Here is a 1,153,433-nt window from a genome sequence, read left to right as displayed (position 1 = left end):
CAATTGTCTTCTTTGAGATAGTAAACATCAATTCCTGAAACTCTAACAAGTGGGCTGACTGTGGTGGACTAGAGACTTTGCTCTGCAAAGGCAAGTATCCCAAGAGTACCTGCAAATAGGTTGGAGTGAAGCCAGGTTGATTCACAAACCAAAGGGGATGGTCACTCATAATTTAGAGTACTGAAAACACAGTCAGTAGATATGCTACCCATTAATCGAGTGTTCACATAAAAAAATTCTGTATATTTCCCCAGCACAAAGAAAACATAATAACATAATGATGGCTTCTCTCTTATGCCATCTCCCACCAGGAAAATAGAATTCAGTATAAAAGTATAAAGGAGGGAATCACAAGTCTTAAGTTCTTTACCACATTCCCTGGTTTCTGCTTTTGAGGTTTAGATAAGGATAACTGTCGGGCATATTATCAAGCCCATTTTCGCCGCTTTTATGGCCATTTTAGGCCAAAAAGAGGCAATAATTCCATCGCAGTATTAACCAAGACACCCTAGCGCGTGTTTCCTAGTCTTAGCACCCATTCCAGTTACGCTGTGCCACCCATCGCTAATGATACACAAGAGGGTGTTCCCGGCCAACACAACAGGGAAAAACTTGCAAACCGCACATCGCGGTATTAACGAGCCCATGCCCTGATACCCATAGCGATATTGAAACCTGTGCTAACCCCGGTTATCGCTGTAAGCTAACGTCTGATAAATTTTAGACTTAGCTATATGCGTAAAGGGGGGTGGATTGTCAGGCTACGACCACCATGGGGTATCAACTAGGAGTTCCCTATCGCTGCAGGAATATCGCTGGTTTTCCAGCGATATTCCTGCATTTCGCGGACTAAACGCTGGATTTTTATCGCCTGGGTGATGAACGTTCTTAATAACGCACTAACCAGGCGATAAAAAAACGGCGATAATTAAAATCGCGCTGAGTGTGCATTGCGATATTTATCTCAATTTCTTGTTAATATGCCCCTGGGTTCTTCAGCTCCAGACCTCCGCTTGGAAAGTTATTAATAGATGTTTTCTAAAAGTTTGCCGAAAACTCGATTTGTAAAAATGGTGTAAATTATGTTTTATGTCAAGCTGACGAGCCAGTATGCGCTGAGAGGTTATTTATTCCCTTAATAACTTATTTTACCAAACTACAAATACATGCTGACGTTCTATATTGCAAAGCAGACGATTGGCAGCAGGGATATAATTCATATGCACCAGCTTCACATAATATTATTCCGACTGCTGAGGGCATTGTGGCTGGCACAGGTAACAGCGATAGGGTGGAGGGGCGAGGCCGGCGGGGGGATGGGCAGTAGATAGATGACGGGATAGGGAAATTAAAATAAATAAATAAATACATCCACTTACCTTGTGCTCGCTGCATCACTGGTCGGCGATGCGGTGAGCACAAGGTAAGTGGTTTTATATTTTTTATATTTTACTTTCCCTATTGAGTCGTCTGTCTACTGCCCATCTGTTTTGACAGGGTGTATGACGTGACAACGCATACTGTTACCACGCATACCTTTACAACGCGGTATTTACAACGAATACCGTTACAACGCTTTGCGCTTAGAGGTGCTGGATAGTGGTAAGTATAATTTTATATTCCAATTCCAGTCCCCGTGGACACTAGGGAAGGTGTTGGATATAAAATTATACTTATTCCCTATCCTAGAGCGCCCGCCAGCGCAATGCGTTGTAATGGTATGCGTGGTAATGCCTGCGTTCTAATGGTAGTGCGTTGTAAAAATTCCGTTGTAACCGTTGTATACCGTTTTGACAGGATAGCTTTTGGTTCCTCATTCTGGCCCTCACACCAAGTAAATATCTGGTGAAGAAGAACAGAAAAACTTTATTTCACGTTTAGGTTGAGACTGCAAACAGTTGATTGCAAGAAAATCAAAAGCCTGGGACATACAGAGCACACAGACAAGAGGACCCACTACCCTTATTATGGAGACAAGCTCTGCAAAAGAAGGCAAAGTGCAAACATATGCCCTAAAACAGAAGTTTCTTGTATCAATCACATGAATACATTCTCACCAAGACTACAAGCAGGTGCATAGATGAGCTCATGAAAGAGCTAGTTATTATCCTTAATAAGTGATAACAATGTACATGGTTCAGCAGCGAGCCAGAACGTGTGAAAATGCTTGGACATCAGGAAGATTCCCGAATACCACCATGGGAGGTGTTGCCATAAATTTGTAGATGAACCTCATCTGGCTAGTTCTTAACAGTGAATGTGTGGGGGAGGAAAAAATATCAGTGAGGACTAGTTTTAAGTGATCCTTAACATAGTTTTTCAATGAACCCTTACTTTATACGCAGTATTTCCTTTCTCCTTGTGCATATTCACAAACCACCTGTGTTTTCCAAGGATTGCACATTTAGGGGTTGCAGCCCTTCGGCAACATTACGTGACATGCAACCCATTTTATGTACACAAGATCAAACTGGGAACTTCCCTCCTTGCATTGACTGCAATGTATACATGTGCATCTGTGGCCCCCATCTAAACGTTCACTCTCGATAGAAAACTGTGATGTTTCCATACCTAAGAGGAGTATATGAAATTTAGAGTCAAGGGGGCATATCAGCAAGACAATTATCGCCGCTTTAGAGGCCGTTTTCGGCCGGAAAGCAGCACTAATTGTATCACCCTATTAGCAAGGTCACACTATCGCGTGAATCCTTGCCTAAGCGCCCTTTCCTTTAACGCCCAGCTTTGCATCTCTAATGAGCAAAGTGGGTGTTCCTCCCCAGAATAACCGTAGAAATGTCGCTAAGGCTCACGCTAACCTGCAGAATAAAATTAGCGCTAACATCGCTACTTTCCTTAGGCCTGCTTTTCATCTGACTTAGCCATGATATCCAATGGAAGGTGGATATCATGGCTAAGTATGCCCTGTCCTATCACCAACGTAGCGCCAAACGTTGTGCGATTATCGCTGGAATCCCAGCGATAATTGCACATTTGGCAGCTAACTCAGTTGTTTTTATCGCCCTGGAGATAAGCATCGCTGATAGCGCGCTATCTCAGCGATAAAAACAAGCGAGAGCAGGCGATAATTATCCTAGCGCTAAGTGCGCTTAGCGATAATTATCGCCAGTTGTTGGTGATATGCCCCAAAGAATTTCTATGTGCCATATATAAAAAAAAATCATCCTTTAGGGAACCTTGGATAATATTCTCATACAATTCATGTTTCATTTTAACGCCATTTATAATATTTGCTACAAAGTCCCTTATGACGGCCTTGAGCATGTATTGACAAATGTACAGTGGCAATATTTGGCACATTAGGAAGTACGGGCCCGATTCACATAATGAACTTAAGACTCAATCCTAAACTTACTACTGTTTTGGTATTCACAGATTGCACTTACTACTTTTGGTATTCACAGAATGAACTTACTACTTTTGGCATTCACAGAATGCACTTACTACTTTTGGTATTCACAGAATGAACTTACTCATTTCGGTATTCACAGAAGTTAGGACTCCTAACTTTAGGACTCCTAAATGCGTTCTGTGAATACCGAAAGTCTTAAAATTAGGATTTTTCTCAATTTAGTAGTAGTAAAGTTAGGACTCCTAACTTTAGGACTCCTAAATGCCTTCTGTGAATACCGAAAGGCCTAAAATTACGATTTTTCTCAATTTAGTAGTAGTAAAGTTAGGACTACTAACTTTAGGACTCCTAAAGGCCTTCTGTGAATATCGAAAGTATTAAAATTAGGATTTTTCTCAATTTAGTAGTAGTAAAGTTAGGACTCCTAAAGTGAAGTGAACAGTCTCGTTTTGGAATCTAAACAAAAGTCTGGCTTTGGCCGAACGGGGTCAGTATGTATCCTGTTGCTTTGGTGAATCCTTTGAAAGACAAGACACAGTAGTAAACTTTGTTTTTTTAAATGCAGTCAATTTTCCCAAAATTAAATAATGCACTTTTCAGGCTTTCTGCTGATTTCTCCAGACAAGGGGGAAGAGGATGATATAAAATATTCAAGTGAAAGTGGAGTGCGCACACCTCCTTCAATCAGGGCAGTGATGTTTTTGTAGGTCAGCGGTTGAAAGAGTTTATCTACAGCTGCTTGGTGATGTTGGGATTGACAAGGAACTGATTCAGCCCCAACACGTTTAGCAGACACTATGCTGGATAAAACCCTGTGAAGTCCCTAGGCAGTCGAAATGGCGCCACAGCCCCCTCGCAAATTAGCTACTAATACATTTTTTATTTTACCAACCAACAATCTTAATAAACCAATTTTATTACCCAAAACTAAACATGAACAATAATTAATGTTATTCAATAAAATTGGATACAATTTAAGGAAGCTTAATTGTAATTTTCTTTCAAGATCAAATCAATATTATTTTGATCTGTTGTCATAGGGCACCTAAAAGGAGTGGGGCCCAAGGGCCAGTGCCTACTTTGCCTTTTTGGTAATCTGGAACTGAGCAGGCAACATCATGCATGTTGCCAGCTCCAAAAAACAGAAAAAAACAACATGCAAAGGAAACCCACATTCCGGGCATGGAGGGACTTTTAGGCCTCAGAGGTGTTTAACAATTGTTTACCGACCCATTTCCCTCTTCCCCGGTATCAGCAAGCTTGCTGAAAAGTGGGTCAACAAACAACTGGCATCCCATTTGGAGTCTCAAAACCTGCTTCATCCCACACAAACAGGTTTCCGAAAAGGACAGGGAACTGAAACAGCTTTGTTGAGGGTGGTTGAGGTATTCAGGAGGATTCTGGACGCAGGTGGCAGCGCGGCCATTATCCTCCTGGACCTCAGCGCCGCCTTTGACACGGTTAATCACCGTGTCCTACTTGCCCGCCTAGAAAGAATTGGAGTCACAGGCAAAGCTCTTGAATGGCTTGAATCTTTTCTTAGTAATAGATTCTTCAAGGTCTTCTCAGATACCAACTGCTCCCTCCCAATACCATTACAGTGTGGGGTACCACAGGGCTCTTCCCTTAGCCCCACACTGTTTAATGTGTACATGGCCCCCTTGGCAGAGGTAGTAGCCCCCTTCGGAATCCAATTGGTGAGCTACGCTGATGACACCCAGCTAGTAGTCTCCCTCACCCAGACAGACTCCCCTCAGAACAATCTTTGTAGCTGCCTGGGTGAAGTCGCAGGATGGATGGATGCCTCCCATCTAAAACTGAATGGAGGAAAAACCGAGCTGATGTTGCTCGGAAGAAAGGCCACCTTTAACACCCCCTCTATGTGGCCTTCCTGCATGGGACCCGGACCCACCCCCAAAACGGAGATAAAAAGCCTAGGGTTTTGGCTCGACACGGAGCTCTCTTTTAAAACTCAGGCAAAAAAGACAGTGGCTACGTGCTTCGGTCTAATAAAAACCATCTGGAAAATTCTTCCCCAGCTACCGGAAACTGTGAAGAAAACCATAGTCCAGTCCCTCATTCTATCCAGGCTGGACTATGGGAATGCTCTCTACTTAGGTGCCCCCACCTCAGTCATCCGTCAACTGCAGATAGCTCAAAATTCCGCAGCAAGGCTACTCACCGGAACCAGCCGTCGTACCACCGCAGCCCCTGCATTAAGGGCCTTACATTGGCTCCCAATAAAGGAGCGAATCCATTTTAAGACTCTTTGTCTGGTCCATAAAACTCTCTATGGGAACGGCCCCCCCATTCTGAAGGATATGATTAGACCATACATTCCATCTAGGCACCTTCGCTCTAACCATCAAAATCTCCTTATAACACCCAGGACCAACAAAGCCCGGTCTGGGGACCGCCTTTTCTCCCGAAATGCAGCAAAACTGTGGAATGCCCTACCGCTATCACTTCGCTTAGAACCCAGCTTGCTGGTGTTCCGAAAACAACTAAAAACAGCATTGTTTCCTAGGCCATAAACCAGTCTTCCCTATCTTTTAATTTCTGCATCACCCTTCAATTTATCATCAAGCGCTGGGATGCTTCCGAGTAGCCATGCGCTATATAAGAGCCTTTCAATTTCAATTTCAATTTCAGGTAGAACCTCATGCTTCTAAGGGTTAAGATGAAAAGAGCCTGTGCTCCTTACCTGGACACAGCTGCCAACAACGCTGCAGTCTCTAGAAAGTCTTTTGGGCAATAACTACACTTATCTTGGGGAGGTGGTAGCATTCTTTGGGCATTGAAATCCTCTTGCTGAGGAGATGTGAGTTTTGAAAGGAATATATATATATACTCCCCATCTCACCCGATGCTTATGTGGACTCTGGTGCAGAGCCCCAAGGACATCGGAACTCAGGTTGTTAGATGCATAAAGAAGGGGAAATACAATATGCATGGACCACAATTGTGTGTAGCAATCATTGAGCCACCCAGCGAACTCAGCTAACAAGCTGCACACGACACACCAAGGAGGAATTGTTAAGACAGATGTTATGGGGTCAGGGGAATCTTACAAGGGAATTTAGTTTCTCCATTTCTCTTTGCTTTCCTCTTAGGATGCTTTTGAAAACTGTTTGCAAAGTTATGAGCAAAGCAACTCTGTGCAATAGATTCAGAGTCTCATATCAAGCTCTATAACCATTGTGAAATCCTAACGCACAAGTTACTACTTGTGTAACGATATATCTGTAAGAGACATTAGTTAGTGATAGATTCCTTACCTTAGTTCTTCTTTTTTCCGCGCCAGCCAGCGCAGATCTGGAAAAAGCAGTTCCCTGGTCATTTTTTGACTAACTTTTTGGATCTTTCTGATCTCTTTCGAAGTCTTCACGACTCCGACGGTGCCGTTAGGGATGCCCGGCTTCAAGCACTGCGGCGGTTGCGAGCGACTCATGTCGGTTACGGATCCGCACCGACTGTGCCTGACGTGTTTGGGCGTCGACCATGACGACGAGGCCTGCTCCGACTGTCGGGCCCTCTCGAGGAAGGCCAGGCGGGAGCGGTCCCGCAGGCGACTCGAGATCCGCCAGTCGGCTCCGCGCCGAGTGAGGTCCCGGTCCCGGTCCCACGGGAGGTCGAGGGACAGGTCGCGGGGGCGGAGCCGTCACAGCTCCGGGAGTCGGCGCCACTCCTCCGGGTCCAAGTCGTCAGGTAAGAAGCATAAGAAGTCGAAGAGACGTCATCGCTCTTCCGACTCCCCCCGACGCTCGCGCGATGCGGCCGGGGGTTCGGGTGACACCGCCCACGCGGCTCCTCAGGAGTCGCGGGCGCCGCGTTCGGCTCCATACCCCCCGGTCCCTGGGCTGAACGCGACGCCGGGGGAGATAGAGCGCTTCCTCATGGCCATGAGGTCCCTTTCTTCCCCGACAGGTTCCGCTGCGCCTTCGGGCCCAGTGAACCCGTCTGGGGGCCCTAGTGGGTCGGGTTCAACCCCGACGCCGTCGGGTGCTTCGGCCTCGACGCCGCCGACGTCTTCGACGCCGGCGCCGCAGGGCTCTGCGATCCCGCCGCCGCCGCTGCCCTCGGGCTCGGCGCCGCAGGGTTCGGCGGTCCCGGCGTCGTCAGTGCCTTCGGGTCCGATGCCGCAGGGCGCCGTTCGGCCCTCGTCGGGCGATGGAGCGTCCCCAGTGGACCTTACGACCCCCCCGGGGTCGGTCCGTGTGGTGTCCCCGCCGGCGTCGGTCCCGGCCGACGCCGTCCCCAATTCCTCCTCTGTATGGGTTCCGGCGTCGGGACGGGGCCTGTCGGCGCCGATCTCGACGCCGGTCGGGGATTTCCATCCCTATGACCCATCCTCATTAACTTACGACCCTGAGTCTCAGGAGATGGGGGAAGTGGAGGATTGGGAGGGGTCTGAGGACCCTCTGACAAGGGAATGTCAGTCTAACATGGACTGGACAGGAGACCTTGGGGAGGCCAGTGGCCTGGACACCTCTCCAGACACTGGATTCGTCTCTCCTCCTTCCGTGGCTTCGGAGGAGGGCGCTACATATAGTGTGGTGTTGATGAGGGCTGCTAAGGCCTTGGGCCTTGAGCTCCCCGTCGCGGCCGTGAGGACTAATCTCCTCACTGAGGTCCTTAAGCCGCAGTCCTGCTCCATGGAGCCAATGCTGCCGTTTAATGAGGCCTTGTCGGACGTTCTGTTGGGCACTTGGTCCAGGCCCGCTACAGGTTCGCCTGTAGATAGGAACGTGGCCAGACGCCACCGCCCGGCTCCGGGCGACCCATGTTTCCTGTCCACCCACCCCACCCCCGAGAGTCTGGTCATCCAGGCCTCTAACTCCCAGACCGCCTTCCCGTCAGCACCCCCTGATCGGGAATCCAAGAGGGACGAGGCCTTTGGCAAAAAGGTCTTCTCGTCCCTTAGCTGTGGACTGCGGTCTTCCAACACCGCATGCCTCTTGGGCCGTTACACCCATTCTATATGGGAAACGGTGGCGGAATTGCTGCCAGAGTGCCCGTTGGAGGTACGGGCCAAACTCGGCCAAGCCCTTGTGGAGGGTCGGGACGCAGCGAAATATTCGATCAGGTGCGGACTGGACACCACTGACTCGCTGGGCAGAGCGATGGCTACGACGGTGGCGATTCGACGCCACGCCTGGCTTAGGTCCGCCAACTTCTCGGCTGATGTCCAGAATACCCTCATGGACATGCCGTTCGATGGCCGTCGCCTCTTTGGCGACAAGGCAGACCACGCGCTCGAGCGCTTTAAGGACTCCAGGGCTACGGCCAAGTCCTTGGGCCTCTCGGCCCCGCGCCAGCAAGTGGCTGCTTTTCGCTCCTTTCGTGGCCACGGAAGGGGCGTCCCCACACGTGCCGCCAGCCACTCGCCGCAAACTGTCGTCCAGCGCGGCGGCGGCCGTGGAAACCGCCGTGAAGGCGGTAGGGGAGGCAAGCGGAGCCAGTCCACACCTGCCCCCGCAGCATCCGCCTCTAAACCCTCCTAGTCCGTGCTTTTCGGCCCATGTGACGCCAGTGGGAGGCAGGGTTCGCCATCACCACTCTCACTGGCGCACAGTCACTTCGGACAGGTGGGTGCTGCAGATCGTCCGAAGGGGCTACTCCCTCCCCTTCGAGACGACCCCTCCAGCCATGCCACCGCAACACCACCGCGTGTCGGGGGATCACTTGCGGCTCCTGCGGGAGGAAGTTTCGGCCCTCTTGGCCAAGGGGGCCATCGAGCGCGTTCCTGGGCCAGAAGTAGGACGTGGTTGCTACTCCCACTACTTTCTGGTACCCAAGAAGGGCAAAGGGGGCCTACGCCCTATCTTGGACCTGAGGAACATCAACGGCTTCCTCCGGAAGGAGCAGTTCAAAATGCTGACACTGGCTCAGGTCTTGGCTGCCCTAGACCCAGGAGACTGGATGGTAGCGTTGGACTTGCAGGATGCGTATTTCCACATCCCCGTCCTGCCGGCCCACCGGCGTTACCTGCGGTTCGCGGTAGGCCTCGAGCACTTTCAGTTTACCGTGCTCCCCTTCGGCCTTACCAGCGCCCCACGGGTGTTCACGAAGGTGATGGCGGTGGTCGCAGCTCACCTGCGCAGGTTAGGGGTTTCAGTCTTCCCCTACCTAGACGACTGGTTGTTGAAGGCGGGCTCGCCCCAGGCAGTCGTCAACCACCTCCAGACTACGGCGGATCTCCTGCACAGGCTGGGATTTTCCATCAATGTGCCGAAGTCGCACCTGTGCCCCTCTCAGAAGCTCCTTTTCATCGGAGCGGTCCTCGACTCGGCGCAGTTTCGGGTTTACCCGCCCGAACAGCGAGTCCGGGATATACAGGCCCTGATCCCGGTCTTCGGGCCGTTATCCCGGGTTTCGGTCAGGTTGACGCTGAGGCTTCTGGGACTGATGGCCTCCTGCATCCTTCTGGTGCATCACGCACGGTGGCGGATGCGGGCTCTGCAGTGGGACCTGAAGTTTCAGTGGGCCCAGCACCGGGGCAACCTTTCCGACCACGTCCTGATCTCGGAGGGCACTGCGAGACAGCTGCAGTGGTGGCTCACGGACCGCGATTGGGTCAACGGCAGATCCCTCTCCCTTCCCCAACCGGAGCACGTAGTTGTGACGGACGCGTCCCTCCAGGGCTGGGGTGGCCACTTGGGAGAGGCGGAGATCAGAGGACTCTGGTCTCCAGCGGAGTCCCGGCTCCATATCAATCTGTTGGAGCTGCGGGCGATTCGTCTGGCACTGAAAGCATTCCTCCCGTCTGTCCGAGGGAGTGCAGTGCAGGTGTTCACGGACAACACCACCGCCATGTGGTACTGCAACAAACAGGGCGGTGTGGGGTCGTGGACCCTCTGCCAGGAGGCTCTGCGCCTCTGGCAATGGCTGGAACATCAGGGCGTGACTCTGGTGGTTCAACACCTGGCAGGTTCTCTGAACGCCAGGGCGGACGAACTCAGCCGTCGGTGCTCGATGGATCATGAATGGCGTCTGCACTCGGACGTGGCGCAAGGCCTCTTTCTGCGTTGGGGAGGGCCTTGGTTAGATCTATTCGCCACCGAAGAGAACGCGCAATGTCATCAGTTCTGCGCGTTGGAATTTCCAAGGCGGCACTCGCTCGGAGACGCTTTTCGTCGCGAGTGGAGCTGCGGTCTGTTGTACGCCTTTCCGCCTATACCTCTTCTGCCCAGAGTGCTGAAGAAGATCAAGCGCGACCGGGCACAAGTCATCCTTGTGGCTCCGGACTGGGCACGAAGGTACTGGTATCCCGAGCTACTCAGTATGTCAGTCGATCCCCCGGTTCGTCTGCCTCTTCAGGAGGACCTTCTGTCGCAGCAGCAGGGGACGGTCCTCCACCCGAACCTGTCCAGTCTCCACCTCCATGCATGGAGATTGAGCGGCGGCAGTTGAGGCCATTTGACTTGCCTCCTGAAGTTTGCAACATCATTCTGGCAGCCAGGCGTCCCTCCACAAAAACGGTATACGCCTGCAGGTGGAACAGATTTGTGGCATGGTGCACAGCAAAGGCTGTGGATCCTCTCAATGCCCCTCTCTCTGAGATTCTTCTCTTCCTTCTTTCTCTCGCCCAGCAGGGCTCTGCTCTGGGCACTGTCAAGGGCTATCTTTCGGCTCTTTCAGCCTTTCTGAGGCTGCCTGACCAAGCCTCTTTGTTCAAGTCCCCTATCGTAAATCGATTCCTGAAGGGCATCACTCATACTTTTCCTCCTGTTCCCTTCGTGATGCCTCAGTGGGACTTGAACCTGGTTCTGACATTTCTGATGTGCGCTCCCTTTGAGCCTCTTCACAACTGTCCACTTCGCCTTCTTTCTTTAAAGACTGCCTTCCTGGTAGCCATCACCTCTGCCAGGAGAGTGAGTGAGCTCCAGGCTCTCTCTTGTAAGCCTCCTTTCCTTTCAGTCCATCCGGACAAGGTTGTTTTGAGGACTAGGCCCTCCTTCTTGCCTAAGGTGGTCACGGCCTTCCACATGGGGCAGTCCATCACATTGCCCACCTTCTTTCCGCCTCCGCACCCCTCGAGAGAGGAGGAGAGGCTCCACCGTCTGGACCCAAAACGTGCGCTCTCATTCTATCTGGATCGCACACGCCAGTTCCGGGTGGATGATCAACTCTTTGTTGGGTACGCGGGCGCTAAGAAAGGGAAAGCGGTGCACAAGAGGACCATTTCTAGATGGATTATCATGTGCATCCAGGCGTGTTACTCCTTGGCAAAGAAGGAACCACCTGTTGGGCTGCGGGCTCACTCCACTCGAGCCACGGCCACTACAACTGCCTTGGGCCGAGGTGTGCCCCTGCAGGACATTTGCCAGGCTGCTACGTGGGCTTCGTTGCACACGTTTGCGAGGCACTACTGCCTGGACAGTCAAGTCCGGAGAGATGGCTACTTCAGCCGTTCCGTTCTCCAGGACTTTCTGGTGTGAATATTGGTTCGCAGACCCACCACCACGGGGATGGTATTGCTGGGGTATCTATTCTAAGGTAAGGAATCTATCACTAACGTGTCTCTTTCAGATGCACAAGTTACTACTTGTGTAACGATATATCTGTAAGAGACATTAGTTAGTGATAGATTCCTTACCGACCCACCCATCCTCCCCGTTCTGCGAACCGATATCTAGGGTTAAAGTCATCCCCTTTCAGGGCCCTAGTTTCTTGGCACCAGTGTCGGTTTTTGTCATGGCTCTGCGCTTCTGGCGCGGAAAAGCTGTGGCTAAGAACTGACGTCAGCACGCGGAGGCGGCGTCTATATACTCCGACGACGTCATCACGGCGCCCACGACGCCGACGACGGACGCGGAGCCGCAGACGACGCCTACCGACGCGCAAGGGTACTGCTACGCAAAATTTTCCGGATCCAGTCTGACGCCTGGGGATATTCTAAGGTAAGGAATCTATCACTAACGTGTCTCTTTCAGATTCTCATGTATAGACAGTTAGAGAATGATACCTTGACAATCGTTGCCATGATGGCACTTTTTACACTAATTGAGATAGGGAGATAACTAACCGAAATGAAAACAATAATTGTCAGAATATTATTAATGGAAATCATAATTTTAGGCCTGTGGAGCACGGAAAAATATACATTTGAATTGGGTGTAAACGTAAGCCTCTGAGGACTCTGTCCTGCTGCAAGGGAAGTGGTGCTGAGTAGCCTACTTGGTTTAATTGATAAAAGGTACAACCATTGTACAGACATCCTATAGATTTCCCACAGATGGGAGGTCAGGAGGTGGAGCTGTTATGGTATATCCCAATTCTGCTGACTTACAAGACTGTCCAGCAAGCTGTGTGCATTAAAAAGAGGATTGAATGGAAAGGCAGTCTTTTCGCCACAGAGGTATTGCCCAGAAAGGAAGCATTAAAACAATCTATGCCTGCATTGGCTGTTAGAGGATTTCAGGCTTCATTGGGCCTTTCCATTCAACTGAAACTTAACAGTGAAAAACCGTTTCTTCAAAGTTTAGGTGACATAGGCGGGCAATTTTGGGTTCCCACTTGATTATTGTTGAGTTTGTGACATGTTCATCTCTCCTTCCCATGGATGGACGTTCTGCCTTTAGGTGTGATAGGGATGCTTATTAATAAGACTCATCAATGTGGGAAGGGCAGGTGGATGGATACATGATGCTTTGTTGTTTGAATATGCTTTGTAGTCGATTATTTTCCTGCAATGGCCCTGCACCTTGCCTTTTGGGCATCAGAGGGCTGAACACTTGGTTTTCCATCAGTGTTGCTCCTCTGTGGTTTGACTTTCATACTATTGCTGTAATAGACTGAAATAGTGCCTATCTTTTTCATGCAGCCAGAAATACAATGTTATTGCATTGGATATATTCATGATGGTCACCATTGATGGAAATGATGACTCCAAAACTAGATTGACGAACTGTCTGACTGAATTGGCAACTTGGATGCAGGACCATTGTCTTAGACTAAACGCCGACAAATCCGAAATCCTATTGTTCGGCAGAGGTACACAGGCCTGGGACAACAGCTGGTGGCCAAGTGACTTGGGTTTGCCTCCCAATCCTACTGCAAAAGCAAAAAACTTAGGAATAACACTGGATAGGGACTTATCCATGAAATCCCATGTTTCCATAACTTGCGGAAGGAGCTTTGGACTTTTGAAGATGCTTAGACGAGTCTTCCCCTGGGTGCCAACGGATTGCAGGAAAACCTTAGTCCAGTCACTACTGATGAGTAGGTTGGACTATGGTAATTCTCTGTTTGTAGGAATGGCAGATTATCTCTTCTCTAAATTACAGATGGTTCAGAATGCCGCTGCCAAAGTCATCTGCAATAAAAGAAAATATGACTCAGCTAAAAATTGCATGCGTGAGCTTCATTGGCTCCCAATGCGGCAACGAGCCATTTTTAAGCTGTTGTGTATTTCTCACAAGGTACTCCACGGCTCAGGCCCCACCATCCTACATGACATGGTTAGATTTCATAAACCCTCTAGAAACCTACGATCTATGACGTTAGGAAGAGCAGCTATCACCCGAGCTCGTACTGTCAGGATGGGAGAGCGGGCCTTCTCTCACATTGCGGCAACAAAGTGGAACGAGCTCCCCCCTAAACTTAGAACAAATGACTGCTTTGTCTCATTTAAGAAACAACTGAAAACATTCCTTTTTCCCAGGCTAGATCAATAATTTTCAATCAGAGCTGATGTCAAATCACTTGCAACTTTTTTCAGCGCCGTGATGTCCTTTCAGGATGAATGTTAGCGCTTTACAAATAAATAAATACAAATACAAATTCAGGGCCACTCAATTTAGGATGATCACCCGCTTCCAGGCCATTTGTGGGCAACATTTCCACTCCTCAAGTACAGAGTGATCAACTTATACATTCTTTGCGTTTTAGACTAACACGTGTGAAAACAGTGAATTTGTGGGTGAATGGTTCAGGACTGGAGAAAGTGGCTATCATGGCCTGGAGTTAAGTGCACACCCCAGCTAAATTCAGATGGAGATCCGACAGAAATATACACTGTGTTTCCCAAACTGTGGTCCGCGGACGCCTAGGGGTCCGTGACACATTCCCAGGGGGTCCTCAGGCAGCAATTTTAAAAGCACTGCAAAGTTCCAAATATAATTAGAGGTTTTCGAGCAACAAAAAAAGTGTCAAGATAACACCAGTGATTAATGTTCCTGCTGGAGAGAGATGAGCGTGACTTATTTAATGTAGCACAGAGGGTTAATATGCCTCTTGCAAAGAAAGTGTACCTGCATTTTTAAAAACCAACTGTGTTTTATCTGCATAGGTCAGTGGGTTACTGCTTTTGTCACAGAGATTCTTTAATTACTGTGCGGTTTATAAGTGACAATCGTGATCTAGCACAGTGACGTATAAACTGGTATCAAAAAGATGTTTGCAAACTGTATGGTACAAGATAGTAACTTATGTTTTTTCCAAGTCTTTCATTATCCTGATGCTGCTAAAAAGGTTTATTTGAATGGAAATAAAGTTTCATTGTTAAAGTCAATGCTAAACACTGTATTATGCCTACCAGTATGAATGACATGTGTTATCCTACAACTTGTGGTCGCCTTTGCCTTATGTAAAATTTTCTATACACTGGTTTACATGTATGATTCATTGTCTCTATGGGGCAGATTTACAAGGAAAGTGACTCAGTGAGTGCTGTAAGCCATTTGGCTGCGCCGCACTTAGTCACTTTCAAAGCACAGGGATGCAACATATTTACCACAGTATGTTGCATCTCAGTGCTCTCCCTGCGCTGGTGCACAAACTGCTGCCATGCGCCGGCAAAGGCACCCTTGCACCATGGTGCAAGGATGCCTGCGTTGTGGGGAGATTGTTTATGTGCAGGTAGGATTCTGTTTCTGCACATAAACAATCACTAGAGGGGATTTCATCTTCCTAAACAACGAGGAGAAATGAATACATTTCTTCTTGTTGCGCCTCCCTATGCCTCCCTTGAGGAGGTGTAGCATTCAGACGCATTTCCAGATTTACGATTTCTCGTAAATCTGGAAATGTGTCTGGTTTCATGGGTGTTGCGTGGGAACACTCACAGCAAAACCCACAGAACGCACCTTTCACGCAAAGTGCAGCGTGCAAAGGGGCCATATTTACAAGAACAGGAAGAATCACGCAGGGTAGCTTTTCCTGACCTTGTAAATATGGGGACTAAAATGCGCGAGGGGCTTGTAAATCTGCCCTATATGAGTGCTCTGATATCCTACAATGGTATGAGAGATGCTATAAAACAAATGAAATACATATGACAGAGGGACTATGGAGAGATGAGCGGCACTGTTGGAGGGTGAAAATAAGGGAATCATTGAAGAACCCCAACAAAGATTGTTGTATCCCGGTGCATAGTAAGGTCATCATTTACTATTCTTTAAAAGCTAATACAAATCAATATATAATGAAAAATGTGTTGTAGAATGCACTATTGTTTCCTAAATTGTCTTGGGGGCAGAACCTCCCAAAGCCCCCTTTGTAGTGCTTAGACTCACTCACTGCACTTGGTGTCCAGCGTATGGGGACTGGTCTGAAAACATTTGCCAGGGCTGTTTTGGGTTTCCAGTCTGGCCCTAGCAGGAGAAGGAGCCTCGTACTTTGAAATAAAACCAACCATTTAATAAAACCAACCATTTAAAAGTTAGTCACGGAGATGCAGAATCAACCTTCCCAATAAAGTTTTTTGTTTATTGCAGATTCTTGCAATATAAAATACTAAAATCCTTAGTATTTCGACTACTTGTTTTGTGTGCACACCTGTTTTTTTTCTTCAAATTACTGTTTTAATGTTTTTTTATTTAAATCATACAGATTGCTTGAGGGTCCCCGGCTTCCAGTGCTGACTCAATGGGGGTCCTCAGGAACCAAAAGTTTGGGAACCACTGTAACTAAAGTATAAAGTAAATTATATTGATAGTCATAAAACTTAGCACAAAGTGAACAACCATTTGTCATCTATTCCCATTTTACAGTATTCCACACCAGAGCTTACCAACTACCGCCTAGACATGATTGAAGCGGAACCTATTAGGACGGGCAGAAGCGCTTTAGTTGACATGCCAGAATGGCAGGCAAGAAGGAAGGTACGATCTTTACATGTTATGAGGTTTGGGGTCATATATATTTGAAAGATTTCCATTCACATATGTTTTTAAAAGAAAATTATACTGAAATATGGTATTTTGAATTTTCATTGCTTCAATCTCATTTCAGTTAGAAAGTCAACCTTTTTTCTCACTTAGGGGCCGATTAGGATTGCGGTGAATCCGCATCATCCGGGGCGACTGAAGCCACCGCCGGCCAGGAGGATGCGGATTCACCGCTGCAGTGATTGAAAAGACCCCCCGCATGATTAGGATGGCAGGGGGGTTATCTGCGGATGGGAAGACGGTCCCGCGGCGGAAAAGCTCTAATATGGTGGCGGTGTCTATCAGACACCGCCAGCCATATTAGGATGCATGCGGAAACATGCTTTTCCACCGCGGGTTTTCCGCCATGGAAAAGCATGTGGTCTTTGGTGTTTGGGGGCCCGTTGCGGGGTGGGGGTGCACATGGGGGGTACCTATGGTACATCCCAGCATTTACATGCACAAAGCGGCAGGCACCGCGCGGTGCCTGCGGTGCCTGCCGCTTTGTGCATGTAAATGTTAAACATGCATTTTTAACCTTGCGGCGGGTGCTGCTTCAAGCAGCACCCGCCGCAAGGTTAAAGATTCAGGATGTGACCGCCAGGGTGGCGGTCACATCCCAATTGCACCGGAGAGACCGCCGCTGCCCCTGCCGACGGTCCCTCCACCTCGGGGGTGGCGGTCTGTCCGCCATCCTGATAGGCCCCTTAGTCCCTGATTTACAAAGGAAAATGTACACGTGTACATTTACTTATACGTTAATCTACTTCTGCACATAAGTTATACTTTTGATTCTCAGAGGTAGGAATTCCTCAGATTTCTTCTTGATAATAACTTTGTGCCTGTTTGATGAATCTCCACAAAACTTTCCAGACCAATAGCTTTTTCAACATTGGTGGCTAATGGAACGTTTTGCAGTGATTTATCAAGGGGAGCAGAGAGAAAAGAGTGTCCCAAAATGTATTTAGGTATAATAGTGTGGCAAGTGAAGTGTCAAGACTGTGTATGGAGGTGCAGGACTTATACTACGTTGAAGGTGGTGCATAAATTAGAAATTTAAGTTATAACTATAACTCTGGAATTTCTAATGTTCGTATTGTTTAAGTAGAGTTTGTAAAAAAAGAATAAAGTTTTACTAACTATGACTTATCCTTACCCTTTGTTTTGATTAAATGAAAATATATTTATATTTACTGAAATAACAAAGTTTAAGTGGCATAATCGTTAGGTAGGGTAATAATCTCAAACTTAGTATTAAAAAAACTCATAAATTCAGTAAAAAAGACACAGGTTAAAGTAATGTTATATTTAGGTGAAATGTTGGTTTAAACATAACATTTTAAACTAAAAAACACCTGAACGTCACAAGTTATATGTATTTCAAGTAACTGTAACGCTTGACCCATAATGCACAGTTTTGCCGACAATTATGTAATTGCCAATGTCATATTGATGCTAGCAACAATGTGATGTCATGAGTGATGTAATATGAAAGAGCATAGGCAGTCCATGGCAAGGGTGCAAGCTTTCACATTTCTCTATTTTGTAGACAAAACAGTGAATTAAAATGAAGCAAAGGGTACCAGAAACAACTTTATTTGGTTGGTCCCTTGCTTCAATTAAAAGTGGAAGCTAGTCTGGGTCTGCTGGAAAATAATGTTTCCTGGCTCTAGACTAGGCTAGGAAGTGTAAAAATCGGTCAACATGTTTCTCGCTATGGTACATTGACACGCGATTCATCAGGACCTATATGGTGGAGTCTACAAACAATTAAACCTATGTCAGCATCATATGCTCATTACCGGTTATGGAAATATTGTACCTCTGTTGCACTGTTCCTTGCCTAGAGTGGGGAACAAAAGAGGCTGGTTAAAGGGCATATGTGGCGTAGTGCCCACATTTCTAGTGACCAAGTGCACACAGCGTAACATGCTAAAAATGTGAGTTGCACTAGCATGTGTGAGGGAACAGGTGAGTGCTCAGCACAATGAGTAAAACGAGTGACATGCTCTTGTGGGATCGCACGTGTACACTCAAAGCGAGCATTGAAAAAATGAGTACACATATATAACAATAATTAAAAACAATGTAGCAGCATTCCGGTTATTTCCAAAAAAGAGAGCCCCTAACTCACCTAAAGGTCAAGATTTATATGCAACATCAATGCCCGGCGGGTCGTACATCAGGGATGAGGCCTCTGTGTATAAGGCTAAACATATGGGAGGTAAATTGGGGTTGAAATAAAGAGTACATGAAAAAACGTAATACCCTCCCCTGTGTGGTATGACAAAGCTCTTGTTCTGGTAGGGTGTGGTGTGGGTTAAGTCAGTGTCATTATGGCCCGTTGTATGCATTGGAGACCTGCTCCCCTTCTCCAAGTATTTCATCTATGAGGGGGTGGCCCCACAACTGGTACCCAAGTTTATTGCACAATTTCGGTAGCTTAAATTATGCTTAATGATTGGTCGGTATCGACCGGGTGGGCTTAATGCGTAACAGCCATTGTTGGCAGGTCCCCGGTAGTTGTTAACCCGGATACGATCAAAAGTGCCAACCAAATCTGCCATAACCTTATAGCCCTAAGACAGGGCATCAACCTGCTGTTCCTTATAGTCCGTATCTCCCCGTGTCAACGCTTTAGCCTTTTTAAAGGGTGGGAATCTTATGGGATCTTGCGATCCCACAAGAGCATGTCACTCGTTTTACTCATTGTGCTGAGCACTCACCTGTTTCCTCACACATGCTAGTGCAACTCACATTTTTAGCATGTTACGTTGTGTGCACTTGGTCACTAGAAATGTGGGCACTACGCCACATATGCCCTTTAACCAGCCTCTTTTGTTCCCCACTCTAGGCAAGGAACAGTGCAACAGAGGTATAACATTCCCATAACGGGTAATGAGCATATGATGCTGACATAGGTTTAATTGTTTGTAGACTCCACCATATAGGTCCTGATGAATCGCGTGTCAATGTACCATAGCGAGAAACATGTTGATCGATTTTTACACTCCCTAGCCTAGTCTAGAGCCAGGAAACATTATTTTCCAGCAGACCCAGACTAGCTTTCACTTTTAATTGAAGCAAGGGACCACCCGAATAAAGGTGTTTCAGTTACCCTTTGCTTGGTGTTAATTCACCGTTTTGTCTACAACCTCCAGGCCCCACATCCGCACTTCACCCATAGGCAGTTGGATTAAAAGATCTCCGCCAAAGAGCCCCACATTGAGGTGTGCCCGTCGGGGATTGCACCGCCTACCCGACGAGGAGCACTGCCTATGATGAAGCATGACACCTGCAAAGGTGTGTGAGGCAACTACATCCAACATAATGGATACCCAGTGGCAGGCTTACACACGTCAACCTCCCCGTTCCCACTTCCTTGTGACCAGCATACTAACACTAACACTCACCCTTACTAGGAACAGCCTTGTCCATCTTCCTTGATACATACTCTCTTAGGGCACAGACTGTGGCTGGACCTTCCACTCCCTTTGAGTGGTACTTCTGCCCTTCTGATCCAATTGGATCACCCTCCCTCGTTTTGTATACACAGTGAATATATAAAGACATTTACACAGAATACTTCAATGTTAGAACGCACTTCATAAGCCTTCTATATTTTATGAATCAAATTCCTTAAGGGCAAATGTAATGTAATGTTATGTATGTGGTCTTGTAAAGCGCACTGCTGCCCTGAGGCGTCGTGGCGCTGTAGACCGCTGGGGAACCCGTCCTGGCTATCCCTGTGAGATGGTCCCTACTGGGTATCTCCAAGGTGAAACCAGGCATCCCCGGCGAATGTGGGGGGCCGTTGTAGAGATGAGGCAAGCTAATGCCCAGAGTTGCCGAGTGCGATCCCTGGTTAGAGTAGGCACTGAGGCGAGAGTTATCGAGTCCGCTGACCCTGGTCCACAACCCTGCCGCGTCGGGAATCGAACCCTGGTCCCGGGCCGTTCTCTGCTTTCGGGTCTGCCGCCTCTAACCAGTGAGCCACACCACTCCACTCCACTCAAATAACAAGCCAGGCTACATTATACCACCCCGCAAACATGGGTCAATACTACACCCCACAAAATTAGATTGCAAAATTGAAAAAATAACCTTTGGCAAAATAGTTTTCCATTTAGGACTAAATAGTGTAAATTAGTCTATTATGTGTCTCTTCTGTCTATATCAGTGCCAACTAGTTGGGGTGTAGCCAATTATCTGGATTTCACCTTTGTTCCATTCACGTCAACAAAGATATACATCATACATTAGTGAATGTATTTCTAGCAACTATTTTATTTGTTTTGTGGTCTTAAGGTTTGCCACTGCAGAGATACATTTGAATGTCATCTTTAATCATTTCGAGTTGCACCCAGCATTGTGGGATGATGCTAGCAAGAAGTCTCATGTAAATATTAGGAATAAGGACTAGGCCTGGAAGGCTTCAGGAACAATGAGCTTCTGATGCAATAATGATTCACCTCATTTTGAATGTGATATGAGACTAACAAATTACAGCACTGGTGTACTGTTCAGTTTAGTCCCCCCAATTTTACAATACTTCAATATGTGTCCTCCGATGTGCTGTCTCATATACAAACCGGTCAAGTAAGATTGGATTTCCATTTTAATTGTATTAAGGCGGAAATAAAAGTCTTCTGTGAGAAATTGCTGTAAAGTGAAATCTTATTGGAGTAAATAAATTCTTGTGACTGACAAGTAACCTTACCCTTTACATTTGTGATTTGGAATAGGATGTTCCATATGGATTTGTAGTCCTCTACTTTTTTTTCAGTAGAAGGGTTATATTTGATGTCTTTATTAATAACAAAGTCTTGCAGAAATAAGCATTTATGATTCTTTTGATATTGGTTCCTAGATATTTGGGGCCAGTTATAATAACATTTGGCACTGGGTTTGTGCTACAAAAGTGAAGTAAAGCAACAGTTTTTTAGGTCTCGCGACCTATCGATGTGCGCAAGCGCATCGAGCGGAGCGAGAATTCATGTGGCGAAAACAGCTTCAAACCAAAGGGCTTTCAGCCCCGCGGTTTTCATGCTGTTCACGTGAACCACGTGATAACATGCACGCGCATTCAGGGCCAGCCAGCCCAGCACATCAAAGGGCTTCTCCTCCCCTAATTATTCATGGCCAGCCGCAGGCCGGCCCTACTTTCAGTTTCCCGGAACGGCTTCTCCTCACCTAATTAGGGGAGGAGAAGCCCTTTGATGTGCTTCACACCAATGCGCCTCAGTCATTCCTCTTCTTTGTATTTGCTTCCAGACTCCGATCTGCTCATGTGCACAAGACGCTTTACACATTACACTCATCTGCCTGAAGTGGGAGTTTTAAGCAAGCAAAGCTGGTCCTTCTGTACTTGCAGTTTCACTTCTAATGTGTGTTGTTATTTATCATGATTTTTAGCTGAGGTCTATCACGCTCGTTCATGAGTTTGATCTCTTCATACTGTGAAATGTTTTCAAAGTTGTTTTTGATTGTCTTACCGCTGGAGGTCTCCCTGTGCTACTTTTAGCCTCTGACACATGCAACGCCACGCAACCACGCAACGCCACTCAACCACGCAACGCCACTCAACCACGCAACGCCACTCAACCACGCAACGCCACTCAACCACGCAACGCCACGCAACCACGCAACGCCACTCAACCACGCAACGCCACTCAACTACGCAACGCCACTCAACTACGCAACGCCACTCAACTACGCAACGCCACTCAACTACGCAATGCCACTCCACTACGCAACGCCACTCAACTACGCAACGCCACTCAACTACGCAACGCCACGCAACTACGCAACGCCACGCAACTACGCAACGCCACGCAACTACGCAACGCCACGCAACTACGCAACGCCAGGCAACTACGCAACGCCACGCCACGCAACTACGCAACGCCACTCAACTACGCAACGCCACTCAACTACGCAACGCCACGCAACTACACGCAACTACGCAACGCCACTCAACGATGCAATGCCACTCAACTATGCAACGCCACGCAACTATGCAACGCCACTCAACTATGCAACGCCACTCAACTATGCAACGCCACTCAACTATGCAACGCCACGCAACTATGCAACGCCACGCAACTATGCAACGCCACGCAACTATGCAACGCCACGCAACGCCACTCAACTACGCAACGCCACTCAACTACGCACACATGCAACGCCACTCACACATGCAACGCCACTCACACATGCAACGCCACTCACACATGCAACGCCACTCACACATGCAACGCCACTCACACATGCAACATGCAACGCCACTCACACATGCAACGCCACTCACACATACAACGCCACTCACACATGCAACGCCACTCATCTACGCAACGCCACTCATCTACGCAACGCCACTCAACTACGCAACGCCACTGAACTACGCACACATGCAACGCCACTCACACATGCAACGCCATGCAACTACGCAACGCCACTCAACTACGCAACGCCACTCAACTACGCAACGCCATTCAACTACGCAACGCCACGCAACGCCACTCAACTACGCAACGCCACTCAACTACGCAACGCCACTCAACTACGCAACGCCACGCAACTACGCAACGCCACACAACTACACGCAACTACGCAACGCCACGCAACTACGCAACGCCACTCAACTACGCAACGCCACTGAACTACGCACACATGCAGCGCCACTCACACATGCAACGCCACTCAACCACGCAACGCCACGCAACTACGCAACGCCACTCAACTACGCAAGCCACTCAACTACGCAACGCCACTCAACTACGCAACGCCACTCAACTACGCAACGCCACTCAACTACCCAACGCCACTCAACTACCCAACGCCACTCAACTACGCAACGCCACTCAACTACGCAACGCCACTCAACTATGCAACGCCACCCAACTATGCAACGCCACTCATCTACGCAACGCCACTCATCTACGCAACGCCACTCATCTACGCAACGCCACTCATCTACGCAACGCCACTCATCTACGCCACGCCACTCATCTACGCAACGCCACTCATCTACGCAACGCCACTCATCTACGCAACGCCACTCATCTACGCAACGCCACTCATCTAAGCAACGCCACTCATCTAAGCAACGCCACTCACACATGCAACGCCACTTAACCACGCAACGCCACTCAACTACGCAACGCCACTCACACATGCAACGCCACTCACACATGCAACGCCACTCACACATGCAACGCCACTCATCTACGCAACGCCACTCATCTACGCAACGCCACTCAACCACGCAACGCCACTCAACCACGCAACGCCACTCATCCACGCAACGCCACTCAACCACGCAACGCCACTCAACCACGCAACGCCACTCAACCACGCAACGCCACTCAACCACGCAACGCCACTCAACCACGCAACGCCACTCATCTACGCAACGCCACTCATCTACGCAACGCCACTCATCTACGCAACGCCACTCATCTACGCAACGCCACTCATCTACGCAACGCCACTCAACTACGCAACGCCACTCAACTACGCAACGCCACTCAACTACGCAACGCCACTCACACATGCAACGCCACTTAACCACGCAACGCCACTCAACTACGCAACGCCACTCAACTACGCAACGCCACTCACACATGCAACGCCACTTAACCACGCAACGCCACTCAACTACGCAACGCCACTCACACATGCAACGCCACTCACACATGCAACGCCACTCAACTACGCAACGCCACTCAACTACGCAATGCCACTCAACTACGCAACGCCACGCAACTACGCAACGCTACGCAACTACGCAACGCCACTCACACATGCAACGCCACTCACACATGCAACACCACTTAACCACGCAACGCCACTCAACTACGCAACGCCACTCAACTACGCAACGCCACTCACACATGCAATGCCACTTAACCACGCAACGCCACTCAACTACGCAACGCCACTCATCTACGCAACGCCACTCATCTACGCAACGCCACTCATCTACGCAACACCACTCATCTACGCAACACCACTCATCTACGCAACGCCACTCATCTACGCAACGCCACTCATCTACGCAACGCCACTCAACTACGCAACGCCACTCAACTACGCAACGCCACTCAACTACGCAACGCCACTCAACTACGCAACGCCACTCAACTATGCAACGCCACTCACACATGCAACGCCACTCACACATGCAACGCCACTCACACATGCAACGCCACTCACACATGCAACGCCACTTAACCACGCAACGCCACTCAACTACGCAACGCCACTCACACATGCAACGCCACTTAACCACGCAACCCCACTCAACTACGCAACGCCACTCACACATGCAACGCCACTCAACTACGCAACGCCACTCAACTACGCAACGCCACTCAACTACGCAACGCCACGCAACTATGCCAAGCTACGCAACTACGCAATGCCACTCACACATGCAAGGCCACTTAACCACGCAACGCCACTCACACATGCAACGCCACTCACACATGCAACGCCACTCACACATGCAACGCCACTTAACCACGCAACGCCACTCAACTACGCAACGCCACTCACACATGCAACGCCACTCACACATGCAACGCCACTCAACTACGCAACGCCACTCAACTACGCAACGCCACTCAACTACGCAACGCCACGCAACTACGCAACGCTACGCAACTACGCAACGCCACTCACACATGCAACGCCACTCACACATGCAACACCACTTAACCACGCAACGCCACTCAACTACGCAACGCCACTCAACTACGCAACGCCACTCACACATGCAATGCCACTTAACCACGCAACGCCACTCAACTACGCAACGCCACTCATCTACGCAACGCCACTCATCTACGCAACGCCACTCATCTACGCAACACCACTCATCTACGCAACGCCACTCATCTACGCAACGCCACTCATCTACGCAACGCCACTCAACTACGCAACGCCACTCAACTACGCAACGCCACTCAACTACGCAACGCCACTCAACTACGCAACGCCACTCACACATGCAACGCCACTCACACATGCAACGCCACTCACACATGCAACGCCACTCACACATGCAACGCCACTTAACCACGCAACGCCACTCAACTACGCAACGCCACTCACACATGCAACGCCACTTAACCACGCAACCCCACTCAACTACGCAACGCCACTCACACATGCAACGCCACTCACACATGCAACGCCACTCAACTACGCAACGCCACTCAACTACGCAACGCCACTCAACTACGCAACGCCACGCAACTATGCCAAGCTACGCAACTACGCAATGCCACTCACACATGCAACGCCACTCACACATGCAACGCCACTTAACCACGCAACGCCACTCAACTACGCAACGCCACTCAACTACGCAACGCTACTCACACATGCAACGCCACTCACACATGCAACGCCACTCACACATGCAACGCCACTTAACCACGCAACGCCACTCAACTACGCAACGCCACTCACACATGCAAGGCCACTTAACCACGCAACGCCACTCACACATGCAACGCCACTCACACATGCAACGCCACTCACACATGCAACGCCACTCACACATGCAACGCCACTCACACATGCAACGCCACTCAACTACGCAACGCCACGCAACTACGCAACGCCACTCAACCAAGCAACGCCACTCAACCACGCAACGCCACTCAACCACGCAATGCCACTCAACCACGCAACGCCACTCATCTACGCAATGCCACTCATCTACGCAACGCCACTCATCTACGCAACGCCACTCATCTACGCAACGCCACTCATCTACGCAACGCCACTCATCTACGCAACGCCACTCATCTACGCAACGCCACTCAACTACGCAACGCCACTCAACTACGCAACGCCACTCAACTATGCAACGCCACTCAACTACGCAACGCCACTCAACTACGCAACGCCACTCACCCACGCAACGCCACTCACCCACGCAATGCCACTCAACTACGCAACGCCACTCACACATGCAACGCCACTCACACATGCAACGCCACTCACACATGCAACGCCACTCACACATGCAACGCCACTCACACATGCAACGCCACTCAACTACGCAACGCCACTCACACATGCAACGCCACTCACACATGCAACGCCACTTAACCACGCAACGCCACTCAACTACGCAACGCCACTCAACTACGCAACGCCACTCAACTACGCAACGCCACGCAACTACGCAACGCTACGCAACTACGCAACACCACTCACACATGCAACGCCACTCAACTACGCAACGCCACTCACACATGCAACGCCACTTAACCACGCAACGCCACTCAACCACGCAACGCCACTCAACTACGCAACGCCACTCATCTACGCAACGCCACTCATCTACGCAACGCCACTCATCTACGCAACGCCACTCATCTACGCAACGCCACTCTTCTACGCAACGCCACTCATCTACGCAACGCCACTCAACTACGCAACGCCACTAAACTACGCAACGCCACTCAACTACGCAACGCCACTCAACTACGCAATGCCACTCAACTACGCAACGCCACTCAACTACGCAACGCCACTCAACTACGCAACGCCACTCAACTACGCAACGCCACTCACACATGCAACGCCACTTAACCATGCAACGCCACTCAACTACGCAACGCCACTCACACATGCAACGCCACTTAACCACGCAAAGCCACTCAACTACGCAACGCCACTCACACATGCAACGCCACTCACACATGCAACGCCACTTAACCACGCAACGCCACTCACACATGCAACGCCACTTAACCACGCAACGCCACTCAACTACGCAACGCCACTCAACTACGCAACGCCACGCAACTACGCAACGCTACGCAACTACGCAACGCCACTCACACATGCAACGCCACTCAACTACGCAACGCCACGCAACTACGCAACGCTACGCAACTACTCAATGCCACTCACACATGCAACGCCACTCATCTACGCAACGCCACTCAACTACGCAACGCCACTCAACTACGCAAGGCCACTCAACTACGCAACGCCACTCAACTACGCAACGCCACTCAACTACGCAACGGCACTCAACGCCACTCAACTACGCAACGCCACTCAACTACGCAACGCCACTCAACTACGCAACGCCACTCAACTACGCAACGCCACCCAACTACGCAACACCACTCAACTACGCAACGCCACTCAACTACGCAACGCCACTCAACTACGCAACGCCACTCAACTACGCAACGCCACTCAACTACGCAACGCTACGCAACCACGCAACGCCACTCAACCACGCAACGCCACTCAACTACGCAACGCCACTCAACTACGCAACGCCACTCAACTACGCAACGCCACGCAACTATGCAACGCTATGCAACTACGCAACGCCACTCACACATGCAACGCCACTCAACCACTCAACGCCACTCAACTACGCAACGCCACTCAACTACGCAACGCCACTCAACTACGCAATGCCACTCAACTACGCAACGCCACTCAACTACGCAACGCCACTCAACTACGCAACGCCACTGAACTACGCAACACCACTCAACTACGCAACGCCACGCAACTACGCAACGCCGTGCAACTACGCAACGCCACTCAACTACGCAACGCCACTCAACTACGCAACGCCACTCAACTATGCAACGCCACTCAACTACGCAACGCCACTCAACTACGCAACGCCACACAACTACGCAACGCTACGCAACTACGCAACGCCACTCACATATGCAACGCCACTCAACCACGCAACGCCACTCAACTACGCAACGCCACTCACACATGCAACGCCACTCACACATGCAACGCCACTCACACATGCAACGCCACTCACACATGCAACGCCACTCACACATGCAACGCCACTTAACCACGCAACGCCACTCAACTACGCAACGCCACTCAACTACGCAACGCCACTCAACTACGCAATGCCACTCAACTACGCAACGCCACGCAACTACGCAACGCTACGCAACTATGCAACGCCACTCACACATGCAACGCCACTCAACTACGCAACGCCACTCACACATGCAACGCCACTTAACCACGCAACGCCACTCAACCACGCAACGCCACTCAACTACGCAACGCCACTCATCTACGCAACGCCACTCATCTACGCAACACCACTCATCTACGCAATGCCACTCATCTACGCAACGCCACTCAACTACGCAACGCCACTCATCTACGCAACGCCACTCAACTACGCAACGCCACTCAACTACGCAACGCCACTCAACTACGCAACGCCACTCAACTACGCAATGCCACTCAACTACGCAACGCCACTCAACTACGCAACGCCACTCAACTACACAACGCCACTCAATTACGCAACGCCACTCACACATGCAACGCCACTCACACATGCAACGCCACTTAACCACGCAACGCCACTCAACTACGCAACGCCACTCACACATGCAACGCCATGCAACTACGCAACGCCACTCAACTACGCAACGCCACTCAACTACGCAACGCCATTCAACTACGCAACGCCACGCAACGCCACTCAACTACGCAACGCCACTCAACTACGCAACGCCACTCAACTACGCAACGCCACGCAACTACGCAACGCCACACAACTACACGCAACTACGCAACGCCACGCAACTACGCAACGCCACTCAACTACGCAACGCCACTGAACTACGCACACATGCAGCGCCACTCACACATGCAACGCCACTCAACCACGCAACGCCACGCAACTACGCAACGCCACTCAACTACGCAAGCCACTCAACTACGCAACGCCACTCAACTACGCAACGCCACTCAACTACGCAACGCCACTCAACTACCCAACGCCACTCAACTACCCAACGCCACTCAACTACGCAACGCCACTCAACTACGCAACGCCACTCAACTACGCAACGCCACCCAACTATGCAACGCCACTCATCTACGCAACGCCACTCATCTACGCAACGCCACTCATCTACGCAACGCCACTCATCTACGCAACGCCACTCATCTACGCCACGCCACTCATCTACGCAACGCCACTCATCTACGCAACGCCACTCATCTACGCAACGCCACTCATCTAAGCAACGCCACTCATCTAAGCAACGCCACTCACACATGCAACGCCACTTAACCACGCAACGCCACTCAACTACGCAACGCCACTCACACATGCAACGCCACTCACACATGCAACGCCACTCACACATGCAACGCCACTCATCTACGCAACGCCACTCATCTACGCAACGCCACTCAACCACGCAACGCCACTCAACCACGCAACGCCACTCATCCACGCAACGCCACTCAACCACGCAACGCCACTCAACCACGCAACGCCACTCAACCACGCAACGCCACTCATCTACGCAACGCCACTCATCTACGCAACGCCACTCATCTACGCAACGCCACTCATCTACACAACGCCACTCATCTACGCAACGCCACTCAACTACGCAACGCCACTCAACTACGCAACGCCACTCAACTACGCAACGCCACTCAACTACGCAACGCCACTCAACTACGCAACGCCACTCACACATGCAACGCCACTTAACCACGCAACGCCACTCAACTACGCAACGCCACTCAACTACGCAACGCCACTCACACATGCAACGCCACTTAACCACGCAACGCCACTCAACTACGCAACGCCACTCACACATGCAACGCCACTCACACATGCAACGCCACTCAACTACGCAACGCCACTCAACTACGCAACGCCACTCAACTACGCAACGCCACGCAACTACGCAACGGTACGCAACTACGCAACGCCACTCACACATGCAACGCCACTCACACATGCAACACCACTTAACCACGCAACGCCACTCAACTACGCAACGCCACTCAACTACGCAACGCCACTCACACATGCAATGCCACTTAACCACGCAACGCCACTCAACTACGCAACGCCACTCATCTACGCAACGCCACTCATCTACGCAACACCACTCATCTACGCAACACCACTCATCTACGCAACGCCACTCATCTACGCAACGCCACTCATCTACGCAACGCCACTCAACTACGCAACGCCACTCAACTACGCAACGCCACTCAACTACGCAACGCCACTCAACTACGCAACGCCACTCACACATGCAACGCCACTCACACATGCAACGCCACTCACACATGCAACGCCACTTAACCACGCAACGCCACTCAACTACGCAACGCCACTCACACATGCAACGCCACTTAACCACGCAACCCCACTCAACTACGCAACGCCACTCACACATGCAACGCCACTCACACATGCAACGCCACTCAACTACGCAACGCCACTCAACTACGCAACGCCACTCAACTACGCAACGCCACGCAACTATGCCAAGCTACGCAACTACGCAATGCCACTCACACATGCAACGCCACTCACACATGCAACGCCACTTAACCACGCAACGCCACTCAACTACGCAACGCCACTCAACTACGCAACGCTACTCACACATGCAACACCACTCACACATGCAACGCCACTCACACATGCAACGCCACTTAACCACGCAACGCCACTCAACTACGCAACGCCACTCACACATGCAAGGCCACTTAACCACGCAACGCCACTCACACATGCAACGCCACTCACACATGCAACGCCACTCACACATGCAACGCCACTCAACTACGCAACGCCACGCAACTACGCAACGCCACTCAACCAAGCAACGCCACTCAACCACGCAACGCCACTCAACCACGCAATGCCACTCAACCACGCAACGCCACTCATCTACGCAACGCCACTCATCTACGCAACGCCACTCATCTACGCAACGCCACTCATCTACGCAACGCCACTCATCTACGCAACGCCACTCAACTACGCAACGCCACTCAACTACGCAACGCCACTCAACTACGCAACGCCACTCAACTACGCAACTCCACTCACCCACGCAACGCCACTCACCCACGCAACGCCACTCAACTACGCAACGCCACTCACACATGCAACGCCACTCACACATGCAACGCCACTCACACATGCAACGCCACTCACACATGCAACGCCACTCAACTACGCAACGCCACTCACACATGCAACGCCACTCACACATGCAACGCCACTTAACCACGCAACGCCACTCAACTACGCAACGCCACTCAACTACGCAACGCCACTCAACTACGCAACGCCACGCAACTACGCAACGCTACGCAACTACGCAACGCCACTCACACATGCAACGCCACTCAACTACGCAACGCCACTCACACATGCAACGCCACTTAACCACGCAACGCCACTCAACCACGCAACGCCACTCAACTACGCAACGCCACTCATCTACGCAACGCCACTCATCTACGCAACACCACTCATCTACGCAACGCCACTCATCTACGCAACGCCACTCATCTACGCAACGCCACTCATCTACGCAACGCCACTCAACTACGCAACGCCACTAAACTACGCAACGCCACTCAACTACGCAACGCCACTCAACTACGCAACGCCACTCAACTACGCAACGCCACTCAACTACGCAACGCCACTCAACTACGCAACACCACTCAACTACGCAACGCCACTCAACTACGCAACGCCACTCAACTACGCAACGCCACTCAACTACGCAACGCCACTCAACTACGCAACACCACTCAACTACGCAACGCCACTCAACTACGCAACGCCACTCAACTACGCAACGCCACTCACACATGCAATGCCACTTAACCACGCAACGCCACTCAACTACGCAACGCCACTCATCTACGCAACGCCACTCATCTACGCAACACCACTCATCTACGCAACACCACTCATCTACGCAACGCCACTCATCTACGCAACGCCACTCATCTACGCAACGCCACTCAACTACGCAACGCCACTCAACTACGCAACGCCACTCAACTACGCAACGCCACTCAACTACGCAACGCCACTCAACTACGCAACGCCACTCACACATGCAACGCCACTCACACATGCAACGCCACTCACACATGCAACGCCACTTAACCACGCAACGCCACTCAACTACGCAACGCCACTCACACATGCAACGCCACTTAACCACGCAACCCCACTCAACTACGCAACGCCACTCACACATGCAACGCCACTCACACATGCAACGCCACTCAACTACGCAACGCCACTCAACTACGCAACGCCACTCAACTACGCAACGCCACGCAACTATGCCAAGCTACGCAACTACGCAATGCCACTCACACATGCAACGCCACTCACACATGCAACGCCACTTAACCACGCAACGCCACTCAACTACGCAACGCCACTCAACTACGCAACGCTACTCACACATGCAACGCCACTCACACATGCAACGCCACTCACACATGCAACGCCACTTAACCACGCAACGCCACTCAACTACGCAACGCCACTCACACATGCAAGGCCACTTAACCACGCAACGCCACTCACACATGCAACGCCACTCACACATGCAACGCCACTCACACATGCAACGCCACGCAACTACGCAACGCCACGCAACTACGCAACGCCACTCAACCAAGCAACGCCACTCAACCACGCAACGCCACTCAACCACGCAATGCCACTCAACCACGCAACGCCACTCATCTACGCAACGCCACTCATCTACGCAACGCCACTCATCTACGCAACGCCACTCATCTACGCAACGCCACTCATCTACGCAACGCCACTCATCTACGCAACGCCACTCAACTACGCAACGCCACTCAACTACGCAACGCCACTCAACTACGCAACGCCACTCAACTACGCAACGCCACTCACCCACGCAACGCCACTCACCCACGCAACGCCACTCAACTACGCAACGCCACTCACACATGCAACGCCACTCACACATGCAACGCCACTCACACATGCAACGCCACTCACACATGCAACGCCACTCAACTACGCAACGCCACTCACACATGCAACGCCACTCACACATGCAACGCCACTTAACCACGCAACGCCACTCAACTACGCAACGCCACTCAACTACGCAACGCCACTCAACTACGCAACGCCACGCAACTACGCAACGCTACGCAACTACGCAACGCCACTCACACATGCAACGCCACTCAACTACGCAACGCCACTCACACATGCAACGCCACTTAACCACGCAACGCCACTCAACCACGCAACGCCACTCAACTACGCAACGCCACTCATCTACGCAACGCCACTCATCTACGCAACGCCACTCATCTACGCAACGCCACTCATCTACGCAACGCCACTCATCTACGCAACGCCACTCATCTACGCAACGCCACTCATCTACGCAACGCCACTCAACTACGCAACGCCACTAAACTACGCAACGCCACTCAACTACGCAACGCCACTCAACTACGCAACGCCACTCAACTACGCAACGCCACTCAACTACGCAACGCCACTCAACTACGCAACGCCACTCAACTACGCAACGCCACTCAACTACGCAACGCCACTCACACATGCAACGCCACTTAACCATGCAACGCCACTCAACTACGCAACGCCACTCACACATGCAACGCCACTTAACCACGCAACGCCACTCAACTACGCAACGCCACTCACACATGCAACGCCACTCACACATGCAACGCCACTTAACCACGCAACACCACTCACACATGCAACGCCACTTAACCACGCAACGCCACTCAACTACGCAACGCCACTCAACTACGCAACGCCACGCAACTACGCAACGCTACGCAACTACGCAACGCCACTCACACATGCAACGCCACTCAACTACGCAACGCCACGCAACTACGCAACGCTACGCAACTACGCAACGCCACTCACACATGCAACGCCACTCATCTACGCAACGCCACTCAACTACGCAACGCCACGCCACTCAACTACGCAAGGCCACTCAACTACGCAACGCCACTCAACTACGCAACGCCACTCAACTACGCAACGGCACTCAACGCCACTCAACTACGCAACGCCACTCAACTACGCAACGCCACTCAACTACGCAACGCCACTCAACTACGCAACGCCACCCAACTACGCAACACCACTCAACTACGCAACGCCACTCAACTACGCAACGCCACTCAACTACGCAACGCCACTCAACTACGCAACGCCACTCAACTACGCAACGCCACTCAACTACGCAACGCTACGCAACCACGCAACGCCACTCAACCACGCAACGCCACTCAACTACGCAACGCCACTCAACTACGCAACGCCACTCAACTACGCAACGCCACACAACTATGCAACGCTACGCAACTACGCAACGCCACTCACACATGCAACGCCACTCAACCACTCAACGCCACTCAACTACGCAACGCCACTCAACTACGCAACGCCACTCAACTACGCAACGCCACTCAACTACGCAACGCCACTCAACTACGCAACGCCACTCAACTACGCAACGCCACTCAACTACGCAACGCCACTCAACTACGCAACGCCACGCAACTACGCAACGCCGCGCAACTACGCAACGCCACTCAACTACGCAACGCCACTCAACTACGCAACGCCACTCAACTATGCAACGCCACTCAACTACGCAACGCCACTCAACTACGCAACGCCACACAACTACGCAACGCTACGCAACTACGCAACGCCACTCACATATGCAACGCCACTCAACCACGCAACGCCACTCAACTACGCAACGCCACTCACACATGCAACGCCACTCACACATGCAACGCCACTCACACATGCAACGCCACTCACACATGCAACGCCACTCACACATGCAACGCCACTTAACCACGCAACGCCACTCAACTACGCAACGCCACTCAACTACGCAACGCCACTCAACTACGCAACGCCACTCAACTACGCAACGCCACGCAACTACGCAACGCTACGCAACTACGCAACGCCACTCACACATGCAACGCCACTCAACTACGCAACGCCACTCACACATGCAACGCCACTTAACCACGCAACGCCACTCAACCACGCAATGCCACTCAACTACGCAACGCCACTCATCTACGCAACGCCACTCATCTACGCAACACCACTCATCTACGCAGTGCCACTCATCTATGCAACGCCACTCAACTACGCAACGCCACTCATCTACGCAACGCCACTCAACTACGCAACGCCACTCAACTACGCAACGCCACTCAACTACGCAATGCCACTCAACTACGCAACGCCACTCAACTACGCAACGCCACTCAACTACACAACGCCACTCAATTACGCAACGCCACTCACACATGCAACGCCACTCACACATGCAACGCCACTTAACCACGCAACGCCACTCAACTACGCAACGCCACTCACACATGCAACGCCATGCAACTACGCAACGCCACTCAACTACGCAACGCCACTCAACTACGCAACGCCATTCAACTACGCAACGCCACGCAACGCCACTCAACTACGCAACGCCACTCAACTACGCAACGCCACTCAACTACGCAACGCCACGCAACTACGCAACACCACACAACTACACGCAACTACACAACGCCACGCAACTACGCAACGCCACTCAACTACGCAACGCCACTGAACTACGCACACATGCAGCACCACTCACACATGCAACGCCACTCAACCACGCAACGCCACGCAACTACGCAACGCCACTCAACTACGCAAGCCACTCAACGACGCAACGCCACTCAACTACGCAACGCCACTCAACTACGCAACGCCACTCAACTACCCAACGCCACTCAACTACCCAACGCCACTCAACTACGCAACGCCACTCAACTACGCAACGCCACTCAACTACGCAACGCCACCCAACTATGCAACGCCACTCATCTACGCAACGCCACTCATCTACGCAACGCCACTCATCTACGCAACGCCACTCATCTACGCAACGCCACTCATCTACGCCACGCCACTCATCTACGCAACGCCACTCATCTACGCAACGCCACTCATCTACGCAACGCCACTCATCTACGCAACGCCACTCATCTAAGCAACGCCACTCACGCAACGCCACTCATCTACGCAACACCACTCATCTACGCAACGCCACTCATCTAAGCAACGCCACTCATCTAAGCAACGCCACTCACACATGCAACGCCACTTAACCACGCAACGCCACTCAACTACGCAACGCCACTCACACATGCAACGCCACTCACACATGCAACGCCACTCACACATGCAACGCCACTCATCTACGCAACGCCACTCATCTACGCAACGTCACTCAACCACGCAACGCCACTCAACCACGCAACGCCACTCATCCACGCAACGCCACTCAACCACGCAACGCCACTCAACCACGCAACGCCACTCAACCACGCAACGCCACTCATCTACGCAACGCCACTCATCTACGCAACGCCACTCATCTACGCAACGCCACTCATCTACGCAACGCCACTCATCTACGCAACGCCACTCAACTACGCAACGCCACTCAACTACGCAACGCCACTCAACTATGCAACGCCACTCAACTACGCAACGCCACTCAACTACGCAACGCCACTCACACATGCAACGCCACTTAACCACGCAACGCCACTCAACTACGCAAAGCCACTCAACTACAGAACGCCACTCACACATGCAACGCCACTTAACCACGCAACGCCACTCAACTACGCAACGCCACTCACACATGCAACGCCACTCACACATGCAACGCCACTCAACTACGCAACGCCACTCAACTACGCAACGCCACTCAACTACGCAACGCCACGCAACTACGCAACGCTACGCAACTACGCAACGCCACTCACACATGCAACGCCACTCACACATGCAACACCACTTAACCACGCAACGCCACTCAACTACGCAACGCCACTCAACTACGCAACGCCACTCACACATGCAATGCCACTTAACCACGCAACGCCACTCAACTACGCAACGCCACTCATCTACGCAACGCCACTCATCTACGCAACGCCACTCATCTACGCAACACCACTCATCTACGCAACACCACTCATCTACGCAACGCCACTCATCTACGCAACGCCACTCATCTACGCAACGCCACTCAACTACGCAACGCCACTCAACTACGCAACGCCACTCAACTACGCAACGCCACTCAACTACGCAACGCCACTCAACTACGCAACGCCACTCACACATGCAACGCCACTCACACATGCAACGCCACTCACACATGCAACGCCACTCACACATGCAACGCCACTTAACCACGCAACGCCACTCAACTATGCAACGCCACTCACACATGCAACGCCACTTAACCACGCAACCCCACTCAACTACGCAACGCCACTCACACATGCAACGCCACTCACACATGCAACGCCACTCAACTACGCAACGCCACTCAACTACGCAACGCCACTCAACTACGCAACGCCACGCAACTATGCCAAGCTACGCAACTACGCAATGCCACTCACACATGCAACGCCACTCACACATGCAACGCCACTTAACCACGCAACGCCACTCAACTACGCAACGCCACTCAACTACGCAACGCTACTCACACATGCAACGCCACTCACACATGCAACGCCACTCACACATGCAACGCCACTTAACCACGCAACGCCACTCAACTACGCAACGCCACTCACACATGCAAGGCCACTTAACCATGCAACGCCACTCACACATGCAACGCCACTCACACATGCAACGCCACTCACACATGCAACGCCACTCAACTACGCAACGCCACGCAACTACGCAACGCCACTCAACCAAGCAACGCCACTCAACCACGCAACGCCACTCAACCACGCAATGCCACTCAACCACGCAACGCCACTCATCTACGCAACGCCACTCATCTACGCAACGCCACTCATCTACGCAACGCCACTCATCTACGCAACGCCACTCATCTACGCAACGCCACTCATCTACGCAACGCCACTCATCTACGCAACGCCACTCAACTACGCAACGCCACTCAACTACGCAACGCCACTCAACTACGCAACGCCACTCACCCACGCAACGCCACTCAACTACGCAACGCCACTCACACATGCAACGCCACTCACACATGCAACGCCACTCACACATGCAACGCCACTCACACATGCAACGCCACTCACACATGCAACGCCACTCACACATGCAACGCCACTCAACTACGCAACGCCACTCACACATGCAACGCCACTCACACATGCAACGCCACTTAACCACGCAACGCCACTCAACTACGCAACGCCACTCAACTACGCAACGCCACTCAACTACGCAACGCCACGCAACTACGCAACGCTACGCAACTACGCAACGCCACTCACACATGCAACGCCACTCAACTACGCAACGCCACTCACACATGCAACGCCACTTAACCACGCAACGCCACTCAACCACGCAACGCCACTCAACTACGCAACGCCACTCATCTACGCAACGCCACTCATCTACGCAACGCCACTCATCTACGCAACGCCACTCATCTACACAACGCCACTCATCTACGCAACGCCACTCATCTACGCAACGCCACTCAACTACGCAACGCCACTAAACTACGCAACGCCACTCAACTACGCAACGCCACTCAACTACGCAACGCCACTCACACATGCAACGCCACTTAACCATGCAACGCCACACAACTACGCAACGCCACTCACACATGCAACGCCACTTAACCACGCAACGCCACTCAACTACGCAACGCCACTCACACATGCAACGCCACTCACACATGCAACGCCACTTAACCACGCAACGCCACTCACACATGCAATGCCACTTAACCACGCAACGCCACTCAACTACGCAACGCCACTCAACTACGCAACGCCTCGCAACTACGCAACGCTACGCAACTACGCAACGCCGCTCACACATGCAACGCCACTCAACTACGCAACGCCACGCAACTACGCAACGCTACGCAACTACGCAACGCCACTCACACATGCAACGCCACTCATCTACGCAACGCCACTCAACTACGCAACGCCACTCAACTACGCAAGGCCACTCAACTACGCAACGCCACTCAACTACGCAACGCCACTCAACTACGCAACGGCACTCAACGCCACTCAACTACGCAACGCCACTCAACTACGCAACGCCACTCAACTACGCAACGCCACTCAACTACGCAACGCCACCCAACTACGCAACACCACTCAACTACGCAACGCCACTCAACTACGCAACGCCACTCAACTACGCAACGCCACTCAACTACGCAACGCCACTCAACTACGCAACGCTACGCAACCACGCAACGCCACTCAACCACGCAACGCCACTCAACTACGCAACGCCACTCAACTACGCAACGCCACTCAACTACGCAACGCCACGCAACTATGCAACGCTACGCAACTACGCAACGCCACTCACACATGCAACGCCACTCAACCACTCAACGCCACTCAACTACGCAACGCCACTCAACTACGCAACGCCACTCAACTACGCAACGCCACTCAACTACGCAACGCCACTCAACTACGCAACGCCACTCAACTACGCAACGCCACGCAACTACGCAACGCCGCGCAACTACGCAACGCCACTCAACCACGCAACGCCACTCAACTACGCAACGCCACTCAACTACGCAACGCCACTCAACTACGCAACGCCACGCAACTACGCAACGCTACGCAACTACGCAACGCCACTCACATATGCAACGCCACTCAACTACGCAACGCCACTCACACATGCAACGCCACTTAACCACGCAACGCCACTCAACCACGCAACGCCACTCAACTACGCAACGCCACTCATCTACGCAACGCCACTCATCTACGCAACACCACTCATCTACGCAACGCCACTCATCTATGCAACGCCACTCAACTACGCAACGCCACTCATCTACGCAACGCCACTCAACTACGCAACGCCACTCAACTACGCAACGCCACTCAACTACGCAATGCCACTCAACTACGCAACGCCACTCAACTACGCAACGCCACTCAACTACACAACGCCACTCAATTACGCAACGCCACTCACACATGCAACGCCACTCACACATGCAACGCCACTTAACCACGCAACGCCACTCAACTACGCAACGCCACTCACACATGCAACGCCACTTAACCACGCAACGCCACTCAACTACGCAATGCCACTCACACATGCAACGCCACTCACACATGCAACGCCACTCAACTACGCAACGCCACTCAACTACGCAACGCCACTCAACTACGCAACGCCATGCAACTACGCAACGCTACGCAACTACGCAACGCCACTCACACATGCAACCCCACTCACACATGCAACGCCACTTAACCACGCAACGCCACTCAACTACGCAACGCCACTCAACTACGCAACGCCACTCACACATGCAACGCCACTTAACCACGCAACGCCACTCAACTACGCAACGCCACTCATCTACGCAACGCCACTCATCTACGCAACGCCACTCATCTACGCAACACCACTCATCTACGCAATGCCACTCATCTACGCAACGCCACTCATCTACGCAACGCCACTCAACTACGCAACGCCACTCAACTACGCAACGCCACTCAACTACGCAACGCCACTCACACATGCAACGCCACTCACACATGCAACGCCACTCACACATGCAACGCCACTTAACCACGCAACGCCACTCAACTACGCAACGCCACTCACACATGCAACGCCACTCAACTACGCAATGCCACTCAACTACGCAATGCCACTCAACTACGCAACGCCACTCAACTACACAACGCCACTCAATTACGCAACGCCACTCACACATGCAACGCCACTCACACATGCAACGCCACTTAACCACGCAACGCCACTCAACTACGCAACGCCACTCACACATGCAACGCCATGCAACTACGCAATGCCACTCAACTACGCAACGCCACTCAACTACGCAACGCCATTCAACTACGCAACGCCACGCAACGCCACTCAACTACGCAACGCCACTCAACTACGCAACGCCACTCAACTACGCAACGCCACGCAACTACGCAACGCCACACAACTACACGCAACGCCACGCAACTACGCAACGCCACTCAACTACGCAACGCCACTGAACTACGCACACATGCAGCGCCACTCACACATGCAACGCCACGCAACTACGCAACGCCACTCAACTACGCAAGCCACTCAACGACGCAACGCCACTCAACTACGCAACGCCACTCAACTACGCAACGCCACTCAACTACCCAACGCCACTCAACTACCCAACGCCACTCAACTACGCAACGCCACTCAACTACGCAACGCCACTCAACTACGCAACGCCACCCAACTATGCAACACCACTCATCTACGCAACGCCACTCATCTACGCAACGCCACTCATCTACGCAACGCCACTCATCTACGCAACGCCACTCATCTACGCCACGCCACTCATCTACGCAACGCCACTCATCTACGCAACGCCACTCATCTACGCAACGCCACTCATCTACGCAACGCCACTCATCTAAGCAACGCCACTCATCTAAGCAACGCCACTCACACATGCAACGCCACTTAACCACGCAACGCCACTCAACTACGCAACGCCACTCACACATGCAACGCCACTCACACATGCAACGCCACTCACACATGCAACGCCACTCATCTACGCAACGCCACTCATCTACGCAACGCCACTCAACCACGCAACGCCACTCAACCACGCAACGCCACTCATCCACGCAACGCCACTCAACCACGCAACGCCACTCAACCACGCAACGCCACTCAACCACGCAACGCCACTCATCTACGCAACGCCACTCATCTACGCAACGCCACTCATCTACGCAACGCCACTCATCTACGCAACGCCACTCATCTACGCAACGCCACTCAACTACGCAACGCCACTCAACTACGCAACGCCACTCAACTATGCAACGCCACTCAACTACGCAACGCCACTCAACTACGCAACGCCACTCACACATGCAACGCCACTTAACCACGCAACGCCACTCAACTACGCAACGCCACTCAACTACGCAACGCCACTCACACATGCAACGCCACTTAACCACGCAACGCCACTCAACTACGCAACGCCACTCACACATGCAACGCCACTCACACATGCAACGCCACTCAACTACGCAACGCCACTCAACTACGCAACGCCACTCAACTACGCAACGCCACGCAACTACGCAACGCTACGCAACTACGCAACGCCACTCACACATGCAACGCCACTCACACATGCAACACCACTTAACCACGCAACGCCACTCAACTACGCAACGCCACTCAACTACGCAACGCCACTCACACATGCAATGCCACTTAACCACGCAACGCCACTCAACTACGCAACGCCACTCATCTACGCAACGCCACTCATCTACGCAACGCCACTCATCTACGCAACACCACTCATCTACGCAACACCACTCATCTACGCAACGCCACTCATCTACGCAACGCCACTCATCTACGCAACGCCACTCAACTACGCAACGCCACTCAACTACGCAACGCCACTCAACTACGCAACGCCACTCAACTACGCAACGCCACTCACACATGCAACGCCACTCACACATGCAACGCCACTCACACATGCAACGCCACTCACACATGCAACGCCACTTAACCACGCAACGCCACTCAACTATGCAACGCCACTCACACATGCAACGCCACTTAACCACGCAACCCCACTCAACTACGCAACGCCACTCACACATGCAACGCCACTCACACATGCAACGCCACTCAACTACGCAACGCCACTCAACTACGCAACACCACTCAACTACGCAACGCCACGCAACTATGCCAAGCTACGCAACTACGCAATGCCACTCACACATGCAACGCCACTCACACATGCAACGCCACTTAACCACGCAACGCCACTCAACTACGCAACGCCACTCAACTACGCAACGCTACTCACACATGCAACGCCACTCACACATGCAACGCCACTCACACATGCAACGCCACTTAACCACGCAACGCCACTCAACTACGCAACGCCACTCACACATGCAAGGCCACTTAACCACGCAACGCCACTCACACATGCACCGCCACTCACACATGCAACGCCACTCACACATGCAACGCCACTCAACTACGCAACGCCACGCAACTACGCAACGCCACTCAACCAAGCAACGCCACTCAACCACGCAACGCCACTCAACCACGCAATGCCACTCAACCACGCAACGCCACTCATCTACGCAACGCCACTCATCTACGCAACGCCACTCATCTACGCAACGCCACTCATCTACGCAACGCCACTCATCTACGCAACGCCACTCATCTACGCAACGCCACTCAACTACGCAACGCCACTCAACTACGCAACGCCACTCAACTACGCAACGCCACTCAACTACGCAACGCCACTCACCCACGGAACGCCACGCAACGCCACTCAACTACGCAACGCCACTCACACATGCAACGCCACTCACACATGCAACGCCACTCACACATGCAACGCCACTCACACATGCAACGCCACTCACACATGCAACGCCACTCAACTACGCAACGCCACTCACACATGCAACGCCACTCACACATGCAACGCCACTTAACCACGCAACGCCACTCAACTACGCAACGCCACTCAACTACGCAACGCCACTCAACTACGCAACGCCGCGCAACTACGCAACGCTACGCAACTACGCAACGCCACTCACACATGCAACGCCACTCAACTACGCAACGCCACTCACACATGCAACGCCACTTAACCACGCAACGCCACTCAACCTCGCAACGCCACTCAACTACGCAACGCCACTCATCTACGCAACGCCACTCATCTACGCAACGCCACTCATCTACGCAACGCCACTCATCTACGCAACGCCACTCATCTACGCAACGCCACTCATCTACGCAACGCCACTCAACTACGCAACGCCACTCAACTACGCAAGGCCACTCAACTACGCAACGCCACTCAACTACGCAACGCCACTCAACTACGCAACAGCACTCAACGCCACTCAACTACGCAACGCCACTCAACTACGCAACGCCACTCAACTACGCAACGCCACTCAACTACGCAACGCCACCCAACTACGCAACACCACTCAACTACGCAACGCCACTCAACTACGCAACGCCACTCAACTACGCAACGCCACTCAACTACGCAACGCCACTCAACTACGCAACGCCACTCAACTACGCAACGCTACGCAACCACGCAACGCCACTCAACCACGCAACGCCACTCAACTATGCAACGCCACTCAACTACGCAACGCCACTCAACTACGCAACGCCACGCAACTATGCAACGCTACGCAACTACGCAACGCCACTCACACATGCAACGCCACTCAACCACTCACCGCCACTCAACTACGCAACGCCACAACTACGCAACGCCACTGAACTACGCAACGCCACTCAACTACGCAACGCCACTCAACTACGCAACGCCACTCAACTACGCAACGCCACTCAACTACGCAACGCCACGCAACTACGCAACGCCGCGCAACTACGCAACGCCACTCAACCACGCAACGCCACTCAACTACGCAACGCCACTCAACTACGCAACGCCACTCAACTACGCAACGCCACACAACTACGCAACGCTACGCAACTACGCAACGCCACTCACATATGCAACGCCACTCAACCACGCAACGCCACTCAACTACGCAACGCCACTCACACATGCAACGCCACTCACACATGCAACGCCACTCACACATGCAACGCCACTCACACATGCAACGCCACTCACACATGCAACGCCACTTAACCACGCAACGCCACTCAACTACGCAACGCCACTCAACTACGCAACGCCACTCAACTACGCAACGCCACTCAACTACGCAACGCCACGCAACTACGCAACGCTATGCAACTACGCAACGCCACTCACACATGCAACGCCACTCAACTACGCAACGCCACTCACACATGCAACGCCACTTAACCACGCAACGCCACTCAACCACGCAACGCCACTCAACTACGCAACGCCACTCATCTACGCAACGCCACTCATCTACGCAACACCACTCATCTACGCAACGCCACTCATCTATGCAACGCCACTCAACTACGCAACGCCACTCATCTACGCAACGCCACTCAACTACGCAACGCCACTCAACTACGCAACGCCACTCAACTACGCAATGCCACTCAACTACGCAACGCCACTCAACTACGCAACGCCACTCAACTACACAACGCCACTCAATTACGCAACGCCACTCACACATGCAACGCCACTCACACATGCAACGCCACTTAACCACGCAACGCCACTCAACTACGCAACGCCACTCACACATGCAACGCCACTTAACCACGCAACGCCACTCAACTACGCAACGCCACTCACACATGCAACGCCACTCACACATGCAACGCCACTCAACTACGCAACGCCACTCAACTACGCAACGCCACTCAACTACGCAACGCCACGCAACTACGCAACGCTACGCAACTACGCAACGCCACTCACACATGCAACCCCACTCACACATGCAACGCCACTTAACCACGCAACGCCACTCAACTACGCAACGCCACTCAACTACGCAACGCCACTCACACATGCAACGCCACTTAACCACGCAACGCCACTCAACTACGCAACGCCACTCATCTACGCAACGCTACTCATCTACGCAACGCCACTCATCTACGCAACACCACTCATCTACGCAATGCCACTCATCTACGCAACGCCACTCATCTACGCAACGCCACTCAACTACGCAACGCCACTCAACTACGCAACGCCACTCAACTACGCAACGCCACTCACACATGCAACGCCACTCACACATGCAACGCCACTCACACATGCAACGCCACTTAACCACGCAACGCCACTCAACTACGCAACGCCACTCACACATGCAACGCCACTTAACCACGCAACCCCACTCAACTACGCAACGCCACTCACACATGCAACGCCACTCACACATGCAACGCCACTCAACTACGCAACGCCACTTAACTACGCAACGCCACTCAACTACGCAACGCCACTCAACTACGCAACGCCACTCAACTACGCAACGCTACGCAACTACGCAACGCCACTCACACATGCAACGCCACTCACACATGCAACGCCACTTAACCACGCAACACCACTCAACTACGCAACGCCACTCAACTACGCAACGCCACTCACAAATGCAACGCCACTCACACATGCAACGCCACTCACACATGCAACACCACTTAACCACGCAACGCCACTCAACTACGCAACGCCACTCACACATGCAACGCCACTCACACATGCAACGCCACTTAACCACGCAACGCCACTCACACATGCAACGCCACTCACACATGCAACGCCACTCAACTACGCAACGCCACGCAACTACGCAACGCCACTCAACCACGCAACGCCACTCAACCACGCAACGCCACTCAACCACGCAACGCCACTCAACCACGCAACGCCACTCATCTACGCAACGCCACTCATCTACGCAACGCCACTCATCTACGCAACGCCACTCATCTACGCAACGCCACTCATCTACGCAACGCCACTCATCTACGCAACGCCACTCAACTACGCAACGCCACTCAACTACGCAACGCCACTCACCCACGCAACGCCACTCACCCACGCAACGCCACTCAACTACGCAACGCCACTCACACATGCAACGCCACTCACACATGCAACGCCACTCACACATGCAACGCCACTCACACATGCAACGCCACTCACATATGCAACGCCACTCACACATGCAACGCCACTCAACTACGCAACGCCACTCACACATGCAACGCCACTCACACATGCAACGCCACTTAACCACGCAACGCCACTCAACTACGCAACGCCACTCAACTACGCAACGCCACTCAACTACGCAACGCCACGCAACTACGCAACGCTACGCAACTACGCAACGCCACTCACACATGCAACGCCACTCAACTACGCAACGCCACTCATACATGCAACACCACTTAACCACGCAACGCCACTCAACCACGCAACGCCACTCAACTACGCAACGCCACTCATTTACGCAACGCCACTCATCTACGCAACGCCACTCATCTACACAACGCCACTCATCTACGCAACGCCACTCATCTACGCAACGCCACTCATCTACGCAACGCCACTCATCTACGCAACGCCACTCAACTACGCAACGCCACTAAACTACGCAACGCCACTCAACTACGCAACGCCACTCAACTACGCAACGCCACTCAACTACGCAACGCCACTCAACTACGCAACGCCACTCAACTACGCAACGCCACTCACACATGCAACGCCACTTAACCATGCAACGCCACTCAACTACGCAACGCCACTCACACATGCAACGCCACTTAACCACGCAACGCCACTCAACTACGCAACGCCACTCACACATGCAACGCCACTCACACATGCAATGCCACTTAACCACGCAACGCCACTCACACATGCAACGCCACTTAACCACGCAACGCCACTCAACTACGCAACGCCACTCAACTACGCAACGCCACGCAACTACGCAACGCTACGCAACTACACAACGCCACTCACACATGCAACGCCACTCAACTACGCAACGCCACGCAACTATGCAACGCTACGCAACTACGCAACGCCACTCACACATGCAACGCCACTCATCTACGCAACGCCACTCATCTAAGCAACGCCACTCAACTACGCAACGCCACTCAACTACGCAATGCCACTCAACTACGCAACGCCACTCAACTACGCAACGCCACTCAACTACGCAACGCCACTCAACTACGCACCACTCAACTACGCAACGCCACTCAACTACGCAACGCCACTCAACTACGCAACGCTACTCAACTACGCAACGCCACTCAACTACGCAACGCCACTCAACTACGCAACGCCACTCAACTACGCAACGCCACTCAACGCCACTCAACTACGCAACGCCACTCAACTACGCAACGCCACTCAACTACGCAACGCCACTCAACTACGCAACGCCACTCAACTACGCAACGCCACTCAACTACGCAACGCCACTCAACTACGCAACGCCACTCAACTACGCAACGCCACTCAACTACGCAACGCTACGCAACCACGCAACGCCACTCAACCACGCAACACCACTCAACTACGCAACGCCACTCAACTACGCAACGCCACTCAACTACGCAACGCCACTCAACTACGCAACGCCACGCAACTACGCAACGCTACGCAACTACGCAACGCCACTCACACATGCAACGCCACTCAACCACTCAACGCCACTCAACTACGCAACGCCACTCAACTACGCAACGCCACTCAACTACGCAACGCCACTCAACTACGCAACGCCACTCAACTACGCAACGCCACTCAACTACGCAACACCACTCAACTACGCAACGCCACTCAACCACGCAACGCCACTCAACTACGCAACGCCACTCAACTACGCAACGCCACTCAACTACGCAACGCCACACAACTACGCAACGCTACGCAACTACGCAACGCCACTCACATATGCAACGCCACTCAACCACGCAACGCCACTCAACTATGCAACGCCACTCACACATGCAACGCCACTCACACATGCAACGCCACTCACACATGCAACGCCACTCACACATGCAACGCCACTTAACCACGCAACGCCACTCAACTACGCAACGCCACTCAACTACGCAACGCCACGCAACTACGCAACGCTACGCAACTACGCAACGCAACTCACACATGCAACGCCACTCAACCACGCAACGCCACTCAACTACGCAACGCCACTCACACATGCAACGCCACTCACACATGCAACGCCACTCACACATGCAACGCCACTCACACATGCAATGCCACTCACACATACAACGCCACTTAACCACGCAACGCCACTCAACTACGCAACGCCACTCAACTACGCAACGCCACTCAACTACGCAACGCCACTCAACTACGCAACGCCACGCAACTACGCAACGCTACGCAACTACGCAACGCCACTCACACATGCAACGCCACTCAACTACGCAACGCCACTCACACATGCAACGCCACTTAACCACGCAACGCCACTCAACCACGCAACGCCACTCAACTACGCAACGCCACTCATCTACGCAACGCCACTCATCTACGCAACGCCACTCATCTACGCAACGCCACTCATCTACGCAACGCCACTCATCTACGCAACGCCACTCAACTACGCAACGCCACTCAACTACGCAACGCCACTCAACTACGCAATGCCACTCAACTACGCAACGCCACTCAACTACGCAACGCCACTCAACTACGCAATGCCACTCAACTACGCAACGCCACTCAACTACGCAACGCCACTCAACTACGCAATGCCACTCAACTACGCAACGCCACTCACACATGCAACGCCACTCACACATGCAACGCCACTTAACCACGCAACGCCACTCAACTACGCAACGCCACTCACACATGCAACGCCACTCACACATGCAACGCCACTTAACCACGCAACGCCACTCACACACGCAACGCCACTCACACGTGCAACGCCACTCACACATGCAACGCCACTTAACCACGCAACGCCACTCACACATGCAACGCCACTCACACATGCAACGCCACTTAACCACGCAACGCCACTCAACTACGCAACGCCACGCAACTACGCAACGCCACGCAACTACGCAACGCCACTCACACATGCAACGCCACTCATCTACGCAACGACACTCATCTACGCAACGCCACTCATCTAAGCAACGCCACTCAACTACGCAACGCCACTCAACTACGCAACGCCACTCAACTACGCAACGCCACTCAACTACGCAACGCCACTCAACTACGCAACGCCACTCAACTACGCAACGCCACTCAACTACGCAACGCCACTCACACATGCAACGCCACTCACACATGCAACGCCACTTAACCACGCAACGCCACTCAACTACGCAACGCCACTTAACCACGCAACGCCACTTAACCACGCAACGCCACTCAACTACGCAACGCCACTCACACATGCAACGCCACTTAACCACGCAACGCCACTCACACACGCAACGCCACTCACACATGCAACGCCACTCACACATGCAACGCCACTTAACCACGCAACGCCACTCACACATGCAACGCCACTCACACATGCAACGCCACTTAACCACGCAACGCCACTCAACTACGCAACGCCACGCAACTACGCAACGCCACGCAACTACGCAACGCTACGCAACTACGCAACGCCACTCACACATGCAACGCCACTCATCTACGCAACGACACTCATCTACGCAACGCCACTCATCTAAGCAATGCCACTCAACTACGTAACGCCACTCAACTACGCAACGCCACTCAACTACGCAACGCCACTCAACTACGCAACGCCACTCAACTACGCAACGCCACTCAACTACGCAACGCCACTCAACTACGCAACGCCACGCAACTACGCAACGCTACGCAACTACGCAACGCCACTCACACATGCAACGCCACTCACACATGCAACGCCACTTAACCACGCAACGCCACTCAACTACGCAATGCCACTCAACTACGCAACGCCACTCACACATGCAACGCCACTCACACATGCAACGCCACTCACACATGCAACGCCACTTAACCACGCAACGCCACTCAACTACGCAACGCCACTCACACATGCAACGCCACTCACACATGCAACGCCACTTAACCACGCAACGCCACTCACACATGCAACGCCACTCACACATGCAACGCCACTCACACATGCAACGCCACTCACACATGCAACGCCACTCAACTACGCAACGCCACGCAACTACGCAACGCCACTCAACCACGCAACGCCACTCAACCACGCAACGCCACTCAACCACGCAACGCCACTCAACCACGCAACGCCACTCAACCACGCAACGCCACTCATCTACGCAACGCCACTCATCTACGCAACGCCACTCATCTACGCAACGCCACTTAACTACGCAACGCCACTCAACTACGCAACGCCACTCAACTACGCAACGCCACTCACCCACGCAACGCCACTCACCCACGCAACGCCACTCAACTACGCAACGCCACTCACACATGCAACGCCACTCAACTACGCAACGCCACTCACACATGCAACGCCACTTAACCACGCAACGCCACTCAACTACGCAACGCCACTCAACTACGCAATGCCACTCAACTACGCAACGCCACTCAACTACGCAACGCCACTCAACTACGCAACGCCACTCAACTACGCACCACTCAACTACGCAACGCCACTCAACTACGCAACGCCACTCAACTACGCAACGCTACTCAACTACGCAACGCCACTCAACTACGCAACGCCACTCAACTACGCAACGCCACTCAACTACGCAACGCCACTCAACTACGCAACGCCACTCAACGCCACTCAACTACGCAACGCCACTCAACTACGCAACGCCACTCAACTACGCAACGCCACTCAACTACGCAACGCCACTCAACTACGCAACGCCACTCAACTACGCAACGCCACTCAACTACGCAATGCTACGCAACCACGCAACGCCACTCAACCACGCAACGCCACTCAACTACGCAACGCCACTCAACTACGCAACGCCACTCAACTACGCAACGCCACTCAACTACGCAACGCCACGCAACTACGCAACGCTACGCAACTACGCAACGCCACTCACACATGCAACGCCACTCAACCACTTAACGCCACTCAACTACGCAACGCCACTCAACTACGCAACGCCACTCAACTATGCAACGCCACTCAACTACGCAACGCCACTCAACTACGCAAGACCACTCAACTACGCAACGCCACTCAACCACGCAACGCCACTCAACTACGCAACGCCACTCAACTACGCAACGCCACTCAACTACGCAACGCCACACAACTACGCAACGCTACGCAACTACGCAACGCCACTCACATATGCAACGCCACTCAACCACGCAACGCCACTCAACTACGCAACGCCACTCACACATGCAACGCCACTCACACATGCAACGCCACTCACACATGCAACGCCACTCACACATGCAACGCCACTCACACATGCAACGCCACTTAACCACGCAACGCCACTCAACTACGCAACGCCACTCAACTACGCAACGCCACTCAACTACGCAACGCCACGCAACTATGCAACGCTACGCAACTACGCAACGCCACTCACACATGCAACGCCACTCAACCACGCAACGCCACTCAACTACGCAACGCCACTCACACATGCAACGCCACTCACACATGCAACGCCACTCACACATGCAACGCCACTCACACATGCAATGCCACTCACACATACAACGCCACTTAACCACGCAACGCCACTCAACTACGCAACGCCACTCAACTACGCAACGCCACTCAACTACGCAACGCCACGCAACTACGCAACGCTACGCAACTACGCAACGCCACTCACACATGCAACGCCACTCAACTACGCAACGCCACTCACACATGCAACGCCACTTAACCACGCAACGCCACTCAACCACGCAACGCCACTCAACTACGCAACGCCACTCATCTACGCAACGCCACTCATCTACGCAACGCCACTCATCTACGCAACGCCACTCATCTACGCAACGCCACTCATCTACGCAACGCCACTCATCTACGCAACGCCACTCATCTACGCAATGCCACTCAAGTACGCAACGCCACTCAACTACGCAATGCCACTCAACTACGCAACGCCACTCAACTACGCAACGCCACTCAACTACGCAATGCCACTCAACTACGCAACGCCACTCACACATGCAACGCCACTCACACATGCAACGCCACTTAACCACGCAACGCCACTCAACTACGCAACGCCACTCACACATGCAATGCCACTCACACATGCAACGCCACTTAACCACGCAACGCCACTCACACACGCAACGCCACTCACACATGCAACGCCACTCACACATGCAACGCCACTTAACCACGCAACGCCACTCACACATGCAACGCCACTCACACATGCAACGCCACTTAACCACGCAACGCCACTCAACTACGCAACGCCACGCAACTACGCAACGCCACGCAACTACGCAACGCTACGCAACTACGCAACGCCACTCACACATGCAACGCCACTCATCTACGCAACGACACTCATCTACGCAACGCCACTCATCTAAGCAACGCCACTCAACTACGCAACGCCACTCAACTACGCAACGCCACTCAACTACGCAACGCCACTCAACTACGCAACGCCACTCAACTACGCAACGCCACTCAACTACGCAACGCCACTCAACTACGCAACGCCACTCACACATGCAACGCCACTCACACATGCAACGCCACTTAACCACGCAACGCCACTCAACTACGCAACGCCACTTAACCACGCAACGCCACTTAACCACGCAACGCCACTCAACTACGCAACGCCACTCACACATGCAACGCCACTCACACATGCAACGCCACTTAACCACGCAACGCCACTCACACACGCAACGCCACTCACACATGCAACGCCACTCACACATGCAACGCCACTTAACCACGCAACGCCACTCACACATGCAACGCCACTCACACATGCAACGCCACTTAACCACGCAACGCCACTCAACTACGCAACGCCACGCAACTACGCAACGCCACGCAACTACGCAACGCTACGCAACTACGCAACGCCACTCACACATGCAACGCCACTCATCTACGCAACGACACTCATCTACGCAACGCCACTCATCTAAGCAATGCCACTCAACTACGCAACGCCACTCAACTACGCAACGCCACTCAACTACGCAACGCCACTCAACTACGCAACGCCACTCAACTACGCAACGCCACTCAACTACGCAACGCCACTCAACTACGCAACGCCACTCAACTACGCAATGCCACGCAACTACGCAACGCTACGCAACTACGCAACGCCACTCACACATGCAACGCCACTCACACATGCAACGCCACTTAACCACGCAACGCCACTCAACTACGCAATGCCACTCAACTACGCAACGCCACTCACACATGCAACGCCACTCACACATGCAACGCCACTCACACATGCAACGCCACTTAACCACGCAACGCCACTCAACTACGCAACGCCACTCACACATGCAACGCCACTCACACATGCAACGCCACTTAACCACGCAACGCCACTCACACATAAAACGCCACTCACACATGCAACGCCACTCACACATGCAACGCCACTCACACATGCAACGCCACTCAACTACGCAACGCCACGCAACTACGCAACGCCACTCAACCACCCAACGCCACTCAACCACGCAACGCCACTCAACCACGCAATGCCACTCAACCACGCAACGCCACTCAACCATGCAACGCCACTCATCTACGCAACGCCACTCATCTACGCAACGCCACTCATCTACGCAACGCCACTCATCTACGCAACGCCACTCATCTACGCAACGCCACTCAACTACGCAACGCCACTCAACTACGCAACGCCACTCAACTACGCAACGCCACTCACCCACGCAACGCCACTCACCCACGCAACGCCACTCAACTACGCAACGCCACTCACACATGCAACGCCACTCACACATGCAACGCCACTCACACATGCAACGCCACTCACACATGCAACGCCACTCAACTACGCAACGCCACTCACACATGCAACGCCACTTAACCACGCAACGCCACTCAACTACGCAACGCCACTCAACTACGCAACGCCACTCAACTACGCAACGCCACGCAACTACGCAACGCTACACAACTACGCAACGCCACTCACACATGCAACGCCACTCAACTACGCAACGCCACTCACACATGCAACGCCACTTAACCACGCAACGCCACTCAACCACGCAACGCCACTCAACTACGCAACGCCACTCATCTACGCAACGCCACTCATCTACGCAACGCCACTCATCTACGCAACGCCACTCATCTACGCAACGCCACTCAACTACGCAACGCCACTAAACTACGCAACGCTACTCAACTACGCAACGCCACTCAACTACGCAACGCCACTCACACATGCAACGCCACTTAACCATGCAACGCCACTCAACTACGCAACGCCACTCACACATGCAACGCCACTTAACCACACAACGCCACTCACACACGCAACGCCACTCACACATGCAACGCCACTCACACATGCAACGCCACTCAACTACGCAACGCCACTCACACATGCAACGCCACTCACACATGCAACACCACTTAACCACGCAACGCCACTCAACTACGCAACGCCACTCACACATGCAACGCCACTCACACATGCAACGCCACTCACACATGCAACGCCACTCACACATGCAACGCCACTCACACATGCAACGCCACTCAACTACGCAACGCCACTCACACATGCAACGCCACTCACACATGCAACGCCACTTAACCACGCAACGCCACTCAACTACGCAACGCCACTCAACTACGCAACGCCACTCAACTACGCAACGCCACGCAACGCCACGCAACTACGCAACGCTACGCAACTACGCAACGCCACTCACACATGCAACGCCACTCAACTACGCAACGCCACTCACACATGCAACGCCACTTAACCACGCAACGCCACTCAACCACGCAACGCCACTCAACTACGCAACGCCACTCATCTACGCAACGCCACTCATCTACGCAACGCCACTCAACTACGCAACACCACTCAACTACGCAACGCCACTCAACCACGCAACGCCACTTAACTACGCAACGCCACTCAACTACGCAACGCCACTCAACTACGCAACGCCACACAACTACGCAACGCTACGCAACTACGCAACGCCACTCACATATGCAACGCCACTCAACCACGCAACGCCACTCAACTACGCAACGCCACTCACACATGCAACGCCACTCACACATGCAATGCCACTCACACATGCAACGCCACTCACACATGCAACGCCACTCACACAGCAACGCCACTTAACCACGCAACGCCACTCAACTACGCAACGCCACTCAACTACGCAACGCCACTCAACTACGCAACGCCACGCAACTATGCAACGCTACGCAACTACGCAACGCCACTCACACATGCAACGCCACTCAACCACGCAACGCCACTCAACTACGCAACGCCACTCACACATGCAACGCCACTCACACATGCAACGCCACTCACACATGCAACGCCACTCACACATGCAATGCCACTCACACATACAACGCCACTTAACCACGCAACGCCACTCAACTACGCAACGCCACTCAACTACGCAACGCCACTCAACTACGCAACGCCACTCAACTACGCAACGCCACGCAACTACGCAACGCTACGCAACTACGCAACGCCACTCACACATGCAACGCCACTCAACTACGCAACGCCACTCACACATGCAACGCCACTTAACCACGCAACGCCACTCAACCACGCAACGCCACTCAACTACGCAACGCCACTCATCTACGCAACGCCACTCATCTACGCAACGCCACTCATCTACGCAACGCCACTCATCTACGCAACGCCACTCATCTACGCAACGCCACTCATCTACGCAACGCCACTCATCTACGCAACGCCACTCAACTACGCAACGCCACTCAACTACGCAACGCCACTCAACTACGCAATGCCACTCAACTACGCAACGCCACTCAACTACGCAACGCCACTCAACTACGCAATGCCACTCAACTACGCAACGCCACTCACACATGCAACGCCACTCACACATGCAACGCCACTTAACCACGCAACGCCACTCAACTACGCAACGCCACTCACACATGCAATGCCACTCACACATGCAACGCCACTTAACCACGCAACGCCACTCACACACGCAACGCCACTCACACATGCAACGCCACTCACACATGCAACGCCACTTAACCACGCAACGCCACTCACACATGCAACGCCACTCACACATGCAACGCCACTTAACCACGCAACGCCACTCAACTACGCAACGCCACGCAACTACGCAACGCCACGCAACTACGCAACGCTACGCAACTACGCAACGCCACTCACACATGCAACGCCACTCATCTAGGCAACGACACTCATCTACGCAACGCCACTCATCTAAGCAACGCCACTCAACTACGCAACGCCACTCAACTACGCAACGCCACTCAACTACGCAACGCCACTCAACTACGCAACGCCACTCAACCACGCAACGCCACTTAACTACGCAACGCCACTCAACTACGCAACGCCACTCAACTACGCAACGCCACACAACTACGCAACGCTACGCAACTACGCAACGCCACTCACATATGCAACGCCACTCAACCACGCAACGCCACTCAACTACGCAACGCCACTCACACATGCAACGCCACTCACACATGCAATGCCACTCACACATGCAACGCCACTCACACATGCAACGCCACTCACACAGCAACGCCACTTAACCACGCAACGCCACTCAACTACGCAACGCCACTCAACTACGCAACGCCACTCAACTACGCAACGCCACGCAACTATGCAACGCTACGCAACTACGCAACGCCACTCACACATGCAACGCCACTCAACCACGCAACGCCACTCAACTACGCAACGCCACTCACACATGCAACGCCACTCACACATGCAACGCCACTCACACATGCAACGCCACTCACACATGCAATGCCACTCACACATACAACGCCACTTAACCACGCAACGCCACTCAACTACGCAACGCCACTCAACTACGCAACGCCACTCAACTACGCAACGCCACTCAACTACGCAACGCCACGCAACTACGCAACGCTACGCAACTACGCAACGCCACTCACACATGCAACGCCACTCAACTACGCAACGCCACTCACACATGCAACGCCACTTAACCACGCAACGCCACTCAACCACGCAACGCCACTCAACTACGCAACGCCACTCATCTACGCAACGCCACTCATCTACGCAACGCCACTCATCTACGCAACGCCACTCATCTACGCAACGCCACTCATCTACGCAACGCCACTCAACTACGCAACGCCACTCAACTACGCAACGCCACTCAACTACGCAATGCCACTCAACTACGCAACGCCACTCAACTACGCAACGCCACTCAACTACGCAATGCCACTCAACTACGCAACGCCACTCACACATGCAACGCCACTCACACATGCAACGCCACTTAACCACGCAACGCCACTCAACTACGCAACGCCACTCACACATGCAATGCCACTCACACATGCAACGCCACTTAACCACGCAACGCCACTCACACACGCAACGCCACTCACACATGCAACGCCACTCACACATGCAACGCCACTTAACCACGCAACGCCACTCACACATGCAACGCCACTCACACATGCAACGCCACTTAACCACGCAACGCCACTCAACTACGCAACGCCACGCAACTACGCAACGCCACGCAACTACGCAACGCTACGCAACTACGCAACGCCACTCACACATGCAACGCCACTCATCTAGGCAACGACACTCATCTACGCAACGCCACTCATCTAAGCAACGCCACTCAACTACGCAACGCCACTCAACTACGCAACGCCACTCAACTACGCAACGCCACTCAACTACGCAACGCCACTCAACTACGCAACGCCACTCAACTACGCAACGCCACTCAACTACGCAACGCCACTCAACTACGCAACGCCACTCACACATGCAACGCCACTCACACATGCAACGCCACTTAACCACGCAACGCCACTCAACTACGCAACGCCACTTAACCACGCAACGCCACTTAACCACGCAATGCCACTCAACTACGCAACGCCACTCAACTACGCAACGCCACTCAACTACGCAATGCCACTCAACTACGCAACGCCACTCACACATGCAACGCCACTCACACATGCAACGCCACTTAACCACGCAACACCACTCAACTACGCAACGCCACTCACACATGCAACGCCACTCACACATGCAACGCCACTTAACCACGCAACGCCACTCACACACGCAACGCCACTCACACGTGCAACGCCACTCACACATGCAACGCCACTTAACCACGCAACGCCACTCACACATGCAACGCCACTCACACATGCAACGCCACTTAACCACGCAACGCCACTCAACTACGCAACGCCACGCAACTACGCAACGCCACGCAACTACGCAACGCCACTCACACATGCAACGCCACTCATCTACGCAACGACACTCATCTACGCAACGCCACTCATCTAAGCAACGCCACTCAACTACGCAACGCCACTCAACTACGCAACGCCACTCAACTACGCAACGCCACTCAACTACGCAACGCCACTCAACTACGCAACGCCACTCAACTACGCAACGCCACTCAACTACGCAACGCCACTCAACTACGCAACGCCACTCACACATGCAACGCCACTCACACATGCAACGCCACTTAACCACGCAACGCCACTCAACTACGCAACGCCACTTAACCACGCAACGCCACTTAACCACGCAACGCCACTCAACTACGCAACGCCACTCACACATGCAACGCCACTTAACCACGCAACGCCACTCACACACGCAACGCCACTCACACATGCAACGCCACTCACACATGCAACGCCACTTAACCACGCAACGCCACTCACACATGCAACGCCACTCACACATGCAACGCCACTTAACCACGCAACGCCACTCAACTACGCAACGCCACGCAACTACGCAACGCCACGCAACTACGCAACGCTACGCAACTACGCAACGCCACTCACACATGCAACGCCACTCATCTACGCAACGACACTCATCTACGCAACGCCACTCATCTAAGCAATGCCACTCAACTACGTAACGCCACTCAACTACGCAACGCCACTCAACTACGCAACGGCACTCAACTACGCAACGCCACTCAACTACGCAACGCCACTCAACTATGCAACGCCACTCAACTACGCAACGCCACGCAACTACGCAACGCTACGCAACTACGCAACGCCACTCACACATGCAACGCCACTCACACATGCAACGCCACTTACCCACGCAACGCCACTCAACTACGCAATGCCACTCAACTACGCAACGCCACTCACACATGCAACGCCACTCACACATGCAACGCCACTCACACATGCAACGCCACTTAACCACGCAACGCCACTCAACTACGCAACGCCACTCACACATGCAACGCCACTCACACATGCAACGCCACTTAACCACGCAACGCCACTCACACATGCAACGCCACTCACACATGCAACGCCACTCACACATGCAACGCCACTCACACATGCAACGCCACTCAACTACGCAACGCCACGCAACTACGCAACGCCACTCAACCACGCAACGCCACTCAACCACGCAACGCCACTCAACCACGCAACGCCACTCAACCACGCAACGCCACTCAACCACGCAACGCCACTCATCTACGCAACGCCACTCATCTACGCAACGCCACTCATCTACGCAACGCCACTTAACTACGCAACGCCACTCAACTACGCAACGCCACTCAACTACGCAACGCCACTCACCCACGCAACGCCACTCACCCACGCAACGCCACTCAACTACGCAACGCCACTCACACATGCAACGCCACTCACACATGCAACGCCACTCACACATGCAACGCCACTCACACATGCAACGCCATTCAACTACGCAACGCCACTCACACATGCAACGCCACTCACACATGCAACGCCACTTAACCACGCAACGCCACTCAACTACGCAACGCCACTCAACTACGCAACGCCACTCAACTACGCAACGCCACTCATCTACGCAACGCCACTCATCTACGCAACGCCACTCATCTACGCAACGCCACTCAACTACGCAACGCCACTCACACATGCAACGCCACTCACACATGCAACGCCACTTAACCACGCAACGCCACTCAACTACGCAACGCCACTCAACTACGCAACGCCACTCAACTACGCAACGCCACGCAACTACGCAACGCTACGCAACTACGCAACGCCACTCACACATGCAACGCCACTCAACTACGCAACGCCACTCACACATGCAACGCCACTTAACCACGCAACGCCACTCAACCACGCAACGCCACTCAACTACGCAACGCCACTCATCTACGCAACGCCACTCATCTACGCAACGCCACTCATCTACGCAACGCCACTCATCTACGCAACGCCACTCATCTACGCAACGCCACTCAACTACGCAATGCCACTAAACTACGCAACGCCACTCAACTACGCAACGCCACTCAACTACGCAACGCCACTCACACATGCAACGCCACTTAACCATGCAACGCCACTCAACTACGCAACGCCACTCACACATGCAACGCCACTTAACCACGCAACGCCACTCAACTACGCAACGCCACTCAACTACGCAACGCCACTCAACTACGCAACGCCACTCAACTACGCAACGCCACTCAACGCCACTCAACTACGCAACGCCACTCAACTACGCAACGCCACTCAACTACGCAACGCCACTCAACTACGCAACGCCACCCAACTACGCAACGCCACTCAACTACGCAACGCCACTCAACTACGCAATTCCACTCAACTACGCAACGCCACTCAACTACGCAACGCCACTCAACTACACAACGCCACTCAACTACGCAACGCTACGCAACCACGCAACGCCACTCAACCACGCAACGCCACTCAACTACGCAACGCCACTCAACTACGCAACACCACTCAACTACGCAACGCCACGCAACTGCGCAACGCTACGCAACTACGCAACGCCACTCACACATGCAACGCCACTCAACCACTCAACGCCACTCAACTACGCAACGCCACTCAACTACGCAACGCCACTCAACTACGCAACGCCACTCAACTACGCAACGCCACTCAACTACGCAACGCCACTCAACTACGCAACGCCACTCAACTACGCAATGCCACTCAACTACGCAACGCCACTCAACTACGCAACGCCACTCAACTACGCAACGCCACTCAACTACGCACCACTCAACTACGCAACGCCACTCAACTACGCAACGCCACTCAACTACGCAATGCTACTCAACTACGCAACGCCACTCAACTACGCAACGCCACTCAACTACGCAACGCCACTCAACTACGCAACGCCACTCAACTACGCAACGCCACTCAACGCCACTCAACTACGCAACGCCACTCAACTACGCAACGCCACTCAACTACGCAACGCCACGCAACTATGCAACGCTACGCAACTACGCAACGCCACTCACACATGCAACGCCACTCATCTACGCAACGCCACTCATCTAAGCAACGCCACTCAACTACGCAACGCCACTCAACTACGCAATGCCACTCAACTACGCAACGCCACTCAACTACGCAACGCCACTCAACTACGCAACGCCACTCATCTAAGCAACGCCACTCAACTACGCAACGCCACTCAACTACGCAATGCCACTCAACTACGCAACGCCACTCAACTACGCAACGCCACTCAACTACGCAACGCCACTCAACTACGCAATGCCACTCAACTACGCAACGCCACTCAACTACGCAACGCCACTCAACTACGCAACGCCACTCAACTACGCAACGCCACTCAACTACGCAACGCTACTCAACTACGCAACGCCACTCAACTACGCAACGCCACTCAACTACGCAACGCCACTCAACTACGCAACGCCACTCAACGCCACTCAACTACGCAACGCCACTCAACTACGCAACGCCACTCAACTACGCAACGCCACTCAACTACGCAACGCCACTCAACTACGCAACGCCACTCAACTACGCAACGCCACTCAACTACGCAACGCCACTCAACTACGCAACGCTACGCAACCACGCAACGCCACTCAACCACGCAACACCACTCAACTACGCAACGCCACTCAACTACGCAACGCCACTCAACTACGCAACGCCACTCAACTACGCAACGCCACGCAACTACGCAACGCTACGCAACTACGCAACGCCACTCACACATGCAACGCCACTCAACCACTCAACGCCACTCAACTACCCAACGCCACTCAACTACGCAACGCCACTCAACTACGCAACGCCACTCAACTACGCAACGCCACTCAACTACGCAACGCCACTCAACTACGCAACACCACTCAACTACGCAACGCCACTCAACCACGCAACGCCACTCAACTACGCAACGCCACTCAACTACGCAACGCCACTCAACTACGCAACGCCACACAACTACGCAACGCTACGCAACTACGCAACGCCACTCACATATGCAACGCCACTCAACCACGCAACGCCACTCAACTACGCAACGCCACTCACACATGCAACGCCACTCACACATGCAACGCCACTCACACATGCAACGCCACTCACACATGCAACGCCACTCACACATGCAACGCCACTTAACCACGCAACGCCACTCAACTACGCAACGCCACTCAACTACGCAACGCCACGCAACTACGCAACGCTACGCAACTACGCAACGCCACTCACACATGCAACGCCACTCAACCACGCAACGCCACTCAACTACGCAACGCCACTCACACATGCAACGCCACTCACACATGCAACGCCACTCACACATGCAATGCCACTCACACATACAACGCCACTTAACCACGCAACGCCACTCAACTACGCAACGCCACTCAACTACGCAACGCCACTCAACTACGCAACGCCACTCAACTACGCAACGCCACGCAACTACGCAACGCTACGCAACTACGCAACGCCACTCACACATGCAACGCCACTCAACTACGCAACGCCACTCACACATGCAACGCCACTTAACCACGCAACGCCACTCAACCACGCAACGCCACTCAACTACGCAACGCCACTCATCTACGCAACGCCACTCATCTACGCAACGCCACTCATCTACGCAACGCCACTCATCTACGCAACGCCACTCAACTACGCAACGCCACTCACACATGCAACGCCACTCAACCACTCAACGCCACTCAACTACGCAACGCCACTCAACTACGCAACGCCACTCAACTACGCAACGCCACTCAACTACGCAACGCCACTCAACTACGCAACGCCACTCAACTACGCAACACCACTCAACTACGCAACGCCACTCAACCACGCAACGCCACTCAACTACGCAACGCCACTCAACTACGCAACGCCACTCAACTACGCAACGCCACACAACTACGCAACGCTACGCAACTACGCAACGCCACTCACATATGCAACGCCACTCAACCACGCAACGCCACTCAACTACGCAACGCCACTCACACATGCAACGCCACTCACACATGCAACGCCACTCACACATGCAACGCCACTCACACATGCAACGCCACTCACACATGCAACGCCACTTAACCACGCAACGCCACTCAACTACGCAACGCCACTCAACTACGCAACGCCACGCAACTACGCAACGCTACGCAACTACGCAACGCCACTCACACATGCAACGCCACTCAACCACGCAACGCCACTCAACTACGCAACGCCACTCACACATGCAACGCCACTCACACATGCAACGCCACTCACACATGCAATGCCACTCACACATACAACGCCACTTAACCACGCAACGCCACTCAACTACGCAACGCCACTCAACTACGCAACGCCACTCAACTACGCAACGCCACTCAACTACGCAACGCCACGCAACTACGCAACGCTACGCAACTACGCAACGCCACTCACACATGCAACGCCACTCAACTACGCAACGCCACTCACACATGCAACGCCACTTAACCACGCAACGCCACTCAACCACGCAACGCCACTCAACTACGCAACGCCACTCATCTACGCAACGCCACTCATCTACGCAACGCCACTCATCTACGCAACGCCACTCATCTACGCAACGCCACTCATCTACGCAACGCCACTCAACTACGCAACGCCACTCAACTACGCAACGCCACTCAACTACGCAATGCCACTCAACTACGCAACGCCACTCAACTACGCAACGCCACTCAACTACGCAATGCCACTCAACTACGCAACGCCACTCACACATGCAACGCCACTCACACATGCAACGCCACTTAACCACGCAACGCCACTCAACTACGCAACGCCACTCACACATGCAACGCCACTCACACATGCAACGCCACTTAACCACGCAACGCCACTCACACACGCAACGCCACTCACACGTGCAACGCCACTCACACATGCAACGCCACTCACACACGCAACGCCACTCACACGTGCAACGCCACTCACACATGCAACGCCACTTAACCACGCAACGCCACTCACACATGCAACGCCACTCACACATGCAACGCCACTTAACCATGCAACGCCACTCAACTACGCAACGCCACGCAACTACGCAACGCCACGCAACTACGCAACGCCACTCACACATGCAACGCCACTCATCTACGCAACGACACTCATCTACGCAACGCCACTCATCTAAGCAACGCCACTCAACTACGCAACGCCACTCAACTACGCAACGCCACTCAACTACGCAACGCCACTCAACTACGCAACGCCACTCAACTACGCAACGCCACTCAACTACGCAACGCCACTCAACTACGCAACGCCACTCAACTACGCAACGCCACTCACACATGCAACGCCACTCACACATGCAACGCCACTTAACCACGCAACGCCACTCAACTACGCAACGCCACTTAACCACGCAACGCCACTTAACCACGCAACGCCACTCAACTACGCAACGCCACTCACACATGCAACGCCACTTAACCACGCAACGCCACTCACACACGCAACGCCACTCACACATGCAACGCCACTCACACATGCAACGCCACTTAACCACGCAACGCCACTCACACATGCAACGCCACTCACACATGCAACGCCACTTAACCACGCAACGCCACTCAACTACGCAACGCCACGCAACTACGCAACGCCACGCAACTACGCAACGCTACGCAACTACGCAACGCCACTCACACATGCAACGCCACTCATCTACGCAACGACACTCATCTACGCAACGCCACTCATCTAAGCAATGCCACTCAACTACGTAACGCCACTCAACTACGCAACGCCACTCAACTACGCAACGCCACTCAACTACGCAATGCCACTCAACTACGCAACGCCACTCAACTACGCAACGCCACTCAACTACGCAACGCCACGCAACTACGCAACGCTACGCAACTACGCAACGCCACTCACACATGCAACGCCACTCACACATGCAACGCCACTTAACCACGCAACGCCACTCAACTACGCAATGCCACTCAACTACGCAACGCCACTCACACATGCAACGCCACTCACACATGCAACGCCACTCACACATGCAACGCCACTTAACCACGCAACGCCACTCAACTACGCAACGCCACTCACACATGCAACGCCACTCACACATGCAACGCCACTTAACCACGCAACGCCACTCACACATGCAACGCCACTCACACATGCAACGCCACTCACACATGCAACGCCACTCACACATGCAACGCCACTCAACTACGCAACGCCACGCAACTACGCAACGCCACTCAACCACGCAACGCCACTCAACCACGCAACGCCACTCAACCACGCAACGCCACTCAACCACGCAACGCCACTCAACCACGCAACGCCACTCATCTACGCAACGCCACTCATCTACGCAACGCCACTCATCTACGCAACGCCACTTAACTACGCAACGCCACTCAACTACGCAACGCCACTCAACTACGCAACGCCACTCACCCACGCAACGCCACTCACCCACGCAACGCCACTCAACTACGCAACGCCACTCACACATGCAACGCCACTCACACATGCAACGCCACTCACACATGCAACGCCACTTACACATGCAACGCCATTCAACTACGCAACGCCACTCACACATGCAACGCCACTCACACATGCAACGCCACTTAACCACGCAACGCCACTCAACTACGCAACGCCACGCAACTACGCAACGCCACGCAACTACGCAACGCTACGCAACTACGCAACGCCACTCACACATGCAACGCCACTCATCTACGCAACGACACTCATCTACGCAACGCCACTCATCTAAGCAACGCCACTCAACTACGCAACGCCACTCAACTACGCAACGCCACTCAACTACGCAACGCCACTCAACTACGCAACGCCACTCAACTACGCAACGCCACTCAACTACGCAACGCCACTCAACTACGCAACGCCACTCACACATGCAACGCCACTCACACATGCAACGCCACTTAACCACGCAACGCCACTCAACTACGCAACGCCACTTAACCACGCAACGCCACTTAACCACGCAACGCCACTCAACTACGCAACGCCACTCACACATGCAACGCCACTCACACATGCAACGCCACTTAACCACGCAACGCCACTCACACACGCAACGCCACTCACACATGCAACGCCACTCACACATGCAACGCCACTTAACCACGCAACGCCACTCACACATGCAACGCCACTCACACATGCAACGCCACTTAACCACGCAACGCCACTCAACTACGCAACGCCACGCAACTACGCAACGCCACGCAACTACGCAACGCTACGCAACTACGCAACGCCACTCACACATGCAACGCCACTCATCTACGCAACGACACTCATCTACGCAACGCCACTCATCTAAGCAATGCCACTCAACTACGCAACGCCACTCAACTACGCAACGCCACTCAACTACGCAACGCCACTCAACTACGCAACGCCACTCAACTACGCAACGCCACTCAACTACGCAACGCCACTCAACTACGCAACGCCACTCAACTACGCAATGCCACGCAACTACGCAACGCTACGCAACTACGCAACGCCACTCACACATGCAACGCCACTCACACATGCAACGCCACTTAACCACGCAACGCCACTCAACTACGCAATGCCACTCAACTACGCAACGCCACTCACACATGCAACGCCACTCACACATGCAACGCCACTCACACATGCAACGCCACTTAACCACGCAACGCCACTCAACTACGCAACGCCACTCACACATGCAACGCCACTCACACATGCAACGCCACTTAACCACGCAACGCCACTCACACATAAAACGCCACTCACACATGCAACGCCACTCACACATGCAACGCCACTCACACATGCAACGCCACTCAACTACGCAACGCCACGCAACTACGCAACGCCACTCAACCACCCAACGCCACTCAACCACGCAACGCCACTCAACCACGCAATGCCACTCAACCACGCAACGCCACTCAACCATGCAACGCCACTCATCTACGCAACGCCACTCATCTACGCAACGCCACTCATCTACGCAACGCCACTCATCTACGCAACGCCACTCATCTACGCAACGCCACTCAACTACGCAACGCCACTCAACTACGCAACGCCACTCAACTACGCAACGCCACTCACCCACGCAACGCCACTCACCCACGCAACGCCACTCAACTACGCAACGCCACTCACACATGCAACGCCACTCACACATGCAACGCCACTCACACATGCAACGCCACTCACACATGCAACGCCACTCAACTACGCAACGCCACTCACACATGCAACGCCACTTAACCACGCAACGCCACTCAACTACGCAACGCCACTCAACTACGCAACGCCACTCAACTACGCAACGCCACGCAACTACGCAACGCTACACAACTACGCAACGCCACTCACACATGCAACGCCACTCAACTACGCAACGCCACTCACACATGCAACGCCACTTAACCACGCAACGCCACTCAACCACGCAACGCCACTCAACTACGCAACGCCACTCATCTACGCAACGCCACTCATCTACGCAACGCCACTCATCTACGCAACGCCACTCATCTACGCAACGCCACTCAACTACGCAACGCCACTAAACTACGCAACGCTACTCAACTACGCAACGCCACTCAACTACGCAACGCCACTCACACATGCAACGCCACTTAACCATGCAACGCCACTCAACTACGCAACGCCACTCACACATGCAACGCCACTTAACCACACAACGCCACTCACACACGCAACGCCACTCACACATGCAACGCCACTCACACATGCAACGCCACTCAACTACGCAACGCCACTCACACATGCAACGCCACTCACACATGCAACACCACTTAACCACGCAACGCCACTCAACTACGCAACGCCACTCACACATGCAACGCCACTCACACATGCAACGCCACTCACACATGCAACGCCACTCACACATGCAACGCCACTCACACATGCAACGCCACTCAACTACGCAACGCCACTCACACATGCAACGCCACTCACACATGCAACGCCACTTAACCACGCAACGCCACTCAACTACGCAACGCCACTCAACTACGCAACGCCACTCAACTACGCAACGCCACGCAACGCCACGCAACTACGCAACGCTACGCAACTACGCAACGCCACTCACACATGCAACGCCACTCAACTACGCAACGCCACTCACACATGCAACGCCACTTAACCACGCAACGCCACTCAACCACGCAACGCCACTCAACTACGCAACGCCACTCATCTACGCAACGCCACTCATCTACGCAACGCCACTCAACTACGCAACACCACTCAACTACGCAACGCCACTCAACCACGCAACGCCACTTAACTACGCAACGCCACTCAACTACGCAACGCCACTCAACTACGCAACGCCACACAACTACGCAACGCTACGCAACTACGCAACGCCACTCACATATGCAACGCCACTCAACCACGCAACGCCACTCAACTACGCAACGCCACTCACACATGCAACGCCACTCACACATGCAATGCCACTCACACATGCAACGCCACTCACACATGCAACGCCACTCACACAGCAACGCCACTTAACCACGCAACGCCACTCAACTACGCAACGCCACTCAACTACGCAACGCCACTCAACTACGCAACGCCACGCAACTATGCAACGCTACGCAACTACGCAACGCCACTCACACATGCAACGCCACTCAACCACGCAACGCCACTCAACTACGCAACGCCACTCACACATGCAACGCCACTCACACATGCAACGCCACTCACACATGCAACGCCACTCACACATGCAATGCCACTCACACATACAACGCCACTTAACCACGCAACGCCACTCAACTACGCAACGCCACTCAACTACGCAACGCCACTCAACTACGCAACGCCACTCAACTACGCAACGCCACGCAACTACGCAACGCTACGCAACTACGCAACGCCACTCACACATGCAACGCCACTCAACTACGCAACGCCACTCACACATGCAACGCCACTTAACCACGCAACGCCACTCAACCACGCAACGCCACTCAACTACGCAACGCCACTCATCTACGCAACGCCACTCATCTACGCAACGCCACTCATCTACGCAACGCCACTCATCTACGCAACGCCACTCATCTACGCAACGCCACTCATCTACGCAACGCCACTCATCTACGCAACGCCACTCAACTACGCAACGCCACTCAACTACGCAACGCCACTCAACTACGCAATGCCACTCAACTACGCAACGCCACTCAACTACGCAACGCCACTCAACTACGCAATGCCACTCAACTACGCAACGCCACTCACACATGCAACGCCACTCACACATGCAACGCCACTTAACCACGCAACGCCACTCAACTACGCAACGCCACTCACACATGCAATGCCACTCACACATGCAACGCCACTTAACCACGCAACGCCACTCACACACGCAACGCCACTCACACATGCAACGCCACTCACACATGCAACGCCACTTAACCACGCAACGCCACTCACACATGCAACGCCACTCACACATGCAACGCCACTTAACCACGCAACGCCACTCAACTACGCAACGCCACGCAACTACGCAACGCCACGCAACTACGCAACGCTACGCAACTACGCAACGCCACTCACACATGCAACGCCACTCATCTAGGCAACGACACTCATCTACGCAACGCCACTCATCTAAGCAACGCCACTCAACTACGCAACGCCACTCAACTACGCAACGCCACTCAACTACGCAACGCCACTCAACTACGCAACGCCACTCAACTACGCAACGCCACTCAACTACGCAACGCCACTCAACTACGCAACGCCACTCAACTACGCAACGCCACTCACACATGCAACGCCACTCACACATGCAACGCCACTTAACCACGCAACGCCACTCAACTACGCAACGCCACTTAACCACGCAACGCCACTTAACCACGCAATGCCACTCAACTACGCAACGCCACTCAACTACGCAACGCCACTCAACTACGCAATGCCACTCAACTACGCAACGCCACTCACACATGCAACGCCACTCACACATGCAACGCCACTTAACCACGCAACACCACTCAACTACGCAACGCCACTCACACATGCAACGCCACTCACACATGCAACGCCACTTAACCACGCAACGCCACTCACACACGCAACGCCACTCACACGTGCAACGCCACTCACACATGCAACGCCACTTAACCACGCAACGCCACTCACACATGCAACGCCACTCACACATGCAACGCCACTTAACCACGCAACGCCACTCAACTACGCAACGCCACGCAACTACGCAACGCCACGCAACTACGCAACGCCACTCACACATGCAACGCCACTCATCTACGCAACGACACTCATCTACGCAACGCCACTCATCTAAGCAACGCCACTCAACTACGCAACGCCACTCAACTACGCAACGCCACTCAACTACGCAACGCCACTCAACTACGCAACGCCACTCAACTACGCAACGCCACTCAACTACGCAACGCCACTCAACTACGCAACGCCACTCAACTACGCAACGCCACTCACACATGCAACGCCACTCACACATGCAACGCCACTTAACCACGCAACGCCACTCAACTACGCAACGCCACTTAACCACGCAACGCCACTTAACCACGCAACGCCACTCAACTACGCAACGCCACTCACACATGCAACGCCACTTAACCACGCAACGCCACTCACACACGCAACGCCACTCACACATGCAACGCCACTCACACATGCAACGCCACTTAACCACGCAACGCCACTCACACATGCAACGCCACTCACACATGCAACGCCACTTAACCACGCAACGCCACTCAACTACGCAACGCCACGCAACTACGCAACGCCACGCAACTACGCAACGCTACGCAACTACGCAACGCCACTCACACATGCAACGCCACTCATCTACGCAACGACACTCATCTACGCAACGCCACTCATCTAAGCAATGCCACTCAACTACGTAACGCCACTCAACTACGCAACGCCACTCAACTACGCAACGGCACTCAACTACGCAACGCCACTCAACTACGCAACGCCACTCAACTACGCAACGCCACTCAACTACGCAACGCCACGCAACTACGCAACGCTACGCAACTACGCAACGCCACTCACACATGCAACGCCACTCACACATGCAACGCCACTTACCCACGCAACGCCACTCAACTACGCAATGCCACTCAACTACGCAACGCCACTCACACATGCAACGCCACTCACACATGCAACGCCACTCACACATGCAACGCCACTTAACCACGCAACGCCACTCAACTACGCAACGCCACTCACACATGCAACGCCACTCACACATGCAACGCCACTTAACCACGCAACGCCACTCACACATGCAACGCCACTCACACATGCAACGCCACTCACACATGCAACGCCACTCACACATGCAACGCCACTCAACTACGCAACGCCACGCAACTACGCAACGCCACTCAACCACGCAACGCCACTCAACCACGCAACGCCACTCAACCACGCAACGCCACTCAACCACGCAACGCCACTCAACCACGCAACGCCACTCATCTACGCAACGCCACTCATCTACGCAACGCCACTCATCTACGCAACGCCACTTAACTACGCAACGCCACTCAACTACGCAACGCCACTCAACTACGCAACGCCACTCACCCACGCAACGCCACTCACCCACGCAACGCCACTCAACTACGCAACGCCACTCACACATGCAACGCCACTCACACATGCAACGCCACTCACACATGCAACGCCACTCACACATGCAACGCCATTCAACTACGCAACGCCACTCACACATGCAACGCCACTCACACATGCAACGCCACTTAACCACGCAACGCCACTCAACTACGCAACGCCACTCAACTACGCAACGCCACTCAACTACGCAACGCCACTCATCTACGCAACGCCACTCATCTACGCAACGCCACTCATCTACGCAACGCCACTCAACTACGCAACGCCACTCACACATGCAACGCCACTCACACATGCAACGCCACTTAACCACGCAACGCCACTCAACTACGCAACGCCACTCAACTACGCAACGCCACTCAACTACGCAACGCCACGCAACTACGCAACGCTACGCAACTACGCAACGCCACTCACACATGCAACGCCACTCAACTACGCAACGCCACTCACACATGCAACGCCACTTAACCACGCAACGCCACTCAACCACGCAACGCCACTCAACTACGCAACGCCACTCATCTACGCAACGCCACTCATCTACGCAACGCCACTCATCTACGCAACGCCACTCATCTACGCAACGCCACTCATCTACGCAACGCCACTCAACTACGCAATGCCACTAAACTACGCAACGCCACTCAACTACGCAACGCCACTCAACTACGCAACGCCACTCACACATGCAACGCCACTTAACCATGCAACGCCACTCAACTACGCAACGCCACTCACACATGCAACGCCACTTAACCACGCAACGCCACTCAACTACGCAACGCCACTCAACTACGCAACGCCACTCAACTACGCAACGCCACTCAACTACGCAACGCCACTCAACGCCACTCAACTACGCAACGCCACTCAACTACGCAACGCCACTCAACTACGCAACGCCACTCAACTACGCAACGCCACCCAACTACGCAACGCCACTCAACTACGCAACGCCACTCAACTACGCAATTCCACTCAACTACGCAACGCCACTCAACTACGCAACGCCACTCAACTACACAACGCCACTCAACTACGCAACGCTACGCAACCACGCAACGCCACTCAACCACGCAACGCCACTCAACTACGCAACGCCACTCAACTACGCAACACCACTCAACTACGCAACGCCACGCAACTGCGCAACGCTACGCAACTACGCAACGCCACTCACACATGCAACGCCACTCAACCACTCAACGCCACTCAACTACGCAACGCCACTCAACTACGCAACGCCACTCAACTACGCAACGCCACTCAACTACGCAACGCCACTCAACTACGCAACGCCACTCAACTACGCAACGCCACTCAACTACGCAATGCCACTCAACTACGCAACGCCACTCAACTACGCAACGCCACTCAACTACGCAACGCCACTCAACTACGCACCACTCAACTACGCAACGCCACTCAACTACGCAACGCCACTCAACTACGCAATGCTACTCAACTACGCAACGCCACTCAACTACGCAACGCCACTCAACTACGCAACGCCACTCAACTACGCAACGCCACTCAACTACGCAACGCCACTCAACGCCACTCAACTACGCAACGCCACTCAACTACGCAACGCCACTCAACTACGCAACGCCACGCAACTATGCAACGCTACGCAACTACGCAACGCCACTCACACATGCAACGCCACTCATCTACGCAACGCCACTCATCTAAGCAACGCCACTCAACTACGCAACGCCACTCAACTACGCAATGCCACTCAACTACGCAACGCCACTCAACTACGCAACGCCACTCAACTACGCAACGCCACTCATCTAAGCAACGCCACTCAACTACGCAACGCCACTCAACTACGCAATGCCACTCAACTACGCAACGCCACTCAACTACGCAACGCCACTCAACTACGCAACGCCACTCAACTACGCAATGCCACTCAACTACGCAACGCCACTCAACTACGCAACGCCACTCAACTACGCAACGCCACTCAACTACGCAACGCCACTCAACTACGCAACGCTACTCAACTACGCAACGCCACTCAACTACGCAACGCCACTCAACTACGCAACGCCACTCAACTACGCAACGCCACTCAACGCCACTCAACTACGCAACGCCACTCAACTACGCAACGCCACTCAACTACGCAACGCCACTCAACTACGCAACGCCACTCAACTACGCAACGCCACTCAACTACGCAACGCCACTCAACTACGCAACGCCACTCAACTACGCAACGCTACGCAACCACGCAACGCCACTCAACCACGCAACACCACTCAACTACGCAACGCCACTCAACTACGCAACGCCACTCAACTACGCAACGCCACTCAACTACGCAACGCCACGCAACTACGCAACGCTACGCAACTACGCAACGCCACTCACACATGCAACGCCACTCAACCACTCAACGCCACTCAACTACCCAACGCCACTCAACTACGCAACGCCACTCAACTACGCAACGCCACTCAACTACGCAACGCCACTCAACTACGCAACGCCACTCAACTACGCAACACCACTCAACTACGCAACGCCACTCAACCACGCAACGCCACTCAACTACGCAACGCCACTCAACTACGCAACGCCACTCAACTACGCAACGCCACACAACTACGCAACGCTACGCAACTACGCAACGCCACTCACATATGCAACGCCACTCAACCACGCAACGCCACTCAACTACGCAACGCCACTCACACATGCAACGCCACTCACACATGCAACGCCACTCACACATGCAACGCCACTCACACATGCAACGCCACTCACACATGCAACGCCACTTAACCACGCAACGCCACTCAACTACGCAACGCCACTCAACTACGCAACGCCACGCAACTACGCAACGCTACGCAACTACGCAACGCCACTCACACATGCAACGCCACTCAACCACGCAACGCCACTCAACTACGCAACGCCACTCACACATGCAACGCCACTCACACATGCAACGCCACTCACACATGCAATGCCACTCACACATACAACGCCACTTAACCACGCAACGCCACTCAACTACGCAACGCCACTCAACTACGCAACGCCACTCAACTACGCAACGCCACTCAACTACGCAACGCCACGCAACTACGCAACGCTACGCAACTACGCAACGCCACTCACACATGCAACGCCACTCAACTACGCAACGCCACTCACACATGCAACGCCACTTAACCACGCAACGCCACTCAACCACGCAACGCCACTCAACTACGCAACGCCACTCATCTACGCAACGCCACTCATCTACGCAACGCCACTCATCTACGCAACGCCACTCATCTACGCAACGCCACTCAACTACGCAACGCCACTCACACATGCAACGCCACTCAACCACTCAACGCCACTCAACTACGCAACGCCACTCAACTACGCAACGCCACTCAACTACGCAACGCCACTCAACTACGCAACGCCACTCAACTACGCAACGCCACTCAACTACGCAACACCACTCAACTACGCAACGCCACTCAACCACGCAACGCCACTCAACTACGCAACGCCACTCAACTACGCAACGCCACTCAACTACGCAACGCCACACAACTACGCAACGCTACGCAACTACGCAACGCCACTCACATATGCAACGCCACTCAACCACGCAACGCCACTCAACTACGCAACGCCACTCACACATGCAACGCCACTCACACATGCAACGCCACTCACACATGCAACGCCACTCACACATGCAACGCCACTCACACATGCAACGCCACTTAACCACGCAACGCCACTCAACTACGCAACGCCACTCAACTACGCAACGCCACGCAACTACGCAACGCTACGCAACTACGCAACGCCACTCACACATGCAACGCCACTCAACCACGCAACGCCACTCAACTACGCAACGCCACTCACACATGCAACGCCACTCACACATGCAACGCCACTCACACATGCAATGCCACTCACACATACAACGCCACTTAACCACGCAACGCCACTCAACTACGCAACGCCACTCAACTACGCAACGCCACTCAACTACGCAACGCCACTCAACTACGCAACGCCACGCAACTACGCAACGCTACGCAACTACGCAACGCCACTCACACATGCAACGCCACTCAACTACGCAACGCCACTCACACATGCAACGCCACTTAACCACGCAACGCCACTCAACCACGCAACGCCACTCAACTACGCAACGCCACTCATCTACGCAACGCCACTCATCTACGCAACGCCACTCATCTACGCAACGCCACTCATCTACGCAACGCCACTCATCTACGCAACGCCACTCAACTACGCAACGCCACTCAACTACGCAACGCCACTCAACTACGCAATGCCACTCAACTACGCAACGCCACTCAACTACGCAACGCCACTCAACTACGCAATGCCACTCAACTACGCAACGCCACTCACACATGCAACGCCACTCACACATGCAACGCCACTTAACCACGCAACGCCACTCAACTACGCAACGCCACTCACACATGCAACGCCACTCACACATGCAACGCCACTTAACCACGCAACGCCACTCACACACGCAACGCCACTCACACGTGCAACGCCACTCACACATGCAACGCCACTCACACACGCAACGCCACTCACACGTGCAACGCCACTCACACATGCAACGCCACTTAACCACGCAACGCCACTCACACATGCAACGCCACTCACACATGCAACGCCACTTAACCATGCAACGCCACTCAACTACGCAACGCCACGCAACTACGCAACGCCACGCAACTACGCAACGCCACTCACACATGCAACGCCACTCATCTACGCAACGACACTCATCTACGCAACGCCACTCATCTAAGCAACGCCACTCAACTACGCAACGCCACTCAACTACGCAACGCCACTCAACTACGCAACGCCACTCAACTACGCAACGCCACTCAACTACGCAACGCCACTCAACTACGCAACGCCACTCAACTACGCAACGCCACTCAACTACGCAACGCCACTCACACATGCAACGCCACTCACACATGCAACGCCACTTAACCACGCAACGCCACTCAACTACGCAACGCCACTTAACCACGCAACGCCACTTAACCACGCAACGCCACTCAACTACGCAACGCCACTCACACATGCAACGCCACTTAACCACGCAACGCCACTCACACACGCAACGCCACTCACACATGCAACGCCACTCACACATGCAACGCCACTTAACCACGCAACGCCACTCACACATGCAACGCCACTCACACATGCAACGCCACTTAACCACGCAACGCCACTCAACTACGCAACGCCACGCAACTACGCAACGCCACGCAACTACGCAACGCTACGCAACTACGCAACGCCACTCACACATGCAACGCCACTCATCTACGCAACGACACTCATCTACGCAACGCCACTCATCTAAGCAATGCCACTCAACTACGTAACGCCACTCAACTACGCAACGCCACTCAACTACGCAACGCCACTCAACTACGCAATGCCACTCAACTACGCAACGCCACTCAACTACGCAACGCCACTCAACTACGCAACGCCACGCAACTACGCAACGCTACGCAACTACGCAACGCCACTCACACATGCAACGCCACTCACACATGCAACGCCACTTAACCACGCAACGCCACTCAACTACGCAATGCCACTCAACTACGCAACGCCACTCACACATGCAACGCCACTCACACATGCAACGCCACTCACACATGCAACGCCACTTAACCACGCAACGCCACTCAACTACGCAACGCCACTCACACATGCAACGCCACTCACACATGCAACGCCACTTAACCACGCAACGCCACTCACACATGCAACGCCACTCACACATGCAACGCCACTCACACATGCAACGCCACTCACACATGCAACGCCACTCAACTACGCAACGCCACGCAACTACGCAACGCCACTCAACCACGCAACGCCACTCAACCACGCAACGCCACTCAACCACGCAACGCCACTCAACCACGCAACGCCACTCAACCACGCAACGCCACTCATCTACGCAACGCCACTCATCTACGCAACGCCACTCATCTACGCAACGCCACTTAACTACGCAACGCCACTCAACTACGCAACGCCACTCAACTACGCAACGCCACTCACCCACGCAACGCCACTCACCCACGCAACGCCACTCAACTACGCAACGCCACTCACACATGCAACGCCACTCACACATGCAACGCCACTCACACATGCAACGCCACTTACACATGCAACGCCATTCAACTACGCAACGCCACTCACACATGCAACGCCACTCACACATGCAACGCCACTTAACCACGCAACGCCACTCAACTACGCAACGCCACTCAACTACGCAACGCCACTCAACTACGCAACGCCACTCATCTACGCAACGCCACTCATCTACGCAACGCCACTCATCTACGCAACGCCACTCAACTACGCAACGCCACTCACACATGCAACGCCACTCACACATGCAACGCCACTTAACCACGCAACGCCACTCAACTACGCAACGCCACTCAACTACGCAACGCCACTCAACTACGCAACGCCACGCAACTACGCAACGCTACGCAACTACGCAACGCCACTCACACATGCAACGCCACTCAACTACGCAACGCCACTCACACATGCAACGCCACTTAACCACGCAACGCCACTCAACCACGCAACGCCACTCAACTACGCAACGCCACTCATCTACGCAACGCCACTCATCTACGCAACGCCACTCATCTACGCAACGCCACTCATCTACGCAACGCCACTCATCTACGCAACGCTACTCAACTACGCAACGCCACTAAACTACGCAACTCCACTCAACTACGCAACGCCACTCAACTACGCAACGCCACTCACACATGCAACGCCACTTAACCATGCAACGCCACTCAACTACGCAACGCCACTCACACATGCAACGCCACTTAACCACGCAACGCCACTCAACTACGCAACGCCACTCAACTACGCAACGCCACTCAACTACGCAACGCCACTCAACTACGCAACGCCACTCAACGCCACTCAACTACGCAACGCCACTCAACTACGCAACGCCACTCAACTACGCAACGCCACCCAACTACGCAACGCCACTCAACTACGCAACGCCACTCAACTACGCAATTCCACTCAACTACGCAACGCCACTCAACTACGCAACACCACTCAACTACGCAACGCCACGCAACTGCGCAACGCTACGCAACTACGCAACGCCACTCACACATGCAACGCCACTCAACCACTCAACGCCACTCAACTACGCAACGCCACTCAACTACGCAACGCCACTCAACTACGCAATGCCACTCAACTACGCAACGCCACTCAACTACGCAATGCCACTCAACTACGCAACGCCACTCAACTACGCAACGCCACTCAACTACGCAACGCCACTCAACTACGCACCACTCAACTACGCAACGCCACTCAACTACGCAACGCCACTCAACTACGCAACGCCACTCAACTACGCAACGCCACTCAACTACGCAACGCCACTCAACTACGCAACGCCACTCAACTACGCAACGCCACTCAACGCCACTCAACTACGCAACGCCACTCAACTACGCAACACCACTCAACTACGCAACGCCACTCAACTACGCAACGCCACTCAACTACGCAACGCCACTCAACTACGCAACGCCACTCAACTACGCAACGCTACGCAACCACGCAACGCCACTCAACCACGCAACGCCACTCAACTACGCAACGCCACTCAACTACGCAACGCCACTCAACTACGCAACGCCACTCAACTACGCAACGCCACGCAACTACGCAACGCTACGCAACTACGCAACGCCACTCACACATGCAACGCCACTCAACCACTTAACGCCACTCAACTACGCAACGCCACTCAACTACGCAACGCCACTCAACTATGCAACGCCACTCAACTACGCAACGCCACTCAACTACGCAACACCACTCAACTACGCAACGCCACTCAACCACGCAACGCCACTCAACTACGCAACGCCACTCAACTACGCAACGCCACTCAACTACGCAACGCCACACAACTACGCAACGCTACGCAACTACGCAACGCCACTCACATATGCAACGCCACTCAACCACGCAACGCCACTCAACTACGCAACGCCACTCACACATGCAACGCCACTCACACATGCAACGCCACTCACACATGCAACGCCACTCACACATGCAACGCCACTCACACATGCAACGCCACTTAACCACGCAACGCCACTCAACTACGCAACGCCACTCAACTACGCAACGCCACTCAACTACGCAACGCCACGCAACTATGCAACGCTACACAACTACGCAACGCCACTCACACATGCAACGCCACTCAACCACGCAACGCCACTCAACTACGCAACGCCACTCACACATGCAACGCCACTCACACATGCAACGCCACTCACACATGCAACGCCACTCACACATGCAATGCCACTCACACATACAACGCCACTTAACCATGCAACGCCACTCAACTACGCAACGCCACTCAACTACGCAACGCCACTCAACTACGCAACGCCACTCAACTACGCAACGCCACGCAACTACGCAACGCTACGCAACTACGCAACGCCACTCACACATGCAACGCCACTCAACTACGCAACGCCACTCACACATGCAACGCCACTTAACCACGCAACGCCACTCAACCACGCAACGCCACTCAACTACGCAACGCCACTCATCTACGCAACGCCACTCATCTACGCAACGCCACTCATCTACGCAACGCCACTCATCTACGCAACGCCACTCATCTACGCAACGCCACTCATCTACGCAACGCCACTCATCTACGCAATGCCACTCAACTACGCAACGCCACTCAACTACGCAACGCCACTCAACTACGCAATGCCACTCAACTACGCAACGCCACTCAACTACGCAACGCCACTCAACTACGCAATGCCACTCAACTACACAACGCCACTCACACATGCAACGCCACTCACACATGCAACGCCACTTAACCACGCAACGCCACTCAACTACGCAACGCCACTCACACATGCAATGCCACTCACACATGCAACGCCACTTAACCACGCAACGCCACTCACACACGCAACGCCACTCACACATGCAACGCCACTCACACATGCAACGCCACTTAACCACGCAACGCCACTCACACATGCAACGCCACTCACACATGCAACGCCACTTAACCACGCAACGCCACTCAACTACGCAACGCCACGCAACTACGCAACGCCACGCAACTACGCAACGCTACGCAACTACGCAACGCCACTCACACATGCAACGCCACTCATCTACGCAACGACACTCATCTACGCAACGCCACTCATCTAAGCAACGCCACTCAACTACGCAACGCCACTCAACTACGCAACGCCACTCAACTACGCAACGCCACTCAACTACGCAACGCCACTCAACTACGCAATGCCACTCAACTACGCAACGCCACTCAACTACGCAACGCCACTCACACATGCAACGCCACTCACACATGCAACGCCACTTAACCACGCAACGCCACTCAACTACGCAACGCCACTTAACCACGCAACGCCACTTAACCACGCAACGCCACTCAACTACGCAACGCCACTCACACATGCAACGCCACTCACACATGCAACGCCACTTAACCACGCAACGCCACTCACACTCGCAACGCCACTCACACATGCAACGCCACTCACACATGCAACGCCACTTAACCACGCAACGCCACTCACACATGCAACGCCACTCACACATGCAACGCCACTTAACCACGCAACGCCACTCAACTACGCAACGCCACGCAACTACGCAACGCCACGCAACTACGCAACGCTACGCAACTACGCAACGCCACTCACACATGCAACGCCACTCATCTACGCAACGACACTCATCTACGCAACGCCACTCATCTAAGCAATGCCACTCAACTACGCAACGCCACTCAACTACGCAACGCCACTCAACTACGCAACGCCACTCAACTACGCAACGCCACTCAACTACGCAACGCCACTCAACTACGCAACGCCACTCAACTACGCAACGCCACTCAACTACGCAACGCCACGCAACTACGCAACGCTACGCAACTACGCAACGCCACTCACACATGCAACGCCACTCACACATGCAACGCCACTTAACCACGCAACGCCACTCAACTACGCAATGCCACTCAACTACGCAACGCCACTCACACATGCAACGCCACTCACACATGCAACGCCACTCACACATGCAACGCCACTTAACCACGCAACGCCACTCAACTACGCAACGCCACTCACACATGCAACGCCACTCACACATGCAACGCCACTTAACCACGCAACGCCACTCACACATGCAACGCCACTCACACATGCAACGCCACTCACACATGCAACGCCACTCACACATGCAACGCCACTCAACTACGCAACGCCACGCAACTACGCAACGCCACTCAACCACGCAACGCCACTCAACCACGCAACGCCACTCAACCACGCAATGCCACTCAACCACGCAACGCCACTCAACCACGCAACGCCACTCATCTACGCAACGCCACTCATCTACGCAACGCCACTCATCTACGCAACGCCACTCATCTACGCAACGCCACTCATCTACGCAACGCCACTCAACTACGCAACGCCACTCAACTACGCAACGCCACTCAACTACGCAACGCCACTCACCCACGCAACGCCACTCACCCACGCAACGCCACTCAACTACGCAACGCCACTCACACATGCAACGCCACTCACACATGCAACGCCACTCACACATGCAACGCCACTCACACATGCAACGCCACTCAACTACGCAACGCCACTCACACATGCAACGCCACTCACACATGCAACGCCACTTAACCACGCAACGCCACTCAACTACGCAACGCCACTCAACTACGCAACGCCACTCAACTACGCAACGCCACGCAACTACGCAACGCTACACAACTACGCAACGCCACTCACACATGCAACGCCACTCAACTACGCAACGCCACTCACACATGCAACGCCACTTAACCACGCAACGCCACTCAACCACGCAACGCCACTCAACTACGCAACGCCACTCATCTACGCAACGCCACTCATCTACGCAACGCCACTCATCTACGCAACGCCACTCATCTACGCAACGCCACTCAACTACGCAACGCCACTAAACTACGCAACGCTACTCAACTACGCAACGCCACTCAACTACGCAACGCCACTCACACATGCAACGCCACTTAACCATGCAACGCCACTCAACTACGCAACGCCACTCACACATGCAACGCCACTTAACCACACAACGCCACTCACACACGCAACGCCACTCACACATGCAACGCCACTCACACATGCAACGCCACTCAACTACGCAACGCCACTCACACATGCAACGCCACTCACACATGCAACGCCACTTAACCACGCAACGCCACTCAGCTACGCAACGCCACTCAACTACGCAACGCCACTCACACATGCAACGCCACTCACACATGCAACGCCACTCACACATGCAACGCCACTCACACATGCAACGCCACTCACACATGCAACGCCACTCAACTACGCAACGCCACTCACACATGCAACGCCACTCACACATGCAACGCCACTTAACCACGCAACGCCACTCAACTACGCAACGCCACTCAACTACGCAACGCCACTCAACTACGCAACGCCACGCAACGCCACGCAACTACGCAACGCTACGCAACTACGCAACGCCACTCACACATGCAACGCCACTCAACTACGCAACGCCACTCACACATGCAACGCCACTTAACCACGCAACGCCACTCAACCACGCAACGCCACTCAACTACGCAACGCCACTCATCTACGCAACGCCACTCATCTACGCAACGCCACTCAACTACGCAACACCACTCAACTACGCAACGCCACTCAACCACGCAACGCCACTCAACTACGCAACGCCACTCAACTACGCAACGCCACTCAACTACGCAACGCCACACAACTACGCAACGCTACGCAACTACGCAACGCCACTCACATATGCAACGCCACTCAACCACGCAACGCCACTCAACTACGCAACGCCACTCATCTACGCAACGCCACTCATCTACGCAACGCCACTCAACTACGCAACACCACTCAACTACGCAACGCCACTCAACCACGCAACGCCACTCAACTACGCAACGCCACTCAACTACGCAACGCCACTCAACTACGCAACGCCACTCAACTACGCAACGCCACTCAACTACGCAACGCTACGCAACCACGCAACGCCACTCAACCACGCAACACCACTCAACTACGCAACGCCACTCAACTACGCAACGCCACTCAACTACGCAACGCCACTCAACTACGCAACGCCACGCAACTACGCAACGCTACGCAACTACGCAACGCCACTCACACATGCAACGCCACTCAACCACTCAACGCCACTCAACTACGCAACGCCACTCAACTACGCAACGCCACTCAACTACGCAACGCCACTCAACTACGCAACGCCACTCAACTACGCAACACCACTCAACTACGCAACGCCACTCAACCACGCAACGCCACTCAACTACGCAACGCCACTCAACTACGCAACGCCACTCAACTACGCAACGCCACACAACTACGCAACGCTACGCAACTACGCAACGCCACTCACATATGCAACGCCACTCAACCACGCAACGCCACTCAACTACGCAACGCCACTCACACATGCAACGCCACTCACACATGCAACGCCACTCACACATGCAACGCCACTCACACATGCAACGCCACTCACACATGCAACGCCACTTAACCACGCAACGCCACTCAACTACGCAACGCCACTCAACTACGCAACGCCACGCAACTACGCAACGCTACGCAACTACGCAACGCCACTCACACATGCAACGCCACTCAACCACGCAACGCCACTCAACTACGCAACGCCACTCACACATGCAACGCCACTCACACATGCAACGCCACTCACACATGCAACGCCACTCACACATGCAATGCCACTCACACATACAACGCCACTTAACCACGCAACGCCACTCAACTACGCAACGCCACTCAACTACGCAACGCCACTCAACTACGCAACGCCACTCAACTACGCAACGCCACGCAACTACGCAACGCTACGCAACTACGCAACGCCACTCACACATGCAACGCCACTCAACTACGCAACGCCACTCACACATGCAACGCCACTTAACCACGCAACGCCACTCAACCACGCAACGCCACTCAACTACGCAACGCCACTCATCTACGCAACGCCACTCATCTACGCAACGCCACTCATCTACGCAACGCCACTCATCTACGCAACGCCACTCATCTACGCAACGCCACTCAACTACGCAACGCCACTCAACTACGCAACGCCACTCAACTACGCAATGCCACTCAACTACGCAACGCCACTCAACTACGCAACGCCACTCAACTACGCAATGCCACTCAACTACGCAACGCCACTCACACATGCAACGCCACTCACACATGCAACGCCACTTAACCACGCAACGCCACTCAACTACGCAACGCCACTCACACATGCAACGCCACTCACACATGCAACGCCACTTAACCACGCAACGCCACTCACACACGCAACGCCACTCACACGTGCAACGCCACTCACACATGCAACGCCACTCACACACGCAACGCCACTCACACGTGCAACGCCACTCACACATGCAACGCCACTTAACCACGCAACGCCACTCACACATGCAACGCCACTCACACATGCAACGCCACTTAACCATGCAACGCCACTCAACTACGCAACGCCACGCAACTACGCAACGCCACGCAACTACGCAACGCCACTCACACATGCAACGCCACTCATCTACGCAACGACACTCATCTACGCAACGCCACTCATCTAAGCAACGCCACTCAACTACGCAACGCCACTCAACTACGCAACGCCACTCAACTACGCAACGCCACTCAACTACGCAACGCCACTCAACTACGCAACGCCACTCAACTACGCAACGCCACTCAACTACGCAACGCCACTCAACTACGCAACGCCACTCACACATGCAACGCCACTCACACATGCAACGCCACTTAACCACGCAACGCCACTCAACTACGCAACGCCACTTAACCACGCAACGCCACTTAACCACGCAACGCCACTCAACTACGCAACGCCACTCACACATGCAACGCCACTTAACCACGCAACGCCACTCACACACGCAACGCCACTCACACATGCAACGCCACTCACACATGCAACGCCACTCACACATGCAACGCCACTCACACATGCAACGCCACTCACACATGCAACGCCACTTAACCACGCAACGCCACTCAACTACGCAACGCCACGCAACTACGCAACGCCACGCAACTACGCAACGCTACGCAACTACGCAACGCCACTCACACATGCAACGCCACTCATCTACGCAACGACACTCATCTACGCAACGCCACTCATCTAAGCAATGCCACTCAACTACGTAACGCCACTCAACTACGCAACGCCACTCAACTACGCAACGCCACTCAACTACGCAATGCCACTCAACTACGCAACGCCACTCAACTACGCAACGCCACTCAACTACGCAACGCCACGCAACTACGCAACGCTACGCAACTACGCAACGCCACTCACACATGCAACGCCACTCACACATGCAACGCCACTTAACCACGCAACGCCACTCAACTACGCAATGCCACTCAACTACGCAACGCCACTCACACATGCAACGCCACTCACACATGCAACGCCACTCACACATGCAACGCCACTTAACCACGCAACGCCACTCAACTACGCAACGCCACTCACACATGCAACGCCACTCACACATGCAACGCCACTTAACCACGCAACGCCACTCACACATGCAACGCCACTCACACATGCAACGCCACTCACACATGCAACGCCACTCACACATGCAACGCCACTCAACTACGCAACGCCACGCAACTACGCAACGCCACTCAACCACGCAACGCCACTCAACCACGCAACGCCACTCAACCACGCAACGCCACTCAACTACGCAACGCCACTCAACTACGCAACGCCACTCAACTACGCAACGCCACTCACACATGCAACGCCACTCACACATGCAACGCCACTCACACATGCAACGCCACTTAACCACGCAACGCCACTCAACTACGCAACGCCACTCACACATGCAACGCCACTCAACTACGCAATGCCACTCAACTACGCAATGCCACTCAACTACGCAACGCCACTCAACTACACAACGCCACTCAATTACGCAACGCCACTCACACATGCAACGCCACTCACACATGCAACGCCACTTAACCACGCAACGCCACTCAACTACGCAACGCCACTCACACATGCAACGCCATGCAACTACGCAATGCCACTCAACTACGCAACGCCACTCAACTACGCAACGCCATTCAACTACGCAACGCCACGCAACGCCACTCAACTACGCAACGCCACTCAACTACGCAACGCCACTCAACTACGCAACGCCACGCAACTACGCAACGCCACACAACTACACGCAACTACGCAACGCCACGCAACTACGCAACGCCACTCAACTACGCAACGCCACTGAACTACGCACACATGCAGCGCCACTCACACATGCAACGCCACTCAACCACGCAACGCCACGCAACTACGCAACGCCACTCAACTACGCAAGCCACTCAACGACGCAACGCCACTCAACTACGCAACGCCACTCAACTACGCAACGCCACTCAACTACCCAACGCCACTCAACTACCCAACGCCACTCAACTACGCAACGCCACTCAACTACGCAACGCCACTCAACTACGCAACGCCACCCAACTATGCAACACCACTCATCTACGCAACGCCACTCATCTACGCAACGCCACTCATCTACGCAACGCCACTCATCTACGCAACGCCACTCATCTACGCCACGCCACTCATCTACGCAACGCCACTCATCTACGCAACGCCACTCATCTACGCAACGCCACTCATCTACGCAACGCCACTCATCTAAGCAACGCCACTCATCTAAGCAACGCCACTCACACATGCAACGCCACTTAACCACGCAACGCCACTCAACTACGCAACGCCACTCACACATGCAACGCCACTCACACATGCAACGCCACTCACACATGCAACGCCACTCATCTACGCAACGCCACTCATCTACGCAACGCCACTCAACCACGCAACGCCACTCAACCACGCAACGCCACTCATCCACGCAACGCCACTCAACCACGCAACGCCACTCAACCACGCAACGCCACTCAACCACGCAACGCCACTGTAGGAGAGTAGGGTCTGCTATCCTATGGTCACCCCAATTTTTGCTTTTTGCTTCACTGGTTTTCGACTTACTGAGGCTGTGGGCCTGCTAATCAGACCCCCAGCCTGCTGTTCTCTCTCTAAATTTATAATACATGTGCTATAGGTACATACCACAATTGGAAATGGACTCCTTGTCAGCCCCTGTACCATGCACTATAGGTGCCCAGGGCATAGGTGCCACCAAGGCCTACCAGGGGCTGAAGCATAGCTTTTGCCACCCCTGGCTGGTTCTTAAATTGACACAACTGGCTGATCACTCAGCTGGGGCAAGTGGGTGTAATCACCCCTTGCTTAGATATAGTATACCTATATCTAAACCTATATCTGGACACATATATAGCCTGTAAGCCACTCCTATGGAAGGCCTCATCAATCCTGGAGGCAGAGTGCGTGGTTTTATGTGAGATGGTGCTCTGGCGTGAGCTGAGCCTGTCTGCAGCTGTCGGGAACAACTCCCTAAGCTGATCCGGGATAATGCCATACCATATACTCTTAAGCGCATTATAATCCTCGCGGTTATATAGCAACTTTGGTTTGGCTTTATCAAAACATGTCGTGTAAGGTGTCATACGAATTGGAATACTATCCCCTCGCCAGTTCTGGCGACGGGGATAGCATTCCACCCTTCTAGAGGGAGAAGACATGTTACTTTACTGAAACGCGGTTGATTTAAAATGAGCCTCAGATCCACAAAATGGATGCCCCTGCCACAGACACGGGTCTGACCTCCTGCTGCTGACCGAAACCCGGCAGAGGAGGCCTGGACAAAGAGTTTCCTGTCACAGGGCGGTGTCAAACCACCCCAGACAGGAGATAGTGGATTGGAGTAGGGAGGTTTCAATGAAACCAGACACTGCCTGGGGAGCACAAGGCTGCCCCTTGCAGGATCCGGCCAAACCGGTTCTGGGGCCTCCCAGCCCCTGTCCCAGCGCGGCCAGGATCAAAGGAGAGGGGTGTAACCACCCCCTTCCTGGGTCCCACCCATAGGAGGGGACCTAGCAGGATGTCCAACCCCCTAGATTCGAATAAGAGGGGGAGCAGTCCCAACGGACCTCAGATCATCCTGAAGAAACATAAGAAACGAAATCTGGACCCTTCGACTTTCTACACGACGTGAGAAGACTGAAGAATCTCCCTTGTGGTCAAGGAGTGACCACCCTGTGCAAACAGGCACCATCCAGCCCTCGACCCTCGCTTTGTTGCAGTTCCCGCCGGAACTCGAGCGACAGAGATCGACGAGATCAAGCTTGCCTGCCTTCTACCTGCCCGATCCACAGTCCCTGCAGAGCTGAGACCCGTGGAGGCGACCGGAAGCGTGGGGCACGCCATCTTGAAAAGGCCACGAGACGCTGACCGTGCGGCCCACGAGTGACCCTCGAAGCTGTACACCGGGGTTTGAGAAGCCCCAGCCCCGAGCTCCACTTGCACCAAAGCTCACCCCTCCACACTCGACGAGTGCTGCGTGGGGCCCTTCTGCTTGTGTGCGCTCGACGCGTTGGCCCAGTCACTTGCCAGCTGGCTTGTGGCCCCTGTGCCGACGAACTTCGAAATACGACTTGCTTTTCTGGTTGCTCCAGATCTGCACCAGCTCCTGTGAAAAGGAGCACCCACTCTGACCCTCCTGGTTCGAGTGATAAGCAATCTCCCGGTTCCGCGTGGATTGCTTTTGCCAAGTGCTGTTTGCTACAATCTTCAAGCCGACGGTGCTGACGGCGAGAGCCTACGTGGGACAGATCGTGACCTGCTCCTGGACGTCGCAGATGCCCCAGAGCCCACGTGACAGCGGAGAGAAGCCTATCGACAACCGCCTGATTGCGCCCGACATTGCCTGGTTCCGTCCTGGTTCCACCCTGGTCACTGCTGAGTGACCCAGACTCTGTCCCCTCTGCTTTCAGGTACTTTTCTACATCGATCCACCCTTGGATCGCACCGGACACTTCTGCTTCACAGCGCCTGCAGCTGCAACAGCTCCAAGCACCAAGAACCTGCGTGACAGAACCCGACGCCACTTCGACCCTGTGCACCCACGGCCTGTGGGTGAGGTAACTTTGCAACGCCGGTGTCCTTACACTGGTACACACCTCTAGGGTCTGTGTCTGAAGTTTTGTGTTTCTAGGTTCAGCGGAAGTATCATTTAATTCACTTTAACTAACTTTTACGCACCATTGACTTTACATTGGTGCGCGCCGCACTTTCCGTGCTGCACCCGTCTCCTGTGGGCTACTCCCGACTTCTTCATTGCTTGTCCTGACTGCTCCCAGCGAATCTCTAGGCCCTAGGCCTAACCATTGCTCGATAAGTGTTACTTATACCATTTTTTTAGTATATGGTCTGAGTGGCCCCCCGCCCTCAGCCATAATTGTGCCAACTTTATATGTTTAACAGTGCTTTTGATTTAACGCTTGTGCCCCTTTCCTCATAAAGAGTACTGGGGAGTAATTTAGAAATAAATACATATATTTTTACAATATATACTTGTGTGGTGTCCTTTCATTTGATTACAGGATTGTATGTGGTAAAACAAGCTCGCTTAACACGACCTCTTAAGTTAAGCCTTTAAGGCTGCTTAGTCCATGCTACCACTAGGATAGCTTGTCTACAAGGTTGACTTACAACCTGACATCTTTGGGGTTTGTTTGGACTGATAACCAGTGGTTCCAGAATTGGAAACACTACCTATCAGGCCAACTTCTCACATTGGTGTGCAGCGGTGCGGATTTGAGCTTGCTGTTTGTTTTACCATTGCAATCTTTATCAAATTGAAAGATCACATCAAGTACCTCTAGGTACATATAAATCAAAAGCTTAGCATATTAAGTTCTACTGAACTTAGTAGTTGTAGATTAAAGGGATTAGCACACCCTGACTACAACTCACTAGCAAGGTACAGTAGGAAACCACTTAGTGTAGGTAAGTGCACCACTTACACCTCACTAGCAGTCATGTCTGATACAGGTAGAGCCTCAGGCTCTGCTCCTGTAGAAGTTGATCCTATAGGGACAACATCCAGATATGACAACCTTAGCCACAAAGACCTGAGTGCCTTGTGCACAGCCAGGGGGCTAAAAAAGGGCAGAGGCCCTACCATTCCTTCCCTAATAGCTCTCCTAGAAAAGGATGATCTAGACAAGGTGAGTCAGGCTCCCTTAGATTCAGGTGAAGGGATAAACTCCCCTGAGAATGAGAATCTTCCAGAAGAAGAGGAGGAGGAAGAGGAAGAGGAAGGCTCTGATGTAGAAGAGCCTGAAGATCAGGATCAGCAGGGAAATCAGGTACAGGTTGCCAGGCTTAACCAGGCCAACTTGGACCTACATGGGAATGGAGAGGGCCAGCACCACTCCAGATCTCATAACCAAATTCTCCCAGGTAATAGAAGGGAGAGATCTCTGTCAAGGGACTCTCACCTTTCTAGTGCCTCAAGAGAATCTCAAAGAGGAATGACTTCCTCCCAGAGAAAAGAGCATAGGGCTAGAATGAGGGCTGTCCAACTCCAGATAGAGAGGGAGGAGGTAGCTCTGGCTCAAGCTAAACTGACCTTAGCTCAAGCTAAACTTACCTTGGCTAGGGAACAGAAAATAAGTGGCTTAGATGCCACTGGTGGCAGCAAAGTTCCTAAAGAAAAAGACAGGGCCTATGACAATAGAAACCTGACAAAAATTGTGCCCCCCTACAAGGAAGGGGATGATATCCACAAATGGATGACTGCTCTTGAGAGGGCCTGCATGGTACAGCAGGTCCCTGAGGATCAGTGGGCAGCAATTTTATGGTACTCCTTTTCTGAGAAAGGGAGGGACAGGCTCCTCACTGTTAGACCTGAGGATGCCAAAAACTACTCTGTTCTGAAGAGTGCTCTTATTGAAGGGTTTGGCCTAACCACTGAGCAATACAGGTTGTTGTTCAGAGACACCCAAAAAGCACAGACTCAGGACTGGACTGATTTTGTAGATTGTGCCACTAAGGCTCTGGAGGGTTGGCTGCAGGGAAGTAAAGTTTCAGACTATACAGGATTGTACAATCTTATGATGAGAGAACAGATCCTTAATAACTGTCAGAACCAGCTGTTGCATCAATACCTTGTTGACTCTGATTTGACCTCTCCCCAAGAATTGGGAAAGAAGGCAGACAAATGGGTCAGAACAAGGATTAAGCAGAAAAACCAGAACCAAGGTGACCAGAAGAAAACAGACCAGAAGGGTGGGAATCAGAAAGATAAAGAAAAGGACCAGAAGTCTTCAGGCCCCCAAACTAGCAATAAGGAGGGGGGTTCCCAAAATGGAAACAAGAAAAAGAAGAACGATGGCCCAAAGAAACCTTGGTGTAATACCTGCAAATCAGTTTCACACTGGGGCAGTGAATGCACTAAGAAAAATCCAGTCCCCACCACTGCAGCTCCTAAAGCAACTGCACCCCCTAGTACAGTCAGCAGTGGTGGTACACAGCCAAAGGGTTTAGTAGGGTTGACCCTGGGTACTGAGGTGGAATCTGGCCTAGTCAGAATCCCCACACAGGCAGTTCTCCTATATGATGTGGACATATCTTTGCCCACTGCAGTAAGCCCCAGTAACCTGGGCAAATATAGGCAGACTCCCTTAATTAATGAGAAACTGGCTCAGGCCTACAGGGACACTTGTGCCAGTGTCACAATGGTGGCACCTGGCTTTGTGGACCCTGGACAAATTGTACTAGGTGAAAGTTACCTAGTGACCAATGCAAGCAACTCCACTACTTCCCATAGTGTGGCTGTTGTGAACTTCTCCTGGGGAGGGGTAGATGGCCTAAAGAAAGTTGTTGTGAGTGCAGACCTCCCAGTAGACTGTCTGTTAGGCAATGATCTTGAAAGCTCAGTTTGGTCAGAAGTGGAGTACAGGACTCATGCAGAAATGCTAGGGATTTCAGCTCATGTCCTTGCAGTGACAAGGTCTCAGGCTAAGAAGTGCCTTCCTGAACCAGTGGTGGATCTTGAAACAATAGACCAACCACAACCCAAGAGGAGGAGCAAGAGGGTTAAGGCTGTGCCTTCCCACTTGCCCCAGGTGGAGGATCAAGTTTCACAGGAAACTGATTCTGCAGTCCAAGAGGAGACTGTCTCAGATGAGCTTGAACCTGAACAGGTTGAGTTTCTGGGGACAGGGGGACCCTCAAGGGCAGACCTGGGGCAGGCCCAATTAGATTGCCCTTCACTTGAACCCCTCAGACAGCAAGCTGCTGCTGAGGCTGCAGGGAATGCTCAAGGTACCCATAAGGTGTATTGGGATGAAGGGCTCCTTTATTCAGAGGCTAGAGACCCCAAGCCTGGCACCACCAGGAGGTTGGTTATACCTTTGAAGTTTAGGGGCTTCCTTCTTACCTTGGCCCATGATATTCCCCTTGCAGGACACTTAGGCCAGAATAAGACTTGGGACAGGCTTGTTCCACACTTTCACTGGCCTCACATGTCAGAAAATGTCAAGGAGTTTTGTCGCTCCTGTGTCACTTGCCAAGCCAGTGGTAAGTCAGGTGGCACAACAAAGGCCCCCCTGATACCACTACCTGTGGTGGGGGTACCCTTTGAAAGAGTTGGAATAGACATTGTGGGTCCCATGGATCCTCAAACAGCATCTGGGCACAGATTTATACTGGTGGTAGTGGATCATGCCACCAGGTACCCAGAAGCAATTCCCCTGAGGACCACCACAGCTCCTGTGGTGGCAAAAGCCCTCATTGCAGTTTTCTCAAGAGTGGGCTTTCCAAAGGAGGTTCTTTCAGACAGAGGTACCAACTTCATGTCTGGATACTTAAAAGCAATGTGGAAAGAGTGTGGAGTAAACTATAAGTTTACCACACCCTACCATCCACAGTGCAATGGGCTTGTGGAAAGGTTCAACAAGACCCTAAAGGGAATGATAAAAGGTTTACCAGAGAAGCTTAGGCGGAAATGGGACATCCTTTTACCCTGCTTGCTCTTTGCTTACAGAGAGGTCCCACAGAAGGGGGTTGGCTACAGCCCTTTTGAACTTTTGTTTGGCCACCCTGTAAGAGGTCCATTGAGTTTGGTGAAGGAAGGATGGGAGTTACCTCTCAAAAAGCCTAAACTAGACATTGTGGATTATGTACTTGGTCTCCGCTCCAGGATGGCTGAATACATGGAGAGAGCATCCAAAAACCTTGAGGCCAGTCAGGAATTACAGAAAGCCTGGCATGACCAAAAGGCTGTTATGGTTGAGTTCCAGCCAGGACAGAAGGTGTGGGTGTTGGACCCAGTGGGGCCAGCAGCTCTCCAGGACAAATGGACTGGACCCTACCCTATCATTGAAAAGAAGGGAGAAGTCACCTACTTGGTTGACTTTGGTACCCCTAGGAGCCCCCACAGGGTGCTCCATGTGAACAGATTGAAAGCATTTGTTGACAGGGAGGACATGAGTCTCCTCATGGCCACAGATGGGGAACAGGAGGAAGAGAGTGACCCTCTCCCAGACCTGCTTTCCCAGAACCCTGATGATGGTTCAGTTGATGGAGTAGCCTTGGCAGGCAGCCTCACTGAGCAGCAACAGGTGGACTGCAGACAGGTGTTGCAGGCCCACAGACACTTGTTTTCACTCACACCCAGTCAGACTAGCTGGTGCACCCATGAGGTGGATACTGGTGACAATCTGCCTGTGAAGAATAAAATCTACAGGCAACCTGACCATGTCAGGGATTGTATAAAGGCTGAGGTGCAAAAGATGTTGGAGCTTGGAGTGATTGAGCCATCAGAGAGCCCATGGGCTAGCCCAGTGGTCCTTGTGCCAAAACCTCATACCAAAGATGGGAAGAGAGAAATGAGGTTTTGTGTGGACTACAGAGGTCTCAATGCTGTCACTAGGACAGATGCTCATCCCATTCCAAGAGCAGATGAGCTCATTGATAAATTGGCTTCTGCCAAGTTTCTGAGCACATTTGATTTGACAGCTGGCTACTGGCAAATCAGACTAGCTGAAGAGTCAAAAGCCAAAACAGCATTCTCTACCCCTAGTGGGCATTATCAGTTTGTGGTAATGCCCTTTGGTTTGAAGAATGCACCTGCCACTTTCCAAAGGTTGGTGAACCAAGTCCTTGCTGGGTTGGATGACTTTTGCGCAGCATATCTAGATGATATTGCTGTCTTTAGCTCCACCTGGGAGGATCACCTGATCCACCTGAAGAAGGTTCTGGAGGCCCTGCAAAAGGCAGGCCTGACTATCAAGGCTACTAAGTGCCAGATAGGGCAGAGCAAGGTTGTGTACTTGGGCCACCTAGTAGGTGGGGGTCAAGTTCAACCACTGGAGAGCAAGATCCAGACCATACAGGACTGGACTCCTCCAACTACCCAGACACAAGTCAGAGCCTTCTTGGGCCTGACTGGGTATTACAGAAAATTTGTAAAGAACTATGGGTCCATTGTGACACCATTGAATGACTTGACATCCAAGAAGATGCCCAAAAAGGTTCAGTGGACAGTTAGCTGTCAAAAGGCATTTGATGACCTGAAGAAGGCCATGTGCTCTGCACCTATCCTGAAGAGTCCTGACTACTCCAAACAGTTCATTGTACAGACAGATGCTTCTGAGTTGGGGGTGGGAGCTGTGCTTTCACAACTTAATCAAGATGGTCAAGACCAGCCCATTGCTTTTATTAGCAGGAGGCTGACCCCCAGGGAGAAACGTTGGTCAGCTATTGAGAGGGAGGCCTTTGCTGTGGTTTGGGCCCTGAAGAAGCTGAGGCCATACTTGTTTGGCACTCACTTCCTAATTCAGACAGACCATAAGCCCCTCTTGTGGCTAAATCAGATGAAGGGTGAAAATCCCAAACTGCTCAGGTGGTCCATTTCCCTACAGGGGATGGACTTTACAGTGGAGCACCGCCCAGGGACTGACCATGGTAATGCAGATGGTCTCTCCAGGTACTTCCACTTAGAACATGAAGACTTATCTGGTCAAGGTTAAGTTTAATGTCCCTGCGTTTGGGGGGGGGTTATGTAGGAGAGTAGGGTCTGCTATCCTATGGTCACCCCAATTTTTGCTTTTTGCTTCACTGGTTTTCGACTTACTGAGGCTGTGGGCCTGCTAATCAGACCCCCAGCCTGCTGTTCTCTCTCTAAATTTATAATACATGTGCTATAGGTACATACCACAATTGGAAATGGACTCCTTGTCAGCCCCTGTACCATGCACTATAGGTGCCCAGGGCATAGGTGCCACCAAGGCCTACCAGGGGCTGAAGCATAGCTTTTGCCACCCCTGGCTGGTTCTTAAATTGACACAACTGGCTGATCACTCAGCTGGGGCAAGTGGGTGTAATCACCCCTTGCTTAGATATAGTATACCTATATCTAAACCTATATCTGGACACATATATAGCCTGTAAGCCACTCCTATGGAAGGCCTCATCAATCCTGGAGGCAGAGTGCGTGGTTTTATGTGAGATGGTGCTCTGGCGTGAGCTGAGCCTGTCTGCAGCTGTCGGGAACAACTCCCTAAGCTGATCCGGGATAATGCCATACCATATACTCTTAAGCGCATTATAATCCTCGCGGTTATATAGCAACTTTGGTTTGGCTTTATCAAAACATGTCGTGTAAGGTGTCATACGAATTGGAATACTATCCCCTCGCCAGTTCTGGCGACGGGGATAGCATTCCACCCTTCTAGAGGGAGAAGACATGTTACTTTACTGAAACGCGGTTGATTTAAAATGAGCCTCAGATCCACAAAATGGATGCCCCTGCCACAGACACGGGTCTGACCTCCTGCTGCTGACCGAAACCCGGCAGAGGAGGCCTGGACAAAGAGTTTCCTGTCACAGGGCGGTGTCAAACCACCCCAGACAGGAGATAGTGGATTGGAGTAGGGAGGTTTCAATGAAACCAGACACTGCCTGGGGAGCACAAGGCTGCCCCTTGCAGGATCCGGCCAAACCGGTTCTGGGGCCTCCCAGCCCCTGTCCCAGCGCGGCCAGGATCAAAGGAGAGGGGTGTAACCACCCCCTTCCTGGGTCCCACCCATAGGAGGGGACCTAGCAGGATGTCCAACCCCCTAGATTCGAATAAGAGGGGGAGCAGTCCCAACGGACCTCAGATCATCCTGAAGAAACATAAGAAACGAAATCTGGACCCTTCGACTTTCTACACGACGTGAGAAGACTGAAGAATCTCCCTTGTGGTCAAGGAGTGACCACCCTGTGCAAACAGGCACCATCCAGCCCTCGACCCTCGCTTTGTTGCAGTTCCCGCCGGAACTCGAGCGACAGAGATCGACGAGATCAAGCTTGCCTGCCTTCTACCTGCCCGATCCACAGTCCCTGCAGAGCTGAGACCCGTGGAGGCGACCGGAAGCGTGGGGCACGCCATCTTGAAAAGGCCACGAGACGCTGACCGTGCGGCCCACGAGTGACCCTCGAAGCTGTACACCGGGGTTTGAGAAGCCCCAGCCCCGAGCTCCACTTGCACCAAAGCTCACCCCTCCACACTCGACGAGTGCTGCGTGGGGCCCTTCTGCTTGTGTGCGCTCGACGCGTTGGCCCAGTCACTTGCCAGCTGGCTTGTGGCCCCTGTGCCGACGAACTTCGAAATACGACTTGCTTTTCTGGTTGCTCCAGATCTGCACCAGCTCCTGTGAAAAGGAGCACCCACTCTGACCCTCCTGGTTCGAGTGATAAGCAATCTCCCGGTTCCGCGTGGATTGCTTTTGCCAAGTGCTGTTTGCTACAATCTTCAAGCCGACGGTGCTGACGGCGAGAGCCTACGTGGGACAGATCGTGACCTGCTCCTGGACGTCGCAGATGCCCCAGAGCCCACGTGACAGCGGAGAGAAGCCTATCGACAACCGCCTGATTGCGCCCGACATTGCCTGGTTCCGTCCTGGTTCCACCCTGGTCACTGCTGAGTGACCCAGACTCTGTCCCCTCTGCTTTCAGGTACTTTTCTACATCGATCCACCCTTGGATCGCACCGGACACTTCTGCTTCACAGCGCCTGCAGCTGCAACAGCTCCAAGCACCAAGAACCTGCGTGACAGAACCCGACGCCACTTCGACCCTGTGCACCCACGGCCTGTGGGTGAGGTAACTTTGCAACGCCGGTGTCCTTACACTGGTACACACCTCTAGGGTCTGTGTCTGAAGTTTTGTGTTTCTAGGTTCAGCGGAAGTATCATTTAATTCACTTTAACTAACTTTTACGCACCATTGACTTTACATTGGTGCGCGCCGCACTTTCCGTGCTGCACCCGTCTCCTGTGGGCTACTCCCGACTTCTTCATTGCTTGTCCTGACTGCTCCCAGCGAATCTCTAGGCCCTAGGCCTAACCATTGCTCGATAAGTGTTACTTATACCATTTTTTTAGTATATGGTCTGAGTGGCCCCCCGCCCTCAGCCATAATTGTGCCAACTTTATATGTTTAACAGTGCTTTTGATTTAACGCTTGTGCCCCTTTCCTCATAAAGAGTACTGGGGAGTAATTTAGAAATAAATACATATATTTTTACAATATATACTTGTGTGGTGTCCTTTCATTTGATTACAGGATTGTATGTGGTAAAACAAGCTCGCTTAACACGACCTCTTAAGTTAAGCCTTTAAGGCTGCTTAGTCCATGCTACCACTAGGATAGCTTGTCTACAAGGTTGACTTACAACCTGACATCTTTGGGGTTTGTTTGGACTGATAACCAGTGGTTCCAGAATTGGAAACACTACCTATCAGGCCAACTTCTCACAGCCACTCATCTACGCAACGCCACTCATCTACGCAACGCCACTCATCTACGCAACGCCACTCATCTACGCAACGCCACTCATCTACGCAACGCCACTCAACTACGCAACGCCACTCAACTACGCAACGCCACTCAACTATGCAACGCCACTCAACTACGCAACGCCACTCAACTACGCAACGCCACTCACACATGCAACGCCACTTAACCACGCAACGCCACTCAACTACGCAACGCCACTCAACTACGCAACGCCACTCACACATGCAACGCCACTTAACCACGCAACGCCACTCAACTACGCAACGCCACTCACACATGCAACGCCACTCACACATGCAACGCCACTCAACTACGCAACGCCACTCAACTACGCAACGCCACTCAACTACGCAACGCCACGCAACTACGCAACGCTACGCAACTACGCAACGCCACTCACACATGCAACGCCACTCACACATGCAACACCACTTAACCACGCAACGCCACTCAACTACGCAACGCCACTCAACTACGCAATGCCACTCACACATGCAATGCCACTTAACCACGCAACGCCACTCAACTACGCAACGCCACTCATCTACGCAACGCCACTCATCTACGCAACGCCACTCATCTACGCAACACCACTCATCTACGCAACACCACTCATCTACGCAACGCCACTCATCTACGCAACGCCACTCATCTACGCAACGCCACTCAACTACGCAACGCCACTCAACTACGCAACGCCACTCAACTACGCAACGCCACTCAACTACGCAACGCCACTCAACTACGCAACGCCACTCACACATGCAACGCCACTCACACATGCAACGCCACTCACACATGCAACGCCACTCACACATGCAACGCCACTTAACCACGCAACGCCACTCAACTATGCAACGCCACTCACACATGCAACGCCACTTAACCACGCAACCCCACTCAACTACGCAACGCCACTCACACATGCAACGCCACTCACACATGCAACGCCACTCAACTACGCAACGCCACTCAACTACGCAACACCACTCAACTACGCAACGCCACGCAACTATGCCAAGCTACGCAACTACGCAATGCCACTCACACATGCAACGCCACTCACACATGCAACGCCACTTAACCACGCAACGCCACTCAACTACGCAACGCCACTCAACTACGCAACGCTACTCACACATGCAACGCCACTCACACATGCAACGCCACTCACACATGCAACGCCACTTAACCACGCAACGCCACTCAACTACGCAACGCCACTCACACATGCAAGGCCACTTAACCACGCAACGCCACTCACACATGCACCGCCACTCACACATGCAACGCCACTCACACATGCAACGCCACTCAACTACGCAACGCCACGCAACTACGCAACGCCACTCAACCAAGCAACGCCACTCAACCACGCAACGCCACTCAACCACGCAATGCCACTCAACCACGCAACGCCACTCATCTACGCAACGCCACTCATCTACGCAACGCCACTCATCTACGCAACGCCACTCATCTACGCAACGCCACTCATCTACGCAACGCCACTCATCTACGCAACGCCACTCAACTACGCAACGCCACTCAACTACGCAACGCCACTCAACTACGCAACGCCACTCAACTACGCAACGCCACTCACCCACGGAACGCCACGCAACGCCACTCAACTACGCAACGCCACTCACACATGCAACGCCACTCACACATGCAACGCCACTCACACATGCAACGCCACTCACACATGCAACGCCACTCACACATGCAACGCCACTCAACTACGCAACGCCACTCACACATGCAACGCCACTCACACATGCAACGCCACTTAACCACGCAACGCCACTCAACTACGCAACGCCACTCAACTACGCAACGCCACTCAACTACGCAACGCCGCGCAACTACGCAACGCTACGCAACTACGCAACGCCACTCACACATGCAACGCCACTCAACTACGCAACGCCACTCACACATGCAACGCCACTTAACCACGCAACGCCACTCAACCTCGCAACGCCACTCAACTACGCAACGCCACTCATCTACGCAACGCCACTCATCTACGCAACGCCACTCATCTACGCAACGCCACTCATCTACGCAACGCCACTCATCTACGCAACGCCACTCATCTACGCAACGCCACTCAACTACGCAACGCCACTCAACTACGCAAGGCCACTCAACTACGCAACGCCACTCAACTACGCAACGCCACTCAACTACGCAACAGCACTCAACGCCACTCAACTACGCAACGCCACTCAACTACGCAACGCCACTCAACTACGCAACGCCACTCAACTACGCAACGCCACCCAACTACGCAACACCACTCAACTACGCAACGCCACTCAACTACGCAACGCCACTCAACTACGCAACGCCACTCAACTACGCAACGCCACTCAACTACGCAACGCCACTCAACTACGCAACGCTACGCAACCACGCAACGCCACTCAACCACGCAACGCCACTCAACTATGCAACGCCACTCAACTACGCAACGCCACTCAACTACGCAACGCCACGCAACTATGCAACGCTACGCAACTACGCAACGCCACTCACACATGCAACGCCACTCAACCACTCACCGCCACTCAACTACGCAACGCCACAACTACGCAACGCCACTGAACTACGCAACGCCACTCAACTACGCAACGCCACTCAACTACGCAACGCCACTCAACTACGCAACGCCACTCAACTATGCAACGCCACGCAACTACGCAACGCCGCGCAACTACGCAACGCCACTCAACCACGCAACGCCACTCAACTACGCAACGCCACTCAACTACGCAACGCCACTCAACTACGCAACGCCACACAACTACGCAACGCTACGCAACTACGCAACGCCACTCACATATGCAACGCCACTCAACCACGCAACGCCACTCAACTACGCAACGCCACTCACACATGCAACGCCACTCACACATGCAACGCCACTCACACATGCAACGCCACTCACACATGCAACGCCACTCACACATGCAACGCCACTTAACCACGCAACGCCACTCAACTACGCAACGCCACTCAACTACGCAACGCCACTCAACTACGCAACGCCACTCAACTACGCAACGCCACGCAACTACGCAACGCTATGCAACTACGCAACGCCACTCACACATGCAACGCCACTCAACTACGCAACGCCACTCACACATGCAACGCCACTTAACCACGCAACGCCACTCAACCACGCAACGCCACTCAACTACGCAACGCCACTCATCTACGCAACGCCACTCATCTACGCAACACCACTCATCTACGCAACGCCACTCATCTATGCAACGCCACTCAACTACGCAACGCCACTCATCTACGCAACGCCACTCAACTACGCAACGCCACTCAACTACGCAACGCCACTCAACTACGCAATGCCACTCAACTACGCAACGCCACTCAACTACGCAACGCCACTCAACTACACAACGCCACTCAATTACGCAACGCCACTCACACATGCAACGCCACTCACACATGCAACGCCACTTAACCACGCAACGCCACTCAACTACGCAACGCCACTCACACATGCAACGCCACTTAACCACGCAACGCCACTCAACTACGCAACGCCACTCACACATGCAACGCCACTCACACATGCAACGCCACTCAACTACGCAACGCCACTCAACTACGCAACGCCACTCAACTACGCAACGCCACGCAACTACGCAACGCTACGCAACTACGCAACGCCACTCACACATGCAACCCCACTCACACATGCAACGCCACTTAACCACGCAACGCCACTCAACTACGCAACGCCACTCAACTACGCAACGCCACTCACACATGCAACGCCACTTAACCACGCAACGCCACTCAACTACGCAACGCCACTCATCTACGCAACGCTACTCATCTACGCAACGCCACTCATCTACGCAACACCACTCATCTACGCAATGCCACTCATCTACGCAACGCCACTCATCTACGCAACGCCACTCAACTACGCAACGCCACTCAACTACGCAACGCCACTCAACTACGCAACGCCACTCACACATGCAACGCCACTCACACATGCAACGCCACTCACACATGCAACGCCACTTAACCACGCAACGCCACTCAACTACGCAACGCCACTCACACATGCAACGCCACTTAACCACGCAACCCCACTCAACTACGCAACGCCACTCACACATGCAACGCCACTCACACATGCAACGCCACTCAACTACGCAACGCCACTTAACTACGCAACGCCACTCAACTACGCAACGCCACTCAACTACGCAACGCCACTCAACTACGCAACGCTACGCAACTACGCAACGCCACTCACACATGCAACGCCACTCACACATGCAACGCCACTTAACCACGCAACACCACTCAACTACGCAACGCCACTCAACTACGCAACGCCACTCACAAATGCAACGCCACTCACACATGCAACGCCACTCACACATGCAACACCACTTAACCACGCAACGCCACTCAACTACGCAACGCCACTCACACATGCAACGCCACTCACACATGCAACGCCACTTAACCACGCAACGCCACTCACACATGCAACGCCACTCACACATGCAACGCCACTCAACTACGCAACGCCACGCAACTACGCAACGCCACTCAACCACGCAACGCCACTCAACCACGCAACGCCACTCAACCACGCAACGCCACTCAACCACGCAACGCCACTCATCTACGCAACGCCACTCATCTACGCAACGCCACTCATCTACGCAACGCCACTCATCTACGCAACGCCACTCATCTACGCAACGCCACTCATCTACGCAACGCCACTCAACTACGCAACGCCACTCAACTACGCAACGCCACTCACCCACGCAACGCCACTCACCCACGCAACGCCACTCAACTACGCAACGCCACTCACACATGCAACGCCACTCACACATGCAACGCCACTCACACATGCAACGCCACTCACACATGCAACGCCACTCACATATGCAACGCCACTCACACATGCAACGCCACTCAACTACGCAACGCCACTCACACATGCAACGCCACTCACACATGCAACGCCACTTAACCACGCAACGCCACTCAACTACGCAACGCCACTCAACTACGCAACGCCACTCAACTACGCAACGCCACGCAACTACGCAACGCTACGCAACTACGCAACGCCACTCACACATGCAACGCCACTCAACTACGCAACGCCACTCATACATGCAACACCACTTAACCACGCAACGCCACTCAACCACGCAACGCCACTCAACTACGCAACGCCACTCATTTACGCAACGCCACTCATCTACGCAACGCCACTCATCTACACAACGCCACTCATCTACGCAACGCCACTCATCTACGCAACGCCACTCATCTACGCAACGCCACTCATCTACGCAACGCCACTCAACTACGCAACGCCACTAAACTACGCAACGCCACTCAACTACGCAACGCCACTCAACTACGCAACGCCACTCAACTACGCAACGCCACTCAACTACGCAACGCCACTCAACTACGCAACGCCACTCACACATGCAACGCCACTTAACCATGCAACGCCACTCAACTACGCAACGCCACTCACACATGCAACGCCACTTAACCACGCAACGCCACTCAACTACGCAACGCCACTCACACATGCAACGCCACTCACACATGCAATGCCACTTAACCACGCAACGCCACTCACACATGCAACGCCACTTAACCACGCAACGCCACTCAACTACGCAACGCCACTCAACTACGCAACGCCACGCAACTACGCAACGCTACGCAACTACACAACGCCACTCACACATGCAACGCCACTCAACTACGCAACGCCACGCAACTATGCAACGCTACGCAACTACGCAACGCCACTCACACATGCAACGCCACTCATCTACGCAACGCCACTCATCTAAGCAACGCCACTCAACTACGCAACGCCACTCAACTACGCAATGCCACTCAACTACGCAACGCCACTCAACTACGCAATGCCACTCAACTACGCAACGCCACTCAACTACGCACCACTCAACTACGCAACGCCACTCAACTACGCAACGCCACTCAACTACGCAACGCTACTCAACTACGCAACGCCACTCAACTACGCAACGCCACTCAACTACGCAACGCCACTCAACTACGCAACGCCACTCAACGCCACTCAACTACGCAACGCCACTCAACTACGCAACGCCACTCAACTACGCAACGCCACTCAACTACGCAACGCCACTCAACTACGCAACGCCACTCAACTACGCAACGCCACTCAACTACGCAACGCCACTCAACTACGCAACGCCACTCAACTACGCAACGCTACGCAACCACGCAACGCCACTCAACCACGCAACACCACTCAACTACGCAACGCCACTCAACTACGCAACGCCACTCAACTACGCAACGCCACTCAACTACGCAACGCCACGCAACTACGCAACGCTACGCAACTACGCAACGCCACTCACACATGCAACGCCACTCAACCACTCAACGCCACTCAACTACGCAACGCCACTCAACTACGCAACGCCACTCAACTACGCAACGCCACTCAACTACGCAACGCCACTCAACTACGCAACGCCACTCAACTACGCAACACCACTCAACTACGCAACGCCACTCAACCACGCAACGCCACTCAACTACGCAACGCCACTCAACTACGCAACGCCACTCAACTACGCAACGCCACACAACTACGCAACGCTACGCAACTACGCAACGCCACTCACATATGCAACGCCACTCAACCACGCAACGCCACTCAACTACGCAACGCCACTCACACATGCAACGCCACTCACACATGCAACGCCACTCACACATGCAACGCCACTCACACATGCAACGCCACTTAACCACGCAACGCCACTCAACTACGCAACGCCACTCAACTACGCAACGCCACGCAACTACGCAACGCTACGCAACTACGCAACGCAACTCACACATGCAACGCCACTCAACCACGCAACGCCACTCAACTACGCAACGCCACTCACACATGCAACGCCACTCACACATGCAACGCCACTCACACATGCAACGCCACTCACACATGCAATGCCACTCACACATACAACGCCACTTAACCACGCAACGCCACTCAACTACGCAACGCCACTCAACTACGCAACGCCACTCAACTACGCAACGCCACTCAACTACGCAACGCCACGCAACTACGCAACGCTACGCAACTACGCAACGCCACTCACACATGCAACGCCACTCAACTACGCAACGCCACTCACACATGCAACGCCACTTAACCACGCAACGCCACTCAACCACGCAACGCCACTCAACTACGCAACGCCACTCATCTACGCAACGCCACTCATCTACGCAACGCCACTCATCTACGCAACGCCACTCATCTACGCAACGCCACTCAACTACGCAACGCCACTCAACTACGCAACGCCACTCAACTACGCAATGCCACTCAACTACGCAACGCCACTCAACTACGCAACGCCACTCAACTACGCAATGCCACTCAACTACGCAACGCCACTCAACTACGCAACGCCACTCAACTACGCAATGCCACTCAACTACGCAACGCCACTCACACATGCAACGCCACTCACACATGCAACGCCACTTAACCACGCAACGCCACTCAACTACGCAACGCCACTCACACATGCAACGCCACTCACACATGCAACGCCACTTAACCACGCAACGCCACTCACACACGCAACGCCACTCACACGTGCAACGCCACTCACACATGCAACGCCACTTAACCACGCAACGCCACTCACACATGCAACGCCACTCACACATGCAACGCCACTTAACCACGCAACGCCACTCAACTACGCAACGCCACGCAACTACGCAACGCCACGCAACTACGCAACGCCACTCACACATGCAACGCCACTCATCTACGCAACGACACTCATCTACGCAACGCCACTCATCTAAGCAACGCCACTCAACTACGCAACGCCACTCAACTACGCAACGCCACTCAACTACGCAACGCCACTCAACTACGCAACGCCACTCAACTACGCAACGCCACTCAACTACGCAACGCCACTCAACTACGCAACGCCACTCAACTACGCAACGCCACTCACACATGCAACGCCACTCACACATGCAACGCCACTTAACCACGCAACGCCACTCAACTACGCAACGCCACTTAACCACGCAACGCCACTTAACCACGCAACGCCACTCAACTACGCAACGCCACTCACACATGCAACGCCACTTAACCACGCAACGCCACTCACACACGCAACGCCACTCACACATGCAACGCCACTCACACATGCAACGCCACTTAACCACGCAACGCCACTCACACATGCAACGCCACTCACACATGCAACGCCACTTAACCACGCAACGCCACTCAACTACGCAACGCCACGCAACTACGCAACGCCACGCAACTACGCAACGCTACGCAACTACGCAACGCCACTCACACATGCAACGCCACTCATCTACGCAACGACACTCATCTACGCAACGCCACTCATCTAAGCAATGCCACTCAACTACGTAACGCCACTCAACTACGCAACGCCACTCAACTACGCAACGCCACTCAACTACGCAACGCCACTCAACTACGCAACGCCACTCAACTACGCAACGCCACTCAACTACGCAACGCCACGCAACTACGCAACGCTACGCAACTACGCAACGCCACTCACACATGCAACGCCACTCACACATGCAACGCCACTTAACCACGCAACGCCACTCAACTACGCAATGCCACTCAACTACGCAACGCCACTCACACATGCAACGCCACTCACACATGCAACGCCACTCACACATGCAACGCCACTTAACCACGCAACGCCACTCAACTACGCAACGCCACTCACACATGCAACGCCACTCACACATGCAACGCCACTTAACCACGCAACGCCACTCACACATGCAACGCCACTCACACATGCAACGCCACTCACACATGCAACGCCACTCACACATGCAACGCCACTCAACTACGCAACGCCACGCAACTACGCAACGCCACTCAACCACGCAACGCCACTCAACCACGCAACGCCACTCAACCACGCAACGCCACTCAACCACGCAACGCCACTCAACCACGCAACGCCACTCATCTACGCAACGCCACTCATCTACGCAACGCCACTCATCTACGCAACGCCACTTAACTACGCAACGCCACTCAACTACGCAACGCCACTCAACTACGCAACGCCACTCACCCACGCAACGCCACTCACCCACGCAACGCCACTCAACTACGCAACGCCACTCACACATGCAACGCCACTCAACTACGCAACGCCACTCACACATGCAACGCCACTTAACCACGCAACGCCACTCAACTACGCAACGCCACTCAACTACGCAATGCCACTCAACTACGCAACGCCACTCAACTACGCAACGCCACTCAACTACGCAACGCCACTCAACTACGCACCACTCAACTACGCAACGCCACTCAACTACGCAACGCCACTCAACTACGCAACGCTACTCAACTACGCAACGCCACTCAACTACGCAACGCCACTCAACTACGCAACGCCACTCAACTACGCAACGCCACTCAACTACGCAACGCCACTCAACGCCACTCAACTACGCAACGCCACTCAACTACGCAACGCCACTCAACTACGCAACGCCACTCAACTACGCAACGCCACTCAACTACGCAACGCCACTCAACTACGCAACGCCACTCAACTACGCAATGCTACGCAACCACGCAACGCCACTCAACCACGCAACGCCACTCAACTACGCAACGCCACTCAACTACGCAACGCCACTCAACTACGCAACGCCACTCAACTACGCAACGCCACGCAACTACGCAACGCTACGCAACTACGCAACGCCACTCACACATGCAACGCCACTCAACCACTTAACGCCACTCAACTACGCAACGCCACTCAACTACGCAACGCCACTCAACTATGCAACGCCACTCAACTACGCAACGCCACTCAACTACGCAACACCACTCAACTACGCAACGCCACTCAACCACGCAACGCCACTCAACTACGCAACGCCACTCAACTACGCAACGCCACTCAACTACGCAACGCCACACAACTACGCAACGCTACGCAACTACGCAACGCCACTCACATATGCAACGCCACTCAACCACGCAACGCCACTCAACTACGCAACGCCACTCACACATGCAACGCCACTCACACATGCAACGCCACTCACACATGCAACGCCACTCACACATGCAACGCCACTCACACATGCAACGCCACTTAACCACGCAACGCCACTCAACTACGCAACGCCACTCAACTACGCAACGCCACTCAACTACGCAACGCCACGCAACTATGCAACGCTACGCAACTACGCAACGCCACTCACACATGCAACGCCACTCAACCACGCAACGCCACTCAACTACGCAACGCCACTCACACATGCAACGCCACTCACACATGCAACGCCACTCACACATGCAACGCCACTCACACATGCAATGCCACTCACACATACAACGCCACTTAACCACGCAACGCCACTCAACTACGCAACGCCACTCAACTACGCAACGCCACTCAACTACGCAACGCCACGCAACTACGCAACGCTACGCAACTACGCAACGCCACTCACACATGCAACGCCACTCAACTACGCAACGCCACTCACACATGCAACGCCACTTAACCACGCAACGCCACTCAACCACGCAACGCCACTCAACTACGCAACGCCACTCATCTACGCAACGCCACTCATCTACGCAACGCCACTCATCTACGCAACGCCACTCATCTACGCAACGCCACTCATCTACGCAACGCCACTCATCTACGCAACGCCACTCATCTACGCAATGCCACTCAAGTACGCAACGCCACTCAACTACGCAATGCCACTCAACTACGCAACGCCACTCAACTACGCAACGCCACTCAACTACGCAATGCCACTCAACTACGCAACGCCACTCACACATGCAACGCCACTCACACATGCAACGCCACTTAACCACGCAACGCCACTCAACTACGCAACGCCACTCACACATGCAATGCCACTCACACATGCAACGCCACTTAACCACGCAACGCCACTCACACACGCAACGCCACTCACACATGCAACGCCACTCACACATGCAACGCCACTTAACCACGCAACGCCACTCACACATGCAACGCCACTCACACATGCAACGCCACTTAACCACGCAACGCCACTCAACTACGCAACGCCACGCAACTATGCAACGCCACGCAACTACGCAACGCTACGCAACTACGCAACGCCACTCACACATGCAACGCCACTCATCTACGCAACGACACTCATCTACGCAACGCCACTCATCTAAGCAACGCCACTCAACTACGCAACGCCACTCAACTACGCAACGCCACTCAACTACGCAACGCCACTCAACTACGCAACGCCACTCAACTACGCAACGCCACTCAACTACGCAACGCCACTCAACTACGCAACGCCACTCACACATGCAACGCCACTCACACATGCAACGCCACTTAACCACGCAACGCCACTCAACTACGCAACGCCACTTAACCACGCAACGCCACTTAACCACGCAACGCCACTCAACTACGCAACGCCACTCACACATGCAACGCCACTCACACATGCAACGCCACTTAACCACGCAACGCCACTCACACACGCAACGCCACTCACACATGCAACGCCACTCACACATGCAACGCCACTTAACCACGCAACGCCACTCACACATGCAACGCCACTCACACATGCAACGCCACTTAACCACGCAACGCCACTCAACTACGCAACGCCACGCAACTACGCAACGCCACGCAACTACGCAACGCTACGCAACTACGCAACGCCACTCACACATGCAACGCCACTCATCTACGCAACGACACTCATCTACGCAACGCCACTCATCTAAGCAATGCCACTCAACTACGCAACGCCACTCAACTACGCAACGCCACTCAACTACGCAACGCCACTCAACTACGCAACGCCACTCAACTACGCAACGCCACTCAACTACGCAACGCCACTCAACTACGCAACGCCACTCAACTACGCAATGCCACGCAACTACGCAACGCTACGCAACTACGCAACGCCACTCACACATGCAACGCCACTCACACATGCAACGCCACTTAACCACGCAACGCCACTCAACTACGCAATGCCACTCAACTACGCAACGCCACTCACACATGCAACGCCACTCACACATGCAACGCCACTCACACATGCAACGCCACTTAACCACGCAACGCCACTCAACTACGCAACGCCACTCACACATGCAACGCCACTCACACATGCAACGCCACTTAACCACGCAACGCCACTCACACATAAAACGCCACTCACACATGCAACGCCACTCACACATGCAACGCCACTCACACATGCAACGCCACTCAACTACGCAACGCCACGCAACTACGCAACGCCACTCAACCACCCAACGCCACTCAACCACGCAACGCCACTCAACCACGCAATGCCACTCAACCACGCAACGCCACTCAACCATGCAACGCCACTCATCTACGCAACGCCACTCATCTACGCAACGCCACTCATCTACGCAACGCCACTCATCTACGCAACGCCACTCATCTACGCAACGCCACTCAACTACGCAACGCCACTCAACTACGCAACGCCACTCAACTACGCAACGCCACTCACCCACGCAACGCCACTCACCCACGCAACGCCACTCAACTACGCAACGCCACTCACACATGCAACGCCACTCACACATGCAACGCCACTCACACATGCAACGCCACTCACACATGCAACGCCACTCAACTACGCAACGCCACTCACACATGCAACGCCACTTAACCACGCAACGCCACTCAACTACGCAACGCCACTCAACTACGCAACGCCACTCAACTACGCAACGCCACGCAACTACGCAACGCTACACAACTACGCAACGCCACTCACACATGCAACGCCACTCAACTACGCAACGCCACTCACACATGCAACGCCACTTAACCACGCAACGCCACTCAACCACGCAACGCCACTCAACTACGCAACGCCACTCATCTACGCAACGCCACTCATCTACGCAACGCCACTCATCTACGCAACGCCACTCATCTACGCAACGCCACTCAACTACGCAACGCCACTAAACTACGCAACGCTACTCAACTACGCAACGCCACTCAACTACGCAACGCCACTCACACATGCAACGCCACTTAACCATGCAACGCCACTCAACTACGCAACGCCACTCACACATGCAACGCCACTTAACCACACAACGCCACTCACACACGCAACGCCACTCACACATGCAACGCCACTCACACATGCAACGCCACTCAACTACGCAACGCCACTCACACATGCAACGCCACTCACACATGCAACACCACTTAACCACGCAACGCCACTCAACTACGCAACGCCACTCACACATGCAACGCCACTCACACATGCAACGCCACTCACACATGCAACGCCACTCACACATGCAACGCCACTCACACATGCAACGCCACTCAACTACGCAACGCCACTCACACATGCAACGCCACTCACACATGCAACGCCACTTAACCACGCAACGCCACTCAACTACGCAACGCCACTCAACTACGCAACGCCACTCAACTACGCAACGCCACGCAACGCCACGCAACTACGCAACGCTACGCAACTACGCAACGCCACTCACACATGCAACGCCACTCAACTACGCAACGCCACTCACACATGCAACGCCACTTAACCACGCAACGCCACTCAACCACGCAACGCCACTCAACTACGCAACGCCACTCATCTACGCAACGCCACTCATCTACGCAACGCCACTCAACTACGCAACACCACTCAACTACGCAACGCCACTCAACCACGCAACGCCACTTAACTACGCAACGCCACTCAACTACGCAACGCCACTCAACTACGCAACGCCACACAACTACGCAACGCTACGCAACTACGCAACGCCACTCACATATGCAACGCCACTCAACCACGCAACGCCACTCAACTACGCAACGCCACTCACACATGCAACGCCACTCACACATGCAACGCCACTCACACATGCAACGCCACTCACACATGCAACGCCACTCACACAGCAACGCCACTTAACCACGCAACGCCACTCAACTACGCAACGCCACTCAACTACGCAACGCCACTCAACTACGCAACGCCACGCAACTATGCAACGCTACGCAACTACGCAACGCCACTCACACATGCAACGCCACTCAACCACGCAACGCCACTCAACTACGCAACGCCACTCACACATGCAACGCCACTCACACATGCAACGCCACTCACACATGCAACGCCACTCACACATGCAATGCCACTCACACATACAACGCCACTTAACCACGCAACGCCACTCAACTACGCAACGCCACTCAACTACGCAACGCCACTCAACTACGCAACGCCACTCAACTACGCAACGCCACGCAACTACGCAACGCTACGCAACTACGCAACGCCACTCACACATGCAACGCCACTCAACTACGCAACGCCACTCACACATGCAACGCCACTTAACCACGCAACGCCACTCAACCACGCAACGCCACTCAACTACGCAACGCCACTCATCTACGCAACGCCACTCATCTACGCAACGCCACTCATCTACGCAACGCCACTCATCTACGCAACGCCACTCATCTACGCAACGCCACTCATCTACGCAACGCCACTCATCTACGCAACGCCACTCAACTACGCAACGCCACTCAACTACGCAACGCCACTCAACTACGCAATGCCACTCAACTACGCAACGCCACTCAACTACGCAACGCCACTCAACTACGCAATGCCACTCAACTACGCAACGCCACTCACACATGCAACGCCACTCACACATGCAATGCCACTCACACATACAACGCCACTTAACCACGCAACGCCACTCAACTACGCAACGCCACTCAACTACGCAACGCCACTCAACTACGCAACGCCACTCAACTACGCAACGCCACGCAACTACGCAACGCTACGCAACTACGCAACGCCACTCACACATGCAACGCCACTCAACTACGCAACGCCACTCACACATGCAACGCCACTTAACCACGCAACGCCACTCAACCACGCAACGCCACTCAACTACGCAACGCCACTCATCTACGCAACGCCACTCATCTACGCAACGCCACTCATCTACGCAACGCCACTCATCTACGCAACGCCACTCATCTACGCAACGCCACTCATCTACGCAACGCCACTCATCTACGCAACGCCACTCAACTACGCAACGCCACTCAACTACGCAACGCCACTCAACTACGCAATGCCACTCAACTACGCAACGCCACTCAACTACGCAACGCCACTCAACTACGCAATGCCACTCAACTACGCAACGCCACTCACACATGCAACGCCACTCACACATGCAACGCCACTTAACCACGCAACGCCACTCAACTACGCAACGCCACTCACACATGCAATGCCACTCACACATGCAACGCCACTTAACCACGCAACGCCACTCACACACGCAACGCCACTCACACATGCAACGCCACTCACACATGCAACGCCACTTAACCACGCAACGCCACTCACACATGCAACGCCACTCACACATGCAACGCCACTTAACCACGCAACGCCACTCAACTACGCAACGCCACGCAACTACGCAACGCCACGCAACTACGCAACGCTACGCAACTACGCAACGCCACTCACACATGCAACGCCACTCATCTAGGCAACGACACTCATCTACGCAACGCCACTCATCTAAGCAACGCCACTCAACTACGCAACGCCACTCAACTACGCAACGCCACTCAACTACGCAACGCCACTCAACTACGCAACGCCACTCAACTACGCAACGCCACTCAACTACGCAACGCCACTCAACTACGCAACGCCACTCAACTACGCAACGCCACTCACACATGCAACGCCACTCACACATGCAACGCCACTTAACCACGCAACGCCACTCAACTACGCAACGCCACTTAACCACGCAACGCCACTTAACCACGCAATGCCACTCAACTACGCAACGCCACTCAACTACGCAACGCCACTCAACTACGCAATGCCACTCAACTACGCAACGCCACTCACACATGCAACGCCACTCACACATGCAACGCCACTTAACCACGCAACACCACTCAACTACGCAACGCCACTCACACATGCAACGCCACTCACACATGCAACGCCACTTAACCACGCAACGCCACTCACACACGCAACGCCACTCACACGTGCAACGCCACTCACACATGCAACGCCACTTAACCACGCAACGCCACTCACACATGCAACGCCACTCACACATGCAACGCCACTTAACCACGCAACGCCACTCAACTACGCAACGCCACGCAACTACGCAACGCCACGCAACTACGCAACGCCACTCACACATGCAACGCCACTCATCTACGCAACGACACTCATCTACGCAACGCCACTCATCTAAGCAACGCCACTCAACTACGCAACGCCACTCAACTACGCAACGCCACTCAACTACGCAACGCCACTCAACTACGCAACGCCACTCAACTACGCAACGCCACTCAACTACGCAACGCCACTCAACTACGCAACGCCACTCACACATGCAACGCCACTCACACATGCAACGCCACTTAACCACGCAACGCCACTCAACTACGCAACGCCACTTAACCACGCAACGCCACTTAACCACGCAACGCCACTCAACTACGCAACGCCACTCACACATGCAACGCCACTTAACCACGCAACGCCACTCACACACGCAACGCCACTCACACATGCAACGCCACTCACACATGCAACGCCACTTAACCACGCAACGCCACTCACACATGCAACGCCACTCACACATGCAACGCCACTTAACCACGCAACGCCACTCAACTACGCAACGCCACGCAACTACGCAACGCCACGCAACTACGCAACGCTACGCAACTACGCAACGCCACTCACACATGCAACGCCACTCATCTACGCAACGACACTCATCTACGCAACGCCACTCATCTAAGCAATGCCACTCAACTACGTAACGCCACTCAACTACGCAACGCCACTCAACTACGCAACGGCACTCAACTACGCAACGCCACTCAACTACGCAACGCCACTCAACTACGCAACGCCACTCAACTACGCAACGCCACGCAACTACGCAACGCTACGCAACTACGCAACGCCACTCACACATGCAACGCCACTCACACATGCAACGCCACTTACCCACGCAACGCCACTCAACTACGCAATGCCACTCAACTACGCAACGCCACTCACACATGCAACGCCACTCACACATGCAACGCCACTCACACATGCAACGCCACTTAACCACGCAACGCCACTCAACTACGCAACGCCACTCACACATGCAACGCCACTCACACATGCAACGCCACTTAACCACGCAACGCCACTCACACATGCAACGCCACTCACACATGCAACGCCACTCACACATGCAACGCCACTCACACATGCAACGCCACTCAACTACGCAACGCCACGCAACTACGCAACGCCACTCAACCACGCAACGCCACTCAACCACGCAACGCCACTCAACCACGCAACGCCACTCAACCACGCAACGCCACTCAACCACGCAACGCCACTCATCTACGCAACGCCACTCATCTACGCAACGCCACTCATCTACGCAACGCCACTTAACTACGCAACGCCACTCAACTACGCAACGCCACTCAACTACGCAACGCCACTCACCCACGCAACGCCACTCACCCACGCAACGCCACTCAACTACGCAACGCCACTCACACATGCAACGCCACTCACACATGCAACGCCACTCACACATGCAACGCCACTCACACATGCAACGCCATTCAACTACGCAACGCCACTCACACATGCAACGCCACTCACACATGCAACGCCACTTAACCACGCAACGCCACTCAACTACGCAACGCCACTCAACTACGCAACGCCACTCAACTACGCAACGCCACTCATCTACGCAACGCCACTCATCTACGCAACGCCACTCATCTACGCAACGCCACTCAACTACGCAACGCCACTCACACATGCAACGCCACTCACACATGCAACGCCACTTAACCACGCAACGCCACTCAACTACGCAACGCCACTCAACTACGCAACGCCACTCAACTACGCAACGCCACGCAACTACGCAACGCTACGCAACTACGCAACGCCACTCACACATGCAACGCCACTCAACTACGCAACGCCACTCACACATGCAACGCCACTTAACCACGCAACGCCACTCAACCACGCAACGCCACTCAACTACGCAACGCCACTCATCTACGCAACGCCACTCATCTACGCAACGCCACTCATCTACGCAACGCCACTCATCTACGCAACGCCACTCATCTACGCAACGCCACTCAACTACGCAATGCCACTAAACTACGCAACGCCACTCAACTACGCAACGCCACTCAACTACGCAACGCCACTCACACATGCAACGCCACTTAACCATGCAACGCCACTCAACTACGCAACGCCACTCACACATGCAACGCCACTTAACCACGCAACGCCACTCAACTACGCAACGCCACTCAACTACGCAACGCCACTCAACTACGCAACGCCACTCAACTACGCAACGCCACTCAACGCCACTCAACTACGCAACGCCACTCAACTACGCAACGCCACTCAACTACGCAACGCCACTCAACTACGCAACGCCACCCAACTACGCAACGCCACTCAACTACGCAACGCCACTCAACTACGCAATTCCACTCAACTACGCAACGCCACTCAACTACGCAACGCCACTCAACTACGCAACGCCACTCAACTACGCAACGCTACGCAACCACGCAACGCCACTCAACCACGCAACGCCACTCAACTACGCAACGCCACTCAACTACGCAACACCACTCAACTACGCAACGCCACGCAACTGCGCAACGCTACGCAACTACGCAACGCCACTCACACATGCAACGCCACTCAACCACTCAACGCCACTCAACTACGCAACGCCACTCAACTACGCAACGCCACTCAACTACGCAACGCCACTCAACTACGCAACGCCACTCAACTACGCAACGCCACTCAACTACGCAACGCCACTCAACTACGCAATGCCACTCAACTACGCAACGCCACTCAACTACGCAACGCCACTCAACTACGCAACGCCACTCAACTACGCACCACTCAACTACGCAACGCCACTCAACTACGCAACGCCACTCAACTACGCAATGCTACTCAACTACGCAACGCCACTCAACTACGCAACGCCACTCAACTACGCAACGCCACTCAACTACGCAACGCCACTCAACTACGCAACGCCACTCAACGCCACTCAACTACGCAACGCCACTCAACTACGCAACGCCACTCAACTACGCAACGCCACGCAACTATGCAACGCTACGCAACTACGCAACGCCACTCACACATGCAACGCCACTCATCTACGCAACGCCACTCATCTAAGCAACGCCACTCAACTACGCAACGCCACTCAACTACGCAATGCCACTCAACTACGCAACGCCACTCAACTACGCAACGCCACTCAACTACGCAACGCCACTCATCTAAGCAACGCCACTCAACTACGCAACGCCACTCAACTACGCAATGCCACTCAACTACGCAACGCCACTCAACTACGCAACGCCACTCAACTACGCAACGCCACTCAACTACGCACCACTCAACTACGCAACGCCACTCAACTACGCAACGCCACTCAACTACGCAACGCTACTCAACTACGCAACGCCACTCAACTACGCAACGCCACTCAACTACGCAACGCCACTCAACTACGCAACGCCACTCAACGCCACTCAACTACGCAACGCCACTCAACTACGCAACGCCACTCAACTACGCAACGCCACTCAACTACGCAACGCCACTCAACTACGCAACGCCACTCAACTACGCAACGCCACTCAACTACGCAACGCCACTCAACTACGCAACGCTACGCAACCACGCAACGCCACTCAACCACGCAACACCACTCAACTACGCAACGCCACTCAACTACGCAACGCCACTCAACTACGCAACGCCACTCAACTACGCAACGCCACGCAACTACGCAACGCTACGCAACTACGCAACGCCACTCACACATGCAACGCCACTCAACCACTCAACGCCACTCAACTACGCAACGCCACTCAACTACGCAACGCCACTCAACTACGCAACGCCACTCAACTACGCAACGCCACTCAACTACGCAACGCCACTCAACTACGCAACACCACTCAACTACGCAACGCCACTCAACCACGCAACGCCACTCAACTACGCAACGCCACTCAACTACGCAACGCCACTCAACTACGCAACGCCACACAACTACGCAACGCTACGCAACTACGCAACGCCACTCACATATGCAACGCCACTCAACCACGCAACGCCACTCAACTACGCAACGCCACTCACACATGCAACGCCACTCACACATGCAACGCCACTCACACATGCAACGCCACTCACACATGCAACGCCACTCACACATGCAACGCCACTTAACCACGCAACGCCACTCAACTACGCAACGCCACTCAACTACGCAACGCCACGCAACTACGCAACGCTACGCAACTACGCAACGCCACTCACACATGCAACGCCACTCAACCACGCAACGCCACTCAACTACGCAACGCCACTCACACATGCAACGCCACTCACACATGCAACGCCACTCACACATGCAATGCCACTCACACATACAACGCCACTTAACCACGCAACGCCACTCAACTACGCAACGCCACTCAACTACGCAACGCCACTCAACTACGCAACGCCACTCAACTACGCAACGCCACGCAACTACGCAACGCTACGCAACTACGCAACGCCACTCACACATGCAACGCCACTCAACTACGCAACGCCACTCACACATGCAACGCCACTTAACCACGCAACGCCACTCAACCACGCAACGCCACTCAACTACGCAACGCCACTCATCTACGCAACGCCACTCATCTACGCAACGCCACTCATCTACGCAACGCCACTCATCTACGCAACGCCACTCAACTACGCAACGCCACTCACACATGCAACGCCACTCAACCACTCAACGCCACTCAACTACGCAACGCCACTCAACTACGCAACGCCACTCAACTACGCAACGCCACTCAACTACGCAACGCCACTCAACTACGCAACGCCACTCAACTACGCAACACCACTCAACTACGCAACGCCACTCAACCACGCAACGCCACTCAACTACGCAACGCCACTCAACTACGCAACGCCACTCAACTACGCAACGCCACACAACTACGCAACGCTACGCAACTACGCAACGCCACTCACATATGCAACGCCACTCAACCACGCAACGCCACTCAACTACGCAACGCCACTCACACATGCAACGCCACTCACACATGCAACGCCACTCACACATGCAACGCCACTCACACATGCAACGCCACTCACACATGCAACGCCACTTAACCACGCAACGCCACTCAACTACGCAACGCCACTCAACTACGCAACGCCACGCAACTACGCAACGCTACGCAACTACGCAACGCCACTCACACATGCAACGCCACTCAACCACGCAACGCCACTCAACTACGCAACGCCACTCACACATGCAACGCCACTCACACATGCAACGCCACTCACACATGCAATGCCACTCACACATACAACGCCACTTAACCACGCAACGCCACTCAACTACGCAACGCCACTCAACTACGCAACGCCACTCAACTACGCAACGCCACTCAACTACGCAACGCCACGCAACTACGCAACGCTACGCAACTACGCAACGCCACTCACACATGCAACGCCACTCAACTACGCAACGCCACTCACACATGCAACGCCACTTAACCACGCAACGCCACTCAACCACGCAACGCCACTCAACTACGCAACGCCACTCATCTACGCAACGCCACTCATCTACGCAACGCCACTCATCTACGCAACGCCACTCATCTACGCAACGCCACTCATCTACGCAACGCCACTCAACTACGCAACGCCACTCAACTACGCAACGCCACTCAACTACGCAATGCCACTCAACTACGCAACGCCACTCAACTACGCAACGCCACTCAACTACGCAATGCCACTCAACTACGCAACGCCACTCACACATGCAACGCCACTCACACATGCAACGCCACTTAACCACGCAACGCCACTCAACTACGCAACGCCACTCACACATGCAACGCCACTCACACATGCAACGCCACTTAACCACGCAACGCCACTCACACACGCAACGCCACTCACACGTGCAACGCCACTCACACATGCAACGCCACTCACACACGCAACGCCACTCACACGTGCAACGCCACTCACACATGCAACGCCACTTAACCACGCAACGCCACTCACACATGCAACGCCACTCACACATGCAACGCCACTTAACCATGCAACGCCACTCAACTACGCAACGCCACGCAACTACGCAACGCCACGCAACTACGCAACGCCACTCACACATGCAACGCCACTCATCTACGCAACGACACTCATCTACGCAACGCCACTCATCTAAGCAACGCCACTCAACTACGCAACGCCACTCAACTACGCAACGCCACTCAACTACGCAACGCCACTCAACTACGCAACGCCACTCAACTACGCAACGCCACTCAACTACGCAACGCCACTCAACTACGCAACGCCACTCAACTACGCAACGCCACTCACACATGCAACGCCACTCACACATGCAACGCCACTTAACCACGCAACGCCACTCAACTACGCAACGCCACTTAACCACGCAACGCCACTTAACCACGCAACGCCACTCAACTACGCAACGCCACTCACACATGCAACGCCACTTAACCACGCAACGCCACTCACACACGCAACGCCACTCACACATGCAACGCCACTCACACATGCAACGCCACTTAACCACGCAACGCCACTCACACATGCAACGCCACTCACACATGCAACGCCACTTAACCACGCAACGCCACTCAACTACGCAACGCCACGCAACTACGCAACGCCACGCAACTACGCAACGCTACGCAACTACGCAACGCCACTCACACATGCAACGCCACTCATCTACGCAACGACACTCATCTACGCAACGCCACTCATCTAAGCAATGCCACTCAACTACGTAACGCCACTCAACTACGCAACGCCACTCAACTACGCAACGCCACTCAACTACGCAATGCCACTCAACTACGCAACGCCACTCAACTACGCAACGCCACTCAACTACGCAACGCCACGCAACTACGCAACGCTACGCAACTACGCAACGCCACTCACACATGCAACGCCACTCACACATGCAACGCCACTTAACCACGCAACGCCACTCAACTACGCAATGCCACTCAACTACGCAACGCCACTCACACATGCAACGCCACTCACACATGCAACGCCACTCACACATGCAACGCCACTTAACCACGCAACGCCACTCAACTACGCAACGCCACTCACACATGCAACGCCACTCACACATGCAACGCCACTTAACCACGCAACGCCACTCACACATGCAACGCCACTCACACATGCAACGCCACTCACACATGCAACGCCACTCACACATGCAACGCCACTCAACTACGCAACGCCACGCAACTACGCAACGCCACTCAACCACGCAACGCCACTCAACCACGCAACGCCACTCAACCACGCAACGCCACTCAACCACGCAACGCCACTCAACCACGCAACGCCACTCATCTACGCAACGCCACTCATCTACGCAACGCCACTCATCTACGCAACGCCACTTAACTACGCAACGCCACTCAACTACGCAACGCCACTCAACTACGCAACGCCACTCACCCACGCAACGCCACTCACCCACGCAACGCCACTCAACTACGCAACGCCACTCACACATGCAACGCCACTCACACATGCAACGCCACTCACACATGCAACGCCACTTACACATGCAACGCCATTCAACTACGCAACGCCACTCACACATGCAACGCCACTCACACATGCAACGCCACTTAACCACGCAACGCCACTCAACTACGCAACGCCACTCAACTACGCAACGCCACTCAACTACGCAACGCCACTCATCTACGCAACGCCACTCATCTACGCAACGCCACTCATCTACGCAACGCCACTCAACTACGCAACGCCACTCACACATGCAACGCCACTCACACATGCAACGCCACTTAACCACGCAACGCCACTCAACTACGCAACGCCACTCAACTACGCAACGCCACTCAACTACGCAACGCCACGCAACTACGCAACGCTACGCAACTACGCAACGCCACTCACACATGCAACGCCACTCAACTACGCAACGCCACTCACACATGCAACGCCACTTAACCACGCAACGCCACTCAACCACGCAACGCCACTCAACTACGCAACGCCACTCATCTACGCAACGCCACTCATCTACGCAACGCCACTCATCTACGCAACGCCACTCATCTACGCAACGCCACTCATCTACGCAACGCCACTCAACTACGCAACGCCACTAAACTACGCAACTCCACTCAACTACGCAACGCCACTCAACTACGCAACGCCACTCACACATGCAACGCCACTTAACCATGCAACGCCACTCAACTACGCAACGCCACTCACACATGCAACGCCACTTAACCACGCAACGCCACTCAACTACGCAACGCCACTCAACTACGCAACGCCACTCAACTACGCAACGCCACTCAACTACGCAACGCCACTCAACGCCACTCAACTACGCAACGCCACTCAACTACGCAACGCCACTCAACTACGCAACGCCACCCAACTACGCAACGCCACTCAACTACGCAACGCCACTCAACTACGCAATTCCACTCAACTACGCAACGCCACTCAACTACGCAACACCACTCAACTACGCAACGCCACGCAACTGCGCAACGCTACGCAACTACGCAACGCCACTCACACATGCAACGCCACTCAACCACTCAACGCCACTCAACTACGCAACGCCACTCAACTACGCAACGCCACTCAACTACGCAATGCCACTCAACTACGCAACGCCACTCAACTACGCAATGCCACTCAACTACGCAACGCCACTCAACTACGCAACGCCACTCAACTACGCAACGCCACTCAACTACGCACCACTCAACTACGCAACGCCACTCAACTACGCAACGCCACTCAACTACGCAACGCCACTCAACTACGCAACGCCACTCAACTACGCAACGCCACTCAACTACGCAACGCCACTCAACGCCACTCAACTACGCAACGCCACTCAACTACGCAACACCACTCAACTACGCAACGCCACTCAACTACGCAACGCCACTCAACTACGCAACGCCACTCAACTACGCAACGCCACTCAACTACGCAACGCTACGCAACCACGCAACGCCACTCAACCACGCAACGCCACTCAACTACGCAACGCCACTCAACTACGCAACGCCACTCAACTACGCAACGCCACTCAACTACGCAACGCCACGCAACTACGCAACGCTACGCAACTACGCAACGCCACTCACACATGCAACGCCACTCAACCACTTAACGCCACTCAACTACGCAACGCCACTCAACTACGCAACGCCACTCAACTATGCAACGCCACTCAACTACGCAACGCCACTCAACTACGCAACACCACTCAACTACGCAACGCCACTCAACCACGCAACGCCACTCAACTACGCAACGCCACTCAACTACGCAACGCCACTCAACTACGCAACGCCACACAACTACGCAACGCTACGCAACTACGCAACGCCACTCACATATGCAACGCCACTCAACCACGCAACGCCACTCAACTACGCAACGCCACTCACACATGCAACGCCACTCACACATGCAACGCCACTCACACATGCAACGCCACTCACACATGCAACGCCACTCACACATGCAACGCCACTTAACCACGCAACGCCACTCAACTACGCAACGCCACTCAACTACGCAACGCCACTCAACTACGCAACGCCACGCAACTATGCAACGCTACACAACTACGCAACGCCACTCACACATGCAACGCCACTCAACCACGCAACGCCACTCAACTACGCAACGCCACTCACACATGCAACGCCACTCACACATGCAACGCCACTCACACATGCAACGCCACTCACACATGCAATGCCACTCACACATACAACGCCACTTAACCATGCAACGCCACTCAACTACGCAACGCCACTCAACTACGCAACGCCACTCAACTACGCAACGCCACTCAACTACGCAACGCCACGCAACTACGCAACGCTACGCAACTACGCAACGCCACTCACACATGCAACGCCACTCAACTACGCAACGCCACTCACACATGCAACGCCACTTAACCACGCAACGCCACTCAACCACGCAACGCCACTCAACTACGCAACGCCACTCATCTACGCAACGCCACTCATCTACGCAACGCCACTCATCTACGCAACGCCACTCATCTACGCAACGCCACTCATCTACGCAACGCCACTCATCTACGCAACGCCACTCATCTACGCAATGCCACTCAACTACGCAACGCCACTCAACTACGCAACGCCACTCAACTACGCAATGCCACTCAACTACGCAACGCCACTCAACTACGCAACGCCACTCAACTACGCAATGCCACTCAACTACACAACGCCACTCACACATGCAACGCCACTCACACATGCAACGCCACTTAACCACGCAACGCCACTCAACTACGCAACGCCACTCACACATGCAATGCCACTCACACATGCAACGCCACTTAACCACGCAACGCCACTCACACACGCAACGCCACTCACACATGCAACGCCACTCACACATGCAACGCCACTTAACCACGCAACGCCACTCACACATGCAACGCCACTCACACATGCAACGCCACTTAACCACGCAACGCCACTCAACTACGCAACGCCACGCAACTACGCAACGCCACGCAACTACGCAACGCTACGCAACTACGCAACGCCACTCACACATGCAACGCCACTCATCTACGCAACGACACTCATCTACGCAACGCCACTCATCTAAGCAACGCCACTCAACTACGCAACGCCACTCAACTACGCAACGCCACTCAACTACGCAACGCCACTCAACTACGCAACGCCACTCAACTACGCAATGCCACTCAACTACGCAACGCCACTCAACTACGCAACGCCACTCACACATGCAACGCCACTCACACATGCAACGCCACTTAACCACGCAACGCCACTCAACTACGCAACGCCACTTAACCACGCAACGCCACTTAACCACGCAACGCCACTCAACTACGCAACGCCACTCACACATGCAACGCCACTCACACATGCAACGCCACTTAACCACGCAACGCCACTCACACTCGCAACGCCACTCACACATGCAACGCCACTCACACATGCAACGCCACTTAACCACGCAACGCCACTCACACATGCAACGCCACTCACACATGCAACGCCACTTAACCACGCAACGCCACTCAACTACGCAACGCCACGCAACTACGCAACGCCACGCAACTACGCAACGCTACGCAACTACGCAACGCCACTCACACATGCAACGCCACTCATCTACGCAACGACACTCATCTACGCAACGCCACTCATCTAAGCAATGCCACTCAACTACGCAACGCCACTCAACTACGCAACGCCACTCAACTACGCAACGCCACTCAACTACGCAACGCCACTCAACTACGCAACGCCACTCAACTACGCAACGCCACTCAACTACGCAACGCCACTCAACTACGCAACGCCACGCAACTACGCAACGCTACGCAACTACGCAACGCCACTCACACATGCAACGCCACTCACACATGCAACGCCACTTAACCACGCAACGCCACTCAACTACGCAATGCCACTCAACTACGCAACGCCACTCACACATGCAACGCCACTCACACATGCAACGCCACTCACACATGCAACGCCACTTAACCACGCAACGCCACTCAACTACGCAACGCCACTCACACATGCAACGCCACTCACACATGCAACGCCACTTAACCACGCAACGCCACTCACACATGCAACGCCACTCACACATGCAACGCCACTCACACATGCAACGCCACTCACACATGCAACGCCACTCAACTACGCAACGCCACGCAACTACGCAACGCCACTCAACCACGCAACGCCACTCAACCACGCAACGCCACTCAACCACGCAATGCCACTCAACCACGCAACGCCACTCAACCACGCAACGCCACTCATCTACGCAACGCCACTCATCTACGCAACGCCACTCATCTACGCAACGCCACTCATCTACGCAACGCCACTCATCTACGCAACGCCACTCAACTACGCAACGCCACTCAACTACGCAACGCCACTCAACTACGCAACGCCACTCACCCACGCAACGCCACTCACCCACGCAACGCCACTCAACTACGCAACGCCACTCACACATGCAACGCCACTCACACATGCAACGCCACTCACACATGCAACGCCACTCACACATGCAACGCCACTCAACTACGCAACGCCACTCACACATGCAACGCCACTCACACATGCAACGCCACTTAACCACGCAACGCCACTCAACTACGCAACGCCACTCAACTACGCAACGCCACTCAACTACGCAACGCCACGCAACTACGCAACGCTACACAACTACGCAACGCCACTCACACATGCAACGCCACTCAACTACGCAACGCCACTCACACATGCAACGCCACTTAACCACGCAACGCCACTCAACCACGCAACGCCACTCAACTACGCAACGCCACTCATCTACGCAACGCCACTCATCTACGCAACGCCACTCATCTACGCAACGCCACTCATCTACGCAACGCCACTCAACTACGCAACGCCACTAAACTACGCAACGCTACTCAACTACGCAACGCCACTCAACTACGCAACGCCACTCACACATGCAACGCCACTTAACCATGCAACGCCACTCAACTACGCAACGCCACTCACACATGCAACGCCACTTAACCACACAACGCCACTCACACACGCAACGCCACTCACACATGCAACGCCACTCACACATGCAACGCCACTCAACTACGCAACGCCACTCACACATGCAACGCCACTCACACATGCAACACCACTTAACCACGCAACGCCACTCAGCTACGCAACGCCACTCAACTACGCAACGCCACTCACACATGCAACGCCACTCACACATGCAACGCCACTCACACATGCAACGCCACTCACACATGCAACGCCACTCACACATGCAACGCCACTCAACTACGCAACGCCACTCACACATGCAACGCCACTCACACATGCAACGCCACTTAACCACGCAACGCCACTCAACTACGCAACGCCACTCAACTACGCAACGCCACTCAACTACGCAACGCCACGCAACGCCACGCAACTACGCAACGCTACGCAACTACGCAACGCCACTCACACATGCAACGCCACTCAACTACGCAACGCCACTCACACATGCAACGCCACTTAACCACGCAACGCCACTCAACCACGCAACGCCACTCAACTACGCAACGCCACTCATCTACGCAACGCCACTCATCTACGCAACGCCACTCAACTACGCAACACCACTCAACTACGCAACGCCACTCAACCACGCAACGCCACTCAACTACGCAACGCCACTCAACTACGCAACGCCACTCAACTACGCAACGCCACACAACTACGCAACGCTACGCAACTACGCAACGCCACTCACATATGCAACGCCACTCAACCACGCAACGCCACTCAACTACGCAACGCCACTCATCTACGCAACGCCACTCATCTACGCAACGCCACTCAACTACGCAACACCACTCAACTACGCAACGCCACTCAACCACGCAACGCCACTCAACTACGCAACGCCACTCAACTACGCAACGCCACTCAACTACGCAACGCCACTCAACTACGCAACGCTACGCAACCACGCAACGCCACTCAACCACGCAACACCACTCAACTACGCAACGCCACTCAACTACGCAACGCCACTCAACTACGCAACGCCACTCAACTACGCAACGCCACGCAACTACGCAACGCTACGCAACTACGCAACGCCACTCACACATGCAACGCCACTCAACCACTCAACGCCACTCAACTACGCAACGCCACTCAACTACGCAACGCCACTCAACTACGCAACGCCACTCAACTACGCAACGCCACTCAACTACGCAACGCCACTCAACTACGCAACACCACTCAACTACGCAACGCCACTCAACCACGCAACGCCACTCAACTACGCAACGCCACTCAACTACGCAACGCCACTCAACTACGCAACGCCACACAACTACGCAACGCTACGCAACTACGCAACGCCACTCACATATGCAACGCCACTCAACCACGCAACGCCACTCAACTACGCAACGCCACTCACACATGCAACGCCACTCACACATGCAACGCCACTCACACATGCAACGCCACTCACACATGCAACGCCACTCACACATGCAACGCCACTTAACCACGCAACGCCACTCAACTACGCAACGCCACTCAACTACGCAACGCCACGCAACTACGCAACGCTACGCAACTACGCAACGCCACTCACACATGCAACGCCACTCAACCACGCAACGCCACTCAACTACGCAACGCCACTCACACATGCAACGCCACTCACACATGCAACGCCACTCACACATGCAACGCCACTCACACATGCAATGCCACTCACACATACAACGCCACTTAACCACGCAACGCCACTCAACTACGCAACGCCACTCAACTACGCAACGCCACTCAACTACGCAACGCCACTCAACTACGCAACGCCACGCAACTACGCAACGCTACGCAACTACGCAACGCCACTCACACATGCAACGCCACTCAACTACGCAACGCCACTCACACATGCAACGCCACTTAACCACGCAACGCCACTCAACCACGCAACGCCACTCAACTACGCAACGCCACTCATCTACGCAACGCCACTCATCTACGCAACGCCACTCATCTACGCAACGCCACTCATCTACGCAACGCCACTCATCTACGCAACGCCACTCAACTACGCAACGCCACTCAACTACGCAACGCCACTCAACTACGCAATGCCACTCAACTACGCAACGCCACTCAACTACGCAACGCCACTTAACTACGCAATGCCACTCAACTACGCAACGCCACTCACACATGCAACGCCACTCACACATGCAACGCCACTTAACCACGCAACGCCACTCAACTACGCAACGCCACTCACACATGCAACGCCACTCACACATGCAACGCCACTTAACCACGCAACGCCACTCACACACGCAACGCCACTCACACGTGCAACGCCACTCACACATGCAACGCCACTCACACACGCAACGCCACTCACACGTGCAACGCCACTCACACATGCAACGCCACTTAACCACGCAACGCCACTCACACATGCAACGCCACTCACACATGCAACGCCACTTAACCATGCAACGCCACTCAACTACGCAACGCCACGCAACTACGCAACGCCACGCAACTACGCAACGCCACTCACACATGCAACGCCACTCATCTACGCAACGACACTCATCTACGCAACGCCACTCATCTAAGCAACGCCACTCAACTACGCAACGCCACTCAACTACGCAACGCCACTCAACTACGCAACGCCACTCAACTACGCAACGCCACTCAACTACGCAACGCCACTCAACTACGCAACGCCACTCAACTACGCAACGCCACTCAACTACGCAACGCCACTCACACATGCAACGCCACTCACACATGCAACGCCACTTAACCACGCAACGCCACTCAACTACGCAACGCCACTTAACCACGCAACGCCACTTAACCACGCAACGCCACTCAACTACGCAACGCCACTCACACATGCAACGCCACTTAACCACGCAACGCCACTCACACACGCAACGCCACTCACACATGCAACGCCACTCACACATGCAACGCCACTCACACATGCAACGCCACTCACACATGCAACGCCACTCACACATGCAACGCCACTTAACCACGCAACGCCACTCAACTACGCAACGCCACGCAACTACGCAACGCCACGCAACTACGCAACGCTACGCAACTACGCAACGCCACTCACACATGCAACGCCACTCATCTACGCAACGACACTCATCTACGCAACGCCACTCATCTAAGCAATGCCACTCAACTACGTAACGCCACTCAACTACGCAACGCCACTCAACTACGCAACGCCACTCAACTACGCAATGCCACTCAACTACGCAACGCCACTCAACTACGCAACGCCACTCAACTACGCAATGCCACGCAACTACGCAACGCTACGCAACTACGCAACGCCACTCACACATGCAACGCCACTCACACATGCAACGCCACTTAACCACGCAACGCCACTCAACTACGCAATGCCACTCAACTACGCAACGCCACTCACACATGCAACGCCACTCACACATGCAACGCCACTCACACATGCAACGCCACTTAACCACGCAACGCCACTCAACTACGCAACGCCACTCACACATGCAACGCCACTCACACATGCAACGCCACTTAACCACGCAACGCCACTCACACATGCAACGCCACTCACACATGCAACGCCACTCACACATGCAACGCCACTCACACATGCAACGCCACTCAACTACGCAACGCCACGCAACTACGCAACGCCACTCAACCACGCAACGCCACTCAACCACGCAACGCCACTCAACCACGCAACGCCACTCAACCACGCAACGCCACTCAACCACGCAACGCCACTCATCTACGCAACGCCACTCATCTACGCAACGCCACTCATCTACGCAACGCCACTTAACTACGCAACGCCACTCAACTACGCAACGCCACTCAACTACGCAACGCCACTCACCCACGCAACGCCACTCACCCACGCAACGCCACTCAACTACGCAACGCCACTCACACATGCAACGCCACTCACACATGCAACGCCACTCACACATGCAACGCCACTTACACATGCAACGCCATTCAACTACGCAACGCCACTCACACATGCAACGCCACTCACACATGCAACGCCACTTAACCACGCAACGCCACTCAACTACGCAACGCCACTCACACATGCAATGCCACTCACACATGCAACGCCACTTAACCACGCAACGCCACTCACACACGCAACGCCACTCACACATGCAACGCCACTCACACATGCAACGCCACTTAACCACGCAACGCCACTCACACATGCAACGCCACTCACACATGCAACGCCACTTAACCACGCAACGCCACTCAACTACGCAACGCCACGCAACTACGCAACGCCACGCAACTACGCAACGCTACGCAACTACGCAACGCCACTCACACATGCAACGCCACTCATCTACGCAACGACACTCATCTACGCAACGCCACTCATCTAAGCAACGCCACTCAACTACGCAACGCCACTCAACTACGCAACGCCACTCAACTACGCAACGCCACTCAACTACGCAACGCCACTCAACTACGCAATGCCACTCAACTACGCAACGCCACTCAACTACGCAACGCCACTCACACATGCAACGCCACTCACACATGCAACGCCACTTAACCACGCAACGCCACTCAACTACGCAACGCCACTTAACCACGCAACGCCACTTAACCACGCAACGCCACTCAACTACGCAACGCCACTCACACATGCAACGCCACTCACACATGCAACGCCACTTAACCACGCAACGCCACTCACACTCGCAACGCCACTCACACATGCAACGCCACTCACACATGCAACGCCACTTAACCACGCAACGCCACTCACACATGCAACGCCACTCACACATGCAACGCCACTTAACCACGCAACGCCACTCAACTACGCAACGCCACGCAACTACGCAACGCCACGCAACTACGCAACGCTACGCAACTACGCAACGCCACTCACACATGCAACGCCACTCATCTACGCAACGACACTCATCTACGCAACGCCACTCATCTAAGCAATGCCACTCAACTACGCAACGCCACTCAACTACGCAACGCCACTCAACTACGCAACGCCACTCAACTACGCAACGCCACTCAACTACGCAACGCCACTCAACTACGCAACGCCACTCAACTACGCAACGCCACTCAACTACGCAACGCCACGCAACTACGCAACGCTACGCAACTACGCAACGCCACTCACACATGCAACGCCACTCACACATGCAACGCCACTTAACCACGCAACGCCACTCAACTACGCAATGCCACTCAACTACGCAACGCCACTCACACATGCAACGCCACTCACACATGCAACGCCACTCACACATGCAACGCCACTTAACCACGCAACGCCACTCAACTACGCAACGCCACTCACACATGCAACGCCACTCACACATGCAACGCCACTTAACCACGCAATGCCACTCACACATGCAACGCCACTCACACATGCAACGCCACTCACACATGCAACGCCACTCACACATGCAACGCCACTCAACTACGCAACGCCACGCAACTACGCAACGCCACTCAACCACGCAACGCCACTCAACCACGCAACGCCACTCAACCACGCAATGCCACTCAACCACGCAACGCCACTCAACCACGCAACGCCACTCATCTACGCAACGCCACTCATCTACGCAACGCCACTCATCTACGCAACGCCACTCATCTACGCAACGCCACTCATCTACGCAACGCCACTCAACTACGCAACGCCACTCAACTACGCAACGCCACTCAACTACGCAACGCCACTCACCCACGCAACGCCACTCACCCACGCAACGCCACTCAACTACGCAACGCCACTCACACATGCAACGCCACTCACACATGCAACGCCACTCACACATGCAACGCCACTCACACATGCAACGCCACTCAACTACGCAACGCCACTCACACATGCAACGCCACTCACACATGCAACGCCACTTAACCACGCAACGCCACTCAACTACGCAACGCCACTCAACTACGCAACGCCACTCAACTACGCAACGCCACGCAACTACGCAACGCTACACAACTACGCAACGCCACTCACACATGCAACGCCACTCAACTACGCAACGCCACTCACACATGCAACGCCACTTAACCACGCAACGCCACTCAACCACGCAACGCCACTCAACTACGCAACGCCACTCATCTACGCAACGCCACTCATCTACGCAACGCCACTCATCTACGCAACGCCACTCATCTACGCAACGCCACTCAACTACGCAACGCCACTAAACTACGCAACGCTACTCAACTACGCAACGCCACTCAACTACGCAACGCCACTCACACATGCAACGCCACTTAACCATGCAACGCCACTCAACTACGCAACGCCACTCACACATGCAACGCCACTTAACCACACAACGCCACTCACACACGCAACGCCACTCACACATGCAACGCCACTCACACATGCAACGCCACTCAACTACGCAACGCCACTCACACATGCAACGCCACTCACACATGCAACGCCACTTAACCACGCAACGCCACTCAGCTACGCAACGCCACTCAACTACGCAACGCCACTCACACATGCAACGCCACTCACACATGCAACGCCACTCACACATGCAACGCCACTCACACATGCAACGCCACTCACACATGCAACGCCACTCAACTACGCAACGCCACTCACACATGCAACGCCACTCACACATGCAACGCCACTTAACCACGCAACGCCACTCAACTACGCAACGCCACTCAACTACGCAACGCCACTCAACTACGCAACGCCACGCAACGCCACGCAACTACGCAACGCTACGCAACTACGCAACGCCACTCACACATGCAACGCCACTCAACTACGCAACGCCACTCACACATGCAACGCCACTTAACCACGCAACGCCACTCAACCACGCAACGCCACTCAACTACGCAACGCCACTCATCTACGCAACGCCACTCATCTACGCAACGCCACTCAACTACGCAACACCACTCAACTACGCAACGCCACTCAACCACGCAACGCCACTCAACTACGCAACGCCACTCAACTACGCAACGCCACTCAACTACGCAACGCCACACAACTACGCAACGCTACGCAACTACGCAACGCCACTCACATATGCAACGCCACTCAACCACGCAACGCCACTCAACTACGCAACGCCACTCATCTACGCAACGCCACTCATCTACGCAACGCCACTCAACTACGCAACACCACTCAACTACGCAACGCCACTCAACCACGCAACGCCACTCAACTACGCAACGCCACTCAACTACGCAACGCCACTCAACTACGCAACGCCACTCAACTACGCAACGCCACTCAACTACGCAACGCTACGCAACCACGCAACGCCACTCAACCACGCAACACCACTCAACTACGCAACGCCACTCAACTACGCAACGCCACTCAACTACGCAACGCCACTCAACTACGCAACGCCACGCAACTACGCAACGCTACGCAACTACGCAACGCCACTCACACATGCAACGCCACTCAACCACTCAACGCCACTCAACTACGCAACGCCACTCAACTACGCAACGCCACTCAACTACGCAACGCCACTCAACTACGCAACGCCACTCAACTACGCAACGCCACTCAACTACGCAACACCACTCAACTACGCAACGCCACTCAACCACGCAACGCCACTCAACTACGCAACGCCACTCAACTACGCAACGCCACTCAACTACGCAACGCCACACAACTACGCAACGCTACGCAACTACGCAACGCCACTCACATATGCAACGCCACTCAACCACGCAACGCCACTCAACTACGCAACGCCACTCACACATGCAACGCCACTCACACATGCAACGCCACTCACACATGCAACGCCACTCACACATGCAACGCCACTCACACATGCAACGCCACTTAACCACGCAACGCCACTCAACTACGCAACGCCACTCAACTACGCAACGCCACGCAACTACGCAACGCTACGCAACTACGCAACGCCACTCACACATGCAACGCCACTCAACCACGCAACGCCACTCAACTACGCAACGCCACTCACACATGCAACGCCACTCACACATGCAACGCCACTCACACATGCAACGCCACTCACACATGCAATGCCACTCACACATACAACGCCACTTAACCACGCAACGCCACTCAACTACGCAACGCCACTCAACTACGCAACGCCACTCAACTACGCAACGCCACTCAACTACGCAACGCCACGCAACTACGCAACGCTACGCAACTACGCAACGCCACTCACACATGCAACGCCACTCAACTACGCAACGCCACTCACACATGCAACGCCACTTAACCACGCAACGCCACTCAACCACGCAACGCCACTCAACTACGCAACGCCACTCATCTACGCAACGCCACTCATCTACGCAACGCCACTCATCTACGCAACGCCACTCATCTACGCAACGCCACTCATCTACGCAACGCCACTCAACTACGCAACGCCACTCAACTACGCAACGCCACTCAACTACGCAATGCCACTCAACTACGCAACGCCACTCAACTACGCAACGCCACTCAACTACGCAATGCCACTCAACTACGCAACGCCACTCACACATGCAACGCCACTCACACATGCAACGCCACTTAACCACGCAACGCCACTCAACTACGCAACGCCACTCACACATGCAACGCCACTCACACATGCAACGCCACTTAACCACGCAACGCCACTCACACACGCAACGCCACTCACACGTGCAACGCCACTCACACATGCAACGCCACTCACACACGCAACGCCACTCACACGTGCAACGCCACTCACACATGCAACGCCACTTAACCACGCAACGCCACTCACACATGCAACGCCACTCACACATGCAACGCCACTTAACCATGCAACGCCACTCAACTACGCAACGCCACGCAACTACGCAACGCCACGCAACTACGCAACGCCACTCACACATGCAACGCCACTCATCTACGCAACGACACTCATCTACGCAACGCCACTCATCTAAGCAACGCCACTCAACTACGCAACGCCACTCAACTACGCAACGCCACTCAACTACGCAACGCCACTCAACTACGCAACGCCACTCAACTACGCAACGCCACTCAACTACGCAACGCCACTCAACTACGCAACGCCACTCAACTACGCAACGCCACTCACACATGCAACGCCACTCACACATGCAACGCCACTTAACCACGCAACGCCACTCAACTACGCAACGCCACTTAACCACGCAACGCCACTTAACCACGCAACGCCACTCAACTACGCAACGCCACTCACACATGCAACGCCACTTAACCACGCAACGCCACTCACACACGCAACGCCACTCACACATGCAACGCCACTCACACATGCAACGCCACTCACACATGCAACGCCACTCACACATGCAACGCCACTCACACATGCAACGCCACTTAACCACGCAACGCCACTCAACTACGCAACGCCACGCAACTACGCAACGCCACGCAACTACGCAACGCTACGCAACTACGCAACGCCACTCACACATGCAACGCCACTCATCTACGCAACGACACTCATCTACGCAACGCCACTCATCTAAGCAATGCCACTCAACTACGTAACGCCACTCAACTACGCAACGCCACTCAACTACGCAACGCCACTCAACTACGCAATGCCACTCAACTACGCAACGCCACTCAACTACGCAACGCCACTCAACTACGCAACGCCACGCAACTACGCAACGCTACGCAACTACGCAACGCCACTCACACATGCAACGCCACTCACACATGCAACGCCACTTAACCACGCAACGCCACTCAACTACGCAATGCCACTCAACTACGCAACGCCACTCACACATGCAACGCCACTCACACATGCAACGCCACTCACACATGCAACGCCACTTAACCACGCAACGCCACTCAACTACGCAACGCCACTCACACATGCAACGCCACTCACACATGCAACGCCACTTAACCACGCAACGCCACTCACACATGCAACGCCACTCACACATGCAACGCCACTCACACATGCAACGCCACTCACACATGCAACGCCACTCAACTACGCAACGCCACGCAACTACGCAACGCCACTCAACCACGCAACGCCACTCAACCACGCAACGCCACTCAACCACGCAACGCCACTCAACTACGCAACGCCACTCAACTACGCAACGCCACTCAACTACGCAACGCCACTCACACATGCAACGCCACTCACACATGCAACGCCACTCACACATGCAACGCCACTTAACCACGCAACGCCACTCAACTACGCAACGCCACTCACACATGCAACGCCACTCAACTACGCAATGCCACTCAACTACGCAATGCCACTCAACTACGCAACGCCACTCAACTACACAACGCCACTCAATTACGCAACGCCACTCACACATGCAACGCCACTCACACATGCAACGCCACTTAACCACGCAACGCCACTCAACTACGCAACGCCACTCACACATGCAACGCCATGCAACTACGCAATGCCACTCAACTACGCAACGCCACTCAACTACGCAACGCCATTCAACTACGCAACGCCACGCAACGCCACTCAACTACGCAACGCCACTCAACTACGCAACGCCACTCAACTACGCAACGCCACGCAACTACGCAACGCCACACAACTACACGCAACTACGCAACGCCACGCAACTACGCAACGCCACTCAACTACGCAACGCCACTGAACTACGCACACATGCAGCGCCACTCACACATGCAACGCCACTCAACCACGCAACGCCACGCAACTACGCAACGCCACTCAACTACGCAAGCCACTCAACGACGCAACGCCACTCAACTACGCAACGCCACTCAACTACGCAACGCCACTCAACTACCCAACGCCACTCAACTACCCAACGCCACTCAACTACGCAACGCCACTCAACTACGCAACGCCACTCAACTACGCAACGCCACCCAACTATGCAACACCACTCATCTACGCAACGCCACTCATCTACGCAACGCCACTCATCTACGCAACGCCACTCATCTACGCAACGCCACTCATCTACGCCACGCCACTCATCTACGCAACGCCACTCATCTACGCAACGCCACTCATCTACGCAACGCCACTCATCTACGCAACGCCACTCATCTAAGCAACGCCACTCATCTAAGCAACGCCACTCACACATGCAACGCCACTTAACCACGCAACGCCACTCAACTACGCAACGCCACTCACACATGCAACGCCACTCACACATGCAACGCCACTCACACATGCAACGCCACTCATCTACGCAACGCCACTCATCTACGCAACGCCACTCAACCACGCAACGCCACTCAACCACGCAACGCCACTCATCCACGCAACGCCACTCAACCACGCAACGCCACTCAACCACGCAACGCCACTCAACCACGCAACGCCACTCATCTACGCAACGCCACTCATCTACGCAACGCCACTCATCTACGCAACGCCACTCATCTACGCAACGCCACTCATCTACGCAACGCCACTCAACTACGCAACGCCACTCAACTACGCAACGCCACTCAACTATGCAACGCCACTCAACTACGCAACGCCACTCAACTACGCAACGCCACTCACACATGCAACGCCACTTAACCACGCAACGCCACTCAACTACGCAACGCCACTCAACTACGCAACGCCACTCACACATGCAACGCCACTTAACCACGCAACGCCACTCAACTACGCAACGCCACTCACACATGCAACGCCACTCACACATGCAACGCCACTCAACTACGCAACTCCACTCAACTACGCAACGCCACTCAACTACGCAACGCCACGCAACTACGCAACGCTACGCAACTACGCAACGCCACTCACACATGCAACGCCACTCACACATGCAACACCACTTAACCACGCAACGCCACTCAACTACGCAACGCCACTCAACTACGCAACGCCACTCACACATGCAATGCCACTTAACCACGCAACGCCACTCAACTACGCAACGCCACTCATCTACGCAACGCCACTCATCTACGCAACGCCACTCATCTACGCAACACCACTCATCTACGCAACACCACTCATCTACGCAACGCCACTCATCTACGCAACGCCACTCATCTACGCAACGCCACTCAACTACGCAACGCCACTCAACTACGCAACGCCACTCAACTACGCAACGCCACTCAACTACGCAACGCCACTCAACTACGCAACGCCACTCACACATGCAACGCCACTCACACATGCAACGCCACTCACACATGCAACGCCACTCACACATGCAACGCCACTTAACCACGCAACGCCACTCAACTATGCAACGCCACTCACACATGCAACGCCACTTAACCACGCAACCCCACTCAACTACGCAACGCCACTCACACATGCAACGCCACTCACACATGCAACGCCACTCAACTACGCAACGCCACTCAACTACGCAACACCACTCAACTACGCAACGCCACGCAACTATGCCAAGCTACGCAACTACGCAATGCCACTCACACATGCAACGCCACTCACACATGCAACGCCACTTAACCACGCAACGCCACTCAACTACGCAACGCCACTCAACTACGCAACGCTACTCACACATGCAACGCCACTCACACATGCAACGCCACTCACACATGCAACGCCACTTAACCACGCAACGCCACTCAACTACGCAACGCCACTCACACATGCAAGGCCACTTAACCACGCAACGCCACTCACACATGCACCGCCACTCACACATGCAACGCCACTCACACATGCAACGCCACTCAACTACGCAACGCCACGCAACTACGCAACGCCACTCAACCAAGCAACGCCACTCAACCACGCAACGCCACTCAACCACGCAATGCCACTCAACCACGCAACGCCACTCATCTACGCAACGCCACTCATCTACGCAACGCCACTCATCTACGCAACGCCACTCATCTACGCAACGCCACTCATCTACGCAACGCCACTCATCTACGCAACGCCACTCAACTACGCAACGCCACTCAACTACGCAACGCCACTCAACTACGCAACGCCACTCAACTACGCAACGCCACTCACCCACGGAACGCCACGCAACGCCACTCAACTACGCAACGCCACTCACACATGCAACGCCACTCACACATGCAACGCCACTCACACATGCAACGCCACTCACACATGCAACGCCACTCACACATGCAACGCCACTCAACTACGCAACGCCACTCACACATGCAACGCCACTCACACATGCAACGCCACTTAACCACGCAACGCCACTCAACTACGCAACGCCACTCAACTACGCAACGCCACTCAACTACGCAACGCCGCGCAACTACGCAACGCTACGCAACTACGCAACGCCACTCACACATGCAACGCCACTCAACTACGCAACGCCACTCACACATGCAACGCCACTTAACCACGCAACGCCACTCAACCTCGCAACGCCACTCAACTACGCAACGCCACTCATCTACGCAACGCCACTCATCTACGCAACGCCACTCATCTACGCAACGCCACTCATCTACGCAACGCCACTCATCTACGCAACGCCACTCATCTACGCAACGCCACTCAACTACGCAACGCCACTCAACTACGCAAGGCCACTCAACTACGCAACGCCACTCAACTACGCAACGCCACTCAACTACGCAACAGCACTCAACGCCACTCAACTACGCAACGCCACTCAACTACGCAACGCCACTCAACTACGCAACGCCACTCAACTACGCAACGCCACCCAACTACGCAACACCACTCAACTACGCAACGCCACTCAACTACGCAACGCCACTCAACTACGCAACGCCACTCAACTACGCAACGCCACTCAACTACGCAACGCCACTCAACTACGCAACGCTACGCAACCACGCAACGCCACTCAACCACGCAACGCCACTCAACTATGCAACGCCACTCAACTACGCAACGCCACTCAACTACGCAACGCCACGCAACTATGCAACGCTACGCAACTACGCAACGCCACTCACACATGCAACGCCACTCAACCACTCACCGCCACTCAACTACGCAACGCCACAACTACGCAACGCCACTGAACTACGCAACGCCACTCAACTACGCAACGCCACTCAACTACGCAACGCCACTCAACTACGCAACGCCACTCAACTACGCAACGCCACGCAACTACGCAACGCCGCGCAACTACGCAACGCCACTCAACCACGCAACGCCACTCAACTACGCAACGCCACTCAACTACGCAACGCCACTCAACTACGCAACGCCACACAACTACGCAACGCTACGCAACTACGCAACGCCACTCACATATGCAACGCCACTCAACCACGCAACGCCACTCAACTACGCAACGCCACTCACACATGCAACGCCACTCACACATGCAACGCCACTCACACATGCAACGCCACTCACACATGCAACGCCACTCACACATGCAACGCCACTTAACCACGCAACGCCACTCAACTACGCAACGCCACTCAACTACGCAACGCCACTCAACTACGCAACGCCACTCAACTACGCAACGCCACGCAACTACGCAACGCTATGCAACTACGCAACGCCACTCACACATGCAACGCCACTCAACTACGCAACGCCACTCACACATGCAACGCCACTTAACCACGCAACGCCACTCAACCACGCAACGCCACTCAACTACGCAACGCCACTCATCTACGCAACGCCACTCATCTACGCAACACCACTCATCTACGCAACGCCACTCATCTATGCAACGCCACTCAACTACGCAACGCCACTCATCTACGCAACGCCACTCAACTACGCAACGCCACTCAACTACGCAACGCCACTCAACTACGCAATGCCACTCAACTACGCAACGCCACTCAACTACGCAACGCCACTCAACTACACAACGCCACTCAATTACGCAACGCCACTCACACATGCAACGCCACTCACACATGCAACGCCACTTAACCACGCAACGCCACTCAACTACGCAACGCCACTCACACATGCAACGCCACTTAACCACGCAACGCCACTCAACTACGCAACGCCACTCACACATGCAACGCCACTCACACATGCAACGCCACTCAACTACGCAACGCCACTCAACTACGCAACGCCACTCAACTACGCAACGCCACGCAACTACGCAACGCTACGCAACTACGCAACGCCACTCACACATGCAACCCCACTCACACATGCAACGCCACTTAACCACGCAACGCCACTCAACTACGCAACGCCACTCAACTACGCAACGCCACTCACACATGCAACGCCACTTAACCACGCAACGCCACTCAACTACGCAACGCCACTCATCTACGCAACGCTACTCATCTACGCAACGCCACTCATCTACGCAACACCACTCATCTACGCAATGCCACTCATCTACGCAACGCCACTCATCTACGCAACGCCACTCAACTACGCAACGCCACTCAACTACGCAACGCCACTCAACTACGCAACGCCACTCACACATGCAACGCCACTCACACATGCAACGCCACTCACACATGCAACGCCACTTAACCACGCAACGCCACTCAACTACGCAACGCCACTCACACATGCAACGCCACTTAACCACGCAACCCCACTCAACTACGCAACGCCACTCACACATGCAACGCCACTCACACATGCAACGCCACTCAACTACGCAACGCCACTTAACTACGCAACGCCACTCAACTACGCAACGCCACTCAACTACGCAACGCCACTCAACTACGCAACGCTACGCAACTACGCAACGCCACTCACACATGCAACGCCACTCACACATGCAACGCCACTTAACCACGCAACACCACTCAACTACGCAACGCCACTCAACTACGCAACGCCACTCACAAATGCAACGCCACTCACACATGCAACGCCACTCACACATGCAACACCACTTAACCACGCAACGCCACTCAACTACGCAACGCCACTCACACATGCAACGCCACTCACACATGCAACGCCACTTAACCACGCAACGCCACTCACACATGCAACGCCACTCACACATGCAACGCCACTCAACTACGCAACGCCACGCAACTACGCAACGCCACTCAACCACGCAACGCCACTCAACCACGCAACGCCACTCAACCACGCAACGCCACTCAACCACGCAACGCCACTCATCTACGCAACGCCACTCATCTACGCAACGCCACTCATCTACGCAACGCCACTCATCTACGCAACGCCACTCATCTACGCAACGCCACTCATCTACGCAACGCCACTCAACTACGCAACGCCACTCAACTACGCAACGCCACTCACCCACGCAACGCCACTCACCCACGCAACGCCACTCAACTACGCAACGCCACTCACACATGCAACGCCACTCACACATGCAACGCCACTCACACATGCAACGCCACTCACACATGCAACGCCACTCACATATGCAACGCCACTCACACATGCAACGCCACTCAACTACGCAACGCCACTCACACATGCAACGCCACTCACACATGCAACGCCACTTAACCACGCAACGCCACTCAACTACGCAACGCCACTCAACTACGCAACGCCACTCAACTACGCAACGCCACGCAACTACGCAACGCTACGCAACTACGCAACGCCACTCACACATGCAACGCCACTCAACTACGCAACGCCACTCATACATGCAACACCACTTAACCACGCAACGCCACTCAACCACGCAACGCCACTCAACTACGCAACGCCACTCATTTACGCAACGCCACTCATCTACGCAACGCCACTCATCTACACAACGCCACTCATCTACGCAACGCCACTCATCTACGCAACGCCACTCATCTACGCAACGCCACTCATCTACGCAACGCCACTCAACTACGCAACGCCACTAAACTACGCAACGCCACTCAACTACGCAACGCCACTCAACTACGCAACGCCACTCAACTACGCAACGCCACTCAACTACGCAACGCCACTCAACTACGCAACGCCACTCACACATGCAACGCCACTTAACCATGCAACGCCACTCAACTACGCAACGCCACTCACACATGCAACGCCACTTAACCACGCAACGCCACTCAACTACGCAACGCCACTCACACATGCAACGCCACTCACACATGCAATGCCACTTAACCACGCAACGCCACTCACACATGCAACGCCACTTAACCACGCAACGCCACTCAACTACGCAACGCCACTCAACTACGCAACGCCACGCAACTACGCAACGCTACGCAACTACACAACGCCACTCACACATGCAACGCCACTCAACTACGCAACGCCACGCAACTATGCAACGCTACGCAACTACGCAACGCCACTCACACATGCAACGCCACTCATCTACGCAACGCCACTCATCTAAGCAACGCCACTCAACTACGCAACGCCACTCAACTACGCAATGCCACTCAACTACGCAACGCCACTCAACTACGCAACGCCACTCAACTACGCAACGCCACTCAACTACGCACCACTCAACTACGCAACGCCACTCAACTACGCAACGCCACTCAACTACGCAACGCTACTCAACTACGCAACGCCACTCAACTACGCAACGCCACTCAACTACGCAACGCCACTCAACTACGCAACGCCACTCAACGCCACTCAACTACGCAACGCCACTCAACTACGCAACGCCACTCAACTACGCAACGCCACTCAACTACGCAACGCCACTCAACTACGCAACGCCACTCAACTACGCAACGCCACTCAACTACGCAACGCCACTCAACTACGCAACGCCACTCAACTACGCAACGCTACGCAACCACGCAACGCCACTCAACCACGCAACACCACTCAACTACGCAACGCCACTCAACTACGCAACGCCACTCAACTACGCAACGCCACTCAACTACGCAACGCCACGCAACTACGCAACGCTACGCAACTACGCAACGCCACTCACACATGCAACGCCACTCAACCACTCAACGCCACTCAACTACGCAACGCCACTCAACTACGCAACGCCACTCAACTACGCAACGCCACTCAACTACGCAACGCCACTCAACTACGCAACGCCACTCAACTACGCAACACCACTCAACTACGCAACGCCACTCAACCACGCAACGCCACTCAACTACGCAACGCCACTCAACTACGCAACGCCACTCAACTACGCAACGCCACACAACTACGCAACGCTACGCAACTACGCAACGCCACTCACATATGCAACGCCACTCAACCACGCAACGCCACTCAACTACGCAACGCCACTCACACATGCAACGCCACTCACACATGCAACGCCACTCACACATGCAACGCCACTCACACATGCAACGCCACTTAACCACGCAACGCCACTCAACTACGCAACGCCACTCAACTACGCAACGCCACGCAACTACGCAACGCTACGCAACTACGCAACGCAACTCACACATGCAACGCCACTCAACCACGCAACGCCACTCAACTACGCAACGCCACTCACACATGCAACGCCACTCACACATGCAACGCCACTCACACATGCAACGCCACTCACACATGCAATGCCACTCACACATACAACGCCACTTAACCACGCAACGCCACTCAACTACGCAACGCCACTCAACTACGCAACGCCACTCAACTACGCAACGCCACTCAACTACGCAACGCCACGCAACTACGCAACGCTACGCAACTACGCAACGCCACTCACACATGCAACGCCACTCAACTACGCAACGCCACTCACACATGCAACGCCACTTAACCACGCAACGCCACTCAACCACGCAACGCCACTCAACTACGCAACGCCACTCATCTACGCAACGCCACTCATCTACGCAACGCCACTCATCTACGCAACGCCACTCATCTACGCAACGCCACTCAACTACGCAACGCCACTCAACTACGCAACGCCACTCAACTACGCAATGCCACTCAACTACGCAACGCCACTCAACTACGCAACGCCACTCAACTACGCAATGCCACTCAACTACGCAACGCCACTCAACTACGCAACGCCACTCAACTACGCAATGCCACTCAACTACGCAACGCCACTCACACATGCAACGCCACTCACACATGCAACGCCACTTAACCACGCAACGCCACTCAACTACGCAACGCCACTCACACATGCAACGCCACTCACACATGCAACGCCACTTAACCACGCAACGCCACTCACACACGCAACGCCACTCACACGTGCAACGCCACTCACACATGCAACGCCACTTAACCACGCAACGCCACTCACACATGCAACGCCACTCACACATGCAACGCCACTTAACCACGCAACGCCACTCAACTACGCAACGCCACGCAACTACGCAACGCCACGCAACTACGCAACGCCACTCACACATGCAACGCCACTCATCTACGCAACGACACTCATCTACGCAACGCCACTCATCTAAGCAACGCCACTCAACTACGCAACGCCACTCAACTACGCAACGCCACTCAACTACGCAACGCCACTCAACTACGCAACGCCACTCAACTACGCAACGCCACTCAACTACGCAACGCCACTCAACTACGCAACGCCACTCAACTACGCAACGCCACTCACACATGCAACGCCACTCACACATGCAACGCCACTTAACCACGCAACGCCACTCAACTACGCAACGCCACTTAACCACGCAACGCCACTTAACCACGCAACGCCACTCAACTACGCAACGCCACTCACACATGCAACGCCACTTAACCACGCAACGCCACTCACACACGCAACGCCACTCACACATGCAACGCCACTCACACATGCAACGCCACTTAACCACGCAACGCCACTCACACATGCAACGCCACTCACACATGCAACGCCACTTAACCACGCAACGCCACTCAACTACGCAACGCCACGCAACTACGCAACGCCACGCAACTACGCAACGCTACGCAACTACGCAACGCCACTCACACATGCAACGCCACTCATCTACGCAACGACACTCATCTACGCAACGCCACTCATCTAAGCAATGCCACTCAACTACGTAACGCCACTCAACTACGCAACGCCACTCAACTACGCAACGCCACTCAACTACGCAACGCCACTCAACTACGCAACGCCACTCAACTACGCAACGCCACTCAACTACGCAACGCCACGCAACTACGCAACGCTACGCAACTACGCAACGCCACTCACACATGCAACGCCACTCACACATGCAACGCCACTTAACCACGCAACGCCACTCAACTACGCAATGCCACTCAACTACGCAACGCCACTCACACATGCAACGCCACTCACACATGCAACGCCACTCACACATGCAACGCCACTTAACCACGCAACGCCACTCAACTACGCAACGCCACTCACACATGCAACGCCACTCACACATGCAACGCCACTTAACCACGCAACGCCACTCACACATGCAACGCCACTCACACATGCAACGCCACTCACACATGCAACGCCACTCACACATGCAACGCCACTCAACTACGCAACGCCACGCAACTACGCAACGCCACTCAACCACGCAACGCCACTCAACCACGCAACGCCACTCAACCACGCAACGCCACTCAACCACGCAACGCCACTCAACCACGCAACGCCACTCATCTACGCAACGCCACTCATCTACGCAACGCCACTCATCTACGCAACGCCACTTAACTACGCAACGCCACTCAACTACGCAACGCCACTCAACTACGCAACGCCACTCACCCACGCAACGCCACTCACCCACGCAACGCCACTCAACTACGCAACGCCACTCACACATGCAACGCCACTCAACTACGCAACGCCACTCACACATGCAACGCCACTTAACCACGCAACGCCACTCAACTACGCAACGCCACTCAACTACGCAATGCCACTCAACTACGCAACGCCACTCAACTACGCAACGCCACTCAACTACGCAACGCCACTCAACTACGCACCACTCAACTACGCAACGCCACTCAACTACGCAACGCCACTCAACTACGCAACGCTACTCAACTACGCAACGCCACTCAACTACGCAACGCCACTCAACTACGCAACGCCACTCAACTACGCAACGCCACTCAACTACGCAACGCCACTCAACGCCACTCAACTACGCAACGCCACTCAACTACGCAACGCCACTCAACTACGCAACGCCACTCAACTACGCAACGCCACTCAACTACGCAACGCCACTCAACTACGCAACGCCACTCAACTACGCAATGCTACGCAACCACGCAACGCCACTCAACCACGCAACGCCACTCAACTACGCAACGCCACTCAACTACGCAACGCCACTCAACTACGCAACGCCACTCAACTACGCAACGCCACGCAACTACGCAACGCTACGCAACTACGCAACGCCACTCACACATGCAACGCCACTCAACCACTTAACGCCACTCAACTACGCAACGCCACTCAACTACGCAACGCCACTCAACTATGCAACGCCACTCAACTACGCAACGCCACTCAACTACGCAACACCACTCAACTACGCAACGCCACTCAACCACGCAACGCCACTCAACTACGCAACGCCACTCAACTACGCAACGCCACTCAACTACGCAACGCCACACAACTACGCAACGCTACGCAACTACGCAACGCCACTCACATATGCAACGCCACTCAACCACGCAACGCCACTCAACTACGCAACGCCACTCACACATGCAACGCCACTCACACATGCAACGCCACTCACACATGCAACGCCACTCACACATGCAACGCCACTCACACATGCAACGCCACTTAACCACGCAACGCCACTCAACTACGCAACGCCACTCAACTACGCAACGCCACTCAACTACGCAACGCCACGCAACTATGCAACGCTACGCAACTACGCAACGCCACTCACACATGCAACGCCACTCAACCACGCAACGCCACTCAACTACGCAACGCCACTCACACATGCAACGCCACTCACACATGCAACGCCACTCACACATGCAACGCCACTCACACATGCAATGCCACTCACACATACAACGCCACTTAACCACGCAACGCCACTCAACTACGCAACGCCACTCAACTACGCAACGCCACTCAACTACGCAACGCCACGCAACTACGCAACGCTACGCAACTACGCAACGCCACTCACACATGCAACGCCACTCAACTACGCAACGCCACTCACACATGCAACGCCACTTAACCACGCAACGCCACTCAACCACGCAACGCCACTCAACTACGCAACGCCACTCATCTACGCAACGCCACTCATCTACGCAACGCCACTCATCTACGCAACGCCACTCATCTACGCAACGCCACTCATCTACGCAACGCCACTCATCTACGCAATGCCACTCAAGTACGCAACGCCACTCAACTACGCAATGCCACTCAACTACGCAACGCCACTCAACTACGCAACGCCACTCAACTACGCAATGCCACTCAACTACGCAACGCCACTCACACATGCAACGCCACTCACACATGCAACGCCACTTAACCACGCAACGCCACTCAACTACGCAACGCCACTCACACATGCAATGCCACTCACACATGCAACGCCACTTAACCACGCAACGCCACTCACACACGCAACGCCACTCACACATGCAACGCCACTCACACATGCAACGCCACTTAACCACGCAACGCCACTCACACATGCAACGCCACTCACACATGCAACGCCACTTAACCACGCAACGCCACTCAACTACGCAACGCCACGCAACTACGCAACGCCACGCAACTACGCAACGCTACGCAACTACGCAACGCCACTCACACATGCAACGCCACTCATCTACGCAACGACACTCATCTACGCAACGCCACTCATCTAAGCAACGCCACTCAACTACGCAACGCCACTCAACTACGCAACGCCACTCAACTACGCAACGCCACTCAACTACGCAACGCCACTCAACTACGCAACGCCACTCAACTACGCAACGCCACTCAACTACGCAACGCCACTCACACATGCAACGCCACTCACACATGCAACGCCACTTAACCACGCAACGCCACTCAACTACGCAACGCCACTTAACCACGCAACGCCACTTAACCACGCAACGCCACTCAACTACGCAACGCCACTCACACATGCAACGCCACTCACACATGCAACGCCACTTAACCACGCAACGCCACTCACACACGCAACGCCACTCACACATGCAACGCCACTCACACATGCAACGCCACTTAACCACGCAACGCCACTCACACATGCAACGCCACTCACACATGCAACGCCACTTAACCACGCAACGCCACTCAACTACGCAACGCCACGCAACTACGCAACGCCACGCAACTACGCAACGCTACGCAACTACGCAACGCCACTCACACATGCAACGCCACTCATCTACGCAACGACACTCATCTACGCAACGCCACTCATCTAAGCAATGCCACTCAACTACGCAACGCCACTCAACTACGCAACGCCACTCAACTACGCAACGCCACTCAACTACGCAACGCCACTCAACTACGCAACGCCACTCAACTACGCAACGCCACTCAACTACGCAACGCCACTCAACTACGCAATGCCACGCAACTACGCAACGCTACGCAACTACGCAACGCCACTCACACATGCAACGCCACTCACACATGCAACGCCACTTAACCACGCAACGCCACTCAACTACGCAATGCCACTCAACTACGCAACGCCACTCACACATGCAACGCCACTCACACATGCAACGCCACTCACACATGCAACGCCACTTAACCACGCAACGCCACTCAACTACGCAACGCCACTCACACATGCAACGCCACTCACACATGCAACGCCACTTAACCACGCAACGCCACTCACACATAAAACGCCACTCACACATGCAACGCCACTCACACATGCAACGCCACTCACACATGCAACGCCACTCAACTACGCAACGCCACGCAACTACGCAACGCCACTCAACCACCCAACGCCACTCAACCACGCAACGCCACTCAACCACGCAATGCCACTCAACCACGCAACGCCACTCAACCATGCAACGCCACTCATCTACGCAACGCCACTCATCTACGCAACGCCACTCATCTACGCAACGCCACTCATCTACGCAACGCCACTCATCTACGCAACGCCACTCAACTACGCAACGCCACTCAACTACGCAACGCCACTCAACTACGCAACGCCACTCACCCACGCAACGCCACTCACCCACGCAACGCCACTCAACTACGCAACGCCACTCACACATGCAACGCCACTCACACATGCAACGCCACTCACACATGCAACGCCACTCACACATGCAACGCCACTCACACATGCAACGCCACTCACACATGCAACGCCACTCAACTACGCAACGCCACTCACACATGCAACGCCACTTAACCACGCAACGCCACTCAACTACGCAACGCCACTCAACTACGCAACGCCACTCAACTACGCAACGCCACGCAACTACGCAACGCTACACAACTACGCAACGCCACTCACACATGCAACGCCACTCAACTACGCAACGCCACTCACACATGCAACGCCACTTAACCACGCAACGCCACTCAACCACGCAACGCCACTCAACTACGCAACGCCACTCATCTACGCAACGCCACTCATCTACGCAACGCCACTCATCTACGCAACGCCACTCATCTACGCAACGCCACTCAACTACGCAACGCCACTAAACTACGCAACGCTACTCAACTACGCAACGCCACTCAACTACGCAACGCCACTCACACATGCAACGCCACTTAACCATGCAACGCCACTCAACTACGCAACGCCACTCACACATGCAACGCCACTTAACCACACAACGCCACTCACACACGCAACGCCACTCACACATGCAACGCCACTCACACATGCAACGCCACTCAACTACGCAACGCCACTCACACATGCAACGCCACTCACACATGCAACACCACTTAACCACGCAACGCCACTCAACTACGCAACGCCACTCACACATGCAACGCCACTCACACATGCAACGCCACTCACACATGCAACGCCACTCACACATGCAACGCCACTCACACATGCAACGCCACTCAACTACGCAACGCCACTCACACATGCAACGCCACTCACACATGCAACGCCACTTAACCACGCAACGCCACTCAACTACGCAACGCCACTCAACTACGCAACGCCACTCAACTACGCAACGCCACGCAACGCCACGCAACTACGCAACGCTACGCAACTACGCAACGCCACTCACACATGCAACGCCACTCAACTACGCAACGCCACTCACACATGCAACGCCACTTAACCACGCAACGCCACTCAACCACGCAACGCCACTCAACTACGCAACGCCACTCATCTACGCAACGCCACTCATCTACGCAACGCCACTCAACTACGCAACACCACTCAACTACGCAACGCCACTCAACCACGCAACGCCACTTAACTACGCAACGCCACTCAACTACGCAACGCCACTCAACTACGCAACGCCACACAACTACGCAACGCTACGCAACTACGCAACGCCACTCACATATGCAACGCCACTCAACCACGCAACGCCACTCAACTACGCAACGCCACTCACACATGCAACGCCACTCACACATGCAACGCCACTCACACATGCAACGCCACTCACACATGCAACGCCACTCACACAGCAACGCCACTTAACCACGCAACGCCACTCAACTACGCAACGCCACTCAACTACGCAACGCCACTCAACTACGCAACGCCACGCAACTATGCAACGCTACGCAACTACGCAACGCCACTCACACATGCAACGCCACTCAACCACGCAACGCCACTCAACTACGCAACGCCACTCACACATGCAACGCCACTCACACATGCAACGCCACTCACACATGCAACGCCACTCACACATGCAATGCCACTCACACATACAACGCCACTTAACCACGCAACGCCACTCAACTACGCAACGCCACTCAACTACGCAATGCCACTCAACTACGCAACGCCACTCAACTACGCAACGCCACGCAACTACGCAACGCTACGCAACTACGCAACGCCACTCACACATGCAACGCCACTCAACTACGCAACGCCACTCACACATGCAACGCCACTTAACCACGCAACGCCACTCAACCACGCAACGCCACTCAACTACGCAACGCCACTCATCTACGCAACGCCACTCATCTACGCAACGCCACTCATCTACGCAACGCCACTCATCTACGCAACGCCACTCATCTACGCAACGCCACTCATCTACGCAACGCCACTCATCTACGCAACGCCACTCAACTACGCAACGCCACTCAACTACGCAACGCCACTCAACTACGCAATGCCACTCAACTACGCAACGCCACTCAACTACGCAACGCCACTCAACTACGCAATGCCACTCAACTACGCAACGCCACTCACACATGCAACGCCACTCACACATGCAACGCCACTTAACCACGCAACGCCACTCAACTACGCAACGCCACTCACACATGCAATGCCACTCACACATGCAACGCCACTTAACCACGCAACGCCACTCACACACGCAACGCCACTCACACATGCAACGCCACTCACACATGCAACGCCACTTAACCACGCAACGCCACTCACACATGCAACGCCACTCACACATGCAACGCCACTTAACCACGCAACGCCACTCAACTACGCAACGCCACGCAACTACGCAACGCCACGCAACTACGCAACGCTACGCAACTACGCAACGCCACTCACACATGCAACGCCACTCATCTAGGCAACGACACTCATCTACGCAACGCCACTCATCTAAGCAACGCCACTCAACTACGCAACGCCACTCAACTACGCAACGCCACTCAACTACGCAACGCCACTCAACTACGCAACGCCACTCAACTACGCAACGCCACTCAACTACGCAACGCCACTCAACTACGCAACGCCACTCAACTACGCAACGCCACTCACACATGCAACGCCACTCACACATGCAACGCCACTTAACCACGCAACGCCACTCAACTACGCAACGCCACTTAACCACGCAACGCCACTTAACCACGCAATGCCACTCAACTACGCAACGCCACTCAACTACGCAACGCCACTCAACTACGCAATGCCACTCAACTACGCAACGCCACTCACACATGCAACGCCACTCACACATGCAACGCCACTTAACCACGCAACACCACTCAACTACGCAACGCCACTCACACATGCAACGCCACTCACACATGCAACGCCACTTAACCACGCAACGCCACTCACACACGCAACGCCACTCACACGTGCAACGCCACTCACACATGCAACGCCACTTAACCACGCAACGCCACTCACACATGCAACGCCACTCACACATGCAACGCCACTTAACCACGCAACGCCACTCAACTACGCAACGCCACGCAACTACGCAACGCCACGCAACTACGCAACGCCACTCACACATGCAACGCCACTCATCTACGCAATGACACTCATCTACGCAACGCCACTCATCTAAGCAACGCCACTCAACTACGCAACGCCACTCAACTACGCAACGCCACTCAACTACGCAACGCCACTCAACTACGCAACGCCACTCAACTACGCAACGCCACTCAACTACGCAACGCCACTCAACTACGCAACGCCACTCAACTACGCAACGCCACTCACACATGCAACGCCACTCACACATGCAACGCCACTTAACCACGCAACGCCACTCAACTACGCAACGCCACTTAACCACGCAACGCCACTTAACCACGCAACGCCACTCAACTACGCAACGCCACTCACACATGCAACGCCACTTAACCACGCAACGCCACTCACACACGCAACGCCACTCACACATGCAACGCCACTCACACATGCAACGCCACTTAACCACGCAACGCCACTCACACATGCAACGCCACTCACACATGCAACGCCACTTAACCACGCAACGCCACTCAACTACGCAACGCCACGCAACTACGCAACGCCACGCAACTACGCAACGCTACGCAACTACGCAACGCCACTCACACATGCAACGCCACTCATCTACGCAACGACACTCATCTACGCAACGCCACTCATCTAAGCAATGCCACTCAACTACGTAACGCCACTCAACTACGCAACGCCACTCAACTACGCAACGGCACTCAACTACGCAACGCCACTCAACTACGCAACGCCACTCAACTACGCAACGCCACTCAACTACGCAACGCCACGCAACTACGCAACGCTACGCAACTACGCAACGCCACTCACACATGCAACGCCACTCACACATGCAACGCCACTTACCCACGCAACGCCACTCAACTACGCAATGCCACTCAACTACGCAACGCCACTCACACATGCAACGCCACTCACACATGCAACGCCACTCACACATGCAACGCCACTTAACCACGCAACGCCACTCAACTACGCAACGCCACTCACACATGCAACGCCACTCACACATGCAACGCCACTTAACCACGCAACGCCACTCACACATGCAACGCCACTCACACATGCAACGCCACTCACACATGCAACGCCACTCACACATGCAACGCCACTCAACTACGCAACGCCACGCAACTACGCAACGCCACTCAACCACGCAACGCCACTCAACCACGCAACGCCACTCAACCACGCAACGCCACTCAACCACGCAACGCCACTCAACCACGCAACGCCACTCATCTACGCAACGCCACTCATCTACGCAACGCCACTCATCTACGCAACGCCACTTAACTACGCAACGCCACTCAACTACGCAACGCCACTCAACTACGCAACGCCACTCACCCACGCAACGCCACTCACCCACGCAACGCCACTCAACTACGCAACGCCACTCACACATGCAACGCCACTCACACATGCAACGCCACTCACACATGCAACGCCACTCACACATGCAACGCCATTCAACTACGCAACGCCACTCACACATGCAACGCCACTCACACATGCAACGCCACTTAACCACGCAACGCCACTCAACTACGCAACGCCACTCAACTACGCAACGCCACTCAACTACGCAACGCCACTCATCTACGCAACGCCACTCATCTACGCAACGCCACTCATCTACGCAACGCCACTCAACTACGCAACGCCACTCACACATGCAACGCCACTCACACATGCAACGCCACTTAACCACGCAACGCCACTCAACTACGCAACGCCACTCAACTACGCAACGCCACTCAACTACGCAACGCCACGCAACTACGCAACGCTACGCAACTACGCAACGCCACTCACACATGCAACGCCACTCAACTACGCAACGCCACTCACACATGCAACGCCACTTAACCACGCAACGCCACTCAACCACGCAACGCCACTCAACTACGCAACGCCACTCATCTACGCAACGCCACTCATCTACGCAACGCCACTCATCTACGCAACGCCACTCATCTACGCAACGCCACTCATCTACGCAACGCCACTCAACTACGCAATGCCACTAAACTACGCAACGCCACTCAACTACGCAACGCCACTCAACTACGCAACGCCACTCACACATGCAACGCCACTTAACCATGCAACGCCACTCAACTACGCAACGCCACTCACACATGCAACGCCACTTAACCACGCAACGCCACTCAACTACGCAACGCCACTCAACTACGCAACGCCACTCAACTACGCAACGCCACTCAACTACGCAACGCCACTCAACGCCACTCAACTACGCAACGCCACTCAACTACGCAACGCCACTCAACTACGCAACGCCACTCAACTACGCAACGCCACCCAACTACGCAACGCCACTCAACTACGCAACGCCACTCAACTACGCAATTCCACTCAACTACGCAACGCCACTCAACTACGCAACGCCACTCAACTACGCAACGCCACTCAACTACGCAACGCTACGCAACCACGCAACGCCACTCAACCACGCAATGCCACTCAACTACGCAACGCCACTCAACTACGCAACACCACTCAACTACGCAACGCCACGCAACTGCGCAACGCTACGCAACTACGCAACGCCACTCACACATGCAACGCCACTCAACCACTCAACGCCACTCAACTACGCAACGCCACTCAACTACGCAACGCCACTCAACTACGCAACGCCACTCAACTACGCAACGCCACTCAACTACGCAACGCCACTCAACTACGCAACGCCACTCAACTACGCAATGCCACTCAACTACGCAACGCCACTCAACTACGCAACGCCACTCAACTACGCAACGCCACTCAACTACGCACCACTCAACTACGCAACGCCACTCAACTACGCAACGCCACTCAACTACGCAATGCTACTCAACTACGCAACGCCACTCAACTACGCAACGCCACTCAACTACGCAACGCCACTCAACTACGCAACGCCACTCAACTACGCAACGCCACTCAACGCCACTCAACTACGCAACGCCACTCAACTACGCAACGCCACTCAACTACGCAACGCCACGCAACTATGCAACGCTACGCAACTACGCAACGCCACTCACACATGCAACGCCACTCATCTACGCAACGCCACTCATCTAAGCAACGCCACTCAACTACGCAACGCCACTCAACTACGCAATGCCACTCAACTACGCAACGCCACTCAACTACGCAACGCCACTCAACTACGCAACGCCACTCATCTAAGCAACGCCACTCAACTACGCAACGCCACTCAACTACGCAATGCCACTCAACTACGCAACGCCACTCAACTACGCAACGCCACTCAACTACGCAACGCCACTCAACTACGCACCACTCAACTACGCAACGCCACTCAACTACGCAACGCCACTCAACTACGCAACGCTACTCAACTACGCAACGCCACTCAACTACGCAACGCCACTCAACTACGCAACGCCACTCAACTACGCAACGCCACTCAACGCCACTCAACTACGCAACGCCACTCAACTACGCAACGCCACTCAACTACGCAACGCCACTCAACTACGCAACGCCACTCAACTACGCAACGCCACTCAACTACGCAACGCCACTCAACTACGCAACGCCACTCAACTACGCAACGCTACGCAACCACGCAACGCCACTCAACCACGCAACACCACTCAACTACGCAACGCCACTCAACTACGCAACGCCACTCAACTACGCAACGCCACTCAACTACGCAACGCCACGCAACTACGCAACGCTACGCAACTACGCAACGCCACTCACACATGCAACGCCACTCAACCACTCAACGCCACTCAACTACGCAACGCCACTCAACTACGCAACGCCACTCAACTACGCAACGCCACTCAACTACGCAACGCCACTCAACTACGCAACGCCACTCAACTACGCAACACCACTCAACTACGCAACGCCACTCAACCACGCAACGCCACTCAACTACGCAACGCCACTCAACTACGCAACGCCACTCAACTACGCAACGCCACACAACTACGCAACGCTACGCAACTACGCAACGCCACTCACATATGCAACGCCACTCAACCACGCAACGCCACTCAACTACGCAACGCCACTCACACATGCAACGCCACTCACACATGCAACGCCACTCACACATGCAACGCCACTCACACATGCAACGCCACTCACACATGCAACGCCACTTAACCACGCAACGCCACTCAACTACGCAACGCCACTCAACTACGCAACGCCACGCAACTACGCAACGCTACGCAACTACGCAACGCCACTCACACATGCAACGCCACTCAACCACGCAACGCCACTCAACTACGCAACGCCACTCACACATGCAACGCCACTCACACATGCAACGCCACTCACACATGCAATGCCACTCACACATACAACGCCACTTAACCACGCAACGCCACTCAACTACGCAACGCCACTCAACTACGCAACGCCACTCAACTACGCAACGCCACTCAACTACGCAACGCCACGCAACTACGCAACGCTACGCAACTACGCAACGCCACTCACACATGCAACGCCACTCAACTACGCAACGCCACTCACACATGCAACGCCACTTAACCACGCAACGCCACTCAACCACGCAACGCCACTCAACTACGCAACGCCACTCATCTACGCAACGCCACTCATCTACGCAACGCCACTCATCTACGCAACGCCACTCATCTACGCAACGCCACTCAACTACGCAACGCCACTCACACATGCAACGCCACTCAACCACTCAACGCCACTCAACTACGCAACGCCACTCAACTACGCAACGCCACTCAACTACGCAACGCCACTCAACTACGCAACGCCACTCAACTACGCAACGCCACTCAACTACGCAACACCACTCAACTACGCAACGCCACTCAACCACGCAACGCCACTCAACTACGCAACGCCACTCAACTACGCAACGCCACTCAACTACGCAACGCCACACAACTACGCAACGCTACGCAACTACGCAACGCCACTCACATATGCAACGCCACTCAACCACGCAACGCCACTCAACTACGCAACGCCACTCACACATGCAACGCCACTCACACATGCAACGCCACTCACACATGCAACGCCACTCACACATGCAACGCCACTCACACATGCAACGCCACTTAACCACGCAACGCCACTCAACTACGCAACGCCACTCAACTACGCAACGCCACGCAACTACGCAACGCTACGCAACTACGCAACGCCACTCACACATGCAACGCCACTCAACCACGCAACGCCACTCAACTACGCAACGCCACTCACACATGCAACGCCACTCACACATGCAACGCCACTCACACATGCAATGCCACTCACACATACAACGCCACTTAACCACGCAACGCCACTCAACTACGCAACGCCACTCAACTACGCAACGCCACTCAACTACGCAACGCCACTCAACTACGCAACGCCACGCAACTACGCAACGCTACGCAACTACGCAACGCCACTCACACATGCAACGCCACTCAACTACGCAACGCCACTCACACATGCAACGCCACTTAACCACGCAACGCCACTCAACCACGCAACGCCACTCAACTACGCAACGCCACTCATCTACGCAACGCCACTCATCTACGCAACGCCACTCATCTACGCAACGCCACTCATCTACGCAACGCCACTCATCTACGCAACGCCACTCAACTACGCAACGCCACTCAACTACGCAACGCCACTCAACTACGCAATGCCACTCAACTACGCAACGCCACTCAACTACGCAACGCCACTCAACTACGCAATGCCACTCAACTACGCAACGCCACTCACACATGCAACGCCACTCACACATGCAACGCCACTTAACCACGCAACGCCACTCAACTACGCAACGCCACTCACACATGCAACGCCACTCACACATGCAACGCCACTTAACCACGCAACGCCACTCACACACGCAACGCCACTCACACGTGCAACGCCACTCACACATGCAACGCCACTCACACACGCAACGCCACTCACACGTGCAACGCCACTCACACATGCAACGCCACTTAACCACGCAACGCCACTCACACATGCAACGCCACTCACACATGCAACGCCACTTAACCATGCAACGCCACTCAACTACGCAACGCCACGCAACTACGCAACGCCACGCAACTACGCAACGCCACTCACACATGCAACGCCACTCATCTACGCAACGACACTCATCTACGCAACGCCACTCATCTAAGCAACGCCACTCAACTACGCAACGCCACTCAACTACGCAACGCCACTCAACTACGCAACGCCACTCAACTACGCAACGCCACTCAACTACGCAACGCCACTCAACTACGCAACGCCACTCAACTACGCAACGCCACTCAACTACGCAACGCCACTCACACATGCAACGCCACTCACACATGCAACGCCACTTAACCACGCAACGCCACTCAACTACGCAACGCCACTTAACCACGCAACGCCACTTAACCACGCAACGCCACTCAACTACGCAACGCCACTCACACATGCAACGCCACTTAACCACGCAACGCCACTCACACACGCAACGCCACTCACACATGCAACGCCACTCACACATGCAACGCCACTTAACCACGCAACGCCACTCACACATGCAACGCCACTCACACATGCAACGCCACTTAACCACGCAACGCCACTCAACTACGCAACGCCACGCAACTACGCAACGCCACGCAACTACGCAACGCTACGCAACTACGCAACGCCACTCACACATGCAACGCCACTCATCTACGCAACGACACTCATCTACGCAACGCCACTCATCTAAGCAATGCCACTCAACTACGTAACGCCACTCAACTACGCAACGCCACTCAACTACGCAACGCCACTCAACTACGCAATGCCACTCAACTACGCAACGCCACTCAACTACGCAACGCCACTCAACTACGCAACGCCACGCAACTACGCAACGCTACGCAACTACGCAACGCCACTCACACATGCAACGCCACTCACACATGCAACGCCACTTAACCACGCAACGCCACTCAACTACGCAATGCCACTCAACTACGCAACGCCACTCACACATGCAACGCCACTCACACATGCAACGCCACTCACACATGCAACGCCACTTAACCACGCAACGCCACTCAACTACGCAACGCCACTCACACATGCAACGCCACTCACACATGCAACGCCACTTAACCACGCAACGCCACTCACACATGCAACGCCACTCACACATGCAACGCCACTCACACATGCAACGCCACTCACACATGCAACGCCACTCAACTACGCAACGCCACGCAACTACGCAACGCCACTCAACCACGCAACGCCACTCAACCACGCAACGCCACTCAACCACGCAACGCCACTCAACCACGCAACGCCACTCAACCACGCAACGCCACTCATCTACGCAACGCCACTCATCTACGCAACGCCACTCATCTACGCAACGCCACTTAACTACGCAACGCCACTCAACTACGCAACGCCACTCAACTACGCAACGCCACTCACCCACGCAACGCCACTCACCCACGCAACGCCACTCAACTACGCAACGCCACTCACACATGCAACGCCACTCACACATGCAACGCCACTCACACATGCAACGCCACTTACACATGCAACGCCATTCAACTACGCAACGCCACTCACACATGCAACGCCACTCACACATGCAACGCCACTTAACCACGCAACGCCACTCAACTACGCAACGCCACTCAACTACGCAACGCCACTCAACTACGCAACGCCACTCATCTACGCAACGCCACTCATCTACGCAACGCCACTCATCTACGCAACGCCACTCAACTACGCAACGCCACTCACACATGCAACGCCACTCACACATGCAACGCCACTTAACCACGCAACGCCACTCAACTACGCAACGCCACTCAACTACGCAACGCCACTCAACTACGCAACGCCACGCAACTACGCAACGCTACGCAACTACGCAACGCCACTCACACATGCAACGCCACTCAACTACGCAACGCCACTCACACATGCAACGCCACTTAACCACGCAACGCCACTCAACCACGCAACGCCACTCAACTACGCAACGCCACTCATCTACGCAACGCCACTCATCTACGCAACGCCACTCATCTACGCAACGCCACTCATCTACGCAACGCCACTCATCTACGCAACGCCACTCAACTACGCAACGCCACTAAACTACGCAACTCCACTCAACTACGCAACGCCACTCAACTACGCAACGCCACTCACACATGCAACGCCACTTAACCATGCAACGCCACTCAACTACGCAACGCCACTCACACATGCAACGCCACTTAACCACGCAACGCCACTCAACTACGCAACGCCACTCAACTACGCAACGCCACTCAACTACGCAACGCCACTCAACTACGCAACGCCACTCAACGCCACTCAACTACGCAACGCCACTCAACTACGCAACGCCACTCAACTACGCAACGCCACCCAACTACGCAACGCCACTCAACTACGCAACGCCACTCAACTACGCAATTCCACTCAACTACGCAACGCCACTCAACTACGCAACACCACTCAACTACGCAACGCCACGCAACTGCGCAACGCTACGCAACTACGCAACGCCACTCACACATGCAACGCCACTCAACCACTCAACGCCACTCAACTACGCAACGCCACTCAACTACGCAACGCCACTCAACTACGCAATGCCACTCAACTACGCAACGCCACTCAACTACGCAATGCCACTCAACTACGCAACGCCACTCAACTACGCAACGCCACTCAACTACGCAACGCCACTCAACTACGCACCACTCAACTACGCAACGCCACTCAACTACGCAACGCCACTCAACTACGCAACGCCACTCAACTACGCAACGCCACTCAACTACGCAACGCCACTCAACTACGCAACGCCACTCAACTACGCAACGCCACTCAACGCCACTCAACTACGCAACGCCACTCAACTACGCAACACCACTCAACTACGCAACGCCACTCAACTACGCAACGCCACTCAACTACGCAACGCCACTCAACTACGCAACGCCACTCAACTACGCAACGCTACGCAACCACGCAACGCCACTCAACCACGCAACGCCACTCAACTACGCAACGCCACTCAACTACGCAACGCCACTCAACTACGCAACGCCACTCAACTACGCAACGCCACGCAACTACGCAACGCTACGCAACTACGCAACGCCACTCACACATGCAACGCCACTCAACCACTTAACGCCACTCAACTACGCAACGCCACTCAACTACGCAACGCCACTCAACTATGCAACGCCACTCAACTACGCAACGCCACTCAACTACGCAACACCACTCAACTACGCAACGCCACTCAACCACGCAACGCCACTCAACTACGCAACGCCACTCAACTACGCAACGCCACTCAACTACGCAACGCCACACAACTACGCAACGCTACGCAACTACGCAACGCCACTCACATATGCAACGCCACTCAACCACGCAACGCCACTCAACTACGCAACGCCACTCACACATGCAACGCCACTCACACATGCAACGCCACTCACACATGCAACGCCACTCACACATGCAACGCCACTCACACATGCAACGCCACTTAACCACGCAACGCCACTCAACTACGCAACGCCACTCAACTACGCAACGCCACTCAACTACGCAACGCCACGCAACTATGCAACGCTACACAACTACGCAACGCCACTCACACATGCAACGCCACTCAACCACGCAACGCCACTCAACTACGCAACGCCACTCACACATGCAACGCCACTCACACATGCAACGCCACTCACACATGCAACGCCACTCACACATGCAATGCCACTCACACATACAACGCCACTTAACCATGCAACGCCACTCAACTACGCAACGCCACTCAACTACGCAACGCCACTCAACTACGCAACGCCACTCAACTACGCAACGCCACGCAACTACGCAACGCTACGCAACTACGCAACGCCACTCACACATGCAACGCCACTCAACTACGCAACGCCACTCACACATGCAACGCCACTTAACCACGCAACGCCACTCAACCACGCAACGCCACTCAACTACGCAACGCCACTCATCTACGCAACGCCACTCATCTACGCAACGCCACTCATCTACGCAACGCCACTCATCTACGCAACGCCACTCATCTACGCAACGCCACTCATCTACGCAACGCCACTCATCTACGCAATGCCACTCAACTACGCAACGCCACTCAACTACGCAACGCCACTCAACTACGCAATGCCACTCAACTACGCAACGCCACTCAACTACGCAACGCCACTCAACTACGCAATGCCACTCAACTACACAACGCCACTCACACATGCAACGCCACTCACACATGCAACGCCACTTAACCACGCAACGCCACTCAACTACGCAACGCCACTCACACATGCAATGCCACTCACACATGCAACGCCACTTAACCACGCAACGCCACTCACACACGCAACGCCACTCACACATGCAACGCCACTCACACATGCAACGCCACTTAACCACGCAACGCCACTCACACATGCAACGCCACTCACACATGCAACGCCACTTAACCACGCAACGCCACTCAACTACGCAACGCCACGCAACTACGCAACGCCACGCAACTACGCAACGCTACGCAACTACGCAACGCCACTCACACATGCAACGCCACTCATCTACGCAACGACACTCATCTACGCAACGCCACTCATCTAAGCAACGCCACTCAACTACGCAACGCCACTCAACTACGCAACGCCACTCAACTACGCAACGCCACTCAACTACGCAACGCCACTCAACTACGCAATGCCACTCAACTACGCAACGCCACTCAACTACGCAACGCCACTCACACATGCAACGCCACTCACACATGCAACGCCACTTAACCACGCAACGCCACTCAACTACGCAACGCCACTTAACCACGCAACGCCACTTAACCACGCAACGCCACTCAACTACGCAACGCCACTCACACATGCAACGCCACTCACACATGCAACGCCACTTAACCACGCAACGCCACTCACACTCGCAACGCCACTCACACATGCAACGCCACTCACACATGCAACGCCACTTAACCACGCAATGCCACTCACACATGCAACGCCACTCACACATGCAACGCCACTTAACCACGCAACGCCACTCAACTACGCAACGCCACGCAACTACGCAACGCCACGCAACTACGCAACGCTACGCAACTACGCAACGCCACTCACACATGCAACGCCACTCATCTACGCAACGACACTCATCTACGCAACGCCACTCATCTAAGCAATGCCACTCAACTACGCAACGCCACTCAACTACGCAACGCCACTCAACTACGCAACGCCACTCAACTACGCAACGCCACTCAACTACGCAACGCCACTCAACTACGCAACGCCACTCAACTACGCAACGCCACTCAACTACGCAACGCCACGCAACTACGCAACGCTACGCAACTACGCAACGCCACTCACACATGCAACGCCACTCACACATGCAACGCCACTTAACCACGCAACGCCACTCAACTACGCAATGCCACTCAACTACGCAACGCCACTCACACATGCAACGCCACTCACACATGCAACGCCACTCACACATGCAACGCCACTTAACCACGCAACGCCACTCAACTACGCAACGCCACTCACACATGCAACGCCACTCACACATGCAACGCCACTTAACCACGCAACGCCACTCACACATGCAACGCCACTCACACATGCAACGCCACTCACACATGCAACGCCACTCACACATGCAACGCCACTCAACTACGCAACGCCACGCAACTACGCAACGCCACTCAACCACGCAACGCCACTCAACCACGCAACGCCACTCAACCACGCAATGCCACTCAACCACGCAACGCCACTCAACCACGCAACGCCACTCATCTACGCAACGCCACTCATCTACGCAACGCCACTCATCTACGCAACGCCACTCATCTACGCAACGCCACTCATCTACGCAACGCCACTCAACTACGCAACGCCACTCAACTACGCAACGCCACTCAACTACGCAACGCCACTCACCCACGCAACGCCACTCACCCACGCAACGCCACTCAACTACGCAACGCCACTCACACATGCAACGCCACTCACACATGCAACGCCACTCACACATGCAACGCCACTCACACATGCAACGCCACTCAACTACGCAACGCCACTCACACATGCAACGCCACTCACACATGCAACGCCACTTAACCACGCAACGCCACTCAACTACGCAACGCCACTCAACTACGCAACGCCACTCAACTACGCAACGCCACGCAACTACGCAACGCTACACAACTACGCAACGCCACTCACACATGCAACGCCACTCAACTACGCAACGCCACTCACACATGCAACGCCACTTAACCACGCAACGCCACTCAACCACGCAACGCCACTCAACTACGCAACGCCACTCATCTACGCAACGCCACTCATCTACGCAACGCCACTCATCTACGCAACGCCACTCATCTACGCAACGCCACTCAACTACGCAACGCCACTAAACTACGCAACGCTACTCAACTACGCAACGCCACTCAACTACGCAACGCCACTCACACATGCAACGCCACTTAACCATGCAACGCCACTCAACTACGCAACGCCACTCACACATGCAACGCCACTTAACCACACAACGCCACTCACACACGCAACGCCACTCACACATGCAACGCCACTCACACATGCAACGCCACTCAACTACGCAACGCCACTCACACATGCAACGCCACTCACACATGCAACACCACTTAACCACGCAACGCCACTCAGCTACGCAACGCCACTCAACTACGCAACGCCACTCACACATGCAACGCCACTCACACATGCAACGCCACTCACACATGCAACGCCACTCACACATGCAACGCCACTCACACATGCAACGCCACTCAACTACGCAACGCCACTCACACATGCAACGCCACTCACACATGCAACGCCACTTAACCACGCAACGCCACTCAACTACGCAACGCCACTCAACTACGCAACGCCACTCAACTACGCAACGCCACGCAACGCCACGCAACTACGCAACGCTACGCAACTACGCAACGCCACTCACACATGCAACGCCACTCAACTACGCAACGCCACTCACACATGCAACGCCACTTAACCACGCAACGCCACTCAACCACGCAACGCCACTCAACTACGCAACGCCACTCATCTACGCAACGCCACTCATCTACGCAACGCCACTCAACTACGCAACACCACTCAACTACGCAACGCCACTCAACCACGCAACGCCACTCAACTACGCAACGCCACTCAACTACGCAACGCCACTCAACTACGCAACGCCACACAACTACGCAACGCTACGCAACTACGCAACGCCACTCACATATGCAACGCCACTCAACCACGCAACGCCACTCAACTACGCAACGCCACTCATCTACGCAACGCCACTCATCTACGCAACGCCACTCAACTACGCAACACCACTCAACTACGCAACGCCACTCAACCACGCAACGCCACTCAACTACGCAACGCCACTCAACTACGCAACGCCACTCAACTACGCAACGCCACTCAACTACGCAACGCCACTCAACTACGCAACGCTACGCAACCACGCAACGCCACTCAACCACGCAACACCACTCAACTACGCAACGCCACTCAACTACGCAACGCCACTCAACTACGCAACGCCACTCAACTACGCAACGCCACGCAACTACGCAACGCTACGCAACTACGCAACGCCACTCACACATGCAACGCCACTCAACCACTCAACGCCACTCAACTACGCAACGCCACTCAACTACGCAACGCCACTCAACTACGCAACGCCACTCAACTACGCAACGCCACTCAACTACGCAACGCCACTCAACTACGCAACACCACTCAACTACGCAACGCCACTCAACCACGCAACGCCACTCAACTACGCAACGCCACTCAACTACGCAACGCCACTCAACTACGCAACGCCACACAACTACGCAACGCTACGCAACTACGCAACGCCACTCACATATGCAACGCCACTCAACCACGCAACGCCACTCAACTACGCAACGCCACTCACACATGCAACGCCACTCACACATGCAACGCCACTCACACATGCAACGCCACTCACACATGCAACGCCACTCACACATGCAACGCCACTTAACCACGCAACGCCACTCAACTACGCAACGCCACTCAACTACGCAACGCCACGCAACTACGCAACGCTACGCAACTACGCAACGCCACTCACACATGCAACGCCACTCAACCACGCAACGCCACTCAACTACGCAACGCCACTCACACATGCAACGCCACTCACACATGCAACGCCACTCACACATGCAACGCCACTCACACATGCAATGCCACTCACACATACAACGCCACTTAACCACGCAACGCCACTCAACTACGCAACGCCACTCAACTACGCAACGCCACTCAACTACGCAACGCCACTCAACTACGCAACGCCACGCAACTACGCAACGCTACGCAACTACGCAACGCCACTCACACATGCAACGCCACTCAACTACGCAACGCCACTCACACATGCAACGCCACTTAACCACGCAACGCCACTCAACCACGCAACGCCACTCAACTACGCAACGCCACTCATCTACGCAACGCCACTCATCTACGCAACGCCACTCATCTACGCAACGCCACTCATCTACGCAACGCCACTCATCTACGCAACGCCACTCAACTACGCAACGCCACTCAACTACGCAACGCCACTCAACTACGCAATGCCACTCAACTACGCAACGCCACTCAACTACGCAACGCCACTTAACTACGCAATGCCACTCAACTACGCAACGCCACTCACACATGCAACGCCACTCACACATGCAACGCCACTTAACCACGCAACGCCACTCAACTACGCAACGCCACTCACACATGCAACGCCACTCACACATGCAACGCCACTTAACCACGCAACGCCACTCACACACGCAACGCCACTCACACGTGCAACGCCACTCACACATGCAACGCCACTCACACACGCAACGCCACTCACACGTGCAACGCCACTCACACATGCAACGCCACTTAACCACGCAACGCCACTCACACATGCAACGCCACTCACACATGCAACGCCACTTAACCATGCAACGCCACTCAACTACGCAACGCCACGCAACTACGCAACGCCACGCAACTACGCAACGCCACTCACACATGCAACGCCACTCATCTACGCAACGCCACTCAACCACGCAACGCCACTCAACTACGCAACGCCACTCATCTACGCAACGCCACTCATCTACGCAACGCCACTCATCTACGCAACGCCACTCATCTACGCAACGCCACTCATCTACGCAACGCCACTCAACTACGCAACGCCACTCAACTACGCAACGCCACTCAACTACGCAATGCCACTCAACTACGCAACGCCACTCAACTACGCAACGCCACTTAACTACGCAATGCCACTCAACTACGCAACGCCACTCACACATGCAACGCCACTCACACATGCAACGCCACTTAACCACGCAACGCCACTCAACTACGCAACGCCACTCACACATGCAACGCCACTCACACATGCAACGCCACTTAACCACGCAACGCCACTCACACACGCAACGCCACTCACACGTGCAACGCCACTCACACATGCAACGCCACTCACACACGCAACGCCACTCACACGTGCAACGCCACTCACACATGCAACGCCACTTAACCACGCAACGCCACTCACACATGCAACGCCACTCACACATGCAACGCCACTTAACCATGCAACGCCACTCAACTACGCAACGCCACGCAACTACGCAACGCCACGCAACTACGCAACGCCACTCACACATGCAACGCCACTCATCTACGCAACGACACTCATCTACGCAACGCCACTCATCTAAGCAACGCCACTCAACTACGCAACGCCACTCAACTACGCAACGCCACTCAACTACGCAACGCCACTCAACTACGCAACGCCACTCAACTACGCAACGCCACTCAACTACGCAATGCCACTCAACTACGCAACGCCACTCAACTACGCAACGCCACTCACACATGCAACGCCACTCACACATGCAACGCCACTTAACCACGCAACGCCACTCAACTACGCAACGCCACTTAACCACGCAACGCCACTTAACCACGCAACGCCACTCAACTACGCAACGCCACTCACACATGCAACGCCACTTAACCACGCAACGCCACTCACACACGCAACGCCACTCACACATGCAACGCCACTCACACATGCAACGCCACTCACACATGCAACGCCACTCACACATGCAACGCCACTCACACATGCAACGCCACTTAACCACGCAACGCCACTCAACTACGCAACGCCACGCAACTACGCAACGCCACGCAACTACGCAACGCTACGCAACTACGCAACGCCACTCACACATGCAACGCCACTCATCTACGCAACGACACTCATCTACGCAACGCCACTCATCTAAGCAATGCCACTGAACTACGTAACGCCACTCAACTACGCAACGCCACTCAACTACGCAACGCCACTCAACTACGCAATGCCACTCAACTACGCAACGCCACTCAACTACGCAACGCCACTCAACTACGCAACGCCACGCAACTACGCAACGCTACGCAACTACGCAACGCCACTCACACATGCAACGCCACTCACACATGCAACGCCACTTAACCACGCAACGCCACTCAACTACGCAATGCCACTCAACTACGCAACGCCACTCACACATGCAACGCCACTCACACATGCAACGCCACTCACACATGCAACGCCACTTAACCACGCAACGCCACTCAACTACGCAACGCCACTCACACATGCAACGCCACTCACACATGCAACGCCACTTAACCACGCAACGCCACTCACACATGCAACGCCACTCACACATGCAACGCCACTCACACATGCAACGCCACTCACACATGCAACGCCACTCAACTACGCAACGCCACGCAACTACGCAACGCCACTCAACCACGCAACGCCACTCAACCACGCAACGCCACTCAACCACGCAACGCCACTCAACCACGCAACGCCACTCAACCACGCAACGCCACTCATCTACGCAACGCCACTCATCTACGCAACGCCACTCATCTACGCAACGCCACTTAACTACGCAACGCCACTCAACTACGCAACGCCACTCAACTACGCAACGCCACTCACCCACGCAACGCCACTCACCCACGCAACGCCACTCAACTACGCAACGCCACTCACACATGCAACGCCACTCACACATGCAACGCCACTCACACATGCAACGCCACTTACACATGCAACGCCATTCAACTACGCAACGCCACTCACACATGCAACGCCACTCACACATGCAACGCCACTTAACCACGCAACGCCACTCAACTACGCAACGCCACTCAACTACGCAACGCCACTCAACTACGCAACGCCACTCATCTACGCAACGCCACTCATCTACGCAACGCCACTCATCTACGCAACGCCACTCAACTACGCAACGCCACTCACACATGCAACGCCACTCACACATGCAACGCCACTTAACCACGCAACGCCACTCAACTACGCAACGCCACTCAACTACGCAACGCCACTCAACTACGCAACGCCACGCAACTACGCAACGCTACGCAACTACGCAACGCCACTCACACATGCAACGCCACTCAACTACGCAACGCCACTCACACATGCAACGCCACTTAACCACGCAACGCCACTCAACCACGCAACGCCACTCAACTACGCAACGCCACTCATCTACGCAACGCCACTCATCTACGCAACGCCACTCATCTACGCAACGCCACTCATCTACGCAACGCCACTCATCTACGCAACGCCACTCAACTACGCAACGCCACTAAACTACGCAACTCCACTCAACTACGCAACGCCACTCAACTACGCAACGCCACTCACACATGCAACGCCACTTAACCATGCAACGCCACTCAACTACGCAACGCCACTCACACATGCAACGCCACTTAACCACGCAACGCCACTCAACTACGCAACGCCACTCAACTACGCAACGCCACTCAACTACGCAACGCCACTCAACTACGCAACGCCACTCAACGCCACTCAACTACGCAACGCCACTCAACTACGCAACGCCACTCAACTACGCAACGCCACCCAACTACGCAACGCCACTCAACTACGCAACGCCACTCAACTACGCAATTCCACTCAACTACGCAACGCCACTCAACTACGCAACGCCACTCAACTACGCAACGCCACTCAACTACGCAACGCTACGCAACCACGCAACGCCACTCAACCACGCAACGCCACTCAACTACGCAACGCCACTCAACTACGCAACACCACTCAACTACGCAACGCCACGCAACTGCGCAACGCTACGCAACTACGCAACGCCACTCACACATGCAACGCCACTCAACCACTCAACGCCACTCAACTACGCAACGCCACTCAACTACGCAACGCCACTCAACTACGCAATGCCACTCAACTACGCAACGCCACTCAACTACGCAATGCCACTCAACTACGCAACGCCACTCAACTACGCAACGCCACTCAACTACGCAACGCCACTCAACTACGCACCACTCAACTACGCAACGCCACTCAACTACGCAACGCCACTCAACTACGCAACGCTACTCAACTACGCAACGCCACTCAACTACGCAACGCCACTCAACTACGCAACGCCACTCAACTACGCAACGCCACTCAACTACGCAACGCCACTCAACGCCACTCAACTACGCAACGCCACTCAACTACGCAACGCCACTCAACTACGCAACGCCACTCAACTACGCAACGCCACTCAACTACGCAACGCCACTCAACTACGCAACGCCACTCAACTACGCAACGCTACGCAACCACGCAACGCCACTCAACCACGCAACGCCACTCAACTACGCAACGCCACTCAACTACGCAACGCCACTCAACTACGCAACGCCACTCAACTACGCAACGCCACGCAACTACGCAACGCTACGCAACTACGCAACGCCACTCACACATGCAACGCCACTCAACCACTTAACGCCACTCAACTACGCAACGCCACTCAACTACGCAACGCCACTCAACTATGCAACGCCACTCAACTACGCAACGCCACTCAACTACGCAACACCACTCAACTACGCAACGCCACTCAACCACGCAACGCCACTCAACTACGCAACGCCACTCAACTACGCAACGCCACTCAACTACGCAACGCCACACAACTACGCAACGCTACGCAACTACGCAACGCCACTCACATATGCAACGCCACTCAACCACGCAACGCCACTCAACTACGCAACGCCACTCACACATGCAACGCCACTCACACATGCAACGCCACTCACACATGCAACGCCACTCACACATGCAACGCCACTCACACATGCAACGCCACTTAACCACGCAACGCCACTCAACTACGCAACGCCACTCAACTACGCAACGCCACTCAACTACGCAACGCCACGCAACTATGCAACACTACGCAACTACGCAACGCCACTCACACATGCAACGCCACTCAACCACGCAACGCCACTCAACTACGCAACGCCACTCACACATGCAACGCCACTCACACATGCAACGCCACTCACACATGCAACGCCACTCACACATGCAATGCCACTCACACATACAACGCCACTTAACCATGCAACGCCACTCAACTACGCAACGCCACTCAACTACGCAACGCCACTCAACTACGCAACGCCACTCAACTACGCAACGCCACGCAACTACGCAACGCTACGCAACTACGCAACGCCACTCACACATGCAACGCCACTCAACTACGCAACGCCACTCACACATGCAACGCCACTTAACCACGCAACGCCACTCAACCACGCAACGCCACTCAACTACGCAACGCCACTCATCTACGCAACGCCACTCATCTACGCAACGCCACTCATCTACGCAACGCCACTCATCTACGCAACGCCACTCATCTACGCAACGCCACTCATCTACGCAACGCCACTCATCTACGCAATGCCACTCAACTACGCAACGCCACTCAACTACGCAACGCCACTCAACTACGCAATGCCACTCAACTACGCAACGCCACTCAACTACGCAACGCCACTCAACTACGCAATGCCACTCAACTACGCAACGCCACTCACACATGCAACGCCACTCACACATGCAACGCCACTTAACCACGCAACGCCACTGAACTACGCAACGCCACTCACACATGCAATGCCACTCACACATGCAACGCCACTTAACCACGCAACGCCACTCACACACGCAACGCCACTCACACATGCAACGCCACTCACACATGCAACGCCACTTAACCACGCAACGCCACTCACACATGCAACGCCACTCACACATGCAACGCCACTTAACCACGCAACGCCACTCAACTACGCAACGCCACGCAACTACGCAACGCCACGCAACTACGCAACGCTACGCAACTACGCAACGCCACTCACACATGCAACGCCACTCATCTACGCAACGACACTCATCTACGCAACGCCACTCATCTAAGCAACGCCACTCAACTACGCAACGCCACTCAACTACGCAACGCCACTCAACTACGCAACGCCACTCAACTACGCAACGCCACTCAACTACGCAACGCCACTCAACTACGCAACGCCACTCAACTACGCAACGCCACTCACACATGCAACGCCACTCACACATGCAACGCCACTTAACCACGCAACGCCACTCAACTACGCAACGCCACTTAACCACGCAACGCCACTTAACCACGCAACGCCACTCAACTACGCAACGCCACTCACACATGCAACGCCACTCACACATGCAACGCCACTTAACCACGCAACGCCACTCACACACGCAACGCCACTCACACATGCAACGCCACTCACACATGCAACGCCACTTAACCACGCAACGCCACTCACACATGCAACGCCACTCACACATGCAACGCCACTTAACCACGCAACGCCACTCAACTACGCAACGCCACGCAACTACGCAACGCCACGCAACTACGCAACGCTACGCAACTACGCAACGCCACTCACACATGCAACGCCACTCATCTACGCAACGACACTCATCTACGCAACGCCACTCATCTAAGCAATGCCACTCAACTACGCAACGCCACTCAACTACGCAACGCCACTCAACTACGCAACGCCACTCAACTACGCAACGCCACTCAACTACGCAACGCCACTCAACTACGCAACGCCACTCAACTACGCAACGCCACTCAACTACGCAACGCCACTCAACTACGCAACGCCACTCAACTACGCAACGCCACTCAACTACGCAACGCCACTCAACTACGCAACGCCACTCACACATGCAACGCCACTCACACATGCAACGCCACTTAACCACGCAACGCCACTCAACTACGCAACGCCACTTAACCACGCAACGCCACTTAACCACGCAACGCCACTCAACTACGCAACGCCACTCACACATGCAACGCCACTTAACCACGCAACGCCACTCACACACGCAACGCCACTCACACATGCAACGCCACTCACACATGCAACGCCACTTAACCACGCAACGCCACTCACACATGCAACGCCACTCACACATGCAACGCCACTTAACCACGCAACGCCACTCAACTACGCAACGCCACGCAACTACGCAACGCCACGCAACTACGCAACGCTACGCAACTACGCAACGCCACTCACACATGCAACGCCACTCATCTACGCAACGACACTCATCTACGCAACGCCACTCATCTAAGCAATGCCACTCAACTACGTAACGCCACTCAACTACGCAACGCCACTCAACTACGCAACGGCACTCAACTACGCAACGCCACTCAACTACGCAACGCCACTCAACTACGCAACGCCACTCAACTACGCAACGCCACGCAACTACGCAACGCTACGCAACTACGCAACGCCACTCACACATGCAACGCCACTCACACATGCAACGCCACTTACCCACGCAACGCCACTCAACTACGCAATGCCACTCAACTACGCAACGCCACTCACACATGCAACGCCACTCACACATGCAACGCCACTCACACATGCAACGCCACTTAACCACGCAACGCCACTCAACTACGCAACGCCACTCACACATGCAACGCCACTCACACATGCAACGCCACTTAACCACGCAACGCCACTCACACATGCAACGCCACTCACACATGCAACGCCACTCACACATGCAACGCCACTCACACATGCAACGCCACTCAACTACGCAACGCCACGCAACTACGCAACGCCACTCAACCACGCAACGCCACTCAACCACGCAACGCCACTCAACCACGCAACGCCACTCAACCACGCAACGCCACTCAACCACGCAACGCCACTCATCTACGCAACGCCACTCATCTACGCAACGCCACTCATCTACGCAACGCCACTTAACTACGCAACGCCACTCAACTACGCAACGCCACTCAACTACGCAACGCCACTCACCCACGCAACGCCACTCACCCACGCAACGCCACTCAACTACGCAACGCCACTCACACATGCAACGCCACTCACACATGCAACGCCACTCACACATGCAACGCCACTCACACATGCAACGCCATTCAACTACGCAACGCCACTCACACATGCAACGCCACTCACACATGCAACGCCACTTAACCACGCAACGCCACTCAACTACGCAACGCCACTCAACTACGCAACGCCACTCAACTACGCAACGCCACTCATCTACGCAACGCCACTCATCTACGCAACGCCACTCATCTACGCAACGCCACTCAACTACGCAACGCCACTCACACATGCAACGCCACTCACACATGCAACGCCACTTAACCACGCAACGCCACTCAACTACGCAACGCCACTCAACTACGCAACGCCACTCAACTACGCAACGCCACGCAACTACGCAACGCTACGCAACTACGCAACGCCACTCACACATGCAACGCCACTCAACTACGCAACGCCACTCACACATGCAACGCCACTTAACCACGCAACGCCACTCAACCACGCAACGCCACTCAACTACGCAACGCCACTCATCTACGCAACGCCACTCATCTACGCAACGCCACTCATCTACGCAACGCCACTCATCTACGCAACGCCACTCATCTACGCAACGCCACTCAACTACGCAATGCCACTAAACTACGCAACGCCACTCAACTACGCAACGCCACTCAACTACGCAACGCCACTCACACATGCAACGCCACTTAACCATGCAACGCCACTCAACTACGCAACGCCACTCACACATGCAACGCCACTTAACCACGCAACGCCACTCAACTACGCAACGCCACTCAACTACGCAACGCCACTCAACTACGCAACGCCACTCAACTACGCAACGCCACTCAACGCCACTCAACTACGCAACGCCACTCAACTACGCAACGCCACTCAACTACGCAACGCCACTCAACTACGCAACGCCACCCAACTACGCAACGCCACTCAACTACGCAACGCCACTCAACTACGCAATTCCACTCAACTACGCAACGCCACTCAACTACGCAACGCCACTCAACTACGCAACGCCACTCAACTACGCAACGCTACGCAACCACGCAACGCCACTCAACCACGCAATGCCACTCAACTACGCAACGCCACTCAACTACGCAACACCACTCAACTACGCAACGCCACGCAACTGCGCAACGCTACGCAACTACGCAACGCCACTCACACATGCAACGCCACTCAACCACTCAACGCCACTCAACTACGCAACGCCACTCAACTACGCAACGCCACTCAACTACGCAACGCCACTCAACTACGCAACGCCACTCAACTACGCAACGCCACTCAACTACGCAACGCCACTCAACTACGCAATGCCACTCAACTACGCAACGCCACTCAACTACGCAACGCCACTCAACTACGCAACGCCACTCAACTACGCACCACTCAACTACGCAACGCCACTCAACTACGCAACGCCACTCAACTACGCAATGCTACTCAACTACGCAACGCCACTCAACTACGCAACGCCACTCAACTACGCAACGCCACTCAACTACGCAACGCCACTCAACTACGCAACGCCACTCAACGCCACTCAACTACGCAACGCCACTCAACTACGCAACGCCACTCAACTACGCAACGCCACGCAACTATGCAACGCTACGCAACTACGCAACGCCACTCACACATGCAACGCCACTCATCTACGCAACGCCACTCATCTAAGCAACGCCACTCAACTACGCAACGCCACTCAACTACGCAATGCCACTCAACTACGCAACGCCACTCAACTACGCAACGCCACTCAACTACGCAACGCCACTCATCTAAGCAACGCCACTCAACTACGCAACGCCACTCAACTACGCAATGCCACTCAACTACGCAACGCCACTCAACTACGCAACGCCACTCAACTACGCAACGCCACTCAACTACGCACCACTCAACTACGCAACGCCACTCAACTACGCAACGCCACTCAACTACGCAACGCTACTCAACTACGCAACGCCACTCAACTACGCAACGCCACTCAACTACGCAACGCCACTCAACTACGCAACGCCACTCAACGCCACTCAACTACGCAACGCCACTCAACTACGCAACGCCACTCAACTACGCAACGCCACTCAACTACGCAACGCCACTCAACTACGCAACGCCACTCAACTACGCAACGCCACTCAACTACGCAACGCTACGCAACCACGCAACGCCACTCAACCACGCAACACCACTCAACTACGCAACGCCACTCAACTACGCAACGCCACTCAACTACGCAACGCCACTCAACTACGCAACGCCACGCAACTACGCAACGCTACGCAACTACGCAACGCCACTCACACATGCAACGCCACTCAACCACTCAACGCCACTCAACTACGCAACGCCACTCAACTACGCAACGCCACTCAACTACGCAACGCCACTCAACTACGCAACGCCACTCAACTACGCAACGCCACTCAACTACGCAACACCACTCAACTACGCAACGCCACTCAACCACGCAACGCCACTCAACTACGCAACGCCACTCAACTACGCAACGCCACTCAACTACGCAACGCCACACAACTACGCAACGCTACGCAACTACGCAACGCCACTCACATATGCAACGCCACTCAACCACGCAACGCCACTCAACTACGCAACGCCACTCACACATGCAACGCCACTCACACATGCAACGCCACTCACACATGCAACGCCACTCACACATGCAACGCCACTCACACATGCAACGCCACTTAACCACGCAACGCCACTCAACTACGCAACGCCACTCAACTACGCAACGCCACGCAACTACGCAACGCTACGCAACTACGCAACGCCACTCACACATGCAACGCCACTCAACCACGCAACGCCACTCAACTACGCAACGCCACTCACACATGCAACGCCACTCACACATGCAACGCCACTCACACATGCAATGCCACTCACACATACAACGCCACTTAACCACGCAACGCCACTCAACTACGCAACGCCACTCAACTACGCAACGCCACTCAACTACGCAACGCCACTCAACTACGCAACGCCACGCAACTACGCAACGCTACGCAACTACGCAACGCCACTCACACATGCAACGCCACTCAACTACGCAACGCCACTCACACATGCAACGCCACTTAACCACGCAACGCCACTCAACCACGCAACGCCACTCAACTACGCAACGCCACTCATCTACGCAACGCCACTCATCTACGCAACGCCACTCATCTACGCAACGCCACTCATCTACGCAACGCCACTCAACTACGCAACGCCACTCACACATGCAACGCCACTCAACCACTCAACGCCACTCAACTACGCAACGCCACTCAACTACGCAACGCCACTCAACTACGCAACGCCACTCAACTACGCAACGCCACTCAACTACGCAACGCCACTCAACTACGCAACACCACTCAACTACGCAACGCCACTCAACCACGCAACGCCACTCAACTACGCAACGCCACTCAACTACGCAACGCCACTCAACTACGCAACGCCACACAACTACGCAACGCTACGCAACTACGCAACGCCACTCACATATGCAACGCCACTCAACCACGCAACGCCACTCAACTACGCAACGCCACTCACACATGCAACGCCACTCACACATGCAACGCCACTCACACATGCAACGCCACTCACACATGCAACGCCACTCACACATGCAACGCCACTTAACCACGCAACGCCACTCAACTACGCAACGCCACTCAACTACGCAACGCCACGCAACTACGCAACGCTACGCAACTACGCAACGCCACTCACACATGCAACGCCACTCAACCACGCAACGCCACTCAACTACGCAACGCCACTCACACATGCAACGCCACTCACACATGCAACGCCACTCACACATGCAATGCCACTCACACATACAACGCCACTTAACCACGCAACGCCACTCAACTACGCAACGCCACTCAACTACGCAACGCCACTCAACTACGCAACGCCACTCAACTACGCAACGCCACGCAACTACGCAACGCTACGCAACTACGCAACGCCACTCACACATGCAACGCCACTCAACTACGCAACGCCACTCACACATGCAACGCCACTTAACCACGCAACGCCACTCAACCACGCAACGCCACTCAACTACGCAACGCCACTCATCTACGCAACGCCACTCATCTACGCAACGCCACTCATCTACGCAACGCCACTCATCTACGCAACGCCACTCATCTACGCAACGCCACTCAACTACGCAACGCCACTCAACTACGCAACGCCACTCAACTACGCAATGCCACTCAACTACGCAACGCCACTCAACTACGCAACGCCACTCAACTACGCAATGCCACTCAACTACGCAACGCCACTCACACATGCAACGCCACTCACACATGCAACGCCACTTAACCACGCAACGCCACTCAACTACGCAACGCCACTCACACATGCAACGCCACTCACACATGCAACGCCACTTAACCACGCAACGCCACTCACACACGCAACGCCACTCACACGTGCAACGCCACTCACACATGCAACGCCACTCACACACGCAACGCCACTCACACGTGCAACGCCACTCACACATGCAACGCCACTTAACCACGCAACGCCACTCACACATGCAACGCCACTCACACATGCAACGCCACTTAACCATGCAACGCCACTCAACTACGCAACGCCACGCAACTACGCAACGCCACGCAACTACGCAACGCCACTCACACATGCAACGCCACTCATCTACGCAACGACACTCATCTACGCAACGCCACTCATCTAAGCAACGCCACTCAACTACGCAACGCCACTCAACTACGCAACGCCACTCAACTACGCAACGCCACTCAACTACGCAACGCCACTCAACTACGCAACGCCACTCAACTACGCAACGCCACTCAACTACGCAACGCCACTCAACTACGCAACGCCACTCACACATGCAACGCCACTCACACATGCAACGCCACTTAACCACGCAACGCCACTCAACTACGCAACGCCACTTAACCACGCAACGCCACTTAACCACGCAACGCCACTCAACTACGCAACGCCACTCACACATGCAACGCCACTTAACCACGCAACGCCACTCACACACGCAACGCCACTCACACATGCAACGCCACTCACACATGCAACGCCACTTAACCACGCAACGCCACTCACACATGCAACGCCACTCACACATGCAACGCCACTTAACCACGCAACGCCACTCAACTACGCAACGCCACGCAACTACGCAACGCCACGCAACTACGCAACGCTACGCAACTACGCAACGCCACTCACACATGCAACGCCACTCATCTACGCAACGACACTCATCTACGCAACGCCACTCATCTAAGCAATGCCACTCAACTACGTAACGCCACTCAACTACGCAACGCCACTCAACTACGCAACGCCACTCAACTACGCAATGCCACTCAACTACGCAACGCCACTCAACTACGCAACGCCACTCAACTACGCAACGCCACGCAACTACGCAACGCTACGCAACTACGCAACGCCACTCACACATGCAACGCCACTCACACATGCAACGCCACTTAACCACGCAACGCCACTCAACTACGCAATGCCACTCAACTACGCAACGCCACTCACACATGCAACGCCACTCACACATGCAACGCCACTCACACATGCAACGCCACTTAACCACGCAACGCCACTCAACTACGCAACGCCACTCACACATGCAACGCCACTCACACATGCAACGCCACTTAACCACGCAACGCCACTCACACATGCAACGCCACTCACACATGCAACGCCACTCACACATGCAACGCCACTCACACATGCAACGCCACTCAACTACGCAACGCCACGCAACTACGCAACGCCACTCAACCACGCAACGCCACTCAACCACGCAACGCCACTCAACCACGCAACGCCACTCAACCACGCAACGCCACTCAACCACGCAACGCCACTCATCTACGCAACGCCACTCATCTACGCAACGCCACTCATCTACGCAACGCCACTTAACTACGCAACGCCACTCAACTACGCAACGCCACTCAACTACGCAACGCCACTCACCCACGCAACGCCACTCACCCACGCAACGCCACTCAACTACGCAACGCCACTCACACATGCAACGCCACTCACACATGCAACGCCACTCACACATGCAACGCCACTTACACATGCAACGCCATTCAACTACGCAACGCCACTCACACATGCAACGCCACTCACACATGCAACGCCACTTAACCACGCAACGCCACTCAACTACGCAACGCCACTCAACTACGCAACGCCACTCAACTACGCAACGCCACTCATCTACGCAACGCCACTCATCTACGCAACGCCACTCAACTACGCAACGCCACTCACACATGCAACGCCACTCACACATGCAACGCCACTTAACCACGCAACGCCACTCAACTACGCAACGCCACTCAACTACGCAACGCCACTCAACTACGCAACGCCACGCAACTACGCAACGCTACGCAACTACGCAACGCCACTCACACATGCAACGCCACTCAACTACGCAACGCCACTCACACATGCAACGCCACTTAACCACGCAACGCCACTCAACCACGCAACGCCACTCAACTACGCAACGCCACTCATCTACGCAACGCCACTCATCTACGCAACGCCACTCATCTACGCAACGCCACTCATCTACGCAACGCCACTCATCTACGCAACGCCACTCAACTACGCAACGCCACTAAACTACGCAACTCCACTCAACTACGCAACGCCACTCAACTACGCAACGCCACTCACACATGCAACGCCACTTAACCATGCAACGCCACTCAACTACGCAACGCCACTCACACATGCAACGCCACTTAACCACGCAACGCCACTCAACTACGCAACGCCACTCAACTACGCAACGCCACTCAACTACGCAACGCCACTCAACTACGCAACGCCACTCAACGCCACTCAACTACGCAACGCCACTCAACTACGCAACGCCACTCAACTACGCAACGCCACCCAACTACGCAACGCCACTCAACTACGCAACGCCACTCAACTACGCAATTCCACTCAACTACGCAACGCCACTCAACTACGCAACACCACTCAACTACGCAACGCCACGCAACTGCGCAACGCTACGCAACTACGCAACGCCACTCACACATGCAACGCCACTCAACCACTCAACGCCACTCAACTACGCAACGCCACTCAACTACGCAACGCCACTCAACTACGCAATGCCACTCAACTACGCAACGCCACTCAACTACGCAATGCCACTCAACTACGCAACGCCACTCAACTACGCAACGCCACTCAACTACGCAACGCCACTCAACTACGCACCACTCAACTACGCAACGCCACTCAACTACGCAACGCCACTCAACTACGCAACGCCACTCAACTACGCAACGCCACTCAACTACGCAACGCCACTCAACTACGCAACGCCACTCAACTACGCAACGCCACTCAACGCCACTCAACTACGCAACGCCACTCAACTACGCAACACCACTCAACTACGCAACGCCACTCAACTACGCAACGCCACTCAACTACGCAACGCCACTCAACTACGCAACGCCACTCAACTACGCAACGCTACGCAACCACGCAACGCCACTCAACCACGCAACGCCACTCAACTACGCAACGCCACTCAACTACGCAACGCCACTCAACTACGCAACGCCACTCAACTACGCAACGCCACGCAACTACGCAACGCTACGCAACTACGCAACGCCACTCACACATGCAACGCCACTCAACCACTTAACGCCACTCAACTACGCAACGCCACTCAACTACGCAACGCCACTCAACTATGCAACGCCACTCAACTACGCAACGCCACTCAACTACGCAACACCACTCAACTACGCAACGCCACTCAACCACGCAACGCCACTCAACTACGCAACGCCACTCAACTACGCAACGCCACTCAACTACGCAACGCCACACAACTACGCAACGCTACGCAACTACGCAACGCCACTCACATATGCAACGCCACTCAACCACGCAACGCCACTCAACTACGCAACGCCACTCACACATGCAACGCCACTCACACATGCAACGCCACTCACACATGCAACGCCACTCACACATGCAACGCCACTCACACATGCAACGCCACTTAACCACGCAACGCCACTCAACTACGCAACGCCACTCAACTACGCAACGCCACTCAACTACGCAACGCCACGCAACTATGCAACGCTACACAACTACGCAACGCCACTCACACATGCAACGCCACTCAACCACGCAACGCCACTCAACTACGCAACGCCACTCACACATGCAACGCCACTCACACATGCAACGCCACTCACACATGCAACGCCACTCACACATGCAATGCCACTCACACATACAACGCCACTTAACCATGCAACGCCACTCAACTACGCAACGCCACTCAACTACGCAACGCCACTCAACTACGCAACGCCACTCAACTACGCAACGCCACGCAACTACGCAACGCTACGCAACTACGCAACGCCACTCACACATGCAACGCCACTCAACTACGCAACGCCACTCACACATGCAACGCCACTTAACCACGCAACGCCACTCAACCACGCAACGCCACTCAACTACGCAACGCCACTCATCTACGCAACGCCACTCATCTACGCAACGCCACTCATCTACGCAACGCCACTCATCTACGCAACGCCACTCATCTACGCAACGCCACTCATCTACGCAACGCCACTCATCTACGCAATGCCACTCAACTACGCAACGCCACTCAACTACGCAACGCCACTCAACTACGCAATGCCACTCAACTACGCAACGCCACTCAACTACGCAACGCCACTCAACTACGCAATGCCACTCAACTACACAACGCCACTCACACATGCAACGCCACTCACACATGCAACGCCACTTAACCACGCAACGCCACTCAACTACGCAACGCCACTCACACATGCAATGCCACTCACACATGCAACGCCACTTAACCACGCAACGCCACTCACACACGCAACGCCACTCACACATGCAACGCCACTCACACATGCAACGCCACTTAACCACGCAACGCCACTCACACATGCAACGCCACTCACACATGCAACGCCACTTAACCACGCAACGCCACTCAACTACGCAACGCCACGCAACTACGCAACGCCACGCAACTACGCAACGCTACGCAACTACGCAACGCCACTCACACATGCAACGCCACTCATCTACGCAACGACACTCATCTACGCAACGCCACTCATCTAAGCAACGCCACTCAACTACGCAACGCCACTCAACTACGCAACGCCACTCAACTACGCAACGCCACTCAACTACGCAACGCCACTCAACTACGCAATGCCACTCAACTACGCAACGCCACTCAACTACGCAACGCCACTCACACATGCAACGCCACTCACACATGCAACGCCACTTAACCACGCAACGCCACTCAACTACGCAACGCCACTTAACCACGCAACGCCACTTAACCACGCAACGCCACTCAACTACGCAACGCCACTCACACATGCAACGCCACTCACACATGCAACGCCACTTAACCACGCAACGCCACTCACACTCGCAACGCCACTCACACATGCAACGCCACTCACACATGCAACGCCACTTAACCACGCAATGCCACTCACACATGCAACGCCACTCACACATGCAACGCCACTTAACCACGCAACGCCACTCAACTACGCAACGCCACGCAACTACGCAACGCCACGCAACTACGCAACGCTACGCAACTACGCAACGCCACTCACACATGCAACGCCACTCATCTACGCAACGACACTCATCTACGCAACGCCACTCATCTAAGCAATGCCACTCAACTACGCAACGCCACTCAACTACGCAACGCCACTCAACTACGCAACGCCACTCAACTACGCAACGCCACTCAACTACGCAACGCCACTCAACTACGCAACGCCACTCAACTACGCAACGCCACTCAACTACGCAACGCCACGCAACTACGCAACGCTACGCAACTACGCAACGCCACTCACACATGCAACGCCACTCACACATGCAACGCCACTTAACCACGCAACGCCACTCAACTACGCAATGCCACTCAACTACGCAACGCCACTCACACATGCAACGCCACTCACACATGCAACGCCACTCACACATGCAACGCCACTTAACCACGCAACGCCACTCAACTACGCAACGCCACTCACACATGCAACGCCACTCACACATGCAACGCCACTTAACCACGCAACGCCACTCACACATGCAACGCCACTCACACATGCAACGCCACTCACACATGCAACGCCACTCACACATGCAACGCCACTCAACTACGCAACGCCACGCAACTACGCAACGCCACTCAACCACGCAACGCCACTCAACCACGCAACGCCACTCAACCACGCAATGCCACTCAACCACGCAACGCCACTCAACCACGCAACGCCACTCATCTACGCAACGCCACTCATCTACGCAACGCCACTCATCTACGCAACGCCACTCATCTACGCAACGCCACTCATCTACGCAACGCCACTCAACTACGCAACGCCACTCAACTACGCAACGCCACTCAACTACGCAACGCCACTCACCCACGCAACGCCACTCACCCACGCAACGCCACTCAACTACGCAACGCCACTCACACATGCAACGCCACTCACACATGCAACGCCACTCACACATGCAACGCCACTCACACATGCAACGCCACTCAACTACGCAACGCCACTCACACATGCAACGCCACTCACACATGCAACGCCACTTAACCACGCAACGCCACTCAACTACGCAACGCCACTCAACTACGCAACGCCACTCAACTACGCAACGCCACGCAACTACGCAACGCTACACAACTACGCAACGCCACTCACACATGCAACGCCACTCAACTACGCAACGCCACTCACACATGCAACGCCACTTAACCACGCAACGCCACTCAACCACGCAACGCCACTCAACTACGCAACGCCACTCATCTACGCAACGCCACTCATCTACGCAACGCCACTCATCTACGCAACGCCACTCATCTACGCAACGCCACTCAACTACGCAACGCCACTAAACTACGCAACGCTACTCAACTACGCAACGCCACTCAACTACGCAACGCCACTCACACATGCAACGCCACTTAACCATGCAACGCCACTCAACTACGCAACGCCACTCACACATGCAACGCCACTTAACCACACAACGCCACTCACACACGCAACGCCACTCACACATGCAACGCCACTCACACATGCAACGCCACTCAACTACGCAACGCCACTCACACATGCAACGCCACTCACACATGCAACACCACTTAACCACGCAACGCCACTCAGCTACGCAACGCCACTCAACTACGCAACGCCACTCACACATGCAACGCCACTCACACATGCAACGCCACTCACACATGCAACGCCACTCACACATGCAACGCCACTCACACATGCAACGCCACTCAACTACGCAACGCCACTCACACATGCAACGCCACTCACACATGCAACGCCACTTAACCACGCAACGCCACTCAACTACGCAACGCCACTCAACTACGCAACGCCACTCAACTACGCAACGCCACGCAACGCCACGCAACTACGCAACGCTACGCAACTACGCAACGCCACTCACACATGCAACGCCACTCAACTACGCAACGCCACTCACACATGCAACGCCACTTAACCACGCAACGCCACTCAACCACGCAACGCCACTCAACTACGCAACGCCACTCATCTACGCAACGCCACTCATCTACGCAACGCCACTCAACTACGCAACACCACTCAACTACGCAACGCCACTCAACCACGCAACGCCACTCAACTACGCAACGCCACTCAACTACGCAACGCCACTCAACTACGCAACGCCACACAACTACGCAACGCTACGCAACTACGCAACGCCACTCACATATGCAACGCCACTCAACCACGCAACGCCACTCAACTACGCAACGCCACTCATCTACGCAACGCCACTCATCTACGCAACGCCACTCAACTACGCAACACCACTCAACTACGCAACGCCACTCAACCACGCAACGCCACTCAACTACGCAACGCCACTCAACTACGCAACGCCACTCAACTACGCAACGCCACTCAACTACGCAACGCCACTCAACTACGCAACGCTACGCAACCACGCAACGCCACTCAACCACGCAACACCACTCAACTACGCAACGCCACTCAACTACGCAACGCCACTCAACTACGCAACGCCACTCAACTACGCAACGCCACGCAACTACGCAACGCTACGCAACTACGCAACGCCACTCACACATGCAACGCCACTCAACCACTCAACGCCACTCAACTACGCAACGCCACTCAACTACGCAACGCCACTCAACTACGCAACGCCACTCAACTACGCAACGCCACTCAACTACGCAACGCCACTCAACTACGCAACACCACTCAACTACGCAACGCCACTCAACCACGCAACGCCACTCAACTACGCAACGCCACTCAACTACGCAACGCCACTCAACTACGCAACGCCACACAACTACGCAACGCTACGCAACTACGCAACGCCACTCACATATGCAACGCCACTCAACCACGCAACGCCACTCAACTACGCAACGCCACTCACACATGCAACGCCACTCACACATGCAACGCCACTCACACATGCAACGCCACTCACACATGCAACGCCACTCACACATGCAACGCCACTTAACCACGCAACGCCACTCAACTACGCAACGCCACTCAACTACGCAACGCCACGCAACTACGCAACGCTACGCAACTACGCAACGCCACTCACACATGCAACGCCACTCAACCACGCAACGCCACTCAACTACGCAACGCCACTCACACATGCAACGCCACTCACACATGCAACGCCACTCACACATGCAACGCCACTCACACATGCAATGCCACTCACACATACAACGCCACTTAACCACGCAACGCCACTCAACTACGCAACGCCACTCAACTACGCAACGCCACTCAACTACGCAACGCCACTCAACTACGCAACGCCACGCAACTACGCAACGCTACGCAACTACGCAACGCCACTCACACATGCAACGCCACTCAACTACGCAACGCCACTCACACATGCAACGCCACTTAACCACGCAACGCCACTCAACCACGCAACGCCACTCAACTACGCAACGCCACTCATCTACGCAACGCCACTCATCTACGCAACGCCACTCATCTACGCAACGCCACTCATCTACGCAACGCCACTCATCTACGCAACGCCACTCAACTACGCAACGCCACTCAACTACGCAACGCCACTCAACTACGCAATGCCACTCAACTACGCAACGCCACTCAACTACGCAACGCCACTTAACTACGCAATGCCACTCAACTACGCAACGCCACTCACACATGCAACGCCACTCACACATGCAACGCCACTTAACCACGCAACGCCACTCAACTACGCAACGCCACTCACACATGCAACGCCACTCACACATGCAACGCCACTTAACCACGCAACGCCACTCACACACGCAACGCCACTCACACGTGCAACGCCACTCACACATGCAACGCCACTCACACACGCAACGCCACTCACACGTGCAACGCCACTCACACATGCAACGCCACTTAACCACGCAACGCCACTCACACATGCAACGCCACTCACACATGCAACGCCACTTAACCATGCAACGCCACTCAACTACGCAACGCCACGCAACTACGCAACGCCACGCAACTACGCAACGCCACTCACACATGCAACGCCACTCATCTACGCAACGCCACTCAACCACGCAACGCCACTCAACTACGCAACGCCACTCATCTACGCAACGCCACTCATCTACGCAACGCCACTCATCTACGCAACGCCACTCATCTACGCAACGCCACTCATCTACGCAACGCCACTCAACTACGCAACGCCACTCAACTACGCAACGCCACTCAACTACGCAATGCCACTCAACTACGCAACGCCACTCAACTACGCAACGCCACTTAACTACGCAATGCCACTCAACTACGCAACGCCACTCACACATGCAACGCCACTCACACATGCAACGCCACTTAACCACGCAACGCCACTCAACTACGCAACGCCACTCACACATGCAACGCCACTCACACATGCAACGCCACTTAACCACGCAACGCCACTCACACACGCAACGCCACTCACACGTGCAACGCCACTCACACATGCAACGCCACTCACACACGCAACGCCACTCACACGTGCAACGCCACTCACACATGCAACGCCACTTAACCACGCAACGCCACTCACACATGCAACGCCACTCACACATGCAACGCCACTTAACCATGCAACGCCACTCAACTACGCAACGCCACGCAACTACGCAACGCCACGCAACTACGCAACGCCACTCACACATGCAACGCCACTCATCTACGCAACGACACTCATCTACGCAACGCCACTCATCTAAGCAACGCCACTCAACTACGCAACGCCACTCAACTACGCAACGCCACTCAACTACGCAACGCCACTCAACTACGCAACGCCACTCAACTACGCAACGCCACTCAACTACGCAATGCCACTCAACTACGCAACGCCACTCAACTACGCAACGCCACTCACACATGCAACGCCACTCACACATGCAACGCCACTTAACCACGCAACGCCACTCAACTACGCAACGCCACTTAACCACGCAACGCCACTTAACCACGCAACGCCACTCAACTACGCAACGCCACTCACACATGCAACGCCACTTAACCACGCAACGCCACTCACACACGCAACGCCACTCACACATGCAACGCCACTCACACATGCAACGCCACTCACACATGCAACGCCACTCACACATGCAACGCCACTCACACATGCAACGCCACTTAACCACGCAACGCCACTCAACTACGCAACGCCACGCAACTACGCAACGCCACGCAACTACGCAACGCTACGCAACTACGCAACGCCACTCACACATGCAACGCCACTCATCTACGCAACGACACTCATCTACGCAACGCCACTCATCTAAGCAATGCCACTGAACTACGTAACGCCACTCAACTACGCAACGCCACTCAACTACGCAACGCCACTCAACTACGCAATGCCACTCAACTACGCAACGCCACTCAACTACGCAACGCCACTCAACTACGCAACGCCACGCAACTACGCAACGCTACGCAACTACGCAACGCCACTCACACATGCAACGCCACTCACACATGCAACGCCACTTAACCACGCAACGCCACTCAACTACGCAATGCCACTCAACTACGCAACGCCACTCACACATGCAACGCCACTCACACATGCAACGCCACTCACACATGCAACGCCACTTAACCACGCAACGCCACTCAACTACGCAACGCCACTCACACATGCAACGCCACTCACACATGCAACGCCACTTAACCACGCAACGCCACTCACACATGCAACGCCACTCACACATGCAACGCCACTCACACATGCAACGCCACTCACACATGCAACGCCACTCAACTACGCAACGCCACGCAACTACGCAACGCCACTCAACCACGCAACGCCACTCAACCACGCAACGCCACTCAACCACGCAACGCCACTCAACCACGCAACGCCACTCAACCACGCAACGCCACTCATCTACGCAACGCCACTCATCTACGCAACGCCACTCATCTACGCAACGCCACTTAACTACGCAACGCCACTCAACTACGCAACGCCACTCAACTACGCAACGCCACTCACCCACGCAACGCCACTCACCCACGCAACGCCACTCAACTACGCAACGCCACTCACACATGCAACGCCACTCACACATGCAACGCCACTCACACATGCAACGCCACTTACACATGCAACGCCATTCAACTACGCAACGCCACTCACACATGCAACGCCACTCACACATGCAACGCCACTTAACCACGCAACGCCACTCAACTACGCAACGCCACTCAACTACGCAACGCCACTCAACTACGCAACGCCACTCATCTACGCAACGCCACTCATCTACGCAACGCCACTCATCTACGCAACGCCACTCAACTACGCAACGCCACTCACACATGCAACGCCACTCACACATGCAACGCCACTTAACCACGCAACGCCACTCAACTACGCAACGCCACTCAACTACGCAACGCCACTCAACTACGCAACGCCACGCAACTACGCAACGCTACGCAACTACGCAACGCCACTCACACATGCAACGCCACTCAACTACGCAACGCCACTCACACATGCAACGCCACTTAACCACGCAACGCCACTCAACCACGCAACGCCACTCAACTACGCAACGCCACTCATCTACGCAACGCCACTCATCTACGCAACGCCACTCATCTACGCAACGCCACTCATCTACGCAACGCCACTCATCTACGCAACGCCACTCAACTACGCAACGCCACTAAACTACGCAACTCCACTCAACTACGCAACGCCACTCAACTACGCAACGCCACTCACACATGCAACGCCACTTAACCATGCAACGCCACTCAACTACGCAACGCCACTCACACATGCAACGCCACTTAACCACGCAACGCCACTCAACTACGCAACGCCACTCAACTACGCAACGCCACTCAACTACGCAACGCCACTCAACTACGCAACGCCACTCAACGCCACTCAACTACGCAACGCCACTCAACTACGCAACGCCACTCAACTACGCAACGCCACCCAACTACGCAACGCCACTCAACTACGCAACGCCACTCAACTACGCAATTCCACTCAACTACGCAACGCCACTCAACTACGCAACGCCACTCAACTACGCAACGCCACTCAACTACGCAACGCTACGCAACCACGCAACGCCACTCAACCACGCAACGCCACTCAACTACGCAACGCCACTCAACTACGCAACACCACTCAACTACGCAACGCCACGCAACTGCGCAACGCTACGCAACTACGCAACGCCACTCACACATGCAACGCCACTCAACCACTCAACGCCACTCAACTACGCAACGCCACTCAACTACGCAACGCCACTCAACTACGCAATGCCACTCAACTACGCAACGCCACTCAACTACGCAATGCCACTCAACTACGCAACGCCACTCAACTACGCAACGCCACTCAACTACGCAACGCCACTCAACTACGCACCACTCAACTACGCAACGCCACTCAACTACGCAACGCCACTCAACTACGCAACGCTACTCAACTACGCAACGCCACTCAACTACGCAACGCCACTCAACTACGCAACGCCACTCAACTACGCAACGCCACTCAACTACGCAACGCCACTCAACGCCACTCAACTACGCAACGCCACTCAACTACGCAACGCCACTCAACTACGCAACGCCACTCAACTACGCAACGCCACTCAACTACGCAACGCCACTCAACTACGCAACGCCACTCAACTACGCAACGCTACGCAACCACGCAACGCCACTCAACCACGCAACGCCACTCAACTACGCAACGCCACTCAACTACGCAACGCCACTCAACTACGCAACGCCACTCAACTACGCAACGCCACGCAACTACGCAACGCTACGCAACTACGCAACGCCACTCACACATGCAACGCCACTCAACCACTTAACGCCACTCAACTACGCAACGCCACTCAACTACGCAACGCCACTCAACTATGCAACGCCACTCAACTACGCAACGCCACTCAACTACGCAACACCACTCAACTACGCAACGCCACTCAACCACGCAACGCCACTCAACTACGCAACGCCACTCAACTACGCAACGCCACTCAACTACGCAACGCCACACAACTACGCAACGCTACGCAACTACGCAACGCCACTCACATATGCAACGCCACTCAACCACGCAACGCCACTCAACTACGCAACGCCACTCACACATGCAACGCCACTCACACATGCAACGCCACTCACACATGCAACGCCACTCACACATGCAACGCCACTCACACATGCAACGCCACTTAACCACGCAACGCCACTCAACTACGCAACGCCACTCAACTACGCAACGCCACTCAACTACGCAACGCCACGCAACTATGCAACACTACGCAACTACGCAACGCCACTCACACATGCAACGCCACTCAACCACGCAACGCCACTCAACTACGCAACGCCACTCACACATGCAACGCCACTCACACATGCAACGCCACTCACACATGCAACGCCACTCACACATGCAATGCCACTCACACATACAACGCCACTTAACCATGCAACGCCACTCAACTACGCAACGCCACTCAACTACGCAACGCCACTCAACTACGCAACGCCACTCAACTACGCAACGCCACGCAACTACGCAACGCTACGCAACTACGCAACGCCACTCACACATGCAACGCCACTCAACTACGCAACGCCACTCACACATGCAACGCCACTTAACCACGCAACGCCACTCAACCACGCAACGCCACTCAACTACGCAACGCCACTCATCTACGCAACGCCACTCATCTACGCAACGCCACTCATCTACGCAACGCCACTCATCTACGCAACGCCACTCATCTACGCAACGCCACTCATCTACGCAACGCCACTCATCTACGCAATGCCACTCAACTACGCAACGCCACTCAACTACGCAACGCCACTCAACTACGCAATGCCACTCAACTACGCAACGCCACTCAACTACGCAACGCCACTCAACTACGCAATGCCACTCAACTACGCAACGCCACTCACACATGCAACGCCACTCACACATGCAACGCCACTTAACCACGCAACGCCACTGAACTACGCAACGCCACTCACACATGCAATGCCACTCACACATGCAACGCCACTTAACCACGCAACGCCACTCACACACGCAACGCCACTCACACATGCAACGCCACTCACACATGCAACGCCACTTAACCACGCAACGCCACTCACACATGCAACGCCACTCACACATGCAACGCCACTTAACCACGCAACGCCACTCAACTACGCAACGCCACGCAACTACGCAACGCCACGCAACTACGCAACGCTACGCAACTACGCAACGCCACTCACACATGCAACGCCACTCATCTACGCAACGACACTCATCTACGCAACGCCACTCATCTAAGCAACGCCACTCAACTACGCAACGCCACTCAACTACGCAACGCCACTCAACTACGCAACGCCACTCAACTACGCAACGCCACTCAACTACGCAACGCCACTCAACTACGCAACGCCACTCAACTACGCAACGCCACTCACACATGCAACGCCACTCACACATGCAACGCCACTTAACCACGCAACGCCACTCAACTACGCAACGCCACTTAACCACGCAACGCCACTTAACCACGCAACGCCACTCAACTACGCAACGCCACTCACACATGCAACGCCACTCACACATGCAACGCCACTTAACCACGCAACGCCACTCACACACGCAACGCCACTCACACATGCAACGCCACTCACACATGCAACGCCACTTAACCACGCAACGCCACTCACACATGCAACGCCACTCACACATGCAACGCCACTTAACCACGCAACGCCACTCAACTACGCAACGCCACGCAACTACGCAACGCCACGCAACTACGCAACGCTACGCAACTACGCAACGCCACTCACACATGCAACGCCACTCATCTACGCAACGACACTCATCTACGCAACGCCACTCATCTAAGCAATGCCACTCAACTACGCAACGCCACTCAACTACGCAACGCCACTCAACTACGCAACGCCACTCAACTACGCAACGCCACTCAACTACGCAACGCCACTCAACTACGCAACGCCACTCAACTACGCAACGCCACTCAACTACGCAACGCCACGCAACTACGCAACGCTACGCAACTACGCAACGCCACTCACACATGCAACGCCACTCACACATGCAACGCCACTTAACCACGCAACGCCACTCAACTACGCAATGCCACTCAACTACGCAACGCCACTCACACATGCAACGCCACTCACACATGCAACGCCACTCACACATGCAACGCCACTTAACCACGCAACGCCACTCAACTACGCAACGCCACTCACACATGCAACGCCACTCACACATGCAACGCCACTTAACCACGCAACGCCACTCACACATGCAACGCCACTCACACATGCAACGCCACTCACACATGCAACGCCACTCACACATGCAACGCCACTCAACTACGCAACGCCACGCAACTACGCAACGCCACTCAACCACGCAACGCCACTCAACCACGCAACGCCACTCAACCACGCAATGCCACTCAACCACGCAACGCCACTCAACCACGCAACGCCACTCATCTACGCAACGCCACTCATCTACGCAACGCCACTCATCTACGCAACGCCACTCATCTACGCAACGCCACTCATCTACGCAACGCCACTCAACTACGCAACGCCACTCAACTACGCAACGCCACTCAACTACGCAACGCCACTCACCCACGCAACGCCACTCACCCACGCAACGCCACTCAACTACGCAACGCCACTCACACATGCAACGCCACTCACACATGCAACGCCACTCACACATGCAACGCCACTCACACATGCAACGCCACTCAACTACGCAACGCCACTCACACATGCAACGCCACTCACACATGCAACGCCACTTAACCACGCAACGCCACTCAACTACGCAACGCCACTCAACTACGCAACGCCACTCAACTACGCAACGCCACGCAACTACGCAACGCTACACAACTACGCAACGCCACTCACACATGCAACGCCACTCAACTACGCAACGCCACTCACACATGCAACGCCACTTAACCACGCAACGCCACTCAACCACGCAACGCCACTCAACTACGCAACGCCACTCATCTACGCAACGCCACTCATCTACGCAACGCCACTCATCTACGCAACGCCACTCATCTACGCAACGCCACTCAACTACGCAACGCCACTAAACTACGCAACGCTACTCAACTACGCAACGCCACTCAACTACGCAACGCCACTCACACATGCAACGCCACTTAACCATGCAACGCCACTCAACTACGCAACGCCACTCACACATGCAACGCCACTTAACCACACAACGCCACTCACACACGCAACGCCACTCACACATGCAACGCCACTCACACATGCAACGCCACTCAACTACGCAACGCCACTCACACATGCAACGCCACTCACACATGCAACACCACTTAACCACGCAACGCCACTCAGCTATGCAACGCCACTCAACTACGCAACGCCACTCACACATGCAACGCCACTCACACATGCAACGCCACTCACACATGCAACGCCACTCACACATGCAACGCCACTCACACATGCAACGCCACTCAACTACGCAACGCCACTCACACATGCAACGCCACTCACACATGCAACGCCACTTAACCACGCAACGCCACTCAACTACGCAACGCCACTCAACTACGCAACGCCACTCAACTACGCAACGCCACGCAACGCCACGCAACTACGCAACGCTACGCAACTACGCAACGCCACTCACACATGCAACGCCACTCAACTACGCAACGCCACTCACACATGCAACGCCACTTAACCACGCAACGCCACTCAACCACGCAACGCCACTCAACTACGCAACGCCACTCATCTACGCAACGCCACTCATCTACGCAACGCCACTCAACTACGCAACACCACTCAACTACGCAACGCCACTCAACCACGCAACGCCACTCAACTACGCAACGCCACTCAACTACGCAACGCCACTCAACTACGCAACGCCACACAACTACGCAACGCTACGCAACTACGCAACGCCACTCACATATGCAACGCCACTCAACCACGCAACGCCACTCAACTACGCAACGCCACTCACACATGCAACGCCACTCACACATGCAACGCCACTCACACATGCAACGCCACTCACACATGCAACGCCACTCACACATGCAACGCCACTTAACCACGCAACGCCACTCAACTACGCAACGCCACTCAACTACGCAACGCCACTCAACTACGCAACGCCACGCAACTATGCAACGCTACGCAACTACGCAACGCCACTCACACATGCAACGCCACTCAACCACGCAACGCCACTCAACTACGCAACGCCACTCACACATGCAACGCCACTCACACATGCAACGCCACTCACACATGCAACGCCACTCACACATGCAATGCCACTCACACATACAACGCCACTTAACCACGCAACGCCACTCAACTACGCAACGCCACTCAACTACGCAACGCCACTCAACTACGCAACGCCACTCAACTATGCAACGCCACGCAACTACGCAACGCTACGCAACTACGCAACGCCACTCACACATGCAACGCCACTCAACTACGCAACGCCACTCACACATGCAACGCCACTTAACCACGCAACGCCACTCAACCACGCAACGCCACTCAACTACGCAACGCCACTCATCTACGCAACGCCACTCATCTACGCAACGCCACTCATCTACGCAACGCCACTCATCTACGCAACGCCACTCATCTACGCAACGCCACTCATCTACGCAACGCCACTCAACTACGCAACGCCACTCAACTACGCAACGCCACTCAACTACGCAATGCCACTCAACTACGCAACGCCACTCAACTACGCAACGCCACTCAACTACGCAATGCCACTCAACTACGCAACGCCACTCACACATGCAACGCCACTCACACATGCAACGCCACTTAACCACGCAACGCCACTCAACTACGCAACGCCACTCACACATGCAATGCCACTCACACATGCAACGCCACTTAACCACGCAACGCCACTCACACACGCAACGCCACTCACACATGCAACGCCACTCACACATGCAACGCCACTTAACCACGCAACGCCACTCACACATGCAACGCCACTCACACATGCAACGCCACTTAACCACGCAACGCCACTCAACTACGCAACGCCACGCAACTACGCAACGCCACGCAACTACGCAACGCTACGCAACTACGCAACGCCACTCACACATGCAACGCCACTCATCTAGGCAACGACACTCATCTACGCAACGCCACTCATCTAAGCAACGCCACTCAACTACGCAACGCCACTCAACTACGCAACGCCACTCAACTACGCAACGCCACTCAACTACGCAACGCCACTCAACTACGCAACGCCACTCAACTACGCAACGCCACTCAACTACGCAACGCCACTCACACATGCAACGCCACTCACACATGCAACGCCACTTAACCACGCAACGCCACTCACACATGCAACGCCACTCACACATGCAACGCCACTTAACCACGCAACGCCACTCAACTACGCAACGCCACGCAACTACGCAACGCCACGCAACTACGCAACGCTACGCAACTACGCAACGCCACTCACACATGCAACACCACTCATCTACGCAACAACACTCATCTACGCAACGCCACTCATCTAAGCAATGCCACTCAACTACGGAACGCCACTCAACTACGCAACGCCACTCAACTACGCAACGCCACTCAACTACGCAACGCCACTCAACTACGCAACGCCACTCAACTACGCAACGCCACGCAACTACGCAACGCTACGCAACTACGCAACGCCACTCACACATGCAACGCCACTCACACATGCAACGCCACTTAACCACGCAACGCCACTCAACTACGCAATGCCACTCAACTACGCAACGCCACTCACACATGCAACGCCACTCACACATGCAACGCCACTCACACATGCAACGCCACTTAACCACGCAACGCCACTCAACTACGCAACGCCACTCACACATGCAACGCCACTCACACATGCAACGCCACTTAACCACGCAACGCCACTCACACATGCAACGCCACTCACACATGCAACGCCACTCACACATGCAACGCCACTCACACATGCAACGCCACTCAACTACGCAACGCCACGCAACTACGCAACGCCACTCAACCACGCAACGCCACTCAACCACGCAACGCCACTCAACCACGCAACGCCACTCAACCACGCAACGCCACTCAACCACGCAACGCCACTCATCTACGCAACGCCACTCATCTACGCAACGCCACTCATCTACGCAACGCCACTCATCTACGCAACGCCACTCAACTTTGCAACGCCACTCAACTACGCAACGCCACTCAACTACGCAACGCCACTCACCCACGCAACGCCACTCACCCACGCAACGCCACTCAACTACGCAACGCCACTCACACATGCAACGCCACTCACACATGCAACGCCACTCACACATGCAACGCCACTCACACATGCAACGCCACTCAACTACGCAACGCCACTCACACATGCAACGCCACTCACACATGCAACGCCACTTAACCACGCAACGCCACTCAACTACGCAACGCCACTCAACTACGCAACGCCACTCAACTACGCAACGCCACGCAACTACGCAACGCTACGCAACTACGCAACGCCACTCACACATGCAACGCCACTCAACTACGCAACGCCACTCACACATGCAACGCCACTTAACCACGCAACGCCACTCAACCACGCAACGCCACTCAACTACGCAACGCCACTCATCTACGCAACGCCACTCATCTACGCAACGCCACTCATCTACGCAACGCCACTCATCTACGCAACGCCACTCATCTACGCAACGCCACTCATCTACGCAACGCCACTCAACTACGCAACGCCACTAAACTACGCAACGCTACTCAACTACGCAACGCCACTCAACTACGCAACGCCACTCACACATGCAACGCCACTTAACCATGCAACGCCACTCAACTACGCAACGCCACTCACACATGCAACGCCACTTAACCACACAACGCCACTCACACACGCAACGCCACTCACACATGCAACGCCACTCACACATGCAACGCCACTCAACTACGCAACGCCACTCACACATGCAACGCCACTCACACATGCAACACCACTTAACCACGCAACGCCACTCAGCTACGCAACGCCACTCAACTACGCAACGCCACTCACACATGCAACGCCACTCACACATGCAACGCCACTCACACATGCAACGCCACTCACACATGCAACGCCACTCACACATGCAACGCCACTCAACTACGCAACGCCACTCACACATGCAACGCCACTCACACATGCAACGCCACTTAACCACGCAACGCCACTCAACTACGCAACGCCACTCAACTACGCAACGCCACTCAACTACGCAACGCCACGCAACTACGCAACGCCACTCACACATGCAACGCCACTCAACTACGCAACGCCACTCACACATGCAACGCCACTTAACCACGCAACGCCACTCAACCACGCAACGCCACTCAACTACGCAACGCCACTCATCTACGCAACGCCACTCATCTACGCAACGCCACTCATCTACGCAACGCCACTCATCTACGCAACGCCACTCATCTACGCAACGCCACTCAACTACGCAACGCCACTAAACTACGCAACGCCACTCAACTACGCAACGCCACTCAACTATGCAACGCCACTCAACTACGCAACGCCACTCAACTACGCAACGCCACTCAACTACGCAACGCCACTCACACATGCAACGCCACTTAACCATGCAACGCCACTCAACTACGCAACGCCACTCACACATGCAACGCCACTTAACCACGCAACGCCACTCAACTACGCAACGCCACTCACACATGCAACGCCACTCACACATGCAATGCCACTTAACTACGCAACGCCACTCACACATGCAACGCCACTTAACCACGCAACGCCACTCAACTACGCAACGCCACTCAACTACGCAACGCCACGCAACTACGCAACGCTATGCAACTACGCAACGCCACTCACACATGCAACGCCACTCAACTACGCAACGCCACGCAACTACGCAACGCTACGCAACTACGCAACGCCACTCACACATGCAACGCCACTCATCTACGCAACGCCACTCATCTAAGCAACGCCACTCACACATGCAACGACACTCATCTACGCAACGCCACTCATCTAAGCAACGCCACTCAACTACGCAACGCCACTCAACTACGCAACGCCACTCAACTACGCAACGCTACTCAACTACGCAACGCCACTCAACTACGCAACGCCACTCAACTACGCAACGCCACTCAACTACGCAACGCCACTCAACTACGCAACGCCACTCAACTACGCAACGCCACTCAACCACGCAACGCCACTCAACTACGCACACATGCAACGCCACTCAACCACGCAACGCCACTCAACCACGCAACTCCACTCAGCCATGCAACGCCACTCAGCCACGCAACGCCACTCAGCCACGCAACGCCACTCAGCCACACAACGCCACTCAGCCACGCAACGCCACTCAGCCACGCAACGCCACTCAGCCACGCAACGCCACTCAGCCACGCAGTGCCACTTTCACACACACTGTGCAGTGCACAATAGGTCTCGCAGTAGGAAAGTTGGAGATATTGGTTTTTTAAATGACAAAGCCCTTTATGTTTTTAACATGCAAAATAAAAGGCATTGTTATTTGCAATTGTAATAGCTCCAACTTTCCTACTGCGAGACCTATTGGCAACGCCAGTGCTTGTTTATTAGGTCACTTTCCAGTGCAAACCTTGTTTCGCGCTGGAAAGTAGTCTTAAAGTAATGCAAACCAGCCAGAAGCACTGCTTTGCGTTATGTAGCTTCAGGGGGGCATTTCATGGGTTTTTACATGGCCGTTCTCATGCAATCACCTATGGTTTTTGACACAAAACCCTATCTAGCAATGGTAGACAGGGGTTTTCATCAAACATTAATGCCACTTGAAACCAGTTGTTTCTGGCTTTGCATGTGTGCTGCACTGTACAGCACACATACAGAGTAAGAAACATTTTAAAAGCTGTCTAGGAATAATATTTAGTACAGGAAGGGAACCCTTCCCGGACAAAGACTATATGGCTGAGATACCCGCCACCCCCTCTCAACACAATCCCCAAAAGGAGGGAAACCGGAAACAGTTCTTAAAGTTTTTGGATGTGGGAGGGAGTGACCCTCCCGGCCGTATTTATTAAAACAAAAAATTAAACATTAAACGTTTTATGTTATGTACAATTTCATTATCACATTGCGATGTTTGGCTAACCTTAACATATTCTCTAATACAGAGGTTCTCCTAGCCGAACTAGCATCCTACAAAAACATTCTCTAGAAACACTGAAATTGTACATCCTAACGTTTAAGGGCCAACGGCAAGGTCATAACCGGTGTCAAGATCCCTAACCAGACTTACCCCTCCCACTTGGGAGGGGCGACAGCACAGAGGCTTACCTCAAGTGCAACTACTAACAATTTCCCTTGACTTGACGGGGGCACTTAAGACTCGACGCCATTTAAAGGTCGTTCGAAGACTTGTGTGTGGTATCTAGAAGGTATCGTGGACCTCCCCCCACCCCACACAACTTACCGCATCTGCCGTCGCAGATGACACTGGCCCCGGGAAATTCCCCAGGAGGGGGCTGTAACCCCTCCTACAAAGGAAGGGGCCTTGACCGCCTTTCCTTTACTTCCGGCGACCCGCCCTTAGACGGGACCGCCTCCCCATTGAGGGGCCAATGGCCACCTCTCCCGAGCGCTCCCATCCGTGTTGGGTGACGCCCACTCATAGGGATCTACCAATTAGTGCTCACCGATCATGACCTTACCGCCTACCAAAAATAAATACGACAATTCTTACTCAAGCCTATGAAAACATTGGTCGCTACGACCGAAAGAACATGCTTAAAATGCAACACTACATCAAATCATTTTAATCGTAACAACTTACACGATATTCACCATACTTTATTATGATCAACAACAAACTGATACTTTCACAGCCTGTAAACGAAACGGAAAACATATTTGTAAAATTCACTTTATTGCACAACAACTTGCTGTCCTCAGGGGCTGGTGGGTGGGTCAAAATTGGCTCTTCGTTCTTGTTGGACCTGGGCCTCTTGGCAGGGTCATCCCTAAACTTTTTGCCTTCCTCCAATACTCTCTCTGACCTGTTTTTGTTGGTTTAATGACTCTGGGCACTTTACCACTGCTGACCAGTGCTAAAGTGCGTATGCTCTCCCTATATAAAGTGTAACTGTGATTGATGTTCATGATTGGTTCATTGGATTTACTGTCAGTCCCCAGTAAAGTGCACCCGGAGTGCCAGGGCTTGTAAATGCCAATACTGCTAGTGGGCCTGCAGCGCTGGTTGCGCCACCCACAGAAGCAGCCTTAAAATGTGTCTAGGGTCTGCCATTGCAGAACCTGCGTGCAGTCTGGTACTGTCATGCTGGCTGGGCAAGTGCACACACTTGCCAGCCCCTAAACCTTCCCTTAACTTCATATTAGTCACCCCTATGGTAGGCCCTAGGGCAGGGTGCATTGTAAGTGTAAGGTAGGACATGCCCTGATGTGTGTGGCATGTCCTAATAGTGAATTACAGCCAAATTCGTTTTTCACTATTGTAAGGCTACCTGCTCCCCTTAGGCCAGGATGGGCTGCTGGAATTATTACACTCTATAATCCCAGCAGACTCAGGGAACATGGTAGAAATTAATGTTTAGTATGCCTGAACTCAGAATAATAAAATATTTCTTTTAGTAAAGTTTATTTTAATATCCTGGGTTTGCAAATGCTACTTTTAGAAAGTTAGCATTTGCTTGTCTAACCATTTCAGCCCGCCTCTGCTCTTGTGTGTATCTGACTGTCTGGGTGTGTGAGTGACAGGGCTGGGAGTTGACAGGTTGTGAATAGCAGGATGACACCTTAGTGGGTGGTGGGAGTTTCCCCTGAGTGATGCATCAGGCAGTGCTCTGCCTCCACAATGCTGGCTCCGCCCCCCTGGGGAGCAACTGATGACTCAGCCTGCACCTGGCCCAGGAAGGACCGAAGCTTGTCAACAAAGTGCTCAAGCTGCCCCTGTCCACACAATGCCGGCTCCGCCCCCCTGGGGAGCGGCTGATGTGCCTGCCCTCACACTGAATGCAGAAGCCAGAAGTACCCCCAACAAGTGCTCAGAGGCTGAGAGCAGTTATGCAAAGGCCCCCCTGGCCTGTGAGAACAAAAGAAACTGTGTATAAAAGTAGGAGCCCTGCTCCTTGTAAATCAGAATCCTGTTTTACCACAAAGAACCTCTGCCCGAATAGAAGGAGAAGAAGACGCTGGAAGGACTGGCCTGCTGCTTGCCTTGCTGAAGAAGGAGAGGAGAAGACTTTTTGAAAGACTTTGCAGACTTGTGCTCTAAACATTCTCCAAGGGCTTGATTGAGCTTGCCCCCTGAACTGAACCCCAGGACCAGTGGGTTCTCCTGTGCTTTGGCTCGTCCCCTGCCTGAGGCCGAGTATTTCCTCCCGCCGGAGGTGAAATCTGCCCCCTCTCGCCCCCTCCTAGGGCTGTGGTACTCGGGAGCCAGCCTGCCCTCTTGCCCTTGAGAGCCTCGCTCCGACCGGAGTCGCTCTCTGCCCCAGGGCTAAGGCCGGCCGCTCCTCTACCCCTGCCTGTCTTAACGGAGCGCCTGAGCCTGATTTTGACCCCTCCCGCCGGAATCCCGAGGACGTGAGCCATCTGTAGCCTGGACGGCCGCCCGTGCATTGCCTTTGCACCCGGCCGCCCCGCTGTGCTCTGCCCCCAGGAGAGGCCGCGCTGCACTGAGAAGGGAGCCCCCTCGCTGTACCGTCGGTACTGAGGGCCCCCTGTGCTGCGTGTCACCCCCGGAGATCCTCCGCTGTCAGAAGGGATCCCAAAGTGCAAACCGGACCGAGTCGCGCTGCCTGTGCCGACTCGGCCCAACCCCATCAACGAAGAAGTGATCGTGTGCTTTTTGAAGTCCCCCCGGGCTAGGGGCCCGCAACGTTTGTTGTCCCCTTTGGCCGTTCCTGCCTGCAAGTGTCAAAGGTACTGTAATTGTCCCCCCGCGGTGCGAGCCGTTCCTTTCACCAGACTCGCACCGCTCTGCTCTGTGTGCCTCTGCCTGCAGCTCCGCGCTGCGAGAGCGCTCCAGCCCCTCCCGCTGGAATCCTTGAACTGTCGGGAAGCTGCAGGCTGCCTGCCGAGCCCCGGCCAGAGCGACTGGAGCCGCTCTGTGTTCTTTCACCCCCCTTGGCAGCTCTGAGGTCGGCGCTCTCCCCCGTGTGGGTCCCGCAGACCAGGGGGGGCCATCCGCTCCACTTACCCGGCCGGGCCGATCGCGCCCCACGCCAGATGCGTGAGACTTGGTAGGGTGCCGTGATTCCTCCAGTGTAGAGTGCACAGAAGCGCTGCGAAGCGCACAGAGGGCCTAAGACTGGCCTAGGATCCCTGGAACCGGCCAAGGAAGCGAGAACAAAGTAATTGGGGACAGAGAAACTTGCCAAGAAGGAATTTTAAAAGACACATCCATTTTAAAGGCTGAAAGTGCAATTTAAGCTACAACAAAGAACTGTTGGTGAAACATTTGAAAGAGAAGCTTGCCTATTTACAATCTGTGGTGCTACAAAAACGTTATTTGGTCTTGTACTAAGTCTGAACTGCATAGAGATATATATTTTTACATAAAGAAGCGTATTTTTATATACTCACAGCCTGGTGTCCATTTGTGGGGGGATTGGTGTATTTTGCTGTGTGTGTGATTACAAATGCTTAACTAACTAACGCCTGGAGAATAGCCTTGTCTGCTCACGCCACGCACCTAGAGGGTGAGTAAGGGTCATTCTAAAGGGGTCATCCTTCGCCCTGACTTAGAGGAGAGGGTCCCTGCTTGTCACAAGTGCATACTTGCGCCAACCAGAGACCCCCAATTCTAACATTGGACGCAGCGGTGAGGATTTGCGAATTTGCATTTGTGATTGACATACAGTGAATTGCTGATCACCACATAGTGAGAGCAGACCTATAACGCAGCCACAGATTTCCATTTTGTTTAATTTTGCTGGGAGATCTCCATGTGTTTTTGAAGACGTCATGCCTGGTTCAGTGAGGATGGAAAAGGCAACAAGCAGATGCCTGTCGCCAGAGGAGTTGGCAGACAGGGCAGCAACCAGGGCACATGAAATGGAGATGGCGAGATTAAAAGGACAATTTGAAATGGAGAAGCAGAAATTGGCAATGGAAGCGCAAGAACGCCAAAGAGCTCACTACTTGAGGATGAGAGAACTTGATTTGGAGCTTGAAGCCAGGAGGGCTTCAGCCCAACATCCAGAGATTTGTGAGGCTCACAGATGGAGCTTTGCTGAGTTGGAGGTGGAGTCCAGCTCAGCTGGTGGCAGCAACATTCAGGTATCTAGTGCTGACAGCATAGCGCGCGCACCTAGAGATATGGCACCTGACTTGGAGGGGGTTAACTTACACCAGGAGGTTCAAGGGCATGAGGTTGCTCCAGTAGTGCGCAGCGTCCCTGAAGGGAATAGGGTGGCTGGCGTAGGAGTTCATGGTCCTAGTGGTGGGAGGGATTCCCCCATGGTTGAGGTCCTGGTGGGTGAGTGTAAGGACCGCCCAGAAGAGTGTGGGTTGTGTGACAGAGACAGTCCGCTACTGTCTGGCCAGTCTCAGAGGAATGGTGTGGAGCATGTGTGTGAGGCGCTGGATGGTGAGGTGAAGGATAGTTGGGTTAACCCTGCTAGGGGGCTGTGTAATCCAATTATGGGAGAGCATACCTTAAGTCCCAGTTTTCCAGAGCTATGCCAACACCTGTTTGAGAGTGAGTTCTCTGACCCCAGGGAGCTCACATTGGAGGCAGACCTTGTGGTGGATTCCAGAGGGTCTGGAGAGGCATTGGGGTGTGATCCTGTGGGGAGTGGCTCAGGTATCTTCCAGCCCAGAGCGGTGGAAGTGGCGCAGAGTAGCCCAGCTAGGTCCTGTAGTAGTGAGAGGGGTGTAGGGCCTCACGTCCTGTCCTTGAGGGGAAGGAGTGAGAATGGGTTTTGTCCCGGTAGTGCCCAACCTCAGTCTCAGAGCCTGGATGGTTCTTTAAGGGAACATCAGGTGGGGAGCCTAGGCTGTCCGGAGGAGTCACCCTCTGTGGGGGATCCCCCAGTGGCTAGAGAACGTGGAGCCTCTGTAAACAGAGGTCCAGTAGTTCTGGTATCTGGCAGTACCGCTCCAGTTGGGAGGGTGCAGAGGTCCAGATGGAGGGGCGAGAGGGGGAAAGAGTCCCCAGTGGAAGAACCAGTGGGTCAGGGGCCAGCTGGCAGGGCTGCGTCCCCAGTGAATGACCATGGGGACACCACTTCTGTCCTGGGGGATCTTCCCGCACTGTCAGAGGGACAGAGGCTGGGAGATCTGCGCCAGGCAGACTGTCGCACGGCACATGAGCTATGTGCCACCCTCAGGGGGGGCATGCGTGCTCCCCGGAAAGTCCTGGTGCGCCAGGCAAGTGGTCAACTGCAGGGTTGGGTCCCTGAGTTGGAGAGCCAGGTTCAGGTGTTGTCTGACCTGGAGGGTGGGACCACTGTAATCAGTGTCCGGACCCATGTCACTTCTAGGGGTACCACTCCAGTGGGGAGTGGGCAGTACTCTGGAAGGGGGTGCAGAGGGAGGGAGTCCTTGCCTCTGACCCCAGTGCAGTTTGAGGGTTTAGACCCTAGGATAGAGGGCCAGGTGCAGGGTGTCCCCCCTGACCCGGTGCCCCAGTTGCAGGATAGCACCCCTGAACTGGTGGGCGAATTGTGCAGGTCACCTGCCACAGGTGCCCTGACAATTCTGGAAGGGGGTACCACTCCAGGTGGGAGGGTACAGAGCCCCAAGGAGGAGGACCGAGTGTGGGAGAGGCCACCCCCGTGTTTGGTCCAGCCGCTAGGAACAGGCCTGGGGCTGGTGGGTCGGTGCCAGGATGACATACCTGACCTGACCGGAGGAAGAGTGGACAAAGGATGCCAAGCACCTGGGGCTACTGCCCCCCGCTCTCTGAGGCCACAGAGGTTTGAGAGCCCTGAGAGGCATGAGGCCTGGGTCTCAGCCCTGACTACTGTCAGTGGCCACTGTGATTTGATGACTGTCTGTTGGGACACACCTGTGAGCAAGTTAAGGTTAGAGGCTGCACAGGTGGTGTCCACAGAGAAAGAGAAGGGTGCCCCATGGATTAGCTGGGTGAACCCTGAGAGTAAGGACAGAGGATTTGAAATAGGTTCAGATTGGCGTAGAACTGGAATGTGCCCCTGCTGTTGCGGGCCAGGTCCAGGTTCTATCGCCCAAAGCAGGGAAGCCCATCACAGTGGTGATTGGTCTACCCTGCGTTTTGGCTGGAAGGGGGTTGTGTTGGACCTGGGCCTCTTGGCAGGGTCATCCCTAAACTTTTTGCCTTCCTCCAATACTCTCTCTGACCTGTTTTTGTTGGTTTAATGACTCTGGGCACTTTACCACTGCTGACCAGTGCTAAAGTGCGTATGCTCTCCCTATATAAAGTGTAACTGTGATTGATGTTCATGATTGGTTCATTGGATTTACTGTCAGTCCCCAGTAAAGTGCACCCGGAGTGCCAGGGCTTGTAAATGCCAATACTGCTAGTGGGCCTGCAGCGCTGGTTGCGCCACCCACAGAAGCAGCCTTAAAATGTGTCTAGGGTCTGCCATTGCAGAACCTGCGTGCAGTCTGGTACTGTCATGCTGGCTGGGCAAGTGCACACACTTGCCAGCCCCTAAACCTTCCCTTAACTTCATATTAGTCACCCCTATGGTAGGCCCTAGGGCAGGGTGCATTGTAAGTGTAAGGTAGGACATGCCCTGATGTGTGTGGCATGTCCTAATAGTGAATTACAGCCAAATTCGTTTTTCACTATTGTAAGGCTACCTGCTCCCCTTAGGCCAGGATGGGCTGCTGGAATTATTACACTCTATAATCCCAGCAGACTCAGGGAACATGGTAGAAATTAATGTTTAGTATGCCTGAACTCAGAATAATAAAATATTTCTTTTAGTAAAGTTTATTTTAATATCCTGGGTTTGCAAATGCTACTTTTAGAAAGTTAGCATTTGCTTGTCTAACCATTTCAGCCCGCCTCTGCTCTTGTGTGTATCTGACTGTCTGGGTGTGTGAGTGACAGGGCTGGGAGTTGACAGGTTGTGAATAGCAGGATGACACCTTAGTGGGTGGTGGGAGTTTCCCCTGAGTGATGCATCAGGCAGTGCTCTGCCTCCACAATGCTGGCTCCGCCCCCCTGGGGAGCAACTGATGACTCAGCCTGCACCTGGCCCAGGAAGGACCGAAGCTTGTCAACAAAGTGCTCAAGCTGCCCCTGTCCACACAATGCCGGCTCCGCCCCCCTGGGGAGCGGCTGATGTGCCTGCCCTCACACTGAATGCAGAAGCCAGAAGTACCCCCAACAAGTGCTCAGAGGCTGAGAGCAGTTATGCAAAGGCCCCCCTGGCCTGTGAGAACAAAAGAAACTGTGTATAAAAGTAGGAGCCCTGCTCCTTGTAAATCAGAATCCTGTTTTACCACAAAGAACCTCTGCCCGAATAGAAGGAGAAGAAGACGCTGGAAGGACTGGCCTGCTGCTTGCCTTGCTGAAGAAGGAGAGGAGAAGACTTTTTGAAAGACTTTGCAGACTTGTGCTCTAAACATTCTCCAAGGGCTTGATTGAGCTTGCCCCCTGAACTGAACCCCAGGACCAGTGGGTTCTCCTGTGCTTTGGCTCGTCCCCTGCCTGAGGCCGAGTATTTCCTCCCGCCGGAGGTGAAATCTGCCCCCTCTCGCCCCCTCCTAGGGCTGTGGTACTCGGGAGCCAGCCTGCCCTCTTGCCCTTGAGAGCCTCGCTCCGACCGGAGTCGCTCTCTGCCCCAGGGCTAAGGCCGGCCGCTCCTCTACCCCTGCCTGTCTTAACGGAGCGCCTGAGCCTGATTTTGACCCCTCCCGCCGGAATCCCGAGGACGTGAGCCATCTGTAGCCTGGACGGCCGCCCGTGCATTGCCTTTGCACCCGGCCGCCCCGCTGTGCTCTGCCCCCAGGAGAGGCCGCGCTGCACTGAGAAGGGAGCCCCCTCGCTGTACCGTCGGTACTGAGGGCCCCCTGTGCTGCGTGTCACCCCCGGAGATCCTCCGCTGTCAGAAGGGATCCCAAAGTGCAAACCGGACCGAGTCGCGCTGCCTGTGCCGACTCGGCCCAACCCCATCAACGAAGAAGTGATCGTGTGCTTTTTGAAGTCCCCCCGGGCTAGGGGCCCGCAACGTTTGTTGTCCCCTTTGGCCGTTCCTGCCTGCAAGTGTCAAAGGTACTGTAATTGTCCCCCCGCGGTGCGAGCCGTTCCTTTCACCAGACTCGCACCGCTCTGCTCTGTGTGCCTCTGCCTGCAGCTCCGCGCTGCGAGAGCGCTCCAGCCCCTCCCGCTGGAATCCTTGAACTGTCGGGAAGCTGCAGGCTGCCTGCCGAGCCCCGGCCAGAGCGACTGGAGCCGCTCTGTGTTCTTTCACCCCCCTTGGCAGCTCTGAGGTCGGCGCTCTCCCCCGTGTGGGTCCCGCAGACCAGGGGGGGCCATCCGCTCCACTTACCCGGCCGGGCCGATCGCGCCCCACGCCAGATGCGTGAGACTTGGTAGGGTGCCGTGATTCCTCCAGTGTAGAGTGCACAGAAGCGCTGCGAAGCGCACAGAGGGCCTAAGACTGGCCTAGGATCCCTGGAACCGGCCAAGGAAGCGAGAACAAAGTAATTGGGGACAGAGAAACTTGCCAAGAAGGAATTTTAAAAGACACATCCATTTTAAAGGCTGAAAGTGCAATTTAAGCTACAACAAAGAACTGTTGGTGAAACATTTGAAAGAGAAGCTTGCCTATTTACAATCTGTGGTGCTACAAAAACGTTATTTGGTCTTGTACTAAGTCTGAACTGCATAGAGATATATATTTTTACATAAAGAAGCGTATTTTTATATACTCACAGCCTGGTGTCCATTTGTGGGGGGATTGGTGTATTTTGCTGTGTGTGTGATTACAAATGCTTAACTAACTAACGCCTGGAGAATAGCCTTGTCTGCTCACGCCACGCACCTAGAGGGTGAGTAAGGGTCATTCTAAAGGGGTCATCCTTCGCCCTGACTTAGAGGAGAGGGTCCCTGCTTGTCACAAGTGCATACTTGCGCCAACCAGAGACCCCCAATTCTAACAGTTCTGTCCCGAGCTCACGGGTAGCGAGGAGGTGCAGCTTCGGAGCACAAGAACAAGAGGACGTCTTCTGGTCTTGCATCTCTTTTTATCCGTCTTCAGGGCGGGCGAGAACCCGCCCCTGCCTGCCCCTAGGGCGGGGCTGGCTACGTCGGTGTCTAGGCCAGCCCACTCTAGGGCGGGAAAAAGCGCGCCCCGGCTACGCCGCTTCGGGCATACCAGCCGAGACGCGCCTCCCGCCCAAAAATGGCTTCCCGGGGGGATCGAGGCACTCCGCCATACGTTCGGGGGGACCGAGTGGTCGCCCCTTTCCATATGGCTGAGATACCCGCCACCCCCTCTCAACACAATCCCCAAAAGGAGGGAAACCGGAAACAGTTCTTAAAGTTTTTGGATGTGGGAGGGAGTGACCCTCCCGGCCGTATTTATTAAAACAAAAAATTAAACATTAAACGTTTTATGTTATGTACAATTTCATTATCACATTGCGATGTTTGGCTAACCTTAACATATTCTCTAATACAGAGGTTCTCCTAGCCGAACTAGCATCCTACAAAAACATTCTCTAGAAACACTGAAATTGTACATCCTAACGTTTAAGGGCCAACGGCAAGGTCATAACCGGTGTCAAGATCCCTAACCAGACTTACCCCTCCCACTTGGGAGGGGCGACAGCACAGAGGCTTACCTCAAGTGCAACTACTAACAATTTCCCTTGACTTGACGGGGGCACTTAAGACTCGACGCCATTTAAAGGTCGTTCGAAGACTTGTGTGTGGTATCTAGAAGGTATCGTGGACCTCCCCCCACCCCACACAACTTACCGCATCTGCCGTCGCAGATGACACTGGCCCCGGGAAATTCCCCAGGAGGGGGCTGTAACCCCTCCTACAAAGGAAGGGGCCTTGACCGCCTTTCCTTTACTTCCGGCGACCCGCCCTTAGACGGGACCGCCTCCCCATTGAGGGGCCAATGGCCACCTCTCCCGAGCGCTCCCATCCGTGTTGGGTGACGCCCACTCATAGGGATCTACCAATTAGTGCTCACCGATCATGACCTTACCGCCTACCAAAAATAAATACGACAATTCTTACTCAAGCCTATGAAAACATTGGTCGCTACGACCGAAAGAACATGCTTAAAATGCAACACTACATCAAATCATTTTAATCGTAACAACTTACACGATATTCACCATACTTTATTATGATCAACAACAAACTGATACTTTCACAGCCTGTAAACGAAACGGAAAACATATTTGTAAAATTCACTTTATTGCACAACAACTTGCTGTCCTCAGGGGCTGGTGGGTGGGTCAAAATTGGCTCTTCGTTCTTGTTGGACCTGGGCCTCTTGGCAGGGTCATCCCTAAACTTTTTGCCTTCCTCCAATACTCTCTCTGACCTGTTTTTGTTGGTTTAATGACTCTGGGCACTTTACCACTGCTGACCAGTGCTAAAGTGCGTATGCTCTCCCTATATAAAGTGTAACTGTGATTGATGTTCATGATTGGTTCATTGGATTTACTGTCAGTCCCCAGTAAAGTGCACCCGGAGTGCCAGGGCTTGTAAATGCCAATACTGCTAGTGGGCCTGCAGCGCTGGTTGCGCCACCCACAGAAGCAGCCTTAAAATGTGTCTAGGGTCTGCCATTGCAGAACCTGCGTGCAGTCTGGTACTGTCATGCTGGCTGGGCAAGTGCACACACTTGCCAGCCCCTAAACCTTCCCTTAACTTCATATTAGTCACCCCTATGGTAGGCCCTAGGGCAGGGTGCATTGTAAGTGTAAGGTAGGACATGCCCTGATGTGTGTGGCATGTCCTAATAGTGAATTACAGCCAAATTCGTTTTTCACTATTGTAAGGCTACCTGCTCCCCTTAGGCCAGGATGGGCTGCTGGAATTATTACACTCTATAATCCCAGCAGACTCAGGGAACATGGTAGAAATTAATGTTTAGTATGCCTGAACTCAGAATAATAAAATATTTCTTTTAGTAAAGTTTATTTTAATATCCTGGGTTTGCAAATGCTACTTTTAGAAAGTTAGCATTTGCTTGTCTAACCATTTCAGCCCGCCTCTGCTCTTGTGTGTATCTGACTGTCTGGGTGTGTGAGTGACAGGGCTGGGAGTTGACAGGTTGTGAATAGCAGGATGACACCTTAGTGGGTGGTGGGAGTTTCCCCTGAGTGATGCATCAGGCAGTGCTCTGCCTCCACAATGCTGGCTCCGCCCCCCTGGGGAGCAACTGATGACTCAGCCTGCACCTGGCCCAGGAAGGACCGAAGCTTGTCAACAAAGTGCTCAAGCTGCCCCTGTCCACACAATGCCGGCTCCGCCCCCCTGGGGAGCGGCTGATGTGCCTGCCCTCACACTGAATGCAGAAGCCAGAAGTACCCCCAACAAGTGCTCAGAGGCTGAGAGCAGTTATGCAAAGGCCCCCCTGGCCTGTGAGAACAAAAGAAACTGTGTATAAAAGTAGGAGCCCTGCTCCTTGTAAATCAGAATCCTGTTTTACCACAAAGAACCTCTGCCCGAATAGAAGGAGAAGAAGACGCTGGAAGGACTGGCCTGCTGCTTGCCTTGCTGAAGAAGGAGAGGAGAAGACTTTTTGAAAGACTTTGCAGACTTGTGCTCTAAACATTCTCCAAGGGCTTGATTGAGCTTGCCCCCTGAACTGAACCCCAGGACCAGTGGGTTCTCCTGTGCTTTGGCTCGTCCCCTGCCTGAGGCCGAGTATTTCCTCCCGCCGGAGGTGAAATCTGCCCCCTCTCGCCCCCTCCTAGGGCTGTGGTACTCGGGAGCCAGCCTGCCCTCTTGCCCTTGAGAGCCTCGCTCCGACCGGAGTCGCTCTCTGCCCCAGGGCTAAGGCCGGCCGCTCCTCTACCCCTGCCTGTCTTAACGGAGCGCCTGAGCCTGATTTTGACCCCTCCCGCCGGAATCCCGAGGACGTGAGCCATCTGTAGCCTGGACGGCCGCCCGTGCATTGCCTTTGCACCCGGCCGCCCCGCTGTGCTCTGCCCCCAGGAGAGGCCGCGCTGCACTGAGAAGGGAGCCCCCTCGCTGTACCGTCGGTACTGAGGGCCCCCTGTGCTGCGTGTCACCCCCGGAGATCCTCCGCTGTCAGAAGGGATCCCAAAGTGCAAACCGGACCGAGTCGCGCTGCCTGTGCCGACTCGGCCCAACCCCATCAACGAAGAAGTGATCGTGTGCTTTTTGAAGTCCCCCCGGGCTAGGGGCCCGCAACGTTTGTTGTCCCCTTTGGCCGTTCCTGCCTGCAAGTGTCAAAGGTACTGTAATTGTCCCCCCGCGGTGCGAGCCGTTCCTTTCACCAGACTCGCACCGCTCTGCTCTGTGTGCCTCTGCCTGCAGCTCCGCGCTGCGAGAGCGCTCCAGCCCCTCCCGCTGGAATCCTTGAACTGTCGGGAAGCTGCAGGCTGCCTGCCGAGCCCCGGCCAGAGCGACTGGAGCCGCTCTGTGTTCTTTCACCCCCCTTGGCAGCTCTGAGGTCGGCGCTCTCCCCCGTGTGGGTCCCGCAGACCAGGGGGGGCCATCCGCTCCACTTACCCGGCCGGGCCGATCGCGCCCCACGCCAGATGCGTGAGACTTGGTAGGGTGCCGTGATTCCTCCAGTGTAGAGTGCACAGAAGCGCTGCGAAGCGCACAGAGGGCCTAAGACTGGCCTAGGATCCCTGGAACCGGCCAAGGAAGCGAGAACAAAGTAATTGGGGACAGAGAAACTTGCCAAGAAGGAATTTTAAAAGACACATCCATTTTAAAGGCTGAAAGTGCAATTTAAGCTACAACAAAGAACTGTTGGTGAAACATTTGAAAGAGAAGCTTGCCTATTTACAATCTGTGGTGCTACAAAAACGTTATTTGGTCTTGTACTAAGTCTGAACTGCATAGAGATATATATTTTTACATAAAGAAGCGTATTTTTATATACTCACAGCCTGGTGTCCATTTGTGGGGGGATTGGTGTATTTTGCTGTGTGTGTGATTACAAATGCTTAACTAACTAACGCCTGGAGAATAGCCTTGTCTGCTCACGCCACGCACCTAGAGGGTGAGTAAGGGTCATTCTAAAGGGGTCATCCTTCGCCCTGACTTAGAGGAGAGGGTCCCTGCTTGTCACAAGTGCATACTTGCGCCAACCAGAGACCCCCAATTCTAACATTGGACGCAGCGGTGAGGATTTGCGAATTTGCATTTGTGATTGACATACAGTGAATTGCTGATCACCACATAGTGAGAGCAGACCTATAACGCAGCCACAGATTTCCATTTTGTTTAATTTTGCTGGGAGATCTCCATGTGTTTTTGAAGACGTCATGCCTGGTTCAGTGAGGATGGAAAAGGCAACAAGCAGATGCCTGTCGCCAGAGGAGTTGGCAGACAGGGCAGCAACCAGGGCACATGAAATGGAGATGGCGAGATTAAAAGGACAATTTGAAATGGAGAAGCAGAAATTGGCAATGGAAGCGCAAGAACGCCAAAGAGCTCACTACTTGAGGATGAGAGAACTTGATTTGGAGCTTGAAGCCAGGAGGGCTTCAGCCCAACATCCAGAGATTTGTGAGGCTCACAGATGGAGCTTTGCTGAGTTGGAGGTGGAGTCCAGCTCAGCTGGTGGCAGCAACATTCAGGTATCTAGTGCTGACAGCATAGCGCGCGCACCTAGAGATATGGCACCTGACTTGGAGGGGGTTAACTTACACCAGGAGGTTCAAGGGCATGAGGTTGCTCCAGTAGTGCGCAGCGTCCCTGAAGGGAATAGGGTGGCTGGCGTAGGAGTTCATGGTCCTAGTGGTGGGAGGGATTCCCCCATGGTTGAGGTCCTGGTGGGTGAGTGTAAGGACCGCCCAGAAGAGTGTGGGTTGTGTGACAGAGACAGTCCGCTACTGTCTGGCCAGTCTCAGAGGAATGGTGTGGAGCATGTGTGTGAGGCGCTGGATGGTGAGGTGAAGGATAGTTGGGTTAACCCTGCTAGGGGGCTGTGTAATCCAATTATGGGAGAGCATACCTTAAGTCCCAGTTTTCCAGAGCTATGCCAACACCTGTTTGAGAGTGAGTTCTCTGACCCCAGGGAGCTCACATTGGAGGCAGACCTTGTGGTGGATTCCAGAGGGTCTGGAGAGGCATTGGGGTGTGATCCTGTGGGGAGTGGCTCAGGTATCTTCCAGCCCAGAGCGGTGGAAGTGGCGCAGAGTAGCCCAGCTAGGTCCTGTAGTAGTGAGAGGGGTGTAGGGCCTCACGTCCTGTCCTTGAGGGGAAGGAGTGAGAATGGGTTTTGTCCCGGTAGTGCCCAACCTCAGTCTCAGAGCCTGGATGGTTCTTTAAGGGAACATCAGGTGGGGAGCCTAGGCTGTCCGGAGGAGTCACCCTCTGTGGGGGATCCCCCAGTGGCTAGAGAACGTGGAGCCTCTGTAAACAGAGGTCCAGTAGTTCTGGTATCTGGCAGTACCGCTCCAGTTGGGAGGGTGCAGAGGTCCAGATGGAGGGGCGAGAGGGGGAAAGAGTCCCCAGTGGAAGAACCAGTGGGTCAGGGGCCAGCTGGCAGGGCTGCGTCCCCAGTGAATGACCATGGGGACACCACTTCTGTCCTGGGGGATCTTCCCGCACTGTCAGAGGGACAGAGGCTGGGAGATCTGCGCCAGGCAGACTGTCGCACGGCACATGAGCTATGTGCCACCCTCAGGGGGGGCATGCGTGCTCCCCGGAAAGTCCTGGTGCGCCAGGCAAGTGGTCAACTGCAGGGTTGGGTCCCTGAGTTGGAGAGCCAGGTTCAGGTGTTGTCTGACCTGGAGGGTGGGACCACTGTAATCAGTGTCCGGACCCATGTCACTTCTAGGGGTACCACTCCAGTGGGGAGTGGGCAGTACTCTGGAAGGGGGTGCAGAGGGAGGGAGTCCTTGCCTCTGACCCCAGTGCAGTTTGAGGGTTTAGACCCTAGGATAGAGGGCCAGGTGCAGGGTGTCCCCCCTGACCCGGTGCCCCAGTTGCAGGATAGCACCCCTGAACTGGTGGGCGAATTGTGCAGGTCACCTGCCACAGGTGCCCTGACAATTCTGGAAGGGGGTACCACTCCAGGTGGGAGGGTACAGAGCCCCAAGGAGGAGGACCGAGTGTGGGAGAGGCCACCCCCGTGTTTGGTCCAGCCGCTAGGAACAGGCCTGGGGCTGGTGGGTCGGTGCCAGGATGACATACCTGACCTGACCGGAGGAAGAGTGGACAAAGGATGCCAAGCACCTGGGGCTACTGCCCCCCGCTCTCTGAGGCCACAGAGGTTTGAGAGCCCTGAGAGGCATGAGGCCTGGGTCTCAGCCCTGACTACTGTCAGTGGCCACTGTGATTTGATGACTGTCTGTTGGGACACACCTGTGAGCAAGTTAAGGTTAGAGGCTGCACAGGTGGTGTCCACAGAGAAAGAGAAGGGTGCCCCATGGATTAGCTGGGTGAACCCTGAGAGTAAGGACAGAGGATTTGAAATAGGTTCAGATTGGCGTAGAACTGGAATGTGCCCCTGCTGTTGCGGGCCAGGTCCAGGTTCTATCGCCCAAAGCAGGGAAGCCCATCACAGTGGTGATTGGTCTACCCTGCGTTTTGGCTGGAAGGGGGTTGTGTTGGACCTGGGCCTCTTGGCAGGGTCATCCCTAAACTTTTTGCCTTCCTCCAATACTCTCTCTGACCTGTTTTTGTTGGTTTAATGACTCTGGGCACTTTACCACTGCTGACCAGTGCTAAAGTGCGTATGCTCTCCCTATATAAAGTGTAACTGTGATTGATGTTCATGATTGGTTCATTGGATTTACTGTCAGTCCCCAGTAAAGTGCACCCGGAGTGCCAGGGCTTGTAAATGCCAATACTGCTAGTGGGCCTGCAGCGCTGGTTGCGCCACCCACAGAAGCAGCCTTAAAATGTGTCTAGGGTCTGCCATTGCAGAACCTGCGTGCAGTCTGGTACTGTCATGCTGGCTGGGCAAGTGCACACACTTGCCAGCCCCTAAACCTTCCCTTAACTTCATATTAGTCACCCCTATGGTAGGCCCTAGGGCAGGGTGCATTGTAAGTGTAAGGTAGGACATGCCCTGATGTGTGTGGCATGTCCTAATAGTGAATTACAGCCAAATTCGTTTTTCACTATTGTAAGGCTACCTGCTCCCCTTAGGCCAGGATGGGCTGCTGGAATTATTACACTCTATAATCCCAGCAGACTCAGGGAACATGGTAGAAATTAATGTTTAGTATGCCTGAACTCAGAATAATAAAATATTTCTTTTAGTAAAGTTTATTTTAATATCCTGGGTTTGCAAATGCTACTTTTAGAAAGTTAGCATTTGCTTGTCTAACCATTTCAGCCCGCCTCTGCTCTTGTGTGTATCTGACTGTCTGGGTGTGTGAGTGACAGGGCTGGGAGTTGACAGGTTGTGAATAGCAGGATGACACCTTAGTGGGTGGTGGGAGTTTCCCCTGAGTGATGCATCAGGCAGTGCTCTGCCTCCACAATGCTGGCTCCGCCCCCCTGGGGAGCAACTGATGACTCAGCCTGCACCTGGCCCAGGAAGGACCGAAGCTTGTCAACAAAGTGCTCAAGCTGCCCCTGTCCACACAATGCCGGCTCCGCCCCCCTGGGGAGCGGCTGATGTGCCTGCCCTCACACTGAATGCAGAAGCCAGAAGTACCCCCAACAAGTGCTCAGAGGCTGAGAGCAGTTATGCAAAGGCCCCCCTGGCCTGTGAGAACAAAAGAAACTGTGTATAAAAGTAGGAGCCCTGCTCCTTGTAAATCAGAATCCTGTTTTACCACAAAGAACCTCTGCCCGAATAGAAGGAGAAGAAGACGCTGGAAGGACTGGCCTGCTGCTTGCCTTGCTGAAGAAGGAGAGGAGAAGACTTTTTGAAAGACTTTGCAGACTTGTGCTCTAAACATTCTCCAAGGGCTTGATTGAGCTTGCCCCCTGAACTGAACCCCAGGACCAGTGGGTTCTCCTGTGCTTTGGCTCGTCCCCTGCCTGAGGCCGAGTATTTCCTCCCGCCGGAGGTGAAATCTGCCCCCTCTCGCCCCCTCCTAGGGCCGTGGTACTCGGGAGCCAGCCTGCCCTCTTGCCCTTGAGAGCCTCGCTCCGACCGGAGTCGCTCTCTGCCCCAGGGCTAAGGCCGGCCGCTCCTCTACCCCTGCCTGTCTTAACGGAGCGCCTGAGCCTGATTTTGACCCCTCCCGCCGGAATCCCGAGGACGTGAGCCATCTGTAGCCTGGACGGCCGCCCGTGCATTGCCTTTGCACCCGGCCGCCCCGCTGTGCTCTGCCCCCAGGAGAGGCCGCGCTGCACTGAGAAGGGAGCCCCCTCGCTGTACCGTCGGTACTGAGGGCCCCCTGTGCTGCGTGTCACCCCCGGAGATCCTCCGCTGTCAGAAGGGATCCCAAAGTGCAAACCGGACCGAGTCGCGCTGCCTGTGCCGACTCGGCCCAACCCCATCAACGAAGAAGTGATCGTGTGCTTTTTGAAGTCCCCCCGGGCTAGGGGCCCGCAACGTTTGTTGTCCCCTTTGGCCGTTCCTGCCTGCAAGTGTCAAAGGTACTGTAATTGTCCCCCCGCGGTGCGAGCCGTTCCTTTCACCAGACTCGCACCGCTCTGCTCTGTGTGCCTCTGCCTGCAGCTCCGCGCTGCGAGAGCGCTCCAGCCCCTCCCGCTGGAATCCTTGAACTGTCGGGAAGCTGCAGGCTGCCTGCCGAGCCCCGGCCAGAGCGACTGGAGCCGCTCTGTGTTCTTTCACCCCCCTTGGCAGCTCTGAGGTCGGCGCTCTCCCCCGTGTGGGTCCCGCAGACCAGGGGGGGCCATCCGCTCCACTTACCCGGCCGGGCCGATCGCGCCCCACGCCAGATGCGTGAGACTTGGTAGGGTGCCGTGATTCCTCCAGTGTAGAGTGCACAGAAGCGCTGCGAAGCGCACAGAGGGCCTAAGACTGGCCTAGGATCCCTGGAACCGGCCAAGGAAGCGAGAACAAAGTAATTGGGGACAGAGAAACTTGCCAAGAAGGAATTTTAAAAGACACATCCATTTTAAAGGCTGAAAGTGCAATTTAAGCTACAACAAAGAACTGTTGGTGAAACATTTGAAAGAGAAGCTTGCCTATTTACAATCTGTGGTGCTACAAAAACGTTATTTGGTCTTGTACTAAGTCTGAACTGCATAGAGATATATATTTTTACATAAAGAAGCGTATTTTTATATACTCACAGCCTGGTGTCCATTTGTGGGGGGATTGGTGTATTTTGCTGTGTGTGTGATTACAAATGCTTAACTAACTAACGCCTGGAGAATAGCCTTGTCTGCTCACGCCACGCACCTAGAGGGTGAGTAAGGGTCATTCTAAAGGGGTCATCCTTCGCCCTGACTTAGAGGAGAGGGTCCCTGCTTGTCACAAGTGCATACTTGCGCCAACCAGAGACCCCCAATTCTAACAGTTCTGTCCCGAGCTCACGGGTAGCGAGGAGGTGCAGCTTCGGAGCACAAGAACAAGAGGACGTCTTCTGGTCTTGCATCTCTTTTTATCCGTCTTCAGGGCGGGCGAGAACCCGCCCCTGCCTGCCCCTAGGGCGGGGCTGGCTACGTCGGTGTCTAGGCCAGCCCACTCTAGGGCGGGAAAAAGCGCGCCCCGGCTACGCCGCTTCGGGCATACCAGCCGAGACGCGCCTCCCGCCCAAAAATGGCTTCCCGGGGGGATCGAGGCACTCCGCCATACGTTCGGGGGGACCGAGTGGTCGCCCCTTTCCATATGGCTGAGATACCCGCCACCCCCTCTCAACACAATCCCCAAAAGGAGGGAAACCGGAAACAGTTCTTAAAGTTTTTGGATGTGGGAGGGAGTGACCCTCCCGGCCGTATTTATTAAAACAAAAAATTAAACATTAAACGTTTTATGTTATGTACAATTTCATTATCACATTGCGATGTTTGGCTAACCTTAACATATTCTCTAATACAGAGGTTCTCCTAGCCGAACTAGCATCCTACAAAAACATTCTCTAGAAACACTGAAATTGTACATCCTAACGTTTAAGGGCCAACGGCAAGGTCATAACCGGTGTCAAGATCCCTAACCAGACTTACCCCTCCCACTTGGGAGGGGCGACAGCACAGAGGCTTACCTCAAGTGCAACTACTAACAATTTCCCTTGACTTGACGGGGGCACTTAAGACTCGACGCCATTTAAAGGTCGTTCGAAGACTTGTGTGTGGTATCTAGAAGGTATCGTGGACCTCCCCCCACCCCACACAACTTACCGCATCTGCCGTCGCAGATGACACTGGCCCCGGGAAATTCCCCAGGAGGGGGCTGTAACCCCTCCTACAAAGGAAGGGGCCTTGACCGCCTTTCCTTTACTTCCGGCGACCCGCCCTTAGACGGGACCGCCTCCCCATTGAGGGGCCAATGGCCACCTCTCCCGAGCGCTCCCATCCGTGTTGGGTGACGCCCACTCATAGGGATCTACCAATTAGTGCTCACCGATCATGACCTTACCGCCACAGGTCCGGATAGTTGACCGGCTATCCGGACCCCCCACAAAACTCCTACCTAAAGGTCATGTTTTAACGATTTTAACCAGGCTAAGAAGTCTCCTATGAGTAACTCATTCCCCACCCTTGACAAATGCACACCATCCCCCAGATACATACTGTCATCATTAATACAACTATGCGAGATCGAATGCAATGTCTTGGCACGGAACAACCTACTCACTTTGTTATTCAATTTTCTAACAGAATGATTCAAAGCAGGGATCGAGATAGCCCCCCGCCACACTTTTCGTGGGATTATATGAGTCCACGCAATTATGCACCCCGGAACTCTCCTCGCTAACCAACTTACCGTGGAAAGCATAGCCTCCAAGAGAAGTCGTCTACCGGTGGTGACCAAATCATTGCCCCCCAAATGCACTATGACTATGGACGGCGGTGACCTTATCCGCTCTAACAGACCCTCAAAGAATGCCTGAAACTGGTCAATACAGAGACCGCCCCTTCCGTAGAAGGACACTCTGTACCCGTATTCCCCAGGTACGTGAATCATGTCACCTGCTTTGAATACGTCTGCGGCCCGTCTCACGTATGAGTGGCCCACGACCCACACCTCCTTCCTCACAGCCGGTGACGTGCGACCGCTGGCCTGGTGTTGGGTCGACTGCACAGTCCGCCCTGCCGCGTAGGCTTGCGCAACTGAAAACAAACAAAAGACAAGAAGCGTGAGTACATGATTACAGCTTCACAACATGTGCAATCGCACGTACCTCTTATAACAATTGGAGGACCAGCGCCCCACACGTTTCACTTGTTCTACATTAAGACCCCTGGCTGTAGCTTCAGTGGCAGCCCCTATTCGAAAGGAATGGGTCCCAAATTCGCCCGGGTCCAAGCCCGCTGCGGCAATGGCCATTGCAAGCACCCGCTGAAACTGAAACCTCGTCAGCGGGGTGGCGTCTGCATGCCTCAACAATGTCCCCCCCCATGATGCCACCCTTCGAGCTAGGTAATCTTCTAAGCACTGTACCGGACACATGGATGACCCGGGGATCCTGCGAATGATCGTGCAGTCCCCCCTCCCATCTTGGTCGGTCTTGGACCTGAGAAAGGAGACAATCATCGCATCGCCCCTGATCTGAACATGTTCCCTGCACAAGCCCCCCGCCACATCCTGTTTGTTCCTTGCAACCAGCTCACTAACTCTCATAGCCCCGTGAAATGCTAGCGTAAATGCAGTCCGGAACAAACAGGTCTCGAAAGGAGACGAGCATGTGTTAGGGAGTGAGGCCAGTAACTGGGACAACCTATCTAGACCTATCGGTCGTCTTACGTCAACTCTGCGACCCTCTAGGCGTTGCCACCCACGCAGCGCCTTTTGTACTGTAAAAGACGCTGTCGGGTCCTGGATGCCAGGGCCCATGGCATCCAGGACCCGACAGCGTCTTTAACAAAGGAAATGGCGGCACGATGCCTTTGGGCCGTAGCCACCGATTTCCCAGCCCTACGTAAGGACATCAGAAAAAGTACTACCCACTCTTCCTGACCCCAAAGTCCCCCTCTCTCTGCCCCCAAAAAGGCTAAATAGGCCTGAAAACGCCCCTTCATATGCCTTCCTTGTCCTGGGTGCTAGACTCTCTCCCACGAGGTGACGAAGTTCGGGGCACCGAGAGACCAGAGAGCTTCGGGGAAGGGTGCCGGCTCTGGGTCCGCTGAAGGAAGGAAACCCGAGAAAGCCTGCATGTGAAAACGAGACAGTGCATCAGCAGCCTGATTCATCACCCCTGGGACATGTTTTGCTCTGAATATCACGTTCAGTTGCATACACAGTAAGACAATTTCTTTGAGCAGCCTCAAAATCAATTTACAACGGGCTGCCTGACTATTGATGCATTCTACCACGGTCATATTGTCGGACCAGAACACGACAGAATGATCTCTGAACCCTTCTGGCCAGGTTCTCAGGGCCACCAGAATGGGAAATAGTTCAAGGAAAGCAATATTACTCGTCAGCCCCTTCTCGTGCCACCATAGGGGCCACCTTTGTGCAGACCATTTTGTGCCGAAGATGGCGTCAAAGCCAATGCTTCCTGCTGAATCTGTCCATAGCCCAAGCTCTTCGGAGGACACGGCTGGCTTGTTCCAGACGACTCGGCCATTGAAGTCCGCCAAGAATGCTAACCAAATCCGCATGTCCTGGCGGACCTCAGCCGATAACCTCGTGCGATGATGACCCTCCTTCAGGCCAACCATCGATTGGGCAATTGAGCGGGAAAAGGGGCGAGCCATTGGGATCACCCTCAAGGCAAAGTTCAACTTTCCCACTAATTGTTGCAACTGATGCAGTGTAACCTTAGATGCATTTATACATACTTGGAGGGCTGTCCTGAATTTCAACACTTTGCTAGCTGGTAAACGGAAACACCCCTCCCTTGAGTCCAACTCGATCCCCAAAAACTCGAGGCAAGTCGTGGGACCCATAGTTTTACCCGGTGCCAATGGCACGCCAAAATGACCCATCAACACACAGAATTCAGCTAAGGCCTGGGCACATTCGGGATTTCCGGCGGGGCCAAGGAACAAAAAGTCGTCAAGGTAGTGCATTACATTTCGGAAACCCGTTTTCTTAGTAAACACCCATTGCAGGAAAGTACTGAATTGCTCAAAATAAGCACATGATATAGAGCATCCCATTGGCATACACCTATCCATGTAAAATGACCCCTGGAACCCGAATCCCAGAAGACGCTGATCGTCTGGGTGTACCGGGAGCAACCGGAACGCTGACTCGATATCTGATTTCGCCATCAACGTCCCGGGCCCCAGGCGATTCAAGATGGCTACTGCCTCATCAAACGATGCGTATCGCACCGAACAAACCTCTGGATCAATTGCGTCGTTCACCGAAAGGCCATGTGGAGCAGACAGATTATGGATCAAACGAAACTCACCTGGGTCCTTCTTGGGGACCACCCCTAACGGAGAACAAACAAAATCCGGTACCGGGGGTACACTAAACGGGCCGGCGACCCGTCCCCGGCTAACCTCTTTCTGAATTTTCTCTTGCACTACAGATGTATGTTGTAAAACGGAAAGTTGATTTTTGCAAATCCCTACACCCTGAAAGTCCCCCACCGGGATGCGGAAACCATGTGTAAAACCGTTCCGCAGCACCCCAGCAGAAGTACGATCCGGGTATTCACTGAGCCAGGGAATCATCGCCAAGGTATCAATCGGGGTTGGTAAAGGCGCCCCTCGGACTAGTTTAGACCTGTTTGGCGCCTCCCTTACCCCCATTCTCACCCGTTCTGGCTCTGCACGATGACTCAGGATGGGACGACCCACACGTACTACACTCGTGTTTGAATTTACTCGATCCCGGAGGTCTGGTACATTTCCCTTTGTTGAAATTAAAGCAGAAACCCTTTCTTCCTGAATTGCCTGCGGGCCTCGACTGATCGTCGGTGCTCGTACTTGGTCGAAAGGGCGTCCCCACATTTTGGCGGGAGTAATCAACAACATTGCTCCCAACCAATGGCATTTTTAACATTCCTGATTCTTTCATTTTATCCCATGTTACAGAATCGTAACAATCCCAAGTCAAACTCTTGTTATGTTCCTTTTCTTTCCTGAACAGATTGTCATAACAAAACCAATGGTTACCTTGATACGCTGTCGAGTAACCCATAATTCGTGATTGATAAATGGGAAACTCAGGAAGCAACTCGGGCCTACGTTCCCCCAAAATCGATGTAAAAATACCCCACGCATTGCCCCAGTTGCCAATATTCTCATTTACCTTAAAGGCGGCCATTTTTGCGCGCCAAACACTCGGATGCATTAGGTCCTTCTGACTTTTAACATGCTCCACCTCATAATGATCAACAAGCAAGGAGAAAATATTCACGTACTCCCCAGCCCAGATCTTTTCCTTTATAGCTAAAGGCACATGTTGTCCCAATCTCTCTCTACGAGAGGGTGCTGACTCGTCCCTTGCAATCGGCAATGGCCGCTTACCTGCACCGGACGCAGCTTCTGCCGCTTGCGGCTTGTCTATTCCCGCCAACGGCGCAGTCACTTTAGCTGCATCTCTCTTCTCACGAAGCCCTTTTATCAGCGCCTGTGCCTCGGCAGCCGTGGCGCCATCACTACTATCCCCCAACCAAGCTGCTAGCTGTGCTGCCAGCTCGGGGGGCATGTCTTCCTTGGATGTCGGGGTGACGACAACGGGGATTGGATTCCCCTCCATCGGTACTGGGGTCGGCGCCTCGAGCGGGGCAGAGGGAACCGGGACGTCTCCACCGGCTGGAACCCTTCTCGGCCTCTTAGGTCTCCCTCCAGCCGGCGCAGAGCCCGAACCCTCCTCCCCGTCTCGCTCCGCCAACCGTTTCTTTATGTCGGACACCTCTTTGCAAAGGGCCCGCACCATCTGGTCGGTCGTCATTCTCTTTGCGCCTTTCTTGGGCATCTCTCCGACGAAGTATCTAGAAGACAAAGAAAAAAGATCAAAACGCTCAAAATTGGCTCTTCTTTCTGTCCCGAGCTCACGGGTAGCGAGGAGGTGCAGCTTCGGAGCACAAGAACAAGAGGACGTCTTCTGGTCTTGCATCTCTTTTTATCCGTCTTCAGGGCGGGCGAGAACCCGCCCCTGCCTGCCCCTAGGGCGGGGCTGGCTACGTCGGTGTCTAGGCCAGCCCACTCTAGGGCGGGAAAAAGCGCGCCCCGGCTACGCCGCTTCGGGCATACCAGCCGAGACGCGCCTCCCGCCCAAAAATGGCTTCCCGGGGGGATCGAGGCACTCCGCCATACGTTCGGGGGGACCGAGTGGTCGCCCCTTTCCATTCTAGACTCATCCACACACCCTTGAGCTATGGCACAAAAGTGTGTGTGTGGGGGGCTCGGCAGCAAAATCCTGCTCTGGCGCTAAGAAGAGGGGAGGAGAGTGCCCTATCTCTGTAGATAGGATGCTCTCCTGCTCTTTCCTTGTCATGCACTGCAGCACAGCATTTTGGATGTTGGATCTGGCTCTTGATCCTTGATGGTGTATGCCATGTAAGGCTGAAGACTCATGGCAGAGAGGCTGAGGTGAATGAAGGTTCTTGTTTAGATATCCGACTGAATTTCCCCTCCACTTACATCTGTGGAACTGATCTTTAGTGTAGAACACTTAGTTGTATCAAGCAGGTAATCCGCACTAGTAAAACGTCCACAAAAGTCTCGATTTGTATAACACATAATTGCCTCTCTTCACATTTCTTCTCTGCACATTGGGTTTTTCTAAAGTTGGTTCATTGAATACAATGTTTCTTCTAATATGCACATCGTATGTTGTTAATTAACTGATTTCTGATACGTTGCCCATGCCAATCAATAGTATGAATGCAGCAGCCAAATCACTTTACCTGACAATTGCACTCTAGAAAGAAAAGGAGGTTGTCCATGAGCATGTTTTTCCTAAATCTAAAATCATCATCAAATGCTGTCAAAGATGATGTGTACTCATAAGCATCATCATTCCTGCTCACCTTGTAAAACCCAATGCCTATTTATGTTAAAATTGACAAATGTTCCTAAACTCTGGCCACCCTCCTCACTTATTTTACTTGCACATAATCAGATCTCGTTAAACTATGAACTCCCCCCCTCCCAAGGTCTCAAGACACACTTAAAATGATTGCTTGCAGCTCCAGCACTTCATAAATGGTTCAGCTAGACTCTGAGAAAAGGCTGGAAAAGATTGAGTGATGGTATACTTGGCATAATAAAAGTGTCATGAAATTGGGTGTAGTATTTGAATGAATATGAATAGTCACCACTCCTTGTCAGATGTAGGGGTAATGCTAAATTCTTTAATTACCTAATTAGATTACTTCTCAACAGGACAGCCTTTGCTCCCCCCTTTAACCACTGGAATGCCAGTCTGTTCTGGCCTCACATTCCCATCGCCTTAGAACACATATTTGCTGAAGTATAAACAACAATAAGGTTTTACAATAAACGACACTTCATGATAGTGGCATATAAAGTGCCCAACCTCTATTAATATAAAGTTGCCATCTTGTTATCTAAATATTTATATAATTATTCAGGTTTATTCAGTTACTGAGCTATATATCCTAAATATATTGAACTGATTTCTGTACTAACGTCGCCTTTTACAGATGGAATTTATGCTGAGTCTGTACACGGATCCCACAGTGTTGGAAACTATTAACATAAAGAGATCTCTATGCCAGGAAATAAAGAATTATACAAGAAACAAAGAACTCTACAAGAAGGGGAGACGACTTCTTTTTTGGAGCTCTGCTGTATGAGACAAAGCACAAAAATGTATTATATGTAGAGGTTTTTTTTGCAATATAGAATTAAAGTTTATGAATATTTGTATAAATAAACTATAGCTACTACATACTCTTTTATTACTGCTTGTACATGTTATAATTTGACTTTATTGTTTTCTAAATGTTTCTGTGCTTTGGCTCCCATGGAGTGTCATTTGCTCTCTTTGGTTTAATTTGAACTTGTCAAATCACTAAGTTTGGGGTAAGTTTACACTTTGAGAAAACATTTTGTCAGCTTATGCATATGGTAACATTGGTTCCTAATGAACTTGTAAACTATTCAGCGGCATGACAAGCAAGCATTCATTCTCAACTTGAATATATAAATAGGTTCCAAGAAGATGTTTTTACATGACAAAACTAGCAGGAAGAGACCATCGAACAACAAAATATTGTTGTTTACCGAGTATTACTTTATCCCTCTTCGGTCCTGAGGCTTTTCCACCCCCAGTGCATACAATTTTTGAGATGTTTTTGATACTTCACGGTTGAGCTTTTGAATCTTTTTTTTCCACAAATGATATCAATGGTAAAATAAGGCATGATCTAAACCTTTTGTGGTCGCACAGCCTTAGATTCTCAAAATCACAAAGTCACATTTCTGTAACAGAAATGTCTTGAATCTGCTGGAATCCCAAAATTTACTTCCACCCCCAGTATTATCATACTTCTCTAAATAAAATGGTACACCAGGTGTGTGACTTGCTTAGTACCTGCACCAGTAATGGATCAAACCAGGGGCCATGAGAAGATCATGAGGGCTTCAAATCACCATGATTTTATTCTTTGCTCTCAAAGATTGTAGGCTCAGCCACACATGTGGGTACCGTTTTCATTAGGAGAAGTGTAATAATGCTGGCGTGTATTAATTTTTTCGATGTCTCTAGAATTTAGAACTTTACCCCCAGGAGGCAAAAGTCTGTATTGACCAGGACTGGAGGGAGCCTTAGTCCTTGTCCAAGAGGCACCTCTCCCTGCAAACAAAGTATCTCCCTGGTGACTAGCAGGGCGTATCCTTGCTTGGTGCTTTACTAGGGAGAAAGAGCATCTCCTTTCCCACATTGTCTCTGCTACAGAGATTGGTGCTCGGTTCCCTTAGCCCCATTCCTCAGTGGAAATAAAAAGTGCCATTCGTTCGGTATACTTTCTCTTTGTTATGCTGTGATGTAAGCACACTATGTGTGATGGCGTTACAACTAAACAATATAAAATCAAACTCAAGATACTTGGGAAGCTCTACATTGGAACTTTGATTTTTGAAAAGAAAATATTTCTGGTGTTTTCAATAGAAGCATTTTTTTCTGTATGCGGCCATTGAGCTGTCCCCAGTGGTCACATTGTAAAGGAAATGCAGCTGTCGAGAATGGGTCAATGGCCAAACTAAAGAAGTCAACCATGCCATTGCACCATGGTCTTTAAAAAAAACATTTACATTTTTGTTTTTGTAAACAGCCAGAAGCAACAGAGCAACACACCGCTCCAGTGGGTGCTACATGTACAATAATGTTCCATAAAAAAATTTCCTCAGTGCACTGAACATTGTATTTGTGGGTTGTTAACTTTCAGCGTCCCATCCCCTCCCCATCACCACCCCTACGTCTCTCTTTCTCCCCCTTAACATCTCACAGAGGTATATTATCTGGGGACTCTGACATCCTATTACTCATTACTCCCCATGTTACTTGTACTTACACCGCTTCCTCATCTCGCAGTGTAAGTCTAATGAGCACTTTGTCAACTATTGCCTTTCATTCAAATCTTTCTTCCACTGCCCCACTGCCAGGGGCCATGTAGCCCCCAATTTAAAGCTATCCATCGCCTTTGGCACCACTCCCAATGCAAACATTCTGTCTGATTTGAGACGATGCTCAATAGACACAGTTTAACAGAGCCCCCAGTGCCAGCCCCATAACACATACCAGGTACAGCATCAGAATTTTACTATAGAGGAACACCCCCAAGTAATGGTAGGAAGTCCACCGCTGTGCGGTCATGAAGGCCCTGTGTAAACAAATGAAGTGTATGAGTTTGAATCATCCATTAGGTGACACTTGTTTGTGCACAGGCCTTTTTCCAATCTGTCAATGTCAGTTCATCCACACAAACCACTTCCCACAGCTCCCGGGCCCGTTCTGAGTCCCTCCCCTGTTTACCACAACGGCGACATGCAGGTGGATTATCAATTGCTACACCCCACCAGTTCCAACATTAGTACACCATGACATACAAAATGTGGCTTGGTGGTAAAAAAGAAGGCCAAATCACTCTGCACATGTATGTGTGCAATCCTAGCAAACAGCAGGAGTAGTCCTGATCCAACACAATATTGCTCTTTGGCTTGGGCAAAAGACATGAAAAGGTCATGAATGTACAGGTTTATGATTTTCGTACAGGCTACCTCACACCATACTGCGCACAATGTGTCTTTATTTGTATTAAAGAATTGCGGTAGTACCTACAGGGGGAGATTCTCTGCAAAAGAGGCCCTACAGAAGACCTTGTAAACTAACCTGCACCACACCGCCACCACTTGCCAGATCAGATATGGAAATTCTCACAGTACACCCTCTCCCAGTAACAGGGCCTCATAGACCCAGTTGGGAACCTCATCTAGCCAATGCACTCCAAGTTGCGACTTTGACACCATGCAGTAAAGAAAAATATATGGCAACCTAACTCACCATCTGACATTGGGAGTTTCAGCGTGGATAAGCATACCTCAATCAATCAATCAATCAATCATATCATTTGTAAAGCGCACTACTCACCCGTGAGGGTCTCAAGGCACTGGGGTGGGGAATTCTGCTACTGCTCGAAAAGCCAGGTCTTGAGGAGTTTTCTGAAGGTCAGCATGTCTTGGCTCTGCCATAGGTGAATGGGGAGGGTGTTCCAGGTCTTGGCGGCGAGGTGGGAGAACGATCTGCCTCCGGAGGTCACTCTTCGGAAGCGGGGGACTGTGGCGAGGGCGAGGTCGGCGGAGCGGAGCTGGCGGGTGGGTATGTAGAAGCTGAGTCGTCTGTTGAGGTACTTTGGTCCGGTGTTGTGGATTGCCTTGTGTGCGTGGGTGAGAAATTTGAAGGTTATCCTCTTGATGACCGGGAGCCAGTGCAGGTCTCTCAGGTGGGGTGTGATGTGGCTGCAATGTGAGATGTCGAGGATCAGGTGTGCAGAGGCGTTCTGGATGCGTTGGAGCCATCTCAGTAGTTTGGCTGAGGCTCCTGCGTTGAGGGCGTTTCCGTAGTCCAACCTGCTGCTGACGAGGGCCTGGGTGACCGTTCTTCTCGTTTCAGTGGGGATCCACTTGTAGATCCTGCGGAGCATGCGGAGGGTGTTGAAGCAGGAGGAGGAGACAGCTTTGACCTGTTTAGTCATGGAGAGGGTGGAGTCGAGGATGACCCCTAGGTTGCATGCGTGGTTGGTGTGTTTTGGGGTGGTTCCAAGTGCGGTCGGCCACCAGGAGTCTTCCCAGGCCAAAGGGGTGGATCCGAGGATGAGGACCTCCGTCTTGTCCGAGTTCAGCTTCAGTCGGCTGTTCCTCATCCTTTCAGCAGTGGCCTTCATTCCTTCATGAAGGTTGGTTTTGGTGGTGTGGGGGTCCTTGGTGAGGGAGAGGATCAGCTGGGTGTCATTGGCGTAGGAAATTATGTTGAGGTCTTTCCGTCGGGCGATGTGGGTGAGCGGTGCCATGTAGATGTTAAACAGAGTTGGGCTGAGGGATGAGCCCTGGGGTACGCCGCAGATGATCTCGGTGGCTTCGGAGCGGAAGGGGGGAAGGCGGACGCTCTGTGTTCTGCCGGAAAGGAAGAAGGTGGTCCAGTCCAGGGCCTTCTCTTGGATACCGGCGTTGTGGAGGGGTGTTCGTAGTGTGTGGTGGAAGACCGCGTCGAAGGCGGCTGACAGGTCCAGGAGGATGAGGGCTGCTGTTTCTCTGTTGTCCAGCAGGGACTTGATGTCATCGGTGGCGGCAATGAGGGCAGTCTCGGTGCTGTGGTTGCTGCGGAACACGGACTGGGAAGGGTCCAGGATGTTGTTCTCCTTGAGGAAGCAGGTCAGTTGTTCATTGATGGTCTTCTCGATGACCTTTGCCAGGAACGGGAGCAGGGAGATGGGCCGGAAGTTCTTGAGGTCCTTGGGGTCTGCCTAGGGTTTCTTGAGTAAGGCGTTGATCTTGGCGTGCTTCCAGCTCTCCGGGAAGGTTGCTGTCTTGAAGGAGGTGTTGATGAATTTCCGGAGATGGAGTGAGATGGCTGTGCTGGCTTTGTTGAAGATGTGGTGTGGGCATTGGTCTGACGGAGATCCGCAGTGGATGGTGTTCATGATAATGATGGTGCCGTTGTCGTTGATGTTGGTCCAGGAGAGCAGGGGGTTGATGCAGATGGTAGTGGTGGTTGGCTGGTCTTCAGTGACTTTGATCCAGCAGCGGCGAGGCATCTTTTGGGTGCGGTGGTGCGTGGTGTGTTTCTTGAAGGTGAAGTGGATTCAGCGATGGTCTGTCCAGTGGAGTTCGGTGGTGTGGTTGAAGGACACGTGGGGGCTTGTGGAGAAGATGGAGTTAAGTGTGTGACCAGCGGAGTGTGTGGGTGTTGTGATGAGTTGTCTGAGTCCGAAGTTGGCTAGGTTGTCGATCAGGGTGGTGGAGCTGGTGTCGTTGATGTTCTCGAGGTGGAAGTTCAGGTCCCCGAGGAGGATGTAGTCTGTGGAGGCGAGGGCATGTGTGCTGACGAAGTCGGTGATGGAGTCACTGAACTGTGGTCGGGTCCGGGGGGTCTGTAGATGAAGGTTCCTCTGAGGGTGGTGTTGGAGTCGGTGTGGATCTGGAAGTGCAGGTATTCGGCAGTGCTGAGGGTGTTGTCCGTGTTGGTGGAGACTCTGAGAGTGTTCCTGTGGACGATGGCAATTCCTCCTCCTGCTCCGTTGGTGCGCTCCCTGAGGGTGATGTTGTAGCCTTCCGGGTTGGCTATGGCTATGTCAGGTGCCAAGGCGGGGTTCAGCCAGGTCTCCGTCAGGAAGGCGACGTCTGGGGTGGTTGAGTCAAGTAGGTCCCAGAGTTCAACGTTGTGTATGCGGGCGGAGCGGGTGTTGAGAAGGATGCATCTGAGGTGGTTGGGTTCTTTCCTGGTCGGCAGCATAGTGGGGTGGATGCTTGTGAAGCTGCAGTTCCGGCAGTTGAAAGCTCCGTGGGTGCGCTTCGGGCCAACCAGGAAGCAGGTGTGTGATCGTTTGGTGTTGAGTGCATAGAATGTTCTGGCATCGCAGCGGTGTCGGGCGTCGTGGTGTTCGTGGGGTCCTGGCGCTGGGTGCTTTCTAGGCGCAGACGGGCTTACCTTCGGCACGCATTTGGCGCACCGGCGGCGCGCCGGTTGTGCGCGGCTGCTGCGCGGCCTCCATATGAGGGGATGTGGAAGGGAGGAGCAGCTGGGAGGCGGGAGCGGGGCGGCGAATGGGATTGCAGGGGGGCGGGGTGCAGGTACGCAGTGGCGGGAAAAATGGGCGGGGGCCACGGGTAAACTGGGCACAGGAAGGAAAAACAAGTTTAGGCAAGAAAACAAGTACAGGCACAGAGGAATAAAAACAAGTCTGGGCAAGAAAGCAAGAACAGGCACAGAGGAATAAAAACAAGTCTGGACAAGAAATCAAGTATAGGCGCAGAGGAATAAAAACAAGTCTGGGCAAGAAAGCAAGTAGGCACAGAGGAATAAAAACAAGTCTGGTCAAGAAAACAAGTACAGGCACAGAGGAATAAAAACAAGTCTGGGCAAGAAAGCAAGTACAGGCACAGAGTACCTGACTTCTCTTACCAACCCACACCAGATCTATCAGCAGATTATCCATTTGGACAAATGTTGACACTAGGAGTGGGCACATCACATTTTGCAGGACATAGGGGTGCTGTGGCAAAAACACTACTCTTGTCAGGGCAACGCTCCATATCATAGAGAGTGTGAGTTCTGTCCAGAATTCAATAGACCATGCCAGCTGATCTATTACCCTTCTTTCTCTCAAATCATATTGTTTTCATTGGTCTCGAGTTACCCATATCCACAACTACCTAAAGGTGCCTCACTTCCAGACTGATCCCAGCCCTTCCAGAAGGAGTGCCCCCTATCATCCCAGTCCACCTAGTGGCAATATTTTAGATTTTTCTCTGTTGATCCAACTTAGGCACCCCTTGGAGTCCTCACAGGGTTCTCCATGTTAGTCACCTAAAACCACACCAGGACAGGGCTGACATTACCATGATGATGGTTACAGATGGTGGTCGAGAGAAGGAACACATAGAAAGAGCAAAAATTAAGAGAAATACAAGTATTTCTCATCATTGCGCTAATCAAATGCCTGCTTTTGAATGGCGTTAGTTTTGGGTGCTGCCTCAGAATTACACATCCTTGTAATTCTGGGGCAGCGTCAAAAAGCAATGGGTGTCGCAGTGAACCGCCCACAGCAACACCTGTTGCAACCCCTTTCACACAGCTATCTGCTTGAAGGCATACCATAGTTACAAAGTTGCGTTAAGCCACTCAAAGTGGCTTAAAGCCACTCTGTAAATATGGAAAACAGTGTCCACTCGGGACTCTTTTCAGATTACTATTGGCAACCCTCTTACATCCGTTTGGGGCAGCCTCCATTCAATGTAATATTTCTAAACACCAAGTGGTGCCTACACACTTTGGTAATTTTTCATACAAACATAAGTGCAAACAACGATCAAGAAATATAGATATACTGACAATGGTTTCTGTGATAATTTTTGTATTATTTTCAAAACCGTTCTATATGCAGATAATATAATGAATAAAGTAAGGGCAGGCGATGCATTGCTCAAGTGTGACAAACATAAATCAAAATATACACATAAGAAGCAAGATATAAAAGTAAACTGGTTATGTATTTACAGGGAAAATCACATGTGTATATCCCATTACAACATGTGAAGCAAGTACAGCTCAAAGCAACCAATTGAAAACTTTTGCAGGGCATTGCACCACCAGAACGTCTGTAAAAGTGGTGTTCCTGTTGCGCAATCCCCTTGTAAATATGCCCCCTGGTTTCGCTAAACTCTGCAAACCTGAAAATTCAAAATATACTCAATTATTATTGCCCAAGGGGGCATTTTCTCCTGTAGTTATTTTGAGACTGCAACCTTTCGGCTGGACTAACGAAACTGAAACAATATAATGGGCTGGCTGCTACTCTGTGTAAAATGTTGCAGCTGCCATGGCGTGATATAGACACTTGTTTGCCATGTCCCGGGAAACAATTGTGAAAGGGCACAAAAAGGAAAGAGCCAGTACACCCTGCTGACAAGGATCATGTGGGAGGCCGAAAGAACCCCCCTCTTTGTGAGAATTTAATTAAAGGTTGAATTTGCTGCATGCTTCCTGGAACCAAGCTCTGATATCATGGTTCCCAGAGAGGCATTCCTAGTTCCAGAATCCTAGTTGTGAACAGCAAGTCCAGTACGAACAAGTTCAGATACATTGAACCCAGGGCAAGCTTCATGGACCCAAAAAACCCTTGCGTTTGACTCACTGACCTAGTTACAGAATGGTGGATCTCGCGTGGGTCTGTCAAGCTTGCCCAGTGAAGCTTTCTGTGAATTGGCAGCATCAACTAGGAATTCTGGTACTCGAGGGTCACAAACCTGGTTCTGGGGTATGCAAACCCCCAAAAATATATATATGTGTTTAAATTAGAAAAGCCTGGCTGTAGACCAGGTCCTGGGGCCAGTCCCCAGTGCGCATGACCAAAGACCAATGCAATGGGGTTGGCTGCCCTGGGTGGGTTGGGTGCAAGGTCTGCCTGTATGCAGAGGGGGTTGGCAACCAACTGTGGATTCAGTGTAGCCAGGTAATTAATTCAATCCCCTTCGCTTAACCTTTGATCATGCGCTGGAGTGTTGGTCATTTGTAGTGGGTTGGAAACAAAGTATTGCAAAAAGCTAGGCCCTTCCTTTAAGGGTTTTGTTGGTAGCAGGGGTTTGGGCGACAATGGTCGACTTGAGGCCAGTTCGTCCGCCAACCTCTGCTGAACAAGACTGAGAGCCCTGCAAAGTGGGAGTTGGCTGCATGCAGAGTGTTATCAGCAGGGCCTGCACTATGTGCAGTAGAGGTTTGCCACCCACAGGTAATTGGGTGCATATCATTGATATTAAAGCCATGTGTCTTACTCCTGCTGTATATGGCCAACGATTGTGCACAGCGAGGGTTGTCTGCCCATGGAGGGTTCAGCTTAGGGCATGACCAAAGGTCATTTGCAGTGGAGATTTGCTCCTAACAGGTGATTGGGCCCAGGGCTTGGCCGAAAGCCAAGCTCTATGGCCAGCCTTTCACTGCACACGGCCGCATTTTCAGACACATATGCACTTTTTTTAGTCCTCCACTGTCCATTACTTTCACTCACTCGCAAAACAAACATGTATTTTTTTCTTTTATTAGCCATTAAAATTGTTACTGAAACTATTTCAGTTTTTTTGTGCTTTTACATTTATGTATAAAATAAAAAACAAAATACAACAAAAAAATTGGGAAAGAGCTGGGTTAAAAAATAGTTTTGGCTCATCTTTTGATGGATATTTTTGCATTCACTTCCACTTCGCATACCGCAGAGATGACCTTGCCACACCTGCAAAAGAATGCAATCTCATACTTGCAAGAGGCCTCAATTTCTTCTTTTTCCTCATGCATGATGCCACCAGCCAACCTCTCTCCACAGGGATGACAAATAACAACACTGAAAAAGATGTACTTGTCTCTTCGCCATCCCCCATGCTCTTGTCATAAATGAAGTGCTGTTCCTGCAAACTATTAAGATGCTTGTGTATTGTTTAGATTCGAAGCTGTATTTCCTCAGCTGCCCTTGCTCAGCTTTCTTTGTCCCAAGTGAAACACACGCACTTCAAGGACAATTTCTTCTTAAAGAGGTGAAATAATAAAACTTTCGTAATGATTGATCCTGGTGGTCTGTTGGAACCCTCAGCGTGAACGTCTAGTTCTTCATTTTTTTCTTGTCCTTCTTGCTTTGACTTTCTCCTCTACATTTTTTTTAAACTTTATTTTTCAAATTTTAAGCGACAGTACATCGAACAAGAGGTGCATTTCCGAGTACACATTGCAGTTCATATACAAGAACAATCATTGCATGTACAGAGGCAGGGCATGAATTTTTTTCCTGTACAGAAGGCAGGGGCGGTAGGTGACATTTGAAAGTGGTGGGGCGCAAAGTGATTTGCATGCAGCACAGTAGCGAGCGCGCGCAGCGTGCGAGCCCGAACCCCAAAACGGGGGTTTTGGGTGGGTACCCCCCAAGAAAATTTTGAAAAAAGGAAGAAAAATCATGCATTTTCAAGCAAATTTGAGAAAGCAGGAAGGTTAACAAAGCAATTGTGAAAGTGCAGTTATTACATTAATAGATGGCATAACATAGGTAGCTGCTTATTCAGTATAACCACAGAGCTTCATACATTCCGTCCTATTACGCTCAGGTGCTGAATTCAGACTATAAGACTTTCATGAAAATCTCAGATCAACAATATTCACACCTAAGGTGGGAGCCAACGAGGCACTCCACACTTTTCTGGCAAAGAAACACATTTTAAATTACTGTAGGACTGGTATAAACATCTGGCGAAATTCCACAAATAATACCCTAGTGCTAGTGCGCCTCGCTGGCGAGATTGTGATAACATAGGTGATCTACTTCATATGTCGTGGCCTTGTCCCAAAAATACGGCCCCCTTGTTGTGCTTGCTTTCCTGCCCCCTGTTCCCTGTGTGTGGCTCTCTGTGTGTGTGGGGCTCTGCGTGTGTGTGTGTGGGGGCTCTGTGTGTGTGTGGGGCTCTGTGTGTGTGTGGGTCTGTGTGTGTGGGTCTGTGGACACCCTCACAACCGCCGAACACCTTCACTTCCAAATCCACATCAACCCCAAGACCACACTTAGAGGCACCCTCATCTACAGGCCACCAGGACCTCGCACCCAATTCAGCGAAGACATCACTGACTTCATCAGCCCCACGCCCTCCCCTCTGAGGACCACATTCTACTGGGAGACCTCAACTTCCACCTTGAAAAGAACAACGATAGCCACACCACCACCCTTCTGGACAACCTCGCCAACCTCGGACTTAAACAACTTGTCGACACCCCCACCCACTTGGCCGGACACACGCTCGACCCAATCTTCACCTCCAGCAAGCACATCTCCTTCAATCACACCACAACTCTCCACTGGACGGACCACAGCTGCGTTCACTTCAACTACAAAAATACCACAACCACCCACAACCATTACCCCGCAGAAACTGGAACAAAATCACCACCGACCAGCTCTTCACATCGCTCCACCAAAATCCCCCCGACAAATCACTGGACCCAAACCAAGCAGCCACCGACCTCACACAATGGATCACCCACTGCGCTGACGAATTAGCACCCTTGAAAAACATTCATATCTAGCAAGGTAGCAAAAAAGCCCCATGGTTCAACGATGACCTTAAGAAATCCAAGAAGACCTGTCGCACTCTAGAGAAAGCCTGGCGAAAAAACCCAACCATTGACAACCTAGCCACCTTCAAGAACGCCACCCGCAAACACCACCAACTGATCCGATCCACAAAGAAATCAGCATTCAAGGATCGACTCGACAACAACATCCACAACAGCAAGGAACTATTCAACATCGTCAAAGAGTTTACCAACCCCACCGCCGGCACCAACGACATCACCCCCTCACAAGACCTCTGTGACTCTCTAGCCTCATTCTTCCACAACAAAATCGCTGACATACATAACAGCTTTCGAAACCAATCCACACCCCCCTCCTCCGAAATAAAACCTCCTTCCAACAACCTTTACGCCTGGAACCCAATCACCACTGAAGACACCATCCGCTTGATGAACTCCATCCACTCAGGATCGCCAAGCAACCCATGCCCCCACCACATTTTCAACAAAGCAGACTCCACCATCGCACCCCACCTCAAAGACATCATCAACTGCTCCCTCGATTCCGCTACATTCCCGGAAAGCTGGAAACATGCCGAACTCAGCCCTCTTCTGAAGAAACCCACAGCAGACCCCACTGAACTTAAGAACTACTGCCCCATCTCGCTCCTCCCATTCCCTGCCAAAGTCATTGAGAAAGCAGTTAACAATCAACTCGCCGCATTCCTCGAATCCAACAATTCCCTCGACCCTTCACAGTCCGGGTTCCGAGCCAAACACAGCACTGAGACCGCCCTCATCGCAGCAACAGACGACATTCGAACTCTTCTGGACAACGGAGAAACAGCTGCCCTCATACTACTAGACCTATCTGCAGCCTTCGACACAGTATGCCATAGCACCCTTATACAACGCCTCAGCAACATCGGAATACAAGGAAAAACACTGGACTGGATCACCTCGTTCCTTACCGGAAGAACCCAGAGAGTCCGCCTCCCCCCTTTTAGATCAGAAGCCACCCCAGTTATCTGCGGCGTACCACAAGGATCATCTCTCAGCCCCACCCTCTTCAACGTATACATGAGTCCCCTGGCAACCATAGCTCGCCACCACAACCTCAACATCATCTCTTACACAGATGACACCCAACTGATCCTCTCCCTCACCAAAGACCCAAACACCGCCAAAACAAACTTACACGAAGGAATGAAAGAAGTAGCTGAATGGATGAAGAACAGCCGTCTAAAACTAAATTCGGACAAAACTGAAGTCCTCATCTTAGGCTCATCCCCCTCTGCCTTGCACAACTCATGGTGGCCTCCGGCCTTGGGAACAGCTCCCATCCCCACGGACTACGCACGGAACCTGGGTTTCATCCTAGACTCCTCCCTCTCGATGACAAGACAAGTCAACGCTGTCACATCATCCTGCTTCAACATCCTACGCATGCTCAAAAAAATCTTCCGCTGGATCCCCTCCGAAACTAGAAAGACGGTCACGCACGCACTGGTCACTAGCCGACTGGACTATGGAAACACCCTTTATGCCGGAACCACAGCCAAACTACAGAAAAAACTCCAACGCATCCAAAACGCCTCAGCCAGACTCATACTTGACATCCCCCGCCAAGCTCACATTTCTGACCACCTTAAAGACCTACACTGGCTCCCCATCAACAAGAGAATAACGTTCCGCCTCCTCACCCACGCCCACAAAGCCCTCTACAACTTAGGACCCGATTGCCTCAACACACGCCTGTCCTTTTACACCCCCTCCCGCCAACTACGATCGTCCAATCAAGCCCTCACTGCAATCCCACGCATCCATAGATCCACCATGGGAGGGAGATCCTTCTCATACTTAGCGGCCAAAACCTGGAACTCTCTCCCCACCCACCTCCGCCTCACTCAGAACCACCCCGCCTTCAGAAAACAACTAAAGACTTGGTTATTCGACAAGTAATATACACACCTCCCTCAAGCGCCTTGAGACCCTCTGGGTGAGTAGTGCGCTATACAAATTTCGAACTTGAACTTGTGTGTGTGTGGCTCTGTGTGTGTTGGGCTCTGTCTGTCTGTGTGTGTGGCTCTGTCTGTCTGTGTGTGTGGCTCTGTCTGTCTGTGTGTGGGGCTCTGTCTGTCTGTGTGTGTGGATGTCTGTCTGTGTGGCTGTCTGTCTGTGTGGCTCTGTCTGTCTGTCTGTGTGTGTGGTTCTGTCTGTCTGTGTGTGTGTCTCTGTCAGTCTGTGTGTGTGGGTGGCTCTGTGTGGGTGTGGGTGGCTCTGTGTGTGTGTAGGTGGCTCTGTGTCTGTGTAGGAGGCTCTGTGTGTGTGTGGGTGGCTGTATGTGGGTGGCCGCTATGTGCAGAAAAACACTTGCCTCATCCCTGAAGCCCCTTGTACTATCCTTACCCAACACTCTGCATACTGCCCCAAGCTCCTTCAATTTCCTCAACCCGCCCGATCTAGTCCTGTTGCATCCTTGTTCCACCACCAGTTGGCTTTCCTTCCATATCTTGTTGCAGTAACATTTCCTCCTCTTGGTTGATTGCCATCAAAAAGCTGCCATTAGTTGGGTACGTCTTTTATTGCTCAATTTGATACTATCACTGAAAAAACAACCCTAGACTCCTCCTCTCCTTCTAACCACTATGTACGCACAATGTATGCAGTATGTTTAGTATGTACAACTTCCTAAGCAACACTTAGGGAGCAATAAAGAAAATTCAACAGTAAAAATGAAAGTGTTTTTTGTATTCTAAACTAGCATTTGTCATGTGCTTGTTTGGCGGATGCACACTTCAATCACATAAAAAAATTCAAATCGGCAGTGATAAAAAAAAACAGTACACGTATAAGACATAAATATGTCATAAGTGGCTTGCCAACATCGAGACATTACCATCGAAACATTCTATGACAAAATATCGACCTGCAGCAATTCTGGTATAGACTATTGACTACTGCAATATCCTCTAAATAAGAACATATATTTAAGAAAGGATGTACTATTCTTAACTCCACATCTATGTACCGTGAAGATAAATAATAAGGTTACACTGATGTGGAATTAAGAATGCCTAATTTATACTTACCTTTACATTCTTGCCTTCACGATATAGAGACAGTGGGTATTTTGCGATTAATGTTACTGCAGGTGGATATTCTGAACTACATATTGCGATTACACACTGAATCACTTTATAAAACCCCTCAAATTATTCATTGTGGAATTAAAGTGTACACACACGGACTTTTTGTTGTTGTTGTTTTTTTCCCAACACCAGCCAAAGACCTATTAGATGCCAATCTTTGGTGCATCTCGAACGTAAATGGGCATTATGGAGCTATCGATGGACAACCTTTAAAATATAGGTGTAAACCCGGCTGGAACCACAGGCCTCATTCTAGTCTCATGGGTTAAATAAGGTAACAGTATTACCTCATCGTCCCTCCCTCGCTTCCCTTACTTACAGAATGAGGCATCCCTGCCTCACCAGACACCCGTACCCACGTGATTTGTCACGTGGGGACTATATATAGCCCCCAGCCCCCTCATACCTCCTGTTTTTTTTTTTTCTGTCTCACCACTGTGAGACGCGCGTCCCACGCGCTGGCCGTTCTGCGGAGCTGCGGTCTTTTCACTTTCTTGAGGGCTTCTCCCTCTCTTGCAATTGCCGTCCTGGGTCTGGCGGCGCCGACCTGGTGTATGCAAGCCTTCCCCACCGCGTTGGTGTTGTTGCGGTGCACTTCTCGGCGGCTGGGCGATCGGGTTCCGGGTGACGGGGTCACCGGCCCTGAGTGGCTGGGGCTGTAGTTCCGGTTCAGATGGCCGGAATGGAGGTGGCGGCTGGCGGATGTGCTGTGGCTTCTCGGCTGGCTGTTCCCGATGCTCCTATGCGGTAGGGGCCTCGTTTTGAGGTCGTTTTTATACATTTTTGTGTTTTTGGTGATTGGATTCAGTGTCTGCGAGGCTTCTTTATTGGTGGCCTCGTGTGTCTTTGTTTCTATTGGTTTACCCGGCTGGGGCTGGGTTGCACATTATTTAAGGGCTTACCTCGGCTTTCTGCCCTGTCAGTTTCACTATGGCTAAACGGACATCGAAGCGCTTGAGGGTTTTGTCCTCCTCTGATGAGGATGGTGAGGTGCCTGTCCCGGCTCGTAGGACCAGGTCCCAGGGTCCGGTGGATTCTTCTGCCCTTCTGTCTGCTTCTGAGGTGCAGTCCATGATTGAGGCTGCTGTGTCTCGTGCTTTGGAGGCGAGAGGTGCTAAGCCACGGCGCAGGTCTTCTCGTGTTGCGGGGGGTCCGGTGGACTCTCCCTCTGAGGACTCTTCTTCTTCTTCTTCGGACTCTGCCATGCCTTCTACATCTTCGGGGAAGTTTGTGCGTAGGGAGGAGGTGCCTGCTATTCTCCAGCACATCAGGGAGAACTTGGGGTTTTCTCCTTTTGCTGCTCCCATGGGGTCCGAGGACATTTTTCCCCAATATGTTAAGCCTCCTGTACTCTCTATGCCCTTTCATGGTCGCATCAAAGACTTGATTTCGGGGGAATGGCGAGACCTTGAGCGCTCCTCTGTTCCTCGCTTTTTGCAGAAGCTTTATTCCCTGGAGGAAGGGGAGGTCTCTCTTCCTCACTCTGTGAAGGTGGATGCCATGTTGGCCACTCTTATTGGGCGCACTTCTATTAATCCTGAGGATTGTTCGCCTTCGGATGCCACGGATAAAAAGGTGGATGGTGCGCTGAAGAAGGCCTTTTCCGCTGGGAATTTGTCTTTACGTGCTAGTATCTACTCAGCGTATGCGGCGCAATCTTTGGTGTCTGACTTTGGCAAGCTGGCCACGGCTGTTCAGGAGGAGTCGGACTGCTCTGGCTTGCTTGTCCACATGGAGCAGCAGGCTAAGCTCTTGGCTGACGTCTCTTCAGATGTTCTTCGCTCTGCGGCCATGACCTCTGGCTCCTTGGTTTTGGCTCGTCGGAACTTGTGGATGCGTGACTGGAAGGCTGATTCTTCGGAGAAGTCCTCGCTCCTTAAGATTCCCTTTGATGGCAAGTTGCTCTTTGGTGACCAGCTGGATAGTATGGTCACTAAGGCGTTCAAGGACCGTAAGCATGCTCTGCCTTACAAGGGCAAGGCGTCTTCCTCTGGTTCTCGCCGTTTTTGGAATCCTGCTCCTTCCTCCTCTGCGTCTTTTCAGTCTTCCCGCCAGTCCTCCAGGAACTTTTCTGCTCGTCAACGCCAATTCAGGCCCAGGAAATCTTCGGCCTTGCCTGGTCCCAAGCTTCCGGCGGATACCTTCAAGAGGAAGTCCTGACGTCGACTGTGTTTCGCCCTCGGGTCCTGTGGGCGGAAGGCTGTTGTCTTTCCTGGACGCTTGGCAGCTGGATGTAAGGGATCGCTGGGCATTGACTATTGTCAGGAGAGGCTATATTATCGACTTTGTCGCCGTTCCGCCCGGCTGGGGCACCATCCTTACTCCTATCCCCAGGTCTCCATCCAAGAGGGAGGCTCTACTGGAGGGGGTTCGGGATCTTCTGTCAAAGAAGGCGATTGTTCCGGTCCCGCTGGCGCAGCGAGGTCTGGGATGTTATTCCATTTTGTTTCTGGTCCAGAAGGTGTCAGGGGGATTCCGGCCGGTTCTGGACCTGAAGAGGGTGAATGGTTGGGTTCGGACCGTTCACTTCAAGATGGTGACTTTGCAGTCCATCATTCCGTTGGTGGGGGTCCGGGACTTCATGACGTCTATCGATTTACAGGACGCCTACCTTCACGCTCCTGTGGCTCGGACTCATCAGCGGTTTCTTCGCTTTGCAGTTGGCGGCTTCCACTTCCAGTTTGCGGTTTTGCCATTCGGGCTGAAGTCCGCCCCTCGGGTCTTCACCAAGCTCTTGGCCCCCTTGGTGGCCCTGGTCCACTGTCATGGGATATTTTTACATCCTTATCTGGACGACTGGCTGGTTCATGCTCCCTCTTTCCAGTTGACTGTCGCTCACACAGACTTGGTGCTGGCCGTTTTGAGGGGGCACGGCTTTCTTGTCAATCTGGGCAAGTCGTTTCTTGTTCCTTGCCAGGATCGTCTCTTCATTGGGGCCAGGTTTCGGACAGATTTGGGAGTGGTCACTCTGCCCGAGGCTCGGGTGGTCAAGATTCAGTCTCACATCCTGTCTCTGCTGTCCGGTCCGGTGCAGGTGGCGGCACGTTGGCTGCAGGTCCAGGGGGATATGGCTGCCACGGTGTTTCTGGTTCCTTGGGCCAGATTTCATTTACACACTCTGTTGGCTCATGTTCTGGTGCATTGGTCTCCCCATTGCCTTCCCCTCTCTTCTCCGATCCCGGTTTCCCCTCAGATCAGGTCTTCTCTGGGTTGGTGGCTGGTTCGGGATCATTTGCTGAAGGGTGTCTCTCTCTCTCCTCCGGCTCCGGTTGTGGTGACGACCGATGCCAGCCTCTCGGGTTGGGGGGCCAGGCTGGGGGTTCATCAGTCCAGGGGCTTCTGGTCTCCCGCTCAGAGCAGGATGTCATCGAACTGGAGGGAGTTGGAGGCTGTCCGTCTGGCTCTGTTGGCCTTCTCCCAGTTTCTGCTGGGTTCCGTGGTCCTGGTCAGAACGGACAACGTCACAGCCATGGCTTACGTCAACAGGCAGGGGGGGACGAGGTCCTCTTCTCTGTCCCTTGTGGCGAGGCGGTTGTTTGTTTGGGCGGAGTCTCATCTGTTGGCTCTCTCGGCGATCCATATTCGGGGGGTGTCCAATTCCCGGGCGGATGCCCTCAGCAGGGCCATTCCGTCGTCTGTGGATTTCTGCCTTCGTCGGGAGTTGTTTGTGGCTCTGACGTTGCGTTGGGGGGTTCCGGTGGTGGACCTCTTTGCGGATGTGGGAAATGCCTTGGTGTCCCGGTTTGTCTCCCGCTGTCGGGAGGGGTCGGCCTGGGCGGTGGATGCTCTCTCTTGCCCTTGGCCCCGCGGGCTTCTGTATGCGTTTCCTCCTTTCCCCCTTCTTCTCCGCTTCCTGCTGAGGGTCCGGTCCTCGGGGGCTTCTGTGATTCTGGTGGCTCCGGCGTGGCCTCGTGCCTCCTGGTTTCCTCTCCTGGTGGAGTTGAGGTCGGAGGTGGAGTGGTTGCTGCCTCTGTCTCCTCCCCCTTTGGTCTTCCCGGCGTTTCAACAGGATGTTCTGGGCCGGATGCGCTTGGCGGCTTGGAGGTTGAACGCCTAGGTCTTCTGCGACGTGGGGTTCCGGCTGGTTTGACCTCTACTCTGCAGGCGGCTAGACGCGCTTCGACCAACAAGTCTTACCTACGGCACTGGCGTTCTTTCAGTCGGTGGTGTCTTGTCAAAGGTTTGGACCCCTCTTCCTCTTCTTTGTTTGAGGTGATGCTGTTTCTTCAGGAGGGTGCTTCCTTGGGCTTGAAGGTGTCTTCCCTTCGTTTACAGTGGGCTGCGATTAGGGCGTTTAGGAGCTCTTGGGGCAATCTCTCGGATTCTGAGGGGTTGGTCAGTCGCCTTTTTAAGGGTTTGAGTAACGTTCTTCCTACCCCTCGGCGGCATTTTCCGACCTGGGATCTTTCTCTGGTCTTGGACGCCTTGATGTCATCTCCCTTTGAGCCGTTGGTTTCTGTGGATCTGCGCCTGTTGTCCTTCAAGACTTTCTTTTTGGTGGCCATTTCATCTGCTCGCCGCCTGAGTGAACTGGGTGCTCTTTCTTCCAAACACCCTTTTTTTTCGGGTTTTTGATGACAGGATCGTGTTGCGACCTATTCTTTCCTTTCGTCCTAAGGTGGACTCTCAATTCCACAGGGATCAGGAGTTGGTTCTTCCTTCCTTTTTTGGTTCCCCGTCCTCGGAGTCTGAGGTGCGGCTTCACTCTTTAGATGTTAGGAGGGCTCTCCTGGTCTATTTGGAGCGGGTCGCTCCTTTCCGTCTCTCGGATTCCCTTTTTGTTAATTTTGGTCCTGTGAATAGGGGTTTGCGTCCTTCTACTCCTTCCTTGAGTCGTTGGGTTCGTTCTCTGATTTCTTTGGCATACAAAGAGGGGGGACACCTTTCTCCTTTGGGGGTTCAGGGTTGTTCCACTCGCTCCATGGCTGCTTCCTGTGCGGAGGTCCAAGGAGCTTCCATTTCGGAAATCTGCCGGGCTGCCACCTGGGCTTCCCCGCTGACCTTTGCCTCTCATTACAGGATTGGCCAGGAGGTTGACTGTGCTGATGTGTTTGGACACAGGGTTCTTTCCACTATGATTCCTGAATAGTGGTTTTTCCCCTGGTCTTCTGTGTTTTTTAATAAACCTGTTTTTTGCATACCTTCTTTGGTTGTCCTGTTTGGCTTTGTACATCTCATTCTGTAAGGAAGGGAAGCGAGGGAGGGACGATGAGGTAATGCTTCAATTACTTACCGGTAATTGCATTACTCTGAGTCCTACTCCCTCGCTTCCCTTACTTACATCCCTCCCTCCCTCCCTGATGGTCCAGGCCAACCTTTTGGTATGGTTTCGTTCTGTGTGGTATTACAGGAGGTATGAGGGGGCTGGGGGCTATATATAGTCCCCACGTGACAAATCACGTGGGTACGGGTGTCTGGTGAGGCAGGGATGCCTCATTCTGTAAGTAAGGGAAGCGAGGGAGTAGGACTCAGAGTAATGCAATTACCGGTAAGTAATTGAAGCATTATGGAGCTATCGATGGACAACCTTTAAAATATAGATGTAAACCCGGCTGGAACCACAGGCCTCATTCTAGTCTCATGGGTTAAATAAGGTAACAGTAAAGCCTATTGAATAAGTAACGTCTAGACGCATTAAACTGAGTTTCTGACAGCCTTGTACTCCTGATGAAATTCCTGTTAACCTACTACTTTCAATTCACTAAAAGTAATGTACATTGTTTATGATGTTGTGATATGTGTAGTTAAAATGTTTACTAGATGATTTAGAATGAACGTATATGATGTCGGCGAACCACTGCGGAGAATGAATTTACCATAATTTTCTTTTAGAATTTTTGTATCGGTGAACAGGGGCTAGCCATATCATGAAAAAGGCTTATGCGCAGATGCGCAGTTTTATGGTCACTACTCTCCGGGCCTGTCCTTAGCCCAGATAATTTAAAATAGACTTCATCGTGAATGGCAGCCGACAGGCCAGCAGAGAGCCATGATGCGGTGGGACCGGAGGGCGCTCTGTAGGGGCCAGCTGGAGCATGTCACCGTGCCGTTGTGCTCTGGCTGTGGGACTGAAAGGCGCACAAAACCCGCCCAATCCCAGCTCATACAGATGCGTGCAAAAGTCTTGCTGTGAACTTGCGAGCAGCCCTTCAGTTGCCTAAAAGTTGCCTTTGCATCAATGGTTGATGTTGTTTTGCTTGACCCGCAAACCGACTCACAACAAACAGACCCCTTGCACTGTCTTGACTTCCTGGTGGTTCAGATGGTGCCGCCGTGAGACCAAGTACCCATCACAAAGACACCACTCAAAATCTAGGATTGGGGACGCAGCTTAGGTTTAGAAATTGGAGTAATAGAGAGGTGCCCAGGGTCGCAGTCATGCAGAGGGTGTGAATGGCAAGTGCCGGGCCATGACCATATCTATGCCCAAATCTAAAAGTGAAAAGCCTAAAACTCCTGCATTTTAAAACTGAAACGAAAGGGACAAGTACCCATGGTATAAAACTGAGGGGCCCAATTGAGCAATGCAAAAAAAATTAACAAAAAAAAAACTGAAGGGGGTAAATGTATCCGAAGTTTAAAACTAAAACTGAAGGGGGAAAAGGTACCGACGATACAATACTAAAACTGAAAGGACAATGGTACTTCAGTATAAATCTGAAATGCTTAACTAAAGGGCATAAACAGCTCTGTATGAAGCTAAAACTTTTCAGCGTTGCATACCCAGAGCATAGAACTAAAACAAAAGTACCTAGAGCTCCACCAGTGTAAAATAGACTGATCTAATATACCCAGTAAAGTGCTCGCCGCTTCCTTACCTTCCTTGCGGTCGATCAGGTGGCTCTTCGCCCGGCTCTCCGTGATGTCCTTGAACGAGAAGAGGAGAGGCCACAGAGCAGGTAAGAAGAAGGGGCTCCCAGCCGAGCACAGCAAGAGGCAAAGCGATGCCCCAGAGAGAAGGGGCTTCCCAGACGCACGCATCCCGGCGGTGAAATGGCCAATCACTGCATGGCTTCACTGTGTGAAGCCATGCAGTGATTCAGTGATTGGCCATTAACTTGTGGCTGAGGCAGTGTCCTTGAAAGCGGGGGGGAGGGGGAAAAAGAGGGGGCCAGCAGGAAATTCAAGGCCGCTTCCCTCAGGGATCATGAACCAACGTCAGGGCTCGGTCAAAGGCTAAGGGGGGGACGTCCTCAGGAAGAGGCTGTCGACTTTAGAGATGAACTAACCACCGCTTGCGTGCCCACCTCCCCAGGCCACTGCCTCACTCCTAAAGCTCTCTGGTCATTACAAAATGGCTACCCTGTCCTTGCCTTAGATCACTAGAACCGGCTGGAAGGTTCTGGAGTTCCACTATGATACCCTATTGGCCCCTTCCCCAGGAGTGTCAGTTATGGCAGTTACTGGCCACCATTTTGTAAGTTCTGTCAATCCAGTCAGAAAAGCACCTAGGCCCCAGGAAAGAGACTATGAGGGCAAAGAGCACCTAACCCCTAGGTCAACACCGGAAAAGTCCAGTAGACATAAAAAATAAAGAGATTGAGGGGCGAAAAGGGGACACAAATAAATAGGAGGGACCACCCAAAGGGCCGACAGGTCTCACACGCATCCCCCCCAGCTGAAAGCCCCAACCCCTTGGGAGTCCTCATCACTAAGGCGGAAATACCTAGAGAGACTGTCTGCATTGGCGTGGTCCACTCCAGGCCGATGTTTCACCCGGAAGTCCATTCCCTGTAGGGAGATGGACCATCTCAACAACTTGGGATTTTCCCCCTTCATTTGCATCAGCCAACGAAGGGGTCGGTGATCGGTCTGAACCAGGAAGTACGAACCAAACAGGTATGGCCGCAACTTCTTCAGAGCCCATACCACCGCAAAGGCTTCTCGCTCAATTGCACTCCACTTCTGTTCCCGGGGAAGCAGTCTCCTGGACAGGAAGACTACAGGCTGATCCAGACCCTCTTCATTAAGTTGTGATAACACTGCCCCAATGCCATGCTCTGAAGCATCTGTCTGGACAATGAACTCCTTGGAAAAATCTGGAGCCCTCAGGGCCGGTGCTGCACACATTGCTTGTTTCAGCTTCTCAAAGGCTTGATGACAATCCTCCGTCTAGACTACCCGCTGAGGTTGTTTCTTGGATGTGAGCTCTGTGAGGGGCGCTACAATAGTGCCATACCCCTTCACAAAGCGACGATAGTAACCTGTGAGGCCCAGGAAAGCTCGAACCTCAGTTTGTGTCTTGGGAGGCTCCCAGGCCATGATTGCCTCAATCTTTGCCTGGAGGGGCTGCACTGTTCCCCCTACCCACCAAGTGGCCCAGGTACACAACCGACCCCTGCCCAATCTGACATTTACTGGCCTTGATTGTCAAGCCAGCCTGTTTCAGGGCCTGGAGAACAGCTTGCAATTGACGCAAATGGTCCTCCCAACTGCTGCTGAAGACGGCAATGTCATCCAGGTAAGCAGCGGAGAAAGCCTCCATTCCAGAGAGGATCTGGTTCACCAGCCGCTGAAAAGTGGCAGGGGCGTTCTTGAGCCCAAAGGGCATCACACAGAACTGGTAGTGGCCCTCAGGCGTGGAGAAGGCTGACCTTTCCTTTGCTCCATCTGTGAGGGAGATCTGCCAGTACCCGGAAGTAAGGTCAAAGGTACTCAGATATTGGGCAGCTCCCAGCCGGTCAATCAATTCATCCGCTCTAGGGATCGGATGCGCATCAGTCTTAGTCACTGATTTCAGTCCCCGGTAATCCACACAGAACCTCAGTTCTGGAGTGGTGCCCGGTGGGGCAGCTTTTGGTACTAGAACCACCGGACTGGACCAGGGGCTACTGGAAGGTTCAATGACTCTTAGCTCCAGCATCTTGGTAACCTCACGGTGGATGCTGGCCTTCACCTTGTCTGACAGCCGGTAGGTCTTAGACTTCACTGGTGGGCTGTCTCCTGTGTCCACATCATGGGTACACAGGTGGGTTCTTCCCGGGACAAGGGAGAACAACGAGGAGTACTGCTCCAAGACTCTTTGTTCAGGAGTTAGGGATGGGGAGAGAATCACTCCCTCCACCGGCCCATCCTTTTCTTGAGACGAAAAAAGATCCGGGAGAGGCTCGCTTTCCGCTTCCTCTGCACCATCAGTCACCATCATTAAGATGACCTTGGGCCTCTCATGGTGGGGTTTAAGGCGGTTGGCATGCAGCACCCGTAGGGGCTGTCGAGGGGTCTTAAGATCCACCAGATAGGTGGCCTTACCCTTCTTTTCCAACACCTCAAAGGGGCCTGTCCAGTGATCCTGGAGGGCACTTAGCTCCCCAGGTTCCATCACCCATACTTTCTGGCCAGGCTCCAACTCCACCGGGTGAGCGTTGTGGTCATACCACTCTTTCATTACTGCTTGACTGGCTTCCTAGTTGTCAGAAGCTTGCTTCCACAACTTTGCCATTTGGCTCCGGAAGGCCAGCATGTAGCTCACCACATCCTGGGGAGGCTTTCTGGGAGACTTTTCCCATCCATCCTTCACCAGGCTGAGAGGTCCTCGCACAGGGTGCCCGTACAGTAGCTCAAAGGGGCTGAAGCCCACTCCCTTCTGCGGCACTTCCCTGTAGGAGAATAGCAAACAGGGCAGGAGGACGTCCCATTTCCTCCGCAGGCTCTCAGGCAGACTTCTTATCATGCCTTTCAAGGTCTTGTTGAACCTCTCTACCAGTCCATTGGACTGGGGGTGCTATGGAGTGGTGAACCAGTAGGTCACTCCACACTCCTTCCACATTGCTTGCATATATGCTGACATAAAGTTGGTCCCCCTGTCGGACACAACTTCCTTGGGGAAACCCACTCGGGTAAAGATCCCCATCAGGGCCCTAGCCCAATAGGTGCACGGACAGTCCTCAGAGGAATTGCCTCTGGGTACCGCGTGGCGTGATCCACCAGAACCAGGATAAACCTGTGACCAGCTGTAGTTGGTGGATCCAATGGCCCCACAATGTCGATGCCCACCCTTTCAAAGGGGGTGCTAACGACAGGAAGTGGTTCCAGGGGAGCTTTCAGCGTCACCCCTGTCTTCCCACTGGCTTGACAGGATACACACGTCCGACAGTATGTGTTGGATGCCACTTTCATCTGAGGCCAGTAAAAGTGGGGAACAAGCCGGGCAAAGGTCTTGTCCTGTCCTAAGTGTCCTGCCAAGGGAATCTCATGAGCCGATTCTTGAAGAAAGGCTTGGTATTGTTGAGGGACTACCAAGGCCCGTGATGAACCGGGCAAAGGTACCTTGGGTTCACTGTAGAGGAGTCCGTCCTCCCAGTAAATATGGTAGTGCCCTGCAACGTTCCCTGCTGCCTGGGCTTCGGCTTGTCGCCTTAGTCCCTCAAGGGTAGGGCACTCCTTCTGACCCTTACAAAACTCCTCCCTGGTAGGCCCTCCTTCCACATGCCACTCAGCAGGGATAGGCAAGTCCTCCAGGGAGACTACATCCCCTTCCACGGACTCCTGGCCCACCACCGCAGGTGGCTGATCTGTCTCATGGGGTGTGGAAGCCGAAGCAGGCTTCTCCTGTCTTCGGGTCTTTCCCTTTTTGGCAGCGGGCTGGGCCATTGTTCCAGGCTCCAGCCCAGGTGAACTCCCTCTCCGGGTAGTTGCAGACCTTGTGCTTGCACAGGCCCAGTCAGGTGTACCCAGCATCTCCGAATGAGTCCGGTATTCCACCTCCTTCCAAGTCAAGTCAAGCCAAGTCAAAACATTTATATAGCGCACTACATACCCAGAGGGTTTCAAGGCGCTTAGGAAGGGGAGTAGGATTATTTGTCAAATATCCACGTTTTAAGCTGCTTTCTGAACGCTAGGTGATTGTGGGTGAGGCGAAGGTAAGCGGGGAGTGAGTTCCATGTTTTGGCAGCCAGGTAGGAGAAGGATCTGCCTCCCATGGTGGTCTTGTTGATGCGAGGTACAGTCGACTGGCACGGCAGGGCTTACGGCAACTCGAAGTGAACCTGCAACCCCTTCCCACTCAAAGGGAACCTCGGCGACAGGGTAGTGGCCCAATCTGCCGTCAGCCATCGCGGCGGGGTGGAGTACATGTGGCCCACTCACCCCCCTTATCTAAGGGCAACTCCTCCCCGAGCACTACACTACCTACTCCTGGGGCTTTTTCCTCCAGTGGGAGGGGGTGGTCTCTTTGGGCACTTGACATCTCCCTTATAATGTCCTACACCGCCACACTCAAAGCAGTGGACAACCCTTGGCTGCTGGCTTTGGCCAGGATAAGGGTTTCTGGGCGGGTTAGCCTTAGGGGTGAATCCTGTTCCCTTTCCCTGGAAACTGTTTTGGGGGCCTTTTGAGAACTCCCGCTTTTTATCTCCCCCCTCCTTCTTCTGGGGGGGCGCCCTGTCCGGCCCTTTGGGAATCCCCTCCAGTCCTCTTTGAGGACACCCTGGTACTTACCCAGATGTCCGCCTCCTCTGCAAGCTTCCTGGGGTTGGTCAGCTTGCTGTCCACCAGGTGTTGACGCAGCTCGGGAAAACATTTCTCGAGTAGGTGCTCTTTGAGAATAAGGTCCTACAACCCCTCATAGTCCCTCACCTCGCTGCCTTGTATCCAACCCCCCAGTGCCTTCCTTACGTAGTCCAGGAAATCCACCCAATTATGTGTGCCTAATTTGTGACTTCCCCTGAACTTTTGCCGGTACTTCTCTGGGGTCAGTCCAAACTTCTTAATTAGCGCCACTTTCATGGTGGGGTAGTGGGTCTGCTCTTCCTGTTCCAGTGCCAATAGTGTGTCCCGTCCAGTAGGAGGCATGTATTTGTACAAACCATCCCCCCAGTGTTTTTCCTGGATCCCATGGGCTCTTAAGGAGACCTCATAGGCAGCCAGCCACTTGGCGATGTCATCCCCTGGGCTGTAGCTGGCAACTATATCCTCAGGTAGGTAGGGTCTGGGTCCCCTGGTCAGTTCCTTTATTTCGCTGCCACCATTTGGAGAATTGGAGGGTCCTGTCTGCAGGGCCTTGAGATCTAGCTCCCTAAGTTTCAACTCGTGAGCCATCCTCTGTTCCTCCCTCTCCATTTCCAACCTGGCTAACTCCCACTTTAGCTGTCTTTTTTCCCTCCTGTCCACTAGTTCAGCTTCGGTTAAGCTTCTTCCGGAGACACTGCTGCCCTCCCTTGAGAAGGTCCTAGGTCCTGGTAGTAGGTTTTCCATCTCAGGTTGGAACAATCCATCCACCCCTATGACTGTGTACCGGTCTGCCTCCTCCTCCTCCTTCCCATTTGGGTGAGCTGCCACCCACGCCCTCAAGCTGGTTTGAAGTTCCCCCTTCTTAGCACCACGCTTGAAGAACACTCCCATATTCTGACAAAATTCACGGAGTTGAGCCACATTATAGGTTTCTAACTCCGCCAGTGCGAATTCCATTTTGCCACCAATAGTGCGGGACAGCCACTTGGAAGGAATTAACTCAGAGGGTACTAGAAACTTCCTCCACCCACCACCAGGAGTAAATTTGGAAAAACCAAAAGAACTAATTAGGAAGTCCGCCAGGAGAAAACTCCAGGTGTAGGCCTATGGAGTACACTAGGTTACTATAGAGTGGACGCAAACACAGTTCTCATCCCACCGCTAGACACCAATTATGTTGGACCTGGGGTCTCCAAGTCACATAGGGTAGCTTGGCACTAAGTAGGGAGGCCTAACTCGAAGGTACATGTGTTAAGTTTGCGTCTCACCCACTCAGTAACTCAATGTTCATCCATCCAAAAGTGACACTACACCTTAATTTTTATAAAAGTAGAAAAGCTTTATATTCTCTCTTCTTGCTAGTTTCTTGTTTTGTGCTCGGATGCTAAATCGGTACCACATTTACAGTGAATTCAGCACATTTACGTTTCTTGTTTCTGTAAACTTTCCTACTCCTTCTGTTCTAAGTTACTTCTGCATTTCCGGCTTTACATTAATTAATTCTCCAACAATTAATTCATAGTACACTATTACTTAACTCCCTGGGAACACCCAGGCAACATAAATCTGGATTGGTACCTTAGTACCCAGAGGGTGACACTTTCCCCACGATCAGGTGAGTAACTACAGGGTTTCAGATGACAGTTTAAATGCTAGAATCAGCTTATTTATGACTGACTCAGATGTTTGATAAAAGCAAGGCCAGAGTTTTCTTCCCCTTCCACCACTGAAAGAAAACAAAAGGTTAAGCCACAATCCCCATCTTTATCAGCCTTCAGAGGGTTCAATTAACTCCTTCTTCTGTGCAGTTGCTCTCCTTTGCTTCACTTGTTCCTCTTATCCATAATTCTGAAAAATTATATTGATAGTCATAAAACTTAGCACAAAGTGAACAACCATTTGTCATCTATTCCCATTTTACAGTATTCCACCCCAGAGCTTACCAACTACCGCCTAGACATGATTGAAGAGGAGCCTATTAGGATGGGCAGACGCGCTTTAGTTGACATGCCAGAATGGCAGGCAAGAAGGAAGGTACAATCTTTACATGTTATGAGGTTTGGGGTCATATACATTTGAAAGATTTCCATTCACATATGTTTTTAAAAGAAAATTATACTGAAATATGATATTTTGAATTTTCACTGCTTCAATCTCATTTCAGTTAGAAAGTCAACTTTTTTTCTCACTTAGGGGCCGATTAGGATTGCGGTGAATCTGCATCCTCCGGGGCTGCTGAAGCCACCGCCGGCCCGGAGGATGCGGATTCACCGCTGCAGTGATTGAAAAGACCCCCTGCAAGATTAGGATGGCAGGGGGGTTATCTGCGGACGGGAAGACGGTCCCGCGGCAGAAAAGCTCTAATATGGTGGCGGTGTCTATCAGACACATGCTTTTCCACCGCGGGTTTTCCGCCATGGAAAAGCATGTGGTCTTTGGTGTTTGGGGGCCCGTTGCGGGGTGGGGGTGCACATGGGGGGTACCTATGGTACATCCCAGCATTTACATGCACAAAGCGGCAGGCACCGCGCGGTGCCTGCGGTGCCTGCCGCTTTGTGCATGTAAATGTTAAACATGCATTTTTAACCTTGCGGCGGGTGCTGCTTCAAGCAGCACCCGCCGCAAGGTTAAAGATTCAGGATGTGACCGCCAGGGTGGCGGTCACATCCTAATTGCACCGGAGAGACCGCCGCTGCCCCTGCCGACGGTCCCTCCACCTCCGGGGTGGCGGTCTGTCCGCCATCCTGATAGGCCCCTTAGTCCCTGATTTACAAAGGAAAATGTACACGTGTACATTTACTCATACGTTAATCTACTTCTGCACATAAGTTATACTTTTGATTCTCAGAGGTAGGAATTCCTCAGATTTCTTCTTGATAATAACTTTGTGCCTGTTTGATGAATCTCCACAAAACTTTCCAGACCAATAGCTTTTTCAACATTGGTGGCTAATGGAACGTTTTGCAGTGATTTATCAAGGGGAGCAGAGAGAAAAGAGTGTCCCAAAATGTATTTAGGTATATTAGTGTGGCAAGTGAAGTGTCAAGACTGTGTATGGAGGTGCAGGACTTGACTTATCCTTAACCTTTGTTTTGATTAAATGAAAATATATTTATATTTACTGAGATAACAAAGATTTAAGTGGCATAATAGTTAGGTAGGGTAATAATCTCAAACTTAGTACTAAAAAAGACACAGGTTAAAGTAATGTTATATTTAGGTGAAATGTTGGTTTAAACATAACATTTTAAACTAAAAAACACCTGAACGTCACAAGTTATATGTATTTCAAGTAACTGTAACGCTTGACCCATAATGCACAGTTTTGCCGACAATTATGTAATTGCCAATGTCATATTGATGCTAGCAACAATGTGATGTCATGAGTGATGTAATATGAAAGAGCATAGGCAGTCCATGGCTAGGGTGCAAGCTTTCACATTTCTCTATTTTGTAGACAAAACAGTGAATTAAAATGAAGCAAAGGGTACCAGAAACAACATTATTCGGGTGGTCCCTTGCTTCAATTAAAAGTGGAAGCTAGTCTGGGTCTGCTGGAAAATAATGTTTCCTGGCTCTAGACTAGGCTAGGAAGTGTAAAAATCGGTCAACATGTTTCTCGCTATGGTACATTGACACGCGATTCATCAGGACCTATATGGTGGAGTCTACAAACAATTAAACCTATGTCAGCATCGTATGCTCATTACCGGTTATGGAAATATTGTACCTCTGTTGCACTGTTCCTTGCCTAGAGTGGGGAACAAAAGAGGCTGGTTAAAGGGCATATGTGGCGTAGTGCCCACATTTCTAGTGACCAAGTGCACACAACGTAACATGCTAAAAATGTGAGTTGCACTAGCATGTGTGAGGGAACAGGTGAGTGCTCAGCACAATGAGTAAAACGAGTGACAAATGTTCCTAAACTCTGCAACACCCTCCTCACTTATTTTACTTGCACATAATCAGGTCTCGTTGAACTATGAACTCCCCCCCTCCCAAGGTCTCAAGACACACTTAAAATGATTGCTTGCAGCTCCAGCACTTCATAAATGGTTCAGCTAGACTCGGAGAAAAGGCTGGAAAAGACTGAGTGATGGTATACTTGGCATAATAAAAGTGTCATGAAATTGGGTGTAGTATTTGAATGAATATGAGTAGTCACCCTCCTTGTCAGATGTAGGGGTAATGCTAAATTCTTTAATTACCTAATTAGATTACTTCTCAACAGGACAGCCTTTGCTCCCCCCTTTAACCACTGGAACACCAGTCTGTTCTGGCCCCACATTTCCATCACCTTAGAACACATATTTGCTGAAGTATAAACAACAATAAGGTTGTACAATAAACGACACTTCATGAGAGTGACATATAAAGTGCCCAACCTCTATTAATATAAAGTTGCCATCTTGTTATCTAAATATTTATATAATTATTCAGGTTTCTTCAGCTACTGAGCTATATATCCTAAATATATTGAACTGATTTCTGTACTAACGTCGCCTTTTACAGATGGAATTCATGCTGAGTCTGTACACGGATCCCACAGTGTTGGAAACTATTAACATAAAGAGATCTCTATGTCAGGAAATAAAGAATTATACAAGAAACTAGCCCCCACATGCATCAATCTAGGATTTTGCATTTCTTAAATAGCGAAAATTAAGGAATCGCTATTTAGGAAATGCAAAATGCTATGCATCATTTTTTTCGGTATTTCTTTGTGATTCGGTAAAAATCGCATTTTTTACCGAATCCCAAAGAAATACCGAATTCTTAAGTTAATTTTCGCAATTTCCATTGATTCCTATGGGCCAAAAGGCCCATAGGAGTCAATGCAAATTGCGAGTGGCACTTAGAAAATTTCATGGGTGCAGGGGGGGGTCCAAAGGACCCCCCCCTGCACCCCTGAAATGTATTTTTCGCATCATGTTGCACACACACATGTCCCAAGGACATGTGTGTCCGTAACATGAATGTTGAAAAAAAAACATTTAAAGCATTTAAAACACTTTTTCCAAATTTACCGAGTGGTTCAACCACTCGGTAAATTTGGAACCCTAAGTGCGAATTTTCACTTGTCAAAGTGATGATGCATTGCTTTTAAGAAGTCGCACATCTGCGACTTCTTAAAAGCACCCGCAATTTTAGAACTCGCAACAATGTTGCGAATTCTAAAATTGCTTCATGCATCCCAAAAAGCACTTTTGCATTCGCAAACGGCCGATTTTAAGGAATCGCACCGTTTGCGAATGAAAAAGTGCTTGATGCATGTGGGGGAAAGAACTCTACAAGAAGGGGAGACGACTTCTTTTTTGGAGCTCTGCTGTATGAGACAAAGCACAAAAATGTATTATATGTAGAGGTTTTTTTTTGCAATATAGAATTAAAGTTTATGAATATTTGTATAAATAAACTATAGCTACTACATTCTCTTTTATTACTGCTTGTACATGTTATAATTTGACCTTATTGTTTTCTAAATGTTTCTGTGCTTTGGCTCCCATGGAGTGTCATTTGCTCTCTTTGGTTTAATTTGAACTTGTAAAATCACTAATTTCGGGGTAAGTTTACACTTAGGACATGACCATTTTATTTTTGCAGTGGTTTTGGCTGTGTCCAACCTAGAAATAATGTAGAGCCCCATGACGCAATAGGATCAAGGATTATTTATTCTCCGTGGCCTGGAACTGTCCGTCCTAGCTTCACAGATGCAGTACCTAGCCCAGTGGTGGGAAAAGGAGCACAATGTAGTTAGTAAAGTAATGTTTATTGTTTGATTAACTAAAATCATAAAATGTACAATCATGAAAAGTCGACACATAATTAAAACAGATTTGCGTTATAAGTAATACATTAGACATGTAAAAAAATGTTTATATTACAAGTATAAAAGTCCTCAATAAAATACCTTTAGGTAGTCACCTCAATATATTTTTACTAAAATCGATTTACAGGAGACTAATTTCCTTCTTACCAATACCAGATTTCATAAAAGTGCATATCTTTTCTAGCCAAAGTCATACTGTGCAAATTAGCTTTTATGCATACATAATTTGAACGCTCTTTAACACTAGTTCTGCAAATGCAGTCCACCAGGTTTTCTGGGGTCTGTTCACAAGAGTCTAGTTTCCTTTTTACCAGTATCAAACATTTTGTAAAAGTAGAGTTCAGAAGTATATCTGTTGGTTTGAGATTTATTATCAGAGCTTGTCTGCAGGATCGAACTCCCCGAATATTAAAATGTTACGTTAATAGTCGCCTTCATCCATCAATTCTGGGCATATGCAGATTAGGGGCCTCATTAAGATGTCGGTCGGAGTTGCCACCTACCGACACACAGTTGCGGTCTCGGGACGGACCTAACGCCGGTCGGTAGTCCGACACAGCAATTACAATGCGGCAGCATATGATTTGGTCACTAAGGCCCACATGCATCATTGTGACATTTTGCACTTCCTAATTTGCGCAAAATAAGGAATCGCAAATTAAGAAGTGCAAAATGCTATGCATCATTTTTTTCGGTATTTCCTTGTGATTCAGTAAAAATCGCAATTTTTACCGAATCCCAAAGAAATACCGAATTCTTAAGTTAATTTTCGCAATTCCCATTGATTCCTATGGGCCAAAAGGCCCATAGGAGTCAATGCAAATTGCGAGTGGCACTTAGAAAATTTCATGGGTGCAGGGGGGGGTCCAAAGGACCCCCCCCTGCACCCCTGAAATGTATTTCTCGCATCATGTTGCACACACACATGTCCTAAGGACATGTGTGTCCGTAACATGAATGCTTTTAAAATGCGTTAAAAGTGTTAATTACACTTTTTGCAAATTTACCGAGTAGTTCAACTACTCGGTAAATTTGTCCCTCTAATTGCGAATTCGCAATTTCAAAATTATTCATGCATTGCTTTTAGGAAATCGCAAATTTGCGATTTCCTAAAAGCAATCGCATTTTTGGAAATCGCAAAAATGTTGCGATCTCAAAAAATGCTTCATGCATTCCAAAAAGCATTTTTGGAATCGCAAACGGCCGATTTTAAGGAATCGCACCGTTTGCGACTCCAAAAATGAATGATGCATGTGGGCCATACTCCCATTTCTCTATGGAAGCTTATGCTACGGCCGTAAACCGGCAATGGCACAAGCTCCCATAGAGAAATGAGAGATTCTGTTAATCCCTGCACCGTGTGGCAAGTACCTCAAGGTGCCTGCTACACGATGCAGGGATTAACAGGGGGACACCATAGGTGCCACCTCGGCCCCCTACCGGAGGCTGTAGTAAGATGGGGTCCCTGCTAGCGGCCCCCAAAGTTGCTTTCCCACAGGCATTCCATGTTGGAAATCCCAGAATGGAAAGCCTGTCGGAAACCAACATTGTAATCCTGATGTCGGAAATGCCGTCGTATTGGGATTACGTGCTGGTTACGACTGGCCGACGGGCTGCTTGAGCCTGTCGGAATCCCGTCGGAATGACTGGTCGGTTTCACTTTTGACCACCTAGATTGTAATTAGGTGGACAAAAGTGAAACCCTAGATGATTGTTCTGAAAGCTGCCAACCGCAGGTCAGCGGCTTTTTGACTGACATCGCAATAGGCCCCTAAGTGTGTGATGTCTTCTTCTCTTTTTTTGCATAATCGACAGGACATAGGTTTTGTTGTGCGCAACCACAGCATTGCATGAGATGATCCTGGGAGAAGGTCAAATCGTGCTTTAATAAATGCGTTTTTTTAGTTTTGTAGATCAGGCTGTTTCTAGGTAAGACTGTGATTGGGAAGTTTTGCACATGTTGAAAATCATCCATGCATACGCGCTTTTTGAAAACGAGTCTTTGTCTTTCAACGACGAGGATTGTTTTGTTATTCTATTGATAACTTTTTTGAAAGACTCCAGCTCCATAGAAATGTCCCAAATTAATTGTGCTGAGAGCTTGTCTAAAGCTGTTTGTAGGTCCTTCCAGAACTGCAAGTTTGATTTACTTGTATTTCTCGCCGGAGTTGTTGACACATGTAGTTAGAAGAGTTGCTTTTTATTCTTTACCATACCTTTATATATTGCCCCTTCCTTACAATGAGCTGATTGGATAACCCAAATTCTAGTCTAATTTGGGTTGGTGATGCGGTAAAGGGAAGCAGGGAAAAAAAGTACAAATATTTTTGTGATAAAGTTGTTTAAGGTTATAGAGTCCCTACCACAACGTGTCTCACCACTGTAGGTAATCCTAGGCAATAATTTGTCATTTATTACCTTTAGCAGCAGGAGATAGTAGGGTCCTTCCAGGAACCTCTAAAGAGTACATAATACCTTTCTTTTACATTGGTGAAATGAGCCCTTATCATCAAATAGTGCTCCCAGGTACCTGTAGGTCTTAACTTGATCCAGTTGATGGTTTTGCCGACACCATTTGTGTTTATATTTTTTTGTATCTTATTATTGACTTCCATTACTTTAGTTTTAACCTCCTTTATTATCATGCCATTTCCAAAGAGTAGTTTGATATTCAATTTATACGGCCTTGTAATCCTATCTTTTTTTAGCTCAGTAAAAGGAGAAGCACAATACAGAAAACAGCTGCTAGAAGGAACAGACATCAGAAAGGACCTAAAAACTGTTAATTTTGTGAGAAGGAACTTGCCAGATGAGGTGCCATATCGGATAGCATTGAGGGCCCATTTGGGGAATAGTTAAGAGAGTAGCATGGTGACCACAAGAAGTAGCACCCAGAGGAACCTCTCTGTTGCTGACCTTATTTCCACAGCCTGAGAGCAGAAGCAGTGACACCAGACAGAAGAAGTGCTGGTCAGGCACATATATGGGCCATCTGTTTTGGAGAGGTTCTTCCCTGGGTTAAGTGAGACATGTCACAGCAAGGCAAGAAAAGAGGTTAGTTTTCGTTATACCCTCACTTAAACAGAGTGGCTCTCATTTGGTTTCCCAGAGGCCGATTGAAACTAAAATGCTTGAGAGACCCTGAGTCTGCTCACTCAGAGGGTGACACTTATTCTATGTAGGGCACTATAAAAGCATTCGTTTGCAACTAGTTCCAAAGGGGAATCCAACTGTAATACAGACCTCCCGGATTCTGAATGTTATACAGATTTGTAGAGCGCATTATCACATAGGAGGGTATCCTGGCACTGAGCAGGTGTAGATCTAGCCAAACCTTGGGCCTAGTGGGATCACTCGAAAAGCCAGGTCTTCAGCTTCATCAATAAACATGCTGCAAAGTACAGTGGTGTTGGGAAACGCTAGTTCGGCTTAATAGATACAAATGTCCACAAGGATGCTACAAAGAATTTCTCAAGATTACTGGAAGGAGGTGTGGCAAAGACTGCAGGCAGTGATGGACAATGTTGCAGAGCAATGCTAAGAACATTTTTCAGTGGGGTTGTATAAAGATTAAGAAACATAGAATGAAATATACATTTTTGTCCCTATTTTTAATTTGTGCTAAGTGTAGAATTCCAATTCACTGTTTGAAGGTGTAAGATCCACCAATACCCAAATGATTCATGGATCTACTGGAATGGATAGAGACAGAAGACATCCATATACTCCGCTTATGGACAGACTGGAGGGCTGCAGGAGACTTATATATATGGAGAGACTTCATTTGAGTACTGCTGCCATCCCCAGATAATCTGCCCACGTAGATACGTTGCTCTAGATAGCACATGAGAGACTTTGTGATGTGTATTATTTATTTTTTGCTGAAGCAGTAAGAACCGTAGTGGTCTGTATTAAATGTCAAAATCTACAATGCCTGTTGTCGGCCCTCTGGTACATGGCCTGTGCTCTTCTGCTCCCGTGTGTCCTTCTGCACCTTGTAATGTTTTTTTTAAAAGTTTATTTTGTTGTGAAATCAAAAATTAAAATGTGAAGAAAAAAAACTTTATAAATAAGTTTAATTGTTTTAATATTCAAAGATGCAAGAAACAGAAATGAGTTTCCTTTAGCAGAGCCTAGTACATGTCCTGGTGTTGGGGACACTCACCAGGTTGGTGGGGCACTAGGTTACCAAACTAATGTTTGTACAATTGGGTGTTCAATACTTAACTTGGCCAGCCAATTAGGATCACCATTGCATTCCAGCCTCGAGGACGACGTAAGTGCTCCAGTAGCATCAGCAGGTCAGGAGCCATAGCTTACTAGTAATGAGTAGAATTTGGTTGACTCGTGAGTCAGGACTACACACCTTTGTTTATTGAAGGATTTTCATGCAAAAGTCTAAAAAGGTGACAAACTGCCGCCATGCAGTACATAGCCTGTTCAGGAAAAATAAAGCATGAGAAGTAGGACAGATTTTTTTTTTGAATCTATAGACATCTACCAGCATTGGGGCAGAGGATTTAGACTTCATAATAGCTGATGATATTTCACCGGTTGTAATGAAGTTTGAATGCAAGGGTAACAAAATATTGCTTTAATTCAGTCATGGATCAGAGTTTCGCATTTTGCTCCAAGATTTAGAGGATTTCCAGGGAATTTCTCACTGTACAAATAAAATAAATCTGAACTACAGTAGAAAACTCTTTATGGTGATCAAAAGCATTTCAGGAGACCTCATTGCAGTTTTCGGTTGTGTGTTCCATCTCAAATTTCGTACAAGATTTTCCAAATCTGTCAAAAAATCATTAGATCAATCCTTTTTAGAAGATCTCTTAGTAGAATTATGTTCTGCTGGATGCACTACTTTCTGAATGGTTTATTGAGATATGCTACGCAGTGGACAAATGTGGCACACCTTCATCTATGTTCACCAATTCCCACCTAAAGACTCTTTTGACTGAGTTCATTATATAGTACATCTGTCAGACCCTGTCCGTCGTCCAAAGGGCAGACAGGGGGCTTCAGGCCCCAATCGTGGTGGTTGAGGTTCTTTGCCACTGCTGTCCTGGGGCTCACTGTAGTATTTATGGACAGCATCTACACAAGAATTACGAAAAAGTCCCAGCATCAGCTAGGGTTAATAGTGAAAGGTGGATAAGAGTTCAAATTAAGGAGGTGGTGAAGAAGGTCACACACTCTGCACCCTTGTGCTTATTTAGTTTTGGTTGAGGCCAAGGTACAAAAAGATCATGATGCCATTTAATCTATTTATTATACCAAATGCTAGGGAAATATGGCCAAAACAATTCCAGGTAACCCACAGTGGGCACTGAAAACTGATTGGGCAAATAAGCAAGTCACTTTTACAAAATGATTAATCATTCATTGGGCTTAACCTTGTATTAGAGCTTGGTTCCATTGTAGTAAGAACCAGGCCTATTTTTTCCATGCCTTTTCCAATCAGCCTGCATGTAGGGCACCTCTATACTTAGTAATACGCCACAACGTAGGAAGGCACTTTCCCACAGGCCTTGGTCATCTCATATTTTGCTTCCATTCAGGGACTGGTTACAGATATTTCCCTTGTCAGTCAGTCGGTCAGTCAGAAAGGCTTTATTTCGATAAAAACATATCATAAAAGCTTCACATTATAAAAATCACATTTGGGATTAAAAACAAGAAATAATCTATTTACACCAAATTTTTACAGCCAATATTTACAAGTTAAAAACAACGTTTAAGCAATTAATTAAAAATCAGATTAAACATTTCATTTAAGCTTTTTGTTTCTAACATGCCATGCCCATGATAAAAATTTAGAGAGACCGCAAGCATACAATGGCTGTGAATCTGCCATTAAAATGCGCAGTGCCTCATTGTGAGACCTAGTGCCTAACAACCGACACAGAGGTTTGAGCCACCTGTTTCTTGGGTGCGTGTACGCCGAGCATTCAAACATAAAGTGCGCTATAGTTTCTGGTCTGGTTAAGCAGATAGGGCAAAATGCTGTTGTTTGAGCCGGGGGGTTCCAGCGAGCTGTTAGGGCACGCACTGGGAGAGCACCGACCCCAAACCTGAAGTAGAGGGCCCTATCGAATGGCTTCCAGATAATATCCAAATAGAGTTCCTGGATCGGCAAATCCTTGAACTTTAGGAAGTCGTCCGTAAGCCTGCCCAGAGCGTGATCAGTACTAGTTCTAGACGCAACCCAATTCCAATAGAGGCTCTTTAAAGTTGCCTTCGGAGGAGAGGACCTACCAACCCATGCCTCACTAAGGCCCAAATCGCCAAGCAAAGCTTTTGCATTTTTTAACCACTTTACTTTAAGCCATCCAGGAAATGACATTACTTCAGATAGCCCTTTAGCGTATTTGGCCAATTCGGGTACTCGCCACAACCGGGCCCATAAGAGTAACGGCTGAAGCTTTGCCAAATCGCTAATAGGGCGACAGCCTAAGTCAAGCAATAAAGGTATCATTGGGGTACTCTGGGGAAGTGACATAAGATCCCTATAGAATTTATTTTCGGACCTTGTCAGTTCATCTGTACCAATGGTACCCCATAGCTCCGCCCCATGGAGAGCAGAGCTAACTCCCTTTGCTTTATAAATGTCAATGACAGGGGCTATTGGCCTTATCGAACACGAGTGCTGTTCCTTGAGCAGTGCCTCGGCTACCCTCTTGTGGGTTAACAGCATTTTACAAAGGTGCGGGGTCCACTGCATGGTATGCAATATACGTATGCCTAAATAATCAAACACAGTGACCCTTTCCAAAGGCACAAGGTTCAATGTAGGGGGACGGCCAAGTTTTTTCGGGGGATTCATCACCAAATACTTTGTTTTATCAGTGTTGATTACTAAACCCCGCTGCTAGCAAAAAATCTGGAAGTTGTCTAGGAGGTTTTTGAGGCCCATTGGGTCTTAGATATTAAGAGCGTATCATCCGCAAATAGGAGGGTAGGAATCCGCTCGCCCGCCAGAAATGGTTCATCTGAAGGATCTTTTAGCAGATGCTCAACCACACCATTTACATATAATGAGAAAAGAGTGGGAGCAAGGACACATCCCTAGCGATCCCCTCTCCCTACCGGGATTCTGATGGTTTTCTCGCCTTCTGTGTCCCATCTTACTTGGGCAAAGTTTCCTTCGTGGAGCCTCACCAATATGGACAAGATGTAACGTGGAAGCCCCATATTGGAGAGTACTCCCCAAAGAATCTCCCTAGGCACAAGGTCAAAGGCAGTCTTTAGGTCGATGAACGCGAGATAAAGACTGCCTTTGCCTATAACCACCACCTTCCAGTAGATTAGCATTAATCTAAACGCCTGCTCTATTGTGCCCGTACCAGCCCTAAACCTCGCTTGGTAATCGGAGAGAATCTCATTTTCGTCAATCCATTGTAATATTCTCTCCAACAGCACCTTACCAACAACCTTCTGGGTTGAATCTAACAAACTTAAAGGGCGATAACTGGAAGGGTCGTCCCTCAGGCCCTTTTTAAAAATGGGCACAACCTCGGCCCCTTTCCACGACTCAGGGATGGCAGCACCTCTATCAATGGCGATAAGCAAAGAGTGGATGAGCTTCCCCCATTTCGGCTTGTCCGATCGAAGCGAATCCCCAGGGATACCATCTGGGCCGGCTGCTTTTTGGGGCACGATGGTGCTAATAGCATACTCCACTTCCTTGGTTGTAAAGGGGAACTCATTAGAATCACCCTGCAGAACATGAAAATTAGATGTAATCAAAGCGCTAGTCCCATACTGGCAGGTATACAGTTTTGTGAAGTGGTCATACCATGCTTGGCTAGTAATATTACATGTAATGAGGTCGCTATCTGGTCTATTTCTAGCTCTTATTGTGTCCCAAAAGCATCTAGCATCATTGCTAGAGCTAGCCTCTTTTAATGTTTGCCAGTACTGGTCTTCCCATTCGTTTTTTGCGTTTATTATTGCCTGCTTATACTCTTTTCTAGCACACTGTATCAAAGGTTGTGACTTCCCTTTGACAGCCTTGATCACGGCTGACTTTTTATGCCTGCATGTAGGTGTGAACCAATCATGCGCACCCTTTGGCTTCTGGGACCCTGTCATCTTACCCCCACGTACTTGCTTCAGAAATAATTTCCCTACAGTCTTGATGGTATCCTGGAAGACGAGCGTTGCCCTACCTGGGACAGGGTGGGCTAAAGAGATGGTGTCCTGCTCCCTTTGCAAGGCTGTTAATGCTATATCTATAGCCTCTAGCTTTGCTTCATCCAGGGCTACTTTACACCACTTAAGGCGTCTCCCACAATTAGATGGGAAGACTTTGGGGGCAAGCTCCAATTTGCTTGATATTATTTCATTTGTTTTTCTGGGCCACAAACTCTTAAGGGTTAGAAAAAGCAAGTTGTGGTCGCTATCTACAGTGGGTAAGACAACCATATCCTGGACAAACTTCCAAAGCATAAAATCAAGGAGGATGTAATCAATCCTTGTCATGTGGTTCACCCTATTGAATGTATCAGCACCCATGGAGTCCGAATTAGTTCGACCGTTAGCAGCTCTTAACCCGAACTCCATGGTCAATGCATTCAGCTGAATCGCCCTTGGTGACCATCTTTTTATTGGTTGAATAGTTAGCATGGGTATACCCCTCCTTACGTCATCCTCATCTAGGTCCAAAATATCCTCTGTCGTGAGAGGCTCATATGTACAATTAAAATCTCCTGCGACCAGGACTTGCATGCCATCATTACAATCTCTAAGCTCACTTTCAAGGATGGCTACTATTGGAGACAGAGAGCCATTTTTTGTACCCCTAGCATAGATGTTGAATAGCTCAAGGGTTCGCCCCCTATTGGGACCCCTCAAGGAAATTCTAAGAATATCTGGGGAGTTGCACTGCTTTTGCATAATATAGCAACCCAGGGAAATGCTTACCCAAATAAGAAGCCCCCCTGAAGGACGGCCCTTCCTAGTGATTGGGGGTACTGCAGGTAGAAAATAGGTAACATAGCCAGCTCTGTGGATGGGTTTCAGGATCCAGGTCTCCTGAAAAGCACAAATCTTGTGCGCCTACACCAAGGTGTTCCAATCTGGTGAGCCTAATTTCCTATGAATACCTGCTATATTCCAGCTGATAACCTTCAGTAATTCAGTAGCATCTAATACTTGATTTTTTAGGGAGTCCAGTCGTACTCTGGGGGGTTAGGTTCTGTTCTAACTTGCTCAATAGCCGAGGTAGGCCGGGGGGATATGCCCAAATCCGGGGCATCTCCCTGGTCAATTGGATGTACTGCTAGGGTCAAAGAGTCAATTATAGGGCTATCTGCTAGATTGAAAAAAGAGGAATCGTTATGTCAGTACCCTAAATCAGGGCCATAATGTTCTCGCCTATCACCACTGTTTAAAGTGGGATGAATACGGTAATCACCAGGAAACCCTCCCCAGGATTGGTATCCATGATTCTGCCAATGGGTCTGAGGCACTTGTTGAGGGTAGAAATGCCCCAAACCAAATGCTCTTATTCCACTATTACCAAACTCGTTATGATGGTTGCAAATGAACTTTACGGCGCGCATATCCCGAAAGTTAACTAGGATACAATCGCCTGGGACATCCTTTACTCTACTACCCACCCAGCCAACTCTTCTAGCGAACAGAACCTTTCCATCTATTTGCCTCGGCAAAAGCCTGGTATTGTTTAACCAATATGTAGTTTTGTTTTTGAGTTCTGAGTATGATTCTGTTTTACCCGGCAGTAGCCGAGGAACTCCTACTAAAACAACTACATAGGGCATACTTGCCGGAGGCAAGTCAATATGGGGAAAGCTAGGCCGTTCACTATCTGTTTCACCCGATTTATGAGCCAGATTTGTCCTCTCATTTGCTACATTACTGGGAATATTTGTATCTTTCTGAGTCTACGTGGATACAGCAGTACTACCTTCCTTGCCATCTATAGTTGCTACATTACTGGGGACATTTTTGTCTGATTGAGGTTGGGAGGGTTCACTGTCTCTACACCTCTTATCCCTTTTTGCTGTCGGATGTTTACTTAATTTACTCCCCTTTTTTATAGTTGGTACTGAGGGATTATTACTACCCGTTATCCCAGGGACACCTTTTTGGTTTGGAGAATCAATAATACATGTCTGCGACGGATCTTGCAACTTCTGTTCATCAAAAGCAGAGCTATTTTTTGAGTGTAGCTTAAGTAATGCCTTTACCGAAAAGAAGTTATCAAGAGTCCCTTGTTCAAAGCTATCGAGCCTTTTTGATAGAGCCTTTACCCACTCAAGTACCGGCAGTATAAGGGACTTCATGATCTGTTCAATATGAGCAATGAGAGGAATATCTTTAGGAGGACTTGGTGAGCTTTCTAGGTTTAAACTTTCACCAGACAGCGGAACAGTATTAGTATTAGAAGTTCCACTGTTGGTTTGGGCAGAGGGTTTCTCCAACAGGGCCTCCAGTCTTTGCAAGAAGAGTTCACCAGTTATTGGACCTCCAGTTTCAGCTAATGTGATGACAGAGTCATATATATAGCTAGTATTATTCTTTTCCTGTGGTGCTTTATGCTTTCCAACCCCTTTCTGGTTCTTTTTCCTGTTGTCTCCTGCACTCCACTTAGTCTTTTGGGCAAAGAGGTTTTCTTTGGAAGCGAGTTCAGACCAAAGCCTAGCCAGCTGTCCTCTAGTAGTTACACGCGGACTATTTGCACTTTGGTCTCCCTCAGAAATAGAGGTCGAACTTAGTGATCTTTCACAGTTCTCGCTGTTTTTAGAGTCATCTGGCTGGGATAAGGGGGTGGTCGGGGTCTGGGACAACCTGTCATGTGGGGATAAAGGTAATATCTCAAAGGGCACATTACTATTCACAGGAGATAGAACTTGAGCCGGCGTGACCTGACGAATACCTGGAAGAGAAACAAAGGAAGGTGCCAAGATCGAATCTTGGGAGTTGGTGGTAAACATTGATATATTAGAGTGGGGCAAGGAAGGGAGAAAACCCACAGGCAGTGACAGACGACGTTCTGTACTTTCTATTGCGTTTGCCACCACCCAATTGTTTTTTGCAGCATACGATCTATTGCCGTCAAGCTAGGAAGCTGAGGGTTAGCGGCTGCATTTTGTTTGGGTGCAGGGACAGATCTCGAGCTGTTACGCCTTCCCATTCTTAAGCACTTCTGATAAAAAGTACAAATCTAGGTACTGGATGTAGGATTAGCACTTGCTAAGACCACCCTAGATATAGCAAAATGTAGTACCCTAGAGGAGTAAAGTTCTTCTAGCAGGTGTTTCTCTATGCCTTCAGGCACAGGGTCAAGACTGATTTGCATATGACCATGTCTAAACTGGGGTGGTGTGGTGAGCAGAATAACGATGGATTAAACCCAGATCTGTGACTGGGGGTGAATGTTTTGCCATTGTGCAACATTCCGTCCATCAATTGTTGTTTTTGCATTTTTGCAGTCGTTTTAAAGACAGCCCTGATTTGCAGGCTGCTTTTAAAATAAAATTAGATGCAAATTCGACTTTGGAATTAAAAGTACTTCCAAAGTCTTCAACTACCATATTTTTAGAATCTAAGTCACCACTAACGTTTACCCTAGGTGCCCCCAGGGTAGGGTGCCATATCAAAATAAGCAGGGACATTTTAAAAGATGTTTTATATCCCCTGGTGAGAGAAACATTGGCAATTTAGTTTTTCCCTATTGTAGCACATTGGTCCATAGGCTAACACAATATTTATACTTTAGTAAAGTATTCCTGACAGGAGTGAGCTAAAAATGTACTGCAAAGTTTTAAAATAATAGTTAGAATAAATTTGACAACTTGCCATGGTTGGATTTATTATAACTATCACAGAAAAGGGGGGCTTTACTTGGGAACATGGCCGACAGGACTTGAGCCCTTGAGCTCCCATCCGGCCTGATCGAGTAATCCTGCTTAATCCTGGCAGAGACATCCTGTCACCAGCATAAACTACTGCACACTGGTGGCGGACACTGGACTGCACTGGCAGGAGTGCTGTGGGCATATCAAAACCACCATTATGAGGGGCCTGGGCCACTGCTGGGACTGCTGTGCGTCCTTAGTCCTGTTCTATGGTGGAAAGGAGCTGTGACCGGCCCCCCGCCGATGTCACCGCTGCAGTGGACTGCCTCATCAAGAAGCCCCCAACAGCACCAGGAAGGACTCTGTGGCCCCTCTGCTGCTTAGAGGTGATCCTGGCAGGGCAAATGCCGGAAGCTGAGGTCATGCCGTGGCCCAGCGTCTGTGGGTGAGTGCCAGTCCTGAAACTGAAGACATGTGAGAATGTCACCAATGTGGATCCTTGCTATTTCTAAAGTATGGTATCTGTGTATGATTGGGGCACTGTGCCTGTGTCCAATTAGAGTAATACTATCACAAGATTTCATGCTGAGTAAAAGGGGACATTGCTGCACCTGCTGTAGAGTTCGGGGCTAGTTTGAGAAGTGCTCGCTGCATGTGGTGTAAGACAAGATTGAGATTGATGCAGCATTGCCCCATGGTGGGCTTCGGTGGGTTAGTGTGATGGATCAGAACCGTCTTGGAGGCTTGTTGATGTTGGGAAGTTAATTGGTCCCTGTTGAACTGAAATGGAAGCTGTGCACGTCCTGGCACGAGCATGGGGTGGGTATTTATGGATGCACAGTTGCATGGTATTTGTCTGTGGGTGGGGACGGGGGGGAGTTCTTACATTGCTGTTTGTTTGTCACCCATAATAGTTCACAGCAGCCACAGGCTCCAGTAGGGAGGCGATGGAATGGGCAACATTTGAGGCACACAACATACTGGGATAGGGACTGACGTTAAGCTCCTAGCCTGGAATGTCCGGGGATTTTGTACATGCACAAAGAGATATAGAGTACTCACCTACGTGAAGAGGCATTGCATTTCCAAAGCATGCCTACTGAAGACACACCTGGATGATACGGGAGCTGCACGATTAGCCAAGAAATAGAGGGGTCAGATGTTTCACTCCTCCTTTTGGACCTATGCTAGGGCCGTGTTGATATGGGTGGCTCTTGGAATGCCTTTTTCCCTAACATGCCTGGAGGCTCATGTGTGTGGCTGCTTTTTGCTGCTGGATGGACGTGAAATAACCATATTGAATTACTATTGCCCAAACATTGATGACCCCCACATTCTACCAGAACATGCAAGATTTGATAATGCAAGACATAGACGTGCCAATCCTGTGGATGGGAGACTGTAATTGTATACTAGACACTAACTTAGTCACCCACCCAGACCAGTTACCAAACCCTTGATGACTAAAAAGCTCTGTAAGGTGAGGTGAAACATGGGCATACACGATGTGTGACGATTGGGCCATCTGGCGCAAAAGATATATACCTGCTATTCACCTACACATAACACCCACAGTAGGCTAGATAGGATTTTAGTGGCAGGCCAACCCAGGGTAGAAGGCATTGTAGTGACACAGTTAGCCCGTTTCTCATCCGACCAGTCCCGGTCAGCAGTGTGATGAAATGGGGTTGTCCCATTCAAGAGGCTAGGAAATGGAGAATGTCCGCCGATATCCTAGAGGACTAGGTCTGTAGAGAAACATTATCCCAAACGTTGACAGACTATATGACCTTTAACCTGGAAGTAACAAACAGTAGAGCTATGGAATGGGTGGTGCTGAAAGTGGTACTAAGGAGTATATGCATGGGATTGAGATGTGGAGTTTGTTGGCAGCTTCAGCTGGAACTTAGTGGGAAGGAGGAAACCTAGGCGGTGATTCAGACGTACGGACAGACACACCCGACCACTGTTGACCGAGAACAGACCGTGCACAGATGCATTAGCAGGGGAAACAACCTTTACAACGCAACTTTTACATCGCATTACCATTACAACGCAGTCATTACATCGCAACATCCCTTACATCGCATGCCATTACAACGCAACCATTACAACGCAGGACACTACAACACATACCATTACAACGCATGCCATTACAACGCAGTCATAACAACACATACCATTACAATGCATACCATTACAACGCATAGTACCCTTACACTATCCAACACTTACCCTTGCACCCCCTGGAGTTAGAATAGTAATTTTTACCCCTACACTATCCAACACTTACCCTACTGTTGCACCCCCTGGAGTTAGAATAGTACATTTTACCCCTATACTATCCAATACTTACCATGAATGCAATGTAATGGTATGGGTTGTAATGGTATGCGTAGTAAAGGTAGTATGCAATGTAATGGAATGCGTTGTAAAGGTAGTTTCTTAAAATGCATTGTAGTGTCATGCGATGTAATGGAATGGTATGTAAAGGATGTTGCGTTGTGAAAAATGCATTGTAAAGGCATGCGTTGTAAAAGTATGCGTTGTAATGTCATACAACCCATTAGCGGCATATGGGACAGGCTAGATAAATATATGCTCCATCGATATATACAGCACATACATAGGGAGGGAGATAAATCTGGTAGCCACCTAGCCCAGATATTGCGAAGGAAACAAAAAGCAAAGGAAGCAAACCCAGCCGCAGACAACCCACTTGATTATGCCAGAAGGTACAACAGTGAACGTTAGTGCTGGTATAATAGAGGTGTTTCAACAACACCTCCAGTGAGCTGCAGACCCTGCTGTCAAGGCAGACCGATATATGCCATTTCTGGAAGGGTTGACCCAAATGCGACTTGGCCCACCGGCTGTTGAGGCACTGGATGCTCAGTTGACACTGGAAGAAATACATGAGGTGCAGCAGGCACTCCCTAGGGTGTAGGCACTAGGGAGAGATGGATTCCCACCCGAGTTTTACCAGGGTTCTCGGCTACGGTGGCACAAAGTCCACGAGAGAGGGAGAAATATGTATGTTTTTAAAGCCCAGGGTAATGAATCGGATCCAGTGGCATATCGCCTGCTTACTATGAGAAACGCTGATATAAAAGTGCTATGCAAACTGTTGGCTACTCGCCTGGCACCCAAACTGCCTCAACTAGTACACGAGGACGCATGCGGGTTCATACCCGGCAGAAATACTGGTATGAATCTGTGGCGATTGTCTCATGTACTGCACAAAGTGAAAAGTAGGGGTGAGGAGTTGACCATGGTGTCAATCGACCTGGAAAAGGCCTTTGATACAGTAGATTGGGGCTACTTATTGGAGGTGCGGAGGGTGGTGGGCATAGGACCACAGTTTCTGCGCTGGGTCAAGCTACTCTATATGAGCCCCTGTGCTAGGGTGCACGTGGGTCGGAGTCACTCGGTCAGAACCACTGGCAGCTTGGGTGAGGGAAGAACTGGTAAACTGGGGCATTCACCTGAATGGTGTTACACACGTGAGTTCATTGTACATGGATGATGCCCTTTTCTATATAGTCTCACCCCGCGTGGCATTGCCTGAGCTGTTACGTCTCCTAGATGACTTTGGAGATTTCTCCACCCAACGCCTTAATTGATCTAAGTCTTTAATTTCCCCCCTGGCAAGCATGGTAACCCCACCTGTAGATCGCCAACTGTATCTTGGATTGTGCTAGGAATTGGCACCCTTCCACTACTTAGGTATTCAGGTGGCACATTTGAATGACCAGCTACTGCACCTTAATGTGGACTGGGTCATTGCTGCATTGTGAAAATCAGTAGCCCTCTGGAGAACATTACCTCTTTCACTGATGGGCAGTCTGGCAGTGTCCAAGATGGTGGTACTGCCTCGCTGTCAATACGTTCCACAAAAGTTAGTATACCCTATCCTCAAGACTACTTTTAAACAACCGAACTCAGTACTCATCTCATTACTCTGGGCTGGTCGCTGCAGCAGAGTAGCCCTGAGCACTTTGCCCGATGGTACGAGGAGGGAGGCTGGAGACACCAAGACTGAACTTATGTTACTACGTGGCACTCCTGCAACATGCAGCCCGGTGGTTTGATGAGGGGGACACTTAGGAGAAACGATTATTGACAGGACTCATCTCTGCAGACTTACTGCCTGTGGTCTTGATGGAAGGTGTGGGGGTCGCTAATGATAGACCTTACATAGTGCGACACACTGCACACATTTGCACAGCTATGTGTGCAACAAGTTCTGAAACACGCTTCATTTCACAGGAATTTTCAGTAGGGATATTGGCGCCAGTACGGCAGCTGATGGCCCATCTGTCGTTTCAGGTATGGAGAAGAGGTGGCTGTGACGTTATGGCCGACTTATACCCTGGTGAGACTTTTATCACATATGAGCAGGCATGTGGGGATTTTGCGCTGGGAAATGGATGCTACTTGCATTATGCAGGACTGGGATTGACTGAAATATTCAAAGTAACATGGCCTGACTATCCTGTTATCCCGCAGACAATGCACACCCTAGATATTTTATTGACCTGTGGTTCGGGATGAAGTTTGATAACTCTATTGTATAATGCAATGAGTCTGAACATGACTGGTCCCCTGCCCAAAGCGAGAGCGGCATGGGGCGTAGAACTAGGCACACCCATGGTGGACAAGACATGGACTGTTGTTAGTGGACTTATGCATACAGAATCCCGCAATGCCTGTATCTTTTTACATCGCACATATATGACTCCTGTGAGACTTCGTCGTATTAACCCCTTCCCGTACAGATGACTGCCCAAGATGCGGTGAGAGAGGAGCTGATTGTTTGCACTTAGCTTGAAGATGCCCAATGGTGCACACTTTCTGGACCAGGTGTTCGCCGATGTACAGAGGGGTACAAGTTTCCCTGTTGATAGTTCACCACTTCACTGTTTACTGAGCTATGGTAAAAAGTCTAAAGGGCGCAAGATGGCACACAAGCTATTGCAACTGCTTTTGGCATTAGCGAGACATAGACTAGCTATAACGTGGAGTCAATGTGCCCCCACAGTTGAAGTCTGGCATCGGGATGTGCGAGCGTGGGCATTAGCTAAAGAAACACATGTGAGACTAAGCAGGAGGCCTGAGAAATTGGAGGACGACCACAGGGGCTGAAGGGAGCAGTGTGATATATTTCTGAATCCCAACTTGGATGTGAGTGCCCTGCATGACTCTGATACTAGTATAAGCATGTCTGCAGGGGAGGATGAACAGTAAATGATAGGGTGGATGATGGGGTGAGGAAGAGTGAATTGAAATGCCTTGAGATTAATTTACCAGCTATCCCACACCAATGTATGTTCTTATGACCTCTGCCAAACATGTCGATTGTAACTCTACTGCTGCTGCAAGTTTGTTGAAACTAAAAAATAAGGGTTGTAAAAAAAACTGTCACAGAAGAGAAGTTATAGTGCTTGCTTTTCTGATGTGCCAAAATCCAGCCTTCCCGCTGTCTCTCCTTATTGGCCAGCTTTTGACAGGCTGAGCCATACTGCTCTGATGAGGTGTGAAGTGGCTTGCATAGAGACAAAGAACATCTGGTGGGAGGAGATCTGGAGCTGCAGAGCACAAGGAAGGATGGGGTGGAATAGCAAAACTGGTTTTCAAAGAGGAAATGATAGGACATGACACAAGCTCACCCCCACTTTCTGCATCCCCAGCCAGACAGGAGCCCCTGTAATTGAATTAGCAGAAGGCCTGGAAGGGGAGTGCTAGGGAAAGTTAGGGTTGTATTTGCCAGATCTTAACCTCCGGGAGAGAGTTTCTCCATTTTGGATTTTAAAGAATAGTGCTTTCTGGGTAAAGAACATGCCACACTTTGGAGGAAGTTGTCACACCTGAGGGTGGCACCCTGCACCCCATTAGTCAGGGCTTGTGAACCCAGAAGCACGTATAAATATGGGAGAACTGTCCAGAAACTCTGACCCCTGCCTTGAAACTACAAGAAGACGAAAGACTGCCATGCTGGACCCTTTGATCTTCAGCCCAAAAATGACTTTGCTTGCTCTGAAAGTTGAAGGAGTGGACTCCCTGAAAGCAGAAAGCAGTAGGTTAATTAGATCCACCTGTATCATCTCCACCAAGAAGAACCCAGCTGAACAGCAATCAGTGGACTTTTAAGGACTTGTCCAAATGCATTGTGGGTCTTGTAGTCCAATCTTCCTAAGGAGCAACCTAAAGATTCTCGAACTTAGGATTGTTGCTGTGGACCCTCAAGGGAAAAAATAAATATCTGGAGAAGAATTACTGCTCTGCTGAACCACTGAACTGCACAAGAGGGGACTGTACTTATAAGGACTGCACCTGCTGATTCACAAAGATTCACAACAAAAGGACTTTGCCTGTCTTAACCTCTTCACTGCTGCGTGAATTCCGCTGCAGTGCTGGACATTCCAATCAAGGCGTGGTCATGGCGGTCCCCGGCCGTCATGAGCACATGCCCACCGTGACTCATGGTGGCCGGGAGCCGTCATGAGCATGGAAGAGGTTAAACGATAAGGAGTGGACTCCTGATAAGCAGTAGGTAGAAAATTGCTGGAAGGACTACCGCAACATCAACAACGAGGACAACTCTGAGTGACAAACTTCACTTGGATTTTACTTGGATTGACAAGGTGCATTGTAGGGGTTGTAGTCCCAGACCCACGGAGGCAAACCAGAGTTTCTAAACCCTTGGCTGGTGCTGGGGACCACTTTCCTGCATCAAGAAACCCTACTTGAAGTAAGTGTAAAAGTGTTACATCACAGGCAGCGGTAACTCTTGACTTTGTCCCAGTCCAGTGTAACCTTTTTTTTTAACCCTTTGAGCGCTATTTGCTTCTAAGCGCAAGTTTTGCTTTTAATCTTTCAAAATTCATATCTCTAGTTCGCTACATTGGCTTTTGTTCATTTTGGTGTCATGTTACTCATAAAAATATATGTAACCTATTTTCTATTTAATGGTGTGGAGTTTTTAATGTGTATTGTGACTTACTTATTTATTGTATTGGTATTTTTAAATGCTCTACACACCTGTGTCCTAAGTTAAGCCTGTCATCTCGCAGTCGAGCTGCCAAGGGTTGAGCAAGGATTAATTTATGGAGAACTTGACTGGACCATATTTGTGATTGTGGTGTTATTACTAGTTGTAGATACCTACCTGCACATACAAATAAACCACCTTTCAACATTTGGTGCACAGTGGTGGGATCCAGTATTTGTGTTTGACCACACAATGCAGTATTTAACTAAAGATCTTTGAAAATCCAGCAAATTGACTTAGAACAAAACACATTTTTTTAATGTGTACTAAAGTGCTTTAAATTTGTTTTGAATTTTTCTAAATTATTGTAGCTCTGATTTGCAAAGTTTTTTGTGTGACCCAAAACTAGGCTTGATATGGTTAACCTGACTAACCTCACCGTAGCTGAGCTTAAGATACACTGTAGGTCCAAGGGGCTACCAGTTGCTAGTAGAATTAGAAAAGCAGAGATGATTAGATCCCTTAAGTCCTGGGCAGAGTCATCTCCTGTTAATTAGGGGGAAGGGGAGTATGACCCCTCCAACAACCTCTAAGAGGTATATTACATCTTGTCCATTACTTCTAGCACCGGTCCAGACATTCAGCTTATTGGGGAGGGCAGGCTCATCCACAGAGAACCCAGATATGTCCTGCAGATAAAGAGAGCTGGGGGCTCAACTAGCTTACATAACTGTAGAGAAGGAGAAAGTGGACCTAGCTAAGTAGAAGTGGGCAGGGCTGAAGAAAAGGGATGATGAGAGTGAAAATGAGGAAGCTGGTGAGAAGTCCAGGAATGGTGGATTTGATCATAGACTACCTAATGGGATAGTTCCCGAGTACCAAGAGGGGAATCACCTTGATAAATTTCTGACAGCATTTGGAGGGATGAGGAGGGTTAGCTCCAAATACTAGAGTTCACTCCTGAGGGACTTGATCCCAGTACCTGGGAGGGACAGGCTCCTGACTCTAAAGCGGGATGAAGCAGAATCTTACCCCCAGATGAAAAATGTCTGATCAAGTAGTTTGGCCTACCTGTAGAGCAATTCAGGATAAAGTTAAGGGGCACCCAGAAAGTAAACCCACATTTCCGGGTGGACTTTCTAGACATCTCAGTAAAGGCACTAGAGGTCTGGATACAGGGTAACCACATAAGTACTTATGAGGGGTAGACAGTCAAAATATTGAGTTGTTAATGTCGAAGTACCATATTATTGAGTCCTAAAAGTCGATGGTAAGAAATATCGACAACCAAAATATCGTTGTAGAAAATATCGATTCATGTGTGTGTCAATATTATCGAAGACATGAATTTCGAAATCAGTAATATCGAAGCTTAAAATATCGATAGGCAAAAATATCGATATGTAAAAGTGATGTTTTAAAGTATGTTAAGTAATGATATAGTCAAATGTTGTCTATATATAAGGTAATTTATACATATAATTTCAATAATTTTAGTTATAAGTGTAGGAGCGGGATGTAGAGTTTATAGGGGATAAGGGTGGGTAGTGTTTTAAAAAAGTATAGTGTAATTATGGAATAATAAATTTCGAATTTTAAGTAAAATTTTACATTTTCGAAATTTGAATTAAATATTTGTAAAAGGCAACATTTTATATAAATTTATGGAGTATTGTTAAATTTATTGTAGTTTGCTTTTGTGTATGTAGTAAAAAATTTTGGTTTTGCCCAAAGTTGCCGGTAATCCTGGGCTCGAACTGCACAGCGGTCCCTTCCTCAAAACCGGCGTTTTTGAGAAAATAATTCGAGTTTCCTGTCTGCCCTCCAGGGCACAGAAAAAGGTCGGGACACTCCGAGATATTCAAAGGTGTTTATTTACCACAAAGGTTCAACAAAGCCGACGCGTTTTTTGTAAATATATATTTTTATTTAAATATTTACGAAATAATTGTATATTAATTTTAGGAGCGGGATGTAGAGTTTATAGGGGATAAGGGTGGGTAGTGTTTTTAAAAAATATAGTGTAATTATACAATGAAAAATTTCGAATTTTCATTTAAATTTCTAAATTTCGATAATTGAAATAAATATTAGAACTAGTCGAAATTTTTTCGAAATTTAGGGAGTATATTAAAAAAAATTATTTTTCTTTTGTGTATGTACTAAAAAGTATTGTAAATATGAAATAATTATTATATTTTTTATAAATATTTGTAAAATAATTTTAGGAGCGGGATGTAGAGTTTATAGGGAATAAGGGTGGGTAGTATTTTAAAAAATATAGTGAAATTATAGAAATAAAAATTTCGCTTTTTCATTTAAATTTCGAAATTTCGAAAATTGAAATAAATATTTGATCAAGTCCAAATTATATCGTATTTTAAGGAGTATAGTACAACATTTTTAAGTTTGCTTTTGTGTATGTACTAAAAAGAATTGTAAATATAAAATTTTTATATATATTTATTAAATATTTGTCTAATTATTTTAGGAGTGGGATGTAGAGTTTCAAGGGGATAAGGGTGGGTAGTGTATAAAAAAAGTATACTGTAATCATAGAAGAATAAATTTCGTATTTTATTAATTTATTTCTACATTTCGAAATTTTAAATACATATTTGTTAAATGCGAAATTTCATACACAATTATGTAACTTTTTTTTAATGTTGGGATTTTGTGTATGTAGTAAAAAGTATTATAAATATATATTTTTGTCAATATTTAATAAAGAAATGTATCATAATTTTAGGAGCGGGATGTCGAGTTTATAGTGGATAAGGGTGGGTAGTGTTTTAAAAGGGACATTTTTAGGGTTCAGGGTCAGTTTTTGGTTTGTGTGCAAAGGGTTATTTTTAGTGTTCAGGGTCAGTTTTTAGTTTTTGGGTAAAGGGGTATTTTTTGGTTTCAGGGTCAGTTTTTAGTTTGTGGGTAAAGGGGTTTTTTTTGGGTTCAGGGTCAGTTTTTAGTTTGTGGGTAAAGGGGTATTTTTACGTTTCAGGGTCAGTTTTTAGTTTGTGGGTAAAGGGGTATTTTTTGGTTTCAGGTTCAGTTTTTAGTTTGTGGGTAAAGGGGTATTTTTAGGTTTCAGGGTCAGTTTTTAGTTTGTGGGTAAAGGGGTATTTTTTGGTTTCAGGGTCAGTTTTTAGTTTGTGGGTAAAGGGGTTTTGTAAGGTTTCAGGGTCAGTTTTTAGTTTGTGGGTAAAGGGGTATTTTTAGGTTTCAGGGTCAGTTTTTAGTTTGTGGGTAAAGGGGTATTTTTAGGTTTCAGGGTCAGTTTTTAGTTTGTGGGTAAAGGGTTTTTTTTAGGGTTCAGGGTCAGTTTTTAGTTTGTGGGTAAAGGGGTATTTTTAGGTTTCAGGGTCAGTTTTTAGTTTGTGGGTAAAGGGTTTTTTTTAGGGTTCAGGGTCAGTTTTTAGTTTGTGGGTAAAGGGGTATTTTCAGGTTTCCGGGTCAGTTTTTAGTTTTTGGGTAAAGGGGTATTTTGGGGTTCTGGGTCAGTTTTTAGTTATAGGGGTACAGGGAAAAAAAAATTAAGATTAAATTTACATTAAATTAATTAAATGAAATTACATTAAATTATATTATATTAATGTTTTTTTTACATTTAATTTATGATAGTAATTTATTATGAATTAATGTCCTGCACTTACTCAAATTAATTGGTGATTGGAGTTGGAATAGTAAATTAAATAGGTTCTGTGTCCTGCACTTACCCTAATTAAATGGTGATTGCAGTTGTAATAGTAAATTATTAAAGATTTTTGACAAGCAATTACCTAAAGTAAATGGTGATTGGAGTCGGAATATTAAAATTATTAATTCTGTGTCCTTCAAATATTGATATTATATGTATATGGGTGTATGAATAATAACTGTTATAGGTTCCGTGTATAGTATGTACTCTAATTACATGTGGTATATAGAAATAGATAGAACATTACAGTTATAATACATTTGCAAAAAGACATAAAAATGATTTTGTAATAGGTAATAGAAAATAATGACACATTTTTTGTTTACAATAATTTTTGTTTATTCAACAATTGAAAAATACGATCACATATACATTTTATCAAGCTATGTTTGGTATAAATATTAAAAAAAAGAAGGACAATGTTCTTTTAATAATCACATTTTTGAGTAGTTTTCTTGAAAAGTACTTTTAATTTGTAGAGAAAAAATGGTTAGTTCACATAATGCAATGTATGATATTATACATACATAAAAAATATTGTTTCTTAATAAAACATTAAACATGTGTAATGAAAAACATAAATCACAAAATTGCAATAAATATAGTGATATACAGATGATGATATTAACATATGAACACTTTTAAATGTATAATATAATATAAAGATCTTGATTAGAACATTTACATCATCATCAATGATTGTTTTAACAATACAATATTGTTATGTATAATTATTATTAATACATACGTTTTAATAATAATAACTTTCACATATTAGTCATATTGTAAACAAGTAAATCTGAAAAACAAATACAATATTACACATTTAGTTATATAATAATTTTAATAAATATTACATTAAATATTGCAAGATTTTCATACTTAATGTAATAAATATTAAAAGTATGTAAAATATAATTAATATACAGTAAAAAAGATTATCATTTCACAATGTACTATACAATTTTTTGTACATTACACATAATTTTGAACCATATATATAACAATAATGGACATTTATAGTAGTACTTTTCACAGTTACATATAATTCGGTTCTTTTATTTTGTAACCACTCTTTGTCTTTTTGCGTTATTTTGGGAAAGGGAAAGTCGCGGTTGGAAGCAGGTTCACGTTTGAGTAGGTACGATTCTACTTTTATCTTTTTAAAGTATTGTAACTAAAAATTAAAGGTAGTCCTTTGTTATTTTGGGGTTGGTAATTAAAGTATGACTGTTTACATATAATGGAGTGGACTCAATACGTATTTCCGTTCACGAGTTTTTGGGCCATTTGAAATAGTTGGAGTTAATGAGTATGTGGTATGATTTAATTAAAATTTAAAAAAATAGGAATGTTATGTTTATATATTATGGTATACTCGTTAGTGTTATGTCGGTGGGATTGTTTTGAAATTTTTTGTCTCGTATTTTGAAACAGCTATTTCCGTTTCCGATTACTCTTTTTTTTTGGGAAAGGAAGTGTGTTTCAGTTGTTAGAACGGAGATGTATAACATTCTTCCTTTATATTTTGAGTTCTCTGAAATATTTATCACAGTTTAAGATAACAGTCGTCATTTTCAATGGCATTTAAAGAGTCGTTTTATTTGGATGATGGATAGTTTTAGCACAGTTAATAAAAAAATAATTAATGATTTGTTGGATTAAGTCTTTGAGATTTACACATTGTATTGTCGGTAAAGGATTAATCTTTATGATGTTCTATTTAAAGGTAAGTTATTCATTTTTATTATTTTGTTTGGATGGAAACAGTATTTAAAAAAAAAAAATTGAGATAATGATATATTTATTTAGTCTTTTTATAATAGTGTAAAAAATACATTAGACTAAATAAATATAGATTTATTATATTAGAATATGTGTGTTATTATATTAAGGATATTGTTTGATGTTTATCCATTGATTTACTTATTGCAATTAGTTCAATGTTTTGGCTATCATTTTTAGATATTCCAGTCCTCTTGTTGTAGGATATAGTTGGACTTGCTGTTGAAGATATAGATACATTTGAGCAGTTTGTCTAGAGATTTTTGGTTTTAGTTGTATGACAGATTGCTCCATACGTAGTTCCTGAAAGCTTTGCTCTTTTTGTATAGCTGTGACTAGCTTGTGTAATGTGGGTGTTGTACGTCCAGTAGAAGAGAGGAAGGCATTGTGCCAACCTTCAACAGCATTGTTCGTTTTTGCCTCTTGGTTCAGCGTTGGTAGATATACATTCCACCAGGGAATTAAAAATTTAGGCTGGCGTCTTTGGCCTGACCTATGTAGTCTTCCTACCCAGTTGTCCTCAAAGTAATCTAAAAGTGGGGCGAGTCTTTGCTCATTTTGGGTGTAGAAAGGACTTTCAATTAATAGATTGTAATGTTCTGCCACATCAGCTATTGGTACATATGCCAGAGCAATGAGATGTTTGATTTGGTATGCAAAAGGTATATTTGTTGCATACTCAACACTAAGGGCAGATTTTTGTAAATGTCTCCAGGGACATTGATTGAAATGAAAATAACATCCTTGAATGGATGTGTGTGGGTAACTTTTCAAAATAGAATTAATCATAGCTTGTTCGAAGTCTATGATGATTTTCATTGGGAAGTAGTCAGAAGTTTGTTCTTTTATTTTTTGCAAAATTTCTGAGTAAGTTGTGGCTTGTTTGTTCGGTAATAAACAGTATATGAAGGGGATACAGGTATTATGATATTGCCCATGAATTGTGTATAATTGGTAGAAAGGTTTTGGGCATATAGAAAAAGTTCCATCCATCATCCAAGTAGCACTTTCTGTTAATTTTTTCATATTGTTATTAGTTGCAAACATGATTATTCTTTTGTCCTTGCTATGATTATCATAAAAAATAAATGGCTCGTCATTATGAGTGATTACAAGCTCAGGCGGAATTAAGACTTCCTCAAAAGTTCTAGGAGTTGGTATATTGGGTCCACTTGCTTTCTTTGTCCTTGCTATTGTTCTTTTAATGGAAGCAATAGATGGTAGCTGACCTCTTGCTTCTCTGGGAACTTGAGGTAGTAATTCTTTCAGAATTACGTTGGTAGGTAGTTCTGATCTGCTACTTAATTCTTTGATATTCTCGAGAGTGGATCTCACTTCGATTTCCGAGATGTTTGGTGGGTGATTATGTTCAGTGGTATTAATAACACTAGTTTCCCTTGTTGTAGCACGGCCATAGCATTTATTGGAGTAATATTTCGTACACTTCCAATTCACTTTAAGGTCTTTTTGTTTCTCCTGAGTATAAATGTAGCCCATATAGCATAACAAAATTTGCCTTTCTGAGATGTAATAAATGTTGCATCATCAGTCATTCTTGAGTTCTGGTATCTAGAAAAGTTAATATACAAATATTAAAAAAATGTGAAATGTATAAAAGATTTTAAATAAAGCAAGTACTCTTCTAGTAATTTACTTACCAGCAGTAATGTTCTATGTATCGAAAGCAGATGCTTGTTCAGTCCGATGTTGTGGTCCTATTGCCACGGTCTGTTGAAAAAAAATTTAAGTATGTTATAGGAAAAGTTACAATTTTTATTTTGGTTACATTTTTGGTAGTTTATAACGTCTCTAAAAATACTTTACTTTATTTGGATGTTAAAGAGACATTTCCAAGATAATACTAACAGAAGCATAAAAAGAGTCATTTTTTGTTCGAGTATATTCTATAGAGTTTATAAAGACTTGTTATGTTTTATTTCTGAACTTACCAAGAGAATTATAGTAGTAGCAGAATGTTTGTTCTTTGATGTGAATTATCTGTTTTCTGTAGGCTTGAGGTCTGTTTAGAGAGAAAGTTTATGAAAATTACCAATGTGTTTATATGTTCCATAAACAATACACACTTGTTATAAAGCATTGTTACTTATTTGCTGAAAAGAACCTGGGATGACACATGTATTATGAGTTACAGCAAAAGAAACATATTTAAGAACAGGAATGAATAATTTTTTACACAGCATTGTAACGTTTTTTCCCCAAAACATTCTGGCTTCACAATATGTATTAAGAGTTACAGGCTAAGAAACAAAGTAGAGAGTTTGAAATTAGGACACTAATTGTCAAATGACGTTAAGTAAATACAAAAAATATGTACATACCTTTTTTAAATTTAAAGTGTCCAGTATCTTGAAGTTGAAGTATAACTTGATTTGTTTGTAGAGTCTGTTTAAAGGCAAAGTACATAAAGAAACAACAATTTAGGTTACAAATCTTGGTCTATAAGTGATAGTAAAAAAACATTAGAATTTATTAACAGAGCTATATGATTACTTACTAGTAGTTTCAGGACGAATTTTCTTGCACAGAAGAATATAGATGGTGCTCCCAAAATTGGCAGTATGTGGTCACGAAGAATATTCCCTGCAAGTTGTATGGCTGTTTGTGACTGGTTTATATAGTCTATGTGTAATTAAGTTTGCTATCTGATTGGTCAGATATGTAAAGACGAGTTACTATTGGTTAGTTTGAATTTTTTTTAACTTAAACATTTAAGATATATCTTCTTATATTGTTTATCTTGAGGAACTGAAATGATATATTTATGTAATAAAAAACTCTTGTAATAAATATAGAATATGTTAAATGAGTACTAAGTATAAAAAAAGTATGTTTACAAAGAGTTTATATCCAAATATCGTTAGTGCGCGAAAACACAATTTTTTACAGTAAATGTTACTTAATAATTAGAAAATAAATTAGTGAAGTCTTTTAAAATGTGTGTATTACTAAGAGAATAGATTTATTGGTGTTATATATTAAAAATTGAGTATTATTTAGCAATCGATATTTTAATGTAGACGAAAATAGTGCTATCGAAATTTTAGTATTCGATATTATTGTAGTGTGCTATATGTAGTATTGAGTATCGATATTATGGTAGTCGAAAATAATGTTAACGATATTTGTGTAGACGATATTTTTGTGCAACGATATAGTTTGATCGATATTGTAGTCGTTTTCATGTTAAGTATAGGGTGTCGATATTAGTGATATCGATGTTTGAGACTCGATGTTATAGTAGGTCGATTTTTGTGAAATCGAAATTCTGTCAGTGATTCCTTATGAGGTGCTGAACAATTTATTCATGAAACAGCACATCTTGACTAATTGTGCCTCAGAAAAGTTACTCCAGTGAGACATAGACTAGCAATAACGTGGATGGGTCAATGTGCCCCCACAGTTGAAGTCTGGCATAGGGATGTGTGAGAGTGGTCACTAGCTGACCATATGAAACTAATCAGGAGGGATGAGAAATTGGAGGACGACCGCAGAGGCTGGAGGGAGCAGTGTGATACATTTCTGAATCCCAACTTGGATGTGAGTGCCCTGCATGACTCTGATACTAGTGTAAGCATGTCTGCAGGGGAGGATGAACAGTAAATGATAGGGTGGATGATGGGGTGAGGAAGAGTGAATTGAAGTGCCTCGAGATTAACTTACCAGCTGTCCCACACCAATGTATGTTCCCATGACATCCTCCAAACATGTCGATTGTAATTGTATTGCTGCTGCAAGTTTGTTGAAACTAAAAAATAAAGGTTATATAAAAAACTGTCACAGAAAATAAATTATAGACCTTGCTTTTCTGATGTGCCAAAATCCAGCCTTCCAGCTGTCTCTCCTTATTGGCCAGCTTTTGACAGGGTGAGCCAAACTGTTCTGATGAGGTATGAAGTGTCCTGCATAGAAGCAAAGAACATCTGGTGGGAGGAGATCTGTAGCTGCAGAGCACAAGGCAGGATGGGGTGGAATAGCGAAACTGGCCTTCAAAGACTAAATTACAGGACATGGCACAAGCTCACCCTCACTTCCTTCACCCCCAGCTAGACAGGAGCCCCACTAATTGAATTAGCAGAAGGGCTGGAAGGGGAGTGCTAGTCGGCTGTAAGCTGTCAGGTCCCAGAGAACTGGGGGAGACAGTGTATGAGTGGGTAAGAACCAGGGTTTCCACAAAACACCAGGGGTGATCAAAAGAAAGGACAACCGGTCCCCTCCCAGGGCAAAGCCTTGGGTAACCAAGATAAAAAAGAAATTGAGTCCTTAAAAGACCCACAAACACCTAGACAAGGGGTGGGGGAGGATCTATGAGCAAATCCGCTTTCAAGAGGAGGGGGGTATCAGGGGAAGTCCTATGACCCTGCCAAGGCTGGCAGTTTCTTTGACCCTTCAAAGGTGGGAAAGTGTTATGATAGTGAGTAGTCGGGACACAAAAAGGAAATGCTGTCTGCACTAAGAAGACCCTCACTGGTGGGCAGTCCCGGGGGATTGTCAGTGTAGGTGTGGGGGTGGAAGTTGCCCCAGAGATGGGGAAGGGATTCTCAGAGGCAACCTTTGTTTCTCTGGGTGGGATGGAAATTACAGCTTTACCAGTCTTTCCTCCCAGCATGGAGAGATATAGGCAGCGGCCTAAAATCAGTCGGACTGAGGTGGAGGCTCTGAGAGTTACAGGAGCCAGTGTGACTATGGTCATAAAAAAACTGGTTTCTCCAGAGCAGATTGTACCTTCTGTGTATCACCAGGTAACCTTTGCAGACAGCAGAGCCAAACTCCATCCTATGCCAATGTTGAGTTTGGAATGGGAAGGTGTGACAGGCCTTAAGAGGGTATTTGGTTCCCCTGCCCTCCCAGTAGAGTGTCTTCTGGGAAATGATCTTGAAGCTTCTTACTGGTATGGGGTGGAGAGGATAGCTTGCAAGGATGCTGGACCTTCCTGGGTGGGTATGTGCTGTGACTAGGTCACAGACAGCACAGAAGGGAAATGCTGGACACTTGGACCCTGGAGCAATGGACTAAGCCTTAATGACAAGAGAAAGGACACAGGGTCTGGCGAGCTCGCCCAAAGAACTCAAGAGATGCAGGGGGAATCTGACCCTGATGGGAAGTGTTAGATTTGGGGGTCTCTGGTTGGCACAGGTAGGTACTTGTGACAAGCAGGGACCCTCTCCTCTAGTCAGGGCAAGGGAGTTACCCTCTCAAAATAACCCCTGCTCACCCTTTAGTTAGCTTGGCACGAGCAGACAAGACTTATTTTAGAGGCGTTACAGGTTAAGCATTTGTGAACCCATACAGTAATCAAGTGACACACCACAAATGGACACCACACTAGGATTATATCAAAAATAGTTATCTTTTATATCAGACTTAGCACAAGACTAAATAACGACAAAGATTATCCACAATATTGTCAGCAATCAAGAGTTCTTGTTAAAAATGCGTAATGTATAGTTCTGTGCGCTTCGCACCCACTGCCCGGCTCTCCCGGTAATGAAAAATGCCTGAAAGATTCAAACAGGTGCAGAGGTCGCTCCGGTCTGATGCACACATAAATGCAGTGCGAGTCGTTCACAGTACCTTAGTTCGTGGTGTCCGGCACTGACGGGGCGATGAAAAACAAAAGTGTTGCATGCAGCGATGCCCTCCTTTCACGGTGCGAGCTACGGCTCGCTGGGGGCACAGAGTCGCGTTGTTCGACAGGACGGTGCCTTGTGCGGTGCGATTGATGTTCGTTACAGCGTACGAGCCATACCTTGAGAGCAGGCGCCTTTCAGTCTTCTAGCGCGGTACGAGGCGGGCGGTACAACGCGGATGTGCGAAGCATACCCCAGCCTCTCAACGCGGTTGCAGCTAGCAGCGGCAGGGTACGCGTTGGATCAGTGCGGCTCGAAGGGGGGGTGGAGCGGTGTGCGGTGCGGGGTTCTCCTTTCATGGTGCGAGCTACGGCTGGTTGGGGCACAGAGTCACGTTGTTCGAGGCGGACGGCCTGGCTTGGGGCTTCCCAGGGTGCGGGTCGATCCTCCGAGGCACACACAGCTCCCTGCTTCCGCGCTACGGGGAAATCAGCGTGTCCAGCGGCTCTCTTCAAGGCAGGTGAAGTCCACTGGTCCTGGGACTTCGTTCAAGGGGCAAGCTCACTCACAAACCCTTGGAGATATTTAAGCACAAGTTGAAAATAAAGTATTTTGAGTCTTTCTCCTCTCCTTCAGCACCAAGGCAGCCACTGCAGGCCAATCCCCCAGGTCAGGGACAGTATTCCTCCTTACAGCTTTCCCAGTTCCTTCTCTTCGGGCAGAGGTTTCTTCTTGTCAAAACACAATCTAATTTCTTGGGAGCAAGGTCCCAATACTTATACCCCTAAATCCGTTATTCCTCTGGGGTAGAGGGGCCTGTGCCCAGCCGAAACCAGTTCATGAGCACTTTGTGGACATGACTCTGACTTTTCATTCAGGGAGCAGGCTAGAGACATCAGACACTCCACAGGGGGTTGAGCTGGCATTGTGGTAGAGAGGCACAGTCCTATTCAGAGTCCAGGTGCACTCCTCCCACCCATCTTGATGTAAATCTCTCTATTCACCACCAGGTGCGGGTCGATCCTCCGAGGCACACACAGCTCCCTGCTTCAGCGCTATGGGGAAATCAGCGTTTCCAGCGGCTCTCTTCAAGGCAGGTGAAGTCTACTAGTCCTGGGACTTCGTTCAGGGGGCAAGCTCACTCACAAGCCCTTGGAGATCTTTAAGCACAAGTTGAAAATAAAGTCTTTTGAGTCTTTCTCCTCTCCTTCAGCACCAAGGCAACCACTGCAAGCCAATCCCCCTGGTCAGGGACAGTATTCCTCCTTACAGATTTCCCAGTTCCTTCTCCTCAGGCAGAGGTTTCTTCTTGTCAAAGCAGGATCTAATTCCTTGGGAGCAGGGTCCCAATACTTATACCCCTAAATCCTTTGTTCCTCTGGGGTAGAGGGGCCTGTGCCCAGCCAAAACCAGTTCTTGAGCACTTTGTGGACATGACTCTGACTTTTCATTCAGGGAGCAGGCTAGAGACATCAGACACTCCACAGGGGGTGGAGCCGTCATTGTGGTGGAGAGGCACAGTCCTATTCAGAGTCCAAGTACACTCCTCCCACCCATCTTGATGTAAATCTCTCTATTCACCACCAGGCTACCTAGCCCTGTCCTCTGGAATTCCCCATCCCTGTCACTCACAGAACCCAGACAGCAGATACGCATCCTAGCAGAGGCGGGCTGAAATGGTTAGGCAAGCAAATACCTACTTTCTAAAAGTGGAATTTGCAAACACAGAATATTAAAATAAACTTTACTAAAAGATGTATTTTATTATTCTGAGTTTAGGCATACTAAACTCGAATTTCTACCATGTTCCCTGAGTGTGTTAGTATCATAGAATGTAACAATTCTAACAGCCCATTCTGGCCTATGAGAACAGGTAGCCTTGCAATAGTGAAAAACTAAAATGGCTGTTATTCACTATTAGGACATGCCGCACACATCAGGGCCTGCCCTACCTTATACTTACAATGCACCCTGCCCTTGGGCCTACAGTAGGGGTGACTAATATGAAGAAAAGGGAAGGTTTAGGGACTGGCAAGTGGGTGCACTTGCCCATTCAGCATGGCAGCACCAGACTGCATGCAGGCTCTGCAATGGCAGACCTTAGCCACAGTTTACAAGGCTGCTTCTGTGGGTGGCACCACCAGTGCTGCAAGCCCACTAGCAGCATTTGGATTTACAAGCCCTGTGCACTCCTGCTGCACTGTACTGGGGTCTGACAGTAAACCAAATAAGCCAATCATGGAATCCAATCAATATATACATTTTATACACGGAGCACTTGCACTGTGGCACTGATTGGCAGTGGCACAGTGCTCTGAGTAGCTAACACCAGCAAAACACATGAGGTACAGTAAAAAAGTGGAAGGGAGACCCACGCCAAGGTGCCAGGTCTAACAAGTGTCCCCTCCAGCTGAACTGTGAGGAGAACTACCCTACCCTAGGGAGTGCTCATTACTAAGGTGGAAAAATCTGGACAGACCGTCAGCATTGGCGTGATCTGTACCAGGGCGATGTTCCACTGTGAAATCCATACCCTGTAGGGAAATGGGCCAGCTCAACAGCTTTGGATTCTCACCCCTCATCTGCATCAACCATCTGAGGGGCCTGTGGTCTGTCTGAACTCGGAGGTGAGTCCCAAACAGGTAGGGTTTTAGCTTCTTCAGTGCCAAGACCATAGCAAATACCTCACGCTCAATTGCACTCCACCTCTGTTCCCGTGGAAGTAACCTCCTACTGATGAAGGCTACAGGTTGGTCAAAGCCCTGCTCAGTCATCTGTGAGAGAACAGCCCCTACACCATGCTCTGAAGCGTCTGTCTGCACAAGGAACTCTTTGGAGAAGTTGGGGGCCAGGAGCACGGGCGCCGTGCACATGGCAGTTTTCAGGGTCTCAAGAACTTTCTGACAGGTGTCAGTCCAAATAACTTTCTTGGGCTGCTTCTTGGAAGTCAGCTCTGTCAAGGGTGCAACACTGTTGCCATACCCCTTGACAAACCTACTGTAGTACCCTGTGAGTCCTAAAAAGGCTCTCACCTCTGTCTGGGTTTTGGGGGGTTCCCAAGCCAGGATGGTTTCAATCTTGGGTTGTAGGGGTGCCACCTGGCCGCTCCCAACTTGGTGTCCCAAGTACACCACAGAACCCTGCCCGATCTGGCACTTACTCACCTTGATCGTGAGGCCTGCCTTGTGCAGGGCCATCAACACTTCCCAGAGGTGGCGCAGATGTTCTTCCCTTGTGACACTGAACACTGCGATTTCATCCAGGTAGGCGGCACTGAACTCATCCAGTTCAACCAACACCTGGTTGACCAACCTCTGAAAGGTGGCAGGGGCATTCTTCATCCCAAAGGGCATAACCCGGAACTGGAATTGCCCATCTGGTGTGGAGAATGCTGACCTCTCTTTTGCCCCATCAGTCAAGGCGATCTGCCAGTACTCAGACGTCAAGTCAAACGTGCTGAGGTACCGTGCAGCTGCTAACCGATCAATGAGCTCATCAGCTCTGGGGATGCGGTGCGCGTCGGTCTTCGTGACCGAATTGAGTCCTCGGTAGTCCACACAAACCAGAGTTCGGGTGTGGCACCCGGCTCCACAAACTTCGGGACCAAGACCACTGGGCTGGCCCAAGGACTGCTGGAGGACTCAATCAACCCTAGCGCAAGCATCTTTGAGACCTCCTCTTTGATGCAAGCCCTCACCCTGTCAGTTATCCTGTAAGCCTTGTGCTTCATAGGTAAGCTGTCTCCTGTATCTACATCATGGACACACCAATCTGTGATACTAGGAACCAGGGAGAACAGATCAGAAAACTGTCCCAGCAACTGGCGGCAGTCGTTCTGTTGCTCAGGGGTCAGGGTGGGAGAGAAGTTCACACCATCCACTGACCCATCTTGCTCTGAGGCTGACAGGAGGTCAGGAAGAGGCTCAGTTTCCTCCTCTTTCCCAGCATCTGTTGCCAAGAGAATGCCCACTTCAGACCTCGCCAAGTGGGGCTTAAGGCAGTTGACATTAAGCATGGGCGGAAAATCCGTTCCGCTCGCGAATTTTGCGGATTTTCGGTAAATTTGCAATCTGCAAACGCTCGCGAATTTACCAAAAATCCGCAAATTCGCACGCAGCGGATTTTTTTTTCTTGGTGATACAATTTTGCGGCGTGCGGTATAAGTTCGCAATTGCGAACATGTAGGCAGCAACAATCTCGCACTCGCGAAATTACAAAAATTGCAATTCTGCACAAGAAATCCACTAGCAAGCAGCATAGACCTTCTGAAAATGATGATTTTTATCAGAATAACTCCTCAGGTTGACATTTGCCTGCACTTTTTGGGATTTGAGGCCTTTTGACTTTCTTTGGATCACTTTTGGATTAGAAATCAACTTTCACAAGTAAGCTTGTTTGGGGCATTACAGTTGCTGTAATGCTGTTCTGCAGAAAAACGAGTTTTGCAAAAGTGGAAGCATTCAGCAGGTTCAAAAGTTCAAACTCATCATTAGTAACCATTCCCTGTCGTGCTTCCTGACTGGGGCCCCTCCAGAGTTCAGTTGCTAGTTGCAACAATTGTATGACCCTGCTCTGACCCTCACAGCAGCCTCATAGAATAGCTACAAGTAGGCCATAAAAGGTCCTGGAAAAAAAAATTGCACTGCAACAGAAAGCAAATTACAGATAAGGAAGCAGGTGCCAGACTGGAATTTTAAAACAGTGACACATTAATAAATCAACCCCAAATTAATTCATGTCAGTTGAAGCAGGGCTGGTGTGCTTGCTTTTTCCCCCCATAATCTACAGTGATGATGAACCAGAGGGTGGCATTGATGTACCAGAGAGTGGCATGGGTGAAACAGAGGGTGGCAGGGGTGAAACAGAGGGTGCTGGGAACCTCTGATGATGAACCAGACGTAGAAACAACATAATCGCGACCGTTGCGAGCCGACATGTAAGTTCGCAATTGCGAACTGGTACAAAACCCTCGCGAACTGGCAGAAATCCTTGCGAACACACAAAAAACAAAATCCGCAAATTTGCGAGAATTCGTGGATTTTGCGGATTGCGAGTTTGCAAATTTGCAGAATTCACGAACGCCAGATTCGCAAAATTCGCTCATGCTTAGTTGACTATCTAGACTAGTGGATGCCGCTCTCTGTACTGCCAAGTTGTTGTTTGTATCATCGATTTCCAAGCGCCTAGAGGCCTGTAGGTGATTGGGCGCGCTATAAATCAAAAATAACAATAACAATAACAATAACATGCAGGACCCTCAAGGGGTTCCTGGGAGACCCCAAGTCCACCAGATAGGTAACAGGACTCTTGCGCTCCACAACCTCAAAGGGGCCGGTTCACTTATCCTGGAGCGCACAAGCCTCCACGGGGGCCAAGACCCACACCTTCTGACCAGGCTGAAGCTCTACCAGAGTGTCATTCTGGTCGTACCACCGCTTCATCTCCTCCTGGCTGGCTTCCAGATTTGCCCCAGCAAGTGCTCTGAAACACCTAGTCTGGTTCCTGAAGGCCAGCATGTAGCTATATACACTCTGGAGAGGTTCCCTAGGAGATTGCTCCCAGCCTTCTTTGACCGGACTTAGAGGTCCTCTCACTGGGTGGCCATACTGGAGCTCAAAGGGGCTGAACCCTAGAGACTTCTGTGGCACCTCACGGTAAGCAAAGAGAAGTCATGGTAAGAGGATGTCCAACTTACGCCTCATGGGTTCTTCCAGACCCATTGTCATGCCTTTGAGGTTCAGTTGAATCTCTCAACTAACCCGTTTCCATGGGGGTGGTAAGGTGTGGTAAACTTGTGGTTACACCACACTCTTGCCAAAGGGATTTCATATACTTGAATATGAAATTGGTAGTGGTACCCCGGTCAGACACCACCTCTAGAGGGAATCCCACTCTGGAGAAAATTCCCATCAGTGCATGTCCCACCACGGGGGCCGTCACTGTCCTCAGAGGGATGGCTTCCGGGTAACGTGTGGCATGGTCCAACAGGACCAGGGTAAACCTGTTGCCCATGGCTGTCCTGGGGTCCAGTAGCCCCACAATTTTAATTCCCACTCGCTGGAATGGGTTACTGACCACAGGGAATAGCTGGAGAGGAGCCTTCTGCTTCCTCCCACTCTTTCCACTTGCCTGGCAAGTCTGACAGGTTCTGCAGTGAGCCTCTGAGCTCCTGTGCATTTGAGGCCAATAAAAATGGGTGACAAGCCTTTCAAAGGTCTTGTCCTGCCCCAAATGCCCTGCCAATGGCACATCGTGAGCCAGCCCCAGTACGAAGGCTCTGAAGCTCTGGGGTACCACCAGCACACAGACTGACCCAGGCTCAGCAACCTTAGGCTCTGAATACAGGAGGTCGTTCCCCCAGTAAATGAGATGTGATCCAGACTGATCACTGTTGGCCTGGTCTGCAGCCTGCTGCCGCAGACCCACGAGAGAAGGACATTCTTTCTGTCCTCTGCAGAATTCCTCCCTGGAGGGGCCTCCTTCCTGCTGCCAATGGGTCAGCTCAGGCAGGTCCCCCAGTTCCTCTGTAGGTTCCAGGGCATTCCCCTCAAGGTCTGCTTCCTCCTGGACCGTGGGAATAACAGGGGCTGGTTTCCCACGCCCCCTGCCTCTTCTCTCTAAGGCTGGTTCCTGGGCCTCCCTCTCAGGCTCCAGGACCTCTTGAGCACCCCTAATGGCTGCCATTGACCGGGTGGTCAGGCACGCCCAGTCAGGCAGACCCACCATCCTCAGGTGAGTACTCTTCTCCACCTTTTCCCAAGGGGAGCTCTCCAAATCGTTCCCCAACAAACAGTCTACAGGCATGGCAGATCTAACAGCTTCTTGAAGAGTACCAGAGACCCCCCACTCAAAGGGAACCTGAGCCATTGGACACTGACTCTCAGTGTTGTCAGCGTTCACGACTGGGCAGTATGCATGTGGGACAACCTGTTCTCGAGACACCAGGTGACACTTGACAGCTGTCACACTGGCTCCTGTATCTCAAAGAGCCCCTACCTTCTGGCCATTAATGGTCACCCACTGCCCATATTTCTTAGTGTTTGAGGGCAGTTGGTTTTCTTGGACCATATCACAGTCTCCTAAGGAGACAAGGGACATCTCTGATGGACCTCCCCCTCCTTGGACAACCCATTCATCCCCCAGGGCTACACTAGCCATCTGCCGGGGGGCTGCACCAGTGGGTGCAGGTTTAACAAACTGGTGGCACTTGGGATCAGAGGCAAAATGACCCAGTTCACCACACTTGTAACACCTTGGGGGCCTTCTTTGAACAGGGGGACCTGTCGGGCCCGGTCGGTTTCTGAGGTGGAGGAGGCTGAGAACCTTTCCCTTGGTTCCCTTAGGGATTACTTTGGGGCCTTCTTTGGAACTCCCTCTGTTTTCCCTTGTCCCCCCCACTCTTCTGCTGGGGACCCTGCCCACCCTTGGCGGAGTCTCCCACGTGACCCTTGTGGACCCTGGTACTGATCCATCAGTCCGCCTCCTCAGCAAGCTTCCTAGGGTTAGTCAGCTTGCTATCAATCAGGTGCTGGCGTAGCTCAGGAAAACAATTAGTGGACAAGTGCTCCCATGCCATTAAATCAAGAAGCCCTTGAAAATCATTAACTTTGCTACCCTTCACCCAACCATCCAGTGCTCTGCAGAAAAAAGTTACACACTCAACATACGTATTATCAGAAATCTTTGTGCAACCCCTGAAACTCTGTCTATACAACTCAGGAGTTAACCCATATCTGGTCATCAAAGCATCCTTCATGTGTGGATAAGAAGTATGAACCTCTGAGGGCAAATCTAGCAGTGTGTCCCGCCCCTCACTCAGGAACCGCCCCCACAACCCCGCTTCCCAATCTCTCTCAGGGACCCGGTGGGAAGACATCGCTACCTCGTAGGCCTTGAACCACTGCCCTATGTCATCATTTAAAAAAAATCTTTAACCACTTCCTTTGGTATGTACACTCTTGATTCTACCTGCACTGGCGGTGTGTGCGGCCACCAGAGCGAGTAAGCTCTAAACTTTTAGCCTTTAGCTCCATTTCCCTCAACTTCATTTCATGCTCCATTTAGATTCTTCTCTCTTCCAGCACCAGCTTTTTGCTTTCCAGCTCGAGTTGCCCATTCAATTTAAGTTTTGCCATCTCCATTTCGTGCATTCGAGTTTCCTTCCTGTCTGCCAACTCCTCTGGCAACAGGGCTCTGTCAAACCATTGATGCTTTCTGCCTGCTCAATTTCTATCACATCCTCAGGGTCTTTCCTTGACTAAATCCAGGCCCTCAGCGGCTTGTGTAGATCTGACTTGACCTTGCATCCAGCATGGGGAACTTTGAACTTTTTTCAGAAGCCCTTCAGCTGGGTCTTGGTGTAGCTGTATAGTCTCTCTTCTTCCCATTCTACTTATTCGCTGTCAGAGACTATAGATGCTGCCTTCTCCACATTGACTGAACCAGGCATGACTTTCAAAAATGGGGATTTCTTAGCAAAACAAGAATCAAAAAGTATGTGGTTGCATTATGGTCTGTACTCACTAAATAGTGTTCACCAATCACTGTACATGAATCACAAATGCAAATTCAGAATCCTCACCGCTGACCACCAATGTTAGGTTTGGGGGTCTCTGCTTGCCAAAGTACCTACCTGTGCCAACCAGAGACCCCCAAATCTAACAGGAAGGATCTGGCCTCTGGGGTAGGGATTTCACCCCTGGAAGATCTGTCTGACTTGGCAGAATTATAAGGACTTGGTGGACCCTTCAGAGAGGATATGTGTCAGGTACAGAGAGATAGTCCCACTGTTGAGAGGCTGAGGCAGACTGCCTTCACGCAGGAGAAAGGGGACATCAGTGGATGCCACAAGGTCTACTGGGAGAATGGAGTTCTTGACATTAAGGCCAGATACCTCAAAGAAGGGGCCACTAGGAGGTTGGTAGTGCCCCAAAAGTCCAAAGAATTCCTCCTCCCGTTGTCATGACATCACCTTGGCAGGATATTTGGGTCAGAGTAAGACATAATAGATAGGTTAACCATTTCTATTTGTCCAACATGACTGCCAAAGTGAATGAGTTCTGTAGCTCCTGTGCAATCTGTCAGCCCAGTGACAAGACAGGGGGCAAGCCAAAGGATCCCTTGATACCACTACCAGTGGTTGGGACTTCTTTTGAGAAGGTGGAGGTGGACAGTGTTTGTCCCCCATACCCACCAACTGTAAGGTAGAGTTTGCCCTGCAATGGTAGAGTCTGATTTCTTTACTTTATTCCTCACCTGACTGTAACGTCTCAATAATCAAGTCCCTCAGGATCAGCATGTTGCTCAAATGGTCCACGACGTGATAGCCTTAATTCCGATTCCTATAATAGCACATCATCTTAAGGTGAACAAATGAGGGAAGAAAGGAAGGGAACAGCAAGGAGGGAGACCTGCAAAAATAACATAAAATCCTTTAACCAATTCAGATCTGTAACCATTACATAAAATATGTCCATATATATGTGTAAATGTATATATATATATATATATATATATATATATATATATATATATATATATATATATATATATATATATATATATATATATATATATATATATATATATATATATTATTTATTTATATATATATATATATATATATATATATATATATATTTTCTGTAAAATCAAATAACCATGGATTGACCTTTGACTCCAGGGAGACAGGCCAAGTATTTCCCTATTCTCTATCAGTCTAATAATATTGCAATACAAAAAAAGATTATCTACCTGAGCTTGTACTGTTAATTTTCACCACCATTCCCATGAAAATAAATACCTACCAAATAAACCAAGAAGGATAACCTCACAGGGATTGAACCAACCCAGGACTCAACGGACCACTGTTAAGAATATCGAAAAGAACAGAATGAATTAAGCACTCTATAGCCAAGAGTTCTTCTTATTGTGCAAAAAGATTAAATCACAGATAAGCGATTATTTATCCTCATAACCGTAACATTCTCTCTCCTGAGAGTTTACTGATTCTTTCTCTCTCAAGCAAAAGTTAAACATTGAAATTCAGAAGCTTAGGGCGTTTTGTTACTCTACGTTAACACAATAATTAGATATTACTTTAACATTTGAATATATGTGCATGCACCTTCAAATTAATCCATGCATGAAATATCAAGCAGAATAAATCATAGTTACATAAAAATGTGTGTTACATTTAAATAAATTGTGTAATTGTGAGTAGGAGCTACATTTCTAATAAAATCTTCAACATTAATATGCACTCATGGAATACAATAATTTGACAGTGAGTCCCTATAGCTGCTAGCACCTAACCTACTAACCCGAAAATCAGTAAATAGAGGGAAGTATCCCAAAGTTTGTGTGCACACGATCATAAGCACCCACTGTCAAGGTGTGGTCCTCAAATGGACTGTACAATGTTTAACACGAAAAGCAATCAGTGCACCACTATGTAACAATTCAATAAAATACAAGGTCTGTATCCAGAGTCATATTCTTCAAATTCTCCTTTTATTTTCAATCACAATTGGTTCTGGTGTGATATGCGACATGTAGAGTGGATCAGCCAACTTGTTTCGTCCATTACAAATGGACTTCTTCAGGGCATTTGCGAGTCCAATTATAAGAGGAGCCACAACGTAAATTGTCAGCAGTGTAATGCGACTATTAGCCAGGCAATTGGGTCACTTTGAAGCACTTTGAAGAAGTTGTAGCCCTGTTGCATGTCACGCTAGAACCAATTGTGATTGAAAATAAAAGGAGAATTTGAAGAATATGACTGGATACAGACCTTGTATTTTATTGAATTGTTACATAGCAGTGCACTGATTGCTTTTCATGTTAAACATTATTATGCACTCATTTAAATGATTCTATTAAAAGTTATCATGAAGCATTTCTGTAATATATTCAAAATCCCCCCTAGTTTATTAAAAGGTTAGAACACACACACTAAAGAAGTAGTAACCTATACAAAATAATGTATATAAGTAAAGTGTAGGAGAGGAGCTAAATTAAGCTGCTCCACGTGGATACACGATCACATGCAAGCATGTATGCACTCATGGACACATTCAGACATTTATGAATGTACACAAGGACACACACATGTAGGCACAAAGTAACACTTATTCTCATTTAGCACATTTAAAGTACTCTTTGTTACTGTTTCCTTTCGCAATAAAAAAGGGGTCTAGCTGTTTGCTTTATCTTCTTTCTCACGTGTCCTAAAATGTCAAACAATTATATTAGAATTGCAGTGTCACTCTTAGAGTGATATAAAGAGTACAACGGTAACATACATTTTTTTGGAAGCTGATCTTGACATGTTCTTAGCAAAACAGGAACTTATAACCAGTGACATAACGCAGAAGAGTGGAACCCCCTGTAGAATGTGATAGGCCAGAGGTTTCCATCTCTCACAGATTTTCAATGGCCTCGGACTGAATAGGACCCTCTTGAAGCTTTGGGGGCTTAAAGGACTAGAGGCCCCCTGTGCAGCAGGGGCAGGAGGTTCCTGTCTTATACTTCTGCGGTGTGTTACCGCTACAACGCATCTTTTACAACGTAATGCTGTTACAACGCAGCTATTACATCGCAAATACCATTACAATGCATGCCATTACAACGCATGGCATTACATAGCAGATGCTATTACAACGCATACCATTACATCGTAAGTATTGGTAAGTATTTCATTTTTTTTTTATTTTATTTAATATTTTATAATTGATTTAATTATTATTAATTATTTAAAAATATTTATTTCGTTTTTAAATATTATAAATTAAATATATTAATTTAAGTATTTTTTAAAATAAGTATGAGTATAGGAGTATATGTTTTGGGGTACTGATGTATATGTTTTGGGGTGTTTGGGTATTTTTAGGTTTTAGGGCAGTGTTTGGGTTTTGGGGTACAGGGGTGTTTTTAGGTTTTAGGGCAGTGTTTGGGTTTTGGGGTACAGGGGTGTTTTTAGGTTTTAGGGCAGTGTTTGGGTTTTGGGGTACAGGGGTGTTTTAGGTTTTAGGGCAGGGTTTGGGTTTTGGGGTACAGGGGTGTTTTTAGGTTTTAGGGCAGGGTTTGGGTTTTGGGGTACAGGGGTGTTTTTAGGTTTTAGGGCAGGGTTTGGGTTTTGGGGTACAGGGGTGTTTTTAGGTTTTAGGGCAGGGTTTGGGTTTTGGGGTACAGGGGTGTTTTTAGGTTTTAGGGCAGGGTTTGGGTTTTGGGGTACAGGGGTGTTTTTAGGTTTTAGGGCAGGGTTTGGGTTTTGGGGTACAGGGGTGTTTTTAGGTTTTAGGGCAGGGTTTGGGTTTTGGGGTACAGGGGTGTTTTTAGGTTTTAGGGCAGGGTTTGGGTTTTGGGGTACAGGGGTGTTTTTAGGTTTTAGGGCAGGGTTTGGGTTTTGGGGTACAGGGGTGTTTTTAGGTTTTAGGGCAGGGTTTGGGTTTTGGGGTACAGGGGTGTTTTTAGGTTTTAGGGCAGGGTTTGGGTTTTGGGGTACAGGGGTGTTTTTAGGTTTTAGGGCAGGGTTTGGGTTTTGGGGTACAGGGGTGTTTTTAGGTTTTAGGGCTGGGTTTGTTTTTTGGGGTACAGGGGTATTACGACTTTATATAAATTAAATTAATTAAATTAATTTTATTTAATTTAATTAAAATAATAACTATATTTACAATTATTAATTTAATTGTATTAATAAACGATTATAATTAAATTATATTATTTAAAAATGTTTAATTAATTAAATTCTTTTAATTTTATTAAATATAATTATATTATGTATTATTTATAACTTAATTAAATTATAATTATATTTATTGTAATTAATTACATTATATTATTTTCTATTTATAAATTTTTTATATATCATTAATTATATTATTTTAAATATATTAAATTAATATCAATTTTAATATTAATTAAATTACTATAATTAAATTAATTACTGTTTTAAAAATGTTATATTATTTTTATTATTTTAAATTAATTTAATTAACTTTATTACATTTTTTTTAAAAAAGATATACTTACCTATACTTACGATGTAATGCCATGCGTTGTAAAAGTATCTGCTATGTAATGCCATGCGTTGTAATGGCATGCATTGTAATGGTATTTGCGATGTAAAAATCGCGTTGTAACGGAACGCGTTGTAATACATCGCGTTGTACTGACACCAATCCACTTCTGCGTATAATGACACAGATACATACTTAGGACCCTATTCACAAAGGTAAACTTACACTTTTGTGTAAGTTTACTATTTTTTGGGTATTCGCAAACTACAAGTTTGAATTTACTAATAGTAATTTTACGACTTTACGAAATCCGCAGTAGGGGAGGAGAACTCCACACATAAAGGCAGGGCGGGCCTATCTTTTTATGTGTGGCGTTCTTCATTAGTAAAATTAAATTCGTAGTTTGTGAATAACAATACAATAGTGAGCGTACACAAAAGTGTAAGTTTGCCTTTATGAATTATGCCTTGTGTTTGAAATGTGATACTTGCTGTGATAATGTTTACAAAGCTTTCATTTGTTTTACCAATTATTCTTTAAAATAACCCTTCAGTCAACGCCCCAAGCAAATGGTTCTACCTCGAAAAAAACGCAGTGTTACAAATTTCGAAGATGTGAAGCATGTTTCCACTGTAATTCAGCAAAGACAGTAATCATTGAGTAAAACTATAATTAAAATGAACCTAATCAATGTGATGAAACAGATAAGCAATGAGACAGAAAGGTATCAACACGGATGTCCGAGGGAGAACATGGAAGCAATGCTCATCAATACTGAATGATGTTTAAGTATTAATTAACGAACTATCAGATAAACCGGAAATTCTAAATACTGTAAAAAAAAAAAGAACACAGAATCGCATTTGTACTGTTTTCTTTTTTGGTGGTGTGCGTTCCAAACAATTTTTAAGAAATGCTCCCAAGGAAATACTGGTGATGCGGGGTATTCATGGAAATCCGCTTTTGTCCTTGCTGATCTTTTTCCGTTCAGAAAATAAAAGTTTTATGTACAAAGCTATCTGTTTCTCTTGGGTTCTATAAAACAATAATTAAACTAAGTAAAGCAAGAGCGTAACTCTGGTATTTTTAAAAGAAGCGACCATGCCTGGGCACTGCAGGGCGGTTATTACCCGTGTCTGACGTCAGCTGTGCCTCCCCTCGCGCTTCTGGTGTCTCAGTGGCCAGACTGGTTCCCCTGCATTGCTGAAGGCAGATTTAAGAGCACACCGACCCTTCAGTTCTCATTCTCTGTCGACTCTGTTGGGGAGCACAGGAGCCTGGACAGAAGCAGTGTTCGTCTGTCTATCTTATGGCCACCGACGACCAGACATGAAGGTTTGGTGATGGCTGAACGTGGAGCACTTGTGACTTAGTTAAGGTATTTGTTTTTTTTTTAAATGGATAGTAAATCATACTTAATCTAAATTTGCGAGGAATATTTTACTGTTCATTGCTACTCTGGTGTTGGTGTCAGACTTTGACAGGTCTGCAGGATCCAATGAATGCAACGTTTTTTCCTGTCCCTCACCATCCCCACCAGTGACCACATACATCAGAACATGGGAGTCAGTGATGGAAGTGAAGGAAAGAGCAAGGCATAAGTGTGAGACATAAGACTCTATTCTCTGCCCTGTGACTTCTCGGGCCAAGAAAGGCTGGAGTGGATCCCTCCAAGAAATAGAACTATCTTAAGTAACATGTCAATGAACAATAATCATCATAACTGTAGTGGTGAAATTAGTAATAACATTGTATAACCAGCTCCCTTTGAATTCCTATAAGCTGCACACAAAGAGACATGGTTATCTTGCTAAATATATACACTTGTACATCTTACTGTGTTAGAATCGCTACCTCAAGCTGTGTCACTGTACCATTTCTTGTAAAAAGATGAATATAGTTTCTGCTTGATTTCTGTAAAATGAAAACACGAGACACATCATTAACATGATGTGATTCCCTATGTCTTGCAATCTATTCAAGTACTAAAATTCGAATACCCTATACCAGTGCTTCCCAAAAGTTTTAGAACCACGACCTCATTGTTAGAACAACAAACTTTTGTGACCCATCAAGCTCTAATGGACGTGAGGTGGGCACATTTTTAATGTCACTAAAGCATTGTGTGGCACAGCGCTGCCATTTACAGACAGTAGATTTTCAATTGAAAGGGCCACTAAATTTTCACAGAAATCCCTTTTTACTGATTAAACTACTTTGCACACAAACGATTACGCGTGGAAATCGGGTTTCAGTGAAAATTTACATTTGTGCATCACCAAGTAAAGTGTCTTGATTTGTTTTGATCCCATTAAAAACTTCGTTACCATCACATTTAAGAATTATAAACAAAGTGCTAATTTTTTGTTTTCTTAACTGCTGAATGTGTACAGTTCATTTACAGGTATTTACATTTTGTTGTGTTTTACAAAAAAATGACTTTCTACATACAGTTATCTTTCACACTCCTTGTACCCCAGCAAGATTGTCAAATAAGGCACATTACTTTTCTGAGAGGAGTTGGTAAGCACCAATCCCCATGTTAAAAAATAAGCAGCAATATGTCATCCGACATAGCATGACATTTGGCCTTTATGTTTGAGGCACAGCAAATGTGACAAGATAAATACAATATTTAATGCTTCTTTATTCATCTTTTGGACTTTCTTGACCCCCCCAAAAATGTGTTTCTCAACCCAATAGTGGATTAGATGCACAGTTTAGAATGCGCCACCTTATGCAATACCTGAATTAAAACTTGTGCACTTAAAATATCCTTTTAGTTTTAGTTCTGTTCCATCACAGGAACATTTAGCAGAATATACAAACCCAGACCTTTTTAGTTTAAACAAAATAGCTCAACGTTCAGTTGCAAATTACACACAACTTAAAAAGAACTTTTATGGAACCATTCTATTTATTGAGCCTAGCAAATGTAGTACATAGCTGTTGGCCTACAACCAATGGCTGGCAGCGGAATAACATGTGATCCAATGAACACAGCTGATTGCCTACAACCGTGGGCCCTGCAGCCTAAGTCAGGCAATAATATCTTTCAAATTGTAAGAAAACAAAACAACCCATAACCGCCTCCCACCCACCCTGCTCCTCTATTCTAAGTATTTCAAGGCTAAATCATGGGATGTACAGCCAATTAAAAAAAGAAGGGGATATCAATGCAGTAACGAACAACCATTAGTTAGTATCCGGAGACTCATGGTGAACCAAGCAAAGCAATCGCAGATAGGAGGGACATGTCAATTCTCTAAATTCAGAGGATAACATTTGGATGAAGGGGCCCATCTGTCAGCATAGGAGGGCGATTTAGGGTCCAATCCTAAGGACAGTTTCTCCATCCCCAGGATAAACCATAGTTTGTGTAACCAGGAAGTGTAGACAGGAATTTGATCCATTTCTCAAAGGGGCAGGATCGCTTGGTGAGGGGCACCCAAGGCTAGCGTCATTTGACTACCCCTGTTGGAACGGAGGGGATAAGTCAGAAGGGTTCGGGAGTTCTAAGAGAGTACATGCTGGAAACATAGGGATAGAGGTTTGAAAGGTGGTGTCGATGTCAGAAAGGATTTGGTCCCAGTATCTGGTAAGTTTTGGACATTGCCATAAGAGATGCAAGAGAGTTTGCGTATTTCCACCCCCGCCAGCATTCTAGGAGCCTCCCGAATGCCATCTGTGGATATACGCTGGTCTTAGATGCCAATAAGAGACAATCTTGTAAGACATTTCAGTACTGGCCATATTGTGCGCTGTGTGGTGAGCCCTATAAGAAAATGTCTTCCCATTCTTTAGTGGTAAGAGTCCACCCAAATTCTGCCTCCCATAGAGTCTGACCCATGGATTTTACAGTGGCAGCTACCTTGGCAAGCAATGTATAAAAGTCAGATATAAGATGTTTATCGTCTGTTTTAAGCAGTAGCCATTTCTCAAATGGGCCAAAAAAAGCAGCGGTCTTTTCCTGTATCCCGGGCGGTCACCCAGTGCTGGAGCTGTAGATATTGAATGTGCTCTGCCACCCTAAGGGACTAGTCAGCTTGTAATTGATCAAAAGGAATGAGCCCGTTCTGGTCAATAAGAGATCCAAATTATTTTGCATCCCCCTTCCTGCCACCATCTACACACCCTTGGAGGGAAATCAAGGTTGGCTAAAATTGGCGTATTTGGAGATGGTAATGTAGTAAGACCCGATCGTACCACCACCTCTTAACAAAAGCTAGAGCCTGCAACAGCTTGGTCCATAAAGAATCAATGCTTTCCAGAGAGTGGGCAGTTCAATTCCACCAAAAAACAGAGCTGTACCCTTGGAAATAAAGGAGCACCATAGGGGCCGCAAGACCTCCATTCCTTTTCTGCCAAAAAAGTATCTTTTAATGGAGGTGTAGTCTTTTGCCATCCCATAAAAATGTATTTATATCTAGTTGCAAGGAGCGCAAAGCCCTAGGAGGAGGGGTCAATGAGAGTGTCTGAAACACATATTAACTATGCAGGAGTATAGTCATTTTTGGATCACTGACAGAATATAGAATGCCAAAATATCGACCTGCCAAAATATCGTGGACAAAACATAGAATGCCAAAATATCAAATTCCTATCTACAAAAAGGTAAGTAAAAAACGTCGAATCAAAATTATTGTTGTAAAAAATATAGTAAGTCAAAATATCAAATTTTTTAAATGTTATAAAACCTGGCTGTTTACAGCCTTTTAGGCCTGATTCATGATCGCCCTTTCCACCTACACTTCTCAGCGCCAAGAGGCCTCGGCATTCGAGCGCTTTACAAGCATCTAAACATAAACATAAACATAAACATAAACATAAAATAATAAATATAATTAACTAAAACATACTTAAAAATACTTAAATACCTTTAAAAATTATAAATACTTAATGTAAGTTGAAAGAAAATAAACATACATTTTTATTTTTTAATACATATATATTAATATATTATTGAAAAAGTATTCAATATTTTTAGCGTAGGATAGCGGGAGGGTAAAAATTACTATTCCCACTCCAGAGAGTGTAACAGAAGGGAAAACGTTGGATAGCGGAAGGGTAAAAATTACTATTCCCACTCCAGAGAGTGCAACAGTAGAGAAAGCTTTGGATAGCATAGGGGTAAAAATTACTATTCCCACTCCAGTGAGTGCAACAGTAGGGAAAGGGCTAGATAGCGGGAGGGTAAAAATTACTATTCTCACTCCAAAGAGTGCAACAGTAGGGAATGCGTTGGATAACGTAGGGTTAAAAATTACTATTCCCACTCCAGAGAGTGCAACAGTAGGGAAAGCGTTGGATAGCGTAGGGGTAAAAATTACTATTCACACACAACAGAGTGCAACAGTAGGGAAAGCGTTGGATAGTGCAGGGGTAAACATTACTATTCCCACTCTAGTGAGTGCAACAGTAGGGTAAGCGTTGGATAGTGTAGGGGTACAAATGACTATTCACACTCCGTTGAGTGCAATAGTAGGGAAATCATTGGATAACGTAGTGGTAAAAATTACTTTTCCCACTCCATTGAGTGTAACTGTAGGGAAAGCGTTGGATAGCGTAGGGGTAACATTAACTATTCCCACTCCAGAGAGTGTAACAGTAGTGAAAACGTTGGATAGCGGGAGGGTAAAAATTACTATTCCCACTCCAGAGAGTATAACAGTAGGGAAAGCGTTGGATAGCGGGAGGGTAAAAATTACTATTCCCGCTCCAGAGAGTGTAACAGTAGGAAAAGTGTTGGATAGCGGGAGGGTAAAAATTACTATTGCCACTCTAGAGAGTGCAACAGTAGGAAAAGCGTTGGATAGCGGGAGGATAAAAATTACTATTCCCACTCCAGAGAGTGTAACAGTAGGGAAAGTGTTGGATAGCGGGAGGGTAAAAATTACTATCCCCACTCCAGAGAGTGCAAAGGTAGGGAAGCTTTGGATCACGGGAGGGTAAAAATTACTATTCCCACTCCAGTGAGTGCAACAGTAGGGAAAGTAAAGATGTAATATTTTAATAAAAATAAATAAATTATCAATACCAATAAAAAAAATCATTAAAATTAATTACCAATCACAAAATATTAAATCATTAATTAATTATAAATACCTATAAATGTATATTTTTTAAATTAATTATCTATTAACAATTTATTAACAGCCAATTAATTTTCAATACCAAAAATTAATAAATAATAAAAAATACCAATTAATAATTAACAGTAAATTAATTATCAATACACAAAAATAATTTCAACAATTAATTAATTACAACTACATTTTTTCCCACCATATTCCCCTTTAAACCTACAACCCGCTACAAATAATACATTAATACAATTAACATAATTATCAATTAATCAATTAATAAAAATTGATTACCAATTAATGAAAATGTATTATCAATTAATAATTAATTAACAACAAATTAATTTTCAATACCAATAAATAAAAATAAATATTTACATAATTACAATTAAATTACTTCCCACCCTATTCCCCTATAAACCCACAACCCGCTACAAAATTTAATTACGCAAAAATATAATAACATAAAATTCATTACTTTTAAAAATGAAACCTACATTACAAAAACTATTATACACTTTTAACACATATTCTAACATACAATGCACTTTAAAAAATTCGATATTATTAAAAGTTCGATATATGTTAATGCCTATATTATGTACTTCGATATTACTTACCTGCATTTCGATATTATTGACCACTATATTATATCCATTCAATATTTTGTCCATTCTATATTTTGTACTCGATATTATGTGCATTCTATACATTTTTTTCGATATTTTGTCTATTTACCGTCATTTTTATCACAGCTATTCGGCAAGTCCAAGACAGACAGAGCCATCTTCACGCATCAAGCACCCAACGCATCTGGGAGATGAGAGACAAATAATTATAAGCCAGAGTCTTGGAGAGAGACTTAGCAATTTTTACACCAAGATAATCGATGGAGTCCATCGCCCATTCAAACGGGAATTGAGCAAGTAGGGCAGATATTAGAACAGGAATGATGGAGAGATTCAAAGTCTGCAATTTCTGTAGGTTTACTTTAGAACCAGAGACCTCGCTGAATAGTTGAAGTTCAAAGACCAGTGCAGGGAGTGAGTATATGGGGTTGGTTATGGACAAAATGATGTAATCCGCATTAAGGCTGATGAGATGTTGCTCTCCCCCAAACGCAACACCGGCAATGTCAGAGTTATCCCGAAGCTGCTGTGCCAAGGGCTCAATATATAAGACAACTAGAAGAGGGGATAGAGGGCGGCCCTGTCGTGTGCCCTGAGAGATAGAAAAAGTGGAGGAAGAAAGTCCATTGATCCTCCCTGTTGCCCTGGGTTCCCTGTGGATACAACTGATCCATCTGCAACATTTGTCTCCAAAGCCAAACCGGCGTAAGGTCGCGAAGAGATAGGGCCAGTGGACACGATCAAATGCCTATCTGACATCTATGGAAAGGAGCAACTCTTCTCTCCAAGACCTATGGATCTTATCCAGAATCTGGGAAAGGCGTTTGGTATTGCGCCAGAATAAACCCAACCTGGTCCCTGTCTATCAACCTCAGCATAAGGGGGTTTAGGTAGTGCACTAAGATACCTGTGAACAATTTAACATCTATATTTATTAAAGAAATGGGTCTGCAGCTGGGTCCTTACCAAGTTTTGATATAATCGAAATGGGAACTTTCAGCATTGGTGCAGTGAGAGAGCCCTAGTCTGCAAAGGAGTTATACAGACGCATGAGGATGGGGTAAGCTCCTGACAGAAGACCTTGTAAAATAGGCCACTAAACCCATCAGGTCCTTGGGATTTTAGAGGCTTCAGACGAGAAATCGCCGAAATTACTTTGTCAATTCATATTTGTTGGTCCAAAGCTTCTAGCTACGCCTCTGGGAGGGCAGTGATATTGGCCCCAATAAGGCAAGAAGGAGGATCTCCCCGGGGGCTGTCCACAGTAAAGTAAAAGGGGTCATAAAAGACCTAGAAAGCCAAGGCAATCTCTGCCTTCAGAGAGGGCTGTTGAGTGAGGGCCAAAGCTAATCTCCCTGACCACTCCAGGCTGCATTTGACTGCGGATGCAGTGGGCAAGCATCCTACCACAGCGATTGCTGCTGAGGTAAAATATGTGCTTGAGGTGCACTAAGGCATACTCTGTCTGGTTGAGATCAAGATGCTTGAGAAGGAGCCTATGCTTCTTGAGCTCCCTCCAAACCCTAGGGCACCCGTCTGTTTGTCAATAGCCTTGAGCTCATAGACTGATTTTTCTAAGACCTGCCACTTATCTCAGCATCTAAAGTTCTCTGCTGACGAGAGAGCAATCAGCTTTCCTGTATTACCAGTTTCAGGGCCTCCCAGACGGATGACAAAGGAACTTCACCGGTGTCATTAGCACAGAGATAATCTGCTATGCGATGGCAAAGGGAGTCTACTGCGGCTGGAGACTGCAACAGAGTCTCTGAGAAGCCAGCGAGAAGACAGAAGTTGAGTCACATTAATCTGGAGAGAGACAGGGGCATGATCTGACAGTGAGCTTGGGGCAATGGTGGCCTCTGTGATGAGAGCAAATAGAGTCAGAGTTGCAAGGAAGTGATAAATGGGTGTATAGGTTTTATGGGCTGCTGAGTAGAACGTATAATCTTTAGACAGTGGATGGAAATGGTGCCAGACGTCTTGCAGTCCACAATCTGCCATCCACTGCAATCATAAGGTACAGAAAGCTCTCATTTGTGCAGAGCACTGCCCTGAGTGATCTAGGTTGGTGTTTATTATGAGATTCATGTCTCTCCTAATCAGGAATGCTGAGTCTGGGCATCGAAGTGCAGGAGTCAGGGAATTAATGATAAAGAGTTCCTGCGATTTATTAGGTGCATTTATGTTCACTAACATAAAGTGAAAGGTGTTTAATTTAAGTCTAATTGTAAGAAGCGTCCCCTTGACTTCGGCAACCTAAAACGTCACACCTAAATCCACGGGGGAAGAGAATGGCCACCCCGCCTTCTTAGAGAGGCTAAAGACCAGATCTGGCATAGGAACCAGCGACATTGCATTCTGGATGTATATTTTGAGAGGGGGTGAGTCTCCTGAAAAAGGCAGATATTACTACCTGAATGTTCTAGTAATGATAGACGGCGGACCAATTGATGGGATTATTGAGCCCCGTACATTGAGACCAGTGATCTTAAGGTCCTGGAATATGGATGGGAGGCAGAAGCTGTGGAATCTGTTGTCTCCCAAGGAGAAAGCTCTCAACTGGGGGCCTTTCAAGCAAGAAACTGTCCAATGGTCACCCAGCCAAGGGCCCAAGCGCAGACCTGTATGAGAAAGAAAAAGAAAAAGGAAACCCCTAAGAAAGCAAGCCATCAAAGAAAAACATGCAAAATATTCTTTAAATAATAGAAGAAGTCCATTGTGGCATGGCACGCAGCTGGGACCGTGAGCCGGATAAGGCCGGGGATAATCAGCCCTGGCTGCAGAAGTGGAGGCTCCCAAAGGAATAGAACGGCAGGGCTAACGATGTCGGATGTAAGTGTCCTCTCTCCTCCCGCCAGCAAGGTGCCCCCTACCAGGCATAGCGGTGTTATTAAGTAAAAGTTGTGCTCAGCTCTCGCTTCGTCAGATTTTTGTTGCCCTCTGTTAATGTCTCCAGGACCGATTGCTGTTCTTGGGCTATAGTGTTAGGGTCTTATTTCATTGTCGTGTTGGAGTTTGCAGCTCTCTGCCACCTGTAGCGATTACGCGATGGACGATCTTGGAACCTGGTGCGGCAGGTATCCTCAGGAAGGACAGTAATACCCAGAACACTGCATGCCTAAGTCAAAGATCTAAGCTGATACAGTTTGCCTTTGGGGCGAAAAATAATCTGAAAAGGGTGTCCCCTTGAGTATGTTATGCCGGCCTCTCCAAGATGGGCAGCGACTGGGAAAAATTCCCAGTGTTTCTGGAGAGTTATACCAGTCAAGTATTGGTATAGCACTGGTTCATATCCCCGGAATTGAATCGGAGGGGCCTTTCTCGCCTTGCGAAGGATGGCCTCCTTAAGTTGAAAATGATGCACACAGACCAGGATGTCTGCAGGTGGGCTTTGTCTGGTTTTGGTAAACCAATGCAGTGAACTCCATCCAGTTTAATTTCAACTTGGTCTGGGGTGCCTAAGACAAGCCGGAACAGGGCCTTAACATACTCTCTCAAGTCAGTACCTTCGGCCCGGGATAGGAACCATCTTAATGTAGATATTTTTTCACCTGGAGTGATTTTCTAGATCCTCGGCATGAACCTGCAGGTCTAAGAGTTGGTCTTTCAATCTAAGAACTTTTTGTTGGAGCCTTCTGCCACTTCATCAGATGTTGAGTCTCGCTCCTCCAGGACTGATACCCTGTCACCAACCTCCTCCAGATCCCTGCAAGCTTCACGTAGGTCCTCTGAGAGATCTTTTTTGACTGCTTGTAAATCTTTCCTGAGCGACGGATGCACAAAGAGCTTTTAGAATTGATTTTGTCACTGGACCATCTGGATCATTAGCGTGATGACTCTTAGCAGGTGTAGATGTCTTGTCCTCTAGTTCACTCCCAGAAGGCCTCGTGAGCATGTCCTTAAAGGAGAATTCCTTCTTCGTCCTAGTTCAGGACATGGCGGAGGTCCACCAAACAGTCAGGGGGCAGCCAGTTGATGCCCCATCACGTGTCAGCATCATCTACAATGACAGTAGTGGAGTGGTGAACTGCAAGGGCCCTCACTCAAACAGCAGGCTCACAGGAGACGAGCAGGAGGAGAGTCGCTAGGTTAGGGGGCTGTTCAATGCAGGATCTCCACTGAAGAACTGTTACTTGCCCTCCTTATTGTAGCAGCAACTACAGAGGGGTGCTCAGAGTGAGACCGCACTTGCAGGCAGGTGGTAGATGAGGAGGCCTCCGTTCAAGACCACTGTTCCCTGCCAAAAGTGCTGCCGGCACTGTAGGGGCTGCCAAAGTGCCAAGACTACACAGTACACACCGGCCCCGCAAGTCAGGTGCTCCAGGGATTATGAGCAGAAATCAGGTGTAGGGCAGGCTGAGAACCGTGGGACCAGTCGCAAGAACCACAGAGGGGGCCAGGTAGACTTCTCCTAGGCCAACAGGCGGGATCAACAAGTGAGGCTTTCAGCTGAAGGAGCACAGGAGGTTCAAAATGAACTGGGGGGTCCCCCTCAGACACTGGGGTGGCCAGCCCCCTCAATGTCTATAGATGCTCAGGTAAACAGGGGGGCCCACAGAGTGATAGATCCTTCAATTGTCACAGTTCATGGGGGGCCCGCCTAGGGTAAGCAGTCGTCTGCCTAGGGCCTCCTTCTAAGTGTGGGGGAGCCCCTTGGTGTTCACAGGTCTACAGAGGCTGTGAAGTAGCAGTGTATAATACTCATGTGAGCGGGAAATGGGGAAAGGCAGAGATAAGATGCCCAACTTCAGTACTGTCCAGCCCCGCCACGTGACCGCCCAGAGGTGCGACAGCGAGGCAGGGAAAGAATGGCTGAATCTCCTTAAGTCCACACTTCCCCCTCATCTCTTCCCCGGGGTTCACCGCTACGTCACACTGGGGTAGAAGAGGGGGGGAAACTCTGTCGAATGATGTCCCCAGCTCAGACAGGGAATGGTGCGCAGGTCTTAAGGGTCATCCCGGTCCACAGCAGCCCCTGGGCCCGGGCCGACCACGTCCACTCCGGTAGCACTGGGCATAACAGCAAACAGTGCCAGCTCACCTCTTCAGCTGCAACTATGGGCAGCTGTGCAGTCCAATCAGGGGCAGTGCCATGGGGTCAACCTCCAACACATGCCGTACAAGGTCCTGTGGTGCCTCTGCCGAGCTGCTACTCATCAGCCCACACAGGCGGTCGCCATTTCGCTATCGAGCGCCACGTATAGCTTTCCGGCCACTTGTCCAGCTGTGCTTCATGTGGTCAGGAAGAACCGTCTCTGGATTTGAGACGGACTTGAGCGATCGAATGGAACTAAGCAAAGACAGCAGGAAGGGCGCTGTGCAAAGCTACTGTAGCGGCAAGGAAGGAGAGACCGAAAAACATGTCTTACCCGTCCGCCATCTTAGCCACGCTGCTCCTCAAAATATCTTTTAGAGATTCAAAATGGTCATAATCCAATTTTTTCAGAACTCTCCTCTTCTTTTTAGTTCCCTCGGAAGGGTGGCATATCTCTTCCTCCTTACCATTTCATTGAGTTTTCCTAGTGCACCGTCCTTGCCTGGTCCCTCCACACCTAGTTCACCCACCTTCCTCTGCAAGGTGTGTTGTTGTTCCTCTTCCCCATTGATGTACAGTTTCCAGAGTCTATTCAGTAGCTGTTCTGTCTAACATACCTAAAGACAGGTCTGTGCAATCATGACTAAATCAGTGCAGTGAGATTCTCTCTGACTGTTCAGATGTTATCTGTTGTTGGTCGGTAATGACCCATATGAAGCCCACAGTAGGGGAGAGGGCGAATATGTATGGCATATCTGTGTAGAGTCGGCTTAGCAAATGTTTTTGAGTGACAATAAGCTAAGCCACTGGTTAACATGCATTTTACACACTCTCCCACCAGTTAAAAGAGAAAAACCAATGATGGCTCATTCGGATCTGTGATATATATATATATATATTCACTGAAAAAACCATTGGTTATAGACCATATATAGTTAAGGATTAGCCTTTTCAAAACCTTATTTTACTCACACAAAACCATTGAAATTTCATATATAGTTAGTTCCACTAACTATATATCGCGCACCCGCAATCCACTGCTGATGATGTCACATATTACATCATTCATGACATGGTTAGTGACATCACTGATGACATCACTGATGACATCTCAAATGACTACTCAGCTGGATGGCCGCCACCTGGGGAGGCCCGTTCACGCCGCCTCCCCCACGCCCCCCCCCCCCCCCGGGCCGCCCCATGCCAATTTTCGGAGCAGCATTGTAGGATACCAAAACCAGTGCGGCAGTTTACTGGACATCACCTGGGTGCCATCCACATCTCAGCGCCTTCTGCTGCCTTGGGACTATTCGCACAACAGACCGCTACTGACGAGGCCTCCCCCCGCACCACCCGGGACGCCCCACGCTGTTTTTCTGAGCTGCATTGTAGGATCCCAAAAACCAGTGCGGCACCCAGGTGACATCACCTGGGTGCCGTCCAGAACTCAGCACGTTGTGCTGCCTTGGGACTATTCGCACAAAAGACAGCTTCTGACCATTGTTGCTTTTTTTTGTCAAAAATGTTTAAATGTTTGTTACAGTTTTTGTTCCGTTCGTTATATTTAAAAGTTAATAAAGTTTTATAATCCTACTTTGTTGGAGTGCTATATATTTTTAAAAAATCGGGTGAATGGGGCCTTGAATCGGGTTATTGTCATGTGTGGGCTTTGCAAGTGTACTGCTACAGGATCGGACATTTCAAACTCAAATGCACGTTCTTTTTCTTACCTTTCCGAAGCATGGAGCGCAATAGCAGGCAGAGAAAGGGTGATGCAAGTGTTGAACACTGCCTGGCCTGGCAAGTTGCTGGCAGTGCCCCCCCCCGCCCGCCCGCTCCTGAAAGAGGACACACACACACCGCCGCCCCGAGTACTTCACAGATTTTTAAAGGACCATGCGCTTGTTCATGAGGCTTAAATGGTTTATCACCCCTTCTAGAACCCCTGCATCGACCCTCTGACGTTTCCTGGAAGAATTACCACGTAACACAATACCAAGCCTTGTCAGCTGAAACCCCAGAGGAATCGTGGGGCATATTATCAAGGGGGTTTATCTCCGCTTTTTTGGCTTTAAAAGCCAAGAAAGCGGAGATAAAATTATCTCCCTATTACCAAGCTGTCGCTAACACCAGTTAGTGACAGCTAAAAGGAGATAGCGACCATCTTGGGCCCCGCTTTGCATGTCAGTGATATTTATCACTAATGACATGCAAAGTGGGCGTGCCAAGATGTTAGCGACTGGAAACAGTCCCTAACATCGCTATCTCCTATTACCAACTTTTCGAGATATTCGCGCTAAGCGCGAATATCTCAAAAAGCTAACACCTGCCCTGAGCAGTTCTTAGCCATGTTATCCAATGGGAGGTGGATAACATGGCTAAGAGCATTTGCTCGATAATGCATGAATATCACTGACTTTTCAGCGATATTCATGCATTGCGGCCGTTTTTTATCGCATTTGCGATAAACCTTGCTAATAGCAAGGTTTATCTGCGATAAAAATCGCCAATGTGCGGCGATAATTTTTGTCTCTAAACAAGTTAGAGACAAAAATTATCGCTAGTTGTTGGTAATATGCCCCCGGGTTTTTGCTTGCAGAAATCGGGAGGGGGGAGACTAGCACTGACATCAGTAGTCTCACGCCTGAATCGGGAGGGTTGGCATGTCTGGATTCTCTATCAACAAAAAAGAAATACAGAGTTCCCCTGGTTACAGTCAGCTAAAGGACTGTCATAAGTCTCTCTCTTGTCGGGTCAAACAGTAAAAAAGTGAGTGTAGTGAACCCTCTCTTGGAATTTTGGGGTATCTCACACGAGTCGCCGGTTGGACTACACTTGTAATCCCACCCGGTGACCGTTCAGTGTCATCATCGATACCCTGCCCCTGCGCCAGGCTGGCAGTGCAATGCCTGTCGGGCAACAATAGTTGTTGCTCTTTGGCGGGGATCTTCTATTCCTTCGCCAAAGGGTGTGTGGATGTAAGGGGGCCATGCAAGGAGGTAATAAGTGAATGTGCAAAAGTGAGCGTGGGTGAAAATAAAAAGGAGTCAGTAGAGTCCAAAAATGGTATTTTAATGATATGGCTCACTGCTCTCTTAAAAAAACAAGGGGTATAGAGGCAGAACTATCAAGGTATTAAGCCTCGTTCGACCCTTGGTGAGTGGATGGTCAACATGTTTCTTGCTTGTAGAGCAATTCGTCAGGACCAGGGGGTGCTCATATGATTTGCAAGGGCTCCCCCGTGATCAGGGGGCCCAGTATACGACCTGGTGGGTGTCGTATGGCTTTCCTCAGGACCCTTCCCAGGGCTAAAATGGGAGAGAGAAGGGAAGAGAGAAGTGTACTGTCATGGAGAGACCAGAGAGACATCATAGACAAACGTGGAAACATTCGCGTTTTGTGGCTGTCATCATGTACAGTGGATGAGTATGCCTTTGGTTTATTCAAGGCAGAACGCATGCTTAGTGGTATCCAACAAGGTTGGTTGGAAGGTTTGTCATGCAGTAAAAACCTGTAAAAATCAAGGGCTATTACTGTGCTATCAGCATGCGTGATCGCTAGTGGTAATTGAGACAACATTTTTGGGGGGAGAATTCTTAGTGAAGTTTCATAAAAGAACACTAGATGGAGTTAGTGTGTCGGTAACTAACCCTTGGAGTGAACCATAACACCCGCCGAAATAATACAGTGATGATAAACATTTAGAATGACCTTACCCGTCTAATATGCTACGGAGGCTTCCTCGAGCTGACCGGGTGGGGCCAGGACTTGGTGGAGACCACCTGTTAAGAGGAAGTGTCCCCGCCATGTTATCGATTGGCGGTCAAAGCGCCTCCCCATTCAAATGCTTAAGGCTTGATCCCGCCGTGGCGCTCAGAGCGAGGCGCACGCGGGGGCGCAGAACGGAGCATATGTGCCTTACCTCGGAGTTCCTGGCGTAGGGCGTCTAGTCACCTACCCTTACCACTGCGGACGGTGCCGCGGATCAGCCGGTACAGCTTGGCGTTCCGGGCGCACTTTTTATGACCCGTGTGAGTGGCCGGATTAGTGGGCGTGGCCCCGGCGTGTTACCGGGCAACGAGTGGTAAACAATGGACATAGAAGATTCACTCGCTCCGTGTGTAGCCGGTGGTGTTACAAGGAAGGTGGCTTCGCGTGCTAGCGAGGCGGGAGGGAATCGCGAGTGCCATCTTGGGATGGAGGTGGACATAGGTAGCACGATGATAGTCGTGTTGGGGTGCTAGTAATGTGTCCCCGCGGAACTATGCAGGGGGGACATTGGATATTTGGGATCATTCAGCTTACTGGTTATTGGTAGTGTTGGGCATAGTACGGACAACACAGTCCATTGGTCGGCTATCTAGTGAGCATTGTCCAGGGCACCGCATCGTTGAGCCCGTTTTCATCTGTGTGTAGACGGTGTACCCATCTTTGCTCCAGTCTGAAGAGGGATTGCTGATTCATACCAGGTTGGCATTCTAGAACTGTCCACTGTAGGTCCTCAGTGGTATGTTTATGTTCCTTGAAATGTTCATACAGCCCGGTGTGTGTTTTGGAGCATCGAATATTGCTGTTGTGCTCCATTATCCGTTGTTTCACCGGGCGCATTGTCATTCCGATATAGAGCAATCGGCAGGGGCACATCAGGATGTATATACATCTCGAACTGTTACAATTCGTATGTTTGTGAAAGGTCCAGGTGAATTCTCCTGGGAGCTCGATTGTTTTGCCTTGGATGGTCTGGGGGCATACCACACAGGAACCACATTTGTAGTGTCCAGTTACGGGAGGAAGGTCCCACAAGGTCCTAACTGGGCGAGTTTGTAGTTTCTTGGGGCGAGTGTGGATCAATGTGTCCTTGAGGTTGGCAGTCCTTTTGAAGGCGAACCGTGGTTGTGCCAATTCCATCCCAGTAGAGTTCAAGATACCCCAATGTGTCATCACGGCTTTCTTGATAAATGCTGAATGCCTGGTGTAGGAGGTGACACAGGTGATGGTGTCATCTGGTTCTTTGGGGTGGACCTCTAGAAGGGCATCTCTATTGTTGTTCAATGCTCGTTTGTACGAATTCTTTAGCAACCGGGTGGGATACCCTCTGTCCTGTAGTTTATGCTGTAAGGTCCGGGCCTCTTGTCTGAAGTTTTGGACGGAGCTACAGTTCCTACGGATCCTCAGGAATTGCCCAAAGGGTAGATTATCTCGCAGGGCCTTAGTATGGTGGCTTTGGTAGAGAAGCAAGCTATTTCTGTCAGTGTCCTTTTTGTATAGCGTGGTGGTTATTGCTTCGGGTCCCAGATTGATGGTAAGATCAAGGAATGGTATGGACGTCTCCGAGATGGTTCCAGTGAATTTAAGGAAGGGGTCTTGTAAGTTAATCCAGTCACAGAAGGCTTCACAGCTGGAACGGTCCCCTTTCCAAAGAATCAAGATGTCGTCGATAAAGCGACGCCAGAGAGTTAAGTTCTCTCGGTATGGGTTTTGCTCCGGAGGGTAGATGTACCTCTTCTCGAACGAGGCCATATAAATACAGGCCAGGCTCGGCGCGAAGGTAGAACCCATGGAAGTCCCCCGCACTTGATGGTATAACTGGGATTCGTACCTGAAGAAGTTCTCGGTCAGTGCGAGATGGGCCAGTTCCATAATGAATGGTATTGGTGTCGGGGATAACCATTCCTCTTCTCGCATCAGCGAATCCACTGCTTCCAGGGTTGCTTGTTGCGGGATATTAGTATAAAGTGCCTCCACATCGAGGGTAAGAAGCAAGTCAGTGTCCTCTCTGCCGTCTATGTCTGCAATTAGACGTAGTACATCCCTGGTGTCTTGCAGGTAGGATGGTATCTGTTTGACGTAAGGTTGAAAGAACGCATCACAAAATTGTGACAGTGGTTCTAGTAAAGATCCAATTCCAGAGACAATAGGTCTCCCAGGGACAGGAGACGTGCCCTTGTGTATCTTAGGGAGAGTATAGAAGTAGGGGATAACAGGATCCGGAGTGATCAAGAAATCTGCTTCCTTTCTGCTAATCCACTCGTTGGTCTCCCCCTCAATCACAAGGCCCATGATGGTAGTCGTCAATCTTTTGGTTGGGTCTTCAAGGAGGGGTCTGTAATGATTGGTATTTGTCAATTGTCTTCTGCACTCACGGTCGTAGTCTTCGTAGTTCTGAATGACCGTGGCGCCCCCCTTGTCTGCTTGTTTGATGACGATCGACTCGTCTTGGCCTAGTGTTTTGACTGCTAGTCGTTCTGTATTGGACAGATTGTGGAAGGTTTTCTTCGAGGGTATCTCACGCATGCTCCTCAGGACCGCCCGCTCAAAAGTCAGTACTTCGGGTGGTACCATCCCATCAGTGGGGGTGAAGGTGGAGGGTTTTCTTAAACCTGTATCCAGATCCGGGAGCTCAGGTTGGTTTTCAAAAAATGCCCGAAGACGGATTTTCCTAAAAAATTGTTTCAGTTCAATCATCTCTTGGAATGGGTCTGGGGTCGGTGTAGGAACAAAACCAAGACCTTTCTCTAGTACTCGTGTTTCGGTAGGTGTCAGGGTTCTCTTAGATAGATTGACAACTAAGCTCGTCTCCCCCTGGATGACGTGCTCCTGGTCTCCATTGCTGCTGGTGCTGGTATCTGGTCCTGCCACTGTACACCCTTTTGCCCTCCTCGCTTTCGCCCTCTTCCTCTGCCCCAGCCTCTGCCGTGAAAAGGTGGCGGATTAGGGGGGTAGAATTGCGGGGGGCCCTGTGGGTAGAAGGGGTACTGCCAGGGGGGTGCCATCTGTGGTGGCCCATGGAAGGCTGGGCCTTGGTAATAGCCTTGTTGCCATGTCCGAGGTGGTCGGGGATTTCTTGGTGGGACTCCCCCACTGGAATCGCTACTATCCGATCCACGTCTGGTCTCGCTCCCCGAGTTTTCATCAGAGGAGTAGGTTTTCTTTTTCCCGTTGTAGTCATCCTTCAAGTAGGGGTAGACTTTTTCTTTGACAAATTTGGCAATATCTTTCTCGAGTTTAGTTGTTTTTTGTTTTAGTAGAAACTCGTGGTGATCCGCCATTTCTTGATTTATTTCCGAGAGTTTGGTCGTGAACGCTGTTTTGTTGTTCTTGGATATGGCGGTTTTCATGGTAGCTTCCATGGCGGAGATCTTCTCTAGTAAAGCATCTGATAGACGCTTTGCCGTTTGACTGATGAGAAAGAGGAGATCCTTGGTACATTTCCACGAAACTTGACACCACTCTAATTTGAACCTTTTGTCGTCCAAAAATAGTCTTGGAATTATGTTTACTATCAAACCTTGTGGGGCTATATTACTCCTCAAGTATTCAGTCATCATGATTCCGTGAATGGTGATCCTGATGAGTTCCTTTTTCATTTCCGATAGTATGGTCCAATCATCGGAGGATGCACCGGATGATGTGGTAGGGGGATTTGTGAGGAGGGATGGTGTCGATCTAAGGGCATCGGCTATGGTGTCCTCATTGAAACTGAGCCCGGGGACGTCCTCCATGATCGTAAAGGTTCCGGATGCGGTGCCAAGGATGTCTGCCGGCCAGAGTAAGGTGATCGTTTAAGATTAATGTGATTCTCCCACTTTTAAATGTTGTCTCAAAAATGGTCCAACGTGGCGAGTAGAATCTTCGCCAATTGGTAACCCGTCAACAAAGGGGGGGGTTCCCGTGCCAAAGGCACGCAAGGGGTTGTATCAACAGGGGGGAACACAGGGTTAGGACAGTTATTTAGAGGGGTCCAATGTATGTGTCCTAGAAAGACTATCAACAAAAAAGAAATACAGAGTTCCCCTGGTTACAGTCAGCTAAAGGACTGTCATAAGTCTCTCTCTTGTCGGGTCAAACAGTAAAAAAGTGAGTGTAGTGAACCCTCTCTTGGAATTTTGGGGTATCTCACACGAGTCGCCGGTTGGACTACACTTGTAATCCCACCCGGTGACCGTTCAGTGTCATCATCGATACCCTGCCCCTGCGCCAGGCTGGCAGTGCAATGCCTGTCGGGCAACAATAGTTGTTGCTCTTTGGCGGGGATCTTCTATTCCTTCGCCAAAGGGTGTGTGGATGTAAGGGGGCCATGCAAGGAGGTAATAAGTGAATGTGCAAAAGTGAGCGTGGGTGAAAATAAAAAGGAGTCAGTAGAGTCCAAAAATGGTATTTTAATGATATGGCTCACTGCTCTCTTAAAAAAACAAGGGGTATAGAGGCAGAACTATCAAGGTATTAAGCCTCGTTCGACCCTTGGTGAGTGGATGGTCAACATGTTTCTTGCTTGTAGAGCAATTCGTCAGGACCAGGGGGTGCTCATATGATTTGCAAGGGCTCCCCCGTGATCAGGGGGCCCAGTATACGACCTGGTGGGTGTCGTATGGCTTTCCTCAGGACCCTTCCCAGGGCTAAAATGGGAGAGAGAAGGGAAGAGAGAAGTGTACTGTCATGGAGAGACCAGAGAGACATCATAGACAAACGTGGAAACATTCGCGTTTTGTGGCTGTCATCATGTACAGTGGATGAGTATGCCTTTGGTTTATTCAAGGCAGAACGCATGCTTAGTGGTATCCAACAAGGTTGGTTGGAAGGTTTGTCATGCAGTAAAAACCTGTAAAAATCAAGGGCTATTACTGTGCTATCAGCATGCGTGATCGCTAGTGGTAATTGAGACAACATTTTTGGGGGGAGAATTCTTAGTGAAGTTTCATAAAAGAACACTAGATGGAGTTAGTGTGTCGGTAACTAACCCTTGGAGTGAACCATAACACCCGCCGAAATAATACAGTGATGATAAACATTTAGAATGACCTTACCCGTCTAATATGCTACGGAGGCTTCCTCGAGCTGACCGGGTGGGGCCAGGACTTGGTGGAGACCACCTGTTAAGAGGAAGTGTCCCCGCCATGTTATCGATTGGCGGTCAAAGCGCCTCCCCATTCAAATGCTTAAGGCTTGATCCCGCCGTGGCGCTCAGAGCGAGGCGCACGCGGGGGCGCAGAACGGAGCATATGTGCCTTACCTCGGAGTTCCTGGCGTAGGGCGTCTAGTCACCTACCCTTACCACTGCGGACGGTGCCGCGGATCAGCCGGTACAGCTTGGCGTTCCGGGCGCACTTTTTATGACCCGTGTGAGTGGCCGGATTAGTGGGCGTGGCCCCGGCGTGTTACCGGGCAACGAGTGGTAAACAATGGACATAGAAGATTCACTCGCTCCGTGTGTAGCCGGTGGTGTTACAAGGAAGGTGGCTTCGCGTGCTAGCGAGGCGGGAGGGAATCGCGAGTGCCATCTTGGGATGGAGGTGGACATAGGTAGCACGATGATAGTCGTGTTGGGGTGCTAGTAATGTGTCCCCGCGGAACTATGCAGGGGGGACATTGGATATTTGGGATCATTCAGCTTACTGGTTATTGGTAGTGTTGGGCATAGTACGGACAACACAGTCCATTGGTCGGCTATCTAGTGAGCATTGTCCAGGGCACCGCATCGTTGAGCCCGTTTTCATCTGTGTGTAGACGGTGTACCCATCTTTGCTCCAGTCTGAAGAGGGATTGCTGATTCATACCAGGTTGGCATTCTAGAACTGTCCACTGTAGGTCCTCAGTGGTATGTTTATGTTCCTTGAAATGTTCATACAGCCCGGTGTGTGTTTTGGAGCATCGAATATTGCTGTTGTGCTCCATTATCCGTTGTTTCACCGGGCGCATTGTCATTCCGATATAGAGCAATCGGCAGGGGCACATCAGGATGTATATACATCTCGAACTGTTACAATTCGTATGTTTGTGAAAGGTCCAGGTGAATTCTCCTGGGAGCTCGATTGTTTTGCCTTGGATGGTCTGGGGGCATACCACACAGGAACCACATTTGTAGTGTCCAGTTACGGGAGGAAGGTCCCACAAGGTCCTAACTGGGCGAGTTTGTAGTTTCTTGGGGCGAGTGTGGATCAATGTGTCCTTGAGGTTGGCAGTCCTTTTGAAGGCGAACCGTGGTTGTGCCAATTCCATCCCAGTAGAGTTCAAGATACCCCAATGTGTCATCACGGCTTTCTTGATAAATGCTGAATGCCTGGTGTAGGAGGTGACACAGGTGATGGTGTCATCTGGTTCTTTGGGGTGGACCTCTAGAAGGGCATCTCTATTGTTGTTCAATGCTCGTTTGTACGAATTCTTTAGCAACCGGGTGGGATACCCTCTGTCCTGTAGTTTATGCTGTAAGGTCCGGGCCTCTTGTCTGAAGTTTTGGACGGAGCTACAGTTCCTACGGATCCTCAGGAATTGCCCAAAGGGTAGATTATCTCGCAGGGCCTTAGTATGGTGGCTTTGGTAGAGAAGCAAGCTATTTCTGTCAGTGTCCTTTTTGTATAGCGTGGTGGTTATTGCTTCGGGTCCCAGATTGATGGTAAGATCAAGGAATGGTATGGACGTCTCCGAGATGGTTCCAGTGAATTTAAGGAAGGGGTCTTGTAAGTTAATCCAGTCACAGAAGGCTTCACAGCTGGAACGGTCCCCTTTCCAAAGAATCAAGATGTCGTCGATAAAGCGACGCCAGAGAGTTAAGTTCTCTCGGTATGGGTTTTGCTCCGGAGGGTAGATGTACCTCTTCTCGAACGAGGCCATATAAATACAGGCCAGGCTCGGCGCGAAGGTAGAACCCATGGAAGTCCCCCGCACTTGATGGTATAACTGGGATTCGTACCTGAAGAAGTTCTCGGTCAGTGCGAGATGGGCCAGTTCCATAATGAATGGTATTGGTGTCGGGGATAACCATTCCTCTTCTCGCATCAGCGAATCCACTGCTTCCAGGGTTGCTTGTTGCGGGATATTAGTATAAAGTGCCTCCACATCGAGGGTAAGAAGCAAGTCAGTGTCCTCTCTGCCGTCTATGTCTGCAATTAGACGTAGTACATCCCTGGTGTCTTGCAGGTAGGATGGTATCTGTTTGACGTAAGGTTGAAAGAACGCATCACAAAATTGTGACAGTGGTTCTAGTAAAGATCCAATTCCAGAGACAATAGGTCTCCCAGGGACAGGAGACGTGCCCTTGTGTATCTTAGGGAGAGTATAGAAGTAGGGGATAACAGGATCCGGAGTGATCAAGAAATCTGCTTCCTTTCTGCTAATCCACTCGTTGGTCTCTGGATTCTCTACAGCTGGGGCCATAAACTACATCCGCAGGGCTAGGTGATAGCCTGGGACCGGCCTGGCATCTAAAATGGCTGCCGTGCACGACAAAATTGTGGCATTGGAAAAAAGGCAAGATGGCGCAGACAATGTTTATCAATAAGGATTCATTTATAACAAAATATTTTAACGCACTGAGAAATTGGCGGTCAACACTTCCTGATTTCCATCGAATCGAACGTTAACAGACGTCACGCAGCAACAAAAAAAAAAAAGCTCACGCACAGCCGCTGGAAGACATGTATCAACATATATGAGCCTCCTCAGCCACCCTCAGAAAACATAAGGGATTAGGATACGTCTCCCGCACCCCCTATACCTAGTAATTTAATTAAAACGAAGCACAAAATGGCGAATTCCCGTTTCGCTACCAGTTTGCGGCCCAGTTCGCGGCCAATGAAGCGCTTCTACCGTGAAAAATAATGTTTTTTTTTATTTTCCCCACGGGACCCTTAATAACCCCAACAACATTCCTAGGGGGTCAAGAGGGGTATACCTTGCCCCCTTTCATTAAATTCCCCCTTCGTTTTTCACCTCTTCTTCTCTCTCGATCCTACCGAGAGATAAGATGGCGGCCGCTCCGGACTGTTTAGAATGTTGACAGACACCGGGGAGCCAATCAGCTTCGCATCGCAAAGTTCCGTTTCGCGAAAAGTAAGCAGACCGGAGCGCAGCCCGGAGCGCTGTTACAGATATATATCTTGTTTTGAACGTTAATTTCTCAAAATCCACTGGAGCACATATATTGAGACCTAGCAAAGGCACATCGGGCTAACAGTCCCTACAATTTTGCCAAGTTTCGTGCAAATCCATTCAGCCGTTCGAGCTAAAAGTGAGGCCAAAGGCCCTATGGAAATTAACATGGGAAAAACGTGTTTTGGGACCCCCCTTTTTTCTCGGCCCCCCCTTGACGAACCCCCCCCAAATTTTCAGGGGCTGCTCAGAAACAAAATGTGCCATTTTCCTGAAAATGTCAGCCGATTCCGTCCACAAACGCCAAAGTTATTAGACATAGAATTTTCAAAAGTCCCATAGACAAAAAATCCTAACTATATATACCTACTGGCGAGACGCCAGTAGGTAATATATGCATATATATATATATATATATATATATATATATATATCTCCTTTATGTAAAGCATGCAATCTTTAGGTGTGGTCCATACTATACAAAGCATTAATTCAGAACTACTATAGCTATTTTCTTCATGCTGCAGAATGCTGCTGAATAGCCACTGATATCTACATCCAATGCATAGTTCTCTACACAAGTTAGATTCCATCACTGTCACTGGTGCAATTTTGCACAGACATTTCTGGTTACACAGATTACCTATTGTGGGGAGACCTAACGGGCCAGGAGTAGTTCAGGCTTCTTTGGGGTCGCTGTAATCCCACCCTTGTCGCCAGTGTGGAGACCCCACAGGTAGGCCTCCTCATGCAGCGCTGCGACACAAGGAACCGACACTCACACAGGGGTACTCGGTGTCGGCCGGAAGTCCCGAGCGACCCCGGCCCCTTTATTTAAGCTCTTTGGCCACGCCTGGCCAGAGAGTGCGACAAAGCGTGTGGGTGCTTCCGGGGTATGGATCAGACCGCTACACCTGGGTTCCAGTAGTCAATTTTTACTACCCATCTTTCCACTGTCTCACAAGTGCAAAAACGATATTAGCAACTCCTTGTGAAAAATATATTTTGCACTGATCCCCCAGTGTGAAATTAGTGCTAAATTATGCTGGTAGCAGCCCATGTTACGCAACTCTGGAAAATGTGTTGCAAAATTGCACTAATGTACCATTCAAACTGTGTCCTTCAAGGAAGAACAATTTCGCACAGCATGTTGATTATGTCCTCCGTTAATTGCAGTCGATATTAATACGAACTCTAATGCATTGCTTTACTTGCATGGCCTTCCTGAATAATTATTCATTTCCGATAAATCATTCCTTCTCTTTCGGTAAGTCATTCCTTTGTTTTTGGTAACCGTTGATGTGCCTGTTTTACAAAGACCGTGCACAGACATACTATTTGAGTACTCCTGGCTTACTTTTTTTTGTAACCATTTTTTTATTAATTTTAACCACAAACTCCAATGGTTGGTACTGAACAAGCAATAAGGCAGGGTAAAGTCACAGCATTACATAGTAGAGAAATAATCAAATGTACATGACATTGCATGTGTAAACAAAACCCACAAATCAATCAATCAATCAGGGGGTTTATAAAGCGCGCTACTCACCCGTGAGGGTCTCAAGGCGCTCAGCAAGGCACCTACCAGATTTATCTCTCCCTACACCTTTCCGAATCCATCCCACAGAGGTGCACGTCTCCACCCATGGACCATGATCTGGATGGCTAAGGTTTTAACAGTATCCCCCTGTGACTGGCCGAATCCTTCCATATCTTGTGATGATTCTGGGGCACCCCCTCAATCAGTATACTGGAAGCTCCAAACCCATGCAATGATCCATTCTCTTGACCCATTTGCCAACAGATGGGGCGTCCATATTCTTCTCCTGCTTGTGCTATGTTTCGCTTAGCGCCAACAGTCCCAGCCAGAGCAATGCCGTCTGGTAGCTATTCCCTTCTTTGCCCTCTGTAATATGTAAGAGGATTAATTTTGGGTCTTTAGGTATTCGGTAGCCCAGAATGGTCTTCCCAGCACCCCGCTGCAGCAAGGCAAAAGGATAGGGTAGTGCCAAAATGTGTGTGTTAGGACTCCAGTGGGGTCGTCCCATTGTAGGCATCTTCCAGAGGTAATACAACCCACTCTGAACAATCATGCCCTAGTGAAATATGTGTGGTGTATCAGCTTAAGTTGGATGAAACGTAACTAGGAGGCTATCACCGCCTCCCTTGGAGTAGGTACCACCTCGATCCTCATCCTAGGTCTCGCTCCCACATTTCCCTGACCACCGGTTCAGTAGTGTCTGATCTATGGCAGAGAGTTTATGTTATTTGATATTGGTGAGTAGGATCTTTGCTTTCAAGGGCAAGCGATCGGGGACATCTACAGCGGACTCTAAGAAGGGCATCAGCACATATCGGAGCTGAAAATACTGGAAAAACTGAGTGCTGTGCATTTGATATTCCGCTTGCAAGTCCTGAAAGGACTTCACAGACCCATGGTGGAGCACGTCGCCCAACAATGAAATGCCTAGAGTATCCCAATGGAAAAGCCTCGGAGGGCCGCAACCTGTGGGAGCCTTGTCCTTTTCCACACCGGATTCTACAAAATAAGCCTGTCCGCCAAACACATATATTTTGCCACTTCCACCCATATCGTCAGCCCAACTCTCATGGTGCTTGGTAGGGAAGTTGGGATATCACCCCGATGGAGCAAATAGGGAAGATTGCTGCAGCCCTTAATCCATCCCTCTGTCACATAAGCTTTGGCCTTGTTCATGAGTAGGCTGGAGTGGACCTGAAAATCTGGAGGATCTGGAGGGCCTGAGGTCCCTTGTACAAAAACAGTAGAACGTTGTCAGCATAAAGGGAGACCCTATTGCTCACCTCTGGGGACCACTGGAAACTGTGTAACAGAGCATCCACATGCACCCATGCCGTTAGAGGCTCAATGGCTAAGGTAAATAGCAGAGGGGAAAAGGGAGACCCCTGACGAGTTCCCCTTTCTATGGTGAACCAGCCCAACACAGTTCTCAAGACTCGTACCCTCGCTGCAAGATTAGTATAAAATAGGCACACAGAGCTAAAGCGGTCCAAAGCTAAATCGAACCAGGAGGGCAAACAGATAATCCCAATCCACAGAGTCAAATGCCTTCATAAAATCTACCATGAACAGGGCCTGATGGCCCGGTAATCTACCACCCAGCTCTATGGCATTATGAACTCTATGTATATTGTGCCATGTGGCCTGACAAGGCATAAACCCTGAACTGGGCGCGGGTGAACAAGATGGGCAATCACTCCTGTGAGACGATTAGGTAACATTTTGTTCCTTATTTTCACCTCCAAGTTTAGTAAGGTGATGGATCTGTATTCTTTACAATGTGTGCCTCAAGGCCCAGTTTCGAAATTACCACTATTTCTGCTATCCAGGGGTCCCTGCTGTAGTTCACCTTTTGATAGGGTCTCATTGAAAGTTTTTAATAATAGTTGGCCCACCTGGTGCCAAAGAAGATGGCAAAATTCTACTGGGAAGCCGTTGGGCCCTGGTGCCTTTACCACCTGTATTTGAGCAAGGCTGTGTTGAGCTCCTACCAGGTAATCTCTGCCTCCAACGATTCGCAGTCCGTTGGGAACAAGCGTGGCACCAGTATGTCTGAAACAATTTGCAGAAGGCCCGAGGGCCAGTGGGTTCGAAACCACAGAGGTCCCTAAAGTACGCCGTGAGTGTGTTTGCCATGGCCTCACCACTCGTTATTTGAGACCCTGCATTGGTCTCAAGGTAAGTGACAGGAGCAGCAGTGTAATGTTTTTCTGGCCTTGTCGCCCCATTGGTAAATACAGCTAGGGGTGGCAAGCCACACCTTGTGAACTTCCTGCGTGAGCTCTTGCCTAGGCAGAATGTGTGTATGAAGTGAGTCACGTCGGAGGACCTCCTCCATCGTGGCGATGTACCATTGCTCGAGGTCAAGCACTCATGCCTCGGGGTAACCCACCTGCCGCTCAGTGTGTTCCCTCTGTCCCTTGCAATAGCTAATGATGTCATCTCTCAGGGAGGCCTTGAGGGCTTCCCACAGGGACCGGGAACCACAACCGGCCCTGGCAAAGGGCTCGGCTGGCCCCCCCTCCCCACTCAGGGGGGGTGGTGTGGGGGGGGGGTTGGAGGTACCGCCGAGCTCTTTGCCTGGGCCGGTTTTTGGTACAGGGCCGATTTTGCAGCTATGCTGCAAGAACGACCCTGTAACAAAACGGCCCCCAGGGGCCCTAAACTGGCCCCCACCCATGCGGCCCACCGGGGGATTGCCCGGTGCCCGCTATGGCCAGTTCGGGCCTGGCTTCCCAGAGGACTCCCGTGATGGACACTGACTCCTGTTCTCCTGGTTCTAAAAATCGCTGGCTCATGTTTTGGCATGTCTCACGAAACTCCTCATCCTGGAGGATCCAATGGCTCAGCCGCTCAGCCTTCATCCCGTTCTAGAGTGTTTTGGGTCCCAAGCCAGGTCCAGTGCCACTGGCAAATGATTTGAGAGGCCCCTTGCCATTATGTGGATATTAAGTACACAGTGGCCATCTCGCCGGGGCATAAGAAAATTATCCAGTCGGGAAAAGGATCTGTATGCCCCAGAGTAGAAGGTGTATCCACTTTCGGTTGGGTGATGTGCTCTCCACATGTCGACTAGGAACATATTGTGTATAAAAGTTGAGAGAAGTGTTGGGCTGCGACTGGCAGCTGTGGAAGTGAAGGAGCAATCCAAGCCAGGATTGTACACCCTGTTGAGGTCCCCCCAGAATCCATGGTGCATTGGGCATCTCCCACAGGAGGTTGACAACTTTCTCAAAAACTCAGCAAGGGGTGGAGAGGCATAGATGTAAAGCAAGGAAATTGGGGAGCTCTGTAAGGTGCCTGTCACCGCTACATATCAGCCGAGATTGTCATGCCACACCCTAGACACCCCCATGGAATATGTCTTCAGATCAAAATGGCTGTGCCCCGTGAGCTGCTGTGAAATCCCACTTGATTGACCTGCGAGTAACCCCAAAGGGCCAGAAAGGGGTAATGGTTACCCATGGGATGCACCTCTTGGAGCATAAGGATTTTAGGATTGGATTTATGGACCACTCTGAGTACTGCCCCTCATTAGATTTTGTCAAGCATGCCATTGATATTCCATTAAAGGACTGCTAATCTGCCTGGTAAGATGTGTCGCCGTGCCACAGTCATGTTCAGGCTTGCCATGCATGAGTAAGTGGTTTGAGTAATCTCAGTGTGGATTTCTCATGTGTCTGTCATGTAGTAAGCACTCGGTGTACCATCTGTTGGACGAGCCAAAACAAACCCCTCCCAGCAACCACCACCCACTGCTTCCTCCCCATACTCAGTGAACTGGAAGCACCTGTTGTTGTGCATCTAGGGACAGGAGCCAACTGGCCTAGCCTGATGTGTGTATATCCCCAACTGTGCAAACCACCTCCCCAACAACCCATAAAAAATATTTTTAAAAGGAAGAACCTCATATTGTAATTAATTTAAACCCACTAAAGAAAAAGTGATGGGAGGCTTAGTGCGCCTTATGTTGCAGAAGCACCTCACGCCCTCTCCATAGTTGGGAAGACACCTGCCAGTTTGTAATTCTGATTCGCTATTCAAGGTCTGATGAGGCCAGTGATAGTTCAGAAGTTACAGGCTTTGGAGGTGGCCCCTCTGCCTCTGTCAAAGTCTGTCTCGACCATCGCAATTGTACAAATGTATTTGAAGCTACTTCTGGATTTATTTTATTGGGAATACTCCAAAACGACAACATTAATCAGTACGGTGTATGACAGTGGAGGACGCGCTCATCTTTTGTCCACAGGCCCCAGCGATGCAGTACAGCGGGGGAAAGGGCAGCCCCCATTGTTCAGACCAGCCGGCAGGGCCCCCAAATCAGTGAGTGGCCATCATTCGGTCTCCTCGCGAAGTGAGATCGCGGTCCTCCAGCAACACGTCCCGAGAGGCCCCTCAGTGGGTGCGGCAGCCGATACCTCTTAATTATTGCCAGATGGTGGATCCAGGGGCGTAACACAGGCCCCCGCAGCCCACGCGGTGCGGGAGGCCCGAAGCTCCAGGGGGCCCCCTCGGCACTGCATTCTGTCCGGAGAGCTCCTAATTGAGCCCGGAGGGGGCCCCTCTACATACCTTGCAGGGTGGCCCCCTTAATTTTTGTTACGCCAGTGGGTGGATCACAGTGCAGACCAGGTGTCACAGGATTGCCGCCACATTGCGCTCAACCCAGGCTGTATTGCCCGTGGAGCAGACGGATGGAGTCGGATGCCTGTCCTGATGTGGCGGCACTCTGCTAAAGAGTTTTCGCCATGTTCGCCTCTAAAAGCCATGCCTCCTCCTGGCTTACTTCTGAGTTACTTTATAAACTAGCACTAAGCCAGTAGTACTAAATTCATTATTAAGCTCCTGTAATACATTTGTGGAGCAGTAACCCATACCTTCTGATGATCCCTCAACGATGATCCTAATTTCTTTCCAAATTAGATAGAGCATTTTTAAGTTTCACCTGAACAGCATGCATGCTCTGTCTGCAAAATCTTTTCGTAAACAGCACGAACAGGGGCGGGCCGTGACGAACCCCAGCCGTCATCAGCACACGAGCACCGTAGTGCATGACGGCTGGGGTTCGTCATCAGCATGGAAGGGGTTGAAATGGGCTTAGAGCCTTCTCATTACTTACCATTACTTATCATTGGGTGGCTTCCACATCACTCTTGGTTTTTTTAATCTAATTGGTCAGCGCTTTCTGCTTCATCCTTCTTCCTCCCTGGATTCAGTGTTTTCTCTGATGTGAAGTATGGACCTAGTACAGCTTCCTATCTGCTGCCAATGTCCTTCGACTAGCTGCAGGCCCAGCAGGTACTTTTTTTCTTTTTTGCACTCTATAAGAGTGCATGTGTTTCCATTCGCTCCCTCCACCCTCCTTCTGCTCGAGTTTGTGTTGCTGATCCTTCCCGCACACCTACCTCTGGTTTGCCCCGCACTTCCCGTACTCTCCTTTATGTTGCTGCTCCCTCCCTCTTCCCCCCCACACCCCTCATGTTGCTTGTCCCACACACTTACCCACCTTCCCTAATGTTGATGCTCCCTCACTTCTACCCCACATGTCCCTCGTGTTGCTTGCCCCCACCTTCCTCCCGTTGCCCCTTATGTTGATGCCTCCCCCATGACTCCCCATATCCGCTCTTCCCCTCCATCTCTCCCATCTGCTACAAATAACATTAAACAAGTCGAATAGCTCTCGCAGATGCAAGGACTTTTGGCTGTGTTTCATTTTTATTTCAGACAAAAGAAAGAAAATTAAGTGATATGACGAGGTCAACGCTGGCTGTTTCATAGTGCTTTTTTCCTTTACTTTAAGCTGTGTTGCTGTGGTGCAACATGTCTAAAAACACAGACAAAGCCAATAGATCTTGCGTAAGTGAAACCTGTTGGCTTTGCCAATGGTTGCTCTATAAAGGCCTCCGTTTCTGTAACTCACTCCCTATCAAACTATGCCAAGCTCTTTTATTTCAGGTTTCCGAGCTTTGAAAACATATTGGTCAATCAATTCAATTCAAAATCTTTATTCAAATTTTTGCAAATTCATAAAAGCAATACAAATACAATCCCAAGATAAATGACCATAATTACAAATATATAAAAAAAACAGTACACTATTAATTACAGATAAAATAGCAATAGGGTACAAACATTTGTTAAGGGTGTTCCATTGTTTTCCGAACATGAGTAATAACTCTTAGGAAGGAACTAGCACGAAATATCAGTTCTTCATTATTCAAAGTTAGCAACATCAAATTTGATTCCACCAGGGAGAGTGGTCTGTGTTTTTTAAAATAAAGTGCTAAAAACCATTTTAAATTTTTTTTGATAAAATGTACAAAAGAAAAAGAAGCGTAAATCAGTTTGGAGGCTCGCATTATCACATGGGCACAAATTATTTCCAGATTTTAAGAGAGAATAGCCTAATGGGAAACATAATAAAAATCTGACAGTGCCAGCCCTCAGGCGAAAAAGTAAAGCTCTCTCCCAGTTTGTCATTGGCAACGTAAGGTACAATGGGATTGGTTGTGTATACAGATCTTTTTCCACATAAACCTGGATAGTTGGTTTAGTTACTTCCCTTGCCACTCACCTTTCGCTGTCAAACCCTGCTGCCTGTTGCGTTCAGGACGGAGCCAAGGTCCGCGCAACTCTACAAGTTTCCTTTCTGACTGTCGCCTCCCCGAGGACTCGCTGGTGTGAGCGAGACCTGCAATCGGCAGGGCTAGCCCAGCGCTCCCAGCTGGAGTCCTCAGGGTAAGAGGCTTGGGCTTGGGCAAACATCATCTGCAACCCGGGGGACTGCAAGGACCAGCAACCCCCACGTTGTCCAGCTAGTTCCTCTTCCCCCAGGCGCCACGCCCACGCACACGCCCACTGCCGAACAGCCGATAACCTTTCGTGACACCCGCTTTGCGGGTGCCACTTACCTTTCGCTGTCAAACCCTGCTGCCTGTTGCGTTCAGGACGGAGCCAAGGTCCGCGCAACTCTACAAGTTTCCTTTCTGACTGTCGCCTCCCCGAGGACTCGCTGGTGTGAGCGAGACCTGCAATCGGCAGGGCTAGCCCAGCGCTCCCAGCTGGAGTCCTCAGGGTAAGAGGCTTGGGCTTGGGCAAACATCATCTGCAACCCGGGGGACTGCGAGGACCAGCAACCCCCACGTTGTCCAGCTGGTTCCTCTTCCCCCAGGCGCCACGCCCACAGACACGCCCACCGCCGATAAGTTCATAACCACCATCACCTCACCAGCGACGCGGGACGCGCGCGGGGCGGAGCACGGGGCGGAGCACGGGGCGAAGCCCGGGCCAAGGGCGGGCCCGTTGTTGCCCGTTAGTGACCGGTAGAGACCGGACCGGGCCACCCCCTTTTTGCCTCTGGTTACTACAGCCATTAGACTTCTACCATGCCTACCAAGACCAGAAGCAACGCAAAGACCAAATCTAAGAACGCCCAAGAGCTAGCTCAAATAACCGGCCCGATCGACCTATTTATCTCACGGACACATGAGGTAATCAACCAGAGTATCTCCCTTCTTGAAAAAAGAGTGTCACTGGACCTCATGAATGCAAAACGATCGTCGCTGGGCACTCTAGCAACCGCAACTTCTCCCATTCATCAAACCTCCCCAAACTTTTCCCTTCCCGTGACTGCTCTTGACATCAATACAGTCCCGTCCACAGTAGACCTATCTGTAACTCAATTCGAGTCCGATCTATCATTAACATCAGATAACTTAGAGGCATCTCCCGATTTAGTAGCCTGTCAAACACTCGAAGGATCTCAGACCAACATAGATACTTACCTTCGAGGAGAAAGAGAAGGAGCCATCCCAAAACTAGGTAGTACAAACCCCACCGACATTGTAGTAGCTACGGCTTCTTTCCCAGGTCACGACACGGAGTCGGGGAGGGATCCACTAAGTCACACAACACAATCTTTGCAACTAATTACAACATTCCCTCTAGAAACCAACCTCTTGCTTCCTATCACCCCTAATGAGGTTGCTGATAACCCCTGTAGAACATGTAAAACTACCTCACAAATATTAATTGCAACTAAAGACCTCTTGGTTCAGCATTTGAAACCTATACAATTAAGTATCAGGAATCTTGAAGCACAACTGGCAATTCTTTCTGCCACACTCCTTGATACCAACGCACATCCAGTGAAAAAAGGGCCGCGAAATGTCCCTCAGCCCTCGAAAACTTCTATCCAACCACAACCATCCAAAGTAACAAAACAACCAACTCCGACTATCACACCCCTACAAAATCCAAAACAAAATGTTTTAAAGCAAAACCTGCAAAATGCAACGTCTCAAGCACAACAGGGTAAAACCACTGCGGTGTCGAATCAACACACATCTAACATAGGCTCGGTAACCCCAGGTATTACAGGGGCCGCAACAGGTAATCCAAATAAAATTCACTCCATTAAAAAGCCAATACCTCCTCCATCTAAACCAACGGTCCCACCTCAGTTATCACCCAAAAAGACCCCAAGAAAAATACCAGGACCCAGGCGTCCAGTCCACTTGCCCCCAGAAGCCACGCCATACACAATCGTACTCACTGGTGTACCCGAATTAACTGAAGATACACCAGAAACTGCCTGGTCACTTAAAAACAAGGTCATGCAATGGCTAAGCATCAACAGGCCATTAGAACCCCATCATTCAGGAGGGATCTCCACAGTCCGCAGGGTAGTATGGGTAGGTAAATCATCAAAATCGACCCGCGGGGACTGTATCATCGTAACGTGTAGAGACCCTTCCACTGTGGATTATATCTGCGCTAGGCCCTCGCTGGAGAAAAAAGGTGGAATTGATGCTCGACACCTCTCTTTCTTTTACCCTCCAACGAGACAAAACCACTATACTCCAACCTAGAACTGGCACCAGCCCCAAAATGATCAGTGGAAGCAGGTGGGGTATACCTACGACCACGGAAGCAGAAATGTTTCGAGAGATTGGCCAAGGCAGCACTGGCAGGACAGACCCTACCAATCATACGAAGGCTGGCAGGGCTTCCCAACAAAAAATCGCTTCGACTGCCTAGAGATGGTCGATTGACCATTTAGGTTTGAACCTAAGAGTAAAAACATTAATATTACATACCAACCAGTAAATTTAAGCCAGCAGCGAGTGTCACCTAAGCCTGCTCCCTATACCCATACAAATCAAAAGTCGGGGACTACTACTGTTGTCTCTTGCAATCCTACTAATGTTATCCATATCATATCCCCTGACTCCCCTGGGACAGGCCCCGACTCATACTTCCACCCACCAAAAACTCCTAAAGATCCTATCAACCCCTCGCAGACCCAGATAAAGCACCCAATAGACACTCCGACCGTGAGTACCCCGATGGAAATACCTCTCCTTCACGCATCCCCTGAACCTACTAACCTGAGTCTTTCCATTGCATATTGGAACGTCGCAGGTCTGTCTTCAAAAATAACATTAGAGCTATGGCTTGACACAGCCAGAGAACATCAGATACTCTGCCTTCAAGAAACATGGTGTACAACCCCAATACACCTTACGGGATATAAAACTTTCTTCACCCCAGCAGTGCAGGGAAATATGGGCAGACCAAAGGGGGGGCTCATGATCTATGTTGCCAATACTCTTCCCTTTAGATCGAAACTGTTAGAGTCTCCAACATACCAAATTATGCAGATAATAACCACCAATGGTAATAATTATGTTTTCACCAACTATTATAACAACTCTGGCACCTCGGATTGTTGGTCAAATTTAGTAGAGATTGCTACGTTCCTATCTTCATTGCAAAATGATAACAACAAAACTACAACTCATTTAATCTGGGGTGGCGATTTCAATCTCCCTTAGTGCCCAAATCACAAAAGAGAAACTTGTGGACTGCAAAACGAACTTGGCAACCCCATACCCCACTTTGTGCACTCGACATGTGGAAGTAAATTGAATGACATTATATTTTCTTTAGATTTAGATTATGTGAACGAATTGGTAGACCCGCAGCAGGATTTTCTACCAACTTTCCATGGAAGAGGCTACTCAACAACCATAGACTACATAATAGCCTCTCATTCACTTAAAGGACAATTAGCAAACTTTGAAACTGGGTCTAACGCAACAAGTGACCACTATCCACTCAGTATAAGAATCACCATCAAACTGGTAAACGGCCACTCTGCAAAGCCGAGCCCTCTTAACCAGCAATCACTCACCATGAATAAACTGAATGGCTACACGGTTAAATGGGCTAAGATCGACCCAGAAGAGACGATGCAGAGGGTCCTTGAAAAAACCAAACATTGGATATCTGAATGCATGTCCTTGGAGACGTCACCTCAAATAATCGTTAGTAGATTCCAAAGCATCCAAGAAACAATAAAGAATGAACTATTTGTCATGCTAAAAAAGAACAATAAGTCCCCTACCACGAGGTGGTTTGACACCGCTTGTCGGAAGGCACTTTCATGCCTTAAAGAAGCCTTACATAGACCCACGAGAGACTCCCAGGAAATTTCCAACTTAAGAAAAGCATATAATTCTGCCAGACGGGACCGTAAAAAACAAATCAAACAAGAACTATGGTCACAACTACACGACAGAACCCAAAGAAAGGACAGCACCTCATTTTGGCAAGTCATAAGATCTCCTTTCTTGGCCAATAGCACAGAAACCCAACACCTAGATGTGGCAGTAACCGAAGAAGATTGGGTCACCCACTTCTCAAAAATCTTTGGCCCACCCCCGGACTTTGCAGTAGATTACGGTTCAGTAACAAACGAGGACCATTCAGTGGGAAACAACATCTACCCGATAAATATTCATTTCCACCTCAGAGAAGTTATCAAAGCAATCAGGGCATCCAAATCTGGCAAGGCTCCTGGCCCCGACGGAGTTCCAATGGACTTCTTTCTCCACAATGTAGACTTTTGGTCACAGCTAATCACCCGGGTTATGTCAGCTGTAACCTCGGTCAGGCTTTTCCAGTCATGGTCGACATCAACCCTTTTACCCATCTTTAAAAAAGGCGACCGCAACGACCCTGCTTGCTACAGACCAATCTCCCTTCTGGACTCCATGGGCAAGATCGCGGGTCGAGTACTCCTGGACCGTTTACAAACTTGGGCCCGGGAGAACAACATCATAACCGACCTGCAATATGGATTCCAGAAGGGGCTTGGGACCGTGGAACAGGCCCTTAATCTCGTCCTTCTGGCAGGGAAATATGTTGGCGCCAAAGGAGGTAACATCTGCCTTGTCTATGTCGACCTAAGTGCGGCATTTGACTGCGTCCAACATGCAAAACTCTGGCAAATACTTAGTGACCTTGGAGTGGACCCCCGATTAATAGCCTTCCTACGTGAACTCTACTCTAATGCTGTAGGGCGAGTAAGATTTGGAACCAGTGGTGAGCTGTCCCGTCCTTTTCAAATAACGAAGGGAGTAAGACAGGGATGTGTACTGGCTCCCTTCCTGTTCAACCTTTATACAAACGGGCTTGAGCAGGCTATGCTGGAAGGGAGCCAGGACTTACCCCAGATAAATCACCGTCCGACACCCACATTGCTGTATGCTGACGATTCAGTCATTTTAGCACGGACCCTGAACCAACTCCAGATACAAATAAACAAATATGCTACATTTATGGACTCACTCGGCCTCAAAATAAACATAAAGAAAACTTTTACAATGCACATTGGTCCTAGGGTCAAAAACCCTAAATCGATAATGGTCGATAAAATGAAACTGGAAAAAACCTCAGTCAACCCCTACCTGGGAATCTTAGTGGATGACGCGGTGAACTGGCGCAAGGCAATCGACGCCAGAAACCTTCACTTCCGTCGGGCAACATCGGCATTGATTTCTTTCTCGAGGAAACTGGGGAAACCAGCACCACCCGAACTCCTGACCATATATTATGCAAAGTGCCATAGCGTGGCTACCTATGGAGCTGGAGTCTGGGGTCATGGACGCATAGATCAGCTACAAGTAACGGAGAATGGCTTCATAAAATACATTTTAGCTCTCCCTCAAAGTTCCCCGATACTAGCTTCGCATCGTGAGCTTGGTATGGAATATATTGTTGACACTATTCGCTGCCAGCCAATTTTACTGTGGCATCGAATATGGACCAACCCCGAATGTCATTTAACTCGATCCCTTATTACAGACTGTTTAGCCTTGACAAACTGGCGAAAAATTCCTTGGCTAACCTACATATGGAACTTCTTCAAAGACCTGGGCCATGAGTCCTACTTCGAAGATCCTGCTTCAGTAGAAGATATTTCCAGGAAACAGCTAAAATCCATGTGTCTGGGTCACTTGAGGGAGTTACGGAACCAAGCTGAGATCTCAAAACCATTAAACGGAAAAATCTGTGCTCAACAATCTGGCAAAGGCATACAAGCATATTTGACATATTTCTTATCAAACCACGAAAATTTTTTATTAACAAGACTTCGTTTTAACATCTTTTTCCGTTTAGTTTCATTTCCGGAAATTCAAAATTGGTCCCGCAACCTGATGAAGTGTCCAAGCGATGGAATTTCCGAACAGTCAACGATCCACGTTGTTTTATTTTGCAAATTTTACAAACTTCCACGAAAAACGTGGATTATTCCACTCCTCCGATCCAGTGGCCATAGACAATGCCATTCTGCGTTTCTCTTTTTGCAGTCCCTGAACACGCCACATGAAGCTAAACTTATAGTGACTTTTCTTAAAGCAGTCTTAACAATACGTCAAAATGTTCTAATCTAACTAGAAGCACACAGAACTGCAAATTTTATTCTTAGTATGTTCCTTTATATCTCGACTTATTTTTAAACTCATTCATGCGCTGAAAAGCTTTTTCTATCTGTATGTACTTTTTATGATTATACAACTGATAATCGAATAAAAGTTTATGAAACTGAAACTTCCCTTGCCAATCTTTCTTCGCTATAAAGTGCGTATAGTGCAGATTTTAAAATATTTTTATCTTTGGTCTCAATTTTGCTAGGGTCAAGGAAAAGATGTCCTTTGCCTACGCTGCTCAGTTTTTTAAAAACTCCAGAGAGCCAGGGGATCAGCATCCCTTTTTCACAATTGAGGCAGTCTCTTATAATGTCATGGCTTAGGCTGGCCGAATTATTCTTCCAGACAGCAAGCCAAAACATTGCTGGTCTAGAGGCAATAAAATCAGATATGTAATGCAAGTTCAGCTCGCAGTGGCAAATATATTCTGAGGAGGAAATTGGTGCTCCAAGGATTTTTCTACAGAAGCGGTTTTCCTCAGTCTGGATACTCGATGTTTTGCCCAGACCCCAAATCTCTGCCCCATAAGTGGCTACTGGCACACATTGTGATTTAAAAAAAATGTAAATTGCTTTTGTGGCATCTACTTTCTTAGGCCGTGGAAGGCTAAGAATAGAATTAATGGATTTTGAGAACTTGCTCGTGGCGTGGACCAAATGTCCACTCCACGAGCCGCTCGCAGCAAAAACAATTCCTAGGTAGGGGAAAGTGTTAGTGGAGTAAAGTTTGTCAGATCCTACCGAAATAACACTTAGTTGTCTCTTCCCTGGGCCACAGGACATAATAAAAGATTTTTTTTAATTTACTTTAAGCTCAAGTTTTCCCATATATTGAGCAAAATCTTTTACCAGGCTACGTAATGCATTCGGAGTAAGACCCATGAGCACCGCATCATCTGCGTAAAGCAAAGTCGGTAGCAGTCCCCCCCTTATTTTTGGGACATCACTATTTGCCAGTTTTAAAGATTTATTTAATCCGTTTATATAGATGATGAATAATAGGGGTGCTAAAACGCATCCCTGCCTGACTCCTCTTTCTACTTTGATGGGCTCTGACACTCCCCCCCCCCATCCCAATCCTTACTTGTGCCCTTGTGTCAGTGTGCAAATATGCAAGAAAGTGTACAAGCAATTCCTCTAACCCATATTCTAGGAGGATTAGCCACAGTTTAGACCTGTTTACTAGGTTGAATGCGGATGATAAATCCATAAACGCTAGGTAGATTGGTGCCGACCGAGCAATGGTATATTTACCAATTACTAAATTTAGATTTAGACACTGCTCGGTTGTTCCAACCCCACTTCTGAACCCCATTTGGCAGGATTCTAAGATCCCCATATTATCGGCCCACTCATTTATTCTGTTATATAATACTCGCCCCAAGATTTTAAGAGTATTGTCCAGGAGCGAGATGGGTCTGTAGTTTATTGGATCTGTTCTATCTCCTTTTTTATATATGGGCACGATTATGCTTGTAGACCATGTATCTGGTATTTGCACTAAAGGTAAGCTGTTAAAAACATTTTTCAGAATGGGTGCCCAAAGTTCAGGGTTCCATTTAATGATATCTATTGGGAGGCCGTCAGGCCCGGGTGCTTTGTTACCGAGACTTTGTTTAATGCCGGTGATAACCTCTCCCAGGCTGATCTCCAAGGGGCACAGATCTCCTGGTGCGAAGTTATTGCTGACATTTGGAGGTGATGCATACACTTTAGAAAAGTGATCCTCCAATTGGTGACTTGAAATGGAACAACTTATTACTGACGTTTGTGAGCCCATGTTGCGCATATTGGTCTCTGTGTGCATTTGACTTTTGTCATACCTGCGCCATGAGACCTCATTAGAGAAGTAGTGTTGTGTGTTATGAATGCAGTACGTTTTTGTTACTGGAATAAGCCAGAGCTACTTACCTAAATGCCTTTGAAGTACAGAGTGGGGTGCCATTTATTTCCTAAAGGCATACATGGTAACGCTCTGCATGGTATTACAACACATTGTAAAGGTCAACACATCATAATGCCTGTTGGATGAAGGCATGACACTTGTGAAAGCTAGCGTTGTGAGTGGCTGGACAAAATAATTACCTTAATTGTGTTAAGTTAATTCCACCACCTGGCCCCTACAGTGTATGAGATCAAGTTTTTAGTAGAGCACTAGGAGGACCCTATAGCTTTCAAGAGCACTGTCAGGGGTCCAGCAAATGTATTTACTTTAATGCAGTTGTCATAAAGTAAATATATTGCCCAGCCCCTTACAATGAGCTTAAAGACTAAGGGGCTAATTACGATGTCGAGTGGACTCATGACCTTGAAGCAACCATGCCACCCGGCATCACACCTCACAGACTAGAAGAGTTCCCCCCAGTAGGAGCAGACGATTTGGAGCACATTATAAGGAAAGTTAAATCTGGATCCCCTAGTGATCCCGCACCGCCTTGCCACCTAAAAAAGATCACAGACACAATACAGCCAGTTATTCTCAACATCCTTAACAACTCCATCATTACCGGCATAGTCCCTGCGGCCTGGAAGGAAGCCCAAGTACGAGCTCTCCTGAAAAAACCCTCCCTGGATCCAGATAATATGGCCAACTACCGCCCTATATCCCTGCTCCCATGGGTCAGTAAACTGCTCGAGAGACACATCAACACATCTCTCACTCAATACCTAGAATCAAACAATATACTTCATGATTCTCAGGCAGGTTTCCGCCCCAGGCTGGGTACGGAAGCAGCTCTTCTGACCGTGACTGAGCTAGCTAGGAAACAGATGGACGCAGGCGGCACTACAGCAATTATTTTGCTTGATCTGAGTGCCGCTTTCGACACTGTGAACACCATCATCCTCATCCACCGTCTCAAGCAAATCGGAGTATCAGGAACAGCCATTCGTTGGCTACAATCCTTCCTGGAAAACCGCTCTTTCCGAGTAGTCGAGGGTACCACACAATCTAGGATATGGCCTCTTGATCAGGGTGTACCTCAGGGCTCGTCCCTGAGCCCCACCCTTTTTAATATATATATGCTCCCTTTGGCAGACATCGTCCATTCATTTGGCCTGGAGTTAGTCACATATGCTGACGATACTCAATTGATCGTCTCCATGAACCAAACCACCGCCTCCCCGCCTAGTCTTGAGAAATGTTTAGTGGCAGTTAATAAATGGATGGCCAGCTCCCACCTGAAACTTAATGGTGATAAAACGGAGCTTATGATTCTGGGAAACCCAAACATTTCCTGTCCACTCCCGAACTGGCCCCCATGCATGGGCACCCAACCTCAATCCAAACCCCAAATAAAGAGCCTAGGCATTTGGCTTGATGCTAATCTCAATTTTAACCATCAAGCAACGACCGTATCGGCCACCTGTTTCGGCATGATGCGCATGCTCAGGAAAGTACTACCACTTCTCCCCCCACAAGCCCGCAGGATCATGGTGCAAGCCATTATTCTGTCCCGTTTAGATTACGGGAATGCATTGTACCTAGGGGCCCCGGCGACTACAACAAAGAAGCTCCAAGTCACGCAGAACGCAGCAGCCCGCCTCCTGCTGGGCCTTAACCGGCGGGACTCAGGGACTGCTGCTCTAAAACAACTCCACTGGCTACCCATCAAGGCCAGAACACTGTTTAAATCAATGTGCTTTATGCACAGGGCTATGTGGAAGGAAGCGCCTGCAATGATCTGCTCGTTGGCCACCCCATACCTCCCCCGCAGGTCGCTGCGCTCCAGCACAGCCTTTCTGGCCACCGAGAACAAAGTCAAACGTGCCAGATGGGGAGGCCGTTCCTATTCTTGGAATGCAGCTAAGGCTTGGAATGCTTTGCCAGTCTTCCTGCGTGGTGAACCCAACCTCCTAAAATTCCGCAAGAAACTAAAAACCCTCCTTTTCACGTAAATTTCTCTACCCTCACCTGTCTCCCCAGTCACACTCAGCGCTACGAGGCCTCCGGGTAGTCTGCGCTTAATAAAACCCAATTAATAATAATAATGTCGGCCTGATACCATTGTGGTTTGGGAAAAGCCCGCAGGGGCGGCCTTAGGCATGTGCAAGCTGTGCACCTGCACAGGGCCACCAAACCCCAGGGGCCACCCCGCCAATATATATCCTTAATATAATAATCCTCAGAGGATGGATACATATTTGCGTGGTGGCCCCTGGCTGGGATTTGGTAGCCTCCAGCTCTGTTCCACTTCCAAACACCCTGACCCACCCCCTTCACTGGCCTCTACGCTCCGCCCCACCCATAACCCCTCTTCCGGGGCCCCCTACCTACGCTCCCTGCCCAGGGCCTCCATGAGCCTAGAGCCGCCCCTGCTGCCCGACCTCATGTCGGCGATTCTGACCACATTATTTGGATACGACCGCGAACAGGGCGGTCGGAAACATCCATTTTTCAATGCAAGCTTGTGCGGCGGGCAGAAAGGGCCCGCAGCACAAGCTTTCATTGGAAAAAATGATGTTTTAAACGTACTTGCACGGTGTGGCAGGGACCATGTGGTGCCTGGCACACAGTGCGGGCCACAATGCGGAGGGCCAATGCGGAGGGCCACAAGGAAAGTGGGCCCTGCAATGGCCCCCCAATGTCGCTTTCTGACACCCTTTCCATGTCAGAATCCCGACGATGGACCTGCCATCATTAAGGGATTATCAGGTGTTTTTGACGCACCCACGTGGGCTCTTTGAGCCTGTCACAACGCGTCTGACGGTCCCTCCGACCGCACACAAATGCGCCGGTCAAACTGCAGCATCAGATGGCGGTCGTCGGACCACAACTGACAAGCCGTCGGTTGCGGTCCAACAGCCATCCTAATCGAGCCCTAAATCGGGCTTTTTTTTACCCACAGAGCAGTGGAGCAATCTAACACCCTCATTTCACCCTGCAGGCTTGAAAACGGTATATTTTGTCTGATTATTCCCCCGCCCTAATCCTAAAAATAACAATACATCTGTTGTGCACCTGTCTGCGTCCACACCTTGACGTCTGCGTCCAACCGACCTCACTGCAGTTGGTGGATGCCACTTAGCTTCGGGTTCCTACTCCGATGTCTGAGGAAGATTACCAGGGAAAAGGAAAACTGAATATTTGTAGGAATCGGAAAAGATCAAGTCACAAAATAACCTGGAGCGAGTGCTGGGATAATCTCTGCGGGAGAGGCAGACATGCTAGATGAACAGGTTTTTCACCTCCTGTTCCCCTGTGTAGCTGACCTCACCCAGGGTGACCAATTTAGCCACCGCGCATCTAATGGAAAAAATTAGACAGTGGGGACTGAAATACTCTGGAAGCAAGCAAGTGCGTCAGGCAAGCATGTGTACGTGCGTTTGTATCTGTTTGTGCGTGCAAGGGGGTGTCAGGACATGTTCTCGGGCACAGTCAATTGCAGGGGCTCTCCAAAAGGGACAGGTGTGAGGGCCTCTACTAATCATCGCTCGAGACAAGAAGGTCTTCAACTAGAGTGTGATAGAAAGGGGAAATCCATCAAAAAAATAACAGATTTTCCATTTGCCACGTTCTCGGTTTGCTCAGCTGATGTAGATGTGGGGAAAACAGAAAGGGCAAGATTGAATGAGATTTAACTCCATGCAGAGCGGCACCGGGAGAGTGCAGAGCAGCGCCATGTCTGTAGGATATGGCGCTGCTTCTTTTTCCTCCTGTTCTGACGCACTTTTGACAGCCTTGCAGAGCAGTCGAAGAGCAACAACAACAAAAAAGTGTAGGAATTTTGATGCTGTCTGTGCCCAATGGGGGTGGGGTGAGTGAGCATGGGTGTGCGGTCAAAGGCGTGGCCAAAAACACAAACTATTCTGTAACTTTTTTCAGTCTTTCACCTTTAGGTAACCATGCATAAAATAGCGCACAACCTATATGAAAAATAAATGCAAGTTACTTTAATCAGTGGGAAATGTAATATTGTACATTATGAAACCTCTATTAGTTAATGCACTGCAGAGGTTTGCGTCTCTAACCAGAGAGCCACAGAATTGAAACCAGGTTGGTGCATTGGAGAATAGTGACTAGTGTATGTTTAGGCCTCAGTCTGTGACAGAGTGCACTGTGAGTATGTAAGTTATTATTTTAAACTTGCATTACACACAGCAAAAGATAAGCTGCTATAAAATGCACAAAAAGGTTCAAAATAAAAAAAGTGCTACCAAAACAAGATGTTAGCAATGCTTGGACGGTACATAGTGAAATTACTTTTTATAACTGCCCTTTAAAAGCACAGACTTCAGAGTTCAGCTGGTAACTCCCTTCCAATACCACTCAAAAAGAATAATTCTGTCTCTTCAGGAAGCTTTAAGTGGCTCCACCAATTAAAGCCAATACTGGCTTCCAGACACCCTTTACAATGGCAGATTAACCAGTTGTGTACATTTACATTTCTTTCAGGGAAGTAGGCACCCTGGCAGGAAGGCTTGCTTTGTTGTCTTCCTCTCCCTCGGCTTCAAAGCATAGGAGACTCGCTGCATTACATTTCAGGTGAAGCATTTCAAATATTGGAATTAACCGTGCTTGGCGGTTGCCTTTTCACCAAAAGTAGGGGAACTGTTTTTCTTAAATAAAAAAAGTATGGGCGCGTCATGCCCCTCATAACCTGTCTACTTTGACCACTGGCATTGCAACACGCACAAACCCATGCACCATAGTAGAAGGGTGTGCTGACCAGCACCGCTTTTGTACTGGAAGGCTATCCTTCTAGCATAAAATACTATGCTTAAATAGAGATTCATGTTTTTCCAACTTTGCATATGTACTTTATAGTACAGTACAAATGCATAGTTGAGGAAGTTTGGAGAAAATTAAACTTTTCCCTAACATTACACATGTTTCTAGGTGGCGTCAAATTTTATGCAGATCCCCTTCAACAAATGTTAATAGGTAGGGATTTACGTCAAAATCCGTGGTTGGTTGCATGGGAATGCCTGAGTACCATCCAAGGAAAGCCCCCGTGATGCAAAGTAGTGTAAAGTACCACATCATTTTAGTGCTATCTTCCAGCCCAAAACACATTTTCCACAGGAAATTAAACCCAGTTCTACACTTTCAGCAAGTTGCAGTGCAAATGGCAGAGTCGCAATTGGCAGTGCAGTCAGAAACCTCTTGTCCGTGGCCAATCTGCCCCTTAACTTAATGCTGTTTCAGTATTGAAAGGACTATCAGCGACTTTTCTTAATTGTGTTCACAATGCAAGGCATTGCTGTTGATCTCAATTTAAAAAAAGCAGAAATGCCCCAAGAAATGACTCCCTAAAACTGCTGCAGAAGTAGGTCTCTTCTGATCCTTCGTGACTCTTTGGGTAGCAATGTCTGATCATGTACGAAATATATCAACAGTATAAACAGTAATCCAAGTACTAGAACTATACACAACGCAAACTAGAATACCATACTCAAATTACTTTCACATTTCACTATACTAAATCACCACTAATCCTTTATGGGTTCTGGAGTAGCGTGCTACTCGCTGAAAAAGGGCTTTGACCCCTCGTCAGAGGTAGTAAGCACTATATAAATGCAATTACAATATAATACAATATGTAGCCCCGCAAACGCACAGAATAACTTGGAATTGTTACTGAGAATGGTAATCTCAAGACATCAAAGAGTGGTGATGCGCTGCTTGCGGGTCACCGACGAGTTGCACAGCCTCATGCACCACTTGTATTCCAATTAATACTCATATTTAAATTCATTTCAAATTTTCCATCCATTTTATTTTCATATGTTAACCACACTTGTCCATCACGTCAAAGGTACAAGATTTCAAAGTTTTGGCGTTTTAATTGCTGAAGAATTGCACATCCGGTCCTATTCGCAGGCATCTAACGAAACTCGATTTATCCAAGTCAGCAAGATACATTTTCACCCAATGCATTTCGGTCTGTTACGACCTTCGTCAGGGGTATCTGTGATATTTTAAAATATATGTAAGTCTGTATGTTGTGATTTCTCAAAATTTCAATAAATACATCCTAAACATAAAAATATACGTAAGCTACACATAGTTCACATTCAACAGCATTGAATATCAAACATATAATTTTGAATACGAGTATTAATTGGAATACAAGTGGTGCATGAGGCTGTGCAACTGTTCCGTGACCTGCACGCAGCGCGTCACCATTCTTTGATGATTTCCAAATGTGCATTGGGGAGAGAACGCAAAATTCAAGTGCTGCACGCTAAACAATAAAAAAGGAATACATGTAAACTTTACAAATAAAGACAGGGTGTGCTTCAGGTCATCTGCAAGTTCATTTGATACCCTTCTGTTCCAACCCTGTTATAGCACCCCAATGAATAAGGAAGTAATGGACATTTGATTGTAACATTTTCACGTCAAAGGCAGTCCAGGGCGTGTCACGGCTATGGAAGAACTATGGAGTAGAGGTCAAATACAGGATTGAACAAGACTTTTTAATGGACTTTGCGTCTATGAATCATATCTGTTTCGTTTGTTATTTTACATGTAATATTTAGGGATATACACGGGGGGGGTAAAATTGTATTGCACCAAATGTGGAGTTCAGAGGTGGTGTTTTCATATGTTTTGTGTAGATGAGGATTCTGGAGGTCGGGGGCACTCAGTCATATGATGGCTTGTAATTAGCTGTTCACAGGTGAGGAGGGAAGTGCACGGTTAAATTCAGTTGGGTTCGCAGATTTAGATCAGGCTTGTGTTTAAGCTGCTGTGTAAGCGGCAGGAGAATTACAGGTATGCATTGGGGACTAACATTGTTTTATGTATCAGGTAGGGTGGAGGAAGAGTTTGAAGGGGTTAAAATGTGGTAAAATAGTGAGGCTTCGAAAATTCACAGCATCGATTTAATAATTGTCAGTTTCATATTAGAGCAACATAGTTGTATTTGTTTTGGTGGGGCTTTAAGTAATGGTAGTTAACAAAAGGGACAGAACCACGTATTTGAAATAGAGGTGAAATGTTTTGGGTGCACAACAACAGGGAATATAATGAATATATGTTTTTGTATAATTGTTTGCCAATCGTTTTTAGACTCAGGGGTTGGAAAGAATTATTTGATATTCAATGCTGTTGAATGTGAACTATGTGTAGCTTACGTATATTTTTAAATATCACAGATACCCCTCATGAAGGTCGTAATAGACCGAAATGCATTGGGTGAAAATGTATCTTGCTAACTTGGATGAATCGAGTTTCGTTAGATGCCTGCGAATTGGCCCGGATGGGCAATTCTTGAACAATTAAAACGCAAAAACGTTGAAACCTCGTACATTTGATGTGATGGACAAGTGTGGTTAACATATGGAAATAAAATGGATGGAAAATTTGAAATAATTTTGATTACAAGTATTAATTGGAATACAAGGGGTACATGAGGCTCTGCAACTCGTCGGTGACCCGCAAGCAGCGTGTTACCACTCTTTGGTGATTTCCAAATGCGCATTGGGGACGGAGCGCATAAATCAAGTGCTGCACGCTAAACAATAAACAAGGAATACATATGAACTTTACAAATAAAGACAGGGTGTGCTTCAGGTCTTCAGAATAAATCTACAAGTTTAATCTCAAAACATGATCACAGCAAAGCAATGAAATCCGGGCTCCGAAACAAACACTCTGTATGCTGTTTAAAATCTAGTATTCACTGAGATCTAATGTTTAGAAGCCAGGAATATACGTGAAATAAGAGAAATACAGAACCTATAAAATACAGTACTGAACCAGTAATATGTCCACAAAAGGTTTAAGAAAGGCTAATTTTAAGAAGGACTAACGAACACAAAGTTCAATCGGATGGTGGCAACACAATCATCCTACCAATTGTGTGCATTGTTATACCTCCCGAATGTTTAATATTCACCACCCTACCAGTTCAGGAGCCTCTCAAGCAGGTACAAAACAAAGGGAATAGCAGGCACTTCTACAACAGTAGTGTTGGTATCTAAAACAAGCATTGGTAATGCATCGGTTTCGCCTATGTAATGACTAAAGAGCTGGTTTCGTTAATCATCACCCAGGAGAAGGAAAGAGCTCCCTGATGGATAACACAGGAGTGGAGAGGATGTGGTGCAGCGGGCAGAGCTGCTGACTTGAGAGCTGGGGATTCCGGTTTGAGTCTCGGCAGCAACGTGCAACATCCTGTGTTTCTATGCAAATCACGTAATCTCTCCGGGTGATAAATTGTTATATAAATATGCTGCTGGAATAATAGGCAAAACTTTATGAAAATAGAGTTTGACCAAAGGAGGGAAGGCAAGTGGCACGCACAGAAACCAATGAGAAGCCTGGGAAGAGAGGAGGTGGGATGTAAGTCTCTTGTAAGTTTCTATTAAAAACAATTGATTTCTCAAGCACAGCAGAAGCGCTGTGCACGCGAAACCTAAAAAGTAGACAGTCTTTTGAGGTTTGTGTGTTGCTGAGTGATGTGGTTATGGGTCTTGAGGAAAACGCTTACTTCTGGATACTGGAAGAATAGAGGTAGTGGAAACCTAGGTGCAAAAGGGGACCATGAGGCTAATTGGATGCAAATAGCTTGTGGACCATCATATGCAACAGCTTCCAAAGTTTGCAAATGAAGATAACAGATATTTTGCATTGAGGGATGTGAATGTTGAGCATAGTTGCTGTCCATATCACGAGTATTTTGTGGAAGTCGTTCACAGTGCACCCCGTGAACATCACTTATTGTTGAGGCTAATTCATCAGCAGTGGGCCACTGGTCTCATGCTTGGTAATATAGGGGGTATGAATGTACTGGACATGCTCCAGAGTCTGCTTGCTGCTGCCTGGAGTCTTCCACTAATTCAAGACAATCAGTGGCAGCAGAACAGGCAACCACAGCATCAGAAGGTCCTTGGCTTATTCCCAGCCATGAGGAAGCAGGCAGCATGCTGGCTGTACTCTCTGGATGCTACAAGTGGAACTGCAATAAGTAGGGTCCAGGAGGTCCAAGTCCATGAAAAATTCAGTGAATTGCAGGACAGCTCCAGTTAATACTTACAAAGGTGGACAGGGTTGGAGCGGGCCCTTTTTGCAGGTTTATCTCCAGACTTTTTGCCTTTTGCCTCCTATTTTTCTGACACTGTCTTTGTTGGCTTTAGGACTCTTGGCACCTTACCACTGCTAATCAGTGGCAAAATGCAAGTGTTACCTCTGTAAATTGTGATTCTGATTGTTTATCCATGATTGGCATACTTTATTTACTGGTACGTTGCTAGTAGAGTGCACTGTGTGTGCACAGGACCTGTAAATCAAATGCTACTAGTGGGTTTGCAGCACTGGTTGTTCCACCTCCATGAGTTGCCAGGTAAACTTGTCTCAGGCCTGCCATTGCAGTGTCCGTAACTGCAGTTTTAAACTGCCATGTCGACCTGGCATGTGCACCCACTTGTAAGGGCCTAACATTCCCCTTTTCTACATGTAAGGCATCCATAAAGTAGGCCCAAGGTACCCCCGTGGGCAGGGTGCAGTGTATGTGAAAGGTAGAACATGTACTGGTGTGTTTTACATGTCCTGATAGTGAAATATTTCCAATTTCGTTGTTCGCTATTGCAAGGCCTGTCTCTTCCCTTGGCTATCATTGGAGCTGCATTGCAGCATTTTACAAGTGTAACTTCCAATTGGGAAGAGATAGAGATTTGAAGTTTGGGCTCCCTGAGCTCAGATTTAAAACATACATCTTTTAGTGAAGTTGGTTTTTCAGTCGTGTGAAAATGGCACTTTTAGAAAGTGGGCATTTTCTTGTTTAACCATCCTGTGGCTCTTCCTGCCTGTGGAATCAATGTCTGGTTTAGACTGACAGGGGCCTGTTTGTGCATTCACTTTAGACAGTCACACAAAAGGAAATGAGGTGTGTCCTGCATATCCTGAAGGCTAATCATCAGGCTGATGGGTCTCCCTGAGCTGGAGTGGTGGGAGGAGTTGTCACTGATACCTGAATAGGGCTGTGCTTGTCCTCACACAATGCTGCCTCCACCCCCACTGTAGTATGTCTGGCGCCAAGTCAGGGCCAGACAGGATCTTGCGGACAGTCAAGACTTTCCTTTGAAGTATGGATACTTCAAAGGCCAAAACGGGTATAAGTATTGGACTTGTAACCCCATAGTTTTAGAGCACTTCTGGATCAAGAGGTGACTCTGCCAAGGAGGAAAGCTGAATAGATGTAAGGAGTACTGCCCCTTTGCTGTGTGTTGCTTTACTGGGTTGGCCTGCAGTTTCTGCTTCTGCTCTGGAGAGAAAAGGCCTGGATTTTGCTGTAGATCCTGCCTGAGACATTTCTCCAAGGGTTTGTGTGTGCTTTCCTCCTGTTAAGAAGTCTCATGGCATCAAATACTTAATCTGCGGCAACCCTGAACTCCACTGTTGGGAGTTCTGACCTGCCTTGTGGTGCCAATTCTAGTTCTGGGCCCTTGGAGGTTGTTTTGCTGCTTGGAACCATCAAAATTGATGCATCCCCCTTCCAGCTCCTTTTTTCCCGACGCAGCACCACTGTGAGGTTTCTACGCACTTGTGGCGGGTTGCCGAAAAAATCAGCCCAGCGCTGGCCCGTGGCCGAGGAAGGAATCCACTGCAGTCCAAGTTTAGCGCACTGTGTCTCCAAAGTCTGGTACCGCTGCACTGACTCCGACGCAGGCCCTACTGTGCGGCTGAAAGAATCGACGCATCATTGAATCACGGCTGAAGAAATTGATGCAGCGCTTGTTTGCTGCCGCCGTTTCAATCTCCAGTTTGTCCGGATTTCCACGCATCATACCTGTGTGCCACGTTTTTCACCACATCACTGGCAGACCAGAACCGACTTGGATTTTGACGCATAGCCTTCCCTTACAGTCAGGATTCGCCGCAACACTTTTCCTGCGTGCAGCAGAACTGATACATTGTCTCCCCAGGGACTCAGGAACTAACGCATCGCTGTGTTTTCCGATGCATCCCTTCTCCGCGACTGTTTTTCCTTGTGGATTTTGACTCATTCTAATGGTACTTTGTGTAAATTCGCCGCATCCATGAAGTTCTATGGACAGAATTGCTAAAACCTTCTAAAAGTGATACTTTGAGTTGTGTATGTTGGATGTTTGTTGTTTTGGTTTTGTTTAGTTTAGATAAAGATACTTAATTTTTCTAAACTGGTGTGATGTCCATTTGTAGTGTTTTCACTGTGTTACTGTGTGTGTTGTGTACAAATGTTATGTACAAATACTTTACACATTGCCTCTGAGATAGGCCTGACTGCTCGTTTCAAGCTGCCATGGTTGTGAGCAGGGGTTATCTTGGGTGTGTAATCCCCTTATCCTGACTTGAAAAAAGGGTCCATACTTTGACAGGGTGCATACCACTGCCAATTAGAGACCCCCATTTCTAACAGTCAGTGTGTAGAAACTAATGGGTTATTACAGCAAATGCATTATCAGAATTTCGTAGTGCCAGCCAATAAGGCTGGATCAGGTTTCCTTCCACAGTGGCTGCGAGGGGCTCAGGTGGACCATCTGGGACTTCTCCATTGGGAAACTGCGTGGATTCCCCCAAACTACCTAAACAGTAAAGAAGTTAGAGTATGAGGATAACTCCTTTTCCTTCTTGCAAACTCCAATGTTAATTAAAATGAAATGTTAGTGATCAATTACCCTAAAAGGAGGTGAACTGGTAAATATCGCAAAGGTTGCCTCGGGCACTCTATTTGCACATTATGATAAATTTTGTGATTCGTGGGTGCCCTCTTAATGATCGTGCTCCCTGTTATCATAACTCAGGAACACCAGTGCAGAGCTTCAGCAGGGTTACTCTTTTGACTTCAAATTTCTATGTTGCTGTTTTAATTGCTGTGACCTAAGGCACCATTATTTCCAACCTCGACTCCGCTGCCATCAACTTGCACTCCATTCCATCTATCTTCACGGGCAGACAGTTCACAGATGCCATTAATGCTTTCCTTCCCGAAGTCAAGCTTGCCAAGGAGCCACCATCATTCATTTCATTTGGGCATCCAGCTTTTGTGCCATCCTGCTGCCGGGATCTGACATACAAATATTCCTCCAGTGCCTTTTCCTGTAATGTCTTCACGTCGGGTGCTCAAGCAGTATCAGCCCTGCTAATTTTCTGTGATTTTCGAAAATAATTTTCTTCAAATGTGTGATGTGTGATCAGGGCCGGACTGGAAACCAAAACCGGCCCTGGCAGAGCACTCGACCGCTCCCCCCACCCCGGTTATGGGTCCCGCCGAGCTCATTGACAGTGTCGGTTTTCGGCCAGTTTTGTTACAGGGCCGATTTTGAAGCAAAAACGGCGATGTAACAAAAACGGCCCCCAGGGGCCAGCCCGGCCCTGTGTGTTATAAAGGCACCTTGTGACAGGGGTTCTGGTGTAGGCAGCTAAGTCCACCAAGCTCTTCGTGTCATGAGGCTGCTACCTCTCAGGGAGCAAGGACTCACACCATTGTGGCATGGGGGAACAGAGTTGGAACCAGCCCGCCCCTTGTTTCAGGGCCAGAGTGGCTATAGCGGGCATCGGGAATTTCCCTCGGAGGCTGGAAAAGTGGAGACGGTTTTGCAGCTGTGGGGGGCGATTTTGTTACTGGGGCCTGTTTTGCTGCAATAACAACCTCAATAAAAAAAAGCAGCAGTGCTTCACGCTTGCACACTCCCCAGCCCCCAAGGGGGGCTGGCCCGACAAAATCGCCAGGGCTGCTTTGGGTACCCAGTCCGGCCCTGCCTCTCCTCTGGGTCCTGAGTTGAGCACCGTAGAACCCACAAAGGATCCGCCATCCTTGGGACTCATGTGGCCACGCCCCATCGTGAAGTGAGTTTTAAGCCAGCGAAGGTGATGTGCCAGACAGCAGGCCTACCTGTCAGAAGCAGCTGTTCCCACAGTTAAACTATAGAACTCTCAGGCTCTTAGAACAGAGATACTAAGTGATGGCCAGATCAAAAAATTGGCAGGGTGGTGGAAAGCATTACATTCACCACCCTGATGGACCACCATATGCCAAATTTAGAGATCACTGTTGACCCAGGGTGGACCCAGTGTCTTGACAGAAGTTTCTAAGGTAGGAGTTTGTTATTGAAAAACAAAAAACGAATCACCCCAACACTTAGGGAGTTTTTCCCTGGTTGTGGGGTTCATTATTTGATTGTTCTGACATTCGGATAGGAAAACATCACGCCTTCCACCCTAAATAAGGCGGGCGGTGTAGTGCCCTTCATCTGAAGGCCCCTACTCCAGCTTGCCATGGAAGGGTGCCCTTGTTGGCTCTCAGTATTTTATAAGAACAGTGGTCCTTGGTGAGGAACTAATGTCAACAGTGCTCCATGTTGGCTTTGTCAACAGAAAGCTGATGGTCCTTCTGAAATTATATAGGACGGGTGAACTATCAGTTTGGCAGTCAGGGTATTCTGTTGGGTTTGTGATGGAACACCCTATCACCCAAACTATAAATCATTCCCTAAAATAACTTGAAGATCATCACTGTGAGGTGCTTAAATGTAAGAACAATACCTTGGAGTAATTTGGTAAGAGAACCAGCCATAGCCCGTGCAGGTAAGAGCAGTGGGGTCGGGTGTGGGGGGATGTCAACGGACAATAACGAGGGAAAATGTATTATTTATTCAATTTTCCCTCGTCATCGTCTGTTGAAATCCCCCCCACCCCCCACCCGGACCCACGGCCCCACTACTTTTACCTGCAGGAGCAGCGGCTGAAGAAAACAGGTCACAGGCAGGCCAGATAGACAAAGTGGGTTTCCTGATTGGTGACATTGCTGATGTTCCTCTGTAGGTATAATTCACAATTATCAGAGGTAATTTTAAGAGGATGTCATGATGAATTATAGCATGTGTCAGGGATGCTGATATTGCTTATCTCACTCTGAAAAGAACATATAAGTCCTAGGCAGAGATAATTAGCTTCTGGCAACCTCATTTAAATTTACCCTTGAAATCCATTTGCAGGAGGCCTAATATATATTTCTTATTAGCTGAGGGGCATGGTTGGACCCTTGATTGCAATTCCAAAACTGAGGGTCACAGATCGTGTGAAAAGGGGGTAGAAACTACTCGTCATTTCTTATTTTAATTTTAGTTTCCAGTTCTTGATGGCTTGCAAACAAAACATAACGTAGGGAAATGCTGCTAATATCTGGAAGGCACTGCTATATGTAAAGTAAAATCTTGCATCAATTATGCATCTTAGTGAAACTTTTATTCAAGATTAAAAAATCTTTATTTAAAAGAAAAGTTTCACAATTGATGCAAGATTCTGCAAAATACAGCTATACGTTCCGAGGACAAAGAAAATTCAGTGTTACAAATTGGATATTCTTGAATAGAGGGCACACCAGTCGGACTGAACAGTAGCAATTTTGAATATTAGTGAACTATATTTGGAGTGCTTTTGGTAGCCTGGCTTGTACAAAAAATGATGTCTCAAAGGGGCCTGTTAATGATGAAGAAATTGGAAAAAATGAAAAAAAATTCATTAGTGATAGGTCAAAGAGAGAATGTGTAGCACGACACATAAAAAAAAAGAAATGTCATGGTAGGTTTAGACTTCTGTGGTTATTTAGTGAATGTCAGGAAAGAGTGAGATCAGGGTAATTGCATTTAACAAAGGGGGTAACAATAGTTATCTAGGTTTGTTTATGTTTTTAATCTGTAATAATATTATTGCATGGTATTTATAAGTGTCACTACCCATAGCAAGTAAAATTGGGAATACATGATGCAATGTTATTATACTAAAAAAAAACTGTAAACAATGATGGTCTTTGGCGTGATTTCCCTAAAAAAAGTCCCTCTCTGTTTTGATGGACTTATAACTCTGCACACATTACCCATGCTAAACAGGAGTAAATAATTCCCCAACACACTAGATAAGCTGCATCTAAAGCCAGTGGGAGGGAAGCTTCCCCAAAACCAGTTTGAAGGGACACAGGTGAGGGGACTGCTCCTTTACCTGACCACACCCCTGGGTGGACATAAGGATTCTGCACAAAGGAGGAAGGTTCCACCAATTTGGGTTTTTAGGAGTATGTTGCACTCTAGGATTGTGTGCAGTAGGGAAAACAGGAACTGCTGGTGAAGTGGGTAGGGGTATCCCTGGAAACCTTTACCTATGTGGTTATGGAGACGCCAGGAGTAACCTCCGCCTGCTGACAACTGCCAGCCATACATGTGGTAGCACAAGGAACTCTCCTCCAAACATGTTCTGGACCTGTTCAAGATCCGATGAGGTCTGGACTATGTTTTTCTGTAACCTCAGAGGAGCCCTGAAGGACTGGACTTGCTTCCTCTTCTACTCAGAATAAGAAGTGGACTGCTAGGGTCAGTGGGCTGACCTTATGTGTGACTACAAGGACACAAAAAGCTGAAGAACCACTTTTTCTTGGGTTTCCTGTTGCCCAGTCTTAACTGGACTGAACCTGCACATGGCCTTTCCTGGATCAAGGCCTAAAGTCCTACGAGCCCCCATATAGTCGGGGAGCCTTTGGTAAAAAAGCTGAGATGAAAGAGACTTACCCCTGCAAAGTTTTGGAATTCAGCAAAATTCTGACATCCAGCCACTTGTGGACAGGGACCGACCACCACAGCCGACCCTGCATGGGCACAACTTTGCTGGTTTGTCCCTCGTGGAGCTTCTCATAGCAAGAAACATGTCTCAGTGGACCCCCGTTGAGAAGGGAATTTGACCTTGTGGAGCCATCATTGAATACTGCCAGCTGCCTTGCCCTGCTCTAAGAAAAGGATCTCCATTTATGAGACCGGCCAGATTTAGAATTTGGCGGATGAGATACTCCCTCACAAACATGACAGATATCCTCTCTGCTTCATTAATAATTCATTATATCCTCTGGCACTTGTAATACAGCAGACGGGATATCCATCACATTTGTGATGGAGTATCCTGTCCTCTGAATGCTAAATCAATCCCTAAATCCCAATGAGAAAATCTTGACTGGCCAAGGGCACGCAAAAGTATCCAAACAACAGTTGGACTTTGGCGGGTGGGAAATTCAAATTTGGCGAGTTTTTTTTTTGCCGAAACCAACGGCTTCAGCTAGTCATCATCCAACGTGTATCCAGCATTTCAATGATTTAACTGGATGCCACAAGCTGGAAGACTGTTTCTTCAATTTTGCAGACTAAGTCGGAAGGTAAAATCCTTAACCCGGCTTTCCAGCTTGTTATATTCCACATTCGGATCCACCGCGGTTAGCCTCAAAGTTAGCCTTGGTCCATGTCAAGTGAGACCATAAACTATCATTCGTGATTACTGCTATTTGGGGCTATTGACACATAACACTTTAAAAAAACTCATATCAGTGGTTCCCCTCATTGGATTTTTGTTATTTTGTTATAATTTTATTGATTAGATGTAACTTTTTTTCCAAATTGGAGAGGGATTATTATTGTTTGGTGTTTTGCTTCGTAACTGTTTTGGCACCGCATGCATTCTTTTCACATTGCCCTAAATTAAGCCTGTCTGCTCTGCACCATAACTAGCAGGGGGTTGAGCTGAGGTTAATTTAGTGACTTTTGTGGTTCAGTGTGACAAGCTTGTGTTATTTTCTTTTAGGTGAACAACCACCTACCCCACATAATAATCCACTTTTTCACAAAAGGCAATAATTAAAATAGAAATAGCAGTCCATTCACTCTTGTATGCCTATACTCAATAAACCCAATAGGATCTAGATTGGGGTGGGCAAAACACTCAGTTCCGCCAGTTGGAATTGGCTGAATTTTGGTGACTGCGTTACTCTAGTAATGCGGAGATCCAGCCAAATTCCGCCAATCGCCGCATAGTGGAAAGTTTTCTCATATGTATGCCAAAACTGTAAGTTGGCAAGCGCAAGCAAGATTTGGCGTTTTCTAGCCCGATTTTTGGTCGCTAGTAGGATATCCAGCAAGATTTTTCCAACGCAGGTAGAAGGCTGCTGCTGGAATCAAAAATCTACTTGAGCTGCAGCAAAATACTCTGGAGTAGCGCCACCCTTTGGCAGGCCGCGTAGTGTTGTTTGCACCAATTTTTCAGCACAGAGCAGGCTCCAGGTTCTAAATCACAGCCCGACGTGCCTGTTTCCGCCAGTTGACGGATATCCACGGAATTTCGCAGAGTTGTTTTGTAATTTAGCAGAGCTGCACTGAGCCAAATTCTGCAAGTTCCACCCACCCCTAATCTTAACCCACCTTCTACACAACAGGTGTCTGTATAATGAAAACAGAGCAGAAGGATGTACGCCCACTTCCAAAGGTGACGCCTTAATCAGTTGCTCAGAAAGATTTGCAAAATAATTTACTTTTACTGTTTCTGGTTTGATGGGTCTGGAAAGCTTAGAAATCCTATGTATATGGTACCCCAATGATCAGTTAATCCATGGTAAAAACGAATCTGAATACACCCTGCACATAAACTTGTGCCTTCATACAAGAGGTAGACAAGAAATATCTCGTTTTGGAACGCCTTGGTAAAACACACACACATTCTATTTTTAGTTAGGCCTCCTGGCCAACCAATCCAGAATAGGTAGTCTGCTACATAGCAAAAGCCAATTATGGCTGAGCTACTCAGAAACATTCCCTAAGGGACCAACAGGCAGTGCTTAATTTGTAAAATATGAAGTGCAGGTGCTCAAATGTTTGTGGGAGGCCACAACTACCTATCCCCGCTCCACCCACTTTCTCCACTTGCTCCACCCACTTACTCTATCAGCTCCACCCACATCCTAAACCGGCACTGCTAAAAGTCAGATGTAATACCCGATCTGAATTTCAGCAAGGGAGCCTTCCTCATAGTATGGTTTTGATAGGTGGTTCCCTGTCCTGTGATAATTTTGAAAAAGATTAAATCAAAAGTGCATTTCAATCCTGTTATGAAGTAGTCAGCAGGCAGTAATCAAGTGAAGAAGGTTTATTAACACAGCCCCACACAGTGGTCATGCGTGGGTGAACGGAACATCAATTATGACAGTTGGTGTCAACGGAGTCAGCTGGCGCAAGCAATGGAATGTGGGAGAACCAATGGGAAGGGGAGCAGCTGGAAAGGGTCACGCGCAGGGGAAAGGAAGGTACCATGCGCATGGGTGCAAGGGGGTGGCAAGGGTAGGATACAACACATCTTCCTCTCTATAAAGATTTGGCAACAGCGCCACGGGAAGCAGTGACAGGTAAACAGGAGGTGCATAACAGTTGGGTAATTAGTCACATTCATAATCATCCAGACGCTTAGGTCTGCGGATGGTCCTACCAAACCTTCCCGAGGTCGCAGGTACGTGTGGTGCACATTCGGTGTCCGAATGAGAGTCAAAGCCAGATCTGCCGAACCTACCACTGAGTCTGTGACCATCAGACACCACTTCAGAATCCGAATGAGGGTCATCCTGACAACTCCGATTACAAGTCGAAGTGCTGGGATGGGCACCTGCAGACCGATCTGTAAAATGGCCATCATCAGAGTCCGAGTCGGGTTGGAGGTCACGTGTGCTGTTGTTTCTAGACCTATTATACTCATCAGTATTAGATTTATCAACATCTACCCACAAGTCATTGTTGACAGTAATATGCTGCTGGTGACACTGGGCCTTGTCACTGGGATGATAGTTCGCCAGTCTGCTCATGTGCCAGACTTTCCCATCACTGAGTCTTGCCGCATTGTTAAACAGTTCATCAATGTGAAGTGGGGCGGTAAATCTGCTTTCTCCCTTCTTTACTTTTTTTTCCAAACGAACTTTAACAAGATCGCCAACCTTGAATGAATGATCTTTTGCACCGTGTCTAGAATCATACCAATCTTTGTAGTACTTCTGTGCTTTGATGATGTTTTTCCTTATGTTTTCGGGAGACCATTCGATTTGCTTAGATTCAGACATCCATCCTAGATCAACGCTCATGGGCTGTCTGCTTCTCATGAGAATGAATGGAGCAGTGCGAGTGCTTGCACAGGGAGCAATTCTGAATGCCCAGATGAGTTTGTATATTTCCTCTTCCCAATTCAAGTTTGCATTTCTAGATAGTTGAATGTGTCCTTTCAAGACACGGTTAAAGCGTTCAGTGAGGCCATTACCTTCAGGGTGATAAACTGAAGTGGTGTGATGGGTGATGCAGTTCCTAGCCAGGAACGACTTGAATGCCTCGGAACAGAATTGCCGGCCGTTATCGGTGAGGACGGATTTTGGTAAGCCTTCACTGAGGAAGAGCTTGTCCAAGAAATCAATGCATTTGGAACTGTCAATTTCTTCTACAATCTTAATTTCTGGCCACTTGGAGAAGTGATCTATCGCCACCAAAATGTACTTGATTTCTCCCCCATGACCTTCAACAGGCCCCACAATGTCCAGACCCAACTTCTCCCAGGCCATTTGCGGGGGTTGAATCGGAGAGAGACTGACTTTTGACGTTTTGAGTGTTTTGTCTGAGTCACTGCATTCCAAGCAGTTCCTGACCAGGACTTCTATTTGCTTGTCAATACCCGGCCACCAATAACTTGCTCTGACACGCTGCTTGGTTTTGGTGATGCCTAAGTGGCCAACATGACACAAACTTAGGATTTTGTCTCTGAGCGTGGCAGGGGCTATGGCTTTCCCCATTCTGTACAACACGCCGTTTTCCAAACTGAGTTCATTCCTGGTTTCCCAAAACACTTTAACAACGTCTTGTAGGTTGCGCTTGTCGGGCCATGCAGAGTTGATGAATTGGCATACCAATTTCTTCTACAATCTTACAAGGGGGTGGCAAGGGTAGGATACAACAAATCCAATCCAAAAATTATTTATTTCGGCCATTTAGACCATAAAAGATACATATAAAAACATACATCATAAAAACATCCACATTATATTAAAACATTACTTTGAAAGAGAAAAAAAAAGAAAAAGAGAAAAGAATCAATTCCCTGTGGTAATCAGGGGGCGGATTGCCATTACAGTCATATCAGTGTTCCGTCCTTTAATGGTCAGGCTTTTAACAGTTTTCTCCTGATCTGCCACATGGCCATTATAAATTTGGCAACCGCAAATACTATATGAGGGGATGTATTTGTTTTCAATATTCTGTTTGAAGTCGAAAGGCTCCTTACGCCCAAATTCCTACATAGAGGCACTAGCCAATATTTCCTTGGTCTATTGTAGGCTGGGCAAAAGAACAGGACATGAATTTCCTCCTCATCATAATTGCTACACCCAGGGCAAGTTTTATCATCCCCCTTTGCCCATTTACATGTAAAAGATTTGATGGGCAAAGTGCCTAGCCTCCATTGGATGAACAATTTTCTTGCCAAGATCGGGAAAATGATATCCATAAAACTTTCGAAGTGATAAGAATTCTTGGAATTCAGGAATCGATCAGTTAAAATTCCATTGTTGGGTGCAGACACTAAGGAAGCAAGACTTCTCTCCTTATATATCTCCACCAGTCTTTTTCGAGAGACTTTTTGGCAACCTAGCTCAGGGGCCTCCCATAACTCAGGGAGACTCAGCCGGTACAGTTCTTTCTTTATAAAAGCCAACCACGGAATTCTATCACACTGATTCAAATTCATTATGTGGATGAGGTCTTGCCTATAGTGTGCAAGCTCACTGGTGAACCAGAGCCTATTCCAGAATCTTAGTGGCTTTAGTTCCAAATCCTCGCATATGGAGGGGAGACCCACATCTAATCTTAGGGGAAGCAGAGGTGTGCCACAGGGAAGGGCCAGAAGACGTCTAAGAAAGTTGTTTTCTACACTGACCAGCGCTGTCCCTGCTTTATACCCCCATAGCTCACTACCATAAGATGCAGCCGCTTTAGCTTGTATTTTATACATTTCTACTGCCGGGGTGATGGGTTTGAAAGTAGAAGTGTTCGCAACCTTCAGGATTGCCCCTGACAGTTGTGACAGCTTTATCCGGGATCTTGCTATTTGTGGTTCCCAAGATAAATTCTCATGTAGGGTTACCCCCAAATACTGGAATGTTTTTACCCTCTCCAATCTTACTGAGCTCAATAATGGGTTAGGTCTAGTCTTGGGTGAGGGGTTGAATATCATGAACTTGGTCTTCCCTGTATTGATCTCTAGACCATGTTGTCTACAGAAAAGACCAAATCCATCCAGGATCCGTTGAATCCCCATCGGGGATTTGGAAAGCAGGAGGGTATCGTCCGTGAACATGATGGCCGGTACCCTCCTGCCTGCCAAAACGGGAGCTTCCTTATATCCCACATTATCAAGGTGGGATATGACACTAATAACATAAAGGCAAAACAGGGTTGGCGCCAAGACGCAACCCTGCCTTACCCCCCTAAGGACTGGGAACCTTTTTGACAATACTCCGTCCCTCCCACACCAAACCTGAGCAAAGTTGCTGTCGTGAAGCCTAATTATGGCCCGTAAAAGATGGATAGGGACACCCAGCTCTTTTAGGACCTCCCATAGTTTCTTTCGAGGGACCAGGTCAAATGCTGACCTCAGGTCCACGAACACCATGTACAGCTTCCCCCCCCTCGATCCTCACAGTTTTCCAATAGAGGAGAACGAGGCAGAAAATCTGATCCATGGTTGACGTATTTTTCCTGAAGCCAGCCTGGAGGGGGCTCAAAATCCCTTTATCCTCCATCCAGTCTAGAATCCCCCCACCCCTCTTGTCCCCCAGCAATTCTGACACCTGAAAAGCCCCGAAAAACATCCACACCATCACTGTGGAAAATAGACATGACTCAGATTCATCTGTGCACACCTGCTGCAGTACCTGTAAAATTCTACCCAACAAATGCCACAACACCGGTTTCCTAATTCGCTATGACTAACCCTGTTCCCTGGCCCATCCTTCCAGCATCCGCGTGCCTAGCTACCCCCCAAATGGTGCATAACCCCATAAAAGCATACCCACAAAAGCTATACCTGGCAGCTTCCCCGTGATGGTACCTCGAGATAGACCTCTGTTGATCATATCTAATATGAATTGGACAACATCTTCTCTTCTCTGCTCTATCGTGGAATGCCGTTGGCCTCCCAAGAGCAAACATTCCTCCCACGCTAAACTGTACGCGACCATCGTAGATGTGGCTAGTGATCCTACCACCATTTGTAGCATCCTGTGTTGCCTACGTACCACAACTGCTGGGGCATGGATGTCGGGGTCCTGTCTGCGTCCTTGGCTAGCCTACGGAATCTCCCCCACTGTGAACGAGACAAAGCATCTGCTATGTCATTGCTACTCCTGGCACGTGTAAAGCTCTGAATCCTATGTCATGGCGCAAACAGCCCAATACAAACACTCTCAACAACTTCAAAAGCTGCTCGTCCTTGGCTAATTGGCGGTTCACGATCTCCTCCACTGCCATGTTATCAATTCTAAAAGTCCCTTTTATGTGTGCCAGCTGTTCCCCCCACAATGTCACTGCTACAACAAGCGGAAAGAATTCCCAAAACATGATACTCCTACCCCCTCACACCCATTCTGCTGGCCAGTGTCCAGCACACCATTTCCCTTGCCAGAAAAGGCCAAAATCCTTACTGCCTGCCGCATCTGAAAAAAATGGAACTTCCCAGACTAGATCCTCTTCCCTTGCCAATGGAATGCCATTAAAATCCTGCAAGAATACTCTCCAAATTCTCAGGTCCTCCCTCACACCCGCTGAAAGTCTCACATGGTGGTGTGGTGGTCTCTGTCCCATAAGCGCCCTACCTAGCCTTCTACAAAAACTCCTCCCTACTCTCACCACTCTGCAGGCAAAATTAAGATGCCCTAACAGCACTTGTATCTCCTTCACTGTGACCTTGTCTCGAGCTAGCATTTCTCTAAGCAGCGCCAACATCCCTAATCATTTCTCTTCTGGTAAACGCACCTGCATTGTCCTGGAATCGATTTCTATATCCAAAAAAGAAAGAGCTGTGCTAGGCCCCATTATCTTCTCAGGTGGCAAAGGCACCCCTAACTCCCTCATCAGCTCTTTGAAGTTTTACAGAGCCGCCTGGCACTCCGTGGAGCCTGAGGTGCCCACAAAAAAGAAATCGTCCAAATAGTGCGTCACCAATTGGTGACCCGAGCACTTGGCAAACCGCCACTGTAGAAATATGCTAAAGCACTCAAACAATGCTCACAACATAGAACAGCCCATCGGTAATGCTTTGTCCATGTTCCATCTTCCATTGAAATGGATACCCAGAAGATCCCAATCATCTGGATGGACTGGAAGCAAACGGAAAGCCGATTATATGTCGCATTTTGCCATTTCCACTGTTGCGCCCGCCGTCACAACTAGTGACATGGCCACGTCATCTGACGAATATGAAACAGTAGCCTCTTTCTCATCGATAAAATAATTCACTGAGCTCCCTTCTGGCCATGACAAATGTTTAATAAGAGAAAACTGTCCCTGTTACTTCTTCGGAACCACTACAATCGGGAAGACAATCACATTTTCCAAAGGCCAATCCATGAAGGGGCCCGCCATCCTTCCTTTGCGCACTTCCTTGTCTAATTTCTATGTTAAGATGTTATTTTGCTGATTGCAAATTCTCCGCCCACCTTCTGCATTGTAGACCCCTATACCCTAATCTAAACTCCCATTTGAAACCATCCCTCACCACATCTTTAGCCTTCTGGTTGACATAACCCAATAAGGCTACCTCCACCTCGTCCACTGTAACGGGTGTAAGAGCCCTTTGGCCCAACACCCTTCGCCACTCGCGCTCCTGTGAAATGCTGTGACTCCGGTCGCCCAGTGTCCCCCCTCCTTGCTGCCACTGATGGCCACCCTGTTGGTGTCCCGGGCCCCTCCATCGTGTCTACCCCCGCATTTTGAACACTCATGTGTGAATTTACAGAATTTTTGAGTGCAGAATCCCTTGTTAAAGTCCCAGCAGGACCCTCCCAAGCTTGTCTGTCCTCTACCTGTTCCTCCTACCCCTCCCCGGGTGGGCTTTCCCTGAAAGGGCCGGTAAACTAACGGGAGACCAATGGCAGGGAAAATGGTTTTACCTGTCCTTGGCCAACTCATATTCCTCCCCTTTTGAACCCCCTTTCGTCCGCACTTCCTTGTGTAACAGCTTGAGCATTTCAACGTATTCGCCCTTCCAAATGTGCTCTTTCGTTTTCACCATCAGGTGCGCGCCCAGCGACTTGGTCAACCCCATGTACGCCAATTTTTTAATTTTTAATTCCTTACTCTTGACTTTATCTTTGCTCTCTGGAATGGTTGCCTCCCTTTTATCCAACGTACCCGGATTTGTACTATCGTCCTTTTTTTGTGTAGCTGACTTAACATCACCCTCGGTACCCACACCTATAGCCAATATGTATTTGCCCTTCTTCAGTGTGCCCGCTGCCCCTTCTCTATCTCTCTCCCACCCCTACCGAGATCATTTTAGACCTTCCCTCAATACCCTGTGCTTTACCTGGCTCTAAGGAGAGTGCCCGTGAGTCCGCCTTACCTTGTGGGTCATGTTCCAAGCCGCCTTGGTGATCCTTTCCTCAGGCTCCGTCGCCCGTCGATTAACCTGCAACATACTACGGGCCACATTAATCTGCCCCCAGTGTCCCCATCTTCTCCATCTCTTAATTTGCCATTTTCTAAGCTATCTTCATCATATTCTAATTCCTCCTGCCACTTGCTACCCCTGCTTTTAATGGCCCCCAACTGGCCCCAAATTCCCTCCTTTAGGAGGAGCCGACTGCACCTGCCGGTACTCCCCAGCACCCTTCGACTGCATGTTCCTGTGTCCTTGTTGCCCTTTAGACCGTGGAGGTCCATCGGGTGTTGGGGCCAGCGAGACCGCTCGTGCCTACCTCTGCCAGCTGCGACGGGATCCCTGCTGGTACTGGGCGCGCTGCGTGAGGCTCCTCCCTCCCTTCTCCTCAGTGCCACTGAGCTGCACCCAGCCCTGCCAAGTCCGATCCCTGGCGCTGCTCCCTAACCTGAAACAGAAAGGATTAGTCTGGTGTGCTGGGCCTAAATGACCTCCCCTCTATCTCCGCCTGCCTCTTCTTGCTGACCCCCAACCTGCTCTCTGCCAAACTCCTTCCCACCTTAAATAAGCCCTCAGACTCGTGCTTGCTCACCCCCCCTTCCTCCTCTTCCCTCCATTCAAGGCCTGCCATGACAACGGCCTGTGAGCCCTGCTGCCCCGCCCCCAAATCACTGTGCCCGCTACACTGCCCTACCCAACCCCTCTTCCTGCCCTCATGACCAACTTCTTCCTATGCCCACCCTTGGCTGTCTAACCCAGCTGACCCACCCTGCGTCAAAATGGTGGCTGGGAATGGCGTGAGCCCCTATTTATCTAATTGGGCTATATTTGGGCTATATTACAAAGCAGCCCAAAATGCACACAACATGGCTGCTAATCAGCCGCCCCCACCCCCTCCCAATCTGCCCAGGGGCAGACCTCGCGGGCTTCGGCTGCCCCCCAAACCCCCCTTGTGAAAATGTGTGCCACAGGCATGTACTGTTTTTCACACGACAGTTTATTACTCAGCTTGGGATATTAAAGGGGCGGTAAGTTATAATTTAAAATCAACAGTGTTAAAGTCAGGATGAAAATGGCATCCTGATGCCATTGGTGTCGAACATGTGGGTCTGAAAGGAATAAGGCAGAAAATGCTGGAAGGCAGATCCGTAGCACTTGAGCCAAGCAGCTTCAAATAAGAGTTGTGTTTACTATTTTCACACAGACTGCGCCTGCCACAAGTTTAAAATCAAAAGAGAAGAGCCAGCAGTAAAAAATATTTATACAAATTAAAGTGGAATCGTGCCATAAGTTACCTACCATAGCATTTCCAATACCACTCCAGTCACGATGAGGTGTCCGTTCCAATCCCACTCCAGTCATGAAGAGGGTGTCCGTTCCGAATGCAGCCTGAGTACACCCATCGAACCTAACCAATCATGGAGCTGATCTCCTGCAGAGAAGGACCAGGATTGGTTGGAGCAGGCTACCCCAGTGCTCCTTTGGAGACTGGGTACAAGCAGCTGCAATATGCCCGGCTGTTTAAAACAGCTTGGATTAGTGCAGTCAGAAGTGCGCATGTTGGGCTGGCCGTGGGAAGAGAGCCAGCTAATTCCCCATGCCCACCTCAAGTTTTAGGCAACTCAACATATCCCTGACCCTGCTGTCAACTCCATAAAGCCGAACTGAACAGCGGCAGTAAGTTTTCATTCTTAAATGGTAATGTCGTCATTCATGCCAACCATTTTATTAACGTATGTTTGCTGCTGCACTTGCAGCAGGAGGGTCGACGCTCCTCTGCCTTAGAGGCGGAAGCGCCGATGGATGCTTTGCAAAGTCAAGCCAACTAGTCAAGCCCCCTCCTCGTAGGTAACTTTCGATTAGGCAGCGATGCTCCAAAGCTTTGGCGAGATGACCTTGATTCCCAGGCTCGCTCAGATGATTACAACTGTTCCCCATTATCAGTATCAACGCCCAATGTATCCTCTTCTCCCTAGGACTGACTCTTAAAACAAAGACATTATTCTAACTAACAAGGACTAGTCTTCTACCTGCAACAGAAATATGAGCAAGAACAAATCCAACATGCACATGAAATTCAACTATAAATCTAATATGAGAGCTTCCAGGGAAGGTGCATTTCAAGCCCACAGACATTGGTCAATGTTAGAATTGGGGGTCTCCAGTTGGCACAGGTAAGTACTTGTGACAAATAGGGACCCTCTCCTCTAGTCAGAGTAAGGGGGGTACACTCCCAGAATAACCCCTGCTCACCCCCTTGGTAGCTTGGCACGGGCAGACAGGCTTATATCAGAGGCAGTGTGTAAAGCATTTGTGAACACATACAGTAATCAAGTGACAACACTACAAATGGAAACCGCACACGTTGTATAGTTTTAAAAAATAAGTATATTTTATATAGAGTTACCACAAGACCATAAACGACAAAAATAATCCACAGTGCTATTAGTATTCAAGAGTTCTGGTTAGAAAGGCTTAAATCAAGGTTCTGTGCGAGTGGGTAGCCCTGTCCGGCTACAGTGTTGTTGAAATAATACAGGGTCTAACAAATCCAGCGTACCGCGTCAGTCTAGGCCCACTCAAATGTCGACAGACTCAGTCACAGTACCTTTTACTTGATGCGGCCGGCACGGACGTGTGAGCCGGTTCCGTTGCAGGACGCGCTGTCCCTCGATGTGGTGCAGGCAGCGGCCCGTTGACGGAGTCGGTGGATCCAAGGCGTGCGTTGCAGGGCGAAACAGTGCTTCATTGAGGTGCTTCCAGCTTGCGGTGCAGCGACAGAGCCGGAGTTCGGGAGCTGACGTCGATCAGTCCGGATAGCGGTGCGAGTCGGGCGGTGTGTCTTAAATCATGCGAAGCGGTGCCCAACTCCGGTGCGTTCACAGGACTCAAAGTCAGCAGCAGTGACCCCATCGGTCAGACCAGTACGAGTCGGTGTAGCGAGGCATTGCATGTCGCGGTGTCCACCAGTCGCGGTGCAGGCAACGGCTCGGTGACGGCGTCAGGATGGAGTCTGTGAGTTCAGAGCTTGTGTTGTTCAAGGCGGACGTTGGTCGATGCGGTGCCTATAGGACACCGGGCTGGTCGTGAGAGTCGGTCACAGCTCCCTGCCTTTGTAGCCACTGAAACAGCGTTTCAGCAGCAATCCACAAAGGCTGGTGAAGTCTACTGGTCCTGAGACTTTGGTCAGGGGGCAAGCTCTCTTCCAAGCCCTTGGAGATCTTTCACAAGTTGAAAATAAAGTACACAAAGTTCTTTCTCCTTTCTTTGGCAGTCAGGCAACCACTGCAGGCCAACTCCCCAAGCAGCACTTCAGCTTTGGAATAGTCTCTCCTCCGTTTCTTCAGGTTCCTCTCCTCAGCAAAGGTTTCTTCTTGTAGACCACAAGTGATCTAATTTCTTGGGATCCAGGTCCCAATATTTATACCCCAAAATCCTTTGATCTTTGAGGCGAGAGGGGCCTGTGCCCAGTCCAAACCAGTTCTGAATCACTGTTTTTACCAGACTTCTCCTTTCCTTTCACAATGCAGGGCAGGAACATCAGAAGCCCCACAGGAGGTGGAGCCGGTATTGCGGAAGCAAGTACAGTCCTGGAGTACTTTGTTGACAGTCTTCCTTCTCTTCTTTCATTGTGCAGGGCAGAGACATCAGCCGCACCCCAGGAGGTAGAGCCAGCATTGTGGAAGGCAGGCACAGCCCTATTCAAGGTTCAGGTCCAACTCCTCTCTCCCATCTAGATGCAGATCTCTATATTCACCACTGGCTGACTCATCCTGTCTCTTGGATTCCCCCAGCCCTGTCACTCACAAAACCAGACAAAGGAATACACAAATTAGCAGAGGCAGGCTTTGGATAGTTAAACAAGCAAATACCTACTTTCTAAAAGTTGTATTTGCAAACACAGAATATTAAAATAAACTTTACTAAAATATGTATTTTATTATTCTGAGTCCAGGCATACTAAACTCGAATTTCTACCATGTTCTCTGAGACAGTTAGAATTATAAAATGTAATAATTCTAACAGCCCATTCAGGCCTATGGAGTACAGATAGCCTTGCAAGAGTGAAAAACGAAAATGTCTGTAATTCACTATTAGGATATGCCACACACATCAGGGCTTGTCCTACCTTATACTTACAATGCACCCTGCCCTTGGGCCTACCATAGGGGTGACTGGTATGAAGAAAAGGGAAGATTTAGGGACTGGCAAGTGGGTGCACTTGCCCAGTCAGCATGACAGCACCAGACTGCATGCAGGCTCTGCAATGGCAGACCTTAGACACATTTTACAAGGCTGCTTCTGTGGGTGGCACAACCAGTGCTGCAGGCCCACCAGCTGCATTTGGATTTACACGCCCTGGGCACACTCAGTGCTCTAGACTAGGGTCTGACAGGTAAACCAAATAGTCAATCATGGAATCACTAATTAATGCATACATTTACAGTAGGGAGCACTTGCACTGTGGCACTGAATAACAGTGGCACAGTGCCCAAAGCATCTAAGACCAGCAAAAATACATGAGGCAACAGCAAAAATGGAAGGGAGACCCACGCCAATGGTGCCAGGTCTAACAGCCAACATAAGTAATAGCACACAGGCATTATGAAATTAAATATAGATGGACACTTTTTACTGAGCACTTCTATGTTAACACGTTATATAAGCACATCAAATATGTGAATAATTGTCAGTAGCTTACATAATTTCTGCACGATAATGTTTTCACCTAAACACATATGAATTTCAATGTTAATCTCTTCACTTGTACATGAAAATATCCCTAATGCACCACAGTTCACGTTATTACAGATCACATTATACTGTCCCAGGTTAATACGACAAAGGAATATATGCAGGTGCAGACCTGTCGGCTGTGTGGTGGTCTTTCCCCAAACCTTTTGCCTTCACCCCTCCTATTTTTGCTGATCTCATTTTTGTTGGCCTTTGTAATCTGTGTACTTTACTGATAACCAGTGCTAACGTGTGTGTGCTCTCTCCCATAAACATGGTAGAATTGGCTTATACCCAATTGGCACATTTAATTTACTTGTAAATCTATACTACTATAATAAAGGAAGAACTTTCAGCCTTTGAGGCGGGTAAACTCGGGAACCACAGTGCCAATCCACACGCCCGATACACCGTTGGAATCGTCAGGGTGTGTAGATGGTTATAGGCTATATAAATTTATTTAAAAAAATGTTATTTCAAAAATGTACAGTAAAAAAAAAAATAGTCCCTCCGAAGTAGCGCCGGCCGCGACGTGCATGCTCACGTCAGGAGCTCGGGGAGGAGAGGCGTCCAGGAGCCAGACGAGGAGCGGCAGACATGGCGCGGGGGAGGAGCGGTGACGTGAGGAGCAGCGGACAGGCCAGCGGCGGTCAGGTGAAGCGGCGAGGAGCGGTAAACTGAGGAGCGGCGCCTGAGGTAAGGGGACCCATGTCGGAGCAGGCGGGGGTCGAGGTAGGCGGGGGACGGCCCGGGCGGGGGCCGGGCGGGGCCCGGGCGGCTTCAGGGGCAGGCGGGGGTCGGGGCAGGCGGAGGACGGGCCGGGCGGGGGCCGGGCTAATAGCTGTGGGCCAGGACTCTCCAGGACGTAGGAGACAGGTCTTAAAAAAACATCTATCTGGTTTAAATCCCCTCAACCACCGTATGTTTATGCCTCCCGGAAGTGAAAGGGAAGCTTACAAATACTGGCGCCTACACGTTTTTCTATACCCCCGACTGCTGCTCTCATGGAAGGTGTAGAGACGCACAAAATCCTGTTTCTGGGAATATGTTTAAATGCATGTTTGTACTTCTCCGAACTTTGTGGTAGTGGAATTTTGCACATGAACATTCTGTTGTAAACTATATTTTCAACGGGGTGGGCGGGCGGGGGTCGGGGAAGCCTGATTGCTCCCGGACAAGGTCGGGACGGGCTGCTAGTGCCTATTAAAGTGGTAACCCATGTATCTAGGGCCTGCAAATTAAATGCTACTAGTGGGCCTGTTGCACTGATTGTGACACCCACTAAAGTAGCCTTGTAATACCTATCTCAGGTCTGCCTTTGCAGCCTTTCTATGTGGTTTTAAACTACCATTTCAACCAGGCAAAATAAACCTTTTGCCAGGTCCACATCTTCCTTTTAAGTACATATACGTCACCCTTAGGGTCAGCTTTGAACAGCTCAGAGAGCAGGGTTTAGTGCATTTAAAACATTGGATATGTACCTTTAAGTTTGAAGTGTTCTGGTAGTGGAAAACTCTTACAAACAAATTAGCTAGATTCTTCAAATCTAAAGTAGAAACTATTTTCCTCTCATTTACAGGTGGGATTAACGATACCCTGACGGTAATCAATCAACTAGACCAAGGGAGTCTAGCCTCCCCGGCAGAAGAACTGGAACACTTCCACCTATGAACAAATTAGATTTGGTGAAATCTTTGCTTAAAAATAAAATCGGGGGCCCTCAACGATCCGTGCCCTGCTGGTATAGCCAAAAAAGTACCGGAAAATATTGGAAAGGTACTTACACCTTTCATTAATGCTGTCTTGCAGACAGGTTGCTTTCCCATAAATTGGAAGAAGGCCTCTGTGCGTCCTCTTTTAAAGAAGCAATCCCTTGATCCTAAGGACGTGAATAGCTACCACCCCATTTCCAGGCTACCCCTACCAGCTAAGATTCTGGAGAAAGAGATGAATACTCAACTTAGTAACTTCATCTCTGTTAATAACTCCCTGGACCCATCACAATATGGGTTTAAAGCCTGTCACAGCACAGAACTGGTGTTAATTAAATCAACCGAGGAAATCAGAGAAGCCGTGGATAGGGGAGGAAATGCCATCCTAATCCTCCTTGACCTATCTGCGGCCTTTGATACGGTTCACCACACGGTTCTGATGAACAGGCTCTCAGATATTGGAGTGAGAGGTGTTGCCTGGAAATTGTTACAGTCTTTTCTATTTGATAGAGTTCAGACTGTGGATCTAGATGGAAACATCTTGGAAACTTTTTCCCTCCCCTCTGGGGTGACACAAGGCTCGGCTTTAAGCCCTACGCTTTTTAACATCTATGTGGCACACCTTGCTAATGTCATCCAGTCTTTTGGTTTCCAGCTCACCTCCTACGCGGATGACACACAGATTGTGTTGTCGTTGACGGAGGGAGCAGAAAGGGAGGTAGGGGCGAGGTTCCATGATTGTATGAGTACGATCTCCACCTGAATGTCGTCCAATTGCTTAAAACTCAATTAGGCAAAATCTGAGGTGCTGCAATTTGGAAACAATCCGCGAATCTGGACTCCTGACTGGTGGCCTCAGGACCTGGGATCATGCCCAACTCTATCACGGAAAGCTAAAAATATAGGAGTTCTGGGTGATAACAAACTCTCTTTGGGGGACCAAGTCAATCTGGTATCCTCAGCATGTTTTATGGTCCTTAGAATTATAAAAAAATAAAAAATTTCTCTCAGCAGACAACCTAAGGACAGTCATCACTGCTCTCATCATGTTCCGTCTGGACTATTGCAATGGGCTTTATCTCAATGTCCAGAAATAACATATGAACAAGCTGCAATTGGTCCAGAATGCGGTAGCAAGAATGCTGATGGGAACCCCTAGGTTTGTTTCGATCAAAGGAGAACTCAAGAAACTGCATTGGCTTCCTGTCCCTCTTAGATCATGCTTTAAGGCACTATGTGTTGTCTTTAAAGCTGCTAATGGGGTTGGCCCGGAGTTCCTTCAATCCAGGCTCTCATGGTATGCTCCAGGTAGAACTTTGCGTTCCTCTGGATCTAAATTAGTCCAATCCTCCACCTTCAAGAAAATGAATTGGGGAGGCAGAAGCTTCCGTTACTGTGCTTCCAAAGCCTGGAATGAGCTCCCCTTTCATCTCAGAAATGCCCCAAACCTTACTTCCTTTCGCAAGGATCTGAAAACATGGTTGTTCTCACTTTAACTCGCCAGTGCCCTCCAGGTAGTCAGTACTTAGCACCAGGACACCCTAGGGTAGCAGTACGCTTTATAAGTACAATTAACATAACATAACATAACATAACATTAGTTTCTCACTACTGCAAGTCCTACCTCTCCTATAGGATAGCATTGGATTTCCTTATAAAATATAATTAGTGATAACTTTCAATTGGAAACTGGTGGGAAGGTCCAGTTTGGTGTCTAAAGAATTTTAATATAAAATTCTCTTTAATTGTAAAGTTGGACCCCGCAGCTCCACAGAACTGCCGATTTGTGATGCATCCTCGATGCAGTTGCGCTCCAGGACCTTGCATCGCAGCCCTGCAGACCCATGGAATCTCCACTGTGTGGCTTATCCTCGATGCAGGAACTCGCACTGCCACTGTGCAAAGCATCTTGGATGCGGGACCACGTAATGCTCAGCAACTCAGATTTAAGGTACTTTGTTCAGCGGACCAAACTTTGTTCCTGTATCAGGCCTGCGCGCCATCGCAGTCAGCCTGAACTTGTGACTTTATCCCGGTCCGGCAACACCAGATGACCACAATTGGCGCTTTTTGCTTTTAGGCACTATTTTCACTTCAATCTTTAAAATTTCATATCTCTGGTTCTACAGATTGGATATTTTTCATTTTGGTCTCAAATTATTTATAACATGTTACTTTAGTTTTGTAAATTGGTGTGGGATTTTTCTTTTGTTGTGCTCTTGCCTTATTTCTGTTTGAAGTGCTGCATCAGAACTTTACATATTGCCTCTAAGTTAAGCCTGACTGCTTTAGAGCCAAGGTACCAGTGGGTATTTGTTAATTTGGGGTTTTATTGTGTTTCACCTTGACAAGAAGTGTGGTTGCTACTTGAGTAGGGTTACCCCCACTTCAACCGGCAACCCAATTTCTTGCATTTGTGTTCAGCTGTGAGATTAGGACTTGTGTTTAGGCAGTGCCACACCGTGCATTTTGTGTTACACTAAAGCCCCAAATAAGTAGTTTGATGCCAGTTTGTGTTTCCATTCAATTATCCTTCATTGGCTCTTTTGCTTTTATCAAATTTGCTCTCGTTCTACCTGCTTGTCTGTGACCATCCCTGCAGAAATGGAATTCAAGCTCATCAATTTGGAGAGCTACACTGTGGTTGATCTCAAGGAGTTCTGTAAGGAAAGGGGACTTCCAACCAAGTGAGGCACCAAAAGTTGGAGCTTCAGAAAGGTATGAGAGCCTGGGTGGAAGCTCACGAGTTGCTGACAGCAACAGATGACCAGAATGAAGAAGATGATATGGAGGGGCAAGGAGAGGATCTTGGCGCAGGACCTGAGTTACAGCACACAGGGGAGGGGGGTGACTTGTCTCTTGAATTAGAGATCCCTGCCAGAGTGTAAAGCAGTGTGTCCTCCCAAGCTCTGTCCCCAGAGGAGCTGGTGGACAGAAAGGCTGAGAGGGAGTTTAGGCTGAAGGTGGCAAACCTTAAGATGGAGGAAAAGAAACTGGCTATGGAAGCCACAGAAAATGGGTCATGAAAGGAGACCTGGACATAAGAGCTAAGCAAGCAGTTTTTCCAGCAACAGTGGTGGCAGCATAACCATCATGGGGGGTTCCTGTACATGCACTGAAGGTTTATTGGACGTCTCGGTCAACTTGATAAAGCTTTGCAACAAACGTTCACCTTTTTTAGTTTCAAAAACAAAATCCCAAAGTAGAAGTTTCTTTTTGTAAATAAAAAACAATGAGCCCCTCGCCATGAGAGTTTTCTCTCATTGTGTGGGGGTAATTTTACAGTTTTCACTGAACAATGATGGACCCACTCTAAATAGGGTTGGCAGACAAATGGCAAACCTCTGACTGCTCTTACTCTGTCAGGCCTTTGGAGTTATATGTCGGAGATGGAGATACAGTAATATCCATTGTCAACATACTAAAGGTGTACCCAACTCTAAATTAAGTAGGTGGGCCATCAGTTTGGCAGAGAGAGTACTCCATTGTCACTACATTGAGAGTCATTTAAGAAAAGTGATAGTTTTGAAACATGAAATAGAAACATCCATAGCCCCACTTCATTCTCCAACGACAATACCATTAGTGAACTAAGAGGCATGTCAGTTTATAATGCGCACCCCATATGTGGGCTATATTCTTATTTTACATAAAGCAACAATATAGCTCAGTGGTTCCCAAACTTTTGACTCCTGTGGACCCCCATTGAGTCACCACTGGAAGCCTTGGACCCCCAATCAATTTGTAGGATTTAAATTTCAAACATTAAAACAGTAATTCGAACAAAATAAACACACATGTGCACACAAAAGAAAAACTTGAATTACTAAGGATTTGAGGGGCATATTTACAAGCCCCTATCCCCATGGGAACGTCACTTTTTGCTATGTTCCCGTGGCGATAGGGGCTTCGCCTTATTTACAAGGCAGCGTTGAGCCACTTACAGTGGCTTAACACTGCCTTTGAAATAACGCCCCCGTTCATGCAATACGTAGCGTGAAAGAGGTGGGCAGTGGGTGTTGCGGTGGGCGTTCCACTGCAACACCCATTGATTTTGACACTGCCTCCTATTTACAAGGGCAGCGTAAATAGGAGGCAGCACCAAAATTAAAACCAGGAAACACCTGGTCTTAACTTGGCGAAAGGAGGAGAAATGCTTTATTTCTCCTCGATTTTGCTTTTTCCATGTGTGCTGCCTAATGCAGTATACATGGAAAAAGCAAAATGCCTTGAATTGTTTATGTTCAGGAAGGTGACCCTTCCTGCACATAAACAATCTTTAAAAAAATTACATTTTGTAACTTCCATGTGTGCTACATTAAGCAGAACACATAGAAGTGACAAAACAGCATTTCAAGATTGTTTATGTGCAGGAAGGAGGAAGGTGCATGGTTGCCTGCATTGGCGCTACCCTGCCAAGTGTAGAGCCAGCGCATGGGGGAAATGCAGGGCTGCACCATATTCTTGTAAATATGGTGCAGCCCTGCGTTCAAGAAGTGGCGGAGCGTGTCATTAAGCCAAGGAGGCTAACAACACGCTCCTCCACTTCTGTTGTAAATATCCCTCTTAATATTTTATATCAAAAGAATTTGCAAAAAACAAAATAATGTAATGGGAAGATTGGTGCTGCATCCCAGCGACTAATTTTTAAATGGCTGGTTTTATTTTGCAGTGCGAGGCTCCTGCCAGGGCCAGAATGGAAACCAAAAGCAGCCCTAGAAAATGTTTCCAGACCAGTCCCCATACGGCGCTTACCAATTGCAATGAGTGAGCCTGGCCACTACAGAGGGGGCTTTGGAAGGCTCTCCCTCAAAAGTTTTTGGGAAACAATGGTGCAGTCTACAACACATTTATTCTTACATATTGAATTTTATTAGCTTTTAAAGAATAGTAAATGAAGACCTTCCTATGCACCAGGGTGCAACAATCTGGGAAGAAAAATAAGTTACTGACAAAAGCAGTAACCCATTGACCTAGGCACATAAAATTAAAAATAAATAAATGCATGGTACACGTTCTTTGCAGTAGGCATATTAAACCTCTGTGCTACATTAGATAAGTTAAAGCTGCAACTGGACAAAACTCTCATCTCTCTCCAGCAGGCACATTAATCACTGGTGTTATCTTGACACTTTTATTGTTGCTCAAAAACTGCTAATTATACAAGAAACCTAGAAGTGCTTTTAAAACTGCTGCCTGTGGACCCCCTAGGAATGTGTCAAGGAGCCCTGGGGGTCCGCGGACCAGAGTTTGGGAAACACTGTTATAGCTCATTGAGTCAAACACAAGAGTTTTTTGTACTGCGCATATCCTCACATATTTCAAGGTTTTCTTTTATGCAATAATGAAAAAATTGGAGGTACGATAATATACAATATTTTCCTATGATGACTAGGATCAGACACAATGGTCAAGTGGCCAAGCTGATATTGATTCTGTAGTGTAGTTCCTATATTCCCAATAGGCTCTGCGCATTGGAATAATATATACTGTAGTTTAGACGTAGGACTGAGTTCTACTAGGTCTCTACCGAATATATTAAACTTAATAGTGAGTGCCAGCTAGCTCAGAGGTCACTAGAAACTTTCTTGAATTCACAAGAAGGGATTCGTTTCTGACAACTGCATAAACATGACAACTTTGTTTCCCAAGAATAAGAAATCAACAGCTAGATTCATCCACGAAAAATGGGCTCGCAAAGGGCCAGATTCTGAGAATCTGGCCCTTTGCGAGTGCAATTTTTGCATTTGGGATTCATCATCCCAAATGCAAAATTTGCTATTAAAGAATTCGCACATTTGCGAGGAATTGCATTTAAGGAATCTCTATTTGAGATTCCTTAAATGCAATTCATGAACTATTTTAAAATTGCGAATTCGCAATTTTGGGACGCTATTTACCGCGAGGTCAAACCTGGTGGTAAATAGTGAAAACTTAGAAAAATACATTTAAATGCATTTTTCTAATTTGCTTGTTACACACACAAATGTCCTTTGGACATGTGTGTGCGCAACACCAATGTAGATTACGTTTCAGGGGTGCTACAGGGTGTCCTTTGGACAACCCTGGCACCCTTGAAATCGCATCCTTATTTGCGATTAGCAATTTGCTAATCGCAAATAAGGAAGCTGTAGGAATCGCTATTTATTTAGCGATTCCTACATGAATCCTGTTTTGCAAGTCCTTAATAGCGATTCCTTAATATTCGCTATTAAGGACTCGCAAAACGGGACGATGATGAATCTGGCTGCAAATCTCTAGAGTCGCGGAAACAATAGATAACTATTTTACTCAGTCAATCGTGCATGCTTCGTTTCACCAGAGATGCAGAGAAATAGAGAAACGGGCGTTTTCAATAAAAGTATTTATTGAACAGTCTTCTTTCTCAAGCATTGGAAATGAACTACTACAATCGTAATACTGGTTATAAAGTACAAGGCATATAATACAAACAGTATTATAAAGTAGTACTGTAAAAGCATGATATGGTTTCTAAGCCATAAAAGTGCATAAAATGTATAAAATACATACAGTAATAAATAATGACTAAAAGTACTCAACTGGTGCTTCTAAAATACGCCTACCCCGGTGTACCTAACCTAAGTCTAGTACTAGGGGAAGTAAGTGAGGAGTAGCCTAAGTTTAGTAGTTCTCTGCCAGGAATCTATTCCAAGAATTCTCTAAGAGGTCTAATCAGCTCCGTACCTTGGTTTTAGAATGAAGGAGGTCTTGTATCTCTCTCTCAGGACTCGATTTCCCAGATACCCGCAAGGGTAAGCCGGAAACACTGGAGCTGGATTTCTCGGCAAGAGAAAAGACAGCGTCTCTCAGTGCTTCATCTGGAGGGTCGGTTTCCTTCGGCACTTGCTGCTGCAGGGCGTCGGGCAAGTAGATAGTCGATCTGCTCCAAACCAATGTGTGTTTGACTGGGCAAACCTGGGCATATTTATACTTTGAAGGTGCTGAGTTTGACGCATGTTTGGACTTAATATCGTCACTCACAGGCTACATTCTTGGAAAATGCCAGGAGTTCTTGGAGAACTTAATTTTCAAGCAGGGGGAAGTTCCTAGCTGCTGAAGGCGGGTTTTTCCAAGAAATTGTTGTTAATTCTCGGAACCTAGTGGAAGTAGCCATGCCGTATTTGGGCTGTATGGCTTAGACCAAATAGGGTAGTGATTTCTATGCCTATATAAGGATATGATAAAGTATACCTATATAAGGGCATGAATCGGGAAAATTACACTAGGGGCCTAGATTCGATTACAACAATCCCAGGTTTTCTGGTTTCATATTGTGTATTTCAGCCACTAGATTAATATCCCTTTCTTGCTCCTGTTTCAGATCAAAGTGTAATGCTTTGTCTTTCATTGTTGGTGCATGAGATTAGAGTGTGGGTAGCCGGCAGAGGCCACATGAATGCTTATCTCAATTGTGGTTCAAGCTGGACCAGAGCCTGGCATCTGAACTGGAGTCTTAAGTGGCTCACTCATCTCAATAGTATACTCTGGGTAATCTGTGCCTGAAATAAGTTTAGATGCTGCTGCCAGGGTGATACCTGTTTTGTATGTGAGGATAGCTTAGCTTGCATGGTTGATGGCCATCTTGTACCTGTGCAGTGAGTGAGGAGTACTTACAATGTTGCCAAATGCTGCACATTATTTGTGTCTGCTTACACACCGCCTTGGACCGCTGCAGCCCATGTTTTGTGCATACAAGACAAGCTTGCATTTTTTCTGGCCAGATCGGTATGTGCTCTATGGGTGTGAGGGAAGTGTACACTCCTGCCTGGTACTGTGCCTGTTATCTGTGTAGAAATATTGTATGCATGTGGGTCAAGCTTACACTCATACACCCCAGTGCTTTTACTTATACTTGCACCAAATCTGAAATTCTGCATATTCTGTGTATCTAAGGGAGGCATTAAATGGTGCTCCCCAGTACCATACTTGTTCCATGTCTTTGAAGGAAGCTTGCACTGGCTTTGCAGTACTACACTTGTGCCATGTCTCTGAAGCAAGCTGGCACTTGCTTTGCAGTACCCCACTTGTTCCGTGTCGTTGAAGGAAACTTGCCCTGGTCCTGCAGTACCACACTTGTTCCATGTATTTCAGGGAAAATTGTGATACTCTTCACCAGTGCTGTATGTCTTATGTTTGTGAGCCAAGGACTCGCTGCCCTCCTGCTCCCTGTGCTCTGTCTATTTCTGTGTGTTATGATTATGGCCAAAGAACTGTCTTAAATATCTCACCAGCCTTGTGTTTCCTCAAAAATAATACTTAATCTTGCTAAGAGAAAACCGGCTTTGCGTAAGCTCACTTCAGTTATTCATCAGAATGTCATTCACATATTTATTCAGATTTTTCAGGACAGCATACATACAATTTGGCAGTGGGTCAGTCATCTTCAGGAATTATGTTGTTGCCCATGTAGGGGAACTGCCTGGTAGGCAGTCACTGGTCTTTAGGATGTTAGATAGCCTGAGTAACACTATTTTGACTGCTTACCCTGTTTTACTCTGTACAAAAAACAAAGACAGTAGTAGTGGCCCTAAATTGGGAAATTACTGCACCTCGTGCTGATATTTAAACCCAGGTTAGATTGTGTTGTACTTAGGTTTACTGCTGCTCAGCCAGTATGCATGAGTGTGTGTGTGGAATGTTGGAGTGCCTGATGACTGAGTAGAATGTTGGTGTGCCTGGTGGACTGGAGGAATGACAGTTAGAGAGAGTTGGCTGAGCAGCAAAGATGCCGCTCCTGGTGGGGCCATGAACCAGTCATGAATCAGCTTGTAACAACTTATCTACCTGTAACTACCATCCTGTAACTTACCAATAAACCTCTACTTTGGTTTACCCCGTAACTACTATCCATCCTTTTAACAGATTGTCTGTGAGAATAGTCAATAGTTTCAATAAGCTTTGTATATATACATAGGTGCACTTGCAGTTCCGGCACCCTACTACTAAAGGTGGCCCTTATACATTAGCAATGCTAATATAAATCATATGGACAATTGATGGAACTACATCCAGCATCTTAAATGGTTGTTCAGTCCACAATAATATTGGAGATCAATAAACACAGGCGCGCATATAGTACAAATCATATGTCCTAGTAGAGGGACATGCAAAAATATCCTTGCAAAAATTAGTCAAGACCAATTCAAGTTTTCAATCTTGATTTATTCTCTGGATTTCCAGCCAAACCTCAGCCAACACGTGTTTCATCTCTTAAGACTTTTTCAAGGCAGATAGGTATTGTACATCCTGTTGTAATTGTAATTCTTTGACAGACTCATAGTGTCAATATCTTCCAAAAAATGGGTCCCGAATGTCTACAAAGCCCAATGCTTGATTGACTGAACTGTTCAGTTTTCCAACGTAATCTAATAAGTAGGATATATTTTAGATCTTATAACTAGTCAAGGCCAAACGCAGGGCAATATATAGTTTGCAGCTGTTGTCATCGATTCCAGTTGATTCTCATAACCGGTGTAAGTAGTTAGCTGTTGCCTTGTTTAGTATACGATGGAAAGAAAAACAGAGCCATGGTGATACGGCTTTTTAGATCACCCAAAATTACATTAAAAACTATGGCATTTAATAAAAAAACAACTAAACCTGCACAGTAATCCATAGTCCTGCCTCTTAACTCCTACCCCGCCCATTAATCCCCCACCCACCCATTGAGTTTGGTGAGTACATTTCATAAATGCACCTGTATGAGTTTGCATTCATTTTGATTACAATGTTCTGCCTTTAAGCCTATAGACAGCCTTTGCAATATTTGTGGATGTGAGTGTCTGTCTGTAGTGGGGTGGGGGTGGAGCGAGGGATACGAGTGGAGGGGGAAAGAGACAGATCGAGGTTCACCTGTTCGATGAAGGTCTACCGCACATTTTATTTTGTTCTGTTTTTTTTTCCTCAAAGGATTCACTTGTGTGTCCGATTTACGTCGTTTTGTAAGTGAAGCTCTTTTCTACGGGAAGTTGGGAATCCTCGCAGAACAGCGCCGAAGACTGGTTGGAGACAGCATCTTGGTCCCTGCGAGGCATCACAGGATGCAGGGGACGCTGATGTGCGGATGAAAGCTGGGCGGCACGCGATGCTGGGGACATGAGCTGCTGCTGAGGGCTGTGCTGCACTGCTGCGCTACCTTGGTACGTGCTGTGTGCGTCTCCTTTTGTGCTAATTTCTCATTGCCTGGCTGCTCTGTGTTCACCTGCACCGTGCCTCCCAGGCGTATCGTTGTGCAGTGGGTCTGCTGATTGCAAGGGTTATCTCGAGGTCATTGGCTGGGTCTATAATTATTTAAGGCTGCTGTCGGTGTTTCCAATTTCAGGATGGGCATCGGCCCGCAAGCCTCTGGCGGGGCAGGTCGGCCTGGGCAGCAGCGGGCTCCTGGCGGGGCTGATAGCTGGCGTGCAGAACCTCGGCTCCATGGCAGGTCACATGTGCTGCAGCACATGTGTTAATTGTTACAAATAATAACAATACGAACACCTTATTATTATGGGGGTCTGTGTTGTGGTGGGGGCCAAAACAGAAATAACCAGTGCTGCTACAATCCCTGTGCTCTGTAACACCTGGCTTTTTTCTAAGTAATACAATAATACTTTCGATACAAACACAGTGGGATGATATTTCATCCAATTCTGTACACCCACGATGTTACCGATGTTGTGCTGTCTTGTGTCTAAATGTGAGGCACGCAGAATGCTGCTAATGAAAAGGTTTATTGTTTTTTATGTATTATAGATGTGTCTTTTGCAAGCTGGGGGAGGGCATTCACCGATGATTCTGTTCTTTATTAATAGTAATAATAATTATATTAATTATACTATATGAGAAAGAATGCATAATACAAGCAGGAGTGCTGCCCACACGTGATTCTTACCATAACTGTTCAAATTAATAATGATTCTACCACTACTATTATTATCTTTATTATTATTTTTATCATCATCGTCATTATTGAGTCATTATTAAGTCTAATAATGGCGGCCGATGTAAGCTCAGGCAACAATGCTGGGACAGCCTATCGTAGCGGTAGCGATTCTTTCTTTCATAATTAGTATCGTTATTTTTATAATTATCATTATTGAGAAGTCGTCATGGACTTTGTAAAAGAGTACTGGCCACGTTGCTGTCACTCATTCCCTATGAGATGTTCTACAGTATTCATTAATATTCATAATTACATTAATAATTAGGCTGTATCGCCCTCTGCTCTTATTAGCCCCACCATGCAATTAGGGTCCCGAGCCCAAAACGAGGGCATACAATGGAAAAACAAAGCAATAAACAGCTGTTCGTGTCCAGGGGCATGTGAGTAATAAAGTTATTAGCACATGCGCTCCTACTGTCATCTAACATAGGGAAATAAACGCACCCACTGCCTCTGCCTGCTTCACGTGCCTGCCACTGAACTGGAGTCACAGGTGCATGATCACGGGAAAGGCTTCCACCAGCTGTTAATGCCCGGCAGTTAGTGGGCAATAAGACGTGGCAGCTGTCCCCCTAATTTCTCCCCATAAAGGAGGACAAACAGATGAGGTGTCCCTGCCTGCTGTACGTTCCTGCTTCACACTTCCACGGAACGTGGAATGCGGGCAAGCAACAGCAGTTATTGGCAGCATTCTCAGATGTGATTGGCTGAACCAATCACCACATCACATCCGGGGTAATAATAATAAAGACTGCTACTACTAAAAATAATAATAATCATCGTCACCACCATCGAATTCGAGTTATTAATATTATTATTATTATTAGCGTTTATAATAATATCTGACGTTATTAACATTGTGTTTAAATTGGTATTGATTATAATAACAAGAACAACACCAATAATAATAATAAATGATATTATTCCTGTTAGGAGCATTATTTTTACTTTATGTTGATGGAAGGCATGGAGTATAAGAAATAAACTCGAGCCGCGTGCTGCCACGCCTGTTTCGTCACACCTGCGTTAACCCCCACACGTCCTCCTTTGGGTCTGAAGAGACGCATTCGCGTCACATTATTAAACAGAGTTCACGCTGTCAGCGTCGAAAACGCAATGCTCCAGGACGAGAGAAAAGAGCCCGTGCGCTGAAGTAGAGAAAAGAGCGGGCACGAGGCGCCGGGAGCCCCGGGGGATTGTCCAAGGGGGTTTCTCACTTCATTAGGACGACGGAGGAAAACAAAGCCCCGAGGACTGCAGTAGGCAGGTTGTTTGCCTTTGTTGTCATGGTGGAAAATCTAGTCTCAGTCTCACTGGCAAGAGCATTAGAGCGACGTAACGCCAAATACATACAAATGATAACCCCAGGTAGCATTCCGGGAACGTGTGACAGCAACACAAATTTAGACTTGCTAGTCAGCCGCCTCCGCCCCTCCTTGCAGCCTTGTACTTGAGAAGGGGCGATCATCAGACTGTCTGGTGATGGATTCACACAGTGCATCTGGGCATACAAGGGCGCGGCTATCAACAGTGAAGCAAGTGCAGTGGCACCGGGGTCTTAGGCCCTGATGGAGCCACCTCATCCCAATGAGTGACTGTTCTGTTCAACCAAATCAGCTGTTGAGGTGCAATTTCCTTGCTTGCATTAGACCCCCCTGGCACCCTCGCTATGCCACTGTGGGCACGGTGCAGTATCGAAATACCATCTGAAGAGAGAACCCGCCTATTTTGCTCTGCTATTTCTGTTTGCTCAATTGTTCACCTTAATACAAAATAGCAGCAGGGCACCACCCTGCTGGGACTGTTACGTGAACCAAACCTGTATGTGTTTGTGAAAGGAGGGTATTATTTGTTTATGTCAAAGCTATGATAAAATATTTGCTGAAGCTAAATCAAGACGTTTGTTGACCTTTCTAAACATAGGAAAAGGCATTTTTTAAAATGTAATATGACTTAAATCAGCACAGGAGAGTAAAATAGGAGATGATAAAAGGGACAAAGTAATGTTTGTTTTCCCCTACAATGAAATCTGTGTGCCACATCTAATGTCATCGGATGCCTTTTAATTTTGGCGTTAGTCAAGACCCTTTCATTTTATGAAAAATATTATATATATATATATATATATATATATATATATATATATATATATATATATATACACACACACTAGTCCTTCATTTGCAAAAAAATATAAGTGTCAGTATCCTCGTCAGGAGGACACTGCAGCTCGCACCGTCCATTTCCTCTGCCAGTGTTGCCAATGACAATTCCATCTCAATCACTAACCATCACATTCTAACAGCTGTGACAAATCATACTATTCCAGGCCCTCGGAGCTATAAGAATGGCATAAGTGCCGGTTCAGACATTTAAGTGCCAAGCACCAGAAACCACTGGCTCAAATTAAGCACTGGCACACACACACGCACAAGCACACATTCACACGCACGCACACACACAAATCCAATATATATCTATCTATGGAATAGTGGCTTTCAGCAAGCCCTCTTTATTCATTGATCTGTTGTGTCATTCACATATTTCTCTACCCTATTTCAGCATAGAGCACTTTAGCCATTGGTTAACTTCACTGTGAGTGACACCATTTTGGCCTTTCACAAGGAGCACATCCGCACACAAAATAATTCTCTTGATTGATTGTCAAGGACTTCTGTGCCAATGTGTGGTTTTTGAGACCCGAAAATGTTTTTGTTATTCTGCAATATTTTAAAAAACATTTTCAAGGGGTCAGCATCTCCAAAAATAATGTTGTAAAAAAACACAGCTGAACAAAACTTGCCAAAGCTGAACTCTGCAGCCAACCTCAGAGCAATTGGCTTGGCGAGTTTATGTTCGAGTTTTATCTTATGGCCATGGACAGTTTTCATTTACTTATTTATTGAATGTGAGGTAACAATTTTTTTCTGAATAAAGTGTACTTTTTTATTTTATGTTTTGCTACTACTTTGATTTACATCAGTGATATGTGTGTATGGATGTGTTATTTATATAGCTTAAACCAAGCACAAATGCAGCAGAGTGCTGTACATGATCAAAGGCCAAGTCACAATCAATATGTGATACAAGGAGTAGGTGGTTTGTGGACTATTAATGCGTCATTGTGTAGTGTTCGTTAAATAGCTCAGTCTTCAGCACTTTCCTAAATTGGAGCATGGTTGAGGTAAGCTTTATGGATATAGGAGGTTGTTTCACTAGTTGCATAGATCATGAAGGCCTATTGCCATCTTTTTTTTGTTGCACTTTTCTGTCTCCAGTCTGACTGTGCCTAGGCTGCGGGTGAGCCAAGAGCCCTCAGAGATGGTGAGCTTGTCAGCCAGGTAGGCAAGAGTGGTTGTTGTGATGGCTTTGTACAGGATGGTTTTGAAGATGGCGTGGCTGGCAAGGGTAGCTAATGGAGTGCCACCAGGGTGCGAGACGTGGTCAGCTGGCTTCAGGACCTTAATGAGGCATGTTGCTTCTAGGTAGCTCTTAAGGTGGTAGGGCCAGTGTGAACTCTTGAATGCCATGGGGAAGTACAATGCCACCACCAGATATGAGAGTATGAGGGCTTGAATGGCAGTTCTGATGCCTCTTTCTGGTCGGAATGGTTTCTCCATCTTGAGTAGAGACAGCAAGTACTAGTCCATCATGATATTGTTGGTGATGTGTTCCTTTAGTTTAGGGTGTGATTGGTGTTCAGGGTGAATTTGCAGATGGAGTTTGAATCCATTCAGGCTCGTGGTGTTCCGCCAGGTTTGTAGTAGTTGTTGTTTGTTGATTATGGAGAATAGCAGGAGTTCTGCTTGGTGGGATAAGATTCAAGTTGGTGCTGGACATACAGGTCTGGATTAGGTGTAGCTACTGTTTGTACTGCTGGGTGTCTGGAACATGAGAGTCTTTCAAATATTGTTGTGTGAGAATCAAAAAGGCTGATTTGTGTTCCTTTGATAATGTCACACATTAATCTAAAGACTAATAGAAAGTGTATGTAAAGACACGGTTAGACCACCAGCAAAGACAGACGCACAGACACACAGCTGAACGCATACAACCCCACAGACCCAAAGATACCTACACGCAAAAGCAACCACGCAGACTCACAACCACATAGGGACACACACACACACACATTCAAGCAACCACATATGCATGTGAAATTCACATATGCACATGCGTTTTTATAGTTTTACTTAATTTGAACTCACCAGAATAAATTTGCAAAGTTTTATTAAGTAAGTCAGAGACACAGGTTTCAAACCTTTATCTAATGCATTCAGTGAGTCCGTAGAAGTTGATGGCTGATTATCAGTTTTTGCTAAAACAGAACCTTTGACGGTGTGGATCCAAGCTTGAGTGGAGAAAGTAATAATGTACATAATTGAATGCATCATACAAAGCACAGAGGAGGAAAGGCCCAATCTAAAAATGTAAGGTACTCTCTTGTTGATCTTTAACTCGCTGCCTCTCCTCCACAGAAGACAATGCCAATATATGCCACTTTGACCTTCACCAAACCTAAAGGCATTATAAAAAGAGCAGTGCCCTATTATATATATTTTATTATTGTGAGTAGTGTCATTTCATATTGTCACATACTCCCCAAAGCAGCCGTTACAACAAAGTGCACATCAAATCCTTACATCAGTTTATTAAAGTTAGGTGTATATGTAGTCCTAAAACACTTATTTTACAGATCTTCCTATGCATTACATACGATATCTGCTAAAGAATCAATATTTTGTAGACCATCTGTTCTGTCTGATTGTGAGCACATAATCAATATATAGTGGGCTTTGGAATGGATTCAGACTCTGTAACTGGTTCCTTATTGTATTTCTTGTAGCGCGCTTCTCAGTAGAAATGCTTATTAGGCAAATGGCTTATGACATGTGACGGCTAAGCACCAATGGCCATATGCAGGTAATCTCCATTTACCTATTCTTAAATACTGAATTTTACTGATTTGGTATTTAAGAATAGGTAAATGGGATGTAAATAATTATTCGGTAAATATTACCGAATCTGTAAGATTCAGTAATTAAGAATCTGTATTTACCGATTCGGTAATTCGCATTCATTCCTATGGGCCTGAAGGCCCATAGAAATGAATGGGAAGCCATTCAGTATTACCGATTCGTTAAATACCGAATCGGTAATAGGGGGAACATTCATGGGTGCACATGTGGCACACATACATGCCCTAAGGGCATGTATGTCTGCCGCATCGCACTGTTGTAAAAGCAAAATAATTGCTTTTCCAAAGGTTTTCGATATTTACCACCAACTTGTAGTTGGTGGTAAATAACGAATCCTTAACTCAGGAATGCACTAACTTGAGTGCTCCCTACATTACGGATTGCGTAATTTACCGAATCGGTAATTTTAAGGAATCAGTAATTTACTGATTCCTTAAATTACCGATTCGGTAAATTACAGAACCCATAAATTTGGCCACCTACATCTCAATAGCCTAATACCGGTCGGTAACGGCTGAAATTCGGTAATTTCGGCCATTACCGACTGGTATTGGGCTACCTACATCTGGCCCCAGGTGATGTGTAATATTGTCGTGTTCCGGTCCAGGAAAGACATGGCTTGGCAGTTTGGGCTGGACTGTTCCCATGAGGCACAGGGTCAGACTGATTTGCATATGGCCATGTCTGAACTGGGGTGGTGTGGAGTGCAAAAAAAACAATGGATTTAGGCCCAGATATCTGTACTGAGGTGAGTGTATGACATTGTTCTGCATTCTGTCCATCAACTGTTGTTTTTGCATTTGTCACCCGAGTTGGATGGGTATGCTCAGATGTGAGTCCCATGCTCTCCACACCACTGGAGTCAAGCTATCCTGGCTGAAGACGGCTGATAGCCAGAAACCGGTCCTAGGATGCTTGATTCCGGTCCAGGAAAGTTATGGCTTGGCAGTTCGGGCTGGACTGTTCTCATGAGGCACAGGGTCAGACTGATTTGCATATGGCCATGTCTGAACTGGGGTGGTGTGGAGTGCACAAAAACGATGGATTTAGGCCCAGATATCTGTACTGGGGTGAGTGTATGACATTGTTCTGCATTCTGTTCATCAACTGTTGTTTTTGCATTTGTCACCCCGAGTGGGATGGGTATGCTCAGATGTGAGTCCCATGCTCTCCACACCACTGAAGTTAAGCTATCCTGGCTGAAGACGGCTGATAGCCAGAAACCGGTCCTAGGATGCTTGATTCTGGTCCAGGAAAGACATGGCTTGGCAGTTCGGGCTGGACTGTTCCCATGAGGCACAGGGTCAGACTGATTTGCATATGGCCATGTCTGAACTGGGGTGGCGTGGAGTGCAAAAAAACGATGAATTTAGGCCCAGATCTCTGTACTGGGGTGAGTGTATGACATTGTTCTGCATTCTGTCCATCAACTGTTGTTTTTGCATGTAGTATGGAGTGGAGCAGAAAACATTCTGCCTAGTAATTCTTATCCAGTGCCTAATATACAGAAAACACAAGCACTTTATGCAGTTGTGTGGTCTGTTCCCCTATTGACTGGGCCACTGGAATGTGGTGTTAAAGATATGTCTTTCTGTCATCCCATGCTAATTGCTGGTTGTGGAGAGAAAGGTCAATTTGTTGCTAGGACAATGAATGCAACAAAGGGTACTATAGCATCCTCAAATTTCGAAATACTTTAGAGGGATTTTCACCTATGTTGCAAAAGGTGCAGCACTTTCTGAGTACTGCTTGGTTATGAAAGATTTCTGGGGCTTAGATTTTCATGTGAAAGGGTGAACAAACACATTAAGATCAATGGTCATAACTGAATGTATATAGGTTAAGATCTTTCTGGTTCCCCAGTTGGAATCAGGAAATATGTGGAGTAAATTGTTCTCCTAAATGGTATAAATGTAAAAGGATTGTTTAGGGGTAGGGTGATTGAATTTGAGGTATGCTTCTCTGTCGTAGTGAAGTGGGTGAGAGCATGGTGCGATCAAGACAGTGGTTGCTACTCAGTGATGATGTGGTATATAGGTAACAAGAAGAGTAGGCAGAGGATGTGTCCTCCATCATGAGTAGTGAACCAGTTGTGCAAACCCTAACGTGTCTATCTCTAGTTCTTTTGCATTGGCTTTATAAGGATTGTCTGCAAAAATGTTGAAATCGCCCAAGAGAAAGGAGTGATATAAGGTTTGCATCATCATTGGAGCCATGTCCATGACATTGGCTGGAAAAGATTTGATGCATTTCTTTGGTGTGTGATAACAACAAATCACATAACATGGAAATGCGACAAGTAATGCATTTTATGCAAAGTTGTTGATATGCATTATGGGCTCTCTGGTTCTTTTGTTACCAACCTTGCAACCATTCGCTTGGGTATTGGAAAGCAAGTTGTCAATCAGCTAAGTCTTTGTGATTTACAAGAAGTTTTGACTTGATGAAGAGTTACAAAAAGTGGAAGACAGTGTTCATCGGGCCCTTCAAAAACTTGGAGTGCACCGTTAACAACAGTATTGTGGATGTTGTTGACAAACGTCATGTGTTATTAAAGAGGGCACCTCTGAGTTTGGACAAGGCATTGGGGAACGTTTACAACTGTTTTCTTTTATTGACAGTATTCGGATAAGTATAGCATTTGAACAATATCGATACAGTATCCAAATAAAATAAAGATACAGTTGAAACCAGTGTGTTGTCCTTGTCTTTTTTTTGTGCAACGTTTCCATCACTCCTGCAGTGCAAAACACCCAAGGTCCCCCCCCCCCCCCCCCCATCCCGGCTGAACTCACCCCCCCATGCTGCTCCTTTATTTCCCACCTGTACCTGCCAGTATCAATGGGCAGTAGCATACAAAATAAGTGCGTTTCTGGTGTCACTGACTTGTCCAAGGGAATGTACTACAAGGTTCCTTACCTGGAAGAAACATAGTAAAGATGAAAAGGACCAGTGAATTAATGCGCGTAAGGAGGAGTTTTTACGGGGGATACGTATCATCTTTGATGCTTCGCGTAAATACTTTAAACATGGAGGACTTGTACTGAACGATGAGATGTTTACATAAGCCCTCTCTTTCTTCCCTATGTAAATTAACGTTCTCAGAAAACAGCCCAGGGAGTGACACTTCAATCCAGGCTTGTGCCATCGGCAAAGCAGGGTTCTTCCGTTGCACTGTAATGTATGGTTCATTTAGTAATATGGTCAGGTTCAAAATTTAGTCAAGGCTCTGTATAAGTCAGGGCAGGGATAAATCCCTGTGTCAACTCTTCCAGGGAACAATTCAATTAGCAGCCAGTGACCCGGTGGAGCAGCTCAATAACCTGTGCCCAGTAGCTGGTCAATGACCAGCATAAGCAAGGATATGAGGTAGAACTGCATTCGGAGATCGACACAGAGAGCTAAGCGATGATGTTTCCTTATAACTATTAGAGATGTGATATATGATGAGATACACTCTATTAGGAATTTGGCCCTGGATATAGTGTAAATTATGGGATACTCCATGGGGATATGATAGAATTCGTTGCCAATTGTGAATCATGCAATGGGGACCTATGTCGCTTTCCTAATTCTCCTGTAGGGAATTCCTGGCTTGATCCCAATTCTGGAAATGCACTTTATAAAGCCATTGAACTAGGTAAGTACTATTCCCCAAGGTATACAGCACTTGAGTCACCGCATTGGTAAGGGGTTCCGAGTCGTGGACCTGAAACAGGATTCTCAGTGATCATCTAATTTGTGAGCAAGTGACCGGGTGGAATGTTAAACTGAGCCTCAAGGGCCTCAAATGTTCGCAATATGCCAGCTGGGAATAGATCTGAGATGGTAATTATTACCTGCTTGTCCCACAATTCCAGATGTGACAGAGGAATATTGTTAGTAGTGCCTGGTAGCTCAGAAAGTGGGATCATGGGAGAATAGGTACATCTGTGCCTGTGAAGTGCTTGTGAGCGCATAAGGCAGTACAGAACAGTGGATAACAGTGGTAGGGGCAACAGAGTAAGGGAATTTAGAGATAGCACCATGTAGTTCAACCGCCTCTTGTCTTGGTCTCTTACTGTTAGTCCTGTCATCCTGAAGGTGGTCGTCCCCAAAACCTTTTGCTGATTACCTCCTCTTTTTGCTGTATCTTTTTGATGGCCTTAGGACTCTGAGCACTTTACCACTGCTGATCAATGCTAAAGTGCATGTGCCTCGCCCCTAAACATGATGACATTGGTGTATACATAATAGGCATTTTTAATTTACCTATAAGTCCCTTGTAAAGTGGTATACTATGTAAGCAGGGTCTGTAATCTAAATGGTACTAGTGGGCCTGCAGCACTGGTTGTGCCACCCAAACAAGTACCCTTTCAAACCTGTCTCAGGCATGCCATTGCAAGGCCTGTGTGCGAGGTTTCTGCCACTTCGACTTGGCATTTAAAACCACTTGCCAAGCCTTAAACCCTTTTTATTACACATAGATCACCCCTAAGGTAGGCACTAGGTAGCCCTAAGGGCAGGGTGCTGTTTAACTAAAAGGTAGTACATGTATTTTTAAGTTTTACATGTCCTGGTGATGACAAACGGCTCATTTCATTTTTCACTATTGTGAGGCCTGCTCATCTCATTGGCTAGCATTGGGAATTCCGTAAAACACTTTAAAGCTGTAATTCCTGATTAGAAAAGAGTAGCTCCATCATGTTTCATATCTTTGGAACGGCAATGATACATCCTCTTTACTGGTAAAGTTGTATTTAATATTACTGTTTTAGAAATGCTACTTTTAGAAAGTGGATATTTTTCTGATCTTTTTCCTCGGTGTGCCTTGCAGCCTGTCCCAAATACACGTCTGGGATGGGTGACAGCGACACTTAGTGCATTCCCTCTAGACAGCCAAAAACGCAGGTGTGACAGATAACTCATCTGCATTCATCTACATTCTGATGGCTCTTCCTGGGGAGGAAGAGGGAGAGGGAGCTGACACACCTGAAAAGGCAGTGTCCTGTGTCTCAGTCAATGGGCTGATTAACCCTTCCTGATAGCGTGGCAGATAGGGCTGGGATGAAAGGGTACCTGTGCACTTCAAAGGCCTGCTTTGAAGTCACCCAAAGGCTCTTTTGGGTATAAGTACTGGGGCGATCATACCAAGACAGTACTCTATTGTACCTGTGAAGAATTGCCAGGAGTAAGGACTGCTGTGCTACAAGGATTACCACTCTGTCTGACTGCTGCTCTGAGAGAATTGCTTTTTGCTTTGCTGAGCTGCCCTGCTTTCCTGTTGATCTCTGCCCTGCTGAGGACAAGGAATGGACTCATCTCTCCTGGACCCAGAGTGACTCAGAGGGCTCGCTAGCTTGCCCCATTTCTGAAGTCTCAGCCCATCAAAGACTTCCTTCAACCCTGCAGCATCACCTGGACTCTGCCATCTGTGAATCCTGCCTTGCCAAAATGTGCCAATCCAGTCCTGGGCCCTTGAATGGTGATTTCTGCTGTCCAAACCCATCAAAATCGATGCAGCCTAAACTTTGCACTGTTTGGAACTGACGTTGCCCTTCGGTGCTAACGCAGAAGCCGATCAACAACATCGCTTCGGCGGAGTGCACAGCTCGACGACAAGGAGCACTTCTCAATGACGATGCAGCGTCTGCATTGTAAAGGAGTTCAACGCTGAATTCTTCATCGACTGTGTGGATCAGAGCAGACGCTTCAACTCCATTCATGGGATAGACGGCGACACAGCACCCCCTGACTCCTTGATTCGAGTCATCGATGTAGACGCTTGCTCCATTGAAGATACTTTCTCAGTGGGATCTACGTGAGTCATGTAGCCAGCCTGCCCTCCATTGTGGTCGGCCTGAACTTTGGATTTGCCCCATCCACCGCAACCTCAATTAACCCCTAAGCGCTATTGACTTCTAAGCACTACTTTTTGATTTAATCTAAAAAAAATTATAACTCCGGTTGTACATATTGGATTTTTGTTGTTTTGGTCTTGTTTTAGTCATAACACTATTTTCAATTTTCTTTAGACCTGTGTGGAGTATTGTTGTGGTGTTTTTATTGTGTTACTGTATGTTGCACAAATATTTTACACATTGCAGCCGTGGCAGGTAGAAGGGGGGGGGGGGGGCGGTGGGTCCGGTTGCGGGGATTTCGAGAGATAACCCAGAGGAAAAATGTATTATTTATTTAATTTTCCCTTGTGGTCATCTCTTGAAATCCTCCCCAGCCGGCCCCACTGCTCTTACCTGCAGCAGCCACAGCTGACACATTGCCTCTTCTGATAAGCCTGACTGCTCTGTGCCATGCTACAAGAGGGTGAGTGAAATGCTACAAGAGGGTGAGCACAGGTTATCTTTTAGTGTCTATCTAGCTTACCCTGACTTGGATTGTGGTCCCTACTTGGACAGGTTTCATACCTCTGCCAACTGGAGACCCAATTTCAAACACTTGCTGAAATTCCCATCTCAAAAAGGGAGTGACCTGTCAGCCACCAAGCAGGCCACTGGAATTGTGCTGCTAGGTAATAATGTTCAAAGTCTGGGATATTCCAGGCCAGCAGCCTCCACAGGGAGTTAAGGATAGACAATGCAACCCACCAGCGTCCCTTGTTCCAAAGAAAATCACCCAACTCCATATCTAATTCTCTGAAGATGAACCAGGGGAGTGACAAAGGGAGGTTGATGAAAAAATACAGCAGTCATGGTAGCACTATCATCTTGATGAATGCTATCTAAACCAAGACCAACAGGGATAGTGTGGACCAAGAAGAATTGGGCCCTTAGTGACCAAAGCTCTCTCCCCAGGTTACCATCCTGGAGGTCCACCGGCGAGTGATGCACATTGATTCCAAGGTACTTGAATGTGACCATTTCTCATTGGAGCTGAGGATCTAACTGAAGTGGAGGTGGAATCATATAACCAGCACCAAGGGGGAATATACAGGATTTGGACCATTTGAAATTCAGACTAGAGATCGCCACAAATTCAGCCAGGAGGAGAGCTATAGGGATCAGATCCGATTGGTCGTCCCCAACATAGGGAAATATATCATCAGCATAAAAGGACACTGCATGGAGAGTGGTATGGGTTGTTATGCCCCATCGTACTCCCTGTTTCTGCAGTTGGATTGCCTAGGGCCCATCACAATAGCAAAGAGTATTGGTGAGAGGGGGCATCCCTGTCGGGCTGCCCCTGCTATCTATGAAGGAGTATGCAACACACTGTCGCGTTCTGACCCTGGCTGTTGGAGCTGCATATACTAGACAAATCCAATTACACCAAGTAGGCCCAGGGCCCATCCGGTGAAACATTTCCAACATATAATACCAATGGTGGGAGTCGAAAGCCTTTTCTAAATTAAGGGCAACACATGCAACCCTTGGAAAAGCATTCATAGCACTTGCCTTGACAACCCAAAGTCTCCTAAGTTTGTGATCTGGGATAAAACCTGGGATTGGTCAGGGTGTATCAGCAATGGAAGATTCAAAAGCAATCCATTAGCTATTAGTTTAGAAAGTACCTTGAAATCTGTATTAAATAGAGATAAGAGGATATGTCCTTCAAGTCTTTATTGGGTTTAAGCATCGTAGATATGATTACTTCATTTAGGGTGCCCGGGTGGGAGTCCTGCTTAAGGTAGGCAATGTAGAACTGAAGCAGCCGGGGAACTAACTGAGGGGCAAAGAGAGTGTAGAATTCAGATGGGAACCTGTTGGACCAGGGAATCGTGCTCCTCAGCAGGTCATCTACAACAGCTCCGAGCTCTTGCAATGATAAAGGGAGGTCAAGTGCCTGTCAGGCTGTCACAATTAGGTGGGGTAACGAAAGTGACCCAAGGAAGGTGTAGAATGCTGAAGCTGGGATGGCAGTTGTGAGCCTATACAGGGCCTTGCAGTACGTACAGAACGTGTCATTAATGGCCTACTGAATGGCCAGTATCTGTCCTGAAGGGAGAATCAAACAGAGTTGAACCGAGCTCAACATCACTGACCTGGTCAGATGCGCTAAAAGTCAGCCTACTGTGTCTCTCTCATTATAAGTCCTGACTAGGTAAGCAAACAGTCTAAACAGTGCAGTTTCTCTAGGCTATAGAAGAAAGAGAATCTGTCTGGCTTAACCTCGGCCATCTTGTCCGGGTGAGCGGGAAGCTTCTGTTCAAGGGATCGGCATGCGATTTCCAGTTGGGCAGGGTTGCTCGCTAACACCCTCCTTACTCCCACCACTGACTTAATGCAGAAAAACGCAAGTGACAACTTTAAAGGCTTTCGACTCTAGTAGGGGGCACGAGGTGATGCCTTCGTTTTCATAAAAAAGGAATCAATGTGATTCTGTAAGGAATGATGGAATACCGTTTCCTCGCTACCATTGTCTGCAGATGCCAAGTCGCAGTTGGTGTTAACAGTAGCCCGATGCCATCCTGGCACAATACGATATGGCCCAATACCATCCTGTCACAATAGGATATGTACACAATGCATAATTGAATGTCAGGGGTGCTAACAAACTTATCTATTCTGGAGTGGTTGAGGTGTACTGGGGAATAGAGGAAGTAGTCTCACCGGAGTGGAAATTTTATGCGCCAGACATCGCCCAGGTGCTAACCATCTAACCAAGCTCAAAGTGCCCTTGAGGCTGATAAGGTTGAGGATTGGGGGAGTGGGGACATCGTAAGTTCAAGGGTTGGGTTTAGTACACAGTTAAAATCACTCCTAGTATCTAGAGGATAGCCACCCAGTCCAACAAAAAGTCAGATAAATGAGCCCAGAAGCCAGGTTCACCCATGGGGTACTTTTGATGAGATATGCTGGTAGTGAGTGGCTTTTCAGAACCAATTTTATCAAGTGAAGACTGTTAACTGAGGGCCAGCAAGCCTTCACATTGTAGTATCGTGAAAGTTAGCTATGATGGAACTCTTTTGGCTCCTGATGGACTCCGTAGAACTGTGACGTAAACGTTAGAGCATAGTGAAGTGAAGTGAATGTAGGTTTAGAATGTTGTTTGATTTTACACACAGAAGAATGAAGATGTGTTGTACTAAGCTCCATGTGTGGGCGTGGCTATTAATTAGTGGTTACCCGGACTGGAGAGGATGCTACATACATGAGGACTTAAACTGTGCGAAAGTCCTTTAAATCATCTGTCCATAGATAGTAGCAGTGAAGCCTTGGTTTAGTCCTGGCATAGTACTGTGTTCTGTTTAATTTTTATGAATTGAATATTAGTCATTCACAATAATTTGATCTGTGATATGGAGTTCTGTTGTGGGCTTCCATTTGGGGATAATTCAAGACTATTACATAAAATAAAGTTGCTCTTTGAGGACAATCTTAGTAAATGTACTATAAATGGCAAGCTGATGCAGGGAGGCAAGACTATATTCCCTAAAAATGATGTACTCGTGTTTATTGCATTTGTATTTATTTGCAGCCAGACAATTTGGACAAGAAAAGCAGTGGGAAACTGTGCCCAGTACTGAATCAATGATTAAGATGGGTGGGAAGTAGGTCAGTGCATTAATCCAAATGTTTGTCGAAGGCAGGACAATTTTTCATGTCAAGACAGAGTCAAATAGGAACCTTGAAATCAAGCTGGATAAGGACGACAGAGGTTAATACTAATTAAGTTGTTTATAATAAATTAGCAATTTCTATTAAAATAACATTGTTAACTTACATTACAAGATTCGGAATTGTAGAAGAAGCACAAAGGGAGCTAAATAAACCTCTACTGCCCATATTATGGGGCTATTTGGAAAACAAACACTTAAAAAAGAACAACAATGAGACCACTATATATAACAAGAGTGCAAACTGACAAGCTTCAATTGACCAATTTAGAGATCCGAGCGATTGGATGCCAATGTGGGTGGCTTTACTTATTGCATACTATAATACACAATAAAATGTGAAAATAGAAGACACAATGAAAAAGTAATAGTAAATAGTGAATGAAAACTGGAACAGAGCCTAATTTGTCTCTTGTGGATTCCAGATGGTGCACTATTTGGCACTGTGTAAATAACGGTGGTTGGGCTTAGACATGACTCTCTTAATGGGGAGTGAAGTATTTGCATCCGCAAGTTTTCTCATTGTTGAGAGAACTGTGAAGAAGTCAGTGGACATTTTTCTTAAAGGAATGGAGGTGGTGGTGGTGGATTTAAGTGGCCCTGGATACTTTCTGAGTTGTTGATTCTTTGCCTTTCCCTAGTCCATTAGCAGAAAGGTGGTACAGGGTGGCAGATCTGTGTTTTCTTTAGGGTTCAAGAGGTGTAGAATGTTACTTTTGATTCTCCTAGAACTTTTTCAATACAGCATCCAAGACTTTCGTAGGTGTAAGAAGATCATTGAACTGAATTTTGAGCTGCTTCCTTTCTGTCCTGCTGTGTAGTTTTCACTAATCAGTAGAAATTGCGTGTTTGCGGATGACATAAACATAGGATGGTGCCGGACTGATTCCATGCACCCCAGCAGGATTTGTTGTCTCTTGGACCAGCTAGCTCACAGTGCCACTGTTAGCCCCACTATACTTAGGGAGTGAACAGTTCCGACAACCCTGTTCCCTCAGGAACCGTGGTTACAGACCTAGAACCTTTCGCTCAATCACTCATGCTCTCTTTCGCTCAGAGAAAAATACAAAGAATACACAAAGGAACATTTTTTCAATATTTATTGAACCCTTTTGATTCTTGTATAGAAAATATGGGCTGCAATGATCAATAGACAGAACCCGACAAAAGTTATAATAAGTCTTAATACAGTGAATAAAAGGAAGAGTTCCACCATCTTGCTGAAGCAATATATATATATATATATATATATATATATAAAATATATATATATATATATATATATATATTATATATATATATTATATATATATATATATATATCTTCACTGAAGAACGGACCCAACCAGCTCCAATTCGCAACCAGGGGGTCAGAAGCACCACAGCACAAACAGGGTCCAACACTCGTTATCAGGTAAGTTTTTTTTATTGTTCTTTCAACACCATCGTGCAGACAAGGAGGACGGTCAACGCGTTTCGGCGATTGCCTTCGACTGGACCATAGAGTCCCGCAGTCTAAACAGTCCATTTAAAGTGCAAAGTGCTTAAAGTCCCTTCTTCATTTCCATTAAAAACAGACTAGACTGTTAACCCTTCTAATCACTTGTTTTTTAGTGGCCATATTAGACATTCCTTCATGTACACAGTTTTATGAGCAAAGAAACATGTAGGTGAAGTACCCTATGACAGAGAATGGCAAGTTAAACCTCTTTTGAGCAACATCACTCCCATCATTACTTCTTAGTTAAAATACAAGTTTTCAGGAGTTGCATAAGAATAAGGGAAATAGGTATAGGGTACAATGTATTCCTAATAACTATATCAAACAATTTCAATAATTCATAGCAAGCATCAAGAGATTAATCATCAATGGCAAGGCAAGGGAAAGTATAAGTAAAGGCGAGACTGATTGGGGGGAGAAGTAGCAGTTATCTATCAGGTCAATCAAACAATTATACTACAAATAAAGTGCCAAGTGCAATGTGCAAATTATCATATGTAAACATCTCACGTGCAAATAGCATTAATGTGCAAAAGCGCATTCCTTTCCTTGACCTATCACATATCCCTTCTCAACCAGGTCTATCCTATCAATCCATATATATTGATTGAGGAGCAGAGGAAGTGCGAAGTAACCCACTATCTGTTTTACGATCAAGCTAAAGTAGACTTACACAAACAGAACATAGTGAGCAACAAAATAAAACCACCTCCTTCAAAGATTCAATGTGCTTTACCCTAACATTATGTCATTAAATAAAAACGTCTATATAATGCTCATATGATTATTGTCGTTATTTGCTTAAACAGTTTTTGGACAGTTATATAGGACTTTTAATCATTTTTCCTCTTAGACCTTGGATTGGTTTCTCTCTCATCAAGTTCGATCAACCATATTTACATGTGTAATCCAAAGATGTTGTTATTCTACAAATGTACATATAGTTCTGCGTCCAAGTTATGTCCAAAAGGATTCTCTGTTCCCAGTGCCAAGATGAACCTTGATTCTGCTCTTCTTAGGTCTAAGGTTCTATCTCCTCCTCTTTCGTGCTGCTTTACCAGTTTTGCACTGAAAAATTTAAGTTCTTGGTTATTGCTAGAGTGTTTCTCCTGAAAGTGTTTGGCCATTGGGTAAGCGAGATCCTGATTCTTGATCGCCCTGAGATGTTGTAATATACGTAGCTTCAATTTGTTTATTGTACTGCCCACGTATAGTTTTTGGCATGGACATTGTAGGACGTATACTACAAATTTGGATTCACACGTTATGTGATCGGTGATTTTTTCTATCTTTCCGTTTTGTAGTTCATATGAGAGTGTGTTTTTGCCGTGCTCACAGGCTTTGCATTTAGAGCATTTCCAAAAGCCAGATGTTGTAAGCCAGGATTTGTTGCCTTTCTCATTCCGTGGATTGATGGTGGATAGGTGACTTTGTGTGAGGATATCTCCCAGAGAAGCTGTCTTTCTGTAAGTTATTTGGGGAGTTGGTGGATGAGTCTTTTTCAATGAGTCGTCTAACATCAGGATTTTCCAATAATTCTTTATGATTTTTTTAAGACTTTGGTGTTCTACATTGAAATCCATGATGATACGGGTTGTTTCTTCATTTTCCACTTTCTCCATTGTTTCCAGTAACGTGTATCGCGGTCTTTCCTGAATTTTTGTCTTAGCCTGTTCAACGACCTCCATAGGATATCCCCTTGCCAAAAATCAGAGGCCAGTGTCTTCAATAGTTTGTTCTATATCCTTAGGTTCTCAGCAGTTTCTTTTTACGCGGAGCATCTCTCCATACGGGATGCTCCACTTTAGATGGTCCGGATGCCCGCTGCTAGCATGAAGAACACTGTTAGTGGCAGTGGGTTTCCTATGTATCTTTGTGCAGAACCGTTGGTTTTTGACAAACACTTCCACATCTAAGTAGAACACTCTAGTCTTGCTACAGGATGATGTGAATGTTAAATTCAAGTCATTGTGGTCTAGATCCTTTAGAAATTCTGTAAGATGGTTTTGATCTCCTTTCCCACAAGACAAATAAGTCATCAATATACCTTATCCAGGTTCGTATATTGGACTTGTACTTGCTTCTTAGTATGTTTTCCTCCCATACTGCCATGAAGAGATTTGCGTATGTTGGGGCTACAGATGTTCCCATGGCAGTGCCCTGCCGTTGAAGGTAAATTTCCCCATTGAAGAGAAAAACATTGTGGGTTAAACAATAGTTCAACATATCCAGTAGCATATCTGAGTGTTCAAGGAAGCTGAGTGACCGTAAATCCAAACATTTCCTCACAGCTGAAAGTCCATTTTGATGTTGGATGGACGTGTACAATGAATTTACATCTATTGTAACCATGGTGAGATTCTCTTTCCAAGTAAGATTTTTTAGTTTGTTCAGGAAGCCGGTTGTGTCCTTTAGATAGGACGGAAGAGATTTCACATACTCCATCAAGAACACGTCAATGAAATGTGAGGTTTTCTCAAGGAGCGAACCCATAGAACTGACTATGGGTCTGCCAGGTGGACAAATGAGAGACTTATGTACTTTCGGCAGAAAGTTTATCGTTGCTGTGATGGGATTCTCTACCTTCAAGTACATAAATTCCTCGAAGTTTATGAGTCCTTTATCTTTCCAATTCAGAAGTAGTGAATGATATTCTTTAGTCCATCGTTCAGTTGGATTAGTCTCTAACTTAGTATGATGGTTTTTCATATTTTTTCTTTTGTTTGGTAAGTTGGTTCATTTCCTCTACAACAATTTCATGGAAAAGATCTATTTTATTGCCAGGTGGTAGTTGTGGGCAGAATTTTGATTGTGACTTATGTCCACTTTCTCCAAACTTGTTGGTCATGATGCCTTCCCGTCTGCAGATGTCGAGATCAGTTTCATTGGTTGTAGACTCAAGGGAGTTATTTCCTGTTGTTTCACTATCTAGATTTGACATCACCCTCAGGGCAGGTAATTCCTTTCGTGTCAACAGAGATGTTTCAGTTGGTAATAAACGTGAGTTGAGTTTATTGGGTGGTCTCTCTTCAAAATGTTTCTTTAGTTTCGCTTTGCGACAAAATTTATATAGGTCGATCCGAAAATTGGGGATGTCCATTTTAGTGTTAGGGCAAAAAGAAAGTCCTTTGTTAAGGAGGCTAATGTGATCTTTGTTCAAGATCATGCTTGACAAGTTTATAACCAAGTCTTTGTTTTGTGCCATCTTTTTTATTTTTGTTTTTTCTTTTCTTCTCCTCTTTTGGGCCTTGTTCCTTCTTTTGCTGCATCTGGTTGCGGGGGATTTGATCCCCTCCCTCTTCCCCATGTGGTCCCTCGTGCTCTTCCTCGTTGTCACGTCTCCATTTGGGCTAGCCTCATTTCCCCACGAAAATCCAACTTCGCCAGGTCTGATTCTTCATCTGTTGAACTCGGGTCAGAACTTTCATAGACCCCCTGATTGTCATGACTGATGCATCTATCTATAGCTGCTCTGTTTCTTAGTGAGTCATACTTCCTGGCCAAGGTGTATATCCTGCCATTTGCATAGTCTATGCAATCTCGGTTAAATTTACTTGCTTTTCTTTTTTCCACATCCGCTTCGTGTTTGAGAATTTTTTTCTCCATGGTCTCCAATAGTTCTTTTTTCTCCTCATTCTCAGGGTGTTTATCCAACTCTTTTTGAAGTTCTTGAATTTTCTCCAATATTCCCTCTAGCTTCCGCTCAGCATGTATTATTAGTGTCTTCATCAATTTAAGCGAGCATTCATTGGTATCCATCTGCCATTGTTTAATTAAATCCATGTCTAGATCATTTAGTGTAGGCATAATTAAGATTCTCAGACCCCTTGGGACTCTTTTAAATTCGATGTATTTCTCAAGGGTTGTCTTTTCCCACCACTTGTTGACCTCCACGATTTGGCTTGTTGTAACTCTTTGATAATGCTCTGTATTGATCTCTTTTGGTTATCTGAAGATATTGCTGCGCTGGTTGAGTTTTGGGGAGCCTGAGCCACCATATTATCATCCAGTAATTGATTTGCTCTCTGTGTACGATTTGTCAATCTTTCGGCCATTTTTTATGTGTTTTTTTTCCTTTTTTCTTTTTTTCTTCTCTTCCCTTCGTTATAGTCGTGATATCAGGGTTAATTAAATATTCTTGAATGTCTGCACTCCGGGTTGTTTTTTTTTTGTTCGTTTATTTGTTTATACATTTAATACTCTTTGTTACGAGTCGCCTCTGTTCCCTTGATCTGTTCGTCTTGTAGTTTTAAACAGACCGGTTCCGCGTATGCCACTGGTTGTGAGTTCCGTAATTATGTAACTGTCTCGCGGGTGCCACAATAGTACTTCGGCTGCCGCTCTCCAATTCCACAAGCGGCTACTGACACAGGCGGCTTTCAGGGGTCGACGGGTTAACGCGGGTGAAACAGTACCCTCCCCACTACGCCAGCAGTGCGGTAGGTGGTCCCACCACGCCTCCCTCCGCAACCCTGTACTCACCACCTGGATATCGCCGCTCGTGAATACAGTCACTATGATATGGATTCGGGTCCCCGAGTCTCACAGTTCTCCTTTCTTCTTGTTGAAGTTGACCGGGACCGTATGACTTTCGAAGTGGCAGAGGCAGCAGCTCCAACTATCCCTCTCTCGATCCGGGGCTGAAACGAGGGCGTGTCGCTGTATCGCCTCAATGCAGAGTGCTCGTGGAGTGCAGATCAACCGCTGCACCAAATGTCTTCACTGAAGAACGGACCCAACCAGCTCCAATTCGCAACCAGGGGGTCAGAAGCACCACAGCACAAACAGGGTCCAACACTCGTTATCAGGTAAGTTTTTTTATTGTTCTTTCAACACCATCGTGCAGACAAGGAGGACGGTCAACGCGTTTCGGCGATTGCCTTCGACTGGACCATAGAGTCCCGCAGTCTAAACAGTCCATTTAAAGTGCAAAGTGCTTAAAGTCCCTTCTTCATTTCCATTAAAAACAGACTAGACTGTTAACCCTTCTAATCACTTGTTTTTCAGTGGCCATATTAGACATTCATTTATGTACACAGTTTTATGAGCAAAGAAATATGCATACATATACAGTATTATAACAATCTAGTGTACTCATGCGATGCAAACCCTAACTTACATGTCTAGGGTGTGAATGAATGGTCTGCCAAGAAACCTACTTCTAGATGATGTAACCTCTATACCTGGTGGGTAAGAGTGTATGACCCCGTCTTGGTCACTAACTGGACACCCCTCATGGAGATGTCAACAGCTGCTAGGGGAAAGCTTCAGCATACAGGGACCCCTTGAAGTCAGCAGAAGCGTCTCTTGTGATTGTATTCGGAACCAAAACGATATATATATAGAAAAGGGCATCCTTGCCTTGGTCCAAGAATGTGATCAGGTTACCATTGTTTGTATTCCACAGATAGCTGTGTCGCCATATAGACGTAATAACAAACACATTTATATCACGCATGTGAGGGCCTTGCACATAATGCCATGCCAGTGTGATCGTGTTCTCACAAAGTCCTTTGTGGCAGCAAGGTTGGTGTTTCCTAGAAACCAAACCAAGTGTCACAAATGCAAATGTTTGTCAAAAGTCGATGTGACAAAGTGAAGGAAACTTTAGGAAAAATACAGTGTATTTGTAAAAATAGCACCATTTCCTACCAGGCCTTACCCAGGCCCACAACAGTCTTTGAAATGAAATTGTTAGAATGCAGGTTGCCTTCAGAGTCACTGGTTATACCATTTGATTCCAATGGCGGCTGGTGGCATTTTAAAGTGGTGGGCGTAAAAGTTTGGGATGAGTGACATGTAGCAAGTGAGCCTGATCGTTAAAAGCGGAAGTTTGGGGGATGATTTACAAAAGCATTTATGAGTAGGGAAAGTAGTACTAAAGAAGTAATATTTTATGTACATTTCTTTGTGAATCGGATCTGAAACTGTGAATCGGATCTGAAACATCCAATTCCTTATTAGTAGGAGTGCATAAGGGGTCACTCCTTTCCATTTGTACTGATTGAGTATGCTTATTTCCTTAATATTCCCATTCTATTCCCATTTTAGATGTTTTGGGGGCAATTCAGAAAGGCACGTAGGAGTATGTAAAAGAGTACTATAAGCGTACTTGCTACCTTACGTACAGCAAAATACTTTTGTGAATAGGCCAAAATATATTCATTAATGGACTACTGTGTATGGACATCAATACAGTGTATATTATATCATCTTTGTACTTCAGACTGGAGCATACTTATAGAATAGGTTATGTCAAAATTACAGAATGCCACAGAATATGTCATCCTTGTGCTACAGAATATATCGTTATTGAACAACTAATGTGTTCTTGACTGTGCTAGACAATCAATTCATCATTAAATGCTACTGCAGACAATCAATTGTGCTAGATATTATATACATAGCCCATCAACATTCTGAAGACTATGCTCATCACTGCATTTCAGTCTCATTCCATAATTGTATCCCATAATTTGGTCATCCCTGTGCCAGAAAACATGGTCATGTCTTTTTGAAAAAACACCCAGTGATGTCACTGGACTGGCTTGTGCCTTAAGGGCGAGAACCATCATGCTCGCTGGTCACATGCACAGTCAAGTACTCCTACCAAAGAAAAAAAAATCTAAATCCTTTATAAAAGAGCACATTGCCCTTCCATCATGGGGGAGTGGGAGAAAAGCCTACGAGCAGCTCTAGTCAAAAGCAACCATTAGCTTTTTGACTAAAGCTGTTCGTAGGCTTTTCTCCCTCCCCCCCATGATGGTACGGCAATGCCCCTTTCGCTCTTTTAACACCAGCTGCCGCTGTTTGAATAATTCCATGCTGAGATTCTGCTTTCCTGACCTCAAATTGGGCTGCTAATCTGGTAAACTTGTACCATCTCATGAAGAATGATAAACCAAGGTGGACTAAATGATTTTGGACTAATTGATTTCATGTTTGTTGCATTCCAGTATTTTACACACTCCAGGATAAGAATGCTTGAATCTTCATATAGGCTCTACCAACATCATTGTTACTTACTGAATTAGCTGTATCAGCTGTTGGAGGTGATTCTAGAGTCTGTTGTGGGAAGAGTTACGCAGTGAAACAACATTGTCTTTTTCTCTAGTATTTGATCCATCAAGAACTGCTATAATAGTTTGTTATTGTTCTTATTTCTACCCATTACTACCCAGCAGCAAATTTCTTGTGATAGCCATGGAAACCATGGTGAACACTTTACTTGTTCATTTGTGCAACTCATTATCGATCCCATTCCCAGTAACACTCGCAGACTACGGTGACCATTTTGTTTTAGTTTATTGTGCTACTGATTGAAAATTGGAAATCTTCTTGAGAAGTGTATATCATTATTGTTAACAATGTCTGGTATGCTAATACCACAATTTCTTCCTACTAACACCAGGCACACCCCCGGTAGAATGGAACATATGGTATGAAATGTTCTTAGCGTATATCGAAGTGTTAGATGGGGATGAGTGCATTCCCCATAGGGTGTTTTCTGTACCGAAGAACTGTTTAGGTGATGACGATCCCTACAAGTTCATACTTTTGCCTACCTTAGGAAATGTAACCAATTTTAACATATTTGACTATGCTGTGAAATACTTACTCATACGAAATGGGTCCAATGCAAATACTTTTATAGAACGGTTTAAATACTATGCCAGTAAACATGTTTCCTGCGGGTCAATCGAAGATTATGTTGCTGATCGTAGAACACTAGTGGCAAAATCAGATTTTGAAAAAAAATATTATGATTAGATTCTTTGAGGTCAGATCCCCATGAAAAACAATCACAATTTTGTTTTCTGAGAACACATTGGCTGTCACGAAATATCAACTTGATATAGTACACACATTAGTTAAAAAAAGAGTTTTACATTAATAGTAAGTAATCTTAAATTGTTGATCAGCTCATGATTTACTTAAAATAAAACTTTTTTATGCTCATACCCTATTTAATTTTTATTAAACATATTACTTTTTCCTTCAAATAACTGCTTGGTATTTTTATTCTTCTTCTTAATATTTAATACTTAACATGAGAAACAACACTCTTAACATTTACTTGTTAACTCTAATCTAACTATATCTCTAACCACGTAAACTGTACAAAGAAACATGCCACAATGTAATGTTCTATCTTTGGATGTGTTATCACAGTCCCAATTTACTGCCGGACAGTCCATTGGGTCAGTCAGTGAGATCCTTGTCACTTGCCAGGAATAGATTTCATTTGTGTGTCAAAATATCAGACTAGAAAAATACTGTGGCCTATATATTGAGAACCTACGTAATGTGAATGTAATTATGTATTTAGTATTCTTAACTTCACCTCCCTGAACCTTGAAGGGATATGTATATCATCAGGGTATGTGTAGTTAAGTACAGAACCCTCCATACATACTTACCTTCACAATATTTTGGTAGTCAATATTTTGGCCACAATGCTTTGTAGGTTCAGCTTCACTTACCCACACTATGTCTTAAATGCTTAGGTTTAAACATCATATACCCAAGTGAATTATCATATGTCCATTTACCACTCTCTTATGCCGGGACCAGCTTCATAGACCCATGACTATCCTCAGATGCATATGTGAACCTCATTCAATTATGTATTGATTCACATGTCTCTTTTTCTCCATCATACAACAATTTGTAACATCATTGTATTTAATGTTTGTACTTTATATTGGTTGATTGATTTCGTCAAAACATAACTAAAAGAAGCAGCCAACCACTTTTCCCACAAAATTCCTAGAGCAGATGGAACACCGTGGATATGTAGTGTTATAAATAGGACAATATTTCTATATTTCATTTATTTATTGAACATTTAAATAGTGCACCAGCACTGCAAATGGTATGTGAACATTTTACATACACTCAAAAAACAGCAGCAACATACAAAATTCACTGGAAAGAGTAGATTGACAAACCCAGTAAGAACCAATAGACAGCAAGAGAAAAGAATACAAGAGTTTTCAGTCCAGTTAAAAGTGGCTCAAAATGTGGGTTTTAATTTCCTCTTGATGGTGAGCAAAGAGGTGAAAGAGAGAGTTTCAAAAGGCCTTTGCGCTATAGTTGAATGAGTGGGTTTAGATAATGTGCAGCTGAAATGTAGACAGTCAATGACAAGTGATTGTATCACTGATTTAGGTTGGTGAGAGAAGATAATTTGTCTTCTTCACGGTGGGTAGGTAAGACAGCCGATTTGGCTATGTAGTTGGAATGGGGAGCAAATATGAACCTTGGGTAGAGGTTGAATCCCAGAGACTTGACTTGAGGTGAGAGGGAGCAAGAAAAACAGTCATGTTCATTTCATTTACCAGGCACTGTAAAATGTACTCTTGTTTTTAGGCAAGACTGTGAATTGCTAAGGCAAGAACAAAGTGATGATATCCTGACTGGATGAGCTTTTTAGGTAGGGGTAATTATAATTTGTAAATTGACAGATGGCAATTCATGTCCCCCTTTTCCAATGTCCCCACTGGCTGCAAACACAGGTTAAAAAATGTTAGGGCACATGGAATCTTAAGGACTCTCGCAGATCGCCATGAACTAACTGTTCATGGATGTGCTCTCCTAGCATCACAACTTGTGGTCTTTGCTAAGGAAAGAAAAGAACCAACGCAGAACAGATTTTGGAATGCATGCTTATGTTCCGCAGCCTTAATTAGCCTTCCAGGGTCAACTGAGCTGAAGTCGGCCGAAAGATCAAGGAGCATGAGAAGACAGGAATCCTCTATATCAAACTTGTGGTAAACACCATACAAAACTTTCAGAGTGGCATTTGCTTTGCCACAGCTACTACTAAAAAGTCCAACTTGTCTGTTAGCCAATAAATATTCTTCCCATGTAGTAGTTGAGTTTTATACAGACATAATTGTGTTGCTTTTCATAACCAAGGGAAGTTTGATGTGTGGTAGACATTGGAGAGAAGGTTGGGAACATGGGTAGTTTTTCACTATGGGGTGAGTTACCCCATTGTATCAAGTCCCAGAAAAAAGGAGCCTGTAGTATGTTGATTATGAAGCAACAGTACAGTGCAAGTATCTGAAAAATGACCTTTAACACTTTTGCTGGTAAGATGTCAAGAGAAAATATTGGTATATGTGTGGGCTTTAATGATGTTGGTAATTTTTTTAATATTGAAAGGAGAAACATTAGACAGTGTGTTTTGGTAAAACAAACATATAGTTCTTTAGTGAGAGCCTTGGAGAAGACTTTCTTAGTATGGAAGTGATTATGGAGGAGAAGAAAGCAATGCTTTTTAGCATTTGCATTTGCAATTTGATGGAAACTGTCTTTTGTGTGAGTTTTATTGTCAGAATTAACATTTAGAAAAGCCATTTGGTAGAGTATATAGACTCAGTTTGACCTTAAATTAACTCATTTTTGGCAGTGAGAATGGCTTCTGAGGCTTTCTTCTTATACTTAAGAGTGTCTTAGAGCAGAGCGATAAGTTCATGGCATTGTTGTAGTTGTTTCAATGAGAATTGATGTCAGATTTTGCACTTACCTTATGTGTAACCAAATCTGACTGCTGAATTAGGAAGCGACCACCGTGTTGGCAGTCAGAAAAGTGCTCTTAAACATGGCAGCTTGTGCTGCAGCATAGGAAAAGAGAACACAGCACATGCTGCTGTGTAAAAGAGCACTTTGTGCACATCCATGCCCTGTGTGGTATGCACCATGTGGTGCATGGCACACAGTGCTTGGATGTCCGTGGGGGCATTATATGTACCCTCAGGGACACTTTGAAATGGCCCACAAGGGACGGGGGCCCTGTTTGGGGCCCCAAAAGTCCCTTTACAACAGCCTTTTCATGGTAGTCGCACTGCCATGAAAAGGCTGTCTGAAGGAGACATCGTAATCCCGACTGCATTGCCTGCATCGGCACAGCCAGCATTCAAGGGATATTATTTCGACCACTGCCCCAGCGGGATCATAGATCCTGTGGGAGGCAGCGGGACCCCCCTACCACCCCTGAAGGCTTTGGTTCGACCACCTGCATCATAATGCGGCGGTCAGACTGAAGGGCTGTCTGTCGGTGGGACTGGCACTGTCGACCTGTCAGTGGCGGTCCCACTGACCTCAAAATCAGCCACCTATGTTCTTTTATATCGCCCACCCATCCCTGCCAGTAACCACACATACAGGAATATGAAAGCGAATGGTAGAATTGGTAAGGAAATAGGATAAGAGAGAAAACAGAGACACAGAACTTCACATTCTGTCTTGTTACATATGGGGACAAGGAAGGCTGCTTGCTGTAGTAGAGCTCTACATATTATATAGATACTGTAAATAACTAGTAAATGGAACACTGAACACAACTATAGCAGTGAAATGATACTCCTCAGCAATATCTCTGTACAGAACACTCTGTATGCTTTGACACAGTACGTGGAATTACTGCAATCTAAATGTAAGGAGACATGAATGTCTTTGCTGAACATATATACACTTCCACATCTACCTATGTAAGACTACCTACCTCAAGCTTTGTCACTATACTCTCTCTTGTGAAAGATTTATATTGTTTATACTTGATCGCTCTAAACTAAAAAGATAAACATTTGCATCCTGTGATTCCCTACACTTAGCAATCTATTCACGCACTGGAATTGTAATTCTTTATACCTATATATAGATTAATATTTGAATACATTTCCTTTTAGTTTCAGTCCATGTTCAGTCACATGAGGTTTTAGCAGAACGTATAACCCTCGGGCCTTATTTGCAAGATTTTGCCGTAGGTGCTGTGCCTCAGGCCTTCCTCCTGCACTGCCATACGGCAAAAGAAAAGGGCAGGAATGCAGTGTATCTATTAGATACGGTGCATTCATGTCCATTTCCTTGGCGCTGGCAAACAATGGACTGCCATGTGCCAGCGCAGGCACCCTTGCGTCATTTTACAAGGCTGCCTGCACTGTGGAGATGATTGTTTTTTTGTAGGATGAAAACCTTCCTGCACCAGAACAATCACAAGAGGCTTTTTCCTCTTTCTTTCTGTGCTGCAAAATGCACACATGGAAAAAGGAAAAACGAGGAGAAATAAAGGTATTTCGCCTCCCTTACGTTTAGGTTTTTGGCACTGCCTCAGAGTTACGATTCCTCACAAATCTAGGGCAGAGTCAAAAAGCCATGGGTGTGGCTGGGAATGTCCACAGCAACACCCATTGTATGCCCCTTTAACGCAGAACACAGAACAATATTGTTCCCTTTAACGCAGAACACAGAACAATATTGTTCCCTTTAACGCAGAACACAGAACAATATTGTTCCCTTTAACGCAGAACACTGCGTTAAAGGGAACAATATTTACAAGGCTGGATTAAGCCACCGAAAGTGGCTTAGTACTGCCTGGTAAATATGGAGCATACCCCTGTGCCACCAGAGCTTTGCAAAAAGGGACGAATGAGGCCCCTAGTCTTCAGAGCTCAAACAAGTGTGCAACATAGCTCAAAGTGTGTTTGCAAAGCACACCTGACATCAAGATACCTCTCTGAGTATCAGTAACTCAGTCCTCAGGGAACTAGAAGCCTTGACACTTGATATCCAGCTGCAATGTAGCTCGGTCCTGCTGCAGCAACATTGCAACTCACATTGCCTAACAAGGATGCCAGACACCACAAAGAAAGTTCTACCTGCAAATACAAGATGGCCACCATTTCTGTAGAGGCGTGGCAATACGTGTCCTACTGGGAAACACAGTTCCTTGCTGAAACTACACCTTGCGGCGTGTTGCCAGAGCATGCGCAGCTTGCATACTGTTAGACCACAATCCTTTTGTTTTCTGAAAGGCCATAACAGATGATTTGTAGGAACTGCTTCTGTGCACAAGAATCCGACAGGATGATAAGCAGCCCTTCCATCTGCAGCTCCTGGCACTTGATGTTTCTAGATGAGTCCATGTCAATCATGATTGGTGTTTCTTTTCATAGTTGTAATGGGGTGGATAGTTTTTATTTGGAGGTGAGGTGACAGGAAGATGCTAATCATAAATTTGTTTGCTGTAGACATTTTAATACCAGAGCATTTGCCATTTCTCAGCTTTATAAATAACAGCTTTCATTATCACTCAGTTTGATGGCATTACATTTATCATCTTCAGAAAGGGGAAAGGCTGAGAGTTCTGGGCCAGAATTGGAGCTTGCGACATGACAGTTACTTCAGATGTTAGTAGCTAGTGATGAACTTTCTGAAGCTCTTGCTGGCTAGCTGCAGTAACAGCGGCCTGATTAAAAATCAATTTAGGCCTATTTTAATTTGCGCCTTGTCTGTGTTTTTTTGGGAGGGAACTCAGTTTTGCAAAAAGACACATCGTCTGCCGATCTGCCATGCCATGGTAGACTGATCTGCAGTTTTTATTGTTCTCCAAAGACAAACCCCCGAAACGTGCCTGTGAAATTCCCTAATGTTATTGTAGTAAATGTATAAAATGGCATCTGAATGCCCACCCCACGTATTGTAATTGCATTTATATAGCGCTTCCTACCCCCTATGAGGCGTTGAAGCGCTTTTTTTCGGCGGGTAGCACACTACTACTCTGGAACTCATAGAGGATTAGTGTTGAATTAGTATAGTGAAACATGCAAGTACATTTTAAGTGGTGGATAGGTTAGTCAGTTATTTGGATTTGGAATGATAGCAGAAGGATAGAGTCGGAAAAAAAGGTTTGTATTTATATAGCGCTTGTTACCCCTAGTGGGGTTTTGAAGCGCAAGTAGCACGCTACACTGGAACCCATCAGGATTAGTGTTGAATTAGTATGGTGAAACATGAAAGTAATTTTAGTGGTGGATATGTCAGTCAGTTATGTGGATTGAGAAGGGTTGGGGAGGGGTAGAAAAGAGGGAAGAGTTTAGAAAGGTTTGTTTTGGGGGATCGGTATAGTAAGAGATGTGTAAGATGATGGAAGGAGGGGTAGAGTAGGAGAGAGTCTAGAAATGGTTATTTTGGGTATCATAGTAGTGGTAAGGGGTATGGGGTTAAATGAGAGAGTGGATGTAGAGGATATATTGAGAGAAGTATAGGCTGAGAAATAGGGAAGTGCATTGGAAATGCTAAATTAGAAGAAAATGATAAATATATAGATCCATAAGTAAATTGGAAGTATATAGATGCATAATGGAGGTATGTATATTGGGCAGCATTTCTGGCCCTGACCCTGATCAGTCTCGAACAGGCTCAAACAGGCAACTGCTCTTGTCATCTCCGCCCTTAACAGGCAACTTTCCTTGTCCTCTCCACCCTTAGCCTCGACGCCCGGGCTGAGATGCCCTAACCCTGGCCTTTCATAGCCCTAGTAATCAGGTGACCCCTTCAGCCAATGGGAGCCCTAACACTATCCAATCACAACACTAGCCCTAAAAATCTAGAACCAATAGGAGACCAGGACCTTACCCTTCAGGGGGGCTGGTTTCACTGGCTTGTGAACTCAAAATGGTGAATGGGGGTGCACTGTTTTAACATATAGGACTTAGCACAGAGCAAAGGAGAGATTTGGAAGGAAAACTGAAAGTCATCAGCAATGAGAGGGAAAAACTGCAGAGTTTGGACTGCAAATCCCACAATTTAACATGTTAAATGGAAGCAATCATGGGCAGGAAAAAACACAAGTTTAAAACACAAGACAGGTGATAAAATATTCAATCACAGGAATGTTAAAACTACAATTTTTAAACTGTAACAACCACAGGCAAAGACAGAAATCACAGAAAGGGAAAATCGTTTGTTTAAAAACTTTTGTTTTGGGGAAGAGACAGCACTAGTCTGCCTCCTTACCACTTCCTGGACTCTGCTCACTGCAATCTGGGGCACATGGTGTAGTCTTTGCCAGCAGGGCTCAATTTGTAAAATGAGAGGCTTACATTTTTTTAAATAATAAGTGCCAGTGCCCAAAGGTATCTTAGAAGTTCGCAGCCAGAGCTGCCGAATATCCGGGTGGCCAAATACCAAGGCTGCGTAGCGTTAATTCCAATTCTCGATTCTTTTATCCACGCCCATATGCTGCTTTACCCTTTATCTCACTCTTGCGGTTTGTTTTCTTCCCTGCTTTCTCCTTTGTCACTGTTTTTCCGTCTTTCTCTTTCCCCCTTTTTTCCTTGTGCTCTGGTTCGAAGTCTCTTGAGTTAAAAAATAGGTGCTGGTCCCCAAAAATGATTTCTGGTGGGGCCCACCTGCAACCACTGGCTCAAATTAAGTGCTACCTTCAGACGCCAGGTATTATTCCTGTACAGTTGTGTGCCTCTGTCAGTGACAGAGACAGGTGCCATATGGCATAAAAGGTACTTTGTTCCTAATGCAGGAACAAGTTTGTGCATGCACTAAAGGCATTCCAGGATTCAAAGGAACCCGGGCAGGGGCGGCTCCTCAGTTGGAGAGAAGGAGCATCGCCCCACTTAAGTTACTTCTCCAAAGATGAAAAATAAAATGGTAATACATAAATAAAATGGTAATACATTACCATTGTATTTTTTATCCACCCGTCCTGACTCTCATGTCCGGACCAGGGCGGGGCCACTGCTGAAAGACAGCAGCAGAGGGGAGGATGGGCTGTGTTTACTCTTTTCAAAGTGTGTATGTCTTTTTTGTCCGACCATCTTGCGATGGCCAGCCAAACATGCGCAGTTTGAAACCTCTAACCCAGCTGTCTTAAGGCAGCTGGGTCGGAGTAAGTGCAGGGCTCCAGAGTCCTTGGGAGTGGCGATTGAGGCCCCTCCCTCCAATCAAGGCACTGCTGTCACAGCATTGGAGCAGCGCCAGGTTTGGTGCCCACACTGCAGCATCCGGTTGAGAAGAGGTCCGGAGTTGAGGAAGTTGGAGGACGTCAGTTAAGGTAGGGTATTTTTTTATTATTGTTAAAATATTTGTACGCATGCGTGCGCGCGCCCGTCTCACCCTCCCTGTAGATGCCAGCCGCCACTGTAACCTGGCAGTTTGAAACACTTCGATGCAGAGGCATTGGCAGATATGAGAAGAGGGCATGGATCGCCCCACAGATAGGTGTAGGGCCTGACTGCACTAAGAATGGGCGAATTTTGCGAATCTGGCGTTCGCGAATTTGCGTATTTGCGAACTCGCAATCCGCGAATTCTCACGAATTTGCGGATTTTTTAATTTTTTTTGTTCGCAATGGTTTCTGCCAGTTCGCTAGGGTTTTGTACCAGTTCGCAATTGCAAACTTACTTGTCGGCTCGCAACGGTCGCGACTATGTTGTTTCTACGTCTGGTTCATCATCACAGGTTCAAAGCACCCTCTGTTTCACCCATGCCACCCTCTGGTACATCAATGCCACCCTCTGGTTCATCACTGTAGATTATGGGGGGGAAAAGCAAGCACACCTGCCTTGCTTCAACTGACATGAATTAATTTGGGGTTGATTTATTAATGTGTCACTGTTTTAAAATTCCAGTCTGGCACCTGCTTCCTTATCTGTAATTTGCTTTCTGTTGCAGTGCAATTTTTTTTTCCAGGACCTTTGTGGCCTACTTGTAGCTATTCTATGAGCCTGCTGTGAGGGTCAGAGCAGGGTCAGAGAATTGTTGCAACTAGCAACTGAACTCTGGAGGGGCCCCAGTCAGGAAGCACTACAGGGAATGGTTACTAATGATGAGTTTGAACTTTTGCACCTGCTGAGTGCTTTCAGTTTTGCAAAACTCGGTTTTCTGCAGAACAGCAACTGTAATGCCCCAAACAAACATAGGCAACTGAACTCTGGAGGGGCCCCTCAGGAAGTACTACAGGGAATGGTTACTAATGATGAGTGAACTTTTGCACCTGCTGAGTGCTTTCAGTTTTGCAAAACTCGTTTTTCTGCAGAACAGCAACTGTAATGCCCCAAACAAACTTACTTGTGAAAGTTGATTTCTAATCCAAAAGTGATCTAAAGAAAGTCAAAAGGCCTCAAATCCAAAAAAGTGCAGGCAAATGTCAACCTGAGGAGTTATGCTGATAAAAATCATCATTTTCAGAAGGTCTATGCTGCTTGCTAGTGAATTTCTTGTGCAGAATTGCAAATTTTGTAATTTCGCGAGTGCAAGATTGTTGCCGCCCGCCGCACCTACATGTTCGCAATTGCGAACTCTCGCGATGCGTCGCCAAACTCCCGCGGGATCCCGCAGCAAGATCCAAAATGGCGCAGCACTCGCAAAATATCGAGAAAAACAACTCGGCAAACGCTGAATGACGGTAAGTGAACGCCGCACGCCGCAATATTGTATCACCATGAAAAAAAATCCGCTGCGTGCGAATTTGCGGATTTTCAGTAAATTCACGAGAGTTCGCGGATTGCGAATTTACCGAAAATCCGCAAAATGCGCGAGCGGAACGGATTTTCCGCCCATGCTTAGACTGCACAGGATTGACGCCTGGAAGTCGTTCAAACCCCTAAGCCCCTGTCCAAGGAGTGCTCTCAGTGGCCTCAATGACTGCGAGCCAGTTCATAAATAGTACGCAATTAATTCACCTTCCAGCGGGCATTATTCCCTGTGCCCACGTCTGTAAAGGCATGGGTGCCGGGACAAAGATGCCGCCTAGCTTGTATATGGCCACTCAAAATGTGCGCCTAAGCAATACATATTACAGAAAGTGGTGTCTGCAGCCCCTTCTGTAGTACAAACGTTCCCCAGAGGTGGCACAAAATAATTTTTGCTATGCCTTCTTCGACCCTTGCCACTTTCTCTAACACATCCCCATGTGCTGTGACCTCTAACCTAAAGTATATGAACATCTGTAATTGATTACTTTAGACTATCCCTCCAGTTGTGTGTGACAAAATACTTATTGTTCTTAACTGGGACTGGTATTTCATTTCATAATTGTAACATTTGAGGTTATGGGGCAGCCTCAGCAAATACATTTACTGTGACATATCAGGTGGTTAAAGTAAACATACTGTGTAGATACCACCCTTCCAAAGTCCAGTTACTTTCTGTGTGGTTAGGTACACGTGAGCATGTACTGCGATTAAGCAGCTGCACAAGATATATAAACAAAAGGAAACTATCATATAGTCACAATATGAGCTCCACTACTATTAGAAAAGATCTGGGCCCTGGAAAACGGTATGTATGCAGCAAGTACATAGTTACCAATGTAAAAGTACATCTGTGTGAACCAAGATGTCCACTTTTCGCAAAGGATGTATTTCCTATTGTGACTTTTGCATATTTACACTCTTCTACCTAAAAGTCACTTTTAAGTCACTTGCCTGTGTTAAGGAAATAGGCTGATTTCCCATTACTCTGTCACGTCCAGCTCACTCACCTTGTATATATTGTTGTGTTCTATATTTATTAAGAATACATTTGTTTGAAATGGTCAATACAGACACCAACAGAGCCAGTCTTGATTGTGATAATTTGGCTTACATTACACCAATCTACGTTTCAAAGGGACTGCTGTCTCTTAAAGTAACTACCAACCTTGGTCCCTTTTTTGACCCTAAGGGTTTTTTTGTCTTTATTTCTATAGCATAACTTGTAGCACAATACTATTTGTAGTACCTTATTACAAACTTGACGGAGTATACTTTCCGCCAAAGGCTCAGTCTACCGGGTCAAGTCTGAGTTGGTTGGACTGTCAGTTGAGCAATGGCAGTGTACACTGAGGGCCCGAATGATTAGGGGCCGTCACGGTAAAGTCATCAAACTGCCCACCCTATTTACAGCAGACGGCCTAATGGCTTTTTTTCCCATTCCTTTATTACCACTAAAAATCTAGTAGTCATCAACAGAAAAAAACAATATTGACCCCCTTCACCGTGGGAACTTTGAGGGTTTGTTTTTGAAAAACACAAGTTTGGTTGATGGCTCACAAAACCAATGACTGCTATCCACCATTATTTTTCCTTTAGAGAAACCACTTTGATGGCAGTTCCTCTGAATGTACAGATATCATTGCTGGGCTTAAATGTGCCTGGTAGTAGCTCGCCAGGATGACAGAAGCAATGCCCTCCGCCAACTTCACTGACCGACTACCGCCTGCCAAACTCTAAATCGCACTGTAGGTTTTAGTTAAACTGTCAGTCCTGCCTGTGAGTAGTTGGTTAACACTGGGTAGTAATCAGTCAGCAAGGAGAGGGTTCAGGTATGTTAGGCTCTGGACATGTTAACCTGCTCCAAAGAATACTTTAAAGATGAGGGTAGTAATGAAACAGAATTGCAAAATGTGCATGATTATTAAAGGCTGATACGGATTAGGGTAAGCCCAGGAGAATGTAGGACACCTAGATTCTAATATTGGTGCCTTATTTTCTAAGAATCCATGCCAACTTGGGATTGTCTCAAAATGCTGTGAGCCAACCACAGGACCAAACATTTGCTCTACACAACACTCTGAAAACAAATAGATTCCCACAATTAACAATAACGTTACTACTAAGCATAAGTTGGTGGTGATGTTGTGACTGGTTTAATTTACACACACCCTGCGTGGAATTTTTGGTGCAACAAAATTTGTCCTGTCCACAACACAATCAAACAACATGTACTCCTTCTCTGGTATAAATATGTTTACTGGAAAAGGATTGGTTGTGAAACCGGCATTATTTGGAATTGTTGGCTCTGTTCAAAACACTAAAGAGAAGTAAATAAATTCCTACGATTAGCTATAACTTTGGTAATAATCATACTTTTATGGTGATTTCATAGCACGATTAATTTACTCACAATCAGCTTACAGTTTGAAACACACCAAAATTAGACCTGACCACAGCAAATCGAACAATATACATTCTCTCTGAGGTATAAATGTGTCTGCTGGAAGTAGATGAAGGTACTATATTTACAAGAAAGTGAAGTCATATAAGGAGGTTGTTTCCATTTTTCCTACTTTTTGACTTAATGCATGGGTACCAATCCAATCCAAAAATTCTTTATTTCAGCCATATAGACCATAAAAGATACAATACAAAACACAATAACATACATATTAAAAATACATATTAAAAAGACAGTTATAAAAAAGTTCCCTTCTTATCCAGCGAGGAGGTAAAAAGCGTATCAGATCAGTGACCACAGTTTAAGGGGCTTTTTTCTTCCTAATTAGCCATACTGCCATTAAAAATTTGGCTATTGCAAACACAATATGGCCAAGAGTGCTAGTTTTCATTACTCTATATGCCTGTGAGTAATTTCTAAACCCCAAGTTTCTGCAGAGCGGCGCTATCCAGTATTTTCTAGGTCTGTGATAGGCAGGGCACACAAACATAATGTGGAGGTCGTCTTCCTCGTAGGTGTTACAACATGGACACATTTTATCACCCCCCTTAATCCATTTGTGGGTAAATTTTCTGATGGGGAGTGAGTCTAATCTCCATTGTACAAACAATTTCCTCGCAAGGATGGGGAAAATAAAATCCATAAAAGGTTCAAATACATAAGAATTTTTGGATTCCAGAAATCGCACTGTAAGGGTGCCGCTATTTTGAGCATTCATCAGAAGTGAGAGACTCTTGTCTTTGTAGATTTGGGTCAGGCCTTTGCGTGAAACCCTTTGGCAGCCTTGCACGGGATCCTCCCATAGCTCAGATAAGTTCATAGTGAGCAGTTCATTTTTTACGAATGCAAGCCAGGGGATTTTATTGCTTTGATTCAGGCTCATGACATGAATAAGGTCCTGCCTATAATGATGTAATTCGTTTGTGGACCAGAGCCTGTGCCAAAACTTCACTGGCTTTGACACCAGCTCCTCTGCAATAGAAGGGAGACCCATATCTAATCTCAATGGCAGGAGTGGTGTGCCTCGTGGAAGAGCTAGTAGGCATCTAAGGAAGTTATTTTCCACTCTCGCCAAATCTTGGGCTGCTTTATACCCCCATAGCTCACTCCCATACATAGCAGCTGCCTTAGCTTGGGTCCGATAGGTTTCAAGTGCCGGGCTTATGGGCTTAAAAGTGGAGGTGTTGGCCACCTTCAAGATTGCGCCCGACAACTGGGACGACTTAAGTCTTGATCTAACTATCTGACGATCCCATGATAGATTTTCCTGTAGTGTTACCCCCAAGTATGTGAAGGTAGTTACCCTCTCAAGGCTGGCAGTGCCCAGGGTGGGATTGGGCCCGGCGTTAGTTGGTGGATTAAATATCATGAATTTGGTCTTTTCTGTGTTTACCTCTAGACCATGTTGTCTACAGAAAAGACCAAATCCATCCAAAATCCTCTGGATCCCCATCGGGGATTTGGAAAGCAGGAGGGTATCATCGGCAAACATGATTGCCGGAACCCTTCTGCCTACCAAATGTGGGGCATCATTGTCCTTTAAGTTTTCTAGATGGGATATAACGTTGTTGATGAAGAGACAGAACAGGGTTGGGGCCAAGACACAACCCTGTCTCACCCCTCTCCGTACAGGGAACCTGGACGAAAGAGTGCCATCCCTCCCGCACCTAACCTGCGCGTAATTATTCTCATGTAGCCTAGTTATGATACTGAGTATCTGAGGGGGTACCCCTAGCTTTTCCAGGACCTCCCAGAGTTTCTTACGTGGGACTAGGTCAAAGGCTGACCTCAGATCCACGAAGACCATGTACAGCCTTCCCCCCTCCAACCTCACCGTCTTCCAGTAAAGCAGGACAAGGCGGAAGATCTGGTCCATGGTCGACGTGTTTTTTCTGAAGCCAGCCTGTAGGGGGCTCATGATATCATTGGCCTCCACCCAATCTAGCAGGTGGTTCAGGATGAGGCGCGCGAAAAGCTTTTGAGGGACATCTATGAGGCTAATCGGCCTGTAATTGGCCGGGAGGAGAGGAGACCCCTTCTTATATATTGGCACAATCTCTGCCCCCAGCCAAGAACACGGGACCGCCATACCTCCTAAGATGGCATTAAAAAGAATAAGAAGGTACGGGCCCCAGATTTCAGGATGGTGTCTGAAGAGGTCCCCCGGTAACTTATCTAAACCCGGGGCCTTTCCCAGCGCTAAGCGCGCCATTGCAATCCCCACCTCACCTAGAGAAAATTCCAGGGCCACTTCCGGGGAGTCGGAGGGCTCAACCGCCACTCTATTGGGCAATAGGATGGTATCTTGGTAAAGTGTCCCAAAGTGGGTCTCCCAGACAGAGGAGGCGATATTAGGCTCCACTGCGGATTTGAGTCCCCCTGTCCCAGTATTCACTAGGGCCCAGAATTTCCTAGAGTCTTTAGCATTTAAGGCTTCAGACAGGTTATGCCAATGGTTCCAATCCCACTCCGCCCTTGCGTTGGCCATTGCTACTTTATACTCCCTCCTGAGATCTGCAACCTTGGCCTTGTTAGAGCCCTCTTTAATAGTGGCAATTAACTCGGACTTGATTTTCCTACAGGAAGAGTTGTACCAGGTCGGGGTACGAGTCTTTTTCCTACGCGACGGTACCACCGGATGGAAAACCTCGGCAAGGCCCCTCACTAGTTCCTCATGAATGTTAGCTAGCCTCTCGTTGTAATCAGTGGGTCTCGGTTGGTTTATAAGATCATCCACTTCCTTGAACCTGGGGAGTGCTAAACCGTATAACTTGTTCATACCATCTTCTGTATGTAGCAACTTCCCCCATTTGATGCGGCGCCTGTTTGTGGAGAGAAGCAAGTCCCCATGGTCGTCGCCGAAAGGAGTGGTGGACGACCCATCTAAAGGTGCAGGATGCTGAGCCTCCAGTTGTAGGGCATTATGGTCGCTATCTGTCCTTGGTAGCACCCTGAAGTCGTGAACTTTGGGCCACATGGTAATGTCTATTATTATGTAATCCAACCTTGACTCATGGTCCTTTCTATTGAAAGTACACACTGAGGGGGTATCGGACGGAGTACGCCCGTTGCAAGCCCTCATTGCGAAGGTCAAGGTAAGGGACATAAGCTGTACTGCCAGCGGGGACCAGAATTTAGGGTGGGGTGAAGACGAGGGTGGGACTCCCCAATAGTCATCCTCAGCGGTGAGAGCACCCTCCTTCAGTCCTTCCAGGGGTTGGAAGTGACAGTTGAAGTCCCCTCCCTTCACTATCTTGTGGTCGCCTGACAATTGACCCAAAAAGGATGACAATTCGTCTAGAGTGGGGGATACATTGGGCGCAGCGACTGGGCGCGAGTAAACGTTGACAATGGCCCATGTTGTTCTACCAGGCCATCTGAGCAACACACACTGGATATCCTGCGAAAGTGTGTCCATCTTTTCCGCCTGGCACCCTATGTGACTCGCTACCCAGATCGCCAAGCCACCCGAGGGCCTCCCCCTCCCATTCCACTTTGCTGGGATTTCGAAGATTTCGAACCCCGTTCTACTCTGGGGTTCCCTCGCCCATGTCTCCTGGAAAAGGCAGACATCACTGCCGTTTATCAGGAGATCCCAGTCTGGTGTGTCTACCTTATTTGTGATCCCCGCCACATTCCAGGAGAGAATTCTCAACCCTGGACCACGTGGAGGTGATCCAGCCCCGCCAGGTGGAATTGGTACGATGACTGAGGGAGGGTCAGGATTTCCTGGGATATTTGTGGCAACCAGTGTGGGAAGCGGTCCAACCACAACTGCCAGTGTCCTTATTTCTGGTGCCTTTTCCAAAGATACTTTTTCCACCTCATTCAATTGGGGAAAACCTCAAGTTGCTCAACTAAAGACCCTTCTGATCTAATCAAATCATCCTGGGGAGGCAATAGATCATTTGGGTGAACAACACTTTCATTTGATGTATAACTATCCCCAATTGTTAATACAGCCATGGGTAGAGATCCTGTATTCGCCATAGGTTCAGTTTCATTAGTGATACCACCAACTCTCAATAAACTAGGTTCTTTTCCCACAACCCCCCCCCCCACCCGTGTTGACAATTTCGAATACATTTCCCCCACTCCCCAAGGACATATAGCATCAATCACAGTCATCTAGTCCACTAAATATATCGAATCTATTAGTGGTTTCTAGGGGTGTGAAAGGCTTTAGGTGGTCCATTCTTCTGTTGTTAGATTTGAGGGGTCTATAAGGAACACAATTCCAGCCAAGGGGATCAAGTACGGGCACGGGGTTTGACGGGTAGTAGAAGTCCCTAGAATTTTGTCTAATTGGCGGTTGCAGTGTATGTTGAGTGTTACCATCCCTCTGCATAAATGGTGGATAACAACTGGACTGGGTTTGGGGTGCTATATGCGGGGGTGGTTGGTGTTGGGGAGGGAATACCACTGACCTAGGATAAAAATATGTCAGTGGTCTAGGGATTATGCAATTGCTGGTAGTGCCTGGCGGCCAGTTTAATATAAATTGTACAGCATTGGGGTCCCTAAAATTCACAACCACCACGCCGCCCTCAATGTTTTTGGGTCTACCTCCCAACCATTGAAGACGACGAACATGCACAATTTCGCCATTTACATGGTTTGCTATTGGCCTGTAAAGACTTAGTCATTGCATGATCTTATTTTTTAATTGTGCAAAACCCTCCCGTTTATTGGGTTGTAACACAGGGACCCCTGTTAGGACTACCACAAAGGGCACTGCCTCTGGTGGTAATTCAGGAATGGGAGCCTGTTTGGGTCTCCCCCAGCTGGACTTCGGGCCCCCCACCTCTGCCGTAGTTCTTTCCTGGGGAGTGTTAACCGTACCATTTGGCGGCTTGCTTACTAAGGTAACCGGCATGGGATCTGGTTTATTGTGTGGGTTTTTGGATGGTGGAATTAACTGAACAGTAGTTTTGTTCCCTTTGGACATAGAAGTGGAAGGATTTGCCAACGAAGTAGAATTAGCTATAGGTGCTGGGGCAACTGGGATAGATTCAGCTTGAGTAATGGTCTTATGCATTGCTATGTTGGGAATTATGATGTTGTCAGCACCCTTGTTTCCCAGTGCCCGCTCAATTGTACTTAATCTGAGTTCCACTTCAATCAGCCTCTCTATAATTGAAGCAGAGTAGGTTTTGATTAAACTTTCTAAAGTATCTAAGGTAACCGGGTCACAAATTGCTTGGGGCGCTTTGTCCATGCATGGGTACCAATCAGTACTATTTCTTATATTTTGCAGAAAATGCAATAAAAGTATGTTGCCCTGGCAGTTTACATGCTTCAATGTGAGTTGACGTTATTTATGGGTCTCCTCCTGTAATGTGGCTTAGTAGCGACTCGTCCAGAACAAGGTCTGTGTAATTTCCTCGTAATGGTCTGAAACATGTTGACATATTTTACATAAGGTCATGGAGATTTAAGCTTTGCTGGGTTGTTTTTTGTGTGAAATGTATGTTATCTTTCAGTGGGTGGGTGTTATGGTCTGGAGCCAAGACTAAGTAGCCCGCTGTCCTCAAAGCAAGATTAATTTACTCACAACCAGCTTACAGTTTGAAACACACCAAAATTAGACTTGACCACAGCAAATCGAACAATATACATTCTCTCTGAGGTATAAATATATCTTCTGGAAGTATTTTCAAGAAAGTAATGTTAAATAAGGAGGTTGATTTCATTTTCCTGCTGTATGACTTAGTGAATGGGTACCAATCAGCTCTATTTCTTATATTTTGCAGAAAATGCAATAAAAAGATGTTGCCCTGGGAGTTTCCATGCTTCAATATGAATTGGCGTTATTTATGAGTCTCCTCCTGTAATGTGGCTTAGTAGCGACTTGTCTTGAACAAGGTCTGTGTAATTTCCTCTTAATGTTCTGAAACACGTTGACATATTTTACATAACGCCATGGAGATTTAAGCTTTGCTATGTTGTTTTTTTAAATGAAATGCATGTTATCTGTCAGTGGGTGGGGGTTATGGTCAGGAGCAAGACTAAGTAGCCCGCTGTCCTGAAGTTACTGCTAGCGGAGTTGGATAATGCGGTAACGTAGATGCTCATATCTTACTGTGACTTACCAAGCAGGTGCCTCATTTTCAGTTTGCAGTAGCTGATCTGAGGAAGTTAGAAAGGACCACAAACCCCTACCCACATCATGTAGAGTGCTTCATTGTTGGATTTGCTCCTGTATGTGGACAGGTTGCCACTTCTGTGGGGAATATTTGGTTCCCACATGTGTTGTGTTTGTGGCTTTAAACTGGGATGAATCAAACATCTCGTCCTAGGTTACCCCCGCGTCTGTCTGGCCAGCCCTCAATGCCGATAATGTTTCTGATCTTATTCTGATGGCCAGTATCATCAACCCCTGTAGATTGAAGCCTTACATTATGCTGTCCCCAAACAGACCCTGAGTTAATTGTGTTAGGATGGGGAAAAAAATGAATGAGCCCCCACCGAACAAAATGAAAAGGAATGGGAGAATGAGTATGACACCAAATTTGTAAAAAAAAAAAAGTGTCTAGATGCATGCTCTGTTCTTTCTTCAAGGTTGTATTATATCAAAAGCTTTTGAAATTGTACAAAATATTTCAACTATTCAGCCAACAAATCTTGTGCAGCACGTGATTGTTTATTGCATGCCAACAAGAGTTATAGAATGTATCAGAGAAACAGCATCAAGAAAATCAACTAACAGCAGACAAAAAAATTGAAGAAACAGACATATCTAAAACCCAATATCTCTCTCTCTCTCTCTCTCTCGCTCCACACCTCCCCCAAACACATACTCTCGCTCTCTCTCCCCCCCCCTCTCTCTTTTCTTTTTTATGGCACTAATACAACATGTCCCTATGCAGGTGCTTTAAAACTGATAAAATCTGCTGTTAAGATGCTAAATTGGTGATAAAAGTGGAACCTTCCGAAATTGCTGTTTTTAAATTACTTGTTTTTGATGAATTAAGCTGTTCATCTTCCTTACAGTAAACAGATACTACATGCTGCAACTTAAATTGTTGTCTGAGCCTGTAATATCTATGTAACCTCGGGGAACGCTCGACTATCCAAGCTTAAAGCTGTAAGGTGTCAATAAAGTGAAGGGTAGCTTGTGTCCCAAGCCGAGCTTGTAATATCTGTGCAACTTGCAACACATCGCTGTTCTGGGAACATTTAGAAGTGAGATCTTTTGAGCCAGCAGGATAGCTCAACAGTCTCAATACTGAACCTGGGTGACTGGTGCAACCAACTCCTAGCCAATCTTTCTAAAACCTGAGCTTTCAGCACCACTCTATCCCTCTCTGGCATAGTCCTTACTACTCAAGTGTGATCCCAAATCTGTCAAACCATAAACCCATCTAGACCTTTAAAATTAAAACACTTTGAAATTTCTGTTTCCCCTTGTTTTAACAGAGAAATGTCCCTGAATGGCTCTGGGAAGGGTGCACCCCTATCTCAAGTTCATCATAATAAGCTGTAGATTTTTTTTACCCCTACCTCAGCACACACAACAATGAGACGTGCGCATTGAAATCATTTCTGTGATATGTATTGAGACTCAGACAGCGCTCCGTAATCCATATGGCTACACTTAATGCGAATAGCAAGAGTATTGCCAAACTTTTAAGGTGTCCTTTGTGGTAGGACAGACTGTTGAGTGTGAAGGAGTTTGAAGAGAGGGAGTTTCCTGTTCCCTGTTCTGGCCCATTTTCACCAGAAGGTCTACCCCTATTGATACACAGGCAGTTAAATGGGACAGCCTCCATTTATTTGGCACCTTTTTTACCCTAGTTTTAGGTTTGTTATGCATAAAGACTTCCAGCTGCACCTCACCTTCCTGCTAGCACTTAGTGACAAAGACCTTTCCTGGGCCTACTTGAGTGGAATAACTGTAAGGGGATGACTGCCCTGGACTTGTATGTGAGCTGAATATTGGAATACCAACGGCCATCTGCAATTCTAGTACAAAGATGGGACAGAGACTTCCAGCCAGAGTTCTAATATTTCTATATGAGGATTCAGGTGTTTCCACAACTTTGGCGACCGAGAACCTCTTTGTACTCCAGTGTTAGGGTATGCATGGCCAGCTCTCTTTGCCATGTCCTGGAGCAGAGACCTGGGGTCTTTGGCCAATACTGTTAGGAGAGGATGTCTGGACCCTGCTTTGCTGAAGAGAGCTGACCAACTGATCAGAAGGGGCAATTGAAGTGCCCTTGCACAAGGAAGGCACTGCTCAGAAGGAGAGGGCTGTGAACGAGCTGAGGCAGGGTGAGGTGAAAACTCCCACTTCAGCATCAAGGCAGGACCTGCACCGATCTGCGCTGGTGAGGCCCAGGAATTCTGGCGTATCCCTGCAGTACGAATGGAGCCCTATATCTCGTTGCAGTGAGGGTACTAATGAAGTTGTTTAGTGAATTTTGTTACAGAACTGAGCTCCAAAAAGCCATGCTGCACTAAGAAATACCAAACTTAAAACCTCAGTCTTTCCAAAGGAGAACCAAGAGTGACGTAGGAGAACCACAGCGACCTAGATGCTTCCACCAAGGCCTACGTACTCACCAATACAACTACTGGTGAATACCTAGCTTGTTTAGGTGGTGGTTTTGTGTTTGGGCTCTAGGAAGAATCCAAGCTGCAAATTCCTGCAGCCTCCTCACCCAGTGCTTCTTCCGCCTACTTTGTGCCATAGATATTGCTAGCATGCTAGATGGCAGGGCTGGGGCAAAGTCAGTGCTACACATGCTGCATGGGCCATGTGGTGCACACCCCGCAGAGCAGCGCTACCCCGACAAAGAACGCAGGTGCCTATATGCACAGCCAGTGAACCAAGTGAGACAATGAAAAAGGTACTGGGCAAATCGGTGATAAGCCATATAGGAAGAGGAAAGAGCTCTCCATCAATGGGGAGGAAATATTACAACAAACAGGCCTACAACTTGGCCAGCATTCTCAGGGTCTCTGCTGATACCCAGCTTCTGCAAGGGGACCCACCAGTGACTGATCATGGAGTATTGCATATTACTGCACAAAGAGTACCCTAAGAGGTTGTCGCAAGGATCAGCATAGGCTGCCTCCCCAGTCATTGCTGAAGGACAGTAGTACTACCCATTATAGTTTGTTGCATATGAAATATTATGTATAGTATTATGTTGTGTGTGTTTTGAAGAAAACATTATTTTTCAAAGTCCAAGCATTGGCCGGAAAGTGAGTTACTGGCTTTTCCTGGTTGCCTTACTGAGTTCTGATTCTCTAACCAAATCAAAAATGAAAAGCAACTTCTATCTTTAGAATACAAATCAATATCCCGTTACTGATTACATTCTTATAATGTGATCAATATGTAGCAACCACTGAACGTGTGAAGATGTGGGTAATGTTATCAGTCCAGTCTTCAGTGGTATTTCCTTCTAGTAAGATGAGGGGGACTTGTTTGTATTGCTTTGTATTGGTGCTACAATGAGTACAAGTCCCTGGTTTTGAACTGACCCCGTGAGAACATAAGGTGTCAGATATAAGATATGGGATGAGATAAAGAATTGGATGTAACAAAAAATGTGATCATTGAGTGTATTCTTTGTAAAATGGACTCTCTTACATTGCAGTGGATCCACTTCCTAAGGTGTGGAATGAAACACCAAACAGCCAATAGCTATACACTCCTCTGGGCTGATCCAAGACGCAATTGACCCTAAATAAAAGGAACGTCTGAAGAGGGCTAGCACAAACAAATGCAAATGGTTGAAATAAGCTGATCGAAAGGACGCTCAATGAATATTGTAAACAATAGGTTTTAAAACATGCCAACATTTTAGAAGAGGACAGTGGAAGAGTAAAAAAATAATAATAATTGAGAGAATGTATTTCCCCCATTGACTTCTATTGAAACATAGGCAATTTCATGCGGGAGGCAGCCAAAATAAAGCCATTTTGGGCTCAAAAATCGGGAGTCTCCCACCTGAATAGGGTTTTTTGGCATGTATGGGTAATGCAGACAAGCCAACGCCAGACTCAAATCTCGTTCCCCAGTTCCAAAGACAACAGCTCTGGCCATTAGGCCACATCTCCTCCAGGTTCCAGGTTTTGTTAAATGCTGTGATTTGTAGCCCTGTTTAACTGATATGAAACCAGGACTACATTCCAGAACCCAATCATAGTTGTGGGACAGTCAGAGACTGACGCTTGGAACTGAGAGTATTGAGAGCACTAATGCTTATGCCAAATTGTACCAGCACATGACTGGTACCCAGGCCCCAGTTGGTCACCAGCCCCTCTCAGTGTTTTTCTCCCATACTGTTGAGTTATAAATGCTCGGTTTAAAGGCGTGACCCGTACATCTTAATCCCATGTTGAAAGTATGCGCCTTGCTACAATATTTAACAAAGGCTCCGAGAGACCGGAACTACGTTGCAGGTGTTTGTTTTCGTTCCTAGATAGGGATGTGTGCTTTCATTTCACACTGGGCTGGTGCCAGTGGGCGGAAGCAGACTCGTATACTTTAGAAAACGCGCAATTCTTAGGGCGAGGCGCAGAAAAATCATTTTCAAGTAAGTGCAAACTGCATTTCCCCCCAGCAATCGATTGGGTTGTATATTCCGAAAAATATATAGCTCCAAAGACTTTTAGTTCAAAACGTTTTATTAGATTTTAAGGAAGTAAATAAATAGTAAAACATAATAAAAAGTGATACAGGTGATGAATATCGATAAAGAGTAATATAACAATGGGGACCAGGTTACAAAAAAAAAATCATCAGAGAAGTTGCATATAATTATTGTAAAAAACAAAGAATTGTGATCTGGATAATAACAGGCATAAACAGTATCACTATGCAATAGAAAAGAAAAAAGGAGAGATAGCAAGAGAAAGGAGAAAAAAGAGAAAGAAAAGATAAAGGAAAAGAGGAAGAAAGTGGGGACGGAAGAGAGGGAAGAGAAGACAGAGAAACGAACTCCTCCTGTGGGGCTCTACAAACAGACAACAAGACACACTTGATTATTTTATAGCGGGTGCTGAAACTGGAAGTTGTGTGCCCCTGGCTGTCTGGGAGTTCTTTCAAACCTTTTTTTTCTATTTACCTGAGTGAGTTTGATTTTATTAGTGAACTGAAATCAGAGTATTCCGCCGCCTGTTGCTTAGTGTACCCTCATAGGTATATAAATAGAATTCTTGCAGCCTCAGAGTCAAGCCTACCTCTTGTAAGATTAGCACGCACAGACTTTAAATATATTCAGTGCTCTGTAAAAGGCATATCTTTAGTTGCCTTGAGCCAATTATATATTTAGTTATTTTTGTAACATGTTGCGCGTCACCCTCTTGGGTCTTCTGTCAGAATATTGCGTATTAAATATCATCTTTCAAAAATATCATAGCCACAGTATCCACTACCACAATACTGTGTTTATATTATCGTCCGTCCTGCAAAAATATAGACTAAATACTGTGTTTTTAATATCGTCCTGCAAAAATATTGACCCCGGAAAATCAGCTACCACCATACTGCCAGGTAAGTACATAAAGGTAATCTGGACTCTGACTGACACGTGACAGGAAGCGAGTGCTGTGCGAGGACAATGCCTCCCCCTTTGTCTGCCGGTTTTATTATCAGCGTGGGGATGTTTTGGAGACGTTGTATAGTTTGTCTGTCCTCCCATGACAGATTGTTGAAGTGTTTGGTAGGATTGAGATTTTCAATGTCGTGGTAAACTGCTTGTTCAAATGTTGTAATCTCAGGAGGGATGGTGGAAGGTAGTGGGACAAAGGTGGATTTGACTCTCAGGCCCGTAATATTAGGGTTGTTGTTAGGTAGTATTGTGTCGGTGGTGGGTTTTTCAAAGAAAGATTTTAATTTTAGCTTTCTGAAGAATTGTGCTAGTTCAGCATGTAACTTGAATTTGTCAAGTCTGGTGGTGGGCACAAATGACAGTCCCCTTTCCAAGACTGCCTGTTCCTTGGTGGATAGTTGGGTACTGGATAGGTTAAATACCAGTGACGGTTGGTCCGTGGGGTTTGCTATCTGCTCGTTCCTGGTATTGCCTCTTTTGTCTTCTGGTGTGTGTTGGAGCTGACAGAGTTTTCCTCTTCTGCCCAGTGAACCTGTGCGTTGTTGTGTTGGTTTGTTCTTCTGCGTCCCGTGTCCTGTGGCCCCGTCCTAAAAAAGGATAATTTGGGCCCTGGTTGCCTGCGAAGAGTGGCATTGGTCCTGGGGGGTACATGTTGGGAAAACCAAAGAAGGGATTTTGCCAAACAAGGAACAGGCAGTCTTGGAAAGGGGACTGTCATTTGTGCCCACCACCAGGCGTTGTCCTCCTCGACAAAGCAGATTATGATACAGAATGCCGAAGACTACTCAGCGACAACAGAAACTATCGCAGACTTGACCATGACCCTACAGAGCAGCTCCGTACCACCATCAACACACTGGTCAAGAGGGCTGCCGATGAAGAACATATCTCCAAGCAAGAGGCCGAATACCTTTGCCCTGAACATACCAAAACGCCATACTTTTACACGGTACCCAAAGTACATAAAGGGGTAACCCCACCACCTGGAAGACCAATAGTATCGGGCATCAACTCGGTCCTAGAACCACTCTCCAGATATTGTGACTTTTTCTGAACCCATTGGTACAGCAGACCCCCACCTACATAAAGGATACTAAGCACCTGTTACAGGTAATAAACAACATGGCCTTTGACCCCGACACCCAACTGTTGGTGGGGCTTGACGTGGAAAGCCTTTACACCAGCCTTCCACAGGACGCCACCCTACAGGTTCTACATGACATCCTGGAAGAATCTCCCTGGCCGTATCACACCCTAAGGAGCTTTGTACTGGTCTGTGCTACCCTTGCCCTCAAAGAAAATTTCTTCGAATACGAAGGCACATTTTATTTACAAACAAACGGCACATCAATGGGCAGTGTTTTTGCGCCGAGCGTGGCTGGACTGTACGTCCACCACTTCGAGAGCACCAACATCAATGCAGACTCTAACCCGTTCAGACATCATATCCTGAAATGGCACAGGTATATTGACGATATATTGGTCATATGGCAAGGCACACATCAGGAGCTGGACAACTTCCTGAACTGGCTGAACAGCAAAGACCCATATCTGAAATTCACTAGCACAGCCAGCAACCACCAACTCCCATTTCTGGACCTGGAAATCACAGCCAAAGATGGAACCCTGGTAACCACCACTTATTACAAACCCACAGCGAGGAATTCATTACTCCATTACACCAGTTTCCACCCGCGACCTCTCAGAGAAAACTTACCATATGGCCAGTTTCTCCGAATCAGAAGAAATTGCACTAATGTGAACGATTACAAATCGCAATCCGCAGACCTAGCCACCAAACTAGGAAACCGCGGGTACCCTAAAGCAATCATCAACAAAACACGGAAAAGGGCCAGAAACCAAAACCGTGAGGCACTTCTTGAGGACACCGTCAAAGAAGATGAGGAACAACCAACTACATGTGTCACCACGTATAACACCGCCTCGAACGAGGTTGCGAAAATAATCAAAAAGCATTGGAAAATCATTAATTCAGGTCAGAGGAACTGGGAACCCCCCAGGTTTGCTTATAAGAGATGCCACAACCTACGAGACCAACTAGTCAGCACCCGAACTAAACCACCACCAAAACCACCTGAGAGCACAATACTCAATGCATGGGGCTTACCTAGGATAACAGGACACTATCCCTGTAATGACTGCAGCGTGTGCCACCTGACTTCTCACACAAAAACTCTGAACCTTGAACCCAATAAAACCTGGTCGCAAAGAAGCCACACTAACTGCAATTCACGGAACGTGATTTACCTCCTTACGTGCACATGTGGCCTCCGATACGTGGGTATGACCACACGCAAGGTCAAGACCAGGATAACTGAGCATCGCAGTACCATGCGGTGCAAGAAAAACATAAGTAAACTGACCAACCATTTCATAACCCACTACCACACTCCGAATGACTTTACCTGGACAGTCATTGAGCAGATTCCCGAAAGCCCCATCAATAATGACAAGATCCTACTCAGTAAAGAGCAGAAATGGATATATCGCCTCTCTACTGCGACACATGGTCTGAATGATGCAATCCCCTGGAACTCCTTGACCAGCCTGTGATCCCAGATCTCTGAACTTACCCCCACTATATCCCCCTGATACTGATTGGTTCACCTTGCACATTAGCATTGCCCGCAAAGTGCATTTTTAATGTTCACCCATTATAACTCAGTGACAGGAGCACTATTCTCCCTTCATAGCCACTCAGCAGCGCCTGGCACGCAATTCACAGTTTAGCGGCGTTCCCCCCATTATAAACTACTCTTCGGCGCCTTGTGCGCCCTACCCGAGCCTCCATCACTATTCATGAGCGCCATAACGGATTTGCTATCATTTTAGCCTTTCCGATAGGCCGCCAGCACAATAGCCAACACTCCATTCATGCCCCGATTACAGCGTCCTTGGAGACGCGCTGCACTCAAAGCGGCGTGTAGCACTCTTGCCGCACGCATGCGCAGCGGCCCCCGTACTGCCGCGCATGCGCTCTCTGCACCCATTCCAATGCGCATGCGCTAAACGCGCCCGCTACACCGCGCACCGACGCGGCGCACCGGGCACCTCTCTGAGCGCGAGCATGACTCGAAATCGAGTCTTTTCACCATTCTTCTCATCTCCAGGTGCAAGCAATTAACCAATCGTCTCACCAATTACCTTGAGTATAAAAACCAGGAACAGAGGCCACTCTTTACCGGTCCCACGAAGGAGGCACATTAGGTCCACAGCCGGTATCGACCAGTAATCCTGTGAGTATGCTGCCACTACCACCTCGACCATGGGTAAGCGCTACCTTTTTCTCCCTACAGGTCTCCTAACCCCAGTGGTTTACCCTTTATCTCCCCATAGGGTCTAACCTTTGCCACTTCAAAGTACCTTGAAGAGGACACCACTTAAAACTAGCGTAAGACACAGTCCTTACGCCTCATTGTGTTCTTTGTGTTCACCTTTCTCACCACTATGCAGAAATTTCGTTTTTTATTACTACTCCACTAACGCAGTTCTAGTGCGATATGTCACCATAATGGTACCACCAATACCATTACACTTGAGCCGCTTATAGCCTGCACCTCATCGCTATTAAGCCGGCTGCCATGATATGAAGTTCATACCTCATAGTGACTCTTTTTCCCTGTATGTTTTGTTCCTGTCTTTTATGTTACATGTACAGGTGATCTTGAGAAGGGAATCCCCCCTCTCACAGTTAGATACACTTTAGGGCGTGTAGACACATAGTCCACACTACACACCCACTAGTTTTAACCACACCTACACCCATTTTAACTGTCCTGAAGAAAGCCAGCATATCAATAAGGCACTGGCTGAAACATGTTGACACTCTAAAGGACGTGAGAGGTCGTAACTCGCCTCTTACGTCCCACAGCCTTATTTTTAACCGCTGACGGAGGCCCTATTAATAAAGTCTTTTACCCTCTGGGTATAGGGACCCCCGCCAAGCCGTTTTAAACTCACCTTCTTAACATCCCTCACCGCACACACAGTGACATACCTGCTCCGCTGTATTCAGGCGTCGTAGCACACCCGGGACACGCTAGGTGTCACTGGGTGGGCCCGATGATGAAGCATGCCACCAACTAGGTTGGTGGGTGAGGGCTTTCTTAAGACACCCAATGGGTGCCACCCCTGACCAACAAAACTTACCTGAGTCACCATGATCTTTACAATGTAAACATCATACCACCCCAACCCATAGCTAGTCTCTTTTTGATTAATCTACATATAAACCGGGGATCTGGACTAGCTATCTGGTCCTCTCTCTCCCTCTTGATACACGCTCTTCTCAATAATTTCCTGTCTTCAGGCATTGTCCCCAACAAATTTTAATATAGTAATAAACAATACAGATATGTTGGAGGCATGGAAGAATTGAAGTAACACCTCCAGCTTAGCAGGACCTTCATATAGTTACAGGGAAGATTCAGTAGTGAATGGGCCTTTAAGTGATGTAGAATAGGCAATGGGGCAGCCACAGAGCATACAATTGGTCTCTTGGAACATAAATGGATTGGGAACACTTCTAAAACGTGAAACTGTGAAAGAACTTGCAAAAGAGAATAAAATTATTTGTATACAAGAGACCTGGCTCTGTGGTGTTCCCTAAATAGTTGAAGTGTTCCGACAAGTCCACCGTGCAGCTGTAAAATCAACCTCCGGGCGCCCCGCAGGTGGCTTGTTGACAATGATATCAACAACCCTAACAACTAAAACCATTTTGATATCTGTAAAGTGTAAGTGGCTTCTAGCCTGCAGAATCCAAACCACACTTGCGGATAAGAAATATAAATTTATACTGATCCTAAATGTATATATGCAATGGAATTCAACAAAGGAATATGGGGTCGAATTGTTACATTTTAAGAATGATATGGATGCACTTTGTGATATGTATGGAAATGACCTGATTGTGTTAACAGGAGATTTTAACCATAAACTAAATCCAAAATTGTCGGAACAATGGTACTCAGAAATTCTAGATGCATATGATATAAAAAATGCAGAGTTTATGGAAACAAAAACCTTTACAGATGCGGTGGAATTGGGCAACTATTTATCAAATAAAAGTTTATTTTGTTTAAATGGAAGGATAGCCCATGACCGCCCGGCAAAGAAAACTTTTAAATATGGGGCACATAATTGCCCAATAGACTATGTGTTTTTGCCCGGCATGGAATTTCGAGTTAGTGAAAGATTTTAGCATTAACCTCATGGAATGTAGTGATCACAATTTAATAAAGTTAGAATTGGGAATAGCACAATATATGGTTTGCGACAGAGTTATCTGGCAAGAGACAGAGTACCCGAAGCGGATGACCACTAGGTTATCTGAAAAATCTATAGAGAAGTTAGCAAGCCTGCAACATAAGATTTAGCTAGGTTGTTTGAAGGGTCAAGACCTATTCTGGTTTGTGGAAAAAATAAAACAAGTAGTAGAAAGTATAAGTATAGAACTAAGGCCCACTGCAAAAGAACTGAATAAGAAAGGAAATACTCAAAGTAAGAAAGGAACATGGTTTAATCAGGATTGTTTAATGAAAAAAAGAGAAGTTAGGAGAGAAGAGCGTAGCCTACGCAAAAAATTTACACGAGCAAAGTCGGAAAACTTAATAAAAATAAAGAGAGAATATAATATGTTAATCCGCAATGTAAAAAGGATTCATAAAGAATCTTGCTGGGGCAAATTATTGGAATCCATTGAAAATAAGAACCTACGGCAATTCTGGAAGCTAATACAGTCAGCCAGGGAACCCTTGATTGCACCAATGACCTGTGTAGTAGAGGAAGATGTATGGGCTGAGTATATTCAGAAATTGTATGCCCCGGGGAGGTTGTCGGATAATTTGGTACCAAAGCAGTGGAGCGATCTAGTAGGGGATCTCAAACATGATTGCTCAGTAATAAACATCCTTAGGATAATTAGGACTTTAAATTTAACTAGAGCGGCAGGCCCGGATGTTATGCCGGCCCTGATATTAAATTCAAACCAGCTTTGGTGGGCGGAATTCTTCTAAAAAATGTTTACTTTAAAACTAGAGCAAGGGCTAATACCTGCAAACTGGAAGGGTGCAATAATAAGGCCTCTGCATAAAAAAGGAGATGTACATGCCCCTAAAAACTACAGGCTAATTAACCTATTAGATATAGGAGAAAAGATTTTTGCTAAGATGATACTCGGTAAGTTAAAAGAGTGGGCGGATCTTCGGTCAATCGTACCAGTGGAACAGGGTGGGTTTAAAGAAGGCCACTCTACGATTGATCATTGTTTTGCCCTGTGGGCCTTAGCTAGGAAATCGATTGAACAAAATGGCAAATTATGCTGCTGTTTCGTCGAGCTGCCTTTGACTCAGTAGATAGAAGCAGCCTTTGGGAAGTGCTAGAAAATTATGCATTGCCGGAGGGCATATTAAATATTTTAAAAGAATTACATAGTGGCAACTGGGCCAAGGTCATTAGAGATTCAAAGGGCTCATTAACGCAGAAAATCCCTGTAAAGAATGGCTTGAGACAAGGGTGCGTTTTGGCACCCTTGCTCTTTTCAATCTTCCTATCAGACCTTCCCGTGGTTTTGTAAGTTGAAAAGAGAGCGAGCCCGCGCATGAATAATAATAAAGTTGCATGCCTTTTATATGCTGATGATCTAGTGATCGTGGACCAAACTGAAATGGGCCTCCAAAGGAAATTAAATGCTTTTAAAATATATTGTGACAAAAAGTTTCTATCGATGAATATGGAGAAAACAAAGATCCTATGTTTCGGGAAGAGGGTAAAAATTTTTAAATGGTTTTTAGGTTTAGACAAATTAGAGGTAGTAAATGAATACAAATATCTAGGCCTGTGGTTTGACAGTGCATTAAAGTGGAATACCCACGTGGCGGCACAAACTTCAAAGGCGTCCTCATCGGTCTGTGGATTGAAAAAATGTAATAAGGACTATGGTGATATGTCTCACAGACCGTTACTAAAGGCATTTAAAGCTATGATACCCCCACAAGTTCTCTACGGCGCTGAAGTGCTCTATCTGAGTGGTAAAAGGGGTTGGGACCGGGAGGAAGGAAAGATAATTAAAATGCTGTTGTCCCTACCTAACGGATCCATGTTGCAAGCTATTAGATTGGAGGTAGGCTTGACGGCATGGGAGGTAAAGGCACAAATGTCATTGCTAACATTTTGGAACCGCCAGGCGCCCGGTGGTGAACAGAAGGTGTCAATTTGGTGCAGAAAGGAAATACAAGCAAGCAGTTTACATTGGGCACGGGAAGTGAGGAAAACCCTTCAGCTAGTAACTGCGCAATTAAAGTTGACCCTCGAACAACCCTTATTGGACCTAGTTTTTACTAAGAAAATGCTTAGGGACCGAGGGCAAGAATATTCCAGATCACAAGATCTGGAGTACCTGAAGTTGAAAAAATCAGTGAACTGGGTAAGGAATGAATGGGAAAAGGAGGTCCAGTTCCCTTATTTGGATGTGTTACCCAGTAAATGGTTAAGGTACGAAATCATGAAGGTTCGGGTAGGCTTAAATCCATGGAAGATCGATAGTAAATTAAAAGTAGCCCTGATCCAACTTGATGGTACTTGTAAATGTGGCCTAGGTGTGAAGAATGATATTTTACATATATTACTGGACTGTACATGGATTTTAACAGTGCGTAAAATGTTTTTACGTCCAATATTTTTAAAGTATAAGGTAAACACACGATCAGAGGCTGTTGTTCTCTTTACTGAAATGTCGTTTTTAGATATCACAATTGCGTTGGGGAAATTTTTGAAAGCAATAAGAGAAGCTGTAAAGGAGACAACCAAGGAAGTTGGGAAATTTTAAGATATTAAGATTTAAAAAAAAAAAGGAAAATAATTTAGTGCTTTTATGGTTTTAAATGTGTACTGAGTGTTAAAATGAACTATGATGTAAAATTTCTATTGCTAAGTGGATCCATGGTCTTGTGTATGGTTTATAGACTATTGTCTAAATAAACTTTGATTTTTACTTACATACATTGTCCCCAACTGCTTTAAAATGGCAGAAGTGCAACCTATTCTGAAAAAACCAGGCGCAGACCCCTCCGTTCCCTGCAATTTTTGACCCATCTCACTGCTACCTTTCCTTGGAAAAATCCTGGAGGCCTATGTCACAAGCTGTCTCAGTACTTTCATAGAACATTCACTCTTCCTGGACCCCCACCAGGCTGGTTTCAGACCCGAGCACTCCACTGAGTCCATTTTACTTGCCGTCCATGACGAACTAAGACGGGGCGCAGACCTTAACATCTCGCAGGCGCTCGTCCTCCTGGATCTGTCGGCCGCCTTTGACACCGTTGACCATAAACTTCTGGTTGATCGTGTCGATTGCGCCGGCATCCATGGGATCCCACTAAGATGGATTTCCTCCTTCCTCAGCAACTGCCACCAAGCCGTCCGTCTATTCGACTTCGTATCGGAAAAAAGGGAACTCACCTGTGGGGTCCCCCAGGGCTCCTCCCTCTCCCCGGTCCTATTTAACCTTTACATCCAGCCTCTAATTTCAGACCTGCGGAAGAGGGCTGCATCTATCTTCAACTATGCTGATGACATTCAGCTCATCTTCACAATCGACCCTTCCCCCCCAGCAATTGAATCCTTCCAGTCTACCTTGACTTCTATTCGCATGTGGATGAATACAAGTCAACTCAAATTAAACCCAGACAAGACGGAGCTTGTTCTTACCGGGCCCTCATCTAATCCCTGGAATCCCAGTTTCTGGCCACCTACCCTGGGTCCCCCCCCTACCCCATCCGGAGCAGTCAAGAGCCTTGGAGTCACCATAAGCAGTGATCTCTCACTTAAGCCTCAGGTCAACTCCGTAGTCTCTTCCTGTTTCTTTCACCTGCGCAGGATCAGGAAAATCAGCAAATTTCTCTCCCCGGAGGCCCTGGTTCGGGTCACCCTGGCCCTGGTCATGTCACAAATTGACTATTCCAACTCCTTGTATGCTGGGATTCCCGCCTACCAGCTGCAGAAGCTTCAGCTGGTCCAGAAGCAGGCGGCAAGACTAGTGCATGGCTTATCCAAGTCCCACCATGCGAAACCCCTCCTCAGGGGTCTTCACTGGCTCCCCGTGGTGCAACGCTGCCTCTTCAAGATTGGGTGCCTGACCCACAGAGCTCTCTCATCCCATGGGCCAGCCTTCGTTTCAGACCGAATCCAGCGCTACATCCCTGGCCGTTCCCTCCGCTCTGCCAATGCTAATCTCCTGACACCCCTCGCTGTCAAGTGGAAAAAACACGGGGGGCTAAGATTTGCTTTTCTAGCACCTCAGTTTTGGAACTCACTGCCACTCGCACTGCGCCAAATGGAGTCCTATCCCCTGTTCAGGAAATCTCTTAAAACATGGCTATTCTCCCAGGCCTACAACCACTAACTCACGCCCCCTCCCTTCTGACCACGTATCCCCCACCCCAGCACCAAGAAACCGTTGGTCAACGAGTGCTTTAAAAATCCTTTTATCATATCATATCATATCATACCCACTTTTCTGAAGGAAGTTTAGGCCAAGGATGTGACATAGTTCTTATTGGCCTGGTTTAAGGGGTAGCACAGGTGGGGTCCAGGACAAAGGGATCAAAAAATGATCAAACCAGGGTATTGGGATGAGTACCTTTACAGGTAATTCCTCTAGGTAGGAGAATATGGGATCTAGGAGGTGACCCTTCACATGGGTGACATTAGTGACATTCTGTTTGAGCTGGTACGCAGCAATATCCTTAGTAATCTCTGCCGTGGCCATAGGTGAAGGATCATCGAAATGCAGATTGAAATCACACATTAAAGTAAAGTTAGCAGGTGTACTTGCGAGATTAGCAGCCATCTGAGGCAGTGATTTAAAGAATTGACCCAATGACCCAGGGGGCCGATAAATTAGGATACCTGACAGAGAGAGGGCGGGGGAAAATCCCATAGTGAATAGAAGATTCTCACAATCTGGTAAAGGACCACCAGAAGTACGGCAGCTGAGGTGACTTTTATAAATGATGGTGATCCACCCACCTTTACCTACAGTCCAGTCTATCCTCTGAATTTGGTAACCGGGGGGTGGGGGCGGGGGGGGGGGGGACGATATCAGGATCCGATCCTAAATTTAGCCAAGTTTCTGTAAGAAACAAGACTTCTGGACATTCTTCCTTTAGCAGGATGAATATCTTTAGTGTATGCTTGGGAAGCAATCTGCAATTCAGCAGAAATATTTCCAACACTTCACACCCATCCTGACACATACACATATCCACTTTTCATCAAACGCCACCATACATAACCCACATTTCAAGTCTTCTCAAACTCACCCTCTCCATGCAGCAAATGCACCAATCGCTCAGTCCACAAACACACAATACCCACCAACACGTCTGTCATCCTTTGCTCAATTCAGAGCCATACAACATGGCACTCATGCTCCACAACCACCTCTCGCACACACTGTGCACCTTCAATAAATGCAAAAGAAAGCAACCCCACAGCACTCAAAATTTTGCATCCCCTTATCTAGCCTAAAAACAAACCCACCATTCAGACAAAATTCCACAGCCTAACCCCTCCATTTCAAACACACTCGCCACCACCCACACAACTAGACTCAAAAAGATGTCTCTTAAGTCTTTTGGAAGAAGAGTGAAAACCATCAACAGCACTCCCTCTATCCACCCACAGTTAACACCTCCAATAATATCATACCAACAACAACTTCAATGGCCAGCACTCACCCTCCTGCAACACACACCTTCTCCATCTCCAAAACACTTTCTTTGCGCTGCCTAGAGATAAGTGGTTGTTCTGTTTAAAAAACCAAGTACTACTTGTTCCATCTATTAATAGCCCAACCTTTTTACAGAATCATGGCGGGGGAAGATATAGCACCGGTATTGCATGAAGCTGTTCCGCCAGGATATACAACTCTTACACAAAATCGCATCAGAAAGAAGTAGCAGCTTAGCCGTCATATTTAAAGAAACAACAAATCCTACCATAGCTGAGTATGTTACGCTACAAGGTTGTGCTACCCTTTTTATCAGATGGAACCCCGCTCCAACATTTTCTTGTTATTTTCTCCTTCTCTACAGACCACCCCTTAGTAATATAAGACACATTGTTAGACACAATCTCTAATCTTCTTACAGCATATTCAAACCTATGCACCCATGGGGACCTCAAGATATGGTTTGATAAAACTAATTTGCCATACCCAAAAACCGTCCTCATTTGCCTAGACACACATAACCTTCAGCAACTCATTTCTAGTCCCACGCACATCGCTGGACACACATTAGATATAATTTTTGCCAACCTAAACTTAGTCACACTCCAAAGAATTACTTCTGTCGTGGTAAGACCACTTCCTCATTGCCTTCCATCACAAAGCACTACAACTAAAACCATCCTACCTCAACTGCAAACCGACCATGGAACAAGCTGAATTTGGATGAACTAGAAAACCTACTTACCTCCAACATAGATCTGGTCACCATTAATTCTGTAGAAACACTTTATGGATCGGTACAGATAGCTTTTGATCTCCTAATTCCTCTAACAAGATCCAAGCATAACAAAAGAACACAGCTTTTGGATGAATACAGAACTAAAAACGATCAAACACCAAAATGCTAAGCTTCAATGCACATGGCTCAAAACAAACAACCCAGAAGACAAGATATGCATACGCAGACACAACAGAAGATACAAGTCAAGAATAAAAAAATCAAAAAACTATACTGTTCTTACTGAATCCAAAATGTAAAGTGAACCACTAAAGAGTTCTATAAAATTGCCACCAAATTCCTTAAGTTAAAATGCACAGGAGCTAACAATTACATTTCTCAAGAATTTTGTGACAAGTTGTTTAACCATTACAAATCTAAAGATACCTATGTAAACAATAAAAAAAACACAGCCCCAACCCATTTCCCACAACACCCACCAGCTAAAGACAAACACAGCCACAACGCTTCTTCAGAGAACTATCACCAACTGAATTCATGGACCTTATCAAAGCAAGTAAACCAGCCGGCAGCCCCTCCGACCCTTGTCTACCTCAAATCATCAAAAACATCCCACTATCAACGTCAGCAGTCATCCCAGTAAGAACACGTTCAACAACTCCGTAACCACAGGAGTTTTCCCATAAGAACTAAAAAGGCATACACTGGGCCCTCTTTAAAAAAACGAATCTGGACAATCAAGACCCTGGCAACTGCAGACCTATACAAACAGACCATTTCTGGGGAAACTCATAGAAAGAGCAGTTTTCATCCAGATATCCCAGTTTATTGAAGACCAACTGCGGCTGGTCCGTTGGTGCTGAGAGGCCACGCCTGCCTTTTCCCCTCACTAATATTGTCTGTCAGGCTGAAAAAAGGTCAGCCTGACAGACACTGTTCATTTTCAGGTCTGGCAGCCAGGAGCCAAACATGTGCTAAATGCGCAGGCATCTGGCTGCCTGAGCTTAACTTAGCTGGGCAGAAGAAGTCACAGCTCCTGTGGACATGATCTCCTCAGCTCAGCAAAGGCCCTTGAGGCCCTCCCCTCAGTGACGAGGGGTAGCGTCACTGATTGTCTCGCACTTGGGTGCTTCAGTTTTGAGCTCTGAAGCACCCAGGGTCGAGTGTCAATCAGGGACACTTAATCACAGAGTGGGGTGGGGTCAGCAGTCTCACTGACCCCATCCCACTCTGTGATGACGCTGGGACTGCTCCCTTCCCTCGGTAAGCCTATGAGGGAAGGCAGCAGTCCCAAGCCTCCTGGGACCTCCAGGGCAGAGATGTAGTTAAGTGTGTGTTTTTAAAAAGAAATTAACGATTGGTGTTTGCATGTATGTATGAATGTTTGGTAATGGGTGTTGTGAATGGATGTGTTTCTGTGTGTGTGCACGCATGTGAATGCATGACTGTATGTATGTGAGCATGTGAGTGTGTGTACCATCCGCCCCCTCCCTCCTAAACTTAAAGGCCGCCACTGTTGAAGACGGTTCAATACTTTGACTTCAAAACTGTTTTGAGCCAGGAAGAAGCACTGAATTTATTTATTTAGAAAGTTTTATAAAGCGCAAACGTGATCCAGGCGAGTATCAGAGTGCTCTACATGTAGGATAGTGGGGTAAGGAGGTGAGATGGACAAGCATAACTAGAGTATACATAAAAACAAGCAAGATAGGAGTACATCACAAATAGGGTAGGAAGGATACGATGCATGTAGAAGAACATTCAATACATAAGTGAGCAGGACAGTCGAGCGCTGTGAATCAAAGATGCCCAATAATCTGGTAGTCAATCAGTAGGCAGTCAATCAGCAATGGGGCCCGGTCCGTTTAAGGGAAGAACTTAGTCAATAGGATTTTTTTCACTTCCATTTTGAAGGAAGCAGTGGAAGAAATTTGTCGGACTTCTGGTGGAAGAGAGTTCTAAATCTTTGGTGCAGCACCTGAGAAGGCTCTGTGACTCGTTCTTGTTTTGTGGAAGATTTGTGGTTTTAGGAGCAATGAGCTTGCACTTTTTGTGTGCCTGCAACCTCCAGATAGTTCTAATTTTTGAGCCAGATAAATAGGAGTCTTTAGATGAATGCCTTTTTGTGTCATGCAAGCTATCTTTAACTGTATTCTTGCTTCATATGGCAGCCAGTTTAGGGATTTGAGGGCTGGGGAGATGTGGTTGTTTCTTTTTGTACCCATGATCAACCTGGCTGCAGCATTACTGGAGGCTCTAAGTGGGGCCAAGTTATATTTGGGAAGTCTACATAGCGTGGAGCTACCATAGTCTAGCCTGGGCAGTACCAGATCTTGTACCGCTACCTTGAAATCCTCCTGCGGAAGGAATGGTTTGAGGTTCCTTAGTATGTTCATCTGGTGTGTAGCACCCTTGCTTACATTGCTGATATGAATCTGCATGTTCAAGTGCTTATCTAGTGTAATTCTGAGGGTTTTCGCAGAATCGATAATGTGGGGAGTGTAGTTGAAGGCCATAAGGTGTTTCAGCCATTGGTCGGTCTTGGGGGTGTGATTAGGCGGAGCAATGAGAAGGAATTCGGTTTTGGATGTGTTGAGCATCAGGTAAGTATCAGTTAGCCAGTTTTGAGTAGTCATAAGGGTAGAGTTGAGTGAGATGAAGTCTTCAGGGAGGTGATTTTCAGATAAAGTTGAGTGTCATCTGCGTACATATGGAAGAGAATGTTTGCGGAATTTAGAGTATTTGCCAACGGTTCCAGGAATAAATTGAAGAGTATTGGTTATAATGCAGACCCCTGTGGAACCCCCATAGTAACTGAGGAGGGTTGGGAAAGGGCTTGATTCACCTTGATTTTTTGTGATCTATCGTTGAGGAAGGAAGTAAACCGTTGTAGTACCAATCCTGAAAAGCCATCCTGTGTTCTAGGACGGATAGGAGATTGTCGGTGTCAAAAGCTGAGGATAGGTCAAGGAGAACCAGGAGGCATGATTCGTTTTGGTCTAGCATTTTATAATGTCATCCGTAATGTGATTGAGAGCAGATGCCGTACTGTGATCTCCCCAAAATCCTGATTGACGTTGGTCCAGGAGTTGGAACTGCTCCATGTATGCACAGAGTTGCGTCTGCACGCATTTTTCAAGCAGTTTAGCCAGCGTGGGGACGGTGGAGCTTGGCCTGATGGTATTGAGGTCAGAGCTGTCTGCATTAGGTTTTTTAGGATGGGGAAACCTGCTCTACTTTTAGGCACTCAGGATTGTGCCTTGTAACAGCGAGGCATTACAATCCTTGTCCGTAGTGGGATATTGGTCTCCTTGATATCTTTGAAAATGAGCAGAGGTAGCAGGTCCATGAAATGGTTAGAAGAGTTGATCACCAGTAGAGTGTTGTAAATTTCTCTTTCGCTGAGGGGAGTGAAGCAGTTCCAGGAGGCATTTTTATTGGTGCTAACCCTGGAGGGAATGAGCCGCTCATTGTGAGCTCGATGCCCAGGTCTTCCGTGGAATGGGAGAAGCACTCTTTTTGCTTCAAGGTCGAAACTGATGCTTTTGTTTTTCCAGTGAAGAAGGTTGCCAGGTCGTTGCATGAAGGATGGCTGTCGCTGAGGTTTGAGTTGTTCGTTGCCTTGCACGATTGTTGTTTAACTATTTCAAACAGTTTCTTAGGGTGGTTTCTAGCTTCTTTGAGTTGGGATCTGAAGAAGTCAGCCTTTGCATTCTTGATTTTTCTGTTGTAGGTGTTCCTGACATATCTAAGGTGACTTAGATATTCAGTGGAGGGTACCGTTCCCAAGGAACTTTCCGCTATCCTTAAGTTGCATCATTCCAAATTTAGGCTGTCATTGAACCAGGGTTTGGATATTTTGGAGGAGGCATTTTTTTGTTGTAGAGGGGCTTTTTCGTCCATGATGCCAGAGATGGTGGAATTATAGAAATCCGTGAGGGCAAGAACATCAGACATGTCCAATTGGGGAGTCAAGGCCTTTCTACAGTGCATTGCTAAATCCTTAGAGGTAATATTCCAAATGTTTCTCTTCCATTGCTTCGTTTTCTTGGGCTGGACCCTCTGCGAGGCCACCTCTTTGTTAATTAGGAAGATGATGCAATAATAATCAGTCCAATCGCACTGGATAATTGTTATGATAATGAATCCAATACACAAGTAAATCTTGAAGTAGGTTTATTCCTCAGAGAAAGATCCTAAACAGCTTCTTGCCAGACACAGCTGGACCAACTGATAACAGTGCCACAGCGGTGACATCATATTAGAATCTCTAGAGCATCATAAGGATGCACCATTCGAATCAATTGAGATGGTTTTTCCTTTGGAAATGATGAGTTTCACCTCTGTTAGGTGTTGGGCTCTCACAGAATTGTGCTCATGTTCTATTATGAAGGATTTAAGGCAATTTACTGCTTGATCTGTTGGGTTAGACCAGTGAAGGTTGAAGTTTCTCAGAAAGATTTGGGAAACAAAGGTGTCATCATTGGAGGAGTTGATATCCATTAATTGTTCAATAAAGGAGAGAATGAAGGAGGAATTGGCCCTAATCTCATCTAGGATAATCTTAAAAACACAGCGGACCAGAACAGAGTTTCTGCCCTTCTTCTCATGGACCTTTCAGTGGCCTTTGACACAGTGTATCATGTTATAGTCATCCAAAGACGAGAGGAAGTCAAAATAGAAGGCACAGCTTTCATCGGATCACATCTAACCTACGCAACAGTACAAATATTATACACCTCAGCCCATTCTCTTCTAAACCACGCAGGATTAAAGCAGGAGTCCCTCAAATCTCAATCATGTCCCTTATGCTTTTCAACATCTAAATAAAAATTGCTACCAGATCTGAGTAATAGTTTTTGACATCATCCGCTACATCCGTACTTCCGAAATTGTAAAGCCCAAAGGACATTAAAACATCAGAACTCTTCGATTGCTTCCAGGTTGTTGACAAATGGAAGACATGGAACCACCTCAAATTGAAGGCCTCCAAAACCAAGAAACTCACCTGTGGCAAAATGGAAAACCTATTATCCTCTCTGCACCTGGCCTGATGATGGAGGACCACCTCCAAAAATATCAAAGGAGGTAAAAAAACGCAAAATTACCATTGATGTCGAACTTCCAAAGAATTCTCAAGTGGATAAGGTAACCAACTCAAACTTTGTCACAATTAAATACTATGAGGCATGTTCCCACACCTATGCTCCTCACACAAGGTTCATGCTACCATCTCTCTTGTCCTATCAAAATTGGACTACCCTAATGGTGTTTATCACGGCTCAATGTTATCAACTATGAGAAGATTTCAGGGAATTCACAACGCTGCCACTAGACTCCTACATGTCAAGCCACAAGCACACATCTCTCCTGCAATAAGGGTACTACTCTGGTTGCCATTTGCCAAAAATCCTCCTTAAAGCTGCTTTGTATCACTCACAAAGTAATACATGGCAGAGGACTACTCTTTATCAGAAAGAAAATAAACAAATACATATAACAAAGGAACATACGATCAAAAATTGCTCCTCGCCTCAGAATTCCTACATACTTGGAAAAAACATGGGTGGAACATCCTTCTCTGTCCAAGTAGCTAAACTATGGAATTTCCTACCTGCACACAGACAACCATCTCCACTTCAGAATATTGATCAAAAGCTGTCTCTTCCCCACATGCCAACAATACTGACAACTCGCGAATATACCACTACAGTATACTCAGACTTGATAAACTATACTATATGGAAAAGAGCTATCGTTATACAAATACATATCACTGTAATCTGAACTATGCCTCCTCTTGAAAGCAGATATTTATATTAGGGAAAGTTATATATTATGCCACAAGATGCATGTGTATATCAGACTACGTTAAACTTGGTGCCTCTATGTAAATAAAGGTGCATATATAGAAGATAATGCCTGCTACTAATAACTGCAATAAGTGTCATGTGTATATTTATGTATATATTAGTTAATTACAGTTATTTGAAACCATAAAAAAATTGCCACATGTGAATGTTGCCACTTCAATTTATATATGGGTATTTAATATAGATAGATTATATAATCAAGCAAACAATACATATATATATATATATATATATATATATATATATATATATATATATATATATATATATATATATATAATATATATATAAATCTAACAAGCATCCTGCGTGTATATTAGATTATAAATATAGATTATATACATGTTGCTATTATGAAAAAAAACTTCTGTCTTTCCCATCTCAAATTTTTTGGCTCATCCCAAACCTTCTCACTACTATGAACTCCCAACCACCCTTCTGAATCTTTCCCCCCTCCTTTTTAAACCATACCCACAACTAGCAAATACACACACTTACAAACCAACCCACTACTTCCCTTTTCTAATCCACTCCTATCTTTCTATCCCCTACCCCAAACATAAGAAATCAAGAGCATAATCTTAACACAATGTGAGCGGGGGATAGCCGGTTACTGGTGTAGCAATGACAGAGGACCACTCTAATAGGCAGGAATAGGTGTTTATTTCTTAAGGTAGTAACACCACTCAAAAAGAAATACGAGATGCGTGTCTCTAGAGGGGGAAAAGTCCTCTCAATCCAAATCAAAAGTTCATAAGGGGAGGATAAACAACCAAGGAATCGTCGGGGTCTTCAAGTCCTTCTAGACTCCAATATTCAGTTTTTCAGACAGTCATGCGGCTTGGATTCATCCAGCATCGCCATGTGAAAAGGGAAAAAAAAAACAATCCAGAGATTACTAGTAGGTTCTGGGGTCCGATCTAGAGGAGGGGGTAACGGGGAGTGAAGGAGTCACCAGGGCCCTACACCAGGAAACATGTTACGCCCAACACAAAATGTAGTAACTGGGGAGCGTGCTCGGGGGTGAGGATTTCACAAACACACTCGTGGTCCTGTGACCTCCCTCGATCCTCCCCTACCCCTTCCCACCCTGTGAAGAGAAGAGACCCTTTAAACGGCCCGTACCTTGTCCAGCCACACTTCTCCAGAAGTATGGCAGGGCGGCTCGTGGTGTCGGTGGCCACCTGGAGTGTCCGTTCTCCTGGCCTGCCTGTCTGCTTCCTCTCCCGGGTACTCCTCCCGAATGTTGCTCGTCTCTGGCGTCTTCGCTCCTGTTCCTCCTCCGGCTTTCGTGCTGTTCGGCTCCGTCTGGGTTTCCTTATCCGTCTCCTCTGACCCTGGTTGGTCAGACGCGTGCGACGTCAGGACTGTTGGGTCTGCCTCCGCTGGTGACGTCCATGCCGCCTTAAAGGGGCCGTAGGCATCCTGAGGACGGGGCGGAAAGGAACAGCTGTTAAAGTCCTCGCCCCGTCCACCGACATCATCAGAGGCCCCGTGACACATCCCACCCCCGGGATTTCCACGATCGGGGGAAACAGGAAAGCGGGACAGAAAGTCTACATTCCCCTGATCAGCACCCTTCCGATGGCGAACCTCAATCTGAAAGGGCTGCAGGGCTAAGAACCATCTCAGAATACGCTCATTGTGTCCCCGATTACGTTGCAGCCAGGTGAGTGGGGCGTGGTCCGTAAACAAAATGAAGGGGCGCCCCTCAAGATAGTCCCGGAGTTTATCCACCCCCCATCGAACCGTAAGGCACTCCTTTTCGATGGTCGAATAGGCTTGTTCGCGGGGAAACAGTGTCCTGCTGATGAACAAGATAGGTTTCTCGTGTCCCTCCTCATCCAGTTGAGAAAGAACAGCACCGATACCCACCCCGAGGCATCGGTCTGTAGAAGAAATGGTTTACTGAAGCCCGGAGAGACCATTGCAGGAGAGGAGGTGATAGCGCCTTTCAAGGCCTGGAAGGCTATTATTATTATTATTATTATTATTATGTTTGCACTTGTAAAGCGCACTGCTACCCGGAGGTTTCCTGGCGCTGTGCAATGCTGGGGAACCCGTCCTGGCTTTTCCCTGTGGGATGGTCCCTGCTGGGAGTCCCCAGGGTGGAGCCAGGCATCCCCGGCGTTGGGGGGGGGGGCGTTGTGGAGATTAGGCAAGCTAATGCCCAGAGTTGCCGAGTGTGACCCCAGATTAGAGTGGGCACCAAAGCGAGAATTATTGAGTCCGCTGACTCAAGTCCGCGACCCTGCCGCGTCGGGAATCGAACCCTGGTCCCGGCCGACTTCTGCTCCCGGGTCTGCCGCCTCTAACTGGTGAGCCACACCACTCCACACTGGTGAGCCACACCACTCCAGGCTAATAATTCCTTTGAGGTGGGAACAGGCAATTTAGAAGGGGAATGGGTTTTACGCAGGAGGTCAGTGAGGGGTCCTGCTAAGTCAGCAAACTGTGATATAAACCTACGATAATACCCCACCAACCCCAGAAAGGCCCTCAGCTCTCTTTTAGTGGTAGGTTAGGGAACGGCTTGTATGACCTCCACTTTCTCAGATTGGGGTCGAATCAGGCCATTCCCCAGGACATAACAAAGATATTTCACGGTCCTAAAGGCGACTCTGGATTTCTTTGAGTTAATATGGAGATTTGCTTTATGTGGACTGGAGAGAATTTTGTCTAAATGAGAGAGGTGGTCTTCCCAGGTTTTACTGAAGACGACAATGTCGTCGAGGTAGGCTGAAGCGTACTCCAGATGGGGCATTAAAAAGGTGTCCATGGCCCTCTGAAAAGTTGCCGGGGCTCCGTGCAATCCAAAAGGGAGGACGGTAAAATGGTAATGGCCGGATGGGGTGGAAAAAGCAGTCTTCTCCCTGTCTGCAGGGGCTATCTGGATTTGCCAATATCCCTTGGTGAGGTCAATAGTTGTGATATATCTGGCCTCAACAAGACATTCCAACAGCTCATCTACCCTGGGGAGGGGATATGCATCTTGTTTAGACACCCGGTTAACGGCTCGGAAGTCTATGCAAAACCGGATGCTGCCATCCGGTTTTGGCACGAGGACCACCGGTGAACACCAGTTGCTATGCGACGGGACAATTACACCAGATCGTAGCATGTTGTTCACTTCGTTGGTAAAGGCGAGATGCCTAGCCTCAGGGATTCGATAGGGCTTTTGCTTCACCACAACCCCTGGAGGGGTAGGAATGGTGTGTTCTGCTAAGTGGGTCCTACCTGGTTGGTCCGAGAATACACTATTGTGGTGGAGGAGGAGGGAGAGAACCTCGTTCTTTTGTTTCAGTGTGAGGTCCTGATTGATTGGAGTGTCATGTACAGTATGGTGAGGGGGAGAGACGAGAGCGACCGTGGGGGCCGTTTGTGGGGGTTTACCTATCCACTTCTTTAATAGATTTATGTGGTACATTTGGGTTTTATGTCCAGACAATTGTAATAGGTAGGTGGTACGCCCTATCTTTTTGAGGATTTTAAAGGGTCCCTGCCACTCTTTTTTGTTATGTTATGTTATGTTATGTTATTAATACATTTTTATAGCGCACGGCTACTCAAAAAGAGTGTCCCGGCGCTTTTAAAGGAGAAGGCAAAAAAAACTGCAACAAAATAACATAACACCAAATGAAAAACTAAAAGAGCAGAGAGCCAAGAATTAAAGAGAGAACGGCTACTGAGTAAAAAGCCACGTTTTAAGGCCTTTCCTAAAGGCCAGCAGGCTAGTGGCTACCCGCAGGGCCAGCGGCAAAGAGTTCCATAGCTGGGATGCCAGCAGTCCAAAAGAGCGCCCGCCAAGGCGCGCTTTCTTTACCCGAGGGACAACAGCAAGGTGCAGGGATTCCGACCTCAGAGACCTGGTCGGATGATAAAAGACCAGCCTCTTTTGGAGGTACTTAGCTCCCTCCTTGTGAAGAGCTTTATAGACCAAGGTCAGAGCCTTAAAGGCGATCCTCTTGCGGATGGGCAACCAATGTAACGTTACCAGCAGGCCCGAGGCACTGGCGCGCCTACTGAGGCCGAAGATTGCCCTGGCCGCGGCGTTCTGTACCACTTGAAGGCGCTGCAGCAAGTACTCTGGAAGGCCCAGGTAAAGAATGTTGGAATAATCCAACCTGGACCCAATCAGAGCCTGAACTGTCAGCGTCCTATGTTCCACGGATAACAAAGGAAGGAACCTCCGCAGCATCCTAAGGATGCCAAAGCACATGCCCGACACCCCCAGGATCTGAGATTTCAGGGTTAACCTGTTATCCAACTTCACCCCTAGATTCTTTGCAACCTGAGAGGAGCAAGATGGAGGGAACATATCCCGTGGCCACCAAGTCTGCCAGTCAGGCTCGGTGTCACACCCAAAGAAAAGTACTTCGGACTTGTCGGAATTGCACTTAAGGCTGTTTAGATGGAACCAGTGAAAAACAGCCCCAAGGCAATCCCGAATACTCTCCCCATCAAAGTCGCCTCCTCTCGTACAAGAGAAGAGGAGCTGGGTGTCATCCGCATAGGATACGATCTGGGCACCATGCGACTCCACCAGTGCCGCCAACGGGGTCATAATGATGTTAAAGAGGGTCGGGCTCAAAATAGAGCCCTGAGGGACCCCGACTCCCAGAGGCGGCATCACGGCGGAATCAGGCGGGACCCAGATCGTTTGCCGGCGGCCGGCAAGAAAGGAAGCAAACCAGTCGAACACCGTCCCCCGTATGCCTATCTCGCGAAGTCTTGCGAGAAGACCATCATGGGGAACGGTGTCGAAAGCCGCCGACAGGTCTAACATCACCAGCATGACTTTGCCCCCGGAGTCCAGAACCCCTTTAATGGATTCCGAAACCTCCAGGAGCGCAGTCTCCGTGCTAAGATGGGGACGAAAGCCCGATTGGGTGGCGTGCAAGATCTCATTAGATTCAAGGAAATTGGAAAGCACGCCTTGAACGTGCTTTTCCAGAATCTTCGTGAGGGCCGGCAGCAGAGAGATGGGCCTATAATTAACTGGGGCCTTCGGGTCTAGGCCAGATTTTTTAAGCAAGGGAATCACCATCGCCTGCTTCCAGGTTTGCGGGACCACACCTAGCCTCAACGAAAGATTCAAAAGCGGATTAGCCAACGGGTTGATCACCTCCGCGACTTTCGCTAGAAATTTAGCCGGGCATGGGTCAAGGGGAGAACCCGATTTTAAATTGCCCATTAGAGCCAGGGAGTCCGGAGCAGAGATTGGAGGAAACACGCTCAACGTCGCCCTAGGCCCGGCCTGTGGCAGTGTGATGATGTCACGTTCAGTTTGGCCCACAGACATTGGTACTAGGAATGACTCCTGGATGCGTTGGATCTTGCTCGTAAAAAAGTCAGCAAGATCCGCAGCCCAGGTACCAGATGGTTTTTGGTCCGAGGTGTTCGACCAAGGTGAGGTGAATTCTCTCACGATGGAGAATATCTCCTTGCAGGAGTTGGAAGCAGCATCAATTCTCCTAGCTAGATACGCTTTTTTTTCCAGGCGAATGTCCCGGTGATAAGCCTTGACCACCGTTTTATAGGTCAGCTTGGCAGCAGTGTCATATTGTGCCCGCCACGCTCTTTCGGCTACCTTGCACTGCTGCCGCGTAGCCGACAGTGCAGCGGTAAACCAAGGTGCGGAGACCCGTTTCGGTGTCGGGCGCGATGTTACTTCCGGGGCAAGATCGTTTAGCCTGTCCAAAAACCAATCCTGCAAGGTCTGCAAATCCCTGTCTAGATCACCTGAAAGGAGGCAGGGATGGGCCACAGCTGCTTGAGCCAGCATCTCTGGGGTTACTCGATGGAATGCCCTATGGACACGACCCTGTTGATGTGCCGGGGTAGGCCCTGACTTACCTATGCCCTTGATCACAAATTTGGCAAGGCAGTGGTCTGACCAAAGGACAGGAGTAACCTCTATACCCTCAAGAGGGACAGACGAGAAAACTTGGTCAAGGGTGTGCCCCTTCTCATGCGTAGGCTCCCGAAGGTAAGGGATAAGTCCCAGAGGGGTTAGCGCCTCAGAGAGTTTGGTGGCCGCCGGATCGGATGGATCATCCAACCGAAAGTTGAGATCGCCAGCCACGATAAAATGTTCAGCTTTCAGAGCCAACTCAACCAGCACCAAATCCAGATCTTCAAAGAAGGTGCCGGGTGCCCCAGGAGGCCTGTATATAAGCAGTCCCTTAAAGGATTGGTGGGGCGATAGAGTGATAGAGAAGGCTAGGGTCTCAGAGCCACGGATGTCAATGGCTGGCAGGATCGCACAGGGGGTTCCTTTCCGGACCACTAACGCCACTCCACCTCCCCTTCCCTTGGCTCTATCCTTTCTGAAGATGTTATAATCAGGCGGGATTGCCATAGCGACGTCAGGGTTAGAAGAGTCGGTCCACCATGTCTCAGTAAGCATGAGGCATAGTGGCTTCTCTATGTCGAGAAGCTCATAAATGTCCTGCGCATGTTTGCATGCTGACCTGGTGTTTAATAGCATGCATCCGAAGCCCATCCTGAAGGTATCATTGCTCGGCCGTGAGGTAAGCGAGCGAGTCGGGTACCAGCCACAACCCGGGCAACGGGATTTCCCATGATATCGACCGGGAAAAACAGTGCGACAGCCAGAGACATGAGGATGGAAAGTGCGAAGTTCGCTAGGGGAATAGCGCAAAATGGGAGTCCCAGGGGGACACATCCCTGATGGTGGAGTCCCACCCGCCGCTCCGCCCGCCTCCGGGACGCTGACGGGCGCAGACGGGCAGGACTCTGGCACGACTCCGGCGCGAGTCAGGCGCTACCGCTGCGCGTCACCGCTGCGCTAGTGTAGCGAGCTTTAAGTAGGGCTCACCTGTGGTGGTGATAAGCGCTAGAGCGCTCAACCAGTGGCACAGTGGACACTAGCCACCCCCAAGATGGCGGCCACGCGCCGAAAACAAAGGCTAAAGATCGTAAATCCGCTTTCAGTTTGTGTGTGGAAGTGGGCAGCAGTACTAAAGCCCACTCCCCTACGCTCAGTTCCCTCCATTTTTTTCCTCGGTCATAAAAGGTTTTCTGCTTAGTTTGAGCAATGGCAAGATGGTCATGAGCAAGGGTTCTCAGCTTGTGGAGGTGGGTTTGTAATTGGCGGGTATAATCCAAAAGCGCCTCCGCTTCTTGTGATCCTTCCCTTTCACAGCTATCTTTGGTGATCTCTAGTAGGGTCCTTGGTTTACGTCCGAACAGTAGCTCGAACGGGGAGGTACCCAAACTGGCTTGGGTCTGGCTACGTAGTACAAAAAGGGCAAGAGGCAGCAACTGATCCCAGTTTTTCCCATTCCCAGACAGTAGTTTCTTCAGAGTGAGTTTTAGGGAGCCGTTGTAACGCTCAACCAAACCATCCATCTGGGGATGGTAAACAGATATCTTTATATGTTTTATTCTCAGTTGTGTGCACACTTGTTTCATAAGGCGGGACACGAAAGGGGTACCCTGATCGGTAATGATCTCCCTGGGGAATCCCATTCGTGAAAACACCTCCACCAGTCTTTGTGCTATGGCAGAGGAGTTGGCCACCCGAAAGGGGAAGGCCTCCGGGTAGCTGGTGGCGTAATCCACCAACACTAGGGCGTATTGGTGTCCCCTTCCTGACTTGGGCAAAGGGCCAATGAGGTCCATACCTAGTCTGTCAAATGGAGTACCTATGATGGGTAAGGGATTCAATGGTACAGGGGGAGGAATGTAAGGATTACGTCTTTGGCATATCCTGCACTCTTGACAATATTTCTGAACCTGAGCATAAACCCTTGGCCAAAAAAAATGCTGGAGTATGGCTTGTCCAGTTTTTTCAGCCCCAGAATGACCAGCCAAAAGATGGGCATGTGCAAAAAAAAGAATTTGGTCTCTAAAACTTGTGGGTACTAACAACTGTGGTGTTGCATCTGTCGCTACTCTATATAGCAGACCGTTTTTTTCTATAAAGGTGGGATATACCCGGGTGAGGGGGTCCTGATCTTCACGGGCTTTTTGCCAGGCATTAGTGAGGCTGGCGTCATTCAACTGTGCGGTACGGAAGTGGGTATCCCTTGCCTAAGGCTCTGGTAGAAGTAGGGTGTTGTATGTTTTCCCCAGTGGTTTGAGGGCGTCTAACATAAGGGAGTGAAAAGATGGATTATCGGTCCCGATGATAAACGGTTCTTGGAGACTGGATAAGACACCCACAATTACTTCGGTTCCTTTCCCATCCCCCCACTATAGAGGGTGATCTTAGCTAGGGGATATTCCCTGACATCCCCGTGAACACACCTGATGTGGACGGTCCTCCCGGGGATAAGATTGGAATGGTTGATTAATTCCTGTTTTACCACTGAATGCTTGCACCCAGAATCAAGTAATGCTCTTATCTGGGTCCCGTTGATAGTCACACTTACATAGAATGCTGTCCCGGTTTCTTGCGCAAAAAGGATGGTGTGGGGTGCATAGCTTACGTCCATTGGCTCTTCCTCCTTTTCTTTCTTTTTTCGGCAATATCGGGCTATATGGCCCCACTCCCCACAATCATAACATTGGGGTCCTGAGGTGATTGGAAGTTCTGGTCTGGGAAAACATGGACGTATAGGCTCTGGTACCCCTTTTATTGGTTTCTTTTCTGTCTTTACAGGAGGAACGTTTCGGGGGTGTTTCTCGTGTTCTCTGATATATGGACGTCCTTGTGCCTGGGCATAACACGTGGCCATTTCTATGGCGTGTTCCAGTGTGAGACCTGCATGCTGCTTCAACAAACGCTGGGTGCCAAAAGGTATAGCCTCGAAGAACTGCTCCAGGTAGACTTTATTCATAATGTCCTCCATGCTTGCCTCGTGAGGTTTAAGCCAAAGATCGGCTGCTTCTTTCAGTTTGTAGAACAGTGTCTTGGGGAGATCCCCTGGGGCCCCTCGCTCCTGGCGGAACCTCAACCGGTGTGTTTCCTCATCCACTCCTAAGCGATCCAGGATATATTGTTTGACCACAGCGTATGCACAAGTCCCATCCTTGTTTATCATTTGGTAGGCCGCTTGTGCCTCTCCTGTCAAAAGGCGGGCGAGGTAAAATGGCCATCTATCCCCAGGCCATGCACTTGCACAGGCCGCCCTTTCGAAATTCAAAAAGAAAGCAAGGGGTTCATCCCCCGGGGCGTATTTTTGTAGAGGGACCACCGTACCAGGGGTGGGGGGCGGTTGGTCTTCCCTGTCCCAAAGCAGTCATAAGCTGGGTATGTCCTTCTGCCAACCTAAGTAGACTATCCGATTGGTTCTGTATCGCCTGGGTGAAAGCTGTCCGATCTGCCTCCGCTTGGGTGGAGGTTTGTTCAATAGCCGACTCCAGTTTTGCCTGCCCATCCTTCATTTGATGTATAAGGTTTTCCATCCTGTAGCGGACGGCGGTTCATACACTGGGCTCCTATCTGGCTCGCCACTTGTGAGAGGGGGACAGCCGGTTACTGGTGTAACAATGACAGAGGACCACTCTAATAGGCTGGAATAGGTGTTTATTTCTTAAGGTAGTAACACCACTCAAAAAGAAATACGAGATGCGTGTCTCTAGAGGGGGAAAAGTCCTCTCAATCCAAATCAAAAGTTCATAAGGGGAGGATAAACAACCATGGAAATCGTCGGGGTCTTCAAGTCTTTCCAGACTCCAATATTCAGTTTTTCAGACAGTCATGCGGCTTGGATTCATCCAGCAACGCCATGTGAAAAGGAAAAAAAAAATAAACAATCCCGAGATTACTAGTAGGTTCTGGGGTCTGATCTAGAGGAGGGGGTAACGGGGAGTGAAGGAGTCACCAGGGCCCTACACCAGGAAACATGTTACGCCCAACACGAACTGTAGTGACTGGGGAGCGTGCTCGGGGGTGAGGATTTCACAAACACACTCGTGGTCCCGTGACTTCCCTCGATCCTCCCCTACCCCTCCCCACCCTGTGAAGAGAAGAGACCCTTTAAACGGCCCCGTACCTTGTCCAGCCACACTTCTCCAGAAGTATGGCAGGGCGGCTCGTGGTGTCTGTGGCCTCCTGGCGTGTCCTTTCTCCTGGCCTGCCCGTCTGCTTCCTCTCCCAGGTTCTCCTCCCGAATGTTGCTCGTCTCTGGCGTCTTCGCTCCTGTTCCTCCTCCGGCTTTCGCGCTGTTCGGCTCCGGCTGGGTTTCCTTATCCGCCTCCTCTGACCCTGGTTGGTCAGACACGTGCGATGGCAGGACTGCTGGCTCCGCCTCCGCTGGTGACGTCCATGCTGCCTTAAAGGGGCCGTAGGCATCCTGAGGATGGGGCGGAAAGGAACAGCTGTTAAAGTCCTCGCCCCGTCCACCGACGTCATCAGAGGCCCAGTGACACACAACTAACTTGCAAGAAAGGGAAAAGAAACCACATTGTTTTTACTAACCTGCTAAATGCTAATTTTGGGTTCCGAAGTATAGGCCTACTCACGTAAAAAAAAGCATTTCAATGCCATGTTAGGAGTCGTAAGCACTATATAAATACAGTTAGAATTATAATACCCTTACTGGCCTATTCCTTAAAAACTTTGCTCACCTTACCCACTCAGCCACTCTATCGCCGCTGCAACTGAGGTTTCACCAGTCCGCACCAAGCCTGCAGACATGGTCACAGACAAAGGAGGCATGCACAGAAGCCAACATTGAGGCAGCCAGCACCATATGCTGTGCATATCTACCGGGTATTTTTTCCCTGTGCAGGTATTTCTCCATTACTGTAATGACGCGGAAATGTTTTGTTTGAAGCCTCTCTTGGAAATGGATTTACAAAAGGGGGTGGTGATGAACAGAGTGTCTGAATTGAGCAGACCACTCTTACCCAGTCCAAAGATCAGGGCTTGATCCATCACCGTTATTTATCTCACTGCCCCATCCCAGCTCAGAACATGGCTATATGCAAATCAGTCTGTCCCTGGCCCAGTGCATCATGGGAACAGGGCAGACTAAACTACCAAGCCAATTCTTTACCAGAAAGGAGACAAGCTACCGGGGACCGGTTTCTGGCATTTCAGCCTCTTCGGCCCGGCTTGCTTGAATCCTGATGGAGCAGTGAGAAAGGGACTCATGTCTGAGTATACCCTGCCACACCTATAGTGGCCAAAATCGATTTACAAAAGGGGGTGGTGATGAACAGAGTGTCTGAATTGAGCAGACCACTCTTACCCAGTCCAAAGATCAGGGCTTGATCCATCACCGTTATTTATCTCACTGCCCCATCCCAGCTCAGAACATGGCTATATGCAAATCAGTCTGTCCCAGTCTGTCCCTGGCCCAGTGCATCATGGGAACAGGGCAGACTAAACTACCAAGCCAATTCTTTACCAGAAAGGAGACAAGCTATCTCTTGGAAATGGCACAGAATGTCCTTGGGTTTCATTCTCATAATAGTTATAAACTGTTTGATCACACTTCTTTGAATTGAAGGAGACTGAGAGTTGTTAACTTGTTCACCCCAATAAAAACACCTCTGCTTCACCCTAACAAAAGCACAATTTTCTTTTAGCACAATCCATGCTCTAACAGCCATCTTCAGAGGCGGTTGTAAAACATTATATCCCTTAATATCAGCATCACTCCCTCTTAGCGCAAACAAGTAATGTGGCTTGGCTGCAGTTACCTCTGAAAGCCGATGGGAAATATATTTTTTAGCAGAATCTGATATGTGTCATTCAACTAACCAGGATATGAAGAAGTCCAGTACCAATGGAAGGATTTATTGAGGAGTTATTGCTCTCTGCTCATGGTGTTAACAGTGGTTATTGTCCTGAGCAAAGGCAGTAACTATAGATGGCATTAACAAGTTTTAATTGCTTGCTCCACTGTAATGGGCTAGAGCTGAACTTGAGGGCACTTAATGAGGGCAATTAACAGCTGCAAACACATGACAGAATGTGGTCAACAATACTTATATCCGTTATTGTTTGTATGTATATTTTATTTCTATAGCACAAACTTAACCAACAGTCCATGGAGCACTGTACATGGTCAAAGACAAGTATAAAGATTTAGGAGAGAAAGAGGAAGCTGCGTTGTGGACGGTTAATGTATTGTAATGTAGTGCTCTTTAAAGCACGCCATGTCTGGTCCCAAGCCTAGCTGCGAACGGAGGAGGGTTATGCGTGGGGCTAGCAATACAATCCTAGCTATAGAAACGTCAACCAAAGACCAAAAGGCATCCTGGCCTTGTGGAGAGAGGAATCTCCTACACCAAGAGCTATAATGCCTTGTGGTGAAAGGCAGAGATCCCTTAAAGCCACAAAGCCGATCTGCCTGCTTTCGACCAAGATCATCACCATCGGGACAATGAACGTGAAGACCATGTACGAGACAGGCAAAACAGCCCAAGTGGAAGCAGAGCTGAAAAAAATAAAACCTTGCCCTGCTTGGCAGCAGCGAGACCAGATGGACAAAGTTCAGACAGAAAAGACTGGCTCTATTAGGAATGCTGCTGTATTCTGGACATGAGGAAGAGAATTCCCTACATACTCAGGGAGTAGCAATATGCAACACTAGCAGCCAACAGAGCTTTGATTGGATGGGACTCTCCGCACAAATAAAAAGAGGATCAACATGAATGTTATCCAATGTTATGCACCTACAAGGCCATCAAAGAAGAGGAAAAAGAACAGTTATACAACAGACTCCAGTTCATCCTGGAGAAATGCCTTGAGAGAGGCATCACCATAATGATGGGGGACCTCAATGTCAAGATTGGAAGTGACAATCCTGTGTTCGAAGAAGTAATTTACAATCATGGCCTTGACGACATGAAAGAGAATTGTGAAAGGCTAGTAGATCTCTGTGCCCTGAACAGTCTGATGATAGTTGGTAGTATATTCCCACACAAAAGAATACACAAGACAAAGTGGGTGTCACGATACCATTAAACAGAGAATCTGATTGATCATGTCTGCATTACCAAGAAGTTCTGAAGGTCCCTGCAGGATGTGAGAGTGATTAGAGGCGCGGACGTGGTGTCAGACCTACACCATGTCATAGCCAGACTAAAGCTAAAGCTGAGGAAAGAATGGGTGGAACTGACAAACCAACGTCAGTGATATAATACCACCCTCCTCAAAGATGCTTAGGAACTGAGCGAATACTCAGTCACCCTTAGTAGCAAGTTTCAAGAGTCTCAAGAACTAGAGGACAACAGAGACCCAGTAGAAATTCAGTGGGAGAATATCAAAGACACACCAGCATAAAGAATGGATCACCACCAAGATTTTCTGCTAAATCCAAGGAAGAAAGGAAAAGGAAGCAAGGAAGCTGCAGTCAACACCAGCCGAACAAGAGCAGAAAAAGCTAAAGCTCAAGGCAAACAGACCAAAACCAACAAGGAAGCAAAGAGAAGCTTAAGAGCAGACCTACGAAGATTCATCAATGATCTTGCCACAGAAGCCCAGGCAACAAGCTATAGAAACTTGAAAGAACTCTACAACAGCACAGAAACTCTTCGGCAGATACAGCAAGCCAGAAAGACCTGTTAAAGACAAAGCCGGGATGATAATCATGCGTAATGAAGGTTAACAACGAAGATGGATGAAGCACTTTGGGGAACTGCTGAACTAGCCTGTGCCGCAGTTCCCATCATACATACAGCCAGCTGACAAGTACTTGATAATCAACTGCAGCTGACCAACCAAGTAAGAAATACAGCAATCCATCATACATCTTAGAAATGATTAGGAAGCAGGACCTGACAACATTCCTGCAGAGGCACTGAATGTAGACATTGAAACCTTCAGTAGACGGGCTTTACCCCATCTTGAGAAGATTCTGAGAAGAGGAAAAAGTGCCATCAGACTCTAAGGAGCTATATCTGATCAAGATCCCCAAGAAAGGTAACCTGATTAACTGATCAGACTACAGAGGGATAACTCTTCTATCAACCCCAAGCAAAGTGTTGAACAGAGGCATCCTGAACAGAATGAAGAAATGATGCCTGAAACTTTGCCAAAGAATTGGCCCTATTCTCCCATTCCGATCTGCCAATGCAAGAGAAGACCGATAAAGTGGCAGCCACATCAGCCCAACTTGGCCTCGACATCCACTGGGGAAAAAACAAGATCCTGAAGGCTAACATGGCCAGTGCACATGCAGTCACTCTTGCAGGTGATGTACTGGAAGATGTTGAGGCCTATACCTACCTGGCCAGTGTCAAGCAGGGTAAAAAAACAATTGATGGACGGAATGCTGAACAATGTCAAACACTCAACCTCAGTGCAGAGATCTGGACTTCAATCCATCTTTTCTTTGCTCACCATGCATCCCATTTTGGACCTAGCCATATGCAAATCCCTGCTTCCCATGGCAACAGTCCAGCCTCAACTGACAAGCCAGGTCCTCCCTGGACCGGAAACAAGCATCCTAGGACCGGTTTTGGGGTATCACGCGTCATCAGCCAGGATAGCTTGAATCTAAACTGAGGTGGCATGGTGGGCAAGAAAACAATGGATTGGCATGTGGCTTGATCGATTGCCTGTGGCTGAGATGAATTCAAGCATTCCATCCATTACCTTTTTGTTTTTGCGTAGACAAGTAGGTGGCATAGACGTCGACGTCAAGGCAAGAATCGTCAAAGCAAAGGCTGTCTACATTCAGCTAAAGAGGATTTGGAGCTCCAAGGATCTAACACTGCAAACCAGGATCAGGCTTTTTAACACTAACGTAAAATCAGACCGTCTGTATAGAGCAGCAACTTGGAGGACAACAGGGACCACCACCAACTAAGTCCAGACCTTTATCAACTTCTGTCTGAGGAAATGCTCCAAAACGGCTGGTCAAACACCATCAGCAACAACGACCTATTGCAGCCAACTTTCTAACTCCCTGCTCATGAATAAATCATGAAAGACGCTGGGGCTGGATAGGTCACACCCTCTGCAAACTTGCATCAAATACCACCAAGCAAGCCCTCACCTGGAGCTCTCGAGGGAAAAGGAAAAGCGGAAGGCCAAACATCTAGTGCTGAGGCCTTGAGGCTGACTGCAATTAGATGGGTTACACCTGGAGTCAGATGTAAAGAAAAGCCCAGATCAGAGACGGGCGGAGAGTCCTGGTTGATGGCCTATACCCCAGAAGGGGTAGTAGGCATAAGTAAGTAAGTTTCTTCAAGATGTGAGTCTTTTAAATCTTTCCTAAACTGGGTAAGCATTGGGATAGTCCAAATGGATACTGGCATGTTGTTCCCGTTCCTAGGTGCATAGATCATAAGGCCTGTTGTCTTCTTTTTTTTACCCTTCTTAGTCTAAAGCTGGGTAGTGTCCTTGCTATGGGTCTGCTGAGAATCGCCAGAGACTGTGAATATGTCTGAAAGATAAATGGGGGTGCTGGCCTGATGGTTTTGTAGATGATGCAGCTGGCTGTGAAGATAGTGTGGGCACACAATGAAGGATGGGGATGATGTGAACCAGGTTGTGGCTCAGACATGTTTCAGTGTGAAGGATACCCCTATGGGGGGGCCAGTGAAGAGTCTAGCAGTCCCTGGAATAGGGCATTATCCACATTCTAAATGAAAGAGTAGGAGGGTTTAAACAGCAGTTTTGAAGCAGTTGTATGATTTTGTCATGCATGCGTTTACAACGCATGCTTTTACAATGCAGTCAGTACTCCACTACGCTTTAGGGAAGCGCTGAAGTTTGGAATAGTATATTTTATTATTCCAACTCCAGTCTGTGCACCAGTAGGGAAGGTGTTGGATTTAAAATCCAACACCTAAAGTTCCCTAAAGCAAGTTGTTGTAATGACTTGCATTGTAATGGAACTCCTGGTAACAACACAGTCGTTGTACTGACCATGTTGTAAAGGTCACTGTGTTGTTCTGACAGCGTTGTAAATGCTGTTTCCCTTCTGAAGTTGCTTTCTGGAAGTAACAATTTGAAAGAGAGAACTAGTACCAGGCCATCTTTGTTTTTTAGCAGTGTGTTCCTTGAGGGTGAGGTTGGAGTATACAGTAAATTCAAGTGACTTGGCATTTGTTGAAACCATCAACATTCACGTCATTGAGCCAGGTTGTACTGTATCTTATCTGTTGTTTTTGGCAAACCACAGGTATTCTCTTTTAATCGGGTTGAGCTTCAGGTAGGCACTGGATGTCTGCAGCATAGAGCATGATAGTTAGATAGTGGTCTGTGTCGAATAAAGCTGAGAGGTCAAGCAATATCCTGAGGCAGCGCCCATCATCTGTGGTCAAGAGGGCATTGTCTACCATGTGTAAAGTAGAGGTCTCCATGCTGCTGTGCCATCTGAAGCAAGACTGCTAATTGTGCAGCAGGTATTTAGCATTAATGTGGTCTTGGAGTTGAACGTAGACTGTTTTTACCATTGATCTTGCCGATGAATGGTAGCTGAGTGATGAGTTGGTAGTTGGTGAGGCCAAGAAGTGTTGTACGCCTTATACTTTCTCAGTGAAAACTGTGCGTTTGATGGACAACATAAATGTTAAAGCTGTGCAAGATTAAATCTACGCACACCTTGGGGATATTGTGGCCTTAATCCTGCTAGCTCACAGTGAACCATCTGCACCCTATACCTGATGAGTTAACAAATGGAATGACAATCCTGGATCTCCAAGGAAATTTTGGTAACAGATCTAGAATCTTTTCATTTGGTTACTCGTGCATACCCAAAGAGATACACAAAAAATACACCACATGCAGTTTCAATATGTATTGAAGCATAGTGATTCTTGATAAAATATGTGTGCTGCAATAATCAATAGAAGGAAACAGAATCATGTATTAGCATAACGAAAATGGTGAAAAAACAGTTCAACTATTTTGCTGTTATGGAGAACATATGTTTGCGTATAAATACTGTCATATATTGTACTCCTACCTAGCGCTTTCTAACGTAATGTGTCTTGGGTGAGTGAATCTGTAAAAATCCCTGTAGAGTGATCTAACTCCACTGTTATTTGTGGGTAATTATCATCAGGGTGCTTGTCTTGCTGGAGAGCTGGGCAGCATCTCTCACATGAGGTAAACGGGAATCAGGTGTGGTGTCATTTATATAATAAACATCATCCATGTTGCCAAGCCGAAGCCTCAATCAGGCTGCTATAGTTTATTCTATTGTGATATCTCTGTCCCTGAATAGACAATAACAAATAACATTTTGCATAGTGAACTTAGCCCTTCTACAGAATGTTCAAGGTATTTGATAATGTGCCTACGAAGTGGAAATGTAAGCAAAGCTAGTTTAGAGAATATTATCCTGCACAGGCATGCAAACAAATATGTGTCAAATGTCATTGTGTTTTAAGAAAAATGTGAGCCTGTACAATTGTGGTGTCTCCACTCAGGCCTATAATGTGACTACATAACACCCACTCCTTGTATGTGAGATGACTAAAATGCTTCCTAAAAACAATGCTCATAATATATGTAGTGGCATAGTGGCATAGGCACCTAAAATCATAAAAAGTATTTTGCCCTTTTGCCCTTTTGAAAATAAAAGCATCCAGAAAGCCAAATTTAAAAGGTAATTTGAAAAACGAATTAAAAAGCAGTACAATGTACAAGCAATTTAGAATTATAAAAACATTGCCAAATTAAAAGTCCCCACAACTCGATACTGCCAGATTGTTTATGTGTTCTGAGCTGTAGACAAAACATTGCTGTTCCCAGCAACCACAGACGATGTTCCCAGAGGCACTGAATGCATCAGGTCCATAGAGAAAACAAGTTTAGTCCATCCCCATCAGCGTTCGCCAAGGGGTGAATGGCCGGTACTGAGTCCGTAAAAGATGAGCCAGAATCCAGATCTCCAGGACCCAAAGCATCCCAGGAAGGCTCATGAAATGTGGTTAGAAGCAACGGCAAACGTGAAGGGAAATGATACAAGTAGGCATTTAGGGGACCCACCAGCAGTTCTATGTCTGGAGATAGAACCAATTGTGTTCCTAGGCATATGTCCAGGGCACACTTGAAAGTGAACAGCAGACAAGGAAAAACGGGCTGCACGCATTGTAGTCAGACAAGCCGGAAGAAAAAGAACCAGTGGTCATTCAGTTCCTGAAGTAAGGTTGCCCCAAAGAACTATATCCTTTGTTCACGACCCATTTGGCCTTGTGATAGGACATCCATTGTGGAGCAGAAAAAATAAAAGCACAGTCCCAACAACCAGGTACAGGATAAGCGGTAAACTTTCAAAAATACTTCCGAGCATGGAGTGTATGAATAATGGAATAACTCTGAAGACCATCTGGTAGGTGCTAACCAAGCCAGAGCCAATTGACTTAAAAAAGTGTGCTGCTCGGCAGTACTAGACATGGTAAAAATTTGGTGCACAAGATCCCCACAATGGTGTGGGAAATTAGTGCAGAGTAGCAACCACATCTTAGAGGGAGGCCTTGAAACTTGAAGATCAAATGTCTCCCTTGCAGATGTTAAGGCCGCATCCTTCTGAAACAATAATGCTTTCAGTCTGCTTAAAGCATCAAAGTGCACTTTCAAAAAGTTTATCGAAGGCCAAAGCGTTGCATCCCTAACTGTGTGGGTAGGTGGAAACAGTACTTGCGTACAACAGGTTACGACAGCAGAAACGTAACTAGATAGGCAATACCCGGTTCCATCCTACAGCAGTTCTGATCATTCAACATCAAATTACTCCCGAGTAAGTACGTTTATTTGCTGAATAATTAAAATCATTGCAATTTTAAGCCATACAAACAATTAATTGAAAGTTATTACTAAAAGGAAACATTATTGATTAAAAGAGGGTTTGTAGTTAAAAGCATCTTACAGTACGAAAACAATAATCTAAAACTTTATGACTAATAAATCAGTAAAGTGCTCCATGTCCAGATTTATACAAGTGATTTTATACCAATTTCTGCTTGAGCGGCAGTTGAGAAACACCATGTGAGTTAAAAGAAGTTTATTATTGGAGCATTCTGCCATGCCCAAATTGTATTCTGGTGCAATATACATCCTGCTGCATGTACAGGTGTTCCCATGAGGATTTTCTGGTTTCTACTTGGGGGACCTCAAATAATTTTCAGGTTTGGTGAAGGTGAGTTTGACCAGAATAGGTTGGTCGCTGGTTAAGATTTCCAGTGGTGATGGATTATAAACACCCAGATCAGCCTACAAGTGTGAGAAACTTTGGCTAAAAATTCAACATCAAATGACTCCCATTAGAGAGTAATCTGAAAGTCGGACGGTTAACAGCAGCCTGAGAACTCTTCAGATGACACAAAAAGTTTGCTTCAGATGCATTACATGCACCATGGAGGGAAGCCTCCCTGCAAAACAAGGAATGTCCCAAGGTACTCTGGCAGTCAGTTCCACTAAGAAAACCCTCAGACTCACCATCCCTCCTTTGGTATTTGAAAGGTAAGATCCATGATTTATATACATACCCTGCCCTTAGCACCTTATATCTGCCCACATGATGTTGTTGTCAGCAGTAATGGAAGTGAAAGGTCAAAATTGGCAGAGAAAAAAAGCCGTGGATTATCCAATCCAATGATGATATTTCAGCAAATGTGAATGGTAGTTTTTCTAACTTCTCTATGTGTAACATAGTGTATGTCGTGCCCTTTTTAGCTAAGATGGTCTACTGTTTAGTGAGATTGTATGGTAGAAAAAAGTTAAAGGCATTAAGATGTTTCTATGTAACGTGACCAGCACAATGTGCCTGTAGAGTCAAACTCAGTAACATGATGGCCCTAAGCTGCGACTGCCCAGGTTGGAAAGAAGAAATGTCAGTCTGTATGATGTCTATAGCAGACCGATTCAGAAAAGGGGGTGGTGATGGACAGAGTATCTGAATTAAGCAGACCACTCCTACCCAGTCCAAAGATCAGGGCTTGATCCATCACCGTTTTTTAGCTCACTGCACCATCCCAGCTCAGAACCTGGCTACATGCAAATTAGTCTGTCCCTGGCCCAGTGCATCATGGGAACAGGGCAGACCAAACTACCAAGCCAATTCTTTTACTGGAAAGGAAACAAGCTTCCGGGGACTGGTTTCTGGCATTACAGCCGTCTTCGGCCCGGCTTGCTTGAATCCTGATGGTGCAGTGAGCAAGGGACTCACATCTGAGCATACCCTTCCACGCTTATGGTGGACCCCGGAAGCTTGTCTAGGCATCTAGGAAATAAAAGATGCAGACTAAATCAGCTTTGCATCAGTGAGCATTGTTTTTCTTCGCCCATGAAGGTGTGAGTTTATACTAATAAGACTCTGGGTCAGCTGGATTGTGACGGGAAAATTATGCAAACTTCTGTGCAAAGGCTTTTGAGCCACCTCGAGGTGGTGTAGGGCAGTGTTCACATTGTATGTAATTAAATACTGCACATGGAGTACTTGCTTTATGCAGAAAATGGTCACCATAATGGTGAAAACAGAACATTTCATCATAATTGGAACTACCATCATACATTTCTTGAGAACTAAAACCGTAGAATGATGTAGATTGTCTAGCATTTAATGCACTGTATCAATGTCCCAATCATCAGAGATAGTACTAGGAGTGATGATTTTATGTAAAGAAATTTAAAATACATAAGGAATTTAAGTAATTTAAGGCGGTCTAAATATATCATAGGATACCTTATCCCAAGTAATTCAATCAGGAACCGGAACAGCAGAAATGTTTACCAAGGAAAGGTCTCTTTACACTTTATATGATAGTATGGGGTATAAAACCAAGTTAACCAGTACAACAGCAGAGAGTTCTGGGATATAGTGTCCATTTAGAAGCAGAAAAAACACAGTTACAAAACCAATCTAAATGAAGACGAAAAGTTATGCAATTGTAATCCAAATGTATGTCCTTGGAGGGATAAAGTATGCCTGTTTCAATTGGATGTAAAGTTCATGCTATCTACCATGGGGAGGTAGTGGTGGGTCAGAGGCATCCAAAGAGAAGTCACCAAAGTCAATGAAGGAGCCAGATGGTGTTCAATCTATTTTAGACAGCTCTGGAAGCTGTGTACCACTGGGAGTTGACTTGAATGGCAGAATGTTGTGAATTCAAATATGTGTTTCCGCACAGGTTGATTGTATGGTTGTATTGCTTTGCCCTCCCAAATAATAGAAAATACTGCATTCCCACACAAAGGCACAAACACGGTGAAGCAATAAACACCAGGAAAGGGATTTCCCTCTCATAAAACGAGGCACATCAAAAGACAGTTTTCAGAATGAAGCATGGGGTTTTATTTGTGCAACACTCTCTAACAGAAAGGCTTTCCCAGATGTCAAATGAAACAACATATAAATGCGCATATATATATATATATATATTCACTGAAAAAACCATGGGTTTGACACCAGATATAGTTATCTGGAAATTTTACTGACATAAAACCATTGAAATTCCCACGTTCTCGTTAGTTGGACTGACTATAACTTGCGCGCCTGCAATGCACTGCTGATGACGTCACATATTACATCACTCATGACATGGTCAGTGACATCACTCATGACATCACTGATGACACCATCCAGTGAATGTGTGTCTTTCTGAAAAATAAATATGTTTTATATATGTATTTGTAAAGGTCGCTGGAAGAATACATTTTTAAATAAGTGTCTAAATGGATGTTTTTAAAAAAAAAATTGATTGGTTAACTGGCTTATTAAGGGTATCTTAGTGAATACATATATTAGCGAGTAATGTTTAAATATTTAAATATATGTATCAGTGTTTCACTTTCTGTATAAGTGGCTGTATGGGTTGGTGAGTAGCTACATGTGTGTGTGTATGGGTTATTAGATGTTTTTTTAGTATCAGTATGAGTGTCTGTATGAATGAATGAATGAAATGATCTTTATTCGGATTCTGAAAAATCCATAAAAGTACATACAGGATGAATCTTTTTAAAATACATAAAAACATATACAAAAGTTAAAAGTAAAAAATTGTTAAAATACATCCCAAACAGACATGAGCAGCATATATGGCATAAAGTGCATATTACATGAAATGGTATCATAAACAGTTTAGAAAAGCATTCGTAAATTTCTGTTTAGATAATACTAGTAACAATGTTTCCATACAGATAATAAAATCTCTATACAATTTATATTTAGAGTTTAAAGTGCGTTATACATCCGAGTGTCTATATGGTTTGGTGGGGGTATTACTTAGCACATAGATGCATCAATGACTGACTCACTGTTTGTATGTGTTTTGAAGACAGCATATGTGCAGGACTGTATGGGTGGATGAGTGTGTATATGTGTGTGTTAGTGAGTGAATGACTGTCTCACTAGTGTCTTTATGAGTAGCTACATATGTTTTAATCTAGTATATGTGAGTATTGATGTATATAAGTGAGTATATGTGAGAGTGAGAGATTGAAAGAGTTCCTGTTTAAATAAGTATGTGTTTCTATAAGTGATTGTTTAAGAGAGTAAGTATATGTAAGTTTCCTTAGAAGTAATGTGCTAGTGTGTGTATAGCTGTATATGCAAATAAATGAATGTTCAATAGTTTATTTGCATGTGTCAGTATGTGTGTGAGTAACTTTTGGATGACTGTCAGTGTGTAGCAGGATGTATATGTGTATCACTACATATGATGAGTGAGTATATGTATGAGTGACTATATAGAACTGTTGCTGAATGAGTGGATGTGTATATAGATGGTGGAATTACTGAATTGGTTGTTGTAACTGGTATGGGTATCTCCATTTTTTTTTAAATGTTAGTTTCTATTTTTCAATATGTGTTTCAAGGGTTACATTACACTGAAAGGAGGTCTGTCACTCTGTCACAAGGATATTGTATATTTATGTAATACTATTTTTTTATGTGTATACATATATATATATATTTTTTGCCCTTGAGCGCTCCCGGTGCGCGTACCGGTGAGCGCACCGGTAGGCGCAGTCTTGCGGTGCGTCCCAGTGCGCGTACCGGTGAGCGTCCCGTTAGCGCTATTGCCGCGAACTAAAACATCATTGTGACGTATCGCGTAGCCACGTCCGTGTGATACGCACGGCGTAAGCGCACCCGGAAGCACCCGAGCGCATACGTAAGCGCTACGTAAGCGCCCCGGGGCGCGTAGCGTAAGCGCGTCGGGTCATGTGACCTAAAAATAACACTTTTATTGGTTCAGGACAGTTTTGGTTTCCAAATGATGAAAGCCCTGGTCATGTGACCTGAAAATAACACTTTTCATTGGTTCAGGACAGTTTTGTTTTCCTAATGATGAAAGCCCCCACCTTTTTTCCTCATTCTCACTTTGTACTTTGAGTGAGGAAGACCTGTTTCCAGACCTATTTGTACTTATTTGTACTGAGAAATGGCTACAGTAGCAGCAGCAGCAGGAGCATCTCAGCCACCACCACCACCACCACCACCACCACAAGGACCACAACAACACCACAGTGGTGGAGATGAAGAGGAAGAGGAGGAGGAGGAGGAGAGGCGCTACCGGCCAGAAGATACTACCCCCTACAAGCCAAAGGAGCACATTGTCTGGGAGTTTCTTAAAATCCCAAGGGGCCTCAAGAAAGTAAATGTGCCAAAGGTTACTTGTCTAATCTGTGGCACTGTACTTTCCAGGGGGAACCCTGCCAAAAAATATTCTTTTGGCAACAACACCATGATTCGCCACATGCAACGCCGGCACGCTAACAACTAAAGTGCGGCAGAGGTCAGAGAACTGAGCAGAAACCCTCCCCAATCTTCTCCCAGCACCTCCCAAAGTACCCAACCCATTCCATCGGGACCAGAGACAAGGGAGATGGTCCCGAACATCCAAACCCAGTTTGGAAATTTCAAAATAGTTTGCATATTTTGTGGGCGTACAATTTGCTATGGTGAGCAAAGTGTTGAACTCATCAACCGTGCTGGTGACAACCACAAGTGCCCAAAGAAACCTTAATTTTTTCCTGATTTTTTTTGCTCCAGTTGAGCCGTTTACAGTTCCCTGTTTTTTGTTTGTCCCCATAAAAATTGCCCAAAAAATATAAAATTGTTCATAAAAGCCAAAAAAAGTACAAAATGTTCAAAAAAGAATAAAAAAATATAAAACAACAAAAAGAATTAAAAAAACTGTTATTTTTAGAACTACCTCCAATTTATAAAAAAAATGCTACATTTAAAAAAAAATCTGTCATTCTTTTTTCCCCATGGTACGCTCCCCTGTACGCTCCCCCGTGCGCGTAGCGGGCGCTTCCCCCGCGCAAATCGAAAAATTTTTTTTTTTTGCCCCGTGGGGCCCTTTTATGGCCCCCACATCAAACCTAGGGAGTCAGGGGGATCTACCCTGCCCCCTTTTGGTCATTTCCCCCTTTGTTTTTGCCACCTCTTGTGTCTCGATCCTAACGAGTCACAAGATGGCGGCCGCTCCGGACTGTTTGGAATGTTGATAGACACCCGAGAGCCAATCAGCTTTCCGCTCGCGAACTCGCGTAGCGCTCTGGAGCGCGTCCCGGTGCGCGTACCGGGGCTCGCTTATAGATATATATATATTTTTTTAACCTAAATTACTCAACATCCACTGGAGCACATATCTTGAAACATAGCAAAGGCACATCGGGCTACCAGTCCCTACAATTTTGCCAAGTTTGGTGGAAATCCATTCAGCCGTTCGGGCTAAAAGTGAGTCCAACTGCCCTATGGAAATTAACATGGGGAAAACACGTTTTGGGACCCAAATTTTATCTCGGCCCCCGCTTGGCGAATCCCCCCACTTTCAGGGAAGGAGCGGAGCGCAGGGAAGCAAATTTCAGGAAATTTTCAGGCAGATTCCTCAACCGGCGACAAAGTTATTCCCAATAGAATGTTGCGGATTCCCTATGGAAAACAATCCTAACTATAACTACCTACTGGCGACCGCCAGTAGGTAATATATATATATATATGTCCAATAACCAAAGTTCCACTCGTACATAACTACTCGTAGTTTGCACAAAAGGAAAACAATGCACGGACCAGAATTTTGCGGTGCTTCAAGCTTCTTTTAATCGCATGCCGGCATCATAACGTTTCGGCACACAGGTGCCTTGCTCACATGACAGCGACCAATAGTGAGGGTGGTTAATTTAAAGTGCAAGTGCATGATTCTGATTGGGCTTTAGGAATAGAGCTAGAAAACAGACTCAATAGGAATCATAGTCAAATACATGCTAATGACATATTTCATACGTAAAATACTTGAAAAATGATCTGTAAAATACATTATTAATATCGTCCGATATTATGTATATCTCTTATGATAAAATTGTTTTTTCAAATATCATATACAGAGATTTTAAAATAACTGTAAAATACATTATTTATACGCAATTCAGATCATGCTTGATTCCAATAGACTGTTCAAATCAATTATATTGAATCTTTAACAAACATAGAACCCAATTCATTCGGTGTTTAAATAAAAAAGAAAGTGCTCATTCGTGATTCAAGAAAAGTGCATGGTGCTCCATAATTGCATATGTTAGACCCATATATCATCATTTTGCCTCATCATTACTCCACCGACTGAGCCCAGTTGGTGAAGTATACAAGGGATGACCCAATGTTTGGTAATTATCAAAAAGATCCATAAACAATAAAATAGCAGTATCAAAAGGACATAAATACATATTAAAATATATTCAATCCATACATTTGATATCCTTAGAGTTTAGTCATGCCAGAAGAATACCATATATATCCATCCATAAAGAGCCTTGCTCCAAATGCGAACGCAAATCGCACTTATGCTACATTTATATAGTTCTTATATTATGTATCCAGTGTTGTAGCGGAGGTTCATCATACTTATAAAATGAGTTTATAAGAATCCATTATTCCTCAGATGTCCAACGGAATATCATCCGCGTTTATAATATCAGTTATGGCCCAACCAGTTGTTAATAAACATCGATTGTAATAAGTCCATATGTCAGTATGCAGAGGGGATTTACTGCTGAGATTATCATTCTAATAAGCCTTAAAAAAATATATATACATTTTTTCTATTTACAATTGTTAAAATACATTGTACATTTAGGAAATAAATAAGATAATAAAATCTACTTCATCCTTTGGCTTGGAAATATATGACGATAATCTCTATATGGAATCATCAGACCACAGTACTATTTTATGGACCAATAGATATTACACATGTAATATATCGATATTTTAATGTAAACATGTGTATAAGTCCTCCGTTACATTTAAGCCATTAGGCTGTTTGCTGTTCATTTGTAAGATATTTCTTGTCTCTAATTTGCCTCTCTGTTGCCTCCTCTTCTACTTGGCATGATAGAATCCACCACAAAATATTTTAGATCTTTGTTGTTGCTATTGTGGTGGGTTCTAAAATGTCGCGCCACAGGGTAAGTATTATCATCTGATGTAATGGCCCTCAAGTGTTGTAAGATTCTTTTGTGGACAGGCAGCTTTGTGCTGCCCACATATTGTAGTGAAAAAAACACAGTTGATGGACAGAAAGTAGAACAATGTCATACATTCACCCCAGTACAAGGATCTGGGCCTAAATCCATCGTTTTTTTGCACTCCACACCACCCTGGGTTAGACACTGGCTATATGCAAATCAGCTCTGACCCTGTGCCTCATGGGAACAGTCCAGTCCGAACTACCAAGCCATGTCTTTCCCAGACCGGAATCAAGCAACCAAGGACCGATTTCTGGCTATCAGCCTTCATCAGCCTGGATAGCTTGACTCCAGTGGTGTGGAGAGCCTGGGACTCACGTCTGAGTATACCCAGCACACTCGGGGTGAAAATTGCAAAAAACACAGTTGATGGACAGAATGTAGAACAATGTCATACATTCACTCCAGTACAAGGATCTGGGCCTAAACCCATCGTTTTTTTGCACTCCATACCACCCTGGGTTAGACACTGGCTATATGCAAATCAGCTCTGACCCTGTGCCTCATGGGAACAGTCCAGTCCAAACTACCAAGCCATGTCTTTCCCAGACCGGAATCAAGCATCCAAGCACCGGTTTCTGGCTATCAGCCTTCATCAGCCTGGATAGCTTGACTCCAGTGGTGTGGAGAGCCTGGGACTCACGTCTGAGTATACCCAGCACACTCGGGGTGAAAATTGCAAAAAACACAGTTGATGGACAGAATGTAGAACAATGTCATACATTCACCCCAGTACAAGGATCTGGGCCTAAATCCATCGTTTTTTTTGCACTCCACACCACCCAGGGTTAGACACTGGCTATATGCAAATCAGCTCTGACCATGTGCCTCATGGGAACAGTCCAGTCCGAACTACCAAGCCATGTCTTTCCCAGACCGGAATCAAGCATCCATGCACTGGTTTCTGGCTATCAGCCTGGATAGCTTGACTCCAGTGGTGTGGAGGGCCTGGGACTCACGTCTGAGTGTACCCAGCACACTCGGGGTGAAAATTGCAAAAAACACAGTTGATGGACAGAATGTAGAACACTGTCATACATTCACCCCAGTACAAGGATCTGGGCCTAAATCCATCGTTTTTCTGCACTCCACACCACCCTGGGTTAGACACTGGCTATATGCAAATCAGCTCTGACCCTGTGCCTCATGGGAACTGTACAGTCCGAACTACCCAGCCATATCTTTCCCTGACCGGAATCAAGCATCCAAGGGCCGGTTTCTGGCTATCAGCCTTCATCAGCCTGGATAGCTTTATTCCCGAGATGTGGAGAGCCTGGGACTCACGTCTGAGTATACCCAGCACACTCGGGGGGGAAAATTGCAAAAAACACAGTTGATGGATAGAATGTAGAACAATGTCATACATTCACCCCAGTACAAGGATCTGGGCCTAAATCCATCGTTTTCTTGCACCCCACACCACCATGGGTTAGACACTGGCTATATGCAAATCAGCTCTGACCCTGTGCCTCATGGGAACAGTCCAGTCCGAACTACCAAGCGATGTCTTTCCCAGACCGGAATCAAGCATCCAAGGACCGGTTTCTGGCTATCAGCCTTCATCAGCCTGGATAGCTTGCTCCAGTGGTGTGGAGAGCCTGGGACTCACGTCTGAGTATACCCAGCACACTTGGGGTGAAAATTGCAAAAAACACAGTGTTGTAGTGGGCAAGGACATTCTAAGATGTATATAGCAAAATCAGTTTTACAAGTTAAAGTCTTACTGATTTTGTGTTGCTTGTCACTGAATCCATCCTGATAACTAGTTCGGTTAACCCCATGGGTGCATGCCTTACAGGACTTGCATTTGTGGAAACCCCCTCTGGTGTGGTAACACAATGTTTTTGCAAGTACTTCAGGTCCAGTGCCCACCAGTCTGCTCCTCATATTGGGGGCCCTACTGTAAGTTACAGAGGCTCGCTTTGGTAGAGTATTTCCAATGATGTTATCTTTTAATACAATGGGCCAATTTTTATTGATAATCTTTCTTGCTTCCTGATGTTGGGAGGAGAAGCCAGTAATAATCCTGAATGCTTCAGTTTTAGGATTGCTGGTGGTGTCCACTACACTGGCGCCTGGTTCAATGATTGCCAGGGAATTCGATTTTGACAACATAGAGAGGCGGTCCAAGGCTTTACTTTTGTGGATGGCTTCGTCAATAACTTTCTGAGAATAACCCCTGTCACGAAACCGATTGGAACTAGCCATCTGTGCTTCAGCTAAATCTTTCTCCGTGCTGCATAGTCTACGGAGTGGCAGCATTTCACCATAAGGAATACTCCTGATGAGGTGGCGGGGGTGTGCACTGTCAGCATGGAGTGTTGTATTGCCAGCTGTTTTTTTTACAATACAACTTAGTTTGTAATTTGTTATCATGTACATAAACTAAGGTGTCCAAAAAGGGAACTTGATGTTGACTGAGTTCCCCTGTAAAGTGTATGTTTAAAGAATTGTTGTTCAGATGATTGATAAACAACCGTGCTTCTTCCTTGCTCCCCCCCATACCACAAAAAGATCATCAATTAATCTATGCCAACTGATGACATGCTGTCTCATTTCATGCTCAAATTGCGTATGGAGGACCAGCTCCTCCCAATCCCCCATTTGTAAACATGCAAAGCTTGGGGAGAAACTGGCCCCCATAGCAACTCCTTGTAGTTGTCTAAATAACAAATGGCTAAACATGAAAACATTGTGTTTGAGACAGAATTCAAGCATTTGTACCAACATTACATTGTGTTCATGAAAAACAGGATCCCTCCTCTCCAGAAAATAATGTATTGCCGCAATGCCATCTGCATGGCGGATGCTGGTATAAAGGGATGTTACGTCGAGGGCTGTTAGCCAATCTCCCTCATGCATTTGTATTTTGGAAAGTTTAAGCAAAAAATCACCTGTATCCTTAGCATAAGAATCCAGGCCCTTCACATAGTTCTGCAGGAAATAGTCGATATATACCGACGTTTTTTCCAGTAGGCTGCCTCTGGCAGAGATGATAGGTCTGCCAGGGGGGTTATTGATGTCTTTATGTACTTTAGGAATAAAGTACATAGATGGTATTACCGGGAAATCATTTTTCAGAAAATTATATTCCGGTTCAGCCAATAATTTTGCAGCTTTCCATTTTGACAACAATTTATGGTATTCAAATTGCATATTTTTTACTACATCACCTTTCAGTTTTTCATAGTGATCCTTGTTATTCAGCTGTTGGAATGCTTCTTTCTCATAGATGGTCTTGCTGAGTAGTACAATGTTCCCGCCCTTATCACTAGGGCGTACAATGATGTTATTGTTCGTTTTGAGTTTAAGTACCAAGGCTTCGTAATCAGATGTTCGCTGGTCATATTTGTACTTCATTTTGCTTACTTTGCTGTGTAGTTCCTTCAGGTCATTGACGATGTCCTCATGAAATACGTCTATGGAGTCCCGTGGCATGATAGGGCAAAAGGTAGATGAGGGTCTGAACGGGGTCACAGGTTTGGTATTCGTAGACAGTATCAGTGACTCACATGATCGCATTGTAGATGTTCCATTTAGTTCTGTGGTCAAACTGTCATATCCATCATTTGTCCACAATGTATTGAGTTCTTCGGTCAAAGACGGATTAGTCTCAACCATAGTTTTCTTTTTGTTATCATTGGCTTTCAATAGATGAAACTTTTTCAGCTTGAGTTTTCGGGTGGCTTTATAGAAATCAGTGTAAGTGGCTGCGTAGTTTAAATTGGTTTTGGGCGCAAAGGATAACCCCAACTTCAAGATATTTTCCTCTTTGGTTGAAAGGGTTACATTGGTGAGGTTGATAATTGTTAGTTGGGGAGGGCTGGTTATTTTTTCTGCCATTGACCCCTGCCCCTGCCCTTCTTTTTCGGTGGGCCACTGTTTGTTTGAACCTGCCCGCACCCTCGCCCTGCGTCTCCTCCTACGGACGTAGTTTTTCCACTTTCTCCGTAGTACTTTCTCGTCCCAGGTCTTAATGTTTGGAGGCGCTCCTCGCATAAAAAACTGATCTCCTCGCCCGGTGATGGTTTTTTACCGATATTTACACCTCCCATCTGCCTCTTTTAGAATCCGTGTCACTTCCTGGGCCTGAACTGAAATCGGATACCCAGGACTCCTCTGCGTTGGCTTGTGTTTGTTTGTAATTTCGTCTGCCTTGAAACTTTGTATGTGTGTTTCCAGTGGTACCTCCTTTCGCCTTACGGATACCATCGTACTTTCGTGAAAAAGTGAAGATTTGTCCCAGATCATAATCTTGCCTATCCCGGGCAAATTTATATGTTTTTCTGGTTATGATTTTCTCCTCTTCCTTTTTCAATCGGGCATTCATTTCCGCCAACAACTTTGTTCTTTCATCCTCAGTGCCCAGGGACTCTAATTCCTCATATAGACTGGCAATCTCATCCAGCAGTTTGGTCCAATCTATTTCTGCGTATTTGATTAATATCAATACCAGCCTCCTTGATGCCTCTAGATTGCTGTCTGCCCACTCCCTCATAAGATCAGGATTGGGATTTTCATATGTCGGTGATGTTAAAATTCTAAGTCCCCTTGGAATCCGATTCACCTCGATGTATTTTTGTAAGGACTTAGCCTTCCACCATTTGCTTTGTTCCTGGCGGGACTTTTTTTCTGGATCTTCATTTTGCCATGTAACGTGTTAGTATTTGTTCCCCCTTGCAGGTTTGGGGTGTTCAGGGCATTGATGTTAGCACTAGGAGGTTCATCAGAGAACATGGGCGTAGCTCTCGCCTCCCTATCCCTCACGCTGTCTGCCGACATGATTTTTGCGATATTATTGTTCAGGGCAAATAAACGGTAAATGTAATTTGATACCAAATACCGTATTGCCCCGATGCCGTTTTGCTTTCCGTCTGTCCTCCGATAGATTCTTCCACCCGGGTGCAGCGTTTACTCTCGCTCCGGCGTCTTCCGATATTTCTCCGACGCCGATTTTGCGAGGACGCGATCACTTCCGGTACAATCCAAAATGGCTGACAGGGGTCAAACATCTATTTCCCCTTCCGGAGAACACGAACGCCGATAAAAGACTCCGGTAAGGATCCTCTTGTGATGACGTTGATCTCAGATTAGTTTCGAATTCGGAAAGGGTCTTGTGTTTGATCGCGTAGATCCAAACGGTCATAAATATCCAATAACCAAAGTTCCACTCGAACAAAACGACTCGCAGTTTGCACAAAAGGAAAACAATGCACGGACCAGAATTTCGCGGTGCTTCAAGCTTCTTTTAATAGCATGCCGGCATCATAACGTTTCGGCACACAGGTGCCTTGCTCACATGGTAGCGACCAATAGTGAGGGTGGTTAATTTAAAGTGCAAGTGCATGATTCTGATTGGGCTCTAGGAATAGAGCTAGAAAACAGACTCAATAGGAATCATAGTCAAATGCATGCTAATGACATATTTCATACGTAAAATACTTGAAAAATGATCTGTAAAATACATTATTAATATCGTCCGATATTATGTATATCTCTTATGATAAAATTGTTTTTTCAAATATCATATACCGATATATATATATATATATATATATATATATATATATATATATATATATATATATATATATAATATATGTATATGTGTGTGTTGTTATGACTTGCAAATATATATGTATGTATATATATATATATATATATATATATATATCCAACCAAAACCTTCTCCAGTAAAGAAAAGAAATCTGGGCCACTTGGAAGTGCAAAGCGTGATTTTTATTCAATGGCTTTCTCGACGCGTTTCGCAGTCAGTTCTGCTTTTTCACGAGACAGAAACCAAACAGGAAGTACTGATTATATACAGTCACATGGTATTAGATTCATACTCATGGAAAACAGACTACAGGTAAGTTCACGGGCTAAGTCAGGTGTAAACAAACACTCGCTGTGCAGCAGAATGGACAATTATCTATCGCATATGTGAAATACATATTTGCACTCGCTGTGCAGAAAATTGAACAAATAGCAATGGTGTATGTGAAACAAAATTAATAGCAGAAATGCAGTCTTGCACATAAGATTCACATTAAATCCTAATCATGCAGCCCCTGTGGGCACAGTGATCGCAACCTTTGCGTGCAGCGGTTGTCCGATTCAGATGTAACTGCAACCAAGGGCTGTTTGCCTTGTACTCGTCATTTAAGAGAGTAATGATGCCCCAGTGGGCACCATGACAGCTATGAATTAATTCATTCATACTGTCCAAACAATTTCAGGCGTGCGCAGCCTAATTCACACTACTGCGTGTTTTTTAACTTACAATGTTTTCTTTATCACTTTATCACTTACATTACAGTCACTGATTGCATATCTCTCACTTTTGGTTTACAGAGTTGCCTGGTGACTAATCTTGGGAATCTGTCCGATTACTATGAGCCTCGGATGAGCGTGAAATGTATGAATGGACTTCGCTGAACTTTTGAATTATTTGGCTTTGCCCACTTGGGCGCAATCACAGTAGTGTGAATTAGGCTGCGCACAACGAGTGTTTGTTTACACCTGACTCAGCCCGTGAACTTACCTGTAGTCTGTTTTCCATGAGTATGAATCTAATACCATGTGACTGTATATAATCAGTACTTCCTGTTTGGTTTCTGTCTCGTGAAAAAGCAGAACTGACTGCGAAACGCGTCGAGAAAGCCATTGAATAAAAATCACGCTTTGCACTTCCAAGTGGCCCGGATTTCTTTTCTTTACTGGAGAAGGTTTTGGTTGGATACATTGGGACTCGCTATCCCATCCGAGGCCCGCCTTTTGCAAGTGGCAGGGTTCTATAGCGACTTGTTTGGTTGGATATATATATATATATATATATATATATATATATATATATATATATATATATATATATTTGCAAGTAATAATAACACACTTATAAGTAAGCAAATGCAACTGTTAAATGCATGGAATAAAATACATGGAATAAAACACGGGCAGATAATGATAATAATACTGAACGTCCACTGCACAAAATAAACAATATTAAATGCAAATAATCAGACGGATATATACACTTAATACATCAGATGCTTATAACGACTGGAGACTTGAATGTGCACGCAGACACACTCACACATCACAATTCCAACAATCAAACAAAAATACTTCACCGATCGCTTTCGTGAGTTAACTCTACTAGGGGAGGAGCCCAGTGTCGCCCGCAGTATTTAGCGAAGCAGGATTGATGGATCTATTGCAAGACTTTCTGTTGGTGCAGGGCACTGAAAAAGGCAGCAGACAAGCCGAAATGCATTTGCCACCATCAACTTGAGCATCTGTGCAATAAAGAGCTTCCAAAGGATTCCCCTCTGGCCTCCGCTCTTTCTTTCCGAGAGAAGTGGTTTTTTCATATTTTCCGTGCCAAGCGGTACGGATGGCCCTGCTGACAAAGTGATCCAGACAAGACGCAACGCACTGCCCGCAGTGAACATTTTGCTCGAGGGATCGAGAGATCTGGTGTCTGCCTAAGTGACAGGGAGAGCAGTGTGGTGGGTGGTATTTTTCCCCCGTCAGGACGTTGTGGGCTACACGGCTGTCCCCGCACATGATGTTTCCCGTTTGCTTGGCCCAGCAGCCCGAGGGGACCCAAGGAGGCACTTTGTGACTTGGGTGCATCAAAAGGAGTCAAACCATTTCAATCTGCAAAGGACATTGGAGCAGATCCTATCAGTTTTTTGCCCCCCACACCACCAGCCCAGCAGCTTGATCATGTTGCATGCTGGGAGTTGGAGTTCACTCATTCTCACGGGATCTCCAACAGGTGAGTTAACTCTACTAGGGGAGGAGCCCAGTGTCGCCCGCAGTATTTAGCGAAGCAGGATTGATGGATCTATTGCGAGACTTTCTGTTGGTGCGGGGCACTGAAGAAGGCAACAGACAAGCTGCAATGCATTTGCCGCCATCAACTTGCAAGTAATAATAACACACTTATAAGTAAGCAAATGCAACTGTTAAATGCATGGAATAAAATACATGGAATAAAACACAGGCAGATAATGATAATAATACTGTCCACTGCAAGAAATTAACAATATTAAATGCAAATAATCAAACGGATATATACACTTAATACATCAGATGCTTATAATGACTGGAGACTTGAATGTGCACGCAGACACACTCACACATCACAATTCCAACAATAAAACAAAAATACTTCACTGATCGCTTTCACTCTGCATTTTTGCCAACTCGGCTGGAGGAGCCCTTGACAACCAAGCAGAAGCCTTGATCGGTATCAAGTTCCCTATGGCAACAAGTCTGCTCCAAAGTGAGCTCTCATCTGGGTGCAAAGATTTCCCGCCTTTAATACCCTTTGCTCAACCTGAGGAGAAGTTTCTGGAAAACTTGCCCCTTTCATCTCTTACGAAAACCAAGCTGACCGTACTGGTATGTGTCAGGGTTAAGACAGAAACTGGCCAGGGCACTGTATTTTGACTCTGAGACTGAGCTGTACATTCCACAGATTTCTCTGGAAACAACTGTCTCTACATTGAAAGGTACCAAACACCCATCCCACACATTATCTTAGTGAAGCTCACGAAAGTCTCCAAAAGTGCAGAAAACAACCTTGAACGTGAATAGCCTAAACAACTTGGGTGATCTGGGGGGCTGCTTGTGTGCGCAAAGCTCCACCTAGACAGAGGTAGAATTCAAGATGGCATGAGGGCATGTCAAAGCCAATAGTAAAAACTTCATAAACCTTCCCAATGTACAACACAATGCACATTTGAGCACCACTGCATGTAACACTACACTTCGAGACAGAGAAGTACATTTCACATATTTCTCTCTCTAGTGCTTTAAAACGCACATCCCACACATTCCGTTCCTGGCAAGGCTGTAAAAAGCAAACACTTCTCCTCTGCAGCTACAAGCACACATGAAAGAAATCTTCAGGTAAAAAAGCACATGCAGGAAAATAATGATATTGTACATTCAAGAAAACACCTAAAGTCAATTAAAACAATGGCAGTCAAAGATCATCACAAGGTCCCAATACATGGGAGTGCCTCTGGCACTACATTGGTATTCATTGATGTAAAAGGTAGAAGTGGCACTTCCATGTTAGCTGTCCCCAGTCGGGAGAACAATCTTCATCAGAGATCAAAGCTTTCATCAGGACTTCCTGAAAGGTAGTGAGAGGAGAACAGTAACTACCCAGGAGTCCTTGAGGCCTACTGTGTAGAACAACCACATGATGTGGTTAGATGAGATCTATTGACACAAATCTTTTGTTATTGCAGCAAGAAGGGGGCAGTAGAAGTACAGTTCTGGTAACTTCAACAGCCAGGACAGATACAGGCACTCTGTTGGATGGACCAAATTCAATTTTCTACAATCTTTTCCCAGACTAGATACCCGATCTTTGGAATCCAATCAAGAGTTGCTGGTGCGTCCTTCACTTCACCAGTGGCATAATGTTTCTGCTGGTCATTGCTCTGAGCTTCTCAATGTTGTTCAGCTCCTGTAAAACATCCAAACGTTCACTGATGTCAAATGGTTTTTCTGCCGCAACTGTACTGGGACTGTTGAGATCTGGAACCCACATCTTAACCTTTTACAAGGATTTCATAAGGAGTCTTACCACCAAGGGATTTTCTAGGCAGGTTATTTAGGGCTCTCTGGACCCCATACTAAGGGTCCTGAACCTAATACCTTAGCTGTTAAAGACTTCTTTAAGTCTTGGTTCTTCCTCTCCACCACCGGGTTTCCCTTGAGATGGTGGGGGGAAGAGTACAGCAAAGCCACACCCAATTTTCCCATAGTTTTTCTGTAAACCCTGGAGGCATACACCAGCGATTGCCTAAATGGAATGTGGCTAGTGCGTATGTCCAGATAAAGACTTGCAGATCTTCTATAACAATGCGGGCGTCAGCCGATTGCTGTGGCCAAACACATAGGAAATAAGAGCAGGAATCCACTGCTACCAGGATGTATTTGTAAGTCCCATCAGAATGTAAAAGGCCTCAGTGGTCCAAATAAACACAAGCCAGGGGCTTGTCTGAGATCAATAAAGATGTCTGTGGTATGCAAGCTATGGTGGAAACCTTCATCTGCTGGCAGATGTCGCATTTACAAAGCCCTTGGTCTGTTTGTATAAACCTGGCCAACAATAGCGTTGCTGCAATAGTGAAATTGTAGCTGCTCCCCTGCATGAGCAATGCTAGGTACTCATGTGCTGCTGGGATTAAACCTAACCTGTAGTCTGAGTTTGGTATTACTCAATCGCCCACTCCGGGAATCTGAGTCAAGGGAATCTTTTGTGCACTTAACTGGTAGGAATATTTTGTTCAAAAACCTTACGGCAAGTGGGTGCCATCACATGCAATGTTGACAGCCGTCATAATGTCTCCATCTATCCTCGTACTTGAACGAGTAATTGCAGTGACTGCAGCAGTTTGCAGTGTGCTTTTGTGGCTTCATCAGCGATGGGATGCCATATAACTTGTATTCCTACATGCTGATGACTCAGTGTGTGTATGATGTGAGCCTGTGGCAAACACGCTTTGAGTTTGGCCGCTTGTCCCCAAAGCAGCATGTGCTTTATAGTGTTACCTTTGGAATCTCTAAATCCATTCTGCCTTCAGTAGTATAAATACTCATTGTTAGACTAAACACAATAATACAAATTACACAAAATAAGTGTGGGGAATCTGGGACCCGTATTTTCAAGGGCCAGTATTGGAGCTTTAAGTTCAACCAGCTAAGCTGTGCAATCACTTAGTGACTGCGTGTAGATTTTGTGAGGGCAGAATTCTCCACCCTCCATTTTACTGCGCACACTGCGGAGTATTGATGCTTTGTCCCTACAGCAGGCTGTGCCGAACCGTCAGTATAGATGATATATTCATACTGATCTAGAGGCATGATTACATTAGGCAGCGGATATTCGTTTTCATATTGCAGGTATGCTATTGTTTCTAGGGTAGAGTCAATTATGTAATCTACATGAGTTAGCCCATTGTATCCATCGTTGATGTAAAGCATTTGCGTTTGGAATGCTGCCCTTTGTGACAACCTCTAAGCCATAGATCTTTCACTCACTACAGCAGTCTGTATTGCCATCAGAATCTTCTTTGTTGGTGCAAAATGCATTTCTACATTAGTGAATAAATGTGATTTATGCAATTGGTACAGTGTTTCCATCATGAAATGTGACATAGGTGTATCCTGATGCACCCGCAATTATACAGGTCACCAGCTTCGTGGTTTTAACATGTGTTTAAGTGTTTTGAAGCTATCATGTCAACTTCTGCTAAACTTAGGTTTTGTGTGTAAATTAAATCATAGAACAGTTTTACCCGCTCTGCATAATAAGGTACGTTCTGCTAAAGTTCAGAAAGCCGAATATTGATTGGAGTTTCGTCAACACGTTTGGTAGTTGTAGAAGCGCTTACTTCTTGAGAAAATGTGTCGCAAGTCTTCTGCCTTCACTTAATAAATCGTATCCTAGAAACAGGACACTGATTTAGGCTTTATTTGTAGCCCATGTGAGCAATTCCCAAAACTATGCGATCTATTCTAGACAAGTGAGTTGAAAGGTCACCATCTATTAGGTATGTGTCATCGGCATAGAACAATGCCTGGTTGTCAAAAATTTGCAAAAGTTCTGGAACCTGGGCTATCAACAACCCTGGACTGTTCTTATACCCTTGGGGCAACCAACAGAACTGCTTTTAAGAACTTTGAGAATGCAGCCAAGTACCTGCTTTCAAGTGCTATATTTTTTTAGAAAAATCCTTCAGATTTTATGTCTTTTCGCAGTATGTAGTTCATTAGTCCCACTATGTGCGATTTTTGTACAGCAAATGCATGTGTTGTGGTGTTCAAGTGTCTTCTGTAATCTAACACTAAACAATAAATGAATGTTCTTATTTCATTTCTGGAAACAAGGGATTATTCATAGGGGAGATCCAATTTTCTATTACACCTTGATATTCAACTTGTGCGAGGATCTCTCTAACTTGTTTTTTAGCCTAATTTTTATTGGGGTAATGTCTTTGTGGTTGTGGGGTTGATCTCACAGGAATTAAGCGATATGGGGAAGTGATAGGGGGAATCATTATCCCACCCCACATGGTTGCAGTACAATGCTGGAGCTTGCTTTAAGGTTTACTCCTTGGCGTATGAATGTTTAACTGCATCTGGGATGAGGGCAGAAAAAGCAAGTAAAATTACAATTTCTCCCACGGGGCAGCCCATAACAAACTATGGTGGTCAATCCTTTTTGTCCCAGAGAATCTCATAGCGGAATGACAAGTTCTCCCAAAAGAGAACTTTTATGGTACGTTGTATATCCCCCTCCATCTGGAGTTGCATCTCATATAATTGATGCTGGACACTAACTCTCCTATTCAGTGTTTCCAGCTGAATATAGTCACTTGTTGCTACTGTCACAAGACGCTCCATTATATTCTGGTGAACTATCGTGATGTCTGCCACGCTGTCTAGCAAGGTCAGAGCCCACTCCCCGCTCAGAAGGAGCGTTTGGTTTCCAAGGCATGCTTGACTTTGATGCCAGCTACCTCATTCTTTTTGAGTTGCGACTTGGACTATTTAGGTTTGTTTTCCAGTTTTATAAAGTCAGATGAGCGTTGTGAGGCCTTTCATTTCACATACTCCAGATACTGATCTGCACTCCAATCGTTTCCCTCTCTCAGAGCTTTTTTGGATGAATCCTGAAAGAAACAAAAGGAACTTGTATCAGTATCCTGATACCTATCAGGTGCTTTAATATTTTCATGGTTACCCAGGTTTATAGCCTTTTTCAGTGGACACCTGTTGAGTAGAACAACCCTGTGCTTTAGTATTTTCTTTATTTTTCTTATTGTCCCACTTCTACTTAGTAGAATAGTCTGATACCTGCTTCGAGTCATCCTTTTCAGGATTACCCTTAAATTGTAGTTTACAAGGTGTGGCTCCCAAATTTTCTCTAGCTATAGCTGCAGATTTGCAATCCCCTTGCAACACTTTTGTGCTGCCTTTGCGTCACTTTTTGTGACACAATGCATCACGTTGCAGCCCATTTACACAACGTGCCACATCTAGGGAAATGAGTCACCTTGTAAAGCCCTGTGCCACATTATGCCTGCGTCAGGTATAATCTATGCAGGGGGAGCGTTCCCACGCAAAAATCCATGTAGAACAGTCGCAGTGAAATTTACAGTTCACTGCATCATTCTTCGCCTTCACTGCATTAAAATCCCTACACCTGCTAAGACCAGGTATAAGGAAGGACGCAGGGCTTTTTGAATGGGACTAGCCTATCTGTTTTTGGCACAGTGCTGGAGTTGCGTCACTTTCATGAGCAACTCCAGCAATGTGTCACTTTTGTGCCAACAAATGTGTCAGAATTTCTGATGCATCTGTTAATCCTTGCGCCATGGAGCACTGTTTTGTAAATACAGCACACCCATGGTGGTGCAAGGACATTTGGTGCTGGCGCAAGGAAACGGATACATCAATGCAGATGCACCAATTATTTGTAAATGAGATCCTAGATGCTTAGGTCTCTTCAATAATTTTGGGTAATTCACGCTCCTGTTGTCACAGAACCAGATTTGTGAAGCGCTGGCTTATAGCCAACTCTGCTGCTTCCCCTTAATATTACTCAACATTATGGTGGGTCCTGGCCAACGTTTGCCATCAGTTTGATCCCCAAATCCAGGACAGGGGCTGCCTGGTACTCGTTTTGGATCTGTTTAAGCACTTCTGGCAAAACAGCTAATTAGGGTATACCATGTTTTCTGGCATACACTGCAGAAAAGACTGTACCCCATGTGGTGCAGTCTTCCGACATGGGAGCCATCCCAATTGGCAGGCATATTGTGAGAATTCTGTGCTATTCTTGAGGTCCTGTATGGGGAAACACTGCTTCAAGATTACTTGTATTTTGTGCAATCCAGAACGGAATTTCTGAAGGGAATTTTACCTGCGACTGCATTGATAGCCACTGGACTAATTCAAGGCGTACCCAACTGTGGTTGTGCAGCTTAAGCAGCTAAGCAGCCCTTGCAGAATTGATTGTCATTGTTCTCTTGACAAATTGTGTCAAACATCTATATGTTCTAACCAGATCTGTACATAGTGTATGTAGGTCTGGAACTGTCAAATTTTCTATATCTAGGTGGGGTGTGTAACTGGCTAAGACTGGCCATGTTGCTCCCTCAGCGCAAAGCGAACCTAGTATAACATTGTTTCTTGTATGTGGTAGGGCAACTTCAAACTAATTTTGGTGTTCTTGGTATGTTAGTGGTATTTCTAGAGGTTCATAAACGGTGTAGTTGTTAGAAACTGCAGCCTCAGTGTATGTTTGAAACTATCTTGTTCATGTGTCTGCTTCTGGGAATGCAACTGGTGAATAAAATACCTCTGTCCTTAATGCTTAGTGGACTTCAACCCTGAGGCAACGTCTACACCTGCAAGTGGCAGTTAACGTTGTTGTAACATTTGTGTAACCATTTGTCTGCAGTTAACTGGTATGTTAATTGCTGCGTCTTTGTCAGCCATATGATTATGTGGAATTCAGAGAGGGTACCTCTATGGGGTGGAGTGTAAGAGGGGTACCTCTATGCAAAGGATTGACCTACTCAGCAGAGGAGAATTTATCCCTAATACCAAGGTTATCTCCGGTTAAGAGGTGAGTAGAGGTCTTTGGGTGAACAAAAGAAAACTACTCAGGTGATCCATTAAATAAGAACCCAAGCTAGAACGTTGACGGCACCATGTCGTATGGCTTATACTTTCCCAAACTGTACATTTGTTGGACAACATGTAAGTCAAAACTGTGCAAGACTGATTCTAGTCACACCATCAGAATTATGTTAGCCTTAGTTCTGCTAGCTCGCAGTGCACCATCCATACCGCTACCCAGACAAGGTAACAAATGGAATGTGCAACCTCAGAACATAACAACCCTGACTCCCCTAGGAAATCTTGGGTAACAGAGCTAGGACCTTTTTGTTGGATTACTCATGCATACCCAAAGAGATTCACAAAGAAATATACAACATTCAGGTTCAATATTTCTCGAAACATTGTGATTCTTTAGTAAAATATGTGTGCTGCAATAATCAATAGAAGAAAACAGAATAATGTTTATTAACATAACCAAAATGGTGGAACAGATAACCAGTTCAACCATTTTTCTGATACAGAGAATATATGTTTGCATATATATACGGCGTGGTCCGCGCTCGCCAGCCGGCTGCCTTCGTTTTGACTGCTTTTTGTCCTGTTTTTACTTTAATTTGTGCTTGTATCCTGTAATTTTGTAAAGTTGTGCTAACGTTTCCTTCCTGTTTGCCCGCCTACCTCGCCGCCCTCCGCTCTCCCTCCCCGCTTCCCGCCACCGCCGATTACCCCGCCCCTTTTTCTCTTCTGTACCCTCCCCGCTCCCGCCTCCCAGCTGCTCCGCCCACCCGCGCACTTCGCCTTAAATGGAGAACGTGCGAACGCGCAGCGGTCACGCGCAGCGGTCACGCGCAGCGGGTGCGCCGTTTGTGCGCCGAAGGCGCGCCAAAGGTAAGCCCATCTGCGCCCGTCCGCGACCGGATCGCGTCCAGCGCCAGGACCCCTGGCCCACGACGACCCCGACCGACCCGCCTGACGTACTCCGCCGCCTCCCTCATCGCACTCAACACCGGCCGACTCCCAGAATGCCACCAAGCCACCCCACGACGCACCCACGGACCTTTCAGCTGCCACGCCTGCAAATTCACCTGCATCCGGACCTGCCCCGCACCAGCACCTGCCAAGTCAAACACCAGCAGCAACCACCTCAAGTGCATCCTGCTCAACACCCGCTCCGTCCACAGACACGCCATCGAACTCTGGAACCTCCTAGACGCCACTGCCCCTGACGTTGCCTTCCTCACGGAGACCTGGATGAACGCCTCTTCAGCTCCCGACATCGCCATCGCCGTCCCAGAGGGCTACAAGATCATCCGGAGGGACCGCAACGCCAACCAGATGGGAGGAGGCATCGCCATCATCCACAGGAACACCATCCGTCTCACGACCAGCACCGACATCACCCTGACCAGCGCCGAACACCTGCATTTCCAGATCCACACCGACCCGAACACCACCCTCAGAGGCACCCTGATCTACCGACCCCCGGGACCACGCACACAATTCAGCGAGGACATCGCCGACTTCGTCAGCCCGCATGCCCTCCCCTCCGCTGACTACATCCTCCTGGGGGACCTCAACTTCCATCTGGAGAACAACAACGACCGCAACACCAGCACCCTGCTCGACAACCTCGCCAATCTTGGACTCAAGCAGCTGGTGTCCACCCCCACCCACCTCGCCGGACACACACTCGACGCAGTCTTCTCTTCCAGCACAGACATCGCCTTCAGCCACGCCACAGAGCTCCAATGGACGGACCACAGCTGCGTCCACTTCACCTTCAAGAGAACGAGGACTCACCACCACCAGCAACAGGCCGCCCGCAGAAGCTGGAACAAGATCACAGCAGACCAGCTCGCCATCTCCCTGAGCCAGCACCCTCCTGCCAGCTCAGCGAACCCCAGCCAGGCCGCCGTCAACCTCACGAAGTGGATCAGCATCTGCGCGGACGAGCTCGCCCCGCTGAGGACCCCGCCCAGCAGACCCGGCAGCAAGAAAGCCCCGTGGTTCACCGACGAACTCAAGAGCTCCAAGAAGAACTGCCGAGCCCTCGAGAAAGTCTGGAGAAGGGAACCCACACCGGACAACAGGACCACCTTCAAGCTGGCCACCCGGAAGCACCACCAGCTGATCCGCGCCGCCAAGAAAACTGCATTCAAGGACCGGCTGGACAACAACGCACACAACTGCAAGGAACTCTTCAACATCGTGAAAGAGCTATCCAACCCCAGCGCAGGAAACAACGACATCACCCCATCGCAAGACCTCTGCAACTCCCTCGCTTCATACTTCCACAACAAGATCGCGGACATACACAACAGCTTCAACAACCAACCAACGCACACCAAGACCGAACAACCACCCCCCACCACCACCCTCCACGCCTGGACCCCGATCAGCACCGAAGACACCGTCCGCACGATGAACTCCATCCCACTCCGGATCACCGACCGACCCCTGCCCTCACCACGTCTTCAACAAGGCCGACGCTGTCATCGCACCCCACCTGCGAGACATCATCAACACATCCTTCGACACCGCCACCTTCTCTGAGAGCTGGAAGCACGCCAAACTCAGCGCTCTACTCAAGAAACCCACAGCGGACCCCACCAAACTCAAGAATTACCGCCCCATCTCGCTCCTCCCGTTTCCAGCCAAAGTCATCGAGAAGACCGTCAACAAGCAGCTGGCCGCCTTCCTCGAGACGAATGGATCCCTCGACCCCTCACAGTCCGGCTTCCGAGCCAATCACAGCACCGAGACCGCCCTCATCGCCGCCACCCATGACATCCGAGCCCTGATGGACAACGGAGAAACAGCGGCCCTCATCCTCCTAGACCTCTCCACGGCATTCGACACTGTCTGCCACCGCACCCTAGTACAGCGCCTCAGCAACGTCGGAATCCAGGACAAGGCGCTGGAATGGATCATCTCCTTCCTCGACGGAAGAACACAGAGAGTCCGCCTACCACCGTACAAGTCAGAGGCCTCCGAAGTCATCTGCGGCGTCCCTCAAGGATCCTCTCTGAGCCCCACCCTCTTCAACGTCTACATGAGCCCCCTCGCGGCCATCGCACGCCAACACAACCTCAGCATAATTTCCTACGCTGACGACACCCAGCTGATCCTCTCCCTGACCAACGACCCCACCACCGCCAGAGCCAACCTGCACGAAGGGATGAAAGAGGTAGCCGAGTGGATGACGACCAGCTGCCTGAAACTGAACTCTGACAAGACAGAGGTCCTCATCCTGGGCTCTTCACCCTCCGCCTGGGACGACTCCTGGTGGCCTCCCGCCCTGGGCACCGCATCCAAACCGACAGACCATGCACGCAACCTGGGCTTCATCCTGGACTCCTCCCTCTCCATGACCAGGCAAGTTAACAACGTCTCCTCGGCGTGCTTCAACATCCTACGCATGCTACAGAAGATCTTCTGGTGGATCCCCACCGAGACCAGGAAGACCGTCACCCAGGCCCTCGTCACTAGCCGACTGGACTACGGCAACGCCCTCTACGCCGGTACCACAGCCAAGCTCCAGAAGAGACTCCAGCGGATCCAGAACGCCTCAGCCAGACTCATCCTCGACATCCCACGAACCAGCCACATCTCCGGACATCTTAGAGACCTTCACTGGCTCCCCGTCAACAAAAGAATCATCTTCCGCCTCCTCACCCACGCACACAAAGCCCTACACGACCAAGGCCCGAGCTACCTCAACAGCCGGATCAACTTCCACGCTCCCAAACGCCACCTCCGATCAGACAACCACGCCCTCGCCGCCGTCCCCCGCATCCGAAGAGCGACTACAGGAGGAAGGTCCTTCTCCTACCTGGCCGCCAAGACCTGGAACTCCCTCCCGACCGACCTGCGCCTGACCCAAGACCACCTCTCCTTCAGGAAGAAGCTGAAGACCTGGCTGTTCGAGCAGTAGAGGCACCCCCCCTCCCCCAGCGCCTTGAGACCCTACGGGTATGTAGCGCGCTCTATAAGTGTCATTGATTGATTGATTGATATATACTCTAACATATTGTACTTGTACCTAGCGCTTCCTTACCTAGTGTGCCTTGGTTGAAAGAATCTGCCAAATCTCTTTCGGGTGATTTAACTCCTCCGTTATCTGTGGGTAAGTGTCATCAGGGTGCCCGTCTTAGTTGAGAGTTGGGAAGCATCTCTCGCATGAGATAAACAGGAATCAGCTGGGATGGAGTTCCAGGATGTGGCAACCTCTCAGTGCCAAAAAAATACTCCACTGTCTAATTAACATAGTGATATCATTTATATACTAAACATCATCCATGTTGCCATGCCAAAGCCTGAGTCAGGCTGCTATTGTTTATTCTATTGTGATAGCTCTGTCGCTGAATGGACAATAACAAATAACATTTTGCGTAGCGAACTTAGCCCTTGTACAAAATATTCAAGGTATTTGATGATGTGCCTATTAAGTGGAAATGTAAGCAAAGCTAGTACAGAGAATATTATCCTGCACAGGCACGCAAATGAATGTGTTTCAAATTATGTTATAGAAAATTTATATCGCGCACAAATACTCAAGAGTGTCCTGGCGCGTAGGTAGGCCATGGCAGGGTGCGACAAAGATGTTTAGGCCACCTGATTAAAAAGGAAAGTTTTGAGTTGTTTTTTAAAGATTTGGAAGTCATGGATATGCTGAAGATCCACGGAAAGGGTATTTCATGTAATAGCTGCTTTAACAGAAAGGGACTGACCCACCAACCACGACCTGCGGTACTGGGGAATCACCATCTGACGTTGAGTAGCTGAACGCAAAGATTGTCTGGGGGCATAAAACGCAACGCGCGTTCTAATATAGGATGGTCCAAAGCCATGGAGGGCTCTATGAGACATGGTGAGAGCTTTAAATTGCACCCGCTGGGCCACTGGAAGTCAGTGCAGGTCACGCAAATGCTGCCGGACACTAGATCTCCTAGAGATGTTAAACAGGAGTCTGGCCACGGCATTTTGTATGGTTTGGAGTTTTTTTAATAAATAGCCAAGAATGCCAAAATACAAAGCATTGGCATAGTCAAGGCGAGAGAGGATAAGAGCCCGGGCGACCATTTCCTTGGCTGGCCTTGGTAACAGAGGGAAGAATCTTCTTAAAGCTTTAAGGGTACTGAAGCAAACTCGGGTACGTTTCTTAATTCAAATGTCATTGTGTTTTAAGAAAGAATGCAATTTAAAAATGTGAGCATGTAAAATGGTGTTGTTTCTATTCAGGCCCAAAATGTGACTATATAACAGAGAGTCTAGTGTCGCTTTCTTTATGAGTAAGAGAATCTGGCCTGTTTGAGAACTTCTGGGAAGATTCTTTGAGTGAGGGAGACATGGCCAATAGATACTAGAGGTAAGAGAGCATTCCCAGAGAAAGCTTTGATGGAGAAAAATGGTAAGACATCATCTTCATTAGAAGTGGCTTTGACGGAGTTAAGTATGTCAGCGAGAACTTGGAGCGAAAGGGCGTTGAAGTTTGAAAAAGGGAAGGGGTGGATATAAGAGATGAAACAGGCTTGATGTTGTTGATGTGCTGTCGGATCATTTATATTTTTTCACTGAAGAAGATGATCTTATTGCTCTTTTCTGTGGAGTGCGAAATAGGTGGGTCTAGCAGGGGATTGATGCAGTGCTTGATTGTCTTGAACAGCATCTGTTTCTGTTGGTGGCTTCATTGATGGTTTGCATATAGTGCCCTGCTTTGGCTGATGTGATGGTTTGCCTGTGTGTTGTGTGAAGGGACTCCAGTGTCAAGAAGTTCTCAGGTTTTCTGTTTTTCTTCCATTCTCTCTGCAGATAGATCATTTATTGTCAGCAAGGTCTTTAGCGTACTAGGGTGCTGAAGGCTTTTGAAAACCTTTTAAAGTATTTTTGATACTGAGATCCTGAATTTATTTTGACTCAAGCAGGAAACTGCAGCACTTTTCACTTGTTAGTCTGGCGGACCTGGTTCTCGTTTTCAGTGCAACTTTTAGAGAAGGAGAGTTGAAAGAGAGACAATACCAGGACAGTTTATTGTCGTAATGTGCTTTTGATTTGTGCTAGACATGCCACTAGATGATGAATACTTTGCATGAACATAATTTTATGCCAGAGTTTGTGCCATTTACCATTGGTGATCCGTTGGCTACTGATAAGACAACATGAGGTTCCATATGCAGGTTGGAAAGTATGGCTGTGTAGAGCTGAATTACTTGACCATATATGTGATATAAGTACGCCGACTAAACAATTTATATTGGGTTGTATCAACTGTAAACATTAACAATTGTTGCAGGATGAGACATAAAAAAATTAGAGGAGCGAAATGCACTGGCTTACACTAAAGGATGAGGGGGACCCAATAAATAATTGGGTTGGGTAACAAAACTTGGGAAAGGGAACTGGGGGTTCACAAGCAATAATAGTGTAATGCTGCAAAACAGAATTTGGGGGGGTTCATTGAGCGGTTGTGAACTCAGATGTATTGTGAGGGAGAGAGCGGGTAGCTGGTGTCCCGATGCCTATAAATTTAACAGTGAGGGAGGGGATTCTCTTCAGTCAGGCCAAATACCGGTCGGAAACGGTGAAATTTGGTAAATTTCAGCGTTAGAGACCGGTATTTAGCCATTCCTGATGTAGGGAAGGAATCGGTAATAAGGAATCGGTAAATACCAATTCATTAATACCGATTCCTGATTGGCCTTGCATTTAAGGAATCGGTAATACCGATTCCTGAAGTGCAATGTAGAAAGCACATAAAAGAGTGCTTTTGGGCCTTAAGGAATCGGTAATTACCACCAACATCAAGTTGGTGGTAATTACCGAATTCCTTTAAAAAAGCACTTTCTTGCTTTTTTAGAAGTGCCATGTGGCACACATCCAGGCCCTTAGGGCATGCATGTGTGCCACATTTCAGGGGTGAAACAGGGTGTCTTTTGGACACCCTGGCACCCTTGAAATACCTCCCGTATTACCGATTTGGAAATACAGAATTGGTAATACTGAATATCTTCACATTCATTCGTATAGGCCTCCAAGCCCGTTGGAATGAATGGGTCCTTATTACCAAATTGCAATTACCGATTCGGTAATAAGGAATATTAAGAATTCAAAATTACCTACATGGGGCCCTTAGTTCCTTATATTATATAAGCATAGTGTCACAGGCAGCACCAATAGGGCGCCGGCGTATACGACGGGACTCCTCCCAATGCAGTGCAGAGGTGTGTGCTTCTCCCCATCTAAGTAGTGCCTTATGCCATATGGATACAGCCCGGGGTGATGGGCCTTCCAGTGCATAGTTAGTAGACCGTTGGCCAACAGGAGGGCAAGATTGGCGAATTGCACCTGTACCCTGTGCTTTTTTTGTCTTTGGAAAATACCTAAGGCAGTAGCCTCTCATAAATTCAATGTGGTGAGTTCTGTGACTTTTCTCCATGAAGCTTGTACTTCATGCCAAAAACTTGCTATTCTAGGGCATGAAGGGAGCAAGTGCCGGTAGTCGGCAACGAGGGTGAAACATCTATGACAAGTGCAATGGGCTCCTGAGAACATATGATTTAGACAAGAGTGTGTGATATAAGCCCTGTGAAGGATTATATATTGGGTATTTTGAAAAAAACAAGCATTCCTCGAAACAGTATAAGAGGACTCCAGGGCATTAGACTACTTGTGATATAAGTTTGACATATGTGTAGACTGATTGCATCAAGTGCATGGTGTTGGAATGCCCTTGACGAGCTGCAGTTAGTAGTATGAGGAAGAAGTACACCATTACAACTACTGTCTGGAAGGAAGGATGAGATAATCGTGCATCAGAGTGAAAAGCAACACCTATAGTGGTGTGATTGGTGTGTAGAATGATTTACAAGAGAGTATATGTAAAGGCTGAGGTTTCCAGAGAGACAGTTGAAGTTCTTTAGGCAGACAGCTGAAAGTCACGAGCAGGCAGGAACACTTTGTGTGTGACTGCCTTGAGGATACCTGGCTGTACGCGCTCTCCATGTGGGTAGGAGCACCTTAGGATATTATTGCATTTTAAGGTCCCCTTGTGTTGCCTCTTGGGTCAGGTACTTCTTATGTTATGCTAAGTACTAGCATCTGGAACATTGTAAGTGGATTCTGTTGATGGATAGTTACTCGTGGTTGGAAGGGGACTGGGAGGTCGTTTGTGGTGCTCCTGTCAGGAGGAAGCCTGGGCTCGATTCTCACTCCTGCCTGCCCCGGCCTGACTCGGTAGCCAGTACCGTTGCACAGAGGGCGGGTCAGGGAGAGCCAGGCACTTCCTGTGGGGTGATTGCTGGAGCGGTTAGCGCTCTAGTTGCCTGCATTTCTCTGGTCTATTTAGCCCTCGCCCCCTTCCGAGCGCGCAGCGGTCGCGCGCGAGGGAGCCGAAGCTACGCCGAAGAGTAGCCGAAGAGGAGCCAAAGAGTTGCCCGTCTGCGCCTGTCTGCGCCCGTTTGCGCCCGTCTGCGCCCGTCTGCGACTGGACGGGGCTAGGGGCAAAGGGCCATACACTCTGGCTGATTCATCATGGACCCTACGAAGGTCCTCAGACTAAGGTATACATCTCAAGCGTTACACAATCTCCGTCCTCAGAGGGAGGGGGGCTGTGTCCGTGATCAATGGCCATGTTTGGAGGGTCCCTTTTCGTGCATGCATTGCAGATTTCAAGCAACCCATACTGCTATCTCTATTGGACACGTGGTTAAAGAAATACTGATGTCTAAGGGCTGGAAAAGTTTCCTTTTGAATGTAGATTTGGGACCTTATACATACCACCAGCCCCGAAATCTGTTTCTTAACAGAAACCTGGTTAAAACCACATGCCACCCCAGCTATTGCTTTGGGAATTCCAGAATACGAAATTCTCAGGCTTGACCGCCCTATTAAAACTGGAGGCGGGATAGCTATCGTATGTAAAGAAGATCTGAAAGTTACCATAATTGAGCAGAGTTGTTGTCCAACGATGGAAATGATGATTTTCAAGATAAAGTCAGGCTCCAAACAAAACTGGAAAGGAGCTCTGATCTATCGCCCACCTGGGCCTAGTAAGGAATTTACCCTATCACTAACAGAACTACTAGCACAACACCTAAAAGCCAAGGAAAACGTTCTGCTAGTAGGTGATTTTAACTTTCATGTCGACATTCCCGACCATCCTGAAACCTTGTCCCTGCTCTCAGACCTTTCCTTGCTAGGATTCCAGTTACAAAATAATGGTCCCACTCATATAGGTGGCCATACCTTAGATTTGATTTTCTCTAATGGCCCCAAGTTATGTAGTCGACCCCCTACTCGAGTTAATTGGTCAGACCATTGCCTTGTTGAATTCACTCTCCCCGGATTAGCAAAACCAATCAAAAAACCGTCTGCTCCTCACATATGGCGCAGACAATGGCACAAGGTCACATTAGAAGAAATTCAGAAAGTATGGAAATAACTGCTTATCACAGCAACAGATAATGCGGAGTCAGCTCTCTCCAAATACCACACAACCCTTAAAGAAGCTGTTGATCTTCTAGCTCCGTTGAAACTTAAAAAGCATTATCCCATGTCGAGACAGGAGACATGGTATACTGAACAACTGAGGATAGAAAAGCAGGGCTGCAGAAAGCTAGAAAAAGTATAGAGAAAGACACATACTGAAGAAATCCGGAAAAATCACTCAGAAGCTTTAAGTTCCTATTATAAAAACATCAGGCTAGCCAAAAAGAACAGCTTAACATCACAGCTAGCAGAAGCAGGGAACTCTTCTAGAGAGCTGTTCAGGATCTTACAGACCTTTGAAAAGCCCTTGGCATGTGAGAGTCCTGACGAATTTACTCAATCATTATGTAATGAAATCTCCCTCTTCTTTGAGGAAAAAATAGACGCCATTTATCAAAAGATTACAATGGCTAAAAGCTCTGGGACCAGCATTAAAAACACTCCGATACCTTTCGATAATAACCAACTTAAGTTAACTGAGTTCCCTGAAACCAGTCAAATAGAAATCTTATCTTTGATAAGTAGCATTAAAACCGGCTCCCCACTAGATCTCATTCCAGCAAAAACAACGGCCCTAATAAGCAACCTCCTGTGCCCTATGATACAGACGATCATCAATCTATCTCTCAAAGAGGGACTAATTCCCCAAGACTGGAAAAAGGCGGTAGTAAATCCCATTCGTAAAAACACGGCCTTGCCATGGTCAGAAATATCCAACCTACGCCCCATTTCCCTACTACCAGTCTTAAGCAAACTGGCCGAAAAACATGTGAACACTCATGTGTCAAGGTTTATTGAGGCCACAGGGGGTCCGGACCACTTTCAATCTGGGTTCAGACCCAACTACAGCACCAAATCTGCACTCCTCTCCGTGTCACATAACATCAAAATGACACAGGATAGAGGAGGCTCCATGATTCTGGTGCTGTTAGACCTGTCTGCAGCCTTTGACACTGTGTCACATGAGATTCTTCTTGGCCGTTTGCAGCAGTTGGGAATTGGAGGCGTAGCTCTGTCCTGGCTGGAGAGTTTTCTCACAGGTCGCTCACAAAGTGTCAGCTTGGGCTCCTATCATTCCATCTCCAGGGAGCTCACTAAGGGGGTTCTGCAGGGCTCATGCCTAAGACCCACATTATTTAATGTGTATGTGGCCCCCCTTGCTGACATTGTGAGACAATATGGGTTTACCCCTGTGTCGTATGCTGACGACACCCATCTCTTGTTCCCTTTTCAGACTTTAGCCCCAGAAATTAAGAACTCTTTTGCTGAGGGTATGAGAGCGGTATCTCATTGGATGGCTTCTAATTGCCTCCAGTGTAACGTGTGCAAGACAGAAGTTATGCTATTTGGGAAAGCAAATCTCCTGTGGTCACCAGATTGGTGGCCTCTGGAATTGGGACCTATTCCTTGTCCAAAACAATCAGTTAAGAACTTGGGAGTCAGCCTAGACCAGAACCTGGTCCTAGAAGAACATGTGAATCTGGTGACTGGATCCTGTTTCCGGACAATCGGCCTCTTGAGAAAGGTTTTTCCCTTCCTATCAGATGTTCATAGAAAGACCTTAGTCCAGGCGCTTGTAATAAGTCGGTTGGATTACTGCAATGGCCTCCTCATTTCAGCAAATGAACATGTAATCAACCGACTCCAAGTGGCCCAAAACACTGCGGCCAGACTGGTTCTCAATGTCCCCACAAGAACTCCATTTAGGCCCCTTCCGGAAGAGCTTCACTGGCTGCTTGTACGCCTGCGAATCAAATTAAAAATTGGTTGTATCATTCGTAAAAGTCTCTTTGGATCAGGTCCCCATTACTTGACTCAGAAATTTCAAATTCACAAATCGGAACGCCTTCTGCGTTCCAACAGCCAACTTCTACTAAAAATTCCTTTTATTAAGAAGGCAAGACAGGGTGGCCATGCTCTCTCTTATGTAGGACCTTCCCTTTGGAATAAACTCCCTGTGGACATGCGTCATAACACCAAACTTCTCTCCTTTAGGAAGGCACTAAAAACCTACCTCTTTAGGGAAGCGTAGACACCCACACGTTTTGCACCCAAGGCACCATTTCTCTGACATTTACAGCGAGCGAAGCGCGGAGATACCCCTTAGGGGGTCGAGTCTGGCGCTATAGAAGCAAATAAATAAAATAAATAAAATAAATAAATAAATAAAATGCGTTGTAAATAAATGTCTTACCTGCGCCTATTGGAGTCCTCAACTTAATATTGGTGATGAGGATGGGATGCAAACCTACAAGGGTAAACTACTTTTTGAGGGACATCGAGGAAGCTTCAGCTTCCAGAAATAGACAATAGCTGATATCTTTCATGAGTAGTGCATGCATATTGTGGGAGGGTTTGCCACAGTGTCAGAGCTCTTTATTGAGTTGGTCAAAAAAGGTATCGAATTTGCATGAGAGCTGGTATCAGAAGACCCCTTCATACAGACTGGAAATGATCTGGTTCATGCCTCAGTCCTGAGTCCATATTTTCCCGGTCATGAGGTGACCATCACGATCAATGCCAGTGAGTGTGGATTGGGAGCTCTGCTATCCTAGAGGATTGCAGGGAAAGAACAGCACCCGTATTGTATTTAGTAGAGCCATGGCACGTTTACTGAGATCAAGCTCCAAATGATTAGAGTACCAGTTTGTCGTTAAACATTTTCCTGTGGCGTGGATCAAAAAAGGGGATTGTGTTTCAAGGTGTCTGCAGAATGAGTTGGACAATAAGGGCATGGATAAATTGGAGGATGAGTATTGCCTGGTAGCATTTATTACGTAGTCCAAGGAAATGAGGAGTATATTAGCAAGGGTGCTTTTCCCGCGAAAGCTGCAATATTTTTTATCGCCCTATTAGCAAGCTGTCTCTAACAGCGGTTAGCGACGGCTTTTAGGCAATAGCTACAGGTTTGGGGCCCGCTTTGCATGTCAGCGATATTTATCTCCAATGACATGCAAAGTGGGCGAACCCAACCTGTTAGCGACTGAAAACAGTCGTTAACACAGCTATCGTCTATTAGCAAGCCAGGCGAAGCGATGAAAAAACTCGGGCTATGCGCGATTTTCGCCAAAACCTTACTCCTGCTCAGACCACTTCTTAACCTGTATATCCAATGGGAAGTGAATATTCAGGTTAAGACCCCATTAGCAATAATGCTTGAAAATCGCTGGATTTTCAGTGATATTCACACATTGAGCCGCTATGGCAGGATATTTTATCGCTATGGCGATAAACGTTGCTAATAGCACGTTATCTCTGCAATAATATCTGGCGATAAAAAAATGCGCTAAGCACATTTAGCGATAAATATTGCTAGTTGTTGCTAATATGCCCCTATGTGTCATGGCTCAGGAGTGGAGTCAGGCCCTTGAACCTGTTTTAAGTTGTTAAAACAATGTAAACAATCTAGAGAGGTTGGCCCAGGGGACGTGCTCTGACGGTAGATTTCCAAGTGTACAGAAAGTTGGAAACAGAACTATCTATTGAAGGTGGGTTGCTATTCAGAGGTGACAATTTGACATCCCTGTTGAAGATTAGGAGGAGGTTTCTAGACATCATCCACAAAAGTTATCTAGGCATGACACTCAATAAGAATAGGATGTGTGACTGGTGACCAGTGGCTAAAGATGAATTGAATATTTAGCAGAAAGTTGGAAATTGTTTGGTATTGAGGCAGTCTGACCAACATTTGAATATCAGTGTGCAGTTTATGCTAGAGGTGGATGTTCCTAAGCGATTCTCTGGGAAACACTAACCATGTATTTCCTGGATTCTTTTCATGTCTTGCCAGATTCTCAGAAGTATGCTATTGTGTTAGTTGATCACCAATCAAAATGGTTAGAGGTCCATTTTTTAAGGGATCCTGATACCAAGAATGTTATATAGTTTTTCACTGATGTGTTGTCTAGGAAAGGATGCCAGATGAAATTTGGTTGGGTAATATGGTGCAGTTCACCTCTACAGAGATGCAACACTTTCTGAGCGTGATGGAAGTCAAGCGTAAGAGAATTAGTCTGTATATCCCCAGGGCAATGGCATTGTGAAGAGAGGGAATAGGTTTGTGTGCAGGTGCATAAGGTGGCCATTGTGAGTGGGATTGTTCTAATAGATGCTGTTAGATCCATGCTACACCTATTGAAGTCCTTGAATTTAGAAGGCAGGACAAATCTGAGCCTGCATGGGGAAAACTCCCAAGAGCGAACTGTGTCAGAGTGCTGTCCTAAACCGTCCTGAAGTGGCATGTGAAGGAGAGGAGTGCTCGCTGACGCGCCGTTCCTGAGTAGTAAGTAAATGGATAAATGTTGTCTATAAGTAGTCTTATGCTTCCTATGTCCAGTGGCTAGATGACTTTATTCAGAGATTGAGATCCTGCTTCCCTACCCATGGGGTAGGACCTGCTCACTCACTACATTGACCACAGCCATGACAGGTGCCTCTTATTTTCCAGATGGATACTCATTGCACTGGTCGGTATTTAGGTAGAGCCTTAGGCGGCTCCTTGATTTGGGACCTCACACATGCTTGCCTGTCCCTGTGACATCTCACACTGTAGGCTACCTCCTCAAAGTAGGTAAAGGTTGTTTCTATGTTCTTCGAAGGACCACTGAAATTATGTGATTTTGCAGCATTTCCTGCATAATTATGGAATTGCTGCATTTGCCATATAATCCATAATCTGCTGCATATTCTGCTTTTTGTTCAACAAAATCATTGTTTCTAGCTCATACAGATCAGTCATATCTTGGGATATGTAAAGTTCCAAAGTTCCAAAATTTGTATAGCGCACTACTCACCCAGAGTGTCTCAAGGCGCTTGAGGGAGGGTGGTGATTTACTTATCGAATATCCAGGTTTTTAGTTGCTTTCTGAAAGAGAGGTGGTTCTGAGTGAGGCGGAGGTGGGTGGGGAGAGAATTCCAGGTTTTAGCCGCTAAGTAGGAGAAGGATCTTCTCCCCATGGTGCATCTGTGGATGCGCGGAATTGCGGCGAGGGCTTGATTGGACGATCGTAGTTGGCGGGAGGGGGTGTAGAAGGATAGACGCGTGTTGAGGCATTCGGGTCCCAGATCGTAGAGGGCTTTGTGTGCGTGGGTGAGGAGACGGAACGTTATTCTCTTGTTGACAGGGAGCCAATGGAGGTCTTTCAGGTGGTCGGAAATGTGAGCTTGCCGAGGGATGTCTAAAATTAGTCTGGCAGAGGCGTTTTGGATGCGTTGGAGTTTTTTCTGTACTTTGGCTGTGGTTCCGGCATAAAGGGTGTTGCCGTAATCCAATCGGCTTGTGACCAGTGCGTGGGTGACTGTCTTTCTTGTTTCGGTGGGGATCCAACGGAAGATTTTTTTGAGCATTCGTAGGATGTTGAAGCAGGATGATGAGACGGCGTTGACTTGTCTGGTCATCGAGAGGGAGGAGTCCAGGATAAAGCCCAGGTTACGTGCGTGGTCCGTAGGTGTGGGTGCGGTTCCGAGGGCCGGTGGCCACCATGAGTCGTCCCAGGCAGAGGGGGATGATCCTAAGATGAGGACTTCTGTTTTGTCCGAGTTTAGTTTTAAACGGCTGTTCTTCATCCACTCGGCTACTTATTTCATTCCTTCGTGTAAGTTGGTTTTGGCGGTGTTTGGGTCTTTGGTGAGGGAGAGGATCAGCTGGGTGTCGTCTGCGTAGGAGATGATGTTGAGGTTGTGTTGGCGCGCGATGGATGCGAGGGGACTCATGTATACGTTGAAGAGGGTGGGGCTGAGTGATGATTCTTGTGGTACGCCGCAGGTGACTTCGGTGGCCTCTGATTTGAAAGGGGGAGGCGGACTCTCTGGGTTCTTCCGGTGAGGAACGATATGATCCAGTCCAGTGCCTTTCCTTGTACACCGATGTTGCTGAGGCGTTGTATGAGGGTGCTATGACAGACTGTGTCGAAGGCTGCGGAGAGGTCAAGTAAGATGAGAGCAACTGTTTCTCCGTTGTCCAGTAGTGTTCGGATGTCATCTGTAGCTGCGATGAGGGCGGTTTCGGTGCTGTGTTTGGCTCGGAAGCCTGATTGAGAGGAGTCGAGGGATTTGTTGGATTCGAGGAAGATGGCGAGCTGACTGTTGACGGCTTTCTCGATGACTTTGGCGGGGAATGGGAGGAGCGAGAAGGGGCGGTAGTTCTTAAGTTCGGTTGGGTCAGCCGTGGGTTTCTTCAGAAGGGCGTTGAGTTCGGCATGTTTCCAGTTTTCCGGGAAAGTGGTGGAGTTGAGGGAGCAGTTGATGACGTCTCGGAGATGGGGTGCGATGATGGAGTCTGCTTTGTTGAAGATGTGGTGGGGACAAGGGTCGGTTGGCGATCCTGAGTGGATGGAATTCATCAGGGGGATGGTGTCTTCAGTGGTGATTGGGTTCCAGGCGCAAAGGTTGTTAGAGGGGGGTTTTGGTTCGGAGGTGGGTGGAGTGGGCTGGTCTTTGGACTGGTTTTGAAAGAAGTTGTGTATTTCGGCGATTTTGTTGTGGAAGAAGCCTCGAGCCATGCATGAACTACTGTTTGCAGATGATGCGGTACCTGTCATTCTAGCCCTTTTTGCTATAGTACGGCTGGGTAGCTTTGAGTTTCCATGGCTTGTCGATCTAATCCAGTAGGTAGGCTTCTTTCGACCTGCAAAGACCCATTTGTTGACGGATATCAATTAGGTTGCCAAGTACTATTTCCTGACGGCTGGGACTGCAAGCCCCCCTTAACACCTTGACTGCTACAGCAATTTCCCTCCTGTGCTGGAAATTGTAAAATTTAATGGATCATGACGAGCTCAGCTCGTCATGAGCACACGACCAGTGTACTGCATGACGAGCTGAGCTCGTCATGAGCAGCGAAGGGGTTAAATACTCCACGCTGGAGCTTGTGTAATATTATTCATGAACTGCCCCCATCTCAAAGGAGCTTGTGCAGTTCTCTGTTACCCTTTTGAAGGAAGTCTAGTAGTATTTTGTATGGTGTATTCTGCATGACATATAGCAAAGGCAGAAAGGCCATCATCTTAAAGAGTACAGCCCTACCCATCAGGGATACTGGGAGTTTTTGCCAATGGGCCACATCATTCTGTAATCTATCGAGCTGAGGCAGTAGATTAAAAGTCAGAAAATCTTCTGCCCGTCTACTAATTTGGATGCCTAAGAATTTGAACTTGTCCCTCACAGCCAGGGCACAGCATTAATTTATCAATGGCGGGTTATCTGCAGTCAAGGGGAGAAACTGGACTTATCCCAATTATTCTGGTATCCTGAATAGCTGCCAAACAATTGGAATATGTGTAATAATCTTTTAATCACCTGACGAGGCTGTTGAGAATGCAGCCGGATGTCGTCCGCGTAGAAGGAGATGCTTACATCCCAATTTCCCTCTCCGATTATGCCCTGAATCAGCAGATCCTGATGTATCCATGCCTTGAGTGGTTTGAGTGCTGGGGTGAATATCATTGGGGACAGAGGACACCCTTGTCTTGTGCCTCTGTGCAGAGTGAACAATTGAGATAGCTTTCCATTGACCCACACTCTCACCATGGGTTTTTGATAGAGGAGTTTGACCCATCTGCAGAATCGAGGGCCAAAGCCCAGTCTGGCAAAGGCAGAAAAGAGATAGGGCCATTCAATACTGTCAAATGCTATACGAGCATCCAGCGAGAGCAGAATGGCTGCTCCCTGCTGCTTTGGAGACACCATGTGCATTACTCCATAAAGTCATCGGAGATTCAGTCTGGTGCTTCTGTCCAGCATAAATCCTGTCTGATCAAGGTCGATCACTGAGGATAATATTGTCCGTTTGCCAAGGACTTTGCCAGGACCTTAGCCTCCAAATTTAGCAGCAAAATGAACTAAACAGCTCTGAAGGCTTGTCCTTTTTCAGAATTACCACAATAGTAGCTAAACTCTGGTCCTTCGGCAGGCAGCCCACCTTCTCTTGCAGCCTGAAACATGTTCTCCATGGGTTGTGCCACTTTGTGATACACTTATAGAGCTCTACAGGAAGAACGTTTGGGCCCACGGCTTTCCCAGACTTTAACTCTCAAATGGCCTCTCCACCTCCTCGACCATCAGTTCGCACTCTAAATCTTCCCTACCCGCTGCAGACAGTTCAGGGAGGGAGAGATCCTTAAGGAGCTCAGTTCAGTCGTCCGCAGTCCTTTCAGAAACAGACCTGTAAATTGTCTCTTAATAAGATGCAAAGGCCTCCACTGCGTCTTTGCTAGTCCTACATAGGGTCCCTCCTGAAAACCTGTATTTCAAGAACCCAGTTCCTCTCTTAAACCTGTTTTTCTAACAAGGCAAGCAGTTTGTTTGCCTTGTTTCAAACATCATAGAGCCTGCGCTGTGTCGTACAGGCAGTGTTTCAGCTAGGTCTCTGAGCTTCCACTGTTTGAGGCATAATTTATGCCCCAGAGGAGAACCATCCAGTGGAACACGACCCTCAAGTGAAACAATTCCTCGTTCAAATGTTTTGCATTGTGAATTCTGCTCTTTCCTCTTTCCCTCTACTAGGTCCTGGGCTTGATCCCACAGGACTGTCTTAAAGGCTTCCCTGAGAGTGCAGTCAGAGTACACCGTCTGCATGTTTTCCTTAAAATATTGGTCTGTCCGGCCCCTAGCTGATCCCAGAATTCAGTATCTTTGAAGTGCCAGGGTTCTATTCTGGGAGGTAGATTGTAATCTCTGGGAAGGCCCTGAAGTCGCACCTCCACGGGGAATGGTCAGCTATATCCGTCACTTTATGGTGTGCTCCATGAAATTGACCCGCCTGTGCACCGTGCGTGAAAATATGTTCTAAGCGGAAGCCACTACCATAAGTGAACTGTTGCACTGTAGGTTTGTGTTTGCGCCATATGGCAGCTAGCCCCAGTGCATCTGCAAAGGCCTGTTATGGCTCCTAGCCAACACTTAGAAGGGAGGTTGAGATCCTGTCGATCTCTGGGCCCATAGTAGCATTCATGTTGCCTCCTAGTACAAGAGTGCTGGAAGGCAGTTCCAACATTAGGGCACTAAGTGTCCTGGGTCCAGGAAGGAAGCCGAACTCTTACGCGATGCGGTGCTAAGGAGGAGGATGTGAGGATTTGCATGCTTTATCAAGAGTCTACCCTGATGGAATAATTTTCCTTCAGTCCATCCTCCTCTAAATTTCTAATCCATACCAGAATTAGCGAGGACTACTTGCAGAATTTTGAAATACTTTGAATATGATATACACTGTGATTCCATATCTGCACATATAGACGACCCATTGGCTTCTCAATATTTCCCATTTAAAGATCGTCTGGACACGCCCTTTCGCAAAGAAAATTCTTCATCGCATACGCACATACCCCAAGGATCTTGCCCTGAAGAAGTCCCATGAGGACGAAACGCGTCGGCTGCAAGCAACCGTGTTTTTAAGTTCCAAATAGATGTTTACTGCCTACAGCGGCTGAAACCATGAAGCACCTGTAGAGATGCAGTCAGCTCAACAGAAACACTAGAGAGATAAAAAACCCAAATGGCAGCCCCGTATGGCATATTTTCCTGGTTGGAAAAGCTGCTCTACCATGTGTTGAGGCTGCTATCTGATCTATTTATTTTTATTCAGTTTCGATGAAAACTATCTCCTGGTGAATACGTTTATAAAAAAGGAATATTCTCATTCTTAACCACAATAATATACTATTAATTCCTCTCAAAAGAAAAAAATCATAGGAGTTGTGGTTGGTCAAATGGGTGGTGATTTGCCATCTGCTCCCTTAATGTGTTGGTCACTAGTTCTCTCACCCATAACCTAGGGATGGCGTATTGTGTGATGATTCATGAGTGTATACAAGAATAATGTATGGTTCACAACTATGCTCATGTGCCTTGATACATTTGTAAATTGTCATAGAGTGCCTTGGTTATTCGTGCCACAGTGAGGTGTGTATATATATATATATATATATATATATATATATATATATATATATATATATATATATATATATATATATATATGATAGTAGGTGCACCGCGTGGTAAAGGTGATATGTTGAAGGATGTACATATATTGTTGATGTAGGGTGCAGCAGATTAACTAACACCTTATTCTATCAACTGGTCAGTGTGTCATGAATCATATGAACAGGGAAAAAGGTGGAATGATATCTTATTTTATCTGTCTCCAAGGGATTTCATCATTCAGACCCCCGATGTGGGTGCCCGGGCGGAAAACCCATTGCTGTTTCTTCTCGAGTGCCTTCAGAGTCCATCTGCTCAATAAATGTCCATTGCAGATCTAGTATGGTGTGATTGGTTTCCATATAATGTGTTGACATTTTAGTTGTGGCTTTTTTTCATTTCACATCCTGTGTTCGCAGATGCAGACTTTCACAGGGCGCTTGGTCATCCATATGTCATGGAGACCTCATGGACAAATGATCATATAGATCACATTTTTGCTTTTGCATGTGGTGAATCTCTGTTGCTCCCAACTTGTGTTGTTGTTAAAGACAATGTTTTTGCTCATTCGTGTTAGGTGGCACACGCTGCACTGTCCACAGGGATGATGTCCTTTCAGTGGGGGAAGGAGCATAGTTGGCACTGTGTTAGCTGTTTTTTGATGTGGTCTTGTAAGTCCCTTATACTTTTACCTTTCCTATGTGAATACATAGGTTTGGGGAAATTCAGGTGTCCACAGTTGAGTGTCCGCTAGTGCTTGTTTATTATTTTTGTGACCTGATTGGAATAGGTATTGAAGGTTGTTATGCAAATCGGTCTGTCCTCCTTGGTTTTCCGTGGTGTGGGCTCTAGTAGGGCCTCTCTATTTTTTGTTTCTAGCGCGTTTGAAGGCGCCGTCCACCACTTTCAATGGGTAATTCCTTTGGGCTAATTTTCCCCGTAGTTCTTCGGCTTGTGTTTTGAAGTCCTTGAAGTCAGAGCAGTTCCTTCTTAACCTTAGAAATTGACCATAAGGGAGATTATCTCGTAGGTGCCGGGGGGTGGAAACTGTCGCACAGTAGGAGGCAGTTTTTTGCTGTAGCTTTGAAGTGTGTGGTGATTTTCAATCCACCATTGCTGGGAAAGATGTTGAGGTCAAGGAAAACAAGTCCTTATTTGAGATAGTGTTGGAGAATATGAGAAATGGATTCTGATTATTCAGCCAAATCATATAGTCGTTTGCTGTTTCTTCATTGCCTTGCCAGATGACAAATACTTCATCTATATAGCATTTCCAGGCTTTGATATATTGTCGGAAAGGGTTGTTAGAATGGAGTAGGGTGTGTGATTCCAGATGGTGGACGTATAAACCAGCTATGCTGGGAGCAAAGGTGCTACCCATGCTGGTGCCGTGCTTTTGCAGGTAGATGGTATCTCTATACTGGAAGAAGTTGTCTGTGAGTAATTCACTCACTTCTGACCCTTCCACTCTTGCACCAAACACATAGTCACTTTACTTAGTAGTACTCCCTCTTATCAGTCGGTCAAAGCCCGGGGCGGGAAGGACCTGATGATGAAGCATGCCACCAAGGGACCTTTTAGTGGGTGAGGGTTATTTTAGAAAACCTATTGTTTCTCCCATGCTAGAAACCAAACTGTTTGCTTCGGTTTAGTCACTTTTTTTGAAGGTTAGCACTACATTTTGTAACTCAGAGTCGACTCTTTCTGTTTTTGAATACCTAAATCAGTCACATCCATGTCTTCCAGTGGGCACCCTTCACAGTTGTTCTCATCAGCCAGCAACTGGGTGTGTTCATTAGGGGGGGGGGCTCGTCGATGATTCTGCCATGGAACAACTCCCTCGAGGCAATCGTCATTGGCCGGTAAGAAGTCGTTAACTTGCCAATCATCCCGGTGCCTCTTCTCCTTATCTTTTTTTTATTTTTTTATTTTTAAAGTTGGTTTTATTGTATTTGAAAAAAGAAACAAAAGTAGAACAGACAGAAAGGAAAAACAAGCGCAATATTGCAGCAGTACAAACATGAGCCCCGCAGGAGCATCCAGTACAACCATTAGAAGCCTCAAGCATCAGCTAGCTGCACTAAGCAGAGTCTGTGATGACAGTGGCGGGTAAGAGTTCCAATCGCCAGGCATTACTCAAAGTCTCTGCTGAAACTATCCTGAGGGAGGGTAGACCAGTTACACGAAACGTCATAGGAAGTACCAGAGCGGGTAAATGTCTTCCACAGTCTTGCAGTGCCGCAACAAATCCCCCCAACTGTACTCCCACCCCCACCCCCCCATATCCCCCCCCCCCAGGTGGTCGCACCAGCACACTTTCTCATTCATCACTACTCACTCGTATCATTCGGGAAATTAGATCTGGAAAAGGTGAAGGGCTCGTAGGGCCGATGGACAGACAGCAGATGGTAAACCGCTCGACAAAAACCTGACTAAAGGCCCCCAGCGGAACATAAAGTTCTTAAAATTGCCCAAAAAGATGTCCGCCATTCTCTCCATGCTCATTAGTCTCCATAACTTAGCGTTCCATAATGATATAGCTGGGGCCGTTGGCTTTTTCCAAGCCGCAGCTAGTGTTAGTTTAGCTGCCCCTAAGCACAACCACATAATATGTTTGTCTGCCTTTGTCTGATGTTCCAATAATGGATCCCGGAGACCCAGGACAACAAAGGACAGGGAATCCGGAATCGGATATCCCAACATGTCTTTAATATGTGATAGAATTTCGGTCCAAAAGGGTCGAATGACTGGACAGTCCCACCAGATATGGCGAAAGTCGCCCAGTAAGCCGCAGCCCCTCCAGCAGCGATCTGAGGTCGTTGGGAATATGCGATGGAGTTTTGAGGGGTAGAGATACCAATCAAACATGGTTTTGTAATGGGCATCTCTCAGGTCCGCTGAGTGGTTGTGGTTCTTAATGTCCCACCAGAGAACCTTCCATTTATTCTCAGCTATGTCCCTACCCAGCTGACCTTCCCAATGGTCCATATAGCGGGGACGAGGAGAGACCACTGTGCCAAGCAAAAGCTTATATAAAAAGGAGATCGTTCCCTTCATTGTGGCAGTCCGCAATAGAAAAGCTTTGAACGGTGAAAGTGGTCTCGTAGCCGCTTCTCTCAGACCAGGTGAGGTTGCCCAGTGGATCAGCTGGGCATACCGGTATTGTTCCGTGGGTGGCAGGTCGTAATCCCGCATGCAATTAGAGAAGGTGAGGGGCTCTGTGCCATGGAAAAGATGCGTAAGGGCCCTACAGCCGCCCTCTCTCCAATGTCGAAAAGGTCCCTCCTGTAGCGCCGGCGGGAAAGCCGGATTAAAGTGCAGAGGAGTGAAGGGGGAGGGGAACGACGTCCAGCGTTCGTCCCCCGATACCGTGTCCCACACCTTTAAGACCGTGCCTGTGGGAGTGCTAATGTAAGCATTCCTAGGCCTGTCTGGTTTGGGCTTCCAGGCCAGGTCCCAAATCGACCTCCCAGCCACACTCCTGTCCATGTGCAGCCAGTGTTTTTCAGATTCTTGCTACGACCATTCCACCAAGACCCGCCTTTGCGCGGCCTTATAGTACAGGTGCAGGTCCGGGAGGCCCACTCCTCCCTCCTCCCTCGGGCGCCTCAGAGTCGCATAGGAGAGACGTGCCCGTCCACCCTGCCAGATGAACTTCAGGAGGAGGGTCTTCAGCCTTCGGAAGAAATCCATCTCCATCGGTATGGGGAGGGCTTGGAAAAGGTACAGAAATTTCGGGAGGAGGGCCATCTTGATGGCATGGATCCTGCCCAGCCAAGTAATGTATTTCGGCTTCCACCTGTCCAATTCCCCCCTTACAGCTGCTAACATAGGCGGAAAGTTCGCTGCGAATAGGGAGCCAACAGAAGATGTCAGTCGGACCCCTAAATAAAGCAGAGAGGCCGGCGCCCACGCCAACGGCGTAAGTGTCCGCAGTCGCTCTACCTCGGTCGGCGGGAGCGTCAAGTTGAAGATATAAGATTTATCAAAATTAACTTTGAAACCGGCAACGTCTTTAAAGTTGGACAGTAAGGTTTGAATGTGCGGCAGAGACTGCGCCGGGTCCCCTATTGAGAGGAGCACATCGTCCGCAAAAAGGGAGATCTTATGTTGTTCCCCCGAAAAGGGGAGCCCCTTTATCAGCTCTTGCTCGCGCGGCGCGATGGCCAGAGGCTCAATGCTTAAAGCAAAGAGCAGAGGCGAAAGAGGACATCCCTGCCTCGTACCTCTGGTGTGAGCAAAACCGGCGGAGCGATGTCCATTAACCATCACCCTGGAGCAAGGAGTGTGATAGTTCGCGCGAATCATGGTGATGAAGTGGTGCGAGAAACCAAAGGCCTCCAAGGTGCGAAACATGAAGTTCCAGTCCACCCGATCAAAGGCCTTCTCCGCATCCAACCCCACCAGCACCGCCGGGAGACGAAACCTCGTGGCCTTCTCAATTAGGTGAATCACTCTCCTCAGGTTATCGTGCGTTTGACGCCCCTGACTGATCTGGGTGAATGATGGCCGGCATCAGATCCCGAAGTCTACGCGCAATTATCGCGGAGTATAGCTTGGCATCTATGTTGAGTAGAGCTATCGGGCGGTAGGACGAGCAGTGGGACGGGTCCTTCCCCGGTTTAGGAATTACGGAGATCCTAGACTCGGCCATGGAGCTCGTGGTGCGACCCGTGGTCGCCATTTCGTTGAAGAGGGGCACCAAAAATTTGCAAAGCTCCGTAGCAAAGGATTTGTAGAATAGCAACGTGTAGCCATCCGGACCAGGAGCTTTGTGGAGCTTAAGATCCCTGATAGCCTCCATCACCTCGTCTCTAGAAATAGGGGCCGCTAGGAGCTCATTCCACTCTTTCGATACCCTTGGGATGGGGAGATCAGCCAAAAAGCGATGCTGGGCTGCATGGTCAAGGGATTCCCCCTTGTAAAGCGCCTCATAGAACTGGCCAAAGAGGCGTGCCTTATCAGCATCACCGTGGTGAAGCGTTCCTGAGGGGTCCAGGATGCCACCTATATATTCCCTTTCCCGCCTATCTCGTAGTTGGCGCGCCAGGTGTCTACCTATCTTATTTCCCTGGGAATAGGAGGTGCGTCGAAGTCGGAGCAGGGTAAACTCCGCACGGTTGGCGTAGTGGGCCTTCAACTTACCCCTCACTGCAGTCAATGTCTCAGAGTAAGCCTAGATGGGTTAGCTTTGTGGGCCTGCTCCAAGGCAGCCAGCTCCGTCTCCAGGTCCTCCCGCTCCTTCCGTCTCAACCTATTGAAGTTGGCGTTAAGGTGAAGGCACGTGCCCCTTATGGAGGCCTTACATGCATCCCAGGTGTTAAAGAGGGAGGTATCCAATGCTGGATTGAGAGTCCAAAACTCCCCTATAGCCTTGCGCAATTGCTTGCAGGAGTTGGCATCCCTGACAAGCGCCGGCGGAAAATACCAAGTCTTCACGCCATCCCCCCCGGACGGCCAGCGTAGCCCTAGTACCAGTAAGCTGTGATCCGATATTGACAGGGGAAAAACGCTAGAATCTCGTACATCCCATCAGAGTGCCTGGCTCGCAAAAATATGGTCAAGCCTGGAGTAGGAGTGATGGGCATGGGAGAAGAACGTGTAGTCGCGGGACTGGGGGTGCAGGAATCTCCAGCAATCAACCAAACCAAGTTCACCAATCATTCCCTGCGTCTCAGTGGAAAATACTCCTGCTCCCGCCCTCTGCGCCCGAGAGCTGTCCAAATCCCCATCCCAAACCATATTAAAAGCACCCATTAATAATACAAGGCCATCAGCAAAGTCCCCCGCCCTGTCCAACAGGTCCCGGAGAAAAGCATTCTGCCCCGAGTTGGGGACATACACCACCACAAACGTACACATCACTCCACCGTGCACCCCCTTGACCATAAGCCACCTTCCTTCCTTGTCACTGTTGTCACTGTTGATCCCCAAAGCTTGAAAGTGCAGAGACGCTCGAAAGAGAAGCGCTACCCCTCTATGTTTGGTGGAGGCAGAGGCCCTATAGACCAACGGGAAGTGCCTATGGCGCAGCCGGAGTTCATCTTTACGCGCCAGGTGGGTCTCCTGGAGTCCCACCATATCCAGGTGATGATCAATAAGATATTTCCAAACCTTTTGGCGCTTCTGCGGGGAGTTAAGGCCCTTGACATTCCATGTCCCAATACTAAGCGGCTAAGGGAACTCCAACACCCACCCCAGGCTAGTCAATGCAAGAGCCCTCCCGCCCCCCCACTCCCAAGGGAGCAAAGTCGCTTGGCCCGGCATTCCCCCCACCACCAGGTCCTCACAAAGCCTTGTTTCCCTTTCCAAGTCTGACAATGCAAGATCAGATATAACATCCACCCAGTTGATGACCTCCCCGAAGGCCCCGACAGTCAAGAGCCCCAAAAATTTAGCCACAGTAAGAGAATAGCACACCATACAGTCATACCAGGCGCCACCACCCCCCAACCCACCCAACCCCTTCTCGACAAGACCCCCACCCCACCCCCTGTGTCCCTCCCCACAAACCAAGCCTCAACACAAAAACAAACAGAGATACTTAGCAGTCTCAACGAAGAGTCCCAGATCAGTGCAGCGCACCGTGTAGTTACTGGGAGGGGGACGGGAGACACCATGTGGGACTCCCAAGGCCTCGGTCCGGGGTGTCTTCTCACAAAGTACCTGCATACCCACGGAACCAGAGAACATGAGCCCCTCCGGCGCCCTCGGCCCGGCAGCCTTCAAGTTAGGCCGCCCCGGAGCTCTGCTGCGAAGACGTCAGTGTCTCTGAAATCACGGAGGCCACCGCATCCCCCCTCGCCTGTAAGCTGGTTGCCCGATCGGACCGCCTGCGATCCGATGCTGATCCCACGCTGTGCCAAGAGGAAGACCGATGTCGCCGTCTCAGAGAGGGGCTGCCCACCCTTGAAGCTGGAGACTCATCCTCGATGCCCAGGAGTTCCTTCGCCACCTGCAGCGAACGGATCTGCGCCAGTTTATTCTGCCAGCGGAAAACTATGCGGAATGGATGGCCCCACGAGTAAGAAATGTTATGGTTCCGCAGAAACGCCGTCACTGGCCTAAACTCCCGCCGCTTCTGAAGAGTCGTTGCCGCCAAGTCCTGATAGAGCTGCGGGCGGTGGTCACGGAACTGCAAAGTCAGAGCGTCCCGGGCTTTCCTAAGGATTCTCTCCTTGAGCTGAAAATCATGGACACACACGAGGATATCAGGGGTCGGACCTCCGCCCCTCCGCGGCAGACCAACTCTGTGTACACGATCCACCCGAATCTCCCGCACATCCTCCTCGCCCAGGATCTGAAGGAAGAGGTCCTGCACATAGCCACGTAGATAAGCCGCTTCGCCATCCCATGGTACAGCTCGTATGCGAATGTTATTCCTCCGAGAGCGGTTCTCTAAGTCTTCCGCATGGGATTGCAAGTCCAAGTTCTGTTCAGTGAGCCGCAGCACGTCTTGTTGCAACTGGTGGACGTCGTTCGCCATGCTGAGATCGTGATCCTCTAGTGTGGCTACTCTCTCCCCCACAGCGTCCACGTCCCTCCGCACCTCCCGAAGATCAGACGTCAGTTGCGCTCGGAGGTCTGAGATGTCTTCTTTGATGGACTTGAAGAGGTCAGTCATAAAGGCTTTAGTAACTGGAGCCTCGTCATCCGACCTTTTAGGAGAGGAACTCGGGCCAGGGGAAGCTGGTTGCTGGGTGCTCTTAGATTGGCCATCCTTACCATTCTTCCCCTTGCGCAAAACGGTAGACATTGCGGCCCCCTTCGTCTTCCTGGGAGACACCACGAACGGTGCACTCCCGCCTCCAACAGAATCCCTTCAAGGCCCCAGCCACACACCCTCGGCCTTTGCCCAGGTCACCAGGCGCAACTCCAGATCGTCTCAATGGCGGGGGTAGACCAGGTCCAGTGGAGGCAGCCTTCGCAGCTCCAGCCCCCACTCCAACAGCCAGGGGTGGCGCGGCAGCCCAGTCGCTATGCAGCCCGATAGTCAAAAGGCTAGGGGACCAATCCGCCTCTACGGCCCCCTACGCTGGTGGGTGCCACGCCTAGCCAGATCACAGCCCTCGGGGGTCCACGCGGTCCCACTCAGCAGTCCGATCCTGTTGGCTCCCGCGTTGCAACAGCGGCGTAGCTCCTGCGTTGGAGAAGGGGCGGGGGGGAGGGGAACCCGGCTCGTACTAAATGCCTCCTTTATGGTGTCATTAGTGTCCCCCCTTTGGCCTGCGTCCTTCTGCACGACGCTCTGACCCCCCACAGAGCTGTGGCAGTGGCCGCGCTAACCTGCTGCCCGCACCTTCACTCCTCTGCGACGCTGATCCTCTCCGGGGGCCTAGGCCATCGCGCCGTCTCGTGCCCCAGTATCAGCCACCAGCCAATGTACCAGTCCACCATGCGTCCAAGGGCCCAGCCGAAGGCCGCCGCACTCACTGCTGCCCACCAGTTGTCACACTCTCCTGCGGGGGCCGACTACACTCCCCTGAAACCAGTCCAGATGGTCCAGAGCTCTGCTCAGTCTCGCGGGTCCCGGTAGCAGCGCCGGCCGCTTCCCGTCGCCAGGCCGCAGACCACGGCCTCAATTAGGCGGCCGGCCGCGCCGTGGTTCCGTGCGCTCGCGGATGGTAGGCTCCGCCCCGCCCGGGGATCGGAGAACACAGCGTCGGCCAGGCACCTGCTCGCTGCCGGTCGGTCCTCGTGGCACCCCACCACAGTGCCCAAGCGGATGTGCCAGCCTCTGCTCACCGCACCACCTCAGGGCTTCCTGGCCTGTCTCCGTGCGCTACAGTTCTCAGGGCCACTCCGGGCTCCAGCACCGCTGCCGACTCCGATATCGCAAAGGCAGGCTCCTGCACTGTCGGGGAGCACACCACTGCTGGCCACCGCTTCAGAAGGTTTTTAGAGCGACCAGAAGCCAAAGAAGACTCCCGGGGTCAGCGCTAAACAATGCTTTACAGGGCCTGGCGCCGGAGGGGACTAGAATCACGTCCTACTCCGCCGCCATCTTGGCCACGCCCCTCTTCTCCTTATCTTGATGATGTTTCCTCCAAGCCTCTTCCAGTGCCATGAAGTACCATGACTTTCCGTCTGCTATAACTCAAAGTCTTTCTGGGTACAGCATCATGTTTTTAAGGTCCTCAGCTCACAACACCTTTTTAACTTCATCAAAACAGTGGCCCTGGCGCTCTACCCTCAAGGTGAAGTCCAAAAAGAAACAAATCATCGCATTATTATATGCTAAGTCCCCATGAGAATGGGAAGCTTGCAAGATTGCATCATTACGATCCTAGAAGATCCGGGCTACAATTGTCCGAGGTGGAGCAGATGGTTTAGGCAGTTGTATCAGTGCCCAGTGTCCCCTCTCAACTGCGAAGAAACGGGAGAGGCACTTGGGTTTCAGTTCATTGACTATGAGATCGTCAATAAATAGATCCGTGCTGGGTCCCGCGCCACTTCAGGGACTCTGACGACTATAATTTTGTTCATGCAAGCCTGACCCTTCTGGTCTTCCAGCTGTGCCACTATAATCATATGTTTTTGTCGTAATTGTTGGACTTGCTCACTTGACGTGGACTACAAATTACGGATATGGGTCTCTGCCATTGTGATCTTTTCAGACATCTTGTTCACATCTGATCTCAATAGGTTAACATCTATGGTCACCGTGCCTATTTTGGGTTCAAATGTGCTTTTGAGGTTACATATGGATTCTAATATAACTCCTAGGGAGGGCTCCGCTGCCTCCGGGCGATCCCCATCTGGCTCTGCCACATCAGTCGAGGGTATGGACACCGCATAATTATCCATTTTGTTAGCCTGGACCAGGGGCGCTCCTTTTGGCTTCACCATAGCCGCTGAGTAGGGGTCGCCTCTCTGTGCTACTACTCGTGCCTGTCCCACAGCCTTCATCATCTCGGATCGCTCTTCCCCAGGTCACTCACAGCCGTCTGCCCCAGTATTGCCAGGTCCTCAGACCTCCTCGGTAGTTAATCATACCAGTCGTGGGCCCCACAATCCACCAGGGTCGTCACACCAGGCAGCTAGGGGGGCACAGCGAGCACACCCCTCCCGTGCCAACACCAAAAGCAGGAATAGAGAGGAGCCTTCACAGTGGCACAACACGTCCTGAGTCAACAGTGTTGTGAGGTCCACTAGGGTAAGCTCTCTCTCGCGGCATCGGACTGTTCCCTTGATCTAATAGTGTTCCTAAAAACAGTGCCCCCATTATATTTTCACGTTAGTTCAGGCCTGCTCTCCTCCCCCAGTTAAAAAGTTGGCTGTCAACAAGCCTCCGGAGTCAGTCATGAGAACGGGGGTCTGCAAAGGCCTCTTGGGCAGGGATCGTTGTCACTTGGCCCCCAGGCTGCGCCCAGTGGGGGGATCCCGCTACAGTGCGCCTCGCCTCCTCCCACCTGACGACTCCAAGGAAGGCAGATGGCAGCGCCAGATCACAAACTAGCCACCAGAGGGGGCACCGGCCCTCAATGCCGGCCTCGGGCTCCTTGATCAGGCCAGATGGCCTCCCCCCCCTCCGCCACGACTCACCGCTGCTGTAGGCCTCTCCATCTCCCAGTCAGCGCCAGGGGCAGCTTCAATGTAAGACCTGCCTTCTCCTCACGTCACCTGTTCAGGTCAAAGCGTTGACTCCATCCACTGCGTGGGAAGACGCAATCAATGGAAATGGGATCCTGCGTGGCCTGTCTCCTCACAGTCTGCCACGAGGCTTCCGCCACTGTCCTGGCACTCTGCCTACAGGCCACTCATCCGCCACCTAGGATGGCCACGATCCCTCCTGTTCGGCTGGAAAGCAACCCCTATTAAACAGGCATGCTCATTTTTGCAGTTTGTGGCAGATAATGTGCGGATGGTAGGGGATATTGCAGCGGCCGCTATGGATCTTACTTAATCTGTGGCCATCTTGGCTGGTGCCAAGCCATGTCCCTCCATTCTGTTGCCTTGATAGACTTTAGACTAATACGGTTTTGCAAATGATGTTGTCAGACGTGAAGTTTATTGCATAGGTGTAAATTCATTACCTCTTGTGAAAGCAAAGACCTTTTGAATTTACTCAAATTAAATGCATATTACACTTATTTGTAGGGGCTTTCAGACTAATTCCTTTAATCCATTGGTCTGGTATTGCGTCATTGACATTTATTTCTGCCCACTACGGCATATAGCATGGGGCAATGCTAAATTTGAACTGGTGGTTGCCGGTAGAGTCCACGGGCACTCATTTGTGGGTACCAGCAGTTATATTTCCTCATCAGACATGTAGCAAGAGAAGGAAAAAGACACAATGGGGGAAAGGAGAACGAGAAAGACAGAAAAACCATCACGATGGAGAAAGCAACCTACAAGAGTGAGTTTAGGAGTTAGGGAGTGTCTGGTGGTGGATTAAAGAGGCATGAAGTGGGTTTAAGACCATGCAGCCTTGGTATTTGATGTGCCAACATTTAATAGCACTGGCCGTGGGCTTCTGAGCAAATCTTTGGGCACCAGCACTTACTCTCTTACAAATTGAGCACTGCCAGTGGATCTGCCGACTTCAGCCATTCGTAAGTTTAGTGTGACTGACGGCGATTCTCACTTTCAAAACGAATGCATCCACACACAAAGTAGTACCCTTAAGTGACAAGAACTACTATGGCAATGTGTGCGTTTTGAAACCAAATCTATATTTTTGCTTTCAGTCAATGTGTGTTTTAGTCTGGTAGGGCACAGGAACTTTCGCAACAATAAGGTTTTACAAAAAAACAGGACTAAACAAAAAAAGCATTGACAAAGATGAAAGACTGGTGGGCATCACCAGGCCTGTTGACTTTGCTAGCAATGTTTTTTGGGGAAAGTTTCAAATGCAGCCCGCGTTATCTGGGCATATATATATATATAGGTAATGTATGAACCTTGTGTCTCGAGTAGCAACATTGAGAAAAAAAACAATTAATTCAATCTAATGACGACTGAATTAGATGTTAAACATGTTCTACAAGGCCAAAATTAATTGACGTTATTAATTTTTCTTTTGAATTATGCGTTGATGTTCCCTCTCTTTCCTTCCGCACGTGGCTTCTGTCTATCCCCTTGGCACGAGGCTGTGTTCTCCTCTGGGCACATTAGTGCCCACTGTATCTGGAGGAGCTGCATTGCAGCACCAGGGCTTCACGTAGGGAAGTCGTCCGTCTCCTCTGATACTGCAGTGCCACTCTGTGCCAGTCACCGTGGGAGCCCAGGAGGGCTGCAGTCAGAATCTTCTGCCAGAGGATGGGTCGCCATGGCAACAGTTCCAAACTCTGGTATCTCCTTTATAGAATTAAACGGAGGTCACCCATCTCGGATTGCCATGTGCTCCTTCCCTGTGGGCACTGATCAGGGCCGGCAATGAGATTATTTTATGCAACAGATTCAGAAATGAAGTGGGCCGTAAAAAAATTATTTTCTGTGCAACTTTGGAAAAAGTTCTCCAAGAAAGTGATAGCAAGAAAATTGTAGAATACAGAGCATGCTTAACATTGGATCCATCCCAGGCTTCTTTCTTCCACCACCCTACAGTTCCTGTCTATTTAATACTCTTGCAGGTTCTTTTTTACGAGTGCTATACAGTTATGTCAGTAGTTTGCTTTTTTACAGGTGCTTTCTGACTTTGTCACTATTATGCTATCTTTCTCTTACTTCTTTTTCCCCTTTCCGTCTTTCGCTGTTTTGTTTTTGGTCAAAGTCTGATGCTAAAAAATAAGTCCTGGATGGTCCCCATAATGAGTGACAATGCCCGCAGCCTGCAATCACCTTCACAAACTAGGAACTGATCTACCCGCCATACGCTCACTGTTTTAACCTTGACAAAGGCAGGCAGCATCCTTCTTCCAATTAATCACCAGTCAGTGGTGGAGATGGGTAAACCACAAATCAGATGGCAGGGTCATGCCTCTACCCTTGCAAGTGACCTTTCCAAATCTCACAATGTTAGAATTGAATGGCACTCGCCGCCTGATCATCCCTTCTTTTTCATTCCTGACTACTCCCTCATTGAGTGTCATCACTGCTCTCATTTACTTCGAGGACCAGTGAGCGACACGATTGCAGCATCTTAAAGTCTGTCATTGCATAATATGTGCCTGTGATTGGAGGTGGTGAGCAGCGGTACTTGTTTTTGGTGACCATGACTTAGTTTTCATCATCCGACTTTGACCCTGAACAAGAAATATAAAGGGTGAAAAAAAAAGCACGAAGAAGGAATAGAAAGATCGAGAAACAGTGACCAATGTAGGGGTAAAAAACAACCACCAAGTAGGAGATAAAGAGACAGGATATGTAGGCTGGTGGAAGAAAAAGACATGAGGTGGAATCAAGACTAAGTGGCGTTGGGACTTGACAGATCCAACATTCAGCAGAATTGCTGGTAGTCTCCCATAAAAATCTTTTGGCCGCATGCACTTATTTTCTAAAGAGGTATACACTGGTCATATTTGTCATCAGCAAATGGGCTGCTCTCATTCATCTCCTTCGCCGCCTTAGGCAGTCTGCGAAACACGCCATTTTCAGTGCGCTGGTGTTAGAACAGCCCCATCATAAGATGCATAAAGTGTGGAGCAAATACTGAGAGGGCACTTTTGATTTTTGAAGCTCTATCCCTGTCCTTGCTTAAACTTATAATACATACCTCAAGAAGAGCAACAATTTACCATCCATTGCTAGCTACAACTATCTCCCAATGTATTACGGAGTAAGGGTAATGTAAAACTAGATTCAAGTAACTCACAAAGGTTATGGGTCACCATATGATATACAAAAATATCATCTGACATCAATATTGTTTCCTTAATATAATTTCATAAACATGAACCTGTTTAATGTAGGTTTTGCACTATTAACTCCAATAGGGAGATTTTTAGGTATACAATATTTAGGTCACAATATTTATGTCAGCCAATGTTCCGACAACGATGTGAATAACAGGTCCTTAACATCTAGAATTACCAATATTTCCCAAGAATGTTGATGTTCTTTGTCCTGATCCTTGTTAGAAAACCTTTTTTTTTCTATGAATCATAAGCATAGCAGCTTTCTTTCCTGCTACCCTCAAACATTTTCTCTCCCAGGCTCCGTGTAACCAGCTTAGCCTTATCCTCCACACTTATTACTTCCCTAGATCGATGAGTTGCTTCTGTTTCCGCCTCATCCTTGAAGTTTTCTAGCCTTTTGTTTGAGGCGGCTCTTCCCTGCGAATAAACTTTCCACCTCCTCCAGTTGTCTCCAGTCCAGCTCTTAGTGTCTCACTACTCTGTCATGCAGCTGACCTATATCTTGACCATCACTATGATCTGGCGGCCCAGTTGAGTATGGACCACCAGGTGAAGCAAGGGTTTCTGCTGGTGGAGCCAGCTGAACTTTTGCCATTGGAAACCTTATGGTTCCTCCATGTCTAAATAGGGTGCCGGAACAGTGATTTTGGGGGGCAGGTGAACCTCCAATTTATGGTGTTTCACCCACTCTGCCCGACTCTTGTTGTACCCTTCAGTCATCTGTGCTTTTGACTTTTCACTAGGGTGATGCAGTGCCCCCGGCTGATTAGGTCACTTCCCTTTCATTTAATTCTTAGGATAGTTCAACCCCATTGTCCCTTTCTCATATCCCCTTCATACTGGGGCTTTGGGTGGCAATCAGGTGGCCTCTCAGTAGCAAGAACTCACCAACTATCACTGTGCTCATGTGTTTCACTTTCCCCATGGTCATCCATTTAAGAAGAAGAGTATACGTAGGGTGACTACGGGGTTTAGGATATCAATTCACTACCCTATTCCTATTTTCCCTGTGCCTAGCTACTACCTGTATGCTGATGTTCAATTTTTATCTAATTTGTAGTTTTTCTAAGCGTGACTCCGGCCTATTTCAACATGGAAGTCTTAGTTAAAGTCTGTAGGTGTCCTTTAAGGCTTCCATCATGGGACGTGTAAGTTCTCTTTGAAGAAACCCTTGTGGCATTAAAATTTACTTAAGAGCGATAAAGGAATTCAGTAAGACTTGCATGGCAAAATATTTGACTTTTGAGGTGGGTTTACTTCGTTGTGTCAAAAGGCGGTTGAAAAGTCAGTGTTGGTGAAGTATAGCTCTCCTACTGATGGACTTCCGTAAACTTGTTCATTGGCCACAATGTAGTGCCCTCTACAAACTGGCGCTAAGAGCAGATGGTATTTATGTCCAACCAAGTGGTACACATCAAGGCCTAGATTTACAAAGTTGTCGTGCAAAGCAGAGCAGCAACCAAAGTTGAGAGAGGGAGAGAGCAGAACAGCACCATATCTACCAACATGTTGTGCTATCCTGCTCTCCCCTAGCATCGGCGGACAATCAGGTAGCCTAGAGACTTGCACACAGTTTTGCACAATAGTGCAAAGGTTCTGCTTCTGGGTCTGAACTGGGGTGGTGAAGTAAGGTAAAGAACAATGATGGATTCAACCCAGATCTAATAGTGACTGAGGGTGAGTGAAAAGTTTCGGCGCACCGTCTATCATCTCCTTGTGTTTGCTTTGCTTCATGTCCAGCATAAGTTTTGTATGTACAAAATACTATGCCTAGACAAAGTTTAAACCTTTTCCCACTTTGGATGTGTACTGTGCAATGCAGTACAAATGCAAACTCAGAAAAGTCGGGAGAAATTACAATGTTCTCCTTTTTACATCTGTCTCAAAGAGGTGTATTAATGTGTGCAAAACCTGTATGCTATTGTTAATAGTTAGGGTTTTGCTAATAAGTACATTTGAAGTTGCACGGGGTGCCCATGTACCTCCCATGGAATGTCAGCTAGACATAGAGTAATAAAAAGCAGTGCAATGCTCTGCTTTGCGTTACGTTGAGGCAGCTTTCCGGCAAAAAACACGTTTTGCTCATTAAAGTTAACTCCAAATAAATATTATGCTCTGATTTGCGTCATGTAAAATATTTGTAAATCTACCACTAAGTATGTATTTATTTCAAAGTCTTGCCCTGCTTTTTATCTTCTTCTAAGAGATTTTATGAACTTTGACAAGATGAGAAGTATTAGCATAACTGTTCAGGTTCATACCTGTGGCCATCATGTTACACGTGCATCATGGCTGCATTAGTCCATTAACTTAAGTGATTTTACCTGCTTCCAGTATATATATGAAGAACTCCGTTCCCCACACACTGAGACTTTCCCCAGACACGGGGCAAGAACAGACACGGACCACCAAATTGTCGGATGCTGATTTATTCAGGTGCTGTCGCCATAACGTTTCTGCTCATTCGAGCCTTGATCACATGACGGTATATATATATATATATATATATATATATATATATATATATATATATATATATATATACATATATATATATATATATATATATATATATATATATATATATATATATATATATATATATATATATATATATATATATATATATATATATATATATATTATTGCTCCCTCTTTTCGCCAGGTCGCGCACTCAAGCACGGGTGCCTTGTTGCGAGGGGCGAACCTCGCTCATATCTCAGCTCCTTTTTCTCCGTATTCCCCAAAGAAAACAAGCACTCGCGGGAGGAGGATCAATCGGTTTTATTACTGACCCTCTGAGCACCAGAGCTGAGATATATATATATATATATATATATATATATCCTGCTAGCGGTTGCCAGTAGGTAGTTATAGTTAGGACCTCGTTTCTATTCAAAAAGCATTTTTTCTTTTCCCAATAACTTTGGCGCCAGTTGACGAATCTTCGCAAAAGTTTTAAAACTTATGGCCGGCTCCGGTCCGCTCCTATCTTAAAAGTTTCGGGGTGATTCGGCAAGCGGGGCCTTGAAAAAAGGGGTCCCAAAACGTGTTTAATTCCTGTAGGAAACTTCTTCTTTTTTTTTTTTACATTTCTTTTTATTAAATTAAAAGACACAGAAAAAACAGAGACATCAGGGGACACAGTTCACAATAATATCGGACATTAACAGACATTATATACCATCAAAATATTGTACGGATATAACATTGAATGGATCAAGAGGACATGTGCTCTACAATTTCCTTGATCCCTGTCGGGTGGTACAGTTATCCCCTCTATAGTGATTCCAGGACCCCCAGATCTTACACCACTTTCCTGGGCAGCCCCTGGTGGAATACACTGCCCTTTCCCTGAACATACACCAGTCCAAATCCTCCCTCCACTTTTCCACCCCAGGCGGCTGGCGAGCCCCCCATAGTTGCGCTATATTGCGCTTCGCAATCATGAATGCCAGTGTCGCCCATCGCTTCTTGTACGAATTAAGATCGGTTGGTGCCCATATATTCAGAATTCACCTGCGGGCTTCCAACTGCATATCCGTACCTAGGACTGTGCGCAACGTGCCATGGACCTTACCCCAATACTCCTGCACTCTTGTACAATGCCACAGGATATGCATAAAAGTCCCCAGTTCCCCACACCCCTTCCTGCATTTCCCGGTGTCTGAGCGGCCCATATGGATCAATTGGGGACCCGTGACGTACGATCTATGTAGGATCTTTAGTTGCACCAGTCGGAGCCGCATTGGAATTGCCACAAACTTCTGGGATGACACCGCCTCTTGCCAATCCTCATCATCAAGCTCCAGCCCATCGTCCTGCCAGCAACGTCTTAGATCTGCCAGCGGGTTTTCCATATTATTAACAAGCTTCTTATATATCAAGGAGATAGCCATCTCAGGGAGATGGCCGTCTAACACTCTGTCTTCAAGGGGAGAGGCCTCAGGCAGTGCCGTGCCCCCAGGGACGTGAGTAAGCAGTGCATGCCGTACCTGCAAATAACGGAAATATTCACTGTCACTCAGGTGATATTGTAGCTTAAGAGAAGCAAACGGGATTATTGCGCCTTCCCCTCAGATGTCCCGCACATGCGTAATTCCAATGAGGTCTGGCCTGTCAAAGCCTTTTTCGACTTCCACAAGTTACCCAACTTCTATGAGCTCCACAATGGAGTGGCGAGTGTAAACCTCCCTTCGCATTTAAGGTGCCCATTAGCCGCATGTCATACCTGAACGACATACGCCGTAGGCCCCGTGAGGGGGAATCTGTGGGGTTTAGCATAAAGTGCCCTAGTGTAGTCACCTCCTGGCATTAACCAGCGGTCCATGGCGTGGCCAGGGTCATTCAAGGCGCCATATATCCCATGGTTTACTGCCGCCAGCTGTGAGGCCCAGTTGTATTTCCTGAGGTCTGGCAAGCCTATGCCCAAGTCATACCAGGGAAGGGTACATTTACAAAGCGCAATGCGGGTATTCCATCCCAGAGTAACTGCCTTTGAAGGGATTCTACCTCCCTGAAATAAGTCGCTGGAACGGGGTCCATAGCATTCTACAGTGTATACAAGAACCGGGGCAAAGCCAAAATTTTAAAGAGCATCGCCCTCCCTAGAAGGGAGATTGGGAGCGCCTTCCATCGCGCCACATCATTTGTGAATCGAATGAGCGGGTGAGTCAGGTTCAGGACATAACAGAGTTTAGGGTCTAAGGTGATATAGATCCCAAGATACTTGAAACCCTCCGTGGCGACCTCTATCCGGCAAGCGCTGAATATAGCCAGCACATCCAAGAAACAGCTCAGGGACCGCTTCGGGTTGGTGAGGTAAAGAAGTATATCGTCCGCATAGAGTGAAATTTTATCCTCAGACTCCTAGGACCAACTCATCCCACGTATTGAAAGGTCCTGTCGGACCCATGCCGCCAATGGCTCCAAGGCCAACGCGAATAAAAGTGGAGAGAGGGGGCATCTACTACTACATCCGAAACTGCTGAACGGAATTACACCAAATTTGGCAAAAAGGTAGCCCTTGGTTCAGAAAGAGACATTTTTTTAAATGGTGTAAATCCGTTCAGTAGTTGCTGAGAAAATAAAAGAATAAAAGTTTTGATATTTAGAGGCACGGTCGCTCCACGCACCCTGCAGATCGCAAGCTTTATAGAAACACCCTGACCCCTTAGGCCTGCTCAGGGGGTCCCACAAGGACCCCCAGGGCCCAAAAAAGCATTTTAAAAAAAACGAAGCGCAGGCTCCCTCGCTTCGTTGTCTTGAAGCCCCTGGGTGGGCCAGGTCTCGGGGGCAGTAAAAAAAAGTGTGTGGGGGCCCAATCCCCCCCACACTGACCCGGGGACCGCCACCTCCCCTGGGCAAGATAATTGAGTTGCGGGGGCAGGCAGCCCCCCCTGCAGCCCCGGGGACCGCCACCCCTCAGGCTTCCTTTTTAATCTGAGGGGGGCATCCAAGGCCCCCCCAAGCCCCAGCGACCGCCACCCCAGGGGCTTTTAAAAAATATTTGCGGAGGGCCACATGGCCCCCCACACACCCAGGTACAGCCACCTCCCCGGGGGACTAATGTTTAAATTAGTGGGTCCGTTACAGACCCTCGAGCCCCGGGGATCACCACCTTCCGGAGCTTTGCCATTGGTGGGAGGGGGGCCGCGTGGCCCCTCTCCAAGAGCCCGTGATGGCCCTGCTGACTGCCACCCCCCAGGGCCGGCTCTATCAGTGTTCCACGGTGCCCAGTCACGGGACACAGCTGTTTGCAATGACAGGGCGGGAGCCATGCGGCTCCCGCCCTGTCATAGCAAACTGTGTTTTGGATTTTGGAAGAGAGAGCAGGAAACCTGCTCTCTCTTCCAAAATTCAAACGAGATTGCTCTTCCACACAGGGAGCTGCATGTTAGCAGCTCCCTGTGTGGAAAAGCAATGCCGGCTCCCGCAGAAGGCAGGGACCGCGGGGCCATTGGGGCTCCCACCACGGTCCCCAAAGAAGTGGCCAGACCCTAGAGGATGGGGTTCCTGGGGCCATAAATGGCCTGAGGAGGGGGGCAACACAGCCCCCCTCCAATTTAATCAATAAAAAGTTGGGCCATGCCCTAGGAGATGGGCTCCCCGGGGCCCGGAACTGGCCACAGGAGAGGGGCCATGCAGCCCCCTTTATATATATATATATATATAAATATATATATATATATATATATATATATATATATATATATATATATATATATATATATATATATATATATATATATATATATATATATATATATATATATATATATATATATATTAGCAGCCCGTCCCGACCTTGTCCGGGAGCAATCAGGCTTCCCCGACCCCCGCCTGCCCCGACATTGTCCAGCATTTCGGGCCCCCGCCTGCCCCGACCCCCGACATTGTCCCCCGGAGCCTTAAAAAGGCGACATTTGATAGTCACAGCAGTGCACTATAATGTAAAACCGTCTCACTGTATTGCAGCTATTACTCCAGCCTTTGCCTGGAAATTACTATTTCCATGTGTTTAGAGTGGGGATAAATCGAACCAGATTTCCTGGCTTTCCTTTGGGCTGCTTGCTTTCCCCGTCCCCACCCGCCCCGTCCCCCACCTGCCCCGACCCCCGCCTGCACCGACATTGTCTCCCGGAGACTTAAAAAGGCGACTTATGATAGTCACAGCAGTGAGCTTCAGGCTGTTTGCTTTCCCCATCCACATGAAATGTACCACGAAAAGAGGGCACATTTAAACACGGCTCCGAGGTTGACGGATCACTTTCGCCTGTGGCGTCTCTTTGAGCGGGGTTTACCCTTGACAGAGCTCGGCGTGCCGAGATTCCAGCATGGTAACATAATGCCCGCGTGTCAACCTAAACCCTTAAAGCTGAAACGGTGAAACGCTGGCGCTCTGCAGTTCAACTTCCTGAGCTGTGATTGAGGTAAAACTAATGAGCGTGATCATGGTAGTTTGGAGCCTTACATCACCCCGTCCCACCGCTGCCTTACCTCAGCCGCCGCTCCTCAGTCCACCGCTCCTCGTCGCTCGTCACCACCCCTCCCCCGTGCCATGTCAGCCTCTCCTGGACGCCGCTCCTCCCCGTGCTCCTGACGTCAGCATGCAGGTCGCGGCCGGCGCTACTTCGAGGGGACTACTTTTTTTATAATGAAATTTTTTTAAATATAACGTATTTTTTAACTTTATATAGCCTATGTCCATCTGAACACCCTGAGGATTCCAACGATGTATCGGGTGTGTAGATTGGAGCTGTGGTTCCCGAGTTTACCCGCCTCAAAGCCTCAAAGTTCTTCCTTTATAATAGTAGTATAGATATATTTTAATGGGGTCCCCAGGCCCCAAAAAATGTAAAAAGAACGGGGGCCACACATCCCGCCATTCCACAAAAATAATTTTTAAAAACTCAGGATTGTGCCGAGGCCCCGCCCCCTCCCAGCAACACTCTGCAAATGTGCCCTGTGGCATGTTTTAAATTGGGGAATTAATTCCCCTTCAATATTGGGGGTCACTGGGGGCCAACTAGCCCACCAGGTACCTCCAGTAAGTGCCACAGGGCGGCGTTGCAGACGGGTGGTCCAGGCCACGCCTCTTTTTACACCTCCCTGCATTGCAGCTCTGTGGCGCTTACTGGAGGTACCTGGTGGGCTAGTTGGACTCCAGGGACTCTCAGGATTCAAGGGGACTTAATCCCCCAACTTAAAACGTGCCACGGGGCGCGTTTGCATAGAGGTGAAGGAAGGGGGCGGTGCCTGAGGTGACATATGTGCAAACACGACCTTTGGGGCATTTTCAGTTAGGGAATTCATTCCCCTTTAATCCTGAGGGTCCCTGGGGGACAACTAGCCGACCAGGTACCTCCAGTAAGCGCCACAGGGCTGCGTTGCAGAAAGGTGGTCCAGGCCACGTCTCTTTTTACACCTTTCTGCAACGCAGCTCTGTGGCGCTTACTGGAGGTACCTGGTGGGCTAGTTGGACCCCAGGGTCCCTCAGAATTCAAGGGGACTTTATCTCCCAACTTAAAACTCACCACAGGGCGCGTTTGCACAGTGGTAAAGTGAGGGGGCGGGCCTGAGGTGACATGTATCCACCTGCCCTATTATGTACTAGGGCCTTACAGAGGAGGTCATGCTAATCACAGGTGTACCCTAACGCATAGTGTTCCCCAGTGTATGTAGGTGTTTTCACTGTATTCTAAGTGTCTTTTAGCATTGCACTGGCTCTAGACCTGGTTAGTCAGAGTCAGTTACCACCAGAACCCATCTGAAAAAGTTGTGGGCATAGGATGATTTTGCAACAAGGCCTCTTTCTGCTCCTCTGTTGATTCTTTCTGCACATGTCTGGCTTCTTCCAGCAATTTTCTTTGTCTTTGTGGACTTCTGTTGGTTCTTTCTGCATTTCTTTTTCTTCTTTTTGTGCATTTTTTCTTCTTTCTTCACATGTCCTACCTCTATAGGCATAGTTAGAAACTAGTATTTAAAAAATCTTAGAAATTCACTTAAAAATCCATAGTTATAGTTAGAAATTAGCATTAACAAAAACTCTTAAAAAAAGATAAACAAGATAAAAGAAATAAATAATGTTTTTAAAGTTTATGAATTTCAGTATATCATTATCACTATGCTCATACACATGGGTTTCAACCACCCCACGCACCTCACCAGTATAGTCTAATAGTTCTCATATCAGGAGTTGGACCTGCATTCCACTGTTGTGTAGAGGACTGTGTTAGACAAAAGTGCAGGTATTTGCCATGTCAAAAAATAGCATTAATGATGATTGATTACTAGAATATATGAAAATGTTACATACTATAGGCTGTACTATTTCAAGGCATAAACGTATAGGCTGTCTATAGGTTCCTTTATGCTGTCTCTTCATTTGTATTATTGGCTGTAACTAACCAGTTTAATTGTTTTCCCCAGGTTAAAGTGTCTACATATACCAGCAAGGCTACCTTCTGACATGAAGACACTCAGTGGATTCCAAGTTTGTTTGGCTTTCAGCAGCATCTTGCTCAGCTCTCTGGGCGTTAGATGCGTTGCCATTCAAAAAAGGGACACAAATGATTCAGTTGACATCCTGCAAAATGTTCAAAGCCTGCTCTCAACAACCTCTCAGGGGGCAAACTCTGAGGATAAACAAGGTGTATTAACTGTGCCATCTGGGACATCCCTGACCAATACATTCACACCTGATGGAACAACACAGGCCTACACCAAACCTCTTGATCCTGACACTTTGATAGGTGATCAAAGTACCAGTACTAGGAGTACAACTTTGCCTCTGACCTCTGTGGCACAAGAGGTCTTCCTTCCCAGCCTAAAACAAAACAAATCACAAGAAAATGGATTGTTAACCACAACCATCACAACCTCCTCACCTTTACAGGCTGACATAGAAGTCGACGTGCCCAGCGTTGCAGTTAGCAAGACCACTCTAGAAACCCCCACTACAATTGTATCTGACGTTTCGAAGGCTCTAGATGAGGATTTCCCCACAAAGGGAACTGATGAAAAAAATAATGGTAATGGCAATACCTTCGAACACCCACCACTGTCTCAGTTCAACACCGAAGAAATGCTGACCACCAACCCGAGAACTAGCATTGTTCAAACTGGGAGTGACTATTCAACAGCACCTCTGCTTTTTGCTGACCACAGTGAGACTGCTGAACATGGTGTCATTGTATCCAGCATTGTGGATGCAGTGCAGCTGACAACTGTTACCAACATGCGCACCGACATTTCCACTGAGGTGGAGGATGTACAAAGGAGTGAAAAAGTGCAACCTCTCTCTGTGTCACCTGCCTTGGAATTCAGTGAAGACTGGGATGATACAAAGCCATCACCTTCAAGCCAAGGCAAAGTTACAGATCAGGATGCCATAATGTCTGTGCCAGCAGTGTCTCCTGAAATTGTGAGTACTGACCCTGCCCCTGGAAACTTGGATCTCACTTTCACAAATAGGACAGAGACAAGTACAGAGAACATAGAGAAGATTTACACTGGAACAGAAGAAAGCACCTTGCCGGCCACTGGGGAGGGAGAAGCACCACCAGAGGTTGCAGAAGTTGATTTTGGGCCAACTGTCAGCAGCACGGATACACTTGAGAAAATCATCCTTTCCACTCCATATCCCAGCAGCATTGGCCATACAAGTAAGTGGGTGAATGACTTTGAGGTAACACAGCAACAATGTCACTAGTCCAGTGCATTGACTCCACTTTCAATGCCTAAAACACAAGGAATGTAGTGTTTGAAGTATGTGTTGTTGTATATGACATGATGTGCACTCTACTGCCTTCTAGTGTTAAGTTCAGAGTACTCCAAAATGTTTTTCTTCAAAGTCTGTTTGGCCACTGAGTGTGTTGCACATTTTTTTTAATGAATGAATGGAAGACTGTATTGCTCTCGTTACTTAAAACAGTTGCAATATACTCACATTAAAGCAAATTGTAAAATAATTACATAAAATAAACTGTGTTGGTCCTGGCTCTAAAAATAAACATCAGTTTTGAGGCCAATCTAAAATAGGTTAAAAAGAGAGGTGGGTGAACCACTTAATGCCCGAGCCAGGATCGAGTCAGATGCTCGAGCCAAAACAAGCAGAGCTCTCACGGGAGGCCTTGTGATTTAGAGGCTAACAATGCTGACCATGTAACATGAGCAACTAAGTGAGAATCCTGGTCTCTGCCCCGTAACCTGTGAATCCTGGAAATCTCCCTGTGTCATGAAAATGTGTAAAATAGTCTGCGTTTGTTGTGAAGTGCTTTTATGTCCGTATGTCTGTGGGCAAGCTCTGTGCTATGTGCAACTGTAAAAAAAATAGATTCTGCCTGTCACCGTGAACGTTGATTTATCAAAATGTCTGGGGTAGCTGAAGTGACATCACATGCCATGTAACCCCGCCTGATATCACAGGAAGTGACATCACACAAACGTTCATCTGGTAACATCAGAGGGAGTGACATTACCTGCTCTTTGACCCACCCCGATAATGTCACAAGAAGTGACAGCGCTAGGCATTTGACCCTATGACATCACAGGAAGTGACATCACATGTCCTTTGAACCCCATGAAATCAAAGGAAGTGACATTGCATCACTTTTGGCTTGGTGCTATCACAGGAAGTAATGCATCTAACTTTTGGTTACTTACATCACACAGAGAGGCTGGAAAATCTATAGATTCAAAAGAAGTACTCTATAAACAGACATACTTCAAATCCTATCGAAAATTAAGCTACATACATTGTTTTATTTTTTATTTTTAGTCCTCATTACACCATGGCTACTGCACTCTGGGCTGATTGTAAACACCCTCGATGCGTCTGTGGTCCAAGCAGTTTCAGACTCGTACCTTCCATGGCACAGGTGTGGCGCAGCGGCCAGAGCGACTGACCCTGGAATCTGGGGACCACTGTTCGATCCCCGGCACCGGCGGCAGGTCAGCCCAGCACCATGTGACTCTGGGCAATAGCTGGCTTGATCTTCCAGTGAATCCCCAGCGCAGGGATGCCTCCTAGTAACTATTTGTGCTTTACAAATACTGGATTTACTGGTCTATGAGAAAGGGGAGGGGCAGAGAACCCCCCACCACCTGATCCATGACTTGATGTAATCATTGAACCAAATATCGATGTTCATGACCAACCTGTAGGCTTATCCTCAAGCCCTAACATGACCACTTCAGAAAATCCTCCCAAATTTCTGCGGACCGTCGTAGGTTACACTTAGTATCTAATTTACATGTCCATTTAACCACACCTAACCAGGCTGTTGGGTTCGGGGGGTGGCGGTCCAACCAACGTTCTTCTGCAAATTAACAAGGGCAATACGTACTCATCGCCATGTATGGCGCTAAGGTTTGGGGTTTTTCGAATTGTAAGGCTATACAGTGTGAGGAAAATTGATTCTGCTGAAAAACTATGTCTGTTTCCATTTCTGCCTCACACTATATTTATCACAGAGATCTTCGTCTTCCATATCTAGCTGATCGTATTAGGGCTTGCTGAAGAGGGTTAAGGGAGCCACCCCACGCAGGTTGGGGGAGGCTACATAGGGAACTATTAGCAATTTTGTGTCGCGATACACAGTATTACCGACCAAGACCCTCGAGACGAGAAAATCACACCGAGATATGGAAAAGTACTGATGTGGTTCAAATGCTGAGAGCCAATCGACATGTTTAGCATAGAAATAGCCTTCGGTACACAAGACATAATATGAGACTTTGTAAAGTTTGTCTGCAGATCGAGGGAGGCCATGAAAATCCACAAAAGCATGCACTAGATGACCCAGTGCCCTCAGGTGTGTGCCAGGAGCACTGCGTCATTGGCATATAGCAATGCCGGTAGTGGCTTCCCTTAAATTTTTGGTACATCTTGTGTTTACTGCACTAAAAACGGATAAAGCTCATTAATATAAAGAATAAATAAAATGGGAGCCAATATGCCCCTTGTCTTTATCCCGGATGTATGCCTACATCTCCAGATGTCTCACCCTGCATACTGATATGGACTGTTGCCCTCATATCATTATGTAATATGCCAAACAATGGACTATGACAATATCCTAGCCACGATCTATAAGCAAAGACCTCAATTTTGTACGATTTACTTAGCTGAAGGCTGATGAGAGTCCATAAATGCTAAATAAAGAGATTTGATTAGCAACCGTATACTTTCCTAAAACCTGGTTAAGATTGATACACTGCTCATTACTTCCTACTCTGTGCTTGAACCCCCTACTGACAAGGGTTTATCACAGACTCATCATGAACCCATTCTCTAATCCTGTTATAGATTGTTCTCCCCAAATTATTAACGGTGGTACCAATTAAGGAAATAGGATGAAGCAGTTTGGAACTAATTTATCGCCTTTCTTAAAAATGGGTACAATAGTTGATGTGCTCCATGATACAGAAAGTGGAGAATATAAAAGATTATTGAAAAAATTCATAAGGAGTGGCGCCCAAAAAAGAATATTACTTTTCAACAAGTCAATGGGGACACCATCAGGCCCTGGCAGCTTTCCTCCAACACTTTGATAAATAGCTTCTTTCACTTCCATCAAGGTTACCTGATACTGTTTAACAAGGCAAAGGTTTATGGCAAAAGTTATAGACTCTGGAGGTGGAGCATATATTTTGCTGAAGTGGTCCTCCCATAATTTGCTAGAGATGTGACATGAGATGGTGCTAAGTGGACTATATGTGTGCTTCAGCTGTGATATAATTATCCAAAAGAATCTGCTGTTATTCAACACTGACGCCTGTACTAAATTCTCTCATTGATTCATAATTACCTCCTGACATCTTTTGGAGGTGATTTCTTTATATTGCTTACGCATTTGCAGCACTAGGGCTGGATCTCCAGACATAAAGGCCAAAGCAGCCCTCAGTGCTCTATTTGCCATTGAGCCCTCAGTGTTAAGCCATCTAGGAGAATTCTGCAGAGGTCGTTTAGGCTTTAATAGAGCCGTTCTGACTCTGTCACATAATGTGATATACGCATTCACCACTAAGCCATCATTGGCCTCTAAAGTTAGACACTGTTCCACCACCCTCTGATTTGCTTTAATGATAGTCTTTTAAAAAAATATTTTTACAGGGTCCCATATTCTCCATCCCAACCTCAAATTATCGTTTGAGTATTGTAGATTACAGGCTTCAATGCCCACTCTAAGCCTATCCTTCAAACAAACAAATAATGAAATCTTGATAGGGTTATTGTTGCTTAAGGTGGAAGGGACTACTGAACCATGAGCAAGTAAATTCTCCAAGCTGCGAGTAACAAAAATATATTCAAGTATGGAGGAACTACCTCTACCACGAAAAGTAGAGATTACTACTCAGCCCAACAGCCTCTAAAATATTGACCAAGTCAAGCAGACTAAGAAATGAAGCTAACTCCTCACCTCATCGATTACTATTCGCAATCAAATCAGTAGGAGTCAACATACCACATGTTACATTAAACCTAGTGAGACGAACATTAAAATCCCCCGCCAAGCAAAGAGATGCGGTATGCCCTGATTGTTCCAAATCATCTAGTATTTTAGAAATAAAATTAAATAGTGGGGGAAACTTCGTATTTGGGAGCCCAATAAAATCATTATTGTAAAAATTCACAATATGCATGCTCACACCAATGATTAACATTAGTGATCGAAAATTACTATCAGCAGTCTCCAATAATCTAACATGTCTCTCTAGGGCAAACCCATTTTTGCCAATCCTCCTGACGTGTGCCCACATTGTGATGGAGTGGCTGGTACACTCGAAAGCCATCCACTAGGGAGGGTAATATATCCCAAGTTTCCTGAAACAGGATAAAATCACAACTCCTAAGAAAGTTTAACCACTCAGATACATCAAGCTTTACCTGTAGGCCGGCCAATTTCCAGCTTAGTATTTGAAGGAGGGGCTTCCATTCGTCCATGGCAGGAATTACTGATTTAGTTACAGAGATATGTGCTACAGAATCAACTTTGATTGTGCCACAGGAAAGAGGTACTGGAACCCCAAACTGTTGACCTGTCTGGAGTCCCGCTGATACAAGGGTAACTAGCACACCAGGTTATTTTCCTTCCATTAACTCCTCTGACATAAAAGTAACAGGATAGGACAAATCACCAACACTGGAAAGTCAGTACGCGTCTGATAGGTCACAGAAACCACAATCTATAGTTTTAGTCAGTCACTCTAGAGTCTTAACACCCATGCAGCAGGCATGAGTCAGACTTGACCCTAAGGCCGTGCCGCATCAGCACAGCTGTTACTGCTGTGCTGAGGCTGGTCAATAATTTTTGCCTGGGCTGTCCTCATTGGTAGTGATTTTGTGCTATCAGATTGACGGCCCTGGGACCGGGTTTGCAGTCCTAAACACAGTGGTACACATAAAGCACCAGGCAACACGTCCTCAGCTAGAGTAGAGTGCAGCAGGTGTGCGCTTGCACTTACACACGTGTGCTTCTTGCACTTACACACGTGCTGCTAGCTGCAGAATGTGTAATTAGTCATTGTCCAATCATGTCCAGCCAGGCTGTACGTGCCTTTTGCTTCACACTTTGTGCTCATTCACTCAGATACCTGGCTCAGACCCGCAGCAGATACATACAATGTATCAAACCAAGGACTGTGCCGGCCGGCCCGGGGTCACAATAGCAACAAGTGAGATGAGTTCTTTCCCCCACCAAGGCCTAGCCTGCAGGCCATCATGAGGTCTCTGCAGGCAGAGCTTACGGACAGCAGCGCAATCAAGCGCTACTCACACTGCGGCTGATTTTATGCCACCAGAACTCTTGCCAAGGATGACAAACAGCCATGAGTCACAAGCCAGGAGGCAGGGATCGCAACAGGTGGCTTAGGGGGTCGCAGTTGTGACCCCTGTTGACCCCCTACTCGATGTCCATGCCTGTCACCCACGTTCTAATCTCTCCTTTAGGAATTAAGGAGAAAACATTAACTTTTGATGTCAGCTAGAGACACCCATCTGGTGGTTAAACTGAAGATTCTGGCCTCCGCCTCCCTGCTTGACTAAACTGTGCGATCCTAGGCAAATACGTTGTCACCGAGCCTCTGATTCGTTTATTATCATATATTAGAGCATCTTTAAATACATAATTTGAGGATGTTCGCTCTACGAAAAATTATTTTGTCCTTGATGTAATAAACTGTAATGTTGCTATGTGTTTATGAAACTAGGTCGCAGATAGGGTACACATGACACCTGACTTACCTCTTAGTTCACTAATAGCATTGTTGTTACGATGTGGGTGGGCATGAATGCTTATAAGTATCTATTTATAAACTATTACTTTGATTAAATACTTCTCAATGCAGAGATCCTATCCGATATACCAAGGTGAAACGCATTTGTGTGAAAAATAAATATGCTGTTTTGAATTTCAAAGATTGTTTAGCAGATTCTAACATGGTCTTGTTGCATGATTTACAAGCCAAATATTTTCAGGGCTTGGCTCCTGCTAGGGCTCTTAGATCCAGAGTCGACCCTTGGCTCAGCTCTAGTTCATCTCCTCCTGCTAATTTGTTGGCTCGTCCCTCTCTAGTAGAAATACTTCTCATCAAATCTTTAAATTTGGCATTGATTAGTCAGAGGTTTACTGCCAAGTCCACACATTTCACAAAACATCCTATTAACTGAGGATGACTACCTTCAAGGCAACTGCTAACCGTTTCCCTGCGTGTTCCCAACCGTAAAGGATTATAAATAGATGAATGAGTTATATCCATGGCAGGATACAGACCTGAGATATACTGAAGGGATTCATGGTGAGAAGCCCATTATCTGTCAGTTGAATATGTAATCTCCCCCACCCCCGGCTACCCTGCCCATCTAGCCCTAAATTATAGTAATTAAAACAAATAAAACATTAAGCTTACAGATTTGCATTTCGTGCCCAGCGATAATTGGAGGTCAAATATTTCTTGGAGGACCGAATATTTAGGCTGTATACTCACTTTGATTAGTTTAAAACCATCCAGGCATCTTTCATAGTACACATGGCTTGAAAGTCCCCGTTCTACGACTGCTTTTTTACCTGGATCTTTAATAATTGTTTCATTTGTGTGCTCATTAGTGGCAAAGTCCATGCTGAGTCTATTGGATTTATTTGTATAGTCACCTCTAAATATAGGCTCAGGTGTAAACAGCCCAGGAACTGGTTCTACTTTTTAATCAGGTCAAGTACCTTAATCACCATTTAGAGGCTGGCATTATCTTAGAACAATGGCTAGCAAATCTGGCTATAATTAAAAGTTCTTGTTTTAGCCTGTGTTGTCAATTTTGAAAGCCCAAATGATCATCTATAAGTGTGACATTGACTGTAGATTTGACCACTTTGCCGACTTTCCCAAACACGTAATTAAAACATAGTAGAGGTTGGACATTACCTTGGCTCACATGACACGTAACATCAGACTCAACAGAAGGTTGGGTATGACTTTATTCAACTTCTTAAGTGCTACATTGAGTGCCAGGGATTTTTTTCAGCAAGGGCAGTTGATGATAATATTCACCTCGTCGTCTCTTCCAGATTCCCATATATTTATAGACCCCAGCTTGCTCCAGATGAAGACTGTTCAACTAGAGAAGACCAGGAAGGATTAGCATATTTGGACTTAATATTTATGGTTATCTGATGAGTCCCACAATAGTTAGCTAACATGGTCACTGCCATCTAAAGACCAATTTGAGACTTATCGAGTAAAACGATATAATCTGAATACCGAGGACAGGTGATGCCGTCCTAACTTTAAGGGACGTATTCCTACTGTGACCAGAGAAATTGCCAAATCATTGATGCTAGCACATACTCTTGCTCAAGGCCTGTATATCCTTAGATTGATTCTCTCGATAGTGTGGCCCTTCATAATTTAATTATTACTCATGTCTTTGAAAAAAGGACAATAATTGGTTCTGTTCATCACAGTGGGGGATGCACACCAATTTTTTAAAACCAACATTTTTAATTCGTCCAAGTTATTCCATCCTTCGTTTTGATTGCGTGCAAATGAAATTAATAGGCATGCCCTGCTGCCATTAGTTAAGAAACATATGAAAGAAGGGACTACACAGCCCCATATCCAAATGCACAGCTATGTGCCGCTAAACATTGCGTGCACTACTTATTCACACTCCTTAGTTCAGATATAAATTTTAACCATTTTCTTCCATATCTTGACTCTTTTTTTTTTGACGTTTTTGATTAGTTGTTACAATCCACAAATGGGTAAGGTGCAAATTTTCAGTCTTTAACATCCCAAATGTGCCATTCCAGGCCTTCATGAAAGAATGCGATAAATGCAAGAAGTCCTTCGTCAATAGTCGTTTATTCGGTAGTTAAAAACCCCAATGCATTTCGGGCCTCCATGTGCCCTTCTTCGGGGGTCACTACAAATAACAATACAGTCAAATTAGTCACTTTTAGTATCTAAAACATTTTATATTTCAATGCACTTTTAACGCTGCATTTAACTTGCAATAGTTGTAACATTTTTCCTAATGCGCTGCGTGCCCGTGTTTATTCTTCTACCTTGGTCATCAAGTGCTAGGTTGTGAAGGTACGGGGTGTGAGACCAAATGTTCACCGTGATAATCCTTCAACCGGTTCTAACAGTTCTTATCTCTCCTGTCTGGCGTGCGCACAAGCTGAAACCCTCCTGTGGCCCTATGTTTGCATAAGCGATTCCTCCATTAACTTTACGCACTGTTAAGTACCTCGGTTTTTAACTGTTTAACAAGAGCTGTGCTTCAATCTCAACAACATGCTGAAAGTTATAAGGTTGATATTTAACACTTGCTTATTACTAAGATTGCCACGTAAAATAAGTGCTCTGTCTCGCTGACGCTTACCCGGTTCTACAGACTGCTAACGTCCCGCGTCCTCATCCTGATTAGTCAAGCCGCTGTACCTGATTGTTCCCTGCCCACGCTATTTGAAGTTCTCCACCCTCGTGTTCACCCTCCCAATTCCCCCGTGGTCCTAGCGCCTCCTATTGTATCAAGACTACTTTCTCGAAATAAAACACATTTCCCAAAGTGCACCATTTTTCTAAAAAGCAAGGCTAACAAAGTACATAAACATACAAGATTTAAAAGTCATTTAGATTCAATTGTGGATGCTCGCATGTTCAGTATATGTATTGGTACTGTTACGAGGGACTTCGATGTTAAATCCAATTGTGTATTTTAACAAGTTATATTCCACCATTCGTCACAATTCCTTAGTGAGGGTGCTATCCCTTTTTTTTGGGCTTAGTTAAGACAGTTCATCACAGTGGGGGATGCACACCAATTTTTTAAAACCAACATTTTTAATTCGGGTGGAGAACTTCAAATAGCGTGGGCAGGGAACAATCAGGTACAGCGGCTTGACTAATCAGGATGAGGACGCGGGACGTTAGCAGTCTGTAGAACCGGGTAAGCGTCAGCGAGACAGAGCACTTATTTTACGTGGCAATCTTAGTAATAAGCAAGTGTTAAATATCAACCTTATAACTTTCAGCATGTTGTTGAGATTGAAGCACAGCTCTTGTTAAACAGTTAAAAACCGAGGTACTTAACAGTGCGTAAAGTTAATGGAGGAATCGCTTATGCAAACATAGGGCCACAGGAGGGTTTCAGCTTGTGCGCACGCCAGACAGGAGAGATAAGAACTGTTAGAACCGGTTGAAGGATTATCACGGTGAACATTTGGTCTCACACCCCGTACCTTCACAACCTAGCACTTGATGACCAAGGTAGAAGAATAAACACGGGCACGCAGCGCATTAGGAAAAATGTTACAACTATTGCAAGTTAAATGCAGCGTTAAAAGTGCATTGAAATATAAAATGTTTTAGATACTAAAAGTGACTAATTTGACTGTATTGTTATTTGTAGTGACCCCCGAAGAAGGGCACATGGAGGCCCGAAATGCATTGGGTTTTTTAACTACCAAATAAACGACTATTGACGAAGGACTTCTTGCATTTATCGCATTCTTTCATGAAGGCCTGGAATGGCACAGTTGGGATGTTAAAGACTGAAAATTTGCACCTTACCCATTTGTGGATTGTAACAACTAATCAAAAACGTCATAAAAAATGGTTAAAATTTATATCTGAACTAAGGAGTGTGAATAAGTAGTGCACGCAATGTTTAGCGGCACATAGCTGTGCATTTGGATATGGGGCTGTGTAGTCCCTTCTTTCATATGTTTCTTAACTAATGGCAGCAGGGCATGCCTATTAATCGAAATTTGCCTAGCTTACGTAACGGTAAGTTTCAATTCTATTAAGGACACGGAGGCGAGGATTATGCTATATCTTCCTTCGCTTTATTAACATAAAGAAACCACAGCAGCTCAGGAAAAGATATAATAAGAACAAAAAATGCTTTAAACATAAAGCATTGACGTAATGTTCAACAAAAAAATCAACAACTCCCAAGAGTCTCTTTGCTTATAATAATAGTCCATAGTTCTTTGTCTCTGTCCATCATCACTATATTACCGGACTTCCCATCATCTTCCTCCTCTTTCTTCGCGCAGATCACGCTTAAGCCTCATTGGTCCTGTTTAGCACCGTCGTTGCCTGCCAAAAAAGGAACAGTATCAGCGAGGTGGCCCAGGAAAATGCGACAACAAGGCGAGGAGCATTCAGTGAACAACACAGTACCGACAACGTAAAGGAAAACGCCTTACTTACTGCCATACGGGTGGGTAGACACCACCGTAGTCCGGGTGGGATAATCCTCGCCTCCGCGTCCTTAATAGAATTGAAACTTACCGTTACGTAAGCTAGGCAAATTTCGATTCTATGTCAGGACCGGAGGCTTCAGATTATGCTAGTTTAAAGCTTACTTACCACCAACTGAGCCAAATCCACCACCGGCTTAAAATAAAACCTCTTGAAGGTGGAATCCGAGGACCAGTCCGCCGCTCGCATAAGGTCCTCCAGACGAGCACCCACCGAGAATGCCTTAGAGGCCACGGCCCCCCTGGCGGAGTGTGCTCCAAAGAGAGAAGTATTGATGCCCGCTTCCTGCATGACCCAACGCACCCACCGAGCAATAGTGGGAGAGGAGACAGCTTTGTGTGGCTTCCGCAGGGCAATCAACAACTGACGCTCGCCCGGAGGGCGCAGATCCAAGGTCAGGTCCTCATATGCTTTGAGGTATTGCACGACACACAACTTAGGAGTGTCAGTAAAGGCTGGATAAGAAATGGAACGCGACGACGTCTTAGTGCGTCGGCCCACCGTAAAGGTAACCCCATCCGGGGAGAAAATGCGTGCAGAAACATCCAGCGCGCGCACGTCCGAGACGCGCCTACAAGAGACCAGACATAACAACATGGCTAATTTCGCCGAGAGCTCCTTAAGAGACAGATAAGAATTCGCTGGCCAAGACAGGAACAGATTCAGAACCAGATTGACGTCCCAAAGGACAGAGTACCTGGGTTCTGGCGGCAGTGCGAGGCGAACCGCTCGCAGAAGCCGGCACACAAAAGGGTGTTCCCCTACCGGATGGCCATCGATGTTATCGTGGCCCGCAGAAATCGCCGACCGGATAGCATTGATCGTCCTATACGCTAAACCCTTGTCGGCCAAATGAGCCAGAAAATTCAGCACGGGAACGAGGCCGGCGACCATGGGATCCAAATCCCTTCGTAAACACCAACGCATCCACTTAAGCCAAGCGGATCTGTAACGCTTCGTCGTACTATCGGCCCATGCTTTGGAGAGCAAGTGCGCAGCTGACCCCGAAAGGCCCGGGAGCGTCCAGCGTCTCCTGAGAGCCTCCACGCCACGAGGCGGAGAGTGTTCTGCATGACGAGAGGGTGAGGTTCCTGATCCGGGCTCGTCAGGAGCAGAGGAAACAGGGGGAGTAGGATTGGAAAATCCCAAGAAAGTTCCAGAAGAACCGGAAACCATACTTGAGACCTCCACAGCGGTGTAACCAACACCAGTTCCGCACCCTGGCGGCGTATTTGAGCCGCCGTTCGCATGATCATGGAGAACGGGGGAAACGCAAACGGCTGTTCCCGACTCCAATCCTGCAAGAACGCGTCCGTGGCCTCCGCCAGAGGGTCCGGCCTCCAGCTGTAGAACCGCGGCAGCTGGTGGTCGAGACGGGACGTGAAGAGGTCCACCGAGAAGGGGCCCCAGAGGGAGTGTAGCCACCGGAAGACTCCCGGATCCAGTTTCCACTGGCTGGCATCCCTGAGATGGCGAGAGTGCCAATCCGCTACCTGATTGCACTGACCTGGCAGATACTCCGCCGTCACCGCAATGTGACGGGACAGGCAATAATCCCAGAAGTCCTTCGCTAAGTCCGCCAAGGCGCGGGACCGAGGACCTCCTAGGTGGTTCACATACCGGACCGCCGAAATATTGTCCATCCGTAGCAGGACACAAGCCTTGATTGAATCTTTGGTCCAACAGCGAACTGCGAAGGAGCCCGCAAGGAGCTCCAAACAATTGATATGCAATTGTTGTTCTTCTGACGACCAGGCGCCGCCGGTGGAAAAATCCCCGCACCGGGCGCCCCAGCCCGACCTGCTGGCGTCGGACTCTATGATCAGGTCCGGAGCCGAACCGAAGATCGCTCGCCCATTCCATGCCTCCATGTGAGACAGCCACCATGACATTTCCTCCTTCACTTCGTCCGTGAGAGGGACCCACTGATCGTAACACATCCCCCGGCGCAAATGCTGCGCCTTCAGGCGCTGAAGAGCCCTGTAGTGCAGCGGGCCCGGGAAAATCGCCTGGATGGAGGACGACAGAAGACCCACCACCTTGGCGACATGGCGCAGTGACGTACGATCCTTCGCGATCGTCTGCCGGAGCAGGTGTCGTATCTTTGCGACCTTCCGACCCGGCAGGCTCAAGACCGCCTGTACAGAGTCCACCACGAAACCCAAAAAGGTGATCTGCTGAGTGGGAACCAAAACCGACTTGGAGCCGTTGATGACGAACCCCAGTCTCTGAAGCAGGCCGACAGCTTGACGCAGCTGTCCCGCCAGAACCTCTGGGCACTGTCCCATGAGGAGGATGTCGTCTAAGTATACCAACATCCGGACCCCCTGACTTCTGAGAAACTCCACTACCGGGTGGAGAACCTTCGTGAAGCACCACGGGGCCGACGAGAGACCGAACGATAGGGCGGTGAATTCGAACACCTTGCCGTCCCACAGGAATTGTAGGAAACGACGATGAGGGGGGTGGATGGGAACGACCAAGTAGGCATCCTTGAGATCCAGTCGCACCATCCAATCCCGAGGGAGGAGCACGTCCCGAAGGAGGTGGATCCCCTCCATCTTGAAGTGACGGTAGACCAACCACCCATTGAACTCCTTGAGATTGATCACAGGCCTCTTGCCCCCATCTGTCTTGTCTACCAAGAAGACGTTGCTGAGGAACCCACGTGGGTGGCGCGTTGATAGACGGATGGCTCCCTTGCGCAGCAAGTCTGAGACCTCTTCGTCTATCAAGCGCGCGTCGGAATCTGCAAAAACCATAGGGCGCGGGGGCCTCACCTGAGTTGGCTGGTCGTAAAACTCTATATGGAAACCTCTCACAGTTTGCAAAACCCAAGCATCGGCAGTGAGCAATTCCCACTCCCCGTAAAAGCTTGCCAGCCGCCCCCAATCGGCACTTGATCTAAGCAAAGGACACTTACCGGGGGCATTTCCTTGTCCGGAGTTCTTCTTGAACCCTCTGCCACCATAGCGTTGTCCCCTGGTGGGGTAGAAGTTGGTGTAGTTGGCCGAGGTCTGGTACTGACCTCTTCCAGAGCCTTGTCCACGGTTGTTGGTCTGCTGACCACGGCCGATCGCGCGGCCCCTGCCGCGACCGGCCCCTCCAGAAAAACGCTGGTGGAACACCCTCTTGATGCTGGACTGGGCCTTGTCCAGCGACGTGAACGTATTCACGAACTTTCCCAGCTCGCGGATGAAAAAGGCTCACCGAAGAGGCCACCCTGGGCCACAGCACCTGCCTCCGACGAGGCCAGGTCCCCCAGCTTCGGATCCAGCTTGATAAGGAGCGAACGCCGCCTCTCCGTGGACAGGGCACAGATGGCGTTGCCCAAAAATACGATCACCCTCTGGGCCCAGTTGGAGAGCACCTCCGGTGAAATGGCGGTGCCATTCGCTCGGGCCTCCTCCGCCATATCGAGGATCTTCGTGGCGGGCCCGACCGCATCCAACAGCTTGTCCTGGCAGGCCCGCCAGGACCGGTCGATCCCCTTCCTGGGGTCCTTCATGAATTTCGCCAGGAAGGTGGCCATCTTGGGGTCCAATTCTGGTGTCACGGCCACTTTCCCTTCCAGTGTAGGCCGAGGGCATTCCCCGCGCAAGCAACCCCTCGCCTCCTTCTCCAGGGGCTTGCGCAGTCTGCCCGCGACGAACTTCGCCACCGTCTCCCCCGGGGCTCAGGCCGCGGAACGGGGGTGGACGATCTCGTCCGGGTCCAGCATGCCCGACTCGTCTCGGGGCATCTCCTTCGCTGAAGGTGTCGGAAGCCAAGAACGGGTCGACTCCCCGTCGTCATCCGTGTCCGGAGAGTCGTAGATCGGGGAGGCGGGCGCAGTAGACACGTCGCCCGAAGTGCCAGGGTCCACCAAGGGCGCCGGAGGCACCGCCGTCGCCTTAGCCAGGAAGGCGTCGCGAAGTCGCTCGAAAGCGCCCTTGTCCACGCCCTGGGCCTCCGATGAAGGTCCCTCACCGCGGGGTCTCTTCGGAGCGGGCGGTAACCCGCCGGACGTCCCCGGGAGTTCGGGGGACAGAGGCACCTGCGACGCTGCCAGCTTCGCACACTCCTCCACGATGCGGGCAGAAAGGCGGTCCTCCATGGGCCCCACCACCTCCGTCACGCAACGATAGATGGAGCTGTCCACCGCCTGATAAAACTCATCATCCTGCAGATAGGGGCAGGCCTCCTCGTCGTACTCCCCTTCCATCTCGGAACCAAGGGGCAAATGCGGGGCACCCAAGAGGGCGGCAACCGAGAAAGTTCTCGAATGTGGGCAGGCCCAGCGGCTGCGATCACGTTTTGGGCCAGCTGACGTGGCAGGTGGGCTGCACCAACCCCCAAGCGCGCAGACCCTCCACGCCGGGACCGGGTCTACGTACCCCTCAAGCGCGCTAGGCCACACACGGGTAAAGAGGTGCACAGGTCTCGCCCGAAGGCGATTCGCGCGGTCAGAACCGCTATACAGACCCCAGAGGGCGTCAAAATTGGTAAAGTACAGACCCGGATCACCAGGTGTCAGAGGGGTACGCGAGGGTCGGCCCCTGCGCAAGCAGACCCCACGGCGTGGCTCCTCACACCGCGGAGGCGCGCCGGAGGGTCGGCGAAGCGACAGGCCGCCCCCGTGCGGTCTATGTACACACCGCACACAAGTGGGAATAAAGTCGCGTAGGAACGATAGAACGTTCCCGCAACCGGGGACTCTGAAAGGGAATAAACCATGCAAGGAGTCCCCAAAGACCGCACACAAGATAATAAATCACAATAAGAGAAGACAAAATAGAAAAAGCACGTATCTGGCTGCGGGAGCAGCGAAGAAAGAGGAGGAAGATGATGGGAAGTCCGGTTATATAGTGATGATGGACAGAGACAAAGGACTATGGACTATTATTATAAGCAAAGAGACTCTTGGGAGTTGTTGATTTTTTTGTTGAACATTACGTCAATGCTTTATGTTTAAAGCATTTTTTGTTCTTATTATATCTTTTCCTGAGCTGCTGTGGTTTCTTTATGTTAATAAAGCGAAGGAAGATATAGCATAATCTGAAGCCTCCAGTCCTGACATAGAATTTCATTTGCACGCAATCAAAACGAAGGATGGAATAACATGGACGAATTAAAAATGTTGGTTTTAAAAAATTGGTGTGCATCCCCCACTGTGATGAACTGTCTTAACTAAGCCCAAAAAAAGGGATAGCACCCTCACTAAGGAATTGTGACGAATGGTGGAATATAACTTGTTAAAATACACAATTGGATTTAACATCGAAGTCCCTCGTAACAGTACCAATACATGTACTGAACATGCGAGCATCCACAATTGAATCTAAATGACTTTTAAATCTTGTATGTTTATGTACTTTGTTAGCCTTGCTTTTTAGAAAAATGGTGCACTTTGGGAAATGTGTTTTATTTCGAGAAAGTAGTCTTGATACAATAGGAGGCGCTAGGACCACGGGGGAATTGGGAGGGTGAACACGAGGGTGGAGAACTTCAAATAGCGTGGGCAGGGAACAATCAGGTACAGCGGCTTGACTAATCAGGATGAGGACGCGGGACGTTAGCAGTCTGTAGAACCGGGTAAGCGTCAGCGAGACAGAGCACTTATTTTACGTGGCAATCTTAGTAATAAGCAAGTGTTAAATATCAACCTTATAACTTTCAGCATGTTGTTGAGATTGAAGCACAGCTCTTGTTAAACAGTTAAAAACCGAGGTACTTAACAGTGCGTAAAGTTAATGGAGGAATCGCTTATGCAAACATAGGGCCACAGGAGGGTTTCAGCTTGTGCGCACGCCAGACAGGAGAGATAAGAACTGTTAGAACCGGTTGAAGGATTATCACGGTGAACATTTGGTCTCACACCCCGTACCTTCACAACCTAGCACTTGATGACCAAGGTAGAAGAATAAACACGGGCACGCAGCGCATTAGGAAAAATGTTACAACTATTGCAAGTTAAATGCAGCGTTAAAAGTGCATTGAAATATAAAATGTTTTAGATACTAAAAGTGACTAATTTGACTGTATTGTTATTTGTAGTGACCCCCGAAGAAAGGCACATGGAGGCCCGAAATGCATTGGGTTTTTTAACTACCGAATAAACGACTATTGACGAAGGACTTCTTGCATTTATCGCATTCTTTCATGAAGGCCTGGAATGGCACAGTTGGGATGTTAAAGACTGAAAATTTGCACCTTACCCATTTGTGGATTGTAACAACTAATCAAAAACGTCATAAAAAAAGAGTCAAGATATGGAAGAAAATGGTTAAAATTTATATCTGAACTAAGGAGTGTGAATAAGTAGTGCACGCAATGTTTAGCGGCACATAGCTGTGCATTTGGATATGGGGCTGTGTAGTCCCTTCTTCAATAATTGGTTCTAGCACAGAATTGGGAATCTTCCAATTTGTCCAAAGTAGGATCCGATTGTCTGAATTGAATGTGGTGACGAAGCCAGTGATGTTCTTGAACTAAAAGTGAACCCTGAGGGCCAAGGCTGTTAAAGTGTCCTCAATGCTACAATTTCCTTGAAACCCTCTCTTATATTGAGGGATTAAAATATTACCTGTGGCCCAGAAGTCTAGATCCTGTAGTATTATCTTTGTATAACACTTGTCTTCCACATCAAGTAAAGCAGTAAGTTGATAGTTCAAATGGCAAAATGTGGCCCCCTGTTATGTGTTGGGAAAAGGATGGATGATCTCCAACTGTCAGGTGTTTACCTCGATAAGAAGCAAAAGGTGTATGGTGAGCTCAGACACATGGCTCATCCATCAATATTATCTCTGAACATTGCCTTAAGTAGCCCATTTGGACCAGGGGCACCATCCTGCCCCAAAGAGTTCATTAGCTTCGTTATTTGTTACCCTCCCTGGATTTATTTTCAGAATATTTGCACTTGAGTTGAAAAACCAAATACTTGGATATTTAAGGACAGGTGCAACATAGGGTGGGTACTTAAAAGGTTAAATTACTTAAAAGTGTGTATCCCCCAACCCCTTCAATTTAGTGAAGTCATGTGAGTTACACTTTTGATTAAATGTAGGCTCAGATTTTTTTGAACAGCCAAAAAGTTGTACACTTACTCAAAAGTGAAAAGTACTAAACATTGTAAGCTACCTTTGTTTATTAGGCCCCTTAGGATTAAAGTTGTCTGTGATGACAACATGTGAGACACAGTATTTCACTTTAAATTTTTTTTTAAAAAGGGACAGTAGGTGGGCTCCAGTTTTGACTGTGGAAGAAGTGTATTGATGCAAATTTCTGCGACGATGAGTTCCTAGTGTTGATTAATGGAGACAACATCAACAATACCACCGCACAATCTGTCCCTAAGCACATTTTCAGAATGTTTAAATTGAGGTAGGATGTTAGGTATTTATCTGTGAACCCCAAAAATGCATTTTCTGTTTGATTTGTTCTTGCTGGCTTGTAGTAAGATGAAAGGCCTTCAATTGGAAAGCCGGCAACTACCTTCCTGGTGCAGGTACAATGCATAGAATCTGGTGACAATTTCCTTTAAATCAGCATCATGCCACATTTTATTAATGTCCCCAATATTCCAGGAGCACATATTAAGCCTTCTTTACCTCGAGTTGACCATAGAGCTTAAAGAGGAAGACTAGCACCAATAGCCAGAATATATCCTAGTATCTCTAGATAGTGTATGTGCTAACCAGCTTCAGTCTGATGTTTTTTCATTAGCACTAGACATGGTTCATGTGGGCATTTCACAACATTCCAATTCATACTTAATTTGGTATGTTGTCCACCTATAGCTGCTTGGGGCTTTTTGTTACTCTGAGAGAGCTACTTCCTTTCAGGTTTGTTGGATCTAAAAGTGTAACCGATGCTTGCTGAGCAACTTGCCACAATGCTTGTGAGCACCGATCATTCTTTGCCTGGCCACATTAGTATTGAAACATTCAAAAAATGATTTATAATAAAACACCAGGGCTGCAATCTTGCCTTTTATCTGCCTAACCACCATTGCTTTTCTTGCACCTTGGTGTGCTAGGGATCTAAATGAGATGCACTCAACAACTTCTTTGCTTCTATGTTCTTATGCCCAAATTTGAATAACTTGAGAATATTTTATATTTCCAATGTTAAATGTATCAAAGTTGTCCCTAGAAGTATATTCTAGGAAATGTCAACAACCTGTCCTCCTCTTGAGAGTTCACAATGATGTGGATGTTCTTTGGAGTCGGTAGATGGCTGCTGAAAGATGCCTGAGTGATAGTTTGAGGCACGCTTCATTATTAGCCTTATGCGTGGTGGCAGTAGCTTTTGAAGTTATAATGCTCTCACTCTTGACTTGAAGAAAGGACTTAACCACCGACACAGGGACAGAAGGATGCTCGGAGGCTCTACCAACTTATGTGTGGTACTGGAACTGCATGCCATCCTCTCCGTCCCAACAAGATTTGAAATATTGTTGATATGTTTGGGTGCCGGGTAAGTCTATGTGTATATACCACCTGATTTTTTGAATGTTGGCCTCAATGCTCTGACTTGTTCTCTACAAAGGAAATACATGAGCTGAGGTGTAAATTGTCATGACAAGTGTTCAACAGTCCCCTATTTGCTTTCTTTGCCAAAGCTATGGAGAATTACATGCATCACTTTATTGGATATATCTCTAACTAGGCAATAGATGGGTTTCCAATCAAGGGTTTGAGTCCCTGTAGTCAATTCAATTCAATACAAGCTTTATTCGTTTGGGACATCAACCATAAAAGCACAGTATATAACATATGACAGTTAAAATTAGTAAAAAACTAAATACATGTTAAAAAGACATGCAATTACTAATTTCCTATAGGTGTCGTACATTGCATCAGTTCTCTTAATGTAAACTGTAAACACATAGCAGCTTTCCATAGTTAGGGTTAAGAAGAAGTCCCTGTAGTCCTTTGGTTCCTTTAGTGCCTGCTTGTTTTTTCCCGTCCTAATTTTATCACACTCCCCACATGTCAAATGGCTTAGGCTTCACAGTAGGTCAGTTGAAACGTTTGGGCATTTTATTAATTGCAGACCGCCATAGCTCTTACACACAGTGCAGTGCTTTAAAAACGTCGCCGCCCCATTGGTGAGCTCAAACCACAGGAGTTGACTCGAGAGGGGAGACACAGTGCTGTGGTAAAGGGACTGCTGCAGTCTTGGAGTGCTGATAGGCAAGTCTTCCATTACAGATGGTCTTGCAAACATGTCATGATCTGATGGAATATTGCCAGTGGCAGACAGGGACAATTTAAAGTGATGAGTCGTAAAAACATGACATAATTTGCAGAGAAGAAGCAAGCTCCAATTTCCAGGCGGTTTTGAATTGAATTGAATTGAATTAAGTTCTTATATAGCGCAACTGCCACCCTACAGTTTTGAGCGGGGATATATGCTTCTATATATTATTTTAGGGAAAGAAGATCTGCTATGCCCATATTGCACTTTAGCACAGGTTATAGCTGCAATGTAGATGGCAGCAGGGCCAACGGAAGCCTTAGTTCCTGTCGGTGCCAGTGCAACCAATACAATCCTTAGTAACTCCGCCATCAGTGCCAGTAGGGTGGTGCAGGTGGTAGTGTTGTATTTGCATTTATTACTTGCATAGAGTATGGAACCCTTCTGGTAGAACAGTGGGGAATGTTCGAGTTGAGTCAATGTCAGTTGCTGTTGGTTGTGGAGGTTGGAGGACGCTTTGCTGATACTTGAATAAAGAAGTTTCCAAATACCTTCGTGTATCAGGATCTAATAGGTAGGAACCCCGTGACCATCTGGTCTGTTGCCAACAGTAGATGACTAGTAACTAAGTTCATATCAGTGGCAGTACCACCAAAGTAGTCACTATCAGTACCACCAGTCTATGACTTAGAATGTCTGTTCCTGGCAGTGGAAATACTGCCAATGCAAGCCTCATTAGCCACTTACCATCAGTGACAGTACTATGATTCAATTCTTAGCAGCTTAGTTACCATCAGCACCAGTGCTATGTGCAGACCTTATGACTCAGTCATCATTGATGCTCTGTACCACCTGTGGCAAAACTTGCCTTGTTGTAGCAACCTCAGTCCCTAACTGTGCCAATAGCACCAGTCCAAAGCATTTAACTGAGTCACTGTTAGTGCAGTGCTAGGATCATTCGGGCTGCCTCAGTAGTTCTGGCACCATTTCTTCTAGTACTACCTCTATACATACCTAAGTCATCATCAGTCCTAGCGCCATCAGGATAAGTCTTAGCAGTTCAGCCACTGTTTCAATGAGTGCTGCCTCTACTGACTCTTGAGAAGAAACACACCACGGAGAGTCCAGGAAAATACGCGCCGCACTGGCAGACGCAGCTCAGTATTCAAGACATTACACGTCTAGGATTTTTAAAAGAGAACACGAAGCTTTGAATAATAATGCAATGGGAAAGCTAAAAGACTAAGATTTATAAAGCAATACACAACCACAGGCATTGGTATGACAGTCAGTACCACCAGTGGAACTGCACTTTTTCACCTTTACTGCCAGTAACAGCAGCACCTGCCCTTCTAATAAACTCTAGCGCAAATACATGATTTAACTGAGCCTGTCACCGTTAGGGCTGGACAGACTTAGATGATTACACAAGTATACAGAGGTTCTCGACAGTCTATTAGGGATATCTAGCCTATCATCTGTATGTATGGATTCTTAGTGATGCATAGGTAATCACTTCTTGGGACGGCAATCATACCACTAGGAATAGGATTTGCCGAAAAGAAAAGTGTCACAGGGTACAAAGCCTGCCTGCCCCAGCACCAGAAAAGTAAGAAGTTCTTCTCTGACACTCAACTCAGTGACTTCCAGGCCTTGCTTCATGCGGAACCCGATTGAAGGTTATTCTGTTGTAGGTGGGCATAATTTTTGCAGTAATGTAGTGATTCTGGACCTAGATGTGGCTTCATAGAGCCTCAATTTTATGTGCTGTAAGGAAACCTCCTTTGCTCCAGAGACGAATTGCATCCTGGGTATTTCGGGGTAACACCCCTCATCAGCCAGGCTAGCTTGAATCTAGTGGCAAAGTGAGCAAAGGACCCACGTCTGGGTATACCCTGCCAACTTAGGGCGAACACAGCAAACACAAGGTGATGATGGACGGAGCACTGAAACTTTTCGAAACCAGTCCCATGATGCTTATTTCCGATCCAGGGAAGACCTGGCTTGCAAGATTGGGCTGGACTGTTCCCATGAGGAACAGGGTCAGAATGATTTGCATATGGCTGGCTCTGAATTGGGGAGGCGAAGTGAGCTAAAGAACAATGATGGATTCAACCCAGGTCTGTGACTGGGGGTGAGTGTCTGATAAGTTTCAGCGCTCCATCCTTCATCTCCTTGTGTTTGCTTTAGCATAACAGACAAGCGTGATTTCAATTTTTTCCACACAAAGGTTGCTGAATACATTTCAATCAGTCCTGTGTGTGCAAGGTGAATACTGCATTGTTTTATTGGTTCAAGTGATGCTTTAACCTGTTAATGGAACCTTAAATACAATAACATTTGGCTGAAAACTCCACGTTTTCATCATAGAATCAATTGTGATCTTGTGTGTGGGACACGTATCAGTTTATGCATCTTCATCTTCCTGTGCCTGAGACAAATATGTATATTTTGATTCTTGTTATTTGATTATATGAATTTCCTTTTCCTTGTCGTCCTATTGTCTTTTCTTGTCAGTCAGGGAAATTGTGTAGCTTTTCCCTATCCAAAGATGGCTGTCAGTTGTGTATGGGCTCTTCTGCTTATCTGCCTTAGTTGAGACTTTAGGTCACTAATGTGTGCCTCAGATCCGCCTTACTGTTCTTAGCCCCAGTCTGCAATGGGGCGTTATTTGTCCATCCATTGCCATCCCTAGCTTTCATGTGCACAGTATGTCCCTTTGTTGGGCCTCAGTCTTTTTCTGAAGGTCGGTGCCCGAGGTGATTTGGATGGTTGTGAAACAGTTGGAAGTGTGCTTTTAATACATATGATTCTTCTGTGTCCTCTTATCCTGTCCTATTGTTTTCTCCCTCATTTTACATTGGCCATTCAGGTGCTATTGCACGAGGCTTGCTTCCTGGACCTAGCATCACCAGCACATCTTTGGAGCTCTGCAGGCCTCAGAGCCAAGTGGCCCTGTTCTTTTACTTTATGTCAATCTAACGTTTTCCATCCACATTTGTATCTCAGTGGTCTCGGGAAGACACAGGCTTACCAGTCTGACCCTTTGTGGGGCTGCGCCTCTATGTTTATCTACCAAACAAGGCTTTACTTCATACTGACTTTAATTGGCATTGATTTCACACTATAGTTGGGACGAATCGGTCTCCAGCAGTCATAAACCCTTTGTTCAAAATTCACAGTAAAAATGACAACAAACATAGAAAAAAAACATTTTTTTAAAAATGACTTTGAATTCTGATTTGATCCAATAAGTCTTTCACAATTCCTTAATCTTTGAAACACCCTACAATCTATAGGTAGCATTAATTTAAAAGAAATATTTTTTTTAAAAGCAAAGAGTTTATATCACACATAAACGGGTATCTGCAGACTGCAAGTGTGATGCGCTGCAGTTACTTGCCAAACGCGTAAATCAACCTCAATGAAAACCTCATGGTGGAAATGTCAACAGCTTCTTGGTCCTGATGAAGCTGATAGACGTTAATGGAATACATTGACAGATTCTGATGAACATTCAACTCTAGCGGTGGGGGCAGAATTTTAGCACGTTTTCCCTGTGCAAAGTCACAAAAAACTTTACTCAAAAATAAACCCACCTCCTCGAGATAATCGTTAAGTTGGAGAAATCTTTTCGTTTCTCCAAACTAGTCCTAAATTGCATGTGTGCTGTACTGTACATCACACATACAATGTAAGAAAACTTTTAAAGTTAGTCTAAATATGGTGTTGTGTACTTAAGGGTTTACCGTCCAGTACAAATCCTATGTTACACATCACACACACACATTGAATGTGTGTGTTCATGTGTGGCACTAGACATCTGTCTGAGAGTTAGTGCAGGGAATGCCAGCAGCCGAGCCATTTCCTTGTATATTTGCCTCTGTGCTGTGTTCTCAGAAAACTGATGGGTGGAATAGTTGATAATATGTGTTGAAGTTCATTCAAGTCCATCAATTCAGCTTTTTCTCCTGCTCCAATAGCACCAGTCCAGCTGGAACTACCGGACCATGTCCCCTATGAACTGGCACACAAGCATACCTACTTCTGCCTTACTGATAAACACTTTTGTCCATATTGAAAAAGATCTGTGGTATGAATAGTTATCAACTGAACCTTTTACTCTTATCTGTTTTGACCTGTATAGCACACCTTTAGTTGAGCATAAAAGGAATTAAGGGCCATATGTATCAAGCAAATTCGCATTCACAAATGCTGAAAATCGCAGAATTTCAGCGTTTGCGAATGCAAATTTGCTAAATGGTATGTATTAAGGAAAATCTGGTGCAAAATAAGGAATCGCAAGAGTTGCGATTCCTTATTTTGCAATTGCATTTAAAGAATCGCAAATTTTGCGATTCCTTAAATGCAATGTATGAAGCAAAAAAATGTGCACATTTTTCTTAAGGAATCGCAAATTACCACCAACTTCAAGTTGGTGGTAAGTTGCGAATTCCTTGAAAAATGCAAATTTTTGCATTTTTCAAAGTGCCATGTGACGCACATGTATGTGCGCCACATGTGCACCCATGCTTATTACAGGGGTGCAACAGTGTGTCCTTTGGACACCCCTGCACCCTTGAAATTATTCTCAATTTGCAATTCTCAAATTGCGAATCGCAAATTGAGAATAACTTCCCATTCATTCCTATGGGCCTCCTGGCCCATAGAAATGAATGGGAAAGTATTCCTTAATTGCGATTCACAATTTGCTACTCGCAATTAAGGAATACTGAGAATTTGCAAAAAAATTGCGAATTTGTACATACATCCCAATTTGTAATTCTGAAATAGCGATTTCTAAAAAATCGCTATTTCAGAATCGCAAATCAGGTTGGTGATACATATGGCCCTAAGTAACCGATACAAGACATTCTCTGGGTCGCCACCGATACCAGAATTGTGGTTTCAAGCACTTAAGCCATAAACTATCCATCGGCAGCTTCTTTAATTCCTTTCCTCTCATCACCAGTAATCTCAGTACTTTATCTTTCACCCTTTACAACTTGGTTCATTTAACATCCCATTTGGACCGTATTCCCTTGACTTCTCTATCCTCCTGTCCTCTCTCCCCTTACAAACCTTCCAACCCTTCTATTTCCATCATCTACACACCTCTCCTTTCTGACCATTTCTCAACCCATGTCACCCCCCTTCCTGACACCCAAGCTCTCTTACTTCCACCTTCTTTGATACCATGACCTTGCCATCTTCTAATCCAACATTACACACTCGCCTTTACTTTCCTGCCTCATCACACAACAGTTTGCTCTGTTTACCACAGCTTACTTTCCAATGGCCCTTCCTCTCCCTTCTTTCCTCCCCTCTCCCACACATCCTTCAGTGATAGTCTGCTTTGCTTATATCGCACCCCACGCCATTTAAATCTCCAATGCCCCCTTTGAGGACATGTCCCTCTGGAAGGTCCTTGTGTGAGAACTGGTATTGCATCACAAACTAGATCTCTGAGAGGACGTCTGACTACTTATATTTACTGGCAGGCAAACAACGTCGCCTGTCATACATGATGCAGTGCCCCTGAGCTCCATGATCCTTCTCAAGAATCACTTAAACAAGCGGATTGCATAGTAATAGCACACATACACACATTTTGACGTTCACCCCTTCTTTCTTTATCTGCTGCTGAATGTGACTTCCTTCTTGTTAGAAGCACTCTCCCTCTCTTTTCACCTGGTACATTTTCCAACACGAACAGAGACCTCCCTTCATGCAAGACACTATTGCTAAAGCCTTGTGCAACTCTATTGCAACTATTATCCTCTACCATTGTAAGCTAGCTTTTTGTTGCAAATTCAACTCTGGTTTGACGGACCCAACCGTCCTTCAACCCAACCTTGCTTCAACTTATGGAATTCTGTCCGAATTATATAAGCACTGCAACTATATCACTAGGTCATTAAACCTATCCATTTAGCTGTCACAACTCTTGGTACCATGTTTGCAGACCACTGGATAGTTTCGTTTTTTGCCATACCCTTTTCCTTGGACTAACTACCATGATATCCCTTTCACTATCAATACCTCAGCCCAGAACAAATAAACACAAATGTAGTTTATCTGAAAATTGGTAGTATCTGGTAGAAGTTATCTTTTCCTGTCCTCTGTGAGACTCCATGTCTTGCCTTTCAACCTCTGGATAAGTTCACATCCTTAATTACTGTCATTACATCGTTGACCTATTTCTCACTGATGCCTTCAAAACCCTCACCCAGCCCGCAAATCTCCACTGTGCCAGAATATCCACATCTACCATATGGTTTGTCAAAGAGTGTGCTACTCGCAAAACTGCAAACCATGCCTGTAGAACATGTGGAGGAATGGAACAGACCTGTTAGATAGAAATGCTATAAGCATATTCCTCATTATTATTTTAAATGATTGGACTCTCTTCTGTCTAAATTTCTTTGGCAGAACAAACCTCCTCGTATCGCGCTCTCCTTTCTTAAAAAAGACAAGTCTCAAGAAGGTTTGAAATTTCCAAGTTTCAAAACTTATCATCACTCCTTTTCCCTGAGGCAAGCCCTTCGGTGGATATCTACAGATCCCCCTAACTATCCACCAATTTGGCTATCCTTGGAAAAGTCTTTCATCTCTCACTTTGACTTTTCAGAAATCCTCGCCTTTTCGGCTCACACTTCTTTCTTGCGATCTCCTATTATTGCACATTCGTGCCATATTCTTACTCCCCTCATCCCCTCTACTTATCCTTCCTCTGCTTCTCTATCACACCAATCCATTTGGCACAATAAACAGCTCCGCATTAAAAATCGTTCCTTCTGTTGGAAATCCTGGCACTCTAAAGGCATAAAATGGATCTTGCAGTTGCTTTGTGATGGAGTTCCCCTATCCTTCTCTGAATTGCAATTCCATTATCATCTTCCTAACTCCTTTCACAAGCAATATAACTTACTCCTCCCTGCACTTCTTTCTTTCCTTCATTCCCTTCCAGCTTCTACTGACTTTCCCCCACTCTACCCTCTTTTGTCTCCACTTTTAGATTCTTCCCCTTCTGCTTCTCGTATCTACTCCTGCTTACTAACACCTTCGGAGCGCTCTAAATCTCGCACTGAACTGGCCTGGGAACAAGATTTATCAGTCACGTGGTCTGTCTCTTTATGGGATAAGCTTTGGATTAAGATTCACAAAACCTATCGTGCTGCCAATACCACACAAACCCTTTATTTTATTTATCAAAGATTATTATTCTCTCCATCTAAATTGGCTTCTTTCTCCCCTGACTTTGCTCCGACATGTTGGTCATATTCGTCCTCTTCGGCTGATTTGTCCCATATGTTATTTCACTGCCCTAATGTTACCTCCTTTTGACATGGAATTTGGTCACGTATTTCCACTATTTTCCATTTTCAACTTCCCTTCACTCCATCCCTTGCTTTCCTAGGTTCCCTCTCTCCAGAGTTACCTCAATCCCCTTCTCACTATAAGTTGTTTGACCTTTTCCTTGCTGTAGCCTTCCACTTAATTACCTCCAATTGGAAGGATTCCTCAAAACTTACTTATTCGGCCTGGTGGAATGCTATTTGCTTTAATCATCGCTTAGATACCAACTATGTATCCCCTGTTTCCCTTGCCATCAAACGTGACCTTCTTTGGATTCCACTCACTGATTACCTTTCCTCCACTTCCTCCCCCTCTCCCCCTCCTGTCACCATTGCTCCCTTTACCTTACCAGATGCAGTTCGTAAACCCCCTGAACATTTCATCGTTGTCTTTTTGCCTATTCCTATACCGTTTTTTATTCTACCAACTGTTTATTTAAATGATTATCTGCTTGCTTGCTCTTTTGCATTCAATGTAATTTGTGCACTTGCTGTTATAATTGACTTTGATCTTCTTGTTTACTTTCATTTTTATTTTTATTTTTTCCCTCTCTCATTCGTTTTTTTCATGAACAAGAGTGTATCGTTTATTTATTCCGCTTTTCTATTATTTTGCATTAATTATTCCAGCATTCCTTGTATTATATTTTCTCTTAATGCATTTCATTTTGTATTTTCTATTTGGTATCAATAAACTTGAACTTAAAAAAAAAAAAAAAGAAATGCTATAAGCAGCAACTTTGGATATGTAAGGCAGCAGTACAGAATGCCATGAGTTCTCTTACTCCACTTATGCTGCTTGTCCCCCTCAATGAACTTTTCTGGATTATGTGAACTTAGAGTTGATCCCTTTTTTCAGCTGCTCTGTGACACCTTCCTGCCCCAGGACATTTTCACCTGCTTTCAGTCTTCTTTTCTACCATCTTCATCATCACCATTATCATCAAGATTCTTTATTTGATTATTAAAAACTAATCGTAAAAGCACCTTCTTTTTTTACTGAGGTTCCAGAGCCACACTGAATTCAACCTGTAGCACTTTCATCCTCTGAATTCCATGATCCTAGTACCTCATGCCAAACATCTGAATCGTTGGCATGACTAGTGCATCCATAAGGCAAGGTGTAGCAGCCTTCCTATGCTACCCAATGGAGGTGTAAAATTATAGGAAAAAGTCTTGGAAAAAATGTGTTTTGTGGCTCAGCTAAATAAAGAAAAGGTATATCTGCAGCCTAACGAGTTTGCTGAAATAAATAGCTTTTCCCTGACTCCAAAGTTGACCTTCATCTATAATCAGGGGACAGTAGCAGCTTTCATCAGCATCCAAGATGACCTCAAAACTGAAGAAGGTTACATTTTTCATAAACATTTATCCTACTTGACCTACAGTTTTTCACTCTCCTGCACCAGGTCCCCCGAGGGGTAAGACTTTGTAATCTGTTTCCTTCTCCCTTTTTAAGTAAGCGCAAGGCACCCACCTTCCCCTGTACTTTTCTTTCCCTGGCAGTGTTGATTCTGGTGTCCTTCAGGACACAATTATTGTCCCTCTGATTATAAATTCTAAACCGGATCCCTTTCGTCATCATCCTGACCTTTGCCCTTACTTGCTACAACTATGTAGGTTATACCAAAATCGTTCCAAACTTGTCTGCCTGGACACAAAGACCCTGCCTTTTCGTATTTGATGGCTGGGTGACAACAAGCAATCTAATTCAAAAGGGTAGTATGACGAATGATCTGACAGTTGCCAGCTTACCTGATTGTCGGCTGCCCCTCCATTGGCCCACAGAGCTGAGCTTACTGCATGTTCTATCTAAAGCTGGGAAAACCTTCTGTATCACCTTGGAAGTCCACCTCACCTCATCCTTACAGCTGCTATGAGTAGGCAAGCATGATGCCTGCATCCACAGAATTCTTTGGTTGAGGTTTTCCGTCTTGGGTTTCCTTGTACAAGTATAAGCATCCTTAGCTCTTCTTGACTACACCCATGGAATGTATCTCGATGCTTCTGATTATCTTTTCTGCAGACTGCATTTTCTCTTCCTGCCCCTACCACCTCTGAGGTCTCCTCAACCCTCACTCATGTTCTTGTATCCATTTGGCATTTTAGAGGGCCAGCATTTAACTTCCAGTCCTTAGCAACACTTCACACCCCCTAGTAGCAGACTTCTTTTTGTACAAAATGAGTGCTATTTGAACTTTTTCCTAATTGGTGCCATCCCCAACAAATACAATCTGGGAGATGGGACCAGTGCTTTACCTTCTACAATGCAAGGACATGTTAGCTCCATCCAGAAAGCTCACACAAGGGACATAAACTTCCAGACCCACTACATAAATCAAATGAACCCCAAATCTTTCATAAACCTGTGGCACTTCGAAACTAGCTCTGGGTTAAGAGATTAAGACAGCATGGTACTGTGGGTGTCATGTAAGCTTTTTGTCGGCATTTATAGTGTGCACATTTAAATGTATCATTTCTGGATACATGTAAATCCAGTAGGTGCATATTGTCTTTGCATGTCTTTTACCCCCCCAACCACAAACCAGTTAGCTCAATGTACGTATAGCCTTGGTACTTATAGATGAACATGCTTCATACGACTTGGAAATAAGTTGCAATGAAGCTACAGATCCTTTGGGAGCGTCTGTCAATTTTGCAAACCCTGGTTGCCGTGTCAGCATATATTAGGATATTTTGAGTGTTCCACTTGTCACAGATCCACCATTATCATACATATGTGTTGGTAAAGTCAGGTCACCTGTACCTCCCCCTTGATTTAAACTACAATGATGCCACTTCATCAACGCTCTCCTTCAGAACCCTGAGTCTGGTATATACATTTATTTACATCTGGGCAATTGCCAACTCTTGCCCAAAATCTACATACAAGTAGAACTGTTTGTGTTAGTATCACATGTCAGCGGTAACAATAGCAGATCTGTAGGTGCCTCAATGTCCTTAAATAACTCTGTGGCTATAGCAGTGCCCCAGTGATCTATGAAACTACATACTGAATTTGACTCGCTTCCACATCTGGGACTGCCATCCCACCTTGCTCCCAGAAATTATAGACACTATTTATTCATTTCCATACCACTTTCCTAACCTAGAACTATTTCCCCGTAGGTAATGCAAGTGTTTGAAAACATCTTGTCAGTTCGTCATGGGCATGAACTGGCAACCATATCAAAGTCTAGAAACATATAAAAGCCTAGGAACTTCATCATTTTAGTCAGCACAATTCTCCCCCTGGGAGACGCCAGAAAGGTCAACCATAACTTATTGGATTTCCCCACTTTTCTACAAAGTGGCACTATATACTCTTTGTAAAACTTTTTCACCTCATGACTGATTTGTATCAACAGGTAGCAAAAGATCTGTCTGCTTACTACAATTACCAATATCCGGAGTTCCAGCACATCTATATCTGTAATTTGGTACAACCCTGACTTTGACCAGTTTCACCTGAAATTCCATTTAACGAAAAAGTCTAGGTGGCAAACCGCAAAGAGAATTCAGCACAGTCTGCATGGATATGGAAGAAATAGCAAATCAAAAATCATGAATCTAGAATTAAATCTGGGAGGTCTTTAGTGAAAGTCTCAATGGTCAAAGGTACTTGGAGCTTTTTCATGAGTTTGTTTTTTAAATGTTTTCCACACACAAGGACCTTGCCGAATTCTTCTTGTGTTTTGGAAGTAGATTCTGTCATTATATCAAGAAACCCTTCAAGGGACTGGATAACCTGCTTCTGCATTTTTTCCCTAGAGCTCCTCACAACATTTTCAGTTCTGATGATGACCCAACAATTTCTTTTACAAATGAATCCATACGTTGACTAGTAGTAAGTGGAACCAACACAAAATCATTACTGATTCTTCAAAATGTGTTGTGTCCTACAGATGTCTTCATTTTCACAATGCAATTGTTACTAAACTATTTCATTTAATGTGAGATAAAGTATACAATATTGATATGTAGTTAAAAAGTCTCTCAAATGTACAGGTCTGACTCTTTGCACACAAACAATAGTAATACTATGCATTATTTTTCTCTTTCGTTTGTTTGTGGTTAAAACAGGCGTCATGACAGATTCGGTTGATGTACCCTCAGTTGTTTCAGAGTCAGCAAATCTCTTTGATGGAACAAAAATACAAACTGAGGAAACGGCCAGCATCACCACAGTAACTTCTTCTCCCACCTCCTCAGAGAGAACGCCATTGGTTTCTTCGCCCAAACGTCTCAGAGTGTATGGACTGAAAAAATTAGAATCAGAAGGTATGCATTTTTTTTATAGAATTGCATTTTTGGCCAATTTGCATAATCAGTAGAGTTCAATATGATTTTCTCTTCTAAAGTGTATATGGTACTCCCTGCACGGTAAAGCGCTACTTGCTTTGAACGTATAGGGTACACATTAACCACCAGTCACTTAGTAATTTGTGATAAAAGTCAGTGCCCCTGGCATTTTGTGGGCATTTATGAAATAGAATATGTATTTTGTTTCTTTCTTTTAGCATTATATAGCACGGATATGCCACATTTTAGCCTCTTCAGTGGACCATGCATGTAGGTTAGGGGAGTAAATCAGAGTGCAATTTACAGATTATTACATTGTGCAACAAATTTAGGTTAGTATTGTTCCTGGTGGTACACAGCTCCCTTTAGTCCCTATGTTTTGACATTGGGTATGTGGGCATTAGTTGGAGGAATGCGGCTTCTATACCCATAGTTCATTTCGCTTGCTCATGCAGACGTCTGGCCAGTGGCGGCCTTCAATATTTTGAACACCTGATGCAACAATGCTGGGACTGTGCAGAGCCTTTTTTTTAACACATTTTATTATTGAAGTTCTTGTATCAAGTTTCAACTGGTAAAGAAAATGCATATATTGACATCCAAAGAATACAAAATCAATTTACATAGTACAGTTTCCAAAATTACTCAAAAAATTATTTCCAAATTTTATCAAAATTCCTTATCCGCCCAATTCGCTTTGCATAGCGAAATTCGCTTGTTCTAACATTTCTCATTTTCTGAAGCCAGATATTAAACGAAGGAGCTTGGGATGATTTCCAATTCTGTAGAACCAAGGACCTTGCAACTGCCATCACAATAAATAATAATTTAACCGACTGTCCAAGCAAGCCGAGATCACTATCATATCCATAAAGTATTAATTTAACATTATAATCAATCTGAATCCCACAAAACGTTTGTAAATATTCGAATATCTCATTCCAAAAAGGGACAATATTAATACAGTGAGCTGTAATGTGGAAACAATTAGCGGGAGTGTATTGCTTACATCTAAAGCAGACAGCACTAGCATTTGTAAAAATTTTTGAGATGACAGCAGGAGTTCGATAAAGAAGCCATTTAGTAAAAAAAATCATTCTCCTCCAATTAGATCCATGAAGAACACTAAAATTCAATTTGTTTATACACTTCCAGTTATTCATAGTAAGAGCATGATTTTCTTGTTCTTGCCATTTTTTAATGGCTCTTGTACTAAGATCTAAATCAGTGTATTGAGCTAAATAGCGTTTCCATGCTCCTGGTTTCTTATTCTGAGAAATCAGAAATAGATCATCCCACAGCTGACAAGGAGAATCAATCATTCTTACTTCCACTTGTCCCAGAACTTTAAAAATCGAAACATATGAATTAAATAACATAAACTTCCCTGGGATTAATTGTTGCATTTCTCTTGATGACAGCCAAGTCCCTTCTCTTATAAAGTCAAATAAAGTACGAAACCCAGCCCGCTCCCATTGACAAACAATATCAGATCCGATTTTAATTTTCATAAAAATGAGAGCATTCCTTAGAGGAGTTCCAGAATTGAACTGTGGAAGAGAATATTTTTTTAGGAGAGCGTCACGACGTTTAAAGAACCAATACATTATTTTATATCGAGTAAGTTTTGGCGATTTAGGGATGTGCAAAGGAACTGGGGTTTGAGCCTCTTGACTAATTTTGTCAAAGAAAAAATCAATAAACAAATTTGGATTCTGCCTTTCTGATTTAAATCGTTCTAAATACTGAGCAAAATATGCACTATAATATTCTCTGAGATTGGGAAGAGATAGGCCTCCCAGTTCAGTATCTACGTAAAGTATCTTTATTGCTATCCTAGGGCGTTTTTTAGCCCATATGAAATTTGAAAATAAGGATTCTACTTTGGAAAAAAGACTACTGGGTAGAAAGCATGGAATAGCTGAAAATAAAAAATTAAATAGTGGTAGTACAGACATCTTTATCAGTGCCTTCGCAGAGCCTTGTGCATTCTCATTTAAAAGCCTTTTAAAGCTTGTAAAGTTTTTTCTGCACCTGCATGCCTGCTTAGAGCATAGTTACTTAAACTGTGTTGGGACTGTGGCTGGGTTGCTCCAAATAACAATGACCTAGTTCCTATTATGTGAAAAACCAAAGAATCAACACAAATGCCAGGAAGTTGTTAATGACCACAAACTTTCTGTTAGCTCCAGTTTCCTAACTGAATGTCCATGTTTCCTTATGACATCATCCGTGCACTGATTTAAGTTTACAATCCTGCATAGGAGTTTCTCTTCAGACCTCGTCACTCGTTGACTTCTAAGTTTATATTGACAAATTGTGGAACACAGCGTTGTCTTCAGCAGCATAATTTAAAGAAATAATCATTCAACATTCGAATTGGTGATTGGTAACAACAAAACACAGCAACCATGCAGTGTGTGTATTTGTCTAAGGTAGAGATCCAATAAAGTGAAAGAGCAAGTGAGAAACAGGAACTGAGATAAAGAGAGATAGGTACAAGCGAAGGCACAGTGTAAGGTCTGTTGAGTGTGTGACTAAATGGGGTTTGCTAGGGAAAAGGGGATTTGAAAGAGGGAATGTAATCTGTACATGTGATTGTGAGAGGAGCATTTCCTTGAAAGGTAAGGGTGTGAGCGTGCAAGGAAGTGAAAATGGGATAGGAAAGACGAGTGTGTGGGACAGAAAAGGTGTTCTGTGAGAGAAGGGAGTGAGAGGAAGGTGAGGTTAGGAGATATGTGCATGAGATGAAATAGTGGATGACTGTTATGAAGAGATGAGTGTGTGTGTGGTAAGCTTGAGGGAAGTGAAAAGAATAGAGAGAGTAGAGTATCTACAAGAGTGAATGGGTGAATGAAAAATTTAAAAAGTGTAAGAGAGGACTGCATGTGAGATAGAGAAAGGGGGATCGGGGGATGAGAAGGAAAAGAGTGTGGCTCATCCATGTAAAAAGAGGAACAAGGATGAATGAGAAAAAGTGTTCAAGAGTGTATCTGTGGTGTACGAGAAGAGAGGACAGTGTGAAACACATGAGAACAAGGGCAATGCTTGCAGATGAGAATGCTAGGTGATTGCGTAGGCTGCCACCAGCAGTGTATGTCATATTTATGGTACAAGCAGCAAACGTGGCACCATTGCTAGAGTGGGCGACATTTATATATAAATGTACCTTGTGCTGGCCTTGACTGAGATAGAAGTACAAGAGGGAAGGAAGTAGGAGAGGGGTGTGTGAGACATAGAGGGGATGAGGGAGTAGGACAATCTTTAAGAGTGTAACAGGTGTTTATATATTAAATTGGGATGTAAGCAGGTGAGAGAGATGCAGGTGTGCATGAAGAGTGTGAGGGCATGCATTGGGATTTAAAAAAAGGATAAAAAGACAAACAAAGGTAATATGATAAAATGAGAAGAGATAAAAATGTCAGTCGATGCACTTCCTAAGTTGTTACAGGGTTTTATTGCAATTTTGCACTCTGTCGGCTTATGAATCATCATTAAGCTGATTGAAAGTTTATGGGTTTTATACTATGACTTTAGTGCTGCACTAATTTTAAGGTGTTATATTTATGCTATGAGTTTAACTATTGCAAATTCATGGTTAAAACCTTTCTTTTAGGATATTTATTAGAGGTGTTGTATTTTATCAATCAATTGTGTACACACTATGCATTGGTATTTTGGACCTCTGAATTTTAAATATCACAATATACTATGTCCAGTTTTATCTTGTTTAGAAAGTGTGCCTGTAACATGCCAGGGGAAAATGAGCCAATTCACTGCTTTCATCTGGAAAACAGACTTCGTAGAAAAAGTTAGGCATAAGTGCAAAGAGTTTTTTTTTTCATGTCTACATAGTCAAGTGGGTGTAAATCCAACATATTTAAAAACATAGCGAACTGTGTTTCTTTGTATGTGATCAAGGACAAGTGGTGACCGGAATGTGTCATATCTGAGGATTAAATTAATTTTGCCATACCTTCCAGTGGTTTGTGTCTCTCTTGTCACCATCAGGAGGTTTTGAGAGTCACGCTCACACATACATGCGCACACACACATACACACACACACCCCACCCCCCACCCCCTATCCCGAAGGGGTAATGGAAATATCTAATGGAGTAGGGGAATATGGAGACAGAAGGGGGAATGGAGGGGGGAGAACAAAAGAGCAGCATGGAAGATTTTTGGTGAATTTGTCTTTAAATCGCTCTACTTGGCACATGCCTTTCCCTCCATCCCCTTTACAACCATGCATAAGGAAGTTCTCTGTGCTGGTATAGCAAGGACTCAGCCTTGGAGTTCTAAGGTTTACTGACAAATGTGCATGTGAATGGCAGCAGTTGGATCTTAAGGAAGGGACAGCAGTGAGGCTACAGGATATAACACCACGAGTTCCATCAGTGGCAGCAGGTCTCCATGTTACAGCAGCAGGACTTTCAGAATGCTGACATCGAATATAACATAATAGAGAATGGTATTATAACTTGTATATTCACTTATTCACCTTCCTTCATGTTCATCGGAGTGAGTTAAGCACCTTGTTCCTGTTTTTAGATGCATGAGTCACACTCTTTTCCTTCTCATCCCCAGATCCCCCTTTCTCTATCCCACATACCTGCCAATAACCTACTTGTCACTATGCCTCCTGTGTACATGTTTTGAGAGCGATGAAAGCTGTGCTAATCTGCTCTGCTGAAACTGCTCTGCAGGGAATGGAAGACTGGACTTGCTGCCTTCTGTGAGAGAGGGAAGGTTCCTTTATTTCACCCTTGCTCTGTTGTGCCTTTTCTGTCAGGTAGCAAAGATGGGACTGCTGTGGCCTGAGTTGTATTTGTCCTGTGATGGGGAAAGCAGCACTTCTGCTGCTGTAGCTGTCATTTAAAGGATGGAACCTTATAGTGCTTTTGCCCAGAGTGTATCTATTTGACGAGGAACAATTATGTCCCCTGGTGTTGTCCTATCTTATGAAAAATAAAGGATATTTTGAATGCACTTAAACCCGAGACTGTTCCACAACATTTGAAGTGAAAGACCAAGGGCCCGATTCATAGAATTAACTTACGAAAAAATCCTAAACTTACTACTTTTAGTAATTGCAGAATGCACTTACTACTTTTGGTATTCACGGAAGGCACTTATTACTTTTGGTATTCACAGAATGGATTTACAACTACTAAATTTACGTCCGCACTCGAGCCGGATCGGAGGCAGAGCTTCCGGCCCGGAGGTGGGGTTTCCGGCCGATGGCAGAGATTTAGCCATGGCCGAAATCTGCGCCTCCGGGCCGGAAGCTCCAACTATGGGCCGGAAACTCCGCCTCCGGGCCGGAATCTCTGGCCCAAGTGCGGACGTAAAGTTAGTCGTAAATCCATTCTGTGAATACCAAAAGTAGTAAGTGCATTCTGTGAATACCAAAAGTAGTAAGTCTATTCTGTGAATACCAAAAGTAGTAAGTTTAGGATTTTGTCTGAAGTTAGTTCTGTGAATCGGGCCCCAAGACCTGTAACACTGAGAAAGGAACATCCCAGAAGAGCCCATAAGGGGCAATATTTGAGTGCCGAAACAAGTTGATGAAAAACAGAAGCACAATATGTTGCTTACCCTCCTGTTTATTAATCTATACTACTGTTATAAAGAGAGAACTTGCACCTTTGAGCCAGGTAAACTCGAAAACTACACCACCAATCTGAACACCCAAGACATCTTAGAAAACCTCAGGGCAAGCAGAAGGACATAGGCTACATAAAAATAAAAATAAAACGTTGTTTAAAATATTTAGAAATAAAAATAAAGTAGTCCCTTGCAAGTAGCGCCGGCCGCGACGTATGCGTGAGGGGAGTAGAGTCGTTCACGAGCAACAGGAAGAGCGAGGACATGAGCGCCAGGAGGAGCGTCTGCGTGAGGGGAGGAGCGGAGTTCACCAGCAACAGGAAGAGGGGAGAACATGAGCGCCGGGAGGAGCTGTGGAGCGGCGAGAAGCGGAGGAGCAGTGGCAGCGCGGGGAGGAGCAGCAGATGAGGTAGCTGACAAGCGGTCAAGCAGTGGAGAGGTAAACACTCCAGCGTAGGGAGGAGCGGCAGATGAGGTAAGTCGGGACCTGGGGGGGTGGTTACAAATGCGGGGCGGGAGGCAGGAGGCGGGCGGGAGGCTCAAGGCGCGAGGCGGGAGGCAGTAGGCGCTATGCCCAATGTCGGGGCGGGGGGCGGCGGGCGGTAGGCTCAAGGCACAAGGCTCAAGGCGGGAGGCGGTATGGCCAATGTAGGGGCGGGAGGCAGGAGGGATACGGACTGGGCAATGTCGGGGGGGGGGGTGCACAGAGGTTTAGAATGCTGCCCCCAGCCAGCTTCTGTCCCGGGCAAAGCCGGGGCGGGCTGCTAGTTATGTATTAAAGAGACATCAGTAAAACATTTCTAGCTCTCACAGATACAATTTTAATATAGGTCTGACACTTTTAGAAAGGGACAACATAAATGTAGACATGAGGGACATAACCTCACTTAAATTAGGGAACACATAACTAAGAGACTGTATAACCAGTGATCAATAGCCTTCTAGGTATTTGAGGCATCATCATCCTAAGAGGTTTGGTGTTTCTTCACGAGTGCTATACATTTTTGTATGTATGTTTATGTCTGTTTAAGAAAAGAATGTACAACAGTCTTTTATCTCCTCTGACTCCCTCCTTGGTGTGTTAGCTATCTGTATGAACATGTTCTGTATGTGTGAGAGACCCAAGTGATGTCCATTCTGCTTCTGCAACATGTATTTTATTTATTCTTTGTGTTAGGGAAGGTTGTGATGCTTCTGCCTATGTTGCACTTTTATTGTGATGTGGAGCTCGCTAGTAAACATCCCACTACACAAAAGACAATTTGCATTGGCAATGCTTGTTTTAATGCATGAAGAGAACGGAAGAGTGAAACCTCATAAAATAAGTGAGCAGAGATTACATTTGGTTTTATGTGTGAAAGAAGCGGTTTTTAGAATGGTATTTGAATGTGTAGTCTCTCCGGTGTAAAGTGTGTAGGTGATGTTCAGAATGAGGAAAGAAACCCATCAGCCCACCCATTGGCGGAGCATCATCATCTGGGATTTTTTTAATGTACTGGTATCTACTAGGTTTCTCACTGGTTAATTGTGAGAGACTAGACCCTTTTTTTAGCCACTTTTTCGATAGACCAGGAGTACCCCTGTTTGTATTTTCATAGTTAGAATGGGGGATAGGGTACAGCTAGGTCTATAAACAGGTTTTCCCCTTTGACCCTCCTTCACGTTGTTGTTTGTTAAGTGAATGTGTAAGCATTTTAAATAGAACTGACAAGATGCTTTGTGTTATGTATGTCACCTTAGGCCAACTCTGGCGTTGTAGCCAGCAGCACTTTACATGTTGTGAATTTTTTAGCCCATTGTGGCAGCACTACAAGCAAAACTATAAGCCGTCTATGGAACAATCTGTTGGCTGAAAATCTATGAATGCAGATGGTATTATATGTCATAGAGCAAATTGGCAGACTTGTGAAATGCAAAATAAAAGTTAGCTCTTGCCTTTCTGCCAATCATTCTTTTAATAGCCTAGTGGGTGAGAGCCAGAAATAGTCTTTCAAATTCAGTTGTGAGCATCTCACTGCTAATTGGTCAACATTGACACTCATTGGAATGCTAAAAAAAACTATTTATCAGAGCATTGTACACAGCAGCAGCTGAAGTGTCTGAAGAGACATTGAGAAAGGAAACATTGTGTGCTGATACTCCGCTTCCTGCCCTATCCTCGACCAAGAGTTGGTGTGATTTAGGTGAAGCACCGGAAATGATCCCTGTTTTGAATAGGTACAGCACGTGCTGCAGGATTAGCCCCGCAAGGACAACCAGGCAGTTTGGCGTTGTGGCGTTGTGGTGTTGCTTGTGGCAGGGAGTCTGGCACCTCAAGCCAACATCAAGTGTGTAATTTTGAATTCGTCCGGAGTGTGTGTACGGCTAAATCGAGATTACAAATGAAGGCAAGTGTAGTGGCACAGTGCTCACGCAGTAGCAGTGTTAGCCTGTGGCGTAGCAAGGTCAGGTGGTACCCGGTGCAGAAAATTTCTTGCCACCCCCGGCTTGACAAAATGGAAAAAATATGTGCTTAAAACACATATTTTTACCATTTTGTCACCCCCCTCAGTGATGACTCCCGGGGCGACTCGCACCCACCGCACCCCCCTTCCTACGCCCCTGGTGTTAGCAATGAGGCGCACAGGACACCGCCATTGACTCACCAACTGCCCTCGTACGTGTGCTTGTGGGCTCTTTTCCCTTTTATTGAGCTCAGTCTGATCTCGCATCTGGGGTTAGAATGTATGTGCCGTGTTTTGCCAGTGTGCCATCACTGGGAATGGCCCAGTGCAGATCTATGTACCTTCCAAACTTTCAACAACATCAATTAAACCTTCAACGGTAACAACAAACAGTGAATATCTGCCATGGCATTATCTTGGTTGTTAGAGGTCATTCACAGATATACTTCTGTTATGTTATGTTATAAAGTTGTATATAGTGCTCGTGTACACAAAGGTGTCTTGGCGCCGCAATGCGTGAGGGCGGTCAGTGAAACAGGCTAGAGACAATTTGACTTCCGGGTTAAAAGACCCACGTTTTCAATGCTTTCCTGAAATGTAAAAGGCTCTTGAAGTTTTTCGATTCAAGAGGGAGGGAGGGAGTTCCATAATTTAGGGTTACAGGTTACAAATCTTTTACCGGCCCAGCGGGCAAGTCTGAACTTTGGCTCCTCAATATTTTTCAAACCCTGCGAATGTAAGGATCTAGGAGGTGTATACCAGTGAAAAAGCTAAGAGCAACTGGTCCAATGTTATGTAGTGTCTTAAAAGCAGTGCACAAGGCCTTGAATTCAGTCCTTTTCTTCGCTGGTAGCCAGTGCAGTTGGTTCAATGCCCTGGAAGCTGATTGACATTTGGGGAGAATGAAAATTAGATGGGCTGCAGTATTTTGTAGTGTCTGAAGTTTAGATATGATTTTTTGTTGTACGCCGATATATAGTCCATTACAATAGTCCAGTTTGGACAAGATTAGTGCTGACATAATCAGTTTTTTTTAAGCTTAGAGGGAATGTAGGGTAAAATTTTTCTCAAGATCTTCAAAAGAAAGAAACTGAGAAAGCTATTTGATTGATTTGGTTCTCGAAGGAGGATTTTTTGTCAAAATTACCTTTTCCACTGAGCAGAGCTCATATCTGGTGGCCACCAGTCCGGGGACCAAAAGTTGGTGTTGTTTCTAAAGAGTAGAATTTCGGTCTTGCCTGAGTTTAATCACAGGCAGTTTTCCGCCATCTATGTTTCAATTTTTCCATACGGAATCGGAATTGAGAGGCTGTATGGCTGGATTTCCTATATCACATACCACAATTTGTATGTCGTCTGCATAGGAAACAACTGAGAACCCAAAGTTTCTGAAAAGCTTAACCAGAGGACTGATGTACAAATTTAATAGCGTGGGGATTAGAGAGGCTCCTTGGGAGATGCCACAGTTACGATTCCATGTTGTAGAGACAAATTTCCCTACAGTTACAACCCTTACATAGGTATGAACCTGAAACAGAATGTTATGTTAATTATGTTATTTTATGGTAATTTATATTTGTAAAGTGCCAAATCACCAACGGTCTCTAAGCGCTACAAGCCATAAACCCAGGAGTGCCATAATGTTTGCAAGCAGAGCTTGGGGTAAGCTTATCCAAACGCCTCAGTAAACAAGATAGTCTTACGTTTTTTCCTGAATGGAAGTCACCTCACCACGCAGACTCTCTGGAAGCTTATTCCAAAGCTGAGGAATCACAACCGAGAAGGCACGTCCCCCTACGGTTGTTAAAACGTTGACAAACCGACAGATGTGCTTCACCCATGCTTGGTGACACTGAGTTCAGGACAGATGTTCCTCAGAGCAGAGAGGCCACATTTAGCCAGATTTATTTATTTATTTATTTTAGAAGCTTGTAAAGCGCGCGGCTACCTCCAGCGGGGGTGTCCCGGCGCTGAGATTACAGGTCAAATCGCAAGAGAGGTTACCAGGTTCAGAACCATCCAAAAGACCAGCAGGGAAGCTTTAATTAAGTTAACGTTTGGGAAACAGCAAGGTTTTTAGTTTGCGTCGAAAGACTTGTTCCGATTCAATGAACCTAAGGTCCAGAGGAAGGCTGTTCCAGAGCCTGGCTGCAATAACGGTGAAAGTTCTACCACCACTACGGGCCAGTCTGAATCGGGGGACATTCAATAATCGGAGGCTATTGGATCTCAAATGCCTCACTGAAGAAGATATCTTGAGTCTTTTGCTCAGATAGGCCGGGCCAGTGCCATGGATTGCCCGAAAGGCAAGGATCAGAATCTTAAAGTCAATCCGTCTAGCTATAGGCAGCCAGTGTAGCTCATCTCGGTAACCTCTGACCGAGTTGCGAGCGGGGATGTTACCAATAAGCCTTGCTGCCGCGTTCTGAACGATTTGCAATCTGTCTATAAGATATAGAGGGGCACCTGCATATAAGCTATTGGCGTAATCGAGATGTGCCATAATGAGTGATTGAACAATCGTTTTGCGGGAGGACTGAGGAAGATAGGGAAAGATCTTCCTTATCATGCGAAGTTTATTGAAACAGGCCGTTGAAACTTTATTAACCTGGGCTTTACAGGATAGGGTGTTATCGAATAAAAAGCCAAGATTGCGGGCAGACTGCACAGGTATAGGAGGGGGGTTCAGGACAGTGGGCCACCATAAGTTAGCAGGGGGAGTAGACTTCTGGCTAAAAAAGAGGACCTCAGTCTTGTCCGTATTTAGAGCCAAATGATTGGTAGCCATCCAGGTGCAAATGTTGCCCAGGCAGTTTCTGAAGTTGGAAAAGAGGGAGTCAGAATGGTCTCTGAATGAAAAAACAAGCTGAGTATCATCAGCATAGGAGACCACTCTGACCCCCCAGGACTCAGCTACCCTGGCAAGCGGGGCCAAATAAACATTAAATAATAAGAGGCTCAAGGCGGAGCCTTGAGGCACTCCACACGTGAGGGGTTTATCTTCTGATTCAAAAGGATGCATCAGTACCCTTTGGGTTCTACCGGATAGAAAGGATTTAATCCAGGCTAAGACTGTGCCACCAAACCCCAGTTGGTGTAGACGGGCAGTGAGTATGTCATGTGAAACGGTATCAAATGCAGCGGACAGGTCGAGGAGAACCAACATGGCCTCCTCGCCCCTGTCCACTGATTCCCTAATAGTCTCAGATACCTCTAGCAGCGCGGTCTCGGTGCTGTAGCCAGTTCTAAAACCGGACTGAGTATCGTGCAGCAACTGATTAGTTTCTAAATATTGAGCCAGCTGTTCCTGAACCACCTTCTCCAACATTTTAGCAGGTTTAGGCAGGAGCGAAATCGGCCGGTAGTTGCTGAATTGAGCGGGATCAGCGCCCGGCTTCTTCAAGATGGGGAGTAGCCTGGCATGTTTCCAGACCTCAGGAAAGTGGCCGCAGGCCAGGGAGAAATTCCAGATGGAGAGGAGAGGGTTGATTAAAACAGGGGCAAGGATGCTCATAACTTTGGCAGGGACTGGGTCTAATGGAGATCCCGACTTGACTTTATGAAAAAGAGGCAGTGCTGTTTCAGGAGTGAGTTCATTGAAAGAGGTAAAGGAACAGTGTGAGGGATGAGAAGCAATAGTCTGAGGACTAAGTGCAGAGGTATCAAAGGAGGAAGAGAGTTTGATTATTTTATCCTGAAAGAAATCTGAGAGACCGTTGCAAAGGGCTTGGGTGGGAACACATTGAGTTTTTAAAGCAGGGGGATTTACAAAATCCTTCAAAATGGTGAAAAGGGTTTTGGATGAATTTTGCGCCTGTTGAATAAGCTTTGAAAAGTGGGCTCTCATCGAGGAGCGTTTGAGTTTTTTAAACTTATTTAGGGCATTTTTGTACGTGGATTTGGCAGTAGGATCGTAGGTCTGGCGCCATATACGTTCCAGCTGCTTGCATCTGCTCTTTTCCTCGCGTAAAGTAGGGGAGAACCAGGGGGAAGAAGGACGGGATCTGGCAGATGCCAGAGGGGTTAGCGGGGCAATGTGATCCAAAGCAGAGATAAGGGCAGAGTTATATCTCTCTGTTTCCCTATCAAGATCTTCCGACAGCTTGAATTGAAACTGAAAGCAAGAGTCGATAGACTCACAGGTAACTTTGGTCCATTTGCGACCGCTAGCTCTGTTAAGAGAAGCAGGAGGGGGAGGGGCAGGGCAGGTAATATCAAAAGGAAGGTTGTCATATTTCCCTATATAACCAAGGAAGTCTTTCCATTAGACTGATTTGGTTGCTTTGACAGCCTTCTGGAGGCATTCGATATTCTGCGTTAACACCTTCCTCAGGTGTATCATGCCAACGGCTCGATCCTACTCAGGCCACAGCGAATTACACTCATTGGCTAAACTCTGCCATCTCCAGAGCTGTGCCCAAAAAATGTAGGGGCCTTTAAAAATCTAAACAATCTGCACCCTGGTTCACAGAAACTCTTTGTCTCGGAAAGCAAAGTTGTAGAAGACTCGAAAGGAAATGGAGATTAAATTACAATTCTTCTGATAAAGTAATTTACAAATGTTCTCTCACACAACAAAATGAAACATCCAAGCATTCTGATAAAGAACTTTTTCCAGTTATATAAGTTCACCAAACCCCCAGAGATTAGAGGAAGTAACAACAGTCTATCCACCTGTGGGAAAATAGCCTCTTATTTATGTGACAAAGTTGAACAAATTTACAATCAGTTACTTGGATCTGAGCACTATTTCTATTACAGCTCAGGCTTCCCCCGATTGAACCAAATCCTCTTGGCAAAAGTTTTGAACCCAAACTCAGCCTATTCTCATGTGTCACTGATGCAGAAGTCCTCAACCTACTCAAGTCCACAACATCAGGGTCACTGCATGATCTCTGTCCTCCCTCGATACCTACTATGCGAGCAAGCTCACCCTACTCTGCAACCCTGACAGACAAAGCCCTAGTAAGGCCACCTGGTACACTGCTGACCTCCAAGAATCCAGGCCAACTTGCAGACGTCTCAAGAAGCTATGGAGAACCTTGGAAAACTGTACCACCTACAAGAATGCCATAACGGATTACTCCCAACACATCATATCCACCAAAAGGACTTTCATCTGAAACAAAATCCACGCCAGCGCCAGCAACTCCAAGGAACTCTTCAGCATCATTCAGGTATTCACCAATGTTAATGTTAATGTTATGGGGCATTTGTACCAGCACACGGCTACTCCGAAGAGTGTCCCGGCACTAAAGAAAGAAAAAAAGAAAGGCCCTGGAAGGAGAGACTCAGTTACCTCCCACTCAAACAAAAATCTCATTATTGATGGAACAGCCAGGTCTTAAGTTGGCGAGCCCTCTCAGCAAAGCCATGGATGTCACACCCTCCAAGACCTCTGCAACAAACTCCGCTCCTACTTCCACCTGAAGATAAGATCCCTCTATGACCACTTCAACGAACAGAATCTGGACACTGAACCCCTTCCTCCCCCCGAGCAACAACAGCCAGCCTACCATCACCTCCTTGACCTCAGTCACCACCGAAGACACTGCATCAACCATAAAAGGCATTCACTCATGAGGCCCCACGGACCCCTGCCCTCTGCACATTTTCCACAGAGCTGCCGCCCCCATAGCACCTGAGCTACGACTCATCATCAATGCCACCTTCGAAGCAGGCACATTCCCCGAAGACTGGAAACGCGCAGAAGTCAAGCCCCTCCTCAAGAAGACCTCAGCAGATCCAACATACCTCAAGAACTACCGACCCATCGCTCTCCTCCCCTTCACGGCCAAAGTCACTGAGAAGATCGTCAATGCTAAACTAACAAATTTCATCGAGGAGAACTCCATCCTCGACCCTTCGCAAGCTGGATTCCGCAGCAACCAAAGCACCAAGACTACCATACTCGCCGCCACAGACGACATTCGCACCCCTCTCAACCAAGGCCACACCGCTGCCCTGATCCTGCTTGATCTCTCTGCAGCCTTGGGCAACTTCTCTGACTGCACTCTCACCACCAGACTCCATGACGCCGGCATACATCGAGCCGCCCTCGACTTACTCCGCTCCTTAATCACTGGCAGAATCAAAAGAATCAGACTCAAGCTCTTCCTCTCCGAACCCACAGAGATCAACTGCGGAGTGCCCCAGGGATCCTCGCTCAGCCCTATGCTCTTCAACATCTACATGGCCCCCCTCGCCGCTATCGCCAGACAGCATGGACTCAGCATAGTATCCAAGCCCAGCTCATCCTCTCTCTCACCAAGGACCACTAGACTTAGCTTCCAGGAAGGAATGAAGGATGTCTCATCCTGAATGAGCAGCAGCTGCCTGAAGCTCAACTAGGAGAATAAAGAAGTCCTCGTCCTCGGGCCCTCCCACTCTGCATGGGACAACACCTGGCGCCCCCACCCCCACGGACCACGCCCAGAACCTCAGCATCATACTCAACTCCCCCCTCACGATGAACCAACAAATCAATGCAGTTGCCTCCACCTGTTTCAACACCCTCCGCATCCTTTGCAAGACCTTAAAATGGACCCACCCAGCCCCCGAATCCAGACTGGTCTATGGAAATGCCTCTATGCCGGAATCAACAAATCTCTACTCCGCAAGTTCCAGACCATACAGAATACCGCAGCCAAGCTCGTCTTCGGCATCCCTCAACATAAACACATCACCTGCGACACCTCCACTGGCTCCCCGTCGAGAATAGAGTAACCTTCAAGATACTCACCCACGCCTACAAATGCCTCAACAACACCGGACCCCAATATCTCAATGAAAGAATCTTCTCCTTCCATGTACCCAAGAGAAACCTCTGATCCGCTGACCTCGCCCTCTCTGAAACCCCGCGCATCCGCAGAGCAAGAATGGGTTCAAATTATTGATTAAGGGTGAATCCCTCTGCCCCAATTCTCAATGGGCAGCTTGAAGGCAGCTGCGATGGCCCCTGATTGTGGCAGATTTGCTGAAATTGATATCACCTTCGAAACCAGTGAGTACCTTTCATATTGCATTTTAGAAAACCTCAGCTGCTAACAAGATTTCAAATTCTCAGTCATCAGTAACAACGGAGGCCAACATGGGTGGAAAATGTTGTAATATATCTACAATTTTCATGCAGCTCGAGCTGGTGGTATCCAGAGTTCAAGTCCAGTTTCAAAAACCACCTGGAGCCAGCTGAACTTTGCCGGGCAGGTCTGTGCGCCATGAGTGACAGAACAGACGTATATGTCCACTGGTAGAATGGGTGTTGAGCTGCCATAGGTGAAGATCCTAGCGATAGTAGGGTGTAGGTTGGGCTCCAGTTTTAGCATATGAAATTGCACTACACTTGTTACATTGACGAATGCACCAGTGTCAATGAGAGATGTGTCTGGCGTATGTCCGATGACCACTTTGCAAGTTCGAAGGGCATATTGAGGTAGACAAGCAGTTACATGCAGGAGAGTTGGACTATGTTGTCATCTTTGAAGATAGTGCTGCCTTTGGCTGTGAAGCTAACCGTGCCCTCAGGATGTGGAGGGATGGAGGAATGAGCACCAAAGTGTGTTCCCCTTGGCACCGTGGTGTGCCTCGTCCTTGGTGCGCAGCCTTCTGCGCCTGCAGAGTTGGACTTTGGCAAAGTGATTGATTTGTTGGCACATCATCAGATCAGCACTACTGTGCTCCTGGAAAGGTCCTGCAACACGGACACTTGTCATGCAGACCTCAGGAGGAGAAAAACAACATTTATCACCCTTATCAAGTAATGCGGGAAGTGAGGAGAAAGCGCCCGGACTACCACACTTATATCCGCCTCCCCAGTGCCAATTACCATCCGGCACACCATTCGGTTGTGATGCAGCTCTTGCAGGTTATCGGACGGCCTGCCCATCTGACCACAGCAAGGAAATGCCAATAAAGAGATGTCCCTATCAGTATGTCATGTAGCAGCTGCCAGCGACCATGCAGCGCAGCTGTCAACACTTCTTGCAGGTACAATGGTCCCCAACCCCCTGCAAAGTAGGGCTTGCCCACCTCTTATGTCAGCGCAGTGAACTCCGATGGAAGCTGCTTGCGTCCGCATGGCCCCCCTGCTCACCTCCTTTGCGTTCTCCTTCTTGTGCGGTCCTCGCGCAGCTTCGGTCTGCCACATCAGCTCCCAACAGGACAGGAGCAGACCCGGAGCGAAGTCTGTTGATCTTGTCCCTGCTGATCTCGTGAGTGGCTGGGGGAAGAGGGGCGGACGCTGCCTTCCTTGTTGGCCCACCTCCCATCAGGTCATCAGTGGAAGTCCTCCACTGTTCCTATGTGACCTGCTGGCTCACAAGCATCTGGGGCGTGCACTTCCAGTGTGTCGGGGATTGCCACAGAAACTGGGAGGGGCGCTCTGCTACCCACAACTCCTGCTGTTCTCTGTGCAGATCTCTTTTTTGTGGCTTCCTTGCCGCTATGGCAACCTGCTGGGCCATGCTGAGGTAGTGAAACCACGGAAGGTGAACGGAAGCGCTCACCCTGCGCTAGGTTGTATACAAAAATGGACTTGCCCACTGTAGCGATTATCATGCGCTTCCCATTAGCAAAGAGCTCTCCACAAGCTCTCTGCTTAGATGAGGCCAAACAAAGCGCTCCAGTACGTGCTATGGTAATGAGACAGGGCACCACAGAACCTACACGATCACTGGCGCACAAACACAGCATAATGCAGGCTCATGCCGGCACACAGGATCCTGCCGGCAAAGAGGCAGTCTCTTCAGCAGGCCAGCACAACAAGTTAAGGAGTACTATAGCAGTTCCTCTGGCAGTCCCCTGACCAGGTATTGTCTGGAGAGCCAGCAGCGGCTGGTTCCAAGTCCACACAGTGTCTTAACATTTTCATGGGATCACAGCTCTATTCTATAGTGCAAAAGTCTTTGCTCTGGCTGCACTTCAAACATATATTGTAAGTGCACAATACCCCATTGACATTGCAAGCTCTGGCCCCAGACACACCACAGATTGTAGAAGGCGCGCACAGCCCTATTCAGGTGCAGGTGCAACTCCTTCCACCACTCCAAATGCTGACCAGGCCTATTCATGTGCAAGGGAAAACTCCTCCTGCTTCTCTAAATTCAGCAATGGCCTATTCAGCCTAGCGCTGAGTCACCCAAGAAAGGTAGAACACACCTAAACACCCCTTGTGAATGGCTAGAGTGTATGCACATTCCCTCTGTGTGGTCTTTTGGCGGTCGAGTACTGCTACCAGTCCTTTTCTACCAGGAGCGTCACTATTTTCATCAAACCTCACAGGCGATGCTATGACCAGATCATCCTCCATAGTATTTTCCGCTCCTGGGACATCTTTTCTACTTTATCTTTAGGTGGATACAAAATATTCGTGCTAACAATTATACATCATTATTGCTCGCCTCCGGATATTTTATCAACTTGTGGAGATAAATACTCGTTTCCTTCACTATTGCTCTCATCATCTTACCATCTACTCACTGGAAGTTATCCTCGTGGAGATCTTAAGAAGCTGCCTTTACCGACTGACCTTTTATATTCACGCCACACCTAACTGTGAGTCCTGGACTCTTTGAAACTCTAACAATAGACGGTCACCTGAAGAAGGCTCAAGAGCCGAAACGCGCGTAGTGGTGTCTACCGCTTTGCCTTCATCACTGTATATATGTTTCATGTCTATTGATTTTGTATTTTCTCTTTTGTATTTTTTAATTCAAGACTATATAAAATTTAAACACATAATCACTTATAAAAACGATATATATTTAAAAAAAACAGTAGAAAACAAAAGAAAAATAGTCAACAACAATAAACAATAAAGCAATATCAGAAATTATTTTGCTCATTGGTTTCTGTACACAAGTGGACTTAATATACTGTTTCATTCTAGGTTTTTATTTACAAAAAACCGTAAATTGTATTTAATCAATGTCTGTCACTTTGCTATAGACCTTTCCTAACTCTGTTTCTTCCCTATGTATAGCAAGTGCTACTATATTATATAGGGGTCCCCTTTTTCCAAATATGCACATTCCCTCTCTCTTGTCAGTCAAAACCAGATGGTCAATACACATCCAGACAGGGCACAAAGACACCTAAGCATACAGAAATGCCCACTTCTAAAAATGGCATTTCTAAAAATAGTGATAATAAATCTGCTTTCACCAATAAGCAGGATTTATCACTACTATCCCATACATACCAAACATGGTCACACTACCCCTCTCAGATCAGATATTTCTACTGAAGCACATGTCAGGGATTTTCCCAAAGCAACCCTATGAGAGGGCAGCCTCACAGCAGTGAGAAACCAAATAGGCTGTTTGTCACTACCAGGAAATGCCACACAGTTAAGGTACATGTCCTACCTTTTACCTACACTGCACCCTGCCTATAGGGCTAGCTAGGGCCTACCTTAGGGGTGACTTATATGTAGTAAAAGTGGAGTTTAGACATGGCAACCACTTGCCGTGCCACGTCACTGCAGCAGTGAACTGTGCGCGCAGGCCATGCAGTGGCAGAGGCCTACGACAGGTTTGAAAGGCTACTTTGGTGGGTGGCACAAGCAGTGCTTCAAGCCCACTAGTAGCATTTAATTTACAGGCCCTGGGTATATGAGATACCACTGTACAAGGGACTTACAGGTAAATTAAATATGCCAAACAGGTATAGACCAATATTACCAAGGTTACAAGAGAGATGACATGCACTTTAGCACTGAACAGCAGTGGTAAAGTGCTCAGAGTCATAAAACCACCAACAACAGGTCAGACGAAAATACAGGAGGATGGAAAAAAATTCTGCGATGACCCTGCAAAAAGGGCCAAGTCCAACATAAGTTCTTGTCGATTGAGAATGCCAATTGTACATGTCACTTTAGGGGAAAGAACACTGGCACTGGAGCCTGATTAGCAGACTTCAGAGCACTGTCAGAGCCGAAAACCAGCATCAAGCAGTTCAAATGATGGCAAAAAGTGGGGGGACATCTGCAAACCGCCAGTACCCTGCACTCACATTGGTGAGCCTGTTGGATTTTGAATCTTTCAAAGTCCAGATTCATTTAGGGGTTGAAATAGGTGTTCACGGCGGTGAGGTCACTGTCATAATCAGCATCTCCTCTGGTGCAATGGAGGTTGCAAAACAGTTTGAACATTTCCTCCCTCGCATAGTGAGGAAGAAGAGATTGTTCTGTTTCTTAGTCAGTCTCCTCTAGGGCTTTAAATTAGTTATTCAACTGCATGATCCATGTGCTACATCGGGGTGCAGCTATAGTCGGGTCACTAAGCTCGCTAAACTGAGGCAGCGAGTTGAACACACTGTTATCTTGTCACATTAGACCCGGGCAAGAAAACCACCATTTTTCATGCTCACATTTAAATTTGACATCTTTGCTTGAAAGTTGACACATGACACACATTTGCTTGTGTGCCTGTATAGGATAATGTTTAATGTTAATGTTAATGTATAATGATTTTGCTTACATTTACACTTCTTCATAGACATATTATCAGAGCCTTGAATATTCTGTATGAGAGCTCAGTACACTGCACAAAATATTGTTTGTTATTGTTGGCTCAGAAACAGCTCTGTGAGGATAGAATCAATAATGGCAGCCTGATTGGGGCTTCGACTTGGCAACGTACAATTTATTATATGAACAACATCATTCATTTATCTAGTTAGAAGAGCATTTCGATGACACTGTTGAGGTCGCCCCATGCTGGAATTTCAGCCAACTGTATCCTTTTTACGTCCTGAGAAGGATGGTGCCCAGCTTTACACCAAGAAGGGCTCCCTGATTAAACATACCCACAGGTAACTAGAGAATTGGATCACCCTTAGGGATTCTGGCAGATTCCCCCACCCTAGGCACACTGGGATAGGAAGCGCTAGGTAGGTGCATCATTGTAACTATACTCATATGCAAGCATATAATCTGTGTAACAGAGGAATGGTTGAATTGTTCATTTTCTTTACCATTCTTTTGATTCTGATTACTCTGTTTTGTTTCCTTCTATTGATATTTGCAGCACACATATTCTACAGAAGAATCGTATTGATTCAATAAATATTTGAAATGCCAATTCAAGTATTTCTTGTGTTTCCCTTAGGGCATGCATGAGTTAACAGACAAAAGGGTTTCAGATCTGTTTCCACGATTTCCTTGGGGAGTCAGCATTGTCATGTTCTCAACATATCCTGATGGTGTTTGTGGACTCAGTCTCACACAGTTTTGACTTTTATGTTATCCAACAAGAGCCCTGTTTTACTCAGAGAATATGAACCATACAGCAACACCTCTGATGGCATGAGAGGGCATTAGGTGCTGTGGAGGAACAACGTCAGCTTGGATTGGGGGTGGGTCTCCCTGTTGGTTTGGTGCTGCTTGCATGCCATCCTGTTGTGCAGCACTCTTGATGCAATCGATGCATGTTGGAATGTCACTCAGCACATGGCTGATTCTGGGAAATATGGGCGTGCAACTGGTTGCACTGACATTATCCTAGCTGGCGGGACCTGTGGCCCAGCGTGGGTAGGGGGCTGTCAGGTGTGTAGCGTTGAATCTCTGATAGCAAACCGCGCAGGCTGAGGCCTGAAACAGGTGTGTAGCATGCCCTTCATGCCAGGGTGAATGGAGACAGGCCTGACGACCGACCGCCTCCTGCTGACTTCGAGGTGGGGCAGCGTACTCCCTGGCTGATACAGCGTGGCAGGAGGCGTGTTCAGTTCAGTGAGGAGGGGGATTAGAAGCGAGTTTAGCAGAGCTGCCTCTATCATTGCCGCCACTGTAGTGGTGCAGGGCTCACGTGGTAAAAGCGTTAGCAATGAGGCAAATGGGACACAGGTATTGGCTCACTAACTGCCCGCCTTTTATTGATTAGCATCTGACCTCACGTCTGGGGTCAGGCCCATTGTCCTGCCAGGGTGAGGTCACTGGATGTAACCCAGTAGCAGACGATATCAAGAATACCCAGAATTCCCTGTTTCATCGCCCCAACATATCATCAATTAGATTCTGATTAAATTACTGCGGTTGAGTTGACTAAAATATTGCGAATGGGGTACGCAAATTCTCCTTCCTACAGCAATGCCTCATTTCCGAGAGGTCCCTCTGAGACAAACTTGTGTGCCAGCATCTGAAATATGATGATAACAGTCATTTCAGGTGTTGGTACCCCGATGTGTTTTTTGTTGAGTGTCGTTTGATGAAGGCCTTAATTCAATGCTTTATTAAATAGCTGTGTTTAAGGTATTTTTCTTGATAATATTTGACCCTCAGAGTAAAAAAGATGTAGTGATCCTTCCAGTCTAGCAAGTAAAGTAGGAAACATTAGGAAACAGTTTACTGGATTAATTACTGCTCTTATAAATATGTAAAGTAAGATGTAATATTGGGATTCTTTAATGCGTCTGAAAGCCACGGCACTCTCCTTTGTAAAGGCCTGTGATTAAAACGTCGCAGTGTTTCCTGTAGTAGTCAGCCAGAAAGGCAACCAAACTTTACTTCTGTGCATTCCCCAAGAAAGATAATTTAACAGAAGATTTTTAAAGAAAATCACATTTCTGAAACGAAGCGGCCAGATTCCCTATAATACATTATGTTTGTTTGCTATTATTTTAACGGTCTCCCCAATGGTGGGCAACCTTGGACAGTCATTACTTTGCAGCTTTTGGGTATTTTGCAGCTTTTTCGATTTTAGACAAACATGCTGTGTCTTCTGCTGCCATCTAGTGGTTGAGTCATGAAAAACATTAAACCATTTTCGCAGCTGATCCTTTCAGCGAGAGGACTGTGAGAGATTTTGTCTGACCCAATTTCAGAGGCCCTCTGCTTGTTATGGGTCAGACCGTCAGAGTAGGAATGGACCAATGAATTTTTGCAAAACCAGCGCCTTTACAAGGGCTGGTGAACATGGTCGATCAGATCTGGAGGTAACAGATGGATTTGAGGTTTGAAGAGCCTTGGTAAGAAAGGACGATTTAGTGAACGAAACGCACAATCTTAGCCAAACCAGAAAGGCAAAAGTCAAAAAGAATGACAGGTGTGGTCAGGAAAGCAAGGCCCCCAGCACTGGGAATACAGCCAGGAATAGCATTTATGAAAAAACGGCCAACTGAATCCAGAGTATCTGTAATATTGCAAAAGAAGGGGTCGTTTTTGCAAAATTCTCAGATGTCTTAATTTCCCATAGAGTTTGTGTAGGTTTTAAAAAATGTTCACGTTTTCATCAGCAGTAGTTTGAAATTTTAGAAATGACTTTTATGTTTTTAATCTCTGCCTGGATTTACAGGCATAGAGATGGCATGAAAAAGTGTGAGAAAGGATTGAAAAATGACTCGGGTGATGCATAGCTGCAGTGACTACTGTCAGTATGGTCTAGCACAGTGATACTCAGTGTGGCCCGGGGCAGCTTGTGGCCCTCTTTGCCTTTAAATGCGGTCCCCCTGGCAAACAGCAGAACAAGCTGCTGCTTACTTGCTGAGCACTTATGTTCAGAAAAATTGTTAAATAGATGGGCATTGTTAGAACCGGGGTCTTTAGTTGGCAGGGGTATGCACCCTAGTCCAAGTAGGGACCACCGCTTCCGACCTGGTAGCTTGGCGCAGAGCAGCAAAGGCGTAACTTCAGAGGCAATGTGTAAAGTATTTGTGCAACAAACAACGGCGATGACACAGTAAAAACACTCACAAAAGGAACCCCACACCAGTTTTGTATAAGAATAAGAATCTCTTTATCTAAAAGATATGCGAGAACCAAAAGCAGGTAAATCCAGCTCCAGGCAAGATCAATAATAAAAAAGATTTCAGTTTCCAAGCAAGATCAATAATCAATAAGAATGAATCCAGTTCCCAGGACTGATCAATAATAAAAAGGATTCCAGTTTCCAAGAAGGATCAATAGCCAATAAGAATGAATCCAGTTCCCAGGCCTGATCAAATCACCAAAAGCTCAAGTGTGCCAAGGGCTCCTGCTGGTAATGTCTTTCTCACAGTGTCCTTGGATGGCAAAAGTTCACTTGAGGCAGGTTCTTATGGTCAAAATTCACTGGGGGAAGGTTCTTAGGCCAAAGTTCCCTTGTAGCGTAATAAGTGTGCCTCTCATAGAAATGATGCTCCCAGCGTAGGAAGTGCGGCTGCCCAGGAGCTGCTGGTAATGCTAAAAAATGCCCCAGTTTCAATTACCAAGTAATTATGCCCCCGTAGGCCGGTCAGTGAAGGACGGTTCCCAGCCAAGCATAAAGCTCACACTCCAGGTACCCGGCCACCCCGCACCCCGCCCCCTCGCAGCAGCCTGGTTGCACTGAGGCATTACCTGGGGTGGTGGTTGCGGGTGCGAGGCTCCTCTCCCCCTGGGGCCTCGGGCTCAGCAGGCGCTGCACGGGTGGGGGTCACGGCCACACAGCGCTCCTTTAGCACAGCGCTTAACAGTGCCTCCAGGTCCAGGGCAACGACGGAGCCTCCTGCCACGCAGCGCTTCGCTTCTCAGCGCTACACAGCATGCTCCGGTCCCAGTGGCGGTGACCTCGGGGCCAGTTTCAGTCGGCTTGCACCAGAAGCAGAGGCAATCACAGAGCCCTCGGGAGGATCACGGGGCAAGCAGTGCTGAGGGCAGGCACAGCGTTGCAGGGCAAATCTTGAGAGGGTTGTTGCTGTTCCAAAGGGCAGTCTTTAAAACGCTGTGGTCCAAGGACAGGTATTTTCTTTTAGCTTAAAAATGGTGCAGTCCCAAAAAGGCAATATTTAAAAGGTTGAAGACTCTTTAAAATTTGGTTCAAAGAAAAGTAGTTCCTTTGGGTTGTTGTGGAGACACTCTGGTGGTGATGTTGCAGTCTCCCATGCAGGGGAGGATCAGCAGACAGTAGGGCAGCTCAGCAGGTTGTGGGGCAGCAGTTCCTTGGAGCAGTCAGCCTCCTTCCCAGTGGCAATCCTCTTGCGCAGCAGTCCTCACTCCAGCAGGGATTCTTCCAGGTCCAGCAGTGTAACAAGAATGTGAGGCCAGGACCCTCCCTTATATATTCTACAGTCCAGGGGCTAGAAAGTGGTGGAAGTCTCTGGAAGGGTCTGGGGGCAGGGGCTTCTGGAAGAGTCCAGGGAGTGCTGGTATGTTTCCTGCCTTCCCTGACCTAGCTGTCACAATGACGAGAGACAGGCCATTAAGGCTACAGTGGGCAGCCCATCACAGCTCATCCCAGGGAAGAAGGTGTGAATCACCACTCCCACCTCCCAACCCAGGCAGGCTATCAGTATGCAGAGGGGAGGGTAAAGTCTGCAGAGGCTAATCTAAGTGTAGGCAGGAAAAGGTCCACTTTATAAAAGTGGGATCCCTAGCGTAGTAATGCCCAAACCCTATATATCATTGGAAAGGGTTCCCCGCCCCGAGTTCAACAAGACCGAACATGACAGACTTATTAGGTCCCTGTGAGAAGTTATCCCATAAGGGGAGGTTCCCAATATTAGCCCATGGAGGATTAGCCTTACTGCGGTAGCAGTGGCTTGTGTCAGATATGCCAGCCTCACAATGTTTTAGGGGAGAGCACCCGCACCTCAGCACTGTTTAGCAGTGGTGAGGCGCCCAGTGTCCTAAGTCCAACAAAATGTAAGGTAAAAATGGGAGGCAAAAAGGGCAAAAATGTAGGGGAGACCACCCTAAGTCTAACTTGTGTCCGCCCCAGCTGAAAGTGGGGAGAACTACCCAACCTCCAGGGAGTTCTCATCACTAAGGCGGAAAAACCGAGAGAGACCGTCAGCATTGGCGCGGTCTACTCCGGGTCTGTGTTCCACCCTGTAGGGAAATGGACCACCTCAACAATTTGGGATTCTCGCCCCTCATTTGCATGATCCATCTGAGGGGCCGGTGGTCAGTCTGAATCAGGAAGTGGGAGCCAAACAAATATGGCCTCAGCTTCTTTACAGCCCAGACCACCGCAAAGGCTTCTCTCTCTATCGCGCTCCACCGCTGTTCTCTGGGGAGTAACCTCCGGGAGATGAAAGCCACTTGTTGGTCCCGTCCCTCCTCATTGAGTTGCGAAAGTACTGCCCCTATGCCATGCTCTGAGGCGTCCGTTTGGACAATGAACTCTTTGGAGAAGGCAGGGGCCCTGAGCACAGGAGCGGTGCATATGGCCTGCTTTAGAGAGTCAAAGGCTTTTTGGCAAGCCTCTGTCCAGATCTCTTTTCTAGGTTGTTTCTTAGAGGTTAGCTCAGTCAAGGGGGCCACAATAGTGCCATAACCCTTGACAAATCTGCGGTAGTTTCCTGAGAGGCCCAGGAATGCCCTGACCTCAATCTGTGTTTTGGGAGGCTCCCATGCCAGGAATGTTTCTATCTTGGCCTGTAGGGGCTGCACCTTGCCCCTGCCTACCAAGTGTCCTAGGTAGACTACTGACCCCTGCCCTATCTGGCATTTGCTAGCTTTGATAGTCAGGCCTGCCTGCTGCAGAGCCTGAAGCACATCCTGAAGGTGACACAGATGGTCCTCCCAGCTGCTACTGAAGACAGCTATGTCTTCCAGGTAGGCAGCAGAGAAGGCCTCTAAACCGGAGAGGACCCGGTTCACCAGCCGCTGGAAGGTGGCAGGAGCGATTTTCAGTCCAAAGGGCATCACTCTAAACTGGTAGTGGCCCTCTGAGGTGGAAAACGTGGACCTCTCTTTAGCTCCATCTGTTAGGGCGATCTGCCAGTACCCTGACGTTAGGTCAAAGGTACTCGGGTATCGGGCAGCCCCCAGTCGGTCAATGAGCTCATCCGCCCTAGGGATGGGATGAGCATCAGACTTGGTCACAGAGTTCAGTCCTCTGTAATCCACACAGAACCTAAGTTCTGGTGTGATGCCCGGTGGGGCAGCTTTTGGTACCAGAACCACCGGACTGGACCAAGGGCTGTTGGAGGGCTCTATCACCCCCAACTCCAACATCTTGGTGACCTCTCTCTGGATGCTGGCCTGCACCTTATCTGACAACCTGTTATTCTTGGACTTGACAGGGAGGCTGTCTCCTGTGTCCACATCATGGGTACACAGATGGGTAATCCCAGGGATAAGGGAAAACACTGAGGCGAACTGCCCCAGGACCTGGTGACAGTCCCTCTGTTGCTCAGGAGTCAAGGATGGGGAGAGAACCACTCCCTCCACTGACCCATCCTTCTCTTTAGTAGCAAAGAGGTCCGGGAGAGGTTCACTTTCCTCTTCCTCAGTCCCATCAGTTACCATCAGTAAGGTGAGCTCAGACCTCTCATGGCGGGGTTTTAGGCAGTTGGCGTGTAGCACCCTGTGGGGCTGCCTGGGGGTCTTAAGGTCCACTAGGTAAGTGGCCTTGCCCTTTTTCTCCAATAGCTCATAAGGGCCTGTCCAGCGATCCTGGAGGGCACTAAGCTCTCCAGGCTCCATGACCCACACCTGTTGTCCAGGTTCTAGCTCCACAGGGTGAGAATTCTGGTCGTACCATTCCTTCATCACCGCCTTGCTGGCCTCTAAGTTGTCAGATGCTTGCTTCCACAACTTAGCCATTTGGCTGCGGAAGGCCAGCATGTAGCTCACTATATCTTGGGGAAGCCTCCTTGGAGTCTTCTCCCACCCATCCTTCACTAAACTGACAGGTCCCCTCTCTGCGGTACCTCCCTGTAGGAAAACAGCAAACAGGGAAAGAGGATGTCCCACTTTTTCCTCAGGCCCTCAGGCAGACTCCTGATCATGCCCTTTAGGGTCTTGTTAAATCTCTCCACGAGACCATTAGTCTGTGGGTGGTAAGGGGTGGAGAACTTATAAGTAACCCCACACTCCTTCTACATGGCTTGCATGTAGGCATACATAAAATTGGTACCACTGTCGGATACCACCTTTTTGGGGAAACCCACTCTGGTAAAAATCCCCATCAGGGCCCGTGCCACTGCAGGTGCAGTGATGATTCTCAGAGGAATAGCCCCTGGGTACCGGGTGGCTTGGTCGACCAGAACCAGGATAAACCTATGGCCAGAAGAAGTCGGTGGATCCATAGGCCCAACAATGCCGATGCCCACCCTCTCAAAGGGGGTGCTAACGACAGGTAGTGGTTCCAGGGGAGCCTTCAGCTTAGCCCCTGTTTTCCCACTGGCTTGGCAGGTCAGACAGGTCCTGCAGAATGTATCTGAGGAGATCCTCATCTGCGGCCAATAAAAATGTGGGACAAGCTAGCAAAGGTCTTGTCTTGGCCCAAGTGTCCTGCCAACGGGATCTCATGAGCCAATTCCAAAAGAAAGGCCCTGTAGGACCACTAAGGCCCTTGATGACCCATGCACAGGAGCCGCGGGCTCACTGTAAAGGAGCCCATCCTCCCAGTAAATATGATACTTCGCGGAGGCATTGCCTGCTGCTTTGGCTTCGGCCTGTCGCCTCATGCCCTCAAGGGTAGGACACTCCTTCTGTGCCTGGCAAAACTCCTCCCAGGTGGGCCCTCCTTTCACCTGCCACTCTGCAGGGGTAGGTAGGTCCCCCAAGGGAGCAACGTCCCCCTCCGTGGACTCCGGTGCAACCTCCTCAGGTGCCCCATCCATCTCACGGGGTGACTGCCCCGGGGCGGGCTTCCCACGCCCTTGGGCTCCTCCCTTCTTAGCAGCTGGCTGGGCCATTTTTCCAGGCTCCAGCCCTGGCTGACTCCCTTTCCGGGCAGCCATAGACCGCGTGGTCGCACAAATCCACTCCGGTAACCCCAGCATCTCCACATGCGCTTTGAGCTCTACCTCCTTCCAGGCAGTATGCTCTAGGTCATTCCCTAACAGACAGTCCACTGGCATGGCAGGGCTCACAGCAACTCTCAAAAGGCCTGAAACCCCTCCCCACTCAAATGGAACCTGTGCTATGGGATAGTGACCCCCCCTGTTGTCAGCCATCACAACTGGGTGGAACGCATCGGGAATTATTTGCTCTGGGGACACCAGCTGACTCCTTACCATAGTCATGCTGGCGCCTGTGTCCCTCAGGGCCTCCACCCCTCGACCATTGAGGGTGACCCACTGCCTATACTTGGTAGTATTTGAGGGCACATGGATTTTAGGAACCATCTCACTGTCTCCCAGAGACACTAGGACAAGCCCTGCCCCCTCACTCCCATCATCTAGGGACAGCTCCTCCCCAAGCGCTACACTAGTCACCCTGGGGTTTTTACCTCCAGTGGCCTGTGGTGCTCTCTTGCGATACTTGGGATCCCCCTTGTAGTGTCCAAGTTCACCACACTCATAGCACCGGACAATTCTGGGCTGCTGACCTTTGTCAGGATAAGTGGGCTTCTGGTGGCCAGATTGGGGCTGGGACCCAGACCCTTTCCCTTGTGAATTATTTTGGGGGCCTTTGGAGAAATCTTTCTTTTTATCTCCCCCCTCTTTCTTCTGGTGGAAACACTGACCACCCCTTTGGGAGTCCTTCCCAGAACCATTTTTGGACACCCTGGTACTGACCCAGGTGTCCGCCTCCTCCGCAAGCTTCCTAGGATTGGTCAACTTGCGGTCAACCAGGTGTTGGCGCAGCTCTGGAAAACATTTCTCTAGAAGGTGCTCTCTTAAAAACAATTTATATAATCCTTCATAGTCATGCACATTGCTTCCCCGCACCCAGCCCTCTAAAGCTTTACTAGCGTAGTCCAGGAAATCTACCCAGTTCTGTGTGGGAAGTTTTGGGCTATTCCTAAACCTCTGCCTATACCTCTCAGGGGTAAGACCGAACCTCTTAAGCAATGCTTCTTTCATAACAGAATAGTTCGTCTGGCCTTCCTTTTCTAGGCTAAGGAGTGTCTCCCTAACTTCCGGAGGTATGTACTTGTACAGACCACCCCCCTGGGACTCTCTGGGACCCCATGGGCTCTTAGTGACACCGCATAGGCAGCTAACCACTTATCAATATTATCCCCACCTTAAAACTGGCCATCACATCTTTAGGCATAAAGACCCTGAACTCACGTGAAGCTTCCGTCGGTATGCTGCCACCACTCTTGATGCTGTTCGTCCCTGCTTGTAGGGCTTGAATTTCCAGTTCCTTCAGGTTGAGCTCATGGGTAAGTTTCTTCTCCCCCATGGCCCACCTTTCTTTCTCACGCTCCCTTTCCAATTTGGTGAGTTCCAATTTAAACTATCTCCTCTCTACTGTCCCCCAATTCCTCTGAGAACAGGGTCCTTACTGACACACTACTGCCTGCCCTGGAAGGTACCCTTGTACCTGGTAACAAGTTGCCATTTTCCACCAAGGGCAGTAGGTCAAGTTCTCCTGTGGCGCCTTGCTCCGCTCCCTGCCCGTCCCCTTCTCCTTCTGGGTGGGCCGTTACCCATGCCATCAAGGCTTTCTGAAGCTCTGTCTTCTAAGCGTCTCACTTAAAGGGCACCCTTTTCTCCTCGCAGAATTCCTTGAGCTGCGCCGCCGTGTAAGTTTCTAGGTTGGCCAGCTCAAACGTTCGTAGAGAAAATTAAATGGGACTTAGGCCAAAGGACTTTTAAAAAGAGCAGCCAGTCAGGGAGAATTAAAACAAAAAAATAAAAACGCCAATTGGAGAGGGTAGACAAAAATTCAGTGGAGTCAGGTGTAGGGTTGTAGTGTACACTGAGTCACTGCGTGGTGTTACACAAGCACAAGCCCTATCCCACTGCTCGATCACCAATGTTAGAACCGGGGTCTCTAGTTGGCAGGGGTATGCACCCTAGTCCAAGTAGGGACCACCGCTTCCGACCTGCTAGCTTGGCGCAGAGCAGCAAAGGCGTAACTTCAGAGGCAATGTGTAAAGTATTTGTGCAACACACAACGGCGATGACACCGAAAAAAGACTCACAAAAGGACACCACACCAGTTTTGTATAAGAATAAGAATTTCTTTATCTAAAAGATATGCGAGAACCAAAAGCAGGTAAATCCAGCTCCAGGCAAGATCAATAATAAAAAGGATTCCAGTTTCCAAGCAAGATCAATAGCCAATAAGAATGAATCCAGTTCCCAGGCCTGATGAAATCACCAAAAGCTCAGGTGTGCCAAGAGCTCCTGCTGGTTATGTCTTTCTCACAGTGTCCTTGGATGGCAAAAGTTCACTTGAGGTAGGTTCTTATGGTCAAAATTCACTGGGGGAAGGTTCTTAGGCCAAAGTTCCCTTGTAGCGTAATAAGTGTGCCTCTCATAGAAATGATGCTCCCAGCGTAGAAAGTGCGGCTGCCCAGGCGCTGCTGCTAATGCTAAAAAATGCCCTAGTGTCAATTACCAAGTAATTATGCCCCCGTAGGCTGGCCAGTGAAGGACAGTACCCAGCCAAGCACAAAGCTCACACTCCAGGTACCCGGCCAACCCGCACCCCGCCCCCTCGCAGCAGCCTGGTTGCACTGAGGCATTACCTGGGGTGGTGGTTGCGGGTGCGAGGCTCCTCTCCCCCTGGGGCCTCGGGCTCAGCAGGCGCTGCACGGGTGGGGGTCACGGCCACACAGCGCTTAACAGTGCCTCCAGGTCTGGGGCAACCACGGAGCCTCCTGCCACGCAGCGCTTTGCTTCTCAGCGCTACACAGCACGCTCCGGTCCCAGTGGCGGTGACCTCAGGGCCAGTTTTAGTCGGCTTGCACCAGAAGCAGAGGCAATCACAGAGCCCTCGGGAGGATCATGGGGCAAGTAGTGCTGAGGGCAGGTACAGCGTTGCAGGGCAAATATTGAGAGTGTTGTTGCTGTTCCAAAGGGCAGTCTTTAAAACGCTGTGGTCCAAGGACAGGTATTTTCCTTTAGCTTAAAAAGGGTGCAGTCCCAAAAAGGCAATATTTAAAAGGTTGAAGACTCTTTAAAATTTGGTTCAAAGAAAAGTAGTTCCTTTGGGTTGTTGTGGAGACACTCTGGTGGTGATGTTGCAGTCTCCCATGCAGGGCAGGATCAGCAGACAGTAGGGAAGCTCAGCAGGTTGTGGGGCAGCAGTTCCTTGGAGCAGTCAGCCTCCTTCCCAGTGGCAATCCTCTTGCGCAGCAGTCCTCACTCCAGCAGGGATTCTTCCAGGTCCAGCTGTGTAACAAGAATGTGAGGCCAGGACCCTCCTGTATATATTCTACAGTCCAGGGGCTAGAAAGTGGTGAAAGTCTCTGGAAGGGTCTGGGGGCAGGGGCTTCTGGAAGAGTCCAGGGAGTGCTGTTATGTTCCTTGCCTTCCCTTACCTAGCTGTCACAGTGACGAGAGACAGGCCGTTAAAGCTACAGTGGGCAGCCCATCACAGCTCATCCCAGGGAAGAAGGTGTGACTCACCACTCCCACCTCCCAACCCAGGCAGGCTATCAGTATGCAGAGGGGAGGGTAGAGTCTGCAGAGCCTAATCTAAGTGTAGGCAGGGAAAGGTCCACTTTATAAAAGTGGGATCCCTAAAGTAGTAATGCCCAAACCCTATATATCATTGGAAAGGGTTCCCCGCCCCGAGCCCAACAAGACCAAACATGACAGACTTATTAGGTCACTGTCAGAAGTTATCCCATAAGGGGAGGTTCCCAATATTAGCCTATGGAGGATTAGCCTTACTGCGGTAGCAGTGGCTTGTGGCAGACATGACAGCCTCACAATGTTTTAGGGGAGAGCACCCGCACCTCAGCACTGTTTAGCAGTGGTGAGGCGCCCAGAGTCCTAAGTCCAACAAAATGTAAGGTAAAAAAGGGAGGCAAAAAGGGCAGAAATGTAGGGGAGACCACCCTAAGGCTGACAGGTCTAATAGGCACGCACTTATTTGCTGTTAAAATGAAGTATCTACTGTGGTGTCCTGCATCACTTAACTTCAGTTAACCTGCAAATAAATGTTTGCCAGTTTGTTTATCATTTTGTAAACCTCCTTACACAATCCCTGATCCCCCCAAGACCCCTTACTACCACAGTGCGGCCCTCTGTCACACCACAGACCATTTGTTGTGCCCCCTCGGCAAATGTTTATGAGTACCCATGATCTAGCAGGACTGCAGGTAACGTCTGAGGTTCAAGTTAAGTTTAATACCTGCCCAAATGGATTTCTTGGTGGGCAGAACAGTGGTCACCTGAATAGTTAGTTCATTTCAAGTAAGTCACCCAGCACAATTCACTCAGTCACCCAATGACTCCTCACCCCAGAAACTGAATGCACTAAGCATGCCTGTACAAGCATTCAAATAGTGAAAAGGTGTGTGAGGGTGCAGTTACTCTTACCTTAAATCACGCAAGGGGCCCTGGGGGTGCGTTGAGGGAGAGGTGTGTAAGGAAGTCAGCCCTTAACATTTGAGTTGACATAGTTGTCAATGAGAAATTACATGTGGAGGATGAAGACTGCATATTTCAATTTGCGTCCAGTCTAAACATTCCAACACTTTCAAAATGAGGCAAGAGACAGCCTACGGGTGGCAGAAGGGGGAATGTTGTGTACAACAGGAATGCTGTACACAGAAGTGCACCAAAGCCAATGAATGGAAATGTGGGGTGTCCATCAGAGAGTGATGATCATGCTCTATAACTCAGAACCTGATGACAGCATTCCTAAGGATAGATGGGTGCAAAAACAAAGGACTCCAGAATAAAAGTGTGTAGGCTGTTCTCTTACAGTGGGACCTGACAGTATTTTGTTTTTTAGAGATAAAAACACTTTCTAAAAAGCTTTAATTCGTGTTTAAAAGGTGTTTGTGATAGGTGTGAGTTGTAATGACAAAATAACACATTTGGTGCCTTGTTTTTATGTGTGGGTTAACTCTTGAACTAATCTATTTAATTTCAGTAGGTGAGTGGCATTTTGAGCTATTGTAATGTGTTTGTCGTGTCAGACTAGAGCAGGGGCACTCATTCCTCAGTCCCTTGTGTCGCCTGTTTCTGACAGGTTGTTTTTGTCTGGCCTTGCTGCACTCTTTGATCACCTGTGATGCCATTCCGCCTGACCTGCCCCTCATTGGCTTCATCGTACAAGTAGTTAGGGGTCTGGTGTGCGTTGCTGCTGCAGCAGCTGCCTTTCCACAGAGCGCATCACCAGACTGACGTCTGAGAAACTCATATCCACCTACCAACCAAGAACCTTACTCTGCAAGATTAATTTCAGGTTCGGCTCCGCCGGTAAGGTGGAGGAGTGTCACCCACTGCTCTCAGGGCTGGAAAAATAAAATGCGAAAAATGTTGCTATTATCATTTTATTTTTCTTAAGGTCAGAGCTGACTTAGGGTGAGGCGGGGCTGGTGGCACAGGTGGGAGTAGTGGTTTGCACACTCCAAGTACGCATGATGATTTGGCCTGCCGTCTTGGGCCGGCCAAGCAGTCATCAGGCTGTAATACACAGCTTGGTGAGGAACATGCACGGGATCGCATTTCCTGTGTGAGCGCCCAACCATGGCGCTCAGACCAATCACAACACTGTATTGCATTGTTGTCATTGGCTTAGGGGAGCTGGGTACTTCCTGCTTTTGGGACTTGCCAGAGATGGAGACTCAATGGTGGAGAAATGGTCACAGTGGCTGTGAGGAGGTGTTGTTTTTTGGTATTTTGTCCCATTCCCCCTGCCAATCCCCCTGCCCCTCCACCCCCATTCCCTGCAAGCCGCTGCTGACTAATTTAAGTGAGGCAGATTATTATTATTTATTTTTATAAAGCGCGATAGTCACCCGGAGGTATCCCAGCGCTGAAGAACCATGAATTCACCAAGTCAACGGAGCAAGAGAGTGAGAAGGACGAGGGAAGAAAGGGGGAACTGAAGCAGAAAAGAGGGGAGGGGGTGTACAGATTTAGGGAAAAAGATGAGTTTTTAACAGTTTCCTGAAGCGCAGGTATTGGGGTTCAAGACGTAGGTTACGGGGAAGTGAGTTCCAAAGGCGGGAGGCTTGTACCGAGAAACGTCTTCCTCCTGCTCGGGTTTTCCTGAATCTAGGGATGTTGGTGAAGTTTTCTGCATTGGAGCGGAGGGACCTAGAGTTCCTATAGGGAGTGACAATGTTACTGAGAACAGGAGGGCCTTGATTCTGCAGCGTTTTGTGAACGAGACATAGGGCTTTGAATTTGACTCTCTCCCTTATGGGGAGCCAATGGAGGAGTTTAAGAGCGGGCTTGGCAGATGATCTGGCCGGGGTGTTAGTGATGATCCGGGCGGCCGTGTTCTGAATTATCTGTAGTTTAGTAAGGGTCGCTTCGGGGGCACCCAGATAAATCACATTGCTATAGTCCAGTCTCGATATTATGAGACCTTGGACTAAAAGTTTTTGGGATTTAGGGGGGAGAAGGGGCAGGACTTTCCTCAGAGATTTTAAGAGGCCGAAGCAGGTCCCTGCAACCTTCTTGGCTTGTGAGGTGAAGGAGAGATCGGAATCGATCCACACACCCAGACTTTTCACCTCTTTTTTAGGATCAGGGGGCGGACCCAAACAGGCTGGCCAGCTGTCCAGGGGAAGTGAGGCTCCTTTCGGGCCTAGTATAAGGACCTCGGTTTTTGTCCCGTTGAGTTTTAGGGCTGATCTGTTCATCCAGTGATGGACCTGCGTAAGGCAGTTGAACAGATCAGCTTTCTGTTGCTTGGGATGGGACAGAGACACCACTAGTTGAGTGTCGTCGGCGTAGCTGACGACGCTCACTCCGAAAGGGATGATAACCTCCTCCAATGTGGATGGACAGGCGGTGGGCCGTGGTTCAGTCTCTGACTCTGAGCCTACCTGAGCTGCAGGCCATCTAAAGGCGGAACCTCAGGTAGAGCCAGATGTAGTGTAATGTTACCAGCAAGTTGCTCCAACAAGGGAAACATTTCAACACATTTTAAACCCCACGAAGTCTCTGAAGTAGATTACTTCTTACTTATAACGTTATGTTTTAAATAGCAACATTTTTGCCATAGAAGTTGTGATAAATACCAGGTCGTCCTGCATGTATAACAACATCGTTCATTGAGTGAGTCCACTAACTTATTTTGTGGGGCGCATTATTTCGCTCATATAATGTGCTCAAACAAATATTGACAATGCTGATACGTTAGTTTTTTTTATTGTGTAACGTTTTATACTAAACTTTGTTATCATACAACTCAGGTACAGCGTGGGTGACAGCAATGCAACATTCCTTAACATCAAACATAGGTAAAGGACGGGTGACAGTAGCTGGTGGAGCTGAACAGTATTTTCTCATATGCACACTGAACAGGTTCAACACAGGTAGTAATGGTGCAAGTTTCACTTCTTTATACAATAGGTTTTGTAGAATATGAACAATGTGAGTTTCTCTCCATCACAGAAAGGTACAGATGGGTCACCAGATGCAGCAGTGTAATTTTCCCTCTCTCGCAGATCAGGTACAGCTTGTGCAGCTGCAGTGCGAGCTTCCTTCTCACTGGGCGGGTACAAATCGAGCAGCAGTGGTGCAAAATCACTTTCTCACAGGAAAGGTATGGCATGATAGCAGCAAAATATGTTTTCCTAGGTCACAGAGGCAGCTGCTGTGCAAGCTTATCTCCACTGCATAGTGAAAACTTGTGTTACTCACAGAGCACTTAAGCGATTAGTGGCATGTAGATTTGACACTTTTGTGGAGCAGGTGCTTATTCCACTGAGATGAGTGTATAGATGGATGAGTGAATGGATGTGTGAAAGCTGTAACTACTCTCAGGTGGCATTCCGAGTCCGCATACTTGCTGTCACTCTCTTTCACTCTTGTTTTACTTCACAATGATGTCAGTAGTTATGTGAGGTACCCCAGTATCCATAGGAACCTGGGAGTAATCAATATAGAACAAACCACAGTGGTTCTTTTAGGGTCATTACCTTAGCATCCATCTTTCATATTAGGGAACACACAAGAGAGACTCAGAAGGGAGAGAAATCTATTCTCATCTTCCTGGTTTCACCTTGATTTGTCTTTTCACCACTTATTTTATCCTCACCTTCTTCACACGCTAGTCAGCCTCTCTTGCCGCACACTCTTGCACATACTTACACTCTTCTGATTTCCCTCCCAACCTTTACCCCTCACCTATCTCCTCTCTTACTTCCTCATATTGCAAATTTCTATCTCCCTCTCCAGCAACTAGGACCAGTTCACTTTTTCTATACCATCACTTATAGCAGTGGTGCCACATTTTCAGATTGATCTGGTAACATAGCACCCCCTGCTGGTGGCAGCCTAGGCTTCCAAATAGCATTTTTCCCAAACATTACCCCTACCCTCTCCTCTGACTCACTCACCACCCTCTCTTGAACTCTTTCTATCACTACTTCTCCTCCCTGCACATAAACACATGTGCCACACCCCTTCGCACTCATAATAATAACAGCAACAACAACAGTGATAATAATAACCACGACCAAGAGTGGTATGAGGGCACTTTACAAGGGAAAAAAACAAGTGAAAGGATACATTGAGATAGGAAAAGGGAGAACATTCATAGAGGAGAACAGCAAATAAAGATAATGACAGTTTCTTCACGAAAGTGGCTTAAACATGTTGCAGATACACATTCACTGTCGTACGATTTGCTCCTGTGTGCCCAGCTCTCTCACCCTCCAAACTCACTTTTCGTTTGCACGCCCCATCTCTCTGCATTTTCTGAAACCCTGCCATGTGTCGCCCACCCTCTCATTTTACCAGTATTTAATTAGCAAAAAACCTAAGTGCCAGGACCCTCGTCAGGAGGCCATTGTGGCTTTCACCACCCATTGTCCGCACTAGCGCTGCTGATGACAGTACCATCAGAACTAGACAATTCAGACTTTAAATATACATTAAAAATGACTAATACATGCCGACCAAGCTATTCTTTTAGGATTCGGTGGCAGGTATTACTGATTTAAATGTATAATTAATTATTAAACAACTGTTGTACTTCTCAGAAAATTAGACAAACAGCGCCACCATGTGGCAGCTGCTATAAGAGCCGGTGTTGACAATAACGTGTATACATAGGCCTAGGGTGCAAACTCTCCTACCCTGTAACTTTTGGCCTGGGAATTTTTCTTCAGCAGTACAGCCAGTGAAGGTAGTGCGTAACCTAGGTGTTATGTTTAACAATGAGCTTTCCTCGCAGGCGCAGGTATCGAAACTAGTAGCTGGCTGTCTAGCTGTCATCAGACTTCAGAGAAAAATCCTTCCTCTACTACCGCCTCCTGCCCGGGTTGAGGTGGTACGTTGCACTGTGCTCAGCAGGTTAGATTATTGCAAATCCTTGTTGCTGGATTCTCCAAGCTACCTTATGGATAGACTTCAGAGAATCCAGTCTGCGGCGGCCAAACTAGCCCTGGGGTGGCCGACGAGAGCTTCCTCCTCTAAGGCCTTGGCCCAGCTACACTGGCTCCCGGTGAGACAGAGGGTACAATTTAAGTCTCTCTGTCTGACCTTTAAGGCCCTGCATGATTTAGGTCCTGTTGGCCTACAAAGGAAATTTAGGTGGTATGCTCCAGCCTGCAGCCAATGATCCTCCTCTGCTAGGTTGGTGACAATACCTCGGTTTAAGAAAACCAAAGCAGGAGGAAGATCGTTTGGCGTAGCCGCAGCGAAACTGTGGAATGCCTTACCGGCTGAGCTTAGACACATTTCCGATCTCATCCTGTTTAGGAGGAGATTGAAAACACTACTCTTCCCGAAATTCTAGTCTGCCACCGGCCGCCTTTTGCTGTTATGAGTCTGCCAGCGCCAGGATGCCTTTTTTAGGTGATAGATGCGCTTTACAAGTGCAATAAATAAATAAATAAACATACACACACACACACACTTCTGCTTTCCACAAATCTATTACTGTCCCTTCTCAATCCTCCCATGCTCTCTGACACACCTTAACCTCGCGAACACACTGCCCTTTCTTGTTCACTTTCCCTGCTTTCTCACCTTTTGTTTCTCACACATACTTTCACTTTTTCGCTCTCACTTAGACAGGAACACTCACACAAAGGAAGGCTGTCTTTGTTACGCATCTTATCACCAGTGCACATGTCGCATTAACATTTTCATACTTTCTGTGGTAAAAACAAAGCTGTGGTCCGCAACATGGCAACAACCATCTGGCTGAAGATGTTTGAAGAAAAATTCCTGTGCAGGTTTGGAGACTTATATCAATGCAGTGATGATTTCAAGATGCAACTTGGGTATTTACTTGTGAAAAAAAGAAACAAAATAAGGTTTTGGGTAATATACAAACTCCAGTACTTTGTATTGAGTCTTTGTTTTTCCACATTTTGAGGATTAGCTGGAATCTAATAAGTCAGTGTCATGGGGACCATTACTGGCTACCCTGGTGTATTTTGCAGTTGTGTTGGCGTGTCTTTGTGGTATTGTATTTTTGTATTTGCCTCAACAGCACACAAACACTCTTGCCTTACAAAAGCCCCACCACAATTCCCACTTTTGTTGCAAAGTAGGAAAAGGTGTTTCTACTATTTACTTTACCAGTTTTTACACAGGACGTTATAAGCTTTGAACAACCCTCCGTAAGGCTATGCATTCCAGATAGCGCCATTTTCCTTTTCTTTATATATAGCGCTTACATCGTTATATAGCGCTTGCATAGTCAATCCATATCTTTTCACACGGAATGCAACACATTTTACTGTCTACAACTTTGTCTTACTTGCGGATCAGTGAGAATGATTTCTGCATAGTTCCCCGATCTCTTCATACTCGTATGTGATTTCGGGGCGACTGGCCCTTATTTTATGACTCTGCTGCCATCTTGTGGTTTTTACAAGTATTTCATATCAATTCGAAGGTGGAAGAACACCGAAGGTCTGCTAAGCACTGGGGCCGAGTCCACCCATATGTAATAAGCACTCTATAGGTTTTGAGTTCTGTAAAAAATATATATTAATGTACATTTTATGTAGTCCGTTTTTATTAAATTAATAGTGTATAATATATTGGTATTCACTACTAGTATAATAAAAAAAAATGGCAAAAAACAATTAGATTGGAGCCCCAACGGATGGACATAAGGGCGAACTGCCTCTGATAGCCTACCTCTGGGGGCCGGGGTCGCAAATGCAGTGGCGATAGCCACCATGGACAAGCCAGGGGTCGCAGCTGCAGCCACTGGCGACCCCTAAATGACGACCAAGGTTTTAGCTTCAAAGAAGCATTTGGTCATTACCCTAAACTCACAATGGCAGCGAAGGCGATATAGCGTGCTGCTGGGGTGTGGTATGAACACCTGCCATCTCATTCAGTATATCAGTAATTAAACAGGACAACAGGAAACTGGTGTCAGTCCACAAATGAAAGAAGGACTCCAAAACATAGGATTGTAGGAACAAATATCGACACATATATATAGTTTTCAAATAACGTAATACAAATGTGTGCAAGTGCTGAAGGCGCAGCATAGAATGAAATGACGAGTGGCAAACATATGTTCAGTGCTCGTAATACAAGGAGGACCAACACACTGCAAACGTTATCAGAGAAGGCATAATCTGTTAATGCTGGAATTTCGAATGTTGATACCTTAGATGAAGGTTGCCAGGTAGTCATACCAGATTAGCAAACTATGTTTACCTAAATGAATTCTAGTGATTAATGAACATCACAGGAATAATGTATGATTCTTACTGGCTCAAAGAAAAGGCACTATTGGCTAGTGTAAACACAAGGATGACTAAAAATAAACAGAAAATTATAAAGAATGGAAATAAAAAAGCACTGTACTCAGTCTTCCAGCTGTACCTGAGGCTCTGAGGTGTCAGGGCTCTTGAATTCAACTCTAAAATGTGGCATGCTGTCAAAAATCACACAGCCTGGTATTGACATATAGACATAGTGCCTGTCCCAAAGATTGAATCCAAAGCACTTCACACTAACATTCATGTTGCTTTTCTTATAAACTATCCGAAGTGGTTTACAAACAGACAGCTTTCACTCTGAGGCTTTCCCTCCCTTCACTGCACTTCGCCCACTGCTGTGGTTTCCACTCGCATTGGAAGACACTTCTGGTTTCACTTACCAATGACGCTCCCTGGCTGGGCATTGCTTTTTATTTGTTTCACTGTAGGGGGCTGTGAATTGCAGAGGGCTGCTCAGCCTCTTTATAGGGGGTATTATCAGAGGTAGAAATTGAGAGGTTGTAGGTCTTCTGAAAAAGTGTAGAACTGTTAAGTATGCATTATTCGCCGGACTTCCCATGAGAAGCGATGATATACTACACCAAGCACTAAAACAGCAGTGTAGGCCCAGAAATGAACATCATAGCAGTAATGAACTGGCAGTGGCTCAAAGATTTTAAGGTTACTCAGTAGCTTCATAATCACTTTCAACAACAGCACAGCACAGCCCTAACATACACCCCACACCAGATCCCTAGCCCCAGCCAGCACCTTATACACATTGACCTGCAGCCTTACAGATGGAAAATCCTCACACATATCAAATGGAAAATGTGTTTACTTAATCATAGGTAATGAGACTTTGTTAGAAGAAAGTGCAAAATCTTTTACTGTCTGCAGAGTTGTTTAGCATTCCCAATTTCCCCCTTTTGATGTAAAGGCTTCCAGTTTTTCTTTCTAAACAATGTTTTTTTCTTGTACCACCCATTCTAGCAGGATGAAACTCCTTCCAAGCAAATCACAGGTTAAAGATTGTCACAAAAATTGTGCATGAAAATTACATGCAGAAAAAACACAAGTGATAGCTATAATCCATCCGCCCCCATGGATTAGTCATTTAGACATGCTCCTAAAATGTTCTTGCTGGTATGATTCAAAATAGTTTTTGGCCAATTCTACACTTGGATTCTGCTGAACACACTATTTATGGAATAGGTAGTGGTCGGTGAACAATAGCGCTGAATTCAGACAGAGGCAAAATCTGCCCATTCTTAGGTCTCACCTAAGCGGGGCTACCGCTGTATCTGTAAGAGTTGCTGTATTCGGTTTATGGGCTTTAAGCTCCGCCCATCTTCTGATCATGTTTTTAATTGGCTCGTTTAACTGTCATTTGGAAATGCTTCTTTTTCATCTGTTCATTTCTTTAGTAGTCCCTCCTTTTCTACCGTTATAACCTCCCATGAGGACTGCCCCAGTTAAATGTGACCTTACTCTCTATGTTTTATTTACAGTGTCTTAGCACTCTTTTGTTAATGACTTCTTTGTCGTAGCTGGTGTTGCAGGCACAACAGCTGCGCACTTCCCTAACATATTGTTCGTATTATTTGAGTCGTTAAAGTAAGAACCCATGCAAGCCAACATTCTATGTTTTATTTTTGCAGCACAGCACACCGTGTTTCATCTTTAACAGCAGCCGGGCGCCTTTCATTTGTTTTGTGCGGCTCGCCCACATCTACATTTAAAACATTCTTTGTTTTTTTGCAAATCGCCATTCAGTGCTTTATCTTTAACAATGGCAGCTGCACGCCTTTCTTTGCTTCAGCGCGGCTCGCCCAACTCAACTTTTAAAACATTATCTAATTTTTTTGTAGCACACCATGCAGCACTTTAACTTTAACAATGGCGGCCGCGCGCCTTTTTTTGTTCTGCTAGCCTAACTCAACTTCTAAAACATTCTATGTGGCTTTTCGATCAGCACCATCTCTTTAACTTGCGTGGTGTTCTACGGGCCTGCTCCTCCACAATGCGCCATGCTACGTTTTATCTTTAACAATTGCTTCAGGGTCCTGAGTGCACCCTTGGTGCCCCTCAGTGCATCACCCTCTCTACCTTTCCCAAGGGTTGCTGAGTGAACACTTCTCGATCTATTGAGTCAATACAAACCAAAACTGCTTTTTATTTCCATGGTGCAACAATGAGTACCGCCACACACCAGGATGTGAGGCTGGATTTATGCCTGCCCGGCACTTCCGGTTTCCCTGCAGGCTAGTCCTGGTTTAGGGTGGTTACTGGTTCAGTGTGCAATCTGTCTCTAGGAGCACCTGCGGCCGAGGTCGGATCAGAAGGTTTGCTAACCCGCTTGAGCGCCAGTGTCCGCGCTGTCCTCTTGAGCAGGGCCACGGCAGCCACCATGCAGGCCAGCAAGTTTGTGGTGGTCGGGGACGGGTCAGTTACAGCTTTATGTAACTTAATATAGATAGAAATGCACAATACCACCATATTGGAACCCCAGAGTTTAATACCTAACCTTTTCTCAAAGGAGCTTTTAAACAGATTCTTATTTACAATGATCTATGGCAAACCAATTTCAATAACATATAGATGCCCACAGCTCCAACACTGACAAAACGTATGTGTTTTTTCTTGAGATTACTCCTCTCAAGAACATTCAAAACAAACCTCTCTTTCACATTCAAAACGTCAGGAAGCCCCTGAACATCCTTAACGCTCAATATTTATTTTTTCAACATTAGCAGTACTCTTCTCTTTAGAACGTCCTCTCGTTCTCTTCCTGGATACTTGTCTAAAGTGTCTGACTTTTCCTCACACACCACACTTTTGCTTCAGGGCAGGACAGTTCTTACTGTACGCTAAAAGTTGAGTACTGTCACACCTGTAACAACACACTTCCTTCTACCTGTGCATCTGTACCCCCTACCTTGTTTAACTGCCATGGACACAAGATTTGTCAGAACACTTTCTAATTTCATCAGGCCCCAAGTCTCGGTTATCTTTCTTTACAGCACAACGGCCCAAACGCTCAGCTTTCCTAAAAATGGCATCTGCTTATGGAAGAGCAGTGTTGAATGCTTTCCAACAAAAACCATAAGTAGAAAAACATTGTCATATACTACACCAATAGCGCTAACTTTCCCAAATGCGAGAGCGATTGCATTGAAAATGCTTGTTACATAAAATCATGGAGCGACATTGAGATCTGAAAAAAAGTTTAAAGCCGCTCCTAACACAAACAAGAGAAAATGGTAATTTATGGGTGCTCTGTGTGCCGGGTGCTGTTCTTATGGTTCTCTCTGGCCTAAAAATGCTGTCCACGGTGAACCACAAGTACCACACGCAGTCCTAACTGCACAAACTGACCCCAAACCAGGTTGCTCGTGGTTTGTTGCCAGTTCCCTTGATGCCTCCCATCTTGTGATTCATTGGCCTTTGCTGAAGTGGCGGCTCCTCTGCTAAGGCGGAGCAGCGTCGCCCCACTGCTTTGAGAGCAGTGAAGAGGAAAAATAAACTGATAATAACTGAATGTTCTTATCATTTTATTTTCCCATTCCTAGGTGCGGGGAAGGGTTGGGCTGGCCCGAATAGGGGCTAGGGGGAGGTGTGGTTTTCACTCCCAAAGCACGCAGGACTGTTTGGCCAGTCCTCTTGGGCAAGCCAAACAGTCCTGCGCACTTTCATCTTCCCTAGCAGGCTGTAATGCACAGCCTGGTGAGTAACATACAAAGGCTCCATATCCCCATATGAGCCCCAAACCATGGTGCTCCCACCAATCACAACGCTGCAATGAAGCATTGTGATTGGCTTAGGAGAGCCCAGGTGCTTCCTGAGACAAAGAAGAGGTGGCAGCTGTGACGCGACCTCAGGTACATTTAAAAAAAATATATATATTTTCAACCACGCCTCACCCCCTTTCCCTATCAGCCGCCACTGCTTTGCTGCCTCCCATCTTGTTATTCATCAGTGGTGGTTCGGACTAGACCAGCGAAATCTTGGGTATTCGTGCGAGGATCTGTTTCTGCTTAAACAAACTCATCCAGATCTTGGCATCAGAGCTTGCAGTACTCTTAGGCTTAGATTACGAGTGCTGTGTTATATTGCGGCACCAGCCCAAACCACTGTTTGCCGCTATTATGAGCGGGTTGGAGTTTTCCAACCCCTTCGAAGTGTAAGGGGTTAAATCTGCCGATGTTTACCCGAGGTAAAAGGTCTGGAAAATATGGTGAAATATAGCACCAAAATCCACATTTTATTCATCACTAGCTTACCCCTTCACGTGTTGCTGCGATCTCAGAAGAAAGGAAATTTAAGAAAACTCGTTATGATAACATTAAATTTACATTCTGTCATTGTTATTGAAACTTATTCATTTTATTTTTGAAAACATTTCTAAGTGTGGCTTGAGCAGTGCATCCTCGATTGGCTTCCAATCTTGATTCTGGTTGCTCTGCTGTTTCATTCGAGCAGGCTCGAGCAGTGCGTAATTGATCGTTTTCCAATCTTGATTCTCGTTGCTCTCCTGTTTCATTCGAGAGGGCTTGAGCAGTGCGTAATAGATCTGTTTCCAATCTTGATTCTCGTTGCTTGTTCGTTTGAGAAGAACGGGCTTGAGCAGTGTGTACTCGATCCTCTTCCAATCTTGATTCTCTTTGCTAGTTCGTTTGAGAATTACGGGCTTGAGCAGTTTGTATTCGAACAGCATTACGGGCTTGAGCAGTTTGTATTCAAACAGCTTCTAATCTTGATTCCCGTTGCATTTCTTTTTCTGAAGTTCGTAATGCCTTTTTCTTTCGTGCTTCTGATGTAGATTGACCAATCGATTTCTGTTTGGGGGTCATAACTGTCGACGATGCTCGCAAATTCGCTGTCTATTTCAGTATTCGAAAGATTATGAGGGCTCTGGGGGGGGGCGATTAAATATTTTTTTTTTTTTACAGAAACCTTTGCAGGAGTGTACTGAACAACTTCCCAAAGTTTCATGGCGATCGGATGAATGGTGTGGTAATGCATAAAGGACAAACAGACAGACAGACATACTTTTGTTTTTATATATATATATAGATTATCACAGGAAAGCCTGGCACGGTTGCTATTTATGTAATAAATTACTATCCCCTGGGTGTCACTACCTAATGGGTGTGTTTAATATCACACAATTATCAAATACTTAGATTCAATATATTATTTTGATCTGTTGCTTATGGAAATGAAATATTGTTTCTTTGCTGATGATGCTGATTTAAAGGTGAAACTACTGTAAACTATGAAACCCAGATCTCTGCACCTATATTCTTTCTAAAAAGTAGTTACCAGGCCATGTCATTTATAGAAATTCTTCTCAAAATTTTCTCTTTTTATGATGATGTGTTGTTCAGCGAGATTTTGAAGATTTGTTCGGCTATTTGTGTCTTCATTTCCCTGGTGTCTTTCCTTTGTCTCTGGATCTGCATCCAGCTTTTGTGTGGTCTATTTTCTTTCATTTAGAGAGTTCAGATGTCTCTGCCACCTCTAATAACTTTGCTAGTGATGCCTACTTAGGCCCTGTCTTCAGAAGTGGGGCCATGTTGATACCTGTTAGAAGAAACACCTATAATGTGTCCTCCCAAACTGTGGTGAGGATACATTTAAATAATACATACCAGAATTCTAGAACATCGTTCCATGTTTTTACAAGGTGAATGTAACTTTTGGGGTGAACTTAGCTAGTGTCTTTTCCCACGAAATTCAAAGAGGTTCAAGGGCATGCCAGATGTATGGCTCCACACCATGTGCAAGAAGTTGGCCAAGAGGCTTTTGCATTGCACACAGGCCAGGTGCCTATTGGGGTAATCATGAACAGTTTGTAAAGCTTCCAGTATGGGCTGTGCAGATAATAGAATTGAATAAGCTTCAACCTTGCATTAGGAGAAACCAATTTCCCATCTTCTAGTCAGAGCCAAACAGACCCCAGCACAGTCCAATCACCACCAGGGCATAATCAGGCACTGAAAACCAGCTAAATCCAGTGGTTGATGCACAGTGGCATGTTCTTTTGGCATGCGAGTAAGGTTGGCCATATCCCACGGGCCTTGTGCGCAATTCGGGTATAGTGCGAGAATTCCCCTTCATCTAGGCCAAACTACTCTTACACCTGCATGAAAGAAATTAATCTTTTGTTCAAGTGTAGGTCACCCACCATCTGGCCGTAGACAGTCAGCCATGCCACATAATTTGTGTCCTTCATCAAGTTGTTGAACGGCTCAAGAGACAACAATGGGAGACCATCTTCAAAGGAGGCCCTTCAGAATTTCTTGCAGACCACCCTGTGCCAGGTGTCTGACCTCATCTGGATCAGGAATAGGGAGCCCGTCGGTATCCCCTTCCCCATCATAAAGAGCTCTCGGAGGGTGGGCTCCCCATGGGTGCTCAGCAGCAATGCTTTGTCCTAATTAGGGCCCTCATCAAACCAGCTCACAGTATGGTGGAGCTGGGTGGTTGTATAGAAGAGGAGCGGGATTGACTCTGCTTGGCTTTCCAGCCAACACCAGCACCCCCAGCAGTTTATCTAGGCGAGCGAATGTAGCACTCAGGTTTGGCCACATCACATTTTGTAACATGTACAAACAGCACAGGAGAAACACCATTTTCACCAGTGCCACTTGTCCCATCATAAACAGTGGCAAGGAAGTCCACAATTTCACAGTTTATTACTCTCCCCGCATTTAGGTCATACTGGGTAGCAAAATCGTGCGAAACCCAAACTCCCAAATAGTATATTTTAAGCCTTTTCTACTGCAGCCCCAAGCCCCTGGGGAGGGCTGCAGTTGTGTGTAAAAGCTTGCACAGTTGGAACAACCAAGGCTTAGCCCTGTTGATATGGAGTCCTGACATTTGCCCAAAGGCACTCAGTTTCTCCAATAGGAGAGGGGTCGATTGTGTTGGGACCCCTAGATACAACAGGGTATCATCCGCATACACCACATGTCACTGCAGCCAGTCAAATTCCCCATGCTCCACGCCTTGCCCTTAACCGGCACGCCAGTGGTTTCACTGCAGTGCAAATAGTAGTCGATATAGTGGGCATCCCTGCCTAGTGCTCCTACACAGTATCCAGGCCTCAGAGACGATACCTCCAGCGCACACTCTGGCCACTTGGTCCTTATACAGCATTTTCACCCACTGGATAAACTGCATATTAACATAGCGCCCGAAGTATGGGAGTCACATTTTGGGTCTCTGTATGACTGTGAGGTTGATGGTCCCACCGGCCTAGACATTCTGAGTATAACTCCGGAGCTGTGTCAGGAGGGGGGCTGGGATATATCTATGACGGAAGTTGGAAATCCTATTAACAGCCTGCACCCCAACAAAGCCCCTGGTCTTGACAAACTCTTGACCTCTTTCGGGAGGAACGCAACATATGGGTCCCATATTTGTGTGCCCTTTTCAGTGCTATTCTGAAGGGCATGAATCCCCCGATACTTGGAATGGCGCTGAGATAGTACTTATATTCAAAAAAGGCTGCCCTCCGCTACCCTCTAATTACAGACCCATCAGCTTAATTGAAATCACACAAAAACTGATGGGCAGGGTCCTTTTGGCTCAAATACAGGGGTGGATTGAGGAATAAGAGATTTTGAGTCCCTAGCAGGCTGGCTTCAGATCAAAAATGTCAACCGTGGACCAGATTTTTAGACTACAGATACTTTTCTGGAAAACAGTGAAGATTGAGGGTGGCAGCCTCTATCTTATATTTGTTGATCTGAAGTCGGCTTCGATCTCGTACCAAGGAAGAAGCTCTGGGAAGTGCTTAGCGACCTTGGTATTCCTCCTTACCTTCTCAATGTGTTAGTGAGGTTACATACTAGCAATTATGCACAGGTAAGATGTGGAAAATATGGGGAACTCTCCACACACTTTCCTGTCAAAAAGGGGGTGAGAAAAGGATGTGTTCTAGCCCCCACCCTATTTTGTCTCTACATTAATGGGCTTATTGATCTTCTTAACAACATAAAAGACATTGATTCCCCTAAGTTAGCCACGGGTAAGAAACCTGCATTGATTTTTGCAGATGATACCTTGCTACTGTCCAAGTCACCTCTAGGTATTCAATGCATCCTGGATGGGCTTGCACAGTTTTGCAATTTGAGAGGTCTGGAGATTAATTTATCAAAGACCAAATTTGTGGTCTTTAATCCGCCGATGAGCACGCGCCCAAACCCCTCTCTCAACTGTATCCTCCTTGAAAAAGTGAGGATATTCGATTATCTGGGTATCACACTATCTGAGCAATTTGGGTGGGGCTCCCAGATGGCTAAAGCTAGACTTAGGCTAACCCAGACACTGGGGGCGATCAAGAAAATGCTTAGAACATCTGTATATAAGCCAGCAGCTCCTGTTGTGGAGATGTTTAAGCCCAAGCAAGAGGGGCTACACTATATGGGTTGGAGCTTTTGGGGGTATTGTTCTACCTCTGATCTCATCAAGCTAGAAAACAACTTTATGAGACATTTTATACGCCTTCCACGCAGCACCCCATTAGTTCCCCTCCGTTTGGATCTGGGCATGAGGCCTATTGATGAAGAGATTGCTCTTAGGCCTCTGATCGTTTGGCACCGGGTATGGGTAACTCCAGAGCTGTCCCCCTACGAAGTCAAGCTAAAGGAGCTCTTCCCAAGATTAAATTCCTGTAAAATACTGTGGCTGGCCCATATAAGGAATATCTCCGCTAGGCTTGGCAGGCCAGAGCTATGGTCCTCCCCAGAGTTTTCCTGTCTTGATATCTAGGTTGGACCTTGTAAAACACTATAGGCAATCAAACCTACTGTCCCTCCAAGAAAGTGCTAAAGAGGGCAGGCTGACGATGGAGTTCCTACAAATCAAAGAGGTATACAAAACAGAACTCTTTCTGGATGTAACCTACCCTCCTATGGCTAGGAAATTGTATCTGCAGTTCAGATTAGGGAACCTACCACTGGCAGTGCACATTAGCCTATGGGCTCCATAGAACTCGAGTGTGTGCCCTGCATGTAATTTAATGGCCGAGTATGAAATCCATGTACTGTTCTTCTGCTCTGCATATGTCCTAACAAAAAAAGAGGGGTGGACCAAGGAGCTTGATCAGGTCCAGTGTCCATGCTCCTAATTTAATACTGCTTACAACAAAGGGGACACTGTTCCTAGTACGAGGTGCAAAAAGTCACCTGTGTATGCGGGTGCAAAAAGTCACCCATATTAGAAAACCAAGAGAGAAAGAGAGATAGGATTACTAGGTAAAGTGACCCACAGTGAACAGGGAAAACATTTAGTGTCCTCTGTTGCCCTCACACACCTCAAGAGGTGTCATGCTTCATCATCGGGCAGTAGCTCCTCGTAGGGCCGGCGCTGCAATTCTCTACGGGCCCCCCGAAGGGACTCTTTGTCGGAGATCTTTTTAGGACTGCCGGATGGTGCATGTGGGTGTGCGGGGTAAGGGGTCATGTGAGGGTGAAAAAAAGTGCGTGCAAGTATTGTGTAAAGTACATAATGGGTAACCATGCAGCGAATGTTTGTAAATTGTACCCAAAGCAGTCTAAGTTGCTGAATAAATAAAATCTAGCCCCAAGGGCATACTATGCCAGGGTCTAGACATAGGTCAACATGTTTCGCGCCTGTGTCGCCTTAAGGGTCGTTGGCGCTTCGTCAGGACCAGAGTGTTTAAAAATATGTGGTGCACGTGAAAATAGATTAAAATACCCTCATAATCGACCAGGGCGGGCAGAAACCTGTATACCCGACATCTGGCTACAGCTGCATGTTGTAACCGCTCCTGGTCGGTACCTAGAAAAGAAAATGGACAATAGAATGCAAATTTACGCATCAGAAACATCTTGACGCCACATACTGTGCCACCAATGTGTGCACAAACAATTTTTGAAGACAACCAGAGTAGCAGACACAAGGGACACAGGCCCGCACAACATGACTACGGAAGCCCAGATCCAGCAAGGCATGGTTTAATGCATCTAATACTCCCTAGTAGGGAATAAACGCCCCTCTCCTATACCATACAAAAAAGCTTTTTTGCAGTGGTATAGGAAGGGGCCCACTCGTAACTGTTGCCCCTCTATAAACCAGGGTATCAACCACTGTGAAACATGATGCTAGCAGGGCCTCATGGAGAATAAATGCCCCGATGCTGTAGACTCCAAATGCGTGCTCACCTCGCTATGCTGAGGAAACGTTTCCGCTGGCAGCAGGCAACGAAAAACCCCCGCATTAACAGGCTGTAAAAGTAACAAATAATCGCAGGGAGTTAACAACACAGGCTCGGAATGCCATATCAAGGTTGCTAGGTCATCGCGGTACCTGACTCATTTCCAAAATCTACTCACAGATTAGCTCGTGTGCTGTCTCCTCCACACCTACCCCATCGTTGCGTCTGCCCGGAAATGACATCGCATTTCGCGGTAGCTATTTAAAGCAGATCTCAGGGGTCAGGTGTGCTAGGCGATTAACTTCACCGGAACATCTTACTGGGTAGAGAAGGATCAGTCCGAATGCTCGGCTGTTAAGGACGCGCCGCGCATGTGCAGTAAGGGAAAAACTACTCCCCTCCACATGCGCAGCGCTGACACTCGTATTGCTCGTGTACTCTAACGAAAATGCGATACTTGTGGTGGAAGCCCAATGATCATAAAAGTCCCCTCTCAAATATAACTCATACAAACAAACTATGCTTGTAGTCGTGATGGCTACTTAAATGCGTGTGTATCCCGTTTGCAGGCCCCATAGTCATGGTAGTTGTTACATTTAGTAATACTTGCCCTGCAGGATGAAACAAATAAATTGCCACCTCACTGTCTGAGGCATAGGATGTAAGGAGGAGTAGTGGGGTATATCAGGATTAGGTAAAGTGTCACAAAAGGTGCAATTAGCTTCATAACCTCTCCTCCCTACCTACTCCCTCATCCATGAGAGTAAGAGACTATAAGAATCAAGTTACAGAGTGTTAGGTGGAAAGAAATTCCAAGACGCTATTAAAGCCTTTGCAAAAGTGTGGGCTCCGTTAGAGGTTGCCAGTTGGCAAAACCATGTTGTCCCGTGTGCCTGTAGAAATAAAGGAAAGGAGAATAGACTGGTCCAACGGCGACACCGCCGTGCTTAAATTACTTAACAAAAAAAGAGGGGTGGACCAAGGAGCTTGATCAGGTCCAGTGTCCATGCTCCTAATTTAATACTGCTTACAACAAAGGGGACACTGTTCCTAGTACGAGGTGCAAAAAGTCACCTGTGTATGCGGGTGCAAAAAGTCACCCATATTAGAAAACCAAGAGAGAAAGAGAGATAGGATTACTAGGTAAAGTGACCCACAGTGAACAGGGAAAACATTTAGTGTCCTCTGTTGCCCTCACACACCTCAAGAGGTGTCATGCTTCATCATCGGGCAGTTGCTCCTCGTAGGGCCGGCGCTGCAATTCCCTACGGGCCCCCCGAAGGGACTCTTTGTCGGAGATCTTTTTAGGACTGCCGGATGGTGCATGTGGGTGTGCGGGGTAAGGGGTCATGTGAGGGTGAAAAAAAGTGCGTGCAAGTATTGTGTAAAGTACATAATGGGTAACCATGCAGCGAATGTTTGTAAATTGTACCCAAAGCAGTCTAAGTTGCTGAATAAATAAAATCTAGCCCCAAGGGCATACTATGCCAGGGTCTAGACATAGGTCAACATGTTTCGCGCCTGTGTCGCCTTAAGGGTCGTTGGCGCTTCGTCAGGACCAGAGTGTTTAAAAATATGTGGTGCACGTGAAAATAGATTAAAATACCCTCATAATCGACCAGGGCGGGCAGAAACCTGTATACCCGACATCTGGCTACAGCTGCATGTTGTAACCGCTCCTGGTCGGTACCTAGAAAAGAAAATGGACAATAGAATGCAAATTTACGCATCAGAAACATCTTGACGCCACATACTGTGCCACCAATGTGTGCACAAACAATTTTTGAAGACAACCAGAGTAGCAGACACAAGGGACACAGGCCCGCACAACATGACTACGGAAGCCCAGATCCAGCAAGGCATGGTTTAATGCATCTAATACTCCCTAGTAGGGAATAAACGCCCCTCTCCTATACCATACAAAAAAGCTTTTTTGCAGTGGTATAGGAAGGGGCCCACTCGTAACTGTTGCCCCTCTATAAACCAGGGTATCAACCACTGTGAAACATGATGCTAGCAGGGCCTCATGGAGAATAAATGCCCCGATGCTGTAGACTCCAAATGCGTGCTCACCTCGCTATGCTGAGGAAACGTTTCCGCTGGCAGCAGGCAACGAAAAACCCCCGCATTAACAGGCTGTAAAAGTAACAAATAATCGCAGGGAGTTAACAACACAGGCTCGGAATGCCATATCAAGGTTGCTAGGTCATCGCGGTACCTGACTCATTTCCAAAATCTACTCACAGATTAGCTCGTGTGCTGTCTCCTCCACACCTACCCCATCGTTGCGTCTGCCCGGAAATGACATCGCATTTCGCGGTAGCTATTTAAAGCAGATCTCAGGGGTCAGGTGTGCTAGGCGATTAACTTCACCGGAACATCTTACTGGGTAGAGAAGGATCAGTCCGAATGCTCGGCTGTTAAGGACGCGCCGCGCATGTGCAGTAAGGGAAAAACTACTCCCCTCCACATGCGCAGCGCTGACACTCGTATTGCTCGTGTACTCTAACGAAAATGCGATACTTGTGGTGGAAGCCCAATGATCATAAAAGTCCCCTCTCAAATATAACTCATACAAACAAACTATGCTTGTAGTCGTGATGGCTACTTAAATGCGTGTGTATCCCGTTTGCAGGCCCCATAGTCATGGTAGTTGTTACATTTAGTAATACTTGCCCTGCAGGATGAAACAAATAAATTGCCACCTCACTGTCTGAGGCATAGGATGTAAGGAGGAGTAGTGGGGTATATCAGGATTAGGTAAAGTGTCACAAAAGGTGCAATTAGCTTCATAACCTCTCCTCTATGTCCTGCCCCGTTAACGTTGGATAACCCAACTATGCAAAAACTTAGGGTTTGTTCGTTGTCTAGAGGCCTACAGAGTTTTAATATACGATACTGAGCCTCCAATTATATTTGCTGTATCTCGTTTCTTAAATGCTATGTGGCACATTAGGAAAGGGTTTTTAAAGTAATTGCAGGGGAGGATCATTTGGAAAAAAAACATTATAAGTTACACTCTGGGTGCCTCCAAAATAAATCCCAACAACTCTTGCAAACTCTGTCCATTGTATTTTAATGATTGTTTTTATGTATTTTAAATTTTGGTGTGGTTGTCAGTCTTTTTAATCTTGCACAAATGTATGGGATGTAAATATTGATCAGTTTGTGTAAATGTTCGAAGATTTTTATATATTAATGTGCTTTTATCGCTCGAGTGGCCAAAATAAAGTTTTTGACTGACTGACTGATTAACACCCTTAGGCCGGAGGACCGCTCACATATACTGCCACCCCACTGCGTCCAAATCCAGGATAGCAAGAGCATAGTCCTCCTCAAAGGAGTCCGGCATAGCTCATGGTTCAGGTGCCTGATGTTAAACATTATACCTCTGCCTGGAATGAACCCCATCTGGTCTGGGTTCACCATGCTACCCACCGCCTAGAGAAGCCTCGCAGCCAGGACCTTGCACAGCAATTTTAAGTCTGTATTCAGCATCAATAGTGGCCTGGTCCAGTGGATCCCGTCCCTCCTTGGGGATAAGGACCATCACCACTTCCCTTAATGGGGGCATGATCATGATCCCTTCTTCTCCTGCCTCCAGTAAAGTACTCTCAAGTACAGGGACAGGCAACGCCTGCTATGGCTCTGGCGGGATCTCAACTGCTCCCAGCATCTTGCCATGGGGCAGCTCAGCGAGGCAGATCAATCTCCAAGGGATTGCGATCCAGCTTGTCCTGTGCAGCAGCTCCCGCATGGGCGAACCCCAGTTTCAGATCGGCAGACCAAGCGTCATTTATCTTTTCCCTTTCAATAATGTCAGGTCGTCCAGCATCCTGTAGAGACAATTTATGTGTGAGGGACCTGTCCCGCTTTAACAACCATGCCAGCAGTTTTCCTTATTAATCGCCTTTGCGAAAAAGGGGTTGCCGATATTGTGTGCATGGATCCTTCTCCAGCTGTACCCAATCTTTGATCAATATTGAAATCAAAAAGGTAACCAGTGAACCCACAACTTGATTGGGTTCAAAGATACTTCTTGCTATTGAAAATGAAATGAAATACCAGCATTTGTAAAGCACACAACTATCTCCGGAGAGGTGTCCCAGCGCTGGAGGCCGTTGCAAAGATTAAGCGAGCTATTGCCCAGAGTCACATGATGCTGGGCTGACCTGCCGCCAGCACCGGGGATCGAGCCGTGAACCCCGTGATACAGAGTCAGGCACCCTGGCCGCTGCGCCACACCTCTTCTTCACGATGCAGTGAATACTCATAGCTTCCTGTATTTCCAGGTCTTTTGCTTGGAGGGCAGGTTTTCCAGTGACTGTTAACATACGTTGAGTCAACGAACTCCAGGTTACTTCTGATCTGAAATGTAGACATGGTTTTAGAATGACCGAATGGTTATCTGTTACAGCTATTGTTTATTTCAGTGCCTATTTGTAAATTAAATATTAGCCAAGACAAATCTGTGATATGATTTAAGAGTACAATAATTACTACAGGCCAATATGTTTTCTATCCCCCCTTGGGAGGTTATTTGCGTGATCCCGCCCTCAGGAAGGGTATGCACACTATCAGCTGGAATAACTGCAGCGTTTTGCACTGGTTTACAGTTTCAACAAATGTTCAACCAGTTATCTACAAACAATTTAATAGCAGGGATGCTGAAGACCTGGTGTTGTTTCCTCTGATGGCTTCAATCAGAGAGGTGCTCTGATTCTGGAATCAGAATAACAAATTATTGTTGCTAATTGCACTCAGACCTTAAACTTGTAGCACTGCAGTTACTCCCTTCCAGGTAATACACGGAGGAACCTGTGCAGTGAAAACAGTGAATTATACAGAGAACCACAAAGTGAAACTGGTTCCAAATTTTCTTATGCTTGTTATGCTCCAGTACCAGTGGGGAAATGAATATATGTATGTATTTTTTATGTCTATTGATCGGTATGTATACCAGGGAAGTGTTGCTTAGCTTTCGACAGTGGCCCCTGCACTGCGAGCATCCCCCACTCGACCCGCCATGTGTTCCATTCCAATGTCCTTGTTGCAATTTTGTGCTTACTCCACCTACTCGGATTAGTGCTCTGACCGAGCCCTCCATCACAGAACCAGTGCCCTCCAAGCAACCGGCCCACTGTGACCTAAAAATCTGGCATCTTAATGTCAGGTCATTGGTTAAACATCATGCCGAAATCCATGATCTTATTATGGCGGAAGGTCCTGATGTTTTCTTTATGACCAAAACATGGCTCCCTGATGAAGACACAGTCACACCTAATCTATCACTCCCTCCAGACTATTCCATTTACACTCTTAATCGGAATACTAGGGGTGGAGGCATTGCAGCGGTAGTAAAATCATGCTATCCCTGTGCATGGAAAAAACTAGCCATAGCTGGCTGCGAGAGCGCACAGTTTGCTATATCAATTAACAACCATTTCACTTTCTCTGGACTTTTAATCTATAGACCCCCTGGGAGTGATGTTACTTTTAGGACTGTTCTTCCCGAATTAGTGTGCTCTCTGGCGGTTGGCTCGGCCAACTTTAGTGTCCTTGGTGACCTTAATCTTCATTTTGAACTCTGCCACTCTCCTGCTATTGCTAGTATACTTGCAGACCTAGAGGCTCTGCAGCTAAGACAGGTGGTCACTCATCCTACGCATGGGGGTGGACACACTTTGGACCCCATATTCCCCTATTTGTCTGGGGTTACGATTCGGCCACCTACGCCAATGGTGTGGTCTGACCATCATCTTGTGGAATTCTATCTCGCTATTAGAGCACCCCCTTTTAAAACCATTGACAGGGTCCTTCTTAAACGCCCTTGGAAGAAGTTAAAACTCGAGGACTTCCATCGGCTGCTTGACGAACATCCGCCCGGCCCCTTCAATGATGTCGAAACTGGCTATGATATTTTCTGTAACTGGGTTTCCCGGGCTCTTGACCTTTTGGTCCCTGCATCTTGGAGCAAATGCCGCTCACTCGAACCAAGCCCCTGGTTTGATAGTGACTTATTGCTCCTAAAAAAATCTTGCAAGCAAGCAGAAAAAATCTCTATATCTAGCCAAGGTTAAAATGTACCACAGAGCTATCTGTAGGGCCCGTGCGGCCTACTACTCTCATGAGTTAAAATGTAGCTCTAATCCCACCAAGCTGATCTTTAAAATCCTTAAAGATCTGACGGCTAAAAGAGCTCCAGTAGCTGAGGGTTGCTCAGAGTCTCTTTGCGAAGAACTTGCCACCTTTTTTCTGGAAAAGTTTCGGATTATCTATCGGTCTTTCCCCAGCATTATCCCCCAGAGTGAAGTTCAGAGACCCAATTTGACCCCCAATGTGAGCCTATGTGTACTACCCGGCATTTCTGAGGTGGAGTTGGATAGGTTGGCGATGAATCTGGATCACCAGTGGATCCGCTTAGACCTTTGCAGTTGAGAGAGTCGTCAGCTATATGTCTGCCTCCCATTCGCCAGCTTATTAACCTCTCCTTTTCTTCTGGCATAGTAGCTATTACATGGAAACAAGTTCAGGTCATGCCTATTTTGAAGAAACCTGCACTGGACCCGCTTAAGCTGGAGAACTACCTCCCAATCTCCCTTCTCCCTTGGGTTGCCAAGGCGCATGCAAATGAGACCCTATCTAAACATCTTCACACCGCTAATATTCTGGACCCTAGTCAGAACGGGTTTCGGGCAGGACACAGCACCGAGACGGCCCTTCTTGCTATGACGGAACATCTGCGGTCCGTGCTTGATTCTGGTCAGACTGCGGCAATGGTGTTACTTGACCTCAGTGCCGCTTTTGACACGGTTTCGCACGCAATACTGCTGCATCGTCAGGGCGAAGCAGGTGTCTCTGGGCGGGCATTGGACTGGTTCAGTTCATTCCTAGCGGATCGTACATTCCGGGTCACTACTCCTACTTTTATATCTAAGCCCTATCCCATTGAGCAGGGAGTACCTCAGGGGTCGGCACTGAGCCCCATATTGTTCAACCTGTATGTGCAGCCGCTGGCTGCGGTCGTCAAGCAATGGGGCCTGAATATGGTTTCCTTTGCGGATCACACGCAGCTGGCGGTAGCCCTTAGTGGAGATGCAGACTCCGAGGCCCCTCGGTTTAGGGAGGGTTTGATAGGAGTGGCTGGCTGGATGACGGCGAACTGTCTGCAGCTCAATGCTAAGAAGACTGAGGTTCTCATCGTGGAAAAGCATAGCAACCTCTGGGGTGATCAGTGGTGGCCCCCAGAGTTGGGTTCCACTCCCATCCCGGTGTCTGAGGTGAAAAACCTGGGCGTATGGTTAGATCCCGCCCTTAGATTTTCTGTGCACGCAAAAAAAGTAGCTGCCACTTGTTTTGGCATACTGCGTGAGCTTAGACCAGCCCTTACATTTTTTGATGCTCCGACTCGTCAGCTGATTATTCAGGCCACTATTCTCTCGCGATTAGATTATGCGAGTTCACTCCTGGTGGGAGCCAATCAGGCGGAAATTGTTCGGATGCAACGTGTCCAGAACGCCGCAGCTAGAGCTCTGATGGGTCTACCTAAAGTTTGTTCTGTGAAGGCAGCCATCCATAAGCTTCACTGGCTTCCTATGGCCCAAAGGATTGAGTTTAAGACTCTTTGTCTTTCTTTTAAAATTCTTAAACTGTCATCCCCTCAGATTCTGGCACATCTTCTTACTCCTTAAGTTCCCTCCCGCTCTCTAAGGTCATTGGGCCAAAATCTGGCCATTGTTCCACTCTTCAAACGCTGTCGGGCCGAAGGTCGGTCTTTCCGTTACCTCGCGGCCAAGCGTTGGAATACCTTACCAGCTCACATTCGTGCCCTGGAGGATTTGTCAGCCTTTATTAAAACATTCCTTTTCCCTCCCAGCGTGTAAGAGTTCTGTTGGACTTTCTGTAATGTTTGGTTTGTTATGTCTGGGCATTTTCCTTCTGCCTGTCAAAGCGCCGGGACGCCCCTTTGCTGGGGCAGCTGCGCGCTACAAAAATCACTATAACATAACATAACATATAAGTATTTGTAAAGCACAATCATAGCTAGGAAGCAGCAGAGCTTGGATTAAGGGTCTAGGCCCATGATAATGATTCTGAGCTGTTTACAGAGCAGTTTTTAGCTCGATATTCTGTTATTGTGCATGGAGCAGTGTTTCTGAATTTCAGGAGCGAATTTTATAATCAGTCATTAAAACTGCCCGCACTTTGTGCAGTATCTGATTTCTGCCACTGGCATTTCTTGCACATGTTTTTTATCCACACTTGAAATGAGGTCCCAAGTATATGGTGAGAAGGAAATTTGTCAAATTGTTTTACTTCAACTGATTTCTTCTTCTGAAACAGACGTACTTCCCTATCAATGCCAGCTTTGAAATCAGTATTGTTACATGGGCTTGGAGCTATATATATGCAGGAGTGAGTGCTTGGTTCCATCACTAACCCAGGATTCTGCTATCCATTCGATTAGAGGGGAAAGGCTGCTGGTCCACTGATATTTTATCAGTGATTACCTGCACCAGCTTCTCACAGTGTATCATGTGCAGATTACAGCTATACCAAGGAAAGCTGTTTGGGAGCCATTTGAAGTTTGACGGAGCGGGAGTTTCTCTGTAAATTCATTGGTCTGCGGTCGGCCTACCACGTTTAGAGGCGGGGTTAGCGGGCAGGGTCCTGAAAATGGCGCTTCAGTTGACTCTGCTGTCGGAAACCTTTGACCAATGACCCATCTGCCACAGGGCCATTGTTTTGTGTGTGCTGAGAGACCCCATGAAAAGGCTTTCTGTTATGTATTTGTCCTGCCATTGATCTGCAAGTGAGGAATGGGATGACCAGGCCAGAGAAATCAAAATAATGCCTCCCCGAGATGCAGAGAGATATATCTATGCATGTGATGGACATTTTGGTTTTGTAATTCACAAACAAAACTCCTGCTCTGGGGCTTTGTTTCTAAAAAAACAAAATCAAAAACACAATCCAAGCAGGCCACCATGATATGGCGGCCATCATTTAAACAAATGTGCTCCTGCTGTGTTGGTCACAGCACTTTCAGCAAACATTTCTTTGCAGTACAGTGCATTACTCCAAATATGGTGGCCTAGCTGCTGGGAGGTGTGCTGGGGCTTGGCTCCAGACAGCCCAGAGACTTGACGGCTCTTTACCTTAGGTAACCTCTAGCTAGTCCACCATAAACAAGGTAGAGAGCCCTAAACAGTTGCACTCCATGTAACAATGTAGTCACAATTTCTTGATTTTGAGATGATTCCTTTTAGAATTGAATGAAAAAAGCTCTAAAAATAATTTTCCTGCTTTCTTTTCTGTGCATTGCCAAACAGAGGGCGAGGAGGAGGAAGAAGAGGATGAGAAAGATGAGGACGAGGATGAAGATGATGATGATGAGGAAGAGGATGATGAAGAAAAAGACCCTGAGTCCTTGGATGACAGTATTGAAAGTGATATTGATGTTCCAGCATTCACTCTTCCAGTTCTGGCTTCCATGAAAACTCCAGCAGAAAAGACAAACCAGCAGGCACTGGAGGAGGTGTCCTACCGGGTGCCCGACACTTTGGAATGGGAGAAGCAGAACCTGGGTCTTGGTAAGTGGAAACATCATATCTTCGACTATATGTGCTTTTTGGACAATTACATTGGGGAAAATCCTGCGATTCCTGGAGGAAACTCTCAATATGGGGTAGAATCCACTGGCTCAATTGCCTCAAACATAGGGCTAATATTTTTGATGAGATTCACCCTTTGAATTCCTTATAGAGTTTCCTCTACAAAAAGGAGGATTTTAAGTTTCAGTTTTGTGTAACAAAGGCGCAAAGTGTTTCATAAAGAAGCAATGAAGCCAGTTGCCTTATGCATGATTGTCTGTAGTATCAGTGTTAGGAACTCAGTCTCGTTAATTAAGGCTGGTCACAGAATGGTGATATCTAGGCTGGTACAAGTGACAGTCCTGCAAAGGCCCAGTAGCTGGTTTATATTAATAGAGTGTCCAGAGTATTAAGTAATTGTATCCATGCATCCACATTGGCCCACCTGTGCAGTTGAAAAGTTGCAGGGTAAAGTCTTGGCATCTTGGCAACTCAGTACCCTAACTCCATAGTGTATGTCTTTGTAGTGCACTGCATTTACTTTTAAGGCTACCCAATGTGAAATGACCGGTGCCCTGGGACTGGACTCGGTGGTGTTCTCCTACACTAAAGTGAGGTGATGTGGTCAAAATTTTAACATGAGCAATACAAGGCTACAAATACTGACCAAATATACCTATGGTTGCATAATAATTGAGGAAAGGCGGACAGGGAAAAACTCCTATGTTATGATAGGAGGAGTTTTATTGTGTGTGATGCCCCTAAAAACCTCAGATTGGATTGTCATCTACCAATGGGGGAAATGCTGTAAAGTAATCCCTGCCTAGGAATCTGGTGCACTTCCCTTAGGCAGTTTGGGAGACTTGATTGTTTTGGCCTACTGTTCTAAATTGAAATCAGAACAATGAGTACCTTCTAATAAATTAGATATTCAAAATGACCAGCACCTCTTAGTGGCTTTGAGATATGCCTTGTCACATCTTATTGATCAGTGGATGTCTATTAGATTTCAAAATGCTATCGTTAACTTCATTAATGAATTGTCACAATTTGCAAAAATCTGCATTTTCTAGAATTAAATTCATAAGGGCCCGCCTTTTTTCATGTACTGACTGGGTCCCAAAAGTACAATTTCTCATTCAAACCTCCAGAGCTAAGCTTCTCAGAAAAAATAGAGATTGCAGTAGAATGAAAATGCTTCATATTTGGCCAGGAACAGTGGCTGGCTCCATTTGTTGTCTGTGACATGCTGACTTGCATACCTGTCCCCATGGACACTTGACTGTATATTCCATGCGTGGGTGGATGCAGTGTACACTAGGAAAAGCGCTGATACCGGAAGGGCACTGTCAGATTGGTTGGGGATCAAGGAGACAGTCACTTGGAAGCCTTGAAAAACTTACATGTCCAGATCAAAGTCACTAAAAAGAATGGGCCATTGGAGGTAGCAGTGTGGAGAGTAGAGGACAAGGAGTCAGGCAGGGAAAGGGAAAGAGGTGTGGAGCAGAGAAAACAGCAGAGAAGCAAAGCTGAACAAGGCGAGGAAGAGCAGAGTGAGGAGGAGAGCGCAGAAGAGAGATGAGTTGAAGAGAAGAGCAGAGAGATGAGAAGAAGAAAGAAGCAGAGCAGAGAGGAAAGAAGCTGAGGTGAATTGCAGAGAGGAGAGCTAAAAATGTTTCTTTGAAGACATCATTTGTGAAAACACTGAGACCCAGTAGCTCCTGGAAGCCAGGCATTAAGTCCCCCTCTAACGCAACCAAAATGTTGGGTGGTGGCTATGGCACAAGTGATCAAGAAGTTGTAAGGAGGAATAAAAAAAAGCATATTTTTATGGAGAGCACCAAGCACTTGATGGAGAACAAGCAAGGCCAAAACTAGTCTGATATTGCTTTGTTTCCTGTTCAAGGGGAACACGGCCAAGCTGTTTGGGCAGGACTTTTTCTTTTGTGGTGGCTCCAAGACGAATTTCCACAAGGTTGGTCTCGATGTGGAGTAGAACAGCAAGCAAAAAGAATTATGAACTGGAATTGCCAGTAGTTGAGATGAATTAATTCATTTCCCCCTGCCCTTTGTTTGTTTTTATTTGTGGCTAAGGGCAGCTTCACAATTTTGGAACATCTAAAGTCATACATTTTTCAAAAAGGTACTATAAAAATAGGTGCATAGAGAAAGTAGGCTTTGAATTAGCCTACTTCACCTATTGGCTTTCATGTGTTTTTCATGGTTTACCATTGCTTGGAAGGCCTTGGCATTTTGCTTGGTTACATTTTCTTATTTGTGTTTCTATTAGGTTGATGTTTAAGGGCATAAAGTAGTTATTTTGTTTGACTGTAGATGTAACATGAGGTGTAGCGTGTTATTGAGAGCCATTGTGTGTTTTTTGATGTATTTACCTTGATGATACAACAACATTTTAGTTGCTGATTAATGGATTTTTTATTTAAAGGGTTCATATTCTTTTGATGCTTTAGCCTGCCATAAAAACACAGTGCTATTCACTAATTACCATTGCGTGTTCATTTTTACTGTTATGATAACATTATCAGATGTATGGCTTTTTTCCACAGAGTGAAGACCTGTGCCTGCATAGCCTTTCGTAAAGATGCAACAAAAATACCGATCCATTTTCAAATATATCTCCTATGCAGTATTTTTAAATTCAGCGCTTAGAACAAAAACTGTGATAAACCAATCTGTTCAGAATTGGAGTCCTACTCCCAGCTTCACAAGTCCAAAACTACGACCTATTGGCTTTGCACAATAAATGAACATAAGTGAACATTTTAGTAGGACACACATTGTTGTTGAGAGCACGGGACACCAAAAAAGCAGAGAGCACTTTAAAGCAACTGAACAAAAAATTAGTCAGAAGATTCACCCCGGTGAAGGGGAAAATCATGTTTGTTTAGGTCGAGCCTAGCGTTGCAGCGCATGCGCTGCTCACTTTGTGAGGTATGCAGTATTGAGTATGGCGTGGAAGCTCAGTGTAAGCTCCGCCCACTCTCCGCCCATCTCTTTTATTGGCTCAGGTCCTAAATTCTGTCTTCCCATTTGTTTTAGCCTTGTTAGTCCTGACAACCATGTCGTCATTTGTATCCTTCCATGGATACTGGTCCCTTTACTTTCAACACTATTTTGTTCAGGTGCCTCCCCCCGTCCCCTCCCGCAGTCCCTGACTTATCGGCCTACCACCAACCTCCCCCACACTCCCTTTCATGCTTTTTAGCCCACCCTCACACCCCTTTCAAATGCAATAGGTCTCGCGGAAATACGAGTCCTATTGCATTGCAAATGCTTGCTCAGGTTGAGCATTCAAGGTCTCTTGTATATACTTTAGTATATATACTTTAGTATATACTCATATGTGTATGTACTTTGTGGGCTCTGGAGATCAGCCCTAGGACTTGTCTGCTTCTGCTTAGGGACTTTTTTTCTGTTCAACTACGTCCATTTAACTGTCTTGATAGAAAACGACCCAGCAGAGGTCAGTAAAATACCGGAATTGCTTTCTGCTGAGGGACTTTCTTTTTTAAATTTTTCTGGCAACTGCCTCTGTTTAACTTTTTGATAGAAAACTACCAGCAGAGGTCAATAAAATACCAGGATAACCTTAGCATTCTCTAGATTCCATTCCATAGAAATTGTCTTCCACGAGCACCAGTAGACAATATTTTTTTCAAATTTTGTATTTTCAGTGATATGACCGCCGAAGGCACTGCTTTTATATTAAAAAAGGAACTTTGGACTATCCCAATATTTCTCTCTATGTGTTCCCATACCTGGCTTGTCACGCAGTTTGGTGCTTACTTTCCCTCCATGTTAAAGAACGGTAGATGTTTCAGCACCCAGGCTAATGTGCTGCATAGCTAAATACATATAAGGTCCCAAAGGCGAGACCAATTGCATTGCAAGTGCTTCTTTTTATTTGCCATCCATCTGTCTATGTGTATTGCTACCAAGTCTCTTACGTAAGGTGTGCCTTTTTAGCCAGCAGAATGTTGAAGTTTTGCTTTTATTGTTATTGGCTTCAGATTTACAGATTGACACAACGTCTGGTTATGCGGCTGTAACTTATTGATATTGATAGGTGCAGACTGGCAAATGTAACTATTGGGGTCTTTCTTGGCATCCTACGTGTTTGTTGGATAGTGAGTCCCGAGGTTATTTTGGCAATGCCAGGCGAGGCATACTGGAAGGGACGATGGCACCCGCTGCGTCGTGAGCCCTTCTTCCTGAGATTGAACTTAGATGGTCAAGGGTGCTGGATCGCCTCACAGGCGTTTCCCCCGGTGGTGAAGTTCGAATGATCACTGTGATAGGAGGCTGGGGCGCATCTAGAGGCAAATTTCGGGGGGGGGGGGGGGGCTAATAAAAATTTCGGGGGGGGGGGGGGGAGGGGGTAATTATTCCAGCATGTGTCCTTTTATAATGAAACTGGTGCTCACGCAAAGTGCCTCAGTACCTCCAGGTGGAGTTCGAGCAATTTAAAACTGCAAAAAGAACGAGGCCTAAGGTTACTTTTGAGGAAATGCATTCTCACACTGTGGCAGCAAAAGTAATTTGCAACTTTAAGAAATGCGCAGAGTGGAGATGCAGGGGCTCTAGGAAGGGGTGAAAAAACAACAAAGGCTCGTTATCAAGCAAATGGTCTTTTAAAGACCTGTGAAGTACTCGGGCGGCTGCCTTAAGATGGACGCCAGCCGACAGCAGCTCAAGGCCTGTCTGTGTGTGTGCCCGGGAAGCTGTTTCAGCCCAGGCTGACACACGACGTTGGAGGGGGGCTGAAGCCCTTTGAGCACTATGGGCGTTGCGCGCCTGATAGGAGGTGCCTTGTTCTTCTGTTGGTCACTCTGTACGCCCTGCTGGGAGGACCTGTGAAGTGACCCTGAAGACTCCTCTTTGTTTCGAGGCCAGATTCAGCCAGATGGGAGCTACAAAGAATCCTGAAAAAAATAAAAATACATACCTGATTGCCGCATCCCTCATCGTCTCTCCTCCATCGTCTCTTCAGGCCGGAACATGGAAGCAGGAAGCACCCTGCTCCCAGGCTCCCCATAGCCAACGTTGCAATGCAGCGTTGTGATTAGTCAGAGCGCTGTGGTTCAGCGTTTTGCCAGGGACTGGGGGCCTGGGCATGTTCTCCACCCAGGCTATGATGCCACCCAGGCTGTAATGTTTGGCCGGCCCGAGACGGCTGGCCAAGCATTCATGCACACTCTAAGAGCAGAGCAGCCCCGTCCTGCCCGCAGAGCGGCCAAAGCAGGGAAACATAAAATGACAATAACAACAAGTTATTATCATTTTATGTTTCCCTTTTTTCACACTGTTAAAAAGCAGTGAGGCGATGCTCTTTTGCCTTAGCAGAGGAGCCAACACAATTCACCTCCCTATTTTTTGCATTAGGACTCTACCCCTGCTAATCAAAGTTAGCTTGTGCTCGCTCCCTTAAACAGGGCAATATTGGTATACACCTCATTGGCACATTTAATTTACTTTTGAGTCGCTAATAAATTATACCACATGTACAGAGCCTGTACATTAAACAGTACAAGTGGGCTGCAGCTCTTTGTGTGCCACCTACCAAAGTAGCGCTGCAAAACATCTATCAGGCCTGGTATTTCAGTTTTAAACTGCCATTTCGAATTCGCAAAATACATTTTTTGCCTGGCCTAAACGTTCCTTTTTATTTCTTGTAAGTCACCCCTAAGTTAGACCCTAAAGGCTCATAGGGCAGGATGCATAGGTATTTTAAAAAGTAGGACATATGCACTTAAGTTTTACATGTCCTGGCAGTGAACAACTCCTAAAGTAATTTTTCCCTGTTGTAAGGCTATCATTCTCATAGATTAACACTGGGTAAACTTACTACACTTAATAAGTGATAACTTCAGTTTGGGAATGGACAGAGAAATGCTCCTTCCTCTCAATTGAATTGTAATTTAAATTCCTCTTTAATAGTAAAGTCAGATTTTAAATTACTATTCTGAAAATGCCACTTTTAGAAAGTTGTGCAGCAATAAATGATGGATTGAATGCTGAATTAATCAAACATTCACCCCCAGTCAAGAGATCAGGTTTAAATCCATTGTTCTTTTGCTCACTGCACCACCCCCATTTGGACCCAGCTATATGCAAATCAGTCTTGACCCTGTTCCACATGGGAACAGTCCAGCCGGAACTGCCAAGCTGGGTCCTCCCTGGACCAGAAACAAGCATCCTGGTACCGGTTTTGGGGTAACATCCCTCATCTGCCAGGCTAGCTTGAATCCAGTGGCACAGCGAGGAAGGGAGCCACATCTGGGCATACCCATCCCACTATTGGCAAAAAGTGCTTCAGCAACAAATGATGGATAGAATGCTGAATTAATCAAACATTCACACCCACAGTCAAGAGATCTGGGTTAAATCCATTGTTCTTTTGCTCACTACACCACCCCAGTTTGGACCCAGGCATATGCAAATCAGTCTTGACCCTGTTCCTCATTGGAACAGTCCAGCCCGAATTGCCAAGCTGGATCCTCTCTACACCGGAAACAGCATCCTGGTACCGGTTTTTGGGTAACACCCCATATCAGCCAGGTTAGCTTGAATCCAGTGGCACAGTGAGCAAAGGACCCAAGTCTGGGCATACCAGTCCCACTTAGTGTAGAAAGTGCTGCAGAAACAAATGATGGACGGCATGCCAAATTAATATACATTCACCACCAGTCAAAAGATCTAGGTTAAATCCATGATTTTTTTGCTCACTACACCACCCCAGTTTGGCTCCCGTGCTCGCTACGCCACCGGTTTCAAACTAGCCAGGCTGAAGAGGGATGAAGCCTCGAAACCGGTCCCAGGATGCTTGTTTTCCAGTCCAGGGAGGACCTGACCTGGCTGTTCGGGCTGGACTGTTCCCATGGGAAACAGGGTAAAGGTTGTTTTGCATATGACTGGGTCCATACTGCAATGGTGTGGCGAACAAAATAATGATGGATTAAACTCAGATCTGTGACTGGGGGTGAATGTTTGACAGTGTTCAACATTCCGTCCATCATCTTTTTGTGTTGTATTGTAAGTGGGAAGGGTATGCCTAGATGTGGGTCCCATGCTCGCTGCGCCACCGGTTTCAAGATAACCTGGCTGATGAGGGGTGATGCCCTGATACAGGTTCCAGGATGCTTGTTTTCCGGTCCAGGGAGGACTTTGCCTGGCAGTTCGGGTTAGACTGTTCCCATGGCGATCAGGGTCAAAGCTGATTTGCATATGACTGGGTCCAAACTGGAATGGCATGGCGAGCAAAATAACGATGGATTAAACCCAGATCTGGGGGTAAATATTTGACAATGTTCAACATTCCGTCCATAATCTTTTTGTGTTTCTCTTTTAGAAAGTTAATTTTTTTGTCTAAATGCTCTGTGCCTTTCTGCCAGTGTCCAGGGTCTCATGATTGTGAATACAGATGCAGGGACAAAAGAGGCCCAGGTGTGGAGAGAGTGGGTCTTCCTGATAAGATGGTTTTGTTACGAGTTGTGCCCTACTCTGATAACATGTCAAAGGACCCTGCCTGAAGCACACTCAAAGGAATCTGATACCAGACCTGCCCTTGCTTTTGTCACCCTAGACTGTTTGGAGCCAAACCCAGGTGAAGGGAAACAATTGACCAGAACCACTTTAGGAGAAGGCCAGGGATTTCCTCCCACACAATGGCTTGCCCTTGGTATAAATGTGGGACCTCTAGAACCTCTCATCAGAACACTCCTGGTCCTGTGCAAGATTCAGAAGAAGGACTTCCCTGCTGTTTGAAGAAGGAAGATTAAACTTACTTCCCTTGTTCTCAGGCTCTCCAGAAGTGACTGTTTGAGCTACAGGAACACAAGCTTTCAGAGTCCTCCCTGCAACTACCCAGCTGACCAACACCATCTGGACCTTTCTAAGCCCTAATGCTGGACTCCGCTGGAGTGAGGCCTGCTCTTCAAGAGGTACCCCCAAGTCCTGGACTAAGAGTGTACTCCTCCTGACTCTAGGTGAAAATCCAGACTTTTTAGGCCCTTCAGGACTGTGAACCAACTCCTCACAACGAACAACATCCACGCTACTGCCGATACGAATCTCTAGGATGGCTGCACTTTACGTTGGCAATGACAGTCTGTGTCAGCAACAAAAGTCTGCGTCGGCCTCCAACATGCAGCTCCAGCGACTATCCATGATGTTCGACCTGCTCCTCGCACTGACAGCAGTTTGCTCGCAGCCTCCACCATGCAAAACTCCACCTGCAGTTCATCACGTAGACCTGGACTTGAGAAGGTAAACGCTTCAGTGGGACAAACTTAGTCCCTATATCCAACCCGCACACCATCGCGCTTGGCCTGAACTTGTTACTTTACCCTGGTCCACCACTACGACATAACCGTGAGTGCCACTTTGTGTTTTTTGACACTATTTTAACCTAGAACTTTAAAAACTAATACCTCTGGGATATGGGAGTATGGGATTTTTCTTGTGTTGTGTTTTCACTTTATTACTGTTTAAGTGCCCCATAAATACTTTACACAACGCCTCTAATTTCAGCCTGATTGCTCTTTGTGTCAAGCTACCAGAGGGTTAAGCATAGGTTTATTTAGTGACTTTTCTGATTCACCCTGACAAGGATTGTGCTTATTAATTGAGTGGGGCTTCCATCCCTCTTAACTAAAAACAGAGGGCCTCATTTATAAAAGTGTTGCATCGCTGCGTGAGAACAGCGATGCAACACTTTTCAGTGCGGCATTCTTGCGACACCATGGATGCGCCGTATTTACTGTACGGTGCGCCATGTCACAAGGATTTACAGGTTCGTCAGTATTCCTGAAGTATCTGTAGGCTCAACAGTGGCATATTGCTGGAGTGTGTCTGAAAACAGACGCAACTCCAGCAATATATCCTTTCACACGGGCAAGCCCCATGTAAAAGGGCCTGCACCACTCCTTATACCTGCTTCAAGACTTGCCTTATTTATGAGCCCTTTACGCTGCCATTGGGTCACTTTTTATAACACTGCAGCGGTGTAAAATATGCACCACAGTGCGTCATATTTACAAAGTGACGCATCTAGGCAGATGTGTCATTTTGGAAAGCCCTGTGCCACATTATACCTGCGTCAGGTATAACGGAGGCAGGGTGGCCGTTCCCCCGGAAAAAAGGCTTGTTGTAGTGGTTCAGTGAAATCTGAGATTTCACTACGCCACTTCTAGGACTCCACACTGTTAAATCCTTACACCTGCTTCACAGCAGGAGTAAGGAGTGGTGTAGGCCTTTTCACATGGGGCTTCCATGTGATAGGAAAAATTGCTGGAGTTGCGTCTATTTTCAGACACACTACAGAAATACGCCACTTTTGCGCCTACAGATACCTCAGACATACTGAGGTAACTGTAAATCCTTGCAACATGGAGCGCCGTACAGTAAATACGGCGCATCCATGGTGTTGCAAGGATGGCGCACTGAAAGTGTTGCATTGCTGTTTTCACTCATCGCTGCAACACTTTCCATAAATGAGAACCCTAATTTCTTGCAAAAGCAGACTATAAGAAAACTCAAAGTATCAGCTTGATTACTTGAGGACAAAATCAAGTAAGGATATGCCAGAAATCAAAACAAACCAAAGACTGAGAGCCCGCTAACTGCAAATGTGGAGGCTGATTTATTTAACCATACTATCCACTGTCACCCATTTGGAGATGCAAACATAGTCTCACTTCAACAAATGTGATGATGTAGAGAATAAGTCTAAAATAGATAATATCCGAATTTGGAACCTGAGAGAGGAAAGTGATGATACCTACATCTGCTTTACATAGACCTTTCAGGCTGTTCTACAGAGGGACCTGTTTTGCAGCATCGGCAATGTATGTGCTCACACGATGGGTCATCAGCCAGAGGTCCCCCAACACTAGACCTTGGGATGTCCTATCTAAGCTTGTGGGCTCTTGCCTTAAAGATAGAATCATGAGGGATGCCAGACAGGTGGACTCTATCGAGTATGGTGACAGTTCAAACACTCCTATATAAAGACCTGTCAGTAGCCGCATTGCTGATGAGAAGAGGTGCTGTGGCAAGTGACACATGAACTTCATAAAAAGCAATTCGGGTAGTGATGGCTTTTATCTGTCAGTGCTTCATTTTAGGCGGCAAGGCCCGGAGGAATCATCTCACCTCGCCAGGTGTCACAACTAGCATCCTGTGAGATTGTGCGTGGTTTGAGAAATAAAAATGCCCTCACAGTATTTACACAGCTCCACCAGTGAAGTTGGTTCTTAAGGTTTTTTAATAGATAGCAGAAAAGGGTTTCCTGACTATGTTCTCTTAACCCAATGCTCCAGTACACTATAATCCTGATTCTACAGGTGTACCAGATATTACTCATTTGGCACAAACTCTTAGGTGGTGCTCTCATTACTGGTGGGAGAAATCTTTGAATAGGCTGGCTGTGAACAAAGGCTTCAGGGAGCCTGAAGAGATTGCAATCCGCTCGTGCTCCCTGATGGCTTTGTTTAATTTGTTAGAACATTCTGCCCTCTAGTGGCAGAATGTTCTAATAGCCTTATAGCCCTTCGTAGCAGGGCTATACCAGCTTTTAAAGTCCCTCTGCTCTGTTAAAGTCCCTTTCCTTGGGCTCGGGCCTTTAACGCTGCAGCGGGCCTTTAATAGCCGGTATAGCCGGCTACGGCGAGCCATAAGGCTATAGTGGTGTGTGTAACAATATATCGAGGTTAATAACGTCGCCCTGCAAAATGATTGACTCCAGAATCATGACTACTACTATATCATGAAACTAGGCTTAAATATGTAAGTACAGATGTATTGTTCTTAACCCTACATCTACGAACCTTGAAGATATTATATAGTCAAGGTATGTAATTGTGGAGTTACTAGTAGTAAATCAACAATTACCAGTATAAATCCCCTTCACGATTTTGTGGTTGTCGATATACTGAAGTATTTTTGCATGACAATATTAAACACTTGGGGCCAGGTTCACAAAAGTAAATTTACACTTTGTGTAAGTTTACTATTTTTGGGGTATTCATAAACTACTAGTTTAATTTTAGCAGTAGTAAATTTATGCCTGTTGCTGACTCCGCAGTCAGGGAGGAGAACTCTGTAATAAAAAGAGAGGACAGGCCTGTCTTTTTATATGCAAAGTCTCTGCAACAAATGTGGAGTCACTGCAGTCATAAAATAACTTTTAGAAAAATGAAACTTGTAGTTTGCGAATACTTACAAAATAGCAAACGTATGCAAAAGTGTAAGTTTACCTTTGTTAATCAGGCCTTAGCTGTGGTGGCAGAGCCCACATGGGCGTAATTCGGGCCCTTGCAGTCCCTGCAGAACAGGGAGGCACCCAAGTCTTGAAGAACCGGGTTTTAAACCCAGCGGCGCCAGGGGCACGCCCAAAGTCTTCAGATTCACCTGTATTGGTATACAGAGACACGGAATACTTCTGGGTGGCGTCAACGACCACATTTATTAGCTGCAGCTAGTAACAGTGATCCTAGAAATACATCACTGTGTAAATTCTCAGGAGACTGCTCAATTTTGTAAGGCGAAACATCTCTTTTTATACCCAATATTCACATTATAAATGTACACCCACTGCACAAAATTCTAGCCAATAAGGTACATTTTCAAACAAAGTATCACATGACAGAAAACTCAGTTTGCAATAACCCAACCCAAAGTTAATTATTAGGAATGTCCCAAATTCAATCTCCACAAGCCGGACAAACCCATAATTGAAAGCACAACGCATGTAATGAAGAACCATAGAAAGGAAACAATGACAGATAACGAGCAAGATAAGGCATGTGTAAAGAAACTAAAAGTTAACGATGTCCTGAACATTGATTGGCAATCTCAGACAACGATCAACCAGGGAAATCGGCTTAGCAGGGTCAGTTTCAGGTGAAGGAGTCAGATCCTTACAGTTCACCTTAAAGTCAAGAAGAACCCGGTTAATGTATACCGGTATGAAAAGGCCAGGTCGCTTTATTCGTTCAACCACATTCATCGGCCTGACATGATGGCAACACAAAATGGAGGCACGGACAAAATGGAACCCATATTCGAGACGAAGTCTCTGAATACGCAATGAACTCGCTAGTTAACATGACGAATTCACTCCATATTAGCCGAACTTACTAAATATGGTACGAAATCACCAAAATCGTGACGGAACCATAACCTCACGGGACAAGATAGGATTTACAGAACCTCACTCTTCAGGGGCCTCTCGAAACCAAAGGGTCACCCACACAGCCCAAGGCCAATACATATCTGTGAGATATGGAAGGCTCAAGGGCCCCGTAGTGAACCACACGGCCACTACAATGCATTTTATGGTGCACTCATCCTGGCAGCCAGGCACAGCCCGAGGGCTTAACTAAAGGTGTGGTAAAGGCTCGAGGTTATTGCACTACTTTCCCCAAGCAAGCGTGTCAGTGCTGGTGTGTTCAGAATGAGTAGGCCTTGCTAGGCCTATATGATTGTCTCTGACCTACAATGTAACAAGCCCCTCCTCACATTCTACAGGCGGACCCATCAACTTGCGTTATACCACTGATACCCCCTACAGCACATCATGCTGCTGCTGATGGATGAAATACTCCTACACAAAGAAATTATAAGACTCTTGGCCTATGTGCATTGATACTTGGGAGTTTGTTTGTTTGCAGGCGTGGGTGCCTATTTGTCTGTTTGAACAATGAGAACCTGTGTCTGTGTTATTTTGTGTGCATGCCTCATGTTTGCATATGTATCAGGGAATTGTGAAAGCGCACTACTCACCCGTGAGGGTCTCTAGGCCCTGGGGATGGGGGGTACAGCTCAGAGTTAGCCGAAAAGCCAGGTCTTGAGGCTCTTCCTGAAGATGTGCAGAGTAGGGGAGCGTCTGATGTTGACCGGGAGCTTGTTCCAGGACTTGGCTGCAACTTAGGAGAAGGCTCTTCCACCTGCTCTGGTTCTGCAGATGCGCGGGGTTTCCGCTAGGGCGAGGTCAGTGGAGCTGAGGTTTCTTTTGGCAACGTGGAAGGAGATTCTTTCATTAAGTTATTTGAGTCCGGTGTTGTGGAGAGATTTGTAGGTGTGGGTGAGTAGCTTGAAGGTTACTTTTCTCTTGACGGGGAGCCAGTGGAGGTCTCGCAGGTGTTGGGTGATGTTCTCATGTCGGGGAACGCCGAGGACGAGTCTGGCTGAGGTGTTCTGGATGGTCTGGAGTTTGCGTAGCAGGGATTTGTTGATTCAGCATTTTAGGGCGTTCCTGTAGTCCAGTCTGCTAGTTATGAGTGCGTGGGTGATGTTTTTTTCTGGTTTCAGGGGGATTCACTTGAAAGTTTTGTGAAGTATGAGGAGGGTGTGGAAGCAGGTGGTGGTGACGGCATTGATCTGGCAGGACATGGTGAGGGAGGAGTCGAGTATGATGCCGATGTTCCGGGCGTGGACCGTGGGGGTGAGTGGGGTTGCCGAGCGCAGTCGGCCACTAAGTGTTGTCCCAGGCTGAGGGGAATGGGTACAAGGACAAGGACTTCTGTCTTCTCCGAGTTGAGCTTCAGACAGCTGCTGCTCATCAAAGCTGCAATGTCTTTCATTCCTTCCTGGAAGCCGAGTCTGGTGTCTTCTGGGTTCTTCGTGAGGGAGAGGATGAGCTGGGTGTCGTACGCGTAGGATACTATGCTAAGTCCATGCTGTCTGACCATGGCGGCAAGGGGGGCCATGTAGATGTTGAAGATTGTGGGACTGAGCGACGATCCTTGGGGAACTCCGCAGTTGATCTCTGTGGGTCGGGAGACGAAAGGCGGTAGTCTGATCCCTTGGGTTCTTCCGGCGAGGAAGGAGCGAGCCAGTCAAGAGCGGTTCCCTGTATGCCAGCGTCGGCATACCTATGCAATACATATTGGTTGATTTATTCTCATGTATATGTACCTTTCTGGTTGTTTGCATGACAGAATAAACTGCAAAGGCACATCATATCAAAACTGCTTTAGGCGCAACCTTAAAACCTGGCTATTCCAAACTGCTTTTCAGTCATTTAGATTTGTAATAAGCTGTGTAACCGGTCCTAGGGCCCCCACACTCTTTGAGTTGCTGTGCGCTTTATAAATCCTGATTGATTGATAAATTGATTGATATCAGAGCATATACTGTATAAGAAGCTTGCCATGTGTAAAACTCTTAAGAAAATCTACCCAGTGTCGGGCCATGTATTTTACCTCTAGTTAGACAGCACTACAATTTATACTTGCTTAGCAAGGACATGTTCTACTTTGATTCTTCCGCAATATGAACTGCATTTTTTAAAATGTTATCTGTCATTTAAAAAAAATCCTTCATATTCCCGCCCCCTCTCACGTAAAAATAAAGATTCTTCTGGGAACAGAGAATGTCATTATTTGTCAAGCTGCAATACCTCCCTGGGTCTCAGAACGATTTTTATTAGATTATGGGGCAGATGTATCAAAATACCTATTTGCGATTCTCAAATAGCGATTTTTTGAGAATCGCTATTTGAGAATTGCAAAATGGTATGTATATAAAAATTCGCTATTTTTTAGCGATTTCTTAAAATTCCTTAATTGCCATTAGCAAATTGCTAATCTCAATTAAGGAATACTTTCCCATTCATTTCTATGGGCCAGGAGGCCCATAGGAAGGAATGGGAAGTTATTCTCAATTTGCGATTCGCAATTTGCTAATCGCAAATTGAGAATAATTTCAAGGATGCCAGGGTGTCTTAAGGACACCCTGCTGCACCCCTGAAATGTACATGTATGCGCCTATGGCGCACATACATGCCCTAAGGGCATGTATGAGCGCCACATGGCACCTTTACAAATGCCAAAAAGTGCATTTGTAATAGAATTCACAAATTACCACCAACTACAAGTTGGTGCTAATTTGTGATTTCTTAGTGTAAATTCGCAAAACTTAATTGCTACTTACATAGCATTTAAGGAATCGCAATTTGCGATTCCTTAAATGCTTATGCAATATTAAGGAATCGCAAAATTTGCGATTCCTTAATATTGCGATGAGTTTTAAATGATACATTCCATTGTCCGATTTTTTTGTCGCAAACGCTGCTTTTTACCGAATCGCAGCGTTTGTGACAAAAAAACTGTTTGATACATCTGCCCCTAAGTTTCTTGCGTGAACATTTCTGGTGAATTGGGACATGCTTACAGAGGTTTTCGTAGATCGTTGTCTCAGTTTGTTTATTCTTAAACGTGTTTAGGTTCTCTTTTTACCCTGGTTTTTCGTCTTGATTTATTTTTCTTTCAACGTGGCGTTTTACCGTGTAATCATATATTTAAATGTATTGCACCATTTAAATAATTATTGTGAAGCGCTGTGTGAAATGCGCTATGGAAAGTCCGATAAATACATTGTTTGAATGTTTGGATGAATGGCACAAGAACTATAGTCATTGCATTGGAATCTCTCCTTTGAGTCTAGATTTAGGGTTACCTTCGATCTCAGTTTGCTGTTTGTTTGACAGTCAAACGTCACTCAGGAGCCTCTAAAGAATCGTCACATTGATTTCTGTTAGAAACAGTGAGCGCAGAAAAAGAGCTGGAACTTAAAGCGAACATTCTTAAACCAAAAACTGGTGCATACAACCAATACGCACGTTCTATACCGAAGCTTATAACATTATTCTTTAAACCCAGGGATCTTGCAACTCTACGAATTAAAAGGGAAAGATGATACATTAAAAAAAATGACTTTCCTGGGAAACATCCTGTCTTTTATTTCCTGAGTCAGGATGTCCTGTTTGAGGGGCCATGGATCTGACCCAATTGATGTTGTATTGTAGCACTTCCTTATCTCTCGTTTTACACTTTGTGAAAAGGTTGACATTTGATATAGTGCCAGCAATAGATAAATCCAAACCATTGGCAGGCGGCATTACACCTGGCCTCAGATGCTTGTGATTGAAGCAGTGGCACGTCACCGCTCATTGCTGAATTCGTGCTGATGGTGGGCACTGTCACTCATTTTGAGGCGGGGCTTATTTTTCAACATTTGTTTTTGACCGAGAGCAAGAGAAGGAAAGGCATAAATGGAGATTGAAGGAGGACGAGAGAAAGCAGGGATGAAAGAGAACCTTCCAGAGTGGTATAACTAGACAGGAAGTGTACGGAGCTGGACGAAAGAGGCATGTGGTGGAATCTAAACCAAACATTTATGGGAGTTGGCAGCCCCGGCAGGGCCGGACTGTCGTACCGTGTATCACGCATTTCCCCGGGACCCTGGAAGAGTGGGGGCCGGTTTTGGAGTGATGGGGGCTGGTTTTGTCACTGGGGTCGGTTTTGCAGCAGTGCTCAATATTGGCACACAGTAACAAAAACAGCAGTGCTGGTGGCTGGTTTAGTTCAGCAGCAGTGGTTCACACTGCACCCTCACCCACCCTTTGCCCTGCACCCCACTCAACCCCTGGATGCTGGTCTGATCAAATTGTCAGGGCTGATTTGTGTTCTCGATCTGGCCCTGAGCCCTGGCATTCTACAGAATTAGCCGTGAACTCCTAAGGAAACCTTTTCACACCTAACTTATAGTATTTACAAAAGCACAGCTACTATTATACCTACACAGTAGTGCACTGGTGGACCGGTCTTATTGGACACAGGGTAAACTCCCAGGAGGGTCATGGGGTTGCTTTAAGGTGCTGATGGATGAATGGATCACCAGATATCCAGCCTGACAAAAAAGCCCTGATGAAAGTACTAAGTTGAGGGCATCCACACCATTGTTGGTAACATGTAGTTTATTATCATCCATTCCATATAAAGATACAGGTGACAGGTATTGCCAGCTGATAGCCTTAGGCCTAGTTCTGGTTAGACCCCACCAAGAGCAGGATGACCCTTGAGCAGGATGACCCTTGACCGCACCAAGAGCAGGATGACCCTTGACCCCACCAAGAGCAGGAGGACCCTTGACCACACCAAGAGCAGGAGGACCCTTGACCACACCAAGAACAGGAGGACCCTTGACCACACCAAGAGCAGGAGGACCCTTGACCGCACCAAGAGCAGGATGACCCTTGACTGCACCAAGAGCAGGAGGTCCCTTGCTCAGCCTATTCTGGAATGCGCTTTCCCAACTGATCATTGTGGAACAGACAAACATCCCACACGCATCACACATTCTCAACACTGACGACCCATGCAGGCATAGACAAAGGTACGAAGGAAAGATGCAACTGGAATATACACAGATAGCACATATATAATCTGCCCACTTACCATGGTCTCACTTGCTACACTCATCCCCTGCACTATGGGGCTGGAATGAACGCATTTCCCAGGACTGCCCTTAGCACCCAGTCCTCCCTAGAACTGCTCAGAAGCCTAGAAAAAAGTGACAGGTTATCTATTGTATTGTATTGTATTAAAGAATTTGAATAACGCTTTCTGCCCCTATGTGGGGCGCTGACGCCTTTGCCTACCTGGGTAGCACGCTACACCATGTGGATGTGTGGTTGGAAGAGTGTTGAGTTTGCTTTGAGCCTATGTAGAAAGTCTTTCTATGTCATGCGTGTTGACCACTGAGGTGTATTTATCATTATATGGGATGCATCACTTACCAGCGTAATGGATGAGGAAGTCTGAGAGATAGCTGTTCACTTCTGTGCAGGTCCCTTTATTGTGTTAGTAATCTTTTTTGTCTTGGCCCGATTTCCTATGCTTGCAGTGGTAAGAGCTGGTCCCCGCTGAGATCTTATGGACCGGCAAGAGGTAACTTCCCAGATAATAACCACAAACGCAGTGTAACTGGGGCCTACTGTGTTTACGTTTGGAGGGGGACATTATGACTGGCAAGAAAATGAACTGAGACTGAAAAAAAATGTTTTTAATCTCAAGTAAATCCAGATGCTCACGTCTCCGCTAGTTTTGTAGTGCAGCGAGCTCCAGTGGCAACAGTTCATATGGATTGCATTTTAAAACGTAAAAAGAGGTAAAATGGCTGCATGCATGATACTGCGTTATTTAACTCATGCAATGCACATGCGGTATATTGGATGCCAGATAATAGCGGGGCATGAAAAAAGAACAATTTGCATTCTAAATTCGAGGGTTACTAAGTTGTGTATGTGCCATTTTAAGCAGTTTGTTAGCACACCAGTGTGCTGCCACAGGTAATGTGGCACACTTTATTATGGGTGAGAGGAGGGTCAATGGGAGTGTGGGTGGATGTGGAGTATGAGGACTAAGCGCATGTGGCTACTATGCCTGCCATCACCCTGTGGCGGTACCCCTACTAATGTGGAGGAGCGTCGCCCCACTGCTCTCAGAGCAGTGCAAAAGCAAAAATAAAAATAATAATAACAGAAGTTATTTCTGTTAATATCATTTTATTTTTTTAGTATCAGCAGGTTGTGGCCAGTGGGTCTGGGCTCCGGTGATGTCCGGGAGGAGGAGTTATTGCTGCACTCCAAAGTGGGCAAGACTGCTTGGCCGGCCCTCTTGGGCCGGCCTCACAGTTATGCGCACTTTGCATGTTCCCCACCAGGTTGCATTACAGAACCTGGATGACCAGCCTCCCATTACCTGTCTGAGTGCCGAGCAACGGTGCGCAGACAAATCACAATGCTGGATTGGGATTGGCTTTGGGGAGGGAGCCTGTGTGTTTCCTGGCTCCCCATAGTGAGACGACTAAGTACGGCAGCAGTGGTAGCTGCGAGGAGGTAAGTGTGTTATGTTTTTATTTCTTACCCCCGTGGACCCCTTACTCCGCCTCTTGACTCTCGTTTCTTGCCAGCCGCTACTGCCATCATCCGAACAAAGCGTGTGCTTGTAAAGTACACATTCACCCCAAACAGCTTCTTGGCAGTGCATAACGAATGTTTATTGTTACCCATCTCAATGCTGTTCATTTTATCAGAGAGATAATTTTTTTTTCATTACTTAACACTAAACTGTAAGAAGAGTTAAGTGGGAGAAAGGTGAAATAACATAATGTTCATGATACCATAAAATTGGGAGTTTGTAGCTTAAATGAGGAGAGTTTGTATCCGGGTACAAGTCGGGGTGGGTGTGGATGTACAAGGATTGTCTTTGAAGCTCTTAACTGAGAAGAGAGCTGCCCACCAATGGCACTTTAATTTCTTGATGAGATGCAAATTACTGTTCTGTGCTTTGATGCAAGGTGAAACAACAGAAGGAAACAAGAAGAAAATGTGCTGTTTTTGTATGTAATTACCAAGTAGCATGTGTTGTTAGGTCTTGCTTGACAGCGTGACTGTCGACATAACATATTGTAACCAATTGTTTACACTGTACATAGAGTGAGTGGTATTTGACTCCATTCAGAGTTGCATTGTTGTCTCACCTCATGCTATTGGTTGCCGGTTTAGTGTATCATTCAGCCACCTACGTAATGTATCCATTGCAGTGCATGAGGAACTATTTCAGAAATAAAAATACACTCAATCATCACATTCAGTTCTTTATCTCATACATTTATTATAGAAATCAGTACTTTTTATTTTAATTTTTTTAGTGCCATATACTTTTTAATATTTTTTTAAGGACTTAAGCATGAGTCATTAATGATACCATCACTATTGCAATCATCAGGGCATTTTTGTGTAGTGAGTTCCCCTTTAGGTCCTGTTGGATTTCTATGGCTTCGTCTCATCGTATTCCTTTTGATAAAGACAACGCTATTTTAATAAAAACCAGTATGGTGTCCATTTGTGGTGTTATCACTGTGTTACTGGAAGTGTGGTTGCAAATACCTTACACAATGCCTTGGTGATAAGCCTGGCTGCTCGTGCCAAGCTACGAGCGGGTGAGCAGGGGTTGGTTATCTGAGAGTGTGTCCCTCCTTTCCCTGACTAGAAGCAAGGGTCAATATTTGGACTAAGGTACCTACCTCAGCCAACTAGAGACCCCCAGTTCTAAAAGGCCCACTCTAGTTTTCCCTTATTTTAGCCTAATTGCACATTGTAGGCCACATTTGCTTTGCACAGTCACACGTAACACATTTATTTTTGTGCCAAGATAATATTTTAGAAATAGACTGCACATAATATTATTGTTATACAGTTCTTCTGCTTGGATTCAGTCTGAACATTTCGTACAAGGTCAAACAACATTGTGCCCTGTTTTTCTGTGCTCGGTGAAGCAAACTCTCCTAACATACAAACACAACAAAAGTGCAGCTGCTATTTTTTAACATTGCACTTCTTGTCAAATAAACCAAGATGTGTCCTTTGAAAAACAAAGAGAAGGATTCATGCAGAGTGAAAGGTCCCGCGATGGGCACAGTAGCGTTGTGCAACTTGCGATGCAGACTAGCTAACTACAAATGGGAGGTATGGGGGCCAGTTCTAATCACAGAGATCACTGATATATCACTGTGCTCACATAGCGAGGGTAGGGTTTGGCAGAAGTATCATTAAACATGATAGGGCTTCTCATTGTATAGTTTCCTCGTAATGATGATTACTATGCTCAGTTGTGTATGTTTTGAAATTGCAGCACAGGTGCTTCATGATAGAGCACGATAGTTTCAATATATATTGTAAACTTGATTGTTCTTTTGTTTATTATGGATATGCATGAGTGAGAAAACGAAAGGTGATGATCTGTTTTTACAGTTTTCCTGACGACTAGAAAGTTGGGTTTTGGGGTGCCTATGTACCTGGCACTCTGGGAAGGTTAGGAAGGCAGGTAAGGCACTATGAGCTACTCAGATTTGGACCCATAGGTATTGATATGGCATGTGAGTCAGTCTCCACATTCTGAATCCTGTGTTCCCAGGTATAGTGCTGTTTCCAAACAGAATCTCTGCAACATAGGCAAGCCCCTGTAAGCATGTTACCAACATGAAGTCCAGACCTATTAGCTTTGCCAGTGTTTAGTTTTGTTAGCATTTATACAGACAGGAGGCCAACCCATAGCACTGATAAAACATAGCGTGAGCACAGACTTAATTGCACAATCTCATAATTAAAGGTATTACAAATAAATGCCTTGGAAGTCATATGTCATGCTTGATACCAACCTAACAAGTGCAACACGTTAATGTTTTGTTTAGGAGTACACAGCTTCTTAAGTATTATGTGCATTCCTTAATTTGAGTAAAACTGCATGACAGATATATATGTTCAGTATTACATAGTATGCAAATGACTACATGTTACAAATGAATGCATTACTGTTTAAATGTAGGTTTGTGTAGTAGCAAAAACGATTCACTGTTAAACATTCACCGACAAGTAGATGTGTGGTTTAGATATGAATGTATACATGTATGCCCATAAACATATATACATTCTTATATCCAATACAGCAAATACTGAAAATTGGCTTCCACTGTATAATAGGCTCCGTCCCTTTAAACTGAGTAATAGAATAGGACAGTGACATTACTTGTAATTGATGCAGTAATGTCTCATAAATAAAATGGGAGGGAGAGAGAGGGTATTTTAAACAGACCATCATCCGCCCTCTATTAACCTTACGACATTTGACACTAACATGTGGCAGTCTGAGGTGACTTTAGACTTTTAGATCATTTGTATGGGATGTCCTGTGCCCTTCCCATCACATAGGTGGTAGAACCCTTTCCCACCAACGTAAGCTGGCTGGCTTCCTCAAAGGGATCTCCCATGTTGCTCTGAGTAGCATCCTCTGTAAAGTACCAGTCCTCCATGATGACCAGTAATGTGGCCTATAGATAGAGGAGTCCCATCTTATAGGAGGTTCTGTTGAGTGCTTGGACACGACATTTATACTTTTGTTCACTCTTGGACCTATTCCACTGTTGCTTGCTCTCTGCACAGGGTTGCTGCTTCAGACTCATGTTGAGCAAGGGATCTACTTTAGATTCATGCTTAGCAGTGCAGACTCACTCTCAGCATAGGGCACTGGTCTGGATTCAAACTCAATGTGTTGTTTCACCCTAGACCTAAAGTCAGCACTTGGTACCGATCTAGGCTTACCCTTTGCACAAAGATCCGGACTCAGCAATGAGACCACTTCAGATTAGCAGTTAGGGGACCTAGAGTTTCAATGCCAAATACCCTGGACATGTAGCAAAAATAGAAGAAGGACTACCATTTTATATCAGCCAGAGGGGCACAGAATGACTTAAATGACAATGTTCATCTACATAGAAACAGAGAACGAGTCACTAAGGGAATACATTCAATACAACTTTTAAACTTAGTCTAATTTTGATTAATTAGATTGCTGTCTGATAAGAGCTGCTAATTATTCCTGCCTTGGAGCACATAAAATGCCTTTCCCTCTGTTTTCAATCGACCATCTCTGAAAACTGGGCTCAAACAGAACATGTATCACTCTACACCCACACTCAGCATCCAGTGAAAACCCAGGGTAGCCCACCTCACAGGGCTACTGCTTCAGACACATGCTCCGCATTAGAAGTGCACACTCATCACAGGATACAGCTCTGGACTCACTTCACATGAGACACCGCTTCAAAATCACACTCATCATGGGGTGCAATTCTAGCCTGAACCCCTAGCCCCAAGAGGCACCATTCCAAACTTACACTCAGCACAGTGTGCTATTCCAGACTTATACCAGGCAAAGGGTACTGCCCCAGCCTTATACTACACAACCCATTATATGTGACTTATTCAATTCAGCAACGAGTACTACGCCACACTCTCACGTAGCATAGTGTACAACTTCAGAATCTCTCTTAGCACGGTGTAAATATATTTCTGGAATCATACTCCTCGCCTGCCACTGCTTCCGAACACGGAGCATACTGAAGACTCATGCTTAGCATGGGGTGCCTCTCCAAAGTTACACACTGCATGGGTTACCACTGTGGTCCAAAGCTCAGTCTGAGTGAGTTCTCTGAACTCAACCCCATCATGATGTATTGTTTTGAACTGTTATTTGACACGGGGTAGGTTTATGATTTTTAATGCAATGCAATGCAACAACAAAAGTTGCTATGCTGCACTGCACAAGGTGGAGAAAGCAGCACAGACATATAGTTATTAAAATGGTCTGCTTCTGTTGCTGTTCCCTGCTGCTATTGCCACACTCAGCCTTTGCACCATCGTGCAAAGCTATTTGGTAGTATTCTCGTAGTTCAGTCATATGCAGGATATATTGTTGTGTACTTTGCATATCCTGTTTACTCTGAAAAGGGATCTGTGTGATATGTTCTCTGTGATCAAGGTTCCACACTAGAATGTAGTGTCCACCACGTTCTTCAGAATATTAGAAGTTGGGCCAATTGGGAACATGTCTTGCCTGGAGCGGTTTGGGATGACCTAAAGCATCTCTGCAGGGGCGGCCTTAGGCATGTGCAAGCTGTGCACATGCACAGGGCCGCCAAACCCCACGGACCAACCCACCAATATATATCCTTATTATAATAATCCTCTGAGGATTGATACAAATTTAGTGGCCCCTGGCAGGGTTTTGAGGGCCTCCGGCTCTGTTACACACTCAAACACCATGACCCCCGCCCTCTTCAATGGCCTCTGTGCTCCGCCCCACTCAGATCCCCTCTTCCGGGGCCCCCTACCTACGCTTTCTGCCCAGGGCTGCCATGAGCCTAGAGCTGCCCCTGATCTCTGCTTTACAATTAAGCAGTTTGACACTATAATGAGAGTTGCCACTTATAACTTTCCTCTTGCACCTTTTCCTATTTAGCTCTGAGCATAAAGGTTCAGGGCTTCACACTTATGATAATTGACCTGAATATTGTAAAAACATATCTTTTTACCACTAAATGGCGACCTCGTGTTACTTAAATTCTCCAAACTCTTAAAACTCTGGATGAACCAGGCCTGACCAACATCTAACCAAACTACGAGCATTCAATGGCCTCAGTAAGAATTATATAATACATGGGATTCTGCAATCCCTGTATAAAAAACAGTCTGTGATTTCTTTATAGTAAGCAATTTGAGGTTGTGACGTAACTGCTCAACTGTAATGACTTATTACAGTTGAGTTTTGATGTCACAATGTCTGCTACCAGCGCCAGCAGCCAGCAGCCAAGGGGAAAGGCAGGTCAAGTCATGAGCATAATCAAAGCTGCTGTTTAAAGAGTGAATACATGAAACAAGAAAGCTTTTCTTTCTTCTGCTCTGTTTTACTAGGTGTACAGGGACAGCAAAGATATATTTATGGCAATATGTTTAAAAGTTACATTTTCTCTGCCTGTTTCCACACACACTTCTTTTTTTGTATTAAACTGATATAGATATGTTTTAAACAATTTTTTCATGTGTTTAATTTTGCACTGGAGATTGTGGTTTTATTCGTCATGTTTCAAACATGCTCTCTGTTTCATAGGAAAGAGTTACGCTCTAAGAATCTAAGGGGATTGTTGGAAAGTTGATGGTATGACCGTGTATTATATGGAATTAGGTTCCCGCTGCTGTACATGATAAGGATAGAGAAGGAAACGACCCAAATAGGGTCATCCAGTTCACTCACGACCACCTCTCAGCCTTCCATACTAAATGATGAGTCGGTCAAACAGTATACAATACAAACTAATACTTATTTATTCAGATACACTCAGAGTGGAGCCCAGTCTGCCCTGTCGCTTAGGAGTGATGTAGAGGGACTGACATCAGTAAGCATAACGATACATTATGTACACTTCGAAACCAATGAAAGCACGCCCATCATGGAATTTTCCAAACAGATGCAGCTGGACAATAAATGAAAAAAAGGAGTACGTTTCGATTCTGGTGCCCGGCACACATTATCTACTACTCAAGGTCATTCTGCCTGTACCCACTGCTAGACAAGTGGGAGAAGGCCTACATCCCACCGGAAAGGTGTGTGCTAATAGGAGCAGTGTATTCATTAACAAAGCAGAACTCGGCTTCGGAGAAACATAACCTAGGGAAGGCCATTTCTCGGAAATGGCAAAGGATTAGTTTTGATTACGATTTAAAATGGCGGCCATACATAAAATGCTAACTTTGCATACCCAATGCTGAAGCATATTTTTTTATTCTAACAGATAGTGGAAGTTACCTTGGAGTACCAAACTTTCTAAAGGAATTTGGCATTCAGCCTCGTTCATCCATATGGTCGTGGAACTCCTCAGTGACTCGCAATATCCTCATAATTTATAGCAGGGGTAGTTTATCCCATACATATTCAGTACAAACTGCCTAGACTAGCACTGTTCTGTGATAAAATGATTTCTTTCCAGTGATTTGTCACATTATTCCCTTCTTCATTTCAGTGTCAAGTGTAGGCTTAGTTAATTTGTTTGTCTCAAACATAAACTTTGAATCAGCTACATGCTGGGCCATTGATGCATGCTGCTATCAGGGCCACTGAGATATATAATACCTGGGACGTTGATGAATATACTACTTGGATGTCGAGAACCATTTAGCCTGATCCATTCATGTTGTTATTTTTGTTATTATCAGGGGAAACATAACTCCCTGGGAAAATTGATTCTCCTTGCCTTGGCCGTCCTCGACTTCTTCCTGCTGTAGGTGAAATTGCTGAAGTGCGCCCTATTTCACCCCCCCCCCTTATGGACACATACGTAAAAACCCACGTACAACCAAATCCACACAGTGATAGCAGCAAGCGGTTTAACATATAAATTGCACTCTAACCCTGGACCATTAGTAGTCATACATTTTGATAGGAACCTGCAGACTTCTTAACTTTTCACAAGTAACATAGTTTTGCAGCTCACTCTATGCCCTTGGGTATACCTGCCAGTTTATGCCGTAACTCATATTAGTGGAGTGTAATGGTTAAGAGAATTGTTGTCATGTTAGGATAAGCTTTTTCAGAACTGAAAAACAGAAGGTGCATGAACTCTGTGGGGCTTATTTATGAGTCGCTTGCGCCGCCCTGGCATTTTTTTTTTAATATGGCAAAAAGTGACATGCCGCTCACAACATTTAATTAATGGCCCTCTTTTGTTTTGGAAACCATTTGCTGCAGAAACCTTAGTGGTTATGTTTCTTGGACTTCCAAAAAGGTGGAATTACTTACAACATTTTAGGCATGGATCTTATGACCCTGTTCCCCAAATATTAATTGAAATTCTTTCCTACTGATTTGTAATTCTTATTCAGCTCTTTTTAAGCCAGGGAGTGACTGAAGTTTACCATCAACGTGGTATTTTATTCAATGAAACATAACAGCATCTCACTCAAGCACCAGCTGTTTGACCCTCCTTATCCAGCAGGGGGCAGGGTAAGCTAAATCTTAGAATTGTATCTAGCTGCTTGCATCGAACACAGAAACCCTTTTAATGTGTTTACTTGGCCTCCTCAAATATTTATACACAACATTAGGTCCGTGTATGGAGAGTTTGACATATTTTATACGAAATACCCATAAAAATATACCAGTAAATGGTGTATGTCTTTTGACTACTAGGTTAATTGGTCTAATTAAACAAGCTGGATGGCTGTGTATCTGTAATTTGAAGACACCTAAATAGGTATGTTCTAGGTTGACGTCTGATCTGTAGACATCTGAAACTGTTCATGCTTCATCTCTTCCCAGCATCATGATACCATGTGTTCCCACACTGCTTAATTCGTAAAAATATACAATAAGCTCAGAAAGCCAGTGCCCGGCAGTATTGAAGGTCGGGGTGCCGAATACCAAGGCTGCATAGTTTTGATTCCACCTCATGCATCTTTAATCCACCACCTGACTCTTCCTGCTCCTTTCTCTCAGTGCAGTAGAATCTTTTTCATCACTTCTCCCTCCCTTTGTCACTGTTTGCCATCCTCCTACCTCTTTCCCTGATTTGTGTTTCTCTCTCTCTTCCTCTGGATTAAGGGCCTGATTTTGATTTCGGTAGATGGGTTATTTTGTCACAACGGTGATGGATATCCTGTCCGCCTAAATCTAAATGTCATTATTTCCTATGGGATTTGGATTTCCGTGGACGGAATATCGTCACTGATGCCAAAATCTAAATGAGGACCTAAATTTGTGGAGAAAAAAAATGCATGGCCCCAAAAACGAGTGGGGACAAATTAAGTAATGTGTTCCCAATCCGATGTGTTCTCTGCCTTTCCTGCCCCATCAAACTCCCTAGTGTCAATGGCATCTTTACTTTACCCCTACACACCACACCATCAGTGCCAGGGGCCTAGTTTAGTGCGATTCGAGAGATTTGATTTCACAAGTGAAAAAGCAGTGGGCTGTAGGCTGGAGTTATGAGATGACCAATGTTCACGAAGGACTGTTTCCATGAGGAAATGTGTCAGTATTGATTTGCATTAGGTGGACCTCTGTTTAGAGTGGCGTAGTGGGCGAAACACAATCGGTTGGAATGCTACCCTGAGCGATTGCTACTGGTTAGACTATTTGCAAGCATTCACCTCATCACCTTTAGGGTGTTTGATGGCTAGTCGTATGCCTGGAAACTTGAGACTGGTGCAGCTTTCTACGCCTACTACTTCTAAAGTTTGTAGATTGCAAAAAGTAGTAGTACATTTGCACCCATTCAAGAAGTACTTCTGTGGGTGCAGATTTGCTACTTTTTTGTAGACGAGTCACTGTACATATATTGAAGATCTTGATCCAAAAAGTGAACAAACTAAAACTTCTAAGTGAAATGAGAACAATGACAAAAATTGACAGTCAGAGCAGACTAGACTCAGGACGCCCAGACCCAACTAACAAACCAAGAATGCATTTGAGGGGTGTCACACCCCAAACACCCCACTGAAGCTATGTCCCTGTGGTCACACAAACAAAGTGGCCTGGAGCCCCTGCTCTGGGATCACCTATTTTAAATATATTTGCAATGCACGCACACGTCTTCGTCTGTGCTAAAAGAAGCCTTGATGGCAGGGTTGTCAAATCAGTGCATGTGGTCAGGGCTGAATGCTTCTAGTCCTAACATTTGTATAAATCATTTTATCAAGTGACTGACTGCCGCATGTACTGAGATGAAGTGCAAATAGAGAAGGGCATGCAGGTGGATTAATGGGACGAGTGAGCCAGATTCGAGCTATGGGTCTGGCTTGGCTATAAGAGTTTGTGCACAACACTAAGCCATGAGAAGGTTTATGTATATTGTGCAACAAATATAATATAAAAATATGATATGATCTTTTAGAAAATTCAGTAAAGTGTACTGTTTTAACATACAAAAGTGTTTCACCTTACTTAGTATATCGGACTATACCATTGGATAGACAGACCGTTATTAAAACATTGGAAACATTCTTTGCATGCCACCCAATGAAAGTGCTATTAGTGAACTAAGAGGAATGTCAGTAGTCATGTACCTCCTAAACATGACCTAGATTCTTATTATAAATGATGCTACATTATAGTATATTAATTCAAACGCAAGAGCGTCTTATGACCTGGTGAATTTTCTAGGTCTGCCCAGTGAAATTCACCATGGGAAAATTGCACGTGATGTGATGTTTACAGTACTGATTCTAATGCAGACCCCATCACAAACAGGGTTTTGTGCAGGCGCTGGAATTCGTATGCCCACTGGGATTGGGGGCCTTAGATACAACTCTGAATGTACATAAAAGACAACCAAAACAAGACATTTATTGGCTGTTACTCATCCTTCAGCATTTACTGCCGCAATTTGGTTTAGAAACACATATGTCTGCCAGGTAATGGCTTGCCTACTGACATAGATGATGTATAAAATGTGCAGGTAAGTGCTTCTTTGGTCACGTCCAAAATGTTCATCTACCACTCAGTGAAGTTGAAGTTAACACATAACAAAGAACATACCCATTCACACTACTGACAGCATTTCTTCAGAAGCTGAACAGATTCCAGTATGTTATGTTATGTTATGTTATAGGGGTATTTGTTAAGCTCACTGCTACTCCAAGGAGTGTCCCGGCACTGTCTTAACCCCAAAACAGAGCAAGTGAAGAAACAGCCAGGGGTAACCTACTGGACTGCGACTACTGTTGGAAGTGCCAGGTCTTTAAACTTTGTCTAAAGCTGAGAAGATCTCGTTCCTGTCTAAGGAAAAAAGGGAGACCATTCCATAATTTTGCGGCTACTACTTGAAAAGAGCGGCCTCCTTTGTAAGAACGGTAAAACTTAGGCACCATTGTCAGCTGCTGGGAGGAGGATCGCAGTGTTCTGAGAGGTTTGTAGGGCTGAATTTTGTTCCTGATATACGGGGCCCCAATGTTATTTAGAGACTTAAAAGTTAGGACCAGGGATTTAAAAAAGACTCTTTGTCTCACTGGAAGCCAGTACAAGGATCTAAGGTGGGGAGACATATGTGACCTGGGTCCAACCATAAGCATGGACCTAGCTGCCGCATTTTGAACAACCTGCAGGCGGTTCAGTGAGTAGTCCGGAAGGCCCAGATACAACACATTTACATAACCTTGATATAATCAGGGCCTGGACCACAGTCTTCCTTTGCGGAATAGGAAGTAAAGGGAGAAAATTCCTCATCGTTTTAAAAGGTCAAAGCAGGTGCCAGCAACCGATTGAACCTGGGACTTCCTCGTCATGTCAGAGTCCAACTTCACTCCTAAAGGTTTTGCAGTAGAGACTGGTCTTTCAGGAGGAGATAGATTTTTAGGCCACCATTGACGCAACTCATCGACTGGGGTATGTCCAAAAAAGATAATTTCTGAATTGTCGGAGTTGCAAAGCAGCTGATTTTGCCTCAACCACTCAAAAACCTTGATTAAGCAAACATTGACTACGTTGCCATTTAGCACCTCATCTTTCTCACAGGTGAACAGCAATTGCGTGTCATCTGCGTACAATGTAATTTTTGCCCCGTATTGTTCTGCAATAGGAGCCAGGGGGGCCATATATATATTGAACAGGGTTGGACTTAAGACAGAACCCTGTGGGACCCCTACGCTCAGTGGTGGAATGCGGGCTGAAAAAGGGGGGGGGCCAGATTGTTTGGTGATGGTTTTCCAAGAAGGTGCCCCCAATGCCGCTCTCCCTCAATCTATGAAGGAGGCGATCATGTGGCACGGTGTCAGAGGCCACTGACAGTTCTAATAAAATCAGCACAGCCTTTCCGCCTCTGTCTAAGGTGGTTTTGATCGTCTCTGAGATTTTTAATAGAGCAGTCTCTGTACTGAAATTTGCTCTAAAACCAGACTGACTCGGATGAAGTACAATGCTGACCGCAATAAAATCTGTGATGATGGTATTCACATATTTCTCCAAAACCTTGGAGAAATAAGGTAGAAGCGATATAGGTCAGTAATTGCTTACTACGAGGGGATCAGCTGATGGTTTTTTAGAAGTAAAATAATTTTTCCATGCTTCCAGTTTTCTGGCATCCTTCCTTCGGACAGAAAAAGGTTCAGTGTCTGATTAACACCTGGATTTATTACCTCTGCAATTGATGCCAACGTTTTTGCTGGGCAGGGATCGGAAGGAGATCCGGATTTTAGGGCCTTCATGATTTTAAGTTAGATGGACATGGGCATAGGCGGAAACTCCAGAAGAGTGTTCTCTGTAAAAGAGCAAATGGGGAGAGACCTGTCAGTACTATTTTCTTTTTTTTTTAAACCTTTATTTAGCAATTAGAAACAGTACATCTCTTACATATGAAACACAGACATGCATGGTACAGATCTGCAATGGCTTGTCAATACTGGGTGATTTTTCTAGCGGGTTAGGCATCAATGTCAACTCTCATTAGCACATCAATATTCACAATGCGTAACGTGTAGCAATACATCCATCTTAAAAAGCGTAGGGGCCAGCGATTATAATAGTGACGTCATACTTGGTGTAGCACATATCATAGCAGATCACTTAGTCCACGTGATATCATCAGGTCGTTAGGGAGCACAGAACAGTCCTCAGCGGATACACCTGCACATACATATCGGAAGCTCCACAAGTCTCAGCAGGTCAGGCAGAACCCCCTAATCATCATGATATGAAGGGCCCAAACGCATATCCCAATAGTGTGCATAGATCACAGTGTAGTACACCCAGCTATTTTTGGTATGTGGATCAGTCAATGTGCTTGATTATGACAACATTTTACCATCTTAAATCGCCGGTAAAGGGTAGCCCACCTGCGCCCTGACCTTCAACTTCTCAGGAACCTACATTTCGCGGCTGCGCAGTGTAATGTGTTTCCAGTGTGGCCCTTAATGATCTCATTACAGCCGTATATCAGTAATAGGACTACTCCCGAGGTCCGTCAGCAGTACGGGCAGTGCCCCGCCCGCATCCTCAGTGGTCTACAACCTAATCCCTAGACAGCTCCCTGATCAGGGCCCTCCTCTCAGACGATCATCATCAGAGCTCCCACTCTGGTTTGCTTGAGACAGCCAATATAGCTGTAGCGGACCCCAGATATCCTTAGGCCGACAGCGCACAGGCATAAGCTCAGCATAGATATTGTGTTATTCCTGACAGTACGTCATATCATCAATCCACTCCTTAAACTTCGGAACTCTGCCCCTCCCCCATCTGCAAGCCACTCTCCTTTTTGCCAATAAGAGCGCAACATCCTCAAATCTACGAGATGCTTTAGGAACATCTTTAGTATAGCCCAGTATCATCGTGACGGGGTCTAGTGGGACCGCTCCGTCAGTCATGACCTGAAGCGCCGCGTGCTCCTGAGTCCAGTACTCCTGAACCGCTCTACATTCCCAAGCAAGGTGGAGAAATCCCGATCCTTCTGCACGGCATCGAGTACACCTGTCGTTGTCCGCTAAGTGTAGCTTTAGTTTCTTAACCTGTGTAAAATAAAATCTCTGCACAAATTTGTAATGTATAATTTTGAGCCTGCAGCTAGACGAGATGTTCGCCGTGACGGAGCAGCAATAGTGCCACTGTTCGTCAGTTCTGTCAGTGCCCAATTCCGAACTCCAACTGGCACGCGCTCGGGGTGTGGCAGACACTCTTTGCGATCTGATGTTATTGTACAGCTTCGACACTAAGTGTCGGCCATCCGATATCAATAGCACATGCAGGGGCAAGACCACCCCTGGCTCATCCGGAAAGTGTGGGAGGATCTCCCGCATCCCCTGTCGAAGTCTAATGAAATAGAAAATCTCCAGCGGCGTCGGGGGTCCACTCTGAAATATCTGGTCTTTAGTGCGGAACTGCCCATTGATGAACATATCACCCCACGTGTTCAACTTGATGTGCTTACACATTGAACGGAAGCCAGGTTCCTGTAACAGGGACAATCGTGGGTGGTACGTGAGTGGCATGGCCGGTGAGTACAGCAATGGCCTGTCAGTACTATTTTCTCCATCCTTGTGAAAGCTACTAAAAGAGGCCTGAATAGTTTGAATTTTCCTATGGAAGTATTGTGCAATTTCATTTGTCCATGCACCAGTAGGGGAAAAAGAGCTTTTAGACGCACTAGGTGTGGAGAAATCCTTAACAATCTTGAACAACTCTTTAGCACAATTATCATCTTGTTCAATTTTTCCAGCCAGAAACTTTTTCTTTTCATCTCGAACTTTTACATAGTGGGTTTTCAAAGCCACTTTATATGTATGTTTATTTATAGGATCGAAATTCTTCCTTCATAGGCGTTCTAAATTTTTACATGCACTTTTACCTTTCCTCAAGGACTCATTGAACCAAGGTGCAGAAATTCTGCCTTGTTTGGCCGCTCGTATTTTAATAGGGGCTAAATGCATAGTACAATCCTGAAGCCAGTCCTCTAAAGAAGATACATCATGTTCTAAATCATTGTTGACTGGTATAGGCTGTTGGCTAAGCATAAGAGTTAAAGCCTCATGTGTTATTTGATTGAAAGATCTGAAGCTTTTCGGACGATTTTTACAATAAGATTTAGACTTGGCCTAAACCATTTCTATCCTAAAGGTTAGCAGAAAATGGTCAGACCAAATGATAGGCAAAGGGACAATAGGTTCTAGTACTGTGGTTGAAAAAATGTGGCCTAAAATGTGACCTTTTTCATGCGTAGGGAGCAATACATAGGGTGCTAGATAGAAGATACTCCGTAGTTTGCAAAGTTTTACAGTCTAAGCGTCGGTCCTTTTGTCAAAGTGAATATTAAAATCCCCCAGTGGCAGGCACTGACTGTATTTGGACACAATGGGTGTAAGAGCATGGCCCAGAGATTCCAAAAACCTTCCTGCTGGTCCCGGTGGACGGTAGAATAAAGCACCAGAGGTAGACTGATGAGCTGAGACCTTCAGAAGGAAACCATGTCATTCTGCTCCTTCTAGTTCGGTCAGAGGTACTGATTCACAGGAGAGTGGACTTCTATATATAACCCCCATACCTCCGCCTCTGCCCCCAGATCTGTCCTTCAGAAGTATCTTATAGTCTAATGGGAGTGCACCAGCAATGGTGGGGTTGGAGCCCTCATTGAGCCATGTTTCAGTAGTAAACATGACATCTGGCTGTGTCTGTAAGGAGGTCAAAAAGCTGGAGTTCGTGGCTCTTCATAGACCTAATATTAAGAAGGATTGCTTTCAGTTTACTCCCTCTTCCAGTAGCCCCAGCCAAATCAGAAGCTTGTTCAATCTGACTCAAATGACCTCCTCTATCAGGCTTTAAGTGAGAGCTCCAATTACATTATTTACAAATGAGTGGCTCTGAATCTGCTGATATAAGATGTTGGGAACAATGGTCACCGCCTCTGCCCAACATCAGCAGTTGTTCCCTGCTGTATAGTAGTGTGGGTTTATGAGAGTTGATGTTACCTGATGAAAATTCGGCAGCATAACCGGCGCCGGTCGCATCCAGGTCGCGGACGGGCGCATACGAACTTGCCGCGCTCGCACAGCGTCTCTCTTTATGTGTTCGAGAATGGAACACTAGACCGCACCCCAATCCAAAATGGCGCCCGGGAGTGTCGAGTCTCAGCCAATTCAGGGTTTGAATCCCACCAGCCCTCTTTAGTTTCCAAGTAAAGTATCGAAGGAAAACTGTTGATTTGTTTGGAAAGTCACTATCGAGTATGAAAAGTGCTGTGATGTCACACCAATGGCAAAGTGCCTTATTCAAATTCACACTTACATAACACAAGGAGTGCATGTACATGAATTTGCTTGCTTGAAAAAACTAAAATGTGATTAGAGGAATGCTTTAATTAATCTCAGCCATGGTAATTGCTCAGGCCACATCTCAGTCCATCATGTTCACTAGGCCAATCCAGACTGGGACCTACAATATGCATGACAGCTGTTCTCCAATAGGAACAGCTTAGCTCGAATAGCCAAGCCAGACCCTCTCTACTTCTATAATGGTGTTATGTGGCTGTTTGAAGTGATATTTTGTAATGAGAAAGTTAATTAGGCACTGGTGGACTTGTTTGATGAGAAGATGTTCCTAGGATATTTAGGATATTTAGGTATATGGCTAAGGAATACTTTAAGCATTACCTATATTTTCTGCGTGGTGCTTGGTTATATGGTTGGAGCATCCTAGAAAATGAGGCAGCCTGCTTAGTTTTTGGATCATTAGGATTAAATGTCTGTCTTAGCAGAGTGTTCAAAGTAGGCACCATTGCAATAGTGCGGCCTAGACATGACTACTGCAAGAATTAGGGTGCTACTGTATGCCATGCAAACATAGAAGTCCAAGTTGCTGATCTTCACTGACATTTATGTCACATGTTCATCCCGACTGGTCTACTACAACTCTTTGTGACTAGGATCTGCTATAAATGAACCACTGAAGAAGTTCACCACACACTACTTGGCTACCAACAGGAGGATGTAAGCTTCCGAATGCCCACTGAGATAGACAGAATTTAGTCAACTTAAATGTGTCAGGGGACCAGACAAAATAAATCTTAGTTGGAAGATCTTTTGCCATTTTTCCCCTCAAATCGTGGTCTAAGAACATCTGATCTTAGGTGGCTTTCAAACCTACCATCCCTACCAATCATTGATTAAGCATCATTCTACATTTTCACCAACAAGATGTGTTTTCTTTTTGCCTCAACATTTGCATGATAGTCTCAATGCCTCAGTGCGACTGGCGCTTCATTACACAATTACAAAACACTCAGAACTTGATTGACAGTTCAGTGAATGGAGTACAGGTCTTTCAGAATGGTTTAGGACATTAATTCCGCCACCTGAACTGATTACTGCTCACAACATTTAGTGATCCCCGTTAGCCCAGCGTTTATCTCTGTAACTTGACACCGTCATAAAGGGTTCTTGTCAAGAGACAAAAAGTTTGGTGGACGTCCACTGTTGATATTGATGACCCTTCACCAAAGTTTACAAAAGTTTTTGTATTCTGAAATGAACTCCCAAAGTGCATGTTTGTTATTGAAAAACAAATAACTCTTGGATTGTGGGTCCTTATTTGTTTTTGGCTGTTCCTCTCAGACAGGTTTTACCTGGCAGTGACAGACAGATTAAAAGACATCACACCATCCACCCAAAATAGGAGGGCGGTGTAACGCTCTTCCTTTGAGGGACCCCACTCCATCAGGATGGCAGATGAAACCTTTCATTGACTGAGCCAACTGTACACCATCAAGATGGACAACTGATAGTCAATCAACAAGATGCATATATAAATATATATATATCTATATATCTATATATATATCACTTTCCCTCGGTTCCTTTTTGCCGGGAAGTGCAGCGCTCTATTGTTGGCTCGTTGATCCCTGTGGCAGAACCACGCCTCTTTAACATGCATCCAAAATCACCCTTTGCTGAGAGACAAACAGGACGAACTCGCGTGCTCCTTATTTTTCACTTTTTATTGCAATCCTTTAGCTCATGGGATATTTAGGCAGGCAGGCTCAGATCTACGCGTTTCAGGATAACCTATCTTTTGTTCACGATCAAAATGGTAGCGCTGTTGCATAGCGTGCAATTTCTTTTCAACACCTGCCTCAGTGGGTGTGGCCAAATACATGGCCGTCTGGGTGGTGCAGTGCACTATTGATCATCCACAGTGAGCGCGCAACTTTCTCAACATAAAAACAAAATTCATTCCCCAGTAGGTAGGTTCGGGAACCTGCTGTCACCTGCCCCGCTTTAGTGCTGTCATTAGTGAGTGTGCTGGCACCATCCTGCAATCGCGCCAGCACGTCTTCCTTCCTTCCTATTGTTCAAACGCCGAATAAACACTTGTGGGATCCGCCTTTCACCAAGTGCCGATTCGGCGTTTGAACAATAGAAAATCAGCCATTACTGTGTTTAATTTACAGCACTCTAAACACTTATTGTAATGTATTTCCTTCTTTCTGTTCCTTTCATCTATTTCTTTCTTTCTTTCTTTCTTGCATGCTCTCTGTTTCTTTCATTTTCTGTTTTCTTTCCATCTTTTTTCCCATTTTTCCTTCTATGCTTCTTTTTGTAATCCTTCCTTCCTTCCTTCCTTCCTTCCTTCCTTCCTTCCTTCCTTCCTTCCTTCCTTCCTTCCTTCCTTCCTTCCTTCCTTCCTTCCTTCCTTCCTTCCTTCCTTCCTTCCTTCCTTCCTTCCTTCCTTCCTTCCCTCCCTCCCTCCTTTCAGTTCTTCGCTCCCTCCTTTCAGTTCTTCGTTAGTCAAGACCTTTTGATTTTATTTAAATTATGTGTGTGACACTTACTTATAGGGGGTTTCAGCCACACTTCATCCATATGTCTGTGGTTGTGTCATTCACATTTTTCTCCAACCCACACCAGCACACATTAAGGGACAATGCATCAGCCTACTTAAGCCATTGGTGACTTCACTAGGAGCTATGACATGCTGCCCTTTCACAATAAGCACTTCCACAAACAAAGTAGTTTTCTACAGTTCCAGAGAGTACTATAGCAATGTGTGCTTTTTTGAGACCCAAAAACACTTTTGCCTTTAGTCAAATTTTTTTTTTATATTGACGAATACCCAAGAAGTTCTAGGACAACATTTTGTTTGCAATAACCATGACAAAACAAAACAAGAATTGCCAAAAAGCTGATGGACAATGACCAACCTATTGGCTGTGCCAATGCTTGTTCCCCCTCCCTCAGTTCCTTAGGTATTCAGTGCTTCTGCCTTATATCCACTCAGCATGTTGTGCTAGTCATATTGTCATTTCAGATTTCATTTGGAGATAGCTGAATACTTAGGGACAATTTAACACAGCAGAACAAAAGAACAATTAAAATCAAAAAATGAAATGTGATCTGCGCCGGCATGATATAGAAAGCTACTGGTGCAAAGCAAACCCATCTCACTCTGGGTGACTGATGGGCTGCCTTCTAATTGCTGTACTGCACAATGCCAGCTGCCTGCTAATGCAGATCCGGCGTGTCAATAGATTCTCATTAGTATTTCTGCATAGTCTGAGACCTGAAGGTAAACATGATGACTGCACACTTAGTCATTAATTGATAAATACATTGTACTCAGCAAGAATCTTGTCTTGATTTCCAAGTTATTGAATGTCTGTGAACCTTATCGTTGTAAATACAAGCTCTTTATCTTTCATTCCTTTTATCTACCCCGTCTCTAAACGGATCTTGTTTTGCACATTTAGGCCCTTTTTTATGAGGTTTTGACGTAGGGCAGTGCAGTAAGTCATTTTGCTGTGCTGCTCTCGCCAAAGTGAAAGAGGAGGAATGCACCATATTTATGCAATATGGTGAATTCTTGTCATTTCTCCCTGTGCTGGCTCTGTTTCGGCAGCCTAGCATCAACACAGGGTGCCTGTGTTGCAGCTGGATTGTTTTTGTGCAGGAAGGGGCACCTTCCTGCACAAAAACAATCCTAAGAAGCGTTTTCCTCTTTTTATGTGTGCTGCAGAATGCAGAAAAAGGAGAAAACGAGGAGAAATAAAGATCTTTCTCCTCGTTATGCCTCACCTCGGGAGCATAAGGAATTGGCACTTCCCCAGGTTTACATGATCTTGTAAATCTGGGGCAGCATCAAAATCCATGGGTGTTGCATGGGAAAACCCACCACAAACCCTATAGAGCTCCTCCTGAGCACAGAGTAAGAAAATGCAGCGATTTTCTGTGCCTTGCCTTATTCCATGTTTATCAAGCCATCGAAAAACAACGCATAGTGGCTTAGTGTGGTATCATAGACATGAATTTGTAATTTGCACAGCCAGAGTGTCACAAAATGTGATGCTCCATGGCTTAGGTGCTCGTAAATATGCCCTCTTAGTTTTAACATCTTAATGTATGTTTAAAAAACCGCAGAAATTCATTTTAAAAACTATATTTGTAGTACAGTTATAAATATGGATTAAAACCAAAAAACACCAACATTTCCAGGTTGTGTTTAGGTCTGCAATCCATAGCTCGCACAAAAGCCATGCAAACTATAACTTGTAAATTAAATGCAGGGCTCATGCCCACACCCTTGAAATGACAGATGCAAATACAAATGTCTTAAATAATCTTACAGATGGAATTACATACCACATTACTCTGTAAAAGACACCTGTGAATGTAGTGCAGTTTTTTCTCACAAAAGGTCTGGGATCAGGCCAATATCACACTCCCTAGAGGTTCACTGCCTCGAGCTGTTAACAGATTTGGAAAAATACCAATATTGGTGCATTGGATATTACCAAAAATAGGTTTGTTAAAAACTATTTCATGCTTACCCAAAAGTACACCGAATGTGCACCTTTATCACAAGTGTGGAGCGGGATTTAGGGCGGGCCGGAATAACAGGCGTGGAGGCCGTATGAAGTGCGCTATGATTAGCGAATACTTTATTGTTCACAGAAATGAAACACAGGTCGCGGGATGAAAAGGTCCAGGCGGGTTGTAGAGGTGAGGTATCCGGGAGGGTTCCGTGGGGATGGCTGCGGCTGGGCTGTGGTCGTCTTTCCGTCGTGTAGGAGCGGTGAGTCCCTCGGAGGAAAAGAGAACGAAAACAGGGCGGTTAGTTCAGAGGTAACAAAACTTCTCTCAGTTCTATCACCAACACCTGGGTCGTAAGTGGAGGGTTTGGGGTAGGACGTGACGGGACGAGGGTTGCGGGAAGAGGTAAAGGTGGGTAGGGGTGAGCGCAGGCGTGAACGGGACGGGAAATAGTGCGTAGTTCTATACAGTGTCGGTGCACGTTTATACAGTGGAAGTGGTTCGGAACGCTATTTACACTATGTACACATCTACCAGTGGAAATAGGGGAAAATGGTAACGAGGTACTCACATGCCCTGCCGTAACTCTCCTGTGAGTTACGGCCGCTCTCCAGCCACCTCCTGAGGACGCCACCAGTCCTCACACCAGACGTCTTCCTCGTCTGCTTCTTCTTTCCGGTCCTTCGGTCCTTCCGCTGCTGGTTCTCCGAGGTCTGCTAACTCCTGCCACGAGCTCGCTGTTGGGAACCCCGAGTCGTTTGGGTCCTCGGCTTTTCTACTCTCCTGCCTGTATCCGGTTGAAGGACTTCCGGGGTTAGGTGAGTTCACTTCCGGTCCTTCGCTAGCGACCCAACTTCCGGGGTCATGGAGGGACGTTTCCAATCCGTCCTGATTCGGAGTTATCGGTGGAGCCTGTGGGAAGACAGAGAGAGGAGTAGTTCCGGAGGGGTAAGAGTCCACAGCGCTCCGTTGTACCCCCGATGTAGGGATCAACCCTTCACAACAAGCTAGGAGTTACTTTAAACAAACCGGTTGCATGTCTGAAATCGCTGCTATATTAGAAAAGAATATGAGAAACCCAAAAACTAACACCTTACAGAGAAGCATTGAGGGAGATGCTAAGGATAAATGGAACCTGCACTTTGGGATAAGTCAGATATGTTCATGAACAACTATGAAGCATCAGGGTGGAACAGGGCCAGACTGGGAACCAAACCCGGCCCCGGCAGGCCCCCAGGTGGAGGTTGGGGGTGCGACCGAGCTCTTTGAGGGGGCCGGTTTTCAGCCAATTTTGTTACAGGCACGATTTTCCAGCTATGCTGCATAAATGGCCCTGTACCAAAAACACCCACAGGGGCCCAAAACCGCCCCCCACCATTGCGCCGCACAGGGGGATTGCCCAGTGCCTGCAACGGTCAGTCCGGGCCTGGGGTGGAACATATATGGGCACACCCATCGTAGCTTCAACTTAAAAGGGTTTTTAAAAATTGGTCTGTATTTTATGATTTTATGTCTATAAAAGCTCAAGGGTGATGAGCTGCAGAGCTCCATCTGAAGTCAAGCAGGGCCGGACTGTGAACATAAACCAGCCCTGGCAATTCTGACAGACCAGCCACGGGTGGGGAGGTCGCTAGTGAGAAGCACTGCTTCCGCTTTAGCACTGCTGCTGCTTTTGTTACAGGGGGGCGATATTGCAACACTGCATTAAAACCGGCCCCCAGTAACAAAACCAGTCCCCCCGCTTGAAAGCTGTGCCCCACCCTTCTGGCACACTCTGGAAAATACCCGGTACCCGCTACGGCCAGTCTGGCCCTGCAGTCAAGGGACCCAAAAAGCTCTGAAACATATATGGATTCTGTAGAGATATCATTGGTAAAGTACCTAATGTTTAAATTCTGACTTAGGTCCTTGCCACTGTGATCAGTTACATACTAAAAGGGGCACTCAAGCCCACAGTCTAAGTTCTCTCCATTCTGCCCTGGAATGTTGAAAATAGGGCTAATTTGTTCTTCTTTTACCCCATGTAGCTAGCACCTCTGAAAAATATATGTTTCCTTTATTGACCAACTTAAATATTAACCTCATTAGCTCCTAGAATCTGCCTAGCTAACATTGCACAGCCTTGATTTTTGTCTTTCTTGTAATAGCTCCTATATCTATTGGTTCATGGGCATAGATGTTATCTGAGAGAGCAGTGGCTTAGCGTAATAAATGGAATATCCGAACCGTTGTTTGTTTCTATTTCGGTCTTAATGCTAACTTCTTTCTGAAATTTATTTGTAGACCTTTTTACAGCCTAATTCCTTGATTGAAATCCATGTGATGTTGGTTTTTATGAACGGTTTGTATGTTTTATGAAATTACTCCCGGAATATATGTATGTGTTTGTCTGTGCGCGGTTATGTTTAGTGGTTTAAGTATGTGTTTTTAAAAATGTCATGCTTTTAGATGTTGGTACTAATCGGGATAAATTTTGTGAGGTCATAACCATTGCATTTGGTGCATATACTGTGCATATTTAGCTTCTGTTATTGCACAAACAGACGTGGCTTTAAAACCCATAGTTAAAAGGGATGATATACTAATGAATACATTTCCTTAATTATTTGCAGTGGTATACGTCCGGTACAGTATTGATCTCAACAGAGGGGGAGCCAAGAAAACTGATACCTAAGTATGATTACATTCACTACAGCTAATTAATACGTTAGACACTGACTTTGAATATTGAAAACATTAAAACTCACAACAAACATTCATCATTCCCATTTCCATAATCATCAGCCTATCAATGAAGTGTCAGGCACGGCCAAATCATTGTGTGCAATCATCTGTCCATTTTTAATTGGACAGTGAAAACAGCAGCTATGAAAATCACTCACAATCGTACACAAAATAACTTTTTTACACAGCAACACACAATTCATTAAATCACTACCTATTCACTAACGTAAATGAGTGGTTTCTTGACTTTTTACTAGACAGAAACCAGTTTGCTTCAGTTTTCTCTTACTTCTGTAGTTAAATACTTTCCCACTAAGACTGTCAGTGCATTATGGTTGGTTACTGTGAAACAGTGGTTTCATGAGCCTCTTTTTCTGGAAACAACCTTAACATTGCTGATTTTAATCCACAATACAATCACAATGCAGTCGTTACGACTGCGTTGTAACCACGCAGTGCCATTACTACGCAAGTCATTACATCGACTTGGAAAGATGAACCATAGGTGCCTGAAGATGAAACTATGCCCAAGGTACCCGAAACCCACGTAAGGCGATGAGCGCCTGCATCTTTAAGCTGAGATGTGCTGGAGCTCGAAGATAGGACAACAAATAGGAAAGTGTTTATCTTGTTATTAGGCTGGAAAGAACTCCATATGCAAGGTTGTTCTGAAGTGAGCTCCTATAAAAACTTGGGGGCATATTACCAAGCAATAGCGATAATTATCGCTATTGCTTGGTTAGAGACAAAAATTTACCGCTGAGCTGCGGCGATTTTTACCGCAAATAAACCTTGGTATTACCAAGGTTTTTCGCAAATGCGATAAAAATCGCCGCAATGCATGAATATCGCTGAAAAGTCAGCGATATTCATGCATTACCGAGCTAATGCTCTTAGCCATGTTATCCACCTCCCATTGGATAACATGGCTAAGAACTGCTCAGGGCAGGTGTTAGCTTTTGGAGATATTCGCGCTTAGCGCGAATATCTCCAAAAGTTGGTAATAGGAGATAGCGATGTTAGCGACTGTTTTCAGTCGCTAACATCTTGGCAAGCCCACTTTGCATGTCATTAGGGATAAATATCACTGACATGCAAAGTGGGGCCAAAGATGGTCGCTATCTCCTACTAGCTGTCGCTAACTGGTGTTAGGGACAGCTAGGTAATAGGGAGATAATTTTATCTCCGCTTTCTTGGCTTTTAAAGCCAAAAAAGCGGAGATAAACCCCCTTGATAATATGTCCCTCTGTCTTATGAATGAGTCAGTTGTTATTGTGAAAGATTGAGGAACAACCAATGATGAACCAGGCATCTCTGAAGAACAACTTTCATGTCTTCTAGAGGAGATTTTTGATGTGATGGGGCATGAAGATACCAATGGTCAAGGTAAGGGAAAACATGTCATCCTTGAAGATGTAATAGAGCACCTGATGAAACCATAGTCGAGGTAAATACCCTTAGACCAGATTGTATTCAAAAGGGCAATACCTAGAAATGATCATGCTTCCATAATAAACAAACCTTGGGAACATCTGATTATATGAATAGGGATTGTGAAAATATGCACCTATAAGGTCTAACATGATTGTGTAAGGCCTTTTTGGAATAAGATGAATTATTCTTTGGAGAGTCCCCATTCAGAATCCATTTCTTGACGTGTCTCAAACTGATAATTAGTCTGAAGTCTTCTGTTTTCTTGGAATTCAGAAAGACGATGGAGTCCCCAGCTCTTGGTGTGGAACTGGCATGATGGCTCACTTCAGAAGGGACTGGATTGCTGTAACAATTGCAGATATTTTGAGAGAATTGCAAGAGCAGGGCATATGTATATAGTCGAATTGAATAAACCTCTGTTTGAAAACCATCCTGAGGTGGATTTCTTCCATGCCGACTGGAACTATCTTGCTTACAATTAGCCATCCAGCCATCATCAGTTTAGTAAATAGCGTTCAGAGTTGTTGTATAGTGAAGTCTTACCTGCTCGCATTAGAAGACTGATGAGGAGGAGGGGGTCCTCTGAAAGGTTACAAGAAAGTAGACTGAGAGCCTGATTTAGATCTCGGTGGTTGGGTTACTCCGTCACAAAGGTGATGGATATCCTGTCTACCGAAATATAAACCCCATTATATCCTAGAGGAGTTATATTTCGGCAGACAGGATATCCATCACCGTTGTGATGGAGTAACCCATCTGCTGTGATCTAAATCAGGCCCTTAGTCCATTCCTGAGATGGTGCAACTGAAGAAAGAGACTGTGGGCCATTCACTGCTCAAAATTGTGTCGGATGGAGCGTCCCCCTTGAATGCAAGCCTTCGAATATTGCTCGGTTGAGTTGTACTGCACTCAACTATGCCCTCCTATGCCATTAAATGACCATAGTCAAGGGTGTAACAAAAGCTGTTGCAGCCCCTTAGGTGCAGGGGGCAAGAGTCTTCAGGGGGCCCCCTTTCAGCCTTACGTCAATGAATATCCCTGAGATATGGAGCCTCAGGGCCCCTGGATGCCTTTGAGGCAGGCTCCCATCGTTTTCCATTACGCCATTGACCGTACCGCTTCATAGTCTTCATGAGTTGTGACCTCAAATGTCACCAAAGACAGGAGGGGACATGTCAACAGACTGTCTCACCACTAGCAGCAGCATCAGGGGCATATGACGCGCATAAATGTTTTCCTGATTGTGGTGAAATATGTTTTTGAAAGTGTCCCTGTTGAAGTATTTTCTATCCCAGTGATTTGCAGCCTTCAAGAAGCAGGCAATAAAAACATCACCAATTGACAGTTTTAGCTTATAGACAATTAGCTAAGGGTGCGCAGTCAATGACATCAAGGAAAAGAGAGACAGGAAGAACATTATGCATTCTAAACTGTACAGGCCATTCATTGTCTTTTAAATGCTGTATTTCCTAAAGCACTTTTGAACCCCAGTGATGAGAGCCAGAATTGTTGACAGGCTAGAATAATGTGACTCCAGACAAACCGTTGTAGAGATTAAGAGGCCATTGGGTGGACAGTGGTAGAAAGATGCATCTTGCTGGAGCAGTTGTGCATTGTCAGCCAATGGGCACATGTCCGATGATCATTGACTAAAAAATAGAGTGGAACAAATCCCTGGGCTTCTGAGTCCCTCCGCTACAGTACAGCCTGTGGTGGACTTGAACCTATCAAAGATGCACTAGGGTATTAGCCCTTAATAATGCCAAAATAATCGTTTTTCTGATTTGTTTTCACTTAGGTTCTGATTGCACTAGTTTACTATGATCACGCGTCCTACGCACCTGAGGCTTTGGGTGTGGCGCCAGGATATCATTGTCAGAATAGTGCCTTACACAAACTTTGTTCCCCAAATATAATTTTAAAATATTAAAAATACTGTAATAAGGGATAATAAGAATTCCATATTAATGTAAGAGGATATATTTGTAGATGGTATTCTGACATACTGCCAAGCTCTGCATTGACTGTGAGCCAGGGAACCCATTAAACCCAACACATTTTTTCAATTGCTTAAATGGATCAATGTGTTTATTGTGGATTGGTTAATCACTTTGAGATTAATCATGAGTGATTGATTATTACTGGAGTGATTACACTCAGATTTTTAGTATTTTTTGGCAAAAATACGGTATTAACAGGGAGATCCCTGTACCCACTACTTTTATTTTTCCTTTAATTGTTGCTTTTCATGCTTTTACTCTTAAGGCCTTATTACTTGTCTGTAATCTTCTTATAAATTGCTTTTTTGTTCATGTAAAATATCATCGTTACCCCCATGTTACCTTTAGCTTAGCTGTTTTTTTATCTTAACCCTCCATTTACTATACATACTATATACTTCACTCTTCCCACTTCTGTTTCTACTTTTAGTCCTTGTTACTTACCTGCCACTCTCCCAATATTTTTCAGCTTTTGAATGTCCCAATTTAAATAATCACTCGAGATTTTTGTATCCAGATGTAACTAAACAGAGAAAAGGAGATAGTACTGTCTCAAAAGCAATGTTGATGAAAACTGTAAAGAAAGGTATGCTGGTTGTTAGACATCACAGGATATGCTGTACAATCACCAGAATAAAGCCTGTAGAAAAATAATTGTGTAAGCTTGTGGACATGTCAAGTGTGTTTCAGAATGAATAGCTAATTGTTTGAACATTTAATAAAGTGAGGCCCTAACACGAAAGGTAGGGCAGCAATAAAAATATATCATAAAATGTACAAAGCTAAAAAAAAAATAACAGAGCAAAAAACAGTCATTAACCCTTTCCCTGCTGCCGTCGGCCAATGGCCGACGGCAGCACTACCTCCCCAGTGCTGCCGTCGGCCATTGGCTGACTGCATTCCACCTGCGCACGAAAACGCCCGCACTGCGGCGGAATTACCGCCGCGCTTAACGGGTTAAACATGAGATAGTTAGAGCCTCAATGCGGATCGGCTGGAACAGAATTACCTCATGGTTTTCCGCTCTACATCTACTTCGTTAGTTTTCCCATTTCCTACACCCATTTTTTCCTCGTGTTGGAGAACCAGACCTGATTTTACTGAGTAATTCTGTTTGGTAAAATTGCATAAGGTTTTGGATGCCTTACCAGTCCAGCTCCTTCCTGGATTCCGACAATGTGGTTCATCCAACACTTATATTGTATTCCAGAAAACACCTCCCCTTTCTCTTCCCCACTCCTCCCACCCAGCTCAGAGCAGATGATAAATGTATGCATTAAGCCTCACAATTTGGGAATTCTGTGCAAATTTACGACTGGAAACTTCTTAATTTCTTGGGGTTTAACTTGAAATTGATCTGTACTGGGGTGGATTTACCATATGATAAGGGTGAAATTGTACGCCCCCAATACCGCCCAATTCGGAATGAGATCTCAGATGGATAGTCATTGATGAAATTGCACCGATCATCAAGCTAAAAGCTAAAGACAGAAAAAGGCTACGTTCAGAGTTAAGGAAACACAACTGAAAAAATAAGTTTTAATCTGTTTATGAAAACTAATAAGGGATGAACAAAGACATATGTGACGTCCTTGAGCTCTAATGCCCCAGGTGCCGCGTTGAGGATGAATTTGGGTAAAGCCAGCCTCTAAACTTCCTAGCTGCAGTCAGATCTGAAAACATGCAGTTTGAGCCGGACTGTTCCCTTGAGACACAGGGTCAAGACTGATTTGCTTATGGCTGGGTCTGAACTGGGGTGGCGAAGTGAGCTAAAGAACGATGATGGATTCAACCCAGATCTGTGACTGGGGGTGAGTGTCTGAAAAGTTTAAGCAGTCCGTCCATCATCTCCTTGTATTTGCTGTGCATGTCATGAGGACATGAACAAAATTTAGAGCAACCCATATTTGCTGGAGATGTACTAGTTATCAAAAAGCATGAAAGAGAATAGCAGTTGTTAGACAACATGAAGTGTAGATAATGAAACAATACCAAAAGGCAAGGAAGCGAGCCAAAGGGCAAGAAATTGAATATTAACACACTGGCTGTTTTCCGCTCAGTAGTTTTCCACCTCCTGGGAAAAGATCTTAACATCTTGCCAAACTAAAAAATAATGTTGATTTCAGGTCTACTGTAATTTTGCACTGTTTTCTGCTTGTGCAATAGAGAGTGGGGCAAACCCATTCTGTCTCAGTCCATGTTTCAGATTTTTGCAGTAGAACAAATATGCAGAAATGAATTGCTAAACCATGACTAAATATATAACACTTTTACAGCGTACTAACAATGTTATATGTGTAATTCAGGTTCTAAAGAAACCCTTGTCAGTGAATAGAGTTTCTTTTCATGAACAGAGCATTTTTAGCTCCTTCTGTAATAAAAAACTTCAGAAATTAGTTTTCCATCATACTCGTAATCTTTTGGAAAGTGTAGAAAATGTATTAATCAATGTTCTCTATTTTGTGAATAGATGCAAACAGTATGGCATCCGTATGCTGCATAATACAGTACAAATACCATATTTTGCACGATACAAAGCAATAGGAATTACTTTAGAAATGTGTTGTAATGGGAAATCCTCCAATAGGTGATAGAAATGCTGGCTCACGAGAAGAATCTGCTGGAGAAATTTCCTCCACCTTCCATAAGTGTCCGCCTCTAAGATTACAATTTCTTCCCTAAATGAGATACATTTCCATTCCTACCCAATACTAAAGCCACAATTACGATTACCTTATAAATTGCCAGTTTTATTATAATAAATGGGTTATAACATCTTCATTTTAGTGCCTACCTTACCTAAATCCACATTTGCTGACATTTTCCAGGGCAGTTTTCCCTCTGGTAAATATTAGTAAGTTTGACCTACCAATATTTATCTGCAGATAATCCCAATGGATATAAAAACTCCAACCCATTCGTAATTGAGACACCAGTGCAAACACAGGTTTGCTTGAATAATGCAATGTAACGCGACACTCGTAATCGAGGTGTAATGCAGTCCCTTAGTTCTGAGTAAATACTGTTAGCACTGTTGCTTCCTATTAAAGCAGCAATATTGATAGTGATGAATTTGGCCTGCTTCGAACTAGTAATTCTTAACTTGGAGTCCAGGACCCCAGGGTATCCACAGCACGTACTCAGGGGGTCCATAACTGTTTAGAAAATTAAAAAATATTAGCACATTAATAAAGTACACATATATAAAACAAGCAAAATTCATTTTTTTTAAATGTTCTGCATTTGAAATTAGAAGCTAAAGTTTAACTTGGTATCCTTATCTGGATTTATGGGAGCAGCATATGTGCAGCATATCTAATCTAGCATGGATTGGTGCATCAGATGAAGCACAACTGGTATGCGCTAGCAAAAAAACATGCACTGGGAGGAAACAAGTCAAAGTGACAGTGGCGTAGCAAAGGGGGGGCGGGGCGGTCGGCTCGGGGTGCCACGTGTTTTGGGGTAACGGCCCACAACCCCCACTCTTATCTGTAGCCGTCGCCGTGCAGCAAACACAGGCATAGTCAGCAGCCTGCCTCCCTTACTTGCGGCCATCGCGGGCGGCAAAACGCAGGGACCGCCACAGGCAGCAAAAGGTCTAGCTACGCCACAGCAAAGTGAGAACCTAGAGTCTAGTGCATTGTTTCATTTTTTTTCAGAAGTAAAACAGAATTAAGAAAAGTTTCTACCTGCCCCATAATTTCGATTTGTTCATATTTTTTGTTTGTTATATGAATAAAATATTTCATGATTTGTGTATTTGTTTGTGTATACTATTTTCTGTATTTTTGTGTATTGTTTTGAGCTACAAATCATAAAATTGTTTAGGCAGTTGTCCCTGGCCTCCAGTAGTGATTCAGCGGGGTCCAGAGAAGTCAAAAGATTAAGAAATTCTTCCGCAAAAGTTTCTTAAATAAGGGTCAAGAATGTGGTATGTGCACAGGCTACAGAGACTGGTCAAGGACTTTTTCTTCAAAGTAGTGTGAGCAACTAGGGTCTCTTCTGTTACATACTTTCCCTCAGAAAGGCTTAAGTGTGGCGTGCGCAGTGAGAGATGTGACAGGCAATAATCTCTTTATCACCCAATTCCCGACACTATGGAAATTCCAATCTGTGTTTCGATGTGGAAGTTAGCTGGGCTGGTGAAATGTGCTCCCAGTGCAGCAGGTCAAGGAACCATTGTAATTTACGACTGCCTCTCAGTCACCATTTACTGAAGGTCAGCAATCAAAAAAAGTCAATATAACATTCAATGGACCAATGCAAAGTCAACAAAGATACGCATTTCGGTGGTAAGTGTTGATTTGTTATTTATTTTCACTGCAAATCCTTGCGCTGCTTTAAATGACCCTGTGCCCAGGGGGGATCCATTGGTGATATATGGGCTTTCCCTACACATGTTTTTGAAGTAAAACATACCTACTACTCACAATAGTAGACAGGGCTTGACTCTCAAAAAAATTATCAACACTTTGCACCTTTGCAAAAAGGGCTGGCTTTAGCTTTGGTGGCGCCCAGTGCGGCAATCATTTTTAGCGCCCCAAACCCCATGACTTCCTCTTTGAAGTCTCACACTACCATGGGTAAAAGTGCCCCTCATCTCTCCAAACATAAGTTATTGCTAAACGCAGCAGACCCCCTGAGGTCAGCGCCCCCTCCACAGGTCTGCGCCAGTGCGGCCGCACCAGTCACACTGCCCTAAAGCCGGCCCTGTGTGCAAAGCCACAAAAAATGACACAAACTGGCTGACATTTTTTATTTACTATTTACTCAAGTTTTGTGCTGCAAAGTTGGCTAACAGTAATGCACCACCCATAGGTTTTGAAGCAGAGCCATATCTACTAACTCTGGTAGGCATGGCTTTGGTCCCCAAAAACTATGCTCCCGAGGCAGGCATAATGTGGGAGAAATGTTTTTTTACTAGACACACTTCAAATTTGCATGAAGCCGCACCCTCAGCACATATACAAAACAGGAAAAGTTTTAAAGTTAGTCTATGCATAGTGTTTTGTAATGGAAAGGTATGTTTCCAGTACAAAACCTTTGCTCAACTAGAGCACATACTGTTGCATTATTGGTCAAAGGAGTGTGTGTGGCGCTAGGCAGCTTGATTGTGCACCAGTGATTCAGAAAAGAGCAGCTGTGCTACATCTTAATAGATATGGCGCTGCCCTAGTCTCTCTTTCACACAACGCGGGTCTGCAATTGTAGTCGCTGCACTGCATTGTGAGAAATAATAGTACATTTATCTCAATATTTATATTTCTTGAGTAAAGTCTATCATGGTCCAAAACCTACAAATTTGAAGAAATCTCATGCATTTAAAAAGGCTTCTGAGCCCTACCGCCAACCCAAGCCTTTCTTTTGCATTTAAAGATTGAACTCGTGGGCAAATTTACTATTATTTCTTTAATGTCATCAATGACATTTTGCATCCTTGTTTGTCAGTGATGCTCATGTTGCCTCCTTGCAGTTAGCTTCTGGGTAGCTCTTACATTTAGAGCACTGCTAGTAGCCTCTCAGCCATGTAATCCTATTAAATTAAAGGATGTAAAGAGGATCTAGTCAAGCAGTCTTCGTTTTATATGCTGTAAAGTTTTGCCTATTTTAGAAGGTTAATACATAATAACTGTTTACACTCACTTCAGGAGTTAGTTTTGTTTTATTAAAGTGTAAACATGAGTCTGTGTTAGCAATTATGCCTTTTTCCATTTTGCCGACACTGTAAAGAGTTTGGAGCTAGGCAAAATGGAGGCACTACATATTTGAATATAAATCCATGAAGATATGGAGATTATGATTGGGGTGTATAGGTTAGCAGATGGTTTCCATGGGTTAAGGTCGATTCAGTCTCAGGTTACTAAGAGAGTGAGGCCATCATACGTTTTCATCACTCAGTGGCGGTATATAAAATTGGACTCCTCTTCACTTCCCTTGTTCTCTAAAAATAGTGAAGAGTTGAACACTTGTGCAAACTATTAACACCTAGTAGAGAGAGGTCTCTTAGCTCCCCCTGCACCACGCTGCCCCTTTCCTCTCCCCACTATCTTTCCCCTATTTCCTTCTTTGCTCTTTCCCCAACACCCACCCCCTTTATGCCTCACAACTTGTTTTTGAACTTGAACAATACCTTCAGAGCAAATCTAAAAATTGTTGAAACTTGCAATCTGTGTCAATTTTGTGTCCTTAGATACAGAGATTGATGAGGAGGAGGTTTGGCTACAGTATCTAGAGGACCTGCTTATGCTATGTCCCTTGTTGCTCTGGCATTCTATATGGGTTAAAGATGAGATCAGCCATACCAAATCAATTGTAATAGATTGTCTGTCCTTGGACGAAACCTTGAGCATTCCTTGGTTATGCTACATCAATTCTATTGGTAGTAGCCTGTTTCAGATGCCAATTTGGTCCAATCCCTCTCAGGTGAACTCTCTAACCAAATTGTCTGTTAAAGATACCTTTATGAATTATCGAACGGAATCTTGTATGAGATCTGAAGCGGGAACGCCAACTGTTATGTTCTACATGTTGCTTTGGCTGGAAAAGGGTTGTCAAAGCTATTTATCCAGGGTTACTAATTTATCGCACCGTTTTGTATTAACTAGATTTAGCTTTGGGACTATCCATCACTTGGTGGCCTTCCCTACTATGAAATCTTGCCATCCAGATACGATTCCCTCTCCCTGTGATGGGCTGAGTAAGCAAAGTATAGTCCATTTGTGTTATTTTGTGATTTTTACCCAAAACCCCTTTTGGTAGCACGGAACATCAGATCACTAATTGCCGCCCTGAAATTTATGCTTGACTTGAATGATATCAGGGTCTGTTTTAATGTTGCACTTTTTATCTTGAAAACAATTAAGGCACGAAAAAGTATCATGTTTGAAACGTTGAAGGACTGTAGAATTATTCATTTGATTTGATGTCCATTAACTCTATATATCAAACAAGGATGAAGTTATTTATTTATTTTAGGTATTGTCTAGGATTGTGCCTACAGGTTTTAATTCCTTGTACTTGTTTTTATTCCTGTGTCCACTTTTATGGCTGTTTGTATATGCTGAGTAAAGTTTCTGAATCAAATCAAATCCTTCGATATAATAATATTCCAATGTGTTTGCCTTACATTAATGAGAGAGTGGAGTTAGCTGTATGGATGGATGACGACAGGATTACATGTGCATGTGAATGGTGCAGCACCCCCTGCAGGCAGAGGTCTGTTTTGCCTCAAAGTTGAAGGTGCAAATTAGAATGTTGTGTCAGAAGGCATGGGTGGTTTATGGAACATCCATGTAACGCCCCTTTGGTGCTAAATAACGCAAAGCAGTGCTTTGCGCTGCTCTGCGTTACTTTTAGGGTACTTTCCATCACAAAACTTGTTTTGCGCCATAAGCGTTACTTTTGTGATGCTGGCCCAGTACAAAATGTTTGTAAATCTACCCCCTAGAGGCAAGTCAGTTGTCCTGTGCGCCCTATATGTATCCTATTGTCTTGTTCTTTATGGAGCAACATTATTGGGTAATCCATACTAATATAATAAAGAGAGAGCCCAAACCTTTGAGGCAGGTAATCTCAGGAACCACAGCAGCAATCACAACACCCAATACAGCGATTGGAAAGGGCAGTTGCAGCAAAAGGACATAGGCTATGCAGACGCCCACCATATACATTTAAAAGGTAAAAGAACCGTGCCAGCAAAGTAGTCCCTTGTGGGCGGGTCTGTGTTGTGCTGTGGGCGTGTGCTGGGGGCGTGACAAACACTGGGGGCGTGTGGTACGTTCCACCCTTCATGCCATGTCTCATATCGTGTGCTAATCCCACCCTGCTCCCTTTAAATACCCCTGCACCCCATAATCATAACCCACCCTTACTCCTTAAAATACCCCAACATCCTTAAACACTAACCCATCTTAACCCTATAAATATACCCTGTACCCCAAAACCCAAACCTATCACTAAACCCTAAAAGTACCCCTGTAGCCCAAAACCCAAACCTAGCCCTGAACCCTAAAAATACCACTGTACCTCAAAACCCAAACCTACCCTGAACCCTAAAATACCCCTGTACCCCAAAACACAAACCTAGCCCTCAACCCTTAAAATACCTCTGTACCCCAAAACCCAAACCTACCCCTGAACCCTAAAAATACCCCTGTACCCCAAAACCCAAACCTAGCCCTGAACCATAAAGATAACCCTGTACCCCAAAACCCAAACCTACCCCTGAACCCTAAAATACCCCTGTACCCCTGTACCCAAACCTACCCCTGAACCCTAAAAATACCCCTGCACCCCAAAACCCAAACCTAGCCCTGAACACTTAAAATACCCCTGTACCCCAAAATCCAAACCTACCCCTGAACCCTAAAAATCCCCCTATACCCCAAAACCCTAACCTAGCCCTGAACCCTAAAAATACCCCTGTACCCCAAAACCCATACCTATCTCTAAACCCTAAAACTACCCCTGTACCCCATAACCCAAAACTATATCTGAACCCTTAAAATACCCAAACACCCCAAAACATATACCTCAGTACCCCAAAACATATACCCCTATACCCATACTTACCTTATGCAAACATAAAAAAAACATGCTTTTACCATTCATGCATTTACAACGAATTTTGTTGTAAATGTATGCGTGGTAAAAGCATATACAATGTAATGCCGTGCATTATAATGGCATTGCGGAGTCATGGTACTTTCGTAATGCAAGTATGCGGAGTGATGGTATGCGTAAAGAAAGTTGCGGAATAATGGGTGTTTACCCTCCCCTGGTAAGTACATTGGTGGCACGGCGGCCCAGATCTCCAGCATTGATGGCCAGCACCGACACACACTTTTAGACACACCTCCCGCCACGAGATCTAGAATTGCGAACATTAGAGCTGGGGAGCTACGTTCGAATCTCGGCATCAGCTCAATATCCTGCAATTCCAGGCAAATCGCTTTGTCTCCCCGTGCCTACCACAAATGAATGTGTTCTTCTGTTATGTAAATTGTGCTCATGCCATGTTGTCGAGTTCGCGCTATATAATATTGCAAGGAAATAAAAAAGTAGGGAAACTCGAGTTCACACACTACTGTACGCGCACTCTTATGTGCATCAGCAGTGCACTGTGAATCGAAGCGTTTCACAGGCCTGCCACAGATAAGAAATGCTATCAAAACGAAATCCTACAAAACAATATACTACTGGCCGGCAGCAATTCATACCCGGACAACGTCGGGACGGGCTGCTAGTAAATCTAATACAAGAGAAGTTTTTGTTCAGGGCACTCCCCAAACTCACATATTTCACGTCGCTCTCAATAATGAAGAAAAATGGACGCAAAGTGAAATTAAATATTTGCCTCAGATTTCACAGTTTTGTCAAGAGGCTAAGCCGGGATTGATCCCATGGTTTTCTAATTCCATTTTGTGCAATTCAGTCGCTAGATGGGTATCTCTTTCTCTCTCCTATTTTTATATCTCTCCTATTTTTATATCAAGGGGTAGGTTAATACATTGTCTTTAATTCCTGGCACATGAGGTTAGAGCTTGGGTGGCAAGCATAAGCAACACAAACGTGTGACTCTTTTTGAGCCTGAAGGTCCATGAGGACCTCGAGATGAGCAAGAGGCAGGCACCCCAGTGGCAGCCCCTACAAATAAAGGTTGTTAGGGTGGGGTAGGTGGGGGAGTGTGGGAGGGGGTCACACAGGGGGAGCGGAGGTGGTTAGAAATAATAGATTTTAAATAACAATAACTTACCTTCAGTCGCTGACCGCCTCCGGCGTCACGCTTCCTCTCCTTTTCTTCCTGGGTTCCAGCAACCCCTGGGACAGACTCCCATCCAATCCCTGTGCTGTAGAGCAGCACAGGGGCTGGCCTTCGCGGGTTCAAAAGACGCCCTGCTCAGACCAGGGAGTCTGTGGGGGTTTCTCCAGCCCGGCTGCTCAGTGCAGCTGGGCTAAAGAAAACCTAAGTGCGCATGTATGTTTTGGTCTGCCTGAGATGGCCGGCCTATAACAAATGAGCACTTGGGTAGTGGAGCGCACATAGCACTCCTCCTCCCCCTTCCATTCCACGGCTACCCACCTCCCTCCAGCGCTGGCTAAGAGCTGGCAAATGCAAACTAAAACGATGAAACAACATTGTTTTATTTTACATTTGATGGCTCGGAGCCAGGCAGGGGGGCGATGCTCCTCCGCCATTGCGGAGGAGCCGCCACTGAGGCACCCTTGAGCCGGATTCCTGCCTTCAATGGCTCGCCTATTCCAGCATCTTGGCATCATTTCTGGGTCGCGTTCTGACTCCATGAATGTGTGTCCTTAGTCCAAGTCTGCTGCTCCAGCCCGGAAACTACAAGAGCGACCCGAGACAAGGGCAACCGACTACCAGGGCTGGACTGTCCACAGTGGGCACCGGGCAATCCCCCGGTGCGCCGCACGGGTGGGGGCCGGTTTTGGGCCCCTAGGGGCTGTTTTTGTTACAGGGTCGTTTTTGTAGCATAGCTGCAAAATCGGCCCTCTACCAAAATCGGCTGAAAGCCGGCCCCGGCATAGAGCTTGGCGGCACCTCCAACCCCCCCGAGTGGGGAGTGGGGGCTGGCTGAGCACTTTGCCAGGGCCGGTTGTGGTTCCCAGTCCGGCCCTGCCGACTACAGAAACAAAGTATGCTTGGTAGGGGACCAATGTGTGCTCAAGTGGAGTGTGTGTGGGCACGCGCACGCACGCCATATATCTCGTGTTCATTGTAAAGCATATGTCTTTTCTGGATGAGGCCGTAGGCGCTGATGTATTGCTTTAATAGGTTAGCCTTTCTCTTTAAATTACGTGAGTGTGAAATTGTACTGTCTCCTTTGCATAAATAATGAAACCCGCAGAGAGCTGCCATTCAAATAAAGAACAACCCTCTAGAGAGCAGTAAAAATCACCCCTGCTCCTTGCTCCCATCACAAACAAAGATTAAAAAAATGAATCGAGATAGGACTTCGAGTTCACTCAATGAAATATGTATGTCCACCTGTCAGAAGACAGACTATCCTAGGGTTCTAAGTGTTCTAAAACAATCAGAAGAAAGACATCAGGCCCCGATCGTTTGCCACAAATAATGCAGGGAAGGACCCCAGAGGGGAAGGCCGGGGTCGATGAAACTAATAACTCCGGTAGTCCATTTATTCTGAATGACTATGATCAGGGATTCAAACATAACCGATTGAAGATAAGATTTTGTACAGTGTGAAGCCTGCGAAACTGAGCCCTTTTTGCCCCTTCTGATGTTTGAGAAACTCACTAAACACAATAAACAAATTAATTATTTTAACGGTGAATTTGATTGGTTATATAGATTTTATGAGCATTAGGCTCCTGAATGCTTTTTTTGCATTACCACCATGACCAAAAGGTTGACTGCAGAACCCAATGTACCCTCCATTAACTCATTGCTTGCGTCTTTACCTTTGACCTCATTATTGTGCTGCCAATTAGATCTACAAACACAACAAACATGCATACATCAATGCAGGCCACTTTCAGCCATACATTGATTGCTTCATTTGGAATTGTCAAAGAGCCCTGGTTATTTATTTCTGATTGTGATGGACGAGCACCTCTCCTGTCTCAAAGTATGTGGTAAAGAACACGTGAGTCACTTCTGTGACGTCACAGCAATGCAAAATAAACTTGCAAAATCAGCACTAGAAAGCATCCTCTTCTTTACATGGTTCTCCATACACCAGAGGGAAAGGATGGCAAAGTAGATACTGATTGGTCATCACCCCTGATTGGTTACGTGTATTTGATAGCGCAGTATATAGTTGAATTTCTTTGCAGGACCCATAGTAACATTATACTGCCCTTGTTTACAATTTCTCGCAGAGGGAGAGAAGTGGTTTGCTCTATAACACATGGTCTTGTGACTACGATTGTGGAAGCCATGATTAGAATCCAGAACCCAGGAGTCGGAGCTTTAAGCTGTAGAATATAGCCACCAGCTACCAGACCAAATCTCTTCCCATTCTATATTGTATACTACAAAAACATCTGTCACAAATAGAGATATTCCCAAAATTACTGGGCAGTTTCACTGTCTCTTATCGTTGGTGGGTGAAATTCGTGTAATATGCTTCTGCGTAGTTACACAAAATTTGGGAAAACGTACACAAAAATCTGTGTAATTACACGAAATGCAAAACCATAATTTATTGTTATATTTTAGCACAAAAAATAACAGCGTCATTTTTTTTCGCATTGACGCACTTCATGCAAAAAAATGAGTGTGAAAAACAATAAGTGCTGTGAACTACCGCTTCTTGCATTCGGTTTGTCGCATTGTTCCTTCTCTTCCACGCTATAATTCTGCATGAACGGAGATGTGATTATGTGACATAGCATAATTACTTAGTTTAACATCACAAGCATAATGTAAAATTCTAGAAATGTATCAAACTATACTAGCCTAATTTACATTTCGAAGGACATTGCTTCTACTGCAAGAATAGGCAAAAAATAAAGATGTAATTTGAAGAGGCGTTTCAGGTTTTGACCGAACAATAATCTTGACGAGAATGGTAAAAAGTCTCACTATTTCTTATAGTGAAATTTAACCTATCACCATTAAAAATTAGTTCAGGATCACTGTACTAGAAATAGAAACAGTTCAATTAAACTTAAAAAAACATGTTACATTTTTGTGTTTGAAAAAGACTGGCTTCATGATAGAAGTAGCTAACGAATGCCCTGTAACCACAGTTGCGTTCTAATATTAACCTAAATTTACAATCTTATCAGGGATACCCTCAGAAAAATGTGGTTTGCCGAGACTAAATAAGTAATGCAGAATATTATTATAACAAAATTTTGCTTTTGACAACCAAAGTGAACGTACTGTTGCTCTATTGTACAAGCATTTGGGGGAGCATTCATCAGAACCTAAGTCTTCCTGCCTACTCGCTCACCAGATTGTAGTGTAATTCCTATATTCCCAATAGGCTCTGTGCATTGGACTAATATTTCCTATAGATTAGACGTAGGACTGAGGTCGACTAGGTCTCTATCGAATATATTAAACTTAATAGTGAGTGCCAGCTAGCTCAGAGGTCACTAGAAACATTCTCGAATAAACAAGAAGGGATTAGTTTCTGACATCCGCATAAACATGACAACTTTGTTTCCCAAGAATAAGAAATGTATCTCTAGAGTTGCGAAAACAATAGATAGATATTTCACTCAGTCAATCGTGCATGCTTCGTTTCACCAGAGGTGTAGAGAAATAGAAAGACGGGCGTTTTCAATAAAAGGATTTATTGAACAGTCTTCTTTCTCCTACAGAAGAAATGAACTGCTACAATCGTAATGCAGGTTACAAAGTATAATGTATACAGCGTAAACAGTACTATGAAATAATACTGTAAGAGCATTGTATGGTTTCTAAGCCATATAAAATAACATACATAAATAACAAAGACTAAAACGTACTCAACTGGTGCTTCTAAAATACGCCTACCCCGGTGTACCTAACCTAAGTCTAGTACGAGGTAAGAAGAAAGTGTGGTGTAGCATAGGTTTAGTATTCTTTTGCCAAGAATCTATCCAAGATTTCTCTTAGGGTCTAATCAGCTCCGTACCTTGGTTTTGAATGAAGGAGGTCTGGTATCTCTCTCTCGGACTCGATTTCGCAACACCCTGCAAGGGGAGCTTGGAAACACTGGAGCTGGATTTCTCGGCAGGAGAAAAGACAGCGTCTCTCTCAGTACGTCAGCTGGAGGGTCGGCTTCCTTACGCACTTGCTGTAGCGAACTGCGTTGGGCAAGCAGATAGTCGAACTGCTTGCTAGGGCAAGTGTGGGCATATTTATACCTTGAAGGTGCCTGGTTTGACATAAAGTCGCGCATAATAACGTCATCAAAGAATCCCAAGGGACTGGTAGTTCTTTGAAAACTCCATGATTTCTAGGACAAATCAATATTCAAGCAAAGGGGCTGTCCCTGACTGCTTGAGCCGATTTTCCAAGAAATCGTTGTGGATTTTTGGAACTGGTGGAGGTAGCCATGCCTGTATTTAGACTGCATGGGCTATGTCTAAATATGGGTATGATTTCTATGCCTATATTAGGGCAATGTGAATTGTACCTATATAAGGGCATGAATCTAGAAAATTACACTAGGGTTCTAAAAGGCTACACAGCAAGATGTGCCTGAACATTATCTCAATCAGGGCACGCAACCTCATTTTTGCAGAGATTGAGAGAACTGACTTCTATCATGCCCAAAGAATCCATATGTATCACTTTCAGTTTCATTCCAGATTTTCCTCACCTGGAAGCCGCTGAAGTAGTTTGCCGCCATTTTATAACTCGCACACTGGAATTGCAAAATTATGACAGGTTTAGTTGATATGGAGCTGATTTCACCCATTTATTTCTGTGGATGTTTGTGTGCCAGTCCTTTTTAATTAGGTTTTTGGTAAGCAGTAAAGGAAATCAACTGGGATATTTCTCATGTTCTTATATAATTGGTCTCACTTTAGGAGTGTCTGTTAAAGAACAGGTATTGTAAATAAAGATGTACAACACAATTTAGTATTGCTTGTGAGCTATGGTTTGGGGAAAATTATTATGAAATATTTAACCCTTTCAAAACACCATTCTAGTTAATTTCGCCATTAACATAAATATTTAAACAATAATAATGGAGAAATGATATGCTTTATTAAGCAGTTATTGACAGATGACAGGGCGCCTTGAGGCCCATGACCCATAATCATCCTGGGTGCCTAGCCTGCCTTGCTGATATGGCCCCTGACTGTACCTAGTAGGAGTTGGCTACAGCAGTCTTTGGCTGCCCCAGCCTTCCCGGCTGGTGTGCGTACCACTTTGAGCCTGGGAAGCTGCCATCTACAGTGATGGAGGTGATGTAATGTAATGTAAAAATTACTTAGAAAGCGCGGCATTCACCGGACGGTTTCTTGGCGCTGTTCACTTTATTCGGTGAGAGGCAGAAGGCGAGGAGAGAAGAATTTATGAATAAATGCAATGGAAGAGGTGGGTTTTTAGGAGAGACCTGAAGTGGAGGTGAGAGGAAGAGAGTCTCAGTTCCAGCGGCAGGGAGTTCCAGAATGAGGGTGCCAAAAAGGAGAATCTGAGACCTCCGTGTTTTTTGCGCCTGAAACGGGGTGTCTGGAGGAGCGCAAGATGAGAGGAACGGAGGTTCCTGGAGGGGGTATAAGGGTGCAAAAGAGAGGAAATAAAGGAGGGACCGGTGCCGGCCAAAGATTTATGAGTCAGGCAGCCAAGTTTGAACTTGCAGCGTTCCGAAACGGGAAGCCAGTGGAGGGCCTTGAGGAGAGGGCGGACGTGGTGATGTTTTGGTTGGTGGAAGATGAGGCGGGCTGCCTGATTCTGAATCAGCTGCAACCTGTTTATTTGGTATTGTGGGATGCCAGCGTACAGGGCGTTGGCGTAGTCGATCCGAGAGATGACTAAAGCCAGCAGTGCCAAGGTGAGGGCTTCAGTGGTCAAAAAGTGGGCTATTTTCCGGATCTTCCGGAGCTGAAAAAAGCAGGAGGACACTGTAGCATTGACCTGGTACTTCATTGAGCGGTCTTGGGAGATGTAAACCCCGAGGCTTTTCACTTTGTCAGCAGGGTGGGGGGGAGGGCCGAGGGAAAGGGGCCAGAAGGTGGAATTCCAGGGATTGGATGGGCCTCCGACAAGAACGAGCTCCGTCTTGTCGGGATTGAGTTTAAGATAGTGAGTGCTCATCCAATTACTGATATGACAAAGGGTGGACTGGAAATCTTGGGCCGCTTCGTCCGAGGAGTCGAGATTGAAGACGAGCTGAATGTCATCTGCATAGTTGAATGCAGTGACATTCCTACTGCGGAGGGAGCGGATCAAGGGGGTGAGGTAAAGGTTAAAAAGAAGGGGTGACAGGGATGAACCCTGCGGAACCCCGCAGGTGACCCTCGTCCTGTTTGCCGTAAACTGGGAAAGACGGACCGATTGATGGCGGTCCGCCAGGAAGGAACAAACCCAGTTAAGGGCCGTCCCGCTAATGCCTGCCTCTTTGACACGATCGACTAAGATGGTGTGGTCGACCGCGTCGAAGGCCGCTGACAGATCTAAGAGCACCAGGGCTTGACTGATGTTGGAGTCAGCGCCTCTACGAAGTTCCTCCATAACAGAGAGGATAACCGCCTCTGTCGAATGGGCAGGTCTAAACCCGGCTTGCTGGGAATCCAGAAAATTGGAGTCCTCGATGAAGGAGCTGAGGATGCTGGTCACATGCGTCTCGAGTACCTTACTCAGGTAAGGCAGAAGGGAAATAGGGCGGAAGTTGCCCAAGACTGTGGGGTCGGCGTTGTTTTTTTTTAATATGGGGACCACTTCAGCGTTCTTGAACTGACTGGGGACCACGCCGAGCAGAAGAGAGTTGTTCAGGAGGGCCAATGGAGGGCCAGGACAGGTCGAAAAAGCGGTCCGGAGAATTGCCGGAGGGCAGCAGTCTGTGGGGGAACCAGATGAGACTTTGTTGAGCAGGGAGAGGAAGTCTTCTTCGGGTATAGGAGGAAGCTGGGTCAGGGAGCGAGAGTTAAGAAAGGGAGCGGCCTCTGGGAGGGACATCGCTGGGGCCCCAGAGGAGATACTGTTTTTGATTTTACTGATTTTGTCTATGAAAAAATGATTAAGGGAATCACAGAGTGCCTGAGAGGGGAGGGGTTTGATGGTCACCCTATCCGAGTGTGAGAGTTCCTCCACAATAGCAAAGATGTCCTTAGATTTTTGCGCGGAGTTGAGAATTTTTGTGGAGAAGTAAGCGGTTTTGGCAGCTGAGATTGCTTGTTTATATTCTCCGGATAATTTTAGGAAGTGGGATTTTTCTAAGGGGTCGTAGTTTCGGCGCCAGCGACGCTCGGCTTGGCGAAGTCCCAGTTTTAGGGTTTTGAGGCTATCGGAAAACCAGCGATGTGCGTCGTGAGGGCGCTTAGTTCTGATTGACTTGAGGGGGGCGACTTTGTTGCTGGCAGACTCCAGCCAGTCGACGAGTGCGGCTTCCTGGGAATCTGGAGAACCTGGGCCGGGCGGAGCCGAAGATGTTAGGGAGGAGAGAAAAAGGTCGAGATTTGCTTTATTCCAGTTGCGGGCCAGGATGCTAGGGCCATGGCTACGGGGGGGGCGGTGGGGGGACCAGAAGAAGGAAAGAGATTAAGAAATGGTCCGACCAATAGCAAGGAAGGATCGTGAGTGATTTGGTTTCAAGGTTGTAGGTCCAGACCTGATCTAGGGTGTGGCCTTTGGAATGAGTAGCTGTGTGGACGTGTTGACGGCCATTGAGGCCGCTTAGTAGATCGGTGAAGGCCAAGGAATGGGGGCTTTCATGTGGGTCCGACGGCCAGTAATTGAAGTCTCCTAAGACCAGGAGTTTGGAGTTATTGAGTGTGAGCTGAGATAGTAGATTGCCAAAGAGAGAGGGGAAATTGGGCATGGGTTGAGGGGGGCGGTATACCAGGACACAGGTAAGAGGGGACACCGAGGATTCGAGTCTAATAGCCAGGCAGTCAGCCTGGGGGATGGTGAGTAGAGAGAGGGAGGTGAATCTGATGGAGAGTTTGATAATAGCGGCTACGCCACCTCCGGATTTACCAGCTGGTCGGTTGGCTTGAAGAATGTAATACCCCGGAGGAATAGCTGCCAAGATGTCAGGGGAGGAGTACTCATTCAGCCAGGTCTCAGTTAGGAATAGTATGTCGGGACGATCTAAGTCCATGAGGTGGTATATGTCATGTTGGTGACTGACTAGAGACCGGGTGTTGAGGTATACAACTGCTAGCTCCATGTTAACAGGTGCCTGAGCAGGCCGGGTTATAGGGGGTGGGAAGGAGGCAGTGTGCTCGGGGGTGGTAGAGGATGGAAGGGCCCTGAGCTCTGGAAAAACCCTACGGGCGTTGAAGATTCCCAGTTGGAGTAGTTTAGAATGGCTGGAGGATTCCAGCGGCCAGAGAGAGTGTAATGCAATCAGCTCCCTAGGGGCATAGGAAATGATTTGGGCAGGGTGACGGGCCCCGGGCCCCCGCCGGCCGCGGACGGGCGCAGACGGGCTTGCCTTAGGTGCACGTTCGGCGCGCAATCGTCGCGTCCGCTGCGCTGCCGGTGGTGACACATTTTATATACCAGTGAGAGAGAGGGTTGGAAGGGGGCGTGGCCTGCGCGAGTGGGCGTGGCCTAGTGCTCGCGGCGAAATGGCGGCAACAACAATTCAAACACCTCGCCCGCTGCAGCGATAGCTCCGCTGTGCGGGGGGTGTCAGTGCCAAGTGATGAGGATAGCCCAGGGGTAAGTAGAGTGAGGAAGTTTAAAATACACACAATGAGCAAATTTTTAAAAAAGCGAAGAGCGCTGCTCCCGGCTGTGCCTCAGGAGAGCAAAGTGAATCTGGGGACGGCGCTTGTCATCAGCGCTTAAGAGCGGTCCTGGCGGAGGGGGCGTGGCCTGCGCGAGTGGGCGTGGCCTAGTGCTTGCGGCGAAATGGCGGCAACAACAATTCAAACACCTCGCCCGCTGCAGCGATAGCTCCGCTGTGCGGGGGGTGTCAGTGCCAAGTGATGAGGATAGCCCAGGGGTAAGTAGAGTGAGGAAGTTTAAAATACACACAATGAGCAAATTTTTAAAAAAGCGAAGAGCGCTGCTCCCGGCTGTGCCTCAGGAGAGCAAAGTGAATCTGGGGACGGCGCTTGTAATCAGCGCTTAAGAGCGGTCCTGGAGGAGGGGGCGAGGCCTGCGCGAGTGGGCGTGGCCTAGTGCTCGCGGCAAAATGGCGGCAACAACAATTCATACACCTCGCCCGCTGCAGCGATAGCTCCGCTGTGCGGGGGGTGTCAGTGCCAAGTGATGAGGATAGCCCAGGGGTAAGTAGAGTGAGGAAGTTTAAAATACACACAACGAGCAAATTTTTTTAAAAAGCGAAGAGCGCTGCTCCCGGCTGTGCCTCAGGAGAGCAAAGTGATTCCCAATGGAGTGCATACATCTCCTCCGATGCTAGGATACACTTGTTTTGCATCCAATATATTTTTATGTCATTGGGCTGAATTGTAATGCTCTTATGGGCTTTCCAGTGACCTAGGTGTGAGAACCTCCATCCCAACCTTACATCCCAATAATTTCATCCCATTAATGAGAGTGTATCTAGAACCTAACTGCTAAAGGACCCCGCTGGGTCAAGTCCTGTCTGAGTTAAGTGTATTAACAGTACGTCTGCATGGCAATACCATGACTCTGCAAGTAATTTCTTCATCCATGTTTCTTACAGCATTATACATTGACACAGCAGTGTTCTTCTTTCTTACTAAAAAACTAAGTAGATTTCTTTTTTTAAACATTTAATCAACAAAACCAGCTTTTATTTTTTTGAAAGACTTTTAACATGAAAGGCAATGACATACAAAAAGTTATCCCAAAACGCAAAAAAAGAACAAGGAAACCTCAGTATAACATATATTTCATGTCTTTTACGAATATGATACCAGATTCAGCGTTGCGAAAATTTGCAGAAATTCGAAGAAAGTTTGTTAAACCTTCTTGAGTTTTACAGTAACGGATAATAAAGTCCAAGGCAATCCTCCTGAATCAGACTCTAGCAACTCCATGACCTTATTTCCTTCTCTACTCTGACTCCCCTTCTGGCTCTTTTGGCATCTTTCTTTATATTTCCATACATTTGGAACAGTAAATAATACTCTGGATGGGGGATCTATGAAATATCTGTCTAAAGTCATGAACATTCATCTATAAATCATTGGTATTGGGTGGGTTAATCTAATTCATTCAATGGAAATGAAGCAAGACTGCTACAGCTGTCAAAAGAGAGTCCTGAAGTGCAGTGTCTGTCATGACTGGTCGTGAGGTGGTGGCTCTATTTACATCTGACACCCGCACGCCCAGCTGTTTGGTTGAGTGAATCTGTAGTGAAGCATATATGACCTGTCCAATAATTAAAAATACATTTATTTTATTTATAAAGTTTTATATAACGCAAACAAGATCCCGAAGGATATCAGAGCGCTTTACAAAAAGCATGGAAGTACATGGTTTGCTAAATGCCACGCCTCGATCTGCAATCACAAAGTACCTCCCTAGCAGAGCTGCTCTCTGGCTGAGTGAGTTGGCGAATGCCTTTTCCTTTTCATTGGCTACTAACACATGGCACAATCCATCTACACCAAAACCATCTGGGCAGCCCGAAAGCATGGATCCTTCTCACACGCTCAGGGTGATAGTCTATCTTTGATACGCATCTGGCCCTACTACCTAATTCTCACTGATCTCGAGGTATTCCGTCATAATGATGCTAGTACTTTACGTCTTGGGACTGGGACACCCCTACCATCTCGAACACGGTGCCTCATTTCTGGAGGAGCATGAAATGATAAGCAGTGACACAAAGTTTATGATCATCTGAGCTTATACTAAGGAGTAAACCTCCAGTGTCCACAGCACAGCAAATGGACTGACAAGCTCAAATTTGGAAAACAATTACATACCGGCGTTCTACTGAATGTAGTCTACAATTGCTCCTCAAAACCATGAGCACGACAGGCAACCTAATCAACACTAAAGGCCTGACAACAACTTTCTTGTTAAATGGTGTTCTCTTCACTGAGTGGCGCGATGGCAAGTTTATGAACACAGGGGCAATACTCATCTGCAACCACCACCGTGATAACACCCATAAATATAGCAGTGTACTACTCTACTACACCAAAAGTATGTCAGAATCTACCAGATGCTTCTTAACATCTGAAACACACTGTACACACGTGATGCACTTCTGAGCCAGTAGAACAACACCCAACTCTACCAACACAACATACCTAGAAGATGTACCTCAACCACCTTCGCACACAAATAATAAAAAATGCAAGGTGCTGCTATGCAACAGTGAAAAACACACCCGAATGCATTAATTACAAAGTCTTGTCATCAACACAGCATCATCACCATACACACCACCAGGCGCGGTCCCTGCATGAGGGCGTATGGGGCGGAGCACCACCAGTCTCAGGAGAAGGATAAAGAAATTGAAAGGAGACTGGTGGTCTGCGGCTGCGGGACTCTGGTAGCAGTGCAGCACGAAAGTGTACAAACACACCCTGCGCATGTGTTGTGGACGTCCGATATCGATATTGCCCAAGTCACGCATGTGCAGAGTGTGTCTGTGAGGCAGTGGTGAGGGCAAGCAGGCGCTACCTGAAGCAGCTGGTTTTCCAGGACTTCGGTCGGATTTTCGGCTCGCCCAGAGCTAAGCACAGATCATTCTTCTAGTTCTAGGATCCCGCCTCCTCCTCTGACTGAATGACTGTTGATACAGTCACCTTTGACAATAGGAGGCGGGATTTTAAGTACTGCTTCCTGCGCTGGTTTCGTATTTCCCTCCATCCTTGAACCAGCTTCAACCCGGTGCGAGAAAAACCCCGTGATCAATCGGAGTGTGTCAGCAGCCAGTGTCTGGGGGTCGGACTCGAAGGACAAGACTAATGCAGTCTAGTGCTGCAGCTGAGATGTGCCGCGGCCGCGGCAGGGGGTCCCTGTGCGGCCCACGGCCTCCGGACAGACAGGGAAAAGTCCCTGAACTCTTCTAGATCAAGTAAGTGTTTACAACTACATCCGAGTCATCTGAAAAATAAATTAATTTCACACAATACAGCATCTCATCTGCAGGACTGCTCACTCCCATCATCCTTCCCAGTGAGCCTTCTGGTTAAATCTGCAGTCACTCAGCAGGGCCGGACTGGCCGTTGCGGGCACCGGGCAATCCCCCGGTGCGCCGCAAGGGTGGGGGCCAGTTTTAGGCCCCTGGGGGCCGTGTTTTGTTACAGGGCCGTTTTTGCAGCATAGCTGCAAAATCGGCCCTCTAACAAAATCGGCCGAAGAGCTCGGTCGCACCCCCCAACGGCCCCCCTACCCCCGGGGGGCCGCCGAGCACTTTGCCAGGGCCGGTTTTCGTTCCCAGTCCGGCCCTGTCACTCAGTCAGTCTGATCATTGTGAGTGATTATTACAGTCAATGCAGGCAGGGCCGCAGCCAGAGCTTCTCTGTCTGAGTCTCAGGTCTTCTGACCAGTGAGCTTCGACTACGAGGAACAGGATAAGAATAGAGCCAGCCTTCATTTGTTTATCTCACCAAGGGCCCAGGCCGCTGATGCTCGTGGCACTGCAGTCCTTTAAGTCATCAGTGGTGGGAGGGACACTGGGGGCACGCGGCTGAGGGTATTGGTGAAGCAGCGCGAGGTCCATGACTGCAGGCTGTCGCTACTCCATGTACCATCCTTAAAGGAGCTCCGTTGACGGCCCTCTGAGCTGCAGTTAGGTTTAGCAAGCTGAACTTAAATGACAATAAGCAAATAATAAAAGTCCAGCTGTAACTCGAGCTAAAATTATTTCACTGCTCTCCTCTGTGTAGTGCTCTGCTCATCTGACACTGGGGCCGGCTGCCTGAGACTCGTCGCAGCCGTGGTTCATTGACTCAGGTCCAATTCTCAATATATTTAATGTAAAGCTGAGTATGCGTCAGCCTGAGCCTGTAGCTCACTTCTTGTCTCCTTGGACTGGACTGAAATGGCACTTTGGTGGGCTGGGCAGCGGAGATCAGCTACAGTGGGTCTAGATAATTGATTTACTTTATAACAGCTGAGATCCGCGCTGGCACCTCTCAACCGCAGCCACCACTTGACAAGAACTCTGCTCGGAGGAAGTCTTTCAATGTGGAGTCTGAAATATTAGAAATCATAAGTGTATACACGAGGGCCTAAGGGATATTGTTTATTGACCAACTAAAACTCCGTACCCTTACTTCAATACATATACAACACAAAGGAGTTAGTCAGTCTATTAGGTCAGAAAAATCTATTTGAGCTCTGAATGATTGCTCACCATACTCAGATATCTTGCCCAGCATTCTGCATGAATGTGGATTCCATCAGCCCACCCCTTTGGCGGAGCCACGCCATCTGGAAAACACAGGAGTAGAGTCCATGCAGCCCATGTTGCTCATAAGCTAACAAGATTGGATACTGGACTATTTACTCCAGATAAACTCGGGCAAAATGCTTTGCAGAATAATTGGGTACTGATGGCGTGCAGTGCTAAAGTGAACGTGAAAAATTAAAAATGACTATCAAGACGAAAAATATGTTTATTAGAGATCGTCTAGATGCCATACATAAAAACAACCTGATATTATGAAACAAATGTACTATCTTATGGCAATAGGTAAGGTCGACACGTTTCAGACGCTATGGCTCGGAGCCAGACAGGGGTACCGACGGACAGAGCGGGGCCTCAACCACCGAGCAGTTGCTGGGTAAGGTGAGGCATACTCCCACAGAAAGTTGGGAAAGAAGAGTACATACCTACACGAGTACACAATCCGGTTTCGGTAGGGTGATCTTAGACCACAGATATGCTCATTCCTTTTTCCAACACTGATTGAGAAATTGAAATGTTTTGCACATTTAAAATTGTATTTTTGCAGTAGAATTTATCATCCATTAGGTCCTGAAGAAAGCCGGGCAACATTGCCATAGCGGCTGAAACATGTCGACCTTACCTATTGCCATGAGATAGGCAATAGGCAATACTCCTGTGTTTTCCAGATGACGAGGCTCCGCCAAAGGGGTGGGCTGATGGAATCCACATTCATGCCGAATGCTGGGCAAGATATCTGAGTATGGTGAGCAATCATTTAGAGCTCAAAGAGTTTTTTCTGACCTAATAGACTGACTAACTCCTTTGTGTTGTATATGAGTCTGAAACATTGCCTCCCCCAATCCCCTGAAGAGTTAATCAGATGTGGATATCTCACACACACTAACACAGGGAGACAATCTACACAGCCCCTGTAGGGGTACAAAAAGTTGGAGTGAGGGTAGTACGGCAGCACCCCCATAAATCTTTGAGTGAAAAAAGTGCTGCAAATTCTATTAACATGAAATATTATTTCTTTCTCAGAGTGCATGTTAAAAATATATAATTTTATCTAGTGAAACTTTGGCTCAGGCTAGGGTACATGTGAAAGGAGAAAGCCACTGGTTACTTTTACTGCGTAATACAATGACTTTTCGGAGCATAGCTAAAGTCCTGCTTAAGATGGTGCCTACGATAAGTTAGCAGCTCTCCATTTTGCTGCTTTGCAGAACTTTAAAGACCTTCTTTGAGTTTCCCTTTGCTCAAATGTGTGTAACTTCTGATATTTATATGTTTCACTCATCTTCATTGCTTGAATTTGCTTGCAAGAAAGTGTCACTCATAGTTGTGAAATGTCACTCATAATGACACTGAAATCATTAAAATGTTACTCAAAGCAATTCGAAACCTTGGCAGCTATGATCAAGCTGAAAATCGTGAGTACATAATGTGCTTTTGGTAACAGTGTACTCACAGCAGAGTGTACAGTGTACTCACCCTTCAAAGTGTGGATTGCATAGGGTTGCTTTCACCCCACTGCACAATCACAAAAATTTAATCAAAACAAAAGCAGCTGACAACGACCTCACCGCACATCAGGAGGAACGGAACCTATCATTATTTCTTCCAATACATTGAGGTGACAAGTACATATAAAATGTTCCCCGATCACCTCTGCCTTTCAAATTTCAGCATGCCCTTCTTTCCAAAATTATTTCACTTTTAAGTGCTGCACCCGCCACACCGTTTTCAAAAGTCACCAGCCGCTACTGCACACCATATGATGAATGGTACAGCCCATCCCATCCGCTGCAACTGAATACATTAGATGTACTTCTCTGTCTTTGCTACACGGCATAACATTCCACAATACTCACACTCTCACCTAGACAAAGTATAAATCGCATTTGTATTCTGGATACTGGACAACGGTATGCAGTCTAGAATGTTAAATTGACAGATGTTCCCGCTTGTTCTTGCTGCTCACTCACACAAATACAACCACTCAAATGCAAACGAATACACACACAAACTTGACTCACAACAACCTAGCTATCACCAAGCATTGCCTTTCACTGGACTGCTGGCACAGGCAAACAGACTTTTATCTGGAGATACTGCACACACCAGACTACTCATGGGCTATACTGCCAGCATGCCCCCTAATTCACAGCAACACACAGAGCTTACTACCCCTCTGTACACCAGCCTGTGGTCTGCATGCACACACTCACATTCCAGACAGTGCATTGCACTGCCAGGGCATGCCGGTGGCAAGTGTGTCCTATACAAATACCAATTTACATTTTATTGTAATTGTATTGTAATTGCATTTATATAACACTTACAACCCCTGACGAGGGGTCGAGGCGCTTTTTTGTTGTGTAGCATGCTACTCCGGAACCCATAAATATTTAGTGGTGAATTAGTATAGTGAAAATATGAAAGTAATTTGAGTGGTGTTAATGATAGTCAGCTATTTAGATTGAGAAGGATAGTGGAGGGATAGAAGAGGGAAAAAAAATTGCATTTAAATAGCGCTTGCTACCCTTGATGTGGTGTTCAAGTGCTTTTTCGGCGAGTAGCACGCTACTTCGGAACCCAGAAAGGATTAGTGGTGAATTTGTATCGAGAAAAAATGAAAGTAATTTAATTAATTTAACTTAATAGTCAACACAAACATACAAATACTAAGAGCAATAGAAGTGTTGGTGACACAATATGATGCTGGGTGGCTGAATCAAAGAGGCATGCGCAAACATAAAAATATAGTAGAGAGGAGAGATAAGAGTGTCCAGAGTGATTAACAGCTGTATTGACTGCAGGAGAGAAAGATATATTTTATTTTACGTGTTGGAGCACAAGCTTCTGCATGCCTTCTGCCCTACATTATATAAATAGCATTTCAACTGTGCTTATAGTGCAAGAGCCCACATTTTAAAGCTTGCCATCCACACAGCTGTGATTATTTTGTTTATTTATTCAGCTGCCTTAGCTTGAACTTTCAAGGGCATACAAATGACATTGTAGTGCTATGAAAGTGTCTAAGATACCTTGACATTTTATGGTGTTTTTCTCTTGCAGCAGCAGAGACGGGAAGAGGGCATTCATTAACCTACATAAATCTTTAGGTCTGGCTTGACAGTGCATTCATATGCCTGATCAATTGGCATTGCCAGTTGTTATTCATGAAGTGTGTACTTTTAACTACCCATCATAGTGCGTGAATAAAAAGGTTTACATGTATGGTAGTCGTTACAAACATGTAGGTTTCTTCAAGATGGCGACTTTCGTGCAAGATAGGGCAACTGACTCCCTCTCAGAATTCAGAACATTATAAAGTGAGGGCCTCATTTATGAAAAGTGTTGCATCGCTACAGTAAAACAGCGGTGCAATACTTTTCACTGCACCCTCCTTGCGACACCATGGATGTGCTGTAATTACTGTACAGTGCTCCATGTCGCAAGGATTGACAGATGCGTCAGGAATCCTGACATATCTGTTGAAGCAAAACTCACGCATTGCTTGAGTTGTGTCATAAGCATAATGCAACTCCAGCAATACATGGGGAGGCCTATACCTATTGCACTGCGTCACACTTACTCCTGCTATGAGAACGGCATAAGGTTTTGACGCAGTGGCGTCCTAGAAGTGGCGCAGTGAAATCTGATAGATTTCACTGCACCAGTTCTACGAGGCTTTCTTTTGCGGGGGAACGTCCACCCTGCATACATTATACCTGATGCAGGGTTTACAAAGTGACACATCTGCCTAGATGCCTCACTTTGTAAATATGGCACAACGTGGTGCATTACTTACACCGCCGCTGCGTCACGCAAAAGTGTTGCAAGGGACTCATAAATAACCCCCTAGATGTTTATCAGAGTTACAAGAGTTTACCGGAGTTGCCCAGAGATATAAAATGCATGTACTGGATTTAGTACAAGGTGGTCTTATCAGCACAGATCTGGGACCTGTGAACTGCCGTGCTTCCACAAAACGCCAGCCAGCATAATACACATAAACACGATAAGATGCATGGCTTCTGTCCAAACCCTCCAACACACATCAACCCGCCCTGGCTGATTGGAAGGCGAAAGATAATGCTGTGTCAGCGTTTGTCAGCACGTCCTCTCTGCGTCCGTTCTGCTCGGGTCACGCTTCCCTGAACTCCCCTCCGCCCACGCGACCCTTCCGGTGTCCAGGAAGGGATCTTCGACACTTCATCAGATGTGCAGCGGCGCAGAGTTGGCAGCTAGCATGTAAGGTGCTGTGTCTGTGAACTCGAAGAGAATAAAAACAGCATTTTTTTTAGTTGTTATTTTGCCAGGACAAGATTGTGGCCTTGTTCATGCTTTAGGTTACTCTGCTATTTTTTTAATCAATTCACGATGTTTATTCGCTGTTTGACTTGTTGATTTGCTTTTACAAACTCCTATACCCTTTAATTATATCATCCTATTTCGCAGTCTTATTTAAAATATGGAAAAGTCCCATTCACCCACTGAAACACCTCAGAGAAAAATGACGAATAACTTTCAAGCAAAAAACAATTCCATGCAAAAGCACACTCCAAACAAAGATTAAAAAAAAGAACTCCCTCCCCCAGGTAGCTCTCTAAGGTTGCTGCCTTACATCTGCTGGATGTCATCTTCTTTACTGCTTGTTATTGGGCTACTCAGGGCCGGACTGGGAACCAAAACCGGCCCTGGCAAAGTGCTCGGAACGCCCCCCCCCCCCCCCCCCCCCCCCTCCCGCCCCCCACCCCTGGGACTTGGGGGTGCCGCGAGCTCTTTGCGAGGGCCGGTTTTCGTCCAACTTTGTTACAGGGCCGTTTTGCTGCAAAAACGCCCCTGTAACATAAACGGCCCCCACCCGTGCGGCGCACTGGGGGATTAACCGGTGCCCGCTACAGCCGGTCCGGCCCTAGGGCTACTGCCAGGGATGTTGCTGATCCATGCAGTGCCACATAAGCCTCGAATTGCCACTGATCCCGAACCCTAGTGTATGCCCTCAATATGCAGTGTGGGGATCTGTAGACCGTGAGAACAGGACAGTGGAGCGGGTCAGAGAGCTAGCAGTGAAGCAGTAGGCATGAGTTCATAGTACCACTGGTTAGTGCACCAGGCATCACCAGGGCACAGTGAGGAGGTCATAGCAGTGGGACAGGAGACCAAGAGCTAAAGGTCAAGAGGGAGTTACCTTTGGTGGGGTCTGTGCTTAAGCAGTGGCGGCTGGTATTTAACGGTGGTGGAGAGCCGGGTTGCGGGGGGAATTAAAAAATAAAATATATCACTTGCCTGTTGCCGACTCCGCCTCTCGTTGCCCTTCGCCCGCTTACAGGGCAGGAAGCACCCTGCTCCCAGGCTCCCCATAGCCAATCACAGCGCTGCAATGCAGGTTTGTGATTGTTCTGAGCGACGTGATTCAGCGCCTAGCCAAGGAATGGGATGCTAGGTATGTTCTGCACCCAGGCTGTAATGCAGCCTGGAGCAGAAAATGCAAAGTGTGCATGATGGTTTGGCTTGCCTGAGACAGCTGGCCAAAGCGTCTTGCACACTTGGAGTGGGCAAACCACTCCTGCTCTGGCTGTGAGCAGAGCAGCACAGCCCCTACCCAGCTGAGCAAGGACAGAAATTACATTGATAATAACAATGAGTTATTATCATTTTATCTTTTCTTTGTTGGCCTGCTTAGTGGGGCAATGCTCCTCCACCTTAGCGGAGGATCCGCCACTGCAGGCAATACAGTCTGCAGCCCACGATGCAGGGTCTCTGACCTGCAACAGTGTTGACTACCACAGGCGTCTGGAGAGTACAGCATGTTACAGTGTCAAGTAGAGCCATGTACTCAAAGAAAGTAACATTTCTAGCGCATCCTTATATCCAGCTACTACATTTTGAAAACAACCTTCTAGATCACATGTAGATAATCTATAAATAAGAAAAAGGCAGTGGCATAGAGTGTAATGAGACTGAATCCTCTCCTTGACACAAGAATCTACCCACTCCATCAGCTTCTAAGAATAAGAACATGATACTTCAAGCAAATTGACAGAGAATGTGTGATTTTGAAGTGAATTCAAGTGCACATCCTATCTCACGCTAAGGTAGTAGGCCTTCATAAATGTTACGGTGCTCTAAAGGAAGAGGATTCACCCTACCCTCTTAAATGGGATCAAAAAGATCACTACAATTCTAAACATAAGCACTTGAGCACACACTGAGTAGTTGAACAACTTATGCATGCAGTTGATAAACAACATAAGCAGTCTGCTGAGGTCGAATTGAGGTAGCACGGTTCCGAGACGCTGTAATATTCTGCAAGCGTACTAACTTTCAGGTATTGCAGTTTCTGCAGAGAAATTCAGGAGTGGGGATTTTCCCCCGGGGAAATGGTTTGATTGCTGCAACAGAAGGCACATGATTCCCGGGTGTTATAATCGACTGGCTGAGATTTTTGGATTGGTATTTGCATAATCACACAATATAGAAACGGGGAACAGAGACGATGCATAGTTGATATCTGGAACGGAAGTAGAACCGGTATCAAGGACTGAGCTTACAAGATTTTCATGAGAAGACAGCCCTGAAGAAGTCGTGGTGTATTCCCTACATGACGAAACATGTTTTGGCTGGCTAAAAGAAAAAAGAAAATTAAAGATAACAAAGACGAATTATTGTTTATCAACTTGTCCGCATAATTTGTTACAGCGTGTGCTCAAGGGTGTATGCTTAAAATTAACAGAGAAGGACCAGTGAGATGGTACTCACTATGCCCAGTGAGCCTTGCAAGCTGGTGGGCCAATACTTTGCCAGTTCTTTTTTTTTTCCTGTCCATGCATTTTGTTTTATTTTTAATCTTCCTTCTTTGTTTAAAGTAGGTCTTCAGGTTATAGTAAGTGAAAGACTGTGGTACCTTTTTCTTTGTGCCAATTCGGAATCCCATTTCCAGTGATATACATTAAAACAAAATAATATCTGTTCCAAGTACACCTTCCAGCTAGGAAGCTCTGTACTGTGCTATTAAAATGATAACGCAATATATTCAGTTTTACAATTTGACCGCAAGCATATGGCCACCACATTTAGGAATTGGGATGTTTTCTATTTTTGCTATCTTTTCGTATGGCTATGCTTGAATAAAAAAAATGACCAAATAACCATCATATCAGCTTCCCAGCTACAGATTTACATTGCCATTGTGTAGTGAAGAATGTCCACACGTGGATATATTTCTGGTGTGTTTATTCAGTAACAATCACCATAAGATGCTCCCAGCTTGACAGGACTCGAAAACCTCAACATTCTAATGCTGCCTTCAGGGACAGCTACAGGTCATACCAAGTGGGCAGGAGAAGGGAGGGGGGAACAGGGGAGTATGGAAGATACCAAGTGCCAAGTTACAACACATCATCCTCCCTAAGGAGACAAAGGGGGAAAAGGGGAAAACATAGGACAGATGAAAGAGCGAGTGGGTGACGAGGAGAGAAGGGTGAAGAGTGAGGCAAAGATGAAACAGAGGAAGAAGTGAGAGAGAGAGAGAGTCAGAGTGGGTGAGAAAGGATAGTGAGACCAGAGGGAGCGAGGAAACAGAAATGGAGAGGGAAAGAGCTCGATGAGAGGAACAGCAAAAGAGAAGAAGCAGGGACAAGAGAAGGAGGGAAAGGGGCAGCACCCCAAACCCCAAAGCCTACGGAGGCTGTACCAACGGGGTGGAACTGTATCAAGGTAACTGTAAAGGAAAACTTATAACCATCCTCAATGAGGAACTAACAGAAGTGGGGGGGGGGCAAGGCAGGAGCAGGAGGTACTGTTCCGCTAGGTCCCACACTATATACTGGCTTGTGTCGCAAAGGGATGAGCAGCTAAGTGTCACAGTAGGAGTTGCAGGAACTTCCCATCCCTAAAGCGCGACCTCAGCCACCCCACCTACTCTTCTGCAGTCTAATTGATGGACATCATGAACTAGAGTACTGCAATTCTCCTACTAGTCCTTCCATCCCCCTCTGGAGGGATGATCCTGGAGGTAGCGCTCATATTTACTTCTTTATGCAGAAACTTGGGCCAGGACAATGCCCGGCAGCTCCTTCTGGCACACTATGTCTCTATTTCAGTGTCATCAACGGTGACTGGTCTGAGCCATCTTTTGTCCTTCCTCCCTTGGCCATTACCAGCAACCAATACTTTCTTGACTTCCTTATCAAATAGCTCGCGCTTAACGACCTGATCCACTACTGTCCTAATTCCGTTCTCCTGTTTCATCCCGCATGTTCCCTTGGAGGACTCAGAGGTGATTTCTGGATCCTGAAACTTATGCTTGCTCCTATAATCATAGCGTGAACTCTTCAGACCTGACTGGACATTTGGTAGGAACTCTTTTAGTATTATTCTTTGCGTTTCCTTGCTCTCTATCTCCACCTTCCCACTGTAGGGCCTTTGAAGATATTTACCTTTCTTCTCACTCTTCAAATTTGAGTTCACTTCTCTTTCCTTTTGACTATTGACCTCATACTCCTCCCTCACTTTAGTCTTGAACTCCGACGGCGTGGTCATTTGCCCCGTCTCTTTGCAACTGAATAGATTACCCTTACAATTTATCTTTTTCCGCTCATTTGCTGTTGCACTTATGCGTTCTCCCTTCCTTTCGAATTCTTCTTCTTCTCCAATTAAACCTTCTCTGTTTTCACTCTCTTGTTTCTTACGTATTTCTCTCTCATCCACCAAACATAGGTAAGATTCTCGTTTTCCTTTCATGTTGCCTTTGGCTGTAATTCCCCTTTGTTCTTTAATACTGGCAGCCCCATTAAAAACTTCTGCGTCCTTGGAGGGAGGCGTGGGGATCTTCGATGCACCACCCTTTGTTACACTCATGCTATGTTTCAGTGCCTGTTCCCTCATTTGTTCTCTTCTTCTTCCATTGAGTGATATTCTCAGTTTCATTTGATCCTTCCACCCTAGCATGGTGGGTCCACTTTCTGTTACATATATGGTACTCCTACTATGATTTCCCTTGTACATTAAGTCCATGACTTGGTATCCTATTACTCTAATGTCCTCCCCTGTATACGACTTCGGGAATATGTTTGCCTCTTTCAAAACGTTTCCATATTTTTTTACTAACTTACAGTTCCATTCACTCTTGCTTATCATACTATGATGTGAGCCTGAATCTGTTATCATATCTGTCATCACTCCGCCAATACAGATAGTACATCCCGGGTTTATTTTACTTAGATTGACTTCCTCGTGGCCACCCATCCTTTCCTTTTTCACTTCATCCCTTTGTACTTTTTCCAACGAGACCTGTACATAATATTCATCCAACACCCACAAGATGTCCTCATAGATATTCCTGATCGTTCCTTTCATGAATGCCTTTTCCATTTCATGGTACTTTTTCCGTCCCCCAGTTCCCAAACTGTATAGTAGTATTTCAGCTTTTTCTTTAGGTACAAAGGGCACAGCTTCTTCCTCCACAACTGATATGTAATTCTCAAAATATACTTTCCATACCCTCCATTCTGCGACGTTTTGATCATCCCCCTCCATAAACGGCACTGGCGGCGGAAAATTATACTTCTGGCCCCACTCCATGTTGAACACGCTGTTGTCTAAAGGGGTAACCGTGAAAATGTAAAGTTCGCCTCCTACCTCAAGATAGTTATACTGAATCTGAAGCTCTGGTCTAGGAGGGTGGGTCTGATTCCAAACTACGGAGTGAAAAGATGTATGGGTGTATTCACAGCTGCAGCATATGCTCTACACTCGTTACATTTGCATATTAAGGCCTGCGAGTGTGGGGGATTCCTCCTCGTCAAATGCTCCCAATGACCCTGAAACAGGAACGAAGTCTACCCTGACCCGTGCAACTGACACTTCCAGTCCCACCAATTTCTTCAGAGGCTAATATTCTCCCTTAACGAGCCAATGTACGTATTTGTACACCATTATCATTTTTTCATATACCCCACACGTCTTCACCGTCCTTGTATATATACATATATATATGTTTTTTTTAAATCAGGGATTGTGACGAGAGTGCGATGGAAAGAATGGCCCACAGGGTGGCAGTGCATATGGCTGAGATACCCGCCACCCCCTCTCAACACAATCCCCAAAAGGAGGGAAACCGGAAACAGTTCTTAAAGTTTTTGGATGTGGGAGGGAGTGACCCTCCCGGCCGTATTTATTAAAACAAAAAATTAAAACATTAAACGTTTCATGTTATGTACAATTTCATTATCACATTGCGATGTTTGGCTAACCTTAACATATTCTCTAATACAGAGGTTCTCCTAGCCGAACTAGCATCCTACAAAAACATTCTCTAGAAACACTGAAATTGTACATCCTAACGTTTAAGGGCCAACGGCAAGGTCATAACCGGTGTCAAGATCCCTAACCAGACTTACCCCTCCCACTTGGGAGGGGCGACAGCACAGAGGCTTACCTCAAGTGCAACTACTAACAATTTCCCTTGACTTGACGGGGGCACTTAAGACTCGACGCCATTTAAAGGTCGTTCGAAGACTTGTGTGTGGTATCTAGAAGGTATCGTGGACCTCCCCCCACCCCACACAACTTACCGCATCTGCCGTCGCAGATGACACTGGCCCCGGGAAATTCCCCCAGGAGGGGGCTGTAACCCCTCCTACAAAGGAAGGGGCCTTGACCGCCTTTCCTTTACTTCCGGCGACCCGCCCTTAGACGGGACCGCCTCCCCATTGAGGGGCCAATGGCCACCTCTCCCGAGCGCTCCCATCCGTGTTGGGTGACGCCCACTCATAGGGATCTACCAATTAGTGCTCACCGATCATGACCTTACCGCCTACCAAAAATAAATACGACAATTCCTACTCAAACCTAAGAAAACATTGGTCGCTACGACCAAAAGAACATGCTTAAAATGCAACACTACATCAAATCATTTTAATCGTAACAACTTACACGACATTCACCATACTTTATTATGATCAACAACAAACTGATACTTTCACAGCCTGTAAACGAAACGTAAAACATACTTATAAAAATTCACTTTATTGCACAACGACTTGCTGTCCTCAGGGGCTGGTGGGTGGGTCAAAATTGGCTCTTCGTTCTGTCCCGAGCTCACGGGTAGCGAGGAGGTGCAGCTTCGGAGCACAAGAACAAGAGGACGTCTTCTGGTCTTGCGTCTCTTTTTATCCGTCTTCAGGGCGGGCGAGAACCCGCCCCTGCCTGCCCCTAGGGCGGGGCTGGCTACGTCGGTGTCTAGGCCAGCCCACTCTAGGGCGGGAAAAGGCGCGCCCCGGCTACGCCGCTTCGGGCATACCAGCCGAGACGCGCCTCCCGCCCAAAAATGGCTTCCCGGGGGGATCGAGGCACTCCGCCATACGTTCGGGGGGACCGAGTGGTCGCCCCTTTCCATATGGCTGAGATACCCGCCACCCCCTCTCAACACAATCCCCAAAAGGAGGGAAGCCGGAAACAGTTCTTAAAGTTTTTGGATGTGGGAGGGAGTGACCCTCCCGGCCGTATTTATTAAAACAAAAAATTAAAACATTAAACGTTTCATGTTATGTACAATTTCATTATCACATTGCGATGTTTGGCTAACCTTAACATATTCTCTAATACAGAGGTTCTCCTAGCCGAACTAGCATCCTACAAAAACATTCTCTAGAAACACTGAAATTGTACATCCTAACGTTTAAGGGCCAACGGCAAGGTCATAACCGGTGTCAAGATCCCTAACCAGACTTACCCCTCCCACTTGGGAGGGGCGACAGCACAGAGGCTTACCTCAAGTGCAACTACTAACAATTTCCCTTGACTTGACGGGGGCACTTAAGACTCGACGCCATTTAAAGGTCGTTCGAAGACTTGTGTGTGGTATCTAGAAGGTATCGTGGACCTCCCCCCACCCCACACAACTTACCGCATCTGCCGTCGCAGATGACACTGGCCCCGGGAAATTCCCCCAGGAGGGGGCTGTAACCCCTCCTACAAAGGAAGGGGCCTTGACCGCCTTTCCTTTACTTCCGGCGACCCGCCCTTAGACGGGACCGCCTCCCCATTGAGGGGCCAATGGCCACCTCTCCCGAGCGCTCCCATCCGTGTTGGGTGACGCCCACTCATAGGGATCTACCAATTAGTGCTCACCGATCATGACCTTACCGCCACAGGTCCGGATAGTTGACCGGCTATCCGGACCCCCCACAAAACTCCTACCTAAAGGTCATGTTTTAACGATTTTAACCAAGCTAGGAAGTCACCTATGAGTAACTCATTCCCCACCCTCGACAAATGCACACCATCCCCCAGATACATACTGTCATCATTAATACAACTATGCGAGATCGAATGCAATGTCTTGGAACGGAACAACCTACTCACTTTGTTATTCAATTTTCTAACAGAATGATTCAAAGCAGGGATCGAGATAGCCCCCCGCCACACTTTTCGTGGGATCACATGAGACCACGCAATTATGCACCCCGGAACTCTCCTCGCTAACCAACTTACCGTGGAAAGCATAGCCTCCAGGAGAAGTCGTCTACCGGTGGTGACCAAATCATTGCCCCCCAAATGCACTATGACTATGGACGGCGGTGACCTCATCCGCTCTAACAAACCCTCAAAAAATTCCTGAAACTGGTCAATACAGAGACCGCCCCTTCCGTAGAAGGACACTCTGTACCCGTATTCCCCAGGTACGTGAATCATGTCACCTGCTTTGAATACGTCTGCGGCCCGTCTCACGTATGAGTGGCCCACGACCCACACCTCCTTCCTCACAGCCGGTGACGTGCGACCGCTGGCCTGGTGTTGGGTCGACTGCACAGTCCGCCCTGCCGCGTAGGCTTGCGCAACTGAAAACAAACAAAAGACAAGAAGCGTGAGTACATGATTACAGCTTCACAACATGTGCAATCGCACGTACCTCTTATAACAATTGGAGGACCAGCGCCCCACACGTTTCACTTGTTCTACATTAAGACCCCTGGCTGTAGCTTCAGTGGCAGCCCCTATTCGAAAGGAATGGGTCCCAAATTCGCCCGGGTCCAAGCCCGCTGCGGCAATGGCCATTGCAAGCACCCGCTGAAACTGAAACCTCGTCAGCGGGGTGGCGTCTGCATGCCTTAACAATATCCCCCCCCATGATGCCACCCTTCGTGCTAGGTAATCTTCTAAGCACTGTACCGGACACATGGATGACTCGGGGTTCCTGCGAATGATCGTGCAGTCCCCTCTCCCATCTTGGTCAGTCTTGGACCTGAGAAAGGAGACAATCATCGCATCACCCCTGATCTGAACATGTTCCCTGCACAAGCCCCCCGTCACATCCTGTTTGTTCCTTGCAACTAGCTCACTAACTCTCATAGCCCCGTGAAATGCCAGCGTAAATGCAGTCCGGAACAAACAGGTCTCGAAAGGGGACGAGCATGTGTTAGGGAGTGTGGCCAGTAACTGGGACAACCTGTCTAAACCTATCGGTCGTCTTACGTCTACTCTGCGACCCTCTAGGCGTTGCCACCCACGCAGCGCTTTCTGTACTGTAAAAGACGCTGTTGGGTCCAGGATGCCATGGGCCCTGGCAACAAAAGAAATGGCGGCACGATGCCTTTGGGCCGTAGCCACCGATTTCCCAGCCCTACGTAAGGACATCAGAAAAAGTACAACCCACTCTTCCTGACCCCAAAGTCCCCCTCTCTCTGCCCCCAAAAAGGCTAAATAGGCCTGGAACGCCCCTTCATATGCCTTCCTTGTCCTGGGTGCTAGACTCTCTCCCACGAGGTGACGAAGTTCGGGGCACCGAGAGACCAGAGAGCTTCGGGGAAGGGTGCCGGCTCCGGGTCCGCTGAAGGAAGGAAACCCGAGAAAGCCTGCATGTGAAAACGAGACAGTGCATCAGCAGCCTGATTCATCACCCCTGGGACATGTTTTGCTCTGAATACCACGTTCAGTTGCATACACAGTAGGACAATTTCTTTGAGCAGCCTCAAAATCAATTTACAATGGGCTGCCTGACTATTGATGCATTCTACCACGGTCATATTGTCGGACCAGAACACGACAGAATGATCTCTGAACCCTTCTGGCCAGGTTCTCAGGGCCACCAGAATGGGAAATAGTTCAAGGAAAGCAATATTACTCGTTAGCCCCTTCTCGTGCCACCATAGGGGCCACCTTTGAGCAGACCACTTTGTGCCGAAGATGGCGCCAAAGCCTATGCTTCCTGCTGAATCTGTCCATAGCCCAAGCTCTTCTGAGGACACGGCTGGCTTGTTCCAGACGACTCGGCCATTGAAGTCCGCCAAAAATGCTAACCAAATCCGCATGTCCTGGCGGACCTCAGCCGATAACCTCGTGCGATGATGACCCTCCTTTAGGCCAACCATCGCTTGGGCAATTGAGCGGGAAAAAGGGCGAGCCATTGGGATCACCCTCAAGGCAAAGTTCAACTTTCCCACTAATTGTTGCAACTGATGCAGTGTAACCTTAGATGCATTCAAACATACTTGGAGGGCTGCCCTGAATTTTAACACTTTGCTAGCTGGTAAACGGAAACACCCCTCCCTTGAGTCCAACTCGATCCCCAAAAACTCGAGGCAAGTCGTGGGACCCATAGTTTTACCCGGTGCCAATGGCACGCCAAAATGACCCATCAACACACAGAATTCAGCTAAGGCCTGAGCACATTCGGGATTTCCGGCGGGACCAAGGAACAAAAAGTCGTCAAGGTAGTGCATTACATTCCGGAAACCCGTTTTCTTCGTGAACACCCATTGCAGGAAAGTACTGAATTGCTCAAAATAAGCACATGATATAGAGCATCCCATTGGCATACACCTATCCATGTAAAATGACCCCTGGAACCCGAATCCCAAAAGACGCTGATCGTCTGGGTGTACCGGGAGCAACCGGAACGCTGACTCGATATCTGATTTCGCCATCAACGTCCCGGGCCCCAGGCGATTCAAGATGGCTACTGCCTCATCAAACGATGCGTATCGCACCGAACAAACTTCTGGATCAATTGCGTCGTTCACCGAAAGGCCGTGTGGAGCAGACAAATTATGGATCAAACGAAACTCACCTGGGTCCTTCTTGGGGACCACCCCTAACGGAGAACAAACAAAATCCGGTACCGGGAGTACACTAAACGGGCCAGCGACCCGTCCCCGGCTAACCTCTTTCTGAATTTTTTCTTGCACCACAGATGTATGTTGTAAAACAGAAAGTTGATTTTTGCAAATCCCTACACCCTGAAAGTCCCCTACCGGGATGCGGAAACCATGTGAAAAACCGTTCCGCAGCACCCCAGCAGAAGTACGATCCGGGTATTCACTGAGCCAGGGAATCATTGCCAAGGTATCAATCGGGGTTGGTAAAGGCGCCCCTCGGACTAGTTTAGACCTGTTTGGCGCCTCCCTTACCCCCATTCTCACCCGTTCTGGCTCTGCACGATGACTCAGGATGGGACGACCCACACGTACTACACTCATGTTTGAATTTACACGATCCCGGAGGTCTGGTACATTTCCCTTTGTTGAAATTAAAGCAGAAACCCTTCCTCCCTGTATTGCCTGCGGGCCTCGACTGATCGTCGGTGCTCGTACTTGGTCGAAAGGGCGTCCCCACATTTTGGCGGGAGTAATCTACAACATTGCTCCCAACCAATGGCATCTTTAACATTCCTGATTCTTTCATTTTATCCCATGTTACAGAATCGTAACAATCCCAAGTCAAACCCTTGTTATGTTCCTTTTCTTTCCTGAACAGATTGTCATAACAAAACCAATGGTTACCTTGATACGCTGTCGAGTAACCCATAATTCGTGATTGATAAATGGGAAATTCAGAAAGCAACTCGGGCCTACGTTCCCCCAAAATCGATGTAAAAATACCCCACGCATTGCCCCAGTTGCCAATATTCTCATTTACCTTAAAGGCGGCCATTTTTGCGCGCCAAACACTCGGATGCATTAGGTCCTTCTGACTTTTAACATGCTCCACCTCATAATGATCAACAAGCAAGGAGAAAATATTCACGTACTCCCCAGCCCAGATCTTTTCTTTTATAGCTAAAGGCACATGTTGTCCCAATCTCTCTCTACGAGAGGGTGCTGACTCGTCCCTTGCAATCGGCAATGGCCGCTTACCTGCACCGGACGCAGCTTCGGCCGCTTGCGGCTTGTCTATTCCCGCCAACGGCGCAGTCACTTTAGCTGCATCTCTCTTCTCACGAAGCCCTTTTATCAGCGCCTGTGCCTCGGCAGCCGTGGCGCCATCACTACTATCCCCCAACCAAGCTGCTAGCTGTGCTGCCAGCTCGGGGTGCATGTCTTCTTTGGATGTCGGGGTGACGACAACGGGGATTGGATTCCCCTCCATTGGTACTGGGGTCGGCGCCTCGAGCGGTACAGAGGGGACCGGGACGTCTCCACCGGCTGGAACCCTTCTCGGCCTCTTAGGTCTCCCTCCAGCCGGCGCAGGGCCCGAACCCTCCTCCCCGTCCCGTTTCGCCAACCGTTTCTTTATGTCGGACACCTCTTTGCAAAGGGCCCGCACCATCTGGTCGGTCGTCATTCTCTTTGCGACTTTCTTTGGCATTTCTCCGACGAAGTATCTAGAAGACAAAGAAAAAGATCAAAACGCTCAAAATTGGCTCTTCGTTCTGTCCCGAGCTCACGGGTAGCGAGGAGGTGCAGCTTCGGAGCACAAGAACAAGAGGACGTCTTCTGGTCTTGCGTCTCTTTTTATCCGTCTTCAGGGCGGGCGAGAACCCGCCCCTGCCTGCCCCTAGGGCGGGGCTGGCTACGTCGGTGTCTAGGCCAGCCCACTCTAGGGCGGGAAAAGGCGCGCCCCGGCTACGCCGCTTCGGGCATACCAGCCGAGACGCGCCTCCCGCCCAAAAATGGCTTCCCGGGGGGATCGAGGCACTCCGCCATACGTTCGGGGGGACCGAGTGGTCGCCCCTTTCCAATCTGGCGCTTGTTCGACCACGAGCTGTAGGGGGCGACTCGGGTGCCTGTCACACTTCAAAACTTTGCTCTGCTGTGTAGGAGGACTGTAAATCTACAACCCACTTTCCTCTTCTCCTCACGATCAAAATCTAGGTGTGCCTTTTGGGAATTCAGGGACTAGTCACATTACTATCGATTGGGTTGTACCCTTATACAATACTTCACTTGCGCGCACCCTCCACGTTGCGCAGGAAACCCTTGAATACTTTATCTAATTCTAAATCAAGGAAGTTTGTTAATGACTCACTCAGATTTCTCCTTTAAGGATCGGAAAAGCCCATCTACTTATTTCATAATCTCCTCATGAGCCAGCCAGACCCCCTCCTCCTCCGCCCGATGTCGTACCTCGACTCCTTAAGGGGAGAGTTAGTCAGCAGACCGGATCTAAACTTGGGACGTTTACTGTCCGAGTGTACCTCTGAGTGAAACGCTGCACCCTCGGTCTCCTCAGTGCAGCTCCCGGCAGGGGCCGTGTGACAACTTGCCTTTAGCACCTCTCCGCATATCGCCTCTCTCCACCTCTTGGTGCTTTGTCCCGCGAAGGCGAACCTCCCTTTCCTTTTGTTCTGCTCACACACTCTGAATGCCCCGCTCCTACACCAGGTCCGACTGCTCCTGGGCCCCCTCAGGGATGTTTTCCGTTGTCACTTCTTCCTCATCGACTCAACTGTCATGCGCTGAACAGGGATTATATTCACTCTTTATTGCTTAAAGTGTCCACACGGTGGCAGTGTCTTCCCTGTGTTGGTTATTATCGGCGGTATTGAAAGAGAATGATAATGGACGTGACTGAACCTTGGCTGCACACAGAAAGGCTGAGGAGGATTTATTTTCACACGTTAATATTTCTGATTCCCCTCAGTATCACCTTCGGAATAAGAGTATGCAGGGCACTCCAGCCTCGATCACTTTCTCACACGTCCCCTTTTCACACGGACGTTTGCTCCTTTTCCAACTTCATTGCCAAGGCTTTTATTCTTAACTTCAAGACGCGGCGAGAACGATTAACACCAATGTCGTCCCCCGCTCAGCCCAGCTCTTCTCATGCGCTTCCGCAGCTCACCTCACGAACTATCGCCATGTACTTGGGTCTCACTCCTTCCCATTACACTCGAACTTTCACCTTATCCTGAGCTCCGCTCAGCTCTTAACATTAGTTTAAACTGCTCTCCTCACGATATTTCACCAATTTCAATGCTCTTCAACTCGGGTCTTACTCCTCTTCACCAACTCAATTTCATTAGAACGCCCGACATAGATTATCACTTCACATGCCTCAGTTGCTCATTTCAGGACTTTCTCCTACAGAGCTCTTTTTTCAACTTCATCACCAAGGCTCATAATTTCACTTCAAAACGCGGTGGGAACGATTAACAGCAATTTCGTCTCCCGCTCCGCTCAGCTTTCCTCATTAGCTTCTGCTGCTCACCTGACGAACTTTCTCTCCGTTCAAAGTTCATCCACTCGGGTCTTACTCCTCTTCAGCTTCTCAATCTACTTGGAACGCCCGACGCAGCTTATCAACTTATTTCTTCATTTTATTCTCCTTGTCCAAGCTCAACTCATTCCAGGGGAGAGCACCCCACTGACCCTGGCTCAGCTCCGTTTCCTTCGTCGCCACAAATGTAGTGAAGAATGTCCACACGTGGATATATTTCTGGTGTGTTTATTCAGTAACAATCACCATAAGATGCTCCCAGCTTGACAGGACTCGAAAACCTCAACATTCTAATGCTGCCTTCAGGGACAGCTACAGGTCATACCAAGTGGGCAGGAGAAGGGAGGGGGGCACAGGGGAGTATGGAAGATACCAAGTGCCAAGTTACAACACATTGCTTGATTTATATAGTTTTATGTTTGCTATTTTTTTGCATATTGCATATACACACTTACCAAAGCAAGGCCTATGAGTTTGCCAATTCTTATTTTTAAATTAGTATTTTTTTGTAAATAGCCTACCTTTTGGTAATGTATATGTGTTGTTTATCCTGTACATGTGATGCACTAAAGACCATATAGTCAAAGTGTGTTGTAGAAAATTGTGAAATAAATTGTGACCTTATTAGATAGTCTTTACTTGTTAGGTGGACTCGTTGTATTTGCTTCTAAGACCTTTAGTTACAGTACCACACCTCAATCTCAGTTATCAATGTTTCACGTATGAACACCTGCCTCGTGGTACAGTGGCATGTACTTCTGTTCTTCAATAAGCCTAGATGTAGGAGTAGTAATGGCTAGTATTCCAGGACAATGATATTTCCCCAAAATTGCAGGTGAAGCAAGAAGAATACCATGTTTGACATCCACCATAGCTTTGTATTCTGCCAGCTGCCTCCTGCTCCCAGTGCTCCCCAACACCAGCGAGCACCCCAAAGAGCGGCTGTGATTGCAGAGATCCCTACTCCGGCCAAGCAGAGGGAGAGGAACCCTACTAAATGCCAGGAAATAGAGTCAAAGGTGTGCTGCATTCTCCCCACAAGATGTGAGGCTAAAGTAAAACACCAGTGGTGAATTCCTGTTCAGCAATATAACAAGAAGAAATCAGCAGATAGCTTCATAAAAAGTGAGCATCATCTTTAACCAAGTAGACATTTGATTTCCCCGACCAAGAATGAAACAATGTGACCTCAAATGGAAGATACAAATCATTGTAGAAGTGATCAGAAACCAAAACACCCGACTACTCCTGTTTAGCAACAAAAAAACAGCCTAATTCTGAGTTGGGTGCTAACAGAAATGACTCTAATTTCTGGCGGAAGGTCTAAATCCAAAATATTCCACTAGTGCAATTTCCTTCAGCTTACTGCAACTGTGCAGGAGGAATTTTCAGTGGTGGATACTCTTCAAAATTTAGACCATCTAGATATCTGGAGATTTTCTGTAATGCCAACTTTAAAGCAGGACATTACTGGCTGAATTAGATCCATATGTAAGTGCAGATTGAGTATGCACCCATTTAAGTACTAACATTAGTTGCTCAAGTTATGCTCACTCCTATTTTAGCTCAAGATTTACCACCAAGTTGTTTGTGATGGCTAAAGGAGCATCCTTTCAGTTGATTTATTGGGCTACCAAAGTGTGAGTGATACTGTCATTTCAGATGTCAGAGAATGTCTCTGCATCTCACTCAACAAATACTTTTTGCAGCCCTAATCTTTCTTGGTCTGTCTGCACTCTATGATGTGGTAGATCACATGCTCCTTAACAAGCACCTTTGTGAAAAGATGTGGTTGTTTGAACCAAATCTACAATCGCTAAAGCTCTGTCACAAGCATCTTAGTCAACAGAATGATAATGTACTCATCATCCTTAAAAAGGGCAACATGATATTGGCGTATAGATCCATGTTTTTCTCGTACTGTTCCAAACAAAGGAAAGTTCAGGAAAAATCTCACAACATCCATTTCTAGACATCCTTTGGCTTCTAATTCTTCCCAGCAGCAACATTGGCTAGTAAGCCCAAACTTCTTAGACTCTGCATATATTTCAATCAGTTCCACACCGCACACCTCCAGTCTATGAAGATGGGACTCACTCTATTACCAAATACGAAGACGGAAATCCACATCACTGTATAGTACCTTTGTCTGATTTATTTTCTACTGAGCCTTTATCCAAAAATATAGGAGCAGAAGTGTGAAGGCATTGATGTACCTCTCAAATACCCAATCAGGAATGTCTTACCCTTTTTCCAAAGGACCATGTGTTCCAGTCATCATCCCACTTCCCACCTAACTTTGAAACAACCCTTCTAGAAACATGAGCATTCAGGGTTGCAAAAAGTTAAACTCTCCTGAGGTGTTTCGCCCTGGCCTTGGTCAAGAAAATGCCTTACAGGCAGAGACTGTTGGTACTCTGTCTGCTGCTTTTTGCTCTACTGAAACAAAAGGAAACTCTAGGAGCAAGATTAGGGTACAAAGTGTGAGGGCTGAAGGGGGTATCAACCCTAGATTCTTCAGGATCATTGCCCCCCTGGCTTCAAAGGAGCAGAGGGGGAATATGAAAGGTATCCTAACTAGCTGCCCCCTGGCACAACTGTCCACACAGTTGTCCTTTCAAACCTTAACTTCCAGGCAAACTCTTTAACGGGGGCTTTGGCCAGACCACTCCGTTTAGTCTCATGATGATTTTAATCATGAATGTCATCAAAGAACCAGGCAGGTTTGCAGATATTAATGAAAAAGCAACTAATCAATATCAGAAAGAGATATGGTGGGTAACCATATCTGCCATCATATTGACAGACTGCAAGCCACAAGGGAAGCAATTGCCTTGCATGTGGGTGCTGCAGACTGTAAATTACACGTTTAGATGTTTTAGTAAGTCACCCTGTCAAATCATAGGTTAGAAACTCAGTGAAAAGATTCCATTTGCCTCTGGAAGAACATAATCAAAGCTTACTTCACAAAGTGGTCTATAGTAGGGTCTGAAAGGACCACTTAGGAAATCAAGCACTGGCAAAGCCATAGGTCTTGTGCTGGCTGTCAGCTTTTCAGTTTTCTTAATGCTTGTTTTGTTTTGTTATGGTTTTTGTAAAACCTTATTTTTGAGGAGGTGCCGGGTCCTCACAAATTCAAAAATAACATTGGCTAAATGCTAAATATATTTTTGGGGACTCTCAAAGCACATTATGCCATAATAGTCTCTGGTACTGAAGGTCAGCAGTTGCCCATCCATAAGAGCGGAGGGGCCTCGCCCCCTCCTTTTTCCAGGCAAGAACAGTGTCTGTCAAGTTGAACAAATGTCAGCCTGACAGACACTCTTCTTGTTCAGGGCAAGAAGCCTGGAGCTAGACATGTGCTAAATGTGCTGGCTCCTAGCTGCCTGAGATGAACTTTGCCAGGCTCAGAATTTCACAGCTCTGTGGGCGTGACCTCCTCAGCTTGGCAAAAGTGCCTCAAGGCTCTCCTCCTCGTGACGAGGGGGTGAAAGATCAATTGCCTCGGACGCTTCAGTTTTAAGCCCTGAAGTGCCCAGGGCCAAGTGGTAATCGGTGACACCTGGTCACAGAGTGGGGGTGTTGGGGGTCAGCAGTCTTACTGACCACATCCCACTCTGTGATGAGTGAGGAACTGATGCCTTCCCTCAGTGGCTCATCTAATGTCAGCCAATGAGGGAAGGCAGCAGTTCCAACCCTCTTGGGACCTCCGAGGCTTCCTTCTTAGCTGCGGTTAAGTATTATTAGGCAGATTTACAAGCCCCTTGCAACAACTTTATGCCGCCGTTGCGTCACTTCTGTGACGCGGCGTCGTCGTACACAATGCGCCACTTTGCGACATATTTACAACGTGATGCATCTATGGAGATGCGTCACGTTGGAAAGCCCTGTGCTACATTATACCTGCGTCAGGTATAATGTAGGCAGGGTGGTTGTTCCCACGTAAGAAAGCCTCGTAAAAGTGACGCAGTGAAAACTACAAGATTTCACTATGTCACTTCTACGACGCCACTGAGTCAAAACCTTGCGCCTGCTTGAAGCAGGCGTAAGGAGTGACACAGCATGATAGGAATAGGCCTTCCTGACCATTGCTGGAGTTGTGTCGTGCTTGCGACACGACTCTTGCAATGCTCTGCCTTCCTGCCAAAAGATACGTCACGCATCTGTCTATCATTGCGCCACGGTAAGCCGTATTGTAAATGCGACACATCCATGGTGGCGCCAGGCTTTTTTCCGTCACACAATTTCACTGAAGCATCTGTGCTAATATGCAGAGATGTGCCAGTTCTTGTAAATCTGCCCCTATTTTTTTTTATGTTTCGTGCATTCGTGAATGTATGAATGCATGCGTACTTATTAGTGAGTGTTGTGAATGGATGTGTGTATGTGTGTGAATGCATGGGTGTGAGTTAGGTGTGTGTGCGTGTATGGGCCCCCCTATCCCACCCCGGAACAATTACTGGCCACCTCTGCTGAAGGGAACTACTTTGTGTGTGGATGTGTTTTTTGTGAAAGAGCAAAATACCATCACACACAACAAAGTTAGACAATACCTTACCCCTTGACCCATGCTGTATGCTGTTATGGATGGAAGAAAAATGTAAGTGACACAACAAAAAACCAAACGAGAAAGAGAGCTGGATGAAAACCCCTATAAATAAGTATATTAGTAAAATCAAAATGTCTTGGCTAACTTCAATCTTAAAATATACAGCCTGTTTGTCTTGAGAGCCATATTGCAGTCCATTCATAAAAATAAAAGTGACAACCCACATACCGCGCTGACTACTTGGTTCCACTCTATAGCATTGTAACTAATTCAGAAAAATTGCACAAGCCAAAATTGTTTAGTGCGCGGGGCTACAAGCCAGTCCCTGCCATCTGCTTCTAACAATATCATCCCTTCGCTAGTCTTTTGAGACCGACTACCTGGCAAAACAACAAAAGGGAGCCAGGTGAACTGAAGGGGAACTTCTCTTATCATTCTTGTGCCAAGAACGCCTTTGTAGACTTTTCAGGGACCCTGTTTGCTTTTGATATTAATGAAACATCTGCACGGCTGGAGCAAGAAATGCAAGCCCTTACATGTGATACTCCAGAGGAAATAAATGTACCTGTATTATTTACACAAAGTGCTGGTTCTCTTTTCAAATGTGTGCACCTTGTGTGTAATGAAAGGCGCAACCTGTTCCTGGAGTGGTGAGTGATACTGTTTTTAATTAAAGCAGAAACACGAGTGAGTACCCCGATTCTTTGTTCGTCGTGGGTTTAAAAATATCGGCTTCAGTGAGCTGGGTTCATTTGCTGTGGTAATGTTGTGTGTGTGCACACATCTGTATGTGTGTGTGCTCATGCGTTCATATGTGTGTGTGAGGGGTGGCGCTGGTATGTACACTGTAATGTGCCTTCTCCCCAATGTTTGAACTCAGTGAATAGGGCATCCCAGAGATAAACACCTCTCCTCTTGTTCTGAGGGTTCAAAGCCTCTTTCCAAACAATTTAAAGTAATGAAGTTATGTCAGTTGTTCTGCATGAACAAAACATGATCAATAGGGAAATGCAAGGCATTGATCCCTGGAAAAAATGTGCAAACACCATTACTTTACAACAAAAAATATGTATACACCTAAATTGCTTAGTAACCTTTGCTTCTTTAAACAACGCTACACCTCAGAGTCTACACTCAGGGTGCCAACCTTGCTGTATCTGGGGTAGTCTGACATTGTGATGGAGAGCACATGCAGTGGTGGATCCACTGACTGGATGGATGCCATATTGGTTGTATTTAGTTATGTTATGTATATCACATATTCTATAAATGTAGCTATCTTATTTATTTATGCTTTTTAAGTCTCGCTGGAGTAGCATCCGAAGGATGCGTCCAGCTAGAGACGTATAGCCGTCCGTCTCGGGGGAATTAGGGACAGGAGGGTGGCACGCGCTTCTGCTGCTGGATTTGCCTGCGTGAACGCGCATGTCAGCTCCGTCCACATTCTCAGCAACATGCGTGCGCATACACACAGACAGACACTCGCTCGCTCACACACACCCCCTCGCCCCCCAAGTCATCGGCCTCTTTTAAACACACACACACGCATACACACGCATACACACAGACTCCAAGACACATACACACACGCACGCTCACACACATACAGAGCCCCCCGCCACCGCAGGCGCACACACACATGCCCCCCGCCCTCGCAGCTCAGCAAAGGCCCCCACTCACCGGTACTCGTCTCCAGCTCTCCATGAGAGGGCTTGTTGCAGGCGGCGGCGGTCTCTTCCTTTGGTGCGGGGCTCTCTCACCTCACGGGAGCCCCGCTAGCGCCAGCCGCCCTTCTCCTCCTGCCCACACGTCCCAGTGCTGGGTAGGCTCCCGCCTGGGCTTCCGGTGTGTCTTGACGTCCCGCCCCCGGCCTACCTGACTTCCGCCCCGGATTGTGCACGCCACGCATGAGTCCATGACTTCCTGCTGTGTCTCTTTGGTATTATCAAGGGAAAAGGTATTTTAATAATAAAACGTTACAAATGTTAAATTATTTGGTGCGGTATGAGGAGAGCTACACAATCCCTGTTCACGTTTTTCACTTCAAAGCACGCCCCATTGCACACCCAGGCGCGCCTCCGTACCAACCCCCAATCAGTCTACTCCATCCTAACCACGAACCTCCAGGGGCCAAAGCAGCAGAAATACAGAGCTCCCCCTAACTCAGCAATAAAAACTCCTCGCTGCCTCCTCCCCAGGCTGCCTAAGCACAGTGTCCCCCCTTGCACCCTTCCACATGAGCCCCAGGACGATAAACCATGCCTAGACCCAAACCCAACCCCACCCCCTCCAAAGACGGCAGCTCCGAACCTAAGGCTCACATCCCCCCAAACCCAACCATCCCCCCACTGTCCTGTTACGCCACACTCTATGCTCCCGAGCCCCATCTCAGCAGCTGCAACACCGTCCTCCTGTCCGTCTGCGGTGTGGGTGCGGTGTGTGTGTGTGGGTACAGTGTATGGGTGTGGGTGTGTGCGGTGTGTGTGTGGGTGCAGTGTGTGTGAGGGTGCGGTGTGTGTGAGGGTGCAGTGTGTGTGAGGGTGCAGTGTGTGTGAGGGTGCAGTGTGTGTACGGTTGCGGTGTGTGAGGGTGCGGTGTGTGAGGGTGCGGTGTGTGTGAGGGTGCAGTGTGGCTGCAGACATGATCTATTAGCCATAAACAGGACCAGGCAGCTGTGTTCAGATCTTAAAGGGAGTAAACTTTGCAATGAATGAAGAAAATAACAGATAAGCTGTGTGTGAGGGTGCAGAGTGTGTGAGGGTGCAGAGTGTGTGTGTGAGGGTGCAGAGTGTGTGTGTGGGTTCAGTGTATGGGTGTGGGTGTGTGGGGTGTGTGTGGGTGCGGTGTGTGATGGTGCAGTGTGTGAGGGTTCAGTGTGTGAGGGTGCAGTATGTGAGGGTGCGAAGTGTGAGGGTGCGGTGTGTGTGCGGGGGCATGGTGTGTGTGCGAGGGTGCGGTGTGTGTGAGGGTGCGGTGTGTGTGAGTGTGCAGTGTGTGTGAGGTTGTGGTGTGTGAGGGTGCGGTGTGTGAGGGTGCGGTGTGTGTGAGGCTGCGGTGTGTGTGAGGCTGCAGTGTGTGTGAGGGTGCAGTATATGAGGGTGCGGTGTGTGAGGGTGGACAGCATCAGGGGATGTTCTCATCCCTTATGTCTCAGACGTGAACAACCACCTGGATAATTCAAGCAATTTCTGGTGCAACCCTGGCGTAGCACAGGTACATTCATTCCCAAATGGCAGAGTGGGCTCAATGAAGGTTCTTGATATCAAGGCACTATGGAACCCTCCTGCGGTTATCGTGGACAATACACTCATGTCTTTAGGATGTCCCCATTATGAAAGTAATATTCAGGCCAATATTCCCCCAGAACGGGGCTGACTGAAATGATTCTCAAACATATAAGGATGCCTGACCAGCTGAAGCCCCGTTCTGTGGTTTCCCTACATTTTGACTAAAAGTGTGACTTGTCACAGCAAGTTGGAAATGGGACTGGGAACCTAGCCTCCATTGCTAAACACTATGACAGGTAAGCCAAGGAGGCTACGGTGGTTTTATTTATAGATGTAGCTGTTTGGTAAGGCACTGGTTGTCATTTTACGACCACTTACGGGGCTTAAGCCAGGCGTTTGCAGTCTACAGTATCTACGTTTGCGGAAGTGCAGACCACGTCACCTATGGGATCGCAGGTGCGGACTTTAGGCATCACAGCTCTGGCACAAGCTGAGACACGGTCCCGAAGGATCGAATGACTGTAATTCCTGCAGGGGCGTGGATTTCTATTACCCATCCGACAAAACCCAGATTTCCTATTAGCTCTTAAGGGCAGTGAACTCTTTTCCGCATGTAACTGTGCAAGTGCAACCTGTTCTAACCAGAGTACTGCGGGGAACTCGCCCTACACAGGTGCCTGCACAGCAACCATGTGAGCTAATTGCCGGTCACCGTCGTGTTATGCAAGGCCTGCAGCACTGGCAGACCCGCTCCTCTGTCCCTCTGTGTACTGATAATTTTTGAAGGGACGGGAGCCCCCTGTCGAACTCGCACTTGCGTGATTTGGGTCAAACCACATGAGTCAGCGCCAGGCCTTTGCGGCCGACCGACTATGAATAACGGAAGAACTCCAGGCACCCGGGAGCTGCAGGCCAAGCACACGGCAAACGCTGCTGGCACTAATCCAAGCAATTTGAGGAACATTCCCTTCCTGTCCCTTCAGCGTCCAGCGGTCATGAGCACATTGACATCACAGGCCAGCCTCCCAGCGCTGATGGACAATTGTGTACTAGACTGCCCCCATCAACTAACGTCCCGACTCCCGAGGGAGGCTGCAGAAGTGCACTATAGCCAGCGTTCAGCAGAGGGGGCCGGAAGTCGCTGGAGCAGCGCTCTGAATGACAGCTGTTCAGAACGAGGCCTGACACGCAAATAGATTTTCCGGCCGGGAAAAAAAAGAGTCGTGACACGCACAAACTTCCTGAAGGGGCGGAGAAACAACGGAGCGGGCTGCGTAGTCTGGACACGGAGGGACAGGACGAGAGGAGCCGGTGAGGGGGGGCGTCGGGGCACATTGACGGTGCCCGCCCCCCAGTGATGGAAGCCTTGGATGTGCCTGGTGAGCAAGGTTGGGAGTGTGTGTGTGCGCGTTTGTGTGTGTATGTATGTAAGCCCTTGGGGGGGTGCGCTGCGTGCCTGCGTGTGCTGTACCTGTGTGTGTGCCTGCCTGCGTGTATGTGTGTGTGTGGTGCGGTGGGGGGGTGGGGGAGGGGGTGTGTGCGAGCGAGTGTCTGTCTGTGTATATGCACCCGCATGTGTGCCAACTTTAAGACATCGGCGGGATCGTTCGCGCACCCAAATCTGGCAGCAAAATCTCGTAACACCCTCTTGTCCCTCATTCCCCCGAGACGGGCAACTAAAAGTCTCCAGCTGGACGCATCCTTCGGATGCAGTACCAGCGAGGCCTAAAAATGTGCCATTTACAATACCAATAGCTTAAACTTTCCTAATGCGAGACCTATTGCATTGCAAATGCTTGTTTATATAGCGCATACTTTACCTGACGGCATCAGAGGGCATCACAATAGAACCAGTTACTTTACATGATGACTTCAGAGTACATGAATTACATATAAGATACGAAACAGATACATGGGTCTAAACTTAAAAAAGAGTGGTAGTAAGTGAAAATGCATATATCTACTACAGTTACTCTTGGTGAGAGTTACATATATGCAAGTTGCAAATTCACTCAAGATTACGTATTAAGAAAAGTTGAGTCAATTAAGGATGGGCAAATATATATTACATATTTACAGAGCATGATCTTCTCGCCCTTGGTAGGGATGCTCGTTATGCCAGCCTTCAGGGTGCTGGTGCTCTCGCAGGTGGCATTCCTGGGCCCAAAGTGGTACTGGCCATTGGGGTAGAAGGCCAGGCGCTGTGGACTTCACACTGCTCAGCGAGCTCCTACTCCAGAGCTCGGGCCTTTGCCAACCATTACGCTAATTTTTTTTCTCTAGACTCACTGGCAGAATTGGTGTGCAATTTTTGGATTGTGGCGACAGGGAGAGAGCAGAGCTTTTCTTAAGCGGAACAGGTTGTAGAGCTCTTACCTCTTGGGATATCCTGTTCCAGATTTTCCAGGGTTTGAGATCAGAGGAAAACGTATGTCTCCACAATCATTATGCTTGACTGTGTGGGTCAGAAGGTGGTAGGTTGATCATAGTGGAGGCTGATCAAGGGGGTGATAGTTATGTAGAGATGGGGGTCAGGGGTGCAGTGTACCTGGTGGGAGACAGAGGTTGAGATTACAGGTCTAGATGAAGAAAAAGGCAGAACCACTGCAATACTCCCTAATTAGCTTTTAAATGAGTGGCAATCTGTAAAGTAAAATCTTAAACCAGAAATAAACTACGGCCTAACATAAAATGGCAGAACAGCTGTAACTGGTTCAAGCCAACTAAACCGTCAGACATTCAATTTTAGTGAGCTAAGAACTCACCTTGAGGCCGACAGAGTCTACTCAGGGTCATCAGAAGTGGGGTAAGAGGGGGCATTATTCTCCAGACCCTGCATTTTTTCAGGGCCCGCGCTTTTCCTGCAAAATATATTTTTAGATTTTGAAGCCATATTTTGAAGCTGTTTAGTCATGGCTGGTAACATGGCTTAAACCTCTAGACAAAGACATATACTGGGCCTGCATGATGTTTTTCTTCCTGGGTGCACAAATACTTTGGAAGTACCTAATTTAACACCAGCATGGCTGCCCCTGTCTTTATCTGCCTTTTGTTTGGTCAAATTAGATACATTTGGTAATGATATTGCATCTTCTTTCACCAACTAGAGACAATTCACGATGTGATCAATTCTGGATAAGTAATCATTGCCATTATCACTTAATTTAAAGGAACAACAGAACAAAATCTGACTGTACCATAAAGACTCGAGCTGTACCTTACTGATGAGGTCCAACAATTCTAAAACATGTCTCTGGTTGCCTATGCTCCCTTTCAGAGTGGACTTGAAGTTCAGCTGACACGTCCCTTTTGGGGCAGAGCTAAGAATGATTTACATATGGTTAGTCACATGCCTGTAACGGTACCATGAACAAAAAACGAATTATAGAAATGTTGCTCATCGTAAGTACCTGTGGCCGAGATTACTTCAAGTATTCCATCGGTTACTTTTTGTTTGTTTAAAGGATCTCTCTACTTTAGTGAATTGTTGGAAATGTAAAGTGAGACAAGTTAAGGTGACAAAATAAAATCAGACAGTGAACATAAAATATTTGTAACATTTTCTTTAAGATAACATACCTCCCCTAAGCTCCCTTTGATGGTCTGGTACCTGAACTAGCAACATAATTTGTTCCTACATTAACTACATTGCTTTCTAGAAGCAGCATTGACTGTAGCTTTTGGACTTTAAGATGCCCCCTTTCTTTGATCTCACTTGAAATGTTTGGCTCACTTTCCGTGTTTTCAATTAAGTTTATTTGTTGTGTAAAAACGTTTTTTTCCTAGCTTTAGTACAGGGAAAATCTAAGATTTTATTAGACAATAAGGTGAGTATTTTGTGTAAATCCCTTCACTACTGATCCCTACAGCAACAATAGAGAGAGGAAAAGTAAACAATACTTTATAATTTCACTGCATAGTCATAAGAGGCATCCACATCCAGAAACATCTTCTCTTAAGACAGACGACAACCTAAATGGCAAATAAATTCCAAGAAGAAAGTGAAGGTTCCAAACAGAAGATGGGGATGCAGTCACCTTAGAAAAGAAGCTGCAGGAGGCACAGGACAAAACTAGCCCAAGTCTGTAGAACATAGTGATATTCTCTATTTTCTGAGATCGCAGGCAAGGCATCCAGATGACAATCCGGATAGAAGTCAGCAGCAACAAACCAGCATCCAGTCCAGAGTTCAGCATGTGAAGGTATCCAATCCAGGGAACACCAGGTGACAGCCATCCAGATGTGGCTGCATCATACCGAAAACTATCCAGGCAGATAACATCATATGTGGACAGCCAACACAGGATGTATTGGACACAAGGAAAATGTCCATACAGGAAATCATTGAGTATCAATAGGAGAGGGAAGAACGAGGGGCTAGTTCCCTTCCCCTGGTAATATATATGCGATCAAGAATAACTAGCTAATGTTTAGGAATTGTGTGGTTTGTCTGGAAAAGAAACCCTTTTTCTTCTGAAGGCCCTCACCCACCAACCTAGTTGGTGGCATGCTTCATCATCGGGCCCCACCCGGTGCTACGACACCTGTTTACAGCGGCGCGGGTTTTTGTGAGAGGTGAGAGTGCTGTGATTGTGTAGGAGTGTGGTTTAAAAACTGTCCTCTGGCCCCTTTACCCACGGGGATTATTTAATAAATGGGCCTTTGGCAGTAGTAAAAACAAGGAGGATGTGTCTAGAGTTAATGATGGTCTCCCACATTCATTGCAGTCGACATGTTTCAGCCAGGCCTTGATATTAATCTGGCTTTCTTCAGGACAAGACAGACAAACATAGAAACACACAAGTAACTAGGTTGGTGGGTGAGGGCCTTCAGAAGGAAAAGTTTTTCTTTCCCAGACAAACCACGCGATTCCTAAACATTAGCTAATTCTTCTCGATCTCATATGCATTCAGGAAAACACCCATCAAGCATAACACTGGATTGAAAGACCCATTGATGGGATGATCTTGAGGAATTAGCAAGAGAAGAAGGTGCGATGGGAGCCAAGACAAAAAGTTTTCCGGCTTGCACAAAGCAAGTTAGAAAAGGCAAGGAATATTTATACAGGCATTTGCCCCCAACAAATGAAACTGAGTAAGTGAGGCAACAGCAGTTCAGGATGCTCCTGTACCATGAAGACCAAGGAGGAGCAAAGTGCAACAGGCAGAGCAAGGGCACATAAAGAGAGAGCGAGAGAAAGAGAGAGAGAGATAGAGAGAAAGAGAGCGAGAGAGAGGGAGAGACTACAAACAAAACATTTACATTAACAAATGTTAGCAAGAAAACGTAATAATTGGTGTAAGGTGAACAAGACCCATGGTGAAGCACTTGGAGACAGTTATTTGAGAGAAAACATGACAGGGCAGGACTCTGGAAGAAGACCAACTATTGTGGAACAACTTGGAGAGAAACACAAGTTACAATGGTTGGATACTGCGGTAGGATGGTCATGTTCAGTGGAGTAACATGCAGACAGATTGCCCCTAGATGGATAGTAGTATAAAAGCAAGGATAGTATGGTCCACCCTTGGAGAGCAGTAGACCAGCCACTGGGCACTATATGCAGAGAAGGCCAACAAACAGATAATTGACAAATAATGCAGTGGTACAAGTGCAAAGAGAACATGAGCTGACCACTTGTGTCAGGCCCGAAGGTGCAAGAAATGCAAGAAGGGACAAACAAAAGGAGGAAGAAAAAAGCAGAGGGACAGAGAACAAGATGGTAGAGGAAACTAAAAAAGACATAATTCAAGACTCAAATAGCATTTTGGGGCTGGGGACCGATCCAGATTAGTTTTAGAGATGGGCGAGGCTAAGCATGAAGAAGTTTGAGGGCCCTACTTTAGAAATGTAACAAAGACAAACTAAGTTGAACCTCATCCCAAAGAGCAACAATGCAGCTAACCTAATAATTAAAAAATAAAAAATAAACTGCTTTTCAAATTTTCAATAGTTAAATTGCAAAGTTAGAAGTGAAAATGACCACCTATGAAAAGTTTTCGATTTGTTATCAAAGTGTTTACCTGCAAACAAAGCTGAGTACAGGAGGTAGATATTTCAGGATTGCAACTTCAAACAGTAGCAGCAAAATCGCTCAAGGACTCGGTTAGCACTTGGAGCTGGTAAAAAGAATATTAAAATTCAAACTGCCATCAGGCATCCATGGAATCTTTCACAAACCTTTTTCAGTTCAAGAAAGAGCTGGAAACTCATCTGAATTTGGTCTTTGATTGAATCTCTGCCTTTGAGCCTTTATAGTGATTTACTCTCTTTCATCTGGGGTTTCGCTATACAGATATCACATACATACAGATGGAATTTTCAACATTTCAGTCATAACATGATTGGCTTAACTAGCAGGTAAGGCACAGAGCTACAAACAGTAGGGCTGTCACCATAGTGTCTTTGAGTGGCTGCAAGACCTGCTTACGTCACTAATCAGTATGCCATTGTGTGGATAACAAGAAAGAATTGCGTGCTAATGGCTAACATGTAATCATCCTATTCTTCGCAGCAGTGCACAAACGTACAATTTGTAGTACAACCTGGCGGGGAGCTCCAATTCGGTCGCGAGCTTGCCATTATGTTCACTGCATGAACTGCCAAATATAGGAGCAGCTGTGTGCTGTGGACACCAAGTTCTGCACTGGTTCACATTTATGGATGTATGGGTGTAACCATATTTTGGATGCAAGTGATCGATGACGCATTCACAGATTGCGACTGTAGTACACACTCCAGTGTCTAAAGATGTTCAGAGAGAACTTATGAAGCGACGAAGAAGCCTTCGAGCCATCAAGTTCTTCAATTCTCAAGTGCATTTGTTGCCTTGTGGGATTTCTAAACAAACGTGTACCTGCCAAAAATAGCTTAGTTTCAGATGGAGAGAGTATGCAGCTGCCAACCATTGGGGGTAGAGAAAGGGCTACTCCCCATTGGTCGAAGGTACCCAGGGAGTCGTGTCTGCCAGTTACAATGTACTTTGTCCATTCATCCATGTCTATCATCATGTGAATTTGTACAAGACATGCACTAATGGCCGTGGATCTCCCACCAAAGAACAGCACATGCCCTTCACTCATGGGAACCTGGGTTATCCATCATAGACTGTGACAGCCAGCCCGCTGTCATCATTGTAGCTACTTTATTGTATGTTTAACTTTTCAGATGTTTTGTTATTGTTACAATTCAGCCTCATGTATAGTTTGCAGCCTCGGAGTGTGTGCTTGTATGCTTGGGTAGCAACCTATTTTGTCTCTTCCAAGTGGTTTAAATTGGTGGTTTGGGACTGTTGCACCACACAACAGCAAATGTAAAACTAAGCATGGCCATTATCTATCCTGTTTTTACTAATAGCAATTGACTTCAGTTACAATGTTTATGACACTTTCTATTGCTAACTTGGGTATGAAGTGATGTCTTGAAATAGTGAATGTTGCTATGTACGTGGACGAATTAAATATAATCAAGAGCGGCGGTGCCTGTGTGCGTCCAGGAGGTGAGGGCTCGGGATCAGCACTGGGTCTTCATGTTACCAACATAGTCCAAGAGCACATCCTAACAGCATGTTCGGGCTAAAGCGAGCCTGTCATTTCCAGGCCCCAGGGTTTTGATGTTTCCAGGACTTCGTAACAGTAACCACCAAGAGTAGACAAGCGCTCAATCTCATTAAAAAAAGGTCTAGCTCATGGTGTGAAGGAGGACTAGCTGAAGCTTGCAAAATTGAGAATTACTGTTGAGGGGAATGACAATGGGCCACATTCAGTGTTTGTTGATGAAGGAGGACCTCTAAAAGCAGCAGTCCTCCTGTCCTACCAAACCCACACCACCCTACACCATTTATAGGTGTGGGATCTGCTAAGTTACCATCGGCGGATCCTCAGCTGACTCTGGCAACCATAACACCTGACCCAGCGGGCCATCGCGGAAAGGACCATCAGTTCATGGTAGCAGCTGCCCGGCCCCACTGAGGGCAGGGTGACTACCACTTGTTTCCTCTCTCTAGCATGGGAGACAGAGGCAATAAAAATGTTGAATGGCCCTGATGCGCAGGTAGAAACCTCTTACATATTGTGCATTTGTTTTTTGTTTAGAGAAACCAAGCTCCTGCTTTGCTTCTCCAGACAGAAAGGTTTGCCTTCTGGGTGCTTTATACATGGCACTCCTCAACAAACATGAGAGTTGTGAGGGGGGCTGCAGCGGCTCCCTTTACAGCACAGAGATCCCTGCGAAGCCGGTGGGGATCTTTAAATTAGGCAGATGATCTTCTGCAAGCGTGGCAGAGGCCATGGCCTCTGCCCCCTTGGAAAACCAATGAACAATCCGCCACTGTCTAAAAAGCCAGCTATATCTTGTAGGACCTCAAAAGGACAGAGAACCTGTATAAAGTCTTGAAAAGAGTGAAGATTATAAAAGTGATACTATCTTGAAGTTCGTATAATAGAAGTCCTAAGCTTGCCTGTTTGTAGCTACAACGTTTGGGATCCTGTTTATCATTTGCTGAGTCAGAAAAAGGAAATTCTTGACTGGAGATTGTAATATATTTTACAACGAGAAGTCATCATTGTGCTTAGGAATGTAGCCAGGTGGTACATGCTTATATTTTATCTCCACAAATTTCTTCTGATGTGGCATAATTGAGACCCACTGCCAATAAGGCGACGCTAGATGTGGCATGTGTACAACTGTATTCTTGATATGGCAGAAATTGTTAGTTTCCTCCACAAAGAGCTCCGGTATGAATGCACTAGCCTTTAATGGTGGTAGTAATTGGCATTTTCTCACTTTGGTCTGAACATTTGGTTGCGCCAGCATATCTTTATCATCATCATGCTTTGTCTAGGTCCGATAAATATTAGACAAGCGTATCCTCAAGCCCCTATGACATTTCATCTCGAAGGGGAAGTCTTGACAACATTTCATGTCCTAGCAATCAAGTTTGCACCCCCCCTCCCCCCGATGTGGAAGATCTTGTGATCAGTTTGCTCTTTAAAACAATTTATTTGGAGCAAAATCAGGCACACACAGCACCTCCTTATTTTTCTGGGTGCACATATAGGTTTGACTGCATTGTGTGCTGTTTCCTACTGTCGCTTCACTATCTGTGGCACCTTCCGTTTTCTCTATGTGTTCCGTTCATGCAACGGCAAGCTGGAGCAGAGAGGACACTATGGCGCATGAGATACTCCCCATCCTTCCTTGCATATTTTTACATGCATTGAAAACATGGAAGAGCTGATGGGATTGTATCAGATTTGCGAAAATTAGGAGCTTAGATCATCTTCTGTGTCTGGGTGAGGCGTGCACATTGGACATCTCGTAATGTTTCTAGAAACAACATCACAAAATCCATTTTGGAGAGGACACAGTGCTAGCATGCACAGTGGTCAACGTGAAGGAAAAAAAATGGCAAAGCCAATAGATCAGCACCTGGTATGAAAGGCTAGACATATTGGCTTTGCCAATGCTTAGTCCAGTTATTTTCAGGAAACAAAGGTCCTAAGCCTAGAACATTATTTCAAAGCAATGTAATATAGACCACAATCGGAAACTATATGCTCTTTTCTTATACCCAGCCGGGCAAAGAATTTATTAAGAAAATATGACAAATATTCAAAGTATAAGTTACAATTTGACGACAAACATTTGACGTTTGAAGTAAGGCACAAGCCTGTGCCGTACTAAGAGATAGAGGAAAGTTGTGAAGGAGGGTGCAGAGGAGAGGACAGTTTACGTCAGGCAAAAAGAGAGTTTGAGCGAAGCTGGATACTGCTTAAAATTCAAATTGGCAGTAATCCCCAGAGTAGTACATACATATATAAATGTTCATAAATCAACTGTATGTCTACTAAACAAAGTCGACAGCGTTTCGATCCCGCGCTCAAAATTATGGGACTTTAGTTACATTATAAATCATTTGTTGATGGTACCATACTCGTTTTAGGAATTGTGGTGGGTTCTAAGGTGATTTTACCATGTGAAAAAACCTTCTGCTGTGATATCATGAATATTGTTTGAAAGAAAACTAATATCTCATGATTTTCCCACAGTGGTTTGGAAGGGGATCTATAAGCTAAACTGAAAGCATATTTTCTGTAAATTCACATTATCTTTCTCAGTCATGTGAAAATGAAGTCTGACATTCTCAGTAAAACATGTACATCCAACAAGGACAGAGACTGTCAGTTGATTCCTTTGTGTTCTACTGCAGCCTCCTAGAGTGTTCTAAAGAACAACTAGAGCGCTAACAGTCCTACTTATTACAAAGGTATGGCACACCTGAAGCCATCTTGATTGGAATAAAGTGGTAACTCTTAAAACATTTAATTTAAGAAGAAACAACATGAGGGGGTATATTTTGCCATAGAAAGTATGATTAGTGCTGCAGAAGGAAAAATTAGGGCACATTTTGAGTGACTTCTCAAATCTTTTTCTATTTCATTAAAACATTCTGACATGCAGTCTCCCAAAATGGCCACCAGAGACAAAAGAGCCCAAATGTAGCCCAAATATCACCCAGATGTAGCCCAAGTATAGCCCAATGACAGAATGTCCCAGAGTGTTCTAAAGAACAACTAGAGCGCTAACAGTCCTACTTATTACAAAGGTATGGCACACCTGAAGCCATCTTGATTGGAATAAAGTGGTAACTCTTAAAACATTTAATTTAAAAAGAAACAACATGAGGGGGTATATTTTGCCATAGAAAGTATGATTAGTGCTGCAGAATGAAAAATTAGGGCACATTTTGAGTGACTTCTCAAATCCTTTTCTATTTCATTAAAACATTCTGACATGCAGTCTCCCAAAATGGCCACCAGAGACAAAAGAGCCCAAATGTAGCCCAAATATCACCCAGATGTAGCCCAAGTATAGCCCAATGACAGAATGTCCCAGAGTGTTCTAAAGAACAACTAGAGCGCTAACAGTCCTACTTATTACAAAGGTATAGCACACCTGGAGCCATCGTGATGGGAATAAGTGGTAACTCTTAAGACATTTAATTTAAAAAGGAACAAAATGAGGGGGTATATTATGCAATAGAAGGTATTATTAGTGCTGCAGAAAGAAAAATTAGGGCACATTTTGAGTGACTTTTCAAATCCTCTTCTATTTCATTAAAAAATTCTGACATGCAGTCTCCCAAAATGGCCACCAGAGACAAAAGAGCCCAAATGTAGCCCAAATATCACCCAGATGTAGCCCAAGTATAGCCCAATGACAGAATGTCCCAGAGTGTTCTAAAGAACAACTAGAGCGCTAACAGTCCTACTTATTACAAAGGTATGGCACACCTGAAGCCATCTTGATTGGAATAAAGTGGTAACTCTTAAAACATTTAATTTAAAAAGGAACAAAATGAGGGGGTATATTTTGCCATATGAATTATGATTAGTGCTGCAGAAAGAAAAATTAGGGCACATTTTGAGTGACTTCTCAAACCCTCTTCAATTTCATTAAAAAATTCTGACATAGTCCCGCAAGATGGCCACCAGAGACAAAAGAGCCTAAATGTAGCCCAAATATCACCCAGATGTACCCCAAGTATAGCCCAAAGAACAACTAGAGCGCTAAAAGTCTTACTTATGACAAAAGTATGGCACACCAGAAGCCATCTTGATTGGAATGAAGTGGTAAGTCTGAAAACACTCAATTTAAAAAGGAACAACAGGAGGGGGTTAATTTTGCCATAGAAAGTATGATTAGTGCTTCAGAAAGAAAAATTAGGGATCATTTTGAGTGACTTCTCAAATCCTCTTCTATTTCATTAAAAAAATTCTGACATGCAGACTGAAACATGCACTTTGAATACCACCAGCAGACGTCCCTGGTGAGCAGTAGCTTTACTACAGTGATCTAATGTGCAACTAGAGTGCTAACATTCAGAATTTATGGCAAATGTGTGACACATCTGAATGCCTTCTTGATGGAACCAAAGTAAACAAGCATTGAAAATGCAATAGATCTCGCCCTCGTTTAAGTTAAAGCCATTCTGTTTGTAATGAGGTGGCTTTTTAGCTTTGCTTTTATTAGTGTTTTTTCAACTTTCATGTAAATAACGCACCGTTTTCACCAAATCGACTTTGCCCAAGCACACCCTTCCCTTCGGCCAACAAATCCCAAAAATTCGGCACACCTGCCGATCCACTCTCCCTACAGCTCACCCAAGCCCCGTCCCTCTAGCGCAACTGGAACACCCCAAATTCACCTTCTCCATGCGCACCAAAAACTCCCATTGAATAACATGACAATTCGCTACTCCACACAAAAATTGCTCTTTAAAGCACTTCCACTGCTCCGATCCGCTTCAAACTTGGCTGGACACTAGTTCCAGCGATTTCCTAACATCTCACCAAAAATCAGCCCAATCCATCCACTGGAACGGGGACGAATTTCAACCCGAATACGCGCCCCCGCAAACACAAAAAAAAGCCATAAAACGGCCAAATCTCGACCAAAAACCGCCAAAATCCCTCAAAACCTTGCCAACACCAATACGCACGAAACTGAACCGGCCCCTCAGCCCTAGGCTCCGGGAAACCTACTTAATTGACCCAAAAGCCCTAAAAAAGCAACATAATACACACGAAAACGCCCTAACAACCCTAAAAGGCATATAAGTATATGTATGCATGCATTTATGTTTGTATTTATATAGATATACAGATGATATATGTTTATATATGTATGTATATATATATATTCACTGAAAAAACCATAGGCTATAGACCATATATAGTTAGGAATTAGCATTTACAAAACCTTGAAAATTCACTGAAAAAACCATAGGTTATAGACCATATATAGTTAGGAATTCGCATTTACAAAACCTTATTTTACTCACACAAAACCATTGAAATTCCATATATAGTTAGTTGCACTAACTATATATCGCGCACCTGCAATCCACTGCTGATGATGTCACATATTACATCATTCATGACATGGTCAGTGACATCACTGATGACATCACTGATGACATCTCAAATGACATCACTGATGACATCACTGATGACAACATCCAGTTACTGTATGTTTCTGTAAAGTTAAAATATGTCTTACATATTGAAGAATGAGTGGATGTAGAAGTGTCTGGATGAAGGATTTAGTAGGTGCATGACTGACTGTATGAGTGAGTGATTAAATGTGTCTCACTGAGTGCATGGGTTAGTGACTAAACTGTCTTAATTTGTGCATCATTATGTCTGTTGTTCTGTAAACTGTTGCATGTGTTGATAAGTAGCTATATGAGTAACTATATGGGTTATTGATTGGTTGCCCAAGTATTTGTATGGGAGACTGAGTGTGTGTGTGGGTGGCTGGGAGGTGTATGACTCTGTGCATAGATGTGTGAGCAGTTGATTCACTAGATGTATGGTTTCAAAAGTGCATGTGGAAACAGCTGTATGGGCGGTTGACTGTGTGCATGAGTGTATTGGTGAGTGAATGGATATCTCAGTGCTACATGTCAAAGTAAGTACATATGTAAAACACAGTACATGTGAGAGTTGACATATATAAATAACTGTGCATAAGAGCCAGTGAATGTGTGAGTGGCTGTATGGATCATTGTGAACTTGTATCAGGGATTGTATAAGAGAGTTAATATGTGTTAGTATATGTTTGAATAAGTAAAGTTTGTATAACTGTATAGTTGAGGAAATGGAGGTGTGATTGATTCTTTGATTGACTGACTAGGTGTGTGAGTAACTCCATGGATGAGTGACAGTCTGTGAGTGTCTGTTTACACTGATTGTATCTAAGGTTATATTAGAGTCTGAAGAGGTTCATCGTATGGGACAGACTGATTTGCATATAGCCAGGTTCTGAGCTGGGATGGTGCAGTGAGCTAAATAACGGTGATGGATCAAGCCCTGATCTTTGGACTGGGTTAGAGTGGTCTGCTTAATTCAGACACTCTGTTCATCACCACCCCCTTTTCTGAATCGTTTTTGGCCACTATAGGTGTGGCAGGGTATACTCAGACATGAGTCCCTTGCTCACTGCACCATCAGGATTCAAGCAAGCCGGGCCGACGACGGCTGAAATGCCAGAAACCGGTCCCCGGAAGCTTGTCTCCTTTCTGGTGAAGAATTGGCTTGGTAGTTTAGTCTGCCCTGTTCCCATGATGCACTGGGCCAGGGACAGACTGATTTGCATATAGCCAGGTTCTGAGCTGGGATGGTGCAGTGAGCTAAATAACGGTGATGGATCAAGCCCTGATCTTTGGACTGGGTAAGAGTGGTCTGCTTAATTTAGACACTCTGTTCATCACCACCCCCTTTTCTGAATCGTAAAAGGAGAGTCGGCATAAGTTATTAAACTGACTTGGGCGGATTGGTGGGAGAGAGCCGACCCCCTCTGTGACCACAACTTACCAATCGAGAGTTAAGCAGTGGCGGGATAGTTTGAATGTCGAGGCATGCCCCATGTGGGTGCCCCGTCTGGTTGGTTTAGAGCAGCGTTCGATACAATATTCGATCCGCTGAAAGGAGAACAGTCACGGATTTAGAAACAGTGAAAAAAGTATTATTTGTGGGCCTAGGTGAGGGCTGTGGGTGGGGGCATTCTCACCTCTTTGGAAGAAGCTTGTCCGTTGGTGCGGTCGGTATATTACGCGATCCGCTAGGGAAAGGAGGGAAGTAAAGTTAAGAATTTAGCCTAAAACTATGATTAGGTTCAATGCGCCAACAGGGTAGCCGAGATGGTTTTTTGCTAAAGGGGCTTCTTACCTTTGAATGGATAGTAGGACGGTGTGCCGATACACAGGTTCCTCATAGGTAACGCTGCTTCCTAGTGGGTTAGCGCGCCACCGAGGGTTAAGGCAAATCGGTCAGGTGACAGAAGTCACATGATCACGGGTCAACTACGGCGGCCATCTTGGAGTGGGTTGATTAAACTAAATGAGGAGTGATCAAAACGGCGCAAACGCAGTGAATTAGTGCTTTACATTCACTTAGTGTGCCGGAGTGAAGCTAAGGTTATTTGAAGTGGTTAAATAATAGGGTGCAGCATATGTAATACGGACGATTAACAGTAAGCAGATTATTTTCAAAGCACAATATACTTTAAAACAACAGAAGTTTCAATAGGTTCTTGTGGGCAGTGTTTTCACTTTCTGGGGCCATTTTACCAGCATTGTTCATAAATGAATTTTTTAGACAATGAACTGGGCCAAGAATGCAAGTTAGTGCCCACTGTTCGTACTGAAAGAGGTGGCATACAGAAAAAGTTTTAAGTTCAGAGCAGGTTTGTCCAGTCCTCGCTTCGGTTTAAACCAGTCCGGATAGTGTTGAACTGGATTATGGACTTAAGTTCTTCTCTGTTCAACAGTTGGGAAAGGTTTCCGCCTCTTTGTGGAAGTTTGATAGCTTTAAGAATTGTCCATTTGATGTCATCAGCTGTGTGGTTCATCTCTGTGAAGTGTTCCACCATGGGAGCATTGGGCGTTCTGCATCTAATTCTGCTCCGATGCTGGCTGATGCGTGTCTTAGCTTTTTGGCTGGTTCGTCCTATATACATTTTCTGGAATGGACACAATATCGCATAAATGACATTACAGGTGTTGCAATTCGTGAATGATTTCATTTCGAAGTTAATGCCATTATGACAAATATTCCGTGCTTCAATTGTGAATTCACAAACAATGCAGTGCCCACATTTCACATGACCAAATAGTGGTGGTAGTCCCCAGTTAGAGTCTAGAGTGGTTCGGGGAATGGGGGTGGGTAGGGCTGCCCTGACCAGGTGATCTTTCAAGTTCTTATTTTTTCGAAATGCAAAAAGGGGTCTCTCTAGATTGATGGTGCAGCATTAATGATAGGCCAATGTTTAAGGATTGATTTGCGGATTCTGTTGGATGCTGGACAAAATGTGGTCACACAAGCTATTCTGTCTTTGTTGTCCCTTGCCTTAGGTGTAAGTAGGACATCACGTGGGCAATACCATGCCCTTTTTAAATGCTTAGTCTTGTGCCACCACACTTAAGCTGTATCTCATTGATGATGCTTACGAAGGCTGATATTGGTCTGGGGTTGTATGTGTTTCCATTTAGAAGAGCCTGGGTTTGATCATTTGGACTAGACTGTTCCTGATGAAGCCGGACCAAGGCTTATTTTGCTGGCCTCTATCTGGAATAGGATAGTGGGCAACATGTTTGGAAAACTACCCAAAGTGATTGCTGGCAGCTGACACTTTGTACATGCCTTCCACCCATCACCTCTGTGTTTTCCCCTTAGCCAGTGCTTGTTATGGTTCATCCATTTCTCTTCCACATGCAGTGGTTGTGCAGCTTCGTCATGTTGATTTCCTCACCAAAGGCAGTAACGTCTTCAGAATTGCCACTGCCACAAAATTCATTAATGTCCTTTTTAGGTCGAGCCTGGGCAGAGTATGCACTGCTCTGCGAGGAGTATGGTCCTGAAGACCCGCCCACTCTCTGCCCATATTTGTCATGTTTATGTTGGCTGATTAGTGATGGAAATGATGAGCTGGGAATCGTCAGCGTAAGAGACCAACCCGAATCCATGTCTCCTGACTAAGTTGACCAAAGGAGTGACATACAGGTTAAATAGGGTTGGAGATAGCGCAGACCCCTGTGGCACTCCACAGAGGAGGTGAAAACTTTCTGACTTCATGCCATCCCAAAACAGCCTCTGCTCCCTTGCCTCCAGAAATGAAGACAGTAGGGGCAAGACTGTCCACCTGACCCCTGTATCCCTCAGCCGCTGCACTAAAACAGTGAGGTTTACGGTGTCAAAAGCGGCTGATAGGTCAAGGAGCACCAGGACCGCCCTTCCCCATCATCCACTGCCCTGCGATCGCTTCAGCTGCAAGAATTAGTGCATACTTGGTCGAGAGACACGGGCTGAAGCCGTGCTGTGAGGTATCCAGCAGGTTATTTTCATCAAGATAGTCTGTTAGCACTCTTCGGAGTTGTTTTACTATGCACTTTTGCAGTAATAGGGAGACCGAGAATAGGTCGATAGTTCTTAGGCTCACTAGGATCTAGACTAGGTTTCTTTAAGAGAGGCGTAATGGATGCCATTTTTCCAGGCTGAGGGATAGCAGCCACTGGCTAGGACTTGGTTCTGAATGGGGGGTGAGATTTTTGCAGATCTTATATGCTGCTTGATGCATAATGAGTGGGGGGCAGGGATCAGTAGGTGTGCCAGATTTTATGAAAAGTAAAAGTTTTTGAACATCTCCATTGTTCATTGGCTTAAAACAAGTGAGTTTGCATTGTGGACTGGTTCTGGGCACTATCATGTCCTGAGGTCTAGAGGGGCTTGGGAAATTATTATAAATTTCTCGCACCTTCTCTTGAAAGTAACCCGCCAGTTTATTACATAGATTTTGTTCTGGCTTAAACACTCGGTCTTGCTGGGGTTTAGCCAGTAGATTGACGGATTTAAACAGTTCCCTGGTGGAATTGCCCGCCTCTTTTATTTTATGGTAAAAAACTGTTTTTTGTAGCAATAATTGCTTCTTTGTATAATAAAATGGTGTGATTATAGGTAACTTTCTTGTGAATATCATAGTTTTGCCGCTAGTGGCGCTCCGCTCTTTTGCAGTTAATTTTTAGGCTTTTAAGTTCTGGGGTATACCATGTCGATGATCTTTTAACTCTTTTTGCCGTCACTAACTTCTTGGGCGCAACTTTATCCACTGATGATATTAGCCAGTTCATTAAACTGCTGAGCTGCCTTGTTGTTATCAGAATCTAGGATTGTTGGAAAAGAGTTGAGTGCCGACTCAAAGTCACCGTCTTTGATTTTGTCCCACCGCCTGATTAATTCCTTAGAAACTTTGGTTTGTGCTCTGGGTTGTATCTAAATGGTTTTAAGTTTAAAATGAATGGCCTTATGGTCTGTCCATGGTAGAGCTTGTAGGTTGGAGACAATGATGTCAGGATCACTAGTAAAGATCCCATCTAACGTATGGCCTGCTAGATGGGTAGGTCCGATTACTAGTTGTCTGAGTTTAAAAGCCTCAAGATTGTCTAGCAACCTAGCAGTATCTGCATTGTTATTTGCTTCTAAATTGTAATTAAAATCTCCTAGAATAGTGAGGGGGAACAAATCAGTCTAAGATTCCAGGAGCGTCAGAAGGGCTTGGGAGAAAACCCCTCTGGGTCCCGGCGGGCGATAAATCAGTATCCCTTGAAAGATCTGAAACTTATTTAATTTAATGCGAAAGTGCAATGCTTCCGCCGAGAGGGTGGAGATCACCTCTAGCTGGACTTTGAGATGATCACGATAAATTATCGCTATCCCTCCCCCTTTACCCGTCATTCTGTCTTTAGAGAGGTACGCATAGCCCTCTGGGATAGCAATGTTCTAGTCGGGCACTGAAGTGCTATTTGTCCATGTTTCAGTTATCACCTTGGCTGCCAGTGGTTTTCCCCTCCTGTGCTGGAAAGTAAGATCTATACTTGTTCATGACAAGGTCAGCTCGTCATAAGCGCAGCTCCACTGTGCCTCATGACGAGCTGAGCTCGTCATGAGCAGGGAAGGGGTTAAAAAGACTAAGTCTGGTAGGGAGAGTTGTGTAAGGTCTTCCAACTCATATTTATGTTTAACTATTGAGCGGACATTGACTAGTAGGCATTTTGCGTATTCTGTTGCTATTACCTTAAGGCTGTTAGTTTTCTGCTCCGTATGCCCCCTTATCCTTTCTCTTTCATTAGTGTCCCTACTTCTATCAATGACGGGCTGTTTTTCCTCTCCCCTTTCCCTGAATAACCTGTGAGCATGGAGCCCACCCCAGTGTTAGTAGAAAGTCTAAAAGCGCAGTTGGTGCAGTGAGCCCTTGTTTTGCTATCAGACTGCGGAAGCATATTTTAGGGAGCACATGTATTTATTCTCAAGTCCAATAGAGATTGCCTACCATATGTTCCTGGTGCGATTTGGCCAGGGGTTCTGGCGCTGCTCGCGTTCCGGGAGTTGGCAGGTGCAGACGAGCTTGCCTTTGGCGCGCCTGCCCGCTGTGCGGTCGCTCCAGTGCCTGTAATATAGTGGTGGGGCCAGAAGACTACGGCGTCAACTGCAGTGTGGTCCCGACTGACTTCCGAGTACCGCAGGGGCCGAACCCTGAAAACGATTGTTAGCTCAGGTAAGGATTAAAGTTTTAAAAACATGCCCCCAGTGTAGCATTTAGAACATAGCACGCCTAGTGCCATTAGCTTGTGTCAATGTCCTTAGTAAATGCTGACTTCTGATTCGTTAATAGGCTTGTTAGTCCCTCCTTAGTACCGCCTTGTCTTCATTTGTAACCTCCCATGAGGTCTGGCCCTTTTTCTTCGGTTGTTACACGGTACAACTTATTTAGTCTTTAAGCACTATTTCTTTAATGCGCTTCTCTTACTGCAGGCACGACATACTTTCCTGCAACATTCAGCGCATTCAGTGGTCTATGCGCGCTTTCACAAGGCGCTTTTACAAAAAAAAAGCATTTATTTGTCAACTTGACAAACAAATTATTTTTTGGGTTAAAGCGCAATGTAACGTGTTTTACCTTCATTAGGGGCCGCTGACCTTTCTTTAGACACGGCTCGTCGAAACAAAGCGGCGTGGCCTCTATTAACATGAAAGCGCAGCATGGGGTGCTTGTAAACAACAATGGAATAGGTCTTACATATTAGAAACTTTGACCTATTGGTATTGTAAATGACAATGCCTTTTATTATTGCAAGTTTTTTAAAAACACAAATAAAAGGCATTGCCATTTGCAATGCCAATGGCTCAAAATCTCGCAATTGCGAGACCTATTGCATTGCAAATGTTTGTTGTAGGTGCTCTTAAACAGTTTAAGCACACAAAAAGGAGATAGGTCCTTGGCGGGGCCGAGGGGGGGCTGGACCCTATATGAAGCTAAACAACAAAATGTGCCCTCTCCCTCAATTGCTTCAATGTTGAGAACCCAATAAACACGAGTTAAATCAGGTCCGGTATATTTATTTATACCTCTTTTTTAGTGATTATTTGAAAACAACTACTTTTTCATGGCAGATCAATAATACAACATACACAATTATTAACAAAAGACATTAAACTACATGGACACAATGAAATTAACAAACTATCATGTGAAAAACAGTTTCAAGTGTTACATCCCACAAGTACTACAGTGTTGAAACAAAAACGTAACAGTGAGATAATTCTAATGTAGACAGCTCATGAAGAACAAAAGAAGAGCCAATTAAATGCAAGAGCACATAAGCGTGAGGCAATAAATTTCAGTACGCATTTAATGTATATAGTTGTCTCTTGCTGGATTGCCGACGCGTTTCAAGTTTGGGCATGAAGTTTCCAAACTCTCATCAGGGCTCTTGATTATAATCTAATGGAATGTAAAAAACTCGTTTTAATACAACCAAATGGCCTCCTAGAACATATAAAAATACCGCTTGGATGAAGTTAAAAGTACCTGATTGTTGGTAATGGGTTGGCCTATGTGGGTTTGCATCAACGGACCCAATCCTTGATTTGGGGCTCAACCAATAATGACTTCTTTGACAACATCACCCTGGAACAGAGGTGTTATCATCATTTAGAGTGTGGTCCCCAGTGTGCGGAATAACATCCCCTGTACACTTTGCTAAACAATAGTAAATAGTGGCGGAATCGTACCTTGAGGTGATCGATTCCGTTGTCAACAGTGGAGGCTGGGGGGGAGGATTATCTTTACTTGTAGACCTGTGCATAAAAATTGTACCTTTTTAAGATTGGAGAAACCTTCATGATTTAAATACAGAGGCGTTTTGCTTAGCCAGAATTAAATGTACCTTATGTTTGGTTCTTTTCAGGAAACCTCGTCCCCACTCTACTGCCCCGGCCGGGGCTGTAAGGAATCACAGGGATGTGAATTCAATAAGTGCTTCACAGACGCGAGCAGTCGTTTGTCTGAAAAAACGCACGGGTGGTTTGTTTACTATGAGACACGCTAGATGAAAAGCTCCGGGTAAAACGCCCTTGCTGTTGAATGGGCTTACCTCTGGAATCTTATTTCTCTTCTTTAGCGCAGTCGCCGCGGTGCTTCTCTGTCGCTTGCTGCAAGCAGGGAGAGGCGGCGGCCATTGACACCTACTTAAAGGGGCACCGTTCTAAAACAACGGAGGAGTGTTGCTAAAGCCGCAATGAATTATGGGATTTGGAGTTCGAGCCAAATCGTGATTCATTCAATGGTGAACATATTGATGTCTTATAACTGGCTGTTTATAATGAAGGTTTTCCTCATGATCGCACAGGGGAGTGGTGCAATAGTGCCAACGCGGCAGTGTGGCGCCAAGTCTCAGATTCTTGACAATTCAGACATGGTGTTAAGGCCCATTAAGGTGCAATTAAATTTCAGTATGAGATACGCTTCTTTCTCTAGGAGCATCTTGTCAATGTCAGCGGGGCGCTGTACGTGGTTCATGGTGTGTAGGACAGTCCACTTGAAATCATTTTCATTGTGAGACATTTCAATGAAATGTTCTACCACCGGGGCTGTTAGAATTTTCTTTTTGATCCGTGAACGATGTTGTCCTATTCGGAGATTAACCTGCTGATTGGTCTTCCCTATATATAATTTGGAACAAGGACAGATCAGGGCAGAATTTCGGCAGAATTTCGGCGTTTGCGAAAGCAATTTGGACGATTGGTATGCATCAAGGAAATCTTCTTTCAAAATAAAGAATCGCAAAATATGCAATTCCTTATCTTGCGATTGCATTTAAGGAATCGCAAATTTTGCGATTCCTTAAATGCAATGTAAGAAGCCAAAAAAAATAGGAAATTGGCCTTAAGGAATCGCAATTTACCACCAACTTCTGGTTGGTGGTAAGTTGCGATTTCCTTTCAAAATGCATATTTTTTCTATTTTCTAAGTGCCATGTGACGCACATACATGCCCTTAGGGCATGTATGTGCGCCACATGTCCACCCATGCCGATTTCAGGGGTGCAACAGGGTGTCCTTTGGACACCCCTGCACCCTTGAAATATTCACAATTTGCGATTAGCAAATTGCGAATCGCAAATTTCCCCTTCATTCCTATGGACCACCTGGCCCATAGAAATGAATGGGAAATTATTCCTTAATTGCGATTAGCAATTTGATAATCGCAATTAAGGAATGTTAAGAAATCGCTGAAAAGAAGCTAATTTCTACATACATACCATTTTGCGATTTCTAAATAGCGATTCCTTAAAAATCGCTATTTAGGAATCGCAAAACGGAATGTTGATACATATGGCCCTAAAACACATTTTACTAATGTCTTTTAACTCTATCTCCCTAATAAGTATTATGTGAGTGGTCGATTCATACATTCTTCTGAGACTTAATTATTGAGAATGGAAACAGTTGTGATTGCGTTGTATTTGCCTTTTATATGGAGTTTTGCTACCACTGGTGTGGCTCTGTATGCGAAATGTATGCTTGGTTCAAGAAACATAGAACACATGCTTATAAGTGAACACTAAGGCAGTTTCAGGTAGTAATTGACGTTTAAGAATTGTTTTCCTGACCTATTACTATGCAGTTAAAGGTTTTCATGTGCTAAACGGTAGAGAACATGTGGGTCCCAGAATTTCCTGGCCCAGTCCCACATGCAGCTCCCCGATTTCGAGCTCGTTTCGGAACACAAATTCAACCTGTTTTCAGCACGTGAACTTTGTAAATCGAAACACAAGTGGAGTTATTGTGTGCAGTTCCAACCCTGGTTAACTCTTAATTATTCGGAGTTGTATATTCAGCGGTGAGACCACTCGACTAGACATTTGCCACACTTAACCAACACGTGTAGCTTGCATGATTGGCCTAGGTGTAAGGGCTCTTTAAGTGCTGAACATTGACCAAACTGCCCGTTTGCGCAGAGCATGTGTAATAAACGGAAGGTTTTTTTGCTGAAATATTATTTTATAAAAATGTGTTTATGTATTGTAAGATATTAATCAATCACCTAGTTTCACATTTTCTTTAAGCCCAATTAATATTTCCGTGTGCAAACATGAGGTTATGAAAACATGCAGGCCTGTTGTGTATATGAATGCTGCACACTTAGGTTTGTAAAATAAATCATACCATGAATATTTTATCCCATGAACGTTAACCCCTTCCCCGCTCATGACGGAACCACGCCGCCATGAGCCACGGGCGGCGTGTGCTCATGACGGTGTGGTTCTGTCATTCTGCGGTCGCTCCGCCCACGCAGCACTGATTCCCTCCCTGTGCGGGCGAATTAGTGAGTCAGCGGAGGCGTGACGGAACCACGCCATCATGAGCATAGCTCACCCGTGGCTCATGACGACGTGGTTCCGTCATGAACATGGCGGCGCCGCGCTTCACCCTTCCCCGCAAGGAGAAACCCAACCGATGTCCATAAGGAAGAGCTGTCCATTATTTCGCTACTTCTGAGGCCAGGGGTCTCAAATGCAGTGCCAGGGGTTTCAAGGGGCAAGATAGGGGTCGCAGCTGTGACCCTTGGCGTCCCCTAAATGATGGCCATGCTTTACCCAGGTGTATTGTAGAGAGGTTTGCAAATTACACGCTTAAATCACAGTCATTAAGTCAAAAGGGAAGGTAAGTACAGGTAACAGACCAACATGTTGTATATGCCTATAGGCAGCATCTTGTCCCTGAGGTTTGCCAGAGCAAGTAACACAAAGGAGTTTACAACTGCATTGTGGTTTGTGGCACTTGTATTACAGCGTACGAAATATCCATCACATTTTGACAGAGTGTCCTGCCCGTAGACCCCAAAAATGACCCCAAGGGTGGCAGTGAATTGCAAATTCAGGCAGCTCTGGCCCCTGCAGGAAAGAGTGGTGGGGCTGTGCAGCTGGATGAGGGGTATTTCAACGGATGATGATGAGGGGACATTTATTTATTTAATGTTTCCTTGTCATTGGCGTCGAAATTCCCCTCCCGCGGCCCCATTAGCCGCTGCTGAATTCAGGTGATTCAAAAGCAGGTGTAGTAGCGCTGTGCAAGTAGCAGAAGGGCTAGGGTGACAAGGCATCCCGGATTTGCCAGGACGGTCCCCGTTGTTCCCCAGCTGTGCAGATTTCGAGAAATTTAGCTCATGTCCCGGTTTTTGGAGAGGGTCGACTAAAAACTGGGGAGGGGGGGTTGGTATGTTTTACAAAGCGGGGATAGTTAGAAGTTGTTCCAAGAAAGCAATTTAATTGACAGGCAAGCTACTAAGTTTCAAAAATAGTATCTTATGTATTTTTTTTTGTTTAAGAAGTTTTGATTGAGTTTTTAAGTAAATAGCATCTTATGTATGTTCTTACTGCCTGTTTTGTAAATCTCTGCTGAGGAGCGCTGTCATTCTGTGCGCTCGCTTGATGTAAAATTATAGTCCTTCTTCTATTTTTGTGAACTGTCCCGGTTCTTTGCTTTAAAATTCTGGTCACCCTAAGGAGGGCTAATAACGGAGGCAGTGCCAAACAGCGGGCTAACATATGCAAAAGATTTCACTCAGCTGTTTCAGCAATTTATTACCATCTTTTGTATTTCAATAAACCTGCATGGGAAACCCTAGGCATAAACTGTTAAATTTATGTTCAAGTTCATTTTTTAACCTGTCAAACTGATGGTATTTTATGCCCTGAAGAAGCGACTTCTTTCAAATTGTTTTTGTCACCAGTGTTGGCAGAGAGGCGGTAAATCTTGACAGGGGTTAAGTTATAGGCAATAACTCTGTTACTAACAAAATTCAATTAAATAAATTTACCAACTATTATTTGAAACACTTAATTGTGCCTCCATCTGTCGCATCCTATGAAGCCACATCATGTAAGGCATAAATTATGCATTTTGTAATTTGCCCATGTTCTTGGGAGCTGGGCCATATATTTGGAGGAGTTCATCTGTAAAGCGTTTTTGAGTTTGTGGACGCGATAGACACTGGAGCACACTGCAACAGATTTGCAGAACTCTGCGTAGGTACAGTCTACATGTGTGCATCTGATGTATGTGTTTCATGTATGTAGTGTATGCATATGTTACACAGATTTCATATCTGAACGGTTAGCTCAGGAGGATGTAAGGGAAGTGGCAAGTGAAAAACAATGCAAATTTGCTGCACACCAGAAAGTAGTAACTTCTTGAATATTCACAAGGCTTGCCGAGTGGCCTCCCCCCTTTCCTTGCTCACCTTTCACAGACAGTAAGTTACAGGGTGTAAATTGTGCGAAATTTGCAGTAGAGTGGGCAACACCTTGTGGAAAGGAGGTGGGGCATTCACGCAAAAATAATTAGTTATAGTAACAAATGTGTAGTGTAATTAATAGTTGAACTGTACATTGTCCTAACTGCAACCAGGTGCACATATGGATGCACATACTGTTAGAAAAAAAGAAGCTAAATTATGTACAACCCTCCTCACACCGGTATTTGAACACTTTTAGCTCCATTCTGCAGTTCCCTATCGTGGACAGGTATTATCCCATTATGTAACAAGCATTGGCATAGCCAATATGTTTTGCCTTTGGGGCCTTATAAGTGTTTTGCCAGACCTATTGCCTTTGCCTTTTTTTCTATGAGCTATTGGCATTTTGAAATGGTTATGCCTTTTATTTTGGTTTTAAAAATGTAAGTGAAAGGCATAGCCAATAGGTCTGGCTAAACACTTATAAGGTCCCAAAGGGGAGACCTATTGGCTTTGCCAATGCTTGTTTTTGTTAGGCACGGGGAGATAAGGGATTTTGCTCAGAATCACAGGATGTTCAGCGTCGTTGCCGAGACTCGAACCCAGTTCCCCAGATTCGAGGTCGACTACTCTAGCCGTTAAGCCAACTCCTCTCCAAACACAGAAAGAATTATAGGTAAATGTTCACAAAGCATTTGAGCAGCCTTTGCAAGCTCTTCATAGCCGTTCAGAATGTTTATTCTCCATTACACCTCTGGAGCTGTTGCCCAAACACAGTGTGCATTACCCTACGGTCGTTATTCACCAAAAGCTGTAGAAAATAAAAACTGCCACAAGCCTGAGCAAAACCCCAGGCTTGCCAACCTTGAAGACATAATGGAATCAGGTGATTCCTGTGCTGTAGGTTTCTCAAAAATTAAACCTCAGGTACTGGCATTGCACATGGCAAGACTTCCTCAGCAAATCCAATACGAACAGGTTTCCTTTCCGCGCTGAAGCACCAGCTAATCACCCTTGCTCCAAAAAGCAAGGCTAGATCCCAATAACTCCAATGGCTACAGCTTCCTCGCTGCACTGCCATAGAAAGCCCTAGTGGACATAGCAGTCCAACTACGTGCACATGTTTAAGCAAAACAAAAATCAGTTGCTAACCTATTTGGTTTCCACCCCAGATTCCATAGTAAACTTTCTAGCATTATTTGCTGAAAATTGCCGAAAAAGGTTCACTATGGTAGTTAGTCCCTGTGACCTTTAAATGGCGGACCACAGCCTAATGAAACACAATGTTTAACCCTTTGTGGTCGTCTTTTACCCTTCACTTAATGTTCTTGTCAAGCAGGTCATGGGATACTAGTATTAAACGCGAGAAGCTGGATTAGCGTTCAGAAACTGGGGCCAGTTTGCAGCTCAGGAGGGTATTGTTGGTATGATGTTGGTACCCCTGCTGCAATTACTTATGTGGCAGACAGACTTGCGTGTCCTCCATTGCACTCGGTCGGCGCTCTAGTCTAATGTCGCTATTGATTTTCTCACTAAATATGTTGAACAGAGTCTGTGCATACAGTCTACTCTTGAAAAATAATAGTTTTTTAATGCCACCTTACCGCATTAGAGATAACGCTGTTCCGGCAACTTCTGGTGCCTCTGACTGAGGTAGCGCTCTGCATAACCAACTCCAGCAAGTACCAAGAGACAGACAGGCAACTAGAGCCAAATTTCGTGAGGGGGTGGGGCGGGGTTAAAAAAAATTCGTGGGGGGTGGCTAATTCTACCAGCGATAGGCCGGGTGGCTCTAAGAAGGGGTGAAACCATTACAATAGCCTCATTAACATTTAAATGGTCTTTAAAAGACCTGTGAAGTACTCGGTGCGGCTGCAATCAGACAGTGGCCGGCCCGCGAAGCTGTCTCTTCCCGGGCTGACACACGCGACGGGGGAGGGGGGGCTGAAGCCCGGTCAGCCCAATGGGTGTTGCACTCCTGCCAAGAGCGGTTAGGAATATCGCTGCTGCGGGTGCACTTAAGTCATGCGCTTGGCGGGCCTTGATGCTGGTGCAGCTAGCTAAAATGGCTGCCTTTGAATGAGCTCTCCCTTTTAATAGCAGGCTTTAGAAGGAATGATGCAGTGGGTCACGGGGGAAAACCCATCAGGTATACTACTTGCTCACTGCCAATAATACTAATAACTGGTCATTCAGTATTGCTGGTTCCTACTGCGGTGATACCGTGCTTCTGCCTTGCAACTCAATGCACACCAAGTAGTTTACCTCACAAAAGTAGTTAACTGCCCGCACCCTGGACTGAGCCCATCCGAGGTTGCCTATGCCTCTGCTGCGAAGTAATTGTGGTGCTCGTTAGCAGAGCAGGTATGAGTAGTGAACACGTTTTGTCTTTGGTAACCTTCTTTGTGTAGTTTACTGGGCCCTTCTCGTTAGCAAAATTCACCTACGTTCAGAGGATCCGCTGGGGCTATTAAATGCAGTTTTAATAATAAATTTAGACCGAAGCGTAATATTTTCACGGAAATAGCTCTTTTGGGTATTACAAAGGTATGCTAATGTAAACAAGTACCGTTTACTGACCAGCACCGCCTCACCCCCACAACCTCCATCTCCGAGGACTCCCAACGAAATGACGGCACAAACGCAAAAAACCCCCCAAAAAACGGGGCGGAAACAGGATACTGAATCCCGCCCCTCCAAGACTCCCTGACCTGCCTCATGGTTGCCAAGGCGATATTTCAAGAAATATTGTCGTGATACCGTAAGGCAGGTCATGGAGTCCTTGAGCGGCGGTATCCAGAGCAGACAAATCTGCAAAACAGGAGCTTTTTCCAATGGCAGGCCTCCGTTTTGAGAGGCCTGCCAATGGAAAAAAGGGACGTGGGTTCATGCCGTATTGAAAACCCCTCCTGACAATATCTCTTTGCCTGCTACAGCGCATGTGCTGCTAGCAGGCTTCGACCTAAAAATGGGAACGTGTAACCTGTCAATTAACTATCAACAGATTGCTCTACTAGATGCAGTGGGAAAGGTTTTTACAAAGAGCCTATAAAATCATCTTAATTCCTGGGGTAACAAAAACATGATTATCCCATTGGAAAAGCCTGGCTTTAGGAAAAATCATGGTACACTAGATAACATCACTGCCCAGCAATGCATTATGGAAAAATATGTAACTATTAGAGGGTCCCTGGTATTAGAAACTTTCATTGATGTTTCCACAGCATTCGTTAGAGTTGATCGTCTTTCCCTGTGGAAAAAAATTAAATAGTTTCGGTACACCAGGGGTATTGTTAAACTTAATTATTGTCTTCCATTCTTCTACATGGTGTCAAATTTTCGGGGGGGGGGGGGAGGTCAGGGATTGTCTGTTGTAATTCCTGCAACAAATGGCCTAAAGCAGGGCGGCTTCTAGCCCCTTTTGTATTTTCCTTGTATATTTTTGACTTAGCTCCTTACCTGAGTAATGGGGCTGGCGATTCCCGGTCCATTGATGGCCGACCGGTGTCTTGATTGTTGCATGCAGACAATATTGTGGCCTTTTATTTGACTCCAAAGGGTCGGAATAGTCATCTTGTTTCATCACAGCCGTACTCTGGTACCCACTTTTTTATAATTCATGCATACACAAGTCATAGTAGTGTAACAATGGTCTTGTATAGGGATGTGCACACAGTATGCACATATCAATTGACCAGCTTCACCATACAAAATGCTCTTCCTCGTTTCAATCATTTCCTTCCTACTGACCTATAGGAAAACCCATGCATTGGCATCCATGGGGTGTCACTGGATGCCCCACTGCAGCCCTGAAGATACTGCCAGAGGGATTTCAAACCAGCCATTGAACATCGATGAGAGAAGCTACATGCAGGGTTTTGTCCACCACTCTCATGCTAACTCTGCTGAGGCTACTATTGTCTTGAGGAAGAAACATTGTATTGCTGCATCCAATGCTACTGGTAGACGACGGATGCAATAATGTATTCCTTATGGTGGAGTGGTAATATTTCCACGTAGTTGACGCGGCACTGAATTATTGAATAATTCCTTAACAGAACAGTGTCAAAATACTATCGCTTTGTACCAAGATATAAAAATGTACTCTTTTGAATGCAATGTTTTTGCATATACATTTAAATAATTCTTCTCTGGGTTGTGGGGCACCATGCCACATGGCTCTATCAATGCTTTTGTCACTTCAGGTCAGGGCTGAAGAAGTTGAACATCTAATATCTGAAACATCAATTGTTTTGACTGTACAGAAAATCCTGCAGAGCAGATAACATAGTAGTGAAGACATCACTATAACATCATGTATTGTGTGGAGTGTCAGTGTGTGCTGACACTAATCAATCTATCAATCTATCAATCTATCTATCTATCTATCTATCTATCTATCTATCTATCTATCTATCTATCTATCTATCTATCTATCTATCTATCTATCTATCTATCTATCTATCTATCTATCTGTCTGTCTGTCTATCTGTCTGTCTGTCTGTCTGTCTGTCTGTCTGTCTGTCTGTCTGTCTGTCTGTCTGTCTGCCTGCCTGCCTGCCTGCCTGCCTGCCTGCCTGCCTGCCTGCCTGCCTGCCTGCCTGCCTGCCTGCCTGCCTGCTCACCAGTGTATTTATCTGACACTGGTGGTGTGCCATAGTGTAATTACGATTAGATCAGAGTTTCATTAGCAAGAGCATTTTTGTTTTGCTAATAGCTTAGGTGCCAGAGCTGCACTAACCTTTCCAAAACAATGTTCAGCCACCTCGGCTCCTTTCTGTAAAGTTTTGAGGTGATCTGTCAGAAGGGGCCGAGAAAAAAGGGGAGAACCAAAACACATTTTATCCATTCAAATTCCCATCGGACTTTTAAGAAGTGATTCAGAAAAAATGGCTGAACAGAATTACACCAAATTTGGCAGAAAGCTAGATCTTTATTCAGAAAGTCTGTTGTTTGTGATTTGGTGTAAATCTGTTCAGACTTTTTTTGAGCAATTAAACAGCAAAATAAATTGTTTGGTGCTAAAGCGGTACCACAATTTTAAAAAACAGAGCATTCTGATTGGTTGAGAGAGATTTTTTACCTGTCGCCCCCCTCAGTCCCGTGGGACCGGTAACAGTTCTGCTGTACTGTGCAATCTGATTGCTGGCAGCGACATCAACAGAAATGTTGCGCCCGCCATTTTAAGACTCAGAGACTTGGTTACTTTGTCTTGAGTTAAAAATATGGCATAAGGGGCCCTTGTGGGGGAAGAGGGGCCTAGATGGAACACCAGGGTAAAAAAAAACATACAATTAAGTGCCAGGAGGACCCAGCATTGCACCTCTACGGGTCCTGCAAGAGTCCCACTGGACCCATCATGGCCTCTTTGTAAGGTTCTGCAGGAGTAGCATTGGGTACCGTGGGAACATGCAGCTTGAGCTATTGAGCTATTTCTCCACAGGCATACCATGGTACAGCGCAAATAAGGTATCATCAGGTCTTTGGCAGCTTGTAGGAGTGGAGGTTTGGAAGCTGCTGACTTTCCTTCACATGGCCAATGGCCATAGGGGTGTGGGTGCCTGCAGGGGGTTGGGGTTGTGTCCCATCCAGCAGATGGTCAAAAGCTATACTCAGTGATGGAGTTGGTGGACTTTGATGTAAAAAAAAAAGCTCAAGTTCACTGAACAAACCAAAATTTAAAGAGACATTATATTTAGGTAAGGTAATAAGCTCTTACTTTACGTAAAAAAGAAATTCACTGACATTACAGTTAGTCCTTTTAATAATATATAAAATTATGTTTTTTAAATAAAAAAAGAATTTGATAGATATACAGTTGCCATTGTAGTGACACTTTTCTGCAGTCCCTGTAGACTATGCTATGTAGTTTAGTAAGATACACTACACATGTTCCTGAGAAGGGCACAGTGGCATACAGCAATACAGCCATGGTTACAACACAGTGAAAGATGAACCACATCTAAGTGGTACGCAACTACATTCTACATTTTCCAATAGTGCCTCAAAATCTTCAAGAATTTCTGGAAATAAACACCCACGCTTTATACATTTCTTTGCCAATAGAATGTATCTATATCACTGCATTATTACTATTTAGTATGGACTCATGCCTACACATCCACTGGTAAATTATCTTTTGTGAACAGAGGGTTTGGCCTTTCTTACATATTTTCTTAAGAGAATTTAGCTTTAAGTCTCAACCTACTTGCAAACATACCACTGCATTAGATGCACTGAACCTTTATCTTCTTTAACAGGGAATAATGCTAGCACCCCAACTTTACTGATTTGTAAACAGTGCACCACATAACTTTCAACATGCATAGTCATGCTTGCTTCCAGGGCCTACACTATTTTTATGCTATTGAGCCATACCTATACACTCAGTAACTCAATGCTGCATATGACTATGGTATAATCAGTGATGAGATCAAGGATGTAATAAGAGATGTCAATTCTGATGTAATCAATTATGTAATTGAACTTGTCATTAGTAATGTATTATGTGAGGTCCTAAGCAGCGCATGAAGGGGACACAAGTTATAGTTAGCCCAGTAAACTATAGCTGATAAACGTCAGTGTTTTTTTGTTTTTTTTTAACCTATTGACTGCCTTAAGGGTAAAGTGTATAGCCAATTAAAATTATACTTTCAATTGACTTATTTTATATTTTATTTCAATGTTATTACGAGTCCCATGTATATGTTGCTTCCAAAAATCTAATCTGTTGCTCTCCCTACACATGGTAGTATGCTTTTGTGATGTGGTAGATCCTGTTTGCTTAAGCAAGTTGTTTTAGAATTCTTCTCTTAACATTCTTCCACTTCAATGTAAGTTAATTTCTCGCTTTTCACCTCTAATTCTCCCTTGAAAGCATTCCCATATTTCAGCATTCATTGGAGTAATGTGGTGGTGAGGTTGGAAGTATGATGCACAGGGTGGTAGAGCAGGGGCTTAAACATGGTTGTGTAGTTCTATAATGTGGTAGTGCAGTGCTGAATGTGATAATGAATTGGTGATAAATTAGTGTTGTTTTGGAGACTGAGGGCCCTATTCACAATAGAACATTTCCATATGAGTATTTCCAAGTGTAAAGTTACCAGAAAGTGCAGACTTATTTGTCTCAACCCCTGAGTTCAGGGAGTGAAGCCAAATTTGTGAGTGTAACGTTACTACTTGGAACTTTCCACACATAGGTGGAGATCTCCACATTCAGACTGGATTTCTTCCTATGAAAAGTATAGGGAAAAGTAAAAAAGTTGAATGGTCTTAAAATAATTAGTAAAAATAATTGTGTTTTAAATATTAATTTTAATGTATTTTGTATATTTACTTTAAATGTATAACAAAATACAAAAATGCCACAGCACAATTAACTTAATTTTAGAGGGTTCACTATACATGTGAGTGTCCATGGGTGGTGCTGGACTTTCTCCAGTCTTGACTGGAGTATATTTACAACGTTTTGGAGTTCTTTTTGGCTATAGTAACTTTACAAGTGCAGTTGTTGAATATCAAAAGGCTTACTCTTTTGTGGGTGAGTTCATGTCCTTTTCTAAATCCCACCTAGGCTCTCTTAACCCTTCCTTAATTCTCCGTGAGCCCCTCAAATTTAGAATTAAGTATTCCCCATTCACTCACATTTACTACTAAAAGGTAATTGTAGGTGTGCTCCACAGTCTGGTAGGAAATCTTTGCACATAAAAGATAGGAGAGACAGAAGCGTAGACCTCCACATTAAGGTTAGTGAACAGCATTTTGTGGTATGTAAGTAGTACTTCTGTAATAATAATGAATGTACTACAAAATGCTCTTTTTGAATAGGCCCTTGGAGATTCATAACTGGTAGACTGGTACCAGCCGCTATCTAATGCACCAGCCATGTTGAAATCAAGACCATCGTCTTAATATAAAATGGTCCCCACATGAAAATGGTCAAGACTGGATCCAGTTATCATTACTGTGACTAGCATAGCTTCCCTTCATTTTCCCCGATACATACATGATGTCTAATGTGCACATCCCCATATGTTACATTTGGTTCTGCTAGAAACCATCTGCACTATCTGAACTGGAATTTCCATCCATGTTGACATTATTTGCACGATGGAATGCCACTCAAAATTCCAATGAATTTACTTACATTTACTTGTCACATCAATCCTGGCCTCAGCCTTCCTTATACCTTAAATTTCTACTTGCTATTTTATTGCATGTATGGCTTGACCCCCAACATGGCTGGCCCACTGGGAAAGGACCTTCTCTGTATGGAGGATAGAAACATAGTGCAACAACGAATATCATTAATCAGAAAGCCACAGTGCAGAGAACTAAAAAAAAAAATACCAGCACATCTCTCTCTATCCAGACCAGTCAAACAGACATTAACAAATATTTTTTTTAATATAACCTCCTAAAGTATTTAGTTTTTTTAGTAAGGAAGGAAATTGGATATTTCTCTAGTCCCAGAAAGACTTGCTTATTTGAGGTAGTATTTCCAAACATAATTTCCCTTAATTATTTTCTCACTTCCCAGACTTGACACCCCCTCTTCGCCTTCTGTTCTCCAGGCGCACAAACCACTGCTAAGGCAGCCTCATTAATAAATGTATTCGTGCATTCTGGCTGGAAGCAGTCCTCAGCTGCAGCCGCCATTTGCATTAAAGTCACGTAGATATTAATCTCGTTGTCTCAGTCTGGCAGTGGAAGCACAATCTGCAGCTTCACTTAATAAACTGATAGTGTAGACTGTAGACATTGTCTGGATATCTCTTACAACACGTATTAACTGAGAACCACAAAAGGCCAAGTGATATACTAGACTAGTTACATATAATGTATATTATGCTAAGCTGCTTATTGAATAAGAACTGAAACTTGGTATAATGTTATTTATAGTTTAACTGTATTGAAGGTCCTAAATGTTTAATAAAAACATTTGAATTAAAAAAAAAACTCCAAGAACATTGGCCAACGTTCACTCAATGTCTTGACTATGGTAGTTGGATTTATTGTATACAAACTGTAGATGAACCTTTCCTCACAAAATGGCTACACTTTGGGAAACCATTTGCATTCTAATTTAGAGCTGTTTCTTATTGTTTCCATTTGAATATAGTATCCATTGCTACACTAATGATGCATTCTGTAGTAATGAAGACACGGGGTACGTTGTAATCCAAGTAGGTTTATTCAGGTAGATAAACAGGTAGTATAAGTCCTCATCAACAATCCCACCAGGAGCAGCCTGCTAGCTGCTCAGCCCCATCCACGAACTGTCATCACTCATCCAGTCACACAGGCATTCCACTCATGGCCCATTCACCAACATTCCATACAGAACACAGACACGCAGGATGAGCAGCTAGGATAAGGTAACATAGAGAGTGAATCATAGCGCAGGAATACTACACATTCCTATACAGAAACTACGTTTTAGAAGTAGTTAGTTATTGTGTTTAGATCTGAAATAATATTTCTAAATGTCACCTTTGTTTTCCAAAGACTTCGAAATATCAAGACTTTGAGGGGTCCATTACAATATACAAGGGGAGATACCGCTCTGGTCGATTCTGAGAAGCCCTGTGTTCCATCATCCAAAATTACTGGGTGCCCCTGTTAAAACCACTGGTGTCCATAGTTTGAGCTTGAGAGCAGCGGCTCAGTCTACCCCTCCCCTGACCCCTTCCCACAGCAAGAGCGGCCATGAAACGTACACTAACAGACCCTGACCCTGCCCTTTACCCTTCCTCCGCCCCATTACAGCAACCTGCTGCGGGCGCCTGCTCACATTCAAGCGTGCTGGCCGTAAATGTGAGCAGAATACTTTCTTGAATTAGAGAAAAGCTGTCGTTTTTGGTCTGGTAATTCTGGGTCTGTGGGTTATTCTTCATTACTGGTTCTCTACCACGTAATTGGTGGAAACGGGTGAGAAATATTGGTTGGAATTGTTATCTCTCCACACAATGGCCCAGCAACTTGTTATGAGGTCCTGGGTATGTGATGCGTGAATGCTATGATAATTACATGTATTTACAGGGGCAACATCCACCCATTTGGACTCTCCCTCCTAGTAACACCCTCTGCTTTATCTTTTTTTCACAGTCTCTCTTTGGAGATGGTAAATGGCTAATAGTGATTGTTCTCGCTACATGCTGCTGTCTGGATCCGCCAAAGACCAATCCAGGAAACATTATGATTTTGTCCTTCAGGGATTGAATTTTGTCTGTGTTTAGACAGAATTTGCTAAGTCAGTGCACTTGATTAACTTTGAGATTATGTATCAACACAGTAAATCAGTCTTTGAGCGTCTTCCATCTGGAACGTTGCAAGTCTTTTCTGATGTTCTCTGTGGAAGAGAAGCAGAGATAGCAGATCAAAAAGGTTCCGCTACCACCCCAAGATAGTTCTTCAAGTTATCTCCTGACAGTAGCTTGGATCCTCACTTGGTTAACAGTGGTGTTGCTTTTCTGTCTTCCTAACTAAAGGATAGTGTCACTTTCTACGCATTGTGGTAATTTCTTTATTGATGGATCCATTGTCTCAAGTTCTTGTTTCCTGGGTACCGTTACACAAATATGGTGGCAGATGTACTGATGCAGACCCAAGGGTGGAGAAAGGAAGAGTGGATTGGGCAATGAATATTAAAGCAAAAGTAAAAAAAGAGATCACATCTTAACCCCTTCCAGGCTGATGACGAGCTGGGCTCGTCATGGCGTAGCCTCCTCGCACGCTGATGACGAGCCCAGCTCGTCACGTAAAGTGCGATTTAAAAAATCTCAGCGCAGGAGCGGAATTCCGCTAGCGCGCATGAGGTTAAGAGTGGGAAACAAGGCCACAGCAAGGCAGATGCAACCAGCGAGCTCGTCGAGGAGCTCATCAGCTAAGTCAGGGTGAGCGTGGCAGTGTGTTCAGTGTGTCCTCCCAAAAGGTGTAAGATGTTGGGCTCGCTGAACCAGCCTGAGTGAACAGAAACTGTGTAGCCTGCTAGAAGGAGAATACCGCTTCACTCGGAGTAGCAAGGATAGTATATCTGATGTGGGAGGCATTTACTCTAGATGTAGGATAGTAAGTAGACTGAGACCAGTAAGTATGGTGGAGTAGGAGAGGGAACATTAGGATTAATTATTGTGTTGAGGACCAGGCTGCTTTTAGGGTGCTATACCATGTGACCAGAGGAGATTTATGAAGAGCGCCCTATCAGCTGGTGGATTCTGATCTTCACACAGCTCTTAGAGGCCTGCCTGTGAGCATTTCAGCATTCATCATAGAGCTTAAACAAACCCCCACTAATCCTGACATTTCTGAACTCTGTGTTATTACGAACCATACATGGAGGAAGTTCCAGTTGACCTGTTACAAATCCATTCCACTGGTGACATTTTAATTTTGCAACATATGCCAAACAGCTGTTGAAAATTCAAGTTGATTTCATCTGCATCCGTCTGAGCTAAGCAAAGAATTGCCTTGTGATCAGCCAAGATGCAACTTCCTCCACCCTTTCAAATTCTCACGGTTTCTAGATTTGTGCTCCTGTTCGGCCCCACCCAACTAATCGAGCCTTTCAGCCACTTATCTGTCACAGGGACCAGGCTCTGATGCCACTATTGCCCATTCCTATGTACTACCGTTGCACCGCAGGCAACTGTTATGGCCCTTTGGGCAAACCATTTGGTTACCATTTCACTCAAGAGGGACTTTTTTGGGTAAATCTTTGCTGATATGACATTTACTTATCCAATCCAATCCAAAAGACTTTATTCGGATAGCAATGTATCCATAAAAGTAAAACAAGTACAAGATAAAACACATTAGACAAATAAATAAATAGCAAAGTTCAATCCATGATGTAACAAAAACAGCAAACATGGGTAAAGTGCATATTGTCAATAATAAAATACGAATGACTTCATAGGTCGCACATAGATTTCTGTGCACCCATGGTTACTCTCAATGCTCACTTATCGCTTGCATGTATCTTAAAGATACAAATCTTCATTTGTAGGGTGTCTAAGGCCTTTACAGTGGCATGTAAAATTTCTAATATGCACATAAAAACACGTGCTCGCACACACTAGAAAATAGAAGAATAATACAAACCATCAAAAGTACAGCAGTGTTGTTAAAAAATGCATTTATTGCAAATATGGAACAAAAAGGTACATTTACCTATACATAATTCAGGTTGCAGAGGATTCTCCTGATTGCTGTGAGAGGTACCTATAAGATACATGCATCCAGCATTAGATGATGAAGTTTGCAATTTCCTAATGGTTTGAAAAGAGAATAAATGTAAGAAACACAAATCTTGATCCAAGACACCATATCTAGGGATAAATAGTTCTCTTGCATAATTTGGACTTTTGCATTCTTTATTTAATTATATTCACTGGTCACCAGACGGAGTTGTTTATGGAGACCTTAACAGTTGTAATTCCAAATATTAGGAAGATTTCACAGCTTTGTGAAAACAACATAGGCATCATCAAAAAGGTTAATTTCCTTCTATCCATATGGTGATTTCATGGGTTGTGGGTCACATATTCCCTTCACAAAGCCTCTCCATGCACAAAATTACTATTATGGATCACAACACCATATACATACCAAACACAAGATTTATCTAACCCAATTAGAGGTCTGGCATTGGCTGCTAGCTTTTTTGCTTTGTTAATGCCTCTTTTGTCACTTTTTCAAAAAAACCTTCAAAGTTGGAGTAGCTGCAGAGCCCTCACCTATATGAAAAAAACATTGGCCAAATGCAGTTTTTTTTGGTGTCAGAACACACAAATTTTCATAGCTGTCCATGACATTGAAGGGAATTATTTTGTGTGTAGGTGTGCTGTTACTAAGGAACAGAATCCCGTCACTCACAGTGAGAATAGCCAGGGTCTGAAGCAGTCTGAACTGTGTGCTGAAGTGAGCAGAAGCAAAATGTGAAAGACATAACAGCTGACCAATGAATGAAGAGGGCTCGCTGATCACCCAACAAGTAAATATATTATATAGGTAATTTTAATAAAATCTAAAAATTCCCAGCCCTAATGATGTACTTTGACTGAAACAGAATTACCACATTGTGTTCAGAATGATGATTCTGACCTACTTCAATAGTCAGTGCAGGATCTGGTTAAAGCTCTTTGAACTTCTCAGCTGACCTCAAGACACTCTAATTACATGAAACTCTCAGACCAAGTATGAAGCACACAGCCCACCTTGGCTCCATCTGGACACCACTGTTATGAGCAACTCAACTAACAATAGCTATCTAAATTACAAGGTACATGAACAGTCAGCTCACAAAGGTACTGCACTTGTTCATATTTAATTCAATAATCCAGACCACATCATTCATTAGGAAAAAACATTTTCTGTTTTAGCTCTGAAAATAGGATAATCTTCTAAAAAGGCCTAAAACACACTTTCTAAAGTCTTCACAGTTCCCAGATTTAATTGCCACATCAACGAATACATGGTTGAAAACCCAAAATGTTACTTTTTTCAACACTAAGAGTATGTATACAGCATAATTTTGCCATACTTGGTCTCTTGTATCTGTGTTGGATCAGGGTTCTTCTCATGACTACTAGTGTTTCAGAAATCAGGAACTGCGAATCATATTTGAGTTTTCCAAAAGTTGGTTGTTGCACGAGTGCAGGGTTTCTGCTGATTAACCATTTCCTCCATTCTGATTCTATTAAACTTGGAGACGACTGATTGACAGTTCTCTGTGGATCATATATACCGCCATGGTACACATTTAGTACAAATATTTTACAATAAACTTCAGTTAGGCCTGATAATGGGCATTATTGTACCTCAAAGATGGAATTATAATTTATGCTCTTCTACATGACACGAGCAGTCTCTTTGGGGTGCACAGGACTGAGTGGTGTGATTCTTCTAAGGGGCTTTGTTTACAAACTAGTCCCTGCATCCTGGATCCTTTGTACATTTCTTAAGCTGTATTGTTGGTCCCTTATGCAAGGCACAATTGCATACTGAGGGCCAGATGTAGGTGGCCAAATACCGGTCGGTAACGGCCGATTTCGGCCGTTATCGACCGGTATTTGGAGTTTGAGATGTAGGGGGCTCAAAAATTACTGATTCGGTAAATGTACAGATTCTGTAAATTACCGAATCGGTAAATTTACCGAATCGGTAATTCGAGATGTAGGTGGCACTGAAAACAGTGCCACAGGGCCTTAAGGATTCGTTATTTACCACCAACTATTAGTTGGTGGTAAATAATGAATACCTGTGTACATGCAAATCTGAGCATGTACACCATACATGCCCTAAGGGCATGTATGTGTGTCACATGGCACACAAGACTGAATCAGGGGTGTAACAGGGTGTCAAAGTGACACCCTGCCACCCTTGACTATTCGGTAATTTTTCCGAATCAGTATTTACCGATTCGGTAATTGACATTGATTCCTATGGGCCTCAAGGCCCATAGGAATCAATGGCAATTACCGAATCGGTGAATACCGATACGGTAATTACCGAAACTTACCGATTCGGTAAATTTTTACCTACATCCCAATTGCCTGTTCTTAAATACCGAATCAGTATTATTCGGTATTTAAGAATCGTTAATCTGGGATTACCTACATCTGGCCCTTACTCCTTTAAATTTCAAGCACGGTCATCACCAACTGATTTTGTTGGGGTAAAGCGAGAAAGGTTAAATTAACTTGACTGTTCTCAGATAATCTAAAATGCTATTGTATGTTTCGCAGTTCAATCTGTCGTCACCCTCATTCACTCAGTAGGGTCGTTTTTCAGTGCGGTCTCTAGACATCATCACTAATCATCATAAACATCACAGGCTTTAAACACTGTCTTTGGTAATTGACAGCTGCCACGATGCATGTCTTTCTTAAAGGCCATTATTCATTCCTTCTTCCTATCCTTTAAGTATCGAAACAGGGGGCTACATAGGCTTCTTTCTATTCTTCCTTCCCCGCGCCTGACATTATGTTGGTAACTACAGTATAGTCTAATAGGTACTAACAAAAAACCTGAGAAAGAGAATGAAAAGAAATTATGATTGTAAAAACCAGGGATGCAGGAAATTAAGTTAAGAAGAAATTACAAGCTCAAGACAGAAGAAAAAATAGCACTTTCAAATTAGGAGAGCATTTTCTGTACATCCAGAAGATGCTGAGTCGAAAGTAATCGGACGCCTAAGGCCCTTATTAGAGTTGAGTGGAATTCGAAGTGGAGATTCCTAGCGGCTTGAATTCCTAGTGGCCATGTCTCCAAATGGAATTCCATCCATTATGAGTTAGACCCCAAAGGGTGGGAATCACTGTTCAGACATGGAATTACGGTGGAGAATACCGCATGGTTTTCCTTATTCTGAGGGATTTATCACTGAGACTACAAGCAGGCACTCTTTTAAAAGGTATATATTAGTACTGAATCTAAACAACGAAACATGGGAACAACGACCAATAGATTGAAAATGGAGAAGTGCACTTTACGGCAGACCAATACAGAAGTAAGGGTTCAAGTCGGACAGAGGATGCGTGCGACCAGGGTCGGACTGGCCATAGTGGGCATCAGGCTGTACCCCGGGAGGCTGGAAGGGTGCTGGCTGGTTTTCCAGTGGTGGGGGCTGGTTTTGTTACTGGGATGCCGGTTTTGGTGCGGTGCTACAATATCGGTTCCATGTAACAAAAGCTGCAGTGCTTCACACTTGCCCACAGTGGGGCTGGTCCAATAAAATTGCCAGGGCTGCTTTGGGCTCCAAGGCCCGCTCTGCGTCAATTGAAGTGGACACTGGCGGCCATACCGGTGTCTTAAGTAGTTGAAGAGCTGAAGCAATGCTATTTCACAAACTCAGTCAGTGGCGAATGGCTGCTTGTCAAATGAACTTTCAAGGCCTGTGCTGCTTTTGGGTGAAAAAACAGCAGCAATCTTGCATCATTTGTTGACATATCTATAGTAACTGAACATAACACAACAACATACACAAAGCAACATAAAAACAAATCATAACATGACATAGCACAACAAAACAGAACTTCAATATGATGTGACAATACTACAATGCAGTAATGCAGAACAAATACACGGCAGCAGGAAAAAAACAACAGAAGACATTACCGCCACAACAAAATGACACACAACAAATGTGCACAAACATTCCTGTCATACTTTACTACCTCTAGGATTCTGCATTCATAATACAGTGGTGAAAGAATGGACATGATATTAGCGACAGAAAAAATATTTTGTGATCTGGCTCATGATCTTTGCAGCTGTTGTTTGTCTTGAGTTTTCTTGCTTACTTACTTCAGATGATTAAAAAAATACACAAAACTTGAACCAATTAAATGTAGAAATGTGGGATGAAGTGGAGGTCAATCTTCTAGTCTGCAGGGTTCCAGCAGTAGTCATAAGATATTGAAAGAAGCAAGCTAGATAACATTGCGAACAATTGTTCTGACTACATTCCAAGTGGATTTGGAAGTGACACCAGCAGCTTGGTTGCAGCTTGAGACATTATTGGCTCAGCACTGTACTCCTGGCACAAAGAGGCCTGCCTTTGCAGCAAAAGCCGCGCTTTGAGTTTTTATCCATTAGAAATGCTCTAATGCAGTCATTTATTGATCTAGAAAAACCTAAAAATAACGTACAATATCGCTGAGATATGAAGCAGCACGTCCAATGCTGCAAGGTCAGCAGTAGTAACTTGGTGACTGAGGAGAAATGAGAAGCCGTGCGCGTGACAGGAGCCAGTGTCTTGGGCCAAAATGGCTGCTGTACAATATCAGGCATTTATGATCCGGGAACACATCCAGTCTTTGTACTTTATTCTTAAAACTTACTTTGTTTGCATTTGCTTTTAACATTTTCAGTGCAGACTATGCGAGCTGGGGGGATACAAGTGGGGATATTAAATTATAAAATTGGGGATACTAAATGATAAAAGTGGGAATATTAAATTATAAAATTGGGGATACTAAATGATAAAAGTGGGAATATTAAATTATCACCTCTGTGGAGGAGTCCAATGAACTGGTAGTTTCTGAGACCTTTGTGTGCGTACTTACACGTTCCGGCCACGTGGGATTGTGTTTTCACACCTGCTGTACGACCACGTGCCTCTGTGCCATGTGTAACAACCTTATCAGGTATTTGTTTTTTAATGAGTAGTAATTTTGTTTTTTGGACCTATAGTTCAGTGCCTCTGAACGGGGGTGGTGGGGCGGAAAAAAAAGAAAATAAACTTATCTGTGAACGCACCCAGGCTCTCAAACTCTCCCAGCCAATCACAGACAAGGGCTGGGAGGACGTGCATGTTTACCACCCAGGCTGTGCAATACAGCCCGGTCGAGAACATGCAAAGTGCTCATCACTGGCCAGCTCAAGAGAGCCGGACAAACAGTAATGCACACTTAGAGAGTGCAAACTCCTCCTCCCTCTGCTCTGGCCAGCCCAGCCCGCCCCACACTACCCAGCCTCCGAGTCCGACACTGAAAAATAAAATGATAATAACCTCATGTTATTACCATTTTTTAATTTCTTTTTTTGCAATGCTCAAAGAGCAGTGGGACGATGCTTCTCAGCCTTAGCCACTGATGTAGTTTAACCTTTATCCATCCTAGACAAGGCCTTACAAGTGCCGACATGTAATGTGATATTGGCTAAAAAGCCTGGAGTGACTTAAGGTGTCGAACGTGATATCAAGAGACTTGGCAGCTATGGATCTTGGCTTCTGCCTAGGAACTTCAGTGAATCTGGCAGGTGTGTCATTGCTATGATAGTTTGTCATTTCACTTGATTAGTGCTATTCAGATTTATTATTGTGTGGCACTGTAGTCTTTATGTGGTGCCTCATACGCCATTGTAGGGTGCTGAAGTGCATTTTCGGATGTGTTGCACAGTGATGCGGCAGGGATGTGGTGAGGCAGGGTTGGGGGTAGGAATCAAAAAATCACTTTCCTGGGTACGGTCACCGCGACGCCATCACTACTCGCCTTTTCAGATTCTTGGAACGGAACGGAAGCAGGAAGCACACAGGCTTCCCCATAGCCAATCATGACGCTGCTATCACCATGATAGCAGTGTCGTGATTGGTCTGAGCGCCGTGGTCCGGCATTCAGATGGGGACTATGAGCCTGTGCATGTTCTCCACCCAGTCTGCACAGTACAGCAGGCAGGTGGAGAAGATGCAAAGTAAGCATGACTCTTTGGCCAGCCCAAGATGGCCAGCCAAACCAACATGCGCACTTAAGAAAGGGCTCACGATTCCGCCCCCTGCTCGACACAGACCAGCCACGTCTCGCCCGAGAACAGAGCAAGTACGGAAAAATAAAATAATAATAACAATGCTTTATTATCATATTATTTTACCTTTTTTTAACTGCTCAGAGGGCAGTGGGGCGCTGCTTCTCCGCATTAGCGGAGGAGCCGCCACTGCCGCAAAGTAGTGCACAGATGACACATTGTTGCATTTGATGTGATCCTTTCTGAGAAGTATTTTGGTATTGCTACGTAAAGTGACCAGATAGATACTCAGAAATATATAATTGTAATTAGCTGGCAGATATAATTTACTCTGCTAGTCCCGGATCATGTTTCTTGGTTTTTATTTTGATGTTTGGTGAACTGTACTTTGCTGTGGCTTACTACTTTAGACTTAATTTGTACATGATGATAAGTAGCTCAGCTTTCTGGTAAATTCTTGCACAAGAGTGAGGGATTTTGTGGGATGGACCAGTACTCTTGTGAATGGTTGGGAATTCTTCACCAGGAGGTGCAGCACTGATTCGTAGCTTATGCTTTCTAGGTATTGTGCTACAATGAATTTTCAATTATTGCTATTAGCTGTCTGATGGTTGAATTTCAGACCTAGGTTTGGTTTTCTCTTTCTGTGCAGTTGAAGTCTCCATGGTTTTGTCAGGCTTTGGTCTTCATTGCCAGAGGGAGAAATTGTCACTGAGGAGATGGCAGACTATGCTTGGCCATGAGGAGTTTCATGGCTGTAGCAAATATTTTCCTGCTGGAGTCTGTGACTCCCGGTATCGTGCTCTATCATCGAGACTCTATACCTGGCCACTTTGCCTTCCCTCCTGATATAAGGGAAATACTCTTCCTTGGGCTAAAAGATCATTGAGCCCCACGGGTCTTTGTTGACAGACATAAGGTTCATACACCACATGAAGTTCCCATAGGCACTGAAGGAAATCATTCTGATGAGGCTTTAGAGATGAGGGAGTATATAGTTGGAACTTGCTTGGAAACATATGTGGCCATTACTAGTTATCTAAGTTCAAACTGAGGCAAGGGTGCAATGGCTTACCCTCTGGGTTACTCTGAAAATTTTCTTTCAGGATATACTGGGAGGATCTGGCCACACAAAGAAATTGTTTTCATAGTTTCAGTTAGTACACTTGGCGTATAATGACCATAAGCATGTTTTCATGTAGGAGCACTGCACAGACCCTCGCAGTCCCTGCGGGTCAGGGGTCCCACCCCCCCAATGCTTTAAAGGGGCCCATTAAGCCCAAATTCAATATTCTGTGAAATATGGGAGACTCAGAGTCCCCTTATCACATTCTGCAGGAGGACCCCATCATTTTAAGTTACACCACTATTCCCACATAACATCTTAAGTATCAGACAGGGTAAGATGGAAACACATAACTGCATTGGTGTGGTAATCAGCTCACTTCATGTAATGTTAATTATTCGGTGCGTGTTTGAGGGCTTCTTCTTTTATATGTAGTCCTCAGTTGAATTGAGAAGCACCCTTGTTTTCTGCCTGGAGCTGAAAAACTCATCTTGCAGGTGCTGATCGCCAGGTGTGCCCTAACCTTCACTCCCTTTGTGACAAGGCCTTAAAGGACAGCAGATACCTTCACATATCAAAATGGATTTTCCTTGAATGCCTCTCTGACTTTCCCAGTTATTTTTATGTGGGTCATCTTTACTTCTTTCAACTTCTGGAAGCTGGTACTCTTCCGTTGATGCCAGTATAAGCAATTCATGTGGGGTCACATGTGGAAGAACGTGTTTACCAGGCCTGGTCTGCTGTTATGATGTTATGTATTTGTGTGTTTTACTGTGTGGGGGTGACTACGGCCCACTTGATTCCTTTTGTTTCAATGCTTGTTGGCCTCAATTGGTGTCTGCTAGGATTAGTAATCTCCCCAGAGAAAGATGGATATCTTTTGACTTTGGGCACTTGACAGTATGTGCAGCCTTGGGATGGTTGATTGTAAAGAAAGAATGTGGGTGTCTGGGTAATCATCCTTCCTCTTGACTTATAGTGGAGAAGCGTGGCTCAATGGTTAAAGCGGCAGACCCTGATGCAGAGGTCTGGCCCGGGACCAGGATTCAATTCCCGCCTCGGCGGCTCTTGGACTCAATCTCCCTGGACCTGATAATTCTCGCCTCAGTGCCTAGTCTAATCATAGGTCTCACTCTGTGACTCTGGGCAATAGCTTGCTTAATCTCCACAATGGCCCCAGCAGCACTTGGATGCCTGGCTACACCTTGGGGGTGCCCAGGAGTGGACATCTCACAGATAAGCCAGGAAGAGTTCCACAGCAGTATGAATACAGCGCTACGAGACCTCTGGGTAGAAGGCGCTATATAAATACAAACACATTTACAAAAATCCTTTTTAGAGTCTTGCTTAAAGGACACTGAGAAAGAGAATTGCAAACATTGAACACTGTAACATGTCTGCTTCAGGAATAATGGCTACTTCCTAGATCCTTGAGACCAAGCGATCTGGGATTGTATTAGTAGATTTCTAACAAGTAGGGACATTTTATATGTCTCCTATCTTATTCTTTGTTTAAGGTTAGGCAAGGTACTAATTTTCTCAATAGAAAGGTAAATAACACATATTTACTGCAACCTTTAATCCTTCAGTGTCAGGCAGTCGTGGCCAGTGAAAGTAAGCGAGGTGGGGTGGGGCGGGCTGGGGGAGGGAAGTGACAGACAACGGAATAGGCAAAATAAAATAAATGAATAAATAAACCCACTTACCTTGCGCTCGCAGCATCACCGAGTTGGCGATGCGGCGAGCTCAAGGTAGTGGTTTTATTTATTCATTTATTTTATTTTGCCTATTCCGTCATCTGTCACTTCCCACCCGGAACCCCATGCCCCACTGCACTTATCTGTATCGGCCACTACTGGTGTCAGGTTACTGGTCTAATCCAGCTGAATGGAACCTCTGCATAGCTCTTTTGCACTATTTGCCTGTACTGAACCACATACAGCTTGTCTAAACTTCTTGTCACTGCCTGCATATCCTTTACCTCCATCATAGTTTAGCTATAGCCTACGTGTGCCCCATGGCATTCCTCTGAAAGACATGTCTGCTCTTTGTGAGCCTCCTATCCTTGCCGTCATTTGATGATTTCACAACACTGGTACCAAGCAGCTCACACAGAGACTTTATGGAGTCCATGCATTCCTGTTTTTTAGGTCTCGTCTAGCGTTGCAGCGCGAAGCGCTGAACGAGGCATGCTGTATACACTATAGGTGGGAAGCTTCGTTTAAGCTCCGCCCACTCTCCATACGTCTTTTAGATTGGCTTACATCCTAAATACTGCCTTCTGATTAGTTTTTGGCTTGTTAGTCCTTACTCCTAGCGGCCATGTTCTGATTTGTACCCTTCACTGGCTATTGGCCCCTTTACTCAAACACTATTTTCTGCCCTGTGTTCCCCCCGCCCCTTCCCGCAGTCCGTGACTTTTCGCCCTCACCCCCTCTCACTCCCGTTCGTGCCTTCCTGGAGGCCCATCCTCCTGTTTCCAATGCAATAGGTCTTCGTAAATACTAGTCCTATTGCATTAGAAATGCTTGTTTGTTGAGTGATCTCTGCTGCAAGTTGTCTTTCCCATCTGTTCAGAAAGTAGAAGACAGAAAAGTCATATTTTGCCATTTCAATGTCTTTATTTTATCATATCAATGTATTTCCTTCTGGTTAAAGTCGATTAACTTTGCAGCATCTCAAATCAAATGTTTCCTGAGTAGGCGGGCCCGTTACTACTGGTTGCCATGGCAGCTGTCCATGCACAGTGAAAGAGCAGAAAGTTAAGAGGCGGCCAGAAGAGCTGCCTTCAACCAGGCAGGCGCAGAGCGACGAAGGCGCAAGATGGAACACGCAGACTGGTAAGTTTTCAGAGTCAGCTGCTCTCATTCAAAAGTGTTAACCCTCACAGCCAAAATATTTCAACTGTCAGGAATGATATTTGCAGTTAGTTTTGGTAGCCAAAGGAGTTGCCACGGAGTCTTCCAATACCAGGCAGCTGAGCTCAGCTGCTCTGCCTCTTTAAGGTGTCAGAACGTCCTGATTGGATGGCTGGTCATAATATGTGCAGTGGTGCAATGTGAGAGGCTATTATCAGAGACCTGATAGTAATGAGAACTTTGTCCCTTCACTGCATGGTACCGATAGGGACAAGTGGATTTTTTTTACAGGAAACGTAGATTTCTTACATTCAAAGTCCTCTGGGCATATAGATATTTTATAACATGTCATGCTCTGAAAGATACTGTATAATTAATTGAAAAACAGTGTCCCAATGGATGCAGTTTAGTTACATGTAAATGGGGATATTTTGAGAGGCATCAGTATACTGACAGTCTTAGGGACACCAACTTTTCTCTTAGAATCAATGCTACAGACGGGTGTGTGTGTGGGGGGGGGATGAATAAAGGGGAGATGAGCTCCACATGACACCATGGAGTATTTCTAGGGGGTACCCACAAGCACAGAAAATGAGGGTAAACAACGCTCACTCAGTCCTCATGGGCATCAGGCCACAGATTGCTCCCCAGAGACTCTAAGAGGAGCACTCTCCATAAAACGGGCAAGCAAGAGCAACACTCGCTCAGCCCCTGGGCAGATGTTAAAATTCATCTTCAGCCGATATGTGAACCTGGTCAACCTAAGCAGATGCATTAGCCAATAACTCTAGTCAGGTGTCTACAACCGGTCGATCGCGAGCTACCAGTAGCTCGCCGACCCTCTGGGAGTAGCTTGCCCGGGATCTAATAATTAAGCTTTCGTTCTGCGCTGCAGCATGCATTTATTAGCCCTTCACTGTCTTTTTAGGTTTGTCATTAGCGTTTGCCCGCCCTCACCAAAACCAGCTGCTCAGATTGGCTGTACTGAGCGTATCTGGGGCGGGTCGGGCAGAGGAACATGACGTGCTTCCTGAAGTCCGGTACAATCAGGAATCGCACTACCAGCCTTTTTCAGATGGGCACCGCGCTTTAAATGGATCTTTTGATCGTGGGTGGAGTGGAGTAGCAGAACGGTAAGTGAGCCCCTGGCCTGTATCTGCACTCCGCACTGGTGATGGTGAGCTAGTTCAGAAGAGTTAATGTTACTTAATGCATTATGGCAGCTCACAATATGTGTAGTCGTTTTTTAGAGCTCTCCTCTCCCCCTTCCTTGCTCGAACTCACCTTCAACCCTTGCCATTCCTGGAAAATACAGAACCAGTTACCCCTTCCCTCCCTACGCGTGGGGCCCCTCACAGGAAGCTTGGGGTTCAGACGCTGGACAAAAGTTTAAAGTACTTACTGCAGCCGCCTACGTCCCTCGCCGTCCAGAGGGGGTCATTGGCTGATCTCACCACAGCTCGAGCCCTCACTCTCCGGGCGACCCCACCACGTCTAAAGGGATGAAAATCCCCGGAGCCGTGCTTAAAATTAGACTCTGAACATGCACTGTCTGGCTATCTTAATTTGTAATTGTTTGTGTTGATAATGTCTGGGTTATACAGTTAAATGTGGTAACAAACAAAATATATAGAAAATCGGTTGAGTGGTGAGGATTCAGTTCATGCTACGTGTCAAACCCGATGAAAATACAGAGCGGCTCCTCCGCATGACTGGGTGCTCCCTTTGCAGACTCCGCGCTATACTGAGATCCAGTCCCTAAAAGGTGCTTTCAGATCGAGCGGTCGTCTCTTGACCTCCCAAAGTCTGCACCCTATAGCGAGGAGTCGGTCGATCAGCCCCAGGGAACCCCCCCAGCACTGTCCCAGGGAGATCTCCTCTACCTCCAACAGCTGAAGAATCACATCACCAGCCCTGCCACCCTCGGACTGTACCATTGCTTAAGGAGGGGGATGCGCAGCAAGCCCACGGTGGCTTCAGGGGCATCTCTCACTGCAACATTTCGTGCCAGCCACCGCTTACTCTTGTAACATAATTTAACTCCATTTGTTCATTTGATAATGAAATGGGGGGGCATTCTGTGGCAGTATTTTTAAGTGCTTGCCAACGTTTCCCAATGTGTGGCACTGAAGCATTGACTTACAATAGTCAGCAAGGTATGGCATGTGTAGGGCGGGTGATTGGAAGTGTTTTTCTTTGGTTTGTAATCCTATGTGGGAAGCATTTCCTTGTTTTGCTCGGTGAACCTACGAAATTAAGCTTAAAGTAAAGGAAGCTGGGCGTGGGGACTCTTGGAAAAATGTACAAGTTGCTTGGCCTTTAGTTAGTAGCTCATAACAATTTTCACTGATCCAAAGTAGCTCTCACTACAGAAAAGGTTGGAGACCCCTTCTCTAGCTAAACACTTCTAGGGTCCCAAAAGCGAGACCGATTGCCATTGCCAATGCTTGTGTTTTTTGGAGTCCACATAATTTACACTAGGATACCATTGTCATAGTTCTCTATGTTGTATTGGGCATGCAATCAAGTGGTGGAAAAGTGTTTGAAACCACTGACGGCCTGTGTTTGACTAAGCACGAAATGATACTGTAGCCAGTTCTGCCGCTTGCTCTGAGATTTCAAAATGTGTTCCTTCAAATGAAAAAGACTCACTAGCTGAAGTGTTGGAGATCTCACCAGAAGTGGTGCTGGTGAGGAACCGTGGTTCTGATTTTAAGTGAATGTCATATACACTGGAGGATGAGATTTGCAGCCGTCCTAAAGGCTATTAATGACTCCAGTATGAGAGAACTATCAGCTTTAGCTACCAGGATTCGTGAACAGCTGAATTCATGAATCCGCCCCTATAATTAAGACATGACAATTAAGACCACTACATTGTTCACTCTCTGAGAAATCCTGGATATTTGATGTGCCGCGGTGACTCTAGAGCACATTTCTGATAACAAAATCCAGCACTGACTAAATACTATTTTAATTTGTAAAACACAATTTTCTAGTTTCGATGTATATGTACAGCTAGAGTAGGTTAATAAAACAGTGTATATCTAGTCAAGTGAGCTAAGCAAATATTTTTGACCATTTGGACAGGTGTTTTTAATCAAATGATTTTCATGAACCATGTGATGTAAAATAACATGAAAAAACTTTATGTAAGTTTTTATTTCAATATAAAGTGATCTCCTTATTTACACAGCTGTCTCATTAGATCATTAGTACAAAGGCACAAGTGTAGGTGACTATGAGTTGCCAAAATCATTTTATTGACCTACAACATGCTCTTTACAGGTACATTCTTGTTTTATTAACTTTTTAAGGTATGGTGGCATTCTGAGGTGAGGAAACTTGTAATAGGTAACATGCTCCGGATTTCCTCTTACATGGCATTAGAGTTCATAAAATGGTTATCATACAGGTTAGTGGGTTATACAGCCCCATACATGCCAACTTGCAAATTAATGTCACTATGTGAGGAAGGGGGGGCCTTGGAAGAGGCAGGTCCTCATGCAAAAAGCTATCTAAGAGGCACTCTGTCCCTCACCAAGCCCCCACCCCTCCCCCCCAAAAAACATAGGGTCATCAGGGCTGTTGCCGATGTCCTTGAGTGTGTTCACACTTCCTAATGGACATCGACTGCTTACTGCCTCAGAAAACGAGCTAGAAATTCACTGTTAACAGTGGTTTTCAGCTCCTTTTCACTGCTATCATGTGCTATTGGTTCCTCGCCATGTGATCATGTGAAGGGAGATAAAATCATATGACACGCAGTGGCACCATGCAAGCTGGCAGGTCTGTAGCTATGTTAAGTGCTGCTCGCTCATCCTCAGATTTGTGCTGCTGTTGAATGACCTGATTGCCTTAGACCAGTGGTTCTTAACTTTTGACTTCTGTGGACCCCCACTGAACCATAACTGAAATCCATGGACTTCACTGAATCAATTCAATTCAATCCATTAAGTCTTTATTGCGATTATTCATCATCAAAGACAATGACATCCAGAGCGATAAAAATTCCACATAAAATACACCACAATTATCAAAACTATAAATCATGATGCCACACCATCATAAGTTAATACATAAAAATATATACTTGAACATATTAAAACAGTTTTAAAAAAAAGAATTAAATATATAAACCAGACGACAGACTTAATTCAACATCAATTATTTTACCAAAGTGCGAGTCGTCTTCAAAACCATACCATGGTATTACAATACCCAACTCAAGTCCCTTCTTAAATAGGTCCCACTTTAATCTGTATACAACTTTTATTCCCCCCCCCCCCGTTTTTGTTGCGTATGGCCCATGCCCAGCTCAAAAACTTTGACACACCAATTACAATGAGGTTGGAAGTATCAAAGAGATATTTGATCTCTTTTAATGTGGTTACAGGGACTTGCAAACGAAACTTGTAAGCCTTTTTGAGCTAGACCTCCCTATTTGGAAATAATTTACAGATTGTAACCCTTCACAAAATTTGTACATATCCAAAATTTCTTAATCTAAATATTTACTCTACTTGGGTGGTCTGGTTTTTGTCATTCCATACATGACCCCTCTAGCACATGACTATGGGCTAGCTGCATTACTCGTTTACAGATGGTTGTGGTATGTGAAGGTACCAACATTCTGTCTTCTGAATTTTGTATGCAAACTGATAAACAACATTGTTTAAGCATTCCTAAAAATATAGGTCGTGTGTGTTTGGTGTACTGTTTTTGATATGTTCTATGACGTGACCGCTTGGAGATTTATATTTCATTCCCTTACAATTTCTGCCCTGCTAGATTAAATTCATTATGGTCAGGGTCAATTTAATATCTTTAAAAAACCTTTTTCTTTGCTTCTTTTATTTTTTTTACAGATGTCAAGTTTTGGGATTTCTTGGTAGATTATTTAAGTTGTATTTGTTAAAAAGGTACCTCTGATACTCATGCAAATGATTTGCGCCTCGTGTTCTTTAAAACTTCCTATTTTCAATTTATCTTAGAATTGCAGTAAATCTACTTTGCTGATGGTGTGTTCTCAGTCAAGGGCGTCATGGCTCCTGTGGTTTGGTGGTTAGGTCCTGTGAGAAGTTGGCCTGATATGTGGTGTTTCCAATTCTGGAACCGCCTTGTATCAGTCCAAACAATCCCTTATGGTGTCTGGTTGTAAGTCAACCTTGTAGACAAGCTATCCTAGGGGTAGCATGGACTAAGCAGCCTTAAAGGCTTAACTTAAGAGGTCGTGTTAAGCGAGCTGTTTTACCACATACAATCCTGTAATACCAAATGAAAGGACACCACACAAGTATATATTATAAAAATATATGTGTTTATTTCTAAATTAATCCCCAGTACTCTTTATGAGCAAAGGGGCACAAGCGTTAAATCAAAAGCACAGTATAACATACAAAGTTGCACAATTATGGATGAGGGCGGGTGGCCACTCAAACCATATACTAAAAAAGTGGTATAAGAGATACCAATCGAACAGTGGTTAGGCCTACGGCCTAGAGAATTGCTGGGAGCAGTCAGGACTAGCAATGCTGAAGTCGGGAGAAGCCCACGGGATTCGGGTGCAGCACGTAAAGTGCGGCTTGCACCAATGCAATGTCAATGGTGCGTAAAAGTTACACAAAGTTAGTTTAAAGATACTTCCGCTGAACCTAGAGGAACAAAACTTAAGACACAGACCCTAGAGGTGTGTACCAGTGTAGGGACACCGGCGTTGCAATGTTACCTCACCCACAGGAAGCGGGTGCACAGGGTCGAAGTGGGGTCGGGTTTTGACACGCAGGTTCTTGGTGCTTGGAGCTGGAGAAGCTGCAGGCGATGGGAAGCAGAAGTGTCCGGTGTGATCCAAGGGTGGATCGAAGTCGAGATGAATCTGAAAGCAGAGGGGACAGAGTCTGGGTCACTCAGCAGTGACCAGGGTGGAACCAGGACGGAACCAGGCAATGTCGGGCGCAATCAGATGGTTGTCGAGAGGCTTCTCTCCACTGTCACGTGGGCTCTGGGGCATCTGCGACGTCCAGGAGCAGGTCACGATCTGTCCCACGCAGGCTCTCGCCGTCAGCACCGTCGGCTTCAAGATTGCAGCAAACAGCACTTGGCAAAAGCAATCCACGCGGAACCGGGAGATTGCTTCTCACTCGGACCAGGAGGGTCAGAGTGGGGGCTCCTTTTCACAGGAGCTGGTGCAGATCTGGAGCAACCAGAAAAGCAAGTCGTATTCAAGTTTTCGTCGGTACAGGGGCCATAAGCCAGCTGGCAAGTGACCGGGCCAACCCGTCGAGCCAACACAAGCAGAAGGACCCCACGCAGCACTCGTCGAGTGTGGAGAGGGGAGCTTTGCTGCAAGTGTAGCTCAGGGTTGGGGCTTCTCAAACCCCGGTGTACAGCTTCGAGGGTCACTCGTGGGCTGCACGGTCAGCGTCTCGTGGCCTTTTCAAGATGGCGTGCTCCACGCTTCCGGTCGCCTCCACGGGTCTCAGCTCTGCAGGGACTGTGGATCGGGCTGGGAGAAGGCAGGCAAGCTTGATCTCGTCGATCTCTGTCGCTCGAGTTCCGGCGGGAACTGCAACAAACCAAGGGTCGAGGGCTGGTTGGTACCTGTTTGCACAGGGTGGTCACTCCTTGACCACAAGGGAGATTCTTCAGTCTTCTACGTTGAGTAGGATGTCGAAGGGTCCAGAATTCGTTTCTTATGTTTCTTCAGGATGATCTGAGTTGCATTGGCACTGCTCCCACTCTTATTCGAATCTGGTGGGCTGGACATCCTGCTAGGTCCCCTCCTATGGGTGGGACCCAGGAAGGGGGCGGTTACACCCCTTTCCTTTGATCCAGGCCGCGATGGGACTGGGGCTGGTGTGCCCCAGAACAAGTGGCAGCCTTGTGCTCCCCAGGCAGTGTCTGGTTTCTTTGAAACCTCCCTGCTACAATCCACTATCTCCTGTCTGGGGTGGTTTGACACCGCCTTGCGACAGGAAACCCTTTGTCCAGGCCACCGTTTGCTGAGTTTCGGTCAGCAGCAGGAGGCCAGACCCGTGTCTGTGGCAGAGGCATCCATTTTGTGGATCTGAGGCTCATTTTAAATCAACCGCGTTTCAGTAAAGTTACATGTCTTCTCCCTCTAGAAGGGTGGAATGCTACCCCCGTCGCCAGAACTGGCGAGGGGGTAGTATTCCAATTCGTATGACACCTTACACAACATGTTTTGATAAAGCCAAACCAAAGTTGCTATATAACCGCGAGGATTATAAGGCACTTAAGAGTATATGGTATGGCATTATCCCGGATCAGCTTAGGGAGTTGTTCCCGACAGCTGCAGACAGGCTCAGCTCATGCCAGAGCTCCATCTCACATAAAACCACGCACTCTGCCTCCAGGATTGATAAGGCCTTCCATAGGAGTGACTCACAGGTTTATATGTGTCCAGATATAGGTTTAGATATAGGTCTACTATATCTAAGCAAGGGGTGATTACACCCACTTGCCCCAGCTGAGTGATCAGCCAGTTGTGTCAATTTAAGAACCAGCCAGGGGTGGCAAAAGCTATGCTTCAGCCCCTGGTAGGCCTTGGTGGCACCTATGCCCTGGGCACCTATAGTGCATGGTACAGGGGCTGACAAGGAGTCCATTTCCAATTGTGGTATGTACCTATAGCACATGTATTACAAATTTAGAGAGAGAACAGCAGGCTGGGGTCTGATTAGCAGGCCCACAGCCTCAGTAAGTCGAAAACCAGTGAAGCAAAAAGCAAAAATTGGGATGACCATAGGATAGCAGACCCTACTCTCCTACAGGTCCACACTACATAACTATTGAAAACGTAAAAATAGAGTGAAATACACCTTCTAAATCATGCTTGCATGACATGCTTGTGCTGCATTTTACATTAAATTAATGTTATGTTTTGTATTGTAAGAAACATCAATCTGATTTTGTAGTTTTGTTATAACCTCTCTTGTCCTTGTCCTATTTTCATACTGTTTTCTGATGTTGTTGCATTGTGTTTAGTGTATGAGAGGTTGGGTCATCCCTAATCTTCTGGTACTCTTTCAGTGGTGGCATAAACAAAAGAAACGAGCACATGATGATCATTGTTTCTAAAAAACAAACCAGCAATATATTGATTTAGTCCCTGAGTTGCTCACTCTTATCAGCTTTAGGCCAGGTCTTTTATCTTGCCAGTCTGTGGAGAAATAAACTGTGATCAAAACCTGGTCGACCTGTAATGAAATAACCTATTACTGGAAATAAGTAACCTATTACCGGAATCAGGTAGATTCAATAATTTGATATGGAATGATCTGAGATTCTTTTCCACATTGGACACACACTGCTAGCGTCAAACTTCATGTTGACAGAATATCAGGATGGTTGTGTTTGAGTTACTCATACTTAACAGTTCTCTGGGTCCAGGATATCCAATATGGACGTTTTAGATTTGTGATCTGATAATGGCCTAACCTGTGTGGCGATGAGCCTCCTATCTTCCAATTCTTCGATGTCTAGCATAACTGTATATTTTGAATATAACAACAATTACCTTTTCACAAACTTTATTCTTTCATAATTTTTGGTGTTGAGGACACTTCTCCTCCAATTTCCATTACCCTTGATGTCCTTGAGTTCATTACTGCAGCCTCTGCTTCCCCAGAGTCTTTCTCATTGAAGCACACCCTCTGCACAACACTCCTGCCTTCTCACAGTTTTTTTTCTTTCTTCCTACTGACTTGTCAAAGGATTTTTTAACTATCACTACATTTCAACCTGTGGTCAAATTTTAGCCACTTTGTCTGTCTTTCGCGTGAATACAGATGTTATCATGGGGCTCCCAGGAAAGTACAATTGTTCGACAGGGAAGAAAGTACATGGCTTCAGTGGAAAAGAAAGTACATGGCTTCAGTGGTACTGCAATTAACAGGGAGTGATTCTTGCCCATAAATTGTCAGTGTACTCTGTGCCTTTGTTTTCTGGTTTTGAGATATAGTAACACCACGTATTCTCACTGTGGCTCACTGTTGTGAGTCTGCACAGTCTTGCGCCCCCAACAGTGTTTGTGGATATATAGGAGCGGTTATTTGAAGGGGGTAGTGCTCTGTGTAGGTGTGTTCATTGCTTGACCGGGCTAATGCTCATCAGTAGAGTTTGGGAACACTGCAGAGTGAAAGATTCAAGTGAGAATGAGGGGACATGGGTGAAAGTAAGGGTCTTGCACTTCTGCAGTAGATGCATGTGAGTCTCTAAGTGGGACAGTAGTAGCTGAAACTGGCGGCAGCCTTGAGATTAGATGGAGGCTACCTACATTGTGTACTTACTCATGTAGGGTCATGGTTTCATCTCTTTTAGATAGCATAAACATGTCTTTACTGTCCCCTCCAGGCCTCAGTTTGCAGTTGCGGTCTTGTTGGAGAGTACTCCGTTCATTGAGGATTACCATTTATTCGCAGAACACCTCTGCATTGCCAGGCCTTTCCGCTATTATTTGCAATTCTTTAGTGGTAGTTGTTGTGAATGCTAGGCCTTCTGATTAACACTCTAGCATTGGTTCAAAAGCCTGTCCTGACTCTGATCGAGCTTTGCTTCCTAGGCTACCTTGACAAACCTACAATTTACTCATTTCATTCAATTATGGAACAGAAATGGACAACCATTTCTGCTTTTGCTGAAAAAAAGAATACATTGTCAGTCTACTTTTCTAAGTCTTATAAGAGAAAAGTCAAAAAATGTCATCACGATTTGATTGCTTGCCACAGAAAAGTGAAAACAAATTATTGATGGACAAATGATCCTGTGACATGGTTTGATGTCATATTACAGAATCTAATGCTGATTAACCGAAAATATCATGGACTTAAATCTCATGTTAACAATGATTTTTTTCATTATTTGACCTGTTAGTTGCCCTGCCAGTGCCTTTCCACTTTAAGCTTCCTCTACACTGGCTCAATTCTAAATCAAGATGACCATGCTATAAAGTTTGTGTCTTCTCCTCTTTTAACCACGCACACGTGTTCCACTTGTACGCTTTTTTTCTGTGCGTAGACTTATTAGGTTCATGCTTTGTGTTTTATGATCCGAATGCATAATATATATAGCTCTTGTGCACTTGCATATATCATAATAAATAATTTTCTGAGAGTGAGACAGAATGTAATGATAGCATTGCGTATAATATTTATGAGACAGCGGAAACTATCTCATCAAGTTATAGTTGTAAACATTCCCCATAGCATGGATGACTTCTTGATATGTGTTATTTTTCATTCAATTAAATACATGTAGATAAATTAATACAACAGTAGTATTTCTTCAGAAATATCTTAGGAACATGTGAAAAAGTAATTCTTTTCTAGTAGAGCTCAGGCTTAGTTTTCATGAAATCATCTGTGTTTTTCGCTCTGAACCAAATATACTTCTTATTGTTTTCTCTCAGACAGCAAAGGGCCTGTATTCTTCGAGATACATTTTAAAATGTATGTTTTCACTCACGCTGATGATGAGATACGAGCTTGCACACACACACAACCTTAGAACTAAGGGTGAGCAAAGTCTGTGTAAGTTGCAATTGCATAATTATATGAACTTTCGAGAAAATGACGTGAAGATATGCATTATTATGTGAAAAATTAAATCCGTCATTTAGTGCCGTATTTTAGCCCTTGTGTCAAGTTTTGATGTGAAAACACATTTCACAGTAAAAAAGTAGCACAAGAAACATAGGCGGCAACAGCCCTCATGATTGTGGTAAACTTTTGCAGTGAATGGCGCAAAATTATGCAACACTGGGTAATGGCATCATTTCGGGAATTTCACGAAACAAGCACAACGTGTTTCTTTTATTGTTAGTTAATGTCAAGACTTTTTAAAGCTTTCCTAAAAATATAGCAGTCACTAGCTGTAAAACTTTGACATCTCTGTGACTTTACTAGATGTTTGCCCAGAATGTATGACGCTACAACACATACTTTTACAACGCATTTTTTACAACGCAACATCCATTACAACGCATTCCATTACAACGCATGCCATTACAATGAATTTTTAAAAACTACCTTTAGAACGCATTTCATTACAACGCATCCTACCTTTACAACGCATACCATTCATTACATGTATGGTAAGTATTGAATAGTGTAGGGGTAAAAATTACTATTCTAACTCCAGAGTGGTGGAACAGTAGGGTAAGTGTTGGATAGTGTAGGGGTAAAAATTACTATTCTAACTCCAGGGGGTGCAACAGTAGGGTAAGTGTTGGATAGTGTAAGGGTACTATGCGTTGTGATGGTATGCGTTGTGATGGTATGCGTTGTAATGACTGCGTTGTAATGACATGCGTTGTAGTGTTATGCGTTGTAGTGTCATGCGTTGTAATGGTTGCGTTGTAATGGCATATGTTGTAATGGATGTTGCGTTGTAAAAGTTTTGTTGTAATTGTAGTGCGTTGTAAAAGTTGCGTTGTAAAGGTTGTTTCCCGTTTGCCCACTACAATCAATGGCAGGGGACCTTTTTAGGTCTCGCCTGAGCCAATTCGCTTGCACATTGCTCTGGCGAGATTATAGTAAGTGGAAAAGAAAAGTCTACCAAAACGGCTGCGGATCGCATACAGTTCATGTGATCTATGCGTGTGCACACCATCACCAGCCACATAACACACCACCATTTGTCTGTGCCTCGGCATCAGACTTCAAAGGCTGCCGCTCCCCCGCCCCCGTGCGCATTGCGCACCACCATTTGTCTGTGCCTCGGCATCAGACTTCAAAGGCTGCTGCTCCCCCGCCCCCTCATCAGACTTCAATGGAATGCGCTCCCCCCCCCCCCACCCCCCCTGCAACAGCAATGCAGAGAGCTTGTTTCTGGACGAAAATGAAAGCCTACCGTGCTTGTTTACAGTAGCCTTGCTCCTCAAATGCTGTTGCTGTGTTGCCATCTCTCTTGGGACACAGCTTGAAAACACTCGACTTGCTAGCTGCAATGCTACATCCGCTATGCTTTGCCTCTAGACACATTGATCCCTCGCAGACTGTGCTAACTCTGCCCCTCCTGATTCTGAAACTGACCAACGCAGTCACCATGCAGTCTCTTCTCTCTGTCTTATGATGTTTGCCCTGCCACCATTTACTTCGGACCCTCACCCTCACACCTCCTCACCCTCACACACCCTCACACCCTCTCACCCCCCACACACCCTCACTCACCCTCACACTCTCACACACCCTCACTAACCCTCACCCACCCTCACTCACCCTCACACCCTCAACACCCTCTCACCCTCACTCACCCTCACCCCCTCACATCCTCACACACCCACACCCACACCCTCACACACCCACACCCTCACCCACCACACCCTCACACACCCCTCACCCTCACACACCCTCACCCTCACACACCCTCCCCCTCACCCCCTCACCACCCTCACCCTTTTCCCCGTCACCCTCCCCCTCCCCCACCCTCACACCCCCTCACCCTCACACACCCTCACACACCCTCACCCACCCTCACTCACCCTCACAACCTCACACCCTCACACCCCTCACAACCCTCTCACCCTCACTCACCCTCACCCCCTCACACCCCCCACACACCCTCACACACCACATCACTCAGGAACACTACCACATCACTCAGGGACACCACCACATCACTCAGGGGCACCACTCAGGGGCACGACCACATCACTCAGGGACACCACCACATCACTCAGGGACACCACCACATCACTCAGGAACACCACCACATTACTCAGGAACACCACCACATCACTCAGAGACACCACCACATCACTCAGGGGCACCACCACATCACTCAGTGGCACCACCACATCACTCATGGACACCACCACATCACTCAGGGGCACCACTCAGGGACACCACACATCACTCAGGGACACCACCACATCACTCGGTACACCACCACATCACTCGGGGACACCACCACATCACTCAGGGACACCACCACATCACTCGGTACACCACCACATCACCCGGGGACACCACCACATCACTCAGGGACACCACCACATCACTCAGGGACACCACCACATCACTCGGGACACCACCACATCACTCGGGACATCACCACATCACTCGGGGACACCACCACATCACTCGGGGACACCACCACATCACGCGGGCACACAGCCACATCACACATCACTCTGGGACATCACCACATCACTCAGGAACGCCACCACATCACTCAGGAACACCACCACATCACTCAGTAGCACCACCACATCACTCAGGGGCACCACCACATCTGTCAGGGACACCACCACATCACTCAGGAACACTACCACATCACTCGGGGACACCACCACATCACTCAGGAGCACCACTCAGTGACCCCACACATCACTCAGGGACACCACCACATCACTCAGGAACACCACCACATCACTCAAGGACACAACTACATCACTCAGGGACACCACCACATCACTCGGGGACACCACCACATCATTCAGGGACACCACCACATCACTCAGGGACACCACCACATCACTCGGGGACACCCCCACATCACTCTGGGACACCACCACATCACTCATGGACACCACCACATCACTCAGGAAAACCACCACATCACTCAGGGGCACCACCACATCACTCAGGGACGCCACCACATCACTCGGGGACACCGCCACATCACTCAGGAACACCACCACATCACTCAGGGACACCACCACATCCCTCAGGGGCACCACCACATCACTCAGGAACAGCCACGGCTCGTGGAGGTAGTTGCGGTGGATCAGGGAGACGGGGCGGGGGAGGGGCGGAGTGGGAAGTGATAAAAAACGGCATATGGATATTTGGAGGTAAGTAAACAATTTAATTAACAAAACTAATTTCGTAGCGCGCCCTGCATATAAGCGAATCCTGTGATAAGGCTGTACATTTCCTTTCAAACATTTTGTCTTACTCTGGTAAATTTCTTTGGTGACAAAAACTATGTGATTCTCAATGTGGCGCATCTGCAAAACTGATCACAATTTCAGGTGCCTTGTTTCACAGGAAAAACAAATTGTAAAAGGGTTGATTCATCAGTAACAGAACTAAAAGAAGTCCTAGGTGCAACATTTGGACATAATTGCAACATGAAAGCAAAAGCATATCTTAAAACTAGTTAGAGTGCTGGCATAAAGAAACCTTACGCTCATCTAACTTGGCCTGTACATTAACAACTGCAACCCTTCCATAGAAGGGCTACTCATAGATTTCTGGTGTATCCTGCCCTGCCTATATTGTGTCCTCGGTGACATGTAGAGCTTTTGAAATTGTGTTATTTGCTGGTCACCACTCTAACTTGTCCAGTAGCTTTAATGCATAACAACTAGTTTTCATCTACCACCCTTTGCAAATTTTTTCAGTATTTGCTACAATAAAGAGGAACACCAACAGTGGACAAAGACGATCGAATAATCTGTTTTTCATACATGCTCTATGACATACGCTTTTTTACTGTCCGGCTCTATTTTGGTTGATGCTTACACCATTTCCCATTGTAGTACTATATTATCAGCATGATACTATCGGCAGTATTGTGACTGTTTATCTATCTCCTTTGGACAAAAGATAGCTTCAAATTATATTTTGGGCAATGCCAATTTGGCAACATATATCAATTCACATCACAAGCAGGTTTTCTATTAGCCTCAAATACCATACACTTGTCTTCAATCGTTTAAAATTCTTATCACAATATAGAAAATATACCACATCTCATTTTGAAAAGGTTGGAGAATCACTTTTTCTAATCTATGTCATTCTCAAAATGCTATAAAACCAAGTTCTAACAGTCACAGCAAACTGGATATTTTCCTGATATGTTTAATTGGTAGTTGGTAGAACCTTTGACCAATAGGTTAATAATCAAGACACCACTTCCGTTAAATTCCCACCTCTCACCGTTTTTCCTTTCTTTTCTCATGTTATACCTTGTTCTTGAATAAATCTTTAGAAAATTTGCTGAAGTGCAAATTATAGCAGTGGCTTATCTTATGGTGATGATCACCAATGCTTAACAGTACCCCCAAAATGACATATCCTGGGCTTAGTAGTAAGGCTCTACCTGACGAAATGATGATGATTTCCTGATATACACTCAAACCCCGGGCTCAGTCACGTGTTGATGATATCCAGTGCACTGATCCACTAAATTACCTATATCTCCCCAGTAGAGGCATAACCTTTCTTTTCCTTCTTTGTTCAAAAGTGAGCACTATTGGACATTGTCTACTTCTAGTAGCTAAATGTTCTGATACTTCCACAACCTCATGCTTTTCATCAGATGAACAGAACAGCGCCAGCTTCAGTCAACTGTTTTTAAAAGGTTTGCAGTCTAATAACTGGTGATAAAAGTGTAGTGCAATTTCAGCCATCTTGTCAGTAGTAGCACCTATGTTTTTATATATTTAAGTATTTCCAAGAAAAGTAAATATTTTATATAGATAATTCCCTAGTGGAAACAGTTAAGACTTTCTGCAACCTGGGTGTAACTTTTTCAGGAAATGGGAATTGGACGAATGAACTTATGAATGTACGCTCCAAGGTGGTTAAGAGTGCCCATGGGATTTTTAGATTTGCAGCTAAGTTAGGTACCCGCCACATCAAGGATATGGTTGACATATACAAGGCCAGATGTGTCACCATAACCCTCTACGGCGCAGGTGTTTGGGGCCATAGTCAAGCACAGGTACTCCAGCTTAAAGAAAATTCTTTTCTAAAATGCCTTTTGTGCTTACCCTCATCAGCATCCACCAAAATTATACACTGTGAAGTAGGCATTAATTATTTATCGGATCTTATTGGCTTGCGACCATTACTTTTATGGAGATCCATTTGGGCTAAAGAGGAGACCAAATTTTCTCAGTCTATTATGAGTGACTGTGTATCTCTGGATAAAAGTCACAAGATCTCCTGGTTGAAGAATATTCGGGACTGGTGCAATAATGTACTTAATCTTTCTATCCAGGATGATCCTGGTTGTATTACACTAGTATCTAAATAGGAGATTAAAAAGACATTTTTAGCCCATCAAAATGAAGTGCGCAGGAGAGTGATTGGGAAGCAACCCACTTTTGTATTGAAGCTGGAGGTTAGAAGAGGCTTCCAAGATTACCTGTCAGTAGTAACCAGGCCATCTCATCGTTTTGTTTTGATTCGTTTGAGATTAGGCATAGTACACCATCTGGTTTCTTTTCCCACCACAAAAATGTGCCCGCAGACTCTATGTCCAAGTGATGGGATATCTAAACAAAGCACCATCCATTTTTTACTATTTTGTAAGTTCTATTCCTTTTTAAGACGATTTTATCTGAAACCTATATTCTTAAAATTTAATGTGAGAACAGCCCACGGTGCTATGAATTTATTGGTGATGCTTAATGACCAGGGGCTATGTTTCAATGCTGCTTCTTATATTCTAAAATCAATTGCTGCTAGGAAATCCATTATACTTAACTGGATTGTTTTATGCACTGGATACTGTTCTTAACAAATTGCTACTAGAATATGTATTATGCACTATTATTGAACCATTTTATGTATTGAATGCGTTAATGTGTGTGTTTTAGAATCATGTATTTCTGCTTTTATGGTTGTTTCACAAACCAAATAAAGCATTTGAATTGAATTGAATTGAAGTACTTCTTTTAAAACACGAAAATGTTCAGTTGACCCTCCGCTTGAGAGTACACCACTAATCATGACAAATAAGCCACATGGGAAAACACGCTTCAGTTACCTTGTTTAATATATATTTTGCATTTTAGTTACTTTTTTAATTACATCTAGTTTTTAGCTTCATAACAACACAACACTAAAAACATGTTACATAATAAAATTATACACCTCTGAGGGTGTTGTCCGGGGACAGTTCTTTCTGCATGTTGACTGTTTATCTTGTTTCAGATCTTTCCCACCTCACCTACTTTAATTTTTGATAGTTCATTCAAGCTCTCAGAGTATAATACAATAGATTAGATTAATTAACAAGATTGAATGATTACTTGAGGTAAATATGTAAAATGAGTGTCATCTAATCTGAAAACCTTTAATAAATCGAATGATACTTATTAAACAAACAGGTAAATAATTTTACTGGCTAAGTACTGGTTTGCTGAAGATTTTAATAACAGGAGTAACTATTATTAGGTTCATCATGGATCACAGTACAGAAAAATACAGAGACGAAGTAGAGTAACTTATTTAACTGATTAGTGTGGATGGTCAGGATGTGGTCTAAAGGCTAGAGCGGTTGACCTCGAAGCTGTGGAACCGGGTTCAAATCTTGCCAGTGATGCTCAACACCCTGTGATTCTGGGCAAATCACTTATTCTCCCTGTGCCTAACAAAATGAATGTGTCCATCTGTAATGCAACTGGTGCTCATGTGAAGCACTCTGATACCTTCGGGTCGTGTTCGCGCTATTGAAAACTCGCCCCCAAAAAATGCACTGAGCGCTGTTATTCTCGATGTATGATGAACATGTAAAATGTCAATAAGCATATTATTAAAAAAAGATGGACCCTGCACCCTACAAAATGCAAATAGTCAGGAATTAAATAGTAACAAAGAGTAGCTGTTTCATATTGATTTCTAACATAGATTCAGCTGATCACTACATATTTCTGTCCCTGTCACAGCTATATAAACGAGTGCCCTGGTTTCATTCTCAAATAGGTAGGCTGTTCTGGCCTGTTAGGGGCATTTACCTTCCATCATCATCATATTTCACAAAGGACTCAATTCTCTGCTCTTCAAGAGGCATCTTATTCAATGTAACACTATCTGCTGCACTGTCAATCTGAAAACTATGAATCTGTGATTAAAGTAATTTTAGTATACTTATTGCAAAGAAGTCTTGGAATAGTGCAGTCTAAGAAGATCAGAAATATAGGACTCATACCAAAAGCTGACTGACCTGGTAATTTTACACGTGGAAGCCTGAAGTGACCAGCATTGGGGGTAGCGGGGTGCTCTCTGCACCATGAGGAACAAACACATGAGTGAATGGTGAAGGAAAGGAATTGTAAGAACAAGACCCAGTTCAAACAAGCGTTGAGACAGATTTCTCGGGGCTCAACCGAATAATAGATTTTTGTGGGGTATCGTTCTGCACCTTCCAACAGCAAATGGACTTTCCACCTTTAAAGGCTGATTGCTACATTGATAGCATTTTCTGTCCCAGTATGAAAGGCTTCGTCTTAATACCAGATTTGCATTACAGTTATACATGATGCCCTGTGATGAGCATAGTTTGAAAGCTACTCGCACTGAAACCTATATTTGCACAATAAAACTGGTCCAAAACGATGGCCTTCTGGTTGCTCTATATATTTTGGCTTGACTTGTTTTTTCAGAGTATCTACAAAATCTTCATGCAATCATCACTGAAAAACATTACAGACATTTTTTTTGTCATGGTCGTTGTTGTTATATTGAATACCTGACTGGATTTTACTATTCAATGATTTAAAAAACCAAAAAAACTCTCTCCATTGAAAAAACAATAAACCTTTGCACTATGACGTCTTTCTGTACTTCAAACACACAAGGTGATGGGAGGAATGTTGTAAATAGTCACTGAAAGTCACCCTTGTTAGCCCTCCAACCCATCGTTTTTGCCCACTGTGCCACTCTAGACAGAGGCTCACCTTATAAATATCAGTACTGACCATGCTCCCCATAAGAGCAGTCCATAGTGAACTGCCAAATGAGGCCTCCTCCAGAAGAGAACACAGCAGCCCTAGCCGGTTTTAGCTTTGTAATGCCTCATCAGTGAGGCATAGCTTGGATAATGTGGCAGAGCCAGCAAGGGACCAATGTACTTGCTAAAATCTGTGACAAAAAAGAGACACGTTTTTCAGGTTTCAAAACCGCTAATTAGCATAATGAAGATATCACTGGAAATGACATCACATGACTCTTGCTTCCTACAGGAAATCATATCATATAGAACCCGAAACACGGGAAATGACCCGATTGCTTTTGGCTCTGATGTAACGTTGAGAAATAAAAGGCAACATGTGCAGTGCAGGGATGTATGACACAATCACGCTTGATTTTACAACGCATGCCATTACAATGCGGGCAATACAACAAATGCATTGTTGCCACGCTTTCCATTACCCCGCAAGTTGTTACAACGACTTACCTTAGGAAAGTGCTGGACTTTGGAATAGTTTATAGTACTATTCGAACTCTAATCTGTGCAACAGCAGGGAAGGTGTTAAATTTAAAATCCAACAACAGGTTCCCTAAGGCAAGTCGTTGTAACGACTTGCATGGTAATGGAACGTGTGGTAACAATGCGTTTGTTGTATTGCCCGCGTTGTAATTGTACTGCGTAGTTCTGGCTGCATAGTAAAGTCTGTTTCCCGTAGTGCCGTGTTGTGACTAATCCCCAGATTCATCAAGAACACATTTTGCTATTCCTTAATAGCGAAAAATACCGATTCGCTATTAAGGAATAGCAAAATGCTATTCATCAAGAAATCACTTCAAAAATACCGATTTCTAATAATTCCTTAATTGCGACTCGCAAATTGCGAGTCGCAATTAAGAAATATCTCCCCATTCATTCCTATGGGCCTAGAGGCCCATAGGAATGAATGGGAAGACAATCTCAATTTTCTAATCGCAATTAGCGATTCTCAAATTGAGATTGCGATTTCAAGGGTGCAGGGGTGTCCAAAGGACACCCTGTTGCACCCCTGAAATTGATGTGTGCACATATGTTGCGCACACACATGTCTTAGGGCATGTGTGTGCGCAACATGAAACTTTGAAAAATGCACTTTAGTGCATTTTTCAACGTTTTTGCTATTTACCACATAGTTAGACTTCGCGGTAAATAGCGGCCCCAGATTGCGAACTCGCAATTTTTTAATGGTTCATGAATTGCATTTAAAAATGCAATTAATCGCAATTTAGCGACTTCTAGAATTGCTATTTTTGCATTTGGGATGATGAATCCCAAATGCAAAAATAGCGCTCGCAAAGGGCCAGATTCTCAGAATCTGGCCCTTTGCGAGCCGATTTCGGCTTCATGAATCTGGCTGTAACTCCGTTGTCTGCAGGGCCGGCTACCGGGCATTTTGGCATGCTGCCGAGCTGGGGGCTGATGTCATTGCGGTGGGGGCTAATTTTGTTGATGGAGACCTGCTTCGAAATAAACAAAGCGAAACGAATTTCGTTCAGCACACGCAGGTCCCCATCAACGAAATCAGCCCCCAGCCCGGCAGCATGCCAAAATGCCCAGTAGCCAGTCCGGCCCTGGTTGTCTGCTTTGGGGCATGCATTTCACGATACTACACAGCTTTCAGAAGGTTGCTGATAATTCTTTTCATGCTCAGAAAGCTGGCTCAACCCAGAGCATCTCCAATAGCTGTAGGATAACTCAAATAAATCTGTAAACTTGGAAATAAGCATTTTAGATGTCAGTTTTCCAGTGCTTAATTTGTAAAAGAATGAGTGCCAATTAACAGTCGGTGCATACTCCTAAATCCACCTCTCGACCAGACACACCACGTCCCTTTATCCCACTCTCGCACATTCCCGCTTTCTGCCTTTTCCACAGATTTCCGTCTTTCTCTTCCTCCATCTTTCTGCTTTGTGTGTTTTTCTTCTCTCTTACGCTCTGTAAATGCGTAAAAATGAGTGCTGGTGTCCCCCCAACGGCAGCCCCGGCTCAAATTAAGCACTGAAGTTGCATCATTTAGTTGCTCTTTCAGTATGTATACTTTATTTATAGAAACTTAATTGCAGGTCTCGAATATGTGCATATATCACTTTGATATTGGTAAAAACACAAACATAAATGCGCATTTGTTTAACTGTATCCCTTAAAGTTCCCCCTTGAAGCGCAGGTGCTTCATTTTCCCCTGCACCCCCGCGGCCTCAGGGCTTGTCCAACATAAAAAGCGCGCGCACCACACTTCTGGCTGATACATCACAAGTCTGCAGAAATCCATTCTAGGTCGGCTCGATAACCCGTGGGCAGCCTGGAGCTGTTAGCAAAAAAGCATTATTCTTTTTACAGAGAAGTGCTGCGTGACTCATTTCATTGTCCAAACTTGCCGCGGAACCAATACAGTTTCGATAGTTATAGCATTACCTTTTTAGTGAAGAGAGCACTTCACATTACTGTTCTGCTGAGTTGTCAATATCAGTATGTTATTTTCGGTGGTGGGCGGGCGGAGGCATTGGAAGCTATCTGCATGCGAATCTTATTTAAGTATCATCAATACCCGCACCGAAAATATATTCGACCGCAGCTTTATAAACAAGTGCAGAGGATGCAAAGCCAATAGCTATTGAAAATGCAGTTCTTTGTGAATAACCTGCAACAGAAACTTTGCAAGATGCGTCCTTTCTGTGATTTACAATAGATCATGTATGCGAAATCCAATGCCAGGAGTATATACCGGTAGCAGGGCTTTAAGTGGGCCGGGTCCGGCCGGTGCTCAGCGCAGGCAGTTCTAAAAATCAGGTCTGAGACGGGTCCCTATCTCCTTTTTTGCCCTCACTCTCAGGATATACAACGAAGCCTCAGTTTTTGCTTATTTATCGTAGGCAACTAACAACCATTGGCAAAGTCAATACTTCTGGTTGATGTAGGCATAATGTTACTTGTATTATACATCTGGATGCAATGACTGAAACAGCAAAATACCAGTTGGGCAGCACACTATACTAAGCACAGGTTTTCAGCTCGCATGTTTTTAAGCCACGCTCTTAATAACATAGGCCACACCCCTAGAAGAGAACCTCCCCCAGTTTTTTTTTTTTTTTTTTAGTTCAAGAAAGTTTTTATTGATAAAAATAAAGGTGTCTGTACAAAGTACATCATATTGAACTTATGTCATTACAATAGGAATCTGCTGCAATAAAGTTATATGAATCGGACTTATGCATAGAAAATAAAAGAACAGAACAATATACATGAAACACAGATAGCATTGGAATATCGACGTTTTTGGGAACATTTGGGGGTTCAAGGGGTTTTTAGAACTTCTTGTTGAGATGGCTATAGCTGGGAACATCGTCTGGCACTTGCGTCAAGATATAACGTAACAGGTGGCCACAAATCTAAACGTTTTGTTGCCAAATGTATAGGATATACAAAAAAGGTGTCTAGCCTATGATTTTGGCATACCACCATGCCTTATAAGAGATTTTTGTGAAGTCTTTCCAATTTATGATAATTTACTGAAGAGTGACTGCTAATAACAAATCAATAATTTTAACATTAAGCGAAACATCCCCCTCCCCAGTTTTTTCATCCCACTTAAATTCCTGCGGGTAACCTTCAGTACTCATATTCTCTCCTCCTCATCTGAAACCTTACAAATTGAGGTTTACCTCATGCTCCACCCCATTCTCACACTTTCCCAAGCCGTCTTTTATTCCACTTAAAATTATCCCTGACCAATCCCTATAAATCCCCACCCACACTCCTGAGCACTACTGAAGCCCTCCAATAATGACACGGGAAAGGGGGGAAGGTTGGGATGTGAGTAATGGGCCGAGGAAGAGAGGATTTTTAGTGATGGACGTTATCAGAACGTATTGCGGGCATTACCTCCGCATCCTCTTACTCGTCCCATTCCTTACAAATTGAGACTACAACCAAGCAAGGGTCTTCTTGCCGAAGACATGAAATAGATTAAATAAAATAACACTGGAAATAGTGCATGCAAAATGTTAATGAAAACATCCCAGTGGATCATAGGGAGCAGAACCACAACATGACAAAACATCAATTGTGAGTTCCGAGAAGTTACTTGACAAAAGATACTAGAACCGAAACTGAGTTCAGTTGTTTATTTCATACTAAAATACACATAGCAGTAAAAACAACATTATGTACATGCAATAGTCACAAATATAATTTCTAGGAATAAAACATATAAAACCTTATGAAAGGCGGATGGATAAAATAAAATAAAAGGGGGATGGAGCAAAGACCCTACTAGCGCGTACCCTTGAACTACAAAATGAGCATTGCTACGATTTCCCCTTAGAACATTGGCCAAACTGGATCAAGCCAAGCAGTACTGTACACCTCCCTTATGTTGGTGTCCATAGGGGTATAGCCCACCTTTTAAGCTAAATGTGCAGGGTCTTCTGGGTTGCTTTAAAACATTTGACTTTCTACATACACCCCATTTCTCGATATAAAAGTTACAACAGGTTCTGACTGAGTTAATTCCCCTGTGCTGTGCCTATACTGGGAAATCAATGTGGATGGGAATGCCCATGCTGAACAAACACAAATGTCCAATATTTAAATCCCAGCCAAAACTCTACCCTTGAAGCAGCCTGCCTCTAGTGGAATGAGCTAAAACACTATCTGGAAAATCCTTACCTGCCTGCATATAGGCTAAGGAGAGCACAGATACGATCCATCTTGCTAAAGCGGCCTTAGAGGACTTACAACCCCTCCTTGTAGAACTAAAGTTAGTGAATAAGCTGATTGTCTGAAATTTGCTGACCTTTTTCTCTGTTGCAGTGTCCTCAGGAGAGAATTCTCCAGGATGGTTTAGTGAAGAAAAAATCTGATTCCACGCTGAGGCATCAATTATCACCTAGCAGGGCTTTTAAAGTGCCTTGGGGTGGTGTTTCCACAATTGAGGATCTAGTCTCCAAACTCTTCAGAGGTTCTGATTTGATTAAACCTAAACATAAGATAATTTTATCTCTCTGAGATCTTCTGTTGCTTCTGTATAATTTGCAAGCTCCTCCCTTTGAACCTCTGGAGGACCCCTCAGAGAAATGTTTGACCCCGAAGGGTTTTTACCTCATTGCCATCACCACTGCCAGAAGAATAGGTCTATTAGGTTCCCTCCAATGCTATTATCTTTATCTAACATCTTTTGAAGAAAGGACTGCCTTGTCCTTGGGCTCAAACTTCCTCCCTAAAATAAACTCTTCCTTTCACAATTAATCAATCAGGGGATTTGAAGGCGCGCTCCTCACCCGCAAGGATCTCAAGGAGCTGGGGAGGGGGGAGCAGTGCATCTCCAGTTCAGCCAAAGAGCCAGGTCTTGAGGCTCTTCCTGAAGGTGTGCAGAGTAGGGGAGCGTCTGATGTTGACTGGGAGCTCGTTCCAGGCTTTGGCTGCGATGTAGAACAAGGCTCTTCCACCTGCTCTGGTTCTACGGATGGGGAGGGTTTCTGCTAACTATGGGCGAATTTTGCGGATCTGCCGTCCGCAAATTCACGCGAAATCGCAAAACAATCTGGGAATTCGCAGATTTTCTCGCGAACTCGCGGATTTTTTTGCGATTTGCATTGGAGCTTTCTACTGGCTAATCCAGTAAGTGCTACCTCGTTGGGTAAATGTATAGTGCTTTTCCTACACTTCAGCTGCGTAAAGGGCCAGATGATTTGTCTCCCTGACCATGTACGCCTGTAACTTTGGTCCCTTGAGTGAGCTGGCCATCAAAAAAAATCAGAATTTGCGAATTTTGCGACAATTCCGTGAGATTTGCGGATCACGAAATTACCAAAAATCCGCAAATTTCACGAGTGGAAGGGATTTTTGGCCCATGCTTAGGTTCTGCCAGGGCGAGGTGGGCGGAGCGGAGGTTCCTTTTGGGTATGTGGAAGGAGACTTTTTTGTTGAGGTAATTGGATAGGATGTTGTGGAGCGATTTGTAGGCATGGGTGAGTAGCTTGAAGGTTACTCTCTTCTCGATGGGGAGCCAGTGGAAGTTTAGCAGGTGTTGGGTGATGTGCTCATGCCGTGGGATGCCAAGGAAGAAGTCTGGCAGCGGTATTCTGGATGATCTGGAGTTTGTGTAGCAGGGATTTGTTGATTCAAGTGTGGAGGGCGTTTCTGTAGTCTAGTCTGCTAGTTACAAGTGCCTGGGTGACAGGTCTTTCTGGCTACCGGGGGGATCCACTAGAAGGTCTTGCAAAGGATGCAGGGGTGTTGAAGCAGGTGGAGGCGGTGGCGTTGATCTGTCGGGTCATGGAGAGGGAGGAGTCGAGAATGATGATGAAGTTCCGGGCATGGTCCGTGGGGGTGGGTGGGGTGCCGAGGGTGGAGGGCAACCAGGAGTTGGCCCATGCAGAGGGGGAGGGTCCGAGGACTAGGACTTCTGTCTTCTCCAAGTTGAGTTTCAGATAGCCGCTGCTCATCCAAGCTGCAACGTCATTCATTCCTTCTTGGAAGCTGAGTCTGGGGGTTTTGGGGTCCTTTGTGAGGGAAAGGATGAGCTGGGTGTTGTCAGCATAGGATACAATGCTGAGTCCATGGTGGCGAGGGGGGCCATGTAGATGTTGAAGAGCCTGGGACTGAGCGATGAACCTTGTGGTACTCCGCAGTTGATCTCTGTGGGTTTGGAGAGGAGAGGCGGGAGTCTGATCCTTTGGGATCTGCCGGCGAGGAAGGAGCGGAGTCAGTTGAGGACGGTTCCCTGTATTCCAGCGTCATGGACTGCGAGGCTACGGTTGGAGACGGTGTTGAAGGCTGCGGAGAGATCGAATAGGATAAGGGCTGCGGTTTGGCATTGGTCAAGGAGCATGTGGATGTCATCTGTAGCAGCGAGGAGGGCGGTCTCGGTGCTGTGGTTACTGCGGAATCCCGATTGGGAGGGGTCAAGGTTGGAGTTCTCTTCGATGAAGTTTGTCAGCTGGGTATTGATGATCGTTTCTGTGACTTTGGCTGCGAAGAGAAGGAGAGAGATGGGTTCTTCAGGTCCGTCAGGTCTGCGGAGGGTTTCTTGAGGGGCTTGACTTCTGCCCGTTTCCAGTCATCGGGGAAAGTGCCGGATTTAAAGGTGGAGTTGATGGTGCATAGTAGCTGGGGTGCTATGGCTACGGTGGCTATGTGGAAGATGTGCGGAGGGCAGGGGTCCGTGGGGGCTCCTGAGTGAGTGCTCTTTCACAAGAATCAGGAATTCATTTCCCCATCTTTAGATACTGCTTTTGCAGATTCCACTGTGGCATGCCTTGATGTGGTGGCAGCTCTCTATTTTTGTGAAAAGGTCAGCTAATTTCTTCTTCTCTAAACCATCCTGGAGAAATTCAAGAATTCTCTCCTGAGGACATTGCAAAAGAGAAAAACATTTGAAATGCACCACTTAAGGAAGGAGGTGCATTGGTGATTGTACTACTTTTTAATGGAATCCCTTCTAGAATGGTATGCAGACAGAATATCGTGTTGGAAATGTCAACTTACACAAATATTGAGTTGGAAATATCGTGATACAGAAATATCGATAGCAAGAATATCGTGGTCAAGAATAGCAACTTTAAGGTAAGAAATATCGTTTTTTTTTAATATTGAAGTAATTAATATTGTTTGCACAAATATAGTTGTTTAAAATATCGATTTTTATTTTAGTATGTATTTCAAATGTATGTTATCTATATTTGTTGTATAAGTATTGTTTTTTAATATATGTGTTAAATTTATAGGTACCAATTTTATTTTAATTAAATTTAGCGTTGTTTAGTTTTCTAGCAGGTTGTGGGGTTATAGGGGGATAGGATGGGAAGGAATTTAATTATAATAAATGAATGATTATTTTTTATTTACTTTAGATGTTATAGTGTTAATTGTGAGAAATAATTTATTATTACATAATTATTAATTGGTTGTTAATAATAATATTTGGAAAATAATTATGGTAATTTTGTTATTGTTTTAGTAGCGGGTTGAGGGTTTTATAGGGGTAAAGGCTGGCAAGTAATTTAATTATCATAAATTAATTGTTTTTCAAAATGTATTAATATTTATTTAATTTAGATTTTATAGTGCTAATTGTTGGAAATAATTTATTATCAAGTAATTATAAATTGGTTGTTTATTATTAATGAATTCATTGGTAATTAAATATTATAATTGTGTAATTTATTTAGGAGCGGATTGTGCAGGTTTATTGGGGTAAAGGGTGCGAAGTAATTTATTTTAAATTCATTATTAATTATTGATTAATGCTAATTAATTAATACAAACTTAAATATGGCAACTGTGTAATTACTTTAGATGTGCGTTGTGATTTTTACAGTAGTAAAGGGTGGGAAGTAATTTATTTTAATTAATTAATAAGTCGTTGTTAATTAATATTAATTTATTATTTTAAAATTAATTATGGAAATTGTGTAATGATTTTTAGGTGTGGGCTGTGGGGTTTATAGGGGTAGAGGGTAGAAAGTAATTTATGTTTAATTATTAATTAGTTGATCATTAATAGTAGTTCATCAATTGATAATTCATTAGGGTAATTGTTTATTTTTTGTGTGAGTTTTGGTTTTAAGAGAGGTAACGTTCGGGAAGTAAATTAATTTTTATCTTTTTTTTAATTAATAATATTTATTTAATTGATAGTTAATTATGTTAATTATGGAGGTACATTTTTTTTAAATTTAGCTGTGTTGCAGTGTAATAGGGTAGGAAATAAAAAAGATTACTGGAGTTGACTATGGAATGTTGGTGCACTCCTCAGTGAGGAGAGTGGATGGCCATTAAAAGAGTACTTCTCCACTTTCCTGGTTTCCTGTCTTCCTTTATACTTTCAACAATTACATTTATGTAATAATTAATGTTTTTGTTTATAAATAATTTCTAATTAAAAATAGTTTTTTTTCATTTATTTTAAAATGTATTTAATATAATATGTCTAGGTATTTGTCATACCTATTACACATTATAATATGTTTCTATTTTTCAGATTCTTTTAAATAATATTATATATTTTTCATTTAAAAAAATTATTTTGTGTTGGTGATATTTTGTTTGTTTTAAATTTTGAACTGACTGGAATGGGAATATTATTTTTTTTCCCTCTGCTACCCAACACTTTCCCTATTGTTGCTCTAACTGGAGTGGGAATGGTATTTTTTACCCCAATACTACACCAACACTTTCCCTTGTGTTGCCCAGCTGGAGGCGGGAATATTATTTTCTACTCCTCCGCTAGCCAACACTTTCCCTACCGTTGCACTCACTGGAGTGGGAATAGTAATTTTTACCCCTCTGCTATCCAACACTTTCCCTACTGTTGCACTCACTTGAGTGGGAATAGTAATTTTTACCCCTCCGCTATCCAACACTTTCTCTACTGTTGCACTCACTGGAGTGGGAATAGTCATTTTTATTCCTTCACTATCCAACACTTTCCCTACTGTTGCACTCACTGGAGTGGGAATAGTAATATGTACCCCTCTGCTATCCAACACTTTCCCTACTGTTGGACTCACTGGAGTGGAAATAGTAATTTTTACCCCTCCACTATCCAACACTTTCCCTACTGTTGCACTCACTGGAGTGGGAATAGTATTTTTTACCCCTCCGCTATCCAACACTTTCCCTACAGTTGCAATCACTGGAGTGGAAATAGTCATTTTTACACCTCGGCTCTCCAATACTTTCCCTACTGTTGCACTCACTGGAGTGGGAATAGTCATTTTTATTCCTCCTCTGTCCAACACTTTCCCTACTGTTGCACTAACTGGAGTGGAAATAGTAATTTTTACCCCTTCGCTATCCAACACTTTCCCTACCGTTGCACTCACTGGAGTGGAAAATGCAACTTTAAAGACTTTTAAATAGTTTAATGTTTTAATTTATAATATGTTTTTTTAATTAGATTTTATGTTATTGGTGTGTGTATTTATATATTTATTTGTAAATTTTCATATATACAATTATAAATTAATTTAAAATGATAGTTTATTGTTTTAAAGTTAATGTATATATATTTTATATATGTATGTTTATATTTTTTAAATTAAAATAATTTGTCATATTTGTTAAAATATATATTAAATCTAATTATTTTTTTAAGTACATTTTTTTATTTAATATTATTTTTATACATATATTAAAATAAATTGATATTTTGTACAACTATATTTTTACATCTATTTTTCCCCCCAATATTTTTGAATTAGAGAAGTAGGAGATAAGGGTAAAATCCATGCCTTATGTGTCACTAGCGATCGGAGAAGAGGGAGTAAAGTTTTCTTTGGCCAGAATAGAACTAATAGGATTAAGTGCCTCATCCCTATGAACTTTGAGTAAAAAATTTCAAATAAGTGAAAATGGAGGGAAGGCGTACAGAAAAGATTTTGGAAGGATGCAGAAGAGCATCCACTAGCAGGGCCTGATTCTTCAAGAGCCTTGAAAAGATAGTGGGACCTGAGAATTTGACTGATTTGCAAAGAGATCTGTCATCTTGCTTTCCCATCTGAAAGATAGTTCTTGAAAGAGAGCATGGTTGGAAGCAGAGAAAAATCGTGCTTAATTTGTCTGCTTGGCAGCGTATGCCCAGACATGGGTCCTTTGCTCCATTTGCCACTGGATTTTAGCTAGCATGGCTGATGAAGGTTGTTACCTAGAAACAGGTCCCAGGATGCTTGTTTCCCGTTCAAGGAAGACTTGGCTTGGTAGTTCGGGCTGGACTGTTCCCATGAGGCACAGGGTCAAGGCTGATTTGTATATAGCTGGGTCTGAACTGAGGTGGCGACATGAGCTAAAGAATGATGATGGATTCCACCCAGATCTGTGACTAGGGGTGAATGTCTGAAAAGTGTCAGCCATCCGTCCATCATCTCTTTGTGTTTGCTTTGCTTGGATGTTTAGACATCCCTGAATATGAACTGCTGTTATAGAAAGGAGATTTCTCTATACACAGGACATTATATCTAGGGCAATCCGATTTAAAGACTGGCACTTGTCACAAATTGGCTGTTGATGTAACCTTTCACTATCAGATTGTCTGCATGGAGTACCAATGCAAAGCCCTGTACCAAAGGAAGAAAGACATACAGAGCCCTCTGAACTCCCTTCAATTCTCTCCATTTGGATGAACGTCATGATTCCTTGTCTGACCAAAGCATCTGAGCAGATAAAGCCCATGGATCCACTCACTAGCCTTGACTACTGTCATCTGTAGTCAAGATTTTAATATTCGGGGCAGCAAAAGGAGTGCCCTGATATATGGCAGGGGTCTCTGTCCTCCAAACCATTTGACTTCGGACTAAAGGGGTCACTAGAATACAGACTTCATAGTCCTCCGAGCTAGGATATCAATGGTGAAGTTTGTGGAGAACCATTTGTCTGATATGAAAACATACCCAAGAGATGAGGAACACTGTTGCTGCCTGAAAGAAAAGAGGAACAAGAATGAAAGGATCTTCCCCCCATGCTTGGATATATTAGGACAAGGATTGAAAGAAAAAAATCAATAATTACCCTATCTCCCTTGATCCATAGCCATTTGTCTACTAGATCATTCTGCTTCTTCAGGATTTGTATCAAATGGCTGTGTAACTTTAGTTTCCTTGTGGCCGGAAGGAAACACTTCCTCCAGATCTGTTCTGACATTGGCAACTATGTAACCCAATACCGAGATGCAACAAGAAGGGACTTCTCCTGCTTGATCCAAATCCTCTCCTAATCATGGCAGATCTCTTTAGTGTGAGTCAGTAATTGAGGGAAAGGTTGCTGTGAGATCAAGGGATCGTTAAGCTAAGGGTAAATATGTATCCCCTTGTTGTGAAAAAGCACCATCACAAGGCCTAAAACCACTGTAAAAACTCTTGTCAAAGTTTTTAACCCACATGAAGGATGTGAAATTTCAATGGTCCTCTGAACCACAGAATCTGTGGTACAGTTGGGATATGCAGGTAGGAGTCCTGCAAGTCTATCTTTGTCAGATACCTTTTCTGGGATATCAAGGGAATAACTTGCTGAAGAAAATTAATCTTGAAATGAATTTTGGCGATATGATTGCTGAGTTACTTAGGTCTCTAATCATCCAGAATTCTCCGGCCACCTTCTGGACCTAAAACACTCTGGAGTACAAATCTGTTCCCCACTGCTCCGGAAGAACCTGATCAATTGCAGTCTTTAAAAGTAAGAGCAGTAAACTGTCCATCAATGCCTTTCTATTTATTTGAATGAATGGAAGGGGAGTGGGAACAAATCTGGAAGGATAAAAAATATATATATTTTGTATCCTATAGGCACAATGTGCCAAATCGATTTCCTAAAACTCTGGAGGGTCAGTGATCCTGAAAGGAGCTTAGGTGATCTTCTACTGAAATCATGGTTATCAAATACCCTGTATACACAGAAACATTGTTTTGCGTTTCCATTTATCCCAGAGGAGTAGTGGAAAGAGTCATTCCTTTTATATGTCTTAATTGAAAACAAGAAATTTTAAAGGAAAAAAGAAGATCTCTTGTTCCTGCATTTGTTGAAATACCTTCTACCTTTGTCAAAGCCTTCATTCCTGAATCTAAAAGGCTGTTTATGTTTTTGATTTTTGAAGTATTTACTCAGAACTACTTCTAGTTCCTTACCAAATTATGGGCATCAATACGACACCGTAACGGTGTGCGGGACCTTCCGCCAGGGGTGCGGCCGTCCGGCATCTGCAATTAGGTACCCTCCAAGTGCAGCCACCCACCCCCAACCCCTGGGGGCCCGCAACAGGCCCCCCAATAAAAGACTGCATGCCTGTCCAGGCCAGAGTCTCCACCATGGAAAGGCCAATTGCCACCTGCATCATAATATGGATGGCGGTGTCTTGCAGACACTGCCACCATGTTATGCATGTTTTGTGCCTGGTCAACAAGTCGACTGGTGGAAAAGCGGCGAGCGGTTTTTCCTCCCGTCACGGACCCCCAGCCATCCTAATGTGGCGGGGGGTCTTTTAGGTATCGATGGCGATCCGCCCGCCATCCTAATGGGGCCCTATGTGTTACCTGAAATTGGCATTCAAAGTAGACAATTATTTTGTGACTAATCAACTTTCCAGCCTCTCAAAAGAAGGCGATGCCTAGCAGCCACCACTCCTGCTGAAACCACAACAGAGCCTTTGAGGCAGTCAAAAACCACATCCGATATATACATTGGTCCAAACCTACAGGCATGACAGCAACTTGGAATAGCCTTTACCTTCTTGAATAGCTGTAGAAAGTGACTGAAAATCTATAACTAAAGACTGAGTATCAAGCTTCAGAACAAAGCATACTCGGGGAATGAATTAACGTTTTAAGAGATGTTATATTTTTATCCTTCTAACGTCTCACAAGGAGAGGAACTTAAATATAAAAGATTTATACTAGGGTGCCCTAGCAACTCCTAATGCTCGGAATACTGTCAAAAAGAGCTTTGCACAAGAAAAAAAAATGTAGGAGTATTGGGACGGGAGGAGATTTGCCAAGGGCCATTTTAACTGAAATAAAAGATGGCTTGGGAAAGTTTGGGTGGCGCATGAGGTTAACCTCAATGTGTAGGGAATGGGACAAGGTAGAGGATAAGGATGTAATATAAAATGTAAGCATCTATTACATAATGTTCTTCTCAAAGTACATGAAGCTTCCCATGTTACCATTACACTGTTCTCGGTAGGCTTAGACAATCCTTTTTTTAGTGAATCTCAAATATTTACGGCCTATGAAAGGGATGGAAGCCTCCTAAGAAATCCAGTTTCAAATTGGGGTTCCCTGACAAACTTTACTTTTTCATAAAAAGTTTTAAAACATAGTGCCACATTTTTTAAAGCTGGCCTAGAGATATCTACCTGTCTGTCAGACCTATGAAAATAATGCAAACTACATAAATATTGACTGCATTTAATTTGGAAAACTACAAGTGTCGGTTCACACACACTCTTTCCAGTGTGACATATCTTGCTTTCAGTCAGGCGCGCAACACCCATTGAACTCACCGGGCTTCAGCCCACCCCCCCCGTCATGTGTGGCAGCCCGGGATGAGATAGATCCCGGGCACACACAGAGCCGCACCCGAACGTTTCACAGGTCTTTAAAAGACCATTTGAATGTTAATTAGGCCTTGCAGTTGTTTCACCCCTTCTAAGAGCCCCTGCAGCTCCACTCTGCCTACTGATTAAAGGTTCAGCCCCCCCCGAAATTTCTTCTTAGCCCCCCCCGAAATTTGGCTCTAGTTGTGCTTCTGCTTTCAGTGCCAGATAAAACTTTCAACTACCTATGCATTCTGCCAGAAATAGTCCTACTTTCATTTTTCATTGTCGTTCATAAAAATGGATGAAGGACTACCAGTATACTAAAATGGTGAAAGAGCATTATATTGGCTGTCCTGCTTCTAATTCCATGCCTGCTGGAAATAAAAGCAGTACAAATCTGTTGTTACTTTTTCTTGGACTGGGGCAGCGCAGGAGGAGCAAATAGTTGTTACTTAAGTGTCTAATGTTCTAAACATGTAAGGCAGTTTAAATATTAGTTCTAGTCAAACTTTTTATTAACGTAGATGAACCTCTTCATTCTTCACAGCAGGATTATCACAGCCTAATAGTTGGAAGAGTATTTCATGACATGCAAGGAAAACTCTCAATGCATTAATAGGCTAATAATCCTGGACCAGCATGCCTCCTTTTTTGCTACTAGGTGACTGATTCCTGACCTACTTTCTCACCAGAGATTTGATTAGTTAGCCAAGGTAGGAGGAAGTGTCTTTTCCCATGACCCTTCCCTATGTAGCAGTTTCTTTTTATGTACTATGTTGACTGTTTTTGAGGTTTCTGAATATCATATTATCTATTCTCTTTTATGTCACTAATTTGGGTTTGGGCTTATTTGTCTAAGTTGTACCAAAAAATCTCATTAAAAGCAATTTAAAAAATCAGTGCCTCAGAAGAGTCTGCAATTACTGTAGAGAACTAGTGCTCAGGATATTTCGACAGGCGAAGAATACACGGTTTGCAAAACAGCAATTGGTGCTGCCAAACTGTTTCTGTTCAGGGAAGGCAGGTGCTTACCTTTCAAGCAAAGCTATTTTTAAGACAAATCAACTGGCTGTCAAAGCAGAAAGTAGAAAACAGTAAACAAACTAGCCTTTTTTCACAGAACATTTAACTCACCATTGCCTCATGGGTCATATTTAAATGTAAATACAGCATCACAAAATTAAACACTTTAATTGGCCTCTTTTTCAGTGATGATAAACATGTTTTATTCAAAATTGCTCCTTCGTTGGCTGGTAATGTACTATATTGCGAATACTGCTGCACTTAGGGTCTGATTCACAGTAGCGGGTGTGAGTGTGGAAATAATACTACAGGAGTATTTTTTAGGTACTCTTAATGCCTTTTGTGAGTCCGCCTCATAATATCCAGCTCCCTATTACTAAAGGTGCAAGTAGGGTGCCATCCTTTATATTGATTGAATAGACATCCACACGCCGTTTGTATTAAATTTTATAGAAATATTCCTTGAATGTGCCTGTTTTATTTCCATTGTAGATATTTTGTGGCGTATTCACAAATGCGTGTAAGACAGCCGTGCCCGCTGCAGGTAAGAGTAGGGGGGACGGTGGGGCCAGCCGAGGGTGATTTAATTTTCCCTTGTGGTCGTCTCTTGAAATCCCCCCCAGCCGGCCCCAACGCTCTTACCTGCAGTGGCCATGGCTGGTGTAAGAGTATGTAAAACAGTGCCACAGTAGAAATAATTTATGAATTTCACAATGCATTTGTCACTAGGCCCTGAAGCGTTTTGGATGGGTGTCCTAAATACCTTGGAAAGACTATGTTGTGGCCTCCGGGACCATATTGACCCTTCATCTAAGCATATTGATAAGATGGTCTGCATTGTGCACATAGGAAAGTGACCCCAAAAAGGCAATCCACTTACTGATATGTGGACCTGATTCCACATGCACCAATAGAAAGGCCAGAGTTCCATTGAACTTTTACCTTCTTAGGAAAGACTAACAATACTCTAGTGGTTTTTCGAAACAGAATAGGAATATTGGTACATCTGATCTGATGGAAAAGTCAGATGAAAAAAGTTCGTTTCCCCAATGTACTGCAGAAGATTGGCTTCACATCATAATGTGGGTTGCTGAGAAGGCCCGAAAACACAGGCACACACAACCCTCGCCCCATCTGGATTGCATGGATCTGGACTGACTCTGCATTGCTAGTGACATGAAGGTTACTGCTTCCTAAACATCATGCTATTCATTGCCTTACAGAATGGGCCCTTCTCTAATTATGCCGTGGGTATTCTAGAAAACTGTTTTACTCCATGTGGTGAATCTGCTGTGTAGTCCGCCACTGTGTAGACTTGTGCATTGTTGCAGAGGAGCACATAACTGTGTAGCTAAGTCTAAAGGCGAAAATTGGAGGATAGCCTTGTTATGCAGCAGGTTTCTTGACTAAACATTTTTTTTGTGTAACATTTTTATTTTGAGAAAAACAAGAAAACACAGGAAGGCCCCCGAGGTGCCGCACATTTCCCCACGCAGGGGGCATAATCCGGAGTCATGAAGCATCAATATCTCATAGTGACATAGGCATATCAAGACCGAAATCACGTCCTCATAGCCATACAGCCGTGTAGTAACAGTCCGGTGAGTCTATCAACGGGCTTGAGCGCTATAGAGGCCAAGCAGGAAAGCTGTCAGGCCCATGCTCCACATGTCCATGCCGATCAAGCTATGGACCCAGCTACATGCACCCCAGTGAACCATGAACCAGGAAGATAAAACTCCCCCCCCTCCCCCCCCTCCCATGATGGCGACTCCATTCATACCAACTCACATTCTATCATTCAGACTAGACTTGAAACAGGTGTAGTGACCGTAAGGATGCAGGGCATACAGCTGATGGCAACCCCTTAGAGAGGAAGGTAACCAAGGGACCCCACTGATACTGAAAGTTCTTGAAATTGCCGAGGAAGATGTCCGCCATTCTTTCCAAGCTTAGGAGCTTCCAAAGTCTCGCGTGCCACAAAGAGATTGCTGGTGCCTCTTTCTGTTTCCAGGCAGCGGCCAGCGTAAGCTTGGCAGCTCCTAGACAGAGCCACAAAATCTTCTTGTCTGCCCGGGTCTGATGTTCAAGGCCGGGTTCACGCAGGCCTAACAAAACAGAAGCCGTAGAATCCTCTACGGGGTTTTGGAGAATATCCCTGATGTGTGAGAGGATTTCCTCCCAGTACGGCCGGATCACTGGGCAGTCCCACCAGATGTGGCGGAAGTCCCCGAGGGACCCACAGCCCCTCCAACATTTATCGGAGGTGGCCGGGTAGATGCGGTGAAGCCTGGTTGGGCATAAATACCATTGCATAAGGGTCTTGAGATGGGCTTCCCGGAGATGTAGCGAATGGATAAACGGACTAAACATTTTTATTATTGATTTTTGTGTGCATTTGTTCTATTTTTCAAAATATGAATATATATATGGCCCATTTCACAAATGGTTTCTGCGTCTAGGTAAAATGTATTCTTGGTTTACTCATAACATGTGCCTGAATTGTTAGGAATAAGTGGCATCTTCTCATCTACTCATAGAAGAAAGTGTAACGACTTGGGTCCCTAACAATTACATAAGAGTTAATAGACACTATAGTCTTTTAAGACCTCATTTGTTCATATTTGGACTGTGCGAACAATTTATTATGAACGCCCCATTGGGTAGAAGAAATAAGCAGACAGTATCTATTATACCTGAAGATAAAAATATTGTAGAATTCAAACAAAAGACTTGTGAGGAATAAAATAGAATATACATTTCTGTGGTTAAAAATGTGAACATAAAGGGGTCCATTAGGATGACAGGCGGACTTAGTCAGCCCGCCATCCCATTGTGTGTAGGGTCCGCCCGCCATAAGGGCGGGGGCCCCGATGGGGGTATTAGGATGCACCCGCCACAGTGGCGGGCGCATCCTGTATCTTTAGCATTGCAGTGGACGATGCTGAAAGCACTGCCTGCCGCAAAGCTAAAGATACATGTTGTGCATTACAAAGCACAACGTGACAGCGCCGCGCCTGTCACGTTGTGCTTTGTAATGTGCTTTGTAATCCATAACATGTACCCCCCATGTGCACCCTCCACCCCCCGGAGTCCCTGGGGGCCTGCAACGGGCCCCCGCAGGGTGTCTCCACATGCCTTTCCGTGGCGGAATTACCGCCATGGAAAGGCATTGGAAAATGCCCATGCTAATATGGCTGGCGGTGTCTGATAGACACCGCCGCCATATTAAACCTTATCCGGGGCGGAAAAGCGTCGGACAGTCTTTCCGTCCACCACGGTCCCCCCGCCATACTAATATGGCGAATGGTCATTCCGGGTAGGATGGCGGGCGGATCACCCCCGCCAGGCCGGCGGTGGCTACCGCCAGCCTGGCAGGGGCGATCCGCCCGCCATCCTAATGGGCCCCAAAGTGAGCTAATATGTATTTTTTTGTCCTCATACATGCATATAATTTGACTGTTGGAGCAATATATTAGTTAATTTATAGATCGTTTTTAAATTAGGAAGTTGCACAGTAGTACATCCTTCAGCTTCTATTTTCAAAACATTTTGTGGTTAACTCTAGAAGGGCTAATATAATATCACGTTGAGGGAGATAAATAGTAAATAGTCTTCCTCAGAACGCTCTTGGTCAAACTACTTGAATCAACAAACGCAACAAAATAATATGAGATTGACAGGTGGGATATCTGTTTGTGTACTCCAGTATAGAAAAATTGGTTTGTTAGATAATTTGCTAGGAAACTATTTTACTTATATCTTGTTCAACTGTGGCAAAATATTATTTTATGTTTTGAGTGAATGGTATGATTATAGTCAGAATGATTTTACATTTCATACTCAAATTTTATTTTTTCTATTGTAAGGTGAACATTTAACAATAAAAATCTATAATGTTTTGAACAGAATTTTATATGCTTTACTTAAATTACTGCAAAAACAACAGTTGATGGACAGAATGCAGAACAATGTCATACATTCGCCCCAGTACAAAGATCTGGGCCTAAATCCATCGTTTTTTGCACTCCACACCACCCCAGTTCAGACATGGCCATATGCAAATCAACCTTGACCCTGTGCCTCATGGGAACAGTCCAGCCCGAACTGCCAAGCCATGTCTTTCCTGGACCGGAGTCAAGCATCCTAGGACCAGTTTCTGGCTATCAGCCGTCTTCAGCCAGGATAGCTTGACTCCAGTGGTGTGGAGAGCATGGGACTCACGTCTGAGCATACCCATCCCACTCGGGGTGACAAATGCTAAAACAACAGTTGATGGATAGAATGCAGAACAATGTCATACGTTCACCCCAGTACCGAGATCTGGGCCTAAATCCATCGTTTTTTGCACTCCACACCATGGATTTGTTTTTGCATTTTACTTAAATTACTATCACATTTGATCGAGATAGCATAAAGAATTTTTAAAGCTAAATGTGTTAATTTTTGACCAAGTCTTGCAATGTCCGTTGATTGACTCTGCTCTTAAAGGTACATGTGAATAACATAGGTTTCATTCTGTAAATTAGAAGCGACTTACAACCTATTTTACTTTCCCAAAAGTTGTGGAAGTTGTGACCCAAACAATAGCTTATCTATACAGACAATGCAATACTCTAAACACTATTTACTATAGGTTAGTGACAGATCCTGAGTAAATAAATATATATTCATTTGGTGGAATATTGTTGTTGCTTACCATGTCTAATTTTCAATAAATAGTTTGTGTATTTTAGGCAAGCACATTGGCATACTAAAATGTTTATTCTCTCAAACTATTAATAAACAGATAGCATTCAATGTAAGGTGTGCAGAGAAAAAGGTATTTCAGTAGGCGTGGCAATTGACGGCCAAAAATAAAATGTGTCTGAGTAGTCTATGATGCACTGTACTTAAGCATTGAAGTCAAAGGAAAATATATGTCTAAGATCAGTATTTGTGCTTATGCCATTCAGGTATGCTAATTAATAGACCTCTACTATGTTGCTAAAGTGATCATTTTATTTGGACAGTGGACGAGGAATTAATTTAAGCTGATCATTATCAAAAATTATAATGATGGAATATTTACCATAAACAACTTTGGACCTCCTTGAGTTGAATCTACGTGAATAGTTTTAAACCTCTAGTTCAAATATATATTCCGATTTAATACAATTAATTTTAAAATATCTGGGCTATATGTATTTGAAAAAACTAATTATTTTACAGTGTCAACCTTTATGTAAATTCAACCTTGGTTTTTCCTTTGCCTTGCAAGTACTTCTATCATATAGAATTATTCTTCTAATTCCAAACATGGCCAATATAGCAGTACAACTAACTATTTGTATTGTTAAGCTGTGGCCATGGTCAAAGTTCATTTTTCAAACTCTTTTCAAATTAAAGGCTTTTCTAACTAAGAGTATTACATTGAACCTAAAAACACTAAAAGCTTTAAATAATTTGGCTGATTATAATTTGCTGTAGCTCCGGTAAAATTGATGTTAAGCACATAATTAAGAGAATAACTGTAAAACACTTAAAATACCCCTCTTTGTGAATCTGGATGTTTGATACTGAGAATCATCTTTTTCACATTTAGGGGTCTATTACGTTGGCGGGCAGACTTTGTCCGCCCACCATCGCTCTGGGAAATGGGACCGCCCGCCATTTGTGCGGCGGTCCCACATGCGCAATTAGGAAACGCCCGCCACACTGATGAGCGCATCCTGCATTTTTTGCATTGTGGTGGGCGGTGCTGTCAGCAGCACCCGCCGCAATGAAAAAAGGCATGTGTGCATTTACATGCACAATGTGGCAGCACCGCGCGGTGCCTGCCTCGTCGTCGATGCAAATGTAGGGGGGACCATAGGTACCCCCATGTGCCCACCACCCCCAACATCCTGGGGGCCCGCAACGGGCCCCCAACTGAGCTATCCGTATGCCTTTGCCGCCACGGAAAGGCTGCTTCCAGCACCCATTGTAATATGGATGGCCGTGTCGAAAAAGGGTCGGAAGGACGGGGCTCCAGATCCAGGTGGAGTCCCTCAAGCTTTGTTTAAGGAGGATGTACCCTTCTGGGCTGGGAAACTATGCACTTTATTCAATTCCATTCTGCAGAAAAACATCATACCGCCCTCCTGGCGTGGATCAATCCTCGCTCCAATCTTTAAAGGTGGGGACAAAAATTCCCCTGGGAACTACCGTCTCATTGCCCTAATCGACAATGAAGCAAAGTACTTTGCAGGAGTTTTGCTCAACTCACTTAGGGCATGGGCGGAGGACAACGCTATCATTCCTCCAAATCAAACTGGCTTTACATGCAACACCGGAACCTCGGTCAACCTCATGACCCTCTCCTGCCTGATTGATCAGGCTGAATTCAGCTCCTGCCCACTTTACATGGGATTCATTGACTTTCAAGCGGCCTTCGACAACGTGAATAGAGCTAAGCTCTGGCAGAAGCTGTCTAGTCTAAACATTCCAATTGACCTCCTAAGAGCCATACAACTTCTACATCAGGATACATGGGTCAGGATTAAGATCGGGGACGGCTCACGGTTGTCACGCCCAATTCCAACGACAAAAGGTCTAAAACAGGGCTGCGTCCTAGCCCGGACACTTTTTAACTTATTTCTATCCGACCTTCCTGATGCTCTTAACAAGGTCAATTCACATGCTCCCAATGTAACTGGTCTCTTGCTGTCAAACATACTATACGCCGACGATGTTGTTCTTCCTAGTAAAACTAAGATCGGCATGCAAAGGCTCCTGGATGCTACCTCCGATTATTCTAATAAGAACAATCTACAGATTAATAATAAGAAGTCAAAAATCTTGGCGGTTCGTTCAGGGAAAGCTAAGCAACTGTCTTGGACCCTTAATAAGGAAAGCATTGTCGAATCTAAGTGCCATAAGTACCTTGGAGTCATCTTTAACAACAACAACAGATATAAATCTCAGTTAGAAGAACAAAAAAGGAAGGGTGCAGCACTTGCCTTCACAATTGGATCCGTTCACAAGAAACTACAATGCCCAACTTTTGCACCTACCTTACAGGCCGCTCAGGCAAAAATCATTCCCACACTAACCTACGGTAGCGAAGTCCTAAAAGGACTGGACAGTGGCCAATTGGACAAAATAATTACAAAGATTTATAGAACAGTGTTCAAACTACCAATCCAAACATCTCCGGCACAAATCAGGTTGGAACTGGAAATCTGCCATCAACCATATGCCAGAGCCATGACCTTTGTTGTGCGCTGTCACAAACTGAGATCATCTAAGGAAGGCAGTCTAGCACACCACCTTTGGGTTAGTCTCGATACGAACTCATGGCGAGCAGGGAACGATTATTGGAAAAAAGGCCTAACAACCTTATGCCTAAATGAACTTTGGAGCATGCATGTGAGCCAAATGGAATTTAAACGGCTAGCGAAACTAAGCACAAAAAAGTTGTCAATTGTGAAGGATAAGGCACGGCTGGCAAAAAGAAGTCATGGGTGGTTGACTCTGCAATCCTATGCTCTGTTGATTCCACAGCAGTATTTAACCGTATCTTTTACTGCACGAACTAAATCAAAATTCCTAAAATTGAGACTGGGAGTTATTAATCTGTTGGCCCGTTTCCCAAAATGGAAAAGAGATCATAGATGAGAACTTTGTCGACTCTGTGGGAATCACAAAGAAGACATTACGCACATCTTATGTCTTTGTCCAAAACTGTTGAATGAAAGACGGTTCCTTCTGAAGCACCTTTGGAACACAAACATGATCAGATCGTGCAGAGCAGTAGCTCTGGCCTGCTTTGACCCCAGGAATACCAAATTAAACTGTGCATTGGTAAGATTCATGGACCTCGCAGAAAAAAAACTCTGCGAGGGGCCAAAAGCCAGTGATCCGTCGTTGGCTTAAAGTTCTGGCAAGCTCCATCGACTGTCCCTATCCACATTGGATCTCAAATCAGTCTCAACTTTTTATATGTATTTTAAATGTATCTTTTACAAATTTTAAGATTCTGTATTTGCAATGATTTTTCTTTTAATCGCGCAATAAAGTTCTTTATTATTTAAAAAAAAAAAAAAGATGGCCGTGTCGAGCAGACACCGCCACCATATCAGTCTCCTTTTCCGCTTGGTCCCCTGTGTGACCGGCGGACTGTCTTTCCATCCGCCGGGGTCCCTCCCGCCATACTAATATGGCAGGGGGAAATGGCATGCGGGCCCACGAGAATGTTGGGCGGATCGCCACCGCCTTGCGGGCGGTGGCGATCCGCCTGAGATTCTAATAGACCTCTTAGTTTGAAAACTCACACTGTGTGAGTTCCAACATGTAATTGAAGGTACATTTTTATGGAAGGAGGTGTCCAGAGCACTGAACCACGTCCCCATTATTTGTATTTCCATCTTATTTACATTAATCTCTATCAAGTTTTGTTATAAACATGCCTCAAATAAACAGGGATAAAGCACTTGAAATTTCCAGTATGATATCTATTCTGAGAAAATAGTCAACATCACCGGCCTCAAAGCCAGATCCTGAATATTCACTTTGCTTAGTTCACTGAGTTATCTAGACTTACAAAAATAACAATGAAAACAAAAACACTGCTAAAATGGTTGTGATTTGCTTATAATACATGGGATTCTGTAATCCCTGTATAAACATCAGTCTCTAATTTCTTTATAATCAGCGACTTGTGACACACCCAGTCACCGATTATAAAGAAAAGACGTCAGGGCTCGACCATTATAAGTTGTTACAGTTGACTTCTGATTTCACAATGCCTTCTGCCACTGCTAGCAGCCGAGGTGAAAGGCAGGTCAGGTCATGGAGCATAATTGAAGCAGATATTTAAAGTAACAAACATGGAATGTTGATTTTCTTTCTTATGTTCTATTTTAATAGTTTATTATGACAAGCATAGAGATTATGTTTATTTTTTGCGCTCCTCAGATAGAGAAAAGTTAGATTCTTTGTGCATGTTTCTACATATTCTGACCTACTGTAGCTTTAAAAAAATATTGACTAGTATTGAACTGTTTCTAATATCTTTTTGTAACAAATATCTAACAGGTTTTATTTGTATTCTTCATGTTCACAAAAATGCTCACTTTTTCATATGAAAGAGTTATGTACCAAGATGTAAGTGGTTTGTGGGAATGGTGATGGTGTGACCATGTATTATATGGGATAAAGTACCCCATGGTGTACATGATAACGATAATGCAAGTTACCTCGGAGTTCCATAACCTTATAAAGGAACTCAGCCTTTAGCTTTGTTCATACATATGGTAGTGGAACTCCTCTGTGACTTGCAATATCCTTATAATGTACAGCAGGGGGTACGTTATCTTTTTTATAGTAAATTTTGAAGGCAAGAAAACATCCACATGGTAGAAATGTAAATAAGCCTTTCTCCAACAGAAACACACATGAGAAATGGTGACGGTCCGCATTATGAACCATGTCATTTTACCAAAATTAGTTGCGTATCAGAAATGACATCAGATGACCCATGGACACTCTTGACCTGACAGAAAGGAATTTGAATAGATCGTAGGTTGCAAGAGCAAACATTCATCCACTAAAACTCACTAAAGCTAATGGCATACATATATTTAATGTATCGGTGGTCGCATTGATTAAATCACAGGGATTTTTTGGAAGTTCACAGAATTACAAAATACAACGTTGACGTGCAGACCTATATCCATAGCTAACCCGAAATTACAGCTGGGATAACAGTATCAAATGCACTAAATATAAAAACAGGAACATATGCCAAAATGAGACAGGAAAAATATCCAATAGAAAAGAGGAGCAGTGGCAAACCGAGGTGTGTGTATGTATGAAGTGGGGATGAGAGCAGTGGTGCTGTGTACAGGAGGATTCATCTTGCTGTAAAAAATAGCAAGCATTGAAACCCTCTACACCCCCATTAAAATAAACTAAAAACGTCTTAAGAAAGAATACTGATATGTGGGACACTGATGTTTTTGACGTCAAACTTAATATACAATCTACCCTCCAGATAGTTACAATATTACATGAAAGTACTATGGCATTATATCGTATAATATTCTCTTTGATATTAAGAGCAAGGAGTAGCAAATTGGAAAATTCAAATTTGTCAACAAGTGTCAGCAAGTGGATGATTACATTAGGTAATATTTCAAGCTGGACACATATTTCAATCACTGTCTATTTGATTGTGGTTAAAAAAATATGTTATATTTTTATTTAGAATATAGCTAGAATTGAAAAAACACAATATTTGTCATAGAAACTGAAGTGAAGCAAAAAATGCAGATGAAATACCCAATTACTTCACCTTTTTTGCCCTTTTCGTGTTGTTTAGTGGAAAGGTTGAGTAACACTTTACCTGAGTCTGTTAAAATTCAATGCCCATTGGGTAGCTTGGTAATAAATGTCCCTGATATATGGTGCATACCTTCCAGAGCAATTAGTGGGGTTGACTGTTTATGTTCTCTGTAAAAGTAATAGGCAATACTGATTGAAAGAGATTTTCACATTATAGTGAGTTCTACGTTGTTTTACATAAAGTTCATGTTTTTTGATTATGCAAATTCTGATGTTATTTTTTATATATAAAAATATACACCTGTGATTTAATTATCAGGCACCAACGTTGGACTTGAGCATAATTTAATGCATCTTGTAAACAATTGGTGTTGCTCCATTAGGTTTAGGTTTTGGGTGAATTATTGTCTGCATTATCAAAAACTGGCATTTTTTCACTCAAATGTTTCTATTATGAAGGGAGTTTTGGACAATAAAATATATTCTTTTTTAAAGAATTTTAACATATTAACTGGTGCTGCACCAGTAGAATTGGGTTTACTTATTTGACCTCAAACCCATGTTGTGTGCATTAATAACTATCTTCATATACCATGGAAATTTAAGTTGTATATTTCTTGTTTCTTTATTTTTTCTTTGAGAGTGAGAAGTCCTACATTTCCACCAAATTATTATTATTTACCATGAAATATTTGGATATTTTAAGGATGCAATTAGGTCAGACTTGAGTCATCTGAATTTAGGAGTGACTTCAGGGTTCACAAATTCCCAGCCTTTTATGTGTTATGAATTTTGGCTTGTTTGACTTCTACACTGTCGGTTGTAAAATGTGGTTTTGTCACATTGCCCTATTGCTATAGCAGATTTGCAAATCAGACCACCTTGAAGTACCTCAAATGTAATGAGATATTCTTGTAAAACATTGGCATAGAGGTAAATGTGAGATAATTTTAGTTGGCTTGGCTGCGGGTGCCTTATTGTTTTAATCCCTTGAATGTTGTTAAGAGATTCAGTTGGCCCCCCAAAACAATAAAGGAGGCCCAACGACTTATCCTTTGGTAATAGGTTTGTAATGGCAGTACAGTCCTTGAAGTTGTGCCCTACTACATTTACTTATTACGTATTTATTTGTGGTAGTTTTTTATATTGCACATCTAGCAATCAAGGCACTGACTTACAAACAACTATGGCTCACACTTATAACAAATAGCATACACGACTGGTAAAAGATATGTCTTCAAATATTCAAGGAAAGGTAGTAGGTTTGGGTTGAACATAATGGGTTCTGAGATAACATTCCAGAATGCTGGGGCTAAGGAAGGGAAGGCCTTTTTTAAAGCCTTGCTTTTTTATTGTTTTCAGAAGTAGGATTTTTGTTCCATTGGCTAGACCATTTTTACTTTGAGAGTTGAGACCACACATCACAAAATGTGATTGTGCATTTACAAAAATAATACTTTCAACTATATCTAACCAGATAGATAAAATGTATGCTTACTAATTTGCACATTCACCAGGTCCTTTAGACCCTTGTGGGCAGCCTGTGATGTCTATGACCTGTGGCCCAGTTATGCCAGTAAGAAGAACCACCCACTGATTTTACAGCTCCCGCCGCCCCCCACCAACAGAGATATCTGTGAATTCAGTGGAGCTGCTGGTGCTGCGGAAAAAAATATTTAGTATCCTGAACAACCCCTACGGAACCTGGACTAGGACAAATGCAGCATCATACGAAGAGGGTTTATTAAAGGATTATTCAAAATTGATACTTTATTGATTGGGGACAATACACAGACTTGTCTCCTTCCCTAGCATGAATGACTGGGCAAGTGAGTTACAATCATGTCCATGTGATAACTCGTCAACACAATCCTCATTACACTTATTTTCATTTTGCAAATTTTATACAGAGCAAAGAAATATCTGGATAGTTCCGATTTTAAAGAAATGGGGACTGAGACAATGCCACCCTGCTTTTATTAAGCTCCAGCTCTTAGAAAACGGACATGTAGCTTGGAGGATATCTATGTTTTTTTAAAAAACTCTTTATCAGAGAAAGAGTATAGTTATCTAGGATTGAGGAGGTGGCCCATTTTAGATGCATTTTTCTTTCATTCTTACCAGTTTTAAGTTATGTAAATACACATGAATTATATTCTAAGACGAAATACTTTTATCTGGATATTGTATCTCAATCTTTTGATGACAATTCTTGTATTGATCATGTATTTTATCTGTGATTTGTATGGTTGTTATATCACAATCGAAATAAAGCTGTGTTTGATTGATTGATTGATTGATAGATACTTTATACTTCTGTATAATGCTTAAGTCATTGTTGGGCATCTCAAACAATAATTTTGCATTCAATTACTTTTACACTTTGTGTGAGCAAGGTGTGATAAAATTAATCCAATTTTCTAATGAGCTGATCACAACATGTACATAATTATCCATACTGCTTTTTTCTAATGTGTACATATGACATTAAAAAAAGCTGTTATGAATCGATATAATTCAATAGGTCATAATCATACCCTCCTTGTAAACATAATTGTATGGTTTTTCCATATGATTATAGTGTTGACTTTAACACCCATAAGTAGTCCAGAAAGGCAACTAGCTCCATGTTGTTTTGGCAGTTCCAATGAAAACACAGAAAGCACAGACCTGTGTTGAGAATGCTTCATGTTTGCTGTTTCTTGGAAACAAAACAAAAAAATGGCTCTGATGTACTGGGACATCAGAGAGTTACACCGATGTTGCCAGCAGAGGATCTGCTGGTGTAAACTCATCCATTTATCCGATTCCAAAAGGTAAGGTGGAACCACAAGCATGACAGAACGGGAGCACCACAGAATTACAGCTGTGGCCCTGCTCTGCCAAACTCTCAATTACCCTCTATGCTACTTTATAGTAATAGACTAAGGGCAGGGATGGATCGTAAAGAAACATTTGCCAAACATTGACAGATTTCCCGTTAGCCCATCTGCTGCATCCCCGCCTCATTTAGAGGGAGAGTAAATATGTTGTTTCGCCACTGGTGTCGCCACTGGCTCTGCCCTCGAAATACATCTCTGATATGTGCTAATAACAATAGCAATGGAATCGCTACCTACTTTAAGGCAGCCTTTCTAATACCTTTTTAAAGTTTATTTTGTGTTTGGGACTGCATTGCACAGCATGGCTGTCCTGGGTAAAAGTAAGCAAACAGGTACCTTATCTACTGGGCGAAATCTGCAAAATCAGGAACCACCTAGGTGGATTATCTTTGGGAAACAAAAAATATGCCAACCAGCCTGTATTTTGTTGGAAAGCCCCAACCATGCCAGTGATGTAGAAGGCTGGACACTGCTGGGCTGGCAGAGGTATTGTCCCAGTGGTTTGACAACCGATCAACACAACTCAAAATCAAGCAGTAAAACAGCAAGTGTTGTGCTGCACCTTAAGATATAAGAACTCTTACCTAACCAATTGTAATGAATGCAAATAAAACCTCTCTTCATAGCAGATCTTTCCTAAGAGTATAGCAGTTCAGTGGGTCAGGTAACCTTTCACGTGTAACTACTGTAGGCAAACAAGGATGGTTTCACAACATGTCCCCTCACAAAATACATAGTCAGTGACCACGTGTGAATATATATTGCATGGGAGCTGCCTGGCTGGGGAGGGATACTGGGTCCAGTTATACCCATGCACATACTTTGCATGAACTCTTATGCTGGGCAGCCATCTCATGGGCTAGTCAGCCAGAGCACCCTTCACCAAATCCACATAGCAGCTTCAAAGGGCAGTAACCCATTCTGCAAGACTCCACTGAGATCGTAAGTTGTTAACTGACAATTTAATCAAACCTTCATTCAGAAAAAAGACACCACCCTTATATTGGGTTCAAACATCACAACTGTTTAATATTGCCCTGCAATATTTATCAACATGGAAAAGTGGCACCAGCCATTGATCATTCATTCCAATGAGTTTTGCCACACACTGGCCATGGCACTATTATTGTAAGTAAAATGGTGAGGTGGGGATAAATGATAACCTCTTGTCCCACAATGGAGGAACGTGAGATGGGTTTAGACCGTCGTGAGACAGGTTAGTTTTACCCTACCGATGATGTGTTGTTGCAATAGTAAACCTGCTCAGTACGAGAGGAACCGCAGGTTCAGACATTTGGTGCAAGAATTTATTAAATATTTTTTATAACTAGTTATAGACCCCATGCCCCAATGGCTGCATTGACTCCTAGTATTTTGTGTCAGCCGACACTCTTCCTTGTACCTTCTTGAGATACCCAAAATGAAGGTGAAGCTGGTATAGCCACTCTGCAGGATCCGTTAGTGCCACAAGGTGACATGTTAGTGTGGCCACATCCAGCTAGCAGCAACAAGGCAGCTTAGCGGCCACCACCATCTATCCACGCTGATCTTCACGGAGCATCCCCAGAATCAGCACTGTAAATTAACACATTAAATATGCAGTAATTGGACTTTTAATCAAAGCATAATATAAAAATTCCAAATTAAAATTTAAAAACACGCAGCCCCAATAAATAAAGCGTCACTCTATTCACATTCACACCTATTGTACTGAACTCTCAAGTTATTATTTCCAAATCCTCTTCGGCGAAAACACCCCAACCTGTCCTGCTTGTTTTCCCTGAAAAAAGATAGTGCCGCCACCCTTCTCATCTGTCAGGGAGGCAGTGATAGGACTAGAAAAGGGTCTATGAATATTAACACCCACAGAAATGCCTCACTTTCATCCAGGCCCATACCTCTCCAGTTCAAATTCAACATCTAATCCCTTATCCTTTCACTGATTATTAGGCTCACGCTTATTAGAGTCATCTATTACCTAACTTGTCACAGGAATGCCAAGTATTCTAGATAAATATAAGAACAACTTTGAACATTTCATTAGTTCCTTCCTACTTAGGGCCCGATTACGATGCTGTAGGAAACGGCTCCTACCTTTGGTCTGAGCCATCCCTACGGCACCGTAATCTCCTGTTCGGATTAATTTCTGACCAACCCATTTGGATGGTGTCGGTCGGAAATGAATTTGAACCGGATTTCTGAATGGTTTCCGACGGACTCGGAGAGCCCGCCCGACATTCGGAAAGCCACCTGTAATCCCAAGGGCTACCCGAGGGATTACAAAGTCGGATTCCGACAGCCTTTCTATGCCGGCCCTTCTGACACAGAAAGGCTGTCGGAAGTCGACTTTGGGGGCCCCCAGCAGGGCCCCAATTGGTGCAAGGTCTTCGAATGGTGACCGAAGGGGCACCTATGGGGCCCCCCTGTTGATCCTTGCATTTCGTTTTTCTCAGCAACAACTCTATGAAGTAATGGGCATTAGATCCAGAATTCTCAAATATCATTTTTTTTATTTAATGAGGTACATTTTTATACCTTTTAAAGTATATTGTGACACTAGCCCAAGTCCAAAATGCGTCGGATTTCATTACCAATTTATGGGTTGGATTGTGTCTCTCTGTTGCTTGGTGTTGGCATAAACCAGGTTGTTCCAGTGTTGAGTCCTTCTTTCAATTTACACCCATACCAAATTCTAGAGACTAAACCAAGTCTATGAACCCTTGAGGTCCGTTGGGAGGACCCTCCATGCCCAGTCACTGGTTCCCTCTTGGTAGCTTGTGCACAATGTAACTATACAGAGTTCTTTGGTCTGTGCCTAAGTAGTCAGCTCATTGAGGCCAGGATTTTGGCTTTGGTTTTGTTGTATTAATATTTTTGGCATTGGATAATTAGGACTACAAATTCTAAAATGCTTCTAAAATACCTGGGCCGTAGGGGCCACTAAACATGGTCAGGAAGAAGAGTGAGACCTGCACTGATATGTGCGGTATATCTGTTAGAGGTCAGGGGTAGATCTTACATTAAAATCTATGGAGAGCTGTCGTGGAGCAGGAACAGGTGTATCTGGGGGTGCTGTGTTCCTGGGCCCACGGTATTTCTCTGTATGAAATGGCGACAGGATTGATGTGTGTTCTCACTGTCGAGACTCATCCACAATGTGACTGTGAATCCCTCATTGTCCCTCCTAGGGAGGGCACCGCTTCGAGCTGAGCGAACCGGACGGGAAACTCACCTTGTCGTGACATCTTCGTCATTCATAGGTTATCAGATGGCGCTTCTCTGAGACACTCTGCAACATAGTGTAAGCTTCCTCAACACCCACCGTACAGCACAAACACCACACAGACAGGTGCAATGCACAATTCCTTCATTCACTCTTTCCACTATCTTGTGCGCAATGCTGCTAACGCATGCTGGGCACGCAGAGGGAAGAGAGCAAGGGACAGAAAATGGGCAATCACTGCATGGCTTCGTAATAAAGTCAAACAGTGAACGGCCATATCTGTGAACCTAACCAGATCCTCTCACCCCTGTGCTGCCTCCTGTTCAGCACAATACTAGAGGCCTACACATGGCTCCTGAGCCAATCAAGATGCTGCTCCCTTGCATTTTATGTTTAAAATAGCATCAGAGCAGTGCCAAGATTGGCTAGGACAGAAATACACAGCTCTCCTTTGGAGACCTAGGGGCTTATTAGGATGACGGGAGGACTTTGTCCGCCCGTCATCCTGTCAGAATTCGGGACCGCCCGCCATTAGGGCAGGGGTCCTGTGAGGGGCATTAGGATGTGCCCGCCACAGTGGCGGGCACATCCTGCATTAATAGCATTGTGGCGGGCGGTGCTCTCTGCACCGCCCGCCACAATGCTGTAAATGCATAAATGCATTTGCATAAACAGAGCGGCAGGCACCGCGCGGTGTCTGCCGCTTTGTTTATGCAAATGTGTGCAACCCCCACCCCTCCTTCACTCTGGGGGCCCACAGGGGGCCCCCAGAGTGAAGACCACATGCCAATGCCGCCACGGAAAGGCATTAGTAATAAGGCATCCTAATATGGCAGGCGGTGTCTGACAGACACCGCCACCATAGACATTCTTTTCTGCTCCGGTTGCCTTGCGACCGGGGCAGAAAAGTGGCAGACAGTCTTTCCGTCCGACGTGGTCCCCCCCCGGCATTCTAATATGGCGGAAGGGAGTTCTGGTGAGGATGTCGGGCCGGCTCACTAATTGCAGGTAGGAAGAAGCAGGATCTTAAGTACGCATGTCAATCTGGATGGTGTAAGGCACCCGTCCAACCCGACATGCGCAGTTCTCTTCAGTGAGTGAAACGTGTGAGCCTTATCCCTGCCCTAACTCAGGAAGTTAAGGCACCTACTCGAGACTGTAATCAAGCACCGCCACTGCACGACCAAAATAAAAACAATTTCTTTTTCAAATTAAAGCTGGGTTTAGGGGGCAACTAATATGTTGGGGCAACGCCCTTTGCGGTCCCTCAGTTATCTCTATTGATCAATTTAATTGACAGATGGGGCAGATTTGGAGTTTGCGTGGGGCAAATACGTTAGTGGCAAAAGTGCAATTTCCAATTGCAGTAGTCAGATGGGGCAAAATCTGATAAATGTACGCCTCACCACCACTGCATTACAGCAGCACAATTTGCCCTGGCACAGTATACAGCAATGAGACAAAGAGCATGTTGGGGTGTATATGGATTGGACACATACTGAAAACACACCTCTTGTGTCTACAGGTTAAGTCTGATTTGACTCTATCCAATACTTTTGGTAGAACATCAGCCTTTCTCCCCATCTTGACTCAAACTCGAAAGCTGACCTGGTAGACAGTGTGGTCTTGAAGATTGCTTTCAGGCCTTTGAGTTACAATTCCCACTTCTGGTATTTGATCAGATAATTGTGTGCTAAGTCAAGGCTACTGGAATGATACAATTTTGGGCTGCAACGTTTTCCAGATAAATATTGATTTGCCACATAATCCAGTGTCGGCTGTATAATTTGGCTTTCCCTGTCGCCTAATTCAGTAATCCCTGAGACATAATTTGGTCCTCCCTTATTGCATAATTTTAGTGGCCATGGCGATAAGACAAATTCATCTTCACATGTTTTACATTGCAAACATGTATTTTTTAAATTGATGTGATGTACAGCATTGACTCACTAAGACCGTCCAAAATGTGGTGGGGGCATACTCACATCCCTGCAATCCGTGCTGCCACGACCATTCATTCCACCCTGACACTTCATTCCATGCTGCTCAGTGTACAATGCACCCTGGTGCATAAACGATAGAAACATTCCCTGTACGGTACACTGCTGATCTTTGGATTAAGGCAACAATTTGCAAAGTGCTTTTGCTGTTGCACAGCCTGGGATTTGCACAAACACAGGTTTTACCACTGTAAAAGATCAAGTTGAAATGTTGTAAATGCATTTTGTGATTAGGAGACTTTCTGGCTCTTGTGACTCTTTCCCAATCGCAAAGAGGAGGGGGAGTGTCAATGGAGCCCACTCTTTATTGCGATTCCATTTTATACTTATCAATACTTTGCAAAAGCAGCTTCAATTGTAAGCCATCCACAGGTTACCAGCACCTGACATGGTGGCAGCCTATTTGCAGGAACAGTGCCTGCGTAAAAAAAAATCAATATGGAATGCAGGGGCGGCTGCTAGGGAACGATGGCGAGGGGGCTGAAAAAAAGGGGGGGAAAAATAGATGACTTACCTGTAGAACGCCGTCCACCGCATCTCCTCCGTACTCCCTCTGTTCCGGGCTCCCGGCAGTACCAAGGCTCCGGGATACCCCTAGCCAATTACGCTGCTTCTGTCAACAGCATGATAGCAGCATTGTGATTGGTCTGAGCAGCCTGGTTCGGCATTCAGACAGGGAGTGGGAGCCTGTGCATGTTCTCCAACCATGCTGTGCTATACAGCCAGGCGGGGAACATGCTAAGTGCTCATTACTGTTTGGCCGGCCCAAGACGGCCAGCCAAACCGTCATGCGCACTTAAGTGCACCAACCGCTTCTCCTCCTGCTGACTGTGACGATGGCGTGCCCCGTAAAACTGCCTCAGTACGGAAAATAAAGTGATAATAACATTGTGTTAATTATCATTTCACTTTTCCTTTTTACACTGCTCAAAGAGCAGTGGGGCGTTGTTCCTCCGCCATAGCAGAGGATCTGCAGCTGATGGAATGACTGCACATACAAGGATGGAGGTCTTCTGTTTGACAGGCCTATAGTCCTGTATTCACAAGCATTCCTTCGGGAATCACAAAAATTAATTCTGCTAGTCATTTAGTTTCATAAAATCTTTATTTCGATATGTATATCATAAAAGATAGTCATAATAAAAATGGGAAACATAACATTCCATTTATCCAATTCTATTACATAGAAATGCATCAAGGGATATGATATTTAACTTAGAGCGTCCATTAAGAATTTAATTTACATTTTTTCTTAAAAAAAACATTCATGATGGCACTAATACAAAAAGATAAAAGGAGAAAAATCGAGGGTCAAAATACAGTTAGTATCACAGAATAGATTTATAGCTACAATATCTTAAAATGTTTCTAAAACACAAGATCTTATTGTAGACTTCATTTACTTGAGCGTATTATCCACATCCAGTGTAAATATTGGCAACAGCAATAGCCACGGGCTCAGAGCTATTGGTTTTTAAAATTCTTAAAGCCCCACAGCCAGTGGAGATGCCCATCTGCAAACAGATAGGTTTCAACCAGGTCTGTCTTGGAAATTTATATTCTGGGCAAATAAACAAAATGTGGGCTATACCTTCCCATTGTGTAGGGCAAAATGGACAACTGGGATTATCATTGGCATTCCATTTGGCAGTAAAGGAGTTTATAGGAAGCGTTCCGACCCTAAATTGATGATACCGCTACCTGTCCCCGGGAACCATAATAAAATCCCAGTATCCCTCATAGGCCACTTCATGTTTTAGTCCCAGAAAGTTGATTGTGAGTGACGGACCGGTGCAATTCCAAAACCTTCTCAATGAGACCATGCGCCAGTATAACTCTCTGAAAACCTTCCTAGGCGGGAAAGAATTAGCAACAGGGTCTTCCCACAAGGAACCCAAGCCCATGGCACTGTATGCTGCCCTTGCCTCCCTCATCCATGGAATTTTGCGAGCGCTATCGGCGTCTCTGATTTCAAGGAATGCCCGAGCATACTGGGAAAGCTCTGGGGTGACCCACAGTCTCCTCCAGTATGCCACTGGTCTATATCGAGCTAAATCTTCGAGTCGTTGGCATCCCAAATCATAGAAAAGGGGCACTAGTGGAGTAGAAACTGGGAGGCCAGTTATATCCCTTAGGAACTTGTTTTGGGCACTAGTAAATAAGGCAAGATTACTGAACCCCCATAATTCTGCCCCATAAAGGACTGCCACGCTGACTTTGGAATCATAGATTTTTAGCGCTGGGGCAATTGGATGTGTTTGGGAGAGGTGGAGTTCCTTATTAAGGGCACCTGCTAGTTGAGCATGTTTTGTAGCCAACTGGTTAGTATGGGGTTTCCAGTCAGGTTTCGAGCCCAAAGTTATGCCAAGGTAAGAGAAGACTTGTGTCTGTTCTAACAGGGCACCATTCATAACCACCCTCCCTCTTACATGCTTGTGCTCGTGAAGGACCATGAACTTGATCTTACTCACATTGATGGAGAGGCCATAGTCCATGCAGAATACCTCGAAACGTTCAATGGCTTTCTGAAGGCCTTGCTGTGTTTTTGAAATTAACAAGGTGACATCTGCAAACATTAGCAGGGGGATCAGTTTACCTTCCAACTTTGGTGGATCAGTGGGATGGTTCTCAAAATACTAAGTCACCCTGTCAATGTAAAGCGAGAAGAGAGTTGGTGCTAGTACACATCCTTGGCGTACCCCCCTTGAAATCGGAAACCTGTCTGTTACCTTCCCTTGCTGATTCCACCAAACCTGGGCGAAGTTATCATTATGTAATTTGATTAAGAAAGCCAGTATATTTAATGGCACACCCTGGCCTGCAAAAACTTTCCACATTTTAGCCCGTGGCACCAGGTCAAAGGCCGACTTGAGGTCGACAAATGCCGCAAAGAGCGTGCCTCCACCTAATAATACCATCCGCCAATATATTAAAACAAATCTAAAAACTTGATCTATTGTGCTTGTGTGGCTACGGAACCCTGCCTGGAGAGGTGACAATATTACTTCCTCCTCAATCTACCTTTGGATTCTCTGCAAAACAAGCCTGGCTATCACCTTCTGAATGCAGCCTATTAAGCTTATCGCCTATAATTTCCTGGGTCAGAGTGCTCACCCTTCCTAAAGATTGGAATGATCTCAGCGCCTTTCCAAGTGTCAGGTATGGGTGAGCCATTGGCAAGACCGTTAGCAAGGGACTGTATATATGGCACCCATACCTCCTTATCATGCAAAAACACATCGGCTGGTACTCGGTCCAGCCCGGGCGCTCTACCTTTTGGGATGGCTTTCAATATTCTATTGACCTCGATTCTGCTCAAGTATAATGGAGTAGTATCATTTGGAATAATTAAGGGTTCTACATCCGTTGCGATATCAGAATCCGGGAGGGCAAACTGTGTCGCAAAATTTGAGACCCAGAGATCGGGTGAGACATGGTTACAGGGTTCTCCCCTTGGAGTACCCCGACCCCATTTAACCAGATCCCAGAATGTACCCATGGTCCTTTCTCTACTGGCACAATACATCTCCCTCCAATACTCTTCATCCCAAGCCCGTTTGGCGTCATGTTGGACTTTCTTATAAGACGCGCAGGCATTCTTAATTTCGTCCCTATCTTTTAATGTTATTGCCTTTGCCAAGGCTTTATACACATCCCTACATGATTTACCATACTATTGTTCTTCCCTATTTTCAGGCCTTTTCTGCAAATTAGATACTTTCTTAATAAAATAGACCCTGAGTTGATTAAAAAGTTTTGTGTGGATAGGAATAACGTTGAATACCACATCCTTCTGTGTAATACATTTCTGAAGGTCAATTGTTGCCTCTACTGACAATTCCCTCATTGCCGCTAAGTTATCCTCATTCAAAAGGCAGTTTGCCCATTTTATTCTCCTTGTATCATTTGAGAGAAAAATGTTGGCTTCATCTATAAAGGCCTCTGGATAATTGCATGCAAACTGCTGGAAAGATAAAACTAGCGGATCATGATCACTTTCTACTCTTTCGACCACTTCCATGTCCTTAACGGAAGACCAATTATCTTTATTAATAAGGATATAATCTATGCGGCTCCTGCGTAATCCATTATTAAAGGTAGGAGCCCCCTGTTTATCCGAAACCGTTCTGCCATTCGCTGCCCTTAAACCTTGTTCAAGGCATAGCACTTTGAGCTGAAGTGCAGATTCAGTCCACTTTTTGATGGGCGGTAGGGACAGCTGTTGGATATTGATTGGATATGATTTCCCACTCCCTGTAATCTCCCTGTGGGGCCCTGTGGCCCTAACCTGGCTCTATAGTCAATACATGTTTGGTGATCCGGTTGGGTTGCCGTTGGTATCAATAGTGGCCGTGTAGAACCTAGAGTGGATGTTCTAGAAACACCAGTGCTCCGCTCACTGACAGCTTGTTCATCGGCAAGTAGATTCCCGGTAGGGATGGGGTATTCTTTAGATAAGTGCTTTTCCAATTTGCTTAATCTAAGGTCAATTGCTTCAAGTTTCGCCAAGACTGGATTAATTAGTACTAGGAGCCTTTCCTCCTGCAAGTTTATATAATCGAGATTGTCACTATGGGAGCTATGACCTGATGTAAGTACAGGATGGTTATTACCACCCTTAGCCCTGTTGTTGTTCTCCGGGTCCACCACTATTTCCATTTGTGCCCCCTACCCATGAGCAGGATTTTTATTCCTAGCCTGTTTTGAATTCTGATGGCTTCCTTTGGGTGCACTACGTGCTTTCCTTTTCATGGGCAGATCTCTCCCTCTAGAAGCTTGTGGAGCCCTTGACTGTCTAGTGCGTGTGAAAGGAGGAGAGGTAGATGGGGATAAACAGGGGGTGTTAGCCTTCTGTGTAGGTTGTAAGGAGCCCTGCTGCGGGATGCATATTATCACACGCAGAGTTAAAGGGCATGCTTGTACCACTGCAGTTAGCTCCGGCGCGGGTACAGGGTTTACAAGCGGGTTGAGTGGGTCTAATGAGAGCCTCCTCTCTGTGAGCTCAATCTCCTTCATTAACACCGATTCTGCCCGTAGGAGAAAGGCATCTAGGGTCCCCGCAACCCCTGCCCCTGTACCCCCCTTACGTGTAGTTTTACTCATGGTACGGTGTGTATTCTTAAAGAGAGAACAAGGTCATAAACAAACCCCCTAGCTAAAGCCACTAGACTGTAGATTATGGACTATAATGTACATACAGTACGAAGAAAATTTACAAACCAAATAATCAGCTTATCCCCGCAATTTGAAGCGTCTCCTGGCGCTAATGGATGAGGCAGTAGGGTGTGTCTCCGACACTTCTGGGGGATGTTGTCCCGCTTGAGCAATGGCGGTAGAAGCGGGTCCGTGGCAGGCAAAGCAACAGCCGCGGGAAGGCAGGCAGTGGTCCTGGTGCTCAGCGCCTCCCCACAGCAACACAAAGGGCAGTGCTCCCTGCAAGGTGAGAGAATCAGCTGCTAGTCATGGTAGTGGTGCTTATTCAGTGCTTGTCTGAAATCTACGGAACTTCCGGGCTCCTGCCATGTAGGAAAAGGGAGATAAGTTAAATGTTATCATCTCATAAAAACCTGGCTCTTTCTTCAGGGTGTCTTGATCCTGCTTTTGACATTTCTGTTATGAATCAACATTTTTATCCCAAGTTCTAGAGCCTATAGGTCAGTTGTGACTGTGTAAATGTAGTAGATTGAGCTATAGGTGCTGTCTGCATTTTCCATTTCGCTGCATTTGTATAAGGGGAGTATGCCTGACTCACGGGTGTCCGATGTAGCCACAGGAGGGCCAGGCCATGCCATACTTTGAGACTAAAGATTGGATGCAAATTAATCTTATCCGGATATCATCAAAATCTGTCATGGACCTAGCCCTATAGGCCTTAAGTTGGAGTCTCTTGGGCTCATCCTTCCTAATTATTTAACTGCTTTGTTCCATGCCAACATCTATAGCTCTAGTTGTGAAAATCAGTGAAGGCTCCTCTGTGCAAATTGTGAGTTCAACCCTTCAGTGTATTCTTTATAAACATTTAGCTGTATCACCATATTCAGCTTTCTAACTGCAGTTTCAGGAAACTATGAGGGTGGTGCCTTCATGCCTTTTTATAGGCTCCCGCACATTTACACACTTTCCTAATCTCTAAAAAATAGCAATTTATATCCATGGCGTTGCATATCAGAACTTGTATATGTGAAAAACTATGAGAGAATACATTCATTTGAATATTTTTCTCTTAGGCTTGCTGTGATTTTCTCCGTTTCAGAAAATCACTCAAAACCCTCCTTTTCCCCAAACCCTCTTAATTTCCTGTCCTGTGTCCCTGCCCGACTACTAGGTATAGCGCTGAGATACTCACGGGTGATTACGCGCTCTATAAATACCTTAAATAAATAAATAAAAATGTGTAGTATGTATGTGCATATGTATGTGGCATTTGTATATTGCAAATCAAGCATAGAGTCAACAAGTGATAGAAAAGGTATCTGGGTTCCGGAAGCAAAAGTGTACTCTAACTGCATTGTGATGTAGTGTTTTTAAAGTGGTGCATCATCAACTCTTACCTAAATTAGAGCAGCGTTGGAGTGGTCTGATCGATCCTGCAATGTTATTACAGATTCTGGGTGCATAGATGGAAAAGGCCTGCTGCCTTAAGTTTTCTTTTTCAAAGTTCTTAGTCTCCAGCCTCATGGTGTCTGGAGATCCACCAGCGATGGTGAGCTTGTCTGCAAGATAAATGAGGTGCTTGTTGTGATGCTTTGTAAATAATGCAGATGATTTTGAACAAGGTGTGGGCCCGCATGGGAAGTCAATAGAGATCCATCAGGATGGGGGTGATGTGATCATGTTTCTCAGGTCCTCAAGGAGACCTGCTGTGGTTGTAAGGTGGAGTCTGGTCTGGGAGGCTACGGAATAGGACATTATTACCAGCCTGATGAGTATGAGGGCTTGAGCAGGAATACTGAAGTCGCTCCCTGGAAGAAACAGTTTAAGATTCTTTAGAGTAGATATCTGGAACCAAGCCATCTTTGTTTTTTGGCAGTGTTCCTTATTGGGTAAGGTTGATGTCCAGGATGAGTCCAAGTCACTTGGCATTCCGTTAAAGTCATGTTTCGAAGCTGTAAAGGTTCATATCAGTGAACCAGATTTGCGCTGTTTCATACTTGTTGTTCTTGAAAAACAACAGGAATTCTGTCTTGGTGGCTTAGAGCATCAGGGTGGGTTAGAGCTTCAGTTAGGCACTGAGCATCTAGGTCTAGATTAGGTGAGGCAGTGTTTGAGAGGCTGCGTGCCTGGAGCAATGGAGACTTTCAAGTTGAGTTGTGTATTGTCAGCATATTGGTGAATTTTGATGCTGTCATCTGTGGGTAGAGTTCCACGTTCCATCTAGACATTGAACATGACTGAGAACAGTATGGAACCCTGGGAAACTCTTTAGATGATAAGGATACTTTGTGACCTTGAGGTGTTCATGTGACCAAACTGCTGTTCGTATCAAGGATAGGAAGAGAACCAGTGAAGGGCATTGTGAGGAAATACAATTTGAGATTCAAAGATGTGGATAACGGTGGTATGGTTGACTGTGCCATCTTCATCTGTGGTCTTTACAGCATCTTGCATGATATAAGGCCGTTGTCTTGTGCTGCAGCATGATTTGAAGCCAGAATCGTAGCTGTGTATGAGATGAGTAGCACTGATGTGACCTTGAAGTTGAGCATAGATTGGGTCTTACCTGATCTTGCAAATGAAGTTAGCTGAGGGATGGGCCCGTAGTTGGATTGGACGTCAGGGTCTAATGTAGATTTTTATAGGAGTGAGGGGAACATGCATGCCTTCAGAGCTTCTAGGAAAAGACCTTAAGTGTAAATGTATGTATGTGTATTGCCCCCAGTACTTACATACAAGACCACTGATGTGCATTTCTGCAGTCTTGGTGCTTTCTGCATAAATATCGATTTTCCACACTAACCTACAATCTGATGCATAATTTTCAGATTTCACCCCAAAAATTTTTATTGCATCACGTAGATCAACATTACATAACAACTCTTTTGCTCTCCTTTCAGTTGCAGTGTGTAGGTGTTAAACTGGTGCTAATGAGGTAAAATGTCTCCCCAGGAAGTATTAAAGTGTGTTAAAATGACAAAATAGCAAAATAAATATTACAGTGTAAGTGCCAAATCCTTTTCTACTTCTTGCCAGATAATTTGGTCCTCTATTACCCAGCGGCATAACATAAGCCCCCGCAGCCCCCGCGGAGATGGGGGGGCCCGAGCTCCTGGGGGCACCCTCAGAAAAAGTGATAGGTGGTGGGCCAGGGAGAGAAGACCCTCCATGCACTTTGCAGGGGGCCCCCTCAAGTTTTGTTAAGCTACTGCTTATACCACATAAGACCAGTGACCCTGATTTCCGTTAATCCTCATTAAACTGAGCGCTTTGAGACCCTTGTGGGTGAGTAATTGCGCTATACAAACCCCTGATTTATTGATTGATTGATTGATTTTGGGGAGGAGGTGAGGGGTTATTGCTTAGGATAGTCTGTGGGAAAGCACATAATTATTTTTAGATGAACAGGTAGTGTCGGACCTCAGGGTGTGGTAGTTCATGATATAAAGACTGTGAGGGGAGATGAGGTAAAAATGAATGATTATTATCACATGTTCTTTTTTAATAACATTGAGAAATGTTTTGGACATTGTGATTTGATAAAGTCCTGACCTTGGAGCAATAGTTTTCTTTTGAATGGGTTTTGATGGCTTAACTCAATCCCGCCTGCAAACTGCAATTCATCACAAAAGCCACACAATTGTTTAAGCCAGTTGTCAATTTCTGCTCAAGAAAGTCCCCCCTGGAGTCTAGAGTTGTCACAGTGTATCATTTCCAGATGGAATAGGCAGCAGACATTTGTGAGGAAATATTGGCAGGTCTGTATGTGCTTTGACAGATTAAATGCCAGGATTTGCTGGGGCTTGGAGACTTTCTGCCACAGCATATCAGTAACAGGTAGTTGCAAGTAAGAAATCTGAAATAAAAAACACTCCAATATCAAAGAAATTGTATAGCTCACTATTAATGCTGTGAAAAAAAATGCAATTTGATAACTCCAAGCTGCCACTGACACTAGATATTATTGGTGTGTTCACAATTTTATCATTTAGTGCCGCTAGGAATCATGCCAAAAGTGTGCTTTTGTTTTAATCTTACAATTCAAGGCATCTTCAGTATCAACACTGGAAAAAGCCACAGTCGTGGACGCTAGTTCCCTTATAATGTCAAAGAATTCACATCATACACCCTTTTACCTCTAATGACATCACAGGGTTAACCCTTGTCCTTCCCTTCGACCATCTAAACCCACACACTTTTGATCAGTTAGCGCAAATGGAGAAGGTGCTGCTCCATATCATCTATACTATGTCTCTTTGCTAAGTATTCTTGGTAATCAAATAGTTGGAGTCAGACAACCCTTTCTGAGTACTGTCTACTTGTCTGTAATAGTTGTATCTCACTATCTTGGTTGCATGTATGGTTCTCTTCTAGCTTTCTCACGGTGCTGTCCAAAGTTCGAAGCACCCTTTTCAACTCAACTTTCACCCCATATGTCGACTTGATATGTGTACCATGTAGAACCACCTTGAATGTCTCCCACTCTGAATCCTGAATGCACAGAGCCTTCATTCTCCTAGATGGGATGCATGTGATGATGTTGCCCCAATAAACTTGTAATGGTAAAGGGTTATGATCCAAGAGTGTTTTGCCTATGTATTCTGCCTTGTTAACACAAACTCACATGTTTGGTGTATGCTGCAGATCATGGACTGGGGAGTAGGAAAATCCCCCCTGTCTAGTGGGCGCATGGTTCTCGAAACCTCGGTGAGGTTCCATATGAGCAGGCTGTTTTGTAATTTTGCTGATGGTATCCTAATGAAAGTATTGGGTAGGGGTGGAAATGTTCATTCCTCTTCAACATAAGGTAAACAATTAAAATCCCCTCCCCTGATCATTAGGGTGTGTATTTGTGTGCATGTTTGTCTCTGAGGTGCTCTAGGAACAGTCTGTGATGTGTTGGTGGCATAAACACAGAGCAATGTCATCGGGCCTCCATCCAGACTTCCCTCCACTGGCACATACCTGCACTTATCCTATACAGTATTCTGGGCCTGATGCAATTTAACATCCCTTGGCATAGGAAGGTATGCAGTGTGCACAAACTGACCCATCAAGCCTTTTCTGAACCTAAAACCCTCCACTGTGGACAAAATGGCTGTCCTGCGGTAGGATTATATCGATGTTGCAATGATGGAGATAGTTATAGCTCTTATATCGTCTGGCTGGGAAGTCTGTCCTCCCATGTGAGGAATGTTACAGGCTGTCAGTGGTGCAAGCATATGTGTGAATTTGGACATAGAACTTCCTGGTCAGTGTAATTTATATAGGAACTAAACAACCTCATCTGATCATCACATGTACAACTCTGACTCGGATTGTTGCCAGCCTCAATGGAAGTTCCCTCCCAAGCTAGACCAAGAAACTAGTTGCGCCCAAACATAACCGAAAAGCCAGTTGTTGTTCATAGCGCTGCTAACTCATATCATATGTGAGAGCTGCATGGCAGGGGGTGGCCCATTATCCTTGTCTGTGTTGAAGTTACATGCTTACAATGAACAGAAATTAGTATGAAAATTAACATGAGAGTGATACCCCATAGTAAGCACACATTCCTGTACATATTACCAATATCAAGGAGGGTCACACCCTAAGGGTGAGCAGCATTTAGCTTGCCGTCATTCCTTGGCTTTTATAAGCTGTAGTAATCCACGGCTTCTGGTTCAGCGTAGTTCGTTTCACGACACACTGGCTTGAGGATCGCAGCCACGACCCAAGCTTTTGTATGATACGTTCTGCTTACGCAATACATCTTGACGATGTACATTTGTAACATCCTTGAGGCCAACTCGCTACATTTCCATCTTGCTACTTCGTTTAATCTTGGTGTCCCTTTCATTTAAGGGCTGTGTCGCAGGACCCCAACCCATATAGCAATGCAACTGGCAGACTTTGACCTTGAATGCTGGATCTGTGACTCGCCCCCTCCCTGTGCTAGAGCTTCCGAAGGGTTCTCCTCCTTCACACTCTGTGCTCCTTAGAGGTGGGGACACATGTAAGCTGCACTCTCTTTTTTTAAATCCTTTTTCCTCTATTTGAGGCGCAGCAGAGATGGTTCCTAACATCAGTAACTAATATATTCATTTAAATTTACCTCGCATGTAGAGCAGCACCTAGGATTTACATTTCCCTCTAAAGCTCCTCCCTTGCTTCCATTGTTGGCCATCCCACTAGTAAGCATGGTCTTTTTCAAGTATACATAATATAATCACTACGACCATGGGGAATGCTCCGGACGCGGGGATGCCCTTTTGAGTCTTCACTTTTATTGTTACTCCTATTTTTTTATTTTTCACTATAGTATATGGGATGACTCATTCTCTTTATATGTTAATTTTTACAGCTCATTTCCAAATAATTTCACAGGCGGTAGCGCGGGCACAAAAATTACGGCACGGTATGCTAACTACCTGTTCTACTCTTCCTTGAAGATCCACATCTTATGCCCAATAGGCTTGTCACGGGGGATAACAGCATGCGATAAACACACTAGGACAATATGTGCAGGAAGCACACACTTTTACTTAATTTTTAAATCTTATTAATTACAACATTTTGAATTCATAGCAAATGATTGATATATTTCTTCTAAAGCTTGGGTGACTCTTGTTCCGCGTTGTCCTGAAAAGGCCATAAAGCAAAAGACTGAAACGTGTTGTCCCACATAATCCAGGACCAACACCAGACAAGAAGAACACATATGGAATAATAATTATGGAGTACTGCTACAAAGTTGTTTGCAACGTATTTGTATGGTATATGGGCAGCGACATTAGAGTTAGGCGTTCTTACCTGGAGAGCATTTTACCACCGCCATCACAACTGTGCATTGTCCGTCACTGCGGTTATATTGTTCACCTAGGTACATTTTGTTTGTCCTAATCTGATTGTTGTCTTAAAGCATTTTGCCCAAGTACATAGAAACAACTGCTATGACTTTTGTCTTCTTCAATCAATCCCTTTAATGTGTTTGTGGTAAATATGAAAGAAAAGTTGCATGAGTGAACATACTATGAGAATAACTGTTGCCATCAGTTGCCATGCCTCTACCATTAACTTTAAATAGGTTATTTGAAAACTTATGATTTGACACACGTACTGAGGCAGCAAATAAGTTTTCCTCTTTTTTTTTACTTGAATGTATTTATCCTACTAGAGCTTCTCGTCTTAATTCATTTGCCATTCATCACTAAGACAGTTTAGTCATGCCTAGGGTCGTGGTCATGGGCTTCCACACACAGGAAGACTGCCAACTCTGTACCTTTGATGGAGCCTGCCATTATCGTTGTGACCTGTGGCAGAGCCTGTGCCAAGTCTCAGAGTCCGATGTCAGCATGGAATGATCCTTCGGCCACCATGTAGAGAGATTGGCAAACTCTGCAGTTTCCATCTGTGCAACACTTGGTTTTGATCCATTTCTAGAGTGTGCTCTGTTTTTTTCTGCTTTTTTTTGCCATAGTGACTTAAATTCCTGAACATCTTTGGCCCCCGCTAATCCCCCTGCTAAGTCCCAGGCCTCCTTGGGTCGATGAAAAATGTGTTTTGCCGCCAGCAATCAATTTTAATTCAGCAGTGAAGATTAGCATGTGTTTGATGTTCATTTCCATAAATTTCCTCTTTATTGCCAGAAAGAAGTCACATTGAAATCAAACCACATCTGTTAAGTCACAGGAAGGTAAGCAATTTACTATTATTGAATTAGGAATAAACTTTCCACCTGCCCTGTTCAATAGGTGGTACTGGTCTGTGTAGGCAATAATCGAGCGACCACCTGCCTGGAGGGCAAACCGGATGGAGGAGGGGCTGCTGGGACTCTATGGGCTCTTTGCACAGTAAAAGGTTGCTAAACCAATCCTTTAGATACAGTTGCATGCTGACCCCTTCAGTTATTTCAGGTCAGCCAACAACACACACAGTGTTCCTTCTGGAGTTTGTCATTGGCCAAATATTCCAGGAAGCAGACCCATTCCTTGAAGATCCGCAACCTCAATCTGTAAATCTCGTACCTTGGAACCAACTGAGGTGAGCTTGGTCTGTGCATCTGCAACTCTTCCTGCAGTTTTTGTTGGTCGGCTTAGAGAAAGGCCTAGGCTTAGGTCCAGAATCCACCCAGGCCAGAGCAGAGGTTATTCCAATCAGTGCGGTATGTTTATGAGTAGTCACCTTCCCAGTATCTCACGCCAAGCCAAAGCTGACCTTGTCTCTCAACAATATGTTTAACTGCTAGATGATCAGCACTGTGTAGAACAACGGGTGACAGCCCTTCCCAAACAACTGGAAGTCATGGTCTCTGCAGTTCAAATACAGTTTTGACCTTCTAAGTGGCCCGACTGTGGAAGAGTTTTGAGAATGTACCTGTGGATTGTTAAAACCTGAAAGCCAGGTTTTAACAAAAATGGGGTAACCATGTGTACCTCAGAACCTGGGTAAGTATCAATTCAACAACAAGTGGTTCTGTCGGGTTGAAAATACATTACTTAGTATTGCTCCTAGTGCAAAAATAAAGAGTTTGCAACCAATGATCCACGCCTATGGATACAACGTTTCAAGTGAAGAAAATAGGGACACAGCGTATATGCTGAATATAGTTAATTTATATGATTATCAGAATTAATTTCATTCAGTATATCATCACAGTGAATAGGCTTAGTAAACCGAGACTGATAACATGAGATATTTACATACCAATGGGGTGACTTTGTGACAGTGCTATACAAGTGCGAAATATATACAAGATGCTGGTGTTGTTATATGTACAAAAACTGTGGGGGGGGGGGATTTCTGACCAGGAATTGATTTCACGCCAATAACTCCTAGCTTGCGTTGGGTGGAGTCTTGGTCAGTCTGGACCTGGTGTAAGCTTCGATGTTTCAACCCTAATAATGCCCCAATAGGTGGTCACGGCGGGTCTTCATCGGGACAATGTGTCTGGGCGGTGTGATGACGGCCTGAAATGGAGGAGTGTGTGTTATAGGCGGGGTTACTAGTGTGCTCTGGAGGATGCACAAGAGGGTATAAGTACTGCGTCACTCACCCTATGGTTGCTGGAGGCTGCGGACAATCGCTGACATTTCTGAGCGTGTCCAAGCGACTCACTGCGCTAAAATAAGGAAAAAGGGAACCAAGGGGTCAGTGGATTCACATGGGCCCAATAGAGATAGCTAGATGATGTGTCCAATTGGTGCAAGTTAAGGTGCGAGTAATAAGAGCCAGCCCACGTGGGTCTGCTCAAAGATCTGTGGGGTCCTATGGGGCTGATTCTGAAGGCGCATATGTGATCTTATAACCAATGAGGCCGCTATTTGTAGTGAAGTATCCCTGGTATTATTAAAGAGCGATAATGGTGGTGGGTGACCATGATTAAGCCTCAAATTTTAAGAATGAGGACTGTCTCTGCTTCATCTACTCCTCTTGTCCAGATCTTCATCCAACAATTGGCTGGTGTGGAAGAATGGCTCCTCTGCCCACACTAAGATGGCCAGATGCCTGCACAGATCCTAATGGTGTCCCGACATCATGGAGTAGGGTAGGTGATCACCAATTTCAGGAGGGTGCTTTGTTGTTTAGGACCCACAAAATGGGTAGTAAACTCCCGAGCCCTGTATCACTTAATCCCACCAATTAAGAACATCAGATGAATCTAAAATGCTTCTGCCACAAGGCACCACCTGTAAGTTAATGCAGGATAGTCACAGGATGGAGAACACTCTGTAGGAGCTCATAGCGAATGCTGATGCTTGGCCATTTTATCAGCCCATCTGCGTTTAAAAGATGCTGGGGCACAACTAGTGCACTGTGTATCCAGCCATTTCAAACTGCCTATACTGATGACTAGAAGTTAATAAGGATTTAAGAAAGGTCTAGGGACTTCACATGTTCTTGTAGTCTGGGAACCTTCCTGTGGGATGTCCTAAAAGTTCAGGCACATATCAGGGACTCGTTTAAACATGACAGTTGTACATCAGGGCCTTGACAGTAGCGCAGATCACAGTGCAGTGAAAAATGTAAACACATATTGGATCCATTAGATGGCTTTCAACGTGGCTCAGACATTCCTTCATCACTTCCTTTGCATCATTTACAGGATATTTTAAAGTACTTTAAACATCAACACAAAACATTAAAAAAACTCCCTTTTGTCATTTTACGCCGCCACACTCACATTCCACATGCCACCCATGCCGGTGAATCTACAGGCATTTAGGCATTCCTTCATGCACAGCATGACTGCTAAACAATCACCACAGTAAATGGCCTTCAGACTCGCGTCACAATTCCTACTCACTTAGCCACAGCATGATGGTGCTGCGGGACCAAATAGTTCTCATCGATTCTCCATTGTTTGAAATAGACATTCTTCAAAACTCCAAGCTTCATCTTCACCACTCCATGCACTCCTTATTTATACAGGGCAGGGTGATTGAAAACATACCGATAATTATTCCTGAACAGCAGTGCTACTTGCTGTTGATGTCAAAGTTCACCAGAAATTGTTATGTTATACGTATTTAAAAAACGCACTATAACCCGCGAGGATATCCTATACCCTATTCTATAAAATGCCACTTCTCCCTTTTCATTCTCCATAGTAGTCCAGCCCCCCTCTTCAGTACCTATTGGCCAGTCCTGCTAATCTCCCGTCCCCTCCTTGCTTCACATGAATGCTGCAAGTTTCAGTGCCTAAAGCTTTTTCCTGCTGGAGCGCTCTCCACGCCCTTATAAAATGGCTATTTTTTGGCCCTTCATTTTTTATTCCGCACTATTGCGCAATGGAACCCTGTGGCTACTTTATATCTTAGAGCTCACTCTTGTTGCTGGTGCAGTGACTGCTCTTTATCACTTTCAGGGTTGACTGATTCCCCCAGTTGGTATGAACCCTCCAAGATGGAGGACCAATGAAAGACGGTAACAGTTTGCACATGCAGACTGGGATTGGCAAAAGAAAGGCAAGTTAAGTGAAATGAATAGCTATGAAGGAAATCAATCTTGGAAAACGGTTACTCACTAATCCAAAGGGAGCAAATGCAATTTGCCCATCACGATCTGCTTCTGTCCCAATCAGGAGCAAAGCACAAAAAGCCATTAATTTCCAGTGGACATTGCTCAAAATGTTAGGAGCGAATGCACTGCCTTTTTAGGTTGAGCATTCGAGGCCTCTTGTATCTACTTTAGTATATACTTTAAATTTGTATGTACTTTGTGGGCTCTGGAGTTCAACTGCCTCTATTTAACTGTCTTAGTAGAAAACGACCAGCAGAGGTCAGTAAAATACCTGAATTGCTTTCTGCTTAGGGACTTTCTTTTTTTCATTTTTCTGGTAACTGCCTCTATTTGACTATCTTGATAGAAAACGACCAGCAGAGGTCAGTAAAATACCAGAATCACTTTAGCATTCTCTAGATTCCAGTCCATAGAAATTGTCTTCCATGAGCACCCATAGACAATAATATTTTTTTCAAATCTTGTATTTTCAGTCATATGACCACCAAATGCCCGGATTTTATATTAAAAACAGAGCTTTGGACTATATAATTCCCGCTGAAAGGCAATATTTCTCTCCATGTGTTCCCATACCTGACGTGTCACACAGTTTGGTGCTTATTTTCACTCCATGTTAAAGAACAGTAGATGTTTCAGCACCCAGGCTAATGTGCTGCATAGCTCAATACATATAAGGTCCCAAAGGCGAGACCGATTGCATTGCAAATGCTTGTTTTTCACTTGAGATCACGGCGTGAAGAAATGAACAGGAAGAAATTTGTACAAAAAAATCGACTGATCTTCCTCTAAACAAATCTCTTCAAATACATACATTTGTAAAACAGACTTATCCAGCAGTTAATAATAATTCTGATGCATGGCAAAATATGTTTTGCCCTTTCTGTTAGATCCGTGTAGATGGCCTGTGGATCAGCTAGAGGGAAAAACAGACAGGGGTTTCACCAACCCTACTGGATGGACAAGTATGGAGATGACATCAGACCTGCAAGAGAATCTGCTGAGTATATTTAGTTCTGAGAAGTCCAAGACAACCACAATTATATATCATGCAAGTGTTTATTCAACACTAAGGCACTACATATTGTTCGCCATTGATCTGTGTCTGAGCCTTATGTGCATTGTAGTTTTTTCCTTGTATTCTTGGCTGCTGTTAAAATTACAACCTCCGGTTTTCTAAAAAAATCTTGCTAGATGATTTCTTAAACTTTCAAGCCACTAAAGCCTAATTTGAGATCTCCCTGCCATAACTCCCCTAATTACGGTCATGAGAAGTGCATAATTAAATTCCAACAAACTACTGGAATTGCTTTAGCAGTTTTTAGGTTGGTGAACTGCATCTTCGGAATTTAAGTTGATTTCTCTCCTTCCGGTAAAGACAAAACATGTTAACACTTTGTTGGGACAAAAAAGCCCTCTGCATGGTAATAGACATACATACCTGCCCCGAGTACCCCAACTATACTGATATCTGGATCCCTAATGCTGATTTTGTTGCCATAGGCAAACATGGATCATGTGTGTGCACTGTTACATAGGCTTGTCTGATGGACTGTTGTCTTGCTGGACTGAGGGGGGCACCCAAAGCACTACCCTCATAGTGGTGAATGGCTACTGCCTTTATCAGGAGTTGAGTAGCACGAGTGCGCAGTAGTACAGTGATCAGTAGGACTGAACAAGTCCCTTTTAACCTGTGTCACTGGAGAGAGGCCTCCTAGGTCAATCATTCAAGGTTACTCTGCTATGTGCTTAACTCACCCCTTGGGGTACATCAGGTTTTTGTGAAGTGCTGCACAGCGCAGGAGTGGTGTATCTGCATTGTGCCTATGTGTGCCTGGTTGGGATACAATACAGCAATAATGCAGTACTGTGCAATAGATGCATGTGCTGGGTGCATCTGTGTCTCTGAGTGGTACAATACATGAAGGATGGAGTGCTGTGCAGAGTGTGCATGATAAATACATGTGTAGGATGTATCTGTGCCTGTGAGTGGTACAATACATGAAGGGTATAACGCTGTGCAGTACAAGCATGAAAAATGTATGTGTTGGGTGACTGTGTACCGGTGAAAGGTACGGTACAGGAATGATAAAGTGCTGTGCAGTGGGTGTATATTAAATACATGAACTAGGTTTGTGCATGCCTATAAATGGCACAATACATGGCAGACTATGGGTTCCATTATGGTAGACACCGGCCTACATGTCAAAACGTGTGGAGGTAGAGGAATCCCCCAGACGGATTAGTGTATTACTGCATTCCAGTAAGCTGGGTGGGGCACAGTGGAGAGGGGAGATCAAGGCTTCACCTGTACACTTGGTGCTCTTTGATTCAGAGAGAGGTCACAAGGAAGGGACATCAGCACTTCTGAGGAAGGAGATGGGGGCCATATGGGAATCACAAAGAGCAGGGCTGAGCCCCTGGGCTAACCTTTTGATACATGTAGCTGTGGCTGACATCCTGTACAAGGAGGAGAAGCTCTGCAGATATCCTGCCTCTGACCAGGACCAGAGGCCAAGGCCTGCTAGTCTCCCTGCTGGGTGAGGGGACATCACCCAGGGAATTCAACACCATGGGCCCTGCAGGCTGGCGCATGCCAAAAACAGTGTGCGCTGTGAGGAAGAGAAAAGCTTTGGAGGAAGCAAGGTCCAGTGGGGAATTCTATTGAGTGGGTTCCCTGTGCAAGGCGTGAGGAGTGGCTGTTATACCTGTCGGGTCATTGCAGGTGTGTAGAATGATGATGGCGACCCTTTGATGCCAGGGGAGACCGTTGTGAAGTGAGCAATGGATACCACTGTGCTGTGCCAATCAGGCAGGAGCCGGTGTACAGTGAGGTGTAGGCAACCCTGTATGCCAGGAGAGGTCACTGCAAAGTGAACTACCCTTATTACTGTGCCGATCAAGCTGGAGCCTGGGTGCAGTGAGGATATGGTGACAATGTAAGTCAGGAGAGGCTGCTGTTGCCAGATTGCCATGTGGAGTGGGCCATACCTCTAATGCAGTGATGAACCAGTGACCTAGAGCTATTGTGTGTCATCTGCAGTGTTGATCGGGTCAGTGCACATATATAGCAGAGGTGTGGTGATCCCTGTGCCAGAGGGGATCACCAAAACTAGCAAGAATTGGGACCTGACTGGGAGCATCGCCGGAGTGGTGAGGCCATTGTGGGATCCCCCACGCTCCTATATTGGGATGCTAAACCAGCATCAGGAACTTCGCATCACCATCTTGTCATCGAAGGACAGGCGGATAGATTTACCCTACAAGGAGGAGCCACTAAGATTCTCCAGGTGCTGCTGGAGTGCAACCATACATGAGGAACTTGGGGATCACTGAGTTCAGTTCGCCTGGGTCGCGTGCAGTGAGCTCCTGCTGCTCCGGCACCAGCAGCGGGGTGCATTCAGGGACTCTGGATAGTCCAATCCTGCAGGTGCGAGTAAGACTGAATTCAGGCATAGTTCACCCCGGGGGAACTTGATTGCTAGATAACGCTTCGGCGCTGGAACTCTTTTGACTTTACCATAATGTCGGATTGGTCTCTATAGACTTGGACTATTAGTGGGACTTAACATGGATGTTGCCTAAAGTATTGCTGCATGTATTTTGAGTTGTTAGCCCGTGTTCACTCCCTGTATCTACCCCACACATAGAGGGAGCCTTGGACTGCTCGTAAAACACTATTCCAGAGAGTGAAGGGCTTAAAGAGTACTTTGCCCAGTTGCTCGGGATCCATAGGAAGTCAGGCCCAGGGACATGAGGAGTAAATAGCCTCAACCCCCACAGTAGCTGCCCACGAGCTCCTGCTTGCCCTTTGGCTCTCTGACAGGGATTCTGACACACCTACTATAGAGTCCAGTGGTGTTGAACCTCCTTTGTGTGGTTTCCCACCAACTTTTTGCCTTCCATCCTCCTGTTTTTTGCTGATTTGTTTTTGTTGGCCTTAGGACTGCCCATTTTACCACTGATAACCAGTGCTAAAGTCTTGTGTTCTCTCCTTTAAACGTAGTAACATTGGCTTACACCCAATTAGCACACATATCTACTTGTAAGTCCCTATTAAAGTGGTAGTACATGTACCCAGGGCCTGTAAATTAAATGCTGCTTGTGGGCCTGCAGCACTCATTGTGCCACCAACTAAAGTATCCCTTTAAACATGTCTCAGGCCTGCCATTGCAGCCTGTTTGAGCAATTTTAAACTGTCATTTCAAACTGACAGGGTAAACCTCTTGCCAGGCCAAAACCTCCCTTTTTAATACATTTAGGTCATCCTTAGGGTAGGCCCTAAACAACCCTGAGGGCAAGATGCAGTGCATTTAAAAAGTTGGACTTGTACTTTTAAGTTTTACATGTCTGGTAGTGAAAAACTACTCTACTGTGAAGTCTACCTTTCCCATAGGATATCATTGAGTTAATTTATTATATTTAATGAGTGAAAACATTCAATTAGGAGGAGGTGTGAATGTCAAGCTTTGTTTTTTAAGGAATTGTAACTTAAACCCCTCTTTAATAGTAAAGTAGAACTATAAGTCACAATTCTAGATTTTAGAAAGTTGGCATTTTTTTGTCCTAATCATTTGGTGCCTGCAGCCTGCTTCCTGGGTCACATGACTAGGTTGGTCTTTGTGTATTTCTCCCGGCTAGTGAGAATAATGGGAAGATAGGTGTTGGCAGGATGATCAATCTCTGACATCACAAAGCCGCTGTGCGATGCATCCTTGCTGGGGATCTTGCAATGCTCTGCAAACCCGAATTTAAGGTACTTTGTTCAGCGGGTCTAACTGGGTCCTTGTATCCAGCTCGCGTTCCATCACAGACGGCCTGAACTTGTGACTTGTGCTGGTCCAGCACGGCAAGATAACCTCAGTTGGCTCTCTGTGCTTTTGAGCACTGTTTCCACCTAAATTCTTTTAATTTCATATCTTCAGTTCTACTGATTGTTGCTGTTTTGATCTCTAATAATGTATTAAATGTTACTCTATTTTTCTAAATGGATGTGGGATTTTTCGTGCTGTGTTTTATTTTTCTGTTTGAAGTGCTAGATTAAACCTTTACACATTGCCTCTAAGTTAAGTCTGACTCCTTTTGTGCCAAGTTACTAGACAGTTAAGCAGAGGATAATTTGGGGTTTGCTTGTGTTTTACTGTGACAGAGATTGTGGTCCCTGCATGAGTAGGATTTCACCCCATTCCCCCTCAACCAGTAACCCAATCTCCTATGAGTAGTTTCTAACCATTCTGCAAAGTTGTTTACCAGAGCCCCAGTGGAAGTTGTGGTAGGTGACCTTTCTTTCAAAGCATTTTCCCTCACAACAACACAGGGTCTCTCCTCCTCCCCTCCCATGTGGACAAAGAAAGATTACTTTAGAGGAGGCCTGGCAGCTAAAGATGCTCTCCAAGCCATTAATACCAAAAAGGATGGCTGAATTAAAGTATTAAATTACAAAGCACCACATTACTGTTTTTAAATGCTTTTTTTAATTAAAAAAAATCCCAACTGGAAATACAGTCGGTCTAGCAGTTTAAGCCTAGCGGGGGGGGGGGGGGGGCAGGAAGCAGAAGATCACATCACAAGGTTTCTTCTCAGCCCATCTCTAGTCCAGTGGTGTCCAGCGTTGGCCCATGAAGGCTGAAACCGTGCCGAACATTCAGCACAGACACATAAAATAAATTGGCATACAATTAATTCTAGGTTGAAATAATATATATAGTTAGTTAATCGCCTGATAACATGGCTGCCTGGCGGGAAATTATTTTCTTCATAGAAACAGCACAATTTTCTGTCCGTGTCTCTTACACCACCAGTACACGTCATGCTGCGCATTAAACTCGTAAACTCCTCACAGGCTGACCGTTTGGAGCTGGCATGTGCATTTTTCCCAAAGGCTCACCTGTCTCGGATGCACTTTTGGCTGTCATTCCTAATTTACGCATGAAGTGCACTTGTGCAGAAAATGTCCCTCTGTGCCGCATAGAATCTCTAAAACATGTTTTTGTTTGGCAGTGGTTCTTATTATACTGCTGCGTACGAGCGTAGCGCCGACACATCCAAATGCGATTTTTTCCCGACGTCTGTCAGCCGTGAAGAATGCACGCAGATTATGGTGTCGTTTCCAATCTGTAGTCGTAGTGCAGAATCATGCCTGTTTACAGCACGCACGCGGAATTAAGGAAAAATGGGCCCGCCTGTAGCTATCATTTCCGAGCAGCGTCCTTTGACAATCCTGTTTCAGAGAGATACCATATAAATCCTGTATTGATTTTTTGGATACTTTCATATAAATTACTCAGAAATGCTTCCTCCTATCGACGGACGGCAAATGTATTTTCCCAAAGACATAACTATATATTCAAGAAACGCATTATTTCCTAATTAAACCCCAAAGCCTCCTTTAAGCGATGGGAAATAAAAAATTATTATCCCCTGGATTCACTCGAATTCACATATTTTTTTTGCATTTGCAAAGCCAGCACGCTGGTAAATGGTCTCTAAACAGAAGTATGTTTCATTCTGGTTCAAAAAAACACAAGTGTACAAGCTCTAGGGGGTGTATTTTCAGATGTACACACACATCATGCTGATGGTTTTAAGATCCTTTCCATTCACCACTCTCGCTGCCGATGCCTCTCCAAGGTCCATGGATGGGTCTCACTAGATTCACTGAAATTAAAATACTAATTAAAAATTACCAAACCTACTAAAAAAGATCAAAATAAACCTCAATAAGCCCTCAGTGTTTTCCAGGATGCTAATCTAACATGGTGCTCAAAATATGGTATATTTGTACAGTGGCGTAACTGGTGGCGGGGTCGCCCTGGGCAGAACTTTATTGGGGGTTTTCTTTAAAAAAAAAAAACTTTTAGCCACATCCATGCTTATGACGAGCCCAACTCGTCATGATATGAGGAAAGGAATGTGCAAAATAGATCATTTATACAAAACAAACAAATAATGCTTCGTAAAATATATACAACAGATCAGTCTGGCTTAGGAAGGATAGCCAGTAGTAGAGTCCAAGCAATCAATGCTCAATACAATGTCCATAAAACCATGCCAGCGGCATATATACTTCTATATTTATTGCTGGGAGCGCAAGCTGGTTCGGGTTGGTATCCGTCGACTTTTCGACCCCCAATTTGTGGGTTAGGTACACATAAGACCTTAAAACGGGGTCTTCATCAGGACGTAGGGAGTGGGGCGGGGCAGGTGGTTCTTCAGGCCAAAGGAGAATCTATCGCACCAGTATTCTTAAAGGTGTAGTCACTGCATATCAAATCAATAAGGAAAGGCGGGGAGCCGCATCCACGTTCTTCATTACCTCACGATAAATCACAAAAGAGTTCCAGTCTTGGTGTTCGTCTATTCATTTGTATAAATGATCTATTTTGCACATTCCTTTCCTCATATCACTGTCCTCCTCACCCACCCTTCCCAACCCTGAAGCACTATTACATTCATATGACTAGAAATGATGTCGGCTGCTTGAGGACCTGTTGTCTTTCCGTAGAGCCATCAAGACTTTCCTGTTTTAGCCATCTCTCTGCGGCCCTATCTCCCTGTTGTGTTATGTTGCTCCTTGTCTCTGCGCCGGGATGCTCCTTCGCTGGAGTCGCTGTGCGCATAATAAATTGTTATAACATAACATAACATAACATGTACTGCATTCAGTTGAAAAGCACACTGTGATTAAATAACAGTGAGACAACTCAGTTTCGTATATGTATTCATATCGTTTTTTCTTTTAATATTGTCTGCTGTGTACAGGGACCCCCATTTTTTTATGTACCAATTAGCACCCAGGTCCCTGTGACTTAATTGGGTAAACCCCCTTTGTATAACCAGCTCATCATGAGGCACAGTGGAACTGTGCTCATGACGAGCTGGGCTCGTCATAACGGCCGCGGCACCCCCACGCATGGCAAATTCCCCACCTGTGCGGGGGTTCTATGTGGGCGGAGTCGTGACGAGCCAAGCTCGTCATGAGCGCAGCTCCACTGTGCAGCATGACGAGCTGGGCTTGTCACAAGTACCGCAGCGCTGCGGCCCCATCCCCTCCCCCTGCGCCGTGGGGGAATTACCCCCGCGGTGAAGGGGTTAATCTTCCTCGTCGTCTGTTGCTTGCCCCCACTCTTAGTCGTCTGTCTGCTCCCTCCACTCTTACTTGGACTGGCCGTCACTAAGCGGCAAACTGAGGGATGGCCCTGAGCAGCAAAAGCTTCAACTACACCACTGTCTATTAGCACATATATGTATCAACAAAGAGAGAGGTAGGGAGATTTCAAAGATACTCTCTTAGTCCCCGGTTAAATGTTAAACAACAAAAAAAGAGAGAGATCTGAACTGGTCAAGCCCACGGCTACCAGAAATGTGGAGCAAATGGATAAGTGGATAGTATTGATCACAGTCACTCTAGTTGAGTGGGATCACAGTCACTCTATTTGAGTAGGAAAGCCCTCACACACCGACCTAGTCAGTGTCATGCTTCATCATCGGGCCCCACCGAAGAGACCGAGTGTCTCTTCGGTGTGCTGCGACGCCAGAAAGACTGCGGAGCTGGTTGTGTGGGGAGGATGTGTTGTGAAGATTCTCAAATTAAAAGTGACTAACAGGGTATCAAAAAAACTTTAATAAGTGATCCCTAAGACACGTGTAAGTGGTATATGTGTCTGAATTTAATAGCCAAGGTTATTAGGGTTTAGTTTAAATTCAGCTAAATACCACAAATTTATTAAAATCAGTCAACATGTTTCTGCCTTCAATGTGGTATATATTCACCATGGCATTCTTCAGGACTATAACCCCGGCGGTATGGACACTCTAATAGTCCACCCTGACCTGGGGGCGTGAAAGTGAAAAAGAAAAGTGAAAAAAGTGCTTAAAAATTGGGAGAGCAATTTGCTCAATCCAAAAAACCCCGAAATTAGGGGTGTATCAGCACCAGTAGAAAAAGATATACAAACAAACACATAAAGACATACATACAATTAGTATATGCCAGCGTAGACTTATCGTAGTGCTCCTAAGATGGTGGCAAACCTATGTGTGCACACAATAACAAATAACTTATGCACCATCCAAGTAGCCCTTTGGGAATATTAGTATTTGCTAGGAGGTGAAGTGCTAGAGGTGGTTTAAAAACTACTATTGTAGTGAAGGAGATAAAAACGCGATGTGAACTCTCCATGAGAAGGGATCAATTTGACCAAATGGTCAGTGACCCCCACAAGATGGTGAAATATGGAGAAACATCTCACTTTAAAAATGGGCGCTACTTGCACCATGGGTCTCGGGAGGGGGGTTGGAGCGCGCTTGGCACATCCTAAGAAAAAGTACAGAGTCGAAATGTCAGCATAACCCTTACAACACACAGGCACTTAGCTTTGTTAGTCGTAGTAATCGTTCCGCTGTAGATGTAGACTCACGCCCTCAGCGCTCACAGCCCGCTTTTAAACCTGTTGCAACCCTCTAGACCGGACCCCGACGATGGGAAGCGGGGCCGGTGAATGCGTATAAGAGCGCTTTGTTTACGCGCTCAATTCCGGGTTTGGGCGTGCCTCGCTGTTTTCGCGATGGGCGTGTCTCGGCGAAAGCGAGGCTTGGGGCGCACACGCCCACTGAGGCGGATGCGCGTTACTGATCGGACCGAGGCTAGGATTAGGAAGCCTATCCCTACGCTAAGCCTCAGGGGGGTGTGTACACGCTGATATTTGCTATGACGACCAAGGGCAATTATTGTCTCTCGGAAAAAGGAGCGAGGGATTAGCTGTTTCGGTCGGCAAGATTTGCTTTGCTTTCAGGAACTCGGAACTGCTATAAACCAGTGGGTGGAATAAATAAATGAATGGGAACAGTGTGAAAGAACACATATTTAGCAAAAAAAGGATTGTGATTTTGTACACATAGAATGATCTGTGGACTGAGATGTTAAAGCACACAGAGTTTTTTTGAAAAATAAATCGATTATTGCACGTTTTTAAACAGATCAGTTCTGTGTAGTATTTGACAGCCATCTGGAGTTAAGGGGTTCATGTTAGGACTGTATTCCAGGGGATATCGTCGTTGAGCCCATTGACATTTGTCCCCAGACGGTATACCCAACGCTGTTCCTTTTCGAACAGTCTATTTTGTATATTCCTTGCACCATCAATTGCTTCAATGACAGTCCACGTCATGTCATTAGTGGTATGATTCTTTTCTAGGAAATGGCGGCTCAGCTTGGTGGTTACTTTCTTGCACCTTATGTTACTCCGGTGTTCGCAGATCCTTTGTTTCACTTTTCTAGTGGTCATGCCAACGTACCGAAGGTTACAGGAACAAGTGATCAGATAGACCACATTGCATGAGTTGCAATTAGTATGAACCCGTTGCGTCCACACTTTCCCTTCTTCCAATGTCAAAGTTTTTGTAGGTTGTGTTAAATGGCAAACACTACAATCCGAGCAGGGATAATGCCCGGTGATTTTAGGGAGTCCCCACGATGTTGTTACTGATGGTGTGATATTCAGTGGATTCTCTTTTGGGCGTGTGTGGACCAGCGTATCTCTTAGACTGCGTCCCTTTTTAAAGGAAAAAAGGGTTTTTTCCCAATCCTTTTTAAAGGTTCTTACAATACTCCAGTGTTTATTTATACTCTTTTTCATGGTGTTGGAGAGGCTGCTGTATGTCGTGACACAGGTGAGTGGAATCTGATCTGAATTATTTGTTCTTTCTTCAAGGAGAGCTTCCCTTGGCTGATTTTTAGCTCTTTTAAATCCCTTGTTTAGAGTGGAGTTAGGATAGCCTCTATTTCTCAATTTTTCGGTTAGATTGGCTGATTGACTTTTAAAGTCAGTGGTTGTGCTGCATCTACAGCGGAACGATTACTACGACTAACAAAGCTAAGTGCCTGTGTGTTGTAAGGGTTATGCTGACATTTCGACTCTGTACTTTTTCTTAGGATGTGCCAAGCGCGCTCCACCCCCCCTCCCGAGACCCATGGTGCAAGTAGCGCCCATTTTTAAAGTGAGATGTTTCTCCATATTTCACCATCTTGTGGGGGTCATTGACCATTTGGTCAAATTGATCCCTTCTCATGGAGAGTTCACATCGCGTTTTTATCTCCTTCACTACAATAGTAGTTTTTAAACCACCTCTAGCACTTCACCTCCTAGCAAATACTAATATTCCCAAAGGGCTACTTGGATGGTGCATAAGTTATTTGTTATTGTGTGCACACATAGGTTTGCCACCATCTTAGGAGCACTACGATAAGTCTACGCTGGCATATACTAATTGTATGTATGTCTTTATGTGTTTGTTTGTATATCTTTTTCTACTGGTGCTGATACACCCCTAATTTCGGGGTTTTTTGGATTGAGCAAATTGCTCTCCCAATTTTTAAGCACTTTTTTCACTTTTCTTTTTCACTTTCACGCCCCCAGGTCAGGGTGGACTATTAGAGTGTCCATACCGCCGGGGTTATAGTCCTGAAGAATGCCATGGTGAATATATACCACATTGAAGGCAGAAACATGTTGACTGATTTTAATAAATTTGTGGTATTTAGCTGAATTTAAACTAAACCCTAATAACCTTGGCTATTAAATTCAGACACATATACCACTTACACGTGTCTTAGGGATCACTTATTAAAGTTTTTTTGATACCCTGTTAGTCACTTTTAATTTGAGAATCTTCACAACACATCCTCCCCACACAACCAGCTCCGCAGTCTTTCTGGCGTCGCAGCACACCGAAGAGACACTCGGTCTCTTCGGTGGGGCCCGATGATGAAGCATGACACTGACTAGGTCGGTGTGTGAGGGCTTTCCTACTCAAATAGAGTGACTGTGATCCCACTCAACTAGAGTGACTGTGATCAATACTATCCACTTATCCTTTTGCTCCACATTTCTGGTAGCCGTGGGCTTGACCAGTTCAGATCTCTATTAGCACATATATTCCGTTATCAGCTCCACACAAGCATCATGGATGTGTTGTGATTACATTCATGGGCACTGTGCATGTTTAAATTGTAGATGTGCCTAATTTGCCACACAATCCAGCATGTTCTGAGTAATTTGCAGATTTTAACAAAACATTTACTAGCTCAAATGGATCAAAAGTTACTAAAGTTGCTTGTATACGTGTTGCAACACAGAAGCTGGTCACCTTTTAGTGGCTGAAGGGTGTACTTAGATGTGAAATGGTTCTATGATGAAACCACGCATGTGTTTACCGCGCACGCCTTTACAACGCGGACAATACAACAAAAGCGCTGTTACCAGGCGTTCCCTTATCAAACAAGTCATTGCAACAACTTGCCTTTGGGAAGCGCAGGACTTTGGAATAGTATAGTTTACTATTCCAGCTCCACTCTGCACAACATTAGGGAAAGTGTTGGACTTAAAACACCAGCCCAACAACGTGTTCCCTAAAACAAACAAGTCGTTATAAAGACTTGCCTGGTAAAGGAACATGTGGTAAAAATGCGTTTGTTGAATTGCCTGCGTTGTAAAACTACTATATGGTTCCGACTGTGTGGTAAAGGCTGTTTCCCATATTAAATTGAAACTTATGTGGTAAAAAAAAATTCCCGACAGAGCTAACATTGTAAAAAAAAGAGAAAATAGTGCAGTAATATTGCCACAAAAGGTGCCACATTACGTCACATAATCCATCATCTGCTGCACAATTTGCAGATTTGAACAAAAAACATGTTTCTAGCTCAAGTAGAACAATAGTTACTAAAAATTCAGCAACATGTGTTGCCATGCAATGGAAGCCCCTTGGCAAAGGCTGACTGGCCACCTTTCAATTGCTTATTGCTATATGTGGGTGTTAAACTGGTACGAATTAGGTGAAACCTATGCTCATAGAGTATTAACATGTAAAAATGACAAAATAGTGAAGAAATAATATTGCAAAATGTGTCACGTTATGCTGCAGAAGTAGCTTTTTCTCACTGCATAATTTAGTCATCAGTGTCACATAATTTGGTCTTCCGTTGCTGCATAATTCCAGTAGCCCTGATTATACAGAAAGAGACATTAAAGGGAACATCCCGTGTAATAAAAAATCCAGTTCTCTTCATCCACTCATGCACTACAATCACCAACAATAGGCATTCCAGCATATTACTTTTGATTGTGTCAGTCTGGTCCAGCTGGTGTTTTGAGACATATTGTGTCATCATTTACTGGAGGACCCCTTGAAACTTTGACAATTTATGAACCAGCCAACAACTTTTGAGTTTACTAAAATTATACATAAAAATAATATCCTTACTTTATACGGATTTTCAGCCAGCCCTGTTCATCCATTGGTCTGATAATGTGTAATTCATATTTTTCTTCTCCCCCCCCCCCCCACAGCACGCAGTATTGGGTGGTGGGTCAGCCTACTTCAGGCTTTAGCTAATTTCACAGTAGTGACAACATTCTGCTGTTTTCCCAAGGAGCTCATTCGCACAGAAAGTAGTTCCAGTCCCTGAGAGGTATTACTGAGGCAATGTGTGCTTTGGGTTGGGTAAACATAAACTATTGTTATTCAGTGCCAAGATACCAGTCGCGGCTCTTCCTGCGAATCAGTAGTGGGGCGGGGAGGAGGGAAAGGGGGAGAAAATGAAAAAAAATCACTTTCCTGCTGGCTGGCCGACTGTTCGGCCGCTACCTCTCCTCCGTCCTCTTTCTACCTTCTGTTGAAATGGGAAGCAGGAAGTAGGATAGACTCCCCTAAACCAATCACATTGCTGCAAAGCAGCGTTGTGGTTGATAAGCACTGAGTCTCTCTTGAGCCAATCACAATGCTGCAATGCAGCGTTCCTATTGGTCTGAGTGCCGTGGTTTGGTACTCAGATGGGGAATGGAACCCTGGGCATGTTCTCTACCCAGGCTGTAAATCAGCCTGGGTGGACATGCAAAGTACGCAAGAATGTTTGGCCTGCCCCAGAGGGCCGTCCAAACATTCATGCGCACTTAGGAGGGTGCCACCACTCCTCAACCCTGTGCAGCGAGCCCCGCCCCACAAAACTGCCCCAGCACAGAAAAAATATCATTTTATTTTTCCTTTTTTGCCGTGATCAAAGCCAGTGGGGCAACGCTCCTCCGCCTTAGCCCCTGCATCCCATTCTGGGTGAACGTGGGCTTTACAAATACACTAATCATGTTATGTTTTGCTCCCGGAGACATTGCTTTTCATTTTTTTTTACTGTGGGCTCAGACGCCTCCTCAGCATAAAAGTTTTGAGACATATTATGTAATCATTTACGGAATGACCCCTTTAAAGTTTGACAATTTCAGAAACAATAACTTACCATGATTGTATCAGGCCTGCCTGATGCTTTCTGACTTTATAGAGAGTACCGAGAGGTTGGGAAAGAGCAGAACGTCATCACTCACAGGGAAGTTAGCCAATGGCATGTCATTTAAAATATCATTTTAGTAACCTCAAAAGCTGTTGGCTAACTCCAGACCTATACATAAAATCTAACTACTCGGTGTCAAAAGTGAGCTCTTATGCTTCAACTTGAGCACAAAAATTGTGAGATGAAAGACGCAGAGCTCATCTGAAGACATTTTCAAGTCCATTACAAATGTTATCATCTTTTGCTGTCTTTGTCAGTTGGATGGAGGATGTACAGGTGATAACATTCGCCCCTTTGTGAGAGAAAACCGCTCTCTCACTCCTTCACTATTAGCAAAACATGTGCTTCTGCAGAGCATGCAAATCCTTTTCATTTTTAAGTCTTCGTGTATGTTCTTTTATGTAAATCAGCTATAAGTGCTTCATGCATTAGTGCCTTGGTGTTTTCTTCTATAGTTTTACATTTGTGCTGACTCTGTATTTACTGTGTGTCATACAGTGACGGCATGAAGCATAATGCATATTCATATGCCCATTATATGTTGGCTGTAGTTCAGCTAGCGTGTGTGAATACGGTGCGTGTCTATCTACATTTGAGGCTAAATCAACTCTCGATGTATAGTTTATGGCTCTTATTGGGCACAGGCGGTTTAGACTCACAGAAGATGCAGAATTTATGGTTCAAAACCTCAAAGTAACCCCCTGAAACCATTCCCTTTGTGTAACAAAGAGTAATAGTTTAACCTTCTGGCTTTCTGACCCTTATGTGGCTGAATCTGACACCTTCTTCTGGGCTGGTCGCTGATTGGCCTCTGGCGGGCTTTAAATGCCAGTTGCAGAAAAGACTCGGGGGCATATGTACAAGGGAAGTGGTGGAGAGAGACTTTATCTTTCCTGGCTTAACGCCTCTCTCCACCACTTCAGAAGCACAGGGCTGCACCATTTTTACAAGAATATGGTGCTGACTTTGCTTCCCCCTGCGCTGGCGCTACTCTTAGCAGCCCTAGCTCCACTGCAGGCACCCTTGCACCATTGTGCAAGGGTGAATGCGTGCAGGGCAAGATTGTTTATGTACTGCAAGGTCCCCCTTCCTGCACATAAACAATCTTTAACCTGTTGGCTGCTGCCGTCGGCCATTGGCTGACGGCAGCACTACCTCGCTGGTGCTGCCGTCGGCCAATGGCCGACGCGACCGCGCCCGTTTTTTAAAACGCACTGCCGCAAAAAAGAGGAAGCAGCCAATGGGTTAAATGCCGGTTTGTAACTTCTATGTGTGCTGCTTAAAGCAGTACACACACAAGTTGCAAAACAGCATTTAAAAAAATGATTGTTTATGTGCAGGACCTTCCTGTACATAAACAATCATTGGCCTTTTGCTGTTTTCAGGTGTGCTGCACAAGGCAGCACACATGAAAACATCAAAAACGAGGAGAAATGAAACATTTCTCCTCATTTCTCCAGGGCAAGAATAGTTTTTCCCTGGTCTTAATTCTGGCACTGCCTCCTATTTACGCCTCCCTTGTAAAAAGGAGGCAGTGTCAGAATCAATGGGTGTTGTTGTGGAATGCCACAGCAAAACCCATTGCCATCCCCTTTTACCCTAAGCATAGTGTGAAAGGGGGCCTTATTTACAAGGCTGCGCTAAGCCACGTTAAGTGGCTTAACGCTACTTTGTAAATAAGGTGAAGCCTCTATCGCCACAGGAACGTCGCAATAAGTGACGTTCCCGTGGTGATAGGAGCTTTTACATATGCCCCTCAATGTACTGGTTTAGTATTGCAATGGTTTTCTTTGTTCTGTTATCATGCCCAGTCGGTGCTTTTCTGAAGCTCTTTGTATAGCCGTATGCCTGTGTATAGCACAAGCAATGTCACGGGACTCCTTAACCCCTTCGCTGCTAGGCCTTTTCCCCTCCTGTGCTGAGCCCTTTTTTGGCTATTTGGGGTAGTGCGCGCTTTGGCCCCTGTAACTTTTTGACCACATAAGCTATCCACGCCAAATTTGCGTCCTTTTCTTCCAACATCATGTGGATTCTAAAGGCGCCCAGGGTTTGTGGATTACCTTGGAGGGGTCCCAGAAATTAACCAAAATATAGTGATTTTTTTGTTTTTCTCAGAAAAATGGGAAATACGGGCTGCAAATGAAAGCCTCTGGGTTTTTCCCTGAAAATGTTATCAAAAAAGGGTTTGTGGGGCTGAAATCTCCATTTTCTCAGCTTTTAGGAAATGACAGTCTTTGTCAGAGAACCGACATTTTCACACAGTTTTGGCATTTTTCTGGGACATAGCCTATTTTTGCTATTTTAGAGCTTTCCACCTCCTTCCAGTTAATGGTAGAAATGAGTTTGAAAGCAATAATGGATCCTAGAAAGCTGTACATTTTCAAAAAGTAGACAAAATTCTGAATTCAGAAAGGGGTCATTTGTCTAAATCCATGAAGGTTTCTTTATAGAAACTAACAGTTAAATATTGGAATAATTGAAAATTTGTTGAAAAAAACAGCCTTTTGTCTCAACGTTTTCACCTATAACTTTTTCTAGTTTTGACAGCTCTTAGAAAGCAATATACCGTTACATCCGTTAGACCTTCCTGGTTGTGGGGATATATAGGACTTGTAGTTTCACCAAGAACCCGACGAACCCAGATCCAAAAACTGAGCAGCAACTTGCAATGGTATTTTTTCATTTACTGGGTATAGAGCACTTTGTCTTGGAAAATGTATACATGGAAAAATCTGTATGAAAGACACCTATGTATTTCTGAATTGGGTACAAAATGTAGAGTTCAGAAACAGTATATTATTGCTAATTTTCAAAATTGGGAATACTCATACTAGCATGAGAATTATTGGTCATTTTTCAAAATTATTTTTTTTTTACACAATGTCTTTCATTGAAAGGGAGAAATGCGCAAAAGCTCAATTGGTAATAACAGTTGATTTACAAATCTGAATTACCCCAAGTCTCCCGATAAAAACGGTACCTCACTTGTGTGGGTCGCCCTTGTGCCTGCGACAGGAAACGGCGCAAAATGCAAAGTGGTGACACCTACATTTTGCAGTTACAAATTGACCCTTTTTTAGCAAAGTGCCTACCTGTAGTTTTTGCACCCTAGCTCTGCCGGCACCTAGGGAAACCTAGCAAACCTATACATTTTTGAAAAGTGGACACCCAGGGGAATTCAGGATGGGGTGACTTGACTGCCTACCACCAGGTCTTGTTACCCAGAATCCCTTGCAAACCTACGAATTTGACAAAAAAAACACATTTTCCTCACATTTCTGTGGAGGAAAGTTCTGGAATCTGCTTGGATCAACAAATTTCCACCCACCCAGTGTTCCCCCAGGTCTCCCAAAAACAATGGTACCTCACTTGCGTGGGTAGGCATAGTGGCTGCGACACGAAACAGCGCAAAACGCAACGTGGTCGCACCTCAATTTCCCAGTGAAATCTTGCGCTCTTTGGACAAAGAGACTACCTTTTGTTTTTGAGCCCTAGCTCTGCCAGCACCTAGGGAAACCTAGCAAACCTATACATTTTTGAAAAGTAGACACCCAGGGGAATTCGGGATGGGGTCACTCGACTGCATACCCCCAGGTTCTCTTACCCAGAATCCCTTGCAAAGCTAAGAAATTGGAAAAAAAACGCATTTTCCTCACATTTCTGTGGTGGAAAGTTCCGGAATCTGCGTGGATCAACAAATTTCCACCCACCCAGCGTTCCCCCAGGTCTCCCGAGAAAAATGGTATCTCATTTGCCTGGGTAGGCATAGTGGCTGCGACAGGAAACAGTGCAAAACGCAACGTGGTCACAACTCAATTTTTCAGTGAAATTGTGCACGTTTTGGGCAAAGAGACTACCTTTTGTTTTTGAACCCTAGCTCTGCCGGCACCTAGGGAAACCTAGCAAACCTATACATTTTTGAAAAGTAGACACCCAGGGGAATTCAGGATGGGGTCACTACACTGCCTACCCCCAGGTTCTCTTACCCAGAATCCCTTGCAAAGCTAAGAAATTGGAAAAAAAAACGCATTTTCCTCACATTTCTGTGGTGGAAAGTTCCGGAATCTGCGTGGATCAACAAATTTCCACCCACCCAGCGTTCCCCCAGGTCTCCCGAGAAAAATGGTATCTCATTTGCCTGGGTAGGCATAGTGGCTGCGACAGGAAACAGTGCAAAACGCAACGTGGTCACAACTCAATTTTTCAGTGAAATTGTGCACGTTTTGGGCAAAGAGACTACCTTTTGTTTTTGAACCCTAGCTCTGCCGGCACCTAGGGAAACCTAGCAAACCTATACATTTTTGAAAAGTAGACACCCAGGGGAATTCAGGATGGGGTCACTCGACTGCCTACCCCCAGGTTCTCTTACCCAGAATCCCTTGCAAAGCTAAGAAATTGGAAAAAAAAACGTATTTTCCTCACATTTCTGTGGTGGAAAGTTCCGGAATCTGCGTGGATCAACAAATTTCTACCCACCCAGCGTTCCCTAAGGTCTCCCGAGAAAAATGGTGTCTCATTTGCCTGGGTAGGCATAGTGGCTGCGACAGGAAACAGTGCAAAACGCAACGTGCTCACAACTCAATTTTTCAGTGAAATTGTGCACGTTTTGGGCAAAGAGACTACCTTTTGTTTTTGAACCCTAGCTCTGCCGGCACCTAGGGAAACCTAGCAAACCTATACATTTTTGAAAAGTAGACACCCAGGGGAATTCAGGATGGGGTCACTCGACTGCCTACCCCCAGGTTCTCTTACCCAGAATCCCTTGCAAAGCTAAGAAATTGGAAAAAAAAACGCATTTTCCTCACATTTCTGTGGTGGAAAGTTCCGGAATCTGCGTGGATCAACAAATTTCCACCCACCCAGCGTTCCCCCAGGTCTCCCGAGAAAAATGGTATCTCATTTGCCTGGGTAGGCATAGTGGCTGCGACAGGAAACAGTGCAAAACGCAACGTGGTCACAACTCAATTTTTCAGTGAAATTGTGCACGTTTTGGGCAAAGAAACTACCTTTTGTTTTTGAACCCTAGCTCTGCCGGCACCTAGGGAAACCTAGCCAACCTATACATTTTTGAAAAGTAGACACCCAGGGGAATTCTGGATGGTCTCACTCGACTGCCTACCCCCAGGTTCTCTTACCCAGAATCCCTTGCAAAGCTAAGAAATTGGAAAAAAAAACGCATTTTCCTCACATTTCTGTGGTGGAAAGTTCCGGAATCTGCGTGGATCAACAAATTTCCACCCACCCAGCGTTCCCCCAGGTCTCCCGAGAAAAATGGTATCTCATTTGCCTGGGTAGGCATAGTGGCTGCGACAGGAAACAGTGCAAAACGCAACATGGTCACAACTCAATTTTTCAGTGAAATTGTGCACGTTTTGGGCAAAGAGACTACCTTTTGTTTTTTAACCCTAGCTCCGTCGGCACCTAGGGAAACCTAGCAAACCTATACATTTTTGAAAAGTAGACACCCAGGGGAATTCAGGATGGGGTCACTCGACTGCCTACCCCCAGGTTCTCTTACCCAGAATCCCTTGCAAAGCTAAGAAATTGGAAAAAAAAAACGTATTTTCCTCACATTTCTGTGGTGGAAAGTTCCGGAATCTGCGTGGATCAACAAATTTCTACCCACCCAGCGTTCCCTAAGGTCTCCCGAGAAAAATGGTATCTCATTTGCCTGGGTAGGCATAGTGGCTGCGACAGGAAACAGTGCAAAACGCAACGTGCTCACAACTCAATTTTTCAGTGAAATTGTGCACGTTTTGGGCAAAGAGACTACCTTTTGTTTTTGAACCCTAGCTCTGCCGGCACCTAGGGAAACCTAGCAAACCTATACATTTTTGAAAAGTAGACACCCAGGGGAATTCAGGATGGGGTCACTCGACTGCCTACCCCCAGGTTCTCTTACCCAGAATCCCTTGCAAAGCTAAGAAATTGGAAAAAAAAACGCATTTTCCTCACATTTCTGTGGTGGAAAGTTCCGGAATCTGCGTGGATCAACAAATTTCCACCCACCCAGCGTTCCCCCAGGTCTCCCGAGAAAAATGGTATCTCATTTGCCTGGGTAGGCATAGTGGCTGCGACAGGAAACAGTGCAAAACGCAACGTGGTCACAACTCAATTTTTCAGTGAAATTGTGCACGTTTTGGGCAAAGAGACTACCTTTTGTTTTTGAACCCTAGCTCTGCCGGCACCTAGGGAAACCTAGCAAACCTATACATTTTTGAAAAGTAGACACCCAGGGGAATTCAGGATGGGGTCACTCGACTGCCTACCCCCAGGTTCTCTTACCCAGAATCCCTTGCAAAGCTAAGAAATTGGAAAAAAAAAACGCATTTTCCTCACATTTCTGTGGTGGAAAGTTCCGGAATCTGCGTGGATCAACAAATTTCTACCCACCCAGCGTTCCCCCAGGTCTCCCGAGAAAAATGGTATCTCATTTGCCTGGGTAGGCATAGTGGCTGCGACAGGAAACAGTGCAAAACGCAACGTGGTCACAACTCAATTTTTTAGTGAAATTGTGCACGTTTTGGGCAAAGAGACTACCTTTTGTTTTTGAACCCTAGCTCTGCCGGCACCTAGGGAAACCTAGTAAACCTATACAGTTTTAAAAAGTAGACACCCAGGGGAATTCAGGATGGGGTCACTCGACTGCCTACCCCCAGGTTCTCTTACCCAGAATCCCTTGCAAAGCTAAGAAATTGGAAAAAAAACGCATTTTCCTCACATTTCTGTGGTGGAAAGTTCCGGAATCTGCGTGGATCAACAAATTTCCACCCACCCAGCGTTCCCCCAGGTCTCCCGAGAAAAATGGTATCTCATTTGCCTGGGTAGGCATAGTGGCTGCGACAGGAAACAGTGCAAAACGCAACGTGGTCACAACTCAATTTTTCAGTGAAATTGTGCACGTTTTGGGCAAAGAAACTACCTTTTGTTTTTGAACCCTAGCTCTGCCGGCACCTAGGGAAACCTAGCCAACCTATACATTTTTGAAAAGTAGACACCCAGGGGAATTCTGGATGGTCTCACTCGACTGCCTACCCCCAGGTTCTCTTACCCAGAATCCCTTGCAAAGCTAAGAAATTGGAAAAAAAACCGCATTTTCCTCACATTTCTGTGGTGGAAAGTTCCGGAATCTGCGTGGATCAACAAATTTCCACCCACCCAGCGTTCCCCCAGGTCTCCCGAGAAAAATGGTATCTCATTTGCCTGGGTAGGCATAGTGGCTGCGACAGGAAACAGTGCAAAACGCAACATGGTCACAACTCAATTTTTCAGTGAAATTGTGCACGTTTTGGGCAAAGAGACTACCTTTTGTTTTTGAACCCTAGCTCTGCCGGCTCCTAGGGAAACCTAGCAAACCTATACAGTTTTGAAAAGTAGACACCCAGGGGAATTCAGGATGGGGTCACTCGACTGCCTACCCCCAGGTTCTCTTACCCAGAATCCCTTGCAAAGCTAAGAAATTGGAAAAAAAAACGCATTTTCCTCACATTTCTGTGGTGGAAAGTTCTGGAATCTGCGTGGATCAACAAATTTTCACCCACCCAGCGTTCCCCCAGGTCTCCCGAGAAAAATGGTATCTCATTTGCCTGGGTAGGCATAGTGGCTGCGACAGGAAACAGTGCAAAACGCAACGTGGTCACAACTCAATTTTTCAGTGAAATTGCGATTCTCCTATTAACATGACCAGAGAATCTGGATTTCATTAAAGACACGGAGGCTAACATTATGCATTAATCTTTTTAATGCAGCTCACAGCCGCTTACATCACAAAGGTTAAGAATAGAACTAAATGACATAACAGTGTCCATAAAAGGCGTGTGCCCAGATAAATCAGCCTCTTTTAGAATGCATGAACGAAGAACAGATCTTGAAACTTGAAGGAAGTATGCTTGAAACTTGAAAATCCATGCGGGACATCAATTCGAATTGTCTGAAAGAAAATGAGGCAAGTCAAGAAAGGTACAAGGAAACCTTCAGAAGTAAAGAAAGGCAAGGTTAAAGGTATAGAACATTCAAAACATTGTAAACCAAATTAATCCTCAATATCCCTCAAGGGAGGGACGGGGGGGATAATGTTAGCCTCCGTGTCTTTAATGAAATCCAGATTCTCTGGTCATGTTAATAGGAGAATCGCAATTTCATTACAAGACAGGAGGCTACATTATGCATGTTGGTAGCCCTGAATCACAATATCAGAAACATGTTCAATTGGTTTACAATAATGATGAGCGAAGGTAGAAGCATTAGACCAATCAGCAGCTTTGAGGATAGTATCCAACTTACCACCAGACCAATATGATTTGCTGGCCATTGCACTTCTTAGTGAATGAGCTTGAAATTTTGAAAGGTCAATACCAGCGAAATTCATAGCCAATTTAACCCACCTTGCGATAGAGGAGGATGAGATGGGTTTAAAGGGTTTAACGTAGGAAACGAGGAGTTGATTTGCATCAGGGGGTCGAAGATTAGACATCCTGGAATCATACTCTTTCATACAGTCAACCACACAGAGCTTTTTACAGAAATCAAAACGTGGATAGAAGATAGAATCAGACATGGTCTTAGTTCTCCTAAAAATTTCAAATTTAACACCGAACATCTCATAAGATCTATTGGAGATGTCTAAAGCTTTAACATCTGAAACTCTGCGACAGGAGATTAAACAAAGAAGAGATGCAAGTTTGATTGAAAGACATTTTCTGTTAAGAAGGGAATTATCAGGCCAGGAGCAAAAAAGGTCAAGTAACAGTTTAACATCCCAAACAGATTGATATTTAGGTCTGGGGGGTCTCTTAAGTCTGATACTTTTAAGGATCCTACAAACAATAGGGTTTTTACCTACCGTTTTACCGTTGACGATAGAGTGACCTGCGGAAATGGCAGACCTATAACAGTTAATGGATCTATAAGAGAGGCCACTGTCGAAAAGTTCCACGAGGAAATTGACTATATTAACGATAGGAGCTTCCACGGGATCCAGGTCCCTTTCCAAGCACCAACTAGACCATTTTTTCCAGATGTTATTATATCTGTAGTGTGTTCCAGGTGCCCAAGATTCTCCGAGGAGTGTAAGAGCAGATGACGAAAGTCCAGACAATTGGTTAGATTGCCTGACACTTTCCAAGCAAGAAGGTTCAGGCTCCCTGAAAGAACCAGGTGGTGATCTTCTCCGTTTGCGTTTAGGAGGAGACCTTGAGAGGCCGGGATTAGGAGAGGAATGTCGTAAGAGAGTTCCAAGGCTGTGGGGAACCATGCTTGAGACGGCCAGAAAGGAGTTATCAGGACCAGGGAGCACTGTTCTTGTCTCACTTTCTGAAGAACTCTCTGAATCATGGCAAAGGGGGGAAAGGCGTAGGGTCTGAGAGGGGCCCAAGGTTGGAGAAAGGCGTTGGCAGCGAGAGCACCCGGGTCTGGCATCCAACTGAAGTATTGTGGAAGTTGGGAGGACAACCGGCTTGCGAAGAGGTCCACATCGAAGGGGCCCCAGAGGTCGGACAGGGAATTGAAAATGGTTGGATTGAGTTTCCAATCGCTGAAGTCTACTAGGAACCTCGAGTTCCAGTCTGCGGAGAGGTTGGATTTTCCGGGGAGGTATTCAGCCCTCAGGGAAATCTTGTGTTCCAAACAGAACATCCAGAGTTTCTTGGCTAGGTTCGAAAGGTCGGCAGATTTCGTACCGCCAAGGCGGTTGATATACGAGACTGCGGAGACGTTGTCCATCTTCAGGAGGACGGATCTGCCTTGGAGAGATTGTCTGAAGCTCATCAGAGCATAGAGCCCGGCTGTCATTTCTAAGAAATTTATGTGGTGGGAAGACTCTGAAGGGGTCCATATACCACCAGTGTCCTGGTTGAGAAGACGAGCACCCCAACCGTGAAGGCTGGCATCTGACTCTAGGACGAAGTCTGGAGATAAACCAAAAATAGCTCTTCCATTCCAGGCGTCCAAATTGTCCAGCCACCAGGAAAGTTCCAGTTTGGCTTCTTCGTCTAGAGAGACTTGGTCTCCGTACCAAAGTCCAGATCTGAGAGCCTTGGCTTTTACTCTCTGAAGAGCACGGTAGTTGAGTGGGCCAGGGAAGATAGCTTGTATCGAGGAAGAGAGTAGGCCAAGGAGTCTGGCTAGCTCTCTCAGGGATAAGGAGTGATGTTTGAGAACGAATCTGATTTCTTTCCGAATTTTGGCAATCTTCTTCTTGGGGAGTGAGAGAAGACAGGTCGAAGTATCCACGGTGAAGCCGAGGAATTCGAGAGATTTTGAGGGTAAAAGGATTGATTTTTCCCTGTTTATAATGAACCCAAGACTTTCTATGAGGTTCATAGAGGTCTGTAAGTCCTCTAGAATTTGAGAGTGAGATTGGGACATTATTAGTATGTCGTCTAGATAGATGATGAGACGAATACCCCTGGCTCTTAGGATGGAGACTATCGTTCTCATGATCTTGGTGAAACACCAAGGGGCAGAAGAAAGGCCGAAAGGGAGGGCCTGAAATTGAAAAAGGCGATTGTCCCAGATGAATTGGAGAAAGGACTGATGTTCTGTTGCCATGGGAATGGTAAAATATGCGTCTTTTAAGTCCAATTTGACTAGCCAATCTCCATGGAGAAGAAGGTCTCTGAGCAGATGGATGCCCTCCATCTTGAAATGACGGTAGACGAGGTACTTGTTTACCTCTCGAAGGTTTATTACTGGGCGCCAACCCTTGTCTTTCTTTTTGACTAGGAAAAGGGTACTCACAAAATTCTTTTGAGACCAAGGGACCTCTATTATTGCGCCCTTCTTTAACATAGAGGAAACCTCTTCTTTGACGATTTCTAGATGCTCTAGAGAAAGGGTCATGGGATTGGGAGTGGTAGATTGGAAAGGAATCTCTGTGAAATCTATTTTGAAGCCCTGGACTGTTTCTAGAACCCATGGATCTTGGGTCAGGGATTCCCAAACATGAAGGAAATATTTTAGTCTGCCGCCGACTTTTGGAGGGGAAGAAGAAGGGGGTGCACTTACTTGAGGTGGTGTTGTTGGGAGCACCACGAGCGGGGAAGCCTCTTCCGCGTGAGCCTCTTCCTCTTTGTGGGAAGTACTGTCTGGAGTTGGAGGGGTAGAAGCCTCTACCTCTACCGGACGAACCTCTTCCTCTTCCGTAGGTGAAGGGCCGGAAATTACCAAGGCCGGAAGAACGGCCTCTTCCACCGGCCTGGCCAAAAACACGCTTCATGTTGTTTTGGGCTTTGTCTAAGGCTGTAAAGGTTGCCACGTACTTGCCGAGGGTTTTTATCATATCTTGTCCAAAGAGGAGGCCATTAGGTTTAGTTGTTGGCTCCTTCTCTGCAAGGTCCCCGAGTTTGGGGTTAGTTCTGATGAGGACAGATTTTCTCCTTTCAATATTGAGGGAGGAGTTGGCATTGCCCAGTAGTACGATGGCTCTCTGGCTCCAGCCTTTAATTAGGTTAATGTCTAGGGGTGTGTGGGAGATATGTGATTCCTCAGGGAGGTCTAGTATTCTGGTAAGGGGACCCAGGAGGTCAAGGAGGTAGTCTTGACATGTTTTAAGGGCTCTTTCTAGGCCTTTTCTTGGGTCCTTACCTAGTTTGAATAGGAATTTGATTAAGTCGGGGTCTAGGTTGGGAGTTTGGCAGACTTTTCCCTCAATAAATGGACGGGGGCACTCAGATCTCATGGTGTTACGAGATTCTCTTTGAAGGGGGTTTCTCAGCCATTTGGTGACGAACTTGGCTACGTGGTCATGTGGGTACCACTTTTTGCTGTTAGGGTGGGAGATGTTTTCGGGGGAGAACATCTCCTCGCCGAGAGGGTCAAGAATTGCGTCAGAGGAGTGCGTCTCTGATAGAGTGTTAAGGTCCCATTCATCAGTATCTTGCTCGTCAAGGTCCAAGACGAATTCGTCGTCAGGGTCCAGGAAGAGTTCATCTTCCTCTGAGCTGGAGTTGAGGGGAGCACTGAGATTTGTTGCGTTGTCAGTGGCGTTCGGGACAACATTACCTTTTGGGGCGCTTAGGCCTCCCGTGCTTTTTGAGGTGCTTGGACCTCCCATGCCATTTGAGGTGCTTGGACCTCCCATGCCTTTTGAGGTGCTTGGACCTCCCATCTCAAATGAGGTAGCGCGACCTCCGTCAGTGCTTAAAGAGTGTTTACTTTTTTTAGTAGCTTTAGGGTGTTCAGCTTCTAAATCAGAAGTTTCTTCATCAGGTAAGAGGGACCTTTTATTGGACATAAATTCACGGAAAGTATTCAGCATACATGTCCTCATTTCCCTTTGAAGGAAGGATTTAAAGTTATCATTGTTGTGATTTGGGGAGCTTGCCATAGCATCATCTGATTCTAGATCAGACATGGCAGGTAAGTAAAGTAATAAAGTAATTAGGTAAAGTCTTTTTTTTTTTTTTTTTTATATTTTTTTATGTAAATTAAGAATCTTAGGTAATTCCAAGTAAGGTAGGGTAAATCTAGTTAAGAATTTGGGTTGTTTTTAAATTAATTAAATAAATATTGTTTGTAAAGTGTTGAGCCAGGAAGGGTAAAGAGATTAGGCATAAAACGTAGGCTTAAACCTATTAAAACGTGGATATACACGTCGAAAATGCCACCTAAGCGCTTGAAGTGGGAAAACAGCTGATCGTAGCCCAATCGGTAAAATAACCGAAGGGCTCGAGCAGCTGATGCCTGGTGGGAGAGGAATGATAGTTGGGAGGCACACCGCGTTGCGCCGCCGTTGCCAAGGTTCATTCCTCAGCCTCGCGTCAGGGGACGCGTTTGTTGCTAGCGCGAGGCTGAGGTCGCGTTTAATGTTGAAATCGGCGCGATTGTATCGGCGGAGTGCCCCTAATCGAGCCAGCGCCGGTAAGCGAGGAAACGGAGGGGAAAGGAGGGGTCCGCTCAGGGGATCGGGTAGAAAAGAATCAAAACGTGAAAAAGGTGTGACGACCATAAATTGGAAGTCAAGGGGGTGAAAGGGGGGGAAGATCGTGGGGCATGGCAGCGATCGAGTAAAGAGTTGGGAACAAGTCACACAGCGAGGGAGGCAAAAACGTGGAGATAAACATTTTATATATCAGCCATGAAAACAAGGTTCAGTGGCACAGTATTAAGCAGTTCAATAAAGTTAAACATCATGTGAAGGTAAAAACACAATTATAAATGGCAAACTGGCACAAGGTTAGTAAGGATTGCAAGAGAGTTACTTATCTGTTGTGAGCCGCATTCAAAAGAGGCTGATTTATCTGGGCACACGCCTTTTATGGACACTGTTATGTCATTTAGTTCTATTCTTAACCTTTGTGATGTAAGCGGCTGTGAGCTGCATTAAAAAGATTAATGCATAATGTTAGCCTCCTGTCTTGTAATGAAATTGTGCACGTTTTGGGCAAAGAGACTACCTTTTGTTTTTGAACCCTAGCTCTGCCGGCACCTAGGGAAACCTAGCAAACCTATACATTTTTGAAAAGTAGACACCCAGGGGAATTCAGGATGGGGTCACTCGACTGCCTACCCCCAGGTTCTCTTACCCAGAATCCCTTGCAAAGCTAAGAAATTGGAAAAAAAAACGCATTTTCCTCACATTTCTGTGGTGGAAAGTTCCGGAATCTGCGTGGATCAACAAATTTCCACCCACCCAGCGTTCCCCCAGGTCTCCCGAGAAAAATGGTATCTCATTTGCCTGGGTAGGCATAGTGGCTGCGACAGGAAACAGTGCAAAACGCAACGTGGTCACAACTCAATTTTTCAGTGAAATTGTGCACGTTTTGGGCAAAGAGACTACCTTTTGTTTTTGAACCCTAGCTCTGCCGGCACCTAGGGAAACCTAGCAAACCTATACATTTTTGAAACGTAGACACCCAGGGGAATTCAGGATGGGGTCACTCGACTGCCTACCCCCAGGTTCTCTTACCCAGAATCCCTTGCAAAGCTAAGAAATTGGAAAAAAAACGCATTTTCCTCACATTTCTGTGGTGGAAAGTTCCGGAATCTGCGTGGATCAACGAATTTCCACCCACCCAGCGTTCCCCCAGGTCTCCCGAGAAAAATGGTATCTCATTTGCCTGGGTAGGCATAGTGGCTGCGACAGGAAACAGTGCAAAACGCAACGTGGTCACAACTCAATTTTTCAGTGAAATTGTGCACGTTTTGGGCAAAGAGACTACCTTTTGTTTTTGAACCCTAGCTCTGCCGGCACCTAGGGAAACCTAGCAAACCTATACATTTTTGAAAAGTAGACACCCAGGGGAATTCAGGATGGGGTCACTCGACTGCCTACCCCCAGGTTCTCTTACCCAGAATCCCTTGCAAAGCTAAGAAATTGGAAAAAAAAACGCATTTTCCTCACATTTCTGTGGTGGAAAGTTCCGGAATCTGCGTGGATCTAGAAATTTCCACCCACCCAGCGTTTCCCCAGGTCTCCCGATAAAAATGGTACCTCACTTGCGTGGGTAGGCATAGTGGCTGTGAAAGGAAATGGTTCAAATTGTACGGTGGTGAATTTACAATACCAAATTGCAAAACAACCTTGATTTGGGGGGTGGGGGGGGCACCTGAGTTTTTGGCCCGGGGCTCGGTGGTATTCTTTGGATAGTACAAAACCCAAACAGTTCTGAAAAGTAGACCCCCAGGGGAGTCCAGGGAGGTATGGCATGCGTGGGTCCCCGAACGTTTTCCTACCCAGAACACCTTGCAAACCTTAAAATTAGGTAAAATAATCACTTTTTCAAACTTTTTTGCGTGGAATCACCGTGCCGGCAAAAATGTCCTACCACCCAGCGCTCCCCTTGTTCTCCCGAGTAAAAGGATACCTCACTTGTGTGGGTGCCCCAAAGCAGAACAGGCCAAAAACGAATGTTGAAAAAAGTAGTATTTCAGTGTAACAAATTAAGCCCCCCTGCCTTAGTCACAGGCCTTTTGCCCACCCACACAAGTGAGGTATCATTTTACTCGGGAGAACAAGGGGAACGCAGGGTGGTAGGACATTTGTGCCGACACGGCGATCCCACGCAAAAATGTATGGAAAACTGTTTTTTTAACCTAAATTTGTGGTTTGCAGGGATTTCTGGGTAGGAAAACATTGGGGGACCCACGCATGCCATACCTCCCTGGACTCCCCCGGGTGTCTAGTTTTCAGAACTGTTTGGGTTTGGTAGTTTCCAAAGATGCCCGCCGAGCCCCGGTCCAAAAACTCAGTCCCCCCCCCCAAAAAAAGAAGGTAATCTTGCTATTGGTTATTGTAATGTCTCCACCGTACGATTTGGACCTTTTCCTGTTGCAGCCACTATGCCTACCCACGCAAGTGAGGTACCATTTTTATCGGGAGACCTGGGGGAACGCTGGGTGGGAGGAAATTTGTGTGAGCCCAGTGACGCCACGCTTTCCCACACAAAAAAAGTGTGTAAAAACTGATTTTTCCATCAAAAATTGAGGTTTGCAAGGGATTCTGGGTAAAGGAACGTTGGAGGATCCACGCAAGCCATACCTCCTTGGAAGCCCCCGGGTGTCTACTTTTCAGAAATGTGTGGGTTTGTAGGTTTCCCGACATGGCCGTCTCGCACGGGGCCAAAAACCCAGGTAACCCCTTTTGCAAAAGCTGGTGGTATTGAATGTCAATCCCACCAGCTTTTGAAAGTGGGGTTACCTGGGTTTTTGGCCCCGTGCGAGACGGCCATGTAGGAAAACCTACCAAACCCACACATTTCTGAAAAGTAGACACCCGGGGGCTTCCAAGGAGGTATGGCTTGCGTGGATCCTCCAACGTTCCTTTACCCAGAATCCCTTGCAAACCTCAATTTTTGCAGAAAAAGTCAGTTTTTTCACACTTTTTTTGTGTGGGAAAGCGTGGCGTCACTGGGCTCACAGAAATTTCCTCCCACCCAGCGTTCCCCCAGGTCTCCCGATAAAAATGGTACCTCACTTGCGTGGGTAGGCATAGTGGCTGCGAAAGGAAATGGTTCAAATTGTACGGTGGTGAATTTACAATACCAAATTGCAAAACAACCTTGATTTTGGGGGGGGGGGGCACCTGAGTTTTTGGCCCGGGGCTCGGTGGTATTCCTTGGAAAGTACAAAACCCAAACAGTTCTGAAAAGTAGACCCCCGGGGGAGTCCAGGGAGGTATGGCATGCGTGGGTCCCCGAACGTTTTCCTACCCAGAACACCTTGCAAACCTTAAAATTAGGTAAAATAATCACTTTTTCAAACTTTTTTGCGTGGAATCACCGTGCCGGCAAAAATGTCCTACCACCCAGCGCTCCCCTTGTTCTCCCGAGTAAAAGGATACCTCACTTGTGTGGGTGCCCCAAAGCAGAACAGGCCAAAAACGAATGTTGAAAAAAGTAGTATTTCAGTGTAACAAATTAAGCCCCCCTGCCTTAGTCACAGGCCTTTGGCCCACCCACACAAGTGAGGTATCATTTTACTCGGGAGAACAAGGGGAACGCAGGGTGGTAGGACATTTGTGCCGACACGGCGATCCCACGCAAAAATGTATGGAAAACTGTTTTTTTAACCTAAATTTGTGGTTTGCAGGGATTTCTGGGTAGGAAAACATTGGGGGACCCACGCATGCCATACCTCCCTGGACTCCCCCGGGTGTCTAGTTTTCAGAACTGTTTGGGTTTGGTAGTTTCCAAAGATGCCCGCCGAGCCCCGGTCCAAAAACTCAATCCTACCCCCCAAAAAAGAAGGTAATGTTGCTATTGGTTATTGTAATTTCTCCACTGTACGATTTGGACCGTTTCCTGTTGCAGCCACTATGCCTACCCACGCAAGTGAGGTACCATTTTTATCGGGAGACCTGGGGGAACGCTGGGTGGGAGGAAATTTGTGTGAGCCCAGTGACGCCACGCTTTCCCACGCATAAAAAGTGTGAAAAAACTGATTTTTCCAGCAAAAATTGAGGTTTGCAAGGGATTCTGGGTAAAGGAACGTTGGAGGATCCACGCAAGCCATACCTCCTTGGAAGCCCCCGGGTGTCTACTTTTCAGAAATGTGTGGGTTTGTAGGTTTCCCGACATGGCCGTCTCGCACGGGGCCAAAAACCCAGGTAACCCCTTTTGCAAAAGCTGGTGGTATTGAGTGTCAATCCCACCAGCTTTTGAAAGAGGGGTTACCTGGGTTTTTGGCCCCGTGCGAGACGGCCATGTAGGAAAACCTACCAAACCCACACATTTCTGAAAAGTAGACACCCGGGGGCTTCCAAGGAGGTATGGCTTGCGTGGATCCTCCAACGTTCCTTTACCCAGAATCCCTTGCAAACCTCAATTTTTGCAGAAAAAGTCAGTTTTTTCACAATTTTTTTGTGTGGGAAAGCGTGGCGTCACTGGGCTCACAGAAATTTCCTCCCACCCAGCGTTCCCCCAGGTCTCCCGATAAAAATGGTACCTCACTTGCGTGGGTAGGCATAGTGGCTGCGAAAGGAAATGGTTCAAATTGTACGGTGGTGAATTTACAATACCAAATTGCAAAACAACCTTGATTTTGGGGGGGGGGGGGCACCTGAGTTTTTGGCCCGGGGCTCGGTGGTATTCTTTGGAAAGTACAAAACCCAAACAGTTCTGAAAAGTAGACCCCCGGGGGAGTCCAGGGAGGTATGGCATGCGTTGGTCCCCGAACGTTTTCCTACCCAGAACACCTTGCAAACCTTAAAATTAGGTAAAATAATCACTTTTTCAAACTTTTTTGCGTGGAATCACCGTGCCGGCAAAAATGTCCTACCACCCAGCGCTCCCCTTGTTCTCCCGAGTAAAAGGATACCTCACTTGTGTGGGTGCCCCAAAGCAGAACAGGCCAAAAACGAATGTTGAAAAAAGTAGTATTTCAGTGTAACAAATTAAGCCCCCCTGCCTTAGTCACAGGCCTTTGGCCCACCCACACAAGTGAGGTATCATTTTACTCGGGAGAACAAGGGGAACGCAGGGTGGTAGGACATTTGTGCCGACACGGCGATCCCACGCAAAAATGTATGGAAAACAGTTGTTTTAACCTAAATTTGTGGTTTGCAGGGATTTCTGGGTAGGAAAACATTGGGGGACCCACGCATGCCATACCTCCCTGGACTCCCCCGGGTGTCTAGTTTTCAGAACTGTTTGGGTTTGGTAGTTTCCAAAGATGCCCGGCGAGCCCCGGTCCAAAAACTCAATCCTACCCCCCAAAAAAGAAGGTAATGTTGCTATTGGTTATTGTAATTTCTCCACCGTACGATTTGGACCGTTTCCTGTTGCAGCCACTATGCCTACCCACGCAAGTGAGGTACCATTTTTATCGGGAGACCTGGGGGAACGCTGGGTGGGAGGAAATTTGTGTGAGCCCAGTGACGCCACGCTTTCCCCACACATAAAAATGTGAAAAAACTGATTTTTCCAGCAAAAATTGAGGTTTGCAAGGGATTCTGGGTAAAGGAACGTTGGAGGATCCACGCAAGCCATACCTCCTTGGAAGCCCCCGGGTGTCTACTTTTCAGAAATGTATGGGTTTGGTAGGTTTCCCTAGATGGCCGTCTAGCACAGGGCCAAAAACCCAGGTAACCCCTTTTGCAAAAGCTGGTGGTACTGACATTCAATACCACCAGCTTTTGCAAGAGGGGTTACCTGGGTTTTGGGCACCGTGCTAGACGGCCATCTAGGGAAACCTACCAAACCCACACATTTCTGAAAAGTAGACACCCGGGGGCTTCCAAGGAGGTATGGCATGCGTGGGTCCCCCAATGTTTTCCTACCCAGAACTCCTTGCAAACCTTAAAATTAGGTAAAAATATCACTTTTCCAAATTTTTTGCGTGGGATCTCCGTGCCGGCAAAAATGTCCTACCACCCAGCGTTCCCCTTGTTCTCCCGAGTAAAAGGATACCACACTTGCGTGGGTGCCCCAAAGCAGAACAGGCCAAAAATGAATTTTTAAAAAAGTAGAATGTAAGTTTTACAAGTTAAGTCCCACTGCCTTAGTCACAGGCCTTTGGCCCACCCACCGCCAGCCGCGGACCCATCACATTACAACACTCACACCAGCAGACAGCGCCATTCAAGGGCCCATCACTTACGTATCTGCCACAGCAACTACACAAAATGATGGACTGGGTAGAGTGTCACTCAACTAGCAGTGTATGTAGTGACCAACAGAAAGTTAGTACTCGCACACTGCCAGCCGAGCGCCAGTCCACCCACACCACCATCCAAGCACCAGACCATGCACACCGCCAGCCAAACACCACTCAGCACACACCGACAGCCAAGTACCACTGCACACACACCGCCAGCCAAGCACCACTCCGTGCACAGACAGCCAAGTACCACTCCGTGCACAGACAGCAAAGTACCACTCCATGCACACCATCCAGCCAAGCGCCACTCCACACACACCGCCAGCCAAGCACCACTCCACGCACACCGCCAGCCAAGCACCACTCCACGCACACTGCAAGCCAAGCGCCACTCCACGCACACCGCAAGCCAAGCGCCACTCCGTGCACAGACAGCAAAGTACCACTCCACGCACACCATCCAGCCAAGCGCCACTCTACACACACCGCCAGCCATGCACCACTCCGTGCACAGACAGCCAAGTACCACTCCGTGCACAGACAACAAAGTACCACTCCACGCACACTGCAAGCCAAGCGCCACTCCACGCACACTGCAAGCCAAGCGCCACTCCACGCACACCGCAAGCCAAGCGCCACTCCACACACACCACCAGCCAAGCGCCACTCCACACACACCACCAGCCAAGCGCCACTCCAAACACACCACCAGCCAAGCGCCACTCCACACACACCACCAGCCAAGCACCACTCAGCGCACACCGACAGCCAAGTACCACTCCACACACACCGCCAGCCAAGCACCACTCCACCCACACCGCAAGCCAAGCGCCACTCACCGCCAGCCAAGCACCGCTCCACGCACACCACCAGCCAAGCACCACTCCGTGCACAGACAGCAAAGTACCACTCAACGCACACCACCAGCCAAACGCCACTCCACACACACCGCCAGCCAAACACCACTCCACTCACACTGCAAGCCAAGCGCCACTCCACACACACCACCAGCCAAGCGCCACTCCACACACACCACCAGCCAAGCGCCACTCCACACACACCGCCAGCCAAGCACCACTCCACGCACACCGCCAGCCAAGCACCACTCCACGCACACCACCAGCCAAGCGCCACTCCACACACACCACCAGCCAAGCGCCACTCCACACACACCGCCAGCCAAGCACCACTCCGTGCGTAGATAGCCAAGTACCCCTCCACGCACACCGCCAGCCAAACACCACTCAGCGCACACCGACAGCCAAGGGCCACTCCACACACACCGCCAGCCAAGCACCACTCCACGCACACTGCAAGCCAAGCGCCACTCCACGCACACTGCAAGCCAAGCGCCACTCCACGCACACCGCAAGCCAAGCGCCACTCCACACACACACCCAGCCAAGCGCCACTCCACACACACCACCAGCCAAGCGCCACTCCACACACACCACCAGCCAAGCGCCACTCCACACACACCGCCAGCCAAGCACCACTCCACACACACCACCAGCCAAGCACCACTCAGCGCTCACAGACAGCCAAGTACCACTCCACACACACCGCCAGCCAAGCACCACTCCACGCACACCGCAAGCCAAGCGCCACTCACCGCCAGCCAAGCACCGCTCCACGCACACCGCCAGCCAAGCACCACTCCGTGCACAGACAGCAAAGTACCACTCAACGCACACCACCAGCCAAACGCCACTCCACACACACCGCCAGCCAAACACCACTCCACGCACACTGCAAGCCAAGCGCCACTCCACACACACCACCAGCCAAGCGCCACTCCACACACACCACCAGCCAAGCGCCACTCCACACACACCGCCAGCCAAGCACCACTCCGTGCGTAGATAGCCAAGTACCCCTCCACGCACACCGCCAGCCAAACACCACTCAGCGCACACCGACAGCCAAGGGCCACTCCACACACACCGCCAGCCAAGCACCACTCCACGCACACTGCAAGCCAAGCGCCACTCCACGCACACTGCAAGCCAAGCACCACTCCACGCACACCGCCAGCCAAGCTCCACTCCACGCACACTGCAAGCCAAGCGCCACTCCACGCACACTGCAAGCCAAGCGCCACTCCACGCACACTGCAAGCCAAGCGCCACTCCACGCACACTGCCAGCCAAGCACCACTCCGTGCACAGACAGCCAAGTACCACTCAACGCACACCACCAGCCAAACGCCACTCCACACACACCGCCAGCCAAACACCACTCCACGCACACTGCAAGCCAAGCGCCACTCCACACACACCACCAGCCAAGCGCCACTCCACACACACCACCAGCCAAGTGCCACTCCACACACACCACCAGCCAAGCGCCACTCCACACACACCGCCAGCCAAGCATCACTCCGTGCGTAGATAGCCAAGTACCCCTCCACGCACACCGCCAGCCAAACACCACTCAGCGCACACCGACAGCCAAGGGCCACTCCACACACACCGCCAGCCAAGCACCACTCCACGCACACTGCAAGCCAAGCGCCACTCCACGCACACTGCAAGCCAAGCGCCACTCCACGCACACCGCAAGCCAAGCGCCACTCCACACACACCACCAGCCAAGCGCCACTCCACACACACCACCAGCCAAGTGCCACTCCACACACACCACCAGCCAAGCGCCACTCCACACACACCGCCAGCCAAGCACCACTCCACACACACCACCAGCCAAGCACCACTCAGCGCACACCGACAGCCAAGTACCACTCCACACACACCGCCAGCCAAGCACCACTCCACGCACACCGCAAGCCAAGCGCCACTCACCGCCAGCCAAGCACCGCTCCACGCACACCGCCAGCCAAGCACCACTCCGTGCACAGACAGCAAAGTACCACTCAACGCACACCACCAGCCAAACGCCACTCCACACACACCGCCAGCCAAACACCACTCCACGCACACTGCAAGCCAAGCGCCACTCCACACACACCACCAGCCAAGCGCCACTCCACACACACCACCAGCCAAGCGCCACTCCACACACACCGCCAGCCAAGCACCACTCCGTGCGTAGATAGCCAAGTACCCCTCCACGCACACCGCCAGCCAAACACCACTCAGCGCACACCGACAGCCAAGGGCCACTCCACACACACCGCCAGCCAAGCACCACTCCACGCACACTGCAAGCCAAGCGCCACTCCACGCACACTGCAAGCCAAGCGCCACTCCACCCACACCGCCAGCCAAGCACCACTCCACGCACACTGCAAGCCAAGCGCCACTCCACGCACACTGCAAGCCAAGCGCCACTCCACGCACACTGCAAGCCAAGCGCCACTCCACGCACACCGCCAGCCAAGCACCACTCCACGCACACCGCCAGCCAAGCACCACTCCATGCACAGACAGCCAAGTACCACTCCACGCACACCATCCAGCCAAACGCCACTCCACACACACCGCCAGCCAAGCACCACTCCACGCACACCGCAAGCCAAGCGCCACTCACCGCCAGCCAAGCACCGCTCCACGCACACCGCCAGCCAAGCACCACTCCGTGCACAGACAGCAAAGTACCACTCAACGCACACCACCAGCCAAACGCCACTCCACACACACCGCCAGCCAAACACCACTCCACGCACACTGCAAGCCAAGCGCCACTCCACACACACCACCAGCCAAGCGCCACTCCACACACACCGCCAGCCAAGCACCACTCCACGCACACCGCCAGCCAAGCACCACTCCACGCACACCACCAGCCAAGCACCACTCCACGCACACCACCAGCCAAGCGCCACTCCACACACACCGCCAGCCAAGCACCACTCCGTGCGTAGATAGCCAAGTACCCCTCCACGCACACCGCCAGCCAAACACCACTCAGCGCACACCGACAGCCAAGGGCCACTCCACACACACCGCCAGCCAAGCACCACTCCACGCACACTGCAAGCCAAGCGCCACTCCACGCACACTGCAAGCCAAGCGCCACTCCACGCACACCGCAAGCCAAGCGCCACTCCACACACACACCCAGCCAAGCGCCACTCCACACACACCACCAGCCAAGCGCCACTCCACACACACCACCAGCCAAGCGCCACTCCACACACACCGCCAGCCAAGCACCACTCCACACACACCACCAGCCAAGCACCACTCAGCGCACACCGACAGCCAAGTACCACTCCACACACACCGCCAGCCAAGCACCACTCCACGCACACCGCAAGCCAAGCGCCACTCACCGCCAGCCAAGCACCGCTCCACGCACACCGCCAGCCAAGCACCACTCCGTGCACAGACAGCAAAGTACCACTCAACGCACACCACCAGCCAAACGCCACTCCACACACACCGCCAGCCAAACACCACTCCACGCACACTGCAAGCCAAGCGCCACTCCACACACACCACCAGCCAAGCGCCACTCCACACACACCACCAGCCAAGCGCCACTCCACACACACCGCCAGCCAAGCACCACTCCGTGCGTAGATAGCCAAGTACCCCTCCACGCACACCGCCAGCCAAACACCACTCAGCGCACACCGACAGCCAAGGGCCACTCCACACACACCGCCAGCCAAGCACCACTCCACGCACACTGCAAGCCAAGCACCACTCCACGCACACTGCAAGTCAAGCGCCACTCCACGCACACCGCCAGCCAAGCACCACTCCACGCACACTGCAAGCGAAGCGCCACTCCACGCACACTGCAAGCCAAGCGCCACTCCACGCACACTGCAAGCCAAGCGCCACTCCACGCACACTGCCAGCCAAGCACCACTCCGTGCACAGACAGCCAAGTACCACTCAACGCACACCACCAGCCAAACGCCACTCCACACACACCGCCAGCCAAACACCACTCCACGCACACTGCAAGCCAAGCGCCACTCCACACACACCACCAGCCAAGCGCCACTCCACACACACCACCAGCCAAGCGCCACTCCACACACACCACCAGCCAAGCGCCACTCCACACACACCGCCAGCCAAGCACCACTCCGTGCGTAGATAGCCAAGTACCCCTCCACGCACACCGCCAGCCAAACACCACTCAGCGCACACCGACAGCCAAGGGCCACTCCACACACACCGCCAGCCAAGCACCACTCCACGCACACTGCAAGCCAAGCGCCACTCCACGCACACTGCAAGCCAAGCGCCACTCCACGCACACCGCAAGCCAAGCGCCACTCCACACACACCACCAGCCAAGCGCCACTCCACACACACCACCAGCCAAGCGCCACTCCACACACACCACCAGCCAAGCGCCACTCCACACACACCACCAGCCAAGCGCCACTCCACACACACCACCAGCCAAGCGCCACTCCACACACACCACCAGCCAAGCGCCACTCCACACACACCGCCAGCCAAGCACCACTCCACACACACCACCAGCCAAGCACCACTCAGCGCACACCGACAGCCAAGTACCACTCCACACACACCGCCAGCCAAGCACCACTCCACGCACACCGCAAGCCAAGCGCCACTCACCGCCAGCCAAGCACCGCTCCACGCACACCGCCAGCCAAGCACCACTCCGTGCACAGACAGCAAAGTACCACTCAACGCACACCACCAGCCAAACGCCACTCCACACACACCGCCAGCCAAACACCACTCCACGCACACTGCAAGCCAAGCGCCACTCCACACACACCACCAGCCAAGCGCCACTCCACACACACCACCAGCCAAGCGCCACTCCACACACACCGCCAGCCAAGCACCACTCCGTGCGTAGATAGCCAAGTACCCCTCCACGCACACCGCCAGCCAAACACCACTCAGCGCACACCGACAGCCAAGGGCCACTCCACACACACCGCCAGCCAAGCACCACTCCACGCACACTGCAAGCCAAGCGCCACTCCACGCACACTGCAAGCCAAGCGCCACTCCACGCACACCGCCAGCCAAGCACCACTCCACGCACACTGCAAGCCAAGGGCCACTCCACGCACACTGCCAGCAAAGCGCCACTCCACGCACACTGCAAGCCAAGCGCCACTCCACGCACACCGCCAGCCAAGCACCACTCCACGCACACCGCCAGCCAAGCACCACTCCATGCACAGACAGCCAAGTACCACTCCACGCACACCATCCAGCCAAACGCCACTCCACACACACCGCCAGCCAAGCACCACTCCACGCACACCGCAAGCCAAGCGCCACTCACCGCCAGCCAAGCACCGCTCCACGCACACCGCCAGCCAAGCACCACTCCGTGCACAGACAGCAAAGTACCACTCAACGCACACCACCAGCCAAACGCCACTCCACACACACCGCCAGCCAAACACCACTCCACGCACACTGCAAGCCAAGCGCCACTCCACACACACCACCAGCCAAGTGCCACTCCACACACACCACCAGCCGAGCGCCACTCCACACACACCGCCAGCCAAGCACCACTCCGTGCGTAGATAGCCAAGTACCCCTCCACGCACACCGCCAGCCAAACACCACTCAGCGCACACCGACAGCCAAGGGCCACTCCACACACACCGCCAGCCAAGCACCACTCCACGCACACTGCAAGCCAAGCGCCACTCCACGCACACTGCAAGCCAAGCGCCACTCCACGCACACCGCCAGCCAAGCACCACTCCACGCACACTGCAAGCCAAGCGCCACTCCACGCACACTGCAAGCCAAGCGCCACTCCACGCACACTGCAAGCCAAGCGCCACTCCACGCACACCACCAGCCAAGCACCACTCCACGCACACCGCCAGCCAAGCACCACTCCGTGCACAGACAGCCAAGTACCACTCCACGCACACCATCCAGCCAAACGCCACTCCACACACACCGCCAGCCAAGCACCACTCCGTGCACAGACAGCCAAGTACCACTCAATGCAGACCACCAGCCAAGGGCCACTCCACACACACCGCCAGCCAAGCACCACTCCACGCACACTGCAAGCCAAGCGCCACTCCACGCACACTGCAAGCCAAGCGCCACTCCACGCACACCATCCAGCCATGCGCACCTCCACACACACCGCCAGCCAAGCAGCACTCCGTGCACAGACAGCCAAGTACCACTCCACGCACACCATCCAGCCAAGCGCCACTCCACCAGCCAAACACCACTTCACGCACACTGCAAGCCAAGTGCCACTCCACACACACCGCCAGCCAAGCAGTACTTCTTGCCCAAGGGGTCGCTTCCTAAAAACTAAATATAAATTCCCTGGTGCTAGTGGGTATTTTCTGCCCCCCCCGGGGGCAAAAAGGCAAATAAAACGGGCCGATTTGCACCTAGGGTGGACAGAAAAACAAAAAACACAATCATGGCCACCTGGAAGCGACCCTTACCCAAGGGGTCGCTTCCCAAAAGAAACACAGTGCCCCAACAAATATCCCTGGTGCTAGTGGGAAATTTCTGCCCCCCCTGGGGGCAAAACGGCCGAAAAACAGGCCGATTTGCCCCCAGGGGGGGCAGAAAAACAAAAAGTTAAGTGTGAGGCCACCTGGAAGCAACCCTTGCCCAAGGGGTCGCTTCCTAAAAGCTAAAAACAAAATCCCTGGTGCTAGTGGGCATTTTCTGTCGCCCCCTGGGGGCAAAACGGCAAAAAAAACGGGCAGATTTGCCCCCAGGGGGGACAGAAAAACGTAAACAAAAAATATGGCCGCCATCTTGGCTCCAAAAAACAACCCTGGTGCTAGTGGGGAATTTCTGCCCCCCCTGGGGGCAAAACGGCCGAAAAAACGGGCCGATTTGCCCCCAGGGGGGGCAGAAAAACGAAAACATTATCACAGCCCGCCTGGAAGCGACCCTTGCCCAAGGGGTCGCTTCCTATAATCTAAAATTACATCCCTGGTGCTAGTGGGGGCATTTCCGCCGCACAATCGCGACGCTGTGCGCGATCGTGAGGCAGAAATGCCCTGCAAAGAGACATCAGGGGAGAGGAAAAACTCTTTCCTCTCCCCTGATGCCTCTTCGCTGCCCCAAACCCCCGCCAGACACTGCAATCTTACCTTTTCCCCAGATGCGCAGGAAGCAGATGGCTTCCCGAGCGCTGGGAATCCCTGATGATGTCAGCGCGCGCTGTGCGCGCTGACGTCATCAGGGATTCCCATGGGGGGGGCGGGGGCGGCAGCGGAAGGTCTTCCGCTGCCGCCCCCAGCAAAACAACGAAGATCAGAGAACCTCGGGGGGAGCGCCAGCGCTTCCCCCGAGGGTGGGGCTCATGACGAGCTGGGCTCGTCATCAGCACACGACCACTGTGCACCATGACGAGCCCAGCTCGTCATCAGCATCGAAAGGGTTAATGTAATGCTAATTGTTTCAGCTTTTGCCATTACCCACTTATTTGTATTTACAAACGCGCCACCGTGCTTGGGGTACATTTATGTCATGGACTGCTGAGGGCGGGTTCCAGCAAGAGGGCCAAGTATGACCACCCACCCCCCTCAGCTTACCCGGGGATGCAGCAGGGAAGTGCCCAACATTCGATGGATGGCCCTGTGCTACTGTATGGAGGCTACTTCCATTCCTTGGGGAGTCCCGCACCATTGGCCTGTACTTGTTTGCGCTATATAAAACTTTATAAATAAATAAATAAATGCAGGCGCCAGCCGCGGTTTGACCCCGTAACTCACTGTACAGCGAAGGGATGACCCCCTAAATCACTGCACCAAGAAGGGATGACGCCCTAACTCCTTGCACAGCGAAGATTTCAGTTGGGAGTTGACCAGCTGTTCATTGTAATTGTACCTGAACGAAGGCATTACAGGAGCAGCAGAGGATGTCAACTCCCGGGACATAAGACAAGCAGAGGGCGCAGCATATAGCTCAGAAGCCCATCCAGTTTATTTCAGATACTCTTGAGACTTGAGCTCATCCTCGTTTCCATACACCTGCCTGAGCCAGATTCAACTCACGTTGTGTAGCACCAGGTTTCCTGTAATTTATGCAAAGGGGTTTAACGGAACAGTGCGAACAACCAAGGGTTTTACACAAAAGTAGAACAACTAAAATAACCTTGCCTGGCCTGAAATCCTAATGCAAATGAGTGTTATGTATGTGGGTCTGTAGAGCACGGCTAACCACCTGGCTAATCATCCTTGAGGGTATCCAAGTGCTTAGTAGGGCAGGCCTGAGGGGGGAAGAGGAGATCATGCCTGCTTCCTCTGGAAGTTACAAAAAGAACTATTGATGGACGGGATGCTTAACAATGTCAAACAAAGAGATCTGGGCCTAAATCCATTGATTTGTAGCTCATCACGTATCAGACCGATTCTCAAACCTACGGCTAATCCCAAAGACCTGTCCAACTAACAGACCAATATCATTGCTCCCCTTTCTTGAAAAGGTTATAGAGACCCTAGTTAATCAACAACTTGTGTCTTTTCTGGATATTTTAAATGCAATTAACATAACAAAAGCAATGAACACCATGTCATTACAGTTTGGACCCAGCCATATGCAAATCAGTCTTGACCTCGCTTCCCCGGCAAACAGTCCATCCCGAACTGCCTGGCCAGGTACTCCCCAGTCAGGAAACAAGCATCCTAGGACTGGTTTCGGGGTATCACCCCTCATCAACCAGGATAGCTTGAATCTAGTGGCATGGCAAGCATGGGACCCACGTCTGGGCATACCTGTTCCACTCCGGGTGACAAATGTAAAAAGAACAATTGATGGACGGAATGCTGAGCAATGTCAAACACTCACCCTCAGTTAGGGATCTAAGCCAAAATTCATTGTTTTTTGCTCATCATGCCCTTCCAGTTTGGACACAGCCATATGCAAATAAGGTTTACCCTGCTCCCCATGGGAAGGGAACAATCCAGCCTGAACGTCCAATATCATTGCTCCCCCATTTCGGTAAGATGCTTGAGTCACTGGTCAATAAACAGCTCTTTGTCCATCTTGAGAGCCACGGAATACTTAACCCCTCTGAAGCGGGTTTCAGGGCAGCTCACAGTACCGAAATAGCTCTTCTGGAGGTAACCGATAATATCAGACTAGCACTGGACGGGGGGCAGTCATCTATCCTCGTCCTGCTAGATTTATCTGCAGCGTTCAACACCATCTCCCACAGCATTCTTGAACGTCGGCTCTGGGAGATTGGTGTCAGGGGAAAGGCTTTATAGTGGCTCAAAAATTATCTAACCGATCGTACTACGATTGTACAGGTGGGAAATACCATCTCTTGTAGCAGGTCAGTCAGGATGGGAGTACCACAGGGCTCTATTTTGGGCCGAACACTCTTCAACCTTTACGTGATCCCTCTGACCAAAGTGATTAGAACCTATGGCTTTGATGTTGAGTCGTATGCCGTCGACACTCAGATCCTGGGCACTCTTGGTCCAGACCCATTGGAAACTAAGTCCCGTTTCAAAGACTGTATGTCTTACATCGATAAGTGGATGTGCTCCAACCACCGGCAGCTTAATGAAGGAAAAACTGATATAATGCTCTATGGCAAAGCTCATGAGCACTGGTCACCCGATTGGTGGTCATTAAGCCTTGGCCCTTGTCCTACTCCAACACAGTCAGTGCGAAATCTAGGCTTTCAAATGGACAAAAAATTGTCAATGAAAGACCACATTAATAAGACCGTTGGCTCCTGTTTTGGTATCATGCGTAACTTGTGCAAAGTTTTCAAGTGGATTCCGAAGGAGGCGAGAAAACCATTAGTCCAGGGACTAATTATTAGTCGTATGGACTATGGGAATGCCCTGCTAGCATCCGCGAATTAAAATCTTCTTTCAAGGATGCAGGTTCTGCAGAACACTGCAGCGAGGCTGGTACTTAATCTTCCACCTAGATCCCCATTGGCATCTTGCCTGAAACTCCTACACTGGCTGCCCATAAAAAACGCATACGTTTCAAGATTCTTAGCTTAACACACAAGAATATGTTTGTAAAAGGTCCAGGTTTTTGGGCCAAAAAGTTAAGCTGGTATCAACCTGGCAGAATCTTGAGATCCAGTAACCAAGCACTCCTGTCATCTTTCAGAATTCGCACCACCACAAGTGGAGGGAGATTTTTCCTTCCTTGCCCCGGCATTCTGGAATAAACTACCCCTACTTCTGCGCACCATAAATGATCATAACTGTTTTCGTAGGAAGCTAAAGACATGGCTGTTTGACATCTAACTGCACCAAATCTAGTTCATCTCAGAGTAATCAACCAGCGCCATGAGACTTTCGAGTGATATGTGTGCTTAAAAAATATCCTATGATTTGATTTGATTTGATTTGAACTGCCAGGCCAGATACCACCAGGACACAAAACAAGCATACATGGAGTGTTGTCAGGATATCACCCCGCATTAGCCAGGATAGCTTGTATCTAGAGGCATATCGAGCAGGAGACCAACATCTGGGCACACCTGTCCTACTTGTGGTGACAAATGCAAAAATAACAATTGATGGATGCAATGCTGAACAATGTCAAACATTCACCCCTAGTCAGAGATCTGGGCCTAAATCATGGACCTAGCCATATGCAAAACATTCTAACGCTACTCGTCTGGAAGAGCCATGTCTTGATGTTCCTTCAGAAGTCAATGAAGGAGGGGGAGGTTCTGAGCTGTTTTGGAAGGTCCTTCCAGGTCTTGGCTGAGAGACATGGGAAGGAGCATCCTCCACCTCTGGTCTTCTTGATCCAAGGGAGCTGTGGTCTTGCCTGGGAGACAGATCAAAGGTGTCTGGTGGGTTGGTAGAAGTTGAGCTGGTGTTTGAGGTAAGTTGGACCGGTGTTGTGGAGAGCTTTGTGAGCGCAGATGAGTAGCTTGAACTTACATCTTTCTCAGACCAGAACCAGTGGAGATTGTTGAGGTGTGGAGAGACATGGTTATTTCTCAGGCTGTTCAGGATGAATGTGGCAATGGTTTTATGGGTGGTTTGGAGTTGGCATAGGACGTATGTTGGGATTCCAATATAAAGGGGTTTTCCGTAATCAAGTCTACTTGTGATAAGTGCCTGGATGACCGCTCATTTGGTGTTCAGTGGGATCCACTTGAATATCTTGTGTAGCATTTTCAGGAAGCAGAAGCATTATGAGGAGACAGTGTTGATCTGTCTGCTCCTGGAAAGGTTGGTGTCCAGGATGATCCAGAGGTTCTTGGTATAGTACACAGGGGTGGGTGGTTGGCCAAGTTCAGAAGGCCATTAAGAGACGTTGCAGTGGGAGTGTTTGTTACTGAAAGTTTTGGACCTTGGTTTTATCTGTGTTGAGCTGAAGGCAGTTGTTTTTCATCCAAGCAAGGATGTGTCTCGTGCAGTTCGTGAAGTTTGATTTGGCTGTGCTTGATCAGCAAAGGATAATATGTTGATGAAGTGGACTCAAACGATGTCCATGGGAGGCATCATGTGGATGTTGAAGAGTGTTGAACTGAGCAATGATCCTTGAGGAACTCCGCAGATCAGTTTTTGGCTTCTGAGGTGTAGGGGAAAGTCTAACTTGTTGAGTTCTGCCCATGAGGAAGGAGATTATCCACTTGAGGGCCGGTCCACAGATATCCAAGTGCTGAAGCTTTCTGATAAGTGACTTGTAGGAGACCATATCAAAAGCAGAAGAGAGGTCGAGGAGGATGTGTACAAGGATGTTTCTGATGTCATCGGTGGCCGCAATAAGGGCTGTCTATGTGCTTGGTTGGTGCGAGCGCCTGAGTGAGAGCTGCCTAGGAGTTGATGGAGTTCGAGGTGGTTTGCAAGTTGAATATAGATGGCTTTCACAATGACTTTAGCTTGGAAACTTAGGAGCGAGATGTGTCTGTAGCTGCTGAAGATGTTGTGGTTTGCTGTTGTCTTCTTCAAAAGGGCATTGACTTCTCCATTTTTCTAGCAAGACGGGAAGGTCGCAGTTGTTAGAAAGGTGTAGGTGAACGCGGGGTGACAATGGGGTTTCCAAGGTTGTATATGAAGTAGGGGCATGGGCCTGAGAGGTCCCCTGAGTGTATGGTATTCATTAGGACAGATGTTTCTTCATTCAAGAAAAGCTTTCATTTGTTTATCTGCTATTTGAAGATGAAGTAGGTGTCGAATGTGTTGTAGATCTTGGCAATCTTCTGTTCAAAGACGTTTGAGAGGCCGTTGCAGAGTGCTTGGGATGGAATAATGAAGTTGTTGGCAGCTGCGAGATTTGAGAACTCCTTGATGGTGTTGGAGCTGGCTTAGAGTCTGAGAGTTTGGGCGATTTTCTTTGTCTCTCCTAGTTGTTGGTGGTAGAGGTTGAGTGCGGCTTTGTATGTGGATCTTGCGGTGGTGTTTTTGTTGAGTCTCCATTTTCTCTTAAATTGTTTGCAGTGGCGCTTGGACTCCCTGAGCTCGTTTGTGTCCAGCTGGGTCGTTTGTTGTTATTGTAGGTCTTATTTCTGATGCGAGCAGTGCTGTTGGCACAGTCGGCAAGCCATTTTTTTAAGCACTTGAGGTCGACATCGAGGTTCCCGGTGTAGTTGGGCGGTGTAGTTGGGCGGTGTAGTTAGGCGGTCATTTCTGGATGGCCTTGGTCCAGTTTTCTTTGTATATTTTGTCCCAGTCTCTTGATGGTGCTTTGGGTTTTTCTGGTGTGGTGTCTTAGTGGGCTGGTATCTTGAAATGTGTGGTGAAGTTGTTAGGAACACATTAGCAGGTGGGTGGTGTTGATCCTGTTGTTGAAGGAGAATATAAAGTTGAGGATGTGGCCTGCTGTGAGGGTTTTTCCTTGGACTAGCAGGGTGAATCTGAGGTTGCTGAGGCTGTTGAGGCTATTAAGGAGGGCCGTGGAGTCTGTGGTGTCTTCCAAGTGGAAATGTAGGTCCCTGGGGAAGATATAGTTGATTGATTTGATGGATAGAGGAATTATGAAGTCTGTGATGTGGGTGCAGAATTCCACTTGGGGGCCCGGGGGATGGTAGGTAAGGGTTCTCTTATTTGTGGCATTGTAGTCTTTTCGTATTTTAAAGGGGAGGTGTTCCCTGTGGTTAACTGCTAAGTTTGTTTTTATTCTTATAGCGCCAGGAGGCTCCTTCCGGAGTGACAGTTTGCACTTTATAAATACCAAATTTCATTTCATTGGTGTCTGAGTCGTTGTAGGTGGTTCAGTCTATCATGTTTTTATTGATGACCATGAGACCTCCGTTCTGATTTGTGAGTTTGGTCCTGGTATAAGATTTTGTAGGCGGGTGGGATGGCTGAAGCGATGTTCAGGTTGGAGGCTGGGTTGAGCCATGTTTCAGTCAGGAAGAGAACGCCTTGTGTGTTGTTGTTAACGTGGTCCCCGATTTCGGTGGAGTCTTTCCCGAGGAATCGGACGCTGAGGAGCATGGAGAACCGTTGGTGCGGGGTAGTGGCGTGCGTCGGTTATTTGGAGGTGGTGCTGTCAGCGTCTGAGGTGTTGCAGGTGAAATTGCAATGTGTGCAGGAGAAAGGTCCTACCGTGGTGCTGGGGGATGCATGGCAGAAGTTTGTTTGCAGGTGTGTGTTGAGGTCGCAGAAGATGGTAGAGAAGTAGTTGTTGCGTTTGTTGGCTACAGTGGTGTTTGTGGTGTTGGATAGTTGTGGGGCAGGGTTCCCGGCACAGTGCATGGTCTAGCCATGGACAGGCACAGACAGGCTTGCCTTTGGCGTGCCTGCAGGGTGCCTGCTGAGCAGCCTGCATTAAGTAGGTTCTGGGATGGGCGGGTCTCCTATTGGCAGGAAGAACAGTGAGTGGGAAAAACCAGTGCAGCAGCGATGTAACTTGGTCAAAAAGGCAGCAACTGGATCAGGCTGGAACAAATAGGAACAAGAGTCCACTGGCAAGTGGCAAGCTAGGTGCTCTGGTGCCTATTGATGTGGTTGCGCTGCGGCTTGCATTAAATAAGTCCTGGGGTGTTCGGGACTTCTGCTGGCAGGAAGATCGTTAAGTGGGAAAAACCTGAGTGGAAAAACCCAGGCAGTGGTAGTGTCACTTGCTCAAAAGGCGGCAACTAGATCAGGCTGAAACAAGCAGGAACTGAAAGCCACTGGTAAGCAAACTAGGGGCCCAGGTGCCTGCTGGTGCTGTTGCACTGTGTCCTGGATTAAGTAGGTCCTAGGGTGGAGGGGGCTTCTGTTAGTGGGAAGCACTGTGAGTGTGAAAAACCCAGGCGGGAAAATCCAGGCAGCAGCGGTGTTATTTGATCAAAAGGTAGAAACTGGATAAAGCTGGAACAAGCAGAAACTGGAGGCCACTAGCAAGTGACAAGCTAGGTGCCCAGGTGCCTACGGTGATCTGCGACGTGCAGTAAGTAGGTCCTGTTGGTGAGCGGAGATTCTGTTGGCAGAAAGAACGGTGATTGGGAAAGGCAGGAAAACCCGGGCAATGACGGTCTCTCTTGGTCAAAAGGCGGAAACTGGATCAGGCTGAAACAAGCAGGAACTGGAGCCACTGGCAAGGTGCAAGCTGGGTGCCCAGTTGCCTACTGATGCGGTCAACCTGCAGCCTGCATTAAGTAGGTCCAGGGGTGGGTGGAGCTTCTGCTGGCGGAAAGAACACCGTGTGGGAAAAAACAAGGCTAGAACACCTGGGCAGTAGCGGTGTCACTTGGTCAAAAAGCTGCAACTAAACAAGCTCGAACAAGCTGGAACTGGAGTCCACAGGTCAGTAGCAAGCTAGGTGCCCAGGTGGTATTAAGCAGCAAGTAGTATATTGCGTAATATTCCTGCATGAAGGACACATGATTACTACTAAATCACACATTTTACACAGCTGAAAGTTGGGTAGTTGATTTTGCATTGTAATGTTTGCTGAAGTGTTTAACTCTAGTGCAAATCTCATCAAGGCACTGCAGGGTTAGCATTGCGTAATGCTTAATGGTTTAGATGAGCTTTTGTATAGAGACAGAGGGGTGGATGACAAAATCAGTGGTCAACTTCTGCTGAATTTGGTGCTATTTAACTTTTTATGATTCATGCAATGCAGTGTTGCTGATTTGCATGCAGAACTGCGTGGTGTGAATATCAGGGGCCTAGTTAATATTTTTGTCAGACTTGGACATTAAAACTTTCCGAATAGCAATTATCTTGTAAAGCTATTATCTTTATTATCTTTCAACCTTTCAAAAAGTACCAGCTTTGGTCTTTTCTTTATTCTAAATTAATGAACTCCCATGACAGCTCTTTTTACAGATAATGTGGAGCCATCTTCTCAGTGATATTTGTACTTTTAGTTAAATGTAGATGTCCAATTCCTTAAAGAAATTACTAATTTACTTATGAGGATTTAATCGAATATATGACGTTACAATGCATGCTTTTACAGCGCAGTCTGTATATCGCACAACCATTACATTGCATGATTTTACAACGCATGCCATTGCAACACATTTTTTTAAACTACTATTACAATGCATTACATTACAACGCATACCATTACAATGCATAATACTTTTAGGGCAACAGTAGGGTAAGTGTTAGATAGTGTAGGAATAAAAACTACTATTCCCACTCGAGTTTGTGCAACAGTAGGGAAAGTGTTGGATAGTGTGGGGTAAAAACTTACTATTCCCACTTACCCCAAAACCCATACCCACCCCACTACTAAAACAATCTCCATTACTTACCTTATAATGCATTGTAATGGCATGCGTTGTAATGGTATGCGTTGTGATGGCATGCGTTGTAGTGACATGCGTTGTCATGGCATGCATTGTAATGGCATGCGATGTAAGGCAGTTGCATTGTAACAGTTGCGTTGCAAAGTTATGTCGTTGTAATGACTGCGTTGTAATGAATGTTTCCCATTTGATCCTACATTTGAAGTAAATTAATTTTTTTTTTAAAAATCCACATAGTAAAGTACTCCTAGGAAGCTGCAACACTCCCTTATGTATGTATTGGCTGCAGAAAAAGATGGTGGCAAAACGTGTGCCACTCGTAATCAAGTTTGGTTTAATTAATATGGTTATTACATACTATTGTGCATACAATTCACAATATAAATCCATAAAAAAACAAAAAAACAGAAAAGGATCCTGAAAAGTGTAGCATATATTATACATTTAATCAACCTACTTTTCCTCCTACCTTTAGTCATTTATATATAGAAAATTTAAATTATATTCCCTTAATGTAATTTTAGTTTGTAGATCCAAGTAGATAAGATTTAATGATAAACTTTTTAGTCAAAACCACATATGCAACATCATTTAAATATTCTGTTTGATCCTGGCTGGATTGGGATCTAACATAATCTTGCAAGGGAGCATATGCACATAAAGGAGCATTATTTTCAGCATAAAGGGTTCTAGATAGCTGTTCTTTTGTTGAATAGTCAAAAGTAAAACTCAGTCCCGGCCAAGATTATATTGTTCTGCCTTTTCTATTCGAAGATGATATAATTAGATTTGTTTATTTGCAATCTGTTTCTATTCACTGACAATGTTGTGGTGTTAATGTATGTTATCTGAACAAAGTTGCATATATATTCGTTTTGTTCAATATCACTTCACCCAAGAGCATAGACTTAAGTAAATTTGTCCTGCATTTGCCATATACAGATTTAAAATATAACTGAAACAAGATTGAGTGAGTATTAGTATTTGTATTAAAGCATTAGTGCACATATTATGAGTTATGTAAAATGTGAGATCAAAAGTAGTGCATGATGGGGATTCAAATAGTTAGTTCACTAAAATTAACTAGTGTATTTCAGTGTTTTTTTGTTTTCTATATTAGCTTGTGTCTCATTACAACACCTAACTATACCATCCATTTAACAGTTGCATTTCTGGTGAATTTCACTTTTTTTTAACCTAATATATACTAAACATATTGGTCTGAAGTGGCACACTCTTTCTGCTGGTGCTAGCATTAGGATATGACCAATATCCTCAAACATGCGGTTGTACTACATATTGAAGACAAAACATCCTGGAAAGGCAATGAAGTCAAATAAGCCTTGGAGTTGCCTATTTCGCCCCCACGGCCCTACCTTAATTGAAAGGAAAGTGGGCAGTTTGGGACCTGGAGACCCCACCACCCAGGCCAGATGTCAACTGAATTGGGTAGGGGGCTTCGCAACCCCCCTCCCCAGGATGATTTCGGCCAAGAGGACCCCGCCTCTTGGGGCCCGCTCATGTCACCTGGGTGCTCAGGAGCTCACCCAGTATGCAGGATGGGTACCGTGGGGGAAGCCTTAAGACCCCTGCGGTCCAGCCGACTCCCCAACTCCTGATGGTGGCGGCATTGCAATCAGGGATCTGCTGGAAATACAGCTCCCTGTCTACAAGTGCAATAGTTTAATCTCTTTCCATGCCCGCATGTCTGTTGTAAGCATGGGCGAATTTTGCGAATCTGGCGTTCGCGAATTTTGCGAATTTGCGAACTCGCAATCCGTAAAATCTGCGAATTCTCGCGAATTTGCGTTTTTTTTGTGTTCGCAAGGATTTCTGCCAGTTCGCAAGGATTTCTGACAGTTCGCGAGGGTTTTGTAACAGTTCGCAATCGCGAACTTACATGTCGGCTCGCAACGGTCACGATTATGTTGTTTCTACGTCTGGTTCATCATCATAGGTTCCCAGCACCCTCTGTTTCACCCCTGCCACCCTCTGTTTTACCTATGCCACCCTCTGGTACATCAATGCCTTATGCCACCCTCTGGTTCATCATCACTGTAGATTATGGGGGGAAAAAGCAAGCACACCTGCCTGCTTCAACTGACATGAATTCATTTGGGGTTGATTTATTAATGTGTCACTGCTTTAAAATTCCAGTCTGGCACCTGCATCCTTATCTGTAATTTGCTTTCTGTTGCAGTGCAATTTTTTTTTCCAGGACCTTTGTTTCCTACTTGTAGCTATTCTATGAGCCTGCTGTGAGGGTCAGAGCAGGGTCATACAATTGTTGCAACTAGCAACTGAACTCTGGAGGGGCCCTTGTCAGGAAGCACTACAGGGAACGGTTACTAATGATGAGTTTGAACTTTTGAACCTGCTTTCACTTTTGCAAAACTCGTTTTTCTGCAGAGCAACATTACAGCAACTTTAATGCCCCACCAAGCTTATATGAGAAAGTTGATTTCTAATCCAAAAGTTATCCAAAGAAAATCAAAAGGCCTCAAATCTAAAAAAGTGCAGGCAAATGTCAACCTGAGGAGTTATTCTGATAAAAATAATCATTTTCAGAAGGTCTATGCTGCTTGCTAGTAGATTTCTTGTGCGGAATTGCAATTTTTGTAATTTCGCGAGTGCGAGATTGTTGCTGCCCGCCGCACGTACATGTTCGCAATTGCGAACTTACACCGCAAAGAAAAAAAATCCGCTGCGTGCGAATGTGCGGATTTTGCGGGAAATTCGCGAATCTCGCGGATTGCGAATTTACCGAAAATCCGCAAAATCCGCGAGCGTAACGGATTTTCCGCCCATGCTTAGTCTGTTGGCAGAGAAAGAGAGGAAACCTCTGCTTCCAGCAGGCGGGAACACTTTTACAAGTCCCGCCCTCTCGAACCGGAGTGCTTACTTTTGCTTGGCTGGAGCTGTCAGCTCCTGCCATGCAAAAGTAAACCACTTTTTCCCGGAGTTGTGCAACTGGGGACTTAGCGGGAGTCATTCTTGGGGGGTGGTGGTCCGCCACGATTCTCAATGGAAATATTTTTTTAAAGTGCTTTTTTTGCCCTTGCTTGGACTCCTTGACCAGGGTAAGAAGGTCAGGGTTTTCCTACCCTGCGCCCGTTTTTTTACCCTATTTCAGGTGCTTGGCTGAAGCTGAGTCCTAAGATGGCTTTCAACACTTTCTGCTTGAATTGGTGGCGGCCAATCAGACCTCAGCACGTGATAAGGACGGTTTGCGGAGCCTTTGCATCCCAGGATATACAATTTTTATTTCATTTTAATACCTCTAAAACTACTGAATGGATTTACTCCAAATAACAAAAAGCACTTTTTCTGGACCAAGAGCTAGCTTTCTTCCAAATTTTATGTAATTCCGTCCAACAGTTGAAAATCCCTATATGAATTAACATGGGAAATGCACTTTTTTTACCCCCCTTTTTCTCATCCCTGCTTGACGGACCGATGAAGATTCGTCAACCTGCGCCAAAGATATAGGCAAGTCAAAAAATGCTTTCCCTATGGAAACATGGTCCTATCTATAACAACCTACTGGCAACCACCAATAGGTAATATGAGTGTGTGTTATTCAAATACCTTGATGATTCTCTCGTGTGTGCGCTTTTGTGGGTATGTTCATATGAAGGGGAAGTTGTGACAGGATGTTTTTACGTTCTTAGGCATTTTTACCTATGGCAGCAAAACCTTGAGCCAAACCTGGATGCTGGTATTGAATGACGAGAATGGCACTGCTTAATTTTGCAGAAACTTAAGTGCCACCAGCATTGCCTAAAGTCAGAGCTGCCAAATAGCAATGTTTCGTACTGTTGATTCCATATTATACCTCTTTCTTCCACCACCCTTCATTTCAAATCTCTTTATCTCACTTTTGCTGGTTCTTTTACCTACCTGCTTTCTCCCTTTGCGTCTGTATTTCTCTTCCACCAGCTTCCTACTTTCTGCCTTACCTTCGTTCTCCCTCTTGCTCTGGGTCAGAATCTGATGATGGAAAATAAATCCCTGTCCCCACTCCCCAGATCAGTGCCCACACCTACATGTTGGTGTGGGCACTGATTTTAAATGTGGTTTCATGTCATGTGAGACATGTCATGTGGGAAATCGCCAAGAACTGTAATTAGATATAGGCGCAATGAGGCATGGTTGAAAACTGATTCCACGCTTGTTGCTAATGCAAACAACTGGAGAATGAATGAATGAATAGCAAATTTTTAAAGCGCAAACTTAGCCCAAGGGCTTAAAGGAACTGAATACAGACCAATATGCAAGCATACAGATTCCCCCTCAAACCTGCCTCATAATGAACAACCAGGTCTTTAACTACTTTCGAAAAATTGTGTGTGATTGTTGCCCTGAAAGATCAACCGGGAGAGAGTTCCAAACATTGGTGGCAGTAAATGAAAAAGCTCTCCCGCCCCATCTCATCCTTTTGCACCGTAAGTAGATTCTTTTTTGCTGACCTAAGGTTCCTCGAGGGCACGTAATGTTGGATTAAAGTCTTGTTGCCCAGCCGGCCCAGGCCGTAGTAGGCATTGTGAGTGAGGCAGAGAGTCTTAAACATAATTCTGCGATCCACCGGGAGCCAATGCAGCGCAAGAATAGAGGATGAAACTGAGTGATGTTTGGGTAGATCCATCACTAGCCTTGCAGCGGTATTTTGCACCAGCTGCAATCTACACAGCTGCCCTTTATTGATACCTAAATAAAAGGCGTTGCAATAATCCAATCTGGACAATATTAATGCTACAACCACCCTTTTACCGGCACCAAATAAAAGGAACTGAGAGATTTTCCTTATGATCCGGATGAGCCCAAAGCAGGTGGCCACTGTCCTAGAGACCTGCAAGTTCAAGGATAAGGAGTCATCCACCACCACTCCCACGTTTTTACCATGGGAGACAGGAGTAGAACAGGTGCCCAATGAATTAGGCCTCCACTCCCTAGACCAGATGTCTGTCCTGTCCCCAAAAATCAGGACCTCCGTCTTCTCGCCATTCAATTTTAGATAGTTTTGTACCATCCATGACGAGACTGCTTGCATGCAGTTTTTAGAATTCTGTGCGGAGTCATTGACATTCTGCATGATCAACACCACCGTTGCAAGTGGGGCCACATAGATATTAAACAAAGTGGGGCTCAGGGAGGAGCCCTGAGGCACTCCACAAACAAGGGGGGCAGCATCCGAATAAAAACTTCCCAGTTTGACTGTTTGAGACTGCTCACCCAGAAAGGAGGTGAGTAGGTCCAAGGCCAAGCCCCCAACACGGATATATGACATTACAACGCATGCTTTTACCACGCATGCCTTTACATCACAGGTTTTACAACGCATGCTGTTACAACGCATAGTGTTGAGGGGTGCTGGATAGTGAATAGTTTAATTTACTATTCCAACTCCAGTCCCGGTGGATAGTAGGGAAGTGTTGGATAGTAAATTAAATCTATTCCCTATCTTAGAGCGCCCCCCAGCACAATGCGTTGTAATGGCATGCGTTGTAAAAGTTGTGTCGTAAAGGCACTGCGTGGTAAAAGTTGCGTTGTAAAGGATGTTTCCCCCCCAACACCTATCTCCCTGAGACGCTCCACCAATGTCAAGGGAGACAGGGTATCGAATGCTGCAGTAAGATCCAATAAAATCAAAAGGGTGGTATGTCCTACATCCACCTGAACTTGTAAATTATCAAAAACCACAGTGAGGGCAGTCTCCATGCTATGTGACCTTCTGAATCTGTGTTGTGAACCATCCAGAATATGATGCTCCCTCAGGTAGGCACTCTGGTGAAAGTTCAAATGGGATTCTAGAATCTTGACTGGAACCGGCAGCAGGGAGTTAGGGCGGATTTTTTTTAGATTTGATGGATCTAAAGAGTGGCCTAACCACTGCCGCCTTCCAGGTCAGAGGGTACTGGCCCAATGAGATGGCTAAATTTAAGACTGTGGTGAAATGCGGAATAAGTGCCGCTTTAGCCATTTTGAGAACCTTTAAAGGACAGGGATCCATGGGCGATCCCAATTTAACTCCTTCCAATAGGTGCTCAACTATATCGGGAGTAAGGTTTGGAAAAGCACATTGACTAGGAGATGCTATGTTGCTGGAGCTATACATGGGAAAGATTTGAGGCAGGGCATCAGATGTCTGATTCCGATTTAAAATCTCCAACTGGGCATACATATCAGATATCTTGGAGCAGACAAAGGAAGAGAGACTCCTGAGATGGCTCCAAGGAGTCAGAGGCCGTAGGCACAATCAGGGAGTTAAAGATGTTAAAAAGTTCCTTAGGCGTTTTAAGATCCTCTGTGATCTTAGAGTAATATCTTCCCTTTTCTTCCATAATAGCTGCTCTATATGCCTTCAAGGATTGTTTGTGTAACTCTCTACCCAAAGGGGCAAGATCCCTACGCCAAAGTCTCTCCTTCCTTCTGCACTCTTGTCTCAACTTACGCAATTGGTCCGAGAACCAGGGCACAGAGGGCTTTTTTCTAGCTGAATAAAAAGGGTTTTTTGGGGCTAGCGTGTCCATCACTGCTAATATCTTTTTAGAAAGCTTATCTGCGGCTGAGTCTGCAGTTAGATGTTCTGAGAGGTGAAAATCAGTAAGAGCATTGGTGACCGCTTCATTGCTGATCAAATTAAGATTTTTCTGTCAGCAGCTTTCAAATTTGCAGATTTAGAGTTACCAGACCAAACCCTTATTTCAAAAGGAATAGCATAATGGTCTGACCAAGCTAATGGATGGGGCTCTCCCACCATGATTCGATGATCATCGGAGAAAGTCCCATCTAAGGTGTGACCTGCCACATGTGGGGAAGAATTAACTAATTGTAGAAAACCACAACCATTCATGAATTCCAATAGTGATTGTGTATCATGCATTGAATTATTTTCTAAATGAAAATAAAATCTCCAAGAAGAATAAAATTCCTTCTTTCTAAGTAAGGCTCTAACCAATTGCGCAGGTCCTGGCTAAAAGCGGCCCTAGGGCCTGGTTGCCTGTAACAAAGGACCCCAGAGAAACTTTCCGAGGGGGCTGAGTTCATGGAAAAATAAAGGGCCTGGTATAAATCGGTCGGCAAGGTAAGAGGTTCAGACCGACAGGTGAAAATGTCCCTGACCTGGTTGCCTAGACCCCCCCCCCCCCCCCCCCCCCCCACGTCGGCCCACTCTGTCCATCTGGAGAGGCAATAGCCAGATGGAATAGCCTCTACAAGCTCAGGACCAGAGAAATCATTAGCCCAAGTTTCAGTTAAGAATACCCAGTCAGGTGTATGTTGAAGAACAAAATCTTTAGAAGCAACGTTATTTTTAATCAGGGACCTAGAATTAATAAGAAAGCCCCGAAGCGACTTCCCCCTTCCAGTGGGGATGGCTCTGGTTTTGATAGTGGATACACTCTTCACCTCCCCGCCCATGAAACCTCGGTCACACGACATGCAAGAGGAAGGCCCTTTACGAAAAAGGATTTCCGAGTTTGAAATATGATTACAGAGCGACGGATTTGTCATGCCCAGTTCTAGAAGATCCCCCCTTGAATACCTTAACTTGGGATTGGGGCCTTGCAGCGGATGGACAGTATCCCTTGCGCGAACTTGGTGCTGACACGCCAGCGACGCGCCCACTGCGCGGTGAGCAGGGCATGCTGTTCATATAGAAATGAAGGTTTGGCGCACTAGAGCACCAACCCCCCTTTCCCTGACCCATGCCAGCTGGCAGAGGAGCAATGGAGCCGCCTACACCCTCCACACAAACTGTAGCAACCACGGTGGACCGGGGTGCGCAGCGTAATAAGAAGCTCCCACAATCAGGTAACAAAAATTGCAGCAAGAGCGGAAAGAGAGATGTTTAAAAGCTCACAAAGCAAAACAAATATTTTAAAAACAAGGTGTCCCCTGCAAGACTATGTTCAATCAGGAACAAAGTACCTGCATATGTCTGTGGTGCGGCAGGCGAAAACTGGCTGTAAATGAAGGCTTGGCGCACTAGAGCGCCAACCCCCCTGTCCTCGCCAGCCGGCAGAGGAGCAATGGAGCCGCCTACACCCTCCACACAAACGGTAGAAACCTCGGTGGACCAGGGTACGTGGCGTAATAAGAAGCCCCTACAATCAGGTAACAAAAATTGCTGCAAGAGCGGAAAGAGAGATGTTTAAAAGCACCCAAAGGAAAATAAATAGTTTAAAAACAAGGTGTCCCCTGCAAGACTATGCTCAAGCAGGAACAAAGTACCTGCATATGTCTGGGACACCGAAGGAAGAAGGCAGTGAGAAATATATATATATATATATATATATATATATATATATATATATATATATATATATATATATATATATATATATATATATATATATATATACTCTCAATAAACAAAGTCCATAACCCACGCTCTCAGGAAACAACACGGAGACACCAAGATGAAGCCAGTGCTGTTTTAATTCACAACGCGTTTCGCCGACAAACGGCTTGATCACGTGAATTAGCGTTAACGTATCAGTGCCATATATCACAAAACAGTGGAAATGAACAGAGGACTGTACTGGCAGTTCATTGTAAGAGTAAAGTTTTCTGATACAAACTTGACGCACACACTCAATAAAGAATTTGCGACATACTGTGAAAACAATGTTAGATAATCACATACTTTTCACACAGAAATATGATTGTATTGAAATAACTGCGCACACATGTAAAATAATACGTAAAAAAGTTAGCAGCCAAAATGCGGCAAATTACGCAATGAAAGAGAGGCAAATTGAGCCACTGGATCTCCAACGTCTCACACTGCCTGCACGCCCAATGCGTGTAAGGCAGGGAGGCTCACTCAGAATCGCAAGCGTCTGAAAATAATTAAGCGCCTGCGCACAAGAACAAAAATAGAAGCACTTGTGAAAATGAAGGGATGTCAAAATAAACAATACCACATGGGAGGAGCAGGGGGAGAGAACTTAATGGCAAGTGCCCAAAACATACTCTCCAATATTTAGTCAGTCCAGTCACAAGAACAATAACACAGGTGCTTGTTGGAAAGATGGAGAGTCACAGACTGTGCAGGGAGAAAGGTGATCTTAGTGGCAAGTGCCTAAAAATACTCTCACATCAAAAGTCAGTCCAGTCAAATTCCAATTCTTAGTGATGGCAGATCCATAACGCAAGAGTGCTCATGTGACAAGAACCGGATTAGGGGAGAGGTCCCGTGAGGTGAAGTGCCGGTGAATTGGGCCCCATATCCCGGTCCTACAACAAAACAAATAACAAAGACAATTAAAAACAGTTTCATCAAATTGAAAAGTTACATGAAGCTAAAATATAATCTTCAGACAGTCAAGCATGGTTAAAGAAGAAGAACGTTATGATCTAATTACATTATTCCTTGAGGTGTACGGCTAGCTCCTCATCCTGGTTAAGACCCCCCGGGGTCTTGGTTTGGAAGTCTATAATAAGTTTGGACTCCCTTTGACGTAATTTGAGTACCCTGTTGCCCCCTCTGGGATTTTTTCCTATCTGTTCCAAGATGAAAAAACTCAGATCCTTGACATTAGAGAAATGTTTGTCTCTAAAATGTCGTGCCACTGGGTATTTTGGGTCAAAGTTACTGATGGCTCTAGTATGTTCCAATATTCTTTTTTTGGCCATACATGTCGTACTCCCTATATACCATTTGTTACATGTGCATGTAATGGCATATATCACAAAAGTCGAGCTGCATGTCAGGAAAGGTGCAATCTTTTTCTGGACACCGTTATACATCACTTCTTTCACAGATTTACTGTTGGCACAGGCTTTACAGTGCCCACATGGGAAGAAACCATCTAATCCCTGTATACTACTGGGTGGGTACACTGTGATATCACTGTGAACTAGCATATCCCGGATACTCCTTCCCCTTCTGTACGTTATGCTAGGTCTGGGAGGTAGTTCTTTCCCTATAACACTGTCCGCTTTGAGAATGTCCCAATTTTTGGCTACAATTCTCTTGATGTCTTGGGAGTCAGTGCTATAGGTGAGGATAAGTCTGGTAATATCCCCACCTTCCTCCTTGTTCTCAGTGTTGTCTAAGAGGGTATCAGGTCTTTGGATATTGTTGGCTCTATCCTTAGCTCTTTTAAGGACCCAATTAGGATAACCTCTCTCCTTGAATCTGTCAAGAATTATACCACTCTCTTCCAAGTATGCTGTCGCAGTGTTGCAGTTGCGTTTGGCCCTCAGTAGTTCTCCAAAAGGAATACTCCATTTTAGCTTATCTGGATGACTACTGAGGGCATGAAGCACACTGTTGCCCGCAGTCGCCTTGCGAAAGAGTGAAGTATGGATTTCATTGTTCACAATCTTGATTTTGACATCAAGATATTCAATGTCCGTATGGCTTTTACAGCCACTGAGAACAATGTTCCGGGAGTTGCAGTTTAATTTCATTATGAAATTATCTGCTTCCTCAATGGTGCCTTTCCACACAATAAAAAGGTCATCGATGTACCTCAGCCACATCGATACCTTTTTAAAATCCTGTTGTAGAATGGGGTCAGATCGAATATCACTTTCCCATTTACCCATAAACAAGTTGGCAAAACTGGGCGAAAAACACGAGCCCATGGCTGAACCACTGACCTGTCTAAATAGTTCTCCATTGAAAAGGAAGATGTTATTTTCCAGACAGTATCTCACCATGTTGAGCAACATACGAGTATGCTCTCTGAATTTAATATGTCTACTTTTCAGAAATTCTTCACAGGCTTCCACACCTTGCTCGTGATCAATAATGGTGTACAGACTCTGTACGTCAAGTGTTATGAGTACAGAGCCTGCCTCCCAGTTAAATTTCTCAATCTTATTGAGAAAATCTTTTGTATCACGAACATAACTTTCTAGTTCCATGACATGTTCTCTCAGAAAATGATCTATGTATTTAGAGACTCTTTCAGACACACTGCCACGAGAAGACACAATGGGTCTCCCCGGCGGTCTAGTGGCATTTTTATGTACTTTGGGTAACAAATAAAGTACCGGCAAAACAGGATAATCACATTTCAAGTATTCATATTCCTCCCATGTCATGATACCCCTCTCTTTCCATTCAAACAGTAGGTCCCACAAAACACAAATACTTTTTCCATAAATTTCCATTTCAATACATTCATAGAACTTTTTATCAGATAATTGTCTGTTTGCTTCTTCTAAATAAATTTCCCTGTCGAGGACAACAATATTTCCTCCCTTATCAGCAGGGCGGATGACGATAGATTCATCTTCCATTAATGATTTGATAGCCTCTCTTTGTTTGTATTTGAGATTTTGTTTGTTTTTGGATTTGTGCCTCTGTTTGTGTCGTAGATCATTTAAGTTATTGTTGACACATTCATGAAAAGAGTCAATATTGTCATGAGGTAGGATAGGTATAAAGTTAGATTTGTTCTTAAACTTGGTATTGGCTGCAGCGTCTGTACATATATCCAAGTCTGTAAGCATTTGTGTGGAACTACAAGGGGTGCCACCCTCCCCATCATTGACTCCCAATTCCATTACAGTGTCCAAACTCTCAACATCAGCTATGTTGAAATTATATACACTTGAGATGTCAGTAATGTTGGAAGGGTTTTCGCTGCGATCCCCCTTAAGTTTATACCATTTCTGTAATTTCAATTTACGTGTATATTTGAATAAATCTATGCGATTCTCTGTGTATCTAGATGGGAAAGAAGGGCAAAATGACAATCCTAAACACAGGGTTCTCTTCTCATTCATGTTGAGTTTTCTTTTAGATAGGTTCACTATGGTCATATTTACCATTTGATCATCCATCAGTATTTCTTTTTGGCGCGTCCCTTGTTGGTTCCCATGTCGCCACGTCCCTTGTCGCTTTTGCCATCTTTGTCTGATCCGCGTTCTTCTGTTGCGGCGTTTCCCCTTCCTCGCCCTCTTCCGCGAGCTCCCCGTCCCCTGGGCTTTGGTACCGGTGTCTCCCTGGTTGTTAAGCGCCCCCTTCTTAGGGTCCGGTACTCGTCTAAAAAAGTCTGCTTTTTTCCTTTTGGTGGTCCTGTTTCACTGACCAAAGAGATATCTGACTCGCTCCCACTAGTGATGACTTCTTCAGTGCCCCCTGTCGCTCCCGATTCCTCGGCACCTACTTCTTCATTTCTATACAGGTGGTCATACTTGTGGCTGAATGTAAGAATGCGACCACTGTCATAGTCAGCATAATCGCGATCAAGTTTCCTCTCTTTCCTCGCTTTGATGTCTTCCTCATGCTTGGCTAATCTCTCTTGTATAGGTTTGAGTTTAGCCTCCAGGTTGTCAGCCGACAAGCTTTTTTTCAGATCTTCCATGATATCCTTGATTTCTTTCATTAACTCCTCTCGGTCTAACCACGCGTATTTGATTAGAATTTCTAACATTCTGCGCGAACTGTTGGCAGAGTTGGTTGACCATTCCTCTAGCATTGTTGGATTCGGTTTTTCATAGGTCGGGGTCGTGAAAATACGTAACCCCCTCGGTACCATGTTTTGCTCCACATAGTATTGCAGGGATGTAGCTTCCCACCACTTGGTGATTTCTGTCTTTTTATGTTTCTCATACAGTTTCAGTTTCAGCTCTACTGGTTCGGTTTTCTTGGTAACATCACTCACTTTTGTGGCAGTTTTATTAGTGTTATCTTTTCTCACAAAAAGAGTTTTTGCAGCTCTAGTGCGTTCTTCGTCTTCTTCCATGCTGTCTTAATAAAACAGCGTCTGTTATCCTGGCTGTGTAGTTTTTAAAGGTATCTCTCCGTTGTGTCCCCCCAGTAATTACCGGGTTCCTTTTGCCAGTTATAATATCCTGAAGGCAGTGTAATCGCCGCGATACCAATGTCAAAGTGCTAAAACAACGCGAGCACTTGGAAAGTGTCACAGAGTGTGCAGACCCCCACAGGCAACCGTTTACTTCAAAATAGATCCAGGGCGGTATGCAAATAATCTCCCGCTGCCCCGGAGTGTCTAGGTAACGCCGAGCAACCTCCGCTGCCCGTTGTTCACCCCCCACACGCCAAAGGACGGAAAGAAAAAGTGCTCCCGCTTACCTGGTGATGCGATTGCTGGGGTTCACAACTCTACCACTGCTCTCTTCAGGAAAGTTCGCCGGCCGGTCGATAATGGGATCCTCCATACGTATTCGTTTCCCAACAAAACTCCTTCCGGGACCCGGAAGGAGTTTTGTTGGGAAACATATATATATATATATATATATATATATATATCAGTCCACATTGCCACGCAAATAGACCTGGACCTTAGCAGGGTGGCCAGTGAGGCTGGTGCGAGGCTTCCAGGAAAACATAAAGTCACTTCCCCCTTTCTCCTTTCAAAGAGGCACTCTTCTTTGAAAGGAGAAAGGGGGAAGTGACTTTATGTTTTCCTGGAAGCCTCGCACCAGCCTCACTGGCCACCCTGCTAAGGTCCAGGTCTATTTGCGTGGCAATGTGGACTGATTTACTGGTTGAACCTGACCTGCTTGCCCCCTGTTTTCGGCGTGTGGCGAGTTTGGGAGCAGAAGGATGTATTTCCGAAAATGCAGGCTGGGGCTGCTTTGAATCAAGTGAGTGGAATACTAACATTTCGAACTGTGCAAAGAAGCTGACATTATTTTTTTGCGCATTGGAAAGGGCATCAATTAAGAAAGGGAGCATACAATGCTCTTTTCATTTAAAGCCTTCACGTTTTCCATTGCGCACTCTGAAAGAGAATACGGCCCACGCTGTTTAAAAGCAGACCACGTGGGTACAATTCAAAATACAGAGACTGCCTCCCGTGACCAAGGCTTTCACAAGCAGAAACGTTGGGATAAGGAAGCCTCTTGCCTTCGTGTTGTTTTCACTGAAATAAAGGAATTTACTGCAACCCAGCCAGTGCCGGTGTGCCTCTTTGAAAGGAGAAAGGGGGAAGTGACTTTATATATATATATATATATATATATATATATATATATATATATATATATATATATATATATATATATATGTATATGTATGTACATATATATATATATATATATATATATATATATATGTATATGTATGTATATATATATATATATATATATATGTATGTATATATATATATATATATATATATATATATATATGTATATATATATATATATATATATATATATATATATATCCTACTGGCTATCGCCAGTAGGTATATATAGTTAGGATTTATTCCCTATGGGATTTTTGAAAATTCTATGTCTAATAACTTTGGCGTTTGTGGACGGAATCGGATGAAATTTTCAGGAAAATGGCACATTTTGTTTCTGAGCAGCCCTTGAAAATTTGGGGGGGGTTTGTCGAGGGGGGGCCGAGAAAAAAGGGGGGTCCCAAAACGCGTTTTTCCCATGTTAATTTCCATAGGGCGGTTGGACTCACTTTTAGCTCGAACGGCTGAATGGATTTGCACGAAACTTGGCAAAATTGTAGGGACTGTTAGCCCGATGTGCCTTTGCTAGGTCTCAATATATGTGCTCCAGTAGTTTTTGAGAAATTAACGTTCACAACAAGATATATATCTGTAACAGCGCTCCGGGCTGCGCTCCGGTTCGCTTACTTTTCGCGAAACGGAACTTTGCGCGCAGAAAGCTGATTGGCTCTCCGGTGTCTGTCAACATTCTAAACAGTCCGGAGCGGCCGCCATCTTATCTCTCGGTAGGATCGAGAGAGAAGAAGAGGTGAAAAACGAAGGGGGAATTTAATGAAAGGGGGCAAGGTATACTCTTCTTGACCCCCTAGGAATGTTGTTGGGGTTATTAAAGGGTCCCGTGGGGAAAATAAAAAAAAAATGATTTTTCACGGTAGAAGCGCTTCACGGGCCGCGAACTGGGCCGCAAACTGGTAGCGAAACGGGAATTCGCCATTTTGTGCTTCGTTTTAATTAAATTACTAGGTATAAGGGGGTGCGGGAGACGTATCCTAATCCCCTATGTTTCCTGAGGGTGGCTGAGGAGGCTCATATATGTTGATACATCTCTTCCAGCGGCTGTGCGTGAGCTTTTTTTTTTTTTGCTGCGTGACGTCTGTTAACGTTCGATTCGATGGAAATCAGGAAGTGTTGACCGCCAATTTGTCACTGCGATAAAATATTTTGTTATAAATGAATCCTTATTGATAAACATTGTCTGCGCCATCTTGCCTTTTTTCCAATGCCACAATTTTGTCGTGCACGGCAGCCATTTTAGATGCCAGGCTGGTCCCAGGCTATCACCTACCCCTGCGGATGTAGTTTATGGCCCCAGCTGTAGAGAATCCAGACATGCCAACCCTCCCGATTCAGGCGTGAGACTACTGATTTCAGTGCTAGTCACCCGCCTCCCGATTTCTGCAAGCAAAAACCCGGGGGCATATTTCCAACAACTAGCGTTAATTTTTGTCTCTAACTTGTTTAGAGACAAAAATTATCGCCGCACATCGGCGATTTTTATCGCAGATAAACCTTGCTATTTGCAAGGTTTATCGCAAATGCGATAAAAAACGGCCGCAATGCATGAATATCGCAGAAAAGTCAGCGATATTCATGTATTATCGAGCAAATGCTCTTAGCCATGTTATCCACCTCCCATTGGATAACATGGCTAAGAACTGCTCAGGTCAGGTGTTAGCTTTTGGAGATATTCGCGCTTAGCGCGAATATCTCCAAAAGTTGGTAATAGGAGATAGCGATGTTAGGGACTGTTTCCAGTCGCTAACATTTTGGCACGCCCACTTTGCATGTCATTAGTGATAAATATCACTGACATGCAAAGCGGGGCCCAAGATGGTCGCTATCTCCTTTTAGCTGTCACTAACTGGTGTTAGCGACAGCTTGGTAATAGGGAGATAATTTTATTTCCGCTTTTTGGCTTTTAAAGCCAAAAAAGCGGAGATAAACCCCCTTGATAATATGCCCCACGATTCCTCGGGGGTTTCAGCTGACAAGGCTTGGTATTGTGTTACGTGGTAATTCTTCCAGGAAACGTCAGAGGGTCGATGCAGGGGTTCTAGAAGGAGTGATAAACCATTTAAGCCTCATGAACAAGCGCTTGGTCTTTTAAAGATCTGTGAAGTACTCGGGGCGGCGGTGTGTGTGTGTCCTCTTTCAGGAGCGGGCGGGGGGGGGGGCACTGCCAGCAACTTCCAGGCCAGGCAGTGTTCAACACTTGCATCACCCTTTCTCTGCCTGCTATTGCGCTCCATGCTTCGGAAAGGTAAGAAAAAGAACGTGCATTTGAGTTTGAAATGTCCGATCCTGTAGCAGTACACTTGCAAAGCCCACACATGACAATAACCCGATTCAAGGCCCCATTCACCCCTTGTTTTTTAAAAAAAAAAACACTCCAACAAAGTAGGATTATAAAACTTTATTAACTTTTAAATATAACGAACGGAACAAAAACTGTAAAAACATTTAAACATTTTTCACAAAAAAAAGCAACAATGGTCAGAAGCTGTCTTTTGTGCGAATAGTCCCAAGGCAGCACAACGTGCTGAGTTCTGGACGGCACCCAGGTGATGTCACCTGGGTGCCGCACTGGTTTTTGGGATCCTACAATGCAGCAAAGAAAAACAGCGTGGGGCGTCCAGGGTGGTGCGGAGGGAGGCCTCGTCAGTAGCGGTCTGTTGTGCGAATAGTCCCAAGGCAGCAGAACGCGCTGAGATGTTGATGGCACCCAGGTGATGTCCAGTAAACTGCCGCACTGGTTTTGGTATCCTACAATGCTGCTCCGAAAATTGGCGTGGGGCGGCCCGGGGGGGGGGGCGTGGGGGAGGCGGCGTGAACGGGCCTCCCCAGGTGGCGGCCATCCAGCTGTTTACCGCCCGCTCTTGCGACTACAGCGTCTCGCTCACCATGTTGTTGAGTTGCTCCCACTCTTGCAGTGCAGCGATAGGCGGCTGCCACATGACTCTTAAAATGGCGGACGGCTCTTCGGTTTTGGGCCTGGTCCACTAAAATGGCCCTGGGACACCTTGGAACTCGGACGCTTGCCTGCTAGGGCTTGGGCTCCATTCTCGAAAAGCGTCCCCTCAGCCGTGAAGATTCTACAAAAGTCTTGGGGGCCCTCGACTCCTGCAGGCTTCCGGTGGGGAGCGGCTGCCATGATTGCTCGCGGAATGACCACGACGGAGCCACGAGATGGTGGTGCTCTCATGCTGACGCCAGCTTCAGTCTGAATCATCCAGAAACAAGGTGGGGCTTTCATCGTTTGGGAAAAAAAAATGTTCTAAACCAATGAAAAGTGTTATTTTTAGGTCATATGACCAAGCCTTCCATCTTTAGGAAACCAAAAGTAAAATGAACCAATGAAAAGTTTTATAAACAAGTCACATGACCTGTTATGCGGCATAGGGCTACAAAAAGCGTAGAAAATCCGTTGGCACGTGAGGCGGCGTCAGTAGCGGACCGATGTGCGAATAGGCCGAAGGCAGCACAACGCGCCGAGATCCGGATGGCACCGAGGTGGTGTCCAGCAAATTGCCGCACTGGTGTGGCCATCCTACAATGCTGCACCGAAAGACGGCGTGTCCAGCTGAGTTCCGGTCACTCTTGCGGTACAGTGACTCGAACGCGCCGAGATCCGGATGGCACCGAGGTTGTGTCCAGCAAGTTGCCGCACTGGTGTGGCCATCCTACAATGCTGTGCCGAAAGTCGGCGTGGGGTGCCCCGTTGGCTTATGAGGTGATGTCAGTAGTGGACCGATGTGTGAATAGGTCGGAACCAGCACAAGGCGCCAAGATTCGAATGGCAAGTCCTGGATGTTGAGTGCCATAGTTGAGAGTTCTGAGCAGTGCTTGTAAGACTATCTGAAGCTTATTTGCACCTGCTGCAGCTTCACTATTGCCCAAGGTGGTGTCCAGCAAATTGCTGCACTGGTGTGGCCATCCTACAATGCTGCGCCGAAAGACGGCGTGTTCAGCTGAGTTCCGGTCACTCTTGCGGTACAGTGACTCGAACGCTCCGAGATCCGGATGGCACCGAGGTGGTGTCCAGCAAGTTGCCGCACTGGTATGGCCATCCTACAATGCTGCGCCGAAAGACGGCGTGACCAGCTGAGTTCCGGTCACTCTTGCGGTACAGTGACTCGAACGCTCCGAGATCCGGATGGCACCGAGGTGGTGTCCAGCAAGTTGCTGCACTGGTGTGGCCATCCTACAATGCTGCGCCGAAAGTCAGTGTGGGGTGCCCCGTTGGCTTATGAGGTGATGTCAGTAGTGGACCGATGTGTGAATAGGTGGGAACCAGCACAAGGCGCCCTGCACTGTTGAGCTTTTTTCAATGCCTGTTTTTTGTTGTTTCCCCTCCATCAAAAACAAAAAAAATATATAAAACTGTGCAAAAATACAAAAAAAGTTTAGAAAAGCAGTGCTTGTAAGACTGTCTGAAGCTCTTTTGCACCTGCTGCAGCTTCACTATTGCCCTGGTGTGGCCAAAGATCGCCCATGACATAGGCGGCCGGCTCCCGAGGTCCGGCGGAACTTTTTTCCTTTTCCTTTCTGCTTCTTGTCCCACAATCCGTTTCACCTGAAGACACGACCAGGTTCCTGAATGTGTGCAGGGGGACGCTATTGATTGAATGAAAATGGCGGCTTGACACAAAGCTGACTCAAGCGTTGCTGTTGATGCTATACAGACAAAAATTGGTTTTCAGTTTGTACATTCTTCAGGATTTTTTTTTCCATCCAAGGCTGATTGAGAGTTTGTAGAAAAATGGCTTCAGATTTTCCACATATTACTCTTCAACATTCTTCCTAAATGTAACAATGTGAGACTCACTAGGAGAACGGCTGTTTATCTTTCCTTTCAAAATGCTGCCAACAATATTTTCTGAATGGAAGACACCATCTTGTAGCATAAAGGGCCGAAAGGGGTTCTGATCTGGCCGATTGTTGGTGGAGACATTTTGACTATATCTTGGACCTGCCCGGCCTCGCCCAAAATGGCGCCGGTATAAATGGGACTCGTAACTCCTTGCCCGCAAATGTATATCTAGAAAATTTTATTGTAAGCGGCCCTGTCTTATTTTAATTACAAAATGTACGTCCACCGATTCCGCAACTGTTAGACACCTTAGTTCTTGCAACCTAATGGCCCGCTCGTTACGTTCCTCTACAGTGTAAATGTCTCCTCATCATATACGATTTCAGTTTGCTCCGTGGCCGGCCCACGTGGTTATAGGCCCGTATTTGTATACTGACATTTTCACAATAAAGGTTTTTAAAACAAAACACGGTAGTAGTATTTACATTGGTAAAGTTTTTACTTTTAGTCACTGTTTTCGAATCAGTAAAAGGCAAGTGAAATAAAGTAGTCCAATTACATGATGGATAAAAGGTATAATATGTAGGAACGTAGTAAAGATAAATGGTCAAGGGCAGTTGTGTTTTCCACTCCTGCAACATAAAGTGATCGATAAGAATCTGATAATCAGGCGTATCGGCGACTAAGACAGCAGGCCGAATCTCTTTTACTCAACGGCTCCGTCATGGAACGAAGAAACGCCCTTTTTCTCGAAAAAGGAATATGTTTTACTTGCAGGACAGTTGTAAATTTTCCGGGAAAGTACATTAGCCTGGAATATTATAACATATATGTTTAAAAAAAAAAATTGTTCGAAAACAATAAAAAGCGTAATTTTTAGGTCATATGACCAAGCTTTTCATCATTAAAATAACAAAAGTAAAATGAACCAATGAAAAGTTTTATTAACAAGTCACATAACCTGTTATGCTTACGTTACGCGCTGCGCGCCGCGCCCCGGATCACTTCCGGGTGCGCTAACGCGGCGTGTCATATAACGCATTACGCGACAACGTAGGTCAAGAATATAGTCAAAATGTCTCCACCAACCAGCGTTCGGAACACAACCCCTTTCAGCAGTCCAAAAAGTTCTGTTAAATGACAACAGAGGGGACAGGCAACAAGAACCATCAGTCAAAGAGGGGAGGGCAAGTTCTTCTCTTCCGGGTCATGTTGGGGCGCTACCGGAACTGATCGAATTGGTAGTCTACAGTGTTTCTGGATGTTTCAGAATAAAGCTGGTGTCAGCATGAGAGCACTACCATCTCGTAGCTCCGTCGTGGCCATTCCACGAGCAGACATGGCAGCCGCTCACCACCAGAAGCCTGCGGGAGTCGGGGGCCCCCAAGACTTTTGTAGAATCTTGACGGCTGAGGGGACGCTTTCGAGAATGGGACCCAAGCCCTATCAGGGAAGCGTCCGAGTTTCAAGGTGTCCCAGGGCCATTTTAGTGGACCAGGCCCAAAACCGAAGAGCCGGCCGCCATTTTGAGAGTCCTGTGGCAGCCGCCTATCGCTGCACCGCAAGAGCGGGAGCAACTTAACTACATGGTGAGCGAGACGCTGTAGTTGCAAGAGCGGGCGGAAAACAACTGAATGGCGGAAGAGGCACAGTGTAGCAAAAGCGGGCGGAATGGCAACTAAAACGGTAAAGGGGCGCCCCACTACAGCGTGTCTTCAGGTCAAACGGATTGTGGGACAAAGTCCAGAATAGAAGAGTCATCAAAAGGCAAAAAGTTCCGCCGGACCCCGGGAGCCGGCCGCCTATGTCGGGGGTGATCTCAGGCTACACCAGTGCTATAAGACTTGGGGAGGGGGTCGGAGCCAAGCGTCTTCTCCGAGTCCGTGCCATCACACCGCCCCTCGGGGGCCTCCGTCAAGCGGTTTAGGGAGGTACCATATAACATTGTTTTCAAATGCAGTCAGGTCCACAAACGACCCTCACTTACTTTGAGAATAGTGAAGCTGCAGTAGGTGGAAATAAGCTTCAGACAGTCTTACAAGCACTGCTTTTGTAAACATTTTTTGATTTTTTTGTATTTTTGCACAGTTTTATATATTTTTTTTGTTTTTGATGGAGGGGAAACAACAAAGCACAGGCATTGAAAAAGGCTCAAACTCAGAACTCTGAACTATGGCACCCAACATCCAGGACTTGCCATCCGGATCTTGGCGCCTTGTGCTGCTTCCGACCTATTCACACATCGGTCCACTACTGACATCGTCTTATAAACCAACGTTATGTAAATAGTTATTTAATAAAATGTTTTACCCTGTTTCTTTGCTGGTGTGTTGTCTATATTTTTAATATTTGCATAGGGTTTGTCGTTATTTTGGGCGGGATGGGTGACGGAGCCGAGGTGTCTTGCAGCCCTCATGGTGTGGAGCTCAGTTCATCTCACTATTTTCGTATTTCTCATGAAGGGTTGTTTATAATATTTCTATTTTAGCGAGGTCAAAAATAGATCCAATTAGTGACCTACTGATTTTGCTCGATTACTTTTATTTTTTTACACGATTTTTCACGATCTGCAAAGACTAAACAGAGTATTGCGACTTTGTGCTTGTTTGTAAATAGAGAATGAACCAAAGAGAATCAATTGTAAAACAGTAAATGCTTGGATAATAATCAATCAAATGGAGAGACAAGCAGGCAGGATGGATTACAACGGGGGTAAAGGCCTGCGTTAACTACTCTTCACTATCTGCAAAGAGAGAGTACTACTAAGAGAAAAGAGGGGAGGGGGGCAGCGTTCAAAGCACATCAGCGTGCATAAACACGAAAAAGTTTTTATCTATCACGTACTTGACATTTTAAAGCTTTTCATATTTGCTATTAAAAAAACATTGAAATTCACTGAAAAAACCATAGGTTATAGTCGATATATAGTTAGGAATTTGCATTTACAAAACCTTGAAAATTCAATGAAAAAACCATTGGTTTTAGGCCATATATAGTTAGGGATTTGCATTTACAAAACCTTATTTTACTCGCATAAAACCATTGAAATTCCATATATAGTTAGATGCGCTAACTATATATCGCGCACCCTGAATCCACTGCTGACGATGTCACATATTACATCATTCATGACATGGTCAGTGACATCACTGATGACATCACTGATGACAACTCAAATGACATCACTGACAACATCACAGATGACATCATTCATGTGTTAATACGATGAACCTCTACAGACTCTGATATAACCTTAGATACACTCAGTGAAAACAGACACTCACAGATTGTCACTCATCCATGGAGTTACTCATACACCTAGACAGTCATGCAATGAATCAATCACACCTCCAATTCCTCAACTATACAGTTATACACACCTTACTTATTGAAACATATTCTAACACATATTTACTCTCTTATACAATCACTGATACAAGTTTTCAATGATCCATGCAGCTACTCACACATTCACTGGCTCTTAAACACAGTAATTTATATATGTCAACTCTCGCATGTACTGTGTTTTACATATGTACTTACTTTGACATGTAGCATTGAGATATCCAATCACTCACCAATACACTCATGCACACAGTCAACCACCCATACAGCTGTTTCCACATGCAGTTTTGAACCCATACATCTAGTGAATCAGCTGTTCACACATCTATGCACAGAGTCACACATTTCCCAGCCACTCACACACATACTCAGTCTCCCATACAAATACTTGGGCAACCAATCAATAACCCATATAGTTACTCATATAGCTACTGATCAACACATGCAGCAGTTTTCAGAACAACAGATATAATGATGCACAAATTAATACAGTTTAATCACTAACCCATGCACTCAGTGAGACACATTTAATCACTCCCTCATACAATCAGTTGCACCTACTAAATCCTTCATCCAGACATTTATACATCCACTCATTCTTCAATATGTAAGACATATTTTAACTTTACAGAAACATACAGTCACTGGATGTTGTCATCAGTGATGTCATCAGTGATGTCACTGACCATGTCATGAATGATGTAATATGTGACATCATCAGCAGTGGATTGCGGGTGCGCGATATATAGTTAGCGCATCTAACTATATATGGAATTTCAATGGTTTTATGCGAGTAAAATAAGGTTTTGTAAATGCAAATCCCTAACTATATATGGCCTAAAACCAATGTTTTTTTCATTGAATATATATATATATATATATAGTTAGGATTTTTTCCTATGGGATTTCTGAAAATTCTATGTCGAATAACTTTGGCTTTTTTGGGCGGAATTGGCTGAAATTTTCAGGAAAATGGCACATTTTGTTTCTGAGCAGCCCCTGAAAATTTGGGGGGGGTTCCTCAAGGGGGCCCGACAAAAAAGGGGGGTCCCAAAACACGTTTTTCCCATTCATTTTTCCATAGGGCAGTTGGACTCACTTTTAGTTCGAACGGCTGAATGGATTTACACGAAACTTGGCAAAATTGTAGATATGGTTTGCCCGACGTGCCTTTGCTATGTCTCAATATATGTGCTCCAGTGGATTTTGAGAAATTAACGTTTTAAAAAACAGATATATCTGTGACAGCGTCCCGGTTAGCGCCCCGGTTCGCGCCCCGGTTCGCGTTCCTGACGATGCCATAAGTGATGTAATATGTGACGTCATCAGCAGTGCATTGCAGGCGCGCAAGTTATAGTGAGTCCAACTAACTATAACGTGGGAATTTCAATGGTTTTATGTCAGTAAAATTTCCAGCTAACTATAACTGGTGTGAAACCTATCGTTTTTTCAGTGAATTTAATAGGTTTTTTAAATGCTAATTCCTAACTATAACTGGTGTGAAACCTATGTTTTTTTCAGTGAATTTCATAGGTTTTTTAAATGCTAATTCCTAACTATAACTGGTGTGAAACCTATGGTTTTTTCAGTGAATTTCATAGGTTTTTTAAATGCTAATTCCTAACTATATATAAGGCCCCAAACCTATGTTTTTTTCTTTGAATTTCAAAATTTTGTTAATAGCAAATGTCTATAGCTATGAAATGTAATATTTTTTAAAATTAATGAATCCTATATTTTATTTGTATTTAAAACAATTTTTATTTTTTTTATTTTTTTATTTTTTGACCCTGGAGCGCTCCCGGAGCGCTCCCCGGGCACGCCCCGGTGAGCGCCCCGGAGAGCGTAGTCTTTCGTCCCGTTAGCGCTATTGCCACGAACGAAAACATAATTGTGACGTATCGCGTAGCCGCGTCTGCGTGATACGCACGGCGTAAGCGCACCCGGAAGCACTTGAGCGAATACGATCGCGCAACATAAACATCCAACGCGCTTATGCAACGCGACCCAGAGCGCGCCTCTGGGCGCGCCCGGGGGCGCGTCGCGTAAGCGCGTCGGTCATGTGACCTGAAAATAACACTTTTTATTGGTGCAGAACAGTTTTGGTTTCATAATGATGAAATCCCGGGTCTTGTGACCTGAAAATAACACTTCTCATTTTTTTTTCTCCAAATGATGAAAGACCCCACCTTTTTTCCTTATTCTGACTTTGTCCTTTGACTGAGGAAGACCTGTTTGTACCTCTCTGTACCTTTTTGAACTATAAAATGGCTTCAGTAGCAGCAGCAGCTGGAGCATCTGCACCACCACCACAACCACCAAGAGGACCACCACAAGATTACATTGGTGGTCAACAAGAGGAGGAAGAGGAGGAGGAGGAGGAGGAGGGGAGGAGAAGATGGCTTGAAGAACACAATACCCCATACCAGCCAAGACCACACATTGTATGGGAGTTTTTTTCGATCCCAGAGGGGAAGAAAAAAGTCAATGCGGCCAAGGTGACTTGCCTAATCTGTGGCATGGAACTTTCTAGGGGGAACCCGAATAAAAAATATTAATTCGGAAACAACACCATGATTAGACACATGCAGCGCAAGCATCCAATGAACTATTCTGCTGCAGAGATGAGGGAACTGGCCAGTAACCCTCCCCAATCTACAAGCACCACCTCCAAAAGAAAGCAACCCACTCCGTCGGGACCAGAGGCAAGGGAGACAATCCCTTGCATTCAGCCACGGTTTGCGGATTTCCGAATTACTTGTATTCATTGTGGGAAGACCATCTCTTATGGTGAACTGAGCATAAAGCTCATAGTCCTAGCTGGGGACAACCACAAATGCCCCAAAAAACCCTAATTTTTTCTTTTTTTTGGGGGGCTCCAGTTGAGCCATTTTCAATTCCCTGTTTTTTCGTTTCTCTCCATGAAAAATACAAAAAAAATATAAAACTGTTCAGAAAACCCCAAAAAAGTAAAAAATGTTAAAAAAAATTTAAAATAATATAAAACAACAAAAAGAAGAAAAAAACGAGTTCTTTTTAGAACTACCTCCAATTTATAAAAAAAAGACTAAATTTTTTTAAAACTCTGTCATTCTTCTTTCCCAATGGGCTGCTTCCCGCTCCGCTCCCCGGTGCGCGTACCTGGCGCTCCCCCCGCGCAAATCAAAAAATATATATATATATATTTTGCTCCGCGGGGACCTTTTATAGCCCCCACATCAAACCTAGAGGGTCAGGGGGGAGCAACCCTGCCCCCTTATGGTAATTTTCCCCTTTTTTTTTTCCACCTCTTGTGTCTCTATCCTACTGAGACACAAGATGGCGGCCGGTCAGGACTGTTTCGAATGTTTACAGACACCCGAGAGCCAATCAACTTTCCGTGCGCACCTCGCGTGGCGCACCCAGAGCGCTCCCCGGTGCGCGTACCGGGGCGCTGCCATAGATATATATATTTTTTTAACCTAAATTACTCAAAATCCACTGGAGCACATATCTTGAGACATAGCAAAGGCACATCGGGCTACCAGTCCCTACAATTTTGCCAAGTTTGGTGGAAATCCATTCAGCCGTTCGGGCTAAAAGTGAGTTTGACCGCCCTATTGAAATTAACATGGAGAAAACACGTTTTGGGACCCCCCTTTTATCTCGGCCCCCGCTTGACGAATCCCCCCCACATTTTCAGGGAAGGAGCGGAGCGGAGCGGGCCACGAACTTTGAGAAATTCGCGAAGATTCGTCCACCGGCGCCAAAGTTATTCCCAATAGAATGTTGCGGATTTCCTATGGAAAGTAGATCCTAACTATAACTACCTACTGGCGACCGCCAGTAGGTTATATATATATATATATATATATATATATATATATATATATGTATATATATATCCCAGCTCTTAAGTCCCTTACACAGTAAAGAACGGACCGCACTCAGTTGTATTTTCAGAAATTGAAATCCACAATTTTAATTCATATATATATTTTAATCTGCAGTTTCCATGTAGTGCTTGAGCCCCAGCTTTTCAGTGCTAGAAATATTTTTTTAGTTTTCAACTAAAGGCTGTTCTTTGTATTGACTCTAGGCCAATAAAAGGGTGAGTTGGCCCAGAAGTAGCAACTCTGTGACCTTCAGTTTGAGCTGTGATTTCTGCAGCAGGAGCATTAATTCAAGGCACTATCTTACCGGTTACTTGTTTATGCTGCTGCATTGTTGTCTCTTTCTGTTTGACTGGGATATACATTTCATTTCACTCTTTCTTCAGAACTATTTGCTTCCTCTGAAATCCCGCTTGGCGGTGACTGAACTATATCCAGTCCTGTGGCATTCTTGACTGCAAGTGCTGCTGAAAGGCTCCAGGATTGTTGCATAGGTCACCTGTCAGACTCCAAAGAAGTGACAGAGCAGGCCCCGCCCTATCGGAGGTACTAGCCTCAGTTTCCACTAGCTCATTTGGAATTTGGACATCTACCGCAGCATCAGTAAGGGTTAGGGGACCTAGGTAGGCAGTGCTGTCAGTTGCGCCCAGTATGTCTCGCAGGCGGGGGGCGTCGTTGCGCGGGGAGGGGGAGTTTAATTTAACAACAACAAGAATAGAAAATAGAATTACCTCTCTGCCGGCCGGGTCCCGCCCCTTCTTGGCTCCTGCTCTCCTGCCTCCAGCAGGAGCAGGAAGCAGGAAGCAGGCAGCCAGGCTTCCTCCGGACCTTCTCCTAAGCAAGTAGCGTTGTGATTGGTGGGGACGCAGCCCAGCCAGGTCCTTACGGGAGGCCATATTCTCCATATAGACTGCATTGCAGCCTGCATGGAGAAGGGCAGAGTGCGTATGACTGGTCTGGGCGGCCCCAGAGGACCATCCAAATATGCATTGAACCCTCAGGAGTGGGCACACCACTCCTCCCCTGCCCTGACTGCTCCCAGAGCAGCCCCGCCCACCCGCCCGCCTGCAACCAAACATAAAATGGTAATAACCGAAAGTTATTACTATTGTATGTTTCTGCTTCTGGCACTGCGAGAAAGCAGTGGGGCGATGTACCTCCGCAGTAGTGGAGGAGCTGCCCCAGAGTGCTGTAAAAGTTGAAGATCAAAGGGCGTGTGATGTCACTCCACTACCACTGCCATTTTGATGAATTGACATTCATGCCCACAATGTTGCATTATGCCGGATATACATTAAAAGCCTAATCTTTTAGAGGCTACATAAGCAGAACCCCCCTTGGGCAAGACACCAACTTACATGTGTTCAGTGGGGTTTCAGGATATTTATGACGAAGGGGTGGTATTGCATGCCAAAAGTGGTATTTGAGGTATTGTGTATCTACTGAGAAGGCAAACGCTGGAGTTTTGGAATGGACAGTTCGGCCTTGCGTAAAATAACTACATTTAGTCTGAATTACAAGTCCTGCATAATTGCATTGTTATTTATGGCGCCCAATAAATACCGAACCCCTAGGATCAATTTTTATTAGCTACGGTAAATTACAGCAATTGCCAATATTGCTCTGAAAATGGGACATGCCATGCAGACTTTGGTGCTTATTGCATCAAAATCCAATTGTCCTTAGATTTACTTACCCTTTTCCATCTAATATTTTTGTCGATTTTACTGACAAACTTATAATTCGGACACTAAGGCAAAAAATATTTCGCACCGGTGTTAGAATTGTATGAAGTCTGAAATCGAGACCTTCATTGATTTCTGGCACTAAATTGTCCAATATTTAATAAACTATATGGGAAATGTCGTTCATAAGAAAAATGTGATTTTTTGCCACTTCAAGGTCTTAAGAACTGGTCAATGCTTAACATCACATGTTTAGAGTTTTGGCCCACAGCCAGGCAGACCCCAATAATCTATATTTGAAGTGCAATTTATTTAATTTTTTAAAATTTTTTCGTAACTTCACTGCCTTAAGAAATTTTAAACAACACTTGTAATTTCTTTTAAAAACGATTTTAAACAACACGTGTCATTTCTTTAAAAAACTAGACCATTTACAATTTGACAACAATTTGTCCAAAAATTGCCAGAAGTATATTGTTTTCAAATACTGAATTGAAGAGACAAAACTGTTGCTTTCAGTCAATTATTTTTTAATGTTGGCGAGTGCTCGGCTGATCAACCAACAATAAAGTCTTACAAAAATGATGACAAAGCAAGTATTGCCAAAGCCAAAGACTGGAACCAACCCCAGACTTGTTGGCTTTGCCAATGGTCCTTCATTCATGTCACTAAGTGCATTTTCTTTTGTCGAGGAAGTGGAACAGATGCTGTCTTCCTATTAACTTGTCAAAAGCCTGGAAGATTTGCAACAGTCCTTAAGCCGTTTTGCGAAACGGGGTTGTGTGTCAGGGAAATTGATGGGATCTGTAATTTAATGGGACAGGCTATTTCTACCCTCTGGTTTAGTCAGTTAATTGATTTGGTTTAATTTTCACCCAACAGAAATCCCCCCCTCAGTTGGAAATAAATAGGAAATGCGTTGTTGTGTTCACAGCCTGTGTTGACGCACGTGTACCTGTTACCAAGAACAAAAACAATGCTGGGTGACATGTTATTATCCATGGATTTTATTATATATGTAACACATTTACAAGTATGTATTTGAGTCGGGCAAAGCCAGAACACTGTTTACTGTTGTACCTGACTTCTCTGAAATATTGTGTCACATGATGGACATTGATTGACTCTGCTCTATGCAGGGGCAACAGTAGTGACATCATGCACCCTTTGACCCTCTGATGATATCACAGTTAAACCTTCATCTTCCCCTTTGCGCCTGAACTCCTTCCTATTTGCTGATTAAGGACTATAATCAGGGATAAGGCAAACAGAGGAAACTGCAAATAATAAACAAGCATTGGTAATGCATCTTCTTTGCCTATGTAATGAATAAAGTGCTGCTTTCATCAATCATCGTCCTTAAGAAGGAAAGAGCTCCCTGACAGATAACACGGAGTGGGGAGGATTTGGCGCAGAGGCCAGAGCTGCTGACTCGAGAGCTGAGGATCCCAGTGTGAGTCTCGGCAGTACTGCGCAGCATCCTGTGATTGTATGCAAATCACTTAATATCTCCAGGTGATAAATTGATATAAAAATACACTACAAGAGTAAAAGTCAAGACTTTATGAAAATACAGTTCCACCAAAGTGGATCTTAACAGTCTTTTGGCAGCGAGAAATAGATGAGGAACAAGCATTGGTAAATGCAGGAAAATATGCTACAGTCAATAGAAATGGAGGAAAGGTAAGTTGCACGCACAGGAACCAATGAGAAGCCAGGAAAGAGCGGAGATGGACTGTAAATCCCTTTAAATTTATATTAAAAACAATATTTTTCTCTAGTACAAGTGCTCTGCAGGTGAAACATAAAAATACTTTTTGAGCCCTGCTTACTTTCTGTTCTTGGCGCTGTCCAAGGTCCCTGAAACCAGAGGTAGCATAAGCAGTGCAAGGGTACTATAGGAAAGGCAGAAATGGTAGATACCACCCATTTCTCTAGCAAACATCTTGTGATTCCTGCAAATACTACGATTACTACCTGTAGTACATAACGTTTTCTGGATGTGAGTTTTCACATTAAATACAGGATAAAAATGTTCCTTTTAAGTTGTTGGAGGGAAAAAAATCATTCTTTATCTGTTTTAAGGTTCACACGCAAATGATGTTAAACTAAACTCACAAGAAAAGAAAATATCTATTTTCAGCGCCAACTGGCACTCGTGAGGAACAATTGGTACTTGTGAGGACATATTGCTAGTTTGTGATAAAAAACTATGTAGGTGAAGAAAACATGGGACAGTCAGCGAACAATGAATATGATAAGAATGAGAAAGTACACAAGACTATGCTCACTTAATAAAAACTTTGCACCCTCCTTCCAATAGTTTACCCAAATTGATGCCCATGCCTACCTCAGGGTCACCTGTTTAAGAAATCTTGCAATAATATATGACAAATCTTTCCTAGGAGGTTAGAATTGCGCAAATCAAATGAATGCAACACCCCCCCCCCCCCCCCCCTTGAAACGAATGCTCAAGGAAGAGTTTGATGGGCGCTAAGGTCCCCTCCAGCGACTCCGTGTTCGACCTGGCATCTTTGGCATGTTTTTCCCCTGTCTTTTTGCTTCTGACCTCCTGCGTTTGACTGTGTGCTGCATATTGTTTTTGCTGGTTTTAGAGTTCTGGTACTTTACCACTCTTGACCAGTGCTAAAGTGCAAGTACTCCCTGTGTAAAATATGTATGTGATTGGTTATCCTTGGCTGGCATATTGGAATTACTGGTAAGTCCCCAGTAAAGTGCCCTATGTGTATGCCCAGGGCCTATAAATCAAATGCAGCACTGATTGTGCCACCCTCATGAGTAGCCATGCAAACATGTCTTAGACCTGCCACGCTGTGTCTGTGAGTGCAGTTTTAAACTTCCATGTGGACCTGGCAAATTCAACCACTGTTCCGCGCTACTATGTGAGCGCCTCGCGTGCAGGTAGGTTCGCAAGCTTTGGGCTGCAACTACGAGAGGTTATTAAACCTTTCTGTGCTGCCCCACGGGAACAGACTGCGAGGCCCTTTAGGGACTCCTTTAGGGTCAACCCTCTACCGCAGAACCACTAGGCCTGCACCCTTACAGACCCAGAGAGGTTGTATTGATTCTTTTTATCTTCACTTTTATCTTCACTTTTGGTTTTTCACTGTGTAGTACTGTGTATTTGAGGTCCTGAGGAATTGCAAAACTAAGCAAGAAACATGTCTGTCGACCTGATTAGAGGGTCGAGGTAGTTCCACTGTGCCCCTTACAGCCTCTATCTCCCCTCCCACTTTTTAACCAAGGGAATCAGTCAAGCGATTAAAAGTCCTTGTGAATTGGTTCACCTTTTTTACTATCACCTTCCCCACATGACTACACCCCTTATTTTCCCCCTCACACGCACACAACCGTTTGCTTGAACAAAAGATCTCCGACAAAGAGCGCCTTTTAGGCGCCCGTCAGGCATTGCAGCGCCAGTCTGACGAGGAGCAAGAGACCAATGATGAAGCTTGACATCTAGCTCGCTGGGTATGTGAGGCCTCTCAGTTCTAAAAAGGGAGCCTGCTGCTCCCTGACTCACCTCTCTTATTCTCTATTTACACACTCCTTCCCTCTCTAAACGCTACCGGGGAACTTTGCACCCTCTGTGTTTCAAATTCAACCACTTGCCAGGTCAAACCATTCTTTTTTCCACATGTAAGACACCCCTACGGTAGGCCCAAGGTAGCCCCATGGGCGGGGTACAGTGTATGTAAAAGGTAGGTCATGCATTGGTGTGTTTTGCATGTCCTGATAGTGAAATACTGCCAATTTCGATTTTTACTATGGCAATGGGTTTTCTCACCCATAGGTTATCATTGAAACTGACTTGTAACCCGGTACAAGTGTAACTTTTAATTGGTAAGAGATAGAGATTTGGAATTTGGGCTCCCTGAGCTCAGGATTTAAAAATACATCTTTTAGTGAAGGTGGTTTACCTGGTATGTTTGAAAATGCCACTTTTATGAAGTTTATTAACGAAATAGGGCAACCCAATAATCCTCAAGAAACTAGAGACGATCAGCTGCATATACAAAATATACCTTGAGGAATTCTTTGCATAAATACTTCACATTTATCTTGGTCACAAATGTGAACCAAACAGTAAGCAAATTACAATTGTAGTCAGGGATGTATTCAAAATCCTGTATGTTTTAAATTTTGTAGTCAAGTTACTTTATGTTTTGGAATAATTCATATCCACATATTCATGAAACAATATACATATATACACATAGTGATCAGTATACAAAAATAGCAACACTGCAACTACCCAATCAATCCCATTTGTTATGGGATTGGTAGTAGTAAAATACCCTCTTCCTAATAAATAATATGGTCAGGTCAAATAACAGTCCATATATATTATTCAATTATTGATATTTCACACGACTTGACATCAACTCAACTCAAAAAATGTAAGAGGCCATCAGGGTGTGCTGTCGAAGTTTCTGTCTTTGTAAGGCCACCCTGGTCCGCAAGACCATCCTCAGGACTCGTTGCAAAATAGGGAGACTCCTGTGCATATGGAATCTTACTCTCAAATTATGAATATTCAGCCAGAAGAAATATTAATTGACCATCACCACTTGATCAAGGAAACGTCTTATTTTCAAAAAGGGAGAACCAATCTCCAAACAAATGGCGTCCGTCTACTGGAAGAGGTTGCAAGCGAAACTAATACCTCTCGAGCTGAATTTCCCCAAAAGTTAGAGAAGGCACCGCAGTATGAAACCAGCAGTGGAAAACTGCACACTAGACAGAATCCTAGTGCTACAAGATCTTGTTCTAGAAATAGCTCGAATTGACTACTGTACCAGTTTGCTCTTTGAAGGAGAAAAAAGAAGTACACCTACATTTCTGCAGACTGAGAAAGGTTGCAGGAAAATGTTAAGATTGCCAGGCCAAAGGCCTCGGTGTCCATGTGAATTTGTTACCGAAAATGTGAGTGTCCAGTTCACTACCATTCAGTTGTGCATCCCCCAATGTAGAGTTTCAGCATAATGGACCCAGAGCGGTTAGAAGAATCAGAGAGGAGTTGAACCGGCTGTCATTTGCTTAAGTAAAGTATTGAAGCTTTGAAGGGGCAGGGTCTGCTTTTGAATATAAAGGTAGGCATTCAGTGGATGGAATTAAGGGGAGCATGCAATGATCTTATGCACTTGCCCCAATGCGGGTAGTCATCTTTCACATGTGTAAGCTGTCGCTCGGGGGCAAAGTTCCACTGGACAGCTTCCACTGTGTGAGCCTGTTACTAACCCTTATCGGTCTTATAACTGATCTATAGTTTGCGACCACAATTGTGAGTGCAAACCCTTGATACATTTCACAAGGACTCACGGAGGAAAAGGGGTTGCCCATGACACAACTCCTTCCTTTCATGGGTTGGTATGGGTTGTAAAAAGAACTTTGCACGTCAGAAAGAATTTTCTAATTCAAAATGTGTCTTTAGTACATTTTGAGATACTGCTTTTTGACCACAAAGGCTCTGAGTTTGTTACTTGCAGGTTTTCTGACTGCAAAAATATTTTCATACAACGGGCTATAGGTCTTTCCCGCCCTTCTTCCACCAAATCTCTGAAAATATCCTGCAGATATCTTAAGGGCCCCAAAATCCCAACATAGACTATCGGATGTATGACGGTACCACGCGTACTTGTACAACGCGTACCGTTACACCGCTACTTTTACCACGCAAGTCGTTACAATGACTTGCATGGAGGGGCGCTGGATAGTAAATTATTTAATTTACTATTCCAACTCCAGTCCCCGTGGACTCTAGGGAAAGGAGTTGGATAGTAAATTAAAGTATTTACTATCCTGGTGCGCCCCCCAGCGCATTTCGTTGTAACGACCTGCGTGGTAAAAGTATTGTTGTAACGGTACCGCGTTGTAAAATATGCGTGGTAACCGTTGCATACCTAGACTATCAGGTATCTGCTCCCTGTTCCATCCTTTAAGGGCGGTGCTCTTCTACTACCAGGTCTGGGAGCTGAAATCAGCCCCAATAATCAACCCATCCAGAAAACCTTTGTTTTAAAAACAAATGAGGCCCAAATAATTCAGTGTGCACCCCAATTACTCAAATCTATTACCTTGAAAGCCGTAGTTCGTACAGGTAGTTCTGAGGGTTGTTAGTCACTATATTCATGTTGATAACATTGACCTGCAGCAATCACATCCACTTCAGCATCAAGGTAGACATGATATTATTATTAATACCCCCGCATCGTCTCCCAAGTCCAGCTAACTTTTTCACCTGTTAAATTTGCCCTGCGATATATTGATTAGGCTTTTTAAAAAAAATGTTTTATTATCCACAGATATTGATTAGGGTGATGTACTGGATACGATATTGTTGCCATGCAATATAGTGCATGTGATATTGTGGAGGTATACAATCCCGAAGAGAAATATTACACAAATTACGTTTCTGCCGAAACAAGGCATGTCATTCTTAAACTAATTACATCCCCTTCAGGGCTTGATACGATGATGTGCCTTTGCCCCATCCCACGCTGTACGTACCCTTTACCCGCCATGCTGTTCCATCGTTTTTACTTGTCTCAGAAAATGTCAGGTACTACCCTGGACACTGCCTCATCTTCCTCCTTATTCACCCACCCTTATAATCGCATACCCCATTTGCCCTTGAGGGGAAAGATTAGTGTTAAAGGGAGAAAACAGAAGCAAAACTCAGATTACAAGAGAACAAGTTGCATTGACAATACAGGCATTAATGGCTAAAAATACAAAAAATTGTAAAAATGTTCAGTTTACCAGCTCATCACTGTGAGGCAGCTAAGACGGCCCCCAATGTAGTCGTCTAATTGAAGAGTTTTCAAGATTTCTCCAAATTTAGCCAGAAAAGGGTCATTGTTCATCCCCGTTCAGTTTGAAGAAGAGGTCTATCTTCTAGCTATAATTGTCAATATAATGAGTTATCGGCCAAATATTGACATCAGAGTGTCCCTTGGGGAGCTTAGTTTTGTCCTCCTTTTAGTGTACATGAGGAAAGTCATGAATGTCGCAACTAACTGCTGAAACTTCAATACGCAACCATAGGGGGCTCACATTCCTCCTCTCCTACGCCTTTTCAGAAAAGGATCATACGTGCAGAAAACCATACTGTTAATTGCACACGTGGCACATATATATGCAATGGTATTTACATGGCTTTAACATTGATGGATTAGCAACTGAGCGCTGTACAAGACAAGGCCGGTGCTCAGGCCTAGTGAAGAGTGATGCAGGATTGTGTCAATTGGCAGCAAGTCAAGAGATCTCATGCAGGGCAAAGGGCCACCTGCACTAGTGGGCATTCGGGGTGGTCGATGAAGTGCTCACTGAAGCTGTGGTTCTTGAGTTCTTTTTGATCATCTGGCGCGATGGTGCAAACGTGATGGGAGGTGGTTTGTTGCTCCACATCCTTAGTGTGTAGAGGGAGAAGGCTTACATTTTGGTTTTCTGCTGTTTGCACTTCTTGGGTTCAGGCCTGGCAATATTGTGTCTTTTGCAGTTGCGTTGGCCACCTAACGTGGTCAGTTTTTCTGCCAGGTAGGCTGGTGCTCGTTTTTTTTGCTGGTTTGCAGGGAGTGCAGAAGTTTATGAAATTGAAGAGGGCCTGGAATCACAGTCAGAGTGGGTCCTTTATGAGTGGGGTATTGTGATTCACAAGGTATTCTGCCTCACCCTTACTGCACCCGCATAACATATTATATTGTTTCAGAGATTTTCCCTGATACCTGTCACACACTACTCACCTTATAATGTTCATTTCACACCTTCACATTAATATTTTTTTGTGCATGACCACTCAGCACAGTTTCTAATAGACTAAGCAGCACCTACTGTCCTGTAAACACTAGGATGCAGTGTGTGTGGTTGTACCAGGGGCATCAGCACATTGTAACAATGGAGACTCTCAAACAGCTCCTTCTGTTCTGCAGTTATTTTGCCAGCAGTACATTTTGGATTCAGATCAATTGCTGATGCCCAGGTCGGTCGGTCCTAGCTCCTCAATACTGATCTGCCATGCCTGGTCTCCATAAACTACCACCTGCAGGAAATCAAATTCTCCTCAGCAGTATGTTCCCAAGATGTTCTGAAAACAGTACAGCCCCCTCGCTGGAAGACTTCAGAATGAGACTCAAGACCTGGCTCTTCAACGGAGACACATAGACCAGATACTCCTACGGGTGACAGTGTTGCGCTTTACAAATGCTGATTGATTGATTGAAACATGAAGGAAGAGCACACACCGCAAGTGTTTTTACTTGCAATGTAGACTCTTCTAAATCATTCAATCCTGACCGACTACAAACTCGTGCCACCTTTGGGAGCATAGGTGGCCTATTTCACTGTCAAGACTGTTGGTTACAAGTGAAACCTGGATCCCACATTGCAAAGCATGTGTTCCTATACAGCAGCCCCAGGAAGTGTGGGGAGGGCTGTGCGAGAAATGCAAACTGTTTCAGAAGTACCATTTGAAAATAAGGGCTTAAATGATCATCACATTACAAAGGAAAATTAACATTATACAAATATGTGACGTGATTAATTTGTAAAAGATTAAGTGCTGGGCTCAAAGTTTTGCTCACAAGCCAGTGACCGGTATTATTGAAGGTTGGTGTGCCAAATACCAAGGCTGTGCAGTCTTTATTCCATCTTATGCCACTTGAATTCACCTGAGACTACCCCTGCCCCTTTATCTCATTCTTGCATGGTGTTTTCATCCCTTCTCTCTTTCTTGACTTTCTTGTCTTTCTCTTTCTCCTTTTTTCCGTTTTGCATTTTCCCTCTCTTGTTCTGGGTCAAAGTCTGATGAGGAAAAATAAGTTCAGGTTCCTAAAAATGAATGCTGAGGGGTCTGGCTCAAATTAGGCACTAACTTTGTGCAGCAGTGTGGTGTTAAGAGAACCAACATGAAACAAGCCTATCACCTGTGGGAATCCAAAGTACATCGACGAGGACAGGGACATCATTGCAGATTTTCACAATTCCGACTGTGTAAATGATTCACATTTAGATAATTTCCTTGTAAATTTATCACATGTGGATATCCTGAAAACCAGGCATGGCTTTGTCTCTTCTTGATCATTATCAGACAACTCTTATGTGACCATTAACCAGTGACTTCCTGTGCATAGATGTTTCTTATATGTTTCTCATCTAACATAGACACTTAGATGTTTCTCATATGACCTGATAATCAGTGACCAAGCGGCCTCTGTCTCTAATATGATTTAAATGCGCTAAAGAACAGCGCAGAGCAGACTATATTTTTGTAGAATTTGGATAACACTCAATAAGATCATTGTAAAGAAGCTCATCTTGGGTAATTGGTGAGGGGGCATGGTAGGTTAGAAGAAGTGTAGCTGTCTGATGGCCTAATTTAGAGTTTGTAGGTCAGGTATTTACTCCGTCAGAGTGACAGAGTAAAGTACTCCTTCGCTCTGAAGAAGTCTCTGGCTGCCAAATTTTTAGATGTCTGCCAGCCCAGTGAACATCTCTTGCATTTACATGAACTGCAGTCACAGCGTTTTCTGTAAATGCATTGAAAGTCTGACAGATGGCTCCATCAACATGATGGAGCTGTGTGGCAAACTTTCAATGTTTTTTTTTAGATTCAAACCGAAAATCCCAAAGTGAGATTCTCTTTAAAAAAAAAAAAAAAAAAAACAATGACCCCCCACACGTATGAGTTGTCTCCCTTGGTGTGGGGGTTATTTTACAGTTTTCACTGTCCCTAACCGTTTTGCTGGTACTGACAGACTGTAAAAACTGGGCATTTATCCACCCACTATCAATAGGGTGGGTGAACAAACCGCCAAGCCTCCAATGGCCCTACTCTGTCTACATGTTGGAGCTGTATGTCGGTGTCAGAGTCGAAGTAGTCGCCGCCGTCGACATACTAAATGTCCTCTCAACTCTAAATTTAACGGCTGGCCTTCAATTTGGTGGAGAGAGTAATCAGTCGTCGTTGCAACAAAGTACTCTATGTGCAAAACTAAAATTGGGCCGTGAGTCTCTTAATGGACAACTGGCTATCATGGCAAGGTTTTCCTGTAGTTTGGGTGCAATTGAAGCCACTCTGTGGCCCTTATTAAAGCTACCAAAGTGGAAGCTGTTCAATTGGAAGTTGACATATAGCTCAGATAGTTAGACTTTCTATTCACATGTTTGATGTGGGGGCCATCAGCTGGTGAAAGTGATGCCTAGTGCCTTGCTTTTCCTTTTTGAGATTTGAAATAAGAAATGTATGTCAGAGGAGTTTTTTCACAAAATTGTTGTGGCAATTTTGCTTAACAGGGACGTTTTATAGTTTTTAATTCCCTACAATTGTGTTTAAAAACACTCTTAATGCAAAGAAGCAAATATTACTCAATGGATACTGACATAATAAGAATATGCCCAACGTGTGCTTCTCTATGTAAGCATCTATCACCAAACAAGATCACTTTGCTCTGGTGAGCCAAACTATTGGCCATCCTTCCTTCTAGAAAGCATTACACTGGTGGAAGCTCTTTCTCTCTTCAGGCACCTATGCTCTGGAACTCTTTTCCTGCATGTCTAAAAATAATTGACAATCTTCTCAAATTTTGGCGAGCATTAAAAACTAGCCGGTTATCATGAATGTAATTTTATGACACAAATCGCTCAGAAAAAGCCCCAAAAAGGTAGGTACCCACACACATGTTCATGTCTATTCGTAAACTTTTCTGTATTGTATCATGGCAATATAGAGCTCCAGTTTGACGTATACTGATTGGAGTATGTCTCATCCCTACCCATCTAAGTCTTTAATTTGGGACAAATTGGAACCCACTTCCTTCCAACCATGCACTCTAAGAGAGCGCCTGCAGCCTGTTGTGAATTTGAGTGCATCGTGACCTCGCCAAGGGTATCAAGCGATATATTAATTCTAAAATACAATATAATCTGCAGGGTATGTTTAACAGTTCAGATGAATAGGACTCCACTTACAGTCTGCAGAGTTTTGAGATGATCTCAGAAAATTACTTTTCATGCCTATCAATAAATGACCTCCATTGCTACAAAGGACGGTGAAGAAAGTCATGAATATAATGTGCAAGGTCCTTTGAAGCCTGAGGGGAAGAATTATCTAAAAGGACATTTCAGCGTCAAAAGACCTCGAGCAAAACCGTGATATCACTTTCAGTAGGAAGACTCGGTCCCCAATGACTGCTTAAAATGCAGTTGTGCCTTGCGGATGAAGGCATAATATCGTCCATTATTCATGGTCTTTTTCCTAATTGATAGCAAGGTCCCAAGCTGTAGAAACCTTTACATGTCTGCCCCATGGGCAAGCCTGCCTTTGACAAACATTTTATCGACTGTACACATGCTCCACACGTCCTTGTGAATTAGGCCCTGTTCGCCATCACCTTCTCCACATGATAGTTTTTAGGTCTGGCCAGGAGATTCCTTTAACTATCTTGCCGTTCTCATTTAACACAAAAAATCATAAATTAAAAACACGTACATATATATGTGTATAATGGGGCTTTGGATCAGTTCTCTTCATCCACAGGTTTGTTCGACTGCCTCTCACGTTTTGTGTCTGCCCACCACAACATACAGCATAATGCAGCCGGTAAGCCTACTTCACCCATTGGCTCTTTCGCTGTGATTGGTGGCATTTGGTATGAACAGTGCACATCAACCTAAAAAAAAGTGTATTTCCGTCCCAGAGCTCGTGTACCAATACCTTAGCTTTCCCATTCTTTTTCTTTTCATCCTTTTGCTTTTTAATTTTGTTGTCATTTCTGTTAGAAAAACCTATTTTTTCAAGTTACAGTAATTCGAAGCCAGTGTAACCATTTTTTACAAATTTGTATTTGATGTGCATTCAATCGAAATATGCACCCCCTCATTCTATTAAATATGCATTTGATAGGTAAATATTTTTTAATTTAAAATTACAAATGCAAACATATGAGTGCCACATTTACAGAGGGGCACGTTCTACTTTTTGTCCTTCTTTTTGTGGCCTGTGCTGTCTATAAACTGTACAAATAATTAATCCTTACACCAGTTGCCAGTGCTTGGCTTAAAGCTTCCTGTAACTTTAATTAGATGAAAATCTTGTTTGAAAAAGCTGGCCAAATGGTAGATAATTGACTCACTTATTCATAATCCGCTTCATATCACACTTCAGCTGTTTCTGAGCACTGTAAATTCTGTATTGCTGAATCCCCGGTTTAAGGGTACTCAGTATTCCAACATCTGAATGACTCAAGCTTGTGACCTGCTTTCACAGCCGATGCAAGTGGTGAGCATGTAAGTCACTCAGCCATAGTTCTGTGGTTTAAAACATGATTTAAACCTAAGCTATGAGATTTATTCACAAAGATAATTGAAGAAAATGACAATGTTTTGTGTGTCATAAATGGGTCAAATGTGCACTATTAGACGTGATCGGTACTGTTTGTTGCTCTTGTGCTACATTTTCAAAGTCTTAGGCAAAACAATATTTTTTTTCATTTGGGCACTCTGCATCACCTAGCAATAAAGCCATTTGTGAGATCTTCTTTTGCAGTTAGGCCTGGGCCGAGTTTGTGAAATTGTGCTGCGTGAAACTCGCCAAGTGACAAAAAAACTCCAAGCTATACGGAGTTCCGCGAGCGGTGGAGTGCGTTACCTTGTGTCGTTCGCACTGATTTTTAGTGCTGCATGTTTGTTCGCGCGAACAGCATCACTCGCAACCCAAGCGGGCGCAGCTTCTCTCTGCCGCTCGGATAGAAATTCTACTCCAGCAGCTTCCTCAATGAGAACAGCAGGTTTCACAATGTGAGCAGTAGCGACCCTCCGTGACCTCCCTCGTTGAGAAATTTCACCGGAACGCAGTCTAGTGTGGGATTTTTCTCGCTCACGAACTTACCAATGGCAAGCAGGAGCGGGAAAAAACTCCTCTCTGCTATGCAGATCGCAGATTTTTTTGAAGTCCGCAAGCTCCATGGAGCACGGATTGCGAAAAAGTCGGTAAACTCCATAAATGGAGCAGAGTTCACCGCCGAGGCCTACTTGCAATCTGGCACCCTCCTGTGGCTGCACAACAAGGCAACTGCCTAGATTAGGTAAAATGCTGCACCCTCTCTAGATTTGTGCCATTTGGCAACTCGTATTCGACATTCCCTAAAATATAAAACATTTAGCAATACAATGCAAACTGTTCTCGTTTTATGCAAAGTCTTAATGTCTCCTATTCTTCAATTGCTTTTAGTGCACCCACAGCATTTGTGCATGTTAGAGAGATACACTGCTTGAGATATTAATTGCTTGAAAAGGAAAATAATATTAGTTCTACAAATAACCTTCACTATAGTTCATCTGAAAGCCCTGAAGTATCTGTGGGAATTTGAGCCCATATGAAAGTGATATGCTCTGTCTAGTGAAGTATGTGCTTAATAATATCTACGGAATATTTATGACTTGTATTCTACTTAAGCAAATTGCTCCTTCAGAAAAGAATGCAAAATTCTCTGGAGGAGTCATGTGAACGTGATTTAAAATATAATATTCACAATTTGAATCTTGTTGAAAAGGTATTGCCATCTTGTGTATGTAGGCCCAGTTTGCTTTCATTTTAGTTACTGAATAAAATGGCACATTTAAAGGGCAACAGCTATCTAAGGGTTTCACGGCGCTATGACCCCACAGTGACGAGAAATATAGAACAGAGGAAAATATAGTTATTGTAAAAAAAGTCAGGTCTTAAGCTGCTTCTGGAATGAGAGATGACTATTATTTTGTCAGAGATCCAGCAGAAGTGCATTCCAAAGAGAGGTTGCCATCAAAGAAGTGGACCTTCCACCCTCTCTGAAACGTTTCACCTTTGGTATTACAGCTAAGCATTTATCTGCTGAGCGAATACATCATTTGGGGATGTATTTTGTTTTGATTTTACAGTTGAGATATCTTGATCCTAAATTGTAATAAACTTTATGTGTAAAGCGCAGATTTTTTTTATTAAGAGAAATAAACATTATACTCAACAAGCAATTCAATAATAGTGCTTTATAAAACTAGGAAAACAAATAATGTCCATTGTTGAACTACAGAGATAAAATATTTTACACTTGTCATTTGGAACAAGTTTACCAACATAAATACTGAATAGTTAATAAAAAAGAGAAAGGAAGAAAGGGAGGGAGGATGAGAGAAAGGAAAGAAGAGAAGAAAAAGAGCATGAGAAAAAGTATATACTGATAAAGGTATCTAGTCATTGTGGATTCAAAGCAATACCAGAGACTTTGAGAAAAAAAGACAACATGGTAAATATACAACCTTAATAGGAACAGGAGTTTACCAGAATCTTAAAGTTAATTACAGTTTCTACATGCATGAACGGAAAAATATCTAGTAAGTGGTTCCCACAATGCTTTCTGTATAACAAATAGTAGACAGTAAATTATGGTGATCCAAACTGTGGTTATGACAGACTGGGTTACACCATTGATGGAGATTAATAGTGTCTAAAGAGTTCCAGTGAGAAGTGATTACCTGAAAACAGATTTTGATAAAAAAAGGTCTACTAATTTGGGATGTATGACGGTACCACACGTACTTTTACAACGCGTACCGTTACCACGCTACTTTTACCACGCAAGTCGTTACAACGACTTGCGTGGAGGGGCGCTGGATAGTAAATTATTTAATTTACTATTCCAACTCCAGTCCCCGTGAACTCTAGGGAAAGGAGTTGGATAGTAAATTAAAGTATTTACTATCCTGGAGCGCCTCCCAGCGCATTTCGTTGTAACGACCTGCGTGGTAAAAGTAGCGTGCTAACGGTACTGCGTTGTAAAAAATGCGTGGTAACCGTTGCATACCACTAATTTGCCATGGATTTTGTCGTGAGACCAGAGATTTCCCAAGCTACCTAGAAATAAAGCAGTTATGGAAAATGGAGACCTAATACCCATATTACACCTTTGGGTAGTAGTATGCAATATAAATTACATTTTAATTTAATTTAAATTAATTTCATAATTACATTTATATGTGACCACGCTTGATCCCAAAATGGGGACAGGTTAGGACATTGAAAAAACATATGTAAGTATGTTCCAGGGCTTTTGCTTCAACACCAACAAGTATCTTGTTGAAGCAGTTAAGTTTAAAGAGATGTACAGGGATATAATAGAGCCTGTTATAAAAATAATATAAAGTTTGAGTAAGGTTAGCAGGGCGTGAGGTTTGATGAATTTTGATCAATATTTTTCCCTAGAAAGTTGTGGACCAATACGTTTGTAACTCAAATTCTTAGGTAAGCTAACATTTTAATTTAGGTCTGTTTTATGGAAGAGTTTTCAGCTTTTATAAATTAGAGCGGCCTTGGAGGAAGTGCTTGTAAGAGGACGGATAAGCAGTCAAATATGGCGTGAATAAGGAACAAGAGTGAGAGATAAGTGAGGGTATCCAATACTTAGGAGGACCAGACACATGAAAAATGCACGTGTGAGAAAAGGGGGATATCAAGGTAAGTTCAAATAAATGCCACAATTTAGATTGGGAGTCAGGATGATCATAAAAACAACCCTGACATTGCTTAATGACAAATTCTGTATGATAAAGTCTAAAATCAGAGGTTAACCCCCCCACCCCCACTCCCCCGAGATTTAGATAGCCTCAGGGGTTGTAAAGATATATGTAAGAATGTTTCCCATTCCAGAGAAGGCATGATAGAAGCTTGTCGATGGTTATGAAATATTTCCTGGAAATTGTTATAGATAACATCATAACATAAAATTAACAATAGGAAGTAGCATCATTTTAATTGTATCAAGGCAGTCCGCCATGACAAATATAAGGGTGACCAGCCCTGTGTCAGTTTGGTAACTTTGGAAATAAGAACATCCATATTAGATTTTACTGTGTCTTCAAGATTATTACTATACCAGACCCACAGGCCTTTTATTTTACCTAGGTTCCAAAATAAGCTCATTCCATCAAAAGAGGATTTGAAACAGAACATGTTCAATGGCATCGTTTCAGATTTATCCACATTAGGCATATAACCAGATACCTCTGAATACACTTTTAACTCTTCAAAAAAAAAGGATGGAAGAGAAGATTCTGGCATAGAAACATAAAGAAGGATGTCATCTGCGTATGCTGTAAATGTAATATGCACATATTTTACATGGGATCCAGAGATATCATTAGAGTGCTTTAATCGATAAAGAAATGGTTCAAGGGCAAGGATAAATAACAGGGGTGATAAGGGCCAACCGTGTCATGTTCCGCGATATATAGGAAAGTATGGAGACTGGACTCCATTATCCATGACACATAAACGAGGTGAAGAGTAGAGTAAGGCAATTAGTTGTAAAAATTGAGGTCCCAGACCATGGCAGTGAAGAGAATGCATGAGAAATTTCCAGTTAACTCTATCAAAGGTTTACTTGGCATCTACAGTTATCACTGTGATAGAAAGCTTAAGCTTTAGGGTTTTATTAAGGATAGTAATAAAGACGTGTGAATTGTCGACTATATTTCTATTTTTAGCAAACCCTGATTGTTCGATATAAACAAAATTGGGCATATGATCATTAAGTCGGAGGGCTAAGGCTTTATGGAATATCTTACAATTGGTATTTATCGAGGATATAGGATGATAGTTTTGACAATGGGATAAATCACAATCCTTTTTTCTTGAAGGAACCAGAGGAATTGTTAAATGAAAGGAAATGGTTAATTAATTTGAATGGTTTAGGGAAGAATAATTTGGAGAAGTGTTGAAAGCATTAGACGGTGAAGCCATCTGTGCAAGGTGCTTTACCCGTGGGAAGGCGCTTGACTACAGTAAAATAATTCTTCAGTGAGAATTGGTTGTTCAAGCACACAAAAATCAGTGTGAGTAGACTCATGCATTGAGGGTGAGAGAAAAAGGATTCAGTGGTCTCTTCGGAAGGTGAGAGTTCTGGCGTATACAAGGCTTGATAGTAATCTGCGAAGCAACGAGTGATGTTGTCGTCACGAAAAAGGTTGGCACCTGATGAATTGGTAATTGATTTATTATCCGATTTTTCCTTCCTAACTTTCAGATAAATAGCCAATAGAGAACCCATTTTATTTGTGCCCCTTAATACCGTGCGTCCATTTTTAGTACAGTACCATATGCTTTGTCTGTAGTAGATTTGTTAAATTGAATCTTAGCAGCTACTAAGGCACCTAAATCAGTATTAATATTTTTAGAATCATAACATTTGTGTTTTCATTGTTTGATGGTGGATAAAAGGGAATCCGATTATTTTTCCATTGCTTTTCTTTTATTAGAAACTCAGCTGATAATGAACACCCTAGAGGTAGCCTGAAAGGCATCACAGACAAAGTGCACGGAGGTCTCCCCAGTATCGTTAGAAGTAAAAAAAGACGTGAACAAATGCTTCATAAGAAGAAAGGAATACCTTATTGAAAAATAATGTATTTATTAAATCGCCAATGAGATTTCGAGGAAGTATCCGAAAAAATATCCAGATCAGTGCTTATAGGTGCGTGGTCTGAGACCAGAATGGAACTGATCTCTGAATGAATTAGGTGTTGGGTCAAACTTTTACTAAGAAAGATTTAGTCAATTCCAGTTTGGGAATTGTGATGGTGCAGAGTAAAAGGAGAAATCTTGGAGAGTAGATTTGACTAGTTTAGAGGACTCTGATAAAGCATTGTTTGAAATGGTGTTCTTAAAAGCTTTGTGGGGTCTATGAGGAAGGACCTTAGTAGTGGGATCTCGATCAAGGAATGGGTCCAGGATTTGATTGCATTCTCCTCCCAAAATGGAGTTTGCAGTGGAATGTTGTGTACGCTTGTGAGAACTATTTCTCAAAAAGTTTGGTCAGAGTGTGTAGGTCCATAAACATTCATTATTGTGAAAGTGACATCATCAATTTTTAGTTGAACCAAAACCCACCTACCCTCCTCATCATTCTCCTGAGAAACAAGCAAGGTATTCAAACATTTATGACACAAACTTGCCACACTATTTTTATGTAGAACAGAGGGCTCATCCACCCTTTGTTTCATGAGCTTGGTAGTTTCTGCATCTGTGAGATGGGTCTCTTGAAGTAATGCTAAGTGGCATTTTAATCTAGACAAGTGAGACTGTTATGCTCCATATAGGTACCCCAATATAGGCCCGGGGAATATCATACACCTTCACCTACATCACTTTCCCTACACTGCACAGTAACAAGTCTTTTAAGATTGAACCTTTACCTAGTTCTGGTCCTGGGCGCAGATGAAGGGTTTTCCCTGAATAATAGCATTCTATAACATCATCTTTAGACTGACACAGTATGAATGAATATTCATAAGGGTTCTTGGAAACCAGGCAGGGGCTACATCCACCTGCATAATATTTACGTACAAGGTTCATCCCATATGTCATCCTCAAATCCAACAATGGCTAATACAAGAAACAAGGGACAAAAGGAACCCTAGATACTTTCTGTATAAATACAGCACATCATACTAGTGTTAGGCAGAGGAGACTGAGACTTCCAGCCGACACACTGACTAGAGACGCTGAGGATCCTGCATGCAGACGCTCCATCTGACAGTGGTCTAACACATCCCTCGCGGGGTGTCCAACTCAAGACCAGGACAGGGTCCCACACTCTCTCACTTCCGGTAATGGGGTTAGACTAAATCCTAGAGGGATTCTTGGCTTCACACCTACTCACATGCTAGGTACACTTAGGTACATCTAGACAGGCATTGTAGTTGTATGCACTTTCTTTTATCATGCATTTTATATTCATGTATGTATTCATGATCATTGCTAGATGGTAGAACTGTACTATCCTTTTATATTCACTGTACTGCTAATAATATATATCTGCCACTGTCTAACAGTTGTTGCAGCACATCTATTTTACACCAGGAGAACAACTGTGCAATTAATTCTTATTGTAAGACGCCCAACTGTTTCTTCTGTGTAACTTTCTGAGACCGAATAAGTGAGCACGAGTGACTGAGCGAAACCTTTGACATTCCATGGAATTTTAAATGAAGTCAAGAGGTAATAGCAAAATATTACATAGATAACTTAGTTGAAAACATAATGAATATCCACTAGAGAAAAAAAGAGGATGGAAAAGACAAGTAGAAAAGGAAGATGGAAAAAAGAAAAATATGACAACATAACATAACATGTGTATTTGTAAAGCGCACGTTCACCCGGAGGTATATTGGCGCTGAATAATTGATATTTCTTGTTACCCAACTCAGTGGTACTCATTTTATCGACCTCAGATGGATGAAAGGCTGAGTGGACCTGCCGGGATTTGAACCTGTGACCAGGAGGTCGAACACAGGCCCTGTAGTGGAAGCATTAGTCCACTGAGCCACCAGACTCCTAAAGAACCAGGAAGGCAACACAGGAAGCAATCAACACAATGGTTGCATAAATGACCGTAATGAGGAAACAAATAATTCCTGGGGATGTGGAGAGTACGGAGCACCTAAAGAAGATGGAACTAAGCTCAGCCCCAGCAACAGAGAAGACATAAAATGAACTTTGAAAAACACTGTAGATTACTATTGAAGAAAAACAAAAATGCATAAACAGCACAGAAGCATTTGATGTACATAATAGTCAAGTAAAAAACAAAAGGACAAATGATACAAGGTTAAGACTTACCATGAAGTACAAAGGAAGGGAGTCTATAGGAGGAGTATATAACGACAAAAGAGCTGAGAACACAAAGACGGATGTAATACTCCATACATGGGTCTAATAATAATACACAATGGGAGAAAACAGAAGTTACATTTGTAATTACCTGAAGTAAATGTGGTACCTGAAAGAAAAAAGCAATAGGTTAAGCATAATAAGCATAGGCCAGCTCACAGCACGGAGGCTGCTTTGGTCACCGTGTTGGACGATCTACGAGCGCGGGTCGACATGGGCAAGTCAGCATTTTTAGTGCTGCTTGACATGTCGGCCGCGTTCGACACGGTGGACCATGCAGTACTACTGGACCGTCTCCAGAGCACTGGAGTAACTGGCCTGGCCTTGAGATGGATAACATCTTATCTCAGTGACAGACAGCAGGCAGTGGCATTACCACCTTTTCGCTCTGCCATGCAGCAAGTGGGTCAGGGTGTCCCCCAGGGTTCGGCGATCAGCCCGATCCTGTTCAAACTGTACTTGCGACCTCTGGTTGCCCTGATAAAGTCATTCGGCATATCCGTCATCAATTATGCCGATGACACTTAATTGATTTTTTCATTTGAGGGTACCAGGGCAATATCGAGAGACACCTTCCACCGCTGCATGGCAGCTACAGCAGAGTGGCTGCGAGCCAACTCGCTTCAATTTAATGGATCCAAAACGGAGGTTCTCCATTGCTCCTTAGACCGTACCCCTCATCCGCTTCCGGACGATTTTTGGCCTACATCTATTCCAGGTACGGTAGAGGCTGCTGAGTCGGCCCGCAACTTGGGAATTTTGTTTGAATCCAATCTGCAGCTTGAGGCCTCTGTGAACAGAACCGTAGCGGGCTGTATGGGCGTACTTCGTGCCCTACGCAAGATCCTACCGCTTCTCCCCAAGGAGGCAAGGGCAGAGGTAGTGCGCAGTTCTATTCTTAGTCGATTAGATTACTGCAACACACTACTTCTGGGAGCACCAAAAACCTTGATTCTAAAGCTTCAGAGGATCCAAAATATAGCGGCGAAATTGGCCCTATCCCGTCCTCGATCTGCCTCTTCCTCGGGCGCATTAGCAGACCTTCATTGGTTACCCATCCAAGAGAGAATCTCCTTCAAGGCGCTCTGTCTCGTCTTTAAGGCCTTGCACGGACAGGGGCCGATACCGCTCCAAAATCTTTTCTCCTGGTATCGCGCTGCCAGACCCCTAAGATCCTCCTCCGCGTTTCTGGTGACGGTCCCCAGGATCAATAGAGTGAGGATGGGTGGACGTGCTTTTAGCTTTACGGCCGCCACTCTCTGGAACACCCTCCCGTTGACACTGAGGGGTAGACAAGATTTTATCCCTTTTAAAAAGGATCTTAAGACCTTTTTGTTCCCTAGAGCAATGTAATTGGTAGCATGCCCGCAGGACAGACGCAGTCTCAGCGCCAGGATACCCTTTCGGTGGCAGCCGCGCTTAACAAGTAAATAAATAAATAAATAAATAAATAAATATCAGAACAGCAGCCATGTTTGACCCTAGCACCAATCTACATATCCTCATGGCGATGTTGACGAAGAAACGTCTGAAGTTGAGATGGATCCTCAAAAGATTAAGAGTTCTGCTTGTAAGTGATTTTAAAAGCACAAGGATTTACTAAACTGTAATCAATGCTCATGGACTTTAGTTGTGGATGAAATTCGAGGAAGCGTTTCCGTATGGCAGCCATTGCCTTCGAAACATTCTGTGAGGAATATACCTTTTGGCCAGACCATTGGAAGGGCCCATCTTGTTTTGTAGTGGAAAGAATACTCATTAATATTCCATTGTTGATAAAACATGATTTACTTTGGTCCCCTTTAACAGACTTTTTATCTAAAAGTGCCTCTTGATCACATGCTATTGTTATATTTAGTATTACTGTTATTATTATTACTGTGTACTTCTCTGTATTTCATACCTCTTTATCTCTCTTACCATACATTTTTCTATTGCTGTTCCCCTTCCACCCCCCCCTTTTTTTTCCCTTTCTTCCTTCTTTCTTTTGTATAGCGTTTTCCCCTTTTGGGGCATTTCTTGTTTATTGGCACATTATTCTCCACAATTATTTTAATTCCTATTGCTCTTTATTTGTGCTATTGTACTGATGTTTTACATTGTTTTCTTTAACTCAATAAAGCTTGTCAAACTTAAAAAAAAGAATACTCATTAAGTCAGTATGCTGCAAAAATAGAATGATTATGCCCCTAGATCGAGGATTAGAAGCATAAGCAGGAGATTTGGGACCCAAGTAATGATGAGCCCTTCGAATGTTTAGCAAGTATGTTTTTGTCCTATAGATGAACTATGAAAGGGAGTGACTTTTGCAAGAAGGCTCTCTTGAGTTACTTAATATCTTTTGACAGCTGAGAAACATCTGTAATAGAATGTTCTACCTTGCTGATACACTTCTCTACATCTGCAAGTCGTTGATCATGCATGGACCATTTTCCCTCAATGCATATAAGAACAGCGTTAGTTTCTACCACAAAGGGTTTTAGAGCTTTAGTTTTTTCCATGGCATCCTCTAGCATGAGAGGAGGCAGTGATTTGGAGGGAGAATCTGTGTCCTTCTTGGGTCATTTGACAGAAGCTGTCGTTTTATTTTGTTGCATAGATGTGGAACTGTTGTGGAACCGACTATACGAAAATTATTAGTGCCATCCATAAGAGCGAGAAATTATTTGGGACAAGGTCCCATTGACAATTCTCGTGGCGAATAATAAGTTTGGGGGAGTTTGGTAGAGATATATATATACTTTGGCCTCTGCTGCAGAGATCTGCCCATAAGTGGGTATTAGGTTGTTAAATACTTATGAGGGGAAGGAGCATCTCCTTGGTTATGCAGAAAATCTTCCAGTCACAACATAAGTAATGGAACCACCAAGGAAGCAACCCCAAAGCACTGCAGAAGCTTAGGAGTCCAGCGTGAAACCTTCAGTAGATTAGTGACTTGGGGTGAAGGAGATGGCAGCTGGTGATAAGTAATAACACTCCATATAGCAACAGTGCTAATAATGAGGAGATAAGAGACTGTAATCCACTTTCATTAATAAATAACTGCAAAAAGAGTGAAGGAGCTGATTGTGTCATCTTACTTAGTATGCCTTAACCAGCTCCAAATGGTTTCATAATTGTATCTATATGCATAGGAAGTACTTATTTTGTTTTCTTTCTGTTAAGACATTGGTTATTTCATATACCTAACCCTTCTTCTGACTGCCCTTTTGTTCGACTTGCAACAAAAACAGGCATTGGCAAAACCAATGTTTGAGGCATTGTAGGGGAAGTGTTATGTAATATTTGCCCAACGTAGGAGCAGCTGCTCTGGAAAGCTCTATTAAGGAAATCCCACAAGGAAAAATCATTGTACTATTGAGGCTGGGAGTAGTGCTCCTTTAATAAACAGGACTGCAATAGTAGGATTTAGCTATAACCTTAAATTAGTATATTGCATAGTAGACAAAGGGTCAGTATTGTTGTTGCATCTTTAAGAAAACATGTGTATATGTATTTACTAAGGGAATGTAAAAACAGTAAATCTAACAACATGAAATCATGAAAGCAAAGTAAATCAAATGAATACTAAAAGGCAATTGTTAGAAACTGGGTTAATGTTTGAGTGGTGTGAAACCCTACTCAGGCAGGAATCACAATCCTTGTCAGGGTGACCTCACAAGCAAACCCCAAATTAACCTGCACACAACCCTCTGGTTGATTAAAGCACTCTGGATTTACTCAGAGGCAATGTTTAAAGTAATTATGCAGCTCTTCAAACAGTAATAAAGTGAAAACATAACACAAAGGAAATCCCACACATTAACTGCCTCCTGAGTATCATGTATTATTCCATATTGATCTTGAATTTTTACTAGCTGGTTCTGTATACTGCGCTGGCGAAGTCTCTTGGCTAGAACCCTACCAGAATTTTCCCCAAACTCAAACATCTCTGTACGATATTGCAAGTACTTCAATGCGAGATCTTTTCCGAATGACTCCAATAATTGGGCTTTCCAAATTGCTACTTTTTGTTGACTCTACTGAGTTTCGTAGACATTCTTGATATTCAAAGTAAGTTCAATCTCTGCCTCCCTTAGCTCCTTAACACGACTGCGCATCTGCTCTTGTTCAGACTTCCATCTATATGAAGTGAAACTTTTAGTCTCCCCTCGTAGTCCAGCTTTCAGCGTGTCCCATACCACTTGATCAGATGCCGACCTAATATTTATATTTAGAAACTGTGCTATCCACTTTTTAAAATGGGCCCGATACTCATCTTAGCAAAACAGCTTCCTTTCGAACGTCCACTCCCTAGGGGGTTTCCTAGTTCGAGGCCATTCACACTCTGCTATCAATGGATTATGGTCCGATATAAGTTGTGGAAAACAAGAAATAGAAGAAACAATTGCCACCTGCTCTGTAAGAAAAACATAATCTAACCTAACATTTTTGTTATGGGGAATAGAGTGATGCGTATACCCATCTTCCATTTTATTATGTAAGAACCATAGGTCTACCAAACCATGCTCCTGAAGGAGAGTCTGAAGCGCTTTAAATACTTTTGGCTTTCTACCCACATATTTTGGATCTCTAGCTAAATCGAAATTACTTAAACTATTAATGTTCATATCGCCACACACTAGAAGTGGAGTAGGCCAGCCTGCCAATTCCACATCCAGCTGTTGCACCACCTCCGGATCGTCTAAATTCGACCCGTACACATTGCAAATCGTTAGATGTTTACCACCTATACAAGCTTCAGCTATGGCCCACCTGCCCATTCTGTCCCCCAATATCCTTTTACAAGAACCTAAACCCCGCTTCATAAGTATAGCAACCCCTCTAATCATAGATGTCTGTTTGGAACAAATAAGGAGCTCATAGCCAGCCAGCCTAAGAAAATCCCGCTTCCCCCACGGTACATGAGTTTCCTGTATACAAAGGATGTCTGCCCATAGCAAATAAGCAATTTTAGCAAAGAGAGCCCGCTTTTTGCCATCGTTAAGGCCGCATACGTTCCATGTACATATAGCCAATTTATCCTGCCCCATCAGAATAAAAGAAAGAAATCAAAATCCAGAACAAAATGTGCATATACTCAAACTGTAATACCATTTCTGCAATGCAAACCAACACTCTTTTTGTTTTTTTTACCCCGTCCCCTCCCCCCTTATACCCTCCCGCCCGCCCCCATTCCCTTCCCCCCTACACCCCCACCACCCACAGTGAGGCTTAAGGACCATGTCCTCAGTGATGTTGCGATGCTATAACCGTGCCCCCCATCAGCTTCCCTACCAACACCTGTGCCATTCCTTTTCCCCTCTACTCCTTACACCATGTTTCCTTTCCTAAAACATCTAAGAAGTTCTAGGTACCACAGGAAAAAAATAATTTTTCGGGACCTAAAGAAAAGAGAGAAAAGACCCCCACACGATTACACACTATTGAGCTTCATAGCCTAATCATTGCGATTAACCTCTATGCCCCGACTAATGCCTTAGTCGTAAAGGTAGAAATTCTGGGGTACTCGATTATATCAAAACCAAGCATTTGAGTGACCAAATTTTGGGAACAGAGTTCTCTGGAAAAAAGATAGGCACTTATTATTATAGACTAACAGCATATTAAGCGGTGATCCCCCCAACCAAGTCCAACCCGCAATCTGCAGGCAAATCAAACCAAATCAGCAAAAAAGATTCCCTCTAAACAGGACAAGCGCTATATATTGCAATTTCTATCTTTTAGTATGCTCAGCCACCTCCTTTAAGTAATCCTGTGCTGAATTACACGATGTAAAGAACCGCGCTTTCCCATTCACAATAACTTTTAACTTTGAAGGGTTAAGCAGGAACACCTGGGCTCCCGCTTCTTGAAAGGGAGCGATTAATTTTCGCATTTGCCAGCGTTCTTTAACAGTCGTTGGGCAAAAGTCTGGGCGAACGAAGAACTCACATCCCATAGCGGCTCTTTTCTTCTCCAGCCTTGCTAAGTCATACAGGGCCTCACGCAGCAAGTAATTATTCAAGCAAATTAGAATCGTCCTTGGGTAGAGATTCTGACCACTTTGTCCTTCCTTACCCCGATTTCTCAGCACAAAAGGGAATCTATGAGCACTTCAACTTTCCAATTCCAAGCACTTAATTCTGGGAAAGCTTGCTTGAACAGCTGTACAACAAATTTGCGAGGGTCTGCACCCTCCTTCGATTCTGCTATTCCTAGCACGCGTAAATTATTGCGGCCTTGCCCGGTTCTCTAGGTCCGTAAGCTTCCATTCTACGTCAGACTCAGATCTTTGTAAGGACTCCACAACCCTCTGTTGCTTCACTAAAGTATCTTCAACCGACGAGACTCTCTCCTCGACCTCGACCACCCTCGTGGTTACTTCAGCACAGGTTTTGACCAGCCGTCTCACAGTATTCTGTAGTTTCCTTACTGCTCCTTGCGTGCGTAAGCCCTCCGCTTTCGTCTCGGTTCGATGAGCCATGATAGTCTTATAGATTAAGCCGAGAGTGATTGAGCCCTCTTCCAGCTCCTCTTCCAGCTCCTCCTTTAGGTTCAGCTGCGTAACCTGCTGGATTTGATCCTGCTGTACTTCATCCGTGAAGTCAGTTGTTTTCCTCACTGTGGACAGTGAGGCAGACTTGTCAAGCTCTTCTTCTAAATCGTCTGGTAGATCCCCCCCAGCCCCCCAAGTTGCTGGAGCTATCTAACTCGTGCTCCTTGTCTGACAGGGTCGTTAAATCGGTCATAGAATAAAATTTCCCATCAGATTCCAGTTCGACAGTTTTGTCAGTACACAAACTAGCCGATTCCAGCATCGTTTCTGATCCTGATCCTGTCTGTAAAGGACCATTGGCTTCGCTTAATGGCAATGTTGCAGCCACTATGGGCTCTTTTGTCTTCACTGTTCGTCTTTTGTCAAAGATTGCTGCCACAGTCTTCTGCTTGATAGGTGTCTCTTGTACCTGAAGCTGGGGGACTGCTGAGTCACGGTACTGACTTTGTATGTCTCCTAGCGCACCTTGCGCCGCCAGTGCTTGGCTAGATGAAGCTAGCGGAGTATCTTCTAGTTGTGTGCTTGGGTTTCTGCCACCAACTCTAGCCGCTGTGACTGCTCCGGGCACCGTGCTCTCAACTTGCTTGCTGCTGGCCCCTCCAGACTTAATCTTTGTGGCATTCCCCTTAGCCTTAGAATCGTTGTCAGTGGCACTAGTAGTACCCGGATTCTGTTCTCCAGTAGCTAGAGCCTCAACTGGAGTTTCAGCCGCTGCCCCTCCCTTGTTCCTGGCGGTGCCCCTGCCCTTCGGTGCCATCCTTAGAACGGGAGATTAAATCAAGGCCAAATATCCCCCTCCTCGAACTGCAGATTATAGTGCACAAGTCTCTGAGATACCACTCTCTAAAAAACAGGCTGTCCACAATGCTTTTATTGAATATTACATTTAGAGAAGAGAAACTACTAGTCCCAGAATCCACCAGACTAGCTTACTTGTTTTTGCTGTCTTTCACCGTTGCCTGTTGCAGAGCAGTATACAGTCTTTCAATCCTTTTCCTCGCCCGTCCTATTCACAGCCAGGAGGGCACTTCGGGAGAGACTGCAGAATTCAGGGGGTTAACATTAGACCCGGAATCAGGGAGCGCCAGTGCCGGTGAGCAGAGTACAGAGTGCTGTCAGGAAGGCAGAGATGTAGCGGGATCCAGAGCCACCGCTATGCTCCTTTCCACACACCCGTCTGCCACAGTTACAGCTGTAATCAGAAGCCTGCCACAGACGGAACAGCTGCGTCGGCGTCGGCAAGAACACCATGCGGGTCGAAACAGGAGCCGCGTTTAAATCGTTTCCCCCCTCAGCTCGCCATCGACTCCATGAGCCTCCACCACCATAGAGACACCGCTCAATACGTTAGTGAAGCGCAGGTGCAGGAGCACCTTGAATCCGGCGTAACTGATGTGTGGTCACTGCAGGTAAGGAAGCTGACCGGGAGCAGCGGGATAGCACCTCACACGGCCACAGTTGCGACCGCCATCTTGCCGCTACACAATGTATAATACATGATACTCAGGAGGCAGTTAATAGAGTTTTCTTGGATTTTTACTCCTCTCTGTATAGGGAAGATATTCCTAGGCTGGATATTGAGAGGGCTATGGAGGAGTTTTTTAATTATATGGAGACAATTAAAATCTCTCAAGAACAGGCTGAATTTTTGGGGTCACCTATTCAAATTGAGGAATTGGAGCTGGCTGTTAAATCTTTAGCTAATGGCAAGGCCTGTGGCCCAGATGCTGTTCCACTGGAATTCTATAAAATCTTTCTAGATGATATTAAATTGTTTTTCCTTGAGGTCCTTAGAACAGCGCAGAAGGGCATAGTGCCGGAATCATGGCAAAATACAACTATAGTTTTGTTTAGGAAAAAAGGGAAACCAGAGCTGCTCCCATCATCATTCAGGCCGATATCACTAATTAATGGCGATTCGAAAGTTTATTCTAAAATCTTGGCTTGTCGACTTGCGCAAGTGATTACTCCGTTGGTCTCCATACATCAGCATGGATTTATTCCAGGCAGGGACACAGCCGATCATGTCAGGCGCTCCATTGCATTGTTAGACTGGGCCCATGTCACAAAATCTCCCCTCGGGTTGATCCTGTTGGACGCCGAGAAGGCGTTCAACAGGGTCTCCTGGGGGTTCTTGTGGGCGGTACTTAGATGGAAGGGGTTTCCAGATGAATTTGTACATGCAGTCTCTGCTATGTATCTTTCCCCAAGGGCCCAATTGCGCATCCCAGGGCAGCAAACTAGCTTTTTTCCTGTTACTAGGGGCACACGGCAGGGGTGTCCCTGTTCACCCCTGCTGTTCGCCCTATATATAGATCCGTTTCTCTCTAAAATCATGGCTAATCAGGCTATAGCTCCAATAAGGGCTGGTGATATCTCCCACAATCTGTTAGCTTACGCAGACGATATAGTTGTGATAACATCCAATGTCCCATCTGCATTCCATGCACTGAAGGAACTAGCTAAAAAGTTCGGAGCAGTGTCGGGTTATAAGCTCAATGTCTCAAAAACGCAGGTGGTTCAGACTCCCGATATGCCTATATCCGACGCTCCTGTTATTCCTGAAGCTATGTATTTAGGGGTGCGGATAAGTCCCGCAGTCGATGGGATTCCGGACCTAAATATCCTCCCAACGATAGAAGCAGTCAACACTAAATTGGAGAGACTTGACAATCTACACTTATCCTTATATGGTCGCTGTAGCGTCCTTAAAATGATAGTCCTCCTGAAATTTTTATATTTGTTTAGAACCATTCCTTTGTTATTTTCTCAAAATACCTTGATTAAGGCAGAGAGGGTGTGCAGTAGGTTTTTGTGGGGATATAGGCGCCCGCGACGAGCAGCTAAGTGGATGTATCTTCCTCGAGATCGGGGGGCTGGGCGGTCCCCATCCTTGTTATGTATTATTGGGCAGCAATGTTACAAGCTATGGGAGTGCTGATATGTGGAGATAGGGCGAATGTACCGATGTCCAACAAACCTACTATATATGAGATAGGGTTAGGTGAAGCTGCCAAGGGTATATTGTTGGAAGTTTTGGAGCCTAGTTATTACAAAAGGACACGCTTCAAAGTTCTGATCGCTGCATGTTCTATCTGGCGGAAAATTAGGAGAAATTAGACATTTCAAATTTGAATTTCTATACGCCATTTAAAAGCAGCAGAGTGTTTCCTAGTATCTTTCAAGACTATGTAATGCTTGGCTGGCAAAGGCAGGGTGCCTATACGCTGGGTGACCTAGTAGAGGATGGGTAAATTTTAGCATACAGTGATATCAGGAATAAATATAAATTACCCCCGCGCGATTTTTTAAAATATTTGCAAATACAAAGCTTTGTGTACAAACAATTGAAGACCTCACCAGCTATACTTGATAAGATACCAATTATTGAGATGATTGGGAAAAGAAGTATAATAGGGGCACTTTATCAATATATAGTATCAACCTTCCTGGATGACTTGTCAGCTCAAAGTGCTAAGTGGGAATCTAAATTAGGAAGGACAGGTATTGACCTAGCCCCGGTAATGGACTTTGCCAATAAGGTCATTGTTTCAGGTTCGTTGAAGACACAAAGCTATATGGCCATGTTAGATCTTTATTATACGCCAATGAAAATCGCAAAATGGGGTGCTAGGAAGGGTAATACTTGTGCTCGCTGTAATTCATTGACTGCGGACATAATACATATGCGTTACGCTTGTCCAGTACTAGTAGGGTTTTTTGACGACATCAAGCATTTTATCAATTCCGCACTCAAGATAAGCTGTTTATTGACTCCAGCACTAGTGATATTCGGGGTCGACGTGGGTAATAGCTCATCTGGTACTCACTCCTTTTACAAATCAGCTTTTCTATTTATTGCTATGTCCCAGGCACGTCTGTGTATTATATCTCAGTGGTTATCTGCGGAAGCCCCAACGTTCGCACAATGGCGAGCAAGACTGTTAGCCCTCCATAGGTTAGAATTCTCTTTTTTTTCTTCTAAAGGGGGGAGGAGCCGGCAATTGGCAGCCAGGATCTGTGCTACGGGGTACTAACTGATTTGTTTTCTTTCTCTTATAATTGTCGCCTATTATTCCCTTGCCGATATTGATTTCTATTTTGTTAACTGCTCTACAAGTGCCTATCATTTGATTATTTACATGGATGTGCAATGTTATTTTTTAGTAATGTTTTTTGGGTTTAAAAACCAACTCTGCAATGTGTATCGTAATGTGTTTTTCGTATATCAAAAATAAAAAAAATTAAAAAATTAAAAAAAAGGAAATCCCACACATTAGGTACATTTTGATAAGTAAATCATGACCAAAACGACAAAAATCCAAGCAGTAGAAACAGAGACATGCAATTTTAAAAATGTAAGTGAAAATACTGCACAAAGCACCAACTGTGGTTATCTGGTCGCACAAGTTCAGGCTGACCACAATGGAGTGTGTGCTGGCTACAGGCACTCAGTTAGACCCACTGAACAAAGTGCTATTCCTGTTTCGGGAACAGCACACTGTCATTTGAGTATTATGTGTTTGGAGGATGTGTGCTGGACCTTGATTGTTCACAGTACCTCTATCTTTGTTCAAGCCACTGAATAAAGCACCTTAAATCCCTGTGTGCAGTCTGCATGGCATTGCTTTGCGAGGCTTCACGTGGTCGGTTCGGATGAAGCTGTGTGGTAGTCTTTGTGCGGCTTTGTGTCGATTCAGGTGAGGTGTGTGGCAAGGCTTTTCAGGGCTTTGCGTCACTTGGCGTCAATTCCGATGAGGCTGGCAGGTGTGCAGTGAGGCTTTGCAGGGCTTTGCGTGGGTTCCGATGGGGACTACAGCTGGGCTAGCAGAACACCTTCTAGCTCACTTCCAAGGGTCCAAGACTGGGTTGGCACCACTTAGTGGGGTAGGACTCACTGATGGCATAGATTAGATGCTGGGTTCAAGGTTGTTAGAGCCTTCTGTCCCCGAGGCTCTAGTCAGAAGGACAGCCAACTATCCCTTTGATCCTTGGAGTCCTGGGTTCAGCAGATGCACATCGAGTCCTTTTCACCCAGGCAAAAGGTCAGCAGGTAAGCATTGCAGGGCAGCAGTACTTCGGAGCAGCAATCCAGAAGAGAGGCAGTCCTTTCAGCAGCACAGCAGTCTTTCTTCCTGACAGAGTCCACAGGTCCACAAGTGTACTAATATTTATATATGGTGCCCACTTTGAAATGGTTGAAGCTTTCAGAGTCCCCCCCCCCCCCACACCCCAGAGGTACTTGGAATTCCCTGTCTCCCTGGCCTGGTCCCAGATTATCTGGGGTTACAGTAGACTGGTGTCAACCCCTTCAAGAGCCTTTGTGATGTGCAGGTGTGATTGGTGACAGCTCCTCCCCCTCGTTAACTCAGAGTGGCCCTTCCTGCCAACATCCATCTTCATATTGTCTCACTGTCTAGGAGTAATACACAAAGACAAACTGCCGGCTATACCGAGTAAGGTGACCCAGGATCTGGCTGCAGGCACCAAACGGCTAGAACCAAAAACTGTCAATTTTCTAAAAGTGGCATTTTCAGAATTGTGAATAACAATTCAACTTTATCTTTAAAGAGGGATTTTAATTGCAATTCTTTAGACACCAAACTCAAACTTCCGACCTGTTCTAAATTGGAAGTTACAGCTTATTAAATGTAATAAGGTAACTCCAATGTTATCCTATGGGAGCGGTCAGCCTTACAGTAGTGAAAAACAAATTTAGGAGTTTTTAACTACCAGGCATGTAAAACTTAAAAGTACATGTCCAACTTTTTAAATGCACTTCATCCTGCCCTCTGGGCTGCTCAGGGCCTCCCCGAGGGTTGACTTACATGTATTAAAAAGGAAAATTTCAGCCTGGCAAAATAATTATATTTCCAGGTGTAAATGGCAGTTTAAAACTGTACACACAGGCTGCAATGACAGACTTGAGACACATTTAATGGCCTGCTTAGGTGGGTGGAACAATCAGTGATTCAGGCCCTCTAGAGGCATTACATGTACAGGCCCTGGGCACATAGAGCACACTTTACTAGGGACTTGCAAGTAACTTAAAAAGACCAATTGGGTGGGAGCTATATTCACCATGTTTTAAGGGGAAAGGACAAGCACCTTATCACTGTAAAGTGTAAAGAGTCCTAAAAGCTAACAAAAATTGGATCAGAAAACAGGAGGGTGAAGGCAAAAGGTTTGGGGATGACTGTGCCGAAAAGGTCCAAGTCCATCAGTGATTAGAGAATAACACTGTGTTTGTATGACTGGCTAAGGCATCCAAACAGCACACATTTCCTAAAAAAATGCATAATTCTGCAGTTGAAACAAACAAAACAATTTGCCAGTACTGTGCAATTATTTATAAGATTTTTTGTTGAAGAGCTACTAATTGCTCTCTCAAAAATGACCACTCTTTCCGTCAGACCAATATATGAAAAAATAATTTTGTTAATCTTTATTTGATCAAAATTGTTTTTCAAATTTTTCTCATTCATATATTTCGCAGTATTTTGTTCTGCAGTGTTTTTGTTTTCAACTATCTACAACAATATGCATAACACAGAGGAGGAACAGGGAATTGAACGCAGGAAATGATAAATCAATTGAATTACGCAACAATTAGACAATTAACATACAACATAGACACTGGACAACACTAAACATTCAATACTATCTAAGGGAGGTTGGGGCGGTGGAAGTTAGTTGCGTTATCTCAAACTGTTTGTCACAGAAAAGCAGATTTTATCTTAGTTCTATGTGCAATTCAGCCTATTTACAATCAAACAATATTTGAGTCCAACTAGATGAATGCTTGCATTAACCAAAAAACAAAACAATCGATTTTTAGCCACCAAACAACTAACGCCTCAATCGGTCGACGCGTTTCGAATCCTAGTACATTTAATAGGATTCTCTTCAGGACCACACAAAATCAATCTGTGGAGAAAATAAATAAAAAGCAAACTGTCAGTGGACAAAAGAGAGACTCTCAACTTTCACTCAGCAGCCAACACGCACTCAGTATGTTACCTGTCAGTGTAGTGGCTTGGACACGACGATGAACTGAAAAATCAAGAACATTCTTTTTCAGAACCTTTTTAATAATAGGGTTGCTAATCTCAAAATTGCAGGAATCTTGGGTACTCACTAGAATATAATGACATCCAAGACCTCATGCGGGCATCCAAAGGGACGGATGATCCGTTAGTTCTTGTCTTTTTAAATCTTTTCGGGATCCGACCTCGAGACTTAATCTAAAAAAGAGACAACAGCGGCACTCAGTGCGCTATTTGGGGCTCCTCACTAAGTGCATCAACAAAAATGACACAGCGGGGGGCGGCATTGTTACACTGATGGCGGAAACAACTAACTGCAACTAATGGCGATGTCGAGTTGTTCTCTCTAGACAACGCTCCTCTCTACATGCCTCAACGAGGAAATATTTAACGAGAAGCGGCTCGGTCGAGCGGGTTGCAAAGACCGCTGACATGGACTCTAGGCGGTATCTAATTACCTGAGGCTGTGTGTCTTGCTCCTCCAGGCTGGGTCGCGGTTGACTGAAAACGCGATGCTGGTTCAACCGGATCGTGTTATTTTAAGTCAGGGATATTTCCGGGTTCAAGCTCTATGACTCATGGGATTTATAGTTTAGACAGTATGAGTCATGGGAGTTGTAGTTTAAGGGTAATCCGCCGACGCTGGAACGAGCGCTGCAATCAATGAAATGAGGAATAAAAAAATAAATAAAAAAATACTCAGATTGAATAATTGTATGTTAATTGTCTAAATGTTGCGTAATTCAATTGATTTATCATTTCCTGCGTTCAATTCCCTGTTCCTCCTCTGTGTTATGCATATTGTTGTAGATAGTTGAAAACAAAAACACTGCAGAACAAAATACTGCGAAATATATGAATGAGAAAAATTTGAAAAACAATTTTGATCAAATAAAGATTAACAAAATTAATTTTTCATATATTGGTCTGACTGAAAGAGTGGTCATTTTTGAGAGAGCAATTAGTAGCTCTTCAACAAAAAATCTTATAAATAATTGCACAGTATTGGCAAATTGTTTTGTTTGTTTCTTGATTTGGCGCAGCCTTACTGTGCCACACGCCAGACCCGGTTTGTTACGTATTTAATTCTGCAGTTGAGTCAGCAAAGTAAATACACGAACACATACTGGTTCTTAATTACATACAACAAGGCATGCCACTTCTGCTGTGTAACAAAGGGGCAACTTGTTTTTCCCATTACCTAGGCAATGTTACATTGCAACCAACTAGATAAAAGCCATGGCCTTGAAGGATAGCTTATGGAAGCAATGTCATTCTATGACGAAAACACAAAAGTCAATATCTGAACTGGCAGGACATCAAGCCCACCTGCTCTTTGTAATTATGGTAAGTTTTTGAAGAATTGATTACATGAGGTCTTCAGACACCTAAGGCTCTCTGCTGCCAATGCAAAAAGCAGGGGAGTCTGATAAAAAGATAAGTGTTCCTCCTTAGTGTAGTGTTGAAGCCTGACCTAGCTTCAGCTTTGGTATAGCATGGCTACCTTTGGTTTGGCTCTTTGCACAGTGAAGTAATTTAGAGGTTAAAGGTACAGTGAGGATTGTGATTCTTGCACATGGCTCAGGAAGTTATAGTATCTAAGTAAGGAGGAATACACAGGCAGTGTGTGCCCTACATCAGGATTCCTAGATTATTTGTTGACCCATGGAGGACTGGACCACTGGACATTGAGATTGGGGGTTATGTGGATCTTTCCTAAAAGGATAGGTTGATCAATTTTACTTTTTATTTGCAAGTCCGTCTAGCTTGCATGATTTTATGGGTCTGGAGCAATTATATTATTAACACACTGTACATGATGCATCTTTTGTTGACATGTGCTCTACATGTTGTATTTGGGGATAATTTAGTAATCACATTTTTTATGCTAAGCTAGGCTTGTGAGAATGTTTTAAGAAGAATTTATTAAATAGTATTTTTTACATTATGATGCCATATCAAAAGAGACATATTATGGATTTGGCTTGCATAGTATTGTTAAGATTTTTTAGTTTGAAATATATGTCAGACCCTGTTCCGTGGTCACAGGGTGGGCAGGGGTCACTGGGCCACACCCATGGGTGTTGAGGTTGTTTGTGTGGGGTCAGTTCTAATAGGGATCTGCAAACTGGGCCAAATATACCTCTTCCGTACTTGACTTTCAGAGTAGCCAGGTGATCAGTCTAAGGCTTCTCAGGGAGGTAGTGTGGGGTTGGGGGCAGAATTGTATTTATTACAAATAAGTACTTAAATATCACCACAAAATCAAATACTACACAATTAGTTGAGGGTAGAGTTACAAGGCATACAATCTCACATACAAGGTTTTACTAAAGCGCTATTGTCAATGTGCCCTGACTCATTCTAGAGTTCCCCCTACAATATATATGGTGAATTCTCGCTCAGAGAAATGGATATAGGCAAAGATTAGGCAAAAAAAACCTTGACAAAGCCCAAAGTTTACCCATAGGTGGGACCTGTTGACTTTGTCATTGCTTGCTTTATGCAAGCTCTAAGCAGTGGGCAAGCTTGTGAATGTGGCTACCGGGCCAAGGGGTGTGGCTGTGGTGTAATTCAGGGCTATCTTCAGTTGCCCTGGTACCTTCTTGGCTCATGTTGTCCCACCAGAGAATTTGTTGTGATTTATTTTCTTTTGCAATTTATGTACATTTTAAAAGCAGCCATCACTTTTTAATCCACATCTGAGTACCCTTACGGCTAACAGGGGCGTAGCTTCAGAGGGGGTGTTAGGGGTTTTACACTCCCCTGATAAATGTATTTTGTGATAAATTGTTGGGTACAGGTGCTTTCAGTTAGGTAAGGTGAGGTGTCTGTCGGATTCAACAGGAATTTTTACAAAACAGACTGGAAACGCAATCACACACTCTCCCTCTCTCTGTTTCGAAAGAGAATGAAAAAATGTAGGTTATTTCACAAAATAATGTGCTTTCTCTCACTTAGACTTCCTACCAGTCCGCATTACTCTCCTTTTCCACTGTCCCTTTAACCCCTCTTGTGCCCTGTGCTGGTCGTAGAATATATTTTAAAATGATGGGGTATATTTCCTAAGAATTTTTGGGGAATATCTTTTTTTCAAGATTACATTTCCAGAGCAAAACTTGTTTTGCGCTGGAAATTAACTTAGAAGTAATGCAAAAAGCGCATAACGCTGCTGTGCATTATTTAGCACCGAGGAGCGTTCCATGGGTGGTGCAAACCCTATTTACTAAAAATTACTTGACAAAGTTTTGCATCAAAAAATGAAGCCCATTTATAATAGGCCCTATCAAGGAAAAATGCTTTTATTGCTCCTTTCTTTTCCGACTTTGCATGTGTGCTACATTGTTCAGCACACATACAAAGTGGGAAAAGTTTTAAAATTAGTCTAAGCATTGTATTTTGTTCTGTAAGGGTACTCTCCAAGTACAAAACCTGTGCTAGACTCATGCAGCCACCCTTGCACTATGGTACAAAGGTTTGTGGCGGCACACTGCTACCTGATTGTTCGCCGGTGCTAGGGAGAGGGGAGGAGAGTGCCATTTCTCTGTAAATGTGGCTCTCTCTTGCTCTCTTCTTCTCATGCGCGCAATATTTTATTTGCTGCTGTGCTCAGTGAGAATTTGGCAAATAGAGCAGCCGAAATTTCGGGGGTCCCTTCCCAAATTATCTCCTATTATCCATTACTTGAATTTTTTTTTACAAAGTGACTTCTTCTTTTAAGAGGCAAACTGTTATGCGAATCTAATGTTTCTGGTTTATGTGCTTTAAGTTAATTAGATTAATACAGTATTTTCTCTATTGAGTTTATAATATAAAGTTTTGTTTTTTTTCGATCTTTTGGAAACAACATTTAAGAAAGCTTGATTGTAATTTTCTTCCAAGATCAAATCAATATTATTTTGATCCCTTGTTGCATTGTCCCTAAAATGAGTGGGGTTCGTAGGTTGGTGCCTAATTTGCCTATTTGGTAATTTGGAACTGCCCCAATCCTACTGACAAAGCTATGCCTCTGACGGCCAATTTGGGCCTCTATGCCGAAATGGAAAGGGGCGACCATTCGGTCCCCCCGAACGTATGGCGGAGTACCACGATCCCCCCGGGAAGCCATCTTGGGCGGGAGGCGAGTCTCGGCTGGTATGCCCGAAGCGGCGTAGCCGGGGCGCGCCTTTTTCCCGCCCTGGAGTGGGCTGGCCTAGACACTGACGCGGCCGGGCCACGCCCTCGGGGCAGGCCGGGGCGGGTTTACGCCCGCCCTGAAGACGGATAAAAGGAGCAACAAGCCAAGGAAGCATCCTCTTGTTCCTGTGCTCTGAAGCTGCACCACCTCGCTGCACGTGAGCTCGAGACGGAACGAAGAGCCAATTTTGAGCGTTGTAATCTTTCTTGTTTGTTTTTCAGATACTCTGTCGTGAGAATGCCTAAGAAGGCGGGAAAGCGAATGACTACCGACCAGATGCTGCGTGTTCTCATGAAGGAGGTGACCGACTTAAAGAAGCGAATGGCGGAGAAAGACGAGGAAGGGGGGCCGAAACGTCCTCTGGCAGGAGCAGCTCCAGGAGGAAAAGGCAAGAGGCCCAGAAGGGGAGCAGCTGGGGGAGACATCCCAGTTCCCTGTACCCCACTCGAAGCACCCACTCCTTTGCCAGAGGAAGGGAATCCGATTCCCGTAGTGGTCACCCCCGTGTCCGGGGAGGATATGCCGCCCGAGCTGGCAGCACAATTAGCAGCGTGGTTGGGTAAAGGTAGCAAGGGCGCCACGGCTGACGACGCGCAGGTGTTGATGAGGCAGCTGCGGGAAACAAGGGAAGCGACGACGGCACCATCGCCATCAGTTTCAGTCGCAGATACAGCTTCCGGTTCAGGTAAGCGGCCATTGCCGATTGCGAGGGATGAGTCGGCACCCTATCGGAGGGAAAAATTGGGTCAACATGTCCCTCTGGCTATTAAAGAGAAGATATGGGCAGGGGAATATATAAACATCTTCTCGTTGCTTACCGACCATTATGAAATGGAGCATGTTAAGAGCCAGAAAGAGCTCATGCATCCAAGTGTTTGGCGCGCAAAGATGGCCGCCTTTAAGGTAAATGAAAACATTGGTAATTGGGGCAAGGAATGGGGGTTTTTTACATCCATCTTGGGTGAACGTAGGCCCGAATTGCTGCCCGAATTGCCGATTTATCAGTCACGGATCATGGGGTACTCTGTATCTCACGAGGGCAATCATTGGTTTTGTTACGACAATATTTTCAGAAAAGCGAAAGAGCATGATAAAAACTTAACTTGGGATTGTTATGATTCTGTGTCCTGGTCCAAAATGGAGGACTCTGGTATGTTGAAGGTGCCATTGGTAGGAAGTAACGTTGGTGAATCCTCCCGCCAATATGCGGGGACGCCCTTTCGATCAGGTACGAGTAACGACAATCACTCGAGGCCAGCCGGCAACGCAAATAAAAGGGGGGTTTGTTGGAACTTTAACAGGGGGAAATGTACTAGGCCCCAGGGGTCATGCAAATTTAGGCACGAATGTGGGGGGTGTGGGCAATCATCCCATCCTGAGTCCATGTGCAGAGCCAAACCAGGTGATAACGGGGGTAGAGGAGGCGCCAAACAGGTCTGACATAGTCCGAGGGGCGCCTTTACCTACCCCGATTGATACCATGGCAATGATTCCCTGGCTCAGCGAATACCCGGATCACGCTTCCGCTGGGGTGTTGCGCAACGGATTTTCATATGGTTTCCGCATCCCAGTGGGAGAGTTTCAGGGTATGCCACAATGTAAAAACCAGATATCGGTCTTACAGCATACGACCGTGGTACAAGAAAAGATCGGGAAGGAGGTGGCTCGAGGTCGAGTTGCCGGTCCATTTAATGTGCCACCAGTTGCTAACTTTGTTTGTTCCCCTTTAGGGGTGGTCCCCAAGAAGGACCCGGGGGAGTTTCGGCTGATACATAATTTATCAGCCCCACGTGGTCTTTCAGTAAACGATGCGATAGACCCGGAAGTGTGTTCGGTGCGGTACGCATCCTTCGATGAGGCCGTAGCCATTTTGAATCGCCTGGGGCCCGGTGCGCTGATGGCAAAATCTGATATCGAGTCAGCGTTCCGGTTGCTCCCGGTACATCCAGACGATCAGCGTCTCCTTGGTTTCATGTTTCAGGGTCATTATTACATGGATAGGTGTATGCCGATGGGGTGCTCTATATCTTGTGCCTATTTTGAAAAGTTCAGTTGCTTCCTGCAATGGGTCTTCACGAGGAAAACGGGGTTTCAACATGTGATGCATTATCTCGATGACTTTTTGTTTCTGGGGGCAGCCGGGGATCCCGAATGTGGACAGGCTTTGACTGCATTTTGTGTTTTGATGAATCAGTTTGGCGTGCCATTGGCACCAGGTAAGACTGTGGGTCCCTCGACTTGCCTCGAGTTTCTGGGGATCGAGCTTGATTCCGAGGAAGGTTGTTTTCGTCTACCAGGGGACAAAGTGTTAAGATTCAGGGCATCCCTGCAAATGTGTATAAGTGAGTCTAAGGTTAGGCTACATCAATTACAGCAATTGGTGGGACAGTTGAATTTTGCCCTAAGAGTTATACCGATGGCCCGCCCCTTTTCTCGCTCGATCGCTCAAGCCATGGTCGGCCTGAAGGAGGGTCATCATCGCACAAGGCTCTCGGCAGAGGTTCGCCAGGACATGCGCATTTGGTTGGCATTTCTGGCGGATTTCAATGGCCGAATTGTCTGGAACAAACCGGCCGTGTCCTCCGAGGAGCTGGGGCTGTGGACGGATTCGGCAGGGAGCATTGGTTTTGGCGCCATATTCGGCACTCAGTGGTCGGCACAAAAATCGCCGTCATGGTGGCATGAGAGTGGTCTGACAAGTAACATTGCTTTCCTTGAACTTTTTCCCATTCTGGTGGCCCTGAGAACTTGGCCCGAGGGGTTCAGAGATCACTCTGTGGTATTCTGGTCTGATAACATGACCGTTGTTGAGTGTATCAATAGCCAGGCAGCACGATGCAAGTGGATTCTGAGATTGCTCAAGGAAATTGTGTTATTATGTATGCAATTGAATGTAGTATTTAAGGCAAGACATGTCCCGGGGGTGATGAACCAGGCGGCTGATGCGCTTTCTCGTTTTCGTATGCAGGCCTTCTGGGGTTTTCTGCCCACAGCGGACCCGGTGGCAGCACCCTTTCCCGAAGCTCTCTGGTCTCTCGGTGCCCCGAACTACAGAACCTCGTGGGAGAGAGTTTAGCACCCAGGACGAGGAAGGCATATGAAGGGGCGTTCCGTTCCTATTGGGCCTTTTTGGGGGCAGCTAGAGGGGAGCTTTGGGGCCAGGAGGAGTTGGTAGTGAAATTCCTGCTATCTTTACGTCAGGCAGGCAAATCAGTGGCTACGGCCCAGAGGTATCGGGCCGCCATTTCCTTTGTGGCTAGGGCTCATGGGATCCAGGACCCGACAGCGTCTTTCGTTGTGCAAAAAGCGCTACGTGGGTGGCAACGCCTTGAGGGTCGCAGAGTAGATGAAAGGCGCCCGATAGGTCTGCATAGGTTGGCTTTGTTGTTATCTGTACTTCCTGCAACATGTTCATCCCAGTATGAAGCAGTGTTATTCCGAGCCGCTTTTGTGCTAGCATTCCATGGGGCTATGCGGGTAAGCGAATTAGTGGCAAGGAACAAGCAGGATACCAGGGGGGGACTGTGCCGAGAGCACGTCCAAGTCAGGGGGGAGACAATGACTGTCTCATTTGTCAAGTCCAAGACCGATCAGGGTTCAATGGGGGACTGCATAATGATACGAAGGATCCCCGGGTCCTCCATGTGCCCGGTGAGTTGTGTAGAGGAGTATTTAGCACAGAGGGTGGCATCATGGGGGGGGACCTTGTTGAGACACGCTGACGCCACCCCACTGACGAGGTTTCAGTTTCAGCGGGTGCTTGCGATGTCGATTACGGCTGCGGGCTTGAACCCGGGCGAGTTTGGGACCCATTCCTTTCGGATAGAGGCTGCTACAGAGGCTACGGCCAGGGGTCTGAATGTTGAACAAATTAAACGTGTGGGGCGTTGGTCCTCTAATTGTTATAAGAGGTATGTGCGGTTGCACTTGTTGTGAAGCTGTAACGATGTACTCACGCTTCTTGTTTTTGTTTGGTTTCAGTTGCGCAAGCTTACGAGGCGGGGCGGACTATGCAGTCGACCCAACACCGGGCCAGCGGTCATACTTCACCGGCTGTGAAAAAGGAGGTGTGGGTCGTGGGCCACTCATACGTGAGGCGAGCCGCGGACGTATTCAAAGCAGGTGACATGAATCACGTGGCTGGGGAATACGGGTACAGTGTGTCCTTCTACGGAAAGGGCGGACTCTGTATTGACCAGTTTCAATCATTTTTTGAGGGTTTGCTAGGGCGGACGAGGTCACCGCCGTCTATAGTCATAGTACATCTTGGGGGCAATGATTTGGTAACCACTGGTAGACGACTTCTTCTTGAGGCGATGCTTTCCACTGTAAGTTGGTTGGCGAGGAGAGTTCCAGGGTGCACGATTGCATGGTCACATATGATCCCGCGTAAAGTATGGCGGGGGGCTATTTCTGTTTCTGCTCTAAACCATTCAGTAAGAAAAATTAATAACAAAGTGAGTAGATTGTTCCGTTCCAATACACTGCATTCTATTTCGCATGGTTGTATTACTGGTGACAGTATGTATTTGGGGGATGGTGTTCATTTGTCCCGGGTGGGGAACGAGTTACTCATAGGAGACTGTATAGCTTGGCTAAAGACTTTAAGACATGACCTTTAGGTAGGAGTGTTGTGGGGGGTCCGGATAGCCGGTCAACTATCCGGCCTGTGGCGGTAAGGTCATGATCGGTGAGCACTAATTGGAAGATTCCTATGAGTGGGCGTCACCCATTACGGATGGGAGCGCTCGAAGGAGGTGGCCATTGGCCCCTCAACGGGGAAGGCGGTCCCTTCTAAGGATGGGACGCCGAAAGGAAAGGAAAGGCGGTCAAGGCCCCTTCCTGGGTAGGGGGGGCTACAGCCCCCTCCCGGAGAATTTCCCGGGGCCAGGACATCTGCGACGGCAGATGTGGTAAGTTGTGTGGGGTTTGGGGGGGGGTCTACGCTACCTTCTAGATTCCTCACACGAGTCCTCGGACGACCTTTAAGTGGCGTCGAGTTTATTGGGGCCCCCGTCAAGTCAAGGGAAATTGGTAGTTGCACTCGAGGTACACCTCGGTGCGGTCGCCCCTCACAAGTGAGGGGGATATTTCTGGTTAGGGATCTTGACACCGGTTACGACCTTGCCGTTGGCCCTTAAACGTTAGGATGTACAATTTCAAAATTTCAAGTTAGATGTTTTGTAGGATGTTAGTTCGGCTAGGAGAACCTTTGTATTAGAGAATATGTTAAGGTTAGCCAAACATCGCAATGTGGTAATGAAATTGTACATAATATGAAACTGTTATTTTAATGTTTTAATTTTGTTTCATATTTTAATAAATACGGCCGGGAGGGTCACTCCCTCCCGTCTTCCAAAAGTTCAGAACTGTTTCCGGTTTCCCATCCTTGGGGATTGTGTTGAGAGGGGGTGGCGGGTATCTCAGCCATACGTTGTTTTTGTCAAAAGTTGACAAATACAATACCTTAGTGCAGAAAACTATGCAATAAAAAAACGTGTTGCTCGTTGATAAAAAGAGTATCCATGCATTGTCTTATTGATCTTTCTGTGTCATGAACTTTATAGTGTGTGCACGAGAACGAAATATATGCACTTATTCTGGTTGTGCCTATCCATAAAATGATGCACTCCTCTTCATTCCAAACCGGTTGTTTTTATGTGCCACACGTTTGTTAAATAAGACCATTGGAAAAATCAGTATTTTGAGTGTGATATGAGATTTTAATGACTGAAAATATGTTTATGGTTTTTATGCATTTTTGTATTTATTGCAGGTATTGTTAACCGGCATAATCTAAATTATTACTCTGTAACATTCAAATCGTTGTATTTACTGCTCAGATTTCTTGGTAACCTATTATGCTTTTCATTTTTTACTAATGCAACTCAAAATATTAGAAATAGCACAATCTGTACATAATCAAGGTTCCAAAAATGCAATTAATAACTAACAGAGAAACATGCATTAATATTTGGGCAGTATAAAATGTCATCAAATCAAAAAGTTGCACAAATTATTAATCATTATCTTAAGTAAAAGACTCCTTGAAACTTGGGCCTAGAGTTATGAAAAATTCACACAACGCTGCGCAGCCACCACAGGCACTGAGCTGCGTTGCATGACAAGGAGAAAGCAGGAGAGCGCCATATCGACAGTGATATGGCAATTTCCTCCCCTCTCCCTAGCGCCGGCGCAGAATTTTTCTGCTGAGTACCACACACACACCTTTGCGCTATAGTGCAAACGTGTCTGCTGGAGTTTAGCATAGGTTTTGTACTGGAAGGGTGCACTTCCAATACAAAACACTATGCTTAGATTGGATTTAAAACTTTTTCTACGTTGTATGTGTGCTGTACAGTGCAGCACACATGCAAAGTCAGAAAAGAAAGGAAAAATAAACGTATTTCTCCTTTTAACACCTCTTTCAAGCACCACTATTTTGTGGCACAAACCCCTGTTTACTTGTGTTATTAGATAGGGTTTTGAGTCAAAAACCATGGTTGGTTGCACAGCAACACCCATGTACCACCCATGTAACACCCCCTGGATGCCGAGTAACACAAAGCAGCGATTTGCGCTGGTTGATGTTGCTTTTTCTTAAAAACCAATATAATATCAATTTGCGTTGCTTTATAAATCCCAAAAAATATTTTGCTTTGGGTCTGCGTTAAAAAAGTAACGCAAACCCGAGGCAAAGCCTTTGTAAATCTTGGCCTTGGTATCTCCCACAGTCGATCCCCCGAACATACCTCACTTCCAAAAGAATTTACCAAGATTAGGAGCAGACCTTTCGGGATACGTAGGGGACAATTTGACTTACAGAATGAGTCAATTGCCCATATCACACTCTGTTTAATTGTTTTGCTTCCTTAATGTACTTCTCCATTCCTCGGTGGCCACTCCAAGAATTAATCAGTTAACTAATCTAAATGATGTCATGCCCTTACTTGCCCAGGAGGCTCAATTGAATAAGAACTCCTCTTTTTGGGGGTCTATTCCAATATTTCATTTAAAAAAGACACTCCAAAAAGGGTTATGCTTTTCTATCATGGCATTAACTAATTTTATTTTACTTCTTTCTTTTGTACTTGTTTTTTTGTACTTCCATTACATTTTGCATATTTTCTACAAATATATCCAAATTGTTATATACTTGAATCTTAATTACATTTCATCACAGAAAAAGGCTTTTGGGAGCTTTCGATTGCTCCTTCTTTAGTGTCACTCTTTTATCAATGATGATGGACAAATTATTTAAGGAAAATATAATTAAAGTAAATAAATGCTCTTTTTCTTCTTTCTAAAATAATTGTATTACAAGAAGACATTAGGTTAATTTACACATTTCCCAGTCTTCCATTTGCTGATACTGCAATGAATGTTGGCATAACTCTTGTGGAGATGTTCCTTTTCTTGTTCCTATGTATCTGGTCAGTTATATGTAGTATGCTATAGTGTGTTCTGTTCCAGACTGGTGAGGCTCACTCTCATCGAAACACTTTTTGAAGTATCTTTTTAAAAAAAAATGCACAGATGAACCCCAAAGACCCGGATCCTTATGCATCCGGAACAATATGACTTCGAATTCATCGTGATCAGAGATCTTGCTACGATCATGGTGCTAAACAATAGCCACTGTCGGTTTAGGGACATTTTTTCTGCTTATTCATGGACTCCACAAAAAACGCATGTTTGGGTCGAGATTCTAGGGTATGCTATGCTATAATGCCTTTGAAAACTAAAAGACTGTTGGAAAGGGTCCTTTTTGCAGGGTTATCCCCAAACTGTTTGCTTTTTCCTCCTATTTTTTTCCTGACCTGCTGTTGCTGGTTTTAGGACTCTGGGCACTTTACCACTGTTATTCAGTGCTAAAGTGCATATGCTCTCTGGGTAAATTGCATTATGGATTGGTGTTTCCATGATTGGCATATTTGATTTTCTGGTAAGACCCTAGTAAAGTCAGTAAAGTGCACTGAGTGTGGCAGGGCCTGTACATCAAATGCTATTAGTGGGCCTGCAGCACTGATTGTGCCACCCACAGAAATAGCCCTGTAAAGGTAACTCAGACCTGCCACTGCACAGTCTGGGCATAGTTTGTAGCTGTGATGTCGACCTGGAAAGTGCACCCACTTGCGAGGCCCTAATCTTCCCTTTTCTTACATGTGAGTCACCCCTAAGGTAGGCCCAAGTTACCCCTGTGGGTAGGGTGCAGTGTATGTGAAAGGTAGGACATGCCCTGATGAGTGTGACATGTCCGGGTAGTGACGTACAGTGCATTCCGTTTTTCACTACTGAAAGGCTAGCTATCCCATAAAATAGAATGGGAGTTTATTTATAACATCTTATAAATATAGCTTCCCATTGGAACCAGATAGGAAGATAAAGTTTAGTATGCCTGAACTCAGAATGTTAAAATGCATCTTTTAGTGAGGGTGTTTTTTACATTCTGTGTTTGAAAATACCACTTTTAGAAAGGAGGTATTTTCTTGCTTTTCATCAAGTGTGCCTCTGCTAGGACGTGTATTGACATGTATTGCTTGGGAGTGACAGGGGCTGGGGATGTGCAGTGGCTCCAGAGAGTCTGGATGAGTCAGACCTGGGCTGAATAGACCTGTGCTGCATTTAGAGTAGTGGGAAGAGATTTCCTTGCACCTAAATGGACCTGGTCTTCTGTGGACAATGCTGTCTCCGCCTCCTGCTCGGAAGCTGGGCTAGAGAGTACCAAACTGGTTTGGACTAAGCACAGACACTCTCTACCTGAGGACAAATTAATTTGGAGTTGAAATATTGGGGTCCAGACCCCAGAACTTTAGAACTCTTTGTGAACCAAGAAGACTGCCAAGAAGAAGAGCTGGATACGCTGTGAGGAGATACTACCACTTTGCTGTGTGCTTTGCTGTGTTGGCCTGCAGTGGCTGCTTCTATCTTGGGCAGTGAAAGGACTGGACTGACATTTCTGCAACTTCCTTTTTGTGAGTTTCTGCAAGGGCTTGAGGTCGAGCTTTCCCCATGTTCAAGAAGTCTTAGGAACAGCAAAGAATTCAAGTTCACATGTTGCCAGAACTGCGGACTCTGTGTTTTGTGCTGCAACAGAAGAAAAGCAACCAGACGCAGTCAACAATGCCGCTGCCGGCTCCATGTCCTCAAGGCACCGCAGAGGGCACCGCTGCACTTTGCACCGCAACCTGGTCACACTGACGATGCCACCCGACGACTCCACTGAGCCGCTGCTTGCACCGCGACTTGTGGGCACTGCACTCCGCACCGCCTCGCTTCACGCCGTCACCCTGGTATCCCTGACGACGACTCTCCACACGGACATCAACGCCGCTGCTTGCACCGTGACATGCCAGCACCACAACGAGCACTGCATCACTTTGCACTGCAGCTGTGGTCTCACCGACGCTGCTGGACGACCGTCACCGAGCCGCTAACTGCACAGCGACCTTAGGACACCGCACGCACCACAGCTGCTCTTCGCACCACAGACCAGACGCGTGCAGAGGCTGGCGCTCCCGACTTCAACCGTGAGGAGTTTGATCTCCAATGCGTGTGACTTCAAAGGCCGGACAACTCCTGCACTGACCTCCGGAACCGACGCCTGTGGACGCTGGCCCTTTGGAGCTCATCAAGTGGTCACTTATGCCCTCCATTTCTAAAGGTACTGTTTTGCGGGTCTTCCCGACACCGTTGCTGGTTCGCGACACCACGGTCAGCCAGAACTGTTTGGATTTGTTGTTCATGACGCGGTGATAGCCCCAAACAGAGCTATCGACTTCAAGGAACTGTATTTCAAGTCTATTTTGATTACTGAAGATTTCTGAGGACTGTATGGGAGATGTTCATCATTTTTGGTCTTGTTTTGGATATATAAAAATATTGGATATTTTTCTGAACTGGTGTGGTGTCCTTTTCTAGTGTCTTCACTGTATTACTGTTGGTTATGTGCATATGCTTTTCACATTGCCTCTAAGATAAGCCTGACTGCTCGTGCCAAGCTACCAAGGGGGTGAGCAGGGGTTATTTTAGGAGTGTAACTCCCTTACCCTGACCAAGAAGAAGGGTCCCTACTTGGACATAAGTGCACACCCTTGCCAACTAGAAAGCCCCATTTCTAACAGACTGTAACGGAATTCCATCGCTGAGTCTAAGACATCAAAATTCTACACTACTTAAAAGCCAGCAATTGGCACCAGTGCGTTCCATTTTGTAATGATTGGTTGTTGAAATGTGCGTTTTATAATGTGACTTGGATAGATTCCATTTTTCATCATTGTAAATTAAGATACTTTAGAAGCTAGGGCCATGATATCAGGGTTTGTTGGCAACAGAGCCAGTGCAGGGCAAGAATTGTCTACATTACTCTAACTGTGGCCTACCAGCGCTTAATTTGTGCGGGTTCTTGCATGTGGTGGGCACCTGCACTCATTTTTAGAGACTGCAACTTATTTTTTATCCTTTAACCTTGAAGCAGAGCAAAAGAGAGTCAGTCACAAAAGAAAGAAGGGAAGAGAAAGATAGGAAAACGGTGACAAAGGGGGAAAGCAGGGATGAAAAAGTAGTGAGAAAAAGAGGCAGGAAGTGTAGTGGGTGGAAAAAGAGGATTGAGGTGGAACCGGTAGCAGGCACCAGCATTGGTATTCAATTATCCTCCCAGCAGCGTCCGGCGGGCTCCTAAGAAAAACACTGGGGCCCTTAATCAATGTTTTTTTCCCATTTAAGCACTGCGATCCGCTGTCAATGCGCGAGAGAGTGTTGTACAGTACAGAGACACAGCATGCCGTTTTTATAATGTAATTTCAATATGAGTTACGTTAAACTGAATTCTTTTAAGTCATATTGGTATATTGGTCATGACTCACTGAAGCAATAACGCTCTACCTAATTACTAACTGTGCAGTTATTTTAAGGTTGCCTTCGAACGTTCTTTGCCCATTTTAGAGCAATGTAATTAGACATTTTTGCTTAGACCTAAGCGGAAAAGACACCCTTGTAAGCACTGCGGCTGTGGAGGCACTGAGAATGCAAATGGCTGCTTTGCAGCTGCAGCTATTTCCATAATGGGCGTCATTACACGTGGGGGCGCTGGGAATCAATGCTATTAGTCTAGCTACTTCACCATCCACTGCTGCGAAATATAACCCTTCACCCCTGGTCCTTAAACGAGGCAAGTGCTCAAAGCAAGGCCTTTTTTGGACATTGATTGGATGAACAATCGATAGTGTTCTCGGCAGCTGATTGAATATTTACATAATGGCGATATAAAAAAATAATCAAAAACAGGATCATAAACAGGATAGTCTCATGGCCTCAACAGCGAAGTATTGTGCCATATTTGTATTCGATGAAAAATGGGATATTTAGTCGCGTTAGCGCTAAAATGGCAGGACTTCTCCTGACGAAGAAAGCACTAATTATGACTGTCAGAAAACAGAGACAGCAACAACCAGGGTAGCACTAGTGGCCCGATTCACAAAGAGTAAATACGACGTGCTCTTTTAGCACTCAAGATTTATTCCTGACACCCAGGGGTACTTACTGCCCTCCTGAATTCCAGGAGTCAGCAAAGAGTACTACAAGAGTCACATCAATTATTTGTGTGAAACGGGTCTAAACATACACATAAACATCACAGGATACTGCCAGGGTGAGCAGATGTCCCGGATTTGCTTGTACAACACTGGTTTCTCTATCCCGGCATCCCTACACTTTAAAAAAAAATAATTACATGTCCCGTTTTTCAGAGAGGGTTGGTTGAACTTGCACATTTATCACTGTGCTGTGGCTCACATTTACACTGGCCTTCTTATCACACCTGGAACAGAGTTTACTTGATCAAAGAGTCTCCCGCGGTGCTGCGTGGCCTCAGTCACACAGCACAGTAGGATTTAATGAGAGTTGAATCAGTCGCTTTGGAGCCCATCATGCAAGGCAAGGGTCGCATACCTGCCCTTGGAACAAAACTGGGGGGAGGGAGTTTTCAATTTTATAAATTGACTAATATATATATGTATATGGATATATATAGATCTACATATTACCTACTGGCGGTTGCCAGTAGGAAGTTATAGTTAGGACCTAGTTTCCACAGGAAAAGCATTTGTTGGATTGCTTATAACTTTGGCTTCGTTTATTTGAATCTTTAGGAAATTTTCAAAAAAAGAGTGCCCCACTTTGTCTAGTTCTGCATGGAAAGTTTCGGGGTGATCTGTCAAGCGGGGGCCGAGAAAAGGGGGGGAGGGGTTTCCCATGTTAATTCCCATAGAGACTTTAGACACAACTGCAACCTGAAATGCCAAACAGAAGCACACCAAATTTGGCAGAAATCTTGGTCGAGAAAGTATGCTTTTTGTTATGTTGTGTAAATCACCTCAGTTGTTTTTGAGATTTTTATGGGAAAATAAATATAGATAGCGAGGGACGCGGACCCTCCGGGAATCCAACAGATCTCAACCTGAGATCTGATTGCCTGCCAACATATCAATCAGGAAGATCAGGAAGTGTTGGCAGCCATTTTGGGCTTCAGACTTAGCGGAGTCCCTAACAAAAAGGTAAAGAAGGGAGCAGGGTAGGAATACCCTGACCCCATAGGCCTGGTGCGGGGTCCCAAGCATTTTTCGTAATGTTCGCAGTGAAACTCATATAGATTTGTGAATCCCTGAAAAAATCATTTAAAAAAAAACACGGTCTTCCGCACTTGTTTGTCTTTGAGACCCCTGGTGGGCCAGGTGCCGGGGGCATATTTAGCTATATATTATGTGTATGGGGGCACACAGGCCCCCTCCCCATGAACGATATGGGCACAGGGACCGCCTGGCCTAAGCCCTGGGGTGCTCACCCCCGGGAAATAGCTGTTTGCTCTTGCTTGGATGGAGCTTGGACAATTCTTGTCAAATAGTAAGTCTACTCCCAGTGGGTGGGAGCAGGAAACCTGCTCCAGCTCACTGGTAGCAGACTTTTCATCTGTTTGGGCAGGAAAACAGATGAAATTATTCCTCCTGCACGCAGGGAGCAACATTTTTGGCTGCCCCATGCGTCAGGGAGCAATGCTGGCTCACCCTGGAAGCAGGAAGCTGGCTAGGACCGCGAGGGCATTTGGGCTCCCACACAGTCCCCAACATTACACACTGGGTGACCTGTGTGGGCTCCATGGCACCCAGCATCAAGTGCCTCCAGGGTCGGATTTGGATCACAATTTGGCCCGGGCACTGACTAAAAAAAGTGGCCCACATTTGCGGGCATGGCCCACATTCGCAGGCGTGCCCTTTCATGAAACACACAAGGAATGTAAGTGGGAGGATATTGTTCTTGGGAAGGACACAGGGCCAAGGTGACAAAGTCCTAGAAGCTGAGCACCTGAAAATCAGCCAGGCCCCTTCCTATTAAAAAATTATTCCCCAGCCCTCCAGCGCAGCAGCACCTGAAAACAACGAGGCCCCTTTCTCTTAAAAATTATTCCCCAGCCCTCCAACGCAGGAGCACCTGAAAACAGAGAGACCCCAGCTATTTGTAAATTACTCAGCCCTCCCCAGCCCTTCAGTGCCTCAGGGCAATGGTGTGGCAGGAGAGGGGCTAAAGTAAAAACACAGCTATTGGGCCATCCATGGGGGTGGGGGGGAGGCTAAGGTGAAGATGGTTCGAGTTTCCCACATCACCTGGCCCCCATAGTAAGACCCATTCTTCCTCACCCACTTTGCCCTGAATGAGAAGGGCTGTGGGCGAGGACTAATGCAAGCACTGTTTCTGGGCTGCCTGGGCCCCAGGGAGGCTTAGGTGAGAATAACTCATAGGCCTGAGCAACACCTGACCCCCAGAGAGGCCGACTCTGGCACACAATCACCCCTCCCCAGCCCACCATCAGCATGATTGCTTGGCAGGGCAGGAGGTCAAGGGGAGGCCACAGCTGATCATCGCTGAACGGCCGGCCGCACAGCGAAGCTGCTTTCCTCCCCCTGTCAGTTCTCTCTGTGGACTGGTCAAGGGGGAAAAACCAGCCCATAGAGTGCACTGACACACCGGCCCTTCGGCCCATGCCCGCGTGCCCGCAGTGCCAATCCGCCCCTGTATATAGATCTACATATTACCTACTGGCGATTGCCAGTAGGAAGTTATAGTTAGGACCTAGTTTCCACAGGAAAAGCATTTGTTGGCTTGCTTATAACTTTGGCTTAGTTCATTTGAATCTTTAGGAATTTTTTTAAAAAAGAGTGCCCCACTTTGTCTAGTTGTGCATGGAAAGTTTCGGGGTGATCCGTCAAGCGGGGGCCGAGAAAAGGGGGGGAGGGGTTAAAAAAAGAGTGTTTCCCATGTTAATTCCAATAGAGACTTTAGACACAACTGCAACCTGAACTGCCAAACAGAATTACACCAAATTAGGCAGAAATCTTGGTCGAGAAAGTATGCTTTTTGTTATGTTGTGTAAATCACCTCAGTTGTTTTTGAGAATTTGATGGGAAAATAAATATAGATAGCAAGGGACGCGGACCCTCCGGGAATCCACAGATCTCAACCTGAGATCTGATTGCCTGCCAACACATCAATCAGGAAGATCAGGAAGTGTTGGCAGCCATTTTGGGCTTCAGACTTAGCGGAGTCCCTAACAAAAAGGTAAAGAAGGGAGCAGGGTAGGAATACCCTGACCCCATAGGCCTGGTGCGGGGTCCCAAGCATTTTTCATAATGTTCTCAGTGAAACTCATATAGATTTGTGAATCCCTGAGAAAATCATTTTAAAAAAAAGCACGGTCTTCCGCACTTGTTTGTCTTTGAGACCCCTGGTGGGCCAGGTGCAGGGGGCATATTTAGTTATATATTATGTGGATGGGGGCACACAGGCCCCCTCCCCATGAACGATATGGGCACAGGGACCGCCTGGCCTAAGCCCTGGGGTGCCCACCCCCGGGAAATAGCTGTTTGCTCTTGCTTGGCTGGAGCTTGGACAATTCTTGTCAAATAGTAAGTCTACTCCCAGTGGGTGGGAGCAGGAAACCTGCTCCAGCTCACTGGTAGCAGACTTTTCATCTGTTTGGGCAGGAAAACAGATGAAAGGATTCCTCCTGCACGCAGGGAGCAACATTTTTGGCTGCCCCCTGGGTCAGGGAGCAATGCTGGCTCACCCTGGAAGCAGGAAGCTGGCTAGGACCGCGGGGGCATTTGGGCTCCCACACAGTCCCCAACATTACACACTGGGTGACCTGGGTGGGCCCCATGGCACCCAGCATCAAGTGTCTGGGCTCCAGGGAATGGAGCCCAGTGGGGCCAAAATCGGACGACGTGTTCTTGATGCAGAAGAATATGAAGACACCTCCATCAAACAAAGAAGGTCTTACTTCATATAGTTAAGAGGAAGGACCCTTGTTTGGTGGAGATTGACCTCTTTGTAGTCTTGTGGTCTTCTCTATAGGAGGATTCATGATATCACAGATTTGTGGATGAAGACGCAGAGGAACAGTCACATTATTGAAACACACACAAGGTCGCTGGAGACAATTCTTCGTGGTGCATTGTGCAGCTGTAACATAGATTATGCACTAGACATTTACCCAACGAGGTACCACTAACTAATTAACCAGTAGAAAGTACTACAGTTGGGTGGACATTTTGTGCAAAACTGTAGACGCTTGTTGGATAAATAGATGTGTGAGGTTCTGTTCTGTCCAGTAACTCACACAGCTGCTGACATACCTACACATACACTCAGACACCCACTCACACACCCATTCAACCACTCTCCCATCCACTCACTGACTCACACAGCTACTCACTCACCCATACAGTCACTCACACCCCCACAAAACCACTCACACACTCATAGACCCAAACAGCCACTCACAAACCCACTCACACACCCACATACCCACTCACAGACCCATCCAGTCACTGACACACCCACAAAACTACTCACACACCCATACAGCCACTCACACACCACCTTACAGATCCATACAGCCACTCACACACCTGCTCACAAATACACGCATACTCACACTCCCTCAGAACTACTCACACATCTACTCTTATACTCATAGACACTCACACACCCATTCACAGACCCACACAGCCAAGCACCCAACCAGCAATTGATCTATACAACTACTCACATATCAACAAAACCACTCACAGACCCATACAACCACACCCTCAACTACTCACACCCACACAGCTCATCAGACACCTACTCACACACCCATACAACCACTCACACACCCACTCACACACCCAGACAACCACTCACAGACCCATTCACAGACCCATACAGCCACTCACATATTGACTGACAGACCTATACAGCCACTCACACACACACACTCACACAAGCATATAGCCAGTCAGACACCCACTCACATACACATACAGCCACTCAGACACCCACTCACACACCGATAGTCACACAGCCACTCAAATAACATATGTTAGAAATATTAATCATTAGTAGTACAGAAAGAATAGTAATTTAACTTATGCAGTAGCTCAGTAGGTTTCTCTAAGTTTCAGAAACGTTAACGAAACACACTCACAGGATGATTTCTTTAGTGATGTCATCAGTGATGTCATTTGGGATTTCATCAGTGATGTCACTAACCATGTCATGAGTGATGTAATATGTGAAGTCATAAACAGTGCATTGTGGGAGTGTAAGTTATAGTTAGCCCGGGTAACTAGAACTGCTGAATTTCTATGGTTTTTCACAAGTGAAACTCTAGCCTAACTATAACGTCCCTTTAACCATTGTCAATTAAAAACCAAAGGTTATAGTCAGGTAGAGATTTTATACGCACAAAACCATAGAAATTCAAGAGTTATAGTTATCTCAAGTAACTATAACTCATACCCTAAAGTAACTATAACTTGCGCCATCAGTGATGTCATAGAATTTGGATTTGATTTGATTTAAGAATTTGTAGAGCGCACGAATGCCCTGGGGCGTCTTGGCGCTAGATCAGATGTCTTGGCGCTAGAAAATGTTGTGAGTGATGTAATATGCCAGGTAATTAGCAGTGCATGGTGGGGGGCGCAAGATAACTGTAACTGCTGAATTTCTATGGTTTTGTGTGTGTAAAATCTGAACCTAACTATAACGTCCCTCTAAACTTTGGTTTAGTTTTTTTAGTGAATTTTTATGTTTTTTAAAAAAAAACATTTTATTAGAATTTTTATGTTTTTTAATGCTATTTCCTAACTATAACATTCCTGCAACCTTGTTTTTTCCAGTGGATTTCTAGTTTTTTTTAAATGTAAAGTAATATTTAATTACCGTACATTAATTCAACTGCCGCCACCACATGCAGCCAACCCCACATTACGCAAGGTGCCGTGGGGCTGGCCCAAAGGCCTGACTTGCGGGTAGGCCCTGTGCCCACCCCCAACATGCAGCTCACCCTTGCCATGCAACGGGGGAGTTGGCCACAAGCCAAAGGCACATTGTGAAAGGTAGCGGATCCATTGGTCCACTCCACGGCTGCTTTTGGCCCCTGGACACCATTCCCGGTGCATTTTTTTGGGGGATGTGGACACAGGGCCCCCCTCATCGTGCCCCTTTTGGCCCTGGGGACCCACCCCATCCATATATCTGGGGGAAGGGTGCATGCAGCTCCCCTGCCAAGGTCGATTTTGGCCCCAGGACACCATTCCCCAGGGTGTGGCACTATATTTAATGAGGAGGGGGCAAGTAGCCCCCTTCCTAAAGCTGATTTTGGCCCCATGGACCTTTCCCTGGGGCCTGGCACATTTTGTGGAGGGGAGGCATGTGTCCCCCTCCCTAGCCCGATTCTGGCTTCAGGTACCCCATCCCCTAGGGCCCTGTACATTGTTTTAGGGGAAGGTTCTATGTGGTCCCCCTCTCTGGGCTGTTTTTGGCCCTGGGAACCCCATCCCATGAGCTGACTATTGTATGGGGGAGGAGGCAAATAGCCCCCCTTCTCAGGCTGATTTCAGGCCCTGGGGCTTCACCATATCTAAAGGGGGAAAGGGACGTGCAACCCCCTCCCTTGGCCAATTTCGGTCATGGGGACTCCATACCCGGGGCCCATCTCCTTTTTAATTGGTGAGGGAGCACTCGACCCCCTTTCCGGTGGCATTTCAGCCCTTGAGACTCCAGCCCAGGTCTGGCCAACAAAGGATTGCTGCTGTGATGCCCACCTAGGGTACCCAAAATACTATGGGTGAGAGCCACAGGGGAAGCCCAGGGACCCTGCTGCTCCAGGTGACTCCCTGCCTACAGTGGGAGCCGCCATTGCTCCTGCCCACAGGGAGCAGCTGAAAATGCTGCTCCGTGTGGGCGGGAGTAATATTCAGACCTACTTCCCTGTCTTCATCACTGTCTGCAGGGAACCAGATCCAATGTTTGCTTCCAGCTGTGGAGTGTATTTTTACAGCTCCCACCTGCTGGGAGCAGACTTCATGTTTGCTCTCGCTTGGAGGGAGTTTTGAAATTTCTCCTGCCAACCAAGAGCAAACACAGGTTCCCCTATCCAAGCCATTACAGGCAGGGAAACCGTTATGTTCCTTGAACAGAGCAGGAGTCGGCCCTGGGGTATGGGGTCCCAGGGCCATTAAGGCTTTGGGAGGGTCCTAGAGTCCCCGGGGCTGAAATCGACCTGGAGAAGGGGGCCATGCGACCCCTCTGCCTATCACTAAAATGGCTGAGCCCCAGGGGATGGGGTCCCTGGGGCCACAATCAGCCAGAGAGGTGGGCTTTCTGCCCCCTACTTTTAAACTTTGACCAGGGGATGGGGCCCACCAGTGGCCTAAATTAGCCCGGGAATGGGGGCCATTTGCCCCCTCCCACCTTACAATATGGCCCTGTGGTATGGGCTCCTCTGGGCTGAAATTTTCCCAGGGAGGGGGGCTGCAGGACCCCCTCCCCTTCTCAAAATTGGCCGAACCCTGGGCGTGGGGTCCCCAGGGCCAAAATTGCCGTTGGGAGGGGGGCCACATACGCCCCCATATTAAAAGAAACAATTTCCACTCTGGGACATGGCCCACCTGGGGGCTAAATAAAACAAGCATGGGAAACACCGCTTGTTTTTCTAAAAGGATTTTGCTGTGGATTGTCTGCGTATTCACTACAACATTTTGGAATAAAAATATTTTGGGGCCCTGGTATTTATATCCTGCCCCATTGTGTTTTTTCTGTTTTTCTTGGGACTTTGGCTGAGTTCTGAGTCCCAAGATGGCTGCCACCACTTCCTGGTTGAAGTGGTGGCAGCCAACCAGATCTCAACATGAGATCTGTTGAATCCGCACCCCCTCTGTGCCCCTAGACATACATTCATCTTTTTTAAAAATTACTTATAAAGTGCTTAACAGATTTACACCAATATACAAAAAGAGATCTTTCTGGACCAAGATCTAGCTTTATGCCAAATTTGGTGTACTTCAATTCAGTGGTTTGGCATGTCATGTCTAAAATCGATATGGGAAATTGCATGGGTAAAAGGTATTTTGGGACTTCCCCCTTTTTCAAAGCCCCCGCTTGATGAATCATTTGATTACGTTCCAAACAGCTGCTGAAGTGAGTGGCAAACTAGTTTAGAAATTTTCATGAAGATTCGTCAAATGGCAACAAAGTTAGTAGCAAACCAAAAAACGCTTTTCCTATACTATGTAAACTACGTCCTAACTATAACTACAGAGATATATATATATATTATATTATATATATATATATATATATATATATATATTTCTCCAATCCTGGTTTCGAAATCATAAAACAGGCACCGACTCCGTGGGATGTGATAATCAAAGAAAGTCTTTATTCCATGCGATGAAACTCAGACGGGTTTCGACTGACAAGTCCGCCTTGCTCACTACATCTGGATTCACTGAGGTAAGTTTCCAATATATCATGTTACACTCGTGACACACAAAAGAGGTGAGTTGTCATGACAACCGGACAGGGGGTGAAGGACATCAAAGAGTTTGTGACAAGTAGCAAGTCATGCTTCATTTTGTACGAGCAAACTTTTTAACTGTAAATTATATTGAAATAAAAATAACATCTTCCAACTCTATTTACATACGATGGGGCATGTATTTGTTAAAATGTCACAAATAATGAAACAATTCTTCATGAATCAATCGACAGTGAAAAAACACCCACTGAAAGCAGTGATAGTGATGCATGTTGCATGCACATCATACTGCGAGGCAATGCTAGTTTGGAAAAATCTCGACATATTGCCTGTTTGGTCTCTTGCTTGCAATTTGGCTGGTATGTTCCCCCCATCCATACACTGCGTCTGGTATCACTTTACTGTGCACTATGATTGGGATGCTGGTGCATGTTTCCTTGTGCATTTGACCTGTCGTGGGATGGCAGGGTTTGCTATATTTGCATGTAAGTTTAGCCCAAGTGGGCTGTGGGTGTTTAAAAAACCTTTTTTTTTACACTAACAGTGTCTGTTCGATTTCCCCAGTGATTTGTGAGTTCATTTGCAGATGTCAAATGTTGTGTTTGGAAGATCTGCAAGGTCTTGTGAAAAAATAATTTACCAAACTAGAAAAAACGTTTGTGTGTGCCTAAACGAGAGCAAGTTAAAAATGTATGTACAAAACGGGGGATGAATCAGATGTTACTAGGATTGGGTTTGGGAGTGGAGGAGGCAAGTGTAGCAATCTCAGCGCTGTTACATCCTAGTATTAAAGATGTACGCTCATGGCCTCATCAGCATTCATGCCATTCAGGATTTTGCAATCTAACGAGATTATGTATCTGGATTCAAGTTGTCTTAATGCCATCTGTCTGTTCCCCCCTCTGATGTTCTTTTTGACACTGTCCATAACAAAATTTGTTAGGTCCTCCGCCCTACCATTGTGTTGTGTGTTCATGTGGCGGGCCACAGGATACTTAGGGTCATCATTTGCGATGGCCATGAGCTGTTTCAGTATCCTCACATGTATGGGATTGATAGTACTGCCCACGTACATCTTGTTGCCAGTGCACCGCAGCACGTACACTGCGAAATCAGTTTTGCAGGTGTAGTTTTCCTTGAGTTCAAGCAGGGTTTTTCTGAGAGTGGTGGTGACTGTTTTAGTGTATGTTCCATGTTTGCAGGCTTTGCACTTTGTGCATTTAAACTTTAAAGAAGCCTTTCTGGGATTTGAGCCAACTGCTGCCTCTGTCCTGTGTCGGTGCATTGGAAACTAGCTCTTGTTTCATGTATTTGGCTTGTCTGAAAGTTAACTGTGGCAGCTTGGTGCATGTTGGGCCTATGGTGGGATCACAACGGACTAAAGGCCAGTGTTGTGCATTATTTTCCGGAGGTTGGAGTGTTATTTGTTTTACCCCGTGATTAGCCTTGGTGTGTTGTTTATTGATTCTCCTGTGGCTTTATTGGTATTTTTGCTTTTATGAAGCAGATCCTCCTTGGTGCTGGCCATGCTTTTCAGTTTAGGTTTCTATCTTGTAACCTCTCTTGCTGAGTCTCTTAAATAGGCTCTCAGTGGATTCTTGCAGATCTTTCTGAGTGCTATAGTTTCTTTTTATTCGTAGACACTCCGCATATAGAATGCTTTCAATAAGGCTAGTGGGGTGAAAACTTTGGGCGTGAAGAATGGCATTTCCTGATGTCTCCTTTCTGAAAGTTCTCGAGTGTACTTTGTCACCCTTATGGTACAATTCTAAGTCAAGAAACACTATTGACTCTTTGCTGGAGGTGTAGGTAAATCTAAGGTTAAGGGCATTGCTGTTGATGTTGTTTGCTAAATCTAAGGCACTCTGTTCAGTGCCTTGCTATAGAATAAATATGTAATCTATGTAACGCTGGTATATTACCACATTATTCGACATTTCAGTGTGGTACACCCTCATGAGTACTTGCTCCTCCCACCAACCCATATGCAAATCTGCATAGCTGGGGGCGAAGCAAGTACCCATGGCTGTGCCCTGTGTCTGTTTGTATAGTAATCTATCAAACATAAACGTGTTGTTGTCCAAGCACCACTCAGCCATATGTAGAAGCATCAAAGTGTGATGGTTAAAACGTATGTCCCTCGGGCCCAGAAAGTGTTTCAGAGCATTCAGGCCATCTCTATGCCTTATACTTGTGTACAGGCTCTGTAGGTCCAATGTTACAAATGCATACTCATTACACCAATTACAATCAAAAATCTTAGACAAAAAGTCCCCAGTGTCTCTTGTGTATGAGGTAAAGCTTGAACAAGTGGTTGAAGAAAGTAATCAATGAATTTACTCGTATTTTCAAACAAGCTCCCAATGGCAGATATAATTGGTCTGCCCGGTGGACATTTCACATTCTTGTGCACCTTTGGGATTAGGTATAATTGTGGCGTCACAGGGTATTCATTTTTCAAGGAATCTAGCTACTGTCTTGTGATAAGACCTTTCCCTCTCTATTCATACAGGCACGTATGATATCGTTCCTTCATACTGATAATGTTTGTGGCACTGATGCGTATATAGCAGTCTTTGTCCTGATGTTGTAGCATAGCCTCTCTGTTATACATTTCAAGGGGCCAGAGCACAACTTTGCCTCCTTTATCTGAACACCGCACAACTATGTCAGGGCGTTGTTTAATTTTCTGCATGACCTCGGAGTACTTGGTTCTTTGGTTGTGGCTGGGTTTGTTGAAGTCATTACTGCTTGTTCGGGCTAATTCTTTAAGATCTTGAATCACCTTGTCAGCAAATATATCAATGTGGTCTTATGGCATTAGCGAATTGAACACTGATTTTGGTCTGAAGGGTGATGTCAGATATCGCTGCTATTTGGCTGTTGCTCAATGCACCTGTTTCATCACCAATGTCTAATTCTGTCAGTTACTTGAGAAAGGTCATATCTGCTACATTCCAGGGGTTAGGTGCTGCAAATGCTATCCCCCCTGAAGTTCCTTCATTGGTTCTTTCTTTCATGTTGAAGATTTGTTTGCACAATTTTAGTTTGCGAATAAAATGGTACAAGTCTATTCTTGTCTGGGTATAATCAAAGTTTGTTTCCTTGCAGAACGATAGACCTAGAGCAAGTGTTTTTTCCTCATCTTGTGATAAAGCCATAGTTATTAGATTTATTACTGTGTTTGCTGTCCCTGTTGGATCTGTTATCTCCATCTGTTCCTCCTATATGTTGGTTTTGTTCTCTGTGCCATGTCTGCGCCATTGTCTGTTTTTCCTCCTTATGCTCTTTGTGACTGTCCTGTTTTGCATTTGTTCTTGTCTTGGGAGTCTCGGTCGTAGACTCATCAGGCGTTCTACGCATAAAAAAACAAATTCTTCAACTGATGTTGGCACTTTTCTTGGTTGGTTTCCGCTTCCACTTGCCTCAGGATCCGATTCTACTTCAGAGCTAAATTCAGATTTGCTAGGTTCACGGTGTCCCTGTTGATTGCTGTTTGTTGCTGATAGCTGCTGGCGGCGGATGTTTTGGAATTTTCGTGAGAAGGTGTAAATTCTTACATGGAGGTAGTCATTACTGTCGCCCTGGAATTTCTTGGCTTCTCTTTCTTTAATAGTTTGCTCGTGTTTCAGTACTCAGGTTTTTATGTCTGCTAAACCTTCCTTTACGTCTTCTTGGTTGGGCATTTTTTCAAGCTCTCTGCATATTTCCTCGATTTTTGCCAAGATCTTCTCCCACTCAGTTGTTGCAAATTTGATCAGTATTTGTAGCACATTGCGCGATGATTGCGCACTGTTGTCAGCCCATTCCTGGAGCATGGCAGGATCCAGATTCTAGTATGTTGTCGCTACGAGAATCCTCAGTCACCTCATTACGTGGCCCACATCAAGGTATCTTTTGAGGTAAGTGTACTCCCACCATTTGGCTACCTCGTGTTTTCGTAATTTCTCTAGTTCTCCCAGTAGGTTCCTTAATTCATTCCCTGTTGTTGCTGATTGCGTTGTCCCACTCGTGGATGGTGCTGCGGTGCCACAGGCTTTGTCACTGAAAATATCTAGCGTTGCCTCCTCGCGCTCTTTTACCCAATCCTCTGCCATCGCCTTTGGAATATGTGTTATCTTTGACACCCACTGCCTGTAAATTTGAGCCACCTACAGAACTACCTCTCCCATCAGCCACCTAGAGGGAAATTGCAAAACACAGATTGACCACACTATTGGTCTCACCGAGTCTCCGCTTGCCCTCCGGCACTCACAAAATCAGGAGACTCACTTTTGTGCGATCCGATCGGCGCTTGCTGTCCCGTGTTCTTGGCTCAGGGGGGCTCTCCGTTTTCCTTGAATCAAAGAATGTCCACTTGGTTTCCCGGCAGAGGAGAGCACCAGATCGAGGAGGGTCGGTGTAAGAGACTCCGGAATGTCTCTAAATATTTCTTCAATCCTGGTTTCGAAATCATAAAACAAGCACCGACTCCGTGGGATGTGATAATCAAAGAAAGTCTTTATTCTATGCGATGAAACCCAGACGCGTTTCGACGGACAAGTCTGCCTTGCTCACTCCATCTGGATTCACTGCGGTAAATTTCCATTATATCATGTTACACTTGTGACACACAAAAGAGGTGAGTTCCGGACAGGGGGCGAAGGACATTGAAGAGTTTGTGACAAGTAGCAAGTCATGCTTCATTTTGTATGAGCAAACTTTTTAACTGTAAATGATATTGAAATAAAAATAACATCTTCCAACTCACTTCCACGCTCAGTGAGATGGTGAAGATGCCGATTATCTGTGACCCTAGAGTGTGTCTGCTTGGACTGGTGTCTGGAGTTGCGGCGGCTGGGCGGCGTCTGGTGACATTGGCGCTGCAGATAGCTAAGAGGCGAGTGGCTGTGTGCTGGGGGGGCAGGAGAGCGCCTGAGGTTACAGTATGGATGCAGGAGATGGCGTATTGCCGTGATCAATTGACATGCTATCAGGAAGAGCTTCCTCGAGCCTCCCGTCCGAGAGATGTGTGGGGCCCCTACACTGAGTTTCTGCTAGCCAGGCTTGACGAGGAGGAGTGATTTGGCTGTAGGCATGGTGTGTTTCTGTCTTGCTGTCTTGATGTGCTCGTTTTGTGGGGGGGTTGGATGTGACCTGCTGGTCTTGGCCGGCGATGCGCCCTTTTGTGCCTCTGTGCCCTTCTTCTGGCTCTCGTTTTCTGTCGTGTGGTATTGGGAGTGTCCACTGGTGTTCCTACTGATTGTGGTGGAGCATCGCCCGATGTCCTGCTGGTGCTCGGTGCCCAGCTGTGCCCGTCTGCTCTTCTTGTCAGTCTCTGGGTGGGGGGCGTTATTTTGTTGGTTGGGGGGAGGGATGCTTTGATGAAAACCTGAAAATGAAGATCCATGTTACTTTCTGCAGTGCATTGACTTATAGGTATATATCATCTGCCTGACCTCGCTTTGATATAACTGTTTTTGGATGCTGTGACAGGATCATGTATTCGTTGTTCATATTTGCTATATATTTTGGCCGGCCTGTCAGGTTGTAGGCCAACTGCACTGTATTGATGGCTTTACTACACAATAAAGGTCTTCGCAAAAAAAAAAGAAAAAAAAAATTCCAACTCTGTATGCATACAATGGGGAACATATTTGTTCAAATGTCACAAATAACGAAACAATTCTTCATGAATCAATCGACAGTGGAAAAACACCCACTGAAAGCAGTGATAGTGATGCATGTTGCGTGCGCATCATACTGCAAGGCTATGCTAGTTTGGACCCATATCGACATATTGCCTGTTTGGTCTCTAGCTCGCCTTTTGGCTGGTATGTTCCTCCCATCCATACACTGCATCTGGTATCAGTGTCCTGTGCACTATGATTGGGACGCTGGTGCGTGTTTCCTTGTGCACTTGACCTGTCGTTGGATGGCGGGGTTTGCTATATTTGCATGTAATATATATACACACATAAATATTTATAAGAATATGGTAAAACAGAGTGTCATTGCGCACACCCACCACAGGGTAAAAATGAATACAAAGAACTACTAGTCCCATCATGCATGTTGAAAAAAACTCACCTGGAAAGCCCACTGGAGGGCAGTAACATCATCAATTAGCATGCAACACATGTTTTCACAGCATTGGTGCAAGGTTTCACTCCAGCCTGTAAACAAGTACCAGGAGGATCTGAAACGCGTCAGGCATGATAACATCTCTTTGTTTATGCCGGTTTCCAGCCTGTTGAAAAATAAAAACTCAAGGGAATGATCTGCAAAAGAGTGTGTCTTCGTGCTTTAGGGCAACTTGGGAACTATATATTACAGCAGTCCTTCCATGAAGATTGCACCACCACTGGAATACAAGTGGGGCCCTATGTATTTCAAACTGTTTGAAATCTGAAAGTGGAACTGCAGACCGGTGAGAAATGTAAAATATAAACTGGCAATTTCATTGAGAGGCCTACTGAAGGGCTAAGAATATTGTAAAAATGTCACTGTGTACACCCAACAGAGGGCAACAATTAATACTAAGCACTACAAGTACCATCATGCATGTTGAAACAACTCACCTGAGAGGCCCACAGGAGGGCAGTAACATTATCAATTAGCATGCAGACAACCGTGTTTTTAGGTCTTGCCTAGGCATCACTTGCGTTGTCTCTGTGAGACATGCTGTATTCAACATATGGACTTTAAAAGCTCCACCCATTTTCAAGGACTGCCCCTGTTCCATGTGTTGTTACTCAGAGCTTGTGAGCACTATTTCTTCTTTTAAGTTGGAGCAGTCAAGACCAGTGCTCGTGGTTTACAGAGCTCTGTTGCAAAGAGGGCTGTAAATCTTGCTTTTATCTTGCCATATTTGCTGAACAGTCAAAGACTGAGGTCTGATTTGGCTGCAGCTGCCTCCTCCTCCCTCCTGCTTTTGAAACGCACGACGTGGCTTCACGGTCCCTGCCTTCCTTTGGCTGTTGCTCCCTCTGTCTTAGAGCTCAACAAGCATTTGCAATGCAATAGATCCCGCATTTGCGAGAGTTTGAGCTATTGGCATTGTAAATGACAATGCCTTTTATTTATGTATTTTGAAAACCTGCAAGCGGGGCGTAAACACGCACTTTGTACTTATAGTCGTTGCTTTCGAGAAGCACGGCTGGTAGTAACTGCGCCTCTTTTACTGCTAGCCTTACTTCTCGTAAGCAAGGACTATAAGTGTTTACGCACTGCTTGCAGGTTTTCAAAACACATAAATAAAAGGCATTGTCGTTTACAATGGCAATAGCTCTATCAATTATGAGACCTATTGTATTGTAAATGCTTGTTAAAGCGTTGTTGCAAGGTTTCACTCCAACCTGTGACCAAGGACCAGGAAGATCAGAAACGTTTCAGGCATGATTAATCTCTTTTTGAATGCCGGTTTCCAGCCTGTTGAAAAATAAAGAACTCGCTTTAGGGCAACTTGAGAATATCTATCTATCTATCTATCTATCTATCTATCTATCTATCTATCTATCTATCTATCTATCTATCTATCTATCTATCTATCTATCTATCTATCTATCTATCCAGTTTTTTGTACTGAAAATCTGGTACTTTAGCTCATGCATCCCCGATGATGTTGAAGGACTTACTATGAAATGACAGTTCCTGCACCTTATATTCCCATGCTTCACTGTTTGAATGCCTCTTTGTCCCTGTGTTTCTGCCTTCTTGGATCTCAGGCTCAGTGCCTTGATGCCTCCCGGCTTAGTTTGCACTTTAGAAGACTAATATTTATTCATTCATTCAGGCTCCCCTCCTCCTTGTTTTTACCTTCACCTGTGTTTCCCAGTTCCCGATTTCCATGCCCTCGTATCTCCCTGTCCCTGTACCAGCATCCCCAAGTCCGCATGTGCCTATGTTTCTCTGTTCCATGCGACTCACTCTTCTCCCAGACCACGCATTTTTGTTTACATGTCACTTTGTTCCTATGTATCTTCGTTCCAGTGTCTCACAAGTACTATGTGTCTCCCTGTACTCGTGATATTCTATCCTTGCATCTCCCTTATCTCATGCAGTCCTGATCCTATGCCACCCTTGCCCTATATCATAATGTTCTTCCTTTACCCGACCCTATGCATTCCTTTTGTCCTGTCAATGTAATTTCCTTTCCGTGTGTACTCTGGGCCCCACCTCACCTTGCTCTAAGTACCCTTGCCCTCACCTCTATTTGTTTTGACATCTCCATACTGCTGTATCTCCAGGAAAGCATCTTTCTGTTTCATTTGCATTTTTCTATGTTTATTAGTGACTAGGTTGGGTGACATTTGGACATACTATTCTCCAGAAATTCTGGGCCTTTATTATGGTGTGATGTAGATGGTCTTGAATCTTTAAAGTAAAATTGTATACTCCACATGGGAAAGTATCAAGGAAACCATTGTCCGCAGGCTTTGAGAGTAGACCAGTTAAGGTATGAGGGAACATCAAGTATGTAGACGAATGAATCATGTTTGGAGTACTTATTGATGTGATCACTCTTAGGTTTAGAACCAGCCTACCCATGCCCAGGGTGGGGCAGGAGGCCATGTTGGTAAGCCAAAGCTTAGAGACAGGGATGGGTCACAGATAGGCTGCCACCTATGATAATGGTGGTGGTGTTGTCTGGGATGAGTTTGAGGTTGTGCCTTATCATAAGACTGTCCTTTTGGAAAAAGTCAAGTTGTTGGGGATGTCAAGAGATGGTTGTCTTTGTTTGGTGAAAATTATCTGTGTTCCGTTGTGGATTATTAGTTTGAGTGTTTGGAGGGGGGAACTTTTGGGACACCATATATTACAGTAATATGTTTACTCTTTGTTAGCTCTATGTCAGAAAGCATGCAATCTAAGTAAGACCTGAGTCCCGGGTGACCATGCCTTTCAGTCCAGCGAGTTAGGTGGTTAGGATTATAAGCCGAAGGCTGTGGTTAAGTTCAGAGGGATAACAGTCTCTATGTTGTTACTTTTGGTTATATTTATTGGGTCGTTCCATATTAAGACTTCTTATCGATTACTTTACCTTCATTTGTCAGGGTCTAATAATATCTGGTTTTGGAAGTGTTGTTGTGTGGGCTGTAGACTAGCAAAAATGCCATTGTGAAGTTATCTGTGATGCTATGCACAGCTCATGAGGGTGAGAGTTACGGTTGTGTAGATAATTTTACAAAATGTTAGAGTTTTGTGTACAACTGAAGATTTGTTATTGAATGTTGTTGAACGTTTTTACACTGATATTACAAAGCAGAATAAAAATACTTACAATACAAACTTACCTCCATCTTTACCACATTGTTTGTAGGATGTGTGTGTATTGTACATATACACACAAGTGGAACGTATTTTAAAAATGTTATTACAGCATATGGTGTAAACCTTTTTTCTTACATGTACTTTCATGCTTTAAAAATACTGGCATAAATGTTCACTTTTTAAATATTGTGACATTAGAAGGATATATTATATTATTCTATGGTATTTCGTAGTAATCATGGTGTGTTTCTATTTTCTAGTAAGAAACTGGATGGAGAGACTGAAAGACAAGGTAAGACTGTTTCTATCTTCTCCCATTCACCTTTTCCTTCTTCATTTGTGTTTAAAAAAATGATTTCTTGAATCTGTTTCTGTCTTTCTAGGGTACGTTTATAAATATTTTGAATTTCCACAGCTTTTAAGCAGCTGGGATGATATTGTGTCACTAAGGTTACTTTTATATACCCAATTCACTGCCATTTTATTTATGTATTTATTTTAAACTCTGCACTTACTTTTTGTTTGTGTTTGAACCAGAAGAATACTTACTGTGGATTTATCCCAATACACTCTCAGCTCTGAGGCGTCAACAAATTCTGTGAGCGTTGCCCAAATGGGTGTAAGATCAGCAGTGATGTCTCGAACATATAGAAGGTCATCGGCGTACATGGTTACACTGTGTACGGTGTCCGCTATTGGAATGCCCTAGTGTTGTCCCTCCTGGCGTAGCCGTATAGCCAGGGGTTCTACCGCGAAGGCAAAGAGCAGAGGCGAAAGCAGGCAGCACTGCCTCGTGCCTCTTTGCACAGCGAATTCCGGTGAGATGTACCACCCGATGCGAATACGCGAGGTGAGTTTGGTGTATAAGAGCCGTGTGCACGCCATGAGGGTGGAACCTAGTCCCGCTCATTTTCGAAGGCCTTCTCGAGGTTTAGGATGAGGCAGGCCACCCGAGGATACGCGTCACCGACTTGATCTTGAACATGGAAACGTCGGCGTATATTTTGGGATGTGTTCCTCCCTGGGACAAAGCCGCATTGGTTGGGTGCACCAGCGGTCATATGATATGCGAGTATCTGTCTGCTAGTATCTTTCCTAGAATCTTACAGTTGGCCGACAGAAGCGTGATGGGACGATAGGAGGCCATTTGCTGGGGATCGCGGTTTGGTTTCAGGAAAGTCATGATAACGGACTCCCGAAGGGATCTTGGCAATTCTGTCTCTAATGTAACCGCGAACTTAGCCACCAATCGGGGGACCAATAAGAGGGAAGAAAGTGGTATAATATTCTAGGGGAAACCCATCTAGTCCCGGAGCCTCATTACGAGCTAAGGCATGTAGAGCTTGAATAATATCGGTAGATTGTATCTCCGTATCCAATGTTGTCCTGTCAACCTTCATAATTTTGGGGATTGTCAGGGGGGCCAAGAAAGTGGTCAAATATGCCCTGCTCGGTCGGTGCTGGGTCACAATAAACCGCCGAGTAGTATTGATGGAATGCTGAGAGGATCTCATCCTGGGACCGTGCAAGATTTCCGAGGGGGTCTATTATTTCTGTTCTGGGCCTCACGTCAGTGTCCTGTTTGGCTATTCATGCCAACAATGCACCAGTTTTATCCCATTCTTTGTGCATCCGGGCCGCATATGTTCTAAAATTGTATCGCCGGAGGTCGACTCAGGCAGCTTGGTATTCTGTCTTAGCGTTAGCCACTAGTGTTGGTGTTTCATCGGAACAATCGTCTCGTTTAGTAGCGGTAGCGGGTTGTTTCAGCATTGGTGAGAGCCTGTTCTAGTGTCCGTTTTATCCCAGCTGTTTGTTTAATACATTCTCCCCGGGCCACCACTTTGAATGTGTCCCACTCCACTAACGTCAAGGACGCTGTCCCTGTGTTATTGGCAAAGTATTCCTAGATACTTTTACATAGAACCAGGCAGCTGGGTCTTAGGAGACTGCACTACCAGGATTAGTCACTAGATTATAGATGTATATTGCCCACCTCAAATGGTCTGCTGCCCGTAGACCACAGAAATAATTGCAAGAGCTAGGTAGATGAGAGGCAACATATGAATACAAGATGAGTATTCACATTCAATGAGATGACATTCATTTTGTGCCGTTATTGGTCTTTTATTTCCAGATGTTATTGGTATGAAAATGATGAGACCAGCCAACGCGTTTCGCCCAAACATGTTCCGGACACGGCTCTGTCACTACGTCGCTGAAACTGCGAAACACGGTCCTTTTGCTCTCTTTGAGAATCATTCTCCACCACGAGAGTTTCTCATACTCATATCAGAAACTGCTAAATTTCTCCGTTCTGGGAATTATTAATGAAGAACTTACCATTGACTATAAGTATCTTACCCTGAAGAAGCCCATGTTGGGGCGAAACGCGTTGGCTGGTCTCATCATTTGCATACCAATGACATCTGGAAATAAAAGACCAATAATGCACAAAATTAATGTTGTCTCATTCAATGTGTATACTTATCTTGTATTCATATGTTGCCTCTCATCTACCTAGCTATTCCTGGATACTCTGTCCCTGTTCGTGCTTGAAGGCTTGATCTGTTAGGCAGTCCCGTGGTAGTTGCCATTTGAGGACTGGGGGTTGTGGGGGCCTCCAATTGAGTCGCAGGATATGGGATTCATGGTCAGAAACAATCCTACCAAGGTAATCCGAGTGATGGATTTTAGGGAGTAATGCCACCAAGCATAAGAATCTATCTAGACGGACCCGCAGGTTATGTGGGATGAAGTGGAACAAGTACAGTTGTGTCTGTGGGTGTTGCGTTCTCCATGCGTCTGTGAGTGCCCATTGTGTGACTCATGCCTTAAACCGTTCAGTTTGCCTAAATGCAGAAGAGTGCGTGGGTGGGGGGGGGGGGGTGGTATCGGTCCAAAATGGGGTCCAGTATACAGTTGTATTCCCCCCCTAGGATCCATGGTATGGGGCGAATTGGGCAAGAACCTTTGTGAGGGCGTCCCAGAATTTGTCCTGCTCGATATTCGGGGCGTATATGCTACCCAGTAGTACTGACTGCCCATTTAGGAGTCCCTCTAATAGGGCATATCTACCTTCTTTGTCTGTCTACCACCCGTCTGATATCCTGGAATGGAGTCCCTGGATGAACCCAAATCAGTGCCCCCCGTGCGCATGCCGAGTATGCTGTGGCACATATGGTTCCACGCCATTTGGCCTGTAGTTGCCTATCTCAGCCGTAGTGAGGTGCGTATCTTGCAAAAACACGATCCGAGCATTCTCGCTTTTTGTATATGAGTATATAGGATAACGTTTGCTTGGCGTGTGGAGGCCTCTGGCGTTGAGTGTGAGGATATTGATGTAAGTGTTCTGTGTTGTTATAGCCATGTATGGTTGTTATCGCACGCTAAAGTGGCCAGTATCCGCCGGGGCGTAGTGACCAGTGACTCCCCAGCAGGCGCGGTGCGTACATTGGTGTCTGGGGGCGTAGCCCCCCGCCCACAGCTCCCACTGCATTTTTTTAACTTAAGTATAGTGAATCAGTTTACTTAAGTTCAAAGACGCAGAGGGAGAACTGACAATCATGTCAGTCAGCATGACGTCGGACCGCCCACCCCTTCAGAGTCTGAAGGGGGTGGGCGGTCTGGCGTCATGTTGACTGACATGATTGTCACCAGGGGCAGGCAGCAGCACAACACAAGTGCGCATGAGTGGGGACGGAGGGCGAATTTCTAGCCCGTGCCCACTTATGCACACTTTTGTTGTGCTGCTGCCTGCCCTCGGTCTCCTAATGGGCGTGCAGTGGGCGAAGATTAACCGTGCCCTAAGCCAATCCTGGCACTGCTGGCAGCGCCAGGATTTGCTGAGAGGGGCTGCCAGTCCACTCCAGGGCCGTTCAGGAAGGCGCCAAGCCTGGGGAGCAGAGGCGGAGCGGACCGGCTGTAAGGTATTTTTTTCTATTTAAATCCCTGGCACCCTCCCCCGCCCGTCCCCCGAAGATTTCTCATTTGCAACTCGTGGACTGCAGGACAGCTGCAGCTAGCATCACTTTAGATCTGCCCGGTTTGTGCACATAGCTTTAATGAACAGCAGCTTCCAGGAATATTTCTTGGATAAACCGATCTGTATCCATTTTGAATACCAACATGCTTAATTTGACCAACGCAGTCCCAAGGGACAGATGTGTATTGCCGTTTGACAGCAGAGTAGCTGTGCGGCTTCGTGGTCTTGTGTGTTTTACCACGAATAGGGAATGGCAATGTGGCTTTCAAGACAAGGATTTACTAGAAGACCACTTCATCCTCAGTCAGTAGCCATACTCCAAAGCATTGATTGTGGTGAATGATAATTGTAATGGAAAAATGCCAGTACAAACTTGACAGCATTATACTCTATAGAGAATTCAGCTAGCATCTCGGGGACTTGGGAAGTTGGGAGCCTTTCAGAAGCCCGTCCTACGTCCCAGTAAGAAGCGGCCTTGGTGCACACACGTGCAGACTCTTTCGGAGCACTGCACCATTTAACTAAAGATTCAAAGAACTGCTCTAGAACTAGAATGGTACCTGTCGGAACATGTATTCAATCGTTTCTTCTTAATGGACAACTTTTTGTTAAGATAACAGTTGTCTGGGGAAACATTTCTCCTTTAGATCCACTGTATGCAGCTATTTTAAAAACCAGTCAAGGGCGCGATATTTGCGGGGCAGGTTGGGGCGCCCCTTTGTTTGGAATGGTCGTCCATTTGAAGGTCGGTCTCTTTTTATTGTTCTTTGAGGCACCATATTACTTTGATAACGCACACATGCAGTGGTTTGTAATTTCAAATTGCAGTGGATTTTACAGTGCACAAAACGGATATTAAGGGTTGAAACTCTACTGCCATACAGTTTAGGGTAACTTAAAGTATTCAAATTGTATGTACACACCTTTTGAGAATTGGTCCCTCTATCTGTATTTAAAATTAATAAAGATAACTAATAATATTATTTTAGGTCTACACATCAGACTGCATAGTTTCTAGGCTCATTAATAAACGTGTATTATATTGTTCCCAGCTAACACTGGCCATTGATATATTGGTATGCTGACAGGCTAGGACATCCTTGTTAGTATTCACAACTGTGACCGGCTGGAGCTTAGCCCACTGAGCTATGACGCGGTTGCCAGGTTTGAAAGGAACTGAAACCATCCCGCCAATGTGTCACGTCACTCAGTGTCACCTATTCCCCGGCTGTGTATTCAAGCAGTTCCGGAAGGCCTCCCCGGATAGAGAGCTCTGGAACCTTCTAGATTTCAACCAGGGGTGTGCGAGAATGAGGGCGGGCCATCGGGGCACCAGTTCAAAGAAGGGAACCTAGGCCTAGGAAGCAGACACATGGAAACCGAGAGATGCTGCTGAGCTACTGTATGAAAAATATATATACATTCTTAACTGGGGCATGCGGATGACCTCAGTGTGTCTTTGAGTGTTGTGCATTTGTGAGGTTGTTTTCCTAGTGTGTCTCTTCTTTTATGCGTGCGTTTCTGCATATTTGGGCGGGCGAAAGTATCATTTAATGGGTTGCTTGCTACGTTCAGAAATCTAACTGTGGAAGCATGATGTGAGTCGGAGCTTAAAGTTCTAGGTTTGGGCACTCCATGTTTGTTTTAAATTCCAGAATAGTCTGCAAATGGGGTCTGCGAGGTTGCCCTTTCTGTGTATCTACACCCCCCCTTCCCTTCGACAATGATTTGACAAAGCGCTTAAGGTGCCCAGTAACCGTAACATTTGCAATGAGTCATCAACTGTCAAAACCAAACGGAACAAGTAAATAAATGGACGGAGGCTGACAGGGGCTGTGAAGGAAGCTATCCTCCACCCCAATCCTCATTTACCTGCTTGAGAGGCCCCAGCTGTCCTTGCATAGCACATTGGCCAATGGCCATACTAAACATACACATTGCTCACTTGGGTAGGTACTCGATATGCCCCTCTTAAGGGAAGCAAGCAGACGCACAACACTGACAATCACTTCAACACCTTGTCTGGGGTACTAAGCGCTATTTAAATGAATGCAATGTCATTTAATTTCACTATAAATGGAATTGCAATTCTAAGTGTGCAGCAACAATCATTTTACCCCCTCACCACTTCCAAATGTCACCAGCCGCCACTGCCCCCCAGTAGCGTGATGCACCTATGTGTTATATAATGTCGCCTATACGTAAATTTCGGGTACCCTGTTGTGTGAGGTTCCATGAGGGGACAGGGCGTTTCTGAACAGGGGTAATAAACAGTGGGGTCGGGAAACAGTCCCAATACTGTGGACCCATCGTTGGTGACAATGCGTCCAAACCGACTCCCTTGAAAAAAGGGGGGGGGAGTACAACCATATGAAATGGGGGTGCCAGTGCATGCGTGCGAGGGAAGACGCTTATCGGGCCTTAGTAGGATCACTGTGCGTCACCTGAGACGTGTCAGGTCATCTTACTGTGGTGTGCGCTCAAAGGGTGAGCCTGGGTGGGGCAAGTCCTTACTATGTTCTCCATAGGATCATCTCATTATGGAAGGGTAGGCGATTGTCCATCCAGTATGGCATCTGCCATCTGAGGAGTAACCAGGGGAGGTGTGATTGAGTTTGCTCCAGACAGCGTTCCGTCGCTGTCATCTTCTCCCTCTGATGAAAAAATGTGTGGGGGTCGATCGATGTCCTCCATATAGGGGGAGGTGTGCAGGTCAATCACCGCGTGCAATACCTCCCGTCGTTCCTTCATAATTTGTTCTAGGTCCGGAGAGTCTTGTGTGCCAACAACTTTGTTTGTCCCGCTGCGATGCTGTTTTGAGTTGCGTCTCCTGGAGCATGGCCCTTTGAAGGGTGAGCCTCGTGCTGTCTCGGTTCTGGGTTGCTGCGTACAGTGTTGATCCGCCCATTTGTGCGCTTCTTCAGCATTTGCGAAAAAGATAGCAGAGCCATTATAGAGAACCTTGAGGTAGGCTGGGAAGAGTAAGGAGTATTGGATATTGTTCGCTCGCAATTGAAATTTTACCTCCAGAAATGATGACCTTTGTTGCTGCAACGCTCGTGCGTAAGCAGGGAAAATCATTATCTGTTTATTTTCCACCCGTAGGGGGGCCACTTGTCTGGCTGCTTTAAGCACAGCGCCCCGGTCTCGAAAATGTAGGAATTTCACCAGCATCGGTCTGAGGGCTGATCCTGGTGGAGGTTTATGGGCTGGGACTCTGTGGGCGCTTTTAATGGAGAAGAATGCTGTACGGTCAGACGTGGGGGTGAAGGTTTTCACCCATGCTTCTAGATACTCCAGGGGGTTTGCGCCTTCAATTCCCTCCGGGAGACCCAGCACGCAGATGTTGCAGCGCCTCGAGCATCCCTCTAAATCATTTGCGTGTTTCTCCATGGTGGATAGGTGGGCTCAGGACGTCTTGCAGCGTCTTCTTGTGTGCCTTGACGGTGGGTTGCATGTCGGCTAATGTCTTCTCACCTTCCCTCACTTTGTCTGCTAATTTACGTTGGTCATCTCGGATAAGGCTGACATCTGTCGCGAGGATCCCGAGTTGTTCTTCCATGGACAACCTGGAGAGTTCGATGGCGGTTAAGACCTTATCCAGTTTGTCCTAAATGGACAGGTCGGGTTGAGATGCAGTAGTCGTGGCCCATGTCTGGGTCTTTGGCTTGTTCTCTGGGGCGGACTCGGGGACCGTGGTGTGCTGTGATGCTCTCGGTTTCCCCATTGCGGTGGCTGAGGAAGTTTCTCGTAGTGCGGTGCCCACTGTGTGTATGCTGGGTTGTGTGGTCCTGCCGGAGAAATGACGCCCTCCTAACAAAGGAGGGAGCTTACAGCAGTTCGGTGGATATCTGAAAGTGTGAGGAGACCTTCGCTCTGGTTACCTAAACGTTGAACTCGCCTGTTTGCTGTTGCGGGGAGAGGTGGGTGCTGTAGGGAATGGTGTGGCGCGATTTGCGCATTGTCACAGGGAAAAGGTCCTTGCGGTAGCCCCAGGTGGTCTAGAAGCCAGGTTGCGTGCCTCACTAGTGCCCCAGCGAAGAGATCAAAGCTGGGAGAGTCAGGATTGCAGGGCCGCCATTTTAAGGTCAGGCAGACGCCCTCGCGTGTGCGTTATATCCTTGCTGCAGAGTGAAGAATTCTCTTTAAGTTTGTCCCTGGATGCGTGTAGTCCACTGCTCACCTCTGTTCTGATGGTGCCGTACGCCCCAAGGAGTCTCCAGAGATTCAGGTTTGGCCTCGGCATCCATTTTTAGTACTGGGTGCCATTTTGGGGTCAGGCGACTGTTGCCAATCGGGGGCTATCTCGTGCTGCACTGCGGTGTTGGGAGCAGCAATCAGCTCTCCGGCTCCTAGATCTCCGCTGATAGCTGGATGGCGTTGCGACCACGCTCGGTGGGATCTCGGGGCTGTGAAGCGATGATGAAGAGATTATGACAGCTAAAATGACGGGCTGTCATAGCCGCCGTCGCTGCCTTCCTCCACGTGTGCTTTTCAGAGCTCTCGTCAAGTAACGGTAGTGTTGGAGTGCCCCTGTTCCTCTGCTGCGGCTGTATTCATGTGCCCATGTGCTGCTACTGGAGTATGGCTCGGGGCACCAGTCCAGACTCCCAGAGCCCGCTATCAGAAGCTGGCGGGCACCAGTCCGATTTTCCTCTTTCTGTTGTTGGGAGCGCACCCAGGTTTGATTTTGCGGCAATTCTTAGTGCTGCATGCGTTCCGTCACCTGGCTGATGTCTGTTTGGGTCGGGCGATGTTAGGAAGCGGGCAATATGTGAGCCCGATCGTGGAGCCTCAGCAGGACACGTCCGCCATTGTAGCCTACTTGGCCGCACCCCGACTTGCTATGGGTTATATTTGCGAGAAAAAATGTTTCAAGGCAGGCACTGGTGTCCCACAATGCGTGCATGCACACACATAGGGGGCCATCGTCAAATTGTTATTTAGGAGGAAAGTTATTTCAAGATGGCCAGTGGTATATTACAAGACATAAATACGCAATCTTGAAATGGTTTCTCTAATTTGAAAAAAGCCTTCCAAGATGGTGGCCGATGTGTGTGCATAAGTGGGCATGTGTTGCAATGCACCAGTGACCATTTTGGTATGTTTTTTGAAACTCTAATGTATTATCCTACGATGGCTGACAGCCTTTTTAAAACTGTAAGTTAAGAAAAAGGTATACACATGTTACCGCACTAAGAAAAAGAAGCAAGACTCCCAGGGGCATTGGGCACCTGCTGGACCCTTGCCAAAGCAATTGCATTGAGAAAGAAAGAAAGAAAGAAAGAAAGAAAGAAAGAAAGAAAGAAAGAAAGAAAGAACGAAAGAAAGAAAGAAAGAAGGGAGAGCACCAGCGAATGAATGGGGGGAGCCTCTAGAGCAGATGTCTTCAAACTTTGTTGCACTGAGCCTTCCTAAGGTAAATATTTTGAAGTCGGTCCCACTCCAAATCTTTATGGGACGTACTGGAGAGGCAGGGCTGAGTAAAGGGCTTTGGGCTTGCAAGACCATTTCAGGAATACTTTTTCTGTAGCTCATAATCCACAGTAATGCGAGACTTATAAAAGAGTAAAGGTTTGAAACAAAAACAGATATTGAACAACAAACACTGCTCCCCATAATTGGGGGAATTGTGAGCCCCTCACACTCCTGGGCCCCAGTGCAACACCACCTGCTTCCCACAAATTGTCCACTCTGCAGCAAGTGTTCCCTCTGCTCTAATGCTAGCAAGCCTTATGTTCGTTTTTGTAAAGATGCCCATGCACTACTCATGGAATGCCCCCTTGATGCTAAGTAATGCAAGGCAGCATGTAGTAAAACTTTGCCCTACTTCGGGAAACTAATGCAAATCTTGACTTCCTTTGGATAGTAAATCCCAGCATAACACTTTGCGTTGGATTTGCATTACAAAAGTAACACAAACCTCTTGCAAATAATTAGTGAATCTGGTTTCTAGAGTGGTGCTGCGCAGTCTTGAATTATGTTCGGTACAATCCAGTGCAAATCCAAATCAAGATTTGCCCCAGATTGTAAATACCAACATACCAACATATTGTGCGTCAGGTTTGTATCACATGACAAATCTTGGCCTAAATCATTTTGCTCCAGCCTGTCTTACGCTGTGTATATTGGCATTTTAAAATAAAGACACATTCACAGTTCTTTCTGCCAAAGACAGGGACCTTGCTACATTATAAAAGTGAGTCCCTTGCTCACTGCACCATCAGGATTAAAGCAAGCCGGGCCAAAGACGGCTGAAATGCCAGAAACGGGTCCCCGGAAGCTTGTTTCCTTCCCAGTATAAGAATTGGCTTGGTAGTTTGGTTTGCCCTGTTCCCATGATGCACTGGGCCAGGGACAGACTAATTTGCACATAGCCAGGCTCTGAGCTGGGATGGTGCAGTGAGCTAAAAAAACGGTGATGGATCAAGCCCTGATCTTTGGACTGGGTAGGAGTGTTCTGCTTAATTCAGATACTCTGTCCATCACCACCCCTTTTCTGAATCATTTTGTCCACCATAAGCGTGGAAGGGTATACTCAGATGTGAGTCCCTTGCTCACTGCACCATCAGGATTCAAGCAAGCCGGGCCGAAGATGGCTGAAATGCCAGAAACTGGTCCCCGGAAGCTTGTTTCCTTCCCAGTATAAGAATTGGCTTGGTAGTTTGGTTTGCCCTGTTCCCATGATGCACTGGGCCAGGGACAGACTAATTTGCATATAGCCAGGTTCTGAGCTGGGATGGTGCAGTGAGCTAAAAATGGTGATGGATCAAGCCCTGATCTTTGGACTGGGTAGGAGTGTTCTGCTTAATTAAGATACTCTGTCCATCACCACCCCCTTTTCTGAAACATTATAAAAGCAAGCATTTACAATGAAGTAGGTCTCATATATAGGAGTTTGAGCAATTGGCATTGTAAATGACAATAGCTTACACTCTCACAAATGCAAGAGCTATTGCATTGCAAATACTTTTTTTGTAAAAGCGCCCCATGCCCCGCTTTCACGTTAATGGAGGCTGCACCACATTCTTTAAGGGAGCAGCGTCTAAAGAAAGGTCTGCGCCCGCTATTAAAGTGAAAGCGCAGTATGAAGAGCTTTGACAAAAAACATTTGTTTGTCAAGTTGACAAACAAATGCTTTTTTTTGTAAAAGTGCCCCGTACCATGGTTTCACTTTAATAGCTTCCGCTGGCCTTTCTTTAGAAGCAGCTCGTCTAAAGAATGGTGCGCGGACACCATGAACGTGAAAGCGTGGGAAGCTTCTAAACACCAAAAAAATGAATAAATAGGGAAAAAAAATGCAGATGCGTGCCATGCTAATAAAAAAAATAATAATAAAGCGTTAAGAGAGAGCATTTAAAGAAATAGTGCCTGGAGGCTGTAATTAAAGCCTACAGAGTAACAACACAAGTAAGAGGGCCAGTCCTTACGGGTAGTTACAAGATGAGACAAGGCAGTACTAAGGAAGGACTACTAAGCCTATAGATCAATGAAAAGCTATGGTTTTTAAAGGAAAATGAAACAAGCCAATGAAGATTATGGGCGGAGAGCGGAGAGTGGGCGGAGCTTTAAGTCCATACCTGAATACAGCATGCTTCGTAGAGCAGCGCATGCGCTGCCCATGCTCGACCTAACAAAAGTCACTATTTCTGACTGCACCAGGCAGAATTCAATTCTGTGACCCTCTGGTCACACACACAGACATCTGCAGTGATTGCACCAACTGAGATTTCATCCTGTAAGAGTGCCTTTCCCCCTGATTGATTTCCATTTATTTTTCAGCCAAAGTGAGTGCCTTATTTTATATGCAGTTTATGTGGAGTAAACAAACAGCTCCTGAGTTCTTTGTATGCCAATAATGGACCCTGCCACCACACTGACCGACCTTTGCCTCATGACACTTAAAATCACAGTTCTGGTGCTTTTTAAAAATTCCCTTTGGCTGTATGTAATGAAGGTAGCCTGGAAACGGGACAAATAAACAAGTACACGCTTCCAAGCCTTCTTCATTTGCAAGATTTACAAGTCATTACTGAGACATTCACGACCCCCTGGGATTGCAGCCATGGAAACCCAGGGGGGCGTGCCCCACAGCTTGAAGACCTCTGAGTCTAGAGTGAGTGTCAGGGTTGGGATGTGGAGAGAATTAAGTGGATGAGGGTGAGAGCAAAAAAAGACGCGTTTCTATGGAGTGCTGAAACACCAATTGAAAAATAGTTCCCTGATATCAAACACAATTCATCCAATCTGAAAAGCAATAAAGAAGACCAACACAAGAAAAGGAAGGAAAGGAAACTATTTCAGGCAGTGGTTTTCACCCACTCTGCTATGTTGATCATGAATTCCGTGAAGGTGGTTCTGGTGGTGATAAACTTGTCGGACATTGATGAGATGAGTTGCGTGTCATTGTTGGAGGAATGATAGAGATGCCATGTGACCTGATGATGCCAGCAAGTGGTCTCATTTAAATGTCAAACAGGGTTGTCCTGAGTGATGAACCCTGGGAGACTTCGCAGATTAATTTCTTGGGTTTTGATGTGTAGAGTGGGAGTCTGAATATCTGTGTTCTTCCTGTGAGAAAGAAACATATCCAATTGAAGGTCAGGCTTTGGATACCTTTGGATACCTTTGTCTTGCAATCTCCTGATGAGGCTGGAGTCTGATACAGTAGCTAACGCAGCTGAGAGGTCAAGCTCTATGAGGGGGCAGTTTCTCCAGAGTCCAGTATGGTGCCAATCTTATCTGCTGCAACAATGAGTGCTCTCACCATGCTATAGTTGCTTCGAAAACTGAACTGGGTGTGGTTGAGTAGGTTGTGAGTTCAAGGTGGTTGGTGAGATGTTGGTTGACTGTCTTCTCTATCACTTTGGCTGATTATGGTAGCAGGGAGATAGGACAGAGTTTGCTCATCTCGCTCTGGTCGGCTGACGATATTTTGAGGAGGGCCGTGACTGCTGCATGTTTCCTGTCTTTGGGGAAGGTGGTGGATAGTATGGAGGAGTTGATGATGATAGTGTGGATTTTGCTGATGAGAAGTCCTCCCATGTTGTACATGGGATGGGGTAAGGGTCAGTTGGGGACCCGGAGTGGACAGTACGCCTGATTACAGTGGTGTCTTCCTCCGTAAATGTTCTTAAGTCGGTTAGGAGAGAGTCATGGCTGGTGATGGGCAGGTTGGTGAGGATGTCCTTGGGGTTGGGTTGTTGTTCGAAGTTACTGTAGATCTTTTTGATTTTTCTGTGAAAGAAGTTGGGAAGGTTGTCACAGAGAGAAGGAGCAATGAAGTTGACTGTGGCCTCTGGTGTGGTGAGCTTCTTGATGATATATAAGATGTCTTTGCAGTTGTGGGAGCGAGCCTCAATCCATTAAGTAAGGGATGTTCCTTTAGTTTCTCTCAGGAGATGATGGTATTGCCCAAGTACGGCTTTGTACGTATATCTTGCGTTGGCTTCATGGTTGGATCTCCATTTCCTTTGCAGCTGCTTATAATATCTTTAGGAGTCCTGGAGCTCATCTGTGTACCAGGCTTCATGTCTGTTTGTTCTTCTATGTTAATGAATTTTGATGGATGCGAGTGAGTCTCTAAAGGTCTTGATCCACTGGATGAACATGGTGATATCCTTGTCAAAGTTGTCAGTGATGTTGGGTTGGTCCATTTCAAGGGTGTTACGCCAGCGAGATCATGTTATTTGTTTCCATTTTCGGCTGGGCAGGTTGATGTTGGTCGGTGCTTTAGCTTGTGGTGTGGAGATTTGGAATCGTATGATGGAGTTGTCAGTCCAAGTGAGTTGTGAGGCAGAGTTGTATTTAATGCTGATGGTGGGAACGAAGATAGGATCTAAGGTCTGTCTTTCGATGTTTGTGGGGTTTGTGAGGAGTTGGAAAAGTCTAATGTTCTTCAAGCTTTCAAGGAGGTCAGAGGAGGAGGGATCAGTTGAGTCTTCCAAGTGCAAATTGAAGTCTTCGAGTCGTCTTAAGTCTCTGGAGTTGATGGTGAGGGCAGTAATGAAGTTTGAGATGATGTTGCTGAAATTTGCTCGAGGTCCTGGTGACCTGTATGCTATGGTACCCTTCAGGGTGAAGCTTCCATTTATCTGGAGGCGTAGTGCATGTGCTCTCTTAAGGGGATGTCTGAGTTGGTGGGGCATTTGATGGTGTCTTTGTAGATAATTGCGAGTCCACATCCTGGTTTGTGAAGATGGTCTTGGCGTGTGATTTTGTATCATGACAGGATGGCCATGGTGATCTCTTGAGACAACAATGCGTTCAGCCAGGTTTCCATCAGGAAGAGGAGGTCTGGTGCACTGTTGCTAAGGAGGTCACAGATTTCGATGGAGTGTTTGCTGAGACAGCGGGTGTTGAGGAGCATTCATGCGAGTATCTGCTGAGAATCAAGTGTGGCATGTTGTTGGGTACTGGTCTTGGTGGGCAGTGTAGGTATGTGAGTGCACCAAGCATGTGTAGGAGGGATGCTGCAAGTGAAGCAGCAGTGGAAGTAGAAGTTCTGTGCTGTATGGATTGGTGTGGCAGCAGTGGGCTGTGGGGCATTCTAGTTTGGAAGAACGGAGGGTAGATTTTTTAGCATCAGGACTGAATGGACCTGGGGGGTATGGCACTAGACGCAGTCCTGGATTAGAGGGGCACAAATGGGTTTGCCTTTGGCATGCTTTGATGTGCCAGCGGGGTGGTTGTGTAGTGGCCGCCATGAAATAGGTCCTGGACGGGGGAGGAGCGCAGAGGCAGTCGGTGGGGCTAGGATGGGTGGAAAGAAGATGCGTGAAGAAGCATGAATATGCGGGAGAGCACATAAGGAGCTGAGGAAGACAGGAGGGGGAAATGGCAGACGAGGAGTTGGGGTGCTGTGGTGCCTCAAAGAACAAGCAGGGCAGAGGAGGAGAGAAGTGCACAAGAGGAGATGGAGACAGAAATGAGAAAGGTGCACAAGGGATTTAGGACGCCTAAAGAGAAGCACAAGTGGGTGGAAGGAACATTTGCAAGGCTGCTGTCCCAGGTCACATGATCTTGGAAAGAATAGTTTCACCATGTTGAAATGTGTTCTTGCCTACGCATAAATAATAATAAGCCTGCCCTCTGTGAACACGGTTTCTGACATCGGGGCACGTTTGTAGGGTCTTTGGCACGATGGAATCCAGTTGAAAAGGTAAGAGGGTGACTCCTAAGTAATACGCTTTGAAAAGACCCTTCAACTTTAAGGTATATTAATATGTAAAATAAATTTTGTTTTAAAAACTCCAACTTGTAAATTCAGATTGTGCCACACCTGTTGGCTACATGTGGTCAATTGGGAGTCGAGTGATAGATTAAAGCCCAGTTTCTTTATGGGAGTTTTATTCTGATTGGGTTTGGTCTCTGAGTGATTTTGTTTACGGTGTAGGTAAAGCATCCTCTGTGACATCCCATAACAAGGCACGTGAATTGGCATTTCGTGGATGCCTTCCACAGCGAGTGCTCTCTGTAAGGGTGACAATGTTCAACTTATACACGCTATGGAGACACATGCTTGGCTTTTGATGCCTTTAAGCTGCCGAAAAGAAAGAAAAAGATTGTCCCAGACACAAAGCAATGAGCACCAAAGTGGAACTATAGCATTAATAAGGCACTGCACCATTGGAGGAAACAAATGAGCACAAGGCGGGACAAGGAACAATTACCTACTAGCTAGCAAGCCATTTTTAAAGGACAATTAAAGGAACAAACAAGAAGACAATGGGTGGGCTGTAACCCCACAGACTGATTACATCATGTCTCCAAGAGACAGCGCATGTGTCGCTAGGCTCGACCTCAAAAGCATGAGCACTTTGGGCTAGAGGTAGGTCATGCGTCAGCATTCACAATACCTCATTGTTAGATGGAATGAGGAAAGACACTGAACTCTAAACACATTTAATTGCTGAATGATTTGGCTTGACAGGTAAAGTGTCAGAAGCCTACCTTTCAGAATAATTCCTGCCAGCTCAAGCTTGTACATTAACTGACCTTTAGAAGAGAAGCCTGTCACTCTCCTGTCACATTGTCCTTGTAGATATGCTAATGCCAATCACACAGAACACCTTGCACTGGAAAGCATATCCGAAGTCCATCCTGACGTCCATCCTGGTCCAAGCACTGATCACAGTGTTTCATATAGGGATATTGGGTGAGATTATCTATGCCGCTGTCTTCGTTAGCACCCTGTTTACCTAAAGACAGAAAAAAACTGCCTGTTTGAATTACAAAAACCTCACTAGATATTCTTAGAACATCCTTAGCTTCCGGATTATCATCATATAGCAAAACCAATTCTGCTTGGCTCTGCTATTTGATGATAATCCGGCCACTGAGTTGGCTTGGGTTGAAATTTCATCGCACAAACATGTATATAGGCAAGTTGCAATATTCATCCACAAGGATCAGTTGTGGTGAAACAGTGTTTGTGGCATAAGCCTGCATTGGTTCGATCCAGACTTTGAGATGATTTGCTTTAATATGAATATTTGGTGTACCATTAACATTGCTGCCAGTTGGCTTAGGAGCCATTTAAGCTGTATGATTAAGAGCATAGATTTACATGTGGGGCGCATAAACAGCTCAAGGAGATCCACAAGTTTTAAGAAGAACACCATCAAGCTGGTTCTTGCACAGTTCAGAACTACACTTCTGGGATAGTTGAGTGACACAAATTGCGCTTAGACTTACAGCTAGGAAGATTGCTAGAGGTATGAATGGTGGTAGGTTTATTGGGAAATACAAATGCATTTCAGACTAATGTGTTTGCCCAAGGGCATCCAGTGTAAGCATTGCTGGTGATGCAGAAATAGAGTTGTAGATGTCTTATTCAATTAAGAGACCCGCAGCTACATTGTGGACATACGAACGTCACCTTTAGGGCTTGCTGGGGTACTTTGAACTAAGAGCCAGATTTCTAAAAGTGTTGTGTTGCCCTTGCATCATGCAAGGTAAGGCAAGGGCAATGCAACACTAAAGTCAGATTTACCAAGCCATGCAAGGGCACCTCGTGGGGCCCAGTGTTGCTTGGCAAATCTGGAATAGTGCAAGGCAGCACAAGTCGCTACCTTGCGTTACTGTGCCCAGGGAGGCTTTCCATGGATGTAGCGTGATTTCCCACACATCTACCCATAGATATTGGCACATTCCCAGATTTACCATGAGTTATTGACTGGGAAGGTGTCAAAATGCTATGCTGTGCTTAATTTGTAAAATATTAAGTGCAGGTGGTCACATTTTTTTAGGAGGCCACACCCACTTCACCTGGCTCTGCCCACTCCATCCAGTGGCTCCACCCACTTCCTTTATTGGCACCATCCACATCCACAAGCCTTAACACACGCCTTAACTTGAGTTCCACAAGAAGCTGAAGACCTGGCTCTTCACATAAGTACCTCGGGGACCACATACCAAATAACTGACTAACCTATCCACCACTCAAATTACTTTCATATTTCACTATACTAATTCAACACTAATCCTTTATGGGTTCCGGAGTAGTGTGCTACTCATCAATAAAGCACTCCAACACCCCATCGGGGTAACAAGTGCAATATAAATGCAAACCTTTTTCCCTCTTCTATCCCTCCGCTATCCTTCTCAATCCGAATAACTGATTAACCTATCCACCACTCAAATTAGTTTCATATTTCACTATACTAATTCAACACTAATCCTTTATGGGTTCCGGAGTAGTGTGCTACTCACCAATAAAGCACTCCAACACCCCTTCAGGGGTAACAAGTGCAATATAAATGCAAACCTTTTTCCCTCTTCTATCCCTCCGCTATCCTTCTCAATCCGAATAACTGATTAACCTATCCACCACTCAAATTAGTTTCATATTTCACTATACTAATTCAATACTAATCCTTTATGGGTTCTGCTACTCACCGAAAAAGTGTTTCAACGCCTCGTCAGGGGTAGTAAGCGCTATATGAATGCAATTACAATACAATACAATACACTTGCCCAAGCAATTGGAAACCCTCTTGGGCAGAGTTCTTCAATCTGTGGGGCGCGCCCCTTTGGGGGGGCGCGACACCGTCTCAGGGGGGGCACGCACTCCACCTTAGAATCTCACCTTTGTCCTCAATTCTACTTCACAGCAGGCAGAGGGGCACTGTCCTAGAGTCAAATGTCAGGGGGCTGATTCTTCAAGCAAACGGCAGAGTGGAGCGGCAGGGGCCCTAAGAAGGGGTGAAAACCATCGAAGCCTTGTGAACAAGTGAATGGTCTTTAAAAGACTGTGAAGTGCTCGGGTGGGGCTGTGTGCAAGCCCGGGAAGGAGTCTCAGCCCGAGCTGACACACACAATGGGGGTGGGGGGAGGAGACGCTGAAGCCCTATGAGTCCTATAAATGTTTATGTTAATGTTGAAGTTTTCGTGTACTGGCAGTTGGCTTGATATGATTTACTATCTATCGCAAAGGGTTCATCCCTGCTGGAAAGTCGGAACGTGTATGTGTATAAGTGGAGAAGCGTGGCTCAGTGGTTAGAGGCGGCAGACCCAGAAGCTGAGATCGACCGTGGACCAGGGTTCGATTCCCCGCCTCGGCGGGTCTCGGGCTCAAAATTCCACGGACTCGACAATTCTCGCTCTGGTGCCTACTCAACTCACGGGGTCACACTCTGCGACTCTGGGCAATAGCTTGCTTAATCTCCACTACGGCCCCTCGCGGTGGGATGCCTGGCTTTCACCTTGTGGACACCCTGCCGTGGTTTCTCACAGGGGAATACCAGGACGGGTTCCCTAAGCAAGCGCCGGGACGCTTACGGGCAGCTGTGCGCTTTACAGGTCCAGCACATTTACATTTACATTTACATTTACATGTGTACGAGTCATGCTGTATATTCGCAAACTGTATTTTATGAGGTTTGATGATACCTGTGAGTTACTTTTCGCACAGAGATAGTTTTTTTTTTTACTTGTGGAACTTGTACTTTTGTATAAATAACATGGGTTTAAAACCACCGGACAGTGAGGCTGAATTCCTTGTTTTCCAGACGTTTTCAGACAATACAAATGCCAAGATAATTCTAGTGATTAATGTTTTTTTTGTGGCAGAGATCAGCATTTAGTTTAGTGGCAGTTTTCTCGCTAATAAAGTAGCGCAGAGGGTTCATACTGATTTCTAAAGTGGGCCATATTAAACAGAAAAAAAAGGATGGCAGGTAGCAACAATGTCCAAAAACCCTTAGCACGTGTGATTTATGTACATAGAAACTGGGCACTGAACACACATTTCAACCCAAATAAAAGGAGGAGAATGTTTACATTCTGTAGATGTCACTTCCAAGATCATAAATTCAACGTGCTTGCACATTTATTATCCCCATTCGTATGAATGTTTCCGAGGTAGAAATGCATGTGAAGGGTATTGATTAGATGTTCACACATACAACACTTTAGCTCTTTACTTGGACTTAATTCCTTAGTTTTACTTGTGAAAAAGTGTCACTCAGTATCACAAATTTAGTAGTAGAATGTGACAAGTACACTGAAACCATGAAAATCTCTCATATAAGCAATCTGAAAACTTGGCATCTATGCTTCGCTCTTCTGAGGCTTGCCCAGTGCCCTGCGGTGTGCTGACTGTTGAGTCCCAAAATCAGCGGACTGTTGCCCATCCATTTCTGGTGCTTTGCACCATTTTAAGATGTTCTAACAGTTTCTCGTTGCTTAAATGGGTGCAATTTCTGATATTTATATGTTTCCGTTCTCTTTGCTTCATTTTGCGCGCGAGAAGGTGTCACTCATAGTTGTTGAAATGTCACTCATAATTACACTCACTCCTCATTCTTGCCGTTCACTTTCATACTCACTCTGCACTCACAGCGATCACAATTCCCTCACACTGACCCCCGTGCACTCACACCATTCACCTGCATTCAGTGATCACACTTCTCTCACAATGCACTTGCGCGCTTTTCCCTGTACCTCGACCTGCAGCCACACAAGCACACTACCCACCCTGCACTCATGTGACACTTCACTCACCTGTCCCCCTCACTGCTCAATCTGCAATCTCACTTAAACAAGCCCATCAATAACCATGCATTCATTAGTCCCACTCTGCACTAACATGCACACCCAAATTCATATGGTCACCTCACTTACCCTGCAGTCACTACACTTACCCTACTCTCACACTGTCGAATACCTCACTGTGTACTCACATGAGCATTCCTGCCACCCTCACAGCACAGAGGGTTAATGTGCCTGCTACAAAGAAGGTGTACCATGCAGATCAAAGAACTGAGGGGCATAAGTTCAAGGAAGTTGCGGAGTGAGGCGTTAGCAGTCATGGGTTAAGGCCTCTCTCCGCCACTTCAGAAACGGAAGGCTGCACCCTATTTACAACAATAAGGTGCAGCCTTGCGTTTCCCCTGCGCTGGCGCTACACTTAGCGGTGTAGCGCCAATGCAGACACCATTGCACCATAGTGCAAGGGTGTCTGCATGCAGGGGAAAGATTGCTTATGTACAGAAGGGGGACCTTCCTGTACATAAACAATCTTTAAATGCCATTTGTCACACTTCCATGTGTGCTGCTTAATGCAGCACACACGGAAATCACTCTTTTTTTTTATTTATTAAAGATTACAAATACAAGGCATTTTGCTTTTTCTATGTGTGCTGCACAAGGCAGCCCACATGGATGGAGCAAAAATGAGGAGAAATAATGCATTTCTCCTAGTTTCACCAGCTTAAGACCAGGGTTTCCCTCTTCTTAATTTTAACGCTGCCTCAGTTTAACGCTGCCCTTGTAAATAGGGCGCAGCATCAAAATCAGTGCCTGTTGCAGTGGAACGCCCACCGCAACATCCACTGCCCACCCTTTCACGCTAAGCATAGCATGAAAGGGGGCCTTATTTACAAGGCAGCGTTAAGCCAAGTTAAGTGGCTTAACTCTGCCTTGTAAATAGGGCAATGCCCCTATCGCCACCACGTCGTAAAAAGTGATGGTGTGGTTTCTATAGGGAGTTGTACATATGCCCCTGAGTATGATGAAAATAAGAGTAGCACTATAAAAAAATTATATGTTTACCAGAAAGGTGCCATAGAGAGATGAGGTGCATTGTTGGTGAGCGGTAGTGAAGGAATTCATGGAGAATGAGGAGACACTCATTGTTTTGAATAGTATTTGCCTGATATGGCCCGGGATATGCAGGTGGCGGTCGATTATGTAGTGTACCAGATTCCAGAAATTTCTGTCAGGTGGTGGGGGGGCCCGACATTTAAAAAAAATTCAACTGGGGGGCTCAACCTTCAAAAGTTTGAAGACCTCTGCTCTTGGGTGATTAGTTCACTATACACATTAGTATAACATAAACTTAATATAAAATATGGGAAGCCTATCAGAACAACGTAAGGTGAACTCAAACTAGAGAATGTGTGTAAATCTCAAAATGCAACATTAGGAAAGGTCATTTGTGGACTTGAGCCAGCTTTACAAACTAAAGAGAATGTTTGTAGTGTGCTGTTTAAAAGAAAGGAAAGGATGAAGGAACAAATATGTTAAAGCAGACAGCAACAAATGCAGGCAGGAAGGGGAGTACTGGAGTGAAGACATAAGTAATGGATGAAAGAAGGAGGAAATAAGAAAAGAATGTGAAAGGAAGAAATGAAGGGATAGAGGGAGAAAGGAACTGAACGATGTGTGATGGATGAATAAAAAGAAGAAAGGAAAGGAGGAAAAGAAGCAGAAGCAAGGGTTGAGGATAAGACAGGAAGAAATTAAAGAAGGGATGAAGGAAGGAGCAGGGAAAAATGAAAGTAAGGAACAAATGGGGGAAGAAGGAAGAAATGCACCAAGGTAGGAAGGATGGGGAATGAATGACATGGTAAGGAAGCAAGAATAGAAAGAAGAAAGGAGGTATGGCTGGAGATACTGATAAAAAGAAAAAGGAAAGGAAAAACATGGGACGAAGGAAAAAAAGTATGTCAGGGAAAAGGATATGAGTAAGAAAGATATCGGGTCAAGGAGGAACAGAGGGAATCATGACAGTGTAATATTTCAAAGAAGTCGAAAAAAACAAAAGATTAAAATGCATTTCTTTGTCCTTAATATAACGTCCACAGGAACTGCTCAGAACTCGGGTGATGCTCAAAGGGGTCCACCTCTTGATATCCCCAACTCTACCAGGAAAGGTACCGAGTATTGAGGCGATCAAGCAAGGGTAAAGGTATTAGGAAAGGATCAGCAGGGAAAGGGATACCTGTAAACAGAAAACACATAGGTTAACACGCGTTTACTTTTCCTTGCTACTCTCATTACAATCTCACTAACCGGACTATTACCTATGACGCAGGCTCCTCCTGCCGTTGTATTCCTGTATCAAACTCACTACCCAGAAATGATACTGCTCACAACTGGAGGGGGATTTTCCTAAAATACAAAGCACACAGGTTAAATTTACATTCAACCCCTTTTCACTTCTATTAACCGCCTCCCCTACGCATGCATACCCTAGAAGTCGATTTCCCAGAAAAAGTAAAGCATAAGTTGAAAGAAAAGTCATGTGGAAGTGTCACCACCCCATTATATCATCATAGGCATGCAGATGTGAAATCACACTCCTTGCCCACTGTAGTTCCATAAGAAAAATGTTGCTTTAGTTATAACGACTAATACCAAAAACAGCATATGCAGTTCTCTTAACTGCCACACTCTGTGAATTCCAAAAACAACGTTACTTGGCCAAAATAGCAGAGCGCCCACCAACAGTACCTTTCTTGGGCAACTTCACTCCTGCACAGCGCTGTTGATCCAAACAAATGACCACTTGAGTTCACCAGGAGTGTGGAGTAGGCTATTTGGAAGACAAAATTGCCCTGGCCCCCTTATTAAAATGGTTGGCAGTTTGGCTAAACCCAGAGCTTGACGTAAACCATGAAATCCTAAAAGATTGTCTAAGCCTGGATCATTGGGACAAAATCACCTGGTTGAAGTACGTGCAACAAATGTGTGTAAAACTGGGACGTCCAGAATTGTTTGATAAACCTTCAAGCTTGGTGAAAGGGGATATAAAATGGGTCAAAAACACCTTCTTGCTGAATAGAGGAATGGACAGAGAGGGCAGGGAGCTGCTTAAATCCTCTGTCAGGTCCCATCAGCTGATTGTCTCACCCGACCCCGAACCGGAACTGTACCTTAAAGTTGTGAACAACGCTAATCATAGGTACTTGTTAACAAGGTTCCGTCTGAATAAAATACATCTCTTAATTTCTGGCCGCCCCGTTTGGACTAGAAGTAAGGATTTAGTATTATGCACATGTGATGGTTGTTCAATCATGGATACGGCTCATTTTCTGTTTTTTTGTGGCCACTTCAAAGGTATTAGATTTAAATGTATTATACCATTGCTAAAAGGAAAGGGTTTTAGGCAAGTGAAGCCAGCCTTGCTGTACCTGCAACTCTTGGCAGAGATCTGGATCATTTTTAATGTGGCTAAATTTTTAACTATCGCAATGAGACTTAGCAAAAAGATTGCTTGGCCTTAGAGGACTCTGTATAAACACAAAATACCGTCCGAAACCTTAACCAAGGGCACTAATGTGCATATTGTTGTTTTTAAAAGGAAAAAACTTTACACTCTGTATATTTCTGTTTTTATCCATGTTAGCTGCTATATTCTTTTATGGGCGGATGATGGATTGTTTTAATGCTTGTACACTTTTATGGTTTTTGTGATTTAAACCGAATAAAGTATCTTTTGAATTTGAATTTGACCACTTGAGCCCGAGCAGCCAACGAGTCCTAACATCCGTCGTCACTCAGTCCGAGCCATAGGCCAAAACGGCTCCACTCGCTTTTAGCTCCAACCAACTGAAATGCCTCTCCCTGCCTCTCCAGGGGAGGTCCGCAAGTCCGATCAGTTTCCAAACATGAGTCGCCAAATAAACAAAGAACGGTTCATCCCGCGGAAGCCGCAAGGGACAGCAACAGCAACCGTTGTTCCTATTAACATAGTACGAACAGGCTCCAATCCTGTGGCCTCGAGGAATGCCTTCCTCATAGTTAGAATTACGCATGCAGGTGAACATGCGTTTCTACCTTAAATATTACGTGACTCCTCCCAACTGGCCTTCTGGAACGTGTAGTTTCTAAGCTCTCCTCTTGTCTCTGAACTTGTAGCAGGCCCACGAAGTTAGATACTGACACGTAACACACCATGTATGTTTGTAAAGCATGTATTCACCAGTGGGGGCCTTGATATCAAATTAAAAATGTTGTTATCCAGCTCAATGGCTCTAATTGTATTGACCTCCGAAAGTTGAAAGACTAAGTGGCCACACCAAGATTTACATTTATGATCCTGAGATGAAACACAGATGCCTGCAGTGGATATAAAGATAAGCTCAAGAAAGTAAAATATAGAATGGAGAGTAAGGAAGAAGGAAAGGTCTGAAGGCAAAGATAGATACTTTAAAGACAAAGAATGGGAAGAGAAGTAGGAAAGCAGAGATTGGGAGTGCAAGACTGGAGTGGAACATGAGGTGAATAAAAAATGGAAAGGGGGGAAAGGGAAGAAGAGCAGACAGTGGGGAGCGTTTGAAAGTAGAGTGGAAGGGAAAGGTGAAAAATGAAAAGCAGTAAATGAGGGGTGTATGCGATTAAGAGGAGACATGGACGTAAGACAGAAAGTGAAGGAAGAATGAAGAGAAAGGAAGGAGTGAGGAGTGAAGGGGAGGAAGAAAAGAAGATACTGAGGGAGAGCAAGAAAAGAGTACGCTTCTGCTTTATTGAATATACAGTAATTAATTATGTAAAATTGAGGGGTGACAGGGCTGTATCATTCTTGGCCTGTCTCATCAATGGATAGCTGTGCTGTCTAAAAACTTTTTGTGGAATCATGATAGGGCTTCCTGATCAAAGATAGTAAAATGTCAATTATACCATAGGGATTAAGCTGTGATGGAGAAGCAGGCTCTCATGATTCAAACAAATAGTTCTATTACGTAATCAGGCTATAAATTGCAAAATCCCACTTCCACCTATTTCAAAATGAAGTCAGACATTCAACTCCATTCAGGGAGGCTTCCACACGCACTTTCGAACAAAATGTAACTGAGTCTGCTGTCTGTGCTATATTAGGATTGTAATTTATGAAAAGAGAGTAACAAAAGGATGTCTTTGACAAGAACAGAAACCCACTGAGCTGTCCACTTAAATGCAGGTCTGTCATCTGCATGGTCTATGTTCTTTGCATAAGGCACAATAACCCTCTGCACTACAGTGAAAACTACCACTGTACAAAACTCTGATGTCTCTCCAGCTAGAAGATAACATTTAATCACCAGCGTGCAGCGCTAACTTGCCATTTTTGTTGTTGCCTGAATCCGGGTGGAACTCTGCGACAGGCGCTTTTACACCTAGCTATCCCTAACACAGTGCCCCTGAACTCAGTGCCTTCGAACACAGCGCCAGGTGCTCACCGCCCTAAACGCCAGCGTTGTCCAATGCCCAGCTGCTGGTCACCGAAAACAACATGCTCAAGAATTCTAATACCTTTTCTCAGAATCATGTAAGAATTCACTTTTTATTGTCTGACTTTCTAATACTGCTGCTGATAACTGAAAGCCGCTTCAAAGCACAGGACTATACATGCGTACATGAACCTCTTACATCAGAGTTTCAGAACAGGTCGAGTACATATCATGGCAGGTGCACATAGGGCCTGTGGTAGGCCAAAATGTCAAAAATACCCACCTGCCTTGTCCTCTCCCTTCTCATGAGCAAGCACATCAAGGCTACCAGAGCACACGAGTAGAATTCCAATTATAGATCAAATCGCTGGCATGCAGAGACAGCGAATGTTACATGCTGTTCAAGCACTGGGCCCTGAATGCTTCGCCACAGCCTGACAGCTGCGCCCTGCCCTGGTGATAACTCAGCTTCAGCTACCATTCCGAGGCAGAGACAATTTAGTGGAATGTGAGAAATAGCAAACGGACAATAAAAAACAGTGTAACTTGGTGGCCATCAAGCATTGGCAATCACACCCAGTGACCATACCAATCAGACATCCGAATCTAACAAGCATTTGCAATGCAATCGGTCTCGCATTTGGGACCTTATATGTATTTAGCTATGCAGCACATTAGCCTGGGTGCTGAAACATCTACTGTTCTTTAATATGGAGAGAAAGTAAGCGCCAAACTGCATGACACACCAGGTATGGGAACACATGGATAGAAATATTGCCTTTCAGCTCCGAAACTGTATAGTCCAGAGCTCTGTTTTTAATATAAAATCAGGGCCTTCGGTGGTCATATCACGAAAATACAAGATTTGAAAAAAATATTGTCTATGGGTGCTCATGGAGGACAATGTATATGGACTGGAATCTAGAGAATGCTAATGTGATTCTGGTATTTTACTGACCTCTGCTAGTCGTTTTCTATCAAGAAATTTAAAAAGAGGCAGTTGCCAGAAAAATTGAAAAAAGAAAGTCCCACAACAGAAAGCTATTCTGGTATTTTACTGACCTCTACTGGTCGTTTTCTATCAAGACAGTTAAAAAAAGCAGTTGAACAAGCAGAAAACAATTCTGGTATTTTATTGGCCTCTGCTGGTCGTTTTCTCTCAAGACAGTTAAATCTAGGCAGTATAACAGAAAAAAAGTCCATAAGCGGAAGCATGCACGTCCTAGGGCTGATCTCCAGAGCCCACAAAGTACATACACATATATGTATATACTAAAGTAAATACAATAGGCCTCGAATGCTCTACCTAAAAAGCGCATTAAATAAAAAAATCGCCAAGACCAGACCATTTAACTTTGCTAATGCATATTTTTATTTCCATTTTTCCTTTGTGCACTGCAATCCTGTTGGGAAGCAACATATTGGCGCCAGCTAACGCGCTGACTTGTACCAAACGAAGTAAGCAATTTACAAATATCTGGAAAAACGTGAATTTGTGGGGTCAAGAATGACCATATCAGCGTTTTTTTTTTTTTTTTTCAATTTTGAAATCCAGTTGGACAGTTCAATCTACCGTATACACTGCGCCCTTGGGGACAATAATTGCAGGTCATGCCCGGATCAGATGTAATCACACGTGGCCACCCAGTGTTCGCGTTACCAGACAATTTGTCACGATCGTTTACTGTCCTTTTCGTTACATTGAGTGGCCGGCATAGTCTTTCCTCCACCCTCCTGCCCCTCCCCCAATCTCCATTTAGCTTTCTCTTCAAGTTCCCAATTGCCTTCCACTACAAGCTGCGTGATTTCCAATTTCAAGCTGGAATTGTCCTTACAAATATTGATTGAATACCAGCCCTGCTCCTAGAGGGGGATGTCGGATTCCATTACTAACCCCGAGCCCACACTCGGCCGTGAATTTTCTCCCGAGCAAAATCTTGAAAAATAAACACTATCGAGTCATTTGACTAAAATTCACATTAGACAACTGGGAATTATGTTTTTTTTCCAGCTCTCTTTTTGCAGCTGCACGTGCATTTTCTATGCCAATTATCATATAGCTGCACCGCTGGTAAACAAAATATGTATATGGCCGCCGAGTAGGATTCTGATGGGGAAACTGCGGCTCTAAGATGTTATTTCTTCTCAAGAAGTGCTTCTGCTGAGTCAAACTGGGGCACCAGTGATGATAGCTAGGCCAGCCCTGCTAAATAAAGCTCGGGCTGTCATTGCTTCATGCCACTTGGGGTGAAAATGGTAGTGACAGGCTTTGTAACCGCGCCAGCCTCGCGAAATCCACAGTAAAGGCATGAAAAACTGCCATGCCTATTTTTAGTTACCGACAGACCTTTTAATAAAGCGCAAGGATTAGGTCTGGCCTGCAAACAATTTTAGCTGTTTTGATTGATAACTTCATGTAATCAAAAAACGGAATAATTAAATACTGCATACCCAGAGGGGATTGGGGTCAGGCCTCTTCACCCATTGGATTGTTCAGCAGTCACACCTATTTTGCTTCTGCCCACCACAGCTCATGTCATGGGCCCACGTGCCAGTACACTTCAGCCGTCGGCCCTCTCACAATATTATTGATGGCATTTCACCCCATCACGTGTGCACATCTGCCTAAAAGAAGTGTATTTCATTGGCAGGACTGATGGGTCAATATTTCACTTTGCCAGTGCTTTTTTCTTTCCAATCTACATTTTGTAAATGTGTTAGTTAGCATTGTATGCTTAAAATGCGTTATAGGTTACAGAATTCAAAGTTAGTAGTTCCTTTTCGTTGCACCAATAAGATTCATGTTTGCCTATGCTGCACATTAATTCTGAAAAGGGTGTCTATACTTATTGCAAGAACACTTTCCTGCTATGAAGTGTTATATTAAAAGTTGTATACAATGAATGTTTTTATTTATTTACATGATTTATTGCAGATATGGCCTCCGTGTTTAGGTAGTAACATGTTTTCTTATTTACCCACCATATTTAGGTGGCAAAACATGTTTTTTCTTTTCTTTTTGTGTTTTACGGTTTCAATAAAAAAAAGAAGCATTACTCTAACTTGCCAAGCCCTTCCGAATTGGCATTTTTTTTGTTTTTGCAAAGAATCCCAGTAAATCCGTACAGAAATACATTTAGGTGCATATTTTTAGGGATTTGGAGCAGGGCAGCCCTGTCCTGCATTAAAGTGAAAGGGCAGGAATACGCAGTATTTATGGCACACAGGACATTCCGGTCCTTTCCCCCTGTGCTAGTGCCTACGCAGGCACCCTTGCAGCTGCACCCAAACCCCTGTTAAGAAGATAGACTGAAACAAAAGTTTTTACTTTGGGTACGGATATCAAATCAGGCCGTATTTCATTTGGAGACATTACTTGATAACATCAAAAGTTTTACTCTGAAAATATCACACATCAAACCTATTTACATTCTTGTAACTTAGCCCCCCATTTTGATGGAGTACACTAGACATCAAACAACCCATTACCTCCTGTGAAAGAAACATTCTGTGAGCTTATGTTTGCCCTTCAATTCAGTTCCCCTGGCACCTCTGCACTTTGGAGGGCCCTCTACGGGGACTTTCCCCAAGCTCTTGCACAACAATTCTTGCTCTCTAAAAGCTCAATGAGGGGCCACCACTCTTAAGGGGGGTCCTTCCTGGATCTTGCATTCAAAACATGCAGGAGGTCCGCTCACCACAATACAACCCTACCTGTGGCACCGCCATATTGCTGGAGAGCCTGTGTGGGCAATCTGGCCATACCTCGGTTCCCTTACACAGGCTGCCCCCTACAAACCCCAAAAGGCCAGTGTCCAAAAGCATCAATGAGAAGGCACGTATGTGGGTAAAGGGCCGTGGAAATCGACTGCCCCAATCTGCCCCGCTAAATTGCAGATTCTTTACTACATGCTGCAGGCACCCCCTTCTGAGGTCCCCATGACACTGGTGTCCTGTGTTTAGAGCTCCTGTGAGATGCCAAGTGAATTTGAATTGTCTCTGTCCACCATGAACTCACCGTCCATGAGCCAGTAAGGTTCACCTACCATAGACCCCCACCAACTGCAAGAGTTATTGGCCTGCAAAGGAGAACAGGTTATTTAAAAACAAAAGTATGCAGGTACACCTCATCAGAACGAAAAAAACTACCACCCCTGATGGAGTCTTGGGGTATGCACCTGACTCTAAGTGACCTCAGGAGCCGGCCGGGAGATTTTTCTGTTCAGGCACTTTATGGACTTATCCAGCGCCCAAACAGAAAAGTCCTCATGCCAAGCTTGTCTTGGCACAGTGTGTGATCATCCTACCATTGCCTCGGGAAAACATTTAGTCGACCACATAACCTCAGTGGTCAGTGCATCAAACAAGTCTCTGTGGCCAGGATCAGTTAGAGCATTGCCACTTAATTGTAAAATGACCAGAACCGTAGGCGGAAGCCCCATTGGAGAATCTGCTTTTTCTTGCATGCTCAAGAATGCCGCCTGACCGATACACCTCTGGGGACCTTGGTATGTAGGAGTGCACCAACACCAAAACTTTGCGAGTGGGCATAATACTGCAGGTACCTAATACAAGATATAAAGGAGGAAAGAGCATTATATCACTATTAGTGGCCCTGATTAGACCATGTGCAAGCACACATACCATTTAGAGCACCCAGACTTCTATTTCCCACTCTCTTTAACCTGGTGACCTTTCAACCAGGCCCTGCAGCCAAAGTGCGGTTGGGTGAGTATTAATATTAGTTGGATCAATCCCTGCAATAACTAGCGTCATCTTTAACCCTTGAGTACACAGGACTTTGGACAGTGGCAATCCATTCACATGTAAAAAGATTGCCCCTGCCAGTCCATGTGAACTCACTGCCATGTACTCTTCAAGGGCCCAGACAGGGCAACGGTCAGAGCCAGGAACCCTATTTAATATAAATGCTCCCCCTAGCCCATCTGGTCTGTCTTAGAACATGGCAGTGTTAATGCAAAGGCCCCACCTGGCCAGCAGGAGGCCGCCATGCATTTCTGTCTTTTCTGGAACCTGCTACTAACTCTCGTACTCTGAAGACCCCATAGAAGGCCACACAATATAGCCACCCTCAACAGCCGTGCCTCAAAATCAGTCCTGCAAACCTGTGGAAGCCTATAGACTATGCTCCCCAAACTTTTTATATCTATTGGTCTCCTCACATTATGACATCTCCCTTTAAGTCTTTGCCAACCCTTTAGTGCCTTCTTAATCAAAAAGGAACCTGACCAATAATTGTGGCCCACCATTTTGTAAAGAAGGATTATGCTGCCACATGCCACCTGGCATACGCCATGGATTGGCCGTTCTGCCTCAGAGTGAGGAAGCGACCCAAGACTGTTCGGAAAATATATCCCCACTGCCTCCTTGCCCCAGAAATAACACAACACTGAAATGCCCTTTAATATGCACTTCTTGACTTTGGCACTAAATTGGCTGCCACGAGGTCTGGTAGGACAGGCTACCATGTTCAAATCAAGAATTACAGGTATTAATGGGGTACGGACAGGTAGTCTTAGTAAGGATCTATAAAATTTATTTTCATTGACCTCAAAAACCTTTTTGCACGAGGGCCCCCATAATTCAGCTCCATACAAAGCAGCTGATTGGGCTTTACATTTAAATACCTCTAGTGCCGGTGATACTGCTTTGCTAAGACTATTTCCATGCCTTTTCATAATCGGTAACATGTTTTGCGATAATATCAGTTTACTTTTTTCAATTTGGGTTTTCCACAGATTGTATGGGAATGTTGATGGGCTCTCTTTGGCCTCTTCCACTTTCTGCATGCAATGCGTGTAAGAATATTCCCTCAAGTGTGAACACTCCTTGCACCAATTGTCCACTTCCCTCACGGGAATGTTCAAAATCAAATCAAATATCTCCATAAAAGCCCCATTCCAAAGGTTTTCTTGCACTTTAACCGAAAGATGACTACCTAGCGGGTCACACTCAGATTACACAGAACCCAGCTTTATACTAGGCAACAGTAAACAGTGCTGACATCACTTCCCCAGCTGCCTGTGCCGCAGCTGACACATGGGGTAGAACCTACTGTGCCGCATGCGACGAGAGTGTCGCAGGCACAACTGCCGCTGAAGCAGCACTCTCCTGACAAACCGAGGCTGGCTGTCCTCTCCACTGTTCGCCAGCTCCAAATTGAGCAATAAGCGACCTTGCCTTTTCCATATTGTCTCCTTCACTTCCTTCTGTGACCCATCCCCCATGAGGGCTGCAGGCAGCCCCCCACCTTAAGCACCCAATGACAAGGCTCTTGCTCGATTGCCGACCAAGTCGACCGGCTGCCCTGACTGCTGTCCCCCTTTGCTATGCCCTGCCCCGGTATTCCTACTGCCCCGTTCTCTGCCAGTGCAAATTCCCCCGCTCTGCAGAATGCTAGTGCTGACAGCAGGCCACCCCCTGGCGGTGACCGCTCACTATTGCTGACAACGGGCCCAGCCACTGGAGACAACCCTGGCTGCTCTGCTCTCCCCGACTCAACACTAGAAGGAACATTGAGGTCATGCCTTTGCCCCCTCCTAGGCTTCTTAGGGACCAGCAGAAACGCAGACCTCGATGGGACCACAGCTCTCTTCAATCGCTCCTGAACCTCTACCAGCACAGGAGCCTTCGTCCATCGAGTCAAGTCTGCTCATAACCCACACCATGTCCCTATCTGTGATGACCACTGACGCAGGGCACTAGGACCCTGTGGGTCACAGGGCAGTGACCAGGTCACTGGACATAACTTCCTGTGGACGGACAGGAAGGGGCATTAGGTGAGAGGACGAGGACGGACGTGCTGAGACCGGCCGAACAGATAATCAAAATAAAGAAGTATCTCTTACCTTCCTCTGGCGTCCTGTGCAGTTCCTGATAATCGTGCACCACACTACACGACATCTGGCGACGAGGTGGAGGAACATTGGCAACACGCGACTGACGAAGTGCACGTGATCGTGAAGGCGCGACGCAAGGAGCTACAGGGGAGCCCACCCCGATCAGCGTCCTACACGAGCTGCAAAGTGCGGTAAGAAGAGCCCCCGGGAGCAGCGCCTGTGACCAGCAGAAGCGTGAGGCGATCGCGCTCGAAAATCGAGCGCGAAGTCTCGCGAGAACGGGGCAAATCCCGGCAGCCATTTTGAGAACAGGCAAGAGAGCCAATAGAAAGGCAGCTACAATGCGTCGGCCATTTTAAGGCCAGGCGAAAGTGAGATTTCGATCGCGAAATCTCACGGGAACACGGGCGGCCATTTTGTCAAGGACAAAGGAAGAAAATAGCATAAGAAACAAAGGGCAGCCATTAGAAGGGCAGGCAAAACGAAGAAAAGCCCAACAGAAACAGAAATAAGGAGAAATATTGCCACAACAAGACAGAAGTATCTAGAAAAGAGATAATAATAATTAAGGAAGAATAAAGGGGCATAAGAAAACAGAAATAAAAGAAGAAATATCTAAGAAAGAGAAAATAAGGACAAAGGAAGAATAAAGGAACATAAGAATTAAGAAATAAAATAAAGGAACATAAGAATTAAGAAATAAAATAAGTGCAAAGACAAGAAAAGAAGAAAAAATGCCGGAAACAAAGCAAAGCGCACAATACCGCAGACCAATGCCTTTCAATGTATCAGAGCCACAAGTGGGCATACGTTGGGAAAAGTGGATCATGAAGTTCGAGCGATACATGGACGCGACCGATGTGGTAGAAGGAAAGAAACTAGGGCTATTCCTAAACCTAGTGGGGGACGAGGTGGATGACCTCCTCATAACACTGCCAAAGAGCGAAACAGAAACATACGAAAAATTAATAAAATGTCTAACGACCAAGTTCGACCCCCAAAGAAACGTCGATTTTGAAAGATATTGTTTCAACATAGCATTTCAACAGCCAGAGGAATCAATGGACGATTTTGCAACAAGGCTGAGAAAGCTAGTAGCACATTGCGAATTTGAAAAATATGACAATGAACAGGCCCTTCGCCTAAGACTGATAGAAGGCTGTCGCGACACAGAGTTTCGCACAAGACTACTAAAAGAACCTATCTCCCTAGAAAAGATTCTAGATCTAGCGAGAACAGAAGCAAGAGCAATGATGCAAGCGAGACAGATGGACCGAAGAGGAGAACAAATACACAGAATGTCGGACACAGGTAAGAAAGGGAACTGGAAGGGAGGAGCCAAGGAACAAGCGACAAAAAAAACAAGGTTCCCAATGCTACAGATGCGGTCGGGAATTTCCACACCGAGGAACTTGCCCAGCATTCGGCCAAACATGCAGGAAATGCAACAGAAGCAACCATTTTGCCACCATGTGCCAAGGTGCGCAATTCAAAAATGAACGAGGAAGGCCCGGGAGACCAAGAACAGCAACAACCAGACATGTGCGGCACATGGAAGCGACCGACAGGAGCTCGTCTGTGGAATCGGGAGAAGAAGATGAAGAAGAGGAAACAACAAGGAAAGTAGAACGCCTATACCTCATGACCACGGACGAAGGGTATGAAGAAGAACACATCAGACTAATAGACAGGAAGTCAATAAAGAAGACGGATTGGGTGACCATTGACGTAGGGCCACACCAAACAGAATTTGTACTGGACAGCGGAGCCACGTGTAACATCATGTGTGCTACGGAATATGATAAAATGAAGAGGAAGCCACTGCTACAACCCTCAAGTATAAGAGTATTCACCTGGGGTGCACAGAATCCAGTGACGAACATGGGAAAATTCACGGACACCATGACGCACAAGGGCAAGACCGTCACAGAAGAAATACACGTATTACGAGGAGACATTCCCGCACCATGTCTATTAAGCAATGTAACAGCGAAAATAATGGGCCTACTAAAGATGATGTATCACATGTCGGAAAAGGAGAACATACTACAGGAGTACCCAAAACTAACGAAAGGACTTGGGAAGCTGAAAGGAAGACAAATAACGCTGCACATAAACAAAGCAGTCAGACCAGTCGCCCAGCACCACCGAAGGGTACCAATCCATCTACAACCTCAGGTGGAAGAAGAAATAAAGGCACTACTAGAACAGGACATCATTGAGCCAGCGGAAGGGCCAACACCATGGGTGTCCCCAATAGTGGCTGTACCAAAAAAGGACACCACACAAATAAGAATCTGTGTGGACATGAGAATACCCAACACAGCCATCGAAAGAGAACGACATCCAGGGCCACATCTAGATGACATAATAAGCTGCCTGACAGGAATGAGAAAATTCTCCAAGCTAGACCTATGCAAGGGATACCACCAACTGGAGCTGGACCAGCAGTCCAGATACATAACGACCTTCTCAACGCACCTAGGATTATTTCGCTACAAAAGACTAAGCTTTGGAATATCGTCAGCAGCGGAAATATTTCAAGAAACGATCAGGCAGATAATCAGACCAATCAAAAACAGTCTGAACTAGAGCGATGATATCTTGGTTTTTGGAAAATCAGATGAAGAACACGATAAGGCACTGAGGGAAGTGTGTTCGCAGCTAGTAGAGGTGGGCCTGACAGTAAACAAGAAGAAATGTGAACTGGGAAGAGAAGAACTAGTGTTCTTCGGACACATATTCTCAAAGAAAGGAATGAGACCAGACAGAAGCAAAATAGACACACTTGAAAAAACAAATGAACCAAAAGACGTCGCCGACGTGCGCTCATTTCTTGGCCTTGCCAGCTACTGCGCGAGATATATAAAAGACTTTGCGACGGTGAGCACGCCATTGAGAGAACTAACAAAACAGGGCCAAATATTCTAATGGACCACAGAGTGTCAAAAGGCGTTTGAAAACATAAGGGCGTCAGTAACGGCAGTAGATCATCTAGCATATTTTGACCCAAGCCTATGCACTGAACTGACAGTAGACGCCAGCCCGGTAGGTCTTGGCGCAATCCTAGCACAACACAAGCCTGGAAAAGATTCACCTCGACAGATAGTAGCATACGGAAGCAAGAGTCTGTCGGACGTTGAGAGAGCATACTCTCAACCAGAAAAGGAGAGCTTGGCAGTAGTATGGGCATGTGAGCACTATCACATGTTCATATATGGAAAACCATTCACAATAGTGACGGATCACCAAGCCTTAGTGACTATCTACGGCGGCGTTACTCAAAGTACGGCCCGCGGGCCATTTGCGGCCCGCCAGACCTCTCCTTGCGGCCCCCCAGGGAAAACAACAACTGTCACGGACTTGGCCATTACTGCTGTTGTGATTCCTCGGGGGGCCGCATTTCCCGAGAAATGGGCATGCCCTCACCTACTTGCATGCTGACCTGGGGGCCCGCCTTCACCTGCCACTGTGACGTCATAGGATTGCGTTGCGGCAGGTGAGGGTTTAAAAAGAAGGCACTGCAATTTGCTCACTTCGCCCACCTACGTCGGACTCACCATAGAGCCAACGAAAGCAGAGTGTGCCCAACTGAAGAAGATAAGAGCCAGTGCCCCGTGGTAATAATTGCTGCCTCTCATCGCCTCCGAAACAAATAAGTGTATGCAATTAACATCACTGTTATTGCTGGTCACCCGTTTTTTTGGTTCTATTTTTAGACCTTCTTAATAACCCAATATGTGAAGATATCCTTCGGGGTTTGACATAAATGTGAACATATTCTTCGGGATTTTCGAGGGGATTAAAATGTTATATATATGTTTATTGCGAGGTTTTGCATATTTAAGTATGTGCATGTGACAGTAGATGGCGCTGTTCTTTTTACAGAACGCTTGAGAATCGTGTGTTTTTAAACTTACACGACCAACATCAAAAAACAGCGGTTTTTTGTGCATGTTTTCACAGTTCTATGCTTGACTGTGACATGGTGAGTAGGTGATGCACCCTGCGTACAAACATGAAATCTCGACACTGCCTGTAATGGAGCGTGGTTTCAGCTGCTAACCTCAGAATGCACCAGCCCACGAAAAAAAACGTTAAAAAAATCTCTTCTGGAAATCAGTCTTTCGCCAGTCCAGAGTGCCAATAACACCAAATCTAAGATATTTAGGGCCTACCAGAGGCTGCAGCTGTGGCAACTGGCTATCCTCTTGAAACTCCTAACATTGCCTTAGGGATCCCTGACCCCACAAGTGGCAAATCAGTGCCAAGAACACAGCAGTGGTACGCCTTTATTATGGGCATAAGGATCCATTTGTTATCACACTAATAGTGAATAATATCTTATTATTCACTGATAGCGTAATACAAATTGGAACCAGGAGCTGGAACGGGACATTAACTGGCAGCAGGGATAAGTAAAAAAAAAGATTTAAAGTGTGTGTTGTGTCTGTATGTGTGAATGCGTGTGTGAATGCATGCATGTGTGTGTGTGTGTGTGAGTGAGAGGGAGACCTAGTGACAGGTAGTGAGCAAGAATTAATGAAACGGACTGTCAGTAAGTGAGTATGAGTATGTCGGAGCAAGTGAGGATAAAAGTAACTGCAAGTGAGTGAGAGTGGATTAATGAGTAAGAATGAGTGTGAGGGCATGATAGGGAATGTGAATGAGAGTAAGCGTTAATGAGAATGAGTGGCCGTGAGCGCAACTTTGAGTAAAAAGGAGTACATCTGCGGAGGTGAGAAATTGAGAATGAGTGATTGAGAGTAAGAGTGAGAAAGCTTGAGTGTATGAGAAACGATGTGTGTGAATAAATGCACAAGAATAAGCCAGAGTAAGCAGAGCAGACCACGATGGAATAAGTGAAGTGAGTGAGAGTAAGAATAAAAGTTTTAATGAATTGTAACAATGAGAGAGAATCAGTGAGAATTAGAGTTAGACAAAGAGAGAATTAATGTGTGAGTGCAAGTTATTGAAAATGAGTGATTGAAACTGAGTTCCAGAGTACAAGAAATTAATTGCGGACATGAAGTGTAAAATTAGTGCATAAACTATGTGCCGTGCAAAAGACTTTTCCCCATTCCATTTGCCTTTGTACTTGCTATTCTACTTTCACTAAAGGCCTTCAAATAAAAATGTATTATCAAAATGTGCTCTTTGTAGTTGCATCTGATTTTGAAAAACAGCATTGTCTGATGTTTTGAAACAGCTTTTTTTAAATCTAGCTCCGCCCCCCACTGATCCCGCCCCCACTAACACCACCCCTAAAAGTGCGGCCCTCGGCCACAAAGCACACTGTAAATTTGGCCCCCGACAGAAAGTTTGTGAGTACCCATGATCTACGGAAACCCAAATGCTAAAATACCACCAAGAATCGAAAGGTGGGGGATCAGGCTGATGGACTATAATTTCAAAATCGTCCACAAACCAGGCAAAGACCAAAACCCAGCAGACTACATGTCACGACACCCGCTCCCCCATCAGAAAGGTGGCACCACGATGGCAGAAGAATATCTAAACTTCATCGTGAGACAGAACACTCCAGCATCGATAACAAGTGAAGAACTAGAGCGAGAAACACAAGGAGACCCGACAATGAAGGCAATTGGAACGGTGGTGAGGCAACAGAGATGGTGACACATCAACAGTAACACCGTCACAGAAGAAGGGGTTAATAAAGAAGAGCTGCTGGCATTCAAAAAGATAAGCGAAGAGCTGTTTGAAACAGAAAACGGAGTCCTGATGAGAGGCTCAAGAATTGTAATACCACATCGACTAAGAAAGAGAACAGTTGAGCTAGCTCATGAGTCACATAGAGGGATCGCAGCGACAAAGAAGATGTTGAGAGAAAAAGTGTGGTTCCCAGGACTGGACAACATGGTGGAGGAAGAGGTATCACACTGTCATACCTGTCAAGTAACAGGACAACCTAGCAAGCCCACACCATTGAAGATGTCGGAACTGCCACCGGCAGTATGGACCGAATTGGCAACAGACTTTTATGGGCCACTGGAGACTGGAAAGTACCTGCTCGTAGTTATTGACGAATTTTCAAGGTTCCCAATAGTGAGAGAAGTATCATCGACATCGGCAAGCGCCACCCTACCAGTGCTAGACGACATATTTGCCGCCTGGGGCTCACCACAAACACTGAAAACAGACAATGGTCCTCCATTTTCTGGAGAAGAATTCCGCAGGTTCATGGAATACCTGGGGATCAAGCATAGGAAAATAACTCCTCTGTGGCCACAGGCCAACGGAATGGCAGAACGATTCATGGGGACCATCAAGAAAGCCATTCAGCGAGCAAAATTGACACAGATTTCAATTGGACAAGCACTTTGTCAAGTGCTAAGAGACTATAGGAATACCCCTCACAGCTCCACTGGTAGGTGCCCAGCGGAACTGGTGCTAGGAAGAGCCAGCAAGACAAGGCTACCACAAATAGAGGGAACGGCAAGCACGAATAGAAGAGAGATTGCAGAAAGAGATCACCAAGCAAAAAAGAAAATGAAAGAATATGCTGACAAAAGGAGAAATGCAGCTGAACACCAGCTAAATGAGGGAGATCTGGTGGTAGTGAGACAGACACAGCAAAAGAAATCAGACAGCCCATTTTCAAAAGACCCGCTGGTCGTGACTTGAGTGAAAGGATCAATGGTGACTGCAGCTTCAGAACATCGGAGAATAACAAGAAATAGCTCCCATTTCAAGGAATTCAAAGTGGAAGAGGAAGAAAGAGCGACAACAACACCGGAGGTGGAAGAAAGAGAGCAAGGAACCAGCAGAGAGACAATACCACTAAAAGTGGAAAGCGGAGGACAAGAACAGAGCAGAGAACAAAGACCAAGAAGAGAGTGCAAGAAGACAAAGAGACTACTAGAAGAAATGTAGAGAGACTCTCTCTCGCTCTCTCTCTCTCTCTCTCTCCTTATCTATCTTTCTGTCTACATCTTTCTTCTCTTTTCTTTTGTGTGACAAAGACTTTGTTGTGACAAGGGGGGAGATGTGATGACCACTGACACAGGGCACTAGGACCCTGTGGGTCACAGGGCAGTGACCAGGTCACTGGACATAACTTCCTGTGGACGGACAGGAAGGGGCATTAGGTGAGAGGACGAGGACGGACGTGCCGAGACCGGCCGAACAGATAATCAAAATAAAGAAGTATCTCTAACCTTCCTCTGGTGTCCTGTGCAGTTCCTGATTATCGTGCACCACACTACACAACACTATCCCTTTTTGTGCTGCTAGCAGCCTTTTTAGGTTTAAAGTATTTTATTAAGGCATAAAAAACACGGGGAGGGGAGCAGGAGGTCAGGCAAACATACATTACAAAAAGCGAAACGTAGCCGCGAGTCAGAAGAAGAAGAGGGAGGCAGGGTGCCCCAGAGGGTAACAAGGCAAAAAACATGAGGCAGTAAGGCACTGTAAACAACCCCCCTTAGGCCCCCACTCCCTAAGCAAGGCCAAGCCAGAATAACACTCTGCGGCACAGCAAAAAAGAAGCATACCACACCACCAGCCCCTCGACCCCAGAAAAGGAGAAGAAAGAAAAGCAAGGAGGAAAGAAAGGAAAACAACACCCCAACATTCCCGTCCGAAAAGCAGCATTAGAAGTATATAGCCCCACTCCCCTCCCCCAGCCCCCGGTCCCCAATCCGCACAATCACTCCGCCGCAGGCGCCGGTGGAGTCAGCCTAAGGAGGCGCAAGTACCGTGGGCACGTCAGCTCGCGAAATTCCGTGGACAGCAGTGCCAAAAAGGGATGCCAGAGCTCCTCGAACTGGTCAACATTCCCAGCCACCGTTAGTGATATCTTCTCCATACCCAGTACCTGCCAGAGCCTATGCAACCACCCAGTGATAGAGGGGGCAGTGGGGGTGCGCCAGAGGACAAGTATGTTCTGAACGGCTGAGCCGAGCGCAATCGCAATCTGCCTGCCCCTGCGGGATTTCAGCGGGTACATCAAGTCATTGGGGAGGCCAAGCAAGACATACGCGGGGAAGCGCGGGAGCTCAATCTCAAAATGCCTATCCACCTCATCTAAGACTTCCTTCCAGTAGGCCGACAGCACCGGGCACTCCCAGAGAATGTGCGTGAGGGTGCCCTCCTGTCCGCAGCCGCGCCAGCAACCCTTATCGCCTAGTTTGCGCATCTCGTAGAGCCGCTCCGGGGTGTAGTACCAATAGGTGGACACTTTAGTGAAGGTTTCCGTCAGCCCAGTGTGGTACGCAGAGTGCCTCGCCCGATACGCAATCTTGTCCCACTCCTTGTGGCTCAGGGTCCTTCCCAGTTCCCTGTGCCAGCGTTCCCTCCCCGGGTTATGGTAGTGAAACGGCGGGGGTTGGAGAAATTTATACAAATCAGTGATGAGTTTGGCGTCCGAGGCCCGGGTCACCAACCATCGCTCATAGGGTGTAATCGTACGGGCGGCGACGTCACGCACTGAGGGTTGAAGAGCCCAGTGGCGGACCTGCATGTAACGCAGTCTGTCCCCCTCCGTCAGGCCAAACTCCTGTCGGAGCTGCTGGAAGGGGAGCACGCCCTCCGGCCCGTAGATCTGGAAGAGCGCTCTACATCCCGCACTCACCCAGTGGGAAAAGGCCCCCGGCTCCAGGCCCGGAGTGAAGTCCGGGTTGTCAGCAATGGGAGAGAACGGCGACGGAAAAGTGGTGAGCTCCCGCAGCTCACACACCGCGTCCCACACTCTTAGCGGTACCCGGGTGATAAAGGAAGCGTAGAGATTAGGCGGGCGGTGAGCGCGCCGTAGGAACGGGACCTCCTGGAGGGTACGGCCCGCAACTGCCTGGTCTTGAAAAAGCCAGTGTTTGTCCGATTCCCACCGGCTCCATTCCACCAGGTACCGGAGCTGCGCCGCCTGAAAGTACTTCCGGAGGTCCGGGATCCCGAGACCTCCCGCCTCTGGGGCAAGCATGGAGAGGACCCGCTTCATCCGAGGCTTACGGCCTTGCCACACAAAGCGGGAGATGTCTGCCTGCGCCTGCCGTATCCAGCCCACGGGGGGCTGAAGAGGTAGAGCGCGGAAAAGATACAGGACCTGGGGCAGTATCGTCATCTTCACCGCCGCAATACGGCCCAGCCACGAAAGCAGGCCCTTGTTCCAACGGCCGAGTTCCTCCTTTATCTTTGTGCCCAGAGAGGAATAGTTAGCTGCGACCATGGCAGGCAGGGTGGGAGCAAGCAAAATGCCCAAATAAGGCACCGTGGAGGAGGACCACTGCAAAGGGAAGAGACTTTGAAGGTCCCGTCTGGTGTCGGCAGAGAGCGACACATCCAGTGCAGCCGACTTGGTCATGTTCATTTTAAAGCCCGCAACGCGGGCAAAAGCGTTCAACTCCTGGACGCAGGCAGGGAGCGACCGCCTGGGGTCATCGAGGGTCAACAAGACATCGTCCGCGTATAAGCTGACAGTGTGTGTGTATTGCCCCATCTTCACCCCAATAGCGTCCGGGTTGTCGCGAATCCTCTGCGCAAACGGCTCCATATAAAGGGCAAAGAGGAGCGGCGAGAGAGGGCAACCCTGTCTCGTGCCGCGCTCAATAGTGAAGCTGACGGAGCTGTGTCCATTGACCCGCACTGACGCCGACGGTCTCCTATAGCAGTTAAAGACCATGGTGCGGAACTTCTCGCCGATCCCCAGTTTCCCAAGGACCAGCTCGAGGTATGGCCAATGAACTCTATCAAAGGCCTTCTCCGCGTCGACTGAGAGCAGCATCCGCTCCCCCGGAATGCGTGAGGCCTTTTCCAGGACGTGCGTCACTCTCTTCGTGTTGTCGACCGTCTGCCTACCGGGTACAAAACCGGCCTGATCTGCCTCCACCAAACCTGGTAAGTGTAGACCCAATCTGGCCGCCAAGATTCCGGTATAAAGCTTGAGGTCCACATTTAGGAGCGAAATGGGCCGGTACGAGCCGCACAAGGTCCGGTCCTTCCCCGGTTTGGGGATAACCGACACAGTCGCCGAGAGGAGGTCCGGTGGGATGGCGCCCGGTTCGGAGAAGGAGTTGAACAAGCGAGCCAGGAGAGGGGCGATAGTGGGACAGAAGGTCTTGTAGAACAAGGCCGTGTAACCATCCGGGCCCGGGGCCTTGCCATGCTTCAGCCGTGCGATCGCGGAGATAACCTCCTCCACGTGAATGTCCCTCTCTAGATGGTCCGCCTGGGAGGGGTCCAAGGCCGGGAGGGTCACGGATTCCAGATAGGCCTCAGCCTCTCCCGGTGGGGAAGATTCTGAAGCGTACAGTGCCTCGTAAAAGGATCGAAAGGTATCCGCCACCTCCGCGTCACCAGAAACCGGGATCCCATCCACACCCACCAGCTCCTTCACCACATTGCGTTGCTGCGCAACCCTAAGCCTATGGGCCAGGAGCTTACCGCACCTGTCTCCGCCGGTGTAAAAGGCATGTCTCAGGCGCAGCGCTGCGTATTCCGCCCGATCCAGATCCAGCGCAGAGAGGAGTTTCCGTGCCGCCTTCAGTTGCTTCCAAACCCGAGGTGCCCCCGTCCGGCGGTGGACCTGCTCAAGCTCCCTAACCTGCGCCGTCAGTTCTTCCCTCTTGCGCTGGCGTTCCTTATTGTCCGCCGAGGAAATGGAGATAAACTCTCCCCTGACGACCGCTTTTAAAGCCGCCCACTGTGTAGCCAGGGACGTGTCAGAGGTGCTATTGTGGGTCAGGTAGTCCTGGATGACCTCCTCCACTCGCTTCACCACCGATTTCTTATGAAGAAGCGTGTCCCGAAGCCGCCACATCCCTCTCGAGGGGGGGGGCGCCGGCCACGCAAAAACTCCGGAGACCGGCGCATGATCGGACAGAGACAAGACCCCGATGTCCGCCGCCGTAGCGGCCGAGCGAAGTGGGCCGCTCACCAAAAGATAATCCAACCGCGAATAAGTGCGGTGTGCGTGGGAAAAGTAGGAGTAGTCCCTATCGGTGGGATGCATGGTGCGCCAGAGATCATGCAGGTCCATCTCTGCAATCTGGTCCCGCACCGCTTTAGAAAGCTCCCCTGTCTGCGGAAAACGCTGGGCAGACCTATCAAGAGTGGAGTCGAAGACCATATTCAGGTCTCCCCCCAAGATGACATGGCGGTCGGGCGAGGCAGTAACGTCCACCAACACCGAGTCCAGGAAACGATCCTGGTGGTCGTTTGGGCTGTAGACCGAACCAACCGTAAAGATAACACCTCCTAAGCGCATGCGATACACTAAGAGCCTCCCCTTCTGCTCGGCATGTTTATACAGCACCTCCCCCCTAAAGGAACTGGCTAGGAGAATGGCCACCCCAGCGGTCTTAGTCGCAGCAGAGGAAAAAAGTTGCGTGGGGAACTTGGCAGAGCGCAACCTATGGCAATCTCTGGAGAGTAAATGGGTCTCCTGCAGGAGGCAAATATCCGCCTGCGACCCCTCCAATAGGGAGAGGATCGCCCTACGCTTTACGGGGTTATTCAGACCCTTGACATTAAGGGTCACTACCTTCAAGGGTGGCATCGCCTCCAGGGAAACAGCACGCTATGCAGCAGGCGGGGGATCAGCGGAGGGGGCGCGCGGGGTAGGGGCGCAGGGAAGGCCAGAGGCGGCATCGTACTCATTCGGACAACTTCGGACAGGGCCCCACCCACAACAAACCAACAATGAAACCCCCCCAAAAACCATTGATGGCAACCAGCCAAAACAAAAAGCAAAAAACCACACCCCATAGTCTCAGTCTAGCCCAGATGGGCGAGTCTGCAGAGAAAAATCAAGTGGACGTCCAGCCACACACCACCCCCCCGCCCCCCAGCCCCCAGCCCAGCATCGTGAAAGCTAAGAGTCTCTCCCCCCGGAGAAAATTAGGCCGTCAAGGCCACGCCAGTAGATTCAGGCAAGTTCCTGGCCGCAGTCCTCAGGGCCTCCGCCATGTCAGCTCTGATGGTGGGCGAGTCCGGGCGACTCACCGGCGCTGACGATGGGCGCCTTCTCGACCTCCGCCGGCCCCGCCGCTCAGGGCGCCTCCATGCGGGTGTAGCCCCGTCCTCCTCCGTAGCAGTAAGACCCAGCACCCCGCAGACATCTTGTAAGGAGCGCAGCTGATGCAACACCCCATTCCATCGAAAGATAAGACGGAAGGGGTGACCCCAGGAGTAGGCTGTCTCGTGCTCTCGCAGGAAGTCCGTAGCGATGCGGAAAGACCTGCGCTTTTGCAGTGTGATGGCAGACAGGTCCTGATAGAGCGCCACAGGTCTGTCGCGGAAGGTCAATGGTTGCTTCCTACGGGCCTCAGCCATGATGCGCTCCTTTAGAGGGAAATCCGGCAAGAATGCCAGGATATCAGGCGGGGGTGCCGATGACTGGCGCTGGCGGCCCACCCTGTGTGCTCTGTCAATGCGGATGGGGAAATCCTCGCCCTCCTCCAAGATGTCACGGAACAGGTCCCGCAGATATGCCACCAGGTCCGCACCCTCATCAGCGGATGGAACACCTCGGACCCGGATGTTGTTCCTCCTGGACCTGTTCTCGAGGTCTTCCGAGTGGGCCTGGAGCTCGACACATTGCTCCCGGAGGCGGAGGACGTCCTGTTGGAGATGGGTTATCTCCTCATCGCGGCGTTGAGCCGCCGTCTCCACAGTCTCGACCCGTTCGCCCAGGCCCTCAACTTCCCTGCGCACCTCCCGGACCTCTCCAGCCACTTCGGTCTTAAGAGTCTGAAATTCCTCCTTGAGGGAGGTGAATAAGTCCTCCATGAAGGACCGCGTGACCGGCGGCTCACCCGCAGTTGCGTCCGTTGATGCCCGGGAGGCCCCTGGGGACGGCTGCGTCCTGTCGCGTAGTTGCTGGGACCTGCCGAGCATTTCCGGCAAGGTGCGATCACCCCGTGCCGCGCCACGTCTTCCAGTCATCTTGGGGCCCGGCCAAGCCCAGAATCAGTTGTTGTAGGCGAGCGCCACCGCTCGCGGGCACCAGACGTGAGGCCTTCGCCGAGGACAAGAGTAGTGCGTCACAGGCGACAAAATGGCGGTCCGGGCATGGGCAAGACGGCTCTCGGGCCAGCAGGGCAGGTAGCAATGTCCGAAGAGTAGGCCTCCCGTATCGTGTTCCCAGGGAGGGCAGTAGATGAGCTGGCACCAGAACGAGTCAAGGCTCCCGTGTGAGAAGGGCGCGGGCAGGGGCCACCGGGCACAGCCACACAAAGACAAGATGGCGGGAGGGTGGAGCCCAGGAAGGCAGCCCGGGCCAGCAAGTCCGTGGGCAACTCTCAAATGATAACGGGTCCGGAAAGTGCGAACCCGGTGCCTCCCCTGATCACCAGTCGATTGCCCGGCACGGGCACCGCTCAGACTCCGCCATCCAGCGCCTCCGGGCGCGGAGTTCGCAAGGCGTCGCCCCTCAAGACCCCGGATAGTGGGGGGATCGCCGGTACAGGCTAAAGTCCGTCTCCCAGCAATGGTGCTTGCCACCAGGGCACCGCCAGGAAGCCACCTCGCTCCGCGGAGTCCGTCTAGTCCGCTCCTTCGGGATCTCCGGCGTTCCGCTGTTCAGCACTCGGGCCAGCCAAGGCGCGCGGACAGCGCCGCGCTACGCTCCGCCTCCAGGCTCCTCTCCTCGGGGCGACCCTGGCTCTAATCCTCGGAGCGATCTCCGAATAAACTTTTCGGGAACTTCCCCCGGGGCTTCAGAAGTCAAAGTGGCACCAAAATGTGCCCCAGGAACTCCGGCACAACACCCTCGCCCGCAGTGCGGCCGCGGGGGGAGAGAGGCGCAGGAATCGGGGCTCGAGCTGAGCCGGGCTGGAGGAGCTACGGGAGGAAGCGTCCGCTCACCCCGCCATCTTGGCCACTAATGGACTTTGGAGGCATGGTTCTGCCTCAACCCAAAGTAACAACAACCTGTAACAAACGCAGCAAAAGACCCACAACACCTGCTGCTTTACCAGTAAATCCCAGCAACGTACTGCCAATCAACTGGTCTAGATACCCAGCAACTCTTTGCTCGAATTTTAATGCAGCCCCCCAATATACTGCAACCCTCCCAAGACCTCCCTTTATTCCCACTCCTTACCTCCTATTTTCAGGCAATTGGTTTGAGGCTGGCCGCACTTTACACTTAACTGTTGCGAGTGGCAACCCAAGAGGAGAAAACAAGGAGGGAAGGGTGGAGGTAAGTAGGCCAAGCAACAGTAGCCTCCAACCCTAGGCCAGCACACCAGGAGGGCAAACAGCAGAATCACTGAAAATGAACTGTCCAAGAATAAAAGGGATAGAGTAAATAGTACAGAGGGGAAATCCCAGTGCTTGAATCGTGTATCCCCTAACTCAGCTCGAGCAGTGAGCAGCTGCTTCTGTCTGAACCTGCCCGGCCTGAGTTTTGTTTCTAAGAGGTGCCGAAGAGCAGAGGATACACAATAGAATTGGGATTCCTGATATTGCACAACACCTGCATGCCTCCACTGACCGGAAAGTACTGTACAGGGGGACAAAGTTACGTAAAGCAGGCCCTAACTAACCCTGCCTCTCCCTACGGACATGCTAAGTACAGAAAAGGCCCCAGAAGAGTAGACTGGTAACTCGTGTCCCCAAATGTATTTCGAACAGCCATGGAGCTCCTGAACCCGGAGCTCCAGTGTGCCACCACCACACCTGCCAATGGGAAATAAAGGTGAGCAGTAGACCAGTGACAAGAGGACAAAAAGTCAGTCCTGTCCACAATAGCTCCTATTTGTCACTGTGGCTCCTCTCAGCAAATGGCGGGGGGGGGAGGGCATGCCTTAAGGGGGAGGTGGTCAACAAAGAGGCTGAGACCCTCCTTGCCGCACCTTTTGTTGTGGCCACTGGTTGGCCATGACCATCGCCCTCTCTTGCCAATCGCAAAATCACACCCTATGGAAAACCTGAAGCGTTTAAGATGGGGCCGAGATGGCATCCAAGAAGTAGTTGAAACATCTCTAGAAGCCCCGGAAGTCGCCTTCATGAACAATCCAGACCATGAGTGTCCTTTACAGAACAAATACTGGATAAGGATCCACTGAAACACTCCCTTAAAGGCAAAGCACATCCTTGAAACAAGGAGGGCATGCTTGCCTGAAAATGTTCACCTGGTAAAATCCAGAATTAACAGAACTATGCACCAATTAAGGCACAGACCTCAAATTTCTATATTACTTAGATCCTTGAGGGAGGACCGTAAAAGCTTCAAAAGAGGTATGGGCACTAAAGAGAATCAGGGATAAGTTGTTCTGGGCAAGGCTCCTATGCGCCTCCAATTACAGTGATTCAAGGATGTTTTAGAGGTTCATCAATGACCTAGAAAAAGGCCTACAAGCTGCTAATAATGCCAACATTAGAGAGCCCACATGGGAGGATTACCTTAAAGCTCACTTCACAGGAAACCCAGGAGGCAGGGCAATCTCAAAAGACACAATAATTGAAATATTCACTGTGAATGACGTCCCTCTCAATCAAGATGTGTTGCAGTATTCCTCTGAAGCCATCAATACCGTGGTAGAGGGCTCTCGCCCCACCTGCACGCCAGGGTCCAACGGTATCCCACAAGCCCTGCTGAATTACAGCTCAATAGTTTAAGCTAAGTGTCTAATAACAATGTTCAACAAAATCTTACAAGTAGGGATAATTCCGGACAGCTGGCAAGGCTCCATAATTCATCCTATTTTCGAAGGTGGCAAGGTATCCTTTCCAAACAACTACCGCCTCGTAGCTCTGCTAGATGTGGGATAAAAATATTTTTCATCCCTATAATTGAAAGACCTTTCTGGCTCGGCAACCACCACAATAAGAATTCCATTGAATCAATCAGGATTCATGAAGAAGCAAGGCACTCTTTCAAATCTAATGACAGTTGGGCTGTTAATGGAAACATCACGTGACTATAGCTCGTCCTTGCTAGTGTACTATGTGGACTTCAAAGTGGCGTTTGACTGTGTCCCGCATGGACAGTTGTGAGCAAAACTGGACAGCTGGGGCATTCCACAGAAGCTACTGAAGGCCTTGAGGATGCTTTACACTAATGCATGGATTAAGATCAAGGTAGGGGATGGAAGGCACCTGTCAAGGGAAGCACCAGCATCAATGGGGCTGACGAAGGGGTATGTGCTTGCACTACTCCTGTTTAATCTACATATCTCCGATCTCTCCGTTGACTTTGAAATGGTAGCCTCTCATGCCCCCAACCTGGGAGGCCGGTCCATATCTAACGTCCTTTATGCCGATGCCCTACTGTTGATGAGGAAAACACGAGTGGGCCTGTTAAGATTGATTACCAAACTACAGAGTACACTGTGGGTAACGCCCTAGAAGTAAACCAGACCAAGGTGATTTTGGCTTCGGAAAGGCATCACGAAACAGGGCAAGTGGTTACTCGATGGTCAGCCCTTAGAAGAAGTATTTGGGTTTCACCCTAGATTTGTGGGCGTCCTTTTTCCCACAAAGGAAAATTTTAAGAGAAAAGCCTCAGCCCTAATCTTTCCATTCATACCTCTTTCTAAAAAACTGCACAACTCCACCCTGAGCCCACTTCTAGCTGTGGTTAAGTCAAAATCCTGCAATTTCTTATGGAAGTGAATTGATGCTTGGGCGTGAATCTAAACCTCTGGAGATCCTTTTCACAAGGATGTACAAACAGGTATTTCATTTGCCCAGATCTGCACCTACAGCGCAAATAAGGCTTGAGTTTGCCCAGACTAAACAAATGTTGGTCAGAAGGGTGTCCTTTTTAAAACTCTGCCATAAGATTCGGACCGCCACAAATGACACCCTGGATCACTATGTATGGGCGGAAATAAACATGCAGAAAGGAAAGGCACTCTATTAGAGATATTTGGACGAATCAAATGAGAACTTGGGCCTAGGGGATTTATATCCCTTTCCAATGAGCCAAGCCGTGTTTAAAAAACTGTGAACACATGTATCCAGAGGATAAGCTGGGTGGAGGGCAAAAAAGCGGGCTCCGGGATGGTTGGTACTAAATTCTTACAAAGGCATGTTGGAGGAACCACACTTGGGGCCCTGCTACCCTGTACATATGAAAAGAAAATTAATGGCTCTGCGATTAGAATCCTTTCCGATCTTGGTCTACACCCTAAAGTGGCTGGAAGAATGTAATCCTTTGAATAAATTATGTCAACTGTGCAAATTTGCAGAAGAGACCACCTTGAATATATTCTGCATTTGTCCTTGTATGCGGATCCATCGGAGGTCGTTGCTGTGCAAAGAACCCCTGGCTCTTGGGGTGTGGAGATGCAGGCAGGCTCTCACTAAGTCTTTAAATTAGCGGAACCTTATGCTGAACATTCAAACAATGCAATTCTTAGACATTTGTATTAAGGCGGCTGCAGCTACCGCCGCGCAGGCCACTAGTGTGAGGGCCATAGAGTGATCTACCAGACGATTTGTCATGAATCCCCCCCCCCCCCCCCACCTAAGATATTTCCACATATGTCTTTTTTTTGCTTTTTATCCTTAAGGGTCAGGCTGCTAGAGAACTGCTCACTTTATCTGAGTTATGTTGTCCTCTATCCTGACCCCCTATGGTTATTATCCACCCTTTATTCCCAGGGCCGAGGCTGCTAGAAGATTGCTTTTCAGCTGGATTATCGCCCTCCCCCCAAATGCTATGTTATACATATTCTTATTCATAAGGGAATCATTTTGTAAGATGTTAACCTAATTAAACAATATTTCCTTAGATCTGACCAACTGTTTCAGATGTCCTCGCATGATATTCGTTTTTGTTAACATTGAGGGGGTAATTAGTAGAATTTTAACCTTACTGAATCATGTTCCTTTAGATCTAAATTACTGGATCAAGTATGTAGGGTTTTCTTAAGACTGTTGGCTAACTATTCTGCATTTATTCTTCCTTTTATATTTTGTGGCTGCTGTTTATGCTTTTAATTAACTAATATATATATATGTATTCAAACAGTTCCGGTAACTTGCCAGTTCCGCTCGCGGGTGGGTCGAGGTAGGGCTCCCGGTCACCCTAAATATCCAAATAAGTTCCCATGTTTGCGCAAGAACGTACTCGACACTCCAAAATTGCTGGTGCACGTAAACTTTAACCGCAGGAAACAACGTGTTTCACCTCTCGGCTTGATCACGTTTCAGCCGTGAAAACCCAAATGTGTCCTTTTTACTACATTATTAGACAAAAAGATAGGACTATCCCATTGTGCAGACAAACAGTGCAAATTCATGGCGGCCATTACGGACTGGTTTAACATGTACTTCCTCTCTTATATTTTACACTTAAAACTTAGTGATTTTAGAAAATATAGAATGCAATTTATATCTGTACATTCAACAATCAGTAACCTTAGTGTTTCGAGACATTAATGCAGAGTCCAGTTGTCTCGATGTCATAAATGAATTGCCACATGTATTGGAATGTCATATTGTCGCAGCTCAATAGCGTTATCAATTTACAAGGTTTCCAAATTCATGTCCTTCCGGCATGTGGCAATGTTCCAACCGAATCTTTGCAGGTTATTCCACAAGTCTCTAAGGTATCACTCAAAGTCATGGTCCAACCATATCATTCAGAAAGCCTACAAAAGCATTACAAATATAAAATCAGACACCCAGAAGGCAACTTAAGATACATATCAATTCTATACATAGTATTCTATTATGCCAGTTCTTCATTCGAATTTAAACCATTTTGGGACATACATTCAAAATCTATTATGTATCTCGACTCAAGTTTGCGTAGGGCCAGTGTTCTGTCACCTCCACGAATTCCCATATCAACCATATCTATGACAACCATTCTCAGTTTGTTTGCATTCTGGAAGTGATGTTCATAGAAATGACGTGCCACAGGGTACTGTTCATAGAAATGACGTGCCACAGGGTACTGTTCATTGTGATTTATGATTGCCCTCAGATGTTCCATTACTCTCTTTTTAGCTGTATGTATTGTACTGCCTACATACCATTTGTCACACGGACAAATGAGTACATAGACACAGTACATGGTATTGCAGGAGAGTGATTTACGAATGGCAAATTCTCTGCCAGAAGTGGGGATAGTTACTGTTAAACAATCCCTACTGTTTCTGCATGCCTTGCATTTCTTGCAGCATCTGAAACCTGGTTTGCCCTTTGTCGGATTTTTGCTAGTGATTGAATTGTGGCTCATTTCATCCTTTAGAGATTTGCACTTTCGAAATGTAATCTGAGGGTTTGTATTTAGATGCAATTTGAGATGGTTGTCAGTCAGGAGGACATGCCAATGTTTGTTAAAAATCTTTTTAATTTCATGGGCCTGACCTGAAAAGGTCGTGATGAATCTTACTTTCTCGTCCTCAGTTGTTACACGGTTGGGACCATAATTCATTTCTGACAGTTGAATCAATTCTAGCAGCATTTTTGAATGATTTGAAAAGGAGATAGATCTCATTTTCAGAAAATGCTCCACTGCTGCAATTCCTAGGTCATGTCGTATACAGGTATATAAGCTACTCACATCTAGAGTAACTAATATATACGAAGATTCCCAGTGTATACCTTCGATTATTTTAAGGGAAACTACTCCGGGCCAAAAGAAACTGTACCACCACTGCAGCATATGAATCTGAAAAGGAGAAAATGTGTATACGCTTCAAGGAACGGGGGTACAAAAACAAAACTATCAGTGAGGCATGTGATAGGGCAGATGCAACTTGCAATTTGGAAACCTTGTAAATTGTTGCTTATGCCCACTTGGGCGGGACTCTGGCTATTGTTGTCATGTCGAATGCTTGTTGTTGTCAGATGAAAACTTCACTATTTGGTCAAACACGGATTTATTGCCCACTAGGGCATGACTCCTATGTTGTGCACTGATGAAATTGCATTATAAATAATTAACTTGCCAACACTGATTCAATGCCCACTAGGGCGGGATTTTGAATTGAGTATATACACTGATTGATAACGCTATTGAGCTGCGACAATATGACATTCCAATACATGTGGCAATTCATTTATGACATCGAGACAACTGGACTCTGCATTAATGTCTCGAAACACTAAGGTTACTGATTGTTGAATGTACAGTTATAAATTGCATTCTATATTTTCTAAAATCACTAAGTTTTAAGTGTAAAATATAAGAGAGGAAGTACATGTTAAACCAGTCCGTAATGGCCGCCATGAATTTGCACTGTTTGTCTGCACAATGGGATAGTCCTATCTTTTTGTCTAATAATGTAGTAAAAAGGACACATTTGGGTTTTCACGGCTGAAACGTGATCAAGCCGAGAGGTGAAACGCGTTGTTTCCTGCCATTAAAGTTTACGTGCACCAGCAATTTTGTAGTGTCGAGTACGTTCTAGTGCAAACATGGGAACTTGGTTTGGATATATATGTATATATATATATATATATATATGCCAAAGTGTCTCTAATTTGATTTTACCTCACTTCACAAATTTAATAACTTGCATTCTGTTTTTGTTTATACATCTTTAAAAAAAATACATATGAGAAAAGCCCTGGCATAAACTATACATTCTGATGTAGAATGTGTAATTCGCTATTTATCTTGGAGATACCCAGGAGGGAACATCTCACAGGGAAAGCCAGGACGGGTTCCCCAGCGGTCTATAGCGCCAGGACGTCTCTGGGTAGCAGTGCGCTTTACAAGACACACACATTTACATCTTGAATCTGAGAGATAGATAGATAGATAGAAACATTGATCAGTTCCTACCCCTATGTATGTCAAACCTATATCACACTTATTGCTTCAACAAATTGGCAGTTCTATCTAAGACCTTGTGTCTCTTTAATTGCTGACCAGTCAAGCGCATCTATAACTTGGGTGTCCAGTCGCTATAGAAATCTGCTAAATAAAAAAAAATAATAATAAATTGCATTCATTAAGCATAGGCAAATAACAATTTTGGTACAGAAGTAGAACCAAAAAACTGCTGAAATTATCAAATTATGGCTAGCTGCACAATCTATAACTCTCAGGACATATATAGCGTGTGTCTGTGTGTATGGGTATATAATCTCAGTTTTAGTTATCAGTATTATGGGATGAAGACTGCAGCAAGTGAGATGATTTTCCATAAGTATTTTAAATAGTCAGAAATCTAGTCATTGTAGTTTTTATCTCAACGATATCAGTGTTAACAAAAATTCCCATCAGCACACATGGATTTCTGTGAGTTCTCCTCCTCCTGAACAGTTAATCCTGTAGATTGGTCACAGAGCAAGAAACCCACAGGAGGTATTGCAGTGGTATTTTGTATTAGCACATCATAACATTTTTCTGCCTGGAACTATTTTTCCTGGTGAAGCACTCTCTTTTCCTATATCGATATGTATAGTGAGCATGGTGGAGGACACTTTACACCCACATATTTTATAGGAGTATATCTGCAAGAGTACACTGGGTGAAAAAAGCATACGGAAAGTATGTGGATATCTACACATACATATTATTACACCTAACATTGAACAGTACTGCAGAAAAGGTCTGTGATTTTCCTTGGCATACATTTTTCTGAAACTTGTATATTTTAGACATTTTAATTTTTATAGCAAATCAAAAATGTATATGAAACTGGTCTTAATCAACTGTGACATTATAATCAAATCAGTTTCGTACAGTGCATTTTATTCTTCTTCATTCTGTTCTCTAATGCTCTAGAGTTTTATCCTAACTGCCTCTCGCTGTTCTACTACTTGCTTCGTTAACCCCTTGTGTGCGTAGGATGGCCCCACGCTGGGCGTGTGCTGAGGACGGCCGGGGGCCATCCCAACGCCGCTGATTCCCCAACACGGCGCAGATTCCGCGCCTGTGATGGAGAAATAATTAGCAGGCGGAGTTCGGACTGCCCCCAGCCGCCCTGAGCACACACCCAGCATGACGCAGGACAGCTTGGGGCCGTCCGGAGCACGCAAGGGGTTACGCCCCCTAATTATATCCCTGCACCGCAGCGAAATTCGCGCCGCAGGGAAAGGGTTAACATATGATCACCTGCCATTATTGGTTTATCTAATTTCATTACTTCTACATTTTTGAAAATTTGATGTGTTGTATATTTTTCCTTCAATGTAGTTCAAATGCAGATATAATATATGTTATAGTCAGGTTCACATGCCTTACATGCTGAGCATTTCCAAAAAGCCCTTTCTGGGTGAATCCTGCACATCATGCCCACACATTTTTTTCCTTTTCTTTCTAAAAGTCTGCTGTCAGTTTATTATTTTGGGAGCAGTATTTCCATTATCAATGTGATCTCTCACATATTTTCCTTACTATCATTATCCAGCCTTAAAATCTTCCAGATTTGTTTCTGGTGATTGATTCTGATTAGCATACTCACTTGACTGGAATACGTTATTTTAGCTGCTTCAATTATTTTTCTGGTACCAATTTTCGTAGACTCTCCTCATCATTCAATTTGCTTAGTTTTCAAATACATGTATTCAGAGCAATCCTTCCTTGTTCTTGTTCTGAGGAGATCCCGGTAGGGGATGCTCCATTTAAGAGCTTTTGGGAGGGTACTGTTGCATGCAGTGTGAGTGTTTTTGCAAAATAGGTTGCTTTTCAGTTACATATCTGGCATTTGGAATTTTATTTATTTTTAAAAAACGAGAAAAAATCTTGGATTTTCCAAAAATTAACAGAAATTATGTATAACAATACATAATTGGAGGATACAACTTATACAGTTATGTTGCAGCGTGCCAATTGACATGTTGTTTCTCTGCTGAAATCGAAGCCATCAGCAAAAGAAAATACATAACAATGGAGCATATTCAGACAGCAGTACAATATAATGCACAGAGTACCTCTCATGGTATAACATTCCAATTAGTATTTACGGGTGAATAGGATCCATAACAAAGCATATTATAAACATATATCTGATTCCTGGTCGTCTGACTGAACAATATAAGCATGGAATTTTACATCTTAATATGAAATTCACACTCGCATATCGCATGCATGAGTACGTTTGATTGCATTCTACCAATTCAATGCCATCATTTCATGTCAGGAAATGATCATGAATAAATTAGTCTTATATGCCGATATCATGTACATATTTCTTATATTCAGGTTACAAACCTTTTTATGTTCCCTGAACGCCAGAAATAAATTGGCATAGGTGGATGCAAACACTGTTTCCATTGCTATAATCCTCTTTTGTAGATATATCTTATCATTGAAGAGGAAGACCTTGTTAGGTAGACTAAGTTGCAGTATTGTCAGTAGCATGTCAGTTTCCTAAGTAAATTAATCAGCCTCACTCTTAGAGCATTCTGTGTGACTTTAGCGAGGTATTCCGCAAATTTTGGCAGAAAATGTGTTGTGCCTTTATGTGAGAAGCGAATGTTTGGACAGGTTTGCAAAAGAACATTTCCAAAACCCTGGAAGTATTTTTTAGAGAGTATCCTATTGATGAGAGAATGGATTTACATGGGTGCTGTGCCCAAGGGCAATGTTCAAACTGCTGGGATTACCCCATTTTCACTATTATTTGTTTTGTTTGTACGGGACTGTTCTACAACATTTAATAATGTTATACGGCCCTGAATCACCTCAGCTCTACTTGGAAATACCCAATATAACCACATTCCAGCCATAATTAGAGGGCATTCTGTTTTTTTTACATTATTGTATATTTGTAATTTTTGACGGCCACTGTTTGATGTTTTGTCAAACTGTCTATTTGTTCTCCTCTTCTGGTTCTCTTTTTCTTTCAGATTTTCAATGATTATATCATTAAATGTTAGTAAGATTCCCAAGTGGTTAGGTTGGGTATAAGCTACTTTGAAATTTTACTCCACTCTTTTCTGAGAGATAAGTTCAGATGTGTCAAAATGTACCTGATTCCAAACCTATAATGGTTTGACCGATACTTTTATCTTTTACGTCCCAATTACTCCGTTTAAAGTCTTGTCAAGTCTTCCATCTTTTTCAGTCTCAAATTTGCAGCCCGAATTTTCTGGTGTATTTGTAGACCTTATGCACTCAGTTCACATTTATACTATGCTGGTAGATAGGGCCTAATTCAAGTCCATCCATTTCTTTGTGAGTAATCGTTGTACGTCAGATATTGATTACAAAAATTGCTTATCTGTTGTGGATGACAGTCCTTGTTCTTGCTCTTCGAAGCAAGAACCTGATTTGGAAAGTTATGTCTCTGTTGTGGGCAGTTGTGTTTCTATCATTGTCAACAGGAACATTTCTACCTCCTCTGCTCATTGATCTCATGTGACTTTTGCCTTAGAATTGGCTTCATTGACCCATATGAAGCAGGGACCTTTCCTTTAAAAATGTTTTCCTTCTGGTTCTTCATCTAAAGTTGATCTTGGGTCAGAGATTCCCTTAATTGAATGTTTTGTCTCTACGACTCCCATTTTCGAACTTCTATTCACAATTCTTCTTTTCACAGCATATTATATATATATTTTTAGATATTATCTATTCTCGCCATAGTGCATGATAATTTTATCTCTCAAACACTTTTGTCTCTTCAAGTTTTTCAGTTCTTTTTGATTACCACCAGTAATATTTCAATGTTTTGTACTATATTACATTTTGCTCCATTTATATCTAGGTCTAGTTTCTGCTCGCTATCGTCCGCACACTTTTAAAAATTAATCCGACATTCAAAATGAGAATTTATTTTTGTGCTCCGCCTACTCCATTTTGGATTTCTGGATCAGCCTCTTTAAGTGATGTTGCTTTGGGAATTATTCGACCTCTTGCAATGCACCTGATGTCAACTTCTATTCACGATTCTTGTTTTCACAGCATCATTATTTTTGGAGATATTATCTATTCTCGCCATAGTGCATGATAATTTTATCTCTCATACACTTTTGTCTCTTCAAGTTTTTCAGTTCTTTTTGATTATCTCCAGTAATATTTCAATGCTTTGTACTATATTACATTTTGCTGCATTTATATCTAGGTCTAGTTTATGCTCGCTATCGTCCGCATACTTTTAAAAACTAATCCGACATTCGAAATGAGAATTTATTTTGTGCTCCGCTTCCTGAATTTTGGATTTCTGGATCAGCCTCTTTAAGTGATGTTGCTTTGGGAATTATTCGACCTCTTGCAATGCACCTGATGTCAACTTCTATTCATGATTCTTGTTTTCACAGCATCATTTTTTTTTTTAGATATTATGTATTCTCGCCATGGTGCATGATAATTTTATCTCTCGAACACTTTTGTCTCTTCAAGTTTTTCAATTCTTTTTGATTATCACCAGTAATATTTCAATGTTTTGTACTATATTACATTTTGCTGCATTTATATCTAGGTCTAGTTTATGCTCGCTATCGTCCGCACACTTTTAAAAACTAATCCGACATTCTAAAAGAGAATTTATTTTTGTGCTCCGCCTCCTCAATTTTGGATTTCTGGATCAGCCTCTTTAAGTGATGTTGCTTTTGGAATTATTCGACCTCTTGCAATGCACCCGATGTCAAGGCAATTCCGCAGAGAGGATATTTCTTAACAGCTACTTTTCTCGTTTTCCTAAATTTTAGATGCTTTGCTGCATTGTTAACGATTGTATTCCACATTATCCTGCTTTTATTTTTGTACTATTATGATAGTCCCTCGTCTGATATTTGATCTGTTGCAGCTTCTCAAAATTCTTCCTTTCCTTGCTCACTATTACATTTTCTATTTTATGCATCATATATGAAAATTCATTTAATATTCCAGTATGGCCTTTCATGTGACTTGTTAAAAATATTTCTAATATATGCGTTATTTTTAGAATTCACAACGTGGCTGCCTCTTTACTTCCCCTTCTCTGTTTTACTGTGAATTTTCTTTTGTAGTGTCATGCTATTTCTACTCTGCTTGCATTTCCATGCCCATATCTGTTGCCATCCGGCTGCCCATCAGTTTTTAATTTCAGCAAAATTGGAGGAAAATCTCTTACCTGCTCGAATGCATCATTTCCAAAAACAGCACCCAATCCTAAAAGTGAAAAAGTAAACCAGCAATATTGCAGTTGTACAAATTACATCAAACCATGGATGACAGATGCCTAATAAAGAAAGAACAACATTAATTCAAAGAAAGTAGTATTACGGTTTCAGAAAACAAGCGTTTCTTTACGTCCCTCTGTTGTTAGCAATGTTGGAATTGCCACGCCATGCACGGCATATTATACCATTACAGGTTAGTAGTTTCTAAACCTCTTAACTCTTGGGACAATTTAGCTATAGAAACAGAGCTTATTTTTTAAAGTATTGCCTTGCACCTACCAGATGTCCCTTAATTTCTGTCTAAACACATCTATACACACTGGAGCATTATGCATTAGAGTGCAGCCTGTGTGTCCCTCTCACACATGGGTTCCACAGCTCATATTGTGTTGGTGTATTAGACAGGTTTCTTTGTCATTAACACATCAAGGTTAACTTTAGGATTGTTGCAATCAGACTGGTCAGGGATGCAACGTGCAGCTGGCAAGCAGCACCCCCTTTCTAGGTTTTACCTGCACAGCGCTTGTGCTGTGCTTGTTAAATCTCTTGTATTTAATATATCTTCAACCAGATTTTATTGTGTTTTCTGAAAGTATTTAATGATTTACTGTGTTCATTCGCTTTCGTGTGGAAATATTTCTTTGTTAACTTCCCCTGGCTGCGCGCATTTACGATACTACTACTAAAGCTGTTCACAGTGTTTAAGCCCCATTCACTGTCAAGATAAGAGCTCTTCCCACAGAAAAGGCAGACAGCTTCTAATAGTTTGCTGGAATACTTGCATTTTATTAGTTAGTTATGAAAAGGAGACACTTTAGCCTTAGAACGTTTGTGGCATTTGCTATTTATGCCTCAGTACCTTTCTTTGCACTTTGTAGGCATTTTCCCGATTGATTTTTTTCAACTTAATCTATTTGGTCATTTGGATCAAATCTTGTTGTAATAAACATTACACATTAAAAATAAAGTTAATTTACAAGAGCTATTCTATAGTTTGCTACTAAACAGGAATCCACAAGTGCAATTACCTTGCAGACAACAGTGTAATGATTTGAATGGTGCAGCAGATGTAGTAGAACCGGGCCAAAAAGTTGTCAGAACTCCTCTAAACACATTATATTGCTATATTTGACTACTAAACAGGCACTCACCATTGCAGTTACCTTGCAGTTAAAAGGGACTCAATTTGAATGGTGCAGCAGATGCAGTGGTACTCAGGCCAAAAGTTGTCAAAACTCTTCTAAGCACCAAATATTGCTATATTATACTACTAAACATGCAGTCACAAAAACAGTAATCTTGCAGGCACTAGGGGCATGATTTGAATGGGGCAGCAGGTGCTGTGGCACCAGGCCCAAAAGTTGTCAGAATACCTCTAAACACATACAATTGCTATTACATCAATTAATTATAATATTTCCCTTGTCCATTTCATTTTTTTAAATGTTGCTATTTACTTACCCACACTGTAGCACTAGTAACAGGCAAAATATAAGCTGTCTTAGAATAGCTGGGTGGAGATCAGGCACAGGCCTCAAGGGCCTGAAGGCGCATCAGGCCAATCCACTTCATCCACTCCTGGCGCTCAGGCTAGTTGATAGCATTAGAGCAGTGCCTGGATTGGTTAGGGGGGTGCTTCATTCCACAGTATTCTGAAGAACAGTGAGGAGGACGCAGAGATCATGGGTAAGTACAATTTAATTTAATTAATATAAAATGTGTAATGCATGTGCTTTAGTTTGTGTTTGTTTTATTTTGGAGAGAGAGGATGTTTTTGTTCAGGCTTTTGAGTGAGGGATTTTTTTTAGTATGGGCTATTGTATGGAGGGAAAATTTGTTTTTGGTGGTGGTGGGGCACTTCGCTCGCCCCACTACTTTGAAAGTTCACCAGCCGCTCCTGTTCAGGTATGGTGTGATGTGAGTGTGGCATGGGAGGTTAAGAGTGATTTTGGCCACTGAGTTCTGAATGATCTCCAGTTTTTTGTTGATCCCAGCTTGGAGGGTGCTTCTGTAGTCCAGCTTGCTTGAGATGAGGGTGTGTGTGTGACCATTTTCCAGGTACTGATTATAAGCCATTTGAAAATGTTCCTAAGCATCTTCAGGATGTGGAGGCATGAAGTGATGACGGCGTTGACTTGGGCAGTCATGTCGAGTTTGCTTTCTATGTTGATCCAGATGTGTTTGGAGTGGGTGGTGGAGTAGGTCCTAGCTATGTTAGACACCTGGTGGAGTCCCACAGTAAAGTGCTGTTTCTGAGGATCATGATTTCGGTCTTGTTGGCGTTCAGCTTTAGATAGTTGGTCTTTATCCAGTGGGCGATTTTAGCTGGGCAGACATCCAACTTCTTCTTGGTCCTGGGCATCTTGTCCGTGAGGGAGAGAATGAATAGGATGTCATGGGAGTGGAAGATGAAGGCTGGAGGGATCATTTAGGTGTTCAAGAGGATCAGCCTTAGGGAGGACCCTTGCGGAACTCCACAGATAAGGTCATGGGGATGCATGGTGTATAGTGCCAGGCTGACTGGCTGGGTACTTCCACTCAGGTAAGAGCAGATCTTTCGGAGTGCGTGTCCTTGGATTCTGATGTTGTGTAGGTGTTAGATAAGGTTGCGGTGGGAGACTGTGTTAAATGCGGCAAGAAGTCAAGAAGGATGTGGGTTGCAGGGCCTCATGTGGATGTCATCAATGGCAGTGATGAGGGAAGCTTCCATTCTGTAACGAGTAGTATCGAAGAGTTGATGATATTTGAGGTATTCAGTGAGGCATCTGTTGATGTTTTTTCCAAGACCCAGGAATGGTAGCAGAGAGATCAGTCTGTAGTTGGCAAACATTAAATGGTCCACAGAGGGTTTCTTCAGCAACAGGAGGACAGCTGTTTGTTTCCAAGCATCTGGGAAGATCACAAAATCTTGTCATACTTTTTATCACTAAAATGGTGGTAACAACTAATACTCACTAGGAGCAATTTTATGAAGTGTACTCTTAGCCTTTTAGATGTTTCAGGGGAGCTGCTAGCATTATTTTTCATGTGCCACTAGGGGAGCAAGCACTAAAGGTGTAATGCACACATCAGTTGTCAGCATCTTTATCTTTACTAAGGGTATTAAGCAATTAGTGTTCAGTCAAGGCTGATGGAAGCCCTGGCATGGCAATAAAGTTGCAGGGGCAGTGATCACATGGGTTAATGGGATTCTAAATATACAGTGCACCAGAAGTTGGTTTGTTGGTTGACTAGAGTGTGAGCCCTGGTTAAGCAACAGCCACACTGCCTTGAAGGGTGAACCACAAAAAGTGATAAATTAACCTGTGCTTAACCTTGAGTAGCTATGCACAAAAAGCAGCCATTCCTAACTTTGAGGCAATGTGTAAAGTTTTTATGCAGCACATAAACAATAATAAAAATCCCAAATAACTTTAGGAAAATAGAATACATCTTAATAAATTATTTGCTACCAAAGCAACAAAAATCCGATCAATAGAAAAGGAGTTATTAATTCTTAAGTTTTTGTGTGAAATCTAGCGCCAGCTTCGAGGGTTCAAGGCAGGCTCCAGGCAGCAAAGCAGTCCTTCCAGGTCCAGCTGCACTCTGGCAGAGTGCACATCAGTTCACAGCAGCAGGCAGTCCTCTGAGAGTGCTTCCAGGGGTCCAGAAGTGAACTGAAGAGTGTGTATGAAGGTCTTATTTTGTTAGCCATTTGCCCTTCTGGAAGGTGGAAAGGGTTCTTGGAAGTGCTTGGAATTTGCTGACTCCCCGCCCCTGTCTACAAGCTGGCTGCAGTTAAAAGAAAGGGTTGTTAAGCCTTTTGTGTGGAGACTGGACACAGCCTATTCAGGTATAAGTGGGGCTGTGCTTAGCTCCGCCCCCATCCTGTCAGTGATGGCCTATGGAGGCACTCCTAATCCCTCTATTGTGTGACTGTCTGGGAAGAGTTCATAAACTCTAACTGTCAGCTACACTCAGTGATGTGACCCAACACTGGCTACAAGCACAAAGGGCTACGGACAGGAAAATACCAACTGTTTAAAATTTGCATTTTTAAAATTATAATGAAAAATCAGACTTCACCATTAAAAATAGTTTATCATTACAGGTCCATAGGTACCAAGCATGAGATATCCACCTCCTCTCAGTTAGGAATGAAAGTTTATTAAAGGTAATACGGAATTCCCAATGTTATCCTATGTGATGGGGAGGCCTCAAAGTAGCAAACAACGATTTGGGAGTTTTTCAGTACCAGACCTTGTAAAACCTAAAAGTACATGTTCCACATTTTAGTACATTGCACCCTGCCCTACGGGATACTTAGGGCCTAATTTAGAGATTACTTATATGTAATACAAGGGTCGTTTAAGGCTTGGCAAGGGGGTTTACGTGGCAAGTTGGCATGGAAGTGTGGCACTGCATTCAGGCTGCAATGGCAGCCCTGAGGCTAGTTTCAAAGTGCTACTTAGGTGTGTGGCACAACAAGTGCTGATGGCCACTGGTAGCATTTAATTTACTGGCCCAGGGTATATGGTATACCACTCTACAAGGGATTTACAAGTACATTAAATAGGCCAATTAGGTATATGCTAATCAAACCATGTTTAGGGGAGTGAACACAAACACTTTAGCACTGGTTAGCAATGGTAAAGTGCCCAGAGCTCTAAGGCCAACAGAACAAAAACTACAGCAAAAATTCAAATTAGGTAGAAAAAGGTTCGGCGGAAGACCACTCTAAGGCTGACAGGTCTAACAGTGGAGACTTTGGAGCAGTTGGTTAATGGTGCATGACCCCAGTAACTGTAATGACTAGTTTATCTGTCAGTATTTCCCTGACCCTATTGGATAATCAGGCACTATCAGCAGGAGAGGGGTGGTGTTCCCCACTAATTAGTACACTGTCCTGCATGTCTGTGATAAAAAGTTGGCTTCCAAAGCATTATTGACTTTCTGCCTAAATGTGGACGAGTATACAATAAGTACATTGTAAAATATGATGAGAGCTGAGTAAAACTATATAACAAAACAGCACTGTTTCAATAAATGTCTGAGTTTCAAGCCAGGCCTGAGTTTGTATGAACAACCAGGAGTTTAATGGCCATTACTTCTCCTGACCCAACTGATTGTAAGCACTGAAAAGAGGCTAACATAATGAGAAACACAGTGGCCATCGAAAAGCAGTGTAAATGTAACCTGCAGAGAAAATTGGAATACTTTTGTAGGTGATTCTGGTGAATTAGAATGTCCAGGAAGATAAGCCTATCTGCTGGTGTAGGGTCAGGTGGTGGCTGTCTCGCAAACTGGAGATATTTCATTACATGGGGGGCTTGAGAGCCTCCGTATCAATGACTCCTCAGTCAGGGGGGATCAGTCTTGATGATGAAGATGGCACCCCCTCAAACCTGAGAACTACCTCCCTATTTCTTTGCTTCCTTGGGCAGCGAAGGTTGCCGAGGCCCATGTGAACGGTATTCTTTCTAACCATCTCACTAGAGCTAACATCCTCGATCCCGCCATAGCACGGAGACGGCTCTACTTTCTACGGTCGAACATCTGCGTTCTGTGCTTGATATGGGTTGGACGGCGGCACTGTTGCTATTAGATCTTAGTGCCGCCTTCGACACTATCTCGCACAGGATTTTGCTCCAGCGCCTAGAAGAAGTGGGTGTCACGGACTCTGCCCTATGTTGGTTCCGTTCTTTTCTTGCCGAACGGTCTTTTAAGGTGGCGATCCCACCCGGTCAGTCTATTTCCTATCCATTGGATCTGGGGGTCCCACAAGGTTCCTCGTTAAGTCCCACTCTATTCAACCTTTACGTGAGGCCTCTGGCTGCGGTCGTCAAGCAATGGGGCTTGACGATGGTATCATACGCAGATGATACGCAGCTGGCGGTCACGCTGAGTGGGGACTCTGATGTGGAGGCCCCCAGGTTCCGAGACGGACTACGGGCAGTGGCTAACTGGATGAATTCCAACTGTCTCCAGTTAAACGCCAAAAAGACCGACGTTATGGTGGTCGGCAAGCAGGCAGAGTTATGGGGTGACCTGTGGTGGCCTCCTGAATTGGGTGTGACCCCCCTCTCCAGCAGCGGAGATAAAAAACCTAGGGGTTTGGCTTGATCCGACCCTTAGTCTCATCTGCCACACCAAGAAGGTGGCGGCCTCTTGCTACGGCATTATCAGAGGTTTAAGACCTATCCTGAAATTCTTCGACGCACCCACCAGGCAACTGGTGGTTCAAGCATCAGTGTTGTCCCGGCTGGATTATGCTAGCTCGCTTTTGGCGGGGATTAAGCAGTCGGAACTCACCCGGCTGCAGTGAGTTAAAAATGCTGCAGCCAGAGTGGTGATAGGTCTGCCAAGGCAGTGCTCGGTTTCTAATACGCTGCATTCTCTTCACTGGCTCCCTGTGAACCAGAGGATCAAATTCAAGGTTCTATGCCTTGCCTTTAAAATCCTCAAGGGTTCAGCTCCCCAAATCTTGGAGAACTTGGTGGTACCATATGTACCCTCGCGAACCCTCAGATCTCTGGGACAAAACTTGGCAGTTGTTCCGCGATTCAGGTTGAGTAGAGTCAGTGGCCGCTCCTTTCGGGTGTTGGCGGCGAAATGGTGGAATTCTCTTCCCCTTCACATTCGGGCTCTGGAAGATCTTCTGCAGATTAGACGTGCCATTAAGACCATTTTATTTGTCTAGCCTTGATCTTTTTTATCCTGCTGTTCCCTTTCTCTGATTTTAACTAAGTTGTGTTTTGTGTACCTTGTCAAGCACCAGGACGCCCCTTTGCTGGGGCAGCTGCGCGCGGTATAAGTGTGAATAACATAACATAACATAACATAACATAACATAACATAACATAACATAACATAACATAACATGGCAGTCTGACCTTTAGCAATGGTGTGTTAGCCCACAGTAACAAAAGGCTTGTGCAGGTCTACACAAATCCCTCTCCATCTGGCTTGAACTTTGGCCAAAAAAGCTACTGGCCCACTGCCAAAGTTGTAGTGCCAATAAAAAACAAAATAATAAAAACAGGTTTAAGGATTCGCAGTTTTCTCAGTAGGCATGATCACCTCTGAGCTCACTTGCATATTTAGGTGCGTTTCTTGAGACAACCCTTTTCTGGACTCAGTGGGGGAAGGCAATATGTCTGCATCTCTGAATTCATTGGCTATCTGGGGGCTTATGTGCCATGCAGAAAAGGCCAGCAACATGTCAGCCTGACCTTCAGGTTCATTCTCAGCCAGTTGAAAGGAGGAAGAATTTGGCTCACTCAGAGCTCTGGAAGCACAAACAGCAAAAAGGTCCTGGCAGATATGTGTCCAAGATATCCACTAAGCTGTAGGGAAGTTACATTTGATATTTCCAAGTTGGGTTATGACCCATTGGCGATTAGTGTCTTACCATCCTGGAAAATTTGGAGAAAAAAAACAACCATCCAGGCTGGAAAGAATTATCCTCAGAATATTTCTCAGAAAGACACCCTATGCCTTCTTGCCAAAATTGATTTGCTATCTTAATAGGTGGAGCTGGCCAATTACAACCATGAGAAGCCTGCTATGGCAGGAAAGTGTGTGCAGTCTCCCCCAACACTTCCTGGAAACAAAGAATAGGAAAGGAAGAAGAGGCATGTGCCTGTCCCTGTTGTCAATGGTAGCATCTTTCCTCCATCTTGCAAACTCCTGACTTAAAAATATATAGAGATACGTGATCAGCCAAAGGTACGTGATCAGCCAAAGGCAACCCTAATGGCAGGTTAACTTCTAGAAATGCTGGAGCATCTCCTTTGTGGACATCGTAGCTCAAAAGTTATGCACATAATGTGCATGAACATTTCTAACAAAGAAGGGGTCCCAGTTTTCTTGAAACCTTTGGACTTATTTACATAGGGAGACTAGCAGAGTGGTGACATCAATGGAAGGTCTCCTTTCTCTAGGGATATCAAAGGTGTTCCTAAGAAGCACCAGATTTGCAGTTTGAAGAGGCCCATGAGGATCAGGAGTCTCCTAAAAATTTGCCAAAAGCAAACAGATGAACTAGAAAATGACTGAGAGGGCTCACCTGCAAGAATAGTCTGGGATGTTTATACTTACATCATCTTAGCTGAAATGTATATACAACACAACAATACAGCATTTATTACAGGAAGGGTTTACCATATGATTTTGACATTGTCAAAGATATTACTGAGTCTATTATTGCCAGCATCCCCAGCATTGCCAGAAAAAAGCACAAATGTTACGAGGAATCGTAGGAAATTGCTGTAGTGTTTTAAACAGTTTGCAAGGAACAATGTATAAATCTATTTACATGCAGTAGCACAGATCACTATATCCCAGAAATCTACGCACAGTGTACACCTACACATCGATCATCATCCCTTTAACCTTATTATCCTAACTTACACTTAGCTTTTCCTTTACTGGTCCCCATGTTCTTGAAAAACATGTTCTTCCATCTGTCCCTCTGGCTCGTTTGTCTGCCAGTTGAAGCTCATAAAAACGTGCTGCAGTTGGTGCCATCATTTATCGATGTTCGGTGGTGCAGAGAATAAAAAAGAAAAAAAATATATATATATATATTTTGTAGTTTGAACTTGCAATCAATGAAATCATGAATACACGATACAAATTGGTAGTTGGGCAGTAGCATTTGGTGTAGGGCAAAAACTATAGCAACAATTCCTCTGAAAGAGAGCATGAGGTTAGGTTCCAATGTTGTATATCTACATGTGTTGAGGGTCACATCTGAATTATACACACTTATCGACAATGGGTCAGGTATCACAATTTTCAAGGTTTTTTCCCAAATCTCCCCAGTAGCAAGTTCAGTCCCTCCTCCTCTGCACCCAGCTCCAAGCCATAATATTTTATCCATGGAGTCCATAGCTTTCGGAATTTTCGGGAACAACCCCTTGCTTTGTATGTTACTTTCTCCGCAACCATATAGAGATCTAAACATGTTCTCTATTCCTTGAGTGTAGGGAGTTGGTGGGTACCCCAGTATCGAGCTATGTCCCTCTTGGCTACCACCAGTCCCAAGTTAGCCAACATGAGTTTATGACGTGACAGATCCATATCTGTGGGGATTCCTAGTAGTAGGAACCTACCTTCCAAGTCAAGTTGGGCTTCCAGTATATTGTTTAGTTCCTTCACTATCTTATTCCAGTGCGTTTGAATCCTGCTGCACTCCCAGAGGGTGTGTATAAATGTACCGCTTTCTGTGTGGCATCTGAGGCAATCTGTGTTGTCTGCTCTCTCCATATTGTGTAGCCTTGCTCTGTCAAAGTAAGTTCTGTGTAGGATTTTATACTGAATGAGCCACGATCTCAGTTTAATCGCCACTTCACATGGGTGCATAAAGGCGGCCTCCCTCCCAGTCGATGTCCTCCATTGGGCCAGTGGTGAGTTCCCATTCAGCTCTAAGTGGGCCTAGTTTGTGAGGCCTATTGTTAATTAGTGTTTTATTTGTCAATGAGATGGCTTGAGTCGGAAACTCTTTCTGCAAGAGTCTGCCTTCTAATGGGGCATATTCCGGCAGCCTTTCCATGTCTAGTCCCTCTGCTTACCAGGCACATTTCAGTCTAAGATAGGCATTGCATTGAGTGTCGTGAAGCAGATATGTGGCTTGAAGAGAGGTGAATGGGGCCAATGCGCCTTTCTCTATTACATCCCCTACTTTAGAGATCCTATTAGATCCCACTGTTTAAAGCCTCTCAGTTTTCCAATCTCAGCTAGTCTAGTTCCCTCTCATAAAGGGGTCTCCCTTGTAGGTTTCATGTCCCATTCAATTTGCTTCTCAGCACTTTTCCACGCGTCCAGCACTCTTTGGGTAGCTGGTAGAAGTCGGCTACTGCCTTTACCTCCATATATATAGTATAATTGTGTGCGTTCTCGGATATGTAATCTGTCCAACATGTGGGTGGGGTGGTCTCTCGGAGCGTGGTTCCATTCATTAGCTATAATGAGATGGGCCGCTCTGTAGTAGGCCCTGATATCTGGTAAGGCTAGATTCCCATTGTACGGGTTTCACTGCAACGTTTGCAGCGCTATTCTTAGAAGGGCCCTGTCCCATAGAAGCAAGCGTAGCTCGCTGTTGAGGGTTGTAAACACGGTCTCTGGTATTTTGCAGTAGGTGTTTTGCAAAATGTAAAGCAACTGAGGGAGTGTGATCATCTTGTACATAGCGGCTCTCCCCATGATCGTGAGAGGGAGTTTCCTATTTTATTTATTATTTTTATTTATAAAGTTTTATATAGCGCGAACTTGACCCAAGAGGGTATCAGAGAGCTTTACATTTAGGATGGTTGCGTTACAAGTTACATCAGATACAAGAGCATAGCAAGGTACAGTGCACATAAACAATGTTTCAATAAATCGTAGGAGGGAGGGGAGGAAGGGGTAATAGCGGGGAGACGAGGAGGAACTATGCCCAATGTCCGACTGGGTAGTTAACGGTCAAGGGGGAAACCAGGGCCAATCTCCTCATTAGCTTTCAAGCAGTTCCACCGGCCATCAGCCATGTTGCTCAGGTCTCAGCATTCAGGAAAAAACAGTTTTTAGTTTATTTGATTTGCGACGGTTATATAGTGCTATCTAGACCCGGAGGTATCAGAGCACTTAACCAGGGGAACTTTGCATTAGAAGGTACATCAAAATGATTATAAAGCGCTGGCTAGACTTGTAGGTATCAGAGCGCTATAACAGAGGAACATAGCATTACAAGTTGCATCGGTTGCAATAGCGTAATAATGTACAGTAAACAAACAACGAGGTTGAGAGGATTTATAGGAATGGAGGGGAGGAAGGTGCCGTAGCAGGGAGATGAGGAAGAACTGTGTCCAATGTCCGACTGGGTAGGTGACGGTCGAGGGAGAAACCAGAGCCAATCTCCTCAATAGCTTGGATAGGTCTGGGGCTCCACCACCCCTCCCTCGAGTGCAAGGTGGATTTACTCCAATTAATCTTATATCCCGCATGACAGCCATATTTCTCAAAGATTTGCAAAAGGTTGGGGAGTGTCTCGGCTGGGTCCGTAACATGTAAAAAATATCGTCCCCACATAGCGATGTGCATTCTGCTTCTAAAAATCGGGACCCGTCTATGAAACCACCCAACTCTTGGCAGGCTCGAACTACACAGGACAAAGGCACCAATATGTGGGCAAACAGTAGGGGAGACAGGGGGCAACCCTGTCTAGTGCCTCGTTGAATCGGCCAACTCGTTGAGACAACCCATTGACTCGGACTTTAGCCTCGGGCGCATTATATAGAAGTGCCAACCATTCCCTAAATATTGGACCAAATCCAAACTTTTCCAAGGTGCATCTCAATAAGGGCCAATGACTGGTATTCTCGACATCAAGTGAAAGGAGCATATTGGGGCTATCTCGACTCTGAACTGTGTCTATTTAATTAGCCAGTCGCCGTGCCATATGTTAAAGTGTGTGGCTCTCTTTGGCATAAAACCTGATTGGTCTCTATGTTTCAGGGGGGCGATAACCGTGAAGAGACACATCGCAAGAATAGTGGCTAGAATCTTTGTTTCAGTATTGAGCAGTGATATGGGACGATAGGACCCACAGTCTTCTGGAGGCTTCTCTATTTTATGAATTACCACTACAGTAGCCATTCGGAAATCTTTTGGGAGAATCCCTTATTCTTTTGACATCTTGAACATATTTAGTAAGTGTGGAGCCAGCAGGCTACTATTTAATTTAAATAATTCTCCCGAGAGTCCATTTGGGCACTGGGTTTTCCCCGACTTTTGGCGGCCGTTGGCCTCCGTCACCTCGGCGAGAGGTAGGTCTTCCTCTAGCCTGTCCCTCTCCTCCTGGGAGAGTGAGGGCAGCTCAATTGTGTCTAAGTATTGAGTTATTTACGCCTCACTCCCATCTCAATCTCGGTATTCATTTGATCTAACTGAAAGGAACATCCCCCCTTGCAATAAACGGAGCCCACAACATTTGACAATGTTGAACATGCCCCCCACCCTACACTCTTCATGTATCCACACCATCTCCCAATTCATCAACTTGACAACTCTGGCACGGGTAACCCTCCCTCTCCTGCTTCAATTAACTACACAATAATGCAGTAGCTACACACAATATACTTTCCTTTATCAGGCCAACCCTGGGGTTATCCTACTATCTTTTGGCGGCCGTTCGGCCCTCATCTCATTCCCCTTCGCCATTGCTGGGCGGCTGCAGTTGTTGTGTACTTGTGTTGAGCAGGATCGGGTCTGGAGCTTCCAGCCATTGAATGCTCTCAAGTAGTGTATGTTCACTATCTGCATCCGCTGATTATTCTATCTCTGATAGTTCAGTGTTGACATTGTCACTTAATCGCCGCAGGGTCTGTGCCACGTGGTCCTGAACGTCGTCGTCGTCTGAGTCCGATATTTGTGACTTGCTTTCTCTAGGCATCAGAGACCTCCTCGGTGTTCCCCCGGCTGTATTCCGGACTTTCAGCACACACCTCCAACAATTTTCTTTAGGCTTTTCCTGACTTGAACCCATCCTCTTTTCTGTTTACAGGCCTTGAGTTTGAGGTGGTTTATGCCTTAACAGGGGCCGCTACACAATCCACCACCATGCCTCGTCTGGGGTCTGGAAAAACAGTGTGGTGCCTTGGAAAATGACTTTAAGTTTAGCTGGGAACAGTAACATGTATTGAATCTCGAGTGCTCGGAGTTTTGCCTCGACAGGGTAAAAAGTTTGTTGTTGCTTTTGCACGTCACATGAATAGTCCGGAAATACCATCACTCGTGTATTTTCATATTTAATCTCCCCTTTCTTCCTCAGCCCGCATGGTATTAGATCCTTATTTTGAAAGTTCAAGAAATGGGCTATCAAGGGTCGAGGGGAAGCCCCCGGTGGTGGGTAGACATTAGGCATCTGGTGCGCTCTCTCTATGACAAAACAGGTTGAGAACTGTGCAGCTGGAAGGGCTTCTTTTAGAAATGTCATTAGAAACTGGCCTGAATCTGTTTGTTCCACATCTTCTGGAAAACCGATAAATCTAAGGTTATTCCTTCGGGCCCTGTTTTCGGCTTCGTTGACCTTCCAGGCCTCCTCTTTCATTGAGGCTAAGAGTCTAGTATTCAAGTTCCGAGATGCAGTGTTCCACCTCTGTAACTCTCTCTGAGATTGTTCATAGATCATGGCATAGTAATGTGACCTCTGAGAGTATCTCTGCCATCTTCCCTTCCAAGCTCTCTCTTGATGCATGAATCACTTAAGGTATGGCCGCATTATCTGGAAGGGAAGCAAGACCTCCTTCCGCCCCCCGGCGGAGGGAGCACTTTGGTACATCAGTCCAGCTTGCCCTGTCTCAACGACTTAGGCTCCTTGTTCCTCCCCATCTCGTACGATCTGGTGCTAGGTTGTGACCAGCCACTCTTTCCCACAGTCGTGACCTCTTTATCGCTGTTGGTGGCCTCCTTAAAACTCTCACCCTACAGTTTATCATAGCTCTTAAAGCAGCGTGGAAGGTGTCTATCAGGCTGTGTGGGTTAGTGTATTTCCAAAGAGGGCACCAAAGCCAACGCCTCTGTCCACACCCTCGCTGCTCACCTGGGTGTTCCTTTGGTGGGCAGAGGGACCTACAGAAGGGGGAGAGGCAGAGCCCGGGCTTAGGCCCATTGGACTACTTATGGGTTGTCCTCTTGGTCTCACCAAGCACAGAAGCTGGACCAGTATGTCCCTCGTATCCCTGTAATCCCTTCAGTTGCCCTTGCAAGATTACACCTTGAGCATGAGGTTGAATCCCAAATCGTTGTGGCCGGTAACTTCTGAGCCCACACTACAAGGCCACAGCGCTGCAGCATCCTCATCCACAAAACCCAGAACCAGAAATGTGCACCAGGGCCTGCGAGCTCGCAATCCCCCTAAACATTCACCCCCTCTGCCCACACCAGTGCTATTGGAATCTGCAGAGGGAAGAAAGAAAGAGTCCGTCAGCTGTCTCTCTGGACCCCCTGTATTGGTGCTGCAGACTTCAATTCAGTCAGTGAGCCCAGGCTCGCAGCCTCTCGGTCTCTCTGCTGCTGGTCCAAGAGTAGTTCCTTAGGGTCACGCGGTTTCAGGTGGGCAGGCTCGCATGGTCTCCACTGCAGCCACTGCTACCCACCGTACAGAGGGAAACACTCTCAACCCCAGGATATCATACTGGGCTCCAATGCTCAGTTCATGCCTAAGCCTGATGCGTTACCCGAAGGTAGGGAGCCACTCAACCACTGGCAAGGCGCGTTTGATTCGCCCATTCCACCCCCACAGCTGAGAATTACTGCCTGCACCAGGTAGGCGTTTACCTGTTGTTGTCGCGGTGTCAGCGGTGGGGGGGGCTGTTCGTCGCTAAGCCCTTGTCGAATGCACAAGTGTTTCTGCGGTGCACCCCACATCCACCTCTCAACCTAGGTGCGTTGCGGACCCAGTTCGTCTCTGTGGGCCGCTCCGGCAGGGCACGATCTTGGAAAGCGTTGTACCGATTGCATTGCAGGTAAGGCGTAGATCATCAATTCGCCGTTCTTTCAGCATGCCTCCGCCGCAGCAAACATTCCGATCACCACTGGTATACTTTTTGGGCGTCGAGGGTAAGGATTGAAGTCAGGATTTAGTCAGGCCAGCAGAGCTCGCAGAGAACGCAGCTACACGGCCATGTTGTTGGCCACGCACCCCCTTAGTAGTGCAGAATTGATCCAATAAAGGGCTGTACAGGGGCTAGAAATGTTTATGGCAGTGAACATAAATAGGCCATTCTCATAATATATGTTTACAACTAATTCCAATATTATACTCTTAGCTCAATTACCACATTTTGTTGATTGTGGTTAGAGACTGCTGTTGCCACCTCAGATTGATCCAAATGATTACAGGTTGCAAACATATTTAGATCATCTGCTCTCCCCAGTAGACATCTAAGTCAATTTTTATTGTCTCTACAACTTCATTTAAACATCTTCTGATTGGTGTATAAAACCTGTTAAGCACTTTAAATTGCTGTAAGCTTAATTTAGCTACCATAAAGCTTGTAGTACCAATATCTATAATGTCTTGTATATATTTTACTTGTATGTCAGCGCCTAGTTTTTCAGTCTACCTATTTGCCATCTGGATCATGTCATCATCAAAAGTATCCAAGAATAAAAGCACAGATTTACCACAAAAGAAAAATTTAGTGCAGTAGGTTTTAATGACAATTTCTTAACAGACCTGTGGATTTTGTAAGTAAGTCGGTATAGTTTTGTTTATAGTGCATTCAATATCACAGCATATTTTGCCCTCTAAATACACAGTTTCTGTAACTGTTCATTTATCAATTTGGTCTCTTGTATAATTAAGAATGTTTTGTGGCTTTTCACTATTTCTCATATATCCAGCCATTTTCACAAATTGCCCTGCCTCTTTTTCTATAGCTTCAGTAGCCATATATATGTTTTTAGAATAAACTGCTATATCATCGGCATATGCTGAAATATTTAGTTCAATTCCACTATATATGGCAGATTCTATATTTTTATTCAAAAGCAAATCTTGTAGATAAGTTTCCAGATTGATGCATATAACATTTGTGATATTTAGCTGTCTTGTCATTTCCCTCGTATTATAGCTATATTTGGGAAGACCTTGCCCATTATTATTAATTGAGCACTCAGATTTGAGTATAGCACTTGTATCCAGTGCAGGTCTCTATGTCATAGACCCATCCAAATGAAAAAAGTAAGAGGGGTCCCGGTGGGTTAATACAGTACTTTCATGATAATGATTGTATGCGGAATCGCAATAGAAATGGGTTCAGTTGATGGCGGTAGAAGAAAGAAGCATATACACATCTGATTCTGGTAGTTTCAATCGTAATTTATATTTAAAGAAGTTTTCAATTTTTCAAACAACAAAACAGTAGTACATAGTGTCCCCAGTGAACATGGAACCCAAAATATTGGTGCCATATTGGTGATATGTACATGTGGTTTCCAGTATTTCATAAAGTCGACCATTTCAAACAATTCACAATGCATTAGGGGGTCTAAATACAACAGAGGACCTTCATTCATTCCTATGAAAAAACTTAATTATGAAGGATGTTTTATTTTCAGGTCAGTCCCTTCTTACATACACTTAGAAACTGTACCTTGACTATGTTTTGAGTATTGAAAATTATGTATAGATCAATTGAATTACTTAATTTGAAAGAAAATTAGTTCCTATTGGACCATCGGATGAGATTAACGGGAACCCTTTATATGTAGGTATCCCTAGGGCAATGTTCTTTTATGATTGGTATTAAGACATTTTGGGTAGCTTTTATCTATGTGTCTTTTTATTGATTGTTTTAGGCATGTCGCTGAGTGATGCTTATTTATATTGGTTTTATACATGTTTTGCCCCCGTTTTTTGCACACTCTCGTTGAAATCTAAAAGTATCTCATAATGTGACATCAGAACTTGCAAAGTATATAAACTTTCAGAGAATCTGTGCAAGACCATCTCACTGTTTGCTCTATATAGGCACTAATCACTTTAATTCTTAGCACTGAGGCATAAGTCACTTCAAATTCACAAGTACTGTAGCACCTTAGCACTTTATAGTATTCAATGAATTATGAATTGAATGAATCTCCATTCGCATGTTTGTTGTTAAGAGACAGAATTAGGAATGGGGCAAGGTGCAGATGAGTTGTCTATTAAATTGCTCAACATGTAACTACGTTTTTGTTGGCAACTCACATAAAACTATTGATGTATTATTGATTAGAGACAAGTGTAACCTTGTAATATCAATTGAGGAAAGAGTTATAAAGTGACTTAAGAATCTTGGTTTTAATGAATTTATTAGTTCACACAATAGGTTTATATTCGTTTCACGTTTAGGTGAGCAGTTGGGAGCAGGGATTTATATATTGCATCGTACCAGTTCATGAGATAATATTCAACAGCATTTATGCAGAAAATTCTGTCTTATTTTGCAACGGTTTCATATAATTTGCAAACTGTGATGAATTATTTAATTTGTAAGCATTCAAGCGGTTATTTTACAAAATTATAATTTGTGTGTTGAAAAACGTATGAAAAACCAGTTTATATTGTATTTATACAGATATTAGTATTTCCTCTATGTCAACTGATAACTGTGATGCATTTGCACTTTAAATTTGGGCTTGTCAGTTGGTATGGTCAGGTGATCAAGGCCGCTTGGACGGCCGAAACGCGTCTTGACTGATGTAGGATAATAAAATAATGCTTGCACTGAACATTGGTCTGAGTTCGTCATTCCGCGTATAAGCGGGTGGACATTGTGAGCTGCTGCATATATATATATATATATATATATATATATATATATATATATATATATATATATATATATATATATATATATATATATATATATATATATATATATATTTATATATATATATATATATATATATATATATATATATATGCCCTCGCACTTTTTCAACCCTTGGAATAAACATCTGTGTATCCTGACTGTGGTCCGTCTCCTATTTGCTTGGAGGGTTCTGAATGGCACTAGAACCTGTAGTGGCTGTGTTGGGAGTTTGCGCAGATATATATATATATATATATATATATATATATATATATATATCCAAACACCAGGTTTGCCTGCTGTGAGAAACACCCAACACAGGTAAGTTAGGTTTCTGCCGGATTTATTCAAAGGAGGGCATACAATTCAAGCGGCTCCCAGTGCCTTGCACAAGTGTAATGTCCTTCCCTACGCGTTTCGTGAATCTCATCACTTCATCAGGGGTGCGGGCATACAAGAGGGAGAACACACCTTCTTTTAAATTCAATTTCTCCCGCCCTCATGGGCGTGGCCACTCCCGTGGCCTGCTGGTCTTTGGAGTTCAATTTTTTCTTCCCCAGTGGTGCGCTGCGTTCTCGCTCAATAAAACAAAGTTCATGGACCCCAGTGGGTTGCTCCGCACTATGAAGATACTTTTCATGCCTTTACAGTCCTCCAAGGCCGTACCTGTTCCTCTTGTCCCAGCGCCGTTAGACACTGAAGCGGAACTGCACGAGGTGCAGCGGGGCGTTCCTCGCGGCTCAGGCGGGGCCGCATTCAATCCAAACACCAGGTTTGCCTGCTGTGAGAAACACCCAACACAGGTAAGTTAGGTTTCTGCCGGATTTATTCAAAGGAGGGCATACAATTCAAGCGGCTCCCAGTGCCTTGCACAAGTGTAATGTCCTTCCCTACGCGTTTCGTGAATCTCATCACTTCATCAGGGGTGCGGGCATACAAGAGGGAGAACACACCTTCTTTTAAATTCAATTTCTCCCGCCCTCATGGGCGTGGCCACTCCCGTGGCCTGCTGGTCTTTGGAGTTCAATAAATCCGGCAGAAACCTAACTTACCTGTGTTGGGTGTTTCTCACAGCAGGCAAACTTGGTGTTTGGATATATATATATATATATATATATATATATATATATATATATATATATATTTTCACTGAAAAAACCATAGGTTATAGACCATATATAGTTAGGAATTATGTCAAATGAGATGTCATCAGTGATGTCATCAGTGATGTCATTTGAGATGTCATCAGTGATGTCATCAGTGTTGTCATCAGTGATGTCATCAGTGATGTCATCAGTGATGTCATTTGAGATGTCATCAGTGATGTCACTGACCATGTCATGAATGATGTAATATGTGACATCATCAGCAGTGGATTGCGGGTGCGCGATATATAGTTATTGCAACTAACTATATATGCGAATTTCTATGGTTTTGTGCGAGTAAATTAAGGTTTTGTAAATGCTAATTCCTAACTATATATGGTCTATAACCTATGGTTTTTTCAGTGAATTTCAATGGTTTTTTAATAGCAAATATGAAAAGCTTTAAAATGTCAAGTACGTGGTAGGTAAAAACATTTTCGTGTCTATGCACGCTGATGTGCTTTGAACGCTGCCCCCCCCCCTTTTTTTTCTTTTAGGAGTATTCTCTCTTTGCAGATAGTGAAGGGTAGGTAACGCAGGCCTTTGCCCCCGTTGTAATCCGTCGTGCCTGCTTCTCTCTCCATTTGATTGATTGTTATCCAAGCATTTACTGTTTTAGAATTGGATCTCTTTGCTTCATTCTCTAATAACAAACAAGCACAGAGTCGCAATACTCTGTTTAGTCTTTGCAGATAGTGAAAAATCGTTTAAAAAAACAAAAGGAATCGAGCAAAATCAGTAGGCCACTAATGGGATCTCTTTTTGACCTCGCTAAAATAGAAACATTAGGAACTACCCCTCATGAGAAATACGAAACTAGTGAGATGAACTGAGCTCGATGCCATGATGGCTGCAAAACAGCTCGGCTCCGCCACCCACCCCGCCCAAATTCTATAAGTTCCGGTGGAGCCCCAACGTGAACAGGTAGAGAAGAACTTGCCCTCCCCTCTTTGACTGAAGGTTCTTGTAGCCTGTCCCTTCTGTTGTCATTTAACAGAACTTTTTGGACTACTGAAAGGGGTTGTGTTCCTTCCGCTGGTTGGTGGAGACATTTTGACTATATTCTGGACCTGCAGTGTCGCGCAATGCGTCATATGACGCGCCGCGTTAGCGCACCCGGAAGTACTCCGGTGCGCAAGGCGCAGCTTCCCGGAAGCGATCCAGAGCGCGGCGCGCAGCGCATAACATAAGCATAACAGGTCATGTGACTTGTTAATAAAACTTTTCATTGGTTCATTTTACTTTTAATATTCTAATGATGAAAGGCTTGGTCATAATAACGCTTTTCATTGCTTTCGAACATTTTTTTTTCTTAAACATATATGTTATAATGTTCCAGGCTAATGTATTTTCCCGGGAACTTTACAACTGTCCTGCAAGTAAAATATTCCTATTTCGAGAAAAAGGGCGTTTCTTCGTCCCATGAGGGAGCCGTTGAGCAAAAGAGGCTCGGCCTGCTGTCTTAGTCGCCGATAGGCCTGAATATCAGATTCTTATCGATCACTTTATGTTGCAGGAGTAGAAAACACAACAGCCCTTGACCATTTATCTTTACTGCATTCCTGCGTATTATACCTTTTAACCGTCATGTAATTGGACTGCTTTATTTCACTTGCCTTTTACTGATTCGAAAACAGTGGCTATTATTCAAAACTTTTGAAATGTAAGTACTACTACCATGTTTTGTTTTAAAAACCTTTATTGTGAAAATGTCAGTATACAAATACGGGCCTATAACCACGTGGGCCGGCCACGGAGCAAACTGGAATCGTATATGATGAGGGGACATTTACACTGTAGAACAACGTAACGGGCGACCCATTAGGTTGCAAGAACTAAGGTGTCTAACATTTGCGGAATCGGTGGACGTACATTTTATAATTAAAGTACGACAGGGCCAGTTACAATAAAATTATCTAGATATACATTTGCGGGCAAGTACCATGGGTGACATTAAATCGAACTTTCAATAGTACAGTATTCAATAACACATCAGAACTTAATATCAATAGGGATGTCCAAATGTTCAATCAGTACTCGTCCCCGCCCGCCATGTGCTTCAAAACTGCATACGTATCTCGTGATATCAAGGTCGGGCAACCAGTACACAACAAGGAGTTACGAGTCCCATTTATACCGGCGCCATTTTGGGCGCGACCGGGAAGGTCCAGGATATAGTTAAACATAACAATTGAGGCTGACGTCTCTGAAGCAGTTGACGCACAGCAGGACATAGCAAATAAACATGACGCGTTGTGCTGCCTTCGACCTACTGTAGCAGCAAGTGCGGGCGCAACTCGGCTGGAAGGCGAGTGAAACGCTAAGGGACGCCGCACTGCACATGAGGTGCCTCCACCTGGGGAGGCGGAAGAGGGCCGTTTGCGCCGCCTCCCCCCGGGCACCCCACGCCGTCTTTCGGCGCAGCATTGTAGGATGGCCACACCAGTGCGGCAACTTGCTGGACACCACCTCGGTGCCATCCGGATCTCGGCGCGTTCGAGTCACTGTACCGCAAGAGCGGGAGAAACTCAGCTGGACACGCCGTCTTTCGGCGCAGCATTGTAGGATGGCACACACCAGTGCGGCAACTTGCTGGACACCACCTCGGTGCCATCCGGATCTCGGCGCGTTCGAGTCACTGTACCGCAAGAGCGGGAGAAACTCAGCTGGACACGCCGTCTTTCGGCGCAGCATTGTAGGATGGCCACACCAGTGCCGCAACTTGCTGGTCACCACCTCTGTGCCATCTGGATCTCGGCGCGTTGTGCTGCCTTCGGCCTACTCTAGCAGCAAGTGCGGGCGCAACTCGGCTGGACGGCGAGTGAAACGCTAAGGGGCGCCGCACTGCAGATGAGGTGCCTCCACCTGGGGAGGTGGAAGAGGGCCGTTCGCGCTGCCTCCCCCCGGGCACCCCACGCCGTCTTTCGGCGCAGCATTGTAGGATGGCCACACCAGTGCAACTTGCTGGACACCAACTCGGTGCCACCCGGATCTCGGCGCGTTGTGCTGCCTTCGGCCTATTCGCACATCGGTCCGCTACTGACGCCGCCTCATGGGCCAACGGATTTTGTACGCTTTTTATAGCCCAAAGCCGCATAACAGGTCATGTGACTTGTTTATAAAACTTTTCATTGGTTCATTTTACTTTTGGTTTCCTAATGATGGAAGGCTTGATCATTTGACCTAAAAATAACACTTTTCATTGGATTAAAACATTTTTTTTTCCCAAACGATGAAAGACCCACCTTTTTTTTTCTCACTCGGCAATCAAAAAAGGTTCCGTTAGATGACAACAGAGGGGACAGGCAACAAGAACCATCACTCAAAAAAGGGGAGGGAAAGTTCTTCCCTACCGGGTCATGTTGGGGCTCCACCGGAACTCATCGAATTGATAGTCTACAGTGTTTCTGGATGTTTCAGACTGAAGCTGGCGTCAGCATGAGAGCACCACCATCTCGTAGCTCCGTCGTGGCCATTCCGCAAGCAATCATGGCAGCCGCTCCCCACCGGAAGCCTGCGGGAGTCGGGGGCCCCCAAGACTTTTGTAGAATCTTCAAGGCTGAGGGGACGCTTTCGAGAATGGAGCCCAAGCCCTAGCAGACAAGCGTCCGAGTTCCAAGGTGTCCCAGGGCCATTTTAGTGGACCAGGCCCAAATCCGAAGAGCCGGCCGTCATTTTAAGAGTCCTGTGGCAGCCGCCTATCGCTGCACCGCAAGAGTAGGCGCAACTCAACTACATGGTGAGCGAGACACTGTAGCCGCAAGAGCGGGCGATAAACAGCTGAATGGCGGATGAGGCACAGTGTAGCAAAAGCGGGCGGAATGGCAACTGAAACGGTAAAGGGGCGCCCCACTACTGCAAACGAGATTCCACCTGGGGAAGCCCGTTCACGCCGCCTCCTCCCCCCCCCCCCCCCCGGGGCGCCCCACGCCGTTTTTCGGAGCAGCATTGTAGGATACCAAAACCAGTGTGACAACTTACTGGACATCACCTGGGTGCCATCCACATCTCAGCGCGTTCTGCTGCCTTGGGACTATTCGCACAACAGACCGCTACTGACGAGGCCTCCCCCCCCCCCCCCCCCCCCCTCGGGGCGCCCCACGCCGTTTTTCGGAGCAGCATTGTAGGATACCAAAACCAGTGCGGCACCCAGGTGACATCACCTGGGTGCCGTCCAGAACTCAGCACGTTGTGCTGCTCTGGGACTATTCGCACAAAAGACAACTACTGACCATTGTTGCTTCTGTTTTAAAAATGTTTTTAAATGTGTTTACTGTTTTTGTTGCGTTCTATATATTTAAAAGTTATTAAAGTTTTATAATCCTACTACTTTGTTGGAGTGCTATATATTTTTAATGTGACACATAATTGTAAAAACTTTGATGTACAAAGAGGCATCCCTGGAATCTTCCGCTTCAGGCTCGGTCCCACACACCCTCACAGTGAGAATCCCCTCCCCAATCACAATACAGGATCGTTATCAGATAGTAGGAACGCGTGTGGTGTGACGGATCTCATCGGGTGGGGGCCTTGATCTACTGTAACTCCTTTGAAGAGGGGTGATTCTTTACAGTTGAGGCCATAAACTACATCTGCAGGGCTAGGTGATAGCCTGGGACCGGCCTGGACAATCGGACACAGAGGAAGAGGAGTGTCAGAGGGTGCGGTAGTGAATAGGGTGAAAGGGTGGTGTCGGGCGGGCACAGGGTGTGATTCTCAGGGAAGAGCAGCGCAGATGGGGGGAGGTTTATGGCCCATGCATAAGACAGAGAGCGGGGGTGACCAGTGCGTGGGGGAGATGCTTGCGAGGGTGGGGAGCCATGCTGAGGATCGGCGGCGTGCAGAGAGTGGGTCTGGTCAAGGCATCTAAAATGGCTGCTGTGCACGACAAAAGTGTGGCATTGGAAAAAAAGCAAGATGGCGCAGACAATGTTTATCAATACGAATTAATTTATAACAATTATTTTTAACAATATATTTACTCGCAGTGTCAAAATGGCTGTCAACACTTCCTGATTTCCTTCGAATCGAACGTTAACAGACGTCACGATCGGCGGTGTGCAGAGAGTGGGTCTGGTCAAGGCATCTAAAATGGCTGCCGTGCACGACAAAAGTGTGCCATTGGAAAAAAAGCAAGATGGCGCAGACAATGTTTATCAATACGGATTAATTTATAACAATTATTTTTAACAATATATTTACTCGCAGTGTCAAAATGGCGGTCAACACTTCCTGATTTCCTTCGAATCGAACGTTAACAGACGTCACGCAGCAAAAAAAAAAACCGCTCACGCGCAGCCGCTGGAAGACATGTATCAACATATATGAGCATCCTCAGCCACCCTCAGAAAACATAGGGGGTCAGGATACGTCTCCCGTACCCCCTTATACCCATTTCTCACATTGTTTTTCCTCCATCTTGTAATTTAATTAAACCGAAACACAAAATGGCGAATTCACGTTTCGCTACCGGTTCGCGAACCGGAAAGCGCTTCTACCGCGAAAAATAATTTTTTTTTTATTTGCCCCACGGGACCCTTTAATAACTCCAACATCATTCCTATGGGGTCAAGAGGAGTCTACCTTGCCCCCTTTCATTAAATTCCCCCTTCGTTTTTCTCCTCCTCTTGTCTCTCGATCCTACTGAGAGACAAGATGGCGGCCGCTACGGACTGTTTAGAATGTTGTCAGACACCGGAGAGCCAATCAGCTCAGCTTCGCAAAGCTCCGTTACGCGAAAAGTACGCGAACTGGAGCGCTATCCGGGACGCTGTCACAGATATATCTGTTTTTTTAAACGTTAATTTCTCAAAATCCACTGGAGCACATATATTGAGACCCAGCAAAGGCACATCGGGCTAACAGTCCCTACAATTTTGCCAAGTTTCATGCAAATCCATTCAGCCGTTCGAGCTAAAAGTGAGGCCAAACGCCCTATGGAAAACTCAAAAGGCTGCTCAGAAACAAAATGTGCCATTTTCCTGAAAATTTCAGCCGATTCCGTCCACAAACGCCAAAGTTATTAGACATAGAATTTTCAAAAGTTACATAGAGAAAAAATCCTAACTATATATACCTACTGGCGACCGCGATGGGGCTGGAGTACGGACCTGGCTTTGATGTTTTTTCAAACAATAAGTAGTAGGGGGTCATGCTGGTTGAGCTTGCTGCTGGAGTGGTGAAGTTTTTCACTATGGCAAAGATTTCCTTGGTGCTGTTCATTCTGCGCTTGATGTGGTCAGTGAGCGTGATGCATTTGGTGGCTTTGATTTGCTGATGGTAGCATATGTGGAGAAGTGTGGCTCACTGGTTAGAGCAGGCAGACCCTGAAGCAGAGGTCAGAACCGGGACCAGGGTTCAATTCCCGACACGGCAGGGTCTTGAGCTCAAATGTCCATGGACTTGATAATTCTTGCTTCGGTGCCTGACCTAATCATGGGTTCACACTCTGCAACTCTGGGCATTAAGCTTGCTTAATCTCCACAACGGCCCCCCGCGGCGGGATGCCTGGCTTTCACCTTGGGGATGCCCTGTAGGGGCTATCTCACAGGGAAAAGCCAGGACGGGTTCCCAAGGCAAGCGCGGAGATACCCCTTCGGGGGTCGATTCTGGCGCTATATAAGAAACATAATAATAATAATAATAATGATAATGTGTAGGGGCTCTTGACAGTGTCATTCTGACATTGCCTCCATCTGTACTTAAGTCGCTTGTAGTGCCATATGATGAGTCTGAGCTCTTCCGCATACCAAGTTGCTTGCGGACTGGTTCTCATGACTTTGTTGGCTTTAAGAGGAGCCGGGGTATCTGCACAGGCAGTGATTTTGGCATTGAAGTTACAGTCAGGGAGTTTAGTCTTGTGTCAAGACCAGTGGTGTAGGAGTTCCAAAGCCCAAGATGCCTCCAAGATCTTGTTCCAGTCCTGTCATGAAGATTTGGTGATGGTGTTTCTGCGGTGGTGTGGGATGCGTATACTGAAGTTGATGAGGGTGTGGTCAAACCAGGTGATTGGTGTAGGCTTGTTCAACTGTGATGTTGCTGAAGATGGTGAAGATAGGGTTCAGTAGGTGTCTGTCAGCGTGTGTTGGGTCTTCCACCCACTGAATGAGTCCAATATTAGACAGGTCCCTAAGGAGGTGTATTGTGATGAGATCCGGGAGGTCCTTTAGGTGGTACTTGAGGAAATTAAGGCACTGGAGTCAAGGATCAGGAGGTACGGAAGTCTGAGCTGGTGCGCCCAAAGTTGAAATGTGGCCGGGAGGGCGGTAAACAGCGGTGCTGCTCAGGGTGTAGTTGGTGGTGATGACGGGTTTGAAGGTCAAATGTGCTGTGTTTGAGGTGCGCTTTTTAAGATGGTTTACCATTGGCTAGATTCTTTGAAGATGATAGCGAATATGCCTCTGGGCCTGTTTGTCCTGCCCTGTCTTGATATAACTCATTGTGTATATTCCTAAGGAACTAATTTCCACATGGCTATCACTAGCGTATCCTTATAACTGTGGCCCATATTCGAATTTTCTAGTAGTCCGTATAAGTGCTGCAGTGAGTCAGACACACACGTTGCTTCTTTCCTTTCTTCTCAGAAACAAAGGGCTCACTGTTTACCTGAAAGTTACTCACCACTCTCTCCCCATGAGAGGCAGATGTTACCAGTTGTTTTGCTCTCTTCAGTGTTACCTTCAGCAGCAAAAGGTGCTGCCTGTAGGGCAAAAGGATTTGAGAACTTTTGGAACGTGTGGTAGCCCCTTTTGGTCCTCAAAGTGTGTCATGATCTGTGTGTTTGGATTAGGGTTTTAAGGGGTGTGATAATGGCGTGGCCAAGCCTTCATCGGTATTTAACACCCTCGATGTTCATGACGAGCTCAGCTCGTCATGAGGCACGGTTGAGCTGTGTTCATGACGAGCTGAGTACACCCATTACCATTATGGCCCAGCGCTGGACAAGAAGACCTTCAGCATCCATGGTGTTAACTATAAAGAGAGAGAGATGTCAATGACTGGCGAAGTGAGAGGTTCAATGTCTGGGAGAGTCCATGGTGAGGACCGGACCTTTTAGATGAGAGAGGCGTGCTCGAATGTTCCTGCTTCGGTGCAAACCTGCAGAATTGTAGGGTTCAAAGAGTATGTTGGGGGATTCTGATGAAGGGATGGGGGCCACGGTGGGATATCTACTAGAAATGTATCAATATTTTCCTTGGAAAAGGACCATAAAAATCCACAGAGAGCAATCTAATGCCTAAGCTGACCTGTCCAACCTATCTGCATAATAATTTGGAAGTTTACAAAAGCTAAGACATCGAAACAATCATTTGAATCCCATGTCTGAAGAAAGCAAGGCCTGGGACAAAATGTCACATCTAGAAAATGCAATGCTCTCTTTTTAATGAAACACTTTCATAAACCTTTATTTCACCAGCGGTCTCGGAATTTGAAAAAACAATTCCCCCTGCCTGGATTGATATTCATTGTCAAGAAAAGTAAAAACTGCCGAAAGTGCAATCATGTTTATCGATTAGCCTTCAGATAGATTTCAAATATGGAGCTTCACAAAATAGAGCATGCCTTTCCACAGAGAGTTACTAAAGGTCGAGCTAGCCATGCACAAGTTTATTGTCCGATGAATGCCTGGAAAGAAGAATTTTCCATTTTCGTGTACTCTTAGACCAATATCTAAATTCTTACTTTTATCGATCCCACAGTGGAAATTACTCCTGCGGCAACAGACAACTGAAAAGACACAAAAACAATTGCGAAGAATAAACAAAACATTGAGGCTCCTGTCTGATGGTCTAACTAAAGTTCTCCTTTTTTGATCCATGTGGATAAACACAGACTAGGACAGTGATCCTAAAAAGGGACATACCGGTGACTGGTTCCACCCCCTACTCCCGGCCTCAGGTTATGATAGTGCAAACCTGCCCCCAATCCAGTCTCTGCTGGGGCGGTCTCGGCCCACCAGGTACCATGCAACGGGTAGCTGATATCCAGGCAAGACCCACTGCTTCAGATGACGAGTCCTACAGAGTTCCATGAGGCCTATACAGTAAGATGCGAAAAAAAGAAAAATAGGGGCCAACTGGCCTTTTCCTTCTATGCACCAAGGATTTGGAACAACAGCCCTGTATCCATCAGGACCGCCTCAGTGGTGGTCCAAGTTAGAAAGAGTTGAAGATGTGCCTCTTTAAAGAAAACTACATCAAAATGCATTAACAGTCTACAAGCCATTGACTTTACCATGGTCTTTGACCCCATATAGCTCTGCTGCCTTTTGGGTAGTTTCCCAGTATGGAAATACCATATGCATAATACATACATACTGAGCCCAGTTTCTCGGCGGGGTGAAGAGAAACAGTTTACCATCCTTCATGAAAGCATACAGGGTGAAAGGCAATGATTTCAAGTGTTTTTGGAGTCATTCAAATATTCAAGAGTTTAGGGCCTTATTGGGATGTCGGCACCGACGCGGAAGCAGGACCGCCCGACTAGGAGTTGGAAGTTCCGCTGGCCGCATTGCGATGCAACCGCCTTCACTGCTGTCACAATGTGTATATTTTGTATTGCAGCATGGGTTGCGAGCTGCAGCACATGCCGCAATACAAAAATAACACATTTAAAACATCCCTACACTATGTGGCAGGCACCATGTGGTGCCTTGCCACCTGGTGCAGGGATGTTCCCCAGGGCCTATAGTGGAGGGCCATTGGGGAAGGGGGGCCTACTAGGGGCTCCAAAGTCTCTTTCCACCTGCCTTTTGAATCTCGAGTGCTCGGAGTTTTGCCTTGACAGGGTAAAAAGTTTGTTGTTGCTTTTGCACGTCACATGAATAGTCCGGAAATACCATCACTTGTGTATTTTCATATTTAATCTCCCCTTTCTTCCTCAGCCCGCATGGTATTAGATCCTTATTTTGAAAGTTCAAGAAATGGGCTATCAAGGGTCGAGGGGAAGCCCCCGGTGGTGGGTAGACATTAGGCATCTGGTGCGCTCTCTCTATGACAAAACAGGTTGAGAACTGTGCAGCTGGAAGGGCTTCTTTTAGAAATGTCATTAGAAACTGGCCTGAATCTGTTTGTTCCACATCTTCTGGAAAACCGATAAATCTAAGGTTATTCCTTCGGGCCCTGTTTTCGGCTTCGTTGACCTTTCAGGCCTCCTCTTTCATTGAGGCTAGGAGTCTAGTATTCAAGTTCTGAGATGCAGTGTTCCACCTCTGTAACTCTCTCTGAGATTGTTCATAGATCATGGCATAGTAATGTGACCTCTGAGAGTATCTCTGCCATCTTCCCTTCCAAGCTCTCTCTTGATGCATGAATCACTTGAGGTATGGCCGCATTATCTGGAAGGGAAGCAAGACCTCCTTCCGCCCCCCGGCGGAGGGAGCACTTTGGTACATCAGTCCAGCTTGCCCTGTCTCAACGACTTAGGCTCCTTGTTCCTCCCCATCTCGTACGATCTGGTGCTAGGTTGTGACCAGCCACTCTTTCCCACAGTCGTGACCTCTTTATCGCTGTTGGTGGCCTCCTTAAAACTCTCACCCTACAGTTTATCATAGCTCTTAAAGCAGCGTGGAAGGTGTCTATCAGGCTGTGTGGGTTAGTGTATTTCCAAAGAGGGCACCAAAGCCAACGCCTCTGTCCACACCCTCGCTGCTCACCCTGGTGTTCCTTTGGTGGGCAGAAGGACCTACAGAAGGGGGAGAGGCAGAGCCCGGGTCTAGGCCCATCGGACTACTTATGGGTTGTCCTCTTGGTCTCACCACGCACAGAAGCTGGACCAGTATGTCCCTCGTATCCCTGTAATCCCTTCAGTTGCCCTTGCAACATTATACCTTGAGCATGAAGTTTAATCCCAAACCGTTGTGGCCGGTAACTTCTAAGCCCACACTACAAGGCCACAGTGCTGCAGCATCCTCATCCACAAAACCCAGAACCAGAAATGTGCACCAGGGCCTGCGAGCACAGATTTACCACAAAAGACAGTAAGAGTTAAACTCCAGGAGTTACAAAGATTGGATGGCCCGCATACAAACAGTAGCCACATTTTGTGGAAAATCTGTGCTTTTATTGTTTCAAACTTGATCACTCTGAACCCCCTTTGGATATTCACTGGACTAATGATATTTTAACATATTACCTCAACAGGAAACTTCCTATCGCCTGTGGCCCTCATTTTTGTCTCTTGCCCCACTTCCCTCCGCCCTGATGAAGGTGTAGCCCGACTGCGGCCACACACCGAAACGCGCGTTGGCGCTTGTTCCATCTTTGGAACCTACAAAAAACCTCCTTGTGACTGTATACCATCTTGTCTCTTGCCCATCTTACACATCAGTGGCAACTGTGTGAAGTGAAGTATGATTGTTTATGAATGCCTGTGCGAGTGTTGGTGAGAGTAACCTAGAAAATATGGGCCCTGTCTAGTATTTTTGTTATTCCATTTATAAAAAATCTTTTTTATTGTGTATTTATAACCCCTAACTGTCTAAAGAAAATCAAAAAAGAATGAATTGTTATAACGTATAATAAAATATATTTTGATAAAATTCTCTTTATTATGTGTCTGTGAAATATCCTCCTGGGCTCAGAGTGATATGTAATTTTTGGACCTTTGTTAGGCCACCCATATTATCCCTTCGGCAGGTCCCTTTTGCTTTGAAACTCGTTCTGTTCCCCGTCTAGCTGCCTTGTATTGATGTGGGGTCCCCCCTTCTTTTGAAATATAGAATGAAGGAGGTCTTGTATCTCTTTCTCAGGGCTCTATCTCCCAGCAGCCCGCAAGGGTGACCGGAAAACACTGGAGCTGGATTTTCTCATAAGGAGAAAAGACAGCGTCTCTCTCAGTGCGTCAGCAGGGAGGGTCGGCTTCCTTCGGCACTCGCATCAGCTGGGCATCGGGCAAGTAGATAGCCGATCTGCTCCAAACCACTGTGTGTTGCTTAAGGCAGATGTTGGTATATTTATACCTGGAAGGTGCTCAGTTTGACGTAAGGTTGGACATAAGAAGTCACTAAGAACTGGCAGTTCTTTCAGGACTCCAGGAGTTCTAGGACCAATAAAAACAGAAGCAGGGGGAATTCCCGGGCTGCTGGAGGCTTGGTTTGTTTAAGAACGCGTTGTGCTTTCTAGGAGTCTATGGGAGTAGCCTTGCCGTATTTGGACTGCATTGGCTGTGACTTAATATGGATATGATTCTTATGCCTTTATAAGGATATGATTTGTTATAACCACATAAGGGCATAAATCGGGAATGTCTTAATTACTGTCCTAGATACATTCACAACAACACCTCTTGAAAAAAGCTGCCCTACATTTTTCGATCCAACAGATGCCCATTTATTTGAGATGTTATCCTTAAATATATCAGAAATGAAATATTGACTCCAAAGTAAAGTATACTTTTTAATCGGTGTAATCTCAAACAAACTGCACTACTGCCATAAAGCGTGTCAAATTATCTCTTTGAACAGAACTCTTTTAAAATAATTAGGATCAAAATATGAATAAAACTTGAAATCGAGGCACACTCATTTTCCCTTTAATATTGGCAACGTGATAACTCGTATTGCCCTCCTGGGTTTTCGATATCCCAACATTAAGCTACTTCTAACACATTAATTTATACAAAAAACAGATTGGGGATCAAGAGTGGTATTGACCTAAACAGGTATAGGAACCTGGGTAGGAAATACATTGTGGGTATATTACGGTGGCAATTTACTGCAGTAGGTTTTAATGACAATTTCTTAACAGACCTGTGGATTTTGTAAGTAAGTCGGTATAGTTTTGTTTATAGTGCATTCAATATCACAGCATATTTTGCCCTCTAAATACACAGTTTCTGTAACTGTTCATTTATCAATTTGGTCTCTTGTATAATTAAGAATGTTTTGTGGCTTTTCACTATTTCTCATATATCCAGCCATTTTCACAAATTGCCTTGCCTCTTTTTCTATAGCTTCAGTAGCCATATATATGTTTTTAGAATAAACTGCTATATCATCGGCATATGCTGAAATATTTAGTTCAATTCCACTATATATGGCAGATTCTATATTTTTATTCAAAAGCAAATCTTGTAGATAAGTTTCCAGATTGATGCATATAACATTTGTGATATTTAGCTGTCTTGTCATTTCCCTCGTATTATAGCTATATTTGGGAAGACCTTGCCCATTATTATTAATTGAGCACTCAGATTTGAGTATAGCACTTGTATCCAGTGCAGGTCTCTATGTCATAGACCCATCCAAATGAAAAAAGTAAGAGGGGTCCCGGTGGGTTAATACGGTACTTTCATGATAATGATTGTATGCGGAATCGCAATAGAAATGGGTTCAGTTGATGGCGGAAGAAGAAAGAAGCATATGCACATCTGATTCTGGTAGTTTCAATCATAATTTATATATAAAGAAGTTTTCAATTTTTCAAACAACAAAACAGTAGTACATAGTGTCCCCAGTGAACATGGAACCCAAAATATTGGTGCCATATTGGTGATATGTACATGTGGTTTCCAGTATTTCATAAAGTCGACCATTTCAAACAATTCACAATGCATTAGGGGGTCTAAATGCAACAGAGGACCTTCATTCATTCCTATGAAAAAACTTAATTATGAAGGATGTTTTATTTTCAGGTCAGTCCCTTCTTACATACACTTAGAAACTGTACCTTGACTATGTTTTGAGTATTGAAAATTATGTATAGATCAATTGAATTACTTAATTTGAAAGAAAATTAGTTCCTATTGGACCATCGGATGAGATTAACGGGAACCCTTTATGTGTAGGTATCCCTAGGGCAATGTTCTTTTATGATTGGTTTTAAGACATTTTGGGTAGCTTTTATCTATGTGTCTTTTTATCGATTGTTTTAGGCATGTCGCTGAGTGATGCTTATTTATATTGGTTTTATACATGTTTTGCCCCCGTTTTTTGCACACTCTCGTTGAAATCTAAAAGTATCTCATAATGTGACATCAGAACTTGCAAAGTATATAAACTTTCAGAGAATCTGTGCAAGACCATCTCACTGTTTGCACTATATAGGCACTAATCACTTTAATTCTTAGCACTGAGGCATAAGTCACTTCAAATTCACAAGTACTGTAGCACCTTAGCACTTTATTGTATTCAATGAATTATGAATTGAATGAACCTCCATTCGCGTGTTTGTTGTTAAGAGACAGAATTAGGAATGGGGCAAGGTGCAGATGAGTTGTCTATTAAATTGCTCAACATGTAACTACGTTTTTGTTGGCAACTCACATAAAACTATTGATGTATTATTGATTAGAGACAAGTGTAACCTTATAATATCAATTGAGGAAAGAGTTATAAAGTGACTTAAGAATCTTGGTTTTAATGAATTTATTAGTTCACACAATAGGTTTATATTCGTTTCACGTTTAGGTGAGCAGTTGGGAGCAAGGATTTATATATTGCATCGTACCAGTTCATGAGATAATATTCAACAGCATTTATGCAGAAAATTCTGTCTTATTTTGCAACGGTTTCATATAATTTGCAAACTGTGATGAATTATTTAATTTGTAAGCATTCAAGCGGTTATTTTACAAAATTATAATTTGTGTGTTGAAAAACGTATGAAAAACCAGTTTATATTGTATTTATACAGATATTAGTATTTCCTCTATGTCAACTGATAACTGTGATGCATTTGCACTTTAAATTTGGGCTTGTCAGTTGGTATGGTCAGGTGATCAAGACCGCTTGGACGGCCGAAACGCGTCTTGACTGATGTAGGATAATAAAATAATGCTTGCACTGAACATTGGTCTGAGTTCGTCATTCCGCGTATAAGCGGGTGGACATTGCGAGCTGCTGCATATATATCTATATATCTATATATATATATATATATATCTATATATATATATATATATATATATATATATATATATATATTATGCAGTGTACATTCTGACGTGTACTTGTGGGCTCCGTTATGTGGGCAGTACCAAGCAGCAAGTACACGTCAGAATCCTACAACACCTACGTGCTATCGTAAATAACGATAGCACGTATCCTGTCGCAAGACACTTTAAGGCAGTCCACCAAAACAACTTAGCGGACCTGAAATATTTTGTCATCGGAGCGGTGACTGATAATCCGCTTGGTGGCAACAGAGAAAAGCGCCTTAGGCAGCTGGAATCGAAATTCATCATTGAACTAGATAATAGACAGCCAAACGGTCTGAACAACACGGAGGACCTCCATCATTTCCTCTGAAATAGTCTCACGTTGGTTCAGGTTGTCTCCGACAGGGTATTCTGTAACTTTTGTATCCTGTGTGTAAATATTGATTACTATACTGTGACCCCAGTGTCTACTCCATTTTATCTCAATTTTGGTTTTAGTCTTTCACATTATAAGTATAAATTATTTTTATCTTATAATTTTTAAAAAAATATTTCAAAAAAACCCAATCAAATATGAAATTTTCTTCTTTATACAAAAAGGCACGAATATTATGGTATAAGGAAAATATCACTTTATGCACTTTATTTGAAGATATATTTACATGCTGCTACAAACACACTTCCGGCACCCAACTTGCAATTTTGTACATAATACTAATGGTGCAGTGTCCCATTGCATAAATAAGCTTAGGTCCGCATAAATTTGGAATTCATTCCGTTAGATCTGTATAACCGATTATGGGAATACCTATGGTTTTAGAGGATGTTTCTATTTTTATATTGTACATAATATATAAATTTATCAAATATATATTTTTATAATGTGAGATATATATATTTTTGTATGTTATGGTATTTTCATGAAAAATGTTGTAAATATATACATATCTGACCTAAACCTTTTAGCTTATATGCACAGGAACCTAATTGCATATGGTAATGTACTTTTTTACCAATGAACTGGCATTTATGCAGTTATAATGTATTTTGTTCAATGGACAAATTATACTATGGATTTGGTAAAGTTTGTGGTGTTGATACTACAATACCCAGCATGCATTGGCATGTAGTATTTCTTCTATCTTTGCACTGGGAATAGGTGAAAGCATCACTTCTAAAAGTATAAAAATAAAAAGCGGACTATTTGTTTGTCAATTGAGAAAGAATACAGAGGTATTCGAAACGCGTCTGACAATTTGAAAACAAAATAAAGACCTGCTAGATCCACGCAAAACTGAAGTCTGTATCCGTTTCTTTGGCTGTGTTCCGGCTGGGCGCTGCAAGGGGATTCGGAGATACTGGATATATATATATATATATATATATATATATATATATATATATATATATATATATATATATATATATATATATATATATATATATATATATATATATATATATATATATATATATATATATATATATATATATATATATATATATATATATATATATATATATATATATATATATATATATATATATATATATATATATATATATATATATATATATATATATTTTACCTACTGGCGGTCGCCAGTAGGTATATATAGTTAGGATTTTTTCTCAATGGGACTTTTGAAAATTCTATGTCTAATAACTTTGGCGTTTGTGGACGGAATCGGCTGAAATGTTCAGGAAAATGGCACATTTTGTTTCTGAGCAGCCCCTGAAAATTTGGGGGGGTTTCGTCAAGGGGGGGCCGAGAAAAAAGGGGGGTCCCAAAACGCGTTTTTAACATTGAGTTTTCCATAGGGCGCTTGGCCTCACTTTTAGCTCGAACGGCTGAATGGATTTGCACGAAACTTGGCATAATTGTAGGGACTGTTAGCCCGATGTGCCTTTGCTGGGTCTCAATATATGTGCTCCAGTGGATTTTGAGAAATTAACGTTTTAAAAAACAGATATATCTGTGACAGCGTCCCGGGTAGCGCTCCGGTTCGCGTACTTTTCGCGTTACGGAACTTTGCGAAGCTGATTGGCTCTCCGGTGTCTGTCAACATTCTAAACAGTCCGGAGCGGCCGCCATCTTGTCTCTCTGTAGGATCGAGAGACAAGAGGAGGAGAAAAACGAAGGGGGAATTTAATGAAAGGGGGCAAGGTAGACCCCTCTTGACCCCCTAGGAATGATGTTGGGGTTATTAAAGGGTCCCGTGGGGCAAATAAAAAAAAATAGATTTTTCGCGGTAGAAGCGCTTCCCGGTTTGCGAACCGGGTCGCGAAACGGGAATTCGCCATTTTGTGTTTCGTTTTAATTAAATAACAAGATGGAGGAAAAACAATGTGAGAAATGGGTATAAGGGGGTACGGGAGACGTATCCTGACCCCCTATGTTTTCTGAGGGTGGCTATGGATGCTCATATATGTTGATACATGTCTTCCAGCGGCTGCGCGTGAGCGTTTTTTTTTTTTGCTGCGTGACGTCTGTTAACGTTCGATTCGAAGGAAATCAGGAAGTGTTGACCGCCATTTTGTCACTGCGAGTAAATATTTTGTTAAAAATAATTGTTATAAATTAATCCGTATTGATAAACATTGTCTGCGCCATCTTGCCTTTTTTCCAATGCCACACTTTTGTCGTGCACTGCAGCCATTTTAGATGCCTTGACCAGACCCACTCTCTGCACGCCGCCGATCCTCAGCATGGCTCCCCACCCTCGCAAGCATCTCCCCCACGCACTGGTCACCCCCGCTCTCTCTCTCATGCACGGGCCATAAACCTCCCCCCATCTGCGCTGCTTTTCCCTGAGAATCACACCCTGTGCCCGCCCGACACCTCCCTTTCACCTTATTCACTACCGCACCCTCTGACACTCCTCTTCCTCTGTGTCTGATTGTCCAGGCCGGTTCCAGGCTATCACCTAGCCGTGCGGATGTAGTTTATGGCCCCAACTTTAAAGAATCACCCCTCTTCAAAGGAGTTACAGTAGATCAAGGCCCCCTCCTCATGAGATCCGTCACACCACACACGTTCCTACTATCTGATAACGATCCTGTATTGTGATTGGGGAGGGGATTCTCACTGTAAGGGTGTGTGGGACCGAGCCTGAAGCGGAAGATTCCAGGGATGCCTTTTTGTACATCAAAGTCTTCACAATTATGTGTCACATTAAAAATATATAGCACTCCAACAAAGTAGTAGGATTATAACACTTTAATAACTTATAAATATATACAACGCAACAAAAAAATAAACACGTAAAAAAAAAAAAATTAAACAACTATTTACATGGCAGCCTGCTGCAACATCCATCTCAAAGCACAATGAGCTGCTTTGGTTTGTCTTTTAGTTAGTAGCGGTCCGTTGTGCGAATAGGCCGAAGGCAGCCCAACGCTCCGAGATCCGGACGGCATCCAGGTGGTGTCCAGTAAGTTGTCGCACTGGTTTGACATCCTACAATGCTGTGCCGAAAAATGGCATGGGGCGCCCCGGGGGGGGGGGGGGAGGCGGAATGAACGGACCTCCCCAGGTGGAGGCTCCTCTGCTGCAATGGGGCGCCCTTTAGCGTTTCAGTCACCATCCAGTTGGACTGCACCCAGGTGGTGTCCAGTAAGTTGTCGCACTGGTCTGACCATCCTACAATGCTGCGCCGAAAAACGGCGTGGGGCGCCCCGCGGGGGGGAGGCGGAACGAACGGGCCTCCCCCGCCTCCCCAGCTGGAGGCTCCTCTGCTGCAGTGGGGCGCCCCTTGGCGTTTCACTCGCCATCCAGTTGTTTAGCGCTCGCTTTTGCGGCACTGTGCCTCATCCGCCATTCAGCTGAGTTGCGCCCACTCTTGCGGTGCAGCGATAGGCGGCTGCCACAGGACTCTTAAAATGGCGGCCGGCTCTTCGGATTTGGGCCTGGTCCACTAAAATGGCCCTGGGACACATTTGAACTCGGACATTTGCCTGCTACGGCTTGGGCCCCATTCTCGAAAGCGTCCCCTCAGCCTTGAAGATTCTACAAAAGTCATCGGGGCCCCCGACTCCCGCAGGCTTCCGGTGGGGAGCGGCTGCCATGATTGCTTGCAGAATGGCCACGACGGAGCCACGAGATGGTGGTGCTCTCATGCTGACGCCAGCTTCAGTCTGAAACATCCAGAAACACTGTAGACTACCAATTCGATGACTTCCGGTGGAGCCCCAACGTGACCCGGTAGGGAAGAACTTGCCCTCCCCTCTTTTGACTGATGGTTCTTGTTGCCTGTCCCCTCTGTTGTTATCTAACGGAACATTTTTGGATTGCCGAGTGAGAAAAAAAAAGGTGGGGCTTTCATCATTTGGGAAAAAAAAATGTTTCAATCCAATGAAAAGTGTTATTTTTAGGTCATATGATCAAGCCTTATATCATTAGGAAACCAAAAGTAAAATGAACCAATGAAAAGTTTTATAAACAAGTCACATGACCTGTTATGCGGCTTTGGGCTATAAAAAGCGTACAAAATCCGTTGGCCCGTGAGGCGGCGTCAGTAGCGGACCGATGTGCGAATAGGCCGAAGGCAGCACAACGCGCCGAGATCCGGATGGCACCGAGGTGGTGTCCAGCAAGTTGCACTGGTGTGGCCATCCTACAATGCTGCGCCGAAAGTCGGCATGGGGTGCCCGGGGGGGGGGGAGGCGATGCGAACTGGCCTCTCCCGCCTCCCCAGGTGGAGGCACCTCATCTGCAGTACGGCGCCTCTTACCGTTTCACTCGCCGTCCACTTGAGTTGCGCCCGCACTTGCTGCTACAGTAGGCCGAAGGCAGCACAACGCGCCGAGATCCGGATGGCACCGAGGTGGTGTCCAGCAAGTTTCTACACTGGTCTGGCCATCCTACAATGCTGCGCCGAAAGACGGCGTGTCCAGCTGAGGTACGGTCACTCTTGCTGCTACAGTACGCCGAAGGCAGCACAACGCGCCGAGATCCGGATGGCCCCGAGGTGGTGTCAAGCAAGTTGCACTGGTGTGGCCATCCTACAATGCTGCACCAAAAGTCGGCGTGGGGTGCCCGGGGGGGGGGGGGGGAGGCGGTGCGAACTGGCCTCTCCCTCCTCCCCAGGTGGAGGCACCTCATCTGCAGTGCGGCGCCTCTTACCGTTTCACTCGCCGTCCACTTGAGTTGCGCCCGCACTTGCTGCTACAGTAGGCCGAAGGCAGCACAACGCGCCGAGATCCGGATGGCACCGAGGTGGTGTCCAGCAAGTTTCTGCACTGGTCTGGCCATCCTACAATGCTGCGCCGAAAGACGGCGTGTCCAGCTGAGTTGCGGTCACTCTTGCTTCTACAGTACGCCGAAGGCAGCACAACGCGCCGAGATCCGGATGGCACCGAGGTGGTGTCCAGCAAGTTTCACTGGTGTGGCCTGTAGTGTAGTTCCTAGTTTCCCACTAGGCCCTGCGCATTGGAATAACATAAACAGTAGTATCGACGTGGAACTGCTTATATTCCAGGTCTCCACTGACTATGCTAAACTTAATTGGGTTGTGTTACCAACTAGCTCAGAGGTCACTGGAAACTTTCTTCTCTGTATAGGAAGTGATCAGCTTCCCTGGCACAGACAAGAAGGGATTCAGCTTTCCAACAACCGTGCAACATGACAACTTTGCTCCTCAGATCAAGAGTCGATCTCTAGGGTCGTGTGAAACAATAGACAAAGATTTCACTCAGTCAGTCTAGTGCAGTTTACTTTCACAGTATGTAGAGAATAGAGAGACGGGCGTGTATCAATAAAGGTTAACATTTATTGAACAGTCTTTCTTCTCATACAAGAGAAATGTATTGCCACAATTGCAATAACTGTTATTATAAAAAGTACGTACAGTAAGATAAGAATAGCGAAATAGAACTGTAAAAGCATTGATATGGTTTCTTAGCCATACAATGGTTTAAAAGTAATAAAACATTTATACAGTCATATATACATTAGGCTAACATACTCAACTGGTGCTTCTAACTAAGCCTACCCCAGTGTGCCTGACCTAGGCCTAACACGTGAGAAGGGGAGTAAGTAAGTAGCTTAAGTTAAGTTGGTTTTGCCAAGGTTTGTTTCAAGAATTCTCGTCTAAGGGTTTAGTCAACACCATACCTCTGAATAGAATGATCGAGGATTGGTATCTCCTTCAGGGGTCTCTCTCGATATCCCAGTCACCTGCGAGGGTAAACTGGAAGCGCCGGGACTGGATTTCTCTGCACGAGAAAGGCAGCGGCTTCTCTCAGCGCGTCGGGAGGAAGGAGGGGTGACAGCGTCCGCGGGCAGCTGGGCTGGATGTCTTCGCAGAGGACGGCTGCACGGCTCCTCAAGCGTACTGAACCACAGTTCGCGCTGTAGCGGCGATAATGGTAATCAGTAGCTTCACCACCACAGGATAGCAGGCTGCAGCGACAGAGTGCTAGTTTTTACCAACACGGGGTCATGCAGGCAGCTGGCATCAGCAACAGGCAACGCACTCGCATTGCTTAAGGCAACGTTGGTAATATTTATACCTGACAGGTGCCGGGTTTGACGCAAGTTTGCTGGACATAAGACGTCAATTAAAGATGTCACTAGGAAGTGATAGTTATCAGTTGCTCATTAGAGTTCCATTACTAATCAAAACATAGCAAGCGGGGATTTCCAGGTTTGCTAAGTTTTTATCTTGTTGAAGAACTCGGAGTGTTATCTAGGAATATCAGATAGTGACTGCTGCTCTGTCATTGCACTAATTGGTCGCAAAGGAAGTAGCAGAGAGTCATGCTGGAATGTGGCTCTGTGGCTCTGCTCGTGTGAGGCCAGAGATGACTTTTCAGAAAATCGCACTTGAACGGTTATGCCAATATAGGGAATAAATGGCTTTATAGCCGAATAGGGGCATAAGGTCACAGTATCGATCAGGAACCTAGATAAGCACATGACACCCACTCCACGAATTCATGTCCATCAAAATTACTAAAACTAAGCAATTAGATGCATGTGTAACATTGTGTAACATAGCCCACCCCAAAATACATAAATGCATTCAAAATAGGCGTACTTGTAATACATGGAATTTAGGTACTGTACGTAGTTTTAAAAGCATAGTAATCATTCAAAAAATTATTGCATATAAAATCAATGAACGATTATGCAAAAGGAATTACACATGAAGTATCTCTGACAGAAGAAATGCGAGATAAATCATCACATAAAAATGCATTGTAATAACATGTGTGCTAGAGGCTGATGTTATGTTGTTGTGTCTCTAGATGTGTTTTCAGAAATAGAAGTGTGAAGCTTCTGTTCTCTAAGAATAGTTTTTACGTTAAGCAAAGAATTGTTCGTGCCAGAAAAAGGAAAGGGTCAATATTTGAAAAAATTGTCCAATTCAAAGAAAAATCAGTTTACCAAAGCTCCTGGCAGTTTTTGTTGATCAAAACTGAAGGCCGAATTCAGAGTTCATGGGAACGCTGTGTGTCGGAAAAGCTTCTCAAAAAGTTATTGTTTCTCTGTGGGTGAGAACATCGTATCAGACAGGCTCGCAAAGAATTGGTCTACAAAATCAGGTGATAGTTCAACCAAATTAGATAGCGCTGAAACTTGGCAGGTGTGAGAATGATTGCTGTCATCGAAGGTAGGACCAGCAATGCTCACAGAACGTTGTACCTGGATGATGTTGCTTTTGTCACTCGCTCCACTGTTACCACTTGGCTGTAGTACAGGAGTCTCCACGAATGCCGTCATCAGGATTGGTAGCCGCTGGGGACAACACAATGCGTGAGCCGTTATTGGACTTAGCAAAGTATCGACGTCCATTGGTACTGCTGATGGAAGTGAAAGACAAATGTCCAACACGCATTCCTCGCCGCAAAGCATACACCGTAGCACAGATAAAATGCAATTTTGCCATATTGGTCTGAATGAAAGGAACCAGGTCATGTTTAGATCTCTCAGCCTGGCCAATCCGAGGACGTTAGTTATCCTGTCCCTGTAGCGCATTGCTAGGATTGTCTCTTCCATTCCCATGGGAGCTATGTCTGAGCCGAGGCTTGCCATATCGAAGCAGGAGGGTCAAGAATAGAATCCCTGCGATGAGTCCAAAAAATAGTGGAATACCACCAAAGATGGAGTGCACAAAATTAGGAAAGATTCCCAAAATTGCCTGGAAGGGTGTTAGCAGTCCCGTAAAGACTGTCTTAAATATGCCTGGGATGCTCGTGGCACTAGACATGTTAAGGAGTTGCTCGAGCATTTGTACGAAATGCACGGGGCAATTTGTTGATAAAAGGTCATGGACCTCAGTAGCCGTCCTTGCGACTAGAAGATCATACGTCTCTTTAGATGACGTTATAGGCACTGTTGTCTGTAAAAGTACAGATTTCATTTTGCTTAATGTATCAATTCGTATAGAATAGAGATTCAGACGAGGCCAGATGGGAGTCACTATGTCTGGAGGCCCGCTCGGGAACAATGCTTGCATACAACATTTGACCATGGACGTTACTTCTATTAGATAACTTAGTCCGGGCGCGAGGCCACAGCACCTGTGATCCGTTCTTAGAATGTAACTCCCGTTTGCGAGTTGCATAAAGAAGGGCTCTATCTGAGTTGCAGGTGTGACTAGCTGGTGGCATGAAAGGTTGTTTGAATTTCCATCACATGCTCCGTGTAAATTAATACCCTGACACAAAAGTATACCGCTTAGTGAATGTTTACAATTGTCACCACTAAGAAATACATTTTTGTCGCTGTCACTATAGCAAGAATGAGTGTATGGTAATTGCCATTCGGATTTAACATATCCCTTACCCAATTGTTCATACTGGCCAGCAGGTATGTATTCAAGGCATTTATGAAATCGGAAAGTTGTTATCGGAATTGTGATAATCCCGTGTATTATCCATTCAATGACAGGACTCTCTGACATTGTCAATGATAATTTCTCGAGTTTCTCGATGCTCAAGATTGTATAGTCTGCTCCTTTCTGTGCCAAACTGATCTGTTTATCAGTAAGGTTAAAAATGGAAAATAATGACGTTGTGTTTATCAGACGCCAAGGCACATAGCCTGAACGAAGATTTTGCAGCGTCCAGCCTAGTTCTATAATAGAACGTAATTGAGATTGGCCATGTTGTAACATTAGCAAATCTCTGTCTATCACATCAAAGGCAGAGGATACAATATTGTCCAACGAATATATTCTGGAAGACAGAGTCATTAACCCATTGTCTACCACAGAAAGTGATTTTTCCAAATTAATACGATCAATTTCTCGTATCTTTTCAACAGTTTCAATTTGCTTTACTTTCCAAGCCTCGTTGTAAGCAGCATAGATGCTGGTCGCTATGAAACGCTTTTGACGCTGTTTGCGTGGTCCAAGAATGAAATCGCGCAAATCAGCACCATCTTTTAGTAAAGACAAGTGTTGCTTAATTTCAGCCAGTGTGGATGTAGTTAGCCATTCTAGGCAGAGTTTCCCTACACTGTATGTTGTTATTATTCCTGGATGTTGTCTCTGGGAATATCTAGGGTCTAATCTGGTCATTTTTAACCCCTGTGTTTTATTCAGGAACCTATCTTGACAGCTATTTGTGTCTGTAGGCCAGATTAACCACTTTTTCCAATCAGGATGTGTTCTGTTGAAATGTAAAATTTGTGACACGTCTAACTCAGTATCAGCTGTTGCATTTTCAGGTATTGGCTTAGGTATAGACGGTGTTCTAAGGTCTTTGTTCTTAGCTAGGCCAAGACAAGATGTTTGGTGTACAGTGTCATTTAAAAATAACATTTGTTCTGGTATCATGCAGGTTCTAAATAGTGCTTCTATGCCTTGCACCTGCCAATCTTTTGTACCCCAAATTGTTTTCGTTTCAATATTATTTTTCCAATAATCAAAACCAAATGTCATCATTTTATCATAAAATGCTTCTGAATATATCAATTTAGAATTTGTCAGCATTGTTTTCATTCCTGTTTTATCTAACAGTTTGTAATAAAACGTTTCTGCATCACTGGTATTAAACCCTGAGAAGTATTTGAATTTCTCAAAAAATGCTTTAGAACTGCTTTTAGGTGGTGTAGAACAATGTTCCCATTGGTTATACATAAAAACATTTCTAGGCTGTGCAGATTTATGCAAGTAATGATCCCCATAGTGGGTGTAACAGAATAACTGCTCATAACTAGATGAACCTTGTAAATAATCATGATCTGTGAATCTAGCTGACATTACTAAATCAGACATCATGTCATTAATACTGTTAAAGTCCCAATCATCAGAGAATGTACTAGGTGTAACAAAGTCACTTAAGGAAACCTTTAGTTGATGAGGATACTTCAGGATTTCGACCGGACCATAGATCTCATAGTCTGTTTTCTCCCATACTACCCCACCAGGTATTGGAATTGCTGTGACATTTACTGTTGACAGTTCTCTTTTCTTCACGTGGGATGATCTGTGTGGTTTCAGGACTAGGTTGATGTTCTGACTTGCTGTGTCCATTGTAATATATTTTCCTTCAATGAATTTTCCCAAACATAGTACCATGATGAGCCAAAGCAGGAGGAAAAATACACCTAGACCGAACCAGAACTCTAGCCAAGGGGAAATGAGGTAGATTTCCTTCAGTTCTTGAAAGAGTTCCGTTGCTTTTTCTTTAAAAGACTTTTTTGTTTCTGGCATCACTTCGGGATCGTTTTCATCTTCAGAGAAGTTGTCGAAGTTGATGAAATAACCAGAGGCAGTTCTGTCAATTGATGGGATTGTTCTTTCAATCTGTCTCTCGGTAGCACTTTCTGATGCCACATTAGTGTAGACTGGTGTTGTTTCTTGACGAACTGTTTCAATCTGTGTTTCAAGAGGCACGAGTTCCATGGCTGTATTGCATAGTCCTTCATTGGGCACTGCAGGCTGATCGAATGTGATTAGTCTTTCAGTTTGAACCTCTTGGATTGTCGCAAATTTGGGTATTCTGTTGTTTCTTGGGAGTCCACTGGGCCTACTGTTGATTATAGGCCACATGCTTGTGGTTTTACCAGATCGATGGACACGACTCTGTTCTCCTTTTTACCAGCAAGGGGCGGTAGCACAATTGATCTTGTTCCGGTGACTGCTAAGACAGGTACTGCTTTTCTGTAAGAAGGCCCAAATTCCTTCTTAACCGCGATCTTTTCTCTGACTAGATCCCCAATCTTTGGAATCCAGACAGGCCTTGCTGGGGCTGTTGCGGGTGGTGCCTCGTCAGTGGTACTTGGCTGTTGCTTTAACTTTATGTTGCTTAATGATTTTCTTGTTTCATTCAGTTCCTGTAAAACAGCCAAACGGTCTTTTACTTCAAACTGCTTTGTTTCTTTTTGTACCACTGACATCTGACTATCGAGGTCCTGAATGTTCATTCTTATTCCGAACAATAGTTCGTATGGGCTGAAACCTTTTAGAGAATTTCTTGGCATGTTGTTAAGACTAGTCTGGACACTTATTAAATGTTTGACCCATCCAGCGCCTGAACCTAATACCTTCGCTGTTATAGATTGCTTTATGTCCCGGTTTTTTCTTTCTATCACACTATTCCCTCCCGGGGTATGACTGACAAGAATACCACAACCCAATTCCCATGCTAGCCATGGCCTTCTTATAAGCTCGAGAGCTGAAAGCAGGACCCTGGTCAGAATGGAACGTGGTAATTGCGTATATGCCGATATGGACTCGCAAATCTTTTATAACCGTTCTAGCGTCAGCCGAGCGCTGGAGGCCTCATTATTTAAGTGTATTTCGTCTCAACTATTAATAGGACGCAGGGCGGGGTGTAGGCAGCGTTACGCTCTTTCTGATTGGTAGCCGGTAGCAAGGTTCGCTACTGCGATCCCTATTGCAGTTTTCACAGTTGTTTGCATATATTTGGTGTTCTACACTCATTCCCGGCCACCAGAATACTGATTGCAATTCAGTCAGTGATTCCTTGATCTCTCTGTGCCTTAGACCCAAACCCATATGTGCGTCTGCTATTAAAAATATTCTCCTGTTCATGTTTGGAATTACTCTATCCCCCACTCCAGGGATTCGAGCAAAAGGAACGGAGTTTGCATCGATTATGTATGCATAATTGAGTGGATAGTTTACGGGTAGTGCTGCGCAGTCGCCTTTTACGGTCGTTTTTACTGCTAGCATGGTTTCCCCGTCTATATACTTATCTGTACGCTTTTTTGTGGCTACGGAAGCCGGTTTAGTTGCTTCCGCGGTGGCTGTATTAGCCAATGAATTCCCTGCAACGTGAACGCCATCACGTTGAAGACTCTGTGCGTGAATCACGTGAGTCTTTTGTAGTTCTTTATGTAAAAGAGCTACCTCGTTCCAGAGCTTTTTATGCTTTATTGTGGCACCTGTGTCATCTTTGTAGTCGTTTTCGATCCAACTCTGCAGTTTATTGTTGAAAGAATTGACGCAAAAATGAGAATCGCACACTATAAGTGTGGGGAATTCGCGCTCTGCATTTTCGAGCGCCATCTTTAAAGATCTGATTTCAGTTCTCTGAACCGAACAGTTTCTTACTGATTCAGTTTTTGTTACTTTCGGTCTGAATTTACCGCACAGCCAACGACCTTTAATAATCGCACATGCTGCATCGTAGGATTTTCTCTCTACGTTGAAATGCTGTACAAAGCTATCTGTATAGATTATACAGGCGTATTGTGGGAGAGGCAGGATTTCGATTTGCAGAGGATATTCTTCTTCATATTCTAAATCATTCAGGTCTTCGTATTGCGGGGCGAAATAGTATTTTACGTCTTCCGCTCCTAGAGAATCTATGCACTGTATCCATTTCGGATCCAGTGACACTGTAGGCAGGTTTACTGGGCTGAATAGCGCCTCGAAGGCGGATTCCGCTGTAAGGATATTAATCCGTTTGCCGTGTGCTAGTTCTCGTTCATTTGCTAATGCGATTTGCACTGCGTTCACAGTTCTTTCTGTGTGACTGAATGTTTTTTCTGCTTGTGTGTACAAGTGAGATTTAATTGAAATAGGTACCTTTTCTCCCTCATTAGAGGTTAGGTACGTGAATCCGCATCTTCCTGGGATGACTCGGATTACAAGATCACGTGTGTTGTCACGTGTATCTAATTTTGTTTTTGCTAACATGTCTGTTTGCAGTGATCTCAAAATTTCTGTGTGTTTTTGAGTCCAATTGATTTGTTTTAAATCAGGTCTAATTAGTTCGTAGAGAGGTTTAACCCTCTCTGCGTAATTTGAATGTAAGTTCTTCCGAAATTCAGAAAACCTAGTATTGATTGTAAATTCTTCAGCGTTTTTGGAGCTTGGAGTACAGCGCACTTCTCTAAGAAGTTGTCCGCTAGGCTTTTCCCTTCACTTGATAATTCGTACCCTAAGAATAGTACTGTCAGATGGGCAATTCGGGACTTTTTAAAGTTGAATTTGTAACCCTCTGCTGCGAACCCAAGTATAATGGTGTTCACTCTTTTCAAGTGAGTATCCAAGTCGTCGTCTGTGAGATAAATATCATCTACGTAAGATAATGCTTCATCATCATAGATCTGTAGTAACTCTGTTACCCTGGCTGAGAATAGTCCTGGGCTGTGTTTGAACCCCTGTGGGAGTCGACAGAATTTTTTCTGCGACCCAAATGCGGAGAAAGCGGTCAAATATCTGCTTTCTGGTGCAATGTTTTGACAAAAGAAACCATTAGAAATGTCTAATGTCGTTTTATATTTTTTCCTAACTATGTTATTCATTAGGGCTGCACTATGCGAGTTTTGTACTGCAAAAGTTTTGCAACATGTATTAAGATGTCTGTAGTCCAAAACTAGACGATATGAATTGTCTGGCTTGGAGACAGGAAACAAAGGATTGTTCATTTGAGAGGTGCATGTTTCAATCACCCCCTGGTATTCAAGTTGATCTAAGATCTTCCTGACCTGTTTTTTAGCTTCTTGCTTTATGGGATACTGCCGTTGGGCAGTTGGTTCACTTTTTAATTGGATTTTGTGAGGTGGTGAATCCTCATCCCATCCTACGTGATTTTTATACAACGCAGGTGCCTGGGCCACTGCCCATTTCCTTGCATATGTGTATTTTTTATGAATCGGTATGTGATTCGAGAAGGCAGGCATAATTACCTCTTCGCCACGAGGGCACTCCCTGACAAACTCCGGGGGCCAATCTTTTTCAGCTAACAGAATATCATAGCCTTTTGAGAGCTTATCCCAAAATAGACCCTTAATTTTCCTAGTCTTATCACCCTCTATACGCAATGTTATTTCGTATATTTTATGGGGCTCGCTAAGTCTGGCGTCGGCAGTTTCAACCTGAATGTATTCATTCGTGTCCACTGTCTCCAGATGACTCATCAAGATCTTCCGTGCTATACTGATTTCTGCTGCACTGTCCAACATTGTCAATGCCCACTCCCCGTTTTTCAACTGTGTCCTCAGTATTCTCGGCATGGTTGATTACTCTAATACTGGCTACCTTCTTTTTAGGAAATTGAGATTTCTTATTTTGAGCAGGTTCCTTGTCTTTGGACTTGGTGTGCTCTCCTGGGTCTGACCGTCCTCTTCTTTCCGAATTCTGTGGAAGAGATCGAGAGGGACGCGTATCAATACTTTGATATCTATCAGGTTTTTTTATATTATCCCTATTTCTAAGGTTATATCTTTTCTCAGAGGGCTCCCGTTGGGGAGACTGGCGTTCTCGAATCGGAGTTCTTTCCCTCCGTCGAGGAGACCTTCCTCTGGACTGGAAAACTTTTTCCTTGGGAGTGGATTGTTTATTTCCATCCCAGCTCTTTTTAGGAGTATTTAAATTATTTTTAATAAATAATTTTTCAGGATTTTCGAGCAGTTGGGGCTTAACTGGTTTTCCACCCAAGCTGTCTCTACCTAATTCTTCATAGCATTTTTCTATGATTTTTGCAAGCTCAACAGGATCTTTTATATCTGTTTCCCTCAACTTCTGGCGGATCGCCACAGATGCTGCTTCTCCCTTTACGTTGGCTAATAATATAGCCGTGACCTGCTTGAAGTCTTTCAGTAATTTCATACCTAGATTTAAAGCGGGTTCTGGACCGAATTCATTTTGAATCTGTTTTAGCAAGTCTGGTATTACCGCCATAGACGGAACACCGTGTGTTTTTGTGTAAATGGAAGCAAAGACTGTACCCCAAGTGTCGCAGTCCTCCACGTGTGGTGCGATTCCCATAGGAAGGCAGATGGTCAAGATTCTGTGTTTCTCAATAGGGGTAGTATCAGGAAATACTGCCTCTATTTGAGTGATTTTCTGGGCTAACCAGAAAGGAATTTGTTCCCGTTTTACGGGTGTTTTACCAAGACATGACTGTATGTTCTGTGGTGTAATTTTATTTGTGTTCCCCTGATGAGGGGGTCAGCTGGTGTGAATTAACAGCTGGCTGGACTGTTGCAGTCCGTATTACATATTGGACTAATTGCCTATGTATTTTTATTAATGTATTAAGCTGTGCTAACAGCTCTTCCTTAGACATTTTTGCAATGTCAGGATGTGGTGTGTAGCTGGCTAGAACCGGCCACGTGGCTCCTGGTCTACCTAGTGGACCGAGCCTGGTTATGTGATCAGTGTGTTTTAGGGCGCCATTAAACCAGAGCAGGTGCTCTTGAAATTTAAGTGGGATTTCAATCTCCTCGAAAGGAGCGTACTCTCCCGGAGGTTCCTCTATTTTGTAATAGTGAAACTCTTGTGTTGTAGCGTTTACCGCTGGAAAGTTTATCCATGAATAGAATACCTCTGTCTGCCGATACTCGTGAGCCTCTATCACGAAAATTACTGTACCACCTTGAGGTGGCAGTCCGTTTTCTATAAGTTTTAAAGTTATAGATCTTCTTAACTGGACCGGGATGATAATAGCATCCGGGTCTGCCTGTAGGAGACTCGTGTCTTCCTCTATTAGTATGGAAGCCAGTCTAACTGCTTCTTCATTGTCTGGCATTTTTTTTTTTAATAAAAAAAAAATGCAGTTTTTGCAGAGTAGGTCTCCAAGGAGACAAAGATTAGATGCACAATATTTTGGAACACTGTATCCTTCAACGTTGAATAAACCAGAGCTTTACATAGGAATCTCTTCCTACTAAGGTCGGGCGGATTTTAACCTTTCACCCACTCCAGACGTCTATTGGAGTATTTACGGGAGAAAGGGGTGTGAAATATGCACGACTGAGTTACTCTACAAGTCTTACGTTAGTTTATCGCCTTACCAAACGTTGGGCGCCATGTAGTGTAGTTCCTAGTTTCCCACTAGGCCCTGCGCATTGGAATAACATAAACAGTAGTATCGACGTGGAACTGCTTATATTCCAGGTCTCCACTGACTATGCTAAACTTAATTGGGTTGTGTTACCAACTAGCTCAGAGGTCACTGGAAACTTTCTTCTCTGTATAGGAAGTGATCAGCTTCCCTGGCACAGACAAGAAGGGATTCAGCTTTCCAACAACCGTGCAACATGACAACTTTGCTCCTCAGATCAAGAGTCGATCTCTAGGGTCGTGTGAAACAATAGACAAAGATTTCACTCAGTCAGTCTAGTGCAGTTTACTTTCACAGTATGTAGAGAATAGAGAGACGGGCGTGTATCAATAAAGGTTAACATTTATTGAACAGTCTTTCTTCTCATACAAGAGAAATGTATTGCCACAATTGCAATAACTGTTATTATAAAAAGTACGTACAGTAAGATAAGAATAGCGAAATAGAACTGTAAAAGCATTGATATGGTTTCTTAGCCATACAATGGTTTAAAAGTAATAAAACATTTATACAGTCATATATACATTAGGCTAACATACTCAACTGGTGCTTCTAACTAAGCCTACCCCAGTGTGCCTGACCTAGGCCTAACACGTGAGAAGGGGAGTAAGTAAGTAGCTTAAGTTAAGTTGGTTTTGCCAAGGTTTGTTTCAAGAATTCTCGTCTAAGGGTTTAGTCAACACCATACATCTGAATAGAATCATGGAGGATTGGTATCTCCTTCAGGGGTCTCTCTCGATATCCCAGTCACCTGCGAGGGTAAACTGGAAGCGCCGGGACTGGATTTCTCTGCACGAGAAAGGCAGCGGCTTCTCTCAGCGCGTCGGGAGGAAGGAGGGGTGACAGCGTCCGCGGGCAGCTGGGCTGGATGTCTTCGCAGAGGACGGCTGCACGGCTCCTCAAGCGTACTGAACCACAGTTCGCGCTGTAGCGGCGATAATGGTAATCAGTAGCTTCACCACCACAGGATAGCAGGCTGCAGCGACAGAGTGCTAGTTTTTACCAACACGGGGTCATGCAGGCAGCTGGCATCAGCAACAGGCAACGCACTCGCATTGCTTAAGGCAACGCTGGTAATATTTATACCTGACAGGTGCCGGGTTTGACGCAAGTTTGCTGGACATAAGACGTCAATTAAAGATGTCACTAGGAAGTGATAGTTATCAGTTGCTCATTAGAGTTCCATTACTAATCAAAACATAGCAAGCGGGGATTTCCAGGTTTGCTAAGTTTTTATCTTGTTGAAGAACTCGGAGTGTTATCTAGGAATATCAGATAGTGACTGCTGCTCTGTCATTGCACTAATTGGTCGCAAAGGAAGTAGCAGAGAGTCATGCTGGAATGTGGCTCTGTGGCTCTGCTCGTGTGAGGCCAGAGATGACTTTTCAGAAAATCGCACTTGAACGGTTATGCCAATATAGGGAATAAATGGCTTTATAGCCGAATAGGGGCATAAGGTCACAGTATCGATCAGGAACCTAGATAAGCACATGACAGGCCATCCTACATTGCTGCGCCGAAAGACGGCGTGGGGTGCCCGGGGGGGGGGGGGGGGGAGAGGTGGCGCAAACGGGCCTCTCCCTCTTCCCCAGGTGGAGGCTCCTCTGCTGCAGTGGGGCGCCCCTTAGCGTTTCAGTCGCCATTCAGCTGAATTGCCCCGCTCTTGCGGCACTGTGCCTCATCCGCCATTCAGCTGAGTTGCGCCCGCTCTTGCGGCTACGGCGTCTCGCCCACCATCCAGCTGAATTGCGCTTACTCTTGCGGTGCAGCGAAAGGCGGCTGCAACAAGACTCTCAAAATGGCGGCCGGCTCTTTGGATTTGGGCCTGGTCCACTAAAATGGCCCTGGGACACCTTGGAACTCGGACGCTTGCCTGCTAGGGCATGGGCCCCATTCCCGAAAGCGTCCCCTCTTTTGACTGATTGTTCTTGTTGCCTATCTCTTCTGTTGTCATTTAACGGAACCTTTTTGGACTGCCGAAAGGGGTTCTGGTTCGACCGCTGGTTGGTGGAGACATTTTGATTATATCCTGGACCTGCCGGGCCATGCCCAAAATGACGCCGGTATAAATGGGACTCGTAACTCCTTGTTGTGTACTGGTTGCCCAACCTTGATATCACGAGATACTTATGCAGTTTTGAAGCACATGGCGGGCGGGGACGAGTACTGATTGAACATTTGGACATCCCTATTGATATTAAGTTCTGATGTGTTATTGATTACTGTACTATTGAAAGTTCAAATTAACGTCACCTATGGTACTTGCCCGCAAATGTATATCTAGATAATTTTATTGTCACTGGCCCTATCGTACTTTAATTATAAAATGTACGTCCACCGATTCCGCAACTGTTAGACACCTTAGTTCTTACAACCTAATGGCCCGCCCGTTACGTTCTTTTACAGTGTAAATGTCCCCTCATCATATACGATTCCAGTTTGCTCCGTGGCCGGCCCACGTGGTTATAGGCCCGTATTTGTATACTGACATTTTCACAATAAAGGTTTTTAAAACAAAACATGGTAGTAGTACCTAGATTGGTAAAGTTTTGAATAATAGCCACTGTTTTCGAATCAGTAAAAGGCAAGTGAAATAAAGCAGCCCGATTACATGACGGTTAAAAGGTATAATACGCAGGAACGCAGTAAAGATAAATGGTCTAGGGCTGTTGTGTTTTCCACTCCTGCAACATAAAGTGATCGATAAGAATCCGATATTCATGCCTATCAGCGACTAAGACAGCAGGCCGAGCCTCTTTTCTTCAACGGCTCCCTCATGGGACGAAGAAACGCCCTTTCATATGACCAAGCCTTTCATCATTAGAATAACAAAAGTAAAATGAACCAATGAAAAGTTTTATTAACAAGTCACATGACCTGTTATGCTTACGTTACGCGCTGCGCGCCGCGCTCTGTATCGCTTCCGGGAAGCTGCGCCTAGCGCACCGGAGCACTTCCGGGTGCGCTAACACGGCGCGTCATATGACGCATTACGCGACAACGCAGGTCCAGAATATAGTCAAAATGTCTCCACCAACCAGCGGTCGGAACACAACCCCTTTCAGTAGTCCAAAAAGTTCTGTTAAATGACAACAGAAGGGACAGGCAACAAGAACCTTCAGTCAAAGAGGGGAGGGCAAGTTCTTCTCTACCGGGTCACGTTGGGGCTCCACCGGAACTGATCGAATTGGTAGTCTACAGTGTTTCTGGATGTTTCAGATTGAAGCTGGCGTCAGCATGAGAGCACCCCGTGGCTACGTCGTGGCCATTCCGCGAGCAATCATGGCAGTCGCTCGCCACCGGAAGTCTGCGGGAGTCGGGGGCCCCGGTGACTTTTGTAGAATCTTCAAGGCTGAGGGGACGCTTTTGGGAATGGGGTCCATGCCCTAGCAGTCAAGCGTCCGAGTTCCAAGGTGTCCCGGGGCCATTTTAGTGGACCAGGCCTAAATCCGAAGAGCCGGCCGCCATTTTGAGAGTCCTGTTGCAGCCGCCTATGGCAGCACCGAAAGAGTGGGCGCAATTCAAGTGGATGGTGGGCGAGACGCTGTAGCCGCAAGAGCGAGCGCAACTCAGCTGGTTGTGTGAAGCGCTGGGGTGTACCTGAAAAACCTTCACCTGGGGAGGTGGGGGAGGCTCGTTCGCGCTGCCTCTCCCTTCTAGTGCATCCCACGCCGTCTCCTGGTGCAAGAATATGTGATGGTCGGACTAGGGCACCGCAGGACGTGTCTTCAGGTCAAACGGATTGTGGGACAATGTTCAGAATGGAAGAGTCACCAAAAGGCAAAAAGTTCCACTTGACCACGGGAGCCGGCCGCCTATGTCGGGGGCGATCTCAGGCCACACCAGGGCAACAAGACTTGAAGAGGGGGTCGGAGCCAAGCGCCCCCTCCGAGTCCACGCCATCACACCGCCCCTCGGGGGCCTCCGTCAAGCGGTACAGGGAGGCACCGCATCACATTGTTTTCCAATGCAGTAAGGTCCACAAACAGCCCCCACTTACTTTGAGAATAGTGAAGCTGAAGCAGGTGCAAATAAGCTTCAGACAGTGTTACAAGCGCTGCTCAGAACTCTCAACTATGGCACCCAACATCCAGGACTTATGCCATTTGTGCAAGGCAGTGACATCGAAGCAACTCAGGGACCAAGGAACATACCATATCCAGAGTCCTTCCCACAGCGTCTGCCTTCCTTCTTACCTAGTTATGGTTTTTTCACTCCCACTCCAGGCTTTTAGTCTGTGGATGGAAAACCATGAACCTACACTCACGTATGAAAATCTTACTATTGATGCTTGACTGAGGCCAAGGAGATCAGAGTGCATGACTCTCATGCTCGATCGATTGAGCTAGCCGGATCAGGCAACAAAAAGGTGGTGGTGGGAGTGGCGGCATCAGCAAGGCATCCTCACACACAACTTGTCGGACATCAGCTCTGGATGTACTGGGGACGAGTCTTGGCGCATGGTGTCGTCCCCGGGCAATTTGCACAACGGTCCTCCACCCCTAGGCCGCCAGCTATGCTACCTCGACAGGAACAGTGATGGATGTCGCAGCAGGCTGCCATGTAAATAGTTCTTTAATAAAATGTTTTACCCTGTTACTTTGCTGGTGTGTTGTATATATTTATAATATTTGCATAGGGTTTGTCGTTATTTTGGGCGGGGTGGGTGGCGGAGCCGAGCTGTCTTGCAGCCATCATGGTGTCGAGCTCAGTTCATCTCACTAGTTTCGTATTTCTCATGAGGGGTTGTTCCTAATGTTTCTATTTTAGCGAGGTCAAAAAGAGATCCCATTAGTGGCCTACTGATTTTGCTCGATTCCTTTTGTTTTTTTAAACGATTTTTCACTATCTGCAAAGACTAAACAGAGTATTGCGACTCTGTGCTTGTTTGTAAATAGAGAATGAACCAAAGAGAACCAATTCTAAAACAGTAAATGCTTGGATAACAATCAATCAAATGGAGAGAGAAGCAGGCACGACGGATTACAACGGGGGCAAAGGCCTGCGTTACCTACCCTTGACTATCTGACCATGTCATGAATGATGTAATATGTGACATCATCAGCAGTGGATTGCGGGTGCGCGATATATAGTTAGTGCAACTAACTATATATGCGAATTTCAATGGTTTTGTGCGAGTAAAATAAGATTTTGTAAATGCTAATCCCTAACTATATATGGTCTATAACCTATGGTTTTTTCAGTGAATTTTCAAGGTTTTGTAAATGCTAATTCCTAACTATATATGGTCTATAACCTATGGTTTTTTCAGTGAATATATATATATATATATATATATATATATATATATATATATATATATATATATATATATATATATATATATATATATATATATATATATATATATATATATATATATATATATATATATATATATATATATATATATATATATATATACACCATGATGGGGCTGGAGTACAGACCTGGCTTTGATGTTTTTTCAAACAATAAGTAGTAGGGGGTCATGCTGGTTGAGCTTGCTGCTGGAGTGGTGAAGTTTTTCACTATGGCAAAGATTTCCTTGGTGCTGTTCATTCTGCGCTTGATGTGGTCAGTGAGCGTGATGCATTTGGTGGCTTTGATTTGCTGATGGTAGCATATGAGGGTTAATGTGTAGGGGCTCTTGACAGTGTCATTCTGACTTTGCCTCCATCTGTACTTAAGTCGCTTGTAGTGCCATATGATGAGTCTGAGCTCTTCCGCATACCAAGTTGCTTGCGGACTGGTTATCATGACTTTGTTGGCTTTAAGAGGAGCCGGGGTATCTGCACAGGCAGTGCTTTTGGCATTGAAGTTACAGTCAGGGAGTTTAGTCTTGTGTCAAGACCAGTGGTGTAGGAGTTCCAAAGCCCAAGATGCCTCCAAGATCTTGTTCCAGTCCTGTCATGAAGATTTGGTGATGGTGTTTCTGCGGTGGTGTGGGATGCGCATACTGAAGTTGATGAGGGTGTGGTCAAACCAGGTGATTGGTGTAGGCTTGTTCAACTGTGATGTTGCTGAAGATGGTGAAGATAGGGTTCAGTAGGTGTCTGTCAGCGTGTGTTGGGTCTTCCACCCACTGAATGAGTCCAATATTAGACAGGTCCCTAAGGAGGTGTATTGTGATGAGATCCGGGAGGTCCTTTAGGTGGTACTTGAGGAAATTAAGGCACTGGAGTCAAGGATCAGGAGGTACGGAAGTCTGAGCTGGTGCGGCCAAAGTTGAAATGTGGCCGGGAGGGCGGTAAACAGCGGTGCTGCTCAGGGTGTAGTTGGTGGTGATGACGGGTTTGAAGGTCAAATGTGCTGTGTTTGAGGTGCGCTTTTTAAGATGGTTTACCATTGGCTAGATTCTTTGAAGATGATAGCGAATATGCCTCTGGGCCTGTTTGTCCTGCCCTGTCTTGATATAACTCATTGTGTATATTCCTAAGGAACTAATTTCCAGATGGCTATTACTAGCGTATCCTTATAACTGTGGCCCATATTCGAATTTTCTAGTAGTCCGTATAAGTGCGGAAGTGAGTCAGACACACACGTTGCTTCTTTCCTTTCTTCTCAGAAACAAAGGGCTCACTGTTTACCTGAAAGTTACTCACCACGCTTTCCCCATGAGCGGCAGATGTTACCAGTTGTTTTGCTCTCTTCAGTGTTACCTTCAGCAGCAAAAGGTGCTGCCTGTAGGGCAAAAGGATTTGAGAACTTTTGGAACGTGTGGTAGCCCCTTTTGGTCCTCAAAGTGTGTCATGATCTGTGTGTTTGGATTAGAGTTTTTAAGGGGTGTGATAATGGCGTGGCCAAGCCTTCATGGGTATTTAACACCTTCGATGCTCATGACGAGCTCAGCTCGTCATGAGGCACGGTTGAGCTGTGTTCATGACGAGCTGAGTACACCCATTACCATTATGGCCCAGCGCTGGACAAGAAGACCTTCAGCATCCATGGTGTTAACTATAAAGAGAGAGAGATGTCAATGACTGGCGAAGTGAGAGGTTCAATGTCTGGGAGAGTCCATGGTGAGGACCGGACCTTTTAGATGAGAGAGGCGTACTCGAATGTTCCTGCTTCGGTGTAAACCTGCAGAATTGTAGGGTTCAAAGAGTATGTTGGGGGATTCTGATCAAGGGATGGGGGCCACGGTGGGATATCTACTAGAAATGTATCAATTTTTCCTTGGAAAAGGACCATAAAAATCCACAGAGAGCAATCTATAGCCTAAGCTGACCTGTCCAACCTATCTACATAATAATTTGGAAGTTTACAAAAGCTAAGACATCGAAACAATCATTTGAATCCCATGTCTGAAGAAAGCAAGGCCTGGGACAAAATGTCACATCTAGAAAATGCAATTCTCTCTTTTTAATGAAACACTTTCATAAACCTTTATTTCACCAGCGGTCTCGGAATTTGAAAAAACAATTCCCCCTGCCTGGATTGATATTCATTGTCAAGAAAAGTAAAAACTGCCGAAAGTGCAAGCAGTCCAATTCCATTGCAATCATGTTTATCGATTAGCCTTCAGATAGATTTCAAATATGGAGCTTCACAAAATAGAGCATGCCTTTTCACAGAGAGTTACTAAAGGTCGAGCTAGCCATGCACAAGTTTATTGTCCGATGAATGCCCGGAAAGAAGGATTTTCCATTTTCGTGTACTCTTAGACCAATATCTAAATTCTTACTTTTATCGATCCCACAGTGGAAATTACTCCTGCGGCAACAGACAACTGAAAAGACACAAAAACAATTGCGAAGAATAAACAAAACATTGAGGCTCCTGTCTGATGGTCTAACTAAAGTTCTCTTTTTTTGATCCATGTGGATAAACACAGACTAGGACAGTGATCCTAAAAAGGGACATACCGGTGACTGGTTCCACCCCCTACTCCCGGCCTCAGGTTATGATAGTGCTAAACCTGCCCCCAATCCAGTCTCTGCTGGGGCGGTCTCGGCCCACCAGGTACCATGCAACGGGTAGCTGATATCCAGGCAAGACCCACTGCTTCAGATGACGAGTCCTACAGAGTTCCATGAGGCCTATACAGTAAGATGCGAAAAAAAGAAAAATAGAGGCCAACTGGCCTTTTCCTTCTATGCACCAAGGATTTGGAACAACAGCCCTGTATCCATCAGGACCGCCTCAGTGGTGGTCCAAGTTAGAAAGAGTTGAAGATGTGCCTCTTTAAAGAAAACTACATCAAAATGCATTAACAGTCTACAACCATTGACTTTACCATGGTCTTTGACCCCATATAGCTCTGCTGCCTTTTGGGTAGTTTCCCAGTATGGAAATACCATATGCATAATACATACATACTGAGCCCAGTTTCTCGGCGGGGTGAAGAGAAACAGTTTACCATCCTTCATGAAAGCATACAGGGTGAAAGGCAATGATTTCAAGTGTTTTTGGAGTCATTCAAATATTCAAGAGTTTAGGGCCTTATTGGGATGTCGGCACCGACGCGGAAGCAGGACCGCCCGACCAGGAGTTGGAAGTTCCGCTGGCCGCATTGCGATGCAACCGCCTTCACGGCTGTCACAATGTGTATATTTTGTATTGTAGCATGGGTTGCGAGCTGCAGCACATGCTGCAATACAAAAAAAACACATTTAAAACATCCCTACACTATGTGGCAGGCACCATGTGGTGCCTTGCCACCTGGTGCAGGGATGTTCCCCAGGGCCTATAGTGGAGGGCCATTGGGGAAGGGAGGCCTACTAGGGGCTCCAAAGTCTCTTTCCACCTGCCTTTTCATGGTGGGCTAACCGCTATGGAATGGCCAGCGGAAAGGGGCATTTTATTAATCCCTATGGCGGTGCGTGAGCAAGCATTGCTACTACTGTGGAGTTTGCAGTCCCTCCAACGATCTGACGAGCTCCTTGAGCCCGTCAGATATGTGGTGGATGGTCTATCCACCAGTCCACCATCCGCCCACCATCCTAATGCAGCAGGCAGTCCTGCAGGGACCGATGGCAGTGGGACCCCCACCAATAGCCTGATGGTGGCGATCCCACTGCATCAATATCAGGCCCTTAATTTGTATGTCTCTTCCTTGCCCGAGATCTAAACTATGTGGTTCCATGCTTAAATACAAATGTAAGGTTGCTAATGAAGAATGTTAGGTTGCTTCTATTTTTCAAGGAGGGAAAAGATGCTAGAGATACTTTGTTCTTCTGGTTGAGTCATCCACATGGTCTGGCAAACACAGGTAGGGTGGATAGTGAAGACATTGTAGTGGGATAGGTGGACTGTTCTGAGCAGCATCTTCCAGCCAAAGTAGACATTAATGGCACAGCCTAATTGTTGGTGCCACCCACTGAACCACACCAAAATACCTCCTTCACCAGTTAAAAGAAATACTGCTGTGGGTTCTGGGGACTCCTGTTTTTATTTTAAAAAATGCCAAGGACACAGATGAGATCCATAGTTAGAAAGTAATGAAGCTGAAGAAAGCAGGGGAAAAGGAAGTGATCTGCACCATGGAGTTGGCCCACTAGACCAACCAAAACTCTGCATCTGGGTCACATCCCTTCTCTGAGAGTGAGCGGTTCATCTCCATGTTCCCCTAAAAGAGTGTCTTTCTTCCCCAAAACAAAAGAGATTTTGGGACGGATGAAACAATTTATCAGGGGAAGGTCTTAAGCACTGTGTGTGATATTTTACTTTCCGCCGTGACTTGTCAGCCAATCATGCGGATATTATCTGTCACATATTTTGTAGTGTCAGGCATGCAGACTCTAAAGTTTATATGATGCAGACCAGCCACTCGATTAACAGGGGTTTTTGTGTGAACTGCCTCCTTGACTGAATTTTTATAAATTGGAGATAAATTCACAACACATCTGTGGATATTTGTAGCATGGGTACTCGAAAACATTTTCCCAGGGGCTATAAAGTTTGGTGTGTGAGGTGCCCGATGGCCAAATTGATGCCAGCGGGGTAGTGGTTGGCGACAGGTTTCAGGGGCGGGAAATGGCAGTAAGGTGGGTGTTGGGGAAGCGCAGCATATACATCTATCTAGTGGCTGCATTGATCAAAGTGAAACCAGAAAATTTGGGATTAATCCCGATATCCCACTTTACCAAATTGTGTGATTCTAAGACATCGTTTTATTTTGTCCTCCTTTTTCTGCATGATCACATATAACAGAACTTAGAAATACATGACTTCAGGATGTGCGTTGCAAAAAACCTTCTCCTGTGGTTGATTTATAATTTCATTCATGTAAAATAGGAATGCAGACCACCCAAAGTACATAACAACTGACTTGCCTCTTTTGTTCACTATTGGAATTGTTGTCAGGAGATGGGGAATAATTAATGTTTCTAAATTCAGGTTTAAAAATGATCACTTTTAAGTTACTACTTCTCTAAGCACTGATATAATCAATTTTACTAAGGTGAAAAGGTTATGCATGTTAATTAAATTCTCGTTTTGGATTTGGAAGAAAACGTCATATTTGTACACTTTTGCTGCAAGATGTGTTTAAAATGAAAGTGTTTCTAAAGTTAAGTGGTGCAGTACTCCCTTGTTATTTTAATTTTTTTACACCAATTAACCTTTAAATAAATGCTTGCCTGTTTATTTAACATATTTTTATTGTTAGTGCTGAGTTGAGTAAACAGAGGCCCTGTCCTCCTGTTGACAAGTGGGCCGCAGGTAAAGGTCAAGAGGGCGTAGCCGGGCCTTTGGTCATACTTTGAGTATCAATTTTTTCCAATGGCTCTATTCTATGGCCATGTGCAAATATGTGCACGCCCGGGTGACTTGGCAGTATATATGGTAATAGTGCTATTGATCTATCTTCACCTCAAGTCACTGGTCTCTCATGTTATGTCTTGTTGGAAGACCTATTACTAGACATTCAGTCATCAAAGTGATCAGAGAAGCTTTGGCTTGGCAGTTGGTTCCAGCTCTTTTTGTCCAAGTGAGTGCCTTTTGATTCAGAGTACCCTATAGTTATGGCCTGGATGTCATTCTCAGAGGATAGTTGTTTCTCGTGGGGATTTCTCAGTGCTTGGACTTTAGTCTCACCTCAAAGCCTGTATTTCTGAGGATTGAAGGCTATTTGCTGTAATTTGGGCATTCTTGAAGGGGTAAACTCTTTAATTGTCTGATCACCATGTCTTGTTTTGAATGATCAAGGAATACATCATTTGACAGAGCAATACTTGTCAATCATTCCAAGTATTCAGAGTCTCAAATGGGTATGCTAATAGGAGTTTCAGGGCCCATCAAGATTATGAGTTATGCTGTAACCCGGTGACCCCAGACTCTTTCCCCTGGGGACTCCATCTACGCAAAGCAGCTGCAGTTCTTGTTAAAACATCAAATTAGAAATGAGGAGTAAGCAGGGGAATTTGATGCCTCAAATCTAACTCCCCAGATGTTTCTCCATTCCCATTTTGTCCCTCAGGGACAATTAAGGTACATTTATGCGTCTACATTTACTATTAGTAAATTTATCCTTACACGTTTGAATAACTTTACTACTTTGGACTATTCACAAAATCCGCATGTAAAGTTACTGAAAAGAGTAGACTTATATGTCTCCACTCCCCGAAAAGGGGTGGAGCCAAATGTACAAGTGTAAAGTTACTACTGGCAAAAATAGGCAATAGGAAGTCAAACAACCCTCATGGCGAACACTGATACTGCAAAACCATCCCACAGAAAATAGGTAGGTAGGAACCTAAAATTGAACCCCCAGGAAATAATGGTAAACTAAATTAAATGATTTTTACTTTAAAAAAAGAATTTAATGTTAAAAAATATAAATACAAAATATTTTTTTATTATGAAATTAATAACTTTAAATTTAAATGAAATGTCACGTTCATTTGGAAAAATAATTGCAATATTTTAAATAATTCTATACATAAATGTATGTCATTTTTAATGCATAATACGTAAATATGAAAATTCTAGTTTAGATGGGACATTTTTCTTAGTAATTCTTTATAGAATTACATTTTTATTCAAAATTTAGTTAGTAGTGCATGTCTGTTTATTTTCTTCTAAAATTAAAAGAAATATATACTTTTAAATTATAATGATATATATCATAAAAATATTTTTAATAATTGTTTCTTCATGGACCTAGAGATCATTGCCCTGGTGACAAGATCCCTCTATGGTAAAGCTTATGGAAAAGTAAAAAAAATATATATATATATTTTACTTCAAAACGATTGCTAAAAATATTTGTATATATTCATTTCTTTTAATTTAATTTAATTTAATCATAAATATAGACTTTATTTTTTTAAATATTTGACTTTAAAATGCTTTTATATTAAATATATTAAATTCACTTAAAACATTTTTGGGGAAGTTTAAATTGAAAAAAAAAACACCTAAAGAAAAAACATTTTTAATATTAAAAGTGATGTATATAATTAATTAAAAATAATGTAATTAGATTTTAATACAATTATAATATTACAATATCAAAATTTAAAAAAGACAAATAAATATGTTAAAATAAATTATTAAATGTTTTATTTTGATATACTTTTTTGCAATTACAGTAAATATATTTATATTTATAACTAATTATAATTGTTGAATTTATTGTATCATTATTTTCAATGGACGGATGTTGCAGAACCAGTGGTTGGCCATGTTTGATGTTGGACTTACTCAGGCTCCGGTCTGCAGAACATTTACTGTCACTGTGTCTCCTTTTTGGATGTAGTAGCTTTGGAAGTGCAGTTTGTGGACAGAAATGCACTCACTGTTTTGTGGGTGATTGTATGTCCCTCCCTGAGGAACTTCCCTATCCCTCCTTAAAAGCCTCCTTCCTCCTCTGTTGACTCCTCCCATTTAGTAGTGAACATACTACTTTTTTTAGACACTCACCTAGTCTCTTCCACATTTACTTATAAGTAATACACTTACGTGTGTGAAGACCTCCCCATAAAAAACATTGGAGAGGTGGAGCTGGAGATTTATACTTGTAGGTTTGTGAATTGTAGTTTTTAGTAAGTAAGCAGCAATACTGTAGTATGACTTAACATACTACAAATGCAGTTTGTGAACGGAGCCCTTGGGGTTCAACTTGTAAGGAGGCTGTTTTTCTTACCCCTGGCGATACAGATCAGGCTGGTAAATGGTATCTCTTGGAATTACAAGGGCCATTACTAGGCTGTTGATAATACGGACGGAGTTTTCACTCTCTAGTAGACCCAAACAGAATAAGAAGTTGCAAAGAGTTCATTTGTCTTCCATTTCAGCAGAATACATTTTGGGCCAGAATTCTACCCCTGAATCCCTTGCCCTCAAAAATGGATGCTTAGGTGTTCTTTTGGTGGCAAGTCAAGTTTTATTTCGCATTTTATGTGAGAAACATACTTGATGAAGTTCATAGAAATACGCAGTGCTCTTGCTATATATATGTATATATATATATATATATATATATATATATATATATATATATATATATATATATATATATATATAATATATATGACGCTCAAAACTCTTCTCAGTCTCACAAGAAAGAGGCAGCACTCATAATCCAAGAGTTATCCAGCGATTTAATTTTGGGGAACAAAAAAGCACAGACGCGTTTCGGCGTAAGCCTTCGTCAGTGTGTATATATACACACATATCTCATGACGGTCTTCAAAGCTATGTGACTATTGTTGGCTTTTCAACCCTAAGTAAATGACCAGGTCATCATCAGGACCGTGTAGAAATTGTTCTGGGCACTGTTACTAAATAGAAAATAAGTGTAATCAGACAACAAATATCCAATAATAAATCAATAGTATAAATATATGCAGGAATGATCATATTGTGAAAAAATAACTGTTATTTACAGAGTGGTAACAATGACCCATAAAGAGGAAGAAAGCAGGAGTTTTAATCATGGTAAGGGGAAATTAGTACTTTAAGCTAAAAAATGATGTTTGAACATGTTTGGTGAATAATGCACACACTGTGACACGCCAACGTGAGGGAGAGTCACTGTTGAATCCCTGAAAAGGGAGGACATTGTCTAAAAAATAGGGCAACATAGGATTTAAAACCTGACAGCATATCTATGGCGGTGAAGGAGAAAATCAGTAGACCAAACATACATAGCTAGGAAAAAAATAAAGTGAAGTCTACATGGTGCATACACATAGGCTTGGAACTACAGCGTTAATCAATATTCCAACGTGGGTCAGTCAGGAGGGAGTGCAGGAAACTGTAATCGTTGGAGAAGCAGAAAAGTTGCAAACAGCAAAAAAATTGAGTTGCATGGGGACTGAACAATTCAGGCCAGCTGGAGTGTTGTGCAGTAATCGTGCCAGCTTTGCGGCTCGTGTCCCCTCGGCTTGCAGCCTGCAGGAGATCGCAGGAGTGGGGAGCCTCCGGTGTCACTCTGCGACGGAGGGAGCTGTGGCGTCCACCCTATTTGTACAGTGACTCAGGTCACACTGGCCTTCGCGTGAGCCCACTGTCTGGTTGCAACTGGAGCGGGAGTGGGGAATCCCCAGAAGACCCTGCGACCTGTTTCCCAGTCTGTTGGAGATGTTTATACTAGCCCCCTGCAGGAATGCTGCATGGTGGGGTGCAGTTTGAGCTGGTTGGGGGCCCCTTGTGTCACCAAAAGGCTCCTGCTGCGGAGGCGGGACTACTGCAGCCGCGAGGACAAAGTCGTTGATGTAGTGGATGCAAAGATGGGCCGGGCTGGCTGGCTTGCTGCAGTGCAGAGCGGCAATTGGCTGCCTCTGCAACCCCCGTTCCCTTGGTCTGAAGCAGCTTGAAGACCCCAAGTGCGGGGATGTTGAACACCTGAGAGTGTGCTGTGGCAGCAGGAGCCAAGGCCCACTTGTGGTTAGGAGAGCAAGTTGGGCGTTTGTTCAAGTGCATGGGTCGTTGGACTGGTACTACCAAGAGCGAGGGCTGAGACCCCATGGAGGGCCCATGGCAGCTGGTGTTGCAGCGCCCATTCTGCAGGATGAGCGACTGGGGCATGCTGACGCTTGTGGAAGCTGCTGGAGGTGCCGCAGCTCGGCCTGGGGCAACTGCATGCGGTGGCAGCCTCATCTAGCCTCTGGTCCTCATCGCGAGCAGCAGGGGTACCTGGACCCTCCAAGGATCCTGGGAGAGCACGATGGTCATGCAGCTGTAGGGGCTTTATTGTCAGGCTGATGCCCCAAAGCTGCATGGGTATATGCTCATGGATGCCTGAGGAGTGGAGACCCAGGAGCTACGTGGAGGGTAGGCAGCCTAGCCGGGTGCGGCACATGCCTGCTGTGTAAGAAGCCATTGGGGACTCTCGTGGAAAGCCTTGATTGGTGACAGCAGCCCACACGGTATTGCAGTACAGCAGGTGATTGATTTAACAATATTGGAACTTTCTAGGCTATGGGACAGTATCTGTACGGCTGGCAGGAGTTGTCTGGCAGTCACTGAAGCTGAATGGCAGGAGTGGGGGATCCCAGATGACAGGAAGGCATCCCGGTGATGAAGGGTCAACAAGACTAATTGCTGGAGACTGTGGGGAAGCCTGAATCCGCCCCCTGTGATGGCGTGCTTCAATCTGGAGACTTCTTGGAGCCAGGCTGGGGGGCTAAAACATTCCATGCATGTGAGCGAGTGGTCCTTGGCTGCCTATAATTTACGTGGAATGGGTAAGTGGGAGTATATTGACATTCCTGTATAGACACCATGTGGAAGGAGAGGCCAGCATCTTCACAGCTGGTGAACACTATTATGCAGTATACAATATCGCGATAACAACCCCAATGGATCACATGCCAAAGTGGGGTGGAAAATTCTAAAGGCTCCCCGGACCGGGAGCCCTCATGGGTGGAGCTGCTGGCAGCCATACAAGGCTCTCAGACTGCACTTATCAAAAAATCGAGACTGTCTTTATAGACGTCAACCTAGTGCTTCCTGATCTGGAGGAAGGTGGCAGACAAGGTCACCACAGCCAAAAGTAACATTGAGACATTGCAGAGGTCGCCACCCTCATGTGTCAGATGGCATAGTTATCCAAGGTCTCCATTGAACTCAACACCGGGTGGACGATGCAGAAGGTCGCTCCCGATGCAGTAACATTCATGTGCTGGGGTTCCTGGAAAGGGTGAAGGGAAACTCAGCAGAGGACTTCCTAAAGACTGGTTGCAGAGGAAGCTGATGCCACAGGGTCTATCAGACCTCTTCATGGTGGAACGGGCCCACAGAGCCCTGGTACCCCCCCACCACCAGTGGCCTCACTGAGGGCCATTATCGCCAGGATCCTTAACTATCGTGACAGAGACTGCAAACGTCAAGCTTCCCATGAACAGATGGGGCCCCTATTCTAGAACTGTAGAATTGCATTTACCCGTACTATACTAGGAAGGTGAAGGAGCAATGTAAATCCTTCTTGAGTATGAATCAGAAACTGCGCGCACTGCAGCTGAAATACATGCTCTTGTACCCCTTGAGGCTGAAAGGTATCTTGCAGGAGGCACTCCAGGTCCAGGCCTCGCCGGGGCCCCAGAAGCGACAGTGCCGGAGGGTCACTGGGATACGGACCCCATGGGCTCCCAGTGAGTGACAATCCAGGAGAATGGCACTATGCTGGTGCAGGATGGGGGCCCGTGAGCGCCTGTGGGAGATGGGTCTCCCTTTGCTGTAGCTGAATCAGAGACCGGGGTGCAGGACCCCGTGCTGGACTATGTGCCAGACATGTTGGATGGTGAGTAGATGTGGAATTGAATGGGATAGTGCTGTCTGTTTGCTCCCCTGTGGCAAATATTCTAGGGCAATGTGTGGACAGGGCGATTGTGTGCTGCTGTCCTCTCAGGGGAGACGATCGACTGTTCTGTTTGATGGTTGAGAGTTGTGACTTGCTGAGCACTGGGCTCGGCTTGCTAGGCCGGGGTTGGAGGGGGTTGGAGCTGGTCTCTGCCTCGGGTAATATGATGCTGGGCTTAGCCCAGTGGGGTGGCGTCTGCATCCTCTTTTGGCACACGGGTGACATGAGTAGTGTTGTGTGGCTGGTCGGGATGCCAGCAGTGTTGGCCTCTCCCTTTTGGAAGGGTGGGGATGCGGTGCATGTCCTGGCGCAGGCAATGGGTGGACATCTGTAGTCGCTTTGTTGTACTATGTTTGTCCATGGGGGGTTGTTTGTCAACATTTGTTTGTTATTAAATACGTTCGTGCAGTGACTAGAATTAAAGGCAGTGTGGTGGGGTGGGAACCAAGATCCCTTGTGCCCCAATGACGGGAGGGTAACTTTAAGCTGCTGACTTGGAATGTCAGAGCGATAGGCTCCCACACGAAAAGATACAAGGTGATCACCTTCCTAAAGTTGAAGAACCGGGTTTTAGAACCCAGCGGCGCCAGGGTCACGCCCAATGTCTTCCGGTTCACCTGTCTTAGAATACAGAGACACGGGATACTTCTCGGTGACGTCAAAGATCAAATTTATTGGCTGCAACCAGGAACAGAAGTCTACGAAGCACGACGCGGGTGGTTCGCTAGAGACTGCACAATTTTAGTATTGCAAGACATCATCTTTTATGCCAAAAATCACATTCCTGACTAGCATCAATTACTTACGAACTGTCCAATCACAAAGTGACATTTCAAAAGGTATCGCATAACGACAAGCCCACTTTTCAGTTGTCCAGCCCACCATCAATTACAAGGGAAAACCCAACATTCTTGCTTGGACAGGCTGGACAAACCCATAATAAAAGAACCTCAACCCAAACCATAAATAGGCCATAAAAGAAGGAACAGAAACAGATGAGAAGCAAGATAGAAGGGTGTGTGCATGTACCATAAACTCAGCAATGTCCTGCTCTTTGATCTCTATCTGACCAGCTGCCGAACAAGGAACTGGCTCAACAAGGTTAGCTTCGGGTAATGGAGTCAGTTCGTTCAGGTCACACAGAAGTCAGCTAAAGGTGTACGTGTCCCAAGGACTCGCTCGGCCGTAGTCATCGGCCTATGTGAGGGCAACCACAAAATGGCTGCCGTACACAAAATGGAACCCGAAGGTTCAGAACGAAATCCCTGAACACAGTGAATCCATCAATCGAACATGACGAAAACACTCGTACATGCCATACTCGTCATTTGCGGTTTGCTGATACTAAAATCATCACGATACGACGACCTTTATAGAACGGGTTCAGAATCACAGAACCTCAAAGTGCCATGGAGTCAGTATCACCTCTCTACCAAAGATGCATCTGGATCATGCTGGGTCCCCACGCCTTGCCCATAAATGATAGAGTCAGATTTTCCATTCTTCTTACTCTATGTGTGTTGGGGGTTGTTAATCTGGATGGCCCTGGGCACATCGTTCTCTTTAACATCCTCAAGGCTGAGGTGGAAGATATGTTTTGCTCGAGGGCATCCTAGATGGGAAGCCAGTATCTGTGCTTAGCACGTATGCCCCGATTATAGATAAGCCAGATTTTTCCCCCCGATGCAGGATTGTGTAGTGCTGGAGGTGGATATGCCCATTTTCTGGCTGGGGGGATTTAGTTGCGTGATTGACGGGGGGCTTGACAGGGTGCATCCCAGGGAGGGCACTAAACCTCACATGACTACTACACTTAGGGTAGTTATGGATAATCTGGGCCTTGTGGATACTTGGAGTACACTGCATATCACGAGAAAGCCTATATATGCCTCTCCTTCACTAACAACACGCATAGTAGGCTGAACAGAATTCTGGTGGGAGAAATCCTGGTAGCGGAGAGCATGCCTATGACTTACCTGGCTAGGTTCCTTTCGGACCATTCTCAGGTCGGCTGTATGCTGCAGGGGGGCCCATGCAGAGAGGAGCGGCATGGAGGCTGCTGGCAGAAATACTTACAGTGCCAGTGGTAAGGGAATGCTTTCCTGGACTTTGAAAGACTATATAGATTTTAACCAGGGCACTACAGGTCGTAGGGCCCCAGAGTGGGATGTGCTGAAGGTGGTGCTAAGGGGAACACATATAGTTCTCGCTTGCGGGGTGAGGCATCAGCTTCAGGCTGATCTCAAGTCAGAGTAATCGGATCTGGCTGTGCTGCAGGCAAGGGACCCAAAGGACACTTAACCACACAGAGAGAAAACAGATATGAGATGGTGCATAGTGTACATATGCGACAGGTTAGATAAATACACCCTACGACAATACTGGCAGCAAATGCATAGGGAGGGAGAAAAGCTGGGCAAGCTAGCTGCTGGCTTGGATTCTGCGCTGGGAAGGCATGTGTTGTAAATAGGATGGTATCCTGTCATCTATGACCATCCTATTTACAACAGCATGCCATCTCCCACAACACACCTGGCGAATCCTGATGGCGCGAATGTGACAACCAGAGCGGGCATTGTGTCTGCCTTTTGTGAACACCTGGAGAGTGTGCACAGGGAAGACCCTCAGGTCGCCAAAACCGTTATAAGGCTTTCTTGGAAATCTTGGGACTACCCAGGGATTGGGAATGCCACGGCAGAGGACCTAGACTTTACTATTGAGCTGGAGGAATTATGCACAGTGTTGCATATGTTACCAAGGGCCAAGGCTCCTGGAGAGGATGGGTTCCCAGTGGTGCTTTTTCAGGAATTCTCCCCAGCGATCATGCAGGGGCTGCTCGAGGTTTTCCATGAGGCTTGGGAGACCAGGGTATTGCCGGCCACCCTGAGAGAAGGGGACATCTGGATTTGTCTGCTTTACATCGAGCCTAGCCTCAGAGTGTGGGTGGGGCAGTGCCGCTCAGAGAGCTGGGTACTGGAGAGGGGCACATGGTAATGTTGCCCACCAACCTGCTCCTTTTTGAGCTTGTGATGGAGCCTTTGGTGGTGTGGACAAGGTGGGAGCTGAGGGACTGGGGCACACAGTTGGGCGAGGTTAGGCACATTGTCTCCATATAAGTGGACAATGGTCTGTTTTACCTTAGCTCCCGCCTGGACTCCGTGATTTTGTTGCGCTTACTGGACCAATTTGGGACCCTATCGAGGCTGTGGGTCAACCAAGGTAAGTCCCTGTTGTTCCCTTTGGCTGCTCCAGCGTAGAGCCTTGCAGACATTGGACTGCACCGGGAGCCGGAACACTTTCGGTACTTGAGGATTATGGTTGCATATTACAGGGCCCAACAAATGCGCCTTATATTTTCATTTCACCTCTTTCTTTCCTGTTTCTCTCTTTCTATCAGCCTTTGCCTAATTTCCCAGCAAGTCAATGTAAGAGGGGATTAGTTCAAACAGATATCTTACCTTGAAGTACATGTAACCAACGTATACATACTACGTTTGACTAACCCAGTGACAGAATGCTATTGTATTTGTTAGTATAAAACTAATAAAATACTTTGAAATAAATAAGTAAGTCCACAAACGAAAATAGACTACTTCCCGTCGTTTGGGACAGAGACACTTGGCATTCTTCTAACAACCACGGAGCCTGCACTTGGGAGCTGAAACCCGAATCTGGGACCCACACCAGCACGCCTACAGGGGCCGGGACTGCGAGACCCAGGATTCAACGCGCATTAACAACGCAGCGCACCTGGTGTCTCTTCCCGCCCCCTCCCGCCACTACAACAGCTCACTAGATTGCGTGCACGCGGGACGCGCGCGGGCGTGCGCCGGGCATAGGGCGGGCCGTTTGAGGACGGGAGAGACCGGGACCGAGCCACCCCCCTTGATCTGGCATACTCGTGCTTTTGACCTTTGATTCGCAAAGACTGAACTACACATCGCCACAGGATGACTACAAGGGAAACCCGTTGCAAAAGCAACTTGGCGGCAGCGGGAGCTGCTAAAGGTACGCTTGAAAACTATTTTACAAAGGGGGGTTCCCAACTGATTGATGAAATCACGGTGCGAGAAAAGCGCATTTCCCAATAACTAGATTGGGCAAGGAGATCCTCTATGGGTCCATTGGCACATGCCAAGTCCCCTGTTAATAGAGACACCAATATACCACCTATTGCCAACACCGACCCTAACATCGAGACACCTGGTGTTGCCAACTTTCCAGTGAACCCAGACACATTAAACCCGACTTCACTTAGCATCACAAAGGACCTCAGTGAATATGTGGATATGAGCATGTTACACCTCCAACGATACAACCACAGCTTAGCCCACCAACCATCACACCCTTAGTTCCACAGGTAATTATTGACAATGGCATAGTCAATAACCCGCTGCAGGGGGCAAGGGAGGGGGCAATTCCCAAAAGGAAAGCTAACACCAAAAAAGAAGGGAAAAGAAAGACAAAACCTCCCAAACTAAATCCCATCCCCGAAGTCAATAGATCTGGCATAACCACTACACAGACTAGGCCTTCCGAGGCAACAGAGATAACAACCTCTGATGTTCTGCTTATAGAGACTACAGAGCACTCTATTGATACCTCTAGTGAGGACATTACGTTAGAAGATATAGGTGCTCTCATTAGATCCCTACTAAGCCCTCTAGAAGCACGTCTAATTAAAATGGAAGCTAGGCTGGTAACTATAGTCAAAGTCAAAGTCAAAAAGTCAAAAAGTTTTATTTGTACTGGTACTCAACCGAGGACCACAAATATATCTCAACATATACATAATTAAAAAGTTTTTCAATTTCTCAATACAAGGATAAAAACAGTTTCAAGAATTTGTACAGGTTATAACAGATGAATTCATTCGGGGGTTGTTTACACAGACTAATAAGGTCTCTCACCAACAGAATTCTACTGGAGCGATAAATGGGCTCAAGAAATCTTGTGCGGGCTAACGTTACGTTCTGGTTCGGGCATATTAATAATAAGTGCTCCAGAGTCTGGTCGCCGCCTGCGCACAAAGTACATAAAGGTGATCCTCCCTGGTAACTATAGAAAAATCGACTGTCCAACTAGCCGGCAGTTTAAAAGTAGATAGCGGGGGTGACAGAGGGGCCGCAGCGACTAGGAACAAAAGGGAACCACCAATAAACTCCAGAAAAGACAAGGGAGTAGTTCCTATGGCGCAAAAGGCGAAATCAACCCTTCCCACAACCACGCCTTGCTTACCCCAGACCAAGGCACAACATTCCAGTACACCCGCAATCCAACAATCATTACACCCCCCTCCTCAGGCCAACTCCAACAACACTAAGGATAATATACAAGCCCCTAATGACTTACAGAATCTAACTCCACCAGTAGTCAAGGCACCTGGGAACGCTAGAAAATTCAGAGCGGTCTATCTATCTCCGGAGGCTAGTCCCTATACAGTAATTCTAGTAGGGGTACCGGAGCTGAAAACAACCCTCAGAGAAACAACAGCTTCCCTGAAGAACAAGGTGATCAGTTGGCTATCCATGTATAGACCTCTACCCCAGGGCATAACCGGCGAGGTCCTGATGATTAGAAGGGTCCCATGGGTAGGCAACTCAAAGAAAAACATCCAGGGGGACTGTGTGCTGATAAATATTAGAGATCCCAGGACTGCCACCCTTATTTGTGGAAGGCATCCGTATGATCAAGCAACTACCATTAAGTCATTACCCCTTTCCTGATTTTACCCACCACCGATTTATGAAGGGGATGTGGAGAGATGGAGCACTCCTATTGAGAGGGGGGATGAGTGGGACTATACTGGGAGAATAAATCCCAACTACCCTAGAACTCAACACCATGCGTTCCTCACACCAATCCTGGAGGAGGAGGGCTGGGAAACGTATCATGGGAGGGGAGGTGTCTGGGGGGAAAGAAATAGAAGAGAATATCGCCCCAGAGTCCAACATCCAACATATTTCCCAACATTTAATAGATACAGTGCGCTAGAAATGGTGGATTGACAGGTAAGGCCTCATGGCAAGGAGTTCTTCCATTGCCATAGAGAGAGCTCAGACAGATCCACCACACCCAGCCCCATACACGAAACAATAATAAAGACAGGCCAAAAAGGAGAAATGACTAACACAAGTGAACCAAAAAAGTTCACTACCAACCATCTTAATAGCCATAGGGAAAAAAGAGAACTAAGAATAGATATGATCATACCAACAATCCCTACGCCAAAGGTAAATGATCATGTTCCCCCTCTATTACCACCAGTAAATGACAAGTCGCACTTCCTGAAAATACTTTCATGGAATGTGGCAGGCTTGGGAAATAAGTGGGATCAACCGAAATGGTTATCATTTATCGATTCTAAAGATACATGTCTCCTTCAAGAAACCTGGGCGAGGGAAGAGCTCTCCCCCCAAGGTTTCGCATCATTTCACATTCCAGCGAAATGGGGGGGTAGAGGTCGCCCTTCTGGTGGCCTTGCAGTATGGGTGGCAACTCATTTGGGATGCAAAGCCACGCGTCTCCCGCTGACCTCAGAAGATATCTTAGTGGTGCAGCTCGATTGGTCAAATTCTCGTAGACTGGTCTTGATAAATGTTTATTCCAGACCAGTAAACATAGCACGAGAATCGACCACTATCGAGGAACTTTCAGTTTTCCTAAATGAATTACCAATGGTGATTCCAATTGTCGTGGGGGGGATTTTAATTCACATTTTGAGCCTCTTGCAGGTCTCCTAGATGGCTCTTCACTAGAAGAGGATGCAAGATGGTGGCTAGTCCCTCCAATGGTAGCTCCCCCTCCAAGAGCATGGACCGCACTTGCACTACAAATTACCGCCCTAACCCTTAAACAAGGAATTAGGGCGTGCAACGGTCGTACTAAATCTGACAATCCCAGCAAATACACTTTTAACAAAGTAGGTAGGGAGTCAAGAATAGACTATGTCCTAGTCCAACTGTCTTCATGGCAGCATATAGTTGATTTTAGGGTGTTACCGAGAACAGATAGTGATCATAACGCCCTGGAATTGGACTATGTGAATGCTGGAAAGGAGGGGAGGGACCATGCAGTGGGGGCGCTAAACCCAAACCCAAGCTTACGCCTTGAGAATAATAGAAAGAGAGTCAGATGGGAAAAACTGGCCACCAACAGAGAAAAACTATCATCCCTCTATATAAGATTAACTCCAATATTAGAAAAAGTTGGATGCCTTAATTGGGAACCAACCACACGGGAAACACACAAAACAATGTGCTCCCTACATGAGGAACTAACTAGGAACTTGGCTATAGTTCTCTCTTCCAAGACCCACAACAGAGGAGTTGGTTACCACCGTTCCACATGGTACAATGCAAGTTGCCGCAAGGCAAAGGGGGACCTTCTCTCTGCTATCAAAGAGGGTAAAAGTAGACCAGAGATACAGTCCAGAAGACGGGCATACAAGAAAATGGTCAATAGTGCCAAGATGGAATGGGACCAGAACAAATGGGAGGAACTTTCCACCTCCCTGGCTACCAGGGACTCCTGGATGTTCTGGCGTATAGTAAATAGGGGGGTGAAGATCTAGCTCCAGCAATAGAACCAAATATTGCTCCAAGCACCTGGCAAGAACATTTCCAGTCTCTCTACATAGAGGAAAATGGGGCCAAATGCTATTCACCCCCATCTGTCCCAAATCATCCAGGAGGGGAACTTTTCACAGAAAAGGAGGTCAGAGCAGTGATCGCAGTCCTACCATCGGGCAAGGCCCCAGGTCTGGATGGTCTTCCTGGTGACCTGTTTAAACAGGAGCCTGAAGTGTGGACCCCCTACCTACTGGTATTATTTAATGCTGTTCTGAGGGGCATGGATGTGCCTTGTACTTGGCTGGGAGCAGAGGTGGTTCCTATATTTAAAAAGGGCTCCCCCCTCCTCCCAGCCAACTACAGGCCCATCAGCCTCATAGACGTCTCCCAGAAGCTCTTTGGGAGGCTTATATTAGATCGGCTCCAGAGTTGGCTCGAGGAGCATGCTATTTTGAGCCCATATCAGGCAGGTTTTAGAACGGGGATATCAACAACTGACCAAATATTCTGTCTCAACCTCATCTATTGGAGGACTGCATTAGTTGAGGGGAGCAGCTTGTACACTGTGTTTGTGGACCTGAGAGCTGCCTTCGACTTGGTCCCCAGACCAAAATTATTGAGAGTCTTGGCAGAGATGGGTGTCCCGGCAGAAATCCTAACCATCTTAATTAAACTCCACCAGAATAACTTTGCACGTGTCAGGTGTGGAAGGAATGGGGACCTTACAGACAGATTCCCCGTTGACAGAGGGGTTAGACAGGGCTGCGTGCTCGCACCGACCCTGTTCTGCCTCTTCGTGAACGGGGTGATTGCTCACCTGGTCAGGATTCCAGACATTGATGCCCCCAAGTTGGATGGCAGCAGGGTGCCTGCCATCATGTTTGCGGATGACACCCTGCTGCTATCTAAATCCCCTATGGGAATCCAAAGGGTATTGGATGGATTCCTTGATTTCTGTACAGAAGGGGACTTGAGACCAACGCACAAAAAACAAAATATATGATCCTAAACCCCACTCCATCAACACGCCCAAATCCCTTGCTTGGCTCGGTCCGCTTGGAGAGGGTCACTACATTTGAGTACCTGGGGGTAACCTTAAACGAGAAAATGACCTGGGAAACACACAAAACTAAATCTAACTTGAAATTGGTGCAGCTAGTGGGAGGCATATCAAGGATGGTCAAGAATTCCACATACCGTCCACTGAGTCCAATCATCCAAATTTATAAAGCACAGGCCTGGGGGGCAGTTACATACGGGGGCGAACTCTGGGGTCATACCACTGCTCTGAAACTGATGTCTACTGAAAATAAATTTATTAGGCAGTTGGCAGCTCTCCCCGCAAGTACGCCTCTGCTCCCCCTGAGACTGGATCTGGACATCAGGCCAATCGAGGATGAATTGGGACTCAAGCCATTAACTTTTTGGCGAAGACTCTGGAGTAGCATTGATCTTATCAAATAATGGACTGAGCTTCAGGAGTTTTTAAATACACCAAAAGCTAACTCCATTCCATGGTTATCCTATATAAAAAGATCATTTGAGACACTTGGCTTACCAGAATTATGGAATTACCCGGTAAATGCATGCACCAGGATTTCACGGCAAGAACTATCAAAGGTGTATTACAACTCAAAACTTACTGTTGCCGTAAACAATACGCTGGTGGGCTCCTTGACAAACCTATTCACTCAAAACAAAGACTTTTACTTCTTTGAGTGGGTTTTGGACGGAATGAAGCCACCGCTTGCGAGGAAACTTTTTATGCAGTGGCGGTATGGCACCCTACCTCTAAGGTCATTCACGAAGCTCATGGTCTTCGCCCCCGACCACTGAGCGATGCCCGGCGTGTGCCCACCATCGAGAAAATGACTCACATGTGGTATTTCTTTGTGAATCCTATCGAAAAATCAGGAAATATTGTCTTATTCCCCTCCTCAAAAACATGGGCTTTAGAAAATTTTTACCTGCATATAGAAAGACTGACTCCTCCCCACAGACTGTCTTTGCAATGGCAAAATTCCTAACAGCAATGTGGCACGCACGCTTACGCTTTATTAAGCTAAAGGCGGACTCTTAATCATGTATTACCAAATTTTACCTAATAACTGAATATTAGATAACTTGATTTATTCAACAGAGACCAATTTTTAATCACTACTGTGTATTGTAAATATTTTGCTGTTTATGATGAGTGTTCATCTTTTATGATCTTATTGGTCGAAATAAAGATTTAAACAACAACAATATGGGGATGGTGATGGATTCACTATGTGCCTCGGTCGACTTCTGGAATACGCTGCCATTGTCACTGATGGGCAGGATAGCTATCTCTAAAATGATGCTCCTACTGTGCTGTTTATATGTCATTCAGATTGCTCTCTACCCTCAGCCTATCAGGGTCTTCAGACAGCTGACACAATCCTTGATACTCTCATTTGGGCTGGGAAAAGAAGCAGAGTGGCCTTGGCCACCGTAACTAAATGGTTTGAGGAGGATAGACTGGAAGTGCTGCATCTCGAGCGCTATTACTATACTATGCACATGGAATACGCCACATGCCTGCTGGAGTCTGGAGACAGCTTGGAGAAGCGCATGTTGGCAGGGTAGTTGATGGTGAACAACTCCCAGCAATATTGATGGAGGCGCTGAGGCTCGAATGGCATGCTATTCGTGGTTAGGCAGACCACTTGACTCTGGCAGAGGTTAGGCACAGTAGTGCTGAGGTGCACACCCTTTCACTAGGAGTTGCCGGTGTGGATACTGGCTCCGGTCGTCAGATGGCTCAAACAATGTTCTTCCAGGTGAGGAGAGATGGGGGTTGTGAGCTGCTGCAGGAATTTATGCACAGGTAGAGTTCTCACTGGGGCCAGGTCACTTTCTGCACTACAGTGGCTTGGCGGAGTTGGCCAGGCAAACCTGAATGACCTTCCTGGAAGCACCGGAAGTGACACTTTGGGGACCCTGCTGTCCTGCGGGTCAGGTAGGCATCTGATAGCATTGATGTATAAAGCCCCCAGAGCGGATGCTGTTGAGGGCCGGGAGTGGGCCTGGCAGCTTTGGAAGGGGACCCGGAGGCAAAGACTTTATGCCCTCATGCAGACTGTATTGGGCAATGCTCCATTCACGCTGGTCCATTCTAACTTTTTGCAACGCACTTACCTAACTCCCTTGACTCTTTAGCAGATATCTCCGTCACAAACTGACAAATAACCCTGGTGTGGGTTTTAAGTGGGCATCTTCCTTCACTTCGCCTGGGGCTGCCGTATAGTACAGGATTTTTGATTTCGGGTGTTCGGTGCACTCGTACGTACTACTTCATTACGGGTCACGCTAACTCCACAGTTCTACTTACTGATGGACATCAGGAGGCCTAAAGTTCATAAGATGGTATCTACATTCCTGCAGCTGGTGCTAGCTAGGTGTAGGGTGGCCATCACTTGAATGGGACAGCGCGTCCTGGAGATAGACTGTTGGTATAAGGATGTGAAAGAATAGATGCTAGCAGAAGAGGTTCACATGAAACTCAGCAGGAGGGATGACAAGGTTGGGGACGACATTCTTGTGTGGCGGGATCTGAGTGACAGGTTCTCGACCCCGGATGCTGATCCGAACAGTGGCGACAGTGATTTCTCTGAATAGTGGCCTGTTGTTGGGTAGTGTCCCTGGATTGGGGGGTGGGTGTATCTGGTTTGTTCTGTTGCACGTTTGTTACCGCCTCTTTGGTCAATATATAGGAATGACTACTGCACTGTTCGGTACTGTTCCTTTACTTACCTTCTGTATAGTGTCCATTCTGTTACTACTGCTGCACAGTTGATTTGTATATAATAAAAAAAAAACGTTTTAAAAAAAACATTGATACCTACCTGGGCATTGTTGTTTACAATAACTAATAACCCTGTCCCTTTGGGTCTAAGGGTTTCTCTGGTGGTATTTAGGAGGAGTTGAAGACAGGCATCTTTAAAGAACTATGTAGTAAGAGAATCTTTCCGCTCCCAACTACCCTTTCAGTCCCTTTTTATCTTTGTGTTTGATCTTGTATAGCATTCTGCACTATACACATATCATATACATACATGAATGCAACCATACACATACATACATGCATACATAAGAGATGCATTAGATTCGATGTTCTGGGGAGGAAACTTGTAAATGTGACGTGTATGGAGATGCAGATTTGTAAAAATGTACAATGTGGAAGAACCGGTGTACGTCTTGTCTGCTTTATCTCACATGCCATTCTGTGTTATGGTCAAATGCATAAATCCTTTGACAAGGATGAACAGGATTACTTTATCCTAGATTTACAACACCTCGTAGAGCAATGAGCTTCTTGTCTATAAAGTCTATTAAACATTTACTCCTATGAAAGTCTCTTAAGTTTCTACACTCACCTGAATCTTGAGGGCTTCTTGTCATTCATGGGTGCCATTTTAAGATCACTGATCCTGTCAAAGGGATAACAAATTGTCACCAAATGATAGAACGCTATGCATTTGTAAGAGCCCTCCGCAGTCACGGGGGCGGGAGAAGAAGCGCAAGCATGCTGTAGTTAGTATTCATGCGGTTGTCTTGTTCTCTTGCAGGCTGGATACATGTCTGGGATGCTGTTACCGGTGGGGATTGGTATAGCTGGAGCCTTTTTCATCCTGGGAGTACTCTACAGCATTAAATTTATGAATCGCCGGAGGAGACTTGGCTTCAAACGACATAAAAGAAAGGTACTTGGATGATGTGAAAATCGAGATTTTATCCTCAGACACTTAACCTGCCATGCCTGCCTCTTAATAAGATCTGATCTAATAACTGTAGGTGTCTCCTTGTCATGCCTCAGAACCATTATTATAAGATATGCTTGTGTTTGTACTGCAGATTTCAAGGCTTCTTTGTGATCATCCCTGTAAGACTGTTTCTTCTTTTCTTTCTCAAGCAGAGAGAATTTAACAGCATGCAAGATCGAGTAATGCTCCTCGCCGACAGCTCAGAAGATGAATTTTGAGGCCACACGTTATTGTGATTTCCAATGACACTTTTGCAGAACAAAGAAAAAACGATGCTGTCTCACTGCTATCCGCCAACTGTGTAGTGATTTTTATGCACTAAAAGAAAAGGCATGCTTTATTTTGGATTGTTTGTTTTTTAATACAGTTGTGAGCGTTTGTTTACATGTGCACACTTGTTGAGTCTGTGAAGTGATAGTCGATAGGTGTGTTATGAACTGATTTTATCCGGCTGCTATTTGTAATAATGTCATGCTTCATCGAGAGCATGTATAACTTTGGATGTTATCTTTTATGATTAGCAACATTCCATGAAAAAGGCTCCTCTCTTCTAAACTATATGATAAACATATGTATTTCACACATATAAGCTTTAATACACAGCCATTGAGCCAAGTTCATCATAGGTGTCCTAATTTTGTATTCTGCACTCTATTCCATTTTATAACGATTTACTAAATGTTTACCAGCAAATTTGTGACAATTTATTATGCCATGTTACAGTTTCTAAATAGACAGCTTTCCACAGGTTTTGCCAATCGTTTGTCCAATTTTAGTATCTTGTATTATATTTCATAAGTGAGCAATTTGCTTAAGGTTACTACTTTACACAACATTTAGTAGACTGTACAATATTTCACAAGTGAACATTTTTCTCACCCTCCTTTTGAAAAAAAACATGTTTCTCATCAGATTTCGCAATTTAACTGTCTGGTCAGGGTTTATCCACTTGCCCATTTATTCACATTGCAAGTCTGCAAAAAGGATCAGTGAGTTAAGGACTTCCTCCAAACATCAGGAGCTGTCTCCTGGTCATAGGTTCAACTCCTGACCAGGCCAGCTCAACCTTCCCTCATACTGAGTCCTGGTAAATTGATTAATATTACGCAGAGTAATGGTAACCCCCCTTATTCACAGCTTTTAAAACAACTGCCATGCAATATAAAGTACTTCATAAAAACAAATTTCTATCATGTGTGTGAAAATTGACTGTACTCGCCTCTGTTTCACAGGTGAGCCACTTAAGGAATGTTTACCCATAATTTGCCCGCATTTGGAATGCATGGCGTATTCTTGATCACAAATGTATCAATTGTTTACTAATTAGTATGCTATAATGTATTCCATCATTAAATAATTTGATCAGTACTTACCCACATTTTAAGCAAAAGTACTTTGCTGTGTAATATTTCATAATTGAAGCATTTTCCCAAGGTCTACTCTGATTTTGTTCAAATTTAGTATGCTAACTAGTGTACTTTCCAATTATGCAACACTTACCCAGATATTTCCAAATCACTGTGGCATTGTCAGAATCGAGGCATCATCTGCTAAAGGTTTCCCCCGCATTACTCTCACATATCGTATGCCATGTCATAAGTTAGTGTTGAAGATTGCCAACCCTTTGCCCTAATGTAGTGTGATACAGCCTATTCCACAAGTGAAGCATTAGATCAATGTCTACTCACACTGTGTCTTCTTCAGGACCAGCAGCATGCATCGTTTCAATGTTGCTTTGGCTGTTGCAGTGTACATTTTGTTCTGAATTGGTATAATGGAAATAATGTGCTTGCTAACAATTTAAACAATTTCTGACAGTAGTCATGTAAAGAATTTTAAAGGAAAGTATGAGTATGAGAATAAAAAAAATAAGAAAACGAATATTATATGTTAATGGCCTAATTTGTTCAGGAACTCTTTATTGAGCTAAGCAATAGAATTCTTTATAGTAAATGTTTGTGGCTTCCTATGGAAATGCGGAAAAGATAATTAATGCTCTTTTCTGTCTTTGTTAAGCTATAGTATTGAATTTTCAGTTAAAAACATGAAACAAGGTAATGTGGTTTACTAGTAAATGTTTGTCTCTCTAGACCTGTAATACATCTCATACTTATTATTCAGAAAAATAAATGACTGTTTAATCCATAATATTGATGTCTATCCAAAAACCTCTAATAAACCCAACATTTATTTAATGAGTGTCCAATAGGACTGCTTGTTGGCAGATGAAGGCGATCGATATAAGAATTTGACTTCAAACATTTCCTCTCAAAAAGCAAAACAGTAGCTTTGTACCAGAGGTGTATGCTTTGCAGAGTGAAAATGAAATTGAACGACATGGCGTTGAGGAACAGGCAGACTACCAAATGCATTTGTCAACAAAGCAATGACAGAGCAATAAAGCTCACAGACAGCGCACTAGACAAATGTGAAGAGGTGCTTTTAAATTCTGTGGTTGGAGCCTGTGGCTGTTACTCAGTGAAGACTTGAAGTTTAAATCCCTTGACAAATAGGCATGCAACAAAACCAAACAGTGTTCACATTATTTTGCTTTTTGAAACGACAAGAATTTGGTATTTTTGTTTAATAAGTGGAAAGTTGTTATTTCATAATCAGTTTTTATTTTAAAAAAAACTGGCTTGCATAAATATTTAAGCAGGGTCACATATGATTGTTTCATTTCTGAACTTAAAGGAATATTATAGAACAACACATTTCCAAACATATTAGATGTGGAGCTCAGGCAATTTGTAAAACTGGTTACAAGACTCACGTGTGCGTAGGATTACTACCAAAATATGTACATTCAAATTTATACCTGCCAAATATTGTGACCACAATATTGACAAACTGAATATTGTGAAGGTAAGAGCAGAGGCATAGCTTCTGGTTTGGTGTGTCCCCCCCGGAATAAATGCATCCTTAGGGCCTGATTATGATGACGGTTGGACCCCCACCGACAGCCCGTCGATGACAGTCCCACCACCATTCGAATGAGGATTCCCGCCCCCACATTAGTATGGCGGGCGGATGTATGGTGGTTGGAGAGACTGACTGCCATGGATCTGATGGACTCAAGGAGCATCTGAGGGAACTCCAATCCCTACAATGGTGGTTGTGCCTGCCAGGCACCGCTGTAGAGATTATGAAGTCGCTCTCCGCCGGCTGTTTCATGGCGGTTTACCCACCATGAAAAGGCTGGGGGAAAGGGACAATGTGGGTCCGTAGTGGGCTCTCCTTCCCCTCTGGCCCTCAGATGACAGGCACCAAATGGTGCCTGCCACGCAGTGCAGGAATATATGTAGTGTTCCCTTTTTGTACTGTGGCGTGTGCTGCAGCCCACAGCACCTGCCGCAATACAAAATATAAGCATTGCGACTGCCTATGGCGGGACTGCCTACAGCCTGTCGGCCGGTCCCATCTCCGATAGGATGGCGATCAGATGAAAGTACGACCGTCATCATAATCACACCCTGAGTTGGTAGTTGGGACTTGGGGCCCTGAGTAAGATTTGCGGTGTCGGTGTTGGTTTTTCTCGTTGTGAGCTGAGAATAAAAGGGCGAACAGTGACCTTTGATTTCAACGGGAGAAAGAGTTGAACAGATACATATCTGGTGGCTGAATTTCGGCTTTCATGCTTGTCCAAACTGTGTGACCGTAGACAAATATTTTATTTGACAAAACCTCTTTTTTTATTTATTATCATAAATGAGCACTGTCAGAACCTTGTTGCAATGACGATATGTTATAAAAAAATTTTTTTAACTTAGTTACCTGTTACAGGTAAGGCCTCATCAGGAGCAGCCTCCTTGCAGCTCAGCCCATCCACTCCAACTGAACTCATCCCAACACAATATTCTAATGACCTCACACACAGGCTGAGCAGCAGGGAAGAGAATATCAATGAACATCAATCGGGAGGATGCATTATACTCAACACATCACACCAACGTGTCACTACAAGGTTTGTGCCTAAACCCAAGTCTCAAGTCTTGGAAATACAACCGGAGCCAGCATCAAAGAGGAAATGTGAAGGGGGCAAAAGAATACCAAGACGCCCAAAACAAATAAGTATGGAGGGTCGGTGAACTTTACACCGCAAACGTCAATTCAGCCTTCGCCTAGTATTCCCTTTTTCTGGAACTCAAAGCATGGATCAAGTTGGCGCATCCGTGCTCGAATCTAAAGAAGGGTTATGGGCTAAAATGGGGGACCTTATTTCGGTATCTTTATCCCCAATACTTGAGAGACTGACTCTAATTGAAGAGAAACTAACGAACTTTGAACTTTTTGCAGTGGCTAATCATGGTTCCATTATGGCCTTAATGGGGGAAATTAACTGGCCGTCTGAAACGGCACCTAAAGTGCCATGTAACCCTGCAAACCATAATTATTCACTAGCAATCCCCTTACCAACTGACCCATTTCCTTTGTTACCTAGTAGGAATAGAGGGGTGGTTGTCAACTTGGGTGTTGGTGAAGCAGCTCAGGGAGGTGGTGTGGGTGAGGCGGGAAAGACTTCGAGCTAATTTGCCCAGGTTATCCCGAGTACCCCCAGGGAGGTTGGAGATAGAGCTTGTGAAGCGGGGGTATGGGGCTGGGACATTTGCAATCAACTGATAATGGCAAGACGTTCATCATGGGTTGGACATTCCATTGAGGACGGGGGAGGTGACTGCGTAGTTGCCAATTTTAACAACAAGCATGTGGTTAGACTCCTATTGGAATGTTTAGGGAGTAGAAATGTAGGGCATTGCCCCGGAAAAATATCTATCCTTCCCATAGGGTTTTTTTTATAGACCTTACCACAATTCCCTGTCCGGAGGGAGGGTTCGCAGTGATCACCAGGGCTTTCTGCAGAGAGTTATAGGCCATCCCTCTGATTTAAATCTAGCCAACCGATTTGCCCCATTGTCAGGATTAGATGGTTGTGATTGACTGTCACCTGCAGTTCCATCTAGGATTGTGAACATTCCCATTCACCCCGATACTTCCCATGCGATGGACTTACAATCTTTGTCGGCAATAGGTAGTGGGTTACAGATTTCTGAGGATCTGGCACAGCAAGAACAAGGTGTAGATTCTTCCCCCAGGTCATTAGGTATTCTATCTTGGAACATTGCTGGGTTTCTTTCGAAGACTAGATCCTCCGATTGGTCTACTTTTATAGAGCCTTATGACATTGCTGTTATCCAGGAGACTTGGTCACTGGAAACGATTTTTCGGCCAGGTTTTTTGGCATTTGGTAAGCCTGCAATTCCTAGCCCTAAAGGGCACCCATCAGGCGGTTTGACTATCTGGGTTGAACAACAGCCGGGTTTCCTGATAGAAGACCTAGCGATTGATACTCCAGATATTCAGGCCATTAAAATAATCCCAGTGTGCGATCCTGAGTTTATATTGATAAATGTCTATGCCAGGGGCCTAGTAGGTGAAAAGGCATCTACGACTATCTCTAGTCTGGATACATTTATCAAAACACTGGAAGGGTCCTGTAATCAAATTATTGCGGGGGATTTTAATTGCATGGTCAAGCCACTTGGTATGGAAGATGGAAACCTAACTAGCAATGAGGATGCTATTTGGGGTGTCCCGTCTTTAATGCTGGCACCAATTAAGAAATGGACTGAAGCTGCTCTTCAGTTAAAAAGCCTAACATTGGAGAGGGGGCTCCGTGCAGTTAATGGAAGAACTAATTCGGATAATAAAGGCAACCCCACTTTTACAAGTTGGTTAAGAGGTAGCAGGATCGATTATTTTCTTGTTAATCTGGAATTTTGGCAAAGGGTGAGGGACATGGAGGTCGTGAAAAGGCCAGAGATTGATCATGATCCATTGTCATTGACATTAGATGTGAATTGCTGTTCGGTTATGAGCGGCGGCATGGACATAGTAACAGCAGACGTCATTATGTCCCATGACTGCCGCAAGTTAAAGTGGGCACAGGTGTCCGAGGATGAGGGCATCATGAGTCAAATCAAGGCATCGCTTATAGACTCCCTTACTGCCCTCTCGCTACTTGAGCCTTGTGAGAACTCTTTTACAGCCGTTACAGCAGTTCATGAAACCCTGTTTGCCAAGTTGAGAACTTTTTTTATGAAACCCAAATCAAGAGCTAATAGGCTTCCCTTGCTTAAATTAGCAGAATGATATGATGGGGCATGTAGGAAAGCCTATAGGGCTTTATCAAAAGCGATAAGGGCAGGTTTAACGCAGGAGGTAAGGAAACTGAGACATGAATATAAGGCTACCCAACAACGGGCAAAGAAGGCTTTTGATGAAAGTAGATGGAGGGATTTATTTGATGCAAGTTCTGGGAAAAACTGGTGTCGTTTCTGGCAACTAATCAAGAGGGGTGGTGACAATGCTGGTCCGACACCAGCTAATAATGTCCCCCCCTGAAGCCTGGGTTTCTCATTACCAGACCCAATTTTCTTTGCATGGAAATAATTGTGTGCAGTATCAGAATGTAGTCCCGGACTCAGTTTTAACATTCACTTTAGTGGAAATAGAACACGCTTTGGACAAGGTAGCTGCAGGTAGAGCCCCGGGTCCGGATGGCATCCCGTCGGACATATTTAAACCGGACCAGGAGAATTGGTTGAAATACATTCTTACTTTCGCCAATGGACTGGCAAGAGGAGCCCCAATCCCGGAATCTTTGCACGGGGTTAAAATTGTCCCCATATATAAAAAAGGGGATTGAGGTAGTCCAATTATTTATTGGCCTATAAACCTTATTGACTCTATGCAAAAGCTGGTGGCTAGATTAGTACTAAGCAGGGTAAATAGGTGGATTGATGACAACTACATTTTATCCACCTACCAAGCAGGATTATGTTCCCATGTTAGCACTATTGACCAAGTTTTTAGATTCATGATGATATATTGAATACCGTGGTTCTAGCTGGGGGCACCCTTTATGCAGCATTTATAGATCTTAGATCTGCATTCGATTTAGTGCACGGAGCAAACTATGGAACACACTGAAATTTTATCATTCATCATAAAACTACATGAATCTACTTATGCCCAAGTCCGGCGGGGTAAACAGTATGAGGTAACTGAACGTTTTCCTGTGAACAAGAGAGTTTGGGAGGGGTGCGTTCTATCCCCTATCCTCTACTCTTTGTTCAATAATAACGTTATCTTATATTATACTGAATATTCTACGCATGCTCCTACTCTCGCTAGTTCGAGGGTTCCTCTTCTAATGTTTGCAGACGACACTTTAATTTTGTAAAAACACAAGTCGGTCTGCAAAGAGTCCTCGATAGATTTAGTCTTTTTTGCATAGACCATGATCTTGTAGTGAATGTTGACAAAACAAAGTTCTTGGTATTGCATAGGAACAAATTAGTCAAAGTAGAAATGAACACTGAGACACTTGAACAAACTGACCCATTTACATATTTAGGTGTTACAATGGGCAAAAGGATGAATTGGAAGCCACAGATGGATTTGCTAGTCTTAAGGCACAACCAACTGGCAAGGGCCCTTTTAAAAGAACATCATCTCTCCCAAACCAAACCAAACCAGTTGCTCCCGTCTTAACTATATACCAAGGGAAGGTTAGAGCCTCAATAATTTATGGAGCTGAACTTTGGGGCTTTGAAAATGTAGTCCCTTTAGTCCAAGCGCAGAATACATTTCTGAGGGCATTAACCTGCCTTCCTCAGTCTACCCCTCTCAGGCCATTATATCAAGATCTGGGGTGTATTTCTTTTGAGGAGGCCATGGGTTTTAGACCTATTGCCTATTGGTGAAGGCTTTGGACTACCCCGGAGTTAGCACCTTATGCGCAGGCTGTTAAGCATATTAGAAATGCTGACAAAATGGATAAAATATCTTGGTTCCAAAGGATTAAGGCTACTTTATCGGACATGGGTCTCATCCATTTGTGGCTGGACCGAAACGGGAATAATTTCCCTTCCAAAACAGATTTTAAAGCCTTATATAGCGACATGGCCAACTTGAAGTCTATTTCTCAGGTGAATGGCGCTTCCTTTACAGGTCTGTTTCTGGAACACAAAATTGATTGTAGACTGGAAGCCTATTGGGACACCATTATGACCCCTGGTGATAGGAAGCTCTATCATCAATTTAGAATGGGTACTCTCCCCTTAAAATCTTTTTCAAATATGTGGGGGATGGTACAAGATTCAAAATGTTATTGTTGCCCATGTGAGGAAGAGACTTTATCGCATGATCTGTTTGTATGCCCTGCATATAAGGGTCCTCGCCATAAATGGCTCAAGCCAGTTTGTGCTAAAATAGGAACTAGATCTTGCCAAACGACTTTGCATATCTTGAGAACTGATACTAGTGATGTCATAGTTATTGCTATGGCCTCATTTTGCAGCTGGACGTGGGTCCTTAGGAGGAATAGGTTGCAGGTATTATGTAACTGATGTTATCTGATATGGTATTAGTTTGTTTTTATTTAATCTGCTTATAGGATTGTGGTGTCTATCCAACCCTGTGTATTTTTTTTTTGTAACCATTTTTATTTGCATTTTATTATAGTCCAACATTACAATCACATCATTCTCGGTCATCACTCCCATCACGTCCACCCTCCACCCTCCCAGCATCACAGCATAATTCCCATCACTTTCAAACATTCCAAATACTGTCTGTATAGTTCTGTGCCGATTTGATTCCTTATGTCCCATATATTCCCTCCGTCGATGTCTTTCTTCCTTCGTTTCCCTCTTTCCCTTGTGTCCTATTTCAGAGCCCCCCATCCAGCCCATGGTATCGTCTCCATTTGCCCCATACTCCTTTCAGCGGCCACATAGGTATCTAACCCTCTTCTCCATTCGTCTAGCTTTGGCGGTGCATCCGCTCCCCAGTACCTGGCTACGTCTCTCTTAGCTATAACCAGGGCCAAGACCAGGAAGATCAGTAGGGGACGGGTGAGGTCCACATCATTGGTCATACCTAGGCGGACCAATTTAGGATCTAGCTGTAGGGGGGTCTCAAGCACCTCACCCAATTCACTTAGCACCTCCTCCCAGTAGATCTGAATCGTAGGGCAGGATCAGATGGTATGGTAGAAGTCCTCTCCATTACGGCCACATCTCAAGCATCGTGTGTCTCCAATCCTACCCATTTTATGCAGTTGCACCCTATCATAAAATGTCCTATGGAGGACATTATATTGGATGAGTCGTAACCTGGATTTAATAGCTACCTCTCTAGGATGCATCAATACTGTATCCCAGTCTACATTGTTCATTTCCCCTACTTCGCTCTCCCACTTCCTCCTGAGGTTACCCATGTCGTCAGTCATGTTATTCATCAACGTTCTATACGTGAGTGATACTGCCCTTTCTGGGATTTGTTCCTGCAGCAATCGGCCCTCAAGGGGCGCATATTCTGGAAGTGTTTCCAGCTGGATCTTCTCCGCTCGCCAGGCGTGGCGTAGCTGTGCATACTTAAAATATTGCATGTGATGCAGCCCCAAGTCTTTCCTCAATGCTTGAAAGGGCTTCAGTTCCCCCCTAATTATTACGTCCCCTATCGTTGAGATCCCTATGTCGTCCCATCTCGGGAACCCCTTCAATTTATTCAGTTCCGTCAGCCAAGTACATTGCCAAAGCGGCGTTTGGCAGATAGGTTTTTTCTCCCACCCAATGCATTTATTCGCTCTGCTCCATATCACCAGGGTAAGCCTAGTGGCCGGAAGAAGTCTGGCCCTCCCTCTACCCCATATAGGTAGTATGTACAGGGCCGAGCGTCCATGCTGTGCCGTTCAAGGGCGTATGTGGGGTGGTCCGCCGGGGCATGAAGCCAGTCATTAATTGGGGCTAGGTGTTCTGCCCAGTAGTAAGCCTCAAGATTTGGAAGTGATATCCCTCTGCTATATTGATGGCGTTGTAGGGTGCTCAATGCAATTCTCAGTTGCTTGCCCAGCGAAAGTAAAGTTCTCAGCTCCGCATTTATTCTCTCAAACACCTTTCGATGCAGGGGGTAGTAGTCGTTTTGGAGTGCGTATAGGAATCTAGGTAGCGTTATCATTTTAAACATGGCAGCTCATCCTAGTATAGTAAGAGGGAGCTGCCGCCAACGATTTGCATCTTCTATTAAGTACTGTACTATCCTTTCTATATTCTGTTTGTATGACTTGCTTTTATCCAGTGTCACATATACTCCGAGATACTTAAACCCTTCGATTGTCATCTGCAGCCTTCCAGGCAGTTCCCTCGACCGTCCAAGCCCACTGGGGTCGTAGAGAACTGACTTGTGGCAGTTTATCCAATACCCCGCGTTGGCCCCATATTGTTCCAGTTCCGCGAACAGCGCCAGAATCGTAGCTTCCGGTTGTGTGATGTATAAGAGGACATCATCCGCGTAGAGTGATATCTTCTCCTCGGCGGAGTCTGTCGATCCCAGTCTAAACCCTTTGATGCCCCTTGTTTTGGCGAATCGCGCTCGCCAGCACCTCTATTGTGAGCGCGAAGAGGAGGGGGGACAGCGGGCACCCCTGTCTAGTCCCTCGTTTTACCGGGAAGTCACGGGATAGGATCCCGTTAAACCTAACTTTGGCTCTAGGCTCCGTGTATAGCAGATATATCCATTTCTGGAATTTGGGGCCAAAGCCGAACTGCTCCAAGACCCCCTCAAGAAAGGGCCAGTGGACCGCGTCAAAGGCCTTCTCGGCATCCAAGGACAGGAACCAGTGTGGCTCCTCCCTCTCGCCCACTTCTTGTAGCCAGTTGTGAGTGCGTCTGAGGTTTTAATCGAGTGGCCCTGTCAGGGAGGAAGCCAGTCTGGTCCATGTGGACTAAGTTGGATATTACCGTCCGTAGTCGTAGTGCTAGGATAGTCGCCAATAATTTCACCTCTATAATCAAGAGGAGATGGGGCAGTACGATGTACAGTCGTCCGCTGGTTTCCCCTCCTTATGTACCAGAATTATTATTGCCATACGGAGATCTGGCGGGAGTCTCCCCTCCTGAACCACTTCCTCGAACAGTCCCAGGAGATGGCGTGCCAACAGGTCGGCCGTTCGTTTGAAGAATTCCGCCGGAAACCCATTCGGGCCCAGTGATTTCCCCGCCCTCAACTTAGCCAAGGCTGTTTTAATTTCATCCAGGGTAATGTCAGCCTCCAGGTCTCGTTGAGCTTCAGGATTTAGAGCCGGTAGTTCGATAGCTGACATATAGTGTAGGGCTTCCTCCTGCGTCCCTAGGTCTCTAGCTGTATAGAACAATTCATAATGGGCAGCAAATGCTTCCGCGATCTGAGCGTCTGACTGTACCAATGTCCCCTGAGAGTCCCTAACTTGCTCTACCCACCTGGCGTCTCATTCCTTCCTACTGAGCCATGCCAGTAACTTTCCAGATTTGTCTCCTACATCATATAGGCGGTGGAGTGTCGCCAATGCCTGGGTTTTAGCTTCTCCTGTGACTACCTCTCGGTATTGGTGATGTACGTCTGTCAACCTCCTAAGCGTCCCTGTCTCCCTTGTGGCCTGATACTTCCTCTCTAATTCCAGTATTTGTGCCTCTAATGACCCAATTTCATTTTGTAGCTTCCGCCTCTCCTCGGCTAGCCTGTTTTGTGCCCTGTCCCTAAGAACCGCCTTAAAGGCCTCCAAAAGATAGCCTTTGACATAACTGTGCCTTCGTTTTCCGCTATGTAGACCTTTACATCCGCCCGGATACCCTTCAATACGGTTGCATTTTTTAGGTCCCAGGCCGTCAACCTCCAGGATCCCCTTCTCTCGCCCCTCCCACCCGCGCTAGGAGCGGGGAATGGTCTTATATCCCTCTCGCTTTGTATTCAGCTACATCCACTGTCAGGTCATGTCTGGCTAGGAAAATGTAGTCCAGTCCGAGAAGGAGTTGGATTTCAGTTCAGGATGTAGCCACCTCCAGACATCAGTCAGCCCCATATTAGAAATCGTCTTGGAGAGTAAGGTCTGGGTCCGGCTCCTCAGTCCAGCCCCTGTACTGTCCATTGTTGGTTCCATCACATCATTAAAGTCTCCCCAAGGACTTGTATGGTGTCTGCTGTATTGAGTAGTATGTCCACCACCCCCCTGAGAGTGGCTGCTTGTAGTTTTGGGGTGCATATACAGAAACTATTGTGTATTCCCGTCTTCTCCACCCCCCCCCTCAGTCCTACGTATGTCCCCTGGGGATCTGTCCACATCTGAGCTATGCGAAACGGCGGGTTCTTCTTTAATATTATGCCCCCCCCCTGGAGCCTATGGTAAACCCTGCATGTCCAAGGTCTCTGTATGGACCTCTGGCCAAGAAAGCACATTGGGTTCCCTTAAGGTGCGTTTCCTGCAGCAGGATTATTTCTGGGCTCAGCCGTTTTATGTATGCATTTACTGGCCCTCTCTTAATTTTACCCATTCACATTCCAAAATAATATACTAAACCCCTCCTCTCTCCCATGGTCACCTGACATCTTGTCCTGATTCCTGAGATGTGTTGCTTAATCCTGGTGTGGATATGGTGTCTAGAACGCCGGTGTGTATGACCTCTGTGACATGATCCCCCCCCCCCCTCTCCACCCCAACTCCCCGCCTCCCACCAGTTCTCCCTCCCCCGGTTACTGCAACTCCATAGATTCTCACCTCTCGAAAAACGTCAACTCCCCCCGCTTCTCCCACCCTACCTTCCTCCCCCTTCAGTCCCATCCTCTACCCGAGCAGGAGAAGGACCTACCGGCGGAGAAGGTCTGTCGCCTCCCCCCCAGATTCCCCCTCCTACAAACCTACCCCAAACAGTCTGCCTAGCAAAAACTTTAAATGACTGCTCCTACAAGATCCACATTTCTGTTCAGTACATTAGAAAGAGGAAGAAATACTATACAAATAGAACTTATGGGGTGTGAAACAACTTGGGTGCTCCCAGTCCATGAGCCGATATCTCGTCCATCCAGCTTGTCTCTTGATCAGGCATTGGAGTCTTTACCATCTCCCTGTGCAGGTGTTCCTTCTTTGGTCGTGTCCTGCTCCGTTTCATTAATTGCCGCTACCAGCAGGTGCAACAACTGTTCCTCCACTTCGTCACTTTCAGATGTGATGCCCCCGTGTCGTCATCGCCTTCGGAGCACTCCAGTCCCGCCAGGCTGCGGAACCTAGATCCTGCTTGTCCACTGCTTGTCCACCGCGTTGGGGGGTACCAGGGTCTTGTTGTCTCCTGACAGTCCGACTCTGCGTGGGATAGGGCGTCGTCTTCACTCTCCTGTTCCCACTCGTTCTGCGTTGCCTCTGTGTTTTCGCCATCTCCCACTGATTCCCTGTTGTGGAGACCGTTGCCGCCATGTCTCGCTTCCCTTCCTCTCATCTCCGTAGGGGTGGGCGCTCCTCCAGCTATTGCCACGCACCTTCGGGGTGTGTGAAGAAGTGAGTCTTTTCTGTATAAATAAATTTGAGCTTAGCTGGGAAGAGCAGCATGTATTGGATCTTCAAGTCTCTCAACTTTGCCTTCACCGCATCGAAGGAGCGTCTCATCTTCTGTACCTCTTGGCTATAGTTGGGGAAGATCATGACCTGTGAGTTTTCCACCCGGATCTCCCCCAGCTTCCTGGCTTCGCGTAGTATTGCTTCCTGGTCTGCAAAGTTCAGGAACCAAGCAATGACCGGTCTAGGTCGTTCCCCCACCAGCGGTTTTGCGAGGAGTGCCCTGTGTGCTCTTTCTATGACAAAGCAGTTGGAGAACGCCGCCTATGGCATCATCTTCCATGTGCGCAAGAACTCCTCCATATTGGACCCTTCAATTCCTTCCCTAAATCCAACAAAGCGCAGGTTATTGCGTTGTGCCCTATTTTCTGCGTCGTCCACCTTCCATTGTAGTTGCTTGTGTGAGTCTCGGAGCTCTTTCATGTCCTTATGGAGAGAGTGTATGACATCTTCCGCTTCACTCAGTCTTGTTTCTGCTGTGATCACCCTCTCTGTAAGATTGCGGAAATCTTGGCGCAGCAACGTGACTTCCGTGCCCACCTCCCCCATCTTGACTTCTAGGGCCGCGCATGAGGCTTGAATGTCTTCCCTGGACGTCTTTATAGCCCCCATCAGGAGGGCCGTATCCGATCGCGAATCTGTCTATCGTGCCCTGCCTTGGGGCCTTGGGGACCGCGTCTCACTCTGGTTACCACACCTTGCAGCGTGCCCACCTTAGCTCCGGGCACTCCTCCTGCACTGCAGGACCTTCCGGTTGGTGGTAGGGATAATTAAGGGTCCTCTGAATGGGTTTAAATATGATGGATCAAGTCGGCTCGCCAGAGCTGCGGCAGCTTGCTACTTACTCGGCCATGCTGCTGGCCACGCCCCAAACCCTGTGTATTTTTAGCCTTTTAACTTGATATGTTTTTTTTTCTTATGGGATCTTAATATGAATTTTATCATGTGATTGTTTTATAGTTATTTTTAGACTCTTAATATTGTATGTTCTTATGTGTCTTTTATGATAGTTCAAATCGAATAAAGACTAATTGACTACTCAACAGTAGATTACATCACATCACATCACATTACATCACATCTCCATATGTAGACAATAGAAAATCCAATGGGATATAAGATGGCTCAATTCACAAGCAGTAAATACGTCCCACAAATTACCAATACAAATTTACAGATAACTCAAAACATCTCTGTACGTCTATCAGGGAACACTAACTACCTGTTCCCTTCCAGAACACATACACTTGAACAGGACCAGACTGTTACCCTCCACAACACAAACACTCAAACAGGACTAGGGCTTCTTCCACACTCTACTGCATTGGGGTATAACCACCTACCCCCTAAAACATTTAGCCTAACAGACTGCCTCACATCCTTAACCCCTTAGGAAGGATTGACATATATCACTGGGGTGTAATACACACCCCCTAAAACATTGGGCTTAAAAAACTGGCCCTACATCCTAAACCCCTAAGGAAGGATGGTCAACTTTACAACTCCGGGCATAACACGCTGCCTCCTTATCCTTAACCCCTTCGAAGGATGGTCAAAACACAGTCCCACTTCAGGACCAAGATAACTCACACTCTCCCGTTTATGCATACACAACAGGACTTGGAAGACTAATCCCACAACACTAAATGTCACTCAGCACATGTGACTCTAGCATAGGACCACAAAAAAGCATTCACCAAAATCAACAGAGCTCTGAAAATACAGCACATCACACCTGCCCAATAAGCCCATAAACTCAGAATGACATAAAATGTCTACATAAGCCGCAACTCAAACTAACATTGACAATAAAAACATGACAGTAAAATCCTGACCATGACAGGTAATGCAATGTGTGATTTGGGTTCCAGATTGCCATGTTTCCAAAAGTCTACTGGGACAGTTATGTTTACTATTCACAGTCAAGAGAGTGCCATACCCACAATAACATTTGTGCCACTCCCTTGTACAGCGCTAATCCCTGCGCTCACCTTTTGTGACATCAATCAAGGAGGTGCAGCTTCATGTTTCCTCCTGTTGCCTGGAACAGCCCCAAGGACCCAGAATGAGCTACACACACACATGATTTCCCCTCCTTTTTTTCCTTTAAATATGCCACTCTGATAGAAATCATGTGATCAGCCATGTTCACTTCCAGGTCACCGCAGGTTCTAATGTTGTTCTTGGTGACGGCTGCATGCAGGTGCGGGGAACGAGATTTTGATATCAATTTATGATTATGATAAATTTAATAAAGAATCTCATTCGTCTGTTTTGGACCGCTTATATCTGTCATTGAGGAAAGGACCACCCCCGCATTGGTTAGACAAACCCCATTAACTGACGCCACTCTGAAGAACCACTTACAACTGATGAAGTTTCAAAAGTTTATATAAAGATTAATTTGAATACGATACAATCCACTCAGGATAAAATCTCAAAAGAATACAAAATACATAATCAATTAAGATATCAGTCTCTTTAAGCTTCGGTGTGAAGTGGTTCCTTCTGCGTCATCTGCAGTAAGATAAAAATATCATCAAGTTAATCTGTCCCTACTCTATTCTATGTGACAACCCTACTTCGCAAGTTTCTTCCCTAAAAAGGTGTCAGCAGTTTGACTCCCGAAGAAGTTCAAACTCTCTTTAGCCTCTAAAGGAAATCTTAAGTTTCAGAAGCAGTACCCTATCTGCCTACCCATCCGCTCTCTAAGGGTCCTCGGCCTACTGCTCCCTTGCGCTCTGATCTCTCAGCGCATCTGCTCAAGGCATCTACCCTTCGCCCTTCTCTCTCTGAGCTCCCTGCTGGGCTGTTCGCTATCTTATCCCCGGGGTGCTGTCCCTAAAATACACAATCACCATGTGGGTGGAACGCCCCTTGACGCCCACCACGGACTTTCCCCGATGATGTCAACTTCCTGCTTCTTCCATTGGTCCATTCCTCGCGTCGTCCGTTAAGTTGACCCTTCTCCTTTGGATGTCATCTTCATCATTTCATCGTCGACATTTATTGACTCTTTCAGATCATGTAACATATGACTTTAGACAAGGCCTTAACTCTATGTCTCTTAACTTGACCCTGCTAGGTCCTGTGAATGGTCTTGTCAAAACATAGTCCACATTCAAAGAGTCTCTCCTCACGTTCGAGCAATAAGCTCCGTCCGGCATTGTCACCTTAAATCTAACAAGTGCTAGACTTCTCGGCTCTCATGTCCACATCAAGCTATTTACGACCTTCACAAGACCACTAAATTACATTTCATGTGACTATGCTCCTTCGAACTCTTGACCAGTTAGGTTGTATACACAAATGACCTAAACTCTTCCAGCATTCCTACAGAAACCCTCTACACAGCATAACCTTTGGCATACATTTATATATTCGTATTTTAGCAAAAGCCTTAGTTATACTTAAACATTCTACATCAAAATACATGAAATGCATTGAATACGACTACATAGAATATAACTTATGCATTTTCCTTGGTTACATCTTTATGTGAATTCGCTTATACATTTATCCACGTTTCTCCACGTTTACGCCTTTCCATCTTACATTTCTTTCGCCGCTTTTCCCAATGTAAAGTTACACATTTAAGGTTACACACGTACACGAATTCTACTGTGCACGTTATATATTTCCTATGCATTTACACACATTTCTATACATTTACCCTTCATGTATGCGGGTCTTCTTAACTCTAATGCATTTTAACGTATGAATACATTTACATTTCCTATACCATGTTATCACATTCCTTGGCCTTTACGCTATAGTCGCCAACTTTACATTACGATATGCGTTTCATTCCTACGTTTATAACATACACGTCTAAATATGGCTACTATATACTTTATGTTCAAATTGCGCTCTCTCAGTTCCCCCCTTTGATGACTTTTAGGAGTCATCACTAAAAGCAATTTGAACACGTCCATTATATAGAACTAGTTACATCAGTTCCCCTTTTTATCGACTCAAGTGTTCTCAAACTTTTATACTGTTGATCTTGTAGAACAGCTAGTCTCCTTTCTTGGTCTCTCATCGATCTTTGTAACTTGTTCGACCTATACCATTTATACAATTTTACTAATCCTAATAATGTAATTATACAAATTAATACTATTAATACAGGCTTTAAAATGTACCAGACTATACCTTTGCCTATATTAGCAAACCAACTTCCAATCTTTCCCACTCCATTTCCTACTTTTTCCCAAACAGTTATTTTTGATAAATCTTCAATTTCTTGATGAATCTGTGTGATGTTCTGTATGACTTTCTCAAGTGGTTTTGAATTATCAGGAATATAAGTACAACATTCCTGAACTTTCAAAGCTTTACAAACTCCGCCCTCTTTTGCTAATATCACATCTAAAGCAAGTCTGTTTTGTAAAACCATTGCTCTAATCGACTGCATCTCACCTTCTACTAACATTAATGATTTTGCAGTGCTAGCAGACAATCTATCCACGACTGTCGCTAACCTTCTAATCTTAACATCGTTAAGAATCAAACCTAACAATGGAAACATCGCTCCAAATACATCTCCTACTACTTCTGCATCTCCTACTTCCCTTTTCGTTCTTCTCGAAGCCTTTCCTTCTATTATCGCCAAATCCTTTGCATGATATATTTTGGGGAAGACAATTGCCAAGTAACACGAACCATACCAATTGTCTGGAAGTTTTACATAGGCATTTCTCCCACATACAAAATACACATTCGGAATAGCTTGCATCCCTTTCATAAAATCCTTTGTGTAGTACTCCAGTCTAAAAGAGTGCTCACAACTAACTTCACCTACAAATTCACTCTCATAATACGTTTTGCTTCGAGTTAAACATAACTTCCCTTTCTGCGTTCTATCCAATGCTATTGGACCATTGCTACCTTTCTTTTTATGTGCCTTCTCTTCTTCGGTCCAATCTATTTTCCATTGTCCTGACAATTTTAGAATCTTCTGCCGTCTGCATCGATCATCTACTTGTGCTATAAACCTTTTCTCTACCTCTGATACTTTGCAAGTCAGATTATTTCTACGTGCATATGATGTATCTAATGTATCCCAAGGAAGAAAGAATTTAGCCAGTCTATCTTCCTTTTTGTAGTAGTCCCACTTATTCATTTGCTTATAATTCGGAACTTCAGGCAGTACCGAATCATAATTTGAAAAGTAGTACTCAAATCCTTCTCTACCGTAGAATATACTAAGCAGTAAACTACATGTGATCCCATAAGTCAAAGGGAGATGGTGATACCTAATGCCTTCGTCTACAGAAGCCGGCAATTGCATACAAACGTAGCAATCTTTGGCCTCCATGGCATCGATATATTCGTACAATAATTTAGCATATGCATTTGACCTAAAGTTTCCCTGTGACTCATCTATGTGTAATCTACGAGCTTCATCTGTAAGTAACGCCTTTTCACGTGTAACAGTGCTCTCCTCCTTCTTTCCCACAAGAGCAGGCTTCAAGGTCGTTACAATTTTTACATTTGCTATCCTTTTATCATTCTCCTGTCCTGCCATGTAAGATATCGTTACTACTATGATTATGAGAAATATCACTATTGCTATAAGTGTACCTACTATACATCTAGCTTTTCTGTTTGGGTTGCCGTTCTCCATGTTATCAACACAGCGTACCTCGTTCTTCAGCGAAAGTTCTCTTTCCAATCTTTGGTTGCTTGTTTGATTTCACAGTCTTTTAAAGTGCTTTTTATCAACAGGTATCTTTTCACCACAATGTCTTTTTCTCTTCCTAGCAGCAGACAACCCTAGCCCTTCTCCGTCCACTAAATGTAATCCCTAATTTTATTCTTCTTTCCACTCGGCGCTAGGTTATCTTCTTCTTTATAACATAAGTACAAAAAGTCTTTTATGCATCAACAATTATTGTCGGACCTGCAGCTTTCACAACAATGATCAATAGTTCAAAACGAATAACTTTTTCTTCTTCTTCTGTCATTTGCTGACCAACTGTTGGAAATTGTAGTCTTTTCAGCACTAGATCTTGAATTTTACTCAAACGTGGGGGTCTGGGAAGTGTGAAAGTCAGTAACCCCTCAGTCTCAAGCCCAGGCGCCAACATCCATATCTCCACTGTCACGACTGGATCGAGAGTGGTTACTTTCACACTCTTCACTCTCCCAGATTTCTGTCCCCAATACATCTGCTAGATAAGTCCACTCTGGGGTGGCGTACCTTCTGCAGGGCACACGTACCCTTCTTGATCTTCGTGGACTCTCAGTTCCCGAATCTGTCGTTTCTGCCTCCTGGTCCGATTCTTCAGCGATCGGGGCAAGAGTTCTTTCCTTTTTCCTTTCAGAACTTGGCCTTTTCCTTCTCTCCGGCCAACTGGCTTCGTTGCTTTCCGTCTTTCCGCTCCTTGTTCCAGGACCCGTCTCTTGGTCACTCTCAATTTGTTCGATATCTGTGTCGGACTCCCAATTACTTTCTTCTCCTGAGGCAACGTCGGTCCCACTCGTGTCCTGACCTTCGTCGCCCTGTTCCAACACAGTTTCAGCTTCTTCGATCACCTCCACAGCTTGGCTTTCCCCCTCTATGGCTTCTCCGTTTCCCGCCGGATTCTCATCCGAGAGAGGAGCTGTGTCTTCTGGAGGTGTTGGCACTCTTCGGGTGTGTGAGGCATGTATCCAGTTTGGCAGCCCTCCACACTTCACTGCAGTATTCGTTACAAGTATGACTTGAAACGGTCCTCGCCAACGCACGTCTAAGCAGTTCTTCCTGACATGTTTCTTCACCAGGACCCAGTCTCCTGGACTCAAATCGTGGCACAAGTCTTGTACTGATGGAACCTCTGCAGCCTGGACCTGGAGGGACACAGAATTTACGGCATCAGATAGTCCCTTGCAGTAGTCCAAGATCAAATCGTCTGTGATGTTCACCAACGCTGCAGTCGGAACCGATGGCAATCTCATAGCTCTCCCCATTAGCACTTCATGTGGAGAGAGGCCTGTTCTTCTATCAGGTGTGCTACGTATACTCATGAGAACTACTGGAAGTGCGTCTGGCCAACTCAGGGATGTCGATGAACAAACTTTAGCCAGTCTGGACTTGATAGTACTGTTTATTTGCTCTACAATCCCTGAAGCTTCTGGTCGATAGCTGCAGTGTAACTTTTGATCAATATTTAAAGCTGAACACAGCATCTTCACCACTTCGCTATTGAAATGAGTTCCTCTGTCCGATTCCAAAGAGGATGGCACCCCAAACCTCGGTATCAACTCTCTAAGTAACAATTTTGCTACTGTAAGTGTATCGCACCTACGTGTAGGGTAAGCCTCAACCCATCTTGAAAATATGCAAACAATCACTAGCACGTATCTGAGTCTGTTGCATGGAGGCATTTCTATGAAGTCAATCTGCATCCTATTGAAAGGCCCCCCAGACCTTCCTATGTGACTCAAGGTAACTGGTGTTCTTTTACCCACATTTAGTTGCTGACAGATTGTACATCGCTGACACACTGCTTCTGCCGCTACTCTAAACTTAGGGTTAAACCACGTTTGTCTGAATACTCTCACCATAGCATCTCTTCCTATGTGTGCTGATCCATGCAATTTCCTTGCCATGGGACTAATGAGCTCATTTGGTAACACTGCCCTTCCGTCGGCTGACACCCAAAAATTCATTTCACTCTTCTCGCACCCAGCTGTTTCCCAGCCCTTTTTCTCATCGTCTGGTGCATTTTCCTGTACTGCTCTCAGTTCATCCCACGTATCTACGGTATCTAACAACATGGTCAATTCAGTCATTTCCTGTATTCCCCCCACTTTTGCATCAGTGTGAGAATATCCCTGCTCTGCGCAATAACGCGCTACCTCATCGGCATATTTATTTCCTAGTGATACAAAATCAGTGTTCTTTGTATGAGCTGCACATTTGACCACAGCTATGGCCAAAGGTTTTTGCAAAGCCTCTAACAGTAGTTTCACGAATTCTCCATTCCTAATAGGAGAACCCGAGGAAGTCATGTAACCTCTTTGAGACCACAACTGCCCGTAATCATGAACTACGCCAAATCCATACTGACTATCGGTGTATATGGTGACTCGAAGTCCTTCGCCTGCTAAGCAAGCACGAGTCAAAGCCACAATTTCAGCTACCTGTGCGGAGTGTACTCCTTCCAGGCAAGCGGCTTCTATAGCTCTGGTAATCGTGCATACTGCATAAGCTGCTCTCAGCTGACCGACATCGTTTCTTACGCATGAACCATCAACGAAGAAAATTTCGTCTGGGTCTGTCAATGGCTCATCTACGATATCAGGTCTCGGTTTGGTACATAGTTCAGTCACATCGAGGCAGTCATGTTCTGTACAGTTTTCATCTTCCACTTCATTCGGAAGTGGCATCAAGGTTGCAGGATTCAAGACAGAGCATCTCTTTAGGGTCACATTCTCGGCAGCCAGTATGACCTGCTCGTAGCGTGTGAGCCTGCTATTCGTCAGATGCTGAGTCTTAGTCCTTGTCATTAACAGTTCTACAGAATGTGGTACATACACCTCTAACGGATGACCCATAACTACACTTTCAGAACGTTCAATGCTGACACCCGTTGCAGCTACGGATTTGAGACATCCGGGCAACGCTGCGGCTACTGGATCTAATGTAGCCGAAAAGTACGCCACTGGCCTGCGCGCATCTCCATGGACCTGTGCTAATACCGCTAAAGCACATCCCTCTCTCTCGCAGCAGTAAAGCAAAAAAGGTTTCTTATAATCTGGCATTCCTAAAGCCGGGGCACGACATAAGTCCTCCCTCAGCTGCAAAAACGCCATCAAACAATCTTTGTCCCATGGTACCGGATCACTTACTCCTTTGTGCGTCAGCTGTAATAACGGTTTTGCCTTCAGCGAAAAGTTTGCTATCCACTGTCGACAATAACCAACCATGCCTAGAAACATCCTGACTTCTCTTTGTGTCGTAGGCGCGTTCATTTTCATAATCGCCTCTATTCTATCTGGAGACACCTTCCGCTTTCCCTTTTCGATCCTATGGCCCAAGTATTGCACCTCAGTCTTACAATATTGCAATTTACTTGGAGACACCTTGTGTCCGTTTTCAGCCAAGTGATTTAACAAGGTGATGGTGTCTTCTCTGCAAGCTTCCTCAGTTTCTGACGCAACAAGGAGGTCGTCTATGTACTGGACTAGAACTGAATTCTTGGGCAGTACTAGACTCTCGAGATTTCGTTTCAATAACTGGTTAAAGATCGATGGGCTCTCTGTATACCCCTGAGGGATACGACACCATGTTAAGACGCGATCTTCCAGCTTGAAAGCGAAAAGATATTGGCTCTCCTCATCTAACGGTATCGAAAAGAAAGCCTGACACAAATCTATCACTGTGAACCATTCAGCTTGGAACGGTATCTGAAACAATATCACTGATGGATTCGGTACCACTGGACAACATGAGACAACAATGTTATTAATCTTTCGAAGATCCTGCACTATTCTGTATTTTCCACTAGGCTTCTGCAAACCCATGATCGGGGAGTTACACGGACTACCCACGATCTCCTTTAGTATTCCCTGCTTAATCATGGATTCGATCACAGGCTTTATTCCTGCAATCGTCTCTGGCGTTAGCTTATACTGTGGTGTTCTTGGATACTCAGCATGGGGTCTTACCAAGATTTTTACCGGTTCCACTCCTTTGATCAAACCAATTTCTTCCCCAGTAAAATCCCATACCTCAGCTGAGACTTTCTCTCTCAAGTCTTGCGGGAGCTCCTCCACTGTCAAAGTAGGATAAAGTTCCACACATTCCCTTGAGTTCACAACTTTGAAATCTGCGTCCTCATCATTTGTCTGCACTTCTACTCCTTCAGGTGTGCAATGTATCGTGCAATTCAGTTTGCACAGCAAATCTCTCCCTAGCAAACACACAGGACTAGAATCGCAGATCACAAACTGATGTTCGTCACTGTAATTCCCTATTCTCACTGACACTGGTTCGGTCAAGGGATTTGTCATCCTTTTGTTTGCAACTCCTACCACCTGAACCATTTCTCCTGATATTGGTAGACCCGGGACTACCGCCGATCTCAACGTGGATCGAGTGGCCCCTGTATCCACCAAAAAGGTCGTAGGACATCCTGCTATTTCAGCCTCTACGTATGGTCCTCTCTGATCTACTTCCAAGGCGGCTCCTAGAGTACAGTCTTCGTCCCTACTCGCCCGCTGCCCTGTAAGAGGATCAACGTAGTAACATTCCTCTCCTCCTACAAACAATGGCATCTGTCTGTAGGTTTTCCCTCCGTTTGAGATGCGAGGTGGTTGAGGAAACGGGGCTCGAGGAGTCTGAGTCCCCCCTTTGACAAATTTGCCCTTCGGGACTGTGGCTCCCTTAACCACGTTGTTCTGAACCTCTTCCTCCTCCTGCTCTAATTCCCCTGTCTCAACATTGTAAGGACACTCGCGTCGCCAGTGTCCCACCTCATTACACTGATGGCATCTCGTCGTCTTTTTCAATGTCGCAATATCCATTCTCGGTCTCGGTCTTTCTTCCTCATCTCTGCTCTGATTGTTCTGTTTCTTTGCCTGCGTTCCTGTTCCCTGCTGCCGCGGTTTATCCTTTCCAGCAGCTTGCATTTGCACTAGCATTAACTTTTCTTTAAGCTTCTTCGCCTTCGAGTCTATCTCGTCGCTACAATACCTTGCATACCTCAGAATCTCGTCTAAAGGTTTGTTCTGCCAACAGATCAGATGCTGTTGGATCATTAGGCATATTTCAGGTCTCAATCCTAAGACAAACTTTGAAACAAACTGTCCTATGTCCTTGGGATCCATCACATCTAACCCGCTGTACTGCTTGAATGCTTTCAGCAATCGCTCGTAAAACTCATGCACTGTCTCTTTCGGCTCCTGAGTAGTTCGGTCTATCTTTACCCAGTCTATGTCCTGTACCGGCACTTTCTCTTTTAGCCACGCTATTACCCTCTCGTACTTTTCCATGACTCTATGAGATGGACCATTCGTCCTGGCTTCTCTCGTTGGCTCACAAGTAGGCCAGTCAACACTGAGCTTGCACGCCGTCCATAAATCTCCGGGTACTACGATGTCGAACAGTGTATTCAAATCGACCCACAGTACCTTTGAGATCTTCACAAATCTTTCTACCTGTTTATACCATTCGACAGGATTATCTCTAAGCTTTGGGAAGGAGTTGGTGAATGCCGCCAAATCCCCCCTAGTCCAAGGCACATGGACGTAGCTTCCATTCGCGATCTCTCGCAAAGGGAAGGCTTCCATTCTCATCAAGTCTGTGTCCTGGGACCTTTCAAGCATACTCCGTCTAACGGAGCCCTTTCTGGACCATCTTTCCTCCCATCTATCTAGATCTCTCCATATTCTGATGCTTACGATCAATTCCCTTATGTGTACTTTCAGCGCGATCGTTCTGCGATCATCCAAATCCTGATCTGTGCAAGTCAGCCTGTGGTTACTCTGTAAAGCCTTAGTTCGTGACAGGTCTACCATGTACCTGTTTGCTAAATTCGATAAGTTCTCATGAACTGACCTCGCTCTTCGAGTAACATCTTTGGATAGAAACAGTATCTCATCTGGTGTATACGAGTCTAATCTCTCTAGTGGTACTGTGCCATCAATCAATTCATCCAAATCTGCCTTCAAACTCATCACATCAAGCCGTTTCGCTTTTATGTCAGCTTTCAGCATTTCAGCTCTATGTTCTTCTCTCATGTCCCTCTCTCCTCCACTATGTGCCCTACGCCTGAACACAGGCGAGTTATGAGGAGTTTTACTTCCATCTTTTCGTTCCCACCCTTCGAGATCCCAAGCCTTTCCATCTCCACGTGGGGTATGGTGGAATAATGCTCCGTCCCCCAACCCTACATTCCGATTTCTAAGCTCGGTTTCTCCAGATGTGAGATAGGATCCACCGTTCTGTTCTAACCCATTATAGCTTGCCTGCTGTCTGGTGTCGCTTAATAAACGATAGGGTCCGTCACGACCCTCCATGTTCCCGTGATCTCTTTCGCGATCACCGGAAGAATGGCGAGACGTTTCGCGACTCCCTATGTTTTCGTGACTCCGACCACTATCCCCGGATGCATGTCGAGACGCTTCGCGACTCTCCATATTTCCGTGACTCCAATGTCTCGCATTCTCACCTGGGGCATGGTGTGTGCACCTGAAGGTATTCCGGTACTCCTGTGTCCTATGTTCCCCTTCACTAAAGGTGACACGAGGCACTTCGCCACACCCTGCACTTCTGTCTTCGCACATTAGTCTATTGCTGTTATCAGTAGGATAAGTATCTCTTCTACTCTCTTGGCTTCCTCCCTCCCATTCGGGGCTGCTTTCGCCAGCTCCACAATGAGAGAGAATCCTGTTATCCTGCTCTCTCCACTCGGATCCCGTTTCTAAACTTTTATTCCGAGCCTCTTCGGCAGCATCCCATTCTCTCAAGTATTCCCTTAATTCCTTATGGGTTTTCGGTTTTGGTCCCCTTAAGTCCATTGGTCCTCTTCGACCTCCCTGTTCTACCCTGGGACCTGTTGCGGAATCAAATGGGGTACTCCGACTTATTGGTGCTCGTATCTGCCTGTGGGAATTCATTGTGGCATTCCTATTCTCGTCTTCTGCTCTTTCATTGTCCCATCGTGCCTGTTCCTCCTGCTGGACCCCTTCTGGGTTATAGATTGACACAATAGGGCCTATGGTGACCGGGACTTGCAAAGCGTCCGGCATTTGGTATGACCTAGCGCATTGCGTCTCCGGCACCTTCTGGACCACAAATCTTCCCACTACTCTCTGTTCCGGACTAGCTTGGGGTATTTCTACAGTCTTAGTAGCGTCCCACTCTGATACCGGGATCGACTTATATTCTCCCCACCTAGTCCCGTCTACTTGCGGTAATATGGGACTCGCAAGTTCTCCGCTGTATGGAGGTGGTCTGTCTGTTAACAGCCTTTCTATCAGATCCTCCTCCGACTCGCTTTCCTCATCTTCCTGTTCTGGAGGTTTCCTTTCTCCCGTAGCCTCTATCATGGTGAACAGTTTGTCCGCTTCTATCTTTTGTACCCTCCATTTCTTAGCTTCCTCGTCCCATTTAGCATCCTGCACTGCCTTTACTGTTCTTCTCACTCTTTCTTGGCGCCTCTTTACGCCCCTCTCGTGTGCAGTTCTAAACCACACGCCAAGAGCTTCAAATTGTGTTGGCCTCGGTAGAGGTCTCATTGAAAGCATCGTCGCCTTCAATTGGTTCAACACTTCTAATTTAAACGTTCCAAATCTTGGAAACGCTAGTTCTTTTTGCCCTTCAGTTAGCCTATGCCACTCGGAAATCCACAATATGGAATGTAAGCCTACATTTATTGCCATATGATGTGCTGGTGTGCCTTCTGGTGGAGCTTCTTCTCCGGTATATAAATTTCTCCTTTTCTTTTTAAAGATTTTCCCTAAACCCTTAAAGCACTTCATTCTGATAACGTACGATATGTCTTACTTATTTGCGTCTAGATAACAACCACCAATCCCTGTGCGACTCTCGCTAATCAGCCTATCCCAGCACGGTTCTACACTGACGTCACTTGTCTCTTCTAAAGCAGCTTCCCTCGTTTCTCAACTCGTCTCACGATTTCACATGCGTTTTCATTCATACATTGAAAAATGACTACTTCCGTCCAAGCGATCACTTTTCTCTGACTGTACGGCCACAGTCTAACTGTAATTGTCACCTCAACTGGCACAGCGTCTTTCCTCTTACGGTCGGACACTTGCCTCAACTGATAGGTTACTTACACGCAGTAAACGTACGACCAGCGTCCGCTACTCATTCACTCACACATACGCTCCCCCTATCATCGGTCTGTCGGGAAATCAATGGTACCTCATGACCCCCTTTCAATGGTAGACAAATTACTCTAGGTGTTCGATACACCCGAACCACTTAAGTCCTCTGGACATAAGATTTCATCCAGTTGCGCGCGCTCACAACTTTCCCTCAATCACACTACAGGCATTCAACTCCGCTTGACATTACAACACAGGAACAACATAAAACACCGCAATCTTACAACGCATGACCCTTATACTCACTCTCGACCGACTCTGCTGCTTTTCTCTCGACGCACCATCAGCACCGTCTTCGGCTGCAATTTTTCTTCTGGTCGACGATGACTAGGGACCTTGGGGTAAACTAACCTGGCCTAGGTCGTCTTCCTCAAGAAGATAACCATCAAATTCTGCTACCAACTGCGGGGAACGAGATTTTGATATCAATTTATGATTATGATAAATTTAATAAAGAATCTCGTTCGTCTGTTTTGGACCGCTTATATCTGTCATTGAGGAAAGGACCACCCCCGCATTGGTTAGACAAACCCCATTAACTGACGCCACTCTGAAGAACCACTTACAACTGATGAAGTTTCAAAAGTTTATATAAAGATTAATTTGAATACGATACAATCCACTCAGGATAAAATCTCAAAAGAATACAAAATACATAATCAATTAAGATATCAGTCTCTTTAAGCTTCGGTGTGAAGTGGTTCCTTCTGCGTCATCTGCAGTAAGATAAAAATATCATCAAGTTAATCTGTCCCTACTCTATTCTATGTGACAACCCTACTTCGCAAGTTTCTTCCCTAAAAAGGTGTCAGCAGTTTGACTCCCGAAGAAGTTCAAACTCTCTTTAGCCTCTAAAGGAAATCTTAAGTTTCAGAAGCAGTACCCTATCTGCCTACCCATCCGCTCTCTAAGGGTCCTCGGCCTACTGCTCCCTTGCGCTCTGATCTCTCAGCGCATCTGCTCAAGGCATCTACCCTTCGCCCTTCTCTCTCTGAGCTCCCTGCTGGGCTGTTCGCTATCTTATCCCCGGGGTGCTGTCCCTAAAATACACAATCACCATGTGGGTGGAACGCCCCTTGACGCCCACCACGGACTTTCCCCGATGATGTCAACTTCCTGCTTCTTCCATTGGTCCATTCCTCGCGTCGTCCGTTAAGTTGACCCTTCTCCTTTGGATGTCATCTTCATCATTTCATCGTCGACATTTATTGACTCTTTCAGATCATGTAACATATGACTTTAGACAAGGCCTTAACTCTATGTCTCTTAACTTGACCCTGCTAGGTCCTGTGAATGGTCTTGTCAAAACATAGTCCACATTCAAAGAGTCTCTCCTCACGTTCGAGCAATAAGCTCCGTCCGGCATTGTCACCTTAAATCTAACAAGTGCTAGACTTCTCGGCTCTCATGTCCACATCAAGCTATTTACGACCTTCACAAGACCACTAAATTACATTTCATGTGACTATGCTCCTTCGAACTCTTGACCAGTTAGGTTGTATACACAAATGACCTAAACTCTTCCAGCATTCCTACAGAAACCCTCTACACAGCATAACCTTTGGCATACATTTATATATTCGTATTTTAGCAAAAGCCTTAGTTATACTTAAACATTCTACATCAAAATACATGAAATGCATTGAATACGACTACATAGAATATAACTTATGCATTTTCCTTGGTTACATCTTTATGTGAATTCGCTTATACATTTATCCACGTTTCTCCACGTTTACGCCTTTCCATCTTACATTTCTTTCGCCGCTTTTCCCAATGTAAAGTTACACATTTAAGGTTACACACGTACACGAATTCTACTGTGCACGTTATATATTTCCTATGCATTTACACACATTTCTATACATTTACCCTTCATGTATGCGGGTCTTCTTAACTCTAATGCATTTTAACGTATGAATACATTTACATTTCCTATACCATGTTATCACATTCCTTGGCCTTTACGCTATAGTCGCCAACTTTACATTACGATATGCGTTTCATTCCTACGTTTATAACATACACGTCTAAATATGGCTACTATATACTTTATGTTCAAATTGCGCTCTCTCACAGGTAGCTCCCCTCCCTCTTGGAATACAGGAATGATTGCCCATGCCACTACCACACATACATCACAGCCGACAATGCAGTTAGCACTCTAGCCTCCTCCGAAGCACTATTTGATGTATATCCTCTCTTCATCTGACAACATGTCAGCAAGCTGTCACGAGAACAGTGAAATTGTGAAACACATGCACGCGAGCCAAGGTGCGTACAGGTGAGGCACAGATCATTTCAAAGGGCAACGTTGAGTCTTCAGCTGCTCACGCTTGCCTCCACGCACTGCATTTAAATGTACTTGGTCAGTCTGAAGAATCTCGCACTTTCCTCCATTTGCTGCATTTAAATGTACTTGGTCAGTCTTGAGATGCTCGCGCATTGCTCCACGCATTGCGTTTGAAATGTAAACACCTGGCCTATAGCACTGATAGCCTCGCACAACATAAGTTGGCACCCCAGACCAGGTAAAACTCACCAGTCATTGTGAAACTCAGGTGACTCACACCTCAATGTACCCGTTAAGTGCAGATACTTGCTATACTTATAAATTACACAGGTCAGATGTTCCTTGCCTCATCTGTTCTCTCCTCACCGATGTTGAGTCTTATTGTTAGTTTATGAAGCACCAATGTTTCCACTAGCTGTAAATTGATGTCAACAGTAGTTCCCAACTTACACAATTAAAGTTGTAAATGAGCCCATGAGCAGCTGAATGCACTCACACTACCGGTTCACTTACATCGCTTGCTGCATTCCCTGCATTCCTTTATCATCAGGTCTGTCGGTTTCAGTCCTCACCGGCATGTATACCAAAACGATGAGATGCTGCACACAGCCAACTTCAATATTGTTGCTAGAAAAGTCACACTGAATAATGATACATTTTTAAACGCTGTCAATTTACTTAGATGCTGCCAGTCCACTTAAATAACAGATACATGCTGATAACTTCTCTTGACTGTAGACTGTCCAGTGAAAAGGACACTGGTGGGGCTTCCAGGGCAGTTCTGTTTCCTTCCAGCTTCAATTCCTTTATCCTTTAGTCTTCCTGTTGGTTAGTCCTCTTAGTTTCAAACGTAGGATCAGTTTCTCTTCAATTACACACACAGGTTCTTTCCTCAATCGTCACCAGTGTTACAATTGGCTGGTCCTGTTAGAGAGTATGTGTCCCTGATGAATGAGCAGAGAAGGAATGGGTCAGCTGTACACTTGTACTGTACATTTGTGGGACAAATTGATTGCCTGTGTTTTTACCATCTTACATCCAATTGGATCATTGACGTTATGCAGAGAGAGTTTGTTTAACCATTACTGTTCATTTAGTTGGGTTGATATTTATAGTTTTCTTTGAGGTTTTGTGGGGGGTGTTTTGCCATCCTTCATCCTGCTGAATTTTCTCTTGTTTCCATAAGGGGGAGATCTGTTGTGGGCACTTGCTATCTAATGCATTCTCCCCACAGTCTTGATGTTCCCTGGTGCTCAGCCAGTGAGTGAGCTCATTGTATGAGTCTCCTTCCACATACCCAAGAGAAACCTCTGCTCCGCTGACGTCACCCTTGCAGAAATCCCATGCATCCACAGAACCAGAGCGGGTGGAAAAGCCTTCTCCTACATTGTGGCTAAGGTCTGCAACGAGCTCCTGGCACTCCCCCACCCTGCACACCTTCAGGAAGAACCTCAAGACCTGGCTCTTAGGCTGACTCAGAGCTGCCCAGCGCCGTGAGACCCTCATGGGTGAGTAGCGCGCTTCACAATTCCCTGATTGATTGATTGACACATTGATTTCTGATTTAACATCAATAATTTGTGTTGATGTATCTTTTAAGTTTTTACACATACAGGGGCATATCTAAAAGAGCCTTGCATCACATTTACACCACGCAAAGTGGTACATGCATGCTGTAAGACTTTGAGTTAGATTTATGAAGCCACGCATCATAAATCTTGAGTAAGGCAATGCAGCACATATCGCTGCGTCACCTTAGGCTGCGCAAGGAATTCCATGCGTGTTGTGTTAGGTGTTCCCATGCAACTCCCGTAGGATTTGATGCATTTCCCAATTTACAAGGACTTGAAAACCTGTTAATGCATCAAAGTCTTACACCCCTCCTCGTTTTGTCCTCATTTTGCAGCGCACATAGTATGAGAAAAACACCTTTAGGGAGTGTTTTCGTGCAGAAAGGTGCACCTTCTGGCACAAAAACAATCATGCCTGCAACACAGACACCCTTGCAATATGGTTTGCAAAAATATCTTCCAATTGGAGTTTGTAATGGAAAATCTACATCCAATGGGATGATATTTTTGTATACAATAATTAGGACACAAGCTTTATAGCAGATGATATTTATGATATTTATATTCTGACATAAAAGTATGCTAATCTTGGTAAAATCATTGGAGGGAGACAACTCTAATGATCCTGTGAATCATCATGATAAAACATTCTTCTTCAAATAGTTGAATCTAAAACACATACACACATTCAGTACGTACACTATATTACTCAAGCCGGTGACGATCTAATGCTCACTTTTTTTGTTGCTATAATTAGGTTGTTTATCCAGTTCAGATAAATGTTTTTTGCAGGTGACCTGGAGCTGGACCCAGGGGCATTGAAAATGATCCAGGACAATGAGATAGAGTACCGTCCATTTTACATCATGAAACATAAATGAGGTGCAATTAGTGGCTTATAAAGAATCTTATTAAAACCATTAATTTACTGATCTATTTGCTTTATTTTAAACTGACCCAACAGTTAAGATCACAAATCACCCAGTAGCTACACAGAAACAGTGCTTAGTATGCAGTAAAGTGTACTAGGATGGAGAAATACAGGAACCAACGAGTTCCCTCAAAAGAATGTTCTTGGGGCACCGCACATCATACTTAAGGGCCTTTTCTATTAGCTCTGTGTACCACTATGTAATTATAAGACATAAACACAAGTGGATTGGTATATTTGGTCTCATTGAACTCATTAAAAAATTGACTATTTAACAATCATTGCTGCTATGCCTTATTATTGACACATGCACATGTGGTCCCAGAATACCATTTGCAGAATATTGTCTGACATAAAAATCATGTTTTTGCAAATATTTCTTTATAAGATATTCTATCATACAGCCATGCGCATATCTCAATACTAGTACTCTTGCTTCTCACATACAGAGCCCTATTCACAAAGGTACATTTACGCATGTAGATTTATTCACATGCAAATATTCTCCTGAACTTGGGTATAAATCTACACTTTTGTTTGCTACTCACCATTTCTGGACATAAATTTACAGTCAAGTGCTGATTTACACATCATATCTCCGCCACTTTTGTTCAGAATAGATGAACATCTGAGAGTGACTTTACAAGTGCAAAATTACTACTAGTAACATTTCAAACATAGGCAGAGGTGTCCACCACTGGTGCAGAGATCCCCACATGGTGCAGTATTGGAAAAAAGTTAAACATCATTCATTCTTAATCAAAAATATGAACAATATGTTAATAGAACATAAACGTTTAATTTAAATAATTATGATTAACCTAGAACTAATCAAATAAAATGTTACAGCACATTAACTGGACAAAATAAATATTAATTAAAACATTTGTATTTAAAGTATATTATTTAATTTGTAAAAACATATTTAAAAGAATATTAAAAAACACTCACTAGCATTGTATTATTTAATCAGTATGTAGTCATTTAAAGTAAAAGTTGTTTCTAAATAATTTAAAATGTCATTAAAACTGTAAAACCTTATTTTTTACAAATAAGTTAATTATTGTTTATTTTCAAATCATTTTAATCCTTTCAAACAGCATTTGAATGGAAGCAATGTTTACAACACAGTCCTTCTTAATCACAACCTTCTTATACACAGTAAAGTTACTGGTCACTATTTATATATTTCAATTTTTCAGATTTCACACTAATAACGAATTATTTTCACATTTCCAGTGCGCATATGTCACTAGTTTGTCACTCTATGCTAAGTGCACATTGTATATTAACTTTGTATCGCGTTATCCCGTATGCTCTATTTTTAGCTGGTGAGAAGTTGGGCCGGTCAAGTTCTCCTGTATATTCGTTCAATAGAGAGATTTTGGCCCTCACTTCGATGTTGGGCGGAATCACTTCCGCCGACACTGCATCGACCATGGGACCGACCAACACCTAGTCGGCGTTCCCGACCACCTAATTAGGATATGACAGAACACTGTAAACCAGCCGTAAAGCATGCTCCCATAGTAAAATGGGAGGTGCAGTTCACCCCTGCACACTATGGCAGGCTCCTCAGGTGCCTACCACAAGGTGCAGGGATCAACAGTAGGACGGGCACTCTGCTAGGGGCCCCCAGAGCCGCTTTATGACATGGTTTCCAGGTCGGACAGACCGGCATGGAAACCATGTCGAAAACTGTCATCGTAATCTCAAGGGCAGAAAGGCCCGCCCTTGAGATTACTTGCTGCATTCCGACTGGTGAGTGAGCTCTCCAAACCCTTCAAAAGCCAGTCAGTACGACCAGTCGGTTTCCTTTCCCACCGCGTCTATCAAAATGAGGCGGACGAAAAGGAATCTTACCGGCACATTACCGTCCGGCGGTCAGAGCCTTCCAAAGCACATCGTAATTGGCCCCCTAGTGTTTAAATGTAGGTTTGAGTCAGCTGTGACTTATTGCTCCCTGTCCCTGAACCTTAAAGGCTCCTCTTTTGTACGACTATTTGTATGTGCTCCCTGCACCTGCCCTATTTATTGTGTAAATGCAGCCCGCCATATGAAAATTACCTACAAGAGTACTGGGGATTGGAACACCACAATGGACAAAATCTCATATATCACATTACCTCAATTATACGTATAGAGCATCCTAGGTCTTCACCATATGGCAGATTGCATTTGCGCAATAAATGGGGCAGGTGCACGGAGCACATACAAATAGTCGTACAAAAGAGGAACCTTTACGGTTCAGGGACTGCGGGCCATAAGTCGTAGTTGACTCAAAACTACATGTAAACACAAACTGCCTCTTTTTAAAAAAAAATTTTTATTAGATTGTTCCCCTTTTTATAGCATGTACAGGGCACATAGACAATAAAGCTTTATACAGAATACATCTAACTTATATAGCAGTAATTATTACAAAAAGAAAGAAAAAATATCTACATGTAATTGCATTCTTAAATTAGTTCCAACTGACAAAAATAGATAGTCATCATACTATGATATAACACAGAGGTACAGAAAAAAAACTGTCAATAGGGAGAACAAAAGAGAAGAAAAAAGGGAAATGTATAATAAAAAAAACACCAAGCCAATAAAATGTCTACTGGCTAATATTCCCTTCTTTCCATCGTTTAATCGGACCCCATATTTGATTACCCAACATTTTTCCCTTCTTCCCCTTCCTAGCATATATAGCAGATTCTAACTTATATACTGACAGTAATTTGGCTAACCACTGATGACAGGTCGGGGGGAGGGGATCTAGCCATGCCGAAGCTATGCATAATCTTAAAACTGCCATTGCCAAAAATATAAAACTTCCACTCCATAACTGTCCCTCCTCTTCGACTCCTAGTAATATTATTGATGAGGTTAATTCAATTTCAATTCCTAATGCATTATTTAGAAAACTCTCTACATCTTTCTTTGCGGGCATGCAGCAAAAATGTGCTCTAAATCCGCTTCTATATTATGGCATCTAAAACATCTGGTACCTGATAGTGCTCCCCATTGGGCAAGTTTAGCTGGTGTATAGTACAGATGATACAGGACTTTATAATGTTGGGACTGTAATGCGGCTGAACACAACATCTTCTGACCCATATCTAATGATATCTGATGATAGGCAAAACTGATCTCGACCTATCTCTAAACCCGTTCCCCATTTATCCGCCCATTTCTCCAAATCATCTTTCTTCGATTTCAACAGTTCTGAATAAAACCTCTTAAGTGTACAGTCCATACCTACTTGTATAACCTCCATTATTGAATTTTTTGCTAATCCAGCTGCACCACCCTTTTTTTTATTAATAAAGCTTCTGACTTGAAGTTATTTAAAGAAATGTCTTGTCTGTAAGCCATAACTTGCCTGTAACTCTGTAAATTGCATCATGCC

At 46.7% G+C, this 1,153,433-nt stretch overlaps 1 protein-coding gene across 2 annotated transcripts; it reads left to right on the top strand.

The window, feature by feature from the left end:
• The first annotated feature begins 387,105 nt into the window (after nucleotides 1-387,105).
• On the top strand, nucleotides 387,106-1,119,848 carry ARMH4 (armadillo like helical domain containing 4). 2 transcript variants are annotated; one of them, XM_086937981.1, is made up of 7 exons: nucleotides 387,106-387,258; nucleotides 535,909-537,143; nucleotides 567,870-568,067; nucleotides 627,120-627,380; nucleotides 981,249-981,280; nucleotides 1,117,773-1,117,907; nucleotides 1,118,120-1,119,848. In XM_086937981.1, exons 2-7 carry the CDS (start codon nucleotides 535,949-535,951, stop codon nucleotides 1,118,183-1,118,185), a joined length of 1,887 nt encoding a protein of 628 aa, XP_086794107.1. In that variant the 5' UTR covers nucleotides 387,106-387,258; nucleotides 535,909-535,948; the 3' UTR covers nucleotides 1,118,186-1,119,848. The 2 variants fall into 2 exon arrangements, with proteins under 2 accessions (XP_086794107.1, XP_086794106.1); XM_086937980.1 differs by having other exon boundaries at nucleotides 1,118,117-1,119,848.
• Nucleotides 1,119,849-1,153,433: the final 33,585 nt, after the last annotated feature.

The sequence above is a fragment of the Lissotriton vulgaris genome, chromosome 9, assembly GCF_964263255.1.
Source record: "Lissotriton vulgaris chromosome 9, aLisVul1.2, whole genome shotgun sequence".
In the NCBI taxonomy this organism is placed as follows: domain Eukaryota; kingdom Metazoa; phylum Chordata; class Amphibia; order Caudata; family Salamandridae; genus Lissotriton; species Lissotriton vulgaris.
Note: the sequence above shows the minus strand (reverse complement) of the source record. Positions and strands in the feature narration are given on the sequence as shown.

Bases quoted from the DNA above. Each gene is read 5' to 3' on its own strand.
- ARMH4 (XM_086937980.1), top strand. From the start codon at position 535,949: ATGAAGACACTCAGTGGATTCCAAGTTTGTTTGGCTTTCAGCAGCATC. The intron at 568,068-627,119 runs GTATGCATTTTT...ATTGCCAAACAG, and splicing joins GAAAAAATTAGAATCAGAAG to AGGGCGAGGAGGAGGAAGAA. The intron at 981,281-1,117,772 runs GTAAGACTGTTT...GTTCTCTTGCAG, and splicing joins TGGAGAGACTGAAAGACAAG to GCTGGATACATGTCTGGGAT.